General features: G+C 43.9%; 25 protein-coding genes, 6 long non-coding RNA genes and 3 other non-coding genes across 162 annotated transcripts; 14 read left to right on the top strand and 20 right to left on the bottom strand.

Annotated features, from left to right (window-relative positions):
- Positions 1-7,520: 7,520 nt before the first annotated feature.
- On the bottom strand, positions 7,521-23,108 carry GFRA3 (GDNF family receptor alpha 3). Of its 2 annotated transcripts, XM_001502575.6 has the most exons (8): positions 22,766-23,108; positions 17,714-18,001; positions 13,441-13,533; positions 11,582-11,894; positions 9,198-9,301; positions 8,898-9,032; positions 8,419-8,507; positions 7,521-8,217 (listed from the first exon to the last, which is right to left on the bottom strand). In XM_001502575.6, the coding sequence occupies exons 1-8, from the start codon at positions 22,854-22,856 to the stop codon at positions 8,128-8,130; spliced, it is 1,203 nt and encodes a 400-aa protein (XP_001502625.2). In that variant the 5' UTR covers positions 22,857-23,108; the 3' UTR covers positions 7,521-8,127. The 2 variants fall into 2 exon arrangements, with proteins under 2 accessions (XP_001502625.2, XP_023473398.1); XM_023617630.2 differs by lacking the exon at positions 13,441-13,533 and having other exon boundaries at positions 22,766-23,015.
- A 256-nt stretch (positions 23,109-23,364) lies between these two features.
- On the bottom strand, positions 23,365-57,780 carry CDC25C (cell division cycle 25C). Of its 28 annotated transcripts, XR_011425556.1 has the most exons (17): positions 56,782-56,878; positions 51,938-52,147; positions 51,114-51,208; positions 50,105-50,150; positions 48,461-48,494; positions 48,257-48,346; positions 47,180-47,278; positions 43,700-43,855; positions 34,411-34,563; positions 32,894-32,995; positions 31,703-31,765; positions 30,317-30,415; positions 29,662-29,795; positions 29,162-29,273; positions 28,837-28,974; positions 23,956-24,144; positions 23,365-23,570 (listed from the first exon to the last, which is right to left on the bottom strand). XR_011425556.1 is itself a non-coding variant. In XM_070234193.1 (16 exons), exons 1-16 carry the CDS (start codon positions 57,457-57,459, stop codon positions 24,136-24,138), a joined length of 1,653 nt encoding a protein of 550 aa, XP_070090294.1. In that variant the 5' UTR covers positions 57,460-57,736; the 3' UTR covers positions 23,365-24,135. The 28 variants fall into 28 exon arrangements, 25 of the variants coding, with proteins under 25 accessions (XP_070090294.1, XP_023473389.1, XP_070090299.1 ...); XR_011425557.1 differs by lacking the exons at positions 51,938-52,147; positions 56,782-56,878 and adding an exon at positions 57,347-57,723; XR_011425558.1 differs by lacking the exon at positions 51,938-52,147 and having other exon boundaries at positions 56,782-56,863.
- SLBP2 (stem loop binding protein 2) lies at positions 52,491-56,766 on the top strand. Of its 2 annotated transcripts, XM_023616949.2 has the most exons (7): positions 52,491-53,001; positions 53,251-53,309; positions 54,136-54,230; positions 54,337-54,441; positions 55,077-55,229; positions 55,370-55,493; positions 56,266-56,766. In XM_023616949.2, exons 3-7 carry the CDS (start codon positions 54,190-54,192, stop codon positions 56,395-56,397), a joined length of 555 nt encoding a protein of 184 aa, XP_023472717.1. In that variant the 5' UTR covers positions 52,491-53,001; positions 53,251-53,309; positions 54,136-54,189; the 3' UTR covers positions 56,398-56,766. The 2 variants fall into 2 exon arrangements, with proteins under 2 accessions (XP_023472717.1, NP_001254730.1); NM_001267801.1 differs by lacking the exon at positions 52,491-53,001 and having other exon boundaries at positions 53,143-53,307; positions 56,266-56,416.
- Positions 56,908-67,154, top strand: FAM53C (family with sequence similarity 53 member C). Of its 4 annotated transcripts, none has more exons than XM_001504275.5 (5): positions 56,908-57,243; positions 60,513-60,742; positions 61,124-61,181; positions 62,368-63,152; positions 64,085-67,154. In XM_001504275.5, the coding sequence occupies exons 2-5, from the start codon at positions 60,665-60,667 to the stop codon at positions 64,340-64,342; spliced, it is 1,179 nt and encodes a 392-aa protein (XP_001504325.1). In that variant the 5' UTR covers positions 56,908-57,243; positions 60,513-60,664; the 3' UTR covers positions 64,343-67,154. The 4 variants fall into 4 exon arrangements, with proteins under 4 accessions (XP_001504325.1, XP_014586132.1, XP_003362854.1 ...); XM_014730646.3 differs by having other exon boundaries at positions 57,213-57,310; XM_003362806.5 differs by lacking the exon at positions 56,908-57,243 and adding an exon at positions 57,557-57,697.
- Positions 67,155-70,688: 3,534 nt separating this feature from the next.
- KDM3B (lysine demethylase 3B) lies at positions 70,689-126,591 on the top strand. Of its 4 annotated transcripts, none has more exons than XM_070234191.1 (24): positions 70,689-71,004; positions 84,999-85,166; positions 88,160-88,273; positions 89,316-89,421; positions 90,892-91,016; positions 93,097-93,171; positions 96,084-96,683; positions 99,983-101,216; positions 102,118-102,319; positions 105,116-105,330; positions 106,111-106,263; positions 110,835-110,942; positions 112,039-112,166; positions 113,575-113,854; positions 114,600-114,856; positions 117,334-117,456; positions 118,408-118,579; positions 119,001-119,091; positions 119,189-119,319; positions 120,705-120,824; positions 122,313-122,452; positions 122,702-122,878; positions 123,380-123,514; positions 125,161-126,591. In XM_070234191.1, exons 1-24 carry the CDS (start codon positions 70,807-70,809, stop codon positions 125,239-125,241), a joined length of 5,133 nt encoding a protein of 1,710 aa, XP_070090292.1. In that variant the 5' UTR covers positions 70,689-70,806; the 3' UTR covers positions 125,242-126,591. The 4 variants fall into 4 exon arrangements, with proteins under 4 accessions (XP_070090292.1, XP_023473384.1, XP_023473387.1 ...); XM_023617616.2 differs by having other exon boundaries at positions 117,334-117,600; XM_023617619.2 differs by lacking the exon at positions 96,084-96,683 and having other exon boundaries at positions 70,707-71,004; positions 117,334-117,600.
- Positions 121,779-142,339, bottom strand: LOC111767801 (uncharacterized). The gene is made up of 3 exons (XR_002799634.2): positions 142,204-142,339; positions 141,892-142,071; positions 121,779-122,947 (listed from the first exon to the last, which is right to left on the bottom strand). It is a non-coding gene; the product is annotated as an uncharacterized lncRNA (long non-coding RNA).
- Positions 128,237-134,659, top strand: REEP2 (receptor accessory protein 2). Of its 4 annotated transcripts, none has more exons than XM_005599381.4 (8): positions 128,237-128,547; positions 130,423-130,495; positions 130,786-130,862; positions 132,084-132,204; positions 132,469-132,582; positions 132,936-133,083; positions 133,180-133,310; positions 133,396-134,659. In XM_005599381.4, the coding sequence occupies exons 1-8, from the start codon at positions 128,516-128,518 to the stop codon at positions 133,462-133,464; spliced, it is 765 nt and encodes a 254-aa protein (XP_005599438.2). In that variant the 5' UTR covers positions 128,237-128,515; the 3' UTR covers positions 133,465-134,659. The 4 variants fall into 4 exon arrangements, with proteins under 4 accessions (XP_005599438.2, XP_001504319.3, XP_070090312.1 ...); XM_001504269.7 differs by having other exon boundaries at positions 128,309-128,547; positions 132,942-133,083; XM_070234211.1 differs by having other exon boundaries at positions 128,353-128,547; positions 130,348-130,495.
- A 4,427-nt stretch (positions 142,340-146,766) lies between the features above and the next one.
- Positions 146,767-151,317, top strand: EGR1 (early growth response 1). The gene is made up of 2 exons (XM_001502553.6): positions 146,767-148,057; positions 148,768-151,317. The coding sequence occupies exons 1-2, from the start codon at positions 147,421-147,423 to the stop codon at positions 150,093-150,095; spliced, it is 1,965 nt and encodes a 654-aa protein (XP_001502603.5). The 5' UTR covers positions 146,767-147,420; the 3' UTR covers positions 150,096-151,317.
- A 12,517-nt stretch (positions 151,318-163,834) lies between these two features.
- LOC111767799 (uncharacterized) lies at positions 163,835-168,371 on the bottom strand. The gene is made up of 2 exons (XR_002799633.2): positions 168,235-168,371; positions 163,835-164,537 (listed from the first exon to the last, which is right to left on the bottom strand). It is a non-coding gene; the product is annotated as an uncharacterized lncRNA (long non-coding RNA).
- Positions 168,372-177,974: 9,603 nt separating this feature from the next.
- Positions 177,975-208,325, bottom strand: ETF1 (eukaryotic translation termination factor 1). Of its 4 annotated transcripts, none has more exons than XM_023617614.2 (11): positions 207,759-208,325; positions 207,494-207,597; positions 187,791-187,966; positions 187,243-187,382; positions 184,435-184,573; positions 183,907-184,097; positions 182,722-182,851; positions 182,032-182,187; positions 181,531-181,595; positions 180,577-180,724; positions 177,975-180,297 (listed from the first exon to the last, which is right to left on the bottom strand). In XM_023617614.2, exons 2-11 carry the CDS (start codon positions 207,577-207,579, stop codon positions 180,215-180,217), a joined length of 1,314 nt encoding a protein of 437 aa, XP_023473382.1. In that variant the 5' UTR covers positions 207,580-207,597; positions 207,759-208,325; the 3' UTR covers positions 177,975-180,214. The 4 variants fall into 4 exon arrangements, with proteins under 4 accessions (XP_023473382.1, XP_070090282.1, XP_070090281.1 ...); XM_070234181.1 differs by having other exon boundaries at positions 207,299-207,597; positions 207,759-207,921; XM_070234180.1 differs by having other exon boundaries at positions 207,370-207,597; positions 207,759-207,917.
- Positions 208,326-218,436: 10,111 nt separating this feature from the next.
- HSPA9 (heat shock protein family A (Hsp70) member 9) lies at positions 218,437-233,872 on the bottom strand. The gene is given in 17 exon segments (NM_001163884.2): positions 218,437-218,811; positions 219,133-219,273; positions 219,451-219,543; positions 219,901-219,995; positions 220,417-220,534; positions 221,169-221,273; positions 222,155-222,382; positions 223,961-224,170; positions 227,394-227,486; positions 228,179-228,341; positions 229,058-229,164; positions 229,243-229,316; positions 229,872-229,996; positions 230,684-230,865; positions 231,974-232,061; positions 232,266-232,324; positions 233,698-233,872. Coding segments are annotated over 17 exon segments (2,040 nt in total). The 5' UTR covers positions 233,779-233,872; the 3' UTR covers positions 218,437-218,733.
- On the bottom strand, positions 221,598-221,658 carry LOC111767986 (small nucleolar RNA SNORD63). Its single transcript, XR_002799948.1, has one exon. It is a non-coding gene; the product is annotated as a small nucleolar RNA SNORD63 (small nucleolar RNA).
- Positions 223,495-223,569, bottom strand: LOC111767985 (small nucleolar RNA SNORD63). Its single transcript, XR_002799947.1, has one exon. It is a non-coding gene; the product is annotated as a small nucleolar RNA SNORD63 (small nucleolar RNA).
- Positions 233,873-234,178: 306 nt separating the features above from the next.
- On the top strand, positions 234,179-548,181 carry CTNNA1 (catenin alpha 1). 13 transcript variants are annotated; one of them, XM_070234162.1, is made up of 22 exons: positions 234,222-234,330; positions 323,635-323,732; positions 354,686-354,766; positions 371,863-371,939; positions 374,135-374,243; positions 391,274-391,380; positions 393,340-393,535; positions 430,115-430,281; positions 430,819-430,938; positions 435,537-435,803; positions 438,855-439,058; positions 497,645-497,725; positions 499,596-499,748; positions 515,347-515,439; positions 526,251-526,407; positions 534,195-534,395; positions 534,963-535,114; positions 542,486-542,596; positions 543,804-543,985; positions 544,150-544,255; positions 545,789-545,923; positions 546,993-548,181. In XM_070234162.1, exons 5-22 carry the CDS (start codon positions 374,165-374,167, stop codon positions 547,278-547,280), a joined length of 2,799 nt encoding a protein of 932 aa, XP_070090263.1. In that variant the 5' UTR covers positions 234,222-234,330; positions 323,635-323,732; positions 354,686-354,766; positions 371,863-371,939; positions 374,135-374,164; the 3' UTR covers positions 547,281-548,181. The 13 variants fall into 13 exon arrangements, with proteins under 13 accessions (XP_070090266.1, XP_070090267.1, XP_070090268.1 ...); XM_070234169.1 differs by lacking the exons at positions 234,222-234,330; positions 323,635-323,732; positions 354,686-354,766 and adding exons at positions 364,810-364,902; positions 372,231-372,271; positions 381,604-381,648; XM_070234166.1 differs by lacking the exons at positions 371,863-371,939; positions 374,135-374,243 and adding an exon at positions 296,090-296,150 and having other exon boundaries at positions 234,190-234,330.
- On the bottom strand, positions 316,706-370,644 carry LOC102150735 (proline-rich protein HaeIII subfamily 1-like). Its single transcript, XM_070234693.1, has 7 exons — positions 370,599-370,644; positions 364,420-365,608; positions 354,783-354,855; positions 327,500-327,686; positions 324,267-324,341; positions 319,127-320,059; positions 316,706-317,115 (listed from the first exon to the last, which is right to left on the bottom strand). The coding sequence occupies exons 1-2, from the start codon at positions 370,642-370,644 to the stop codon at positions 364,476-364,478; spliced, it is 1,179 nt and encodes a 392-aa protein (XP_070090794.1). The 3' UTR covers positions 316,706-317,115; positions 319,127-320,059; positions 324,267-324,341; positions 327,500-327,686; positions 354,783-354,855; positions 364,420-364,475.
- Positions 479,146-485,942, bottom strand: LRRTM2 (leucine rich repeat transmembrane neuronal 2). The gene is made up of 2 exons (XM_001504254.7): positions 485,131-485,942; positions 479,146-484,785 (listed from the first exon to the last, which is right to left on the bottom strand). The coding sequence occupies exons 1-2, from the start codon at positions 485,132-485,134 to the stop codon at positions 483,239-483,241; spliced, it is 1,551 nt and encodes a 516-aa protein (XP_001504304.1). The 5' UTR covers positions 485,135-485,942; the 3' UTR covers positions 479,146-483,238.
- Positions 548,182-561,012: 12,831 nt separating the features above from the next.
- On the bottom strand, positions 561,013-815,118 carry SIL1 (SIL1 nucleotide exchange factor). Of its 10 annotated transcripts, XM_070234176.1 has the most exons (13): positions 814,985-815,118; positions 813,571-813,748; positions 749,964-750,065; positions 747,465-747,532; positions 716,216-716,330; positions 709,616-709,751; positions 643,973-644,093; positions 637,867-637,966; positions 629,683-629,874; positions 624,971-625,092; positions 565,948-566,044; positions 565,311-565,475; positions 561,013-561,540 (listed from the first exon to the last, which is right to left on the bottom strand). In XM_070234176.1, the coding sequence occupies exons 4-13, from the start codon at positions 747,524-747,526 to the stop codon at positions 561,184-561,186; spliced, it is 1,467 nt and encodes a 488-aa protein (XP_070090277.1). In that variant the 5' UTR covers positions 747,527-747,532; positions 749,964-750,065; positions 813,571-813,748; positions 814,985-815,118; the 3' UTR covers positions 561,013-561,183. The 10 variants fall into 10 exon arrangements, with proteins under 10 accessions (XP_070090277.1, XP_070090279.1, XP_070090275.1 ...); XM_070234178.1 differs by lacking the exon at positions 747,465-747,532; XM_070234174.1 differs by lacking the exon at positions 814,985-815,118 and having other exon boundaries at positions 813,571-813,817.
- A 67-nt stretch (positions 815,119-815,185) lies between these two features.
- On the top strand, positions 815,186-819,149 carry SNHG4 (small nucleolar RNA host gene 4 (non-protein coding)). Its single transcript, NR_038102.2, has 4 exons — positions 815,186-815,210; positions 816,643-816,680; positions 817,975-818,054; positions 818,833-819,149. It is a non-coding gene; the product is annotated as a small nucleolar RNA host gene 4 (non-protein coding) (long non-coding RNA).
- On the top strand, positions 818,667-818,797 carry MIR1543 (microRNA mir-1543). Its single transcript, NR_128230.1, has one exon. It is a non-coding gene; the product is annotated as a microRNA mir-1543 (primary transcript).
- Positions 819,150-831,770: 12,621 nt separating the features above from the next.
- Positions 831,771-862,428, top strand: MATR3 (matrin 3). Of its 26 annotated transcripts, none has more exons than XM_014730313.3 (15): positions 831,771-832,110; positions 843,102-844,190; positions 849,155-849,216; positions 850,385-850,426; positions 850,737-850,849; positions 851,099-851,151; positions 851,618-851,743; positions 852,592-852,717; positions 852,879-853,046; positions 854,274-854,405; positions 856,071-856,114; positions 856,206-856,581; positions 858,275-858,641; positions 859,135-859,256; positions 861,235-862,318. In XM_014730313.3, the coding sequence occupies exons 2-15, from the start codon at positions 843,279-843,281 to the stop codon at positions 861,283-861,285; spliced, it is 2,694 nt and encodes an 897-aa protein (XP_014585799.2). In that variant the 5' UTR covers positions 831,771-832,110; positions 843,102-843,278; the 3' UTR covers positions 861,286-862,318.
- Positions 862,429-867,440: 5,012 nt separating this feature from the next.
- LOC106781646 (uncharacterized) lies at positions 867,441-870,526 on the bottom strand. Its single transcript, XR_001378308.3, has 3 exons — positions 870,209-870,526; positions 869,659-869,799; positions 867,441-868,666 (listed from the first exon to the last, which is right to left on the bottom strand). It is a non-coding gene; the product is annotated as an uncharacterized lncRNA (long non-coding RNA).
- On the top strand, positions 869,882-890,186 carry PAIP2 (poly(A) binding protein interacting protein 2). Of its 8 annotated transcripts, none has more exons than XM_070234186.1 (6): positions 870,491-871,572; positions 873,479-873,555; positions 876,551-876,677; positions 884,816-884,979; positions 886,422-886,601; positions 889,169-890,186. In XM_070234186.1, the coding sequence occupies exons 4-6, from the start codon at positions 884,842-884,844 to the stop codon at positions 889,223-889,225; spliced, it is 375 nt and encodes a 124-aa protein (XP_070090287.1). In that variant the 5' UTR covers positions 870,491-871,572; positions 873,479-873,555; positions 876,551-876,677; positions 884,816-884,841; the 3' UTR covers positions 889,226-890,186. The 8 variants fall into 8 exon arrangements, with proteins under 8 accessions (XP_014586128.1, XP_001504286.1, XP_014586129.1 ...); XM_070234189.1 differs by having other exon boundaries at positions 870,564-870,628; XM_014730642.3 differs by lacking the exons at positions 870,491-871,572; positions 873,479-873,555; positions 876,551-876,677 and adding exons at positions 869,882-870,064; positions 881,315-881,381.
- SLC23A1 (solute carrier family 23 member 1) lies at positions 888,250-903,844 on the bottom strand. 5 transcript variants are annotated; one of them, XM_023617599.2, is made up of 16 exons: positions 903,716-903,844; positions 901,196-901,257; positions 900,427-900,561; positions 899,806-899,963; positions 898,979-899,067; positions 898,754-898,821; positions 898,403-898,584; positions 898,150-898,270; positions 897,719-897,875; positions 897,257-897,404; positions 896,600-896,705; positions 896,236-896,365; positions 895,995-896,138; positions 895,418-895,513; positions 892,287-892,553; positions 888,250-888,672 (listed from the first exon to the last, which is right to left on the bottom strand). In XM_023617599.2, exons 1-15 carry the CDS (start codon positions 903,735-903,737, stop codon positions 892,306-892,308), a joined length of 1,866 nt encoding a protein of 621 aa, XP_023473367.1. In that variant the 5' UTR covers positions 903,738-903,844; the 3' UTR covers positions 888,250-888,672; positions 892,287-892,305. The 5 variants fall into 5 exon arrangements, with proteins under 5 accessions (XP_023473367.1, XP_014586127.1, XP_070090273.1 ...); XM_014730641.3 differs by lacking the exon at positions 903,716-903,844 and adding an exon at positions 902,372-902,590; XM_023617598.2 differs by lacking the exons at positions 888,250-888,672; positions 903,716-903,844 and adding exons at positions 891,558-892,093; positions 902,372-902,574.
- Positions 903,825-906,066, bottom strand: MZB1 (marginal zone B and B1 cell specific protein). Its single transcript, XM_001502483.5, has 4 exons — positions 905,678-906,066; positions 904,741-904,865; positions 904,260-904,370; positions 903,825-904,161 (listed from the first exon to the last, which is right to left on the bottom strand). Exons 1-4 carry the CDS (start codon positions 906,017-906,019, stop codon positions 904,005-904,007), a joined length of 735 nt encoding a protein of 244 aa, XP_001502533.2. The 5' UTR covers positions 906,020-906,066; the 3' UTR covers positions 903,825-904,004.
- Positions 906,067-906,569: 503 nt separating this feature from the next.
- PROB1 (proline rich basic protein 1) lies at positions 906,570-911,924 on the bottom strand. Its single transcript, XM_005599361.4, has one exon. It carries the CDS (start codon positions 911,149-911,151, stop codon positions 908,092-908,094), a length of 3,060 nt encoding a protein of 1,019 aa, XP_005599418.1. The 5' UTR covers positions 911,152-911,924; the 3' UTR covers positions 906,570-908,091.
- Positions 911,925-913,050: 1,126 nt separating this feature from the next.
- SPATA24 (spermatogenesis associated 24) lies at positions 913,051-918,434 on the bottom strand. Of its 4 annotated transcripts, none has more exons than XM_005599362.4 (6): positions 918,262-918,434; positions 917,026-917,091; positions 916,669-916,799; positions 916,511-916,581; positions 913,321-913,423; positions 913,051-913,239 (listed from the first exon to the last, which is right to left on the bottom strand). In XM_005599362.4, exons 1-6 carry the CDS (start codon positions 918,376-918,378, stop codon positions 913,164-913,166), a joined length of 564 nt encoding a protein of 187 aa, XP_005599419.1. In that variant the 5' UTR covers positions 918,379-918,434; the 3' UTR covers positions 913,051-913,163. The 4 variants fall into 4 exon arrangements, with proteins under 4 accessions (XP_005599419.1, XP_023473373.1, XP_001504281.1 ...); XM_023617605.2 differs by having other exon boundaries at positions 913,051-913,224; XM_001504231.7 differs by having other exon boundaries at positions 913,051-913,213.
- A 5,145-nt stretch (positions 918,435-923,579) lies between these two features.
- On the bottom strand, positions 923,580-954,639 carry DNAJC18 (DnaJ heat shock protein family (Hsp40) member C18). 3 transcript variants are annotated; one of them, XM_070234184.1, is made up of 10 exons: positions 954,542-954,639; positions 952,450-952,630; positions 943,082-946,854; positions 941,198-941,384; positions 940,022-940,167; positions 936,693-936,878; positions 935,606-935,715; positions 934,490-934,599; positions 932,160-932,332; positions 923,580-927,333 (listed from the first exon to the last, which is right to left on the bottom strand). In XM_070234184.1, exons 3-10 carry the CDS (start codon positions 943,119-943,121, stop codon positions 927,209-927,211), a joined length of 1,077 nt encoding a protein of 358 aa, XP_070090285.1. In that variant the 5' UTR covers positions 943,122-946,854; positions 952,450-952,630; positions 954,542-954,639; the 3' UTR covers positions 923,580-927,208. The 3 variants fall into 3 exon arrangements, with proteins under 3 accessions (XP_070090285.1, XP_070090284.1, XP_001504279.1); XM_070234183.1 differs by having other exon boundaries at positions 943,082-943,168; XM_001504229.5 differs by lacking the exon at positions 954,542-954,639 and having other exon boundaries at positions 943,082-943,168; positions 952,450-952,939.
- Positions 954,640-956,749: 2,110 nt separating this feature from the next.
- Positions 956,750-970,276, bottom strand: ECSCR (endothelial cell surface expressed chemotaxis and apoptosis regulator). The gene is made up of 12 exons (XM_005599363.4): positions 970,084-970,276; positions 964,719-964,899; positions 961,202-961,246; positions 960,838-960,879; positions 960,626-960,685; positions 960,002-960,139; positions 959,536-959,583; positions 958,773-958,886; positions 958,275-958,373; positions 958,052-958,088; positions 957,265-957,361; positions 956,750-957,095 (listed from the first exon to the last, which is right to left on the bottom strand). Exons 2-12 carry the CDS (start codon positions 964,777-964,779, stop codon positions 957,087-957,089), a joined length of 750 nt encoding a protein of 249 aa, XP_005599420.1. The 5' UTR covers positions 964,780-964,899; positions 970,084-970,276; the 3' UTR covers positions 956,750-957,086.
- Positions 970,277-971,027: 751 nt separating this feature from the next.
- SMIM33 (small integral membrane protein 33) lies at positions 971,028-973,220 on the top strand. 2 transcript variants are annotated; one of them, XM_070234159.1, is made up of 2 exons: positions 971,028-971,167; positions 972,619-973,220. In XM_070234159.1, exons 1-2 carry the CDS (start codon positions 971,159-971,161, stop codon positions 973,006-973,008), a joined length of 399 nt encoding a protein of 132 aa, XP_070090260.1. In that variant the 5' UTR covers positions 971,028-971,158; the 3' UTR covers positions 973,009-973,220. The 2 variants fall into 2 exon arrangements, 1 of the variants encoding a protein (XP_070090260.1); XR_011425555.1 differs by lacking the exon at positions 971,028-971,167 and adding an exon at positions 971,548-971,686 and having other exon boundaries at positions 972,619-972,754.
- Positions 973,221-975,776: 2,556 nt separating this feature from the next.
- On the bottom strand, positions 975,777-980,949 carry STING1 (stimulator of interferon response cGAMP interactor 1). 17 transcript variants are annotated; one of them, XM_070234152.1, is made up of 8 exons: positions 980,820-980,949; positions 980,271-980,428; positions 979,636-979,862; positions 979,323-979,506; positions 978,958-979,066; positions 977,821-978,059; positions 976,884-977,070; positions 975,777-976,284 (listed from the first exon to the last, which is right to left on the bottom strand). In XM_070234152.1, the coding sequence occupies exons 3-8, from the start codon at positions 979,860-979,862 to the stop codon at positions 976,094-976,096; spliced, it is 1,137 nt and encodes a 378-aa protein (XP_070090253.1). In that variant the 5' UTR covers positions 980,271-980,428; positions 980,820-980,949; the 3' UTR covers positions 975,777-976,093. The 17 variants fall into 17 exon arrangements, with proteins under 17 accessions (XP_070090253.1, XP_023473371.1, XP_070090258.1 ...); XM_023617603.2 differs by having other exon boundaries at positions 980,763-980,933; XM_070234157.1 differs by having other exon boundaries at positions 979,636-979,826; positions 980,820-980,933.
- A 34,458-nt stretch (positions 980,950-1,015,407) lies between these two features.
- On the top strand, positions 1,015,408-1,063,161 carry UBE2D2 (ubiquitin conjugating enzyme E2 D2). Of its 2 annotated transcripts, none has more exons than XM_023617596.2 (7): positions 1,015,408-1,016,037; positions 1,048,301-1,048,364; positions 1,055,200-1,055,231; positions 1,055,311-1,055,388; positions 1,055,474-1,055,579; positions 1,060,058-1,060,151; positions 1,062,230-1,063,161. In XM_023617596.2, exons 1-7 carry the CDS (start codon positions 1,016,014-1,016,016, stop codon positions 1,062,273-1,062,275), a joined length of 444 nt encoding a protein of 147 aa, XP_023473364.1. In that variant the 5' UTR covers positions 1,015,408-1,016,013; the 3' UTR covers positions 1,062,276-1,063,161. The 2 variants fall into 2 exon arrangements, with proteins under 2 accessions (XP_023473364.1, XP_014586123.1); XM_014730637.3 differs by lacking the exon at positions 1,015,408-1,016,037 and adding an exon at positions 1,052,727-1,052,834 and having other exon boundaries at positions 1,048,306-1,048,364.
- An 18,819-nt stretch (positions 1,063,162-1,081,980) lies between these two features.
- On the top strand, positions 1,081,981-1,117,068 carry CXXC5 (CXXC finger protein 5). Of its 8 annotated transcripts, none has more exons than XM_005599360.4 (4): positions 1,109,162-1,109,249; positions 1,112,908-1,113,025; positions 1,113,462-1,114,536; positions 1,116,028-1,117,068. In XM_005599360.4, exons 3-4 carry the CDS (start codon positions 1,113,622-1,113,624, stop codon positions 1,116,070-1,116,072), a joined length of 960 nt encoding a protein of 319 aa, XP_005599417.1. In that variant the 5' UTR covers positions 1,109,162-1,109,249; positions 1,112,908-1,113,025; positions 1,113,462-1,113,621; the 3' UTR covers positions 1,116,073-1,117,068. The 8 variants fall into 8 exon arrangements, with proteins under 8 accessions (XP_005599415.1, XP_023473362.1, XP_001504270.1 ...); XM_070234143.1 differs by having other exon boundaries at positions 1,109,184-1,109,261; XM_005599358.4 differs by lacking the exons at positions 1,109,162-1,109,249; positions 1,112,908-1,113,025 and adding an exon at positions 1,081,981-1,082,244.
- An 11,743-nt stretch (positions 1,117,069-1,128,811) lies between these two features.
- Positions 1,128,812-1,151,911, top strand: LOC138917477 (uncharacterized). Its single transcript, XR_011425554.1, has 4 exons — positions 1,128,812-1,128,934; positions 1,143,753-1,143,788; positions 1,145,666-1,145,840; positions 1,148,103-1,151,911. It is a non-coding gene; the product is annotated as an uncharacterized lncRNA (long non-coding RNA).
- LOC111767796 (uncharacterized) lies at positions 1,137,929-1,141,255 on the bottom strand. The gene is made up of 2 exons (XR_002799627.2): positions 1,140,918-1,141,255; positions 1,137,929-1,140,816 (listed from the first exon to the last, which is right to left on the bottom strand). It is a non-coding gene; the product is annotated as an uncharacterized lncRNA (long non-coding RNA).
- Positions 1,151,912-1,153,433: the final 1,522 nt, after the last annotated feature.

Below are 1,153,433 nucleotides of genomic sequence, written 5' to 3'. Positions count from 1 at the left end.
TTCCTACTCAAATGTTGTCTCCTCCATGAAGTCTCCCGTGGTAAATTAACTGTCCCTCCCTCGGGGTCTCACAGGCCCTGGATCACATGCACTTTCACAGTATGCACAGAGCCTGCTTCAAATCCAGTAATTAGCTGTGTGACTTTGAGCAAGATTTAACTTCTAGACATCTGTTTCTCCATCTGTAAAATGGGGATAATAGTGTGTGCCTTCAGAGGGCCGTGAAGATGTTTAATTGAATAATGCCTGTCAGATGAAGAAAAACACGACCTACGTATATTCACGGCCTAAATGTCTCCTCTGAGGAGCATGGAGAGAGAGAAAAGAGTCTGTGGGGGTGGCTGCTTTCTGCATACAATACACAAAGACAGAAGGGGAAATAGGACTTTAAGTTTTGCTGTGTATTTTTTGCAAAAGACTATGCAAAAATTACTTAAAATTTTTTTCAAATGTTGTAAATGCCAGACTGATACCATGTGGAGATGAGGCCATGAGACAGCTCACGTTTATTTTTTTATTTTATTTTTATTTTTTGAGGAAGATCAGCCCTGAGCTAACATCTGCTGCCAATCCTCCTGTTTTTGCTGAGGAAGACTGGCCCTGAGCTAACATCTGTGCCCATCTTCCTCTACTTTTACATATGTGGGACACCTGCCACAGCATAGCTTGCCAAGCAGAGCCATGTCTGCACCCAGGATCCAAACCAGCAGACCCCAGGCCGGCCACAAAAGCAGAACGTGTGAACTGAACCGCGGCGCCAGCGGGCCAGCCCCTCAGCTCAGGTCTAAAAAGGATACACATGTAAAGCTCTTAACGCAGTGCTCTTAGTGTTGTACACGTACCACAGGCTCCAATAACGATGTCTTGCACTGTTATTTGTCTATCTGTCTCTACCACAAAACTTGTCTTCATCTCTGTGCCAATCTACTGCCTGCCCTACCCAGCTCAGAAGATGTGCTCAGGAGGAAGAAGCCTCTGTGGGAACCCCAAAGCCAACCAAAGTCTGGGAAGACCAAGACTCTCGGGAACAAATGCCTTGACACTTCAGCTGACCACAGCAACTGGTAACAGGGTCAGCACAGGGAGGAGCTATTTGCTGGGATCCCTCTGTGGGGCATGGGTTCTTCCTTTCTGTTTGTCACTGTTCCCAGCCCAGACACAAGCTCACTTCATCCTCTCACCCACACACATTGACCTCTGTGCCCTGGGATGCCACTGAGGGGTCAAGGGGCCATGGAGCTCAACATGGCCAGGGATGCCAAGCATGCCAGACCAAAATTCTGGACACCAGTTCCCCAGGACTCCTGCTTGCTCCACAGAGTCTGGCTTTCACAGCAGCAGCTCTGCAGTTGAATGTGTCTTCTGAGGCGACTGCTTCCCTAGGACAGTGGAGTGGGAGATGAGTGACAGGATCACCTGGGAGCACCTCCCCTCATAGAACTCCAGTCACAGCAGACTACTTGTTATCCCCCCAACACTCCTTGCCCTTTCCAGTCTCTGCATTTGCTCACTCTAATCTCTGGGGTGCCCTTCCCCCATGTCTGTCTAATAAACTCTACTCACTCTTCAAGGCCCAGCCCAAATACCTTCTCTTCCAGGAAACCATCTCTGCAGCTTGAAAGACCTCCATTTGACCTCACACCTCTCATCCTAGCCTCGTAATTTAGGATGTGGGGGTCTCACCCCAACACTGGATAAATGCAACATGGATCAAAGATTGTGCCTGGGAGGGGGTTGGCCTGGCGGTGCAGCAGTTAAGTGCGCACATTCCACTTTGGTGGCTCGGGGTTCGCTGGTTTGGATCCCGGGTGCAGACATGGCACAGCTTGGCAAGCCATGCTGTGGTAGGCATCCCACATATTAAAAAGTAGAGAAAGATGGGCACACATGGTAGCTCAGGGCCAGTCTTCCTCAGCAAAAAGAGGAGGATTGGCAACAGTTAGCTCAAGGCTGATCTTCCTAAAAAAAAAAGATTGTGCCTGGGAGTCAAGGAGATTGACATTTGATTTCTGGATCAGCTACTTATTATCCTGTAACCTTGGACAAGTTGCTTGGCTTTGCTAAGCCCCTTTGTAAAATGAGGAAAATAAAATAGGATGGTTCTGAAAAGTAAATGCGATAATGCTCATCAAGCCATTAGCATGGTGCTTTGCACACATTAAACTCTTAATAAATGTTAGCTATTAGAATTGTCTCTATCCTCCTCAACCCCCCTACTCACCCACAGTATGTCAGATAAGGCCTTGACCAGCTCAATATCTGAAGGTGGGATTTTACCAGACCAAGTGTCCCAGGTTTCAGATGTAAATAGGCTTCCTCCTGAGAGAAGCAGAGATGCTGAAAAGAGACTGGAATTTCTGAAAACCAGAGATCCCAAGAGAGGAATGAGGGTGAGGACCTATGACTATTGGTCAGATGGGCTATAGAGGCAAAGATAGAGTGTTATCGGCCAAGGAAATGGCAATGCTTTTGTTGGGGAGGAAGAGCCTTTTCCTCTAACCTCTTATGTTCAGTTCTTAGGGGCCCGTGAATTAAGCTAACAAGCTAACAGGAGAAATGGCAAAATTTTTATTAATATATACCTGCATGAGAGTTTACAGAAAAGAAGTGAAACTCAAAGAAGACTTGCGGTTAGACTTGGGGCCTTATATACCCTTTTGACAAAGGGAAGAGCGTTTGGGCTCCAAGGGACAATAAATCATGGGGAAATGACTAGGAAACATATGTGAGGGGGGCAACTAATGGAAGATAAAGGCTATTTTGGTAAGATCTGATTATGCAACTCATCTTGGTGTTCACTTGGTGTTGGTCTTGAATTAGTCCCTGCTTTCAGGCAGATAAGGGGAGGGCAGAGAACTCTTCCTGCATCTGTGGATTCTCAGTTGCCATCAGGTCAAAACAATCCTTATGCCAAAGTGCCATACTTTGGAGTGGCATATTCTGATCCCCTTCACTGTCTTACTCTTCAACAGCCAGAACCAGAAATCTAGCAAGCCCCACAGTAGCAAAGTCTCCTTCTGCAGCCATTAAAAAACGTCACTCAGGGGCCAGGCCCATGGCCGAGTGGTTAAGTTCACGTGCTCCGCTTCGGCAGCCCAGGGTTTCACCGGTTTGGATCCTGGGTGTGGACATGGCACCACTCGTCAAGCCATGCTGAGGCGGCACCCCACATAGCAGAGCCAGAAGGACCTACAACTAGAATATACAACTCTGTACTGGGGGACTTTGAGGAGAAAAGAAGAAGAAAAAAAAGATTGGCAACAGATGTTAGCTCAGGTACCAATCTTTTTTTTTTAAGATTTTATTTTTTCTTTTTCTCCCCAAAGCCCCCCGGTACATAGTTGTGTATTTTTAGTTGTGGGTCCTTCCAGTTGTGGCATGTGGGATACCACCTCAGCATGGCTTGATGAGTGGTGCCATGTCAGCGCCCAGGATTCGAACCAGCGAAACCCTGGGCCACCAAAGTGGAGCACGTGAACTTAACCAGTCAGTCACGGGGCTGGCCCCCTCCAGTACCAATCTTTAAAAAAAAAAAACAAAAACTAAAGAAACTCCACTCAGTTCTAGCTCCCAGGGTGGTTCTCAGACCCAAATGAACCGCAGCACCTGGCCTATGTTCCTACATTCCCATCCCCTCAAGGCATGCGGGAAGGAAACTCAGAGAAGACACTCCTAGGCCAGGGAGGAAGCCACGAAAGAGGCAAGCTTCACACATAGCATGGGGACAGATGGAAACTAGACTTTTGGTAGTGAACACAATGCAGTCTATAGAAAAGTCAAAATATGATGTACACCTGAAATTTATATAGTTATAAACCAATATGACCTCAATAAAACAAATTTTAAAAAATTTTAAAATAAAAAGCAAAGCTGGACCTCAGGTGATTAAGATCCACTCCAATTCCCTGACAAGAGTCTATGCCTTTTGCAGGTCTTGGTGAGCCACACTGCCTTCTCTGAGAACTGCCCTTCACTAATAGGCCTGGGATCCTGTAATTACTTTGGTAGCAGGTGGATTGATGTTTCTTTTACCCAGCTGATAGGCCTGGGATGGACCCTCAAACCAGAAACACTGCTCTAGAACCTGTACACGGACAATAAGATTTTCTGTGAATTTGGAATTGGGATGGGAGATCACTTAGCTGAAGTCATGGGACCTGGAAGGTTATGCAGAAGTAGGTCTGCAGAAAGAATGAAGTAGATGGTCCAAGATGTCTAGGCCTTCAATAGATGGGGTTCAAGGTTGGTTGATGACTCATCAGTCCCAGCTTCCCCAAGGCCTGACTGAACTTCTTGGCACTGGGTTGCATGATATTCCCCTTTTACTACGTAATTCCAATGTTTCTGTTACTTGTAGTCGAAAGACCTTTGACTAAGACACTGACTTTCTTTGACTCCATCACTTGTCCAAGGTCCCTCAGGGCCTGAGCTCTGGCTTCCATCCTGGAGTTCAGACCTTGAATAGTGAATCTCCCATGGGCAGCCCCACCTAGAATTCAGCCCACAATTAGAAGGAGAACCAGTACCATCACTCACCACTGTTCCAGGGCAGCGAGAGAAATACATGGTACCCACAGATCCCCTCTCAGAAGTAATAATAGCTGCCATTTATTGAGTGTTCATCCTGTATCAGGCATTATAATAAGCGTTATAATTATTTCCAGTCCTCATAACAACCCTGACTAGTTTTAAATATTTTTACTGTTATCTAACTTAAATATACATGGATATCAAAACAAGCATAAATTCCTCATACTTACAAGCTTTTATAGAAATAAGAAGCCAAAAAATGGCCAACCAAAACCATTAAAATTGATATAAACAATAGTTGATATTGCTAATTAGTTTTTTGGCTTAAATTGCTGATGTACTTATTAAAAACAAAGCAAAACAAAAACTGTAACCCTTTAAGTTAGGTATTCCTATTGGCATCCCTGCTGTAGATGAGGAAACGGTGGCTCAGAGGGGTAAAGAATATTTCCCAAGGTCAAACAGCTGAGTGTTACAATCAACCAGGATAACTGAAGAATCCCAACCGCCCAATCTTGAGGCCCAGCTGCCAGAGTCCTGGGCTGCCCCTTCACTGAAATGGCAGCTCATGAATGGGCAGGGACAGGTCTTGAAAAATACTCCCAGTCTGGCACAGAGCAAGTGATTATTAAAGGTTTGTTGAATGAATGATTGAATGGGTCAATTTGAAGATAGTTGTTTATTTGTTTGTTTTTTGGTAAGAAGATTGTCCCTGAGCTAATACCTGTGCCAATCTTCCTCTATTTTTTGAATGTGGGATGCCGCCACAGCATAGCTTGATGAGCAGTGTGCAGGTCCGCACCCATGAACCGAAACCACCAACCCTGGGCCGCCAAAGCGGAGCACATGAACTTAACCACTATGCCACCAAGCCGGCCCCCCAAAGATAGTTGTTTAAAGACATCTGTACCACCCAAACCATGCAGAGGCCTGTAATTCAGCACTCTCCACTTACCACTGCTGCCAGCAACCCTTCCCATTTCATTACCCAGAACCTAGACTAATGGCATTAACCATCCCAGCCAGCCAGGATACCATTAAAAGCTTCAGGCCAGCCACTGTGGCCCCACCCTGGGTCTTGGCTCTGGGCCCTGGGCTGGGAGAGTGGTCTGGTTGTTTACCAGGAATTTGGACCTTCTTCAGAGAAAAGCACAGATGACCTATTAGTCTAATTCAAGCACTTAGAAGTAATGACTGTACCATTCACACCCCGAGCCGCAGGCTAATGGAACCAAAGCAAATGGAGAGGCCTTGACTGGTTCAGAGATCTTCCTGGGAGGGGAGGAAGGAGAAGGTCCACCCAGTGTCCCGCTGAAGTTTGCAGGGAGGCAGGTTGGCTGGGCATTTCCTGGGCCAGGGTGGCCAAGCGGATACAAGAATGTACAGGGATAGGCTTCCCTATTCCACCCATCGCTTTGGCAGCTCCTCTGCACATCCTACCCACAGTCACCTCCTCACTACCTTAAAACTTGGCTGGGAGAAGAATAGGAAGACAACCAAATATCCATCAATACAGAACTGGTTAATAAAATAAACTATGTATGTAGGAATAAGCATTCGTACAAGTCCATGTTATGCAGCTGATACAAAGAATGATGTAGCTCAAGTTCTACTCATGGATGCTGAAAGATGTCTGTGACTTACACTTTGACATACAGTGTCTGACTCCACTGACATAAAAGTATACATACCATAGATTCTCATGTGCACAGACGTGCAGGCAACAGTTTGGAAGTTTGAGAGTGAGATTTTAAAGATTTTTACTCTCCCCTTTATAATTATCTGTAGCGTCCAAATTCTGTACAAAAACCTTATACCATAATTGCTACCTTTTTGAGTTCTTACTATGTGTCAGGCACAATGCTTTTACATGGATTATCTCATTTCTTTTGAGGTGGGCTCTATGCTTTTTCCATGTTGCATATGTGGATAATGAGGCCCAGAGAGGTTAAGCCCAAGGTCACATAGCTAGTGACTGACAAAGTCAAGTGTTCCTGGAGGATTAAATGAATTAATGCATGTACTTGCACACAGTAGGGGCAAAGTAGTACTTGGCACACAGGAGGTGCTCAATAAACGACGGTTATTATTACAATTATTGTACAGCATGCATCATTCTGCATTTTGTTTTTTAAAGATTTTATTTTTCCTTTTTGTCCCCAAAGCCCCCTGGTACATAGTTGTATAGTTTTAGTTGTGGGTCCTTCTAGTTGTGGCATGTGGGACGCCACCTCAGCATGGCCTGACGAGTGGTGCCATGTCTGCACCCAGGATCTGAACCGGCGAAACCCTGGGCCGCTGAAGCGGAGAGTGCGAACCCAACCGCTCAGCCACGGGGCCGGCCCCTGCATTTTTGTTGTTGTTGTTGTTGTTTTGTTTTTATTGACTATCTTGTCTATTCCTCTGTTCTGGTGTGTGAAAGACTTGAAAAACAAGATCTGAGTCTTCTTACCTCAGAATCTCCTGCACCTAGTGCAGTGCCTTGCAGAGCCAGCACTCGTCAGATGCTTATGGAAAGAATGAGTGAATGAATGGACAAATGTCCACAGCCTACATATTCTTCTAACTACTTTGCATGGATGGCTGTTTCCTTATCCTAACAGGATTGCAAATGAGATCAAGAACCAGTCTCCCCTTTCCTCTGGCCCCTATTATGGCCTGGAGCAGACCAATAACACAAGCAGATGCTCAATAAATGCTGTGGTTGACTAAGGACACTCCCCTCTCAGCTGCTGTGGCAGATCCCAGGCAGTATCCCAGAAATGGCTGGAGCTGGGACTGAAACCAGGTCTACAGCCACACCTAAGCTATTTTTGCTTCCAACTCCATGTCACACATACAGAAAGGCTAAGAGACTTGCCCAGGGTCACAGAGCAGTTGGTGGCAGGGTTGCTGTATCTCTTGATCACCTGGCCTGTGCTCTTTTGTGTGCAACAGCTCTGGTTCTATATAAATTCACAACGTGAGAAAATGGGAAAAGAGCAGCATAGTTTTAAGTCAAAATGTTTAATCATGATCCAAGAGGCTGAGGGGTACTTTGGGACAGTAGCAAGAAGAAAGCAAGGCCCAAATGCTCCAGCTCTTGATGCTCAAATGCTCTGCAGGATCCCAGGGCAGGGCAGGCAGCAGGTTCCCATCCCCCAATCATAGAAGGAGACAAGGCGGGCAGGAGTCTTGCTCCAGACTTCCTTACAATGGGGAATGTCTTTCTAGGCTGCCTCAGAAAACCCAGCCCTAGCTACCTGGAGAATGCAATAGAGAATGACTGATTTCTTAGAGCATGGGTGATCCTGGTGGGCAGGAGGAAGGGATCAGGAGAAAGCTCGGTAGAGCTGGTCACCACCAGAAGATATGAATAAACCGGGGCCACCAAGTCCTAAGGAGGGGCAGCCTGAGTCAGAAGCGGGGGGAATGAGAACTCAGCCAGTCAGCTTCTACTGTGGCCTCATCTGGAGTCAACTGGATGTACGGGATGGTGTCAGGGTTGCCACGTTGTTTACTGTGCCTCCTTCCTGATGCTCTCCTTTCCTTACCCCTTGTAGTATGCAGGTCAGGCTGGATGGGGAAGAGAGGAAGAGGGCCTCTGGGGAAGTCCAGCTACCAGAGGCTTGGGAGCAGAATCAAGGTAAGTGGGCAGGAAAGAAGAGAGGGCGCCCAGGGCTGTGGCCTCATAGCAAGGTTTTTATTCTGTGGAAGAAATGGAACGGAGTCAGCTCCACCCCCTTCACCACCTCAGCATCAGTCAAGGCCTGTCCCCCTCCCCTGAGGTGTCCATTAGAGTTCTATAATATTCATGATCACAAGGGGGTCCATCCCTCCATCCCCTTGTCTGGGTTTCCCCAAGCTGGTCTGGTAAAGGCATGAGGGGTGTAACAAAGGGGGCCTTACCTGGTGTTGCATCACAGAAAAGGTAGAGTCTGCCCAGTCCTGGGAGAAGAGCTGGCTGTGAAAACGCATCTTAGCTGCAATGGCCTCCACTGAGGAGAGGAGAAGGTAGATTGGAAGCAGGCAGTTGTTGGAGGTTTCTCAGGCTCCCAGGGAAGGAAAGGGAGCTTCAGGAACTCTGGGATATAGGACGGTGAGCGGGCAGCAGTAGGAATAGGATATTGTCTCATTCTGCTTGCTTATTCCTTGAGCTGAATAGTATCCCTGGGGCCCAGACAGGTTGAATAAGCAGCTTGGGGGTCACTCAGGGAGTGGGAGAAGGAAGAAAGGCCAAGTCTGGGGGGAGGTAAGCCTATCCTGAGGAGGGAGCTGCTCTGCAGGAGACAGATGGAACCAGTGTGGACCACAGAGCTGACCCTTTTCCTCTCCCTGGGTTCAGCTGACCCAGCCGCAGGGGCTGGGAGGAGGTGGAGTGCACTCACTGAGGCAGGGGTTGTGAGAGAAGGACTCTTCTAGCCGCTCACACTCCTCCTGCAGGTTGCCACTGCCTCGGCAGGTGCAGCTTAAGGCAACAGTGGCGTTGACATTGCTGACAAAGTTGGGAGTCATGGAAGTCCCTGTTGGGTAAAGAGAGGATTGTCAGGGCCTATGCCAACCCCAACTTCAGCTCCTGGCCTCTCCCACTTGTCTCAGGACCACTGTATCTGGGTTCAGTCTCGAGAGCATTCTCACCCCCAGGGCTGGCCAGCCTGTGGGCTCCCTACACATGCCCCCAGCCTCACCAATCAGCCCTGTGTATGCTCGCAGACATCTGGATTGCTCTGTTGCACAGGTCCCTAGGATGTCCATGGGATGGCAGTGGGTCTGAAAATCTGCCAGGCGTGATCTGAAAGAAAGAAAATTTCAAGAGTCCTCATTGAAGCTCTGGCCTGCAGCCTTCACCCTTGCTGCCCCTTTGGTTGACATGCTCATCTTCATGCCAAGTCCTCCTGTGCTTTCAGAACCTGGCCTAGGGCTTCCTTCTCAGTGAAGCCTACTCCTGTCACAGTTAAATGCACTATCACCCCACTCCCCACAGCACACCACTCAGAATTTAGGCTCTACAATCCTTAGCTACAAGATCTCAGGCAGCTTCCTTAACCTCAGTTTCCTTGACTGTAAATAGAGATGAAAACAGCACTACCTCCTGGATTTTTGTGAGAATGAAATAAGAGAATGCACGTACAGCATTTAGCACAGTGCCTGTACTTACTAAAAGTTCAATACATGTTAGATATTATTATTAACACTCATCCTACAATAGGTAAAGCTGGTTATCTTCGGGTGATGGAATTATGAGTATGCTTTTCTATATACATTTCTGCAGTTTTCCTTACATTTTGCTTTGTGTTAGACTGGTCTTTTACTTCTCTATCACCCCCACTCAACTGTGCACTCCTTGAAGGAAGGGAAAGTATCTTAGTCAACTAGCCGAGCACTTGTTACGTAATAGTAATAGTAGGAGCTACCAGCACAATAATAGGCAGTAGAGCAGAGCGGTTAGGTACACAGACGCTAGGCCAGACTTCCTTCATTTCAAACCTCATTAACAAACCTGACTGACTACCCAGATGAACTTGAGCAAGTTATTTAACATTTCTCTGCTGTGGTTTCTTCATTTGTAAACTGAGGATGATAAAAAAATAAAAAATAGCATCTATCTTGCAGAGTTCTTGTGAGGTTTAGATGATTAATATGTGTTAAGTACTTAAAACAGTACCTAACCCATAGTAAGTACTCACTAAGTGTTAGTATTATAATTCTTGAGAGCTCTGACTATGCAATATTTTACAGAAGAGGAAAGTGGGACTCAGAGGTTAAGTAACTTGACCAAGGTTACAGAAAATTAAGTGGTAGAACCAGGTTGCAAAACAAGATTGGTGTGACTCCCATTGTCAACGAATATCACTTAAATGAATGATAACTTCAATTTGGAGAGTGTTTTGTCCCGAGAAGGCAGAGGAAAGCCAGATGAGAATTTTGCTGGAGAGTATGTATCAAACACCTTACAAATCCTCATGTCCTTTGATTTGGTAATAGCCCTTATAGCAACACACCCTCAGTAATAATTAGATTTGTGCACAAAGATTAATGAGCAAGAATGATACTTATTGCAGCATTATTTATAGCAATAAAGAAAGCAACCTAAATATCCAACAATAAAGGAATTAAATAAAGTATGGGGCATCCATAAAATGGAATATGACGAGGGCACTTAAAAATCAAGTTGTCAGGGGCCGGCCTTATGGCCGAGTGGTTAAGTTTGCGTACTCCGCTTCGGTGGTCCAGGGTTTCACCAGTTTGGATCCTGGATGTGGACATGGCACTGCTCATCAGGCCACGGTGAGGTGGCGTCCCACATAGCACAACCAGAGGCACTCACAACTAGAATCTACAACTATGTACTGGGGGGCTTTGGGGAGAAGAATAAAAAAAAAAAGAAGATTGGCAACAGTTGTTAGCTCAGGTGCCAATCTTTTAAAAAAAAAAAAATCAAGCTGTCAAAGGACTGTAAATGACAAAAAAGAAAAACCACCACCATTTATTGAGCACTTACTCTGCACTAGTAAGCTTAGCACTCTACATAAATTATGTAATTTAACTCTTGCCAGAATCCCATAAGATCTGCAATATGATCCAGTTTTTACAGAGGACTAAGTGCAACCTTAGGTTAAGTGATGAGCTCAAGGTCACACAAACCCAGTATTTAAATTCACATCTGTCTGACTTCAAAGCCTTCCTTCACCACTATTCCATATTGCCTACAATGGAAAATGCTCATAAGATATGCTCCATTAAGTGAAAAAAGCAAGATACAAACATATCCCCAAAATGCCAAATTTTCTTTGTATACAAAAGAGACTGGAAGGAAATACTCCCAAAAGTATGGTAGATTATCATCAGGTGATGGGCTTTGAGTGATATTTTTATACTTTCTGAAGTTTTTCCTCAAAGAAAAAAATATATATTCTTCTTGAGAAAAGTTTCAGAAAATATAGAAGGTAGCTATGTGGCAAAGTCCGTCCACAGTCCCTGGAGGGTCAGACCCAGCCCTGCACAGGAAGACGGCCTAGGAGTGGTACGCACCGCCCTGGCCCACCCTGCCCGCCCGCACCTGCAGCCGCACCTGCACAGTGGGTCGGAGAGGCAGAGGCGCCGCAGCTCCAGGCAGTTGGGGGCCCCTGACGGCAGCGCGCAGTTGGGGGCGATGGTGTTTCTTCGGCGCTGCCCACAGCCCTGATCGGTGGGCGCGCACGGGCACAGCAGCAAGCCTTGTGCGTGGGCCTCCGACGCCTTCTCGAAGAAGGAGCGGAGCTGCCCGAGGCAGGTGTGGCGCTGGCAGCGGGACCCCGAGCATGCCTCCCCATAGGCCTTCCGCAGCCGGTCACACTTGTCATTAAGAGTGCACAGCATGGCGAACTTGAGGCAGAGGTCCGAGTCTGGCGGGAGAGGGGCACCAAGTCACGAGTCCTCTCTGCAAACCTGCAGCCCAGCTTCCCTAGGAACCTCTGCAACCCTCCGATTTAACAAGATGGTAGTAGGAGAAAAGGGAAGACTACCCCATAAGGCCATTCCTAGTCCAGGGCTTTCCCTCTACCCACAAACTATCTGGGCATTCACGAGCCTCCCCCATCGCAGCATCCTACTCCTCAGCTTGACTAGGTTAAAAAAAAAAAAAAAAAAAAAGCCATATACATCTAATACTCATTTATATAGAATTCAAGCAGCCAGAAAGCTCAAATAACCAAAATCCTTTCCTCAATCCTATGCAGTGAATGAGATCTCATGGTGGAAATCATGACCTAGAGGCCCCATAACATTCTAAAGCACTTTCTGAACTGTCCAAAACAGATGCAACAAATTCTATTTAGGATTTTTTTGTTTTGCGTCTGTCTATTCTGCTCAGTTTTTTGTTTTGTTTTGTTTTGTTTTTGAGGAAGATTAGCCCTGAGCTAACTACTGCCAATCTTCCTCTTTTTGCTGAGGAAGACTGACCCTGAGCTAACATCCACACCCATCTTCCTCTATTTTATACGTGGGACACATACGTGGCTTTATGCCAAGCGGTGCCATGTCCCCACCCGGGATCCGAACCTGTCGAACCCCAGGCTGCCGAGAAGCGCAACGTGCGAACTTAACTGCTGCGCCACTGGGCCGGCCCCCTATTCTGCTCAGTTTTAATGTCACCTGCCTGTCTTTCATTGATTGATGTATGCATAAAAGTTACCCATACTCTGAGTCTTAGGAAACTACTGTGATATTTCTATCAACAGAATATTCCAGCAATGGAGTAACTGGAACAAGTTATTCCCAGATTCCTTGTAACTAAGGGTTTGTTATGTATAAATCTTTATGCTTTTCTCTCAAAATTCTAATTCTAATATATAGAACAGACGGTACAACAAAACTCATGTCTTAAAAAGAGGGTGCCTGTGTGTGTTCCTTTCCAATTAACACAACAGCTTCACTTTCCTGAAAAACGTGCATCATTGTCCTTGCCAGACAGATGGCTCCCCACCCTGAGTCACCCCTCAGGAGTCATACTCTCTCGCCTCATTTTCCCTGACCAACACCTCGCCCATTCCATTACAATGGTTGAAAACAAGCAATTTCCTAGTCTTCAGGGACAAAAAAATATTTCCTGGCTGCCTCAAATGAAGATAAATACTCCATTTCAGCACATGTTTTTCTGGGACTGCTGCCACTCCCACCAAACCCTTTGTAGAGACCCACCTTTTGGAACTAGGGAGCCCTAATGGGCTCTCTTCGAATGCTTCCCTAATATCTATTGCTCTTTGTTGACTCTGGTGAGACCAGAGCATGCCCCACAGCTCAGACTCCCACCCTGACACGGTGCTTCCTTAGTTATCTGGCAGGTGAAGACTCTTCCCTGACAAGCACCCCAGCTTGGTCCCCTACCAGCCACCCTTTCTCTCAGGGTCTAGGCCCAGCCCCCACGTCCCAGCCTCGGCTTGCCGTCCACACCTGGTTTGAGCATGTTCAGTTTGCTGAGATTCATTTTCCAGGGTTTTCTGGTCACTGTGTCTTCATAGGGGGAGACATCCAACTCATAGTCACCTAGAGACAAGGTGGGGAGCACCAGAATCCTGAGGACTGGGCTGGGGGGGGAGGGAGCAGGAGGAGCTGAGGCTACTGAGCCAGACCTCAAGGCCCCGTGAAGAAAAGGAAAAGGCAGTCTCTACCTAACTAGCTGCAAGCTGTGCAGAGGTGAGAAAAAAAGAGGGCTGTAAATGCACATGCTGGGATCAATGAATAAACTGGGTTTAATGATAAGAATAATAAAGCTACCAGCTGTTGAGCACACTGTGTACTGGGCACTAAGGTAAAGGTGGAAAAATATATATATATCTATTTTTCAATCTCATTTAATCCTCCTAGAAGCCTTTGCGTAGGTGAAAAGAAACTGAGGATGAGAACGGTTAAGTTACTTGCTCAGGCTCACATACGCCAATAAGAAATGGAAACCTAGACTCTCTGATTGCAGAGTCTCTGCTCCTAACCCCTAGACATATTGCCTGTGGGTACATAAGCAGGCAAGGGGACTCTGTCTTGTTTTCTCTTGCTTTTGGGGAAGGCACAGTGGTGGACTCTGACCACTTGGCTATGGAGATGTATTGCATCCTAAGGAGATGAAAGTGAGGCCAGGTCCCGAACTGAACCTGACTGAGAAAAGCAGAGGAGGAAGAGACAATGCTATCAAAGGAAACACATCTCTCTCAGTCACCCACATGGGGCTGTGGGCTCCTTAAGGAGACTCCTAGGTCTTATATATATAAAATCACCACACAGCTCATACATGTGGTAGGTGCTCAATAAATGTTGGTTAATAAATCCTGTTGGAAGAGAGAGAGGTGAGCTTGCAGGTTTGTCACTCAATTAACTTTGTGAACGCATCCTGAGGAGGGAAGGAATATGGAAGATGTTCAGGAAACAGGAGAGGATGGTTTGGATACTTGGGAAGTCCTGGAGTTCCCAAGGGAAAAGAGGGAGGTGAGAGGATACAGGGAGAAGCCTCAGGGGAAGTTCTGAAAGAGAAGCGATTAGGACAAAGACTGGAAAGCAAGGAACAAGGAGTGTGGTAAATCGTATTACTGTTTCCAAGTATTTGCGGCTCACCCTGTGGGAGGATTATACACCTCCACCTGTTGTCATGTGACTTTCAGGCCCCCTAGGAGAGGAGTATACTTCCCCACCCCACTGTACGGCTAAGCCACTTTCTTTGGCCTGTGGATTGTGAGCAGAAGTGACATAAATCACATCTGAGCAGAAACTTTAAGAATGTTCAGATGGTTCTGCTGTTGTTCTCTTCCCTCTAACAGCCTGGATTCCCAAATGAATTAGACAGGTAGGGCAAAGACACAGCTGACTCTTGGAAGCCTGCAGCAGAGTGTAACATGAGCAAGAAACATATTTTTGTCGTTGAAAGTCAGATATTTAGGGGTTGGTCAGTTGTTACTGCAGCATAACCTAGCAAATTCTTATTAAAAATGCAATTGGTGTCTAGAAGTGGAGGGCTGCAGTGACCAAAAAAAATCGAAAATGTGCAGTACTGGCTTTGGTATTGGTCAGTGGATGGTGAATAAGCTGTTACTAGGGGCTGGAAAGAGAGCAGCTGCCATCATGCAGTGGCAAAGCACTTGGTAAAACTGTTGCCTGCAATAACTTGGAAGGAAGATGATATACTGAGTGAGCCTATGCTTTAACGGGAAGAAGCTGAGAAGCAAAAGGTTATTAGTATGTCTTGATTGCTACTGGCTACATTTGGCAAGGTACTACAAGAAAGACAGAAGCTCAGAGAAGAATTGGCCAGTTTGCAAACAGGGAGGAAAGAGAAAAGAGAGAATCCAGAAATTCCAGGACTCGTAGGATTAAGAAATGTAACTGGTTCTCATATTCAAATGGTAAAAGATAAAAGTGAAAAACGCTTTGAGTAATAAGGTCAATTACAACTCAGCCTTGGGGCAAAGACCAATTCAAGTATGTGGCTATCATGCCCTTTGTGGAGATCTCTCATTGATTAAGATGGTATCCCATAAATCCTGCCAGTTGGACAAATGTGCTCAGGGAAAAAAGACTAAGGTAGTGGCTCTTCCACAGAAGCCTGATAAGGGCAAGGTACTTCTAATTAGGTCTAGAAAGAGATGCATGTCTTGAAAAGGATTACAGGAAAGGCTACTGGCACACGAGGTGACAGAAATCAAAGATATAAAAAGGAATTATGCTTTAAGAAAGTTGTACTGCTAAGAGCCACCAGCCTGGATTTAAAAAGATTTTGACTATTTAAGGGGCTGGCCCCGTGGCGGAGTGGTTAAGTTTCCGCACTCCGCTTTGGTGGTCCAGGGTTTCGCTGGTTCGGATCCCAGGAGTGTACATGGCACTGCTCATCAGGCCATGTTGAGGTGGTGTCCCACATGCCACAACTAGAAGGACCCACAACTAAAATATACAACTATGTACTGGGGGAATTTGGGGAGAAAAAAAAAAAAGACTTAAAATACCCCACTATTCCTCAGGTAGCAAGCAAACTGAGAATGCTGCTTAGTCCCCAAGGAGGCTGTAGTCTCCAATGCCCTTTTCAGATGTGGCCAAAGAAAATAAAGGAAAAGGAAGGACCTCCCAGAGGGCTGGGCCAAGAGCCCTAGAAAACAATGGATAGAGTAACTCTCCCATGGAAAGGTCTTACTGAAGAGCAATCTCTTACACCCAAGGGAGATGGCCCTTGCAACATTTGTGTAGCAGGACTTCAGAATTACTGTAAATCGGTGTCTGCTGTGTGCCTCCCGTTCCTCCCCTTTCTAACCAAGAAGATTTGTTGTGGTTCTCCTGTCCCTGTTTCATTATTGTATATTGAGTGTGTATGGTGGACAGATGACGGTTTCTAGATGAACAGGAGCCACATCCAGACCTGATATAAAAATTATCATGATGGGGCCGGCCCCACGGTGTAGTGGGTTAAGTTTGCATGCTCTGCTTCAGCGGCCCGGGTTTTGCAGGTTCAGATCCCAAGCATGGACTTAGCACTGCTCATCAAGCCATGCCGTGGTAGCATCCCACAGAAAGTAGAAGAGGACCGGCATGGATGTTGCTCAGCAACAACCTCCTTCAAGCAAAAAGAGGAGGATCAGCAACGGATGTTAACTCAGAGCCAATCTTCCTCTCTCTCTCACACACACACACACAAAATTATCATGAGATCCTAGACTTGGAGCCTGATGTGATGTTTGGATAGAACTCTTAGGGCATCTTCCACGGAATGTGGGTAGGTATATTTTGCTTGAGGAAGGCAAGGAAATGAATGTTTTGATCAAGCGGTAGACGATGGTAGATTGTATTATTGTTTCCAATTATTTTGCCGTCCCTGTAAGACTACCTATCCTCACTTATTGCCACCTGATTTTCAATGTCTCCCTGTGGGATGAGCATATACTTCCCCACCCCAGTGATGTCAGGCTTGGCCATGTGATTTGCCTTGTCAATTAAAATGTGAGCAGAAGTATTTTATGTAACGTCTGAGCAGAAGCTTTTAAAGCCATCACATAGTTCTGTCATTGCTCATTTCTCTCTGCCATGAGAAGGGAACACCCCACATAGAGGCTGTACCTTCAGCCTGGATTGCAGAATGAAGAGAACACATGAAACAGCCAACATGGAACATGAGCAAGAACTAAACTTTGTCTTGCAAGTCACTGTTTTATTACTGCAGCATAGTTTGGTAAAAGCTGACTAATACAGAGCGGGGTCTCTGGAAAGAGTCAGAGGAAGCTCCTCTCTTTGACTCTCCAGTGACTTCCCTCTCTTAGCATCTCCTGTTTGGTTAATGAGTCTCCTTTCTATTAAAGGCTGGACCAGGATGCTGCCTCTCAGTCTCTCTGAACTTAGGGATTACATTGTATTTGGAGCATATTTATGTGTTAAAACCATTTTCCTCCACCTCCTTTCCATACCCTTCTGTTCCAGGAGCTTCCCAGGCTGGGCCTCAGCCTGGCTCAGAGCTCTACCATGAGGCAGCTACATGTAGCCTAGTAAGAAAGAAGGAAGTAAGGAGAAGAGAGGGCAGTATTATAGGAGCCTAAAAGGATACTGCCAATTCCTCCCTCCACTTCTTGCTGATGTCAAATGCAGAGTTTCATTATCATCCCGTCAGAATCTACCATGTGGCCCTTATGCTGAAGGACTGAAAAACAACCCCCAAAAGACATCTTCTCTAGCTTAATCCACTCTAGGATTGGGGCCTCACCAATGCTGCGGGCAGGGTGAACGGTCCAGTAGATGTCCAGGCAGGCAGCTTGGTTCTTCATGCGCCGGTGGCATGTGCAGCTCATCAGAGAGCTATTCCTGAGGTGCTGTGCTACCTCCACACAGTCTACAGGGACGAAAGGCTCCTCTGCGGGTGATGCGGTGTTTATACTAGAGATGCAGGAATTCAGGTGGTGGTAGGTAGCATTGCAAGTGGGATTGGCCTGGCACTTCCTCCTGGCCTGGATACAGTTGATCATTAGCCGACCCTCTGTGGGGAGGGGATCCCCTGTGGGGGAATAGAGACCAGGTGAGGCTCACAGAAGGTCAGAGGAGCTGGCTGGGAGAACAAAGTTGTAAGGTAGGGTGGGGGGATTCCAGATGAAACTTTGGGCAGAAAACTCTTGGGATGGCACAAAGGCCTTTAGGAATAAGTGGGGAGAAGGAAGTCCAGCAGGAGCAGAGAGTCTGCAGCTGTCACAATCTGGACAGAACAGATCAAGCCCAAGAAGAGGTGGGGATTTGAAGAGAGGCTGCTCGGCCAACTGGAAGTGGAAGGGGGACAGTTGTTTGAAGCTGAACCTGATGACCCTGCCAGGCACAGGGAAGAGTGCCCTGGGCAGAGCTATGCCATGGGCAGGGCTAGCGTCATAACCAGAGAGTTGAGAATGTGCATGGGGTTGCAAATGAGTTAGCAACAACTTTGAGTCTTCCATTAAAAGTCACTTAAAAATACCTTTTGGTGAGAACTGGTTGGGGTTGGGGTGAGGAGCTTTTGTTGATTCTGTCACTCAGGAACACCAACGTTAGTTATAGCTTGGCCCTGAAGGAAGGCCCTGCATCCTAAAACTTAGGGTCACTGTTAAGGGGTGAAAGAACATCATCATCCCCCTGGTTTTTCAAGGCAAAACATATAGGAGTCATTCTTAATTCTTCTGTTTCCTTCATATTCTACAGTCAGTCCAACAAGTCCTGTCAACTCCACAAAATATCTAAAATCTGTCTACTTCTCTCCACATCTATCACTACCTCCTTAACTCAAGCCACCGTCAACTCTTGTCTCAACTATAGTCAAAACTCCTTATTGGTCTCCCTGATTCCATTTTCCAAATTCCTTCTCCCATACCATTCAGCCATCTTTTTTTCCAGCTTTATTGAGATATAATTGACATATAACATTGTGTAAGTTTTAGGTATACAATGTGATGATTTGATACACATATATATTGTGAAATGATTACCACAATAAGATTAGTTAACATATCCTTCACCTCACATAATTAGTATTTTATTGTTATTGCAGCCATCTTTTTTAATACATTTTTTTAGGTTGGAAAACATTTCTGTTGAGGTAAAATTCATGCAGCATAAAACTAACCAACTTAAAAGGTACAATTAAATGGCATTTAGTACAGGCACAGTTTTGTAGAACCATCACTTCTATCTAATTCCAATATATTTTCATCACTACAAAAGGAAACCTGTAACCATTGAATAGTCATTCTCCATTCTCCCTAGTCTCTGGCAACCACTAATCTGCTTTCTGTCTCTACAGATTTACCTATTCCAGATAGTTCACGTAAATGGAATCATAAAATATGTGATCTCTTATATCTAGTTTCTTTTACCTAACACACTTTTTTCAGGTTTATCCACATTGTAGTATTGCATCAGTACGTCATTCTTTCTTATGCATGAATAATATTTCATTGTTAAGGATATACTGCATTTTGTTTATCTATATATCAGCTGATGGACATTTGGGTTGCTTCCACCTTTTGGTTATTGTGAATAGTGCTGCAGTGAACAGACATGTACAAGTATTTGCTTGAATACTTGTATTCAGTTCTTTTGGGTGTATACCTAAGAGTGGAATTGCTGGGTCATATAGTAATTCTACATTTAACTTTTTGAGGAACAGCCAAATTGTTTTCCACAGTGGCTGCACCATTTTACATTCCCACTAGCAATGTGCTAGGGTTCCGATTTGTCCACATACTTGCCAACTCTTGTTATTTTGGGGGGTTTTTGTTTTCTTTTTTTTATATAGCCATCTCATGGGTATAAAGTGGTATCTCATTGTGGTTTTCATTTTCATTTCCCTAGTAACTAGTGATGTTGAGCATATTTTCATATGCTTCTCAGCCATTTGTATATTATGTTTGGTAATAAACTTTTTATTGAAGTATAACATACAGAAAAATGGACAAATCAAAAATGTACAGTTCAATGAATTTCAAAGAGAGCACACCTATGTAACCAGACCCCAGATAAAGGACTAGAACGTTACCAGCCCCCCAGAAGCTCTCTGCCAGTCACCATCCCCCCAAGGAAACCAGTACTTTAATTTCTAACATTAGAGATTAGTTTTGCCTGTTTTTCAATCATACAACATGTGCTTTTGGTATCTTGACTTCTTTGATCAATATTATTTTTATGAAATTCACTCACACTGCTAAGTACAGTTGTAAACAACTTATTTTTGTTGCTATACAGCATTCCACTGTGTGAATATAATTCTAATGCTGATTGGCATTATATGAGATTATCTCTTAAAAACTGTAAATAAGATCATCTCATTTCTCTGCTTAAATCCCTCCAACAGCTTCCACTGCACTTAGCTGAGATCTAGTTTATATTCCCTGGTTACCTTGTAAGACCTGGTCCCTGCCCTGCTCTCTAACCTCCTCCTAGCTCTCTGTCTCCAACTTTCCGCATGCCACACTGGCCTTCTTTCTGGTTGCCACTGAACAAATATATGCCCGCCTTAGCGTTTTTGCCCTAGCCTTTCTTTCTGTTTTGGAATGCTCTTCCCCCAGATCTTCACACGGCTGGCCCCTTCTGGTAAGTCAGTTTGCAACTTAAATGTCATCTCAAAAAGGCCATCCCCAACCAACCAATGTAAAATAGCCCCCTAGCTACTCTAACACATTGTTACTCCAATTCTCTGCATAGCACTTATCACGACTTATTTTTTGACTTGATTTTTTATTGATTATCTCCCCCTCTAGACTTCCACGTCTATCTTACTACTCTGTCGCCAGTGCCAAGAACAGTGCCTATTATTTGTAAGCTCCCACTATTTAAGAAATAACCAGATAACAGAGACATTCTGTGAGTCACCTCTGTAACTTCTCTGGGTCCCTTCCCTCTACTTACAATCAGAGTCCCCAAATTAGGAGGGGCCTCAGGGTTTAGTTAGTCCAACCTCCTCTTCTAATCATATGATAATCAATTAGATTACTTATTAAAATTCAGATGTCAGAACCCCATCCCAGAACTACTGGATCAGAATCTCTGGTGATAAAGCCTGGGAATCTGAATTTTAGCAAGTTAGCTAAAGTTTGAGAATTAGTGCCATATTCAATGCATAAATAAAGACAGGCTCAGTAGCACTGATTTTTGCTTTTGCTTCAGTTCCAAAATGCCTCAGCATAGCATTGTTACTCTTTATTTAAAAGTTTGATATTTTGTTCATCAAGGATTTTGGGGGGCATTAATTTTGATTTTTAAAAATATTGCATTAAAATATTCTTTACCTTGACTACTGAGTTTCTTGGCACCCCCTTCTGTCACCTCACCTTAGTCCTAGCCCTGCCTGGGACAATTTACTTCACTTTCTGGACCTTTTCCAAATGTAAGATGAGGAGATTGGATTAAACCAGAGTTTCTCAATGGAGGGGATGGGGAAGAGAGAGGTTAGGTCCCTTTTGGGGGTATATTAGAATTTCCAAAGGGAATGTGTGGTTCAAAAAAGCGTATTTGATAATTTTATATGTGGAAGATGAAAACGAAAGCTTTTGAAATTTCAAAAAACATTTAAGGAACATATGAGATTTTTATCTTTACCAAAGGGAGAAACGGATTTAAACAGTTTGAGAAATAGTAAGTGTTTAAGATGTTACTTCTGGTAGGGACCCAATAAGCGCTTTCTGAAAAAAATGTTGCAGGTCCACGTCTCATTGCTTTAACTGGACTAAATATTGAGTCATAACAATTTTCAAAAGGAAACCTCTCTAATTTCTTAGCTGATAGTTCACAAAATTTGAGTGGTGGATTTAGGGGCATTTGCATCTCCACAAAAGAAGGTGGGAGCCTTGTTAAATTTCATCATAATAGGGTGGAACTTGTTCCCTTAAATTGGTTAAGGTGTCCACATTGGAGGAAAAGGTGTTTAATGTTTACCCCCAATCCTGACATGCAGCCATACCTAGGGTTAGTGAAATTTCCTGGGCAGTCAAATCAGATTAATGATGTCTTGATGCCCTGATTTACTGATGGAGTCAGTCTGGACAGACCAGTCCTTTCCTTCCTTCTTTCCATATCTGTCTCACAGCTAAGATTGGATTTCTGTAGTACTACCTTGTGGACCGAGGTCATAGGGTCAATGTGTGGTCACTGCCTCAGGATTCCCTCCAGTCAGGCTCCAGGCAGGAGCCCCATACCTGAAGAGGGGTTTGTTGGTGGTGAGCAATATTCGCACAATACAACCAAATAATAACGTTGGCAAATTGTGAGCAGCAGTTTACAACCCTAATTTGTGACAAGTCAGTTTTAACAAAAAACTTCTCTTTCTTACTCTGTACCTAGTGACCACTTCCCCAGTCCTTACAAGGGGAGGAAGAGTTGAACTCCCTGTCGAGCAAATGGCAGTCCTGCTTCTGATTCTTCCTACCTCCTAAAGATGCTGTCCTTGTAGTAGCCTGGCTGCAGTTGTTTTGTGACTGTGCTGAGGCACCTCAAAACACAGAAGAGGGGGCACCGAGGACGAGGAGATGCTTGGGTGACCTGACCATTGCTGGTACTCAATCTACAACAGTTCAGACACTGCTCTAGGCAAGAAACCCAGCCCCTTCCTGGCACCCTGGGCTTCCTCCTCCAGTTGCCCAGGCTAGGACAGAAAGGACGCCCGGGACCAGGCAGCATGCGGTGTCTGAGCCCTCTCAGGACAGCGGGGACCCAGGCCCCGCCTTCCCGCTCCCCTCCCCCGCGCCTCCCCGAAGCCCTGGCCGGAGCGGGCTTCGGGCTTCGTGTACGCACAGACGACACTCACCGGCTCCGAGGGGCACCGGCAGCGGCAGCAGCAGCAGCAGCAGCAGCAAGAGCACGGGCGGCGGCGAGCACGGGCTCGGGGGGCGCGCCATGACGGGGTGCAGACGCCCGGTGGCCGCCCCCGGGGGCGCTCTGCCTGCGCGGGCGCCGCGCTCCCCTCGCTCCTGAGGCTGGAGCTCTGCGAGTGGGGCTCTTCGGCCGGCGCCTCCCACAGCCGCCTCCCGCCCCTCCTCGCAGCGCGACGCCCACACTCTCCCACCAGGGTCCTGGGCGCCGCCCTCCAACTCCGAAGCTGACGGACGCGCCACGCCGCTGCCTCTACTGGACCGAGCAAGCGGCGGGGGTGGGGGCGAGGGAGGGCAGGCGCCCCGGGAGCGCTTACCCTAGCCGGCCCACCTGCCGTCTGCTGCCAACTTCGTTTAGAGGAGGAATTCTTCGCAAGACATTGTGGAAGCTGCCGCTGAAGACTCGCCATCTCGAGGGTCCAGATATTTATCCAAAAAAGCATTCCTTTTCACTTTCTGGAACTCCCTCCCCACCACCCCCAACAGTCACCGCAAATGAAATCTTGTAACAAAATTCGAACCAGCACAAGGGCACTTGCATTTCTAGTATCTTTTCTTTTAGAATTTGCACATGTATGATTTCATTTCCCCCATAAGTATCTTCAAGGGTAAGATTCAGTTGTCATTAACCCCAATATTCTGCCAAGATGGGTGCCAGACAGGTGAAATAGCTTTGCTGGGAGCAGATCTGAGGCAGATCCCGGGACCGTTGCCAGACTAGACTCCAAAATTCAGCCCCTTCTGTGTTATCAGGGAGGAAAAAGGATTAAACTTCCCTCAGACTAAATAGCAGAGATTTCCCTGGACGAAAAAAAAGATCATTGAGGAAGGTGGCTGGAGAGACCATTTAGGAGCCTCATCATTTTCAGATGATGTTTCAGAGGGCAAGCTACTCTACCAAGATCTCTCGCTAGATAGAAACACAGCTGTGCCCAGAACCCAGGATTTCTACCCATAAGGATAAGGATATTTGTTGGGCCCAGGGCAGATTCCCACCTGGTCCGAGGGTAAAGATACAGGCAGAATGTCTTGGAAGAATGGGAACTAACCAGTACTTAGAGAAGAGAGTGATGAACGGAAATGCAGGGTTTCTTCCCCTAACCCTCCAACCAAGCCCTCTCCTTACCTCCACAGCCGGCCTGGCAGAAGGCCAGGAGGGAGGGTATCGAGAAGCTCAATATAAACCTGTAAGATTTATTGGCTGCTGCTTCTGAATATGGCCATCCTGCTGTGGCCTCTGGGGGGCATTTGCCGATGTAATCAGCCCAGAAAGAGAGTCATTCCAGCCAGGGGTGTAAATCACCCTTCACAAAAGCTAGGAGAGAGACATGTGGCCCTAGATAAGGAAGGAGACTGATGTGGCCTCTGTGCCCTTTCCTCCCTTCTCCTGCCCAGGGGGAGCTGGTTCCTGAGCTGTAATGCACTTTAAATGGAGTTTGTGCTTCATTTTAATCTATATTTGCCCTGCCAGTCTTATAGGAGAGCTGGGAAAGTGAACATCTGGGTACTCAGCTTTTGTACAGGGCCTGTTTCCCCCCAGCTCCACCCTACCTCTATGTACCTTTCCCAAGCCCTCTCCTCCAGTAAAGTTAGGAAACCTGTAGCGGGGGAGCTGATAGCCCCCCCTTTCCACTTCACTCTGGCAATAGTTTCAAAACAGAATTTACAAAGAGAACAGTAACAATTTCAGGTGGTTGGGATGCTAGGAAAGGGCTGAGACCTATGAATCAACAAAGACAGGGGGTAGTCAAGGGGTGTCACCTCTGCTTTCCTCCTCCTTCAGCAACCAAGCCAAATCAAGTTCGGGGTAGGAGGTAGGTTGGGAAAAGGCACTTTCTCAGGGTGCCTACTCAGAGTATCTACTCAATGCTATCCCCATGGAATGGACCAGGAAGGCAGGAACAAAGTCAAACTGATGGGCTAAGAGCAATGCCCAATTCCACCTGTAAGAGGTCAGCCTTATTGTGAGAGTAAATGAGATGCTTGGAGCATATTTCTGTCTGGGTACTGCAGTGGAGAGCCTGACATCATTGGGCCTTTAATGAGGATTGGTAACTAAGGCTAGGGGAGGGTTGGGGAAACCTCTGCAAATAAATATGACTCCAAGACTAATATTGACAGCTCCTCCAGCACCCCCTCTCCCCACCAACCATGTTCTCTGCGACTGCCAACACCTGCTAGATAAGCAGCATTGCCGTTGGGAACCTGGTGGATAATGACAAATGAGCCAGTCCCTTCTACAAAGATGATGTTACTCAGCCATCGTTCAATTCAATATGTCTTTTGAGACTGATTATGGGTCCAGCTTTGTGCCAGGTGCAAAAATGATTAAGACACAAACCCTGTCCTGGGAGGGCCTTGCAGTCCACTGATTGGGGCTCAAAGGTCCAAAGGTCCTGTATCTTACTCCACTTTCATTTGTAATCTTGGTTTTCTGCCTTCTATCAAGAACCTCTTTCACTGTTGAGCTTTAATTCCTGCTGCTATCCTAGCTAATCTCAGAGTATTAGCAGTATAGTGAATAATAGTTAAGAGCACAAGCTTGGGGGCTGGCCACGTGGCCAAGTTCGCATGCTCCGCTTCGGCGGCCCAGGGTTTTGCCGGTTCGGATCCTGGGCGCAGACATGGCACCCTCATCAGGCCATGCTGAGGCGGCATCCCACATGCCACAATTAGAAGGACCCACAACTAAAAATACGCAACCATGTACCGGGGGGCTTTGGGAAGAAAAAGGAAAAATAAAATCTTTAAAAAAAAAAAAACAGAGCACAAGCTTTACAGACTGCCTGGATTCAAATGCTATTTCCAACACGTGCTGGGTGACCTTAAGCACGTCACTTAACTTTCCTGTGCTTCAGTTTCCTCATCTGTAAAATAACAACAGTAGCTACTTCATATAACAGTTGTGAGGATTAGACACATTTAAATTGAGTAATGGGTTTAGCATAGTGCCTGGCACATAACAAGCACTGAATAAATGCTACCCCAGGTGGCATGCAGGAGTTAACTATTCTGTGAACTTAGCCAGCCCCCCACACCTGACCTGCTGCTTTGGAGCTGGAAGCTACAGTACTTCCTCCTTTGGCTGAATATACTAGCGGGCCAGAGTGTTTGTAAGGATGGGAACGAAGAGAATTATTTTCTACCTTTTCAGTTTCTTGAGGGCAGGGACTGTCACATCTGAATATCTGTGGTACTTAGGAGTGACAACCCTAGATATATGTTTAAAGGCATTGGTGTTTCCCTAACATTCTGCCTTAACTAAATGGGGAAAGAAAATCCTCCATGCCTCCCAATTTATACTCCTGATAAGGAAAGGGAAATGCTCCTCCCCTCTCTGTAGCAGAGGTCAGCCAGCTCCTAGGCTGAGATTGACAACCAGAAGCAGTTTTCAGTCCAAAAGATTTCCATTCTTTATTACTTGACTTCATGATGGACAAATACCAGTCAGAGCAAGGACACCGGTGCAGAGCTAACCCCCTAAGACGGCCTTGTGCCGAGGTTCTGAGCTAGGGTCTTAGTGTCTGCCCTCAGCCTCATTTCCCAAACCCAAGCAACCCTATGACCTGGATTTCTCAAGAACCTACAATTGAGGCTCTTACATATTTAACACCTAATACAGTGCTAACTTAGGAAGACACATTGTTCATTGATGAGGATTTGGTAACAACAAAATTCATTAAGGAGCCATACTGCCTGGGTAAAAATCCAATTCCACCATTCATTAGCTGTGTGATCTTAAACAAGTCACTTAATCCCTCTGTTCCTCAATTTCTTTATCTGTAAAACATGCATAAAAATGACTACCTGCCTCATAGGATTGTTGTAAAAATTAGTTTATATATATAAAATGAGTTCATAAAAAGTTTTGTATGCAGTAAGCAGCTGAAAAGTGTTAGCTACTGTTGGTATTGTTCCTTAAAATAACATGAATCAAATCACACGGTACCTATATAGTTGGAGAACATTAAAAGAAATCATATGGGAAAATGTTGCCCTTTAGGCAAATACAACTTTTCACAAAGTAGATAACTAAGTAAGTTCTAGTTTTTTGTTTTGTAACTCAGAATTTCCACTTAACTGAGATAATTGAAATGTGAACACATGTGCACCAATCTCTTCCCAGGTGGGTCCTTGGTTCTACCTTTCTGGGGAAAATTATCAGGAAATGACCCAATAGGGAAGGCAGTAAGTCGGGGAGCCCTCCTCACACTTGGAAGTGGAGGTGCTTCAAGCAGTTTCCTCCTCACACTAACTAGAGTTCCTTCTTGGGGGTCGGGCAGTGTGTGTGTGTGGGGGGGGGGGCGCTGGGACAGAGGAGCAGCATCTTTCCCTTGGCCATCCCCACCTAGTGTAGCAGCAGCTTTTCTCTCCCTTTTGCCCCCAGCCCTTCTGAGCTCTGAGCTCAAGGGCTCAGGGAGAAGGCCAGAGAGGTAGCTTCCCTCTGGACAGACAGGCATGAGCTAGGAGAGCTATGACCGGAGGCGGTAGGCTTCAGTGGCTGGCTTAGAGAATACAGCAGTGCCCTCTGCTGTGAAGCATGCATGTGGCACTCCAGGAGCAGAGCACTTGCAAACCGTGCAAAATCAGAGCAGCTACTGCCCTCCTTCCCTCCTGCTCACTTGTAAAAATTCTCTCTGCTCCAGAACCCAGCAAGATGTCATTTTTGTCTCTATTCTATCTCAGTCTGGGCTTCAGAGCCCTTGGTCCTTTTCTGGTCCTGTGCTATGACTACTACTAGGATAATACCAGAGAATGACAATGTTCAATCAATTCCACTGCCACCTAGACCAAGTATGGCTGTATCTTACTATGCTGACAGAGCCTACTCGCCTTAAAGAGCTCTAAGAAAGGAAACCCTGAGCTATTGTTGAAGACTGCAGTTCACAAAGTCTCCCTTAAGTCCAACTGATCTTGCTTGGTACTTTTATATTCTTTGATTCCTGTCTTCACATAGCACAAATCTCTACTTCCAAGCATCCTAAATCCTAAACTTGTCTTTGTGAGATGTGAAATGGAGTGGGGAAGAGTCTGGGAAATGGGAAAAGTTAAAATCCCATTGAGACTGTAGATAAGGAACCTTCTGATCTCAACTCAGACCTATCAGCCGCCTTAGAGAATGTCAATCATTGTGGTTTTCTGAGCCTAGATACCAGAGTGCTGAGTCTGGGGCACACTTTCAGCTAACTCATACCATGGAATGATCTAGGAAAGGAAAGCCTGAAATATTGCTGAAAAATGCAGGTTAAAAGGTTTTCCTTAACTCCAGAGCAGTGGTTCTCAAGCATTGGTGTGCATCAGAATCACCTGAAAGGGAGATTACTAAACCCCAAATTTCTAGGCCCTAACCTCAGAGGTTCTTATTTAGTAGGTCTGGGGTGGGGCTCAAAAATTTGCATTTCAAACAAGTTCAGATGATGCTGATGGTCCAGGGCCCAAACTTTGAGAACCACTGGTCTAGAGAAAAGCATCATGGCCTCAGCTCTGAACAGAGATGGTTACACCTTTATGTCTGAAGGAGACTGACCTTATACAGATCTTCTAGGGGCAGACTGGGCTCACAATCACATCCCTCATTCTGCAATGTTTATTTTCCCATTTAAGAAAAAGAGAGAAAGGGAAACAAAGAAGGAAAATACAAAGATGGACAACTCTCTTGCATAGCCAGAAGCACAGGGAGAGAAAGAGCTGGCTGGCTTGTGAGAAGATATGAGTAGTTGGGAAGAGAATGCAACTGCTTCCTGAAGCAACACAAATATGTATGCAACCCAAGGCTACAGCCTTATAGAGCCAGCTCCAGGACTTAACCACAAGCCAGCAGCTTTACTGAAACCTAACCAATCGCCAGGCCTGGGATTCCATTAGTTTGGCAGCCTGTTGATTTGCAGACATCTTTTAACAATCTTGGGTTAATACATAGAAGATAGCCTCTTTCTGCTCAGAGTTTCTACAGTGTCTTTTGACGACTCCCAGGCAGCCAGGGGCTGACCCGTTATCATGGGCTCACGTCTTTCACCAGCAAGGCAATCTGCTCCTGCAGCTGCCGCTCCCCTTCCCATGCTTTGTTCTGGCTCCGACACCTCAGCAGCTCAGCCTTATGGTCCTGGTGATGCATAGGGCAGTAGCTCTGTGGTTCACATAGCTCCTGAAAGGTAAAGGACAGAGTAAGGGATCCTCTAGACTCCTGAACTCTGCCTACTAAGTATAATAAGGAGGCTAAGAAGGAGCAGCAGTTTTTTTTCAGAGGGATTTGCACACCCTGGGAGTTGCATGTTAACGTTGGCTCCCCCAAGTCTGAGTTCCCCTGTTGCCCCACATGCCCTTTCCTTTACCATATATTCTGGAAAGAAATCTCTGTAGCCCCCTTTGAGGATATATAGCTCTGGGTAGTACAATGCAGGATACCGGTTCAGAGCCCTGTCCTCTTCTCTCAGAGAGCGGCACCTTTAGAGAAGATCCAGAGATGGGTGGGGTAGAAAGAAGCAAGGTTAGGATTTCATTGGCCATTTACTGGGGATGGGGAGAAAGACTAGACTATTGCTAACTCCAAAAAGGACCTCCAGATCTCACTATTCTTGCAAAACAGGTTCAAGTAGCACACTTTCTCCTTTCCTCCATTGATGGCTCATTCCCAATCCTTTTTTCTTCACTGCTCCACATTTTTAAATTGTAGAAACCCTTTCCTTCCACCTCCCTAACATTCTTCAAACTGCAGTAGAAAGCATTTGTTCATTTCAGTCTCTGTCTGAACTGCTCTGGGAAGGTTCCCTGGTTGTAAGTCTCAACTCAAGATCCATTTCCACCACCCGCCCTACCCCATGTAGACACTCACATTCGGGGACCCCTCTCTGAGGAGAATTCACAGTGGAACACGATGATTATTCTTTTCTGGGTGTCCAAAGGGACAACGGGCTTCTTCAGAAAGAAGTTATACAGTTCTTCCTGACTGTACAAGTTTAAGGCTCCCTGTAGAAGAATTTTAGTAAGTACTTCCTTAAGGGCCTGTGGACAGTTCCAAAACTTAGAAATAACTGGGATACCATCTTGGGATGTTTGGGCCAGGAAGGCTAGACTAAAAGCACTTTCAGGGCAGAGACCTAATTATATCTCTCTATCTACCCCCAGGGCCTAGCGTAGAGCTTGGTATGTAGTAGTGCTTGATAGATGTTTGTAGAACTGAACCACCCTAAAGTGTGGAAATCATTGTGAGGAATGTCTATGAGCAGTAAGTGTTTGCCAAGTGTTTCTCAGTCCTTGGGTTAATGCTTTTATTTCCAGGTAGGAGCCCTTGGCTCCTATAGAAAAAAGGGAGATTGGTCTAGGAAGGAAAGAGAAAGTAAATTGTTCAAGATGTACAGAATTGGAACAGGAATGAGGACTTCAGCCTTGATGTACTCCAAATGTATAATCTATGCCCTGGTTTTAGAGTTCATAAATAGAAAGCTATTTCCAGCTCCTCCCTACTAATGACCCCAATGTAACCTCACCTGGATGTGTCCTCCCAGGTACTCATATGGATAGCGGCAATCAATGATATAAAACTTCTCAATCAGACCCTGGAACTTCCCCGACAGCAAGGCAGCCACCTGCACAGAAACTGTGATTGAATACCCTGCCCACTGTCACTCCGAGGGAGAGAAGAGCCAGTCACACAGTTTCTTATTTGCACTCCCTTTAGTCACCCAGGACTCCACTGTATTCCCAACCTCCAAAGTCCTCCTGTGTTTGAAATGTGGCAATGGCTCAACTCCACTCCACATAAGAGGATGAAATAGAAAATGGCCTTTTTGGAGAACCAAAATAGCTGGTATTGCCAGGACACCAGGGAAAACCATATTCAGGCTACTCATCTGGAGGCAGGCATGGCTGCAATCAGCCTCTCAGAAGACACCCAAGGGGCCCAGGTAGCAGCTACAGAAGCCAATTTTGCATGAAGAAATGGGAGATGGTTCCCCACCCTCCACTATAAAGGAAGAAAGCAAGTCTTTCAGAAAAGGATATGGAAGGAAAGGGTTAATACCCAGAGGAGGAAACTTAAGCTACTTGTAGGAGTGTAAATTGGTTTAACCTTTCTGGAGGAAACTTTGTGAATACATATAAAAATAAATATAGTTACACTTTGACTCAGCAATTTCTTTTCTAACATCTTAAGTAAACAGGAAAGTACACAAAGATGTGGCACAATAATATTCATCTCAGCATTGTTTTAGGTTATGAAAATATTACAAATAAATATTCAATAATAGGGGTTTGGTTAAATAAATTATACATGTCAGTATAATAGAATATTACATAGCCATTAAAAGGATAATACAGATATCTTTTTATTGATATAGAAAGATGTTTACAATGTCTCACTAAGCTAATTGCAACACTACATGTTCATTATGATCCTATTTTTATAAAACATACGCCAGAATAAAATGTGGAAGGCCATAGGAAAATATTACTAGTTGTTATCTCTGGTGGCAAGATTATGGGTAGGGTGACTAAATAATTATTGCACAAACCAGGACACTTTTGAGAATGAAAGACAACACTATTAATAATTACCCTGCATTAATAGGCATAAAAGGGATTATAACATGTAAACCAGGATGTAAGGTCACCCAAATTGGGTGATTTTTCCTTTCTTTTCTTTCTTTCCTTTTCTTTCTTTCTTTCATAACAATTATATATCATTTGTTTCATTAAAAACAAAAGTGACAGAAGAATGGGATAAAAGGGAGTCCTTTAATCCAGCTTCAGCTGAATGAGGAGCCCATGTGAGTAAACACAGTGACAGAAATACAAATGAAAGTGGGGATTTTAGGGACAGAATAGACCAGATGGTAGCTTACGTAACCAGTTACCATCTCCAGAAATCTGCTTACTGTTTCTGGGTTGACGTACTTCAGATCTTGGTGTCTCCCTGACACGGTTGGCAGCACACATACCTAGAAATACCCAACAGCTGAAATAACAGCAAGTTTTCTATACCCAGATTTGAGATCAAAGACCCATATATCATCCTTCTTTCCAAATGACCTTTAAAATCCCAGATGCCTTCAAAAATCAATGGTGTCTATAATATGCATATGCAGCAGTTCTAAGAACTGATTCTAAGGGACTAATTAAGGATGTGTACAAAGTTTTAGATTTAGCTACAAATATGTCTATCTTGGTATAGTTCACAAAAGAAAACTGTAAAAGTAAATATCCTATGAGAAGGGACTCATCAAGAAATTATGGGCAGCCAAAAAAATGAAATACTATGCTATTTAAAAATGATGAAATGATGAAACAGAACTGTTCATTGACATGAAAAGATGTTCCTGATACATCAAATGAGGAAAAAACCCCCAGTGGATCACAAAACTATAAACCATTTTTTTGTGGAAAAACAAAAAATATATCTGTGTATGTGTGTTTGTGAAAAGACAGAGAAAAAAGTCTGGAGGAATATATACCAAGACGTTAAAAGTAATAATACTGTGGTTGATACCCTTTGGGGTAGATTTCATTTTCTACCTTTTCTGTAATCACCAAGAATTATTTACATAATTTTAAAAGATATTTTTAAAAAGAAAAAAGTAAGGAGCCAGCCCAGTGGCATAGCAGTTAGGCTCATGTGCTCCGCTTCAGCGGCCCAGGGTTTGCCGGTTCAGGTCTCGGGCACGGACTTACCCACTGCTTATCAAGCCATGCTGTGGCAGGTGTCCCAGATATAAAATAAAGGAAGATGGGCACAGATGTTAGCTCAGGGCCAGTCTTCCTCAGCAAAAAGAGGAGGATTTGCGGCAGATGTTAGCTCAGGGCTGATCTTCCTCAAAAAAAAAAAAGATAAAGAAAAAAGTAAAAAGCCTCACACTTTCCTCACTGCTCTAGATTTTCCCAGAATGAACAAGGAATACTTTAGCATCTGAAAGTCTTAGGGCCTAGATCTACCACCACGCACCTTCAGGATATCAAAGAGTACTTAGTGAGGATGCATAATTATACCTAGTGTCTTCTGCAAGCAGAGAAGAAAAGATTCAGATCCAAAATGACTCACCGAAATATAGAATGGATGTAACCAAACTCACCTTGGAGAAATCACCAATCAGATGCCCCTGGTTAGAATCTTCCTCCAACATGTGAGTGATATTAACGTCACAGAGAGAGACTGTCTTCTTTAGACCTAAGCCCTGAAGATGACAAGATTCCTCTCACCCCCAATCCTCATGTTAAAGGTTTAAAAACCAGGGGATGGAAGGAGTGGAGACTCATTAAAAATATGCATACCCTTTGATCTAATAATTCCACTTGTTTTCCTAAGGAGATAAAGATATGCACAAAGATTTGGCTGTAAGGATGGATATCTCAGCATGTTTATAATATAGGAAAATTACTAATAAATTAAATATTCAATAACAGGCTCGTGGTTAAACAAATCATATTTGACATATTATAGATTAGTATTATACCATAAAAAGTATATAGTAGGTTAATTTCATTAACATGAAAATAAGTTTATAATATCATTAAGTAGGTTACAAAATACGTACTTTATAATACTACTTTAATAAGAGAAAAAAATATTTGCATAGAAAAGTTTTTTGGGGGCCAGCCCTGTGGCCTAATGGCTAAGCTTGGCACACTCTGCTTTGGTGGCCTGGGTTCGGTTCCTGGGTGCAGACCCACAGCACTTGTCAGCAGCCATGCTGTGGTGGTGACCCACATATAAAATAGAAGAAGACTGGCATGGATGTTAGCTCAGGGCAAATCTTCCTCAGCAAAAAAAAAAAAAAAGTGTCTGGAAGAAAATACATCAAGTGTTAACAGTAATTATCTCTGGCCTGTGAGATTATGGGTATTTTGCAACTGCTTCTTTTTGCTTATTTGCTTTTTCTATACTGTCATATACTGATTTTATAAAATAGTCAAATATATTTAGATTTTTTTTTTAAGTAGGGGTGGGGGTTGAGGGCTAAGTTTTTCAGAGGTTGTAATCCACGAAACCAGTGTGCTCTATGATGCTGTTTCCAACAGAATGCAGGTAAAAACAGCAGTAAGTATCCTTACCAACCTAAGTTCCTTGTATTCTCTCAGATCTTAAAAAAAAGAGGGCTGGGAAGACAGCATGACAACGTCATTTCCAAAGAATAATATAACATAGATATTTATTGATAAATATTTTACATATGGATGCAGATGTAGAAAAGGGAAAAAGAAAGATGGAAAGAATAAAGAGATAAAGTAAAAGTAGGGGCTGGCCCGGTGGTGTAGCAGTTAAGTTTGTGCACTCTGCTTTGGCAGCCTGGGGTTCACGGGTTTGGATCGCAGGCACCAACCTGCACACCACTTGTCAAGCCATGCTGTGGCAGGTGTCCCACATATAAAGTAGAGGAAGATGGCATGGATGTTAGCTCAGGGCCAGTCTTCCTCAGCAAAAAAGAGGAGGATTGGCAGCAGATGTTAGCTCAATCTTCCTCAACAAAAAAAAGTAAAAGTAATGAGGAAGAAGACAAAAAGGATATACTAAAGCAATCTCCATACTAGAAAAGTAGAGAAGACAATGAAATAAAAGATTAAACAGATTTTCATCTTAAAAAGTTCTTACCTTCCTGAGCTCTCTGTGGCTAGAACAATACTTCTTCTTTACTTTATCTGGTATTGGGTTGTCCTTGAATTTTACCACCTGCTTCAGTATTGGCCTGTTCAAATTCTCTGGCAATGAAGGAGAGCGATACAGCCTGCTTCTGTTCAGAGATGCCTGTTTGGGAATATCAAACCCCTAGGTTCTTACTCCTCAAAGTATGTCTGTAGCCCAGCAGCATGAAATCTCCTGGGAGCCTGTTAGAAATGCAGAATCCCAGGGGCTGGCTGGATGGTGCAGCAGTTAAGTTCGCACGTTCCGCTTTGGCGGCCTGGGGCTCGCCGGTTCAGATCCCGGGTGCGGACATGGCACCGCTTGGCAAGGCATGCTGTGGCAGGTGTCCCACGTATAAAGTAGAGGAAGATGGGCACAGATGTTAGCTCAGGGCCAGTCTTCCTCAGCAAAAAGAGGAGAATTGGCAGCAGATGTTAGCTCAGGGCTAATCTTCCTCAAAAAAAAAAAGAAATGTAGAATCCCAGATGTTAGGCCTCATCCCAGACCTACTGAATTAAAAATCTGCATTTTAACAAGATGCCCAGGTGATTTCCAGAAACACTCAAGTTTGAGAAGCAATCCCCTAGGTAAGCAACCTGTCTTCCCCTCCTTATTAACATTTTTCTCCTCAGACTGCATGTTCCATCTCCCCTAGATGTTTTAACTCTAGCCAAACCAAATTCTCCAGCTAACTGTCTTATGTGTACCAATTCTGGTAGGAGAAAGCAAACACAAGCTAAGTTCCTCCAGTCATGTGATAAAAAACAAACCCAAGTCCAATTTCTCTATAGGATCCTAAGACACTGACAACAAGATTTAAGGACCCCAACAAAACCAGTCCACATTTTATATAATCAATATTCTACACTTCCTAGGATCCCTGCCAGTTATCTCCCTATGTCTAAACTGCCCTGCTGCAAGCCACTGAGGACTGGACCACATTGCTGGTTGAGCACACCTATTTAGTGGCCTAGAACATGTAAAAATAATCTGGGTCCATCAGGCTCCCTCTTCTGGGATTCTAACTTGGAAAATGGAGAAACAATTAGGCAGCAGCAGATGCCAATGCTTAAAAGGAAGAAGCCAAGAGATAAAGTAAAGGCCATGAGGCCAACGATGAATGGATAGATGAACCAAAGCTATGGCAGGAGAGGACACATAGTAAAGGATTCAGGAGCAGGCTACCCAGCCTCCGTGACAGACTTCCCTTCCTATAATTTCAATTTTGCCCTGAGAAGAAGGGCAGGGGAGAGGCAGATCAGGATTTCAAATTTGCTGGCCTTGGTGCAATCTTTGTTTATTCTAACCAAAAGAGGGTCTCTAGAACACGGTGTAGGGGCCGGTCCAGTGGTTTAGTGGTTAAGTTCCCCTGCTGTGCTTTAGCAGCTGAGGGTTTGCGGGTTTGGATCCTGGGTGTGGACCTACACACTGCTCATCAAGCCATGATGTGGCGACGTCCCACATACAAAATAGAGGAAGATTGGCACAGACACTAGCTCAGGGTCCATCTTCCTCACTGAAAAAAAAAAAAGAAACATACCGTAATTGTTAAGCTAAGGGCTTATTTTAAAGAGTTTGGAATTAATTAGCTACTAAGTGAAATATATCCATTTTTTTTAGTGTTATATCTAAGAAATCTTTGCCTAACCCAAGGTCACAAAAATTTTCTCCTGTTTTTTTCTTCAGATGTTTTACAGTTTTAGGTTTTACATTTAGGTCTATGATCCATTTTGTGCTAACTTCTACATATGGTGTGAGGGATGCATTGAGGTTTTTGTTTTTGTTTTTCATATGGATTTCCAATTGCTCCAGCACAATTTGTTGAAAAGACAAACTTTTCAACATGCAACTGCCTTTGTATCTTGGTCTAATTATCAGTTGACCATATATGCATGGGTCTGTTTCTTGAATCTCTATTCTGTTGCACTGACGCTTTAGAGTTTTGGTAGCTATTATGATGGTGACAATGAAGGTGATAAACATCTTTTCGGGTTTCATATAGTCCAAGGATAAGAAGCCAGAAATAAATGATAGTAGGAAACTACTTTAACAAACAGACACAGCCACTACTGTTCTGACAGACTCTTTCCAATACATTTACATGAAAACAAAGGGAAACATCGCAAACAGGGTCATGGAGGGATGATGATGATGATACTTTAGCTTTGTCTAGTTAGCTGGAAGTTTCCCAGTTCCTAGAAGCTGGTGTAGGGAGACACTAGGACCAGCTGGGATAGATCACACTGGAAATCAATCTATTATTGGTTTTCTTTTGTTGTTGTTGTTGTTTTTTGTTTTTGTTTTGAGGAAGATTAGCCCTCAGCTAACTACTGCCAATCCTCCTCTTTTTGCTGAGGAAGCCTGGCTCTGAGCTAACATCTGTGCCCATCTTCCTCTAGTTTATACGTGGGATGCCTACCACAGCATGGCTGCCAAGCAGTGCCATGTCCGCACCCGGGATCCGAACCAGCGAACCCCGGGCCGCTGAGAAGCAGAACGTGCGAACTTAACCGCTGCACCACCGGGCCGGCCCCCTTGGTTTTCATTTTTTAAGGAATCGTTGGCCTTTCCAAATCTGGGGGTTTTAAGCTCTGAAAAGGCCAGAAAGAAGAAAAGGAAACTTGCTAAGCTTGATTCTACCTGCAAATTTATAAAAGGTTTAATTGAATAATTGAATTATTATTTTGTAAACTAAGGAGGCATCACCATTTCCTCATAGCCTATACACTCATAGGCCTGGCTTCTGTCTGCACTACTCTACTGCTCTTGTCAACAATCTTCATGTTGCCACATGTTGCTTCCACCGAGTTGGCTACTCCCTTCTTCTTTGGCTTCAACAGCACCTCCTAGCTTTTTTCAGTTCAGCTCTAGGGTAGGCGACCCCTATACTAAAAGAACTGTGATGCTTCTCTCTCTCTCTTGCTCCTTCTTAGTCTTCTTTGTCTGGCCTCTTCGCCTACCAAACCTCTAATAGATGTTGGATTCATCAAGGCTAGGTCCTGGTCCTTTTCTCTTTTATCTCCTCACTCTTGCCATAGGTGATTTTTTTTTCTACCCATGAATTAAAATTTTCTCTCTATGCTGATAACTCTCAAATTTCAATCACCATTCTTCAAGACCTCTGCTCTTACTTCTAACCATCTGTATACACATATCTGCTTAACGCTTTTTGAGTACCTACTAGGTGACATAGCAGTGAAAGAGAGTGAAAGAGACAGACAAACAAACAAACATACTCTGTACTTCACAACTAGAGTGACCAACTCATCCCAATTTGTCCGGGACTTTCCTAGTTTTGGCATTAAAAGTCCCATATTCTAGGAACTTCCTCAGTTGCAGGCAAACCAGGACAGTTCATCAACCAGTTCTCAACTAAATATCTTCTGTTTGAGGAGGCCTTTCCTAATTACCCCCATTTAAAAGTTCCCTTCTATTAGTCTCTATCTCGGCCCCCATTTTGTTTCTATCATTACACGTGGACAATTTGCAATAGTTAAATTATTTTGTCTGTTATGGCAGTCATTTGCAATTTGGCTACCAAGCATCCTATTTTAGCAAAACCTCAAATTAGATGGGAGGCAGCCCTACCTTCCAATAAAGAGGCCAAAGGGGGAAGATACTCCCTTTTCCATTCTCTTATAGCCAACTAGATATTCCTGCCTGATTTTTGAACCATGAGGAGTAACACAAAAGCATGGTATTGGTTGAGACATTTTTATGCATCAGAGTAGAGAATATAGTAGGTGACAGCAAATGTCCCTGAGCAGCAGAGTCCAGCAGCAGGTCAGATTATGTTCTGTGGCAGGGTGCCAGTAACGGTGGCACTGAGTGTCCAGCCAGCAAGTGGTAGCATCCCAAGCACAATGTTCCTACAGAACTTCGGCCAGGCCTTACCTTGTTTTCTGGCCTTCCTGGTAATTCTGAGTTCCCCAGTACCCTCCAGAAAATCCCTTTTCTACTTGAGGTAACTAGAATCAGTTTCTGTTATTTGCAACCAAGAACTCTAACTAGACCATCTATTAACTTGATAAACATGGGTGATTTTTTGTTCTCTGATGTCTCCCTGACAAGAATTTAAACTCCAAGAGAGCATAAATCTAGTCTGTTTTGTTCCCATTGTATCACCAGTGCCTAGCACATTACCTGACAGTTAACAGGTACTCAATAAATATTTTTTAAATGAATGAATTAGAAATCACTAAGGTTATACCAATCTCCAAGGAGTTCACTGCCTTACACGGTACCTACTTTCATTTAGCATCAAAAAGGCAAACCAATAACAAAAATCCCCACCATTTTTCTAATCTAAAACCTACTGCTATGCATACTCTTATACAGAGGACTCACAACTGAAAATGATCTTATGAGTCACAATCCAAGAAAATGAGCCCATAAAGGGATTTAATATAAAGACTAACAAAATAAATACCTAACAGCCATATGCTGTTCTTCCATGTAAACATACAAAACTTTCAGAGTATTTCCTGGCGTCAGTCTATTTTAAATCCACTCTCCTATACCATCTATATGACACAATTCAGAACATATCTGAGACTATGAAAGACCTTCAATCAGCATAGATTCAATTATGTTCACTGTACTGTACTTATAATTTCACAAAAGCATATTAACACACCATAGACAAATTTCCACCAATAAAATTTAAAATAAAAGGATTTTCTTTTTAATCAACATTAAATTCAACTTACTAAATAACACTGGTTGAGATTTGACCATATTAACTGCAACACTTTGCAAATTAAATACGAAGACTAACTAAAATATATTTGTAAAAGCAACACTAAATGTTTATTTTACATTGTTCTTTTTTTTTCAGAAGGCCTAGCAAACTTTTCTCTATGCTAACTATCCCTAACTTGCTGTTTTTCCACAAATCTACTCTCCATTATCAGCAAGTCATCAGAAATGTTTGTTTCAGGAAGGTCACTGTCAATTCTCCCAATACACATCCTGCTCCTTTCACATTATATCTTGGTTCTGTTGTTTTCCCACAAACCAACGAAATTAAAACAAAACAAAATTTAATACTATGTTATAGAACAGTAGCTCTCAAACTTTAATGTGCATCAAAATCACCTGGAGGGATTGTTAAAGCACAGATCATTGGGTCCCAGCCCCAGAGGTTCTGATTCAGAAGGTCTGGGGAGGGCCCATAAATCTGCATTGAGAAGAAGTTCCTACCTCTTACAGCTGCCGCTACGCCAGGGACCATACTTTATAGAGGGTTCTAGATCTGCACGACCCACTATAGTAACACTAGCCGCAGGTGGGTATTTGCATTAATTAAAACTAAAAAAAATTAAAAATTCAGCTCCTCAGTTGTACTAGCCACAATTCAAGTGCTCAATAGCCAGCCACATGTGGTGAGTGGCTATTGTATTGGACAGATATAAAAAAACATTTCCATCATCTCAGAAAGTTTTACTGAACAGCATTGTTCTAGATAATTGATTCACCATCCTTCTTAACACTTTAGTTCATTCAAACACAGGGTATTCAACTTTACCGATCTTACACAAAAAGCGACTAACACTATTATATGTCCCTAGGATGACTTTTACTTCCCAGATATCTTCAGCAGGAAACACCATAATATTGCTAAAAACATAGGCTCTGGAGTCAGGCAGATCTTAGTTTAAATACCGGCTCTGCCACTTGCTAACTTTATGACCTTGGGTAAGAGACTGTACCTCATGGCCTAATGTTCTCCTCTTAAAGAGAGATAATCTTTCAGGACTGATACGAGAATTAAATGTGATGATGGATGTAAACTGCTCAGCACACGGTGCCTGGTACATTCTAAGTAGTCAATAAATGGGAGCTATTATTATTACCTGGCTTTCATTTTTCCTTTCCACTCTAGCCCATTACTACCCTCAACATTAAAGTCCATGCTACTTCTCTACACTCGTACAAAGTTCACTGACAATCCATGGAGAGTGTGACTTCTCAACTCCTCAAATATTTACACCAAGCTTCTCCTGCATTCCACATTAACCTCTCAACAAACTGAGATGAAAAAAAATCTGCAACCATCCTCTATCACTCCGTCACCAAGAATTCAAATGTGACATGTTCTCAAATTGATTAAAATCTCCCCTGATTCTCACAACTTTCTACACCAGTTCCTTTCTATCTCGTCAGCAATTTTCAATCACATGACTGTTTTTACTTTACTGAGTCTACGCAATGACATTTGGCTCCTGATCCAGGCTTTGGTTCATCATCATCTACTTCTCTGCTGCCTTCACTATCAACTAGGCTTCCTTGACCCGTTTTTCATCTACCATTGGCAACCTCCAAGCCTTACTTAGTCACTCCTGGAGTTCCAAAGTGCCTTGCTTCCAGGAAAAAGCATTCTTGTAGGAAGAGGGTATACCATGCAGGTTTGTCTTATAGGACCTTAAAGATACCATTTTATTAGCCTTTTACTAATTCCCTTCCAGTTTCCAAAAGTTGACTATAACTTTATCCACACTCTTCAAGATCCTCGTGTAACAATTTCCTCTGAGTCAGATTACTTAAACTTTCACTTTGCTAAGGACGTCAAGGTCATTGAGCATCCCTGATCTATCAGTCTTCTTCATAACTACACACATTTTGATTCTTACGCTATAATAATTAAGCACTTATACTACATTACACTATAATAATTAAGGACTATTAATTGGCAAGTATAATTCTAAATGCTTTATGTGTAATTAACTCATTTAAACCTCACAACAACCCTATGAATAGTTACTAAAACGATTTCTTTTTTATAGATTAAGGAATTCAGGCATAGGGAGATCGGATAACTTACCCATACAGTTACAAGCGGCAGAGCCAAGCTATGAACCCAGGCGGTCTGGCTCCACAGTCTATACTTTCTAGACCACTATGCTCCATAGACTCCCATGATCTTGACTTTTCCCTCTAATCTCAAATAATTTAAAAGTCACCCTCCAATCCGGGCTGGGAATGGTCCACAGATAGGGTTAGTTAGCTTTCGCTATTATGTTTTAATTTTTTACAAGGAGAATATCTTCAAGTATAATTTGTGAATTAAAAAATGTATAAAATGGGGCCGGCTCCGTGGCTGAGTGGTTAAGTTCGCGCGCTCCGCTGCAGCGGCCCAGGGTTCAGATCCTGGGCACTGACATGTCACCGCTCGTCAGGCCACGTTGAGGCGGCGTCCCACATGACACAAGTAGAAGGACCTGCAACTAGGATATACAACTGTGTACCGGGGTGGGGGGGGGGGTGGGGACGGTTGGGGAGATAAAGCAGAAAAGAAAAAAAAAAAGATTGGCAACAGTTGTTAGCCCAGGTGCCACTCTTAAAAAAAAAAAAAAGGAAGATTGGCAACAGTTGTTAGCCCAGGTGTCAATCTTAATAAAAAAAAAATGGGGCCGGTCTGGTGGTGCAGCGGTTAACTTCGCACGTTCCGCTTAGGCAGCCTGGGGTTCTCCGGTTAGGATCCTGGCTATGGACATGGCACCGCTCTGCAAGCCATGCTGTGGTAGGCGTCCCACATGTAAAGTACAGGAAGATGGGCACAGATGTTAGCTCAGGGCCAGTCTTCCTCAGCGAAAAGAGGAGGATTGGCAGCAGTGAGCTCAGGGCTAACCTTCCTCAAAAAAAAAATGTATAAAATGACCTACTACAAAGCTACAGTAATCAAAACTATGGTACTGGTATAAAGACAGACATAAGACCAATGGACTATAATACAGAGTTGAGAAATAAACCTTCACATATATGGTCAAATGATTTTCAACAAAGGTATCAAGACCATTCAATAAGGAAAAGATAGTCTTTTCAACAAATGGTGATGGGAAAACTGGATATCCACATGCAAAAGAATGAATATGGGACCCTGACCTAACTCTACACACAAAAATTAACTCAAAATGGATCAAGACCCAAATTTAAGCAATAAAACTATAAAACTCTTCAAAGAGTTTCTGTTTGGGGTGTTGAAAAAGTTCTAGAGATGAATAAGTACATTCTCAACAACAGGAAGATACTTAACGCCATCAAATTGTATACTTAAAAATAGTTAAAGGGTAAATTTTATGTATATTGCAGTTTACCACAATAAAGAAATGTATAAAATGAGTAAGTACATAAAATTGACCCCTCTGTTTGCGTCCTAGATTTCTCCTTTCTGATTCTTGAACAGTGCTATTCCTGTATGTATCCACTACTTCATTATGTCTCCTCAGTAGCTAGCACTCCTTCTTCAAGAGCTCTTTCTCTCTGCCTTTAAACTTGGAGTCATTAGCCTTCATTTTCTCCTCTATGCAGATGGTCCTGAAATGTACATTTCTAGTCCTGATGGCTCCAATGCCTCATTCAGTATTTCCATTTAAATTTCCTTTGCCACCTCTAACTCAAATGTTCCAAACAGAACACCTTAGTCTCTTTGATTTCACCTTTCTTTGCAAATTCATTATAGCACCACCATTTCTCTAGTTACTTAAAGTTAAAAATAGTACCCTTCTAAACTCCTAGGTCCTTTTTTCATATCACTCTGTCATTCATAGCACTTTTGACAAGCTATCATTATGACAAACTGGTTTTAATACTTTATCATATTCACAACAATCCCATTGAGGAGGTATCCTTTTATTATTATGCTCTCCATTTTATAAAGGAGAAACTGAGCCCTAAGAGTGTTTAAGTGTCTTGCTCCTGGTCATGACACTAAACAAGAGAATAAGACTAGAATCTACTATATCACATTTGCCTTGCATAATGAAAAAATTTAAAAAACACATCCCTACACATATTTGTCTCAAAGAAATGAAGTTGATTCAGAAATGCTAAATGCCTCAGAAACTATCTTTGACAAATCAGTATGTGATCAATAAGCCATAGGCTTCAGATATTCCTCCCAGTGATATGGGGAGGATAAAAGAAGACAAAAAGATACACTGTAAAATACCTGAAAAATCATGCTAGGTATATTCCATCCATTACCACTATTCTAGAGGCATCACTTACACCAGATTACATTGATGGTGATCAACTCAAACTACTAACTAGAGCCTTCTCACCCAGCAATAAGAAGAATCCCACGGTAACCTTATACCCTATCAGTCAGGTAACACTTAGAGTGTAAAGACCGTATCTTCTTGATCTCTGCAGACCTACCACTTAGTACAGTGACTGCAACATGTTAGATATACAATATTGTTTATTCAAGAATGAAGGAAGATGAAAAATGCAAAGATACCATAAGAGAGCACTTTACCTTGGCCTCTTCTTGATCATCCAGGGAAAACTCCATCAATTCATCTGAAAACTCCTCTGTCTGGTCTTCTAGTTCTGGATTTTTATCCAGTTTTGGAACTCTAGTAATGGGGCTGCCCAGATATTTCATTTCATTTTCCACCAAGTTTCCATTGTCCTGTCAAGTATACTGACTATTAAAAACTACCCAGGACCTTTACCTTATACCATATACAAAAATTAACTCAAAATGAATCAAAGACCTAAATGTAAGAGCTAAAACTATAAAACTATCAGAAGAAAATATTGGGGGAAAGTTTCATGACATTGGATTTGGCAACAATTTCTACACAGGCAACAAAAGAAAAAATGGATAAATTGGACTTCATCAAAATTAAAAACCTTTGTGCATCAACGAATACTATCAACAAAGTGAAAAGGCAACCCTCAGAATGGGTGAAAATATTAGCAAATCATATATCTGATAAGGAATTAATATCAAGAATATGTAAAGAACTCCTATGACTCAACAACAGAAACAAACAGGACTTGAACAGACATTTCTCCCAAGAAGATATACAAATGGCCAATTAGCCCATGAAAAAATGGACACATAACTTGTAGTCATTTTGTTGTTGCTAGTGCCATTGAGTTGATTCCAACTCCTAGTGATCATGGGTACAGCAGAGTGGAACCCTGCCCTGTCTTTTTGCACTATCCTCTCATCTTCAGGCGCTATATCAAGCAATGCCCCGCTACTATTCATAGGGTTTTTGTGGCCAATTTTTTCGGAAGTGGGTGGCTAGGTCCTTCTTCCTAGTCTGTAAGCTCCGCTGAAAACCTGACCACCATGGGTGACGCTGCTGGTATTTGAAATACTGGTGGCATAGCTTTCAGCATCCCAGCAACATGCAGCTGCTACAGTATGACAACCAACAGTTGGCTGGTGTGGTTCCCTGACTGGGAAACGAACCCTGGGTGCAGCCGTGAGAACGCTGTATCTTAACCACTAGACCACCAAACTAGTCATTAGAGAAATGCAAATCAAAACCACAATGAGATACCACTTCATATCCATTAGAAGAGGTATTAAAAAAAACCTCAGAAAATAACAAGTGTTGGTAAGGACATGGAGAAATTGGAACTCTTGGGCATTGCTGTAGGAAATGTCAACTGGGGCAGCTGCTATGGACAAAAGTATGACAGTTCCCCCCAAAATTAAACATAAAATTACCATATGATCCAGCAATTCCATTTCTGGGTATATAACCCAAAGAACTGAAAGCAGGGATTTGAACAGATATTTGTATACTAATGTTCATAGTAGCATTATTCACAATGGCCAATAGGTAGAAACAACCCAAATATTTACTGACAAATTAAGGGATAAACAAAATGTGGTATATGCACACAATGGAATATTATTCAGTCATAAAAAGGAACGAAATTCTGATATATTCTACAACATAGACGAACCTCGAAGACATTATGTTAAGTGAAATAAGCCAGATACAAAAGGACAAATGTTGTATGATTCCACTTACATGAAGTACCTAGAGTAGTCAGATTCATAGAGACAGAAAGTAGACTAGAGATTACCAGGGGCTGGGGGGAGGGAGGAAGGGGGAATTATTGTTTAATGGGTAGAGAGCTTCTGTTTCAAATGATGAAAAAATTCTGGAAATGCACAGTGGTGATGGTTGCACACAACACTGTGAATATACTTAATGCCACTAGACTGTACACTTAAAATGGCAAATTTTATGTTATGTATATTTTACCACATTAAAAAAAAAATCACACACACAAAAGACTATCCAGTAATTTACCATGTTCCAAGTCTTCCCTTCCTCCAAGAAATAAAAAACATGAAACATGATCAACTTTATCTACTTAGGACAGGATATATTAAAATGGCTTTCCCATAGGATTGAGATTAGAATCCAAATCTCTTGAGTATCCTGAGTCCATAGTCTATTAAAAGCAAATGAGTGCTTGGGTAACTTAAGACTCTAGTAGCTAAATGGACAAATGACACAATCATTCATCAGAGGAAATATACATGGCTAATATTCACATGAAATCACTACTAATTATTATTATTATTATTATTTTTTTGGTGAGGAAGCTTGGTTCTGAGCTAACATCTTTTGCCAATCTTCTTTTTACTTGGGGAAGATTGTCACTGAGGTAACATCTGTGCCAATCTTCTTCTATTTTGTATGTGGGACACTACCACAGCATGGCTTGATGAGCTGTGCATAGGTCCATGCCTGGGATCCAAACCTGTGAACCCTGGGCTGCTGAAGTAGAGCATGCAAACTTAACCACTATGCCAGCAGGCAAGTCCCTGAAATCACTACTAATTATTTTTAATGTTGAATAAAATTTTTTACCCAATTAGTAATTTTTTAAAAATCGTAGCAAATCATTTATCCAAATGAGCTATGGATTGCTCATTAAAATGTAAATTCTTATAAACTTTTTTGGAAAGGAATTTGGCAATATGTATCAAAAGTCTTGGGGCCAGCCCAGTGGCACACGATTCAGTTCACACATTCTGCTTCGGCTGCCCGGGATTCGCCAGTTCAGATCCCAGGTACGGACACGGCACCGCTTAGCAAGCCATGCTGTGGTAGGCGTCCCACATATAAAAAAAAAAATAGAGGAAGATGGGCATTGATGTTAGCTTAGTGCCACTCTTCCCCAGCAAAAATAGGAGGATTGGCGGCAGATATTAGCTCAGGGCTAGTCTTCCCCCCACCCAAAAAAAAAAAAAAGCCAAAAAAAATAAAAATCTTAAAAACATTTATATCCCTTAACCCAATAATTACAATTCTTGGTACTAATCCCCTAAAGAAAGAAAAAAAAATCTGACATACAGGCAAAGATTTATGCTCAAGAACTTACAAGAGACCATTATTTATAAAAGCAAAATTTGGATACCACTAAGTGTCCAACAATGACCAAGTAATTAGGTAAATTATGGTCCATTTATCAGAATAAAAGCATCTGTTAAAAAATAAAATTTATTAAGAGTTTTAATATTAACTTTAAAAGTAGGATATAAAGTTATATGTAGGACATGACCTCAACTTTGTAAAACTTTACACACAATTAAAAGATTGAGAAGCAATAAGTAAAATGTTAACCGTGGCTTTTCTCTATGAGGTCGCTATTTTCTTTTTTATACTTTCCTATATTTTTAAACCTTTTTCACAATGGGCACACAGTACTTTTAAAATCAGGGGGGAAACACTTAAAGAACAAAAAAGAAATTTCTTAAAAGGCCTAACAATTTTTTCTCCCCTTTAAAATTTAAACAAATAGAAAGATTAGAGGACATACGTCTCCTCCCTTTCCCTAGTCAAACGTTATTTCTCCAACCCTTTTGCTCAGTCAAGCCAGCTTAGAAAAACTGAAAGGGTCATAAATCCAGACCTGCTATCCTATACCTCACAACACTTCAGCTGACCCTTGATGACAATGTCCAGTGACTCACCAGTAGAGAAAGCGGAGACATATAAGGCCCCTCTGGTCTCTTTCGAAACTTCAGGTTCCTGGGTGCCCACCACTCTAAAAGCCTCGAAGTGTTGTTTTCCTGCATAAGAAAAACTACATTTGCTGGAGGAAGAGAAGTGCTGGCAGGCCCTGGTAAAAACATTTCATCTGGTGAAGCCATGAATAGCCCTCATGAAACACATTAAAGGTAATCAAGGTTGACCCTATATCCTGAGGATATAAATTATGCTTTGGATTTGATGTACAGTATGTAGATTTGCTTTAGAGGATGCTAACTTTATGATTAAAGCAAAAGGAATAGAGGAAAAAAAGAGCTGACTGGGGACAGGATGGTGAGATTTTTAAAAAGTGATTTTAAAGGGAGGTTAGAAGGACAGTATTAAATCAAGAAAAAGCTGATTAGAACAGCCAAAAACATAGGCATAACTTAGTCAATGTGAGAAAAGAAGAACAGCAGCTATCCTTTATAGATATTGACTTGGGGGAAAGGGTGGAAGGCAGGGACGAGAAAAAGATGGCTAGAAAAGGGGATCAGTTGAAGGGATTAGTTAGAGAATTATCTTAATGATTAGGTGGCTCTGAAGGAGGCCCTGAGGCTTAGACAAAAAGGTCCATGGCTTTCTTAGAACAGGGGCTAAGAAACTAAGAGGGAAATAAAAAGAAATTAAGAAATCCAGACTTGTATGTGAAACCATGCAAAAAGTATGTGAACAAGTTACGTACATTATCTCTCTCTCTTTAAAAAAAAAAAGAGAGAATTTATCTCTAAATTCCTAATACTACAGTACTAGAGATTTTTGTCCTTAAACCAATCAACTGAACATGAGTAATAATGGCCTGCTGTGGAAGACTTGGAGGTAGGTTTTTATCCTAGGGTCAAACTTTAAAGAGAAAAAAACAAAACATACCATAAAGAATTTTTTTCCTATAGTGATGCAGTTTGTTTGTCTAGCGAACTGAGGCATACACAGCTCTAGGTCTCATAATGATACTGATGAGTTGCTCCACTCAAAGAAAGAAAACTGCTAACGTATCTAGGTTTCCATTAAACACTCACATTTTCCTTATTTGTGGATGAGCTACATATCACATCTTTCTTCTTCTTGCTGTGGTCCAAGGCATTTGGAGTGCTACAAAGCAGCTGTGCCTACAAGAGACCATTTTTTGAGAACATCTAGCATCTTCAAGCCACAGCTGAGCTGGAAAGCCTCTGCATCCCACCTGAGAAACAAACCCCACCCAAGAAAGAAGGGCTACTTACTGGGCTGCATTTTATAACGTTCTGGTGATGATTCCTATAGATCAAAAGAACTGCAGTTAGTTAAGCCCCAAATACTGTTTGGTTATTCTTCAGTGGCTCGGGGCATCCCAACTTTTCCTTTCTTCCATTCTAGGAGTCCTATATCTAGTTACGTCTCCTCCGATAACAATACATAGGGTGCTCTCTGTGGTAAATATCAAGACATTAAGTGACATAACTATATATATATACACACGCATCAAAGATGATGAGTTTGTCCTATATCTTATGTAGACAAATTAAACAATTTAATAATTTTCCAGCATTGACTATTGGGAGCTAATATTTACTTTTTATGAATTTCTATCCTCCCTCCCAGGATTTTATCCAGTCTACATGGGTTAAGACATTTTAAGCAATTCAAAGAAAATACAAGCAATACAAAGTGAAATTTTCACATGTATTGATAAAAATAGTCATGGAAAGCCTTCCCTCGTGCACCAATGTAGCACCTAATTCACCTCAGCATCGAAGGATAAAGTTCTAAAAAGATTAACACAGTCAAATGGAAAACTTACAATGAGTTTAATAAGTTAAGAAGTTGAATTAAAATTACTTTTCATTCCTCGAGTATTCTCTGATTGAACATTTTAAGATCTTCAACAAAGAATCCTCATGAGTAATAATAACAAATATTATTAAATGCTTGGTATGTTCTAAGGATTAAATTTCCCTACAATGGCTGTTTATCAGAAGTGTTATTATTATTTTTTTAAGATTTTATTTTTTTCCTTTTTCTCCCCAAAGCCCCCTGGTACATAGTTGTATATTCTTTGTTGTGGGTCCTTCTAGTTGTGGCATGTGGGACGCTGCCTCAGCGTGGCTTGATGAGCTGTACCATGTCCGCACTCAGGATTCGAACCAACGAAACACTGGGCCACCTGCAGCAGAGCGCGCAAACTTGACCACTCGGCCGCGGGGCCAGCCCCCTAAGATTTTTTTTAAAATTTTTTTCCTTTTTCTCCCCAAAGCCCCCCAGTACAGAGTTGTATATTCTTAGTTGTGAGTCCTTCTAGTTGTGGCATGTGGGATGCTGCCTCAGCGTGGCATGATGAGCGGTGCCATGTCCACGTCCAGGATTCGAACTGATGAAACACTGGGCCGCTGCAGCAGAGTGCACGAACTTAACCACTTGGCCACGGGGCTGGCCCCAGAAGTGTTATTATTATCTCTTTATTATTACTTCTTTATCATGAACAAAGAAACTGAGGTCCCATGAAGTTAACAGACTTGTCAGAGCCACAGTTGGTGAAGCAGTAAGCCACTGGAATCCAGACTCTCTGATTCCAGAGCCTACACTCTGCACTTTTAACCACTAAGATATAGCACTACTCACATGCAGATAACAGACTATGCCTAAGTGCAGTATTCCATTTTCCTCCATTTTTAAAGATAATACTGATTTATGTGATGGTTAAAATGAGTAGCCTTCATTTTCACAACACTATTCAGACCCAGGAAACTTAAAAACCTTTCAAGGGAAGGATCTAGGCCTTCAGGCCCACTTATACCCAAAGTGACACATTCTATACTCTGCATAGTCTAAATAGGATAAAATCCCCGTGTCAGTATTCAGCATGGGGTTCATTTAGCCAAAGAACTTACATCGCAGATAATTGTATCCCCTGAGGTCCTGAAGAATTCAAGTGACCTGCAAACAGATATGAAGAGTTATTCTTGTCCATGTATCTTGTCTTTCCTTCTGATATCTTCATTACCAGTAAGTCATATTAATTTCAAAAGCTGACCTTTTGAACACAAAGTCTCTTGATAGGTACCAATTTCATGGTACAAGGTAGCAGGGTACAAGGTACAAGTTCGTGGAAATTTAAGAATTTACACGTGTCACTGAAAGAAGAAAAGTTAGGAAGCAGTACACTATGTTAACCTACAGAGATTTTTTTCATGAGTAGAAAAGAAAGCTTACCACTCAGTAAATCTAAAATTAGAACAAATACTAAAATGGTTGACTAATAAAACATATTCCTTTCAGGCACAGGCCTTATAAAAACACATAAGAATTAGTTAACAAATTTTTCTTTCTTTTTTTTTTTTGAGGAAGATTAGACCTGAGCTAACTGCTGCCAATCCTCCTCTTTTTGCTGAGGAAGACTGGCCCTGAGCTAACATCGGTGCCCATCTTCCTCTACTTTATATGTGGGATGCCTACCACAGCATGGCTTGCCACGTGGCGCCATGTCTGCACCCGGGATCCGAACCAGCAAACCCCAGGCAGCCCAAGCGGAATGTGCGCACTTAATTGCTGCATCACCTGCTGACCCCAAAGTTTTTCTGTATGTGGGTTTCTTTGCCTCTGCTGAGATTAGACTAGGGCATAAAACTCATCTTAACTACTACTTTCATTCTCACAATCAATCAGTCAACACATATTCCTTCCTGTCTAACTTTTCAAATGCAAAGCGGCTCCTATTAGTGTGATCTTTCTCTTCCCATTGGTTTAATCATTCTCCTCAAAAATCTTCTGGGTACCCAAAAAATTCCAACTTCAAGGCTCGCTACCTATCTTTATCACCTTCCATCTCTATCCTTCTACCCTGCCCTCCCCCTTAAAAGTTATTCTTTCCCTTGAGGCCTTTACCTCCCTTCTCCCTACCAGTTTCATCATGGTCTGCAGAAGTGGTAAGCTGAGTGGCAGACATCTCTCCACTGCTAAGATTCGAAAGATCAAGGCAACATTTTGGGGTTCCTCTGTTGAGACAATAATACATTAAGATTCCCATTAAGTTGTAATATCCTTAAAAGACAAAGATCGTGTTATCCTCTTGTTTTGAAACACCTCTCAATGACTATCACATAATCTGAACAGTGTCCAAATAAATCTAATTGCTTTTGGAAATATCTCAGACTAGGATGAGAAAATTCTCTTACCTTTTCTCTACTCCAATAATCTGTACCTCATTTTCTCCTCACCCACATATTGAGACAAGATAATTTTTTAAATTAAGAACCAAAGTTCATTGGCCAAGATAGGTCTTGACCCCACATCTTCTGCCCTTGTGCACCATGAGTACATAAATTTGATTTCTCCCTGCAATCTTTAGTACTTCTCAGGTCCATAACTCTGCAACTTTGTTTGCTAGCTGAGGCATCAGGGCATGACCAAAATTTAAAGTACAATAACAGTAACACTAATATTGATACCACTAAAGTGACCAACTCACACAATGCAAGAGTTTTCAAAGACTTTTCCCAGACATCACATCATTTGATTCTCGCAAGATTCTCATAAGATAGGATAGTATTATTATTTCTATGTCACAGAAAAGAAGCCTGAGACTCAAAAGGGTCACATAGTTAGTCAAGGGCAGAGCTGAGACTTAAACTGTCATCTTTGAGCCCGCATAGTTAAAAACAAAAACAAAACCTAAAACTGTTTAGAAAAGCAAAGGAGATAAGGTCTGAAAAGAAAAGCTTTACCCAGACAAAATGCTTAGGTGTCCAGAATCACCAAAGAGTTTGTCCACTGGCGTTCTAGGGAGATCTGGACAGACGGTAAAGGAAGTGTCTCTCTCCAGGAGCAGGTTTAATATCTTCCTCTGATTGGATCTAAAACTAGGTCCTGAGCCAGGGCTTCCTGGCTCTCTCGTGAATGAGAAGAGTTCTGCAGACATGGTCTCCGAGCTCTCACTAAGAAAAACAATAAAACCTAGCTAAGAGGCGAACGTCGTCTATATTGTCTAGCTGTCACAGCCTCCCCCACCCTTCCCAGCAGCGGCGAGCGGATCGGTATCGCAGGAGGGGCATCCCCAAACCGTGAATCACAACTTGGCTTGATGGTTAAATCGCACTTGCCCGAAGCGGCTTGGCCTTTTCGTCGGGACCTGAATTTACCGAGAGGCAATCTCAGGACCTTAAAGAGGGAAAAAACCCTTTGGTTCCGGGCCACACAGCTCGTGACTCCTGACCGGAAGGAATTCACCTCTCCTAACTCGTGATAATGCCTATTAGGTCTTCCGAACTTCCGTTTGCCGGGCCCGGACCGGACCCTGAGGGACCATGGGGTCTCGGCGATTCTGCAGCGGAGACGACTCCGGGCTAACCTCAGGTTTGAGTCTGAGACCTACCTTCAGGAGAAAGGGAGTGGATGGGGATCAGACACAAGTGAAGACTGGAGCAGAAGTAAAGGAAATCTGGAGAAAGGAAGCGATTAACCAGGCTACAATTCTGCTTCTCGACTGGATAGGCCAGGGTCAGGATTTGCCGCTTCTCTCCGCATAGAGTCGAAGTTACAGCTTGCGTGCGAGGATATCAACTGCCACAGACCTTGACCATTCAAACCTTCCGCCCTCCCAATAACCTATCCCGCTCGCCTCTAAACTGCGTCAGCCAATCTCCGCGCGTCCGCCCAGACCCCCTCGGCCAATCGTTTGTCTCGTACATCACCCGGGGGCGTGAGTTTTCTCGGGCAGGAGCACTATTTGCCCCGCCCCGCAGCCAGAGTCGGATGCCGATTGGCGCACCAGCGTTCAGCGAGCGACTAGGTAAGCCCCGCCCCACAGGGAGCCTGGCGTACCATTGGCTCTCCCTCTAGCCAATCGCCACACCCTTTCTGAGCTCTCCTTTCCCTCTGCTCGTCCAACCCCGGGAGATTTAAATTGCACCTGGCCAGCGACGACCACTGGTTAGGATAAGACCTGGAGACGTTTGTTTACTTGGGTGTTTTAAACATTTCTTTTTCCTTGCTTTTTTCTCTTGTCGTTAAGTGGACCTTTCCCTCTTAATTTTGCTAGCCTTCCGCTGGAGATGGAACATTTGCTCCTGGTGTGGCAGACGTTGGGGCGAGACAGGTGTGCGTATTTATGCTGAGGGGCATTGGCCCCTTCCAAGAGCTTTCCTTGTTCGGTGTTCCTTTGAGAGCGCAGCATCTCAGAGACGCTAGGTTATGTGGGGTAAAGGAAATTCATTTTTCAGGGAAAGTAGGGGAGTTGAATCATCCCTTGGCATAATCCTTATCACAGTCCCAAGGATCCCAAACTTTGGTTGTTTTTGGAAATTTGCACTAGGTGATATTAAGAACTTAATCTTGGAGTTTTGCTTTTAAATAATCCTGTGGAAGTGGTGGTGGGTATAAATGAAACAAAATTGGCCATGAGTATTGAGTGATGGGGAACTGGGCATCCATTATATCAGTGCTCTCAAAGTTTAATGTGCATACTAATCACCTCGGGATCTCGTTAAAATGCAGATTCTGACTCAGTAGGTCTGGGTTAGGGCCCAAGAGTTTGCACTTCTAACAAGCTCCCAGCCGATGCTGATGTGGCTGGTTCTGGGACCATACCTTGAGTAGCAAAGCATAATGTTATTCTCTTCTCTGTATATTTGATATTTTCCGTAATAAAAAATGTTTAAAATAACCTTGGAAGCTCTTTAAAATGCAGGCCCCCAAAATAATTCAATAGGTCTAGAGTGGGGCCTAGGAATTCTCAAGGCCTCCAGGAGCTACCCATGCAGATGGCTTGCAGATCTCACTTTAAGAAACAAATCAGAAATGCAGCCTTTATCTTTGAGAAACAGTAAATCAGAAATACAACCTTTATCTGGTGGTAGGATCTTGGTGGTGGTAGTGGCTGAGAGGTGCAGTGTAGTCAGCTGGGTTTTACCCTTTTCATCTGTAGAATCTGCTTCCCCTGAAAGAAGGTGTGTGAAGAATCTTTGTCTCTAAGATAGAGATGGTGAGTGTGGGAGTCAGCACAGAGTCCTGCCATGCCAGGTGAGTTCAAAAATCAGGCTAGGGATTATGGGAGTGTGGGATGAGTTGGTTTCTGCTTTGATGACTATAATCACACTTCATGGGACCACTGTATACTTCCTCGCAGGTGGGAAGTAGAGACAGATGAAACTGTCCTACAACGGCGGCAAAAGCAGATAGATTATGGCAAACGCACGCCTGGTTACCAGTGCTTTCTGCAGCAGGTCCCCAAGTGAGTACAGTTGTAAGTGGTCATAACAAGAACATCAACCAAGTGGCTTTAGTTCAGTGTCGGGTGATGGAAAGATACTAGAATCTGAGTGTTCTCACCAAGTTGGAGCATTACTAAAACTAATTCTCCTGCAATCTAATCTCCAAAATGAGTTTCCAAGATTTTTTTCAAATAGAACAAGTCATACTTGGCCCATAAGACTTTTTAAAGCTCTACCATGCTTGCTATTGAAGTTTTTTCCTTCCAACCATTTTTATCTCATGCCTCCAGCTGACTTGGCTAACTGCAACATATTTGCCTAATTACATGTACGTTTACATGCATACCTTCAAACCAAATGTATGAACGCGTAGAATGCATTTTAAAGGGATATCAGATACTATCTTCTTTTATATCTATTTTGACTTCTGAGGGAGTTGGAATATCTAATTTATCCTTCCCAGAAGAAAGAATATTAGCAAGTTAGGAAGTTTGGTGTTTAATCTGATTTGATTTGTTTTTTCTGTTGGATTGACAGCATTGATCCTACCTCATTCTCAGGGAATTCCCTAACGAGTCTCCTGATTCATTGTGATAAAGCAGTGAGTTGTGCCCCTCACCTTGACCTCAGTCTAACACATATTTGTCATTGCCAGAGCACAGCGACAGCCAGGACTTCACCCTCAAACGCCAAACAAGAACAGGAGATACAGCCGTCGCTCCTGGGATGCCCAGATCAGGCAGTGGAGAAGAGCTCTACATTCCTGGGACCCCCCCAGCCAGCCTCTGCAGGGCAGGGGGGCTGAGGGGTGTGTACACTATTCCTAGTTCCTGCTGTGAGTGGTGGACTGAACCCTACCTCTCCCCACTTCGCAGAGGTTTAGCTTTCGCTGGTTGAAAAGGGGGTCTAAATGAGGTACATGTTCCTCTGACTCTGCTGCCTTCCTAGGCAGGGAATGGAGAGTCTCTTAAAGCCAATGGATTCCACCCCTTTGGATGACCTACTGGATGACTGGCTTCAGACCCTGGAACACTCGGAGAATCTTGACGGAGGCCAGGAGGGAACCCAGGCAGTATCCTCTGCTGAAACCCATTAGAGCAGGGTCAGAGAGGGGTCTGGCCCATGAGGTCACAATGAAGATGGGGTTCAAGGTAGTAGCCCAAGAACAAAAGAAGGAAAATGGGGCAGCAGGAACAAATAGGATGTGAGTAAAAAAACCTTGAGAACTAAAAGTGGCATAAGGAGATTTAATTATAGTTAGTAATGGGGGGGGGTTGGGCTGCACTAGGGGCTATTTTATATTTGATGAAAGGGGTGTAATCGTTCTTTGAAATGAGGCCTGAAACCTGACTTACAGGTTTGCTTTTTTTTTAACTGTCTCAGTTTCTTTCAATGTTTTGCAAATGGAGCCACTGCTAACTTCTTATACTCCATCATTTAACTTTAGTAAGCATGGTTAATAATAAAAAGGGGGATCAGCGAGTGGTGAAAACCGAGGGCTTTAGAGCCTTAAACTGCTTTGTAATACTACCTTTGCCTACCACATGGGCAGTCATTTAACCTCTCTAGCCATTTCATCTATCAAATAACGAGATTTTGCTTCACTCGATGATTGTAAGCAAAAATGAGTATACATATTTAAAGTATGTAGCACAGTGCCTGGCACATAAGTGATGCACAACAGCAATTATTGGAAACCATGTCTCCTATAGTTCATGGTCCCTGCCCCTGCTCCTTCTTTTGCCAAAGGGCAAGATGCAGAGCAAGGAAATGTGCAGTGCATCTTCCCTCCACCCCCATTTTCTTCCTAAGTACCTCCCTTTCCCTTTACTCTTATTTTTCAGTTTGCAGACCTGGTGGCTCCTGCTTCCTCCCTTCCCTGGCTCTATGAGGAAGATCCCCACCACTGCCTCTACTTTCTAGTTTATCATAGTTACTTATCTGTCCCAGACTTGAGTGGGGAACAAAATATTTAGGGAAAACCGATGTCTTTCAGGGGACTTGTTGCTAAGTATAATAGTGAAGATTATTTGCATTACTGCTACTTTCCAATAGATTAAAAAAGAAATCTAAAACTCTGCCCTACAAAGAGATCACAACACGAAGCCATTGTTTAAAACCTCTCCTTTTTCCATCTTTTTGCCCGTCTCTCTAAACCTTTGATAGCTGAGACTTGAGTTTACATAACAGCCAGAAACCATCTAGCTGTTCCCCAACCTCTTCGCCTTCTAACGTCTACATTCGGTCTCTTTCAAAAGGACTTAAACTTTGGCTGAGGTGGGAGGTGGTAGTGGTGGAGATTTAATAAAAGGTAGTTTCTTCTTCCTGAAGAGGAAATGTAGCGCCATCAACATCTTTACCTCATCTGCGTGTTTTCTCCCTCCCTTTCTGTCTTAACGAAAAAGGTCCAGCTGTAACCACCGTATTCCCCGCCCCCGCCCCCCCCCCCCCAAGCAAGCAACTGAACCGCCTATGATGTCATAATCACAATCCCATTACCTCATCCTGCTGGGGGGGGGGAGGTGCGTAGAGGGAGGAGAAGGAGTGAACAGCCTTGAGCCCTCCTCAGTTTTACAAAGTGTTTTGGGTAGGGGCTAATTACAGAACCAAGTAGGAACGGCCCCGCGACCGTTATAAATCCCGGGTTTATAAGGTTCGAGCCGATCCGGCAGCTGGAAGAGGGGCTCCTGGGACTCAGAGCAGGCCTTAGTCGGCTCTTGGACTACACTTCCCAGAAGCCTTCACGCCGCGGACGGGTCCTCTGCCAGGGGTAGGGGGATTCCTTCAGTAAGACGGCCGTAGAGTGCGGGAAAGGAGAGCAGGTGAGAGGAACCTTGGTCAATGCTGTTATGCTACCCGAGCCGAGTAGAGTGCTGTACTTGGGCCCAGGTAGGAATGGAGGGCGGGGGCGATGGCTTTGTTTACCTTCGTCCGACACGGCCTCCCCCGCGGGTTTCGAGATATGCCTCCAACTGGGCCCGTCCACCTTCTGCAATATTTTGGAGGGGGTGACACGATAGTGAGGAAGCCACCCTCATCCCTAAATCAAAGAGCTGGGCTCGTTCCCGACAGCGCTATCCAAGAAAGACTTTGAGAGAGAAACGGCGCCGGGCTGGAGCCTCCGCGGGCGGTTCAGGGGGATTCTGTGAACCGAAGCGATCCCCCACACTCCTGAGGGGCCCGTTGGTTCGTGCCGGCGCCTTTTAAGGGCACCGTGGGGCGAAAGGAGCGCTCAGAGCTGCTCCGGCCGCGGCCCTGGGAGCTGGAGGAGCCGCGGTAGGTGGCGGAGGGCAGGTGGCGCTGGGGCCTCGGGGCGGGCACCTCAACCGTCCCTCCCTCCTTCCCCCTTTCCCCTCCCCCAGCCCGGCCGCCCGCGCGGTACGGCTTCGCTGGCCGCCTCCGCGGGGAGAGCACGGGACCCGGTGGGGGAGGGGGTGGCGGAGTGCTAAGTCCCAGACCCTCTCCATCCCCTTGCGTCTTGAGTTCGCTTCCCGCGGCCAGATGATGGAAGCTGATTGGGAAGAGGCGAGCGACAGCCCCCCTGAGCGAGCCCTGGCGCCCCCCCACCAGGGGCCAGCGGACCCCCCATGCCCCACCCCGCGGGGACAGGCAGGGCAACCTAGGGAGAGGTTGAAGATTGGTGGGGGGCCTAGCTTTTGCTTCTTCATCGAGGTGGGGGGGAGGGGTGCTCCTCACTGTCACCCCTTTCCCCACCAGAGCCATATGGAGGAAGAGCAGTCAGATCCCCACTTACCTGTTCATGCACCTCCCTGCCTCCCTCATGTTTTCTTTCAGTCTCCCCCAGAGGTCTGGGACTGGGACCTGGGGGGAAGGTCCCTAGGGGATTTGTGACTCTCCTCTCCTTTGGCCTGACTTGATCCTAGGTTCTCCAGGTTTCAACACAACCTCAGCATCCCTGAAACCCGAATGTCAGGGGTTACTGCCATCCAATAGGAGATGGGGTGGGAGTCCAGTCTTTATTTTAGGGGGCTAATGGTGGAGAGAAAGCCTGGATTGAGAGTTGGGCCTGGTGGGGTTTTGGGCAGGGTCTAGGCCTGCTGCTCTGTGAAGGACTGAGCCCCGTGCCAGTTGTTAAGCTGAGAAGTTTTAACTTGTTTAGTGAATGTTCAGGGCCGTCTCTGCCCCTCAGATATACAAAATGGAAGGGGAAGGAAGGCGGCAAGAGAGAGCTTCTTACACTTTTTTCTATGCCTGCCTGAGAAAGAGGAGGCCCCTCGTGGAGCTGGTTTGCCTTCTTTTGTGTCCTGGTTTGATTCCTTATGGCTTCCGTTCTGTTCCCCCTCTCTGCCTGGCCTGTTTTAGGAAACTCAGGCTGAGAGTATCAGTTGCGTGGTGGTAGTTGCATTGTTCCAATTACCGCCGTGTGTGGCCACATCCCAACAATTAAAATGCAGAAAAACACAAAATCACTCTCTTCGCTTGATCCCAGAGAGAGCTGGGAGTTTGCTGTTTGGCCAAATGCCTCATGAAAAGCTTGAAAGAGTTTGCTTCACTCCCTGCTCCTCATGGCTGGTCAGCCTGAGGCCTGAGGTCTCTGGGATAAAAGTGTGCAGTTAGGTTCCCTCTCTACTTGATCTCTGAGGGTAAAGTTAAGAAACCAAGAGCAGAAGTGATATAAGGTTTAGCTTCTCCCTCAAGAACATAGGGGAAGCAGTTGAAGGGAGCTTTCAGGAAGCTGGAACTTCGTTCAGGGTGGTAATAATAATTATGCATGAAAATGATAGTTAACTAGAATGATGATTGGCTTCTCACACCTTTCTTCCAAAAAACTCCAAGTACATCCACGTGTATTTCTTTGCTCTTCCTTGTGGCGTGCCTCCCTCTGAAGTGGCAATGGGGTAGAGATGATTCCCTCCTTTTTGCAAAAATAGAAAGTGATCTGCCCCCAAGGTCACAGAAGAGCCCTTTTGGGCTTCTCTTGGTATGCAGATGAGGAAGGTTGGCATCCAGCCAAATAGATAAACTTGATCTTAATGATATCATCACTTGTGGCATTCTGAGGCTTCATAGAGCAACAAACAGGAGGATTGAGAAACAGCAGTCTATGTGGACTCCTGATTTGTACAGATCAGACGGTATGCTTTTTACATTTTAATATTTCATGTTGTATTGTCCCTGTGACAGATTAAGATTATTCTGCCCATTTTACTTATGGGTAAACTGAGGTCAAGAAAGGTTAAATGATTTGACAAAACTGTCACAGCAAATAAGATCAAGATTTAGATTTCTTGATAGTTCTCTCTACTAGCAAATGCTACATACATTCTCTGATCAGGTGTCTGCTTGGTGGTCATTTCTGGGAATAGGCAGTACAGTATCAAAACACTGCGTTAAGCTCCCCTTTTCCCTTGAGCAAGGCCCCTCAAGCAGTTGTGTGGGCTTGAAGCCTGTTTTCTGAATTAGTTTGCTTCTACTGAAACTGACTGTGAGAGTCTAGATTAATTGTGTCCGTGGTCTTTGAGTCAGATCCGGCTAAAAACTTAGTTGAATGAAGTCATAGAGTAGTTGTTTTTAACATCTATAGAGTTGAAATGTAATTGGAATTACCCTGGGACCATTTCCTTATCCTCTCACCAAAGGTTGTATACTCTATATTGTTCTGATTGGTCTGAAGAAGAAAGTCATTCCTACAACCACTGCTCTTCCCTGATACCTATTACTATTTCTGTTGTTTAGGAAAAGGGTACCTCTGTTTGCTTGTGCCTAGAGGATAAAGAAAATATTGGGCTAATCAGGATAGAAATAACCATTGGGAATCCCTCTCATTTGAGCTGTTTTTGAAGTGGTGCTGGTATTCTGGGTAGACAGAGCAGAGCATGAACCAGTTAGGAACGGCAAATAGGTTTCAACTTGCTTGCTAACTCCAGTTCATTTTACTGGTTATCTGGAGTGCCAAGTTCAGGATGTTTCTGAGGCTATGTTTAGGCTTAGCAGGAGAGAGCTGTGATCAATTAATGATGTCTGCCAGAGGCCTGGCTTAGGGATGCTGTGGTATGTGCCATGCATTTTCCATCTCTGGACCAGGTACATCTCTAATATCACTTGGGGCTGGTCCCTCTGTAATTGGCAGACTCAGCAGGCATGACTGGAGAGGGAAGTCCCAATGGTGCTAGAATGGTGCTGCAGTGGCAGAAGACGGCTCACGAGTGAGGTCTGGAAGAACGACAGGGAAGACATCCATCATTTGCTCCAAAGTGTGCAAGTCAAATCCTGGGGAGAATCATGATAACCCTGATCACTGAGCAGCTACAGAAGCAGACTCTGGATGAGCTGAAATGCACACGCTTCAGCATCAGTCTGGTAAAAGACCAGTCTTTCTGCTTCTCCACGACCCCCTCCCCCTTTTTTCTGAGGCTGTTTGTTGCTAATACTTCACCCTCGTCCTGTGCTGTTATGAGTCATGGTACTTGTACTGGAAGAACCCAATAAAGGCTCAAAACCCAGCCCAAAAGGAAGGGGGCAGGAATTTTAGAGAAAGGACAGCAAATCTTGGGTGGAGAAGGGTTTGAGATGTTGGAAGATGTGGATTATTTTACTTGCTAACTTTGGAAAGACAAGAAGAGAACACTTAGGAGTCCCTAACATCCTTATAGCCCATGGTTTGCAGGGGTGAGCTGAAGAGGGCTTCCTAGAAATCTGTGTGCTGAACCTGAATCATGATGGCTATTCTCTCTCCCTTAGCCTTTGCCTGATCATGCAGACATCTCCAATTGTGGGAACCCTTTCCAGCTTGTGTCTGGTAAGGCATTGTGTGTGCATGTGTGTATGCCCATCCTCCATCCACACATTTCTTTCATTGGTTTACAGTGACCAGGGCTAGCTAGCCTACATCCACAACTTTGTTGCCAGGGTCACCTTCTGAGATTGGCACTTGTCTCCATTTTACTGCACCAGCATGGAATTTATCTGTTTAGTTTGCTCTTATTCTAGCCTTGTGGGGACTTTTGTCATCTAATTTTTTTGAATAGGTAATACATTCGGATGGTTCAAAAATTTTAAAATAGCAGTAAGTTATACTGAGAAAAGTCTCCCTTCTCCTGTCCACCCAGCTCCCACCACCTCCCTAAAAGTACCTCCTATTATTAGTTTCTTGTCTATCCAACCAGAGTGTCTTTATATAAATAGAAGCACATTTAAATGTATATTTTTTATTCTTACTCTTTTAACACAAAAGGTTGTATACTCTATATGTTATTTGGTACTTTTTCTTCTACTTAATATAGCTAGATCTTTCATATAAGTGTGTTGTGTTGAGCGTTTCCTTGTGGGTGGCCAGACGCAAAGGAACACGAGCAATCCTAGGGTTTCCGAAGCACAGGTGCCATCAAAGGCCTTCCCCACCCTGTTTGCCCTCCTTAGGAATGAGAATTGTCTGTTACCTACTTGATTACCTCTTACTCCTTGGCAACTCTAACTCCTGTCTTGGTGCTGTTGACACATAGCAAGGGGAAATGCTAAGGCAGGAGAGCATTGATCTGCTATTCACAACCCCCGGCTGCAGGGCGAGGGAGCAAAGTAAGGCTAGATGGAGTGGGGTGAGGACTGAGCAGGGCACACACACACACATTTGTTTCCCTTGACTCATTCTACCTTTGAGAGGGAGTGGCAGGCAGTATATGAGACTATATTTTCCATTTCAGGTGGTTCCTCGTAATGGAGGCAGTATAGCATAGTGGTTAAAAAACTTAGCCTTAGCATCAGACAGACCTGAGTTTGAATCCTGCTTTGGTCGTTTGATTCCTACGTGACTTTGGGCAAGTTACTGATCTTCTCTCATCTGTAAAATGGAGATAATAATAGTACTTACCTCATGAGGTTTTTGGGAAACCTCACATAAAGTGCTCATTACATTGTGTGGCACCTAGTAAGCTCTTAAAAATGTATCAGCTATCATTAATATTATTTTTATTATGAATGCCTTCCAGAAGGTGCTTCCTGGAGGGGCCTACCCCACTGTTCCTGTGCTGAGTTCCAGGACAGCCTCAACCTCAGCTACCACCCCTCAGGCTTAAGCCTGCACCTCAGACCACCCAGCCGGGGAAGTTCCCCAAAGGAGCAGCCCCTCTCCCAAGTCCTAAGCCCTGAGCCCCCAGACCCAGAGAAGCTTCCTGTGCCCCCTGCCCCTCCATCCAAGAGGCACTGCCGCTCACTCTCAGTGCCCGTGGACCTGTCTCGCTGGCAGCCAGTGTGGCGGCCCGCCCCCTCCAAGCTGTGGACTCCCATCAAGCACCGGGGCAGTGGTGGAGGGGGTGGGCCGCAGGTGCCTCACCAGAGCCCCCCAAAGCGGGTCTCCAGCCTCAGGTTCCTCCAAGCTCCCAGTGCCTCTTCTCAGTGTGGCCAAGCTCACAGACCCTACAGTCCTCCTTTCTTCAGCCTGGCCCTGGCGCAAGATTCTTCTCGACCCTGTGCCGCCTCCCCCCAAAGTGGCTCCTGGGAGAGTGATGCTGAGTCCCTGTCACCTTGCCCACCCCAGCGCCGCTTCTCCCTGTCACCCAGCCTGGGCCCGCAGGCAAGCCGCTTCTTGCCCTCGGCCCGGAGTTCCCCCGCCTCCTCCCCAGAGCTCCCCTGGCGACCTCGAGGCCTCCGCAATCTTCCCCGAAGCCGCTCACAGCCTTGTGATCTGGATGCCCGCAAAGCTGGGGTCAAGCGGCGCCATGAGGAGGACTCCCGGCGGCTTCGGCCTTCCTTGGACTTTGACAAGATGAATCAGGTGGGACCAGCAGGACTGGGGCAGCTTGGATGGGAGTAGGGAGATGCTGTTCCATTTTCACTTTTGAGCTGCCCTCTGCTCCATGCTTTTCTGGCGGGGGCTCCCTTGGAGCTCCTTTCTGTCTGAGCTTTTGCTCGGGTAATCTACCATCCCAGTTTGCTCAGGACTGTCCTAGTTTTAGCACTAAAAGTTCTATGTCCTGTGAAACTTCTCAGTCCTGAGGGTTCCAGAGAGACTGGGGTGAGACTCATGTTAAACCTTCCAGGGACCCCAGAATGTCCTGCTAGAGGAACTTTCCCTCCTCTCTGAGAATGCATAAGCCACAAAAGTCCCATCATCAGTACCCCGGCACTCCTTGCGCTTAAGGCTGGTTTTGCCACTTGTCCTTCACTGCTTCAAGTGGACCAGCGGGGGCTTAAGCAAAATGGGCTACTGCATCATTCATCTGTTCAACAAATGTTTTGTGACTTCCCAGTGGGACTTGCTAGTTGTTGTATGCACTTGCCCCTTTTTTTCATATGCTTCCTTCTAGACTACTGAGTCACAACCCTCTTTGAGAACTTATTCACTTATTGATAGAGTCATTCATCCAACCAATCAGCCAACATTTATTGAATACCTACTATATACTAGGCTCTGACTAGGCACTGATAATACAATAGTGAAACAGGCAGACAATATTCCTGCCCACATGAAGTTTATAAACTTATCTTGAATTTAATAGAAACTATGGGCCCTTTCCTCAAAGAAATGTAGGTGTACACTAAATTTTCCAAATTTTATTAGGGAGTTCACACACTTTACCCTAAAGCCTAGGACTTCTGCCTTCAAGGGTAACCAAGAGAGAGACTTTGAAAGACAGCTTGAGCCAGGGTACTCTTGGGAAGGTAGTGTCTTTGTTTGCCTTCTTAACTTTGTTGTTTGTTTGACAGAAACCATACTCAGGAGGTCTCTGTCTCCAAGAAACAGCCCGGGAAGGCAGCAGCGTCTCTCCACCATGGTTCATGGCCTGTAGCCCCCCACCCCTCTCTGCTTCCTGCAGCCCCATTGGGGGTTCCTCCCAGGTGCTGAGTGAAAGCGAAGAGGAGGAGGAGGGGGCCGTGCGGTGGGGGCGGCAGGCGCTGAGCAAGCGGACACTATGCCAGCAGGACTTTGGGGACCTGGACTTGAATCTGATTGAGGAGAACTAAAACTGAGAGGCTACTTCCTGGGGCCACACAGACTGACTCTCTTATGGCTACTAACAAGTGTGGAGGCCCCAAGGCCAGGGGCCCAGCCTGGGAATAGGGGTGAGTGGAGGGCTCCCACTCAGGGCAGCCGGAAATCTTCTCGCTCCAGGAAACTCGACCATGCCGAGAGACTGGCCGGGACAAGATAAACGGAGCTGGTGGCGGGAGGGACAGCCCCAGAGCAGACCCTTCCCATGGCGGCCCTGAGTGTGAGTATCCCTGCCACCGAGAAAGCAATGGGCAGGGAAGGAAGGGGTCTGCTGACCCCAGCTCGGGGAATTTCACTAGCCCCTTTGCTTCAAAGGGCACTTGTGTCTTAGAATTTGGCCAGGGTGGGGGGTTCATTCAGCCTCCTTGGAGAAATTGTGTGAGAGTGTGTGCATGCATGGGAGTGTACTCAAGGAAAGGTGTGTTTGCATAGCCTTAGGGAAGGAAGGCACTTGCTCCTTGACAGCAGAGCATCATGATACCCCCAGGATCCTGAGTTTCCATGGGACAAGGGGCTTGTTCAAGGAGTCAAGAGAAGGGCATCGAGTTTTTCTTTTTTCTAAGTAGCTCTGAAACCAGGCTTGTAATCCATAAGCACCACTGGCTCTACAAAGGATTCTGTTTTGGGGTACAGCAGGGTCTTTTAAGTGCTGTGACCTCATCTAATGGTCTTTTCCTCAGGCCCACCCTTTCCCCTAGATAGATCTAGTATTGGGGGCGGGAGAGGGCTCTCCACATTGTTTCTGAGCTGGCCTTTTTTTCTCATCAGATTGCCTATGCTGTGTACAACCTGCCTCTCTCGTTCTCTGAATAGATGCAAGCACATGTGGGCAACTGAGGCAGAGTTGAAGGGCTCCATCTCTCTCTTTCCCTCCCTACTGACGGGAACTTTTTCCTGTCACTCTCTGACCTTTGAGGGTCAAGAACAAGGAATGAAGGCCCTGTATTGGTCCCCAGCATCTATTGAGGCCAACCTGCAGCAGGAGAAGTGGCATTTGGTCTGCAGCGGACATGAGTGAGCTCGCCTCAGCACTGCCCTTTGGAAGCAGACTGTAGGGAAACCTGTTGTTATATGATTGAGGCCGAGCCTCTTTTCTCACCTGCTTGAGAAAGAGGAAGGGGATATCAGCATTTACTAGTTTGCTTGTCTTCCACTCCTGCCAGGAAATGTTTATTTGCCTCTAATTGGCCCTGAGAGACCTCAGGGAGGTTGGGGCTCACTGAGGGATTGGCTGAGGATGTGGAAAGCAAAGGCCGTGAGAAGCAGCTGGGAGTTTGTTGTTGTTGGATTGAATTTCGTTTTTTGTTTCTCACCCACAACTTGAGCCAGGGCAGCAGGTCCCAGTGACCACAGTGAGGCGTTTAAGGACTGCAGGAGCCTTGGTAGGACTGGCACCAGTGGAGATGCATACTGAAGCTGCTGCCACAATAGCTTGTGAGGGTCTGTCCAGCTTTGGTTAGACTCTGCACAACCAAATTGGACCTGTCCTTCCTGTTTATTGGAAGAAAGGCATTTTTCTCTTCAATTTCCAGGGTGTCTTAGGACCCAATTCCTTATATTAGGGAAGAAGACCAAAGTCTATGTGTTTTCTTCCTCATGGAATTGAACCTGTCGGTTGCTGGGTCTCCCACATGTCAGATAGGAGCATCAGTGGGGCTCCAGCCTCTTGGCCTCCACTCCAGAGGAGATGCTCATTTCTTCTCGAACCTCTGGCCCTCAGAAGTTCTACCTTTCCAGGGCTCCTCCCTTTCTTCTGCTAGTTACCATGTATTACCAGTGAGCTACCAGGTCTGTAGGGGCCTGAGAGAGGCTCTCTGGAGAATCCAGGGAAACTGTGAGCCCAGGAGTTGCCCATCCTTGTTTTCACCCTGCCTCTGGCTCTTCTCCCTCTTTAGGCCATAATTTCTCTGGTGCCAGGTTCTTTTCCTCTTGGGACATCCTCATCCCTGGGCTCTCTGCTGCAGATTGGCTGTGCCAGGTTCCAAAAGACCACTGGCAGTGCCAACTGGGTCACTGCAGACCCTAAGCTGAAGAAGTGAAGGCAGTAATTCTGGCCTCCACCCTGGCTTCTCCAAAGTCCTTGGGCACCATCCTTAGGGGAGAAAGTCTACAGATACTATATTTGAATTCCATTACTTTAAGACTGGAAGGTTAAACTAGCTGGAACTATCATCTTGCTTCCCAATCTAAGCATCTGTGGCCCTGGGACAAGCCTTTTCAAGAAGTGGTTCATTTTGCTTTACACAATAGATCTGTTCCAACAGTTCTGTGTAAACCAAATGCTATTTTTCGATACATTTGGACTGCTGACCATTTAAAAGCAGCCTGTGATTGCTTCTTTTGTAAAGCAAGCAACCTCCCTCTACTTTAGCAGTTTTGACTATTTGGATTTTCACATATTGGGCTTACCCAGAGTGGAGCACACCTACAGGGCTGTGGTTGATGCTGGGTAGACATCTGCATCTGTGTTGTGTGTGTGGTGTGGCTGACCAGTAGGTGAGTATTCCTGCGTGTGTGAGTGAAGCCACTCCCAGGCTGGTGCTCTCGTCCTGTGCCCGGTGACTGCCCAGTGGCAGCTCCAGCTGCCCTTCACTCCCACCTGCTGCCAAAGTCCCTGTGCTAATGGGATTACAAACACAAAAAGTGGAAAAAAATTTTTCGTAAACTTTGTTTTATATTAAAAAAAAAATCCATAAGTCTGTGTGTGTTAAACATGAGGTCCTGCCTCTGTGGCTGTGTTTGAAAAAATAAAGTTTTATTAGAATAATGCATTTTCCCAAGCAACCTTGTGTACTACAGTGTCTTCTTCCTTTCTCCACAAAGAAAGGCAAGGAGGAAGCAGGGAGAAGGCTGCCTAACTCTTCCACCCCTTCCTCTAGGACAAGGCTGGGCCTTTGCCCTTTGAGGGCAGTATCTGGTCCCTAGGCCGTTTGCAGCCACAGCAGTCATATCCCATGGCCTGGGTTTCTGTTAAGGCCTTGGTTATTTCTGGCAGTCTGATTTGGTTTATTTCCCTGGTACTTATACCCATCTCCTTTTCCCTGCCGTCACTCTCACTTCCACCAGGCTGAAGTTAAGTACAGGCATACATTGGAGATATTGTAGGTGCGGTTTCAGGCCACTGCAATAAAGCAAATCACACAAATTTTTTTGTTTTCCAGTGCATAAGAAAGTTATGTTTACACTATACTGTAGTCTCTTAAGTGTTCAATCGCATTATGTCTAAAAAACAATGTTTGGGGCCGGCCCGGTGGCGCAGTGGTTAAGTTCACACGTTCTGCTTCGGCAGCCTGTGGTTCGCCGGTTCAGATCCTGGGTGCAGACATGGCACCGCTTGGCAAGCCATGCTGTGGTAGGCGTCCCACGTATAAAGTAGAGGAAGATGGGCATGGATGTTAGCTCAGGGCCAGTCTTCCTCAGCAAAAAGAGGATTGGCAGCAGTTAGCTCAGGACTAATCTTCCTCAAAAAAAAAAATTAAAAAACAATGTACATAATTTAAAAATACTTTATTGCCAAGATATGTTAACCATCACCTGAGCCTTCAGCAAGTCATACTCTTTTTGGTGGAGGGTCTTGTAAAAAACGCAGTATCTGCCAAGTGCAATAAAACGAGGTATGCCTGTATTAATACATTCTGAGAAATGCTTGATGGTGTAGTCAGGAACTTGTCTAGATTGGTTTGTAGGCTTTGAGAAGTGGGGAGAAGGCAGGATGGGAGACTTGACCAGGAATCTCTTATTTTAAGAGTTTGCACATGTTATGTCCTGGAGAGATGGAGATTTAGTCATCAAAATTCAGATTCCAAAGATCTAGGCAATTTCTCCATCCTAAAAATACTGCTTTTGGAAAATTATCCTAGCAGCAGAGCTTCTCTTTTCCCCTAGAAGGTGGTATTTTCCCTGATGCTTCAATTTGGAATGTTCGTTTGCTGAAAGAAGCTGTGTGGCTTATTCTCTCCCTTTAGATCTTTCTATTTCACCCATTCTTCTCCCTATGTTAGCATTCTTCCAATGTGTGTGGGTGAAGGGTAGTTGCTTAGAGATCTAGGCAGAAGCCTCTGTCCTTAAGGCATAGCCTTTCTTTACCAGTTGTGGTGCTGACTTGCCAGGTGGCAAGAAGAGTCAAGTTGCTTAGCCTCCGTCCCAGTTTCTTGATTCAAATTGGTAGTTCTCATCGTTGAATACCAATGAAGTGTGCAAGAAGACAGGATTGGCTTGACTACCTGGAGCAGGAACGTTTGAGGGGATGAAAATACACTCTGAAAAGAGTGGGAGTTGTCACCTGCCCTGGAAACAAAGGAGGAGCTTTGAAGGGGGTGGGGCAATGGTGTGTGGTTAAAGAAGCTCAGAATTGTAGGTTTTTTCTTTCCTTAAAACTGCTGTTTTGCCTACTGTTTGAGCAGAGGTAGTTTGGACATCTAAAATGACTTCTCTCCCCTGACCCCCAATTTTTTTCCCTTTCTGTTCAATTTTTTTGTTGGGCTTTTCTACTGTTTATTTTCTGTGAGGCGAAATGTGATTTCATTTTCCATTCCTAAAGTCCCACTAGTACAGGAAAGAATATAAACTCCATGAGGGCAAAGGTTTTGTTTCATTCAGTGTTGTGTCGCCAACACTTAGAAAAGTTACTGGCATATGAAAAGTGCCTGCCTTCTCTGTTGAATGAATTTCCATCTTTGCCTTCCCATACCTAAGCTTAGGCACATTTCTGTCTCTGGTACTGTGAGAAGCCAGCTTTGGACACTGGGGCAGTAGTTAGAGCTCCATATAGGAGAAAATGCCAGCAGTGAATTTTGGTAGAAAAGCTGCAAGGCAGCTGGGTCCTGTATGGGTTCACCCTTGTTTCCCCACTACCAACCACAACTTGTGGGCCAGGTGCTGTAAGAGGTGTCTCTTGGTGCTTCAGAAAAACATTGAGTCAGGCCTCAGGTTGGCTATAGGAGATAGAAATTCCAAGGAATAGGGAGAGAAATAGTCCGAGGAAATGTTTCCTTGGTGCTCCACAGGGTTAGTTCTAGAATGATTTCTCTAGATGTTTTGTATTTTTATTGAAGTCAATAGTTGGTCCCCTTTTGCCCCCATCATTTGCTACAAGAAAAGTAGGTCAAAGGTAAAGACGAGGTTGTGAACAGATTACTGGGTAAGCGCCTAAGTCTTGGAGAAAGAACGAGCTGCTGCTTTTTCCAGTCTGTAGGTCAGATCAATGAAAGAAATTGCTACTTTTAGGGTAACAATCTTGGATTATTACTAGACCCTTTATCTTTCTGGTTTGTGTCTGCTCCCATATATATTCAGTCTCTGTGTCCATAAGACCATGGAAACTGTGCTAGTCTCTGACATTACCGATGTTAATGATCGAGGTTTCCAATTGCCTGGTGTGAATAACAATCCAGGCAAAAAAATTCAGTATCTCCCCTTCTCTACAGCCCCTTTTCTAACAGGAGCTATCGATCTCCCATGCCTGTATTAAATGAATTCAGATAGGAGTAGTGGGGTTCTTGGCCCACAGCCCCACCACTTCAGTGGTAAGGTGAGATGCTATTGAACCACAGAAAGGAATCTCTACTTCTGGTCTCTTTCCAATTCCCCTAAAAGTTGAATTGAGAAACACCTGACTTAATAACATTGGCCCACTTGGAAGGGGAAGAGGAGCTCTACGTGTTTAAGTCAAAATACCAAGATGTTGGAGGTATGTTGGCCTTCAGCCAATGCAAAGAATGGCATTATCATATTCAATGGATGTAACACATTGGTCAATTGGAAGGGAACCTATGAAGTACTGGTAGTATAGAATGGGGTGGTACCATGTTATAGGCCAGTGAGAAGAAAGATACTGTATCCCAAGGACCAATGGGGAGAACGTTTCCTAAAAGATAACGACAGGAAAGGTATCAGATTATTTTTGGGATAAGAAATCAACAGAGTATTGGGGCGCTAACTTCTAAGCTCGAAACATCCGCTCGCTAGGTACCTTGCCCCACAGCCCCGATGACCGTAAAAGTATTTCATCTTAAGAGGGTAAGCTAAAGCTTCCTCAGATATGGGACCCCCTGAAGAAAGGTTGGGACCAGGATGGTGCCATGGGGGACTGAAGGACCCGCCCACTTCCCTACCCCGGCCGAAACTGCAATTCCCCTCCCTGCCGCAGGGGGCACTGCAGGCCCCGGGGAGGTTGGGGCGGAGCGCTGCGAGGGGCCCGGAGCTGCCGCCCCGCTCCGGAGCACGGGGGGCGCTGTGCGGGGCCCGGGCTGCGGCTCCGCTCCCGGCCACGGGGGGCGCTGCGCGGCGCCGGTGGTTGGTGGTGGCTGTTGGGGGGGGTGGGGGGGAGTCACGGCCGCGGGTGGTGCGGAGGGAGGCCTTGCGGGAGGATCGGGCGCTCGGCGGCGGAGGTGGTGGGAGGCGGAGGGCGGGAGCGCGGGTCCGGCCGGCCCTGGCGATGGCGGACGCGGCGGCCTCCCCGGTGGGCAAGCGGCTGCTGCTTCTGTTCGCGGACACCGCGGCCTCGGCCTCAGCCTCGGTCCCCGCGGCAGCGGCGGCGGCGGCAGGCGGAGATCCGGGGCCTGCGCTGCGCACTCGGGCCTGGCGGGCCGGCACGGTGCGGGCCATGAGCGGGGCGGTGCCCCAGGACCTAGCGGTGAGTGGCGGCCGAGGCGGGCACTCGAGGCCGGGGCTGTGGGGCCTGCGGGCGGCCTCCCCGGGGGCCTTTGTGAGGGGGCAGTGGGGTGGGGGTGACCCAGTTCCGCGCCCCCAGATCTCCTCAGCGCCCCCCGCCGGCTCTTCAGCACCTCGAGCTCTGGCCGGCATGGCTTCCGCGTCGGGGTGCGCGCCCCGTTTCCTCCGGGGGGCGGCCAGGGGCTGCTGCCTCCACCCGGCAGGCCCCGCCTCCTGAGCGACCCCTTTTTCAGCGTCTCCCCCCAAACACGCTTTCGGAGCAGGCTCCCGAACCCTGGGCTCCGGGGCCCCTCAGAGTTCGGCCGGTGCTGCCGCTGCTCCCTGGAAGACGCGGACCTGTAGTCCCCAGCCTCTCCCAGGAGACCTGCGCCCTGTTCCCTTCCTCCGGGAGCCCCGAGTGGGGCGGGAATGTGGGCAATTGTGGGAGGCACAGAGGCTGCACTTGGAGCTGCTGGGGCTTTTTTATCTGGTTACTTCCTCCTTGTCTGAGCCGGGCTCGGCCTGGCGGTCTCCAGAAAGGCCAGCTCTCGGGACTCTCTCGGGCTCCTCTCTCTCTTTGCGCTTCTGGGTGACAGGAGCTGCAGTTGTGGCTGTTTTTGATAAGTTTGGGATCTGTCCTAGCAGCCGAGTGGGGCTGCTGGGTGGTGCTTTTTTGCTCCCAGCTCGGCTACTCCCCCAACCTTGGGAGAGGTTTTGTTTTGAAACTTTGTGTTGGGGCTCAGCCGCGTTTGACTACTTGCCTTGGTGTATTTTGTGATTAAAGTTGTTCAGTAATAGAACTTAACTAGCCTTCGGGACCACGGTGTGTTATTTTTGTTAATGTGGCGGCAGAATATTGTCTTTGAGCTTTGGCAGGGCTCTTTTAGTTCCTCATTCTGATAGCGGCCCTAGCTTCTCTGTTGAGATAGGGCTATGAAATTAGGGGGATTCTTTTGGAATGTAATAGATCAGCAGGCAGAAGGTAAATTTTCTTGATGAACTTGCTTCTGCAGATATTTTCTTCGCTATAAACGGGAACGCATTTTGTGAGATTTAGTAGTAATATTGTAGGTTTCTGTTATTCATTTTTCTACCTATTGATCAATGGTGTTAAACCCCTTTACCCCCCGCCCCCAAGCAAGCGTTATGGGTTGTTTGGTTTATGGCTGTCTTAGGCGTTGCTTCTGCTACTTAAGTTCGCTTGATTTGATCCTTCTCCATGCTCTATAAGAAAAGGCTGCTTGGACATTTATGAGTCTCGGGCGGGGGGCGAATTTGTAAAAAGATATCAGGAATATAAGGGAGTGAGGAAGATGATTAAGAACGGGATTTGGATTTAAATTCCTCTGCGCTTTCTTTAGAAGATTGCTTTCTAGGTAGGGATGAGGAGAGGTGTCCTTCTCAGATCCAATAATTTACTCTACCCCCTTGAATGCAAAACATAGTTAAGATCCACCGTTATGTGCATAATTTAACCAAAGGCCTAGTCTGTCCTAGCTTTTCAGTTGGAATTTTCTATTCTAGTTGTTTCCATCAAATGAATTGCTAATGTGCTGTGCACCTGAAATGGCTACCCATTCACTTTGTTGTTTGCTGGACTCCCTAAGGGCAGAGGTTTTTGAAGCTCTCTGAGATGCTGGACACCTACTAAGCTAAATACTGAATAATTTTACTGGGTCCGTGGAATTGGTTTCTCAAACCAAATGAAAAGTTGCAGGGATTCTTGGAAATTAAAGCAAAATGGTCATTACAACTGTGTTGAGGTCTTGCATAGACCTGTGTACATACAGAAGCAAAGACAGATTTGGGTTTTGAGAATACACTTAGCTTGTCTTGTATGTCTGTCAAGGGACACAGTTGAGAAAACGGCCGCAACAAAACTTTTAGAGCCTTTAGAATTTTTCACCAGCTTGCAAAATTGCTCAAGAATTGCTCTTGCTATGGTGAGGTTCTGTTAATGACAGTGACTAGTATAGGATCAGAACTAGCCGTTTGTTTTCCTTTTTCATTAGAGATTTCCTTTGGACCCTAGGCATGTGGGCATTTCCAATTTGCACCACACACCGTAGTAAACACAACCGTCTCCCAATCAAAAGTGTTCTTCCTGTACTCAAGGGTGGAGTTTGCAAGCAGCTGGCCTGTGATTGGGCAGATTTTCATTCAGTTATGTTTAAGATGTTTTCAGGCGTGCTTGGCTTTGAGTAATGCATAGCAGGGCGCCCCCTGTTAAGGATGAGTAATTGAGGGTTGGATGAATGAGTTTTTGAAGTGATTGAAAACACTTCTCAATTGTAGGCTCCATTAATATCCTCTTTCTAAATACTTTTTGATCTAGAAATCTTTCAAAATATAGTCCTGATCCCTTTTTATGAACCCTTTTTTTTGAAAACAGTACCAAAGCCATGTGCTACCTTAAGATGAAATATGGACAAAGAGAAGTCAGGATCCTGTTGACTGGGAGTTTTGGTTGATAAGGGTTTGATAGGTGGCCATCTTCATCAAAGCTATGCTGACAAGTAACTACTGAGATTTTTAGATGAAGTAGGAATAGAAAAACAGCCTTTTTCTCTCTCATGGAATTGAGCTTTATTTGTATTTTAGAATAGGCCTGTTTTTTTTAAAAAAGTCTTATTGCAAATTAATTTAATGGAGTTTCATGCATTTATCTCTAACTCTTCTTTTCTAACTCAATGTCCTCTTTGTGTTCCTGAATCGTTATTGGTCTATATAAGTTGCAGAGCCCTTGGGACCTTCACATATGTAGGTATGGTAGATAAAACAAACACACAGACCAAAAAAACATGGATTTTCCCTTTTTTTTTGTTGTAAAAGAAAAACTTACGTTTTGCGAAATGTCAAACAACCAAAACTCCATCCTTCACCAGCTCCCACTTAGCAAAGAAGGCTTTGCTCATCTTTCTTAATACTGGTACAAAACAAAAAATATTAAAACATTCATCCATATACAAAAGGTTGCTTTTTTTAAGCAAATGATATCATACTGCACAATATCTGCAGCCTGCTTTTTTCTTTTTTCCATTTAACATTATACCGTGTGCATCAGTACCTATAGATCTTACTCATCCTTTTAGATAACTAAGTTATATTTCATGGAATGGATGTACCATAATTTATTCAGTCATTTCCCCTTATGGTGGACATTCTTGTTTAAAAGTTTTTGGCACTACAAACAATGCTGCAGTTAATGTACTTGTACATATATATATATATATATATATTTGTTTGTTTTATTTTTGGTGAGGAAGATTGTCACTGAGCTAACGTCTATGCCAGTCGTCTTCTATTTTGTACGTGGGATGCTGCCACAGCATGGCTTGATGAGTGGTGTGTAGGTCTGTGCCTGGGATCAGCAAACCCTGCACTGCCAAAGAGGAGTGTGCAAATTTAACCACTACACCACGAGGCCCGGCCCCATATATTTTTATGTAATTGTGATTTTATTTCTCTGGTTTAGCCATCCATGAGTGAGGTTGTTGGATTAAGGAGTATGTGTATTTTTGTTTGATTAGGTAATGCCAGGTTATTTTCTAATAAGATTGTAGCATTTCATACTCCCACCAGCAGTGACACACAAAGTGCATGTTTCCCCTCACCCTTGCCATCACTAGTGTCATCATTCTTTGTCATTTTTGGCAATGTATGGGTGAGAAATAGTGTCTAGCATTTTCATGACAACTAGTCTTTTTTCTGTGTTTATTGGCCTTTTACATTTCTTTTATGCCTATTTGAAAAAAATGGAAGTTGTCTTATCACTCTGTACAAGTTCTGCGCATGTTAGGGATATTAACCCTTTTACCTGTCAAGCGTGTTGCAATTATTTTCTCTCATTTGTCTTTTGATTTTGTTTGTGGGTTGCTTTGCCATACAGAAAAATAAAATTTTTATATCATCAGATCTCTTAGACTTTTCTTAATGGCTTCTGGGTTTATTTGCTTGGGAATGGCTTCCCCATCTTGAGCCTATATAATATAAATATGCTTCAAATTTTCTTTCAATATTTTCATGTATTTTTACCATTAGATCTTTGGTCCATCTGGAATATTTTTGTAAATGGCATGTGAGGTAGGGGGATCTAACTTTTTTCCTACTGAGTAACCAATTGTGGCAGCACCAACTTTAAACCATCCGTTTCTTGCTGTATGGTAGAATTGAATGATGCTTTTAGTAGTATTGGTTTTTTTTTTTTTCAATGTGTGTCTTAGCTATCTCAGCTGTCCAGAACTTGCAAGAGGAATGAAAGCGTATCTGCCTTATTTTTTTACCCCTTAATCTTTCGTCTTTATCTGAGGGAAAGGTGGACTCTAACATACTCTTTTCCTTTGATTTGAGATAATGTAATAATTGTAACAGTGTCTGGGCTAATACCATGTTTCTTCTATCTGGGAGTCTTCCAAGAGGGGTGAAAGCGTATCTGCCTTATTTCTTTACCTCCTCCTCCTCCTACCTTTCCCCTCTGTTTCAGGTTAGGTGGACTTTAAAATACCTCTCTACTTTGTTTCTAGATAATATAATAATTATAGTCAGGTCCAGGATATTACCATATTTCCAGTGTACCATCCATTGTTTATTCATTCTCAACCTACGTTCAAACAAACATAGAACTTCAGCCCTAATTGAAATAGGAGTTTATGGCTTTGTGTGTGTGTGTGTGTGTGTGTGTGTGTGTGTGTGTGTGTGTTTGTGAGAGGAAGATCCTCCCTGAGCTAACATCTGTGCTAGTCTTCTTCTACTTTGGATGTGGGATGCCTCCACAACCTGACTGAGAAGTGGCGTAGGTCCGCACCCTGGATCCGAACCCGTGAATCCTGGGCCGCTGGAGCAGAGCGCACGGAACTTTAACCACTTGGTCACAAGGCCAGCCCCAAGGGGTTTATGGCTTTTAATGATTATCCTTAAGTATCCTTTTCTTGCTTATAATTCCAAAAGTTAAATAAAAGTCTGAGTGATATCATGATACCTCATGATATACTTTAAAATAGAATATGTTTTCCAGTGTACGGTTTAGAGAACTTTGTATAAAAATGAGATTGTACAGGGGGCCAGCCCCGTGGCCGAGTGGTTAAGTTCGCCCGCTCTGCTGCAGCAGCGCAGGGTTTCCCCGGTTCGAATCCTGGGCACAGACATGGCACCGCTCATCAGACCATGCCGAGGCATAAAATCTGTAAAAAAAAAATGAGATTGTACAAAAGAATATATAACATTTAAGTGTGAGCATACTTCTAAGCATACTTTTCATCTTAACTCCCCTCTTAAAGCAGAAGGTCTATTTTTGAAACACTGAGCCACCTTTGAGTTTTTTAGGCATTCAAGTGCTTCCTATAGTTTTTTTTTAAGTTTGTCTTACTTTATGTGTTTATGTGTGTGTGTAATTTTTATTAGGTCTATCTTAATTTGTCTTTGCATTCTATTTATTTCAGGGCTGTGCAGTATGTCCACCAGTGATCACATTATATACTGGTCATTTTGTCCAGCCTCCTCTCTCTATTACACAGTCAGATCTTTTCTCTTAATTACCCGTTTATTTCTAAGAGTTGCTTCATTAAGTCCTCACCTTCCAAGGCTTCATTCTCGTCTTTGGTACTCACTTGCCTAGTTCTCATCCCCAGCTTGTTCTGGTTGATTTAGTTTCCCCTCCACCCTCCTAAATGGTGGCTAAGTAAATAGCATTTTCTGTTACTGATTTTCTCAACAACAGCTGGGGTGGGTTCCTGTAGGCTTTGCTTCCAAGAGGCCTGGGGGACACAACACCTGTTGCTGCTTCTCAGTTTTCCACTGCCTTTGACAGATTGGTTGTTTTTAAGCTCTCCCCACCCCACTATCCCTATTGCCAAAGTGTCTTTTATCCTTGTTCTGGAGATGGGTAAAACCTGCCTGATTGTTTAGTAGTGACTCATATAGTGTGACCTCTCTCGGTTTTGCAAGGACAGAAACTCCGTTTTTTGTGTGTCTCTTCAAGGGTAATCAGGCTCTAGGGGACTGATTCTCACTAACCAAACTCTCAGGAGGCTGATTTGTAAATCCACATGTAAGGTTATTAATTTACAGTGGGAGATATACCTATCCAGAGATCTGCACAGAGCCCCCTCCTGGTCTACTCAAGAGACCAAATTGCAAATAAGAAGAATCCTTGGTGTGCAAAGAATCAAGACAGGGAAAATTGGATGTTGCCTAAAGGGTATTTACAGCAAGCAGCCCTGCTTTGGTGATCTTCCATTGCTTTGTTCCCCCTTTACCCTTTGCTTTTTTTTTTTCCCCCCCTGAGGAAGATTCACCCTGAGCTAACATCCATGCCAGTCTTCCTCTATTTTTTTAGCATGTGGGCCTCCAGCACAGCATGGCTGCTAACAGAGTGATGTAGGTCTACACCTGGGAACCAAACCTGGGACCCCAAAGCAGAGTGCACCAAATTTAACCACTAGGCCACCAGGGCTGGCCCTACCCTTTACTTTTAATGTTGTCATCCATCAAAATCCTATAAAGAGAAAAGAAAGCCTGTGCATTCTAGGTTCTTCCACATCTATAAAGCCTTTCTGAATCCCTGGCATGTTATTTTTTTCTTTGTTCTTTTAGCATTTTGTAGATACCTCTTTTGGAATATTTATCACAGTTTTTCTTATAGATATATAACAAGATGTATAGCTCATCTCCCCTACTAGATTGTAAGTTCATCAATAACAAGGAACACATGCATTTTTCTATTATTTTGAAAGGCCTTCTCTGACTGCCCTATCTTAAAAAGTAGAATATTTAGAAGCCAGTTTTAGGTTAACTTTCACTTCTGATTTATTGTGGAATTTCTACTCTATGACCCCCCTGTTATAAGGTATTTATAATTGATGTTTAAGTTTTTTTCTTTTATATATTTTTATTGATATGGGCTCACTACTAAGTTTTTTGTCTTGACATTATTGGAGTCATATTTGGGACCCCAGTCCAAGGTACATTGTCCATAGGTATTGTGATTTACATCTGGATTGTTAGATTGGAAGCATTAGATGTTTTATTTTTCTGATTCTTAAGTAATGTGTGCCTATTATACAAAATTTAGAAATTATTTTAATAATAATAATAAAATAGCCTCTGTAGTGTCACAACACGTTAGAAACTGTTGTTTATATTTTGATACATTTTCTTCTAATCTTTTTTTAGAATTGTTAAGAGGTGAATTCGTACTGTATTTTCAATTTTGAGTTTTACTTTGTCTCTTAAAAATTATTTTCTTGTATTACTAAAACTCTTTTGTATTGTGAGTGATTTTAATTTTCATGGTGCTCTTCTGTATTTCCCACATGTAAAATGTATTGCTTTTGTAACTGAAAGGAAAACAATAAATGCTCTGTAAGAAAATCTTATAATTTTTATTGGCTGGATAATTTATTTAACTGTTCCGTTTCATTGGATACTGAAATTGTTTCAGATTTTAGGCTTTATCAGTAATGCTGTGATGAGCATTTTTATAAAGTCTTTTCTGTGTTTAGGGTTGTTTCCCAGTATTATTGCTAGTAGTGGTATTATGGAGACACAGAGTATGCACATATTTAAGTTTCTTGATATATAGCTTTTTTTTTTTTCTTGTTTTAAGTCATATCAATTTATACTCTGACCAGTAGTATGAGTTTGCTTAAGGAATGCATCTTTATCAGGAGCCTGTGGTCTGCTAGGCATTTTATGCTTTTATTTCATTTAATCCTACCAACAATCCTTTGAGGTACTTACTGTTCCTATTTATAGGCAAAGGAAGTGAGGCTCAAACAGGCTAAAGTAACTTGCTCCCGGCTACACAGCTAAGGAATGGGGAAGTTAGGATGCAAATCCAGATCTTTTTGATTCCACAGCCCCTAAAAGCACTGTGTATATATATGTATATATATGCTTGAATTTTTATTCAGGTTATCTGTATGGTACTCAAGTATTTAACATTTAATTTATTGAGGATGTTAGAAAGTAGGAAAAAATTGGGAATAATTGTTAGAAAACTATCTCTTGATCAAAGGAACCATAGAGAGAAAATTATTTTTTGTTTGAAAACAGCAATATTCTAGACATGCATCATTCCCCACCTTGGCTGTCAAGATATCCCACAGTTTTGTAAGATCATTTGTAACACAGTTCATATTTTGTTTAGAAGATAGGTAGGAGATTGAAAAAGAAAATTTAGGAACCTTGGGAGTTAGTCTTCCATTTCCCTTACCCTCTCTAATTCACCACCACCATATCCCATTATTTTTATCTCTAATTTCTCAAAGACACTTTCCATTCATGCAGTCTTATTAGTTTAGGACTTTTTAATCTCTTTCCTGGGTTATCATTGCTTTGTAATTGGTCTCCCTGCCTCCGGTTTCTTCCCTCTGTAATTTTTCTTCCATTCTGATCCCAAAGGTAATTCTTTCCTTTTTAAAAAAATGTAAATTATATAAGTAATATATGAATACATATTCTAAAGAAAAAAAAGAAATGCTTACTGATAAAGCTAAAATATTATTTCCCTTCCTATCTCAAGCCTCCTTCTTATCCCACCACCCCCCTAGAAAATAATCTGCAACTTGCTTTTTTCCATATAGTGTATCTTGGAGATCTTCCTACATTAGTCTATCAGATATATCTCATTTTTTAAAACTTGTCTACGTTATTCCATAGTATGAATAAAGTGTGTTTAGCCTTTCACCTAATTATAAAATATTTTGTAATTTCTATTTTGATTTCCTATTTAGAATAATATTGAGAAGTTTTTCTCCCCAGATGGCATTATCTTTCTAAAACATATTTTACTATGTCTTGACCCTCCCCCCTTTAAAACTTTCAGTGGCTCTCCCAAGGCCTGTAGCAGGCAACATAAACTCACATGTGTCCAGGGACCAGGCTTCTGAGAAACAGCTGGGTGACAGACCAAAAGGTGTAGGGGGGATTGGCAACTGGAGAGTGCAGACACTGCCTAAAGATGTTCAAATGCACATTAAAAACAAACCAACAAAAAAACACTCTGTTGGCGAAACAAGACACTTTTGCCACCAGGTTTCACTTTGTCATCCATTAACATGCTAGTCAGAGCCCTTTACCGCCTTCTTAGTAGCCGCCTTCTCCTCCTGCTAGAATACTCAATCTGCCTTTATGTTTCTCTGCCTTTACACCTGCTGGAACGTCTTTCCCTACCTTCTCTGCCAGAAGAATGCAGTTTGTCCTTTAAGACCCAGCTTGTATACTTCTACCTCTTCTGTGAAACCTTTCTAGTTTCCCACGGCAAATGCCTTCTGTAGCCTAATACAGCATGTGCAAATCTTTATTATTGCCTTTATTACATAGCTCTGTAATAATTGCTGTACTTCTCTGTTGGCTCATCCAGGATGTGAGTCCTTCCTACCAAGTGCTACCTTGTTCACTTTGATATTCTTGGTCCTGGCAAGTGCTACTTGTATATGTAAGAGGTGTTCTATTTTTGTTGAGTGAGTAGATAAGCAAATAATTTTATTAGTTGTAGTAAGAATGGTCTTGGGGAAAACCAGAATTCAAATATGATTACGTGATAAACCTGAAGACTTATATTACTCAGATTACTACCATCTGATTTTATCAAACTTAAGGGAACTTAGTTTTTTTTTAACGAATTTATTTGATTTTAATATAAGGAAAATGAATATAAGTCACATATAGACCATAAAAGGAATGTTGAAGTGAAAGTAAGAGTTTTACCGTTAACTCTCCTTAACTGATGAAATATCTTACATTTCGTCCTTGGGTTCTAGCTGTAGTGTGTATAGTACTCTTTGCTATGTTTACTCTAATAGTAGAAATTTTTTACAGACTTTTTAAAAAAAATCAACTCAAACTGTTTTAGTCCTGTTCTGTTCAGATTATCAACCTGCCTTGGTCATCTTTGACTCAGTCGAACCACTACCATTGATTTTTGTTAATTTATGTCCCTTCTTCCTGTCCTGTGGCCTGGCCACTACCATTTTAAGAGTTCACTTTTTGTGTACTTTGACCTGAAATGTTCTAACTCCTTCCATTTCTCTAGCTAGGAGGTAAAGCGCAGTGCTAGGGGCAAAAATAAGCCTTATTGTTGGAAGAACATGTTTATGTGTATCTACATTCCATATTGCTTTCAAAACAAATTCATATTGTTATCTTGGAGCTGTTGCTTGATCACAGAATGTATAACAGTGGTTGTTGTCAGGTTAAACACTTTATTCCGCATCCTTTGCTCAGGCAGGTTAAGAGATAATTGTCCTTAAATTAGGTGAAATTTGTCTCCCAAGTATTTCAGCTTTTCCCTGATGTTTTCAGATATGTGATGATAGGATTCCTGAATATTAACTTTTTAAAGGCTCAAGTTCTTATACAAAGAATAAAAACAGTCACAGCTTTAATACAATGACTTCATTTAGTGTTCTTCTTGTATTTGTGTATTGGTTTGACTTAGAATTTTGTGACTCATATATTGATTTTTAAAGTGTCTGGAAGATTAGAGCTGCAGCATGGCGTCTAGCCGTCAAGTCACCATGGATCCTCAACCTCTGGTGTTCTAAGTGATGCTGGATAGAGTACTGTGTCACTCAGGGACAGACTCAGCCTGGCCACTGAACACTACACGCTGCTTTCCATGGCTTGCTAGGTCTTGTCTGTCCTCTAGCCATCGCTGCCTGCTGACATCAGTTATGTAAGGGCACTACTATTCTCCCAGTCTCTGGTTCAAAATCCAACTCATTTTGAATTTCCCCTTACTTTTATATCCAGCCAGTCATCAAGCTTGATGATAGGACTCCTGGATTCTCACAAGCACAGTTCACTTCCTTCCTAGTCACTCCTACTCTAGTCATGTAAAAACACCCCCTACTTCCCCACACCCCCAAACTCTAACCCATCTACATCCACTGCTAGCTAGCTGAGTTTTCCAAAAACCAACTGCTCTGTTCCTGTCTTGACCTTGAGTAGAAACCTTTCAATGGCAATTGCACATACACACACACACACACACTCACACTCACACTCACACTCACTCATACACACACACACACACCCCTCTGCTTGGCAGCTGGATGGAATCCTAATTTTTTTTTTTTTTTTTTTTTTTGAGGAAGACTAGCCCTGAGCTAACTCCTACCAATCCTCCTCCCCTATTTTCTGAGGAAGACTCGCCCTGAGCTCACATCTGTGCCCACCTTCCTCTACTTTATATGTGGGACGCATACCACAGCATGGCGTGCCAAGTGGTGCCATGTCTGCACCCGGGATCCGAACTGGCGAACCCTGGGCCGCTGAAGCGGAATGTGCAAACTTAACCACTGCGCCATCCTGCCGGCCCATGGAGCCCAGATTTTTTATCCCAGTGTTCAGGGTCTTCCACATTGACTCTTAGTCTTCTTAGCCTCATCTCCTCTCTTTCCCTACAGTGTTCTATAGCTCCTGACCATCCTGGAACTTGACTGGAGCTTTCCTTGGCCTCTGCCCGCATCAGTCTCTACACACCTGAAGTGATCTCTCCTGCCTCTGAACATCCCCCATACTCTATTTTACTTTATTTCTGTTTATCTTATGGCGTATTATTGCCCAAGTAGTGCTTTGCAAATGACCAAAGTGCTTTGGAATCTATTACTTTAATTTTCACAACCAGTCTGTGAAGTAAGACTGTTGTGTCTTATCACAAGGGAGGAAACCAAGACCTGATGAGGGAAGAGTGGCTTACCCAAGTTTTGCAGTTACTAGAGAGTGGAACTAAGACTCAAATCCAAGCCTTCTAGGACATAAGCCCCAAGCTTTGTTCATTTTGCTGCTACCACTACCTTTCTTGGTGCCTGAGTCTGCGCTTAAATGTTAAGTTTGAGTACCTGTCTTTCCAGTTACCTGCAAGTTACGCAAATTGGGTTTTATTCCCCTAGAGCATATATATATATATAAATATATATTTATATATATATATATATGAATGAGTCCATATTGCAGTTCAGTGTTCTCTGTAAAAATCATCCTTCCCCTTTCTGAGCCTTGTTTCCCCATCTTTCTTTTTTTTTTTTAAGGAAGCTCAGCCCTGAGCTAACATCTGCCAATCCTCCTCTTTTTGCTGAGGAAGACCAGCCCTGAGCTAACATCCGTGCCCATGTTCCTCTGCTTTATAAGTGGGACACCTACCACAGCATGGCTTGCCAAGTGGTGCCATGTCCGCACCCAGGATCCGAACCAGCGAACCCTGGCTGCCAAAAGGGAACGTGTGCACTTCACCGCTGTGCCACCACACTGTGCCACTTTTTTTTTTAAGTAGAAATGAAGCTTACTTGGTATATTATAAATAATAAAACTAGAGCTTTATATAATGAATTTACTTTCTGGAATAACTTCAGCAATGTACTTCAATTAATAAGTATTTATTGCCTGTGAAGAGAAGAAGCCTAACGCTAGGTTACTGAGCAGTGGTTCCACACTTTTCAAGTATAAGTATCCTGAATTTTCATATTGTTCTAACTATAATTTTATGCTGACTGAGAACATAGATACCAACAAAAGCTGTTATGAATTCAGTAACAATTTTAGTGGATTTGAATTTTATTTATTGTATCATCTACATTTATTTGAAAAATAATAATACATACATGTACAAGACCTCTAGTATTCAGTCTACAGGAAATGCTTGATGCCCCTAGTACTTCCAGATCTTCCTAGTAACTCCATGGTTCCCAGTTGGGGAGTCACTGCTGTTTGATTCTGACATTGTCCTGTATCACTCATTATTGCCTTAGGAAGCTTCATGTGAGAAATTTCTTATAGGGCCAAGTGGTTGTAATAACATTGTTTCCTGGAGTAATTGCTTTATGTTTTCCTCTTAGACAGTGAGAACTATGCAACTGACCTCTCTATTTTCAGACTGGCCTTTAGGAAGCTCAGAGCCAAATTTATCACCTCATACAGCTGCATAGATCCTTATTGCCGGCTTAAGTTTTCTGTTTTTAAACTTTGATAGTGACTTTCTGTTGTAGTTTGCTTGGCCCTGATTTTTTAATTTATATTTTATCATTTTATTGCATATGTTTCCCAAAAGCCAACTAAAATTCTTTGAAAGTTAAGTGGGATATAAATAAATACTCAAGCCCTTCTTTTGTCATCAGCTATATTTTAGGCACTGGACATATCCATTCTAAATATTGATACCTATATGCATATGTCTTGCTCTTTATGCTGGATTGAACGTGATCAGAAATCAGAATTTATATGGAAAAGCCAAACCTAAGCATACTATTTATTAGAAAAATGTAGGTTCATTTAATATGAATTGCTTTCAAAACTCCCTACAGTGTCTACTTAAGTATATCTCAAAAAGTGGAGTGTCTCTTCTGGGAGGAAGCAAAGCATTGTTGTGACGACAGCATGCCTCTACTAGCAGATCTGAGATCGCTGCTGGCAGTGGTACTTAAAAAATCCACACACAGGACTAGAAGGGCAACTGTTTTTTTTCAGTGTTTATCTTTTTGAATTTTGTACCATGTACATATATCACTTATTCAAAATAATTAATAAAAGGAGTTCACAGTCATTTTCCGTGGAAGTGTAAAAAATTTCTCTTCTTACCTGTTTGACTATCAGCTCCTTGAGACCAGGAAATGTGCTCGATTCCTCTCTGTATTCCTGAACCTGGCACAGTGCCTTATACATATATGCCCCCAGCCAGTGTGCATAGGTGTGAACTGGAAACAAAGAACGGCAGATTTCAGTAGAATCACAGCTAAAACTTACTCACTGTGAGTCCCTCATGCACCCTTAATTCTGTTCCCCCCTTTCAGAATGGGGCTGAGACCAGCTTCCTGGCTCTGAAGTAAGATTGATTTTAATTAAAATCCACTAAAACAATTTAAAAACAAGTTAGTAGAATTTCTCCTAGTTGTTCAAAACGGGGTTTATGTTTGTTTATACATTGGAGTGTGGGGTTTTTCTACATGTGACCTTCAAACTGTTCCTTATCTCTTCTTGCAGATCTTTGTAGAGTTTGACGGCTGTAACTGGAAGCAACACTCCTGGGTTAAAGTTCATGCTGAAGAGGTTATTGTGCTCCTGCTGGAAGGGTCTCTAGTATGGGCACCTCGGAAGGACCCAGTCCTTGTCCAAGGTGCTCGAGTCTCCATTGCTCAGTGGCCAGCCCTGGTGAGTGACGCTGATTGGCTGGGAACTTATTTGGGCTTTACTTCGACGCTGTAACTGTGGTATTTCTCTAATAGCTGAACTCTATAGAATTCCCGAAACTCTATGATTTGTCCTTAACACACTTTTACTCTGAAGTTACCAAAGCAAAAATTGGGAGAGATCTTTTCTCCTGTGTCTTCTGAAACTTTTTATATTAGATAATATTTGATACTTTTTGTTGCCAAAGAATTTTTTCACCTGTAGTCTCTTCTCACAGTGAGGTTATGAAACAATGTTTGTAATCCTTAAGGTCTTTTTTTTCCATAGGAACTCTATTTTATTTTTTTCCCAGCTTTATTGAGATATAATTGACATAACATTGTGTAAGTTTGTGTACAACATGAGGATTTGATATACATATATATTGTGAAATGATTGCCACTGTAAGGTTAGTTAACACATCTATTGATTCACATAGTTACCTTTTTGTGTGTGTGGTGAGAATGTTTAAGATTTATTCTCTTAGCAATTTTCAAGTATGAACAGAGTATTGTTACCTATAGTCACCATGCTGTACATTACATGCCCAGAACTTCCTCGTCTTATAACTGAAGTTTGTACCCTTTGACCACCTTCATCCATTTCCCTCACTCCCTCTTCCCCTGGCAACCACCAGTTTACTCTCTATATCTATGTGTTTAGTTTTTTAGATTCCATATATAAGTGAGATCATACAGTGTTTGTCTTTTCCTGTCTGACTTATTTCACTTACCATAATGCCCTCAAGGTTTATCCATGTTGTAAATGGCAAGATTTCCTCCTTTTTTGGTAAGGAAGATTGGCCCTGAGCTAACATCTGTTGCCAGTCTTCCTCTTTTTTTTTTTTTAATCCTCAAAGCCCCAGTACATAGTTGTATATCCTAGTTGTAAGTCATTTCGGTTCTTCTATGTGGGATGCTGCCACAGCATGGCTTGATGATTGGTGTGTAGGTCTGCGCCCAGGATCCAAACCAGCGAACCCCAGGCCTCTGAAGTGGAGTGCACAAACTTAACCACTCAGTCACAGGGCTGACTCCAAGATTTCCTCCTTTTTCTGTTTATTAAATTTTTTTTAACTTTTTTTTTTTGAGGAAGATTAGCCTTGAGCTAACATTCATTGCTAATCCTCCTCTTTTTTGCTGAGGAAGATTGGCCCTGAGCTAATATCCATGCCCATCTTCCTCCACTTTATATGTGGGATGCCTGTCACAGCATGGCTTGATAAGCAGTGCATGAGTCCGCTCCCAGGATCTGAACGGGCGAACCTCAGGCTGCCAAAGAGGAGCACGTGCACTTAACCGCTACGCCACTGGGCCGGCCCCAAAGAGTTCCTCCTTTTTAATGACTGAATAATATTCCTGTGTGTGTGTACATACCACATTTTCTTTATCCAGTTATCCATTACCAGACACTTAGGTTGTTTCCATGTCTTGGATATTGTGAATAATGCTACAGTGAACATGGAGTTGCAGATAGCTCTTCAAGATAGTGATTTCGTTTCCTTCAGATAAATACCCAAAAATGGGGTTGCTGGTTCATATAGTAGTTCTATTTTTAATTTTTTTTTCTGCTTTTTCTCCCCAAATCCCCCAGTACATAGTTGTATATTTTAGTTGTCGGTCCTTCCAGTTGTGGCATGTGGACACTGCCTCAGCATGGCCTGACCAGTGGCGCCATGTCCGTGGCCAGGATCCGAACCAGTGAAACCCTGGACTGCCACAGCAGAGCACGCGAACTCAACCACTCAGCCACGGGGCTGGCCCCTATTTTTAATTTTTTGAAAAACCTCTATATTGCTTTCTATAGTGGATGCACCAATTTACATTCCCACCAATGGTGCACAGAGGTTCCCTTTTCTCTATATCCTTTCCAGTACTTATCTTTTGTCTTTGATGATAGCCATTCTAACAGATGTGAGGTGATATCTCATTGTGGTTTTGATTTGCATTACCTGTTGCCCATTTGTATATCTTCTTTGGAAAAATGTCTATTCAGGTGATTTTCCCATTTTTTAATAAGATAATTTATTCTTTTACTATTGAGTTGTATGAGTTCCTAGTATATTTCGCTATTAACTCCTTATGTATGATTTGCAAATATTTACTCCCATTCATTATGTTGCCTTTTTATTTTATTGATCATTTCTTTTGCAATGCAGAAGCTTTTTAGTTTGATGTAGTCCCACATGTTTATTTTTGCCTTTGTTGCTTGTTATTAAGTTTTGTTTTCTGAAATCAGACAAAATATACTATAAAGTTTAATTCTGAGCATATCCATTTGTTTCTACCTATCCTATTAGCAAAGTATAGGCATAAATGGTTACATTTTTTAAAATCTTAATTCTCCTGTGGCTAACCAAATTAAATAAATAATACTCAGAACAAATCTCTTTTACCTATTGATTATACATATCATCAATTACTAAACTGTCTTTTTTCATTTGTTTTTAAGGCCACTTTCCAATTGAACTTTTAGAAGAAGCTCAAATGGATGTTGTCCCCTGGGTGACTTTTGTAGGCTATTTATTTGTGAAACAGTAATATGAATTTATCCGTGCATATTTATACCAGTGATTATTTTAGAAATCTCACTGAGATTTCAGGAGTTGTAGAGATGATAATGGTGTAACTCTTTATTCTGGGAATTTACTGTACTTTTAGTCCTCATGAAGCCTGGCAAGAAGATTAGTCAGATCCCTAGAGAGGAGGAGGAATTTCTCATTCTTCTTGTCCTTTTTAGCTGTAAATAAGAAGTATTGAGCTGACTTTCTGCTCTAGTTTGCTTGCTGTGATTATTTGAGGGGCAGGTGCTGGGTTGGGAATATTTCCAAGGACTTAAGCTTTAGTTTATCTGTATTTACTGAGGTGAAAGATATATTAATAATGGATATTTTCTCTGAAGTTAGAGATTTGGTTGAACTGTTATATATGTTCTTTTGCAAGTTCTAATAAAGTTCTTGTCATTGTACTTCACAGACTTTCACTCCCCTAGTAGATAAACTCGGTTTGGGTTCTGTGGTTCCAGTTGAATACCTTTTGGATCGAGAGCTTCGTTTCCTGTCGGATGCTAATGGGTTACATCTGTTCCAGGTACTTAACATTTACTCTAGTCCTAAGCTTATTTCTCGCCTTGCTAATTTCTTTGTTGATTGTAAATATATGGTGTTTCCCCTTTTGTTTTAGCATTGAAACAAGTCCTTCCTCCCAGTGATACGCTATGCTTTTTAAAGTTTCTCTGTTCCCTTGAAAAGTGGGCTTGGCGGCTGAGGCTTCTTTCCTCTTCTATAGACCCCTACCCCACCCTAAAACCGCTTACGACTTAAGACCACAATTCTAAGGGTCTCAGAAGAGGTGGCTTCCCAGAGGTAGCTGCTTTTATAATTTGAGTCTGAAGGGGCCTACATTTATGTCAGTGGCAGGGAAGCTGGGAGTTTGGGATGATTCTGAGCAACATTAAATATTTAAGAGCTTATGTATATCTTTAGTTACAACGAAAAAGGATAAGTTAGTAATTTAAGCAAATTAGCATCTGAGTTAGAGTTTCAGAATTTATGAATAGTAATATTTGTTTCTCACTTGTAAGGGTTACTGTCCAAAGGTTAAAAATTAGGAGACTTCTAAGAGTTTTGCTCTCTTACTGAGGCAGCCAAGAACAGTATTTCCTAAACTGAAATATTAATGAAAATTTCTTTGTTGATGTGTCTTCCTCTCTCATGAGGCCTCACACCCTCTCAGCAACTTTGCTTTATTCATCTTTGTGAATATGAGTAGGCACTCAGTAAATGTTGAATAAATATCAAAATAAACAAACAGATTTACCTGGAATAAAATGTTTTGTGGTCAAATAAGTATGAGAAACACTGACCTAAGAGATTTTTTTCTCCTACATGTCTTCTCAGAGCCTTTAATATCCTATTGTATGTAGAAAGATATAGTATGTAATATTTCCTAAACCTAATTGATTCTATCATCCTTATTTTATGCAGAGCATTTCATGAGATTAAGGTCCTACAGAACATTCTTTGGCAAATGCTATTATAGAACTCCTTAGGAGTACGATTTTTCTCATCTAGTTACATATTATTGCTACTCATTTTAATATTCAGTTGTTTTCTTCTTTTATCTTTGCCAGATGGGAACAGATAGTCAAAACCAGATTCTTTTGGAACACGCTGCACTGAGAGAAACAGTTAATGCTTTGATCAGTGACCAAAAGCTACAAGAGATATTCAGCCGAGGTAGGAGCAGGATTCTTCTGTCCCTGAATTTTGAGTCAGGTGTGTGGTCAATGTTGAAAGTGATAGAATGAGGAGGATACCATGCAACTCTAAACATTTGTGCTTGTCTTCTTTTTGTATGTAGAGTCAAGAGTATCTCCAGTTAGCTGGATCTCTAGAATAGGTTGGCAAATTAGGCTCTCACTCAGACCACTGTTTTCTCTTTGTATTATGTTTCATAATATACAGTTTTGTCTTGAGTTTTGTTGTTTTTTTCATTTCTGAACTATTCACTAAGGACTAATCTTGTACCAGACACAATGTTGAGATACTAGGGATATAACCATGAGCTAGAAAATCTCTGCCCTTGTTGAGCTTACTGTCTGTAAGTTTCTCAAGTTCTAAAGACAGTTAATACCAGCAAATAACAACTAAGAGTGCAAGGTGGATTCATAAGGAAAGTTGTCCATAGACTCATGCACATTAACAGCATGTTATTTTTTAAGAATGAAAACAAAAAAGAGAATTATTAGCTTTTTTCAGTTCAGATACAGATTTTGCCCAAGATTCTACACAAAGGTAGATTATTGCTTCATTTGTCCTTCCCTTCATGTTGTACATCCATTCCTCTTTCCTTCTGAGCCTCGTGATAATAATCATGATTTTCAGTGAAATAGGGTCCTTGATTCTCTTTTGTCAAACTAAATCTAAACAGGTAAAGGTAGGAAAACTAACCTATTTAGGGAAGGAGAATATCAGGATAAAATGGGGCTGTTTAATAATCAAGGAAAGGTATGGAGGAAAAAAGAAATGTGAGGAAAAATTAATAGCAGAGAGAAGAAGATCAAGCAGACAGAATGAAAAGTGGAGATGTATATGAGTATATATAGAAAAATTAAGCTTAAATATAGCTTTGAGAGATAATAATTTAAAATAAGTAATGATTTAGCCATATAGTCTCAAATGTATAAGATATGCAGGAGAGAGAAACTGTCCTTCTTGGCTGGCCAACTGAAATTGCAGGGTAACATTACCTGCTGATAAAGTAATATCTTTGAAACTATGTGTTCCTAGGAAGACAGGTGCTATATTTGTTCAGACTATTATAGTGCAGAGGCTGGAAACCCCATAAATTGAACTCTCCACCTACTGTTCTTGAAAGTCAGATAGCAGAGTATAAATGGTCATATATCATTCCTGTGGTCACTTAACAAAATAGTACATTCAACTTACTGACCTCTCACTTTTTATATATATGTCAGATAGATCTGAGTAGATTTTCATAGTACCTGTAGTTTTTGATTTCTAAGTTTCCTTTCTCTTCTCTATGTTATTTCTAGAATTGGAAGATTGAGATAAGGTGGAATCACAGTGCTGAGAGATTCCAAGGAATCTCTTAAAAAAACAGAATTTACAAAAGTCACTGGGAAAAACTATTTATGTTTTAAATTTAATATTAAAATATTAAATACTGACTGATCTCTCCTTTAGGTCCCTACAGTGTTCAAGGTCACAGGGTCAAAGTATACCAGCCAGAAGGGGAGGAAAGTTGGCTCTATGGTATTGTAAGCCATCAAGACTCTATCACTCGTCTTATGGAGGTGTCTATAACTGAGGTGAGGCTCCATGTTATTTCATCTGAGGGCCATCCATCCCCTTACAGAGGGTGGTGTAGAGAAAGGGAGCACTTCGCTAGTGTAAGAAGACATGGGTTCCATTTCTGGCTCTGTCACTTAATGACTGTATGACCTTGAGAAAGGCTGTTCAGTTTTCTTAGTCTCAGTGTTCTCATCTGTAACTTAGAGGTAATTAGGTAACCCTCCACTGACCTCACAGCACTGTTTTGGGAACTGAGATAATGTATTTGAAAATGGTTTGAAATTGGTAAGAGAACACACAAATGTGAAGTGGTATCATATTCATAAAGGTTAGCAGTTAAAAATCTAGTCAGTTAGCATTTGCTTCTGTAATACTTAGCCACTCTCCCTGAGAGGCTGAAGAAATGAATTTTTTCTAATGAAGTAAACAGAAAAAACATAGCATCTAGAAATACCTGGAGAATAGTCTAGGAAAAACAATAGATGAGTGTTTTGAGTCAAATAAATATTTATTTATGATGTCTTTGAATTGGTTTCAGACTTGCCCTAAGCAGTCACATGTAATGCAGTTTATTTATTTGTTTATCATTTATGCTTAAATGATATTTAAAAAATATTAAATTGGGGCCAGCCCTGTGGCTGAGTGATTAAGTTCCTGCGCTCCCCTTCGGCAGCCCGGGGTTTCACTGGTTCAGATCCTGGGCACGGACATGGCACCACTCATTAGGCCATGTTGAGACGACGTCCCACATGCCACAACTAGAAGGGCTCACAACTAAAAAAATATACAACTATGTACTGGGAGGATTTGGGGAGAAAAAAGCAGGAAAAAAACAAAAAAGGAAGATTGCCAACAGTTATTAGCTCAGGGGCAAATCTTTAAAAAAAAGATTTAATTAATCTTCATTTAAAAATTTCAAATGATACACAGATATATAAAGTAGATATTGAAAGCCACCCCTTCTCCTAGGCAAATATCACTCCCTCAAATGGTAACCATAATCAACACTTTGGTATATATTTCATATTCTTCCAAATATGTTGTTTGTGTGTGTATAATATTAATATATTACCTATTTATATGATAATTATATAAATCACACTTCATTAACTAATGGGATCCTACGGTACATACAGTTCTATAACTTACCTTTTTTACTTAATTGTAAATTATCTTCTTTCTGCGTAAGTATATATAAAAATCTGCCTCATGCTTTTAAAATAGATGCATACTATTCCACTGAATGGATGTATCATAACTAATTTAATCTAAAATTGACAGACATTTAAATCTTCGCCAGTATTTTCACTAATATAAATAATGCTGCAGTGATTATCCTTGAACATATATCATTGCACACTGTTTCACATTATTGGAATAAATTCCTAGGTGTGTAATTGCTAAGTCAAAGGATATGCACATTAAATCTGACAATATCTGTCAAATTGGCCCCTCCCAAAAGCTTTTGTTCTTTAATAGTAGAGAGGTGAGTTTTGTTTAGCATAGTGCTTTTAATGATTATTGGTACTGAAGTTTTTTGGTTTCTGTAATGAAATGTAACAGAGTAAGAAGGTTTTAGAGATGCAGAATTTGAAATTAACATCCCTAAAAGAGACACTTGGGCATTGAACACAATTCTGTCATTCATTCTAGTAGGGGAGTAGAAATAAAAGAGATGGTGCTGGCCCTGTGGTGTCATGGTTAAGTTTGGTGCACTCTGCTTCAGTGGCCCAGGTTCACGGGTTTGGATCCCAGGCGTGGACCTCTACCACTTGTCAGTCATGCTGTAGCAGCAACCCACATATAGAGTGGAGGAAGATTAGCACAGATGTTAGCTCAGGGCTAATTTTCCTTAAGCAAAAAAAAAAAGATGAAGATTGGCAATAAATGTTAGCTCAGGGCTAATCTTCCTCAGCAAAAAAAGCAAGAAAGAAAGGGAGAGAGAGAGGAAGGAAGGAAGAAAGAAAAAGAAAAAATGAGAGAATATGAGATAATTAGATAGATTAGAAAAATACATGGTTACATCTTTGGTGGACAAGGCATTAAATCTTTTTTCCTCCCTTTTTCATATTTTCTGCTATCCTGCTCCTACTGTAGAGTGGTGAGATCAAGTCCGTAGATCCCAGACTGATCCATGTGATGCTGATGGATAATTCGACGCCTCAGAGTGAGGTACAGTAATAGACTGAGACTCCGAGCAGACTCATGACCTTGCATTATCTTGTTATGTGGATTCCTTATGTGTGTGTGTTATCCTGGATGCCCTTTGGATTTCAGCTCTAGCCACTGTACATTTCTTGCTGTTCCCACAGTCTTGTCTAGTTAAGGGAGGCTACTCTGAAGAAAGAGACCTAGTCTGAGCAAACCTTTTTAATCATGGCTGTGTTGCCTAGCCATTTTAAAATCCATGGCCTAACTATTTCTTCTTACATTCTTTTAGGACAGGTATGTTTGAAAGATACAGCAGACAGTTAAAGCTGTAATAAGCACTGGTAGTATTCATGACCTATCCAGTAATAACAAATGGAGAAGCTATATCCTCTTTTTTTTTCCATTTGGTGGTAGTGAGCTCCAACTGGTTCTGAAATTCCATATCCCAAGAAGAAGCAAATCAAACAGGTGCCCAATTCAGTGCTCAGCACACAGTGGATTACTCCATACTTACCATGAACCAGGCCAACACTCACTTCATTCTGAATTATCATGGTCCCCTGCCCCCCAAAAAGATACTTTATAAATCAGGGCCTGAACCAGTCAAGGAATCTTGTGTGAATTTCCTTCAGTAGGACATTGACTAGGACAACCAGCTGTGCACATATTCCTCATAGTCTTTTAGCACCTCTGTAATATTGCTGTCTTGGCCACTCCTGCTGAGCGTACAGTTTTCCTCATCATCTTTATCCAGTCATTCTTGACTTGATAAAACAAGATCAGGGTAGGAAAAGAAGCATCAGGGTTAAATTTAACAGCTCATTACAACATATTGTGTTACACAAATAGGATAAATCTCTTGACTGTGTTTAAATGGCTAAAAATACCTGTTAGTTTGATGGTGTACTGGGTCCCTTTTTCATTTTCTTCCTTATTCATTAAGCACCTATTATATGCCAGGTACTGTTCAGCTGGCCAGATAGTGCTGGAGAGTACTGGTCTCAGTATTCTAGGTTGTCTACTCACGTGTGAGTAGCTTGCCATAAGTAGGACATATAAATAAGTTGTTGCTCAGGAAGGTTGCTATGAGCCAAGCTCTACAAGTTGGCTGGATGAGTTAGAAGTGAGATCTGTGGTTTTCAGCAGCAGATGTTGATTCTTCCCTTTTCAGCTTTGCCATAATGTGACTATCTTCTTAGCTAACAAAGTACAATTATTATTGACAGTTCTGCCAAGTTTTCCAGTAACCCTTCTTAGAGATCCATAGTCACCTTGTCTCCTTGAATGAGTGAGCAAGAAAGGAGAGATTTCATTGATCATGCAGAAATAGTTCACAACAGTGAAAACTGAATGATGATAAATGTTGAAGAAAGGATAAAAAAAATTTGAAGGAGCAAATGAAAACAATTCTTAGCAAACAGAAGCAATTCTTGAATGAAAGATTTAGAAACTTAGATTGATATTACCAAAAGTATTGGGGAAACAAATAAATCTTGAGGTTTGGTTAAGAGTTGTAGAAGGGGGGCTGGCGCAGCGGTTAAGTGCGCACGTTCCGCTTTGGTGGCCCGGGGTTCACTGGTTTGGATCCTGGGTGCGGACATGGCACCTCTTGGCAAGCCATGCTGTGGTTGGCGTCCCACATATAAAGTAGAGGAAGATGGGCACGGGTGTTGGCTCAGGACCAGTCTTCCTCAGCAAAAAGAGGAGGATTGGCGACAGTTAGCTCAGGGCTAGTCTTCCTCGAAAAAAAAAAATGAGTTGTAGAAGGAAGTTAAGGGAGAAAACATGGAAATGAAGGCAACAAAAAAAGGAAAAGAAGGAAAGAAAGAAGGAGAAAAATATAGAAACTAGAGATGACAAGAAGAAATATAAAATTTGAAAAAGTTTGTTGTAACAGCTATTATAGTGATTATAACAAAGATACAGATCTGCACAAAGAATCTATAAATATTCAAGGGCAGTAAGAGTAGATTAAGTTGGTGAATATTAATGGCTAAATAACTGTGAGTCACTAGCTTATTGGCACCTCAACACATTTTATCTGAAAGTTAAAGCTAAAAAGAATACCCGCTTGTGGTGGGATACCAGTCTAGGAATGTTCTAGATATAAGTCCTTGCTGCACAAAGTTTGCTTGAGAGAATGTTAGCTGTGTCCCAAGTCACCTGCCCCTTGTCCTTCTCAAAGAAGGAATTTATTCAGATAGGAATTGCCCCTTCTGATCCTGTATCATTTAAGATTATCTGACCTCTTAAATAAAGCACAAGTAAGATTTCATGAGATAGGCTAAAATTATTGGAAGAGCCAAAAGATTTGGCAGTTTATGATAACCTGGTTTTTTTGCTTTCCTCTCTCTAATGCTTTGAAATGAGGTCTAGAGATTGATTGCATCTTTATAGTATCTAAAAGCAAGCCAAACCTATCTCTCTTGGGCTCACTTTTCCTTTGGTCACAGACTTGCAAATGTTGGTTTTCCTATTGTTAAATTGTCACAAGTTTTTAGAGACTTTTTATTTCAATACTTGAAATGCCAGTTTTCTGTCAAACAAGGAGATAAATGTGAAATAAAGCAGACTTTTTTTCAGCAAGGGGCAAATGAGCTCCTAGCCCACCTCCAGCAGTCTATTTTGTAAAAGAAATTCCACAAATTTTTAAAACCCTCAAAAAAGTCCATTTGAGGAAGTAGTGCATTTTGTTTAAGGGAAAGTTTGCCAAGTGAGGTCTAGTAACCATTATCTTGAATATGTACATATAAACTGAGTCACAGGAAGATTGGAGCTTTTTGACAAAGGGAATGTAGAACTGGCATTGGAACTTGGAAACTTGTGCCTGCTTTGATTGTCTGCTTCTAGAGATAGGAAAGAGCTAATGGTTTATGGTTTTCACAGGATGGAAGGTCCATTTTAATAAATCTTTTTTGAATTTTGTTTTGTAGGGGGGTACGTTAAAAGCAGTAAAATCTTCCAAAGGAAAGAAGAAGAGAGAGAGCATAGAGGGGAAAGATGGCCGGAGGAGGAAGAGTGCTTCGGACTCTGGGTGTGACTCTGCATCAAAGAAATTAAAAGGAGACAGGGGTGAAGTAGACAGTAATGGGAGCGATGGAGGTGAGGCGAGCCGAGGGCCCTGGAAAGGAGGGAATACCAGTGGAGAGCCAGGGCTGGATCAGAGAGCCAAGCAGCCACCGACTACATTTGTCCCCCAGATTAACCGCAACATTCGCTTTGCCACTTACACCAAAGAAAACGGCAGGACTCTGGTGGTGCAGGATGAGCCTGTAGGTGGAGACACACCTGTACCTTTCACTTCATATTCTACAGCCACAGGTCAGACATCTTTGGCCCCAGAGGTGGGTGGAGCCGAAAACAAAGAGGCAGGAAAAACACTGGAACAAGTTGGCCAGGGCCTGGTGGCTTCAGCAGCTGTGGTCACTACCACCAGCTCCACCCCAACCACGGTGAGGATCTCAGACACTGGCCTCGGAGCAGGGGCTGGGCCGGAAAAACAGAAAGGCAGCCGGTTGCAGGCCCCAGGAGAGGTGAGTTGTTTCAGGGGCAGATTTGCAAGATTTGGGTTCACTCTTTCACCCTACTTTGTTGTTAACACATTGAAAGGCATTTCAAATGCCATAGGGAAGGAGTATTTCTGAGATGTGCTTAAATTGTACTCTGTGGATAGTCTTTTATTGCTCACTGGACAAATGTGTATATTTTAATAAGTTTATCAGCTCTTAAAAGTCACCTGAACAATTGGGCTAATCAAAAACAGATTATACAATCCAATTTAATGAGATGCTAAAATAGATCTGGTGGGGAATCTTTTTAAATTATCTATTTAGTTCATGTAGTGGTTGAGCCTCCACCAGGCCTATGAGAGGCAAGGGTGATGAATTACAGTGTTGGTAACAGTGAACACTATAATTAAGCCTATGTGAAAGCTACTATCACCAACCCCTGTTTTCATTTCATCATTTTCTATGATATTTTCCTTTGAGGCTGGGCTTCTTTCTGTGATTTGATATGGCTATAAAAGCTTTTTTCTTTTTTAATACTAACTTAATCTTTTAAAGCCTTACCTGGGAAATTTGATGGAATTAATCACAGTAGTATCCAGTTTACTATATTCTTTGTCTGGTATGCATGTATTGTTGCTAAAATGGAACTTTTGTTAAATACATGTTAGCATCAAGTTGACTCCCCAATCAAATTTGAAACAATATCAAAATCAGTTCTTACAATCTTTTGACTCTTATTTTGGTCACCAAGGTATCATTTATGATGTGAGTCATTTTTTTTCAAACTGGCTGTTAACTTAATCTGGAATATGAAATATAAAGATAAAATACTAAATGATTTTTTAAATTATGTATAGGAAACTACTGTGTGCTAAGTACTGTATATTATAAACAAAGAATTGAAATCCCTATTTGAAGGAGCTCACATCCTAAAATGGAATTATTTTAGGTACAACAGTGTCAGATAAAACAATGTCAGATAAAACAAATGGCATATACATTTCCTCTGACTTCTTCCTCTCCCTAGCAAATGCAGCTTGTTAATCCCTAGTGTGCAGGGATGAAGAGGGAGGTAAAATGTCCAGGCAGAAGAGGAAAAGGCCTGTAAATGCAAATTTCACACTGTTCATGGTTTGTCCTCTGTTAGTTGATCAGAATTCCCAGGAGAACTAGGTGAGGATCTTATGTGGATTTCCAGTGTGTGTGAGTCATCATATTGCCCAAATTAATTAAAATCAACTCCATGTCAACAGCAATGTGGATGTAAATGGGGATTACAAAATAGACCAAATTTTGTATGCTACAAGAAGAGATCCACTGAATGCTGTTACTCTTGGAATAGCAAAGCTGAATAGATGAAATATGGATTCAAAGGGCATTTTCCAAACAGGTTGGAGAAATTTCTCTGACTGTATCAGTAATTTTGCTAATGTGTCAGCCTCTTGGTATTCTCCTAGGATATGATTTAAAGTACAGAAATGGATGTTTCCATTATGATGTCAAATCTAAAATAGGGACACAGCCCCCAGGAAACCTCTTGCCCTAAAACTTGAGTTGAAATCAGTTTGTCATCACTTTCTTCTAAGCAAAGGGTTTGGAATTGAATCATTTGAAGGAAAATGAAGGACCTTCCAAGTTATTTTTCATTCGTGTGTGTATTTATTTTTAAAGGGTACCTTTAGTAGTGAAACCTGAGCTACCCACACTGGTTCCTTGCAGTCATGCAGGTGTCAAGGCTCCTGGCCAAATTCTGCTAGTGAAACAACAGCAAAGCCTCAGGGCTGTATCTGTCTGGTCTCTTCTTTTTTCTTGGGGGCGGGGGGTTTAAGTCAGTGGTTGTTGGTTAGTGGAAAGGAAAAGAAGAAAGAATAATAATCTTTAAGTTTTTAACTCCAAAATGCCCTGAAGCAGTCTCTGTAGCAAATGTCAACTGGAGGCAAGCCATAGGTGGCCTCCCTGGTTCTCATGCCTCTATGCAACCCTCAAGGACAGTCCTAATATAGACTCCTCTTGCATATTTAAAGAATACCTTAAATAAATGGAACCCCCTCCCCCCTTTTTTAACAATAGCTCTTTCATTTATTTGGAATATTTTTGTAGTTGTGGCAAAGTAACATCTAACACAAAAATTACCATTTTAACCATTTAAAGTGTACAATACTGTGGAATTTAGTACATCCACAATGTTGTGCAACCATCACCACTGTCTAGTACCAGAAATTTTCATCACCCCAAAAGGAAACCCCATATCTGTTAAGCAGTCATGGAATAATTTTTATTTCCATTGTTTTAAAGTGAGTGTTTAGGGATATTATCCTCTACTACCAGAAAGTTAATTTTTTTTAGGAATCTATTGTTTGTAAATCAAGTCCTAGGGACTGGATTTTCTTAAATTAATAAGTATTACATAAGGGCTCATATCTACCTGTGGATGTTTCTCTCTGTGTATGTATACGTGTGTGTAATGCATATGAAAGTGATCCTACCCTTCTTTATTCATAGCAGAAGTTAATACTTTCAAGGTAAAAAAAGGAAAGTGTTTATTCATTCACCATTTTGTTGTGCTGAATGCTTTTGTTTCGTGGGTATATCAGTATCTACACTTTTCCTACTTGGAGACTTGTTAGATCCTAATGATAACAAAAGCGTTCAGTAATTAGTGTGCTTTCTTTAATTAGCATTTTTAGGTCTAAATTCAATTGAAACAGATACTTGTCTTTTGGGTTGACTTGAATCCGTAAATAAATGGCCAAATTCCAAAAGGGTCCATCTTGGGAAGTTTCAGACTAACAAAGAAAATGATTTTCCTTAATGTACAATGGGCTTGTTATGGGGCTAAAGTCACTTTTGTAAGATGGATAATTTGCAATAGCTTAAATAAATCAAAGCTTTAACAATAGCCCCAAAGGTCACTGAGGTAGATTAATATTACAGGGTCAGTAGGTATATTTCAAAGTAAAAGCTAATGTCTGTTCAGGAACACTTTTCTCCAATTTCCTGGTGAAGTCTTCATTTCCAAATAGATACTGAGAAGCCTACACGGCCTGCTAGTGCTGTGACAACCAATTGGCTAACAACTGAGGGAGTGGCAGGATGAATTGACATCTTGCTATCTCTAGCTCACCTTGCTAAAGATGCCCTCTGTATGGTCTGTGGCAGGTTTCTGCCCTAATGCTGGTGAAATCTAGTCAGTAGAGCAGTTTTCATGGATTTGTAGGAAAGAAAAGTTGATTGATCCACAAGAAATGTTGGCCTAGGTCCAAAGAGGTCATAAGGTTGTCAGGAGAAGCCAGCATCACTAACTCAGGCTATCTTCTTTTCAGAATTCAAGAAATTCTGTTCTGGCCTCTTCTGGATTTGGAGCATCTCTTCCAAGTTCATCACAACCTTTGACTTTTGGAAGTGGAAGGAGCCAGTCCAATGGGATTCTAGCCACAGAGAACAAACCTTTGGGCTTCTCTTTTGGCTGTAGCTCTGCACCAGAGTCTCAGAAAGACACTGATCTCTCCAAAAACTTGTTTTTTCAATGCATGTCCCAAACTTTACCCACCAGTAACTACTTCACTACCGTTTCAGAAAGTTTGCCTGATGATTCCTCCAGTCGAGACTCATTCAAACAAAGCCTTGAGAACCTATGTAAAGGCAGGTCCACCCTTGGAGCAGACACTAAATCTGGCTCTAAGGCTGGCAGCTCTGTGGACCGGAAAATGCCTGCAGAGTCCATGCCCACCCTCACGCCAGCCTTCCCACGGAGCCTCCTAAATGCCCGCACCCCAGAGAGTCATGAAAATCTATTTTTACAGCCCCCTAAACTGTCCCGAGAAGAACCCTCTAACCCTTTCCTGGCGTTTGTGGAGAAAGTTGAACATAGCCCTTTCAGCAGCTTTGCATCTCAGGCATCAGGTAGCTCTTCCTCTGCTACCACTGTCACCTCCAAGGCAGCACCCAGCTGGCCCGAGTCTCACTCTGCAGATTCGACATCTTTAGCAAAGAAGAAAACCCTCTTCATCACAACTGACTCCTCCAAACTGGTACCTGGTGTTCTAGGCTCAGCTCTTACCACTGGGGGTCCAAGCCTCTCTGCCATGGGGAATGGCCGCTCCAGTTCACCCACCAGCAGCCTCACCCAGCCCATTGAGATGCCTACACTCTCCTCGAGCCCCACAGAGGAGAGGCCAACTGTGGGGCCTGGGCAGCAAGACAATCCCCTCCTCAAAACCTTTAGTAACGTCTTTGGCAGGCACTCAGGCAGCTTTCTGTCCCCCCCAGCAGATTTTTCACAGGAAAACAAAGCTCCTTTTGAAGCTGTGAAAAGGTTCTCACTGGATGAGCGAAGCTTGGCTTGCAGACAGGACTCGGACTCCAGCACCAACAGTGACCTGTCAGATTTGAGCGACTCTGAGGAGCAGCTGCAGGCCAAGACTGGCCTGAAGGGGATTCCGGAGCACCTGATGGGGAAGCTGGGCCCCAATGGGGAGCGCAGTGCTGAGCTGTTGCTGGGCAAAGGCAAAGGGAAGCAGGCCCCCAAGGGCCGGCCTCGGACTGCACCCCTGAAAGGTGATCCTGCTGGGGCTATACATGGGCTCTGGCACTAGCCTCAAATGTCTGTTGTGTTCTTGGGCAGCGGAGGCCCTCTTTTTGATGAAAGTTTTATAATCTTATAAAATTACATAGCCAAAAAGGTCCAGCAAAGGTTTCTCATCAGACCTCCTGATTCAGGGTAGGATTGCATCAAAACCAGACTGTAAGAGGGGTGTCTGTCCTATGTAATGATAATCCCACAAAGGAAGATCCTCAGTCTTCCTTGATAAAATGTTTGTTTAGGAACTCTTTCTGTGTTTTTTTTTCTCATCTCTTTGTACCTCCCTTTGACTCGTTCTTTTGAATTTACTTAAGGGGAGTTACTGAGTATTCGCATCTATTCTCAAATAGCAGCCTTTTGTGGACTGGAAGCAAAGAGAATCACTCCTCAGTTTGATTCTCTCTGGCACATATATAAGGCTTTAACACCTTTTCCAAAAGCCATTAATTTCTGTGGTATGAGGTTATGGTCCAGAAGTGTGTAAGAAAATTTAATGGTAAAAGTAGCTGTTGTCATTAGGAATTGGTATCCCATGGGAGTCCAAGAGTCCTTGATTAGTTAGAACAGTCATATCATGAAGGGCTAGAGGCAGATGGCAGCTACCTTCTGCCTTCTTGGGTTTTCTTCACCCATGCCCAGAGTTGTGTTGCTGTAATGGGGCACTTCCCACAGATTCTCCGTAGTCCTTAGCAACCAGTTGAAGCCTCTGTGCTCCCTTCGCTCCCTTTCTGCAAGGATGGACCTGATGGGTGCATGCCCAAGCAGTGCAAAGAAGAGTGGCCCAGGTCAGGACAAGTATCTGTCCCCAGGATCATGTTATTGAGTCTCATTTATACCTCTCATGACTAACCATTTCTCCTCCCTCCCTTGCTACAGTTGGCCAGTCAGTCCTGAAAGATGTAAGCAAAGTGAAAAAGCTGAAGCAGTCTGGAGAGCCCTTCCTGCAGGATGGGTCATGCATCAATGTCGCCCCTCACTTGCACAAGTGTCGTGAGTGCCGCCTAGAGCGGTATAGGAAGTTTAAGGAACAGGAGCAAGATGATTCCACTGTGGCCTGCCGGTTCTTTCACTTCCGGAGGTACCCAAACTACTGTCTGTCTCCTTCCAAGTCTCCATTAATGATACATAACTCCCACTCTTCCTCTGAATCTGTAAGCACATCTCACCAACTTTCTTTGTTTTTCTTACCCCTTTGCTCTCAGGGTCTGTGCTGAGGCTCTGTCATAGTAGCCACTTAGTTGTTTGGATTGTGAAATGACATGTGGCTTTGTCGTTGGAGAATTGAACTTGAACAATCTCAGCCACCAGCCCCTGAGCTACGTTGAGTTACTCCTAACTTGGGTTCCATTTGAAACCAGTGGTATAAGCAGGACTCCATTTTGTATTATGGTTCTGCCTGACCACTTTCTCCTCTCTTCAGTGCTAGAGTCCCTTGAGTCCCCTTGAGAGAAGGAGAAGTAAGATTAGAAGATAACGTGAAGCATCTTTGAAGTAGAGATAACTGATGAAAATCCTAGAAATGTCCCCTGCTTTTACCAAACAGTTATTTAGTCACTTTTCTTCTCAATAAATCAACGATCTTTCAAAAATCTTTCATTTTTAAAATAAAGAAATCTGAGTGGTTTATCCATGTGGTATGGATTCACTTATTCAGCAAATGTTTATTGAGCACTTAATGTGTGCCAGCCATTGTTCCGGCATTGAGGATTAAGCAGTGCACAAAACCATCAAATTCTAGCCCTCAGGAGGTTAGCATTATAGTTGGGGAGGGAGACAGTAAATAAGAAAAAAAAAGGTTAAATATATGGTCTGTCAGCTGATAATAACTTTGAGAAAAATAAAGAAGGGAAAGAGGATTGAAGTATGAGGAGGCTAGAGAAGCTACGGTTTTAAAGAAGATTATTTATGTAAAGACGTGAAGGTGGTGAGGGAGTGAGCCATGCATTTCTCTGGGAGACACGTATGCCAGGTAGAGGGTACAACAAGAGCAACTGTCCTGAGGCTGGAATATTCCTGGTATCTTCATGGAGCAAGGGTAGCTAAAATAGAGTAAGCCAGGGAGGAAAGGAATTGAGGTCAAAGAGTTAATGATGGGTCCACATTTTAAAAGACTACTCTAAGGGCCTTGGCTTTCACAGTGAATAAGATCATTGACAGTTTTGAGTTGATGAGTGACACGGATGAATGTTTTAAAGGAGCATTGTGACTCCCTTCTTGAGAATAGATTACATTAAGGCAAAGGCAGAGAAAAATTAGGAGGCTGTTGGAATTATCCAAGTGAGAAATGATGGTGACTTAGTGCAGGGAATTAGCGATGGAAGTGATGAGAAGTGGTTGGATAAAGGGTATATTTTGAAAGTACAGCCCACATGATTTTCTGATGGGTTAGATGTGGAGTATGAGAGAAAGAAAAGAGTCAAGGATGTGTCTAGGGCTTTTGGCCTGAAAACTGGAAGAATGGATTTGCCATTTACTGATAAAGAGATTTCTTGGGGAAAAGCAGGTCTAGGGAGGAAAATGGGGAGTTTTAATTTGGGCATGTTAAATTTGAGATGCCTATTAAATTTCCAAATGGAGATGTTGAAAAGGCAGCAGGATGTACAACTCCAGAGCTGAGGAACAGCTCCAAGTAGAGATAAAAACTTATATTGTCACTAGGTATTTAAAGCTGTGAGTTTAATTGAGATCACTTATGCAGTCAGACTGTACAGAAGAGAAGTAGTCCAAGGACTGAGTTCTGGAGCTCTCCAACATTTAGAGATGGGAAAGATGAGGAGGAACTAGTAAAGGAGGCTGAGAAAGAAAAAGCCAGTGAAGTATTCTGGAAGACAACTGAAGAAAGTATTTCCAGGAAGGAATAATGAACTGTGGCAAATGCTGCTAATTGGGTCAGGTAAGGTAAGGACTGGAAGTGACCATTGGGTTTAACAAGGGGGAATGACCTCGTCAAAAACAGTTTTGGTAGATTGGTAGAGGAAAGCCTGATGGAGTGGATTAAGAGAAAATAAAAGGGAAAGAAACTGGTGACAATCAGTATAGATAACTCTTTCAAGAAACTGCTCTAATAAGCAAATAAATGGAGGAGAATGTAGGATCAAGAGGTATTTTGAGATACAGATTTTTAGAGGATTTTTGAGATAGCAAGTTCAAATACTGACAAGAATGATTCAGCAGAGAGAAAAATAGATGATGTAGAAGAGAGAATTAGTGGAGGGATGCCTATGAAAGAGGATAGAATGCAGAGCATAGGTGAAGAGATTGGTGTTTGCCGGGACCTAGTGCATTCATAGTAGCAGAAGGTCACATGGAGTATATAGGCCCAGTTGCAGGAAGGTATGGTACTGTGGTGGTGGGAGCTTCAGAAGTTCTCTTCTGGCTCTTTGTATTTTCTCAGTGGAATACTTAGCAAGGTCCTTCCTCATGGAGAAAGTAATATTGGAGGTTTTAAGAGAAAGGAGAAGATATGAAACGTATCTAGGAGAGGGGGTGCACCAGGAAACTGTATTATGACTGCCAGGCAGCATTAAGGTCTCACCTGATGTAGGTAGACATGAATTTAAAGTGTGACAGTGAGCATGGCTCTGTGTTTTTCTCTGGTCACAGTTCAGTGGCATTGGCGTAGGTGTAGTACAAGTGGATGGAGAAACTGGTAGGCATTCCTTGGGACAGCTTTTTAGAGAACCCAGGCCTCATTAAGTCTTAACAAGCAGAGATTGTATACTGTCTTGGTCAAATATGGTGAAAATTCTTAACTCAGCCTGATTCCTGTTAACTCTCATTTAATTTCTTTTAGGTCCTAGGATTTGAGGTGTATGTTAGTTTGTATTGCTGCTGCTATTTTCCATGTATTTGACTGTCTACCTTCCTATCTCAGGTTGATCTTCACTCGAAAGGGAGTACTCCGTGTGGAGGGGTTTCTGAGTCCCCAGCAAAGTGACCCCGATGCCATGAACCTGTGGATTCCCTCTTCCTCCCTAGCAGAAGGGATAGACCTAGAAACCTCAAAATACATCCTGGCCAACGTTGGGGACCAGTTCTGCCAGCTCGTGATGTCCGAGAAGGAGGCCATGATGATGGTGGAACCACACCGTAAGGCACCCTGTTGCTCGCCTTCCAGGCACTCCTAGTTGGAAACTTTCATTTTCTTTTGCTTAAAAGGAGGAGTAGAAGGAGTGGCAGGTGGCATTTTCTATGGATGAATTAAAGCTGATAAGACTTTTCTTTATAGCAAACTAAATAGTTGAGGCCCTAACTATATCCAGCAACCCTCATTCTTTCCGTCTTTGGCGCTTAACAAACCAAAAACTCCTTCCCTGCTTGCCTTTCATTTTTGTAGCACAGCTGCCGTAATATGCATTTTGATCCCTATTTGAGGTTGGTTCACTCTGAATGTTTTCAGTTTTCTTTGAACAAACTTGTATTAGTAAGCAATACTCTGTGATTTATGAATACATGAAGTGCTACTGGGTGCCATGTTTCACTCCTAGAACCCATATTATTCACACATTTATGATATTTCCATGTCTGTGAGATACTGTACTCTATTTCTAGACCAAGGAAAATTGTACTATGAAATTATGTGCCACATTTCAAGATAAAAATTCTCTTATTTCAAATTCCCCCAAATTGAAAATTTTATAGTATCTTAAGTAATAATATGTGGCATTCATTCTCTGTTAACATTTGTTCAGAAATAGTAGAAATTCCATGTAGTTTGTTTCTCTTACAGTTAGAGAAACGCAAACTTCATGAACCTTTGAGGTTTATAGCTGGACAAAATGGCTTGAGTAGGAATCAGTGGATCTGGGGTCTTTTGCTGTTGTTTAGGATGGTCACTGCCAACAATATTCCTCCTCTTCTTTTCACCAGAGAAAGTGGCATGGAAACGAGCAGTGCGTGGTGTACGGGAGATGTGTGATGTATGTGAAACAACTCTCTTCAACATCCACTGGGTTTGTCGCAAATGTGGATTTGGGGTCTGCCTTGACTGTTACAGGCTCAGGAAAAGCCGTCCACGCAGTGGTAAGCTAATATTGTCTTGTGCAGTTCTAAAGGTAATCTGTCAGTGGAGGAATGGGACTTGGAAAAGAAGTAGGAATGGGTTTATGCCCCCTCTTTAGCTGCTTAGCTTCATTCATTACAATTGCCAATACTCCAGCCTAACTAGGAAAACTAAAACAAGTCAAGAAGGGTTGTTCTTCATCTCCCTTTGTTTGCTTTTTTTTTAAATAACATCTTTATTGAGATATAATTCTCATGTCATAAAACTCACCCTTTTAAACTGTACAATTCGAAGGTTTTTAGTATATTCTAAAAGTTGTATGACCATCATCACTATCTATTTCCATTTTCATTATTCCCCAAAATTAACAGTCACTCCCCATCCCCATCTTCTCTCCACTTAACCCTTGGTAACCACCAATCTACTTACTGTCTCTATGGGTTTGTCTATTCTGTACATGTCATATATAGACAGTCCCCAGCTTATGGTCCTTCAACCTACAATTTTTCGATTTCACCATGATGCAAAAGTGATAATGCGGTCAGTAGAAACCATACTTCGAATTTTGAACTTTGACCTTTTCCCGTGTTAGCAATACGCGGTATGATACTCTCTCATGATCCTGGGCAATGGCAGCAAGCTACAGCTCCCAGTCAGTCATGTGATCACAAGGGTGAACAAACAGTACACTTATAACCATTCTGTACCCAGACAGCCATTCTGTTTTTCACTTTCAGTATAGTATTCAATAAATTACATGAGATACTCAACACTTTATTATAAAACAGGCTTTGTATTTGATGGTTTTGCCCACCTGTAAGCTAATATAAATGTTCTGAGCACATTTAAGATAGGTTAGGCTAAACTATGATATTCAGTAGGTTAAGTGTATTAAATGCATTTTTGACTTATGATATTTTCAACTTAATAATGAGTTTATCAGGCCATAACCCCATTGTAAGTTGAAGAAGATTTGTAAATGGAATCATACAATATTTGGTCTTCTGTGACTGGCCTCTTTCACTTAGCATAGCATTTATAGTTTCATCCATGTTATATAGCACATAGTACTAATTCATTCCTTTGTATTGCCAAACAATATTCCATTGTATAGATATACTACATTTTGTTTATCCATTCATCAGTTGATAGACATTTGGCTTGTTTTCACTTTGGGCTATTATAAATACAGATTATTGTGTGAACTTATGTTTTCAGTTCTTTTGAGTATATAGCTAGGAGTGGAACTGCTGAGTCATATAACAGTTCTTTGTATCCCTTTCAGGAACTGCCAAATTGTATTCCAAAGTAGCTGCACCATTTTATAATCCCACCAGCAATAAATGAGGGTTCCAATTTTTCCACATCCTCACCAATGCTTGTTCTTGTCTGTCTTTTTGATTATAGCCATTATAATGGCTGTGAAGTAGTATTTTGTTGTGTGGCTTTGATTTGCATTTTCCTGATAATTAATGATGTTGAGCATCTTTTCATGTCCTTATTGGCCGTGTGTTTATCTTCTTTGGAGAACTGTCTATTCAAATCCTTTGCTTCCTTTTATTGTTGCTTTATCTTATTACAGGCCAAGAATCCTCCTTGCCCCTTGACCTCCTCATTCTTTCCTCTTCAGAGAAATAATACCAGTTCTACACAAACTCTTTCAGAAAATAGGAGGAAACACTTATCAACTCATTTTATGAAGCCAGCATTACACTGATATCAAAACCAGATGAAGATAGAGCAAGCAAAGAAAACTACAGATCCAGTATCCTTCATGAACATAGATGTAAAAATCTTTCATAAATTTAAATCTAGAGATACATAAAAAGAAAAATACATCATGATCAATTGGGGTTTATCCCATTAATGGAAGGTTGGTTTAATATTTGAAAATCAGTCAATACAATTAACTATATTAATAGCTTAAAGACCATTGATTATCTCAAGAAATACAGAAAAATCATTTGTCAAAATTCTCAACAAACTAGATCATGTATTCTCTACAGGGGTGAAAATTGGTTCTTGGCAGAGGCAGGGGAATTCTAACATATAATGGTTTATGCCCTTCCAGAGGGTCACAGTACATAAACAGTTATACAGTATATCTTTTACTGAAAAAAGATTTATTGAAATTTCGAGGTGGGAAGTACAATTATCCCCTCTCCTCCCCAAATAAAGATCTAGAAGGTTTTTTAGAGGAGTGATAAAGAAATAAAGGTTGAAAAACACTGAATTAGGTATAGATAGGAACTTCTTACATAATGTGAAAGACTGAGTTTTTCCCCTTAAGATCAGGAAGAAAGCAAGGATGTCCACTTTTCACAACTTCTATTCAACATTGTACGGGAGTGACTAGTTAGCATTAAGAAGTAAAAGACAAAATCATAACAAAAAAAATATAGATTGGATATAGACTGGAAAGAAGCAAAATGGTTTTTATTATCAGATGACATGATCATCTATATAGAAAATCCCAAAAAACTACCAAAAAGCTACAAGAACTGGGGCTTGGCCAGTGGCATAATGATTAAGTCCATGCACTCTGCTTCAGCAGCCTGGGGTTCGTGGGTTCAGATCCTGGGCACAGACCTATGCACCACTCATCAACCCATGCTGTGGCGGCATCCCACATACAAAATAGAGGAAGACTGGCACAGATGTTAGCTCGGGGCCAATCTTCCTCAGAAAAAAAAAAACTACAATAACTAATCAATGAATTTAGCAAGATTGGAAGATATAAAATCAACATAACAAAAAACAGTTGTATTTCTGTATGCTGTCATTGAACAATTAGAAATTCGATTTTAAATGAATATAATTTATGGTCACATCAAAAAAACATGAAGTACTTACAGATAAATTTAGCAAATATGTAAAAGACACACAGTAAAGACTACAACATATTGCTGAGAGAAATTAAAGAAGACTACATAGATAGATAAATGTACCATATTCATGGATAGAAGATTGAATATTAAGATGTCAATTCTTCCAGATTGATCTATAATTAAACATACTTCCAATCAAAATCCCAGTAGGCCTTTTTGTATAAAGTGACAAACTGGTTCTAAAATTTATATGAAATGCAAAGGACTTACAATAACCAAAACAATTTTGAAAAAGAACGAAGTTGGAGGATTTATACTTCTTCAAGACTTACTATAAAGCTACAGTAATTAAAATGCTGTGGTAATGCAACAGAACCGAGAGTCTAGAAGTAAACTCAGGCATACATAGTCAACTGTTGTTGACAAAGGTACCAAGATAATTCAATGGGGAAAAGATAGTCCTTTCAACAATTGGTATTGGAATAAAATGAACTTCTATTTTTACTCAGATTATATAGAAAAAAATTAACTTTTAAGTAAATGATAGACCTAGACATAAAAGAATAGAAAATCTTCTTGTCCTTGGGTTAGATAAATATTTCTTGGATAGGACACAAAAAGCAAAAGAAAAATTGTTATCAAATTTGAAAACTTTTGCTCTTCAAAAGACACTTTTAAGTAAGTGAAAAGTCAAGCCACAAACCGGGAGAAAAGATTTTCCAATCGTATATTTGCTAAAGGACTTGTATCCATAATAAAGACCTCTTGCAACTCAGTAACAGGAAGACAACCCAGTTTTTAAATGCACAAAAGATTTGAACCAATATTTTGCCAAAGAAGATAGATCAATGGAAAATAAGCACATGAAAAAAAGTTATCATTCCTCATTAGGGAAATGCAAATTAAAACCATAATGAGAAACCACTATGCCTACTAGGATGGCTAAAATTTTAAAAACTGACAGTACTAAGTGTTGTCAAGGATGTGGAGGAACTAGAAATCTTAAAACATTGCTAATGGGAATGCTAATTGGTACCATCGCTTTGGAAAACATTATAGCCATTTCTTATAAATTTAAACATAAAATAACCATATGACCCAGCATTCCACTCCTAGGTATTTATAAGAGAAATGAAAAGGTGTCCATACAAAGACTTGTACTTGAATGTTTATAGCAGCTTTATTCGTAATAGCCAAAAATTGGAAACAATTTAAATGTCCACCAGCAGATGAATGAGTAAACAAAATGTCGTACATCCATACCATATGGAATACTACTCAACCATAAAAAGGAATGAATTACTGATACATACAACAATATGGGTGAATCTCAAAGTCATGCTAAATGAAAGAAGCCAAACACAAATGACTACATACTGTATGCTTTCAGTTATGTGAAATTCTAGAAGAAGCAAAACTTTAATGTTAGAAAGTTGATCAGGTGGCTAGGGGTTGAAGAGAGGTGTATTGACTGCAAAGGGCTCGAGGGAACTTTAGGAAGGGGATGGAAATGTTCTATTTCATGATTGTGATAGTGTTTATACAACTGTATACATTTGTGGAAATTCATCAAAGTACACACTTTAAATTGTTGGATTTATTATATGTAAATTATACATAAGTGAAGCAGATTTTTTTAAAGTTAGCTATCTTCTTTGGCCCATGAGAAAACTGGCCTTTAGGGTCTGAAACTCCGACTCACTGAGAGGGGTACATCTTGTGACCCTCATTAAAAGAGTGAAGTCATTTTATTTCCATTTCAGAGACAGAAGAGATGGGTGATGAAGAGGTTTTCTCCTGGTTGAAGTGTGCAAAGGGGCAGTCCCATGAACCAGAGAATCTCATGCCCACACAGATCATCCCTGGCACAGGTAAAGAAATTACTTTTTTAGATTCGGTAGGGAAAAAAATGTTTTACTCACACACCGTAAAATTTGGTGAAATGGTTTATCTCAGCCTGATTTTTTTTAAGCCTCACAGATTTCTCTGAGAATTTGAATTTTTAGATATATATGTTAGATTATATGTAGCCACTACACATACTTTGCTTCACCTTTCTGGTCGGAGAGGTTGGCTACTTTTCCAGATAATATTTTACATGGCTTTGGTTGGCAGGACCAGAATAGAAGAAGCCAGTCTCCACATTTTCAGAAAGACCTTTGGTTTTAGACTTATAAAATCCAGTTGAAGCTAACCAAATCTCTTGAATCCATGAAGAAGGCAGCTTAACAGTAGGAACAAATGGTCGCATTTGTGTCGCAGTCCCAGTTTACTTCTGTGATTCCTCCAGAAAGTCTGTATTTCCAGCTTCCACACTTCTATTAACATACAGGCATTGAAGATGGTGAATCTGCAAAATTACTGCCTGTTTTCTCTTCTACTTAAGAAAGTGTTGCAGGGGGCACCCCCTGCATCCTTTATACCCAGTACTTCCAAGCAGAAGGGCTCCCTCAATGCAGTGGTAGGATACCTGCTCCCTGCTGGTCCAAGCGTTGATTAAAGGTTTATGTAAAGTTTACATTGATCTTTTTTTTTGTTTTTTCACTTTTTCTTTTTCTTTAGGTATAACTTACAGCAAAGTACATAAATCTCAAGTACACAATTCAAAATGTTTACGTACTCTTGAACATTAAGGAACCTACCCCTAGACTTTCTCCTGGAGGACACCTTGTTAATATTTACTGGAGGAGGGAAGAGAATGTGGCGCTTAGTGGTTAAGAGTGCACAGAGCTTTAGGGCTAGATATACCTGGGTTAAAGTCTTAATACTTCCATTTACCACTTACATGTACTGGAGCGAACAACCTAACTTCTCTGAGTCTCAGTTTCATGATGAAGAATTGAGGGAAAAAGCTGCTACCTCATTGAAATGTGGTAAGGATTGAGGGAGATTAAATGAGGTCCTTAGCACAATGCCTGATGCATGTAAGCATTCTAATGTTTATTGTTATTATTGTCTTTTTTCCAGCTCTTTACAATATTGGAGACATGGTACACGCTGCTCGGGGCAAGTGGGGAATTAAAGCAAACTGCCCTTGTATCAGTCGGCAAAACAAATCTGTGTTGAGACCTGCTGTCACCAATGGGATGTCACAGGTAAAGTGATGTGAGTGGGTATAACTGAGTGAAACTTAAGTTCTTAGTACCAGGAAACGCCTCGTTTTCACCTCTGTTGTGCCAGGATCCTGTAGGATTCCTGGGGAATTAGGAGATGGGAAGCCTTTCTAGAGAGAACCCAAAAAGAGTTACTCAAGGAATTTTAATCCCCCTGACTAGTACGAATTTCTCTTCTTCATCTTTAAAACCAATTCAGGCTTGGTTAATAAATAGCACAAAGAGTGGGGCCGGCCCTGTGGCCTAGTGGTTAAGTTTGGACACTCCGCTTCAGTCGTCCGGGGTGTGTCAGTTCGGATCCTGGGCACAGACCTACTGCTAATCAGGCCATGCGGTGGCAGCATCCCACATGAATGAATTAGTATGACCTAAAACTAGGATATACAACTATGCACTGGGGCTTTGGGGAGAAAAGAAAAAAGAAGAAGATTGGCAACAGCTGTTGGCTCAGGGCCAGTCTTCCATGCCAAAACAAGGAAACAAAAACCACGAAGATTCTTTGCATCTTATCACGATTTATACCTCAGGGTCCTTGTATAGGTGAAGATTATTAAAAAGGTTACTAGGAATACAGTACTATCTGTGTGCATTGTCCCTGTCCTTGTTGTGTTAGCTACAGAGGACAGAAATATGACGATTGGCTTGTTGAGCTGGGATCATTGTACCCTGAAAGCAATCCCAAGCCTCCAGAGAGAGACAGTGGTTTTCTCATTGCTCTGTCAGAGGTGGAGGTCATGCCAGTTTGATGGTGACTATTTTGGACAAGAGGCTGTTTTAAAAACACACACACACACGCACACAACTAACTGCTTACATTTGGAGGCCCTTCCAGGAACACTGCTAATACGTGGTCAGTAAGAGGCTCAGGGATTAATCCTGAGGACCTCAAGATATATTTTCAGTAGAGTTGACATTAGAGTAAATCATCTGGAAAACTCAGTAATAGAATAATAAACATTTATTGAACATTTATGTGTGCCAGGCACTATGCTAAGCTCTTTGCATATAGTATCTCATTTAATCCTCGGACTAGCTCTCTGAAGTCAAGTTCTAATCACCAATTTGCCATCGCAGAAATTGAGCCTCAGGCATGCTAAAAACTTTTATTTTCAAGTCTTGTTCACTGCTCTTTCCACAGAACTTAGCATAGTTTCTATCGTGTCATAGGACTCAATAAATATATGTTAAATTAATGAATGAATGAAATAGCAGTTTATGGGACGGTTTCAGACTGTTTTTCCAGATCTATTTAGTGTCAGCATTATTACTATTTGCGTTTGTTTGTTTTGTTTTGTTTTCCAGTTTTATTGAGAAAAAATTGACATACATAGCGTTTTATTTTTTCTACACAAGGACAGCTTTCTAACCATGTTGGTCTTCTGTGCTTTAGCTTCCTAGCATAAACCCTAGTGCCTCTTCTGGAAATGAAACCCCCTTCTCAGGCGGAGGAGGAACTGCAGCAGTAACGACTCCAGAGCCTGACCACCTTCCTAAAGCTGACGGCACTGACATCAGATCTGATGAGCCTCTGAAAGCAGACGGTTCGGCATCAAATAGCAATAGTGAGCTAAAAGCCATCAGGCCCCCTTGCCCTGACACAGCCCCACCCTCCTCTGCCCTGCACTGGCTGGCGGATTTAGCAACTCAAAAGGCTAAAGAAGAAACAAAAGGTGAGATACACACAAGCCTCTGTCCTGCCTATGGGTGGAACACTTGAGTTATTCTGGGATTCTTCAAGCTCACACATTACCATCCACATTTATGAAACATGCCACTTGCTTTCTCTGGCTGATCACATAAAATGAGGGAATCTCTTTCACCTTCCTTCTAGAAGTGGAGCTTTTTTTTTTAAAGTCACATGCCTGGGCTCTACCCCAGACCTCTTTAGTCAGAACTGATACAAGGCTTTTAACAAGTTTCCCAGATGGTTCTGTTATACAGCCAGGGTTGAGGGCTAGACTTAGTTTTCAATGGGCACAAGAATCACCTGGGGAATCGTTAAAAATGCAGATTCCTGTGCCCCACCAAAACTATTAAATGAGGATCGCTTAGAGTAAGACCAAGAATCTCCATTTTTAACAAGCACTCCAGGTGATTCCAATACAAGTATTCTGGAAACCCACTTGAAGAAACACTGTCTTAGAAAGTGAGGGAGACGAAAGATGGATGGGAACAAAAGGAAGTTTGAAATCCAGATCTGGAAAAGAAAGGAAGAAGTAGGAGAGCTTCTCCTTGGCCATGAGACCTGCTGTAGTCATAGCTCATCAGGCTTGGCCCAGACAAACCGTACGTAGTTTGGGGGGCAGGGGAGGGGAGAGTCTTCCCTCCTTCCCAACTTGACTGATTTTTAGGAGTCAGTTGCCTGCTGGGTATTCCTTGCCATGCCTAATGCTGTTCCTGGTTATATTCTTACAGAAGCAGGGTCCCTGAGGTCGGTGCTCAATAAAGAGTCTCATTCACCCTTTGGGCTGGACTCGTTCAACTCCACTGCAAAGGTCTCTCCGTTGACTCCAAAGCTTTTTAACAGTCTGTTACTGGGTCCCACTGCCTCCAACAACAAAACTGAAGGCTCTAGCCTTCGAGACCTCCTTCACTCCGGGCCCGGAAAGCTTCCTCAAACCCCTCTGGACACAGGCATACCCTTCCCCCCGGTCTTCTCTACATCCTCAGCAGTAAGTGTCCTCTCTAAGGCTCTAGGCTTTGCTGCTTTTCCATGAAAACCATCAGAGATCTGATAACTGGGTTAGAGGGTATGTGGGTGACTTGTGTTCTCTGCATTGTCCAGCTGACAAGATCTCTCTTTACATGAAGTTTTGGGAATGTTTGTGATCCTTTTAAGTAGTGAACCTTTTGTGCCGTGTTAGGAAGTCAGTAGAAATTGAGACATTGAAATTTTGCAATCAGCAGCAGAAATCACTTTATTTTCTTGACAGACATTACATTTTTTTTTTTTACCTAGGCAGTACCTCCATAGCATATTCTCTTGAGTATCTAATAAACAGTTCAACCTAGCACATCTGAGAGCACACTCCTGATCATCTGCCTGTAAGCCTGCTCCTGTAGTTTTCCTCTCTTGGTCAGTGGCATCTCCATTCTTCCAATCGCTCAGCCAGAAATCTTGGAATCATTTGGGACTCCCCTCTCTCACATTTCATATCTAATCTGTCAACAGATCCTTTCAGTTTGATCTTCAAAATGTGTTCAGAGTCCACCCATTTCTCATCAGCTCCACTGCTTCCTCTCTTTTCTGAGCCAGCATCCTCTCTTGCCTGAATTTTTGCAGTGAAATCCTTACCAGTCCCTTTTATTTCTTCCCTTTCTACTCTACAGTCTATTTTCATCCTAGCAGCTATTGTGATCCTTTTAAAATGTAAGTCAAATCATGTCACCTCTGCTTAAAATCCTTCATGGTCTTCCTGTTTCTCATAATATAATCAGGGTCCTTTCAGTGAACTATAAGGCTCCAGTCCTATGTGCATCTTCCCCTCACTTCTTTGACTTCAGCTACCGCTCTTCCTCTTGTTCACTGCACCTCAGCCACACCCACCTCCTTGCTGTTCCTTGAGCATGGCTCGGCCTGCTCCATCTTGAGAGCCTTTGCCCTTATCCTTTCCTCCACCTAGAACTTTCCCATGTAACCAGATGGCTTGCTTCATCAACTTCCTCTGCCCCCTCCTGAAATGCTACCTCCTCAGTAAGCCTTCTTAGATCACTCTTTTAAAAAGTCCTTCCCACTCCCATCCTTCACTCAAATTGGTTTTCTCTGCACTTATTTTTTCCATAGCGCTTATTACCATCTGACTTACTGTGTGTTTTATTTATTATCTGTCTCACCTCTCTTTAAAGGCAGTTGTTTTTTTTAAAGATTGGCACTTGAGCTAACATCTGTTGCCAATCTTTTTTTTTTTTCCTTCTCCCCAAAGCCCCCCAGTACATAGTTTTCCCCTGGTTTATTTCCCAAACCCCCTGGTACGTAGTTGTATATCTTAGTTGCAGGTCCTTCTAGTTGTGGGATCATAGTTGCATATTCTAGTTGTGAGTGCCTCTGGTTGTGCTAAAGGCAGTTTTGACTGTTTTATTGACCACTATATCCCTAGTGCCAGTGTTTGATACACAGTAGGTGTTTAGTAAGCATTTACTGAATGAATGGATTCACAAAGTACAAAATTTAAAAGATACAGTGAAAAGTCTCCTTCCCACCATTATCTCCCAGCCACCTGTTTCCCTTTCTGGAGGTCACTGTTGTTTCATGAGTGTCCTTTCAATGATGTTATCATGTATATATAGTTTTTCCCCCCTTTTTACACAAATGTTCTGCACAATTACTTTTCTGTTTTCAGTTTATATATCTTGGAAATAATTTTGAACAAGTACATAAACATGTTTCTCATTCTATTTTATGATTAATGGCTGAAACTTAATGAACTATGGGTGGTTGAGCCCTGTACAATGTAGGTTGTTTCTCTTTTGGATAAGTGACTTAAAAAAAAAAAGATTACTTGGGCTCTATTTTTTACTTGCTTGACCCCCAATTCTCCTTTTTCTTTTTTAATTTTCCCTGGATGTATATTATTACGTGTACTCTATAGAGATAATGATTAGTAATACTTGAGGTACAGGATTATCCAGTTTACAAAGCCCTTCCCCTCCTTCAGTTCTGTGACCTCAGGGGTATGTTGCTTTCATCTCTGGGCCTGAGCTTTCCCATCAGCTAAAACATGAGAAATTCTCAGTGAGGTGGCAGCAGGGGAAGACTGGGCAGTAGGGGACTATTTTCAGAACATGTAGTTCCCCTCGGATACTCTGGTACACCTCTTTATTGGGGTGTGATCCCTGCAGTCTACATGTATATGCTTAAAACAAGTTAAATGTCAAAGATATTTCTTAGGTCTCAAATCTCTTGAGGCACAGGAGATCTTTCTATACTTTTCTTTCATAAATGTAGAGCAAAATATGAAGGATAGGGAAATTTAAGATGTTGACCTCACAGACTCACTCCCCCCTCCAATTACAAAAGACATTTCAGTAACTTTTATGAAATTTAATCAGGTAGATCAGAACTCTTTCTTGTAAATATAACTGTGAGACAATTCTTTGAATACTTTTTTCGTGGTGCTTCAAACTTACCTGATGGATTTGTGTCTGGCAGGGAGTAAAGAACAAGGCCAGCCTACCCAACTTCCTCGACCACATCATTGCCTCAGTGGTAGAAAATAAGAAAACCTCAGATGCTGCAAAGCGGGCCTGTAACTTGACTGATACCCAAAAGGAGGTAAAGGAGATGGTGATGGGGTTAAATGTGTTGGACCCCCATACCTCTCACTCCTGGCTCTGTGATGGGAGACTTCTGTGTCTCCATGACCCTAGCAACAAAAACAATTGGAAGATCTTCCGGGAGTGTTGGAAGCAAGGCCAGGTAAGCAAGAATAAGTAGTTCCCAGGGCTAGCTGTCTGCCTGCCTGTCTGCCTGCCCACCACAGCTACCAGGATAGTTCCAGTCCTCTCTGGCAGATTTTTTGCCAGGGAGATTTAGACAAAGGAAGTTTGTTGTAGACAGCCTTGCTACTTCAAGTTTTCTTGGATTTTTAAAAAGCAGAAGATTCCTAAAAATACATTGTGGATCCTTTTATTTCTAAGCTGTGTAGCTCTGTGTTCTTAAAAGGGCAGTTGAAATTCCTGTGAGGTGGCAATCTGGCATTAATGACACCTTTAGAGGAAAATCCTTACGTGTGATATGGGGTGAGGCGAAGGTGGATGTAGGTAGGGGGTACCTTTCTAAGTAAATGTTTCAAGGCCACACAAGTTTGTGTGATAGTGTGATAACATTTCCTGATTTTTATACTTTAGGAGGTGATTGAGGAAGGGGGAGGTTATAGAATTGTCTGGATAGTTTTTTATTCTAGATGTGGGGACGTATTCTCAAAGGTGCATTTGTCAGCTTTTTGTCCTCTCACCTCAAAATAGTGGTAGATACCAGGGCAGCAGAAGTGATTTCTGTGACATGCACCCCAGGGTGAGAACCAAGTATAATAATGGAGTAGAAGTAGTTTCCATTTGTTATACTTGGCATGTAGAAATCCATAGATTCTGAAACTGGGAAGGAACAATAAATCATCATGGAGAAGACAAGGTCGTCCCCAGGAAACCCTCCTATTCTGTCCGTTAGCCCTGAGCTAAAAGTATTTCCTAAATGCCTCCGATTGGGATATTTTTGTTTCCACAGCCAGTGCTGGTTTCAGGGGTACATAAAAAGCTCAGGTCTGAACTCTGGAAACCAGAAGCCTTTAGCCAGGAATTTGGAGACCAGGATGTGGACTTGGTGAACTGCAGGAATTGTGCTATAATTTCTGATGTGAAAGTTCGGGATTTCTGGGATGGCTTTGAGATCATATGCAGTAAGTAGCTTTGATATCTGGTTCAGTAATAGCAGACTAGAAAGTAAGCATCTATATGCCCAGCCCTGCCCCTGGAATGACAAATTACATCCTCTTGGCGGGAGGAACATTCTTTCCTGGTGCCAGCCAGGTAACTTGCATAGCAATCACATGGTCCCCAGAGCACACCTGGGCTTAAGCATGTAATTCCACAGGGTGTGTGGAGCACTTTCACTCAGTGGAAGGGGGCTTGAATCCCTGTGAGATGGAAAAATATAGCATGTACTAAAGTAGTGAGTGAGGAGAAGAAAGCCCACCTAGTCCATTATGGGGGTTTATAAGTCTGAAAATAAGAGCTTGGTCTCCTACAACATTTAGTTACTGGAAAATCAGGCAGCAGCCAACCCAGCAGATGTTTGTGGGAGTGCTTTCTGTCTTCCAGAGCGATTAAGGTCAGAAGATGGGCAGCCAATGGTGCTCAAACTCAAGGACTGGCCTCCTGGGGAAGATTTTCGGGACATGATGCCAACAAGGTTAGTGAACTACAGTGGGTCATCTTGAGAGACTTGTGCCTTGCTGAAGCCTTCACAAAGTAATCACAGAAAAGTGAACTTTGCCCCTTTTTTGTAGGTTTGAAGATCTGATGGAGAACCTTCCTCTACCAGAATATACGAAACGAGATGGCCGGCTCAATCTGGCCTCGAGGCTACCCAGCTACTTTGTAAGGCCCGATCTGGGCCCCAAGATGTACAATGCCTACGGTATGAGGGAGAGGCCATAGTTGCCCATTTTGGACACTATTATTTCCATTTCACCTATAGAGGGAGTGTAGAGATGATAGAGGGCAAGTGACAAGTGCTGTAGAAGTTAATAGTATCCAGGATGGTTTTGAATATGTTTGCTTTTGTCATATTGATTTGAGTAACATCCATATGGACCCAGTCCATAAGCTTGTATATCTCCAGTAGTTAGAAAGTTTCCTCTCAAAAATTCTTTTTTTTTTTTTTAAAGATTTTATTTTTTCCTTTTCTCCCCAAAGCCCCCTGGTACATAGTTGTATATTCTTTGTTGTGGGTCCTTCTAGTTGTGGCATGTGGGACGCTGCCTCAGCATGGTTTGATGAGCAGTGCCATGTCTGTGTCCAGGATTCGAACCAACGAAACACTGGGCCGCCTGCAGCAGAGCGCGCAAACTTAACCACTCGTCCACGGGGCCAGCCCCTCAAAAATTCTATCCGAGGAGACATGAGTCTTAGCTTTCAAGAGACTTGATAAAATAATAGTGAAGGGGCCAGCCTGCCCAGGCGCAGCAGTTAAGTTCACACGTTCCACTTTGGTGGCCCGGAGTTCACCAGTTTGGATCCCAGGTGTGGACATTGCACCGCTTGGCAAGGCATGCTGTGGCAGGCATCCCACATATAAAGGAGAGGAAGATGGGCACAGATGTTAGCTCAGGGCCAGTCTTCCTCAGCAAAAAAGAGGAGGATTGGGGGCTGACCCCATGGCCGAGTGGTTAAGTTCGCGCGCTCCGCTGCAGGCGGCCCAGTGTTTCGTTGGTTCGAATCCTGGGCGCGGACATGGCACTGCTCATCAAACCACGCTGAGGCAGCGTCCCACATGCCACAACTAGAAGGACCCACAACGAAGAATATACAACTATGTACCGGGGGGCTTTGGGGAGAAAAAGGAAAAAATAAAATCTTAAAAAAAAAGGAGGATTGGCAGCAGATATTAGCTCAGAGCTAATGTTCCTCAAAAAAAAAAAAAAAAAGTGAAGAAGTCTGAGTGCCATGCTACCGAGCCAGCTCTTTGTGAAGTCACAATAATGTCCTACATCACTGTGAAAACCAAGCTTTATTTGAAAGACACTAATGTCCATATCTGTTTTGCTTTTGAAGGAGAGGTCATTTTTAGAGAGTGGAATTGGTTCAATGGCCAAAGCTAATAATAGTGTCAACTGAGCTAGAAAACAGCCTTAAAACACTAGAAAAGAGATGAGGAGAATGATTTCTTGATAAACAGATACACTTCACTCTCTCAATGTTACTCATTTAAGAACATCTTTGAGTATTTTTTCACTTGTAGGGTCTCCATGGATTCTTCAGAATATTGCCCTTTCACCTTTCATATCTTCCTTTTACCTTCAGGCTTGATAACAGCAGAAGATAGAAGAGTTGGCACAACAAATCTTCACTTAGATGTGTCTGATGCAGTTAATGTGATGGTGTATGTTGGGATCCCCATCGGGGAGGGTGCTCATGATGAAGGTACGATTCCTAGAACCCACTGCTTCAGGTTGGTAAGGCTTGGCCTCAGGAGTAGAATTAGGTATCTTCTTCCTCAGCCAAGGCCAGTGGCTTGTCCTTAAATCTCAACCAGGCCTGATGCATAGTAGGTACCCAGTAGATGTTGTTAGACAAAGGGAGGTTCTAGCAGAGAAGAGTGCTACTTGTGTATCTTTGACCAGAATTATTCTCTTTATGGGAATGCTGCTGTTTTCCACTGAGTGTGTAGCCTCACAAAGAGGCTCGAAGAAAGGGCAAACTGGCCTACTTGGTCCATCAGCCAGATTAGCTGTGGGGTGACAGAGGGCAGAGCCAGGTCACTTGCACAGAAAGGAACCATAAAAATGATATTTTGCTGCATTTGCTCTCCCTGCCATCTCTCAGTGTGAAATTAATATGTGTTAATTATGAAAGTTTTAGAAAACAGACAATTTTTTTTCTTCTCTTTCTTATTCTTCTCCCCAAAGCCCCCCAGTACATAGTTGTATATTCTAGTTGTAGGTCCTTCTGGCTCTGTTATGTGGGACTCCACCTCAGCATGGCTTGATGAGCAGTGCTAGGTCCATGCCCAGGATCCAAACCGGTGAAACCCTGGGCCCTGACCTAGACAATTTTAAAGAAGAAAATAAGGGACTGGTCCCGTGGCCAGGTGGTTAAGTTCATGCACTCTGCTTCGGCAGCCCATGGTTTCACCTGTTCAGATTCTGGGCACCGACATGGCACCGTTCATAAGCCATGCTGAGGCGGTGTCCCACATAACACAACCAGAAGAACCTGCAACTAGAATATACAACTATGTGCTGGGGGGCTTTGGGGAGAAGAAGAAGACAAAGACGAAGAAGAAAAGGATTGGCAACAGATATTAGCTCAGGTGCCAATCTTTAAAAAAATAAGAAATAAAACAATGAAGAAGAAAACTCAAAATCTCAAGATTCAGGGATAATTAATGTCATTACTTTGGTATATTTCCTACCACATATTTGCTTTTGATGCTGCACACCTGCAGATCCTTCCATTATGTTGTCCTTTAAGGGACTGTAACAAACAAGCATTAGAAGCCAGCTATCTTAACTTGCCAAAGAAGCTTTATGCTTTGTGGCCTTAAATCTATAGAATTCTAGAGTTGAAGAGGTCTTGAGAAAGTACATAGAGTCCATCTACTTAGAGCAGGAAATAACCTACAATTTAAACATAAGGTATGACTACACAGTTTCAGGAAGAAATATGTTTTAAAGGAAAACTATACCTCCAAAAAATGCTGAGTCTCTATTAAGTAAGGAAGATTTAGTGTTATGCTTCCTGTGTATAGGAAGCTTAGACCAATATGAGTTTTGATTCTTTGATTTTATCTTATTACTCCAGAGAGATGGAGAATAGTGGAGACTAAACTTGTTTGAATTGGATATTTTGCTTCACTTGCAGGTTCTGAAATGACTGGTTCATTGAAATGTGTCATTTTGCTCTTTTCAGAGGTACTCAAGACAATTGACGAGGGAGATGCTGATGAGGTGACAAAGCAGAGGATTCACGACGGAAAGGAGAAGCCTGGTGCTTTGTGGCACATCTATGCAGCCAAGGATGCAGAGAAGATCCGGGAGCTACTCCGAAAGGTATGCCTCTGGGGGTGCTGAGACAGCCTGCCTAGGATTTCTTATGTGGAGTCCCTTGGTATTAAAGACCTGTACTTCTTGTCAAAATGCCCCAAAGACCTGAATTCACACTTGGAGGATTTTGACTAGAATAAAGCAGAAGCTTTGGCCCACTAGGGACATTGTGCTGCTGCAATTTGGATTTATGCTATTAATTATTGTTATGTATTTATTGATTTTTCCATCTTTGGGTTTTGGTCATGGCTTCAGGTTGGAGAAGAGCAAGGCCAAGAGAATCCCCCTGATCATGACCCAATTCATGACCAAAGTTGGTACCTGGACCAGACTCTCCGTAAGCGACTCTATGAGGAGTATGGTGTGCAAGGCTGGGCCATCGTTCAGTTCCTGGGAGATGCTGTCTTCATACCTGCTGGAGCCCCTCACCAGGTGGGTTCCAATTTGGGAGTTGGGCTCCACAGTTCCATGGGCTTCCGTTTTTCTGATTTTCTTGCTAATCTGGCAATAGATATAAATGGCTGGATTAGACTGATTGCGCTTAAACTGCAACTTATTTTTGCTTTTTAATTTTCTTCTACATAATTTTAAATGCTCATTTAAAAATTTTTGAACAGTGGAGCCTGTTAAAGAAAAAGTGAAAGTCTCAGCCCAGCTACCTGTGCCATATCCCTTTCAATCCCCTCGTCCTCCTTCTGTAAAGGTAGCCGACTGTTAACAGTTTGGGATAGATTTTTCCAGGTCCCTTTCTGTGCGAATACTAACATTTTTATTTATAAATTTATACTTAGAGTTTTTCTGTATTTGTTTTTATAAAAAAGGAGTATTATTTTTGAAGCTTTTTAAAATTTTAAATATATCATGGACATTTTCCATGTGTTATTGAATCTCTAATGCCTGATGTTTTCCCTCTGTACTTTTTTCCCCTCCCAGGTGCACAATTTATACAGTTGCATAAAAGTAGCAGAAGACTTTGTATCTCCAGAACATGTAAAGCACTGTTTCCGCCTGACGCAGGAATTCAGGCATCTCTCTAACACTCACACAAACCATGAGGATAAACTGCAGGTAACTAACTCCTCCTTCCCCCCATTCTGTTTTCTCTTCTCCTACTCAGCTACCTACACAGGAGGCACATTCTGCTTTCTGAGGGTATTCTCTGGGCAGTATGCTGTGGAAAGGTGACTAAGGGAACCATGTCTGGGGGTATGGAGTCCTTCCATACCAGGAGGTATTTAATCAATCCCCTTCAGGTTGCCTTTAGAGAATACTCATCTTTTAACCTATTCATTTCCACGGACAGTCTTCTATTTCTCTGCCCCTGGGAGATACAGTGTGTCAGTGTCAGTAACTGACTAGGCTGACTTTCCCAGTCACTGGGAAAAGCACTGTGGCAGTGTGTGCTAAAGCATGTTTCTGAGAAGGGGTATTTCCCCCAAGCTGCTCCTGACAGCACATTTCTGTGCAGACTCAATCCTTAGATCCCTCCTAGAGACTGCAATTCATGCCCTAAGAATTGTACTCACAGGGTGAGGATTGTTCTCCCCTTATAGATCTAAGCTGGACAATCAGATTAGGTTTTCCTCTGCTCCCGAAATGGATTGCAACTTTAAGGGCAGAATTTCATTGTTAATACACTTGGGTGCTTTAGGTGGCATAAAAAGAAAAAGAATAAGGAAGCATGATTCCCCAGGCAGAACTTCAGCAGTATAAATATATACTCTTCCAGCCTCTCACTTGTGGCCTGTTTTCCTCCATCATGCCTGTGACTCAGGTGTGTCTTCTTTGGTCAGTGACCAATGCGGTTGTAGATTTTTCTTGGCTGCTGGTAGATTAAATCACCTTAAACCCTGAGTCTGATCTGTTTTGCTATTCCTTTTTGAAAATTATTAAAGTTGTTATACAAAGTACAATCACATTGATAAATAGATAACATTGATATTATAGATATAGTGGAGATATTCAAGTACACATATTTCAGACCCCACCTCCATCAGGTCTCTACTTTTAACATGTCACCTCCAGCACTCCCAGTCCTCTGTCACTGCTTTATTTTTTCTGGTATATTTTTTACCATCTAACATACCATGTATTTTATCTGTTTATTTGTATCCCTGCTAGAACGTAAGCTATTTAAGCTTCATGAAGGCAGGGATTTTACTGTTTTATTCACTGCTTTTCCCTAGCAAAATATCTGACACATAGTGGGAACTCACTATATATCTTCCTACTTCACACATAATATATGTTCCTTTTAGACAAAGTGGAAAATGCATTTAAGCACAAAGGGAAAAAATATCCAATAATCCTACCTGCCCACTATTGTTTTAGTGCATTCGTAACCATGGAACCTTGGTTTCCCCAGTTTCTTACCTGTAAAGTGGGGAGAATGAGAGACTCTAACTCATAGGATTATGGTAAGGATTAAATGAAAGTCCACATAAAGAGCTTAGCAATAGTGCTGAGCACACTAAGCACATAGATGATGGTGATCATATAACCTTTCAAATGATTTAATCATTTTTTTAAATATAGATCTTATATCTTACGTGACTTGTAAATCATCTTTGGGATTGATTTGGGAAACATGCAGTCCTGGTTGAAGGGTTTCCTCACTAACCAGTAGGATTATAGTCAGTGTAGAACATACATTTTCGTTTCCAGAACACAGTATGGGGCTGCCATGAACTGACTGTGCTGATTGCTCTCTCCAGGTGAAGAACATCATTTATCATGCAGTGAAAGATGCTGTTGGCACCCTCAAGGCTCATGAATCCAAACTGGCAAGGTCTTAGGTGTGGAGAAATTCCAAACTCCCCTGTGAAGCAGGTCTTTCACTCACAACACATACAGGGAATGGCAGGGTTCTCTGCTGGAGCAGAGGCCTTCACTTGGAGCCAGTGTGGTCAGTATTACAAACTCTCCAGCCACTCTTTTCTACGCTGCCTCAACACTGAAGGTTGACACAGGAAAGTCACTGTTCACACACACAGTTTCAGACTCCAAGCCGAGGGTGCCACATCCCCATCCTGTGGCCTTTTGGGACTCTGCATTGCCTGAACATCGCTGGGCTTTCCTGCACATTCTCGTGATTTGAGATTCGTGGAAACCAGGAATGTGGGCACACCTTTCTTTTCTTTTTCTCTTGTGCCTAGTTAAGTGGGAATGTGTTTGGAGTAGGGGGAATCACATAACTGGTACAAGTAGGGGCTAATTGCATAAACCTGCCTGGTGGAGGCCTGACAGTTATTCTGCACTTGACCTCTGACACAGCCCATCCCAGGAGACGGGATGAAGCCATTCCCCACAATCTCTCCCATGAACACTGGAGTCTTATAGGACCCAGGGAGAACCCACTGCTTTTCCCAGGAGGCTCCAGGATTAGGAAATGTGTGTATTTAGTGAAAAATAGGTTTGTAGTGAAATAGTTACTATTTCATGAAAGTAGATATTTTTAGAATTTTTGAAATACCACAGTTGTTTTCCTGGATTATGAGGAAAGGCACATTACATTTAGTCTTCCTTTCGATAAAACTCTTTGAAGAAATATGATTTTTAGAAGTCAACTGCCCATTATAGCACAAAATCAGCCAAAGCAGAATTTAAAAGAATTGGCTTTTTAGGATTCTTTTAGTCCCCGTTACCCGCCTACCCCCATCTCAGTCCTATCTTGAGGGAACAGCCATCGGAGAAAGAACTTTGTCATGTCTGAGCTGTGGTGTATTCCACACACACAAACACTGGTGACTACAGGAACCATTTTCACCTACTACCAGCGTTCCCTTGGGACTCCTCTTAAAGTTCCAGATACAAAGGAAAGTTTGATTTCCTACATCAGGCTTTTTGGTTTGGGGGTTTTTTGTCCAGAAATATTTTCAGTAAAACTTTCCAACTCAGTGGAGTTTTATTAAGAATTTATTTGAAAATGATGGAATTCATTGGCCCATAGGTACATTGGAAAATGTATCTATCTTCTTTCCAGCTGTACTGTAGTGCCCTGCAGGCTTGTTTATATGTTCACAGTTACTTTTTTTTTTTAATAAAAGTCATTTACTGTAGAATACTTTTAATTTCACTTTCTGTATTTTAATTTTGTTGAAGGGCTGATTGGGATTTCCATGTTCTTATTAAAAATCTAACAAATCTGTTTGGAGTGGACTAAATTTTTCCTGTGCCAGCCATTCTAAAAAGCAAGGCCAGGTTGAGGGTGGGGTTGGAGGTGGAGGATGGTTCACTTTCACATCTTCATTACATTGCTGCCTCCAATTATTATGCTTTGCTTCCTGAATTTGTGCCCAATTGGGAGAGGGAAGTGCCAGGTCATTGTGGTTTGTGGGCTTGGGGGTGAGGGAAGGGGCCACTTGGGAAGAGAGATGGGTTTTCCATAGTTTATGCTCTGTGAATGGAGTGAGAAAGATGGGGTCCCACCTTCCTGAGGCAGTCTGGGGGGAAAAGGCCATGGGGGGATGGCCTGAACAAAGTTTGGGGCAATGAATGTTGGAGTTCCTCAAAGCAGGAGGCCTGGCTGCCCACGTATGAAACATATGGCCCTGGATCCACCTCGGAGTTGGTGGCAGAAGACCCAAATGGGATTTATTTTTGTTTATCAGACAGCAATTACAGTGGCTTTAGGGGTGATGAGGACAGACTGCATTCCAATTAGAAAAGGCCTTTTGAAGAGGAAGTTGTAAAGAATAGCAAGAGGGGTCATCAGAGGCTGCTTCTCTAGAGGCTGTTGGAAAACATCTTCCAAAGTGTTTGAGCCTGGAAATACAATTATCAGGGTGGAAATAGACCATTGTGTGGTTCAAGGATACTGAGTTTGAATAGGGCCGTAACTGAAACACAGAACTCTGAGCGTGTCCTTTCAGCCTGATGGGCACAGTTGATGCTGTGATCACCAAAAGGATTACTCCTCGGCATAAAGGGTAGAGGAATGCAGAAGCTTTGAAATGGGACAGGAAAGGAAAGCATGGGGGAAGGGTGGGTGCAGAGGTTGGAGTTTTGTTGCTTTGGTAGAAATCAAGAGGCAGGCTAGCCTACTTTCTGGATATAAATGTCTTCAGAATTAGGACATCCACTGCTGCCAGTGCTTGCTGATGGGGGTGGAACTGGAGCCCCCGATCCATCTCCAACCTGGACCCCAGGCCTCTCCCAGTCCCTCTGTTTAAAGAGAATCTGACTCCCCTGCCCCAGGGTATCCACCTTTTGAGAACAAGGCTCTGTTCCCCTGCGAAGCTTTGGAACTGACAACCTAAAAAGCAAATCAGATGGGGGTGGGTCCTCTTCCAACTGGGTTGATTGGTGATAGTCGGAAAGGGGTGGGGTGGGACAGGTGCAGCTATACCTTTGACTTCAGGAGTTGGGGGGGAGGGGGGGTGGGTTCTTTACAGGGCCTGTGATGGAGGAGGAGGATTTGCTAGTCAGCAGTTGGGAGAAGTAGCCTGTTTAAACTTCCTGGGTTCATATCTCAGCAGCATGACTTAGAATTTCTGAAACCCTTGGCAAATTATTGAACCTCCCTAAGCTTCTCATTTCCTCATCTTCAAAATGACGATAGTTATAGCCCCTGCCTTATAGAATGGTGGTAAAGATTCACTGAAATAATGCATGTGACGCTCTTAGCACAGGGCCTGGCACACAGTAAGCACTCAATAAGTCACAACTAGTATTCCTCGAAGGATTTTTAGGCCTTTCAGACTGATGTGGGCTGGGATATCAGGATGGAACCATGAAGGTCTAAGGACCTCAACCCAGGGCTTGGAACGCAAGAAAGTTGAACAAGCGATTAGAGGAAGGCAGGGCACCGAGGGTCAAAGGCGCATGCCCGGCGACAGCAGGTGCAGGGGGCGCGCCGCAGCCGCCACGGCCTCCCCTTTAAGAGCCGCCACCGCCCACGGTCCGCCGCTGCGGCAGGGACCTCCCCTTTAACGGCGGCGGCTCGGCGCTCCGCGGCCCCCGCGGCGGCTGCGGCTGCTACTGCGGCTCCTGCTGCCTCCTGCTGCCGCTGCCGCTCGACCTCCGGCAGCTGCATCCTCGGCCCGGGCCGGGTCCCCGCCCGGCCCCGCCATGGTGTCCTGGATCATCTCTCGCTTGGTGGTGTGAGTGCGGCAGCGGCGGGGCGCGGCCCGGGTGGGAGGGGGAGGGGGGCTAGGGATGGGAGCTGAGGTGTATTGAAGCTGGGGATGGACCACTCCGTGGCTTGACACAGCACAGTCACTTAAAGGCACATCGTCCCTATTTGGGGTCCCCAGAGACGTGGACGTGTGGGACCCAGGACTGGAGCGGAGAATATTCAGAGGAGCATGGCAGGCCTGGCTTCCTATCCCTTTTATTTTTAATTTCTCTGCTCCTTCGCCCTCCGTTATCCTGGAGGCTGATTTATGAGGGGAGGCGGGCATGTCCCTTCCCCCACCTAGCAGATCGGGGCTGGAGGAGCTCCTCAGACCTGGACCCTCATCTCCCTCGGGGGAGAGAGCTAATGGAAGAGTAGGGAGCAAGGCAGGGCCTCATTCCATAGCTTAGGGCCATAGGCAGCAGCCTTGGCCTCCCCAAAGAGCCCGGTCCCTCCTCCCTCTTCCACTGACTGTCAGGAGACTGAGGATAAGGGCACATGCTCTGAAGGCCCCCCAGGGAGGACATCTGGGTATCTGGAAGCAGAGATGCTTGGAGGACAAAATGTGGGAGGTAACCAGGAGAGGATGTGTGTGCTCAGCCTAGGATTGTGAAAGCCACGGAGGGGAGGGCTTTAGGTGTCCTTCATTCCAGGCTGTCAGCTACACCAAGGAGCTATGTCCCTGCCACCTCCCCCAGGCCCCAGGAGGGAACCCTGCTCCCACAACCCCAGACTTTGCCCTTGAGGATTCTGTCCCCCACCCCATCTTCACAGGCCAATTCAGAAGTATCCTGCCTCTATAAGGTGCGTCCATGTGGGAACAAGCAGTACCCACATGTTTTTAAGGGGCTGGGCCTGGCGGGGGCTCCAGGTGGGCCTCAGCCAACTCCTGCCCCAGCACAGGACCCTGGCTCTCTCTATGGGGGACTGATACCCCAGAATCCCCTCCCTGCTGCCTTCTTCCCTCTCAGTGCTCTCAAGTGCTTGTGTCCAGCTACCTCTAGATCCACCAGTTTCTCTCCTTCCTCTCCCCGATGCCACCCCAGAGGGAATCCAGGAGCCTCATGTCTCCATGTGGCCTTCAAAGTGGCTTTTCCCTCTTGTCTGGATGAGCTCCCTGAGGGGCATGAGTCTTCTCTCCTCTCATTCTCTCACCTGTGTCCTGTATGTGGTCTCTAACGGGGTCACCACCAGCCCCCGCTCCAGCCAGGGCCTTGAGCCCAGGGCCCTCCCCTGCACCTAATCCAAAGAGTGTTTACATGGGGGAATAAATTTCTTTGCCCCTCCCAGGACTTCCTGCCCTTATGCCCTGTGCTTCCCAGGGCAGGTCCTCAGGGCCACAGTGGTGCCTCTGAGTGCCAGGTAGAGTCCCCTGTTAGGTGGTGTCAGGTTCCCTTGCAGACCTGGCCCTACCCAGCCTGGCTCTGAAATAAGGAGGTAGGGAGTAAAGGCAGAAGGGTATGAATGGGCATAGTCTCTAGAGAAGGAAGACATCCCCACGGCAGTGACCAGACCCCCACTCCCCATGATATATTTGTGCATAACCAAGGATCATGGCTTAAGAGACCTTATTGGACCCTCTAGCCTCTGGGTCTTTCTCTACCTCAGGGGCTGGAGAAAAACTGAACAACAGAGGGGGAAGGGGCATCACCCTGTCTGGCTGAGGCCTCCATGCTTGTGTATCACTTGAGAATTGACTGCTTTGACCTTAACCCCTGACCTGAGTTCATCAATCCAGCTGATGCAGCACTGTGGAGTTCTGTGCCTTCTCCCCTTACCTACCCAGGGACTGATGCAGAGCTGGGAGGGAGAGTCCATGGCTCTTGGCCATGGGGCCCAGTAACCATGCCTGCCTCCCTAGGCTCATCTTTGGCACCTTGTACCCAGCGTATTCTTCCTACAAGGCCGTGAAGACAAAAAACGTGAAGGAATATGTGAGTGTATGACCCTTCATCTCCCACCCAACCCACATGGCAGAGATAGGGGAGGATAGTGGGTCACATTACAGATGGGGGTGACTTTGTACCAATGCTGTCAGCACTGAGACCTTGGTCCAAAGGAGGTTCCTCTGTGTTCCTTTCCCCCAGCCCTGGTGTGATCCACAGGCAAAGTTGAGATCTTAAATGTCTCTTCCCTACAGCCCTTCCAGCATGGTTGGCAGGCAGGGGTGGGGTCCTGGGTGTTCCCCCGAGGCCCCAGCCAATGCTGCCCTCTGTACCCTTAGGTGAAATGGATGATGTACTGGATCGTCTTTGCCTTCTTCACCACGGCTGAGACACTCACGGATATCGTGCTTTCCTGGTGAGGTCCAGCATCCCCTCCCTGCATCTCAGGGCCCAGGCCTCTGACTTTCTCTATCCAGCCAGTAAAATAGAAGATTCAGACCCAGGGTGGAGTTCCCCCTGTAGTTCCATGAGATCCTGGATGCCACCACCCACATCCAGGCCTGTCTTGATCAGAATAAGGACAGACATAATCTCCACATTTTTTCTGGTGGCAGCCAAAGCACCACAATAGATTCAAGAAACCTGCAGCTGCCAGACTTACTGTGACTTTGGGGAGGTCGCAGCTATTTAGGCCTCAGTTTCCCTATTTGTAAAATAGGCATATGGTTCAACCCTGTAAACTTTGGATGCTTGTATTTCAAAGGCATTTTCCAGGCACTGCTGTACTACTTGCGAGCACTTTGAGGACAGGAAATGTCTTAACCCTCTGTATATTCACAGCAGGAACTCAAAAATGTTTATTTAATGCCTTTTAAAAATGCCTTTTAGAAGAGAGGACTAACAGCACAGTACATTGGAAGTCAAGAGAAGAGAGTTTTACAGAGAGATAGAGACAAAAGATCATTGCATTTGTAGATGACAAGGGCCTATGGCCTTTGAGGAAAATTGTTTCAGCAGAGGAAGTTGAGTGGGGTCAGACTAGGAAAGAGTGATGGGTTAGAAATTGAGGAGAGTGAGTACAGATGCTTCTTGACACGAGCAAAGGAGAGAGCTTTGATGAAGGCTTTGTAAGGAGACCTGCCTGAAGGAGTTTGTGGCTTGAGGAGAAGGAGCCTGGTGGGGAATGGAGAAAAGTCCTTAAAAGCAAGGGGCATGTCCTAGCTGCGAGGGAGGGGACTCAGAGCACAGTTGGAGAAGCCCCAGTCTTCTTCATGGGGGGAAGGGCAGGAAGAGAAGAGAGTGAGGACGGACCCAGGAGTCCACCTGGGAGGTTAGGGAGCTCGCCTTGGTGCTGACCCCAGGACAGAGGAGTGGGGCCTTCTCTCAGCGTGAGAGAGCTGGGACTCTGAGAGAGAAGAGGCTGAGGAGAGCCGCTGCTGAGGGGAATTTCTGCCGGGGTCTCTTCTCACCTTCCCACTCGGGGTCTCAGTTGAGCCTCCCAGTCCCCTTGAGATTAGAAATGACCAGTTTCCTGAGCTACATGGGGACCCTAGTGCACTAAGGGGTTGGGGGCTGGCCAGGGTCATGCAGAGGGTCATATCCCGGGCTCTGCCACTTGCCTCTGTCCCCCCAACAGGTTCCCCTTCTACTTTGAGCTCAAGATCGCCTTCGTGATTTGGCTGCTGTCCCCTTACACCAAGGGCTCCAGTGTGCTCTACCGCAAGTTCGTGCACCCGACACTGTCCAACAAGGAGAAGGTTTGCCCCCGCGCGTGCCCACCCCCCCGACCCCCACCCCCCCCTCAGCTCACTTCCCAGCCTGCCCCAGGCCACGGCACCCTATGCCTGCAGCCACATCCATTCCTGGCTCTCCCCGTGGGTACCCAGAGCCTAAAGTGACCTGGCAGGGCCTGCCCTCCTGGAGCAGGCAGTGCCTTTGTCCAGGTGTGAACAAGAGCAGGGCAGGGCCTGGCCATCAGGGCCCAGCCCTCACCTCCCCTTCCTTCCCCTCCAACCTCTCAGGAGATTGACGAGTACATCACACAGGCCCGAGACAAGAGCTATGAGACCATGATGAGAGTGGGCAAGAGAGGCCTGAACCTGGCCGCCAATGCGGCAGTCACGGCTGCTGCCAAGGTGAGATGGGGGCAGACCCAGTTGCCCAGAGCCCCACCTTATTCATCTCATCCCCCTGTCCATGCCCCTTTGCTGCCATCCTGTCCTCAGGGCTGTGAAAGTTTGGGGCTTGTGCAGCTTGGGGTTGCAGTCCTGGCTCTACTACCCTCCAGCTAAGTGACTTCCACCTCCAAGCCACAGTTTCCTCATCTGTCCAAAGGGAAAGTATGGCCCCAGCCTGTCAGTGCTGTTGTAGAACTGGGTGAGGATGCAGTGGGGAAATCACTGAATGCCGTAGCTGCCCAGTGCTCTCTGGTGACCTCTATCTCCACCCCGCCCCTTCCTCCGGTTCTCCGGCGCGGTGGTAACCCTAGGGCCAGGGGGTGCTGTCAGAGAAGCTCCGAAGCTTCAGCATGCAGGACCTGACCCTGATCCGGGACGAGGATGCACTGCCCCTGCAGGGACCTGAAGGCCGCCTCCGACCCAGCCCCGGCAGCCTCCTGGACACCATTGAGGACTTAGGTACAGGCAGAGCCCGGGGCTGGGCAGGGTGACACGAGGGCAAGGAGGCCAGGTGGGAAAGACACCTGGCCCCTGTTCTTTCCTCCCCTCAACCAGGAGATGATGCTGCCCTGAATTTAAGGTCTAACACGAGCCAGGCAGATCCTCGGACAGAGACCTCTGAGGATGACATGGGGGACAAGGCCCCTAAGAGGGTCAAATCCATCAAAAAAGTGCCCAAAGCAGAGGTAAGAGCCCTGGCCAGAGCTTGGGAATGGGGAGGGGGTTGTGGCTCCAAGCCGAGCCTTCTGTCTTCCTCCCTCCTTCCCACAGCCACTGGCTTCTAAGACGCTGAAGACCCGGCCCAAGAAGAAGACCTCTGGCGGGGGCGACTCGGCTTGAGGTCCTGACCCCCACAGGCTGCAGAGCCCCTGCTTCACACTGTGCCAGTAGCCCACATTTCTCAGGCCCCAGGGCCCCTCCGATGGCTGTTTCCAGTGCCTGCCCGGTGGCCACTCCTCTGGAAGGGCTTAGAAAAGAGGAGGGAGGCCCTGCTGTGGGAGTTGAGGGTAGAGGCTGGACCAGGAGCTGAGGATTGAGCCACCCAAGGAGGTGGGGGCTCCTCAGAGCCTGAACCGCTATTCTCCCCGCTCCAGCCCTGCCACCACCCACCCAGTGCCTTGCTGAAGACCATGGCCATCCCCTTCTCAGAGGTCCTAACATGCCCGCCCTGTGCTCCCTGGCCCTGTGCTCCCTGGCCCTGTGCTCCCTGGGTCGGGGGTGGGGGGCATCACAGCCCAGATTGAGCAGAGTTGGCCTGAAGGCACCCGAGAAAGAGGGAGGGAGTGGGGAAGGCCTCGGAGAACCTGGGCAGAGGCTCCAGGCCACAGCTGTGAATGGTGGACAAGGGCTTAGTGTGTGCTTAAATGACCAGGATGGCCAGGCAGGCCAGAGCTGCAGCTGGGGGCATTGGGTGGGGCTCTGTTTTACATGTCCCTGCTCAAAAGAGGTGGGGTTCCAGGGGGTGTGTGTGAGTGAGTGTATTTGTGTATCTTTCTGGGTCTAGAGCTGGGGGATTTGGGGTAAAGGACTTTCCTTCTAGCAGTGACCTCCTCCCACCCTTAGCCAGCTGGCCCTTTCCCCCTCTCAACCCTCCCTCCCCGTCTCTGAGCCTCAGAGGACCCAGCCCATGAGAGAGAGGGACTCCAAGGGGCCTCTCACCTCCTCTGCCTTCAATCTCCTTTCGCCTCCTCCCATTCCTGCCCTGCCCCTGGGCTGAGCTCCTTTACCCTCAGGGCCCCTGTAGAGGCCGCTGCTGAGCCAGCTTCTTTTCTCCTCACCTGGGGACCCATCCTCCTGTCCCCCAGGGTCCTCTTCCTGTGCCAAGCAGATTGGGCCCCTTGTGAGCAGACCCCTGTCAGAGCCCAGCCTTTGCCCCACACCCTGCCCCAGCTTCTGCCGTGGCTTCAGTCAGGGCCAGGAGGAATGTGTGAAGAAAAAAAATTTAGGAGCCAAGGGGCTCCCAATTCCATGGAAAGAGGGTGCCCATTGGACCTTTGGCACTGGATGAGCCAATAAACCAAACTCTGGCACCTCATTTATTTCAGCCTTGTACTTTGTTCTTGCCCCACCAGTCCATAGGAGAGAAGGACCTCAAGTGAGAAGCGGGGCCCAGCTGTGGGACAGAGAGGGGAAGAGGTCAGACTCTGAACCCTAGGAGCTCTGATCTCCAAAGTAAGAAATAGCCTTGAGCTGGTTCAGTCTGGGAAAATGGTTTTGGGATTCAAGATAGAGCCAGAGGGGCCAGAACTGAAGAAGGGCTAGGGGCCCCAACCCTCAAAAGTTGTCTTGTTCCTCAGAATCCTGCCCTGAGATCCCCTCCCCGACTGGACCTTCTGTGCCAGGTGTAAGCTCTGGGGACAAAGACCCTGAAGAGGCCCCCAAGGAAGAGAGGATGGTATATGGGGGCTGCTGGGCAGGGCTAGGGGATTGTATGGCCACAGTCCAGAAAGGCTGAAAAATGTTGGAGGGGAGCTGTGAGCCAGAGACTCTGAAAGGAGGAGAGGGGTGGGTTGGGGGAAGAGGTAGAGATAGGGAACCAGCCCCCCGTGGTTCATGTCCAACCCTGGAGACAGGGGAAGACAGGGAAGCAAAGGCTAGGGCCAAAGAGGCATGCTTACGGGGCCCAAGGAGGGAGAGGCCGAGCCCTGAGCTCCTAGGCTAGGTTGGAGGAGGGACGGAGGAGGAGGCTGCAGGGCATGAGGTCGGAGCCCTTGGGAGGTAGAGCCAAGGCCACCAGAAGGGGCACAACTCACTGGAGATGAGGCCCTGGAAGGCAGAACCCAGGAGGAGGAAAAGGATGGCAGAGGAGCAGAGGCAGCATCTGAGGAGATGAACAAAGGAAAAGAGAGGAGAGGGAGGGGGGAGAGAGCGAGGGAAGGAGGAGGGAGGGAGACGGGAGCAGAGAAACAGCAGCTCAGCCTTGTGGAAGGAAAATGGAAGAAGCAGAGCATGGGATGGGTAGGGGCGTGTGGGGACCTAGCCCCGGGCTCTGAATCCCAAGGTGGGCAAAATGCCCCTACATCAGGCATTCCTCTCCATTTCCTGGCATCACAGGGGCACATCCTCCCGCCACACTTGAGCCAAGCTGGCCCAGAACCTCCTGAACTAAGCTCCCAGTGGAGGTGGGGTATGCAATGCTCTTTCCATCCTCCCTGGAATCCTCCAGTCAACAGCTCTCTGAAGGGCATGCCTTTCACCATTGGTCTCTGAGCAAATTGGCCCCTTTCTCTATCAGAGAGGAGGGGAAGTGTCAGGGTAGAATTCAGGGGAGAGATTCCCTTGTTCTAGAAAGATCTCCAGAGAGTAAGATGCTGCAGTCTCATGCTAGCAGCTACCATATGGCCAGGAAACCAGGTTAGGCCCTCTCTAACCTAAATCCCATTTCCTACATATCACACACACACACACACACACACACACACTCGCACCCACAAGGACCGGCGGCTAAGGAGGTCACTGCCAGATTCCACATTGCCAGGCTCTCCATGCACATCTGGGTTTCCCTGTGTCAACAGGAACATGCTCAGATTTCCAAGCTCATTGGTCCGTTGCCATGGAAACACTCAGTCTCCTAGAACTCGGCACAGGGCCTGGCCCCTGTGATGCAGGGGAGGAGAGAAGAGATGGAGGTGAGAAAAAGAACTGGGGAAAGGCTCCTGGGAGGAGGCTGGGGGAATGCAGCTGGGTCTAGGTGACCCCTTGCTGTCTCATTCCCTGGGGCCACCTGCCCTCTCCCCTCTGCCTCCATAGCTCTCTCTAGGTCAGGAGGGTGGGGAAGAGATGCCAGAACAGAGGTATATGGCTATAGCTACGTGGAGGGAGCCTGATTGCTGCCTGGGTCCCCACTGGACATTGAGAGATATTGGCTTTGGAGTGACAGCTGAGTTCTAGCCCTGTGTCCCATCTTGGAGACACTGGGCAGCTCTCCAAGCCTGAGGTCCCTGGCTAGAACGGCCTTGGGCCTAGAACTGCTTCAGCTGGCTCCCCCGCCTTTTCTTGTGTGTGCCCCGCACCCAGAGAACCTGCTTAAAATGGGATTTCCAGGCCGTGACGTCAGAGAAAAGCCAGCAGCCCCAGCCTGTGCCAGCTCTTCCTTGATCAGCAGAGCTGAGCCCAGCCTTGCTCAGCCTGGAGGAAAGGGGGGTGAGGCAAAGAAGGGAGGGGCTCTGGGGGCTCTGGGCCGTGGTTCCCATATCTGTGGCATCCAGGATAATAGGTAGACTGTTTCCAAGCCAATAGCAACTGCTGGCTTCCCTGCTGCCTTATATCTCAGCCAGTATATGATCATCTCCCTCCAAAATTCCCTGTTTTTCCCCTTCTGAGCTGGGCAGGCCTGCCTAGAGGAGGAGGGCACCTCAAGTCTTAGAGCCATTTGGGTTCTGCCTGAGAGCTTGTCCCATATCTATGCTGGAGGCAGCGATGGATGAGAGGGATGCCTGCAAGGAGGAAACTGCCCACAAGGTGGCGCAGCTCCCTCCCAATGTGGGATTCCCGGGCCCCTGCAGAGAACGATCTTTCCTGCAGCCAGTCTGCTTAAGGGCTGGTGAGCAAGGTTCTCATGCCCCACTCCCTGGAGTTGGAGGTTCACGAGGAAAGCACCCTACAGGTGGACAGTCCATGGATAGCAATAGCTATGGATTCTCAAGCTATTGCTTCCTAAGCCCAGCCTGTGTGCCCACCCCATGCCCACTCCCCACAGGAGAGATGGTCAGACCCACAGGAAAGTTATGCCCTTTGGGTGAGAATCAGGCACCCTCCTAGGAGCGGGAAAATTGCCAAGCTGACCCTGGGAGGACGCTGCAGCCCAAGGGACCCAATCTGGGCTTCTGAAATGGCATCTAGAGAGGCTGCTGGGGCTGATTTCAGGGTCAGATAGGGAGAGGGACCCAAGAGGTGGTAAGGGGCAGGGAACTTGGGAGGGGCAGATTGGGCCCAGAGGGAGGGAAGCTCACCCAGCTGCAGGATTCCCTGGATATGATCTCCTTGGTGGCCACAGGGGCGGTCCCAAGCCTGCCCCAGGTTTCCCTGTCCCCTGCCCTTCCCTTATTTTCATCTGGGGTACAGTGGGGTTAAAAAAGGAGACAAAGACCCTAATCCCCAATCCGTGGAATCCCAAGGTGGTTTTGCAGGAGCCAGGCCTGGGACTCCTCGATGACCTACCTTTCCCTGACCTCTTCCCCAAACTGACCGCACCAGCCCTGCATCTCTAATGAATTACCCTCTCCTTTTGTCCCAGCCAGATGAGTGATCAATAAATAATGCTGCCTGAAATATTGATGGCGAGTTTTACACCAGCATCCCTTAGCTGTGCCTGTCATTGGGGAACTGAAAAGCTGACAGAGAATGCATGGCCCCCCAGAGAGCTCTTTCCTGTCTCTGCCAACGGAGGGTCTTTCTTTGCCAAGATTTCTACCTGTTCCCATTTCAGCCAGAATCATGATTCATTCCCATCAACCAAGAAGAGGAAAGGTCCCCCAAAGACTGACTCATCCAGCCCACCCTCCCACCCCCAGGAGGGATGGGGTAAGCTAAACCAAGCAGAGACCCTTCTTGATACCTTGTCTCCTATGATGCGATTGAGATCCCGTTTCCTCTGTTCCATGTCTATCTTGGACCTGCCACGTCCAGCTTTCTGAGTGGCAACTCAGAAGGAGACCTACAGCTTCCCTGCCCCTACCTCAGCTATTTAGAGCTGAGCAGACTTCTCTGGCCCAAGTCACTCTCATCTGGTGGTGTTCTCCCCGGAAGAAGGGGTGGGGAGACGAGGAGGAGGAGGTGGAAGCTCTTGAGCCCTCTTGAGCCCAAATCACCCAGTGCCAGGCTCCTTTGCAGAAGCCAGATTTTCAAATTTTGCATGTGCAGTGCCTTCTGCCCAAGCACTCTTGTTCTCCTGCTGTGACTCCCCTACCCTGCCCTGTCCAAGACCCCGGGGCATCCTATTTTTCCTCCCTGACAGCACACATGTTCCCCAGGCAGTGGGTCTACCTGGTTCACCACTGTTTCCCCAACATCTAGTATGGGGCCTGGCATGCAATAAGCACTCGGCACATTTTTGTGGAGTGTTGAATGATGTCCCTGCAGCATCTTCCACTCCTGGAAAAACACCAACCTTCAAACCTTAGTGTCTCTCTGCTGAGCTGTTTGCCTGCACCTAGGGATGGTGTCTGTGCTAAATAGCAGCTGCCCAGATCAGCTCCCCTCGCTCTGACTCCCCCTGCATGCGCTCATGCTCACTTGCTCTCCTTTTCTCTCTCACACACACACAGATGGGAGTCAGCTTTCCAGCCACATTCAGTTCTCACTTTAATTCAAAAGCTAAAATGAGAAGAAGAGCAGCTTCACACTCCCAATTTAGCCTGGGAGAGAAAAAGGAGACAGCCTGGATGTTGCCAGGGAAAGGAGAAAGTTGGGTCTGGGGTGGAGAGTAGTGGCAAACATACCCAGGGCCCAAGAGAAAACGATGAAACCCTCACCATCCAGCTCCTAGAAATAAACCATCCAGAGCTTTGACCCCAGAGTGAGCCCTACAAAGCCTCTTTCCTAGACCAGTGCAGCATTCCGGGCATGACCCCGTCCAGGGGTGGGATTAGGTGAGGCAGAGGACACTCTGGTTATTAAAACTATCCAAAGAGGGAGAAGCTGCTGCTTTGATCACTGTGGTAGGAAACCGGGAAGTCTTTCTTAAATCTAACTTTAATCCCTCTTGAGATAACTGGAACGGATGATAAATAAAAACAGAGCCCACAAAAAGATACTTGCCCACTAATATTCACAGCAGCATTATTCCCAGTAGTCAAAAGGTATAAACAACCCAAATGTCCATCAACAGATGAAGGGATAAACACAATGTGGTCTATACATACAATGGAATATTATTCAGCCATAAAAATGGATGAAATTCTGACACATGCTACAAAATGGATGAACCTTGAAAATATTAAGTGAAATAAGCCAGACACAAAAGGACAAACATTATGATTCCAGTTACATGAGGTACCTAGAATAGACAAATTCATAGAGACAGAAACTATAATAGAGGTTACCAGGGGCTGGGGGAGGGAGCAGGCAGGGGAACTACTAATTTATGCATACAGAGTTTCTGTTAGGGATGATGAAAAAGTTCTGGAAATGGATAGTGGTGATGGTTGCACAACATTGTGAATGTACTAAATGACACCAAATCACATGCTTAAAAATGGTTAAAATGGTAAATTTTATGTTATGTATATTTTACCACAATAAATTTTTTAAAAAGACAGTGAGCCCAAAGTCAGACACTGAGTGCAAAGTCAGCTTCAAGAGACCATCATCCTGCCATGATGGACCTCTCTGTGGCTCCACCAGAGGTAAACTGGGTCCCAGAAGTTCCAAAGATGCCCTCCCTCTGCCCACTGATAGGAACAGAAGGGCTGCCTCTGCCCAGAGCAAAGCAGAGACCCCTCTGCAGATGTTCCTCGGAACCGGAGCTGACGCTCCCTCCCTCTCATCACCACGTGTCAGTGTGATAATCTGGATGGAAGCTCTTCCTCTTGGTTCTGGGTACCAGCTTCCTTTTCAGTCGCTCATTTTGACTCTGCCCTAAAACAGGGTTCCCATACGGTGGAGTAGACAGGGAGACAGTTGGAGGAGGAAAAAGAGAGGACTTTTCCATCCAGCCTCTCCAACTACCCTATTGCCACTGTACCAAGGGAAATGGATGCACCTTTGGGTGAGCTGCCTGTCAGTAAATTTGGGTGTCAGATTTTCTTGCTCTCTGCCTATGACGGGGAGGCCCCTGAAGGGAGCCTCTGTGTTAGCTGGTGCTGATGCAGCCAGAGCTCACCCTCTCTCCGGGAGAAATGCAGGGCTTCCTGGCTGGTCTCACCCCTAGCCCTCCTCGACCCAGCCTCCTGCAATTATTTAAAAATGGTGAGGAGTTGGCTCTCTGATTATCCAGGAACCACTTCAGTGGGTAGGAGCGACATTAGGGGCTCCCACCGTCACTATGCTTCCCCCACAATAGCATGGCTCACACTGTTGTAATTGCTTGTTAACTTGTCTGTCTTCCCCCACTAGACTGTGAACTGCAAAAGGTGTATCCCCTTACTCCTCTTTGTATCTTTAATGCCTAGAGCAGAGTAGAGGTTTGATAAATAATTGCTGAATGGATGAATTGAAATGATCTGTTCACATGTCTATTCAGCTTGACTCAAGAACCCCTGTAGGGCGAAAGCTTTGTCCAACTCATTCTGGGACCCCAGAGAACAGTTCTCGGTATGAGCTGGGATTTAGCCAGAGAGTTCTGAGGCCAGACTGTCTGGAATCCTGGCTCCACCATTGCCCAGCTCTTTGACCTTGAGCAAGTCTCCTGCCCTCTCTGAGCCTGTTTCCTCATCAATGAAATGGAGGTAAGAATGGTACCTACTTCGTAGGCATTGCGGGGACAAATGCCTGTCAAGCGTTTAGCACAGAACCTGTGACACTGTAAGTGTGTCTTGGGGGTGGGGTGGGGGTGGGGGTAGAGAATGCATCTAGAGATTAAGGAAAATCATAGAAGACAAGCACCATTACTGATCCCTGTGTCCTGGTGTTTAGGGGGTGGTGAGGTCAGTGCCAGAGTGGGGCAACCCTGGGGGCTGCCTGCCCCCTCCTCCCTCCCTCCCCCTCCCACCAAGTCTGCAGAATTGAAGCTCACCCACCACGAAGCTGAGCAGCCCCAGCGCTGGGCGGTGGTGAGGGGCCAGAAATAACCACTGTTGCTATTCCTGCCTTTCTGGGCTGGATGGGAACACTGCCTTTCTAATCTAAAGGCTGCTCGAGACTTCCTGCACATCAGTGGGCTCTTATGTAATGCTCCCCTCCCTCTGCCTGCCCATGAGCTTCCAGAGATTTCTGCAGCAGACTTTGCTGCACATTCAGCTGGGGGTGGAGGGAGCAAAGCAGTCACCACAGGCTGGATCGTCCTCTAAGCCCAGGGTCCTGCCACCCTCGGGCCTGGGAGAGGGACTACCCAGCACAGGGCAGAGGGACAGATGTCCAAGGACAGCAGCCTCTTCTGCATCTGCAGGGCACTCTGGGGCAGAGAGGACCCATAAAGCCCTACTTAAGTGTTCATCTACCTCTACCCACTCCCTCTTCCCTTAACAGACCCTCTGTGCCACCTCCCCAAGTTATTATGCCTCAGGGTCTTCCATTTCAGGCCCAACCTAACTCTCTCTGGCACATGACCCCTCAGACAGACTCTGAGGACAGCAGCCCAGCCCAACTCTCTCAGGCAGATGACCGTACCTGGGCCAAATCCTCCATGGTCTCTTCCCTGCGGTCCCTGGATCTCGTCCAGAACATGCCAGGCACCCTCTTCAGAGCCCAGGGGACCCTCTCTGCCTCAGGCCTCAGCATCACTCTGCATGGGCCCTTCTCCACCTATCCTGGGACTCAGGGGTCTCCTCTGGCATGCTGTTTCCTCATCTGTAATTGGAGTAGATGAGACGGCTTCAAACTCCGACACTCTGGGATGCTCCTCTCTTTCATCTCCCCTGTATTTCTTGATGTCTCCATTTCTCCCCACTCTCTCAGTGCACCTTCTGTCCCACCCCATACCTGGCCTCTTCAGGTTTCTTCTCACCCCTCAAGACCCCCCTCAGGGTGGGAGCAGAGCTGCCCCCAGACCCATTGAAGGCCAGGCCCTCCATGTTTCCTGCAGAGCCCATCAGCCATCGGAAAGTGTGACAGGCGCCCCAGACAGAATGAAGAGAGAGTCACTTCCTGAGCCCCGGGCTGGCCACAGCAGTGGCAAACCACCGATCTGAGCAGCACATGTGGGTGCTGACGTAGCCCGGGGCTGGGGAAGAGGAAGTGGCAATGGAAAATGGGGCTTGTTTTCCTTTGAGAGCTGCAGCCCGCTCAACCCCAGGCCAAGTGTCCGAGACATGATGGTTCCCACTGGTTTCTCCTGGAGCCTCAGCTGCCACGGGCAACCTCAGTTCTGCTCTCACCTCTGCCCCCTCCTCCTCTCCCGTTTGCAAGGAAAATCTGAGTGTAGATAGCTCAGACCTGCAGACCCTCTGGGGGCCTCTCATCTCTCCCAGGGCTTCTGGCACCAGTCACCTAGCAGGCAAGGTCTGAGAGTCTTAGACTCATCCCTAAGTAACCCTTGAGGCCCCGTGGGCACCCAGGCCAGGGTACAGGAGTGGCTCACAGCCTTCCTTACTCCTCATCTGGTTTCCTGTAGGCCCCAGGCCAGTTGTCCCATCTGGGGTATTGGTCACAAGTTGGGTGCTCACGAGCCCAAACTGAGATTTGGCTCCTTGGGAGGAGAGACCGATGTCACCATGTCTCCTTCCCTTCCTGTCCCCCCAGTCTCAGGAAACAGAAGTGTGCCATTGGCCAAAAGACAGACCAGGGGAGAGTGGGGATAACTCAGATGCCCCAGCCCTGCTGTTGAGAAGATAGGCCAGCAGCACAACCCTGAGTAGGGAGCAGGGTTTCAGGCCTTCCTTCTCACTGGCTGCCTCAAGGCAAACAGGGCGCAGGTCTGGGGAGCGTGCAGGGGCTTTGAGCCAGCTCCTCTCACTGCCCCTGGGTGGGAGCTGCCTTCCAGGGGCATACACCGTGGAGCGGGGTGGGATCGAGAAGGCCAGCTTCTCCTCTGTCTGAACTGTAGAGGGCAGAACAAGGCAGATGAAGGTGGAGGGGACAGCTTAGCCCTCAACCTTCTTGCTGCTCACACCTGAGCCTGAGGCCCCAGACTGATCGTAGCCACATCTCTTTCCATCCTGAGGCCTTTACACAACTGTCCCCTTTACCTGGAATGCTCTCCCCACCACACTCCTCTAAGCAGAACTGCTTTCCTCTTATCCTTTATATCTTTGCATAAACGTCACCTCCTCCAAGGTGCCCTCCCTCACCTCTCTAGTATGTTACACATACCGGAATCTGAAATTATCCTTTTTATTTGCGTAGCTGTTTAGTTCCTTCTACCCCCCCACCCCGAACAGCAGTTTCCAGGAGGGCAGAACTGCATCTGCCTTCCTCATTGTGGAATTCTCAAGACTTCACACTGCGTCTGAAACAAGCAGTGGACAAAAATCATTTTTAAAAGAATGAATGTTTTGTTCAACCTTACCTCCTACTACTTCCCAATAGGAACCCTCTCTACTCCAGTCCATTTTTCTCAGACAGACCACATGGACTGTGCTGGCCACCCCCAACCACCGCCTGAAAGTGCCTCTCACTTCCTCACCACAAAGTTTAGTCCTTCTTGTGTTCTTTCTTCTCAAAAATCTCTTCATCAACCCTGTCCTCCTCCCAAACCCCTGGAATCTCTCCCTCCTCTTATCCCCTCCGTTCTTTAGTGTAACTGACTTTTGGTGGCTAACAGGGCTGCTTCCTATTCTTAATTCTCTCCTAATATGGAATCCAGGCTCCCTTCTACCCAGCTGTAAGCTCCTTAGAGGTAGGGGCCTAGGCCTTAGGCCTTAGGCCTTATCCCCAGGCCTTGCCCACAGCAAGTCCTCAGAAAAGTTTTTTGTTGGTGTGGATAATGGGTGTATTAGTCAGAACCTCCTGGGTTGCAAGTAACAGCAATCGAAATGAGCCTGTGTCATTGTATGAAATAAAAGAGGAATTCGTTGGCTTGCATAACTAAAAAGCCCAGGCTGCACTTAGAGACTCACTCTCTGTATGCACATCTCTTCTCTCTGATTTCCTTGGCGCGTTGGCTTCTTTCTGAGGAAGGCTGTCCAGTCCTGATGGCAAGATGGCCTCCAGCCTTACATTCCATTGTCTTAGCTCCACCAGGGAAAGAGAATTCCTCCTTTTCAAGAGTTCCAGAAAAAGTCCCAGAAGTGATTCTCATTGGCCTAATTTGAGTCATGTGTCCATCCTGACTCATTCACTAGGGCTAGGGACATGGAACAGCCCTAGACTGGAACAGCCTAGATGGACGACCAGGCTTGGGTGACATATCTACTCCTAATCTAGGATGGGGTTATCTTCCCCCAACCACATGGATTGGGGTGGTTGCCCAAAGGAAATCACTGGCTGGGGAGTAGTTATGAAAAGAAAGGAGAATTGATGTTGGGTATGCAAAACAAAAGCTGTAGATTTAAGGATTCCCAGTGCCCAGCTTCAGCAAGGACCTGAAGATATTTTAGGTCAGCTTGCACATTAGAACCACAGGAGAACTGGCTTGCCCTGGCTGGGGAAGGAGGACATGCTCTTGGGGTCTGGGAAGCTCCCCATGAACAGAACAAGGTTCCTAGGACAAGGTGCCTACTCAGTTCTGGCACCCACAAGTTCAGGAAGATTGTGATTCAGTTGGTCTAGGGTAAAACCTTTCTTATTCATTGCTCCAAGGGTGATTCTGCTGCACAGTGAAGGTTGAAAAATTCTGCTCTGAGAAATGATGTTCTACTGCAGCAAGAAGGATATTCAGATTAGCTCTTCAGGACAATGTCCCCTGTGTTAGAATTGGAATGTTTCTCCCTTTCTGTACAACTTTTCAGAAAAGGGTCACTAGGGCTTGCTTGGAGGCTGAGGATGGGTGGGTGACCTCTGGGTGATGCTGTGGGTCAAAAGCCCCTGAAAATAACAATAGCTACTGTTTATCGACTGCCAACTGCAAGGCAGGCACTGTGTTTTGGGACTTCACAGATGGCAGTCCATGCAAGTTTCAGTCTTCACGACAATCCTTCCATGTAGGTATCATTAACATTAGCCCTGTTTTACAGTTGAAGAAAGGGAGATACAAAAAGCCTGGCCAGGGTACCCTACTGGGGAATGGCAAAATGGGCATTCAGACACAGGACAATCTGACCCTGCCTGGCCTGGCCTGGCCTCCCTGCCCTGCAGTAGGCCTCAGAGAGGTGCATCACTCCTGCCCCTAATGGACAAGTCGGTAGGCGGTGGGAGAGGGCCCACTGGCCCTAGGCACTTGGTATGGGGAGCTCAGACCTAGAGCAGAGGGACAAGGGACTCCTGATTCATTGCTGGGTTCCTTAAGCAGATTTTTATAAGAAAATATATGGGGGGTGGGGGTGGGGGGGATACAGAGGGATGCAGCCCAAGAGAGTTATCCTCCACCCCGCCCCGTTTAAACCCCCTGACCCCGACCTCCTGAGGCTGTTTGGGTTCATGGAGACCTTGACCTGCCCCCTTCACTCCTGGCGTTAGCACCCTCCTTTCACACACACACACTTTCTGTTTTCTTTTTAAATTCAGAAAAACAACACCTTCCCTGGATTGAGAGCTAGAGCAGGAGCATTCCCCTCCTGGAATCCCTGTTCTCTTTGGGGTGCGCACTTGACTGCGGGGGAGACGGGAGGGGGAGGGCTTCCCTGTTCGAGTCCCGCTCCCGGAAGACCTGCAGGAATCGTTCCCGCCTACCCTATCCCCACCCCCTCAGCCCCCCCGACCCTTGGCCTGGCTCGGGGAGGGAGTGTTATCCTGCCCAGAGTCTGGGCGCCTCAGCGGTGGCGGCTCCCGAGGGACTGCAGGGAGAGCCCAGGCTGCGGCGCCTGCTCAGTTCGCGCTCACTGCGTCTAAGGCTCCCCCGGACTGGCTCGGCGCCCAGCAAAGGAGCCGGGAGGGGGAGCAAGAAGGCGGCGCAAGAGCCCACTCCGCCGAGGGTTAGGGGAACTGAGCTGGAGAGGGGACCTGCAGGGGGCAGCACCAAGCCGCTAAGCAGGTCCTCTCCTCGCGCTAACCTGTGGTCCCCAGACAATCTTTAGGGAAGCCCCTTTTTCAGATTTCCGCACTGCCCACACCACCTCCACCTGTTTCGGATAAAGGTGGGAAAGTCTCCCACCACTACAAGAACCAGCAGCTCCTGGTGGGAGCAGGACTCGGGTCTCCCTTAGGGCAATCGTCCGCCACCCAAAGGTGGGCTCTTCCCAGGAGGGGCCCAGGGAACAGTCTTGCGGTTCTGGGTGGCGTAAAGGGATCCCCAGGCTCCAACAGCCTCATCCCATTGGCAGATGGCGGAGAAGCAGGCGGCCCACCGCAATGCCCAGGGTCCCAGGAACCATCTGGCTACTATTTCCTAGCCTCAGTTTCCCCGGTGACACCTGGAAAGGCACCGTGTCATTGGTCGAGGCCCGGGGTCAAGGACCCGCCCCTCTTGGGCGGCCTCTGCCCGGGCCAGTCCAGCCGCTCCTCCCCTTCGCTCCCGCCCCGCTCCCACGGTCCCAGAGGTGGGCGGGCGGGCCCCGGATGACGGCGGCAGAACCCTAGCCCGACTCGCCCTCGCCCCCGCCTCGGGCCTGGGCTTCCCCAGCCCAGGCCCCGTCGGGGAGCCTCAAGTCGCGGTGCGCTAGCGCTACGCGCCCCAAGCCCTCCCTGCCTGGGCGTCCCCCGCTCTTGCGCGCGATCGGGCTCCCGGCTTGGAACCAGGGAGGAGGGGGGAGTCAGGGAGCAGCAAGCAGCGACCCGGAAACGCCATATAAGGAGCAGGAAGGATCCCCCGCCGGAACAACCCTTATTTGGTCAGCGCCTTATTTGGAGCAGCCCGATATGGCCCGGCCGCTTCCGGCTCCGGGAGGAGGGAAGAAGGCGGAGGGAAGGGACGGGGGCAAAGTCGGGAACTCCGGAGCAGCTTGGGTCCGGGAGTCCCCAGGTGCGGCTTGAGCCATAGGCTTTCCCGATGCCTGGGCGCCCAGGGTGCAGGAGTCCGCGCAGGGCCCGGGATGCGGGATGGTGGTGCCCACCGCTCACGGCTAGGGGGCTTCACGTCACTCCGGGTCCTCCTGGCCGGTCTTGCCATATTAGGGCTTCCTGCTTCCCATATATGGCCATGTACGTCACGACGGAGGCGGGCCCATGCCGTTCCAGACCCTTCAAATAGAGGCGGATCCGGGGAGTCGCGAGAGATCCCAGCGCGCAGAACTTGGGGAGCCGCTGCCGCCGCCGCCGCCAGCTGCCGCCGCCGCCGCCAGCTTTCGCCGCTGCAGGACCGGCCCCTGCCCCAGCCTCCGTAGCAGCACCGCGTTCACACCGGCCGGCGGCGAGGGCGAGCCTGGGGACCCCACCTGCACTCTCCACAGTGTGCCCCGCGCCCCGCATGTGACCCGGCCAGGCCCCCGAGAGTGTGTCCCCCCAGCTCCAGCCCCGGGCTGCGCCCACCCGGCCCAACAGCAGCTCGCCAGCCCGCCCGGGATGGCCGCAGCCAAGGCCGAGATGCAGCTGATGTCCCCGCTGCAGATCTCCGATCCGTTTGGCTCCTTTCCTCACTCGCCCACCATGGACAACTACCCTAAGCTGGAGGAGATGATGCTGCTGAGCAACGGGGCTCCCCAGTTCCTCGGTGCCGCCGGAGCCCCTGAGGGCAGCGGCGGTAACAGCAGCAGCAGCAGCGGGGGCGGTGGAGCTGGAGGGGGCAGCAGCAACAGCAGCAGCAGCAGCGCCTTCAACCCTCAGGGGGAGGCAGGCGAGCAGCCCTACGAGCACCTGACCTCAGGTAAGCGGTGGCCTATGCCCAGGATTAGCCCCTTCGCCACCATCCTGGCGTCCAGTCCTTCCCCACAGCCTTTGCAGCGCTCCATTCACCGCAGTAGTGCTCCTGGACCTCAGGGATGCAAGTAGGGTTTCCCTTCTGTTCCTCGCATCCTCAGGGTCATATGTTAAAGGGATGCCTGGGGACATCCACCCCCACCCCCACCCACCTCGTTTCTAGCGGTACGCAGAGGAGAGAGCTTTTGTTTTGGATGGAGAGCTCTGGGGCTGCGTGGGTGGGTGGAGGCGGGGGGAGGGTTTGTTTTGATGAGCAGGGCTGTGGCCCCCCTCCCCCCAAAGGCCGTGCCTGCCGTCTGTCCCCAAGGAAAGGCTCTGATCTGTGGCCAAAGATGTCCCGGCTGCCCGGGGTAGTGGGCGCGTACTAGCCGCAGCCGAGGGAGTGCTGGCGGGAATTCCTTGCCCGCGCAGCCGCCGCGGTGCAGCTCTGGGAGCTGCAGTGGAGGGGGATTCTCCGTATTTGCGTCAGCTGTTGTTGAAATGGGCTCTGCCGCTGGAGCGGGTCCAGGAACATTGCAATCTGCTGCTATCAATTATTAACCAGCCCGGGAGTCAATGGTAGCCGGCCCGACCTCTTGCCTGGCGGCTTGGGTCCTCCTCGTCCTCCAGTGATTGCTCTCCAGTAACCAGGCTTCGTCCCTCTCTCTCTCCTCCCAGAGTCTTTTCCTGACATCTCTCTGAATAACGAGAAGGTTCTCGTGGAGACAAGTTACCCGAGCCAAACCACGCGGCTGCCCCCCATCACCTACACTGGCCGTTTTTCTCTGGAGCCTGCGCCCAACAGTGGCAACACCTTGTGGCCTGAGCCCCTCTTCAGCCTGGTCAGTGGCCTCGTGAGCATGACCAACCCACCGGCCACTTCATCTTCAGCACCATCTCCGGCGGCCTCCTCTTCCTCTTCTGCCTCCCAGAGCCCACCTCTGAGCTGTGCGGTGCAGTCCAACGACAGCAGCCCCATTTACTCCGCGGCACCCACCTTCCCCACGCCTAACACTGACATCTTCCCTGAGCCACAAAACCAGGCCTTTCCCGGCTCGGCAGGCACCGCGCTCCAGTACCCACCTCCTGCTTACCCTGCTGCCAAGGGTGGCTTCCAGGTCCCCATGATCCCTGACTACCTGTTTCCACAGCAGCAGGGGGACTTGGGCCTGGGCACGCCAGACCAAAAGCCCTTCCAGGGCCTGGAGAGCCGTACCCAGCAGCCTTCACTCACTCCACTCTCTACCATCAAGGCCTTTGCCACACAGTCGGGCTCCCAGGACCTGAAGGCCCTCAACACCACCTACCAGTCTCAGCTCATCAAACCCAGCCGCATGCGCAAGTACCCCAACCGGCCCAGCAAGACGCCCCCCCACGAACGCCCCTATGCCTGCCCAGTGGAGTCCTGTGACCGCCGCTTCTCCCGCTCAGATGAGCTTACCCGCCACATTCGCATCCACACTGGCCAGAAGCCCTTCCAGTGTCGCATCTGCATGCGCAACTTCAGCCGCAGTGACCACCTCACCACCCACATCCGCACCCACACAGGCGAGAAGCCCTTCGCCTGCGACATCTGTGGGAGAAAGTTTGCCAGGAGCGATGAACGCAAGAGGCATACCAAGATCCACCTGCGGCAGAAGGACAAAAAAGCAGACAAAGGTGTTGTGGCCTCTTCTGCCACCTCCTCCCTCTCTTCCTACCCGTCCCCGGTGGCTACCTCCTACACGTCCCCGGTTACTACCTCTTATCCATCCCCAGCCACCACCTCATACCCATCGCCTGTGCCCACCTCCTTCTCCTCTCCCGGCTCCTCGACCTACCCGTCCCCTGTGCACAGTGGCTTCCCCTCACCCTCGGTGGCCACCACATACTCCTCCGTTCCCCCTGCTTTCCCAGCCCAAATCAGTAGCTTCCCTTCTTCAGCTGTCACCAACTCCTTCAGCGCCTCCACAGGGCTTTCGGACATGACAACAACCTTTTCTCCGAGGACAATTGAAATTTGCTAAAGGAAAGGGCAAAGGGAGAAAAAGAAACACAAGAGACTTAAAGGACAGGAAGAGGAGACGGCCATAGGAGGGGGTTCTTCTTAGGTCAGATGGAGGTCCTCAGAGCCAAATCCTCCCTCTTTACTCAACCCCAGGGTCGGCGTGGAAGGTTTGTTGGCCAACAATTCTTTCTGCCCACTTTCCCTTCCTCCCCTACTCCCTTTGACTTCAGCTGCCTGAAACAGCCATGTCCAAGTTCTTCACCTCTATCCAAAGAACTTGATTTGCATGGATTTTGGATATATCATTTCAGTATCATCTCCATCGTATGCCTGACCCCTTGCTCCCTTCAATGCTAGAAAATCAAGTTGGCAAAATGGGGTTTGGGCCCCTCAGAGCCCAGCCCTGTACCCTTGTACAGTGTCTGTGCCATGGATTTTGTTTTTCTTGGGGTACTCTTGATGTGAAGATAATTTGCATATTCTATTGTATTATTTGGAGTTAAGTCCTCACTTTGGGGGGGGAAAAAAAAAGCAAAGCCAAGCAAACCAATGGTGATCCTTTAATTTTGTGATGATGCTGTGACAATTAAGTTTGAAGCTTTTTTTGAAACAGCAGTCCTCGGTATTAATCAGAGCATGTGTCAGAGTGATGTTCCGTTAATCTTTTTGTAAATATTGCCCGACCGTACTCTCACATGTGGCAAAATATGGTTTGGATTTTCTTCTTTTTTTTGAAAGTGGTTTTTTTTTTTCCGTCCTTTTGGTTTAAAAAGTTTCACGTCTTGGTGCCTTTCGTGTGATGCGCCTCGCTAATGGCTTGACATGTGCAGTTGTGAGGGACATGCTCACCTCTAGCCTTAAGGGGGGCAGGGAGTGATGAATTGGGGGAGGCTTTGGGAGCAAAATGAGTAAGAGGGCTGAGCCGAGCCTCGGTTCTCCAGAATGTAAGAAAACAAAATCTAAAACAAAATCTGAACTCTCAAAAGTCTATTTTTTTAACTGAAAATGTAAATTTATAAATATATTCAGGAGTTGGAATGTTGTAGTTACCTACTGAGTAGGCGGCAATTTTTATATGTTATGAACATGCAGTTCATTATTTTGTGGTTTTATTTTACTTTGTACTTGTGTTTGCTTAAACAAAGTGACTGTTTGGCTTATAAACACATTGAATGCGCTTTATTGCCCATGGGATATGTGGTGTATATCCTTGAGAAAAATTAAAAGGAAAATAAAATAGGTGTGGTTGGGTGTGTTTCCTGGGCTGAGGGTGGGGTGGTCTGCAGTAGCTGTCCCTCTCAAGGGGTTTGAAGGGCTTTTACAGAGACAAAGGTATTCCAACCAGAGTCATGTCCACTGTGTGTCACTGGAGTGAATTCTTTATGAGGACTGGGTGTGAATCTCCTCTTCTTGATCCTGGGCCTATTCCTCCTCAGTCTGGTGGGCTGCAGTCTTGTCTTGGTTAGTTAAAGCTAACGGCCAGTGATAGGGGTGGAACATGTGTGGCCAGAGGCAATGCTATTCTCCTGGCGCCAAAGGTTCAGCCAGCCCTGCCCCCCATCTCTATGCAGGGTTGGGAAAATCTAGGTTCTTGGGAATCCTTGCCATATGCACTTGGGGGAGATAAGGGGTGGGCACAAGGACTTTGGGAAACAGCAACAAAGCTGGGGCTGACTCAGCCTCTCCTTCCCATCCTCCATGTCCCCAGAAACCTAAGGATGTCGAAGAAGCCTAGAAGAGGTCAGGGCCACTAGTCAAGCCAAGAATCCTTCCAGGAAGAAATCTCATTACTTGCCAGCTGGAGCAGCAATCCTTGGCAGCTTCCTGGGACACGGGGCAGAGTGGGCAGGAGACTGGCCTGGAGTCTTAAGGTTCCCATCCAGACCAAGTCTGTTCCCATTGTGTAGAAGGTCTGAGGTGCCAGGTTCCTCTGGCCCCAGCTCCCAGAGGGTCCACATGGCTAGAGCAATCCTTGTGGGCTTATGAGCATCTGTCTACTCTGTGAGAGATCTTGAGCTGGCCACAACAATAATGCAGATTGTCATTTGGAAAGACAGAGATGTAAGCCAAAAATTATAAAATGGTGTTATGGTTTGTAATATGGGCAAGCATGGGGCTCTGTAAGAGCACAGAGAAGGGCACACAACCCACCCGGGGCTTAGGAAAGGTAGAAACATTGAGTCGGGAAGAGTAAGTAGGACTCAACTCAATTGACTTGCTTTGTGTGAGGCAGGGAGGGCACTGGTTGGTCTTTGCCCAGGAGAGTTGATGGATGGATTACTGAATGGAAGCACTAACTCCAATCCTTATATGAGTCTTCTGTGAATTGGTCAGATGGGTACAATAGATTTGGTGTCCTGGAATTCCTAAGCCTGGGCTCCCCTCCTAACTTCTGACCCCCAAAATCAAGGACAATGAAGTATGCCCCCTACCCAGTATGGTTATCAGGCCCTGAGTGAAGTCGAAGTCTCATTTGCCTCTACTCCTCCTTCTTTTGAGGGTCTCCCTGGTTACTCCTCCTCCCTCTAAGGGTCTCCTCAGTTACCTACCCACCTCTCTGGAGCCAGGAATTACAGCAATCCCCTGGCATAGGCCCAATTCTTTCTCTTCCATTCTAGCCCTCAAGCACCAATGCTCTTGACCTCTGCCCTTTCCCATGATACCAGACTCCCCAGCCTGGAGCAGGGGGAACCAAGCCACCTTCTCCAGCAAAGGGCACATCCCTGTGAGCCTCCTAGCAAAAGTGCCAGATCCTGATGGGACAATATTTGCATTGGCACACCTCTTCCCAGCCCCACCTACCCCTCCTCATCTCACTCTAGGCTCAGGAACGCAAGTCTATGCCTGTTACACATTCTTAAGAATTTCTCACCACAGACTCCCAAGAAACTAACCATGGCAAGAATAAAATGTGAAAGAAAGAGCAAAGAGACTCTGTTCCTTTAAAGTAGAGGGTCTCCTATGTGACTACAGTGCCTCAGAATCAGATTCCCGGCCCCATTCTCAGAGCGTCTGATTCTTGAAGTCTGGGCTGGGGTCCTGGAACTGACCTTGATAACAAACACACCAGGAGATTCTGATGCAGATGGCTTGTTGAGAAATTATGACACGCCTGCTAGATATTTTTTTTTTCTCCTATCATCAGGGTTTCTTTAGGTTCTGAGAGTGAAAACTCAAGTTTCTTTGCATGGTTGAAATAGGGCAAGACCCAAAAATTGCCCCATTTTACAGTCCTATAGTATAAAGAAAAAGGAAAGTGTTCATTTTAACTCCTGCTCCTGGGAGGGAAATCTGAAACCAAGGGCACAGGGCAGTGCTGATAAAAGCTCTCATCATCATAAAGGCTGAGGTTTGGGAAGGGACCCAGATAGTGTTGAACAATTGATTGCTACCTGGGGACACTGCCTAGGGCTTCAGGGATGAGGAGAAGGACAGAGGGGAGTGGGGTGGAAGAGGAGAGTGGGGCCGGGGAACTTGGCGAGCAGAGGACGGGTTTAGACTGTGATGTAAAAGAAAGAACTGAGTTCTAAGGACCCTTGACCCTTCCTCCTAGTACCTGAGAGGTACTCTTTTCTCTTTAATTTCAGGAATGTTCAGCCTCGTCCATTTTGAAAGATTCTAAGCACTTAGAAAGGCAGAGCTTAGCCTGGTTGTCAGGCTGGGTTTGAAGTGTGTTCCTTCTACATCCCCCCGCTTGGAGTCCCCCAACCCCAGGAAGAAATGGAGTTAGGAATGGGTACTCCAAGGTCAGAGATATTCCCTGCAGGCTCCCTCTCTCTCCTCAACCCTGCTGTTTTCCCTGGTCAGCCACACACAGTGCAGTTTGAGAGGGGAAGATTGGGCAGAGTGAGATCCCGGTGGTCCTAAGGGAAATGAGGCCAAGTCTAAAAGAATTGAGTGTCAAGCAAATAAGATTTCAACATTTTACCCATAAGCCTTTGGTGCTAATAAGATTTCTGCACTCAAATAGCAAATCTAGCCCTCCACTTCTGTGATGTTTCTTCCCATCTCCCTTTTCCCTTTACTAGAACCTAGCATACTTGAATTCTCTTAGGTCAAGTTGGTGGCTCAGCTCCTCAGACCCAAGTAAATCTACCTCATTTCCCTTTTCAGGGAGCTCTCTCCAACAAGCCTACTCCACTCACTCACTCACTACTTAGGCTTATTATTATTATTGTTATTACGACTTTATTGAGGTACAATTGATGTACAATAAACTGTACATATAAAGTGTACAATTTGATGAGTCTTAACATATGTGTACACAGTGAAGCCATCAACACATTTAAGATAGTGAACATATCCATCACCTCCAAAACTTTTCTCATGCCCCTTGGTAATTTTTCCTTCTTCCACCCCGTGTCCCTAGGCAACCACTGATCTGCTTTCTGTCACTATCTAGATCAGTTTACATTTTCCGAAGTTTCATGTAAGTTGAATAATTTTATGTATTCGTTTTGATCTGGGTTCTTTCACCTAGCATCATTATTTTGAAATTCATCCACATTGCTGCATGCATAAATAGTTCACTCCTGTTTATTGCTGAATAGTATTCCACTGCAATGGCTATAGCACAATCTTGTACCTGTGGATGGACATTTGGGTTGGTTCCCTTCGGGGCTATTACAAATAAAGCTGCTGTGAACATCTGAGTACAAGTCCTTATGTGGATGTGTCCTTATTTATTCCGAAGCCTCCCGATTCTGGCTCCTTCTTCCCACCATGTCCCCATTTACTCTCCTCCCTCTTACTCAAAGCAATAATCACCAATCTCCCCCTACACTCCCAGAGGCAGGGCTCAACCTCCTAAAAGATTTGCTTCATTTAACCTTTCCGCATGTAAACAGAGCCAGCCCCTTCATCATTTTTATTGCTCTACTCCAAACTCCCTCCAGTTTGTTTATACCTTCCTGGTAATGAGATGTCTGGGGCTAGCCAAGGTATGCTGTCATGATTTATTCTGCTTGGCAAATGTACGTAAATCCTTAGTGATACTTTTCTAAGGAGGAAGGGTACCTGCTGGATGGTGGGCCACGCACTGGTGAGGCACTCCTGCCTCAAAAGGAGGAAGGGTCTGAGATCAGAGGATGCGGGAAGGTGCCCTGGGAGACTAGTTCCAAGAGGTCATCTGTACGCTTTGCCTTTTTTACTGTTTCCTGTGGGCTCTACCTTGCATGGGTTTTCTGGAACACAGGCACCACTCACCCATTAGTTGTTGCAAACCCTATCCTACCTCATTCCCGCCTCTCAGTCCTGAGATAGTATTGTAACTACAACTTCTTTCTCTCCTCTTTGGGCCCAGAAGGCCTGGGACTGTGGAGCTGCCTGAGCGTGAAAAGGGCAGCTGAGGCCAGAGGGTGGGTCTTGGTCTGTGTTCCCAACTCTGATAAATTGGCATTTGCTGCCTGCCTGGGTATGTGCATGGGCGGCTACACTTATTTTAGAAAATTATCCTCAACAATTAGCCTTTCCAGACACACAATCACACGTGCTAGTGAGGATGTGGAAAAACTGGAACTCTTATACGCTGCTGATGGGCATGTAAAAAGGTGTAGCCTCTTCGGAAAATGACTTAGCTGTTTCTTATAAAGTTAAATATCTACGCTATGACCCAGCAATTCCACTCCTGGGTATCTACCCAAGAGAAATGAAAATATGTTCACACAAAGATAAGTGTGGGACTGTTCATAGCAGCATTATTCATAACAGCCAAAAAATGGAAACCATCCAAATGTCTATTCAACTGGTGAATGAATAAACAAGATGTGGTATATCCAAACAATGAAATACCATTCAGCAGTAAAAAGGAACAAAATAGGGATGTGTGCTGCAACATGGATAAACCTCAAAAACGTTATGATAAAGAAGTCAGATGTATATCATATGATTGCATTTATACGAACTATCCAGAAAAGGCAAATCTATGGAGACAGCAGATTCGTAGTTGCCAGGGGGCTGAGCCTAAGAGTAGGTTTTGACTGCAAATCAGCTTGTTATTTTGAGGATGTTGGAAATATTCTAAAACTGGTGTAATGTTTGAACAACTCTGTAAATTTACTAAAAGTCATTGAATTGCACACTTAAAATGGATGAATTTTATGGTATGTAAATTATACCTCAATAAAGCTATTTTTAAATCCTTTATACTTCAATAAAGCTATATTTAAAAACTCTTTTCAGGCCAGCCTGGGTAGCCTAGTGGTTAAGTTCAGTGTGCTTCACTTCGGCGGCCCGAGTTCGGTTCCCGGTGCCGACCTACACCACTCATCTGTCAGTGGCCATGCTGTCCCAGCGGCTCACACACAAAAAAAGAGGAAGATTGGCAACAGATGTTAGCTCAGGGAAGCTCTTCCTCAGCAAAAATAAATAAATATTATTTTAAAAAAATCTTTTCCATCCCTGTCTTTGAGTGCCCATTCACCAGGTGGGCTTCCCAGCGTTCATCCCATCCTTACAGACCTGTCCTCCATCCTGGGGTGACCCTCTTGGACCCTCTGTCCTGCTAGCTGCCCTGGCCTGAGCTCTGACCAGCCCCTCTGCTCGGAGGACACAGCCCTCTAAGATCATGGTGCTGATCTGCAAACTGGAGGCCAAAGGGCAGGCCCCAAGGTAGCGGGGGTGGAGGCCCTCCTAAGACTCTCACTCGGGACTTGTTTTGAGGGGAGGGATGTAAGAAATCTGGGGAGGCAAATGGGTGGAAATGAATGTATCCTGAAGTGTCTTGTCCCATCCCTGAGGCTCAGGTACTTCAGGAGACCCACCGCGGCCAGAGGGCTCCTCGGCTCCCAAACAAATGAGGAAGTTGCCCTTTCCAAAGAACCAGCGATGGGTGCCCTCCTCAGAGAACACAATCTCAGCCTTTTTGGAAGCTCATTTCTCCTCAGAACCAACTTCTCATCCTAGAACCTTTTCAGATCCAAAAACCAGACTCCTAAGAAACAAACTGTGCCTCATTTTTTGAACAAATTAAAGGAGCACCAGGGGCCGGCCTGGGGGCATAGTGGCAAAGTTCGTGCTCGCTTTGGCGGCCCAGGGTTCGCCAGTTTGGATCCCTGGCGTGGACTTCACACCACTCGTCAAACCACGCTGTGGCAGCATCCCACATAAAATAGAGGAAGATTGGCACAGATGTTAGCTCAGGGCCTATCTTTCTCATAAAAAAAAAAAAAAAAAAGAAAGAAAAAACAAGAAAGAAAGAAAAAAAAGAAAGAAGAAAAAAGGAGCCGCCCCGTGGCTAAGTGGTTAAGTTCGTGCACTCTGCTTTGGCAGCCTGGGGTTTGCTGGTTCGGATCCTGGACATGGACCTACACACCACTCATCAAGCCATGCTGTGGTGGCATCCCACACAGAAGAACTAGAATGACCTACAACTAGGATAGACAACTATGTAGTGAGGGCTTTGAGGAGAAAAAAAGAGGAAGATTGGCAACAGACGTTAGCTCAGGGCCAATACTAAAAAAAATAAAGGAGCACCAACTGTGGGCAAGTTGGTCCAGGGGATTTGGAGGGGTTCTGGGAGAAGGAGAAACAAAACTATCCCAGCCTGCCAACCACCTTTCAATCTCTTTAGAACCAACTTTGAATTCCCTCAAACTGACTTCTCAGAGACAGTGAATCTCCTCCAGCTGCTTTATCAAAACTGATTTTCAGGGCCTGCCCGGAGTGTAGTGGTGAAGTTCAGCATGCTCCACTTCAGTGGCCCAGGTTCTCAGGTTTGGATGTGGCACAGACCCACAACATTGTCAGCCATGCTGTGGCAGTGACCCACATATAAAGTGGAAGAAGACTGACACAGATGTTAGCTCAGGGCAAATCTTCCTCAAGCAAAAAAAGAGAGGAATATTGGCAACAGTTGTTAGCTCAGAGCTAATCTTCCTCAGCAAAAAAATAAATAAATAAAATAAAAATAAAGAAAAAAATTTCAGTCATCTCCACACCAATTGTCCACCTCAAACTGTCTTCTCAGAATCACGTATTTAATATCCCCAGGTCCACCTGACTTGGCCCTGTTGTAAGCCTTCTCAGATCAGTGATGAGGCCAAGGAGAACCTTGGGGAGCGTTCTCAATCTTCTATGAATGACACAGACAAAACTTTGATGGTCCTCGAGTCCCTATAAAACAGAAGCTTTAGAGTGGTTACTACTTCCAATCCCATTACAGCAGCCTCAGAACTGATTTTGTCTCCTCAGATTTGTGATGATTCCCCCAAATTGCCGCCTCAGCGTCATCTTTCATTCTCTTCGGAGCTAGATTTCACTTTTGGCTAATGAAACTGCCAAAGTCCTTAGAATTTTCTTCTCAGAAGCATCTTGGTTCTATCCAGAAACACTTTTTTCAATCTCCTCAGGCCCCACTGTCAGGCTCCATAAAGCAGGTCTTTTTAAGTTACTCATCCATGGGCCTCAGGTTCCCCATCTGTTTAACGGGAAAAATAATACTTATTTTCTCCTTCTCTTTAAAAGAAGCATGTGATTTTCCCCCGATTTCAAAATAAATATTCATTGTGAGAACTACAGCAACACCTCACTTTTTTCACACATGTGAGAGGAGGGAAAGCTCTTTTTTTGTTGGTTTTAATAATTTCTTTTTTTTAAAATTATTTATTTATTTTTTTGAGGAAGATTAGCCCTGAGCTAACTGCTGCCAATCCTCCTCTTTTTGCTGAGGAAGACTGGCCCTGAGCTAACATCCACGCCCATCTTCCTCTACTTTATATGTGGGACGCCTACCACAGCATGGCTTGATGAGTGGTGCCATGTCTGCACCTACGCCCCGAATGGGCAAACCCCGGGCCGCCAAAGTGGAACATGCACACTTAACTGCTGCGCCACCAGGCAGGCCCCAGGAAAGCACTTTGACACACAAAATCTCATACACTGATGGAGACTAAACTGGTACAAACTTTCCTGTGGGCAATTCAACAGCAGGCACCAAGAGCCTTACCAAAGTTCATGCCTTCTGACCTAGCAATCCTTCCAGGATCGCTGTTAATTACAGTATTCTTCATAATGGAGAAAAACTGGCAACAACATAAATGTCCCATAGATGATGGCTGAAGTATATTCTTACATGATGGACTACTAGGCAGTCATTATATATCATGTTCCCAGATAATTATTGACCTGAAGAAATGTCAACAATATAATACTAAGTGATAAAGTAATATATAAAACTTTATATGGCATGAGTCCATTTTTATAAAATACATTTATGTGCATACATGCATATGTCAAATGTTAATACTTGTTACTTTGGTAGGATTGTGGGAAATTTTTATTTCATTTTTTACGTTGAGCAGGCATTTTTATCATCAGAAGAAAATCATTCTGGGGCTGGCCCTCTGGCCTAGTGGTTAAGTTTGGCATGCTCTGCTTTGGTGGCCTGGGTTAAGTTCTCAGGTATAGACCTACACCACTCGTCAGTGGCCATGCTGTGGCGGCAACTCATATCCAAAATAGAGGAAGACTGGCACAGATGTTAGTCAGGGCAAATCTTCCTCAGAAAAAAAATCAAATCAAATCAATCAATCAGCAATTTAATAAAAAAGAAGAAAATCATTCTATTTATGAAAGAAAAAGAAAAAACTAAGACTAGGTAAGCAAATAATTTTTTTAGACTCTGGTGTGATATAGGGATCTTTGTGGAAGTTCTCTGATGGATCATTCTTTCCCCTTGCAAGGATGTGCCCCTTCAATTGTAAGGTGTTAAAGAATGCTAAAAAGTAAGGAAGGGAAAGATATTCTAGGGTCTCAGGGCTCTACATTCTTTGCTGAGTGGACACAAGTTGGCCGTTTCATATGCCTGTAGGAGGATTGTCTGTTGGGGGTGGCAGGATAGAAGCACAAAGGAGCTGCCACTACTTCTAAATTTGGGGACTGTGGGTTTTTCACAAGTCAGAAAGCGGGGCTGGTCCCGTGGCCAAGTGGTTAAGCTCACATGCTCCACTTTGGCAGCCCGGGGTTTCACCAGTTCAGATCCCAGGCACGGACATGGCACCGCTCATCGGGCCACGCTGAGGTGGCGTCCCACGTGGCACAACCAGAAGGACCTGCAACTAGAATATACAACTATGTACTGGGGGTTTTGGGGAGAAGAAGAAAAAAAGAAGATTGGCAACAGATGTTAGCTCAGGTGCCAATATTAAAAAAAAAAAGTCAGAAAGCGTTGTTATTTTATTGGCTCACCAAGCTCCCTCAACTATTTCTTAGAGAACTCTTGAGATCTTGCCCCATCACTGAAGTATCCCCCTATCCCCATTTCCAGTCTACAACTCACGCATACTACTAGGCTCAAGGCCTTCCTCTGAAATTTCTTTCTTCTGCTTGTTACTGAGTTGGTGTTAACCAGGTGGTCTTGCTGGTTACTCTTGGATCAGACTGTTTTGTGTACCCCAGTTTAGTGGGCACATTGCAGAAGGAAGAGCCCAAGTTTGGGTCACTGTCTTGGGGCCACACTCAGCCCTGGGCCATCCAGTCTACACTGCTCCTTCAGTAACTTAGTCTGTTATCCGAAAAAACATTAATCAAATACCTATTTTATGTCAGGCCCTGTGCACGTAGAGATAAAAAAGATAAAGTCTGGGGCAGTACAGAATTGGGTGGGGAAAGATTTAGAAATAAATAATTACCTTACAGCGTGATTGATATAACAGAGGTGTGTATAGAGCAGGGAGTGACTAATTCTGTCAAGGAGGAGGGGACGTAGGAATAGGGTGTAAAAGGAAGATTGGGAGTTCAGAGGACAAGAATTTGCAGGCAGAGGGAACAGCAAGTGCAAAGGCAAGGAGGTCAGCATGTTCACCAGCATGAATTCATGGTGGTGTGGCCAGGAAGCAAGGAGAGGAGGGGCAGGGAACCAGCCTGGAGGCAGGTCCAGGCCAGACTCGGAAGGTTGCACTTTTCCTAGAGGCAACAGGGACACAAGTGGCATTAGAGAGAAGGTCTGCGACTTAGTCTGACTGTGTTTCTGTGTGCTCGAAAGGCTGCACTGCCTCTTGCCTCCCTGGGAGGGTCCTGGTGCCCCCGCTCCACTTCCAGTTTAGTTATTGCAATGATAACAATAATTCAACTAGTCACTTCAGATTTTATACATGCTCTTTTATTTCAGCTTTCAATAAAGTATGAGTCACTTCCAACTCAATTATTTGATCTTAGCCCACTTTTCTTCAAATAAGATATAACTTCTAAATATGCTCCAATTTCATGGATAAATCAAACCTCATATTTTTTATTGCGTAAATTTTCAAACATTCACAAAAGTAGGAGGGAATAGTGCAATGAACCTCTCTGTATCTATCAGCAGTTCAACAACCGTCAATTCATAGGTGGTCTTGTTTCATCTTTACCACCTCCTCCCTCCCCACCACCACACAGTGGATTGTTTTGAGCAAATTCTGGACATTATACAATTTCATCTGCAAATACTTCAGTACACAACCTTTTTTTTAAGATTTTATTTTCCCTTTTTCTCCCCAAAGCCCCCCAGTACATAGCTGTGTATTTTTTTAGTTGTGGGTCCTTCTAGTTGTGGCATGTGGGATGCTGCCTCAGCATGGCCTGACCAGCGGTGCTGTGTCCGCGCCCAGGGCCGCCAAAGCAAAGCACACGAACTTAACCACTCGGCCCCAGGGCCGGCCCCTCAGTATATATCTTTATAAGTATTTTTTAAGTTCCTTTGGTTAAATCAGGACTTAAAAAAGACCAGACTTTGCATTTGGTTGATACGTCTTTCAAGTTTCTTTTCATTCATAATAGCTCATCTTGCTATTTATTTATTCAAGAAACCAGGTTATTTATAATGAAGAATTCCTCCACTTTTGGAATTTGACAGATTGTAATGTTGTTTATGATGTCTTTCTAGCTCATGAATTTCCTCTAAACTTGTTACACCTAGAGGTTGATCAGATTCAGCTTCACTTTTTAGGCAATGCTATATACTTGCTATTGCAACATATCAAGAGGCACATAATTTTTGGTTCTCTCCTTTTAATTTCCTAGATATGATTTTTAAATTGAAATGTAATTCAGTTAACATAAAATTCTCCATTTGAAAGTGTACAATTCAATGGTTTTCAATATATTCATAATGTTGTAAAACTATTGCCACTATCTAATTCTGGAACATTACCATCACCGCCCCCCTTCGCCCCCGCCCAAACCCTGTACCTGTTAGCAGTCACTCCTCATTCCACCTACCCCCCAACACTTGGCAACCACTAATCTACTTTTTGTTTCTGCAGATTTGCCTATTCTGGACATTTTATATAAATGGAATCATGAAATATGTGGCTTTGTTTACTCAGCATAATGTTTTAAGGTTCGTCCATGTTGTAACATGCCTCAGTACTTCATTCAGTTTTTGGCTGAATAATGTTTCAGTGTTTGGCTATACCACATTTTGTTTATCCACTCATCAGCTGATGGACATTTGGGTTCCTTCCACTTTTGGCTATTACAAATAATGCTGCTGCTATGAACATTATACACAGGTTTCTGTGTGAACATATGTTTTCAGTTCTCTTGGGTGGTCTCGCTTTTCGTGATGTTAAAATTATCTGGAGGGGTCAAGTATTATTGGTATTATAAAGCTCCCCTCAATCTTTCACCCAGTGGTTTTAGGACTCCCTGATGATTGATGATCCTTGTCTAAACCCATTATCTCATTAGAGGTTAGGAAATGATGATTTTGTAATCCTATCATTCCATTGGCATTTACTAATCAGAATTTGTTGACAAAGAATTTAGACTAAACCATAGTTGTAAAAAAAGACAGGATAGGGGCTGGCCCAGTGGCGTAGTGGTTAAGTTCGCATGCTCTGCTTTGGCAGCCTGGGGTTCACAGGTTTAGATCCTGGGTGTGGACCTGCACACTGCTCATCAAGCCATGCTGTGGTGGCATCCCACATACAAAATAGAGGAAGATTGGCGCAGATGTTAGCCCAGGGCCAGTCTTCCTCAAAAAAAAAAAAAAAACACAAAGACAGAATAAATACTTGACTGCTTCCTTTCATTTATCAAACAATGATATTTTGTACTTTCCTATATGGAACCCTAATAAATTCTGGGTCTCTACATGGTCAAGGCTCTACACGGAGTTGCAAATAAAGAATTATAATCCTGGAAATCCAATCTCTACTTGGGGAACTAGGGGAATCCACTTACTGCCCCACAGCAATACTTCATAAAATGCCTGCCTTTCCTTTCTAACCTGTCTCTTTCCTTTTTCCCTCCCCCTTCCTTGTTCTTTATTATATAGATCAATTTAGCCTCTCTGCCCAAGTCCTTCCTTTTCCCAGCCTCTCAGACTCTACAGCTCATTCTCTCTCTCTAACCAGCACCCCTCCTCCCCCTTCTTTTTTTTTCCTTGAGGAAGATTAGCCCTGAGCTAACATCTGCCGCCAATTCTCCTCTTTTTGCTGAGGAAGACTGGCCCTGAGCTAACATCCATGCCCATCTTCCTCCACTTTATATGTGGACGCCTGCCACAGCATGGCTTGCCAAGCAGTGCCATGTCCGCACCCGGGATCTGAACCGGCAAACCCCGGGCTGCCGAAGCAGAACGTGAGCACTTCACTGCTGAGCCAGCGATCCGGCCCCCCTCCTTCCTCTTCTGATTCTATACTACAAAAGATCCAGGAACTGGGCTGGCAAAGAGCAAACTCTCTAAACTGGAAAGTACGATTGGATTCTGAGCTGGAAACATTTTGGTGGATGGGTAAAAGGAGAGAAAAAAGGAAGAACACACAAACTAATAAAATCTTATTTCCATCACATGTATTTTCTGCAATGTACTTGCCTTACTATGGTGGAATAAAAAACAAATAAGTAAAATGTTTTAAAAATAAAAGAGATGGTAGGGAAGTAAATGGGCACTTTCCTTTTTCACTTTCCAGCTCCTCTCCTCTCCAGTTAGACTGCTGCATCCTTGACTTGCCGTTCCAGGGAAAGTGAAGTGGAACCTTTCCTCTGACTCAAGATTCCAAGCAGGGCTGTGGGGGTGGGACGATGGAATCTGCTCCCGTAACAGTGCAGAGGAGCCTCTGGGAAAGGCTGCTGGAAGCCCAACAGGCTGGAGAGGCTGCCATCTCGTCTCCCTGATTGAAATTGCTGGGCTCTCCACCCTCTTCTCCGAGAAGCACCTCCTCTGAGTCTTAAGGAGACCTCCTTCGGGCTGTTCAATTTAGACATCTTTGCATCTCTTAGGGGATTCTCAAGCATGGGGAGGGTAAGGAAGACCTCTCAAGGCTTCTTCCTGCCTCGGGAATCTGGATTGGAGACAGCCAGAGCTCTAAGACACAGGGCCCCATGTTACCCAGGCCCATCTGTCCAGGCCCTAAAAATACTCTGGTGGCGAGTCGGAACTGAACCAAATGAACGATCCCAGCCAGGTTTTCATCTGTGTGGTGAGCACTAGGAAAGTGTAGACGCAGGCAGATTTTCTGTGGTCTCAGCCTATCTCCACCTGGAAGAAGTAGAGAAGCCTCTGTGTCAGCGAGGCAAAGCGGTCAAGCCCACATGTTCTGGAGTCACACATCCAAATTCTAATCCCTCACTCTGCGATTTATAACTTAGTGATCACAGGCACGTTCCCTACCTCTCTGAGCCTCAGTTTTCACCTGTGGAAAATGGGCAGAATGGTTCCATCTCATCGTTTGTGGTGAGGATTAAATGAGACAATGTCTATAGAGAGGCTGGCCCACTCCCTCCAATTGGGAGCTATTGTTATTGAGGAGCTCATATACCTCAGTTTCTTCATCTTTAAAACAGAGATAACAGCGGGATCTACCTGAGGGAGAGGATTAAATGAGATAACACATGAAGGTGGTTGACACACTGTAAATAAACATTAACTATTAATACTATTAACATTCTCCCTGCTTTGCTTGTGGTCACAACCTGATAGTTCCCTTCTACTGCTTTCTCCTTCACCCTCTTCCAGTTGCCAGGACATGATTCTTCTCGTCTTTTTGGACAGAAGACCCACAGAAAGAAGAATGACACCAAGAAAAGAGCACATGAGGGGAGGAGGAGGGCATCCAGGGGTCTCTCTCCTTCCTGAGACCCACCTCTCCTCATCCATCGCACTCAAACCCAGGGCTTTCCTATTAGTGTCTCTCCTGAGCAAAGCCCTCACCCAAGGGTTCATTTTAGAGACTTCTATAATCTCCAGAGGATCAGTATTAATCTTCTCCACCTACAAGATGATTGGCAGCTCGAAGCCAAGTGCTTCCCAGCCAGGGAAAGAAATGGAAGTTTCCTTTTTTGCTGTGTCTCTCTCCCCCCTCCCTTTTGCGGGGGAGCTGAATGTGCTCACTCTAGAGGGACTGAGGGAAGCCGGGGCTGGCTCTAATGCAATTTTGCTTAGATGAAGCTGGCAGCTGGGAACCACTTTCCCTCGGCTTGCCCTCTGCCGGGGAAACTCCATGACGGAGACAAGGCAGCTGGCAAGGGGAAGCCTCAGGTTTGAGGACAAGGACGCTGCTGCTGCTGCTGCTGCTGCTGCAGTGCCATGCAGGGCCACAAGGGACCCCGCGGCCATGGACACTGTGCCAATGACCATTTCGTTACTGGGGACCTCTTAGAAAGGCAATGCCTTGGGACCTTGGGAGAAGGATTCTTCTTTATCAGCAACACAGTAGCAAATACAAAGGAACACAGGACGTAGTAGAAGGAGTGTGGGATTGGGAATCTGAAGACCTAGGTTCCAGTCCTGGTGCCATCACTCCACGGCCATGTATTTTTGGTCAAGTTGCTTAGGATCTTTACTCAACTTTTAGTTTCCTCATTTGTAAAATGAGTGTTCCAATACCTCCCTCATAGGACTGTGGGAAGAATTAATATATGGGACCTGGAAGATGGAGACGGTTAATAAATATTCATTTATTCCACAGAGGGACTGAAGAGAAAGGAAATCACTGGATTCTGGAGGCTTTATGGTTTATGAGCTTATTCTACAGAATTAAGCACCAGCGTTATGCCATTTGTCAGGTGCCTGGTTTTAATGAAGATGTGTGTTTATCATTCACCACGAGATCCCCAGAGGCTCCCTAAATATTCTGGGGCTCAGAACTGGAGCAACACATCAGACAGAAGGAATTTGTTCCCCCCAGAGATTCAATCAGCATCTCCCTTAAGCCCTTTGCCGCCCTCCATGAACTAGTCCTTTTATGCCGCCAGCACCGTGTCCTCATTCTGGGGGAGGCCAGAATGACACAGCTACATGTCACCCTGTGATCTACGGTGGGAGAAGGAGCTATGTCCCCACTGGAATTGAAAAACATCCTTGAGGGCTGCAACTTTTGCAGGGAAGGTTACCATGCCAACGACAGCCTCCTTGCCCAACAAGGATGAAAAGAAACAAGGCTGTGGGTGACACACATCTATTGTATGTGTCCACAAACTTGCCTGGAACCTCTTAGGGGCTGCTAACTGCAGCACAGCAGGATGGGGCTGCGACTGAGAGGTAGGAAGATTCAGGTTAGATTTCAGTGGGACTCCAGGACAGGCAGAACGCATGAGGGCAGGGCAGGGCCAACACGGGAGGATTGGGAAACATCTTCCTGAGATTGATACCCATCTCGTGTTGAAATGTGTGGGTGTGGTACTGACAGCAGGCGTGGGAGGGGATGGTGTCCTAGATACCAGGTTCTGGCTGTGATGGGAACTTCAACTTCCTCCAGGTTCTTTTTGCCCTTGCCAGCCGATCTAGGAGGTCAACCACGCTCTGGGTGGGTAGAGAAGAGCAGCAGACAGGAAGGGCAGGTCATTGGAATGGTGGCTGAACTGAGGAAGGTGAGTATCAGGGCCACAGACATGCCCCTGGTAAAGGCATCAAATCTTGGCAATAAGGCCCCAGAGATGCCAAAGAAGAGACAGTCTTCCCCAAGGGCACAGGGCTTCTAGGAAGAATGGCCAAGTACTCAAGCCCTTCATATCTCCTTTTCCCCACCCAACTGGGAAAGTGCACAGAGAACTGAGGAACTGACATTAATTAAGCACCTACTCCATGTCAGGCACTTTATACAGATACTTGCCCCATTTAATTTGATTATCACAACAACCCTGCAAATCAGGAGTTATTATCCCCATTTTACCGATGAGGAAATTATAAGTACCTTCCCAGCATCAATCAGCTGGTAAGGGGAGAAGCTGGGATTGGAACCCCCTCTCTCTGGACCCCATAGCCTGGAAGGGAAAACTAGATCTTAAGGTTGTCCTATTTTCTTCTGGAGAGATCTCTTCCGAAGCTGTCAGCTCCCATGTAGCCCTTCATTCGGGCTCCCCAGAGGAAGTCGGCTGGGAAGAGGCTAAAGAGACACGGACAGCAGGTGATTGGGAACACCGCCCCCCCTTACACATTTGTTAGGGTAACGGAGCTGCCACTGAGGGCCATGCCCGCTCCAGGAGGTGCTTAACTGGCATCCTCTCATTTTATCCCCACACTCTCGGAAGAAGAATCTGAGGCTCAGAAACCAAAGCGTTTTACTCAAGGTCACAGAGCGGGTGCGCGGCGGGGCTGGGAATACAACTCAGCTAGGTCAGGCGTCAAGCCGGGCTGGACCCACTGTAGCCCGGCCCGCCCCCCCCCCGCCCCCCCCCCCCCCCCCCCCCCATTTCTGAAGCTCCGGCACGGAGGAGACGGAGGGCGCGGCGCGGGTAGGGGCAGGCGGGTGGGGGTCGCGGCCTGGGGTAGGGGGTGGCGGCCTTTGCAGGTGGGGGTGGCGCAGCGCGACTCCGGTTCACCGCCCTCTGCGGCGGAAGCGGCCTCCATCGCGGGCGACCTCCCCGCCCCCGCCCGCCCCTCGCCATGTATGGTGCTTCCTCCCGGGGCCCTAAAAGGCGCTTCCTCCTGCTCGAGGCCCATACAAGGCGCTTCCTTCCCGGCGCGTCTGGCAGGCGGCCCGCGGGCGGCTGTGGGCGGGAGCCTGGCCCTCGGGGCCCGCCCGCGCCTGGGAGCCAGCAGCCAGGGGACACGATGCCAAGAAGGGGGCGGCCGGCGGGCTGGGAACGCGCGGCCTGGGCCCGGCCGAGGTGAACGCGGGACAGGCGGGCTTGGGAGCCCCGACCCGGGCACGGTGCCTTCCTCCATTCCCACTGTCCCCACCGATTTCATATTTTGTCCCACTCCCTTCCCCCGCCAATTTTGGAACGAGGCTCACCTTGCTGGAGATCGTTCCGCGGCTCCCAGCCCTGGGGCTGAAGCCCAAACTGCGAGCGTGGTGTGAGGGCCTACCGCTCCTCTCCTGGCATTTTGCAAGTTGGTCTTTGGTGTCTCTCTCTCCCTTCGTCCCTCTTGCAGTTTCTTGCCCCTCCCTGCCTCTACTCAAGCTGTCGCCTTTGCCTGGAATGCCCTTCCCACACCATTCTGGTAGAACGCCTCTCATCCTTTACTTGGTTCAGACATCTGGCTATCTGCAAATCCTTCCCACCCCACCCCATAGGCCCATTATGAACTTAACACAGTATTATACATCATTTATTTATTAGGACTACGATTTGATCTTACTCATCTTTGCATTCCTGCTGCCTAGCTTAGTAAGCTAGAGTTGTTATTACATCTGACCCAGGGGAAAGAGGGAAAGGACTTTGTTTTCAGGCCAGTCATTGGTGCCTTTTCACCTTGGATAGGAGTCCCTGACTTTAGGTCCCGCCCCTAACGTCTTCACCTGCTTGCTTCTTGTGGTCTGGAGGTTCATGAGCCCCAGAACTCTACATGAATAGTTTGACTCTGTAGGGAAAGTTGGAGAGATGGGGTATGGGGAGCCAGAGCTGGGGCAGGTATACCACCTGCAGTGGGGCTGAGGTATGGAGTAGTGCACACTGGGTGCCCCCACCACCCGGAATGGCCTCCTTTGCTCAGCCTGACAACTCTGGTTATTCACTGCAAGAACCAGCAAGCCCCCACAGGCCCTCCCTACAGTGCCTCTGAGAAACTTAAACCTGGCCCAGCCATGTGGTTACCCTGAGCTATCTGCTGGGAGATGAGCAAAGGTCAGAGAGAGGGACCAGACCTCAGCAGAGACCAGACTGTCACCAGTTCCCAAAGTTCCATCCCCCAGCTCTTCCAGAAGGGCACCATGTCATCCAGAGTACAGGCTTTCTGCTGGACCAACCTGTGGCCCTTGATTGTTCTGCCTCAGGTGAGGCAGGGAAAGAGAAGCTCAGAGCTTTGGGACTGAGTTGGGGAACATGCCAGGGAAGGGGCTTCAAGTGCCAAGCAGCCTCTGGGCTTGATCCAGAATAAAATCAGTCATAGGCTTTTAGTCTTTGGTCGTGTACACATACAGACTGTGAATAAGGCCAAAAGATAAGGAGCTTTGTTGGTCTCCCTGGCCCCAGGTCAGCTGAGTGCCTGATTTGGGTGCATGGAGAGGAGATGATCTCTAAGGTCCAGGACTGAAGGTTTAGGGGTTAGATTTTGGAAAAAACTGGGTCTCAGGCCCTGGGCTGCACACCCAAGGCCTGGTTTTCCCACCTCAGGCTGAGGTCCCTCAGCAGCTTCCTCTTCCCAGCTATGATCTAGCATTGTGGGTAATGTAGTCCAGAGGACAGCTTCTCTCTGGTGCTGGTTCCTGCCCTCCCCTCCTCTCCTTCCCCCTGCCAGCCACCACCCTCTTCTGCTCCAGGCTGAGGGCAGCACAGGGTGAGAAGGCGGTACTTGTTCCTTGCAGGGCTGGGAGATCCCCGACTGGAAACCAGCAAGCTATTTATAGCTGAGCCTAGCAGAGAGGGAAGGCGTGAGAGAAGCTGGGGAGCGCCAGCAGCCTCCTCTCTGGCTACAGAATTTGCAGGAACCCCAGGCCTGTTGGGCAGGCCTTGTGTTCTCTTCTGAGTGAGAGGGCTTTGAACCTCTGAAAGCTCCATGAAGCAGTAGGGTTCTTGGGCTGTTCCCTGCCTTGAGAGAGGCAGATACTCTCGTGGCCCTGGGGCCTAGCTTTTAGGATATTTGGAACCTGGGAATTGATCAACTGAGCCTTTTTGCAAAAAGAGTTAATGTGACACCCAATATGATAGTGACCTGGTAATTCTATGCATTTTGCTTTCTTCTTCTTTTTTTTCTTTTGAGGGAGATTAGCCCTGAGCTAACATCTGCCACTAATCCTCCTCTTTTTGCTGAGGAAGATTGGCCCTGAGCTAACATCCATGCCCATCTTCCTCTACTTTATATGTGGGACGCCTGCCACTGCATGGCTTGCCAAGCGGTGCCATGTCCGCACCCGGGATCCGAACCGGCGAACCCTGGGCCACCAAAGCCCAACGTGCCACTTGACCACTGCGCCACTGGGCAGGCCCCACCAACCCCATCTTCATACTGTAACAAGGGATCTTGCCAAAAGGATAACCAACCCCTGCCTACAAAGACTGGGTTGGGTGCAACTTTTGTTTCCCCACCCACCCAATCCTCTGCCCAGTGCCCTGTGCCTTTCCCATCAAAGAACAGAATCTTTGCTTGACTAGGTCCCCCACTAGATTGGGCAGTCCTTGTGGACATGGATGGTATCTGCCTTGTTGACTACTATATCCCCATTGCCTGGCACAATAAACAATTGTTGAATGAATATGAACCTATGATACTAATATTGTTTGTGGAGTACTTAATTCATGCTTCACTGTCACATTCAATCACAGATTGGAAAACAGTTTGTCATTTAAGTATCCTTCACCTAGATCTTGATAAGTGGTAGAGCTCTGATAGGAACTGGTGTCTGACTTCAGAGAAGCACTTAGCCATAACATGAGGATACCTTCATGGTGGCACCCAGTAGGTACCTCTGGCTCTTGAGCAGCCAGATGGGTGAGGTGGGTTAGATGAGGTGGGCAGACATGGTCAAACTGGCCTGGCCCTATGATGCAGCTAGTGCAGCCAGCCAGGAAGCTGCCAGGGAATCATCCTAAGAAGCCTAATGAGAAAGACCTGCTCTGATCTGCCAGAGGGGAAGTCCTGAGGCAGTGGCCATGGGGGCTGGAGATGGCAGACAGGCTCTGAGGGCTGAGCAGCAGTGTTTGGGGGCTCCTCAGATGTTACCAGAAACCTCCTGTCTCTGAATCCAGTAGATTTTTTTCAGTCCTCACCTTCCTTGAGTAATTCTCAGCAGTATTTGACTTGTATGTGATCATGTCTTCTTGACGCCATCTCTCTCATCATTTACACGTCTCGAAGGACAATGTTCTGTGTGGTCATTGTGTTCCAGTGCTGCAAGACTGAGCCCCACGCTCTTTTCTCAAATTCCACTGTGCCCAGAAGGCCCTCTTTGAAAAAGAAATCTGAATTTGTCACCTTCCTGCTTAAAACACCTCAATGGCTTCTCATATTCTTCAGAATAAAATTTCAAGTTCTCAGCAAGGCTTTGAGGCTCAGCCTGGTCTGCACCTGCTGGCCTCTCTTTTGACTTCATTTTCCACCATGCTCCCGCTTTGTTCTCTGAGCTTCATCCACACAGCTCTCCACCTACCTCCTCAACTATACTCCCTCTCCCACTGCATGCTGTTCTCAGTATGTAGGATACATTCCTCTTTGCCAAGCAACAGTGTCTTCAGAAAAGCTTTCTCTGACAGACTCTCATGTGTGACCCTCCCTCAGGTGTTAACTGCAATAGGGATTTCACATTCATTGGAGTAATCTACTAGCCTGGAAGCCAACTGGGACAGTGACTGTGTCTCTTTTGCTCATGACTGTATTCTAGGGTCTAGCACAGTGCTTGGCTGTAGTAGACACTTATTTATGTAACAAATGAAATAAAAATTTAGTTTATTTAACAAAATACCCCATTTTAAAGTTGAAGGAACTAAAAGTGAAGTTAAGTAACATGGCCAAGGTCATGCAGCTAGTAAGTAGCAGGGTGTGACCTGGACATCTGGCTCCAGTGTCTGTGTTTTTAACCCCTGCAGTGCACTACCCCTCCACCTGTTAAGTAGTTTTTGAAAGTAAAGAGAAAGGGAAGAAGGGAAGAAGAAAGGTATCTGGGAGACAAAGGGACTCCCCTCCCAATCATGGAAATGCAGAGTTGGAGATTAAGAATGAAAGATTACATTTCACCAAAAAAGATATATAAATGGCTAATAAGCACACGAAAAGATTCTCAGCATCATTAGGCATGAGGAAAACACAAATCAAAACCACAATGACACCAGTGGTGAACAATCCAAAAAAGAAATTAAGAAAACAATTCCATTTACAATAGCATCCAAAAGAATAAAATACCTAGGAATAAATTTAATGACTTGTACACAGAAAACTACAAAACACAGTTGAAAGACATTATAGACCTAAAGAAATGGAAAGACATCCCATGTTTATGAATTGTAAGACTTAATATTGTTAAGATGGCAATACTACCCAAAGCAATCTACAGATTCAATGCAATCTCTATCAAAATTCCAATGGCCTTTTTTGCAGAAATGGAAGAGCTGATCCTCAAATTCATATGGAATTGCAAGGAACCCTCCCAGCACCTTGACATGTTCACCAACCGGGAAGCTCTCTGAACTCCATAATTTAGGGGTTTTTATGGAAGTGTCATCACACAGGCATTACTGATTAAATCGCTGGCCATTGGTGATTAGTTCAAACTCCAGCCCCTCTCTACTCCCTCAGGGTGGGGCTGAAAGTTCCAACCCCGATATCATCCTTTTCTGGCAACATCGCCTCCACCCTGAAGTCCCCAACCACTAGTCATCTCATTAGCATAGAAAAGACACTCATCACTCCAGAGATTCCAAGGCTTTTAGGAGCTGTGTGCCTTGAACTGGGAACAAAGACAGAATATGTATTTCTTATTGTATCACATTACTCAAAAATAATAATAAAATAAACATGCAACAACACGGATGTATCTCAAAAACTCAACTAAATGAAAGGAGCTAAGTCAAAGAAGCTTGATGTAGAAGACAATATATTGTACTATTTCCATTATATGAAATTTCTAGGAAAGGCAAAACTATAGAGGCAGAAAACAGACCAGTGGTTGCCTAGGGCTGGGAGTGGGAGCAGGGAATGCCTGCAAAGGGGCACAAAGACCTTTTGGGGTGATGGACACTGGAACGTGTGATGTTTGCATGACTATACAAATTTATTTCAAAAATCACCAAACTATACTTACAGTGGATAAATTTTATCTCAATAAAGCTGTTAAACAAGCAACAACAAAAATGATGGCAGGGTGGAAAAAATCAGTGTCCTGAAATCTGAGCAGCTTCTTGGCCTTTGGATCAAGTCAGGACTAACTCATCTACCTCTCCAAACTCTCCTCTCACCTCTCCAGGCTGACCCTTGCTTACTCCCAGATGGAGTGAGAGCCACCCTGCCCTCTCTTTATCCTCTGACGCTCCTCACTCTGTCATTCCTTGCTGTCTCTGCTGCTGGACCATAAGCGCTGAAGGGCAGGGTTAGTGCCTGTTGTTCACCAATGTATCCCAGCATCTTGCACAGGGCCCAGTACACAGGGAATGTCTGTAAATGCTTGCTGAATGACAGAATGCCACTAGGGTTAACCCAAGTCCAATTTAAGGAATAGAGGTGGCAGTGGGCTGTGTCTGTGGAAACGGAAGGCTGGAGGAGACTGGGTTTCTGAGGGCCTTTTGCTCAGCTCCCTGGGGAGGGGCAGGGCCCCTTCATGCTCCCTCTCTTCAGAACTGGAGTGCAAAGGAATGCACCTTTATCTGGAGGAGCTTTAACTCCTCTTCCCCAGGTGACATTCTGCCTTATAACAAACAGTCCCCTTCTGCAGGCCCTCCAGTGTCATTAGGCCGTTGGTCCAGACCACCCACCCTGGGGAGCCGAGGCTGGGAACGTACTTAGGTCTAGACAGCTATGTAACACGGGGCAGGCATCTGGCATTAAACTCTGATTTCTCCTCATTCTCAAGCCCAGCTCCCACCTCCCTTCCCCCATGGAGCAGAATATCCCTGCATCTTTGCCTTTACCTCAGAAGATCCTTGCCATTCCTGCTTGGGGAGCCTCTCTCTGAAGTTCTCATCCTCCTTTCCTAGTCTCCAGGTTCTCTGGAAATGGGTTTGCCCATTTCCTTTGGGTGGGGATGGAGAATCAAGCAAAAGGGGCTGAACCCAGGGAGGGTATCTCAGCAGAATGCAAGAGACGGAAGTCTGACAAGGAAACCTGGATGGGGCTAATTTGGAACCTTGGGGGCTGGAGAAGCAAGTTAAGCTTCACACTCAAGCCAACCCTGACTCACAGGGAAGTGATTTCTAAACAGCTTTCACAATCCCACCTGGATGTTGGCCACCTTTCTCCTCCCAGTTCTGTCTTTGGCTTCAGGCCACTCACTCTCTGATCCTCCCTTTTCTCATCCCTAACGAGGGGGAGAATAGGGTTTAGCTGAAGAATAACAAGATCATCCATGTGTTAAGAGCACTGAATGCGGAGTTGTAACATCAAGTGCTCATGTTGGCTCTGCTAATTTGCTGCATGAGCATGACAGGTCATTATGCTGCTCTCTGGGCTTTAGCTTTATCTTTTTAAATGAGGGGATTTGAAAAGTAAGGTCCAGGGCCCCTTTAAGTGCTAAAACTGATGCCTTAAGAAGTGAAAGTAGGGGCAACAGAAGAGCTACATAAGGGTGTGGCTGTAGGCAATGGACTAGGATCTAAAGACACTTTTGTCTTTTCTGAGAATGAGCTCTAGGCTCCCAGGTACAGCTCTTCCTTCTTCCCATTGTCCCCAGGGTTGTTCACTCAGCTAGGGGTCAAGGGTCCCCCAAAGAAACCCTTGTTTCTCACACTGCCTCATCTACCCAGTACCAGACCAACCTCAAAGCTGATTTCATCTGAGGCATGTGACAGCAGCTCCTCTCCCGGCCCTGCCTCTGTTCTCTTCCTTCCAGTCTGGGTCCAACTCCCAGGCTCAGCCCCCAGCCCCACTGGCTAACTCACAGTGGGGATTTCTCCTGAACTGCAAACCCTGCAGCAGAACTAACTCTTCTAAATGCTGACCTCTGAGTCAAACCCAAATTTGAATGAAGAATCAAACCAAAGTTGTTTTAAGTACCTTGTGAACCAGTTAGAACCTAAACACTCATTATCACACTGTTCTACAATGGATGTTCATGATGACCCTATTGAAGATGAATAATGCTCTTATGTTTTTCTTCTACATTTCTGAAATTTCAAAAATTTCCTTAACAAATGTCTTAAACTCCTTGATACTTCAATGTATATTTCCTAAGAAAAAGGGTATTCTCTTACATAACCTCAATACAGTTACCAAATTCAGATTTAACATTGATACAATACTTTCATCTATAGTCCACATTCCAGTTTCCTTAATTGTCCTACTGACGACATATTTTTTAAGGGCATGGGCAGATCCCCTAGTCTGAGAAATTCCATTATGTATACATTCTTCTCTGATGATACTGGATAAATTATAAGGGTCCCCTACAGAGAGTCCAAGGGAGCTCCTTTGATCCATCTGCAATCGTGGCTGTGGCTAAGCTGGGCTGGCCAGTCAAAATGTGCATGTGCTGTGGGAAGGACAGAACTACTAGACCGGGTGCCTTCCAGATGCAATCTGAGCTGATGCTCAACTCTGAAAGCACAAGAGTTGGTGAGTCCACTTATCATCTTCTCAGCAGCACCAGTAACTGTTCTCTCCCTTCCTGAGCGAGGAATGACCTTCATTTGCATTGGCTTTGGCACCAAATAGATTTGTCTTTGAGTCCCAAATTTTGCGACATAGTAGTTTATGAACTTGGATGGGCAGATATAAAACAGTAGCTACCTCACTGTTTTTCTAAGAATTAAATGAGATGATGCACATGACAACAGCAACCTGCCTGGTACATGGTAACTGTTCAACAAATATTAGTGACTGTAGTTATTTTACAGATGGGTAACTCAAAGCCCAGATTGAGACTCCTGAGCTCTCCTGTTTATTCATTCCTACTTCCTTTGGTAATTTCTCCTATTTCTCCAAATTTTAAGGGTAAGCAAGCTGTCGCAGGCACTCTTACTGCTTAGCAGCAGTCTCCCCACAAGCAACAAATTCCTTCCACAGCCAGTATCCTTAACTCTAGCACCACCTCGTGGTTGCCAGCGCAAATTTACCCTGGCTTAAGACCAAGGTTGGTAGTAACAGGACTATCAGAGCAGCTCCCATGTGAGCCCCTGCTAAGTGCCAGGTACTGTGCTCTGTATTTCACATGCCTTACTGCATTTAATCCTTATGGAGTAGGCACTGTTACATGTAGGGAAATTGCTGCTCACAAACATTAGATAATTTGCAAAACCCTCACTCGTACAGCCAGGCTTCTAACCCAGTCAGACATCAGGAGCTCAACGTGCTACCCTGGTAGCTTTACAGCTGGAAAGGCTCTTTAGATTCACAGCCTTCCTCACACTAACAGAGAAACTGAGAGATAGGAAGAGACTTACCTGAAATCACAAGTCTAGTTATTGGGAGAGCCAGAACCACAGACGTTTGTGCAAAGAGCTGACTCTTTGTCCTGGCTTTTAACTGAGTCCCAGGATGAGACTGCTGGGCAATTCCACTCAATACTTGAAACAGTTCACCCAGACAGGGTTTCAAGTTGATTATCAGAGAACTCTGGAGGTGAATTGTTTTCACGGGCACCTCTAGTTCCTGTTGTTCAGCCATGTCCTCAACAACTTTGGCACCCAGTGCTTCCACACTCCTTGGCTGGTCAGTTCCTATGTTCCTGGAGGCATAGTCCCATAGGGTGGGACTTGGCATGTGAGAATCCCAGCAGGCGCTCACTCAGACTGGCAACAAAGGAGAAGCTGGCATGAAGCTTAAATTCCACCTTGGCACTCAGCCCTGAATCCACTCTGCCTGTCTGGGAGCGTCATGGCATGAGAACCGGAGCCAGAGAACAAAAAGATGGCAAGTGCTACAGGCCCAGACAGGCAAGCATAACAGCCCACATATCTGGCACCACTGTGCTACCTTCCAACTTTTGACTTCAAACAGCACCTAGGAATACATCAGGAGGAAAAATTATATACCTCTGCCATGCACAGGCATGTCTGCCCCTTCCCAGAGGGTAAGTGGGTTTCACCAAGACTATCATCTAGCTCAGATGAGAAAATGGGCATAAGTATGCTGAAAAAGCAAAGTGACAGAAAAAGTGCCATTACTGGTCAATAGTTAAAAACACTGTTTTCCTTAAATTCACAGAAAACAGATAAATAATGCATCACCTTGGTTCTTCAATGAGGCTTCCTAAACTACGAAATAGAAGGAGCTCTAAGCACCTTAACCTTTAGGGAAAACAAATGAAACAAATGCTCTTCTGCTCTTGACCTGATCTAAGAGCCCTACTCCAGCCTCCCACTTGCTCTTGGATGAGGTTATTACGCTCCTACGCAGTGCCATGTGTGCAAGATCAAGGAGAATGGGAGGCTGAGTTTCTCCCATCTGGACCATTCTATTGACTCAAAGGTGGCCAGATGTATAAAGAGAATCAACTTTGGAATTAGGCCTGGGATAAAACTTGGCTTCTCCACTAAAGAACTACTTAACCTCTTTTGGTCTGTTTCATCACCTGTAAAATAGAGTACACCATCTACCTCCAGGGAATATTGAGTTACATGGGATAACATACTTGAAACACCTTAAAAAAAAAAAAAAAAAAAGACAAGTTTCTCTTTGGCATGCATGTGGAATCAGGGAAGATACGAATTAGTTGGGCCCCAGCAACTTGAACCTCCTTCCTTAAGGCATTAACTTTGGGATCATCATCTCAGACACCCTTTGTATATATCCTTCCACAGGCAAACTGAGCGAAAAGACAACTAAAATCTAAGGCTGAAAAGTTATTTGCCATGACTAAACTGACACATGCCTTGGAGAGCTCACTCATACTGTCTCCATAGTTCAGACCTTTCTAGGAACAGTCCTAAAGAATCTCAAGCACACAAAGCGTATTCTTAAATATGGTTTAATACTCTTCTCCATTTCTGTACATCACAACACCAAGATTTTGCTGCTTAGGATCTCTCTGTAGAGGCTATAGAGAATGCAAAGGCTACGGTTTTCACCCCCTCTTATTTATGTGTTTGTATGTGTAAGTGTAATACATATCAGTATATATTGATACACACATCAATATATAATGCAATATATATCACCGAAGAGAACACATTGATTAAAGAAATACAAAAATTTGGCATCATTTCCAAACTTAAATAGTAAAAATAAAAACTACAAAAGGAGCTGCATACCCTAAATGTATCATGTGAAACAACAAGCATATTCAAAAATGTAAATTTACATCCAATTTCTCTGGTCTTGTCATATCACATTAGACCCATTTACAATGGCAAAACCCTAAGGTACTGCTGTGAAGAGAGCATGTTTGCTCACTCTTGGGTGTTCTGCAAACAAACAGCAGAGCCCAAAGCAAACGCCTGTTCCGGTGAAGCCTCCCGCGTCGGTGAATACCAAAGAAGTGACTCTTCTCACTGGGGGTTGAGACATCAGGTTATACATCAACAAACAGTCATTTGGACCTCAGAGTACAGTGTGAGAACCAGAAGCTTTACATTTAAGACATACTCCCTTCATTCAAGTGAAACAGGATTATTGGAACGATAGGCAGGTCTGCAACCTGGGAACAAGGAGCTGGTTCAGACCAATAAAGCTACGAGTGACTGAGTCAAGTCAGTGAAGAACAGCAGTCAGGCACTAAAGTGTTAAAAGTACCCAATTTGAAAACCAAATGCACCCCACTACTCTATCAGTGTGGGGGTGATACCAATCGACTTTTAAAACCTTTGGTCCTTCAAAGTCCATTTGGTATGCTTTTTTCCTTTGCTACCACTGGGCACATCATATACACTTTGTTCACTGTCACCACCTCGGGCACACCATGACCTTGCATGTCAGCTGGGGTCAAGTCCGACTTACAGCCCAGCTGTGAAGCATATGCTTCAGGTTTTCAGGCCCACTTTTGGATCCAACATGGTTAAGTCCTTGGTGCCAGAAGCTGTGTCCCATCCCTTCCCACCCCTGCCCTTCCCACCCCCCTCCCATAATTTCTCATATGAGAGGTGCTTATTATAAGTCCCATATTCGAAACAGATGCTCCTACCCCACCAGGAGGTCAGGGGTTTGTAATTACATGCACAGTCATACATGTCTTGTCTGTCGTTCCTGTGAAAAACCTTGTAGTTCATTTTTTAGGAATCAAAACATTCACATAATCTCATGCCATCCAACACAAGGAAAACACAACCACCTCCCTTTTACCAAGGACAGACCCAAGCAAAATAAAATATTCTTTAAATTTCTTTGCTTCCACTTAAATTGCATGTTTTATTTCTCCCAATCCCAGCAATAGCACAGAAGCCCCATTATATCCATCCCAAACTGGTTTCTAGTAGGCTAAGATTATGGGAACCCTTGTCAAAGCAATTGATGCTAACAGTTCCCAAACCCTGGGCACAAATGCGCCTGCAAAACAGATGGAAGTAAACAGTGCACTGGCCCAAATGCTTCATGTGTCAGTGTGACTTTGTAATGCAATTTGCATCCTCAAAACTGACAGTCTGGAGGGGGAATGGGTAGTGTGAGGGAGTGAAGTTGAAATTGCCTCCTATTAGCTCACCCTTTCAACATTAAACAGAGACCAAGAGAGAAATGGTTCCAACATTTCACCACATATATTTCTTCTTATGCAGTCTAAGCTGAGAATGCCATGTAAATGGGTCACTGCGAAATGCAGCAATTTAATTTATCTCCAATCAAAATAAGAAACAAACCAGTAAGATCTCATTTCTATTAACTTTTGAAGGTTTACAGCAGTTAAAGTATTTTTGCTTCTATGTATGAAGGTTAAAAAAATCATTTTTTTTTTCATAAAATACAAGAGAAACCAATTTCACCATCAAGTAAAAGTAAAAACTGGGATTCTTTTTTAAATTAGTCCAAAGTGGCATTTAGGAACTTAGTTGTAGGCTGCTGCGCTGACACCATGACAAACCTAAGTGTAGGGTTGGGTCTGGTTTTGTTTCGGTTTTCTTTTCAATATCCAATGCTCATGGATTAAGTTCTGGAAATGTTCCAATTGTAAGGCAGGGATCTGTTTGGATTCCACCACGGGTATGCTCCTTGGGTTGGATGCTGGAGGGTGAGGCACGTTTTGCCGGACCCACGTCGACTACCTAGTAGTCATCAAGGTCAAAAAATTCATCGTCTCCTCCTTGGTATTCCATTCCCTGGAAATCTACTCGGTACCGCAAGATACCTGGGGAAACAAACCAAAGAGTAAATCACCTGTGTTCACGGAATGGGGAAGGTCCACTCTAATAAAGGAAGTCCAATTCCCTTGCAGAATTATAAACAGCAACAAGGCGATGATAAAAAATGGTTCCAACCAAGGAACCTGCAGCCATGTGCTGCCTCAACCTCCAGTCTTGTGGGTGATGAGCACACCTCACTTGAAGTAACTTTATTTTGGGGTAGCCAGGAAAGGCCTTGGCCTGAGACCCTGGCGTTAAGCTTAGTTTTCTGATTTGCTACTTACCTCCAATTCCACCAAATCCTTTCACAAACTGGGATCCTTCTTGTGACTTATCTGTGACAATTTCCAATGTAGCTCCAAATTTTTTATAGTTGTTAGCAAACCATTCCAACAGGGGCATGCTCTCAATCAGCTCATGTTCTTGTCCTGTCTACACGTGCAACCATGAGACAGAGACACAGTGGAATTAGGATATATCAAGATTCAGTGACTCTTGCTCCCATGCCCACCATCATTCTCATTCTCCCTCTCATTATGTGTATGTGTGTAAAACTCTCTAAGTAAATTCTGGTTTCTGATGACAAACTGAACAGCACAGAAATTCTGATTATTTGAAACAACATTCCTCCTCAGGTTCTAGCCTCAGTAATGAAATATCAACATACATTTAGCAGTTTTTCAACTGATGGTCCTGTTGTTGTCTCTGGAAGTCAGGCTGTTGTTAAGTGTCTCTAGGTAGCACTCATTCAACAGCCCTGAAGAGACATGCCATAACTGCTTTTTGGAGTAGCCTTATAAAAAACAAAGTCCTTCAACTCAGCATTTGAGGAAGCCACCACTTAAAGGGATCTGTGCTGGTGACACTTTAAGCTGTGGTGATGCATTTAGACCAAACCTGCAAAAGCCATTTCAGAAGAACTGATAGAGTGAAGACAGCAGCACAAGTTTCACAGTGCAGGAGAGGCACTATTCCATGAAATCTTCCTCTCTACTATTTTAAAGATGAGAATGTTTTAACTACTTTAAAAATAAGGAACCATAGTAACTATGACCTGGCCTCCTTCCGTGGAATTAGATGGGTATGTGGCAGCTAGGAGCTGACCACTTCCCATTGCCCTCCACTGCCAACAAGTATGAGGTCTGGTTTCCCAAGGCTGATCCTCTACACTGCCAGTGCTCCAACATACGAATTTGTTTCCTTGCATGTATCATCAAACCAAGAAAACAATCACATACCTCTTTGTCTGTGAAATGAGATTTATCCTTCTCTTGTTCTGGAGTCAGGTAGAGAATTTTCTCCTCTGCAGTGATGGGGGGGGGGGGGGGGAAATGTGTTAACCTAGTTCTCATATACTAGTAAGTATAAGTCCCATGAGATGAGTCAGGTTAGATGAAAGGGCTCCTGAATTCATTCTATCAACCTTCTTTTCATAAGCATATTAATCAGCATGCACTGAGTGTCTACTAGGTATACTGCTCCTATCATAAGCAAACACCAAAGACATTCCAGACACAGTCCTTGTCTTCAGGAAATTTAACAATCTTAAACAGGCATGTATCAGTTCAAGCAGAAACATCCATGCAGGAATGTGTTATAGATTGAAGGAGTGGGGAACAAGGTGTAGGGCTGCCTTCTGATTGCTCCTGAAATCAACCATCTCTCCCAAATCTCCACCCCAGGCTTCCTGAATACACAAGTCAGTAACAAATAGCATTCTTATCTTCTAATTCTCATACCTTCTGTGCCTTGGCAATGAAGAACATATCTCATTATATCCAGATTTTCATAGACTATGAGAATCTCTACAGCTCCCATTTCTAAAGCCTTTAGTGTATCTTCAACTCCAAAACAGTACTTGCCCGTGTCCTGGCTGATTTCATCAAAGTATCGCCCTGTGATTAGGCAAAGGTCAGTAAGGACATATATTAAAGTTTCCTTTGTAGATACAGACCCCTTTACTCAAAATCAGAGAAAAAAAGTCAACTTAAAAATGAGTAAGCACTAAAAGTCAGTGAGAAATCATACCACTAGGTGAGGCTCTGGAAATTGACCCTAGGAGGTAACAGTTGGGCCAAATACTATACAACCACCTGTAACCGTGTGTGTGCTCAGTTAAATTAGAAACAAAGTGAAGCAATGGCCACATCAATCTTTAATTCGGGCTCTCTATTCAACACTCTATTACGAAGGGTAATTAATATGGGAAATAAGACTGAAACTTGGTTCCTATTGGAAATATAAACACATTTATGAGACCTAATGACTAAAGGAATATTAAAAATAATGATTCCACTGAGGAAGAATTAAACAAAATGCTAAATCTTCCTTTTTTACCTTTCAGTGTCTTTTTCATACATACAATCATGTACATACATATACACACACAAAAACATTCACAGAATAAGTCAGGTGCATTTCACTGATACCTATTAATTTCTTCTCTTGAATGAATTTCACGTTGGAGAGGACTTCAGTAGATAACTCAATAGCTTGGTTGAATCCATTTTCACCACCATAGGATATATCAACTAATTTTAAAACTTTTGATTGCAACCTCTGACACAATTAAAAAAAAAAAAAAAAAAAGCATTATCAGTATTTCAAACACCTTTACCAAGACCCACTACCTCTCTTTTTCTTTGGTGAGAAAGATTGGCCCTGAGCTAACATTTGTTGCCAATCTTCCTTTTTTTTTTTTTCCCTCCCCAGTATATAGTTGTATATCCTAGTTGTAGGTCCTTCTAGTTCTTCTATGTGGGATGCCACCTCAGGATGGCTTGATGAGTGGCACTAGGTCCATGCCCAGGATCCAAACCGGCGAACCCTGGGCCACCAAAGCAGAGTGTGCAAACTTAACCACTCAGCCATGGGGCCGGCCCTTCTACTGTCTCTTAATGGCATGCAAAGCTCAGCAACATAATCACTGAAGTCTAAAGAGAAAGAATATGGGGAAGGGGCCCAGTGTAAAATTCTCCAATCATACGACGCATTCTATTAGACCCATAAGAGACTAACTCATTAAACACAAACAAAACTAAGTTTCTTGTGAAGGCAAAGGGGGAGCTATTGGTTCCCGCCATATAAGGTGGTAGAGTAAAAGACACATTCTTTGGTGAGCCTTCTACTGCAATGCTACACCTCCCCTCCAGAACATCATCTTGGGAATGTGTCACGGCTAAGCCCATGTCGTAAACCAAAAGATCTTACGGGATTAAATGCTTTAGGCTTAATCAGCTCTGTCTATTGCTGAGTCTCACTGCTTTACTTATCTCCAAGAACAAATCAGAAAAAGACAGGAAAAACCAGCTCCTAGTTTCTTTGAAATCAATCTCCATTTTAAAGCCAATTATGGCAATCCACTAAACCAGGGGCCTCCATAGGGCCCAGAAAGATTCTATCTAAAAATGGCTGATTTCAAAAGAGAAAAGGCCCAGAAAAGCATGGGGGAACGTTTCCTAATAAACACTCGGAATTCTACCAACTCAGAGATAGGTTTTTAACACAGAATATATCACTGTAAAAGTAAAAAAAAATGTGCATGTCCCAGTACTCAGAGGACTCTCCACTCCCACCTAGAAGCTTCCATAGTGGAGCCTCCACTTCTCACTCACCTGATCAAACATATCAGATTGACTTAGTTCAGTTTTAAAGTCAGCTGATCCAGCTAAAACGAGACCAGCCACATTTACTTTGTCCCCAGAAATAAACAGCTGTACAGCAGTCTCAGCTACTTTCCGAACATAGTTATGTCGCTTTTCCATTCTTAAACGGGCAAAACGCAAGGCTGATTGACCTCCTCTACCTTTGACACAAAAAAGTGGTGAGAGAAAAAGGCGATTATTAAGAAGCACAGGATGCCTTGCTAATTAAAAAGTAATTAAATGATCATGCTATTACCCAAGAAAAGGACAAAGAGGAAAATCACTATTCCCTTAACTAAATGTCTGACACAAACTGTTACTCATTTCCAGAGGGTGACTACTAATTCTCTTGTCAAAAGAAGAGCTACAGCACGAATGAGTCATGAGTCATTTCATGATGCTTCTTCCATCATCTGGATTTACTTCCCCCCATTATCCTATTTGTTTCCTTACTGCTACGCACAAAGCAAATGGGCTCATGTTCTCTTCCTATATTACCATGTTTCTTTGGGAGATCCACAGTGAATTTGTGCAGGACTTCTCTTGTGTTTCCTTGGAGTGTGCCAAAAAGTGCACCACTACCATCTATTACAATGAAGCCAAACTTGCTATCATCTGAAAGTAGTGCTGTAAGAGCCTGAAAAGTAAACACATGTACCACACGATAAATTGCAAAGCTTTGCTAGGGTCAAGACAAAATCTGAAAGGAGATATATACAAACCCTTTCACCCCACTCAGAATGGTACAAGTACTACAGAAAAACCATTTTATGGAATAATTTATAGATTTCAGCTATAAATATGTAACTCCTACGGACAAATGTGAACCCAATGCAGGAAAAAACCAATGATATCAATGTGAAGCCTTGCAACAAACCTGACCTGGGCCCATGAATACAGAGTTACGGGGCTCAAATTATTCCTAGTCCTTGATTTGACTTAGACTGATAGTAGTCTAGGGAACATAATGTTCAAATTAAAAGACAACCTTCAAAAAGTTGACTTTCTGTTACCATTAATAACCCCAGCATTAATAGACAGTATTCATTATGACAAATAAGAATATCTCATAAATCAACTCTAGAGTAGGAGTATATGAGTACAAAACCCAAAAAAAGTCTATAAAAAGATCCAGCTCTGAAATGTTTCATTTAACTTCTACGTCTTGAGCATCATTAATGATACCAGGATATAAAACTCAATTTTATTTTAAAGGTATTATAGCTAATGCTTATGAGTTTTTATGGAGGAAAATTTTCTTTCTGGGTTAGCATTATTTCTGCCTTCTGAAAGAGCAAATATTTAAACAGTCTTGGGACCCATATAGATGGGCAAGAGTTTTTTATTTCTTATTTTATTTTTTTCCTTTTTCTCCCCAAAGCCCCCCAGTACATAGTTGTATATTCTTCATTGTGGGTCCTTCTAGTTGTGGCATGTGGGATGGTGCCTCAGCATGGTTTGATGAGCAGCGCCATGTGTGCGCCCAGGATTCAAACCAACGAAACACTGGGCCGCCTGCAGCAGAGCGCGGGAACTTAACCACTCAGCCACGGGGCCAGCCCCTGGGCAAGAGTTTTTATGATGGAGTTTGAATACTATAGGCTTGGTAGAATACCAACTGCTAGGTGGCAGCCTCTTTAGAGCTAAGAAATCATTGCCCATTCGATTTTATCTAAGGAAGAAAGTAACTCATTCAAGAACTGACTAGCAAGCAGATTAATTACTAAGAATCAATCTTTAACCAAACCAACTTGATAATTAGCAGTAAGACAAGAATGTTGCATATGTTAAAATTTTTGCCTTATTATAATGATCTCTGTTAGGTAGCTTGATTAATTTAGGGCCCAAGCAAGCTTGGTCATCAGGGAACAGACTTACCCCCATAAGAATGTACAATTATTCTGATTAAACAGGACATGAATTGTGTTTTGCAGTATGCCACATTCATATCTTGTTATTGACATATCAATTAAAGCCAAAATAAACAAAGCTAGCAAGATTAAATGGTACCTTGGAAAAGGACTTAAGGTTTAAAAAAACCAATGAGGCTAAATTAATATGTAAGCTAAAGCTAGATAACATGGGTACCAGGTACTGTTTAAATTAACAAGATTCAAAATCTGCTTTCATCAAAGCAAATACAGGTAAGTGGGACAGGGTGGCTAAGAGCCTCCTCAGTGAAGCTTTGCCAGAAGGAAGCTGTCATAGCCAAAAACAGTCTCACCCATCTATGTAACCAACCAAGAGCCAACTGGAATTGAACTTCCTGTCAAGTTAGCAAAAATCATCCACTGTAAATTGTGTCGACAAATGTCAGTTCTAATCCCACTGTAGAGGTTTTTCCCTAGGTCGATGAAAGGCAAGAGACTGAACTCGGAGCCAGCTGTGAATTCCTGATTGTTCTACTGTTGACTGATTTAGGTCACTCTAATGAGGTTTCCTTTCCACCCCTAAGTTCATCTTATGGTAGCTCTGTCACTCAAAAGTTTCATGGATAATAAAGTTCTTACAGTCCTGCTACTAAAGATTTCACAATTTGTGAGCTAAAAACTAAGGGTGCAAGGAATATAGGTAAGTATCACGAGCACATAGGGAGAGATGGAGATCAGGTAGCCAATTATTTCTTTGCCTTTAATTAGTTCTCCAAACCTAGCTTAGCACTTTCAAACATGCTGAATGACTGTCATTCAGTGTGTCATAATAAATGTAAATTCTTTCATCTTTTAAAAATAGCCAACCTTGTAACATGGTACAACGATTTAGAAGACAGTCTTGGAACTCTTCAAAAGGTTAAACATAGTCACTATACGACCCAGAAATTCCATTCCCAGGTACATACTCTCCAAAAAGAAAACATACGGTCACACAAAAACTTGTATATCTATGTTCAAAGCAGCATCATTCATAATAGCCAAACAGTAGAAACAACACCAATGTCCACCAACTGATGAACAGATAAATAAAATGTGGCACATCCATGGATAAAATATAATATGGCAAATATTATTTGGTAATATTGGGAATAAAAAGGGATGAAATACTGATATATGCCACAACATGGATGAACCTTGAAAACATTATGCTAAGTGAAAGAAGCCAGACACAAAAGGCTACCCATTGTATAATTCCATTTATAAGAAACGCTCAGCACAAGCAAATCTATAGAGACAGAAAATAGATTAGTGATAGCCTAGACCTGAGAGATCTTTGGGGATGGGGATGAAGGGGTAGGATTGCGAGTGACTGCTAATGGGTATGGGGTTTCTTTTCAGGGTGATGAAAATATTCTGTGCTAGAACTTCTTACCTCTGTATGGAATTTGTTGTCACACAAATACAACGACGTATTAATTGGTTTGAAAGGTTCAAAGTCAATGTTGACTTTCTTTTCCTTTCCTTCTTCTGTTACAATTGTACCACAGTAAACAACCAGTCCATTTGGAGGTACTGCAAAGAACACAAACAATTTCTCTCCTTAAACCCATAGCTATTTTTCCACAATAAACAGAAAATGTTTCAAGAGCCTATTGTCCCTGCCCCTTTAAATCATAATTTAAAGCAAAAATATCTGTAAATCTCCTAGGCAGAATTCTCACCCTAATTTTGAAACTTCCTCGAGATGTTTTAAAAAAGAAGGATTTACTCCTTTAAGTATAGTAAATACTACCTAACTTTAAAAAATTAAAAAAAAAAAAAAAAAAAAAAAAAAAAGGAGGTTAAATTCCAAGGCCAAACTGACTTTGCTGACAGCTGGGTGAAGGAAACACTAGTGACCAAAAGCATCATGACAGGATCAAAGTGGAAAATATAACCATGACAAACAAAGAAGAAGAAAATGACCAAGCTCCAAATTACCTTTGTTATAAAGTTTGAGTCTTTGCTGTACAGATGTAATGGCTCCCAAGACTGAAAGGCGGTTTACACGTGATTTAATGTTAGATGCAGTTCCAAACTCATCTGCTAACATTTTTGCCACTCTTGAAATCTGGTCTTTGGGAGGAATGATCAATGATATCATGCTTGTGCCATTGCTGTGGAAAAAAGAATAACATTAGACGTTCAAGTACCACATAAGTAAATTCATGCTTATCATTAGTAAAGGGAGCTAGAATGAGATGCTGCTAAAATAGTAGAAAAAGATCACCCTCAAAGTGACCAGGATGGTAGGAACTATACCAGTGTAATCAAAGTATACCCAGAGCTAGGAATGGTGTGCAGAATACGGTAGGTGCTCAACTATTTGAACGAATACTAGCTACGTAATATCAGTTTAATGTAAAGAAGGCACTTTAGGGGATGCTTGGGAAACACTTCATTCCCTAAGGACAAAGACAGAAGCTCTGATGAGGCAGGTGATGACGGGCTGAAATCTGACAGTGGGTCCATGGCAGAGGTTTGGAATCTGGTGGTTCTTCAGCGGGAGATGCCATCACAGGATGATGCAGTAAGTCGTTCCAGTTCTAGATGAAATACCAACTTAGTATTATCCTTCTCCCCCTTTTTCTTTAAATTCCAGGCTCACCAAAAAATTTATAATCACCAACTTGGCACTCTATGTACCCTGATAATAAGAGCGCCTTGGAATTTACACAATTATCCCAGTTAGAAAATCGCTCTCTCTTACACACTCTCTCTCTAAATAAATGTCTCTCTAAGTATATTTTACATTTTAATCGCTTTTGAGTTGAATTAAAAAGAGCAATGCACTGAGAGCATGACCAACTCTGTGTGCCCAAACAAATTCAAGTTTCTAGAATTAAAAACCGGCACCAAACTCCCAACTATGGAGGACACCACCAAGTCCCTATCATACAGGTCTTTTGAGCAGCCTCTCTCTAACCTCAATACTGATGCCAGCAACATATTTTTTTACCTACACATTTTCAACATATTTATTAGCACTACCAGTTAAGAAATACTCCATTTCAATACCCCAACTTCTACTTGAAGGAAACATAAAACTACATTATCAAAACGTATCAGTTCATCACTAATCATTAGGGTAATGCAAATCAAAACACAAAACCACTTCACATCCATTAAGATGGCTATCAAAAAAACCACCAGAAAATAACAAGTGTTGGCAAGGATATGGAGATACTGGAACCCTTCCACACTGCTGGTGGTAATGTTAAGTGATAACAGCCAGTATGGATTAACAGCATGGCAGTTCCTCAAACAATTAAACATAGAATTACCATATGATCTAGTAAATTTCACTTCTGGGTATATACCCAAAAGAGTGAAAGCCAGGAACCAGGTACTTGTGCACTGATGCTCATAGTAGCAACATTCATAACAGCCAAAAGGGGAGAACAACTCAGATGTCCATTGATAGATGAACAATAACAAAAAAAGGAAGGCATAAAGATACAGTGGAATATCATTCAACCTTAAAGGAAATTCTGAAACATGCTACAAGATGGATGAGCCTTGAAAACATCATGCTAAGAGAAGTAAGCGAGACACAAAAGGACAAAAACTGAATGATTCCACTTATATGAGGTACCTTGAGTGTCAAATTCACAGAGACAGAATGAATGGTGGTTGCTGTGTCTGGCGGGGAAGGCAAAAGAGGGAGTTTGTTGTTTAATGGGTATACAGTTTCAGTTTTACAAGATGAAGAGAGTTCTGGAGACTGGTTGCACAACAATGTCAATGTACTTAACACTACTAAACTGTATCTTAAAATGGTTAAGGTGGTAAATTTTATGTTCTGTATATTTTGGCACAATAGAAAAGCCAAAAAAACCAAACTATGTGGGGCTGGCCTGGTGGTATAGTGGTTAAGTTCATGCACTCTGCTTTGGTGGCCCGGGCTTTGCAGGTTCGGATCCTAGGTGCAGACCTACACATCAAGCCATGCTGTGGCAGCATCCCACATACAAAAAAGAGGAAGACTAGCAACAGCTATTAGCTCAGGGCCAATCTTCCTCACCAAAAAAAGGGGGGAAAAAACCCCCAAACTATGAACTAGTTAGTCTATTTGTAAGTTAAAAAATTTAAAACACACATTTTCCTTAAAACAGCAGTTCTCAACCTTGGTTGCAGACTAAAATCACCTGGGGAGTTCATTCTAGCTGACTGCTCTTCAAAAAAGGTTCCCATAAGTTTCATTCCTTGAGGTCTCTTCTCATCTCTGACTCCAGTTTAGGAAATGCAAATGCAATGAGTTCTCATTAATACCCAAACAGCATAGAAAAATTACTATGTAAAATACTGGATTATTGGGCTGGCCTGGTGGTGCAGCAGTTAAGTTTGCATGTTCCTCTTCAGTGGCCTGGGGATCCTGGGTTTGGATCCCGGGCATGGACCTACATACTGCTCATCAAGCCATGCTGTGGCAGCCGTCCCACATGTAGGCAAAGGACTTGAACAGACATTTCTCCAAGATACAGGATATGGAGAAACTGAAACCTTTATTCAATGCTGTCAAGAAGGCAAAATGGTACAACACTTTGGAAAAGTCTGGCAGTTTCTCAAAAGGTTAAACACAGTTATCATATGACCCAGACATTCCACACTTAGGTATATGCTCAAGAGAAACGAAAACATGTGTACACACAAAAACTTGTGTTCAGGGGCCGGCCCGGTGGCGCAGTGGTTAAGCTTGCACATTCCACTTCTCAGCGGTCCGGGGTTTGCTGGTTCAGATCCCGGGCGCCGACATGGCACCACTTGTCAAAAGCCATGCTGTGGTAGGCGTCCCACGTATAAAGTGGAGGAAGATGGGCATGGATGTTAGCTCAGGGATGGTCTTCCTCAGCAAAAGGAGGAGGACTGGCAGTAGTTAGCTCAGGGCTAATCTTCCTCAAAAAAAAAAAAAAAAATTTTTAAATAATAAAATAAAATAAAATTAGACAGTGGTGTTTGCTGCACAACTCTGAATAAAACAGTGAACTGTATACTTTAAAAAGATGGTAAATTTTACAGTATGTAAATTATATCTCAATAGAGCTATTATTTAAAAAATCTATGGGAAACACTCAGTACCTAATAGGATATTCCTTATAAGGTCTCTTGGTCTCTTAACCTGACAGCTTACTAGAAATGCCAAAGGATGGTGTTCCTGAGAAATGTTAATTTATGTTTACCAAATTAACGATACAGTGTTAATGTTTAAAAAACCAGATTATCAATTTCATGAGCGGCAATATGAACAGAATTGAATCTATAACATACATACACATAGGAAATTAAAAGCCCCAAATCTGCCCCGATCAGATCTGATGGCTGGCTTTCTTACAATGGCTATAGCATAAATTGAGCTGATTTATATATTTTAAAGGCAAAAGCTGATCTGATATGAGCCAAAGCATGTTAAGAAATGATATCATTTTACAAATATTCCTACTTGATACTTAATGAGTCTGTAAGAAAGTTACTTCCTGAGATTCTTATAATCAGCCCCTTAAAGTTTAATCGTTTTAAGTTATTAGTGTCATGGGGAAACGAGTGGAGGCTTTCTTTACACAAACTGGGAAGACTGCCAGAAACGTCTAAACTTTCCCCCACTTACTGAGCTTGCATAATTTCATAGTAGCCCAACATGCCAACTTTAATAGTAAAATTTCACATATCCAGTGTCCAGTGGAAGCTGGCAACAAAAAGAAATTAGAAAGATGGGTACAATGTCAAGTCAAATGGGCTTATGTGCCAAGTGACTAATAAGAAAGAAAGGAAGAGGTACAGTGAGGGAACAAAAACAAAAAGTGAAGAAAATCCCTATATCGGCTTTCTAACTAGAGGGGTCTGAAATCTGACAATGTCTGGAAACATATCTTTACATAGTAAAATTAATTTCACAAACATGCACCATGGTATTTGTTTTTCCTCAGTATTAGCATTGGAAAGCAAACTCATTTACACGAGTCCCTGCCTGCTGAAAGCTTTCTACTAGTGGTAAATTCCACAGGTTCTCTCATCAGACAAATTTTCTTCACACGCAGACAAGCTAGCTATCTAGCCCTTCCACCATCAAAATACTGTCAGCTGATGTTATAACTCAACAGCATTGTTTCTGTTGGGGTTTGTTCTCAAAACCCAAGGCTGGTTCATAACCTTTGTGATACTTTCCCCAATGAATACAAGTTGATTAATGACAGTACACATATGTGTAGTATCTGTATGTGTGTGTGCTCTGCTGCCACCCCTCGGATAGGGGAGCAAGCATTCTAAGCTGACCCAGAGAACCAAGCAATTCATGATAAGCAGCTTCAGTTGTCATCACAAACACAAGCAAAGTGATCACAAAACAAAGCTGCTTCCAAGATACACTTCATATAAATAAAGCTCCAAATACCACATCTGTCCCACAGTTATTTCTCCATCTACATGTTGTATCTCCATTATTGAAATCAGCTAAAATTCCAAATACAGTACTGACAAAGCTAAGTGATTCAGAACAATCCCTTGCTCATACATAGACATTTGTATTAAGTCATGTATATCACACTCTAAAATGGTTTTCATCTTAATTTTCATAGCACAACTACATTAAAGGAACTTTTCTAAACCAGGAGAAAGTGTCTAGAAATCAAAAGATCAGACACATAGCTACAATTCTATCTGTGGCCATGTTTCAGTTTCTAAGCTAGATGGAAAAAGAATTCCCAAATGAAACAGACATATCTTCTAATATAAAAAAAGAAAAATGTTCTTAACAGTCAGTAAGTGTTCTTTGGACCCTATTTTTAAGGAATCAAATGTAACAAATTGCTTTTCTTCCAATAATTTATCTTCCCAGGCTTTAAAAGAAGAATTTCCTTTTTTTTGTTCATGGTGTGGAAGACTGGCCCTGAGTTAATGTCTGTGCTAATCGTCCTCTATTTTATATGTGGGATGCTGCCACAGCATGGCTTGATGAGCAGTGTGTAGGTCTGTGCCTGGGATCTGAACCCACAAACCCCAGGCCACGGAAGTAGAGCGTGTGAACTTAACCACTATGCCACTGTGCTGGCTCCCAAAAAAACCTTTTTGACAAACCTTTCTGGAGTTATGTCAAACCCTAAAGGCCACGGAGGAGAAAAGGAGTTTGCTCTGGGAAGGGCTAGAAACACTGGGCAAGTAAATTTAACTTCAAACGTGGTCTATATAGATGCCACCTACCTGTCTCTACTCAGGGTTGTCAACTTATGCAAATTATTAATATGAAAACACACAAGACGGGAAGAAAAGAAGACAGATAAGTTGGAATACTGACTTTACTGGCTTGTGCTTGTTTTCAGATGAACAATCCTCAAGAGAGCATGTTTCTCACCTTAAGGGCTCTTGGACTCTTCAGGGATCAAGAGAATTATTTCTCAAAAGAAAGGCTCAGCTTTTAAAAGCTGATGTGCTCTGATTTACAGAGTAGTTTCCTAGGAGATTGAACTAGCAAAGAGGCACTCAGTAGGGAATGGAATGAGAAGGGGCTCCAAGGATAGCAGGAGTGAAGGCTCAGAGCTCAGGAAGCGAAGAGACCCCAATCTCCAAAGAATGGAAAGTGTGAGGCTAAAGAGGATATGTTGGGACAAATTAACTGAGTGAACCCAAATGCCTGAAGGAAACCTTTTTTTTTTTGAGGAAGATTAGCCCTGAGCTAACATCTGTGCCCATCTTCCTCTACTTTATACATGGGACACCTGCCACAGCATGGCGTGCCAAGCGGTGTCATGTCCACACCCGGGATCTGACCCGGTGAACCCCGGGCTGCCGAAGCGGAACGTGCAGACTTAACTGCGCACCTAACCACTGCGCCACCAGGCCAGCCCCTGAAGGAAAATTTTTAAAGCAAGATAATCATGTGCCGGACAAAGCAATGACCTTAAGATAAGCAACTATTTACTTTCTACTGCAGATAGGTTAAGAAGATAAGCATTCATTAAGGAACTTTACCGTATAGCACCAGAGTTGGGCAACTTTACATTCATATCCATGTAACACTCTAGAGAGGACAAAGTAGTGAAGAACCTAAGAACTAAGAACATAATCTTATTATAGGATTCTACTTAAAAAATAGTTTGGAAGTGTAGCTTGCCAAAAAATTTCATTTGGTAGATTTCTATCAAGTTGCTAAATCTGAAACACTAGTTAGACTTGGTCTCTTACTCCTTTTAAATTTTGTCTAATGTTTCCAGGATTACCTTTTACTAGTTTCCCTTTGTGCCTCTCCCTACCCTGTTGTGGGAAACCTAAAGTTTCTGAATTCATCTTTACTGTAAGACACCTGACTGGTGAAGAGAAACAAGGATTACTGAAAGGATGGCTTCCACTTTAGAAATTTAAAGGCTACTTTATAAACTCTGAATTTTGTATGTTGGGTTTAATATAAGCAGATTAAAGTTTCTCCAGGAAAGTTTCCAAACAAAATAAACGCTCATTTACCCTTCAGGCAAGCCAATCAAAGTTGTTAGACCAGTTTGTGTCAACACCAAAATAAAATCAAGAAGGCTGAATATTTCATTTTAAAGTAGAGGAGGAGAAACAAAGCTCTCACTAAGGAGCTGCTGGCCACACAGGCAAACTACACCGTTCTTTAATTTTAATTGCTTTCATTCACTCTTCTGCTTTGTCACTATCTCCCTTTTCCAAAATCGAAAAGCTCTCATTCAAGAGCCAGTGACTTATGAGGTACAGCAATGATGCACATGGAGGTTGTAAAAACTGGGTGAAGCAACACACAACATAGGGCAATGTGCCACGTTAAGGTTCCCAGGGGTCTCTGCTCTCAGCTTTCTTCTTGTTCTAAACATTTTAGGGGCATTTTCTCTTATCAAAGAACGGCTGTTCATCAACACTTCCCCCCAGAGGGCTAATTTCTGAGAAATAAAACAGCTGGGAGATGGGAGGAAGTAGTAGTTGTAAAGAGACTAAATACGGACAGTAAATAAAACTAGACAAAACTCAGGAAGGAAGAAAATTTAAAGAAAAGCTGACAGCTTTTCCCTCCCTCACTCTCTAAGAGACTGTTGAAGGACAAGTTTCTCTCCCTAGGACAGGAGGTTAGGATAGTACCACCAGCTACTTATCCAATCCAAGGTTTCATGGCCCCTGAGCATTATGGACAGGAAAACATTTATAAGGTCACTCAAATTGACAGGACTGGAAGGTCTCTAAGAAAAGAAAACTCAAAGTAATCAGAGCAAAGCCTAGGCTGTGGTGTGTGTAGCTTTAGGGCTTGTAGAGTTTCAGACTTTGGATTCAAGGTGCCTTCTGATGCAGTCAGTCAGAAGAAGGACAGGCAAACGAGAAAATCTAAGGTGCTCTTTGACCTTTACAGATCTTATCAAGGTTCATCATCATCAACAATGTTCAAGAAGATTTTTAGAAAGGTAGGTGGAGAGGGCCGCCCCGGTAGCAGAGTGGTTAAGTTGGTGCGCTCTGCTGCGGCGGCCCAGGGTTTCACTGGTTCAGATCCTGGGCACGGACATGGCACCGCTCATCAGGCCACAATGAGACAGCATCCCACGTGCCACAACTATGAAGGACTCACAACTAAAAATATACAATTATGTACTGGGGGGATTTGGGGAGAAAAAGCAGAAAGAAAGAAAAAAAAAGATTGGCAACAGTTGTTAGCTCAGGTGCCAATCTTAATTTAAAATAAAAAAGGTAGGTGGAAAAAAAATGTGGTTCCCACAAGTTTGTCCACGGAGCAATTTGCAAGAGAACCCCAAATCCTTGGAGAGCTTTCTAAAAAAGCAAAACAAAACACAAAATGCTCAGATGCAAAAAGATCTCCCCTTACTCTATTCTGATTCAATAGCTCTTGAACAGGGAGACTGAGGGTGGTGGTGATTGTGGGTAAGAGAGAGTCTCAATTTTCAACTAGACTGCTTCAAATAGACAAATTCTAATGCATAACTAGGATTGAGAATCACTGTATCTGGCTTGCTTTCTACACCTTCAAGCAGGATCTCTCGGCCAGCTGAAGTCAAAGAGATTCCATGACCTCACCTCCACCTAAAGAAGAGAAACTTGGCAGAGCTCACTTGCCACAGGTAAGCTGCAGTCATTTACCCTAGTAGTAACACAACCACAATGACAGCTCAGAGACGTCCAGCTTTTTCTAGCTGAAACACCCACTCCCCATCAAATGTCATGCCATCCATCTCATCAACTCTACATAATAGAATTACTTTCAGATTAGGACCAGGAATATTGTAGAGACTGCCTACTATACTCTCTAGTTGAGATTTAGAGTACATGCTCCCCAAGCATTCACTGCAATGTTTGATGACTGGGCTGTGCCTAGGATATGGATGGCCAAGGTTTCCACTATGCCCTTCTCAAACTCACAGAGCTCAGCTTACATCTCAGATCATTTCTGGGAGTCACTAAGCTAGCTGCATTATATGGATCACCAGCTGAAAATCAATCAGTTTACCTCCAATCTCTCCTCCCTTTGTCCTTGTTTTTTATTCATCAAGTGTTTTCCATTTTTCTTCTTTTACCAAATACACAAAACTAAGTTTAAACTTTGAGACTAAAACTATCTTTTTGATACGGGTTTAATATGGAAACAGAATAGGAGTGCAGTTATGAGCATAGATTTTAGAATTAGACAGATTTGGGTTCATGTCCTGTCCTATCTGCATGATCTAGGGCAAATTACATAAATCCCTTTGGGCCTCAGTTTCTACTTACTTTACAAGGTCATGATGATTCTATAAGATAATATATGTCAAGTACCTAACATGGATAGCAGATAGTACATGCTCAATAAATGGCAACTAGATAGAACTCTAGCTCTTTGTGCTCTCTCCTCCTGCCCTTTAATAAAGTCAGAAAGAATTAACATCACAACACAGTGGGGGAGGGGAGGGGGGAAGCACAGTTAGGTAGTGAACTCTTATTTGAACCTGAGTAAGTCCAAAGAGCAAGAGATAAAGAGTTGACTTTGTGATAGGTGGTGATCACCTTTATTGGATTACAGGATTTATCAACATGGCCAGGACACTAGAAACTGTTCCTTAATTTATCATAAGGGAGAAATATAAATTCATTCCCGTCTAAGACTTTAAATAGTTATACTATATAAAAGTTTAAGTGGCTTTATCTTACAGCTGTGGCATGAGTTCAGTATTTTGATATAACCCAGAGCCAGGCACTTCCTTCTGGTTATCAGTTACTTCAAAGATCTGACCTGTTTTCTCTTCCACCAAGTATCAGTGAAACAACACATTGCTTACACTAGGTCTATATAAGCTTCTTGAGGACAGAAATCATTTTAGCACATAATGGATGCTCAAATATTTGATGAACAACTGGTTAATTCCTAACATCAGAAACAGGGTCTTCTCTGTATAGTCTCTTCTAAGCAAACACCAGGGATTTATTCTAAACTACCAAATAAAACACCAACTAAAAATCTGCCACTCTCTGGAGAACTTACACATACCTGGAAATGACTAATTGTCTTGGCTTTAGCTCCAGTACAAAAGTTCAAACTATCCTGTTAGTCTTTTACCGTAACAAAACCAACACTTCTGGAGTGTCTTCTTTTGCCACACTTAATTTTGTTCATTTCTCAACTTGATGGCCCCCTCCGCTATATCATCTAGGATGCAGATAGGAGGTGGATGGGGCTGCCTTTTACAAAGAGCTTATAGAATATCAAACTAGGAGGGGGAAGCCTGTTACTGTTCAAAGAGGCTAGGCAAAGTTACCTGAAACTGCTTTGCGAAATTGACATTAGGGTCAAATGCCCTTACTACATGGAAGAAGGACCAAGATCTGGACATACTGAGACATTAAAGCAGCCTCTATGGGGCTGGCCCCGTGCTGAGTGGTTAAGTTTGCACGCTCCACTTTGGGGGCCCAGGGTTCACTGGTTTGGATCCCGGAAATGGACCTAGCACCGCTCATCAAGCCTTGCTGAGGCGGTGTCCCACACAGCAGAACTAGAAGGACCTCCAACTAGAATATACAATTATGTATATAATTGGGGGGGCTTTGGGGAGAAGGAAAAAAAGATTGGCAAAACATATTAGCTCAGGAACGATTAAAAGAAAAAATGCAGCCTCTATCCTAGAGAATAGAATAACTTAGATGTCCCAAAAATTTTCAGCAGAAAGTTTACAAAGGTTCATTTTAGTATTTTACCCTCAAAAGCATTAGGATTATTCAGTCATCCGAAACAAAAACGTATATATCTAGTGAAGTATTACTTTTTCTACAATTACAGGCATTTACTATGTCTTAAAAAAAATTATAACAACTTCACAAAATTAACCTAGTGGAATATTCCACCAGGGAGCAGCAGAAGCTGGAAAATTTCTCTAGCATTCTCACATGAGTGCAAAGCCAGGAGATATCAATCGGAACCAGCATTAGGGACTCATTACCAATGTTCTATACAGGACTCTATAAATGAGAAAGTCCACCTCCTATCTTTCTTGACCACTACGCAAGTACTTTTCAAACGAAACAAAAGCTTGAGGCTTCCTGTTAATCTTCTTTCTAATACACAAATAAGCTTCTGGGGAGGGATTTAAAAGCAAGTTATTTCCCTCACCACTGATGCTCATTAAGAATAAGCATGTTCGGTACCCAAGTTCTTTCTAGGGTAGATTTGCAAATAGCATACCTGTTTTCCTTTTATCTTTGCTCCTGGGTCTCAGCACACCTGCTCCCTCTAGTAAACTGCAAATCTCCTTGGACAAGAGCCCTTCTTTCAGAAGGGAAGGGGAGATGTTTCTATCCAGCAAAAGAACTACTAATCACAGAGCAAGGCAGTGTGGCATAATAGTTGGGATCACAGGCTTTGAAATCAGAAAAGTGGGAACATAATCTAGCACTGCCCCTTACTAGGCTGTAATATTAGGCAAGCTACTTAATCTCTCTGTACTTCAATTTCTTCATCCATCAAAGGGCAATAATAGTTTTCCGCACAGAGCTGTTGTGAGGAGTCAAAATGTATGCCATTCAACTCATCTTTAGAAAACTAGTTTCATTACTTGATTAAAACACTTCTCAGCCATGAACCTCTAACCCTGTCTTTCCTGAGGATCCTCCTTACTTACGTGGAATCATAAAGGACAGAAGATTGCCAGAAAATGGGGCAGCCAGAAAGGAAGACAAGTTTTTTCAGTAAAAAGCTAAAAATATCCAGAGGTATTAAGGAACTAATGTTTGAGGATCAGTACAAGTACATTTTCATTACTTACAAACCAAAGTTTATTCAGGCTGAAAGGCAAACTGTTGGGACTGTCTTAAGCTCTGTCATGCCAAAATTACCAACAAGGCACACATGTATAAATGCTCTGCCCTATTTCAATACCCTGACAGGTCACCAACCATCAACCGACACAAAGCTTTTGGATCTAATTTTAGGCTAACTGGCTTTTAATCAAGAATGAATTTCAGGAACCAGCCTGGTGGCACAGTGGTTAAGTTTGTATGTTCTGCTTTGGCGGCCTGGGGTTTGCTGGTTTGGATCACGAGTGCAGACCTACGTACCACTTGTCAAGCCATGCTGTGGCAGGCATCCCATATACAAAGCAGAGGATGATGGGCACAGATGTTAGCTCAGGGCCAGTCTACCTCAGCCAAAAAAAAGAGGAGGATTGGTGGCAGATGTTAGCTCAGGGCTAATTCCCCCCAACCCCCTGGCCCCAAAGAATGAATTTCAATTACAATTTCAACATTGCAGATCAGTTACAGCTCCACTCCACCATGCATCAAAGATACTGTATCAGCTAAATAATACTAATCCCAAGGTAACATTCTTTGACAACACTTGCTTTGCCTAGGAAATCTGCCTGAGTAGTTACACAATCTCTTTCGGTTTTTGACAAAGTCCAACACCTCATTCAAGACCCTAATCATCTTCTTACACCATACTCCCTTCAACATGTACTGTATTACTCTGTACTTATTAACATGGGGTGGAAACGGTTCATATCATCACTTCAGGGTGTGTGTCAGACCATGTTCTCACTGTATCACACACTTCTTCCAAAATATCTAGTGTCCAACTCAAGCAGATTTTTGATGAAGTTTCTAAGCTGACTGGTTAATAGCAAAAATGCATATGTGGGCTTCATTTTTCATACACCTAGATATGAGTTTGGAAAAAAATGTAATTTAGAAGGCCATGTATCCAGAAGGGAATAAATCTTTTGAGTAGGATCATTCTTCGAAAGGAGGCCTTAGAGGATCAAATGAAAACGTGAGAACAGAGGAGCACAGGCTCAATATCCCCCACTGGTTATCTGCACGACAAGACGTAGTTACCAGGTATCTGCTAACGTCAAGTCCTTGGAACTGGGTAGGAAGGACAGTGACAAGAGTAAGGTCAAAGGTCAAAGTATACACTGAATGAAAGCTATGTGTCTGAAAATTAGTATTAAAATAAAGATATAAAACAACTTGGAGGGCTAAAAAAAGGACAAAGCAAATATATTCTTATAAGGCATCTATTATATACAAATTAAGTAGGTGAAAAAGAAAGGGCTGCATGAAAGGACAGAAAGCTTGATCAGTCTACCAACGCAAAAAAATCAAGTCTGTTTTCACCTTTGTATCTATAAGAAGAGAATAATATTGAAATTGTTATTTTTTTGAGGAAGATTAGCCCTGAGCTAACATCTGTGCCCATCTTCCTCTACGTTATATGTGGGATGCCTGCCACAGCATGGCGTGCCAAGCGGTGCCATGTCTGCACCCAGGATCCGAAGTGGTGAACTCCGGGCCACCGAAGCAGAACGTGTGCACTTAACCACTGCGCCACCAGGCGCGCCCCGAAATTATGCTTCTTAAACTCAATTATGTTTTGGAGAAGGAGAGAAAAAAAAAATCATTTTTTCCCCCATAATCTTCATTCACTTAGATTCAAAGAAAGAAAGTTGGGCCAGCCAGACCCCTATCCACTGCTTATCAAGCCATGCTGTGGCAGGTGTCCCACATATAAAGTAGAGGAAGATGGGCAAAGATGTTAGCTCAGGGCCAATCTTCCTCAAAAAAAAACTGAAAGAAAGGAAGGAAAGGAAGGAAGAGAAGAAAAAGAGAGAGAGAGAAAGAAAGAAAAGGAAAAAGTCGTCTGTTTAGAAAGCGACAATATTAAGAAAAAAAGGAAGCTTCCATCTTAGATATCTCTTTTTCTTCTTCTTCTTCTCCCTGAAGTCCAATACATAGTTGTATATTGTAGTTGCGGTCCTTCTGGTTGTGCTATGTAGGACACCGCCTCAGCATGGCCTGATGAGTGGTGCCATGTCCATGCCCAGGATCTGAACCAGCAAAATCCTGGCCCGCTGAAGTGGAGCACACAAACTTAACTACTCGGCCACAGGGCTGGCCCCTCCATTCCTAACAGACAGTAGGCAAGGGTTCAAAGTGTGTCCAGTAGCATAAAATAAATCTGTTATCAGAGGGAACTTCATCATACTCTCTGAGAATAGTGCCCCACTGAGAAATCTAATTTCTAACCTGCTGGAAAAAAGAGCTTTGTACCTCCCTAATCTCTTCTCCCCCTAAGATAGCAGGCTGCCAAAGAATTAAGAGACACCTACAGAATGTATCCTAGGAGGTTCTATTCTGAGATCCCTGGAGAATAGGATGGACTCGGAAATTTCTGCTGTTCAAGTTCTCAGCTGGACAGTTCCAGCTGTGGATCTAGGGAAAAAAGGCAAATTTCTCCTTGTGATTCTTCAAATAGGACCTAAGACCATTTAGCCCCACTGCAAAATTGACATTTTAAGTTTTCTCACAACCAAACGTCTTCCCAGCACAAGGGGCAACACTGAGCACACCCTCAACTGCAAGTTCAAAGAGAAAGGGCTCTCCGCCAAAAGGGTCCAACTGGTGGGTGGGAGGGTGAGCGAATGGAGACCTATAATCCATACTGCATTTGGCCTTAAATGATATTCTAACTAGGTACTCTTGCTTATTATCTAAGAACGTGTCCAGAGAAAGCCTTCCTTTCCTGGAAGGATAAGTCTATCTATTATTACAATGAGAAGTCTGTCAAGAGTTGAAATTCAAAGAGAGTAATTGTTCATTAGGTTCACAGCGCATGGAACACCATGCCAGAATACAACGGTTGTTAGGACTAGTTCTGAGTTGAGGCAGGCAGCCCAGGACACCTGGAGTGGACTGAGGAACACCACCACATCCTATCAAATATACTCTTTTATCTTCCCCTCTTCCCTTTACCTCATTTCTCTCTCCTTTCTCTTCTCATGGCTCAGACATGTTGGTGGCATCTGTATCCTGACCCTTTAGTGAGAGAACACCAAAGCCTCTGTAGTTGTTTGGTCTATATTCACCTCTTCTCAGAAAATTAAAAATATCCCAATCCTTGACTTTTCTCTGGGGATTCTTTAAGCCGTCTAACCATGGGGAGGGAGGCAGTGGGCAGAAGAGAGGATGAAAAAAGCCCTCTTCAAGTGCCTGAACGTTCTGCTATCAGTAGGAACACTACGAAGTATCACTTTAGTTATAACCATCCCTTTAAGGATATGGAGAACTAAAGTAAAAATAAAAGTACCTGAAATTCATCACTTTGAGAACAATCCAAGTATCATTTAGGTAAATGTTCTATTAAAAAACAATTTTCACTTGGGGAAGGTACTCAAACACATTTAATATACCTTAATCTATTCAAATCGTATTAGCCATCTGCCTGTATTATTTGTCTATAAGATTTTTAAAAACCTATCCAACGATTTTTACAAAATTACTAACTTTTAATTCAACATAATGTGAGGAGTTTTGAAGATTTTTTAAAAACTTATGTGATATAATAGGAAATAGATTTGGTCTTTGTCCCACCTTTTGACAAAGCTCCTAAAACCCTTAGAATTTCCTGATAGGAGTGTTTTTGTTATTCATAAGGAGCCCCTTTGTAGCACAACTGAGTTTATGCTAATGAAGTGACTTACGGTATGGGGCTGGTCACTATAAAGACTGAGGGTTGGAAGTGTCAGCTCTATCCTTGTACACCTGGGGGAGTGGGGAGACAGCGGCTGCAGATTAAGCTGTATAAAGACTCTTGAAGAAGATTTACTGAACTTCTGGGTTGGTAAACCCAGGTGGTGCACCCGACTTCCACAGGGACAGAAGATCCTGCACTCGGACCTTTTCGGATCTTGCCCCAAGTGACTCAATCTGTATCCTTTATAATATCCTTTGTAACAAACCAGTAAACATAAGTAAAGTGTTTCGATGAGTTCTGTGGGCCATTCTGGCAAATTATCGAACCCTCAATTTATAGCCTGTCGGCCAGAAGTAGGGGAGGCCTGGACTTGTAATTGGCATCGCAAGTGGGGGTCGTCTTGTGGAACTCAGACTTATACCTTGTGAGATCTGATGCTAAATCCAGGTAGTGTGAGAAACGAATTAAATTGCAGGACACTCAGCTGTGTCACTGAGAACTGGAGAATTGCTCAGTGTAGGAAAAAAATCCCCACACATCTGGTATCAGAACTATTGAGAGTACGTGAGAAAAATAGCCCTCCAACCCCCACCACTAGAGTTATATTTGGGGACAGGAAAGACAGTCACGTATAGCCAGGTAATTTCTATTTCTTTCAAAGCCAAGATATCTAATTTTTTTTGTAAGGATGAGCTAACATCCATGCCCATCTTCCTCTATTTTACATGTGGGATGCTGCAACAGCATGGCTTGGTAAGTGGTACATAGGTCTGCACGTGGGATCCAAAGTGGTCAACCCCCGACCACCAAAGCGGAGCACAGGAACTTAAAACTGCTAGGCCACCAGGCCGGCCGCTCTACAAATTATTTTTAACTAAAGAGTAAGCTTTAAAAATGCCCCAAGACCACAGCAGAAGACCCAAATGAAGACTACAAACTGCACTGATGTTCAAACACGGGTTATCTGACCAAGCCCTCATTATGTCTGAAATATACAAGGTTCCTACCTGAAGATAAGTGAAAAAACATTCTAACACCCACAGGAACAACTTAGCCCAAATTAACCTTGTTTGTTTCTAATCACAACTGTCCTTGGCCAGAACAGGCTCTGGTTATGATTTTATTATGTGAAAACTATAAAGCTTCCGACACTACTTCTGGAGCTACTTCTTGCTGGTTCAGAAAACACCAGGAAAAAGAAACAACCAAAACTGCCCACATACCTTTCTTGTAACATATGTTCACCTGCTTTAGTTCCTTACTCAGAATACCTGCAACCACTGTTCCATTCACATGGCCCTAGTTCCAGTTTTGGCTTATGTACACATTTGTCCCCATTAAGCCAACTGTGAAAAACATACCAGGAACAATCATAAACTGGGAAGAACTACCACTACCTTGAAGTGGGACTTACGTATACTGGCTGGCTATTTTACTAGCACACACAGAAACTAACATGTAACCAAGGCTTATATGAAACTAAATAGGTATGTTCCACCCAAGTTAAATTCAAGTTACATGTTTAACACTCCTTTCAACTCAGAAAATTAAGTATGATGCTGGCTACAAAAGGACTCCTAGCAAGTTCCCCATTTCAGTCATGTTGGCTCCTATACATGCTCTTCCACAGACATGTCTGTTATAGTTCAGATTACAATTTGAGTAAATCCAGGCTTGCATTTTTTGAAACATAAAATATATCCATTGTGTAGTATAGCATACTGGTTCAAGCGCTAGGCTCTGCTACATTCTAGCTCTATAACATTTCAGATAGCAAGCTATTTAACCTCTCGGCCTCAGGTGCCTTGTCTATCAAATGGCAGTTATACTTCTTGTGAGGATTAAATGAAATAATGTACTGCTTAAGACAGTGTCTATAACATATTAAGTGCTTAATAAATTATTGTGCTTAGAAACTTCACTGTGTTCAGATGTACTTAATTAGTGAGTCTATTTTTGAAGGTGTCTCCCTTTTAAAGCTATATTACATTTGGGTCATATTATCAAGAATTAGTCACATATCAACTATCTCAATTTCAAAATTACTCTTATCCCAGCATACCATAATAGTTACTGTTAAAAACTAACCAATCTGATTCTCATGCCCAGAATTCTACACTGCTGGGAAGGGGAAAAAAAACCTCTTCATTTCCAAAACAATTCTATTAATTCACCACTAAGTTTCACTATCTAGTGCTAATAACCATGCTTGAACACAACCTCAGTTTTCTCCTGAAACCCAGGGTGTCCCCTAAACACTCGCACACACAGATTCATCTTGCCACCCAGTTTGTTTTCAAGGTCCATTACATTTCTCTTTAAAATATTTTAGCATCAGGTAAAAAAGAAAAAACATTTCTCACTGTATACTATGATAATCGAATGAATCTGACTTTAATACAACTCAGCCACAAAAACACAATCTTGCTATTCCTGAAAAGAAATTGCTATGTGCTGAGAAACTTCTCAGCCAAACAGAATGAATTTGTGACTCCCTTAGTGATACCCAGAGATGGCCAAGATTTTAAATTTTCATGGGATCAAGATGCAACCAAATCGTGAATAAAAGCAAAGTAGGCCATGATAATCAACCACACTGTTTGAAGGACTACTCCCCAGCTATTTCAGACAGCCTAATCCCATCTAAAATGTCCAAACTAACTGTATCACTTGCAAGAAAAGTTGTCCATAAGAACTTCATTTTTAGAGTGTTTTAAACTTTACTAACTTTGCTAATCAAAGGGGTAAAACCTTTAAAAGCTTTAAAAGGGGAGCTTAACAGTTTCAAATGGGTAGGTAACATGGTTAGGAACAAATTTAAGAATAAGCCTCCTTTATCAAGTAGTAGAAAGGAATGCTGTTACTTATTAAGCAGTGTTATCTTTAACGTTACTTCACTCAGACAACAAACAAATTATAGTTGTGAATTCACATTTTAGACTTCTTCAGAGAAATATAATGCATGCAAATTCTAATGTGTGAACTGTCTCCAATTAAAGTAATAAGAGAACAAATCTACAGGTCACATCCAACTTTAAACAACACTGCAACAACAGTAAGCTATAAAAGCCACATTCAGTTGAACGATTCAAGTAACACAACAGACGATCCTAGTGAAACAAAAGAACCTGGCTAATTCCTAATAATAATGATCATATGGGGTCATGACCTATATTACCCCTCCTGTACAGTATTTTCACACTTGGGGAATAATTATTCATTCTATCATGTGGCACAGAATCATCTGTGTTCAAGTTCCTGTATGATTATTAACTAGATCTGAATAGTCTATTAAATTCAAAGAAAAACAAACGTAAGGAACTAAAATAAGCTGCTACCTTCAATTCGTATTAGAAAAAGTGAGCAAAAGCCCAAGTCACTGAATAGGGCCAAACTTTCAGAAGCTTCATCTCAAGCATAATTGTTACTAATTTATTAAGAACAAAACACAATGGCAAACCAGTCTGTTAACCCTGGGCCTTTCATGGAACTAGGTACACCTTATTTCATAAAGTGGTAACAATCAAGAGTTTGATTAAGTCTATCATTGCAAATCTACTGATGAAGGACAAACCTGGGCTGGAAACCAGAATGTCCAATTTCTGTGCTGAAAACAACTTTCAACATGGCCTAGGGCAAGCCACTCTGCTATTCTAAAAATGCTCAAACATAAAAACATGTAATGTTCCAAATGCTTTTTTTGCCACTTCCTGTAAGTAAAAAGTTTCTACAACTGGGAAAGGAACAGGATAAAGTAATTAGGTGAGAAAACAGAAATACCTCTGACACACCTTCCCCAGATGGTCTAGTAACTCTTTTTAATTAAAAAAAAGCAAATAAAGCCACTTTTAAGCTAGCCTGCCCTTCCCACAATGGACACACCTATGGTTTCTTACCAAAATTTACAGAATGACACTCAAAGCCCACCTTATTCAGTTCTGAATATCCACAAACATGGACTCATCAGACACCTCTATTCCCAAGTTCCAGAGAGGCCAAAAGGGACCCGGTTGTTACAGTTCATATCAAGAGCCCCATAATCCGGGTTTCTGCTATACAGACACAGATTCGTTAACCAAAACCTCCCCTACGTCCCCACCCCGCACACGTTGGCATTTCCAGTTTATAGGTGGGTCCTAGAACAGCTAAAACCAGGAAGTCATCTTGGGAGAATTGGAAGACCCAGAGAAAGCAGGGGAAGTCAGGAAGAGGTTGTCCCCGATCACCTCTCCTTCCTGCCCCATCCAAACTTCACCCACCGGAGTCTAAGAAGCCCAGGAGGAGAAGGCCATTTTAAGGAGGCCTGGCTGAGGAACGTGAAGGGAGAGAAAGAGAGGAAATTAGGGAAGGCCGAGCCCTTTCCCCCGAGAACACCCAAGTCGGGTGTCAGCACCTGGAGCTCCAAGAGGGAGGAGCTGGATTCAAGAGCCTGGGAGGGGTAGAAAAGTAGCAGTGGCCTACCACGAGGCGGTCGAGTGGTCTGAGCCCCGAGAGCAGGACCCCTTACCCCCAAGCCGGGGAAGGACCCCTTCTCTGGCCAACCGCGTAGACCCTAGCCCCTGGATCGGAGGCTACTACCCAGAGGTCCAGAAGGCGGGAGTTGGCTAGTGCCTGGTTCTCATCCGGCCATGCGGCGCGAGGACAGCCATCCTGAGGGGTCCGGGAACCAAGAGGGCACGGGGGGGCCGGACGCGGCGCTCACCCGCGGGCCGCCTCCAAGCTCTTAATGAGCTTCTTGATCTTCCAGATCTCCACGTTCCTGTCGGCTGCACTGGGGTCGTCCGCCATCTTCTCGCCTCCTCCTCCCTAGAGCGGCCCGGCGGGGCCCGGAGACACCAAGACCACAGAGTTAGCGCCGCCGCTGGGGCAGAGCGGCCCCCTTCCTTGCCACCCCCGAGAGGCCCTCCTCTTCCCGGCCCGCGCGGCCCGCTGCTGTGGTCACTGGCCTTTCCCTCTCCCTGGCTTACCTAAGGGCCCAGTCCTGGGCGGCAGCGGCTGCTCCTCCCCGGCGGCGGCTCCGCGGCGGCGGCTCTGACGTAGGACACCGGCTCCCTCGCTCCAGGCAGCTGCATGTGTTGCAATCCGCTCACATGGGGCCTGTGACATCACTTCCTCTGCCAGAGGCTGAGTGGAAGTCGGCGGGCGGAAGGGAGGGGGCTGGTGCGGAAGAGGGGAAGCTCTGCGTGCGCCGCGACTTTCCATTGGTTCTCTGCGCCGAGGCCTACAAGGAGCCCCCCGATTCGCCGCAGCCGAGGCCGCGCTGCCTTGTGAGGTAGAGGCCGGGGGGCGGGGAAGTACCGCCTTCCTTCCGGCCCGGCGAAGCGAAAGGAGGAAGCGGGCGGAAGCCGGTAGCTCTCGCGAGGAAATACTCAGAGCCCGGCCAGGATCTAATGGGGGGGTGTTCCTTAAAGGGCGAGGCGCAGGGGTCGTCGTCGTCTCCGTCTCTCCTCCTTGAATGGAATGGGCTTCTAAGAGTCTGCGACGCGTGGCTAGGCGCTCAGGCCTGGACGCGCGGTTTGAATTGCGCCAGAGACGCCTCAGAGAAGCGGCTCGCGGCTTCATAGCTGACGAAGTGCTCGGCCTGCGTGCGTCACGGCTGCGCGGACTAGGGTTCAGAGTCCCGGCCAGGGTGTCCGGATTAGGAAACCTCCCCCGGGTGGTATGGGACCCCGCCACCCGCAGGAGCAAGAGAGGCATGTTCCTTCTCGCCCCAGTGCTAATGGCTTCACTTTGGACCTGGAGCTTTATGGGGGGGAAGAAAAAGGCTGCCTGAGGTTGGAGACCTGCGGTATCCAATCCTATGATTGGTTTAGTCTGAGCCGTTGACAGTGGAGGTGGAGAAGTGTTGAAGCAAATGGGCAGCTGTATAGCAGAGCTTTGATCTTTCTGAGTTACGGTTTTTAGTTGGCTACTTTCTCTGTTTACCTCAGTTGAATTCATTCAAATCTTGGGGCCCAAACTGTGCGCTAGGCCTGGTTTTCCTGAGGGTACTGAGGTAAACCAACAGATAACAGTGGCTACCTTCGTGGAGCTTTCACTTTAGTTGGCTTTATAATCATTTGTGATTTTATACTTTTGTGTAATAAAATAATTCAACAAATACATAAGCACTTCAGAATGCTGTGAGTGTAATGAAAGAGGGCTCAACCCCGGAATGAGACCCAAAGGATGAGCAGGAGTTTGTCAGGAGGGAGCATAACACATTTGAGGAACCCTCTTGCTCGAGCAAGGTCAGGAATGGGGAGAAGGAGGCAGGGGACAGATCATATAGGACCTTGAAAGCCAGGTTTAGGAGTTTGGCCTCTTTCTCCTAAACAACGGGCAGCTTAAAGGATTTAGAGGTGGGGAGGTGACATGAAGGTATATAGTTATGTTTTTAAGGAGACAGTTCTGCTTGGATTGGAGAAAAAAAAGTGGAAGCCTAAAGATCATTTTGGTTGCTGCGGTAATTCACGTGAGAGAGAATTGTAGTTTATACGAGGGTGATGACATGCAGACAGAAGTGAATGATGTATGGGGGTTAGAATAGATACACTGGATGATGAGTTGGATGTGGAGGGAGAGCAAGAATGGCTCCCAGAGTACTGAAATGGTTAGGTTTACTGAGATGGGAAAGATGAGCAGAGTTTGGGGGATGATTGAAAATTTCATCTTGCATCTATTAAGTTTGAGATTGATTATTCAACTGGTGATGTCAGTCAGGCACTTGGGTTTGTGTAGGCTTTGCATCCTTTTTACATGTTATGTCAACTTTATCCACATCTTGGAGATGGGGGTATTACCACCATTTCATAGATTGGGAAACTGAGGCAAAGAAAGGTGAAAGGGACTTGCTCAGAGTCACACAGCTAATTGATGGCTTCCAGACTCGATGTTCAGTGTCAGTGCATTTTATCACGCAGCAACGCGTTACCTATGTTTCCATAAGCTGAGGACACAGAATTTCTATAGGTCAAGTCTTCTCTCCCCCAGCAAATGAATTCCCAAGATGGAATCTCTTCTTTGGGTTCCATTTTGTAATTTTTGGCATATGTTCACTCATTACATAATATTTCTTGTACTTCTGCTGTATGCCATTCACTGTGCTTAGTAACGGGCCTTAAAGTAAATAGTCATTAACACTGCTTACTGACTGACTAGGTGTCTACTATGTCCCAAGCGTTTTCCAACTTCATTCCCCTTGCCCCAGTTCCTGCTTTATACACTAGGTTGCCTTGATCTACCTTTCCTGCTCATTTTTATGCTTATAATGTTGCTTCAGGTCTGTGTTTGATGGCTTTACAGGCTTTCTAGGCCAGCTCACAGGCTTGTTTTTCTATGTGATTCGTGCTGAAGTAAGCGTGGTGACATTCCAGATAGAACTACTGTTTGTTAACCTTTGAATCTTTGAACCTTGGTGATTATGAAGACGTGCGACTTGTTTCTTAGAATATTCTAGACCCAGGCAGTTTAACTGTAGCCCCCAAAGCTTTCTTGCCTAGTTGCTGCATATTCACCATCTCTGTGTTTAGAATTGGAAATCAGTGCGTTAGAGGCAAAGGCTGGCATGGATCTCTAGCAGAAGAGATTTGGGAGGAATAGAACAGGGATGCTGTTTTCTTCAGCAAAGATGAGGCTTTTTAAATGGGACCATACCACTCAGTGTCCAGGAGGAATCTCCTGTGGTATAAGGGTGATACAGATTTTTTCAAAATGCCATATGGTGAGAATAGAATATGTAACTTCTCTGGGCACAGGTTGTCTTTCTCTGAAGAATGAGAGATTTGTTCTTGGTGACCTCAGAACTCCTTCACCAGCTCTAACATTCGGTAATAAAGTGAAATATTGGGATATAGATGACATTACTAGTTAATGGGTGGGGGTGGGGGGAAAGGAGAGGGATGGTTTGTTTTGATGTTGAAAACACCGATAGCAGCTTGAGAACACAGTACTGGTAGGTATGGAATGAGATAATTCTGTGCTATTGTGGAGGCTGGTTCAAGAGTAGCCAAGGTGAAGAAGGTAGGGAAGGGATGGTTGTGGAAAGGTTTGCTAAAGGCTATACCCTTTGACTCTTCTAGAAGTGGGCAGGATTGTTAAAGGAAAGACCTGGAGCTAGGCAGGCTTAGGGTTGAACCCTGACTCTGTCTGCTCCTTACCTTGGGCAAGTCACTTCTTAAATCTTGCAGAATCTTAGTTTTCTTTTTTTCTTTTCAGGAAGATTAGCCCTGAGCTAACATCTGCTGCCAATCCTCCTCTTTTTGCTGAGGAAGACTGGCCCTGAGCTAACATCTGTGCCCATCCTCCTCTACTTTATTTGTGGCACGCTTCCCACAGCATGGCTTGATAAGTGATGCGTCTGCGCCCGGGATCTGAACCTGTGAACCCTGGGCCGCCCACGCAGAATGTGCAAACTTAACTGCTACGCCACTGGGCCAGCCCCAAATCTCGGTTTTCTTATTTGTAAAATGAGGATACTGCCTATTTTGTGGGACTATTGTTGAATTAAATAACTTGTGTGAAGTGTAAAGTACCGTTTACAACAAGCATATGTCATGAATGAATGTTAGTTCTCTTTTTAGTTTCTCTTAATTTGTCCTGTTTTCTTCAACTATTTTCTTTTTTCTTTTTTTTTTTTTTTTGAGGAAGATTAGCCCTGAGCTGACTGCTGCCAATCCACCTCTTTTTGCTGAGGAAGACTGGCCTAGAGCTAACATCCATGCCCATCTTCCTCTACTTTATATGTAGAATGCCTGCCACAGCATGGCTTGCCAAGCAGTGCCACATCCGCACCCGGGATCCAAACCGGCGAACCCCGGGCCGCCAAAGTGGAATGTGCACACTTAACTGCTGCGCCACTGGGCAGGCCCCTCTTCAACTATTTTCTGTACTCATCTGTTGACACGTGTGACACTACTCATTTTATCATTCTCCAGCAGAAAATAAAGTTGAGAGACTAAAGGCAGAGCAGATCCAAAGTACAATTCCTAGGGATTTTTTTCTCTTGGTGGAAAGAGGGAGCCAGTAAAATAGGTCTGTGGGATCTTTTCCACTACTTCAGTGGCGGGTGTATTAATAACTATTAGAAATTTGGAACTTTTCAGAGTTGGAATTTAAAATGTTGGGTATTTATATGCCCTAACTATATTAGTAGAATGAATGACTTTTTCCTAGGTATCTTAATAGTTAGGTGTGTTTTTTTCCCTGCCCTTGATCCAGCAATCAAAGATTCCATAGAAGATTTTGCTTTAAAAAAAAGAAAAAGAAAAATGTTTCCCTAGAAAAAGAAAAAATAGTTTGAAAAATCTCTGGATTAGACTATCTCTAAAGTGCTTACAATTTCATGAAGTAGATGGAGATCAATAAGGGAATGTTTAGTCTGCCCTCAAGTTCCTGGCTGTACTTAAGCCTAATGAATTTGAGTAATGCAATTCTGTAGATTCCATCCTTAAATAAATAAAGAAATCTTACACTAAGTAAAAGCCAAGGAAGAAGACCTGAGCTATAGCGGTACAATATAAGACTCAAAGGATTTAAGATTTGTGTAAATTGACATACGACATAGTTGCTTAACTATGGAGTGCAGTGTGTGTGAAAGTGACTTGAATTGGGCAAGTGTCATTTACTGTCCTGTGGACACCTAGTGGTGAAATGTAACCCTTCAGTGGGAGCAGGGAAGTACAACTAAGGAGTGACAGCAGTTTCCTCTCTACCAAACACCTTTACACGAGTTTGTAGTCTTGTTAAATTAAGCAGATATTGACCATTAAATGCTTTACTCTCTGATTTCCAATTTTAAGAAAATGTACATAGATAACACCTTTTTCCTCATTCTTTCAGTTCTAGAAATTTTTTTTTTCTTTTTTAGATTCTAGGTTCTAGTTCTAGGGAGCACTCACTAGCTGGAGTAGGTCTTCCCATAACATGAAAAATTGAGAGGGTGAGATTTTTTTTTTTTTAAGATTGGCGCCTGAGCTAACAAATGTTGCCAATCTTTTTTTTTTTTTCCTGCTTTTTCTCCCCAAATCCCCCTAGTACATTGTTGTACATTTTAGTTGTGGGTCCTTCTAGTTGTGGCATGTGGGACGCTGCCTCAACGTGGCCTGATGAGCGGTGCCATGTCCGCGCCCAGGATCCGAACTGGCGAAACCCCAGGCTGCCGAAGTGGTGCTTGTGAACTTAACCACTTGGCCATGGGGTCGGCCCCAAGGCAGGGTGAGAGTGAGCCATGCCCTTGGACTAGCTCGGGAGGAGGTAAGCACATAACGTTTCCAGTTGTTCCTTTTTGACTCAATAGAGATACTTGTAGAGTAGGCAGACACATGCTAATCTTTTAGTTGAGGTCCATAAATATTTATTGTGTACCAGTTTTCGGTCTAGCACTGGGATGAGTGCTGAAAAATTTCAGATGTAGTACAGTCCTTAAATTTACCATCTTTTTTAGGGGAAAAAAGGTGTAGGAATATTAAACAAATAGATAACAGTATAAAAGCAGCAGCGGCTTTTTTTTTTTTTTTTTTTTTAAAGAAAGATTAGCCCTGAGCTTACATCTGCCAATCCTCCTCTTTTTGCCGAGGAAGACCGTCCCTGCGCTAACATCCGTGCCCATCTTCCTCTATTTTATGTGTGGCACCTACCACAGCATGGTGTGCCAAGCGGTGCCATGTCCACACCTGGCATCGGAACCAGCATACCCTGGGCCACCCAAGCGGAAGGTGCGCACTTAACCGCGAGCCACCCGGCCGGCCCCTACAGCAGCTGTTTATAGGACTGTTCAGAAGTGAACAAGATGAACCTGGAACAACTTGCTATAGCAATAAGAAAGGAAATTAACAGACTACTGGGTTTTTTGTTTTTGTATAAGTACTTTTAACATCCTGATAGACTTTTTTTAGGTCTAATTGATATATTACATTATATTAGTTTCAGATGTACAACATAATGATTCGTTATTTGTATATATTGTGAAATGATCACAATGTCAACATCTGTCTGTCACCATTCATAGTTACAAAATTGTTTTTCTTGTGATGAGAAAGTTTAAGATTTATTTTCTTAGTAACTTTCAAATTTGCCACAGTATTAGTAACTATAATCACCATGCTGTACATTACATCCCCAAGACTTATTTATAAGTGGAAATTTGTACCTTTTGACCCCCTTCACCTATTTTGCTCACTCCTGCCTCTGGCAACCACCAGCCTGTTCTCTGCATCTACGATCTGGCCCCCCCCCCCCGCCCCAGATTCCACATATAAGTGAGCTCATGCGGTATTTGTCTTTCTCTATTTCTCTTAGCATAATGCCCTCAAGGTCCACCTAATGTTATCACAAATGGCAAGATTTCATTTTTTTTAGGGCTAATTATTATTCTGTTGTATGTATACACCCCACATCTTTATCCATTCATCCATCAATGGACACTTAAGTTGTTTCTAAATCTTGGCTATTGTAAATAATGGTGCAGTGAACATAGGGGTGAATATATCTTTTCACCCCATTAGTGTTTTCCTTCCTTCTGATAAATACCCAGAAGTGGAATTGTTGGATTGTATGGTAGTTCTGCTTTTAACTTTTAGGGGAACCTCCCTAGTGGCTGCACCAATTTATATTCCCACCAACAGTGCACAAGGGTTCCCTTTTCTCCACATCCTTACCACCACTTATCTTTTTGACAACAGCCATTCTAACAAGTCTGAGGTGATACCCCATCATGGTTTTGATTTGCATTTCTTTGATGATTAGTGATATTGAGCACCTTTTCATTGTTGGCCATTTGTGTCTTCTTTGGAAAAATGTCTATCCAGATCCTCTGCCCATTTTTTGATTGGATTGTTTGCTTTTTTGCTATTGAGTTGTATGAGTTCTTTATATATTTTGGATATGAACCCCTTACCACTGATATGATTTGCAAATATTTTCTCCCATTTGGTAGGTTGCCTTTTCATTTTGTTGTGGTTTCCTTTGCTGTACAGCAGCTTTTTAGTTTGATGTAGTCCCTCTTGTATATTTTTACTTTTATTGCCTTTGCTTTTGGTGTCAAATCCAAAAAAATGTCACCAAGACCAACGTCAAGGAGCTTACTGCCTATGTTTTCTTCTGGGATTTTTATGGTTTCAGGTCTATGTTCAAGTCTTTAAATCCATTTTGAGTTAATTTTTGCTTATGGTGTAAGATATTGGTCCAGTTTTCCCAACACCATTTATTGAAGAGACCATCCTTGACTACTGAGGTCTTGTCAAAAGAACTTAAAAGCCAATAGGAAGAGGCTCCCACAGACCAAAGTTAGAAAATTTGAGCATCAATAACAACTGCAATAAATCAAAACCCCTAAGTTAAAATCCACGAGGTCACAATGACACCCAAGAAACCTCATTAATTTCACCTTTGAGTAATACTACAGAACCAACTCATTCTAATAAACGACTTCATAAAGAAGCCTTTCTTATATGAACTATGCCTCATGGTAACTAGGTACTTGTTATGAGGGGAAGTTTCTCACTATAGAGGTATTCCAACTAAAAATTGAAGATAGAATAGTACACCTTGAACGAAATTAGAGATCCAGGTAATGATCATCAGTGGCTGTTAACATTACAAAAGAGCTAACCAGAATTATGTACCCTCTGGTGAAGTACACCGCCATCTAGTCTTGTCAAAAAACTGAATGTGAATTACATCAAGCAGGGACAGAAGAACATGTTAAGTGATAGCACAGGAATGCAATCAGTAAAATGTAGAATACAGGTATTACAGAACCAGTGCCCCAGTTTCTTTGACAAGTAAATTGCAAAGCAGGGGAGAAAGAGGCAGGGAAACCTATAGTTTCAACGAGACTTAAGGGACATATCAACCAATATGGGATGTGGCCCTTATTTGGTTCCTGACTCTAACAGTTGAAAAAGGTATTAAACAATTGGGAAAATTTGAACATGCAAGTGTTTGCTATTAAGGAGTTGTTTAAAATATGTGACCATGATATTACTATATTTTGTAGAATAATCCTTTTGGGGGCCGGCCCCTTGGCCGAGTGGTTAAGTTCTCGGGCTCTGTTTTGGCGGCCTAGGGTTTTGCTGTTTGGATCCTGTGCGCAGAGAGGGCACTGCTCGTCAGGCCATGCTGAGGTGGTGTCCCCCATGCCACAACTAGGACCCACAACTAAAAATACACAACTATGTACTGGGGAGCTTTGGGGAGAAAAAGGAAAAATAAAATCTTTAAAATAACCCTGGGTAGCTTATAAACCGAAATTTATTTCTCACAGTTCTGGAGGCTGGAATTCTTAGATTAGGGTGCCAGCATGGCCAGGTGAGGGCCCTCTCCTAGGTTGCAGACTTCTCATTGGGTCCAGAAGGGGATGAGGAAACTCTGGAGCCTCTTTTATAAGGGCACTGCTCCCATTCATGAGGGCCTCACCCTCATGGCCTATCACCAACCCCTAAAACCATCACCTTAGGGGTTAGGATTTCAACGGGCATAAAAATTCAGACCATAGCAGTAGAGGAAGGACAAATTAGGTGGTGGTAATTGCTATGGAGAGAAAAGAGTAAAGTAAGGAGGACAGGAAATGACAGGAGCGTGAGGAGACAGCTGGTATTATTATAACACTTCAAAACTTTATGGAAAAAAGTGAGGACTGAGCCAAGTGGAAATCTAAGGGAATACTGTTCCAGCAAGGGCAAAGACTACAAGGTAAAATTGTAGTTGGAGGTCAAAGAGAAAGAGGTAGTGAGGCATCAGATCATGTGAAGCCTGTTTAAGCCTAGGGAAAAGCTTTGAGCAGGCAAGTGATTTGCTGACTGTTGTGGGAAAACACTAAAGTAGCAAGGGTGTAATTTTAAGTGGGGGAAGACTACTTGGAATAATCCCACTAGTAACTTACACTAAATAAGCAGTAGGAGTGGAGATGGTAATTCTGGATGTACTTTGAAGCTTGCTAAGATTTGCTGACTCCAGGTTTTTTTGAAGAAACTGGAAAAACCACTTAAGGGAAATCAGAAGTTCCTATCAAGAAGAACCTATCAAGCACTTGTCACCACAAAAAAAGAAACTATCTGAAGAATAAAAAAAAATTCCTTTTTCCTTTTCAAGGCTGTTAGCACTAATACCTGTTTTATTAGTAGGTAACTGAAATACTGCAATGTGTTCACTACAAATGGGACAGCTTGAGACAGCAGCTGTGGGTGCCTCCCCAATCCCAAGAATGAATCTTGAATAATATAAGCCAGTAATTCTTAACTGGAGTAGTTTGGAAATCCTTGAGGGGTTTAGTTATCACAATAATTGGGAGACACTAGAGGCATTGAGTGGGCAAGGGCCAGCCAGAGATGCTAAATATCTTCCCCCAACACACCACAAAACAATCCTTAATAAAGAATTATTGCACATTCCACAAGGTTCCCACCAAGTGTTCATGTGGCTGAAAACTTGAGCCTAGAATTTATTTCTTATATGAATCCCAGGCAGCTTTTAAATGAGTGTTAATGAACACAATATCCCAGGAATGTAATTATCACATAATCTCCTTCACATTAGAACACTGTATTGATTTCTTAAGTAAATATAAATTCCATTTCTAAATAACATTGCAAAATATTACAAAAGGAGGCATTATATCCAATGGGGTCTAAGCCCATGCTCTTAACAGACTCCTTAAGGCATGGCATGTGACAGTACTCAATCAACACGAGGGGAAGTCTGTTAGAAGTCTTGGGAAATAATTCTTAACACTTCAATGAGATACAAGAAAGATGCAGTCACCTTTCTGGTTCTGAAACTGTCAGCATGTGATAATTAGATTAGAGAATTTGGGAAAACACACTGAGGATGAAAGAGCAGAAATATAGAAAGAATTGGGGTTCCTGGTATTACTGAGCCACTGAAATCATATCTTAGGACTTATTACTAGACATGTTTCTTTACTGTAAGCCAATTCTGATTGGATTTTTGCTCCTTAGAACTGAAAGCAGCCTGAAAATACTAGACCTGCTTTTCATGCTAGATAGAGATCTAGAACTTTCAACATTCCAAACCAAAATGGGGCTTTAAGAGAAGGAGGGAAAAAAAACTCCTGACCAGACTTGTCCTTGGTGATAACACTCATTATTTCATTATACCGCCCCTTCCAAATCTTCAATTTGTATTTTCAGCCAGCGTTAGAAAATCCTGTATTTCACCTGAGTGACACTAGATCAAGGAATTTTGAAGTATGATTTATGTCATATTCCTGAAGCTAAATCTCAGGGCCTCACCCCTCACGAACAAGAGATCAAGATGATTTTCATATTTATTTTTTAAAAAAAATCCAGAATGGATCAAAAAGAACAATCTCAAGGATACAAGTGCCAGACACAGGCCACAAGGTAGCTAGAAAAGTATGCCTTAGGAAATTGGAGCCTTATTACCTTGTTTTAAAAGCTGTACCTAGCATAAATAGCTAACTTTATTTTTCATCCATCTAGCTTCCCCTGCCCTACCTCCCAAAATGGCACAGCTGGCTTGCCTTGCAAGGCCTCAGTTGAAGAATCCCAAGTACACACAGGCCGGTACAGCAGTACTCAGCTAACTAGAAGGATCTCATCCTCATATGGTCTCCTTTCACGTCTATGGGCTGACTACCTTCATTGTTGTGTGTGAGACGGTTTTACCTCTTGAAAATATGGCTACTTCAGCACAAAACAACATTAAGTCTTTATAATAATCAATAAGTCATCTCCCGTCCCTTTTACATGCAGCTGAAAAACGACAGGCTAGGAACAGAACATGTGAACTTTGTACTGCTGGAATTATCAATCACTAAATGATCATTAGCTAACTGTCACTAAATGTACACATTAAGGAATTAATATATAGAATACTGCAAAAACACAGTAAAAGATGAAGTTTGCCCCTTTCTGCTCAGGAAGTCCCTTCACTCCCAAGCGTCATAGTATGTTGTCCTTTCAGCTTCCAAGTTTACTGCTATTACTGTTTCTCCTCCTTCTGATCTTCCTTTTGTTCCCCAGTGCTGGAACTTCCAGAGCCTTCTCGCTCAGATGCCATCTGTTAAAAAAACATTTGAGAGCCATTCATTTAATGTTAAGGCTGACAGTTTGCTTTCTGAAGAACTAAATAACAAAGGGAGCATATCCTGTCTGTTCCAACCTCCCTCCCTGCTTGTCTACTATTGGTGGTTTGTGTGATTCCTTCCATTTGACCTTACGCTCCCTCCCAAATTAGAGTTGAGAAGGCAGAAAAGGTATTTTCAATTCCAATACTCCCAGTTCTATAAAATGGCTATGAAGAGAGCAATCAGTGACAGTAATCAAGAGAAGTTACATGGGGATCAAGTTAGGAGCAAAACACCCATCAGCCCTTGTGTACCTTTTTGTACGCCATTTCGAAGAGCTTCAATGATGCCTGCTGAAGGGAAGATGCTGCCTGCCTTATGTTTTCTCCGGTTTCGCTATCTTTTCGAGCCAGGAGCTCTCTCATCTTGGAAATCTCTTCTTTCAGCTTGTTGCACTTAAAAACCAAACCAAACCAAACCCTCAGTTTTTCTGGGTTTCTTAACCTATTACAGGTAGCAGTAATATTCAGAAGCATTTCTTAAAAACTAAATTCCCACACAGAAAAACAAACTTAAATGACATTGGTAACAACGCCTCTAAACTTCTTGAGCTATTTTAAAAGTGGGCTCACCTCATCAGCAGGCAATTGGTCCTTGAATTCTTCCATCTTGGTTTCTGTGTCGTGAATGATTCCTTCAGCCATATTAACTGCTTCGACTCGTTCCTAAGAGAAATTAGAAATGTAGTACCAATGAAGATTTCCCAGTCAACCAGGTGACTGAACGTCTGCACTGAGCAAAACAACATGGTAACTGCTGCATACAGTTACAGAATAAAAATATCAAGAGACAGCAATCACTGTGATCTCGCATAGCCTGGGATGTTTGTAAGAGATTTCAGCTGGATTATATAAGATAAGAATTTTGACATGGGAAGACAGAATAAATAAGAAAGGCATTCCACACACAAGTTACAAGCAAAGGCGGAGAAGGGATATATTGAGCGTAACAGAAGATATAAGATGAATGACACATGTCCCAACTACTTTCGCCTCCCAGCTGAAAAGGCAGAAAGTAATCACCTTCTTTCGGCGGTCTTCCTCAGCATACTTCTCTGCATTTTTAACCATATTTTCAATATCATCTTTGCTTAACCCACCAGAAGACTGGATCACAACTATAATGAAAAGAAAGCACCTTGTTACTTCCCAGATAAAACTACATGCCTCTTCATATATTCTATTAAGAAAAAGAAAACTCCTGCACAGAGTAGCTAATCTTGATGTGAATTATGAAAAAAACAAATACCCTGTTGTCTTATAAGAAGGAAACCATGGGTCTGAAATATACAAAGACCAACTGTCCTGCCTGCCTACCAAAACTTCAGCAATCCGGAGGCTCAGTGCTTGCCTGTTATGGAGATAAACACACCTGTTTGTGAATTTGATAAGTGAGGAAAAAAGGGGCAAGGAAGGACTCATCATCCTCCTGAGGCTGGGGGGAAAGATATGCACAACTTAGAGGTTCTAGCTCCTAACATAGAGGAACTCCAAGGTCCCTCATCTGACTCTTACAGTCTGATAAATAAGAGCACTTACTCTGCTGCTCACGTCCTGTACCCTTATCTTTGGCAGAAACATGTACGATCCCATTGGCATCAATGTCAAATGTAACTTCAATTTGAGGGACTCCACGAGGGGCTGGGGGAATTCCAATCTAAAATAAATAAATATCCAGAGTAAGCTCCTCTCGCAAAGGGGTCCAGTGCTCTATTTCAAAACCTATACCATCTTCTGGAAAACAAGTCACTTGGTTCCTAGGAGAAACAAGTGATACTTAAATGTACAAAACCACAACGTTTATAAGTGAGGGGAGTAGTTTCATTGCTGCATAAAATAAAGAGGGCTTATACCAATGAAGACTGGCTATAGCAAAAAACCATTAATCGCTGTATGTACCTGGGCACAGAGTAAGAACAAACCTCTCCATTAGTGCTCACCTCATCAAGAACCAATAAGCAACGCTAACTAAAAGCCAGAACATCAAATGTCTTTTACAGTACTAATCAAGAATTTCTCCTAATTAATATTGCTTATGAACATTTCCCTGACTCTTATATTTATAAACTTTTTGATGAAGTTCCTAAGGCACAAGGAACAAGCAAGGCTTCTAGGTAAAAACTGAAGCCATGGGTATCCAGTTGCAGAATTTGTCTGCATATGATGTTAAAATAACAGACTATGTCTGTGTCTGTCACCAGTTTATAGTATTATTATTACGGGTTAGAACATAATCTAACTTTACAGTAAATAGAATGAGGAGCATAATATTCAGGATTCCCAATACCTACCAAAGTAAACTGTCCAAGAAGTTTGTTGTCTCCAGCCATCTCTCTCTCACCTTGACACACTTTAATCTCCACTTGAGTCTGTCCATCAGCGGCTGTAGAAAACACCTAGGGAGAAGGAAACTTGCTGGGTTGGGAGTCTGATGAAACTACTCCCCTTATACAAAGTGCAAGCCAAAGGAAGAAATTCACATCCCAACACTGTAAGAGTCCTAATGTACACTACGTTCAGAACAAAGACACATATTTTTGCAGGGAACAGGAGGAAGCTTAGCACAGCAAAAAAGCATACAACAGCTACTGTTTCAGCTGAGCAAATGCATTGTACAAAGATGTAGCATTAGCACAGAGGGCCCCAAGAGAAGGAGCTAAAAAGTGAGGTGTTGAAACATGCTCATCTGGGGAAATGGGTCAGAGACAGGACATATATTTTGTGCTCAGTCACAGGAAGTCACTGCACACTCTTCTTCAGAATGATGTGTTGGCACTGCACAAATACAGCAAGTCATAGGTTTTCAGAAAAATATCAAAATTGGGAAAGTCAGGAAATAATTCTTAATCCAAGACCAAGCAATTGTCCAGACAGCCCTGCTTGGTATCTGAAGACCCCCATCATTCACCTGGAAGACAAGCACACTCCCCTAGCCTTGGCCAACCCATTCTTTTTACTGCCTTTGAGAACAGAAGAGTACAGGGAATTCAGTCCCAAATAGTGAGGCTCCTTTTGGCAAGTTATTTTAATCCTGTGAAGGAGAGACTAAAGGAAAAATGCCATTCCTAAAATCATCACCACTGGCTGACAGGTAAAGAACTTTCCCAGGAATAAAAAAAGAAGAGAACAAAAGACAAGATTCTTACCACCCGCATTCAACTAGTATGGACTGCAAAACAAAAAGAGAAGTTTTCTAGGAAAAGCTCACAAAAGTAGCTACAACCACATACCTCACAGAACCTATTATCTCTATGAGGTAGGGAAGGGTGGCTCTTACCTGGCTCTTCTTGGTTGGAATAGTGGTGTTCCTATTAATTAGTTTGGTAAAGACACCTCCTAGAGTCTCAATACCCAGAGACAGTGGAGTGACATCCAGGAGTAGCACATCTGTAACATCACCAGCCAAGACACCCCCCTGAATGGCGGCGCCAATGGCCACAGCCTCATCAGGATTGACAGCTTTACTTGGGGCTCGGCCAAAGAGATCCTGCACGGTCTGCTGAACCTGAACATGAAGAAAAAAGAACCTCAGAACAACTGCCTGAGAAGGTCGAGGAAGAGCAGATGTGTGTCCCAAGACCCCACCAGATCGCAGGATAGGTTGCCTCACATGCAAGAAGGTTTACTCAAATTACTATTTTGTAACTGAATTCTTGTTAATGAGCTAATCATGCAGGTAACACACATACTTCACTCATATGACTATCTCATTTACAACCCTTTTAAATTTGGGAAGAATTGGCCTAAGTTTTGTTTTCTGGTTTCCCATACATTAACTTAGAAATAGAAGGTACGGGGCTGGCCCAGTGGCGTAGCCGTTAAGTTCGCACATTCTGCCTTGGCGGCCCAAGGTTCACCAGTTTGGATCCCAGGTGTGGACACACGCACTGCTTGTCAGCCATGCTGTGGCAGGTGTCTCACATATAGAGTAGAGGCAGACGGGCAGGGATGTCAGCTCAGGGCCAGGCTTCCTCAGCAAAAAGAGGAGGATTGGCGGCAGACGTTAGCTCAGACTAATCTTTCTCAAAAAACAAACAAAAAAAGGGGGCTGAACCCGTGGTTAAGTTCATGCGCTCCGCTTCCGCAGCCCAGGGTTTCACCGGTTCAGATCCTGGGCGCGGACACAGCTCCACTTGCCAAGCCATGCTGAGGCAGGGTCCCACACGCCACAACTAGAAGGACTCATAACTAAGTACTGGGGGGCTTTGGGGAGAAGGAGGAAAAACAAAAAAAATAAAGTCTTCAAAAAAAAAAAAAAGAAATAGAAGGTACAAGGCAAAGGGACATAGAAATTTTATATTTCAAGTTCTCGTCCACATATCAAGTAAAAACCAACTTAAAAGCAGCAGTGTTAATTCAACACTGGTGCTGATGTGGGGCATGTTTCTCCCCACTGCTTATTTTACTAATGCTAAGAAACAGTTCTATTTGAATAGCATGAGATAATTTGTTAAATAAAAATATCCACCTGGTTCAAAGCCTCTCTTTTTTCCTCCAGGTTTATTGTGTGCATGTTTTCCTAAGCCCATTTACTCCAAAGTAAAAATTAAGAAATTACCATGGCCCAGGATAATTCCATTCAAATTATAAAGCAAGAATTGCACCTTCAACAGGTTCTGTGCTCAGTCATTAGTTTTCCACACACCTGTCCTTTCAGAATGATGTGTTGATGAGTAAAATGCATCATCGCACAAATCTTTGCTGAAGAGATGCAATTACAAAGCCCAAATACTATGCTGCAATGACACATGTCCAAAATTGCCCCTACAGACGACTTAGTATGAAGGTTTTAAGCAATCTCTAACCTCAAACTTTGTTTCATTCCTAAAAATTCTGCAGGACTGAAGTTCAGGATCCTCCCCTGCTACCACCCCAAAGACAGTCTGTCCTTTCTAATCCTTTTTCTTATACTCTTTTAAGAAAAGAACTCTCTGGTGAGGGCACAAATTCATCCCCCTTTCAGGTCACCAGGGCAAAAAGGCCACATATTCGTGTCCCTGAACAACATAAGCCGTTTGTTCCAAGAGAACATTATCTGTTGGCCCTCTCTCCTCCCCATGCCAGGAATTCCATGGGTCCATACCTTAGGCATCCTAGTCATACCACCAACAAGAATCACTTCTCCTATGTCACTCTTGCTGACTTCCGCATCTTGCATGGCTTTTTGGCACGGGGCGATGGTTCTCCTTATTAGATCAGTAACAATCCCCTCAAACTGAGCCCGGGTCAGCTTCATATTCAAATGCTTGGGTCCAGAAGCATCCATAGTAAGATATGGCAAGTTGATGTCCGTCTACAAAGGAAGCGGGGAGACCAGTAGTGGTGAAGTCTCTTTATTACTTAAAATAAGACCATACCTTCGGTCAGGAACACTTTGAAAACCACGAGGATCAAACCTACTTTAAATGGACAGCCAACAAGACAGTGACTATTTAAGATTCAACCTCTTTTCTTCCCAGAGGGTAAACTTTATACAATCGGATCCTGGGGGCAGACATGGCACCACTTGATGAGGCCACGCTGAGACGGCGTCCCACATGCCACAACTAGAAGGACCCACAACAAAAATATCCAACTATGTACTGGGGGGATTTGGAGAGAAAAAGCAGGGAAAAAAAAAAAAGAAGATGATTGGCAACAATTGTTAGCTCAGGTGCCAATCTTAAAAACAACCAAAAAAACAAAAAACACAATGAAGAACAGAGAAGCAGGAAAAATCCCCGTTCAGGAGATGAACTGTCTTGCCACTAAACATACATTAAAAATCACACTACTGTTTTCTTTTAGAAGTTTTAAAGTATTCCATGCACATGAAGAGAAATGTCAAAGATATGCTCTGAACCAAATAACCAGCCATCAAGTAAGAGCTTTATAAGTTTCAGGCAGATAGTAAGAAAGCTACCACAGAAATCCTAAAGAAAACTACAAGGACTGACTTTACTGCCATCACACCCACGGAGAGCAGCTAACACTTCTACAGTCACACCATGTAACATCCAGTATTTAATAAACCCCAAATCCTAATAAGGCATGAATTGAGAATATTAAGACTAACAAAACATCACCGAACATGCTGAAACAGGTGTCCCAAGGGTGAACTCTCAGGAACAGAAGTACCTTAAGTCTCCCCTCAAACTTCACATCAAAGCAAGGCCAACAGGGAATAAGACTGAGGGGAGCAAGTCCTTAACCACCTTTCTTCAGATAAAGTACCCTGGACATTTAAATGCTTAATAGTGAGAGCTGACACACCTTCTGTAGAAACAGTGACACTGCATATAGCTCTAAAGAACTCCACTGACAATTTTGTTCTTTCTTTGCAAAATATTAATAAATGAAACCAGAAAATAGAATTTAATTATCAAAACGAATACCATCCAATAGAACTTTGTGTGGCAACAGAAATGCTCTCTATCTGTGCTGTTCAATTCAGCAGCCACTAGCCACATACGGCTGAGCACCCGAAACTTTATGGCTAGTGCAATCGAGGAATCGAATTTTTAATTTCATTTAATTTTAAATACTCACATGTGGCTACTACCATATCAGTGCAGTTTTATACACTGTAAGTTAACGACAATCTGAAAAACCTGGGACTCTCAACACCCTAAAGCCAGTTCATCATAAAGTTTTGTCCCTCTCTCAAATCTAACCACATTCTCTCTCACCACCTGGTGTGCTGCAACAGCATCCCGACATTTTCCATCCACTCAGGATGCCCTCTGCCACAGGACTCCCAGGAACAATACCCTACTCCACCTCAGACTTTTCCCAAAACCAAATCTGACCGTGTTACTGCCCCCAGCTTAAAAGTTTTGCGGGGTCTGTACTCACTTATCTCAGCATAGACACCAAATCCCAAATCTATAAAGCCTGTAGCCTCATCTTCCATGCCCCCCTGCCTGTGTGCACTTCAGTCACACTGGCTCTTGCTCAGGTCTTCACCCCAGAGCCTCATACTTACTTGACTCTCTCTTTTCCTGATCAACTCATCTTTCAGAAGCTCTCCTTATTATGTCCAACCTCTGTCAGGCTCCTTTGTTATTAAGTGTAAATCTAACTTTGCCTTTTTACCACATTAAAAGCAGCTTATATTTAGAGTACTTACTATTTACTACACATTGTCCTAAGCATGTTATATGTATTAATTTAGTAATCTTCATAACTCTAAGGGGGAAAGCAGCACTATTATTCTCATTTTATAGATAAGAAAACAAACAGAATTGTTAATTCATCCAGGTCACACAGCTAATAAGTGATGAAATAAGGACTTAAACCCCAGCAGTGTGCCTACAGAGCCCTCTTAACCTCTATGTTACATTACTTCTGATTTGACATTAATATAATGTTTTAATTAAAGTCTGTCTCCTCAAACCACACTTTAAACTCCATAAGGGTAAAAAAAATGCTTCTAGAAATTTATCCTACAGATTTACAATCACACATGCACAAACATTATAAGCACAAGAATGCTCCATATACCTTGCTATAAATAACAAAATGCTGGAAACAATCAGTAGGATACAGCCTCACTAAAACCAACACCCCGCCTCCAAACAGTGTCAAGCCCCTGGAAAGAATTCTAAGCTATCCTCTAGCAGTGCCACATATTTCAACCCAGCCCTAACCATCATATTGCAAAGTTCTGCCACTCTGATAGCAGGGACAAGGCAACACCATCAACATCATGGATGACTGTACAACTTTGTCACTCCTCACGGCTACTTAAAAAAAACCCGGGTTTGACTGGAGGCCAATCACTTTACCAACACAATGTCAACTGCTATAAGTATCTCTTCTTAGTGGGAGTGATCAAACTAACAACTAAAGTAGTCACAGGGTCTGCTTTCCTGCTGCCACCTGAGAACCCGGAAACAGATCTCTTGCTTTCCCTCTTGTTGGGTTTCTGATCCAAATCTAACATGCTTCCTATTATCCTGTTCTAAGTGGCTAAGACAAAGTAAAGCTCTCACCTCTCAGAACTAGAGCAACACAGACTGACACCTTCTGCAGATGCTCAGCAAATCTGATACCCAGAGGAAAACTTGCACATGTGTACATACACCAGCCTTCAGCCACGTTTCACAGCTCATTTTCTAGATTGGTGATTCAAATAATTAAATGAGAGACAACTAGAGACTCACACAAAGAGATGTCTTAAGACAGTAGCAGTTCTGAGAGTCTCCTAGTATTTCCAGGCTAGTAATTCTAATTTTGCATACTATTAGTCTAAATTTTAAAATCAGTATCTTTAATTTAAAGCAAATAAGCATATTCAGTGTCATTCAAGTCTTAATTATTATTTGGCTCCAGTATATACAACCTCTGATTTTGGTAGTTAACAAATTTCAGCTCATCCATAAACATACTGCTGCTTTGCTCATGGAAAGCCATTTACCACCAACCAGAAAACTGTAAAAAGATTAGACTGACATTAGGCCAATGAGAACATGCTATTTAAATAAACTCAGGCTGAAAAGATGCATCAAGACTGCTGGAATTTGTTCACATCTCACCTGCACAGATGAGGACAGTTCACACTTGGCCTTTTCAGCAGCTTCTCGAACTCTCTGAAGCGCCATGTTGTCTTTGGTCAAATCAACCCCCGTCTACAAAGAGAAGACACACAACACTAGTATTAGTGAGGTAATGAATATTACTTAAATTGCAGTGGTAAGCTGTAACAACACAAAATAGAGCCATACCTTTATAAACAAGCAGAAATTACTTATTACCCTTAAAAACTTGTAGAGAACAGAAAACCTATTCTGAAAAAGCTATCTAGGGGGCCAGCCCAGTGGTGTAGTGGTTAAGGTCACGCACTCCACTTCAGTGGCCCACGGTTCATGGGTTCAGATCCCTGGTGTGGACCTACACACCACTCATCAAGCCATGCTGTGGCGGCATCCCACATACAAAAAAGTAAAAGAAAACTGACAACAGATGTCAGCGCAGGGCCAATCTTCCTCACCAAAAAAAAGGCTATCTGTGCCTGGAGTCAGAGGGCTGAACTGATCTCGGTTCTTGCCAGCTGTAGAATTCTAGCTCAAAAAAGGAGTCCCCAAGATTCCTTTTCCAATATTGTACACTGAGTGCTGTATCCTTTTAATCTGTTTGTTCCCAATCTGAAGCTACAGGAACCAAAACAGTACAGTCCACCCATGCAACTGAAATGCAATCATTTCAGTGGTCTATTCTATGTTCTATTAGGGGCAAACTATTATATACAATGCAAATAGCAATCTGAACAAGAAACTCTCAATATCCCAATGTCTACACATTAACCACACTGGTAACTAACCTCCCTTTTGAATTCCTTCACAATGTGTCGTAACAAGGCCTGGTCGAAGTCTTCACCACCTAAGAAAGTGTCTCCATTGGTGGATTTCACCTCAAACACTCCTTTCTGGATTTCCAGGATCGAAATATCAAAAGTTCCACCACCTAAATCATATACAGCAATGCTAGGGAAAAAAAAAAGAAGCCCTTAAGGAACAAAAACTATCACAAGGGTATAAATTTCAATAACCAAACAAACATAAACTTGGCTATGTCCCCCAAGGTGTAATAATTATGGATTTCTTTCTCTCTTCTTTTTTTGCTTGAGGAAGATTGTCCCTGAGCTAACATTTGTGCCAACCTTCCTCTATTTTGTACGTGGAACTCTGCTGCATCAAGGCTTGATTAGCGGTGTATAGGTCTGCACCCAGGATTGAAACCTAGGAACCCCAGGCCACCGAAGCAGAGCACACAAACTTAACCACTACGCCACCAGGCCAGCCCCAAATTATGAAATCTGATAACTGCCTAAGTGATGTGTGTTAACATGTGGTCCCAATAGCTACATGTAAGACACACAGCTGAAATGAAATAAATTCAATTTTTGAAAGCAAAATTGACAGTATTCAACCACTCTTTTGGATGAATACTTGCCAACATGCATACCAAGCAGGAAAAAAAGACCATAGCCCAGTACTTAAAAACAAACAAATAAATAAAGGAATGGTCTTCAAATGAATGAAAAACACAGATCATACAGCCTTGAAGGTTAAGGCATCACATTTTCAGTTGGAGTACAAGGCTCGATCACTAAGAAATTAAGATGATAATTTAGGATAAGTCTCATAGTTCCATAAACTTAGTCTCACAAATCCAGGTAGAACTTACTGCACAAACTTACATTTTGTCTTCTGATTTGTCTAGACCATAAGCCAGTGCAGCAGCTGTGGGTTCATTAATTACTCGAAGTACATTTAGTCCAGATATCTGACCAGCATCCTTAGTGGCCTAAAGAAAAAAAGCATTTTCTACTCCTGTGTCCCAAGTACAATTAATTTCCTGAATAAGAAAGCTAACTGAACACACCTGTCTCTGAGAGTCATTGAAATAAGCCGGGACTGTGATCACAGCATTTTTTGCTGTATGCCCCAAGTAATTTTCTGGAAAAGAATCAAAGAATGAAATTCAATCATGAGATTCTGTCAGATAAATACGTAATAGATTACTAATATAGCCTTGAAGTCACAGACAGCACCCACCAGTTTTTTAGCATGTGACAATACGTAGAGACCTTGTAGGAAAACACTCCAATTAAAGACACACATTGAAAACCCAAGATATCACCTTAACACTTTAGTGAAGGTTCACCAGCTATAATAACCTACTTTTTAGACTTGAAACAGCTACTAGTTTTTTCAAATGGGAAGTTCTAAGTTTTATCTAACAGAGACGAAAGCTTAATGTGTAGTCTTTTGGCTTTCAACACAGAATACTTCTCCCTTCCTGGGGGGAGGGATGACCACAAGCAAGGCACCATTAGGAAAACGTAGAAGACAAATTCACAATCTGCAGGGAAAGTGTGAAATTAACAATGTGTTGCCATTCCTCGGTTTTCTATAGAAAACCTACCAGACTCCTACAAGGATATGGGCATGGCAGCTAGTGATTTCAGAGGAATCAGCCAGTTCTCCCAACTTCCCCTGATGTGAACTCACCTGCAGTCTCTTTCATCTTCATCAACACAAATGCTCCAATCTGACTTGGAGAATAGAGTTTTCCATGAGCTTCAACCCAGGCATCACCATTAGAGGCACGCACAATTTTAAAGGGAACATTCTTACTGAAAGACAAAATTTATGTTTGAGAAAACATGCCAGTGCAACCTACCATGACAAAGTTCCCATACACCATAAAGTCCAACCCCTACCCCGAGATCCAGAGCCAACAAATGAGAACTTCAGGATTCAAGAAAACCTTTAGAAAGCAATCATTAACATGTAGAAACATCGTGATGGAACCTGAACATTCTTTTTTCCCCCCAACAAAAGAATGATGCTGCTTATTGGGAAAGCAATTACACGGTTACTGTAACACCCAGCAATCACACTACTAGGTCCAAGAGAAATGAAAACAGATGTGCACACAAAAACTGTACACAAATGTTTACGGCAGCATTAATCATAATAGCCCCAAAGAGAAAACAATCCAAATGCCCATTAACTGACAAACAGATAAACAAAATGTAATACACATCCATACAATAGAAAAATATTTGGCCATAAAAGGGAATGAAATACTGATACACATTACAACATGGATCGACCCTGAAAATATACCTGATCTGCACATAACGGAACCCATGCCGCTATCGGCCTTATGGGTTTAACACCAATTTACATGGTCCAGGAATGACTAGCCAAATCTTCACACATCATGTCAATACATACCAAACACCTAACCAGGGATCCTGCTGAAAAGATTCTTTTGTATGGCCTTTGCAAGTAACTACACTTTTGCTCTTACTCACATGTCTTTCTGTACTTCAGGGTCATCATATCGCCGGCCAATGAGACGCTTAGTGGCATAGAATGTATTGTTTGGGTTGGTGACAGCCTGTCGCTTGGCCGGCATGCCAACAAGTCGTTCACCATCTGCTGTAAAGGCTACAACCGAAGGGGTGGTTCTGGCACCTTCAGCGTTCTCCAGCACCTAAAACTCCCAAAGTAAGATACAGAATGAGGTTCTAGTCATCACCAGTGTCTTTGTATCAATCATTTAAGACAAAACAGGTGCCAAGTCACAACACAAATGCTCAAGAACAGTACTAATGGGCATGTGTTTCTTTTTGTCTTTTGGGTGGTGTTTTTTCTTCTCCCCAAAGCCACCTAGTACATAGTTGTATATTCTAGCCGCAGGTCCTTCTGGTTATGCTACGTTGGACTCCACCACAGCATGGCTTGATGAGCGGTGCTAAGTCCATGTCCAGGATCCAAACTGGTGAAACCCTGGGCTGCAGAAGCAGAGCCCACAAACTTAACCACTTGGCCAGAGGGCCCGCCACTGGGCATGCGTTTCTGCTGTATGAATGCAGATATAGTAAGTACCTACTACTGGAAATAGATGTTTACATTATTTTTAGCCATTTACTTCAAAATAACTTATAACTAAAAACAAAACAAAAAACTGGAATAAATTTAAATTGGATCCTTCATACTCAATGTTAGGACAAGGTAATCTTTCCTTCCATATGGAGAATTAAAGCTACATTTTTTTTGTGATGGCTACAAGTTTCAGGCACAAAAAAACTGTGAAGAAGCAATTCAAGAATCCCAGGGGCTCTAAATCTTGAGATGAACCCAGTGAGAATAAATGTTTCATGAACACAGTTAAGGAGGCTTCCAGGACACCTCTACCATAGCAGGGAGCTCCTAAAAATGTGCTTTACTTAGGATACAGCCCATGCATTACGCGGAGCTCCACTTGCTTCTAGACGGTTTCTGCACCTCCAGCCTTGGTTCAACTCACTTACAAAAAAGCTGGACTCTAAACACGGAAACAACCAACAGTGAAAGTCATCCCAATGGGTTCCAATGGTAACTTAGCAGTCTTACCTGTATGCTACGACACATCTAAGGCTTGGGAAGTCAAATCCATTCAGTCATCAGCACCAGGCAATTAAGCACAAAGGTTGACCTCACAAGGGTCTTAAGAACTTAAAAGCAGCTCTTAATACGTCCCTACCTAAGCCAAAGAACACAGAATTCTGGATGGGGTATTAGCTATCACTACATGATCCAGAGCTTCCAATCATGCTCACCTTTGCCTGTTTACCTTCCATAACCGCCACACAGGAGTTGGTAGTACCCAAATCAATACCAACAACTGCTCCCTTAATTGCTTCTGATCTGTAAGACATTTAAAACACTGCTTTGGTTATTGTTATCTTAATAGTGGTCTCCCAAATGGCTGCAGGAAAGCTTAAAAAAATACTTGATACTGTGGGAATAGTAACATTACATAATCTATAAATAAATATGAATGTGTCTCTCTTTCTGAACAGAACAATTAATCACAAATTTAGAGACATTTCAAAGAAAGTGAACACTTACGCATAGTCCCGCCTTGAAACAATTCTAAAAGCCTCATGACTAAGGCCATTCCAGCCATCCTAAAAAACAAACAAACTTATATCAGACATCAACTATACATGAAAACTTAGGCTTGTTCCAATTATTCTTCTGAAGAACACATGAAAGTTTAATAAGACTTTAAGTCTGTTAATTGAGTGGCTATCATATATAAAATGTACTGAAAGTATTTCATATTTAATAAACATTATGGTACTGAAACAACCAAATCCGATAAAGTTATGAATCTCCCACATAAGTAAAATGAAGATAAGTAAGTGTAAAATTATCTTGAGTTACTTTACAACAGGACTTCTCAACCTTGACACTACTTTTTTTGAACCAAATCTCTGTGTGGGGGGCCTGCTCTGCTCACTGTTGGATGTTCAGCAGCATCCTGCACCTCTACCACCACAAGCCAACAGCACAGCTCCCCAAATTGATAGTCCTAATATTCGCTGGGGAGGCAAAACTGCCCTTGGTTGAGAATCACTGCATTACAAAATACTAGTTAGATACGCCTCAACTTGTTAGGAACAGTGTATACCTAAACACTATATACGTGTGTATTGCAGGTGTAGATCTAAATTACTCAGAGACACTTCACCCGACCTTGCCAAGTAACTGATTTAAGGGGACTAGGATTAACAGTCATGCAGAGTCAGTTTAGAAAGAGACAAATTTGTCAGGAGTGGCCTCCACCCAGGATCAAAGACCTCTCTTCAACCTAACCTCAGGCTACTCCCAAGCCTTCCTTTAACCACGCGTGAGTGCAAAAAGAGGCACAAATCCTATTCTCCAACGATGAACGTTTTTCGTCCTACACGATAATGAACAACCGAACCATGACCTTTTCCTAGAATCTGCTTACTTTTTCTGAAATAACACAGGAAGACAATTTTACATGAAAGATTCTGAGGAACTAACTGGACAAATGTTCCTAAGCAAGGATATCGGAGCTTTATTTTCAATTCGTCATTTGGGTGCTTTTCTTCCTTCATTTCACCACATCAACGCGGTCCTTACACACTATGTGTTTTACAGAGGCAAAGAACAGTCGTCCTTCGACTCGTAGGGGAAATGAAAACTAGAATAGCGGTTCCCTCGCAAGAGACTGCGTCCCTCGATCCTAAGGCCAAACCTGTTTGATAAGCACAGAAAACACCGTCAGGACTACTATCCGCTACTTCGTGCAGTAAGGCTCCAGGTTTGCGAGGGGTGTGACTCAGCAGCGCCTGAGACATGGACGCAGAACCCTGAATTAGGCCTTGAACCGGGAACGCTGAGTTCTGAAAACTCGCTATCTTCCTTCCCTCCCAATCTCTCCCGGAGGATTCTGAGCCCGAAGGGCGCGGCCTGCCGCACAGAGGCCCAAGGCCGTAAGCCCCTGGGAGAAGGCTCGGCAGTTCCTTACCTTGTGGCGGGCGGCCGTGGGGCCCCGGGAGGCTGCGGCGCCGACAAGACGGGCTGCTGCGGCTCGACTGACGCTTATCATGGCGGCTCTACGGTTGAAGTACCAGGCAGCAAAAAGGCGCTCGGACGACCAGGAGCTGCGCGGCACTGCTGGACCAGCGCTTCTGGAAACCTCCAACCACGTGGGGTGGGGGGCGGGGGTTGGTCGCTGGGGCCCAGAGGCCCGCTCTTCCGCTGAGGCGCCGCCTGCTCTGCCTGACCAGAGACTACCTGAACGTCGATCCCGGAGTCAGGGCGTACGGCTAATACGCTTCGTAGCATGATGGTTGGAAAACGAGCTTCCTCCCGTTTCAGCTGCGGTAGGTCTGGGCTCAGCGAGAGGCGAGGGGACTATAAGATGTATAAAGGCAGTATCTTGGACAGCCCCGGTCTTCAGAGGCAGGAAAGACTCAAGGTCACACGGGATAAATTGCGAACCGATTACAGTCTCCTTGCGTCAGTTGCGTGAGAGGAGGGGACTGTTGCGCCTGCGCAGCTGGCATCCTGCTGAGGGCCTGGAGCGCATATGCGCAGGGAGTGGCGGAAAACGGGGGTGGAGTCTAACTCACAGCACTCATTGGATGCACCAGCGCGCGTGAGTTTGGTCCCAACGAACGTAGCCCAGAACGCGTCCGGGCGCGTGCACGCTTCCTGTGCGTTGACGTTTTCGCAGCTTCTTGTTTTGGGAGAGGACGCCATCTTGTCCTAGGCTTTTGTTCTTTTATCGACCTCAGGCTTAGGACGTTTGGTGCCCTGCCACGTCGTTTGTTCGCTTTTTGGCTTCTTGTTACTATTGTAGTAACTTGATACAGTTAGATATACAGACGTTCGGCAAATTCGTGAAGTGTTTACCACAGGGACGGCAGGTTTCCAGCCAGTAAAGCAGCCTTTGGTTCACAGGGAACGTTGGGTCGCATTAGGCTAATTATTGTGCAAACCATCAAGATGACAAATAGAAATGTTAAGCAATAGGATATATTGGAGTATATGAGGGAGCCAATTTGGTATAAACTTAATTTGGCCTTTGTTTTTCCAATAGGGCCTCACGTCGCCGTTGAGCACGCATTGTATATCTGCTTTCAACGTGTACTATGGCAAGAACACATGCCCTTAAGAGAAAGGTGCAACTTCCCCCCACACTGGCATTTCCTTAAGGATAAGCATCTCTCCCTAGGCTAGGAAGTGATTGCTGTGCTCACCTGTGACCACCCAGCTCAGAGACAACAGAACTGACACCCTGACATGTACACAGAGACAGCAACCTACTACCTGCTGTGTCTGTCAGCCGCTGTGCCAACAGAGCAGTCTCATGACTGTTGTAAAAGGGACATTTCAATCATATGTGAAACATCCTCTTTGGGGGTATATAACCACTCTGTATACCCCACTTTTTTGGTGTCCTTACTTCCTTCGGGAAGAAAGGCCCTGGGCCATGGTCCTCACATTTTGGCTCAGAGCAGACTCGCCCACACTTTCCTTTATAGATTGGTTATGGATTATTATTGTTGACAAAGAGAAAATATCTGAGCTCAGGCTTTTCCAAGCCCAGCTGTGCTGGGCCTGCCTGAGGCTTCTCAGGCTGGTCTCAAAACCTTGTGCTGGTTGCTAGAGACAGAGGTTGTGGGTTCTGTAACAAGATGTCAGTAGCCATTTTGTGCTGTGACTGGTTTCAGATTTGTAAGAAAAAGAATTAATTCTCTGATTCAACAAATATGTGCTGGAGTGCTCACCATGTGTCAGGCTCTGTTCTAAGTGGTGGGAATACGGTGAAAGCAAAACATGAATTCGCTGATGAGATGACAGTCAGATTGAGTTTCATTTTGGAAGTGAAGCAATTTGTCCTTAAAGTGTTAAAGTCCTATTTCAAAAGAAAAAATTGCTCCACTATTAAGTGATCACTACTGGGTGGGGAATTGTGAAGGAAATGTTGGGGGAAGTTTGGGCGGGAAAGAAGACAACTAAAGAGTTTACATTGTGAGGGGGTTGGAAGTGGGAGTAAGAAAATAAACAGAAAAGTCAAACATAACATGGGTTATAGATTATACAGATTGTAAAAAAAAAAAAAGTCCCTCCAACTCTTAAGTGTTAGCTATTATTATATTATCCTCACTAGTCTACTTAATACTCTTATTTCTCTTGTCTTTTTAATTCCCTCAGAGGTGGACTTTCCTGAGGCCATCAAAGTTACAGGATAATGACTGACCCACTGTTTGTAGAGATTTATGTTCTAAAACACTATACTGATGCAGAAGAACATAGAGAGGAATGACAAATGATATCAAACATTGGAGCAAAATAGAAATTGAAAATTTCTCATGTTGTATGTGACATGGAGAAAGGAGGGCAAGTGGAATGATTGGAGTAACTGCATTCTCCTCGCTTCCCTCTTCTCTCAACTGGTTCCCTTAAGAGTTCGCTTTTTTGTTGTTGTTCTTGTTGTGTACACTTAAAAGCCACCAAGCGTTAATCAAAAGAATCCTGGAATCAAATGGTGTTAGCCAAAGGGTATCTGAGACGGTGATTCTGTGGGTACATGTATGATTGAGGTTCCTGGTAATTTCCCCAAGAGCTGAGCAAATACCTGCCATGACCACAAGGGGGATGTGGTAGCTCTAGATGTTCAAAGCAGGAGCCTGAGAATGGGGCTGTACTGTATTTGCCAGAGAGAAGGACAGGCTTCTGGACTGGTTTACAAATTAACATGGCCTACAGCCTGAAGGATGGAAGAAATGAGCTAGAGTCTAAAAAGAAATAGAGTACAAATGAATAAGAATGGACGGTTAGATCTACATCCGGATGGTATAATTCTTCACATACAGCACAGTACCATATTTCATTTCTCTGCTGTCATTTCATTGTGACACTGGAAAGTGGAAGGAGCTGATACATAATTTGCATGTGGGTAAATGTTTACCAGACAGAACAGGAAGCTGTTGAACAGGTATTGACCTGTGCGTAATATATTTTAGATTATATTCTGACTGGCATGATTGCTGTTTTAGCATATTTGAAGACAGGAAACTAGTTTTGATTTTTAAGTATTTACCTGCCAGCCATTAATAGGAATTGTCATTAGATAATAATCACTAATAGTTGTTAAATGTTTACTTAAGTGCCAGACACTGTCCTAAATGCTTTATATACATTATCTAATGGAATGCTCACAACAATGGTCTCAAGTAAATACTCTTGGTGTTCCCATTTTGCGGATGTAGAAACTGAGGCTTGGACTGGTTAAGTATGTTATATGGGTCACACAGCAATTGAATGGTAACACCAGAATTTGAAGTCAGACTGACTCCAGAACCTACACTGCTAACCACTAGGCTCTGCTGCCTCATAACCAAGCTGGGTCTGATCTTTTACCTCCACAGTTGTAGAAGAAGAGTTTTATAATACTGGCTTAATCTGTTATTAACAGCAGTTATTTTAGGCAATAGAATAAAAAAGTTAGAAATGATTTTTAAAAATTTTTATGTAGTTTAGGTTCCAGGGACTATAAAGAAAGTTCAATCGGTAATATAACACATAGGATCAAGTTTTTTTTAAGCAATCTCTTTAAACTGGTGACTCAGATGACGTTTTATTCAGTCTTCCCAAAGATGAATATCATGCTGTGGCACCTTCCATCTTCATGAAATAAAAATGTGGCATACTGCAGGGATTTGTCACTTTTATGCTCGTTGGAATTTTTCATGTGCTTGCAGCAGATTTCAGGAGACAGTTCCCATTTTTCCATTTTGGCATTAGCTACACTATATTGGAGTACATTACACGGTGTCATTCCACTCAAACCTGATTGAACAGAGCTTGCCCCAGTGAAGTGTAGAAAGTATTATGTCAGGTGATGTCTCTGTCCCCAAAGGTGGTGACAATTAGCAGGTTTCATTTTATACTGAATGCCTGGTAACCCACCGACCTGCTTTCCTTTGGATAGGAGAAAAGAGAAATAGAGGATGACCCTGAAAGAAAAGTAAGGCAGCAATAAATGAAAATAAGATGTCACTTTGATTAGATAGGACATTTACATATAGGTGATAATGCAGTCTCATTGTACAGGATAAAAATCAGTCAGTTAACCTCACTCTGGATTTTCGTTCAGGTTTGGAAAACAGTTGGCTATTTGATAGGTCAAGGACCTGTGCATGAATTCCTTATTTGAGGAGGGAGCAGAGATGACAAAAGCAGAGATTTTCTCTTCATGAAGATTCACTTAGTAGTTAATTCTTAAAGGTGTATAGGTGCCTTTTCTGAATTTTTTAGTTTAAAGGGCCAGAATTTTAATTTATTCTTGATCAGCCTGTTATAGTGAAAGGAACCCTGAACTTGGAGTTAAGCCCAAACTTGGTTTTTAGAAACAGAAAGCATCTTAGATATCATTTAAAGTCTAACCTGTCATTTAATACATGAATAACAGAGAGGATCAGTGAGTTGCCCGAGGTCATACAGACAGTGTTAACTTCTGCTCTACAGCCTCTGTTTTTACTTGGTATGCTGTTGAGAAATCATCCAAATGATTTCAGATTAAATATTTAGTCAGTATAGGACCTTTTTCAAATGTTTATAAAAAGCTCTGGCTCATATGCCCTCTTCCTCCTATCTTATCCTCACTGCTTAAGGTACGTGAACTAGTGAAATTATGTCAGCTATCCTTTAAGTTCAACCGGATAAAGTACTCTCTTTACGTGAGAGGCTGTTGGTTCCTAACATTCCGCACCCTGGCTCCCCAACCATTAGGAGAGGAAGTGCCCAGCTTTCCTTAGGTGATGAGAATTTACTTGAAGGCTAGTTGGGGAAGTATAGGCATTGTCTCAATACCTATAGAGCCAGATTTCTGGAAGAACAAGGAGGGTGGCTCCTCCTCCTTGGTCAGGTTCAGCAGAAGCTGGCTATAGTGGCAAGTTATCAGTCTTCCCCTAAGAAATGGACTTCTGATGTTCCCATCTGCACTGACTCTGCTGTTTCTGTAACTCAGCTTCTTTACGTCTACTTCTCTAATTCTTCTATTGTAGTAGTTCCCAAACTTCAGTAGGCATCAGAATTACTGGGAAGCTCTTTAAACATCCCACTCCAAGAGATTTAGGTCCTATAGGGCTGAGATGGGTCAAGGAATCTGCGCATTTACCAAGTTCCCCAGGAGATTCTCAGGGGGGTGAGGTGGGGATTAAGGGCTACACCTTACTTAGAAACACTCCAAGCACCATGGTGTCTTCTTGTCTCTACACTTTTTCATTACACATCCCTATTTGACCACACATCTCCATTATGTGTATATTTATGTATTTATAAACTATGTATATGTATATAGTACTATTATTAAACATATGTAAAAATAGAAAATAAAAATGGAAAAGATAAAAATAAATACATTAAATACATTTGAATATTTTCTACCTGTACCCCAGTGTATCCCAGGGCTGCTTGCACCATCCTTGCCAGCTTTCTGTTTAGCTTGAACTACACCATCCATATTGAGTGGCTTTATTGGGCAGAGTAAATGCACAGAAAAGTGCCAAGTTGTTTCATGGGCACTGGGTCAGATCATAGGCCTTTGGTTTACGTGCCAATTCCTTGTTTTATTCAACTAGTAGTTTGGGTGAGGGTGGGGGTGGTGATTGTATGTGAGTAGGACATGATGTGAAGCAAGCTGGTTTACCTAGAAGGAGCCCTGTGACCCCTTCTTCAGGGGAATGGGGGATGTGTGAGCACAATAGCTACCATGAGTCTCATGAACACCCATCTTCCATCATAGATTAATGAACTGTTTCTAAGTCTGGCAAAGTGCAAAGGAGACTCCACAGAGGCTGTAGACGAGGCTACCCTGTGTGTGCTCTCTGCAGCTTTGCATGGCTTCCCAGAAGGAAGTTGGCTCTGCCCTGTGCTGTTGTACTGGGATGTGTATGTTTGTGTATGTGTGTATGGTGCATGCCCACTTCTCTCTTGTTCCATTTATAGCACGACTCCCTGACCTGAGCTGGGGATATCGCTCTCAGGATTGACGGCACCAGCACCCAGAGCCCTGGAGAACAGCACCTGTGTTTGAGTGGTCAAATATCTACAGATAGCTTAATAAAAAGTAGTAACTGAGTCCCTGAACCCCAATGCAGTTCTTCCCTATGCATCTACTCTGCTCTTGGATATACTGCCAGAGGCCATCACTTTTCCTGATGCGTAATTTGCGGTTCTTTGATATTGCTTTCTTGCCCTGGGGCACCATTTTGTGAGTGGAACATCGTTTCCATGAGTTAGAGCAACCACACTGGAACAAGCAGACATAAGGTATTGTTAGAGACCAAAATCAGAACAGGACAAATCCCAGACACATTTCAGAAATCAAGTGACTTAATAATTAGCTTTCAAAGTTGAAAGTGGGTTCCCCACATTCTTTTTTTCCAAGTAGTTTTCATACCCCTCCTTGAAAAATTTTTACATTTTCAGCTTTCTTCTGTTACCTTAGGTATTTGAGTGCTGCCGTTCTGTATTCTCAAAGGCTAGAGAGGGTGGAACACTTTAGAGAGCTCTGCAGAGGAGAGAGGGATGGGCTACTTCTTGGATTCAGGACAATTAGCAGACATGAATATGTGTCTTATTTCCTGACTGATAGGGGTATTTGAAAATAAATTATTTAGAATTTCATTGTTTTTCATTTAGCTTTATACTATTGAAAATCTCTAGGCTGGAAACCATTTTTTCTATCATGTTGTCTTTTTCCAGTCAGCACCTGTGCTTACCATTTTTGTGTTCTGCTTTTTATGCTTAGCATTATCTTATCTAAAGATATCTGCCTGTCAACCTAGTCCCATATACTTGTCATTTTTAATGGCTGTCTATATAATCTTATTCTTTCTTGAGATTCATAAGTTAATTCCACTGAATCCTCTGTGCTTCCACTTTTTTGCAGGGTATGGGGAGAGATTTGCTGCATTTCTAAAAATCTCTGAAAACAAGCTGCATTTCAGAACCTAAACCAGTATTTGCTTTTTTTTTCACTTTGAGAGTGTACACAGGAAGCCATTGGGCACGCCAAGGTATTGAATTCTCTTCTCTGAAGTCCATCTCTATGGGTCTGGCTGGACCACTTGATGAGAAATCTCAGCAAGAGGTTTCAGACACCAAACTGGGGAAAAAATTAAACTGACAGAGTGCTTGATATTTCCGAAGAGTCGCTTAGGTTCTGTCTATTACTGCAGCGTTCAAATGTAGACATAGTTCGGTGCTGTGATTAAAGTGACTTTCACCATTAGCCTCTTTGTTCCTGTAAGATATAGTAGTGGGCTGTAGCCGCTTCATCATTTGGGGGTGTAATGGTTAGCAAAAGCTATTTTTCTCCGAAAGACCAGTTATTTCTTTAGTTTTTCTCCAAAACTTCAGCTTTAGCAAAAAGGAGCTGTAAATTCTGTGACATAGCTGCCTCCTTATCTGTCTCAGGAGTTATAGACTGCACATATAAGACAATTCATGTACCTCTGCATAATGAGGTGAATTTTATAAATCATAAATCTTCACTTAACATGCAGGTGGTGTTAGGTGCCAGGTTTAGAAAAACTGATGCAGTTGCCAAGTTCAGGAATGTCATAAATCATTCATGCTAAGGTAGCCCAGAATCATGCTGTCCTCTGAGGCAGACCAATTTCAAGGTGGTTGTTAAACACAAAAATGTGAGTCTCGATGATTGTTTTTCAAAATCAAATGCACTTTTTATTTTAAGAGCAAAACCAAATTACCTTTCTTTTTTCAGTTCAAGTCAGTTTTCTAAGACCCTCCCTTCACCCTCAAAGAATCTATCAATAATGATAGCTTTTCTTTCTCGATCTCTGAATTCTATCAGAAGTACATCACAAAATACATAACCTGTACATTTGCAATTCAGATCTTTAATGTGCTGAAAATGAGATTCAGATATTCCAATAAATCTTGAGACACATTATTAAGAAAAAACTCTGTGAAGTTTTGGGGAGTATTTTCTTCTTGTGCCATATTTTACATGAAGTTACCATGAATAGTAGGCAAGGATAGTTCTCTTCCACAGTGCCTGTGTCTTTAGGGCCAAAGATGGGGAAGCAGTATGGCCTAAAGAGAAGTGAGCCCTGGGGCAGAAAGCTTGAAGCTGTGCAGTATGATGGGCTTCTCTAAGTTCCCAGGCTTTTTCCAGACTCCTGGAATATGGATGTTAAACTAAAGTGTTTTCTCTGAAGGTTGCTCATTTGGTAGATGAAGAAGGCTATGAGGTTGGATATTATTGAAGAAGGAAAACATGCTTTTGATGAGAAGTCTTCAAAGAGAAAAATGGAGAGAAAAATGAAGTTTTGCCTGAGGCTATTAGGTTCTCTAAGGATAGTTAAGAGTCTGTATCCCTTTGTGTAGTCTCTAGCACAGGGCCATACACCAGATGACATGTGACTTCTCTTTGGTGTCCCTCAGAAGTTTTGTTGGAGTGAATATGTGAACAGTTATCCCTCCTGTGCTCATCGTGTGGGTAGTCTGTCCTTGGTTAAAGATTGTAGGGACCAATTCTAGGCAGAACATCTTTTTCACTGAATGCAATCGAGTTTTCTTCTTATAGGTGGTAATCCCACTTAACCCTGTGAATCCCAACTCTGAGGCTTGGAAATAGGTGGTAATCTCCTAGTGAATTTGCAAAATCACTCATTATCTTTGTAATTTAATTAATCTTGTGGAAATATTGGGAGGCTCATTCCTCCAACTTCTTTTTTATTCCTTCTTCCCCTCCCCCACCATAAGCTCACTATTTCTTTGTGTCTCCATGCCTTGTCTATACTTTTCCTATTGCCTGGAATGCCCCCCTCTTTCTTATTCAAATGTTGAGCTCCTACTCATCCTGTAAAACCCACTTAAATCTCACCTTCTCTGTAAAGCCTTCTCTGGTTTCCTGAGGCAGAGCTCATCACTTGATCCTCTGTGGAACTAGAGCATTTATCCATAGTTCAGTTATGACACATATAAGGGAGTTTAATTTGTCAGCATGTCCATTCTTCCCAGTAGATTGTGAGCATCTCAAGGACAAGAACAGAGTTTTATTAATCTAGGTATTGCTAGTATCCACCATATCTGACACAAAGTAGAAACTCAATGACTAAATCTTATCCTTTTTTTTTTATTACCCAGTGCACCTGAGCACTAACATACAGCCTTGAGAGAGAACAAAGCTTTTTTAAGTTGCATTTCATCATAATTTATGGATGCTAAGACTAACTCATAAAGCATATACTTGAGTCCCCTATGGGGATGTCTAAGGGGAGAGAGTGACAGAGGCAAGGAGAAACTTCCTGAATTCTCAATGTGTCCTGGGATTTCCGTAGTTTCTGGGCAAATCAAGTCCTATTCTTTATTCCTGCATAACATCTCTAGGACTCTTATGTCTTTTTCTTCTCAGTGCAATCATTCTAATCTAGGTGTCATCCTTTCACACTTGAACTATAGCAGTTGTAGCAGGTATGACTCTCAGTTTTTAAATTCATATGTGTGGGAAGTATCATTTGTTGATAATAAAGGTAAACTCCTATTGTATTCTCTTATCCCAGCTGACTGGTGGGAAATTTAACCTCACTTATTCCTCATCTTCAGGCTTGAATTGTGGTTCCAGGATCTTATATTTTGCCATGAGATTGGAAGGGGCTTTGAGTTGCTGGCTGTTGCTGAGACATCTGCTGTCCCATCATTTGTACCATCCCTTGAGCGCCAGGGACTGACTGTCTGCTCTTCTTCCTTGATTAACAGGAATCTTTTGTGAGGCTGTGAATCCTGCAGCCTAATGTCCTCTCTCCTAGTTGCATCATGCGGCTGGTCTTCTCTAGGGTCATGTTCCCTCTTAAGGTGCTACCAGGAAACTAGCCTTAGGTCCCCTTGTTCCACATCTTACAAACTCATCTTCATCTGCAACCCAGGGGAATCTCTTTCTAGTCTGCTTGGAGTACTTCCCTGCATCATGCTGCTCTGAGGCTGGTTTCCTCAAGCTCTAGCATCTACCTTACTCTTTTGCAGTGGTCTTGATGGTCTTAAATCCCAAACCCCTATCACTACAACCAAAACTTTTATTTTCTCTTCCATAAATTTCCATGAAAGGTTAAGGGAACTATCTATAATCCAGTTCTGTCAGCAAAAAGAGAGAAGAAGAATTTAAAAGTTATCAAATCCTGCCATATGGTGATCTCCTAACTGGCTTCCTTGCCTTTTTTTTCTTCTCCATTCAAATTATTTTGCACATTCCAATCAGAATAGTTATTCTAAAACTCCTGCCAGAAACTCTCAGTGGTTTCTCACTATCTCCAGAATAAAATAAAAATTCCAAGCTCCTTAGACTATCATTAGGGCTTTTCATGGTTTTTTTCACCTTTCAAATCTGACTTTCCATTACTCCTTTGTCAGAAGCCCTGTTCTAACCCTGTTCCTCTACCCCCGTGCTTTCCCACCTCCTCACCACACTTGACTCCAAAGTGACACCTAGATCAAGTACCAGCTCCTTCAGAAAGCTTAAGGGTTAGCCCATTCCACAGTGATCTAGTTCTCCATAAAGCCTAGTTCTTTTCTGTACATCCATTTGGTACCTGAGGTTGTGGTTTATCCTCTGGTGCGTGTTTCTACCTTCCTCATCTAGATTTGTGAGCCTCTCAAGTACAGAGACCTCCGCTTATAGCCTGAGCCACCAGAGGGCTCTTCATAGTTTGGGGTGCTTGCTAAATGCTGATTAATGATGATGATCATGTGGACACGGGACCCTTCCTGAGCACACTCAGCCCTACCATATAGTGAGAAGCAGGAAAATAAAGGGAAAAGGGGGCCAGGTTTCATTACTGTCATAAAAACATGTTTCATTGGTTTGTACTACCAAAGAGTAGCCTCCTTGTCCTACCTCCAGCACAAAAAGAAGCATTCGCCTTAACAATGATGAACAAATTCTGCTATCAGAGTAAATGGGCCAGAGCTCCTCTGGGTGGTGAATATTCTGGCTTTGCTCTCTTTGGCTTCTCCATAGGCTGTCTTGCCTGGCCCTCCACAAAAGTTTCTCTGTCGTGAATGCATACTAGCAAAGCCCTTTTGAACAAACCAACCTCCCTGACACCTGCTCAAAGTAATTCTCCTCCAGCCAAGTTACAGTTAATAAATATGAATGGTTGCCATCTGCTTCCTTGGTTAATCCTGTAGGGGTACTTCACACAAGTAGGCAGGCCGACCAGACAGGCAGCTCCAACTGATACTCTAGAGCCAGAGAAATGGAACCAAGAATCCTCCTGCTTCAGCTGCTGGGGCTCCATGGGTATTTAACTTGCTCCCTTACACTAGCCTCCGGTGACCCCAGGCCAAGCGCTTTCTGGCCTCCATTCATGTTGATCCAGTGAAAGGGAATGGGAAAGGATTCCAGAATCATCTGGGTGGTTGGATTAGATAACCTTTAAAGTTCCTTCCAATCTTTTGAATCTTTGATCCTATAATTTTCACTTGCTTTGTTCTTAATCAACATTTAAAATCCCCCAGCTTCCTGCTGATCCCTTCAACCTCCTCATCTTGCCTCCTTTTCTGCTTGATAGAGAGATTCACTCCAGCCACATAGGCCTTCTTTCAGTTCCTTGAATGTGTTACTTCTGCCTTCCCATATGCTCTTTCTTCTCCCTAGGTCCCTCTTCTCCCCATGAGCCATTTGTCTAACCCTACTTAGCCTTCAGGTCCCCATTTAAATGTCACTTGTGTAGACAAGCTTCTCTAACCCCCAGACTAGATTAGATTCCTAATGCCCAGACCAGCCCTGTATATTATCTTCCACAGCACTTAGTGCACTTATATTCATTAAACTACTTTTTTAGTAAAAATTTGTTGAGCATTTATCTTCTCCAGTATTTTGAAAGCTCCATGTGTGCAGGGACTGTGTCTGTTCTTTTCAAAATTTTATTGCCAGACTTAGCCCAATGCCTGACACCTAGTAGCTATTCGGTAAATATTTATTGACTGGGTGACTATGTTTCCCATCTCAATCATGCGTTTCACCTGCTGTTCATTCATGTGTTGGTTTACTGCTGCTTTTCTGCTATTTGTAAGTTTTATGCTTGTCTGTTTAGTGTTAGCTGTCTTAAGTTGTGCCTTCCTGGAGGGCAGAGAATCTATGCATATAATTTTCTTTGCATAGTGCTTTGTATGTGGGTGTGTGTGGGTAGATCTCATCCCCCTGGACTATAGGGAAAGAATGAGGAGGTAAAATTGAGAAGATGGCAGTAAGTGTTACCAGGAAGAGACTCTGAAACTCTGTCAAGGTGACTTCTGACTCCCCATGTTATCCCTGAGGATGGGCAGGACGCAAGGGGCAGGGTGTGGGGCAGGACTGTGGCACCACAGGAGGTTTTAGGACATTGTTAAAAATAGCTTCGCTGAGAACTATGGCACATACTGCAGGGTAACAGAAGGAGCAGAGGATGCTTCAGGAAGTTTACAAGGGGAGAAGTGGGCAGAATTTGAATCCATAGGCCTCATTTTCCACAAGATGTCAGAGTGCTGTTAGGCCAAGGACAACTGTTAACTCTGACAACAGCTCCTCTTCTTATGACCCCTTTGGTGGTGTTTTTATTATTTTTTAAAATAAAGGTTGAGGAACAACTTTTACAATTGTAAATGGAACAGTGACAAGCAGGACTCATGGAGTGTAACCATAAAAGGAATTTTGTTTTTGGCTCCCAGTGTTCCTTTAAACCTGCTCAGTAGTGATGGTCCTAACTCTGCTCCTAGGCAAATGCTTTTCCTGCTATTAGAAAGTCCTACAGTCACTTTGTGTGGTAAAACGTGATCTCAATTAGGAACTTAACATGTTCAGCCTGGGTATTGTCAGTTTCCAAATTTTTTCAAGATTAAGCTATTTGTCCTTCCCTATCTGGGGCTTGCTGCAAGTGAAAAGAGGGAGTGTGGTCCTTCTTTCTTTCCAGCGTTAGAGCAAGGAAGTAAGACGTGGCAGGAAATACTGTAGTTGTCTTATATTGTTGAAGCTGGCTTTGTGCTCTCCAGGAGTGGCCAGTATTTAAATCTGGCTTTCTCCTGGGGCATTTTCATGGGTTCTTCGGAGATCTCTACTCGCCTCCACACACATGCACACACACACGTACCTGGCAAATGCATTCTCCTCTGTCGGTTGCTTTCTTCCTGTATAGGCCCTAATAACTCAACAGTCCATTTCCTGTTTCCCCATGAGAAACAGGTTCTGTGCTCACACAAGCTCTGAGACTGTGGGCGGATTCCAGCATTGTAAAGCAGCTGCTGGCCCATACAGTGGCCCCTGCATTTCTTGGGCTGGAGTCAAAAATTAGTCAACTTTGTGGGCCGGCCCGGTGGCGGTTAAGTGCGCACGTTCCACTTCGGCAGCCTGGGGTTCGCTAGTTTAGATCCTGGGTGTGGACATGGCACCACGTGGCAAGCCATGCTGTGGTAGGCATCCCACATATAAAGTAGAGGAAGATGGTCATGGATGTTAGATCAGTGCCAGTCTTCCTCAGAAAAAAGAGGAGGATTGGCAGTAGTTAGCTCAGGGCTAATCTTCCTTGAAAAAAAAAAAGAAAACAAAAAAGGAAATTAGTCAACTCTGCCCCTCTAACTGCAGGACATACATAACCCTCTCCTTTGAATCCCTTCTCATTAGGCTTGTGGTGAAATGCAGGCCCCCTTCCTTCTTTGAGGGGAGGTATCCACAGCACACCAACACTTCTCACCAAATAAATCCTTTTCAAAAACTTTCTCTTAATGCTTAACAACTTCTTTTTTACCCTTGATATACGTGAAGCTTTTAGAGTTCCATAACTGTTTTTCAACTGTTTTCTGTGAAAATTTGCAATTTTGCTGGCACTTCACTTTGGTATGACATAGATATTACATAGTGGAGCCTCTGTCAAAACTTCTAAATCATATCATGTGGTTACTGTAGTTAAACAGGGATTTCAGGGACCAAGTAAATAATTTCTGAGTAAGGGCAGGTAATATCATTTTCTCCTTCTCTCTTCTGTCAAGGAAGCTTAATTGTCCTCATCTGCAAAATGGAACCCCATCCGTTCCTTGCCTCACTAAGGATAGATAAATAAGACACTATGAGCATAAAGATGACTCTGGATGGACCACAGGCCCTGGAGAATAGTTAAATAATCTCCAGAGGAAGCATGTTTCATAAAGAAGGCAAGTAGAGATAAAGAGCTTGATAGAAAGAAGAAAAGAAAATGCCCAATTTCATCAGTGTTTTTCTAAACTCCATCCTAACGCCTCCCACCCCTGCCTTGGTTTGGAGCTGTCTTCTTGTTATATTCAGGTCCCTATTATAGCCCCAAAGCAACACTTGCCCAGAGCAGAGCCAGGTCCTGTTGGATCAATAATCCTTGGCTCTATGTTTTCCAGCTGTATTTTGTATCTGTGTCTGTGGGTTTAAGGTGGGGTAGATGTCATCACTTTTGACAAAATGGCAGAATATCTTTACTCTATCATGATGAAAAGACATCTTGGTCTCCTGGTTCAGAGCGAGAGTCTGCCTTGCAAGGAATTCAAAGGCTGTAACCTAGAGTTGCCATCAAGCCAGCAGATGGAGTAGGAGTCCTTCTCTGTGTGCCTCTGGGCCCACCTGGGCTGGTGCTCAGGGTGAAGCTGGGCCCAGCTCTGCAGCCAGAGGGAACAGGGAAATGAATACAAATGATTGCACCTCATTGCCATAACTGTTGTTCTGTCTGCAGAGGATTTGGTAAAATATGATCTTGGGAAAGTTGTTTTCATGTGCCTCTCTGGAATTACTGCAGAAATGATTGTAAGTAGTGGGTGCTTGTGTGCCTGAGATAACTGTAAGTCATAAGAGAACAGAAGATATAGAGATGACAGAATCAAGTTCTGGGCAGAGGGGGGAATATGGCACTATCCTCTTTATCCTGAAAAACCTTGAGGAGGACACAGGAATACAACCACTGGCTTTTGGTAGGAAAGGGCAGCCTTAAGAGGAAAGTTTGGACAATGAAGCTGAATTACCATCTGCCTAACTCACTCTTCTCTGTCTGAAGTGTAGGCACTCTGTCTGAATTTTTCCTTCTTACTAAAATCTGTAGATAGCTTAAGAAATTTGCTTTGGGGCCAGTAGTAGAATTTAAGCTACCCTGGTATTACTTCTTCCTATTTCCTTGGAACCCAGCACACAGCTGGATATGTGGCAGCTCCTACAAATAACAGAGGTTTGAATGGCATTCTCACTGAGAACTCTCTCTGCCCCTCTCAGGCATTCAGCACCCCTTCTGTGAAATGGAGAGTCCTCCTCACCTCCTCCCGTATGAATGGAAAGGGGCTTCAGAATAGAAGATAGGCAGTGGATGGATTCCTATTCTCTGAGGGCAGGGCCTTTGACTCTCCCCTCTGACTTCCTCTATCTAAATAACCCAAATCCAGAAGTAGAGGTGGATTGGGGGATTTAGCAGGATAGCCTCCATAACTCAAGGCCTACCCACTGCGGACTGCCCAGGAAGCCATAAGGAGGTTGGCTTCCTGGCTGGTCCTTTGCTCAATCCTAAAGTGAGAGGAGTAAAGGGTGCTTGGGTTCATAGCTGCAGAGCAGGCGGCAGTCTGCTCTTCATTGGGAATCCAGAGGTGTCTGGCAAGTCTCTTGGCCACAGGCCTCCCTGGAGCCCAGAGCTCTTTGAAGAGAAGAAAAGGTTCTAGGAACAAGGAAGCTGCTGCTCTTGATAAAAAAGAGTCGGGAGGGAGGAAAATGAGACTAACAAGGGCTGAAGAGAACTGTCTGCAGCTGAAGAGAATGTTAATGGCTCTGCTTCTGAGCTTCAAAGCCTGAGCTGGATAGGATCGCACACAGATGCCTCTGCTGTCACCTAGAGAATACTTACCAAGGACTGCGGCTTGCAAACAATCACAGCCTGACTTTCCCAGGGCAAGGAAGAAGCAGTGCCTGCTGAGACTGAGAAAAGAGAAACTTTTGGGAGATCCTAGGCCTGGCTCAGCTAGTTGGGGTTTAACTCATCTCTTCTGCATCAGTCAACAAATGGGATTCTGGAAGAACTTAGGTGCAAGGGAAATTGCTCTCATTGAACAAGTCTGGCTAATGGTTGTCTCTTTTCTCTGTTTACAAAATGATAGCTGCTATGGACTGAATTGTATTGCTCTGAAATTTATATGTTAAAGCCCTAACTCCCAATGTGATGGTATTTGGGGAAAGACCTTTGGAGAAATTATGTTTAGATGAGGTTATGCGGGTGAGACCCTCGTGATAAAATCAGTGCCCATAGAAGAGGAGACATCAGAGGGCTTACTATCTACCCCCACTCCCCGACTCCCTGTGTGAGCACCCAGCAAGAAGGCAGCCATCTGTATGCCGGGAAGAAAGCCCTCGCAAGAACTCAACCACACTGGCACCCTGACCTCAGACTTCTGCCTTCAGAACTGTGAGAAAATAAATTTAAGCCACCCAGTCTACGGTATTTTGTTGTAGTAGCCAAAACTAACTAATACAGTAGCTCTAGTGGATGCTGTTGGTTGCCTGCCCAAACCCCTTTGCCACATCAGTGTGTTCGTTTCCCCAGCTGCTGTATTGGTCCCAGTGACTCACAGATGCCCCTTCTCCAGAAAATTGCTCTTAGTAGATGAGAGAACCCTTCTGTACCTCCCTACAGCTTTCAGCCAAGGGGGTACAAAGGCCAGCCCCTTTACCTCAAGGAAGGATCAATTCTTTGGTGATATTCATGCTTCTGAGTTTCTCTGTGGGGTCAGGCTTATTAAGCCAGACACAAAACTGTGACCACCTCCTTCTTTCCTACTATTTCCTGCTTCCTCCCTTGTCTTTCTCCTGAGGGCATACCTCAATAAATCAAAAGACCTGAATCCTGTCTCAGGCTCGGCTTCTGGGAAACCCAACTTAAGACAGCATCTCTCCCAAGTGGTAGAGTATTGAGGAACCCAAATGGCTGTACAGTACTTTGTGAGTATAGTGATAGTGATAATGAACACTGAGAACAGCAGCCCCTATTCCTGTGTCCAAAAAGTGTAGAGGAATAAAGGTCCACTAAGAAAGAAGATGAGAATATGTTCTTCTAACAATAAATGGCTTCTTCAACAGGCATCTGTTGGACAGCTGTGCTTTCCTTGCCAGCAAGTGGGTTTTTTTTGTTTTTGTTTTTAAAGATTTTATTTTTCCCTTTTCTCCCAAAGCCCCCGTGGTACATAGCTGTGTATTTTTAGTTGTGGGTCCTTCTAGTTGTGGCATGTGGATCGCTGCCTCAGCATGGCTTGATGAGTGGTGCCATGTCCACTCCCAGGATTTGAACTCGCGAAACCCTGGGCCACCGAAGCAGAGTGCGCAAACTTAACCACTTGGCCACGGGGCCAGGGCCAGCCCTGCCAGCAAGTGTTTAAACAGCCTTGTTAGCATAGAGCCACAGGCTGAGGTTCCACAGGGTTAGGCAATTATGGAAGCATCTTGACTGCAAGAATCCTTGAGCCATGACTAGAGAGAAAGTTAATTAGTCAGGTCCATCCTTTGATTGGGAGCCAGCCAGGCTCCACACTCCCCTGGGCAGGGTCCAGAGTTCTCTGAAAGGAGGAGCCCAGTACCTGCCCAGGAAACTGCCTGCTCTGATGGGGGCTTTAGGTACTCAGGTTCTGTCACCTCTCTGCTGTTTTGCTGTTGGCTTTTTCATGATGCTGTTTTGTTCCTGGGAGATTCTTTTTTACTCTTTTTGTAATAGTTCCATTTGTTTTCCCTCCCTCTTCCTTTTCTAGTCCTTGCTTTCCTCTCTCAGTCCAGGCTTTGTCATCAGAGCCTGTGTGATTTTGGACTGGCTCCAGCTTAGGATGAGGGTGGATTCTTATATTCTTCCAAGAAAGCCTCCACAAGATAATTCCTTACTGCTTCTGATTACCTCTTAGAGCTTAACTTCCCTGCCACTAACAATGAGGACAGGAAGGGATAGAGTAGGCAAAGGGGCAGAGAACTCTCTCCTGACATGCCACTGGGTCCTGACATGCCACTGACATACCTTGGCCCATCTATTTTGATAGTGGCCCGAGGAGAAATCTGTGAGAGAGCACAGTAAATGCTTTTCCAGATGCTCCCAAAGATTTAGGGACATGCCTCAAACATCCCTAACGTCTTTAGCAGGTACTTAGTTGAGTCTCTATTTTTAGAATGAGAGTGGCTCTTGATTCTTGTTCTCAAGAGATCTGGGATCTTGTGTTTAGATCTAAAGGTGAAAAAGGAAATTTTGGACAACTCTTACCCATTTCCATAACTTTTCTTCCAACATATTTTTTAGGAGGGAATAAAATAGAGGTTGTATAAGGACCTTATTATATCAGACAACTGAAAGGCAGCTATCTGCTTTCTTCCTAAACATCTCCAACAACGAGTAGACTTGCTGCAGGAAGACTAAATCCCTGTGTTCAAATGATGCATCAAGATGTAGACTATAGGAGCCGGCTTGGTGGCACAGTGGTTAAGTGCACACGTTCTGCTTCTTGGCGGCCTGGAGTTTGCCGGTGCGGAGCCTGGGTGTGGACATGGCACCGCTTGGCAAAAGCCATGCTGTGGTAGGCGCCCCACATATGAAATAGAGGAAGATGGGCATGGATGTTAGCTCAGGGCCAGTCTTCTTCAGCAAAAATAGGAGGATTGGTGGCAGATGTTAGCTCAGGGCTAATCTTCCTCAAAAAAAAAAAAAAAAAAGATGTAGACTATATCCATCACTTGGCATTGCTTGCTGCTATATTGCTTCATTCTTAGACAGGCTCCCCCAAAATGACAGCCAGATGACCATCAGCAGCCTCAAACCACTGCTACCCTTAGAACTCACCATTCCATAGGGAGAGAGCATGTATGTTTTCCCATAGATTCTACAAAAGTCCAGAGAAGACAGTGATTGGTGTGGTTTGAGTCATATGTCCTTCTCTAAACCAGTGGCTGTTCACAGAGGTGTTGAATAATCTGATGTGCTATGCCTGGGTCATGTCCTTACCCCAAGTTGAGGGGAAGATCTTGTTCCTCCAGAACTCTGTGATCTTGGAATAACTAGGGAATAGGAGAGACTGGTCCGCTAAGGAAGTGATGCTTGGGAGGAACATGTATGCGTTACAGCATGCGTTGTCTAGTCTCCTCTTTGATTGTAGTTTACATCTAGCTCATTCAAATGAAATTGCTTACAAAAAACAAATTATGGGTTCAGCAATCAGTTGTGAATGGTGCTTTCTAGACTCAGGTGTGAAGAAAGACACGTTCAGTTCAAGAAAGGATCAATTCAGTCCACCTAGTTTGAGAAGCCTCTGGTCATAGTGTCCAGGGAACCAGCTGGTGATGTTGGAGAAGCACAAGGAGGAGGCAATCTTGCTATGAACCCAAGTCCTGTGCCAGGAGGAGCATCCTGGCACATAGTGGCATTCAGTTAATATTTGTGGAATGGCTTCTCCAAGAATCACAGGGCATAGAAAAAGAGGAGAGAAGCAGGAAGAACCAAGAGCTGAAGGCAGACTCCTGTGCTAAGCCAGAGTTCCACTCTTTGACCCAGCCCTATCCCCACAATTTGCCAGACCATTCACAGCTGATACTCTAGGGTTTTCCCATACTACAATGAAAGTTATTGTTTCATTGTCTTTATTCTAAACAGCTGGTGAAGTATATGACTTTCTAATAACTCATGATGGAGGACAGGGCAGGTAACAGAAGCAATGACAGATGGATACTGGTCTCAGGTCCAGAGTCTTCAGAAACAGGCAGTGTTCCTCTTGAAAGTGGCTTTTAGACTTTATAACATTGTAGTAAATTGTCACAATTATAGACAAATGTCAGAGAAAGATTCCACAATTGTGGTTTTTTAAGCAACCTTTTCTTGGATATAGGTGGGCTTTGGGAGATTTGTGCTGATTTATCCTTCCCACCATCCTCCCTCCATGTCTCCATCTGGTGGGTAGATAGGCAGGCACCCGTGTGTGTTCCAGGGAAGCCTGCGGGCTCTCAGAGCAGGAGGTGGCCTTCAGCAACCTGGCTGAGCCACAATGTGGAAATGAAAAGATAAAAACTGGGGCTGGCCCCGTGGCCGAGTGTTAAGTTCGCGCGCTCCGCTGCAGGTGGCCCAGTGTTTCATCAGTTCGGGTCCTGGGCGCGGACATGGCACTGCTCGTTGAAGCATGCTGAGGTGGCGTCCCACATGCCACAACTAGAAGGACCCACAACTAAGACTATACAACTATGTACCGGGGGGGACTTTGGGAAGAAAAAGGAAAAAAATTTTAAAAATCTTTAAAAAAAAAAAGAAAAGATAAAAACCTGAGATATGTGATGGGGGCTGTAGTTTGGAATAAATGGGCTCAGGCCCTCTGTCCAGTCAGCCTAACACTCTGGCAGCTGCTACATTTAATGGACGACTCCATTAACATGTCCTTGGATGGAGGAGGGAGAGGGAGAGGGAGAGAGGTAAGTGCATGTGTGTGTGTGTGTGTGTGTGTGTGTTGGGAAAAACTAAAAAAGCTTGGAGCTTTCCTTCATGTACTCTGGGGGAGCTTTGTGTGGTTCCTTTAGTCTGCGTGCCATCGCAGGCTTGGATAGCTGAGGCAGAACTGGGAAGGGTAGCAATTTGGATAGGGTAGAATGAGGGCTCAGACCACCTGCCATCTCATCCCCACAGGATAGGGATGATGAAAGAGAATATATCCTTTCTCCCTTGTAGTGAAGAAATTGTAGGTCCTGGAATTCAGAAGATAAAAACATGGGCAATTTTAGGATGCCTTCTAAGAGATTCTCTGATAATGCTGGTGGATGAGTAGAGGAGAGGCAAAGTGAGTCCCAGGATTCAGAAGCTGGTTCATGAGTGAGAAAAAACTAGATTCCACTGCAGGAGGAGAGGCGAGACAGATCTAAAGAGGAAAAGAAAGGAAGCAGACACCCATCATCTACCTGAGGATGTTTAGGTTCAGGCCCTCTCTACAAGCTAGAGAAGGATAAGATGCCTTTTACCATAGCTAATGAATGAGGCTAAAAACCTATCAGATAATCAAGATGCCTGAGACTTCCTGAGTCCCTAGTACACAGAGAACACAAAGGATAGTAACAAGAAACCATGTTTCCACTGAGGGATTTTAAGTCTTAGGATCTTCCCGCTCCAGCCTTTTAGCTGTCAGACTGCATCAAGGCAGAATATTGAACCCAATCATATCACAGCTGCTGGGAATTTCCCCAGAAGAGAGCATGCAACAAGAGGGGACAGAGCTGCTCTGAACTAAGACTCTGCTCCTGGCATCCTTGAATGCCCTCGCCAGCTCACCTCCTCTCAGAAGTCACTTGCAGAGGCAAATCTAGTTATTTGGGGTGCTGCCTACCCACACAGAACTGTGTATGATCTGCCCAGAGACAAGCTCTCAGTCAGATCAAGGCTGTGATTCTCAAGTGTATGGGCCTGACCCTGAGTCCTAGGTTGGAGTGAAGGCCAGATTGGAGGGTGTAGTGAACAGGCTTACAGGTCAAAAGTGCTGGGTTCAGGTCTTGATTCTTCCCCATGTAATTGTGTGACCTTGAGCTATTACTTGAGTTCTTTAAACTTTAGTCTTTCATCTCTAAAATGGGGATAATAATACCTTCTTCAGATGGCTATTATCAAAATCAGGTAATATGCGTAAAAGACTTTGTAAAATGCTGTATTGGTGGAAAGAATTATTTCCCCATTCCTTCATTCTGTCTTCCAAATCCAAAGGCCTCTCATTGGAATGTGTGAAAGCTTTTGGGTTCAAGGTAAGCATCTGGAAAGGTATGTTTGTGGTGAGGGCAAGGAGAGATGAAAGGAGTGTGAAGGTGCAGCGAAGTGGCATCTCCTGTAGTAATGGAGGATGTGACATGAGCTTCTTACTCATACAGTACAAGTCTGTAAACACCTCCGTTTTTTTTTTAAAGATTTTATTTTTCCTTTTTCTCCCCAAAGCCCCCTAGTACATAGTTGTATATTTTTAGTTGTGGGTCCTTCTAGTTGTGGCATGTGGGATGCTGCCTCAGCATGGCTTGATGAGCAGTGCCATGTCCATGCCCAGGATCCGAACCAGTGAAACCCTGGGCTGCCGAAGTGGAGCGCACAAACTTAACCACTCGGCCACGGGGCTGGCTCCCTGTAAACACCTCTTGAGTTGGTACCTGTGGCAAAATAAGAAATACATATTTGATCTTCGTTCCTAGTTTCTGGCAAAGAGCTCCTAAAACCCTTGTAATTTCCTGCATAATGGGGGTGATAACAACATCTTTTGTTTTTGACACAGACCTCCTAAATCCTTTGGAATTTCCAGGGTGATAGGAGCCTTTTTAGTTCTATTGGCAACTCTTGGTGGGACCCTACGTAGCTTCAGGGTGGGGGCTGGTCACCAGAAAGACTAAGCCTTGATTAGAAGCTGAGAACTTTCAGCCTCATTCCCCCCACCCTCTGAGGAGGGGATAGGGGCTGGAGATTAGGTAAATAATCTGTTATGCCTATGTGATGAAACCTCCATAAAAGCCCCTAAATGACAAAGTTCAGAGAGCTTCCAGTTTCATGAACGCATCCACAGCCAGGAGGGCAGTGCATCCCAAATCCGTGGAGACAGAAGCTCCAGCGCTCAGGATCCTCTTGACCTCGCCCTGTGGACGTCTTCATCTGACTGTTCATTTGTATCCTTTATAATAAAGCAGTAAATGTAAGTAAAGTGCTTTCTTTAGTTCTGTGAAGTGTTCTAGCAAATTATTGCACCTGAGGAAGGGATCATGGGAACCCTGAATTTATAGATAGGTCAGAAGTAGAGGAGGCCAGGGACTTCCAATTGGCATCTAAAGTGGGAGGCAGTCTTGTGGGACTGAGCCTTTAACCTGTGATATCTGATGCTAACTTCAGGTAGTTAGTGTCAGAATTGAATTAAATTATAGGACACCCATCTGGATTCCAGAGAGTTGGAGAATTGATTGTTGGTATAAGGGAAAGCTTCACACATTTGGTGCCAGAAGTGTTCTGTGGAGAAACAGAGCTTAGTAGTAGTACTCCACCAAGAAGCCACTGACTTGAAATACCTGAGAGCCTGATGCCTTTCTGATAAAGGAACGGCAATTAGGGACACCAGAAAATGAGAATCCTGGCATGGACAGTGAGGGGCACATTCTGGACAAAGTTGCTTGCTGTGACTCTTCATGGCTCAAACTTATATCCTGGCTCCTCTGTCTATGATCTTTTCAGCTTTTACTCCCATGGTTAATCATTTGGTCCGGTGTTCCGTTCCTAATTCCCCAAAGAGAGAATCTGACCCCCTCACTTTTTCATACCAGGCCTCATCAGTTTGCCTCAGTTGAGAGCTATGGTTGGAGGACTTGGGCTGTCATCATAGAATACTTGGCTGCATAAGATAAAAAGAGTAGCTCACATTTATTGAGAGATTACCATGCATGAGGCACAGTGCTAAATGCTTTTCAGGCTTATCTCACTAATTTAATCCTCCAAGCAACCCCACTGAAGTAAGTTCTAATATTTTCCCCATTGTGTAAATGAGGAAACTGACGCGCAGAGGCTAGGTAACTATTAAGTGGTAGAGCTGGGATTTGAATCCAGGCAGAATAGCTTCAGAACCAGAGCTTGTAAGCAGTTTCTATACTGCTTCTGAGGTAGGGCCATGGGTGAAGTTACTCCTCTAAGAAAGGATGGTGGCATGTGCTCTACATTTGTAGTCCAGATTCGTCCTGCAGGAGGCAAGACAAACAAATTTGATTCCAGAGTTTTCCGGCTGTTTTGTGAGTGCTCCTTTAGGAACTGTGAATGAGTGTGGTGTGAAAAAGGCTCCATTGCCATTTAAGATTGATAAACACTTAGGGGTGTATGGCCCCTTGAGATATTACAGTAAAAAACAGCTTTGGGACCGGCCCTGTGGCTGAGTGGTTAAGTTCGTGCGCTCCGCTTCGGTGGCCCACGGTTTCGCTGGTTCGGATCCTGGGCATGGACATGGCACTGCTTGTCAGGCCATGCTGAGGTGGCGTCCCACGTGCCACCACTAGAAGGACCCACAACTAAAATACACAACTGGGTACTGGGGGGATTTGGGAAGAAAAAGCAGAAAAAAAAAGATTGGCAACAGTTAGCTCAGGTGCCAATTTTAAAAAAAGAAAAAAAAAAAAAACAGCTTTGCCCTTTGTTAGGTCTAGAGTTTCCAAAAATTATCTGAGCAGAGAACTCATTCTTTTTCTTTGCAAGATGCCTACTTATATACAGTGGATCACTGTTTCAGGATTCCTGGTTGGGAAATGCCCTCCTAGACTTATTTAGGAGGGCAGCTAAGATTTCTGCAGAGAACAAAGTTCTCTGTGGCCAGTCAGCTCAGATGGCAACCACAGGATGCTAATTAACCAGGGTCAGGCAGCGGCTGACATTCCTAGGCTACATGAAGAAGCCATCCAACAGAGTTGGATAGCTTATTTCTTGCTTTTATTTCCCCTTGTCACTGTTCTTCTCTAGATCCTTTACATGTCAAGTCTGAACTGTCAAAACAGCCTTCTGACTAGTCTCCCTGCCAGCTGGCTCTCCTCTCCTGTCTATCCTGCACACCTGGCCAGATCTGTCTTCCTGAAACAGTTTCGAGCTTGCCACTCTCCTGTCCCAAATGTATTAATTCAGCTTTCAAGATTGTCCTGGGTGGTCCTGGCCTACCTTCCCTTCTCCCTCCTCATGCCCTACATTCATTCATTCTAGATGAAGCTGAATCATTCTGGAGCCCCTCTATGCTTTGTGCGTGCTGCTTCCTCCAGCCAGTGCTTATAAAGCTCCTCGCCTCCCTGTTTCCTCTTGTTAGAATCTTGTGTTCTCATTCATTCACTTATCCATTCAACAACCATTTATTTTGTATGCCCAGTCCTGTGCTAGAATAAGACAGTCCTTAACTTCAAGGAGCTAATAAAAACAGATAAATACAGGGTGATATGTACTATGATAGAGTGATGCTCAGGGTTTCATGGGTGGGGCACCTATCCCTGCCTGTGGCACGGGAGGCAGGTCAGAGTAGGCTTCCTGGAGAAAGGGATGTTGATGTTTAAAGGGTGAAAGGTATTAGTCATTTGAGGGCATGTGGTGTGCTGGGATCTGGCCAAGAATGTGTTAGGTACCTGGGTCTCTGCTGCAGCACAAACCCGACGGGTTCTCCCTAACCTCCCTGTCCTCAGGGAGAATGTCAAGCTGATCTGGTTGACCTGGGGAAGACAGGAGAAGGGAAATCACTTGTGCTCATCATAGCATTGGGGTCTGGGGCTGGGATGAGGAAAAGGACAATGACTGACATGCTCTTTGCATCATATGGTTCAACAACCTCCCGTAGCTCCCAAGTCTTCTGTAAGTGATGCACACCAATGGAGGAGCTTGGTTGCCAGGGGCAACCCCAGAAGTCAGCCTCATTCCAAAGGCAGTCACTGAAGCCCCTTGCCCCAGGGCCTCGTAGTTTGGCCCTGATAGACAACAGGTACATGACTCATCTCAGCCAGTCCCTGTGGAAAGCAACAGGACAGGGCCATTGTGTTCAGGTGGGTCTGAGTGAAGAGTGTGGAAGATATCCCAGCCACTCAGCAGGATCCTGAGAAAAGACTCACAAAACAGTGGATGGCAAAAACAAAAACAAAAACAAATAACAGTAGATGGCATTTTAATCCACAAGAATATTTAATATGAGTAACATAACCTGTTTTTCTGAGACACGGCCTAATTTACTTCAGGCCTCAGGCTTAGTACGTTACCATTGACAACCTGCAGGTCTGATGTATGTGTGTGTAGGTCTGCAGTGCTAATGAGACTGTAGATGTAGTGACTCCTCTTGCTCATAGTTTCCTACTCTACCAATGTTTCTCCTTTTCCTGAGCTAGGACTTGTGATCTGGGAATATGTGTCCTATCTACGGGAGAAGGCAGAGCAAAGCGTGTAGGCTTCTTTGACAGGGAGAGTGTGCTCCTGCTGCAACTGACATGTAATTTGGTTTACCGAGGCTCCCTGCTTCTTTTTCTCGTTCCTGCTGTTCTGCCTGCTTCAGTTGCCTGCTGCTCTCTCCACAGTGAGGGAAGCCTGCGATATGTAGATTCAAAGCACCTGGGTTTCAGTTTCTGCTCTTTGACTTGGGCAATATATTTAATCAGCTTGAGCCTCAGTTTCTTTATCTGAAAAATAGAAACAGTAGCACCTGCCCTACCCAATCACAGGGTTATTGTAAATATCAAATGAGATAACTTATGAGAAAGTGTTTTGTAAACTATAAGTAGCAATAGTAGAAGAAGTAGCAGCTGCTGCCAGTTATTGAGTGGTTACTGTGCCTATTGCTGTCCTCTTTATTTACATTATCTCCTTTTAGTCAAGATATTATTATTTTTCCTCTTTTTTTTTTTGAGGAAGATTAACCCTGAGCTAACTACTGCCAATCCTCCTCATTTTGCTGAGGAAAACTGGCCCTGAGCTAACATCCATGCCCATCTTCCTCTACTTTATACATGGGACGCCTACCACAGCATGGCTTTTGCCAAGCAGTGCCATGTCCGCACCCGGGATCCGAACCTGGGAACCCCTGGCCGCCGAGAAGCGGAACGTGTGAACTTAACCGCTGTGCCACTGGGCTGGCCCCCAAGATATCATTATTTTTATTCAGATCCTCTCTGCTCTTTAAGAGTGAGCTCACAATTCACTTTCCCATGAGTTTCTTTGAGAGCTCTTGCTCGTGTTGCTTCCTAGCTTCTCTGAACTCGTTTGCACCATTTAGGTTAACCACCTGGTTTGTACCATCTAGGTGGTTAACCTAGAAATAACCATTATTTCCCAAGTTCACATTCTCTTTCCCCAGCTGGATTATAAACTCCTTAAGGGTAGGGACTAGGTGCGCTATTTCACTTGCCTTCCCCAAGATACTAAACATATGGTAGGTGCACTAGAAAACTTAAGATTGAAAATTTCTGGCCACATAGCTATTGCATAAATTGGGAATTCCCTATATTTTGCAAAGCAAAGCCCTGGGTGGAGAGTTAGTTGTTACTCTCTGTCTCTGTCACCAGGAAAGGACCCATCTGCTCAATTCAGGTTGATAATCATCACCTTTACAAAGCCTTCACCAAACTCCTAGACTGAGAATTCTGATGGCAGAACCTCCTTCAGAAACACTAATAATGTTACTCACTACTTCCCCTTCCATACCCTTGTCTTGCTCCATACCCTTGTCTTGCTCCATACTTTTCTCCATGCTCATACAAATATATACACATGAATTCTATTATTAAAAGATAGAGTGACTCCTCTTTAAGACTCCAGAGGATAGCAAAGAAGACTAGAGTTAGATATCAGGAATAACTTTCCTCTCACCTCAGTATGGAGCCTCAGGAGCAGGGCTATATGGACACTATAGATCCTTTAAGAAGAGAATCTTCCTCCTTTCTAATTTTTAGCTTAGCTCAAATCACTGCCTCTGGCCCAGTGTGCCCCAAACACATGAGCCTCCTTTCTCGTCTTAGGACCTGCCGTGTCCGTCTTAGGACCTGCCATGTCCGGTCTAGCTTTAGGGCCTTTGTACTAGCTGTTCCCACAGCCTGGAAGCTGCTGCTCAGAGATCTTTGCCTGGCTGGCACCTTCATATCATTCAAGTCTCAGCCTAAATTACAAGTCTTTCCTGATCTCCCAATTTAAAATAGCTTCCTTGGGGGGAAAATATAGACTATACACATGTATTTGCTTTTTATATGAATAACTTTTTCTGGAAGGATGCACAAGAAATTAACATTTGTTGCTTATAGGGAGGAAAACTGGATGGCTGGGAAACAGGGCTGAAAGAGAGACTTCTCTTCATTTCCTTTTCTATTTCTTCTTCTAAATTTAGACTCACTGAATATATTATCTATTCAAAAATTAATTTAAAAATACAAATAAGGGGCTGGCCCTGTGGCCAAGTGGTTGAGTTCGTACTCTCCACTTCGGCAGCGCAGGCTTTCGCCGATTTGGATCCTGGGCGTGGACATGGCACCGCTCATCAAGCCATGCTGAGGCGACATCCCACATGCCACAACTAAAAGGACCCACAACTAAAAATATATACAACTATGTACTGGGGGGATTTGGGGAAAAAAAAACAATAAAAAAATACAAATAAAAGGAGAAAAAAATAAAGTAGCCCCTTGCGAAGCTCTTTATTTACTTTATGAATTTTATTTACAAAATTGATGGTGGGCCATTGTTTGCTGAACCACTCCCTGCTCTGTCATATCATCTTGTTTGATATACATCCTGGTACTGCTTATTAGTTTACTCCTTTCTTATTTGCCTTCTTCTGCTAGAATGCAAGCTCCATGAAATCAGCGTGCTTGTCTGTCTTGTTACTACCATATCCCTCACCCAGAACAGTTTCTGGCTCATAGTAGGTCCTCAATAAATACTTGTTGATTGACTGAATATTTGAATTTGTCTGGGCTGAAGGGAAGAGCAGCCTTGTTTAGAAGGAGATAAAATAAGGTAAACATTTGGTGGCAGCCCCTCCAAGAAGAATAATATCTAGTTTCTTTATCCTCAAGAAAGCCCAACCCGTAGTTCTTGTCTCAAGGAGTGGCTGTTCATGCCTGATCCTGAAAGCAGATGCAAAACTGAGTACGTGACCTCCTAGGACATGTTCCAGAAGGTAGAGAAACCAATGGAGTCACCATTTTTCAGTCTAGGAAGAAGAAAAAACACCACACACACACACACACCCTTACCCTACATCTAGGGAAAGTGCTCAGTTGGCAAATTGAGCTTTGCAGACAGTAGCCTCTGAGGGAATGAGGGAATGGACTCTCACTGCCAGAATGAGAGTAACAGCCGGGACCTGGGTAGGGGGAGGAGATGGGCGAAGGGGAAGGAGGGAGTTTGGCACATTACAACTTAGGCGGCACATTGCCCTGAACAAACAGCCTACATCACCGTGTGCTGATTAATTTTTAAAATGTTTCTGAATCAACTCATTCTCTGCATGTCCGGGGCTGGGCTTTTCACAGCCATGCAGCACACTGGCCAAGAAAGTGTGGGGTCCTGAAGGAGAAATAGCTCTCCATGAGTCACCCACACTGGGCACTGCCTACCCAGGGCAAGCCCTGCTGCAAAGGAGCTGGGCCCATCCCACAATGCTTGGAGGTTGAGCAGAGGGTCGGAAGACTCAGGCTACATCACTTTTTTTCTCCCTTGGAATGTCAACTGGGAGGTTCCTCATCTTCTAACTTACCCCAACACTATCTTCACAACCAGACATGGTCTGATGCTCACTCAGAGGAAGATGAGCGGGCTCCCAGTGGAGTGCTCTTGAGAAGCAGTGGAAAGGGCAAAGGTTTTGGAGTTACCCAGGCATGGAGGTGAATACGGCTCCATCCCCTGCTAGCCTTGTAATTTTGATCAAGTCGTGTAAAATCCCTGAACCTAAGCTTTCTCAACTTTCTCTACAATAACACCTTGTGGAGTTATTTAAATTAAAATAAAATAATATGCATAAAGTATAAAGAATAGTGTAGACACCTAATAGAAGGATTTAGGGAGGCAGGAAGGCAGTGTACTTGCCCAGCAGTGTCTAGGAAGGAGAAGGATTGAGTCTACCTTAGACTAGCTACTTGCAGCTGAGCTCATAAAGCCTCATCTAACACAGTTGATCTTGTCCTTTTGACTTTCCTGATCGGAGTCTAGCTTGGCAATGTTGGTTTCTCTGTATTTCAGCCTGGTATTCAGATGTATCAACTGGTTTTCATTCACTGGTTCCTCTGGAGCTTTGAAAGAGCTTTAAGAGGACATTGAATCCTTTCTCCTTCATTCATATGGAAGAGCTTCACCCTCAGACAAGCCCAGGACATCAGCTGAGACTGAGGGGAGAAATGAGGCCACAGCCTGGGCGCTATAGCTCACACTTCCCCTGCCCTCTAGCTGGGACTTGTGTCTACATCTTCCAGGGTGTGCTGCTGGAGCCCTGGGAGGGAGCCTGTGGGTGCTCTGTGAGGTGAAGGTTAAGCAGTCTGCTGGCTCTGACATTGGTGGTCCCCCTGCTTCAAGTGCTGAGTGATAACGGAGCCTATGTACTCAAGACTTGCCATTCTCTTATACCACAAGTATGTCCAGCATCCAGCAGCATTCTCTGGCCCATCAGAAGGGAGAGGGATAAAAGGAGGGGCACCTAGGGCATGTATTGCTTTGGACAGATCTGTGCCAGTGTTGACATGGGATTTCCTGCCTGAGTGCTACTGAGTACCTGCTGAGTTCCAGGCCTATGTACATGTATTTGTGTGTGTGTGTGTGATATGGGTGGGTTTGGGGGCAGTGCACAGTTCTGTGTGTATACAGATGCTCTGGGTATATATGAGGTTCAGCACTAGAGGGGCTTCCAGGATTTGTCTGTAGCTTCATCTCAAGTCCCCTCCCCCCAACCGCCTCCCAGCTCCTAGAGGGGGAGCTGTAATTCAGCCCTCAGGCTACCTAGCTGTATTCCCCTCCCCACAACCCACCAGCCTCTCATTCTGTCACAACAAGGAGCTTTGGCAGAAAGGGAGGGAGCGTGGGTGCTGCAGAGAGAAAAACACCCCAAAGTTTCAGTAAAATGGCAAGAGAGATGCCAGCACACAGGGAGCAGGAGCCTTCTGTTTCTCATAGCCTGCACTGCTGGGCTGGGGGACATATACCATGATTTCCTTTCCTTCCTTCCTCCTTCTTTCTCTTCCCTCCCTGGGTGATATTCAGGAAAGGGAGACCTGCAGTGACACGAGAAAAGGAAGAAAGATGATTTTCTGAGGGACCAACATCTTCTGTTCCTACCAGGCAGTTCTGGGCTCTGCTTGCTTTGGGCAAAGTGGAGTGTGCTTATCTGTGTGTGTGTGTGTGAAAGAGAATGTATGTGAGTGTGTGTGTGAGAGTGTGTTGTTAGTATATGAGTGTGTGTGTGTGTGTGTGTGTGTGTGTGTGTTTGGGGAGCAGTAAAGATAAAGGGCAGAGAGAATAGAAAGAAGCAAACACAGGATTGGTTAGATATCTGCCTTGGATAACCCATACATAAATAATTGAATATTGACTGTATTTGTGCAATGGGTTGGCCATTACCTAATATTATGCAACATTAAAATAAAGATACATAGAAGAAAAAACCTCAAGATTGACATTTTTCTTCATGTGTTTGAAATTAGGGCATTTCACTTGAGCAATGGCTCCTTTTTGATAAGCTTGTTTACTCAAAGCTTGGGAATACAGTTTTGTGATCATTTCACCTAAATAAGGACTGGAATTCATTGTAGTACTATTTGCTTACAAAATATTTGAGTTTGTAAACAAGATCCTAAGGGAAATGTTTATCCCATTCAAGAAAACAAGTTACTTTTCACATCTTTGAAGTATCTATTTGCATTCCAACAATATGGTACTTATAAATCACTCCTTTCTAGCAATTCATTAAGGCAACTCCTAGAGGCAATACTTTAAAAAAACAATAGTTAAGCTGTATTTCTTTATTTAAAAGCCTATAATGGGTTTGAACAGTTTATCTGACTTACTGGTGTCTATTCATATATGATCATAATAACTTCTAACATTTATTGGATGCTCATCATGCACCAGGCCCTGCATTAAATGCTTTACATACAGGTTCTCATTTGGTCCTTCCAACCAGGGAGGTATTTTTACTTTACAACTAAGGCATAGAGAAGTTGAGTAGCTTAACCAAGTTCATGTAGGTAGTAAGTGTCAGGGCAGAGCTTAAATTCAGGTTTCCACTCCAAAGCCCTCTGCCTTACCCCACATGCTCTGTCCCTTTCTATTTACTGCCCGAAGATGTGAAAGCATGCTGGCAAGAGAAACAGTTACGCAGGTGCCTACAGAAGGTCTGTCCCCACAGAATTCTTGGCTCCTGGTCCAGACCCAATCTGCAGGACCAGTGCCTTGGTTTTTGGGGTCAGCCCAGCTCAGGGATGATAATTCCTATTGTTGGGATGGGGGAGGATAAACTCAGCTGGGTTATGGCCCATAAATCTCCTTGGGATTTTTCAGTTCTCTCTGGGACAGCATGTTTTTGTAGAGTCATCTCTGATAGCATGTATAGGGACATTGGCAAGAGGAAATCAGCAAATGCAAAGCATATCATATAGTATATATTGAGCATTGTGATCGCCAACCCAGCTGAGAATGTGCTCAGAAGGTTCTGGGACGCGTATAGGACTTTGAGGAAGGGCAATGACCCTGAATTCCCTCTGGAAGGGATGAGAGAAAGGAGGAAGAGGGAGAAAAGGAAGGTGATGAGAAGAGCTGGAGGAGAGGGCATAAGGGGTATGTGTGACAGGGAGGAAGCATGCAATCTGATGAATAATGGAGAACAGCTTTATTACTTTGACTTTTTGAAATAAGAACTGGCTTTGAAGGTGGGGAGAGAGCAGCCTGGGAATAAATGAAACCAGAAAGAAAATTGAAGCCATCATTTTTGGCCTACTGATGAGCAGATGTCAGCATGCCCTCAGCCTCTTGCGGTATTCAGTGCTTTTCTAGAGATAAATGGCGGAGCTCGAAGAGGTTCCACTGGGGCATGTACTGAAAACTCCAAGGCTGTATGATATTTTGGTTATGAGAAAAGAGGGCTGGAAGTTGGGGACTATTCATCTACTCTCTGAAGATTTTTTATTTGTCTAATTTTTTTGCTGAGGAAGATTAGCCCTGAGCTAACACCCATACCAGTCTTCCTCTACTTTGTATGTGGGTCACTCCCACAATGTGGCTGACAAGTCATATACATCTGCACTCAGGATCCAAACCTGCAAACCTGGGCCACTGAAGCGGAGCATGCCGAACCCAACCACTATGCCACAGGGCTGGACTCCCTTTTTTTTCACTGAGGAAGATTAGCCCTGACCTAACACCTGTGCCAATCTTCCTCCACTTTATATGTGGGTCGCTACCTGTGAACCCTGGACTGCCGAAGTGGAGTACGCCAAACTTAACCACTACACCACCCAGCTGGCCCCATGAAGATTTTTTTTTTTACATGAGGTATTTCACTAGTTACCACTGGATTTAACTGAAAAACTGAAGGGAGATCGAGTAAAAATTTATAAAAGAAGAGGTTATGAGATACTGGGATCTCTACCAAGATGACTCTAAAGATGGATTGGTTGGGGGATCTAGAAGGGACAGAGTTGGAAACACTTTCACCAAGCCATTGAGAAGCCTAGCAGAGCAGAAAATACTTGGAGCAATCCTGCCTTCAAGTCTTCCCTTAGCAGAAGCCCCGCCTGCTCTAGGGGAGAGAGGCAGTTCAGACAATAGCTACCTGAATGGTCTGAGAGAGAGGCTGGCGCAAGGACCTAGCCTGGGACAGCAGTCCCTGTGCTGAAATTAATGAGTTCTCAGTGAAGACTCATTCCCTGAAAGGGAAGACAGGCAGAGTGTGCACTGGACACCAGGCATCCTCATCAAGAATTCTTTCTTTCTTTCTTTTTTTTTTTTGAGGAAGATTAGCCCTGAGCTAACATCTGTGCCCGTCTTCCTTTACTTTATATGTGGGACGCCTGCCACAGCACGGCTTGACAATCAATGCATAGGTCCACACCCGGGATCCGAACCAGCAAACCCCGGGCCACTGAAGCGGAACATGCAAACTTAACCACTGTGCCACTGGGCTGGCCCCAAGAATTCTTCATTTGAATCTCCTCTGCATCTAGCCAAAGGGTGTTATTTACTAACAGGAGAGGAGAGCAAATATCACAACCTGATGGGTTAACCAAGGTCTGCAACCTCCTTTGGGGTGTACAGGTCCAAGACAGGGAGCAGTTTTGCCCCTGGGTAGACCCTGCTGACTCAAAGTCTACATAACCTGAACTCCTGCGTCTCACAGACAAGATTGAGAGCCTGGGATGGAAAAAGAAATTGGAGGGTGCTATGAGTGCCTGAATCCAAGTCCCAGGATTCTGCCAGACCAGACAACACTTGGATTCTCCTGTTGAAAGCCTTGTCCATAAACAATGCTAGAATCAGTAAGTACTTACTGAACACTTTTCAGGGTTATATGGGGGATAAATTAAAAAAAAAAAGAGACTGCCCCCATTCTCGAGGAAATTAACGTACCTTCTGATGGACTTGGCCCTTCTTCAGCCCTTCCCTCTTCGTTGTTTTCACCTGTGTGTTTACCTCTACACTCTCCCTCACTCTTTTCTTGTCACCCTTGTTTTCTGGCCCTTCCCTGCTCCCTTAGGTCATTTTCTTCTCTGAATGTCTTTGTTTTTCCTCTCTGACTTGGTCTTCCCTGACCTCTGTGTACTTTGTCTCCGTCTTCCCAGCTCCCTTCCTGCCATGGGGTAATGATAAGCTGGCTGCACAGTTGGCTCCAGATTGCTGTAGGGCTCTAGGGGAGGTTAAAATTCTGTGGTCCTGCAAGTGTGTTTGGACTTGGACAGGCACAGGTATCCCTGATTTCCCAGAATTTACAAACTGCTCAAATGAATTAATCTGTCAGAGGCAGATGGTGCCTGGGTCAGAGGAGTTTTAGCTATGCCCAAGTTATATTAGAGATATGAGTCAAGAAGCACATCCTGCCCCCGCTTTTTAAGTATAATGGCTAAAAGACATGGAACAAGTTAATGTGGAATTGATGGGGGGGTGACTCATTAAAATTATAATAATAATTAGTAAGAAGGCAGAAAGACCATAGGAAAAGATAATTTCATGGGTAAGATATTATGTTTTCCCACATTTTATATTTGGCAAGTGTGTGGGAGTGATCAACACATCAGACTTTACTCACTTTTCAGCTACAACTTCATTTTCAGCAAAAGCCTAAATTTGAAGCCCTCAGTCCAGACTCTCTTTCCCTTTACTGAGCATCAAAGCCCCTGTTGGTGCTCTTGGCCTTGGTAACTTCAAGGTAGAGTTGAGGGGCCGGCCCCATGGCCGAGTTGTTAATTTTGCCTGCTCCGCTTCGGTGGCCCAGGGTTTCGCGGGTTCGGATCCTGGGCTTGGACATGGCACAGCTTATCAGGCTGTGTTGAGGTGGCATCCCACATGCCACAACTAGAAGGACCCACAACTAAAAATATACAACTATGAACCTGGGGGCTTTGGGGAGAAAAAGGGAAAATAAAATATTTTTTTTAAAAAAAGGGTAGAGTTGAATGGGTTTGTATAAGTGACTTTGTTGGAAAATGATACCTGAATTTTCCTTGCTCAGCTCAGCAATGCTTCAGGCGCTAAAAGTAATAAAGGATGCATTGGAGTTTTGGTCAGAAAGCAGGATTATCTTGGACGGCTTTTCACACCCTACGAGAGAAGGAACCTGAATTTACTCCCCGAATACTTAGTTGCTTCTTCTTCTTCTTTCTTTCTTTCTTTTTTTTTTCTGCTGAGGAAGATTCGCCTTGAGCTAAAAATCTGTTGCCAATCTTCCTCTTTTTGTATGTGAGCCGCTGCCATAGCGTTGCCACTGACAGATGAGTCATGTAGATCCATACCTAGGAACTGAACCCAGGCCACTGAAGCAGAGCACACCAAACTTAACCACTAAGCCGCCAGGGCTGGCCCTCCATAGTTAGTTCTAACTCTGGACTGCCCAGCAAGAAAGGGAGGTTAGCTGGTTGGTTCATTATTTTTTCCCATTTATTTGTTTATTCACAAACAGTGCCAGACACTGGAGATGTGAGAAGAAAAAGTCAGGGTTGCTGTCCTCCAAGAGGCACAGTCTTGTAGGGGAGACAGGCATAGAAATAATCACAACCCAGTTTGGTAAGTGCTATTGTACAGGTAACATGTGATTTCAGAAGAGGGAACAGATAACATGAAAGAGAGGGAAACAGGCATTTAAGCTGGATCTTCTTAAAGGATGAGTTGGGAGTTGGCCAATCTGAAAGGAGGCAAAAAGCAGATTCCAGGCAGAGGGAACAGGAATTACAAAGGCACAAGAGAGCATGGTGAATGGGGAGAATGGTGAGTTTAGTATGAGTAGAGGTAAGGGACATCCTGCAGGAATGTCTAAAAAGAGCACTAGAAAGGGAAATTGGAGACCAATTGTGAATGAACTGTTGTAGTATGCGAAGAAGTTTGGACTTTAACACAGAGATAGTGGGGATATACTGAAAGCTGTTAAACAAAGAGTAGGATAATCAGCTCTTTGCTTCATAAAGAGGTCACAGAGTAGAGTTGGGGTGGAGACAATTTGTTCCAGGGTGCCACGTACAACAGGGCTTGACGTCTATCCCCTATCATGATCCTCAACTGGGGAATACCTTCCTTCCTCCATTTTTCTCTTCTTTTCTTCCACGAAAACATGGTGAGCATTTATCATGAATCAGGCTCTGAGTTAGGTCCTGGGAAAACACAAATGGAAAAAAACCACTCCCTGCTCATAGGAGCTCATAGTCCGGTGTTGTTCTTCCCAAACTCCATTCAAGAGTAGTGCATTTCACTACTGTGGTGAAGTTAGAAAAAACAAGGACAATGTAGTGAGTCTTTAAAAAAAGCTAAGTATATTCAATACAAAACCTCTCCTCTTTAATGCGAGGTTATATTCTTATGTCCATACTTTCATGAAAAGATTTTCCTTGGCAAAATGAAAAGTCAGCAATCTTTTGTTATAGCCCCAAAATTGTCTATGTGAGGGAAATTTACTGGTTAAAGGTTAATTTCCTCATTCCAATGGTGGGAGAAAGAGTAGGCCTTTTTCATCCAAAGGAGTTGGACCTGCCCAGCGAACATGGATTTACCAGACATGATGGAGACAAAAGCATGCTCTCATGCCACTTCTCATCCTCCCTAGACTCAGAAATGGAGCAGGGGGTGAGTTCGTGGTCCTAAGAGAGTTGGGATTCAGCAATTTCCTCTCTAGAGAGCAGCTGCTCCTCCTGACACGATAGAGGGGATGGCTGACGTTCCAGGAGCCCACAAGCCAGGGAGTTCTGGGTTCATCTCATCTAGTTGGGCGAAGGACTGCAATTCTACAGAAAGGTCTAGCAAGTGTAACAGAAAGAGCTGGAGAAATGGGAATGGGCTGCCCCAGAGTGAGGAGCCTCTGGCCCTGTCTTTTATCGGGTAATGGAATGTAGTCACCAGTTTTTATCAAAATTAGCTAACCACTCAGGGTTTCCCTAGGCCAGGCACAAATGACCTACCCACTAATCCCTGAAATCGTATCACTTAGCCAATCACACCCTTGCTGTCAACAAAGCATTAACATCTATACTCGAACTACTGCACTGTAACAAGGCCGCATCATCCTGTTTATAACTTATGGCTTATAGGTTTAAACTAATTCAGGAATCAATCTGGGGACCAAACAGAGAAAGTCTTGCTATAAGGTGGCTATTTGTTTAGTGAGTAAGTTGCCATGTGTGCTTGAAATCTAGAGGTTGGGGAGCCACTGATCTCATGGGAGAGTCAGACATGTAAGCAATTATTTCAGTACAGTGTAATAAAAAAGTACAAAGGCATTAATAACCATCGTATGGGGGAAAATGATGAGTTTAGTATGAGTAGAGATAAGGTGCATCTGGTGGGAGTGTCTGAAAAGGAGCCTAGAAGGGGATATTGGAGCCTGATTGTGAGAGGACAGACTAGGAGTAGATTCTTAGGAATTAACAGCTGAGGAGAGAGCTGCTGACCCAGGGACTAGGAGGCTGGCGGAGGCTTCCCCAAGGACCTGGCCCTTGGGATGGGTCTCTTGCCTAGCCCTCTGCTTTAAGGCTCGCTTCTCTCCTTCCTTTCCCCATGCCCCACATTTCTTCTGTATGCCAGGCCCAGAACATCCTCTCAGCCTGCTGTTCTAATTAGTTCATTTCATTTTATTTCTGCTGAGTTAGGAGCCTGTGAACTCAAGAGGAAATTCACGCAAAATACTTGACAAATTGAATGTGCTGGCATTTCAGAAACACTTCTGACCCTATCTGCCCCTTCATGCTTCCTTCCTCTAGCACGGCCCCAACTGCCTCAGACTGAAAAAGCAAGGGTAGGATATGCTGATGGAAAGAGGTGGTGGTGATGCGGGCTCAGCAAGCCAAGGAGTCGAAAGAAAGATTTCTTGGACTCTCAAGGTCTGGTTGTGGTGCTCTTTTATTCAGAGAATAGCATGGAGTGGCATGGGGACAGGACTCACGAGCAGTGAAGAGCTGCAATGGGTTGAGGGTAGGGCTAAATTTATAAGGCGTAGGTATGTGAGTTATTTCTTCACAAGACAAAGGAAAGGTCATGTAAAAAAGTCGTTAAAATGGTATCAGTGCAGGTGAGGCCTGGTTATCAGGTGGCCGTATAACTTTGGATAGGAATCAGGTCATGAAGTCCTATACTTCCCGGAGGATGATGTAGATCAGTATGTAGGCCAGGACACCTTGGTCTTCTCTCCCTGGGGCAGCCTTGATCCACATCAATGGCACTGATGGAGTAAGGTGGTGTGTTTGGCTGACTCATTTGAGCCATTACTTTTTGAGGGAAGAGAGAAGGACAGGGTGGTGGCTTTCTGATGGGGGTTTTTCCTAGACCCTTTTGGGAACTGATGGGGTCTATCTCTACAGCTCCAAAATATTGTGAGTATGTGCAAGTCATAATGTTTCCTCTTCTTAGAGATATTTACGAGTTAGGAGAGAGACCTTATTCCAAGTTGTTTGTTCATGACATGGATAGAATGACCTCTTAAAATGAGGAGCTTGCAATCTGTAAATCAGCAGTTCTCAAATGTTTTAGTCTCAGGATTCCTTTACACTCTTAAAAATTATTGAGGGCCTCCCAGAGCTTTTGTTTATATGAGTTATATCTATTGATATTTACTATAATAAAAATTAAAACTAAGAAATTAAGAGAATAGTTACTAATCTATTTAAAAATAACAATAAATCATTATATGTTAACCTAAATAACACATTTTGGTGAAAAAAGAGCTGTATTTCCCAAAACAAAAAACAATTAGTGATAAGATTGGCATGTTTTGCATTTTTGCAAATCTCTTCAATAGCTGGCTTAATAGAAGATACTTGGATTCTCACTTCTGCTTCTGCATTCAATCAGTGTCAATATGTTGTATTGGTTGAAATGTATGAAGAAAACCTGGCCCTTAAAGTTGGAAAAAGGAGGAGTATTTTACCTTTCAAATAATTGTGTATATTTTTCTTTGATACTACACCAAGACTTGACATACAGTAATTTCTTAAAGGTTAGTTGCATTGTGGAATCCGAAACCATATCAATTTCTACTCTATTACATTAAAATCCAGTGGTTTATCTTGCACTTTGAATAGATTTTGTAACAGATCTTTTTTTAAAACAACATTTTATTTTTCCTTTTCCTCCCAAACCACACCCTCACCCCAGTACATAGTTGTGTAGTTTTAGTTGTGGGTCCATTCTGGTTGTGGCATGTGGGATGCCGCCTCAGCATGGCTTGATGAGTGGTGCCATGTCCGCGCCCAGGATTGGAACCGGCGATACTCTGGGCTGCTGAAGCAGAGCACGCAAACTTAACTACTCAGCCATGGGGCCAGCCCCCTTTTTATTTTTAAGATTTTATTTTTTGATTTTGTAACAGACCTTGCACTTTGAATGACTTGTAACAGCATGCATTGGTCATTCAGAAAATATGATCCTCTGAGTTATACAGATCTTCCAAATGTTGATACATTTCATTCTACAATATTTTAAAAATCACATTCATTATATTACCATCAGTCTCATCAGAGAAGGCTTTAAGCATTGGGAAGCTGTCAGGTTCATAGTGGCAGATACAAGTGTTCCAAAATTCTAATTTTTGCTTGAAAGCTTGAATTTTATCATTGGCAACAAATGCTGTCAGTTGTTTTCCTTGAAGTGACAGGCTCACTTTGTTCATTTTTGGGAAGCTGTCTGCCAAACACTCAAATCTGAATAATCTTAGTTTGTCTTTCAATCATTCTTTCAAGTAAAAATTATGTTGCATGAAAAAAGAGGCTAGTTCAGCTTGAAACTCAAATAATTGGAGAACTACTTTTCCTGGAGACAACCACTGTACTTGAGATGCAGCAGAAGTACTTTATGTGTACTTCCTATTTCATCAGACAGAATATTAAAAAGATGTACTTAAGGGTTGAGATTTAGTAAAAATTAATGATTTTTACTGTTTTATCAAGGACATTCCTAGGTAAAAGTAAAAATTTTTTTACTGCACATATATGAAGAATACAAGGACTATGCTAGTACAGTTTAGCACGACTGCTTTGATTTGTGCTAAGGTGCAAGTTATTATACCCACTATTGCTTTTTCACTGTCACTGCAAATGCCCACACAGTGAAAAGGCAAATAATGTCTTAATAGTGTTATGAAAATAGTTTTGACTTTGTGGACCCTTATGGTCTTGGCGACCTCCCAAGGGTCCATGGATCACACTTTGAGAACCACTGCCCCAAATGACATGTCCAAGTTCCTCAGGGTTTGACCTTAGGTCCTCTTTTCTTCTCTCTCTTTATTCTCTCCGTAGGTGAACTCATCTACTGTCTTTGAACTACCTCTGAGCAAATGACCCACACGGTTGTTATCTCCAGCCCTGACCTCTCCCTGGAGCTCCAGACCCATGTATCCAGCTGCCACCTCAACATAGGCACTTGGATGTCTCAAAAGCTCTTCAAAGGCAACCTGTCTAAGACTTCACTTGTAGTCTTCTCCCTTGTGTTGTCTCATACAAGCTGAAATCCTTGTCCTTACCACATTTGCCCTCCCCCTATATACAATCAATCACCAAGTCCTGTTAATTCTACCTCCTATGTATCTTTTTAGTCTTTAACTTCTCTCTGTCTCCACCACCATTACCACTACCAAAGTCTAAGACACCATTATCTCTTGCTGGAATTATCACAATGGTCTCTCTTCAATCTATCCTCCTCATTGTAGCTGAGTGATTTTTTTTTGAGGAAGATTAGCCCTGAGCTAACATCCGTGCCCATCTTCCTTTATTTTATGTGGGATGCCTGCCCACAGCATGGCTTGCCAAGCAGTGCCTAGGCCCGGTGAACCCTGCTTGGGCCACTAAAGTGGAACATGTGAACTTAACCGCTGCGCCACCAGGCCGGCCCCATGAGTGATCTTTTTACAACACAAATCTGACCATGCCAAAGTCCTGCTTAAACCCTTCAATGACCTCCTATTGCTCTCAAGATGAAGGTGAAAATCTTTAATGTTGTCCAACACCCCAATCCACGTCATGTTCTTTGGTATATGTTCTCCTAGAATATGTTCCTTTCCTTCGTAACACTTATTATGGTTTATACTGACATATTCATGAGTGGGATTGTTTGATTAGATTCTCTCCTGATGAGATTTTAAGTTCCATAAGAACAGATATTTTATAAGTATTTTCTGAGTCAAGGATCAAATGAGGCCTAGGATGACTCCTCTGAGCATAGATTAACCGCTGATAAACAAGTCTTCTGCCCCAGGCTCCTGAGTTGGAGGAAGACTTATTTTTATTTTTATAGTCTCATAGCATTTCAAAGAAAAATGCTGCCTTGTCTCAGGCTTTCCATCAAAGTGTCCTCCTAAGCATGGGCACACATTTATCTTCCTTTTGACACAGGAGCCCTTTTTGCTCCCCATCACTCATGTTGTCAATGGCTCTTGCAGAGTGTTAGCTAGCATTACTGGCCCTTCAGGAATATAAAAGAGGACATCTCATCTCTCTCTCCCACTAGGTGCTTGGCTAGGAGGCCCATTTCAGCAAGAGAGAATAAAATATATCAAATGGAGGTGCCAAGAGGGAAACAAAAAGAGAATGAGTCATGATGTTTGTCCTCAGGGAGACTTCAATCTGCTACAGAAGACAGAACCCCATCTTGGGTTTTCTTGAGCTGAGGTCAATATAGCACTGGAAGTGGCCTTTCCTATAGGAGGGAAGGGAAGCCAATATTTCTTAAGTACCTACTGTGTTATTAAGCACTTACCAAACACTTTTTTTTTTTTTTGAGGAACATTAGCCCTGAGGTAACTGCTGCCAATCCTCCTCTTTTTGCTGAGGAATACTGGCCCTGAGCTAACATCTGTGCCCATCTTCGTCTACTTTCTATGTGGGACGCCTGCCACAGCATGGCTTGCCAAGCGGTGCCATGTCCGCACCCAGGATCTGAACCAGCTAACCCCGGGCCACCGAAGCGGAACGTGCACACTTAACCACTGCGCCACTGGGCCAGCCCCTACAGTCAGCTTTGAAGAGAGGTACCAATTTAAAGAAGGATGTGTGAGGGAACCTCTCCTGCTGGTTGCTGTGAGGTGGTCAAAAGACTGTTTAATAGTACCTGGCCTGGTTTTGTGAATCCTTCCTGAGACATACAAACCATGCTAGCTAGAAGCCCTCCCACTGCCAGCCACAGTTTGGAGTTGATATCATGTGTGAAGTCACTAGTCATCAGTGACATCACTCAGTGATGCCATTCTCATAATGGCCCTAGACCTTGGGCAGCTCAGGGTGGGGAACTACAAGAACACAGGCTTTGGAATTGGGCAGATTGGGATTCAAATCTTCCTGCCTATCTGTCCTTGGGACAGACAGCATTGCTTTCTTTCTGTCTGTTCCTCAGTGTCCTCGTTGGTAAAGAAGGGGATAATTCCTACCGTGAGGACTATCTGTTGGAATAAGGACTCCAACAGATAAATATGCAAGACCCCACACTAGGGGGAGTTAGTGTTTAATGGGTGCAGAGTTTTAGTTGGGTAAGATGAAAACATTCTGGAGGGGGATGGTGGTGATGGTTGCACAACAATGTGAGGGTACTTAATAACACGGCACTGTATGCTTAAAAATGGTATATTTTGTTATGTATATTTTACAATTAAAAAAAAAAAGACTTTACATCAGTCTCCCATGTAGCAGGTGCCTTATTAATGCTGGTTTCCATCTTCATTCCCTATAGCAGAAGCTAAGGTCTGGTCAATCCTGGTGCCCTTAAACCAAGGCAACCTCTGGCCTCTCCTCCAAGACCTGAGGCCCACCACAGCCCCCTGCCCTAGAGAGCTTGAGGCCCATCGGGGCAATGAAGTAAAGTCCCCAGACCTGGGAGATCAGGACTGCTATGAACCGAACACTTTCCAGGGAAAGAGGCCAGGACTTGAGGCTGCTAGGACAGAGGAGAGCTGGGTCTGAGATTTGACCAGGCCCTGCCTCAGGATGCCAGGCCACAGGACATTGACCAGGGCTCTGACTGCGGGGGCTCTCTTCCCTGGAGAGAGGAGCACCAGGAAGGCTCCACATCAGGGAAGAGTGGATGGTTGAGCTGCATCTCTGCTGGAAACCCCAGAGCTCTTCTGGGAGGGCTCCCTTCTCTCTAGTCATCAGTTTTCTGATCACGCCACTAATAATGCTCATTGTGTGCTGTGTGGAGCTGGCCTGGTGCCCCCACCCCTTCCTCACAGCAACCTCCCTGCCTCCTCCAAAGCTGGTGCCTGTGTTAATATGATAATACTGTGATAATGGCCTGGAGATGACTTTAGCTAACTGATTAGGCCCTCTGGAATGGCATCCAAGGCACTGCCTTAATTCTCCCTGGTGAGGAGGCAGCCAGGGCCCAGGGCTGGAGCACTGGCACTGGCTGGGAAATCGCATCCCGGAAAGCACTGAGGGGGAAAATTGGAAGTATCAGAATTTCCCAGGTTGCTATTCCACAGAGGCCAAACATCGTTAGCAGCAGCACTAATTATGATCCGGGAGAGTCAGGCCTGGCTGCCCAGCCTGCCCAGGCGGTCCTTGAGAGCGGCCTTGGGAGCCAGCAGGGCAGAAGCAGAGCTGCAGGGAGGCCTGAGCTCTGAAGCCAGTGGAATCCGGGAGAGACTGCAGAGCTGTTCAGACGCATGGAGAAGGGGAGCTGGGTAAGGTTCAGTTGCTGGGTGCTCTCATACCTTTCAGAATGCTTGGAACTGTGATAGGAATGGTGGAAGTTAGATTGCTGGAATGATTCAGAGGAATTCAGAGTTGTCTCTATTTCCTCTCTTCTCATTCTCTCTTGTTCTCAATGCTCCACTGAAAATTCTCTTGTCAATGTCACCAGTGACTTCCCTGTTTCCAGTTTCAGTGGTCATCTCTTAGTCCTCACCTTACTCATCCTAGCAGTAGCATTTGACACAGAAGTTCACTCGTTCCTTCTTAAAACACTCTTCATTTGGCTTCCAAGACACTTCTCCCTCAGTTCTCCTCCTACCTCCATAGTCTCCTGTGCTGGCTCCTCCTCATCTTCCTCATCTCTGGGAGGCCACGGGACTATCGTCACACCTCTCTGTTCTTTATCCACTCTCACTCCTTACGTCATCGCATCTATCTCAGAACATTAAAGGCAGCTACATGATAAGTCCCAAATTGATATCTTAACCCCCACATCTCCCCTGAACTTTAGTCTCATATCCAGCTGCTACTTGACGTCTCCATGTGAATGTTGCTCATAGTTCTCTCAAACTCACTAGTCCCCCAGTCTTCTGCATTGCAATAAATGCAACTCTGTTCTACAAGGCCCTAAACTTTGGAATCTTCTCTTTCTTCTGGCTCTTCTCCTTCTTTCACGCCCTGTTATCCAATTGCTCAGAAAATGCTGTCAGTTCTACCCTTTAAATTATCTCCAGAACCACTTATCTTTAGTTATACCACTCCCACCCTCATCAGAGCCACCATCATTACTTGTCTAGGCAATTTCAATTGCCTCTGAATTAGTTACAATACAGCTTAGGTTGCTATATCAGAGTCTCCAAAATACAGTGTTTTATATAAGGTAGGAGATTACTTATTTCTCAAGTATGAACCTGTGCATAAGTAGTCTAGGGTTGATACAGTCACTCCATAATGTCAGGGATCCTAGCTTCTCATGGCTTGCTGCTCTGTCATCTTCAACAAATAACTTCCATCTTGTGACCTTAGATAGCTGATCTGGCTGCCTCTCTCATGACTATGAGATTCCAGCCCGTGGAAAGGGGAGAAGAAAGAAGTGGAGGGCAGGCCCATTGCTTTAAGAACATGACCTGAAAGTTGCAGATACCCCTCTCATCACATCCCATCAACCAGAATTTTAGCACATGGCCACACTGAGCTTCAAGGAAGGTTGGGATATGTAGTCCTTTTTCTGAGCAGCCTTGTGCCCAGCTAAAATGTGGAAGGAGAGAAGGAATGTGGGGGAGAAAATGAGTAGGCTCAGCCGTAGTCTCCTAAGTGGTTTCCTCTTTTTGCTTTATCTCCTACATGTTGTTCTCAACACAGCAGCCAAAGTAGAACATGTCACTCCTCTGTGCAGAACTTTCTAATGACTTCCTGTCTCACTCAGAATGAAACCTAAAATCTTTATTGTGGTCTACAAGGCCCTATGTAACTTGAGCACCAATTTCTCTCTGATCTCATTTCCTATCTCTCTCCCCCTTGTTCACTCCACTCCAGCCATGTTGGACTCCTTTCAAAATGCCCCTACCTCAGGGCCTTTGCATTTGCTGTTCCCTCTACCTGGAGCACTCTTCCCCCATATAGCTGCAAGTCTACCTCCTTCACCTCCTTCAAGTATCTGCTCAGATGCTACCTCCTCAGAGCAGCTTTTCTTGACTCCTATTCCCACCATCCCTAGCCCCCTTACTCTACTTTGTTTTTTCCCAAGGCAATTAACACCACCTGAAACAGTATATGTTTCCTTACTTTATATTTGTTTCTCCTCACTGGAACACATGATATAGGGTCCACATATAGCAGGTGTGCTATACGTGCTTGTTGAATGCATGAAGTGATGAAGATGGCAGTGCCTGGGCTCGAAAGTAGCAGAATGGGGCTTCTTTCCTAATCATTTCAGGGAGGACCCATTTCTTGACGTCTATTGTGGTTCCCTTTTGGAAGCAGAGACTCGTTAGTTTCTTGCTTCTGAGTACTCTCTTCAGTTCAAATTATCAAATATTCATTAGGCATCTAGTGTGTTAGGATCTAGTATGGTGGATATAAAAGGAGAGTAAACTATAGGTCAGTACTGGCCCTCAGGAAACTTTTGGGTTGGTTAGGAGCCTAAATTTTATCCTTTATTTTCTTTGCAAGTATGACCATTCAGGTATAGTATAAAAGATCAGAGAAAGAGTAGCTCCTCTTTCTACAGTTATGACAGCACCATAAACTGGTGTGGCCTGGGTGGGTGAAGAGGGGAGGGTAGGAAGAGAGGCTGCCCCATCACAGGTTATGGTGGGCTTCTTTCTCTTACTCTCTATGGATAGAGTCTCACTCGCTACTGGTCTACTTAAGAAACAGTTTGAACCAGTTCTCATTCAGTGGATGAGGGGAAAAGACGAGTGAGGTGCCAAGAGGGCTGAGGGATGGGAGTCTCAGGGGGGCCAAGCTGGAGGGAAAGGTAGCTCAGAAAAGCTGAGCAAGAGATATATTACCTGAAACGGTTGTGCCATTATCCTCTCCTGCTCTGGGCAAAATGCAAAAGGTCAGGGGTGGTTATTTTCCCCAGACTCCTCCAGGCAGGGCCACTTAGACACTGCTCTGACATTTATAGTCCAAGAAGGTCAGAAGCCTCCTCCAAGGCCTGGTTTTGGATTTCCACAGTGGGAAAGTTCCTTTTTTTTTTTTTTTTCTCTTTTGGACAAGGCTGCTTGTTGCATTCCCTCCTAATAATTCTTTCTCTTGACATTCCTTTTCCATCTGAGAGGTAGAGCCAAGTTCAGTGGTTCTCAAACTTAAACTCACATTGGAACCAGTTGGAGGGCTTAGTTAAAAAAACGTTGCCAGTTGTCACACCCAGAATTTATTAATTCAGTAGATCTGGGGTGGGGCCTGAAAATTTACATTTATAGAAAGTTCTCAGATGATGCTGATGCAGCTGGTCCCAACCACATTGGAGAACCACTGGCCTAGAGCAACTAATTTGGGTCTAAAGGTGTCCCACCCCTGATCTTCTACTCCAGTCCTTTGTCCCCACTCTCCAACCATGAGGAAGTGAGCCTTGAGTTATCACAACATTAATTCAAATTAGATGTCAAGGATTTCTTGACCATCAGGGTTGTTGGCCAAGTCAGTTCCAGGAATCTTCCTCCCTGTAAATCTTTAAGAATCTCTTCCACTCTTGCATATGTCTGGGTGAGTGAAGATCTGTTTAGTCCCCGCCATGCAGCTGCCCTTCTCAGGCAGGGAATCCCTGGACCTGAGAATTGCAGAAACGGTTGCGGGTGGAGGATGGAGAGCAATAGACTCAGAGTAAACAGAGGGAACCCCCTCCCCTCCTACACTTCTATTTCTTTGACATTAAAGTATTTGTTTCTTCCTGGGCTCTGCTCATGCTGATGTCTGGGAAACCATTTATGCTTAATGTCCCCAACCCATTAGCAGCCCGGCATGGGGTTCTGCTAATTAGGCTCCTTAATGGTAGCGCTGTGAAGAGTGAGGTTGTAAGTGCCTGCACCAGCTTCCCAACGTCTGCTAGAGAGCAAGAATCTAAACAAAGATCAGGGCCCAGGTAACCTCAGAGGTGTCCTGAGAATGATTCATGCCAGTGTAGGAGGCTCATCTCATGGTAACCTTCTTCCTACCTCCATTTTGGTAGAGAGGCCTGAATAGGCCCCCTGATCACCTTGGCTGAAATAGCAAGACCCCCTAAAGACTCTAAAGCCTCCTTTCACCTCATATTAGAGGACAATGGGCTCCTTTGGAAGCATATTCTTGTACCAGTAGCCCTCATCCAGCATTTATGAAGCACCTCTATGCATGAAAGTCTCTCTTCCACATCACTTGCTTCTTCTTTCAAAATCCAAAAGCTCATACTTTATTTTGTTACCGAAGAGGTCGTGAGGGCCTTTGGCCTCAAATCTACGGGATCCCTGAGGATTGTTTATCTCTAACACTCTGCAGTTCTGTGTTGGCTGCTACTTCTGCAGCTGCTCTTGAAGAGTTGAGTTCAGTGGCTTTGATCTATAGAGGGAGTATTCAGGGTGCCCTCATTTAAGGGTAATCAGATAATGTTCCCAGAGAGGAGGCCATGCCTTGAATATAATCTTGATGTATTTGTCTCTTGCTCCTCTTGACATCTCATGATGCTTTTGGTTCTCCTTGATAACTCAAACTAGTGGTAGCTTCACAACATGTTGGGAGGCAAAGATATGCCCCACCCCCACCTTCAGTGAAACAGTTGAGAGAGGAAGTGATTTTCTGCTATTAAGAGGCATAGAGGGAGACAGAAAATGCCAGTGACTGGTTCATGCTCACCCTTCCCTCATTTCTGGGAACTCCAGGGCCTGGGACAGGTTGAGTACCTCTAGTGGGGACCCCAACACTGAGCCCCAATAGCCATCAGAATCACAAAGCTGGATAATGATGACTTTTCTCCTTTTAGGCAGGGAGAGCCCATGTGGGCACCTATATTCCGGGCCACCAATAAGCCAGCTAGTTGGCCAAGAGCTTGAGGGCCTTCTCTTTCCTGCTTTTTCCATCCTGGCTCCTCAGCCTCAGGTCTGAGCCATGGGGAACCCTCTCCAATCTGCTAGAACAGAACATCACAAGCTGCTCCTGTTGTGGTCTGGGCCGCCAGTTCCCCAGCCTGCTGCTGCTGGAAGAAGGCTATGATGTCAGTAATCAGTCCACAGTATCTCTCCACATGCCAGTCCCTTTGTTGGGGGAGGAGGGGCCGTTTGGAAAGAATCATGTCTGAAGCAGGCAAGTTGGAGAGAAACAGGGAGAATGCAGGAAGGGAGAAGTGCTCAGGTCACCAATTGAGCAAAGCCATGTTTCAGCCAGGCCACATTGTGCCCACATTTTTTCCATGGCCCAGCCTTCCCACATGGCCTGTTTAGGCCCATCTGCCCAGCTCTCATCCCCTCTCCTGCTCCTGGGTCCTGGAGAAATGCCGGCATTTCCCTTCTCTGTCCCTTCTGCCTTCCAGGCCCCACCTGGCCCATTCCCAAGATGTACAAACCTCCCATGTGGAGGCTGGCTTGGAGGCAGGCAGTATAAGCAGGATAGGGACTAGAACTAAAGGTTTGAGCTGATGATCCTGTGTTCCAGAGCCAAAGGTAGGTGGGCACACTAAGCAACTGAAATGCCAACTGCTTCCTAGCCCCCTTCCCTACCAGGATGTGATCTCCCTGAAGCAGGCTTTAGAGATGGAAGACCTGTGCTTGACTCAGATCTGTTTCTCGTCTAGTTGGTAGCTTTGGGCAAGTCAACCCCTCTGAGTCTCCACTTCGTCATCTGTAAAATGAGGGCATTACGTAGGGTAATTTGAGAAAGAAATGAGTAAACCAAGAACTGTAGTAGACATCTTAGTTACCCTTCTCATGCCCTGCCCCTTTAGGTCCCCCTGGATGTTGGTCACGCAGGAGCTGCTCTCTTGTGTGCCTGAGGGGTCAGGATGCCCCCAAGAGGCAGCTCCTACCCTGCCCAGGAGCAGCCAGAGCCCTGAAACCTCCAAAAAGAGATGCATGAGCCCATATCTGTGTTGTTTTTCCAAGGACCCATGGGAGGGGTGTGGGTGGAAAATAACTTGGGTCGCAGGAGGCTCTGTGGGGTAGCAGGGGTAGGGATGGGGGAGGTGAGGTCTCATTTCTATTGCTTTGTCCCAGAAGCCCCCAAAGTATGTGTGTGCAGGTTTTTTGTCCTGCCCGGCCCTGGCCAGGTTTGAAGGAGGAATCCCCACTCAAGATTGATGTCACAGACTTGCCTTCCCCTCCCCCAGGCTCATCCTTGGTGATTTAAAGAAATTATCTGGACATAGGAGTTAATGGAAGTAGGTTGCTAGTGTGTGGGCGAATTCATCACTGTCTCCCTGCATTCCAAGAGCAGATCTGTCTTTCAGGGTGAGATATCCTGGAGTGACTTTCCAAGGTCTGAGAAGTATAGGCTACCTTGGGAGGGCAGGGTTGGGGGCAGCCTGAGCAGGATTTTGGGAAGCTGGGATGACTGCAAAGTGCTGTGGGAGTGACTAGGAAGGCTTTCCCTTTTGTTTCTTTAATTGTGGGGGAAAGGGAGGGAGAGGGTATTGGCATTGCCAGAATGCTACTGCTCCAGACCCCCCCACCCCCAGCTGTCTCCTGCTTTGGGAAGCAGGTATATCCCCTGCAGCCCACTGCTCAGGGTGAGGAGGGCTGTTTTTGCAGCTGTCGTTGGCACTGATGAAAGAGGTGGAAGGGAGGAGAGGTGAAGGACAGCTGTTTGATGGGGTAGTACTCTAGAGGGAAGAGGACTGGCTTTCCTCCTTTCCATCCCTCCATTTGAGCAACTCAGCACTTCCTGGAGGTGGCACTCAGGGAGGGAGCTGTTTTGAAAGCACAAAGACCTAGTGCTGGAAGGCTTGGAGGCTGGGGTAGGGGGTGTGAAGAGGCGAAGATATTTATGCAAAGGGTCAGAACTCCCTGGGCCACAAGAAGACTGCTGGCCCTTCCAGCCCCACACACAGTCAGGCCTTCTCCACAATTTAAGCGTGTGTGTGTGTACACACGCATGTGCACTGAGGCCTACATTTAGTGTGAGAGCAGAGATGCAGCTATGAAATCTTTAGAGGGAGAATGACTAGAGACAATGCTGAGGTTTGTTCCCCATCACTCCAGCTGGTCAGATGGTTTCTCTCAGATATTTACCTGGGTCTTACTTGGTCATTTCTCTGCTCCTTTTTCTTGCTGCTTCTTCCTCTCCCCTTGGTTTCTCAGTGTCCTGTCTCTTCCCTCTCCCTTCCTCTCTATCTCTGATCTTGAAAATGGGAAGTGTTGGAAGACTCTCCCTTCTAGCTGCTAGTATTTAGGATCCAGCAAGATGGATTTAAATCAGATTAAACAAAGAACTAAGAATGGGGAGTAGTGGGTGATCAGGAGAGAAGGCAGCCACTAGGAGTAAGCTGTGGAATCCTATAGGCTCACAGAATGTTGGAGCTAAAGAGACCTAAAGAATCTTTGAGTCTCTCCTGAGCTTATGGACATGGAACTGGAGGTCCTTTGGGAAACAGCTGTTATTATCTGAATTATCAATGGTAAATTTGGACATGTCCCACTCGTACCTGGGGGAGTTGCTGGGGAGAAGTGGGGTCTTTCCTCTGGTCCCCAAGGCTGGCACTAAGATGAATCACTGTGGCACAGGCTTTTCTCTCTGAGGCTCAGAGGAGGTGGCTGATTTTGCTACGTGGAACATGACTTTTGTCCTGAAGCCAAGGGCATCTGCAGGTTGGACAGCCCTCCTGAGAGCTCTGGGCATATGTCCAGAGGCCAGGCTGCAAGGCCCTGGTGCGTCATCCTTCTCCCAGGTGGACAGCTCTCTGGACATTCTCCTCTTCAGTGATCCCTGGGGAAGTTCAGGTCTGATTCAGTCTCTGACAGTGTATGGTGAGGGCAGCATAAAGCATGGTCCCTTCTGCTGGGACTGCTAGAATCTCCTTTAACACTCCTTCCTTCCTCCCCCCTCCAACTGGCTTCAGGCAAATCAGACAGCAGGGGGCACTCCTGGGTCATCCCAGGAGAGGATTCTGGGCTGCTGTCTTCAGCCTGGACTCTGAGAACGTTGGAAATTTTCTGTCCACCTGTCAATCTGAGCGTGAGCAGGGCAGACCCTTTGAGAGCTGGATGCAATCTTTTTCTAGCAGGCAGAGACAGAGACTTGAGAGAAAATTGGCTTTTCTAACTTGTCCCTGAGACTCCTTGGGCTGGAAGAAATCTGACTTTTGCCTTTGGGAGATCACCTAGTAGGGCAGGTCTCCATCTGGGAGCCATGGCCAAGGCCAGATGGGTCCTAGTTTATGGACAGTGTAACTCTTGGCCCCTTGCCAGTCCCCCCAGCAGCGGACTCTGGTTTGGCTAACCTTGGGGAGCTGAGTTTTCTTCAGAATGACTTCCAGATTAATTTTTGTTGCTAATACCCATGCCCTGCCCAGTAGGTTCTTTATCATGGGGGGAAAAAGGCTTTTTCTCTTTTCCCCAGATCTAACACAGTCCTCTGTGACTGTTCCTGGACCTATCTGGGAGCCGGATGGGAATGAGCTGAGGCAGGGAGGGTGTGCAGGTGGGTGGGGTGTGGCACATTCCTGGCTTGTAGCTGACACAGGTAGGGCTTTCTGGGCAGCAACTGCCCTGAGGGAAAGCCCTGAAGGGGAGGCTTCCCAACTCAGCTCCTACTTTCTTTCCAGTTGTCTCCTTCAGACTTCCTCATCCCCCACCCAGTCATTCCAAAGCCACTGAGCCTCAGGAATTCTCCTTTCCAGTAATGGGGTCTGTGTGGGTATTGATTTATGAGCACAGAGAGGATAAGATGCCTGTATCAGGTTCCACATCCCCAGATGCTTCTAGCACCTCCAAGTTCTCTCTATCCAAAGAATGGGGAGAGTCTAGAGCATGGTGGCTGGTGTGGAGGACGGGATCTCTGGGTTGGAGATAAACGCTTTGTTGCTAGCAGAGCTAAGGGCACGAGGCTGAGTCAGTGAAGTTATTCTGGGGGAGGATATGTCCAAGTCATCCTCAGATCTAGTCTCTGACATCAGAACCTAAAGTCACTGGTTCTCCCTAGAGTCTGGCCTTCAGAGCTCCACCTCATCCCACAGGGCCTCGGGAATGTGGTGACCGTTAAGGCAGCAAGTCTTCCAGGCTACGGAGGAGGGGGGCTAGGGGAATGGAGACAAGCCCAGTGTTGGAGCCCCTGGTTGGGTCTGCCACAAGAACTGCCCAACCCTCCTCCAATGTCTTAGGGGTCCTGACAGCCCCAGCCCCGGCCCACCCTCACTGAGGCACTAACTCTCAAGCTCTCTAGGGCAGTAGAGGTTAGGGATGGGGCCTCCTCTGATTGCAAATCTGTAGAAAGCAAATTCTGTAGCTTGCCTGTAGCCTTTTGCCAGCGTCTCCCAATGCTTTCAAGTAGGACATTTTCCCTGAGGTTTCACCTAAGCTCTTCCAGCTGCAGTTCTAGCCTACCCTTCAGCATGTGGCACGCCTGGAGACCCTGGGACACCACCTAGGCAATTCATGTGCCATTGGATCAGTGAGACACAGATGTGCGGAAAGGGCCACGGATGAGAAAGACTGCAGCACAAACCAGCCTATTCATTCACAAACCAGTCTCAAAGGTCAAAGTGTGACTGGGACCTGGAGGAATGTTGGTGTTTTCACGGAGGAAGATGGTGAGGGTTTGGGAGCAGTCTGCAATTGCCAGCCATATCTGAGCTCTCGTTATGGAAATGAGGCCTCAGCTAGACCAACAAAAGACAGGAAACTTTAAGAGGCATCATAGCTCCACCTCTCAGCCATTCTCTTGAGCCGTTTCCATGAGCCTGGCATCTGACCCTGTGTATAGGGACAAAACTTTTTTCAATTCTAAATGACCATTTATCCCTTCCCTCCGGGATGCTGATCATTAGCTGGACATCAGCCTGCTCAGGGAAACTCAGGCTCCTGAGATGGAAATAAAGGCGTGCAGAAGCCAAAGGCTCATGCCTGGTTCAGAAGTGAATGAGAAGTTCAGTGGCATGGCCATTAGGAATGACCCCCCCCCCCCCAATCCCCACTATGATTCTAGAAGCCTCATTTTCATGGCCCCTACTGCTTAGAGAACTAGGAGTTTGGGCTAGCTCAGTGATGGCTTCTAGGTGTATAATCTGAAGGACTTGAGGGGAGAAAGGGGATGTAGGAATCATAATAACAGCTCCTATTCATTGAGCACTTTCTCCAGGTAAAATGTTGTTCTAAGCATTTCACATCCTTTATCTTGTTTAATCTTCAAACAACCCGTTGAATCATGATTCCTATTTTACAGATGAGTAAACGGAGGTACACAATGACAATAAAAATTAAAATAGTAATAATAATAAGATTTTAAGAGCTTTAATTTTTTTCTAAACTGACCCAGTGCCAGGCCCTGCATAAACACATTACAGGTATGATATTATTGAGTCCTGGGAAGTCATCATATTATCCTTATTTTCAGCTCAGGAAACTGAGACTGAGAGAGAAGTGACTTCCCCAAGGTCACCGAGTTTTAGAAAGTGACCAAGCCAGGAGCCAAACCCACTTCTGTCTGATTCCAAAGCAGCCTATGCTCATGATCGCCTAGCAACACTACCTCCCTAGGGGACTGTCATGGAGAGAGCAGGTGGTTATGGAAGATTGTCCCACTGGCCTCTAAAAGCAGGAGTACCCCTAGCCCATGGGTTGAGCCAGGAGCTGCAACATCTGGCATTCTGGGAAGCTGTGGAAGAGCACCCTCCAATCCCCACCTGACAGTGAGGGAAGCTTTGATGCTGTCTTTCCACTCACTTGGAACTGGGCTGTGTAAACCCACAAACTGCAGGAAAACAGATCCTGGAACAGGGAGGCAGGGGATGTTTGTTCTGGCTCGCAGCCTCTGCCTCCCTGCTCACCCTGCGATGTGTGCCCCAACCCTGGCAGCCGGTCATGGGGCTGCTGTCAGTCTCTGCTCTCTCCATCGTCTCTGTGAATCTCGCTGGGCTGTGTTGCCTTGGTAACTTGATGGGAAGCTCTTGAGGTTTTCTGGAATCAGAGACAGCTACAGAGGGAGGAACCAGGCTCTGTTGGGCTGCCAGTCACGAAAGGGAAGAAATCATCCCAGTGCCCACAGCTCCTGCCAGCCAGCCAGTCCTTCCTTGGGTCTGGCCTCAGCGTCTTCTGTTGCATCTGCAGGAGCTTTGTAGCCTTTAGGGCTGGGCCTAAGAGGAGGGAGCTGTCAGGTACTGCTCTGCCCTTGGAGTTGGCTCCCACTGTCGCCAGAGCTGCCTGGACTCCTGCTTGCTCCTGCGCCCTGGCCTTGAAGTCTTAATTGGTTTTATGAAGTTCAATGCTTATTTTTTATGAGACAGATAATTACTGTGAGGAGAGGTCAAGACCTCCTCTGCTGGACTTGGCAGGGCCTCCAGAATTGCTGACTTCCCAATCAGCACCAGGCAGACTGATGGGATCAGGGTGGGCAGGGGCAGGCCTAGGGGGCTGGTGGGAGGGGGATACTCACCATGGGAGGAGGAGCCAAGTCTCCAGTCTTGTAGTCCCTGTGATGGGATCAGGGAGGAGACTGTGCCTGCTGGCCTCTTGAAGGAGCCCACACATCTGAGGTGGGCCCCTGCAGATGCTGTCCTTCTTGGAGAGGGGTGGGGAGTGGGAGGTGTGGCTCTCCTCCCAGCCCTGTGGCAATTCTCTTAGGCCTCCTGGGGGGATTCCTACATGGAGCTGCCTGTGGCTGTGCCAAGAAATCCTCATTCTTGACATCATTGTTACCTGTGGAGCTGTTTCTTCCTTCCACTCTCCTTGTAGTCTTCCTTTCCTTTCTTCCACAGTCTCAGTCTGAAATATGACCTATTTCTTCCTTAGGTCAGTCTCTATAACTGGTCTCTGCTTCTCTCTTGGTCATTCACCTCAGTCCTAGTCCTGGATGCTGGATCTCTCTCTTTCTCACCCCCTCTTCTTCTCTCCTCTCCAGGAGAGAATTGACTCGCTGCACATTGGAGGGCAGCTCCACTCGCTGACCCGCTGCTGGCAGAGGCAGGGTCTGAGGATGGTGGAGGGTAGTTTGGGGAGTAGTGCAGGAAATTCCGCTGATGCTGGGATGGCCAGGAAGAGCATGGGGGCAGAGATGCACATCCTTCTCTCCAGCCTAGGAGCTGCTGTCCAGGTTTGTGACTCCCAGATGGGCTGAGAGGTTGGCCCTGTCTCTAGACCAGACTGAACATCTGTGTGCCCTGTTTCCCCTAGCCTTCTGGGAAGGATCTTTGACAACCTGCTCTGGCTCTAGTTACTGTCTGTCTGTCCTCATGTCCTCCTCCAGGGGGAGGAGGAGGCTGATCCATTCATGAAACTGAGCCACTTGCTGGATATGGCTGGCAGTGGGACAGAATGGCCTCAGGAAGACCTTACCTACTCAATATATTGTCAAACTTCCTCCTCCCCTTGCCTTCTGACTCAGTGGGCAACTCCCCAGGAGTTGCTTCCTCTTTAGAGTAAGTCCAACCTTGCAGGGAAAGAAGAATGGAAGAATGAGACTTGAGCTTTCCAGGTCAGGAGGGAGGAGAGAGGCTGGGTCCTCTTCCTTCTCCTCCTCCTCTTCCTCCTCCATTTAATTAGCTAATGTCTGTAAAGGCCTGGGCCACAGAAAAGCCCTATACAAATGTTGAGCACAATTTCATTTCCAAGACTTGCCAAGAATATATTTGCAGGCTTGAGCAAAAGGTCACTGGGCCTGCCTGGGACAGAGGGAGGACTTCCTACAGTGCCCAGAGAGAGGCTGCCCCTCCGCAGCTGGGGCAGGGAAAGGAGAGACAACAGTGGTGGCCCGGGTCTCTGCCTCCTTGGTGCTCCAGCTGAGCATCCTGGCACCATGCCTGCTTCACATTGCCCCCCACCCCTCCTGACTCCCAGGGTCCCTAGAGGCTCAGCCCTCCCTGTAAGGGCCATCTTCAGAGACTTTCCACCAGGAGATTATGCTAATATTCACAATAGCTAATATTCATTGAACACTTACCATGTGCTGTTGTGCTAAGGGGGCTGGAGCTCTCCAGCTTGGGGAGAAGTGGGGTGGAGGAGCTTTCCAGGGAAGTGAGCCCCTGGGTCCTGTAAGACCTGCATGAAGTCTTTCTGAAACCTTTAGGAGTGGGGTATCACTTATCTTCTCTGAACAATGAGAGGAAGTCCTGCTTTGTAATCCAGGTCCCTCCAGCATGGCATGGATGTTCTGCAAGTTTCTGGACTCTCCTCTCCTTTCCCCAGTGATGACTCACTTGGCCCTAAATCCATTGTGAAAGATCATTGAGGCAAATTAGCCTTGACAGGCTCCATGTCCAAGGGGCAGTTTTCCAGTTTTTGGTGCTCCAAGGCCTGCTTATGTGTCCGGGCCCCTCAGAATTCTATATGATCCAGTACTGAGGAGTGACCCATTCCCTCCATCTCTGGGCAGGACTTGGCTTTGGGTGAGGGCCAGAGTGGCAGAGGCTGGGAAAGTGGAATAGCCAGCCTTATCCCTCACAGCTCCAAAGTCAGAGTGAGTGCTTTGGGAGGGTGAGAGAGACAGCAAAGCAGGGAAGGGAGGGTTCTGGAAGAGGCAGACAGGCCAGGCTGGTAATATTGACGACTATTGATGATAATATTGGGATGTGTTTCCTACATCCCCTGGACCTCCTTTGTCTCTATCCCCTTACCCTCTAAAATCTGAACAGAGCTGGAATGGGCTTTTTTATTTTTTAAATTGTTATTTATTTATTTATTTTGGAGGAAGATTAGCCCTGAGCTAACATCCACTGTTAATTCTCCTTCTTTTTGCTGAGGAAGGCTGGCCCTGAGCTAACATCTTCCTCCACTTTTTATATGTGGGACGCCTGCCACAGCATGGCTTGAGTAGGTCTGCACCCGGGATTCGAATGGGCAAACCCCAGGCTGCTGAAGCAGTGAATTTAACCACTGTGCCACCGGGCCAGCCCTATGGAATGGACTTTCTGAGAGACAAAGTCCTTGCACCCCCAAGCCCTGACATCCTCCACTCCATCTCGAGTTGTTCTCTGCCTTCTCTCTAGAGCCCAGGGGACTCCATGTGTCATCAATTCATTATCACCCTGATGTAAGTCATTAGTCCTTGAAAAAGCATGCTTCCCTAGCTGAGGCCAGCCCCTCACAGCTTGAGAAAGAGTACAGGTGGATGGAGATGTGGGGGGTGGGGAGGAGAGATACACAAAGCCACACAGATACAAACACAGTGATGCTTATTCCCAGGGGTATGTGTAAATGGACACAAACCCACCAGCACACACAGCGCTCACACCTTTACACACGGGCACAGGGATGTTTTACATGCCCAGATGTGGTTATACCAGAGAGCCCACAGAGCTGTAGCACTGTAGCCGCACTCAGCTGCTTACAGTCCCCCAGATTCATTCAATATCTAGACTTGGGATGGGGCATCCAGCAGCCTCAGCCTCCGGCAAACCCAGAGGCCAGGTCCCCAGCCTCGGTGGGGGGAGGATGGGAGTGGAATGTGGGAGCTGAGGCTGGAGATCTGCGAGTTCCATTAGCCACAAGAAGCATGTCTGGAATCTAAAAGCACAGGGACAAGGGCGCTGCAAAGAGGTTCCTGACAGTGCGTTGGCATTTCCCACCCCCTCCCTCACCAGGAAGCTCCTCGTGGTCAATAAAGCCATTTAGGGATTAGAGCAGCTCCCTCAATAAAAGCTGCTTATTCAAAAGGTGATTTCAGTTAATTTGCACTTACTTCATGGATATTATAATGCGTGGAAGAGCTGCCTCCTCAGCCTCCTTTTGCTGTCCCCGTTTTGAGCCCCTGGCCCACACATCCCCTCTTCCTTTCACACTCCTCTCTTCTGCTACCACAGTGGGCACAGGTATCAGTGTGGGCTGGGCCATGCTTTGCAGCAACCCAGGAACCTTGATGGGGAGTGGGAGGTGGTGAACACTGGCCACTGACCCATGGTGCTTCGAGGGACAGCTCCAGGGACAACCAGAAGGGGCCACAGTTGAAAGAGTTTTCCCAAAGGAGAGGAAGGAGGGCAGAGGCCCTGTCAGAATGCTCCTAGTTTTCCCAGGGTGGGTGTAAGCCTGATCTTGTAGGGAAGGACAAATCTGACAGTTTGCTGTTTGCAAGTGGGGGTGCAATAAGGAATAGGCAGAATCAGCTTCAACAGAATCAGCTTCAACTTCTAGACTCCCTCTGGTAGCTACCTCCTATGCATTCAGTTCATTGAAAGAATATTTAATTAAAACCTCCTATGTGCCAGGCTTTATGCTAAGCACCTGGAATACAATGATGAATAAGACAGTGTGGCCCTTGTCCTCACAGAGATTCCAGTCTAGTGAGGAAAACTCAGAAAATGAGGAAACCAGCTGATGAATACAGAATTACAAATTATATAATATATAATAAGTACAATGAAGTAAACAAACAGGGTGCTGAGATAGAAAGGGATAACTACTTCAAATGGAGTAATCAAGGAGGGGTGGTGACTTAGGAACAGTAGGAGCCAGAGGAATAGGAGCCAGAGGAAGAGCATTTCAGGTTACAGGAACTGCCAGTGCAAAGGTCCTGTGGCAGGAACGTTGGAGAAACTGAAAGTGCTGTGGTTGGAGTGAGGCAATGAGAGATCGAGTGATACCCAATGAGGCTGATATGCTAAGATGGGCAGGGTCAGGTCCTGTAGGCCTTGGAAAGGAATTTGGTGTTATCCTAAGGGAGGAGGGAAGCTCACAAAGAAATTTAATCAGGGCAGTGAGAGGCATGAGCTGACCGCCATTCAGCAGGAGGATGTGTTAGAAGGGTACTAGTGGATGCAGGCAGACCAGTATGGAGGCTATTGCAGTTACCCTAGTAAAGAGGGGCAGGAAGGGGAGAAGGAAAGCATCCAACTTTTTTTTAAAGGGAGAATCAAAGTTCTCAAGGTACCTGCTAGGTAATGTAGGGGAGGAGGACATTTCCTCTTCCCAAATGGGGGTTCATCTGGCCGGAGAAAGAATTAAATTCACATGAGACAGAACAGCAAGAGAAAATTAAACAAAGCTTTATGAGGAACCATGGCTCGGGGCCTTTCTTCCCGAAGGAAGAAAGGGCACCGAAGAAGTGGGGTGCACATAGTGGTTATATACCCCCAAACAGGGTGTTTCACATGTGATTGAAATGTCCCTCCCACACTACTCACAAGATTGCCCTGTCGGCACAGTGCTTGATGGACACAGCAGGCAGTGGTCTGCTATCTCGGTGGGCGGTGGGCGTAGCAGGAGGCAAGTCGATTGTCTGGAGCTGGGCAGTCACAGGTGAGCGCAGCAATCAGTTCCTTCCCTAAGGAAAGATGCTTAATCCGTAAAGAAATGCCACCGTTGGGAGGGAGGAGGGAAGTCAGTTACAGGAGGTTACCAGACTAGCACAATAAAATGCAGATTTAAGTCCTTGCCTTTGGTATTGATGAAGAGTTTCTAGAGAGAAGGTCATCTCCTTTCTTCTTCCTGGTACAGAGAGGGAGGCATCTTTACAGACAGAGATTTACCTTACAAATGTAAATGTGTGCTAACAAAGGGCAAGTTCCATTCCTCAGAGCCTCCTTCCCTGTCCCAGTTTATCAAAAGCAATCAGCCTCAAATAATCCTGATGCCAAAGAGACATATCTTGGGGTGGCCAATTTCAGGTCCCCACAGTACAAATCAACAATTCCTGGGGCCAGCCCCATGGCCCAGTGGTTAAGTTCCTGCGCTCCGCTTTGGTGGCCCAGGGTTTTGCTGGTTCGGATCCTGGGCTTGGACATGGCACCGCTTGTTAGGCCACATTGAGGCGGCGTCCGACATGCCACAACTAGAAGGATCTGCAACTAAGATATACAACTATGTAGCAGGGGGACTTGGGGAGAAAAAGCAGAAAAAAAAGAAGATTGGCAACAGTTGTTAGCTCAGGTGCCAATCTTTAAAAAAAAAAATAGAATTCCTCTCTTGATTTGTCCTTTTATCACCCCCAAGGTATGCTGTGGGATTTCCCATCCCAGCTCAGGGCAAAGCCATGGCTGGTGCCTCCTTACTCCCACATCAGCCCATGGTGAGGGCACTGTCTTTTGGAGGCTCTCCAGGGAAGATGCCTACCTGCCTCCTTCTGGCACATCCTGCAGGACTGGGAGGAGCTTGCCAGTCAGTGGGGAGGGGTGAGTTTCAATGCCTTCTTGCCCAGTTGATCTGGAGCATGTCCGTAGTGCTGCACACTGGGCAGTGTCCAGCTCAGGCCTAGCTGAGTCAGGTAGACACAGAGCCAACCACCCCTACTCCCCAAACCAGGTTCCCAGAGACTCCTCTCCTGCCCTTCCCACCATCGATCAGGAGATAGGAACAGTGTCAGAATCAGGACTGAGGAAAGTGGGGCCTCTCAGAGCCTAAACCACCCTCCTGGGGATGCAGGAATATGAGGTGAGGATCCTGAGCTTGAACATTTACAGGTAGCACTCAGGATTGAAAACTGATTTATAGTCTGAAGGCAGACAGGAGGGAGCGGGAGGAAGGTGGGGAGCTGTGTACAGTGCAGCCTTGTTGGGCGGCGGTAATTATATATTACATTGAACTGTCCTTGCAGCACAGTGAAGGGCAGTGGGAATGAGACTCTAAATCATGCTTCCCTGATGCTCCCCATAGCTCACTTCCCCGTGATGTGGCCCTAGAGCCCAGGGCTGACACTTCTATTCTAAACACACACACACACACACACACACACACACACAGCCTGGGGGCTCCAGCCTGACTGGGGACCCAGAGAGTAGGAAGATGGGATGTTATCACCTCTGGCAGCTTGCAGGGGCTGCTCATCCTATAGGCCTCATTGTTTATTGCTTCCCACACCTCCCACACTCTCTATCCCCCTTCTTCCACTGGGGCCCAAATGTGGGCTGTGTCATTTGAAGAAGACATCCCTGTCCACCCTTTATTTGTTCGCCCCTGCATCTTTCTTCTCCACACCACAGTCACTGCCTGGGTTCAGTTGGCACCTTGTCACTTCTCTCCTGGATTTTTGCAACTTTCTCCTAACTCACCTTCACCCCTAATCCATCATCCTTTGTTGCCATGGTGATCTCCCTAAACACACCTTGGACCATAACCTTTTTATTTTTAAGATTTTTTTTTTCCTTTTTCTCCCCCGGTACATAGTTGTGTATTTTTAGTTGTGGGTCCTTCTAGTTGTGGCATGTGGGACGCCACCTGAACATGGCCTGACAAGCAGTGCCATGTCCGTGCCCAGGATCCGAACCAGTGAAACTCTGGGTCGCCGAAGCAGAGCGTGTGAATTTAACCACTCAGCCACGGGGCTGACCTCCTGGACCATAATCTTGATTTCATTTGTCAGAGAATTGCAGAAGTAGGGAGAGATGGTCAAAGACTTTGGTTCTTGAGGGCCCAGGTGTCCCCAAGCCCTTTGCAAGTTTGTGATTGTTGGCTTACCTCCCACCCTGAGCTATCAGCCCAGGAGGACCACTAGTATTCATCCTTCCTTCCCTGGCTAGACCCTGGCCCTTAGACCAATCACCTGGACTTCCTACCAATTCCCCTGTCTCTCCCTCCAGGCCCCTGGCCACAAGCAGCTGGTACTTCCTGGTTCCTTAGGGAGGTGGTATTGCTTAGTGGTAATGAGAAAGGGCTCTGCGTCAGACAGATCTAGATATGAATTCTAGTGACCACACACAAGTTATTATGTAGTGAACAGATTAAGATCATGAACTCTGCAGCCAGACTGCCTTGGCTCTGCTATTCTTTAGTCTAGGTAGGGCGAGTTACTTAACCTGTCTGTGCCATTTCCCCATTTCTAAAATAAGGATAATAATAGTACCTACCTCATAGGGTTGTTGTGCAGATTAAATGAGCACAACAATAACACCATGCCGTTACAACAGTGTTGTGAGTGTGAGCTATTATTATTGTAATTTCAACTTTCTGAGTCAGTTTCCTTGTCTACAGCAAGTCTCCATAACATGTCTCCTCCTTGTCTCAAGGTTGTCGTGAAGATCAAATGACACATTCCCTTTAGAAACTCAAAGGTTCAACACATGTAAGGTAAGGTATTACTATTATTTATTGTCAGGTATTTTCTCCCTGAGGTTCTTAGGATTTGGGCAAGAGGGCCTTTTTTTCCCCCTCCCCAAAGCCCTAGTACATGGTTGTATATCCTAGTTGTAAGTCATTCTAGTTCTTGTATGTGAGCCACCACCACAGCATGGCAACTGATATATGGGTGGTATGGTTCTGTGACTAGGAACCCCAGGTCACCGAAGCAGTGAGCGTGCTGAACTTTAACCACTAGGCCATCAGGGCTGGCTCGAGGGCCACATCCTTTGAACAACAAAGCAGCTACCTTCATCATCCTCCTACATCAGCCTCAAGGCAGAAAATTGTGGAATCCTGGAGCCAGGAGCAGCCTTGGAGTTCAACTGGTCCAGAGGAAGGGGCATAAAAGGCCATGCAGACAGATGGGCATCTCTGATAGAAAGAGAGATGATTTCAAAGGAAGCTGCTAATTAAATTAAGAACAGAGGGTCCGGCCCCATGGCCCAGCGGTTAAGTTTGCACACTGCGCTGCGGCGGCCCAGGGTTTTACTGGTTCGGATCCTGGGCGCGGACATGGCACCGCTCATCAGGCCACGTTGAGGTGGTGTCCCACATGCCACAACTAAAATATACAACTATGTACCAGGGGGCTTTGGGGAGAAAAAGGAAAAATAAAATCTTAAAAAATAAATTAATTAATTAAGAACAGAGAATTTATTCTCTTCATTGCAGAGGTGGACCCAGGTTTTGTGGGTCCCGAAGCTAATACAATTTGGGAAAGCCCACTTTAAGAAAAAGAATACAAAATTATGAACATAAAATTAGGTGCAGGCTTTGGAAGGGGTCTGTGCAAATGAGGAGCCCTGAAGCTTAAGCTTCATTGGCTTCATGGAAAATCTACCTCTGCCACCACATCAGGTGGGCATTTGACAAATACTTGTTGGTTGCTTATGGCCAAAACAAACCATTTCCATTGTGTCACAGGCTAGGATCTCCAGAGGACTGGAGTGGGCTCATCCTCCACTCAGACTCTGGAAGTCACTCCATTATGTGGGCTGTGGCTCCTCCACTGCCTTCACCTCAGGTTACTTGTTCTTTTTCAAGAGCCACAGGCTATTTATTTTTGCTTTCAAAGTACTTACATGTGATTTACATAGTATTAATATTCACACTCATATATGGAACCCTTCCTCTGCTCCAGCTTAGCTGGAATCCTGGGACTTAGTTAAGAAGTGTATCCAACTCTCTCTCTTCCAAGGATATAGAGGGAAAGATACATTCAATTTGGAGATGAGTGAGAGAGAAGGATGATGATGATGATGACATTTGTCTTGGAGTCAGTTTCCTAAGTCTTTGTTCCTACTCAAATTGTCCTCCTCCACATATCCTTGTCCCCTGCCAACCTCATCCCTTCCCAATTTCCCCATGATTATGAAGGTGGAAATTCACATATTCAAGGAGACATGCCTATTCAAATGCTGGGCTTACTTTGGCTCAATTTGTGGCCCCTGAAGTTGAGAGGCACATGGCATCAAGATGCCAGCAGACAAGAGTACACAGGAGTTCTTCCTCACATCACTCTCAGGAAAAATCAGTCCCCTAGCACTGTTTGGAAGCCTAGTTTATTCCTCTCAGTGATGGAAACAGATGGCGGGTGGGAGTATGTATGAGTGTGTGTGTGTGGGCACGCACATAAGCTGTACACACATATGAAAAGTGTGCACACATGTGTGAGACAGTGAATGCCCACATGCACATTAGTACATCTACTAAGACAGGCAGAGGAAGTGGAGGTGAGGATGTAGGAAGGAAATCTCTCAATCTGAGAAAACCACATTGTGGTTCTAAATGACATCAGAGGTGAAATCTGCTTTCCCAGCTGTGCTCTGTCATGGGGAGCCAAAAAAGAAGCTGGCAAGGCAAGAAAAGGTCTCAGGGCAGGGATGGGGTGCAGCTGCCGGTGTCACCACCGGCTCCAGCAATGACATCACTCTCCCAGATCCCTCCTTTGAGGTGATGAGTCACCCAGAGCCCAATCAATACTGCATTCCATTTGTCTATGCCATCTTTACGCTCTCATGGGCCAATTCATGCTTTTCTCTTCCACACAGCCTAGCCCCTGGCCCCCATGTACCACTGAGGGGCCTGAGCCTAAACTCTGGGGCTTAGCTCTCTTTTACACCTCTATCAGAGAAGGCAGGAATCCCTGCTTCTGGGTGAGGCAATTAGAAGGGAACAAGAGAAACAAAAAGAGAAATATTCCTGTATGTACAAGGGTCTGGGAACAGAAGTTGAAAACTTGGAAAGCCAGCCTGTGAATAAGGAGAGGAGAAAGAGGAAGAGGCAGAGAAAAGAGAATGGAAAGGGGAGAATCAGAAGAAAGAATGAACAGGGAAATGGGATTGAGGAAGAGAGAGAGGGTGAGGTGTGGCTGACAGCTGTGGACTCTCCCTTCTCAGGATCTTAGCACTTCTGTCCCATTTCCTGGCCCTCCAGTCATCTTTGGATCTCTAGCCCGAGTGATGTAGGAGGAAGCCCAACACTCCAAACTACCTCCCCCCGGGGGAGGAGCTCCAAGTCTACCCTACCAGGTTTCACCTTAGTCCCATCCTTCTTGTTGGAATTGGGGTTTTGTGGGGCAGCTAGAAACAGGGCAGAGGGATGAGCAAAGAGTGAGAGGCACAAAGGAGAAGACAGTGCCCACTGGGGCAGCTCTGGTTTCTCTTTGGACCTCAGTTTTTTTCCAAGGCCTAGGCACCTGCCAAACCGTTGTTCCCTCTGGCCTGGCCCTCATGCTTGGTGGCAGCTTGAGCATCATCCCTTGCCACTGATGGGAATTGGAACAGGGGGCTCTTTATCTGACAGGAGAGGGACTTGACTGCCCAGCCTCTGTGACTCTAATTTCCCAAGATGCTTTTGTTCTCGGTGTAAAGTGAGCTGCCACAAGGAAACAGAAACCCTTGAGTCTATGTCTGAGTCAACAAGATAGCATCCGAGATAAGGCTGGGCTTTCACGACACCACAGAGAGCTTCTGGTGGAGACCCAGTGCCTCTGGATTCCTTCTCTGACTCACTGTAGCTGAGTGTCTCTGCAAACAAGAAAGTCTGTCTCCAACCCTCACTTCTTAACTCTCGATCAACAACAACAACAACAATAATGATATTAATAATAAAATAATAACAGCAACCATTTACTGAGTGCCTATATATGCCAGGGACCTTGGTGAGTGTCTTATGTACATTATTTCATTCAGTCCTGCAACAACACTATGGAATAATCACCATTGTAGAAAGTGAAGGAGGAAACTGAGGTTTCCAGAGGTTGCCTGAGATTTCCCAGCTTGAGGTGGAGCTGAAATGTGATCCCAGATCTGTCTGATTTTCCCTGCTTCAATCATGCAGCCTCTTTTTTGATTTTGAGTTGCAGTCCAAAGCTTTTATCTCCAGGAAGTACTCATTCCCTCCTCACACCCTCAGCTCTCCCCCCTGTACCAGCCTCTGGAAGCCCCTGGTTGCCCAGGCTGTCCTTTGTGCTCGCTCAGGTTAGTTTTGGAGTTCCCTGTGGCCCTTGGGGTTGAGGTGGTTACTAAGAGAGCAGTCTGGCTCCCACTCCCCAGGGAGGAGGATGGGGGTGAGAGTGGCTATCATTTCACACCAGGAACAAAAACATGAGGTTATTGGGTAGGTTTAGGGTCACGGGATGCCTTGGGCTCCTATTTCTCCAGAGTCCCAGAACAGGGGATAGAAAAATGTGGAAAACTACCAGGTCCTCAAGGGAACTGGGGATGGGGGCAAAGGTGGAACAAGAAACTCCTCTTTCCACCAGAGCCTGTGCCCCTAGAAGGCTGGTGCTGCTGTTTGCCGACAAGCCAGTCACAACTTCTTATGCTGCTTGAGATGCAGCCCAGCCTTCATTCCTAGACCTTGTGTGCCCCAGTGAAAGGAACCTTTTCCACAGGTTGTAAGACCCCAAGTACCTCCTGATGTGCTCAGTGAAAACAGTGTGCTGCTATGGCTTTGAGGCAATCTGGAGCCACCTCCTGCCAGACTGCCTTCTCCAGAACCCTCTCAGAGGGGGTGTTCTGGAGCTCTACTGGGAGACACCATGTGGACCAAATATCCCTCTGAGAGTCTATGAGCAAATCAGGGAGAGATCTGCAGAGAGAAAAGATAAGCAGGACAAAGACAGCTGGGTGTTCTCACACAGAGATGAGCAGTCAACACCAAAAGACAGAGAGCCAGAAACATGGAGATGGAGCAAAGCAACAAACAATATGGTCCTCCTTTCCCCTAGGGTCTGGGAACAGGCATTGCAGGGTAGCTCTAGGCATAATTTAGGACAACCCCTCTTATTTTTTAAAATTTTTTTCTTTTGGTGAGGAAGATTGGCCATAAGCTAACATCCACTGCCAATCCTCCTCTTTTTGCTTGAGGGAGGTTGTCGCTGAGCTAACATCTATGCCAATCTTCCTCCATTTTGTATGTAGGACGCTGCCATAGCATGGGTTCATGAGAGGAGTGCAGGTCCACGCCCGGGATCTGAACCTGTGAACCCCAGGCCACTGAAGGGGAGCACGTAAACTTAACCACTACAAGCACTACGCCATGCCACGCCACTGGGTCGGCCCCAGACAACTTCCCTTTTATTTATCATTTATTTTTGTTTATTTATTTTTTTGAGGAAGATTAGCCCTGAGCTAACAACTGTGCCCATCTTCCTCTGCTGTATATGTGGGATGCGTCCCACAGCATGGCTTGCCAAGTGGTGCTTAGGTCCACACCCGGGCTCCAAACTGGCAAACCCCGGGCCACTGAAGCAGAGCTTGTGAACTTAACCACTGCGCCACCAGGTGGGCCTCCCTCTTTTAAATATAATGAAGTTGAAGCTCAGGGAGGAGACAGGAGCTGGCCTAGATCATGCTGATCCTGAGTGGGTCGCCCGCTCTGTATTCTGGGAGCAACGAGAAGAGGTGGCTCGGCCGCAGCTGTCTTCTCAGAAGCAAGGAGACCTGAAGGGAAGGAGTCACAACTTCGACCACCCCCATCTGAAGCCCCCTCCCTGAGGACCTCAGGGGCTAGTCTCTCATCTCTCAAATGCCCTGGGCCCTCAGTTCCCTCGTTAATAAAAACATGAACAAGAACACCTGCCTTCTTTCCTCACAGGGCTATTGTGAGGATCAGCTGGAAATAATGCACAGGGAAGAGCTTTACAAGCACAGGGTGTTATTAAGTTTGTGATTAGGCCAGGTCAGTGAGGGCTGCAGGAATAATGGGAGGATTAATGCCGACACCGTAGGAAGGAGGGTGACTAAAGTCTGTCCTGTCCTCTTCCCTCAGTCACCTGCCCTGAGAGAAAGCAGTCAGTGTTTCCAAATTGACTTAAATAAGAAATGTGCAGCAGTGGCAGCCATCCCTCCCTCAGCCTTCACTTGCCCAAGGCAGAGAGATTTTAATTTTCGAGCCGTAATGAGAAAAAGAAACTCAGAATTAAAGAGTATTCCAGCGAAGCAGTCAAAATAGCTGCCCAGACTCTGAATCGAGGGGAGAAGTATAAATTAAATTTTTCCTTTCGCTCCCTAGCACCAACTGGCCTCGAAGAAACAGGGCTGGGTTAGGATGCAGCTGGCCAAGGTCCCCACGACCCTGGCTCTGAGGTCAGATGGCAGGCAGGCCTCACCCTCACCTCAGAGTGCTGACAAGAAAACAAGGAACAGAGACTGTCCACCCACTCACAGGAGACAGTTACCTCCGTCGAGGTTGTCTTCCCCAGGGCCATGACCCTGCTCAGTGAGGTCAGCCTATGAATGTTGAATGCATAGAGTGGCGGTGACTCCCTGGCTCCCACAGTCTAATCCTCTGAGGCACAGAGATGCTGCAGCTACTTTCTTCTTCTCCCAAATGCTGACTCGTTATGTACCACAAACCTCTCTCTGTCCCCTATAATGCAGGCCAGGGGTCCTGGAGTTGGAGAGGGGCTGCCTAGGAAGGAGGGAGCACCTGAGCCCTCAGCTCACATTCTTCTGAGTGTCAGTCTGTTCCCAAGGGAACACCCTTTCAGACGCAGTTGAAAGTTGGGATGGTGGGAATGGCATGGCTCCCCTGAAAAGCTGTGTGAACCTGAAGGCCAGGACACAACCCTCTCCCCGGCCCTCTTCTGCGCTCACCTCCCATTGCTCTCCAAAATAAAACGTCTCTTGCCCCACCCCAGTCCTACCATCTGCCCTTGACCTCCCTTCTCCCTCTCCTTTTCTCATCTGTTTATCCAAAGAACACTGACTGAGTGGCCTACCGTGTGCCAGGATCTGTGCCAGGGTCGGGGACTCAGGGACTCCATAAATAAACCAAACCCAGTTCCTGTTGTCAGGTGGACTGAGGCTTGTGATACAGTACAGAGGATGCTCAGCAATCAAGTATGGAGTTGTTTACTATGGCGTCAGACTGACCTGGTTCAAAACTGCCCCCATCCTTCACTCCTTACAATGTGACCTCAGGCAAATTGTCTCACCTTGGTAAGCTTCAGTTTACTCATCTGTGAAATGGGGATGATAACACTTATAGGATTGTTGTGAAGATTAAGTGAAATGATCCTGGTAAATTTCTTGGAACAGTGCCTGGCACATGGTAAACACTTACTGAAGGCCAGTTAGTGTTATCTTAAGTATCCTAATGATAATGCTGACATTTATTACCCTTTATTGGGTGCTCACTCTGAGCTAGCCAGGGTGCTATGGATACAGCAATGGCTCAACTGTGGCCATTGTCCTTAAAGAGTCCATAATCTGTTAAAGGTGACAGAAGTGTAAACAAGCCACTGGACAAGCGTGATCACTCCAAGAGCTGTCATTTTCTGAACCTAAACTATGCACCAGGCACAATTCTAGGTTTCAAACATGTATTGTCTCTAGTTCCTCACTAACCCTGCAAGGGCTATATTACACCCATTTTACAGAGGTTTTGTAATAATAACTTGCTCAAGATCATGCTGTTTGCAGAGTGAATTATTGACTTAAGGAGAGTGAGCTCTTCCTGAAAAGGGAACAGGAAAGGCTTCAGAGAAGAGGTGATCTTTGATCAGGGTTTTGAAGAATGAGTAGTTTTCCAGAAGCCAAGATGGGGAAGGAGTGAAATGGCATAGCACTTCCGTGGGCCTGCTGGAGAACTGCAGCCGGGAGCAGCATCAGCAGGAGTTCCTCAGGTCTGGAGGTGTTTGTGTCCCATATCAGGGAACACTAAACAGGGCAGTGGTTCCCCCACCAACCCTGACAGCCATTCCCTTATGTGCCTCAGGACCATATCATAACCTACATGAAGGGTGATTATTTTAGAGAGAATGTAATCAACAGGCCTGTAATCCCAGAGGATTTCAGTCGAGGCACAGAGCTGAAATAATTGCATGGAGATGGAGCCCTTCTCATGTCCATTGACATAGCCAAGGGTCCAGCAAGTCAGGGGAGTGGGATGGGATCCCCAGGGAGGCTGGGAGGCACTTACTGGGCTGGAGTCAGAGAGATAGTGTCAATGACCTTGAGAAAACCCCACCAGATTTGGGGCACATAAATGAAACCTCTTCCTTTGTTACAGTCATTTCCCCCCGACTCTTTCTCTCTGCCTGTTTACTCCCCTCGTATGCCACAACAGCAGCAGAGGAGGCAGCCTTCTTGGTGCTGTCACAGATCTGGCAGACTGAGCCAGGAGGTGGCATTAGGATCCATTTGGCTGGTTCCACATCAGGGAAAATCTAGACTCATCATCATTAGCATTCTGTTTCCCTACTCAGAGCAAGGAGAAGCAGCCATCCTGTGCTAAGGATAGCAGCAAGGGGGAGACTTCTAGAGCAAAGCAGTCTTCAGAGCTCGGATCCCCAGTCTCAGGGCCATGCACCCTAGGCAAGGGCCTTCCAGGGCAGCGGGGGTTTGAGGCAGACCTTGGGGGAAACTGTATGACCACAAGGTGGTGAGGCTTTGGTACATGTGACAGACAGGATTGCAAGTGCTCTCCAAATTCCTCCACCCTTTCTTTGAAGCAGCTCCCACCAGCCTCAAAGGCCTAATTCATTCTTCACATTAAGCAGCAGCCCTGGGAGGGAACAACTCCCACAAGAAGCAGGAAGCACGTGCACATTCCAATAAAACGCTCTAAGAGGCAATTATTTCTGGGCTGCCTATCCCAGCCCAGAGTACCAGCAGCCAGATTTCCAGAGCTGCTTTCATTGCCTCTGGCTGTTGGCAAAATTAAACTTCTTGAGAAATGAGAATGAGCTGGCCCCTAGCTCGGGTGGTTGGAATCCTTTGTCTGCCTGGGGCCAAAGTCAGTGTGGGGCTAGGGGATGCAGGGGATGGGAGTGGGGAAGGGGGAGATTATGGAGGAAGGGATGTAGCATTGTAGGCCCCCACCAGGTAGCCTGTGCCATGTGCACATTGAAATGCATGGAACGGGTACCAAGTCTACGTGTCACCCACTGGGGTATGAGCTTGGTGAGGGCAGGGGCCGTGGCACTTTTTTTTTTTTTCTTTTTCCTTCTTCTCCCCAAAGTCCCCCAGTACATAGTTGTGTATTCTAGTTGTGGGTCCTTCTAGTTGTGGCATGTGGGATGTCGCCTCAGCATGACTTGATGAGTGGTGCCAGGTCTGCGCCCAAGATCCGAACTGGCAAAACCCTGGTCCGCCAAAGCAGAGCGTGAAAATCCAACCACTCGGCCATAGGGCCGGCCCCCTGCCGTGGCACTCTTGATCATTGTTGCATCCCCAGTGCCTGCCACATAGTAAATACTCAGTAAATATATACTGATTCCTGAATGAATGTGCACCAGGCAAGAGTCTTGTGAAAAATACTGTGAGAATCCTTCCCAGGCTTTCATCTAACACAGATCACATGCATGTACCTTGAAAAACACTTTAGTGCCCTGCCTCTTCACACTTCCCCATGGGATGATGCTGCGGGATACTTAGTAAATTCACAGAAAAGTGAGAAATGGCCTCCTTGGGACATGAAGGGGTGGGCAGTGGCCTGGTTGGGCACACCACAAAGAGGTGGTGCCCTCTGAGGACTCACACCACCACAGTTCGCTCTTGCACCCACGTCAACGTTTGCTTGCACAGACCAGCTTCCATCCCCTTCTTCTGATATGCACAGTTATCCCTCATCTCTCCAGCCTCACGTTGTGTCCGTCTTACTCTATGAGACACCTCTTGTGCCCCACTCCAAATTCTTTCAATCTCACTTCTTATTCTGGCTACTGCTGTGACAAACAACTCCATTCTGGCTTCAACCAGCTCATGGGTTGTGACCTGACAGCACCTCCCCTTCTGGCCAGAGACCTACGTTCTGGCTTTCTGCCCCAGGGCTTCTTTGTGGCCAGGGAACTGCCTGGCTTTCCAGCCTGAAGTCCAGGGTAGTTAATACGCTGGAGGCAACTCTTGACAATGGCAGTGGTTACCACTGGATAAAAGTTTCCCTCTTCTGGGCCTGGTAGATGGTTCTGAGACTCTTCATAAAGCTTTTCAGAATGCTGCCTGGTTGCTTGAAGCTGTGACCTATTCAATAATATATTCTCTCTCACATGGGCTCTCCTCAGTCTCACCCCTCTGTCCCTCACCCTTGCTCCCTGGATCATACCCTTTGTCCCATGCCTGGCTTTCAGGGGAACTCAGGCCAAATCACTTCCTTTTGCCTTTTGCCCTTTCTGCCCCAGCCTCACTGGTCTCCTTTCAGTTCTTCAATTCTTTCCCATGTCAGGACTATCAAACAAGCATTTCCCACCACCTGGAATGCTTGTCTCTCTGCTAGGGAAGTCCCTTGGCTGAGCCCTGAATGACCAGAAGGAGGCAGCCTTGAGGAGATCTGGGAGAAGAATGTTCCAGGCAGAGGGAACAGCTGCTGCAAGAGCCCTGAGGCAGGAATGAAGTTGGCATGCTCAGAGTATAGTAAGAAGGCCTTTATGACTAGAGGAGAGTAAGAGAGGGAAGAGGGGCACAAAATGCAGTTGGAGATGAGGACAGGGACCAGACCAAGTGCAATTTTGTGGACCACAGAAGGAGTTTGCATTTTAAATACATTAGGAAGCAAGCTCCCTGAGGGCAGGGATTATGTTTGTCTGATTCACTGCTGGCTCCTACTATGTAGTAAGCACTCAATAAATGTTTGTGAAATGAATGAATAAACATCCTTGCCTGGGGGCCGGCCTGGTGGTGCAGCGTTAAGTGCGCACGTTCCGCTTTGGCAGTCTGGGGTTCGCCAGTTCGGATCCTGGGTGCAGACATGGCACCACTTGGCATGCCATGCTGTGGTAGGTGTCCCACATATAAAGTAGAGGAAGATGGGCATGGATGTTAGCTCAGAGCCAGTCTTCCTCAGCAAAAAGAGGAGGATTGGCAGTAGTTAGCTCAGGACTAATCTTCCTCCAAAAAAAAAAATCCTTGCCTGTATTCATGTCCCAATAGCCCCTCACCCCACACAAGGTGACAGAGTAGTCCTCTTTTCTAAGATGACAGCTCCTGGGAGGGAGAGGGTCAGGCTGTTTGGTTTTATCCTGAGAGAATCCTCTGAGGGCGAGAGTCCTGACTACTCTGGGACTGACTCTCCTGTCTTCTCTTTTCTCCCACAATCAACTCCGATGCTGTTGCTCACTTCTCTGCTCATGCTGGGCTCTGCTCCTGACACTGTTAGTCACCTCCCTCGGTTCTCAGCTTTCTTAATGAGCAGCTGTCTTGTCTTCAGTCTGAGATGGGCCTCCCCCCGCCTGCTGCTTCCTGGGGAAACCAAGGTCTTTGGTGGGAGTGTAAGGCCCAGAGAAGGGTCCTCTCTGCTCCCTCCCATGCTCTGAAGGGGGTGGGAGGACAGAAAAAAGAATTATCTCTGGGCAAAGGCGGAGGTAAGCAGAAGACAGCTGAAGTTTAGGGGTAGATTGTAAAGGGGGGGCCCAGCTTCCCTGCTGGAAAGAGTCCATGGAGGAACAAAGAACAGGCTGAGATCACAGCAGGAGGAATGAGGAGAGGCTAGAGGGGAGAGAGCCCATTCTGGTGGGCACCTGAGGCCAGAGGGCCTCTCCTTGGCTGACAGCCTTTCCTCGGCTGGCCAATCTGCCTTGTTACTGTTCTGTATGTATGGGGGCAGGGAGGTGACAGAATAACCTCTCAAGGGCCCTGCCACACTCCAGAGAACGCTTGATTGAGATTCCTTGATTGTCATCGGTCGATCTGAGACAGTCCTGGGCAGGGACACCCAACAAGGGGCCAAGGTGAACAGGGGGTTTCCATGCTCTGTGCTGTCACAGTAAGGGGCTGTACGTGGCAGGGGCACTGCAGAAAAAAGATGGCACAGTCAGCGGGTAAGTTGAAGAGAGACTAATGAAGGGAATATTTCCTGGGTGGGGTTATAGGAAACAGCAAATGACCTAGAGGCGCCCTGAGTCTAGACACAGAAGAAAGCTTTTACCACTTCTAGACTGGAAGGGGAAGGGGTGAAGAGGGAGTGGTGTTGCCAGAACCTGGTGGGAGCTGTATGTGGTAGGGCTGTTGTCCTGCAGGAGCTGTGGCCTTCTGAAAAGGAATATAGCTGCTGCCAACACCAAGGCCCAGCAGTGGGGCTGAGGGTAGGGAATAAATATCCTCACCTCTCTTTTTTCCCATTGGCTTGTCTCTTGCCAGTGCCTGCCATTGGCCAAACCCCACAGGCAGCTAAGGGCAAGGAGCCAGGGCAATACGGTCCATAGAAGTCAGCTTCTGGGGTACTGAACAGAGCAGAGAAGAATGGAGAGTGAATCTAGGACCTTCTTATCTCCTCCTCCTAATGTCACCTACCCCTAAGCCTATTCATCCCTTCCTGGTTCCTAAAAAGCTTACAAGTCCCTGTGCCACCTGTACTCAGAACTCATTCCATCTCTCAGGCCAAGGTAGGCCAAATTTGGGCCAGGCTCACAGGAGGCTCCAGCCATGTGGGGAGGATTTCATTTGTCCTGAGTCTACTGCTACCCCAGCTGTTTAGCATCAGGATTCCCAGAAGGCCCTGTTCCCCTCATGCCAGACTTTAGGAGCAGGCAGACTGGGTAATTATACTTTCCTAACAAAGTCTTGCCCCAAGTGACTCTCTTTCAACTAAGTGAAGCAGGAGGTTTCTGCCTGCTTCTCCCCTGCGTGAGCACTGGCCTCTGCCCCTTATCTTCTGAAATTCCATTTTGATCTGAGGAGCCTGGGAGAGCACCCTGACCCTCTCAGCATCTCAGAGACAGAGAAAGGGTCTGTTCCTGCTTGACTTATCCCTGGAAATGCCAAGTCCCTCCCTCTTCCCCTGTAGAACTGTTAAATTCCAAAGGTGCATTTCTCAACACTATCCTGGATTCCCATTTGAACCTTAGTGGTCCCTTTCTTCACACAGCTCATTTCTCACCCTGGTGACCCTGAAGACCCCTAAGGGTGGAACGTGAGGCTAACTCTAAGCTCTGAAGCCTAGGGGTCAAGGCATAAATGTACTGTATTATTCAGGGTTCTCCAGAGAAACGGAACCAATAAGAGATAGATAGATGGATAAGAAAATGAGATTTATTATAGGGAATTGGCTCACAATTATGGAGGCTGAAAGGGTCCCATGTTCTTCCATCTGCAAGGTGGAGACCCAGGGAAGTCAGTGGTGTAGTCTGAAGGCCTGAGAGCTTGAAAGCTGATAGTATAGAATCCCGTCTGGATCTGAAAGTCTATGAACCAGGAGCACTGAGGGCAAGAGAAGAGTGATGTCACAGCTCAAGCAGTCAGGCAGACAGAGAATTCAACCTTCCTCCATCTTTTTGTCCTATTCAAGCCCTCAACAGATTGAATGATACCCACCCATATTGGGAAGGGCAGTCCCCTTCACTCAGTCTACCAATCCAAGTGCTTATCTACTCCAGAAACACCCTCACAGACATACCCAAAAATAATGTTTAACCAGATATCTGGGCATCCTGTGTCCCAGTTAAGTTTATGTATTAAATTAATCATCACGTATACCTACTGGTTCAGGTAACTATTCCATCCTTCCTCTCTCCCCAACCTCCAAGATGAACTGGGCCCTAGGTTTTCCCAGTGCACACAACTTGTAGTAGAAAACTACTGTTTTGGTCTGTCCAGTATCCATTTTGCCTGGCACCAGCTTTGGGGAGTCGGCTGGGAGCACTACTTCAGCAGTTATAATCTTGGTGGATTGTTAAGGAAGCCTGTCTCCATTCCTTGGCCAAAGGATTGGCATATGACCCAAGCTAGGCCAATCAGATGCTTTTTCTCCCATGAATCTTGAGTGAAATGACATGAAAATGGATTTCATTTATTCCTCAAAGGAGCATCATGAAGAATATTATTCCTTAGCCCCAGCTCCCTTGATTTCACTGTCCTGGTTCTCATCTATCTGGGACAGGCTCTTCAGTATTTTCTTTGGTTCTGTAAACCAACCCCATTTATTTCTAATCATTTTTTGCTTAAGTTATTTTGAGCTTTTCTGTTGCTTGCAACCAAAGAATTCTCACTGACACAAATTCCACTTTCTTGGAGGAGCTGAAGGATCTGCCTCTCCACTGGGCTCATTATCTGGAATCTCTGTCTTGGATTCAAATCTCGTCTCATCCTGGAAGGAAAGGAAAGAGAGCTTCTGCTGCTAGTGGATGCTTGTCACACCTCGTCTCAGGGTCCCACTCTTTGTTGCCTGACTCATCAGGAGCCACTCCCAGCCTGGCTTCCAGGTCTCTACACCCAGGTCACAGCCCAAAATAGTAAAACTTATCTCCCATGACTCCCTGTCACAAGTCCTACAGACACGTCAGGCTGGTCTCCTTGTTTTCCCCAAACAGCAAACTCATTCCTGTGCTGTGCCTTTGCTCGTGACGTTCTTGGACACCTGATAAGCAAATGGCCCTCTGCTGAGTGTTTGAGCCTCTCCCAGACCTTCAAACCTTAGGCTGCATCTTGCTTCTTCCTTCCCTAAGACTCCCGTGCACCATCAAGGCCACAGCTTCTTCTGAGCCAAGCTCCTCATTGAGCTCTCTCTGATGTGGGACAGAGCAAGTGGTTTGTGTGGTTGAGCTTTATTTCCTTTGTAGACTTAAGTCTTTGAGGACTTGAGTATAGGCTCTAGGTCTCTTGGTACTGTTCCTGTATGGGCCTCAGCATTGAGCATGAGGCTAAGCACACAGTACTGCGTGCTCATATTTATTTCTCCACCCCTAATTTGGAAATTGTCTTGGTCTATAACCCGTATTCTTCATTCATTCATTTACCCAACATTTATCAAGCACCTGCTAAGCGTGGGTTCTATTCTCTGCTCTGGAGGTACACAGCAAATAAAACAGCCAAGGAATTCACAGTCTGGTCGTGAAGATTTACTGAGAATTAGATGTAGCAGAATGACCTATTGAGAAAATAACCCTGTCTAGTTTTTCTCAGCTGCAGCCTCACCTCAAAGGAATGAAAAGCATTCCACCCCTCCTGGGAGGAGAGCCAGACTTTGTGTCTTTGAGGTTTGGACTTTATTGACCTCCATGAGGATTTGTGTGTTTCCAGATAGAAAGGAAAAGCTGCAAGCAGCAGGCTACTCAGAAACAACTTCCACACAGCTTTTCTTAGCAGAGGTTAGAATTGGAGGCTTAATGCTTCCCAGATTGAAGAGGGATGGGCACAACTCAGGAGGGTTAGTTGGAATTCTCAAGACTAGAAAGGGAATGAAGGTATGAATTCCATCAGAGCAGAGACCTGAGCTCATGTGAATACAGGTCCTCTGAGATGGGAGGACCGAGGAGGAAGATTATTTGATGAACAAATATGTGGTAATAGTAGCAGCTGGCATTTATTGCACACTTACTATATGCCCAGGCACTGTGTTAAACACTTTATATATATTCACTTATTTCTCACAAGAACCCTATGAATTAAGTACTATTATTGTTTCCATTTTACAGATGAGGCAAAGAAAGATTAAATGAATTGCCTGAAGTTATGGATCTGAGAATCAAGCTTAAGCAATCACTGAGGGCCATGAGTGACTATGAGGGCTGAGCACAAAGGGCCACAGTTTGGGGAGCCTTGGCACCAGTCACTGTGGCTGGACTTGTCACAGAAGGGATGGAGCTTCCTCAGAAGCCCCACCTTCAGGTACACTTCAAAGCCCAGGCAGGGGATAGAGCTGTGGCAACTGGCATGAACTGAGGACCTGGTAATCTTGGTAAGAAGGGGTTTATATCAGTTAACCACGGCCACAATAATGCTATATAACAATCACCAAATTGCAGTGCACACAACAGTAAGCATTTATTTAGCTCATGAGTTTGGTGACTTGCTGGGTGCTAGTTGCTTATAGGCTGGCTTTGGCTGGGCTGGTTTGGTTCTGCTCCATGTGCCTCTCATCTTCCTTCCAGGACCAGCAGGCTGGCCAGGGAATGTTCATCTCATGGAGGCAGTTGAGGCCCAAATGTAACAGCCCCAACACACAAGCCCATTTTAAACCTCTACTTAGTCAAGTCTGCTAAAATACCACAGGTCAAAACAAGTCATATGGCCAAGCCCAGAGTCAAAGGATGGAGAAATACGCCCCACCCACAGGAGGAACCTGCAAAGTTGCCTAGTGAGGAATATAGATGTATGATCCTGTTACCTAGGAGGGAGCAAAGTGATGGAACAATAATCCAGCATTCCACAGAACTTAAGCTGGATTTAGTTTTGATTTAGAGAGATAATGAAATCCTACATTATTTCGTGGAGTAGTTCCTGCCTGTTACAGAGATAAAATCTGCCTTCAGGGACCACAGAGTTTGCTCTGTGAATATTTAAATTTTTAGTTTTTATTTTAGTGAAAATCTTAAAAACGCCTTTTAACAAGAACATACTCTGGTAGGTCTAGATGACTGTGATGGCTGCCTTACAATTTTCAAAGCCCAGTGATCACCTAGAGTGCCAGCATTTAACTTTTTTTTTTAAAGGTTGGCACCTGAGCTAACAACTGTTGCCAATCTTCTTTTTTTTCCTTCTCCCCAAAGTCCCCCAGTACAAAGTTGTGTATTCTAGTTGTGAGTGCTTCTGGTTGTGCTATGTGGGACGCTGCCTCAGCATGGCCTGATGAGCGGTGCAGTGTCTGCGCCCAGGATCCGAACCGGCGAAACCCTGGCCTGCTGAAGCGGAGTGTGCGAACTTAACCACAAGGTGACAGCCCGGGCCCAGCATTTGACTTTTTAATGAGGGTTCCTCAAACTGGCGTCTGTATTCTTAGGCAGCCATGCATTTTCAAGGTTGGAAAACATAGTGAGAATGACACACAGCAGACAATGTATAGAAGAGGCCCAGATACAGTGCTGTGGGCATCCAAGGGTACGGCAGGCTAGGGCAGCTATGGGGCTCAGGGCAGGGTTTCTGGTGCCCTATAGAGAAGCACTGGTGGCATTTGAATAGGTCTTGCAGGATGGTGGGGTGGGCCCTGGGGATAATCTCCAGGTTCTTCTCTGTGTAGACGTACATAACCAGATTTCTCGTGTCTAGGGCTTCCCTGGGCAGAAAGAGCTTTACCTTCCATCTCTGCAAATCTAGAATCAGTTTTTGCATTTTTTGCATCACAGTCTTGTCCTTCACCTTCACGTATATGCTGCTGGTTCTCACATTTGAAGAGAAGACCAGGGAGTGTAAGCTCCCCGCCTTTGTAGCCAAGTCAACCAGGGTTCAAATCTTGGCTTTGACATTTACCAGCTCTGGGCTCTTAGGCAAGTTGCTTGAGCTCTCGGAGCTCCAGTTTCCTCCTCTGAAGAGGGAATCCTAATTCTCTCACGGGGTGTTTAAAGAATTAGAACTAGCCAGTGAAGCCTAGGTTTTCTTTGTGGGAAGATTTTTCACTTCTGATTCAATTTCTTTAATGGTTGTAGAATTATTCAGATTTCCTATTTCAAGTTGAGTCAGTATTAGTAAGTTATATATTTTGAGCAATGTGTCTATTTCACATATATCTTTCATTTTATTGGTACAAAGTTATTCATAATATCCTCATATTTTCTTTCCAATGCCTGAAGCATCCATAGCAATATCCTTCTTTTCATTCCCAACATTGTTTATTTTTGTCTTCTTTCGACTTCTTCTCCATCAGTATCATCAGAGCTTTATCAGTTTTTACAAAATCTGTTTCTGGCGTGGCTGATCCTCCCTGTTGCATGTTTAGTTTCTATTTCTTCAGTTTCTATTCTTCATCTTGCTACTTCCCTCCTTCTACATTCTATATATATATATATATATTTTTTTTTTTTTTGAGCAAGATTAGCCCTGAGCTAACATCGGCTGCCAATGCTCCTCTTTTTTTGCTGAAGAAGACTGGCCCTGAGCTAACATCCATGCCCATCTTCCTCTACTTTATTTGTAGAACACCTGCCATAGCATGGCTTGCCAAGCAGTGCCGTGTCTGCACCCGGGGATCCGAACCGGCGAACCCCAGACTGCCAAAGTGGAATGTATGAACTTAACCCCTGCACCACCGGGCCAGCCCCTTCCTTCTACATTCTTTGAGTTTATTTTGCTATGTTTTTTTTCTAACTTATTAAGATAGATCCTAGCTCGTTAATTTTCAATCTTTTTTCTTTTCTAAGATGTCCGTTCAAGGCTCTACATTTCCTTTGGAGACTTAAATTTAAAAGATATATGTAGGGGCCGGCCCCATGGCTGAGTGGTAAATATATTATCATCATCATTATTATCTAGTGTCAGATGTGATGAGACTCCATGGCACAGTTTCCAGCTCTCTTGCTCTCTAATGTGACACATGTCCCCTGAGTGATCACCAGTACACACTCTGAGGACTTATTCTGGACCACAGATCTCCTCCTTTTTTGGGTTTTGAGGAGGCTTCCTCTGAAGGTTTAGGCAGGGCACAGACAGGGTCACGTGCCTTTGGCCCTGTCTTCCTCAGGGAACTCAGGCCTTGTTTCCTAGATGGGCTGGCAAGGTCAGGCCCGTGAGTAGTGCGAGTTCTAACCTGCAGGCCTGTGACATATTATATTTTCTAAAAATGGCCACAATAATATCTCCCATCCCATACGCTCTTCTAGAACCTTGTTGTTCCCCATCGAGAAGAGGAATATACTTCCCCTCTCCTTGAGTCTGGTAGGTTTGTGGCTTCCTTATTGAGTATAAACTGTAGACCAAAAGGCTGCAGCAGATGTGGTGCTGAGAAACTTCTGAAGCTTGGTCATAAAAGACAATGTAGCTTCCACTTAGCCAAAAAAACTCATGATTAGAGCCCTGAGTCTCCACACAGGAAGTCAGGCTACCCTGCGGCCGCCATCTTGTGAAGAAGCCAAACCACCTAGAGAGGCCATGTGCAGGCACTCTGGCCTTCAATCCTAATTTTCAAGTCTACCCAGCCCAGGCACCAGACATGTGAGTGAATGAACCTTCAGTGATTCCAGCCCCCAGCTGTTGAGAGACCCACATCCTTCCAATCTTACCAGCTGAGGCCCCAGACATTGTGGAACAGAGACAAGCCATTCCCCACTGTGCTCATCCAAATTCTTGATCTAGAGAGTCATGAGCATAAAAAACGATTGTTTTTAAGCTCTAAGCTTTCAGATATTTTGCTACGTAGCAATAGATAACTGGAACAATGCTCATTATCTTGTCTGGTACCCAATGCCTTCACCAGACTCCTTCAACCTCTACCATACTCCATATACTCTGGATTTCCCACCTAGGCCCAAGCAGAACATGCAGAGGCAGAGCACAGCAAAGGGTCTTATGTGTGAGTCCTGGAGCAAACTGGAAATGGAGATTCTTTGATCCTATCTATTATATAGACTGAGCTCTCCTGAGACCCTTGATTTCCAAACTTTTCAAGTGCTAAGACCTCAGTTATCTCATCAAAAAGGCTGGGTGTCCCCCACATGATGTTGGTTGTACTTTCAGTATAGCTTCATATATAGCTAACATTTATTAAGACCTTACTAAGAGCCAGGCACTGTGCTAAGTATTTTATATGCAGTATCTCCATGAATCCTCATAACAAACCTATGACTGTTGTTATTCCCATTTTACAGATGTGAAGAGAGGTGATCAAATTGCCCCTGCAGCCTGTTCTGCATGTCAAATGCAGAGCACATGAGGGAGGGCCTATAGAACGATATCCAAATCCTTACCCTCTTGTCCTGGAGAGTGTTGTCATCCAGCTTCACGTTTGCCCTTCTACACTGCCCCCCAAGACCTGAGATCCTGAAAAGCAGTGTAGATTCCGTACACTCCTTTTATAGCTGGCTTCCTGTTAGGTTCTGCCAGTTGGAGCCACTGGCTGGAGACTGGAAGGCAGGAATAAGGAAGAGGCCATGTTCCTTTCTGCATTTTGTTGGCGCTGCTAGTAATGGCCATGTTGCTTGTTCTTGGGTTCCTACTCAGGTGGTTCAGTTCCTAATAGCAGCTTCATTGCTATGGCACAGCAATTTTCAGCTGTGGTTATCACTATTTCCCATTTTACTCTTCCAGCCTTAAGGATAGTGACTTCCTATAATTACTAATCTTTGGATAAGCTCATCTCCCTCTTTTTGCTCCTCCAGCTCTTCCAACGTGTTTGTTACCAACTTCTCAAATTTAAATTCCTTCCACCTGAAATATCTAGAGTGATTTCTGACTTTTTTTGATTGTCTATTAACTAATACACTTGCCTTTACAAAACTTTGTATAACATGACCTTTATTTAACTCTCCAACCTCAACTCCCATCATTCTCCCTCTTGCTCACTATCCTTCAGCCACACTTGTCTCTTTTCTGTTCGTCAAGTAATTACAGCCTTTTTCTGCCTTGGGGCCTTTGCACCTGTTTTTCCCAATGCTTAGAATGCTTTTCCCTCAGCACTTTGCAAAGCCGACTCCTTCCCGTGCCTCCAGTCTCAGCATAAATGTCAGCTTTGGAGAGCAGCCCTCAGTAACCCTACCCCACACCCAAGTACTTTTATCACATCACCCTTTTATTGTCTTCACAGCACTTATTACTAACTGACCTTATCTTGCTGATTTATTCCTTAACTTGTTTATTGTCTGCTTCCCAGACGAAAATGAAACTCTGAAAGAGCAGAGAGCTTGTCTGTCTTGTTTATTACTGTATCCAGTGCCTGGCACAGACTTGGTGCTTAATATATATTTGTGAGTGAATGAGTGATAGAACGAGTGATATGCAAGCCTCTCCTCAGGCCTGAGATGTGCCCTGCCACTTACTGAGATGTTTGCCTTTGGAGGCTATTCAAGGGAGAAATTTCCCTGCCTCCCTTGAAGAAGGACCGCCAAGGTTTTTACCTAGCCACAGGGCCCTGAGCTCTACTTGTGCCTTCAGGCAGGCCCCTCCTGAGCAGTAGGAAGCCTCCTTATAGCCCTGCCCGTCTGCTAGCATGTCCTAGTCAGCCTGTTTCTCTTCATGCTTCCAGCAAGCTGCAGGGCATTAATGATTAAAAGTGCAAACCTTCCCAGGGCCAGTATCAATTAGACCACACGCCCACCAGGTGGGCAGCTTATTAATTCCAATAAGCCAGGACCCACTCTCACCCAGCCTTTTCCATCTGTGTACTGAATTTGATAACTATCAACAAAACAAACAAGATTGTTATAAAATTAATTTTACTGATCATCACATTCTTATCACATATCAAGAAGCAGAAAATTTCTGTTACATAAACATTTAACCCAAATCATTGCTGTAATAATAAGCTGAATTCAAAAAGACAACGAAATTCGTACTGTAATGCATGCAACTGCAAAGAGCCATTATATTTTTCTTTTATGACATTATGTGCAGAATAAATTATGGGATCTTATTCTAAACTAAACAAAACAAAAACTCATTTTACTGCTGCAGCGGAAGAGAGAAGCCAGCAGGATGAAGACTGAGGCTTTCTTTGCAAGGATGGATGCTCCACTAGGTCATCTTGTCCATTCCCCTGCCTCTGGGAAGACCTCTTTTTTGGTTTTAACATCTCCTAGTTTGGAAGTATCCTCTGGATACCAGGCTGGCTGATGCAGGCAAAGGAAACAGACAGAAAAATCATAGACACCTTTGTAAGAACATTGTTGTTGTTAGTGCTGTCGAGTCAATTCCAACTCCTGGTGACCCTGTATAGCAGAGTGGAACCCCACCTGGTCTTTTTGCACCATCCTCTGCCCTTCCAGCACATATCAGACAATGATCCACTGCTATGCACAGGGTTTTTAGGACAGATTTTTCAGAAGTATGTGGCCACGTCCTTCTTCCTAGTCTGTCTTAATCTGGAAGCTCCACTGAAACTGTCCGCTATGAGGATCTTGCTGATATTTGAAATACCAGTGGCATAGCTTTCAGCATCCCAGCAACACACAACCACCACAATATGACAACTGACACACAGGCGATATGGTTTCCTGAACAAGAAATGAACCTTGGTCACGGCAGTGAGAGCACCAAATCTTTAACCACTAGATCACCTATAAGAACATTAAGAGTACAATTTCCAACAAAACTTTGAAACAGGCATTGAGACAGGGAAGCTAACTCTGAGCTAGGACCTGGGTTTGACCAAGCCAAGAAGGGCAAAACAGTATAGCCAAAGGGCGGCCTGCTGTGGACTCATTTACCAGCAGATGCAAGCACTTACCCAGTCCAGAAATCCCCTGGCTTGGCAGCTGGATGGGGTGGGGATGAGAGCCTCTATGTGCTCTTGAGGGTAGCAGACATACTCATTTTGCCATCTCTCTATTATTGCGTCCTAATTTCTCTGCTTTAGGCTAACTAAACAATGCACCATTTCCTGTCTAAGCATCCTACTTTCCCTCTTCTATGGCTTTCACATGCTGTTCTGGTAGATTGCCCTGCCTTCTTCTATACCCACCTAGATCCTCTACTATTATTCAAGACCCAGCCCAAAAGCCACTTCCTCCAGAAGGCTTCTCTGATCTCCCCAACTGGAGAGTATTGCTCTCCCCTTTGAACTCCTAATGCCCTGGATCACAGGACTCTAATCACTTTACTATATATATACTATATATATATATATATATATAGTATATATATATTGTATATGTATTGATTATATTATTTTTCCCAATTATTCACTTCTTCTCTCTGTAAAAGTATTATAAATTGCCACGAATTGCCTGTGACTTTCAATACCTCCCTGTGGGAAAAGGATACTTCACTACCACATTGTTATCAGGTTTGGTCATGTGACTTGCTTTGGCCAATCAATAGAAGTGAATAGAGAATAGACGTGATCAGAGCAGAAACTTTAGGAGCCATCACCGTATCCTCTTTGCCCTCTGCCACAAGATCGGCATGCGTGAGAATGAAAATGACTCTTGGAGTAGAGACAAAGCTAACCTGAAGCTGATGAGCAAGAAATAAACATCTGCTGTTATAAACCAAAAAGATTTTGGGTTTGTTTGTTATCACAACATAACTTGGCAAAAGCTGACTAATACAGCTTTACTAAACTGCAAGCTCCTTCGTGGGGAAGATCAAGTCTAATTCATGATTTGTCTCTTCTTCTTCATGAACCCAGTACAGAGCCTCACTTAGAGACTCAGTAACTGTTTACTGAGTGAACAAATAAACAAATCCATCATTTACTAAGTCCTACTGTAATAGTCCCTCACCTTGCGTAGTGCTATGCAATCCACAGTGCAATTTCACAGACACTGTCTCATTGGGCCTGAAGACAATCCTGTGAGAACAGTGGCAGGTAGTGGACCACCATTGCTTTTTCTCTGTCTAACATCCCTGTTTTTAATGGGGAACTACCTCTCCTCAACTCCATGTGGTTCTGTTGGGGCTGCCAGTCATGACACCCCTCCAGTCACAGGGGTAAGCATGTGACCCAAGTCTGCTCGATTCCAGTATCTCATCCTATGGATGCAGTGATTGGCCCAGAGATAGGCATATGACCTAAATAGGGCCACTCAGAGCCCTTTCCTGAGAGGAAGTGCAGATCCAGAAGAAAGATGTCTAGAAAGAGTCCTAAGTATGAATGGGAAATCTCTGGAGGACACTTACTGTTCTGTATTCCTCCTATACTCCTCTAATATGTTCGCTTTCCCACTCTTCAAAACTTGTACTCCAGGGCCGTCCTGGTGGCGCAGCAGTTAAGTTCGCACGTTCTGTTTCTTGGCGGCCCGGGGTTAGCTGGTTTGGATCCCAGGTGCGGACATGGCACCACTTGGCACGCTATGCTGTGGTAGGCGTCCCACATATAAAGTGGAGGAAGATGGGCACAGATGTTAGCTCAGGGCCAGTCTTCCTCAGCAAAAAGAGGAGGATTGGCAGCAGTTAGCTCAGGGCTAATCTTCCTCAAAAAAAAAAACTTCTGGGGCCGGCCCGGTGGCGCAGCGGTTGAGTTCGCACGTTCCGCTTCTCGGCGGCCCGGGGTTCGCTGGTTCGGATCCCGGGTGCGGACATGGCACTGCTTGGCAGCCATGCTGTGGTAGGCGTCCCACGTATAAACTAGGGGAGGATGGGCACGGATGTTGGCTCGGAGCCAGGCTTCCTCAGCAAAAAGAGGAGGACTGGCAGTAGTTAGCTGAGGGCTAATCTTCCTCCAAAAAAAAAAACAAAAACAAAAACAAAAACAAAACTTCTACTCCAGGGGCTGGCCCCGTGGCCGAGTGGTATAGTTCACGACTTCGCTTCAGCGGTCCAGGGTTTTGCCAGTTCGGATCCTGGGCGTGGACCTAGCACCACTGATCAGGCCATGCTGAGGCAGCATCCCACATAACACAACCAGAGGGACCTGCAACTAGAATATACAACTATGTACTGGGGGGCTTTGGGGAGAAGAAGAAGAAAAAAAAAGAGTGGCAACAGATGTTAGCTCAGATTCCAATCTTTAAAAAAAAAATAAAAAACTTCTACTCCATAACTTCTCATGTCTCTTCAAATATCTTTAACTCTCTTCACCCCTCACTTTCAGCTGATGACCTTGCCTCATTCCTAATGGATAAAAAAGAAGCAATTAAATAGATGCTCCCTCTTTTTCCCAGCACTAATTCTATTTACCTACCTGTACGTGGACTCGCGTGATCTACTTTATACAGTGGATTGCGTGCTTCTGCTCCCATTACTGGCCAACTGCTCCACTAGAAAATGCTCCACATCATACAAATATTCTCTCATTTATTCCAGCTTTAAAACATAAGTAAACAACCCTCCCGTTACCCCACATTCCCTTCTATTGTCACTCAATTTTTCTACTGTGCTTCAGAGCAAAACATCTTGAAAGAGTTGTATGTAGTTGCTGTCTCCACTTTCTCCCTCACAGTCTCTCTTCAGCCCCTCCAGGTGGGCTTCCATCCCTACCACTCCTGAAATTAATCGTTTTAGAATCACCAATGGTGAGCATGCTGCCAGGTTTGAAAGCTACTTCTTAACAAGGTTGACTGCTGCTTCCATCTTGAAACACAATCTCCACTTGGCTTCTAGGAAACCACACTCTGCTGGTTTTCTACCTCACTGAGCACTTCTCAGTCTCCTATGCTGACTCCTTCTCCTCTATGAACCACTAAATATTGGACAGTCTCAGATCTCAACCTAGCAGCTCTTCTTTTCTCTATCTACATCTAGTCCCATGGCTGGTTTTCTATGACTGCCAAATTAATATCTCCAAATTAAGTCTCTCCTCTGAACTTATGCCTTGTATACCTATCAGCCCACTTGACATCCCCTTGATGTCTGTTATAGGTTGAATTGTGTCTCCCAAAAAAATATGTTGAAATCCTAATCTCTTGTACCCGTGAATATGACCTTATTTGAAAAATAAGGTCTTTGTAGATATAATCAAGTTAAGATGAGGTCATAATGGGTTAGAGTGGGCCCTAAACCCAATATGACTGATGTCCTTGTAAGACGAGGAGAAGACATAGAGACAGAGAGACACACAGGGAGAGTGTCACGTGAAGATGGAGGCAGAGATTGGAGTGATATGTTTGCAAGCCAAGGATTGCTGGCAGCCACCAGCAGCTAGGAGAGAGACATGGAACAGATTCTTCCTCAGAGCACCCATAAGGAACCAACCCTACTAACACCTAGATTTTGGACTTCTGGCCTCCAGAACTATGAAAAGATAAACTTCTGTTGTTTCAAGCCACTCAGTTTGTGGTCATTTATTACAGCAGCCCTAGGAAACAAATATATCTAATTGGCATCTCAAATTTGACACTGCTAGAGCAGAACTCTTATCCCCTCCATGCCCAAACCTGCTCCTCCTCTAGCCTTTCCCCCAAACCCTCCTTCTACCCTGACCCCTGGTCTCCTTGCCATTCAGTAACCAGAGTGTTCTTTTAAAAACATATGGTAAAAAGAAAAAAAGAAAACATAAGTTAGATCATCTCCCTCTGTTGTTTAAAACCCTCCAAAGGCTTCCCACAATCCTTTGAATACCATAAAAATTCCATATCTTGGCCTTGAAGATCCTTCATGATCTGGTCCCTGCCTCCTTCTGGGTTGTCATCTCTTACTGTTCCCTTCCTGGCTCACTGCTCTCTACCCACACTGGCTTCCTTCTGTTCCTTGAACAAGTTCCTTTCTAAATTAGGGCCTCTGCCTGGAGCTGCCCCATCCACAGATCTGCCCATGACTGACCTTTCTTGACCTCCTGACATACAGAGCCCCATCTCTACCACACCACTAGGTTTTATTTTCTTCAGGGGAGAGCATGTCCCTGCATCCTGAGTCCCTGGTTCCAGTCCCTGTGGCCTTGGTTCTGAGTTTCCTTTGACCCTTTGCTTAGAATCCTCCCCAAGTTTGTGGGTCCATGCATTCAATTTTTGCTTAAGAATTTAGGGAGGTTTCTGACACTTTCAGTAGAAAAAGTCCCCCTTAATCAACATCTGAGCTCAGTCTCTGCAGAGGACCCCACCCCAAGGAAAGCTGCTCATAAGTCCAGGCCCTGCCTGTGCAAGAAGCCCTGCTGGCTTTAGATTAGCTTCTTCAAACTTCCATCCTGTGATGGGAAAAGGCCATTTCCAGCTTCCACCAAGGGTAGAAGGAGGCAGAGCTCACAATTTATCTCCCAAATGCCATCACTGCACCAAAAATCTATCACCGAGTTTCCCTGATCCCAGCCTCCTCACAGACTGAGGTGGAAGCAAAGCAAGACAGAGAATTCTGGAAGTGAGGAACCTCAGGGATGTGTTTGTGTGATCTGCAGTTTGCTACCATCTCCAAAGAGTTGAAAGGAGCTCTGCAGCTCTGCATGTCCTCTTGTGGATGATGATCACAGTTGCATTCACAGAGCATGTTCTGGATGCCAAGCTCTGCGCTAGGACTTTAATAATAATAACACATCAGGGCCGGTCCGGTGGCACAGCGGTTAAGTGCGCACGTTTCGCTTCAGCAGCCTGGGGTTTGCTGGTTCGGATCCGAGGTGCGGCCATGGCACTGCTTGGCAAGCCATGCTGTGGCAGGCATCCCACATATAAAGTAGAGGAAGATGGGCACAGATGTTAGCTCAGGGCCAGGCTTCCTCAGCAAAAAAGAGGAGGACTGGTAGTAGTTAGCTCAGGGCTAATCTTCCTCAAAAGAAAAAAAAAATCAACTGATGCCTTTGGGGTGTACAGTCTCTGGACCAGGCACAGGGCTAGGCCCTCTAGAAGCATTATAGCATCTAGTTCTGACAACAGTTCTCTGAGGTAGGCATTAGCATCCCCACCTAGCAGATAAAGAAACAGGCTCAGTGAGCAGAAGGGGCTTGCCAGGTGGCTTCTGCTGCAAAGCTGTGATGATCCTTCTACACAGCATTGCCTCTGTCTAAACCTCCGGGCACCTGATTCCCAGCATAAGAAGAACCTGTGACTAAATGCAAGTACTGGGACCTACAACCCTCCTGTTCCAGCCAATTTGTCACCAGAGTGAGGACTGCCAGTTCAGGAATCTGACCCTCAAGGAAGGTGCCCCCAGCCCTTCTACAGCTATGCTTCAGAGGGAGATACCAAGGCCTGAGTCCCTTCCCTGGGAATTCCCTTGCAGAGACTGTCCTTGGAATAACATAAGGCAGAAATCTGAGCTAGACTGCCCAAGGGGCTGATTCCTGCTGGCCGCCACAGGCAATTTGCCTCTGCAGCAAGGGTGAGCTTGGAGCGAGCCCCAGCAGGAGCTTTTCCAGATAGAGACAGGCCTAGCAGATAGAAGCTGCCAGGATGGGACAAGTAGCATGTATAGAAGGCCCCTGAGGGTGGAAGTCTGGGAAAGGAATGCAATGGGCATCTGTCACTAAGAGAATGATTCCTAAGACCTCCTCCCAGGGAGGTCTTAGCATCGCAACCTGAGACTATGAATCAGGGATGAGGCCACATTAGTGAAAGGCCTGCAGCCTGATCCTCTATAGAAGATGGCGAGGCCATTGGTGTAGCATATGTCATAGCCTAGAACTCAGCAGAGATTTGGTGGGCAAGAGTCAGGAGCCTCAGGCTGTACACTGACACAATCCTGAGGGTCCCAGGAGAGTCAGACATGGCATGTTGGCAATCGCAGCCTTTAAAGACATGGATTCCAACCTCCTTATTGCACAGATGGAGAAACCACGACCCAGGTTGGAGAAGCGACCTGCTCAAGGTCCCCCAGCAAATGGATGATGGAGCTGGCACCTCCCACACTTCTGTAACTTCAGGTGAGAAAACCCCCATCTCTTCCTTGCTCTAGCACTGAAAACAGAACATGGAATATAGGAGGGGAACAGTATTTAGCCTCACTGCTTTGGGAGGGCCCATGTGTCTGAGCCCGTTCGACGCCCCTGAGTATCCCTGGAAAGCCAAATTGGCATCCTGAGTTGTGTGGATGGGGTTCATGCTTGTCCCAGTCACACACCAGCCCACCTCCAAACGCAGAAGGGTGTTCCCCAAGCCCCTGGGCACGGCGTCTTTGCATGTGATTTTCCTCTGATGATATCTTGTTTTGCCAACTAAATTAAGACTATGACAGAGAACAGAGACTACCTCTAGCAGTTTAGTTCAATTAAGATTTCACATCAACAAATTAAAATGCATCCTTACCGTCTGCAAAGTAAATCTGCCTGCATTTAGGAGGAGGCTCTGGCATTTGCTGATCAGGCACCTAGCCTATGTGAGCTGAATGTCAAAGAGGACCCACCCCTTCTGGGACTGGTTTGGGGGTTCAAGGTCGGAGTTTATCTCCAAAGACTTACAGCTTCTGGGCCAGGGCTTCCCAGTTATGGTGGTGAGGACTAGGCTGAACCTTCGATGGAGTTTTCACTGGTCCTCTGTAAAATGACAAAAATGAGAAGAATGTAGTCACGTTTCCCATAAAACTAAGTCAATTCAAACTAAGGGATTGTCGGCAAATCCCTTTTGAGTGCCTAATTTGTCAGTCACTCTTCAATGGACTGAGGATACAGCAATGAACAAATAGACAAAAATCCTGGCTCTCCTGGAGCTTTTTTTTTCTTGTGGGGGAGAGACAGACAATAAACAAGACAAGTAAGTGAAATGTGCAATAAGTTAGAGAGTGATAAGAGCTATGGAGAGAAATAAAGCTGGGAATGTGGAGGGCAGAGGGATTTGTGATTTTAAATAGGGCCGTTGGGAAAGCTTCCATGAGAAGGTGACAACTGAGTCAAGACTGCAAGACCGAAAAAGGTGAGGGAGTGAGCCATGCAGATTTGGGGATGGGGGAGGCAGTACCCTGAGCAGAGGGATGCCGAGCACAAAGACTAATGCAGGATTGTGGGTGGTGTGTGGCTGGAGCTGTGTGAGCAGGAGGGAGAGGAGGAGGAGGAGGGGAGGTTGAAGGAACAGGACTGTAGGCCTCTAGGCCATTGCAGTGACTTTGGATCATTGAGTGAATAGGAAGCCAGCCCAGGGTTGGATAAGAGAAGAGGCAAGCTCTGTCTTAGATTTTAACAGGATGGCTGTGGTTGCTGTGTGGAGCACAGAGAGAAGGGAGGCAAAGTTGGGAGCAGAGAGCCCAGTCAGGAGACTATTGTGGGTTTTTTTTTTTTGTAGGAAGACTGGCCCTGAGCTAACATCCATGCCCATCTTCCTTTACTTTATATGTGGGACGCCCACCATAGCATGGATTGCCAAGCAGTGCCATGTCCATACCCGGAATCCAAACCAGTGAACCCCAGGGTGCCGAAGCGGAATGTGCAAACTTAACTGCTGCACCACCAGGCCGGCCCCAGGAGACTATTGTGGTAACTGAAGTGGGGTACAGTGGTGGCCAGAGCCATAGCCGAGGAGCTGAAGGAGACATTGGCTCAAAATGTTTGAAATCAGTAACATCCTATAAAATTCAGTATGTAAAGTTAGCACCCTCTTGAGATCTTTGCCAAAAGGCAATTCCATGGCTGCTTAGCCATGGGAAATCGTGACAGGGCCCTTAAGTCCTTAAGAGCAGCACATAGACCACCCACAATGTGGTGCTCCAAAAAGTGGACCTTTTCCTCTGTAAAATGAGATGGATAATCTTTTCTTTCTAGAGAAGGCAGGTAAAGGGTGTTTTCCCCATTGAAAATTAGAACACAGAACCTGAGAGAATGCAGGCCCCATGAGGACAGTTACTGTGCTCACATGCTGTTCTCACGTGTTCCCCAATAGCTACTTCAAGGCCCAGGACATGGTTATCCCCAAAATAATTGTTGAACAAATAAATGAGTATCCTTTCTCCCATGTTTTAGGTAGGAATTTGAACAGTTTTAATAACAAACTCTGAACATGTATATCGTTTTTTTTTTAACTCAGAGAGCTGTTCTGTGGGGATTTTGTTTTTGTTTTTGTTTATTTTCTTTGAACATAAAGAGCTATCACGGGGCTGGCCCGGTGGCACAGTGGTTAAGTTTGCGCGTTCCACTTCTTGGCGGCCAGGGGTTCGCAGGTTCGGATCCCTGGTGCGGACATGGCACCACTTGGCACATCATGCTGTGGTAGGCATCCCACGTATAAAGTAGAGGAAGATGGGCACAACGTTAGCTCAGGGCGAGGCTTCCTCAGCAAAAAAGAGCAGGACTGGCAGTAGTTAGCTCAGGGCTAATCTTCCTCAAAAAAAAAAAAAGTTATCATTACACAGGATTTGGGTAGCTTGAGGGTTGTTTCTGCATCTCTCCCTTCTTCTTCTTTCCTCTGTTTCCTTTCTCCTTCTTCCTCTGTAATCTTAGTTGACCATCATGTAAAACTGAATAGAGTTTTCTGCTTCCTATGTCTACTATTTAAAGTGGATAAGTAGAATGTTTTTGATGTCTCTCTCTTAGAAAAACTCAACGACTAAATTAAATTCTTTTTTACTTATGTAACTCTCAATTGATTTTTCTCTCCCTGTATGTCAGAATCCCCACTCTCTGAGCTAAGAAGCTAATATCACTTCCTGGTGAGAAGGAAAACACACCCAACATGGAACTCTGGACTTCCCACCATTTCAAACTTCTCCTCTATTTAACTTGCTTGGTAATTTGCATAGATCTACATATGTTATGCAATCAGCTTGCTCTCCTTTTACATTTAAGCCTAAAATAATTTTGCTTTTATGATGTTTTTCTTCTCTACTGCCTTCTTTATTTCTCACTGGTCCTGAGATTTAGATTTTTGTAAAAGGAATTGATGAAAGGCCAAAGATCCAGACACGTTACCTAAACAGCCATGGGGGAGAGGGAGAGTGGGGAGCAGCAGGGTGAGATTGTCTCTGGGATTCATTTATTTGCTCATGAGATGTCTTTTGAGCACCTACTATGTGCTAGGCTCTGTGCTAGGTGCTAAGAATACAGGAGTGAGGGGCTGGCCTGGTGGCGTGGTGGTTAAGTTCATGTGCTTCTGCTTTGGCGGCCTGGTGTTTATGGGTTCGGATCCCAGGCATAGACCTACACACTGCTCATCAAGCCACACTGTGGCAGGGTCCCACCTATAAAACAGAGGAAGATTGCCACAGATGTTAGCTCAGGGACAATCTTCCTCAAGCAAACAGAGGGAGATTGGCAACAAATGTTAGCTTAGGGCCAATCTTCCTCAAAAAAAAAAAAAAAAGAATACAGGAGTGAGCAAGCTAGGCACAGTTTTTATTCACATGGAGCTTACGCTCTGAGGAAAATAGACAATAAACAAGTAAACACATAAATAAAAACATGATTTCTGATACTAATAAGTGCTAAAATGAAAACACAGTGACTGGAAAACTGGTTTAAATTAGGTAGTTCATAGAAAGTCTCTCTGGAATAGTGACATTTGAGCTGAGGCCTGAATGATAAGAAGGAGACAATCATGTGTACATCTGGTGGAAAAGTGTCCCAGACAGCAGGCATAGCCCTGAAATGAGAGCAAGCTTGGAGGGTTTGAGGAACAGAAAGGAGGTGTATCATTTAGAATGCTTTCAGTAGAAAGAAAGAGAAGTTGCCCCAATTCAAAATAGAGCAAAAAGAAGGAATTTTATTACCTCACATAAAGACGCCTAGGGGCAGAGAAGGTAGGGTTCTAAGGCTGGTTAGTTTAGCAAATCAACATGATCTAGGCCCAGACTATTTCCTTCTTTCTGCTCAGCCATCGTCTTGAGTTGACTTCCTTCCATATGCCAAGATGGCTGCCAAAGCTCCAACATCATACAATTTCCGCATCCTCAGTGTCTAGAGGCAGAGAGGAAGAGATTAAACCCTTCCCTTTTCAGAACAAGGAAACTCTTCCCTTGACCTGCACAGATTTCCATTCACATCTCATAACATAGCAAAATTTCGCCACATGCCCATTCCTAAACTGGTCATTAGCAAGGGGAACAAATGACTTAGATTGGTTTAGAGTTGGGCAGGGGAGGGGCCTAGCTTCTACTAAACTTCACTGAAGAACCAGTGCTCTCAATTTCTGACAAAAACCAGGCTTCTGTGAGCAAGGAAGAAGTGGAGAACGGCTGGCTATAAGTTGGTACTCAAGAATATCAGCCACAGGAGGCCAGCATGGCTGAAGCACTGATCTAAGAGGAGGTTATGGAGATGGAATTGAGGGAATGAAGAGCTTGTTTTAAGTTCTTCAAATGTAACCTTTCGGAACTGCATAAGTCCCTATAGTCTTTACTCCATTTTGCACCAGTTACTCTCTCCAGCGCTGTCTCCCCGCATCGATCCCCCACAAGGAGTCATCCTACCTCTGGGTGTGGAGTTACAGAAAGACTGCCCAGCTCAGGTGTCAGACACTGACTCTAAAACTAGATTATGACACTGGGAAGTCACTTTCCTTCCTTAAGTCTTGGTTTCATTATCCATAGAAATGACACAGTAACATTTGTCCTGATAGCCCTTCAGGGAGGTTGTAAGGATCAAATGAGAGAGTATCTGCATGTCCTTTGAAAACTATACAGTGCTAAGTTATTATTATTGCTACTGCTGTCATTCGTCTTCTGTGAGAAACAAAGGGGTTTAAATTTTGAGTAGTCACATTCTCCAGCTCCTTGGATAGGGACAGCTATCGTTTTGGAAATCTGCGTGCTCTGAGGGGGTAAGGAGGGCTGCCTTAAGCACCCTTTTGCCCTTCCTTCCCCAAGACTTTTCCTCAGCATCCCCCAGCCCCCGAGCAGCCTTCTGTGCTTCACATTAGAGATGTCCTTAGAAACAGGCTGGGCTGATGTTCAATAAAATGTAAGCCAAAGCCAGCTGAGTTATTATCCTTTTTTCTTGATACAAAGAGTGGATGTATTTTCATTACTGGCAGTGCTTTTAGCTGGTGCGGACAATTAAGCCCTGGAAATGCAGCAATCCATTTCACGCTGAGAGAACATTTGAGGGATGACTCTCACCAAACACCCAGCCCCCAGGGGAGCCAAAAACATGACCACTGTGCCCCAAAATTAAAAGCCACAGAGTTCTTGTGGTCATAAGGTAAAGCAGCCCTCAGCTGCCCCCGAGCAATTTGCCTGACAGCGGAATGCTGCTGTTGCTGCTGCTGCTGGCATGAAAGCTGTGGCCCTGACGCTTCTCCTCCACATCCCTCAAGACCCTCCTCAGCCATCCTCTTCTCTGTTCTCACCATCTCTTGGGAAGGCAGGCAGGGAGGAGCTCCGTGTTTCGGGCAGCTGCTTCCACCAAATGTTACCTTTTAGGTTCAGACCTACTTCTTGGCTTTTCTTCATAATTTTTTTTTCCTTTTTCTCCCCAAAGTGCCCCCAGTACATAGTGTGTATTTTTAGTTGTGGGTCCTTCTAGTTGTCGCATGTAGGATGCCGCTTCAGCGTGGCTTGATGAGCGGTGCCATGTGGGCATCCAGGATCCGAGTTGGTGAAACCCTGGGCCGCCGAAGCAGAGAGCGCGAACTTAGCCACTCGGCCACACAGGGCCGGCTCCATCTTCATAATTCTTTGATCATCTCCCTCACGCCTCAGGCCAGAGAGAATCAGTTCTCTGAGACCAACAAAGCTGTCCATCCCAAAGCTATTAGATCAATGGAAAAGCCCTCCTCTAGGACAGGACAAATCTTCTCCCACCTCCCTGCTTCCCTCCCTTCTTTCTTTCTCTTTCGGTTCTTTCTTTATTTCTTTTCCTTCCCTCCTTCCTTCCTTCCTTCCTTCCTTCCTTCCTTCCTTCCCTCCCTCCCTCCCTCCCTCCTCCTTCCTTCCTTCCTTCCTTCTTTCTTTCTTTCTTTCTTTCTTTTTTAAATGGTGAATTAGCAGCTCTAATTTCCAGCCCCTAGAGGCAGAGGTGGGATGACCACTCCCCACCTTCCCCACCCCAACCCAAACTGAGGGGGAGAGTCTTAAATTGCAGATTCTCGGAAGCTACAAATTTGCTGGTAGTGTGGCTTATCTGGCTACACATCTGCCTCCTCCCTTATACTAAGAGCAACTAAGGGACAGGAATTTTCCCCACCTCCTTCGTCTCTGCATCTCCTGCAGCCAGCACAGTGCCTGAGACGATTAGCTCTCAGATGTTTGATGAATGAATGAATGAATAAAGCCACCTCTGTGTGGGTCTATTTCTCATGGCTTTATCTCTTTGTTCTGTTCAACACCCACAGCTCCCCCCAGCATAACTTAGAAAGTGGAAATTACTTCAGAGATGCAGGGACTGAGTATCAGTGGAGTGATAGCGATCTGATACATTATTACAATTTTTTTCTTAAACCACTTAAGCTGTTTTCCTCCTGTTTACTGTTAGAAGGGATCCCAAATCAGTTGTGAACTTTCACCTGCCTTGAGGGAGTAAGAAGAGAGGGCTGGGGTGGTTGTCCAACCTTATTATCTTCTCCATTACTCAGGCGTATTCCCCTGAGCTTTTGCATGATTTTATTTTAATGCTGTTATTTGTATTAGGCGAGTCTCCAGCTCAGCCAGGCCAAAAAAGGAGGTGGAGGCATCAGGGAAGAGCTGATGGAAAAATAAATACGTTGAGGGTTCATGATGATCTGACCATGGCTTTAATATGAATCAAATTTGCTCTAACCTGCTTTCCCACAGTCAGCATTTCTGCTAGAAATAATTTGTAATTATCAAACTAGGGTTAGGCAAGAAGGCTCCTTGCAAAGGACTTTGATATGATTAAGAAAAGGCTTGGAAATATAATTTGCATGGTTCTTGTCCTCTCTGCCAATGACATTCCTGGAGAAGGCGCCTTGTCCTTCCTGGCAGGAGAAATTCCAAGGGCAGATAGGAGCTGGGGACCAGACTTCAGAGTCACTGGGCCTGCTGCTCCAAGGCTGGCCCAAGAAGAAGATGTTTTCCTGGAACAATGAGGCTGAGAGATTTCCCATCTCAGCATTCAAGAACTGAGAATCAGTGAGTGGCTCAGAGTGGAAAAGTGCCGGGTACATGCTGACCAACAGCTGTGCCCAGCACTTCAGCATGAAGACCCTTTAGTAACGGCCCAGCACCCAGTATGGGTCATTCCAGGGGAGTTCTGGTCTCACCCCTGGCTGAGAAATAGTGACAGACCTCTCTACTCCTTCTCACATCTTAACCCTTCAGCTCTGCAGCAGCTGAGCCAGAGGAGGACAAAAGTTAAGCAAAGGTACACTGAAAAATACAAAATATTGTTGAAAGAAATTAAAGAAAACCTAAATAAATGGAAAGACATCCCATGTTCATGGAAGACTCAATATCCTTAAGACGGCAATATTCTCCAACTTAATCTACAAATTCAACTCAATTCCTATCAAAATCCCAGCTATCTCACAACAAGAAAACAGCTGAACAAACTGAAAATCAACAACTTTTCTTAGATCCATCAACTTTTTCTTAGAGGCCACAGGACTAACTGCCACCCTGAAAACTGGAGAGACAGGTGAATACAGAGACTACAGATCAGTTTACCTGAAGCAGAAGCGGCTGGAGCCAGGAACCAGTAGGAATGAAGTACTGATATATGCTATCAGTATATAGTATATAGCAAGTATAGATGAACCTTGAAAATATGCTAAGTGAAAGAAGTCAGTCACAAAAGACCACACATTATATGATTCCCTTGATACGAAATATCCAGAATAGGCAAATCCATAAGGACAGGAAGTAGATTAGTGGTAGCCAGGCCTGGGGTGAGTGGGAAATGAGGAGTGACTGCTTATGGATACAGGGTTTCTTTCTGGGGTGATGCAAGTGTTCTAGTGTTAGAAAACGGTGATGGTTGCACAACTCTGTGAATATATTAAAAACCGCCGAATTGTACATTTTAAAATATTGAGTATTATGCTATGTGAATTATATCTTGATTAAAAAACAGCAGTTAAGCAAAGATGATTTGGGAAGGGAAGTCCAAATTTCCCTTCAGATTTAGCATGCAGACCATTTTCGAGAACTAGAGTCTTTGTGGGTCATTTTCCTGCTGACCAACCCAGGCTTTGACAATCCTTTTCTCAGCCCTCCACAAGGCACTCCCTTGGGTTTTGCTGATTTGATAAGAGGAAGTCTGGAAAATGGAAGGAAAGAGAGTGAGGAAGGGGCCTGAAGGGGGCCCCTGAAGGGGGATGCTTGAAATGAGACCCCAGAGCTTTGTGATCCCAGCCCACTGTTCTGCAGGAGGCCAGCTCCTCCATGAAGTCTCCCTGGTTTTTTCTTTCACTAAAGCATTTCATCCAACATACACCATTGTAACCCATAGACCTCACACTGGATCCTTTACTGCTTTGTTGCTTTGTAGGCTCTCTTTTCCATAGAGAGCTATTTTACTTGTTCCATATATGTGTCCCCTTTACAACGACACCACAACCTCCTCCAGGGCAGGACCCCTTTCTTGGTATCACAGACCTTTAATTCAGGAAAGAACTTTGGGCATCACCTGGCCCTCTATTCCTAATTTAAATCTAGCCCAACCATCAGACTCTTGGGTTTATCCAAGTCTCCCAGCCTCCTGGGATCATCCTTCTTTCCATGTTCAGCTAGAAGGACTCACCTCATGCTGCCCCTCGCCCCCAAGTACAATAGTAGATCTCATGTCTTGAATTCTATGTTTTTGAGAATTCTTGAGGGGCAGTAGTGTGTAGAGTTTAAGAGAATGGCTTTGGAGACTGGGTTTATGTCCCAGCTTTGTCACTTACTAGTGGTGTGACCTTGGATAAGTTATTTAACTTCTCTGTGCCTCAGTTTCCTTGTATATAAAATGAGGACAGTCAAAGCTCCTCCTTTGTAGGGTTGGTATGAGCATTAAATGAGTTACCAGAGATATACAAATATAAAGCACTTAGAACTCTACCTGCCACTCTGTAAGTGCTATAAAAATATTTGCTCTTATTACTTGTTTCTGCTGAGTTCTTGACCTACTGTGTGCTTCATCCCCTTCTCCTCTCATGGTGCCAGCATCTCTTCACTCGCCAAAGCATCCCTGATTCAAGGCTATGTGTGGCAGACTTTCACTAAAAGCTTGAGGGAAACAGTAGGGGCCACATATGACACAGCCAAGAACTTAAAATTGTGTCTTGGGCATCGTTGTTATTTAAAGTCTCCTGGTCATTGCTGCCACTAGGCATCTCTCAGCCTCTGTCCAACTTTTCTTCTCTAATGCCAGCTTGCTGCCTTGCTATGTACACCCATTTTTATCAACACCTCACATGTCCTCTCTTTCCCCCAGACCCTCACCCTGGAAACTCAAGATTTCCTATGGAGAAATTCTGCTCTCTTGCTGAACTTCACTGCTTGAGGGGGGCAGGAGACAGGGGGAGTGGCAGGGAGATTTATCTTTTTTTTTTTTTTTTTTGAGGAAGATTAGCCCTGAGCTAACATCTGCTGCCAATCCTCCTGTTTTTGCCGAGGAAGACTGTCCCTGAGCTAACATCCATGCCCGTCTTCCTCTACTTTATATGTGGGACACCTGCCACAGCATGGCTTGCCAAGCAGTGCCATGTCCGCACCCGGGATCCGAACCGGCGAACCCCAGGCTGCCGAAGTGGAACGTGCGCACTTAACGGCTGCACCACCAGGCCAGCCCCAGATTTATCTTTTAAAAGTGGCAGACCTTGGAGGTAGGTTCCTAATAAAGACAGTTCTGTCGCTACGAGGAATTGAGGAGGCCCGGTGGGGGCCAGGGACACCCTCAAGCTTTCCCAGATAGGGAGAAGTTACCATCTCCCCAAGGAAAGCATTGCACTTCTAGCAAAAGCTACATAAAGCCCACACTGCACAAAGCACTAGCCAAAGAGCAGCATAAGTAAAACCAGCTTCTTTGTGCTACTTGCCCTGTATACGCATAATTTGTTACGGAGGCCCAGATGATCAGGGAGTTATTGTTTTCCAGGGAGGGTCGGAGGTGATATTTTAGCCCATTAAGGCTACTGCTTCCCAAGGCCTGATTTTCATTTGGCACTGCATTGAACTTTTTCTCTAGCTGCCAAGGAAGGCAAGATTTCAGCCGAAGGTAATTTATGTTAATTTTTTCCCTTTCTGGTCCATTAACTTTTGTGATGTTAATATATCTTACACGAGGCCTCCTTATTGCACAAGCTGCTGCATCTGTTGGGTGCTGCAGGGCCGGTGCCGCAGGGCTGGCGCTGGGGCGCCTGCAGGCACAACATCCAAGGCCCTGTGCCTGCCCTCCCTCCACCACCTAGGGACTCTCCACTGTCAAGGGAGTTGCGGGGGTAGCGGGGGAGCTGGCTCCCATCTACTCAGATGAAAGTTAATGGTTCCCTGCAGTGATGCCCCTGGAAGATCTGGGAGGGCAAGGCTGCCAACAAAAACCGTCCCTGAACAGCGTCTTTGGAGTTCCTTCTGGCCACCCCTCTTCCAAACCCAGTTTGATAGAATGCTAGTGGGGGATATCCTGAAAGGAGGCTAGGGTGGAATAAACTGAGCAACACACGTCTCATGAACACCTGTGACATGTGCTTTGGGGATCAAAAGAGGAATAAAAAATACTTCCTGCCCTTTAAGTGCTTTTCCTCTGGTTGGGGGACGGGGGAGAGGGTGGATGTACCCAAGTACAGTCAGTTCTAAGGTGACAGGTATGCTCCGAAAAATCCTGGAGCCTTGCAAAATCCCTCAGGGCTTATGGGAAAAAATGGAGTTGGGGGCACAACAGTGAAAACCTTACCAGTGACGCATTAAAACAAGATAAAAAACTAATAAAAATGGTAGCACAGCTTTACAGATGTTAAATCGTTAAGAGAAGCATAAATACTATAGTAAATATGACACTTTGATTTGAAAAAGACCTGAAGTTTGCTTGTAGAAGTGGATGTCAGAAGAGTTGGGGCTTGTGAGTTATTGTGAAGTGGCAGAAGGAGGGTTATCTGACATTTTATGGGAAGTTTTAATACCCATTGCAGATGGCGTGGTTCTTCTGAAGTAGCTCAGTTCTCCACATGTGTTATGTGTAGTGTTTGTGTGTGTTTTGTGTATTTCTATATGGCTTGGTTCACGTGGGGGCATTTTTCTGCACTCACCTAGTGTTTCTTGTAGAAGAAGTGGTACACAAGCAAATGTGAAATTTGCATTTTTACTTAAATTGTTCCCTAAAATATCAATCACTGTGGACCAAATTCACTTTTACAAAACAAGTCTTATAGAAGTGTAAGACACTATCTCTGTGTATATATATATATATATATATATATATATATATATATATACACACACACCAAATTCTATAATATAGGTTTGTAACAGGATAATTTATTAAGATACTAATTCATTTGTTCTCTCTCCTTTTTCTTCCTCTTCCCCATTCCAAGAAGGTGGCCAAGTCCTTTGTAATTCTTTCCTTGGGGACATTTGCAGAACTGAAAACACACAGTCATTCAATCAATTAATTGACATTCATGAGTCTCTCCTATGCACCAGGCAGGGTTCTAGGCACAAGGGAATAGAGCACTAAACAAAATCACAGAGCCTTTGTCTTCGTGGAGCATGGGCCTAGTGGGAGAGGCAGACATAAACAAATGAATCTGTAATAGAATATCAGGCAGTGAGAAGTGCTGTAGAGAAATACAGAGCAGAATAAGTGGCTAGAGAGTGACTGAGGGTGGAGGGAAAGGATATGACTCTTTTTTCAGATGGGGTAGTCATGGGAGAGGAGACATTTGAGCAGAGATCTAAATGAAGTGATCATGGTCAGGTCTGTGGATTTGGTGGGTTTTTTTTGTAAGTATAATGGGAAGTCATTGGAGCATTTTGAGCAGGTGACAGACATGATCTGACTGAAGTGTTAAAAGGCTCACTCTAGATCAGAGCTGTCCGATAGAACTTTCTTCAATAATCAAAATGTTTCATGTCTGCTCTGTCCAATATAGTAGCCATTGGCCACATGTGGCTACTGAGCATTTGAAATGTGGAAAGTATGACTAAGGGAATGAAATTTTAATTATTTAATTTTAATTAATTTAAAATTACATTTAAATAGCCACATATGGCTAGTGGCTACTGTATTAGTGCAGTTCTAAGTGTTGTGTATAAAATAGACTAAAAGGGCATGAGAATTGAAGAAGGAAGAGGAGTTGGGAGTGCAATAGTCCAAACAAGAGGTGATGGGTGCTTGGACTGAGGCAGTAGCAGTGAAGGTAGTGAGAAGTAGCTAGATTCTGGATATATTTTGAAGGTAGAGGCAATAGGCTGATGGATTGAATATTATAAAGTGTAAGAGAAAGAAAGGAATTGGAAATAATTCTTAAGTTTTTGGCTTGCAGTTGAATGAACAGTTTCATTGCCTGCCATGGGGAATAATGGGGAATGAACAGAAAGTTTCCTTTTTGTCTTGTTTTGTTTTTTCCCTCAAACATTGATGGGACTGTACTAGGGTCCTAGACTGAGTGGGAAAGAGGAGGGTACCCTGGAGAGCAGGCAGATTGGGAAGAAATCTTAAGCCAAGAGTCTTCCAAGCTGTGCAGATCTGAGCCCCACTGCTTGGCAGTATCTCCAAGGGAGTATTCTAGAGAGGCTGGACCCCCAAGAAGCTCCTGCTGCAAGTCTGGCCCCAAAGCAGCAGAACTTCCTGATAAAAGGACTGGTGGGGGCTGGGGGAGGCCGGCCCAGTGGTGCAGCCATTAAGTGCGCAGGTTCCGCTTTGGCGGCCTGGGGTCTGCCAGTTCGGATCCTGGGTGTGGACACGGCACTGCTCATCAAGCCATGCTGTGGTAGGCGTCCCACATATAAAGTAGAGGAAGATGGGCACGAATGTTAGCTCAGGGCTAGTCTTCCTCACCAAAAAGAAGAGGATTGGCAGATGTTAGCTCAGGGCTGATCTTCCTCAAAAAAAAAAAAAAAAAAAGACTGGTGGGCTGGGATGATGGATGTGTCAGTGGTGGCCTGTGTGGCTGACATGTGGAAGAACCTCCCTGACCCGGCCTGCGACACTGAACTTCATGAGGATGGGCGAAATGGCTGGCCATCAGTGTTCTGCCAGCCTGGAGAGATGAGTATTTGGAGTCATCTTGAAGAGAATTTAAAGAGAAAGAAGTGTAGGTACTTGAGAAGCATTGTGGACAAGCTGATGTTTAGGCTTGGCCCTGAGGGAGATGTTAGGAAAGGTGGGTGCTTCTATAGCCTACATTCCAGATTCTGAGTCCAACAGTCAACATTCAGAGTTTCTTCTGGGACCTTCTGGTATAAAAGATTCTTTCATTCAGGTCATTCTATAAACACAGTAGAGATAACTTTTAATCTTTTCCTTTTTCATTTTGAAGAGGGTGGGGGGTCACACACTGGGATATCTGTACCAAGGTGAGGATAACAAATACTTCTCTCCAGCAGTAGGTAAAATAAAGAATGCAGAGTAAACAAATCTGGGTTTGAATTCCAGGTTCCTCCCATATTGCCATGTGATTTGGTGCAATTAGCTTCAGTTAATTAATTACTTTTTTCTGAGCCTCAGTTTACTCATTCATAAAGTGAGATCTCACAGGTTTAAAACGAGGAATACATAATGTATGCAAAATATCTTGCATGGCACCTGACACAGTAATAGGTCAGTAAATGCTAATTTCCCTTCCCTGTGGAATTGGCCAAATCTGCTCCTAGTGGCTTTGGCCCCATAACCCTCTTGCAGTGTGCTGCCCAACGTCTCCTCTGCTTGACCTGGAGTGTCCACGGCTTGCACACATCCCTTCATGGCTTTTTCTCCCCTGCGTTAATTCTAAGTGTCTGCTTCTTATTAAAGCAAAATTCTCTCTTTGCCTAGTACCTTGTGATCTGAAAAAGCAGCTGTAAATAGAAGGTGTGCTCCCTGTGACGCAGCACCATTGGCATTTTGCTCTTTAAAGGTTAATGGCCAGAGCTGTGCCTTTGGAAAACTTGACCTACAGTACTCACCAGAAATTATTGTGCAGGGAGGTGGGGCGGGTGCTGAAGAAAGTCTGCAGAGTGGGATGGTGAGCCTCTATAGGGAGAATGGTACATTCTAGAAAAGCACTGGGCCATTGGAAGCCCCCAGCCATGAGAAGTGGCGAGACTGTGGCTTCCATCTGGCCCCCTTCCTGGACCTAGTTATTATTGCCTGTCCTTTGCTGGAGAGTGAGAGCTCCTGAGAGGACTCGTGGTGATAGTTCGGTGTCTGATCATGCTTCAATTGCAATTTATTTAAGGTTGACAATAGGGTTCCTGCATTTTACAAGCAGATTCCAAGCACTTGAATCTCTGAGGCTGAATTTTTTGCCTTGATGAAAAAGTAGTTAAATTTCACACTTATTATAGCACCTGACACCTGACACCCTCCAGAGACTTTATAAAACTAATGAAATGAAACCCTCAGCACCATTGTAAACAGGGAAGAGAAAGGAGAGACCAGACTCCGTGTCCCCTCTCCACGGGAGACAAATGGCCAAACCTGCCTTACCTCCACCTCACAGGTGGACCCAGTTTTTTTTAAAGATTGGCACCTGAGCTAACAACTGTTGCCAATCTTCTTTTCTTCTTCTTCTTTTCTTCTTCTTCTTCCAAAGCCCCCCAGTACATAGTTGTGTATTCTGGTTATGCATGCCTCTGGTTGTGCTATGTGGGACACCGCCTCACCATGGCCTGATGAGCCATGCCATGTCTGCGCCCAGGATCTGAACCGCCAAAACCCTGGACCACCAGAGCAGAGCACGCGAACTTAACCACTTGGCCACGGGGCGGCCCCATGGACCCATATTTTTTTAGGCCAATCCTCAAAAGGTTTTTGATGAGAGGTGCTAGCTCAGAGCATTTCCTGGAGGTCAGGAGCTGCTGAAAAATGGGTCAATCTGGCACTAGCATACAGGTCTGACCTACTGGAGATGAGGCCTCCAGACCTGCTCCAGCTTCCTACACTCAGCATCAAACAATAACCAGTTAGAGAAGCTGGATTAATCCTTGCCAAATGTCCCCAGGGGTTGAAGAATGTGAGCACGTCTTCCCTGAAATGAGAAGGTGAGTACAGGATTTGGGATGTGATTCAATTGAGAAAAAGTACAACTATATGATTCTCCCCAATCCTACAGCCCAAGTAGTCCTGATATCCCATCCCTGATTGGGTCCCTCTTTTTTTTTTTTTTTTTTTTTTGCTGAGGAAGGCTGGCTCTGAGCCAACATCTGTGCCCATCTTCCTCTACTTTATATATGGGACGCCTACCACAGCATGGCTTGCCAAGTGGTGCCATGTCTGCACCCGGGATCCGAACTGGTGAACCCTGGGCCTCTGAAGCAGAATGTGTGAACTTAACCACTGAGCCACCAGGCCAGCCCCAGATTGGGCCCCTCTTGGAAAAAGTCAGAGACCTGACTTTTATAGTTAGAGACCCAAGTTCAAATCATCTTTTTGTCACTTACTGGCCTTAAAATTTAATTTCTCCAAGTCTCAGTTTCCACATCAGTGCAAAAGGAAAAATAATACTGTTATAGTTGTTTATTGCTGTGTAACAAATAATCCTAAACCTAATGGCATAAAAACAACCAATTTGTCATGCTCACAGATTCTCTGGGTCAGCAATTTGGACCAAGGCACAATGGGGACGGGTCGTTTCTGCTTCATGATGTTTGGGGCTTCAGCTGGGATGATTTGAAACTGGGCTAAATTGGGACTGTTGACCAGACCATCTATGTATGGCTTCTCCATATGGTTTGGGCTTCTTCACAGAGTGGTGGCCTCTGGGCTCTGGGACATCCTACATGATGACTCCAGGTACCAAGAATGAGTGTCCCAGCCAACAAGGCAGGAACTTTGTGGCATTTTATGACCTGGCCTTGGGAGTCACATAGCATCATTTTCACCACACTGTACAGTCAAAGAAGTCACCAGCCTCCCCAGATTCAAGGGTAGAGGATACAGAATAAACTCTGCCTCTCAGTGAGAGGACGATCAAAGAATTTGAAGCCATGTTCTAAAACTGCCACCAAATCCTCCCTCACTGGGTTCCTGTGAGGAATGAAGTAACAATCTTGTACATAGTAGGGACTCAATAAATAGTATTCTGTATCCCCCTATCTCCTTTATGCCTTTCAGAAGAATTTGCACTCATTCCAAAGGAGAGGGACACAACTAATGTTACCAAAATAACTAAAACTGCTTCTGTCTTTTCTGTCTTGTGTCCCACACTGGGCTATCACAAAGCCTGGAGAAATGGTTCCTCAATGCCAAATCTTAGGGTGGTGACCTGGGGCAGGTAGATGGTTTAATGTTCCTTGGGAATTTTCAGAGCTCCTTCTCAGGATTGAAAATTAGAACAAAAAGGGGAAAACCAAGTCCAGAGCTTGAATCCTCTGCTGATAGAGAAGCCAGCCCCATGAGTCATTCTAAGCCTGTCCAAGCCCTGCACTGTAGCTTTAAGATAATTCTGTACTTGAGTGACTCCTTCCTTCATGCTCTCCAAGGAAGCCACCGTGGGAAGTGTTTCCATATCTCTGGTGGACAGAACAGTCCAATGAGGAAGAGAGACTGAATCAGAGGAGGGCAAGGAAGCTTCCAGTTTGGAACCCACTCAGAGAGCACGAATTCCAGATTTAAGATCCAGCTCCAACCTTTTGAGGTCCAAATTCCATTTATTCTTGGCTAGCTCACTTCTTTTGTTCACAGTAGAAGAGTAGAAGCTTTAAGGGGTTCAGAGAGAGACCTTTCTCACACGAAATCACTCTCACAAGGCCATGTGGAAGAGGAGAGTATAAATGAATTAGGAACTTGTGGCTTCTTTTTCACCTTGAATTGTATAAGGGAACATAAATTAAGGGAAAAAACTGCTAAGGGAAAGGAAAGTGTGTAAGTGTGTAGGGTTTTAGCTAACTTTGAGGCTTTGAAAGCACCTTTGGAATCATGTCGTAATGTTTTCTGTTGGGCCCACCAAGAGATGCTGGTGAGCAGGTGGACAATGAGAACCATAAGGGATAAGCAGAAAGGCCCTGGATATCAAGGGAAAGGTAATAGAGTGAAAGGTGGTATGTTAGTTATCTATTGCTGTGTAACAAATTACCCCAAAATATAGTGGCTTAAAAAAATAAAGATTTATTATGTCACACAATTTCTGAGGGTCAGAAATTGGGGAGCAGCTGAGTGAGGTGGTTCTGCCTAAGAGTCTCTCAGGAGATTGCATCACTGGGTCTGCAGTCATCAGAAGGTTTGACTGGGGCTGGAGGATCTACTTCTAAGACGAGTCATCCATGTGGCTGTTTGCTGGAAGTCTCAGTTTCTCCACAGAGATGCTTATAATATGGCAACTGAATCTCAGACCAAATGATCTGAGAGAGAGAGAGAAAAAAAAGAGAGCCCCAGACAAAGGCTGCAGTGTCTTTTATAACCTAATCTCAGAAGTGACATATCATTACTTCTGCTGTATTCTCTTGGTCATAGAGACCGACTGGCCCAGTGTGGGAAGGAACTACCCCAGGTGTGAATACCAGGAGGTGGGAATTATTGGAGGCTGGACACAGATGGGGAGAGGCACAGAGGCCAGGAGGGCAGGTCGTTCTGGGCTCCTCTCCTGAATGCTTTTTGGCTCAGAGAAGGGCAACCTTCCTATGATCTCCACCTCATCTCTCTCTTCTCCACCCCTAATGGGCTGCAGACTCCATGAAGACAGGGACTGTGTCACTGTGTCTGTCTTATTCACTGCTCCTCCCTGGTCCCTTACCCATGCCTGGTATATAGTAAAGCCCTCATAAATGTTTGTTGATTAGTGAGATGTATAGGAAAAGACAGAAGTAGATTAGGTATAAAAAAAAAAAAGTAAATTGGATTATGGTACTGAATTCAAGGCTCAGGAACTGGATTTTGTATTATGGGAGATGGGATCCATTGGGCAGGGCACCCTTAGACCCAGTTTAAGTGTGGGCTCCTGCTGCTTCCATTGCCTGGAACACTCTCTTCAGAACTCTTGCTCATCATTCAAGGAGGGTAACTGATAACAGAACAAAGTCTTGGAGGAAGCAGCGTGTGTGTGTTTGTGTGTGTGTACAAAAGCTCAGGTGAAAAGAAAATATTCCAAGCCCAGAGCAAAGAAAAAAAGAATGATCCAAAGACATTTTGAGGTGGAGGAGAGGGACATTTTAAGGCCCCAGGGACAAGAGAAAGGAGGAGAGTGAGGGAACTTGGCACTACCTTGAATAGCTCCTAGGAGTAATGAGGGAAAGGTGGGATATCTTAGTGAGGGGATGTTGAGTTTCAAGGGATAGAAACCCACTCAACGTGGCTCAAGTTCAAGGGTGCTGATTGGAAGGCTACAGCGGTTTATAGCAGATGTTGCTGTTGGCCTGCTGAAATCCTTTCAGCACTCACCTCTTCACACCAGAGACCGCTCACGGCAAACACCTGGGACTCGGCCTGAGGGCTTTGTTCTGGCCACAGCAACACACTTCACCTCTGCACAGGGAAGGTGGGAAGTGCCAGGGAGTTAATGGCTCAGCTCTGAAAGCAGCTCCCAACTAATGACAGAAGTGTCTGTGTAGCCCAGCTTCCTCACCCCGCAGTGGGGACAACCCTGAGGCACCTTCCACATTGTCTTCTAGAGTTCTCAGCAGATCTGAGCTCTAGTTGTCCCCATAGTAACTTAACACCTTATAATGCACCCTTTAGTGGCTTCCTTCTGGAAGCTCCTTTGTCTCACTTCCTCTCTCCCCACTAGTGTTTCCTGGAATCACCTCCCAAATAGACTATTTGCACTTGAGCCCCTGTTTCAAGGTCTGCTTTGGGGGAACCGAAACCAAGACAGACATCTCACAAAACACAAGCATAGGTGTCAGTCTTTAGTTCTTGCTCATTGGAGATGAAAGACAAGGGCTGCTTTTCCAAAGCCCAGCGTCAGGATGAAGCGTCTACAAGATGCTGTTCCCTCTTATAGGGTAGCTCTGGTGGTCATTATGCTAACAGAGTCTCCATCTCTTTTCTTCATCTCTGTCACATATGCCACTGAACTCATTATGTCTGATGTTCTATCAGAGCTTCATAACTGTCAAGTGCTGAGCAAATCGAATAGGTGAGGAAGAAGGGAGAAGAAAGAGGAGGAAGAAGAAAAACAGGAGGAAAGAAGATGGAGGGACTAGAAAGTGGAATGCATAATGCAGAGTGAGACACGGAAGGCAAGGGCAGAGCGAGGGGAGGCATGTTACAGAAAGTGGCCAGAGCTTGGGCACTGAGATTTTGTAGGAAGCCAGTGTTGAAATAAGGCCTGTGAAAAGCAGACACAGGCCTCTGCTTGTAGTTAGTTTTTCAACTCTCTTTGACTTCATTTTAAGTAAATCCTTCCACCAGGCTGGCATGTGGCAGACTGGAGCTGCAGTGACGATGCTGGGCAGCTCACAGCTGTGCTGGGTGTGCTGTGTGGCATTTCTTCATTTTCCTCTTTCGCTTCTGTATCCACTGGCATCTAGCAGGGTGGGTGCCCAGAGTGAAGCTCAGGCGTATGATCTCCTGGGTGAGTGGCACTCCAAGCATCAGTACTCCTACTTGGAGCTGATCTGCAGACCACCAAGCACACAGTATGGGCTTTCTTCAAGGTTGACATCCTGGGGGTGAGGCAGGGATGAGAGTGGGGCTGGGAGAGTTGTGGGGGGAGAAAGCCAGGGTCAAATGTCAGCAAGGCCAACCTAGCCTCTAGGCTTTCTGGGAAGATAAGGCAAGGACTGCAAATGTGTGGGCAAAGCGTGCAGGATGGCCAGGATGACAGCTCCCCCTGCCCTTTTCCCAAGAGCAGACTTTGTGCTTCATGCCTTCCCAGAATCCTCCTGCCAGGCGAGCTGGACCCCAGGAAAAGGGCTGGGTTTGCTGCTCCTCGAGGTCGGAGGCAGAGAATCATCACTAGACAGAGGAAACAAGCCTGGGGAGGGAGAGGTAAAGGGTTCAAACGACAGAGTAAGACCATTTTTAGGTGAGGAAAGAGTCTTTGTTGTGTTCATTCATTCATACATTCATCTACTTGCATGCATTTATTAGTTGCCTATGAGGTGCGGAGCTCTGAGGCTGCCCAGATGCACAAAGCTTCTGGACTTGTGTGTCAGGTTGCTGCCCCTAGGGATAGCTCACCCACTGTGGTGAAACCAACATTTTTCTGTTCTCTGAGAAGCAAATTACAATTGTTCAGACAGAGGGGATAGGTATGAATTCCAGACTGCTGCCTGTGGAGGGGATGAGCTTACAGGGGTCAGAGGCCTGATCGGTGTGTCTCGTTTTCCTGTTAGTCCCCGACATTCCCCTGAGCCCTGATGGAGGACACACTTGCGTCTTTTGAAGCATGTCCCTTTTACTTGGGCAATCTGCCTTTTCGCTTCTGCGGTTCTTCACCACAGCACCGCTTCAGTCCACAGAGTGGGAGGGACTTGCAGGGTGATGCATTCTTTCTTTCTTCCATCCTTTCTCTTTTCTTTCCTTCTTCTAACATTTACTGAACATCTACCAAGATCCTGGCACTCTACTAGGTGCCTTCCTTAAAGCTGTTGAGAAATGGTGCTTTCTAAACAAGAAGCATTCTGTTGTCATTCTTGTCTCTCTGGCCACAGGGAGCTAGGCAGAGATGTTTTTTTCTCCCTCTCTCTTTTACTCTGTCTCAGCTTGTTTCTCTGAGGTCACAAAAGCTAGCCTTTGGCTCTCTCCTTGGGGACAGTCCATTATAGCCCTTCCATCCTTTCCCCACCTATGGGCCAGATGAGGCTGAGACACCATGAGTCCTGCCATCTGTGCCTGTGTCCATTCCATGAGCACTTTGGCCACTTTCGGGCCTCTGGGAACAAGTTCTTGAGAGCCAGGACATCTTCATAACCCACAGAGGAGACCAAAACCATTCCAGCCTTCTGGAGGCCAAAGGTTCCTTCCCATGTGGCTCCTGCCTCAATAACCTACCCCCATTTTTTTGGTGTTTTTTTCAGTTTGTTTCTGCCTCAAGCACATTTTCCCTGTAATTTTTGGAACCCAAATATAAGGGAAATCTCATTTGCTCTGTTCTGACTCATTTACAATTAAATACACTTGTTCCCATCTGTGTCTGTATACATCTGCATACATTTGCTATAGCATCGCCCTTAATTTTAGAAAATGATGCGGCTGGTGTTATTTTTACCCTGACTGCCAAATTGGCTCAGAAGACCAGTGGGTGTTCACTCACCCAGTGACAACCCCCACTCAGGACTGTCCCTGAGGAAGGAGGTGACATTTCTTCCATGATCAGGACATGCAGACCCCTGGCCATACTGGTCTTTGTGATTGCTTGTCTTAGGGTGTCCAGCTGCCAGGACTGGGCATGTTCCTGTTTCACAGAGATGGGCCTTAACTCCCTAGGCTACTTGCTGGTAGCTGCTTCACCAAGCATTAAATTTGGAGGTGGGAGTTGGGGGGGGGGGTGCGGTTTTGCTGACTCTCAAAGAAGGTAACAGTGAGGAAGCACTGCCAGGTCATCTCAGCCCATCCCCTTCCAGGCCGGGGAAGTGAGGAGCTATCTTTACTGTTCAGAGGGTTGTGGTAGTATGTGTGGGTGCCTGCCTCACCTACGTACCTAAAAATACCACACTGTGGTTGTCTACTGCTTATTTTTGAAAAAACCCAAGTTGCATCATAAAGATACTCACATTTAATGAGATGGTGGTAACTGTCAGCACACTTCGAGCCCTTTGGATATTATCTCATTGAATAATTTTATTTATACTCATATGCTAAAATAGAACTTGGCCAACAAGAATTACAGGATGCAGAAAATTTGATGTCGAGTGCTGCCAATCAAAAAAAAGTTAATATCAGAACAATATTTGAAATAATACTTTCTGCTGATCTACAACCTCTCTTGGAAATTCTGTGATGGGCGGTGCTGCTACTGGTGGTGACAAATAATTCAAATCTACTCAGGGAAAGGCTGGGCTTTTATATTTTTTCTATAGCGCTTCCAAGATCCTGGACTTCATAGTTCATGTTGAATCAACTGCCCCTCCAAGAAGCGGCTTGAGATGATGCCAGAATCATCCAGAGTGTCTTCTTGTTGCCTGAGGCCTCTTTAGGCTGAGAAACAACAATGCCATGGGCCCCAGTTACAACTAGGGTCCACTTTTTACTCGGCTTTGTCTTGGGCCTATGGATTCCACAGAGGTGGAGAAGTCATCATCCCTGCCCTCAGGGAGCTTAATTCTTGGCCAATATTTCTAACCTAAGGTTGGAGATCAGTTACCTTCTCTCCTCTGGTGCGTTCCTGAGTATCTGCTTTCTCTGTTGAGAGCCTCTGCCCAAGATTCCTTGACTGGTTAAGATCTTATTCCTTGCTTAGTCTGAGTGGCTGCTATGCACACGCTCATACATACAAAGTCATTAATCATTTTTGGCAGTTGTGGGCAGAGTCAGCTGCTCCTTAGGCAACCAAGCCTATTATATATGACCCACTTTGCCTAGGTTCTAGCCCTACAATGCCTCTTAAAATTTCCTCTTTTTTGCCTGGCTAACTCCTTGCCATTCCTCAGGTTTTGACTTAGACATTTTCTCTAAGAAACCAGTTTGGGCTGGGTGGCCCTGCTCTGAGTTCACACAGCAGTGTATGGTAATTGCCTGGAGATGTGTCTATGTTCTACTGACTGTATGCTTTCTGCAGGCAAGAGCTGTGTTGGTCTTGTACCCTGTGTGTCTAGAGCAGGGCCTGATACTTGGTAGGTATTCAATAAATATGTATTAAATGAATGGATGGATGAACGCATTCCTAAACTAAGTCAGTTTATAGACTCCAAGCTCCATAGAGTCAACTCCACCCAATTTATCCTATGGGAGAAACCAGTTTCCTTAAAAAGAAACTGATGGGGCCGGCCCATGGCCGAGTGGTTAAATTCGTACGCTCCACTTTGGGAGCCCAGGGTTTCGCCAGTTCAGATCCTGGGCACGGACATGGCACCGTTCATCAAGGCATGCTGAGGCGGCGTCCCACATAGCACAACCAGAGGGATCTACAACTAAAAATACACAACTATGTACCGGGGGGCTTTGGGGAGAAAAAGAAAAAATAAAATCTTTAAAAAAAAAAAAAAAGAAACTGATATTGCATATGTAGAGATAAATATCTAGAGAGATCTACCCCCAAATGAAACAGTACTGACAGTAATGGTTGAAAACAATCTGGGGTAGTAGAATAACCCCAGAATTTAATTTTCTTCATTTTACTTGTGTGTGTTTTCTAACTTTTCTACAATGAGATATATATAACAAAAAAAATTCAAAAAAGAGTATACCATGCAGAATTATGCTTTATAACTGTCCTAAATTCTTTTTACACATTTGCTTTAAATGCTTCTTCCCCTTCCCAAGAAATAATAATGATAATGTTTATTAAGAGGCTGTTGTGTTAGTATGGTCCTCTGAGACATAGACACTAAAATGAAATTAGGCATGCAAAAGATTAATGGGGGAGCATCTGTGAAGAACAAAGGGAGAGGGAGCTGGGGAGGATGGTGAGAGTCTTCTAACTATGATGCAGGTTCCGACAATCTGAAAAAGAAGATGGGCAATAAGGGAGGATTGGGTAGGAAAGCTTCAAACCAAAGTGTAGTTCTGAAAAAGACTTAGCCAGGCTGATTGAAAGTCTCTGAGCAAAGGTTGCCCATCAGATGAATGGATAAACAAAATGTGGTATACATGTACCATGGAATATTATTCAGCCTTAAAAGGATGGGAATTCTGACACATGCTACAACATGGGTAAATCTTGAAGGCATTATGCTAAGCAAAATAAGCCACTCACAAAAGGAAAAACATTGTATGATTCCACTTATATGAGGTACCTAGAATAGTCAAAATCATAGACAAAAGTAGAATGGTGGGGGCCAGCTCCGGTGGCCTAGTGATTAAGTTCAGTGTACTCTGCTTTGTGGCCTGGGTTTGGTTCCTGGGTGCAGACCTATGCCACTTGTCTGTGGCCATGCTGTGGCAGTAGCCCACATACAAAAAAAAAAAACAGAGGAAGAATGGCAACACATGTTAGCTCAGGATGAATCTTCCTTAGCAAAAAAAAAAAAAAAAAGAAAGAAAGAAAAAGAAAAGTAGAATGGTGGTTGCTAGCACTGGGGGAGAGGGGGAAATGGGGACTTAATGTTTAACAGGCATGGAATTTCAGTTTGGGAAGATAAAAAAGTTCTGAAGATGAATGGTGGTGATGATGGCACAACACTGTGAATGTATGTAATGCCACTAAACTATATACTTAAAAATAGTTAAAATGGCAAATTTTATGTTATGCATATTTTACCACACACACAAAAACATTGCCCATCAGAAGAGTCCCATGTTGGGCAGGAATGGCCCCACTCTGGTACCCCTACTGTGCTCAGTCATAGGCTGAGAGCAGCCCAGAGGAAGCATGGCCTTGGTGTGGATTCTGTGATGGATCTCAAGGTCAGTCAACTCTGCTCGCTACAACAGTTCTCTCAAAGGGAAATCTGAGCAGCACATCTCCACGGCCGCCATAGCTGTGTAATGCCTCTGGACTCAGACTGCCTTGGTTCAACACCCAGCTTTGGCACTTTCTGGTTTGTGATTATGGACAAATTATTCAACTTCTCTGTGGATGCCTTTGTTTCTTTATCTATAAAACAGGTGATGTTAGAATTACCTTATAGGGTGTTACACAAATGAACTAATCTATGTAAAGTGCTTAGAACATCACCTGTCATAAAGTATGCTGTTTGTAAGAATTTGCTAGTATCATCATGAGATATTTACTGTGATACAGGCTCTGTGATAATGAGCCTATTTTATTACTTCAAAAGAGCCTTCAGGGGCCGGCCTGATGGCACAGCGGTTAAGTTCGCACGTTCTGTTTTCTCGGTGGCCCGGGGTTCACCGGTTCGGATCCTGGGTGTGGACGTAGCACCACTTGGCACGCCATGCTGTGGTAGGTGTCCCACATATAAAGTAGAGGAAGATGGGCGTGGATGTTAGCTCAGGGCCAGTCTTCCTCAGCAAAAAGAGGAGGATTAGCAGTAGTTAGCTCAGGGCTAATCTTCCTCAAAAAAAAAAGAGCCTTCAAACAACCTAAGAGTCAGGTAACAATCTCCATTTAGAGATGAGGAAACTGAGGCTTGGTGAAGCCACATAGTCAATTAGAAGTGGAGCCCTGAGTTCACAGGTGGCCCAACTCGAGAGTCCAGATCAACTGCTAGGCAATGCTGCATCCTGATCAGCCCTTTGCCTGTGGCGATGGCTCTGGCTCTACTCTAAGATAAGGGTTCCCTCCTGGTCCTTGTCTTCAAGGATAGCATCTTCATCATCATTGTTATCAAAACTGCCATCATCTTCAGCATCATTATCATCAGTATCATCCAAAAGGATTTTATTAAAAGCATCCAATTACCCATTCTGCTGTTCTGTATTTTAGACAACAGTAATTACACAGACTTCTAGGAGCTTAGCAACCAAAACTTGGATGAACATGCTAAGGGCTCCCAAATAGCAGAATAAAGGCACAGCTAAAGAGCAACTCACTCCCAGTGGTGTCTCCTTAGGCAGGCTGCTGGACCTATCTGAGCTTCATTGATTGGATGAAATCTACTTTCCTTCCACCCATGCCCTTGTGAGATAAAGTTTGAGGACTGGGAAGCACAGTGCAAACTTTAGCTGGTACTTCTCCCAGGTCTCTTTGGTTGATCCTGCCAGAGTTGATAGTGAGAACGCTCCTGGTACTCTTCACCCATGAATTGACTGCTCTCGCCCACTAGGGAGTACACGGATGGTAAGAAGTAAGGTCTTTTTGGCCACACTCACTCTCTTTTGCTCTTAGTTATCAGAATTTAATATGGTGTTATTTTCCTGGTTTGGCCCATAGGAAGGGGGGCTGTCTCTCTGCTGTAGGTCTAGATTTATGACCACTGCCATGAAAATGATCATGGTTTTCTAATCCATGTTTCTCTGAACCATATTTTTCTATCTAGGCAATCAACAAATATTAGTGAAGCACCTACTGTGTGCTGGATACTGTGTTGTGTGCTAGGGATAAGGAGGTGAATGGCTGCCTTCCTTTAGGAGCTTGCAGATGTTGGCAGGTAGGGTAGATGACAGGTCAATGTGTCATTGCAATACAGTGAGATTAGCCTTGAGAAAGGTGAATGGAGGAATGGAGTGGAATGAGATTGGAAAAATAGACCAGGACCATTCATTCATTCAGCACCTACTGTGTGCCAGACATTGTGCTGGGTACTGAGGATAAAACAATAAATAAGACAGACTTTGAAGCCGTCAGCCACATCCTAGAGGGAGAAGACCAACAATAAGCAAGTAGACAAACAAATAATTTTGGGTGGTGACATGTGCTATGAAGAAACTACAATGAGGTAGTGGGATAGAGAGTGAGTATCCAGCTACCCTAGAGAGGGTGGTCAGGGAGGCCAAAGTGAGGAGGTGACATTTGAGTTGAGACCTGAATTATAAGAAGGCATCGCCACAGGGAGATATGGAGAAGAGACCTCTAGGCAGGGGGACAGCTGTTATAAAGGAGCAGATGCCAAAGGGCCCTGTAGGTTAGGCTAAATTGTTTAGACTTTATCCCGTAATAATGGGAAGTCACTTGAGGTAGGGAGGACCTGCCTAGATCACATTTTGGAAGTCTCATCCTGGTCTCCTGGGCCACAGACTCAATGGAGACACGGGATACCTTCTCCCAACCTCCTAAACCTACAGACCCATTGGAGGGCAGGGCAGTCAGAAGACAGTACCCACCAGGCAAAAAGAGCTTTGGTCCAGAGAGCCAGATGTTTGGCTGAAAGTTCAAGGTGAGAGCAAAATGCTGAGGGCAAATGATAGTAGTCATGGGGTCACAGCCTCACTTAAGCAAATTAATGAAAGGAATAAGCCGCTGAGATTTAAGGGGGCCTTGCTCTGTGTACCACATTATGGCCCATGAAGCAGAGGAAACTGGGTTCCTTGGTATGTTCAATCTTGGGGGCACTCATGGGTTGTTGCTCAGCACAACTGGCAGAGTCTTCCGAATTCATGATTCCTCCAGTCCTGGGCTGGGCTGTGGACAGTGGGGAAAGGAGGTTTTAGGATGGCCAATGTCATTTGCTAAACTGGCCCTTGCTCAACCAAGAAAATCCCGAGAGATTTCACTGAAGGCCTAATGCCCACTTTCCATAGGATCTACTTTGCTAGATAAAGTGTGGCATGTTGTGGGGACTCAGCCCAGTCTCCTCTCTGTGTTTAGAAAAGTTTCTAATACTTCATCTAGCCTGACCACTCTTCTGCTTAAAATCCTTTAGCAGTTCCCTGCTGCCCTCGGAATGAAGTTCACAAGGGTTTATTAGCATGGCACGATTCTACTCCTGCTCACTTCTTCATTCTCTTTGACCTTGCTCTTCCTTTCTATTCTATAGCCCAGCCATGATGAGCACCTTGCTTTTTCCCAGATTCCACTATGTTTTGCGACCTCCATGCCTTTGCACAGGCTGTTCCCTTGCTCTGGAAGCCTTCCCTTCCCCTCCAAATCCCCTTCACCTGGCTAATTTGTACTCATCTTTCAGGACTCGGCTTAGATGTCAGAAAGTCTTTCCTGACCTACAGAGCTGGGGCTGAAGCTCAGTGGTCCCACAGCACCCTTCCCCTCCTTTTTTTTTGCCAGCTTTGGAAAAAAAATTGACAACCTTCCTCTCCTTTTTTACCTACTTAACTATTTACCTGAAACTCATCTTTCAGGCCTCCTGAGTCCTTCCAGACTATACCAGGCTCCCCTCTTATACATTCTCACATTTTTTTTCTTTCATGGCTCATATCACAATAGGTAATGACAGGTCTGTGAGAATGTTTAATTAAGGTCTGTCTCCTCCAGTAATCTGTAAACATCATGGGGGTATGTGCCTTGTCTGTTTAGTTCACCACTGTATCCCAAGAGCTTGGCACATAAATATTTACTAAATGAATGACTGACTGACTGAATGAATGAATGAATTCCTCTGGGTTCCCTTGACACATGGAGATTACTCCCAGCCCAGCACTTAGCTCGTTATAGCATAAGAGCCTCTATACTTCTCTGACTCTCCAGCTGTCTAGTAAGCTCCTTGAGGGGAGGAATGATGTTTTGCCCACCATGATTTCCCAGTGCTTGACACACTGCCTGGCAATTAGGCTCTCAAAAGATATTTCTGAATAGATGAATAAATGAATGAATGATGATAGGCATTCATTCATGTTCCCTTACACTTCATTCTTAATACAGCAGTCAAAACGACCTTTTGAAAATACAAATCAGATCATGTTCACTCCACTTGTTAATCCCCCATGGGCTTCCCATTGCTCTTAAAGGACAAGTCAAACTCCTTACCATCCTCAAAAAAATAAAAAAAATAAATAAAAATAAATAAAATAAATCTACAAGGTCTTAAATGATTTGGCCCCTGCCTAGTCTCTTACCTCATCTAGTACTACTCTTTTCCTCATTTACTACCCTGCAGCACACTGGCCTTTCTTCTGTTCCTTGAATATGCCAGGCTTATTCCTACCCTAGGGCTTTTACATTTGCTATTTACTCCTCTGGGACATTCCACTCTATCACGGGGGGCTCGTTCTGGTCATTCAAGTCTCAGCTCAAACATCACCTTTTTGGAGAGTCCCTTCCTGACCCCTCTATCTAGATGAGCACACCTCCTCCCCATCACTCTTAACACTTACCCCGATCTGAAATCATACTGTTCATTTAATTATTAACTACTTACTGTCTTTCTCCCTCTCTAGAATGTAAATTTCATGAGGGCTGCCCACTACTGTTTCTCCAGGGTCTAGTACAATGCATGTCACATAGCAGGCGCTCCAAAATATTTGTTGATTGAGCAAACGAATGGAAGAATGAATGAATATGATAATAGCCTTCTGTAATGGAGGGGCAGGTCCTACCAGACTCATAGGCAGACAGAAAAGTGATCTGTTGTGATTAAAGAAAGAAAGAAGCTGGACTGGTAAGAACTGATGGAGGGAGCCAGGATGGAATGTAGGTTTGCCAGACTCCACTGTGAGCTCATGGAATCCAGGAATCCCAGGACCTACTCAGCCATCCTGACTCCAGTCAACCCAGAATGAAATTCACTCTGGGTAAACCAAAAACAAAGGCTGTCCCAGCTTCCACTTTAAGTTCTCTTGTATGCAGAAAACCTATATGAGGACCTACGCGGGCAATGTAAAGATTCCTGGCAGATCTATCTCTCTGCTCTGTTCCAAGATTTTCTTTTTCTCAAAGTTTGTTGGAATTTAGAAAAAATTGTTGTTAGGCAACAGAAGCAATGAATGGAGCCAAATGACTCATTTGCCAATACACCTGAGATCTAAAATATATTAATTTAATTTATATTACAATGCAACAATTCTTATTTTGATAGCACTTTTCATACTCCTATAAAAATCTAAAAATGCCAGACAAAAAAAGAATTTTTAGAATGGTGACTACAAAGAACCAGGTTTCCATAATGAAGCCCACTGATACTTTAAACAGAAGGATAAAGCACAACCCCCTCCCTTTTCCCCCTCCCTTTTCCCCCTCCCCTTTTTAAGACTGCTTTTTAGTTATAATTTTGCTTGGTTGTCACAGTTTTTAACTTTTCTCCTTTCAGCTTCTTTTTCTCCATGGTTATCAACAAAAATATGAGCATGAAAGGGGCGAGAAGTGTTTGTTTTTGAGTACACATCTTTGATCATATCAGAGAGGAAAGAATCATGAACACGCATTGCTGACTAATTTTAAGAACTAAATCTTGATTTCAGTTTCTGCAGGGAAGATGAATAACACGAATAAAAAGAACCTTACACGTGTTTCATAAGTGTCAAGGGGCTAAGTTTGGTTCTTTTATTTAAAACTTAACTCACTGGTTAAGGCCAACAGCATCCTCTATTAGAAGAGGCTTGGAAAGGATACAGGTAAGCTCCTGTCCTGAGCGTCCCTCAAACCCACACCCAGCCCCACTTGTCAAACTGCTTCAAGCTGTGCAAGAAGACAAAACATAGCATAACCACCAGGCATTTAAGTTACCTCTGGCAATGGTATAGTCTTGACATGGAGCCTATTTTGAATGGGGCTTTTCAGCAAAGAGTTTTTAAAAGCCATTAACATTTCAGAAGCTAAATGGGGGTTGTAAAAGTTGGCTTCTGGATTCTGGCAGATCTGGGTCCCAGCACTGCCACACACTCCCAATGTGACCCAACCCTCTGTTGTCTCATTTATAGACTGAGGAGTGCAACAGTAACTACCTTAGGATCATTGAGAGGCTTGGATGACATGTGACGCTTTTAGTACAGAGCTTGGCATATACCAAAGACTTAGTAAATATGAGATTATTATTTTTAATCGTTGAGTGTTAAAATAATTATTGTTGTATGAACAAATGAATTAATGAATGAGTTTTAAGTATATTTGACTTGACTCTGTTTTCTGCCCAGGCTTAGACTAGTTATTAGTGATTCTCAACTCTGGCTGCACTTTAGAATCACCAGGAGATTTAAAAAACACTTAGTTTCTACCTAAGAACAGGTAAATCCAAACCTCTGGGGGTGGTGCCTGGCTATCATATGTTTAAAAAGCTCTCCAGATGATTCTAACGTGCAGCTAGAGTTGAGAATGACTGAGCTACACAGAAATGAAGAAAATACCGTGAAGTTAGCTGAGCTAATGGACAAAACTGCCAGGCTGGGCAGGGCTTTACTGCTTTTCCCCTACTCATCTGAAAAGGAAATGAATCGCAACTAGGGCCCCAGGCATCCAAACACTTGACCCTGAGGTGGTCCCACACTTTGGTTTTACCTTTAGTTTTTACTGACTCTTGTCCAAATCTATGCTCTTTGTTGGCTTTCTCCAGGCTAAGCCAAGAGTCTCTTGGATCGCTTCTATGGAACTTCATGGGGGAGGAATGCTCATCATTTCATGGCCACAACAAGAGGTAAAGATTTTCCAACCTTTTATTCCAAAGCTGCCAGGTCTTCACCATTCTTGGATCTTCACTCGTTTTGGTTCTGCCTTCCTTATGGGCTGCAGAGTGCCTCAAACAAGATAACATTCAGGAAAGTAGTTTGTAAATTGTAAAGCTATTTACCAGCACGATGTAGATAAATAATAATGAAGCCCTCATCGGGGCCAGCCCCATGGCCGAGTAGTTAAGTTCACGTGCTCCACTTCAGGGCCCAGGGTTTCGCTGGTTCGGATCCTGGGCGCAGACATGGCATCACTCATCAAGCCATGCTGAGGTGGCATCCCACATGCCACAACTAGAAGGACTCACAACTAAAAATATATTTATTTTTACAATATATGTACTAGGTATAGGGGGTGCTTTGGGGAGAAAAAGGAAAAACAAAATCTTAAATAATAATAATGAAGCCCTCATAATGTAGAGAATCTTAAAAATGATTCCTTTTTTTTTTTGAGGAAGATTAGCTCTGAGCTAACTACTGCCAATCCTCTTCTTTTTGCTGAGGAAGACTGGCCCTGAGCTAACATCCATGCCCATCTTCCTCTACTTTATACGTGGGACACCTTCCACAGCATGCCTTTTGCCAAGCGGTGCCATGTCCGCACCTGGGATTCAAACCTGTGAACCCCGGGCTGCCGAGGAGTGGAACGGGGGATCTTACTCACTGTGCCACTGGACCAGCCCCTCAAAAATGATTCCTGATAGTTCATCTTTATGGACATTTTGACATTATTTTGTGTTACTTTTAGAATATTCCATACATTCTTGCTGATTGACTTTCTTTTTTTTGTGAGGAAGATTGGCCCTGAGCTAACATCTGTTGCCAATCTTCCTCTTTTTTTCTCCCCAAAGCCCCAGTACATAGTTGTATATCTTAGCTGTAAGTCCTTCTAGTTCTTCTATGTGGAACGCTGCCACAGCATGGCTTGATGAGTGTTGTGTAGGTCTGTGCCCAGGATCTGAACAAGTGAACCCTGGACCACTGAAGTGGAGTGTGTGAACTTAACTACTATGCCACCAGGCCAACCTCAGCTGATTGACTTTTTTTTTTTTAAAGATTGGCACCTGGGCTAACAACTGTTGCCAATCTCTCTTTTTTTTTTTCTGCTTTATCTCCCCAAACCACCCCTGTACATAGTTGTATTTCTTAGTTGCAGGTCCTTCTAGTTGTGGGATGTGGGACGCCACCTCAACGTGGCCTGACGAGCGGTGCCATGTCTGCGCTCAAGGATCCGAACCCTGGGCCACCACAGTGGAGTGTGCGAACTTAACCACTCGGCCACGGAGCCGGCCCCCTGATTGACTTTTTAAATTATTTTTTCCTTAACATTCTTGGTGCAGCCTTAACCCTTGTGATTATGTGCACTATGTTCAGGAACCTAAAGTAAGTTGAAATCTGAAGTTTCAACCCAAATTTCATCAATTGACATTAGTGACCAACTCCTTGGCTTCAATGACACTTGATTTTCCTTCTATATCTATGGCAGGTCATTCTTTCTGCAAATATTTTTTAAAGTCCATTTTATGTTCTAGGCACTATGCTAAATTATAGGAACAGATAAGTGAAAAAGTCAGACAAGCTCCCTGTCCTCATGGAGCTTACAGTCTCACGGAGGAGATAGAAAATAAACCAGCAGACAAACAAGACAAGTTTAGAGAGGGATGAGTGCTATAAAGAATAGAAATGTATCGGGGGCCTGCCCAGTGGCGCAATGTTCTGCTTCTTGGTGGCTCGGGGTTCGCCGGTTCAGATCCCGGGTGTGGATATGGCACCGCTTGGCAAGCCATGCTGTGGTAGGCATCCCACATATAAAGTAGAGGAAGATGGGCACGGATGTTAGCTCAGGGCCAGTCTTCCTCAGCAAAAAGAGGAGGATTGGGAGCAGATGGTAGCTCAGGGCTGATCTTCCTCAAAAACAAACAAACAAAGGAATAGAAATACAGTAATGTGGTAGAAAGTGACTGAGGTATGGGGGGTGTAGTCAGGGAAGGCCTCTCTGACCAGGTGATGTCAACATTGGCCTTCAAGAATGAGAAGGGGGTGAGGAGTGAATAGGCAGAGCACAGAAGATTTTCAGGACAAATACAAAGTAAAAATACTTTGCATGATACTATAATGATGGATACATGTTAATATACATTTGTCCAAATCCATAGAATGTACAACACCAAGAGTAAACTGTATTGTAAACTACAGACTTTGGGTGATTATGATGTATCAATGTGGCTTCATCAATTTAACAAACATACCACTCTCGTGGGGAATATTGATAATGGGAGAGCCTGTGCAGGTGTGGGAAGAAGGGGTATATGAGAAATCTCTGTCTCTCTCTTTCTCAGTTTCTATTTATTTTTATTGAGGTTATACTAGTTTACAACATTTTGAAATTTCAGTTGTACATTATTACTTGTCTGTCACCATATAAGTGTGTCCCTTCATCTTTTGTCCCCACCCCCCCAACCCCCTTCCCTTGGTAACCACTGAACTGTTCTCTTTGTCCATGTGTTTATCTTCCACATATGAGTGAAATCATCTGGTGTTTATCTTTCTCTGCTTGGCTTATTTCACTTAACAGAATACCCTCAAGGTCCTTCCATGTTGTTGCAAATGGGATGATTTTGTCTCTTTTTATGGCTGAGTAGTATTCCATTATATATATATGTATGTATACCACATCTTCTTTATCCAATCATCAGTCAATGGGCACTTGGGTTGCTTCCACCTCTTGGCTATGTTGAATAGCGCTGCAGTGAACAGAGAGGTTCATAAGTCTCTTTGAATTGTTGATTTCATGTTCTTTGGATAGATACCCAGTAGTGGTATAGCATCTTTCTCTCAATTTTGCTGTGAACATAAAACTGCTCTAAAAAAGTAAAGTCTTAGGGAAAAAACTCACTGAAAAGATTGAAAAAAAAAACCCAGTATAAGTGATCTCAAAAATCCAATATATACGTAGCCACTAAATAAATATTTAACTAAAAAAAAAAAAAAGACTGAGGCCAGCCCTGGTGGCCTAGTGGTTAAGTTCGGCACCTTCTGCTTAGGCTGCCTGGCTTCGGTTCCTGGGCACAGAGCTACGCCACTTGTCTGTTAGTGACCATGCTGTGGTGGTGTTTTGTATGTGGCTCACGTACAAAACGAGGAAGATTGGCAGTGCATGTTAGCTCAGGGTGAATCTTCCTCAGCAGAAAACAAACAAACAAAACAGAACAAAAAAAGACTGAGAAGGAGACAGGCTGAAATAGAGGGTGCAGCAAATGCTAAGACTCTGATGTGGGAAAGGAATTGGTGCATTTTAGGAAAGGAAAGGAGGGCTCTGGGGCTGCAGAGGGCAACTCAATCTTCTGTTCTGGCTCCTCTTCCTCGTAAATGTTGGTCCTGGGCCTCCACCTCTTCTTGCCGCACATTCTCCAGGTGCAGATGACCCACATCTCTAGCTCCACTTGGGCCTTTCCTGAGTTTAGATTTGGATATGTCCCTGTCTACAGGATATCTCCTCTGAGACGTTTGGTAGGCACAAAAACATGACCAAAGCATGACCAAAGATAGCTCTTTGTCTGCATTACTTTCCACCCCCATCCCCATCTACTTTACCTCCAAGGCTCTCCATCTGCGTAAATGGCACCACTATTTCCTCAGCTGCTCAAAGCAGAAACCTCCACATCCAACCCACTGGCAAGACCTAGGATCCTCTGTCCTTTTGTATAGCTCCCAAATCTACCTACTTCTTTCCATCCCATTATACTTATATGTTATATATTATCCTATTCACAGTAAACTTAGAAGTGCTCCTATTCCTCTCCTTGCAGGTGACCACTGTAACACCTTACTGTGTGTTCTTACAGACTCCTAACTATTCATTCAGTTGAGTGCCTGTTACCCGCCAGTTCTAGGTGCTGGAGTCAAAACAGTGAACAGTAGAGAAAAATACCTGCTTTAATGAAGCTTACATTCTAATGGGGAAGACAGACTATAAGTAAATAAATAACCATATAACGTGTTAGGTGTTGACAAGTGCTATGAAATACGGCAGGGTAAAGAAATAAAATGGAGAGGGGAGGGAAGGCAACTGGGTACTGGTGTTATTTTACCAAGGGTGGTTAGGGACAGCCTCTTGGACAAGGTGACATTTGAGCAGAGATCTGAAAGAAGTGATAGAGTGAGCCAAGGGGCTGTCTAGAGGAAGATCATTCCAAGGAGAGGGAACTAGAAATGCAAATGTCCTGAGACAGGAAAGTGGTTGATGTGTTACAGGAATGTCTAGGACCCCAGCATGGGCTGGAGTGGAAAGATGGAGAGGAAAAAGTTGAAGATGGGTCTAAAGTTGCTAGGCAAGATCATGTAGATTTTATTCAGAGTGAGATGGGAAGAACTGGAGGATTTTGAACAGATGATACGTTTTAAATGGCTCAGCTGTTATGAGAAAAGAGCATTAAAACAAATATGTATACATTGTTCAAACATAAATGAGGTATTATGTGTATTGCTTTACAATCTGCTTTTTTCCAAAGTGAATGTTTTAAAAACAAAATATGATCACGTTCTCTCTTTGTTTAAAATCCTTTATGGCGCCCCATTCCCCTCACAATAAAGTCTAAGGCCTTACAAAGCCCTCTCCAGTCTGGCCCCTGCCTACCTCACCAGCTCCCAAAATCACAGAACTTCTTTTCCTGGAATGGGACGCAGGGCCTTCAAACTTGCTCGTCTGTTGGTCTAGAATCAAACTTTTTCCTTCCCTCCCAATTCACCTTGTCAGTGTATTTTCTAGATCCCATTTATTCATGCTTTCATTCATTTAACACATATTTACTGAGGGACCTGCTATGTGCCAGGCGTGATAGGGACATAGCACTGAACAAAACAGACAAAAATTGAAGGCTTAAATTCTAGTAAGAGGAAGACAGGAGAAAACAATAAGTTAAAAAAATATATAAATATAAATATACAACTTTATATGTCAGATGGTGATACACCCTAAGGAGAAAAATAAAGCAAGGAAGGAGGGATGGGATATTGAGGGAAGGGGCTGCAATTTTAGATAAGGTGGCCAAGAGGAAGTCTCACTAAGAAAGTGACCCCTGAGCGCAAAGACCTGGGGGAGGTGAGGGAGTGAGTCAGGCAGCTTTTGGAGGAGAGCATTAGAGACAGAAAGCAAAGGCCCTGAGGCGAGAGCCTGCCTGCTGAGTTCCAGGAATAGTAAGGAGGCCAGTGTGTCCGAGTGTGTGGGGGCAGATGAGCTCTGGAGGCCCTTATAAGGACCTTGCCTTTTACTAGGAGTGCGATAGGAGCCATCGGAGCTTTTGGGCAGGAGAGGAGAGACATATTTGGACTTATATTTTCACAGCACTCCAGCTGCTGAATTGGGACTAAACTGAGGGAGACGAGGGCAGAAGCAGGGAGACCAGTTATGAGGCTCCTGTGAAATTCAAGCTAAGTGAGGATGATGGCTTGACTCAAGATGGCAACAGTGGAGATGGTAAAAAGTTGGTGGACTCTGAATCTATTTTGAAGGTAGAAGCACAGGATTTGCTGAAATATCAGATATGAAACATGCGAGAAAAAGAATATAGTCAAGGATGACTCCAAAGGTTTGGGCCTAAACAACTCAGAAGAATGGAGTTGTCACTTAATGAAATGAAGAAAAGTGTAGGATCAGCAGGTTTGGACAGAGGTTTCAGGAAATCAGTTTGGATGTATAGACATATAAAGTGTGAGATGCCTAGATACCTACTGGATATCCAAACGGTGGTATCAAGCAGGGAGCTGGCGATGGGAGTTTAGAATTCAGGGGAAAGGTTCAGGTTGAGATATAAACTGGAGTTGTCAGCATATGGAAACTAAAAGACTGGATGAGATCACCAGTGGGTTGATGGCAGATGGAAAAGGAGGTCCAAGGATGGAGCCCTGGGACACTCGAACAGCAGTTCTTTTTTTTTTAAGATTTTATTTTTCCTTTTTCTCCCAAAGCCCCCCAGGTACATAGTTGTATATTTTTAGTTGTGGGTCCTTCTAGTTGTGGCATGTGGGATGCTGCCTCAGCCTGGCTTGATGAGCAGTGCCATGTCTGCGCCCAGGATTCCAACCGGTGAAAGCCTGTACCGCCGAAGCGGAGCGTGAACTTAACCACTTGGCCATGGGGCCAGCCCCTCTAACAGCAGTTCTTAAACTTTTTGATCTTAAGATCCTTCTTCATTCTTAAAAAATTTTTGAGGATCACAAAGAACTTTTGTTTACGTGTTTCATCTACCAATGTTTACTGTACTATTACATGTTATCATAAATAACATTTTTTAAAGAAAAGTAATGTTTTCTAAAACAAAATTCAGGGAGAAGTGTCATTGTTTCCCATTTCTGCAAATCTCTTTAATATCTGGCTTAATAAAAGGTAGCTGGATTCTAAGATCTGCTTCTGCATTCCATGTGATGCCATATCATACATCATGCAGTCTGTGGAACACTACTGTACACGATGATAGAATTTTGAGTCAAAAAGGCAAATGATATTTTAGTAATATTCTGAAAATAGTTTTAACCTTATTACTCCCTGAAAAAGTCTCCAGAGTCCTCAGATTGCCCTTTGAGAACTGTTGTTCTAACATTTAGAAACTGGGATGATTTAGAAGGAATCATCAAAGGAGACTAAGAAGTTGCAGCCACGTTGACTGGAGGAAAATCAGAAGAGCCTGGTGCCTTGGAGGCCCAATGAAGACAATGTTTCAAGGAGGAGAGTAATCTGCTGCTGATGGTACAACTCAACTGTGGACGGAGACTGACGACTGGATTTGGCATCATGGAGGTCATCAGGGACCCTGATAGAGGCAGTTTTGGTGGGGAGCGAGCACTAAAGTCTGACTGGAGTGGTCACAGCATAAAGGCCACTTCCTCCGGTCACTGAACCCCAGACTAGGTTAATTTCCCCCGAAATCTACTTGTATCTCTCCCCTATCTTCACACTTGACCTTCTTTTTAATAGTTTACCTGTGGTTTTTTTTTTTTTTGAGGAAGATTAGCCCTGAGCTAACTACTGCCAGTCCTCCTCTTTTTGCTGAGGAAGCCTGGCCCTGAGCTAACAGCTGTGCCCATCTTCCTCTACTTTCTATGTGGGACGCTTACCACAGTATGGCGTGCCAAGCGGTGCCATGTCTGCACTCGGGATCTGAACTGGTGAACCTCAGGCCACCGAGAAGCAGAACATGAGAACTTAACCGCTGTGCCACCGGGCTGGCCCCAAGTTTACCTATCTTAATACCTCTCTTCCATTACATTTTAAGTTGTATGAGAACAAGAGATCAAGTCAGTTTTGTTCACTGCTGCTCCCCCGACACATAGCATGTGCCTGGGACATAGTGAATGCTCATCTTCCCTAGTAAGCTTTTCAAGGTTTCTCAGAGATAGGGAACTGACTCCCCTTAGCTTACAGGGCACACTGCAAATCTCTCATCATATTCTTTCGGTCATCTGACCTTTCTTTTCCCAAAACAAGCCTTGCACTTTTATTGTTAATCTTAGTCCATTCGGGCTGCTAAAACACACTATCACAGGCTGGTTAGTTTACAAACAACAGAAATTTATTTCTCACAGTTCTGGAGGCTGGAAAGTCCAAGATCAAGGCGCCAGCATGGTCATGTTCTGGTGAGAGCTCTCTTCCTGGTTCATAGTCAGAACCTTCTTGCTGTGTCCTCACATGGCAGAAGGGGCAAAGGATCTCTCTGCAGCCTCTTTTTTAAGGGCACTAATCTCATTCATGAGGGCTCTGACCTCAGGACCTAATCACCTCCCCACAGCTCCCCCATCTCCTAATACCATTACCTTGGCCATTAGGTTTTCAACATCTGAATTTTGGGGGATACAAACAGTCAATCGATAGCAGGGCCCCGCCCCATGCTTAGAAAGGCCTAATGCTTGGTTTAATGCTCCACTGATGCTGTCTTGAAATTATTAATAATTTTTGAACATGGGGCCTTGCAAATTAAGTAGCTGGTCCTGAATGAAATGATGTACATACAAAGTTGTGGAGCATAATTCTTTAATTTTGTCCCCTGTAAGTTCAAACAAATATTTATTGATTGATTACTAAGTTCTGACGTAGCCAAATGTAATGAGAGGAAGCCATGGCCACTCCTAGCAGGGGAGAACATAAGAGCAAAGACTCTGAAGCTAGTAACAGAATTGGGGTGTAGTTGGACAAGAATGGCCTTTTTTTTTTTAAAGACTGGCACCTGAGCTAACATCTATTGCAAATCTTTTTTTTTCTTCTTCTTCTCCCCAAAGCCCCCCAGTACGTAGTTGTATATTCTAGTTGCAGGTCCTCCTGACTCTGCTATGTGGGCACCTCAGTATGGCCCGATGAGCCCTGCCATGTCCATGCCCAGGATCCAAACCGGTGAAACCCGGGGCCGCTGAAGGAGAGCGTGGGAACTTAACCACTTGGCCACTGGGCCGCCCGAGAATGGCCTTTTCAAGGTTTGTCTTTCTGTTGAAGGTTGTTCTCTCCCTTCATGGTCCTATTGCCCTTTGTCAGCATCTCTTCACTAGCACAAATTTTATTTTTCCTTTTTTTCCCCAAAGCACCCTGGTACACAGCTGTATATTTTTAGTTGTGGGTCCTAGTTGTGGCATGTGGGATGCCACCTCAAGCATGGCCTGATGAGTGGTGCCATGTCTGCACCCAGGATCCGAACCGGGGAAACCGTGGGCTGACGAACCAGAGCACAGGAACTTAACCACTCTGCCAAGGGGCCGGCGTGTTGCCACCCGCCACCCTCCCCCCCCCCATAGTGCTTTGAATTATTTGAATTACAGCGGGCACCTTCACCCACAGATGTTAACTAGGGGATGAGCATTGTGCTGAGTGCTGTAGGGGATCCAACTCCTGTCATCCAGGAGTTTGCAGTTCCTGGGGAATGGGGAGATGTCAGTAGTAAATAGAAACATGTTGAGGGCAGGTCTCCCTAGCACCCTGCTTAGTGCTCAGCACCAAGCCAGCAGGATATTGTTGTCTTACATTATTTTGGATTTATAGGCCAATACTGAAATCAACCTTGTTCATCATCCCATAATGAAGGAGGAAAGACACCATTAGGGTTTTCTATACCAGGCTGATAGTGAATATGTAGTACGTTTCGTTCGTTTGTTGTTTTGTTTTGTTTTGTTTTGTTGTGGAGCACTCACCAGGAAGATAAGGAAGAGTGCAAATAAAATTCCCTAAATGGCCAGAGGGATAGGGATAGAGCCAGGTCCTCCAAATGTGTGTTTGAGTAGGAGGGGCAATCTCAGGAGGGGACACTGCTGTGGCATGCCCCTTGTCCTCCACCACGAGGGCTCTGGGTTTCCTCATCTGTCAAGTAAGGGGACAGCTTAGGTGATTTCTAGGAGGGCTTCCACCTGCACTATGAGGTCTGTAGAGTCCGATTCTAGTTCCACTTTGCCTGAAGCAGTGAGCCTCAGTTTCTCCCTCTGTAAAACCAGGGAGTGGGTCTAGAGCACTTTTCTGGAAGCCTGTGACTAGGGAACACCTGTGGCACTCCTCAGAAGAGAGTGCCCAGGATTCTGCGTCGCCGCGCCCGGTCCCTGGGGCACCAGCCGGGGGTGGGACCTGCGCCGGCCGCGCCCGGAGACTCACCTGTGCGCGGAGCGGTGACTCACCTGCCTTCCCCCGCTCGCAGGCTGTTCCGGGAGTCACCGCTCCTCCTTCCTCTGGTTGGGGGTTGCGGGGGGTGGGTCACTCCGGCCTGAGCGCCCATTAGGGGCCTGGGATGAAGCAACTCTGGGGTGAATGACGGAGAGTAAGAGGTCCTGTTGAGGGTCCCGGTCCGGCGTCGCCAGGCCCTTTCGGTCGGGGGCTTGCCCCCAAAGCGAGGGCTGGGAAAGCAGGGCGGCGGCAGCGGGAGGCGCCGGGAAGAGCGCACCGGAGGGAGGTGCCGGGAAGGGCGGGCGGGGCCGGGGCCGCCGGGCGGGGGGCGGGGGCCGCGGGCGGGGGCGGGCCGGGGGCGGGGGCGACGGGCGGCCCATTTCCTCCTCCTCCGAGCCGGACAGCACGGAGACAAAGCGGCGGCCGTCGGCTTCGGGCCTCGGAATCCTTCTGCGCTCGCCCCGCTCGCCGCAGGTAACTCTCTCCGCGCGGACGTGGGCTCCCGGAGGGCTCCTCAGCCTGGCCGCCCCAGGCCGGGCCCCGCGGGCGGGCGGGGCGCCGTCTCCTCCGCAGCCCCGCCGGGAGTCGGGCTCTCGGGGGCGCGGGTGGGGCGTCCGGCCCGCTTCCCCTGCGGGGGCTCGGGCCTGGGCCCTGGCCGGGCGGGCCGGCGGGGTCGGAGCTTCCTGGCGCTCGGGAAGTTGAGGGGCCGCAGCGGCTGGGGCAGAGCGAGCTGCAGGCCCGGCGGCGCCGCCGCGCTTCCTCTCGGGAAAGTTTCTCCCGGTTTCTAAACTTTGTTCGAGCGGACTCGGGGCGCGCGCCAGGCCCGTGCTGGGCCCCCTCGGCCGCCTTCCCTGTGGGGAAGAGTCTGCGCGCAGTTCTCGGTGCGCGAGGGTCCGGGACTGGAGTTTTCCAGGGAAGTGATGGTGGTTTCTGTGGTGGCGCCCGCTCCCCGCCCCCGAAACTTCCCGGTCTGGTGGACCGGACGTTTGCCGAGGCCGCACGCCCGCATTCCCGGCCGAGCGAATGCGAAAGTTGCAGTGCTCCCTTTCTTTGACACGGGCTGGTTGGGGCGGTGCGCCACGCCCGTGTGGACTTTCGGCGTGTACCGTGTTAACCTTTGTTGTGCAATTACTCAGACTTCTCTTGCTGGTTAATCGGACAGTCTTAACTCTGATTAGTCCTGGTTTTCACGAGTGGCATTAGGGTCTTTTTTGTTCACTTTTAAAGGAGTATGTGTGTGTGTGAAGCACTTGGAAAAACTGTTGACTGAATGCCTAACCTTGGCTTGGCCGGAATGGCTTCCCAATAATGCAGGCGGCAGTTGGCTCACATCCAGGATTGACACCCTCTTAGGTCCTCTTGCGTCTTTGTAACGTTTTTTGGTGTTTGTTTTGTACAGAATTTACAATAATTTAGAAAAGAGTAAGATGTAGTTAAGTCTCTAAGGGCGTTTCACATTTATGTTGAAGGAAATGATTACATCGTTGTATTGTTGCAACAGGATAGGCGTTTAGATAAGAAGGTATTTTGTTTAGCAGTGATTTTTAAAGACCTACAGGAGTATGTTTCTTTAAGAAAATATGAATTTGTAAATCAAGTTAATTAGGATGTTATTTTGTCTTACAAGAGGAACAAATGGAGAAATTATCCAAAGCCTCTCCTCTTCTTGACTTCTATTAAGTTAAAAAAATAATTTTTCTTTTTTCTTTTTTTGAGGAAGATTAGCCCTGAGCTAACATCTGCTACCAATCCTCCTGTTTTTGCTGAGGAAGACTGGCCCTGAGCTAACTTCCTCTACTTGCCCATCTTCCTCTACTTTATATGTGGGACGCCTACCACAGCATGGCGTGCCAAGCGGTGCCAAGTCCACACCCGGGATCTGAACCGGTGAGCCCCGGGCCACCGAATCGGAACGTGCCGACTTAACCGCTGTGCCACCGCGCCAGCCCAAAAAATAATTTTTCATCTGATGCGGGGTCGGTGAGCCGAGGAGTCGAAAGAAAGATTTCTTAGACTCTTAAGATCTGGCAGTAGTGCTCTTTTATTTAGAGAGTAGAATAGCATGGGGACAGGACCCATGGGCAGTCAGAGTTTCTGCTGCTGCTGCTTCTGCTGCCCCCGCTGGCAGGGGGACAGGGCCCATGGGCAGGCAGAGCCGCTGCTGCTGCCCCCGCTGGCATGGGGACAGGACCCATGGGCAGGCAGAGCTGGTGCGTGGGGACAGGACCCACGGGCAGTCAGAGGCGCTGCTGCTGCCCCCGCTGGCATGGGGACAAGACCCACGGTCAGTCAGAGCTCCTGCTGCTGCCCCGAGCTGAGGGTTAGGGCTAAATTTAAGGCATAGGTATATGATTCATCTCTTTACAAGACAAAGGAAAGAACATGAAAAAAAGTTAAAATGGTATCAGTGCAGGTGGGGTCTGGTCATTGGGTGATCCCATGACTTTTAGACAAGAATCAAATCGGATTAAGTAAAGGTTAGAAAGGTTAGACGCCACCACCCTAAACCAGTTACATGAGATTGCCAGACAGCAACCAACTTAAGTTCTTGCCTTCCCCATTAAGAGTTTCTAGGGATAAGGTCATCTCTCCTCTTCTTCCTGGTACAGAGAGGGAGGCACCTTTTACAGATAGAGATTTACCTTACAAATGTAAATGTGTCCCAACAAGGGCAAGTTCCATTCCCCAGAGCCTCCTTCCCTGTCCCAGTTTATCGAAAGCAATCAGCCCAAAACAATCCTGATGCCAAAGAGACATATCCTGGGGTGGCCAATTTCGGGTCCCTACAAGGTCATCCCCCCTTCCTTCACAAGTGCAAATGTCTCTCAAAAGGGCAAGCAAAATTCCAGTCCTTGGAGCCTGCTTCTCATCTGTAGTTTTAAAAATAACCAGCCTAAAATCCTCATCACATCCACCTTTTTTAAAGGCTCACAGATGATTAAGATAGGATCTCTGCTCCCAAGAACTCAAGGTCTAATAGGGAAGGCACAACCCCAGGTGTAGTGCAAGGCAGACTGTGATACGTGCTGTAATAGTACTGGTAAAAAACTTGTGCCTGGGTCAAATCTGATAGAATACTAACAATAAGAGAAACTTGTGGAAGCATGGAGAGGGGGCTGATAAGTTTTGTTTGGATAAAGCCAGGAGTGGGTGGCGTTTGAACTGGATGAAACATGAGTAGAATTTTGTCAAGGGAGGAAGCATAAAAGGGCAAAGGAGTTTGTGGAATTGTGGTATAACTCTCTCCTGGTTTTGGCTCTTTCTTCTCGGTCTTTTTTATTTCAGTCCACTCCTACCCAAGATTCTACCCAACATATCTCAGTCCTTCAGACCATTGATGTGGCATCACCCTCACTCCCATCAGTGACATCTCGTTCCATACCATGACTTAGAGATCAGGGCTGCCCTCTCCCTTCAAGTTGAGAGTCACTTCTCTGTGCAGTCTCCCTGCCATCAAACTTATGTGCTAAAGTCCAAGCTTCTATTTTGAGTGCAGGTGTCTCACCTGACCCAAATGGTCACCTGTGCACCAGAGAGCTGCTTGGGTGTCCCAGGGGCTTCTCAGACTCAACATGCGTCTCAAAATGAGATGCCTTTTTCTTCTGGAGACCTGAACCAGATGTGGAGATCAGTAACTGGTAGAGTCCTGGAATTTCTTTGAGAAAGTAACAATATTGTGAGAGATGACAGACAGACCTGGTTTTGAGGGTGGTGGTGTGTCTGCTAGTGGAGTTCTGGATGAGGGAACAGGGTCCTCTGCTTCTGTAAAGGTCCTGAGCAGGAAAGAACTCCATGTGTTTAGAGACCTAGGAGAAGACTTGTATAGCTTGAATGCTTTTGGGCCGAGGAGAAGGCCTCACATGAGATTGCCAGGGAATGCCAGGTCACATGTTTGGATTTTATTCCTAGAGCTGTAAGAAGCCATTGTAGGGAGTTTCATGATCTGATTTCCTTTTTAAGCAGATCACTCCTTTTAGTGCTTGTAAGGCTTGTATACAAGTGGAAAGAGGGAGTTGAGCTAGGAAGATGGTGGGAGTGAAGGTAGTAGGGATGAAGAGATCTGTAATTTGGAGAAATGAGAACAGGCCTTAATTATGGGTTGGATGTAGGGTCCTAGGCTTATTTGTAATTGTTGTTTCCTTAGTGATGCACACTGCTCCCCCCATGCCCTCCCCCCATTTGTATGTCATCCCTTTCATGAGGGGCTTTAAGTCATGTCTCAAGACTCAAGTTAGCACTTTCCTTTCTGATAGCAAACATCTTCTCACCAGGTAGTATACTCCGTTGTATTGTACCTTATTATTGATGTCCTTGTTTTCCTGTCCTGCTAGAAAGTGAGCCTGTGAGCTCCTTAAAGTTAGGGACTGGTAGCTTTAGCCTTTCATGGTACCTGGCCTGGAGGGCAAATTAGATGCTTGTTGAATGAAGGAGGAAAAAGTCTTATCTGTTTGGAGTCTAGCTTGTGGATGGAACTACGACAGATGAAACGGCAGATTATGGAGGGCTCCCAGTACCAAATTGCTGTTTTCGCCAAGTTCAGAACCATCTCCATTCCATTCTTTCTCCTTTCCACTAAGTTCTAATCAGAGGTGAAATCCTCTCCATCTGGTCTTCATCTTACATAAATTCCTTTTTTTTGGTTCTGCTTCCCTAGTTTAGATTATCTTTTTATCTTTGAACTGTTGAAACTACTTGTAGTTCTCTGCATAAATTGTCCTATTGTTTGCTTTGGTGCCTTTTTCATATTTTTTCCTTTGCCTGTAGCAGCCTTCTTTTTCTCATCCATCTGACAAACTCATTTATTCTTTAAAACCCACCTTAGGAGTCACTGCCTCTGGGTTTTCTCTTGGGTCTCAGTACTCCTTGAGTGCCTTGTACATATTCTGTGGTTGCATCTTTCATATTATTTGGTAAATAATTTTATGGATGACTTCCTCCCAGCTAGGGTTTCTGAGAAATGTTGTCTAGGTCTTTATTTTTAATAAAATTTTTAAAAATTAAAGTATAATGTACATTTAGAAAAGTGCTCAAATCATAAGAATATCTGCTTAATGAATTATTTGAGTGGACACCACCCATATTCACCATCCAGATCAAGAAACAGAAAATAATCAGTACTCCAGGAATCCCATTTTGTCCCTTTGCAGCCACTACCCGCCCCTCTGCTCCCTTCAGTTTTTTTAAGATTGGCACCTGAGCTAACAACTGTTGCCAATCCTTTTTTTTTTTTTTTTTAGTTCTTCTCCCCAAAGACCCGCAGTACATAGTTGTACATTCTAGTTGTGAGTGCCTCTGTTGTGCTATGTGGAACGCTGCCTCAGCATGGCCTGATGAGTGATACCATGTCTGCGCCCAGGATCTGAACTGGCAAAACTCTGGGCTGCCGAAGCAGAGCACGCAAACTTAACCACTCAGCCACAGGGCCGGCCCCTCCCTTCAGTTTTTAGTCTGAGAATCTGGAACATTATGGTTGCTCCGTAAGTGTTTGCCAAAGTTAGTTGAATTTCTTCCTATCTTCCTCTCCAGCATTCAGTCTTTTACATATAAGCAATACTCACTCTCATTTGAGAAATTGCTGTCTTGTTCCTGCACTGGTCAGACTCTTAGATTGGCAGTCAAGGCCTTCTAACTTCTTGCCCTAACTTCCTTTTTCAGCTTTAATTTTTACTGTAAATTGTTGCCACAGGTCTTCTGCATCTGCCAGGCATTTGTACTTCTCTGACACAAATACTTTCCATCAGTGAAGGCTGATTAGCATGCATTTTCCATTGATACATTGATCATCATTGCTGAAAGTGATGTTTAATTTGTCTGAAATTCTAAAATTTGTACCTGGTTATGACATTCTCACTCACTATCCTGTTTCTTTGTGTGTGTGTGGTAAAATGTACATAACAAAATTTACCTTTTTTTTGGTGAGGGAGATTGTCCCTGACCTAACGTCTGTGGCAGTCTTCCTCTATTTTGTATGTGGGATGCTGCCACAGCATGACTTGATGAGCAGAGTGTAGGTCTGTGCCAGGGATCCAAACCCGTGAACCCTGGGCTGCTGAAGTGGAGTGTGCGAACTTAACCACTATGTTGCCAGGCTGGCCCCCAAATTTGCCATTTTTATGTGTACACTTGAGTGGCATTAAGTACGTTCACATTGTTGTGCAGCCATCACTCACTGTCCATATTCAAAACTTTTTTCATTTTCCCAAACTGGAAATCCATATTCATTAAACAATAACTCTCCACTTCCCCTCCCTCCAGTCCTCTGGCAACCACTGTTAGAGTTTTTGTCTCTTTGAATTTATTACTATAGGTACCTCATATAAGTGGAATCATGCAGTATTTGTTCTTTTGTGACTGGCTTATTTTACTTAGCATAATGTCTTCAGGGTTCACTTGTGTTGTAACATGTCAGAATTTCCTTCCTTTTTAAGGCCAAATAGTATTCTGTTATCCATGCATCTGTTGTTGGACACTGGGGTTGCTTCTACTTTTTGGCTATTGTGAATAATGCTGCTGTGAACATGGGTGTACAAATATGTGTTTACGTCCCTGCTTTCAGTTCTTTTGGGTATATACCCAGAAGTGGAATTTCCAGGCCATATGGTAATTCTATGCTTAAATTGTTTTTTTCTTTCCTTTGTCCCCCCAAAGCCCCCTGGCACATAGTTGTGTGTCCTTCTAGTTGTGGCATGTGGATGCCTCCTCAGCGTGGCTTGATGAGCAGTGCCCTGTCCTCGCCCAGGATCCAAACTGGCGAAACCCTGGGCCTCCAAAGCGGAGTGTGTGAACTTAACCACTTGGCTGGCCCCTATGCTTAAATTTTTGAAGAATGGCCATACTGTTTTCCACAGTAGCTGTGTTGTTTTACATTCTTACCAGCAATGTATAAGGCTTCCAGTTTCTCCAGATCCTCACCAACGCTTGTTATTTTCTGGCCTTTTGTTTTTTTATAATAGGCATCCTAATGGATGTGAGGTGGTATTTCATTGTGCTATTTCATTGGGGTCGGCCGGCCCCACAGAAGTTTTTAATTTTGGTCAAGTCCAGTTTATCTGTGTTTTCTTTTGTTGCCCGTGCTTTTGGTGTCATATCTAAAAAATCATTGCCGGGCCAGCCCCCGTGGCCGAGTGGTTAAGTTTGTGTGCTTTGCTACGGCGGCCCTGGCTGGTTGGGATCCTGGGCGTGGACGTGGCACCGCTCATCAGGCCAGGTTGAGGCTGCGTCTCACATGCCACAACTAGAAGGACCCACAGCTGAAATATACAGCTATGTACTGGGGGGATTTGGGGAGAAAAAGCAGAAAGGAAAAAAAAAAAAGGATTGGCAACAGTTGTTAGCTCAGGTGCTAATCTTTAAGAAAAAATAAATAAATAACTAAAAAATCATTGCCAAATCGAGTGTCCTAGAGCTTTTCCCCTGTTTTTTTTTCCCCCTCAGCTGAACTGGAGATACCTTGAGGGCAGGAACCAAGTTACCACTGTAGCCACTTTACCCTTCAGCACAGTGAGCACATGGTGAGCAAGAAAAACTTAGAGAAAGAATTTTGAAAAAGTACAGTTCTTAAGAGGTTATAGTAAACAATAATTATGTGGTTGGATGTTTCCTGCTATTGCTAATTTGTCATTGATTATATGTCTATTATCTGATGAATTATGATGATGACATGCTTTTAGGAGCTTTTTATCTTAGGAGTCTCAATTCAAGAGGTTAGAGTTTGAACTTTGTCATTTGTAATGAATAAGATGATTTATAAAGGATATTTATTTTAACTTCTAATGTGATAAAATGTTAATTTATCTTTTCAGTTTTGGAACGCTGGACAGGACATGTTTTTAATTCATGTTAAGTGAGTAAAAGCAGTGAATTAGTTCAGTATTTAGATAGCATGAAGTTGCTGATTTACCTTCCTTAAGACTCTTCTGGACCATAAATTCTTTTACTAGATGCTAAGCTCCTTCAAGGCAGTTACATTCTTTTGTATCTTTCTGTCTCCTATGATACCTGACTCATTTCTAAACCCATAGCAGATACTATTCAAAAAATACTGAATTAGTTATGGTAGATATATTTGTGCTCTATATAGGATGGTGCTGGTTGATGGGGGGAAGAGGGGGAGCTTTACATCCAGTTTATTAAAGTTTTTTAAAGTAAAACTCACTCATATTTATATCACCTAGAGATAAACACTTAAAATTTTGGTGTATATCCTCTAATAGTTTTTCTGTGCATGTATATTAACTATATATAACTTTATAAAAACTAGATTTTACTTTATGTGCTCTTTTGTAATCTGTCCACTTATCATAATTTGAGCATGTCCTCCTTTATCTAAAGATTAACCTTTATTTTATGTACCCCTAAAAAAAAAGAAACACTGCCAAATAAACTAGGAAATGCCATCAATTGTAAGACACATCTAGATTTTAGAAACTTAAAAATGTGAACTATGTATGCTTTAGAATCGATGAAATAATGATTAATCACACAATGCTAATGTAGCAATTTTTTTTATTTTAGATTTTTAAATTTTTCCTTTTTCTCCCAAAGTCCCCTGGTACATAGTTGTGTATTTTTAGTTGTAGGTCCTTCTAGTTGTGCTGTGTGGGACACCACTTCAGCATGGCTTGATGAGCGGTGCCATGTCTGTGCCCAGGATTTGAACTGGCGAAATCCTGGGCCGCTGAAGCAGAGCATGCGAACTTAACCATGGGGCTGGCCCCTCATTAAGTACATTTACAGTGTTGTGAAGCCATCATCACTCTCCATTTTCAGAATTTTTTCGTCATCCTAAACCTGAACTTTCTACTCATTAAACAATAACTCCCCATCCTCCCCTCTCCTCGGTCCCTGGTAACCTCTATTCTACTTTCTTTTTCTATGAATTTGCCTATTGTAGGTACCACATATGAGTGGAATCATATATTTGTCCTTTTGTGTCTAGTTTATTTCACTTAGCATAATCTCCTCAAGGTTTATCTGTGTTGTAGCATGTGTCAAAATTGCCTTCCTTTTGTTTTTCTTAATTTTTTTTGTTGTCGTAAAATGCACATAACATAAAATTTACCATCTTAACCGTTTTTAACTGCACAGTTCGGTGGTATTAAGTACTTTCATATTGTGCAACCATCACCAACATCCATCTCCAGAAGTCTTCATCTTGCAGAATTAAAACTATACCCATTAAACAACTACTCCCCGTTCTTCCCCTCCCTCAGCCTGTGGCTCTCACCCTCCTGCTTTCTGTTTCTATGAATTTGACTACTCTAGGTGACTCATAGAAGTGGAATCATACAGTATTTGTCTCTTTGTGGCTGGCTTATTTTACTTAGCATAATGTCCTCAAGGTTCATCCGTGATGTAGCGTATGTCAGAATTTCCTTCCTTTTTTTATTTTTCTAAGATTTTATTTTCCTTTTTTCTCCCAAATCCCCCCAGTACATAGTGGTATATTTTTAGTTGTGGGTCCTTCTAGTTGTGGCATGTGGGATGCTGCCTCAGCATGGCCTGATGAGCGGTGCCATGTCCGCGCCCAGGATCTGAACCGGCAAAACCCTGGGCTGCTGAAGCGGAGCGCACGAACTTAACCACTCGGCCGCAGGGTCGGCCCCAGAATTTCCTTCCTTTTTAAGGATGAGTAATATTTTATTGTACATATATATGTATATACACACCATAGTTTCTTATCCATTCATTTGCTTCCACATTTTAGCTACTGTGAGTAATGCTGATATGAACATGGATGTACAAATATCTCTTCAAGACCCTGCTTCACTTTTTTTGCATGTGTATACCCAGGAGCGGAATTGCTGGATTATATGGTAAATTTATTTTTATTTTTGAGGAACTCCTATACTGTTTTCCACAGTGACTGTACCATTTTACATTCCTACCGGCAGTGCACAGGCTTCTAATTTGACCACATCCTTACCAACACTTGTTATTTTCTGTCTTTTTGGTAGTAGCCATACTAATGAATGTGAGGTGGTATCTCATTGTAGTTTTGATTTGCTTTTCCCTAATCATTAGTGATGTTGAGTATCTTCTCATGTTTATTGGCTATTCATGTATCTCTGGAGAAATGTCTGTTCAAATCCTTTGCACATCATCAGGTTATTTTGTTGTTGTTGTTGAGTTTTAGGAGTTTCTGTATAATCTGGATTTTAATCCCTTATCATGTATGTGATTTCTCAAATATTTTCTTCTGCTTTCTGGTTGCCTTTTCACTGTTGATAATGTCTTTTGATACACGTAAGTTTTTATTTTGATGGAGTCCAATTTATCTATTTTTTCTTTTGTTATTGTTACCTGTGCTTTTGGTGTCATATCCAAGAAGACATTGCCGAATTCATTGTCAAACTTTGTGAAAAATTGTGAAACTTTTGCCCTGTGTTTGTTCTAAGAGTTTTATAGTTTTAGCTCTTATATTTAGGTCTTTGATCCATTTCGAGTTAATGTTTGTAAATGGTATTAGGTTAGGATCCAACTTCATTCTTTTACATGTGGATATCCAGTTTTCTCAGCATTATTTGTTAAAAACTAATTATCCTTTCCTTATCGAATGGTCTTGACACCCTTGTCAAAAATCATTTGACAATGAGAGGGTTTGTTTCTGGACTCTCTGATTCTATTCTTTTGGTCTGTATTTTTGTCTTTATGCCAGTACCGCACTGTTTTGATTATTGTAGCTTTATAGTAAGTTGATGCCAGATTAGCTCGTAAAGCTAATAATATTTTGTACGTTTTTATTCTGTGGTTTCGTTGTTAGGTACATGCTGTTGTGAAAATAAAACAAATTCGTTTAACTTTTCTATATCTTAATTGTGGAGGTGATTGTACAACTGTTTGAGTTCATCAAAAACTCATAGAATAGTACACCAGAGTGAATTTTACTGCTACAAAAAGTGAGAAAATAAACAGGTAAAAAAGAAATTCATTCAAAAAATATATTTTTTGCAGCTTTGACCTATGGAGATAAATAAATAGTAAAAAACATGAAATAAATTATTCTTTCTGCTTTCCCAGCCCAAATCATTTTTTCCTCATGAATGACTGTGAAGCCACACACTTAGAAGTCTTAAAGAAATTTTGGTTATATTGTTCATGTTGGAGGATTTAAGACTTATTAGTACTTTCTGTTTTCTCTTAAGAAAAGCATCTGGGAGAGTCTAACAGAGCAACAGTTTCTAAAATTTGCCCAGGTGCTGGTGTTCTTGCTTTCAGACCCTGAGGGTGTAGCTTGTGTGGCGTGGTGGTCTGCTCAGCCCTCCATGTTGTGGGCCTGGGCTGAATGGGCCAAACATTCAGTGGATAGTCTGAATGAGGAAGTGGACAGTCTGGCTTGACTTGCCCTGTCTCATGCTGTTTTCACTTGCGAGAGCACTATAGTAAATTTATCCTTTTTTTTTTTTTTTTTAAAAGATTGGCATCTGAACTAACATCTGTTGCCAATCTTTTCTTTTTCTTTCCTCCTTCTCCTCAAGGCTCCCCAGTACATAGTTGTATATTCTAGTTGTAGGTCCTTCTGCTTGTGCTATGTCGGACGCCGCCTCAGCATGGCCCAATGAGTGGTGCCATGTCCGCGCCTTGGTTCTGAACCAGTGAAACACGGGACTACAGAAGAGGAGCACACAAACCCAACCACTTGGCCATGGGGCCAGCCCAGTAAATTTATCCATTATTGGAAGTTCAAAATGTGGAGAAATAACCACGCTTCAAAATAAAACTTCAACATTGCCCTTTCTCTATCAGAGCCTCTAAATATTCATTATTTTCTTTAGTTTATTCATAACTCTCAAACTTTTGCTTCTCCATGTACAAACATACCCCCCAACCGCATTTCTAATGGAGCTTGAAATTAGCATGCGTTTCTATTTGCTTGTTGATGGACTGTCATCTAGCAACCCCATTTTTTGATTGGGATTTAATTTGTGCTTTTTCACTGGCTGCAAGTTTGGATTCATGCATATAATGTAAATACAGTTCCGAAGGCAACTTCTAACATTTATTCTGACATTTGTAACAAAGATTTGATCATTTGGAATGGGTATTGTACAAGTTGTGTGATTTGATTTTTAAAATCTGTTGTCATCTGTTCCCATTGTAGTATAAGAAGAGAGGGATTATATTGTGGAAGTTATAACTTTCATCTGTAAGAATTTTTTTTTAAAAGACTTTGAGGGCTTTACACAAGAAAATCATTTACAGTAAATTTTTATAGTGAATAATTTAATCCACTTTGTTAAATAAGTGATCGTATTCCTTAATAGCTAATTTAAAGGCTAGTTCTTTCCTGATTGCTTAGTCTGGCTAAGCCATTTCAGTATTGAGCTTTGGATTTCCTTCATTTTCCTGTTCTGAGATTTCATTATTAAATATTATTATAAATAAGAGGATCATAATTGTATTTTGAAAATATTTTATTGCTATGGTTTATTTTGTTAGTATTTGACATTATGAATTGAAGATATGAGTTGGAAGCCTGGTTAATTATCAGGTTACATAATCCTGGTTTATTAACCAGGTTGGACTACAGACTGTTCTTAAAACTGAAAGTACTGTCATAACTCATAAAACACATTCAGTGTGGCCCATTTTAAGTGACATGAAGGATAGGAGCCTTTGCTAATAGTCCATTTGCCCTGTGCAGCTCCCATGCATGCTTTCTTTTCAAGGCAAGATGCATTGTTACTATTCTCTCATGGTATGTTGAATATTTCATTATGTTAAATATTTCAGCATTAATCCAGACTCTTAATCATAGTTTGTGAAAAATGATAGTGCAGTGAATAAGGCAGAAGCTGAAGGGGTAAATTACTATTACTGATGAGTCAGTGTTCATGGAGGTTTTCTATTCCTGAGGATCTCTAAATTGGCAAAGGTTTCTTATAATCATCTGTTATCATTTTCTTGCTTCCTTGGACCTGGGGTCATCATGTTCTCAGAAAAGCTCTGGACTGACTTTGAAGTGTATCTATAGAAGCCTGTCATTTTGCAGAGAAGTGGCTAAGCGAAATGTGAGCTTGATCCCTTGAGAGGAGGGGAAAACACACAAGGAAATGGAAGACGGCAACCCTTCAGAGAAATTTAAGCTTCTCTGGGGTCATTAAGACCAGTGAAAGATGTGATGTTTTCTAGGTATCTTTATTGAGTCAGGGTCTAAAGCAGTATTTAGTTTGCTATATCTCAGTTGTAATGGGAAGGATCAGTTAAATACAATGCATGCATTAAAAAATCTGCCTTTCATGAGGCCTTTCCCGTGGCCGAGTTCGTGTGCTCCGCTTCGGCAGCCCAGGGTTTTGCCAGTTCGGATCCTGGGCGCAGAATGGCACTGCTCAGGCCGTGCTGGGGTGATGTCCCACATAGCACAACCAGAAGGACCTGCAACCAGCATATATAACTATGTACTGGGGGGCTTTGGGGAGAAGGAAAGAAAAAAAAAAGATTGGCAACAGATGTTAGCTCAGGTGACAATCTTTAAAAATAAAAAATCTGCCTTTCAAAGCAGATGCTGGAGAGATATTAACAATGTGTAAGTCACCGTTGTTAACTTCAAGGAGTTTACAAACTAGTGAGATTAGCTTTATTAATATCACTGATATGTAAGAACTAGCAGAGTATACCCATTTTTGCTAATCTGTAATGAGAGACGTTTCTTCTTTCTTTCCACATTTGTCAGTGTTGCTAGATGAAACCTAAAACAGTGAGCCAATTCAGTTAATCATTTATAGAATGTTATTAGATGAAAGTTACCATGCTCAAAAAAGCCATGGTACTTGTGCTGAAAGGAGCTCTCACTTTTATGGGAGACACACACTGATACAGTGCTGTGTGGCAAGTGCTGTGATAAAGGTGCTTGTAAAGTGCTGGGCGACCACAGAGAAGAGGGAACAGCTCTTTCTGTGGAAGCAGAGACATTAGTGTGAGTCTTGAAGGAAGATGAAAAAGTTTGGAAGGGTGCTCTGGGCAGAGGAAACAGCTTGTATAAAGGTCTGGAGACACGCACGTGCATTGGAGAAGAGTTTTATGGAATGGAAGCAGGTGATGAAGCTGACAGGCTCTTTTGCGGGTCGGGTTTGTTTGCAGGAGTTTTGGCTTCATCCTGTCTGGCGGGGAAGCAGTCCCAAGTGTTTTTCTGAGGGAAATTGACCCTATGATGCTAACTGGGGCTGTCTGGAGGATGGTTGGAAATGAGAAGACTCCCAGATATTCTAAACCAGGACCTAGGCTAAAGCCTTGAGAACGGGAAGGGTTAGTGGAGTGAGATGTTTACTGAGGTAGAGAGGAGGGCGAGAGAAGAGGAGGGAAAGTGGGGCCTAGACTCTCCATCTTGAGTACCTGGTTTGGTGGAGCTCTGGTGAGTGGAGATGGGGGGGGCCACAGGGGGAATAGATTGGGAGGAAAATGCTTGGTTTGGGGCCTGAGTTTGAAGAACTCAGCTCTGCAGTTGCGTGCATGGAAAAATCCTTTAGACTGGCTGCTCTGGCCGGGAAGGCACTTGCTAGCTGCTTTTGGCCTTCACTATAGTAACTGTAAGAGGTGGAGTTTGCGCCTTTGTCTTTGGATTTTTTTGGGTGGGGAGTGTTTCAGGATTTCTCTAGTAACTATTATTAACAATAATAGCTGAATGAGTCCACAGTATTTTTGAGTTAGGAAAGATAAAGCCCAAACCTCTAACGTCTTCTTAATTTCTTTTTTCATTTTTTTTTGTTGAGGTAACATTGGTTTATAACATTATGTAAAGCCTTCTTAATTTCTTTGCTTATCTTTCAGCCTTATCTTCTGCCAGTTTCACTCTTCATCTTCTGTTTTTCACTCACACTTCTGGTTCTTGGAAGTTGCCGAAGTTCTGTGGTGCCATTGTCTCTTCGCACAATCTGAAACAGCTGCCCCCCCCCCCCCCCCCCCCCCGCCTCCATCACTTCCCCAGGAGGACTCCCTCCGGGGTGCTCCTCTTGTGCACTGATGGAGCACTTTACAACTTTATACTTTCTGTTGTATTATGACTATTTTCCTCTCTAGACTGTATTTTCCCCTAACTTTTTTTTTTAAATCTTCAAACGTACATAAAAGTTGAAAGAATAATACAATGAGCATTTCATTCATCAATTCTTCTAGATTCACCAATTGTTAATATTTTTCAGATTTGCTCAATTAATCTATATAAACTTTTTTTCTGAGGCATTTGAAAGTGAACTGCAGCCGCCAGGGTATTTCACCCTTAAGTTCTTCAGTATGTAACTCCTGAGGCTGGGACATTGGCCTTACGTTACTACAATATCACACAAGAAATTTTGCACTGATATGATAACATTATGTAATTCCTTTTAAATAGTCCAAGAACCAGTGTTGGCTCCCTGAGAACTTGTGAGAAATGCAGACTCTTTTGTTCTACCCTACACTTACTGAATCAGAATTTTCTTTTAGCACGATTCCCAGAACTATTGATCTCCTGTACATTTGATATTCATATTCAGTTCCCGCAGTTGTCCCAGTGATGTCCTTTCTGTTTTTTTTAAAATCCAGGAATCAATAAAAGATCACATGCTGCATTTAGTTGTCTTTCTCTTAAGTTTTAAACTTAAGTTTAAGTTGTCATTTCTCTTAAGATTTCCAGTCTTTTCTCCCCCATGACACTGACACTTTTGAAGAGTTTAGGCCAGCTTTGTAGATATGCTACAGTTTGCATTTGTCTGATTGTTTCCACTTTTGGCAAGAATACTACTTACGTGATGATGTACCTTTCTCAGGGCATTGCAACAATTGTCAGGTTGTTCCACTGATGGTGATGCTAAGTTTAAACACTTAATTAAGTGACATCTTAGTTTAAACACTTTAATCAATTAAGTGGGGTCTCCCAGATTTCTCTGTTGTAAAGGCACCTGTTCCCTTTTGTACTTAATAATTAATTGCTGTGATTATCTGGTAGGAATTTCTAATTAGTCTCTGTGTCCCTGGCACCTGTAGCAGGATCTTGGGATGTGGTAATTGGTCAGTCGTTCATGAATGAGTGACAAAATAGGTCATCAAAAGTTTATACTACAGTACAAGTTTTAGAGACAGTTCTTGTTTTCTCACACAGTCTGAGTAACTTCCTAGACTCCAGTCAAGTTCAGGCATATTTCTCTGGCTCTCCAAGAAAAGTACAGTCCTCTTCCTGTGTGCTTCTCCTTAGCTATATGAAAAGTTTCTCTGCCTTTTAGTCTCATTGTTCTAAAACAAAGGCTTCTTTTCCCTTTTGTCTCTTTTCTCTTGTGCCTCTAGTCCAGATGCTGGTTTCATCTTCTTTGCTTTTCAGACCAGAGTCATCCAGTTTCTTAGGGAAACAGAGACTTCCTGTGCATTCATAATCAGTTGTCTGTTATGAGGGCTTAGTGCAGTTTTCTATTAAACACTCTTCCATTGTTAATGGTCTTGACCCATTTAGGGTGGAAGTTAAGGAAATGAACGTAGATATCCAATCCATACTGCAGTCACTTCAGCAGCTTAGGCGCTTTTGCTTTTGTTTTTCCCTTCACTTGATCTCTCACCTCTTCTTGCTCTGTGCTCCAGCCACGTTGGCCTCCTCTTTCTCTAAGTCCTGGGAGATGCTGCCTCGCCTTTGTTACCTCTGCCTGCGGTGCTGCTCCTCCAGATGCTCACGTGACTGGCTCTTCCTTGACTGAAGGATTTCAGCTCAAGTGTTATCAAGACAGAATGGCCCTGGGAGGACCATACCTAATTCCATTATCATTACCCTGCTTAATTTTCTTCCTAGCACTGATATTGTCTTATTTGTTTACTTATTTATGCCATTACATACATGTAGTCTATGTTTTGTGGAGGCAAGGGTTTTTTGGTTTTGTTTTTTGCTGTCTGGAATAGTGCCTATATGGAGAGGGTACTCAAATGTTTGCTGATGGAGTGGCTAAATGGTTGACTGAACATTGTTCTTTTAGGTTTACCTTTTGTCCTTTGCTTAGTATTTTTCGTAGTCATTGTGTCTTCTGATGCTTGTGGCATAGCACTTCTCTCATTCAGCTGTTCCATGTGTTTCCCCGTTGCCTTTGGTGATCTCAAGAAAATAAGAAAAGGAACAGAATGAGAGCAATTAAATGTTTTATTATGATTAAAAAATAATTATCATAATAAGTAATCTTTAAAAAATAATAAAGATTCAGTCAGGTGTCCTTTTTCTCATAGATCTGTATACCTGGAAGGAAAGTGACAACTTATACTGTGTGCCATGTAAGTGCTTGATATAAAATGTAATTGCATATGATGAGTTGATCACATACAAATGATGGTTTACGTAATCCAGTTACCCTGCAGTGAATGGGAAACTTTTTACTCTGATTATGTTTTTGACTTTCAGATTTGACCAAGGCTAAGCATTTTTTTTTTGACCATGATAGTGTACTTGTGATTAGAAAGACCCTATCTGCATTTTGGGGGGGAAATTTTTTTTGTTTACGTGGACCAGCTGTGTTTTTATACCTCTTGTTTTCTTTCCCCTCCTTCCCCCTCCCTTCCCAGTCTCCAGCCAGTTTACATTTTTGAAGAAATTGACAGGCTTGGAGGTGGGCACTTAGTAAAATAGGCAGGTTTCAGGGTGAGTCTTAATTATAAGGGTAAGTACCCCCCTCCTCCCCGTACGGTTACCGGGAGATTTGAGAGGCAAGATCCTAACAGCTGTGTTAACTGTTTAATGCAGATGCAACCTGGCATCCTTGTGACTGCACTGAGTAATCCACAGTCCTGTATCTTGTGCAGTGTGACAGTTAACGTTACTGTGGGTACTTTTAATTTCTAAATTTCCTGATTTGCATTTAAATGAACCATCCTAACATTGCATTAACTTAACCTTGCTATTAAAAAAATTGGCATTGAGTAGCTTGCTAAGGATATTCTAAAGCCTTGGAGCAGACACGTTTGAAGAATGATGTGGCTATTCTGTTGTAAATGAACATTTAATATCTTTAGAGAAGGTATGTAGCTCTTTGCACGAGTGAGGCAGTTTGCCAACAATCAGTCTCCTTGGTTCTGATGGAACTAGGTTTTTATTTTCTGCTTGTTGCTTCTCCATTTCTCTTTCTATCATAAAGATTGCCAGTCAAATGCCTACATCTCTGCCCCTTTCTGAATTTATAGAGAGCCTTTGCTTTATAGCCAGGATTGCTATTTATAAGGTAATGAAGACTGAATAACTACAGTTTAACTTTTTATTTGGTTCCACTAAGCATGATCCCTCCTGGAAAAACCTAAGGTTGCTGTAATTCGTTAAGGTTGGCTAGCTCTAGTAGGTTTTGTAATAGATCTTGTGAAGGAATGCTCTGTAACTTAATTGGAAAACTGGAAACTGCCAAGAGTCTAAAAGTTATTTGTTTAGCTACTCTAAACAATACCATTAATTGTAGAGAAGCAGAAGATATGACAGATTAAGGCAGGAGCTTTGTCTTGGTAGGCTTGTAAATATTTTAAAATCAGGTTGCGTAAATTCAGTTCAACTAATGTTCAGTCTGTTCTGCATAAAGCACCTTGCCAGCAACATAAGGAATATAAAGCATAAGCATAGTTATATCCTTAAAATATACCTGGGAAGACCACAGGCTAAACCTGGGAAAAATTAATTAGACTTAATAAAACAATCCTGGGACTCTTGAGAAATAATAGTAAATGAAAGGAATACTAAAATTTCAGGGCTGGAAGGCCTTGGAGCTTAGAATTCAACCCCTTTCATTTTAGAGATGAGAAAACTGAGGATCCAGAAAGGTGAAGTGCCTTTTCCAAGGTCAGAGAATAAGTTAGTGACAAAGCAGGTACCAGGAGCCACGTTCTTTCCAGAGAACATATTGTCATTAGATCTTAAATGCTTTACTTCTACTTTTTGAAATCCTTTGAAGGTTGGGGTCACCAAAAGCATAACTTGGCTCCGTAGTATAGTTTAATAATGTTTGGTGTCACTCTTGGCAGGGCCTTTGATTAAGGATGCTGCACAAGGCAGTCTGCTTCCATCATGGTTATTGAAAGACCTGAAAACACACTGAATGGGTTCTCAATTTTCAAGTGTCAGTATATTTCAGGTTTCTCAATGTAAGTGAGTGATTGAGTCCTTTACCTTAACACCTTTGGCGGGAGCCCGAGTATGGTGAATTTTTATGGAGGAGGCTGGAGACTTCCTCAGAGACTTTACTTAAGAGGATATGGAGTTCTAGAATGTAGAACTGGAAGGGATTTTAGGGGAGAATCTTGTTCAGTGGTTGCAAAATGGTGACTAAGAGGGCAAACATAGTACTCAGACACATTTGTTTGTCCTGCACAGTGGTAAAAATCTTTGGAGACTTGCTAATGTTAAAGTTGGGAGATTTCATGTAAAAATCTGCATCTCTGGATCTCTTCAAAAATCAGTGATCTGCTAACCCTAGGTCTGTATGATAAAGATTGCCTGGAGGGGATGGGTAGCTGAGCACATGCTTTTGCCAAATTTACCAGTCCTGGCCCCTTCTGGTTGTCTTCCCAGACTTGGAGAGGTCGGATGTCATTTGCATTTGTTATTGTGCTTACTTACGCATTCTGCCTCTTTGAGTTAAGAATGATGGGAGATTATTTTGTACTTCAAAGCATCAAAAATAGGAAAACAAGAGACTAAGAAGCCTTTTTTGGGAGAACTGTTTATTTATTTATTTATTTTTGGTGAGGAAGACTGGCCCTGAGCTAACATCTGTTGCCAATCTTCCTCTTTTTTGCTTGGGGAGGATTGTCGCTGAGCTAACATCTGTGGCAGTCTTCCTCTATTTTTTGTATGTAGGACGCTGCTGCAGCATGGCTTGATGAGTGGTGCGTAGATATGCTCCAGGGATCCAAACCCACGAACCCTGGGCTGCTGAAGCAGAGTACGCGAACTTAACCACTACACCACTGGGCCAGCCCTGAGAACTGTTTTTAATAATCAACATGTGTACAGATCTTCAGAAGACTCTTGTTCTTTCTCTAAGAAAAACCTAATTTTTCTCCAAGTTGGCAGAAGCCTTTTTTTTTTTTTCCTTTCCTGACTGGCTCCCCTTGGGCAGCTTCTTCCTTCCATTTTTGAGATATCTCCAGTCTTCTTTTTCCTCGGCAGTTTGCCTGTGGCCTGAGGCTCTGTCTCTGAGCTCAGGACTCTCATCCTCATCCTTAGTTTTGCTCATGAAGGAAAAGTGGGCCCAAGCTGTGGATTCTAAAGCAGTAGGAATGCATGTGTGTGTGCTGTTTGGATCTTGAATTGCTGGTTTTCTAAAGTTACCAAGTCCTCAGGCCTAGCGACTTTCCCCAGGCAGGGACTGGGCTAACTGTCCTTCCCTGGGCTGCTTCCTTTCAAGAAGGCTTTTTATTTCAAGAAAAAAGGGAAGAATGAATTTCTTTGGGAAAGTGAATTGTTGTATGTTGTACTTGTTTAATAATTAAAACACAGGTGTGACCACATGTCCACTTGAAGCTAGCTTCACTTGAGTTATCTCCTGGCTCCCTCCTCCTACAACCCTTCAGAGGTTTTCTGTTTTATTTATGTTGGTGCATTGACTATGGAATGCTAGGATACAGAAATGCAGGATCTGTGGGGCAAATCATTGCATCTGAAATGTCTTATCTGTGATATTTGATGACATTTGCTTGAGCTCTTGTCAGCCCTTTAGCAATCTAGAGCACTCCATCTTTTGTTTACTGACTTGGGCTGAGCAGTTTAGTGGACAAATAACCTTTAAAAATCAGAGTATAGGCCTGACATAATATGAGTGTAGAGAGCAAATTTGCCCACTTGCAATGAAACAAATTCCCTGGAAACTGGCATTCTGTGTTACTAGATTAAGCAAATCCAAAGTCTTTTTGGCACCCCATCTCCAGTGATTCTAGAATTTTTTGATGCTTAGATGTCTTCGTGAAATGTTAGATAATGCCTACAGTAAAATTTTCAGCAATATCTAAAGAGGTCTACCTATTTGTGCCTCAAGTATGCTTTTAAGGAGAGAATACAAACCAGTTTTTATATTAAAATTGTTAGGAGTGTGCTAGTCACAGACGTGTAGTCCTACCTTGTCTTGATCGTCATTTTAATATAGAATTTAGATGTTTGATGTTATTTTCTGTACAGAGTCTAGAACTGTGCTGATAAGGTAGTCACTAGTGAATATTTGACATTAATTAAAATAAAAAAATCACTACCCACATTTCAAGACATCTCTCTCCCTCTCCTCTCTGCTCCTTCTCTCCCTCTATCCTCCTCCCTCTCCTCTTGCCTTCAAATTTTGTTAATTGTCTCGATTTTTTTTCCTCCCAGTACAATTTTCGTCCAGAATCACTGCATTTAGTTTTCATGGCTTTTTAGCCTCCTTTCGTCTGGAAGAATTTCTCAGTCTATCTTTGTTTTTCCTACCTTGACATTTTTGAAGACTATAGCCAGTTACGTTGTAGAATATCCTGCACTTTGATTTGTCTGTTTCCTCGACTTGATTGAGATTATGTAATGTTGTTAGGAAATACCATAGAAAGTGATGTTGTATCCTTCTCAGTACATCATATCAGGAGGTACATGATGTCAATTTGTCCCATTATTGGGAGTGTTAATTTGTTTTTTCCTGAGGAAGATTCACCCTGAGCTAACATCTTGTCAATCATCTTTTTTTTTTTTTCTTGAGGAAGATTAGCCCTGAGCTAACATCTCTGCCAGTCTTCCTCTATTTTGTATGTGGGTTGCTGCCACTGCATGACTGCTGAGTGGTGTAGGTCTGCACCCAGGCTGCTGAAGTGGAGCGTGTGCACTTAACCACTACTTTAACCACTATGCCACAGGGCTGGCCTCTTGGGGAATGTTAATTTTGATCACTTGGTTAAGGTGGTTAACTCTGCCGGGGTTTTTTTTTTTATTGTGAAGTTACTATATTTTCCCCCATTTGTAATCAATAAATAATCTGTTGGGAGTTACTATGAGACTATATAAATAATTTAGTTTCTTAGTAAACTTTCACCCACTTGGTTTACCATTCTTTGATGATTTCTTGCCTGAATCAGTTATTATGATGATTCCTAAATGGTGATTTTTAAAAATACATTATTCCTTCTATTTTATTAGTTGCTTTCTTATTGTATGGAAGAACTTTTTCTTCTCCTTTATTCATATTAGCATGGACTCATGGATTCTCATTTAGTGGATCATAATCTGTATTATTTAATTTAATCATCACAAAAGCCCTCTGAAAGTAATGATAGTCTTATTTCATAAATGAGGAAACAAGTTCAAAGTGGTTAAGTGATGATCAAGCATGCCTTTTGATTGTACTGTCCTTCTTACATCTTGTAAAATATTCTATTTTTATTACAAAAATAACTTTTTCTAAATGCCTCTGTAATTTTATAATATTAGAAAATACAGTCAAGCAAAAGGAATGTTAAAACTACCCATAATGTTCACCTCTTAGAGGTAACATCATTGTTAATATTTTGGTTCATACATCCAGATATCTTTTCCCTCCCTGCAGTTACACTTCATATTGTTTTGAAATCCCTTTTCCATCTTCAGTAGTAATGTGTTTTGAACATTTTCTCATAAGCTTCTACCCCCTCCTCCCCTTTTGTTTTCCTCAGGAAGATTGGCCCTGAGCTGACATTGGCTGCCAGTCTTCCTCTTTTTTAGTATGTGAGCCACCACCACAGCATGGCCACAAACAGATGAACCACTGACAGCGTAGGTCTGTGCCTGGGAACTGAACCTGGACCTCTGAAGTGGAGTATGTCAAACTTAGCCACTAGGCCACCAGGGCTGGCCCTCCCCATTTTTTTTAAATGAGAAATTTCGGGTATACAAAGAAGCTAAAAGAACAAAATCTGTGACACCTACCCACATGTCCTCCACCTAGACTGAACAGTTATGAGTATTTCTTCATAATTCCTTAATCTCATGTATATATTTTTAGTTTTGCTGAATCATTTGAAAGTTGCAGATGTCTTGACATTTCACGCCTAAATATTTCAGAATGCATTTCCTAAAAATAGTCATTTTTCTACATAGCCACGATTTCATTATCACACCTGTGAAATTGAGCAGTAATTCCATATATCATCTAATATTTAATAAATATTAAAAATTTACCAGTTTTCCTACAAATGTCTACATAGCCTTTTATTTCAACCTAGGGTCCAAACAAGGTACATTTATTGCATTAAGAGTCTTATATCTCCTGAGTCTTTTAGTCTAGAGTAGTTCTCCCACCCTCTTCCCCTAAATACTGACTTTTTGAATAGTTAAGCTCTCATTGTCTTGTGGGATGCCCTATATTCTGGATTTGTCTGTTTCTTCATGGTGTTGCTTAACATGGTTCTGTATCCCCTATAAACTTCTACTTCCTATAAACTTAAAATTCAGTTTAGGTTAGGGTTTCTTATCTTGCAAGTCCTTTTGGATTGGAAAAATTTTGTCCTTGTTTTCACTATTGAGAGGAATTTAGCATTTCCTTGTATTGTTATTTTATTTAATTAATTAATTTATTTAAGATTTTATTTTTCCTTTTTCTCCCCAAAGCCCCCTGGTACATAGTTGTATATTTTTAGTTGTGCGTCCTTCTAGTTGTGGCATATGGGATGCTGCCTCAGCATGGCTTGATGAGTGGTGCCATGTCTGTGCCCAGGATCCAAACCAGCGAAACCCTGGGCTGCTAAAGCAGAGTGTGTGAACTTAACCACTCAGCCACAGGGCCGGCCCCAGTCCTTGTATTATTAATGTAGACAAAAAACTAGTTTTTAGTTGAACCTGTAACTTTGTCACCATTAAGAATCTCAGTGCTTTTCATATCTGCAATAATTATAATATGGTATCTTGAAAAGGTATACATGTTCATTATTTCTTTGAAGTATTTATGAGACTTTTTGCCAGATCTTATTTATTATGTTAATAAAGAAGCACATATATTACTATATCGTACATTTGTTTGTGAAGTACAGTAGTCCCTCCTTATCCACAGTTTTGCTTTCTGTGGTTTCAGTTACCTGCGATCACTGGCCGTCCAAAAATATTAAATGGAAAATTCTAGAAATAAACAAGTCATAAGTTTTAAATTGCATGCTCTTTTGAGTAGTGTGATGAAATCTCTTGCGCTGTCCTGCCCCATCCTGGATTCCTCCTGTGTGTGGCATGAATCATCTCTTTGTCCATCGCATCCGTGTTGTACATGCTACCTGCCAGTTACTTAGTAACCATCTCAGTTATCAGTTTGACTGTTGTGGTATCGCAGTGCTTGTGTTCAAGTAACCCTTATTTTACTTAATAACAGCCCCAAAGTGCAAGAGTAGTGGTGCTGGCAATTTGGATATGCCAAAGAGAAGCCACGAATACTTCCTTTAATTGAAAAGGTGAAAGTTCTAGACTTAATAAGGAAAGAAAAAAAATCATATGCTGAGGTTGCTAAGATGGACGGTAGTTTTTATTACAGTATATTATAATGGTTCTATTTAATGATTAGTTATTGTTGTTAATCTCTTACTGTGCCTAATTTATAAATTAAACTTTATCATAGGTATGTATATGTAGGAAAAAACATAGTATCTGTAAGGTTCAACGTTATCCTTAGTTTCAGGCCTTGGAATGTACCCCCCTCATATAAGGAGGGACTACTGTATTTTTGATAACTAAGTTTCAATATATGTTTGTTCTTTGTAATCCTTTGAATTGTATTTCATGCATTTTAAAAAAACACTCCGAGAAAGGGTCTATAGCTGCACTGTCCAATAGAAGCCAATAGCCATGTGTGGCTTTTGAGCACTTGAAATGTGGCTTGTCTGAATTTAAATGTGCCCTGTGTAAAATACATCCCACATTTTGAACACTTAGTACTTATGTAAAATGTCTCTAATAATTTAAAAAATACTCATTATGTAATGATGACAATATTTTGATATATTGTGTTAAATAAAATATATTATTGACATTAATTCCATCGGTTTCTTTTCACTTTTTTAATGTGGCTACTAGAAAATTTAAAATTACCTAGGTGGTTCACATTATATTTCTATAATGAGAAATACTGGTCTAGAGGCTTTACTAGACGACCAAAGGGATCCATAGCGTTGAAAAAGGTTTAGAATCCTGTGTGGAGGATTCATTTGACTCAGGTTAAACATGTAGTTTTGCAGTTGCTCAGCTAACTTTGCTCAGTTTATGGTGACAGTGAGGCTCCTGAAAAACATTTAAAACTTTCTTTCGTCAAGAATACAGTATAGGTAATGTAGGGTACTTCATATTTTATACTATTAGGAGACATACCATATCAGGTGTTTAATTATTAGCAATGCTAAAGTTATTTAAGGGCGTGACCATTAGATCTCAACATTGTAAAGGTGTCTTACCCTCTTTGTAATTAGTAAGTAACCTGTCAGGTGATAACTTTGGCACCTTACAAATCTGTTCCCCAGTAACCTTTCATCTAATAGTAACATCCATTGATAATCCTTGCCTGAATCAGTTATTCCACTGGGATTTGCAAAATGGTCATTTTCTAATTCTATTCTACATTCTTGGTGAAGAAATTTTCTCCCCACTCACTTCCTTTTCTTTTGAGGATCCCTCTGGTCATAGGATTTTTTATCTATCTATGTTGTAGGCTATTACAGTCATCATTCTTCTTGATACTCAAATTCGTAAATTTGGCCAGTGGAGCCTTGGTTCCTGTGTCTTTTCGATGTGATCTTGTTAGTCTTCGTGCCTTTCCTTGCTTTCTGCACAGTGGGATATCTCAGGCCTGGAATAAACCCCTCCCCCTCTTTTTTTGAGGAGTCCTGGTTCCCTTTAATGGGGAATGGTATCTAATAGAAATAAAGACCTGGTCGGTGACAACACCATTTTTTGTTTTTTCTAAATTTTGACGCCATTATCTTTTAAGAGCAGCACAGTATTCCATTTTGTGGTTGGGTTGTGTGATTTATTTATTCAACAATCTGTTTGAAATTTAGGTAGTTTCCAATTTTTAATGATTGAACATAGTACTGTTGTGAACATCATTGTATCCAAGTTTTTACATGCAGCTTAATTTTTTCTTTAGAGTAAAATTCTAGAAGTAGAATTTCTGGGTCATAAGAGTGCACCCTTTAAAGGTTTTAAATTTCTGTCAACAGTTTGTTCTCTGGAAAGTTTATATTAGTGTTTACCTCAACTGCATAGCTCTCCTGTCTTTCTTTTTTCTTTGATCTTAAAGGCACTACTTTTAGAAGCAAACACTAACTGCTTGGTATCTTTGTTGAAGTCTTTTCCCCTAGTCTTAAAGCCTCTGTCTAATGGAATTTGCCTTGACACTGATACAGTGATATTTGACTAAATGCGACTTGAAATTTCTTCTGGCTATGAGTGATAATAGCTGTAGGTGCAGAGGGCAGCAGACTCAAGCATTATGTTTTAATAGAGTAAGACAAGATGTTCTCTAAGAATCCGTCAAAAAATGAAGTGAGGCATACCTTTTAGATAATACTGTACTTGTAAATGTTGTGGAGTAAGAAAAATCAGAATCTCCTGTATTAGCCTTCATTCATTTTAGTGTTTCATCTTGCTGCTAAGTCTCTGTGGAAAAACTGGAAGTAAAAATGTCTTGGTGCCAGAGAAGCCCGAAAGGAAAAGCTATGTGTGTTTGGGAATGCCCTCTTATAATGTCCCTAATGTTTGTAATCTTGAAATCTTAAATATAAGAGGCTGTACAAGTTACTGGGCTCTCATGTGTAGGCTAGTAAGAATTTTTTTTTTTCATCTTGTGGTGAATGTAGCTTTCCTGATGTAAAAGTCCTTAAGTTGCGGAAGATTTGTTATATATTTCGTATTTGTGTTTGATGTTTGCCTGACTTTAGCTTTTTGTTTCTCTCTCAGAAATGACTGCTGTCCACGCAGGCAACATAAACTTCAAATGGGACCCCAAAAGTCTAGAGATCAGGACTCTGGCAGTTGAAAGACTGTTGGAGCCTCTTGTTACACAGGTAAGAATCTGAAAGCAAATACATAGTTGTTGTAGCATGATTCCATAGCGGTAGGCCTGGATAACAAACACACAACAAGGTTATTTAGTTCAAAGCCTTTATTTGAGTGGTTGAGTTTAGGTTGATAGGACTTAGATGATTTGCCTCCACTACTAGTTAAATAATGATGCATGGATTCATTTAACCCTTTAGAAACACAGTTGCTACAATTTTTTTCAGTCTTATTGGCAGTAATAGGGGCTAGGGTTATATGGTACAACTTTCCAAATGTTTGCACTTTGCAGACATTTTCTTGATATCCTCTTTTCTTGGAAGGTATATCCAAGAAGGATGGGATATGGAGCCTTGACTAAGTCTCTTCACCCTGCTTAACATACCTTTCATTGTCTAGGATCAGTTAGCAGGTAATTTAATTTGAAGGTGTAGGTTTGGTATGTTCTGTTACAAACACAGACATCACAATGTGATGACATTTCATTAACTGTTAGCGACTAGCTATGCATTTTTAGTGTTTTGGAACAGTTTACTAGTATATGTGTGTGTGTGTGTGCGCGCATATGTGAAAGAGAGAAAGATAAATGAGATGTAGTGGCTTGTGCTATCTTTTTAAAAAACTCTATTCCAACTCATAAACTAGTATCATAAATAGTGTATATATATATACACACACACACACACACACACACACACACACACACATATACATACATACATACATATATATTTTAAAAATATATATGTAGAAGGGTGTGGTAAGACTCAGGAATACTTACTTTCTTGGAACCCATCTACTACAGCTCTCAGTAGGTCTTTTGTGTGGCGCGCTACACCAGTAACAAATCTTTAGTCATTTTCAACCTGAAGACCATCTGGTATTATATGTATTAATGATGGTTAATGTTCTGGGACTTAAAACACCATCACAATGGGCTACTTTGGGCAGTTGGTCCTTTCTTTCTTCAGGGCTTTACTAATTAATTGCTGAGATTTGTATGAATAAACTGAAAAGATTTCCAAGCAAATAATCATAAAACATTTGCACAGATTAGAAACAATCGAAAAATGTAACCTCCAGGTAAAGTTAAGTTCATTGTTAACCTTTTTCTGGAAGTTTTTTTTTTCTTGAGGAAGATTAGCCCTGAGCTAACTATTGCCAATACTCCTCCTTTTGCTGAGGAAGACTGGCCCTGAGCTAACATCCATGCCCATCTTCCTCTACTTTATACGTGGAACGCCTACCACAGCATGGCTTCTGCCAAGCCGTGCTGTGTCCGCACTCGGGATCCAAACCGGCGAACCCCAGGCCGCCAAGAAGCAGAACGTGCAAACTTAACCACTGCACCACTGGGCTGGCCCTGGAACTGATGACATGTAGTCGAGATGTCTAACTCATTTCTAATCCGTTGTTTTTGTTTTTTGGTGAGGAAGATTGGTCCTGAGCTAACACCTGTTGCTGATCTTCCTCTTTTTGCTTGAGGAGGAGTGGTCTTGAGCTAACATCTGTGCCCATCTTCCTCTATTTTTTGTATGTGGGTTGTCACCACAGTGTGGCTTGATGAGTGGTGGTTCTCCGCCCCTGGAATCTGAATCTGTGAACCTGGGCCACGAAGCGGAGCGCACGAATTTAACCACTATGCCACCGGGCTGCCCGTTTGAGTCTGTTTTTAATTTGTAAAATGATACTAAAAACCTAATGATCATGTTTGAGGAATTAAATATTTTATTTCTTACCTTACACGTTAAGATAGCTAAATTATCTTGGAAACTAGAGTGTCACTGCTGTATATCTTAAATATGCAGAAAGTTGTATGTTACTTGTTAATACTTAGTGGAATCTCATAAATGTGATGTTTCCTTTTGTTATCAATAATTTATTCTTGCTGTCTTTAAAGATATTAGCCTCTCTGTTATTTTCATTTTAATTAACTGCAGTTTAATTTTCAAAAATGAAACTTTTAGGTTACAACTCTGGTAAACACCAACAGTAAGGGGCCCTCTAATAAGAAGAGAGGTCGTTCTAAGAAGGCTCATGTTTTGGCTGCATCTGTTGAACAAGCAACTGAGAATTTCTTGGAGAAGGGGGATAAGATTGCAAAGGAGAGTCAGTTTCTCAAGGAGGAGCTCGTGGCTGCTGTAGAAGATGTTCGAAAACAAGGTAGGTCAATATTGCTTTTTATATAGAGAGAGGCAGTCCTTTCTAGAAAATTAATCCTTGAAGGTGACTTTTTGTGGTCAGTATTCTCATTCTTATGCGTGTCAGTTGCCCAGTACCTTATTTAGTTATTGGCATTGTATTAATTTGTACTGGCTTAAGTTTTAATCAGGAGAAATGCTAACAAAGGAACATCTATTTTGGAGAATGTGAAGCCACTTCTCTTGGGTGTTCCAAGTAATAGTTGAGTCTTAGAAATGTAACACAATTTGATAGGAAATAAATAGGGCAGAAGTTTACGTTTCATCCTATGTAATACCTCGTTTTAGTTGATGCTGAAGATATAGGGGTGATAACATGGAAAAATGTCCAACCATTATGAAAATACCCTAGAAATTGCCCTATTCTGTTAGACTAGTGTGTTAAATCAACCATGCCTATTTGCAGTGGTTTGGGTTTGAAATATATTAAGTCTGGGGTTAAAGGAATCATGTTTTGGAAAACTCAGAATTAATAAAAAGTGAAATGGTAACCCACAGTTTACCAGTAGTTACTATTAGAAAAACTGTCATCATTATGATGCTACAAGTGTGACAAGAGAACTTTAAATCTAGAAGATTAGTTTCTTGAAACTTGTAGTTTTGTGTTAAACTTCTGGTCCAACAGGAGGACTTCAACAGAGACATAGATTTTTGTAGGGCCATTGGATATCAGCGAGGTGAACTGAGCCCCTACTCTGTGCAGGGGTTTGCTTTCGCTGGTTTTTGGGAGAACCTCAGTGGATCTCTGATGGCTGACAGCAGTATGCATAGTGTATTGGAGTCTTATGTGAAATTCATCCTTGTGACAGTACCCACAAAGGGGCCATGAATTAAATGGAAATGCTGTCTCTAATTATTCTGAATTTTAACCTGAAAACCTTGAATGGTAAATATTTTTCTCAATTTTCAGGCTGAAGATAAATACTTCTAATACCGCAAATGAGATTATTTAAATTTTATAATACTAGCTGGGTGGATGTATTAGTTTCCTAGGGCTGCCATAAGATAAATTACTACAAACTTTGGGGCTCAGAACAACAGAAATTTATTTTCTCACAGTTCTAGGGGCCACATGTCTGAAATCAAGGTGTCAGCAGGGTTGATTCTTTCTTGGGGGCTCAGAGGAAGAATCTGTTCCATGCTCTCTCCTAGCTTGTGGTGGTTGCTGGCAGTCCTTGGTGTTCCTTGGCTTATAGACCCGTCACTTCAGTATCTGCCTTCATTGTCACATGACATTCTCCTTGGCTGTCGCTTTGTACAAATTTCCCTCTTAGAAGGACATCAATCATTGAATTAGGATCCACACTAATCCAATATGACCTCATCTTAACTTGATTATATCTGCAAAGACCCTATTTTCAAGTAAAGCCACATTCACAGGTTCTGGGTGGGCATGAATTTGTAGCTCTTCAACCCAGTAGAGTGGGTTTTGAATGAATTTATTTGAAAGCAGTTTAATTCTTCAGGTCAGGGCAATTTTTGAGCTTCCTGTTGAGGAAATCTCGTTGATTGTTACTTCATTGTCCTCTGTGAGAAAGTTTTGCTCTCCAGGCCTTCTTGCCTCCTATAAAGAAACTCACAATAATATTAATATGAATTTGGCCAAGTGTTCATTGAGTCTAGTGACTAAGATATTTATTTTCAAAATACAATTAATTGATGCAGGTAACTTTTTATTTCACTCTGTAAGTGTTCCTTGTTTCAGAAGTTTGATGCAGATGTATAGCAGTCGTAGTGCAATACATGCACCTTCCCCAAAATGCTCTCCCCCTCATTTTGAATGCATATCTAAATTTCTGTTTTCTTGTTTTTGTTTATATCTGAGAAAATCTTTTATGTGGCTCTGAATCATAAGTACTTGTCTGTCCTAGTCCAACTTTGCAGTTATTTATGATCATGATCTATTCACTGTAATTTGCCTCCTCCTTGGAAAAATCCACTAGAACAAACTGCTTCACATATCTGCTTCACATCATCATTACTGCATCAGATATGAAAAGCTAAGTGCCTTGCTTTTTTCTGTTGGCTTACTTTTTTCTTTGGAGAACTTAAATGGTGATGAAACCTCTCTCCTATCATAAATAGAACAAAATACATGTTATGAAAATGGTTAAGCTCAGATTCTTTAATCAGCCAAGCCTTGTTGGTTATGTTGTTGAAGCTGTTTATTGATCATTGGAAACCCTGTAGTGGCATTTAATATGTCGCAGATTCTTTGACACCCCTCCCTTAAAAGAGTCGAGCCTAACTTGAGCCTCTTGAATGTGTATAGAGACTCTCACTTCTGTAAGGAATAGAATTAGGGCTGGCCTGGTGGCGTGGTGGATAAGGTTGCACGCTCTGCTTTGGTGGCCCAGGGTTTTGTGGCTTTGGATGCTGGGCGCAGACATGGCACCTCTCATCAGGCCATGCTGAGGCGGCATCCCACATAGCACAACCAGAAGGACGTACAACTAGAATACACAAGTATGTACTGGGGGACTTTGGGGAGAAAAAGAAAAAAATCTTTCAAAGAAGGAGTGGGCCAGATTTGACCCACAGGCTATAGTTAGCTGACCTCTGATCTAGGGTTTTCCCAGACTGTTAAAGATGTGAGCTTACTATGTTCAAAAAAGTATTTATTTATAACACTTTTGAGCCAAAATTCATACCTTCTATATCTTTGAGTTTGTACAAGTCCTGTGCTGTCTATGCAATCGTAATTAATAACCAGAGATTTGAATCTATACAGTTTTCAGCATAACTTAATTTCTCTCCGATTACATGAACAATAAACACAAACATTTGTGAATACACTAAAACATAACAACTGTCAGTGGGTAAAACATTCACATACCTAAATGCAGGGTCACTTTACCTCAAGGCCAGTGAAATGGCCAAGTGAGCCTCCTATGGTGGTTAGGAGCTAATTATTGATTTCATGGCATTCAAGTCCCTGTATCTGGGGGTTTCATTGTATTGCCAATCAGCCCAAACTAGTTGTTGAGTAACTACCTTATGGGGACTGAGGCATGCATGTGCTTCTTAGATGTGTTCTTTTCTCTTTTTGGGACCCTGCTGACCCCCCACTCTGATTAGATCATTCTTACCTTATACTTTTCCTTCCTAGCTCTTATCACAGTGGTAGTTAAATTATCACAGTTTTCCCTTCTCTAGGCTCCAGCAGGACAGGTTCTGTGCTTGTCTAGTGACTGTTCTCTGTGGTACCTGTTATGCTGCCTGGCCCATCATGGCACTTAAATGTTTAAGGAAGATAATCGACTATGTTCTCCAAGAACTGTGTGAGAAAAGGCTCTTGTCTCAAAAATTAAAATGAGTTTTCCTCCCCATTGCCAAATGCAAATACAGGGGTGGGTGGAGAATCTTTACTTTAAAAAAAAAATTGAGATAGAATTTATATAACATAAAATTCACAGTTTTAAAGTGTATAATTCCATGATTTTTATTGTGTTCACAGAGTTGTGCAGCTATCACCATTTTCTAATTCCAGAACATTTCATCACCCCAAAATTGTACCCATTAGCAGTCACTCCTCAAACCTATGTATTTTAGCAATACCTAGAAAAGAGTGTCTAAATGTATTTGGTGAATCCTTGAGTAGGGCTCTGATGAGAAAAAGAGGGCGCTTAGCTGGGTAGGGGACATCCAAGAGGCAGAGATGGGAAGGCCTAAATGAAACTTCTTTGAAAAAGGAGAGATGTTAAAAAAAGAGAACCAGCGATGGTAGGTTGGAAGTGGAGTAATGAGGGATAGCTTCTACTAGAACAGAGTTTTTTATCCATTAGTTAAAATTTACAGTTGGATTTCAAAGGCTGAGATCAGAGACTTGCTGCTGCATCAGTAACTTCTTCCCTACAGCTCACGTATCTAGGTGGATGAAGGAGAAGGCCCAAAGAAGCTGGGATACACCTTTATGTATTCCTGCACTGTCCTAATGATATTCTGCTCTGTAAAGGGGCCAAATAGATGATTGGTATACTGGGTGACAATGGATTTCCTGGGAGAAAGCTTGTGTCAGAGAAACCAGAGTGGGGAAAGGGCTGAGTGACCTCATGTGTATGGTCTCTGATGAAGACAGGCTGTCTTCTAGCAGATAGGAGGCTGTTTTTCCTATTTTGTCCCAGAGCTTGTAATCAGGACACATGGACATGAAAAGTAAATTAATAGCGTGAGTGGCATGCAAGGAATGGAGTGGAATAGAGGATAAGCATGGGATTGGAAGAGTTTCCTGAAGGTGCACTGGATTTTGAAAGGTGGAGGAAGGGAGAGGAAAAAGTCACTCAGGAAGGAAAAACAGCAGACTCTGCAAGATGTGCATGGGCGACAGTGAAGGTTGAAGGTCTTGACTGGAGAAGGGTGCTGGGAGGAGAGGTTAGGAGAAAAGCATTTGGAGCTAGAATTTAGAAGGTGGCTTGGAATGCCAGGTGAAGAAGGGAAGACTATCAGGGAAATGATAAAGAATCAGATAATTCTGTGGTTGGGATTCAGGTTTCCGTATATTTGACTATCTGTGGTTTCCGTATACTTGAATATCTGTAGTGACACAAGACTTGTACCCCTGGAACCAGCTTTTTCCAGCGTTGCCTTGTGTTTATTTAAAAAGCCTTTTCTCCTTAAACTGAAGTAGTTCTCCTTAATGTTGTTCCTGTTTTAAGAAGTTCTGCTATTTGGGCAACACAGAATATGAGGAAAAGTGGTGTTTGGGGAGATTAGTCTCTCAGCTATGTGCAGGAAGAGTTAAAGGGGTTGGGAGAGAGAGCCTAGAGGCAGGACCAACAGTCAGGAGACCACCACAGTGGTAGGGGGTGAGATGGAGCTATTAAGGAAGGGACTGCTGTAACAGACAATGGAAAAGGAGAATTGGCCAGATGTCATGCACGTTAACTGCCAGCTTGGCCTGTGCAAATGGCTGATCTTCTTTTTGATAAAACTGAGGATCTAGTATGTGAAAAATTTATCATGTGTAATAATTTATTTTCCTGTGACTTGAATCATGTAGGGTGTGTGTTGAGGCAGTGTGTACTACTAAAGGTGAATTACATAATTAGCATATTTTCCTCAGCTTAGAGTCGTTAAGATTCTGCTGTTCCAATTTTCAGTCAGGTTAAAAAAATTTTGATTACAATATTTTCTTCAGTGTTTATTTACACTAATAAAAAGTCAACTAACAGGTTATTTTATTTTTATTAACTTTTTATTTTGATTCATAGGAGTTGTAAAGATAGTACGGAGACATTCAGTATACCCCTTACCCATTTTCCCCCGATGGTTACATCTTATGGAACTATTGTACAATAGCAACACCAGGAAATTGACATTGGCACAAAATGTGTATATAATTCTCTGATTTTTATCACATGTGTAGATTTGTGTAACCACCACTGCAATCAAGATAAAGATCTATTCCATCACCACAAAGCTCTCCCTCATGCTACCCCTTTATAGTTGCACCCACACTGCTTACACTCCCCACCATCCCTAACCCTTGGCAACTAATCTGTCTTGGTCTCTAATTCTCTCATTTCAAGAATATTGTATAGGAGCTGGCCTGGTGGCATAATGGTTATGTTGGTGTGCTCCACTTCAGTGGCCTGGGGTTCACAGGTTTGGATCCTGGGCCTGGCCCTGCCCACTGCTCATCAAGCCATGCTGTGGCAGCATCCTATATACAAAATAAAGGAAGATTAGCATAGATGTTAGCTCAGGTACAATCTTCCTCACCAAAAAAATAAATAAATAAATAAAAAGAAATAATAAGAAAAAGAATATTGTATAAGTGGAATCATACAGTGTATGGCCTCTTGAGATTGGCTTTTTTTCACTCAACATGATGCACTTGAGAGCCATCCAAGTTGGTGTGTTTATCAATAGTTTGTGACTTTATTGCTAGATAGTATTCCGTGGATACTCTATGGTCTGGATAAGCTTGTCTTTTCATCTTCTTAACAAGTCTTTTGCATGGTAAAGGTTTTTAATTTTGATGAAGTCCAATTTATTGATTCCCTCTCACCCCAGTTTCTGGATCATGCTTTTGGTGTCATGTCTAAGAATTCTTCACCAAGCTTTAGCTCATGAAGATTTTCTCCTGTTTTCTTTTAAAAGTTTTGTAGTTTTACATTTTACATTTAAAGCTATAACTCATTTTGGGTTAAATTTTGCATAATGTGTGGGGTTTAGGTATATTTCATATTTTTTTCCCCATGGACATCCAGTTACTCCGGTATCATTTGTTGAGATTCTGCTAGAGATTGTATTGAATCTGTAGATTGCTTTAGGTCATATGGACTTTTTATTTTGCTTTTGTTTTTTTTTTCTTGACTATATAGACTTCACACTAGCTTTTTCTTTTGGTCTTTTAAAATGTTTTTTTTATTGTAATTTGATGATTTTATTAATGTAGGGCTTTATATATCTATATCTCCTAGGTTTTTTTAAGTTGAGGTCATACTAGTTTACAACTTTGTGAAATTTCAGTTGTACCTTATTATTTGTCAGTCCCCATATAAGTGTACCCCTTTGCCCTTTGTGCCCATACCCCAGCACCTTTCCCCCTGGTAACCACCGAGCTGTTCTCTTTGTCTATGCATTTGTTTATCTTCCACATATGAGTGAAATCACATGATGTTTGTCTTTCTCTGTTTGGCTTATTTTGCTTAACATGATATCCTCAAGATCCATCCGTGTGGTTGCACATTGGATGATTTTGTCTGTTTTTTTGTGGCTGAGTAGTATTCCATTGTGTGTTTGTATGTGTGTGTGTATATATACATATATAGATAGATAGATAGATATCTTTATCCAGTTGTCAGCCGATGGGTATTTGGGTTGCTTCCACATCTTGGCTATTGTGAATGATGCTGCACTGAACATAAGGGTGCATAAGTCTCCTTGAATGGTTGATTTCATGTTCTTTGGATACATACCCAATAGTGGGATAAGTGGGTCATATGGTATTTCAGTTATTAATTTTTTGAGAAATCTCTGTACTGTTTTCCATATTGGCTGCACCAGTTTGCATTCCCATCAGCAGTGTATGAGGGTTCCCTTTTCTCTACAACCTCTCCAACATTTGTTATTTTTTGTCTTGGTGATTATAGCCATTTCATTGGATCTAAAGTGATATCTTAGTGTAGTTTTGATTTGCATTTCCCTGATGATTAGTGATGTTGAACATCTTTTCATGTCCTTATTGGCCATCTGTATATCTTTGTAGAGATGGCTGTTCATATCCTCTGCTGATTTTTTGATTGGGTCATTTGTTTTTTTGTTGTTCAGTTGTGTGAGTTCTTTATATATTATGGAGAGTAACCCCTTGTCGGATATATGATTTGCAAATATTTTCTTTAAATTGATGGGTTGCCTTTTTGTGTTCTATTTTATTTCATTTTTGAAGGAAGATTGGCCCTGGGCTAACATCTGTGCCCATCTTCCTCTATTTTATGTGTGGGACAGCTGCCACAGCCTGGCTTGATGAGCGATGTGTAGGTCTGTGCCCGGGGTCCCAACTGGCAAACTCCGGGCTGCCGAAGTGGAACATGTGAACTTAACCACTGCACCACTGGGCTGGCCCCTGGTGGGTTGTCTTTTTGGAAGCTCTTTAGCCTGGTGAAGTCCAACCTGTTTGTTTTTTCTTTTGTTTAGCTTGTCCGAGTAGACATGGTATTTGAAAAGATCCTTTTAAGACTGACGTCAGAGTATACTACCTATATTTTCTTCTAGAAGTTTTATGCTTTCAGGTCTTACATTCAAGTCTTTGATCTATTTTGAGTTTATTTTTGTGTATGGCAAAAATAGTGGTCTACTTTCATTCTTTTGCATGTGGCTGTCCAGTTTTCCCAACATCATTTATTGAAGAGACTTTCCTTTCTCAATGATGTTCTTAGCACCTTTGTTGAAGATTAGCTGTTCGTAGATGTGTGGTTTTGTTTCTGGGCTTTCAGTTCTGTTCCGTTGATCTGTGTGCCTGTCTCTGTACCAGTACCACACTGTTTTGATTATTATAGCTTTGTAATAGTATATTTTGAAGTCAGAGATTGTGATGTCTCCACCTTTGTTCTTTTTTTCGGGATTGCTTTAGCTATTAGGAGTCTTTTTCTTGTCCCATATGAATGTTAAGATTCTTTGTTCTGATTCCGTGAAGAATGTCATTGGGATTGCATTGAATCTGTAGATTGCTTTGGTTAGTATGGACATTTTAACTATGTTTATTCTTCCAATCTGTGTGCATGGAATATCTTTCCAGTTCTTTATGTCATCATGTATTTCTTTGAGTAATGTCTTTTAGTTTCATTGTATAGGTCTTTCACCTCCTTGGTTAAATTTATTCCTAGGTATTTTATTCTTTTTGTTGAGATTGTAAATGAGGTTGTATTCGTTTTTTTTTTTTTTTTAAGGAAGATTAGCCCTGAGCTAACTGCTGCCAATGCTTTTCTGTTTTTGCTGAGGAAGGCTGGCCCTGAACTAACATCCATACCCATCTTCCTCTACTTTATATGTGGAATGCCTACCACAGCATGGCGTGCCAAGCGGTGCCATGTCTGCACCCGGGATCCATCCAAACTGGCAAACCCCGGGCCGCCAAATTGGAACGTGCACACTTAACCGCTGCACTGCTGGGCCAGCCGCGGGGTTGTATTCTTGAGTTCTCTTTCTGTTAGTTCGTTATTAGAGTATAGAAATGCAACTGATTTTTCTAAGTTGATTTTGTACCCTACAACTTTGCTGTAGTTGTTGATTATTTCTAATAGTTTTCCAATGGATTCTTTATGGTTTTCTGTATATAAAATCATGTCATTGCAAACAGTGAGAGTTTCACTATTTGAATTCTTCTTATTCCTTTTTTTTGCCTAATTGCTCTGGCCAAAACCTCCAGTGCTATGTTGAATATTAGTGGTGAAAGTGGGCATCCTTGTCTTGTTCCTGTTCTCAGAGGGATGGCTTTCAGTTTTTCCCCATTGAATATGATGTTGGCTGTGGGTTTATCATATAAGGCCTTTATTCTGTTGAGGTACTTTCCTTCTATACCCATTTTATCAAATGTTTTTTTATCATAAATTCATGTTGGATCTTGTCAAATGCTTTCTCTGTGTATATTGAGATGATCATGTGGGTTTTATTCTTTATTTTGTTAATGTGGTGTATCACATTGATTGATTTGAAGATGTTGCTGTGTCCCTGGTATAAATCCCACTTGATCATGGTGTATGATCTTTTTGATGTTTTGCTGTATTTGGATTGCCAGTGCTTTGTTGAGGATTTTTGCATCTGTGTTCATCAGTGATATTGGCCTTTAATTTTCCTTATTTGTATTGTTCTTGTCTGGCTTTGGCATCAGGGTGGTGCTGACCTTGTTGAATGTGTTAGGAATAGTTTTGTCTTCCCCACTTATTTGGAATAATTTGAGAAGGATAGGTATTAAATCTTCTTTGAATGTTTTGTATAATTCTTGAGAGAAGCTGTCTGGTCCTTTATTTTTGGGAGGTTTTTGCATACTGTTTCAATCTCTTTACTTGTGATTGGTCTATTCAGATTATTCTCGATTCAGCTTTGGGAGGTTGTAAGAGTCTAAGAGTTTACATATTTCTTCTAGATTTTGCAATTTGTTGGTATATAATTTTTCATAGTATTCTTTTATAATCTTTTGTATTTCTGTGGTATCTGTTGTAATTTCTCCTCTTTCATTTCTAATTTTATTTATTTAAGCTTTCTTTTTTTCTTAGGGAGTCTGGCTAAGGGTTTGTCAATTTTGTCTATCTTCTCAAAGAACCAGCTCTTTGTTTCATTGATCCTTTCTACTGTCTTTTTTGTTTCAATTTCATTTATTTCTGCTTTGATTTTTATTATTTTCCTCCTGCTGACTGTGGGCTTTGTTTGTTCTTTTTCTAATTCTGTTAGGTGTAGTTTGAGATTGCTTATTTGTTAAGGTAAGCCTGTATTGCGATGAATTTCCCTTTTAGGACCACTTTTACTGTGTCCAGTATGAATTAGTATGGTATGTTTTCATTTTCATTTGTCTCCAGATATTTTTTTATTTCTCCTTTAATGTCTTAAATGATCCATTGGTTGCTCAGTAGCGTGTTGTTTAGTCTCCACATCTTTGTCCGTTTCTCAGCTTTTTTCTTGTAGTTAATTTCTAGTTTCGCAGCATTATGGTTGGAAAAGATGCTTGATATTATTTCAGTCTTCTTAAATTCATTGAGACTTACCTTGTTTCCAAATGTATGGTCTGTCCTTGATAATGTTCCATGTGCACTTGAGAAGAGTGTGTATTCTACTGTTTTTAGATGAAGTGTTGTATATATATCTAAGTCCATCTGGTCTAGTTTTTGTTTAATTCCATTGTTTCCTTACTGACTTTCTGTCTGGGTGATGTATCCATTGATGTAAGTGGAATGTTGAGGTCCCCTACTATTGTGCTGTTGTTAATATCTCCTTTTAGGTTTGTTAATAGTTGCTTTATGTACTTTGCTGCTCCTGTGTTGGGTGTATAGATGTTTCTAAGTGTTATGTCCTCTTGGTGGAGTGTCCCTTTTATCATTATTCCATCTTGTGTTGTGAGTTTGTAGTTAAAATGACAAGATTGTAATTATTTTTCATGTTTCCTTCCGTTTATCTTTAATGTTACACTTGAGTGTTTGCTAACCTGTTCTGATGGATAGCTACAATTATCTTATTTTTTCTGTCTATTTATCTCCTTACCCAGGGCTTTGTAACCCCTTTCTTTTCTTTTTTTTTTTTTTAGGTATGAGGGCCTTCTTGAGGATTTCTGGGGTGGGGGTGGGGGTCTTGGTGTGATGAACTCCCTTAGTTTTGTTTATCTGGGAGAGTTTACTGTTTCATCATATCTGAAGGATGTTTTTGCTGGATAGAGTATTGTTGGCTGAAAGTTTTTGACTTTCAGAGTTTTGAATATATCATTTCACTCTCCTAGCCTGTAAGGCTTCTGCTGAGAAATCTGTTGAAAGTCTGATAGGGGTCCCTTGTAGAGTATTTTCTTCTGCATTGCTGCCCTTAGTATTTTTCTTTGTCATTGACTTTTGCCAGCTATGCTACTATGTGCCTTGCAGTAGGTCTTTTTACATTGATATAGTTAGGCAATCTGTTGGCTTCTTTAAGTTGCATTTCCACATCCTCCCCCAGGTTTGGGAAGTTCTCTGCTATTGTTCTTTTTCTCATACCTAAAAAAAAGAAAAGAAAAGAAAGGGGTTACAAAGCCCTGGGTAAGGAGATAAATAGACAGAAAAAATAAGATAATTGTAGCTATCCATCAGAACAGGTTAGCAAACACTCAAGTGTAACATTAAAGATAAACGGAAGGAAACATGAAAAATAATTACAATCTTGTCATTTTAACTACAAACTCACAACACAAGATGGAATAATGATAAAAGGGACACTCCACCAAGAGGACATAACACTTAGAAACATCTATACACCCAACACAGGAGCAGCAAAGTACATAAAGCAACTATTAACAAACCTAAAAGGAGATATTAATATTTTTTGAACAAGCTTTCTGCTCCATTCTCCTTCTCTTCTCCCTCTGGAATACCTATAATCCTTATGTTGCATTTTCTAATCAAATTGTATATTTCTTGGAGAATTTCTTCATTTCTTTTGAGTCTTAGTTCTCTCTCCTCCTTGATCTGAAGCAGTTCTATATTGCTGTCCTCAGTATTGCTGATTTGTTCCTCCATAATATCAGCTCTATTGTTCAGGGAATCCATATTCTTCTTTACTCATCCATTGTGTTTTTCATCTCCAATATTTCTGATTGGTTCTTTATAGTTTCAATCTCTTTTGTGTAGAAGTTTCTGAATTCATTGAACTGTCTATCTGCATTTTCGTCTAACTCGTTGAGATTTTTATGATAGCTATTTTCACTTCTCTGTCATTTAGGTCATAGATTTCTGTGCCTTCAAGATTGATTTCTGGGTACTTGTCATTTTCCTTCTGGCCTGGAGATTTCATATATTTTTTTATACTGCTAGATGGAGTGGATTTGTGCTTCTGCATAGTAGTAGTATTTGATCGCTGCTTCCACCTGCTGCCACTGGCTGGGAGTCAAGAGCTGTGTATTCTGAGCCTGCTGTGATTCATGGATCAGCTCCCAGCCACTGCTTTTCTGCCTGCTTAACTGGGGTGCTGGGTCGGGGGGAGGGGCACTTTCTTTCTCCTGTGCAATCTCAGGGGTTTGTTGCTCTGCCCTCTTGGTCCGCTCTCCTGGGCTGTTAGCTCGATGTACACTGCTGTGATAGCTAGTCACCTCTGTGTGGGGCTTTTCCCTGGGCTGTGAGGGACCTCAGAGAGAGATGGTGTTCCTGTGGAGGGCCCCCCCTTCCCTCCTGGAGCTGCGTGCAGTCCCTGGGTTGCTGCACTTTGAGAGGAAGAGAAGATTTCTCTACCTCGTTCCAGTTCCTTGGGGGTGGTGGGTGGGGATTCCAGCACCCCTACCTTCAGACGTATGGCTGCATATGTCTCTCCGATGTCTGTTGTGTTGTGTGGATGTCCTCTATTAGAATATAAACGTCCTTTCCGTTGTGTCTTAGAGGGGAAAGCTCACTCTGCCATGATGCTGACATCATTCTAACACTAGCTTTTTGGTGATATGGATATTTTAACCATGTTAATTCTCCCAGTCCATGAGTGTGAAATATCTTTCCATTTCTTTCTGTCTTCTTTGATTTCTTTCAGTGATTGGTTAAATTTATTCCTAGGTATTTTATTCTTTTAGTTGTGATTATAAATGAGATTGTCTTTCTGCTAGTTTGTTATTAATGTATAGAAATGTAGCTGATTTTTGTATGTTTGTTTTGTACCCTGAAACTTTACTGTGTTTGTTAATTATTTCTAGTAGTTTCTTGGTGGATTCTTCGGTATTTTCTATATATAAGAATCATGTTATCTGCAAATAGTAACACTTTTACTTTTTCCTTCCCAGTTTGGATTCCTTTTATTTCTTTTTCTTGCCTAATTGCTCTGGCTATGACTTCTAACACCATGTTGACTAAGAGTGGTGATAGTGGGCCTCCTGTTTTGTTCCTCTTCTTAGAGGGATAGCCTTCAATCTTTTCACTGTTGAGTGTAATGTTAGCTGTGGGTTTGTCATATATGACTTTATTATGTTGAGGTACTTTGTTTCTGTACCTACTTTATTGAGAGTTTTTATCATAATTGGATGCTGAATCTTGTCAAATACTTTTTCTGCATCTGTTGAGATGATCATGTGATTTTTATTCTTTTTTTTTTTTTTGAGGAAGATTAGCCCTCAGCTAACTACTGCCAGTCCTCTTTTTTTTTGCTGAGGAAGCCTGGCCCTGAGCTAACGTCCGTGCCCATCTTCCTCTACTTTATATGTGGGACGCCTACCACAGCATGGTGTGCCATGCTGTGCCATGTCTGCACCGGGATTCGAACTGATGAACCCCAGGCTGCCAAGAAGCAGAACGTGCGAACTTAACCGCTGCGCCACCGGGCCAGCCTCCATGACTTTCATTCTTCATTTTGTTAATGTGGTGTATCACATTGATTTGTGGATGTTGAACCATCTTTGCATCCGTGTCATAAATCCCACTTGATCATGGTGTCTGAAACTTTTAATGTAATCAATTTGCTAATATTCTGTTGAGGATTTTTGCCTCTGTATTCTTCAGCGATATTGGCCTATAATTTTCATGTTTTTTGCTTCGTTTTGCTTTGTGAGGAAGATTTGCCCTGAGCGAACATCTGTTGCTCATCCTACTGTTTTTTTTTTGCTTGAGGAAGATTAGCCCTGAACTAACATCTGCACCAATGTTCCTCTTTTTGCTTGAGGAAGATTGTTGCTGAGCTAAGATCTGTGCCAGTCTTCCTCTATTTTATGTGGGATGCTGCCACAGCATGACTTGATGGGTGGTGCTAGGTCTGTACCCAGGATCCAAACTTGTGAACCCTGGGCTGCTGAAGTGGAGCATATGAACTTAACCACTGTGCCACTGGGCTGGCCCCAGTCGTCTTCTACTTTGAATGTGAGATGCCTCCACAGCATGACTGATGAGGGGAGTAGGCCCATACCCAGGATCTGAACCCATGAACCTGGGCTGCTGAAGTGGAGTGTGCAGAACTTTAACCACTCAGCCACTGGGCTGGCCTCCTAATTTTCCTTTCTTGTCTGTAGTTGTCTGGTTTTGCTATCAGGGTAATGTTGACCTCATAAAATGAATTAGGAAGTGTCCCTTCCTCTTAAATTTTTTGGAAGAATTTGAGAAGGATAGGTATTAATTCTTCTTTGAATGTTTGGTAGAATTCACCAGAGAAGCTGTTTGGTCCTGGAGTTTTGTTTTTTGGGAGGTTTTTGATTAGTGGTTCAGTCTCTTTACTAGTGATTGGTCTATTCAGATTTTCTGTTTCTTCTTGATTTAGTTTTAGAAGGTGGTATAATTCTAAGAAATGTCTATTTCTTCTAAGTTATCCAATTTGTTGGTGTATAGCTTTTCATAGTATTCTCCTATAATGCTTTGTATTTCTGTTGTTTCCATTGTATTTTCTCCTTTTCATTTTTGATTTTGTTTGAGCCTTATCACTTTTTTCCTTAGTGAGTCTAGCTAAGGGTTTGCCAATTTTATTTATCTTTTCAAAGAACCGGCTCTCAGTTTCATTGATCTTTTCTGTTGTCCTTTTTGTTCTATTTCTTTTATTTCCACTCTGATTTTTATTTGTTGAAAAATTTGTTTTTTCTGCATTGAATTGCTTTTGCACACTTGTTAAAAATTGATCAGCTGTACTTGTGTGGGAGTATTTCTGGATTCTCTGTCTTTTTCCATTGATCTATATGTCTGTCCCTCTGCCAATACCACATAGTATTTATTGCTGTAGCTATATGAGTTGGGTAGAGTGATTCTTCTCACTTTATTATTTTTCTAAATTGTTTTAGCTATTCTTGTTCTTTAACTTTTCTATGTAAGTTTTAGCTAATCTTGTCTATATATACAAAAAATCTGAGATTGTGATAGGAATTACATTTAACTTGTAATCAATTTGGGGAGAATTGATATTTTTACTATAATGAGTCTTCCAATTCATGAACAAAATATCTTTCCATCTATTTAGATCTTTTGTGAATTCTTTCATCAGTGTTTAGCAAAAAAGTCCTGTGTCTGTTTTCTTAGATTTATACTATTTCAGTTTTTAAAAAATTAAAATAGTATTTTATATTTATTTAATTTTATATTCCCTTTCAGGTCTTTGGCTACATGCATATGCATTTTACCCTAGTGTTAATTCTAGCTTTGATATCAGTTTATTATTTTCTGTTTAAAAATGTAACTCTAGTTAGAGACATTTTTTTTTTGTTTTTTTAATTTTATTTTTCCCTTTTTCTCCCCAAGGCCCCCTGGTACATAGTTGTATATTCTTCATTGTGGGTCATTCTAGTTGTGGCATGTGGGATGCCCCCTCAGTGTGGTTTGATGAGCAGTGCCACGTCCGCTCCCAGGATTCGAACCAACGAAACACTGGGCCGCCTGCAGCGGAGCGTGCAAACTTAACCACTTGGCCACGGGGCCAGCCCCTAGTTAGAGACATTTTTGATGAGTTAGTGTAACCTTGGAATTTATAATCTTTTTTTTGCTGCGGAAGAGTCACCCTGAGCTAACATCTGTTGCCAATCTTCCTCTCTTTGCTTGAGGAAGATTAGCCCTGAGCTAACATCTGTGCTAGTCTTCCTCTATTTTGTATGTGGGTTCCCGCCACAGCATGGCTGATGCTGACTGGTATAGGTCTGTGCCCGGGAACCAAACCTGGGCTGCTGAAGCAGAATGTGCTGAACTTAACCACTAGGCCACAGGGCCAGCCCCAGAATTTATAATCTTTAGAACTACATACTTTCTATTGCATCATTTCCCTCTTATTGGAACTTAAAGGTTGTCTTTATGTTTTTTTATTTTTTTTATTTTTTTATTGAGTTATTGATAGGTTACAATCTTGTGAAATTTCACTTGTACATTAATGTTTGTCAGTCATGTTGTAGGTGCACCACTTCACCCTTTGTGCCCACCCCCCACCCCACCTTTCCCCTGGTATCCACTAAACTGTTCTTGGTCCATAGTTTTAAATTCCTCATATGAGTGGAGTCATACACAGATTATCTTTCTCTTGCTGGCTTATTTCACTTAACATAATTCCCTCAAGGTCCATCCATGTTATTGCAAATGGAATGATTTTGTTCTGTTTTGCAGCTGAGTAGTATTCCATTGTATATATGTACCACATCTTCTTTATCCATTCGTCTGTTGATGGGCACTTAGGTTGCTTCCACGTCTTGGCTATTGTAAACAGTGCTGCAATAAACATTGGGGTGCACAGGACTTTTGGGATTGCTGACTTCAGGCTCTTTGGATAAATACCCAGTAGTGGGATGGCTGGATCGTATGGTAGTTCTATTTTTAGTTTTTTGAGGAATCTCCATACTCTTTTCCATAGTGGCTGCACCAGTTTGCATTCCCACCAGCAGTGTATGAGGGTTCCTTTTTCTCCGTAACCTCTCCAACATTTGTTGCTATTGGTTTTAGATATTTTTGTCATTCTAAAGGGTGTAAGGTGATATCTTAGTGTAGTTTTGATTTGCATTTCCCTGATGATCAGCGATGATGAGCATCTTTTCATGTGCCTATTGGCCATCAGTATATCTTCTTTGGAGAAATGTCTGTTCATGTCTCCAGCCCATTTTTTGATTGGGTTGTTTGATGTTTTGTGATTGAGTTGCGAGAGCTCTTTATATATTAAGGATATTAAGCCTTTGTCAGATATATGACTTGCAAATATTTTTTCCCAGTTAGTGGGTTGTTTTTTTGTTTCAATCCTGTTTTCATTTGCCTTGAAGAAGCTCTTTAATCTGATGAAGTCCCATTTGTTTATTCTTTCTATTGTTTCCCTTCTCTGAGAAGGCATGGTGTCCGAAAAGATCCTTTTAATACTGATGTCAAAGAGTGTACTGCCTACGTTTTCTTCCAGAAGCCTTATGGTTTCAGGTCTCACCTTTAGGTCTTTAATCCATTTTGAGTTTATTTTGGTGAATGGTGAAAAAGAATGGTCAGTTTTCATTCTTTTACATGTGGCTTTCCAGTTTTCCCAGCACCATTTGTTGAAAAGACTTTCTTTTCTCCATTGTATGCCCTCAGCTCCTTTGTCAAAGATAAGCTGTCCATAGATGTGTGGTTTTATTTCTGGGCTTTCAATTTTCTTCCATTGATCTGTGCACCTGCTTTTGTACCAGTACCATGCTGTTTTGATTACTGTAGCTTTGTAGTATGTTTTGAAGTCAGGGATTGTGATGCCTCCCGTTTTGTTCTTTTTTCTCAGGATTGCTTTAGCAATTCGGGGTCTTTTGTTGCCCCATATGAATTTTAGGATTCTTTGTTCTAATTCTGTAAAGAATGTCCTTGGGATTCTGATTGGGATGGCGTTGAATCTGTAGATTGCTTTAGGTAGAATGGACATTTAAACTATGTTTATTCTTCCAATCCACGTACATGGAATGTCTTTCCATCTCCTTATGTCATCATCCAATTCTCTCAGAAAGGCCTGGTAATTTTCATTATATAGGTCCTTCACTTCCTTAGTTAAATTTACCCCAAGGTATTTTATTCTTTTTGTTGCGATTGTGAGTGGTATTGTATTCTTGAGTTCTTTTTCTGTTGGTTCATTACTGGAGTATAGAAATGCTACTGATTTATGCAAATTGATTTTATACCCTGCAACTTTGCTGTAGTTGTTGATTACTTCTAACAGTTTTCCAATGGATTCTTTGGGGTTTTCTATATATAAGAGGTTGTCTTTATGTTTTTGATATAAATAATGCTGTAGTAAGTGAATACTATGTACATACAGTGTTTTCCTTTTCTTAAAAGGAATTATATCCATAAGATGCATTTCCAGGAGTAGGAATGTAGGTGCACAGGTCTTTTTTAGAAATTAAAGTATAATTTATATACAACAAAGTGTACAATTCAGTCTATGGTTTGATGAAGTTTTACAAATATATATACCTGTGTAACTTAGATTCAGAAAGTTTCCTCAGGGACCTAGGTTTTGGGGCTTTTAAAATGTATTCCTAAATTATTCTCTAGTAGGGTTATATCTTCGGTTTTCTAATGTTCGTATAACCTTACCAATTACAAGTTACAGAAACTCAACTCATACTTATTTAAGCAGAATGGGAGTTTATGGGCCTTTGTAATTGAGAATTCCGGGAGTAGATCCTGAGTTCAGGCACCCGTAGATGTGACTGACTGAAAGAATGTGAGGCTTTCTTCATCACTTTGCTGCAGGTATTTCAGTGTACCTTTATTTTCATATGTACACATTGTACAAGATGCTCACGTATAGTTTGAGGTGGTCATCCTAGTTTTGTTATCTCAGCAGAAAAAGAACTTTTCTTCCTCAGTGTCTGTGTCTTAGTCATAGAGGGGACTAACTAGCTTTGCTTGGGTCATGCTCAGCAGTGAAGCAGATCTAGTGATTAGCTAGCATGGCTCACATGTTCATCACAGGACAAATAATGGGAGAGTTCTTCAAAGTAACAAGAGGTATAATAAAATGATGTGGAACAGAAACAAATTATCCTTCTTGACAAGTAAGGGATACTCCATTAAAATTTTTTGCTGTCTTTATAGGTGTAAAGTGCTACTTTGTGTTAAAAAAAATTGCATTATTTGGAGGTAACTGCTTTTGGCCATTTCTTCGTGCTTGTTTTTTTTTCCTTTCCTTCCCTACCCTCCCCCTCCCCCTACTTCTCCTCCCTCTTCCCTTCCCTTTGAGGAAGATTAGCCCCGAGCTAACCTCTGCCACCAGTCCTCCTCTTTTTGCTAAGGAAGATTGGCCCTGAGCTAACATCCATGCCCATCTTCCTCTATTTTATATGTAGGACACTTGCCACAGAATGGCTTGATAAACTGTGCATAGGTCTGCACCCGGGATCTGAACTGGCAAATGCTGGGTTGCCAAAGCAAAACGTGCAAACGACCACTGTGCCACCGGGCTGGCCCCTGTGGTTGTTTATTAATATATCTGAAATATCATGGTGCTTGTGAGAACCCCTTGGGCAGTGATAGATATCTATAAAATAAGTGCTCTTTTGATTGTTGAAGCCCTTTTATTTTTCTTATTGATTGGAATTCTACCAGATTTTCAAGATTGAGATATAGTTGATTGGGCCGAAGGTGCTAATCTTTTAGATTTCCATCACTAATCTGTTGATATTGTGGAAGTAGAATTAACTTGGATTTGAAAATCAACATGATTGTGTGTCTGTAAGGGTTTTAATGATGGGACAAGATTTATGGTAGTCCTGGAAAAGGTTGTTGAATTCTATTGAATAGAGCAAGGATTACAGCTAAAGCCAGTGACTTTGACTGCCTACCAGACCATTTGGTTTTTTTTTTTTTTAAATCCAGCTTTTTTTTTTATTTTTTTTAAGATTTTATTTTTTCCTTTTTCTCCCCAAAGCCCCCCGGTATATAGTTGTGTATTCTTCGTTGTGGGTTCTTCTAGTTGTGGCATGTGGGACGCTGCCTCAGCGTGGTCTGATGAGCAGTGCCATGTCCGCACCCAGGATTCGAACTAACGAAACACTGGGCCGCCTGCAGCGGAGCGCGCGAACTTAACCACTCGGCCACGGGGCCAGCCCCCAGACCATTTGGTTTTGATTGCCATACCACTAACCACAGCTGGTTACCTCTCATGTCTGTGCTGTTACTCACATGGTGGACAACATGGAAACCTTTGGATAATTCATTACAGCCTCTTCTCCAATTTTGAAAAAGCATTTAATAGTGGCACCTACATACCCCATCTCCCTAAATGGCTAGAAGGTGAAAATAGAGTAAATTCTTTTACTAAATATCCTTGTCCAATAAATCGGAAGTAAACACTTTAATGTTTGTCTTGTAGTTTCTCCTCTTTCACGTCTATGTATGTTTAGGCAATATTTGTCTTAAGATTTCTTTGGACGCTTTTCTTTACAAGTTCTGACTTGTGGATCATTATTCCAATTCAGGTAAGTTTTTATTATAGTGCAAGTGCATTGTCCTTGAGTAGGAGTGGAACTTCATCTTATTGAGAGCAGTCAGTGTTGTTCAATACTGGGTCTCAATCATTAAAGGAACCATGTTTTCTGTAGAAAGTGTCTTGTCATTTTTAGAGCATGAAAGCAGTATTTATTGGTCTACTAAAACAATAGAGTTGAAACTGTTGAGTTTGCTGGCATCTGCGCAATCTTAGCAGCTGTAGTTGATTGGTGAGCATATTCTGTAATGGTCTTGTTGCACAGATATCTTCTCAGCTTTTTTAAATCTTGAAAGCACCCAGTCAGATAAAACTGATGGTCTCTTAGGACATTGTCATGAAGAGGGGATAGGCAATGAGGGTTTTTAATTGATATTGAGACATTCTATTTATTTATCTCAGTAGTGAAATTGAGGACATAGATGCCATCTTCCTTGGTATGGCTTGAATGATTGGTGTATAGGGAGAAAATATGTATACACACACATAATGAAGAAGTGTATGTGTGCACATATATATGTGTATATATACGTGTGTGTGTGTGTATATATATATATACACACTTTTTTTCCCCATTGTGAATTGTGGCAAAGCAATTTTAAGGAAAATAATGATGTGTTTTAACCCTGACGAAAGGATATTGAGCACAAGCTGTCAGGCTCTTGAGGCATAATTTTCTCCCTGGCAACTGACTAGAGTCGGGTTGAAGAGGGTGAAAATTGGTCTCCTGTCCGGTGCAGGTGTTGACAGCTTCAGACTAATGTACCCACATCTAATATAGGCAGCTTGGAAGATAGATGTTAAAAGGCAGATGTGATCAGGACAAAGCAACTGTCAGTGATTGTTTTCAAGTAGGGTTTGAGAGGTAGACAGAAGATGGAGTGGAGTCTGGATTTGCTAAATTCATGGTGTGAAGACTTGAAACATAGCTTTGAGGAGCTTTGTGTGGGTGTGTGTGAGAGATTGCATTTTAATTTGTCTGATCTTGTTCATGTGGTTTTAATCAGGCTGGGATCATGAGCTTGATATTATATATGGGCTCTTTAATTTTTCGCAGGATAAAAATGACAAACAAGTATTCCTACCCTGAAATGTTGACTGTGGGTTTCAAAAAGTGTTAATAATGATGCTCTAGAAGAGCAATAGCAGAGAAACATTTAACATTTTGAAAGAGATTAAAATTAAGTTAATTAGATTTTCAGATTAGTGTGATCACTTTCTTCATTAAATCTAAGAAGAAATCAGCTCATTTTTCTCATACTCTTGCTTTGAGTTCTAGCTTTTCATTTGTTTCCTGTCTTTTCCCCTTGCCATCTTGGTACATTTTTTATCCTGTTTTCTCCTCTCATTGTTGTGGATATCTCTTTTCATGTGATTCTCTGATGGCTGGCCTGTTATTAGAAGTGCTCCCACTCCAATTCCTACCCTTCATATGTTCCTCAAGACCGTGATTAATTTAAAACTTGTTCTTTATTGACCCCCATTTCTCCACTCTCACCATTTAATCCATTTTCTCTAGCTCTTCATTTAACTAGAGCAGGAAAAGCAAAATATAAATTTCAAAAAATCATTAACTGGTTGTCATCTGAGTGTTTTATGTCTTAAAGTTGTCTGTCTGACTTAAACTGTATGTCTCTGGGGTAGAAGCTCTATTTTCTTTGACTTGGGATGTGTCAAGGATGCTGTCTGCTTCTGGATCACTAACCTTGTGTGAGCATATGCTGCTTTGCAGTGACTTGGGTTCTGGTGTAGCCAGTTTGGAAGTGAGGAAAGGAGAATGAAGTTATTAAATTCTAATGTTTCTTGTCATTTTGAAATTGCTCCTCTTTTTTTTTTTTAAAGTCTATCTTGTTAAACTCACAAAAATAAATAACACTGACCAGGATAATAATACTTTTATGTTACACTGGGTAATATAATTTCCTGAATATATATTTGTACAGTGTAGCTGAGAAGTTAGGTATTAAAATTTTGACTTTGGCATGACTTCAACCATGATGTTGCAGTAACGTGGTTTCTACTAGTTAATTTCATAAGAAAGTGATTCCAAGTTGAAATGCATGTTATGCATTTATTTGAATGTGTAATCAGGAAGTAAGTGCCTCTCTTTGGAGTGTTTCTGAATAGCAGCAGGGCACACTTGAATTAGTAAGGAAAATGAGAACATGAATATGTGTGGTACTTTAACTTTTTTTTTTAATCCATTCTGTTGGCTGGAAAAAGAAATTTCAAAGCTCCTTTCTTTACCCTCAGGGGATGGGGAAGGGTGTAGGTTGAGAGTTTTTCTAGGTTCTCTCTAAACTGATTCAGATAGGCTTATAGTATTTAAATAACATCATATTAAATGTTTATTTCCTGGGTGATTTTCAAAAGATAACAGTTTTGTAGATTAAAAATGGCACCCCAGGAAAGTTCTCTTAAAGCATCTGTCAGGAATTCTTTGAATCATTGTCAATTTTTCTATAATTATGGAGTTATCATCCATGGAGTCTGTTGTTTTTGCCAAATATCCCCCGTTGATGAATAGAAAGGTGAAGGTAGAGAGAATTAAATGTTTTTATTCAGGTTCATCCTCATGTCACAGGGCATGTGGGTTATGCTAAATATATACCACCATTTGGTTCTTTCCCATAAGGACTAAGTTATGAAATCTGTTATTCTTTGCAACTATATTGCCAGTTTATCTTCATTGGCAAGTGTGGAAAATGTCTTATTTTATTACCAGATCATGGAAAGTGAACTAAAAAATTTGGGGAGTTGGGGGAAGGGAGGGGACCAGGTTGGGGAATGAGCATTAATTCTTGATTGTCTTGAAGTTAGCAGATAATTTTGTGAAGCCTTGGTCCTGACAGTTTATTATTTTGTAAATGAAAGTTAGTGGGGTGCTAGCCCGGTGGCGTAGTGGTTGGTTTCCTGCCCTCTGTTTCAGCAGCCTGGGGTTCGTGAGTTCAGATCCCAGGCGCAGACCTATACACCACTCATCAAGCCATGCTGTGGCAGCATCACATGTATAAAGTGGAGGAAGATCGACACAGTTGTTAGCTCTGGGACACTCTTCCTCAAGCAAAAAGAGGAAGATTGGCAACAGATGTTCTCTCAGGGCCAATCTTCCTCACAAAAAAACAAAAAAAAGAAAAGAAAAGAAAAAGAGAGTAAGTTAGTGGAATGATGAAGAGATAAGAACAATTATATCACTTTGATGAGATCCCTTAATCAGATATATTTAATAGAATTTGGTATAAAGTAGGTTTATCAGTGGAGCTAACGCACTAAAAAAGTGATTTCAAGAATTAAGAATCCATGATAAGGAAGTTTTAGGTCTTCAAATCTAGGGCTGTGTGTTTTTTACTTTTTACTGTGTAAAAAGATGCCAAGCTGTTAAGTACAGGGTGGTTTACAGCAGACTTACCTGTGATGTTGGTTGCTTACTCTTTTATTTTTCTTCCTCTGGCTACTCCTTGGCTATAATTAAAGGCATTTTAAAAAAATAAAAGTTAGCGGTCGGCCCAGTGGCACAGTGGTTAAGTCTGCTCATTCCACTTTGGTGGCCCGGGGTTCACCAGTTTGGATCCTGGGTGTGGACATGGCACTACTTTGCAAGCCATGCTGTGGTAGGCATCCCACATATAAAGTAGAGGAAGATGGGCACGGATGTTAGCTCAGGGCCAGTCTTCCTCAGCAAAAAGAGGAGCATTGGCAGCAGTTAGCTCAGGGCTAATCTTCCTCGAAAAAATAAATAAATAAAAATAAAAGTTAATTTTCTGCAATGAACATGTTTTTGATAGTAAAAGCAAAAAGAAGAAAATAAAAATCAGCTATACTTTTGTTAACCAGAAATGAAACCAGTGGTTAGCATTTTGGTGTAGACCCTTCTAATTTGTTTTCTATGAATATACTACTCATGTGGGTGGAAATATGTTTTGCTTGATTGTGTCATTTACTTTTTTCACTTAATGGATCCTGACCATCTTTCAGTGTCATTAACTAGTCTACAACATAATTTTTAATGGCTGAATAATGTCTTCTAAAGAGTAACATGATTTAAGGAGGTTATTTTGAACCAGAAAAACTAAAGATTTGTTTTTAATATTGTTATGGCCAGAGTCTCATTGCTTTTCAAAAATTTGAAAGCAGTGTGGTAAATAGGACAGTTTTTTATTTTAAAGACTAAAGGCTGCCATTGTTAACAAGTATATTATGAGATATTTGAGAAGAGAAAACTTTAGACGTTTAAAATGATTTTGAGATAAAGAGATCAAAGTGATTCGATCAGGATCCTCTGGGAAATCAGTGGGAGAGGGGGAATTTTAATTCCCCATATGGCCATGAAATTGATCCTGAAATGAATAAATAATTTTAACATGTTTAAGATGGTAAGTGGCTTTTAACTCTTATCCTGGAAGCTTCTGTCATTTTGACGCAGGGCTGTTTGCTGGTCCTCAAAATCATATTCAGGTGGATATCTTAAAATATCTTTCTCGGTTGGATTTGGCAATTGATAACAACCAGTATGCTCTCATAAAACATTCTCTTTAAGAAAATGTCTGCTTAAGGTCTCTGTATAATAGTGGAATTTCTCCTGCAGCAACTAAACAAAAAATAATGACAGTGAGACTGGGGCTGCAGATGCCTCCTTATTTTGTCACTTGGCTTACCCGTATTTTGGATGAACCTCTTAAAATAGCTGTTTTCACAAAGCTTTTATATTTCATAATGTATGCTAATTTTACTTTTTTCTTTTTGCAGCGACACAAGTTGCCATGGGATTTTTATACCTTAGAAAAAACTTTGGTATATAGACTTTTTTTGAGTGCTTTAGGTTATTCCTTTCTAGGAAAACCCCAAGTTTTATGTCTCAGAGACATGAATTAAAGATATTTTATCTTTAATTTTTTTAATCTTTATTTTATTTTATTTGATCATTTAAAACCTTTTTCTTTAAAAGTATACTCATTATAGAAAGTTTAAAAAAAACCAAACAGCAGAAAATAATCACCCATCAGGCTATATGCCACCTTGTAGAATGCCACCTCTGTTGATACCTTCGTATGTGTTGATTTAGTCTCCCCATCCCACCTCCAGGATAAACACATGGTGATCTTTATTCTCATTGTTCAGTGAAGCTTATCTATCTGCTTCTATTTATTTCTTCTATTATCTGTTTAAGGTCGAAATTAAAAAAAAATTTTCATTAATAAAGCCACCTTGAGGGGTGAATTATTTAATTTACAAAAGATAAACCATTTTCCTCTGCTGGGCTGGCAAAGTTTTTGTCTTTTTCTGGACCTAAAGGTAGAAAAAGTTTTGACCAAGGAATATATTAGAAGTACCCTTAGTATTTTTTTAGGGAAGATATGACTTTGCTCTATCTGTTGGGTCTTCTTGGAGGACTTTTGAAGGCTGTAGACATATTTCCATAGCTAGATTTCTGAGGACTCGGGACCCTCTGCTATGGCATTGTGGTTGGGAGCCGTTCTTGTAGTATGGCATGGGGATTTTGGAATGTGAAGTTGTAAATCGAATAGGTGAGGGAGATGACCAGTTCCTAAAAACTGGAAGGAAACTTGGATTGGCTTAATTCCCTGCCTTTATAAAAATAGATGAAAAACTAAGGCCCAGCAAGGGGAGCTAAGTCAAGCTTTGTAGCTGTTACCACAAAAAGACTGGTTTTTACTGCTTTCTGCACTATGAAAGTTGGAGTGAAGGATCTTCCCCCTTCACTGCTTCAGCATTACAAGGTAAAAGACAGTTTTTCCCCATCCTTTGGGAAACTTGATAGCATGACTTTATTTTTTTTATTTTTTGGTGAGGAAGATTGGCCCTGAACTAACATCTGTTGCCAATCTTCCTCTTTTTGCTTGAGGAAGATTGTCTCTGAGCTAACATCTAGATGTGGCAGTCTTCCTCTCTTTTGTATGTGGGATGCCACCACAGCATAGTCTGATGAATGGTGCATAGGTCTGCACCTGGGATCTGAACCTGTGAACCCTAGGACGCTGAAGTGGAGTGTGCGAACTTAACCACTACTCCACTGGGCTGGCCTGCATGACTTTATTTTTAAAAACATAAGAAACAGTTGGTGTATGAACAACGACCACGTTCTGAGTAGGTTTAAGAATTGGAGAAATTAAATGGGAAAGTGGAAGGGGCACAAAGTATTTGCTGAGTTTTGCATTTATTACCTCATTTAATTTTCTAAACAACCTGTTGAGGTAGGAGATGGTATTCTCATTTTACAGAAGAGAAATCAGAGGTAGAGGTGAAGCAACCCAAAGTCACACAGCTGCCAAATAGTGAAGTTGGGATTCAGACCCAGTTGCAATACTTTGTTTTATCTATACCAGATAGTCTTCTGAGGGGATAGTGTATATTCATTAACATTACTTGTAATAAATATTCTTGTTTTAAAGGAACACCATAGTAGAGCTCATGTTTCCTAGGCTCAGGTTAAAAAAGAAAAACCAAGCCTTCTCTTTTTCTATTTTTACTGTCTATCTGTCTGTCTCTCTCATTCACACATGAACAGACACCCCCAAACACACCCACATACACTTTTAGCCTGTCTTTTCCTTATAACTTCATAAAAAGTTGCTTTGCTGTGAAGGAAATTTACTGAAGATATTCGATGCTTCAGAAGGGCCTTGATCTTGTTCTGTTCTAACGTAGAACTGTGGGGTTTTAGGTTTACTTCCTCTACAGGAGCCCTTTGTCCTTTTTATTTTTTTTTTCTTTTGAGGAAGATTAGCCCTGAGCTAACATCTGCTGCCAATCCTCCTCTTTTTGCTGAGGAAGACTGGCCCTGAGCTAACATCCATGCCCATCTTCCTCTAATTTATACATGGGACGCCTACCACAGCATGGCTTTTTGCCAAGCAGCACCATGTCCGCACCCAGGATTGGAACCCTGGGCCTCCGAGAAGCTGAACGTGCACACTTAACCGCTGCGCCACTGGCCGGCCCTGCCCTTTGTCCTTGTTTTGAACTCCAGATGTTAACTTTTTCCCCCCGACCTTAGTTAGGGGAAAATGCCAGGGGATCGGCATGTTGACAGATCTAATTTCGTGGCAGATGGAACAGTAGTAGTGGATTCTCTCAAGTTTCATCTCCTTTATATCTTAGTTAATACCGGCTGTGGTGTAGTTGACTGGAGACAAACCTGGGACAACACTGGAAGACCCAGTTATATTCTCAGACTTTATGCTGACCACGTGACCTTGAACTGGTTGCCTGTCTGCCTCAGTTTTCCCAGTTTGCTTTTTTGTGTGTGGAAAGAGTACTTTTGATAACTCTTTTAAGTATGCTCTATAAACTGACAGTTTTATTGTTTTTAAAGAATTCTTGATTCTTTTTTGTATTTTTTTAAAACTTATTAAACATCTCAAGTCAATCTTAGTGTCATCTTCCTTTTGCAGAGGTGACCATTCAGCAGAAGCTAGAGGACCTTCTTTTTAGCTAGTGGCTTATTTGCATATTTGGTCATATTTTTGTGAGTAGAGAAAATTTGAACATTTTAATCCATCGTACAATATGTTTCTGATGTATTTTTTCATTACTAGTAGCATATATTAGCCATGAAGTTGAAGATTTGCCATTATGGCTATGAGCTAAAAGAGATTAAGGTAGATATAAATATATTTAATTTGCTTTGCTTCCCTTCTGGTTCCACTTATTTGCTGTCATTTGCCTTGATATTGTTTTGGAATGCTAAAATCGTGCTAGCTGTGGAAGGCATGAGACTGCTTAAGAAGAACCTGGGTGGGAGTGAGAATTTAGAAGGAAGTGGAGGTTATGGTGAAAAGAGAGATTAGAGTTGGTGAAAAGTTGGGGGATTAGTATAGTGAGATTAAGTGATTAAAAGTAAATTTAAAATTATCTACAAGAATTTTCACTTTTTTATTTGGATGTAGGCCAATCATTGAAGAGTTTTGATTCATTTGGGTGGACTATAGTTTTAAGCATCTACTTTTAAGTTTATCCTGTTCAGCCTAATTTGGGCCTTTACCTCTGCCCACAGTTCTTTCATTTACCTCAGACGAAGTCCCTTTTTCATTTCCCATAGCAGCTGATTGAGAGTCTCTCCCACTCTCCTCAAACCCACATTTCCATTTCCTCACTGCTCAGTTTTTAGGAGATCCTCACTTATGGCTTCTGAGAAAATGAGATTCTCCAACACTGCTAAGCTTCGTATTCCCTGGAAGCCTCTTGCTACCTCTGCGTTCACTTCTCATCTGAGAACAAGAACTTCTCCTCTTATGGCTCTCACTTCTCTCGTGGTCCTGATTATGTGTGTTCTTCTCTGTGACCTGGAATCTCTTTATGTCTTTAGTGTCTTTTTGCCTCCCTCTCCCCCTCAATGTATCCAGTAGTGATAATAGATAGTATGGGAGTGCAGGCACTGTTCTGAGCACTCCGCTGAATATTTGATTTCATCTCTGCAGCAACCCTGGGAGGTAGATAACAAACCGTCTTCACTTTGCACGATTCCAGTGTACACAAGTTTCCATAACCACAGTTTTTAAATAACACCGGTCCCTCAATAACCTGGTTCAAATTTTAGTTACTATGGTATGTTAACTGTGAGTGATGGCATAAAGTACAGACTTTTGCTGCTAGTGCTTAAATATACAAATCACTGCATTCTAACAGATGTGCATCATGATCACTGACCAGTCATGTCCCTTCTTTCAAGATCTGAAGGTGACTGGTCACTGCAACTATTCACTTGATCCAAAGTGTGTAGTTGTGTTGTCTTGTCTCCCAATGATAAACCCACGTGAAGCATTTTACAAAAAGTGATCACGGAAAGAGGGAATTCATTGAAAGAGGGAATTCAGTAACAAATATGAAAGTGCAGCAGAGAAACAAAAGGTGGTACTCCTGGAATTTAAGTTTGAATAGAATGTAAATGAAGTTATAGAGGAAATAGCTGCCTGTGGAAATGTTGACACTGCTGGGTTTGAGACTCTAGATATGTAGTCAGAGGAACTTAGTGAAGGCAAACTTATTGACATAAATGAGGAAAGTGGTTATAATGAAAAGGGTGATGATGTCCAAGAGGAAGTGATGTTGTCAAAATCTTCACATTAAAGGAACTTGTGGAGATATTTCATGACATTGAAAGTCCAAAGGATAAAACGTTGAAAACTGATCCAAACTTAGGAAGAAATATTCCAATTTGCTGAGGGATAGAGAAGATGCTGTCTCTGTATCCTAAGTTAAATGTTGAAGAAGGCAAGCCTTGTTCAAAAACTACTTTTGAGTAGTTTTCTTATGAAGAAATGAAACACTTTAATTCTCAGTATTCTTAATGTTTTAAGTTACAGTGTATTAGATAAATATTAGTTGTACTGTTCATTTCCGTGTACATTTATAATCAGCAGTAAAGGAGCTTTTAACCTTTTGACAAAATTTTAAAGGTCACAGGACAATTGTAGTTTTTCCCATTGATGGTTAAGGTTACTTTGCACTGGTTCAGCTTCTGTGGTCATTTTTACAGACCGTACTACTGTGCAAAGTGAGGATTACCTGTTAATACACCTCTTTTGTACAACTGTGGAAAAGGAGACCTATTCAGTGGTGAAGCTGCAGTTTCTGTTAAGTTCATGATCCTACTCTCTTCCATTATACTCCTGCCCTTATAGACACACACACACAAACATACCCACACCCCCAGAGAAAAATTTCGTTGTGGGCCTTTTGACTTTTCCTCTTGAAAGAATTGGTTTTGAAAGTCTTATTTCTGACTTGTTCTGTTACACTTGAAATCTGGCTTTTGCACCTCCCATGAAGCTGCTCCTCTTTATTCCCTTTGTGCCAGCCACACTGGCTTCCTTGGCCTTCCAAGATCGTTTTAGTGTGCATGTGCCCTAGGGTCTTGGACTTGGTGTTTCCTCTGCCTGGAACGTTTTCTTGAGATAGCCGCATTGCTCCTGTGCTTCCTTTTTGAAGACTTTCCTCGAGTGGTATCTTTTTGATGAGGCCTGCCTTGATCCCCCTGTTTTATTTTATTTATTTTTTATTTTTTCTCCTTATCATTAATATTTATTTTTTATTGGGTAACATTGATTTGTAACATTATATAAATTTCAGATGTGTATCATTATGTTTTAATTTTTGTGTAGACTACATCATGTTTTTGCCACTACCCAAAGACTAATTACCATCCATCATCATACACGTGTGCCCAGTCACACCTTTTGCCCTCCTCCCTCACCCCTTCCCCTCTGGTAACCACCAGTCTAATCTCTGTATCTATGTGTGTGTGTGTGTGTGTGTTTGTTGTTGTTATTGTTTTTGTCTTCTACTTATGAGTGAGATCATATGGTATTTGACCTTCTCCGTCCGACTTGGGTCCATCCATGTTGTGGTAAATGGCAAGATTTCATTTTTTTTTTTTTATAGCTGAGTAGTATTCCATTGTGTATATATATCATGTCTTCTTTATCTGTTTTTCCCTTGATGAGCGCTTAGGTTGTTTCCAAGTCTTGGCTATTGTGAATAATGCTTCAGTGAACATAGGGGTGCCTATATTTTTACTCATTCGTGTTTTCATGTTCTTTGGATAAATTACCCAGAAGTGGAATGGCTGGATCATATGGTAGGTCTATTCTTAATTTTTTTAAAAAAAATTTTTATTGAGTTAATAATAGGTTACAATCTTGTGAAATTTCAGTTGTACATTATTGTCTGTCAGTTGTGTTGTAGGTACACCCCTTCTCCCTTTGTGCCCACCCCCCACACCCCCCCCTTTCCCCTGGTAGCCACTAATCTGTTCTCTTTGTCCACATGTTTAAATTCCTCATATGAGTGGAGTCATACAGAGATTGTCCTTTTCTGTCTGGCTTATTTCACGTAACATAATTCCCTCAAGGTCCATCCATATTGTTGCAAATGGGATGATTTTGTTCTTTTTTTACGGCCGAGTAGTATTCCATTGTATATACGTACCACATCTTCTTTATCCATTCATCTGTTGATGGGCACTTAGGTTGCTTCCATGTCTTGGCTGTTGTAAATAATGCTGTAATGAACATTGGGGTGCATGGGACTTTTGGAATTGCTGACTTCAAGCTCTTTGGATAGATACCGAGTAGTAGGATAGCTGAATCGTATGGTATTTCTATTTTTAATTTTTTGAGGAATCTCCATACTGTTTTCCATAGTGGCTGCACCAGTTTGCATTCCCACCAGCAGTGTATGAGAGTTTCTTTTTCTCCACACCCTCCGCAACACTTGTTATTTCTTGTCTTGTTAATTATAAACATTTTAATGGGTGTGAGGTGATGTCTCATTGTAGTTTTGATATACATTTCCCTAATAATTAGTGGTGTTGAAGATCTTTTCACATACCTGTTGGCCATCTGTGTATCTTCTTCAGAAAAATGTGTTCAAATCTTTTGCTCATTTTTAAATTGGGTTGTTTGTTGTTTTTGTTGTTGAGATGTATGAGTTCTTTATATATTTTGGATATTAGCCCCTTATTGGATATATGGTTTGCAAATATCTTCTCTCAATTGTTAGGTTATCTTTTCATTTTGTTGATGGTTTCCTTTGCTGTGCAGAAACTTTGTAGGTTTTTGTAGGTTTTTTTTCCCCCTGAGGAAGATTTGCCCTGAACTAACATCTGTGCCAGTCTTCCTCTTTTTTCCTTGTGGGTTGCTGTCATAGCACAGCTGCCTCTGAGTGGTATAGGTCTGTGCCCGGAAACTGAACCCAGGCTGCTAAACCAGAATGTGCTGAACTTAACCACTAGGCCATGGGGCTGGTCCCCAGAAGCTTTTTAGTTTGATGTAGTCTCATCTGTTTGTTTTTTCTTTTGTTTCTCTTGCCTGGTCAGACATGGTATTTGAAAATATGCTGCTAAGACTGATGTCAAAGAGTGTACTGCCTATATTTTCTTCTAGAAATTTTATGGTTTCAGGTCTTACATTTAAGTCTTTAATCCATTTTGAGTTAATTTTTGTGTGTGGTGTAAGATAACAGTCTACTTTCATTCTTCTGCATGTGGCTGTCCAATTTTCCCAGCACCATTTATTGAAGAGATTTTCCTTCCTCCATTGTATGTTCTTGGCTCCTTTGTTTAAGATTAGCTGTCCATAGATGTGTGGATTTATTTCTGGTCTGTTGATTCTGTTCCGCTGATCCATCTGTTTTTGTGCCAGTACCACGATGTTTTGATTACTATAGCTTTATAGTATATTTTGAAATCAGGGAGTGTGATACATCCAGCTTTGTTCTTGTTTTTCAGGATTCCTTTGGCTTTTGGGGGGTCTTTTCTTGTTCCATTTACATTTTAGAATTCTTTGTTCTATTTCTGTGGAAAAATGTCAGAACTTTGGTAGGAATTGCATTGAATCTGTAGGCTGCTTTAGGAAGTATGGACATTGTAACTATGTTAATTCTTTCAGTCCAAGAGCATGGAATAACTTTCCATTTCTTTGTGTCTTCTTCAGTTTCTTTCAACAATGTTTCATAGTTTTCAGTGTTCAGGTCTTTCACCTGTGGTTAAATTTATTCCTAGGTATTTTATTCTTTTTGTTGCGATTATATTCTTAATTTCTCTGTCTGCTACTTCATTGTTAGTGAAATACAACTGATTTTTATATGTTGATTTTGTATACTGCAACTTTACTGTATTCATTTACTATTTCTAAGAGTTTTTTTTTTTTTTTTTTTTAAGATTTTCTTTTTCCTTTTTCTCCCAAAGCCCCCCAGTACATAGTTGTGTATTCTCAGTTGTAGGTCCCTCCAGCCGTGGCATGTGGGATGCTGCCTCAGCATGGCTTGGTGAGCAGTGTCATCTCCGTTCCCAGGATCAAACCGGTGAAACCCTGGGCCGCCGAAGCAGAGGGCACAAACTCAACTGCTCGGCTGGCCCCCTCTAAGAGTTTTTTGATGGATTCTTTACGGTTTTCTGTATATAATCGTCTTGGCAGCCTTGTTGAAAATTAATTGACTATCTTTCTGGATTCTCAATTCTGTTCTATTGATCTGTGTGTGTGCATTTGATTTTGTTGACCAGTTTTCTCTTGGAAATTCTTGTCTTCTTGTTTTTGACAGTTTGTCATCTGGGTTCTCTTTGTTTCTCTTGTCACAGTCTTCCTCCCCTTACTCCTAAATTCACAGTCTCAGGGGCTCCGGTTTTCTTAAATCTTCCCCAATTCGTGTGTACCCGTATAGTGCTCTGGCCCTCTTCTCTGTCTCAGGGCAACCCTAGCTTGAAACCTTTAAATAATCTTCGATGGTTTCTTTTCCATCACTCTTCATAATCAACGGTTATTATATCATTTTATCCCTGCCTTTATAATTTACTACTGTTCTTTCCTGGACTCTTCACTGTGGCTTTCTGACCTGGCTCTGTGGTCAGGTTTATTGTATGTACTTTTGTTAGGTTAATCCTGTGTGTCTATGACTTTGACTTCCCTCTTTGGCTCAGGGATTTTTCTTCGTACTCTGTTCATGGTCTTTCCATCCTCATCTTCCCCTTCTGTACACATCCCTCGCCTCACAATTAGACTAGAGAACTCAGTCACCAAACATGCCTTCTTATTGTATACCCCAGCTTGATAAGTGGTTCTAGAGTATAAGCATTTGTATTACAAATCCTGGCTCTACCATTTACTTTTAAGTGACTGTGATTAAGTTAGTTAACCTGTCTAAGTTTTAGTTGTTTCATTTGTAAAGAGAGGCTAATACAACCTACTTTCTGGGCAGCTCATACGTTTAAGTAAAATATGTATAGTGCCATAGAATGGACATTTAATAAATGTTGGATATTATTATGTTGCTGTTTGTTTTGCTTGAGGTGCTAACTCTCCTGTCAACGATCTTTCCTATCGTTTGAGGGCACAGTCCATTTTAGAGTACCATGTCTTTCATAAAACTGTTGCTGGCATTTCACTTCTTCTCCAAACTGGTTTTTAGTGCTTCCTCCTTTGAAACCATATGTGGTAGTGTGTGCCCTTCATACAGCTTGTATGTTAAAATGCCACATAATTTCTGTATGATCACATTCCTCTTTTCTGGATTATAAACCATTTGAAAGCAGGGATAGTCTTGTTTAGCTTTGTATTCCTGGCAGTGGATTTGGTTGGTTGTTTTAGTGTGTAGCAAGCTCTTAATAAATAGGTGAAATTCTCTTTATTGTATAAGGCACTATCTCTTGTTTAATGTTAATATTAATACTGTGTAAGGCAAATTTTTTTTTCTGCAAGACTTTGAGACAAATTCTTCCATGAGTAAATAGCTTTTCCTACTATCTTCCCATAGTACCGTGTCTACAGGGCTATTGCAATTCTGATTGCATTGCAGTACTCCCTAATTTGTGAAGCCTTTGAGTACAGGTGCCTTGTCTCAATCAGCTTGTGTGTGTGTGTGTGTGTGTGTGTATGTGTGTATGTGTAAGAGTGGCCCTGAGCTAACATGTGTTGCCAATCCTCCTTTTTCTACTTGAGGAGGATTATTGCTGAGCAAATGTGTGTGCTGATCTTCCTCTGATTTGTATGTGGGATACCACCACAGCATGGCTTGATGAGCAGTGTGTATGTCTGTGCCTGGGATCTGAACCTGTGAACTCTGGGCTGATGAAGTGGCACATGCGAACCTAACTACTATGCCCCTGGACTGGCCCCATTAACCAGCTTTTAATTGTTTGCTTGTCTCTCTTCCTCCCTCCATAGAGCTCCATGAGGACATGGGCTGTTTCTTGGGCACCGTATCACTGATGCCTAATATAGTCTTTGATGTATGGTGGTGCTCAAATATTTGTTGAATGAATGCATGAGTTCCATCTTTTTATTTTTTTAAAATTTTTTTCGAGGAAGATTAGCCCTGAGCTAACATCTGTGCCCATCTTCCTCTACTTTATATATGGGACGCCTACCACAGCGTGGCTTGCCATGCGATGCCATGCCTGCACCTGGGATCTGAACTGGCGAACCCCGGGCCACCGAATTGAAACATGTGCACCTAACTGCTGCGCCACCAGGCTGGTCCCGAGTTCTATCTTTTTGAGTATCATACGAGAACACTTTTAATGTTATGTATTCACATAGTAGTTGCCATATGTCTGTATCTTCCCATGTCTGTATCTTAGATCCAGGAAAAACATTTAACTATAAAATACTTCATTGTGAGTTATTTCTGACTTGACAAATACGCAGAGCTTGTCTTTACTCTTAGTACTATATGGTGCTTCTAAGCCTAATTAATATATGAATCTGAGGGTGAATTTAACGTTTTTTTCCCTCTAAGCTCATATTCTGCAACTAAATTAGCTAGGAGAAATTGGTTAGGTTTCTTCAGAAGTAGCTAGGCTTCTTGAGCATACATTTGTGGAAGAGATGAGGGGGTGAATGGCCGTTAGGCTTTAATCTGAAGTGGACACATTTAGTCAAGGGAAGGAGTAATTGCTTTTCCAGAAATCCAAAGATAGTCCGCATACGGGCACTGTCACTGTAACTGGTGGAACAGACAAAGCCCTTGCCCTTCAGCTGCTTCCAGCTATAAGAAAAGAGGGAGAGGAGGCACCTTAAATGATTATTAATAGAAACAAATGAACAAAAGTATAAGTTATTTTACAAGTCTCTAGGAAATGTTATAAATAAATTCTTAGCATTGTTGAACTCAGGATTGTATGAGCTGGATAGTCCTAATAACTGTAGTAAAATGTATATTTTTTTAGCTTAAATTTTTTAAATTATGCATATAGTACCTGTTCACTATAGAAAATGTTTTTATAAGTACAGAACAATGTAAAGAGTCATATTGTAATCTGGTATAACTGTTATTTGCCTTTTGACTGCAATCTTTTTTCTTTTTTTAAAACACAGACTACGTCATTTATAGTTTTGTCTTTTTTCTGCTTAAGAGTTCAAAATAAGTCAACATTTTTCATTTTAATATTTGCATAATCAATTACAGGCTATACCATAATTTAACTAGATACTTACTGTTGAGCATTTGAGCTGTAGACAGTGTTTTACTATGAGGAAAATGAATGAGCCAGTGACTGAACTCGGTCTTTTCACATACCAGTGAGTCTCTCTTAGACCTGCACACATTAGATAGTGGGGTATTAATGAAGTGTGGTGGTCCTACATAATGGTTGCTGTATTTCTGTATCATTCTGTGGATGTGAGGGTAGGTTGCCTTAGATCCATTTTTTCTCCCACTTAAGTCTTGGGTTTTTTTTCCTTAGGATACATATAATGCTCCTTTTTGGAAAGGAGTATTATTAGATCAATGGAAAGAAGTATTCTTAAGGCTCTTAACATATAGTGCCAAATCACTTTCCAGATACTGTGCTTTGACCAGCAATATAGGAGGGTACTTTTCCTAGTGACAGCAATAAAACAAACTAAAGAAAAACAACAACAATATAAAAACCCTTAAACTAAATTCTGTGCATGAAACATACAAAGTTTAAACTATTTTTATCTTTTTAAATGTAGACCACTTATTTGCTTCATTCCTGAGTTTGTTTTGTCATTCTGTAAAACAGGTGATTTGATGAAGAGTGCTGCGGGAGAGTTTGCAGATGATCCTTGCTCTTCTGTGAAGCGTGGCAACATGGTTCGGGCAGCTCGAGCTTTGCTCTCTGCTGTTACCCGGCTGCTTATTTTGGCTGACATGGCAGATGTCTACAAATTACTTGTTCAGCTGAAAGTTGTAAGTACAGGCCTGTGTCTGTAATTTGTTCTCTCTATCGTAGTGAGGCTGCTGTTGGCCATACTTAGTTCAGCATTCCTCAGGATTTGGTTTAGTTTTCAGCTTGGTTTACCTAAATGGATTGGTAGTGTTTTTGTTTAATTTCCATTTACTCTTCTATTCCAAGTGTACATCATGCTGGCTTGTGAGCCTGTGTTGTCTTGGTTCTAATGAAGAACTTGTAGCAGAGGTTTTGTTTTGACTCCTTCCCTTTCTGCAGTAGTGATTAAACATTTCCATGTACCAGTAGAGTTCCAGAGTTGAGAAACCCAGATGTGTTAAATTGTATCCTTTTAGATAAAAGTCAATATAATACTGTCCTTCCCACCTCCTATAAAGCTCCAATGTAATAGCTGCTCAAATATTTGAGGGCCATGTAAACTCAAGAGAAAGTTCGGATTGCTATTTGAGTAGCTGTTAAAAGGAATAAAAAAATTCTAGATTGTCTTTATATACAGACTTGCTTAGAATTTTTATTTTTGGGGTTATGTTTTATAGGTGGAAGATGGTATCTTAAAACTGAGGAATGCTGGCACTGAACAAGACTTAGGCATACAGTATAAAGCCCTGAAACCTGAAGTGGACAAGCTGAACATTATGGCAGCCAAAAGACAACAGGTAAAGCTATGATTCAGGGATGTAGTAAAGTTGTTTATATTATTATCGAGTGGGAAAAATCCATTTTACCTAAGTTTTCTGAAGGTACCAATACCTCCCTCTGCCAATATAGTCCCATTAAAACACTTAATTTATGAAGTATCCTTTCAGTGTTGTTAATAAAGGTGTAATTAAGTTGCATTCATGTTATGCTCTATTTTAATTCTTGTGAAAATTTTAAGGAGCTTGGCAGTTTGCAGTAGTGTCTGGAAAGGTTGCTTGGCTTTCACTATGTACATTCAAAGATTAACTTGAGTTGGTGGTGGAGTTTAATTCAGATTTTTAAAAACCTTAAACCAGTTAAAACATACTGGAATTACTTTTATATTAGAAAGTATCTCACTCCTCCCCCCATATTTCGTCACTTTTAAAGTATTTCTTTTTTTTTTCTTTCTGCTTTTTCTCCCCAAACCCCCCCAGTCATAGTTGTATATCCTAGTTGTAAGTCATTCTAGTTCTTCTATGTGGGATGCTGCCACAGCATGGCTTGATGAGCAGTGTGTAGCCCCATGCCCAGGATCCAAACCGGGGAAGTTGGGGCTGCCAAAGCGGAGCACGTGAACTTAACCACTTGGCCATGGGGCCGGCCCCCAAGCCTCCCTTGTATCATTCAAGGCAGCAGCTGCCCACTGAGGAAATGCTAAACCTCATAAGGTCTGCAGGCTCTCTGGAATTTACCTATTTATCCTTAAGGTTTTTTTGGGACATAGTGTGGTAGCGAGGATGTTGCTACAAATGATAATGAATAGCTCTAAAAAGGTGTTCACTATGTGCTAAACACTGTTAGAAGCCCTTTATAAACACAGACTCATTTAATCTTCATAAAATAGTATAAAGTGGATAACTATAATTGATCAGATGTTAATTTTTATAGATGAAGGAACTGTAGCACGTAGAGGTTACATAATTTGGCAGGGTCATTCATCTACTAAGTGGTGGAGTCAGATTTTGAACCCAGGCTGACTGGCTCCAGAGGATAGAGATTTTTTCTGTTTACATTGTTACTGTGGGCCCTGGGGCCTAGAACATTGCCTGAATGGAGGAGTGTTCAATAAATATTTGTTAAACCAACAAACGAATAAGCTGTACTGCACATCCATCCTGGAATGGGATTCTAAGTAAGGCCCTAATCTATTACTTTCTTGGGCTAGAATATTATTTGCTGACCACAAGTGTTGAATTTCCATTAGGCTGCAGGCTCTTCTTTGACTGTATGGGTGAAATAGTTGGCAGAGGTAAGACTGGGTCAGCATCAACCCTGGTTCCTGTGAGGAGCGCTACCTCTGCCTTGCATTGTCCACTTGGGCTTCCCAATATGCTAGAGATGGAATACTTTGATGGTTACATTCCGCTCTCCCAGGTCCATAGAGCTTGTTGAGATATTTGGTAAAAACGTAATGCTTCTTAGGTAGTTTGTGAACTCTGACTTTCATGATTTTTTTCCTGAAAACCTGAACAGACACATTGTAATGGATAGTACTGCCAGTGTTTTATGTGTAAATTATCTGAACTGGCTGGGTTTGATGACCATGGACCGTCTCTTTAAGTATAGTTGTTTGAATCCAAGAGAAGACATCTGATCAAATGTATCTATGGCTACAATTTTAAATTGTTAAGACGGAAATGAGAGGAAACTTTCACTTGAATTTCCAGCTGTTGGTTAGAGAGAGTGTTATAGATTGCTTAGAAGTTAGCTTCTGTTTCTTGGTCACTGCATGTGATGGTTAGTTCACATCACATTGAAGGCAGTCATTTCCTCTTTATGTTTTTGTTTGACTGTTCCTGAGTCTGCTTTGAAACATAGTTGGATTGGTGAAGTTAGGGAATCACGAAGGCTAAAGTAGACCAAGGAACTCTAATTTCGTAATTTATTGCATTGCCTAATAGCTCATTTTTTTCACTAATTTGGATTACTTATCAGTACTACATATCTTGAAAGGAATACTTACAATCAATCATTATTCTTATTAAAGTAAATAGTGCTGCTGTGTGATAGTCTCTATTTTCCTATCTTTACTTAACAAAACCTAGTTTCTTTGTGCTATGGCACAAGCGGTTCAAAAGAGAAAAGGTGGAACACGTTAGTAGTTAGGACAAATGATAATATTTAGCTCTTATTTTCTTCATAGAATAAGATATACCCCCTGTATTGGTAAATCAGAGTCTATCAGAAATAACACTATGGTGAGGGTGAGACATTTAGAAAATACCACACAGAATATGTGTACCAGCTGCTTAAGCATATTGGTTAGCCCTGGCTGCTTGTCATAGCTTGAGTCTTGAGATGATCATCAATTCTCTAAATCCACAGGGTCCTGTCTCTGAATATTTAACCTAATATTAGTCTTTGGAAAAGAAGAAGTTTATCACACCAGGCCAGGCAGTGGCTTTGGGAAAGTCAGGTGCTGAATAGTAATTCTGGCAGCTATTAACTTTACGTGACTACAAGTGTCTTTAGTATCCTTTATAAGAGGCTGTACTGATCTTGCTTATGGATACTGAGGAAGAATGCCAAAGCTGATTGCAAAGCATTTTATAAAACAGAGGACAATATAAATACTTAAAGATAAATGCTTCCCTAGAAGGCTTAAAGTCCCCAAGGTACTGTGGGCAGGATATCTAGAAAATGCCACACAGAACATGCGCACTAGCTGTTTAAGCATCATAGTTAACCTCAGCCCCCTCTCATAGCTTGAGTCTTGAAGTGATCACTGATTCTCTAAATCCACAGGGTCCCGTTTCTGAATATTTAGCCTAATGTGCTGTGCTATAGGGCATTTGGAGTGCTGTGAGCTATTACTTGTAAATTCGGATTCCAATGAGAAAAGAATTCTGGGAGGAAAAGTAAGCTGTCATATTATAGAAGGTTTGAATAAAGATGCAAACCTAAAATATATAGTGAGATGAGGTTTCAGAAAAAGGAAGCCAGTTTGGTGTCTCCAGTGCTTAATTAAGAACTCATCTAGAAAGATGAGCCATTAAATACCTAAGTCAGATTTTAAATTGAGTAATTGACTTTGGCCTTTCTAAGTTAGTCAGTTTTCTCTTAGTGTTTACACATGTAATACTCATTTTTAAAATGTTTAAATTTGTACTCTAGGATTCAGTTGGTGACATTAACATTGAAATTCTGTGATTACATGTAAAATAGACTTGTAACAGTTAGGTCAGTTAGGGTTATCACATATTTTTCTTGTGTGGTGATGATCCATTTGTTTTACCTGAGGAAGATTCGCCCTGAGCTAGCATCCGCTGCCAGTCTTCCTCTTTTTATATGTGAGCAGTTGCAGAACCAAACCCAGCCCGCAGGAAGTGGAGTGTGCTGAACTTAAACCACTAGGCCACCGGGGCTGACCTTGTGGTGATCCATATTTACTAAAGGCTTAGTTTTTTTTCCTCTGAGTAATTTCAGTAACAAGGGGATAACGCAAGTTCTCCCTTTCCATCTTGCTCGTTGTTCGTATCACTTACTTGTCACTTAGCATATCTAGTCAGTCTACCAAATAGATGCCAGTAGTGGAAATCATGCCAAGAACCTCAAAAGATTTTAACTGTGGATTAGAATTATGGGGTAGAGGAAATTGTAAAAGGACAGTTTCACTTAAGACCACATGTATATAGAGTATTACAATGAAATACAAACCTTTTGGATTAAAGTCACGGAGCACATGAGTCTCAGCTTTATGCCTTAATGACCTCTGTCTTTTATTTATTTTTTTTTAAGATTTTACTTTTCCTCCCAAAGCCCCCTGGTACATAGTAGTGTAGTTTTAGTTGTGGGTCCTTCTAGTTGTGGCATGTGGGACGCCACCTCAGCATGGCCTGATGAGCGGCGCCATATCCGCGCCCAGGATTTGAACCGATGAAACACTGGGCTGCCGAAGCAGTGCGCTCAAACTTAACCACTTGGCCACTGACCTCTGTCTTAAGGTGGTCTTTGGGAGAGTAGCCTGCCACATCCTCACCTGGTTGGTTTGCATAGTTCACGTGCACCTGTGGTATCCCATCTCAAATTTCACGGAACTCTTGTAATGAGCTTTTATAACTTACTGAGAAAGAAATCCTTGTGATAAATCTTACTCTATTTAAATGTGTCTGTGAATGATTTTTCTGTTTTGGTTGGAATAGATATATACATCTTTATGTAGTTGTAATCAAGATGCTGGTCAGTTTTATGTTTTGCTTTTTATTTAATGCTGTGCTAGGTGCTTTACATGTATTATCCCATTAAATCCACAAGACAATTATAAGAGAGGTGCTGTTACCTGCTCCTATTTTACAGGAGGTGAAACTGAACAGGGAGAGTTTAAATAAGATCACAATAGCCAAGAAAAAGTAGAGCTGGAAATTTAAATCCAGGACTGTGTGGTTGGGAAAAGTGTGAACTCCTACTTTCTCAGCCATACTGCCTCCTTTGTGATAAACTGTTAAGCCAGGCTGTTAATGAAAATATTGTGTCTAATTAGTAGAAATTCTAACTTTTCAGCATTTACTGGAAAATTTTAATATAAATAGAACCTATAGAAAGACTATTTCAATTTCTTGTTTTACTCTTGTAGGAACTGAAGGATGTGGGCCATCGTGATCAGATGGCTGCAGCCAGAGGAATCCTGCAGAAAAATGTTCCGATCCTCTATACTGCATCCCAGGCGTGCCTACAGCACCCTGATGTTGCAGCCTATAAAGCCAACAGAGACCTGATATACAAGCAGCTGCAGCAGGCAGTCACAGGCATTTCCAATGCAGCCCAGGCCACTGCGTCAGACGATGCCTCCCAGCACCAGGGTGGAGGAGGAGAATTGGCATATGCACTCAATAACTTTGATGTAAGTTATACTTGGGAGGTTAAGCTTTCAGACTCTTGACCATCCCCCGAAGTTAACAGATCCCTGGGGAGATGTGATCAAGGTTTCTCATGAAAGCTCAATTCTGCTTAGATTTGCACTCTCAGTTGAAATAAGTTTGGTGAATCATCTGTCTACTTGATCTTGACTTGGCCTAAAGCATTTATTTTTTTCTTTCTTTCTTTTCTCTTTTCGTTTGAGTTAAACTTCTGAATTCTTTTATGCAACTTGTGTTTCCTATGAGGTCATTCTTTATTAAGGATATGAGTTTGGTTCATTTCAACCAAGATTTTAACCTTCTGGCAGATGTGAAGCCATGGGAGAACAGAGGCAAAGTGCACATAGTTCTGCCCTCCAGGGGCTCAATCTGGTGGGAGATACATACAAATCATAAGTGACTACAGCGGAAGTGCCATCATCTTAATCTTACTTGTCTGTCTAGATATACTTCTCAATGACTACATTGTAATAATAGACAAAATTTAATCAAGTGGAAGCAAATTTGGGATAAAAATATTTTCTTAGCACAATGCAATATAGTTACTTTTTATAGATGATGCCCCCGATCTGTTCTGTGTATACATTCTGTGTATACATTGCTATGTATATAAACTCTAATAAGTCTTCCGGTGGATTTTGTTTTTCAGTTCCTATGCACAGTGCTTCAGGGTTTCCAGTAGATGGCAGCAGTTTAAGATTCTTTTTCATATTTTTTTTTTTTAAAAAAAAACAATTGTTGGGTCAAAAAAAATTTTTTTTTACTTAACATAAGGGAAAATTGCTTTCCAGGTGGCCAGCATCCTTTCATAAGTAGGAATGCTTTGAAGTACAGAATCAATATAATAGAGTGCATTTTGTTTTTAACAGGTTTTCATTGCCTTTACCTTTTCTTTTCTTTGTCTTACCCCTTTACTTTGGCTGGGGTAACTGATCCTTGCTGATATGCATGGCTGATTTACCACTTTTCATAAATGATAGAGAGAGTGTTAAGCCTCAAGACCATGGTGTTAGAACTGAATTTTTACCCTGGAGCCTTAAATATTAGATGACTTTATAGCAAACTCTTATGATGCATCTTACTGTTTACTGTCACTGTTGTTTTTTCCCCCCTCAAATTTGGCAGTATTAGATATTGGCCTGTTTCAAGGCAGTAAGGATTACATTTTGCCCCAAGTTAAGTAATTGTATATCAGAGACCTCTTAACCTCTTAGGGCTACAGTGAAACTTCATTCATAAGATGAGGGAGTTGGAGTAAGTGATGGCAGGCCCATTGCAGCTCTATGACTCTATTAAAATTCTATGACCATTTATTGCTTATTCCTGGTCAGAAGACCTTGTATATTCAGTTTTGACCAGAGAAATCCTGCAATAACTTAGTCTGGTAAAAAAAAATAAATAAATGATCCCGCTGAAGTGTAGGTTAATGATGAACTCAAGGTATTTTATGTTCAGTTTTGAAACAGGGTTCTTTGGAAGGCAAGAAAGAAGAAATACATATTTATTGGAAAGGGCAAGCTTTTTTTTAAGAAAAAAACTTGGCATTCAAGTTGAAATCAATAAGAACATAGTCCCTATAAAGAAAAATTAAAGCAAATGTTTACACAGTCATTTCCCAATGTGAGGATAAATTGTAAAGTGAAGTTGGAGAGAGGCCAATAGCTGCTTTCTTGATATTTGATGGTGTTGATGTTTGACCTTGTATCTACAGCTTACTTGTGACCTGATCTCACTCGTCACTGGGAAAGCTGGATTAAAGTGGAGTCAGGGGAGTGAAGGAGAGACAGAGGAAGGGTTTATTGTTTTTTGGGCAGTTACGCTTCATGGAGTGACTTTGTTGGGGCAGATTGCTCTCATCTCTTACAGAATACCTGGCGGTCTCTGGGCAGAGAAGATCTCCAATTTAGACATAACAAGATAAATTTAAGAATGAATTGTTTATAAAATTTGGTGAGATGTGTAAGGTGAGGAAAATAGGTTGAAATTGCTTATAAATGCATTCCTTTCTGAAACTTTGAGAACAGAAGCCAGTGTTTTGTTTTTATTTTTATTAACTTTTTTTTCTTTTTGAGGAAGGTTAGCCCTGAGCTAACTGCTGCCAATCCTCGTCTTTTTGCTGAGGAAGGCTGGCCCTGAGCTAACATCCGTGCCTATCTTCCTCTACTTTATATGTGGCACGCCTACCACAGCAGGGCTTGACAAACGGTGCCATGTCCACACCTGGGATCTGAACTGGCGAACCTCGGGCCACCAAAGCGGAACGTGTGTGCTTAACCACTACACGACCAGGGTGGCCCCTGTTTTTATTAACTTTTTTGTGGTGAAACAGTTCTGCTAATGTTACATAGCAGTGTTATACTCTATATACAAAAGAAAAAGAGAGCTAACTTCTATTTTCCTGTAGTTCTCATCTGGTAACTTAGCTATATAGGCTTATATAGTTATATAACTTAACTCTATAGGCTGCCTTTTAGATGTTCAGATTAGGTAGTGTGAACATGATTTTTATGCCAACATATTTGTGATTGCATTTGTGGTATCATACCTTACCCAGGCCACATTCAGCTGGATAGTATTTCTCCTAGTGCCTTCTTTGAGAAGTGATCTACCGTAGACCAACTTGTATGGGATGGTCTGTCGTCTACCAAGAAGTGTAACTTTCTTTCAGGCATTGGAATTTTTGTGTGTGTGTGAGGAAGATTGGCTTTGAGCTAAGTCTGTTGCCAGTCTTCCTCTTTTTGCTTGAGGAAGATTGTTGCTGAGCTAAGATGTGTGCCCATCTTCCTCCATTTTATGTGGGATGCCGCCACAGCGTAGCCTGACAAGCAGTGCTAGGTCCACGCTCGGGACTAAACCTGTGAACCCCGGGCTGCCACAGCGGAACGTGAACTTACCCACTATGCCACCGGGCTGGCCCCCAGGTGTTGGAATTTTTGTGTTACATCTTGTTGTTCCTAATCAACTCTTTCCTCACTTTCTTGAGTAATAGAGGGAACAGACATTAACACTAAGATTCAATAATACTTCGTCTGCAGAAACAAATCATTGTGGACCCCTTGAGCTTCAGTGAGGAGCGCTTTAGGCCTTCCCTGGAGGAGCGCCTGGAAAGCATTATCAGTGGTGCTGCCCTGATGGCTGACTCGTCCTGCACCCGTGATGACCGGCGTGAGAGAATTGTGGCGGAGTGTAATGCTGTCCGCCAGGCCCTGCAGGACCTGCTCTCAGAGTACATGGGCAATGTGAGTATCAGAACTTTCTTTGAAGTAAGAGGAATTTTCCATGATAGATTGAATCTGAGATGTTTTAACCATAAATATTAAATATGTTCTTGGCTCCTTGACTCTTTTGAGTGGGGCAGATTTTCAAGGAATGGATCCATAAATGGCTTTCTGTGTGCCACTTTCCTCCCCGACTTTTTATTTTGAACAATTTTAAACTTATAAAAATCATACAGTGAGCACCCATCTACCCTTTATCTAGATGACCAGTTAACATGTAGATACATCTGCACGTTTGTGTGTATAATTTATGTGTGTATATCTACACATATACAACCTTTTTTTCTATGAAATATTTGAAAGTAAGTTGCCTACTTTATGTTGCTTCACTTCTAAATCTTTCAATTTATTTTTAAATATTTATTTATTTTTAAGATTTTATTTTTCCTTTTTCTCCCAAAGCCTGGTACATAGTTGTGTATTTTTAGTTGTGTGTCCTTCTAGTTGTGGCATGTGGGACGCCGCCTCAGCATGGCTTGGCAAGTGGTGCCATGTCTGCACCCAGGATCCGAACCGGCGAAACCCTGGGCCGCCAAAGAGGAGCACACAAACTTAACCACTCGGCCATGGGGCCGGCCCCTATTTTTAAATGTTTATATTTAATAAATATAAAATAAATTTAGAAATAAATTTAAATTTATTTCTAAATTTAAATTTATTTCTAAATATTTCAAGTATTTTAAAATATTTCAGCATGCATATCCTAAGGATAATGACGTTCAATACCCCTAAAATTCCATTATCACATCTAGGTGGCCATCTAATTTTGGGCAAAAGGGAATGCTGAAAATATTTATAGTTGATGAGGTTCTTTTCATGAACCATAAAGAGTGTCCTAAGAGTAGGTAATTGCCAAGTAGAGCTGTAATAGGCAAACTGAGTAGTGTTTTTGAATTTTTAAGGTTTGTGTTTAAAAAACAGTGCTGTGAAATTTGACACTTAACACTTTTTGCCATAGAAAATACTGTACTTGTTGATTCCCCCCTTCTATTGTCAGTGTCTTTGTCTTCCTTTTTCCTTCCCGAATACTTCGTCTTCACTGCAGTTGTTTAATGCTAACTTAAGCTTACTGAAGTTTAGACCTTGAACCCATTATTTTACTGTGGCAAAGAAGGAATAAATTGAATAAAATCGTTTTAAAGGGAAGAGGGACAATACAAATTAGTTCTCACTAGTGATTTTTGCCTATTTAATACTTTTCAGGAAAATATCTTGACACTTTCTCATTTGTTCATTTGCCATATATCTTGTTTGTTCACTTATGTGCTTATGTAAGTGAACATGTAACAGTGAGTCATGCTGGAATTCCTAGGGTGAAGATGAATGCCTTCTTGTGCCTATCTTGCTTCTACCATATTGTGAAATTAGTGAAGCATGTTGCATTTTTTTAAGCCATTGCCATGTTTTGATCGTATGCAGTCTCCCTCAGAAAAATGAGATTAGAGGCTTAGTTAAATCAAATGGAAAAGCAGTTGATAAGTCACAGTGAAAATGTGGGACACATTTAAAAATCCACATCTAAGCTTGAAAATCAGAAAATATGAAAAACGGATAATTTGAAGACTGGCTCACAATGTTGGAGTCTTAAACAGGGAGACAAAGGACTCATGATGTGTATGTGGACCAGTTATCTGCTATCATGTGTAGCGCTGAAGTCGTAGAACAGTGTTCAATGCATTTATGATTAGGAAACCACTTTGAAAATAGCCTTTGGTGGGAAAGAGTATGTGATAAAGCTGTTCTCAGTGCTCTATATTAGCGCTTCCTACCCAGTCTACAAGATACCCCTTGAATCTTGGGACTGGTCAGATCTTGGGTTAGTCATCCCTGGTCATGAGTTACCTTCTGGTTTTTCCCCAGAGTGTCAGACAAATAGTATTTTCTGTTTGTGTCATGGATGTAAGTAAAGATGGTAAACATTTGTACTCAAGACATAGAGACCATAGCAGCACTCTTAGATAAAATTTTATTATCTAAGTGAAAACTAGAACAATGATTGCTGTTTGGTTGAAATTTATGGATTATGACGGGGGTTTTGAAAGAAATTATTCTTGAGATTCAGAAATATATTTTTAGAAGATGGTCTCTGAACATGTTTCTCCTAAAGAGGAAATATTTAGTTTCCTTGTATTGACTTGTGTAGTTGTGAGCAGGCTAGGTCCTGTCAAAAAGCAATGGAGTGAGAATAAAGGTAGAGGGCAATGAAGCATGCTTGAAGAAAGCTTAGAGCAGTAAAAGAGTGCAAGAAGCAGAAGCAAGTGGGGGTGAATTTTTGCTAATTATGATGCGTTCAAAAACATTTAGAACCTCTAGTGACAGTCAGAACTTAACTGGCAGTGTCTGCCTGTCACTTAGTTCATATAGAGTGTGTGTCACACGCAAAGTAGTGTGCTGGGCACTATGTAAGAGGAGGAATTAGACACTGATCCCTCCCTTCTGAATCAGACAGGGTCTCTACAAGGCATTTATTGGGAGTGCCGTCATAGGTACCACTGAAATGCCATGGGGATTGCAAGGAGGATGAGATTATTTCTAGCTGGAAAACTCGAGAGGACTTTATGGAGAATTTATTCTTTAGGTTGAGCTCTACCTTGATATTTAAAAAATAGTTCCCTTTAAGTTTTGATTATTTCTGTTGAAAAATATTAAACAACCAATTATGGTATATGGAGAATTGAGACAATCTGGATTAATTAAAACTGGTTCACTATGTGGAACATTGTAGACAGAGTGGTAAAGTCCAGAAAGGCACATATTTTTACTTTTTTAATTTCCTGGCTTCTCTCACAATGTCATTATTTTTATAGATACATACTCTTAAAATCTTGCCAAAATCTCTTGAGTCTTTTCCTTCTTCATCTTGTGTTGCCACTTACCAAGTTACATTGGTTTTTCATCTAAGGCGATGATTCTTAACTTTGGATGCGTGTTAGAATCCTTAGGGAACTTTTAAAAGTCCTGATGTCTGGGTTGTACCCCAAGTAAGTCAGAATCACTGGATTGAGGTCCAGGCATCAGTATTTTTAAAAGTTCCCCAAGTGATTCCACTGTGCAGTGAAGGTGGAGAAACTGCTCAGATGGTTTATTGCATTTGTCCCTTTCTGTCTCCACTGCTGTTCCCTTATTCCAGACTCTACTCAGTTTCTCCAGTTTCCAATCTGTTCTGTCCACTCAGACCAGTGTGAGCTCATGCCTTCAGGAGGATGTTGTTTATTATGTTTTTGAAATTTCCTTTCCACCTGTTTAAACCTAACCTGCTCTTCCTTCAAGGCCCACATTTTTTCCCCCATCTCTTTGCTGAAGGCCATTTCAAACTGCACCATTCTACATTATTTCTTTGCTGCTTGAAGTTTTGCACCTAACTCTTTACTTCCTTGAATTGTTGCTTACTTATATTTCCTTTGTCCATGTAATTTTGGCAACTAGGTTTTAAGCTTTTGAAAGAAGGAGAGTATTTTATTTTATTTGCCTTTTCCCCCCTAGTTATTTTATTGAGATCATAATGGTTTATAACACTGTGGAATTTCAGGTGTACATTATTGTTTGTCAATTTCTGTATATACTGCATTGTGCCCACCACCAGTGGTCTAATTTTTATCTGTTGCTGTACATATGTGCCCTTTTACCCCTTTTGCCTGTCCCTCATCCCTCTTCCCCTCTGGTAACCACTAATCTGTTCTGTTTATTCATATGTTTGTTTATCTTGCATTTATGTGTGAAGTCATTCAGTGTTTGTCTTTCTCTGTCTGGCTTATTTCACTTAGCATCATACCCTCAAGGTCCATCCATGTTGCAAATGGGATGATTGTTCCTTTTTTTTTTTTTTTTTTAATGTGAGGAAGATTGGCCCTGAGTGAACATCTGTTGCCAGTCTTCCTCTTTTTGCTTGAGGAAGATTGTTGGTGAGCTAACATCTATGCCAGTCTTCCTCTACTTTATATGAGATGCCACCACAACGTGGCTTGATGGGCAGTGCTAGGTCTGTGCCTGGGATGTGAACCTGTGAACCCCAGGCTCCCAAAGTGGAGTGCGTGAAGTTAACCACTGTGCCACCAGGCCGGCCCCCAATTTTGTCTTTTTATGGCTAAGTAGTATTCCATTGTGTGTGTGTATATATATATATATATATATATATACACACACACACACATACACACCCCACATCTTTTTTATCCATTCATCTGTAGAAGGGCACTTGGGTTGCTTCCACATCTTGGCTATTGTGAATAATGCTACAGTGAACATAGGGGTGCCTAAATCTCTTTGGGTAGTTGATTTCAAGTTCTTTGGATAAATACCCACTAGTGGGACAGCTTGATTGTATGGTATTTCTATTTTTAATTTTTTGAGAAATCTCCATAGTGTTTTCCATAGTGGCTGTACCAGTTTGCATTCCCACCAGCAGTGTATGAGAGTTCCCTTTTCTCCACATCCGCTCTAACATTTGTTATTTTTTGTTAGTAATTATAGCCATTCTGACCAGTGTAAGGTGATGTCTCATTGTAGTTTTGATTTGCATTTCCATAATAATTAGTGCTGTTGAACATCTTTTCATTTGTCTGTGGGCCATCTGTATATCTTCTTTGGAAAAATGTCTGTTCATTTCCTCTGCCTATTTTTTGCTCAGTTTTGTTTTTGTTGTTTAGTTCTGAGTTCTGTATATATTTTAGAAATTACCCCTTGTCGGACATATGATTTGCGAATATTTTCTCCCAGTTGGTGGGTTGTTTTTCATTTTGTTCATGGTTTCCTTTGCTGTGCAGAAGCTTTTTAGTCTGATGTAGTCCCATTTGTTAATTTTTTCTTTGGTTTCCCTTGCCTGCCTGAGTAGACATGGTATTTGAAAAGATGCTGCTAAGACCAATGTCAGAGAGTGTTCTGCCTATATTTTCTTGTAGGAGTTTTACATTTCAGGTCTTACATTCAAGTTTTTAATCCCTTTTGAGTTAATTTTTGTGTATGGTGTAAGATAATGGTCTACTTCATTCTTTTGCATGTGGCTGTCCAGTTTTCCCAACACTGTGTATTCAAGAGACTTTCCTTTCTCCATTATATATTCTTGGCTACTTTGTCGAAGATTAGCTTTCCATAGATGCATGGTTTTATTTCTGGGGTCTCAATTCTGTTCCCTTGGTCTGTATGTCTGTTTTTTGTGCCAGTACCGTGCTGTTTTGATTACTATAGCTTTATAGTATATTTTGAAATCAGGGAGTGTGATACATCCAGCTTTGTTCTTTTTTCTCAGGATTGCTTTAACTATTCAAGGTCTTTTGTTGTTGAATATAAATTTTAGGATTCTTTGTTCTCTTTCCATGAAGAAGGTCCTTGGGATTCTGATTGAGATTGCATTGAATCTGTAGATTGCTTTAGGTAATATGAACATTTTAACTATGTTTATTCTTCCAATCGATGAGCATGGATATCTTTCCATTTCTTTATATCTTCTTCATTTTCTTTCAGTAATGTCTTATAGTTTTCAGTGTGTATAGGTCTTTCACCTCTTTGGTTAAATTTATTCCTAGATATTTTATTCTTTTCGTTGGGATTGTATTCTTGACCTCTCTTTCTGCTAGTTCCTTATTAGTGTATAGAAATGCAACTGGTTTTTGTAAGTTGATTTCATATCCTGCAACTTTGCTGTAGTTGTTGATTATTTCTAATAGTTTTTCAATGGATTCTTTAGGATTTTCTATGCTTAGGATCATGTCATCTACAAGCAGCCAGAATTTCATTTCTTCCTTTCCAATTTGGATTCCTTCTCTTTCTTTTTCTTGCCTAATTGCTCTGGCCAAAACTTCCAGTAGTATGTTGAGTAAGAGTGGTGAGAGTGGGCACCCTTGTCTTGTTCCTGTTCTTAGAGGGATGACTTTTAGTTTTTCTCAGTTGAGTATGATGTCGGCTTTGGGTTTGTCATATATGGCACTAATTCTGTTGAGGTACTCTCCTTCTATACCCATTTTATTGAGAGTTTTTATCATAAATGCATGTTGGATCTTGTCAAATGCTTTCTCCACGTGGATCTATTGAGATGATCATGTGATTTATATTCCTCATTCTGTTAATGTGGTGTAGCACATTGATTGATTTGCGGATGTTGAACCATTGCTGTGTCCCTAGTATAAATCCCACTTGATCATGGTGTGTGATCCTTGTAATATATTGCTGTATTTGGTTTGCAAATATTTTGTTGGGGACTTTTGTGTCTGTGTTCACCAGTGATATTGGCTGTAATTGTCCTTCTTTGTGTTGTCCTTGTCTGGTTTTGGTATCAGGGTAATGTTGGCCTCATAGAATGAATTAGGAAGTATTTCATCTTCTTCACTTTTTTGGAGTAGTTTGAAAAGGATATTTGTTAAATCTTCCTTGAATTTTGGTAGAATTCTCCAGAGAAGCCACCTGGTCCTGGACTTTTGTTTTTTGGGAGTTTTTTTTTTTCTTTTTGTGAGGAAGATTGACTCTGAGCTAACATCTCTTGCCAATCTTCGTCTTTTTGCTGGAGGAAAATTCTCACTGAGCTAACATTTGTGCCAGTCTTCCTTCATTTTATGTGGGATGCTGCCGCAGTGTGGCTTGATGAGTGGTGCTGGGTCCACGCCTGGGATCTGAACCTGCGAACCCCAGGCTGTGAAGTGGAGCATACGAACTTAACCACCATGACACCAGACTGGTCACTGGGAGGTTTTTGATTTTATTTCAGTCTCTTTACTTGTGATTGGTCTATTCCAACCCTCTAATTCTTCTTGATTCAGTTTTGGGAGGTTATATGAGTCTAAGAATTTATCCTTTTTTTCTAGGTTATCTCATTTGTAGGCATATAGTTTTTCATAGTATTCTCTTATAGTCCTTTGTATTTCTGCAGTATCCATTGTAATTTCTCCTCCTTCTAATTTTATTTATTTGAGTCTTTTCTTTTTTTCTTGGTGAGTCTGGCTAAGGGTTTGTCAATTGTATCTTCTCAAAGAACCAGCCCTTAGTTTCATTGATCCTTTCTACTTTTTTTTTACTCTCTACTTTGTTTATTTATGCTCTGATTTTTATTATCTTCCTCCTTCTGCTGACTTTGGGCTTTGTTCGTTCCTCTTTTTCTAGCTCTTTTACTTCTAGTTTAAGATTACTTATTTGAGATTTTTCTTGTTTGTTGAAGTGGGCCTGTATTGCCATGAATTTCCCTCTTAGGACAGCTTTTGCTGCGTCCCATGAGAGCTGGTATGTGTATTTTCATTTTTATTTGTCTCCAGGTATTTTTTGATTTCTCCTTTGATTTCCTTATTGATCTAATGGTTGTTCAGTCTCCACGTATTTGTTACTGTCCCAGCTTTTTTCTTGTAGTTGATTTCTAGTTTTATAGGATTGTGGTTGGAAAAGATACTTGATATGATTTCAGTCTTCTTAAATTTATTGAGGCTTGCCTTATTTCCCAACATATGATCTGTCTTTGAGAATGTTCCATGTGTATTTGAGAAGAATATGTATTCTCCTGTTTTTGGATGGAATGCTCTCTCTACATCTGTTAAGCCCATCTGAACAAGTGTTTCATTTAAATCCGCTACTTGTTGACTTTCTGTCTGGATGAATCTGTCCATTGATGTAAGTGGGGTGTTGAGGTTGCCTACTATTATTATATTGCTGTGAATTTCTTCCTTTAGGTCTGTTAATAGTTGTTTTATATACTTTGTTGCTCCTGTGTTAGGTGCCTATATATTCAGAAGTGTTATGTCCGCTTGGTGGAAAGTCCCTTTTATCACTATATACAGCCCCTGTTTGTCTCTCATTGTCTCTTTTATCTTGAAATCTGCTTGTATGATATAAGTGTAGCAACTACTGCTTTCTTTTGTTTGCCGTTTGCTTGGAGTATCGTCTTCCATCCCTTCACTCTGAGTTTGTGTTTGTCTTTAGAGCTGAGATGTGTTTTCTAGAGGCTGCATATTGTTGGATCTTGTTTTTTAATCGATCCAGCTACTCTCTGTCTTTTGCAGTCTATTTACATTTAGAGTGATTATTGATATATGAGGATTGAATACTACCATTTTCTCTCTTATTTCCTGGTTGTTCTATATTTCCATTGTTCTTCTTCCTTTATATTTCTGATTGCCATTTCATTTTGGTGGTTTTCTGTGTTGATTTTCTCTTTTTTTATGACTTGTGGCTTGACCTTGTTTTTTTTTGTTTAGTGGTTACTGTGAGGTTTGTATAAAAGACATCGTAGATGAGATAGTCCAGTTTCTGGTAGCCTCTTATCTCCATTAGCCTAAGCAGATCCCATCTCTTTCCTCTTCCCTTTCTGAGTTATTTGTTGTCACAAATTGTTTTGTATTGTGAGTTGTGACTCAGTTGAAGGGTTTATAATTACTTTTGATGCTTTCCTTTTCTTCATCGTTTAAGTTATAGTTAAGTATTTGCTACCTTGTTCTGAAAGAGAGCTGCAGTTTTCTGATTTTGCCTGCTTATCTTCTTGGTCAAAGCTTTGTAAAGCTTTGCCTTTTGTTTCAGGTATTAGGGCATCCTTGATCATTTCTTGTAGGGAAGGTTTAGTGGTGATGAGCTCCCTCAGCTTTTGTTTATCTGGGAAAACTTGTTTCTCCATTGTATCTGAAGGATAGTTTCACTGGATAGAGTATTCTTGGCTTAAAGTTTTTGTGTTTCAGTATTATGCATATATCATTCCATTCTCCCTAGCCTGTAAGATTTATGCTGAGAAATCTGCTTAAACCTTGATAGGCTTCCTTTGCAGGTTATTTTCTTCTGCCTTGTTCTTGTTAATAGTTTTTCTTTGTTGTTCCCTTTTGCCAGTTTTACTTTTTAAACAGTTTTAAACAGTTGTTACTATTAGATGCCTTGGAGAAGGTCTTTTAGCGTTGATGTAATTAGGAGTTTTATGGGCTTCATGTATTTTTCGGTCTACTTGCTTCCCCAGGTTTGGGAAGTTCTCAGGTATTATTTCTTTGAATAAGCTCTCTGCTCCTTACTCCCACTCTTCTACCTCTGGAATACCTGTAATCCTCATGTTGCTTTTCGTAATTGAGTTGGATATTTCTTGAAGAATTCTTTTATTTTTTAAAGATTTTAGTTTTCTTTTCTCCTCCATTTGAAGCATTTCTGCATTTCTATCCTTTTAATCACCAATTCTTTCCTCCATAACATCACCTCTATTTTTTGAAGATTCTAGGTTATTTTTTATCTCATTGATTGTGTTCTTTATATCCAGAATTTCTGCTTTTTTTTTTTTAATAGTTTCAATGTCTTTGGTGAAATATTCCTTCTTATTAATTTTATTCCTGAGCTCATTGAACTGTCTTTCTGAGTTTTCTTGTAGCTCGTTGATTTTCTGTATGACAGCTATTTTGGATTCTCTGTCATTTAGATTTGTAAATTTCTGTGACTTCAGGATTGGTCTCTCAATACTTGTCATTTTCCTTCTGCTCTGAATTGTTGATGTAGTTTCTCATGGTGTTTGATGGACTAACCCTTTGCTGACGCATTTGTGGTAGCATCAAATTGCAGATTCCACCTCCTACTGCTGGCGAAGAAGCAAGAGCTGTGTTTCTGATCCTACCCTATCTACTGGAGGTTGTGGGGGGCGTATGGTGGGTGGTCCCGCTGGCCGGGAAAGCAATCGTGCACGGGCTCAGGGCTGCTGCCAGCTCTTCTTACGGTTGGGCTGAGGTGCGTTGCCGTTTGTGGGGCTGTGGCAGTACTTTAGGTGCTCTTGCCGGCTGGGAAGGTGTTTGTGCATGCATATAGGTCTGCTACCGCCTGTTCTGAAGGTTGCACCGGCCACTGGGCTTGGTGGGTGGGGCTTCTTCGTGGAGTCCCAGCCTGGGCCACTCGTTGGGACCACAGCAGCTTGGTGGGCTCCCCTGCCAGCCAAGAAAGTGTTTGTGGGCGGGCTTGGGGCTGCTTCTGCCTCTTCTTACAGTCCTGTGGAGGTGCGTTCCCACTTGCAGGACCACAGCAGCACTTTGGGTGCTCCCGCCAGCCGAGAAACTTTTCGTGCATGCATGTAGGGCTGCTAGGGAAGGGTAGGGGAATGCTCATCCATCTCTACTTACCTGGAGGCCCTGTCCATCACCTTCAGATGTACAGCTGCATGGGTCTCTCATGCATCCTGTTGTGCTGTGTGGGTATCCTCTGTTGGTCAATGAATGTCCCTTTAGTTCTAGTTCAAAGGGGGAAAGATAAAGGGAACAGCCCTCTCAACCATGTTGCTGATGTCATCCATTGAGAGCTATTTTTAAAAATATTTTGTCTGAGTCTAGGATAATGCTAGAAGAGGTCCTCAGTAAGTGCTTGCTTAATGAACGCATACTGGCTTGGGAGAAGGAATAAAATGATCAATTTTGAATATTCATGGTGCTAGGGATACATTAATGAAAAAACCGACAATTCTCGCCCTTATTGGCCTTATATTCTAGGCAGTTCTGGAGGCGGAAGCTGTGGGAGGTTTGCCTCTGCTTCCTGTGGGTCTTTCAGTGTACAGATGACGTTTATTGAAAAAATAAATCAAGTACTCTGAAATAAGCAGTGAGTGAAAGTGGTATCTTAGATCAGAGTGGAGTTAAATTTTAATTCATCAGCTGAGGGCTGAACTCCCTTTTAAAGGCTCCATGGGTCAGGAGGCCAGCAGCCTTAATGCTCCTGCTTGCATTGTGGTTTGAAGAGTTGGAGGGCATTCTTGGCTCTATTGCTAACTTACTGTATGATGGTCTAAGAGATATTGATGTTAAAGGTAATGCATTTGACCCCTACTTACTTAACATTATGAAAATGCCTCTGATGAATGACAGTAGAGGTTTTTTGATCATTCATTGGATCTCTGTAGTTCCACAAATGACTTCCAGGTTTCCTTGAAATGAAATGCGGTTGTTGTGGTTAAGTTTAATTTGTTCCTCCTCTATCAGCCTAAGGTTACTCTGCCTGTGAGGGTTCTAGAGAAAGAAAAACAGCTTGGATGGGTGTCATAATCTTAAAAGGTTTAAAAGTGAATGGATTGAAATTAAAATGAAGTGTAATTGAATTTGAAAAAAGTTATTGCCACTTTGTTTATTTTTTTGTAATTGAAAGTCATACATGTGCATTAAATTACTCAACCACCATTGCTGTTAACATTCAGGGATATGTATTTCCAATTTTTTTCCTTTTCTTATATGCAGAGCGTTTTTTTAATTTTAAAATAATTTTAACTCTCTTAATGTTCTCTGCTTATAAACAAAATATTCATATAACTAGGTTCAAACTGTTAGGTTAATGGGTTAAAACAAACTGCTAGGTTAATGGGTTAAAATTTCTGCTCCTTCAATATGTGGCTGACTTACGAGGCCAGTTGTGTGTTGTAACGTTTTTTGAAGTTACTTCAGTGCCAGTGGAAAACTTCCTTCTGAAGAACCCTGTACTTTATACAGCTGAATTCTTTTTTTCATACTCTTCATTCTGCTGAGAGATAGGCTGATCCTTAATGTGTTCCTTTTCCCCTTTGTTAGGGCATGTGCTTCTAGTTATTTTTCCAACAGTAGAATTTGTTCGAATTAAGCTTTTATTTGCCTCCATTACCACACCCATCTTCAACCCACTGATCCATCAAAAAACAAACAAAACTCCCCCCACCCCCCGAAAAACACTTGAACACGATATCTGAAACATAGCAGACCCCAGTCCTTGAAATGAATTCCGTTTGGTTTTGGCCTGAACAGTCTTGCCCAGCAGTTATCCTTAATCATGTGTGTTGACTGACTGAAGTTATTGCTTAGGATTGGTGAGAAGCACACGCCTTAGGCTTGAGTAGCTCTCGCTCACAGAGCGTCCAGCATGGTAGCCAGTAGCCATATGCGGCTGTTAAGTACTTGAGATGTGACTAGTCCAAGTTGAGATGTGCTGTAAGTATAAACTACACACCAGATTTCAAAGACTTAGTATACAGAAGAGGATGTAAAATATGTCATTGATAATATTTTGGATATATTGGGTTAAATAAAATCTGTTCTTAAACTTAATTTTTACATGTTTCTTTTTACTTATAACCCCTAGAAAATTTAAAATTATTTATGTAGTTTATGTTTCTTGCTTGCATTTTATTTCTCTTGGCTAGTTCTGACGGCTGTTACCAACCAGCTAAGGCTGAGTAGCTAAGAGTTTAGCAATAACTTCTTCACTGAATGTCCAGAATGGTACAGTAATCCATATATAGTACCTATTATACCTTGTATTTTTTATACCTAAAACTAGTTTTAGGCAGAAGAAAATTGGTACAGCTTAGAACCTGGTGAGGATGATGTTGCTCACGGATAAATTTTATCTGTGTTCTTGCCCCAAAACACTAGTTGCAGTGATTGTAGGATCCTGAAGGAGGGATGCAATAACTAGACATTTTTTTTGTATTGGACTAGTCATATATTTGAGGGGTTTGATTATGTCAATATATGAGGTGTAAAATTTTTATTTGATTTGGATAATAGTTTGATATGGAATGTATGAATAGGATGCAGTTACTGTTCACTTTCAGAGCTATATTGTTATTGTAGTGAAGGAAAGCACTTAATTTAGATGATAATCTCTTCTCAGTTTTGCAAATGCCTTCCTGGAATCACTTCAGCATAGCCAGAGCTTCCCAGCCTTTGAAGGCCTCTTAGGAGAGTTTGTTACTGCAGTATTTTGTGGCTGCATTTTCTTATTTTTAAAATTAGAATAGCTTTTTTTCTGATTATAAGAGTTCTGTGTTCATTGTATATCACCTATAATCCTACCACTTACTTTTTGTGTATAGCGTTCCAGACTTCATTCTGGATATGTCTTTATGTACACACATATCTGTTCTGTTCTTATTGTTTTTTCTTCTTTTTTTAACAATGAAAATGATTATCTGTACTATTATACTGCTTACCATATGCCAGCCATTGTTTTAAGAGACATACCTTATTACCTATTTTGCCCCCATAATAACCTTTATTGAGTTATTTGCTCAAAAGCACATATACATACAGCTGACATTTGAACTCATCTCTTTGACCTGCAAATCTGCACTCTTAATACTTTTATGATTGTGCATCTTTGTAAGTCAGCAAATGCAATTTTGCCTCAGCCTCTTTAATGGCGATGGAGTGTTCCACTGTATAGCTTTATAAGTGACTGTTCTGAAACTAAATACTCCACTCTAAGTAAGATAGACCCATGTCTGGTATAGCATCTTGAAATGAGCAGAACAGAAAGCTTCTTAGAAAATCCTTCCATACTAGACTCTCTGGTGTTACTTGAGTGTTATAGATGTTTCACTTGGCTTTGTGATGTGCAGCTGCAGGGGCTGAGTTTTGTTGTAGAGTATGCTATGATTTCCATCTTGCTTGAACACTTGGGTTTTGCACATTAGACTCTTCGCCTGTATTGCTCGTCCATAGTTCTGTAGCTGTACTTCCATATGTTTTACTGATTTGATAGTGTAAACTTTTCTGTGAGCTGCCTAGCATATTTGGGGAAATTTAGATATAAATAGATGTTGCATTGAATGCAAAATTTGAGCCTATGTGGAACTTGCTTCTCTTGACAGAGCAGCATTTATTTAATTTGGAAACCTGATTTGTCAAAAATTAATGTGTGATTTTCTTATGGTGTGAGATGAGAGATGTAATAGACCTTCTTAACTCTGAGGAAGACCTCTCACCCCAGTTATATTTTGTATTGCTTTCTAAGAGGTTCGAGGTACTTCCTATATATGCTACTCTGGCATTATGAATTGAAATATTTAACAGGCAAGTTCTTAACCTTTTATATGCAGAAAGATGCATGTTTACGTGTTCGGTGACATGGTGCTGGCCTAATGGAGCAATAGTGGAGCGGTCTTTGAAATCGGGATGATGGAGCAGACATGGAAGCCTGCCCAGTATCAGGCTGCAGATGGATAGAGTTTGAGCCTCCATGAGATTGCTGTTAGACTGTCCTTCGTATTACTTTATGCTCTTTAGATGTCAGTCAGGCTTGAAAAGATGTCATATCTAAAAAATGTTTCTGGACTAAATGTAATAACTTCTAAATATGTCAGAATATTAGTAATTGTTGCTGGGTGGTGGGATGATAGGCAGTATAAATTTTCTTCTGTCTTTTCGCCCATATTTTGGACAATATTTGTCATGGTCATAATGACGCAAAGTTTAAAAATAAACTTAGACCTTAGTTTTATGTGTTGTGAGTTTTTAGGTTTGTTTATAATCGCATACAGTGTTTATTTCCAAACACTATTGATACGGGAAAATTGAGAATTTTTCACCTTAATAAGGTCTTGATTCATCTTTTTTGAGGTGATGATTCATTCAAGACTAGTTTGACTGAAGTGATGAGTTGTGTGGGTTTTTTTGTTTACTATATACATTTCTAGCAATTCTTAGTCAAAACGGAGTCAGTTATCTCTGTGTGATAGCATTTGCATCATCATTTTCTTGAACTATATATCAAAGTGATTTTTGACCAAAGAAGTATAGAATTGTAAAGTTTAGCATTTGGAAGTGACGTTAGTTGTCATCTAGCATAGGCATTGGCAAATTGTAGTTCTCAGGTTAAGTCTGGCCTGGCACCTGTTTTTGTAAATAAAGTTTTATTGAAACATAGCCATGCCCATTTGTTTACTTATCGTCTATGGTTGCTTTTCCTCTACAGCGGCGTAGTTGATTAGTTGTGACAGAGACCAAATGTCCCCCAAAGCGTGAAATATTTGCTCTCTGGCCCTTTATAGAAATTTGCTGTCTTAATTTAGTTCAGTTAACTAATGTTTTTGAAGGTCTTCAGTTAGAAATGCAGTTTCTTCAATGGATATAAGACCATTTCGGTTATCTTCTTTCTTCTTGGATAAATTTTAGAAGTTTGTGGCTTTTAAGGAATTGGTCCATTTTATTCAATTAGTCAAATTTTATATGCAAATAGTTGTTTATAGCAGTCTTTTATTATCCTTTTAATGTTTATGGGGAATTTGTAGCTGTATTCTCTAATTCATTCCTAATGTTTTTTGTATTTGTATCTGCTCATTTTTCTTTGTTACCCTGGCTATAGGTTTATCAATTCTGTTATCTTTTGAAAGAATCAGCTTTTGGTTTTATTGATTTTTCTCTATTATTTTCAATTTCACTGATTTCTGCTCTTTATTATCTCCTTTTTTGTTTACTTTGGGTTTATTTTATTGTTCCTTTTCTAGTTTCTTGAGTTGGGCACTTAGGTTATCGATTTGAGACCTTTCCTCTTTTTAAATGTAAAGATTTAGGACAGATTTCCGTATAAGCCCCACTTTGTCTGCATCCCATAAATTTTGATATATTATTTTTTCATTTTTGTTTAGTTGAAAATACTTTAAAATTTTCTTGAGTCTTCCTCTTTGACTAATCAATGATTTGGAGTTGTTGTTTAATTTCCAAGTATTTGAAGATTTTCTCCTTATGTTTCTGCTGTTGCTTTCTAGTTTAATTCAAATTCAATATGGTCAGAGCACATACTTTGCATGATTTCCGTTTTTTTTTTTTCCTCTTATTAAGGAAGATTATCCCTGAGCTAATATCTGCTGCCGATCCTCTTCTTTTGCTGAGGAACATTGGCCCCGTGCTAACATCTATGCCCATCTTCCTCTACTTTATATGTGGGACATCAAGCCTGTCACAGTGTGGCTTGATGAGCAGTGCTAGGTCTGCACCTGGGATCCAAACCACCGAACCCCAGGCTGCCGAAGCAGAGCATGTGAACTTAACTGCTGCGCCACTGGGCCAGCCCCATGATTTCAATTCTTTAAATTATTTATTGAGATTTATTTTATGACCTGGTGCTATCTTTGTGAATATTCTATCTGCACTTGAAAAGAATATGTATTCTGCTGTTGTTGGATGGAGTGTTCTATAAATGCCAATTAGATTCACTTGGTTGATGGCATTGGTTGATCCAGTTGGTTCAGTCTTTCTATACCTTTCTTATTAATTAATTAATCAATTTAGAGTCTGCTTGTTCTAATGATTACTGAGAGAGGAATGTTGCAGTCTCCAACTATAATTGTGGATTTCGCTCTTTCTTGTTGCAGTTCTCAGATTGCTACTCTATGAATTCTTTCCAGAGTTTTAGTTGCAATCAGTGGGATAGGGTGGAATGTGTTTACTCCATATTAATCAGAACTAAAACCCAACCCCCTGTTTTCAAAACAGCCTGAAATTAGAGATAGAGATTAATTTGGCCATGATCATATCCAGTTAAGAACAGTTAAGACTAGAACTGAGGCTTCTGATTTTTAGTCCAGAGCTACTCCTGGTGGTACTCTTCACATATGATGCCATAGATGGTGGACAGTAAGCTGTTGCTTCCATAGAATAGGGCTCACTAAAGCTTGATCAAGTAACCTCCCCAGAGCTGCTTTCTCAACTGTAAAACGGGGTCATTAATAGCTGCCCCTCTACCTAACCTTGTTAAAAGGTACAGAGAAAGGCTTAAACAAGACCAAGTTAAATGGTGAAGATAGGATAATGGGTGGTGGTATTGCAAAAATATCAAAATGCCTTGAAACAAAAGAGCAATAAATGAAGCATAGTCAAGAACAAAGTGAACAGGGTTCTGGGTAGGTAGAGACAGGCTGCTCTCCCATTTCTTGTGGCAGGTCCATTCCATGCTTTCTGCCTATAGCAAAGAGCCAAAATGACAGTCCCCACCACCAGTCTGCATGATCTTATAGTAAAGTGTCTAATCATAGGTGACAAGAAGGGTCTTTTTCCCTCCTTATTTGGAGGTGGGGGGATACCATTTTTGTTGTGAACATAAAACTATAAAGTGCTTTACCTGTGCAAATTGGTATTGTTTTAGGAAATTATAATACAGTTCCTTCTTCCTCGTTTATTCTTTTTGGCCCAAGGAATAGGCTTTACTTTTGGCAAAATTGTCATGTGTTGATAATAAATCGATTCATTTAAAAATATTGTAATTGTTTAAATGTAGCAAACTAAGCTTTTGAAGAGGCTACCTGTTTATTTTATCTAAAATGCCCATATGTGACAAACATGTAAAACTAAAAGCTTATCGATCATAACTTTCTACCCCAATATTTTCTATTGATCTTAAATTTTTTTTTTAAATTAAGTTTTAGAGGAATTAAGGTAGTTAATAAAAACTCATTGAGTTTCCAAGCTATCCTTGCCAGAGACAGGTATAGCTCTGTCTGCCAGGAAATTTCCTCTTCTCTGATTTCAGGCCGGCTGTCTTTAAAATTACTTTGGTTTTCATATTTCTAAGTCATACTATAAAATTAGAAGGGTGAAAGTCTGGAATGCAGTGTTTTTCTTCTCTGAGTGAATGTCCTTATTTCTGTTTATTTTGGATTGAATCTTTGTTCACATCTGATGACTGCTAAGTACTTGACAGTCACTAAATAGCTTATTTTAAAGTGGAATATTGGCTATTTAGAACCAAAGACTGAGTTACTGATTTAGTTTGGTCTTTCCCTGAAAATGGCATTAGGACTTTTTCATAATGGCATGATTTGGAGACATACTATATGGAAGATACATCCTTTGAGTTGCTTTATACTAAACATATCTGGGCAGTAAATTTTCTTACAAGTATTATTGTCAAATGTGCTGAAATGGTTGGCCTCCTATTTTAGTCTAGTTGCAGATATTCTTACATTTGGTTTTGTAATTTGCAGTTTGTAATAGTCTACCAAATAGAATGCAGTGTGACATCTTATTTCAAGGCTTCTTTGCTAATTTTCCTTTAAATTTAACTCCAGAGCATATTTGTCGTGAATTACTTCTCTGCTTTGAGGGAGAATTATTGGTTCTGTAGATTCAAATATGAAACTCATCTTCTCGAAATGAAAAGATTTGTGTTTTAGATTGCCCTTGTTCTTGTGTCTATGTGAATATTGCTTATTATTCCCTGGTATAAAATTATCTGAAATATTTTATAAGAGAAATTGTAAGTGTTTGACCAGTGATACCCAACTATAATCTTTAAAGCTCATAATAATAAATATACTGGTTGCTGGGAAGCAGAACATATTCATTTATGTTGCTTTTAAGATTCTGTGTTATTGGTGAAAAAAAGATAAAGCCGTTACATACAGGAAAATTGTTTTGTTTTTAAAAGTTATTCATTTATACCTTATTTAGTGATTTCTGTTGTGATAAAGGATCATCCCCCAACCTTTTCAAAGCTGATTTTTTCATAGACTGTTAAAATTTCTTAATTGAGGAAATGGACTCAAAGCATTAGGAAGACATTTGTTTGATTGTTCTTTTTTTTCCCCCAAAGATTTTATTTTTCCTTTTTCTTCCCAAAGCCCCCGGGTACATAGCTGTATATTTTAGTTGTGGGTCCTTTCAGCTGCGGCATGCGGGACACCGCCCCAGCGTGGCCCGACAAGTGGTGCTATGTCCACGCCCACGATCCGAACCGGAGAAACCCGGGACCGGGGAAACCCTGAGCCGCTGTAGCAGAGTACACGAACTCAACCACTCGACCACAGGGCCGGCCCCTGATTGTTCTTTTTCAAAGCAATACTAAATTTTATAGCATTCAGAAAAAAAATCCAATTTTAAAATTGGAAATTTCTAATCAGTGTTTTTTAAAACTGACACCATTGGCTAGCTCTTATTTGTTGTCTACAGCTCTTTCATTTTTGCAAATTCTAGAAGCTAGAATCGGTAACTGCATGTTTTTGATTTGAGTGGACTCAAAGCATTAGGAAGACATTTGTTTGATTGTTCTTTTTTTTCCCCCAAAGATTTTATTTTTCCTTTTTCTCCCCAAAGCCCCCGGGTACATAGCTGTATATTTTAGTTGTGGGTCCTTTCAGCTGCGGCATGCGGGACACCACCTCAGCGGTCAAGTGGCAATTCTTTTAACCCTCAAATTTACCAGATTTGACAATCCAGATATGAGTATAGGTTTATGGGGAATGGTACATAGAATCCCTTAGGAAATAATCCGACATTGTGGATTTGTTTCATAATATTCTGGCAAAAACTAAGAGAAAGGTGATAAATGAAACAAGAAAGCAGGAAGCTCATGGTTGTTAAAGCTTGGTGATGTTGCATAAGGAAGTTCGTTTACTGTTCTCAATCCTTTTGGATATGTTTGGAAAATCCCATTATAAAAAGTAAAAAAAAGCCCCATATCTCTTACGATCATTATGGTTATTTGAATAGGTGTCAGCTTATTAGATATTTAAGGGCACAGTCCTTGCCACGTTTGTAGCTCTTCTGAGGGCTTTTGTCTGTCTTGCAATCTCTGGAAGGCCTTGTTTTATCCCACCCAGCCCCCTTCTCAATCTCCAGTTCTTAGGCTGGCCTATGATATCTCTTAGACCAATTAGAGTCTCTTGGGAATTTGTATGGGAAAATCATGGGGAAATGATGCAGTTAGATAATGGGAACTGAAGCTGGAAATTATGCCATTAAGTAGAGTTGGGGTCACGAGGTTGTCATGGCAAAGTGAATTTGTGGGTGAACAGCAGCTAGGAATTAGATAGTCAGCATAGAGGGTAAGAATGGGTCAGGTATTTGAGATTGGAGGATGGTGCAACCAGCCAAGAGGAGGATCCTAGGCGTCCTGTATGGCTGCTCGTAAGGCCAGTTGCCCAGCTGTGCTCGAGTGGTTGTGCACTTGTGTCCTTGAAGTAAACCCTTTGTCCCTAGATTCGGTTTGAGTTCCTTGATTTTCCAAAAAGGAGTGTAACTAGTGTAGTCATTGAATGATACAGAGCTTTCTTGGCTAAATTCTTAGTAAGCACTTTTTTAGAAGGTCAGAAATGGTCATTGCGTAATCATCTGGGCATTCCATAGTCCAATTCCTCAAGCATTACCAGAGCCATCACCCTCCCCCAAGTCGTATTTTTAAAGCTCTATCATGTATAGTAAGAAACTTTTTGTTTCTTATCTACTTGACTGTTATGTAATTTAGTAGTGATGTTTACATTATTGTTCACTAGACTTTGAATAATGGAATTTAATAAATTGTAGTAATCAGGGCTTTTTGGGGAGAGACACGACTTGTCTTTTGTAGGTTTCCTATTAATTGAGAAGTTGCCTCAACACAGTTTTAGGTGGCTTAAACACTATTTTCTTGGCCAGCATGATTTCAGATTCCTTGTTTTTGCTGTTGATTATGAAAAGACACGGCCTCTAGCTAGAGAAAGCCTTGTTTGAACGTAAACATCCTGTCTACTATTTTTTTCTTTTTTTCCTTTTTTGGTGTTCTTTTTGTGGGCAAAAATAAGAATGAGGAGGTCTGGCTTAGAAAAGAAATGCTAGTATAATGAAAGTAAAAAGGCGCAAATGAAATTGCTTTGTTATTATCAAGTACTGGAGCAAGTATAAAACAGTTTATATTAAATAGGATATCCAAAGACAGAAAGACAGGGTTGGCATTGATTGGCATTGAGGTGTGGGTAAAAGGAGAAACTATAATAGATTTAGAATCAAGAATTAATTAGTGTGCAGGGGATGGGAAATCTCTTGGCTTGGTGGGAATGAAGAACCATTAAGGAACCATTTTACAAGCAAGACTGGCTAGAAGCAGTCCTCTTTTCCCCTGTTAGTGGGTGGCTCACTAACATTATCAGAGGGCTTGGGAAATGTTTGCTTTTTCCCCTTTAATTTGCTCCTGTGTAGAGAGTTACTGCTTAGGCTCTAGTGATAAGGGGCTTGTGGAGAGAGGTGTTTGATCATATTATTTTTTACTTTATAGCATCTTTGATTGACAGCTTTCTTGTAGGGTGGATTTAGCCTTTGATACGTTTCCTCAGGCCCCAGAAAACGATGTGCTAAAGTAGAAACAAATGAAACTATTCCATTTAGCCTCTAGACGGTGACACATTAAGGACTAATGACTGCCAAAAGGAAATGTCAAACACTAAGCTAGTCTACTTTCTTTGGCAGCTGAGAATCCGGTGAATCAACAGTTTTAGGGGGTGTATATTTAATGTGGGTGGAGGAAGAGAGAGTCTAACATTTTCTAAGGCCCTCTTAAGTTCGGCACAGTTGGACTTGGAGCCAGTTTCTACTTTTCTCAACCCAAAAAAGGCACATACCATAGAATAAGGGTAGTTACTTGTCATGGAAGTAATAATTGGATAGAAACATTCAAAAATGTATTTATGGGCTTTGTTTTTATCTGTTTTCATTTAATTGTTGTTAGGTGCTAAAAAATGATGCATTCGTCTGTGTGAGGGGGCGTACTTTAGAGTTTTGATTGCCTTGGTACTCTTTTTCACTAATAGGAATTATCTAAAGAGTCTTTTGAAAGAGAATGAATAAATTTGTGATTCTGGAGGTTTAAGGAGCAAATGTTGATTGAATACTAAAAGTTATTTTTAAGAAAAGGGCAACAAATTTAGCTTTTAAGCTTATAACCAAGTGTTGGCACCATGTCCTGGATATTTAAAATACTTAATTATTCATATGCAAGGATGGGGAGAGTGATAGCTAAATGGTACAGGGTTTCTTTTTGAGGTGATGAAAGTGTTTTAATGGTAATGGTTGCACTATCTGTGAATATACTAAAAAAATTGAATTGTACATATTAGCTGGGTGAATTGTATATGAATTATATCTTAATGTATATCTTAATATATGTATCTTAATAAAGCCATTTAAAAATATTCACATGCTTTTTCACAGGTATGTATGCTAATGATGTGATGAATATTTTAAATTATATTTTCTATAGGAATCAAGGCAATTTGTTTATTCTATGTGAAGTAAAGAATGTTTTCCCCATTTTAAAATGAGGCCTGTGTCTGTTATTGCTGTGGATGACATTGGCTACATTGAAAGCCTACATTGTGCACAAAGTTGGCCTCTTTAATCTCCTGGCTTTGTATCGAACAAGCTAATGACCTGCAATTTTCTGTCGCTATTTCATTTAAATTATGGGTATGTCAAGTTAAGGGTTGTTGAATCAAAAATACTTCAAAAACTCAGAAATCAGATTGAGCATGTATCATTTCAAGCCAACTGTTCTTCATTTTTATTTTGTCTGTGTGGAAAAGTGGTGGCTCTCTACAATATGACTTTTGTTGGCTCTTAAATTATCACATTTTGAATACTTTGGTTTTTTTTATTTGAAGATTCTGCACATAATCACCTAGAATTTGACTGCACAATTCTAAGAATTATGAAAAGGAATCAGCTTTTATATTAATTTTGTGATCTTTTCAGATTTTTTTTGTGGTCGGAGGAATATAATGGATTTGGGGAGGGATTTTGGTTGAAATAATGGTGCTCATAAGTATATAGTACTATCTTATAGTTATATTCTAGGTCTACTTGAACTTGAAGGAATTGCAGAAATGATGTAGCAGAGGTTATAAGTAAAGTGGCTTGTTTTAAGCAACGTTAATTATTTTGTTTACCTACAATAGATTTCTGCTTTTTTTGCTTCTGTCGGGTAGTACTTGTAGCTCAACAGTATGGATTTCCAGTTTGCATCATGCAGTCCTTTCGAAGTCTTTGTGGTGCACCTACTATACCAGCATGGCTGATCCTGTAGGGTTTGCTGCTACCCAGTGGAACTAAGCTGCAAATCTAGCAACTTTGGTGAACCCAGGGTAGCTGGCCTTTTCTTTGGTGAAGTGTAGCACAATATTGGCAGCCTCCTTACAGCTTTCAGTGATCCTGAGGCTTTATCACAGAAGTTTGTTAAGTTCTATCATAGAAGCCAGCAACAACTTTACAAGCAGAAAATGTCTCACTCTACTCTGTGTTACATTGTAATATAAAATTATAGCTGCTAACAAGGGGTCAAAGTAATGGTGGTAACTTCTCTCCAGGGTTTTTCCATTAATGTTAACTTGCTACGTAGTTAGTTCCTTTTATCCACTGGTGCTTGCTACCAGACCAAACTCTAACAGGCATCAAAAACAAATTCGTATGAGAGAAGAAATTTTTGAAAAATTTTCTTAAGCTTTTTCTTCAAGTAGGGGGAAAACTGAAAACATTCCTTTTTAATTGTCATAACCAGTTCAAAAAGTCAAATGTGATCCCTTTTCCCCACTTTTCACTGTTACTTTATTTGGGGATTTTTTTTTTTAAAGAAAATTCTCAAAGAGTATCCTCATGGTAGAATTTCAGGGACTATGATAGGAAGAAAGAAAGATGTGTTTTGGTAGAGACAGTCACCCTCAGATCAGTGTGGGCAGGTGCTTGTGAAGCCTGTTTTGGGGAGGGAATCTCTCTCTAAATCAGAATCCTGGGAGATGGAGCATAGCTTTGCTGCCCCAGGTAAATTTTCAATGAATTACAGAAAGGAAATATTTGAGTAGCTCTCAGTGCTGTTGCTGCTGCTTGGAGCTTGGTACTGATGAAGTTGGTGTTTCTTTATCTGGGACTGAGGAGTTGAAGGTGGAAGCTGAAAACAACAAAGATGGTATAGGCTAGTATATTTCTTGTTAGTTGTGCAGTCGTCAGGGATGCTTACTGTTACCTGTGTTTCTGGAGATAAATCAGGTGGCTCCTCTGTATCTTTGAAATTCTCTTCGCTTAGGTGGGATTTAGTGGTCCTGCTTCTGGGGTAGTAAAATCTACCCAATTTGAAGCTTTGTTTTCCCTCCAGAGACGTTTGAACTACATATTTACTAAAATTTATGGGTTGCTGGCATTAAGATAAATTTCTTATTGAAGGGATTTTCTGTGGAGCGATGTCATTCTAGTTCTTGACAGCTGCACTGAGCATGAAGAGTTACCTAAACTACTCCAAGTCTCAGTCGTCTCAGCACTGAGTTGGGGATGATGATAGTGCCTACACACACAGCATGGTTGGGAGGGTGTAAAACGGCCCCTGCTGTTAATACTACTGCTATATCACCGCTAATGTTACTAATAAATTTTAGTATTTTGAATGGTTTAAAACTTCAGGTCCTCTATTTTTAATTTCTACCTGTTCTGCTTTCCCAGTGATTTCTTAGAGCAATTGCATTTCTCCTTCTGCTGAGTGAAAGATCTTATTTCTTCCCTCCGTCACCTTTCCTTCTGTCCCTTCGCCTTCAGCAGTGGTCACATACATTTGGAGAATTTTCTCTTTTTTATGTGCATTCTGGTAATATCTAAAGACTTATTAATTTTTAGCAAGTATGTCCCTATTGACTGTGTTGCAGAGATTATTTTATTGCTCTCCGTTTGTCTTAACTGTCTTGCCTGAAGTTGGTGGCCTTATTCCCAGGTTCATATGTTCTCTTTACTATTAAAATGTACATTTCACTTGGGTCTGGCATATTTCTTTATGATTAATTCTGAGTTATCTGGCATGGGGAGGCGAGGCTCTGGTCATCAATGTTCATTCTCTGAATTGAGTTTCCTCTAGGCATCTCTGCATAAAATCTTTCCCACCTATTTTGGATTTGTTTGGTGACTGCATTTGAAATAGTTACTGTATTCAAATAAAACATCTATCCGTATAGTTTCTTTTCTTGTTCATTTTCTACAAGTCGTATTTATATGTTTCCTCTCTAGTTTATTATGACATCTTTCTAGTACTAGAGGAAAATGGTGTTACAAATAAGACTTCTGGTCTTATTAATAAATCCATTAGTTCATCGTTTAAGAGAATTTACATATCCTAGAGCTGGTTAAATAATTAACCAAAAACAGTCAGTTTAGGCATTGCCTATATAGTATAAAAAGACACTGGAACAGGTAGTGTGAGGGCTAGAATGTTTCTTTCTGATTCATGTTATAATCTTTCTGTCTCTTTAGAGCTCTAAAATGGCTGAACAGAAAAATTTCAGGAGGAAATAGTTAAGCTGGGCTGACTAGAAGTGAGGCATGTGGGTTGGCTGGCATCATCACTCTTCACTTAGAGGAGATATGAACAGTTGCCTTCAGATGTTATCTGTGAACTTGCTCTTTGGATTAATTGTTAGTTGCTTCAGAAATCATCCTAAAAAAATGCTAAGAGTAATAGGAAAGCTTTTCATTTGCTGGCTGTCATAGGTTTGTTTTGGAAAAGGTAGGTCTCTTTGTTGAGCTGAGATCCTTAACGGCTGCATTATTTCTTTATACCTAGTAAAAAGTTAAAAAAAAATCTTAAAATAGGTAATATATTTACATGATGCAGAATTAAAAGGGTATAAGAGAATATAGTAGGTATATGTAAAGTTCCCTTTCATTCCTGTTCTGTAGACATCCAGTTTCTCTCCTTACAGTTTCTTACATCTCCTTCCAGAAATATTTTATGTAGATACAGTAAAGCACACACACAAACATACAAACACACACACACTAGTTAAAGGGTACATGTGTTTCTGTATTGAGAGTTGCATTACTTGATTGTAAAATAGGCTTTGCTATGATAATTTGCTGACTTCTGCTTATTTTGTTTTTTCCCTTTTAAAATTGTTGTTTTTGCTCTTCCGTCCACTGAATCTCATTCCATACCCGCCTCTTTTGGCCAAAACCTGCATTCTCTTTTTTTACTCCTGAGAAAGCTGCTTCCTATCTGTCTTTGCTTTCCTGCTTCTTTCTTAGATATTTAATCTCAGAGGCCTCTGTTCCTGTTCTCTCTACTGTGGCATCATCTTATAGTCCCTTATTGCAATGAAGTCTATAAACTCACATGTCTGGAATGTAATCATTGTGTCTTGTTTCACGTCTGAGTTGTTTTTCAGCCAAGTCAAACTGAATGGCCTTAGGCTTGGTGCTCTATTATTGACTGTTCTGTATAATATTGAGGTTAACAAAAATAATTACTATTAATGATAACACATCTTAGTGTATTATCTATATAGCCAATAGGCATTTACTCTCTTCTTTGAAATGTTTATTCCAGAGTGTCAGGTCTCTTTACAGCTTGTAGTTTATTACCTTTTCTCATCACACGTGGTTTAAAGTATCTTCATTCACTGTAGTAACTTTGAAGGTTTTATCATTTCATTGTAGTCTCTTTCAATTTTGCATCTGACAATTCTTATGGTCTTTAACTCCTGACTCTGGCTCTTGTCCAGAAAACCTTCGTTTGTTCTATTTTAACTTTGAGTGATGCTTTCTGGTATTAGAACCCAAAAGGTGATACCTCTACAGATTTAAAATTTGCATATTACCACTAGAAAAATTAAATTAAAAAAAAAAACCTATCTAATAAGGCTTTTTTGGTGACTGATATTACTTTCTGCTTTCTAATACTGGACCTTTAACTTTAGCCATGCACAAAGGGTTTTTACATTCAATTTAGGGGATATTGAGCATTAACTAAAGCCATGGTAAAAACTGGCATGCTATGCTCTAGGAGGAAAGACTGACTGACTGTTCAATAAATAAACAAACAAACAGAAAGTACTCTTTGCCTTGTACCAGTAGAAAATATGCAATCTAATGTTACCACTGATATATGCCTTGGAAGTTTAGGATAATTCCACAAGAGGTTCTGTCTGGAGCATATCATGGATAATTGGGAGAGGAGAACCCACATTGCCTTCTTTGTTTTCTTTATTGGGCTCCTATCTTACTGAGCCTTTCTTCCCATCCTGGTGGGCATTATTGTGCCTGATCTCTGACCCCAGGGCTTCTGGGGCCTTTGGCCTCACATCTTCTGGAGGTAGTCAGTTGATCATGGCAGCTGATCATCATGGGAAATGATGCTACATTGCCTGTGGGTAAAGGTGGACTATGATGGCATCATTGTGGGGATGGATGATTTCTCCCTCTAAGCAGGGGAGATATTCAGTATGTGTCCATCTGGTTCATATGAGTGCTATCCGGTCAGTAGTGCTATCTTGCTAGAGCAGGATTCTGGAGCCTTCTGCTGGGCTGGACATTGACCTTTTAAGCAATGGAGGGGGTATGTGTGTGTGTGATATCTCAATATTTTTAACAGTCTCTCAGTGCATTCCCACAACTGTGAGCCTTGCCTGTGAGGCTGTGGGCCAATAGCCAAATCCCCTCCACCCATATCAACATTTGCTTCTTCCAGGCTCAGCTCAGGGAGATACTTCCTTTTACCTCTTTCTTGGGCAGTATCCTGGGACAGTGATTCCAGCCTCTTCTCCACTGTATATCCTCTTTTCCACTGTCTTCATTCTTCTTCTATTGTCTGCGTTTTTTCCCCTCTTTTTACGTGGTTTTCACTTCCTTTCCAAGATCCAGTGAATCTGATGACTACTGTAGTTCAATTGTAGTTCCTTCCTAGAGCCTGTTTGTCTTTTTAAATGCTATAATCCTAAGAAATTAGGCTTCACTTTTAACAAGTGCAACTATACAATATAAAAATGTATAAAGCAAAGATAATCCTCTTTTTAAATTTATACACATACACAGATCTTCCATAAATGGGATCTGTATACCCATTCTGGGTTCTCTTATTTCCCCCTTTTCCCCTCTCCTCCCTCCTTCCACTCAGATCTCTCCCCATCTCACATCTTCCTCTTCCAAAGAACCAGTGTGAGCAGTCTAGCATGAATATCTCCATATTTTTCTCTGCTTATATAATAGATCTCCAATCTCCACTTCCCCACCGCCGATGTAGATTTTTTTTTTGCATAGGTGTTTGCTTGATCAAAATGGGATCATTGTTTATAAACCTGTGTCTTATTGTTCAGCAATACCTCATGGAAATCCTTTCAAGTCTTCTTGTTTACCTCTAATTCATTCCTTTAATTGCTGAATAATATTTCATGGTATGGATATACCATAAATTATTTAACGGCTCCCCTCTTCTTGCAAGCATTTACTATAAAGATTTTTTTAAGCACCGTCAACAGTGTTGCAGAACCTTGTGTTTAATGCTTTATTTCTGTGAGATGGATTCTTGATTTTATTTCTCTGAAATTACTGTGTTGAATGGTACATACATATTTTTATTTGAATGGATGTTGGTAGATTATTTTCCAAAAAAGGCTAAACTAGTTGCAGTTGTACCACCAATGTAAGAAAATAGCCTTTTCTTCACATCTTCTCTAACAGTACGTGTTACTTACTTTATTTTTTCTAAACTGTTAAATATGAAGTAATAGCTCATTATTACTTTAATAATTTGCATTTCCCTGACCACTTTTGAATTTAAATAATCTTTTTATATACTTCTATGTCATTGGATTTGCTCTTCTGTGAACTGCCTATTCATATCCTGTACCCATTTTTCTAATGGCTTGTGTGTTTTTTTCTTTGCTGGAGCTCTTTGTATGTTATAGCCATTAATCTAATGTCTGCCGTCTGCATTATTTTTTCTAAATCTGTCATTTGTCTTTCGACATTGCATCTAGCTTTCTTTTTCTTTTTACCATATCAAAGTTTTATTTTTATTTTCGTGTATCTGTGCTTATCCTTTGTTTCATGGCTAGGGGATTTCCTATTTTGGATAAAAATGCCTTCTCCACCTTAGATTATTTACACACACATACGTCTTTGTGTCAATCAAGGTTCAATTACATAGGCAGAGCAACTATGAAAGATCTATAAGGGATTTATTATAGGGACTTGACATTAACCATGGGAGCAGACTAAGCAGTTTATATGAGGCTGTTGCTTTTGTGTCTGGTGCTGGAGCCAGAAGTTAGTAGGGCATGCAGTCAGTAAGAGAAGATGGCACATGTGAAGCAGGGTCACCCTGGAACATGAGCTGGACTCCATGAAGACAGTCTGGAACTCGTGTCGGCCTCTCGCTATATCCAAGCCTCCAACTCCAATGATAGAGGTTTCCTGAAGAAGATGCCACCCTTATCACAGATTTAAATATGTACCTGATTCAGAAGTCAGAAAAGCTGAAGGAGAAAATCCTGTAGGAGCTGTGGTCTTGGTTGCTGCCCCATGCTAACAAAGTGAACCAGCAGAAAAGTGACAACATGTGTGACCTGTAATAGCACCTTGTACCTGCACCGACCTTCCCAGTATAAGAAAGATGGTTGCTGCTTCATTTCCACCTTCCAAATCTCGTATGAGGATGTCTCATGTGGTCCAGGCTAACCCTGGAACTATGCAGGGAAGGGAATTCTGAGAGATGTAGTTCCAGCTTAGCTAAATTGACACAAAATAAACTCATCACAGTCTTGCATCTGCCTGGTGTAAGATAAGTGCTGCATCTTCATATTTCTTCCAACTGGATAATGATGTGTATACTATTTTATTTTATTTTATTCATTTATTTTATTTCCTTCATTTATTTGTTTATTTTCGGATATACATCATAATATATTTCGAATTCTGTGTGGATATACTATTTATTAAATTATCTTTTTTCCCCTACTGAATTGAAATACCACTTTGTCACATATTAAGTTAAACTAGCAAATATTTATTTATTTATTTATTTTAGATTTTATTTTACTTTTTTCCTTTTTCTCCCCAAAGCCCCCTGGTGCATAGTTGCATATTCTTTGTTGTGGGTCCTTCTAGTTGTGGCATGTGGGACGCTGCCTCAGTGTGGTTTGATGAGCAGTGCCATGTCCGTGCCCAGGATTTGAACCAACGAAACACTGGGCTGCCTGCAGCGGAGCACGCAAACTTAACCACTTGGCCACGGGGCCAGCCCCATAAACTAGCAAATATTTAAATTGAGAAGTTGGTCTGAACTTAAGTTGTGTTTCAACACTAACAGATTTTATTTTTCTTTTTGGCCTTAGAAATGCTTATAGGTGAATGATAAAACATTTCCTGCATTTACTAACTGTGTGCTCAATTTGTTTTATTAAGTCAGGAATTACTAACAGTAATAGCTACTGCTTGAGTCTTAGAAGCTTTCGTTAGTGGTTACCCTTCAGAAGGGAAATCTTAATTCCTCCATGCCTGTTTAACACACTTCAACAACCAAAGCGTGTTTTCTAGTTCTTATTTGAGAATTGAACAGAAGTATCCAAAAGGAATATGTTGTGGCTGTGTGTGTTTATGAAACAGGCAAAAGTAGTACAAAAAGAGAGAAAAATCTGTAAACCTGATGGTTCTAGGAAGGATTTTTCACATTTCAAATGAGAGTTTCATACAAATGGACATATTTCAAATACAGATCCCTTTGTAAAAATGTCATGGTTGAATACAGGGTAGTAATTAATTGCCTCACCTTGAGCTTTTAGGTTTTATAAGAATTCTTTTCACACGGCCATTTTAATAGTTTTGGATCAAAGTTCATTTGACCTGGATGCACGGATGAAGAAGCCCCATCGTGGAGCTGGCTTAGTGAAGGTTTTCAGAGCCTTTCCTTTGCAGCTTTCTGTGGTAGACCTCCCTTTCACAGTTCTCATTGACATCACATCTGGAGGATTTCTATACTCTTTTAAATAGTTTTAAGAATATTTATTTTGTTTTCATTTTTACCCACATCTGCAAAATTTGTGTGGATATCTGCAATTTATTTATGGATATACAAGTTCCTGAATATAAGCACTGAATGTGACTCTACGTGTAATCAAGTGAGAGGTTCTTTTTTTAATCAAGTAAAAACGGGCAGTACAAGACTTGAAATGAGAGGGAAGAGCCAAAGTTAAAAAAAAAAAAAAATCTTCGACAAGAAATAAGCTAAATAATGGCTTTCTCTTTGAGATAGAGGCTATTTTGTCTTGATCAATGTCTTTTTGCTTCCATTTTCCCCCAACTGAACACATGAACTTGTGCCTATACACACACTCTCTTACATAGATTTAAGTGAAAAGTGTAAATGCTTGAGAGCTCCCAGGTAAGGAAAGACAGAACGAAAGGCTCAATGAGTGGGCCACCGGTTATCACTGAAGAGAGACTTAAGTGGGAAAAGAAGAGGAGGGAAGAACAGTTTGACAAACTCCTCTGACTGCAATAGTGTAAAATGTAGACATTTTGTGATACAGTGAAAATAAAATAAAGGATTTTAAGGGCAGAATTGATTTGATCCACTAGGTCTCTCTATTAGAAAAAAAATTCCCCCTAAACCTTTCTGTAGACTTTTTTTTTTTTTTTTCAGTTTCTTTGTTCTTTTTTGGGGGGGCTAATTTATTGTGATGTCATCTTATTCTTCCTTATCCTATGTAGACACAATTTGTTAGAAGGGGTAATGATGGCTTATATAATAATGTCATCCTAAATGTAAAACTATTTCTTACTCCATCGGATATAGACTCTGAGTGATTTCTCCCCAGAACTGGCAGTGCATTTTCACTGACCCCCTCACGATTTTGAGTACCAGCTGTAACCTTTGATAGATCTTTTTAGTTTCACAGAGAAAAAACATTGGGGTTTAGAATGTGAAGAGCAAAACAAAATTCAAACCCATGCCTGGACTTTTAGTTTTCATATTTTAACCAAGCAAGCTAGTTTGGTTATATAATATGTAGCCAGCTCTCTCTATAAGGATTGTTGTATACTGTGAGTGTGGGAAAGTAGATTCATCACTGGAAGCCCTTTAATAGCAATGACAGAAAATCCAATACGTACTGGGTAAGACGTTTTTTTCCTGCCTGTTTCCTAAAAATTTGTACCTTGTTGAGTTTTTCTTTCTTTCTTTCTTTTTTTTTTTTAAGCTTAGAGTATTCTTTTCCCAGTGGTTCTTAGTTGCAGACACTTGCTTGGAGGTGTGCAGGGAACCCACACTTCCATAGGATAGTTTGATGAGTGAGACAAGGTCTCTACTCTGTCTTAGCAGAGGGGAAAGCATGTCCCTTTTCTTCTTGTAAAAAGAGCTGGAAAAAGCAATAAGAGTTGGTTTCTGATAGGTTCTTCCCATTTCAGTTTTTCCCTACTTTGGTTAAATCAGACTTAATGTAGACGTCTTAAGTCTGTGGAAAAGGTCTGGACATCTGATAATTTTAGTAGTTTGCCTAAGTGGAGAAATTTTTTTTTTAAACTATCATTTTTTTTTTTTCTGCTTTATCTCCTCAAACCCCCCCTGTACACAGTTGTATATCTTAGTTGCAGGTCCTTCTAGTTGTGGCATGTGGGATGCTGCCTCAACGTGGCCTGATGAGTGGTGCCATGTCTGCGCCCAGGATCTGAACCCTGGGCCACCGCAGTGGAGCGTGTGAACTTAACCACTCAGCCACGAAGCCGGCCCCAAAGTAGAGAAATTTATCAGCTAGTCTTGATTATGATGAAACTGTGGAAAGAAAAGAAATGTGTTCTTATTTGAGACATTTGATCATGGAGAGGGAACTAAAGACATGATAGAGTTAAATTTGGGTAGGGAATGAAATGATTCTGAAATTCTGAAACTTGTTGCTATTGTGAAGTGTAACCCTTAAGATGTCATTTTTCATTTTCACTTTCTGTTATTAAGATGGGAGGTAGAAAATGGTTTGGGGCTTTTATTAAAATTGTATTGGCAGCCATACCACATACTTTTTAACAAAAATAGCAGTTCCAGTGAGGTTTCTAACAGTGAAGCCATTAATGAACGTCTTATATACGAAACTAACAAATTAAACTTTATAAGAAGATTCTTTTGTAATATGTGAGGGAGTAAAATCAACAGATTGTCCCTACACTGTGGTCTTGCATTTCTGTTTAATATTTGCACTACATTAGGGAGTCAGAAATTTTTAAAAAGTTTAAAACTTTATCTTAAAAAATTTTAAGAGTACATGATTAAGACGGGAAAAGGGGGTAGATTATTTACTAGAGTGAATGGAACTCAAACAAATACTTGTTAAATTATTTAAAAATATTTATTATTAATAATAATAAAACAGCTCACACTTAAGTGGTTACAGTGTGCCAGGAATTGTTCTAAGTGCTTTACACACATTCTCATTTAATCTTCAGAGCATGAGTTTGGTACTGTTAAAACACACAGGTTAAATGATTTGTTCAAGGTCTCACAGGTAGTAAGTGCCTGGAAGTGCTACACTTTGCACCCAGGCTGGCTCCAGAGTCCAGGCTCTTAACCACCATGCAACACTGCGGGTCTAGTTGAGAGGAATAGTGTGTTAGATTGCCAATACCACAAATTACAATTGTAATTATATTTTTTCCTTTCCTCTCAACATTTTATTATAAAAATTTTCATGCATACAGAGAAACTGAAAGTATTGTACAATGAACACCCATATGTATACACCTATTTCCTAGATTCTATGATTAACATTTTGTTGTGTTTGCTTTATCATGTATTTATCCATCCCTGTATCTATCTGATTGTTTTGGTGTATTTCAGTCAATTGCAGACACTTGTATACTTCACCTCTAAACAGTGTGCCATGCGTGTCATTAACTAGGGTTCAGTCTTTTTATGATTAATTTAAAACAATGAAATGTACAAACTTTAACTGTACTATTTGATGAGTTTTGATAAATCCACACACTTTGTAATCTAGACTTCTGTCAAGATAGAGAAAATTATATAGTTATCTTTTTATTGAATATGTGGCCATCTTGTCGTTCCAAGTATATGAACTATACATTTTCCCCCAAATTAAAACATGCTTTACTGACTTTTCATCATTTCTCATTGGTTCATTAGTTTAATATACTGACCTCATTGAGGGCAGGGCTATCTTCAGCACCTACTGAGAACATACTCAGAAGTATGATGAATGACGGACTTCTTATGGTAGCCATCATTCTCACTTCCTAAAGTGGTGTGTGTACAGATCCTTAATTGATAACAATTTTTGATATGTAATGTTTCAGTTTATTTTCATGAATTAAACTGACCTTATTCCCATTAGGTTTCCAATAGAACATGCTTTGCTTAAGTGGCTTTGATGTTGAGGGGATGCTGCTCTTGAAACCCATCCTTTTTTTGTTGACTGCCATTTGATAGATATTGTTTAAAGATTCCTCAAACTGGTGTCGGAGAAAACTGTGGTTCTGTGAGTCTCTTCTCCATCTGCACTCAGTCCCTTGGTGATCTCATTGTCTCGTGACTGTAAATACCTCTATTCATTGATGATGACTTCAAAGTTTATATTTTCAGCCTAAATCTTTAACCTGGACTTGTCATCTCTACGTTAATGCCTAATAAACATTTCAATTCTAACGTATCAAAAACTGAATCTTAATCTTTCCCATCCTTCCCCTTCCCAATCAGTGCCATCTCTTGTGTTCTTAATCTCAGTTGATATCAGGTCTTAGAATTCACTTTGTTAAAATGCTAGTTAATAACACCATGATAAAGCGTCTAGCTTTTCATAGGTTTTATCTAATCCCCAGTGCGTGGCGCCCCAACCTCGACCCCCAGTTTGAACTGAGGAGTACGTATTTATTTATTTATGGGAGATTAGCCCTGAGCTAACATCTGCTGCCAGTCCTCCTCTTTTTGCTGAGGAAGACTGGCCCTGAGTTAACATCCGTGCCCATCTTCCTCTATTTTATAGGTGGGACGCCTGTCATAGCATGGCTTGCCAAGCGGTGCCATGTCCTCACCTGGGATCCAAACCGGCAAACTCTGGGCCGCCGAAGCGAAATGTGCGCACTTAACTGCTGCACCACTGGGCTGGCCTGGAGGAGTGCATATTTAAAATAGACTTAAAATATTTAGAAGGTTAGATCTTCAAAATATATTGATTATCTTTTTGGAAGGCCAGTAGATTTGTGTTGTAAACATAAATATATTTGTTTAATAATTTTTGTAATAATTTATGGCGATGTATTTCTTGGGAATGTCAACTAAACTTTAGATAAACTCTTTTACAGTTTGTCCAGCTCTTCACATTCTATTTGTAATTCATCTCACATCTAATTCTAAGCTAGCACAAATTGAGTGTCTGGATGATGATATCGCTTACGCACTGTAATGTCTTGACACTTCAGGAATGCTGCATCAAAAGGAAGAAAATTCCTGACCATCTGCTATTAGGTTTTCATATAGAGTCTTAGACGGGCAGTTTTAACACAATCATAAAATGGGCTCTAGTTGTTGGAAGTTGATAGTGAGTGTCAGAGAGGAGTTTTGCACACACTGGCCTGAAGGGATTGTCAGGAGAAAAGAGGAAGATGTGGTGACGTAGCATTGTCCCAGATGCCTACAGGAGTGTGCTGAGGGCAGTAGATTCTTTTTCCTTTCTTTCTCACTGCCATTTTTCCCCTGGTGAATTTCAAGGGGAAATTAGGGAGGTTGATCAGAGAAAAGTAGCACTGTCAGGGTCACTTCTGAACACAGTTCTTTGTGTATGCCACGTGTGGCAGTGCTAGCTTGGAATAATTACCAGTGCCCGAAGCTCATGTCTTTTTCTCTGTTTGGAGAAAACACTGTGGCAGAATATACTTTCACATGAAAAGTCAGTGTTTTTGTGACCAGTTCTATGGAATCCTGACAAAATTGGTATGAAATTTCAGGACATAGCTGAGGAAAGGATTACTGCCTGTCATTACCCCAAGAATTCTACATTTCTGAAATTTTCACAACCATGTCCTCTACGCCCCAAGACACATTCCCTACCCCCAAATAAAACCAGCAAAATCGCTATTCATGTTAAAGATGTGAAGGGTGTTGATTATTTTATTTGGTCAGAGAGCTGTAGTGAGTGCTAATTATTAAAAGCAAAAAGGGTACTGTTCTTAAATGGCTGGTATTCCTGACCTTTGAAAGTAAAAGCAAAGTGAGTAAACATTATTTGATACTTGAATCTATACATTAAGGCGAGGGTAGACTGAGAAGACAATCAGATGAGTGATTGTGTTTTTAGTAATATTTCCCCAATTGTGTGGATCAGTTTGTAGCTGATAGGCACTTAGTTTTGTGATGTTGAGGAGTATTTTTTAAATCATAGATATTCTTTAGAAGGTGGGTGCTCAGCAGTGGAGATACTGCAACTGAATGGTTTCCCCTCAATAAGGTGGTTATCCTTGGAATTTTGGGAGCCATGAAGAGAAGGAGGTATGTGAAAAGCTTGTTTATGTGCTGGTAAATGAAGAAAGAGAGCAAGCCCAGGGTTAAGAGATAAGGGAAAGTGAAGAAAAGGTGAGGATAAAGGAGGAGATAAGGTGATTTCCTTGTTAGATAAATTGCATCATGATCTTAGAAAGATAATGTCAAGAAAGAAATTCTTGGCTTGAGAAATCCGGGTCGTAAGAACTGCAAGTTCTGGTAAGACCCAATGTGTGTATTCATTCAGACAGGTTAATTCTGATCAAGCTTTATATTTAATAGAGATTTTGGTAATATGGAGGATCACTATCCAACAGTCACGAAACATTCCCTCCTGTGTGCACTGGACTGATGGGTTATCTTTGTGCTTTTAAATTCTTGTACCTTCCCTGCTCATTACCTCAGTAATTCTGGCAGATCTGCCTAGGAATCAAATCTGCCACAATTTGATGGGTTGCTTCCTAAATTAGATGTGGTAGACTTGAAGTACATTTTTTTCTAAGCAAAAAAATGAACATAATAGTGATCTGTAGTTTTCAGCCATATATTTTGTCCTAAAATAAAATTACCAGAAGCTGAGATGTCAATGAAATTATTTCTTATTTCTTTTGAAGAGTAGTATCCATTTATGATAATGGATAGTATATGTTGTCCTATATGATTTTATTGAACAAGGAAAAGAGATATTACTTGATTTCAAGTGACCACCTTACCTGAAAGGAATTTTGGAATTAGGGATTCTAAATCTTGTGAAATTTAGCCTTGAGTCATAAAGCCAAACCAGAGTAATGTCATGTCTAATATTATAATACATTTTATAAAGCAGATTACTTGATTATGAGATAATATGGTCAGTTTTATATCAATATTAGAAATAAAAAGTGTATCCAAATTATTGGCTTATTAAAAGCTCTCACTAATTATCAATCTTCGTTTTGGGTACTATATATTAACTTACCGAGGAAAGTAAGATTAGAAAGTAGTTAGTTTCAGGGAACAAAACAGAAGTCTGACATGTCTTTAATGTGGTTATGTTCTCTACTTGATGGATCTGTCACATCTAGTTCTCCACATATTGCTATTAAAAATAGCAAATATTTATTGACATTTGCTGTGTGCTATCCTGTTCTCAGTGGTTTACATGTATTAAATTCCCATATGATTGTTACTGCTATTAATTCCATGCTAGGGGTGAGTGGCCCAAGGCACAGTGAGATTGAAGGACTTGTCCGGTGTCACAGGCCCAAGTGTGGAGCAGGTCCCTAAATCACTGTGCTATTTGCTCTTGTTGCAGTCTAGGTGGTTTTTCTAATGGCATATAGAATGAGTTTTAAATTTTAAAGAGACGTTTAAATTTCTGACAGTTATTCAGACCAGTGAATGCTTTATCTTTTTAGAGTGTGTTCTTACTTAGGAAATGAGTTATCATCTTACAGACTCTTAGCCAAGGCGAAAGTTTATGGTTATCATCAGCACAACTCGAGATGATGCATGAAATGTGCTTCTCATCGTTTGTGATGTAATGGAAGATTTTTTAATATTAAATTGTACTCCTAGTCTAGAAGATTTGTAACGTAATGGAGTAGGTATTTACTGGGTCCCTTATGTGACGGGACACTATAGTTTGGGTCTCAGTGATGTGATAAAGAGGAAACATGAACTGCTCTTCCATGTAGGTGCACATCCATTCTTGGTGACTTTATAAGCTTCAGTCTTGGGTTACTAAAGTTTAAATCACCAGAAAGCATGTATCATGCTTGTGTAGACTCCTTACTCTTAGCTTTTTCAAGGGTTCACATGAAGAACAAGTCTACTTGTTCTCTAAAACTTCCTTGGAGATACTGTCTGATGTGTTTCCTTATTGTTCCAACAGCTGCCTCTATTTTATAAATAATTCACACTTTTGCACTTAAGTGTCTCTTCCCTCAAATAAACTAGTATGCTTCCTTTATCAGATGAAAGAATTATCTTTCCCCCCAAACAAACCAATGTGCTTCCTTTATCAGATTAAAGTTGTTGATTTTGTTCTTTGCTTTGGCCACCAGGAAGATTAAGGTCAGATTGGTGTATGCTAGAAATAACTGTTTCATTGCTCTACTGAAGCCTTTTTGTGAGTTATCAAAACCGTTTAGGATCTGGTGAAATCAGAAGATTCACACACAATTTGCATTTTAATTTAAAGATGCCCTTGCATCCTATGAAGCATATCCTGGATCCTTAAAGTTAAGAATCCCTGCTTTCTACCTTTTTATATCCTTATTTCAGCCATACTGTGCATATGAATACATATGCTGAGTTTCCTTGACTTTATAGAAGTAGATTATGTGAAAATGATAAATACATTGTTTTCAGAGGTTTTAGGTGCTGAGCAGTTGCCTTCTGTGTATTTGGCAGCTAGACCATGGGAAATGTTTTTGTTTATTACAAGAGGACGTTTTTTGTTCTCATGATGATGAAACAGGTAGGCTAATATAAAAGGCTATAGAGTTTTTGTGTAATGATTTTTTTTAGAAAAAGCAACCTGGAGATTGTGTGTGTGTGTGTGTGTGTGTTTATGAAACAAGGATATATACACACATATATAGTACATATAATATATATGTGAATGGATTTTCAGTAAAGTTATAACATTTGTACATCTCTTCACTATGGTTCTTGACCAAAGTCAATTGATGAAAGTTGTAAAAAGGCTTTGGGAATTGTCTCTGGGGCTCCAATTTTAAAATCTGGTTCCCAGGTGAAAGAAGAATCTTCCTTCTTTGGGTGGTAGTGGAGCCATTGGCTCCCTGCCTTTGGAGTTGTCATTTACAGACACTCCTTCATGTTGGGTTTCTAGCGAGAGGTCCTGAGTTGGAGGCCATGGAGCCTTGTGTATAAAGGGATGGTATATTCAGTTTGTGGGCTTTGCAGGATAGGATGCCTCATTGCACTTGCCTTTGGAGATTTCTTACTCCTTAATGTCCCCTTCGGATAGGGGAAGGGGATGCTCAACATCTGTCTCTTAAGAGTGTTCCCAAAACATTGGTTAATGAGGAGGAACTCATGCTAAGGAGACATGTTTGGAATAGCTGTGATTTTCACCTCTTTTTGCCTTCTCTCTTTGTAAAAGACAATTTGTAGTACATTTTGTCTTTCTGAGGGAGACTTGAGTACCCAGCTGGTTAGATATATTTAAAGAAAGAAAAAAATCTCTTTAAACAAACCTTGAAGAAATCTATTATAAATTTGAGTGGGAACCTGAGAATGCTGTGGCATACAGGCGGCAAAACTAATTAAAATAACTGATAAAGAAATCAGATGTAGCTTTACATGGGATTTTCAAGATTAAAATATATGAGAATTATGTTAATAAGCTCTGCTTTTAACTCCATAAAGTATGGGAATTCGTTCCTTTATGCAATTTGAAACCAGCCATCACCTATGCCCTCTAGTGCACACTGGGTGAGTTTGACAGTAAAATTTTGCGTTGTGCTCCTGCCTCTGCCCTAGTTACTACTGAGATTCCTGGTGTGAGAGCTCTCTAAGCCTCTCTGATTCCCCCGTTCTTGGGTGTAGGGGAAAGAGGTAGCCTTGTTTCTTCCTACCTTTCTGGTCCTGCTGCACTGCTGTGGGCAAGCAGTAAGTGCATCCTGGCGAGTATGGCAGACTCCTGGCAGTCAATTGCTCGAGGCCAGGGCAGTTTCTGCCCCCACTGCTGCCCAGGCTTAGCATCCTGTCCTGGGGATGTTTATGCCAAGTGAGGGACACTATTTAAAAATTTTCCCTTCCTTTCCCCCTATCCGTACTTACTGGCATCTGGAGTAGAGTAGGTCATGTAGGGATCCTAGAGATTTCAGCATGGTCAGCACCTGTGGACCCTCCCTCCCAGGAGTGAAGATTTACCCCAGTGGACCTTTGAGGTAGAGGCCAAGTTGCTGTTTGCTGGGTATAGGAAATCGAGTGCCTTTTTGAAGCTCCCCAGGCTGTGGTGGCAGTCTGCTGTCAGGGAGGGTGAAGGGACAGCAGCCAACCCCAGGCCCTGTGAGCCCCATGGACAGCTGCTTATCTGCTTGCTAAGGCTTGTGACAGAGCAGCTTCTTATTGCATGGTTGCTGTTAATTGGCATGGTGCCTTTTTAGCCAGCCCCTGCACTTTACCTCTACTTTCTTTTTAGCCTAGTTTTGCCTGTCTCTGAATGAAGACAGGTGATGATTAGCTGCCCTTGTTTCAACTGGCACGTTTGGCATTGTAGAGAACATGGTACAAAACAACTGTTCATTTAAGGTTTCTATATCTGTCACAAATGGTTTTTCAAGTTTCACATGTCAAAATTGATAGGTTACCAGGGAAAAGCTAAAAAAAAAAAGACATTCACTTTTTACAGTATACACAATTTTAATAACAAAACTTTCCTGTACACTGCACTTTGTTACCACCCCCCCAGACCCCCAGTATAATAGTATTTTCTTCCCACCCCCAACCCACTTGCCCACCTCCCACCCCCCCAAAAAAATGGCTCTTAAGGTGATTGACACAATGTGTTGGGACTGTACTTTTAGTTTCCAGTCTCAGTGTTGATAGGAAGGTTCACCAAACGTTCCATAGATCAGACTTTTTTTTAAATGACCAAGGAAGAATAGGTTAGTTGAAGGAGTAGCAGATGTTTCCAGATGTTTACAATAGCAGTATGAAAGCTTAAACAGTCATTTTCTATTTGTTTTTTGGCCTTAAATTATTCAAGTACTATGGGTTTGCCCTAGGTTAGGAATAGAAATATTTCATTATCTATGGATAGCCTTATCACCCTTATCTTTATCTTTTTCTGGTTGAAGCACTTTAACCATAAGATAGGAAAAGCATGTCCCCAAACAGACTTTTAAGATAGGTTTGTCACTGTATTGCTCTATTAGGAAAATGATCATGTAACTCAGCTTCTAAAAATATTCATTAAAAATTTCATATTGATATCGACACTTTAGAGAGAGAACAGGACATTTATAGCTTTTTTCACTGATGGCTGTGTGGGAAGTATGCCTTAAGAAAACGACATGCCTGTTTTGAATGTTAGGATTCAGACCTAGTGCTACATAGGGCTCATTTTTATTAGAAAGATGGGGTCTAGCTCTTGGTGACTAGCATTAGAATAAGCAGATGGATTTTAATAATTAGTGGAGTTGGGAAGTTCAATCAATTCCATTCATTGAATTGGTACAGAAATTAACTTAGGCACATTAAGAAATTACATGTGTTAGTGCAGATTTTTGGCTTAAAAAACTAGTATCTTTGCTATTTGATGTTGGCAGTGGGTATTCTCTGAGTTGTGTTGGATTTGCAAATTTATCAGCCGGCTTTCATTTCAGAAAGGTGACTGAAATGCCTGGCAAGCTACGGAAATGAATATAAACAATTCCAAACTAGCTCTTGGTTTCTAGGTGGGTACAGTATTGTAGCGTTCTTTAGCTTTCCTTTTTTCAGAGAAATTTAATGTATTTTTTTGTTCTTGATTAAATGGTCGTTTTCCTCTCACCTTGAAAATGGAAGAAAAAGGGTGGGGGGGCAGTTTGAAGAGGATAAAACTACTCTGAAAAACAAAAGCCCTACCATTGTGCTACCAGGATCTGCAGTGTAGCTGTGATGCTCTTCCACCCTAGCCAGTTGGTAAAGAGAGCACATATGACTAATGGCCTCATCTTCAAACCTGTGCTGCTACTGAAACACAAATAGGCTAAAATTCAGTAGAAGCCTGCCTTCCCTTTCCACTTGAAAAGGGAAGTTTACACTTTAAATTAAAAAGGAAAATGCTATTTGGCACTGTTACTCGTTTTTCTCGGAGAGCATTACCAAAAAAATGGAGGCCAAAAACATCAGTTATTTTTCAACCGAAAAGTATGCCTTGGTGGCCTTGGCTATGCTGTTCCCCCAAATTACTAAATGACTTGTTTTTCCAATTTACTTTTCTACGTATATTAAGGATTTTACCAATTGATGGTCCATTTTACTAACTGTAATCTTTAGGGTTAATGTGGGGATTCCCGGCCAATATTTCTCGACCTTCTACTCACAGTTTCAGTTAATTTTCGTTGTGGTTGAAATGTTGGAAAATGCTCCTCTTTTATCCTTCAGGGCTAGAGGAATCTTGTGTATTTAGGACACAGTTGTGTTGTGACAAAGCTGTCCCCTGACAAATGGCCATGGTTACCCTGATAAATGGGTAAAGATTAGCTTGTGGAGCTCTGATTTGTGTTGGGGGCTTCTGATCATCCCTTCTGTAGGGAAGCAGTGAGCTGCACTCCATGCTGTAAAATCAGTTTCTGTACCAGGCAGGCCCAGGGTCTGTTTTAACACGAGATGAAAAGCTCACCACTCAAGATCAGCTGAACTCGACTGGGCTGAGACTTTGCCAAACTAACCCACCCACCTTAAAAAATGTAGAGAGGACATTTTTACCATAATTTCTGATCCTGTCTGCTTTCTGCTGAGACACATTTTCTTTGAAATGTAGGTGGACACCCCTCTCTTAGTATTAAAGAAGAAAAAATTACGATTGAATCTCATGGGTTAAACTGTAGTCTTAACATCTTTTCAGTTCAATCCTGGGAAGAAAATATGCCTTGAATGAAGGATATCATGTTAATGGTCATATTAAGGAAAGATAACTTTTTTTTATGGTAGTGGTTTTCTCTAAGGATTTATGCCTTTTTTCACATACAGTAAATGTCAGTTGTAAAAATGCTCCTTTTAAAATCAAGTCAGTAATCTAAATTCCTGGTTTTTGCTCCTACGTACATGGAACCTTGTTAATGGAAAAATTTTGTGTGAATAGGTAACTTGCATCTAAATCCCAAATATGTCATAGTTTCTCCGTAGAAATCATAATTGAAGAAACAAAATACTTGTGGCTCTTTTCTGCATGAAAAATGTGGCATGATTATCATTTTTTAATTATGGAATGTTTATATTAACACCAGGGAACTCCCACAGTCCCCTTTTCAGCTGCGGGTCCCAGGGCCTTGCCCTGTTTGATGCAGATTGTGTACAGTTACCAGTTTGCCTCACTCTTGGCTGCCTTTTAACTTCAGCTAACCTGTTTCTTTGAGAGTCAGATTTCAAAATGCTGCATTTCCCTTGCATCCCCTCACCTCCACACCACCTTCAAGTTACCACTGCGTGGCTGCATAGACATGTAGAGTGTTCTACCACGAGAAGGTTTGCCTCAGTAATATGTTGTTCCCTTTACTTATAAGGAACTGCTCTTATAGTGTGAATATGTATCTTTATTAAAAGGTAAAAATTGAACACATAATATTTAGAAAGTGATTTTTTTTTTGTGGTTCCTTTATAGTATATCCTAGCAACAGGCTAGCCAATTATTTTTAATTTGGCTTTTTGAGCTTTGAAGATCAGGAAAAGGCAGAAGAAAGAGGTTTAAACCTCTTGTCAAGGCATCTTTGATCATGACAGTAAAGAGAGAGGAAGAGTGAGGGTGGGGGGGGAGAGAGTGTGTGTGTGGTGTGTGTGTGTGCTTTCAAACTAGAGAGAGCAGGTCATAGGATTGTTAAGTTGACTGAATCTCTCTTGTTCTCCAAAATAATTTCTAAATTTCTTTCACATATAAATGTAAATGTAGGATTTAGTAAACTAATTAGTAAAGTGGTAATTTAATACTAGTTTAAAATAATTGTCTAAATGCCACAAAAATCATGTCCATTATAAATCAAACTAGAGATAACATGATGTAAAGTCAGTGTAATTATTAGTATTGATTTCATTGTAGTGAGACCTTTTCACAATCATTTGGATTCATTGTTTGAATATATTAGAGTCACTCAGCTTATTAGAATTACATAAATGGTTCTGATTTCATGATGTGGACTTGGATGATATTTACTAATCCAGGCAAAAACTGTGGAAGAAGAGCATTTAATATTTACCAGTCTTCAGCATACATGAAATTCTACTTCCCACACTGGCAGTAAATTGTAGATTTGGGTAAATACCAAATTATCATACAAGAGAACTTTGCTAAGTCTCCTTTTAAGCAGCAAGCCAGTTGTGGTACTTGGGATGGAGAGCAATGATCAAACAAGTATTGATCCGTATCTTTTTCTGCTCAGTAGCTTCTTTTCAAACTGTTTTCAGTAGGAAAAAATAGCATATGGAGACCTTAGTGTAAATGTTTACACACGATTAGTATATAATTACATACATGAAATGTCTTATTTTGAAGTAAGCATTTTTAGACTTTCCAACAAGAGTGCAAATTAACATGAGCATTGCTTCATTTAACACTTAAAATATGGTTTCATTAAAAAAAATTAAAAATACTTCAACACTTCAAAAACTTAAGTCTCGACTTGGTTTGGAAAATTAGGCTTAATGTCACCATTGGTAAAAATTAGATATGTATTTAGCCCCTACTATGTAAAATAGGTTACTTATCTGGTGTAATTTTTGATGACGAGTAGATATTATACTTCACATTCTTTGTATGGCAGCTGCTGACACTTGCACTGTCCATAACCATTAATGATGATGAAGGGTCCTTCATGGGTGGGTTCATATTCATTATATGGTCCTTGGTCTGACATGTTTGACATATGGAGTCGTGTTTGGGATCGGAGCTGCCTGTGGTTCTGAATCATTGAACACTGCCTAATTCTTCTTAAAGTGGGAGGGCAGCATTTCCTGGAGATGAACACTATAAAAATAATAAAAAAGAAAGAAAACAATAAAGCCATTGTTCCTGTAATTACCCGCTGAGTGAAGATGGCATTGTCTGGTTCGGGAAAGTGTTCCTCAGTAGTAACTGCCATGCCTGCAGTTGTTGGGATTTCTTTGTCTCCCACATGGTAACTTGATGAGCTTATTCTTTTTGTGTATTCAGTGGTTGGATCTTTATAAGTTGTAGTCATGGCCGTGACAGTGGTTGATAAATTCCAGCAGAGCTGAAATCCATGGACTGCATCTAGTATATCCTCTCCTTGGGTGTGGTCAGGGCTGTGGCATAGGATGGAATGCTCCCACCGACCTTGGAAACTGCCCAGCCAGGAGGCCAAAGCACATATTCGAGGGCTGCATTCCCACAGATTGCCAGAGAGGCCAACGGTTGTGAGGGATCTCAGGGAGTTCAAGATCTTGGAATCAAGGCTGTTTAACTTGTTGTTATCCATGAGGAGTATTTTAAGATTAGGCATTGTTTCAAACACTGTCAGGTCGATGGCTTTGATTTCATTTCCAGTCAGGTCTAGCTTTTCTAAAGTGCCCCAGGTCCACTCCATCCCACATGTCAAGTTGCTAATTTTGTTCCATTGTAAGAAGAGCGTGTGCAGACTGCTTAGCCGTAGGAAATGAGCAAAATTAATCTTCGTCAGCTGGTTGTGCTCTAGGTGAAGCTCTCTCAGTTTGATTAATCCCGCAAATCCATTGCGAGCCAAACTTCGCAAACGGTTTGTGCTCAAATCCAGAAACTCCAGACTACGACAGTCCCAGAACAGGCGTACTGGGATAGTCCTCAGGGAGTTGGACCGTAAATGCAAGGTCTGCAGCTTCCGAAGGCCATAGAAGAGTTCTGGGTGCAGAGAGGACAGCTGATTAAAAGACAGGTCCAAATTTTGCAGGTTAATCAGTTGGGTAAAGGTTGTGTTTGGCAAGTAAAATATTTTGTTGGAACTTAAGATTAATTCTTTAAGTTTATATAGTCCTTGAAAAGCATCTTCTTTTACTGTTGAAATTTGATTGTGGTCTAAGTGGAGCCAGGTAAGTTGACTGAAGCTGGCAAATTGGTCCCTTTCGAGCTCTGTGATGCGATTGTGCCTCAGGGACAGGCCCAGAGAGCCCTGGTCTGTGGCGTTCGGCACTGAGTGGAAGCCCTGAGAGTCGCAGTAGAAGAGCAGCTTCTCACAGCGGCATTTGGGTGGACACGCCATACCCAGGGCAGGCAGCATTTTTAAAACCATACTCATTGCATATATTGCTGCCAGCATAGGGGCCCCTAATGGCCACTTGAAATGTAAGCCTGCAGAATATAATTTAAAAAAAACAAGAAGATAGGATATTTTTCAGCAGAACGTATGGGCTATTAAAAGAAACAACGTAACATTATGGCACAAGATTTCACTGCATATAACTTATTTTTCATTTACTGCAGAAATACTAACCTTGTTAGTATGACTAGAACAAAACTTAAACCATTAAGAAAGAAGATAAAACATGTCCTGTCATCAGCAATATATGCTTTTACCTAAACCTCAAAATCCAAAAATGTAACAATGATTTCCCTCATAAAATATGAATTCAGTGGCTTATTTTAAAAGCATGATTCCCTGCTGACTGTACAAGACACATAAATGCGTGGACTTACCCATTCTTCTGAGCACATTGGAGGCTGCATTCAGTCGCGGTTGTTAGACTCAACGCAGTGAGTCTGTGAAAGGCTCTAACATGCAGGAGCCTTTGACCAGTTTCCTGTTTTCTGTGTCCCAGGCTTTCTGAGTAAAATTGAATCCACCAGGGTGAGTTGTTTTCTTCCTTAGGATATTCCTTTCGAGAGCATTGGTTTCATTTTCTGTGACCACTCCGATCCCTCAAATCAGTTTTGAATATAAGTTATTAATTTCATCCTCCTCTAACTGCTGAGCTGGTTAATCAAAGCTTCAGTCTCTCCTTTCCGCAGCCGTTAGTTCTCTCTGTCTTAACTTGTTGATGGCAGATGGGCGGCTTGTTGCAGAGAAGAGCTCCTGGAGCAGCATGCGTGCATTTACTGAAAAGCTTTTCCGAGAAACGGCACAAGAATGGATTTGCTTATGTGCTGCGACCACACAGAACTGTATATAGGCTGACGTCACCAGATGACGTGTCTTTTGTTTGGGTTTTCCAGAAGCTTTACTGTTATAAAGCACCGTGCTTTGTAACAGTATCAGGGTTGTTGTAAGACCCCCTGATTACAATAAAACGAGAAAGAAGAACTCCTGACTTAAAAACGTGGTATTCCTTCAGTGTAGCAAGCAGCAGTGGGGTTGTAATAAAGGCTGCATTCAAGAAGACCCATCTGAACAGTGAGTTGGGTTAGCAGAGTGATGATTTTTAATGCTTGGGAGAGCCTGCATTAGACTGCCGATTCTGCATAGAGAGATCATCTAAATGGGCAGGAGCCTGCATGATTTATGAAGTGCTGATCTAACGCCAGCCTATGCAAGGTAGTGCCTGCTGCTCTGGTAGTTTAGAAAGCTACTCAATCACCTCGTTGTCATGCTTCGTTAAAATAGAAGTATGACTATGATTTGCTTTAGATGTGTTGATAAACTAGCTAAGTGGGTTTGGCTTCTTTGTCATTAAGAGCTTGACATGTAAACCAAGAATAAAGGGCCAAAAAAAAAGCTTGCAAAACAAAGCATTTGGTTATTTTGCTCTCTGAGAATTTCAGGGGAACTCTAATTAAAAAGATTTCTCCTTCTCTGTCCTATTTTATAACAATATTTTATCACAATGCTGATTGAAAAATAATGCTGATTTGATCCAGGAGAAAAGGGTAGTTTGATACAGTCGTTTACTACTGCATGCCCTAAGCAGTAACAGTGGATCAGAAATGATTTAGGAGAAGTGATACAGCATGTCTGGATTCTGACATGATCCCTTGTGTTTACCACAGAATCTCACCTGCTCCTTCAACTGAAAGCCTCACCTGATGCTGGGATTGGGGCATTGTGGCTCTCAAATGAAGCATTTGCACTCTTAATAGCTCCAACTGGCCACTTAACAAGTGACTTTGAGTCTCATACTAACTGTTGGAATCTCTCTAGTGAACACAAAAGGTCACTCATACTTTGAAATACGATTTTTGCTTTGGTTGTTTTTACTTGACCTGACTCTATCTTCTCCCTGTTGAATAGTGTCATCACTTTTCAGAACTTGGTTATGAATTTACAGCTTCACGTTTACTGTTCTATAAAGGTGAAAGATATTTCTAGCACGAGTCAGGGTCATTTTGAGGCCTAACAAAGGTAGGGCCCTTTATACATCTTACCTTATTGGTTTGGCTTTCCTGCCATTTTCTCCCATACCAGTGGCTCTTATCCTTAGTGGGTCTTGCCTCAGACCTAAAGGCAGAAATCTCAGAACTACCCAAGATGTCTGTGAAACCAGAACATCCTTGACCTTTGGCTTCCAGGGGCTTCAATCCATTGGGCAAGTCTAAGAAGTCACTGTCCTAAAGGGTATAGCTTCTGGGTTGGAGTGTGGTACTGGAGTGAGGACTGGAAGACTCCAAGCCCCCTTCCTCAGAGCTCTGTGTAAAGGTGCTGTGGAAATGGCAGCAGCTGCAGGTATATAGTTTGATTCCTAGAAGCAGACCCCAAGATGGGATTAGAAGTATAAGAGTTTTATTGGAGAAAATGCCTGGGAAGTATAAAGGAAGAGAGAGGACAACAACAGGAATACTCTGAGGGCCAGTAGAGTCTTCAGACCACAGGGGAGGTCTGATACCTCTGAAAGGAGAGAAGAAGGAAAGATTCGACAGGCAGAGTCTTGGACTGCAGTGCAGTTCTAAGACAGCTTCACCAGGCCAAAGAGAAGTCCCCAAGCTGAAGTTGCCCATGAGTGGAAGCCCGCATTCTCAGGAAAGAGCCTGCACTAGTACTGCTGCCTTTTTCCTGCTTGCTGGTTAAGGAAGGGAGGAAAAGTTCATTTTAGACCTCAAGGATGTCACCCTCCCACTCACCTTGATCTTTTCCATTGTTTCTATATAGGCTAGAAGTTCTTAACATGGATCCATTGACTAGCTTGTAGAATTTTGTTGCTTGTGCATTTTTCTGTGGATAAAGTTTAATCAGATTCTTACAGGGTCTGTGACCTTAGTTTCAGAGTTACTGTTCTACAGGAACTTACTCCCAGAATTTCCAAGGAGAAGAGTCTGATAAGGGTGGTCTCTTGTAATTTTTTTAAAGGAAAAGAAGCCCTTGGGGTACTGTAAATACCCTTATTTAAGTCAGACACCCTCTGATAAAGAAACCTTTGCCAGGCAGGAGCAGCTGGATTAAATTCTTCCCTGAAGAAACCACTTTAGTTCCACGTGGAGACAAGCATTAAAGTCAATTGGATTAGAGCAACCACGATTAGGAATGAGTTGTATGTGAAAATTTAGGAGAATCGTCTCCTTTCCCTAGACTCTTGGTTCCTTTCTGCTCTCTAGTCTGCTTAGCTACTGGTTTCTGTACTAGCAAGTGTAAAAGGCTTAAATTACATTATCCCGGTACTATTATAACAGATTTGTGGGCAAGGAAGATTGCCCAGAGAAGCACCAATGCAATCAAGAGTAATTATTTTTTTGACATATCAGGAGAAGTGGGCAGTAATGCTTGCTGTATCACAGTATCCAGAGAACACAGCTCCTTCTAGGTCACCAACCATCTTGCTCACTTGCCCTCCTTTAGTTTCAAAAGGTTCAGGCTGTGGAGGGCCTGACCCGGTGGTGCAGTGCCAAGTTCACATGTTTTGCTTCGGTGGGCCAGGTTTCACAGGTCCGGATCCCAGGGGCGGACCTACGCACCGCTTGTCAGGCCATGTTTTGGCAGGTGTCCCACATATAAAGTGGAGGAAGATGGGCACGGATGTTAGCTCAGGGCTAGTCTTCCTCAGCACAAGGAGGTATTGGCGGCAAATGTTAGCTCAGAGCTAATCTTCCTAAAAAAGGAGAAAAGGTTCAGGCTGTGGAACCAAAGAAGACATGGTATTTGTCTTAAAATTGGTGGAGTACACAGTTCCCATTGATGGAATTTTGTATCATTTGTTGATCTTTATCTTTCTTTAGGCAGAAAGGCTAAAAAGAAACCCATGTTCTTTCTGAATTAAACTTTTTCTTGGTTTCATTTTAGAGTAGCTTTATTCTGCATACATATGCCTTTGACTTAATTAAAGTAGCAGTACAACCTCTGGAAGGTACTATCTGTATCATCTGTTTCAATTTTCACTGCTTTAGTTGTTCGTGACAAGCCAAAGGAGAAGTAAAATCTAGCCCGTCTCTCCTCTCTGTAAATGGTTTTAAGCAAATTAAGTGAGTCAAGTGGCAGGGTTTAGGTGCTGTAGTTAACTGCGTTTCTCTACCTGAAAGTTTGCTTGTAATATATATTGCTGATTAGGGAGAATACTTTCCCCACTTAGAGAAGCAGATGTACAGATATATACCTGAAATTTTCTAGTCTTGTGAGGTAGAGAGGAAGCTTTATTTTGTCCTATGCCAGAAAGGCAAATGTTTCTTTGCCTAATCATGTCCAACTCCAAAAATTGTAATACCCCAGCACCAGAGGTGCTCTGGAGAAGTATATTTAGATCAGCCTTGTTGCTGCCAGTCTTGATGGCTACTTGGAGGATCTTCTTGTGTTTATCACAAAGTGATAGCAGTTTTTAGGGCAGAGCCCCTAGATTTTGTGGGTCTGAGTGTATCCCCTGGTAAGAACCTTTTAGGGTTCTTAGTTGGCAACCACATATTTGGGCCTACTGGCTTTCTTTTGGAGGGAGGAGTGAAAGAGGGTGGGAGAAGATTATGGTAAATCCTAGAGTTGTTCATGCTTTCAAACATGCATGTATTTGGAGGCAAAGATGTGACTGTTCTTTTAAGTTTTTGATATGCTATTAAAAAAAAAAAAGAAAAACCACTGGGGTTTGGCATTAAATATTAGCTTGTTGTCCTCCCAAGAAAGAGAACATATCTGAGCGAGGCAGATAGAATATTTAAAGATTGATGGCTTTACCAATCTGTCATGTTGGAGATGGGCTAAAGAGTGGTTGACAGTCCCAGGTAGAGCCAGAAGATCTGAGAGCATTCAGAATTCTAGGCTCTTAGGGCCGGCCCTGTGGCTGAGTAGTTAAGTTTGTGCACTCCGCTTCTGGGGCCCAGGGTTTCGCTGTTTCAGATCCTGGGCGCAGACATGGCGCTGCTCATCAAGCCATGCTGAGCGGTGTCCCACATGCCACAACTAGAAGGACCCACAACTAAAAACATACAACTATGTACTGGGGGGGCTTTGGGGAGAAAAAGGAAAAATAAAATCTTAAAAAAAAAATTCTAGGCTCTTAGTCTTGGTGCAATCACAGGGAACCACTGTTGAGTGTAAATAAGTATCTGTGTTGCTGAGAATCTTTCCTTTCAAAGGCCTTTTAAAAAGTAGACTGTCTCCATTAGGCGTCTAGTATCCCCATTTTTGACTGAATCCTTGTCCCCATTCCTGCCCTTCATTGATTTTGGTTTTTAAAAGTCCTTTTGTTCTCTTGTTAGTAAACATGACTGAGAAAGCAGTAGGAAGGAGTGATGGTGACGCTAGTGTTGGTGAGCTGTGTTTCTTTTGATGCAACTTATAAAGGTTGGGATTTCTCCTAGTTTTGGAGGCATGTGCTTTTTGGCAGTTGTTGCTGTTGGGGGCTGGCCGGGCTAGGATCATGTGACAGCCTAATTCTGTTGTGCTAGCATTGTGTTCTGTGCCCAGGGCTAGGTAATTTAGCAATAAATCTGGGGGTGATGCACCTGAGTCAGACATTAGGCGAGGGAAAATCTTGCATAGAAGTTTGGGCAGAGGTTCATTTAAACCATGAAGATCTTTTATTTCTCCTACTAGCGACATCACCCTAAACAGAACTATCCTGGAGTCTTGCTTAATGCATAGACCGATTGAAATTTATATTGCCGAACCCTTTTCTTACTCTTGTTCTGCCAGTAGCTTCCTGGTGTTCATGTTTCCCCCTTCCTGTGCGTGGCAGGCTTTGTTTTGTATTCTGAAATATAGCCAAGTTTGGATTTGTCCTTCCTGCTTCTCCCTCTCTACATTTTGAATAACTTTCTATTTAGATGTGTTTCCTCCTGCCTACGTAGATCGCCACAGGCTATTCAAAGCTATTTGCACAGGATAGAATTAAGAGCTAAAATACCCATTCATATTTATTTGAAGAATCCCTTTCAATTTTAGTGGGCTTTTTGACCCAATTGGCTAAATTTAAAGTGATGAATTTGCATGTATATTGGCTAGATGCTAGCAGTGTGGGTTGCTGAAGCTTGGAAATGTCATTCCCTCAGAACCCTCTAAATGTGCTTTGGTGTGGAGGGACAGCGACATGTGCTGAGGCAAGCAAAAAAAATTGAACGTGTGATGTCATCAATGCAAAGAAAATCAGTAACAGATATTTGGCCCAAAGAGAGCAAGATCATTTCTTGTTAGGAATGGCTTATTGCAGCATGTCAACATTATACCTGCTGTTGAGTATTGACGTTGGTATTACTGAAACAGGGCCTGCTAAGGTTTGAGCTCCCGCAGGAGCTGATTCTATTCTGCTGCTTATTTTGTGTGTGTGTGTGTGTGTGTGTGTGTGTGTGTGTGTGTATGTGTATGTGTATGTGTTTGGCTGTGGGAGGGCTGGTCTCTCTGTCTAATGGCTTCATAGTATTTCCCTATGTGTGTTTGCGGGTTTAAGTGTGTGTCTAATGGCTTCACAGCTTTTTCCCTTATATGGCTATGCTATAATTTATGGATATATAGTTTGTTTTGAGGCTTTTAGCTTTTGCAGACAGTATAAAATGAATATCCTTTTAATATCTCTTTGCATCCTTAGGTAAGTTTATATACAAGGTAAGTTCCTAGCAGTAAAATTGCTGGGTTACAGGGTGTGCATATTTAAAATGGATAGACATTGCTACATTTGCCTTCCAAAAGTTTTAAACCATTTTATACTTGCCCCAGTAGTCTGAAAGTGTGCTCTAACCCTCACTTAACACCATAGTGGAAGCTTACCAAACTTTAAAAATATATGTGAATCTGATAGGTGAAAAATGCTCTCTTTGATTTGTTCTTCTTTAACTATGAGTGAGATCGAGCATCATTTTGTATGTAGGTGTATTGTCCTTTTTAATGAATGGCAGAACTGGCGGGAATAAACACACACTTGCCATACTATGCTAAAGATGGAGCACCAGTTGGTGAACAGGAGATGTTATAGAATCCTCACTAAACAAAGATTTCCTGTTAACCCATTATTTTTAGTGGAGCAAAGAGAATCAGAGCCCTTTAGAAAGTTTTTTTTTTCTTTTGAATCAACATAGAAACCAAAAGGGTTCCTTGGTTTATCACAGATCTTAGCCTGACTTTACCAGTTAACTGAGTATTGAAAAATTCTTCTGAAATATCCCCAAAGAATATCTATTCTTTTTTCTTCCTGGATTATTAGTAGCTTCAAAGTTAAGCTCTTATTCTATGACCTTTATATACTTGGTTTATATACTTATTTGCTTTATATACCTGTTTGTACTTCTGAGAACTTTCCAAATTATTATGCACAGCAGCTGTTTAACGAGTAGATGATTACTTTCTGTTTTAAGAAGAAGAAATCTGGTGTCTCAAAAAGGGGTTAGAATATCTCAGCTACATGCTTCAACTTGTGCCAGAACCCTCTTAGTATTGGCTTTCTAATTCTTCTTTATCATGGATTTTGTCATTGGTCACATGCTCATTGTGATCTACCAGAATTTGGTGGAAAGGTGCCACGTATTCATTGTCCTTCACTTAATGCTAAGTTTTGTGCTGAGCAGCCATCTATGTGGACATAGTGTAGTTATGCCATGGTGGAATACCTCAAAAGCCATATTCTAGCATGTTGCTCTGGCCAGAGCTGAAAATACCTAAGCTTAATAGAACTGATAGGACATCTAGACAGATGCCTGGGCATATTTTTAGGTGTAAGGCAACATTGAGCCAAGAATAATGTAAAAGTGGTGAGCAAGCGTGGCTATCATCTGAGAAAATACCGAGACAAACCAGTAAAGGTCATTTCTAACTTTTGCTTTCTGTGACAGGAAAGAGAAGGAAAGTAGGGTAATAAGTATGTAACATTAGAGTTCCCAACCTAGTTTTTTAATTTTTAGGCTGTAATACGTAACATTAGGCAAACTAGAAACTTCTGTTCCTTGCAACTTTAAGGAGAGGGTACTCTTTCAGAGAATTTGGAAATGCAGGTCTATATAACCATTGTATTCTAATATTAAGCTACTTAGTCTTTGTCTAAGGCCACTGACCCTTGTCACATATTCAGCTCATGCAGAACCCATCAGCCATCTGTGGGCCAGGTAGAACAACCAGGTCAAATTGCTTCTCGTGTTATTCACTAAATGCATATTGCATGATGATATGTTGCCCAGCCCACAGCAAACCTTTTAGTCCTACTCCTGAAGACATGGGTTGACTCTTTAATAGATGCTAGTCTCACTTGGTTTTCAAACATTTTTTTGAGAATCTCTAATATTAGCTCCTGTATTCTTCTCTGAAGCCTTCCAGCTGCACTTAGATATCACTTTCTTTCTGAAGTTCCTCACCCCCTGCTTTACTTGAAGGCCTCTACTCTGTGGATGACAGCCTCAGTTTTCCCCTTTTGTACCTGGAGGTGAAGGTGCTGCTCAGTGTCTTGGGTGTGGGAGTTGGGGGGCGGCCTTCAGATGCCCATTCTGACTTGGGTTTTGTGGAACGCCATGATTCTTAGTTTTTAAATTTTGTTTAATTTCTGATGGCTGATGGAGGCATTGTGTCAAATTAGACCTTCCTGTTAAATTAATCAAACCTTCTTGTTTCCTTTTAAATAGTCCTTAAATGTTTCAAGGCCGAAACATTGGGTTTTACCTTTCTCTGTTACTTTCTCCATCGTTACTTTAGTTTAAAATGAAGATAGAAAGCAGTATTTGGGGTTCTTTGAAAAGCCTTATCTTTTCACTGTTAAAAAGAAAGCAGGAGACTGATAATTTGCCGCTTAGAGCACACATTAAGTCCTGTGACTTTTAAACATGTCTGTAATTGGTCACTGGCTTTTCACTTTGTTCATGTCCAACGGGAGAAGACAGGTCAACAGGTATATTTATCCCAGGGTATGATTTGAGAATGGCTGTGAGGGGAAGCATGAGGTGTTGTGGGAGCACTTTAGAGGGACACCTAGCTGCAACTTAGGGTTGAGGGTGTCTAGAGTAAGCTGCTACAAGGAAGCATGATATCTCATCTAAAGAATGAATAAGAGTTAGAAGAGGGGAAGAGTATTCCAGGTAGGCACGAGAGACCATGGCGTGTCTGAAGAATTAAAATGTGTATAGATGGATCATAGCATGGACGATGGCAGAGTGACCATAGTCACTGAAGTAATAGGAATGGCTGGGCTCCAGCAGGGAGAGTGCAGAATAAAAAGAGAAGGAAGCCTCTGGCAGAAGAGCCCTGAAGACATCATGTAGATGCTTCAAATTAGAGCACATTTTTCCCTGGAAGCGTTGTGGAAGTATTCACCTTGTGTTTTTCCCTGGAAGCATTGTGTTTATTTTGTGCTGTTACCTTTTAGGTTGAGTAGTCTTTTGTAGGCTCACCTGGGAACCTTTGTTACATTAATTCTAGGGACGAAAACACGCCATGCTATGCCCCTAGCAATGCCAGGGACATATTTCATCCTTTCCGGGCTGTTGGATATTTCATCCCTTCCCAACTGAGAACAGGAGTTGAGAGCTGGTAGGGTATGGGTGAGAAATTGATGGATGTATATGCAGCAGGTGGAGCACTGAGACCTGCTGTCATTTGTGGCAAAGGTTGGAGTGGTTGGAGTAGTTGTGAACTGGTTATAGGAGAATGCTTACTCTTTGTGAAGCAAGAAGTGGTTCTTTGGAAGAAAAAAAATGCTGCTTCTTTCAGAAGTCACCACCAAGTGAGTAAACTGCTCCAGGAAATTCTAGTTCTTAATACTTTTTAAAAAACCAGTGCCTAACTTAAATATAACCTTCTGTATAGTTTTTACTTACTACTCTGACCCACTGTAACATCATTCAGAACTCCTACCAGACCCAGCACGATACAGGGTATTGCTGAATTAGGTGTTGCTCTGAATCATTTTATCTCAGATTATAAACCCTTTCAGAGAAAGATAATGGCTAGTCCGGCCCATTCCAATGGATTCAGAGTAGGTGCTCAGTAAAGAGTGTGTCTAAATAAATAGAAGTCTGTCCACACAGGAGGAAGGTGGAGTGGCTTCTTCATGCTTCTGCTAAAGATGAGTTTTGAAAGCCCTTTCACTATCTCGGCTAGAACTGTGTTGCTAGAGGCCGTCCCACCTGATAACCTTTGCTTCTCCTCAGCTCAGCTGATATTTACTTGCTGAGGAGAAGCTTTATGTTAAAATCCAAACATACCTTATCTTTTTTTAGAAAGCCCTTTGTCATTGCTTACCAGGAACATACATATCAAAATTGAGTGAACCTAGGTGGTCTCTCTCTGCTCTGGGGAATAGAGTCTTAGCTAGGTGGGAGCTGAGAGTCACTTATTTTAAAGATTCATTGAGCAGCTTTACTTTGGCCTAGATAAAACTAGACATAAAAAATCATAACAGCGTTAATTTCAAAGAGAAGTAAAATCACGTTTTATAGATCAGCAAGCTTTCTGCTTTCATCATGCTCATTGTTAAGGTTGTAAGTGTGTGTATTGTGTGTGTACTCATCCCTATTATATATATATATATATTTTTATTAATGTTATGATAGATTACAACCTTGTGAGATTTCAGTTGTACATTTTTGTTAGTCATGTTGTGGGTACACCACTTCCCCCTCTGTACCCTCCCTCCACCCCCCCTTTTCCCTGTTAACCACCGATCAGATCTCCTTATCAATATACTAACTTCCACCTATGAGTGGAGTCATATAGAGTTCGTCTTTCTCTGACTGGCTTATTTCGCTTAACATAATACCCTCGAGGTCCATCCACGTTGTTGTGAATGCATCCCTATTATATTTTAAATGATTGGAACCCTAAACTTGTTATTTGGATCTTTTTTTTTTTTTAAAGGGATGCTTTGATTTAAAAGATGGTCAGTCTAGTATAACCTACAAGCTTCAGTAAATAAACTTCTGAACTGTCCCCTTCTGATTAATGAGGCATAAACCTCTATTTCCCAAGTAACAAGAAAGACAAATTGATTTTTAGAGTAGTTTGACAAAGACAGAATTAACAGATTCATGGTGTGGGTTGGGTCTTAAAGTGAATTTTGCTGCACGACTCTAATTCCCTCAAAAGTCAAGTTTAAGAATTTGCTTTTATATAACTTTCAAAGTAAATTGAGGAAATTTCTGGGCATTTGAGGTTACAGGGGATTGGGCTCTCATGAGGTCATTGAGCCCAACCTTTGGGTTTCAGATAACAGATACTTTCTGGAATAAATAATCTGTTAGAAACATCCAAAATATGTGGCTAGGTACGTTGACAAACTTTACTGGGTTTAGTTAGAGAAATTTTCTTCAAGTGAGTGTCCAAGGAATGTGCTGAGACCTTCCTGATTAAAGCATTAATTATGAGGTCAGTTTGATGTTTTAAAAAATCTCTTCAATTTTATCCGCCTTTGCCTTAGATCCTGGTATTTTGATCTTTGAGATAGATTGTCTTTTCTTTTGTTACTGATGGCCGTGAGTAAATCAGTTTATTCTTGCAGGTAGAAATTCTCATACCTGAATCAGTTTTTGTTGAGACTCTTTTTTACCCATTAACATTAGTCGACTGCTTAATTTTATTGGCAGTACCAAGAGTATTGTGGAGAAAGGTAAGGGATGCGACCTTGACCAGATTTGATAGTGACCATATCAATTTATCACTTATTTTCCACTCTTAATATTCATAATTCCCCTCTTGTCTCCTTTCTGTCCTCTGCTAAATAACCTGTATCCCCAATATTCCTTCTCTTTTCTCCTCTAATAGTCCATAGAGATGAGGGCAGAGGGACAAGTGTCATTGTTCCCTTTTAACAGATTGGGAGTAAGAAAGAAAGTGAGTAACAAATGTACATAAAAGGCCCTCAGAAAATGTGTAACCACATTTCCCTCATCCCCAACCATTCATTTGCTGTGCTGGCTTATGTATTGATGGGATGTCCATAGCAGAATGTCATGAGAGCAGCCAAAGGTAGAACACTGGGTTAAATTTCTTTGTCCATTTGTATCTTTCCTGTGATTACTATGTTTTACAAAAAGAGCCACATTTATTGGCTGGGCATTTTATAAGGAAAAACTTTTAATATACTTCCTAGTTTAACCCAGCTGATGTCTTACTAGGTATTTCCAAGCACATGGCTAGCTCTACCTGGGATAACTACTTTTGTCCCTTTTCTTTCAACTATGATCTATTTTGAGTCTGCTTAGAATGTTCTCTGGGGCAAATTTCAACTTGACCCCTTGACCTCTGAAGAAATGCTGATTTATATACCTTTCTCAGGGTGGCTAATATGTTCTTTTCTGTGCAGTACAATTGCATTAAGCTCAGCTTAGAATTTTAAAAAATAGGGCTGAAGTAATCTTACAAAGCATTCTTGTTCAAGCTGCATAATATACATCATTAACTCTGACCTATGATGGTTTATCTTAGTCTTAAAATTTGTTGTTTCACATTGTTTTAGTGCCAGATGCCATCTTTCCCATTTTGATGTCCTTCAAATCTCAGAGTTCATCAAAATCAGGTGTAACCTGTTCTTGCTTGCAGTTCAAGGAGGGCTAGTTCCTTAATGAAATTGGTGTATGCTGAACCTTGAATTAAAATATAAATTTAATTTTTTAAGGGAAACGTTAAACGAAAGTCTTATCTGTTGCCTTCTTTTATTTTGGAAAAACTCCCTCAATTCCCATCATGGGATAATGTGGAGGCTAAGAGTTGTAAGGTTAGTTTTTTATGAACAAAGCCACATGGTTCTTCACCCTCCCTCTCCCCTCCTTATTTTCCAGCTTTGTGCCAAAACAATTGATTGTTTTCTCAGTGTTGATTTGAGCACAGATAGCTGTCAGCTATCATTAAATTTCCCTGTGAATTACTAAAATGTGCATCTCTTTCCTTTTTTTCCAGGCTGGACGTAAAGAAAGAAGTGATGCACTCAATTCTGCAATAGATAAAATGACCAAGAAGACGAGGGACTTGCGTAGACAGGTAAGCTGAAAGAAAGTGCTGATTGTTTCCCCAAGTTCTCAATTTTGTAGTTTTGGTTATAAAATCTCAATAAATATTGGACCTCTATCTTTTATTGGAGTAAAGGATGGATTTTCACAGGAAACAGACTATCTGTCTCTGTTTTGTTGCTAATAAACTTTTAAATGGCTACTAAAATCTCTTGGGTATCTAGAATAATACAGTCCCACTGGGATAGACTGAATAAATTAGCTCTCGTGTGAAAAGGATGTACAGGTAAGAAAATCAATTTACCATGACTTGGGGACATGTGAAAGTACCCTGAAGCATCTTGTGATATTAGTTCACAAATAGTAGAGACAGAAATTGGAGTAATTTATTTGACTTGCCCTGTTCTGATGGCACACTCACAGTTCCCTTAGATCCTTGGTGGAGATGAGTTTCTAGTACAAATACGGTGGGTCTGGAGATATTTGGGGTACTCAATTTTCTGAGGTAGTAAATACAGAGGAGAGAATCTCTTCATTTAATGGTAAATAATCTCATTAATAGTTTGGAATTGAATTTAGTTTTAGTCTTTAAAAAATGTAGTTGAGGGGCCGGCCCCGTGGCCAAGTGGTTAAGTTCGTGTACTCTGCTTCGGCGGCCCAGGGTTTCACTGGTTCCAATCCTGAGTGTGGACATGGCACCGCTTGTCAAGCCATGCTGAGGTGGCATCCCACATGCCACAACTGGAAGGACCCACAACTAGGATATGCAGCTAGTACTGGTGGGATTTGGGGAAAAGAAAAAAAATGTAGTTGAGGGGGCTGGCCCCATGGCCTAGTGGTTAAGTTCAGCATGCTCTGCTTTGGTGGCCCAGGTTCACAGGTTCAGACCCTGGGTGTGGACCTACACCACTTGTCAGCCATGCTGTGGCAGCAACCCAAGTATAAAGTAGAGGAAGATTGGCACAGATGTTAGCTCGGGGCTAATCTTCCTCAGAGGAAAAGAAAAACCCAGTAGCATTGGATTTATAAAACAATGTATTAAGATTTTTTTAAAAAATTGTAGGGGCTGGCCTGGTGGTGCAGTGGTTAAATGCGCACGTTCTGCTTCAGAGGCCCGGGATTCGCCGGTTCAGATCTTGGGTGCGGACATGGCACCGCTTGGCAAGCCATGCTGTGGTAGGCGTCCCACATATAAAGTAGAGGAAGATGGGCACGGATGTTAGCTCAGGGCCAGTCTTCCTCAGCAAAGAGAGGAGGATTGGCGGCAGGTGTTAGCTCAGGGCCAATTTTCCTCAAAAAAAAAAAAAAAAGAAAAAGAAATTGTAGAAATAATTTCTACACTTAGTGAAGATATATTTTGTTATTCATGTCTTAATATAAAGCAAAATTAAAGGTGGAGTGTATCTTTATTCATTTTCCTTTTGGTGAATTAGTTATAAAGATAACCTTTCAGTTTTAAGGTTCATGGTGTGCTAACCCTGAACAGATAAACCAGAAAGTGCTGTTTTCCTCTCTTCTCATTTTTATTTAGCCAGTTAGGCTGATTACGTATATTCCAAGGCTATGTGCCAGTTCAACCCAGAGCTGCTGTCTATTCAGTTTTGAGTTATTCCTTTAAGATACAAGCTTTGGTTTTGTAATTCTCAAGAAAAAAGGATATTATCTTGAAAACTGAGATTCTGTTGCTGATATGCTGTAACTGTAGTGTAAATCGTTATCTCCATGATTGTGTTGCCTATGTTGCAGATTATATAACAGCATGGCTTCCATGAAGGGTCCTCATACAAGTACAGCCATGCTATTGTGAAGCCAAGCTTTCACTAGATTTAAAACTACAAGAGAAAAAAGCAATTTAGCTTCTTGGTAGAAATAAAATAAAATTTTTACAATTCAATTATTAGCTCCGCAAAGCTGTCATGGACCATGTTTCGGATTCATTCCTGGAAACCAACGTCCCACTTTTAGTATTGATTGAAGCTGCAAAGAATGGAAATGAGAAAGAAGTTAAGGAATATGCTCAAGTCTTCCGTGAACATGCCAACAAATTGATTGAGGTAAGCTTTATTAACTGTAGGTAATTTGGTGGAGAATGGTGATTTTTAATCACATTATTTAATCAGCAAAAAATTTTGGGGGCTCACCTGGTATACAATATGTATAAAATGAAAGTCTTTCATTATTGGTCAGTTTACATTAATTATGTACATGATTAAATATAGATAGTCCCTATCTTGGAAACTTAACATCTCCACTTAATGTTAATGCAGATAAAGATAGATCATGACATGCCTAAACTCAGAAGACACTGTAGGATGAAGTAGTGGCTAGAAGCTAGAGCTCAAGAATTGCACTGCCTGGGCTTGCATCCTGGCAAATTATTACTTAACCTTTCTGAATTCCCATTTCTAGTCTGTAAAATGAGGATACTAATGATACCTATCTCAGAATTATTTTGAGGTCTAAAAGAGATGGTGTGTGTCAAGTGCTTAACCTTGCCTGAGACATAGACTCAGCCTAATCATCTTGTTCTAAAATTGAAGAAACCGAGCTCTAACATGCTGCTAATTTGATATGTTTGAAGAGTAGAAATCTATAAGTGGTTGGTTTGTTAAGTGACAAGAAGGAGGAGGAGTGAATTGCTATTTAATTTCCAGGTAGGTTAGGCTTGCTCCTGCCTTTTGATAACTGAAATTATATAATCGTTTAATTTATTCATTATTACTTTATTTCAAAAATTTGACACATGGTAAGCATATACTCAAATTGTTTGATTTTGTAACCTTAAATGTAAAACATCCAGTATTTGGAAAAGATATTCCATAGACCATTTGGTAACTTGGTCATTATGTAAGAACAGAAAATGAACCGTTTATGTAAAATGTGTGTCTTGTGCATTTGGATTTATAGTGACATTAGGCCAGGTTAATAACATAAAAATATTCCAAGGAAAACGTAGTAATCATGTTAAATGAATTACTAATTTTACATCTAGTTTGCTTTGAACGTTAAGTGTTATTCTGACCTGAATTAATTATGTACAGAATACATAGGTCAGTCTGCTATTCAAGTTAATGATTTTGGCATTTGGAATTAAAATCAGATGACTTTCATTTTGTGTCTCCGTTAAGCGTAATCTTGTTCACAGTAGTCACATGACAGCATGAGGTGTAACCTCCACATGTACAAAGATTATCTTCAGGAAGCCAACCTCCTGTAAGTAGCCTACATATTAAAAAGTGTGCCTGTGAGGCAGGAAGCAGGAACTCTACCAGCCCCCAGCCTTGGATAACAGGTTCCAGTAATGGCATGAGAAAGGGCTCAGTGTGGCAGCTGAACCTCAGAGGGCAACCCTTGTCTGTACTGCAGCTGGAGGGTCCTTTCTTAGGGGCTGCTGTGTCATCCTCAGCCTCTCTAGCTAACACAGCTGACACTTACTGAGCACCTACTGTGTACCAGGTGTATGCAAATACAATGACTTTCCATGGTAACATTGCTGAGGTAAGGGAACTTGACACTTAGAGAGGTTAGAAGACTTGCCTCAGATCACCTGGCTTGCGTCCCTCCAACAAAAAGGGCTGTACCACTCAAGTTCAGTGACTTAGCTGACAGCCTTATGCCCAGTGAGAAGCATTATATGGACCTGGTGGCTTTGGAGACCTTGCTCCTGGAGCTTTGTCCATGCTTATACTTTTTATTTAATTCTGAACATTACTCACCAAGGGCCCTTTAGAGCTTAGAATTTCGTGTTTCCTTTTACAACTCAGTTCTGACCCTTTTCTCACCTCTTTCCCCTCTCTGTGCCCTCCACACCCTTCACCCCCCATACATATTATACATGTATTAAATGACACATGGCTTTTCATTGCTTTTGAGGCATAACCAAAGGCTTTGTAGTGCCATTTTGCAAACAGTTAAATTACATTTATGGTAATGGAGATACTAGGATATATAATTGCATATGTGCGTGAAAAGGAAATGAGTTTTTAAAGTGTTATAAAAGCCTCAAATGCCTCACTCAAGGCAGAACTTTATTCTTCATTGACAAGGTTTCTCCTCCCCACACAATTTTGTGTTATAATGGAACACTGAACTAGTGAGAGAAGCGTTTTAAGCAAAGGTAAAATACTTCTTGTGGTTGTTTTGTTAATTTCCTAACTTCTTCCTTTCATTTCGTTAGTTCCTTCTTAAATGGAGTAAATGTCTGCAGGCCAACTTTGATTTTAGGGCCCGTTTGCCATTTTTCCTAGAGGTTTAGAGGGAAGTAAGAGTGCTAAGAGAAAGTTGAGTAGGGCTGGTGGTTGATAGTTCTCTGGCAGGAAAGGAAGGGCTCAGATTCTGTAGCCACTTAGAATTCTGCCAGATATGTTTGTCCTCCTAAAGTACTACAATACGGTTCTGCCGCTAACCACTTGGAGTTAGCACAGACCCCACAGGTAAAGTGCCTGGTCCCCAACAAGAGTGCCCTCACTGTAGATGCAAGCTGCGAGTTAGGGGGTCCCCAGCTCACCTGCACTTCTGACCCAACTGGCTATAAATTTAGGAGTTCCCATGAACACCCTCACTATACTGCCCTCACATTAAATGCCAGCTGCAAGTTTAGGGGTCCCCAGGCCTCTTGTACTTCTGACCAACTGGCTACAAATTTGGGGGTTTCCCGTGGCCCACTTCAGGTTATTTTGCTAGAACAACTCATAGTATTCAGCAGAGTGCTATACTTATTATTATATTTTATTGTAAAGGATACAAATCAGGACCTGCCAAATGAAGAGATACATAGGATGAAGCATGAGAAGGCCCCAAGTTAGTGTTTCCTGCCCTCTCCCTGTGGAATCAGGACATGTCACCCTCCTGGCACATAGATGGTTCACCAACCAGGAAGCTCCCTTGAGTTTCAGTGTCCAGAGTTATTATTGGAGTTTCATTATGTAGGCATGATTGATAGAATCATGATTTAATTGAACTCAGTCCAGTCCTTCTTCCTTTCCCCTGGAGTTTGGGCTCTCCTGAAAGTCCCAATCCTCTAATCACATAGTTGGCATGGTGCCCTACTCCATCCTCAGCAATCTCATTAGCATAACATCTAGGGGCTCAGCAGGAGTTACCTCATTAGCATAAACTATCAGGGCCAACGATGAATAACAAAGACACTACGAAATCTCAAGGATTTAGAAGTTCTCTCCCAGGGAATCCAGGACAAAGACTAGACATTCTTCATTATGTAACACCTCCCCATGTTGAACGTGTATGGGATGCATGGTTTTCAGGTAGCCTGCTACACAGCCATAAACGCCACATGGAAGAGGCAAGACAGGGCAGGTTTGTTTCCTGCAGATTTGTGTAGATCCTGTTTGTGGCCACTTACCCAGTGACTTACCACTTCTCTTATCTGGTGCTCCTTGCATTGTTTGAATTCTTCTTTTCCCTTAAGTTCTCCCCTTAGGAGCCAGGTTTTCTGTTTTCTCCAGGGAATTGGGTCCATCTCTTCACACCACAGTGAGTGGTTCTTTCTCATAGAATCCTTTTCACTCTGGTGTGTAAATCCCCTCTGTGTAACATCCCTGTATTGTCACTTTCCTTTCTTGGACTCTTTCTGTAGTGGGAAACTCCCCCTCTCCCGAGGCAGCCTGTTCCACTGGTGGATTCTCTGGTTGTTAGGAAAGAGGAGGCACAGTCTCCTTCTCTGGAACTACCCCTGTCCACCTTCTCACTGCTATGTACATGTGATTGAGAGGAGCTATAAGTGTAAAATACACACCTGATTTCGAAGATGTGGAATGGAAACAAAGAATGTAAAATATCTCGTTAACTTTTTATATTGATTATATGTTGAAGTGTAATACCTTGTGATTAAATTAACTATTTTTGCTGATTTCACCTTTTTTAATATGGCTATTGAGAAATTTAAAAATTTTTACGTGGCTCACATTATATTTCTCTTGAACAGCACTGGTCTAGATGATTTTCTCACGCCTTTCAGAGTCTCTCTTCATTGCGTCTGTTTTCTGAATGCTCGCCGCTCAAGTGCCAGGCCTTATTGAACACCTGCTCCAGGGGCAGGGCGACCAAGATAGAGCAGCTGAGGCCTCCATCATTCTGGAAGGCGACTCTGACCAGTGTATCCCAGGTTGGCTTTAGCCTTTTGGGCTGTGACCTTGCTCTGTGATTCCCACTGAGCTCACAGTCACTCCCCACCCAGGGTTTTCCCTCCTGAGGTGCTGCTGCTCTGTCCCGTCTTCTCCATTCTTGTCTGTGTGGGTGCAGTTGGTTATTTGTCTCTCTTTGGTTTTGTCACTCATCCATATAAACTTCGTAGATTCAGTCTACTGTTCTATCATGTCAGGATTGTTGTTGGCATTGCTCTTAAAGTTGTTGACTGCCCCTTCCAAACATACGTTCTTTCTTTCTTTTTTTTAAAATAAGCATATCTTTTATCCAATCTGATGTTTAAAAAATGTTGTCTAGGGTCCAGCCCCTGTGGCCTAGTGGTTAAGTTCAGTGCGCTCCACTTCAGTGGCCTGGGTTCAGTTCCTGGGTGCAGACCTACACCGCTGATCTGTCAGTGGCCATGCTGTGGTGACAGTTCACATATAAAAAAAATAGAGGAAGATTGGCAATGGATGTTAGCTCAGAGTGAATCTTCCTCAGTGGGGGAGAGGGGAGGAGGGCGGGGCGGGAAATCTTATCCAAGAAGGCATAGGATAGAACCTTTCAGTTTGCTACTAGAAATCATTTCTCTTCATTGAACAATTTTTTGTATGTAGTTGGCCTTTCAGCAGTTAAGAATTTTTAAATTTTTATCTTGCTCTCTAAATTATCTAGATAAAACATGTCTACACTACTCCCCTCACGTCCTTTTCAATATCTTCCATGATCCCTCCATTAAAATTGGGGTAACTATAGGAAGCATAGTTTATATTCTGGCAGCTTTGTGGATTCCAGCTGCCTGTCTGCTTCCCAGAGAAGGTTCTGTTAATGTGCTACAGAGTAATCCCCGTCTCCCCAATTTTCCCCATGAACACTTGTCCCGCTATACATCGGATAGCACTCCTTGAGGTTAAATGGACTCATCTCACATCTGATCTCTAAAGTATGTAGTCTAAGTTATTGGGTATTAGAAATGTGCTCTTCAACGCTGAAGTAAAGCCAAGCGTCTTCCCAGAACCATTTGGGGATGCTCTGTAATTCCTGCAGTGGGGATCTAGACTCACGTAAAACTCTCACCAGCCAGAGTTTACCCAGGGTTCTGTGGCAATACCACTTAGGCTCATTTGCCCAACTTCTTTATTAGAGAAATTACAAGAGCCTCTGAAAGCATCCCTTTGCAACAAGGTGCTTGGAGAGAAAAGATAAAGTGCCAATTTAGATTAGGTGCAGTTTGGGGACACTGCCATTTTAAAATATAGCTTTACAAAAACACTATAAAAGAAATAAAAGTTCATTTTAGAAATTGGAAAATAAAGAAAAGCACAAAGAAAACCAAGTAACATTTGGGAGCAAATTAACTGTTATTTTATCTATATGTTTTTTAAATGTTGGTTTTTTAAAAAATACACAAAATTGATGGTATCATACTGGTTTGGTTTTTGATGCAAAATGATACCGTAATATATTATTACATAATTTGTTTTCTCCCTCCTTATCATGTCATGGCCATTTTTCTATGTTGTACTCATTTACAGCATTTATATTGATTGCTTACTAGTTCATTTAATTAACCAGTCCCCTACCATTAGGTATTTAGGTTATTTAGGTTGCTACATGTATGGTCTGATAAACATCCTTGTACTTTTTTTGTGTTTTTTTCCCTTTGGCCAGTGTCCCACTTAATTTCTCAAGCCAAAAATCTAGGAGTCGTCCTTAATTATTCTTTTCCCTCATGTTTTATATTTAATCTACAAGCCCCCAAATCATTCTACTCTTCTTTATTTCCATAATCACCTCCCTAGTCCAAGCCATCATCTCTTGCTAGACTTCTGCAGCAGTCTCCTAATTGATTCTTTTGCTTGCCCTTTTGTCCTGCTCTAGTCTCTTTTTTGCAAAGTGGCCAACATAATCCTTTTAAATCAGATCATGTCATTCCTTTGCTTCAGGGCCGATTGACTCCCCCTTGGCTTCCAGGCACACGTAGGATAAAATCCTAAAATCCAGATTCTTGATCATGGTCCGTAAGGTACTCTGCTGGCCTTTTGAACGGCCTCTAATCCTGTGTCTCCCTTGCCTTCCAGCCCCCCATACTTGACTACTTCTTCCTCTTTGACCACCCCCAAACGTGTTACTACCTTATGTCCTCTGTGCTCCTTGGGCCCTCTGCCTGGAATGCTCTGCCCACTTCTCATCCTACAGGTCTCTGCTCAAGTGTTACTTCTGTAGAGAGCCTTTCTCAGATCCCTCATTCCCTCCATCCATCCCTCCACCAGTAATTTTTCATCCTGTTACTTGTTTTATATCCTGCATGATACTTCTCACTATCTGAATATTGAGTTTGTTTCATTTTCTTACTTGTCTGCTCCCCACCCCATACTCCAGTAGACTGTCAGTTCTTTGAGAACGTGGGCCTAGAACAGTGCCTGGAACATAGTAGGTGCTCAGTAACTATTAGATGAATGGATCTCCTGGTTCTCCAGGTGCTCAATATTCAGATTCCTGGGCCACTGTTCCCAGAGATTCTGACTCAGTGGTCTGAGGATTATACTTTGAGAAATGCAGAGCTCTACATTATGACTGAACCTCATTGTTAGTGAGATTTATCTTATTCTGAAGTATTATAATGTTTATACCAAAGAGCATCGTAATGCATCATTCTGTGTAATGTGTACACCATAGGATGAATTGTGAAATCTTTTGGGATGAGGAGATAATGGGAAAAATTGGGAGACTTTCTTTAAGGTTAAGTAATGTTGATTTGAGCATTATTTTCTTGTGCTAGAACAAAGCTTTCAAAAACCTATAGCAGACTTGCAGTAGTTGAGGGAGAAAAAAAATTGTAATAGTTTCTTATAGCAAATATTTATAGAGTTCCTAATATGTCTCATTCACTGTTCTGGGCATTAGGGACGTAGTAGTGAATAAAATAAAAATCTCTACCCTCATGAAGATTACCTTCTACTAGAAAGAGAAACAATCAAAATAAATTGATATAGTGTGTATATTTTGCATAATGTGGTATAAATGGTGCTGAGATGATATGTGAAAAAATGTATCCATTTTATCAGTGTTTGAAATGGAAGCTGAGCAAAAGCTGTTATTTAAGCAGTATTTTAATACGTGACCAAAACAAAATTGGGGCAGATGTGTTGGCTCTTGCTAAGTTGATTTTTGGAAGTCTTATTTACTGCTTTAATGGAAATACTTTCCCCCTCAAACAAACAAACAAAAAAGTATAAAAAGGTTATGCTTTAATTTGGGGTGTCGTGTAAAGTTGCTTCAAATGTGTTAATAGTTTCTGAGTAGTATTAGGGATACCACCCACTTAGAAATGGAAACCTTTTATGGTGCCTTCTTTGTATATCACATTATGGAAATGCAAGATTAGTTTCAAGAATAAAAACCACATACTGACTCTTGAGTTTTATGAGCGGAAGTAAATTTCTCCAGTCCCTCTGTGTGCACACAGTTAGTGTCTGGAAGGCTGTGTGGTGCTGGCTGCCTCTTGGATCCTTAAAGTTATTAAATGACTTTTGTGATTTTCCTTGAAAGGCAAATTAAGTGTTTGCCGTGAGGTTTCTCAGGGTCTGGCTAGGACCTCTGATGCCTCACACCACAATTGTCAGTGGAATCCAGTACCTCCCCACATGGTATTGAAGCCCCTTTTCTTATGTGAAGGATGTGTAGAGGCTGTGTGCCCCCAAGGCCCATGGGAAGAGCAGGAGCTGAGGGTCAGTATGGGTGAGCTGGGTGACCCTTCTCTTCACCGTTTTCTTCTGTTCTGGAGTATAGCACTAGAGCTTTTCTTTCATCTGTTTATAAAAGGGCATGGTTGTGCTTCAAGGTAACAATACTACCTTTTATGCCTGACTTTCTCTCATATCAAGTTAATGATTTCTTTATGTTGCTCTTTGATTTAGTGTATTGAAGTGAAAAATTTATTTTCTGTCAGAAATATTAACCTTTTTGTCAATAATGCAACACCCATGTGTCCTTTTTAATTGCTTCATTCTTTGCCCAACTTGTAATAGTTTCTTATAGCAAATATTTATAGAGTTCCTAATATGTCCTAATATGTCTCATTCACTGTTCTGGGCATTAGGGACGTAGTAGTGAATAAAATAAAAATCTCTACCCTCATGAAGATTACCTTCTACTAGAAAGAGAAACAATCAAAATAAATTGATATAGTGTGTATATTTTGCATAATGTGGTATAAATGGTGCTGAGATGATATGTGAAAAAATGTATCCATTTTTCATTCTTTGCCCAACTCCTTTGACTGTGGGAGCTTAATAGCTAAAGAGCAATCAGTTTTCCCTTTTTGATTTTGTCCTCTTCTGAGTTCTTTTCAAATTTGTCAATCGAGAATGAAATAGGAAAAATGCCGTTGATGAAACCATGCCTATAAAAACCATATATCATTTAGTATCCCTTTTCCCTCAACCCCAGACATTGTATTAAAATGGGCCTCTTGTTATAATGAACTTGCTACAATAAGATAGTATCTTGTTCATTGCCTTATGAGTGAAGAACCAAAAAGTAAATGTAACTGGTATGCTTTTGAGCTGGATTATTATTACTTGTCTCCTCCCCCTCCCCCTGCCAAGTATTTCCCATTATCCAGGACTTCATAGGGTATGGCTTTATTGGCTTGAAATGTGTATTTTAACTGCAAATTGAATGATCTGCATTATAACTTTTAGTCTGTGGTGTGCTGATAATGCGCAGTAAAGTGGCCTTGAAGAAGGTTCTGTAAGGAGCATTTGAATTAAACACTGACCTTATATGATCTACCTGTGACATCTCAGGTATTTTCTCAGTGCCTTTGCATAATATTGTAGGCTGAATTCTTGCAAATAGCAAATTAAATGAAGCTTCAATTTTTTAGGATGTTTGCATGAAAGCACTCAGGTGTTCTTGGGAAGAATGCTGACCTTGGATTCCAGAAGATTTTTCTAAGCATATTGAGATTGGTTATCTCACAGTTTCAAGGGTCTGTAAGTTTAGTTGGATTGAGTAGTGTGAGACAAAAGTGTCTTACATATGCTATTCTAACGCCTTACCCTTAAACAAGCTTTTTTTTGGCTGAACTTAACCACCTAGTCAGATTTTGGGATGGTCAAGTGAAAGCAGTGGATGAACCTTGTTCTCAAGGACCATCTGGATTCTTTTCTCTTGGAGCGTCAGTAGGAATGAGTAAGGAAGCACTTTGCCCAACTCTGACTCTGCTCCAGAAAAGACTGTAGGCCCTCCTGTTTCCTCATGAGTAGAGCTGATGGACTAATGTTTAGACAGGCCTCCTTTCTAGCTTAGATAGAAATAGGGAACTTTGTAAGTAGTCCATGTGACCCCACGTAAATGGAAATGATTACAATATCATCCAAGTGGTGATCTGCAAATGAAAGCCTTTAAAAAATATCAAATAGCCAAGCTGTTTAAAATAGTTTATGATGTTTTAGTAAATTCACTATTTCTAATCCTGTTACTAGAGTAGAGATGCTTGTGTTTATATCCCGCCTCTTCCTAAAATTAGATTTGGCATGGCTTATTTTGAACAAAAACGTGTATGGTAAAATAAAGTAGATGTAGAAAATCAGGACTTAGAAGAAGAATAACACAATTATGAATTATAATTGCCGTGCTTGAGTTTGAGTTTGGCACTGTACTTTGGTAGCAAGGAGGAAAGGATGAAACACAATAGTTGTGTAGTTCTGGTCTTTAGAATGGAGGAAGTATGCCATTTTTTCATGGAAGATAAGCCTATCCTAAAAATAAGATGTAGAAAAAAAATCCTCACATGGGGCTTTAATATAAGGGACAGTGAATAATTAAATAGATAGCGTCCTCAACATTTTAATATTATGTTTAAATACAGTGACAGATTCCTCGTGATTTTTTTTTTTCCTTGTAAGTTCCCTCTAAAAAGGCATGGTCTTAACATTCAGTTACCACTGAGTTGAGATCCACACAGCTATGATCTGGTGAGAGGTCAAACCAGCATGTGGCCTTCAGCCTCCCAGTGACAATATTGGGAGGACGGAGGGCTGTGAGCTTTCATTTGTTTTAAAAATAATGTTCCACCTTTCTCTTTCTTTATGTTTTAAAAGTATCTATAAAGAGCATATTTTTAGTTATTGTTATTCAGTTTAGCAGAGTTTTTTCCCCGTTAGAGAGTTTAGTACATACACATTCATTATCGTTATGAGTTTTGGGTTCATTTTTACTATTGCATTTTCTTCTCTGTCTTTCTCTTTCTTAACCCTGTGCTGCTTCCATCTCTCCTTCTCTAACTCTCCTTCTCTCTTTGGGATTGAGTCCTCCCACCTCCTCATATTGTTACCCCTCTTCTTGTTTGGAAATCGTACACTGTCTGTTTTATTAGTAGTAACTGGATATTTTAGCATACATATTTTACTCAGAGGTTAAGGTTAATCAGTATCTATTCCTCCTTCTGAAACAATGTAAGAATCTTAGAATGTTTTAACTTCAATCATTCTCTAACTTAAGTATTATTGCTCTTCAGTATTTTGGTTCTCTTAATTTTTAGTCCCGTGAGTTAGACACTGTTGGTATTGCTTTATTCACTTGTTCATCATATGCCGAAATTTTACCTGATACCATGTTTTCATTGCTTTCCATTTCTTCTTGCATATTAAAGCTTCCTTCTGGGATTACTTCCCTTCTTCCTGAAGCATCTTCGTTAGAAATTCCTCTAGTGGGGGCTGAGATCTGTCTGGAGTAGATGATCTCAGGTTGGTTTTGCTTTTGTTTTGTCTTAGTGTCTTTATTTGCCCTAATTCTTGAAAAAGTAATTTCAGTAGATTTCCCCCCGTTTGAGTGATTTGAAGATATTTCCCTATCTCTGGCTTCTATTGTTGCTGTTGAGAAATCAGAAATCTTAACTGAGCTTTCTTTGTAGACAATTTGTATTTACTTTCTGGCTTTTTAAAAAATCTTCTTGTCTTTGTTGTTGTAAAGCTTCTCTACAGTGTCTCAGGGTGTGGATTTCTTTTTATTTACCCTGCTTAGAATTTGTCTTCCTAAATCTGAGAATTATATTTTGTCCACTCTGAAAAATTTTGAGCCTTTATCTCTTTCAGTATTGCCCCTTCCGCATTCTCTCTCTTTCCTTCTGAAATTCCTTGTAGTTGAATAGCAGGCCTTCTCAATCTGTCTTACGTCTCTTAATTTCTTTTGTGGTTTCCATATGGAGAAAATGTCTTGGTTTTCCTGAATAATTTCTTCATGACTTTCCAGGTTAGTAAATTCTCTTTTCAGCAGTGTTTGGTCAATATTATTTTAAATTTCTAGAAGTGGTAGAAGTTATTATTTTTCTCTTGAAGTTCTATTTTGATCCTTCTCAAATCTTCCTAGTCATTTTTGAGTGTGTTTTTTCTTATCTGTACTTTGTATACTTTTTAAAGTTTCTGTTAACATGAGAAATGCATGTTCCATTTTTAGTATTTCGTATTCCATTTTTGATCATTTGAGTATCTGCAATCATTATGGATCTGATTATGCAGTTAGTTCTTTTGCTTACTTTTGCCCAAGATGGGCAAAAATACTTCCTGCACTTTTTATTGAGTTCACATTCCTGGCATTTTGCATTTGGGAATTCTTTGAGGCCTGGGCTTAAATTGCTTTCCATCAGAGAAAATATCCATTTATATTTACTTCTGCTAATTGCTTAAGGATACTACTAACACATGACCTCCTAAACCTAAAAGTTTTTTGGGCCATATGAGTAACACAATTTGTATACTGAAATCCTTGTGGAGGGCTAGCTTTGGGTTAGAATTTGGGGAAGGCAGGCCTTTTATTTTCCTGCTTGAGTGAATGCTTAGAGCTTACTCTGGCAAGTATTCTGCTATTTTCCTCTTCATGGTGACTTTTTTCTGAATTCACTCTTTCACTAAGGATGTTGCCTTTTTGGCTGTCCCAGCTCTGTGCAGTCTCTGATCTAAGGCATCTACGTTATGAGACCCACGGCATTGACCCATTAAAAACCCAAGATCTGATCACAGAACACTACACCTTCCATCTCGCATAAACATTGTTTTCAGTGCTTGCTTACCTCTCTGAATTTCTGCTTTTCTCATTCTAGCCTTGGCTAATTTCCCTTACTCAGCTGCTTAGCCCTGCATTTCTTTTTAAAAACAGCATTATTGAGGTATAATTTATATACCATAAAATTCACCCATTTTAAGTATACAATTCAATGATTTTTACTAAATTTACAGAGCTATGCAACCATCACCACAATCCATTCTGGAACTTTTCTATCACCCATGCAAGCTTCTTATTTTGGTAAGATATCTTGTTCCTGCTAATAAGATAGCCAACACCTTTCCCTGGAAATTCGAGAGATAGAAGCTTAACCTCTATTCCATCATCATTTCCTGTGTGGGTTTGGGAGTAATTGTTAGAAATTTCTTGAGTGGTTCTGAATTTATATGATGTGCAGTTGTGACTTCTCACTTTATATATGACAGATTTGGAAAAGTTGACTTACTGTTATTTTGGACTTTTTGAGAGTTCAGACTCAACCATTTTAAAGAAGAAAACTCAGGTAGTAGTTTGACCCAAAGCCACATAGCAAGTGATGTCGGTTTTGGGTTTCATCCTTACAGCCTGCTACTTCAGTCGTGGTTTCACTATTTACACTTAAAAGCTCCCTATGCTACAGTTCTTCTCATTTGTTTCACTCCCATAGCGGGTATAAGCTGTTATGAGAGTAGGTCATTAATTTATTACCAAGAACAAAAAGAAATCTTTTCTTGTCTTCCTGCCAAGGTTCCAGGGTAAGGGACAAAGATAAAAGCAGGAGCAGTTACCGAGGGCAATGGGAAACAGCTTGTGTTTCCTTCACAGCACAGATTGTTACTGGGCTACTCCTGAAACCAGCAAAAACCCAGGGCTGTTTTTTTACCAGGGAGTTGCAAGTTTTCTGAAATGTTCTGCTCTTCTACAAGGTCCGAAGAAACATGACAGAAGTAGTGCAAAAGAGGCCCTCCTGATTTCAAAGCTAGTAGTCATAGTGTCAGTCTTAGCCTACTCCTTGGATTAGCAGGACTCAAAGATGTTTAAATTGTTCATACACAGGTTTCTGTGGTAACAAAGATTATAATAATTTATTCCCAGAGCAAATCTAGGGATATTGTTCATTGCCCTACAAAGTCTCAGCTCTGCCAGGTTCTCTTTGGAAGTTAGCTGCTCCGAGTGTTTTTAATTCAAACTTTAGAATCTTCTTCAGTCTTAGTATTAACTGCTATCCCAGATTTCTAGAGTCCCAGAAGGAGGCCTTTAGGAAGCCCCTTCCCTCATCCCCGCTTTCACTGTAGTTGAGCCTGGCACCAGTCCATGAGGTTAGCCTCTTAGAGGGCTGTGGTTGAGATGTTGCGTTTGCACATTTGTCATTGTTAGAAGTGAGTAGCTCTGTCCCTGGAGGGTGAATTGAAGCTCATTCATCTGGAGAAGACTGTCAGTGACAGGCGCCCGCTTCCTCTTCCCAGCCCAGGCAGGGCGGCCTCCTGAAACGGGCAGTGTACTATTGTAGGACATTACTGCTTCAACGGTACATCAGAAACATTCTTAACTAATGTTTTAAAATAAAGAACAAGTCTTCCATAACCTTAGTTTTGTTAGAATTTGTATCAGGAAACAGGAAAGATGGTTTACAAAAGTCAGCCTTTCAGCCTTAGCCACATACCACTCTCGTGTGTCTGATCTGTAGTAGATAATATTTAGTATAGTTTTTTGCTTCTTAATTTAAGCATTTTTTCTGGGTTCTACAGAGTCACAAAATTGGAAGAATATAAATTGAAATAAAATTGTACTAGTAGTGACTCGAGAGTGGAAAGCAGAAACACAGTGACAGACTGGCCTCCTAAATGGTGGGAGTAGGGCAGGGGTGCTGGGTATTAGTACACTCACTCACCTTACTAGGGATCTTTGTCACTTCCAAATTGCTAATTCAGCGATCAACCTCAAATTTTATATTTGTTTTTCAAAATGCCTTCTTTAGGCAGGGATGCAGTAGAAGGTGCAGATTCATGAACACATCTAATTTAAGCTTTCTCCTTCCGTGTAACATCGTAAAATATACATTTGAGGGATAATATTTTTTAAAGTTTTATGTTCTACAAAATTCAGCTTAGGTCATATTTTACAGTAATTTTTAAACAAAGAGAAATCTAAAATCAGCTCTGTAGATTGTCATCATGAAGAAAAGAAGTGCCTCTTTGCTCAGGTCCAGTTGACACCGGAAAGTGGAATTGTAATCTTCAGGGAGTATAATTTTCAGTTTCCCTGCATTTTTATGTTTAGGCATTGCAGGATTCTGATAGTTAGCAGTCTTACAGAAAGCTGATAATCCCTAACTGTAACACTGCAAACAACAGCCTTAATAGTATATAATTTTTCTTATGCCTTTATGTACTTAAGTTGGGTGGAGGAGTGAAAATCAAAGGTTATTTCCATTGCCCTTGTTTACTCTGGCATTTAAATTCTCGGAAAGTGCCTCTGATATTCAACTACCTACGCCTCTATCATTCATAACTCAATTTGCAGCTGGGGAAGGATGTGTCTCAGCACCATGTATTCAGTTGGTCCGTGGTATTGCTAATGGAATTGGCAAGCCTATTCATTTAGAAACATGGATAAGTGATCACAGCCCTAGTAGTCGCTACAGAGCAGCATTCTCAGCACAGTCAGAGCTGCAGCACAGGAAGTATGACACAACTTGAAAGATTGTTTCTGGCTACATGAGTAGTGTCAATGAGACAGTTGGATGGGAAGGTAAAGACTGTAGTTCAAATGAAGCAGCATCATTCAGGAAAGAGTCCAGCTGTCAGTGCTTTTGAGAACCCAGTTGAAGCACAGTTTTGCTCTTAACTATGGGACATCATCCTTGTTTCTTTTTCCATGTCTGATGAGGATGGCCTTGGGTCCATCTTGATGTTGTTTTAATGCTATTTTTTTTATTTGAAAAATAGCCTTGTGTTCAAATAAACCTCATCTTTGCTTAAAGTAAGCATCCATTCACCTGTCAAATGAAAGTAGCACTTAGAATTTTTATTTCCTTCCTTGGAAAACAGCTGCAAAGTACATTTTTATTTGAAGATACCAGCAATTCTTTCCTGATGCCCTTGGTTCCTTAGCTTTTCTTGCATTATTGCCCACACCAGGAGACCCTCTTTGTGAAGTTACTGTTAAGGCAGGTTAGAGCCCTTGTAAAGCTTGTTAGTTACAGGCTCTGGGATTTTCAAGTTTCTGCCACCAACTTTCAGTGTGACCTGCATTATGACTCTGTATAATTTCCTTAGCATAGAGCTAAAAAGTTGGTCCTCCTAAGCAGGTAATCAGTCTGTGAGAAATAAAACACCATTGGTGCTTTTGTCATTTGTTCTGTAAAGGTCAGGGATGGGGGTATGTATACATTTGTTTTCCTTTGCAGTCAAGAGAGAAAAATCCTCAAAGATCTTTCTATGGTGTTCCTTCTTCTAGGTTGCCAACTTGGCCTGTTCCATCTCAAACAATGAGGAAGGCGTAAAGCTTGTTCGGATGTCTGCAAGCCAGCTAGAAGCCCTCTGTCCTCAGGTAAAGTACAAACAGCGATGTTTAAGGTACCACCAAATTGGATTTTGGTTAGAATGGAGATGAAGTTTATTTTGTTGGTTTTGTTTTTAAGATTTTAGATTGAAGCTGTGAGGACAAAACACTGATCCAGAGTCCATGTAGCTTGGAGAAATTTATGTTTAACTTCAAGTGACATTTCCTTGGGGCATCACATGTTACTACCCCTTGCCCTTCATTAAAAATGCATAATGTCCTCCACTGCTCGCAAATGGAGGTGGGCAGTGGCCACACTGCTCAGCCTGCACCATCCTTGAGGGAGGGCTGTCTGCCACATCTGGCAGTCCTGGAAGCCTAAAAGTATAATAGCTGCCCACCAACACTCCATCTTAATGCCCGGTATTTGGATCTCTGTGTTGGAGGGAACAAGATTCAAGAGCTAGAACCCTGACTCTGTAATGTCTTAAAGTGGCTTTCTAATATAGATATTAATCACATGATTCAGCCAGTTACCGAAGGAACAGCTTGAGAACTTTTCTCCATTGAATGGCATTTTGGAGCCTGGTGATGAGGCTGTGTTAAGTATCTGGGCCTCGAGAAAGACTGAAGCACACAGAATAAGGGTTGCTTTGTTAAGTGCCTGCTATGTTGCCTGCCTCCCGTGAGGGGTACTGATCCTGTTTGTATGGCCCGGTAGCCTCTGCCCCTCACAGGTGTTTCTAAGCAGTGTAGGTACTGTTTTAGTGGAAGGGGTTGCCTCTCTCATTTCCCAAATAAGGAATGCTCCTGGGCATACTCTGAGGATTTGCATTAACTTCTCTCTGAATGTCCTGCCAGATAGCAGTAACCACGAATAAAGGGGAATAAAGCAAAGGAAGTGGAGTCATAGACTAGAGGTCACAGGAATGCAGTTTCTATGTTATGTCTGCCACCAGCTTTAAAATATACTGTGACCAATACTTTGGCTCTTTCATATAAATAATTCCCAGCATTCAAGGTAGGCAACTGAAATAAGTAAAGCCTGGTTGGTAATCTGGGATGCTAACTGGAACACAGATTAGTTAGGGCATTTGTTCTCATTCTCAACTATATGTATAAGTTTGCCAGTGAGAGTTGCTTTGTCTAAATATTTGTGTGATGGGCCAGTTGTGAATCCACATTATCTGATGGACATTTCCTCAGCTTTAATCCAGTCATGATATCTCCTGGTGATTGATGGCTGTACTGATAATAAACAGTGGATTCAGTCACCTCCAGAAAGTTCATGGATGACCAAGTTGTATAAGATAAATTTAGAGCAGATTTCTAAAGATTTGGCATTCTTTCCTCAAGTTTGCCTTTTTACCCTGTCAGCACTTTGTTTTTAATGTCTGGTTCTCCATTTGGTTTTGAAATGCTTGAAAAGCGACAATGCTTTCACATATAGGCTGAAACAGATGGTAACATACGCTGATCACACCTACCAAGAGTATTTATATAAATGATCTTAGAGCCTTGAAAAAAAAATCACAGAGAGAGTCTAGTAGACCCTAATGAAAATGATGGTGTGCATAAAAACATGTGGCTGGGCCATGTTGCATGGGTTTGAGCTTGCCAGCAGAAGGCATCATTTCTCCCTCTTCATTGTAGTTTCATTTCTCCTTCTAGAACAGACCTCAAGGAGAGTGGGCTTAGACAGAGTGCCCAGACCACACTTGATGTTGCATATCTGTCCTGGATAAAAAGGTGTTTCTCTGGGTGTGATTATTCTCCCAGATTCTCACCTAGGCTCACTCCTACTCTTGCTCGAAAACAGGGCTGGGCAGGTTCAGTAATGGCAAATACAGTAGGCATTGGCATGGTAATGACAAACTGGGTAGCATGTGCCATTTCTAAATGAGGCAGCTGTGACCCCACTCCAACCCATTATTGCTAGATCCTTTCATTATTTTTAAAGAGAAGTCAGCAATTCAGATTTTTCTGTCAAGTCTCAATTTTAGACAATCAGTAACTAATTTAAATTTCTTTAATTCTTTGAGGAGAGTAAACCAAACTTTTCTGGAAGCTGCATCTGGCCTATGTGTTTTATGCTCAAAGGGCCTCTTCTTCATGGTAGCTGATGGATTAGAGTGGAGCCCTCTCCTTACTCTTCAGTCTGTTGGTGGGCAGTGATCTTAGGTGCCAGAGGGTCCTAACCCTGAGTTCTTCCCCTCCAGAGTCACTGGCTTGTTTGGTAAATAGACTCCAGGCAAGTTAATTAACTTAACTAGGCTAGTTAATTCACCAGGAGTTTAAGATAATGTTTAATATGCTGTAGCATGTAGACAGTTTTTTTTGAACAAGATTCACTCTGAGCTAACATCCGTTGCCAGTCTTCTGCTTTTTTTGCTTGAGGAAGAGCAGCCCTGAGCTAACATCTGTGCCAGTCTTCCTCTATTTTGTATGTGGTTCGCTGCCATAGTATGGCTGATGAGTTGTGTAGGTCTGTGCCTCAGATCCAAACCTGCAAACCCAGGCCGCCAAAGCGGAGTGCACCAGACCTAACCACTATGCCACAGGCTGGCCCCAAACAGTTTTTTGTTTTTTTTTTTCATTTTTTTTTTATTGAGTTATTGATAGGTTACAATCTTGTGAAATTTCAATTGTACATTAATGTTTGTCAGTCATGTTGTAGGTGCACCACTTCACCCTTTGTGCCCACCCCCCACCCCACCTTTCCCCTGGTATCCACTAAACTGTTCTTGGTCCATAGTTTTAAATTCCTCATATGAGTGGAGTCATACACAGATTATCTTTCTCTTGCTGGCTTATTTCACTTAACATAATTCTCTCAAGGTCCATCCATGTTATTGCAAATGGAATGATTTTGTTCTGTTTTGCAGCTGAGTAGTATTCCATTGTATATATGTACCACATCTTCTTTATCCATTCGTCTGCCAAACAGTTATTTTTTAAAGTATATTTTTTGTTTTATTTTTAGGCTAGTGTCGACCTCCATCCATAGTATGGAATACATGTTGCTTTTTTCCAGCTGCTTTTTGTGCCTCACGTCAGTGGCTACATGTAGGCAGACCTGGCCCCTGTGCTGGGGACACCCTCCTTGTGCAGCTTCCCTAGGGGCTGCTTTTCCCTGGTCCCACCTACACTTTGTTCTAAAGTGCTAACTTTTTTGGCAGTTAGGCAACTTTAACTCCAAATATTTAAGATATTAAAGTTGAGTTGAGGAGGATCCCAACTAGGGGGGAGAAAAACCACCTACAGTTTTTGGTGATTTCCTCTTACCATGAGCAAGAAAGGAAGTAGGTCAGCTTTCTTCCCTGCGTTGCCTTCTGCTTTGTGGCTGCGCTGTCTCACTCTGTCAGAAAGTGGACCCACCTCCAGCTGAGCAGAGAGCCCCTGCCCCACATGCTTTTACATGGAAACAGTCAAACTGTTTTGGTGAAGGACCTGAATCTGTACCCCACATATCTCTGACATCATCTTGCTTGTGGATGTGCCCAAGTCTTAGTCCACGGTAGCTGCTTAAAATATTTCAGTTCTTCAGTTCATTTGGTGCTGGCCAGTGGGGAGGGGAGAAAAACAAAACCCTGCCAACAGCAGGTTTCTGACAACTGAGTCTTTAAAATTGGAGGAGGGCATTTTGAACAAGATCTCACTTATTATTTTATTTTTCTTAGTTCATTATGCAAGAATGAGCATTGTATGTTAATTTAATGCAAATTAAGTTAATACAAATTTAAATAACTGCAACTCTGGCACTTTAATTCATAAAACCAGGGCTGACAGGTGACACAGCTGTTAAGTTTGCAGGTTCCGCTTCAGCTGCCCAAGGTCCACCAGTTCGGATCCCGGGTGTGGACCTACGTACTGCCTGTCAAGCCATGCTGTGGTAGGCGTCCCACATATAAAGTAGAGGAAGATAGGTACGGATGTTAGCTCAGGACCAGTCTTCCTCAGCAAAAAGAGGAGGATTGGCAGCAGATGTTAGCTCAGGGCTAATCTTCCTCAAAAATAAAAATCATATAATCTGGTTTAATGCATGGCTTTTCTTGGAAATCTACACAAGGGTGAGTTAAGTATTTGAAGCTGCTGCTTATCTACATTTCTTTCTTTCTTTCTTTCTTTCTTTTTACTTCTCACTAACTAAATTGAGAAATAACTTAGAAAATTGTCCATTCTTTCTTCTGCCTCCTTAGATTTATCTTCCGTATTGCTTCTCCTATTGTGCTTGGGGGTACACTGATCATTTTCATGGCTGACAGGCTTGACAAGCATCAAATAAGCACAAACCCAGACAGACCTGGCCTATAGGTGGTAAGAGAATATGCCAGGGTAGCCTGCAGCCTCGGCTCTCACTCATCTACTATTTCACAATTATAGGACCATCTACCTTTGAATCACCTCACTTTTCCACTTCTGATAGTCTGTAATCTTTTCTTACAAAGTAATTCACGGAAGAACTCAAAGGAGATGCTTCTGACCAAAAGTTTCTCTCAGCATTTTCTGTACCGCCCCCCGGCAAGGGAGGTCTGCAGCGAATAGGCCCCCAGAGACGTTGCTGCTCCTTGTAAGGCTTGCATTTTGATAATTCATCTGTTGTTTTCTTGTCTTGTAAAGTCTGATTTCTATATCATAAAAGTTGGAAAATGTTTCCTTCTCTTCTGTTTTCTTGAAAAGTCTATATAATTGGTATTAGTCGTGCTTTATCTGTTTGGGAGAATTTACCAGTGAAGATGCCTTGCCTGGAGTTTTCTTCCTGGGAAAGTTTTTAACAATGAATTCAGTTGCTTTAATAGATACAACGATATTCAGATTAGCTGTTTATTCTTGGATGAGCTTTGGTAATTGTATTTCATCTATTGCTACTCTGTTATTTTCTTCTGCTTGCTTTGGGTTTAATTTGCCCTTTTTGTAGTTTCTAAAGTTGGAAGCTTTTAGATCATTGATTTGAGACCTTTTCTAATGTAACACTTAAACATTTACTGCTGTAAATTTCTCTGAAAGCACTGCTTTAGCTGCATCCCACAAATGTTTTTGTGTTCGTTAAATTGTATGGTTGGGATAGTCAAGAAAGACCTCACCGAGAAAGTGACGTAGAAGCCAAGACCTGAAGGAGATGACAGAGCAAGACTTGGAGGGTGTCAGGGGAGAGCGCTCCAGGTAGAGGGAACAGCAAATGCAGAGACTTTGAAGAAGGGAGTCACATATCTAACAGGAGTTTGGGTGCTGTAAGACCTTTTAGAGCCATGATCCAGGCCTTTTGCTTTTTACTCTGAAAGACATGGGAAGCCATTGAAGTGTTTTTCAGTAGAGGATTGACATGATCTCACCCAGGTTTTAACAAGGTCTCTCTGACTTCTTTGAGGAAGGATGGGACCAGAGAGACCCCTCAGGAAGCTGTGGTAAGCAGAATAATGCCCCCCAAAGATATCCGTTTCCTAATTTCTGAAGCCTGTGAATATGTTACCTTATATGGCAAAAGGGAGTTTGCAGAGGTAAATAAACTAAGGATCTTTAGATGATTAGATTATCCTAGATTATCCAGGTGGGTCCCCAGTGTACTCACAAGGGTCCTTATATGAGGGAGGCAAGGGTGTCAGAGTCAGAGAAGGAGATGTGATCATGAAAGGAAGAGTTGGAGTGATGTGGCCACAAGCCAAGAAATGTGGGCAGCCTCTAGAAGTTGGAAAAGGCAAGGACTAGATTCTCCCTTAGAGCCTCCAGAATGAACAGTTCTGCTGGCACTTTGATTTTAGCTCTGTAAGACCCGTTTTAGACTTCTGACCTCCAGAACTATAAGGTAATACATTTGCGTTGTTTTAGACTCAGCTGTTTTTGTGGTAATACGTTATAGTGGCAATAGGAAACCAAAACAGAAGCTATGGTAATAAACCAGGCAAGAGGAGAGTGGAAGTGGGCACTGGTTAGAGTCTGGATATATAAAGGTAGAATTTATTGAAGGATTAGATGTGAGGTGGAGGAGAAAGAGAAGAGTCAGGGAAAACTCCAGGGTTTTGAGCCTAAGCAGCTGGAAGGATGGAGTTGTCATTTGTTTTGATAGGGAAAAGTGGTTTGGGAGAAGAGCTAAGGAGCTCGCTTTTGGATATGTTAATTTTCTGGTGCTTGTTAGATATGCCGGATGCAAAGTCAAGTTTAGGGGAGAGGTCTGGGCAGGATGTATATATATGTGATTCGTTAGCACATAAATGGTGCTTAAAGCCATGAGCCTGGATGAGATCACCAATGAAGTGAGTATACCTAGAATAAAAAGGTCTAGGAACTAAAATTGGGGTTCTCTCTGGAGCTAGAGGAGATGAGCAGCTTCCAGCAAAGGAGACTGAGGAAGAGTTATTAAAACCAGAACACCAGAAGCTGGTTCTATCTTGGAAGACAAGTGAAAAAGGTGTTATTAGGAAGGGTGATTATTCATGTCAAATGGTTATAGAATGTGAACTGAGACTTGATCCTTGGATTCAGCAACATATATAGAGGTCACAAGTGACCTTGTACAAAAGAAGTTAGGGTAGAGTTTAGGGGAGATAAGCTTGACTGGAGTGGGTTCAAGAGAGAAGAGAAGAACTGAGTATAGCAAGTTGACAGCTCTTTCAAGTTTTATGTAAGGTTTATGGAGACATGGGGTGGTAGCATGAGGTGGATATGGAATTGAAAGTGTTTTTATGTTTAGCTGATGGAAATAATCCAGTAGAGGGGAAATATTGATAATATAGACTAGAGCAGGGAGAATTGCTAGAGCAATGTCTTGGAGCAGAGGAGAGGAAGAGATCCAGTGGCCAAGTGGAGAGGTTGGTCTGAGATAGGAGCATAGATAAGATCATCCATAATTAAAAATAGGTAAGACAGAGTATGTGGAACAGATGCCAGTAGGTGGGTAGATGTGGTGATAGGAATCTGTAGACATTCTCTTTTGATGGCATTCATCTTCTCATTTAAATAAGAAGCAGAATTATAATCTGAGAGTGATGATGCTGGCCAAGGGTTTATAGGTTTGAGGAGAAGGTATGAAACAATTACTCATTAGAGTCCAGACTTGAGAGGAAGAGATTGATTGCACTAAGGAAATGTAGTTCTTTTGCTCTCCCCAACATTGAGTCTACTTGAAGTTGAGTGGTCAAGAGTTTTAAAGCAAGATCCATTCAGCATGGTTGGGAGCCGGAAATCATGTTTTATTTTGGACATGTTTATTTTGAAATATCTGAGACATCTGAGTAGAGCTATTGGGCATGTATCCTGTGATATGAGTTGGGGGCTAGAATGACTGGTCTAGGTTGGAGATGTGGGAGTATTTGGCAGATAGATGGTATGTAAAATCATGAAACTAGATGAAATTGCTCTTGGGTGGGAAGAGTGTAGAAAGAGGAGAGAAGGCAGCATAGGTTGAGCCTTGAAGAACTCCAACATTAGTGGAAGACAAGACAGCAAAGGAGACTAAGAAGAAATAGCCAGAATGGTAGAAATAAAACAGAAAAAGTATTTGACAAAATCTAACTTCCAGGCCTGATAAGAATATTTTGTAGACTAGGAATAGAAGAGAATTTCCTCAGCCTGATAACATCATACTTAATGGTGAAAGGCTGAGTACTTTCCCCCTACAATCAGAAACAAAAATGTCCTATTCAACATTGTACTGGAGGTTTTAGCCAACAGCAGTATTTTAAAAGTTGCCATTCAATATGGTGGTAGAGCCCAGAGTTTTGGGCTTTTTGCAAATTTAATAGGCAAAAATAGTAATCACATTAATTAGCATTTCTTTGATTGTAAGTGAGAGTAAACTTTTCCCCTCAGCTGTTTCCTAGTCATTTACAGTTCACCTTAGGCAGGCTGTCCATGTCTTTCTCACATTTTTCTACTGGTATTTTGGTGTTATCTGTAATGACTTACCTAATACTATGTACTTCACCTGTCATATATAGTTAAATACAGAAATAATATAGTCAGATTTATAAATTGACTTCTCCCATTGTTATTTGGAAATAGAGGAGAATTTTCTAAGACATAAGAATTTAAGTATTCAGTAAATGGATAAATAAATACATTCATCTAGCCGTGTTATTTTTAATTTAACTCTTATCTGTCTGGAAATAATCTTAACACATAAATATAAGTATGAAATGAGGCTATAAATTTATTTTTATCCAAATAGATTATCAATATAAAAATAATGTACCATACCCCACTGATTTGTGATGTCACTTTTATCATACATCGAATTCCACTCTATCATAGGATCTGTTTTTAGACTATTCTATTCTAAGTACTTTAGCTTTAACTTATATTTAAACTATCTTTCTTCATTACTCTTGCTCTCTATCCCCCAGATTTTTGGCTCTTCTCATCTATTTGTTGCTCTGGATTAATTTGTCAATAAGTAGGTCAGTCTTCCTACCCCTAAACATGGATGTGTTTCTGTTTATTCAACTTTTTAAAATGTACCTCAGAAAAGTTTAGTCACTTCTTGTTACTTCAGTCCTGGTAGTTTCTTTACAGATTTAATCCCACATATTTCCTATTAATTACTTTTCATGAAGATTTGACACAACTCTCATTTTCTGTTCTAACTTTTTCTGGTATATAGAAATATTGTCTCTAGCTACCTTAATGAACTCTTATTAATTGTTAAGAGTTTTTCTTTTCAGTTGGCTCACTTCAATTTCCTAGATAAACAAAGAGCATTTGCATTGAAAAGTAATTTTGTTGTCACCTTTGTAAACAGCTTTTTCTATTACTTCCATTTCCCATGTCATTTCATAGGCCAGAAAGACCATTATATTCTTATGTAGCTAACGGTGATGGTAGGTATGTATACTGATCAAAAGCATCTTGATTTTTAAGGTAAATAATTGTAGAGTTTCACCACTAAGTATGATGTTGGATGATTATTTAAAGTAGTATTTTAAGTATCTTTCTATTCCTCATTTACTAAATATCATCAGAAATGAGTATTTAATTTATGAAGTGTCCTTTGTAAATAATTTTATAATCAAAATGAGAAAGTTAACCTGAGACAAGGTGCAAGTTAACTTAGGGTGCTTTTCCTGCATTATATTCTATGGGATTCGATATATTATAGAACAAAGAGAGCAATTTTCTCTTTGTCCTGAAAATATTAGTATTTAAAAACGTACAATTAATTCTTTGCCAGTGTTTACTTGGCTGTCTTAGGAAACATTTTCTTCAGCCATATATTCTTACAAGGTCTGGCTCCACTCTGATTCATTGATACATTAGTGAATTAATGAGTTAATTAGTGAAGAGAGTAGTCCACAGTTGTTAGCCACCTGGTGGGAAATGAATGACAAGGAGGAAAAGAACCAAAGAACAAGCCTTGAAGTGATGAAAATGTAGGAGAGCACAGCAGCAACATATAAGAAAGATAGGATACCTCTTCCTCCAAATAATTTATTGTCCAAACCTATACGCTTTTGAAAGTAGTGGGCTATTATAATTAATAACTGGCATGGCCCGGTCCCCTATGCCTGTGAATCTATAATTGATAGTCTGTCATTTCCAATTGTTTAGGAAGGACGAGGAACAGTTGCACCAGTCTGGGGGGTCTGATTCCTCTTCAGTTGGTTAACTCCAGTCCTGGGGGGCTAAGTTGATAACATCACTCTGGAACACCCCTCCAATATACTAAGCTAGTTATGGAAATCCACGTAGTAATATCATTCCATTTATATGAAATGTCTGGAATAGGCAAATCCATAGAGACAGAAAGTTAAGATAGTGGTTATTAGGAGATAGGGTTAAGGAATGTAGAGGGAAATGGGGAATGATACACTTAATGGAAATGGGTTTTTTGGAGTGATAAAAATGTTTTAAAAATGATTGTGGTGAGCCGGCATGGTGGCGTAGTGGTTGGGTTTGCGCACTCTGCTTCCACAGCCCAGGGTTCGTGGGTTTGGATCCCAGGCGTGGACCTGCACACTGCTCATTGGGCCATGCTGTGGCAGTGTCCCATGTACAAGGTGGAGGAAGATTAGCACGGATGTTGGCTCAGGGACAGTCTTCCGCAAGCAAAAAGAGGAAGATTCGCAATGGATATTAGCTGAGGGCCAATCATCCTCACCAAAAAGCCCAAAATGATTGTGTTGATGGTTGCACAACTGTGAATATAATGAGAATCAGTGATTTGTACAGGTTAAATGGGTAAATTATTTGGTATGTGAAGTATATCTCGATAAAGCTTTTTTTAAGAAATAACTTTTTATGTCTCAGAAAAATGCCTGCAGTTGGAATACAGTATATTTTTCATAAATCTACTTTGATAATGTATCAAGAACCTGAAATGCCAGATGTTCAACACATGATTATTAAGAATGGGGGGCAATGGAACAAACCTAGATATCCTACAATAGGAAAATAGCTACGTATATCCATAAGAGTGGAATAATAAACAGTTAATGTTTTTACCATATATTTAATGATAAGGAGAAGTATTTAAAAGAAGAAACAGGATAGTCAATTTTATGTAGTATGTAATTCCAATTGTGTATTTTTTGTTGTGCATACATATATGTGTATATGAGGAGAAAAAAGCCTGGAACATAATGTCAAAATTATAAATAGTTGCTATCACAGAGTGGAGAGATTAGAGATATTTTTATATGTTTATAATTGTCCATAGTTTCAGTGTATGTATTACTTCTACTTTCACATATAAAACATTAATACTTCTCTACTTCATCTTTGTGAATGTTATGGTGAAACATGGTATCATGTGTCCTCATGAAATGCATGTGAGACAAAGCCATAGCCACTCTACTGGCCAAATTGTCCCACTTGTTTTATTTTCATGACTCTGAAAAAGTAAACCATGAACTTTAATATCTTTGCAGGTTATCAATGCTGCATTGGCTTTAGCAGCAAAACCACAGAGTAAACTGGCCCAAGAGAACATGGATCTTTTTAAAGAACAGTGGGAAAAACAAGTCCGTGTTCTCACAGATGCTGTCGATGACATTACTTCCATTGATGACTTCTTGGCTGTCTCAGGTAATGAGCTGGTTCCCCAGAGAAGAATGTGATGATGTACATAATTACTTTTGCCTAAGTTACAGTAATGGACAATAAAACGCCCCCAAGTCTGGGCAGGTAAATTATTCTAGCAATAATATTGTGCTGGTTATTATTTTAATTAAAAAAAAAAAGTACCACTGACTCCTGAGCAGTGAGAAGTGGGGTTGGAGTTATTTCCGTTGTGGTGGGCTTGGTCTTGATATAAGAAGCACTAAATGGAAAGTGGGCTGGCAGAGGTTTTTCTCTGTTTGTACAGAGTAAGATCTTGCAACTGTGACCTGTACAGCACCATAACCATCTACCCGTCTTGCTGCTGTTGTATTTAGAAAAACCTTTACCTATGTCCTGGTAGAGGCTGTGGTTATTTGTTATGAAGCTGTGAAACTTCATAACAAATGAAACTTCCTGAGAAAGGATTGCCAACATTATCACCTTTAGTTTCTTTTGTAAAATAATTTTGTCCACTTCCTGGAAACCTTCTCCTTCCCTCTTCCTCAGAAATGATCATAGTTTAACTGCCTACTTTTTGAAAGACTCTCTGTCTGCGTGATGCACAGATAGAAAACAGAGAGGAAATATTTAAGTGCCATTTAATTATGAACTTGCAAAAAATAAATCTGGGTAATTCACCTCACAAAAACAGTTGATTTCATTATATAAACATAAACTGGTAATGACATAGTAAATTGCATTCATATAGAAAATGTCTGTCAACTGCAATTCACTGTTTATCACACAGAGATAAATTTCAATCCATCTCCTTAGAGTTGAGCAAGTATAAATGCATTCTCTATTTGACAGAGCCTTCGCTGCCCTTGGCTGCACTGCTTGCTCTCTGGAGGTGCCAGGCTTCTTGAGGCCAGTGGCTGTGGGCAGTCAGTGGCTGGGTACTTGTAGGGCTGAAACTACCTGTCACCCCAGGGAACCACAGGCTGGAACGTGGGAGATGTGAGCGGCAATGGGGCTTGAAACGGAAGTGGGGCTCAAGTACAGGCACAGCACAGTCCTCCAGCAGTGACCTATATAAGGTGACAGTGTGTTCCGCATACCAATCTTCCCTGTCTCTGCCCGCTCTCCTTGGGATTGGTATCTTTGGCTCTTCTTGAGTGAGTGGGGAGCAGGTAATCTGTAAACTGCAAAAAAAAGAGAGGGTAAACCATGCTGCTGCAACACCGCCAAATTGCAGGTGTTGGTACTTTAAACCACAAAACCCATTTGCAAGCATATCTTTGCAGGTGCCAAAAATGCAGCAATGGCTTTTTTGGGAAATCTTGGCCTTCTGTTGTTTTTCCCAATGAAGTACTGAATTATTCTTTTTCAGAGGTTTAGAGAAAAACATTCCACCTTCACAGCACACTTTTAAGCAAACAACAAATTCTGAAATCTAAATGCAAAGCCCCCCTCGGAGATAGATATTCCATTCCTAAATTTACTTTCTTGTGATTAGGGTGAGTATATCTCAGGCTTGGTCTCAAGGGATTTTCAGTCCTTCTTACAGCAAAATAAAATGTAATAGAATCAAATGTCCCTTGTGCAACATTCTTCAAATCAGAGAACAAAAGGGATTCTGCAGTAGCATTTAGTGGGATCTGGGCAGTATCTTTAGGGTATAGGACATAAAACAGAAGAATGGTAGAGAGAAATCAAATTCTTTAACTGATACACTTTTGTCTGGTGAGGATGTTCAATTTTTATGCAAATAGGGAACGTATAAGAGTTGGTTTGATGGAAAGGAGGTTAGACAGTTTCTGTTTAGCAAATAAAAACACGGAACAATTCTTTTGGTCAGAAAGTGGTGGTGGTTTCAGAGTAGCTAAATTTTAAAGGTCTACCCTAGTGTGTTTCTCTAATGTTTTGTTGCAGGCTTGCTTAGCAATGTCAAGTAAATAAATAATTAACGGGGCAAGGTTGTTATTCACAATTCCCCTGATTTATGGTGTGCTTTTTGGGGTCTTGGGATGAAGTGAAGGGATAGGCAGATCCCTGTGCAGAGTTCTACTGGATTGACCAGTTAATTTTTAGCATTCAGACTCCTGACGGCTTTATCACTTTTTATGTGGGGTGACTTGAGATGTCTCCTCATCTCACCTGATACACAGCCTTGGTGGGGAAGTGGCTGGCTAGCATTGAGAGGAACCCCACTTTTAAATGGGCAAACCCCCATTTATCCCCAGTCCTTGGCCCTTGTGCATCTCTAGATGTGCACTGTGGATTGTAGAGCAGGTGTCATCTGGAGCAGTCATGGGCAATCTTTAGACAAGAAGCCATGTCTTGGCTTCACCCTGATCTGCCCCTATGCCCATTTCCCCTTGCCCTGAGGTACACTGGTGCTTCAGTGGTCCCATCAGTGAGGTGGGCATGTTTCTGGCCAGAGGGGCTGCCAGGAAAGTGCCCCAGCACAGCGTCTGGCTTAAGGTTGGTGGGCTTCATAAAATTTTGTGGAACAAAGGGTCAGGATGCCGCTTCTCCTTGGAGTGCTTATTCTCTACAGTATTCTGGGGCCTTGTGGCCCTTTGGCAGTGTGAGAGGTTTTGTGGAATATTTCCGCTAATGATTTTCCACCATCAGATGCCCTCTTGGAATCCATGGGCCTGGATGTTTGCTGTAGCCCTGCCCACTCACTGAGAACCCATCAAAGAGGAAATTATTTAGGGAATAGGGCTGAGAGACCCTTTGCTGCTTTATCTCTATTGTTCCTAGATATTCTGTCCCATTGGTTCTAGAAGTTCCCTCATACTTATCACATGGGATATTCTGAATTTGTGGCTCAAAAAGTAGTGTTCAATGGGGCTGGCCTGGTGGTGTAGTGGTTATGTTTGTGCACTCTGCTTCGGCGGCCTGGGGTTCGCTGGTTTGGATCCCAGGTGCAGACCTACGCACTGCTTATCAAGCTGTGCTGTGGCAGGCGTCTGACATATAAAATAGAGGAGGATGGGCACAGATGTTAGCTCAGGGCTAATCTTCCTCAAAAAAAAAAAAAAAAAAGTAGTGGTCAATCTTGTGTATAACCTGGTGAAGCCACCAAGACCCTGATACCATGAGGCTGCAGAGCAGGGGGAACTTGGGTCACTGTATATCAAATATGAGACTGTGGCACTTGAAAATAGAGAGGGACATGCATCCCACCCCCAGGGAAGAGCGTGTAGGGACTCCTTTTTCCCAAGCTGTTCTATTCAGAACGTTGCCTTGTAAATATTGGAGACGGTTTAGGATGCTAGAGAGCATTCGGCAACCCATGAATATATTTATATTGACTGATCCCTTAAGGACAGTGGTTTGAAATATTTCATTTGAATTATATTTGATAAACATATGGAAATGCAGTTTACTTTCTCATTTGTTTACTCTGCTTACATGTGGAAGTTTTGGTTCTTTTTTTTTTTTTAATGCAAGTGGTTGGTTAGAATGGTTCTAATTGGGTTTATTACATTTCTTTACCAGATGCTCTTGGAAACAAATAATATTGTATTACATACTTTGGGGCAACATCTAAGAGTGGTAATTTGTACTCTTTCTTCATTAAGTCTTGGTAGGCCCAAATAATTCGGTCTGATTGGGCGGTCATTAAATAAAAGGATTATTGTACCTAATTTTTGTTTTTGTGTTTCGTAGCAAAAATGCAAAACTGAAGATAGAGTTCTCTCTTTTGAGGAAATGGTATAGGTAGTGGTGACGGTAGGTTTGATTTCTGACTCGCATGCCCAGTAGCTGTGTGACTTTGGGCAAGTTACTCAATACTTCTGTGCCCCATTTTCCTTGTTAATTAATGGTGACTTTTAAAAAAATCGCTACCATATAGATGAGTTAAATGCCAAGCACTCAGAATATTTCTTGTTATAGATTAAAGTCCTCTATATAACTATTAATATTATCATCTCCCATGTGTGCATAAGGTTGCACCGATAAAGAGGTCCAGAACAAAAGGTATACAGGACAGGCCCTGTTACACATTGTGGGCTGAAGTGTAAGTTCATGCAGCCTTTCTGGAGAATGCCACTTGGCTTGATTCCTGGAGGGCAATTAGGTACCGAACATCTAGTTTAAACATATATGCCTTTTGACTTAGTAATCCCATTGCTAGAAATTTTCCCCAGGGATATATACACAACTGTTCGCCAAAATACCTATACAAGGATGTTCACATCAACCAAAATGTCTAAGAGAAGACGGGATAAGTGAATTATGATGCCTCCATCTATTTAACAGGGTCCTGTGCAGCCATTAAAATTGATGAGGTAGCTCTGTAGAGGCAGACCCAGAAAGGTTTTCAAATGAAAAACAGATATAATAGTGTCCATAATATGATCCCTTGTAGATATGCTGTTTTGTGTGTGTGCATGATTTTTTTCCTGTTAGAAGCACCTACAAATAAAGACTATATTGAACAATCAGAGTCTTTAATGGGGTGAAGATTGGTGTGTCTATTCAGAATGGAACCATCCTGAGTTTCCTTGGAAATTCAATTAAAGTTAGAGTGGGTACCTCCTAACCTCCCATGCTTGCACATGTCCAGTGGAAACTTACCTCCTCCCTAGGGCTTAAGTGTAGAGAGCAGGATTGGTGTTGTGTCCTGGGTGTGTGGCGGCCCCAGCTGGCTGGGCCTTCCCTAGAGACAGCTGTTGAGTGAAGGTAGAGAACAGTACTTGAGTCAGCTTCCTGGAATAGATGGCTTCCTTTGTCACTAATGAATGGCAAACCCTTCTCTGGTTTGGGTTCTTCTGGAAGAAAGGCAATATGAATTCAAGAAAGTCTAAATTGATTTTTTAAAACATAGGTGTCTAGACGAAGGTTAACAAATCCTTGGTGGAAGTTGGGCCACTTTCTTTAATGAACAAAAAAGAATGCTATGCTTCATTGATTCCAAGATATGCTTCCCCCCTAGGTATTAACAATCCTGAAACAGGGATGAGTCTTAAAATCAATGATATGAGAAAACATTGGTTCATAGTTTATTTAGCAACATCTTTTCTTTCCTTTTTATTCCTTTCCTTTTACTTTGCTTTCCTTAGTGATACAAGATACAAGTGTAAATGTTGTGTTAGAGTCAGTAGAAGTGGCCGTTTTTAACCCAAGGCCTAGGATGGTGGGCAGGCTCTGTAGCTGTCTGTTTAGTTCAAATTAACATGTAGAGAGTTTGTATGTGAAAGATGCCTCTGCAGGGCTCCAAATCCATTTATTCTTATAATTGGTTCAAATATCCCCCCTAAAATTTATGTAAAAAGTTTAACGTATTTTCTCTTTTAATAGTACAGTGGTGTAAATAAACCCTAGAAAGTCTCTTAATTTTTGAACTAGTAGATGCTAAATTATGATCATCTTAGCTATACCGTGGTAATTCATTTTCCCCTTCTACAACAGGAGTTCTTACTATATTCTGGTTTTCCCTGGAAAGATGTTTCTTTTACATATGTATGTATGTATGTATGAATGAATGAATTTTAGAGCAATTTTATGTTCACAGCAAAATCAAGAGGAAGGGAAGGTACAGAGATTTCCCATCTCTCTGCTGACCCTACACTTGCGTAGCCTCCCTCATTATCAGCATCCCCCACCATAGTGGCATGTTTGTTACAATTGACGAACCTACATTGACACATCATTATCACCCAGAGTCCATGATGTACATTACTCTTCACTCTTGGTGGTGTACATTCTATAAGTTTGGACAAATGTATCCATCATTATAGTATCATATAGTGTATTCACTGCCCTAAAGATACTCTGTGCTCCACCTGTTCATCCCTGCCCCCTTTAACCCCGGGCATCATCTCTATAGTTTTGCCTTTTCCGGAATGTCATATAGTTGGAATCATATAGTATGTAGGCTTTTGAGACTGGCTTCTTTCACTTAATATGCATTTAAATATGCATTTAAGGTTGCTCCATGTCTTTTCATGGCTTGAAGCATATTTAGCACTGCATAATATTCCATTGTCTGGATGTACCATAGTTTATCTGTTCAACGAAAGACATCTTGGTGGCTTCCAAGTTTTGGCAGTTCTGAATAAAGCTATTACAAACATCTCTGTGGCTATGAGTTTTCAACTCCTTTGGATAAATACCAAGGAGTGCAATTGTTGGATCATATGGTAAAAGTATGTATAGTTTTGTAGGAAAGCTGTTTTTACCGAGTCCCTTTTTAATTCTTTCACGTTATTATTTCTTTCTCATTGTGATTTTTTCATCTTATTCCATTATACCTGTGGTCTCAGAACAAAGAGACTCTTAGGGATCTACAAAGAGGAAGGCCTTGGTTCTCGAGGCCTAAGGGGATCCTGAAGCCCAAAGGCAGGGCATTGTGATGGCTTTATTCTTTGCTAGATCTGCTAAGTACCACTTTGCCTCTGGCTTCCCTTTGGACAAGAGGAACCAGCACCATGACCGCTTTCTTGTTCTAGGTACCTTAAGAGGTCAAAGTTATTGTTATCTCCCTTCCAGACACTGTCATGTAAAACGCCTATGTTAGCAGACTATGAGAGAAGGGTAATGACTTTTGGAAATGGATTAAATCAGGAACCAGTCCTGGATAATGACATGTCAAAAGCATGATGTAGAGCTGGCAGAGAATTGGCCAGATGTGTTTCTTAAACAGATTACATTTGCCCTGATTCTTCTGGCTCTTCCAGAAGAACTAGGACTACTATTCTGTCACCTGTTATTCCAGGTACTTTCTTGGTTTAAGGGAGTAAGCATGTCTTTACCAGACATTGCTTCTAAGAGTTCTTACATGTCTTGAAGAAAGCTCCTTGCCAAGCAGGAAGGAAACGGCCAGGTGATGGCCTGGGGACTTCCCTGTGTGCCCTCACCCACCCACCTTATGAAGTCTGGGCAGCCCTGTCATTTGGGCTGTTTGCTGGTGTCTGCAGTTCTGGATGAGTGAGAACATTCTCTTTCCCATTCTGGGTCTGCCCCTACAGACTGACCTCATCCACGTTAAAGGCTTTGTAGTGCCCATAATTTATTACCGATTCTGATTTTGAACATTTTGGTTGCTTCCACTTTGCTATTATAGTTGAGGTTGAAGCAAACTCCTTACTCTGGGGTTCCTGAAATCCAGTGTCAAGCTTTTTGCTTTGAGGAAAAATAGGTTTGGGTGGGTTCTCCAAATTCGGCTCTGTGACTGGTAGGAGCCACTTGTCAGTTTAATCGGATTCACGGGTTTCTGCAAATGTCACAACAGGCCCACCTGCATCCTAACGGGGTCACTAAATGTTTCGCCTCAGGTGGGCCCCCTCGGCACCCTCCAGAGGATGCTTCAGCCTGCTTTCTGGCAACTCCTATCCCAAGGCTGTGCTGGCTTCTTGGTAGACTGTCTGAATACCTTTGGCGTCTACTGGAGGGAGGGCTCAGGGACTAGGAGGATAAAGCCTTACAGGGAACCTTTTCTTCTACTTCAGATTCTGGGACATAAGGTCAGTGAAATTATTTAAGGGAAAGAGAAGTTATTACGGTTTCCGTGATGTGAGTTTTCTGCCTGGCTTACAGAACAACTGTGCCTTAAAGATGGGCATCTCTCTCTCTCTCTCTTTTAAGCCTGGAATGAAGATTGTTATTCTTGGAGGTGATGACAGGTTGGTTGAGTTTCTGTGTGGACAGTTAATCCACCTGCTAATCTGGTTTCTTCAGTGAAATAATACATGTAAAACTTTTGGCAGTGTAGCTGGCACAAAATAAGCCCTCAGTAAATGATAGATGCCAACTTAAAATTGTCCTCTTGTAGTGGAAGGCCTCTTTCCTCATTCAGCTTTTTGCTTGTTCCTCAGAGAATCACATTTTGGAAGATGTGAACAAATGTGTCATTGCTCTCCAAGAGAAAGATGTGGATGGACTGGACCGCACAGCTGGTGCAATCCGAGGCCGGGCAGCCCGAGTCATTCACGTAGTCACCTCAGAGATGGACAACTATGAGCCAGGGGTCTACACAGAGAAGGTGCTGGAAGCCACCAAGCTGCTCTCCAACACAGGTGTGGGAACTCCCTTCCTTATTGGTGCTACCCACACACAGATGGCCATCCTGTTAGTCCAGGCCCTGTGGTTAGGAAGTAGGAGATCAGAACTCCGCTCAGGTCTTAAGAGTTCTGGGTGGTATATCAAGACTTGTGAGAAGTTGGTCAGCCAAATTAAGGCCTCGCAAACCCATTTCCTTCATGTGTGCCCCGCGATCAATGATGGGAATAATTCTGAACACTCTGTTTAAGATGAAATTCTTAGGTAAGGTTCATGTTGATGAATAAATACTAAATTAAGGAGAGTCCCATTCTTAAGCAAGGCCTCAAGTTAATCTCACTTCAAGTTCTTAACCATCCAAATCCTATATTGCAGAATCTGGTCAGAGACGAAGATTATTTGAGTTTTTATAAAATACGCCATTTAATTTATTTCAGCCATAAATACTTCTCACTTGGGTAGAAGCAGAGGCTCTTCATCATACACTTCGCCTCTTTCTGTCTGAGTGAGGGATTTAGGGAGGGCTGGTAGAATGATGGTGTCTGCTGGGCCAGCAGGATCTGCCATGCTTCTTTTCTCCGCAGTCATGCCACGTTTTACTGAGCAAGTAGAAGCGGCGGTGGAAGCCCTCAGCTCAGACCCCGCCCAGCCCATGGATGAGAACGAGTTTATCGATGCCTCCCGCCTGGTGTACGATGGCATCCGGGACATCAGGAAAGCAGTGTTGATGATAAGGGTGAGTAACGGCATTTCAGATGTTTTAACAGCTTCTTTCTTATCATTTGCTAAACTTGAGCAATGCATCATTCTGGAACTCAGCAGATGCAGTGGCAGTATATTAAAACCATGAATCTAAAAGCTGTTAGAATGAGATATATTTAATTATGTTGTCTAAAATGACTTTTAGTCGCAAGTTAGAGCCCAAACTTGGGCCGAGAACAGGAGCTAGTATGAGTTGGCCTTGACGATTTAATTTAGGGCAAACAGTCACCACAAATAAGAGGCTTCCATTTGAGTTAAAGGGAAACTACAGAAAATAAAGGCTTTTCAGTTAATTTCAGAGAAGGGAGTATTTCCTTAATGCAAATGGAAGTTATTCTTCACATGGAACACCCTTCTCCTCGAAGGGGTGGCAGGCAGCCAGGATGCTAGAACCCATGTGCTCAAAGTGAGGGTGAGGGACTCGAAGGCCCTGGTGATGCTCCCTGGCTCAGGGCCAAGCATTGAGCCCCTTCACCATGGCTGAATGGAAGTGCCACCTGGTCTGGGCCCATTTGACCTACGTTCTCTGAGAGAGCAACAGTTCTCACTGGCTGAGAGAAAGTCCAGGGCCCACTCTGGGTTGGCATAAACAAAGGGGTTTTGAGAAACTACCAACCTCTCTGTAATGCATCCCCAGGGTGCCAGGCCTGGGTCTCACAGCTGCCTTTCCCATGGCAGTTGATTCCTCACATGCTGTTCTGAGTATAAGCATGTTGCTCTGGAAGCTGAGAGCAGGGCGTGTGCGTAACTCTCCCCACAGCCACCTGGCCACCCTCCACACCTGGGCCAGGCCCTGTCTTAGCCGCAGAGCAGGAGTTGGAGTGCAGTGCCTGCCTGCTGCATTGATGGCTGCTTTGCTATGCTGTCGATCTAGTCGGGTCAGGGGAGTTCATTTATACCTTCATGGTTTGCTAGTCAAACCTCCCAAGGTAGGCAGGGATTCTGTCCCACTTCGTACCCTCTCAGCCTGACAGCCTGCAGAACCTAGCCAGCTTGTCAGGTGCAAACAGAGGCCGTTTCTAAGGCAGTTGCATCAGGTTGGACCAGTTTTGTATGCAGGGTAGAAACACTTGGGCAAGACTGCACTCCTCTTTGAAGTGGGGAGGAAAGAACTGTTCAAGGATCGCCTGCCTGGCTGCTGGCTGTTACTGCAGTCCCCAGGTCACCTGGACATCTTGGGAACTGGAGGCAGGGAGCTGGTTGAGCCTTTTGCTTTCTTCATCCCTGCTGCTGTACTAAAGAAGAACCCATGTTTGGTGGAGGCCTGGCTTCGTTGAATGCAAGGTTATACCCAGCGTCTATATCTCGGTGGTGTGAAGGGATCCCTGGGTCACATGTACTGGTGGTAATGAACACAGCCCTATTTCTCCAGAGTTCTTTCCATGCTGACAAACACCTAGAAGTAGAATAACAGAAACCTTAATGATAAAGAGGAGTTGTTGGGTGTCTGAGGTTAATGTCTTTGGGGATTTAAGTGGGCTGAAACTGCATTCCCTCCAGGGGATACCTGCAAATTCCAGAGCCGCATTGTGGTGAAGCAGGTAGGGTTGTGGGAACCCCTATCCTGGGAGCAGCCTGGAGGGCCTGGAGGTCTATAAGACAGCCATGGTTTAGCTCCTCCCTTATCTTATGCTCTCTGACACTACTCCTGTTTTAATTCACGAATCATCCTTCCAACCCCTGGGCCTCTGTCTGATGTCTTGTCCTCCCTCCACCCAACCTCCCTTCTGTGGTCATAACCCTAGTCCTTGTCATTACCATCATCTACATCATCCCAGTGTCCAGTGTCCTTGTGTGTTGGCTTGCTCTCTCTAGTACTGTGACTCTCAACAATCCTTTGAGTCCACCAGGGTCTTCAGTCAGTTGGTCCTCCCCACTTGTCACCCTCACTCAGCCCCTTAGGTCCTTGCCTCACTTCTTTTCTAGCTTTGAGTCTGTGCTTCATCAATATAATCTCTCTTGCTCCCATTTACTTCCTTATATTTGCCTTGCAGAATACAATCCTAGTGAAATCCTGCCTTCTCCTGCTGAGCATGCTGTAGAAAAGCACAGCCACCCTGTCTGGGGTCACTGACCCCAGGTCTGTCACTGGGCCCTTAGTGCCGTGCAGTGTGGCCCTGGAGTCTAGGAACGTTTCAGACCTTCCTGCTCACCTCAGCCTCCCACACCAGTGCCCCATCTTCCGTCTCTGGCCCTGGCGCCTATTTCACTGAGAATATTGAGTCAGTTGGGGCATCTGCCCCCTGCTGCCTCTGTGCCCATGTACCCTGCCTTCCTCCTCTCACTGTGGACCTCCCAGTGTCCCTGACTAAGGCCGTCCCCTGCACTGGATCCCATTCCCTCTTCCTCTAGCCCCTTTCTCCAAGCATACAAACATGCAGTTATTTCTCCCATCCTAAGAAAAAGAAAATCTCTGGGCCCCCCTCCTTCTCAGTCTCGTTTGCTGGTTTTTCCTTATCTTTTCAGCCTCTTACTGTGGGTTTACCCTGTAGAAGAATTCTTGACCTCTTCTCATTCCCTTGGCATGTAAAGACTTGAGAAAATCATCAAAAGTTTGACTCTCCTGAGTTCCACACTCACCTTGCCTACTCCCTCTTGCTACTTGATTGTCTAATGGGCACCTCAAGCTTATTATGCCCCAAAGTTTGAGCTCCTTATGTTTCTACCCCCAGCGTACTCCACCCAGTCTTCATGTGTCATTTGATGGCAACTCTGTCTTTTACTTGCTCAGGTCTAAACCATGGATTCACCCTTGATTCCTCTTTTTGTCTCATAACCCACATCTGTCTATCAGCAAACCCTGTTGGATCTACCTTCACAATAAATAGAGAATCTAAACACTGTTCCCACCCTAGTCTGGGCCACCAGCATCTCTCACCTGGATTCATGCAGTTGCTTCTCAGCTGGTCTCCCTATTCCCATCCCTAGATGCCTGCAGTCTCTTTATCCACTGAGCAGCCAGAGTGATCCTTTTAAGCTTCAATTAGTACATGCATCCACTGCTCAACACTCTCTAAAGACTGCCCATGGCACTCAGTCCTTACACTGGCCCACAAGGCCTTCTAGAACCTGAGCCTGTCACCCCTCTGACCTCATCTTTTACTACTCTCCCCTTTGCTCCCAAGGCTCCAGCTGACCCCGTGACATGAGGGTAGTGAGCTGAGTCCCTCTACCATGGCCTCCTTGGTATTCATCCAATTTCCCAGGCAACCTCCTGCCTTGAGGCCTTTGTTCTGGTGACTCCCTCCTGCTGGAGCACTCCTCCCTCAGGTACCTCTCATGTTCCCACCTTCACTGCCTTGAGGTCTCTGCTCAAATGTCACCTTCTCATGAGACCTTTCCTGACCACCCATATAAAATTACAGTCCCCCTTCACTGCTTTATTTATTTATAGCACTCATCAGTTTCTAATATTTCATATAATTCATTTTTTGTTTGTTGTCATTTCTTCCATTAGAATACAGGCCTATTTCATTTTATTGCCCTTTGCTTTATTGCGCTTTGCAGGTATACTGTGCTTTTTACAAACTGAAGGTTTGTGGGAACCCTGCGCCAAGCAAGTCTGTTGGCGCCATTTTTACAACAGCATTTGCTCACTTCGTGTCTCTGTGTCACATTTTAGTAATTCTCACAATATTTCAAACTTTTTCGTTATTGTTGTATTTTTTGTGGTGATCTGTGATCAGTGATCTTTGATGTTGCTATTTAATTGTTGTGGGGCGCCGTGAAGACAGTGAACTTAATTGATAAATGTTGTCTGTGTTCTGACTGCGCCACCAACTGGCCGTTCCCCTTCTCCCGTCTCTCCCCCTCTCCTCAAGACTCCCTGTTTCCTGATGACCATATTGAAATTAGGCCAATTAACAATCCACAATGACCTCAAGTGTTCAAGGGGAAGGAAAAGTTGCATGTCTCTCACTTGAAATCAAAAGCTAGACATGATGTAGTGAGGAAGACATTCAAAAGCTGAGATGGGCCAGTTAGCCAAATTGTGAACGCAAAGGAAAAGTTCTTGAAGAAAATTAAAAGTGCTACTCCAGTGAACATGTGAATGATAAGACAGCAAAACAGCCTTATTGCTGATATGGAGAAAAGTTTTAATGGTCTAGATAGAAGATCGAACCAACCACAATGTTTCCTCAAAGCAAAGCCTAATCTAGAGCAAGGCCCCGTAACTCTCTTCAATTCTACGAGGTCTGTGAGGAAGCTGCAGAAGAAAAGTTTGACGTTAGCAGAGGTTGGTTCATGAGTTTAAGGAAAGAAGCCATCTTTATAACATAAAAGTACAAGATGAATCAGCAAGTTGTCCAGAAGATCTAGCTAAGATAACTAAAGAAGCCGGCTACACTAAAGAGCAGATTTTCAGTGCAGATGAAACAGCCTTATATTGGAAGAAGATGCCATCTAGGACTTTCACAGCTAGAGAGGAGAAGTCAATGCCTGGCTTCAGAGCTTCAAAAGGCAGGCTGACTCTCTTGTTAGGGGCTGATGCAGCTGGTGACTTTAAGTTGAAGCCAATGCTCATTTACCATTCTGAAAAATCCTAGGGCCCTTAAGAATTACGCTAAATCTACTCTGCCTGTGCTCTATAAATGGAACAACAGAGGCTGGAGGACAGCACATCTGTTTACAACATGGTTTACTGAATATTTCAAGCCTACTGTTGAGACCTACTACTCAGGAAAAAAGATTCCTTTTAAATGTTACTGCTCATTGACAAGGCACCTGGTCACCCAAGAGCTCTGATGGAGATGTACAACGAGATTAATGTTTTCCTGCCTGCTAACACAACATCCATTCTGCAGCCCATGAAGGAAGGAGTAATTTTGACTTTCAAGCCTTACTGTTTAAGAAATACATTTTTTAAAGTTATAGCTGCCAAATAAAGATAATGATTACTCTGATGGATCTGGGCAAAGTAAATTGAAAACCTTCTGGAAAGGATTCAGCATTCTAGATGTCATTAAGAACATTCGTGATTCATGGGAAGAGGTCAAAATATCAATATTAGCAGGAGTTGGGAAGAAGTTTATCCGAACCCTCATGGATGACTTCAAGGGGGTTCAAGAAGACTTTAGTGGAGGAAGTAACTGCAGATGTGGTGGAAGTGGCGAGAGACCTGGAATTAGAAGTGGAGCCTGAAGACGTGACTGAATTGCTGCAGTCTCATGATAAAACTTTAACAGATGAGGAATTGCTAGTTATGGATGAGCAAAGAAAGTGGTTTCTTGAGATGGAATTTGCACCTGGTGAAGATGCTGTGAAGATGGTTGAAATGAAAACAAAGGATTTAGAATTTACATCAACCTAGTGGATAAAGCAGCGGCAGGGTTTGAGGGGATTCACTCTGATTTTGAAAGAAGTTCTACTGTGGGTAAAATGCTATCAAACCAGCATCACATGCTACAGAGAAATCGTTCATGAAAGGAAGAATCAATCAATGCAGCAAACTTCATCGTTGTCTTATTTTAAGACATTGCCACAGCCGATCCAATTGTTAGCAGCCACCGCCTCGATCAGTCAGCAGCCATCACCATCGAAGCACGACGCTCCAAAAGCCAAAAGATTATGACTCACTGAAGGTTCAGATGATGGTTAGCATTTTTTAGCAGTAAAGTATTTTTTAAGGTATGTACATATTTTTTAGACATAATGCTGTTGCACACTTAATAGACTATAGTGTAAACATAACTTTTACATGCACTGGGAAAGCAAAATATCCCTGTGACTTTATCGCGATATTCACTGTATTGTGGTCTGGGACTGAACCTGCAATATCTCCGAGGTGTGCCTATGTATATAGGAGCAGGGATTTTTGTCTGTGTTAGTGATTTTGTACCTCCAGGGCCCAGAACACTGCTTGGCACACACAAACTCAGCGAACAAAAGAATGAGTAACAGGTATTTGGTTTTTTGACAAGAACAATTCTTGGGTCTGTGATGGGCTCTTGGGGGCAGTGCAGAAGTGGAGATCATGTTAGGAGGCCCACCTTTGAGAATGCGCTTCCAGAGACTCAGCTCTCACCAAAACTCTAAAGGGATCTGTGACCCCAGGATTAAAATGGCCAATGGTGATGTGGTATTTTGTGCTGCCAAGTCTGTGAGACTCTAGGATCTGGCATTGACAGGCTCTCTGTGGCTCACTAATGCCTCATGTGACCTCCGCTGTCCTCGCCTCATCTGATTGAGGGACAGGCCCGGACTGCATGTGTACAAACCCAAGATATTCTGGGCAGTTTCAGATGCTTTCTCATGCGTCCTCTCATTTGAGGTTCACAGCAGCCCTCGGGCCAGGCTCGGACTAGGTCCTGGTGCAGAGGAGAGACTCACCTCACTGCCCTCCTGTCATAGGCTGGTTGGCTGGGACAAGAGCCAACCCCAGCTGTTCTGCCTGCTGCCTTGGTACTGATAACTTCCAGAAGATGACATTATGTTTCTAGTCAGCAGCTAATCATGAGAGGCTGGAGGTTGTGCAAAATAAGAATTTTGTTTCATAATTAAAGCAAAGAGTTAGGACCAGTAATCAGTCCCTTTGGTATTTTCTCAGACCTTACCTGCCATTTTCTCTCTTTTTTCCTTTGATAAAAGTAAAAAAAAAAAAAGTAGCACATAAAGATACATTGCTTGGGGCCAGCCTGATGGTGCAGCGGTCAAGTTTGCACCTTCCGCTTCGGCAGCCGGGGGTTCGCCAGTTTGGATCCCAGGTGCGGACATGGCACCGCTTGGCAAACCATGCTGTGGCAGGCGTCCCACACAGAAAGTAGAGGAAGATGGGCACGGATGTTAGCTCAGGGTCAGTCTTTCTCAGCAAAAAAAGGAGGATTGGCAGCAGTTAGCTCAGGGCTAATCTTCCTCAAAAAAAAAAAACCAACAAAAACCAAATAAACAAAAAAATACATTGCCTATTTTTACGCCTCAGGGCAGCCTTTGGTACAAAAAAAGACCCAGGACAGTTCTCACCTTTGTCTTAAGATGCAGGTGTTGGAGAAGTACATTAAGAAGTGAAAACCTCATGTCAAACAGAGAGTCTTGACTCATTGGTAGAAGTTGAAGCCCTAACCCCCATTAAGGAACCCCTAGGCCCTTTGGGAAATGCTGGTGTGGTGCCCTCGCCTGCTCTTTGTTGGATGGGCCACCCGACGTGTGCATCACCGAGGCAGGGTCTCAGACAAATAATGAGCGATTTTAAGTTTATCACCCATCACCGTTTGCAACACTGCACGTGAAAATCCAGAATTCTGAGTGTCATACATGGGCCCAGGGGCTGTGCATCCAGAGGTTAGGGACAGCTGGAGGCCGGAGGTCCAGGGCTGTGTCTGACTCATGATCTCTATCTTGGTGGTAGACCCCTGAGGAGTTGGATGACTCCGACTTTGAGACAGAAGACTTCGATGTCAGAAGTAGGACAAGCGTCCAGACAGAAGACGATCAGCTGATAGCTGGCCAGAGCGCCCGGGTAAGGGACAAGCTTAACTGTTCTGCAGATCTTCCCTTTTCCCCTCAGGTCGTGGCTTTTTCTTTTCTAGGAAAACACTCTCAGTATTAAGAGCATCATTCTTCCTCTTTTCTCTGGCAGTAGGACTGAAGTTAGCCTAAGCTGTGGCACCTGCTAGTCAATTGTAGTTTCCTCCAAAATGTCTCCTTTGCTGGGAGCAAGGCAGGAACATGGGCCTCCTCAGCTGTGCTCTGGGGCTGTGGTTGACAGGGCCCTGCATCAGGAAAGCCCTAGGATCTAGTCAATGTAATGTTTGTTAAAAGGATTGTGAAATCCGAAAAAGATTGCTGTTTTCGCCCGTCTCAGTGATACCATGGGTATGAACTATTTAATTGTTGATGGGTTAAAAAAAAAATAACAGTGGTACATTCAAGAAAATCAGTCAGAGCCACTGCATTCATTTGAGTCATTAAATCTTCAGTCAGTAGCATTTATGTTTTGGGGAGGATGCCAAGAAATATTTCTAAGGAGTCTTTTTCACTCCTTAGAAATCATTTTGAACAGCGAGTGCATGCCTGCTTTAGGCCTCACTTGGTCATGAGCATTTTGGGAATTTTAGTGGGAAGAACCTGAGGCCTGGAGTCTGTGGGGCTTGAGGTGGGCATCAGGCCTCCAGGTGTTGCTTTGATAAGGTTTAAATGCCATCTGAAGTAGCTAAAATGTATATTCCTTAGCACATTCTCTTCTCCTTTCCCTCTTCAAAATTTACACTCTAAAACCACGACCAGTTCACCTTGAAAAGTTGGAGGTGTAGTGTAGCCACAGGAAGTGTCCATTTGGGGCCCTCCAGGGAAAGGGCTCCACACATCGGCCCCTTCTGTTATCTCCTCTCTTCACGGCAGGAGGCAGAGGATGAAACTTTTAAAGAATTAAGTTAAGCAGATTCTGTCCCTGTACAGGTGTGATCACGAAGCTTCCACATTAGCCTTCTGTCCCTTACCCTCTGTTTTCTCGACACTAAAACTTATTCTTGAAAGTGGGTCGGGAATTCAGGCTGCCGTAAACTTCTGCACAAAATGAGAAGAAATGGCCCTTCAGGCAAAATGAAACCTATTAAAGCATTATCCTACCTATGTCATAGATTGCTTGGTAGAAATGTTCTTGGCTAATGCACTGTGAGAACTTCATATTCTCTTTATGTAAGAGCTTTCTGTGCTTCTGATTTTAGGCGATCATGGCTCAGCTTCCCCAGGAGCAAAAAGCAAAGATTGCGGAACAGGTGGCCAGCTTCCAGGAAGAAAAGAGCAAGCTGGATGCCGAAGTGTCCAAGTGGGACGACAGTGGTAACGACATCATCGTGCTGGCCAAGCAGATGTGCATGATTATGATGGAGATGACGGACTTTACCAGGTGAGCAGTGCCCAGCCCCCACCAGCCACACAGAGGGCAGCTTTCCTCCCGACAGGTCAATTCAGACAGGCAGGACCGTGCCGCTTTGTGGACATCTTCTCTGTTCCACTCCTCTCTAACTATGAAAGGCGTCATATACAATGATCCTTGTTCTCTTTTTTCAGAGGTAAAGGACCGCTCAAAAATACATCAGATGTGATCAGCGCTGCCAAGAAAATTGCTGAGGCAGGATCCAGGATGGATAAGCTTGGTCGTACCATCGCAGACCACGTAAGTGACAGAATTGCTTCATCCTGGGCTCAGGCAGCCCAGCCTGGTGCCTTCCAAGGTGGCAATAATGATTTTTCATGGGACACAGCACTCTTCTCATCTCAAAAATAGTTCTTAACTCACCAACTTGCTTTATTAATACCAGCATAGATTTTTAAGGATTTCGGAATTCTTGTTTCTTCTTTGACAAGTCTTAGGAGGTAGGCCCGGTTTGCATTAGAGCACATCTCTGGAGCAGGTGTGTATGTTCTGTAAACTTCCCGTGGTTGACAGCTAAAACCAGCCTCTGCTGTTGACTGTTGTGTATTTGTTACCTCTCACTTCTCTTCAGAACTTCAGCTCTGGGCAGGAGCTGCTTGTGCAAACCCTAACACACTGAAACCAGGTGTGTAAGATTTATCTTCCTATGGATTTATTTCATATAAGAATCAGGAGCCTGTTTGGCTAGTGTTATTCCTCCTACTGATATATCAAAAAATATGGTTCTTACTTCCTGGCAAGTTTGCATTTCCCTTGATGCTCCAAGACTTATTATCAGAGACAGTGTTTTTCAGTTACAGTTTTTCTCTGCAGTTACTAACTCTTCCTACCCCTTTCCCTGAAGTATCCCAGCTGCAGGCTGAGTGACAGCAATTCTCCATCGCTCAAGCCACAGACTCAGAAGTCATCCTTGACTCCCCCTCTCTCATGTAATCCAGTACTAAGCCCTACTGCTTCTCCTGGCCTCACAGATCTTGACACCAGCCAGTCTTTTCCTCTCTGCAACCACCAGCTCGGTCCAGACCTCGGCCGCATACCTGGACTCCCATGGCCTCTCCTCACTGGCTTCCCACTCTTCCCTCCATCCTCCACACAGTTGCTAACACGGTCTTCTTATATGATCATCTTAAAATGCAAGTCAGATATGGCTCTGCCCTGCTTCAGTAGCTTCTTAAAACTCAAAGTCTCCAGCATGGTCTCAGACTTCATTTCATGCCACGCTCTCACTGCGCCCCAGCCTCACAGGTTCGAAGTGTTTGCTGTAGACACTTGAGAGGTACTCCATGTTTCCTTCTTCGGGAAAAGCCTCTTAAGCCGGCCCTGAGCTTCCCTGTGCCTGGTCAAGACCTCATGGTCCCCACGTGCTCTCTTCTTGCTTTGGTTTAACTCAGTTGTCCTCCATCTTTGCCTGAAGTGAACATCTCCTTTCATCAGGCCTTTACAGTGTGCATTGTAACTGAGCAGATAAAGTGCTTCTGAGCAGAAGAGCTATTTGGATGGTTATTAGCTAGCTCAAAGCACTCTGACTTTCCTCCAGAGCCAGGCTCTTACTTGCTGAGGCTTTTTCTCACCTTGAGGGGCATGGGCCCAAGCAGAGAGTAGCCTAGGTCTGTGACTGCCCCAGATAATTGGATAACACATCTTTCTTGCCCTTTGCCCAGTAAGGAGAGAAGCCTGTTGGTGGCACACTGAGCCTTTCAGAAATAGCCCTGGGGGTGGGGTGTGTTTGGACCGGGCCCAGAGTGCTTGATGCTCAGCCTACTCTCCCCTCAGTGCCCAGACTCGGCCTGCAAGCAGGACCTGCTGGCCTACCTGCAGCGCATCGCCCTCTACTGTCACCAGCTCAACATCTGCAGCAAAGTCAAGGCCGAGGTGCAGAACCTCGGTGGGGAGCTCGTTGTCTCCGGGGTAAGTCTTATTCGTGAAAAGAAGTGGTTGGTAAGAATGTGCTTTTGAAACGAAAGTAGCCTCTTGTCCACATACACTCCTCACCTGCCCTGAACGGGAAAGTGTGCTGTGGAAAACCTGAAGTTTCTCTTCAGTCCTTGGAGGCCAAGGACTGCATATCGCCGCTTCCTGCTGAACTGCAGTTCTGTTTAGCAGGGCGCAGTTTGTGACAGCTTGGAGCCATCACAGGGCTGGCCTCTTCCCTTTTGCTGGCCGCTCATTGGGAAAAATATTTTTATCTTCCTTGCTTTTCTTTCCCCAGAGAGGAATTGAGCCTGTTCAAAAATTGCGAAGATGATGTAGATAGGCTTTCTCAAACCTCCTCCACCCCTCACAGTGCCCGAGTAGTCTCTCTTCCATTGTCTGTTCACCATGTCACAGCCTGGTCCCCCTGTCACCTTGAACAGGGGAAAGAGGACGCCTCGCTCTGTGTGCTGGGCTCCACGGATTGCCTGTGGCTTCTGCTAACCCCACGGAATTTCCTTTCAGAGAACTATTTTGTATGTTGGACTCACTGACAGCATTTGCTCACCTGCTACAGCATAAATGCCTGTCTCTGGGGAGCAATTATCCCTCTTCTCTAAATGAGCGAGGAGACCCCCTGGGTCATGACTGAAAATGGTGCGTTTCTGTCTCAGAGGGCTGGCTCCGTGCCTGCTCCTCCGTGGCCGTTCACAGTGCTTGTGGTTATAACTCTGCGATCACTCAGGAAGGTGCAGAGCCTCCTCCAGCTTGTGTGAGTGAATAAAAACTTGCTGAGGGGTGGAGGCAGGCAAGGGGATGGTGCCTTATGTTTTTGTTACTACTCCCTTTTCTTCTTCAAGAGATCTGAAAAACACAGGTGTTTTCAGGGTATTTGGACAAGAGTAGGCAGCCGCGAGGAGAGCTAACCAGGAGCGGGGCTGCTGCTCAGCCCTGTCCTGGATGGGGAGAAGCGGGGACTCCCCCCTCAGGCACTGACAGTCCCCCAGTGCACATGGGGCTGGAGGTCAGGCCTGTGGTCCTCACTGCCCCCATCTGTGCCTCTTAGGTGGACAGCGCCATGTCCCTGATCCAGGCCGCCAAGAACTTGATGAACGCCGTGGTGCAGACAGTGAAGGCGTCCTACGTGGCCTCTACCAAATACCAGAAGTCTCAGGGCATGGCTTCCCTCAACCTCCCGGCTGTGTCGTGGAAGATGAAGGCACCTGAGAAGAAGCCCTTGGTGAAGAGAGAGAAACAGGATGAGACACAGACCAAGATTAAACGGGCATCTCAGAAGAAGCACGTGAACCCGGTTCAGGCCCTCAGTGAGTTCAAAGCCATGGACAGTATCTAAGGCTGCCCTAGCCAGCTGCCCCCACCCGTTGGGGCCCCTAAAGATCAGTCACTGTTCTTCACTCAAGTGTATTTGCTACATAGAACACTGATGTTAGATTCCACAGGGAAATAGGCAGAGTTTAAACTTGGCCAGGTGGTAAATTTTTGAAGGCCATATTTGTCTTTAAGTTGGTCAAAAATACCTTTAGAATTCAGGAGCATATTTCCAGCTATATTTTTTTTATAAGATTAAAGAAAAATAAAAATTCCATAACCAAAGAGAATCTCACATTAACTTGTTATTAACACTCTTGACCGAGTTGTGAGGCCCATTCTGTTTGAGAGAAGGAGATCTACCAGCCCTGGGTTCCAGCGGTTTGGCTGGTATTATGTGACCAAAGACGACCCAGAGTGAGCAACCTGGGTGTCTTAGGAAGCTATCCCTGGAGGAGGAATGTTCCCAGAAAGGTCTTGAAAGGGACGTAGCACATAAAACTCAGTAAGACGTAATGTATCATGAAGACAACTGATTACTCTCTTTATGACATGCAATGAGAATTTTAATGCATGGTTACAATTACTAATGTACTCTGCTGCAGGACATTAATAAAGTTGCTTTTTTCAGGCTAGAATGTTGTGATGCTGTAATCAGAACATGCTTTTTTCCCTTTCTTTGGCTTCAAATGCAAATTCATCATTGGGCTCACTTCTAATAATTGCAATGTTTCCTGCCTTGGGCTTGCAACAGAAGCCTGACAAAAATAGTGTTTACTTAGGCAATAATTTTGACTTTACCTTATTTGTGATTACTATAGCGATTACTATAGCTACAAGGTATAATTTTACTGTCTTATTTAAATTTTATGAATTTGAATGTTTTTTACACTAACTTTTCCCAATAAAGTCCACTATGAAACCAAGCCTGAGCAGCCAAAGTCATTTTCTTTGCCTTCCAGTAGCGCGGAGTCTTACATCAAATGTCACCTGCAGTGCTCGGGCCCTCCCGGTGTCCCTCCTCCCCTGGGACAGTGTTGCTCAGTGAGGAGACTATGCCCGTGGCTCCAGGCCAAGGGCTGCACAGCCTTGTAGCTTCCGTGCCAGCATACCAGGGAGGGCTGTGCCAACCTCAGGAATTCACGTGTTGTGCTTCAAGGTGCAGGTCAAAACCCTGGAGGCATCCTTGACATCTCCATGGATATCACCCCCTCTCTCTTCTGAATCATTCCCATCAGCTTAAACCGTATGTTGATAATAGCTGCCTAAAAATAAAATCCCTCCTTAATTTAACCCCATGTCCCTTCCCAGCAAACATCCCCACCTTAAGCAGAACTGCCTAAAGGATGTGTGTGGTCCTTGTCTCCTCTTCCTCACGTCTGTTCTCTCTGCCATTCCACTCAGCTCTGGTCCCCACCACTCTACTGCGGTCCTCCCTGTTAAGGGGGCCGTCCTCCACCCCATCACACAGACCAGCTCTGTCTCCTTACCAACCTCACAACTAGTGGCCCAGGTGAATGCTCCCTCCAGAAAGCTGCTCACTTGACTTCTGGAACACTGCGCTCTGGTTTTGTCTTCCTTACTGAGCGCTCCTGCTTTTCCTAGTTGTTCAAAGTTGCACTGTCCCAGGGCTCAGTCCCTGGGCCTCTTCTCTTCTCTGGCTCTACTCACTCTTCTGGTCTTAGCCAGACTTCTGGCTTTAAATACTGTCCAAATACCGACTTCTCCTGGGATTCAACTTTTATAACTGCCTGCCTCCTAAACTCTGCACTTGGATTTTTTTTTAGAGAACTTTTCTTTTTTTGAGGAAGACAGACTAGCCCTGAGCTAACATCCATGCCCATCAGCCTCTACTTTTTTTTTTCTGTGTGGGACGCCTGCCACAGCATGGCTTGACAAGCACTGTGTAGGTCCACCCACACCTGGGAGCCAAACTGGCAAACCCTGGGCTGTGCCACCAGGCTGGCCCCTGGATGTCTCACTAAATCTCTCAAACTGGACCTGCCCAAATTCTTATCTTTGAAATGTATGCTAGGTCCAACTACTTACCACTTCTGTTTACTGTCACCTGGTCTCAGCCCTCATCACTGTGTTAGTTATCTATTACCATGTGACAAATCGCCCCCAAACTTAACAGCTAAAACAGCAAACCTGTTTATTACCTCACAGTTCGTGAAGGTCAAGAATCCAGAGCCGCTTAGTGGGAGGTTCTGACTCGGGGTCTCTCATGAGGCCACAGTCTCTCTCTGAAGGCTTGATGGGCTGGAGGGTCTGCTTCCAAGCTCCTTCGCATGACAGCTGGCAGAAGGCCTGGCTCCATGCCATGCAGGCCTTCCCATAGGGCAGCTCACAGTGCAGTAGCGGACTTCCCCAGAGTGGGTGATCCAAGAGAACGGCAACCAGATGGAAGCCACAGTGTTGTTAAAAACCTGATCTTGAAAGTGATACACCATCACTTCCACTGTATTCTACTGGACACAGACCCCCCCCCCCTACACTGTGGGAGGGGACAGTACAAAGGCTGGAAGGTGGACTCCCACAGCCATATGTACCCAGACCATTGCAGTAAACCCCCCTTCCACACACACACGCTTCCCTGAACATCCTCTTCCTTCACACGAGTCCCCACAGCAGTCACAACGATCCCCATAAAACAAGTCAGTGTCATTCTCTTAGCCCACACCTTCCAGTAGCTTCCATCTCAGTAAAAGCCAAAATCCTAGATGAACTTCTTTGTCATTCGCCCTTTGCACTTGTGGTTCCACTTCTCGAATGCACTTTTCCCAGATAACCCTATGCTTTCTTAAGGTTTCCTTTAGGTGTTTCATCAAGTCCATTTATCAGAAAGACCTTCTCTGATAAATCCTTAACTTGCCCTCTCTTTCTTATGGCTTTACATATCCGTTTGGGTGGGAATCTTTATTTTGTTCATTACTGACTCTCCAAGGCCCCTGGGGGATCTCTGGTGGGACTGGAAGGCGCTGGCCACCACCCTCCAACCCTTGTGAATTCAGGATTCAGGCTGACTCTTGGGACATTCTCATGGCTTTTTTTTTTTTTTAAGATTTTATTTTTTTCCTTTTTCTCCCCAAAGCTCCCCAGTACATAGTTGTATATTCTTCGTTGTGGGTCCTTCTAGTTGTGGCATGTGGGACGCTGCCTCAGGGTGGTTTGATGAGCAGTGCCATGTCCGCGCCCAGGACTTGAACCAATGAAACACTGGGCCTCTTGCAGCGGAGCGCGCGAACTTAACCACTCGACCACGGGGCCAGCCCCACTCTCATGGCTTTTTTTGCCATCAGTTTGTCACACTCCAAACTCTTCCAGACCTGAGCTCCAGCACATCTGTCCCCAGCTGCTTCACCTCCAGCCCTGCACCCCAGCAGTCCCCATCCAGTCTTCCTCCTAACTCATCTACTTCTCGCCAGCAGAGGCCAAGACCCCACCCCACATCTGGATTGCTGCAAAGCCTCCTAAATGAGCCTCCTATCCAGCCCACAGGATCCATTCTCCATTCTCCATCTAGTAGCGAAGCAATCTTCTGAAAATACCTCCTAAAGAGTCAAGCCTCTGCATAAAGCCCTCTGCCTGGGGCTGCCCACTGCCCACCTGACATGCTGGCAGCCCTGTTCATGGTCTCTGCAGTGTCTGGTACTGTGACCCTGCCCTCTGCACCCACGCTGACCCCTGGAGGCGGTTCCCGGGACACCCCTGTGGTCTCCCTGTGAGTCCATCACTTGCATGTCTGGGTTATCACCTTTGCCATATCGTCGTCCCAAGCAAAATACCATTATTTACTTGAAAAGACTAACTTTTGTTTAACTTTGCCTCCTTCTAAGCAGTATCTATGAAATCACGTGTGATGTGCTAGTTACAGTTTTTCTAACATACTTTAAAATAACATTTTAATAATAAGTGTTTCATTAATGTATCACCTAAAATCATCCCTTGTACAATGGGAAACACTGGCCCACAGCTGCCTCTTGCTCCCCCAGGCTGAGCCCTCTCAGCCATGGCACATGGTGTTAGAGTGCCAGCCCCCATGGGACTGACCCGCATTCCTTCAGGGAATAGACAGCGTTGGTCTTGTTGACCCCATTGTCCAGCAAAGGGCCTGGCGCTTGCTTGAGAAATATTCTTGAGCCATTTGAACCATTCATTGATTAAACCAATCAAAAGATAACAGAAGGCAAAAAGCGGACAACTGAGGAGGCACCAGAGGCCCTGCCCAGAAATACCGAAATCCTCCTCTGTCCTCCTCAGAGAGCACACTCTAAAGATGCTCAAGCCTGGGCTGAGCACGAGGGAGCTTTGCCTCACCCTGTCCTTAGGGGTATTCCCTCCTGCCCTTCTGCCACCCACTAAGAGAACTGTCTCTCCTTGGTATCTTGAGGCTTCTTACTTCTCAGCCAGGGTAGACACGACCCTCAGTGTCACCTCCCTCAGCGACACCTCCCTTTGGTGAGGCCTGGCCGGCTCCCTCCCCAGTGGCACCTCACCAGCCTGGCACTCTGGGCTTAGGGGCCCTCACACCTGCTCTGGCCACTACCTGCACCCAGGGCCTGCAGAGCCCAGCTCTCCTCTCCTGCTGGCAGCAGCTGCCCTCCCTGCCCTGCCAACCACTCTGCAGCGCCTCCCATGGTCCCTGGGCACATACTTCAAAGGCTCCACCTCACCTCTGCGGCCTTAATCCTCACAGCTTCCACCGTCTCCATCCAGGCCAGGGTCACCTCTCCATTGAAGGCAGAAGGGAGCTGCCAAGTCCTGGGCACACCCAGAGCCCATGTCAGGCCTTTAGCCACATCCCCCCATCTCATCTTTACAACTTTTGAGGTGTTGGTGCTATTACTGCCCCTCAAACTTTAAAGCTGAGGGAACTGAGTCAGAGAGGTGAAGCCCCTCACCCAAGTCACACAGCTGGCAAGTGGCCCAGCCCTGCCTTGCAGCTTCAAGATCCAGTCCCTCTAAAGACCCCAGGTTCTGACCATCCCTTCCTGCAGCCACAGAGGGCAGGGCAGGGCAGGGCAGGGTAGCCACCTGTGCCCCCTCAGCCTTACTCTCAGGAGGCTGACTGGAGGAGAGGTGGTCAGCTGGGAACTCCCTCATGCGCCCACCCAACACATCTGCCCCATCCCTGCACCTGGGCCTCTGGCCTCTGCCTGTCAGGATGCAGGAACTCTCCTTTGGCTTAGGCCATCCCTTGGCCAGTCACTGGATCCCGGCCTACTCAAGGATTCTGCCCCCACAATTCTATTTCCCACCTCGCCAAGTTTTCCTTCCTCCTGGATCTTTCTCATCAGCGTACAAAATGTACTCTGATCCCACGGTTGGAAAAAAAAAGACAATACAAACATTTCCCTTGAGTCCATGTCTCCCCTCCCCTTATAGAGAACTCCTCAGGTGAGCCTTCAGACCATGTCTCCACTTCCCTCACTTCTCCCCAGCTCACACCATTCTGTCCAGTTCTCTTAGTAGCATGTGATGCCAGCAGCCACTCCTTCCCTCTTTGTCACACCTTCTGGAGATTTTCACATTCCACACCCTTCACTGATCTCTGCTCCTCATCTCCTTTACCAGCTCGTGCTCCTCTTGACCTCTAATGTTGAGGTGGTCCAGGCTCAGCCTTGGTCCTCTTCTCTTGCCTGTCTCCGATGATTCCTAAGCGGTGGTATGCTGGTAAATGCTTGACAACCAGCTTTCCAGGGCAGGGCTGGGAGGCGATGCATATATATACATACATGTGTTTATTATATATTTTACTTCTATAAAAGAATTGTAGCACATAATTCACAAATAACAAAATATGCAATACTCTTTATTGTAAGTTCCATATAGCCAACTGATTCTCACAGAAGGCTTTCATTGATTTTTGCTGAAATCTTGCATCTATAGCCAACCTAAGGTTGCAACTAACTAACGAGTCTAGTTCTGACATGAATGGTGGTCGGTATTTTGTTTACCTTAAGATGAAAATGAAACAAAAACATATGTTGGAATTTCACTTGTTTTTCAGTGAGTGACTTCTTTGATGAATCAGATAATAGTTGTCAGATACTGTGCGACAGTTTCCTCAATTTTCTGCACTACCTGTGATGACGCACTTTTAAGTTTAATTAGCATATTCACATTTTTTCCATCACTTTAAGTCTAGACAATCACAAAATAATAAATTAAGCCTTGACTGTAACATTCCCAATTTCCATGGTATAAATATTCCCACCACATCAGATTTCCAGCCACCAACATGATGTCCTGAAGGTGGAGCTGGGAAGAGACACGCAGGCGCGCAACCGTTAGTGTTTCTGCCACCCAGATACTGCAGACGTAAGCAATCGCAAGAGCACAGAGGATGGCCAAATATGAACTAATTAGGAAAGGATGAGTTTTGAGTATTCACTATGTTAAAAATTTTTAGTTTTAAGTTTATTTACATAAAAATTCCCTCTTTTTGGTGTACAGTTCTGTGAGTTTTGACAAATGCTTAGAGTTGTGCAACCACCACCACAATCAAGAGACAGAACAGTTCCCGTGTGCCATCCCAATGTGGTGCAAACATCCCTCTATCCTAAGTCCTGATAAAACTCTTTCCCTATGGTTTTGCCTTTTCCAGAATGTCATATAAATGGAATCATACAGTGTGTAGTCTTTTGAGTCTGCCGTCTTTCGATGAGGATAATGCATTTGAGATGCATGCCTGTGGCTGTGTATCAACAGCACATCCCTTTCCGCTGCAGAGCAGTACCGCATTGCACGGGTGCACCACAGTTGGTCTATCCATTCCCCAGATGAGGGGCATTTGATGTTTCTAGTTGTTTCTTTTTTAATAGGAAAAGTTGATATAAGCATTCGTGTACAAGTTTGTGTGCACATAGATTTTCGTTTATCTCAGGTAAATACTTAGGAGTGAGATTGGTATGTTGTGTGGTAAATGTATGTTGAACTTTATAAGAAACTTACCAACCTGTGTTCCACAGTGGCTGCATCACTTTGCATTCCCACCACAACGTATGACAGTTCCAGTTGCCCTGCATCCTCCTCAGCACATAGTATTGTCAAGGTTTTTTTTTTTAGCCATTTTAGTAAGTATATAAAAGTGTCTTGTTCTACTTTGAATTTCCCTAACAACTAATGATGCTGAGCATCTTTTCACATGCTTATCTGTCATCTGTATATCTTCTTTGGTGAAATGTCTTTTCAAATCTTTTGCCTATTTTTTTTTATTGGGTTGACTATTGTCTTGTTGATGACTTTTAAGAATTCTTCATATATTCTGGATGCAAGTCTTTTGACAGATAAGTGATTTGCAAATATTTTCTCCCTGTTTTTGGCTTGTCTTTTTTTATTAATTTCTTTCACAGAACAAGTTTTTATTTTTGATGTAGTCCTGTTTATCAATTTTTTACTTTATGAATTGCACATTTTGTGTTGAATCTAAGAACTCTTTGCCTAAGTCAAGGTCACAAAGACTTCTTTCCTGTTTTCTTCTAAAGGTTTGATCATTTTTCATTTAGGTCTGTGATTTATATTGAGTTAAATCGGGTGTAAGATGACAGGTGTAGGCCAAGGTTCATTTTTAAAATGCGGCTGTCCAGTTGTTGCAGCACCATTCATTGAAAAGACAATCCTTTCTCTACTGAAGCGCCTTCACACATTTTGTCAAAAATCAATTAACCATATTTGCATGGGTCTACTTCTGAACTCTGTTGTGATTCACTGATCTATGTGTCTATTCTTTGACCAATGCCACACTCTCTTGAGTGCTATTGCTTTGTAGCAAGTCTTAAACTCAGCTGATGGGAGTCCTCCAACTTCGTCCCTCTCTTTCAAGATCGTTTTAGCTATTCCAGTTCCTTTGCATTTCCATATACATTTCCAGATCAGACTCTTGATATCTAACAAATTCCTGATAGGACTGCATTGAATCTATAGGCCAATTTTTGGGAGACTGATATCTTAACACTAGTTAGTCTTCCAACCCATAAACTCAGTCGGTCTCTCCATTTATTTAGATTTTTTCTTTTAACAGTGTTTTGTAGTTTTCACCATAAAAATCCTGTACAAATTTTGCCAGATTTATACATATTTCATTTGTTTCAGTGCTATTGTATATGGTATTTTTAAAATTTCCTTTCCAGTTGTTCATTGCTAGCATATAGAAATACAATTGATTTTTGAACATTGACTTTCTATCTTGTGACCTTGCTGATAAACTCATTGCTAGTTCTAGGAGATTTTTATACATTCCATGGGATTTTCTACATCAACAATTGTGTCATCTGCAAAGAGAGAGAATTCTTTCTTTTTTTTCAATGTGTATGCCTTTTATTTCATTTTCATGCCTTACTGAGCTGCCCAGGACTTCTGGCACAATATTGAAAAGGAGAGGTGAGAGTGGCATTCTTGACTTGTTCCCAATCTTAGGAAAAAGTCCGTCTTTGACCTGTTAAGTTTGATGTTTGTTGTAGGTTTTTATGTAGTTTTCCTTTATCAGGTTAAGGAAGCTCCCTTCTATTCCTAATTCGCTGAGAGTTTTTATTACAAATGGATATTGAAGTTTGTCAAATGTGTTTTCCACATCTATTGAGATGATCATGTGGCTTTTTCTTTAGTCTGTTAATATGGTGAATTCAGTTGAACTAGCCTTGCATTCCCAGGATAGACCCCATTTGGTGGTGATGTATTATCCTTTTATATGTATCCTTTTCTATATTGCTACATTTGATTTGCTAATATTCTGTTGAGGAGTTCTGCATTGAGGATTTTGGTAGGGACCTTAGAAAAATCTGAAGTCCTTACCACAGCCCCCAGGATCTCCCCTCCTCAATCTCCCAACCTCATCGCTTATGAGGGATATTGGTCTGTAGAGTTTTTTCTTTTAATATATTTGTCTGGTGTTGGTATCAGAGTAATGCTACCTATGAAATGAATTTGGAAGTGCTTTCTTCTATTTTCAGGAAGAGATTGTGTAGATTTGGTATTATTTGGTGCAATTTGGCAGTGAAACCATCTGGGCCTGGAGTTTTCTTTGTGGGAAGATTTTAAGCTAAGAATTCAATTTCTTTAATAGATATAGGACTACACAGGCTATCTATTTATTCTTGAGTGAGTTTTGGTAGTTTGTGTTTGTGGGAGCAGAATAACGGCTCCCCAAGGACATTACATACTCCTCCCTGGAACCTGTGACCATTTACCATAACCATAACCACATAACCATTGTTATGTTGTGTGGCAAAAAGAAATTAAGGTTGCAGATGGAATTAAGGTTGCTAATTGGCTGATTTTAAAATAGGGAGAATATCCTGGATTATCCAGGTGGGCCCAATGTAATCACAAGGGGCCTTACAGTGGAAAAGGGAGGTAGAAGAGTAAGTCAGAGTGAGGTCATCTGAGAACTTGACTTGGTTTTGTTAGCTTTGAAGATGGAGAAAGGGTCCACAAATCAAGGAATGCAGGCAACCTCTAGGAGCTGGAAAAGGCAAGGAAGTGGATCCTGCTCAGAGCCCATAGGAAGGAATGCAGCCCTGTGGATGACTTTGATTTTTGCCCTGTGAGAACTGCATCAGACTTCTGACCTACTGAACTGTAAGATCATAAATCCAGGTTGAAATAAGGCACAAGTTCATGGTAATTTTTTATAGCAAGCAATAGAAAACTAATGCAGTGAAAGACAACTGTTTTCCAAAGAATTGATCTGTCATTTCTTCTAAGTTGTCAAATTTATGGACCTAGAGTCGTTCTTAGTATTCACTTATGATCCTGTTAGTGCTTGTAGACTCTATAGTGATATCCCCTCTTTAATTCCTGATATTGGTAATTCGTGTCTTCTTTTTTCAATGAATCATCTTTTCATTAATTTTCTCTAATTTTTCTGTCTTAAATTTTATTGATTTCTGCTGTTATCTTTATTATTTCCTTTTCTTTTGCTTTACTTGGGTGTAATTTGCTCTTGCTAGTTTTTAAAAATTACCTTTGCTTTTTTTTTTTTTAAAGATTAGCACCTGAGCTAAAATCTGTTGCCAATCTTTTTTTTTCTTCCTCTTCTTCTCCCCAAAGCCCCCCAGTACATGGTTGTATATTCTAGTTGTAAGCGCCTCTGGTTGTGCTATGTGTGACGCCACCTCAACATGACCTGATGAGCGGTGCCCTGTGCCCAGGATCCAAACCAGCGAAACCCTGGGCCGCCGAAGCAGAGTGTGCAAACTTTACCACTTTGCCACGGGGCTGGCCCCACCTTTGCTTTACTAACATATTATTTAACTGTAAGTTTATATAATTCGGTTTTTAATAATGGCTGTGTTTAACGGCTAGCTCGCAATGTTCCTGATACCCACACGGCTTACACACTATGAGCTGGCTCCTGCACACACTGCTTCCATGTTTCTCTCTTCACACGTGGCCTCTTCCTTAGGCTCCAGACTCTATCTCCACTGTCTACTCAACAACCCTACTTGATGGTCACTTGATATCTCAACATAAACATGTCCAAAAACAATGTCCACACAAAGTCTCAATCTTTTTTCCCTACTCTTCTCTCTTCCCACTTTTGTATACAGCACCTCCACACACCCATGTGCTCAAGCGGCCAAGTGAGACTTCATCCTTGACTCTTCTTTCCTTCTATGCCACATGCTGTTGGTCCGCACGTCCTCTCAGCTCTATCTTTAAAACATATCTGGACTCTGAGGACTTCACACCACCTTCTCTATCATCACCCTGGTTCAAACTGCATCAGCTCTCACCTGGATTCTGCAATAGATCCACACTGGGCTCCTGCTTCTGCCCTTGCCCCTGTTGCCTGTTCTCACCACAGCAACAAGGCTCTGGGAAGCCTTCCCTGACCTCCTCAACTTGGTCAGGGGCCTCCTCGGCTCCAACTGACCAAGGCCTCCCCCCATCACAGTACATGTCACGCTGCAACTGCTTCCCCTACCAGACTGTGAGCTCCCTGACAGCAGGGCCTATGACTCACCAATCTCAGAACCCTGGGGCCTAACAGAGTAAGTGCTCAATAAATACAATTTAAATAAAAGAATGAACAAATGAATTAATAAAAACCAGGCCTGCTGAGGAATGGGGTGAGGACCCAGGATCACCATCCCACACCCTGTCACTGTCATCCTCCCACATAGAGGACCTAATTCAGCCCAGTCAAGGAGCAGGGAACCAACAGTCATCCAGGGCCGACGGGGTGTCTGCCAGTCACAGCTCTCAGTCCAGTCCTTGCCAGAAGGCCAAGAGCCCTGTGGTCCCACCATGTGACGGGGTGGGAGAAAAGGAAAGCAGCCTCCAGGCCCTGGCTGGAAGCAGTCACATCACCCCGAATTCTGAGGGCTATGGCCTCCCATTACCATTTTCTGCCTAACTTTGAGCCCAGGTCACACTCCTTGGCCACAGTTCCCAGGATAGCACCCAAAGTGAAGGCAGAGAAGGCTCCTTCTAGACCTTCAGACAACAGTCATGATGAATTGGGTGATGGAATCAGAGCCCACATCCAAGCAGCCCAAGCCTGAGCCCTGGGTCACACTGCTGCCTGTCTCCTAGGAGGGTCTGCTTCAGGGCCCAGGACCAAGAAATCAGAGGCCCAGGACAAACCCGAATGGGATCAGCAAGAAGACAGACTGCAGACCAAAATTGAGCCTCCCTGATGCCTTGTCTAGGCGTATGTGGAGAGGAGAAGAGGGTAGCAGCAGTCCCACCACCTGGCCTGTGGTCTCAGCAGCCTGGCACTGGTCTGGCTCCCCTCATTTCAGCCCTAGGGACCACCCAAGAGCTTGTGGCCCAAAGTCTCCTTTCTGCTTTACAGATATGCTGTTTTGTGCAGCATACCTGAGGGTAAAAGAGATCCCAGGGTCCTAAATCAGGCCTCCACTGGTGCACTCCTTCCATGGGGATCCCTCCCCATATCCCAGATCAGACCCTGGTGGTTACAGAGGCCTCAAGGGCTCTGGAGATCCCCAGCCCAGCCTGATACTGCCCAGGGCCTCCCTCACATTCTTGAAGCCCTTGCTCAAAGAGCACACCTGCACCACAGCCTCAGTGCTCACCTCTGCCAGGAGGAGGCCCAGACCAGACTTGCCCCCAACCCCAAGCCCTCCTCTCTCCCACATGTGCCAGGGCAGCCCCATTCTCCCACCTCTCACGGTCCTTCTTTCTCAAATCCACCTGCAGAGTCTGCTGACACTATCTTTAAAGTGACTCTTGACCTGGGCCTTAGCCAGGCGCCAACACCTCCTTTCTGAACCTTGCCCTGCTCTGCCACAGAACAGTTGCTCTGCCATCTCTCCTGGTCCTCCCACCACTGCCTGTCAAATTAAACATTATGCCCTTCTGAGCTGCACATTGAAGGCTTCCACCACAGCATGATCAGCCCAGCAAATCCCAGCTCTGCCACTCAGAAGCTGTGTGACCTCAGGCTGATCATGTAGCCTCTCTGAGCCATGATTTCCTCATCTATAAAGTGTACTTCGAAGGCTACTGAGAAGTTTTAAAGGCAGTGAGGCAGTAAGTACCCAACACTTGGTAGACTTCAGGTCTGATCCCAGCTATGCCCGAGCCCTGAGGCTTCCTACCCTGGCAAAACGGTTTCCTGCTTCCCTCCTACTCTCCTGGGAGGGCTCTGTGTAGGCAACGGCTCTCTCTCTCTCAAGCTTCCTCGGTATTGTGGCGTGAGGTGGGCAGGAGAGGACCTGAGGCTGAGCAAAGGGACTGCAGGGAAAAATGCTACCTACTACTCCATGTTTCTTTGGGCCTCAGTTTCCCCTCAGCCCAGTGAGGCTTAAATTTCTATGTGCAAGGCCAGGAGGGGGAGATTTCTACATGGCGGCTGGGAGGGGTTGCCTGAGCAGCACTCTGGTGCATTGGGAAAGGCTGAAAAACAAACGCACCAGAATCCAAATCAGGAAAGCCCAGAGCTGAGGTTGCCGTGGCAACCCACAGCAGGCTCCCAGCCTGGCGCTCAGCCTCTCTGGGGTGGGGGCCAAGGCTTGCCAGGCTCGGCTGCCCCCGCCTCTGAGGCCTCCTCCTTAGGCTCGGCCCAGCTCAGCACAGACACAGGAGAGAGGCAAGGGCAGAGAGAGGCACTTCTGCCCCATCCAGTGGGCCTGGCAGGCCTGGGTTCCCACTACCAGCTTTAGCAAGATCACTCCTCTCCCAGAGCGAGGCCTGTACCCAAGGGCCTCCAGAGTGCAGCAAGCCAGCCCCGTGTCCTTCCATCACCCAGGCCCCAACTGCTCCAGCCTAGCATCAGCTGCCTGGGCTGACACAACATCCCTGCGTGTGGAGATGTCCTCAGGCTTCTGCCAGGGCCAGTGGCCTTGAAACTATTACTTGGGCACAGGGTGGAAGGGGCAGTGAGAGGATCCCCTAGACCTCCCTTCATGGCCAGGTGGGGGAAGGAACAAGCACGGGTGCCAGGTACTGGTGGAGTGCTTTCTGCATGTTTTCTCTCATTTAATGGCATTCTCCTTTGACAGATGAGGAAAAAGGCTCAGGGAAGTTAAGTGACTTCCCAAAGTCACAGAGCTACTGGGTGGTAAAGAGCTGGGTTCCAGCCAGGGTTTTCCAACTCCTGAACCCAGATCTTTCCCATGGAGTCTGTTACTGGATGCCCTCGGCTGACCATCCAGCATGTCACTAGGGGCCCTCAGGAGCCTATCACCCAATGATCCACCTATCTACCCTGGGGGGCTCTCACACACAGCCCCCCAACCACAGGGCTGTGCCCAGTGTGCACAGACATACAGTAGACGGACAGACAATGGCCTTCATGTCTCTATTTAATGGCCAAGCTAGCACTGCCCAGATGATACCCAGGCCTCAGCAGGGAAGTCCTCCCTCTTGTCTGGTGTCCCCTGAAGAGCCCACCAAAGCTGGTGCCCTTCAGCCTTGCTAGCAGCATCCCAGTCTAGTCTCAGTGTTGGGTGGGCGCCTCATCTCAGTTCCTTCAGCAAGCTGTTGATGGAGCCCAGCAGTTCCCGGAAGTAGCCCTCATCCTCGCCATCTTGGAGCTCCAGGGTAGCCAGTGCCTGGTACTCCGCCTGCAGGCTGGCCAGCATCCTGCTGAGCTGGGGGTCCTGACGGAAGCGGTCCCGGCAGGTGGCCAGGAGGGCGCCCAGTGTCTGCAGCACCTTTTCACGGGCATCATGCTCAGGCAGTGCCAGGAGGTGGGCAGTGATCTCACACCAGCCCTGTTCCCGCAGGCCTGGCAGGAGGTGCACCTGGCGATACTGCTGCAGCTTCTCTGGGGACATCTCTCGGGTCAGCTTGGCTTCCTCCTCGGCAAACATCTGCCATCCGCACAGCCAGGCACCAGGGACGGGGTGGGAGGGGGAGAGAACACACAGAGAGCAGTCAGCGCTGCCCTTCAGATACAAAGGCATGTGGCTGACCCGTGAGTTCACACCCTCTTCCTTCATCCCCTTGGGCCTCAAAGCCCTTCATGGGAGAAGGCCAGCTGGATTCATGGCTTCACACGTGCTTCCCCATCCACCCATCTGTCCTTCCAGACACTCATCAAAAACAACTGCACAATGTGCCAGGTGCTGGAGAAACCAAGATGGAGACACATCCCTGCCCTCAAGGAGCTCAGGGTCTAACAGGAGAATAAAAATTCACCAAATAATTCCTAAAGAGCATGATAAATTTAGTTCAGCAGTGTAATGTGGAGGCAGACAGTCTGGGTTCAAATTCCTCCTCCCCCACTGATAGCTGAATAATCTTGGGCTGGCACTTAGCCTCCCTAAAACCCAATGTCATCATCTCTAGATGGAGATGATATGACCCCTTCAGGATCGTTAGGAGGACTCAATGGGATAGTGAACATGCAGCCAGTGTCCAGAACAAAGAGCATACCCAACAATGTGAGATTTGATATCAAGTGTTATTACACCATCTACAACTCAACAAATGTTAGCTATATCAACAACATCGCCATCATTACCACTACAGATCCACTCCCTCAGAGGAGTCAGGACATGGGGGATAGAAGAGGATGGCATTTCTCTGAGTCTTGAGGTGTGAGAGTTGTCCAAGTGGACAAGGGTGAAGGCTCCACACACAGGAGAGTTAAACAACAGGGCTGAGCCAATCTCATGGTTGAAGAATGGCAGGTTGTGCTGGTCTATGGGGCACAAGGGCCCGAGGGCTCGGCTGGGGCTCAGAACACACAGAACCCTGGGTGTCCCTCTAACGAGGGTGGCCTTTATGCCCAGGGCCTGGGGAGTTGAGGAAAGTCTGGGTAGGAAGTCATATGCTCGGCCCATGTCTATAAAGTGCAGAAACACAGCCCTATCAGCAGAATATGGTGGGAACTAATCCTGTCAGGCTGCCACAGGCAGGAAAGGAAACACCAGAAGCCTGACAAGTTATCAGCTTATTTCAAATGTCAGAGGAAGGCTACGTAGAGATGGAGGGTTGGCAGGGGGCAAAGATATCCCACACTGGCTCTTCTAAATGTACCTGCAAGAAGAAAGAAGGAATCTCTGCCCTAACTCCAGGTGAGAATGAGGCATGCAGATGATAGGGAAGGCAAAAGGGAAGTCCAGGAAAAGATCAAGGGCCACAGCGGACCACCTGATGGCCTTGGGGCCCATCGGGGCTAGCAGAGGAAGTAGGGGAGAGGTGGGGGTCAGCATCCTGGGACAGAAAAGGCTGAGAAGCATCTGAAGTGCTCTCCTAATTACCCCCAAGTCCTGCCGGCTCAACCTCCAAAACACACCCCAATCCTCCCAGCTCTCTGTCTTTGCTCTGTGCACCCCGCTCCTCACTGCACTTTTGCAGTCCACTGCCTCCAGCTCACAACCTGCCTCCTCCAGTCCTCTGATGGCAGACAGTGCTGCCCAGCCCCAAACCCTTCACAACCTTCCATTTCTGATGATCAAGACTAAACCCCTTCCCTGGGACTTCTGCAGGATCTGCCCCTGCCGGCACTTGGCCTCGTCCCCACACATGCCCTCACTCTGGCACCTGTCACAGTAACTCTTCCCCAGGGCCTTTGGAAGTGTAGCTCCCACTTCAAGGCGCATTCTTACCCAACTCTGACTCCATAGTTAACTCGGCTCACCTCTCAGATCTCAGCGCCTCCCCAGACTCCCCAAAAGAGGTCAGGGCCCTGATCAGAGGTAGGCCTCCATGACCTATATGCTCTGGGTGATTCTCTGATAAACGTCTGCCTGAAAGCACCAGGAGGGCAGAGACCATGGACTTGGCACAGCATTGGAAGGACAGACACCCAGTCAACATTTGTGGAAGGAACTGGCAGGTGGATCACCCCTGTAGCTCTTCAGCTCCACGGAGGTGTGAGAGGACACGGGCTCACAACCACAGGCTGGCCTCCCTTTGTGCAGAAGCAGCAATCTGAGAGGGAGGTCCACACTTCCATGGGAATTCTGTGGTTCAGCTGCCTCCTCCCCATCCCAACAGTGCCCTTGAGGTGCATGGTGCCCCAAACGGCAATAGCCACACCTCCGCCTTCAGGCAGCTATGGACCCATCCCCAGTTTAGCTAGTTCTTCACTCTTTCTGAGGAGCCACAAGAACAGAGAAGCGCTGACTGCCTCAAGCATAGAGTATGGCTGATGTCTGTTCTAAAGCTCTCTGGCTGGAACTCCTCCACTGTCCTCCTCCCTGCAGAAGGATGACTGTCTCTATACTGTTTGCAAGGAGATGAAAGTCCCTTCCTGATCTTTGCAGCACCCTAAAGGCTCAAAGGCAGGCTCCCAGGGTCAGACTCAGGGCAGTCTTGGTGAGACTGCCCAGTGGCTGCTCTCTGGGGATGAGCCAGTGTCACAGTGCCCACCAGACCAGGGTTGGGGCAGCAAAGAGACACTCAAGACACCAGAGGAAAGAGATCAGTTTCTCCTGGGAAATGCCAAGCCAATGTACATGTCCTTCTGCAGGCTCGCTGGCCCACACCCAGGATGTCAACTGAGCCCAGGCCTTATTAATTGGATGTGAACACCACATGGCTGCCCGCTGGTCTGAGAAACTGGGTTTCTGCAGCTTGGAGAGGCGGGAGGACAGAGAGAGAGAGAAACAGACTGAGAAACAAGACAGGCTAAGAGGGACAGAGGCAGAAAGACTGAGAGAGCAAGAGCGGGAGAGCAGGAGAATGGGAGCACATACACAAAAGCAAACAGCTGACAGAGAGAAGCAGCGATAGACAACACTGACCCTCAGCCTGAGGCCTCGAGGAGGGGTTCATAGAGCAGGAGAGGGGGCAGGGAGGAAGGGTGGACCCCTAGGCCGCTAACACTCAGCACCAGTTCCAGCAGCTGCCCAGCCCTGCTCCACCAATCGCAATTGGCTGTGTGGCCTCAGAGAGACAGCTGAGAAAGCCCTACCACTGCTCTCTGCAGCAGCTGAATTAAGAACCCAGGCCTGGCTGGTTTTACTCTCTCCTTAATTAAGACCTTTTCAGGCTCACAAAGAGCAAAGTGGGCCAGGCATCAAGTCTTCTCCCAGGCAGCAAGCACCTGGGGTCCCCAGGGCCCTTGAGGACAGCCACTCTGAGCCCCAGCCCAGAGCCAAAGCTCCCAGAGGAGGCACTCCAGCTTTCTAGAATCTTAAGATTCAGCATCATTCCAGCCCCTGACTCCTTGGTCTCCTGGCTGCTGTGATGGCTCTCAGGTGCAGCCGCTCCATCCACCTGCTCCTCATGACCCCACACTATTCTTCAGCCAAATGACCTTTCATTCTGTGAAGGGCTGATCCTGGCTACGTCTGCCTTTGATCATGCTGACCCCTCTGCTTGCACACATAGCCCTGACCACTGCCAGCGCCCCCTCCTCCCTTCCCCCTCCTCACCAGGCCTCAGGTTTCAGCTTAGCAGTCATTTCCCACAGGATCCTTCCTGACGTCTCAGATCCTGAGTGTGGGGCTCTGAGGAAGCCCCACAGCATCCCCATCTGTCTAGCTCAGGCTGGCATGTCTGCTCAGGAGCTCTCCATCACGAGAATGGAGGGATGGATGGAAGAGATGTGGGAGGGCGCAAGGGTCAAATGGTCAGAAGGAAACACAAAGTAAAGTGAAGGGGAGGCAGGACGGGCCTGGGCACTCACCTTCTCAGTGACCAGGTCATAGAGCAGGGTGACCACACGCACAGCCAGCACCTCTGTGCCCTTCTCCTGCACCAGGCTCCTCAGGACCTGCAGCCCCCCTAGCTTCAGAAACTGCTGTTGGGCATAGGGGAAGTGTCGCAGTAAGGAGCACAGTGCAAACAGGACCTGGGGAGGCACAGATCCAGATGGGTGAGGGGTGAGGGGCCACACAGATCTGGCCTTGCCCCGAGGCACAGAAAAGGCAGTCAGAGGTGCCTCAACTACCCCAGCCCAGCCTCCATTCTTCCTGGCGCCACCCAAGACGCTCAGGTATAGCTACACCCAAGAATCCAGGTCTGAGAGAGCCAGGAGAGACGTCAGACATCTTCGATATCACCCCGTAGATAAACTGAAGCCCAGGGCAGGAAGGCAGGGGGTGGGACCCAAGACTACACTGTGTGAGCCAAACCCAGGCCTCCAGACCCCTTGGCATGCTGCCATGCTGCTTTAGATGACTGGGACCTCTCCCCCTACACCACGCAGCACATGACCACTCAGGCCCCAAGGGGTGACATGTACTGCCTGGAAAGGGACCCTTGCCGTCCAGGCTCCACAGGTGTGCTGGGAGCTGGGCAGGAGAAAGGGAAGAGAAACACACCTTCTTCTTTGCAGTGAGAGGCTGCTCCGTAGCCAGGATGACCAGCAGTTTCTGCAGGGCTCCCCCCTCGATGGCCTCCACCTGGACCTTTGGGTTGCTGTCGGGGCGAGAAGAACACGAAGGTGTGACTTTGCACTTACTCACCAACTCGGGGGCACACCACTGTGCCCAGCCCAGGGATCCTGGTGGTTAGGGAGCTGACGCCACAACAGCCATCCCTAGGGAGAAACAAGGTGCACAAGGTGGGGAGGGTTCCCACTCTGGACAAGCTAGAAGTTAGCTGGGGAAACAGAGACTAATTGGTGTGGATCCACCTGGGTAAAATGGCCTATGGCACAGATGATGGGCCAAGAGCTCCCATACCAGTCTCCCATTACCCAGCAGCCAACCGGCTGGGGTGATTTGGGAAGGGAAATCACCTGTACCCATTTTAACATCCTTCTGATGCTAAAGGTGCTACTTCAGTGTCCCGCCTATGGAAATCCTCCCTGTACACCCCCCAAGCCAGTATTGGGTGCTCCTCCTTCCATGACCACAGGCACATCACACACTCGAGGCTATTACTAATACATCTGTTCCCCTCTGGGTGTGGAGCTCCTCCAGGCCAGGGGCAAGGACCCTTTCCACTTCCCTCCTCTCCTGGGCAGAGAGCACACACAGCCTGTAGTAAACGCTTATGAGAGGAAGGCAAGAAGAACAAGATCCAGGAGGCCTCTGAATCCCTGAGTAAATCCTAAACATGACCAACTCAGCTGCCTCCCCACCAGACCCTGCATTCTATGAGAGCAGCTACTGTGATTTTCTCTCTCTCTTTATTCTCAGCGCTCAGCACAGTGCCTGCCATGTCATGGGGCCTTGGGGCCCTGGACAATAGGCAATGAATGAATAAATACATGTATACAACCACGATTGTACCAACCAACAAATGGCAACACTGAAACACTCAAAACCCATTCTGGGCTGGAGAAAGAGCGAGGTGATTCAAACAAACTCTTCAGGCACAGCCCTCCTGGATGAAAGGATGCAGGGCCTGCAGGGTGAGACCTCCATCAGGGCAAGGTGCCAGGCAGGGAACACGGCTGGGAACCCCAGCAGGATATCCTTTTGCAGGCTGCTTGCTTTCTAACATCAAATTAGTGATCAATTAAGGAGCAAGCGGCAAGAACAGGGACCTGTGTAGTTAGGCCCTTGAATAAGGTTAAGGCTCCCTCACTAGCCTTATGAGGCCTCAGAGAAGAAAGGCTACAGGCACATAAAAAGCCTGAGGACAGCTGCAAGGGGTGGAGCCAGGTCAGAGAGTCCACAAAGAGCATCAAGTCTCTACCTAGCTCTAGCTGCCTTACCTTAGCATGGCCACCAGCTCCCTGGAGACCCCAAAAGCACCTGTTCCTCCTAACCCCCAACCTTAGCAGGGGGCCCTCATGGCCTCCTGGAGAGTAAGGCAGGGTGTAGACAAATCAGAGGGAGCTGGCTCCTGGTCCAAACCCAAAGAAAAGGGGAGGCAGGTAACAAGAGAGTGTGCACACTGTTGCTTATAGGAGAGAGCCTGGCACACAGCAGGTGCTCCATAAAAGCTGGCTAGATGGCATGGTGATAAAGCCCAAGTGAGTCCTAGATGGCCCACCTCTCTATTCTTACCAGGCACCAGCTTTGAGGTTCAAAGTAGTCCTTGCATGCTGAGCTAGTTTTCCTGCTGCAAAAGGGGAAGCACCTTCTTCCCTCTGCATCCTTCTGCATCCTCTCAGCCAGAAAGGACGTGCAGGGTCGGTGCTGCTGGCCTGTCCCACTGCAACCCCACTCGTGTCTGAGGAGCAGCCTGGAGATGGCCTGGGTTCTCCGGGGAGGGGAGGCTGACAGCTCTTCACCAGATAGGCAGCTGGGTGCTGATGCAGGGGGGCCCGGGAGATGAGCCTCTCCCCTGCCCCTTGCTCCCCCAACTTGAGAAAGGCAGCTGCTTCATCAAAGCATGAGCTAATTACGGCTGTCTCTGCCATCATGTGCCTGAGGAATGCTCACCCACGACAAGCAGGGTCTAGGAAAAGATGAAGACCACACTGAGAAATTCACACAAACATCAAATGCTGCCTCCCAAGGAAGGAGGGCTGTGAGGCCCGACATCACATCAGCCTCACGGAACACTACCAAGGAGCCCCATCCCTCATGGGCCCACAGATCGGCAGACACAAGGCTCTCCAAAGACAGCACACAAGGCTTCGTCCTTGTCTACAGATCTACTGAGAACAAGACCCGGAAACAAGATAATCACCAGGCCAGCCCCAAAGACAAGATCAGAGCTCAGGAACAGAGGGGACATCCAAGGAGATCCGGCCTGAGCACACTAGATCCAGGGACCGACCTGAGCACCTCCCAGAGTAGCAACCCTGTCACCAGCACAAGGTAGTGCTGGGGAAGGGGAGAGACAACATGCAGAAGACTTGGACTCTGTCCACCCAGGTCTCAGCTGGTAGAAGAGGAGAGAAGGCTCAAACTCCTACGGGAACCAAAGCATAAACAACAAGAAACAAACTATCAGGGGTAAAAGGGGAGGGCATGTCCTGTGTAGGCAAATCCCTGGGATCCTCCAGAGAAAGAATAAGCCGACTGAGAGTAAAGAAAAGATGCCAGAAGCCAATAAGAGGTATGGCTTCCCTGGTACTTCTTGTCACAGGAGCCCTGATGTGGGTTAGAGAGGGCCTGACAACACTCCGTCCCAGGAAAGATCTAGAGGCAAGCTACTGCCAGGAAGTTGCTCAGAGAAGGCCCGCATGCAGGACAGATCCTCGGGGAAGCTCAGCCTGCTCTCTGCCACTTAGCACTGATCAAGCCAGGATCCACACATGCAAGAGACCACACCACCAGCTTCTACTCACAGGTTTCAGAGTGAATGAATGAATGCCTACATAACTTTTGGCCAGACCAGGTAACCCTGGGGACAGGAGAAGAGCTAGGGGGACACTCTGAGCCAGGCACAGCCCACCATGCCCAGGTCAGGTTGGCTCTAGCTATGTGGTATGTGCCTGTTTCAGCCCAGCGTCCCTTCTTCTCCACCTCCTGGTACTGACATCTTTTCCTCCCTTCCTCCCACTCCTGTGGTCCTGATGGGGCAGACCCCAACTCCACAGGCCACAGGGGATGGCTTGTGGCCCAGTGCTGGACCATCACAGTCACTCATCACCATGGCCTCAGTGGGTTTCCCAGGATGGAGCAATCAGAGCCCCTCAGTCTTCTACACTGGAGTCAGGACAGAAAGAAGTTCTCTTCTCCACCAGGCAGGTTGCTGTAAGCCAGGAGCACCTACAGCCATGCCAACAGCAGCCAGGTCTTACCCTATCTTCATGGAGGGAAGCCCCGTCAGAGTAGGAGAGCAGAGAGCTCATACACAGGAGAAATGAAACCACAGAGAAAAAGAGAAAGCCTGATGCGTTTTGTCACTTGCTGAAATCACTTTCATAAGGCAATAAATCTACTTTTTCACCTGTAGCAGAGTCCTGAAGGACTTGGGTGAATAGAGCGGGACCAGGGGCCAAACATGGGCCTATGGCTGAGCGCTGCCTTGGCAGCCCTGGGCCCCTACCCTGCCTGGCCTTTTCTCCTGATCAGCTTAAAACAAGGGCTGCCCAGTCAAGGGGCTGAGGAAACACAGCAGAGGGAGGGTGGGAAAGACAAAGCCTGCATTTCAAGATGGCACTCGGTCCATCCAGGCAGGGACAGCAGAGCCGGGCATTTCTCGAGCAATCTGCCCTGGAGAGACAGACACCAACATGCTCTCAGAACCTCTCTCTCCCCAAGTAGCTCAGCTTTGGGTTCTGAATGCTTACTGCTTTGTGCTTTTGGGGAGGACATGCCCAAAATACCTCAGAGTAAGGTGTAGGGGATGTGCAAGGGTCAGGGCCCGGAGAACCTTTGGTAAGAATCCTGTGAACAACAGCTGATAACCTTGGGTAAGTCCCTTCACCTCAATTTCCTCACCTGGGAGGCAGAGCCAAAACTACCTTGTATTACAGATAGAATAGCTGGCCCAACCCAGTGATGTAGTGGTTAAGTTCATGCACTCCACTTTGGTGGTCCAGGGTTCATGGGTTCGGATCCTGGGTGTGGACCTACATACCACTCATCAAGTCATGCTGTGGCAGCGTCCCACATACAAAACAGAGAAAGACTGGCACAGATGTTAGCTCAGGAACAATCTTCCTCACCAAAAAAACAAACAAAAAACCCCCCAAATTTCATTGGGTTAAAAAAAAAGATACAATAGCTAATGAACACCAAAATGCTAGCCAATATGTCGTGACTTGAAAGATTATAATTATAGTGGGTTTGCTACACAGAGAGGCCAGACTATATATCCTTGAGAACACAGCTTTATTCAGCCCAGATGCCTCAGGAACATATATGCTGGCCTCATCCCCCTCCCAGCCTACAGATTCAAGACCAGAGCTGCAGCCCTTGCCTGGGGTGGGGCCAGGGAGGGGGGGGGTGCTTGCTGGCTGGAAGGTGGGTGCCCTGACAGTTGGGGATATGAGTGAGTTAAAAGGGCAGGGGCCTGGCATGCCCCTCAGTGACATCAGTGGCGCTGGTGTGCTCAAAGTCAACAAAAGGATATTTAAGGACGTAGCTCGTCTCCGACGGGATAAATGAGAATAAACCTTGTTCAGAGCTAAGCCGGCTGGACTGAATAAATACCATTAGCACTTGGATTACTGGGATGTTCACAATCAGCAAGCGAGTCAGCTGTCTGTGTGCAGAGGGACGGCAGCAGCTGCTACTCTGTAAATCTTGGATCGGGGGTGGGGGAGGAATTGCAGAAATGGAAGTGATTGCATTTGCAGAAACCAAACAGTTTGGGTCAGGATGACGAATGTGAGCAATCTGCCAAGGGTCAGAGGTCATGTTTTAGCTAACCAAAGCTGAGCAAGTGTCAGCGGGGGTGGGGAGTTATTGGGGGGCAAGTAGTAGAGCTGATCTCAGGGTATGCAGCCAAGCCCAGCCAGGGGGCCCATGAGAATGCTGGTCACTTCAGATCCAGAAGCTGCCTTTCTCCATCCCTGGCACTCAGGACTGGCTACATAATTTTCAGGTCCAATGCAAAATGGAAACGTGGGGGCCTTGTTCAAAAACTATTAGGAATTTCATGACGGTGAGGGCAGAGTATTAAACCAAGCATGGGCCCTTTTCAGTATGGAGTCCTGTGCAGCTATACAGGTCACAAGGCCACAAAGTGGGCACTGCTGGCACAAGGGTTGTGTGCACAGAAACAGAAATCCTGCTCGGGGTGATTGGAACAACAAGGGCTGAAAAGAGAGTTTGAATCAGTGGAAAAAGAGAAAAACTGAAAAAGGCAAAGCTATTGGGAAATAAGAATTAGCTTGACTGGTTAGAGAGTGGCTGAGGAAGCACTAAGGTCAAACCCCTGAAGTAGAGCCTGAGTCATCTAGGTTCCCAGTCCAAACCTACACTTTAGGGTTCTCCACAGGACACTGGAGACACATCAGAGTATGTGCTCTCTCATGAGCTCTCACAATATTTCTAAGTAGGACAATTATTATTTCTTTTCACTCTCTTAATAACAGAGGGAAAAACTGCCATTGTTCTGAAATGCTCCTTGAGAAGATGCTGTACAGTGGGGAAAAGGGGCATATCTCAGGGGGATATGTGGTCAGGCTTAATCATTTGTGATCCTGCCTGATGAAGTTGTGTATGCTCACTTTCTTGCTCAGAGAAACACTCCTTCTCTGGTGGCCTCACCTTGTCTGTGACCTAGCACTTGATCATCTATGTAACACAAGGATTTGCAGGAGGTGTAATCCTGAAATAGGTAGGTTTGTTAGGGATCTTTACTTGCCTGCCATCTAGGGATCAATGGGGTTAAGCAATCAATTAATCAATCAAGATATGGACAATTACCAACCTGAATAAAAACAGAATAGGTTCACCCCCCCAAAGAATGAATGTCACATACAACTCTTCCACATGAAAGTGAAGCATGAGGGGAAACCAAATATCTGGACTGTAGCAAGCCTCACAGCACCTAAGTGCGGTGGGAACTATATTGGGCTCCTCAGAAGTTCCATCCGAACGCTGTGGAAGGGAAGGAGCATCACCAGAGCCATTCATATATGGTCCCCAACTAGCAGCCTGTCATGTAAGCAAATGTGAGATGCCCACAATTCACCACAATGATAGCACTCATAAGAGTATCTCTAGGACCTCCTTCCAGCCACACACACACACACACACACACACACAGATAATCTGCCCACCTCTGGAGAGATAAGGGGGCCTCAGAGGGAGGGGCACCAAAGAATCTTCCTGACAGACATCTGGTAGCTCTCAAACATAGCTCTGCATCACAATCACCTGGGGCACTTTTTCCCTCAAATCATTTCAGACTGGGCACTTAAAAAATTATAGAAAATTACACAGGAAAGCAACTTATGCAAAAGTTACAAAATAGTAAAAGAACTCCCATTGAGATTCACCAACTGTTATTTTATCACATTTGCCTTTTCATTTCTCTCTCTCTATATGTTTACATATATTTTTTTCTTTCTCTTTCATGACACTGACAGTTTTGAAGAGCACAGGCCAGCTGTAGAATGTCCCTCACTCTGGATCTGTCTGACGTTTTTTTCATCATTAGATTGAGGTTATGCATGCTGGCAAAAATACCACAGAGGCAATGTTGCGTCTTTCTCGGTGCATCCTATCAGGAGGCACGTGGTCAGTCAAGCCCACAGCTGGTCATGTCCACTTTGATTACTTGGTCATGGTAGTATCTGCCAGATTTCTCCACTGTAAAGATACTATCAGTCTCTTTGAAATTAATAAACATTTTTTGTGGGGAGACACTTTGAGAAACAAAGACAGCCTATTCCTCATCAAACGTTCACCCACTAGTTCTGACATTCATTGATAATTCTTGCTTAAAATAATTACTACTGTGATGCTTGTCTAACGGTGATATTCAAATTCCATTATTTCTTCAATCTGTATTTGTTGGTACTCTACCTGAAAGAAGAAGTTTTCCTTCTTCCTCATTTATTCATTCAGTTCATTCATTCATTTATGTCAGTATGGATTCATGGATTTAATCTATGGGTTATAATCCATTTCCATCATTATTTATTTCAATGCTCAAATTACCCCTAATTTAATCACCAGAGCCTTTTCATACTGGCTTTTGTGTCTTTTTGACATGTTTCCATAATTTTTTGAGCACTTTCTTACTTTCTGGCACAAGATGTTCTTGTACAAGATATTGTACTTTTCCTGCACCAGCCGTGGAATCAGCCATTTCTCCAAGGAGCACTTGGGGAACTTTTTGAAAATTCCAACAGATTCTAACCCTTACCCTGCATGTACTGAAACAGAAGCTCAGAAGATGGGGCTCAAAAACCTAATTTTTCATAAATGCCCCACATGCTTCTTATCAGCAGGCCTACCACTTGATCTGAGGACCAGCATTTGGGATAACTGGACCCAATGCCCAACCTTTTATCCACTACAGCATCTCTTATAACTAGCTGCCTAGTACTTGAAGACTAGAGCAACAGGGGGCTGACCACTGAACAAGGCAGCCTTATGACAGTTTTAAACTCTTCCAATTGCTAGAAAAATATCTTCTAATACTGAGCTGAAATCTGCTTTCATGAAACTGGTCCCAAATCTACCCTCTCAAAATAGAAAGAGTTGTCTGATCCTGCCCTGACAGGTCAGCCCTTCTGAAACTGAGAAGCAGCCAATGGCCTAGAAAAACCTCCCATCACAATCTGGCATCATGGGATCTACAGGCATTCTCTGTGTGACTCTTGAAATCTTTTGCCTCCTTGACAACTCTCTATGGGATCCTGTTCCATGTACTGAGGAATCCCTTCAGAGGTAGTACCCAAACCTACCTGCAGGGCTCCAGCCTGGCCAAACCCTTGAGAGTCCAGTGGGCCCAGCTACCTCTGCCCTGAGGCTACTCTGTTCCTAATGCCTCAGACCACATCTAGTTTTTTGGTAGTAGTGTCACAGAACTGACTCACACAGGTCCTGCCTGGGTCAAATCCCTGGAAGCTATACTCCTCTGATGAGCCAAGAGTTCCCCAACATGGTCTTGAACACATGTCCAGCAGGCAAAAAGCAAGTTACAAACGGTATGGGTGGTATGACACCATATGTTTGTTTCTGGGTGGTGAGATTTATTTTCTGAAACAACAAATATGGGTTATTTATAAAATTAAAAATTGGGGGCCAGCCCCGTGCATGGTGGTTAAGTTTGCACACTCTGCGTTGGCAGCACTGGTTTACAGGTTTGGATCCTGGGTGTGGATCTACACCACTTGTCCACCATGCTGTGGCGGCAAACCACATACAAAATAGGGGAATACTGGTACTGATGTTAGCTCAGGGTGAATCTTCCTCAAGCAAGAAAAAAAAATTTAGTAACAACAAAATTTAGAATATCACTTTGCTACCTGGGCCTCTCACCCTAGCCTGTCACTATTCTTTGGGATCCTCATTCTGTCATGTATTCATTCAACATGTTGGTTACCCCTTTGTGATCTGTGTCATCTGCTCCTATGTCCTCACATAAGAATCTGAATTCAGGTTGGACAGGAAAGAGTCTGACATGAGCTCTCTGGCACATCACTACAGTGAAGGCTCTGTTGACACTGAACCATTTTTTTTTTTTCTTTCTTTCTTTCTTTTTTTTGAGGAAGATTAGTCCTGAGCTAACATCTACTGCCAATCCTCCTCTTTTTGCTGAGGAAGACTGGCCCTGAGCTAACATCGGTGCCCATCTTCTTCTACTTTCTATGTGGGATGCCTACTTCAGCATGGCTTGCCACGCGGTGCAACGTCCGCACCCGGGATCCAAACCGGCAACCCTGGGCCACTGAGAAGTGGAACGTGCACACTTAACCGGTGCGCCACTGGGCTGGCCCGGAACCACTTACAAATAAATGTTATAAGGTCTGATCACTCAAGGAGCTACAAATCCACATGTCTTTATCAACATTTCTCTACCTGACCCCATTCGATTATCATGAGATTCTGACAAATGCTTTCATGAATTACAAACTCCCTCTGTGTCTATAACATTGGTTTAATCTCATAGGCTGGCAAATCTTTCTGAAAAAGGAAATTAGAATTGGGAGGGAGGATGAGACAGTCTTCGGAGGTGCTGATAAAGTTCTATTTCTTGATCTGGGTGGTGGTTATACGGGTTTGTTCAGTTTTAATAAGTCATCAAGTTGTATGTGTAAGATTGATGTACTTTTCTGTGGAAGGGAGGGAGGGAGGGAACAATTAAGCATTAAAGTAGTCTGGCAAGACCTGTTTTTACAGAACCCACACTAGTTCCAAGAGATCATCTCTTCTTTTTAGAAATCCTCATAAACCACGTCTCAAAAACTTGCCCTATTACTTTGAAAACCAAAACAGTTACCCATCCTGTCTCCCTGCCCCTCTCTCAACCCCCATGATGCCATAAAGATTCACATACACAGGTGTCAAGACAATGTCCATAAGTTTTCATTTGATTTTTCAGATCCAAACTAATTTAGAGAAGCCAGTAGCTCTTTTCCTCTTTACTCACACTCTTGGGCTCAAGTTGCTCTTAACCATGTTTGTTTTACCTTTCTGGCAGGAAGGTCATTGTCCTTAAAAGAGAAGTCAAAGGCAAAATAGAAGAGAGGATGGCGATGCCCTCTCTGTCATCTGCTACGTTGAATCATCTGACTGAAGCAGGTGGCCAAACGCTTTCCTTGCCATTCCTCTCACTCTGAACACTAACTGCTCAGGCAGGTCCTTTTGTTCTTAGCATCCCAAGTCTCACCCACCTAGTGTCCCTGACAGTGTTCTCATAGGTTTACACCTTTCTTCTCTATTCATTCTTGGTTATAGGTCCCTTTTTCATCTCAGACAAAAGCAAGTCTAACTGCTCCCCATGTGGCCATGCTGGTCTCTTTAGGTGTCTCCTCTCTCGTTCCTTGAAGTAATCACTTGTGATTGTATTAAGCACATTTCATTTCTCAGAGGATAAGTCATCCTTCCTTTCAAAGCTCTTGCCCAGACATATCTACTTTTTCCTGGACATTCTAAAATCTGCTCTTCCCCAAACTCAGAGAGTTCTGCATTTCCCCTGACTTCTCCAAACATGGCCACTTTCTGCTAAGGTTCCCAACACTTTCACTTCACCAACCAGATCCTTCTCGTTGCTACAAATATAATTTCAGTGAAGTCCTTTTCTTTATGGCTTCCTTAGATTTCTGAGAGATAAAACTGTCAGAAAAGTGAGTTAAGAATTAAAGTAAGTCAAGAATTTATCAGTCTTGTTTTTTTGCCAAGGAGATTTCCAGCAGCTCAGATACATAAAGACCCACAGTATCACACCGACTTGCTTCTGCACCAGTTTTATAATCTCAATTCAGAAAGCCTCTTCTACACTGAGGGTAAATAGCTGACACCTTACCCCAAGGTTAGTTTGATTTTGGTGAGCTAAGAGCCAATGACCTGGACTTTTCTTTCACCAAAAAGCTCAAACTCAGTAAGCAAACTAGTGAATAAGAGCTGCTCCGAAATCACAACTGGCTTCAAGTCCTAGTTCCACTGTTTTTGAGCTATGTGACTGGGAGAAGTTACTAAACCTCTTTGGATCTCTGTTTCTTCATCTTTAAAATGGAGATTAATAACATTTATATCATGAGATTCTTACAGGGATGAAATGTGGTAACATACAAAGAGATTAGACAATTCCTGGCAAATACCAGGTATTCAAACAATAATTATTTTATCACAATATATAATACTCTTTAATGAAAATTATTATTTTTACTTTTCTGCCAAGAAAGACAAGAGTCCCTGAATTTCCAGGCTTCTCAGAAGTGGGAGGGGCTACCTGTGGTAGGGGACAAAAAGAACGTACCACCTCCCACTGAGTGGCCCTAGCTTCTCATTCTCAGCTCCTCTGGCTAGATAGACAAAGCCAGTACAGAAAGAATCCATGAGGGAGAAATGTAATTAACAATCTAGTGGGAGAGACTGGGAGGAAGGATCAAAAAAGCTAATTAGAACTGGCTAAAGGGAGACCACAGGGTGGGGAACATGGAAGAGAGAGGACTAAAGAGAAATTATCTGTGGCCTATAATTATTCAAAGAATGTCTCCCACTAATTGTCTTAGGCAGTCTGAGAGAGGCAAAGTAGGAGGACAGGGTTAAGCAAAAGAAAATTTAGGCTAAAACATGTAGGAGATTTTTCACAAAGTGAGATTTATCAAGTTTATCAGAGAACACAGAGAGGATGTTACTTTAGGTCACCTATTTTAGCTGGTGGTATAACTATCCCCCCTAGGTGCTGGGGGCTGAGGGAGAGCAGGGAAGGCTGGATCTCACAGGGTAAGAGGGCTCCAGGGAAATCACCTGGCAAATCCTTGTTCCAAGCTGTAGGCAATACACCTTCTTAATAGGCCCTTTGTGGCTGGGAAAGAATTTCCTTACTCGCCCAGATCTTGCTCTCAAGAGTTCAAAGATGTGTGCTGGGAAATCCATCACCTTTCCCTCAACCTCCTCATCTCCTCAATCAGAGGCAGTGGAATCAAGAAGGGTCTTATGTTGTTGCTTTTGCCACATACCTGCAGAAATGTCTAGGAATGAGCCATCTCTTAATAGTAAAAGAAAAGGCAATGATCGCGGGATAGTCTATAGCTGAAAATGACAACACTGAAATGCTTCGTTTACAGGATTTGGAAGTCGTATAGACTACAAATCTCTCTGCTGTGCAACATATATAACAAATCCCCAAAATATCCTTTGTTTGCTGAGGTTTTCCTCAGATATTTAAGGTTTTTGACAGTTTAAATATGGTGAACAATATGGTGAATCATCCAAATATTTTGCATCATTGGTATTTGGAAAGATCTTTATGAAGAATTAATTCTAGTTCTAAGAGGCAAGTGTGGCACCCAAGCTACTGGTTTTCCATGGGGGCAGATCAACATGGCCTCCTTGGCCAGCTCCATGTCATGTGGCCAGTCTCATGGCTCAAGCGAGCATGGGTTTCCTGCCCCTAGCCATTTCTCTCACATTACAAAAGAGGTGAAAACTGGGTGGAGTGAGTCTGCTGATTCCCTGGCTGGGCTCAGGGCTCACCAGGTTTCCTCCAGGTTAAGAAGGACACAGAGCTTCCCTTGATGCAGGAACACAACTGGGAGGCCCGAACCTGCCCAAAGCCCTTAGGCCTGACTCACCAGACTCTAGAATTGGGGGCCTAAAAGGAGAGTGAAGATTTCCCACTCTTTGGAGATCTTTAAGAATTGGAGAAAAGCCCAATTACTCACACCTTTCAGAGACAGAATGAGGGATGGTTTCGTTTGTAAGCATGCTATTCGTCTGAGGCTCTTTGTCTAGTCAGCTGGTCAACAAATCCTGACTGGGCCCAGAGCACACAGGGTCCTCAGTTAAGCATCTTGGGGCCAGAGCAAAGAATGAAAATAGTTCCTGCCCCTATTAAAACAAAATTAACAGCCAACAGAGACATGCAAGGGACTCTATTAGATAAGTCACTGTGCAAGAGGGGTGACTTCAATATTAGGCATGATCTGAAAAATGGGGGGCTTGACCAAGAAGATGTCCTGGAAGAATGACCTTGGCAAGATCGAAAGTCATTAAGATATGAGGATAAAGGCTAAATATCTGTATATATTACCCAACTGAAGTCAGTAAAAATCTATTTTTTTCCCGAAGAAAATATTAAGAATAACCTCCACAGACCCTTTTAACTCTTTTTCCTAATAAATCACTAAAAGGCCTTCTGCTGGAATCATTCCAATGCCAACAAAAAAGTTACACTCATAAAATAGTTAATGTCAAAATGTAAATGGTTTGTTTAAGATTCAGCAATTGTTGCTGAATCAAATACAAAATCTCTATGGCTTGAATAGCAAGGGAAACAAAAGGCTTGACGATTTAGTGCTCGTTAAAGCCTGTCTGGCTGAATTTTAGATTGCAACTTAAAAGAAAAACATTAAACCAGTTCAAGTGTGAACTGACATATGCACAGCAGTTTTCAGCTGCCTGCAAATGGGACAAGGACATAGCCTGGAATGTGACTTGCACACACCAAGGCTGAGAGTGAATATGGTCCTATGTCCAAGGTATAGGGGTAGAGTCTGAAGTGAGCAGAAACCTAGACAAGAAAGCACTTGGAAGGCGAACCAAGGGTCCCAACAGGGCTTGAGTTCAGTACTGTGGAGAGGGCCAACCCCAGTTAGCTCTTTCCTGCAGGAAGGTTAGGGGCTTGAGGACAGTCAAATGCTAGGCAGGGGCTCGCTTCTGCCTGGGAAAGGTGGGAAAGCAAAAGCTTTTTGCATTCCCTCCCCTTTTCTGGCCTTGCTTGTCAGACACTTCCGTGAAGTCAGAGTGGGACTCTTGTCCCACTGAATCTGAGACAGGCCTACAGACCCTCAAAGGCCTCAAGTCTGGTCTTGGAAATAGTCCTTCATGATAGGTTTGTGGGGTGCTGAGCAGAAGCTTTGTCTAAATCTTCTTGCCCACTGGGCTATAAAACTGCTTAAAATTTCACTATCTGGGATTTATTTCTTTGAGTCTTAAAGGTAATTCTGTCTTTCAGGGTCCCCAGTGAAAATGTCACTGCCCCTGGGTTGAGAGAACCAGTCATGTCTAAGTATGGTGACCACATAATTTATTGTCCAAACTGGGACACTTTTAAGAGTGAAAGGAGGCACTGGGACAAGAGACATTAATTACTGCACTGGGACAAGAGGCATAAATGAAACATATGGTCACCCTCTGCAGAAGGCTTTGCTTTGTGTTAGGTTCTGTGGAAAACACAAAGGTGAAAAAACACTTTCACAGTCCTGGACCCTGGACACTGAGCTGAGGGGCAAAGGATCCTGGGAACAGGCCAAGGCTAGGTACCCATGGGAGGGGGAAAACGGCAACCCAGAGGGAAACATTATGGTAGAGTCCAAGGAGGCAGCTTCCCAGTGGTAAAGACCATGGGCTCTGGAGCCAGATAGACCGGAGTTTGAATCTTGGACCTCCTTTCTGTACAGCTTAACCTGTCTTTGCCCAAACTTCCTCATCTGTAAAATGAGGGTTATTTCATAACGTTGTTGAGAGGATTAAATGAGATATTGAATGTAACAGTGCCTGGCACATAATGTTCAACAGGTTCAATGTTAATAGCATTATCAGGACCAGCCTTCTACTTAAAACCTCAGCTATTTCTATCAAGGCCTGAGTCAGAAGGTAGAGGAGAGGCAAGAAGAGAAAACAACAAAAGGGCAGACTTAGCTTCTCTCTCCAAACTAACCGCCGAAGGGCCACTCCAGGGCTGGAGGGACTAGACTGCACCAGCTCCCAAGGAGTGCATCAGATGACCTGGGCTCCCTACTCTCTTGGTGCTCTCCTCCTGGTCTTAGACTTCATACACTGACCCAGCCCACCAGCTACAGCCCCATCTTCAACTCCTGGAGACAAATGCCATCCACCTGGCTTCCTCTGTGCCAGTTCCTTCAGGGCAGACACAGATAGAAGCGCTTTTCAAAGTGACTGAGCCCTGTCCTGATGCTCCAGATAATGCTGTCTGGTGAGTAGTGGTACATTCTCCTGGGCCTCTTGTGATAAAATAAATGCAAAAATAAGGGCAGCCTCTCATAGTCATTAGGAGAACGGATTCTGGAGTGCCCCCATTTAATAGCTCTTAAGTCCTTTTCAAATGTTAAGTCATGTAATTCTCATGACAAAACTCTATAAGAAGATACTATTATTATCCCCATTTTACTAATCAATAAACTGAGTCACAGAAAGTTAAGTAATTTTTCCCAAGGTCAAATAGCTAATAAGTGGCAGAGTTCTGAAAGCTCTAGAATAGAAGCCCAAGAGACCTGAATTCCACTGGCAATTACACCACAAACTACTAGCTGAATGGCCAGGAAAGAGTCCTTAACTTATCTAAACTTTACTTCTATTACCTGTCAAGAAGCTGTGCTACTTAACCAAAGGATTACTCACATTAGTGTGAGTATGAAATGATAGAGGGCAAGTGAAATCATTGTAAAAGTACTTAAATATTATGATGCCATTGCCAACATCTGCCATCATTTAGTTTTGGAGAGCTGGACCCAGTATGAAGAAGAGGGAACCTAGCAGTCCCCTGCTATTCTGCCCTGCCTAGGGCCCTGGACACTCTGGCTCAAGGTAAAGGAGGAACCACACTAAAACAGTGGTTTTTAAAGTGTGGTCCCTGGACCAGTAGTACCAGCACCACCTGGAAACTAGTGTAAAAGAAAAATTCTCGGGCCCCAACTCAGACTCACGAAATCAGAAACTTCATGGGAGGGGCCTGGCAATCTGCCCTTTAACAAGCCTTCCAGGTGCTTCTGATGCGTGCTTAAGTTTTAGAACTACCAGGCTACAGCGTCCCTGGACAGAGGACAGGCTGGGCTCTCTCTAGCCCTGGCCAGGAAAGGTCTGCTTCAGGGGCCAGAGGCAGAGCCCAGCTTCTGCGAGAAGACCAGACCCTGAGGGCCACTGCCAAGAAGATGAAAAGCTCCCAATAAAACCCAGACCTACATGGCCACACTGATCAAAATACAATAAAGAAGAAAGTGAGAAATTTGACAAAAGGAAAACGCAGCTTCGGTGGGGGACAAAATACAACAATCTTCTGTGGGAGATGAGAAGCATAAAAGGGATGATAGATGTTCAAAGAACCAAACGTCAAAATGACAAAAAAAACACAAGAATAAAGACAAAGTGTGGACATCAATGCCACACAGGCCCCAGTCTAATGATGGCAGTAGCAGGAAACATCAGCCCCCCAAGACTAAAGCCTGCTCTCCCCCACCCCCAACATGACAGTCTATATAAATAGAGTCTTGAGGAAAAAAATACCAGCAATTAGTCACTGAATCCTGTTTGTTAGAATGAGGAAAAGCTTGTGAAAAGTCACCAGAGGCTCCGGTGAAAAAAGCTCAGCTAAGGAGGCCATGCAGACTGAGGGCGGGAGTGAGATCATTAAGGGAGAAGGCCTGTGGTGTGTTCCTGGCAGTCTTTGATGCCTACCAAGTCTTAACCTGGAAGGGAAAATGGAGGGCCTGGCCACAGGGCTATAATGAGCTCCAGCCTGGGCCCACATCCAAGTCAGAAAGGCCTTTAATGTGGGTTTGGGCCAGAGGCAGAGCGGAGAAGGGGAGAGGGAAGAGGAGTCTCAGCTCAGTGTAGCAGACCCTGCCCTGGGCTGTGGGCACCTTGAAGGCTGAGGCGGCAGAACAGAGAGCCTCTGACCAAAGTGCCTCCACCACAGAAAGCCTATCGGCTACATACAAGTCCTCCGCTGGCCCCCAGGGGTACATGCTTTGGAAGCAGCAACAGTAGCAGCCACAGTGCTTTCATTCAGGAATTTGCTGAAAATGTCCCTTTGTCAGAACCCAAAGTAGACCTCCCCTTCTCCAATGAATTTCTCAACTCCAAAGTGCTGTGCTCTCTCCTGCCTCTACCTGGAGTGCCCTTCCTCACCCCTCCCCATCCCTGTCCCGTCTGCATCTGGTTGGTTCCTATTCCTCCAAGTCTCACTTCAAACATTACCTGAGAGAAAACTTCACTGACCACCTGACCCTCACAGGGCCCCTGCTATGCACTCCTGGGATCCCCTTTCTCCTTCATTACACTCAACAGACTTGGTCAAAGTCTGTTTCCCCTGCTAAACCGTCAAGACCTCCAGGACATGGACTATACCTTGTTGCCTGATCACCTGTAACCTCACTCTCTAGACGATCTAGCCCAATGCCTGATACTCACATAGCAGGAGCTGTCTCAAGGGACAAGGCTGGCTTTGTGCTGTTCCCCTGCTGGGACAGTGAGGTCTGGATTGTCCAGCCCCATAACCTGATGTGCGGATGGGTTGGACACATGACCTCCCTCCCTTTCTGAGTACCTTACCCACTCAAAGAGCTCACATAGGGTAGACCCCAGCCAATGCTCTAAATTTTGCCTTCTCTTCCCCTCCCCCTCTAGTTTGATTCCCTTAACCAACTCCCTCATGTGTCCCCATCGCTATACATTCCCCACCTGCAGGAAAACAGGGATACTGCAGAGGTGTTCAATGACCCCTGGGGTATTCCTCTTGGGAGTATCTTCATTTGCCCACATTAAAAACAGAAGTTTAAATAAACAAGAAATTAATTCCCAATGGTATTAATAGAATTTTTGGCAAAAGCAGGAGAAAAAAAAATATTTGAGGGCCAGGATCCTCCACATGGCTCCTGAAGTCAACCTCCAGCAGGCAACTTCTACCTCTGCTGTGTCTAAGATCAGCCCTGACTCAATCCTAATGTTAGGCATCACTTGCTAGCTATGGCGGGGCAGGCATCGATATGTCCACAGGTGGCCATCATTATCTCTTTTCAGTCTCACCTCACCTGGCTGCCCTCCTTGACAACAGCCCTCTGGCTAAAGACCAGAAACCCTAGGCTAGAACTTCTGTACTGGCACTCTAATACCAATCCAATTTTCCATACCTACATCAGGTCAGCATGGCATCAGAGATGGCTCCTTGGCCACTCTCCTCCTTCTGCGATACTCCAAGCTTCACCAACCTCTGCTCCATCTAAGAGCCACTCACAGTCAGCGCTGCCTAGGGGCCCTAATAGACTGACATGCTTGGGATCCACTGAGGAGGTGGCACAGAGCCATGCAGGGGAGCATGAACACTGAAAGAGGGCAAGGTCAAGTTGACAAATATCATACAACGAGAAAAACTGCATGAACTGCAGTGGCATAATGTAGCATAACAGATGGATAATTAGATTTATTCTAAGAGCTGTAAAAGTAAGTAATTAAATAAAAATATGGAACAATGAATCTGCCACAGAGAGACACCTAACAACCTCAAGAGGGCCCTGCAGCTGGCACAAGCAGCCTGGGAAAGAAGCAGTGGGCAAGGAACCTCTAACACTGACCTGATGTTTTAAGCACAATAAATTCAGTACCAGCTCAAGCTGGGAACCAGCAGACAGCCCTGTTTCAGCAGGAGATAATTAGACCTGCGGCTGCAAACAGTGTTATGCCATGGGAATATGGTCCCCTGTCTACATCTGGATGACAGCAGCCTGAGGTAGACCAATAAACTCCCCACAACTGGCATGTTTGGCAAGACCCCTGCAAAGCGAGACTGACAGATTGTATTTATCTCTGCAGAAGCAGAGAAAGGAGATGAAAAATGCATGCACAGATGACAAGATTCTCCAATATCAAGAGGCAGGCTGGGAGACCCAGGCTCAGGCCTCCACTCTCCTCTCAAAGGTTGGTGGCAGATGGTGAGGGTGCAGTTACCCACATATGAAACATGAAGTGAGCACCCAATGTGTGTGAAGCACAGTGTTGGGCACAGAATTCCATCAAAAAAGCACCTTCCCTGGACATGACATTAGCTATAAAAGCAAACAGTTAGATCAGCTGGAAGCTGTCTTGTATTAGGACTCTTTTTAAGAGACAAAAACTGAGGCCAGCCTGGTGGCGCAGCGGTTAATTAAGCTTGCATGCTCTGCTTCTCAGCAGCCCGGGGTTCGCCGGTTCAGATCCCAGGTGCGGACATGGCACTGCTTGGCAAGCCATGCTGTGGTAGGCATCCCACATATAAAGTAGAGGAAGATGGGCACGGATATTAGCCTAGGGCCAGGCTTCCTCAGCAAAAAAGAGGAGGACTGGCAGTAGTTAGCTCAGGGCTAATCTTCCTCAAAAAAAAAAAAAAAAAACAAGAGAGAGAGACAAAAACTGAATTCAGACTCACTTAGGGAAAAAGAAAGTTTATTGGGCCCCATCATGGAGAAGGATGACAAAAGTAAAAGCTGAGCTGGGTCCAGAGGCTCAAGCAATGTTCTAGGGTCTATCAGGCTGCATCTCTTGGCTTTGCTTCCCTCTCTAGATGAGGCTGCTTTCTCCAGGAAGGGATGTCTGATGGCCACCAGCAGCTCCTAAACATATCAATCCCAGGATAAAGAGTTCTCCCTCTCAAATGGTATACATTTCCAGGGCAGACTTCGATTGGCCCTGCTTGTGTCACATGCCCACCCCTGGACCAATCACTGTACAGATGGAAGAGGCACTATGAATGGTTAGTCTAGGTCATATGACCAGCCCTAACTCAGAAGGGAAGAAGTGGGGCACAAAGATTAACAGCCTTACAAACCACGTGGTTCTGGTGAAGAGATTCTCTAAGGAAAAGAAGTGTTTTCCAAGAGGAGGATAGAAGAATGAGTTGAGAGACCAAAAACAAAATAAATCAAGAGCCTTCACAGCTCACCACACTGTTTTACACCACCTCAAGGCATGACACTGGATAATAATTGGCTAGATTGAGAGTCAGACCAGGTATGTGACAGTCTGTCTGGGGCTCTGCTTGCAAAGATCCAGTTTGACCCTACCAACTTTGAATGATCAAAAGGCCCTGCTGCTTGTCCCTTTAGCAGTAGTCCCTCCTTGTAGATCTGTCCCCAAGGCCCAAGCACAGGACAATGTGGACACCAAACAGCTCCATACTTAGGAAACCCACACAATACTAAAGCATAATGCCCCCAGGCAGCCAACTCCTTGGAGGCTTTCCATACCCACTAACTTGAATCTTCTTCCCATAGCACCAACCATGGAGAATGAACACCCCCCAACCTGGAAACCTCAGCTTAGCACCTTTGATAAGGAGCCAAAGATGGAGATGAAGCTCAGCCCAGAATCACTCCCATTCACACCACTGGTTCCACAGGGTGGCTCTCTCTTCCGAGATACTCATACCTCCTGGAGAGGGGAAGCAGGATTTTAGGTACAGAAATAGAAAATCTACCACATCCTCACTGCCACAAAAGCCACCATGTTCTCAACACCTGGCACAAAGGGCTCACAGTGGGGCCTCCCCATAATCTGGCTCGAAGGAAGAGAGGTCCTTGGCCTTCCTCACTTCCAGGACCTACTGCACACTCCTCTAACTCCCTCATCAGGATCCAGCCAACAGCCTCAGTCATCTCTCTGGCTACTTATCAAAGCAGCTTCCCTTTTAAAGGACTGTGAGAACTCCGACCTCCTTCAGGCCACACAAATCACACCCTTCCTCCAAAAGCCCAGAATGGGTTCTGTCAGAGTCCCTGGGAGGAGCTGTGACATATTCAGGACATATCCAAGTCTAGCTGGGGACAGGAGATCACGAGGACTCTTGGGGGTGAGACCCAGCAGAGACTCTAGGTTTCAGCTCCTAAGCTCTGCACGTTCTTAAGTGAGTCAGTCAACTTTACCATTGACCTGGGGCCTGCCCTAAGCAGTGACGCTGGCCAACACATGGCTACCAAATTCTTTCTGCCACTGAGGCCTTCTTTAGCAATGCAGGAAATTAAAGCTCAGTTCCCATGCGGAGCAGCTAAATGCTCTGGCTATGCCTGGTACTCCAGAGTCACATTTAAAGGTCTGGTTCAGCACAGCCATGCTGGGTGCAGATGTAAGAACCTCCAGCCAGGCTGAAAAGCAGCTTGCCCATGGATGGGCCCTCTGGCCCAGATCTCTTTGAGCTGGCTTTGCTCCTGCTCCACACACACCACAATTTATTGCTGCTGTTAAGAGCCCTAGAGACAAGAAAGCTGCTGCCTCCCACTTTGCCCCTGCCCTTCCTAAGCGCACGCTGGCAGCAATCACCAGCCAAAACCTGGAGTGAACCTCAGTTAACTATGAATCCCAAACTGAGCTCAAACAACCTTTTTTGAACCACAAACTAAATGAAAGTATTTTTTTAAACCCAGAGAAACAGTTCAAACAGCAACTAACCTTTTCCCCCTTCAAAACTACTGAACTAACGGGGCCAACCCTATGGCCAAGTGGTTAAGTTCACATGCTCTGTTTCAGTGGCCCAGGGTTTCGCCGGTTTGGTTCCTGGGCGCGGACATGGCACCGCTCATCAGGCCATGCTGAGGTGGTGTCCCACATAGCACAACCAGAGGCACTCACAAATAGAATATACAACTATGTACTGGGGGCCTTTGGGGAGAAGAAGAAGAAGAAAAGAAGACTGGCAACAGATGTTAGCTCAGGTGCCAATTGTTAAAAAAAAAACACTGAACTGGGACAAACCACATACATCAAAATAGTACCTGAATCAAAGTTTAATTCTCCTTCCCAGAGGCAAAGAGGGGACTATGCTGATAACTTCAGGGTAACCCCAGGTCCAAGAGATCCAGGGCAAATGGTTCCTGGGTCCTCAGGAAGGAGAAGAGAGAGAGAGAATACGAGCAGGAAGGAGGACAGCAATGTTGGGGCCAAGGCACTGGTGACTGGGGCAGGGCTGGGGGGAGGGGGTAACAAGTGCTCATTAGTAGCCTGGGCCATGGTACTCATGAATATTCATTAGCAATGCCTCACTGGCCACCTGGCTGAAGGATCTGAACAAAATGTTGTGTCTACCCCAAAACTCAAGCTAATTAAAGGTTATGTACCTTGAGGATTCAAAGGGCTGATGCTGGAAAATCCAATAGCAACTTCTCTTATATGTCTTAATTTTATTATATCTTTTAATTAGAAAATAATATAAGCTTATGGTAAAAAAAAAAATTCAAATAGTACAGAAGGTGCAAAGCAGAAAGGAAAAGTCCCTCTTTCTCATAACCTCATTCCTCATACACTCAGAGATAAGAGCTGATTTTTATATTATATAATTAAAATATATATGCACTATAATTTATACATAAATCTTCACTCATTTACTTCTTATATGAATGGATCATTACCACACATGCTATTTTCAGTGCAGAGACCCCACTTTACAGAAAGGAGAGGCTCCTTGGGTCTCCTAGTTCAGTCCCCTGATGCCACATAGAGCAGCAAATAGAAGGAAAGATGGCTAGGGCCGGCCTGGTGGCTCAGCGGCTAAGTGTGCACGTTCTGCTTCGGCAGCCTGGGGTTCGCCGGTTTGGATCCCGGGTGTGGACACGGCACTCTTTGGCACGCCATGCTGTGGAAGGCGTCCCACACATAAAAGTAGAGGAAGATAGGCACAGATGTTAGCTCACGGCCAGCCTTCCTCAGCAAAAAGAGGAGGACTGGCAGATGTTAGCTCAGGGCTAATCTTCCTCAAAAAAAAGGAAGGAAAGATGGAGGTCAATCAAATTTTAAGATTCCAGGAAGATCTAACACTCCAGAGTCAAATTTAAGTCCCAAGAGTTCCTCAGGGAAGCATGACCCTTAGCTCCAATAGAGCCTCTCCCTCTGGCCCTGGGGACAGAGAGGGTAGCCTTCGTACACTGTTCCTCCCTGGCTCTCCTGCTCTGCAGTTGGCAGGCTTACCTCCCCCAGGGTATCATTCCAGGGCTCTCATCCTTCACCCTCATGCCTGTCACCACCTCTGTCCTCTCCCCTTGGGCTCTGCTCTACAGCCTCCAGCCTCCTCTGAAACATCACTGCTGGCAGGGCTGAGCAACTGAGAACAGGAGATGGCCTCATGGCCTTCACATTCTACAGCCAGCTTCCAATTACTTGTACTGTGAATAACTGAAAGAGGAGAATAATCTGCTCAGCTGATTTGGGAAGCTAGCCAGGCACAGATTATCTCAGAGTGAATTATTCACACTAAGGATAACTGGGAGTTGCCCAAACTTCTATTTGTGGTTCAGGCACCACATGGAAGAACATCCAAGATGAAAAGTATGATTGCTAGGAGAGGAAAGGAGCCTGGCTCTCAGGCGCAGATTCCCTTTGTGTTGCTTGCTAAGTCACTGCCCCTCTCTCAGTCTCATTTAGGGTCAATGAGCATATTAATGACAATGAGGAGGAGGAATAGTATGAAACTGACATTAATAATATTATTAGTGACAGCTCGTACTGTATTTCTTTACCATGTGCCATGCTCTGTGCTAGGAGCTTTATTTATACTATAAATACATTATCTCATTTAATCCTCACAGTGAGTCTGTGAAGCACCACTGTCTTCTCCATCTCTCAGTAAGGAAGCTAAGGCTTAGACAGATTAAGTAACTTAACCAGAACACATAGTGTCAAGCTATCTGTCTATCCAGAGCCCAGGCTCTTACCCAAGAAGATCTTTTGCCACCCAGCTCTTACCTCTCCCACTTTGTAAGGGAGAGTCTTCCTTACAGAACACATGAAACCATAGGAATGAAAATAGCCCCTTTTTAATATGATACCATTCATTCTCATCTTGAAATGACTGAATTTCAAAGTACCAAAAATGCCCCCTTCCTCTGAAAGCAAGGAGCCTGGAGGAAGACGCTAGTCAGTAGGTCAGTCCACTTCAAGAAATTCAGAGTCCAGGGGCTGGCCTGGTGGCGCAGTGGTTAGGTGAGCACGTTCTGCTTCAGTGGCCTGGGGTTCGCGGGTTTGGATCTCGGGCATAGACATGGCACCTCTTGGCATGCCATGCTGTGGTAGGTGTCCTACATAGAAAGTAGAGGAAGATGGGCACAGATGTTAGCTCAGGGCCAGTCTTCCTCAGCAAAAAGAGGGGGATTGGCAGCAGATATTAACTCAGGGCTAATCTTCCTCAAAAAAAAAGAAGAAAGAAATCCAGAGTCTGAATGCACAAGCCACTGGCAGACTTTCAAGACAGCACAGTCTTCTATCACTCAGTTGATCTATCATCATGATCAAAAACTCAAAAATGAAACCACTGTCCTCCCTATGACATGCCAACACTTCAGCCAAGAGGCATGAATTGGGCAGCTCAGCACCACGAGGTGAGAGAATGAGGGAGGGACATAGGCGCTGCAAGCCGCAATGAGCACTGCCCACCTCACAGACGAGTATCTACAAGGTGACTGGTTAGGCCATGGATACCTGGGGTCCCCTCCCACAGTGCCTAGGACAGGGTCCTTGGATACGAGGTATGGTAGTCAGCCTCGCAAATGGCCACCAATGATCCTTTCCTTCTGGTATTTATATCTTTGCATAGTTCCTTTCCACACAGAATCATGGCTGATTTGTGTGACCAAAAGAATACAGAGGAGGTGAAGGTGTTCACTTCTCAGGCTAAGTTGTAAGAGGCGTTGATGCTTCTGCCTTGTTCTCTTACATTGCCATGGGGATATCCGAATGGCCCTATGGAAAGGTTCACATGGAGAGGAACTGAGGCCACTCATCAACAGCCGGCACCAACTTGTCAGGCATATGAGGTGGAGGCAGATCCTGCAGGCCCAGTCCCAGCCCACCATCTTGACTACACTTTCAAATTCCTGACCCACAGAAACTGTGAGAAATAATAAATGATTACTATTGTTTCAACCCACTAAGTTTGGAAGTAATTTGGTATGCAGCAATAAAAAGCTAACAAACAACGAGAAGGAAAGAGATATTTCGTGGTGTTCTGTTTCCCGCAAGTGATATATCAATGGAAGAACTGGGTCTGGTGTTAGGGCCACAGGCCATCAAAATTCATGACTAAGCCCATAAGTTCCAGAACACTATATAAGAGAGGACAATGACCTTCATGGCCCAGACATCCCAGCTCTCCAGTCAAGAAAAAGCTTGCAGAAAATACTCACAATGCCCACACCTCTGCCTCCAGCCAGGATGAACTATAACAACAAGAGAAGCTACCATTACTGAGTGCCTACTGGGTGCCTGGCATGTGCTAGGTACTCTTCTTATATTACTTCCCTTACTCTTCACAATAATCCTCAGAGGACGCACATAATAGGCATTCAATAAATATTTGTCACATGAGTGAATAAACTACCATTAGGTGGTTCTTCTCTGCAACTGATCTACATCCTTTTGATATAATTTCAATTTTCCACATCACATATTACTTTAATGTTTGGAAAGCTTACACTGAGCATGTGTTACTTTTAGAGTCAGAGGAAACAATATATATGAAATTTTTTTAAAAAATTTGCAGAGCAAGTAAAGCTCTAATGACTATGTGCCATCCACCTCCTTCCCCAGAGAAGTACACCTCCATCCTGAGCTGACTCTCTGGGTGAACAAAGAGAAGATAATAACAGCTGTTAACACTCTCTGAGCACTGCTTGCCAGGCACTCTTCTAAATGCTTTACACGTATTAACACATTTAGTCCTCTATAACAACCATGCCTAGGTAGGTGCTATTATTATCCTCATTTTACAGATGAGGAAACTGCTTGAGAGATTAAGTAACTTGCCCAAGGTTAGAGAGCTAATGAGTAGGGGAGTTCAGATTCAAATCCAGGCCATATAGCTCCTGTCTTATGTTCTAATTCACCATATCACACAGCCTCCCAAGAGGTAACTGAAGCTGTAATAAAGTTCATTCCAATTCTGCTGCTGCATTTTGGGACTTCAACACAGCACCCCGCATTGCTCACCCTTCTCCAGATTGCCCTCAACCTAAGGGGAAGGAAATGGCTATGCTGCTGTCTGGGGGAGGTGGTAGGATTGCCCTACTCAACTTGGGGCTGGGGTACCAGGGTCAGAACCAGCCCCAGCACTGGGAAACTAAGTAGACATCACAGTCCTGAGACTGGAAAGCCACAATCTCCTGATGAAAGTAGCCATATCGATGGAAAGACATAGGGGCTTTCTGACTCCATATCCTAATCTGGAGAACAACAATCTTTCCAGTTATGAAGGGCGATCATGGTCATCAGATCTACCACCTGGAATCCTGATCAGAAGGGATGACTGGAACAAGACACCATGAAGAACTTCCTACCATAAGGGTTGTAAGATAATAAGGTAGGACTACATTCTGAAAACATGAAGAGTTCCTTCCCACAAAGCAACCAGAGGGACCGTTCAAAAAATGTAAATCAGATCTTGTTACTCCCCTGATTAAAAGCCATCAATGGCTTCCCATTACCCTTAGAATAAAATCCAAATATATTTTACCTTGGTCTCTAGGTATGCTGCCAACTTCCCTAAACTCATTTCTCAGTCTCCCTCTGGCTCACCTCACTCCAGTGACACTGGCCTTCTGACTGCTTCACTGACTAGTCAAGCTTATCCCTGCCTCAGGGCCCTTGCACTAGCTATACCCTCTGCCTGGAATATGCAGCCTAATGTGTGTATGGATGACTCCATCTTGACATTTAATTTGAGGCCAGAATGACATCTCCTCATGAATGGCCTTCCTAACTAACCCATGCAAAAAATCCCTACATAATGCTATCTTATTTTCTTTATAACACATGACTTTTTAAAACAGCTTTATTGAGATATAATTCACATACCATAAAATTTACCCATCTAAAGTACATAATCCAATAGCTTTTAGTATATTCACAGTTGTACAACTATCACGAAAATCAATTTTAAAACATTTTCATCATTCACCCTCTCCTTAAAACTCATACCTATTAGCACTCACTTCCCATTTTTCAACCTCCTCCCTCCCAGGATTAGCCAACCATGAATCTACCTTCTGGCTCTATAAATTTGCCTACTCTGAACATTTCACGTAAATGGAATCACACTATATGTGGTCCTCTGTGACTGACTTCTTTTGCTTATCATGTTTTACAGTTTCATCTGTGTAGCACGTATCAGTACTTCATTTATTTTTTATTGTTGAATAATATTCCATTGTATGAAAAACCACATTGTATTTATCCATTTATCAGTTGATGGATATTTGGGTTGTTTCCACTTATTGACTGTTATGAACAATGCTGCTATGCACATTCATGTCTAAGTTTTTGTGTGGACATATGTTTTCATTTGTCTTGGGTATACACCTAGGAGTGGAATTGCTGGGTCATGTGGTAACTCTATGTTTAACCATTTGAGGAACTGAGACTGCTTTCCAAAGTGGATGGATCATTTTACATTCCCACAAGCAGTGTATAAGGGTTCCAACTTCTCCACATTCTCACTAACACTTGCTATTATCTGTCTTTTTGATAATAGCCATTCTAGTGAGTGTAAAGTGTTATCTCATTGTAGTTTTGATTTGCATTTCCCTGACGGAAAATGATGTTGAACATCTTTTTATGTGTTAACTGGCCATTGTATATCTTCTCTGGACAGCTATTTATTCAGATCCTTTGCCTATTTTTTAATTGGGTTATTTTTCTTTTTTTTATCATTGAATTGTAAGAGTTCTTTACATATTCTAGATACAGGCATACCTCAGATATATTGAGGGTTCCGTTCCAGATTACCACAACAAAGCAAATAACACAATAAAGTGAGTTACACGAATTTTTTGGTTTCCCAGTGCACACTAAAGTTACGTTTATACTACGTTGGAGTCTATGAAGTGTACAATAGCATTATGTCTAAAAAAACAATGTACATACCTTAATTAAAAATACCTTGTTGCTAAAAAATGCTACCCATCATCTAAGCCTTTAGCAAGCTTTAAGCTTTTTGCTGGTGGAGGGTCTTGTAAAAAACACTATATCTGCGAAGTGCAATAAAATGAGGTATGCTTGTACAAGTCCCTTAACAGATACATGATTTGTTAAATTTTTCTCCCATTCTGTGGTTTGCCTTTTCACTTTCTTGATGGTATTGAGGCACAAAGGTTATTAATTTTGATGATAAATTAACTGACTTTTAAAAATTAATTTCTGACTAAAAGGAAAACTATTTAAGAAGTGAGACCTATCTATCTTGTTCACCACTATATCCCCAATACAGCAGAGTGCATAGCACATAGTAGGTACTCATGTATTTTTTAAAATGTATGAATGAATTTTTAAGACCAGAAAAGCTAAGTGTTAGATGGGCTATGAGAGGAGATTCCTTGATAGAAGACAGAGGTGAGGGGGCCAGCCTGGGGGCACAGCAGTTAAGTTCACACGTTCAGCTTCTCGGGGGCCCAGGGTTCGCCGGTTCAGATCCCGGGTGCAGACATGGCACCACTTGGCAAATGTCATGCTGTGGTTGGCGTCCCACGTATAAAGTAGAGGAAGATGGGCATGGATGTTAGCTCGGGGCCAGTCTTCCTCAGCAAAAAGAGGAGGATTGGCAGCAGTTAGCTCAGGGCTAATCTTCCTCAAAAAAAAAAAAAAGAAGAAGAAGAAGAAGACAGGGGTGAATAAATGACATCTGGAATCATTTCTCATCTTGAGAAGACATTAAGAGGGAAAGAATTAGGCTTCCACAGGAGCGTGGGGAAAGAGCTAGATGCAACAGACCTGAGAAGTATACATCACCAATAATAAACTCCCTCATTTAAATGCCCAGGCAGTCATCTTGTCTTTTCTGCCACTCTAGGGAGCCAAGAGGGGCCCAGCCACAAGGGGGAGATTCTCTCCAGAGACCTCAGCTCAGTGCAACATCCCTGAGGCAGGCTCCAGGCTCCTCAGTTGTTCATAAGTATTACGGTTCTGTGTCAGTGTGGCTGATAAGCAAAGGTTTTCCTGGGAAAAAAGCAGGTGAAAGCTGGCTCCCTACTCCTCTCACCCAACCTTTCCAAGAACAACAATAACAAAAATCTGAAGAGCTGAATGACCAAGCCAGGGTACCTCAGGGATCTTGAACTTGACTGCCGAGGGGAGGCATTTCACCAGCCAGGCAAAGAGGGTGGAAGTATGATATGGGAGGCTCAAAGTTGGCTGAGTTCTGAAAAAGGTAGATGTCGGACAACCAAGGCAGGGAGAAAGGTAACCTCACAGACAAGCAGGAATGTGGGACAAAGGTATGGGAACTCGTTACTTGCAGCATCAAAGAAAGGAGTTCAAAGACAAGGGCCTCTGCTTTCCATTCCCTGCCTTCCACTATGTCACCTTTTATGATAGGAAAGAAAGGAGGGGTAGAATGAGTGAGAGACACGCACACGAGCACACACACAAGTATATGGAGTTGCCTCTGGGAGGGTGAATAAATATTCATGAACAATCCAGTGTGTGAAAAGCAAGGATAGAGGATGACAAGTGGTGACAATTAGAAAGAAAGGGTGGTACCTATTTTTAAAATGGCTGAATAAACAATAAAGGATTGCTTAGTAAAAATACTGTGCTTGACCCTCTCCCCAATGGCAGGGTCCCTCTCCTGTGCTTGATGACTACAGACAAACTCTCTTCCCAGGGTGGTAGGTCCAATGCTGCCATGGCAGCCTCACATTTGCATCAGAGGTTCACCCTGGTTGCCTGTCTGCAGCAATAAGGAGATGAGTTCTTCTGGGAAGCATTCTAGGCCCAGGACCACAAGCTGAAATGGGCATTCATGCGCTCAATGATTGCAAAAGGAAGCTTTGGTGAGGAGGGGCAAGTGAATGAAGGATCCCACTGAAGAATTCAACTAGAGGCACCAGAACTCAATTTATAAAAAAAGTAGGGAAAATACCCCAAACTACCTTCCCCTGGGAACAATCAGAGTCCATCTCATGACAGGCGTGTTTGATGAGGCTCATTTCATGGGACTGGTGAGCCACCAAAATCAAGCTTCTTATCTACTACCCACTCTTGATACACATTCTGATTTTCCTCCTGGGGTTGGATCTGACCTGTGGTACACGAAAATAAAGGCAAAGAATAAGGCTTATTACCACTCATAGGCAGAAAAAACAATAGGAACCTGGATATCTAGCTAGCTGTCTTTCTCAACCTTTCTCTCTCTCCTCCCGCTTCATCTTTTCTCCTATCTCTTTTCTCCCCTCCTCCTTCTCACTCTCTCACTCTGTCTATCTCTGTCCCTCTCTCAGTGTCTCTATCTGTCTCTCAGCATTTATCATCACTCGGCAGGGCACAGAGTTAAGAACTCGGCCTTTGTGTGAACTCCCTAGGTTCATGTCTTAGCTCTAACAGTCTAGTCAAGTGACCCTAAGGAGTACTTGACTGCCCCTAGGCCTCAGTTTCCTGATATGTAAAGTGGAAATGATAATTGTTATTCATAATTGTTATTCATAACAGTACTTACTTGGACAGATTCAATGAGAAAACGTAGCTTAGTTCAGTGTCTGGAATATTGTAAGTACTCTAGTTATTTCTAAGCATTCTTCATGCCTTGGTCTAGACTCTAAACATTTTGAGGGCAGTAAATATGCCAAATGTATCTTTCCATCCCCTTAGAACATAACAGAGTTGAAATTCAGTAAACATTTGTCAAATGAGCTGGCCTCTCTGGGCCTGTTTGCCATAGGCAACAAGCACAGCTGCCAAACGTCTTCGCCCAGTTCACGTTCAGCCTGTGCTCATTACCTCCAGGTTACTCCTCCCACCCATCAGTGAGATATGGAGGGCGGGCAGCATCCAGCCCTCCCTTCATTAGGAAAAGTTGAGAATAAATTGGAAAACAAACAGGCGTGGGTATTATTTGCAGCTCCTCAGAGTGATGCCCTATCGATTTTCAAGTGTCACTATTTATAACAACAACTGGCAGAGATACAGCATGTTTCTTCCAAGACAATCAGAGCCTTTTATAGGGATAATCTTCTCTCTCTCAATGGCCCCAGGAGGTGTAGGAGAATATTCTCTACTTCAAGGTAAGAGCACAGAGAGGCCAATGGTTTTGGCCAGAGACACTGTTCAAGTCAGTGGGATGCTGGTGCTCCTGGCCTTGGCTCCCTCTGCATCTCTAGAAGGCATCTCTGCTTCCTGTAGAGCTTCCCCAGCATGGTTCTTTTTGGATGTTTAGCAAAGTTACCCCTTAACAACACACCCATGTGGGGAGGTGGCATTGAGCACTGTTCCAAAAAGCATCCCTCCTGGTGGGAAGAACTTCAGCCATAACTGCTATCTAGCTTAGTTCTCCCTTCCAGCTTTTCATCAAGAATCATTTGCCTAGCTGTCCTGAGGTTGGGGTACCACACAGAGAGGTGAGTGGGGCAAGTGGGGGGTCCCACCATACTGCATGAGACATACAGGAGACATGTGTGCAAGCGGATGTCTATCCTACCACCACTCATCCCACCCTAATGAGTCTTCCATGTTCCAGCCCTCCCCAGTAGAGCTCGTCCATCCACCCAGTCACAATAGAGACACTGCACCCAAGAGAAGAAGAGGGACAGGGAGGCCTGGCAGAAACTGTGAATGTGAATGACGTTGATGCACAACCAGAAAGAGACAAGTCTGTGAGACACAAGCCTAGTTGGCATCCCTTCTCCCAGAGATGGATCCTAACCACGCTGGGACAAGAGCTTCCTCTGCTGGGAACAGCTCATTCAGTCATCTCTCTGATACATATCCTGCTCATGCACTGGGCATTCGACAGATAGGTGGGACATAATAGCCACAAGTAGTGTTTATCATCTTAGAAGCTAAAATAAGAGCTTCCTGTCACATTGGGCTTCACTGGGGGATTATAAAGGTGGCTAGAATTTTCCCCTGCCCCAGAGGACAGGTTCCAATCACAGACTAGAGAATTGAAGTCTAAGGAAGATACTGTTAAGTTCCTTTTCCACCTTATATAACCAGCAAGGTTAAGTATCTAGCCTGTCCTCTTGTCACTGAATAGAGCAACTGCATTTCCAGGACTCCAGGAGAAGTATTGCTCTAGGCAGATGGGAAGTAAGATCCAGGCTAAAGCGCAAAAAAAGGAATGAGTTCCTTAGACCCTGAATGGCAAAGATTACTTAGTCCCAGGCAAGACTGACACTGTAGCGCCAATTCCTCCTTTTTCCATATATGCTTGAGGCCTCTGAGGTCCAGGGAATCAGGCATGGTCCCCTAAGCAGGACTGCCAATCCCCCTCCCATCCCCACACAAAAGCAAGAAGGAAAACGTGCTGAGCACTGCTTGCTCTTGGGGTCCAGGCAAAGGATCAAGCTGAGGCTGAGCTGGAAAGTGAGGAGATGCCTCTCACAAAAACAAAGGCTGTATCAGACACAGGGGGATTAGAGACTTCTCAGGCCCTATTCTTCACAAAAGGGACTTCAACAAAATAGGCAAATTGAAACTCCTTTGTGCCTGACACAATGGCAACAGCAAAAGCTACAGCTGGAGCATCTAGTGGGGCCAAGGTAACGGCAGTGGGAAAATGGGGAGAAGAGAAGCAGGGCTCAGTTCTTAGCTCAACAGTGACCCGAGGGTGTGGCATGAGCCTTGGTTTCACCTTCTTTGTTCTGGGACCAAGAAACCTTACCTAATTCCCTTGGGGGTAGTGCCTTTTAGGTATGTTCAATTTGGAGAAAACCAGAGTTGAGAAATGTCATCAAGGAAAATTTTTTTTCACTCCCTTCTGAGGTGCTTTGCTGTACTCATTTCCATCTAGGGATGAGTGAGATCCCTTATGATTCCCTCTGACCTGCCTGGTTAGCAATTCAACAGGAAAACACCTCCCACGGCAAAATTAAAGTAGACTTCAAGCCGCTTTCGTTCTGGCTGACTCCCATGTAAATGAGCTGCCTTCAGCCTGACTCACAGGAGCTCAAAATGGAAAAATGAAAAAGAAAAAAAAGCACAGTTTGAAGGTAAGGGTGAGCCGTGCCTATCAGATGGGGCTTCTACAGGCCTAAACCCAGCATGCGGCCAGGGATTTGGCACAGGCACCAGCACCTGAAAGAGATTTCAAGAAGGTATAGTGGCACATTTCTCCAGCCAGAAAGAACCTCGGCTATCTAGTCCTCTTGTTTCTATAAGTAAAACGACTACTCAAATGTCAGTTAGCTGGCTGTAGACCTGAGACTGTGACCCATGTGTACAGATTCCTGTGTTCAGGACTAGATCAGAGCCACCCTCAGGATCAGGAGTCCCTGCCCCACATCCCACCCCATGCTCATGGCTAGAGTAGTGGTAGCAGAGGGTTGGAAGGGAACTTGGGTTTCCTCCCTTCAGCTTCTGGCCCGGGAAGTACAGCCCATCCATGAAGGCAAACTTAAGCTTTCTAGCTCCACAGATAATGTTCTGCACAAAGAGGTTCCCTGCAAGGCACCAGGGCACCCATCATCCTAATGGATGTGGTGGTTAACACAGCTGCAGTTCTGCACAGCACCAGACCTTCTGCCTTCCCATTCCCTGGATTACAAGGTCCCCACAGGCAGCAGCTGCCCTAGGTGACCGTTTGATGCAAACATTAAAAAAGAACACATCTATCTATTCACCGTAGAGAAGAGGCAGTTATTTCAAATCTATGCATTATGTATCCCTGGTGGAAAGAAAAAAGAGCAAAATTAAATTAAAATCCTCTCTGGAAGACTTTTGCCCAAAAAGACAGAAAAGCACTCTATAGTTGTACCTAGTTTCCAACCCCAAGCAGCAATCTGCTCCCCTTCCTCCTCCTTCCCCTTCTGGCTGGACAGCTCCAGATGTGTTGCTGAGTTTCAGTGGTTCACTCTAATGATAACGTACCCTCAGAACAAATCATGGTCTCTGATTGATTTAGAAGGCGACTTGCACAAATACCTGTAATCTAGTTCTAATCTTGTTTGTTTCCATTCCAATTATCCTGCATCAATGGTTTAAAAATGGGAACCGTCTGGTGCATACATCCAATCCATTTTAATAGAGGATAAATCTGGGTTATTGTGACCCTTTCCTCTCTCAGGCTTGAGACAGCACTAGCCGTCTCAAGGTGCTGATTGGGCCGAATCAGCTCTAACTCTATTCAACTCTTCAAGGATTCAATTAATCATAAAGCCAATTCCATTCTGAGCTCCATCTGTCTTGCCTCCTTCAGGGACTAATAATCACTCACTGTGTGTTTTTACACACTAGTTGAACTGAAATTAAGACTGATTTCATCATGGAGCACTCAAGAATAAAATGCATTTCTTGGAGGAAAATTTCAATTTTCAGTTTGGGTAAAGATATTATTAAATAAACAAAATAACATTTTTTTAAAACTTCAAAATTCTTGACATTGTTAAATAATTCCTGCTACCCAAATCCTAGGAAGAGGGCAGCTCCTCAGGAGAACTAGAAAGTTGCAGTGTTGGATCATATAACAGAGACACTCAATTTGTCCTTGAGCATCTGCAAAGCATGGGTATCCAAAAAATGTGAGAAAAAAAAATTGAGTCAATTTGATATTTGATATATTAATTTTTTTTTTTTGAGGAACATTAGCCCTGAGCTAACATATGCCACCAAGCCTCCTTTTTTGTTGAAGATTGGCCCTGAGCTGACATCTGTGCCCATCTTCTTCTACTTCATATGTGGGATGCCTACCACAGAATGGCTTGATGAGTGGTGCTAGGTCTGTGCCTAGGATCTGAACTGGCGAACTCCCTGCTGCCAAAGCAGAGCACGTGAACTTAACCACTATGACACCGGGCCGGCCCCTTGATACATTATTTTAAAAAATCTAACTAGACATCCATCCTGGGGCTAATGGACTTAATTGAAAATTTGAAATTTTTTAATTTTGAATTACCTAATTTTGAATTTTGAATTTCTGGGGAGAAAGTGATGGGCAACATATTCTTTTTAGTGTTCAGGACGTCTGGACCTCTTAAGCTAGCCCTGAGGATTCTAAGTCCCTCTAAAGGGCAAGAAATGTGGCTTTTGTCTTCTGTAAATAGCCTGGCTCTTCCAGAAGCATTAAAGTGGCTGCCCTGGAAAACACTCAAGATGGAGCCGTCTTATCCACCCCAATTCACCCCCCCATCCCTCTGAGGATCATCTCTTTACCAAGAACGTGACCATGAAAGGGCCACAGCCCAACCAGTTGGCCACCTGGGTCTGGAAGCGTTCTCAACTTGTCAGCAGGTTTCACTTGGAAAAAATGCAAATAGCTAAGCTTCTTATTTTCACTTTTCACAGTTGCAAAGACAAAGTATCTGAGCATCCCTAGAGTCCAGAGTGCCTAGTGCCCATGGTGCACCCAGCACAGCCCTCTATCTGTTACAACACAGTCCCAACACAGTGATGGGGGGACACTGCAGCCAAAGACACCCAGCACGTGGCTGCTTTATTGCTTTAACGGTTTTGAACTAAAATTCTGAAGTGCATAAACTCCCAATCAGAACTAATGACACAGTCATTCCAAACTTATCATCAAAAATGCTTTGTGAGTCATACTGGCTCTAAAAAAACCATCAGTAATCACTTCTTAGACACAACAATCAAATACATCCTTCATTTAAACAATAAATTTTGCCTCATAATAAGTCTAATTAATTGGAGCACTGTCATTTTTAAACATGGGTCAGTTCACACATTTTCCCAAAAGCTTGCACTAAGTCATTCTATATTTGTTAAAAGCAAAAGCTACCTCCTAAAAAGCTCTTTATGTATTGATAAAGACTGGTATCTAAGCTATACTGTTAAATGGAAAAAGCAAATTGTAGAATTACATATATATAGTAACCTACCTTTTGTGTAAAAACAGGGCAAAAAACACTATATGGGTGCATTTGCTTGAAAATGCACATATATCTCTAGAAGAAACTGGCGACACTGGTTTCCTTGAGGAAGGGAAGCTGGACGGCACGTGGGCAGGGTGGGAGGAAGTGTTTTCACCACAGCCTTTTGTGCCCTTTGAATTCTGAACTATGTGAACATATTATCAAACCAGAGTTGAAAACATAAAATTTAAATTTAAGTAAGTCAACTCATAGACAGTAATCTGGACATTTACCAAAATACTACAGATAAGTCTGATCACATTCCAGGGGGAAAACAAGGGTCTTACACATCTCTTAGCCATGCAGTTTTAGTGAACCTTCAGGTACAGACTTGAAGAACACAGGGCCAAGATTAGCCATAGCAAGAGAGATGTGGGGACCCAAGTGGTCACTATGAATATCTGAAGACAGGCTATAGCAATAAAGGAGGGAGGGAGAGGGAAAAGTAGACGGAGGGAAGGCAAGCAGGCTGGACAACGATGTATGACACCATTGCCCCATCAGGCACCATCTAGCTTGATAAGCCCCCAGCAGTTTCTCACCTTTGCAAAAAGGGAAACAGCAGCTCATTTAAGGCAAAGTTCATTGTGAGTTACAGGGCTAAAGAGGAAGGCTTTATCTGAATCTTGCAGAAATACATTGTTCCAGATCCCAAGAGTTCTTTGGGCAGGAAATGCTACCTGAAGGCGATATCTTAGGCTGAAAAATCAGAGCTTATGACTCATCTTCTCATTTTGGCATGCCAGCTGGCTCTGTGGTCTTCAACAAATCACTTCAAGACAGGCACTGAGGGGGATTTGAGGCTCCTCCATTTAGCCAGTAATCGTTGTCCATAGCTCTTTGGCAAGAGCATCTGTGCAACAAGGCTTTCCTGTTAAATGCCACAGGTATGCGCACCAGGGCTTACCTATTCCTGTCCTCTCTTCCTGGCTGAAAATGTCAAGCAAGTTTACTCCTGGGCCCACTTTCTGCTCGGCCTTTGCTTCTTTTTGAACCTTAGTCCCCGATCCCAATGTGGGCATACACTTACCCAAAAGAGTTTTCCATCAAGACAATGAGGATTGTGAAAAGACACTTACTCAGAGTGAAAGTAACAGAGTGACCACTATAAGGGAAAGTCCTCAAGATGCCCCCAGAACTTCCAGTCTAATGCTAAACAGAAACCCTACTGGGGCAGCCTGTACCCTCAACTCTGCCATAAGAATCTAAATGACCTAACCACAAAAAGTAACTTGGAAAGGACTCCTGGGAATTGGGCAGGTGGCTTGCATTTTATTTTTCATACCCTTCCCAGCTGGCTTTTAAAAAGAGCCTTCACTCTCTTTTATCTTTCCCTTTTTCTGGGTGCTCTGCAAGGGAAGGCTCCCTGATAGCCTAAACTACCCTGCACTTCCCAGTCAAAGAGCCGGAAGCCTCTAAGACATTCTGTGTTCTGACACGTTGGCCAGATGCTCTGGATGAGGCTGGGGCACCAGGGCCCAGCTATAATCCTTTCCCGGCAAGCCTGGCTGAAGTGGCAGTGGGACCAAAGAAACTGATTAAATGCAGTATAAAAGCTGAGAGAAAAATGAGACAGAAATACATTAGCTTTAAACCTCAAGGTTGCGTATGCAAATGAAATGCAGTGGGGGCTGGGAGGCAGCCTAGGAAGTCAGTCTCAGAGATTTCTCTGAAACAAAGGGATTATGGATTGTCCAATATGAGGAAATCTTTCTGTTCCATAGCCACATGACAGCCTTTTACCCAGTGCTGTTCATTAAACACTTTGCACACGTTCCGAGATAATGGGATGCAGCCAACTTCCTGAAAAAGCCCTGAGACTCCCCCACTACTCTTCTACTCAGGCAGCACAGGCTGCAAAAAGCATGGCTGTCATCAGCAGAGGACAGAGTCGATATTTCCTGCCATCTTTCCGTTATTTGCCTCCCCCTACTCTTATGGATTCTCCTTTTTACGTATTGGACTACTGTTACCAGTAGAAGAAAGGCCAGCAGAGAAAACTTCTAACTGAGCAGAATTCAATAAACAAAACACTCAGAAGCACTTGACAAGAGGGAGAGAAGAAAGTATAACAGGAAAAGATTTCCCATCTATAACTTTGCAACTTAAATCTCATAGAGAAACCACTTAGAACGGGCTTGAGTATTCTGAGAAGTCAGCAAGAGCAGCAGAGTTTGAAACATGCTTGCCCAGTCTGACCAGGACTATTTCTGGAAAGGCTGGTCAGAGCTGTTTTCAGGATTCATTGCCAATGGGCTGAAAGTTGTGGGCATGAAATTCTTAATGAGGCTCAATCCTGTCAGTGCCCATTGGACGCCTCCTAATGCATAAGCAGACCATGCCAGAAAAGGAAGGTACAGAACAGACTCTTATTAGATTACATCCTCACCACCACTCAGACTGTTGGCTATGGGAGCTAGCCTGAATAGGAGATCTTTCCTTAAATCCCAACCGTTCCCTCCCCAATTCATTCTCTGCAACCTCAAAATATCAAAGTCAAGAGTTTGTATGATTGATGAAGAAAAAAACTAGGGTCCCCATTCAAGGCGCTTAGAGGGATGGCCCTTTCTGTGGGAGTCTGTCAACTCTTCAAACTATAGAAAGAACAGGAGCTTTGGCATCAAAGTTCTAGATTTAAAGTATAGCCCTCCTATAAATTACCTGAGTGGCCTTGGGCAATACCCTCTTCTGTCAAGCCAGAATACTATTCCCCAAGAGTTGTTGCAAGGATTAAATGAAACAATATATGTAAAGGCCCAGACCCTAGCTGGCTTCTGCTCCACAACCAGCCTGTCTCCCCACACTATACTTGGTCTAGATTAGTCCAGTCTTCTCTGGTATACTGTGTTCTTCAAGTCCTGTCCATTCTAAAGAAAAGAAACTGAGGTATTGGTATTTTCTCAGATAATCTTTTCAAATCTCAAAAAATTAGATAATTTTATGCTAAACTATTCCAGAGCAAATAGAAAAGAGAACTTATTTATTTTAGCTTAAAGCTAGCTATGGCAGAAACTACTAGTTTCTCATGATCTATTCTCCCATTCTTCCACAGTAGCAAAATTTTTGCTAAGCAAATAAAGTATAAGTACAAAGATTACATTTTGGCCAATGGGGTATAAACAGAAGCATCATTTGACATCTTTTAAGATGTTCCTTGAAAGACTTTTAAGTGTCATTGGCCTCTTATTCTACATTCCTTCTACTCTGCTCTCTGGAATGTAGATCTGGCCATCTAGGATGATTATGAAAGGGTTACTCCTTAGGGATGGCATCACAGCGTGACTGGAGGGAACTCAAGACCCCTGTGTCTACCTGGAGTACAGATGCCACATCAGCCCTAGGCTGCTGACCTGAAGAAGATGTTTAGACTAGAGAGAAATAACATCTATCTTACGTATACCATTTTCTGTCACTTGTAGCCAATTCAGAAAGTCTACCGGACACATCCTTGTGTAATCCCCTCCCCTTAATGTGAAAGTATGACTTCCTTCTAACCAATACAGCAAAGGCAGCAGGATGTGTGTGATTATGTGTATGTCATCACACTACCTAACACTGTAACATCTGTTTTATGGAGAACTGTCTCCCTTGCTGGCTTTGAAAAAGGAAGCTGCCATGTTGTGAGTTGTTTATGAAGATGGCCATGTGGCAAGGAACTGAGAGCAGGCTCCAGCCAGCAAGAAACTGAGGCCTCAAATCTGACAACTGCAAAAAACTGAATTCTGCCACATGAGTTTAGAAAGAGATCCCTCCCCAGTCAAGCTTCAGATTAGACCCCAGCTACTACAGTGATGCAGAACACCCCATTAAGTCATGCCTGGACTCCTGACCCATTAGAAACTGATATATTAATGTGCATTGCTTTAAGCAGCTAAGTTTGCAGTAATTTGTTATGCAGCAATAGATAACTAATACAATAGCCAAAAAATTCATTACAGATATGAAAGGATGATTCACTATTAGGTAATATATAAATATAATTCACAAAAAGAGAGATCAAAGAAGTATATCATATGGTCATTTTGGTAGATGGTAAAAGGCATGCAGTTCACCATAAATTCCTCTTAGACTCCCCTCGGTGAAAATGAAATTTTGTATACATACTTAACATTAATGTAACATACTTACTTAACATAAACATATATAACAAACAAATACATACACAAATCAATAGACAAAACACAAACACACACACATCAAATGCCAGCATCATGCATAACCGTGAAATACCAAAAGGATTCCTGTCAAAAACAGACACAAATAATAGCACTTATTATCACTACTATTACTAAAAAAATACATGTATCATTTTTTGCTGGTATTATGTCTGTATAAATAAAAGAATAAACTGAAAAGCTGTTAGAAACAATAAGATGGTTTAGTAAGGTAACTTGCAATATTTTTTAAAAAAATCAACAGCCAACTCTCATTTCCAATAATGGGTTAGTTATATTATTCAGAACAACTCACTCTTTGAAAACAAACAAAAAAACTGAATATAAAAAGTGTCTTCGAAAAAGCCTCAAAAAAACAACACAATAATCAGGAACTACCAGAACAAAAGCTAAGAGAGGGAACCCAAAAAAGTAACCAGAGTACTGAAGCCACTCAGGTCTAGAGAATTCACTGATTCAGTCAAACTTGGGTTTTGATTTGGGCAGCCTTGTGAGGAGAGTGGGACATGTCAAGGTCTAGAGCCACCCAAAGTGGAAGCCCTCCCCACGTTTATCCTGAGAGTGTAGTCTTTTGGAGTCCTAGCTTAAAGGTGAATCAGAAGGATTGCTGGCAATAAGTAGAACAATGGGAAAAAAGAGGAAAACATGAAAAAGAAAAAACTAACCCCAAAAAGTTGAAGCCACAATTCAGGCTTCATATGGTTTACAATCTAGGTTCACATCCCTTAGGCAAACTGGAAAACCTCAAGTTGTGAACTTGATGTGAGATGGTCCCAGATTCTTAATTACCTCCAGACACCTAGCAGAAGAAAATTCAAATCCTCTCTGAAAGAAGATACCTTCTTTGTAGGCTCCAAATAATTTTTAAAAATCAATGAGTAGTACAGTGAAAAATAACCAAGTATGTAAGGAAACAAGGCATCATTGACGCAAATTAGCAGAACCAGACCTGGAATTATAAAATATGGATTATAAAATAACTATGTTTACAATGTTTGAATAAATAAAAGACATCCCCAAGATTCTTTTCAAAGGAGTGACCAACTGACAGACAATTTCTCAATAGTAACAACAGAACGCAGAATGGAGGGGCCGGCCCAGTGGTGCAGCGGTTAAGTTCGCACGTTCCGCTTCGGCGGCCCAGGATTCGCCAGTTCAGATCCTGGGTGCGGACATGGCAGCGCTTGGCATGCCACACTGTGGTAGGCATCCCACATATAAAAAAAAAAGTAGAGGAAGATGGGCACGGATGTTAGCTCAGGGCCAGGCTTCCTCAGCAAAAAAGAGGAGGACTGACAGCTCAGAGCTAATCTTCCTCAAAAAAATAAAGAAAGAAAGAAAAGAAAACAAATATCATAGAATTCTATATCCAGATGAGAGAGAGAGAGAGGAGAGGAGAGGAGTAGGGAGAAAGAGAAAGGCAGGCAGACTATCTCATGCTTATAGTGCAGAATACACATTCTTTTCAGGCACATGTGGAACATTTATAAAAACTAATCATATACTAACCAAAGTATCAACTATTTTCAAATGACTGAAATAATAAAAGTATTTTTCTGACCACAAGCTAGATGGCAATAACAAAAACATAACTAGAAACTTTCTATTATATTTGGAAATTAAGAAATATACTTAAATATAAACCATAAATCAAAGAAGTAATAATTGAAATTTTAAAATATTTTCTGTTTTTTCTCCCCAAATCCCCCCAGCACATAGTTGTGTATTTTTCGTTGTAGATCCTTCTAGATCTGGCACATGGGATGCCACTTCAATGTGGCCTGACAAGTGGTGCCATGTCTGCGCCCAGGATCCGAACCAGTGAAACCCTGGGCCACGGGAAGCGGAGCACGTGAACTTAACCACTCGGCCATGGGGCCGGCCCCTTAAAATATTTTGAATAAACTATACTTAAAATATCATATATCAAACTTTTGGATGCTGTTGAAGCAATAATTAGAAGGAAACTCCTGGGGCCGGCCTGGTGGCACAGTGGTTAAGTTCACACGTTTTGCTTCAGCAGCCCGGGGTTTGCAGGTTTGGACCCCGGGTATGGACATGGCACCGCTTGGCAAGCCATGCTGTGGTAGGCGTCCCACATATAAAGTAGAGGAAAATGGGCACAGATGTTAGCTCAGGGCCAGTCTTCCTCAGCAAAAAGAGGAGGATTGGCAGCAGATGTTAGCTCAGGGCTAATCTTCCTCAAAAAAAAAAAAAGAAAAGGTGATAATTTTGACTTTATAAAAATACTTTAAAATATCTATAACAAAAGGCAACATATGTGATGTTAAATGACCAGCCACATACTAGAGGATATATGTTATGCATATAACTGACAAAAGATTATATCCAGACTATATTTAACATACATTAAAAAAATATACACTATATGTAAGTATCCAAATGCCAACTAAGCAATAAACAAAAGATTCAACAGAAAAGTGAGCAAAACACATGAAAAAAGTAATTCAAAAAAGTGGCAGCCCTGATGGCACAAAAACATACAAAAAATGTACTCAACCAAAAAAAAGAAAGGAAGGAAGGGAAGAAATTTCTGAGCAGTATGTACAGTATAATTCCAATTATTGGGGGTGGGAATACTCAACCTCTCTAGTAGTCAAGGAAGACAGAATTAAAAAGGATGAGATACCATTTCACACCCATCAGATTGCCAAAAACTAAAATAAATAAATACACATATACTTACTATTGAAACCAGCAAAGAGTTAGCCATTTAAGTAACTAGGGTTGAAAGGTTTTTTTCCCTTTTGTAATTACTGATTATAGATCTAGCTGTTTAATCCACCCATTGTTAACTGTGCTGTTTAGGCAATATGCCATCTGACTCCCACTAGGTTCCTATAGATAACATCTCCTTGGAGCCTGGGTCACCATGGCAATGGGTGTTTGAGCTGTTTCTCAGGAATTAGAACCCCTTCGTCCACTCCAGGCCAATTGAGACCACCAACTCATCAACTAGACCCATGCAGATGTCCTTTTGATATCAAGAGGCTAAAAATTCCCCATTAGATCATGCTCACACGACCATTTTGTGAGCATGTTATTCTATGAAGAGGCATGGAGTCTGACCACACTTGAGCAGATCATCAACTACCTCACTTCTCCTCACGTCCAATTTCCTATCTCCACATTTCAGACCACTTTGCCCCCGATCCCATAAATATCCCTGAGTCCCTATATTCAGGGAAGTTGATTTGAGACTCATGCTCTCGCTTCCTCACATGGTTGCCTTGTGATTAAGCTCCCTCTCTGCTGCAATCTCGTCATCTTAGTGTTTGGCTTTCCAGGCAGTGGGCAAAAACGAACACTATGAAGACAAATATATAAGATCTATATAGATATATCTATATATATCTATATAGATATCTATATATTTTATATATATATAAATTTATAAATAAATATATAAATATAAATAAAAATATAGAAATAAAGTTATATATAAATATATATTATATATATATATAAATATGATACACATAAAATTCAGAACAGTAGTTATCTCTGGGGAAGAAGAAAGGGAAGTAGAATAAGAAAGATTATGAAAGAGTCTTCAGCTGTATCTAATATTTTATTTCTGAAAAAAATCTGAAGCAAATATAACAAGTTTTAGTTTATTAAATTTAGGTAGTGAGTACAAGATTTTCTAAACTCCTCTTTATCTTTGAAATATTTCATATTCTTGAAATAATATGAAGAAAATATTTATATACTCTTAGGATAGAAAAGGCTCTACTAAGTATGTCATAAAAAACAGAAACCATGAAATAATAGATTAACAGCTTTGTCTAAATGAAGATTTTTAACTTACATATAGAAAAGTACCATAAGTAAGGTTGAAAGAGAAACAACATTTTTGAAAAAATATTTGCAACACAAAAGGTTAATCCTTAAAATATAAAGAGCTGTACTGTTTCAACAATGCCTTGGGCCATAAATTGTTCTATAAACTAATCCAATCAATTTATGGCTCCTTTGAAGAAACAGTTTCTGAGGTCCCTGTTTGATGTTTGTTCTGACCCATAAGGACTCCTCCTTGGTTCCCTCCTGCAAACTATCTGGCCTACAGTCTAGGCTGTATATTTGTTAAATCCATCAATCTCCTCCCAGTTGCCTTTCACCACAACCTCCAATGCTCTTGAGAGTGTCCTCAGGTTTGAATTTCTGCATATTCTATTGCAAATCAAGTCAGTTCCATTGGGAAGAGATTAGGAGCTATCTGTTTCACAGTCTTGCTTCTCCCCCAAGCAAAATCTCTGAGCACAGGGCTCTGGAGTTGGGAGAGGGGACAATGCCAAGCTTCTAAGTAACCTCTCATCCTAGGAGTTGAGTGCTCAGTACGTTAGGGGACAGCAGCCTGAGCTCCTCTCAGCTTGCCTCTCCCAGCTTGGAATCACTGCCTCATGAGCCAGGGCAAGGGTGATTAGGGCCCCAGTATTCTCAGTGCTCCACACCCAAGGTAGAGCCTCCATTCCACAAGTGGGAGATAGGCGGAAGAAGGGAGTTCCCACTCTGGAATGCACTCACCCACAATTTAGCTTCCACAACTGGTAGCACAGGGCAGGATGAGAAATGCTAAATTTCTGCTCCTCCTAGAAAGACAGCCCTCCAACTAGGGGCAGGGAGCAGAGGAAGTCTTGTGTTCTAGGCTGCAGCAGTTTGGAGTGGAATCTCTACCTAACTGAGCTGGAATTGGGGAGGGAGGGAGCTGTCGTGGCTCAAATAACACACTCTTGCCTTGTTCAAAATTCTTTTTTTTGGAGGAAGATCAGCCCTGAGCTAACTACTGCCAGTCCTCCTCTTTTTGCTGAGGAAGCCTGGCCCTGAGCTAACATCCGTGCCCATCTTCCTCTACTTTTTTTTTTTTATATGTGGGACGCCTACCACAGCATGGCTTGCCAAGCAGTGCCATGTCCGCATCCGGGGTCCGAACTGGCGAACCCTGGGCCCCCGAAGCACAATGTGTGAACTTAACCGCTGCGCCACCAGGCTGGCCCCAATGCAATTATTTTTTTCTACTTCTATAAGTCCTATTTGGATCTTTTTCAAATCTTATTGGACGCTGTCATTTTTGATAGTCTATATTCTTTGCTCATACTTTTGATAAAATCTTTTATTTCTTGAAAGACAATAAAAGAATTATTTTATATTCTGCACCCTCAGAATTTTACTATCTGTAGTTTTGCAAGTCTGATTGTTTCTGCTGTCTTTCACTCGTGATACCTTATTTTTGTATGTGTACTTTGTGTTATTTTGATTGTGAGCTCATTATCACTGGAATTTCTTTCTTTGTGGAGATGGTTTCAAGCCTGGATTTAAGATGTGTTTCTCTAAAGAGGATTCATATATGTTTCTACCAGTAACCTGGAAATTCTGCCAATTTGGAACTACATTAAAATAAAAACCAACTTTTTCTTACAGAAATTTTCATCTATAGTCTAAAGTAGAGAGAACAGTATAATAATCCTCCACAGATCCGTCATTCACTTTTAAAAATTATAAAGTCGTGGTCAGTCCTCTTTCATCTTATACCTGCTCCCCACTCACTTACCCATTTCCTCCAGATAAGTACAAAGCAAAACTTAGACATCCCGTCACTTTACCCATAACTTATTCAGTATGTTTCTCTAAAAGGACTCTCTTTTTAAAAAAATAAGCATGATACCATTTCATACTAAAAACTTTTTACGATAATTCCTTAATATTATCAAACACCAAGTAATTGTTTAAATGGCCTAAATTATCTCATAATTTTATTTTTAACAGATTGCTGATTTGGTCAGGATCTAAATATAGTATAATCAGTTGATAGTTATCTTAAGTATCTTTGAATTTATATGTTTCATTCCCTCTATTTTATTCTTGCAATTTATTTGGTGAAAAATCCAGTAGCTCTACAGTTTCCAACAGTCTAGACTTTGCTGATTACATGTCCATTATATAGTTTAACACATCCCCTGTCCCCAGTATTTCCTTTAAATTGGAAGTTGGATCTTGATCAGACTCAGATTTCATTTTCTATCAAGACAACTTCATGAGTGGTGGTGTGTACTTCATTAGGAGGCAGACAGGAAACAGACTCTAAATTTGTGGGCAGGAGGTTTACTGAGGAGTACTCTTGGGAAAACTACCTGTGAGGAATGAGGCAAGCAGGATTAGGCAATAGGAGAAGTTAAACTGTAATACAGTTGCAACAGAGGTTTCAACTGATCCCACAAGGAGCTCTGGAGCTAGGATGGTCTTTCAGAGTTGTCTCCTTTAAGATAAGAGTGGAAGCCCTTTGAACCTCTGCACTGTGTCGTTGGAAGCAGGCTGTCCCCCAGGTAAGGACCATAACCTTGGGCAAGGCAGCTTCTTTCTGGATTAATTCTTGGAGGAACTGAATCATGAGCCTTGAGTAGCTAACACTCCTAGACCTGGAGAAATAAATGCCTTAGCCCTGAAGAGATGCCTGGATGTGCACCACATCATCCACTACAAGGCACATAAAGTTTGACTGCCTTTCTTTCTGTGATGTCAGCAGCCACTGATGATCATTGCCAAGATCTATTAATTCACTAAAGTTTACAAAATGGTGATATTCTAATTGCATCGCTCTTCCTTTTTCAGCTGGAATTTCTCTATAAACTTTCCCTCAACAACTATTTGAGTACACTAAGGTTCAGTTCATATTGGAAAGGCAGGATAAATGCTGTATTGCTTCTATTTATTTGCTACTTTTGATTATGAATTGGTTCCATACCTAGTACCCATCAAAGACGACCAATGAAGTAAGTTTAATTTGTTCTTTTAAGTATCATGACGAACTTGGGGATTTCAACATATTTGATTTGTTTCAATTCACTGCAGTTATTATCCTTCTTGAAACTCAGTGTCCCATCTATGGCCAATGGAAATCTTTTCAGGTTGAATCCTAAGTCCTTTACAAAAGATCCTAACAGTCTTTGACAGCTTCCTTGCTTTCTATTATGACAAGATATCTGGATCATTTTACACATATCTTACTCCAGACTTGAAATCAGCCATTTCGCCAAGAAATTACAGTTCCTTTTAGTGGAAAATGCTATTTTAGAGGGAAATGGTAGTTAGAAAATAAAACGTGGGAGTCAGAGTTGATCATTGTCATCGGGGTTATCTTTTTTTCTAGATCCTTTCAGTGTATAGAGCTAAAAAATACATTTTTTAAAAGAAAAAATTCACCATTAGTATATACTTTGAATTCAAAATCACGACTAAAGGGGATTTTATCCAATCTCCAACTTTACATCTGTATGCCCCTTCTGCCATGCTGAAAATCCAGGTTCTCAGAGAAATCAGCATAATTGTTCAACTGCTTACAGCAGTCTCAGAAAAACACCAAGACTTCCAACAACAATAAGATTTCTGAAAAGTTTTGCGGGGTTTTTTCTTTAAGAGATATCTAAATAGGGATGTATAGTCAAATTACTGGGTTGTAAAGTCACATGAAACAGTTCCTCCCTGTGTGATTATGTCACTAACTCTATAGACAGATTTAACTGTTTCATTTTGCTCTCGATTTTACATTTTAATTGAGTTTTTGAATTATATAAAATATTGGCATGACTGTGAAGTCCCTCTTCCTATGGTAATCTTTATCTTTCATTTTTAAAAATATAAGCACATATACACGCTTAATAGCAGTTATTCATACTTTTCTCTACCTTTTTTTTCATTTAACAATATATCCTAGGATATATCACAATAGAAATATTTTATATTATACAGAAATATTCTTCAATCTTTTCTACAACTGTATAGTATTCAATGGAATAAATCATACAACTCATTCAATCTGTTCCCTATTTTTCCCTACAGAAAAGGATTCCTGTCTTATGCTATTACAAACAGTGCTATAATGAATAACCTTGAGTATACATACGTCTTTTCATATTTTTATCCATGTATTTTAAAAGATTTTTTTTCCCCCAAAGGCTCCCAGTACACAGTTGTATATTCTTCGTTGTGGGTCCTTCTAGTTGTGGCATGTGGGATGCTGCCTCAGCGTGGTTTGATGAGCAGTGCCATGTCTGCACCCAGGATTCGAACCAACAAAACACTGGGCTGCCTGCAGCGGAGCATGTGAACTTAACCACTTGGCCACGGGGCCGGCCCCTTATCAATGTATTTTAGAGGTAGAATTCTGGAAGTAGAAATAATATTTCAAAGGGTAAATACATGTGCAATTTTTCTAGATATTGCCAAATTTCATTCTGTAAGTGTTGTACCATTTCATAGTTCCACTAGCAATATATGAGAGCCTATTTCCCCACAGCTTCACAAATAGAATATGCTATCAAGTTTTGGATTTCTGTCAATCTGATAGGAGAAAAACTCAGTACAGTTTTTTTTTTAATAGACTTGATTTTCTAGAGCAGTTTTAGGTTCATAGAAAATTTGAGCAGAAAAGACAGTTTCCACATGCTCCCTGCACATAGGCATAGCCACCTCCACTATCAACATGGCACCAAAGCAATACATTTGTTATAACTGATGAACCTACATTGGCATGTCATCATCGCCCAAAGTCCACCTTAGGGTTCACTCTTGGTATGGTACTTTCTATGGGTTTGGACAAATGTATAATGATATAGAGCTACCATCACAGTATCATACAGTAGTTTCACTCCCCTATCTCAGTATAGTCTTAATTGATCTTTATCTTCTTATGAGTGAGACTGAGCATTTTTCATACGATTAAGCCATTTATATTTTCTTTATCCTGCGAACTGTGTGTGTCTAGCCCATTTTTCTACAAGGTTATTATTGTATTTATTCTCTATTTTTAGGTACTTATTATATACATTAGGAATAGTAATGCTACATCTGTGATATAAGTTGCAAACATTTTTTCCAGTTTATTACTTAAGACCATTTTAGACTAAATTCTCAGGTTGCAGATTTTTAAGCCACAAAACGAATATGACTTCCAGGCCAAATATACTCTAGGGCTGGCTTGAGTGAAGAATTTTCTGGAGAATTTTTCTCCCTTCCAATCAAAACAAAATTGCCTTAACATCTTCTTTTGAGTGGAAGATCATTTTTCTAGTTCTCCCTTTCATGGCTGTAGGCTTTGTCTCCTGTCCCCCAACTTACAAAGTCTTTTGAAACCTACAGCTCTTGGCCACCAGGGAACGGCAAATGTCCCCAGAACAGCTATAAGTTTCAGTGTTCCACATCTCTTAGGATTTGTACTTTCCACTATATTTCTCTTTAGGACTTCTCGCACTTTCTTGCACGGCCACCACATAAGAAAAATGATATTATTAATTTCTCCTTTAGTCATGCAAAGCAGTGACCCTACAGTTTGTCAGCTGAATTGAGCATTTAAGGAAATGTTTAAATATTTAATCCAGTATCTTCATGTATGCTGAACCAAGAATGCTTCTTGGGAAATGTAAACCACCATTTGCTAAATACAGAAGTCTCCCAGTTCTGTTTTGTTTTGTTACTTATTGTTTAAATTTTAATTACAAATGTAACACATATTCATTGGAATAAAAATCAAACAAAATAGAAGAGAAAATAAAACGATCCTCTGCTCTTATTGGTTTCATTCTTCCCACTAGTTTTTGGTGATTTCAGCTTTTGTGTTAGACCATTTAGTTTGCACCATGAAATGCTCTAAGCAGCTACATGAAACTTATCCTCTATAAGGTACTGTGGGTACTACAGACTTGGGTACCAGAGTTTACTCTCAAGAAACTTTCAATTTTATTGGGGAAACAGAGGAAAGAACTGGCATACGCAGAGAATAAGATGTATCAAAGAGTCAACTTAAGAGTCCAGACAATAAATGCTAATAGAGTTAAAAGGAAAGTACTTTGTGGGGTGGAGTTATGCAGGGAAGAAATTAAGAAGGAGGTAGTCAACAATGAAAAAAATCTGAAGGCAGCCACACAGAGATGAGGAGGAGGCAGGGGTATATCACAGAGACAGATTAATTAAGCAAAGTAGTATGCTCCTCTCCAGAATGCAGTCTTGGTTTCTGCAGTACTTAGGGTGACTGGTCAGGCTTAGAGCTTATTTTCCATTTATCATTAATTGCCATTTGAAAAAAGAAATTAGACTTTGAATGCAGCTTTAAGACCTATGGCTATTCAATTGCCTGGGCCAATCCTGGTTAATATGCTAATCAATTTATCAAATACAAAATGGTTTGCGCACTCCCCTGTAACTGGAGGAGTGTGAAAAATTAGCTCCTGGAGTCAAGAACTCGGAACCAGTCCTAGGTGTCACATTTAAACTTTTATTCAAATGCTGGCATCTCTAATATCTGACCTCATTCCAATCTCTAACCTTCTTATTTTCTGGGCCTTCAGCCAGGGGGCTACATACTCATTTCCATGGCCTCAGATTTTAAAGGGTCAAGGAGTGGTATCTGAATCATACACTATTACGTCAATAATAATAAAGACAGCACTCTCCACTCAGCCTCCATATGCTATCTGGAAAATATTTCATTTCCTAGGTATCTGTTTACTCTTTTGTTTCCTCATTTATTCATTTAATAATTATTTTCTAGCACTCAATGCTGGGTCCAGCGCTATATACTAGGGAGACAGCAAGATTAAGATAGAAAACAAGAGGCTGCCCCAAACTCAGCAGAAGGAGGGAAAAATTAAAATTAGAGTAGAAATAAATGAAATTGAAACAAAAAAGACTGTAAAAAGGATCAATGAAACAAGGAGCTGGTTCTTTGAGAAGATACAGAAAATTGACAAACTCTTAGCTAGACTCACCAAGAAAAAAAGAGAGAAGGCTCAAACAAATAAAATTAGAAATGAAAGAGGAGAAATTACAATGGATACCACAGAAATACAAAAGATTATAAGAGAATATTATGAAAAACTATATGCCAACAAACTGGACAATCTAGAAGAAATGGATAAATTCTTCAACTCTTACAACCTCCCAAGACTGAATCAAGAAGAAATAGAGAATCTGAATAAACCAATCACAAGTAAAGAGGTTGAAACTGTTATCAAAAACCTCACCAAAAATAAAAGTCCAGGACCAGATGGCTTCTCAGGAGAATTCTAGCAAACATTCAAAGATTTATTACTCTTCTTCTCAAACTGTTCCAAAAAATTGAGGAAGACGGAAATATTCCTAACACATTCTATGAGGCCACCATCACCCTGATGCCAAAGCCAGATAAGGACAACACAAACAAGGAAAATTACAAGGCAATATCACTGATGAACATAGATGCAAAAATTCTGAACAAAATATTGGCAAATCAAATATAGCAATACATTAAAAAGATCATACACCACAATCAAGTGGGATTCATACCAAGGTCACAGGGATGATTCAACATCTGCAAATGAATCAATGTGATACACTACATTAACAAAATGAGGAATAAAAACCACATGATAATCTCCATAGATGTAGAGAAAGTATTTGACAAGATCCAACATCCATTCATGATAAAAAACACTCAATAAAATGGGTATAGAAGGAAAGTACCTCAACATGATAAAGGCCTTATATGACAAACCCAGCCAACATCATACTCACTGGGCAAAAACTGAAAGCCATCCCTCCGAGAAGAGGAACAAGACAAGGGTGTCCACTCTCACCACTCTTATTCAACATAGTACTAGAGGTTTGGCCAGAGCAATTAGGCAAGAAAAAGAAATAAAAGGAATCCAAACAGGCACAGAAGAAGTGAAACTCTTGCTGTTTGCAGACAACATGGTTTTATATATAGAAAACCCTAAAGAATCCATTGGAAAACTATTAGAAATAATCAACAACCATGGCAAAGTTGCAGGGTACAAAGTCAATTTACAAGAATCAGTAGCATTTCTATACTCAAATAACGAACTAACAGACAAGAACTCAAGAGCACAATCCCATTTACAGTCACAACAAAAAGAATAAAATATCTAGGAATAAATTTAACTGAGGAGGTGAAAGACCTATACAAAGAAAATTATAAAACATTACTGAAAGAAATCAATAATGACAACAAAATGGGAAGATATTCCATGCACATGGATTGGAAGAATAAACAGTTAAAACATCCATACTACCTAAGGCAATCTACAGATTCAATGCAATCCCAATTAGAATCCCAATGACCTTCCTCACAGAAATAGAACAAAGAATCTTAAAATTCAAATGGGGCAACAAAGGACCCTGAATAACCAAAGCAATCCTGAAAAACAAGAACAAAGTTAGAGGTATCGCAATCCCTGACTTCAAAATATATTACAAAGCTATAGTAATCAAAACAGCATGGTACTGGTGCAAGAACAGACACATAGATCAATGGAACAGAACTGAAAGCCAAGAAAGAAAACCACACACCAACGGACAGCTAATCTTTGACAAAGGAGCCAAGAACATGCAATAAAGGAAAGCCTCTTCAGTAAATGGTGCTGGGAAAACTGGACAGCCACATGCAAAAGAATGAAAGTAGACCATCATCTTTCCCCATGCACAAAAATAGACTCAAAATGGACCAAACACTTGAAGGTAAGACCTTAAACCATGAAACTTCTGGAAGAAAATATAGGCAGTACACTCTTTAACATCATACTTAAAAGGATCTTTTCAAATACTATGTCTACTCAGACAAGGGAAACAAAAGAAAAAATAAACAAATGGGACTTCCTCAGACTAAAGAGTTTCTGGAAGGCAAAAGAAATCAAGATCAAAATGAAAAAACAACCCACCAATTGGGAGAAAATATTTGCAAATCATATATCCAATAAGGGGTTAATCTCCATAACATATAAAGAACTCACACAAGTGAACTACAAAAAAAACAAACAATCCAATCAAAAAGTGGGCAGAAGATATGAACAGACATTTTTCCAAAGAAGATATACAGATGGCCAATAGGCACATGAAAAGATGCTCAACATCACTAATCATCAGGGAAATGCAAATCAAAACTAGACTTAGATATCATCTTATACCCGTTAGAACGGCTATAATCACCAAGACAAAAAAATAACAAATGTTGGAGATGTTGTGGAGAAAAGGGAACCCTCATCCACTGCTGGTGAGAATGCAAACTGGTGCGGCCACTAGGGAAACCAGTATGGAGATTTCTCAAAAAATTAAAAAAATACCATATGACCCAGCTATCTCACTACTGGGTATTCACCCAAAGAACTTGAAATCAATAATTCGAAAAGACTTATGCACCCCTATGTTCATTGCAACATTATTCACAATAGCCAAGATGTGTAAGCAATCCAAGTGGCCATCGACGGATGATTGCATAAAGATGTGGTATATATATACAATGGAATACTACTCAGCCATAAAAGAAGACAAAATTGTCCCATTCACAACCACATGGATAAACCTTGAGGGCATCATGTTAAGCAAAATAAGCCAGAGAGGGAAAGACAAACACCATATGATTTCACTCTTATATGGAATATAAACAAACTTATGGACAAAGAGAACAAATTAGTGGTTACTGGGGGCAGGGGAGGTGGAAGGTGGCCATAAGGGGTGAAGGGGCATACTTAAATGCTATATGACAAATAATAATGTACAACTGAAATCTCACTATGTTATAAGCTATTATGACCACAATAAAAAACAAAACAAAACAAAACAAGCGCCTCCCGCATGGACTAGTGGTTAAGTTCAGAGTGTTATGCTTTGGCAGCCCAGGTTCAGTTCCCGGGCAGGGCCCTACACCACTCATCCGTGGCCGTGCTGTAGTGGCAACCCACATACCAAATAGAGGAAGACTGGTATAGATGTTAGCTCATGGCAAATCTTCCTCAAGCAAAAAGAGGAAAAGTAGCACAGATGTTAGCTCGGGGCTAATCTTCCTCAGGAAAAAAAGAAAAGAAAAGAAAATGAATCCAATCCTCCTCATAGTGTCTAATAGGGGTTATCAAAAGTAAACAAGTAATCAAACAAATATATAATTGCAAATTGAGATGAATGCTATGAAGTAGCCAAGGGAATTTAAAAGACCCCAGAGATATTTTAGAAATTTTATTAATATGAGTATGTTTAGTTGCAAGTAAAAGAATAATGACTAACATTGGTTTTTAAAAAACAAAGACATTTAATCATCTCTCACAACAAAAGTCTGGAAGTAGATGATTTCAAAATCAGTACAGTAGCTAAACTATATCATAAAGGACCTAGCCTCCTTCTGCCTTTCTCCTGTTTTATGCTCCTCAGCATGTTGGCTTTTGTCCTTGTGCTTCTCACCTCACTGGTCTAAGCCAGCTGCTGTAGCTCCAAGACAACGGCAATCAAGGCAGGAAGAGGTAGGCAGGGTCTCCTTGCTATCTTTCTTTTTATAAGAGAGCAAAATCCTCCCAGAAGCCTTCCCAGCAAACATCTCTTTATGTTTCATTGGTCAGAACTGGGTCATATGCCCATCTCTAAATCAATCTACATCCAAGAATGGGATTACTAAGCTTGGTTTAGACTACTCATGTTTTATTTCCTAGCAGTTCTCACAATTGCCCATGAACAAGTGGTTTCACCTTTCTAAGCCTCACCTTTTTCATTTGTTAACTAGAAACAATAATAGATGTCCTCTGAATTTCATAAGATTAAGTGAATGCGAAATAACATAATATACAATAGGTCCTGTGAAAGTGCTTATAAAGCACCTGTCAACGATAGGGATGTAACATCATCATATATATTCCTTAAAATAGATTTAAAAAAGGGAAATAGTTGTTTAGTAGACAGTAACAGTGGAAATAAAAATCCATAGGATTCAGTCACCAACTAAATAACTAAATAGGGAGAAAGAAGACTCAAATATCACTCAAAAGTTTCAAGCTTGGGTAACTATGACAATCATACTGCCAAGAATAGATAAAAAGACAATGTGGGAAGAAAAATTTAGTTTGTGAGAGAGACAAAAATGAATTCCACTTTCTTCTTGAGACTGAGGTGCAATTAGACAGTCTGGTGGAAATGGAGGATGGGACCTGAGGAGAAAGGTCGGACTTCACAGACATTGGAGTCGTCCACAATGAGGCAGAATTTGAAACCATGGGAACAGACAGGATCACTGGCAGAGAAAATGAAGAGAGAAAAGGGAAAAGGTCAGAAAAATCTTGGTGAATAACTATAATTAGGAGATAGTAAGAAGATGATGTTGCCATTAAAGGAAAAAGAGAGGGAGTAATTAATTACAGGCATACAAGAAACAAGGGATAATCACAGGGCAGCAGAGAAGTAAAGTTTCCAAAGGAAAGTAGTGGTCAACATTGTTAACTGCTAAAGAAATGTCAATGATTCCAAAATACTCTTGAAAAATTTCAGTGATAGTAGGAACATAATGCTCACATGCACTTATCTGGATCCCTTTGTGTATACTCTTTAAGAAGTGTGGAAGAGAAGGAAAATATAGGTTGGCAGGTTGGAGGTGATGGATAAGTTAGTGCTGGGACAGGAGTCAGTGGATAGGTAGTTGAGACATTTGTGAACTAAGAGGAAGGAACCTAGAGAGAGAGAAGAGAATGAGGAGCACTGATGGTGAAGGGGAAAACAGGAAGAAGTGCAGAGGCTGGAGGTCACAATAAGGATAAAAACCGTGTTCAACAGGAGAGATGAAAATGGGAAGAGACAATGAAGATGGTCAGAGAACATGAGATGTTGGAAGAAATGAGTTTCAAGACATCTAGTGGACAACAGAAGTAAAGATAAAGATACATGGAGTTGAGAACATTGATCCCCAGCAAGCTCACAAAAGCCATTAGGAAAGACAGAGGAGAGAAGATGCAGATGATCACTGAAATTCACTGAGGATGACAGCAAAGAAGTCTGGAAATCAGAGACCAACAGATGGAGATGGGACACAGTGATACGGCACTGGCCAAATGGTTAAAAATGAACTGGTAAAACTTTAGCAGGAAGAGTACAGCTGAGGAAACTGGAGAGCCAATAAAGCATGGGATGAGGGGATGTAGGGTTGGGATTAAGGGAGATATTCATTTTATAAAGAGATATATGTAAGCTAAAATCTGCTAAGGAAGTACCAAGGAAGAGGCAAGGAGAGAGAGGATAGGACAGAATCCTGTTCCAGGGATCCACCATAACAGAACACAATCACACTGCGACGGATGACACATGTACATCCCTTTTTCATACTGGGCACAGGTCCATGATACCCCGCAAACTGTGGACAGTTCAAACAAAAGTGCAGCATACAAGGAGCACTTACAAGCCCATGTAACTGCACAGTAATTCATACATTTGCAGATCAGAATGTGAGTTATTAAAGATGGATATAGGACACCAAAAGTGACTGAGGTGGGGGCATGAGAACAGGAAAAGCCAGTGTTCCCTAAGGTAAGCACACCAGTTTCTTGATAATTTAGTTCCTGACAGTTAAAAGTTAAAGGAAACATATAGGGAGATAAGAGGAAAACAAAAGGAAACAGCCAGTTTGCTGCTAAGTAAAACCAAACCAGATTATAGAAGGCCACATGGCCTCTGAAATTCACAAGGCCTTTCTGAGACTTCCTTTACACAGAAACACAAATGGCTTGTCTGAGATTCCAGAGACTCCTGGTCGGTCAGACTAAAGACAGGTTATAGAAAGCCCATTGAAAACAACTGACTTGAAGAAGAAGAAAGGAGGTTAAAAAAAAAAAAAGAAAGAAAGAAACCATGAAAAGATGAAGTTATCAAAAGCATCAGTCTCCTATCTCTGCATATCTTATCCAAGAGCTTAACCTGCCTTACCCATGGGCAACAAACAGCAGAAAATAAGTGTGTGTGACCCATAAATAAGTGTGAATAATATTTAAATAAGGGAACAAACTATTTCAGTGGTCATGTAACATTCAGTGGCCACATCAATTACATTTATGTCAACTCTTTCTTCTTGATCTTGGAATAATTGCTTTACATTTAACACCAGGCAAGAGATCTCTTCATCCATAGAAATGGGTGTGGAAGCCTTATTGAGCAATTAACCCAGGCAAATAAACACCTTCATGAAGCAGCAAGATTAGCACCAAGAAATATAGGTGGTAAAATATAAGCATCTTAGAAGAGAAAATGAGGACAATAAAGGGTTGTACTGTGAAAAAAAAAAAAAAAAAAGAGTAAGAGTGAAAACTCAGTAAAAAGGACACATGATGAATATGATGATGTTACATCCCTATCGTTGACAGGTGCTTTATAAGCACTTTCACAGGACCTATTGTATATTATGTTATTTCACATTCACTTAATCTTATGAAATTCAGAGGACATCTATTATTGTTTCTAGTTAACAAATGAAAAAGGTGAGGCTTAGAAAGGTGAAACCACTTGTCCATGGGCAAACAGCCAGTAAATGATAGAGATTGGACTTGAACCTAGATTTTCTGATTCCAGGTACAGTGGCCTGCCTAGTCCTCTAAAATACCCAAATATCTGGACTGACTGAGCAATTTCTTGCCTATCAGCAGAAAACTAGAAGGAATGACTTCTAAATAATACCCCCAAATCCTGGGACTCCATGATTCCATTGTGTTCACTATCCCACAAATGCCCTCTTGACAAAGAGCAAGCTCATCCAATCACTCTGTGTGTGTGTGTGTGTGTGTGTGTGTGTGTGTGTGTGTGTGCGCGCGCGCGCACGCACGTGTGTTTGTATACCTGTATGCCAGGGGCAGGTAGGGAGCTTCAGAACCAATACTTAGGGCATCAAGAGTAAAGAATGAATATCAGACTAGAGCACTGAAACCTGCCTCTCTGCATAGAACTATTCTTACCTTCTATCAAATTCCTCTTTGAATAAAATATTGACAATTTCATGATGTTCAGGAGCCTGCTGCTGACTTCCAAAAGCTCTGGCGCCCTACCATGCTGTGACTGTAACTGCCCTCCAGTGAGCCATCAAAAGCCCGGCTAGAACATTTTGAATACAGCAGTTTGCTTCCCATCAAAACACTAAATTGCAATATTTTATATTTATCTCTATTTAAATTTTAGTGATGCTGCATAAATGTTAACATGGCCTAATGCTAATACAATCATAGAAAAGTCTTAATAACATCACATATTGGCACAGCCCCTGGGTGAGTTATGGCCTCCTAAGCAGGCCGAATGCATGCTTCTTGTCACTTAGTTAGTCCCCTTTAACTAACATGTGACATCAAGATGCTACACAGTTTCCCGCAAGAAATGCCTTTCCATAAGCAAGGGACATCTAGGATCATTTGTTCATATTGAAAGTGGAAAGAAAGTGCTTGGGATTGCAGAAAAGATTTCCAAAAACGGTTTGGGGAGAGAGGTTAATAATGTTTGATTTAGTTCTTTTATGGCTTGAAAAACAAAAAGTGAGCCTCAGTAAGTTTTCAAGCCCCTAAAGCCTTATTAGGATAAGACCTTGAACTTCTTCAGGGCTGAAATCATAGCTACCAATGACAAACTCACAGATTCTCCACCTTTCCAGTGGATGCATAGGCAGAGATTTCCCTGGGCTTCCAGGGAGACTGTCTGGCTCTGGTAGGTGAGACCAGCGGAGGTAGAGTGCCTTGGAGGCCACAGCCTTGACTGTCAACAACACAACCACATGACAACCAGGGCTTAAAGATCAAGGCAGGTTAATGATAAAGGAAACAAAGGCCTGCAGTGCTCTCAGCCTCTCCTCATGGAACAATTATGGCCTTCCCAGCTTAGCCCCTCAATTTGCTAAGAAAAGATACTGAAGCCTTTCAGAAAGAGAGGGCATTAGACTGAAATTCTAATTAAATAAAGATAAGCACAGATGAAAGGCAAAGGGAATCTTTTCAAAATAAAACCTCCAACGGTAAAAATGTTCAGAATAGACTTTCTCCTACAACATCACAATCCCTGCATCCAAGCAAGACAACCCCTAATAGCCACCACCCATGCCCTTGCAGCAAGAATCAGAACATCGGTTCCTGTTTTAGAGGAACAAATGGTCCTAGGAGCAGATTTTCAAAAGCAGAAGGAACTACAGCTCCATTCAACCAACTGCAGTTTGAAGACATCTGGACTTTCTTAGGATGAGTATAATGATGTAGTGCCTACATATCCTTCTGCATCAACTCTTTGGAGACGCTGTCTCCCCATTCCTCTTGCCTGATCAGTCTTCTAGCACAAGTCAGACTAACTGAAATTTAAATAACTCCCAATCCAGAAAGCATGATAACATGACTGCATGTTGATTGGTTCCAGGCAACTAATGGAAGACACATTCCCCTCAAAAGGCCCTCCTTGGTCAGGTTCATCATTTATTCATCAATAGATGTATCTTTACTGCCCAACGGATCAACTCTTGGAATTCATTCACCTCCTTCTCAATTATCTATGGTTAGTCTAACTTTTTATTTGCTTTGAATAAAACAGAGAATATGACCTAAAATATGCTTTCAAATGTCCATACATATAAGATGGGAGGAACAAAGAATCACAGATAATGACAACACAAGTCAAAATTCTTATCTACCTGGAGTAAGGGCAGAATCAAATTCTTACTCTAGTTTCATTGGGATTACATTGAAATGTGGATAGGGATGTGCATGAACTCAAGTGTAACCTTCTACCAAGTCAATCAGGTCAAGAGCAAAGCTAGACTTTACCTGAAGGGCCCAAACGATTCTGGCCAATGGGTTGTCCATCCACGCTGCTTACCTGGAAAAGGCAGCCCCCAGCACAAATGCTGCATACTCCTTTACCAGGGGCTCTGTGCTGTTCAGCCCATTGATCACGACTTGAAGGCCACCGAAGGAAAACAGGTCCTGTGCATTATCCATCTGCAACAAAGGTACCGCTTAGTAAATATAGTACAGCCATCAAGGAAAGAAGAGTTCTTCTTATGGCTTTTCTTTTGGTGACTATTCAAAACCAAACTAAAACGTCAAGTAAAAAGCAACAGTGGCTTTTCTGACTAGCTAGGAAAGGATTTGTAAAAACTAAGTTTTTAAGTAATCTTAAATTGGAGAATTCCTAATTCATCTAACATGATTTATGAGTACCTGCATGGGAACCGGCAGAAATGGCACCTAGCTATTGCTTATGCCAAACATGTCCTGGAAAATTCTAATACCATAATGAGTCATAAAGCTTACTCCTAATGTACAAGCTGTTAACATAAAGATGTGGCGTCATCAGCATTACTAAATACTGCCATGCTTCCTGTTGATGTCCTGCCCCACTGGGGGCAGTGGAGGCAGCAGACATTTAAAGAAAAACCTTATTTTTAATTAGAAGTCAGGAATACAAAAGGAACCTGTTACGGGTTGGGGGGCTAGAAGAGTGCTAGGAGAGGAATAACAATAGTACCCTTCTCTTCCCTCTTCCTCGCTACATACAGAATAAGGTTGACTGAATCTTAGAACATTCATGATAAAATCTGCAGAGAAGTCTCTCTCAAACGGTTTAGTCTAGGCTTGTGCTATTGGCTAGTGGCTATTATTGGACAGTGCAGAACATTTCCATCATCACATAAAGTTCTATCAGACGGCACTGGTGTAGCCTATCATTTAAAGTCCATAGCCCCAAGTCCGGACTCTCTCTTTTATTCTATAGGGGATCTCATCCCCCAAGTTTCATTAGTATCCTGGAACAAGAAAACTCAACTTCCTCAGAAAGGTCACTGGATCCTGTTATCCCTATGCAGTAGCTACAGTCTCCCTTGAAAATATCTTTGTTGCAACAAAGGCTGCCTCTTGCCTACCTGCTGATCCCCCTCTACAAATCATCAGGAAGCTAGAGCCCAACAACAAGGTGACTGCTACCCATCCTTTTTTCTCCAGACACCACCGAGCCCTTTCCTACCTGACTGTGTCCTTCCAAACTGGAAGAGGGCTCTAACAGAAAAACTGAGTTTGAAGGACTATATTTGACTCTACCTATGTTTTTGGGTTGGCCTAGCCTGTTTATGTCACTTAGAAGGTCATTCTTATACATTCTGATATAATCTCCTCAAGAGGAGAGGTTTTTGTCCATCTGTCTGTCTGTCTGTTGTCTGTCTGTCCACTGTTGTAGGTCCAGTGACTAGAATAGTGCTAAGCATATAATCAGACGCTCAATAAATAATCATCAAATCAGTGAATGAATTTGATCACATAAAAATGTTACTGAAATAAACTCCACTGTAAGTAAAAAAGGCAATCTAGGGTATCTGTGCCAACAAAATGGATGGGTCCCTGATACCACAGACCTGAAGGGATGGCCAATCCAGGGTCGTGAAATAAGAATGGAGTCTGTTCTGCCATCAGGGCCCCAAACCAGGGCTGGGGTTTTTCTGCCCCAATCTGTCCTTATGAAAAGGGATGATTATTAGGCTATAGCCCAGCTTAACTAGGGAGACTCAGGGAGGGGTGCTTTGCTGACACAAGCACAAAGAGTACTTCCTCACATACTCTGATTTTAAAATCTAAGAATTCACTACCTCTCCTTTGTCCCTCCTTCCTCTAGGTTTTCTGGATACAAAACCATGGCTCAGAGTCCTGTCATTCCATGCTTGGGACAGTTATTTACCAAAGCTGGTATGAGTTCCTAGCAGAGCAGCTGCCACTCTGACAGGCCCAGAGCAAAGCAGCCCAGAGTCACAGAGGTTCTGTTCTAGATTCACTTTATCTTTATTACTACAAAGATAATTCATGGTGCTATAAATGCTGACATTTACATAAGCACTTCAGCCTTTTCAAGATGTTTTCTCATTTATTATTTCACTGGAGATGAGGAAGAAAAGAGTCATTCTTCCCACTGCATACACAGAAGATCAAGCTCCAAAATCTGGGCCCTGCCCAGTGTCACACATGAGAAAGCATGAGCAGGGCCCTGGTCAGCAGCTTCCTATCTGGGTCTGTAGCCAGAACTTTTCTCAGGCTGCCTCTAGGATAGGGTGGGACATGTGGAGAAGAGCTCAAGGTAGAAGGCGGGAGTGCACAAGGAAGGGGGCAGCAGGGAACTGTGCCAACACTCAAGAAAAAAGAGAACCAGAGCACTGACAAGACAATGAGAGAACAAGAAACAGAGAAAGGGAGAAGTGATGGTAAATAATTGAGGAGTCATATGAGAGAAGGCAAACACACTGCCCTAGGGTGGATGGGGCGGACAGAGGCCACTCCTCATAAATAACTCTCAAACTGTTTTCCACAAACACGGTTTTGCTTTTCACAAATCCTGTTTAATAATTCAAATATGGCTGTGAGAAATCCTTGGGCAGATCCAGTTTGGGTCCTTGAAGCCCATGGATCCTCAAAACTTCTAATCAGTGAGTCTAGAACACAAGAGGACTGGTGAAGTTTCTGGCAAAAAAAGTGCTATCTTCCTCAAAGGTAGCACCACATCACCCCAATTCCCCATCACAACTGGAACTCGAGGTCAAACTGCATCTTCTTTAATCTCCCTGTGAAATCACAACCGTGTGGAAGCCTGACATACCAACCTAAACCAAGGACTTTATATTTCCAATCAAAGGGTAAAAAACCCACAAAATTTATGACTCTTCTGCCAACAGAGCAAGTTTGGCCTCCACCAGGGAACTGGTTCTTGGGCTGACCTCAGGCTGAGTTTGGTCATGTCCAAGAAACTCTTTACCAGGCCCAGCAAAAAGTCATGAAAGCAGAATGGGATGTCACCCTAAAGATGACACTGCCAGGCGACTAGCAGGCTTGACGAGAAAAAAAAATTTGTTGAGGCCCTGCTAGCCTCCTGTGTATTCACTCTCTCTAGTCATTTTGGCCTTTTATGCTGCAACTAAAGGAAGAGCCTATAGAAATCTGATACCTAAAGATCCATCCAAGCATGTTAAGATGAGAAAAAATAAAAGCTGTCAACATCAGAGGAACTGGCCAATAACCCCTAAGATCCTTAATCCTTTAAATATCTATAGCGGAAAAGCTGTTGGAATTTTTGTTTTTCGCCTTGGAGAGAAAGACTGGAAAGAGGAAAGACAACCCAGGTCTGTTTTTTCTCTAAGAGGATCACAGACCTGCTATTTGAGGCCTGAGAAAGAGTTATGAGCAGAGGGAGAAGATGAAGAGGCCGCCCCATAATTCCTGCAGATACAGTACACATTCTCTCTCACCACCACAAAGGCTGGCAAAATCCTAAAGAAAGAATGTCTTTTAGCCTAGTTTACAGAGAACAAGGACGCTGTTGTACATGGGAGGACGTTGAAGATCTATGTCTTGATGAGGATCTCAAACAAGCCTTTGATTTTGATTACACAGCCTTCCTGGACCACCATCGTCCTAGTCTGGATTATTGCAATAACCTCCTATCTGGTTTCCCTGCTTCGACCCATGCCTCCCACCTCCAGTCGAATTCTCAACACAGCAGCCAGAGGGATCCTTTAAAAGTAAGTCAGATCATGCTGTTGTTCTGCTCAGCATCCTCCGATAATGTCCAATTTCATTTTTTTCCATGGCCTACAAGATGCTCCATGATCTTCCTTCAGTTATCTCTCTGAGCTTCATCTACTCTCTCTTCTCTGACCTCCAGCTACACTCACGTCCCTGTGGTTCCTCAAACACACTAGACATGCTCCCACCTTAGGGCTTTGGTACTTACTGTTTCTCCTGCCTGAGATGCTCATTCACAACACTGCCAATCCTTACCCTGCTCTACTTTTTATTTTCTACAGTATTTATCACCTTCAAATATATTTTTTATAATTTACTCAGTAGTTATGTTTATTGTCTATCTGCCTCTGCTATTTTGTTCACAGATGTATCTTAAGTACCCAGAACAGTGCCTGGGACTTAACAGGCATGCAATAAATTAATTTATTAATAAACAAATGGCTTCTCTTGGCTGTTTATCTTTAGATCCACCTATTCCTTTTTGAGCTTCATTCAAATAGCACCAGTATCCTGTGAGAGGCAGAGTGGCCAAAAGGTTAAGAGCAAAGAGTTTAGTACAGGAGGCAACACTCCAAATGAAAAAGAGGTTGGCTCTGGCCTCTAAGAATGTATTTTACAGGGGCTGGCCATATGGCACAGTGGTTAAGTTTGGGCACTCTGCTCTAGTGGCCTGGATTTGCGGGTTTGGATCCCAGGCACAGACCTACACCACTCATCAGTCATGCTGTGGCAGCGACCCACATATAAAGTGGAGGAAGACTGGCACAGATGTTAGCTTAGGGCTAGTCTTCCTCAAGCAAAAAAAGAGGAAGATTGGCAACAGATGTTAGCTCAGGGCTAATCTTCCTCAGCAAAAAAAAAAAAAAATGCATTTTTACTACAATAGATCTGGGCCTAGATTAAAAATACTGAATGCCCTGGGAGAGAAGTAAAGATGTTGATGCTATTTTCTTAGAGCTTGGGGCAGTGGGGTTTACTTTTGGAGCTGTTAGTTAAAAAGTCAGAGTTACGGACCAGGAAATACAATACCTGATGAACATAATATTCAAGATCAAAGAGTGCAGCAATCTTCTCTTCCAGACTGGAGCTGGAACTATTGAACTTGTTGATCAGCCGTACCATGATCTGCATGTCACTCTCAATGACAACATTCAGCTCCTCAAAGTCCTTCTTCAGCTCCTCAATAGGGCGAAAGAGCCGTTTAACCTCGGCCTGCCTTGCCTAAGGAGAGCAGCAAAGAGGTGATTAATCAAATTGATTGGCAACATCTCCCCAAGACTCCTGTTGTCTACCATGGATGCCCATCCTCAGAGAACTGCTGCTCTAGGACTCAAAATCTTCTTTAATCTATATTAAAAATTCTGAATCTTTCTAGGATGCCTAGAGAAGCAAGCCCTCAGAGTCTACCCCGATAGCCCTCTGGCCCAAAAAGACACTCAAGATTTACCAAGGTTTGTTTACCCCAGTCCAACTTTCAATGTTCAGGAAGAAGCGAAAGTCTTCTTGTTGCAACCACTGAGGTCAGGAGACACAATGTAAGCTCATCTTCAATCCCTACCCTCACATGAAAAGGCTGAGATCTAAGGAGGAGTAATCTACAGCCTGGTTCTCTATCTCCTACAGTCATAGACTATCTTGGCATTGCCCTGTCCAATCCAATAGCACTGTAGGGAAACCCGGATGTAGGAAACTGTGGGTAAAGAGCTGTCAGAGTGGGAGCAATTTGCTGATGAAAATTAAATCACTGTCATTACTGTCAATCTAACTACAGGTGTACAATTTGTTCAACTGTTTGAAGTGGCTAAATTACTGTATGTACTATACTCAAGGCTCAAATAATTTTCTCTCAATCCCTCCCCACCCCACACACATATAAAGATTTTTAAAATGAAGATATGTTGGAGGTGAATAAAAGACTTTAATTCGCTATTTTATACATGACACTCCCTGTTTTCTTCCCAATTTTAGAGGATAGTGCTTATAAAGAGAGTCTGAAAGGTCACAGTGGTTCGTGTCTCTACCTTCCAAGAAAAATTAAAAGGCAGGAATATTTATAAAAAGCAGGATGATGAACAGCTGTCAGCTCCAAATTGCTCATCTATTACCTATGGGTTTTCGCCCCAGTTACAAGCACTCCCTAGAAACCCCAACCAAAGAAATGAATCAGACTCTTTCAAAAAAGACCAAGCTCCTAGCAGAGCAATCACATTTATGGGATGCCATATCCTGCTTCTTTGGGCTAAAACAACAGCGAAATGCTCTCCGTCCACCCAGCTAAAGGACTCTGCATGGCTGCCAAAGGCCAGGCAAAGAGGTCTGAGAAAGGTGAGTCATGGCCTAGAGCTGTGGGATGAGAGGCAAGTGAACAGGATAAGAAAATAGTCATCCTTGCCTCACAAAAATGCTATGTGCCTGGCCCTCAGGAAGGGCTTTTTTTTAAAAAAAGAAAAAAAAATTAAAAAAACAAAAAACCACACACTTTATTTTGCAATAATTATAAACTCATAGGAAATTACAAAAGTAGTACGGAGAGTACTATGTACCCTTCATTCAGTTTCCCCCAATGGTAACACCTTGCATAAGGATAGTACAATATCAAAACCAAGAAAATGACCTAGATACAATACTGCTAACTAGACCACAGACCTTATTCAGATTTCACCACCTTTTACATGTACACATTTGCATGTTTGTGTGTATCATTCTATACAATTTTATCTCATGTATTGATTCATGCAATCACCAGAACACTCAAGCTACAGAACTGTTCCATCACCACCAAACAATTCCACTGTGCTCCTTTATAGCTGTACCTCATACTCCCACTCTCTCCCTCCCATCTCCATGCCTGGCAAACACTAATTTGTTCTCTATCTCTGTAGTTCTGGCATTTGGAGAATGTTATATAGATGGAATCACATAGTCTGTAACCTTTTGAGATAGGCTTTTTTTGCTAAACATAATGCACTTGAGATCTACCCAAGTTACTGCACATATCAATGGTTCATTTGTTTTTGTTATTTTTAAAGATTGGCACCTGAGCTAACATCTGTTGCCAATCTTCTTGTTTTTTTTTTTTCTTCTTCTCCCCAAAACCCACAGTACATAGTTGTATATTCTAGTTGTAGGTCCTTCTGGTTGTGCTATGTAGGATGCTGTCTCAGCATGGCTTGAGGAGCGGTGCCATGTCCATGCCCAGGATCAGAACCAGTGAAACCCTGGACTGCCGAAGCAGAGCGTGCGAACTTAATCACTTGGCCACAGGGCCAGCCCCTGGTTCATTTGTTTTTAATGCTGAATAGTATTCCATTGTATAGATGTACAGTTGGTTTAACCATTCACCTGTTGAAGAACATTTGAATTGCTTCCACGTTTTGACTATTACGAATAAAACTGCATGAACATTTATATAAACATTTTGTATAAACTTAGGTTCTTATTTCTCTAGGATAAATGCTCTAGAGTGCAATTGCTGGGTCGTACGATAAGCATATGTTTGGTTTTATAAGACACTGCCAAATTATTTTTCAGCATGGCTGTACCACTTTACATTCCCACCAACAAAGTATGAAGGATTCAGTTTCTCCACATCCTCAGTAGTATTTAATACTATCACCATTTTTATTTTAGGTACTCTACAGATGTATAGTGATATCTCATTGTGGATTTAATTTGCATTTCTCTAACAGCTAATGACATTAAACATCTTTTCATATGCTTATTTGCCATCTACCTATCCTCTTTGGTGAAATGTCTGTTAGTATCCTTTGCCCATTTTATAAATAGGTTGTTGGTCTTTACTGTTGAGTTTTGAGAGATTTTTATATGTTGTAGATACAAGTCTTTTATCAGATATAGACAGTTCTTGCTTTGCACAGATCTGATGTGCACCAATTTCAATCCCACAGTTTAAGCAACACCAGTCTCCCAACACGATTCAAACTCTAGTTGTCACAGTATGTTAACTGTAATTACATAAAGTACCAACTTTGCTTCTAGCTCTTCAGTGCACAAATCACTACATAAATAACACAAATGCCCATCATGCTCAGTGGCTGATCACATCACTTCTTTCAAAGTCTGTCAGTGACTGGTCATTATGCATCCATTATTCAGTTCATACACAGATGTCAAGTGTGTGGTTGTATGGCTTACCTCATCCCCCAATGACAAACCCTTGTAACATTTCATAAAAATGGATCATCAAAAGAGAGAATTGGCCAAGAAGGATGAAAGTGCAACAAAGAAATAAAAAGTGGTAACTCTGGCAGTGAAATTCATATTGAACATATATGGAGTTACAAATGATGTCATAATTTTTGCTTCAACTATCAAACATAATTTTAAAAATTCAAGAGAAGGATACTCAATATATTATGTTTTCCCCTACTTTTATTCATTTCTTGTTCTTTTTTCCTGATGTCCCAGGTTTCTTTCTGTTATTATTTCCTTTCTATCTGGAGAATATTCTTTAATCATTCATTTAGGTAGGTCTGCTGGTGACAAATCTTAATTTCCCTTTGTGTGAGCATGTCTTGATTTCCCTTTCACTCCAGAAGGATACTTTCATTGGCTACAGAATTCTGAATGAATGGTTTGGTTTTTTCAGCATTTGAAAAATGTTATGCCACAGCCTTCTGGACTCTGTGGTTGCAGATGAAAAATCCACTGTTATTCAATCATTGTTCCCTATAGATATTGTGTTGTGTCTTTCTAGCTGCTTTCAAGATTTTTTTCCGTCTTTAGTTTTCAGAAGGCTGACTGTTATGTGTCATGGTGTTGATGTCTTTGGGTTTATTCTATTTAAAAGTCATTCAGCTTTATGGATCTATGGGTTTATGCCTTTCAGCATATTTGGGAATTTTCCCATCTTTATTTCTTTGATTATTTTTTCAGCCCCATATTCTTTCTCCTCTCCTTCTGAGACTCCGATGACATAAACGTTAGATCTTTTGTTATAGTCCCACAGGTCCCTAAGTCTCTGTTCAATTGTTTTCAATCTATTTTCTGTTACTCAGGTTAAGGAATTTTTATCTGTCTCCAAGTTCACTGGTTCTTTTCTCTCTCATCTTTATTCTGCTTTGAGCCTATCCAGTGACTTTTTAAAAATTTTAGCTGTATTTTTCAGTTCTGAAATTCCATTTGGTTCTTTTTTATATTTTCTTTTTCTTTGCTGAGGTTGTCACTTGTTTCAAGAGTGTTCACAATTGCTTGTTGAAGCATTTTTATGATAGCTGCTTTAAAATCCTTGTGAGATAATTCCAACTTCTGAGTCATCTCACTGATGGCATCTGTTGTCTTTCCCAATCCAAGTTTTGATTTTCCTGGTTCTTGGTATGATGAGTGATTTTTTTTATTGTATCCTGGACATTTTGGGTATAAGTCATAAGATTGAATTCTATCAAATCTTCCTTTTCAGTAGGTAGTCACACTATTTAGGTTTAATGTCCTGGTTCTGGCCTTCTTGAGTGGTTGTGACTTCAAGACAATTTAGTTTTCAGAGCCTTTGCAGTGTTATTTTGGTCTGCTTCCTTTGTGTGCTACCAGAGGCTAATCCAAATCTTGAGCAGCATTCCACACTGTAGTTCAGTTCTCAGATCTTCTGCTGTGTTACTAGTCACTTTCTCATGTGGGTCACTAGGAGTATGCCCAGGACTTCATTTGCAAAAACCCTTTTTCCAGCTCCCTTCTCTCCAAATTCCTACCACCACTCTCCAGTTAGGAGGAGGAAGAGCAACACCTGCCACTGCTGGATGCTGGACACTGGGAGTGGAAGTCCTTCTTTGGCCTCTACTAAGATCACCCTTGTGGGGGAATTGAAGCACTGCCTCATTGCTGCTAGTCTGGGAGTGGAAGTTCAGGCTTCTCACTTACTCCCACAGACACGGCCCCAGAGTGGGGAGCAGAATGCTGCCTCATACTGCCTCGCTGCCACCAGGTAGAGAGAGGGTGGAAGTACAGTCTCTCCATTCACCCTCCAACCCCCACCTCACCTAGAAGAAGTGAAAAACCACCTTGATGCTGCCAGGCAAGGAACAGACATTCAGGTTCTCTTCTCGGCCTCTGCTGACACCACCCCAACAAGAGAAGCAGCCTGCTACTCCCATGTGGAGGGTGGAAAACCAGTCTCCACATCTGTTCTCTGCTGATGTCACACCAGTGGATGAAGTAGAGAAGTCTCCTACCACTGCACAGAGTATAGAAATTCAGGCTCTGCTCAGCTCTCACTGACATCACCTTGGTCAAAGTAGTAGAGCACTCCCTCATACCACTTCATTGCCATGGGGGAGGCGGGGGTGGTGTAAGTTTAGGCTCCCAACTAGGCTTAGGCTGATGACCACTCTGGTAGATAAGTGAGAGTGCAACTTAGTACCACCAAGTGGGAGGTGGAAATCCAAGTTTCCCATGCAACTCCTACTGGCACTAAGGGTGAGGGTGGGGAGATTTCCCTAGTCTTCCCCTAAAGCAGGACAGGTATTGTCAAAGAGCTTTTTGTCCTCTTAGGCTGCCCTTTTCCCAGTCCTTTCTCTAAAAAGAGCAGGCCTTTTTTAGGGCTTTTTTCTATCTGTACCTATTGGCATTTTCAAGATGTAGGCTTCTCCAGTGCCCACTCTGGGACATATAGAGGACAAAAAGAAAGCCCAAGGAACTCCCTGCCATGTCATTCCTCAAATTCCAAGTCCCTAGCCAGTCTATCTTCTTCTTCCCACCTTTTACAGTCTTCTTCTATTTGCTTTCAGTATTATGTCCAGGGCTTTTAGCTGTCCTTAGCAGAAAGAATAGGGAGAAATCAGTCTACTTTATTTTGTCCAGAATCAAAAGTTTAAGGTAGTATTTTAAAATGGAACAATTTATAGGATACAGGTGAACAACAGCAGACATGATAAAACATAAAACCTCAAGCAATTAGTATGGTAATAGAGAGATAAAGGGATCAATTCAACAATAACAGCCCAAATCGGTTCGGCAAGACAGAGCTTTTCCACAAAGCCAGGAACTCTGGGAAGGGTTGATTCTCTAAAATCCAAGATACCAACGAATGCAATGGCGTTGACGCCCTTCTCCAGAAAAAAATCAGGTCCCAAAAAACATTCACTTAATTGACAGAATATGACACAATATCTGACAGTATTGTCCTTATAAATAGAAAAGAACCATCCTATACTTGCAAGCCACCACACGACCTGGGTTTAAAGATTGATAAACAAAAAGTATGAGGGCATCTGCAGCCAGGAGCTTGAGACATGCAAGCAACTCCCCAACCCTCTGCAAGTCCATTTATTTGCCAGTCCAAGTGCATGGGTGGTGAGCCAAATCAGTCCAGACAGGCTCCAAATAAAAGTGGGAGAAAGACCTCAGGACTCAGCACCTCAGTGAAGGAGCTGACAACCTAAGCTCCACAGAAGTAAAGAAATAGTGTGGTAGCCATATCACAGAAGTGGTAGCTGACTCAAATCAGCTGGTAAAGGAATCTTGTATTTGGGTACGGTAATGGGACCTCCCCTTAAAAGGGGAGACTTGTTTTTTTCGTGAGGAAGATTCACCCCGAGCTAACATCTGTGCCAATCTTCCTCTATTTTGTATGTGGGATGCCTCCACAGCATGGCTGACAAGAGGAGCAGGTCTGCACCTGGGATCCAAACCTGCCAACCCAGGCCACTGAAGTAGAGCGGGCAGAACTTTAACCACTTGGCCATCGGGCTGGCCAAGAGGATTATTTTTAATTACAAAAGAAAGCAGCAACTGAAAACTTAATCTCTTGCTTTTATACTTAAAAAATATTTTCATAATATTCATATTTTTCTACACTAACTGAATTATGGGAGAAGAATACCATTAAAGAGAACAAAGAGAAGAGTCGTGGGTGCAGTGGGCCTTCTATCCACAGAGAAGAACACGGAACAGGGACTGAATTTTATGTTTCTTCAGCCCCACATGGTGGTGGGTGATGAGCCCATGCTGAGGGGATGATGTGTAGGAAGGAGCCCACCAATCTCTGCTCCAGATACCTAGGCATGCACTGCTCTCCTCTGCCAGCACCACTTTCCCTAGGTTAGTGCTTTTGCTTTTCCTCATCCCCCTCAGTTAACACACCTGTGGTGAGATGGAATTTTATTCATCACCTTCCTTCACCCTCTGCTGCTGCCACTGCCATCCTGCTATTCACCTACTCATACCACACATACTCTCCATGCCAGGAGATGTGACTTTGCTAAGATGAGCAAAGACATGGAGACTTGGCCTCATATTAACACATCCTAATTAGGTTCTCCCCACACACACAAAAAAAGGTTCATTTGTCTCAGAAATACTTAACTCTGAAGGATCTAAGGGACCTAAGGCTTCGTCCACTAGCATACAAGCTGTCAAGAACCTGATGCTGCCCCTCCAAGATACTACTAGAATTCCGGGGCAAGGTCAGAGTGGTAGACAAAGCAAAGGGGACTGTGAGGAGGAGAGGAGGGAAGGAGAACTTAGAAAGGTTTCAAAGGTGGCCATCAGAGGAGGATCTTGATTTCAAGGATAGGATTCACTAGAAATGTAAAAAGTGATTTGTGACATTCTCTGGCTATCACAAGAGTTCATGATCCATCTAAGAGTAAGATTGATTTTTGGTATAGGCCTGTATCTACGAGCCCTCCCAGACATTAGGGGTATAGCTAAGGGGTTGCCATTCTGCCTCTTTTTCCTTCTCATTCCCTTAGCTTGTAGACAAATTTAGAGCTGGAGGAAACTTCAGTCATCCTCTTGTCCCACCCTAAGTTATACATTTAAGGAACCTGAGCCTGGGAAAAGAGAATATATTTGCTACATATTCAAAGGACAAGGACAAGGATCCAGGCTTCTTCCTTCCCAGCCCAGCCCCTCTGTCCTTTAAGCTTGTGTCTAATCCAAGTGTAAGTGAGGAGACCTGGGTTTTAATCTCTATTATCCTCACTCATGGCTGTCTCTACTTTGTGTCTTAATTTCTGTAAACATGTAATGGGAAATTGGATCTTAACCTAAATGATGAGAGAAATGCTCCCAGAATTGGTTTTTTTTTAAAATAATCTATAAAGGGTTACTTATTTGGCATTAACAGCTCTTTAAATTATTTTAAAACGTTATTGTTATTATTATCCCACATGAATTGCAAAAGCTTCAGGAAAAAGTGATTCCCTTCAAGGCTGTCCTGCAGTTTTATACTAACTCCTTGGAAAGAACATCACACACCTTGTCTTCCTTTGAAGTCTCCGTCTCTACCCCTTCCTTGAATTTTGCCAGTGCACTCTTGAGGTCCTGAGACGTGTAGGTGTTGGTATTGATATTCAGCCTGTCCAAAGAGAAGTTGAGAGTCAGGAGGGAGGCACCATCTTTCCCAAGAAAGAATACTCTCTGGGTGGCTGGCACTCCAAGGCAAACTAAACCAGGCCAGCTCTAACTCAGAGCACACTATCCTACCTTTGTCTTCGGTCAGCCAGAAGTCCAACAGGGTGATCCCTTGAAACTAGAGGAGGAAAGACACAGCTGAAGATGAAGTCATTTCATGAAACAGGAGGAAATGGCATGGGGCAGACAGAGGCCCACCACAAACAGAGAGCTCTCAGCTAGAAACAAGTAAGGAATGTCTGTGCAATGCTGCTCTCTCAACATGTGCCAGGGCAAGACCTCCTGGAAGGCAGTGGGCATGGATAGAGAGAATAACATGAACCCTATTTATATTCTTCTAGGAAAGGGACCAACAGGGACCTGAGCCCCTAAGCATGTGCCTGATTTGATTTGACAAGGCAGCTTGTCTTCACAAAAACAGATTGGATAAATTCACACCTTTAAGATCAACCCCTGGGCACAGAGTAGATGCAAGAGGTATGTGTCAACCTGACAAAGGAATGGGTTTGAGACACCAAAGACTAGAATCAAGGCCAACCATCTTCCACAGCCAGCCTTCAAGGAGGGGGGAAAGGAACGAACATTGATATAATCTTAAGGACCTGGCAAAGACCAGAGTTGTCTCCTCACAAAGACCCCTGGAGCTCATTCAAGCCAGAACCATTCATCTTGACTAGACAGAAGGCATTCATGGGGTTGGGGGCAAGTTTTGCCACCAGTACTTATTTTGGCTCAGTGAACAGAGGTAAGAACAAGAATGATACAGACAAAGGGAAGTGTGGAATGTGGGCTGTGCTTGATAAGACTGTCCAGCTGCAGAGGAATTAAGGATAACCCAGGAGATATATCAGAGGTGGGGGAGGAAGGGGCTCCTGGACTGCTGTGCTCCAGGTGAGATGAAAGTATCAGTCTTATAGTTCAAGATCCTAGCAGGCCTCAACTCTCATGAAAGTGACGTGCTCTCAGGGCTTTGCTCATTCAGTCTTTTATTCATCCTAGAGACCCCTTAGGACCCTAAGAAAAAACACCTGTCTTCTCTAAACCTCACTCCTCCTAAACTAATTAATAATAGCTAATCACTTCCATTTATTGAGTACTTAACCATGTATCAAGCACTGTGTTAATCCTTTAGAAGTAATATTTCATTCAAATAATCCTCTCTCCCAGCAGAGCATCATCCGCTGCCAGGTGCACGAGGATGCCACTGCCCTGCCCCTTACCCCTAAGAGGGAGCTAAGTATTTAGAGTCATAGCTTGAACAGATTATTTCCTTCCTCTAAGACTTGGTCAGGACTAATCCTATCATGTCTCATATATCCCTGTTGACTGCCTTAAGTCCCACTCTCCCAGGCCATCCATCATCACCCACTCTCAGCTCCAACTACACATACACAAGTATGTACATGTGTGCCTGAAAGCACGCACATGCACACACACACATAACAATCTTCAGCTGGTATTCTCACTTCATTCTTCACTGAGAAAAACATATGTTATCCTCAAGAACTCCCTCATCTTCCTATCATCAGCTCTATACACCAACCTGCACCTAAATCTATACTCTCTGCTTTCCCTTCTATTATAATGGATGACAGTGTCCCTGCTCCTATCAAACTTATGCTCCAGATTCCACTTGCCTTTTCAAAAGCTTTAACTCCCATAATTATACCACTCCCTCCTGCCTGCATTATCAGTTTCTCCCCTTGATTGGATTCCATCAGCATATCAACACTCCTTTGACCCCATGGTCTCTAATTATCATGTCATTTCCCTATTTCCATTCAGAGTAAAACTTTATGAACACATTGTCTTCACTCTCTATCCACCTTCTTAACTGCTATTTACATTGCCATTTGCTCTAATCTTGATTCTGTTCCCACAACTCTACCAAAACTGCTCATTGAAATTACCAATAATTGATGGCCAAATCCAATGGACTCTTTACTAATGTCATGTTCCTCAACCACTCAGCAGCATTTACACAGTTCACCCACCCCTCCTTGAAACACTCTCCTTTCCTGGCTTCTTGTTAGCACACTCTTTTAGTTCTTCCCCTTCCTCACTCCTCTAATTCTTTTGTTGGTTCTTCATCTGCTATCTGAACTCTATATGTTGGAATGCCTCAGAGTTCAATCCTGGACAATCTTCTCTATCTCTACACTCTCCCCTAGTTCTTTTTAAATATCTATAAAGCAATGATGCCCAAATTTACATCTTTGGCCCAAACCTCTCCCGTGTACCAGCAAGACTCTTACACAACTACCTAACTGATATATCTTAGATCTTGAATGTTTACCAGTCACCTGAAACTTATTACATAGGGTTGATGGTTCTTCCCATAAATGTGTCCCTCTCCCAATCTTTTCTATGGTACAAAAAATGGTACCTCCAAGCACCTAGATGCACAAATCCCAACATCAAGCTTTGTCCTGAATCCCTCCCCCTAACCACCTTCCTTCAACCTCTACATCTAAATCATAAGCAAGGCCTGTTGGCACAACCTCCAGATTCAATCTCCAAATTCATCCACTCCCCATTATGTCTTGTCTAACTACTGAAATGACATCCTAACTGTCTCTGTGCTGCTTCTTTTGTCCACCTTCAATCTATTCTCCATACACACAGCAACTAGAGTGATCTTGCTAAACTACATTACATTAAATCACTCTCCCACCCAGAATCCTCCAATGGCTTTCCATCATAATTCTAGTTAAATGAATAACACTCAACATGCTTCTCAAAACTCCACATGATCTGGCCCCTCATACCTCTCCAATCTCATTTTCTATTAGTCTTCTTCCTTCTCTTACTCTCTAGTCATCCTGATCATTTTTCTGTTTCTTGAACTTGACAAAGCCTTTCCTTGACAAAGGGACTCTTCTTGTTCCCTCTCCGTGAAATGCTCTAACTCTAAACCTATAAAACTAACCCTTTGCTTGACTAAATCCCTCTCATTCTTCAGGTCTCAGTTCAAATATCATCTCGATGAGGCCTTCCCAAACCATCCTGTCTAAAGTGGCCTCCCCCAGAGACTTATCACATTGTTTATTTCCTCCTTAGTATTTATTACAGTCTCTAATTACCTTACTTCTATGTTTATTTACCTGTTTTCCTGCCTGCCAGGTTCCATAAGGCCATCAACTTGTCTGTTTTGTTTACTACTGTAACCCCAATGCCTGGAATATAGCCACTCAATAGGTCTTTTGTGAAATGAATGAAAGGAGCAAGTAAAAAGTCCTATCCTTGGCCTACTCCCTTAACTACTATAGCATATTGTACCATGGTCAGTGCTCAACCCAACATGGGACAACTTGGATGTAGACTGTCCTTCATCCCTCCAAAAAAAAAAAGGATGATTCAAAGATGCTTGGTTGTTCCAAGGCAAAAAGAGAGATGTACTGTAGAGATGCAGACAAGGATATGGACTAAAATCAGTGGAGATGGCAGGGCCTAATCCATAAATTAGCAAGAGGAAAACCTGCTGCTGGGAGCCAAGTGTATACTAAAGTCAGGCAGTGCCAGGAGAACCCTCTGGGACAAGTCAGAGTCAGGGGCCCTGTCCCAGGCTTTAGAGATCACAGGCGTCGTGGCTCTAGGTAGCAGTGTGGCCAGTCACACATCCAGCAGGACTAGTGGAATGGTTGCCATGGCTTAGGCTGAATGGACTATCCTCATCTCTCTAGCTAGCCAGTGACTCTTAACTCTGTGAGATCACCAAGTTCTGTGACAATCTGATGGAAAGCTATGGGTCTTTTCCCCCAAAATAAATAGTAGATAAGCAACACACTGTAACAATTCTGGAAATTAGCCTGCCCTTTGGCCTCTGTTCACATTCTAATGCTAAAGAGCCAGGAAGACACTGTGAAGTAGAATTAGAGAAGCACAGGATAAGGTCCACTCCAGGAAGAGGAAGTCACCAGCAAAGGCAGCCAGAAACTCACCGAGCTCCAGGCAGTGAACACCTGCAACAACTTGTCAATGTCTTTGGGCTTCTGTTCAGACAGGTTTGCCACTGGCTATAAATGCTGAGAAGGAAGAGGACATGTCCAGCATATCCTGGAGGCCACTCCAGGGCAGAGTCCTCTAAACATTCCAAAGGAGAAAAGTAAAGAGGCAAGAGTGGGGACGTATATTTCTCTGTTATGATGTGTCTGCTACAGACCACATGGATGACTCTGCTTTCTATTCTAAAAAGATATGAGCAACAGACAAAGCAATAAGTGTTCCTCCTGATGATTTATGGTCAGGTATTGGAGAAATAACTTCCCACAGTATTAAAACTAACAAATAAAAACTCAAAATTAATCAAGTTCTTAACTCAATATTCTTAAACCAAGAAAAAAACAGACTTTTTATTTAGAAAATAAGGCAGGGCTTAGATGTGAGAAAAGACTTCCTGAAGTACTTTGAGATACTGAAATATGTGTGTATATGTGTGCTGCAGATGGAGAGAGGTTGGCAGGAGCTACAACAATAAGACTTGATTTTTTCTTAGATGCTTGTGAGGAAGGAATCATCATACGACCTGGGTCACTCCAGATAAAGGCCTATCTGGAGAGATGGGGGAAGATAAAGATCCTTCTCAGCTTTGGGTGACTGTAAGGAGGACAAATATCTCCTTATCTTATCTATCACAATATAAAGTCAAATTTTCCAACAGTGAAAACTGCCCAAATATGAAAAGGCTGCTTTGTGGGGTTGTGAGTGCCACATGACTGAAGGTGCACATGGACAGGCTGAATGACCTCTTGCCTAGTGTTTTAAGAAAAAGACTTAGGCAAGAAATGGGTCTCTAAAGTCACTTTCTGCTTCATATCTAACTGCAAAATATTGTTAATAAAAATCCAAGGACTGAGTAACACTAACTGCACTCAATCCATGATTGATTCCCAATACTTATACGTATTAGAACAGGGGCAAGAAACTATCTGTAATGACCAGATAATACTTTAGGCTTTGTGAGCCTATAGTGATTATCCCAACTACTCAACTCTGCCAATGTAGCAAGAAAGCAGCCATAGAAAATACATAAATGAATCAGCATAGCTGTGTTCCAATAAAATTTTATTTATGGATACTGAAATCTGAATTTCACGTAATTCTCATAAGTCACGAAATATTATTCCTTTTTTGTTTTTTTCCAACCATTAAAAAATGTTAAAAGCAACTCAGCTTGTGTGCCATACAAAAACAGACAGTAGTCCCAGTATGGCCACAGGCCATAATTTGCTGGTCCCTGCATATGAAACTTCATGGCTGGTATTTATATTGACCTTCCAGACTGCACAGTTCCAGCAGCCCCTGCAATCCTGTTCCTCAACCTCCCTCTCCCTCATGCAGGAAACAGCAAGCAAAAGAAACTTGGAAATTCAAGACAAAGAACAGCAAACAGAGACTAGGAATTGTCCAAAATCAAATAATCTAAACTGGTTATTAAAAAATAAGGCAATCTCTTACCACTGGAAAACTTTTATACTACAAGAAACCCTGTTTTAATAAGGACTAACAAGAGGAAAAGTTAGTCTGAATTAAAGACTTTAAAATGCAATTTTATTGTTCACCAAGGAAGTATTACTGCAAAGCAGAAGGCCTAACAGGCCTGTTTTAATGAATAGATGACTCATCTGTAATCAGCACATTAATTGTTGGGATTCAAAGGGGTGCTCTTAAAGTACCAGGAAAAATAGCTTCATTTTTAAAGCAGGTTAAGCATTCCCCCTACAGCCTTTTTTAAAGTATCAATTTGCTCTGCAAACTATTTCTTTCCAAATACTGTAGAAGTAAACTTCCATAAAACCCTGACAGATTTATCACAAATTCTAGGCTATTAAATTTCAAACTTTTTTAAAAAGCCACATGAGTTTGAGTAAGAAACATTATATTGTCATTACATTCAGTACTACAAAAATCAATGTTGTCAGCTTCCCGGTCCCTAGGGTTAACACTGTACCTTTTGCCCTTTTTTGACCCTTTCAAATTATTTCGGAACTTGTCTTCATCTTGGAGTTTCACTTCTCTTGCCCCAGTCTGGAGATTCAGCCGCACATGGGATCCTGCAGGGACAGCCTGACCTAAAGCCAAGAAGAGACAAGGTTCGTGAGGTAGACAGTCCTTGGAGAGACACAGTGATGGAATGGTTGGCTAATAAGCCAACAAGACTTAATTAGTTCATGAAGACCAGACTCTGCTGTGTTCAGTTCCCTGCATCCATCCATCTCTCTCTCTAACACCCACACACCATTCACATATTCTCCTTTTGATAATCCATATTGAATAAGGGAATGAGGCAAGGTGAGAAAGGGTATCTGCAATCCAGAGACCAGTGTCTCCCAGTTAGAACCTACATATTTAAGCTATTCTGTTTTCTTTAAATTGAACTATAATAAGCCTTTTTATTATGTGCAGTAGGTGAATGGCAAATACCTACTCACCCTTCAGGACATGGCCATGTTACTGCCTCCTCCATGACACCCTTCCTGCCTCTCCTCTGACACTCCCATAGAACTCCAAACAGCTTGCCATTCCAGCAAGCTTACACTTCACCACTCTTATCTATTTAATCAGGCTCCTTCTATGATGCTCTCTCCTCCCTGAGCAAAGGGACTTTATCTCCTCTTTTTTTATTTCCCCAGCTCCTAGGCCAGAGCTTGACACACAAAATTTGTGGCATTTAAAAATGTTTTGAGACAGGAGAAGGAAGAAGGACAAGATTGGAAGGCAGGAGGATATAGCAAGCCAAGGAGGCAGAGACTGGAACCAAGAGAAACTAAAAACCTACACCCACCTATCTCAGAAAGCTAATCCACTAGCTGGGAAAATAAGTGTTGCAAATGGATGGGCTATCCATGCACATTGTATAAAATTACCCACAGGTAGTTAAAAAAGCAACTGCGCAAGATCACATATTACAAATGGAATGTTGTACTTATTTGTTCGTGCAACTGATATTTACCAAGCAACTTCTATACACCAGGCCACTGTGGTAGGTTCTAGGAATACAGAGGAATGTTAATGGCCACAGGGATAGAGAATTTCAGGGAAAGGGCTCTTCAGGAGACTGGAAGTCTAGAAGCAGAGATGCTGCTTTGACACTTGACTTTGACTCCACTTTCTCCTGTCAGGCGATAGCACCGCCTTGCTGATGCTTCCTGGCTGAATGCTAAGCAGGTCACCCTTGATTTTCCCTCTATTTTACCACCCCTCATATCCAATCTATTCTAAAACATGGAGATTCTTCCTGCTATATATCTCCTGAATTCATATCCTTCTCTCTGTTCTCCCCACTGCTGCTCTTGTTCAAACCATCATCATTTCTTTTCTGGACACTGCCATAGCCTTCCAACTGGCCTCCCCTATCTACTCCTACCTCCCAATCCAATTGTTCTTTACAATGAATGATTTATTTTTCCCCCAAAATACAAACCTGACTATGTCATTCCCCTGGTTTGCTTTTAATGGCTTCCTACTGTTCTTAGAATAAAGATGAAAGTCCTCACACTGGTCAATGAGGCCTGTTAGTATCTAGTCCCTGTCTACCTCTTCAAACTTGTCTACTCCTCGTTCCCCATGCTCTAGGCCACACCGGTCTTTTCCCATTCCATGAAAGAACCATGCTCCCTCCTACCATGGAGTCATTCCACCTGCAGTTCCCTTTGCCCAGAATCCTCTTTCTAACCCCAGCCTCCGTCTCCTCATCCTTCCAATCCCAGCTAAGAGTCACTTCCTCTAAGAAGCATCCTCTCTTTCCCAGACCAGATCCAGCTGTCCCCTAAAGGCTTTCACAGTACCATGAACCTTTTCTTTATAGCACTCACCACAATCTGCAGTTATATTTTAGTTTTTATTTATCTGGTTAATATAAATTCTCACCATTTTATCTTCAGGGCCTATCACATGGCCTCAATAATCATTTGTTGAGTGAAAAATTAGAAATGAAAGAGAGAAAATCCTAGCTGATCTAGAGGTGTATGGAAAGGCCAACAAGGATTTCCACTAGGGCAAGTAGATTCATAATAAATAGTAATCATGTTAGTAGTTATTTTTAGTAGTAACAGCACTAATACTAGTAATAATAAAAATAGCATTTTGAATTTTCAGACTTTTGATCAAAATTAGGAACAGAAAAGAAAAAAGTACATGATTTTATAAGTTTCAAAACATCACAGGTTATATCGTGCTAAGCTGGCCAAGGAAGAGACCAGGATGTTAATGTGAATCAATTTATTTTATTTGGGGAAAATTCCAAAATTACTCCCTTCACACAAGCCACCACAGGGGGCAAGAGCAACTACAATAGCATTAACTTAAAATGCAGGTTACACTCATTTAAAATACACAAAACCAGCCATGGCAGCAGCAGTGGCAAAGGCAGCAGAAACTATAGTATTTCAAATGTTTCCACCCCACTGGGAAAAAGGCCAAGTTAGAGAGAGTGATCTGACCTGCATCCTTCTAGGGCCTCTGTGAAGGGATCAGAACACTTGAGAGGAGCAGAGCAGAGGCAAAGAGTCACAAGATACATGCAGGTAAAGAGTTCGGGATTAGGGGGTGGAGGGCAAAGGGACAGGCAGAAAATAAAACAGGGATCCAGAAAGGCAAAGAGGCCTGCAGCCTACAGTGTCTGTTTGCCTACCACTGGCTTAGACTCAAGACTGGGGTCAGACCCATGCATGAGGAAACTCTGTCTATATTAAGTACAAGTTCTGTCCAAATTACACAAGGCCACATCGTATGAATTTTGACTCCTCTTGGGACTCTCTGTCACTGACTTCAATCACAGGCCAAGATACAGGTAACAACTCCTATATTTCCAAGGTGGGTGCAGGGAATCTGTGGTAGACTGCATTGTTGTCACCAATTTTCTTCCCCTTGCCTGTATCCACACCCTTTGCCATCTGACCTTGCAGTCCCTCTTACTAGTGATGGAGCATACTTTCCCACCCCTTGACTTTGGACCTGGCTTGTGACATACTTTGGCCAGTGGGATGTTAGCAAATTTGCCACAGAGGTTTGAAATGTACTTGTGTGTTGGCCTGTCTTTTGGAATTCTGCCATCACTCTGAGAAGACCATGCTCTGCTGGCATTCTGGTCCAAGGAGGATGAGAGACCCATGGAGCAGACCTGGACCCAAACTGTAGATTGGAACCAAGCCCAGGTGAGTCCAGCCATGGTCAGCCAAGTCTAGCTGATCTGCAGACACGTGAGTAAGAATAAAAGACTGGATTTCTTTTTTAACTTTTTACTTTGAACTACCTTTAAACTTACACAACAGTTGCAAAAATAGTGCAGAGAATTTCCATGTATCACATACACAGGCTTTCCCAATGTTAATATCTTACAGAGCCACAGACAATTATCAGAACCGGGAAATTAACAATACTATTAACCCAACTAAAAATCCTTTTCGGACCCTACCAGTGCTTCCACTAATGTCCTTTTTTCGTTCCAGGATACCACATGGCCTTTGGTTGTTATTTCTCCCTAGTCTCTGTAGTCTGCAGTAATTTCTCAGTCTTCCCTTGTGTTTCACGACTCTAACAGCTTTGAGGAATACTGAGCAGTTTTTCAGGACCGTCTGGCATCTTCTCATGGTTAAACTGAGGTCATACATCCTTGACAGAAGCACCACAGAAATGATATAGTGTTCTTCTCAGCACATCATATTACAAAGTTCATGATGTCAATATGTTACTGGTGGTACTGGCCTTGATCAACTAATAAAAGTAGTCTCTACTGAGCTGTTCTACTGTAGTAAACAAAAATCACAGCAACTACCAAGCTAAGGAAAATGGTTTGGCAGTTTCTCAAAAAACTAAACATGGAGTTGCCACATGAACCTAGTGATTCCACACCTAGGTATATACCCAAGAAAATCAAAAACATATATTTACACAAAAACTTGTACTTGAATGCTCATTGCAGCATTGTTTATAATAGCTAAAATGTGAAAACAACCCAGATGTCCATCAACTGATGCATGAACAAACAAAATGTGGTATATCCATACTGTGGAATACTACACGGATGAACTTTGAATATATTATGCTAAGTGAAAGAAGATGGCTACAAAAAGCTACATATCATGATTCCTCTACTATGAAATGTCCAGAATAGGCAAATCAACAGACATAGATTAGTGGTTGCCAGAGGCTAGGGGAAGGGAGGAATGGGGAGTGATTGCTAGTGGGTATTGGATTTCTTCTTGGGGTGATGAAAATGTTCTGGAATTAAATAGGGTGATGGTTGTACAATATTCTGCATATACTAAAAAACACTGAATTGTTAAAAAAAAATGGGAGAAATACTTTGAGATTATACATATCATCCCTCTTCTCCTCAAACGAAACCATTAGAGGAATCCGTCTACAACAATAACCACTGTGGTGAGGGTCGAATGGCAATTTTCTGTTTCCTTCCTTCCTTACACATTAACTGAAATTTCACTGCAAGCAAAACTGTCACTCCTCCACCTATTTAATTATTCATACCAGTATGGACTTGTGGATATTTTAGTCTATGACTTATAATCCAATACTATCATTATTTACTTTGTTACTCAAATTGTTTCAACTTTGGCAATTAAGAATTCCTTCAGGTTGCCTCTTGTGTTCCTTTAACAAGTCCCTTCCCCCCATCATTTTCTTTTTTCAAGTATTTCCTTACTTTCTGGTTCCATAAGATGTTCCAAGTTCATCTTGTATTTTCCTTCCCCAGTTCTGGAATCAACTACTTCTCAAGAAGCCCTAGTTTCTCTTATTAAAGAATCGTATTTAGAAACCAAGATCTGGGTGCTAGGTGTGCTCATTACTACTAGGGTATCCTTGCTTCTAGACCCTGTCAATGGATAGAGCTAAGAAATTTATTTATGTGTTTACATATATGCATATATACACATCTATATTTCTGTATCTATTTGTCTGTATGTCTATTAAAAACTAGCAGTTTAGGGGCCAGCCAGGTGGCACAGTGGTTAAGTTCACACGTTCCACTTCTTGGTGGTCTGGGGTTCGCCGGTTTGGATCCCGGGTGAAGACATGGCACCACTTGGCAAAAGCCATGCTGTGGTAGGCGTCCCGCATATAAAGTAGAGGAAGATGGGCACAGATGTTAGCTCAGAGCTAGTCTTCCTCAGCAAAAAGAGGAGGATTGGCAGTAGTTACCTCAGGGCTAATCTTCCTCAAAAAAAAAAAAAGCTAGAAGTTTATACTGATATTTCCAATTCCAATCTAATGTCACAGAGTTATTTGTAACTTTCCCACTTTATTTGTAACTTCTTTCTCCAACAGTGAGTAACCTGGCTCTTGTTATCTGCCATATACATATTTACTGTTCAATTCTACTATACATATAAAGTAGTTTCAAAATTGCTAGCCCATACCCCTATGAGAAATACATTTACCAAACTAGATTACAGTATTTATACACAGTACTTTTGTCTTTAGTTTTACAGTACTATCTGTCTTTAGTTTATAGTATCTAGTCAAGATATCATTGCACAAAGTCACTCAGGGTAGTTCTTTTCTTTCCAGCCCCTGATAATACGATTATGTTATTAATTTGTAATACTTGGTTAATTTGTTAGTGTCTGTATTTCATTTTGTGGTTCCCACTCCTGTACATCCTGGTTGATTTAATTGTTTATTTGGGGGGCATCTGAAGGGTATGTGAACTATTACTATAGCTCTAAAACAGAGCTATACAAAAAGAAATTACTGCTGTTTTAAACTGAGTTTTAAGGTAGTTTGTTTATTGTGGCAATTCACTCCAATGGTCCTGAAACAAGGAAGTTAAGTGTTCAGTATAAAGAATAGCTCTTTTTTCTGAAATTACATAGTTTCCATCTTTTTAGTGTTAAAATGTCCTTTTATAAAATGATATAACAATGATGATGGATGATGGTGGGCTGTTTCCATGTTAAGGCTCTTAACAAAGTAAAAAATTTGGCCTTTGGTCCCCCAAATTTTCTTTTAAAGTTTTTCTGCTCCATGAAACACCATAGTCTGGAAACCACCCATCTACTCTACCAACATTTTAGAATTATTCCCATTGTAGCTTTAAATGAGAGAATTTTATGGAATATAAATTTTATCTCAATAAAGTTGTTTAAAAAATTCATTTCTTTGGATAAAGCAGTACCCTCTCCCTTTGAATCCCAGAACAGCAGTTAGTTTATCAGATACAGTCCAAGATGACAGCAAGTATTTCTAGGGGCCAGGAAAGAGAGCTAAGCTCAGAGCTCAAACACAGCCCCAGAAGGACAGTTCTGGGCAGGGTGGAAAGAAGAAAATGGCCAAGAAAGCCTGAGGCCATGAAGCACCTGGGCAAGAAGAACCTCTGTGAAGGGCAGGTAAGAAATAATACCAAGAGGTAGAAGTCAACTCCAGCACCCATGGGAGGCAGGCAAATAAGAGAGATGAGTAAGGAGGGCCATCTATAAGACAACAGGGAGTGGTGAGGGCTGAGAAAAATGCCCCTTCTAAAAGCACTCAAACTTTAAAATATAAAAGCCAAACAAAACACATCTATAAATGGAATTCAGCCCGCAGCCAATTTGTGACTATTGGAAAAGATGTTTCACCTATCGACAAATTTTGCCTGACTCATGTCTTTGTCCCAATTCATCCCAGTGCTCAGTGATTAGAAACTTGCCCCTCCTAGACTCACAGTGACAGGGTGCTCCTCGGGTAGTGCCCATAGTGCGGCTTCTGTGCAGCCTGACTGCCCTGCTTCAGAGGAGACAGGGCCAGCTGAGATGGATGCCGCAGTGCTCTCGTTTTTGCCTTGGGATCAGATGCCTTGGTAGTTACACAGCTTTGGGAGGGGTAAGAGGTATTGGGTGTCATCTGTAGGCCCCTGCCAGAAACCTCACCCTCCAGGGACTTCTAGGCTCTTTCAAGTCATACCTGGATGCAATGGCAGAAAATCAAGTGCTGCCCTGGCATGGCCTGTTCACACAAGAGCTGGCCATGCGACCATGATCCCTGGAACTCTGCTACCCACTCAGCTCTGTCTTTGAGGGCTGGGTGAATTTAGCCAAATTCCTTTTTGTTTCTGAATCTTCATGCCCTTATGTGTCAAATGAAAACTATCATGTCTGCTTTTCCTAATGTGTTAGATTGTTGTGAAGAACAAATGAGAAAACACTGTGTCAGTGCTCAGAAGAAAAAAGTGCTTCAGGAAACACAGCCCCAAAAAGGTAAATGTCAACCAGGATGAAACAAAGACATTTTATTTATCAAGTCCTGTAGGCATGTTTAACGAGTAAAAATCCCTGATTATGCTGCATTTCTGAAGGGCAGGGACCAATCACTTGAGCCCACAGCTCAGGCTCAGCTCCAGGCACACAGTAGGCCTCCAGAAAGGTCAGCTTGAATGCCAGCCCCTGGCCCCCATTCCCCAGACCAGAGGGAATAGGAGAAATGTGGAACAGGAAGCAAAGCCACTCACCTCACTGGGGCCCCCAAGCTCCTAACCAGGGCTGGTCAGAGCTGAGACTTTACAGGCCTGGTTGCCATGACTACCACAGCCCTCTCCTCCAGCTTTTTTATTCAAAACCCCCAGACAAGTTCTGGCAAGATCCCTGACTCACACAAATGAGCATCTATCCTGTCTCCAAAGCAGGACTTGAACTGAACCAGTAACAAAAAAAATGTGCACAAACCTCCCTAGGGTGCTGACCCAATGCTTAATGTTATTATTTTTGGCAGGGAAACACAAATGGAGACTGTTTTATAAACAGCAAAGCATATAGTGAACCAGTCTGGACTGCAGTTATATTTATGCATTTTCTAAAAGGACAAAACAATGAGGAAATGAGAAAAAATAAAAATATTCTCCAAACTGATTTTTCACTTTGAGTCACAGAATCTAGAATCTGGGAAGGGCCTGAGAAGTGTTCTCTGGCATGGCTTCCAAGCATGGGCCAATGTCCCTCACCTGCATTAAAGCCCCTCAGAACAAGAGACTCCACAGTTTCCCTAATGAAACAGCTACCCTGACAGCTCCCACCACGCTCCAGAGCCACCCTTCAAAATCTCATCTGCTGTGATCTAACCAAAGTCTCCTTCCCAGCCCTCAAGGAGGACAGATGACAGCTGGTCACCAACCTCTAGATATAAAATTCACAAGAGCAGTCCTCTTCAAGGACAAGGACTAGCAATGCTACTTAGAAGATTTCCTGTATTACAGAGAGGTACTCTGAATAGCCATCAGGACAAAGGCTCAAAGGAACTATATCTAGGACACAGTAATCCTCTTTCCATAACTGGCTGGACAGCAAGCATTCATTGAGGATTGGGCAAGAGTCTGCTCTCTTCTAGGCATTCTTTCTACCACGCTTACTGCACACCTACTGAGGGCCACTTGCTGTATTTGGTACTGGGAAGGGTACCACGTGAACAAGATCAATCACTGCCACTGAGGAGTATGAAGTAAATGAGGAAGAGAAGTAACAACATTTAGAGTTCCAAGTCCAGAGAACAGCCTTCAGAGAACAAGCAAAGAAGTGGGCTTATTTAGGGGGCAATGAGTAACCCCCTTTGAAACATTTGGAGCTCAGTATATAAAACAGGGAGAAAAGAAGCAAGGAGGCCAGTTGGAAAGCTATTATACTTGACCTAATCAGTGATAATAAAGCATGAACCAGGGGAATGGGTAGGGAATAGGAGGAATGAGACAGTAGAATGGGATGATAGTATTTTAACCAGAAAAACTAGGAATCTTATCATGGCCCTATCAGTCCTCCTTCCCTCAAAAGGACAACCTTTAAGCACATGCAGCGATTCCTCCCACCAGCCCAGGGTTGCTGGCAGACCCCAAAATTTAATAAAGCCAGGGACAGAATAAAGAAGAACAGAACAGAAGGGGCAGAGGGGCTACTTTCACCCAGGACCCACAAGGGGCATCCTGGACCTGTCTTAGCCTTTGTGCCCCTTCTATCTCTATTCAAAATGTGTCCCATGTTCCTCTCTAGTTTAGAAGAAGACCCAGTAAGTGAGACTAATAGGTATAAGACAGCCCATTAATCAGAACATTCAGGTTTTTACACCCATGCTGGGAATCCAGTTTTTAATAACCCTTTTGACTACTATGGTCTACTAGTTCCTGCCATTTCTCTTTTTTTAAGATATACTCCCCACCCCACCCCCACTCTCTCAACCCTACAAAATCTTGCATATATTCAGACTTCAATCTATTTTCAGTTGTGCACATGTGTATGCCTATGTGTTGGGGGTGAGGAGACTGAGAAAAGGCTCTGGAAAATTAGGAGAGGAAAGGAATCACCAAGAGACCAAAGTCCAGGCAGCTGAAATAAACTGCAGCACAGCTACACTCCTTCCAGCTTTCTAAACCCATTTGGGAATTACTGAGTCAAATAAAATCACATTTTTAAAAGTCTCACTATAATTGAAGTTAACCATGAAATACTGGTGATGAGCTTCACTTAATAATGAGGAGGGGAAAGGATCTAATTTCCTTCAGCTCAGCTTCCTGAGTCTTTCTTGCTGCTCCTGACTTCTGGGATACACTGCTGGTCTTGATTCTTCAGTGAGGACAAGATCTGTCAGTAGAAACAGGTTGGAACTTTAAAACAATGAGAAGGGAAAAAATGGCAAATTGGACTTGAAGGAGTTAAATGTGCCGGTTTCCGAGGGGTCAGGGGCTTAGCTTCACTACTGCTCATTTTCTGGAGAAGACTCTTGGGGATTCCAGAGAGCCTGCATTTCCCACCCAGGCACAATTTCGTTAGCAGCTTATTAGCAAGAGTGGCAACCATTTCTGACTCTTGTTTTTCATAATATTTATTGGTTAATTGACACTTTGAACACAGGTTGACTGAGAACCAAATCAAAGTGCTAAAACCACTCATTAGTCAAATTTAAAACACAAAGATTATATTCTAAACATACCCTTTGTTCTCATTTATTTTCCTCAAACAGAAGTCATAATTTAATAAGGAGGTTAAAACGGCAAAGTGCCAGGATATTGCACTTTAATTTTTAATCTTTATTTCGCCCCACCCCATTAGTCCCCAAGGATCCTGACATCATAATTGGCTCTATTTGTTCTCTTTTACAGCACTTGTTACCTCCACGGCCAAACAGGGTTCTACGAATTATTTCAAAACAGTATCAGCTACTCCTGACCTCTATAATTTCCCCAGTGCCTGCTGCAAAAGTCCCTTGGTGTGGAGGCTCCCTGCAGTAGAAAGAGAGGAAATCCATAAGTGTGAATGGAGTAAAATTCCTAGGGCAGAATTTCTCTGCAGATTAGCTCTAAAAGATAGGACTCCTAAATCTCTATTTTTTTGAGGGAGGAGGGGACAGAATGCAAATCAGAACAGGAAAAGAGGCAGATGGAGCCAGAGATACAGTGTAGAGAAGCCAGTCAAGGAAACAACTAGTCCCAAGTCCTTGCCCTCCCATTTCAGGAAGGCCTCCCTTAAACACAGGTGACTTGAACAACAAAGTGAGGTCACCTGAGCCTTCTTTCACCTATCAAAGTGTAATGACGACCTCAATTCATTGCCTCTTAGCTGAAAGTTTTGGATCATCAGCATTAAGAGACCTACTAACTAGTGCTGTGCTTTGCTTTCTTCACCTGCATTGCTAGTTTCGGCAGAAGGAGCTACAGCCTCTAGCATTTGGGTGACCTGGGCAGTTGTCCAGGCCAGTGGTAGAGGGCACATACTAAGGAAGACCCAGATTCCAGGTCCAGTTCCACTACTTAATAGCTCTGAGACATTGGGAAAATAACCTCTGTGGCCCATGTACAGAATGGGGCTCAGAGTACCAACTTCATAGAGTTCATGAGGAGTTCACTGTAAGGAGTAGGAGATAATACATGCAGGATGCATAGGGTTGACTCCAGAGAGCTTTTAATAATGGTGTTTGCCTGGCTCTTGCCTCCCTGTGACTTGTTCAGTTTTCTCAGCTATGAGACAGGGACCAGTGCCATGGTAGATGGTCAGACTTACTGTTAATAGTTCTCAGCATATACCTGATCAAGTTCTGTAGAGGAGAGTACACGATTTTTGTAGAATTTTCATGTCAGACTGCCTTATTAAGGCTGCAAACAGTTCAATAACAATGAAGCCTTCAGGGCATCCAAATTGAGAGGAAAGCAAATGAGCCACATTGAAAAAACCCAGCACAGCCTTCCCTGGCTGGGGCCACCAGCAGACAAACCAAATCTTTTTAAGATTGGGCAGTCTCTGTTCCATTCCCCAAGACATCAGAACAGAAATCAAAGAGGCTATATCCAGCAGCATAACTTAGGCAAACGTGGGGAGGACTTAAATGAGAACAATGCCAGCCAGCAAAAAGGGAGAAGGGTTTCAGGCTTCCTGACAAACTTAACTCAATCACAGGCTTAAGCCAGTTTTGCAACAATGCACCATAAAGCTTATACAGGCAGCCACCCTGCTCTGGCTTCCTGCTCCTCAGGGGACTATGCTGGCAGGTGCCCACCTAAGCATGGGCAAGGAAGCCTAAATGTTCCAGGCCACTGAGCACAAAGTGGGCACTCCAGCAAACCTGCTGATGTGTATACTTCCGACAAGTAGCCTGTTCCATAACTCCACCCCGTTGTCACAACAGCTGATGCTGCCCCTAGCTGTGCCACCCCCTAATGCTCCCAATCCTGAGCACCTAATGTGAACTTTGCAACTGTCACTTGATTATATACACTCTACTCGCTACACACTTTCAACTGCCCTACAGGGACCCAGGTAGTGCTTGAAGTTCTGGCCTTGATGTTCCCTCCCAGTCACGAGTGGATTCACTCCCAGCTGAGTACTTCTTGTCTGGATCCCCTTTGATAGAAATCAGCTCCCAAAAAGCCATCTCCAAGACATCCTTCTTTACACCTCCCATTTCGAATTTATAAAAGAGAAGGCAAATCCCTCACAACTCCAGAGACACCAGCATCCTGAGCTAGAAGGAACATTAGGAGATCGTGAGATCTAATCTCCAAGAAAAAGGTACATGATCCCTCCTTGTGCCATGCCTCCTGCCCTTGCAGCCAGGCAAAGCACCCCTAAAGGACAACTCTGTCGGCACTTCCTTTCTTAAAACCCTTCAGTGGTTCTTTGCTATTGCTTTATTGTGATTTATAAGAAATATATCTTTGGTCATTCAGATGACCAAAGATATATTTCTCAATATATTTGGTCTTAGTCTACAGTTCCTGGCTCACAGCTCCCAAAAACCTCGGAATTTCCTAAGTGATGAGAGTGATAAAGATGTGTCCTGTTACATGAATGAGGTGATTTTTGGACCCCACCCAAAAGTGAGGGCTAGTTGTCAGGAGAACCAGCCCTGTGATAGGAGGATTGGAACCTTCAGTCCCACCTCATGATTTCCAGGGAGGGGAGGGTGGGGTTTGAGGTTTAATCAATTGCCATTGGCCAAGAACTTAGTCAATCACGACTACGTAACAAAGCCTCCAAAAAACCCAAAAAGGACAGCTCCTCAGACTCTTTACAGAGAGCTTCCACACTGGGGAACCAGAATGCTTCTACCATGTGCCATCTTGCTGGACCCAAAGTTCCACGAGGTCAGAAGCTCCTTTGTTTGGAAACTCACCCTATGTATCTCTTCATCTGGCTGTTGATTCATATCCTTTAGGATTCTTTATAATAAATCAGTAATCTAGTGAATAAACAGGGTTTCTTGAGTTCTGTGAGCATTCTAGCAAATTAATGGAACCTGAGGAGGGGTCGTGGGAATCTTTGATTGATAGCCAGTCGGTCAGAAGTATGGGTAACAACCCGTACTTGCAGCTGGTGTCCGAAGTGGAGGGCAGTCTTGTGGGACTGAGCCTTGTGGAATCTGATTCTATCTCCAGAGCGATAGTATCAGAATTCAGCTGCATTATTGGGTCCCTGCTGGCATCTGAGAACTGCTTGTGGATGTGGGGAAGCCTACACACACACACGCATACAGATTGGAATTGGGTCCAGGAACCCTCTGCAGCTATCCTCCAAAGTACCAATACGCCTGCTAGTGTTCCAGGCCCACCTAATCCAATAAGGTCCCTGCCTGATATTCTCTGCTTTATCTCCCCTCATCCACAGGTACCCCATGCTCTGACCAAACTTTCACCCCATGCTTTCCTTGGTCCTTGATACTGCCTCTTTCCTTGCTTTTAGCCTGTCAAATTCAAATCCATTTTTTAATGGCCTACCTCGAACAACTCCATCCAGTTTTATATATTGTCCTCCTTCCTTTCAATCTCCAGAGTGTCCTGCTTCTTCTTCTCTAATGGTACTTCCTCTATTCATTTACTCTTACTTGTTTGGGTTCTTATTACTCATTAAACAGGCATTTACTGACCACCTATAATATGCCAGGTTTTAGGGAAATCAAGAATGAGACATGGAGGAAATCACTGGTCTAGTGAGGGAAGCAAGCCTATAAAAATATATTTGTCAAATTTTCCCTATTAGGTTATATTCCCCTTGAAGTCAGGACACCTTTATATTCCTTACATTGCTCAACAGAATGCCTGATACATAGTAAATGTCCATTGTGTATATGTTACAAAACAAAGACAAGTGAGATTTATGGGAAGAAATGCAAACACTTTCCTCTTTCTGAAATGTGGGGCAGAGGGAAGTACTGGTGCAAAGACAGTCTTTAACTTGGGACCAGGGTAAAATAAAACTTAATTTACTAATTACAACACGTATTTTTAAAAGTGCTTTAATTCCACAGTATCACTCCTCAACCTATAAGGAAAATGAGAGAGAGGTAGATAAAGACTAAGAACTGCACAAACAGAAACAGAGCAAGAGATCAAAATAGAATGAGAGAGAAGCATGGTTTAGCTCTTAACTGTTAGTAAACCACACACATCAAACTTCATTGTGAACTTCAGAGTATTAACACCTCTGACACAGGCTTTGGTGGATGAACTATTGGTCATAGCTCTACAACTGCTCTTTATCCTTAAACTTTCAAGTGCTTCCAAGTCCACAAAGCAGAAGCAAGAGAGAGCTGGTAGTTAGGAAGGCAACAATAAGAACTATGTCACCTGAGATCAGTTGGTGAAGACTTTGAAATTGTATGTGAAATATTTAAGTATACAATTACATTTTTCTGAGAAGGTCCATAGCTTTCACCAGTTTCTTACAGTGGTTTATAAATCACTCTCCAAAAACACGTATAAATATGCATACCTCGGAGAGCCTGCAGGCCAATATTGGTAAGGCCACACAGCAACAGGCATTCTAATACACTGTAGGTAAGGATATAAATTAGTGCAATGCTTTCGGGCATCTGGCAAGATTTATTAAAATTGTAACTGTTCATTACATTTGACCCAGCAGATTCCATTTCTAGGAATTTATCCAATAGGGTCATTCATAGAAGTGCATAATGATGTATGGACAGAATGCTCATTATAGCATTTCAATAATTATTAAAAATGAGAAACAACACAAATATCCATCAGTAGGGCATCTGTTACATAATATAGCATATCCCTTCAATGGAATACAATAGTTCAACAAGGAGGTTAAACTTGTACTGACATAAAAAGATGATTAAAACTCAGCAAAAAGAACATGTTGCAAATGATTGCTTTTTAAAGAACATTTATGTTAATGCGGCAGCAGCATAGCTTTTAGTCTATCCAAATCCCTACATAAAAACAGACTCAGCACTGGTGACATCAGCATCATGGCGGAGTGAGTTCTTCTCTTTGTCTCTCCCCTCTAAGTTATGACTAATCAGACATCCATTAACCAACAGAAGATTCCCTCACAGCACAACAGGACGTCTGAGAGATCTATGCAGCTATACATCTGAAAGTGGGTGGACTGGACCCCTGGGAAGCAGTGGAACTTGGGGAGCAGCCCCCTTGGTGTCCTGGGCAGCAGTGAACCAGGATGTGGATCCTCATGCAGTGACCAGCACGACTTTGAGTGGAGGCGGGGGCAGCCAGGCCACACCCAAACACTTGCAAAGCGGTGTTAGGCCAGCCCACAAGAGAGCCCACCAAGCTACAGTGGCCCTGCCCATACAAACACTCTCTGCTAAGTGGCAGCCCTGCCCATGTGAGCATGACCCACTGAGTGGCTGCAGCCTGACCTGCACAAATGCAGAGTGGCCTGACCAGCATGACTATGAGCAGATGGGGCAGGAAAAGAAAATCAGTCCCTGCCCCCCACCAGCAGTGGCAGGTGGAATCTGCAACCAGAAGCATCAGGAATCACATCATAATCAGTGATCCAGCCCCCAGTGGTGGCAACCCTGACACCAGCTCCACCAGCAGTGGGGGCTGCATACAAGCCCCCGGGACCTCAGGCCCCCACCAGCAACAGTGACATCTATGAACCCTGCACTCCAGGCAGCAACACAACCAGGACCCAAGACAACCAGGGAACGGCAGCACAGGTGGTACACAGGACAGCAGCATCCAACCCTGTGGAGAGCCAGTGGAGGAACATGAGACCCAGGTGACTAGAACCAAAGTAACCAAAGTTGTACCCAAATAAGAAAAAGTGATTACCACAAATGCTCTGGTAGAGGATCAATTCATCAAACACCATGAAGAACTACAGTAACAGTGCACAACAGAAGGAAAATGACAACTCTCCAAAAGCAAACCTGACGTCACAGAAGATTACAATCTAACAGACAGAGAATTCAAAATAGCTATAATAAAGAAACTCAATGAGTTACAAGAAAACTCAAAAACAGTTCAATGAGCTCAGGAATAAAATGAATGAACAGAAGGAATATTTCAACAAAGAGACTGAAGCTCTAAAAAATACCAAACAAATTCTGATATGAAGAACAGAATGAGATAAGAAATAATGTAGAAAGCATAAAAAATAGAGTAGACCTTATAGAGCAGAGAATTAGTAACCTCGAAGATAGAAACCTAGAAATGCTTCAGGAGGAGGAGGAGAGAGAACTAAGATTCAAAAAAAATTAAGAAATTCTTCAAGAAATATCAGACTCAATTAGGAAAAGTAACATGAGGATTACAGGTATCCCTGAGGGAGACGTGAGGGAGAAAGGAGCAGAGAGCTTGTTCAAAACAAATAGCTGAGAACTTCCCAAACGTGGGGAAAGAACTGGACATACAAGTACATGAAGCCAATAGGACTCCTAATTACATCAGTGCAAAAAGACCTTCTCCAAGGCATATAAAACTAAAACTGGTAAAAGTTGATGACAAAGAAAATATGTTAAGGGCAGAAAGACAGAAGAAAATAACCTACAAAGGAACCCCCATCAGGGTTTCAGCAAATTTCTCAGCAGAAACCTTACGGGCTAGGAAAGAATGGAATGATATATTCAAAATACTGAAAGACAACAACTATCAGCCAAGAATAATCTACTCAATGAAATTATCCTTCAACATGACAGAGAAACAAAGGCTTTCCCAGATAAACAAAACCTGAGGGAATTCACTGCCACTAGACCTGCCTTACAAGAAATGATGAAGTTTCCTACCTGAGACAAAAAGGCAAAGGTTTACAAAGCTTTGAGCAAGGAAAAAAATAGACAAAATCAGAAAATTGCAGCTCTCTATCAAAATAGGTTAGCAAATACCTAATTATAACACAAAAGATAAAGGGAAAGATAGAATCAAAAACAATTATAAACACTGCAATTTAGTCACAAACTCACAACACAAAAAAGAGTAATTTGTGACACCAAAAACATAGAAGGGAAGGAAAGGAAAGGGATGGAACCTGCGTAGGCTATTTGAGATATGAGGCTATCAGAAAATGGACTATCTCATTTATGAGATCGTTTATACAAACCTCATGGTAACCACAAAATAAAAAATCAGACTAGAGCCACAAACCATAAATAAAGAGAAAACCATCACAGAAAACCACCAAACTGAATGGCAGTCAGAAATACAAGGGAAAAGAAACAACGGAAACATAGGACAACAGGAAAACAAGAGATAAAAATGGCAGTATTAAGCCCTCATATATCAATAATCACTCTAAATGTAAAGGACTGAATTCACCAATTAAAAGACACAGAGTGGCTGGCTGGATTAAAAAACAAGACCCAATAATATGCTACCTCCAGGAACCACATCTCAGGTCTAAAGACAAACATAGGCTCAAAGTGAAGAGATGGAAGATGATACTCCAAGCAAAAGGCAAGCAAAAGAAAGTGGGAGTAGCCATACTTTTATCGGACAAAGCAGACTTCAACATAAAAAGATAATAAGAGACAAAGATGGGAATTACATAATGATAGAAGAGACATTCCACCAAAAAGATATAATACTTATTAATATATGCACCTAACACAGGAGCACCAAAGTACATAAAGCAACTCTTAACAGACCTAAAGGGAGAAACTGACAGCAACACAATAATAGTAGGGGACCTCAACACCCCACTTACATCAATGGATAGATCATTCAGACAGAAAGTCAACAAGGAAAGAGAGGCCTTAAATGAAACACTAGACCAGATGGACTTAATAGATATAATAGAACATTCCATGCCAAAACAGCAGAATACACATTCTTCTCAAGTGCACATGGAATATTCTCAAAGATAGACCCTATGTTGGGAAATAAGGCAGCAAGAAAAATCTCAAATAAACTTACCCTATACCTAAAAGAAGTAGAAAAAGAAGAACAAACAAAGCAAAAAGTCAGTAGGAGGAAGGAAATAATAAAAATCAGAGCAAAAATAAATGAAATAGAGACTAAAAAAACAACAGAAAGGATCACCGAAAATAAGAGCTGGATCTTTAAGAAGATAAACAAAACTGACAAACTGTTAGCCAGACTAACTAAGAAAAAAAGAGAGTACTCAAATAAGTAAAATCAGAAATAAAAAGGAGAAATTACAACAGACACCACAGAAATACAAACAATTATAAGAGAATATTATGAAAAGCTATATGCCAACAAATTGGATAATCTAGAATAAATGGATAAATTCTGAGAATCATACAACCTCCCAAAACTGAACAAGAAGAAATAGAGAATTTGAATAGACCAATCACAAGAGATTGAAACAGTAATCAAAAACCACCCAAAAACCAAAAGTCTAGGACCAGATGGCTTCTCTGGTGAATTCTACCAAACATTGAAAGAATATTTAATACCTATCCTTCTCAAACTATTCCAAAGTATTGAAGAGGACAGGATGCTTCCTAAATCATTCTACGAGGCCAACATTATCCTGATACCAAAACCAGACAAGGAGAATGCAAAAAAAGAAAATTACAAGTGAATATCGCTGATGAATACACATGCAAAAATCCTCAATAAAATATTAGCAAATCGAATATAGCAATACATTGAAAGGATCACACACCACAATCAAGTGGGATTTACTCCAAGGATGCAGGGATGGTTCAACATCTGCAAATCAATCAATGTGATACATCACATTAACAGAAGAGGAATAAAAATCACATTATCATCTCAACAGACGCAGAGAAAGCATTTGACAAGATCTAACATTCATTTATGATAAAAACTCTCAATAAAATGGGTATAGAAGGAAAGTACCTCAACATAATAAAGGGCATATTTGATAAACCCACAGCCAACATAATACTAAACAGTGAAAAACTGAAAGCCCTTCCTCTGAGAACAGGATCAAGACAAGGGTGCCCACTCTTACCACTCCTATTCAACATACTACTGGAAGTTTTGGCCAGAGCAATCAGGCAAGAAAAAGTAATAAAAGGAATTCAAACTGGAAAAGAAGGAGCAAAACTCTCACTGTTTGAGGATGACATGATTCTATATACAGAAAACCCTAAAGAATCCACCAGAAAACTATTAGAAATAACCAAGAACTACAGAAAAGGTGCAGGGTACAAAATCAACTTACAAAAATCAGTTGCATTTCTATACACTAATAATGAAATAGCAAAAAGAGAAGTCAAGAATACAATCCCATTTACAATCACAACAAAAAGAATAAAATACCTAGGAATAAATTTTTTTCCTTTTTCTCCCAAAGCCCCCCAGTACATAGTTGTGTATTTTTAGTTGTAGGTCCTTCTAGTTGTGGCATGTGGGATGCCGCCTCAGCATGGTCTGATGAGCAGTGCCATGTCTGCACCCAAGATTTGAACCAGCGAAACCCTGGGCCACTGAAGCAGAGCATGTGAACTTAACCACTGGGCCACGGGGCTGGCCCCATTTTTTTTGTTTGTTTGGTTTTTTGGGTTTTTTTTTTTAAGAAGATTAGCCCCGAGCTAACTACTGCCAATCCTCCTCTTTTTGCTGAGGAAGACTGGCCCTGAGCTAACATCCATGCCCATCTTCCTCTGCTTTATATGTGAGACGCCTACCACAGCACGGCTTGCCAAGCAGCGCCATGGTCTGCACTAGGGATCCGAACTGGCAAACCCTGGGCCACCAAAGCGGAACATGAGCACTTAACCACGCACCATAGGTGGGCCCCCCTAGGAATAAATTTAACCAAGGAGGTGAAAGACCTATACACTGAAAACTGTAAGACATTATTTAAAGAAATCAAAGATGACATAAAGAAATGGAAAGATATTCCATGCTCATGGATTGGAAGAATAAACATTGTTAAAACTACATATTACCTAAAGCAATCTACAGATTCAATCCAACCCCAATCAGAATCCCAATGACATTCTTCATGGAAATAGAACAAAGAATCCTAAAATTTATATGGAACAATAAAAGACTCCAAATGGTAAAACAATCCTGAGATTAAAAAAAGAACAAAGTTGGAGGGATCACATACTCTGAATTCAAATAATATTACAAAGCTACAGTAATCAAAACAGTACGATAACTGGCACAAGAACAGACACACAGATCAATGGAACAGAACTGAGACCCCAGAAATAAAACCACACATCTATAGACAGCTAATCTCTGACAAAGGAGCCAAGAACACACAATGGAGAAAGAAGAGTCCTTTCAATAAGCGGTGCTGGGAAAACTGGACAGCCACACGCAAAAGAAAGTAGACCATTATCTTACACCATACACAAAAATTAACTCAAAATGGATTAAAGACTTGAATGTAAGACCTGAAACCGTAAATCTCTTAGAAGAAAATATAGGCAATACACTCCTTGACATCACTTTTAGCATATCTTTTTGAATACCATGTCTGCTCAGGCAAGGGAAACAAAAGAAAAAATTAACAAATGGGACTACATCAGATTAAAAAGCTTCTGCACAGCAAAGGAAACCATGAACAAAACGAAAAGACAATCCACCAACTGGGAGAAAATATTTACAAATCACATATCCGATAGGGGGTTAAGTTACAAAATATATAAAGAACTCATTCAACTCAACAACAACAAAAATGAACAACTTGATCAAAAAATGGGCAGAGGATATGAACAGACATTTCTCCAAAGATATATAGATGGCTAACAGGCATATGAAAAGATGTTCAACATCATTAATTATTAGGGAAATGCAAATCAAGACTACAATGAGACAGCACCTCACACTCATCAGAATGGCTATAATTAACAATACAAGAAATAACAAGTGTCGGAGAAGATCTGGAGAAAAGAGAACTCTCATACGCTGCTGCTGGGAATGCAAACTAGTGTCGCCACTATGGAAAACAATATGGAGATTCCTCAAAAAATTAAAAATAGAAATACCATATGATCCAGCTATCCTACTACTATTTATCCAAAGAATATGAAATCAACAATTCAAAGAGATTTATGTATTCTTATGTTCATCACAGCATTATTCACAATAGCCAATATGTGGAAGCAACCCAAGCACTGTCAATGGATGAACAGATAAAGAAGATGTATATACACACATACATACACAATGGAATACTACTCAGCCATAAAAAAAAAGACAAAATCGTGCCATTTGCAACAACATGGATGGACCTTGAGGGTATCATGTTAAATGAAATGTCAGACAGAGAAAGACAAATATTATATGATTTCACTCACATGTGGAAGAAAAACAAACACAAATAAAGAGAACAGATTAGCGGTTACTAGAGGAGGAGGGGGTAGGGGACAGGTGAAACGGATAAATAGGCACACATGTATGGTGACGGATAAAAACTAGACTATTGGTAGTAAACACAATGCAGTCTATACAGAAACTGAAATATAATGTACACCTGAAATTTACACAATGTTATAAACCAATATGACCTCAATTATAAAAAAAACAGACTCAACAACCAGATAGCAAAACCAACCCCATAAGCAACATTTATATAAAAACTAAGTAGAAAGATATTTACAAATCCCAAAACAGAAGAAGGTGAAGACAAATCATCAAATGACATCAGATCTGCATGGTATCAGTCTCCATACGAGAGGACACAGGAAGCAATAGGATGTTTGACAGACTTGAAAAAGGAAAATACCAAAGTCAATAGGTATTCACTAAAAAACACAATGGGCTAATCGGAGAACAGCAGTTGAATCTAGGAGGAATTTTTCACAGCCCAAGAGTGGTGAAGTGCGAGAAACCTGTGGTAAGTTCTCAAAGGGCTACAGCATTCTAGCCACACTGAACTCTCAAATTTAATCAATCAATGCTCCCTATCATCAGGACAGGGTTCCACACCGAGAAGACACTTTTAGAAGTGAAATCAAAATTGAGCAGAACTGGAACAATAGAAATAAAGGAAAGAGAAAGTCCAGATAAAAGTGGGGGAAGAAAACAGAGCCAGGAAATCTCATAGGGCAAGCTGTTATGTTGTTGAACACTACATGAAAACAACAGAAGAGGGAGCACTATGAATTTAGAAAAGGTAACTAAAGTCATGCTTCTGAAAATTCAAAAAACCTAATTTCACAAAAAAATGGTCAACAAAAAAGCACTGAGGTCAAATCCTACACAATAAAGTTATTATAAAAAAGAATAAGGAGAACAACATCCCTAGAGATAATGAAAGCAAGCCAGAAAGACATGGCCATGAAGAGATCAAAACTCTAACTTCTTATTTCAAAATGAGCTAAATACATTTTTTAAATGATACAAGACATTCAAGAACAAACATAAGAAATGAGGTGCCAGCACTCAAGGAAGGATTTGGAGAAAAAGAAATAATCACAACAGAAAATGTGTTAAGATAAATGGAAGTTGAAAGGAGGAAAATTTGAAAAACCAAGAAGAAATGAAGAAAAAAAAGGTAAAATTTGTCAAAAACTGACAAACAATAAAGACAGACAAAGAAGATCCAACATTAGATAAAGAAGAAAGCCCAAACAAGGGGAGAGAACAAATACCAAACACCATAATTCAAGGAATTTCCCTAAAATAAAAAAATTTTTAAACTATGTATTGAAAGAGCACACTGTGTATCTGAGAATATTGAACACCAATGTCTGCCATCAAGACGTATCCTAGTAAAATTATTGGATTTTAAAGAAAAAGAACAGATCATTTGGGCATCTGCAAAACAACAAATGACTTATAAAATAGATAACTGGTTTATCATCAGTGTTCTTGACAGCAAAACCTACTGCCAGCAGAAGATGAAGTAACATATTTCAGACACTCAAAGAAAGAAAATGTGAGCCAAAGATTTTATATCCACCAAAGTGACTTTTGAATATAAAGACCACAAACAAACTTATCAACACACAAGAACTCAGAGAATATTGTTTCAATGAGCCCTTCCTGAAGAATCTACTAGAAAACACCTTTCAGACAACCAAAAACTAGAAAGACATAGTCATAAAGACTAGTGGTAAGTATCAAATATATAGTTATCTGTAGAAATAAGACTAAATGAGGGTTAAAAGGAAGAAAGTATATAATGGCTATGTGCTCTGACAATGTAGATATATAGCACAGTTATTTAAGAACGATGAGAACACACACACAAAATGTTTTAAATTGTTCTCAGTAATCATATCAGGGGTGGTAGTACTGTCCTTCTGAAACTGTCATGCGTATAATATGACACAGAGCAAATGAATTAATTATTAGATATTCTAATTGTATACTCCCCTGTATCCCAGAACCAGGATTCTCAGTGTGAAAGAAAAGAGATATGGGGCTGGCCCCGTGGACGAGTGGTTAAGTTTGTGCATTCCGCTTCGGCGGCCCAGGGTTTCACGGGTTCAGATCCTGGGCGCAGACATGGCACCACTCATCAGGCCACAGTGAGGTGGCATCCTACATGCCACAACCAGAAGGACCCACAACTAAAATATACAACTAGGTACTGGAGGGATTTGGGGAGAAAAAAAAAAAAGATTGGCAACAGTTGTTAGCTCAGGTGCCAATCTTTAAAAAAAAAAAGAGAGAGATAGGTGTAATCTCAAAGAAGTTAAATAAAAATCCTGTACTCCTGAATATGACTATCCATTTGAATGTATGAGGTATATATTGTCATATATATTTCCTAGCTCTTGTCAACAGAAAAGCCTAGAAACAATCACTACAGTAGTAATGAGTAAACCTAATGACCAGAATGTAGTCTTAAGATATCATTTCCTATTGAAAGAAAACAGGACTTCCTAGGCCAATGGCTGATTCTAGTCCCAAGCAGGAATTAAACAAGATGAGCCTAGAATATCTTCTTATACCAGATAGCAAGAAAGCTATCAATAACCACTAACGTAAGATCAAAAGAGCCTACTTAAAAACCTTCAACTGACCCAAGATGGGACAATTTCTGTTTCAGTAAAAGTAGTAATTTCAATGGATTAAAACCTATTAAATATGTTTAAATGCATGAGTTCATAAAGAAAAAAAATGTTAATTCATCACCTTCAGAGGATGACTGGGAACCAACTCATTATCTTAAAAACTGATAAGGAAAAAGAACAAGCATTTATCCTGTCTTTCCTTTATGAACTGTACCAATGGGGTAACCAAATAGTATACAAGGGGAAGTATCTCTTTATAGAAGTAATGCAGTTAAAGATAAAAAGGAAATGGTAGATTTGAATATCAGCATCTTGTAACCCCAGAAAAAGAGAGGCAATCAGACATTATGTAATTCTTGATACAAGAACCCAAAACCATTTATAGCCTTACCATAGGGATAGAACCTAAGTCTGACTGAGCCTCTGGATCCAGTTGACAATTTGTAAAAAATATTGAGGTCTGAGGAACACGCTGAACTGCATCATGAGTATGAAATCAGTAAAATTTAATCTGGGAAATGGCCTGAGTTCTTCAACAGACAAATTATAGGGAAAAGAAAGGGATGGAGGAGTATCCTGTAGATTTAGATAAACTTAATGGATATAACAATTTTTTTTAATCGGAAACACTATGGAGTCTAAGGTGTACACTTGGGTAATGTACTATTTTAGAATTCAAAGAAGTAATTACTATGAAAATCAGAATAACAGTTACATTTGGTGGGAGGGATTGTTGTAGTTGGGATGGCAAAGGAGGGGCTTCTGAGGAATTTGGTTAATTCTATTTCTTAACTTGGGTAGGATTTCAAGAATGCTCAACTTATAAAAATTCATTAAGCTATACATTTTTGCTTAACTTTCTATATTTAGTTTTACAATAAAAACGGCTTTTAAGGGGCTGGCCCCGTGGCTGAGTGGTTAAGTTCACGCGGTCCGCTGCAGGCGGCCCAGTGTTTCGTTGGTTCGAATCCTGGGTGCGGACATGGCACTGCTTATCAGACCACACTGGGGCAGCGTCCCACATGCCACAACTAGAAGAACCCACAACGAAGAATATACAACTATGTACCGGGGGGCTTTGGGGAGAAAAAGGAAAAAAATAAAATCTTTTTAAAAAAAAAAAAAAAAGGTTTTTAAAAAGAGCATTCAGTAATATACGTTATCTCTGGTGAAGAAATTTGGCTTAGAAGGCCTTTTACTTCCTATGTTACACATTTCTGTAATTACGAATTTTTTAATAGTGAGCATGTATTACTTTTAGCATTAGAAAATTAAATAAAAATATATTTTAAAACAGTAATCAAAAACCTCCCCAAAAATAAAAGTCCAGGACCAGATGGCTTCTCTGCAGAGTTCTACCAAACACTCAAAGAAGATTTAATACCTATCCTTCTCAAACTATCCAGAAAATTGAGGAAGATGGAGCACTTCCTAACGCATTCTACAAAGCCAACATCACCCTGATCCCAAAACCAGACAAGGACCACACAAAGAAGGAAAACTACAGGTCAATATCACTGATGAACATAGATGCAAAAATCCTCAACAAAATTCTGGCAAACCAAATACAGCAATACATCAAAAAGATTATACACCAGGATTATACCAGGGATACAGGGATGGTTCAACATCCACAAGTCAATCAACGTGATACACATTAACAAAATGAGAAACAAAAACCACATGATCATCTCAATAGATGCAGAGAAAGCATTCGACAAGATTATCATTTATCATAAAAACTCTCAATAAAATGGGCATAGAGGGAAAGCAGCTCAACATAATAAAGGCCATATATGACAAACCCACAGCCAACATCATAATCAATGGGCAAAAACTGAAAGCCATCCGTCTGAGAACAGGAACAAGACAAGGGTGTCCACTCTCACCACTCTTATTCAACATAGTACTGGAGGTTTTGGCCAGAGCAATTAGGAAGGAAAAAGAAATAAAAGAAATCCAAATAGGCAATGAAGAAGTGAAACTCTCACTGTTTGCAGATGACATGATCTTATATATAGAAAACCCCAAAGAATCCATTGGGAAACTATTAGAAATAATCAACTACAGCAAAGTTGCAGGGTATAAAATCAACTTACATAAATCAGTAGCATTTCTATACTCTAATAACGAACTAACAGAAAAAGAACTCAAGAATACAATCCCATTCACAATTGCATCATAAAGAATAAAATACCTTGGGGTAAATTTAACCAAGGAATGAAAGACCTATACAATGAAACCACAAGACTTTCCTGAAAGAAACTGATGACGACATAAAGAAATGGAAAGACATTCCATGTACATGGATTGGAAGAATAAACATAGTTAAAATGTCCATACTACCTAAAGCAATCTACAGAGTCAACGCAATCCTAATCAGAACCCCAATGACATTCTTTACAGAATTAGAACAAAGAATCCTAAAATTCACATGGGGCAACAAAAGACCCTGAATTTCTAAAGCAATCCTGAGAAAAAAGAACAAAACGGAAGGCATCACAATCCCTGACTTCAAAACATACTACAAAGCTACAGTAATCAAAACAGCATGGTACTGGTACAAAAACAGGTGCACAGATCAATGGAACATAATTGAATGCACAGAAATAAAACCACACATCTGGGGCTGGCCCTGTGGCTGAGTAGTTAAGTTCAGACGCTCTGCTTCGGCAGCCCAGGGTTTCACTGGTTCAAATCCTGGGCGCAGACATGGCACCGCTCATCAGGCCATGCTGAGGCGGCGTCCCACATGCCACAACTAGAAGGACCCACAACTAAAAATACAAAACTATGTACCAGGGGGCTTTGGGAGGAAAAGGAAAAATAAAATCTTTAAAAAAAAGAAAACCCCACACATCTATGGACAGCTAATCTTCGACAAAGGAGCTGAGGGCATACAATGGAGAAAAGAAAGTCTCTTCAACAAATGGTGCTGGGAAAACTGGACAGCCCCATGTGAAAAAAATGAAAATTGACCATTCTTTTTCACCATTCACAAAAATAAACTCAAAATGGATCAAAGACCTAAAGGTAAGACCTGAAACCATAAGGCTTCTAGAAGAAAATGTAGGCAGTATACTCTTTGACATCGGTGTTAAAAGGATCTTTTCGGACACCATGTCTTCCCAGACAAGGGAAACAATAGAAAGAATAAACAAATGGGACTTCATCAAACTAAAGAGCTTCTTCAAGGCAAGGGAAAACAGGATTGAAACAAAAAAAACAACCCACCAAGTGGGAAAAAATATTTGCAAATCATATATCCGACAAAGGGTTAATCTCCATACTATATAAAGAACTCACACACTCAACAACAAAAAATCCAACAACTGGATCAAAAAATGGGCAGGGGACATGAACAGACATTTCTCCAAAGAAGATATACTGATGGCCAATAGGCACATGAAAAGATGCTCATCATCACTGATCATCTGGGAAACGCAAATCAAAACTACACTGAGATATCACCTTACACCCGTTACAATGGCAAAAATAACCAAAACAAAAAGTAACAAATGTTGGAGAGGTCGTGGAGAAAAAGGAACCCTCATACACTGCTGGTGGGAAAGCAAATTGGTACAGCCACTATGGAAAACAGTTTGGAGATTTCTCAAAAAATTAAAAATAGAAATACCATATGACCCAGACATCCCACTACTGGGTATCTGTTCAAAGAACTTGAAATCAACAATTCCAAAAGTCCCATGCACCCCTATGTTCATTGCAGCATTATTTACAATAGCCAAGACGTGGAAGCAACCTAAGTGCCCATCAACTGATGATTGGATAAAGAAGATATGGTGTGTGTATATATATATACAATGGAAGACTACTCAGCCATAAAAAAGGATAAAATTGCCTCATTCACAACAACATGGATGGACCTTGAGGGTATTATGTTAAGTGAAATAAGCCAGATAGAGAAAGACAATCTCTGTATGACTCCACACATATGTGGAAGTTAAACATGTAGACAACAAGAACAGATTAGTGATTACCAGGGGAAAGGGGGTGTGGAGGGTGGGCACAAAGGGTGAAGTGGTGCACCTACAACACGACTGACAATAATGTACAAGTGAAATTCACAAGGTTGTAAACTATCATAATCTCAATAAGAAGTTAAAAATATATATATATATATTTTAAAAAGGAAAAAGGGAGGGAGCTGGAAAGAACAAACCAACCGTGTTACATCTCTTACAACAGGATGGGTTCATTTGGGCTCCCTTAAAAAAAAGTGTTCTAACTGGGATCTATCTATAAACAACATACACACACATTCTAAATGAAAAATAATGACTCAGAACACCATCTAGTCATAATCAACATACACTCCTCAGACACATTCTAACACATCCTGCTAAGTAGAGATGAATGTAACCAATCAAATGTAAATTGCATATTTACAATGAAGTATCCGACAGGTATATAGCTAGGGTTACGGCTTTACCAGGAAGTGGTCCAGAAGGCTGGGGACAGGGGCTTTGCTCAAACATAAACCAAGAAGATGCTGGGTTCAAGCTCAGTGCCTTTATCCCCAAATGACTGAGAAGAGCTCTCACCCAAATGACCTTGAACAGAGTCCTCACTCACCCAGCCAATTTGCCCCTTAGGGCTTAAGCAGGGAAGCCAAAGAGTGAAAGAGGATGGACATTTCAGGAGGGTTTGTACCCACACTGGCAGTGGTGAGTGAGGTGTGAGTGAAGAGAATTAAAGAGTTCTTAAAATAGAAATTGTTTCCCTTCATCCCCTTCTTGCCTTCAGAGGTAAGCATCTCTGGATTATATTTAATGCTTGCTATGGACTGAATGTTTGGGCCACCCCAAAATTCATATGTTGAAACCTAATCCCCACTATGATGATATTTGGAGGTGAGGCCTTTAGGAGGTGATTAAGTCATGAAGGTGGAGCCCTCACAAGTGGGATTAGTGCTCTTATAGAGCCCCCTTGTCCCTTCCACCAAGCGAGGCCACAGAGAGAAGACAGCCATCTACAAACGAGACAACGAATCTACTGGTGCCTTGATCTTGGACTTCACAGACTCCAGAACTGTGAGAAATAACTTTCTGTTGTTTGTAAGCCACCCAGTCTATGGTATTTTGTTACAGATTCCCAAACAGTCTAAGACAATGTTAAATGCCCATAATGACTGAAGAGCATAAATCAGCATCCACAATTTTCGAGCATTATTCACAGAAACTGCTGAAAGGAGGGTGCCCTGACCAACCTAGACAGGGTTCAGTGCAGTTCTGCCTTGAAGCAGATGGATGGAAGCACGACTTTTTAAAAATTTCCATCCCTGGAACTTTATTTTTCCTCTGCAGCATGAGATATCTCAAAACAAGGACATCAGTTTAAACTGCTCTATGGAGTAAAAGCAATACTCCAAGGACTTTTCTGAGTGTAGCAACCACTGAGAGGCATGAAAATGATGGGTGTGCTTAGTTTTTATGTCCACTCCTACTAACTATACAAAACTGACTAGTTCCCTAAAAACTAGCTACTCTTGGATGCCCTAGCAGTCTCCACCACTTGCCCCGGCTCTGCAGACATTAATAACAGAGCACGTCACAGGGAATAAAACACGATCATAAGATAATGATACATAAACGCTAGTGCATTTATGGGGAATAAATGTCAAGGTAAAGCAGGAATATTTATTTTCCACGAGGGAGATGATGATCTCGTGTGTCAATGCCCCATTATGCTGAACTGATTTTAGTTTTATAAATCACTGAAATATTTCACAATCATCATTTTGGATGGCTATGGCTGCAGTGACAGAACCTATAATGACCTGCCACAAGGTCTAGTTTTCAGATATCTGGACTTCACAATCTCCTCTATTCTAAGGTCCCATTTTCCCAGAACAGAGACACAGTAGGGCATGGAGAACTGACAAGCAGTGATTCCCAATAGGACTTGCCACAAGCAGGCCTATCCATTCTCTTGGCCTCTTGGCATTCCAGAGAAGCTGGATCTCTGGTCTTTCCACGGACCCTAATATCCTGTCATTTAGACCCTTCTGAAAGTTGCTTAAAAGTGACATAAAGGAAGCAGCTAATTTACAGCCCTATTCTTCTAATCTTGGTCAGCCAGATTTTCACAGACCTCAGTTTATTTCACCTTATAATATATTAGACAAAACAACAGTACCGGAGTCAGCTCCAAGGAAGCAACTCACTCTCAGGGGTTCTGCTGACATTTATAAACTGATCCTATTTCTCTCTTGTGTTTTACGTTATCAGCTAAACCTGTCAACTTAAATTATTGCCTTGTAACCAAATCAGAGTTATCTATTACTCTGGTATGTGTATATTTCTGAAGCTTTGTACCTATATCAAGTTTTGCAAGAGTAGAAAACAAGACCATAAATAAACAAATGGAAAAGAGAATATGTTACCATTACTTTAGCAACAGAAGCTAAAAGTCAAATGCATTACACGGAATGCCACTAAAATGGCTGAATATATAGACCTTGGGAACAGCAAAAGCTTGATACTGATACAGTCATTTGTACATTGCCCCATCCTGCGATCAATCTCTGGGCTGTGGTAGCTCAGAGAATCTCCATTTAGAAGAGTAAATGATTATGGACCTATGACAGGTGGGTGGACTTTGAAAACTGGGGACATGATGTCAGAAAGGTCAGATTCATAGTCATCCCTTTATTTTACCAGCACAGTGACTAAGAAACCAATTTCTCTTCAATTGGTGTGGCTAATGGTCACTCTTATTCAAAGACCCCTGTGACCCAAACTGAGGAATAAAAGAGCCTCCAGAAAGAAATAAAAAAGCTATTCCCCTCTCAGGGCTAATTCTGATTCTTTAACCATCCCTTCCTTCACAACCTAAAAAGAAGTTTTTCCCAAATTTTTCCAGGAATTCATGTTGCTAAATACATGATACCTTTATGAACAAAACATATCATTCCTTGTTTCCAAAATAAATAAATTAAAAACTACAAAAAGTATAAAACTGAGACATATATTTTAATTTCCCCCAAAATTTCTATTATCTAACACCCATAACTTCCTCATTATTTCACATTTTTAGATACTTTACATATCTGGTCATAGGCATCAGTTAAATGTTCTCCATGACTTTCAATTATGAGCTCACAGTGGCCAGGGGCAGTGATTTTGTAACTTGAATTCCTGTACAGTTTCCAGCATGGCAGCACGTCCCGAGAAAGGACAGTGGCTGACCACAGGTTCAATGGAATGGAGGGGGCATTCTATGATCTACAGAATGATGCTAAGACTTGAAAGAAAAATGATCACCTGAGACACCACCCATCAAATGGGAATGGTGTTTTTCTGAGCTTCACCAGCTTTCATAACTAAAATTCTAACAGATGCAAATCCAGGAAAAGGAGGCCAGAGTTTCAACCTGAAACAAAACTCCACCTCCCCAAACTGTTCTTGTGTGGATTGTGATTCCAATATAACAATCTTTTTCATCCTCTCTTGGAATGTACTGTTTAACCTCTCTTAGCTTTTCCTAACAGCTACCACTATACCTCTCGAGCCCAGAAACTGAGGCCTCATCACACATCAAGAGGAACTTCCCCAAAAGCCTCTTTTTTTTTTTTTTTTTTTGCTGAGGAACATCTGCCCTGAGCTAACATCCATTTGCCAATATTCCTCTTTTTTTTTTTTTTTTTTAATGTGAGCTGCCACCACAGTATGGCCACTAGCAGATGAGTGGTGTAGGTCTGTGCCCAGGAACCAAACCCAGGACACTGAAGTGGAGTGTGCCAAACTTAACCACTAGACCACGGGGGCTGGCCCTAAAAGCCTCTTCTCTAAATAAACCTGCACTCAGACTAAAAGGGCAGAGCAGTGGGCATAATTCTATGCAGAGGCACCCAAACAGTCACTGATGTGTGGGGATTTGAGAGCTATCAGGGAGACATTGCAATCCTAACACCCCCCATCAAAGTCCTACTAATCAAATCCTATTGTTCGAGAGTCAACTCTTTGGATCAAATCTTCAGCTTATCCTAGGACAAATCACATGCTTTAGTGTACTTTAGAAAGAGGGGATGGAAGGATGAGAGGAGGGATGTATACAAGTGTGCCTTCCCATTGTCTTCATTTCCTTTAACATACCCCAGACAAACTAACGCACAGAGCAAGGAGGTACATATTTACATCTGGGATTTGGAAAGATTTTGTATGGGCCCAGGAAGCCCCAGTGCAGGAAACGTGTCCCTCCAGGGCCACTTGTGCAATGTGGCTACATTTTTCCATGTAAAATCTCACATTCACATTTCCAGGTACACAGTATTTGGTTAATACATAATCTTGCGTCTCTAATATTTGGCTAACCTCACCTTGCCTGAAAAAAAATTACAAAGAATTATAGTGGAGAAAATTACAACTGACAAAAAAGCTTCTCAATCTCTCATGGAGGTTTTTAGGGAATAAAAAATCTTCATCTCTGGAATCATTTTAAGTCTTATAGAACCCTTTGGACTTGATTTTCACAGTATAGGTGCTAAAAGCCAAGCATCTTCCCACCTGAGCCTCCAGATTTCACCAAACCTACTTTCTCCACACCTTCCTACTAGGGAGAGTCACAGCAGCAGGTGAAGGCAAGACCTAGCCTACAGAGGCCACCCACATCATCAGGTATAGCTTCTCTGCTGAGAAGCTTAGCCTCACAACCTGCATGTCAACTTTTCACCATTCCCAGTGGACGGAGAACCACCACCACATGGCAATGCCAGGCAACAAGATGCAGGGAAACTGGCACTGCTGCCAATGGCTTGAACCAGCAATATCTAGCACTTTTCACTTGATGACTTTAAATTAATAAAGCAGCAAAATAATAATAATGATCTTCAAGCAGCTATTTGATAGTGTAGGAGAGGAGGTTGTGTTTCCACATTAGCAGACAATTAAGGCAGACTAGCATCAGTCATCCACATTCTAGACTGGCACTACCCAACAGAACTTTCTGTGATGACAGAAATGTTCTATATCTGTGCTGTCCATTATGGTAGCCCCTGGTCATATGCGGCTATTGAATACTTGAAATGTGATTAATAAAACTAAGGAAATGAATTTTAAATTTTATTTAATTTTAATTTAAATTGTCGCAAATGGCTTATGACCACCATATTAAACAGAACCGATGTAGATCTTCATTTCACAAATCGCACATTCCTGAAAAACTGTGAGGGCCCAGTCAAACATCAGATGGAAAAGGGCTTTAAAAGGCATGATGGGCAGCACAAACGTAAGCTGGAATCCTGGGGTCTTGCAGCAGAGGCCCCTCCAGGGGACTCAAATCTGGTTTAAACATTGAGTACCTCCTGCCAGTTCTAATTCAGGCAACTCTGAGCCAAGGAGTAAACAAGAGCAGTGGCTCTCCAGAGGAGTCAGATAGGAGGCCAGGGATCCATTAGTACTACATGTCTTCTGAGGACAAGAATTATGGGTAATTCCCCTCTCTCCAGAGCTAATTGTTATAACAGATACCTACTCCTTGAAACAAAAATGCTCAAGGGCCATCTCCATAATTGAAAGGAAGGCTGAGTATAATTGAATGCAAACATAAATAATGGATAAAAACAAGTACAGAATACCTTGCCCTCCCAAACAATTCAGATAACCCTTTCAGAGATGGAGGGGGATGGGATGGAAAATAACTTACTAACGAGGGGCAAAGGGATAATGAACTGCCCTGGATTTCTTTAGTTCAGGTAGTGGCAAAAAGCACTAAATGGAAAATTAAACTCTACTGAATAGCTCCTTATGAGACTAATTGAAACCAACAAAGAAAGAAAATCACTTCATAATCACTTTATTCATATAACGCCCTGTGTGGTTTTCCTCCATTTCTGAGGTCTGAAGGAATCATCTCCATTAGTAAATGTGCCCTGGCTACACCAACATTTTCCAGTGACTTTTTTCTTCCTCATGCCAACTTCAAAGTCCCAAGAAGAGAAAAACCAAAGCGAACAGACAGGAAAACCTTGGATTTCTATTTTATTTTCTCTCAAGTAGCCACAACTTATCTCTCTCAGCAAGTCCCCTAGGCCTATATTTACATTTCTGATCTCAAACAAAAGAATTTCTTACGTAACTGAAGGCTACCATCTTCAGTGGGGGGTTGATGCATGTTATTGCACTTGGCAATAGATTGTGAAAGATGTATTTTTCTCCAAACAAAGCTATACATAAACAAGAACTTGCTGGATACTGATTTTACCACCAATTGGACACACTAATGAAAACGGTTAAAAAATACCTTAGGATTTTTTATTAAAAAGACAACATGTGTCCATTCATTTTCACAATTCCACAATGCATACAGTATGAACACAAACCAATCATTCCAGATAAAGAGGTGTGGCCTAAGGTTGTCTTGAAAGATGAAACACTGACTCCGATTGTGCCAAGTCCTGGCCAGACTTTTCGATCTTAATCTGGCCCTGCCAAAAACCAACCTGAAGAGGAGGTATTTGAGGCATGAAATCTAAAGGACAGGCTCTTTCTCCATTCTGCTAAGGGGATTCTATATAGTATCCTAGTTAAAACAGAAGAATGCTCACTGGATTTGTCCCCTACCAAACAAACTCATTGAACCCTGATTTCTTGTATGCCCTCAGATTTTCTTCAAGGTCTATATAAGGAACAGATTGAAACAAATGTTCTGCATTTTCTGGAAAAGTCTTGTTAAAGACATTCTCCAGTATGTGGTTTAATGTCTATTATAAAAATGCTTTCAGATCAGTTCTACTAGTAGCAGGAAAAAGTTTCTTTCTCAGCAGACGACCAATATAATTATTGGCTATTTTATTAGATAAATTATGTGATTCATCATATTTCCCTTTTTCTCTTGGCTGTCAGGACATTCAGAATTACATTTAATGTTTAGGTCCTATAACCAAAGTAGCCAAGGTGGTTATTATATTTGTTTTCCCTGACCTCACACCACAGAGTTTAAATTAATTTCAACTTATACTTAAGCAGTCTTTTATATATATGTCTTTTACTAAAAGCTATTTAAAGTTCTTTTAATTAGCAAGCAGCCTCATAAAAGAGTTGTACACCATACTATGAGCACAGCATTAACTACTGTTACCATAATATGGTGTCGATAGTTTACTTGATAAATTCTTATCCTAAGACAAATATTCAAGAGAAGTGAAGTGAGTACAGGAAGGGCAATGGGAAGAGAGACATGCAACAGGACACATCATCCCTCGGGCACAGTGGGAGTTAGGGGAATACCCTCTCAGAAAGAAGTAGATTTGGACTGCAATATAAATTTTAGACAGGATAAATATTACTTTTGTACAGATAAGAAAACAGATGACAAAGAGCTCAAGTAACTTGCCCTAGTCCTTGCCTCTCTCCACTGTACCACAATGCTGTGCCATCAGCCACTGCTATGAAGTGAGCCTTCATAGACCATGTGGATGGCTACAAGGAGCACCCTGGCTGGGGAGAGAGTCCACATCTGCTAAAAAATGAGATCAGCTCAAGCTATTCTCACTGCAGCATAGTAAATATGTACATAGTAAGTCATAAGATTCCTAAACTTGAGGGTGTAAGGGGGAAGTGGGGAGGCAGGAGGAAACTAGCAATTACCTCTTGGTGCTAAGCACTAGAATAGCAGCTATACATATCTTATTTCATTTTCATAACAGTCCTATGGGCTAGGTATTCCCATTTTAAAGATGAGGACACTTTGGTTATACAACTAGTCCAACTCCACAAATACTAACCAAACATCAAATTACCAGGCATTTTAGATCCTACAACTCACAATGATTCCTGCCTAAAGTAGCCTTCAGGCTGGTGATAAAACTGGGTCTCCAACCCAGGTGTGTCTGACTTGAGAAATAGTTCTTCTTCTACCACCTGAAACTGTCTCCTTCTGTCTCTGAGCCAGGCTGAGGACATGCTGAGCCTGACAGCACTTCAGGAACAACCAAATCCTAACTGTCAACTCCTCTCCTGCATATGCCCAAGAAAGCAGATTGAGACCAAATAGAAAAGTCCCACTGTGTGCTGCAAGTCCTTTGATGCAAAAAATAGAATCTATGCTGATCTAGGGCCTAAAAGTACCTTCAAAGCAAACATGGTTAAAGCTCAATAGAGGGCTTAGTGGGCTGGTAGAGTAACGGATTTCCTAGGGGTTGGACAGCTCAGTCCCTTTGGCCAAAAACCTTTCCATCATTTCCTTCCGCCATTCTTGGCAGGCACTAATCCACACTTCAATTACTTTGTGTCTTGATGGATTGCTGAATTGAATTTATCTAATGCTAGGTTAGGTGAGAATGGATCCCTCTAGGGATCAGTAAGAACACAGATGAGATTTCCAATCACATCCCTATCAATCATAATCATTGGGATCCTACTCAGGAAGCTGGTAATGAATTAAAGATCAATCAATCATCCCCATCAGACATACAGCTCCTGTTGTGGAAAAGGCAAAGCCCTCAGTCCCTCCTGAATCACAGGAGCACTAAGGCCCCAGCACACCCAGAGATGCCTGGGGCATGACAGCCCAGCTCAGCAAACACCAATGGAGCGGCCACTGAGCACAGGCACCCAGCCAGGCCCTACGGGGGCTCAAGGATTCAAATTATACAAACTGTTTCTCATTCAGGAGCAAAAAAGGGGGAATAAGGCAAATCTATAAATTACTGTAATATGAGGCTTGATGTGAGCTTCATGCGAGAGGGTGTGGTGGGGAGGGCGGATATGAATCAGAGCACCCGCGACCGAGAGAAACTAGGGAGGAGAAAATTCAGATAAACCTTGAAGGTTGGGAACAACTTTTTTCCCCACTTTTTTTCCTGCTTTATGCTTTCTGATTACTACAGAAATATGCAACCATCATATTTTTAAAATCAAACATTATAGGAACATATAATTATCCTATAATCCCTATAATCATCACTTTTCTTCAAGAATAATAACACGACTTGGTTTTCCAATTTTTTCCTCTATATACATTTATTACTAATTTTTTCAAGAATGGAATCATACAACATATATTGTCATACCACATGTTTTTTATTATCCAGTAGTATGCCTTCAATATCATTCCTTATCAGTACATGGGCATCTACCTCATTTCTCCACAGCGTCATAGTATTCCACTGCAATGGATATAAACCAATATGATTTTAACAGAGAGAAATTATATAGGCTAGGGGGCAAGGGAGTGGAGAAACAGAGAAGTGGAAAAGGAGCTTCAGGACGCAAAATAACATGAACAAAGCCAGGAAGAAGGAAAGTCCAGGAAACAATCAGGGAAATGGAAGCAGTTCCATTAGAAAATAAGGTTAAGTGTGTATAGGATCATAGTAGGAGACAAGGATGAAAGAGAGAAGTTGTGGGGCCTCACAATTGAGGTTGAGAAATTGGACTTTAACCCTTTAGGCAATAGGGAAACATTTCAGTTTCTTCATGGAAAAGTCATGTTACAATAAAAGCAATGGTTTAGACAGACTAACACAGAGGCTCATATATATACAATGCACCTGGAGGCAGACACACTTGGAGTTGGGGAAACTGGGCAAGGAGCCATAACTCAGCAAGAAGTCATGGGGTAGGAACAAGAAGGAGCAGTGGGAATGGAAACAAGGGATGGGACGTGGCAAAGCAAGGTGGCTGATGAGACTGTGCAGTGGAGGAAAGGAGGGAGGGAGATGCCAAAGTTTCAAGGTCAGGTAACTTGGAGAATGATGATGCCATGGTTAAGTAGGAAGAAGAATGGATTTTGGAGGAAATTATCATGAGTTTGGTTTAAAAGAGTGTGTAGCACCAATGAGACAGGTGGATATATATCAGACAGTTGAAAATATGGGATGGGGGCTCAGGGGGCAAGGCTGAGTATGGAAACACAGGCTTGGGAGTCATCTGCATGGCAATGAGGACCAAAGCCAGAAATCTCTGAGGTAGAAAGCAAAGAGAGAAGAAACAGTATTTACAACAGCCTTGATAAATGTCTACATCTGAAAAGTAGGAGGAGAAAAGGAGTCAGGAAAGGGGTAAGAATGGACTCCAGTGAAATAACAGATGTAGAAGCAATTTGCCAAATTTAACTTCTAAATAAATGAGTTATTAAAAATAATAATAAATTATTATATTTATAGGCTTTCTTCCTTCCTCTCTCTCCCAGATCCAACTCCACTCCTAGGGCTGATTATCAGACATCAAACCAGCCCAGACCCCAGGACTTTAACTTCTGCACCATAGCCATTTCTTCATTCCTAATCCAATAGCCTGCTACAGTTCTCCCTCTTTCCCCATATGACAACAGTGTGAGGGAATCAAGGGGGCTGGCCATAAAGAGTGTCTTGGAAATAACAGGCACCATGAGGTCCATGCAGTGTGGGGGAAAGTGAGGTCACAAGGACACCAAGAGACTCTAAGAACCAAGATGGGGCTGATGGACCACAGGCCTGGCTCCCTGAGGTGAAACAACAGCTTATGGGAAATGGCAATGGACCAGAATAGGGGGCAGTCATATTGTTTTAAGTTCTGGGGGAGGAGGTGATAGAGTAGGTGGGGCTGTGAGGCTATGGGAGGGAGCTGCCAGAAATAGGTGAAGGCTACATAGTTTTCAAATAGTGGGGACGGAAAAGTCTCCTCAGGGAAAAGGTCATCAGACCACCCCTTCCATGTCTCAAATGGCTACACGTGGCAAGTATCTAGCTACCCATTCACTTCCAGGCACCTACTCTCTCTTCCTGCAAGCCAGCTGAGGCATTTGGCACCCAGGTCTACCATAACTTGGGATCCTTCCTACCCTACCCTGGACCACTGTGCCCCATCCTTTATCCTCCCCTTCCATTAAACCTGTCGAGCTGCTGCCTCTGAAGCACACACTTCTCTGAAAAGATGACAGAATTCTGACCCTCTGTTTCCTGTCACTGCTCTGCCCACAATGGTTCTTTCATTTACTCGTTCAGCAAACATTCGCTGACTGCTGACTAGGTGCCCTTTCATTTTTGTAATTTCTCTGACAAAGAATACTGGTCAAAAACATCATGAAACATTTTCAAAATCCAAACCATTTCTGGTCAGTTGATTGGCTGAGAATAAAGCCTTTCTAATAAGCATGATTTCATTCCCCATGGGAACACATGCCCATGTCCTCAAATGGCAGGGCTCAGCTCATTCTATCTGAGAAGCAGAGTGTAACTTCTGGTGCCAGCTCCACCAGCCTACCCAGCTCTTGCCCATCAGCTCAGTTTCTAAGAACAATTTCCAGGGCAATGATGAGAAGAGTTGTCCTGAAGAAGTCTGCTTCCCACATGCCTCGGCTCCAAGCTGTTCCAGCTGGGTTCCCAGCTAGACTGCCTATACTGTGGCAGATATGCCTAGCCCAGATGCCCCCTTCAAGGAAAGAACTGCTTCAGTCAGCAGGCAACCTACAGTGTCAGCTCATTCAGGGTCTGTCTCACCTGCAGAAAGCTACTTTGGTCAAGGTCATGACCTTCTGGGGCAGCCAATAATTGGTGACTGAGCCAGGAACAGGTATAAAAACCTAACCATTTTGGCCTAACATAGGACAATCTGAAGGAAAATACTCACTCCAGAACACCCCTCTGGATTGCCGTGGCTTCACTGGGCTTGCATCGCAGTTTGAACTTCTTCCTCTGTCCAATCCTGCTTCCTCTTCCTTCCTTTTACAGGTGTTAATCCCTAATAAACAGCCTGCACTCCAGCCTCTATTTCAGTATCTGCTTCAGGAGAGCCCAACCAAAAACTTTTCACACTTGTGAAGCTGCTACACCCTGTGGGTCCTGTTCGTGGCAGGACCCCAAGTTCTGGTATAGCTAGAATGTTGTCTTGGAAGAAGGAAGCAGAAACAAGTAAATATTCCCTCTATGACTATGCAACATTTGGAGGACTCCCCTAAAAAACCTTTTGTGAACTGGGCAAAGATTAAAACTATCTAGTATCACCTGTCAATCATAACCATGTTTCTCTAGTTAGCACACTCTACCTCCTCTACTCAATCACTAGTTCAGATCATCTACCCTCCCTGGAACCTCTGACTCCCTACTCTTAGAGCACACAGAAGCTATCAGGAGACATCTCCCAGACTTTCCACTTCCAAATGGATGAAGTCCACCTTTTCAAGAACCTTACCTCTTACCTGTTGTCTCCTGAATCTTCCACCTGTCCCTGTGTAATAGATTCTTTCCATCAGCATTTATACACAGTCTCCCATTTCTTCAACATAGATGAACTCTGAAAACATGATGCTAAGTGAAAGAAGCTAAAGACAGAAAGTCGCATATTGTAGGTGCTAGCCCAGCGGCATAGTGATTAAGTTGGCACGCTCCACATCGGCAGCCTGGAGTTCGCAGGTTTGGATCCTGGTCGTGGACCTAGCACCACTCATCAAGCCATGCTGTAGTGGCATTCCCACATAAAATAGAGGAAGATTGGCACAGATGTTAGCTCAGTGACAAGCTTCCTCAAGCAAAAAGAAGATTGGCAACAGGTGTTAGCTCAGGGCCAAGCTTCCCCACAAAAAAGCCACATATTGCATTACTCCATTTACATGAAATATTCAGAATAGGTAAATCCATAAAGACAGAAAGGAGTTTGGTGGTTGCCAAGAGCCAGGGAAAAGGGGTAATAAGGAGTAACTCCTTAATGGGTATGGGGTTTCCCTTTGGGGTGATAAAACATTTTGGAACTAGACAGAGGTAGCAATTGTGAAGGTACTAAATGCCACTGAATTGCTCACTTTAAAATGGTTAACTTTGTATTATGTGAATTTCATCTCCAATTTTTTTAAAAAGACAAAGAAAAGAAAAACTTCCCTATACTCCTTTTGGGTACCACCTTTTCCCAATTCCTTTGCCTTCTCTCATAGTGAGAAACTTCACTTGAATGTTCCTCCTCACCTCTCATTCACTTCATAGCCCATTCCACTCTATTCCCACCCAGGGACAATCACTGATGCTTCCTACTCCTCATCTCATGAGATTTCATGGCAGCAGCTGACACAAGAGACCAGTATCTCAGTCCTAAAGTACTCTGCCTTGACTTCCTTGAGACTGTACACCCCTGATTACCTCCTACCTCTAGTCTCTCCTTCCCCAGGTTCCTCTGGCAGCTTACTCTCTTCTACCTACCTTTATGAGTTGAAATTTCTTAGGAGTCATTCCTTGGCTCTATTCAGGGGCTCATCAAACACATAAACACAAATGCACAGAAATAAAACTAGAAGGATTTATTAGATAACAAAATAAAATAGACTGCAAAGTCTACATAATTAAAATGGTCTGGTAACTGGCACATGAATACACAAAATTAGCAATGGAACAGGAAAGAAATTTAAAAAATAGACCCAGTTGCATATGGAAATTTGTATACAATAAGGGTAGCATCTCAAATCTGTGAAGAAAGATCAGATATTTTTTAATAAGCATTGCTGGGATAAGGTGACATATGGAAAAAGATAAAATTAACTTGATTATGCCTATATATCAGGATAAATTCCAAATAAATCATATTTAAATTTAAAAAATAAAACCATAGAAGTACCAAAAGAAAACACAGGTGAATTCCTCTATAACCTGAAAGTAGTGAATAACTTTCCTAATTATGATTCCATATCCAGAAGCAATAACTAAAATATTAATAAATTTTATTACACAAAAATAAAAGTACGTTTATAAAAATTTTAAATGCATGAAAAATATCATAAGCAAAGAAAAAAGACAAATGACAAACTAGTAAAAATTTGTAACAATATTATAGACAAAGTGTTAATATCCCTAATACATAAAGAGCTTTTAAAAATAAAGAAGAAAAAGATCAACAACCCTACAGAAAAAAAGACTGGAGATATGAACAGGAAGTTCACAGAAAAACAAATACAATGCCCCCTAACCATATAAAAGGATGCTCAACTTTGTTCAGAACATGTGAAAGGTAAAACAAAACTACAGTAGGAAAGCATATCTCACCTATCAGATTGGCAAATATATAAACCTGCAGGTGAGATTATAGGGAAATGGGCATTTACATACAATGCTGACGGAAATACAAAATGTTACCACCCCTATGGAAGGGAATTTGACAACCTCTAATAAAATTATAACTGCATTTACCCTTTGACCTAGAAATCTGACTTCTAGGAATTGATTCTAAAAACATATGAGCAATAACCCGAATGATCTTGGAAGCAGGTTCTTCCTAGAGCCTCCAGAAATCAACACAGCCTGGCTGATGCCCTGATTTCAGCCTATGAGACCCTCAGCAGAAAACCCAGCTAACCAGTATCTGGACTTCTGACCTACATATACTGTGACATAAGCCACTAAGTTTGTGGTAATTTGTTACATGGCTACAACTTGTAATATGGGCCTGCAGATGGGATAAAGAGTTCACACCAAGACCCAGAGACGAGACTAAGTCAGTTGTGTGAGATCTTAGGCCATCTAGTTTGGCTGGAGCAGCAGGTAAGCAGAGCTAGGGACTTAGAACAGCTAAGGTTCTTGAGGCCAGCTTTCCTTGCCTGACCCCATCCAATGAGGGTGGGGGAGCGAAAGGTGAGGAAGAAGGTCAAGCAGAGGAAGCTCCTGGCAGGCTGCATTGCTAGTGATCATAGTATATGATCACTCAGACTTCAGATTTACACTCGAAAACCTGTTAAGTACTTTGGTTTCTTTTTCTTTCCTTCCTTCTTTCCCTGCCCCCACTTCTTTCCTAGATGCACAGACTTTAAACAGGATGGCCTTGAAAAAGAAAAAATTTAAAAATGTAGCCCATTATTTGGTGCAAATTTCTCCTTTGTAAATTTTCTTTTTATATAGGTCTATTTCTGCAGATAATTGAACCCAACTGAGAGATCTGAATAGTTTTAAGAAAATATATTCTGCCCTACTTGCAAAGGGAGGGGACCCCTGGCCTCTTCCTTAAGACAGGCAAAATGGAAGGGGATGCAAGATGCCCTGCTTATTTGTCTCTGAAAGGAACCTAGCCCCAGTCCCAGGCCCAATTCCTGTGCCCAGCAGTGAGCAGGGCTTTGTTCAGAGAGCACCACAGGTGTGACAGGCACAGTACCAAAAGCAGAAAGCAAAACCACAGCATGTTTGGGCTCAAGACAAGGGAAATCTGAGAACAACAGGAGGTAGAAAGTGTGGGACATAAGGGAAATATCTTTTATCTTACAGTTTTGTTGTTCCTGTTGACTGTTTAGGCATCAAATTAGTGTGGCTATATTCTTTGGGCAGCATGTTCTATGGAGGCTTTAAAATATATTATAAGATGAATTAAGTTCCAATGTAGGAAAAAAACAGGTGCTATAGAACAGGCGCTGCTCACAATCCTCCAGAGCTCAGTCAGACCATCTCTCTTCCAACATTCCCCCCATTTCTTGCATCTGAAAAGGCACTGACAATACAATTCTCCAGCCAAAACCACCTCCATAAAAGTATCAGAGGAACCCATGGGACACTGAGTGTGGAAGAGATTGGTCCTTCTCCATGATGTCAACAGAAGTCCTCAAAATTCTTTCCATCCCTTGCCCATTACACTGCCATCATCCACACATTTTTCTAAGGTATTTTTGAATCCATACTTTTAATTATGTATTTACTACTCCTTGTGTGAACTATGCTTTCTTTAGTTTGTCCTAAATTTAGTGCCCTCGAGGTCAAGCATTGTTGTCAGTTCTACCGACCAGGATTTGTTGAACCAGTCCACATTCCCACTATCTTCACCCTTCAACTTTTCAGTGTTTGGCACAGAAAAGCTCAATACATGTTCATGATTAAATGAATTTTCCCTCCCTGGATTTACTTTTCCAGATCAAAGAGTCCCATGCTTCCCCCCACCCATATACACTGCACATCTGTCATGCTGAACCAGCCAGTTCTGGATCACAGATTTAAACATGGGTAGAGGGGATGAAGGGAGGAGGGTGTCTCTCATAGAACCAGCCCTCACTTTCAGGAGGAACAATTTCTGCCAGGTAACTAGCAAATGATGCCATTTACTTGCTCTTCCTGCTGTGAGTGAACATACTGGAAGCATACAACCCACCTGTGACATGACTCTCATTTCCATGTGACCTAAAGCAGAAAAGAAACAATAGGTGCCATTCCCCCCATTGGAATGGGAAATCACTAGAAATCTCAAAAGAGAAAGAAAGGTCCAAACATAAAGTCCTCAAGCTGCTTAAGAAAAAGAAGGGTGATACAGAGGAATTCATTCTTTAATTCATTAAAAAATATTTATTGAACATGTGCTATGAGCTAAGCACACTTCTGGGCCTTGAAGAGCCAGATGTGAGCAAGAAAGGTGCAAATTCCTGTTAGAATTTACATTATAATGTGGAAACAGACGATAAACAATATTAGTAAAATATATAGCATTAAGGAGCAAAACATTGCAGGGAAAGAGATATGAAATGTCAAGGAGGAAAACTTTCTTCAGGTGGTGGCCAAGGAGGGTCTTGCTTGAGCAGGTCACTTTTTTCTTTTTTTGGAAGAATTACAGATTTACAGAAAACTTACAATGACTGTACAGAAAGCTCCAAGAATTCCTGTACACCTCTCACTCAGTTTCAGCCTCCCTAATGTTATCCTCTTACATTACTGTGGTACATTTGTTAATATTAAGAAACCAACATTGGTACATTACTAGTAACTAAACTCCAGACTCTTCATGTTTCACCAGTTTTTCCATTAATGTCATCTTTCTGTTCCAGCATACAATTTAGAATATCACACTGCATTTAAATGTCTTGTCTTCTCTGGTCTATGACAGTTTCTTGGTCTTTCCTTGTTTATCACAATTATGACAGTTTGAGGAGAACTGGTCAGGTATTTTGAAGAATGTCTCTCAATTTGGATTTGTCTGATGTTTTTCACATGATTAGATTGGGGTTATTGTTTTGAGGATAAATACCACAGAGGTGAAGAGCCCTTCTTTTCACGTCATATCAGGAGGTCCATCATGTCCACACGATATCACTGGTTATGCTTGATCACAAGTAATGCTTACCAGGTTTCTACAGTAAAGTTACTACACATGATGATAAATAGTGTTTATTAAGAGGCTGTTGAGTCAGTATGGTCCTCTGAGACACAGACACCAAGATGAGATTAAGCATGCAAGAGACTAGTAGGGAAATATGTGTGAAGGATGAAGGGAGAGGGAGCTGGCGAAGGTGGTGAGTCTCCTGACTGCAGTGCAGGTTTTGACAATAGGGAAAAGGAGGTGGGCAATAAGAGAGGATTGGGTAGGAAAAGCTTCAGACTGACATGCAGTTCTGAAAAAATCTCAGAGCAAAGGTTGCCCATTAGATGGATGGTAAACAAAATGTGGTGTATATGTACCATGCAATATTATTCAGCCTTCAGAGGAAGGGAATTCTGACACATGCTACAATGTAAGTGAAACTTGAATCCACTATTCTAAGCAAATAAGCCAGTCATAAGAGGACAAACACTGTAGGATTCCACTTATATGAGGTACCTAGAGTATTCAAAATCATAGACAAAAGTAGAATGGTAGTTACCAGGGGGAGGGGGACATGGGGAGTTAATGTTTAATGGGCATGGAATTTCAGTTTGGGAAGATGAAAAAGTTCTGAAGATGAATGGTGGTGATAGTGGCACAACAATGTACGTACTTAATGCCACTGAACTGTACACTTGAAAATAGTTAAAATGGTAAATTTTACACTATGCATCTTTTACCACACACAAAAAAGTTGCCCATCAGAAGAGTCCCATGTTGGGCAGGAATAGCCCCACTCTGGTACCCCTACTGTGCTCAGTCATAGGCTGAGAGCAGCCCAGAGGAAGCATGGCCTTGGTGTGGATGCTGTGATGGATCTCAAGGTCAGTCAACTCTGCTCACTACAACAGTTCTCTCAAAGGAAAATCTGAGCAGCACATCTCCACAGCCGCCTTAGCTGTGTAATGCCTCTGGACTCAGACTGCCTTGGTTCAACACCCAGCTTTGGCATTTTCTGGTTTGTGATTATGGACAAATTATTCAACTTCCCTGTGGGTGCCTTGGTTTCTTTATCTAGAAAACAGGGATGATGATGTTAGAATCTACCTTTTAGGGTGTTACGTAAATGAGCTAATATATGTAAAGTGCTTAGAACATCATCTGTCATAGACTATGCTCTTTATAAGAATTTGCTAGTATCATCATGAGATATTTACTGTGATATAGGCTCTGTGATAATGAGCCTATTTTATTAATCCGAAAGAGCCTCGAAACAACCCAAAGAGTCAGGTAATAATCTCTCGAATTAGTGATGGGGAAACTGAGGCTTGGTGAGGACACACAGCCAATTAGAAGTGGAGCCCTGAGGTCACAGGTGACCCAACTCGAGAGTCCAGATCAACTCCTAGGCAATGCTACATCCTGATCAGCCCTTTGCCTGTGGCGATGGTTCTAGCTCCACTCTAACATAAGGGTTCCCTCCTGGTCCTTGTCTTCAAGGATAGCATCTTCATCATGATCATTATCAAAACTGCTGTCATCTTCAGCATCATTACCATCAGCATCAGCCAAAAGGATTTTATTAAAAGCATCCAATTACCCATTCTGCTGTTCTGTATTTTAGACAACAGTAATTACACAGACTTCTAGGAACTTAGCAACCAAAGCTTGGATAAACATGCTAAGGGCTCCCAAATAGCAGAATAAAGGCACAGCTAAAGAGCAACTCACTCCTGGTGGTGTCTCCTTAGGCAGGCTGCTGGACTTCTCTGAGTTTCACTGATTGGATGAAATCTACTTTCCTTCCACCCAGACCCTTGTGAGATAAAGTTTGAGAATGTGCTGGAGGGCTGGGAAGCACTGTGCAAACTTTAGCTAGCACTTCTCCAGAGCCTCTTTGATTGATCCTGCCAGAGTTTATAGTGAGAACGCTCCTATACTTCTCACCCATGAAGTCAGCACTGAGTCAGTAAGTTCAGACTACACTTAAAAGATTTAAGCTCCACCTCCTGGAGGAAGGAGCATCTATATACAATGTTCTTCTTCTGTAAGAGAGACTTATCTTTTCTCTCCTATTTATTTATTCATTCAATCAATCATTTGTTTATATGAGTTCAGATTCACAAACATATTTATTTTATACTTCAGTTCATAATCCAATACTACAATACTTATTTTGTTGCTAAGTCATTCCAGCTTTGGCTATTGGAAGAGAAGGTCATTTCAGAGTACAGACCTAAGAGAAGTGAGGGAGCCAGCCGCAAACCTATCTAGGAAAAGAGCATTCTAAGTCCCAAAGTGTGATGGGCCTGGTGTGTTCAGGGAACATGAGGGAGGTCAAGGTGGCTAGAGGAGAGGGAATGTGAGGGAGAACAATAGGAGATGGAATGATAGAGGTAATGGTGAGCTACATCATAGTTCTCTGTATGCCATGGAAGTGACTTTGACTCTTACTTTATATGAGAAGGAAAGCCAAAGGATATTTTTGAGCGTAGGAAGATATGACAAAGGGTTCACTCTGGCTACTACGTTGGAAACTGACTGCAGGCAATAAGGGCAGAAGGAGGGAGGCCAGTTAGAAGCCTACTACAATAATCTAGGTGAGAGATAATGGTGGTTGTAGGGGTACTGAGAAGTGGTCAGATTCTGGATATATTTTGAAGATAGAGCTGTTAGGATTTGCTGTCAGATACTATGTGGGTGTGAGAGAAAGAAAAGAGTCAAGAATGGCTACAAGGATTTTGGCCTGAGTAATTGAAAGGACAGAGTTGCCATTATCTGAGGTGGGGAAGGTTACAGGAGCTCAGTTATTAGACATGTGAAGTTTGAGATGCCTATTAAACACCCACATAGAGGTGTCCAGTAGTCAGATGAATAGATGGGTCAGTTCAGACCCAAGTTCACAAAAGTATGGGCTGGAGATTAAAAAAAAAACCTGGGAGTCATCAGCATACACATGAAATGTTAAGACCTTTAGGCTAGATGAGATCACCAAGGGCCTAAGTGTAGATACAGAAGAGTGGAGGTCCAAAGACTTAGCCTGAGGGCACTCTGGCACTGAAAGAAATCAAGACTTCTTACCTGCCCTTTAATCAGAGACCAGTTTAGCAAGTTTTCTTTCCCATTCACTGTGCACCTAGTACTGCCCTGGAGCCCATAACCCTCAGGTCTTTCAGCATGCAACCCTAACTCTCACTCGCCTCTCTGCAATTCCTCACACCCAATCTGCTCCTGTGCTGCTGTGCAACTGGTCTTCATCACAAGACAGTCATTATTGCCACCATCCCTTTGCAAGCTGTTCCTTCAACCCGGAAAACCCTTTCCACTCCAACTCATCAAACACCAGCCTTTTTGCAAGTCCTAACTAGTGTCTTAACCTTTCCCTGAGCTTCATCTAAATACTCTGACTCAGAATGAATGACCTTCTCTTCAAAGTAGCGAATTTCTGAATCTCTGTAACACCTGTTGTCTGTATGACAAGGATTTATCACTTATTGACCTGTGTGGCTAGCTACTGTTACCTATAAGTAGCTCTTATTTACATGTGCTGCAGCTTCCTTTAAGAAACAGAACAGCATCTCAGCCTTTTCTGTTCCCTCAATAGTAGCCTAGCACAAGTACCTACCACATAGCAAGTGCTGGATAAGTGTGTAGCGATTGTTTCATGTCAATTCCATTATCCAGTCAGTCAGTAAGCTCCTTGAGTGTTGGGACCTGTTTTGTATCTCTCCCTCATCTGACACTGGGCTGAACACAGGTGGGCAGGCACTCAGTATCTGCTTGACATCAAAGAGGTTGATGACAATGTCCCTGTCCTTGGGGATCCTACAATCTTGACACAAAACAATGAGTGTGTTCCGTGCTTGCTTCCCTGAAGTCAGCTATTTTCTGGTCAAGGAAGAAGTAACTAGGGACCACAAAGAGAAAATCCCAAGGCATCTGATGTGTGATGCAGAACAGGAGTGAGAGTCAAAACCATGTGTTATCTTAACAGCCCAGACAAGAGGTTTTCCCAGCTAAGATACTGGGGAAAAGAATCAGAAAAGATGAGCATTTCGACTTTGATGAATTTCTTCTAGGAACATAGTCAGAGAGCTCATAAAAACATATACAAGGATGTTCACTGTAGAACTATTTATAACAATGAAAAACTGGAAAAGCCACCTAAATATACAACAATAATAATCAATTAAGCATAATTTGGTATAGTCATACAATTGATAAAGACCAGCACCTAGAAAATGTTCACTGTGTCCCTAATTACATGCTCTAGCTTTCAAAACTGCAAAATTTAGTTCCAAATGTCTAAAGGCAAAGTATCAGCTTCAAAATACTATGTACAGAATGACAGCATTTTTGTAAAAACAACTGGAAGAACATAAGCCATAATGTTATCCTTACATCTGGGTAGTGGAATATGAGTGGTTTTGTTGTTGTTTCCCTTTGTGCTTTTCTGTGTTTTCCAAGTTCTGTGCTTTGAAAACATATTACTTTGTCAGTAGGCAAAAAAAGCCATTTTAAAAACAAACACACAGAGCCAAATTCTCAACTCTCTCAGCATCTGACTGCTAGAAAACTGCAAGAATTATAAACTTGAACCCTCCCATAATTCCCCTCACCCCCAACCCACACACCCAAGATAGAGAGAAAATCAGTGAAACTATGAGACTAAGAGCTTCTTGAAGGAAGATCCTGTTTTGTTGATCTTTGGTTTCCTACCCTGGAGTTCTCGGCACCCTGTAAAGCATATATTTAGGTACTCAGTAAACACTAAAAGGAAAGAGGAAGTGTGGTGAATTTAGACGGCACAGATGCCACTAATGCAATGACATCACTCTACCCCCATACTACCCCCTCTAACCCATCCCAAGTCTGGTCCCTTCCTCTCCTATCTCCAGGCATTGCACAGGCCAGAAAGTAGCTCTTAAAACAGACAAACTGCTGACTCTTTGCACCACAGCATTCATTTTCTGCTTTTTTTTTTCCTTTCCTTTTTCTCTCTTCTTAAAAGGTGATCGTGCCTTTCAGCTAGTACAATGCGCCGCACTGAGCCAGCCTGCCAGTCAGTCTGCAGAGAATCATTGAGAGAATGAATTTGAATAATAAAAGCCAGAACAAGGCAATACCTTGGAGAGAGACTTGGTGTAGTACCTTCAATTTAGAACCTCATTTCAGTGGCTAATGCAGTCGTTGGAGACATTAGCCTAATTTTTGCCAGGAGAGTCCAGCAACACAGCAGTACTAAACATGGGCACAGAAGACCCTACTCATCTCAAAGATAGAGTGCAGAGAATGAAATTAGCAGCACTGCACTTATGGTGCAGAGGAAAGCAAATCCCCACTCCCTTCCCCCAATTCACCACCAACCATGTTTAAAATGAAAAAACACAGGAATGCGTGTGAGAATCAGCACCAGCCTGAAGTTCAAGGGAAGCCAAGACCCCTGAAGGGGCCCCCATGGGGCACTTAAGGACCACAGGAAAGTTAATCTCAAAGGACATCCAATAAATGCAGTTCTACAATAGATCTTGTCCTTGGTAAGCCCCATATGCTGCAACCCTAGAAAGGCTCCAGAACCCCCCAGCAGGTCAGTTCACTGTGGCTAGAAAAGGGAGAAAAGCCCACAAAGGTCAGACTGGAAGTGAGAGGCTCAGCTCCAGACATGTCTACACATACTCAGGGGACAGGGAGGTTGTTCCTAAAACAAGAGCTTCCCATAGGCTAGGCGAAAAAGAAGCCATATCTGGTCTGGTCTGGACTTGCCCTAAGTCTCTCCCCGTGTGATCAGTCTCTTGCTGTAGGAGCCAAGCAGCTCAGGATCTCTGCTTTCCTGTGGCTGTGTGGCTATGCACAGAGAGAAGCAGGAACCTCAGAGGCAGCAACAATATCCCTAGGGAGGGGCCGGCCCAGTGGCACAGCGGTTAAGTGCGCATGTTCCGCTTTGGCAGCCTGAGGTTCGCTGGTTCGGATCCCACGTGCGGACATGGCACCACTTCGCAAGCCATGCTGTGGTAGGCGTCCCACATATAAAGTAGAGGAAGATGGGCACGGATGTTAGCTCAGGGCCAGTCCTCCTCAGAAAAAAGAGGAGGATTGGCAGCAGTTAGCTCAGGGCTAATCTTCCTCAAAAAAAAAAAAAATCCCTAGGGAGCAGTCTCTGAAGAGCTCCCCCCTCCCTCCTAGACTGTGCCCACAGTGGTACCAGCATGGGTCTCCCTGACTGGTCAGGCTGAGGAAAGCACTCCTCTCTCTTATTCTAACAGGTTGGTGGGCCAGCAGCTCTCTCTCTGCCCCTACAGATTTCTCATCGTCTCTGGTCCCCTAACGTCTCACATCTCAATCTGTCCTCCACTCTGTTATCTTAGGTTCTTTTGACTTATCTAGGGATGGGTGAGAAGACAAAGTTTAACCAAGGCAAGGATTGTTCACAGGCAAGGATTTTCTAAAACCCAATGCTACTTTTCCTCTGTACTCCCCCAGCAGAGGGCAAAGGAGAGTCCAATGTCACTAGTAACTCACTCTCAACAGCATCACGGCCTCACCAGCACTAGCCTGGAGGCCCCAATGACTTTAAGAGGTCAACACTGTAATGCCAGACACAAAGACACCTGAACATCCAGACCTGTGAGTGGAGGGGTGAGACTGCCAACCTTCTTGTTCAACTGGATTCCCAAGTAGGCTGTGATGCTTAAGGCCAAGGCACTCTGCTATGCTCTTACTGTACTTAACACAGTAGTAAGCACGTAGCAAGCACTCAAACACCTCAGGACTTGAACTCTTCCCATAGGTCTCTCCATTAAGTCCCTAGGATGTGAGACACTGTCCTCTGTACCTCATAGATAGTAAAGGACAGCCCTATAGGAGAAGCATGGGTTGCGTGGAAGGAAAATCAAAAGAGACGAGAAGCTGGACACCCCAGACTCCACCCAAGAGGCATATGCAATGAGGGGAGCAGTACAGGGATAGGAAGGCAGGACTTGCTCTCCATTTATACTGCCTGCCTGCCAAAATTTATAGGATGGCAGAAATCTTAGATCTGTGGGCAAGGATTGAGTCATATTATGAATCTCCTTTTTCTAAGCATCAAGTGCATCCATCTCAGGAAGCAAAGATGGGGAGGTGCAGGGCAATATGCAGGGAAGGTGGTGGTCTGCAATTGGAAGCACAGATTTCATTCTAATACTAGAGCAGCCTCCTCAAATTACAAAGAGTCTATTCTGGAAGCTAGGAGGGCTGGAGCATGGCTTTGGATAGAATCAAAATACCGTACCATGAAACTATATAATCGCAGTGTTGATAATTTGCCTGTAAGAAGCAAATCTTCCTATAACTATAAATCAATTCCTCACTGCAATTTTAGAAATCTATCCAAAAAAAAATCAGCTATTACCAGAAACTCTAAATGCTAGACACTAGAAGCTGAGCTCCAGCATAATTAGGGGAGATTCTGAACGGTGCCCTGAGGCAGACCATACAAGAACAGGGTAGAAAGGAGTTATATACACTTAGAAAGCTCATTTAGGGAATAGGCTGTGCATAATGCATGCAGGCACGGGAGTGCAGACACTCTCTCCCAGAGGCCAGCTTAGAGGCAGGCTGTGAGCCGAGACACTGGCAGATGGCTGCCCCGGTGGCAATTGTGCACACTCCAACGACCACCTCCTCCCATCCACCCTTAAGCACAGACTGATGCTCCCATGAGGGGTGGGGAGCACTGGCAAACATTACCCCCAAAGAATAGTGCCTTTCCCAAGGGAAGGTAAACATTTCCATTAGAAGGTAGAAGCAATTTCTCTCTGTGCAGGGAAAAGGAGCTGCAAACATAAAGTTGCTCATTCAAAAGAGACAGATGATCTCTGCAAACTGAGCAGTGCCAACATGTCTGTAAAGGGTTTGCACATCCATCAGCGCAAGTCGCTACGTGGGGGAAGGGAGCAGGAGCATAGAAGGCCCACTCAGGGTGCAAGACTCTGGCCTCAGGTCACTTGTCATTTAATTAAACAGAAGCCCCAGGAGAGTGGAAGCCAGTCTTCTTTCCACTGGGGTTCTAGCCTGAGCAAAGGTGCAGCAAAGGTTTGATTTGCAGTAGAGTTTCTCCTCCAGCCCAGATGCTCCCAGTCCTCCCAATCCATATCCAACGTCTGTCCACTTCAAGTCTCTGCATTCACGAGCCTTCAGGGGTAGTTTACTGTTCAGTCTTGAGCCAGACACTTCTCCCTCCTACCACCATCCCCCACCTTTTATTTTTCAGTCACATGTGACTAAAAGAGAAATGACAGTTCACTAGCCTTATGCCTAAAATAACCTATAGAGAAATATGGTTTATGAACTCCCCCATAATACAACACATAATTCAGAGCTCAGTCATTTGTCACACTATTGAGTAATCCACACACATCCCAAGGGTCTGACAATAAAATTTGTAAATCAATAGAAAAAGCAGTACACCTTAGCCACTGAGTTAAAATACAAAAAAAATTTTTTAGCATTGATTCTTTTTTTTTTACCTTAGAAAATACAGGCTTCTGAGAGTAAATACTTGTGAGTTGTGTGCTGGAATGGAAGACTTTATACTTTCCAGAGCCCCTGACAGCTAACTTCAATGCAAAAATAAAAACTCCAAGATTCACATTCTCCCAATGATAATAATGGCTTTCTTCTACAAACCCTGCTATTAACATGACAGAGATGGCCACATCATTCATAAGAAAAGCACAGGTACCTTCTGCACCCAAGAAGAGCAAGTAAAACACCTGCTTTGTGCAAGAGCAAGGCACTTAAAACAGGAAAGAAAATAATAATAAATTATTGCAGAGCTGAGTCTGAACTCATTTTTCTTTCTTCTAGATGATCAAACAGTAAGTGTAGGGGTAGGCATCACAATTCACAAACATATTGCCATAGTGATTGGTGCTTAGAGGGATAAAAGAGGCAGAATTTCATTTATATTCCAAGGAACAGAAACAAGTGCCCTGATCATTTAGCCCTGCAGAGAGTCTTAATGCCAAATGAGTGGCCTCCTCCCCAGTTGCTGTTTGGGACCACTGCAGCATCAGAACTGAGGTGTGTGTCTGCATTGTTATCTGACCAATTATCTGCCTAGAACAGTCCTCTCCTCAGGATGCAGTGGGTGTGCAGGGGCTAAGGAGGCAGGCATTAGGGTCCCTTAGTAAGAGCTCTCCCTCTGACACAAGAGGTGAGACCAAGTCAGGCCTACTGTGCATGGCTCCATCTTGGTCAGTTCCTTCTTTGCCTAAAGGTCACTTGAACATTCACTTATTTTAACTTTTTATTTTGAAATAATATTAGACTTAGAGAAACGTTACACAAAAAAAAGTACAGAGTTCCCATATACCCTTCACCCAGCTTCCCCTCACATTAACATCTTAACACAACCACAGAACAATTATTAAAACTAAGAAATTAACATTGGAACAATAATAGTAACTAAACCACAGACTTTATTCGGATTTCACCAGTTTTTCCTCTAATGTCTTTTTTTCTGTTCCAGAATCTAATCTAGGATACCACACGGCATTTAGTTATATCTCCTCAGTCTCCTCCAATCTATGACAGCTCCTGAGTCCTTCTTTGTCTTTCTTGACCTGAACATATTTGAAGAGTGCAGTTATTTTTTAGACCATATCTCAATTTGGGTTTGTCTGATGTCCACTCATTTTTAGTACAAGAGAAACAGTAGCAGCTAACATTTATTGAGCAATTACTATGCACCTGGCATTTCATATGCTTATCTTATTTACTATTTAAAACAACCCCCTGAAGCAGGTATCACTATCCCTATTTTTAAAATGATATTTCATTATAGGATATTTCATTAAACCTTAGTGGAATTAAGCATCTTGCCCATGGCTACCCAGCTGTAAAAGGCAGAGCTGAGGTGTGAACCCAGGGAAGAATGACTCTACAACACTATTGTCTGCTATATTCAAGGCACCCTGACAATAACCAAATGCCAAAATACAGCCTGGACTCTGCCCTCCAGTCATTCCTTCTCTGAAGGAATCTCTTCGAAGAAAGAGTAGAATCTAGGCTCTTGTCTTTCTTCCAAAGGAGGCAAACTATTCCACTTTAATTTCTAAGTTCTGCCCATACAACCAGAAATTTCTTTCTCTTGACAAGAAGCACTCTCCTGGCCTAAGGATAAAGAAGAGGTCATTGTTCTCCTGAGACCTCCCTTGGGACCAGTACCAGGCAAAGGGGAAGTATATGAGCATGTAGGTGTGCTCATCTCAAGAGAACTCTCTTCCAAGGGCCTTTGCAAGTATACGGAGATACTGCAGTCACAGGATAAAAAAGGAAAAAAGGAACCTTCTGAGACTGGTTCTTTCCATGTCATGCCCAGAAATACCCAATGATGGGCAACACAAGCTGGCCTCTCCTTCTTTAGCATTAAGCTCTTTGGGAAAGTTGAGGCACAACCCATTCATGCAGCACAAGGAGTGTGTATCAAGGGACAGGGCTACAGAAGACAGACTGGGAAGGACTCCAACTGCACTCCAGGATTTGTTTTTAATGCTTATGACTATAGATCACTCAGTTCCACAGACTTGATTTTTCCCAAATCCTCTTTCTGGCAATGCTAATGTGTTTTTCCTCTCTTTCTGACTGATCAGCGAAATACGTGGCTGAAAGGATTGGCTTGGAAGTCATTTCTTTGATGCTGGCAGAATTGAGAAAATATTCCCCCAGCTACACACCCTCACATCTATCCATCCTTGCCACCTGCCACTCAGCTGCAGGTAGAGGCCATTACAGCAAGGTAGGAAAGGAGGCAGAGAGTAGGCAACGAGGGAAGGAAAAAGGGAGAAGGGCCCATAGCGTAAAAACAAAGAAAACAGATACATAAAAAGAGAACATTTTGCTCAAACTGAGTCCCTATAGAACCAAGACTTTCACTGACACGCATAAGCAGGGTTAGATGATACCAGCAAATAGGTGAAAAGACTCAACCTTCCTTTGACTTGTCTTTCTCTTATTTCTCACCACTTCCTTTTACCGCCCCCGAAAAGTGCACCCCCAACTCCATCACTAAGATGGACCCCTGTAAATCAAACACTTTATCTGGCTGCCCCTATTACTGCCAGTTTTGTACAGGAAAGAGCTTCTCCCCTTTGAAATCCACCATTCTACACCTAACTCCAAGATATCCTCAGCTAGCTATTTTGATCAAATACTGGAGGGTGAAATGCTAATGGTCTTTAGGGAACAATTCCTCAGCCTCTCCATCTGCAATCTAAACCAGTGGGAATCTAAAGTCAACTAATAGCCCTCAAATCATACCGCACATAGGGCTACTTACCTCACTGTGTTTAGGGACATCTGGATTACCCCTAAATCTAACCTAGGAAACAAAAATGGGGCAGTTTGAATAGTTTTGTATCCTCTTGAGTAATTCGCCCCCCCCAATGTCAACAGCCTCCAAAATTCACATTTTGTTCCCACGTTGACCTTAAATAGCACTGCTTTCAAGCAATGATCTTGCAGTTTCTATCTTCAGAAGAAAGAAAGGAAATCCTGGGAAAAGCAATGGGATCTGACACCCCTTCACTAGCCAATCACTGCTCCAAAAGAGACCAAGAGAAGATATAACCACTCCCTCATGGAGCACCTTGAGGCTTTCCTTAAACAATGTACAGAATGCACCGAGCACAAGGAGGTTTCTCCAAAAATGTTAGTTTTCCTCCCTTCCCCAACAGCTAGACTAGAATTCCTGGGTCCTATTCCGCCTTAGTCATTCTTCCCCATGAGATACTAGACAACCTCCTCACCCTATGTCCAAAAATCTGACTTGGCGAAACCAGAATGACAGAATGCAGATTAACAAGATGATATTCATGCAACATTTAGAGGACTACTCGAATAGAGGACAGGGTAGTTTTTTTTCCCCCTAGGCAAAAAAAAACCTTTATAAATACACCATATTACTATTCCATAAAAACTCACCTCTGCCCAGATAAACTAATTATGGCCACAAGTAATCAAATCTGAAAACTTTTTAACCCAAAGAAATGGTTCTCTCCTTCCAAACAACTGCATTATACAAACAAGAAACAGACTATCCTGGATTTAAAGAAATTAAAATACAACTCAATCTTTGTTTGTCCAAATCAACATATGATGAGAAATAAGGCAAGACCAACAACCTACTAGACAAACAATAAAAAAACAAAACCCCAACATGAACAGAAATACAATCAGCCTGATTAGAGCACAAGCAAGAGAAGAGTTACAGAGCCCCCAGCACAGGCCTTTACCTCATTCAGGTTCTTTTCAGGCTGCCTAGAAAACCAGTGGCCAGAGGGGAACCACCCCCACTCTGATCTTGGGCATTGCAAGGGGCTTCAAAGAGTCTTGATGTTCCCTGTTTCAGAAGAGGGAAGATTAGAGCAGCGTCAGCAGAGCTTCCAGTAAAGCTTTCCTGCTTGCCCCATAGGCCAGGCAGACAAAGGTCTCCCTCACCAACCCCAAAGACAAACCAACAGTCCCCTTAATGATAATGATCTTTCCTCACACTCTAGCTATCTACTGTCCAGGGCTCAGATTACTCTAGAAATTCACCAAACCCACTGGTCCTGGCCCACCATAAAGTCAGGCTGTCAGGTGTCAGTTGGGCCCTTTCTGATATTGGGCAATGCTTAGTTCTGACCTCTTGATTGTCTAAGCATCCTCCTCATAATGGTTCTTCCTAACTACTCCATCCTCAAGCAACAAATTGAATCCTTCTCTTTTCATCATCCAAGGTAGAAGCCTCATCCTCAGCTTGCCTCAGAAAACCGAAGACAGGGGCCGGCTCCGTGGCCGAGTGGTTAAGTTCACGCACTCCGCTGTGGTGGCCCAGGGTTCGGATCCTGGGCGCGGACATGGCACCGCTCATCAGGCCACGTTGAGGCGGCGTCCCACATTCCACAACTAGAAGGACCTACAACTAAGATATACAACTATGTACAGTGGGGGTTGGGGAGATAAAGTAGAAAAAAAAAAAAAGATTGGCAACAGTTGTTAGCCCAGGTGCCAAAAAACAAAGAAAACCGAAGACATCTAATGGAAGCTTCTCAATTTTCCTCCACGTCTGTCCCACTTTTCCTTGTTTTCTTCTAGCCTCTGCTTCTAAATTCCAAGGCTCATCATATTCACAAGGCCAACAGTTTCCAGCTGCCACCTAAACACTTTGCCTCATCAATGATCTTCTCTCTGGGATTTTAAATCTCTCTGTTAACACTGGCTCCTTTCTCCTCTGCCTTCCAACATACACAAAAGCTCTCTCCACTCAGCTTCGATGACCTTGCCTCTGGGAAGTCTTTCCTTCAGGGCCCCTCCTCTGTGTTCTCACAAAGCTACATTCCTGTCTGGGGTCCTCCTATACCATTAGCCCAGGCAGGCGAGCCTCTGTCAATGCCTGCCATGGGGTCTCCAGCATCCAAGCACTATACCTGGAACATTACAGGAGTTCAACAAATGTAACATGAAATAAACAAGCTTTTTGATGTGGCCATCTCTAAAATTACTATTTTAGTTCTCTTCTTCCACTTATTCTCAAACTCCTCAAACCCAGGAGTTTATATCACCTTTCTTCATTTCTTCAGCTTCTATTCATCACACCCCCTGAATGGACTCAACTACACACTCATAGCTTACCTTACTTTCACATCCTCAGATATACTGCCTTTTCATTTCTCCTTATCTCCCCTCCCTCCTTCTCACTGTCTCCCACCTCTGACAGAGGGGATACTGTCCACCACCACCATCCCATTATTGCCCTACACATCCCTGCCTCTCCAGCCAGGTAGATATACTCTCACTATTAGGTCTGGGTTCATAGCATCCCCCACCTCCACTCATGCTTCCTACCTGTCCTCTTCTCTACCTAGTCAAATATTATCTCTTAAGTTACTGATCAATTCCTACCTCCAGTGCTGTGACAAAACTAAGAATGCAACAGGTTCTAAAAAAGAGACTCTTATTCCAGCTCCAGGCCAGCCCTTGAGAGCTACTCCAGAGCTGGTTAGTCTCAACCTTGTAGATGGCCTGGACAATCTTAGCCAGCAAGGTGAGGCCAATATGAGAGAGAAGGGAAGTCAAGGCTACAAAGATTCTCTGAACTAAACCAAGCCCTGGGTGTGAGAGGTGGGACTAGTTTTGGCAGCTAGTTTTCCATTATCCCTACTCCAGTCTACATTTTTCATTTCAGCCAGTTTGGGGGTCTCGATCTTCAAGAGCTGAGGCTGTGCCACTCTGCTAAATACTCGTTATTAAACCTTCAAGAGAACAGGCGGATGGAAGCAGAGGAAGGGGAGGATAAGGGACTAGGGTGAGCATTAAGCATACAAATACTTGTTAGAAAGCAGACAGCCAACAGCTGCTCTCCATCACCACCAAAGTCCACAGATTGCAAACTGGACCCTGGCCTGCCCCATTCGGGTAATGAAGGCCAAAGCCCAGGCAGAGATGCTCTGGTGCCAGCACTGAGCTCAGCCAGCCAATCAAAATGGCCTCAGCCTTGGCAGTGGCTGCCATGGAGGTCACAGGCCTTCCTGTCCTGGCCTCCTCCTGCTCCCCTAGAGGGGTGTAGGATTTGACTGCTGAGGGGCAGTGGTCAGCCATCCTTGGAGAACTCCAAATATGGGAAATGAAGTCTCTCTGAAAGAGATCTAAATCGTCTTCATGGAGCCTTCTGTGGCCTTCATGTATTCCAACCCAACATCCTTTTCTCTCTCAGTACAGGGTAATGTGGAGCTTCAAAAATTTTTCCTACAAGCCTCAAGAGATCTGGCATCCTGCTATGCCCCAAGCAGTTTCCCTGACAAACTCGAATTACCAAGGAGCAAAGGAGATGCTCAGAGTGGAGAACTCTTAACAAAGACTGGGGAGGTGGCAGTAACAGGGGAGATTGGCCAGAAGTTTAGGTAGGAGAGGAAGAGATAAAGTTCTTGGGGAACCCCCAAAAAACTTGAAAAGCTGGGGAGGATGGCACTGTGCAGGAGTGGCACAAAGATGAGCACTGTTGAACACCTCATCCTATAAAGTTGCTGGAGATAGCAACTTGTGTTCAAAAGATGAGAAAGACTACCCCAACACAAAAACCATGCTGTTTCCTCTATCCAGCCCCTGTTCCACCTTTCCAGCACTGCACTTGAGCCAGGGTGAAAGATCATCCAATAGACACCCCGTGCTATACCGCTCCCTCTGGCCATCACTTCCTGGTAGCAGCCAACAGGTCCCACTGCCTTACTCTGATAAGCCACAGGAGCTTAGGTATGAACTGCCCTTAACCAACACACCCACTGCTCGTGGCACAGAGGTACAGGTGAGTGTGCCTGCATGTGAGCGATGGGACAGAAGCAGGTCATACTCTTTGTGGGCCATCCTGGGGAATAACATGACCTGGAAGGAAGACCACTCCAGGCTAGTAGAGGAAGGTAGGGTCACCTCCCTCCCAACCACAGAGCTGAGGATGTGGCAGAAGGCAGTGGGAGCTTTGTCCCACCTCCATTGCAGCTTGTGGTATAATAAAAAAATATATCTGGTCTTTACCCCCAGTTCCTGGCACAGAGTTCCTAAAACCCTTTGAACTTCCTAAGTGATAGCAGTAGCTTTTGTTATTCTTGAGTTTATGCTAATGAGATGACTCTTGGTGGGGGGCCTTTAGATAACTTCAGGATGGGGCTGGTTACCAGAAAGATCAAGCCACTATTAGAAGATTGAATTTTTAGCCCCATCCCCTGACCTTCAGGGAGGGGAGGAGGCCTGGAGATTGAGTTCAATCACCAATGGCCAACGATTTAATCAATCATGTCTATGTAATGAAACCTCCATAAAAGCCCCTAAACAACAGGGTTTGGAGAGCTTCTGGGTTGGCATACATATTGAAGAGCTGGGAGGATGGTGTGCCTAGAGAGGGCATGGAAGCTCTGTGCCCTTCTCCGGATATCCTGTCCTATGCATCTCTTCCATTTGGCCGTTCTTGAGTTGTATCCTTTACAATAAATCAGTAAATGTAAGTAAAGTGTTTCCTGAGTTCTGTGAGCTGGTCTAGCAAATTACTGAACCTGAGGAGGGGGTCATAGGAATCCCCAATTTACAGCTGGTCAGTCCAGAATACAGGTGGCCTGGGACTTGCAACTGCCATCTGAAGCAGAGGAAGTGTTACTGAATCCTTTAACTTGTGGAATCTGACACTAACCCCAGGTAGTGTCAGAATTGAACTGACTTGTTGGACACCCAGTTATTGTCAGAGGACTGGAGAATCATACAGTCCCTTCCAAGCTGCAAGAGGCCAAAGGCCTCACAGAGACAATCCCACACTCACCCAAGACCAGAGTCAGGTGCTCCTTCAGACAGATGTCCAGGGCCTGCAGGAAATCAGACTCCTCTCTTAAATACTTGAAACAGAGTAGTTGGTCTACTATAAACGAGGTTTTTAAAATTCAATTCCCTCCTATTGCTCATGCAGATCTGAAATGATCTGACCAGATGGCTGGTGCTCTATAATTCTTGGATTGCTCTCATCAGTTGTTGATGATTTGGATTTTTTTCTCTTTTCCTTTTTTTTTTTTAACCCCCTCACATGAACGTGTTCCTGCACAGGCTTCCTGTGTGCTCCCATCAAGTGAGCTCTTTGTAACTAATGCCAATATTTCAGAGGTTCTCACAGCCACCTGTAAGTCAGCTTAGGTCAATAAGGAGGCCCAGGTTTGAGCTTCCTTGAGTCCACACGGGGCCAACATGCAGCAATAGCTAACAGACAGGACAAGGGGCCCTTTTCTCATGCTGCCTTCTCACCTCCACTTCTCCTTCAGGTCCCCAAGGAAAGGGAGGCAGCAAAGGCATATTTTTCTAAACGAAAACTACAGCCACTTATTGAATATTTCCTATGTGCCAGGCCCCACATGAAACATTTCACATATGTTAATCTTGTTTCAGTCTCACACCATCTCTGTGAAGTAGATATTTTCAGATGAGGAAACTAAGGTTCAGAGATTTTAATCAACCTGACGAAGGCCACATAGCTCAAAAAGAGAACTGAAGGTGGGGTTGAAGATTTAGTATCATAAAATTTGACTTGCTGCTCCACTGAGATCTCAAGGGTAGAGAGAGAAGGCTCTGGCCACCCCATCATCCTTTGTGCCCTCAATGAGCACAAGACACTTCCATGAGGACATCCAAAACACTTTGGTGGCTTTTTCTGTTTCTATACCCTCTGTGAGACTATAAGCTGCTGGAAGGCAGGAGTCATGTCCCATTTGCCACCCAGAAAGGTAGTGTGTACAGTGGTTAGGAGCTCAGGCTTAGGGCCAGACAAAGCTAGGTTTGAATTTTGACTCTACCACTTATTGATCATTTGGCTAAGTCACTTTCCCTCTCTGAGACTCAGTTTTATCTATAAAAATGAGGGTAGTTATAGCACCAGACCTCAAAGGATGCCTGGCACAGTCAATGCTCAATAAATGTGAGCTATTATCTTTATCTCTATCAATACAGTGCCTGGCACAAAGCAGGATTTCAGAAAATACCCAGGGAGCATAAGTCCCACCATATTTTCTGTGACTGGCTTTCTGTAATAACAAGTACACAGGCACAAAGTCCTGGAGTTCAGGAGTCCTCAGCCCCAGGACAAATTCCTGAGTTCCCTGCCAAGAACCCACAGGACCTGCCAGCAAACAGCTTTCCTCTGCTTGCTTATGAACAGCTGATGCTGAATCCACACTCAAATGCTTGCTGTGCCTCCGTAAGGTGAGACAGATCCCAAAATAAACTAGAAGAGAAAGAGAGACAGGAAAATCACTTCCAGGAACAAGCAGCTCGCAGTGAGGATGCTGACAGTAATAACAGAGGCAGGCAGACTTCAGGAGAGTGACCTGCAGCTGCTCCAGGGCTGACCAGCTGGGGCCCAATTCCCACCTGGCCTGGTGGGAAGGCCCTTTAAGTCATAGGTTGGTCCCCTGGTGTTCCAGGCCACAGCAGGCAGTCTAGAAATCTGCCTTCAAATGAGCCCAGACTATGTACCCCAATATCCCCCTCTTGGAGGCCTGAGAACAACAGAGCTGAGGCCCTCCCTTCAGAAAGCTCAGGGATCAAAAGGTACCAAACCAGGTCTATGTTAACGTAAACTAGCCATTTTGCCATCTTCTTAAAAGTATCCAAAAGCGACTCCACCATCTTCCTGTGCCATGCGCTGACTCTCAAGCAGGAAATGCTATGCCAACCCCTTCTGCTCCTTCATCAAAAATCTCTGTGGAGGGGCCAGCCCGGTGGCACAGTGGTTAAGTGCACATGTTTCGCTTCGGCGGCCTGTGGATCCCAGGTGTGGACATGGCACCACGTGGCAAGCCATGCTGTGGTAGGCATCCCACATATAAAGTAGAGGAAGATGGGCACGGATGTTAGCTCAGAGCCAGTCTTCCTCAGAAAAAAGAGGATTGGCAGATGTTAGCTCAGGGCTAATCTTCCTCGGGGGGGGAAAAAAAATTCTGTGGAGCAAGACGGGGAGAGCATTTCATGACCACAGAAGTCTCTCCATCTCACCGTAAGTTCTTTTCCCCATCTAACGCCAGAGAGGACAGGAAGCCTCCATGCTCATGCATCCTCACTGGCATCCAATTCCACAAGTGAGTTGAAGGGGTGGCACAAATGGAGAATTTATCATTTAAAATCAGAATGCTGGGTACTGAGTGATGTCTTCACGTCAAGAATCTTCACAACTGTCTCTGCAGCAGGCAGGGCAGGACATTTCCCCCACGTCACCAGTGGGGAAACTGAAGAGCAGAAGGATTCAGCGACTTGCCCAATATCCCCTAAGCAAAGCTAAGATTTGAACCAGGGCTGGCTGAGTCTACATCTGCCCTCTGTACCATTACTTATACTACCTCCACATTTATCTACCCATCAAACAAGTTCCCAGGACTAGCTACATTCCTTTTAACCTTTAGGTAGCTGTGTTGAAAGCTCTCAGGCAGTATTCAGAGTGGTGAATTAAATATACTCTGACTGAAGGCAAGTGCCAGCTATCCACACACACCACTGAGAGGTCAATTTCCTACCAACAGACATACATACAAAACCGTCTCAATATATACACAGAATGCCTTAATACTGTACTGGGGCCTAAGAGAGTCTTGTCTGTCTCTACCAGTTTGACTTGACAGCATCCGACTCTGAATCACCCCACATCAGACACTGAGGCCAGTCTTGTGACTAAAGACTCTCTCATAGAAGCCTCTCACCTAACCTCCCCTCACCAGTTCTGCTTTGGGGGTGAGCACAGGCAAAAATACTCTTGGGATGGGGCAGATATGACTATAACAAAAGCTGTTTTGCCCCCTGAGCTGTGGGGCCTCAGTGTCTGTGCTCAACTGCAATACACCAGCCTTTGGGGCAGCTTCAAGGGAATCTGGGGCAGAAGAATTTATGAGGGGCTCTCGAGAAACTAGAAGACAGAGGGTCATGTCAATGGGGCATCAAGTAAAATGTAAAAATCAGTGTTCCGTTCTAACTCTCCAAGAGGCACTCAGAGCCCTCAGCCCGCCCTTGTCACATACACTCTGGCTCTCCCTCCCCAAAGCTACAGAGGGGGCCTCTTTTGCTTAGCCATTAACAGCAGCCCCACTGCCCAGAGATCTGGGCAAAGGCTTCAGGTCAGATCTTTCAGGTTTGTTCTGCAATTGGACCAGGACTTTGAAGGGGGTCACAGGAACAATGAGTAGGAATGGGAACCACAAGACATTGACCTCCATCTGCTCCACACACTTGCCTGGTTAAAAGTGGTACAAGCACTTTTAACCACATAAAACCAGCAGATACAGCTCACATCTTCCACTCTTCACCCATGAAGGCCCCTCTTAGTTTTAGTCCTCAAGGACCAAGGGGCTTAGCTCTCACTGAAGCTGCAGGAGGACAGCCAAAGTTTGAATCTGCTAAACCCACCACCTCTGTTCCTAAAACCTCCCTCTACCCAAAGCCATTAGCTCCTACTTGGCTTCCTTGGTGCTTCATCACTCTTCTGTGGCAGCAACGACTGGTATGCAAGCCCAGCAGGAACAATACTGCTACCAGAAAGTTGGCTGGCACAGCAAACACTACCCTGCCAGCACAGCAGCAATAGGGGCAGTGAGGACATGGTGATGAATACCAGTAAGGAGCTGATGAAAAATACACTGCCAGGGTTTGCCATCCACCTTGTGCAGAACACAGTCTACTCCTGAAAACAGGCCAAAGTGTCACCATAGTGGGACTGCAGCCAAGGATAGCTAAAACTAGAAGGAAAAGTGGGAGGAAGGCGGGTTCAGGCTCTGGGGTTAAGGACAGAAGACAAGTTAGCTGAATGACGTAGGTCAAGTTATCTAATCTTTCTGAGCTTCGATGTTTTCGTCCGAAAAAGATAATCGTTCCTATTATTGTGAAGACAGAACAAAATCATGCACATGAAGCACTCAGCATAGTACCTGAATATGGTAAACTCTCTACAATTGCTGGCTATTTGCATTATTATTTTAAGCCCTGGGCCCAGCTCATAAAAGGGTTAGAAAGTTGTTCCTTCTGATGACACCCCATTTAAAACCCAGGCCAGGACCAGCCTGTTTCTTGGCAGAGGTTCCTTTAGCAACAGAACACTCCTGCCCCACACCAGTGCTCAGGACTCTCCCGTGAACAATGTCAGCAGTGTTGAGACGAGCAACAGAGCCCAAAATAGCATTTGCAGAGCGAGGCACATGTCACTGCCTCTCCTGTGCTTCAGAAGTGCAAGGAAAGAAAGTTTTCAATCACTTGCTCAGAAAGCTTGGCCACCCACCACCTTCCTTCCTTCCAGTGCATTCAGACGCCGCAATCTCTATTCTGTTGGAAAATGAAAGTCCCTGAGCCCTGCAGCAGCAGCCACCACTCTGATGGACCACAATGTTCCCCTCCAGTGGGCCAGAGAGTGGCCGCTCCTACAAAGCAGCCCTGTGGAGACAAAGGACATATACAGTTTGAGTTCAGAGTGTGTTTCCTGGGGAGAGGGCTGGGCTTGGTACCTGGCCGAAGGGGCTCCCACTCATGGGTTGGGTGAAACACCTCCAGGACCTCTGGGTCCAGCTCCTCCTCTGCTGTGGTTTCCTTTCTCTCCGTTTCTTTGGTGCTGCTCTTCTCTGTGTTGGTCAGTGCAAACTCCTTCAGAGAAAAGAAAACACAGCGTATGACCCACCACAGCTAGGCACCAGGCAAGCAGAAAGAAAATGGCCTGGGGTGGTCCATTCTTCTCCTCCAGGTCCCTCCTCCCCTTCCCAGCCATGTTTGGACCTTTCACAAGGTTAGCCCCAGAACCAATATGAGTGAGGCAATACAATTAAATGAACACAGCATTTGTTGTACGTATGTGGTACTTCTGTGTATGCATTTTTAAAAAGTCCAGAAGGGGGCTGGCCCCATGGCCAAGTGGTTAAAGGTCCACGCACTCCACTTTGGTAGTCCAGGGTTCACAGGTTTGGATCCCAGGCATGGACATACTCCACTCATCAGCCATGCTGTGGAGGCATCCCACATACAAAGTAAAGGAAGACTGGCATAGATGTTAGCTCAGGACTAATCTTCCTCAAAAAAGAGGAGGACTGGCAACAGATGTTAGCTCAGGGTGAGTCTTCCTCACAAAAAAAAAAAAAAGTCCAGAAGGTTCCATACTATCTCGAGGAGGTTAAAGGAACATACTAGGGAGAGGGGTTGACCAAAGTAGACAATAAGAGCCTTTACTTTTTACTTGATATGCTATTATACTGTTTGACGTTTTAAACTCATACCTATTACTCCTACAATTAAAAAAACAGATATTTATAAAAGAAAAAACACACATATGAATGTGAGAGTAAGGCCTCAAATGGCCAACACAGATGTACAAAAGCTGGCAGCTGAGGCCCAACTGATTCCTAAGCAGCCCAGCAGGGCACCGCAAGAGCCTGGCACTTCCCCGGAGTTCCTATGGGGCATAAACGACCTCTTGGGACATTCCAATCCATGGAGGAAGGGGTACAAGTGAAAAGGTAGGAGTGCAGCTAGGCTGAAGGAGGAAGATGCCCAGGTTGGAAACCTCTTCCTAAAACCTGTTTCCTTCCACCGCATAGAGAGCATGGAGGATTAATGAGATGGTGTCTGTGGAGCACTTTGAGCTCAGAAGACAGAGATGCAAGGTAAATACAAAGTATTATTCATTTTGCTCCTTCCCAGGCTCCCATCCTTCCTATCCCATTTTTAAACCTGTTCTTGGATAAAAGCAGTAAGGCCTCAGGAAATTGGAACCTGAGGGTTCCAGAGATCTGGGAAATTAGATTTGGGAGGGCAAGGAAGAACCCACACTAGCAAACTAGGAGGTTATTTCAGCTCTCTCACCTCCTCTGCCATCACTTTTCCTCCACTTCCCAATTCTTCCCCTAATAATAGTAAGCATATTTAGCAGATTGCTCCCATGAACCCAAACCTGTGCAGGGTACTTTACATAGATCTCATTTTGGTCTCCCAATAATTCTAACCCAGCATGAGAGGTAACAATGCATCTCTTTCAAGCAAGGCCCCAGCTCCACATAGGTACTCCCACTTGCCTGGGTCCCTCAGGTTCCAATTTTTAATTAGCTGTCAGAAGAAAGGTTAAGGTGTTAAAATGTTGGTGCAACAATGTAAAGCCCCTCCAAGGATTTTTACATGTTAACAAGAAATAAAGGCATAAAATTCAGATGGCAGAATTGCAGATCTTATTAAGAACTTGTAAGAAAAATATCTTGGACAAGAAGAGGTCCTCAAATCATGTCAAAAGTAATGAGAGGCACTGACTACAGCATAGTGGTTAAGAATTCTAACTCTGCATCAGATAACCCAAAGTTCAAATCCCAGTTTCTTGTGACTCCAGGAAAGTTACTTAACTTTCTAAGCCTCAGTTTCTACATTTGTAAAGTAGAGGTAATAACAATATCTCATTCATACATCAGATGAGGTATTACCTTGTAAACCACCAGCTGGGTACATGGTAGCCATTACTCTTATTACTTGTAAAGGCAGTCATAGATTCCAGGTTGGATGAGTCTGTGCTGTGACATCCAACAGTGACTACACAATATGGCATCGTTAAGGCAGGTCAGGTTTGGCTTGTGATCACCTGTGCAACCTAGCCTCTCAAACCCCTCCTACCCCTTTCAACTTGAAGTCTGTAAAATCTGAGCTCAAAAGAAAACTAGGAACAGAAGAGTAGAGGTGTTTGTGAGACTAAAGAGAAAACAGACTGGCAGAAGGCACCCTACATCCTGAGGGCACGGATGTCAAACTTTCAAAAGCCAAGTTTCCTGAGGGCAGGCACTGTGTCAGTCTCTTTCACCACTGTCTCCCCCATGGCTAGCACAGGGCTTACTTTGTAATCACAAAATAAAGCAATGAAGGAATGCCCCACTCCCATAGGTAAGTATGTCTTCTGGATGCCTTGGATGAGGCAAACCCAAAGTAGCTGAGTCTGCTGCAAGCCAGGCACAAGCCCCACATTCCAGAACAAAGGCCACCTTGGCCACTAAGTACCCAGAGCCTGTGTACTCCAGGCCCAGCCATGTTGGTCAGCCTCTGCCAGAAGCACCATACACTAAACCATGGAATTAGGAGATCATTGATAAAATTTACTTCAAAGTATGTGGGTCGAATGCCTCCAGGGGCCAGGCAGGGATGGATATTAAGGAGTACAGTGGGCCAAGCGTAAAACAAGACGGAGCGTTGCAACTGTGAAAACTACAGCCCTACTGCCTTGACTAAGGAATGCAGCTGTTACTCAGCTACTCCACGCTGCCACAAAGGCCTTCAACTCGAAGAGGAAACAGAAATCCAGATTTTTATGTGAAATTTTCTTATTTTTAGAACACTAAGAGAGCCAAACTAACTATCTCTAAGCTTTAAATTACAACTCTTGCTTTAGTATATCTATTAGTCAAGTAACTCCTGGCAGGTGTGGCTGTAAATAAGCAACAAAATTGTCATCATCAAGAGAAGCAGAAAGAGGCAAAGGGGAATGGCAATGCTAAGAATATGGCAGAAAGCCCTTCAAAATTTAGGCAGGGCTAGTGTTCATTCTGATGACTAGGAGTTGGGAAAGCTTTTTTTTTCCTAGATTTCTTCAACAAAGTTAACAGAGTAGGTTCAAGAAGAAGGATTAGAACGAGACTGATGAACCACTGAGCCACACGCTTCAAGCCGTAGGAAGGCCAAACATTTTTGCAACAATTCCACCCTGCTCAAAATGTTTTTTGAGCTTCCTTTTGGTATCATCTTTGAATCAGACTTTAAGCTACACTCATACACACATGCACATACCTGCACGCACGTACACACACACAATTGGCTATTATTTTATAGTACACCTTAGTTTTTAGTGGAGGTAATACAAAATTGGTGCTCCCTTGTCTGATCAGCATACGCTGTTCACCAAATCTGGCTGTGAGTGACTTTGGACTCTTTGCCCAAATCACATCTGGCAAGTACTGAGGGAGGTTCAGTCATATGAACATATCACAAACTACACAGTCAGTTCAAAAGGGGAATTCCAGGAAAGATTTCAAGGAAAAGCAGCATCACAGGGATGAGGTTGTAATAATAACAGCAGCTACCATTTATTAAGCCCTAACCATATGCTTAGCACTGGGCTAAAGTGCCTTCCATGCCTCACAACTCAGCCAAGTTTCATCTGGAAGCACACATTTTTATTTCCATTTTACAGATGAGGATGGATACAGGGCCTGTGCAAAATCATACCGCTGAGAAAAGCAGAGCAGAGATCTAAGTCCAGGCCTGCTGGCTCCAAACCCTATGCATGAATTCTGACTCACTTCTGTGTTTCTGTTTAGTCATGTGTCCTAATGGTTGTGCCCTGGATGCTGAGGGGATGAAGCAAGGGCAATGAGATCACCTAAGCCCATATATCGGCACGTCCCCCTTCCCAAGGGAAGGCTTTCATGGATGAGGTGTGAGAAACTACAGTCCCAGGGAAAGGACAAACAAGACCAGCCTCTCTCTGCACAGGCAGCATCCTAAACAGGAGAGAAAGAATAAGAGGTGAGAGAGGCCAACCAGCCCTTGGTCAGTTCTGAAGTAAAGCCCATGCTCTTGTGCAACTCTCAACTGGCTTCTCAGGGCTCCCTTCCATGCTGAATCCTGAGCACTCTCTTCTCCCTGCCACCATCACTCCAAATACCAATTTCCTCTCAACTGACTGGGAAGAAATCCCAGCTAAGGTGTTAGCTGACAACAGCTTACCATGTCACACTTCCTTGCGCTTGTTTCTGAATAAGAGACTCTTAAAGACCAAAGTCTTCAACATCCAAGAGAATGAATGAATCTCTAATGGTAGGTTGATAGACACTGTGACAGAGACAGATTGCCAGGGCAACATTTTGGGACAGGAGCTTGCCTGACAGAGCTCTAAATTAAACCACAGAAGCAGCCACCCCTTACTAAAAATAAAAGCTAACATATATTGACCATATTGTGCCAGTCCCAATGCTAGGTGCTTTATATACATAATCACATTAATCTATGCTAAAATCTTAAGAAGGAGGTACCAACTCTGTATTACAGATGAGGAAACAAAGCTCAGAAATGGTCAAACTGCCAAAGTAGGTAGCAAAAGGGAGTGTACCAAGGGTCTGTGCTCCTTCCACTGGGTTCCACTACCTCCCTCCTCACTCACCACCTTTTTGAAGGCCAGTATACCACACAACCACACTCCTTCAGTATCCACACCGCTAAGGTGTGACATCCCAGAAAGGTGCCACAGCAGGAGCCAGGCAGGGAGGCTGGCTCCAGAACATACTCTGATACACACAGCCAACCTTTCCTGGGTGGCCATTAACCTGCACAAATGCCCTTGGGGGGACAATTCCAGGTCATCAGGAGCACTTGCCTGGACTCTAGGCTCTGAAGAAAGAATCATAACCACCCCCACCACCACCTACTGCCCATTTTCACGGTTGTAAAGGTGGCTGGCCACATTATTTGGATTTTAAATGCCATCAGGACAGCAATTTCTATGGTGTGAGAAAAAAGATGCTTCAACTCCTACTTGTGCTTAGCACATGATGAAAGATTATGACAAATGGATACAGCTTAGGAACAGACATAAGGATAAAAGCAGCTTCTGTTGATGAAAGTCAGTATTAACATTTTTCTGAGACTAGACTCAATAGAGCTAATATAAATGGGCCAGAATAATTATGGCTCTGAAAGCTCATCTATTTGGTTGGACTATTATCCAAAAGGGACTTACTAACACACAGTCCTTAAGTAAATTCATCAGCATGTTTTTGTTAATTGTGCATCTGCTAAAGCTCATGATGGGGAGCACCCAGATCCTCATGAGCTGCAGGTTGCAGGGGACACAGCACTAATCCCTCGAGATACTTGGTGCTTTTCTGGGCCAGCCTATGCTAGAAACAGCCCCAACCTCTTGCTTGGCCAGTCCCACCCTCAGGGGCTAATAGGATCTCATTCTCATTGTCCTTGAAGAAGAGGCCAAAAAAAAGGGCACCAACAAGATCTCAGTCAGAGACATTAAAAGCTCAAAAGGATTCGTGACTCCTAACTGTATATTCTCTCCTGCTCCACAAAGTGGGGAGAAAGGCAGAGAGAAAACAAATGACTTCAGAGAGAAAGTGGAAGCTTGCCATGAGCCAGAGGTGAACCTCAGCTGAGCTGGATTGTTATTAAATTCATCACAACTGTCATTTGCACTTCAAGGTCTTCCCACTCCAAAGCCTCTAGTACTTTACTCAAAATTTAGTGGGAGCCCCTGAGGTTGGGGAAGGTGGCCAGGGGAGGGTGAAACTGTCAGAGATCTTACAGTTAGGGCTTCTCAAGGGAGGGGAAAGAGGGCACTGGGAGCTGGTCAAGGGCAGGCTATTGCTGGGGCAGCTGGGGGAAATAGGGCCAGGAGCCTTAGTATGCTGCAGCCAGGCCAAGCTCAGAGCCTTCTTGGGCATTCTGCTCCTGCCTGTGGCAATGAACAAACCCTGAGCAATGAGGTGTAGGTTAATGAAGAGAGGCCTGGAAAGAACAGGAGAAAAGGACAGAGGGAAAGAGAATACAGAGATACTGACAGACCGAGAAAACACAAGGAAGAGGAGAGTACAGGAGGAAGCAGAGTCTTACTTGGTGCTCACCACACAGGCACTCAGCTCTTGGGGAGAATCCTGAACTTCCCAGCTCTGCTACAAACTGCTGTATGATTTTGGCCAAGTTACTTAATGTCTCTGAGCCTCAGTCTCCTCCTTCTCAAAATAAGGATAATAATTGTAGTTGTCTACTTCATAGGGTTGTTGGGGGATTAAATGAGAATACATAAAAAGCACTTAATACAATGCTTGGTACATGGTAAGATGATGATGATGATTATATCATCATCATCATCATCATATTTTCCCCAAAGGTAAACTGTGCCATGAGCTTTAAACAGAGGCCAGAGGACTCTCTGCGGGGGAAGAAGTACACATACTTCATGACCCAGTGCTAGCCACATCCCTGTAAGAAAAATAAAAGCTCATCTGATTCCCAAGGCAGCCCTGCTGGCATGGAGGCTTTCTTGGACCCAATAGGGACCTCTCTACTTGTGATAAGATACTTACCGGGTTCTGATGACTGAGGCAGAAGGTGAAGCAGGAGGCAATCACCAGCCCAAGCAGCATGCCCAGAGGAGCCATCCTAGATAGGGGCAGACCCTGGGGAGGCATAGCTAGAGACCTGAGGAATGTAAATAAAGAAAACAATGTCAACAGGAAGCTAGTGCCCGATCCCCCAACATCGTGATTCCTATGATCCCACTTGTTCAATGTATGGCAGATGTTTCCTGCATAGAGGTAGCACAGGTCTTCTACCACAGGGGTAGATCAATCTGAAGTAACCTTCCATATCCCATAAGGAGTCCAGCCACCCAAAGGGAGATGTGCCTTGACTGGAACTGTACAGCCAACTAAGACTTCTGCATGAGCTATAACAGCCCTGGTTCTTTTCTTCTTCATTATCAACTTACAGGGTGGTATTGGCTATAGTGATGAAAGAAGGCAACTAACCAATTGATTTGTGTGTGAATAGACATAGGTCCAAATCTGCATAAGCCTTTATAACCATTCACTTCTAAACCAGACCTAGTGTTACACCTGAAGACAGACGCCATCAGCATCCCCTAAACCAGCAAAGTTCAATATTCCCAAGCCACAAAGCCTTTCACATGACTTTTCAAACAGCCACACAAACCAAAGTGCAGGTCCTAGTAGCTGTTAAAACTAAAATGATACAAGGATGAAAGACTATCCACGTTCAAGGATTGGAGACAATATTTTTAAGAGGACAAAACTACCCAAAGCAACCTGCAGATTCAATGCAAACACTACCAAAATCCCAATGGGGTTTTTTTACAGAAATGGAGAAACCCATCCTCAAATATATGTGGAATTTCAAGGAACCAATAACAGCCAAAAAAACTTGAAAAAGAAGAACAAAGTTGGAGGACTCACATTTCCCGATATCAAAACTAACTATAAAGCTACAATAGTCATAAGGACAGACACATAGACCAATGGAATCTGAGAGCCCAGAAATAATCACATATATGGTCAACTAATTTTCAACAAGGGAGCCAAGAACATTCAATGGGGAAAGGACAGTTTCTTCAACAAACTGTTCTGGGACAACTGGATATCCACATACAAAAGAATGAAGAGGACCCTTCCCTTACACCATATACAAAAATTAACTCAAAATGGATCAAAGACCTAAGTTTAAGAACTAAAACTCTTAGAAGAAAATACAGGAGAAATCTTCATAACCTTGGATTTGACAATAGTTTCTTAAATATGACACCAAAAGCACAGGTGATAAAGGGAAAAATAGATAAATTGAACTCCATCAAAATCAAAAAACTTTTGTGCCTCAAAGGACATTATTAAGAGAATGAAAAGACAACCCACAAAAATGGGAGAAAATATTTGCCAATCACATATCTGATAAAGGTTTAACATCCTGAATATATAAACAACTGCTACAACTCAACAACAAAAAGACAAGCAACTCAAACTAATAATGGGCAAAGGACTTGAATAGACATTTCTCCAAAGAAGATATATAAATGACAACACGGACATGAAAAGATTCTCGACATCATTAATCATTAAGGAAATGCAAATCAAAGCCACAGTGAGATATCACTTTATGTCCACTACAATGGCTATACTTAAAAAAAAAAAAAAAAAAGAAAATAACAAATGTTAACAGGCATGTGGAAAAACTGGAACCCTCATACATTGCTGGTAGGAATGTAAAATGGTACAGCTGCTGTGGGACATCGTTTGGCAGTTCTTCAAAAAGCTAAACATAGAATTACCATATGATCCAGCAATTCCACTCCTAGGTATATATTCCACCCAAAAGATTGAAAACAGTGACTCAAATAGATACTTCCATGTGAATGTTCATAGCAGCATTATTCACAATAGCCAAATGGTGGAAACAACCCAAGTATCCAGCAACAGATGAATGGATTTTTTTTTAAATGTGATATAGACACACAACGGAATATTATTTAGACATAAAAAGAATGAAATTCTTCTACATGCTTCAACATAAATGAACCTTGAAAACATCATGCCAAGTGAAATAAGCTAGACACAAAAGGACAAATATAGTATGATTCTACTTAAATGAAATATCTAGAATAGGCAAATTCAGAGAGACAGCAAGAAGATTATAGGTTACAGAGGAGTTATTTATTAGCAGGTATAAAGTTTCTGTTTGGAGTGGTGAAAAAATTTTGGTCAGTAAACTAGAGTGGAAGTCAAGAGAACTTAATCCAAACTGGCAAATGATCTAGAAAAGAAAGGGAGAAAGAAAAACAAAATAAAACAAGCAAAAAAAATGCCTTAGAAAAACTCAAAACGTGTATTAACTCAGACCCTTATAAAAAGTTTGCCTGTTGATCACTCAGCCCCAAAACACCTCATTAGGCAGTTTACTCAATAAAGGCTTAACTGAATTAATTATGGGGGAACATCTCTGAAGAGTATGTTGTTTACCTTTTTTCTGTCCCTACTGTTGCCTCACTCCTCCGTGTTCTACCTCAAGAAATTGGTCCTGTGACATGACTGCAGTGGGACCAAAACCCTGCCTAAATTCACTCTCAGAATTTATTACCCCTTTGCCCAGCCCACATCTCCTGAGGGGCAGACAGAAACTTTCCCTAAGGACATCTGGAGCCATGAAGGAAAACAGCCCTGCTGGACCGGCACTGTGCTAAAAAAGCACAGCCAAATGGAAAAGCAAAGGCTTCAACGCTAAAAATAGCTGCTACACTCACCCAGCAGCAAAAGCCTTTGCTTTCTGCCAGTTTCTCCCCTCTTTTTTTTGTCGACAAAATGGAACGGTTGAGTACCGCATGAGCTTCCCCCAGCAACCTGGCTCCCTGGGGCACCAATCACACTGAAAGACAGTGAGTGAGTTCACAGTACAGCACTAGGTTCTGGACAGGTGCCTGGCAATGCCTGAGTGAGAGAAGAAGGGGGGCAGGCTGGGTGAGGATGAACAAGGGGTAGAGGCTGCCACATCAGGAGTGAGAAGGCAGAAAAGGCCCAGGAAGATGGGTGCCAAGAGGCCCCATACCATTCTTAACCCTGCAGCCTTGGCTGTGGGGAAAAGAGGAATAAAAAATGGAAGTGATGGGGCCAGCCTAGTGATGCAGGGGTTAAGTTTGCACATTCCACTTCGGCAGCCCGGGCTCCACCGGTTCAGATCCCACGTGCATGCATGGCATGGCTCATCAAGCCATGCTGCAGCAGGCGTCCCACATATTAAAAAAAAAAAAAAAAAAAGTGGAGGAAGATGGGCATGGATGTTAGCTCAGGGCCAATCTTCCTCAGCAAAAAGAGGAGGATTGGCAACAGATGTTAGCTCAGGGCTGATCTTTCTCAAAAAAAAATAAAAAAAGGAAGTGAGAAGCAAATCTAGAAGGACCTGCAACTAGAATATACAACTACACACTGGGGTGGGGCTTTGGGGAGGAGAAGAAGAAGAAGAAGAAAAAAAAGATTGGCAACAGATGTTAGCTCAGGTGCCAATCTTTTTTAAAGATTTTATTTTTTCCTTTTTCCCCCCAAAGCCCTCCAGTACATAGTTGTGTATTTTTTAGTTGTGAGTGCCTCTGGTTGTGCTATGTGGGATGCTACCTCAGCATGGTTTGATGAGTGGTGCTATGTCCACGCCCAGGATCCGAACCAGTGAAACCCTGGGCCACCGAAGCGGAGCGCGCAAACTTAGCTACTCAGCCATGGGGCCGGCCCACTCAGGTGTCAGTCTTTAAAAAAAAAAAGCAAAAGGAAGTAGGGGATTCACAGCATTTTCAGGACAACACACAATAAGAGAGAACAAAGATTATCCCAAAAGCCACAGATTTCCCTCCCCCTCTCCTACATGAGAGCCTTCATGTGTATACGCATGTACACACACACACTAAGTTAGATGCTCCCTTCTTACAGCCAGGGATAATCACTGGAACTGGTGCTGGGGAAAAAGATGAGGAGGAAGAGATAAATGAGAATGAAGAAGCCAAGGGCAAAGAAGACAAATGAGCAGGAGGAGGAGGCCCAGAAGGGACTGAGGAAGAAGAGGTCGGGGGCAGCTGATGCACACAGTAGCTTCCCCACCTCCTGGAGTTGGAAGGCGAGTGGGGAGTGAGAAATGGCAGCTCCCACAGGGCTCCCAGCCGCCTCCATCTCCTCTACACACACTAATGCCTTCAGAAGCATTTTCTCCCAATTCTAAAAATGAGATATCAATTCGTAAATGGATCCTCCATCTCCCACCAATAATTCCACATGGACTGCACACCTGACCTATTTATTGCCTCCACATATTTTTCCATGAAACAGGGAGAAAGACAGAACATGTAGCGGGAGGGAGGGTTGCTGGGGAGAGACCTAGGAGAAGTGAGGCTGGGACAAAGGTGTGAGACAGTTTTCCAGGCTTTGCTGGGGCACCCAGAGAGCAAGTGCAAACTCTGTAGCTCACAGGCATAGGTAATGATGACCTCTGTCCTCTTAAGTCCTGGCCTGCAGTCATGTCACCTGGCCTTGGTCCTTATTCAAGAAGCAGCTGGTGAAGAGCAAGCAAGCAAGCATAGTTTTCCCTGGATTTTATGCTGAAGGTGGGGGAGAAGGGGAAAGGGGGAAATGGCACACAGCTACGTTATGCCAGGATGGCCCACCAAAACAAGTAGGGACCTGGGCAGCAGGAGCAGCAAAAGAAAACCTCAGACCCTGACATAAGCAATGCCAAAGTCACGGCATCCCATTGAGGCATAGTTTGGCACACTTGGCCTGAGGATAATACCATCCCCAAATCACTTGCCACCCACTAATCCTGGGTTCGCCTGATCACCTGCCCCTGCACACACGGCAGAACAAACTTTCCCATGATCCTTGGCTCTCTATGGAGGACAGACCTACATCTTTACATTCATGGCCTTCTTCTGACTTAAAATACCATCACTCAGTCCAGGAAAGGGGAACGTACTTCAATGTTTCACCAGCAATTCTTTCCTTAAGTATCTTTGGGCTTCGGGACAAAAGAAATAATAAGGTACTTGAGCTGCCCATTTTTCTATCTAAACTGGCCATTTGTAGGCCGTACTTCTACTTAAATAGAAGTTGGATGCTTTCAGCAATCTGTATTGCCAGCTTACTGCAGCCTGTAGCAGATGCTTAGGGCATGGGTAGGAGAAGGCTCTTGGACTCGCTAGCCCTTGCCTCCCTTGGCACCTGATGTCTTCCACTCAGCTCCAACAGGGCTGCAGGAGAGGACTGGGCCCTGTGTAAACAAGACATCCTCCCATAACTTTTGTCTTCTCTCAAGGCAGGAAAACAAAAGAATGAAATGAGCATGGCAAAAAGCCAACAGAGGAAGGAGAAGCGGGACTGCTGAATCTCTGGAAGCTTCTGACATGGCTGGCAGGCCTCATGGACAGTGGCTGCTCTCCAGTCTCAGGGCCAGAGCACAGGAACAATGGAAAAGGTAGCAAGTGTTCTGGGCAAGCAGAGCCACCTCAGCAGCCTGCCTGGGAGCACGTAGAGCTCCATCTTATAAAATGCTCACATTCTTAACCTACAGTGTATGTCCATGTATTTGTTGCCCCAAATGTTCTGGAAAAAGCAAAGGGCAAGAATTCCTATTTCCTAAGTCAGTCAGAGAAAGACGATCTCTATATGACTCCACTCATAGGTGGAAATTAGTATATTGAGAAGGAGATCTGATCGGTGGTTACCAGGGAAAAGGGGGGGTGGGGGGAGGGTACGAAGGGGGAAGTGGTGTACCCACAACATGACCAACAAAAATGTACAACTGAAATCTCACAAGCTTGTAATCTATCATAACATTAATTAAAAAAAATAAATAAATTAAAAAAAAATAAAATAAAATAAAAAGAATTCCTATTTCCATCTTATAAGGAAGAAACTGAAGTGAAGAGATAAAAACATTGGGTAGAAAGTGTTGTACTTGAATTTAGACTCAGACCAAAGGCCAATCCCTAGCTATGCGATCTTGGACACAACTTCACTAGGCCTCAGTCTCTTCATCTGTAAAACAGCCATAATAAGAGCTTCTACTTCAAAGAGTGTTAGGTAGGATTAAAGAAAACAATGCATGGAAAGTGCCTGGTACAGCACCTAGCACCTAGTTATTACACCATCATTGGAGTGGGGATGATGACTTGCCCCTGGGACCCACAAGAAGTCAGGGCCAGGCCAGGCATCCTGGAACCACTCTCATGAGCTCCTGCCTCCTACAGGATCTACATGGCCTCTAGCTGACCCACACCTCAAACTTTAGGGACAAAGCCTTTTGTTGGGTATCTACCCCCAGGAGGCGAAGGAAACAGATGTTAAAGGAGGATCCCTATAGCTGAAAATGGAAAGACTCAAGCCAGTTTTCAGCTGAGCCCCGAGGCAGACCCAACCCACTGAGTGCTTTTCTCAGCATAGTAGTGTCCAGAGAGCCAAGCCACCATCATATAGAACTGTCAGCTGCAGAAACAGCTGTAAAACAATCTTCGGCTTTATAAACTGAAGATTAGAGAATGAGCTCTTCCCACAGGCGCATATTCATTACTATTTATGGGCTGCACAAACTATTACACACACACACACACACACAGTCACTTACCTCTACACAAACAGAAGCTCACCACCTAATTTGAGCAGACAAACATGAAGCTGAAGAAACAATGCAAAGAGGACACTGAAAGGACAGCCCTGACAAGGGAAAACAATGTGCAAAGGCTTAGGAAAAGAAATGAATTTTTAAAGAATAATTTGAAGGACAAGAGAAATAAGTTTGGAGTAGTCAAGCAAACAGGCATTTTCCCCCTAAGACATAAACTAAACAGAAAGTCAGGAGGTAGACAGCAATTAAAAGGAAAGAGCTTTTGAACAGCAAAAGAAATGTGGCTTTAACCCCAATCCAGACCCTAACTAGCTGGGAAGCTGGACTTGCAACATCCTTAAGCCACTTACCATTTGTGTAATGGGGACAGTATCTGCCCCAAATACTGAAGTCATACCTAGGGCCAAGCAAATGGGGACTGTTCTCAACAAACCCAAGGTAAACAAGAAGGAAAGTGACTAGAGGAGGCTGTTGGAGGGTAGAAGATTCACAACAGGCCAAAGCCTCCACCTGACCAGAGAGCTACAAAGCCAAAATGTGCTCACGTAGCCTGCAAGAGAGAGCCCAAAAGAGGCTTTTCCAGTAGCGATACAGGGATAGTGTTGGCCCCACCAGAGAGCACAGGGAGTCAAGAAGGGCTCCACAAGCCCAGCTGGGACTGGAGCCCTGGAGGGAAGGAAACATGGGATGGGATGAAATAGGAAGGGGCACTCCTGACCCCTTCTCAATATTCTGTATTCTAAAAGGTGGAGGACATGACCAATCCCATCCCTACTCCAGTAGGGAAGAGAACAGATCTTCAAGAAGGTAGTTAAGCAGATTAGTAAAAAACTGCAATCTCAGAGATAAAGACAGTGTGGCTCCTTCTAAAAGAAATCAAATGACAAGCACGGTAATTGAATAAAAGAGAGCCAATCTTGCCCTCTCCAGACCTATCCTACTCAGCCACAGCCTTCAAAGAATCTGAATGCTGGAAGGGAGCTTAAGACTCAGTCTTCATTTGAACTGCTAAAGGATTAAGACACAGCAGATGTTCAATATCTACATATAGGATAACCACAGTTCAATGTCTTTAGGCACGGAGCTTATCAGTAGATCCAGGAAGGTTTTGGCAACTTCATACCTGTTGAAGACAAAGAGGTATAGAGGGCTAGGGCAGGGCAAGAATTTTTGTGGCATAAGCACCAAGGCGGTAACCAAAGCAACAAGAATAGAGTCCTCATCTTAGGGAGAAACCTTAGAGGAAAAGGCCAAGAATAGTCTTCAAGTCATGGCTAGAGGTTAGGGAAAGAAAGAAGAGCAAACAAGGGAACCAGATGAGGAACAACAAGAATAGTGCAGAATTATGCAGGTCAAGAGAAGAGAGAACAGAGAAAATCAAGTTGTGGGCCACAATGTCAAGACATCAGTCAGAATGAGAATGAGAAAATCCACTGGATTTGGCACTGAGGCAGCCAGAGTGCCCTTCAAAAGAGGGCACTAGTGTGAAGAAATAGAGGCATGAGGGTAGAACATTTTGAAAGGTTGAGTGGGTTGAATGAAGTTTGGAGGTTTGGGGCCACTTCCCTAAATCCAATTTTTTCAACATTTTCACTAGAGTCTTAACGATAAGAGAGAAAAAACTGAATCCAGTGGTCCTATAGAGGGATTCTCCAATGCCATACAATAGGTTCCTATAATGGTGCAGAGCCAACCCCAAACACACATACCCTCGGGATAGTGATGGATATAGTCACACTAGCAGAAGGAAGGGGCAGGGAGGCAAACTCTCCAACAACAAACTCCCATCAGACACAACTCCGCCTTCTCTGAGCTCTCAGCCATGCCTCAGACTGCTCAGAAGCTTTAGTCCTTACACTTTGTAGAGCTGTAATAATCATAATTGTAGCACTTGGAGTGAGAAATGGAGAGAAATACCCCAGCGACACTCAATCTCCCAGTATTAAAACGCAATATCTGGGAAGCCCAAAGGAAAATAAATTCTGTCAAATAATAAATATAGTCAACATTTATAGAGCACTTTCCATGTTCCAAGCAAGTACTAAGACAACCACCCTCTGATGGGCTTCTCATATGCTGCTCATTTTGCCCACGAGGGGACTGAAAGTCAGAGAGGTAAAGTAACTTGCTGAAGTTAACGCAGCCAGACAGCAGTAGCATCAGGATTCAAAGCCAAGCTGGCCCCAGAACCCATGCTCTTTCCACAGACCATGCTGCCTTTCCAGTAGTCTATGAAATCAGCCACAGAAACTGGACTCATTCTATTTGTTCTGCAACATATTTTTTGTCAGGAGAGAAATTTTTAAATGAGCCTACTGGGGCCCTCTTGTGGAGAGACCCACCTCTACTGCATTCAAGTTTCTGTACATTACACACCATACACACACACATGCCACACATTTTGATTAATGAATGCCTTCGGCACAGCCCAGCTCATAAGAGAGGCACAGACATTCAAGAGGAAGAACTTCCTTGACTCAGATTGCAGCCAGGTCACTGGCACCCTGTGTGGCTTGACCTCGTAACTTCCCATCATTCAGGCTTCTCAGCTGAACAAAAAGCAAAAGCATCCTTGCTTCCCCTCACAGAGGCCAACACTAAGCGCTCCCCTCATATATACCCAACTGTCTGGCAAGAACTCAGCAGAGGGGAAGGGAGAACTATATTGGGTAAAAGTTGGCCTAGATGATATCCAAGCTCATTTCCAACTAGTCTATGATCCTGACATCCCATTCCTCATCCAGGAAACATAAAGAACAGGATTATTTTTACACGGCAAATGAAGAAAATGGAGCCTAAAAGGGTGAATGAGGCTTGCCTAAGCACACCAGCAAGCAATCAGGTGAATTAGAGAAATACCCCGGACCTGGTCAGTGTACTTTCCCCAGACTGCAAGCTCCTAGCAGGAACTGGACAAGGACACCTACTCCTTATACTTGCTCCCTGACCCCACCTGAGGTCCTGAGAGTGATTAGCCTGTGTCTGATGAAAACAGCCAAGGTTACCAGAAGCTCCACTTTATGCCATCTCCACTCCAATGTAATGAAAAGAACATGGGCCTGGATTTCAACCTGGGTCTCTCCAAATAGTTGTGGGACTTTGGGCTAGCTGCTTAACCTCTTCAAGTTTCAATTCCTTCATCTGAAAAGGGACTTAACAGCAACTATTTTGTAGGATGGTTATCAGTAATAAATGAGATAATATGAAGCATACAGCACAGTGCCTGACACAAAGTGAGGGCTCAGGAAGCTTGTAGCTCTCACTAACAACTATTGTTAGAGAAAACTCTGAGCAAAGGACAGGATAAACAAAAGCGTTGAGGGCTTCTGCCCCATACAGAATTGTCTTCTGTTCTGACAACCAAGTCTCTTTGGAACCCAGCTTCTCTAAGCTTCAGGTCTGCCCACCCATCTATATTACACTTGAGATGGCTATAGAGGCATTTCCATTGATACCTGTAAGTGATAGTGGCTGGCTCTATATCAGTGCCCACTGAAGAGGTGACTGAGAACAGCCACTTCAGAGCCCAGCTTCCTAGTGACTCAGGCCTATCTACAAATTCCTGCTGGTGCTCTCCTACCTCTAAGGGGAAACAGGGAAGGGAGGAGCAGGCGGGCTAAATTCAGCAATCTAGACTGCTTGGACTACCCTAGATAGGGTCAGCTGGCATACAGAGAATAAGGGCCCCCGGCCTCCTTTTTCCCTCTCCTTTTAAAATAATAACTGGCTGGGACCGACCCCATGGCTGAGTGGTTAAGTTCACGCACTCTGCTTCAGCAGTCCAGGGTTTCACCGGTTCGGATCCTGGGCACGGACATGGCACTGCTCATCAAGCCACGCTGAGGCAGCATCCCACATGCCACAACTAGAAGGACCCACAAATAAAAATATACAACTATGTACCGGGGGTCCTTTGGGGAGAAAAAGGAAAAATAAAATCTTTAAAATAATAACTGGATCTCCTGACAGTAGGCATGATGGGCTCTCTTTATAGCTTGCTCCCAAAGAATACCAGGGACTTTCAAACACTCAACCACACACTACAATCTGGAGCTGGGGAGGGATCAGAGTTCATCTTTCCTTTCCCCTGCTGTCTCCAAGCTTCCAGAGAAGGTCAGAGCATCTTAGTGGGACTACGATAGGGAGAAAAGTACGAATTCTAGTCTAGAGCTCCAAATGAACTATCTGCAAATAAGTAAGCACCAACCCTTATTCTGTGCCTGCCACTCTGGTACTTTGGATTATAAGCATTCACATTCTAGAAACAGATGCTGCACAAAGATATTTTAGCATTAGCCTCAGTCCCCTGAGCACACTGGATATCATACTATGGAACAGAACATACAGAACACACAAGAAATATGATAATTGCCCTCAGGTGGTTGATGTCCTCTTCACAATCAGTGGATAGCATGGCTTTCCATATCTGAGACTCAGACAGCACAATTACTAAAAAGAAAGCCCTTTTAAGAAATATGCCATGAGAAAAACAGACACTGTTCTGGGCAATTTGAGACACAAATTATGCCTTTGAAATGATGAAATGGGCAACAATTAGGGTGCTCCTTAACTAACTGAGGAACCCCAAGAAAACAGCATTTACTTACAGAAACACTTAGTGGCAGCAGGAAGACGGGTCAACAAGCACAGAACTCGCTACTACCACGTTGGCATTGACTATGTCTTCCAGGTAAGACAGAAACTGAAACATCATATTTTATTTTTAACACGCCTGAGAGTCCAAGACTATTTATAATCCCAGATCCTTAAAAACTTGAAAGGAGGAAGAATTTTTAAATGTACACATTTACATATGTGGGCAGAAACACAAAAATCAGATGCCTCTCAACACAGCTCAGGGAGCCATAACTTATGGCTTTCACAATCCCACCTAACACCCAAGAAAATCTGCGTGCCTTCTCTGAGAGATGGTGGGAGGCTGGGTAGGTAGCCAAAAAACAAAGAAACCTAAACTCAGCACTTGGCAGGACAATTAAGGAGCAGAGGATTTTAAATGCATTGTTTCTGACTCTAAATATGTCTACATTTATTACCAATTTGGGATCAGAAACCACATTTAGCTATGCCATGACCACGCACTAAAAATATTAAGCAGAGTATTGCCTAGGAAACAGCAGTCCTCCCTGCTGCGGCAGCCCCGCTTCGGAGCTGACTCTGACATGGTCCCAGGGCTCCCCATCCTGGGCTTTGCTGAGAGCCCAGTCATGAGTAGAACTGCCACTGTCCTGCCAAGGTCTCACTTGCTTTTTAGAAGGCAGCGATGGGAGCCAGGCTAGGCACTACATAACCCCCTCAATCCTCTCCAAGGCTGTGTTAGCGGTCAGTGAAATTCCATCTCACAGGCCTCTAACAACTAGAATCTACCTGAAGAGAAGCTCCACAAGGGTAGGGACAATTGTCCACCTAACCCAATGCTGTATCCTTACTGCCCAGCACTGTGCCCAGTACTTAAAAAATATCTGTTGATTGAATAAAATCAACAATCTAAAAAGGAATACACAACGGAAAATAATGTCTTCAAAATAGGTGAAAATACGGACTGTGGTGATACCTGAAAACAGGTACACAAAATATTGCTGAGCGGAAACAGACATAATAGCACACGTATATACATTACTTCTTTGAAAAAAAGTGTGTGTGGCCACCTCTTTGATCAGATATGAAGTTAGAAGTATGGAAAACTGTGCTCAACGGAGTCTCTCTTCCTGAAATGTTAGGTATATGAAAAAAAAAACTTAAAATAACTATTATTTTCAACATAGAACCTGCTCCCTTGTCCGCTAACTTGACTCATTCCCTGGGATGGCTCAGAGGCCTTGTTCTTGTTTGGCAAGCCCAAGAACAGATCGTCCATTCATTAGCCCAAGAAAAGAGAGAGCACAAGGGAAAAGCTGCAGTCTTAAAGGTCAACTTATCGGCTTGAACCTCTTTGCCAGGGCAGCTTCCAATCTGCACCATGAGTATGACTGGCTCCCTAGACAGGTGGCCAAGATGGAGGTATAGAGACAAAAATGTACGGAAAAGTTGACCTGGCCTAGCTTCAAGGTCAGAGCTCCAAACAGGGGTCAGAGCTCTATGCCCCACAGCCCAGGGCCTACCAGCCAGCAAAGTCCCTGTTAAGAAGGGTAGCAGTATACCAATCCTTCTAAAACTTCCAAAAAATAGAAGAAAAAAGAACATTTCCCAATTCATTCTGCAGGGCCAGAATTACCCTGATACCAAAACTTTTGTGCCTCAAAGGATGCTAGTAAGAGAGTGAAAAGACAATCGATAGAATGGGAGAAAATATTGCAAATCACATATCTGATAAGGGTTTAATACCCAGAATATACAAACAACTCCTACAACTCAATAACAAAAGGACAATTTAACAATGGGCAACCCAATTTAAAAATGGGCAAAGGACTTGATTAGACACTTCTCCAAAGAAGATATACAAATGGCTAATAAGCACATGAAATGATGCTCAATATCATTAGTCATTATGGAAATGCAAATCAAAGCCATCATGAGATAACATTTGTCAGCTATTTGGATGACTATAAACTTTGTTTTAAAGAAAAGACAACAAATGTTGGCAAAGATGTGGAAAATTGGTACATCATCAGTGGGAATGTAAAATGGTGCAGTTACTGTGGAAAAGTTTGGCAGTTCTTCAAAAAGCTAAACATAGAATTATCATATGACCCAGCAATTCCACTCATAGGTACATACCCAAATATCTGAAGACAGTGACTCAAACAGATACTTGCATGTGATTGTTCACAGCAGCCAAAAGGTAGAAACAACCTAAGTATCCATCAATAGATGAATAAATTTTTTTAAACAGATTTTTTTAATGTGATACATACATACAATGGAATATCATTCAGTGATAAAAAGGAATGAAATTCTGATGCATGCTACAACATTGATGAACCTTGAAAACATTGTGCTAAGTGAAATAAGCCAGACACAAAAAAAACAAATATTGCATAATTCCACTTACATGAAATATCTAGAACAGATAAATCCATAGAGACGAAAGTAGATTAGAGGCCACCAGGGGCTGGGAGGAGAGGGTAGGTAATGGGAAGTTATTGCTTAATGGGCTCCGAGTTTCTTTTGGGGTGATGAAAAAGTTTTAGAAGTAGATAGTGGTAATGGTTAAACAATACTGTGAATGTAATTAATGCCACTGAACTGTACACTTAAAAATGGTTAAAATGGCAAGTTTTATGCTATATATATTTTACCACCAAAAAAAGAATATAAGACTGCCCATGAGTTGGTAATTGCTGAAATTAGATAATGGGCACATGGATACATTAATTATATTGTTCTCTCTTCTAAAAGTTTAAGAAACAAAAAATGATGTTTTCTATAGTTATTTTTGGTAGATATTCTTTGTCAAGGTAAAGAAGTTCCCTTCTATTTCTAAATAGCTAAGAGGTGGTATGATAAATGGGTGTTAAATTTTACCACATGTGTCTTCTATATCTACTAAGATGATCACATAGTTTTCCCTATAACTTATTAATATGGCAAATTTTATGTGTAGATTTTCTAAGGTGAAACCACTCTTGCATTTCTGGGCTACTCTAACTTGGTCAGATGTTCATTTTTATACCCTGCTGGGTTTGATTTGCCATATTTTGTTGGTGCTCCATGCACTCCCATAATTCTCTGTGCAGCTATCATAAGACCCACCAAACTGTACTGTAAATATAAACTCCATGAAGGCAAAGACTCCTTCCTCATCTACTGTTTCATCCCTAGCTAGCGCAAGAACTAGGACACAGCAGGCACTCAATAAAAGAATCACTGATAAAATAAGTGAATGAATGGGTGGGTGGAGAGATCAACAGGTGAGCAGAAGAGCACCTTAATCCAGAATAGTGACACACACCCTGGAAGGTGTGCATAGCAGATTTTTCAGGCAGGGAGACCTTCCAAGAGCTTGCCAACCACCCCACAGAGGGGTCTGTCTATGAGCAACTCAGCTTGTCTGCAGCTCTATAAGCTGAACCCCAGCCCTAGACCCTCATCTCCCCACTTTCCCTCGTTACCCAATTAACAACATTCCACAGTTTGGTGCCTGCTTTCACCCAACAGGATGCAGCCTTCGTATCAAAGCACACCCCAAAGCTTAGAGCCTGTGCTGGGATTGAGGTGGAATGTGGCTTCAGTTTCAAACTTAAAAGTGTTCCCCCTAATCTCAGAGTATGTTCCCAACAATCAAAATGGCTTCATCCCACCCTGATTGGCACAGCAAGAGCCCATCCCATTAACAATTCACTGCATCAGCAGTACAGAGGAGGAGAGCAATCAGCAAGGGAAACAGCTGAATTATTTCAGCAGCTGTAAATTATGTTCTCTCTTCCCCTCCTCCTCCAAGTCCATGTTCAACTGTGCCCCATGCCTCCACATTGAACTTGGGTTTGTCAAGTATCTTTGTCAACTGCAGTAACCAAACCTGAGTTCAAGAAGCAATATTAAAAAGCACTAATTAACTGATATTTAAATAATTGTGTTTAATGTTAACAAAATCACACTTTAACTTTAAAAATCCCCTAATCTATTAGTTGCTTAATTAAATTCCTTAAGATACTTGGACACTGGCACCAAGCACACTGCCCTGTGGAGCTGTTCCCAGGCCCTGGCCTTGGCAGGTTATGGAAGGGGAGGGGCCCATATTCCTGGGGAAGTGCCAGGAGAGCCCCATTTTCTTCTAGAGTCTCCTAATGAGGTAGTTTCCCTTCACAGCTCTGCTGGTATCCATAGGGCAGCAAGAACATGAAAAACACATTCTAAGCATGGAAAATTGCCAAATCAGGCTACAGTTTATTTTTTTAAGTACAGTAAAAAAAAGGCACACACAAACTCTAGAGAGACGCTTTTCCCATCTCGTATCTGTTCTTCTTAAGAGTGGCACATCACGAGACATTCAAGCATGTGTACAAGGGGGCTACCACAGGATTCATGACAGCTGGTAGGGTCAGGGGGCTCTGCAAGATGCCGCCAACCAAATCCCAGCCTGCCAGGAGTCACCAGCCCACAACTGACAGGGGTAAGCCTAGCCAACAGCAGCATCCTAGACTGTAGCCTGTAAAGGGACTCTGGGTTCCAGTGAGTGAGCTTGTGATGGGGATGCCAACAAGACCCCAGGAAGACTCTCCTGCCACAGTAGGCTCCACGGGGACAACTTGACAGCTAGACTTCTCACAGCATCAGATTTGCTAAAAGGGGATGACATGCCAGCTACCTGCCCAAGTAAATATATCCCTGAAACAATTGGTCTCACGATTGGCCTCCAGACAGAGCGTGTTCAGCCAAGGATCAGTAAGCATTCGGAATCCACATTTTCGGCAGCAGACACTCTGAACCCAATCCTACTGGGTCATGAGTAAGACAATATCATTTTTAAAGTATCAAGGGTGTGAGAGATGCCAAGTGGCCCTCCCTTGCCGTACCCTTACAGCTCCAGTTCTTTCTAGTTTCCTTACAAAGCTACCATTTTACCTCATTGTTGGCCATACTTTTTTGTCTCTGTCACTCAGTACCTTCCCTACACAATCTTCTATTTTGCCTAACGGGCCTGCCCTGCCACAAAGTAGGAGGCAATTCTTTCCAATTATTCCATCCTGTCTCTCACTGCTCAGGGATTCCTCTTGTGGCAGCTTTCCTTAAAGCATCCACTGCAGCCCCTGGTAATGCCAACAGAAAACACTGTGGAAGAAGCTTGGTTAATACTACAGACTCTCAACCTGAAAGGCAACCAATCCCATAAACATCTAGGCACAAGCCCTGGCTTCAGAGAAGCCAGATGTTTGGGGTTTAGCTCACGAAAATGTGGAGAGCAACCAAAAAAACTGAAGAGCACTATTCACATGCAGCCCAGACATGCTGCTCACTTACTACCTGCGGTTTCACACCCACGCCAAAGCCATTTCAACCCCGATGAGGAGTTAACAGTCACACCAATCCAGAAAAATATTTTTGCAAAGACATTCTTCACTCTCCCATATAGGAAAGCTACCAAAAGAGCAACAATTTGTGCATTATGAAAAGATGAAGAAATCCTTACTGCCTATTAGGGAACATATATCCAGTTGCCACCGACTCCAACACATTCAACTGGCAGGTTATTCATCCTTCAACACATTTACTGAGATCTGCTTCATCCCAGACATGTGCCAGGTGCTACGGATACAAAGACTAAGGAGTCCTGTCCTCCAGGAGCTTCCAGATGGGCAATGGAGATGGGTGAATAAATCAGTAGTTATAGTAAGCACTGGGTTGAAAGAGCCCTGACAGAGATCACTAGAGGGCTCTGAGGCATGAGAGAACAGATATCTCCATCAGGAGACAGGGTAAGGGAGGACTTCCTGGAAGAAGCGAGCTTTAAAGATTAAAAAAGGAAAAGGAATTAGCCAAAGAGACTGAGAAAGGCATCCCAAGCAAAGGCAAGAGTGCTTTTTGAAGGCCTGGAGGCATAAAACTAGGAACATGCATTTATTTCAACAATGCTGGAGCAAAGGGCTTATGTGGAATGACATCATAATATACAAGAACCCTCTTTGCCAGATGGGTCAGATGGGTTTCAAACACATAGCTCATTGCATTGTCTTAGCAAATCTCTGGAATCTCCTTTTCAGAACTGCCCCATGGTAAAAGGGAGATTAGAAAGGGGAAAAAAGAAGCCTGCTAAGAGGGTCACCACTGTCTGCTTATGAACTCATTCCTTTGCCTTGCAGTTCAGTGGTTTGCTAGCTCTTGCAAATTCTCAACAGCTATTAACAGAAGAAGCCAGTAAACAGAATTTGGAGTTGGACTATATTACACCCCCACATACATGTGCACACACACAGTGGCCTTAAACCTCTGTAGATAACTTGAACAGGAAAGCAGCCTGGGATTCTAGGTACACTCTCCCTGAAGGATATGCCTGCTCTATTCTCCTCTGTTTCACACTCAACAAGTCCAAAGCTAAGCTCATGATCTTCCCCTCATACTCCTGATCCTCCTCTAGAGTTGCCTAGCTCTTCTGTGTGCAAGCCAGAAACTCAGTTGCCTAGCTCTTCTGTGTGCAAGCCAGAAACTCAGGGGCTCTCCTCAACACCTCCCTCTCCTTTCCCCAATTCCCTTCTGCTCCCTGCCCATCCATCATCAGCTACTGTCAATTTTATCTATTATCTCCTTTCCTGCTCACTTACCCAAACTGTTATAGCCACCCCCCACCTCTGAGGGGAGGGCAACCCAAGCCAAGCAGCACAATGAGGAAGCAGAAGGCACACACCTCTAAAGAATCTCTTCCTTGCTCAGCCCAGGGTTTCTGGAATAACCCAAATCCAGTCTTCTTGAGCCCCTTTGAAAGTCTCTCAATAAAAGTCACTTTCTTCCTCAGACAAAGAGCAACAGTTAGGGAGCCCATTCAATCACAGTAGCAAGCTGGAGCATGGGCTACAGGGAGGGTTTGGTGACTTGCATGAATCCTCTGGAGATGCCAATGTCTTGGGAGCCCAGAGCTTAAAACCAGACCTATGATTACGGCAATCAAACTACAGGCAAGGCAAGCTTGGCTCCCCACAGCCCCATCTCTTACAGCCCATAGAGACACACTACGGGGATAGCCACTGAGCAGAAGAGTCTTCATCCCTATTCCCTCTGCCACCCTCCCTTACCATAAGGGAAGCCATTTCCTTCCACCAAAGCAGGTAGAAAGAAGGTAATTTTCAGGAGGAGGATGTTTGTGTGATAGTAGCTTAGAAAACGATTTCCAAAAATAAAGGATAAAAATAGGTATTGAAGAGGAAGGAGAGATCTGGCTATGCCTCTCAGGCTCAACTCAATGGAAACTCCCTTCATCCCATTCTCTACCATTAGCCCTCACAAAAGCCCAGAAGGAATAAATGTATGTTGAATGAATGAACAAATGGATGAAGAAATGAACAAATAGCAGGCTGAAGAGCTAGAGGGAGAGAGCAACAGGGGAGAAAGAAGGCCCTGCTCAGACCACCTTTCATTCAGATGTCTCCAGGCACCTACTATGTACTACGTACTTGTGCAAGGTGTTGGGAACACACAGGCATGAACAAACTATGAAAGAGAAGGAGGGCAGAGAGAAAAGCAATCTCCTTCATCTCCCTGGGATGGCATATTTCCAAATACTACTTTAATAGCACCTCCTGTTTTCCTGACATTAAAGTCATGCCTAATGACACAGATGCAAATAAAATTTTCACTTTTTATTGTATCCAGTACTTTGGGGCCTTGCAGTTTCTTTTCTAAGGAAAAACCTGTCATTCATCTCCTTGATTAAAAATTGATTTAATTTGGCTTTCATCTGGTAGGTACAAGGCGAAAACATACAGATTCACAAAGATAACTCGCCCAGCAACAGGACTGTGATGAGCTCTGGTGATTGCACAGTTGGGTCCCAACCCAACACCAATGAAAGAAAATTAAAAAGCTCACAACATGGAACTTAAGCTCCAGCCAAAAGGAATTATCTTACCGCAAGTGTCTCTGTAGGGTTTTTGGTTAATGTAAAAAACTTTCAAAAGGAAAGGAAAGGAAACCCCAAGGATATTTAACATATAACTTAGAATTTCTATATTTTTCAAATTCCCTTGCAGGGAGAAAAGGCAAAGTGGTCTTTATTTCTCAATCCTACGTTTCAAAACTTTTCTATTGATTTGACATTATCATAAAAATTTTCAATTTGTAGAGAGCGCAGAGCAGAGGAAGGTACAGTGGCTGAGGAATTTTAAGCTGCTGTGAAGGGACTCTGAGGGGAGAGCGGCAAGAGCTACAGAAGAGGTGGGAGCTAACAGTCCTGAACACCACATGCTCAGCAGCACAGACTTGGGCTCTGAGTCTGAGATCAAACACCACAGACTCAGGCCTGCAGCATGCCAAGCTCTCTACCACACTTCAGGCTCCTGCACTCAGTGACACTCAGACTTTGCTGCAGTGTCACAGTATCTTGGGGTAAAAGATCAGCAAATTACAAGTACACACCTTGATTAAATGTTAGAGAGATTATTCTATAGCCAGAGCGTGAATTTAATCCTATCCTTTCCTGCTTGAAACCATTCAACGGTTTTCCAGGGCCCTTAGGAAAAAGTCCAAATTCCATACCCAGGTGATCCACCATCCAGCCTGGATCGGCAGCCCCAGCTTTGTCTCTTTCCTCTTCCTTTCTACAGCTGGCCTTATGGTACTTTTTTTCCAGTGCTCTAAGACATCTTGTCCCCAGCCTCCAGGCCCTTGCACATGTCTGCTTGGAACAATGTTTCCCTTCCTCTTTATCTGGCAAATTCCTACTCATCCTAAAGGTTTCCTACTTGTCCTAAAAAACACTTCCTCAAGGAGGCCTTCGCCGACCCTCCCCACTAGAAGATTAGGTGTTGCCACAACACCCATACTTCCTTATCACAGCACTTTCAGTGTTCCCTTTCCCCCACTATCCCAGGCTAACGGCTTTCTGCCCTTCCTCATTCTTACAGAAATCCCTCTAGTGCTCTCTCCCTGCGTATCTAACATAGATCAGACTTCTCTAAGCCAGGCTCCCATTCGGTTCTAGATTAATTCAAATCCTCTCTGGCTTCTGCTTTCTCACCTTCTTTATTTCTTTTCCCAGGCATCTCACTCACATATATCGCTGCCTCAGCCCTATCCTGAGCCAACTTGTCTAAACTATTTTTCCATCTCCTCCCTCAACTGTCTTAGTTGATCACTTGACATTTATGAAACATCTGCAGTTACACGGAACATACATAACAGTTCCTGTCTACAATGAAAAGAGGGGACTCAGGCAAAAACACCAGAAAAAATTAAATGAAACTAAACCATGGTTAACACAGTCTTTCTCCTCTACTATTTCCTCTTGCAGATCCAAGTGCTAGGACATCATGGCCCTCAAGAGGATACTCCCAATTCTGTTACATTTCCAGGGATATTACAGCACCTTTCACCTATTAGCCCCCAGGCACTGAACCCAAGTTCTGCCCCTTCAGTCTCTCTGAATGCTAAGGCCACTCTATCGAGCCACACAGTCACTTAATCAACATATAGTGAGTACCCCCATGAGCCAAGAACCATGTTCCCCAGAGGGCTGCATACAATGTCCTGTACATAACACAGGCTCGATTAACGTCTATGACTGAATCTCCGACAAGAAGAAAACCAGGTAAGCCTCCTCTGCCCCTTCCCCAGGAATACTTCAGTGCAAAAAATATTCTGTAATGCAGTATGAGGCTAGAGGTCCCCCAAAGCCTCTTACTCATCTGAGCCCAGACCAGGGAGACCTTCACTCCAGCTAAGAAGACGCCAACACAGCCCTCCCACCAGTGTGCCAATGGAGCCAGAGAAACTAGTGTTGTAAAACACCCTTTTAATCAAGTGACTTGTCTTCCAGTTAGTGTAGATTTAGGGGAAAATTTTCTCAAGAAACCAGTAATAAATAGAGGGGGAAAAAGAACAGAAATTAATGCACATAGTAATTATCCCCCAAAGTTGCAAATCAGAACAATTCCTCACTTGAAGACAAGTATGAAAAACAAGATTAAAATGCTTCAGGGATGTGTTCGTGAAACAGCAGGTAATAGAACACATAAAATGTATTTACAGTACCTCACTGGGGACACTTACCTTTTGGCTAATAGCTATCAGATACTAAATACCACTGTAAAAATAATATTCTTCCATGCTTCGTTATGGAGTTACAATTATCCATAGGAAAGCAGCAACACAGCAAATTGTCTTGAATAGTAATTGGGAATAATTCCAGAGTCCAAGCTTCTCTCTAGGTGTCTGGGCACAAGTGGGTATGAGCCAGGTTATCACCCTCGTATTAGTCTGCTAGACCTATCATAACAAAATACCATAGACTGGGTGGCTTAAACAACAGAAATTTATTTTCTCATAGTTGTGGAGGCTAGAAGTCCAAGAACAAGATTCTGGCCCATTTGGCTTAGTGAGAGCTCTCTTTCTGACTTGTACACAGCAGCCTTCTCCCTATGTCCTCACATGGCCCTTCCTCAGTGCCTGGGAGAAGAAAAAAAGAGAGAGAGAGCTCTCTGGTGTTTCTTCTAAGGATATTAACCCTATAATCAGGGCCCCACCCTTATGACCTTGTTTAACTTTAATTCTTCCTTACTCCAAACACTGCCACACTGGGGGTTGGGGCTTCAACATATGAATTCTGAGGGAACACAAACATTCAGTCCATAACACCCTCACACCTGAAGGGTGAGGCCTGTTCCCAAAGATAGTCCATGCACTGAGAAAGGAGACTGGAGGACTGGGTAAGAGGCTGGCCTTGGGGACATAACTGGGGACTGCAGGAGGTGATAGCCAAAGATTCTAGGGCTACGGGGGCCATGATGGGTGGGTGGGGGGACTGTCCCAAGTCAAACTCTTAGGGAACTATTCCTCTCCCTTTTACAGAAGATGGCTAAATAACAATAGTAGTAATGTGCAATATATGTATAAGTAATAATACTAGGCATTAGGTACGCCTACATACTTGGCACTGTGCCAAGTATTTGGCATGCAAGATTTCATTTAAGCTTCATGGAAATGAGGTGCAGGAGATATGATTACCATTTTTATTTTACAGATAAGGAAACAAACTTATATTGGTGAAGGTCACTTGCGAAGGTCATACAGTGCGGTAGGCAGAATAATAGCCTTCCAAAGATATCAAGTCCTAATACCTGGTACCTGTAAATGTTACCTCATAAGGAAAAAAGGTCTTTGCAAATGCAATTAAGTTAAGGATCTTAAAATGATTATCCTGGATTATCCAGATAAGCCCTAAATACAATCACAGTGTCCTTATGAGAAAGAGGCAGAGAGAGATTTGACACAGGCACAGAAGAGAAGGTGATGTGAAGATGGAGCAGCGAGATTTGAAGATTCCAAAATTGAAGATTGGAATGATGCTGCCACAAGCTAAGGAATGTTAGCAGCCACCAAAGCTGGAAGATTCTGCTATAGAGCCTCTGGAGGCAGTGGGGCCCTGCCAACACCTTGATTTCAGCCCAGTGATATTGACGTCAGACTTTTGGCTTCCAGAAGCAGGAGAGAATAAATCTCTGTTGGTTTAAGTCACCAAGCTTGCATTAATTTGTTACAGCAGCCACAGGAAACTAATATACCCAACTAGTAGTGGCAAAGCCAGGCTTTAAACCTGAGTCCTTGTGACTCCAGGTCTGCACACTTGAGCCCTGTACCCTGCTCCTTTTCTGCACGCAGACTCCCCAAGCCAGACCTGTGCACTGTGTGATGGGAGACTCTGCCAAGACTTGAAGCAACCGGCACTAACAGTTTCTCTATTCAGCGGCCCCAGACAAGCCTCTCTCCTTTCTTCCCCCATGTCACAGCAAAAGTTTACCAGAGACCAAACCAACAACTTAGTGTTTTAATTATCAGCTGTGAAAAGAAACAGCCCAGAGTCCAACTTCTTGATGAGAAAGCAAACCAAACTGTCTAACAAAGGTTTTTATCTAATTTATTTGTTTGTATTTGACTGTTTTCCAAAACATCAAGAAGCCACTAACCTCTATTGCTCTCCTCCATCCAGCTCACGATTTATTCTTTCCCACACAGACACATTTGAGGAGAACTATCAGCCACAAGTAGTTCATTCTCCCCTCCCTGCCCCGTGTTCACCACTTGATGACTTTCCAGGGACACAGAGAGGAGAGAGCCATACTGAGCCCCTCTCTCGAAGCCTTCAGGGTGAGTGTTGGTGTGAGCAGGCTGGCACAGAGGTGCCTCAAGTTAACCAATCCTGGAATTAACAAGTAAGCTAATAAACACATTGTCAGGGCAAAGATATAGCATCCCAAAATGCACTTTTTGAACCTATTCTGACAAGTACGTTTCAGCTTTAATTATCTATAACACTTCAAAGTGCAGGTTGCAAAACACAGCAGAATGTTTTGTAAAACTAATAATATCTTGGTAATGGAGAACATTGTGGCTGCTGTGGCTATTAAAACTTTGCTGAGGAGCCAGTAACCTGCTTACAGTTTCTGGAAGAACAATCAGCTTGGTGGATTAGCAAAGGGGAACACCTGGGAGTTATTAATGTAGTAAAATAATAGGTAACTCACTAGAGTACCCAGAGTTCTCCTACTTTTCTTTTTGCTAGGTACTTCTTTCTCTCCCTCAACACCATATCCTCCTTCATGGTTCTTCTAGCAACTTCCTACCTTCTTTTCTCTTGCCAAAAAGGTTCAATCTGATTTTCCATCAGTATTTCAAAGTAACAATTACAGCTAACATTTAGAAAGTATTTACTCACCAGACATTGTGCTGACAACAACCCTACATCATAGGTACCATCATTATTCCCCTATTACAGAAGAGAAAGCTAAGACCCAGAGAGGTTAAGTCATTTTTCCAAGGTCACCAAGCCCAACCTCCAAATTACTGTATCAAACTGCCCGACTCCCAAATAAATTGAGGACCTTCCTACTGGCACCTAGAGAAGAACTTAAAGAGACATATCCAGGGGGCTGGCCCCATGGCCAACTGGTTATGTTCGCGCGCTCAGCTTCGGCGGCCCAGGGTTTCACTGATTCCAATCCTAGGCATGGACATGGCACCACTCGTCAGGCCATGCTGAGGCAGCGTCCTGCACAACCAGAAGCACTCACAGTTAGAATCTACAACTATGTACTGGGGGGCTTTGGGGAGAAGAAAAAAAAAAGAAGATTAGCAACAGTTGTTAGCTCAGGTGCCAATCTTTAAAATAAAAAAAGAGAGAGAGACATATCCATATATCTTTAGCTTGAGGCTCTGACTGCTCAGAAAGACTGGAAAAATGCTCTTAGAACCATCCAGAAAATATCTTTCATTCCTCATTTCTCAGAGAGAATCATCTGGAAAATACAGTCAGTCCCAAAGAATCCTTGGGAAAAATGCAAATGAATCTACAAATGAAAGCAAGTTTACCCCTTCTCCTGGATGAACCAAAACCCCTGGATTGAGCAGTAGCTCAAGGCAGACACCTCTGCTCCCTCTACATGCCTGAATCTCAGCAGGCTGTCACCAACAAGCTCCTTATTCCACCACCAGGGGAATAATGGAGAGTCCCCAAGTCTTGGGAAGAAAACCAAAATAAATAAATAAATAATGCAAAAAGGGAAGGAATAAGTAAGAAGAGAACAAAGCTCAAACTCCTATTTATTATGTATCAGCAGGTTCTGAATTTTTAAGCTTCTTATTAAAATATTCTGGCCCCAAATTAGTTTTCTTTGCCTGGTCCTAATTATTGCTTTAGCTCTCTTCAAATGGGCCCCCAAAGATGCTGAAAAAATGTAAACTGGAAGGTTGACTTGTTCCATGGGAACCACAGGAAGACTCCCTGACATCTTGCTCTGAAATGCTATTTTGTAACTTCATAGGATAATGCCCCAGAACTAATCATGGTAAAGATCTCCATTTCCCCTAGAAACAGGGCTCACTGGGGCTAGGCAGGCAAGGGCAAAGATGGTACTGAAAGAAAGAAGAAGGGAAAAAAAAGCCCCCATTTCCTCATCTTGCAGCACAAACACAAAACTGGCTCCCAAATTCTCCCCAAATCACTAGGGTAGTACTGATGACATCAAATTCCAAAGCTACATGTCACTTGAGGTGACACTTTCCATTCTGATGGGGGAAGGGTCAACAGGATGCTGGGAGATGAGGAACTGGAGCAGTAAAGAGAGAGAATGGAGAAGAAACGTAAACCATAAATTAGAGCTGGAAGCCCTGCTGCTTCTCCTGCTAAGAGCCGGCAAGGAAGGACTGAACTAACTTTCTAGAAAGGTAAGACCATGAAACGTGATGTTAAAATAAATTGAGAGAGAAAAAGGAAGAAGATCAGAGGAGAGAAGGAGAATCTTACTGTACCAGGTTTGTAATTTGTCTACTTTCAGAGCTGAAGCTCTTGAGTAGCAGGTTTTTTAAGGTTTATTTTAAGAGCTTTGAGGCCCTTGGGAGTGGGGATCTCACCAATTCTACATTTTTCAAAGTCTCCTGAATTTTGTTGTAATGGAAAGCATCTGCATGAAATAAGATGAATTCCTCTTAGAGAAGTGTCCATTCCTTAGAAAATGAATGTGTTCGTGTGTGTGTGCATATGTAAGAAAAGAGAGATATCTGAGAGCTGTTTCCATAGTAGTCTACTATTCTATCAGATGCACAGGTAAAGATACAGGAGCAGGGATGGGAGACCTGATCTTCCAAATCCTTATGAACACGAAGATTGGCAACTGGTTTTGAAGTAGTTCTCACTCAGGATTTAAGGAAAGAAGAAAATATCAATGCAAATCAAAATGAAAAGAAGTGCAAGTTTATTTACTTCTTAACCAAAAGAAAAACAAAAAACTTCAATCTAAAAAAAAATCGGTAGCCTGATTAGGCATCACAGAAACTTACGCCATCACTAACCCTGAAAATTAGGATCTCTCATTTGGAGACTCCCTGGCTGATCCACCTTTAAATGACACAGAATTATGGATGACAGTCAAATGGTGCGAGAAAGTACAACAGTACATTTTACCCATCCCAACCACATTTCTTTTTTCTTGTTTTTTTTTTTTTGAGGAAGATTAGCCCTCGGCTAACTACTGCCAGTCCTCCTCTTTTTGCTGAGGAAGCCTGGCTCTGAGCTAACATCCGTGCCCCTCTTCCTCTAGTTTATACGTGGGACGCCTACCACAGCATGGCTGCCAAGCAGTGCCATGTCCGCACCCAGGATCCGAACCAGCGAACCCCGGGCCGCCGAGAAGCGGAACGTGCGAACTTAACCGCTGCGCCACCGGGCCGGCCCCCCCAACCACATTTCTAAAATCACGAAAAAAAACACCTTCACAGCCTGGAAGGTGGAGGAGATTAAGCCTAACATGTTACCTACAACCCTGGCCAGAAGAAAGCTGTGAAAAATTCTCAAAGAAAACACTCCTTTGAACAAGAATTGCAAAAACAACACGAGGGCCAGGAAATAGAGCACGTGAGAAAAGATTAAAGGAACAGAGATCATCGTTTAGCTCTTAAGAGGAGAGGTGAAAGAAGTGAGAAGAGGCTTAATAATGATTTTTGAGCCCAGAGAAAGTTGCCTGAGAGAGCCACTCACTGTTCTACCAAAGAGCCACCTCTAGTACCAGAATCTTCTTAGAGCTAAAATTCTTGCATAAAAAAAGGGAAGCGGGGGGCCCAGCCCAGTGGTGCAGCAGTTAAGTTCTTAAGTTTGCACGTTCTGCTTTGGTGGCCTGGGGTTCACCAGTTCGGATCCCGGGTGTGGACCTACGCACCGCTTGGCAAGCCATGCTGTGGCAGGCATCCCACATATAAAGTAGAGAAGGATGGGCACGGATGTTAGCTCAGGGCCAGTCTTCCTCACCAAAAAGAGGAGGATTGGCAGCAGATGTTAGCTCAGGGCTAATCTTCCTTAAAAAAAAAAGGGAAGGGGGACCTCACTAAAAGTGAACTTCTAAGTTTAAACATAAATTAAAGATTACCCCAGATGGATAGAGGATGGTCAGTAACTACAGAAAGTTAAGACACTGACTTAGTCATAGTAGGAAGAGTGACCAAATACCCTGAATTAGCCACAAGGCTAAGTCCTTCAAAGAAGGAAAATAAGCAAAGGAGAGAGCTGACAAGGAAGCTGTCCAATGTCCTTCCTTTGGCAACTTTATAAATAACGAAGAGTCACCAATATCTAAGGCAGGTTAAGATAACCATGTGCTTAGAGAAAGGAGAAGGCAGCTTTCGGTGGGAGAAAGGGAGCCTTAGGATGAGTGGAGACAACTACCTCTTGGACTAAGGTTCTCAATAAACACAGAACCTTTTTAGGAATATAAGCCCATGTCTGCTGGCTCACCCTGCTCCAGAAACCCTCTCCTCCTCATATCCATGCCTAGAACTTTATCCTCTAAATCCAGGACCAGGTCTTTGAGCACTAATAACATTTAGGACCCAAACATTTACAAAGGTGGCTGGAGTCCCACTTCCTCCTTACTCCAGGAGCTTGGAGTGCTTCCCTGGCAAAGCAAAGATAAAGGTTTGCCTAGGCCTTACCAGATGCACACACCAGCACTGAGCAGACCACATACAGTCCCTGCAGCTCCTTAGGGTACAGGCCCTCTGCAATAGAAACAATTAACTGGTCCAGAGTCTCACTCATACCGCTGATAGTTGCCATGAAAAAAACAGACCACTGCCAGAAAGAGAAGCACTACCCCCTCTGACCTCTCCATGTCTCACCCTACTACTCACTCACATTCTGTGAATTTGTCTCTATCTGGCCATTGTCAATTTGTCAATTCTTGTCTAACGCCCTTGTCTAGAACTTAGGTAGTATTGCAAAAGGCATTGGTAGAAAATCAGAGTGAGATAAATTTGCCATGTCCTGGTGAGCTTTTGTGTTTGTTTTATTCCAAGCAAAGGCACTAAAACTTGCTTCTTTATAACAGAAAACCTAAAAATCAATGACCAAAGCCCAGCAAACACAAACTCCCCTTTCTAATAACAACATGCCAGGAAGAAAGAGAGCCACATAAAATGAAGCCAGGGAAAAATAGGCTTTCCCTAGAAGGTTCCAATTAATAGTGAGGGGGAGAGGGGAGGACACTTAATAAGTAATGAATAAGAAAGATAATCATCTTGATCACATTTATTTAGGAAACAAAGCAGTATGAGTATGAACATCTGTGTACCCAGGTTCTGAATAATAACAATCCATTCTCATTCACAAGCTCATTCATTCAACAAATGTTGTTTGATCATCTACTATATGCCAGGCACTGTTCCTAGTACTGAGATACAGCTATGAACATGACAGACATGGTCTCTGTGCTTAAGGAACTTATATTCTTGGGGAGGGAAAACTGATTCAACAAGAACCAAACAAGAAAAAGATCACATGGCTATGTAACAGTGACATAAGTAGTTACTTTACACCAGAGGAAAGGAAGAGCCTTTCTCTTAAGTAACAGCAGAGCTGAGATCTGAATGACAAGGAGCCAATCAAGTGAAGGTGAGGGAAGAGCATTCCAGGCAGAGGGTAGAGTTGGAGCAAAGGCTTTCTGTACCAGAGCAGAAAGAAGGTCACTGTGGCCAGAACATAGAAGGCGAGGGAAAGAGAGTAAAGAATGTGGCTGCCAAGGCAAGCAGGCAGGCAGGCAGGGGTCTGCTCATGAAAGGCCTGTAACCAGAGTAGGGAGTTTGGACTTTATTCTAAGTATGATGGTAAGCCAGCAGAGAGTGAGCGGCTAGAGAGTGATGTGCTCTTTAAGAACTTATTGAGGGAAGCTGATAAGTGATTCCAAGATGTAGACTGACTTTTCAAAACATTTATCTGGCCACAGAAGTTTAGAAGAGTTTTATTTCCCGAGAGAAATGCTTAACTGTTTTTTAATCTACCAGTTATTGAATATGTACAGTACTATATGAAGGGCACTGTGCTAAGTGTTTTATATACATTTTTTTTTTGAGGAAGATTAGCCCTGAGCGAACTGCTGCCAATCCTCCTCTTTTTGCTGGGAAGACTGGCCCTGAGCTAACATCCATGCCCATCTTCCTCTACTTTATACGTGGGATGCCTACCACAGCATGGCTTTTGCCAAGCGGTGCCATGTCCGCACCCGGGATCCAAACCGGCAAACCCCGGGCCACCGAGAAGCAGAATGTGCGCACTTAACCGCTGTGCCACCGGGCCAGCCCCCATTATTTTATTTAATCTTCACCCAACACTATGAATAGATATTATCATTTCCCTTTTACAAATGAGAACACCAAACTCAGAGAGGAGGGGAAGTGACTTGTCCAAGGCCACCCAGCATATACGTGGCAGAGCCAGGGCTGGAACTCAGGTCAGTCTCCCTCGAAAGAGTTCGGATTCCCAAACACTTTGCTCTAATGACTGTACCCCCTTTCCCTACAGAGAAAAGAGACAACAGTTGTTTTGGGTTACCACTCAAGCCTTCTGCCTATTGCCTTCCCTATAATCAAAGCAGTCACTCACCTTCCCCAATGAGGGACATAGATTAGGCCTGACTCCAAATACCTTTCCCAGGAACCTTCCCTAACAACCCAAATCCAACCTCACTGTTCCAGGCCCTTGGCCAGCCTTTCTCAGCACCTACTGTCCCATCCATGGCTTCTCTCCCAATAGGGTTTGAATTCTTTGAAGGTATTATACTCTTCACCATTCACTAAGCACCTACCATGTGCAAGGCACATGATGTGCATTATCTCATTTCATCAGTACACCCTTATTCAGATGAGGAAACTGACTCACAGAAGTACCAGAACAAGGTCAAAAAGCTAACCATTACCAGATGTGGAATTCTATTTCTTCCTACAGAATACAGTGCATGAAGCTTACTAAATGGTGAGTGAATGAAGGGACATATAAACTCATCATGGCAACCCCGAGTCCCGTGAATGAGGAACAAAGCACGGGTACAGGTCAGGGCCTGCACACTCAGCTCTAGACACTCTAGACAAACACATCCTCTCATCTTCTCAGCCAATATAGGCTCCAATTCAGAGAAAGGCTCTGTCCTTTCTCCCCTGCCTTTCCAATCCCCAAGGAATCAAATTAACCTTCCCCCACACCCTCACCAAATGTAGTCTCCTTAGAAAGGTCATCCCCCCACCTCTATCCCAGAGACCACTGGGGAGTATTTTATTTCAATAACTTGGTACTGAACAAACCTTTACAGAAAATACAACCCAGCTTATTTCTCACGGTCTCTTTTATGTCACCTTTCTTACACAGTATTTTACAAAGGAAAAGTAGCAGCAACAATAGAGTTTTAAGGAATAAATAAGAGGAGCCAGGGATGTTCACTATCAGAAATGGAGACTCATGAGGCAGCAAAAAGAGAAGGCTGCTCCAGATGGTGCAGTCCTAGCAGGAAGCAGGGCTACCTCACCAAGAACCCCCCACCCCCAAGCTGGGAGGAAACAAGAATGAGGGTCTTCTAGAGGCTGGGGGCAGCAAAAGAGGAGGCCTGAAGAAGGAGAAAGTGTCACCAAGTGGACATCTGAGCTGGATCCCCTCTAGGAGACTCCTTGTTTTGCTGATGCATGACCAAACAGAATGAGACAAATAGCAGAAAAAGTGACCACAAGACTGAGCACCTCAAGGCGAAGACCATATCTTTATACCATCCCCAACATGGAGTCCAGCACACAGCTGACATGTAAATCAAACAACAAAAGTTATCCAAATAAATCATAACAACAATCATTATCACCTTTTATTCAACATTTACCCTGTGAAGGACCCGAAGCACCTTTCATCTATTCTCATTGATACTTCACAATAACTACCCTGTGAGGTAGGTACTACTATTATTCCCCAGTTAGAAAATTACGGGTCAGGGAAGTGAAGTAACTTGTCCAAAGTCACACAGCTTGTAGGCGGTAAAGTTGAGATTCTAACTAAGGTCTATCCAAGTCCAAAGGTCATATACTTCCAACCATTGTGCAACACAGCCTTCCAGCTGAGTATGTGAAAGGAGTGGTGGACAAGGGCACAGTATTGCTGAGGAAGGGCTCTGGTCTAGAGTCTGGAACCACCTACTACACATTTTACACTTGGTTTGACAGTGTGTGACTCTGGCCCAGGCTTCTTTATACCATAGGTCCCTTCCATACCTGAGTCTTCCTGGATATACAATGGGAGAATATCCACAGCCCATTTCCGGCCCTCCAGACATTGGCTGCTGCCAAGAGAGAACATGTACACACTACATCAACCAGAACTGAATGTTACACAAACCACATGTGCTGGCTTTGCTAACTCAGCACACCACATCTCAGGGAGTTACCCACATCAGTGACTGAAGTGGTCCAAGGTGAAAGGGTAGCCCTCACCCAGTAGTGACAGCCAACAGAGGGATGGTGAGACAACAGGTTACAAAGGGCTTTGTTGCTGTCAGATATTAACCAGTGACAGGCCTAAAACATCCAGGCCTTTTTCTGGGAAGGTGGAAAAATGCCAAATACCAGCACTCTGAGCCACTATGTCTGCTGAGTGGCCAGGTGGCCCCAACACACTGGCCATGGGCACTGAGAGAGGACTTGACTCAGGAGGAACATGGCAACACTTCAGGAGGTCAGTCTCAAGATCGTCATTTAGCTGACTGAAGGAAAGCAAGCAACCAACTACAGTAATGTTCTTTTTCTGATCCTCATTCTCACTCCCTTGTCAAAACACATCCAATGTACCGTCTGACAGAGTGATCTGCTCATACTGAAAATCCAATCATCTCACCACCACAACCACGACTAACAACCCTCCAAAGGATTCTCTGCTCTCCAGGTCAGCACAAAATGCCTTGCCATGTCTGACCAGGCCTGCCCTTGCCAGTCCCGCCAGCCTCATCTCGTAACCATCTCCTCTCGCTCTCTGTGCTCCGGCCACATTTTCTATCAGTTCCACATAGAAGTCATGCTTCTTTGCCCTCTGCCACCACCCTGGAGCCTTTGTAAAAGCTGGGCCCTCAGTCTGAAACGCTCTTCAACCTCATGTTGCTTTGCTTAGTAAACAACTGCTTGTTCTTCACAATTTAACTCAAACATCACTTCCTCAAGAAAACCTTCCCTACAAGCCAAATCCCTATCAAACGTTCTCATGGTACCACATTCCTTTCTTTCAACACATTTATTACAATTATAATTTTACATTTATGGGTGTAATTATAATTTGACTAACGTCTATATTCATCAACACGCTCTGAGCAGGAACCGTATATGACTTGGTCATGACTGTATCTCAGGGCTTACCAAAGTGTCTAGAATGTAACAGATACTATATATATGTTTGTTGACTAAAAGAAGAAAAATTTCAGAGAGAAGGGAAGTGAAGCTCTGCCCAAATCAAATGGCTCTGCTTAGAGAAGCAGTTCTCCCCTTCTGACCTTAAGCCAAACTATTCTTTCCCTTCCCCCTTTCTCTTCCCAAATTTCTTATAGAAGTTACTGTCTATGTCCTGCCTTTCTCTAAGCAGTGGTAGCCATAGTGATAAGCTGGCCTACAGCCAAAAATAGTCTAAAAAGATATCACCTTGTCTGAGTGCTCTGGCTTCCAAAATAAAAGTCCACAGCAAAGACCCAGGCAGAAAGAAACACAAAAACCTTTACCCAGTAAAGAGACTGAGCCAAACAACTAGCAGCCTCTGCAAGAAACAAGTACTCCCCAGAGCAGGCAGCGCCCCCAAATGACCCACCCAAAGGAAAAAGGGGAGGGGAAGCAAGGCTGCTGAGGGCTGAGGCAGAAGCAGGTATACAGGTAGTTCCCTAAAGGGATTTTAAACCTTGTCTTTTACTCTTTGGATAAAGCAGAGATGTGCCCAAACATTAAATATCAAAGTCTCCCCTGATGAGGCAGCTTCAGAGGAGGTCTAGAGATGGTGGTTCAAAGAAGCAATCCCAGCACCTGAAGAAGCCCACTTAAAACTCTAAAAATTCCCTACAGAAGCAGGAGGGTCTTGTCCTTGCCCTTCTACTCTTTCGGGTAGGCCGGGGCGGGGGGCGGCAGACCAGAAGCATTTACTAAGCTCTACTTAGTGGCAAGCACAGTGATAGGTACTTCAGAGACAGGGCTGTTAGTGAAAAACAAAGGAGAAATAGAGGAGCACATACACAGACAGGGAGCTGACGCTCAGGGAGGTTAAAACAACTTGTCCAACAGCCAGTGAATGGCAAGGTCAGGAGCAAACCCAGGTCTGCCTGAATCCAAAGACTCTTTCTCCTACCCCAGTGCTGCCTTTGCGGGTCATCTATGAGTCCAGCTCTGCTCCTCAACCCTGCATCACCACCTTTCTAACCAGAACAGGAATGTAGCTCCAGCAAGCTCTCTAGATAAGGAAAGGCCATCTTCCACAAGCACAGCTCGCCACCATTAGTATGACATAATTAGGGTACTTCACCACTCCTTAGGTATGGAGCGTAGTTTGCTGTAGAAAGCGCAGTTTGCTGTAGCTATGGGTATGAAGCTGGATTTTCTGAAAATCCCAAAAAGATCCACACAGACGAAGTCTCTGCCTTTCCCAGAACCCACTGCTGCTGGGTGCTGGGATGGTAATCCTGCAACCCAGAGTACCTTAAACCATGGGATGGTGGGTGCTCCATCACACCATGAGAAAGACAGTACCTGCAGAGCAGACAACCCCAGCTGAAGTCTCCACAGCTCCTCTAGCTATGTAGAGAGGATAGCAACTCCATACCTGAATCATCTGCATCCACATGGCATCTCCTGCAAGGTTAAGCACGCATTCATTGTGCTGTAGTTCAAGGTTAACCCTTCCCCCTGCACTCCTTTCAGGATCTTCCTCTTATCAAAAGCTATGCCAGATTATTATTATAATGATAACTATTATGCCATTATAATAACATTATTGCACTTTTTTCCTGCACTTGACATCTGTTGGCTGATAAGTTTAACTGGTACATAAGCAATAATTACGCAGTACTTTCTCCTTTCCAGCCAAGCCTCTAGTGTGACTCTTAAAGCTAAATCCAACCATAGCAAATGCCCAGCCCCAACAGCAATAGGAAACATGGCTCATCTGGGCTCAACCACCATAGTTTCAGTGGTCACAGTGCCAGAAACAGAGGCTCCACTACGTTCCTAATTGTTGACACACTCCCTCGCTCCTGGGAAGGTGATGGAATTTGTGGGATACACCAACCAGCAAGCAATTTATTGTTGAAAATCCCACGAGGGCTGGAGGAGTCATACACAGACCTCAGTATTGCAGAAGGACAAGCAGTACCAAATCACAATGCTGCACATCACAGCAAGAGAAGGAGGAGAGGAAAATGCACTTCTCTGGGAGTTCTCAAATAAATGGCTCCCAGCGAGCCATTCTACCTATGCCTCACACACACTTCTTGACAACTGCTGGTAAAATTGGCAACAGGGAGAAAAGGAGGGAGCAGAGGGCAATCTTCAGGCCCCTACTTTGTAGCTGAGAAATTCACCAGCCTGGCTGCTGGGCCTTCTTTATGCAGGGCCCACTAGGGGTCAAGATGCAGTCTGGAGTCCAAAGAGGAGAAGCAAGTCTCACTGTTGGCCAAAGCTCCTGAATCTACCTGTCACACTATTTAACGTAAAGATATGAGATTCTATGACTGCAGAATATCAAAATGCCTAAATTACACATTAGCCTTATTAAAGTAAAAGCAACCCATAGCAAAGCTACATAAAAAACACACATGATAAAACAAACGCCAGCAAGAGTCCGGGGCTGGCCTTTGTTCTCTACCTTTAATACACAGGGCTTTTTTTCTTTTTTTTTTTTTTTTTAAGGTGGAGAGGGGGTGGAAGGTTATTTGAATTTAAATTAGCAGTGAACACTAAAATCTGTGTGCAAGGAGAAAAGGAACATTCAAGAGTACCAAGCACAGGCTTTTGAGACATGTGTGGCCAAGGTAGTAGTAGTCCGCAGGGCTTTCTCCTTCAGCCTCAGCACGCTGCTTTCATCACTTGGGAGCAGGCAAGCCAACTGACAAGGCCCAGGCAGCAAAAAGGGGCACTTCCCATAGGTCTAGAGAGACGATTGCCCTCTCAGAAGGAAATTAGTATGAAGCAATAAAGAATGAATAAGACCAGTCAGCCACAGAGGGGGTTCGGAGAGGTGTTACTGAGGACGGGGACCATATCTGTCTCACTGACCACTATGTTCTCATGGCCAAGCAGGACCTGACACATAGTGAGTGCTCAGCAAAGAACTGTAGATTGAATGGTAACCAGAAAGATTCCTCAAGTTGGAATGGATTGAGGAGAGGTAGAATCTAGTTGTTCCTACTATAACCTGTGGTAAAAGAAGGGCTGTGGTCTGCAAAAGATAGATAAAAGGGAACCTAAAGAATGAAAATGAGCCTCTCTCCAATACATTCCTGGTGCCCTAACAGACTAACAAGCCTGTTGTGGTCAGACCACAGATATAGCCCTAGAAGGACAATGCTGGGAGGAGAGAAGAGGAGAGGGAAGAAGAGAGGGGAATAAACAGGATGAAACATTTACTGAGTGCTTACTACGTACATATCTGAAAACCCCAGGAAGTTTTACAGATGAAGAAGTAGGAGCAGAGAGGTTAAATAACTCACCTGAAGTCTCACAGCTAGTTCATGGTTTAATCTGGGTATATCTGATCCTATAGCCAAGACCTTTCCTCCATAGTTCACCTGGATTCCCTGTAGGGCTGAGCTGGCTTCCCAGCTAACCCTTCCTATAGAGGAGACACTCCTACCCGTCCACACAAATCAACTTGGCAGTCATGTTTCTTAGAGTTAATTAGTTAACTGGAACTGTGGCTTGATGGTCTCATGAATTTCATGTGCTTGAGACAGCCTACTGGAACTTAAACCTGAGTGAATTAGCTGAGCTTCTGGACCTATAAAACTACCAACCAGAGAGGCCCTGACTAAGCCATCAGCTGGTACGTATCTCTGGGACAACTCTCTTTGGCATAGCACAAGTCAGGGCTAGGTGAGGAAAAGACAACCCAAGCATGATCTCTACATGCCCCCAACAAGTTCTCTTCAGAGATTGCAAAGGAGGTACCAGGAGCCTCTCCCACTCTGAGTGTGTCAGTAATGCAGAGAATTCTCTTCGAAGGCAACCTAATCCTAATTTAAGAAGGAACAGAAGAGGTACAGAGTCAAAGACTTCCGCTTGGTCCTTAGAAGCAACCGAGCCTTGGTGCTCCCTGCCTCTCTGGAGCTTTCAGAGACCTTCCACACCCATGATGTCAGGGGCAGCCGAGTAGAAAGGGCAAGATGATTTTCAATGCTGTATTCTTAAGAGACCAGTGGTGAGGCTCAGCCAGTGTTTCTAATGGAAGTGAATACCCTGGCCAAACTCAGGGGAAGCTAAGTAGTACTAAAACATACTGTCTCTCAGGGTTGTCTGTCTATTTTGCCTCCTGTATGAGGGCTTTCATCAGTTAAAATTGTTCTTTTTCAACTCTTAGGGAAGCTGATGATTCACCCAGGTGCACAACAGCTGCTGGGAAGACCTGTGGGAAGGGGCCACCCGGCAAAGGCAGGCTGTGTGTGGTGAGACAGGTCTCCCAGGAGTGCCCTACATGCCAAGCCATATGTTGTCAGGATATTAATCCAAGCCCATCTTGCACACTTTACAATGTTTACTCTCTCTGGGATGTGGAGCATTAATTATATCCAAGGACTACACAAGTCCTTCCAATTCTATTCCACACTTACTTCTTTGCTAAAAAGATTTATAACCTGGAAACAAAGCCCTCTGCCTAATAGCAGCAATAATACTCAACAAAGAATAGGAAAGCAGAGTGTCAATTCAAACTTCCCTAAAAGGTATCACCCCAATGGAGCCTTAGTTTACCTTATGTAGAAAATGGAGAAAGCTACTACAGACCCCTTTTTTCCAGTGAAGACAGACCTACATAACTGAGAGTCTTAAAGAGGGGAAGGATAGAACCAAAAGAGAAAAGAGAGAACACCACAGCTCCACTCCTGCCACAACTGAAATAGCTTTGAAAACCCATAAGAAAATTCCAAAAAGAGAAGATGACCTCACTGCCACAAGAAATAAGAGCAAAGGGCATGAATGTGAAACAAAGCTATCTGGATTAGTCATGGCTCTACCCTAACCAGCTGATATCACCCTGAGTAAGTCATTTAGATTCTCTGAACCTCAATTTCTCACCTCTATAAAATGGGGATGATGTAAGGATCAGATAAAATAATATATTTGAAAGCCCTTTAAAAACAGTAAAATATTGAACATACTTTAGGCCTGATTGTTATTCCAAAGACCCCTGGGTGAGAAACCCTAAGACACTTCTCGGGAGCAGAGAGGCAAGGCTGTCACCTCCAAGAGGCAGTCTACAGTGACTGTGTCCAGGTGTTGGCAGAGAAACCCACACTTCAGGAAAAAAGTGACAAGAGAGTGAAATTTGAAGAGGAGACCACACTTGGGTCTGCTCAGCTACATTAAAAAAATAATAACAATACATGCACATGGTTCAAATTTGAAAAAGCACACAAAAGTATACAGTGAAAAGTAAGTCTCCCACCTCCCCATTCTCCAGCTACCTAGGGCACCTCATCAGAGACAACCACTCTTTTCAGTTTCTCATGTATTCTTTCAGAGGTATTTCAATCAGCTAGTTTCCGCCTCCGATGTAGAAGGTAATGCCAATCAAGTAAGCAGTGCCAGGGGCACTTAGGGACTATGAAAAGAATGGGACAGGCAGAGGATAAGATATTGCCCTGTGAAAGCTTCCACGGAGGTGCAGATTTCCTTCTGGCTATTACACTGCTTTGCCCCTTGGCTGACCACATTTAGGCAATGATTTTGTACAATCTATTTCCCTTTCAGTGGTGCTTGTTTACCCAGAACTCTGTCTCAGAGAAGCCATTAACAGGAATGGTCTCTGGGACCTCACACTGTACCAGCCTGACCACCAGGCCCCTAGAAGTAGACAGAAGGAAGAACAACTGTCAAACCTGCCTCAGTGAAGGCTGGGCAAAAAGGGCAAAAACCACTGAAGTCCCTAGGTCACCATCTTTCCAGGGACAGAATTACAAGGATGGATGAAACTCAGACCACAGATGGTCTCTGCAGGACTCGGCCCAAGAGACTAAGACAACACCCATAGAAAATTATCAGGATACTCTCAACCAAAGATAGACTTTCACCAAACCTCTCTCAAAAGCTTTCAGGTTATGCCCACCCCTCCCTTTCTTCTTCCACAAGTAACTTAAACGTATGAAATTCCAGCCTCTACCCAAAAGTCACAAATGGGTAGCCTATAAGTTAAATCTGGCCCCATAGGTGCACTTTAGTAGTTCCTGGGGATTTCACATAAAAGTCTGGATTTCTGGCTTCTCTTGTAATATGAGACGAGGAGGCCGCTAGAGCCACACTCACCCATGACAACAATAGGCTGAGTAGCAGCTGTCCCCCATGGAGCACATGAGCAATCCAGTTTGACACAGCCCCACCATTCCCTGTTGCCTCACACTGACTGTTCCCTACCCAGCCCTAAAAACATCTTTGAGGGCCGGCCCTGCGGCCAAGTGGTTAAGTTCGTGCGCTCCGCTTCCACGGCCCAGGGTTTTGCCGGTTTGAATCCTGGGCGTGGATGTGGCACCGCTCGTCAAGCCACGCTGAGGCAGCATCCCACACGCCACAACTAGTAGGACCCACAACCAAAAAGTATATATATACAACTATGTACCAGGGAGCTTTGGGGAGAAAAAGGAAAAATTAAATCTTTAAAAAAAAAAAAATCTTTGTGTCAGAGACCCCTGGCCAGTGAGTAACAGAGGAGGCTGATGAACTAGTAGGCACATCAGTTGCCCAAACAACAGGACTCCCGCATTCACAAGCATTTATTAAACACCCTCTATGTGCCAAGAACTGTGCTGGGGGCTGGCTACACAAAGAGGAAAGAGGGATACAGTTTCTGCCCTCCAGGAATTTATAATACAGTTGGGAAGATAAGACACTCTGAAGAATCAGACTGCTTCAGACACAGAGGGTTCCAGGATTTGAACATGCCAGATTCCCTGTGACTAGGAATCAAGGAATGCTTCAGGGAGGAACTGGGATTTTGAACACGACTGTTATCATTTCTCAGGCTTTCACGTATTCATTCATTCAACAAGCATTTATGACGTCCATGTTACACTCAGCATTATGCTGGAGACACAAAATAAAGCACAGCCCGTCGCCTTGAGAAGCTCATATAATAAGAGACAAAACAACTAACCAGGATAAAGTACGCTGAATCATAATCAAAGTGTTGCTATGGGGATATAGATGAGAAGGCATCAGGCAAGGCTTGCTGAAGAAGGCAGCTCTGCAGCATAAAGTAGGAAACTAAGGAGAGGGTACTCTGGGCAAAAGAATTGGCAGAGACAAACATGAGGCATGCTTAGAGGACCACATGTGGACCAGTTTATCAGAAGCAAAGGGTACACGTGAGTAAAGGTAGAGAATATAATTAAAGTGGTAGGACAGGGATACACCATGATAGGCATGGAACAACAGGACGACTGATACTTTGAAGTTTATTCAGCAGCCAGTGGGTGCCTTCAGTGGTGAAGGCTTCTAAACTTGAGTGTCCCCCCATCAGCACTGTATTTAGGAAGACCCCAAGGGGCAATGGTACACAACGTCCTGGAGGAAGCTAAGGCAGAAGATAGGAGGAGGCTCCTGTAATAACTCAGGAGCAGTTACAGGAAACAGGGGAAGCAGTAAGACTAGGTGAAAAAGATACTGCAGAGGCTCGCCAAAAAATTTAAGACAATGGCATTTCTTTGAAAATACTCTTTAACTTTTTTTTTTTTACCAGTTCAGACTGGTCTTTCCCCAAAATAATGAGGTTTTACCCTATTTGTTTCATTTGGAATAAGTCACAAGCTATCAATATGGTGCTCAGGTTTTGGTTTTTCGTTTTTTTGGGTTTTTTTTAAAGATTTTATTTTACTTTTTCCTTTTTCTCCCCAAAGCCTCCCGGTACATAGTTGTATATTCTTCGTTGTGGGTCCTTCTAGTTGTGGCATGTGGGACGCTGCCTCAGCGTGGTTTGATGAGCAGTGCCATGTCCGCGCCCAGGATTCAAACCAACAAAACACTGAGCCGCCTGCTGCGGAGCGCATGAACTTAACCACTCGGCCACGGGGCCAGCCCCGGGGCTCAGGATTTTAAAACTCAGCTTGAGATCAATATAATGGGGGGGGTAGTAGCTTCAGGGGCTTTTTCTCCACTCCTACCCCCACTGATACACTGAACCAACTGTAAATCTCAAAGGGAAAGAGAGTCAACCTGAGCACAAAATCAGGGTCAGTGTATTATACTGTGCCTCCCTGGCCTTGCACAAGGACCAGAAATGGACATACAAATCAGAAGAAAGTTGTGACAGAAGTCAAAGTTCCCTTAATGAGCTAATTGCTTCATGTCTGGCTAAAGAGCAGAAGGCAAGAGACAAGGAGAACACACTGTCAAAAGGTCCCAGGCAGGCTCTTGACCAGCCAGCCCTGCTCCGTGAGTGTCCTCATGTCAGACACTGCCCAGGAAACAGGGCCCACTGGCTGGGACTCAGAAAAGTGAGAACTAAGCCAAGTAATGGAGAAGACAGCAGAGAAACTGTGAAGTTCCTTGCTATTCACAACTTTTAGTTATTCAGCACAAGGTAACTATGACTATTGATATGAATAATAAACCAACCAACCAAGACAGACAATGATGAGATGCATAAGATGACACTTCCTTGGTCAGCATAACTTATCCTCTAACCCAGCCTTGGGTCAGGAACTGGAAACTACTGCTGTTGTCATTATTGATGATAATACGAGGCACTTACATTGTGCCAGAGGAAGCACTTTCCATATACATTCTCTCAATTAATTCTCAAGACAGCTACAAAAGTAGCTATTATTATTCCCATTCTACAGATCATGAAAGTAAGGCTTAGGGAAAATAAGTAATTTGTTCACCATCTGACAGCTAGTAAGTAAATAACAGAATACGAAACCAAGTAAGCTGACTCCATAGTGTTTTTAAACCACTCTGACATACCATTCATTCCCTCACTGTCTTTCTCTTTTAGAGATGTATCAAAGGTTTGCTTGGGTCAACAGATAAGGTCCACTAGTGCAATGGCCCCATTCTTTACAGAACACACTCACAGAAGTCTGGCCTGAGCACTATTTCTGTGTTTTTAAAGCAGGGGAAAACTTCAAATCTATTTCCTCCGGGGTAAGAGCAAAAGGAAACACACAAACACGAACAGGAGAAAAATCAGCATGACAGCCAAAAACCTCACCAGTGAGAGTAATAAGATAATGAACAACCCAGTCAGTGGAGGTGGGGCCTTCTCCCTCACTGGAGATTTTTGACTGCAACTGCATCTTGCATCTTTACAAGGCCTTAAATAACTCTAACAACTTCTATGGCCACCTTCTGTGAACGCTCTGGCTTGAGTCTCAGCTCTGCCACTAAATACAATGGTGGTCCTAAAAAAGGTATGTGACCCATTTCACCTTTCTGGGGCTCAGTTTTGTCATCAGTAAAGTAAGAACCCATCGAATGCAAAACTGAAGCACTGGGGGGCAACACACCTAGAAGGGTATCTCCTGACTCTTTATGCATCCAAGAAACCATGAACAGCCATCTCCTGGATCTGAACCAGACCCAGCCCTGATGTTTGCAATGAAATTGATATAGACTTGTAGGACAACCTCTTCCAGCCCAGAAACACCATGATTTCAGACTTCAGCAACAGGGTCCAAGGAGGGAGAATTTGCTTCATGAATACAATCAAACCCAACTCTCCATGAGTATGAGATGCTGAGGGTCACAAAATCGACTTTAAATACCTTGTTTAGGAACTGGTCCCTTAAGTGTCCAATGTCTACTACCAACTGGATTCAAAGCGTGACTGATCAATGTTCTCTGTATCGACTGTCCTACTTTATGTTACTTGCACTGAACTGAAGCCTGCTGGTTTTCTAGAGTTTGGTCAGACTCCTCCCTTGGGAGTCTCACAGAAATAAGAAGCACAAGCATGAAACTATTCTCAGACATAAAGAAATGTCCATTTAAAAGTCCACTGGCATCAGCCTTCACCAGACCTTTGTGATGCATCTCTGATTCTTCTTCCAGTTTCTAAAACTCCTCCCCCTCACAAGACAGAGGGGACAGACTATTCGCAGAAAGGGAAGTGGCTAGAAATGGATCAGTTCGCTGACTACTGTGATGCCCCTCTGCCCATGATGATAAGTGGTAATCAAGAGGCATAATCAAGAAGATCCTCAGTCAAGACATAGCCAGCAAGCAGACCTCAGAAACATACCCCTTCTCATTTCTCTGTGGATATGACATGTGACAATGGGCTAAATATCAGACACCACCCAAAATCTCCAAGTTCTAGTCCAAGAACACCTGGGCCAACACAGCAGGCTCAGCTACGAAAAAGGAAGACCAAGGAGGCACCAGAGAATGAGATGGTAAATGGAACACCTCAAAAGTCCAAGATCTGGAAGAAAATAAAAAGTATAAAGAACAAACTCAGGGGGCCAGCCCGGTGGCGTAGTGGTTAAGTTGGCGTGCTCCACTTTGGCGGCCCAGGGTTCACTGGTTCGGATCCTGGGTGCAGACCTATAGACCACTCATCAAGCTATGCTGTGGCAGCATCCCACATAGAAGAACTAGAAGGACTTACAACTAGGATATATAACTATGCACTGGGGCTTTGGGGAGAAAAAAAAAGAGGAAGATTGGCAACAGATGGTAGCTCAGGGCCCATCTTCCTCATCAAAAAAAAAAAAGAAGAAACTCAATTCTAGCTTCTTTGGAGAAGTCCAGATAAAAATTACCCCTCCCACCTCCACCTCCACCCACTTTCCATTTCTTCTCCAACTTTCTTAAAAGTATTAGGTTTTGAGGCAGACAATATGGAATAACTTCAGAAAGGGATAAACAACTTCTCCTCTGAATTATCAAGAATATCAATAAGCAAAGCAGAAATGTGATTCTTACTAATTCTCATGCTCATAAATATCTAATGGCCAAGGAGCTTATTGGGCCTGCAACACCATTTTTTTTTTTTTTTTTGAGGAAGATTAGCCCTGAGCTAACATCTGCTGCCAATACTCCACTTTTTGCTGAGGAAGACTGGCCCTGAGCTAACACCTGTGCCCATCTTCCTCTACTTTATATGTGGGACGCCTACCACACTGGCGCGCCAAGCGGTGCCGTGTCCGCACCTGGGATCCGAACCAGTGAACCCTGGGCAGCCGAAGAGGAACGTGTGCACTTAACCGCTGCACCACCAGGCCAGCCCCCCTGCTACACCTTTTTGGTTATATCATGTACACAACATGCTCAGCAATTAGAAACAGCTCAGCTGGTTGGAAAATGGAACTAGTAAGGACAAATTCACAGCTTTGAACCTCCTAAAGGCCAACTAACTCAACTCTTTCCATGATAGCCCTTAGCTACAGTCAGACATCTCACAAGAGGCCCAAACAGGAAAGGGTAACAAGGGCACTAGCCCTAAGGCATCTCAATCCTGGAAAAATTCGGTAAGCTCTTCCACAGCAGGAACTCTTTTTCACTTTAATGACCCCAACATCTTCCACTGGGTCTGGCACCTATTACGACCTGGAGAAAATAAGATGAATGGTCAAATGTCCTGCTGATGACTGTCGACTCATGTGCAGGTGGGCAGGGGGAACAGCACAGTTCAATAGAAATAGCTTTGGAGTCAGAACTGGGTTTAAAGCCTGGCTGCACCAAACTTTTTGACCTAGGTCAAATCACTTACCCTCACTGAGCCTCAGTTTCTTCGTCTGTAAAACAGGGTAATACCAACTATCTTACAAGATTGATGTGAGGATTGGATGAGATAACGTTCTCCTGCTTTTACCAGTTTGGTGTTTGAGGCATTGAAAAAGCTTGTGGTAAGAGCTGGGTCTTCTGGATAGAAAACAAGCCTTGTTAACTATATTAGAAAGAGAATATAGGATAAGACCATGAATTCTCAATGAGGGCAATATTGCTCACAAGAAGGTGAAAATTGATTCTTGGGGAAGAGAAATCTTAGATATTACAACAATTTGTGGCCCTCCAAAGGGCTACAGTACATAAACAGATACATAGTATATCTGTGGTATTAAAATTCCATTGGGGGAGGGGACAATTAGGAAAAAAAAGTCTCAAAAGGTGATAATGAACAAAATGTTGAGAAATACTTGATTAGATGTCTAAAGGGCTGATCCAGTTTGCATAAGAACCTGAGCATACTGGCACTCTCATCTCACATTTCCAGCCTCAGAACTGTGAAAACTAAATGTTTGTTACTTAAGCTACCCAGGCTACAGCAGTCTGTTATAACAGCCCATAACTTACTAAGACACTTCTCAATGGCTCAAACACTGAAGCCAAGGGTACTATTGGGAGAATGAGGGCAGACACGGCCAGCCAACACAACCATACCCTTGTCTGTGAGATCCCTGGTGAAACCTGAAGGAACAAGAACTACAAATCTGTGCTGAACATAGTTCTGTTGCTTCTGAATTCTCAGTCTCCAAGACAGAATATTGCAAAAGTGAGGATGCCAGGTGTAAACTCTTCACAAGTCAGGGAAATTCCAAGAGGTTCTTCACATGTGTCTTGAGCAGCTTGAATCTTTTACAAGCTTTTTGTCCCAAAGACAAACTCAGTTACTGAAGCTAGGAATCAAGGGTTACCCAAAGCCCCACCTGAATGGCAACAGTCTATCCCTCCTCCCCTACTCAGCAGTGAAACCCTTGGTGGAAGTAAATGGAGAAAAGAAAAGGGCAGGATATTCTCTCTTTAGACAACATATAATGAAAATAAGAAGCTCTATGTTGTGGAAGACTAAGGTTTGCAGCTTACAGCTGACTCAGAAAAGGATAAGGTATTCATCCTTGCTCAGAAAGAGAAAAGATTAGCTCCACAAGGACAGGTCTCCAAATTGACACCAAATCCAGGAGTCAGAGATGCCTGTGCTACCAAGCATGATCTAAGCACCAGCTGAGGCCCCAGAGAAAAATCCCCACGAATACACAACCAATGAGCTGGCACTGTAAGAATGTTCAGATTAGCTCTCCTGAAAAGAGGCTTACTCCAAGAGGCAGAGAGCATCTGCAGCACAGCTTCACTTAGGAAAGGACAGAAAATGAATGAAGAAAAAGACAGGAGGCAGAATGAGAAAGTCAGAGCATGAATCCACAAACATAACGAAAAGAGAATTAGAAGGCATCCACCTATTTGGAAAAAGGTACAACTTGCCTTTAGAAACTGTCATTTTTTTTTTAATATTCTCATTAAGAACAAATCTTCATTCTTTGAGGGTAAAACAGTTACTGCATTCCTATGTCCTGAGCTTTAATATGTATTACCTCATTTAACCACTCTTCAAAATAAATACTATTCCCATTTTTATGCAGTGGAAAACCAAGCCTAAGAGGTGAAATAACTTGTCTAAGGTCATGTGGCTAATAAGTGATAGACTCAGAATCCAAACTCACATTCACCACACTCCAAAAATCCATTAGTCCACTTCAAAAGAACCATTAACTCATTTGAAGACAAGTCAGCTGATAAGGATACTTAACCATGCCATTTGGGGTAAAAAAAATAAATTTAAAAAAACGCAGTATGGTATCATGCGTTAATGAGACTGATCTCTCACATGGTTCAAAAACATCACTGAAGACAATTTCAGAAGTGGATTTTCAAGATTGGTTTGGACAATGGCCGTATCACTTAAATGATGCCACCCTCAACCCCCACCACCCACACCTACAAATACCACTCTAAAGGAGAGCAACACTCATTGAAGGATTAAATTCTAGCATGTTTATTTTAAAACCCATTTTGTTACTCTTCAGTTTCATTTCATTAGCCTTTTTTCCTGTCAAGGAAGCACACCAACAAGTAAATATCTGGCCTTCAAAGACAGCAGGGAAGGGAAAGAAAGGAATCAGAGTACAAGGCAACTTTTCATTCCTGGTCCAGCACATCCCTGCTAACATATTCCTCATTCCCACCATCTGTAAAATGGAGGCAAGTAAGTCTTTTCTGTGGCCAATTTCATCAGAACAGCACAAATATTAATTAGCAGGTTAAATTCACTAAACACCAAAAAGAAAGGTTAAAATAAATCTCGTGTGGCAATGCCTTCTTAAAAACCTAAGGGCCATCGTCTCAACTGAAACCACAGACAAAGTCCTGATCTATGTTATATAAACATCAATCCTAATACTCTCATGCCCTGGCTTCCGACAAAATTGTATCCAATCCCCAAATCCAGCTATACTTTTATAAGAAAACAACTTGGGTGAGATGAGAGCTAAAAAGACACACAGATACAAAACACCTTTCACAGTGTCAAAACAAACACTGTTAGTGTTTATAAACACATCAGTTTCTTCTCTTAGAAAACATGGAGGATTCGTTCTCCAGCCTACCTAGTCTGGGTTAATCTAACTCCCTCAATCCCCCAAAGCAGTTTGCAGTTTGGTTTTGTTTTATTGAAGCAGGAACACCAGCCAGGCCTGAATCAAAGCCAGGCATTTTAAAACATTTTTTAGAAAACTGATCTTACATATGGGTCATTAATATATATATATATTTTTTAAGGCATCAAACGGCTGGTCCTCTACCTCTTATAGTGCAAAGGAAGCTCCCACTGGCCTTTCAGGTGTTGGGCATTTCCTGACTCCTGGTCTTCCCCACCAGGAGCCCCATTCCGGGGATCATATGTCAACAGCATTCTGAAGCAGAGAATCTCAAAGCGAGGATTTCAGGACCACCCAAATCAGAACCACCTGGGGAGAATTGCAGGCACCCACTCTCCACTTTATCCGGTATCCCTGTGGGGAGAGCCCAGGGATATACACAACCTCCTAGTTGATTTGAGACACCCCCAAGTCTGTAACCCCTACTTCAAAGGGAAGTCTTCCAACTACCAGGACAAAGGAAAACACAAGATAGATACGGAGATATGAGATATGGGGGTAGGGCGCAATTCCATATGGTGAAGAGACACAGGTCTGGGCCAAGAACCAGAATGTCAGGACTGAAGCCATTGGACAGATACAGAAACTGAGGCCGGGAAAAGGGAACTAGGAAAGAAACTACAACAGATACAGAGCCAAAAGCCAGTCTCAAACCCCACTGCCTCATCTCCCGGCTTTTAAGAAGGGTTCCCAGAGACGTTTTGAGGACGAAAGTTAGGGAAGGCGGTCCTTGGACTGAGAGGCCAGGTCTGCAGAACTAGTGAGGAGCCCGGAGCCCACTTGGACGTCCCGGTTTGGGGACACTAGGGGAGATGTGTGGGGACCCCGGAACAGTGGTGGGAAGGCGCCGGGGCCGCTGGCGGGAGGAGGCCGGGGCAGCGCCCTGAGCCCCCAGCCCAGCTCCTCGGCCGGGCGGCCCTCACTTGCCCCTACCTTCGGCTTCCCGCCCGGCAGCCGAGGGGCAGACACAACCCCCACAATTCTAGGCGGCCGCAGCAGCCACCAGCTCCCGGTGCGCAGACGCGGCGGCGACCGTCTGAACCGGTGAGCGCGCGGCTATTACGTCGCTCGCCCCCTCGCCCAATTGCCACCTTTCAGAACGGCTAGCCTCACTACCTTTTCCGGTACTCGGAGTGGTGAGCCCCGCCTCGCCCTGTCTTCTGTTAAGTCCCGCCCCCTAGCGTCTCTCTGCGCAGACCTCCTGGAGCATTTTCCTCGCTGGAGCGTTTTGTCTCCCTGTATCCCTCCGCGGGAGAGAGAGACACGCTTAGAAGGGCCTGGGTTTGCTTCTCAGCTGGACCGAAATGGAACTTCGAAGTTTCTTCACTGATTTCCCAACAGCCTAGTTTCTTTCTAGCGGAAAGATCCTCAGACAGAAACCAGAAGGGGTGGGTTCGAGTAAAAATAAATCAAGCGTTTGTGACTCAGATTGGAATAAAGCCGAGAGTCTCAAGCAATAAATAGTCCTTTGAAAATTCATGCAGAACAGGCCACCTGCAAGTCATCTACTTTATATACTTGTGTATTGTATGAGTTTTTGACAACGACCAGTTATTTTAGAAATGAAAGTCATCGGCAGCTCTAATTCCGCTCTACAACTAAATTACCTATTATTTTATGTATGCCAGGTGCTGTACATATACATATTTACTTCTGATAACTTCCTAAGATCAGAACTGTCATCCCCTTTTTATACATGGGGAAGCTAAGGCTCAGAGAGGTTAAAGGATTTATACAAGGTCATACAGTCAGGGAGTGGTAGAACTGGGAATTTAAGCCAGATTTGGGTGCCTCTGAAAGTTCTGTTCTCTTTCCACCATACCACTCTGTTAAACCTTCCTCTTGCCTAGAGGTGCTGAACCTGACCAGTAAAATGGGGTGCTCCCTCAGGTGTCATAGTCCAGACACAGTGATTCCTGGTCATTCAAGAGTGGAGAAAAGGATAATCCATACAAGCATGATCTCCCCCAAACAGCAAGTATTCCCCAAGAACAAACAATCGACCTCTCTCTCCAGTTCCTTTCCCTGTTCAATGTACTATGTGAGCTTCTAGCAGTTAATCTACTTTTTGATTATGTTTACTTCAAGCAGGTGGGAAATTGACCTTGCAGCCAGGAGCAACCTTTGGTTAGTAGCCTGGGGAGGTAGAACAAGCCTATGGGCAGTAGTTGAGTGGGTAGTGCCAGTTTATTAGAAAGGTCTACATAGGATACTTCCCTGGAACTGGGTGGGAAAAGACAGGGAACAGCTCACTTTTCCTATGGAACACCCTGGAGACCAGCAAGAGTAGCTGGGCCCGAGAATAATTCTAGTTTGTGTCACTGCCTAGTACTTTGAGGACAGATAATAAATGTTCAACGAATATCTGTTGCATCAGTGATAAATTACAGAATGAACACATAAATTACAATCGAGCCTGACACAAGCTATAAAAAAGATATTAATAAATTGTGACAAGAGTAACATGCTTAAAAATAGAATAAGCTCAAATCTTGTAATAGAATGAATAAATAAATGCAGGGGCCAAGAGAAGAGTCCAGCTGGACACAGAGCTGCCAGCACTCCCTGGAGCCTGGCTTCCGCCTTGGAACAGATCTAACCAGCTCAGGTGTGTGAGGAAGGGTAATCTGTGTCCCCTAGTCCCCTTGAAAGGCACTGACTGAGAACCACGGTCCCAGGGGAACTAGTGTGAGCTTGAGCCTCCTAAACTGCTAAAACCAGTGTGCAGGGCCAGGTCTCCGCAGACAGCCTCTACTTTCTTGGCCCCCAAACAAGAAGGACCACTGTAAAGATGGGAAGTTTGAAGTCCAGGGGTCAGAGTGGGTAGTGGGATCATGGTAGTCTCTTCTCTTTGTTTCCCTGTTACTCTTGGATTTGAGCAGAAATAAGTTTTAAATTTTCTTTTAAATACGTAAACAACAACCAAAAAGCCATCTCTCCCTTGCAGCTCTGTTGGAGAGTTTCCCAGTTCCCTCTTCCACTCCCCAGAAAAGCAAAAACTTGGAAGGGTAGAGAGCCTGAGGAATCACCTTCAACCTGGCCACCATCAATCAAAAGAAACCACAGCACCCACCCCCAGAGCCCTGGCTAGGCAGAGATTTATATGATCAGTCTGGCCTTCCTCAACAAGCAAAATGTGTTGAGTACATCATTTCTCCTCTGATCAGCCTTTCTCAATTAATCTCCCACAAGCCTGATACCCAGTTGTGTGAAAGCATTCCCAGCATCAGGAATTGGCTCCCTGCTCTCTCTGGATGGGCCTAGAATGTTGAGTGTGGGGAGCAGGAGCCATACCTCTCCGTCTCACCACGGTATTGTCCTGCCTCCCCATCTCTGCCCCTTCCTCTCTGCTCCCCAGCTTTCACCATACACATTAAATTCTGCTTCCAAGAATCCCTTCTGGATGCCAGACATTTTATTCACTTGAACATGAGTACCAAGCTACATGCCAGCCATTGGCTGTGGGGATACAACTGTGAAACAGCCCCACCAGGTTCTTACCCCAAAGAGCTCAGGGTCAGATGAGAGACATAGAAATATAAACAGATCAAATCAAAACAGTCCAGCAAGGGCCTTAAAACAGAAATATTAACAAAAAGCTGTAAGAATAAGCCCACTCAGTTCACACTGCTCTCTGTCTTTCCAGATCCCTTATGTGAGTAAAACTCTTTCACATTCATCATCTTGTTTGCTCCAGACAGCCCTGTGAGGCAGATGGGGCAGATTTTATCCCCTTTTTACCAATAAAGCAAAAACTCTTCTCTCTGAACTCGTCAGAGCTGTGCTGTCCAATGCAGTAGCCAACAGCCACATGTAGCATTTATATTTAAATCAATTAAAGTTAAATAAAATTTAAAACTCAGTTCCTTAGTCACAGTAGCCACATTTCAAGTGCTCAAGAGTCACATGTGGCTAATGTCTACCATATTAGACGACGCAGATTAGAGAACATTTCCGTCATCGCAGAAAGCTCTATTGGACAACAGTGCTCTAGAGGTCCTGAGAGGCAGAGGAAGGGCAGGACTGTGAAGCCAGAGCTCTCAGTGTTTCCAGAAAAGCTTAGTGGAGCTGCCAACATGGAAGGAGCAAGAAGCTGAGGGGCAGTGCCACGGAGACCAAGAAGAACTAGCCATCTGAACCACAGTCCTCCGCTTTCCTGGGATGCACTCAGATGGAGTGGGTGGAAGCAGCCAAGGCAGGGTGGAGACCAGATGATCTCAACCCCGGGACCTGGGCACACCTGAGCAGACAGAGGCAGCTTCCTTGGTGGCAGTCAAGAATTCAAGGTCTCTCCATCCCAGGAGACCCCAGGGATCCTAGTGACTATGCTTTGCTCTGTCTCTGATTCATTTCTAAAGGCCTGAGTAGGAGAAAAGGAAAAATAAAAAATCAGCATTTTCAGTCCTTGTGAAAGAGATTGAGGCCTCTGGATGGCAGCCTCCCACCTGCCAGAAGGCCTTGGCAGCTCCAGGGAGCTTTGGCCAGAAAAGAGTCAGTAAATTTAAGCTGCATTTGTTCTCAGCTAAATAGGCCTCTCTGGTTCAAAGGAAAAACATTCAAAAGAAAAGACCTAGAAGACAGACAAGATTTCAAAGGGTTCTCACCAAACAGCTCCTACTGAGGCCAAAGCAAAACCCCAAGAACCATGATTTTGTCTTCAGAAACACCTTCAACCACACACCCACTTACGTACACAGACATCTGACACAAATGCACTGCCTGCAGGCACCCACAAAAACACTGAATTACAAAAACATGCACACAGTGAGGGTGAGGGAAGACACAGCTACAGCTCTGTTCCTGTTATCCACTGCCACATAACAAAGCATCCCCAAACATCAATTATTTATTTAGCAGTTTGTGCAGGGCTTGGCAGAGAGGACTCAACTCTGCTTCATGCACTGTAAACTGGGCTGGCACAACTAAGGCAAGATGCTCACTCACATGGCTAGCATTTGATGCTGGCTGTCAGTTGGGATCTCAGCTGGTGCTGTCAGCCAGGACACTGACAAGTGGCCTTTCCCAGTAGCTTTGATACTGTGGCTAATGTCTACCATATTGTCCCAGAAACAGCATGATAGCTAGTTTCCAAGAATGAGCATCCCAAGAGAGAAAAGCATGAAAGTGCATGGTATTTTTATGATCTAGCCTCATTAGTCACATGGCATCATTTCTGCCATACTCTATTGGTTGAGGGAATCACAAAGGTCTGTCCACATTTAAGGAGAAGGAAAGAGAGCCCACCTCTCAATGGGAGGAGTGTCAGTGTCATATTGTAAAGAGAACATGTGGGATGGGATATATCATGGTAGCCACCTCTGGAAAATACAGTTGGCCACAAGCCCCACACCCTGGCACAAACACCCACACTCATGCACACAGCTTACGGGTCCAAACTCATAGACACAGCACACAGACATGTTGACATGTATAGATAAATTAAAACATCCTGTATTCACATACAGGAACACTGTCACACAATGATATGCACATTGCCACAGATACATTACTTACATAGTTACAGAACTAGACATGTCTAGTGAAACATGCAAACATACACATATAGAGTAGCCTTGAAAACCAATCAGAGACCCTAAGGAAACCCAGACTGGGGACAGATGAGGTATAACCTAGACGCCAGCTGTCCCCTTGCCCTGCTCATTTCCTCACCAAGAACCCATACCTGCAAAAGCATCAGTGTGAAATGCAGAATTTACTGAAGGTATTGTAGGGGTGATGGAGGAGAACATTTATATCATACATGCCACAGCAGACAACTTGAAAGCCTACTTGAGCAGTTCTTTCCTCCAAACTCCCCGTCTCACCTGTATTGCCTCCAGGGATCATTTTTTTGTTTTGTTTTGTTTTTTGGTGAGGAAGATTCACCCTGAGCTAACATCCATTGCCAATCTTCCTCTTTTTTTTGGCTTGAGGAGGATTAGCCCTAAGCTAACCTCATTTTTTATCTTTTCTTTCCCTTGCACAGCACCCAGTCAGCCAGTTCACATCTCATTCTCCTGGATTTTTCCTCAAGCTTACAAATGCCTCACCCCTTTATCATATAGAGCAGTTCAGGTTTGCTCTGACCCATGATAAATGGTTGATGTAAAGAGAGACAGGCAGGGACCGGAGCTGGAAACAAGGTGGTCTGAAGATAGGCTACTCTTTCATCTCTCCTTCTCACAGACCACTTGTTCTCTCCTGTCGTCTGCATCACACCAAGATGTCTGACTGGCTGAGACAGTATAACTCTACATTCCAAATTTGGGGTGAGCCAAGTTGACTGGAACTGTTCTTTGCAATCTCCACCCCCAGCACTTGGAAGAGCCAGGCCACTGCAAGGCTGTTGTAGAGCAGCCTATATGGGCCCTCTCCCTGGTCTAATCAGTGCCTACCCCTCCACAAGGGCCAGGGCTGCCTCTCTAACCAGGAAGCTACAAAAGGGATGGTGTCTGCTACAAGGAAATCCTGGGCCTAGTGGGTACAGTGACTGACCACTCCTCTGACACTGTCCCTAATAAAAGTTCCCAAGCACCAAATCTTTGCGACATCACATGTGGAGAATAAAGCTTGCCATGTGGCAAGACTCAGAACATTAGATTATTGAATCCAAGATCACTGTCAGCAGACAGCCTGGATTTGGGATTGTGGACCAGTTTAAGAAAAGTCTTTGGAATCAGACACATGTAGGTTCAAGTTCTGACTGCCCCTCACTAGCTAAGCAAGTTGCTTAACCCTAACCAAACTTAGAGGGGTATTTCCTCATCTGTAAAATGGAGATAATATCAGTACTCACCTCAACAATTGTTATGGAGATTAAACAAGATAATATAAAGTATTCAGCCCAGTGCCTGGCATGGTCAGTGCTGAATAGTTCTTAGCTATTAGTATTATTCTTTTCCATGCCAACTGGCTACACAGACATTGTGCTAGAGGCTGGGCAAAGTTAAATCACACACAAATACACACGTGTGCACTTACAAACTCACACAGGGGATCTCTTTTTATATCCTTACTTAAAATTCTAAGTAATTATTCCACTCCAGACCTACACACGCCACACACACATTATACATCATGCCCAGGCTGTACAGAAGCTTTTGTGGAAAAGTTGGAAGAAGAGGTATTACTCAGGCAGACAAACCCTCCCTCCCGTCAAAAATGAGATACACAGGAAATGAAAGGTATGAGAGTGTCTCTGGGACAGAGGGTTTCAGGCGCTCTTCTGGGGAAAAGAATACTGCATTATCTGAGCTGGGTGTGGATGACAAGATGAATGTGGTTTTTCTCAGCAGTGTCTTTATTACTCCATACATTGAAGCAACAATAGGCCAGCTCAGGCAACAAGGGGCTGGTCACATGCAACTAATTATTCTTATTTGTTTAGCTAGTGTGGCTTCCCATTTCCCCAAAGCCTCTGCAGAGATGCCCACAGTGGAAGGCATTGGTACCAAGATCGTTATGGAATTATGAGACCCATCGAACCATCATTAGAGCCACTGTGGGGAAATAAATCTTCCCTGGCTAGAACTAGATCACATAGTCATAGGAGCCCTACTTCATTCTCCTAAAACCTGTTCCTCAGGAGCTGGCAGGGGTAAGAGCTGGAGAGTGAAGTAAGGTTGAGGGGTCCTTCCCCAGGCCAGGGCATCTAGGGGCTCTGGCCTTGTCCGCTCCCCACCCTGAGGAACAATGACAATAATAACAACCTAATGTTAAACAGAACTTTACAGTTTAAAATGCTGTCTCTCATTGATTATACCATTTAATTCTCACAGGAATCCTGTGAGATGCAGGTTTTATTGTCCCTCATTAACCAAAAAGAAACTGAAGTTCAAGTACTCTGAGAGATGCAGCATAGTGCTGGGCTCATGGTAGCCCCAAAATGGAACATGTGAAATGGAGCACTTTTAAGAGTCCAAGTAGACCTTAGCTTTGATCTAGTTCCAAATCTAATATTTTCATATTACACATAGGTCAGATTCCACCTACCAGAGTGTGTCCATTAGTTAACAAATTTATCAAGTCTGCTAGGTGCTGGGCTAAGAGCTGGGGATATAATGGTGAGGGAGCCAACTTAGTCCTCAAACAGATTCAAGATAGCCTCAAATTCTTTGCACTCCTATTATTGAGAGGTGGGGTATATTTCCCCTCCCTTTATCTAGCCTGGCCCATGACTGCTTTGACCAATAGAGTACAGAACAAGTGACACTATCCAGTTATAAGCTTAGTCTTCAAGAGTTTCCATGTTGGTCTCTTAGTACCGAGAAGCCATTCTGTAATAAGTCCAGCAACCCAGAGGGAGAGACAGCATAGAAAGGGAGAGGGACCCAGCCGAGCCTAGTCTTCCAGCCATCTTGCCAAGGTACCAGACAAGTGAGCGAAGCCTTCTTGGACCCTCCAGACCAGACCCGCCTCCAGCTGAGTGCCACTGTGAGGTACTAGACAATATTACACAGAACAGAAGGATCATCCAGCCAAACTCTTCCTGAATTCCTGATCCACAAAATCATGAGGTACAACAAAATGGTTGTTGTTTTAATCCATGGTTGGCAAACTTTTCCTATAAAGGGCCAGAGAGTAAATATTTTAGGTTTTGTGGGCCATGTACTATCTCTGTCACATATTGTTCTTGTTTTGGGGAGGTGGTCTGGAAGCCCTTAAAAATGCGGAAAAAAAAAATCTTAGTTTTCTAGTTATACAAAAACAAGCTGTGGGCTGGATCTGGCACATGGGCCCTACTTTGCCAACCTCTGGTTTTGGTTTTTGTTTTGTTTTTTGAGGAAGATTAGCCTTGAGCTAACATCTGCCACCAATCCTCCTCTTTTTTGCTGAGGAAGACTAGCCCTGAGCTAACATCCATGCCCATCTTCCTCTACTTTATATGTGGGATGCCTACCACAGCATGGCTTGACAAGCAGTGCGTAGGTCCGCACCCAGGATCCGAACCGGCAAACCCGGAGCCACCAAAGCAGAACATGTGAACTTAACTGCTGTGCCACTTGGCTGGCACTCCAACCTCTGGTTTAAGTTACTAAGGTTTAGGGTAATTTGTTACCTGACAAGAGCTAACCAGAACAGTCCTTTCCTTCATGAAGCTAAAAGACTGTAAGGCAGACAGACATAAAGCAAAAAATAATTATTTATCAAATTGCTACACATTCCCTGGGATTTAACATCACTGAGGGTTTCAGGAAAGGACTCCCCAAAAAGGCAACATTTAGGCTGAGACTTGAAGGATGATTAAAAATTTGCAGGTGAGGGGGCCAGCTCCGTGGCCGAGTGGTTAAGTTCACACGCTCCGCTGCAGCGGCACAGGGTTCAGGTCCTGGGCGCAGACATGGCACCGCACATCAGGCCACGTTGAGGCGGCGTCCACATCCCACAACTAGAAGGGCATGCAACCAAGATATACAACGGTGTATGGAGGAGGGGGTTTGGGGAGATACAGCAGAAAAAAAAAAAGGAAGATTGGCAACAGTTGTTAGCCCAGGTGCCAATCTTTGGGAAAAAAAGAAGATTGGCAACAGTTGTTAGCCCAGGTGCCAATCTTAAAAAAAAAAAAAAAATATATTGCAGGTGAAAAGAAGCAGGGAGCAGAACAATGGCTCAGCCATTTTGGTTCAATTTGGGGAGGCTTCAACCTTGTGAAGGGTAATACTAGTTCCAGAGCTCTCTGATGGATTGTCCAAGGGCCTACATCACATTCTGACTTCTTCCTCTGCCCAATCTTCTGCTTCCACCTCCTTCCTTTTACAGGTGTTGTTCCCTAATAAACATCAACTCTGGACTCTGTCTCAGTGCCTGCCTCTGGAAAACCCAACCCATGACACTTGCTAAAACAAGGGAATTTATTGACTCATATAATTAGGAAGTCCACAGGTAAAGTCCTGAGTTTTAAGCAGAGGTAGATTCAGAGCTCTAACTAGGGTGACCAAAATGGGACACAGGACTTTCAGTACCAAAACCAGGAAAGCCCTAGGTGAACTGGGATGATTAGTCACTCTTGCTCCAGTGTGTAACCAGGTCTTCATAGCTCTCCATTCCTTGGCTCTGATTTCAGCTGGGTTGGATGATTCAATCTCAGGCTCTACACATAGCGAGACAGGTCAGCAGTTTCAGACCTTATATTCTCCCAAGTTGGAGTCCTGCAAGAAGGCAACTAATTTGCTCTCCTCATGGCTCCAAAGGATTGGAGGGTCTTATTGGTTCTCATTGGCCTGCTTGAGTCATGTGCCCATTGTTTTTTTTTTTAGTTTAGTTTTTTTTTTAATTGAGACATAATTCACATAGTATAAAATTCATCCTTTTAAAGTATGCAATTCAGTGGGTTTTAGTATATTCACAATGTTGTATAATTATCACCACTATCTAATCCCAAAACATTTTCATCGCCTCAAAGAGAAACCCCATACCCATCAGCAGTCATTCCCCCAGCCCCCCTCCCTCTAATCCCTGGAGACCACTAATGTCCTTTCTGTCTCTACAGATTTGCCTATTCTGGATATTTCATATAAATGGAATCATACAACATGTAGCCTTTTGTGTCTGGCTTCTTTCACTTAGCATAGTATTTTCAAATTTCATCCATGTTGTAGCATCAATCGGTACTTCATTCCTTTTTATAGCTGAATAATAGTCCCATTGAATGGATATACCACCATTTTTATCCACTCAGATGATGGACATTGGGTTGTTTTCATTTTTTTTTTAATTGGCACCTAAGTTAACAACTATTGCCAATCTTCCTTTTGTTTTTTTTCCTGCTTTTTCTCCCCAAATCCCCCCAGTACACAGTTGTATATTTTTAGTTGTGGGTCCTTCTAGTTGTGGCATGTGGGACACTGCCTCAGTGTTGCCTGACAAGTGGTGCCACGTCCACGCCTAGGATCTGAACCAGCAAAACCCTGGGCCGCCGAAGCAGAGTGCATAAAATTAACCACTCAGCCACGGGGCCAGCCCCTGGGTTGTTTCCATTTTGACAATGCTGCTATGAACATTCACGTACAAGCTTTTATTTGAACATCTTTTTTCAATTCCCTTAGGGATATAGCTAGGAGTGGAATTGCTGGGTCATATGGTAACTCTATGTATGTCCCCACTTTTGAGTCAATCACTGTGGCCTGGAAGACGGAATGGTCTGATTGGTTTAAACCGAAGTCACATGCTCTACTCCTGGTGCTGAAGGTAGAATCAGTTTCACTAGAACCACATGAACTGAGGGTGAGAATGATGGTTCACGATAAGGAAATGGGGTACAGTTATCAGATGGAGGGTGAATGGACTCTAGGCAGCAAATCTACGGATAAACACTGCAAATATCTACATTTATTGCATGCTTACTATGAGCCAGGCACTGTGCTAACTGCATGCATTAGCTCATTTAATCCTCACAGCAACCTCATGAGGATTCTACTATTATTCCTACTTTCCTCAGATAAGGAAACTGAGCCTCAGCAAAGCTGAGTAAGTTGTCTGAGTTTGTGTAACTGGGAAATGGGAATTTGAACCCAGGTCTGATTGCAAACCAAAGTGTCAGAGAAAAAACAGATTTCGAGCTATGTTAAAAATATCTGCTAGAGGCTCTTTTATTTCATTTGCCAAATATTTTCATAATCATTGGAGAAGAGTCTGTGTAACCAAAAATTTCCTTTCACATCAAGAACAGGGTACAACAGGTTTTTATAATGAAAAAAATCAGAGTTGACGTTTTTTTCCTTTAGATTTCCAAGTAAGCTTCCAATTTTGTCAGATACTGTATCATTGGCATTCAAATTAAGCAGCTCTATTTCTCAGAAAGCCCCATGCTTCTTGTAACAAACCATCTTTTTCTAATAGGTCTAGCAGAAATTCAGCTAAATTCTTCTTGTCATGAGATTAGGAAATGCAGAACTCCATATCATGCTCTTAACCTCCTTCAGATATGATTTCTAGGAGCTCTTATCACAGGCTCTTCCGTGGTCCTTATGGTGAGGACCTGGGGCCAAGGATCTCTGACTCCCTACTCTCTATGACAGTAGACCAGAGCTTGGATGGTGAGAGATGTGTGGGACAGAAGATGTGAGGTAGCCAAAGACTCGCCCCACCCTCTGCCAATTCCAATAGGCCAGCCTGCGGAACATCACGGCAGAATAACTTCATATTAAGGTGCATGCTGTATTAGGCTTCCTACTAAGCTGCAAGCTTACAGCACCACTCTGACTCCTCCTTGAGAGACCTCTTCCTATCACCTCTTTCTCCCCAACATACAGACATCCTCACCAAAGCAACTTGCATCCTAAGCCCTTGAAAGATTTACTGCCAGTATCACAGACAAAGTAGTGAATACCCTTGCAGTTGAATCCAAAGACAGGATGCTCATTTGCATGAGGAGTTGCATGCCATTTGCATTATATTTGCAAGTCATTTGCATATCATGTCTCCCCTGTCAAAATACACATAAATCCTTTATACTTTCACTTTTTTATCTTCTAAAAAAGACTACGCCTCCACATCCTGCCCAGACTGTCTGGTAAAATTACTAGTTGGCTATTCCTAACCTGACTGTGAAGAGCCTCACATGCCATGCTGAGGAGATCTCAAACTGTAGAGAATACCCAAGGATATCAGAACCCAGTTTGGGACACTTCATTCATTCATTTATTCAACAAATCTTTATTGAACATCTACAATGTGCCAGGCCCTGTCCTATGTGTTGAAGCTATATCTATGAGCACTGAGATAAAAATAATTACAGCATTAAAAGTTAAATGCTGTCATTCAGAAGATCACTTGTCACCAACTCAATCAATAAATACAAGTGGAAAACAACACTAAAATCTCCTCCAGGTGCTTGGTTATAAGGTGGTCATCCGGGTATTACAGACTACACTTACATTTTCTTTAATTAAACCTGAAATTAAATAATAAATTTCTTAATGGGCGCTGAAGACCCCTGAGAATGTGTTCCCAGTGGTGAATGAGCCCCAGGTTTGAGAAACACTGATGGAGGAGCCATTAAAGGATTTAAGCAGGGAAATGATCTAGCTTTGTGCCTTAGAAAGATGACTCTGGCGGCTACTGTGGGTAAGCTAGAAGCAGCTTGAGGCCAGAGGCTGAGAGATCAGAGAGAGGCTTTGATAGTCTGGGTGTGACTCAGACGTGGGGCTGTCCACACTACCAGCCTCATAACCCTGTGGCCCCCTCACTGGTGTCTGTCTGAAATTCAGTCACATCACATACATGGTGGCTTCAGAAGTTTGCAAAAAAAATTTGTGCAGTCACAGGGAGGGGTCACAACACACATTGTTTCAGCTGAAAAGTCACCTTTAGACATGTCATCCAAATTCTTTTATGTGGCCATAAGTGGTAGGTCCCTCTCAACTCTTCTATCACCCAGCTTTCAACTAACTCTAGTCTTTCTCTTCTCAATCTTTTAAACTCTGGGACTCCAAATTCACCATCTCTTTATTTTGTGGAGCAATTCATCTTCTATCCCATAATCCCAAGGAGTGTGAGAAAACAAAGGACCCTTCAGTTCCAGGACCAATAGGAGGTTATAAATAAGTTTTAAAAAAAATTATTTCCTGGGCCGGCCCGGTGGGGCAGCAGTTAAGTTCGCACGTTCTGCTTCAGCAGCCCAGAGTTCGCCGGTTCAGATCCCAGGTGCAGACTTACGCACCGTTTGTCAAGCCATGGTGTGGCAGGCATCCAACGTATAAAGTGGAGAAAGATGGGTATAGATGTTAGCTCAGGGCCAGTCTTCCTCAGCAAAAACAGGAGGATTGGCAGCAGATGTGAGCTCAGGGCTAATCTTCCTCAAATTTAAAAAACAAAAAACAAAAAAAAAAAAACAGCTTTCCAGGCTTTATTCCTGGAACATTCTGATTTAGCAAGTCCAGCACGGAGCCCAAGGATCCCTTTTTAATAAGGGCCCCAACTGGTACACCACTTTGGAAAATTGTCGGCCCTTTCTCTTTAAGTTAAAAAATACACCTACCCTGTAACTTATAATTCTACTCTTAGATATTTACCTAAGAGAAAGAAAAACATATGTCCACAAAAAGATGTGTATGAGAATATCCATAGCAACTTTATTCATAATAACTGAAACTGGAAATAAGCCCATAACAGGAGAATGAAAGAGATTGAGGACTGGGATGATTATAAAGATTACCAAGGGGCATTGAAGGCCTGGTCATGGCTGGAAGTCAGACATGGGAGCCAATGAGTATAGTTCTGTGGTTTTCTCTAGTAGCCTGGAGGAAGAAGCAGAAAAAATGAACCTTATCTGATGTATGTGTGGGAATTAGAGCGGGAAGGACAAAATGACAGGAGGCAGAAGAACTAGAAGTAGTGGTAAGAATGGAGGCAAGTGACTATCTTTTGTCTGAGAATGCTTTTGAAACGTCCCTGTCCAGAGCTTCCCTTATTCTGGCCCCTCTAGCTCTGCCCTCTATGTGTTTCATGCCTCCTGTTCCTCAGATTCAAAGGTAGAAAAACCAGCCAACCCATTCTGCTCACTGGGACTGAGGCTTAAAGGAGAGAAGGTAGGAGAGTTCAAAGCCAATGTTGAGCGAAGCTCAGCATTAGCTAGAGGGCAAGGCAGAGGTGCACCTGAAATGTCCAGCCCCACTGAGGACCCCAGAAAGAGCAGAGGCAAATCTTGAATTTGTGTGGCCACCAAGAAGGATGACCCTGTTCTCACTGAGGGTCTGAGGAGCTGTCATCTATGGGATACGCTAACTGATGGCCTGAAAAATTAATCAGGCTGCTCCAGATAGGACATAAAAGGAAAATTCTGTCGAGGCAGGTGTCACACTAATTTGACAGGAGGCTGGGTACTGATTTGCATATGTCAACATCCTCTTCCCTTCCCTCTCCCCACTCCCTCAGTCATGCCTGGTTTCAAGCTGCTCCCTGGGGAGGAGCATTAGAGAAGTGCAGCCTGGCAGGGATGAGGAGGAGGGTTTCTAAGAAGAGAAGTCCAGGAAAGGAGAGTGGAGATGGCTGCCACATTACAGCTCCAACCTGTCTTCCTCTCTGTCCTGCAGGCTCAGAGGAAGGAAAGAACAATAAACCAACACTATCAAAGGCCTACTTTGTGTCCAGCCCCATGCTGGAGGCTTTTACATTAATTCTCCCAATGCTCCTGCAGGTCCAAGATCATACCCAGATAAGGAAAGTGGAATTTGGGAAAGGGGATGTGTCACACAGCTAGTGAGGGCCCCACTGTAGGTCAGTCTGACAGGAACTCTGAACTATTTCCACTATAACAAGCTGAGTGGTGCTTTCTGAGTGTGTCAAAGATTAATCTACCCCGTGGCCAGTGTAGACACTGAACTGTAGAGCACTGACTTGCAGGAGAGGGCTCAATTTCCCTAATTCCCAGGTCACTTAGTGACAAAGAGCAATGATTGAGAGTATCACCCACCAACAATAATAGCAAAACAACAACGAGAGCCACCACTTCCTGAGATCTCACTAAGTGCTAAGTATTGTTTTAGGTGCTTATATTACAGGTATTACCTAATATTTATCTTCACAATAACCCTATGAGGCAGCCAACAATCATCCTTTCAAGCACACATGGAACATCTAAAACACTGACCAGGGGCCGGCCCCATGGCCGAGTGGTTAAGTTTGCACGCTCCGCTTCAGCGGCCCAGGGTTTCACCGGTTCAAATCCTGGGTGCAGACATGGCACAGCTCATCAAGCCATGCTGAGGCAGCGTCCCTCATGCCACAACTAGAAGAAACCACAACTAAAAATACGCAACTATGTACTGGGGTGCTCTGGGGAGAAAAAGGAAAAGTAAAATCTTTAAAGAAGTAAAAAATAAAAATAAATAAATAAATAAAACACTGACCACATACTAGACCAGAGAGCACATCTCATCAGATATGAAAAAAATTAAATAGACCACTTTCCCTTATGAAAATAGAACTTAATGATAGAAAGATAACAAGGGCCATTTGGAAATACTTCTAGACTCATGGGACAAAAAAGAAATTAAAATGGGGATATTTAGAAATGAAAGTTAGCTGTGGAAGGCAGATAAAGTGGTACCAGCAATGTACGGATTTAAATGCTTATATAAGAAAAGGAAAAGCTGATGGGGCTGGCCCCGTGGCCGAGTGGTTAAGTTCGCGCGCTCCGCTGCAGGCGGCCCAGTGTTTCGTTGGTTCGAATCCTGGGCGCGGACATGACACTGCTCATCAAACCATGCTGAGGCGGCGTCCCACATACCACAACTAGAAGGACCCACAACCAAGAATATACAACTATGTACCGGGGGGGCTTTGGGAAGAAAAAGGAAAAAATAAAATCTTAAAAAAAAAAAAAAAAAAAACTTATAAAAAAAAAAAAAGAAAAGAAAAGGAAAAGCTGAAAAAAAGCATCTAACTCAAGAAACTAAAAAAGAACAGACTAATCCAAAAGAGAGTAGGAGGAAAAAAATCATAAGACAAAGGCAAAAATTAATGAATTATAAATTAGAGATACCATAGATGATCAAGAAGACTTTTTGATAAGCTCAATTAAGAAAAAGAGAAGGCATAAACAAAAAATATCAAAAAAGTTTAAAGAGGGCCTGGCCCCATTGCCTAGTGGTTAAGTCTGGTATGCTCCACTTTGGTAGCCCAGGTTTATGTACTTGGATCCCGGGCACTGACCTATACCCCTCGTCAGCCATGCTGTGGTGGCAACCCACATATAAAATAGAGGAAGATTAGCACAGATGTTAGCTAGGGCTAATCTTCCTCAGCAGAAAAAAAAAATTAAACAATATATGATGTAGACCTCTAATTCATCCTTTCTCCCTCCTTCCTACACTTAATGAACATTTGCTAGACCCCAGTCATTGTGCTAGGCCTTATATGAATAAAAGACAAAGGTTTTGCCCTCAGGAAGCTCCCAATCTAGAAGAAGAGACTAGCACTGGGACTAGGGTGAGTCAAGTGAGGTACCTAGGGCACAAAATTTAAAGATGTATTCACTCTCACTTGCACAACTCTTAAATTTTGCATGCTAGTCCTGGCCCTGCTAATAAGCATAATCACAACTGCAAAGTTACGTGCTTTCAACAACCTGAAACAGGTAAGAATTCTGAGCTATGGATGTGAGGAAAGGGCATTCCAGACAGGGGGACTAGTCTGAGCAAAGGACAGAGCAGGGAAGCAGCAGGATTCCTCATGGAAACTAACAGCAGTTTGGTATTTTTGAGGCATACAATCAGTGCAAGGTAGAGAATGGCAGAGGAGAGGTTAGAGAGGTGGCCAAGGCCCAGGTTATTATAGGTGCTTTATATCATGCTAAGGAGTTTAGACTTTACCCTTAGGGTTTAAGAGAGGAGTGACACAGGCATAGTTGCATTTTAGAATGATCCCTCTGGCAGGAATGTGGATGGTGATGGCGGGGAACAAGGCTGAAGTCAGAGAGTTGAGTTAGGGGGCTGTAGCAGCATCCAGGAAAGAGATGAAGAGAGCCTGCACTAGGGCAATAGCAGTTGAAATGAAGAACAGGAAATAGATTTAAGAAATAATAGAGATGTAAAATTGGCAGGACTTAGCAGTTGATTGAATGTGAGAGAAGAAAGTGTGGAAGGAATCAAGAATGAGGCCCCTCACCACCCAGTTTCTATTATGAACAACTGGAGTGCATACTGGTAATATCAACTTCCACCTGTTTCTCAATTCATTCATACATCCAGTAATCTACCCATCTGTACAGTCATTCACTCATTCATTTTTTGATTCATACATCCATTCATCTATATACTTATCCTTTGATCAAATTCTCACGAGTGTCAAAGCATCATGAAGAACGCCTATATAAAACGGCATAATACTTGGCCTTATTCATTTATTCATTCATTCCCTAAACTTTTATTTTTATCTTCCTGTGCGCCAGATACTATTCTAGGTAATGGAGATACAGCAGTGAAACAAGCAGAAAAGGTCCTATTTAAGGACCTAATGTTCTAGTGGGAGATATAATAAAACGCAAAGAAATAATATAATTTCATGTAGTAAAACTTCTTTGTAATAAAAGAAATCAGAGCTCCTTGGAGAAATGGCTGATTCTAGGGCTGGGGCAGGAAACATATAAGATGAGCCGGGAGCATCTTTCAGCGCCAGAAAGAAAGGAAGGGCTCAAACAAAAACACAACGATGGAAGTATATCAAACGGACATAGGAGCCAACTGAAAGAGCTTCCAGTAACTAAAAGTGGAACAATTTGAGCAACAAAATTAAATATTATTGGATTATAACCCAAAGCATAAAATAAGTATTCATGAGTCCCAAGTGGTATAAATGAATTGACAGAAGAAGCAAATAAATGGGGGAGAAGAGACAAATCTCCCTTGCAGAATTCCAAGTAATTTACGTAGATATTCTGCCTTCAAGGAGGTGAAGCACAACGTCCTTCTCCTTAAGTCTGGGCTGTACAGAGTGACCTCATTCCAAAGAGCACAGTATGGGGAGAGGGGTAACTTTACAATGGAGAAACCTGGCAAACTTAGACTCAGCCAAGTGATCCAAACAGATATTAGAGGAAAGAGTTTACCAGGGAGAGTGATCAGCAAATGCAAAGATCTTGAGATAAGGGCACATTTGATACGTTCAAGCTCAATGAGCCTGGAGCAAAGTGAATGATAAAGCTACTTGGAAAGTTAGACAGGGGTGAGATCATGTAGAGTGTTTTTTATTTTATTTTAGCTTATCTTATTTTACCTTACTTATTTTTTAACTGTGGTAAAATACAACATAACATACAATTTACCATCTTAACCATTTTTTTTCCCATTGTAAACATTTTTAAGTGTATAATTCCAGTGTTAAGTACACTCATATTGCTGTTCAACCAATCTCCAGGACTTTTCATCTTGTAAACCTGAAATTCTATACCATCATGTGGAGCCTTTTATTTATTTATTTATTTATTTATTTATTTATTTTTATTAAGATTATGATAGAATACAACCTTGTGAGATTTCAGTTGCACATTATTGTTAGTAATGTTGTGGGTACACCACTTCACCCTTTGTGCCCTCCCCCAACCACCCCTTTTCCCTGGTAACCACCGATCAGTTCTCCATGTCTATATGTTAACTTCCACCTATAAGTGGGGTCATATAGAGTTCATCTTTCTCTGTCTGGCTTATTTCGCTTAACATAATACCCTCAAGGTTCATCCATGTTGATGCGAGTGGAACAATTTGGTCCTTTTTTATGGCTAAGTAGTATTCCATTGTGTATATATACCATATCTTCTTTATCCAGTCATCAATTTCTGGGCATTTAGGTTGGTTCCACGTCTTGGCTATTGTAAATAATGCTGCGATGAACATAGGGGTGCATGGGATTCTTGAGATTGCTGATTTCAGGTTCTTAGGATAGATATCCAGTAGTGGGATAGCTGGGTCATAGGGTATTTCTATTTTTAACTTTTTGAGAAATCTCCATACTGTTTTCCACAGTGGCTGCACTAGTTTGCATTCCCACCAACAGTGTATGAGGGTTCCTTTTTCTCCACAACCTCTCCAACATTTGTCACTTTTGGTTTTGGATATTTTTGCCAATCTAACGGGTGTAAAGTGATATCTTAGTGTAGTTTTGATTTGCATTTCCCTGATGATTAGTGATGATGAACATCTTTTCATGTGTCTATTGGCCATACTTATATCTTCTTTGGAGAAATGTCTGTTCATGTCCTCTGCCCATTTTTTGATCGGGTTGTTGGTTTTTTTGTTGTTAAGCTGTGTGAGTTCTTTGTATATTATGGAGATTAATCCTTTGTCAGATAAGTAGCTTGTAAATATTTTTTCCCAATTAGTGGGCTGTTTTTTTGTTTCAATCCTGTTTTTCCTTGCCTTGAAGAAACTCTTTAGTCTGATGAAGTCCCATTTGTTTATTCTTTCTATTGTTTCCCTCATCTGAGGAGTTATAGTGTCCGAAAAGATTCTTTTGAAACTGATGTCAAAGAGTGTACTGCCTATATTCTCTTCTAGAAGACTTATTGTTTCAGGCCTAATCTTTAGGTCTTTGATCCATTTTGAGTTTATTTTTGTGAATGGTGAAAAAGAATGGTCGATTTTCACTCTTTTACATGTGGCTGTCCAGTTTCCCCAGCACCATTTGTTGAAGAGACTTTCTTTTCTCCATCGTAGGCCCTCAGCTCCTTTGTCAAAGATTAGCTGTCCATAGATGTGGGGTTTTATCTCTGGGCTTTCAATTCTGTTCCATTGATCTGTGCACCTGTTTTTGTACCAGTACCATGCTGTTTTGATCACTGTAGCTTTGTAGTATGTTTTGAAATCGGGGATTGTGATGCCTCCGGCTTTGTTTTTCTTACTCAGGATTGCTTTAGCAATTCGGGGTCTTTTGCTGCCCCATATGAATTTTAGGATTCTTTGTTCAATTTCTGTAAAGAATGTCCTCGGGATTCTGATTGGGATAGCGTTGAATCTGTAGATTGCTTTAAGTAGTATGGACATTTTAACTATGTTTATTCTTCCAATCCATGTGCATGGAATGTCTTTCCATCTCGTTATGTCGTCGTCAATTTCTTTCAAGAAAGTCTTGTAGTTTTCATTGTATAAATCTTTCACTTCCTTGGTTAAATTTATCCCAAGGTATTTTATTCTTTTCGTTGTGATTGTGAATGGGATTGAGTTCTTGAGTTCTTTTTCTGTTGGTTCATTGTTAGTGTATAGAAATGCTACTGATTTATGTATGTTGATTTTATACCCTGCAACTTTGCTGTAGCTGTTAATTGTTTCCAATAGTTTTCCTATGGATTCTTTGGGGGTTTCTATATATAAGATCATGTCGTCTACAAACAGCAAGAGTTTTACTTCTTCATTGCCTATTTGGATTCCTTTTATTTCTTTTTCCTGCCTAATTGCTCTGGCCAACACCTCCAGTACTATGTTGAATAGGATTGGTGAAAGTGGGCACCCTTGTCTTGCTCCTGTCCTCAGAGGGATGGCTTTCAGTTTTTGTCCGTTGAGTATGGTGTTGGCTGTGGGTTTGTCATATATGGCCTTTATTATGTTGAGGTACTTGCCTTCTATACCCATTTTATTGAGGGTTTTTATCATAAATGGATGTTGGATCTTGTCGAATGTTTTCTCTGCATCTATTGAGATGATCACGTGGTTTTTGTTTGTCATTTTGTTAGTGTAGTGTATCACGTTGATTGACTTGCGGATGTTGAACCATCCCTGTGTCCCTGGTATAAATCCCACTTGATCATGGTGTATAATCTTTTTGATGTATTGCTGTATTCGGTTTGCCAGAATTTTGTTGAGGATTTTTGCATCTATGTTCATCAGTGATATTGGCCTGCAGTTCTCCTTCTTTGTGTTGTCCTTGTCAGGTTTGGGGATCAGAGTGATGTTGGCTTCATGGAATGTGTTAGGGAGTACTCCATCTTCCTCAATTTTCTGGAATAGTTTGAGAAGGATAGGTATTAAATCTTCTTTGAATGTTTGGTAGAATTCTCCAGAGAAGCCGTCTGGTCCTGGACTCTTATTTTTGGGGAGGTTTTTGATTACTGTTTCTATTTCTTTACTTGTGATTGGCCTATTCAGATTCTCCATTTCTTCCTGGTTCAGTTTGGGGAGGTTGTAAGAGTCCAGGAATTTGTCCATTTCTTCTAGGTTGTTCAATTTGTTGGCATATAGTTTTTCATAGTATTCTCTTATGATCCCTTGTATTTCTTTGGTATTTGTTGTGATTTCTCCTCTCTCATTCCTAATTTTATTTATTTGAGATTTCTCTCTTCTTTTCTTGTCGATTTTGTTAGTTTTTTCGAAGAACCAACTCTTTGTTTCATTGATCCTTTCTACTGTCTTTTTAGTTTCAATATCGTTTATTTCTGCTCTTATTTTTATTATTTCCCTCCTTCTACTGACTCTGGGCTTTGTTTGTTCTTCTTTTTCTAATTCTGTTAGGTGTCATTTGAGGTTGCTTATGTGAGCTTTTTCTTGTTTTGTGAGGTGAGCCTGTATTGCGATGAATTTCCCTCTTAGGACTGCTTTTGCTGCATCCCAAATGATTTGGTAGGACGTGTTCTCATTTTCATTTGTCTCCAGATAATATTTGATTTATTCTTTAATTTCTTCAATAATCTATTGTTTGTTCAGTAGTGTGTTGTTTAGTATCCACATTTTTGCACCTTTCTCTGCTTTATTCTTGTAGTTGATTTCTAGTTTCATAGCATTATGATCAGAAAAGATGCTTGATATTATTTCAACTCTCTTGTATTTATTGATGCTTGCTTTGTTTCCCAAAATATGGTCTATTCTTGAGAATGTTCCATGTGCACTTGAGAAGAATGTGTAGCCTGCTGTTTTTGGATGAAGTGTTCTATATATATCTATTAAGTCCATCTGGTCTAATTTTTCATTTAATTCTATAATTTCCTTGTTGATTTTCTGTCTGGATGTTCTATCCATTGGTGTTAATGGGGTGTTGAGGTCCCCTACTATTATAGTATTGTTGTTGATGTCTTCTTTTAGTTCTGTTAAGAGTTGCTTTACAAATTTTGGTGCTCCTGTGTTGGGTGCGTATATATTTACAAGTGTTATGTCTTCTTGGTGGAGAGTCCCTTTTATCATTATATACTGTCCCTCTTTGTCTCTCTTTACCTGTTTTGCTTTGAGGTCTACTTTGTCTGATATTAGTATAGCGACACCTGCTTTCTTTTGTTCATTATTAGCTTGGAGTATTGTCTTCCATCCCTTCACTCTGAGTCTGTGTTTGTCTTTGGGGTTGAGGTGTGTTTCCTGGAGGCAGCATATTGTTGGGTCTTGTTCTTTGATCCATCCTGCCACTCTGTGTCTTTTGATTGGAGAGTTCAATCCATTTACATTTAGAGTGATTATTGAAATGTGGGGGCCTACCGCTGCCATTTTATGTCTGGTTTTCTGGTTCTCTTCAATTTCCTTTGTTTCTCATCCCATGGTTTAGTCTGTTCTGATGGAGAGCTGCTACTCTCTGCTGTTGTCCTTCTACTTATCTCCTTTGCTCTTGGTTTTGTAGTCCCTTTCCTTTTTTCGATTTTTAAGGAATGAGGGTTTTCCTGAGCATTTCTTGAAGAGGAGGTTTGGTGGCAATGAACTCCCTTAATTTTTGTTTATCTGGGAAAGTTTTTATTTCTCCATCGTATTTGAAGGATATTTTCGCTGGGTACAGAATTCTCGGCTGCAGGTTTTTGTCCTTCAGATTTTTGAATATATATCATTCCACTCTCTTCTAGCCTGTAAAGTTTCTGCTGAGAAATCTGCTGATAGCCTGATGGGGGTTCCTTTGTAGGTTAATTTCTTCTGCCCGGCTGCCCTTAGTATTCTCTCCTTGTCATTGACTTTTGCTAGCTTCACTACTATATGTCTTGGGGTTGGTCTACTTGCATTGATAAAGTTTGGAGATCTATTGGCTTCTGTCCATGAAGTTCCATCTCTCTCCCCAGGTTTGGGAAGTTCTCAGCCATTTGACTAGGCTTTCTTTGACTAAGTTCTTTGACTAGGCTTTCTGCCCCCTTCTCCCTTCTGGTATACCTATAATCCTTAGGTTGCATCTCCTAAGTGTGTCATATAATTCTCAGAGAGTTTCTTCATTTCTTTTTAGTCTTAGCTCTCTCTCCTCCTCTGCCTGCAGCATTTCTATATTCCTATCTTCCAAATTGCTAATTCTTTCCTCCATATTATCGGCCCTACTTTTCAGTGCATCTAGATTTTTCTTAATCTCCTCTATTGTGTTCTTCATTTCCAGTATTTCTGTTTGGTTCTTCTTTATAGTATCAAACTCTTTTGTGACATAGCTCCTGAACTCGTTGAGTTGTCTATCTGAATTCTCTTTTAACTCATTGAGTTTTTTAATGATGGCTGTTTTGAAGTCATCATCATTTAGGTTGTATATTTCATTGTCTTTGGGATTGTTTTCTGTGTGGTTGTCATTTTCCTTCTGTTCTGGAGATTTAATATATTTTTTCATATTGCTTGATGGTGTAGATTTGTGCCTCCACATAGAGATAGAGTTTAGTTACTGATTCCACTTGTTTCTACTGGTGTGGTGGGGGGACAGCTGTTTATACTTCTCCAACCAGGAACCCTATCAGCTGTTGCTAACTGGGCCTGGGCCCCTCCTCACAGTCACAGTGATCCTGTGGGTTCCCTCTTCAGCTGTGGGGGCCGTCACAGGGGGGCTTCAGACTGCTGGTGCCTACTGTTGCAGACCACCTAGATGTGCTCCCTCCTTAGGTTCTGCAGCGGTGTTATGGGCTTTCCCAGCGGCCAGGGGCAGGATCACTTATGTTTGCAGCTCTGTCACTGTCGGCACCCACAAAATCTCACTTGTCCACTATGGGTCACAGCAGAGCTATGGGCATTTTCTACAGTCTGTGGTTAGCTCACCTAGCTATGCTACTTTTGTCCTGGGGTCTTCCAGCCTTGTGGTTGCCGGATGGGTGCTCTCTAATAGTGCTGTGCAGAGGCTATCGCTGAGGCTGCCGTGAGACTGTAGAGTTTCCCCCTGGGCCACAGAGCCGGGTCGCTGGAACTCCACCCAGCCCCAGTCCTCTCCCCTAGGATCTCGGGGAGCCCATTGCCCTGTCTGGGGGATAGCCGGATACCTTGAGTTCAGTGGCAGCTGGTCAGCTGCTGCCCTGCCTGGGATTCTCCTCTTTGGGACCCTCCCGGCGTTGTGGATGCTGGGTGGGGCCTCTCCGATAATGGCCGGTGAAGACTCTGCCTGCTGCCGGGACTGAACTCTAGAGTTTCTCCCCCAGGCCGCGTAGCCAGCTGCTGGAGCTCCACCCAGCCCCGGACCTCTCCCAGGAGATCTCCAGTAGTCCCAAGCCTCTCCCAGGCGAAAGCCAGGTCAGTGGAGCCTGCTGCGGCAGCTGGCAGGCCGGCGCGCCATTTGGGAGAGCCCCCAGGTGTTGTGGAGGCTGGGCGGGGCCTCTATGTGGAGCCTTTTAAACCATAATAACCTTTTAAAAATATTAAGTAATTTTTAAAATTTATTTATTTATTTTCAGATGTAATCATAATATATTTCAAATTCTGCATAGATTACATCATGTTCACCACCCAAAAACTAATTATAGTCCATCCCCTCACACATGAGCCTAATCACTCCCTTTGCCCTCCCCCCTCCCCCTTTCCTCTATGGTAACCACCAATCCAAGTAATCTTTTATAAATATGAAGTCAAATCATGTCTCCCTTTTGCTCAAAGTTGTCCAATCAAAAGATTGGTTTCCTACAGCTGCCATAACAAATTACCACACCTTGGTGACTTAGAAATTTGTTCTCTTACAGCTTGGGAGGTCAGAAGTTCAACATCAGTTTATATATATTCAGAGTTTTTCATTGCTGTGTAGTGTTCCATTGAATAAATATACCACAATTTATTTAGCTATTCTCCTGTTGTACATTTGGGTTGTTTCAAGTTTGGGGCTATAATGAATAAGGTTGCTATGAACATTCTTGTACATGTCTTTTTTGGACACATACACTTATTCATCTTGGGTATATACCTAGAAGTGGAATTGTTGGATAATAGTGAAGATATATGTTTAACTTTAGGAGAAACTAACAGTTTACCTAAGTGCATTTACCAGTTTACACTCCCACCAGCAGTGAATAAGAGTTCCAGTTGCTCCACATCCTTGCCTACACTTGGTGTTTTCAGAATTTTAGAACTCTGGTGGGTATATAATTGTATTTCAATGTGGTCTTAATTTGCATTTTCCTGATGAATAACAATGTTGAGCATCTTTTGTTTGGACAACTTTGAGCAAAACGGAGACATGATTTGACTTAATATTTTTAAAAGATTACTCTGAGCTGGCCCTGATGGTGTAGTGTTTAAAGTTCAGCCCTCTCACTGCTTTGGTGGCCCAGGTTCGTTTCCCAGTCATGGAACCACACCATCTGTCTGTCAGCTGCCATGATGTGGCAGTGGCTCACATAGAAGAACTTACTACTAGGATATACAACCATGCACTGGGGCTTTGGGGAGGAAAAAAGAAGAAGAAGATTGGCAACAGATGTTAGCTCAGGGCAAACCTTTCCCTGAAAAAATAAAGTCTTTTTCTGTTTAAAAAAAGGGGAGGGGGGGCCAGTCCCAGCCTACACCACTCATCAGTGGCCAGGCTGTGGCAGCAACCCACTTAGAAAATAGAGGAAGATTGGCACAGATGTTAGCTCAGGGAGAATTTTCCTCAAGCAAAAAGAGGAAGATTGGCAACAGATATTAGCTCAGGGTGAACCTTACTCAGCAAAAAAAAAGATTACTCTGACTCCTGAGTTGAAGATAGACTATGAGGTCAGCAGCAAGGGTGGAAGTAAAGAGACCGGTGAAGAAGTTATTACAGTGATCTAGGTGAAAAGGATGATGGCTTGGAGCAGGATGGTAATGATAAAGTTGGTGTAAGGTGGTCAGATGCAGAATATATTTTGGAGACATAGTTTACAGAGCTAACTAGTAGATTGAATGTGGTGACTAAGGGAAAAGGAGGAGTCAAGAGTGGCCCCTAGGTATCTGACTTGAGCAACCAGGTAAATGGAGATGCCACTTGGAGAGAACTAGGTCCTAGGATTGTGCAGGGAATGGTGGGCAAGGAGGGTCAAGGAATCAAGAATACTTTTTGGATATACCAAGTTTGAGATTCCTAGTAGAGAAATAAGTGGAGATATCAGGTAGGCACTAGATATCTGAGTCTGGAGCTCAGAAGAGAGGACTGAACCAGAGATATAAATTAGGGATCATCAGTATAGAAAGTATTTAAGCTGATGCTAGAGAAGATCACTTAGAAACGAAGGTGGATAGAAAATGGATCCCTGGGGCCTTGAACAGGTAGAGGGCATGAAGATAGAGGAAGGAGCTGCCAGGAAAGCAGGAGGAAAACCATGAGAGTGCTAGTACTCAGGAAACCAAGTAAAGAAAGTGTTTCCAAAGGAAGGGTGTTAGCAACTAGGTCAAAAACTGCTGAGACACAGAATAAATGACAATGATTTTTTGATTTTGACAAATGGATTTGGCAAGTGGTTTCAAGGTGCTGCTCCTCCAAGGGAGGAGCTAAGAAATGTGAGGAAGAAAAGGAACTACCTGTGTTGCTCTGGAAAAAACCAGACTATAATCCTTAACCAGGCTGTCTGGGGTTGTGGGTGGGGATGTTTAGAGAGAAAGAGGAAACCCTCCAGCTTGTCAACATCGAATACTTGTGTCTCAGGCCACCAGCCCAAATGGGGCAATTACCAAATCTTCAGGTTAGAAAGACCATCACTAAACACAAAAATCTCTCCCTGGGGCCAGCCCGATGGCAGAGCAGTTAAGTCCACACGTTCCACTTCTTGGCAGCCCGGGGTTCGCCGGTTCGGATCCCGGGTGCGGACATGGCACTGCTTGGCAAAAGCCATACTGTCGCAGGCATCCCACGTATAAAGCAGAGGAAGATGGGCATGGATGTTAGCTCAGAGCCAGTCTTCCTCAGCAAAAAGAGGAGGATTGGCAGTAGTTAGCTCAGGACTAATCTGCCTAAAAGAAAAATACAAAACAAAACATCTCTCCCTGTCTTCCAGGTTAGTATACCTAAACTTGCAAAGAGAAGGGCTTCCTGGCTGAAAGGACCACCCAAGGATTCTACTCCTTCATTCATCAAGTATTTATGGAACCCCTGCTATGTGCCAGGTAGTCTATAAGCTCTATGGAAACAGCAGAGAACAAACAGACAAAACTCCCTGCCCTCAGGAGCAGACAGTCTGGGCAGATATACCCATCACCCTCTGAGCAGGACAGATAAAACTCGCCCTTTCAGAACAAAGTACAGAAATCAGCCCCCTTGGCAGAGGGTGAGTTTTCCCCAGGGCCAAACCCACACTGGGAGTAGAAGCCCCACATCTGGAGTGCCATGAGTTTGGATGTCACTCCAATTATCATGTTGGCTCCAGACAAAGGTGAGTCACAATTGAGGACAGGATTTTAAATTAGGACTTTCCAGAGTCTCATTAGGTAATTGATGCTGATCACATCGCTTAATGGGGACCCATAAAATGCTTGCTATTTTTATTACAATGGGCAGAGAAAAGGCTCAATTAACTAGATAACTGACGGATGATATGAGGGACTAGGGTGAAAGGGTGGGAAGAGGCAGGGAAACCTGGTGAAGTTTTCCAAGAAGGTTTCCCTGCCTCTGGCTTTTAGCTTCTTATTGGTGATGATTGTTTGACTGGATTGAGAAAAGACTGAGCCCTGGTCTTCACAAAGAGGTGCTCTTCCCAGGAGCCAGAGAATGAGATAAGAATTGTCATTTAATAGGATTTTCTACAGCAGGCTAAATCGTTTGCTAAATGAGCAATTTCAATCATCCCTTCTCCATCCACTAGGAGGGAGTTAAGCTCACTTCTCCTCCAGCCTATACACCAACCTCCCATATCCTCACTCTCTCACCAGCTCTTAGCAAAACAGATAGTCTGGTTGAGGAACAGAAGCACAGATTGTAACAAGACACTTAGGGCCCAGCTGAGTTCACCAGATGATGAGGCTGTAAGAGAGTAGCAGCCCCATTCTCCACCCTGCACTCCCCAGAGCACCCTATGGAGACCCACGCACACCCACTATATGCCAGTCTCTCCAGGACAGAGGCCGCAGAGCAGGCCAAATTTCCTGGTACTCACCAAGAAGGGGCTATAACATTTCCTATTGCAGAAAAGAGGGTGGGGATGAGATTCATTTCTCTCCATTACTGAGACCTGGGGCTTTTCAACAGGGAGCTTTCATTAAATCCCACAAATCAAGGTATATAAGGCATCCTCATAACCTCCAGGTATTTGGAAAAGATCCTAGGGAAAAGAAAGGAATGATCTTGGGAAGGAAGAAGCCATACCATCTGCTAACATATGAACTTCCACTGGGTTAATGGAAGATATATCTGGTGAGGAAGAATTCAGTGTTCTCAAGATTCTGCCTCTTGATTGGCCTGGGACCTCCCCACATCTGGATTCATTTCTCCTTGTTCCACATGGATGATCTTCTTCCTTTATTCTTCTTCTCCTCCTCCTCTTTTTTGCTTCTCTCTCTTTCTCTCTCTGTCCTCTTGTATGTGCCTCCTGTCTCTTTTTGCATTGGGATTGATAGACGGTATGGTATCCAGGTTAAGAGTAGAGTCTTTCTCTCCAAATTGAGCTACAGATTCAACACAATCCCTAACAAAATCCCAGCTGGCTTCTTTGCAGAAATCGACAAACTGATCCTAAAAATCATATGGAAATGCACAGATCCAGAATACCACAACAATCTTCAAAAAGAAGAACAAAGTTGGAGAACTCACACTTTCTGAATTCAAAACTTGCTACAAATCTATAATAATCAGTGTGGTGCCGGCATAAGGGTGGACATGTAGATCAACAGAATAGACATGAGACTCCAGAGAAAACCCTCACATTTATAGTCAGTTGATTTTTCAACAAGGATGTCAAGACACTTCAATGGTGAAAGAATAGTCTTTTCAACAAATGATGCTAGAACAACCGGATATCCATATACAAAAGAATGAACTTGGATCTCTTCCTCATACCATATACAAAAATTAACTCAAAATGGATCATAGACTTAAATGTAAGAGCTAAAATTATGAAACTCCCAGAAGAAATTATGAATAAATCTTCATAAATTTAGGTTATGTAAAGCCTTCTTAGATATGACAACAAAAGCACAAGCAACAAACAAAAAGCTAAGGTGGACTTCATCAAAATTAAAAATTTTGTGCTTCAAAAGATACCATCAAGAAAGTGAAGAGACAACTCACAGAATGGGAGGGAATATTTGCTAACCATACACTATCTGATAACAGACTTGAATCTAGAATATATAAGGAACTCTCACAACTCAATTATAAGATGACCCAGTTTTAAAATAGGCAAAGGATCTGAGTAGACATTTCACAAAAGAAGACATTGGCAAAATGGTCAATAAGCACATAAAAAGATGTTCAACATCATTAGTCATCAGAGAAATGAAAAACAAAACCCCAATGAGATACATCATACCACCAGGATGGCTATAATAAAAAAGATAGATAATCACAAGTGTTAGATGGATGTGGAAAAATTGGAGCCCTCGTACACCTCTGGTGGAACTGTAAAATGGTGCAGCTGCTTTGGAAGAGTCTGTCATTTCCTCAAAAGGTTGAACATAGAATTATCATACAGCCCAGCAATTCCAAAGCTAGGTATATACCCAAGGGAACCAAAACAAGTGTTCATACAAAAATCTATACATGGGGGCCAGCCTGGGGGCACAGCGGTTAAATTTGCATGTTCCGCTTTGGTGGTCTGGGTGCGGACCTAGGCACCACTTGTCAAGCCATGCTGTGGTAGGCATCCCACAGATAAAATAGAGGAAAATGGGCACGGATGTTAGCTCAGGGCTAATCTTCCTCAAAAAAAAAAGAATCTAGAGCCAGCCCCAAGGCCGAGTGGTTAAAGTTGTCGCACTCAGCCTCGGCGGCCTAGGGTTTCACCGGTTCGGATCCTGGGCGAGGACGTGGCACCACTCATCAGGCCACACTGAGGTGGCGTCCCACATGCCACAACTAGAAGGACCCACAACTAAAAATACACAACTGCATACCAGGGGGCTTTGGGAAGAAAAATGAAAAATAAAATCTTTAAAAAAAAATCTATACACAAATGTTCACAGTAACATTATTCAAAATAGCCATAAAGTGGAAGCAATCCAAATTCCCATCAACTAATAAATAGATAAATACAACACGATATTGATGGTATATCCCTATAATATTCACACAATGGAATACTATTATTCCATTCCATTAATATTAATAAAAATGTTCTGGGATTGATTGTGATGATGGTTGCACAACTCTGTAAATATACTAGAAACCACTGAATTGAGTACTTTAATTGAGTGAATTGTACAGTATATAAATTACATCTCAATAAAGATATATATATATATATATTCACATATATATGAAGGAAAGCAACAGGCAACTCAAAAATTAACTAAAAATCTGTATGAAATTGTTACAACTAAGAGTTCTGATTGTTGTATTAAAAAAAATAAAAATAGAGGTCTGCCCCATGGCCGAGCGGTTGAGTTTGTGCACTCTGCGTCAGTGGCCCGGGGTTTAGCGGTTCAGATCCTGGGCACGGACATGGCACCACCCATCAGGCCACACGGGGGCAGCATCCCACATGCCACAACTAGAAGGACCCAAACTAAAAAAATATACAACTATGTACTGGGGGGCTTTGAGGAGAAGAAGCCGAATAAATAAATAAATAAATAAAATAAAAATAAAAAGATTCTTAAGAGCCAACCCTGATGGCCTAGTGGTCAAAGTTTGGCATGCTCCTCTTTGGCAGCCCAAATTCGGTTCCTGGGTATGGAACCACACCACTCGTCTGTCAGTAGCCATGCTATGGCAGTGGCTCACTTAGAACTAGAAGGACTTACAACCATGTACTGGGGTTTTGGGGAGGAAAAAAAAGGAAAGGAAGATTGGCAACAGGTGTTAGCTCAGGGCAAATCTTTCCCAGCGAAAAAAAAAAGGTTCTTAAAACAAAAAGATCTGAGGGGTCAGCCCCAGTGGCCTAGTTGTTAAGTCCGGCATGTTCTACTTTGGCAGCCTGGATTTGGTTCCCAGACACAGACGTACACCACTCATCAGTGGCCATGCTGTGGTGGTGGCCCACATACATAAAGAGGAAGATTGGTAACAGATGTTAGCTCAGGGTGAATCTTCCTCAGAAAAAGAAGAAGACTGGCAAAAGAGATTAGATAAGGGCAAATCTTCCTCAGCAAAAAAAAAAAAAGAGGACTTCACTGGCAAATCTCAGTTCTGGCACCTGCTGACTCTGTGACCTTGGACAAGTTACTTAACGTCACTGAGCTCAGTTTTATCATCTGTAAAACGGGCATTAGGTCATTATGAGGATTAAATGGATTAACATGTAAAGACCCCTGGCACAAAGTAGGTGCTCAATAAGTGGAAACTATAAAGAAGAGCCAGGGAATAGCAGTAACTAGAGAAAGAGAGAAGGAAAAGCAGTATTTGTGGGCCAAGGCCACACCCATATATTTATGCCTAGCCTTTCGTTGGGCTCTAGGGACATAAAGAAGTCCCTGACTTTGAGGAACTGGAAGCCTGAGGGATGAGGGACTCCTGAAAAAAAAAATCCCAGCAAAATGAGCCAAATACTGTAATAGAGTTATGGATAGGTTGGTCAGGGGCAGAGAGAAAGGCTTTTAAAGGGGAGAAGACTTTCAGAGTTGGCCAGGTGGAAAAGGGACAAGTGGACCCGTGTCCCCTCCCTCGCTATGGGTGACCAAAAAGATGTGAAGCACCTCCCTTTGAAGAAAACTGGGTAGACCCAACCCACCACAGGAAGAGGCAGAAGTCAAAGAGCAATTGTGGATTGATTATTTCTGCCTAGGATGGGCGGTGAAGCCAGCACAAGAAGTGGAGGATGGGGCCTGCTACCCTGGCCTTGCAATAGGTGAGCCGAGCCTTAGAAGCTCCTCCTCTCTCCACTTGTTCCTAGCTTCTCTCAGCCCCTAAGCCTCTGGATCTCCTTGTCTCTCCCACTAGCCCTCTTTTGGGGAACAGCCCGATGCTCTGTGGGTAGAGCATGACGCCTCCATCACTCCTCCCGCTAGTGACTCATTCCTAAGACTGGGGGTGGCAGGAAGTGCCAGGGCACCAGAGCTGCAGCCCCATCAGGATTCTGGCAGCTTAGAAACATCCTATCTTCTTCCCTCCTCCCTCCACCCCTGCCACCTCCCCGACTTCCCGCTCTGTCTCTTGACATTTCTATGTACGAGACACCCACCTCCCCCAAAACTCTTCTTGCCTTTCCATTGCCTCCCCTTGTCCCTCAGCTCTGACTCCCAGGGGCTGCTGGGTTGAAATACCTTGATCCCAAAGGAAGCAGGCACAACCCAGACCTAGGGACCCTTTCTCGGGGAGGCAGTCAGACAAGGTCTGTATCCCCACAGCCAGGACTTTGAGGAGCAGGGCCCATGATGTAGAAAGCATTCTGAGCAACACTTAAAACAACAACAAAATTATTTTACTATGTGCTAAGTGCTTCACAAGCTTTATCTCATTTATTACTCACAACTCTATGAGGCAGATACTATTATCACTGCATTTTGCAAATGACAAAAGTGATGGGGAATAATCTGGAAAGAAGCAGACTCAGGGTCAAACCCAGGACTCAGCTCTTGGGCTCTTAACCACCAGGCTTTTCTGCCTGTTTTGGGAACAGAGGGCAGTGGGGGCCTCCTTGAGCAGGCCTTCTGTGTAATCTAGGGCAGCATACGCAATCCTGAGGCCCACAGTACAGCTGCCCTGAGGTCTGGCTGGGGCTAAGGGCTTTGGTCCTCGCCTCCCTCCTATTCCCCTTGGCTCTTGCGGACCTGCCCCACTCTCCACTCCTGAGGGATGGAGTGTGGAGGCCTACTCAGAGGATTCTCATCCACTTCAAGAACTTATCTTCCTACTAAAGTTCTAGGACAAATAAACATCAGTGTGATTCTGGGTGCCCAGGGGCTACCTAGAAAGAGGGAAAGGAAGGAGCATTGCTCAGAGGTGCGGGCCAGCAGAAGGAGGTTACAGACACCAACCATGGGGTTACCTTGCAGACAGAACAGACATCTGTCACACCAAAGAGGCACAGAGATGGCCCACATGACAACAGAAATAATAATACTCTTGAATTATGTAGCACTTTGTAATTTCTAAGTCACTTTACAAACACTTGATCCTCCAGATGCCCTCCTAGGACCCAAGGAGGCAGAAAACATCTTTTATAAGCTGTCACCACCTGTCAAGTTTTCCTCCCAGAGGGGGAAAGGCAGGAGGCAGGCAAAGCAGTGAGTGAGTTAATCAAACCCAAGCCCCGATGGGTAACTGATAGTTTTTATGGTGACTTTATCCACAGACTCCTCAGATATCATATTCCCACTGGATTACCACATTTACATAACAGTGCAGGGTGAGAGACCCTGATAAATCGTCTCTGCATGGACATGAATACAGTGAAAATGTACTTTGTTGACAGCGATTTGTTTTACTACACTACTGCCCTTCAATTTAGGGAGGAATGAGCAAGGCTATTGCTGGAAGGGAGGGGAGGAAAGGAGGGAAAGAGGAAGAAAGGGAGGGAGGAAGATCAGAGATCTGGAAAGAGAGGAATGAATGAAAGAGGAAGAGACAGGGAGAAAGGGAGAGCTTTAGGCAAGTTGAAAGAGGAAGGAAGGAGGGGAGGAAAGACGAAGGAAGGAAAGTTGCTTCAGCGGTCAAGTGTTCCGTAGTGAAAGGAATGGAATGATTCTGTACCAAGTGTGGCTGGCTGCTGGGGAGCAGCCCACAGTTGTGGGGGTGAAAAAGACTCAGAGGTCTTTGGGGCAGGTGCTAGGCTCTCACCTTCATAGCTGGTCGGGAGAGGGTGGGAGAGTAAAGAGAGTCACAGGGCACAGGACTCCTCTTAAATCCACCTGAGGTGTTATCAGAGGCCTCTCTGGGCCTCTTCCCATCACATCCTACCACTCTCCATCCATCTATATCCAGAGAACATGTGGGCTCTAGGGTCATAAGGACCGGGCTCTAAGAATCCCTGAGCCTGAAGTCTTTCTGATCCAGAGGCCTGGACTGCAGTCCCTGCTCTGCCACTAACTTAGCTGGATAATTTAATCCCCTAAACTCTCAGCCTTGGTTTCTCTATTGGTAAAATGGGAATGCATTCATTCATCCAACGATACTTACTGATTGTATGCCAGGCAGTGTCCTGTGGCGTTGTCTATACAACAGAAAACAAGATAGAAAATAGTCCTTTCCTTCAAAGTGAGCACAATCCAATGAAGGTAACAAAACTTCCTCCGAGAAGCAGGCCCTGCCCACACTAGGATAACAGCAATGAGAGCTCATTGTGTGCCAGGCACTGTGCGAAGCACTTCCACGTAACCACAACTATAATCCTCACAGCAACCCAGTGAGGATGGTCCTGTTATGATCCCCCTTGCACAGATGACAACAGCCTAGCTGGGCCAGCCTCCCCGACACACCCCATCCTGTTACCCTGTTTTATTTTCTTCATAGCATTTACTGCTCTCTACTTTGGGCTTATTAACTCAGTTATGTGCTTATTGCCTTGTTCACAGCTTTAGCCCCAGCACCTTGAGCAGTTTCTGACCCAGAGTAGGTTCTTCACAACTATTTGTTGAAGGAATGAAGGCATAAGAAGTTCCTGGGGAGTGAACGCCACACTGCCTCCCACGCAGAGGGACAGAGAGGGTGAACTAGGGGCAGGTGCTAGGGGTGCTCTATCATCCTACAGGCGCGGAGGGGACTCGTATCAGCTGACGTTTGTTTAGTGAGAAGACGTGTGTTTTCTCCCTTCTCTTCAGTTATTTTCTTTTTTTTACCTTCCCTCAGATGTTCTGTCCCTCCCTGTCCCATGATTAATTCTGCATCCTTTACTTGTATCCTCCTCAATTTCTCTGTCTCACTCTCATTCTTGATTTTTTTGCCTCCCTGCTTGTTTCTCTTTTCCACGCCTCTCAAGAGAGAAAGCTCATCCAACTGAATTGCAATTGGTTATTTCAGAGACCAAGTGGAAGTTCAGTCTTGTGCCAAAGCTTTCTCCCTGCAGAAGGCACTTTTCTCCATCTATAAAATGGGCAGAGTTTTTTGCAGGATTTTTTGATTCAGTGCTGGTGAGCCTATGGTGGAGGGGGTCTTAGGACCACAGCATTGACCTTCCCACAACCTCACCCAGAGAAGCCTCACCAAAGCCTTGATCATAGGAGTCCCGTACCCAAACAACAGTTATTTCCTCTCCCACTGTATGTGCTATGAAATGTTCCTTGCTGTAAATATAAATCAGAAGATAATGAACCTGACTTTCCCTCTCTCGTTAGAGTTTTGAAAAGTTCTCAATCCATTGCCTAGCAGGGTCTGCTGAGGGTATAACTGGCAAGGCCATGGGTTACACGTAGGAGGACCATGTACCACAGGGCCGGCAGTATATCAGAGTGGTTGGGAATGTGGGCCTCAAGATTCAGACAGCCCTGAGTTTGAAGCCTGGCTTCTGTGTGAATAGACTACAGGTGTCAAGGGCAGAAGTTGTGTGTCAGATGAGTCCTTTGCCAAGTCAGGCATTCTTCCCAGGATGGCCAGAGCCCCCTGTGCCAAATCAGTTGTAGTACTTGGCCAATCGAGTTCGGATTATTTCTTGCAGGAACGTCCAGCTCACCAGACTCTGAGCTCCTCAAAGTCAGGAACTCAGTCAGTTTTTCTTTGTATCCATAGAGCCAGGTCACATTCTGGGCATAAAAGAAGGACATTATCCAGACTCACAGATACTCGTTTTCTTCCTCTAGCCACTGCTGCTCCGTGAGACTTTGTTATGCTTAGCACCTACTGTGTGCCAGGCACCCTAAATATGTTATCTTCTTTAATCCTCATAATGGCCCTTGAGTTAGGGATTAAATGAGACAATAAGCATTATCTCTCACTGGACTATGGAAACAGCCTCCTTCTGAAAGAACACTGAGTTGTTCCTCCTCTGATAGTCAACTTCTGCCCTTGCCATCTACAGTCTATTCACACAGTAGCCAGAGTGATCCTTTTAAAATCATGTCACTCCTCCACTCAAAATCCTTCAATGGCTCCCCATTTCACTCAGCATAAAGTCCAAAATCCTTACTATGTCCTACAAGGCCCCACACAACCTCCCTAACCCCCAGTCCAAAAGCTTTATGACCTCATGCCCTATCCTTCTCCCCCTTGCTCTCTCTGGTAACACACACGGGCTTCCTGACTTTCCTCAGACATTGCTGCATGCACTCCTGCCTCAGGCACTTCACACTGGCTGTCCCCTGTGCCTACAAAGCTTTATCCTGATATCTCCATGGCTTGCTCCCTTGCTTATTTCAAGTGTCACTTATCAGGGAGGCCTTCCTTGACTCCTGCGTGGTGATTTTAAAATATGGCCGCAGATTCTTTGACAATCCTCCCTTCAAGAGGTAGAACCCAATTCCCCTCCTCTTGAATGTTGGCCCAACTTATGGACTGCTTTCTAAAGAATAGAATGTAGTGGAAGTACCAGTGTGTGACTTCTAAGACAAGGTCATAAAAGGTATTGTGATCACCCTAGTCTGATCATGAGAAAACACAGACAAACCCAAATTGAGGGACATTCTACAAAATACCTAATCAGTAGTCTTCAAAATTGTCAAGGTTTTGAAAAACAAAGAAAGACTGAGAAACTGTCACTGATTGAAGGAGACTAAGGAAACATGATGACTAAACACAACGTGATCTCCTGGATTGGATCCTGGAATAGAAAAAGGACATTAATGGGAAAACTGGTGAAATCTGAATAAAGTCTGTAGTTTAGTTAATAGTAGTGTACCAATGTTAATTTCTTAGTTTTGACAAATGTAGCATGGTTCTATAAGATATTAACATTAGAGGAAGCTAAGTGAAGCTATATGGGAACTCTCTGTACTATCTTTGCAACTCATCTATAAATCTAAAATTATTCCTAAATAAAAAGTTTTGGAAAAAAAGGCTTTGTGTCTTCCTCCTTGCTCTCTTTTTGCATCACATGGTGTTAGCATACTCAAATAGTCCTATGGGGAGGGCCACATGGTGAGCAACTGAGGCCTCCAGCAAACAGCCATGTGAGTGAACCATCTTGGAAGCAGATCCTTCAGCCCTATTCAAGGCTTCAGATGACTGCAGCCCTGGCTGACACCTTGACTGCAATGTCAAGGGAGACCCTGAGCAAGAACCACCCAGCCAAGGCCCCTCCTGAATTCCTCACCCTCAGAAATTGTGAGAGACAATAAATGTTTATTGTTGTTTTAAGCCTCTAAGTTTTAGAGTAATTTGTTATGCAGCAATAGATAACTAATACATCCCTCTCTCTAAAATAGCCTCCTTATAATCATGCTCAGCCCCTCTTTATGATCTTAATTTTCTGATAATTAAGATGAAAATAGCTGACATGTTACAAGTTGGTTTATTTAACTTCTGTCCCCACACTAGAATGTGAGCTATGAGTGAGTGGACACTTTGTTTTATTTATGTCCCCAGCTCCTAGAACTGTGCCTGACACAGAGTAAATGTTTAATAAAGGATAGCTGTTGTAGTTATTATTATTGGATAACAGGAGGTTAGGTAAAAATTCCTTCCCTGTCCTCACCTGCAAAAAAAACCCAGTCCCTGGGGTTGGGGTGGAAGATGGGGCAATGTGACACTGGGAAATATGAACAGAGATGAGTCTGAAACCTTGAGTTCCGAGTCTAAGTTCCTCACTCACAAAGAGCCTTTAGACAAGTCTCTTCCTCCCTCTGGGTCTCTGTTTCCCCAGCTAAAAAATTCAGTACTGGGATGACCCACAAGATCATCAAGATTTCTTTCAGCTCTGATAGTCAAGGATTCTAAGAGTGGGTTGGGAGAAGGAGGTACAAGAGCTCAATTCGGTAGGTGGAAGAAAGGAGAAGTGAAGAACATGTTCTATCTTGACAGGAACCAGGCAGAACCTGCCTCCCTTCATGCTGTGCTCACTGCTTGGAAACCCTTTCCCATTTGATAATCTGCTCCTTTGCTAAGGCCCAGCTCCCCTCCTCTGCGAAGCCCTCCCAGGCTCCTTTGGGATGACTACATGCACCTCCAGGATCCCAGAGCCCTTTGCACTAGCCTTTAGAAGTCCCACAGTAATGGGACCTTTTTGTCCTGGGGCCTTAGCTCCTAATAGGAACAAGTAAGTCTGTCCCTGGGCAACACTCCCAGGCTTACAATTCCCTCCCAGGGAACTTGGACCCTAAAGGGAGGAATGGGAAAGAAAACAAGGGAGGGGTTGGAACACCAGGTATACGCTGAGACTCCCCTAAACCTTTCCCCTTTCCCTCCTCTCCCCTAGTCATAGCCTCATCACCAAGCATGCCCATCAGCCTGCCTGCCCCTCTGCCTCACCTAAATACTAAGTCAAATGCCATTTATTTGAGCCATATTCTCTTTCCCCTGCTCCTCTCTCCCTTAGTCCCTCATGCCCCTCCCACAATACACACACCCTGGGTCCCTTCTCAACATCTGCTCCAGGTCTCTGAAAGCTTCCCAATATTTGGTATAAGACAGGTTTGAGGGGCCATTTTCTTTCCAAAAGAACAGCTCATGTAACGGCTTGAAGAACCTGGTATGTTCAGAAAATCACAGGTGGTAGTGTCACTTTTAGTCTGTCAAGGGAGGTTGGGAACAGTGGGAGATGAGGCAGGACAGGTAGGCCTCATCTACCAGCCTTGGTGGAGGATTCTGTCCCATTGGCTATGGAAGCCATTGAAGAATTCTGCGAAGGTTAGAACTGATTGCTCACTCAGCCCTCCTCACTTACATCCCTTTCTATCTCTTTCTGTCCCCCGCTCTCCCTCCCATTTAGCTCATACCAAAATCTTAATAACACCACATATTTATTGAGAACCTTTATCGTGTAAGCTTTTTGTTCACATTACCTCATTTCAACCTTTTGGCGGCAAAGAGGTAGGCATTTTACTGTACCCACTTCACAGGTGAGGAAAATGGCTCTGAAAAGTGATTTGCCCTAAGTTACAAGTCAAGGAAGAAGCAGGGTCCAATTTCTTAACTATTACATTAGTTGGTCCATGCTCTCTACCCTTTTCCAAATCTCTTCTTTGGGAGAAACATTAAAGATCTCTGCAGGAGGCCTTTGAGGTCTGGAGACAGAACAGGGAAGAGTGAGTACAAGTACAGGACAATTTTGGAAGAGAGATTTCCAGGTTCTGATGGGGTCTATCTCATCCAGCCTTGCTCACCTCTCTGTGCTTGGCAGGCAGTCTCTTCCCATTCTCCCCACTCCCCGTCTTGGTCCACTTGCTCCCTCCAGTTCTCACAACCTCCTTCACCTCCTTGGAGACTGTTTGCTCTTGTCCTTTCAGGTTCTGGGTGATACAATTGTTCTGAAAATGCCTGGATGGATCAGGACCCTGGGGAAGCCCTCTAGACACTCTGGGTATCTGGAGAAGATGGCCTCCACGTTCCTCCCCAACTCTAACAAGAGGGGTCTCTCAACAACAAACGAATGAACAACTCAAAAAATAGGCAGAGAATATGAACAGACATTTTTCCAAAAAAGATATACAGATGGCCAAGAGGCATATGAAAAGATATTCAATATCATTAATTATTAGGGAAATGAAAATCAAAACTACAATAAGATATCACCTCATTCCCATTAGAATGGCTATAATTAACAAAACAAAAAATAACAAATGTTGGGGAGGATGTGAAGAAAAGGAAACTCTCATACACTGCCAGTGGGAATGCAAACTGGCGCAGCCACTATGGAAAACACTATGGAGATTTCTCAAAAAATTAAAAATAGAAATACCATATGATCTAGCTATTCCTCTACTGGGTGTTTATCTAAAGAACATGAAATCAACAATTCAAAATTATTTATGCACCCCTATGTTCATTGTGGCATTATTCACAATAGCCAAGATGTGGAAACAACCCAAGTGCCCATCAATGGATGAATAAAGAAGATGTGCTATATATATATATATATATATATATATATATATATACACACACACACAATGGAATACTACTCTGTCATAAAAAAGACAAAATCGTGTCATTTGCATGGCACGATGGGTGGACCCTGAAGGTATTATGCTAAGTGAAATAAGTCAGACAGAGAAAGACAAATACCGTATGATTTCACTCATATGTGGAAGATAAACAAACACACAGATAAGGAGAACAGAGTAGTGGTTACCAGAGGGGAAGGGGGTGGGGGAAGGACAAATGGGGTATAGGGGCACATGTGTATGGTGATAGATAAAAACTAGACTATGGGTGCTGAACGTGATGCAGTATATACAAAAACTGAAACATAATAATGTACACCTGAAATTTACACAATGGTATAAGCCAATATAACCTCAATAAAGTAAAAAAAAATTTTTAATTTTTTTAAAAAGGAGTCTGGCCTCACCCTGGGCTTCTAAGACTCTTAGCAAAGGTTAGCTCCTCCCTACACCATCTCACAAGGTAAAAATATATAACCACACGTGCGTCCCAGAGCATGCCAAATTCTTGAAACCTTTGCAGGTGCATTTTCTCTCTCTTGAGCAGCATCGCCTCTACCCCAAGTTTTTCACCAGGAAAACTAATTATCCTCAATCTTGACTCAAACACAACCCTCACCAATGTCATCATCATTCAGGCCGTCAGTTACTGCCTACACTACTCCCTCATTGGCCTCTAGGATGTCATTCTGGTCCTACATGGTCCATTTCCCACACTGCACCCAGAGTAATCTTTCTAAAATACAAACTTGATCTTATCATTTCCCTTCTTAAAACTTTTAAATGTTTTCCAATGCCCTCAAGGTAAAGTCTTAACTCCATAATGGGGTTTTGGTGGCCTCTGCACTCCAATCCCACCCACTTCTCTTGCTGCATGTCCTCCAGCCCTGCCTGTCACCCTACGGACTCCAGCCAGATTTCTTGACACTTTTACTCAATTCCTTGAAATTTGCCTGCTCTCTCTTAACCCTACATGATGTTTCCTTGGCCTATAACTCTCTTTCCCTCCTCTTTCCCCAGCTGACTTCTACTAACCCTTCAGGCAGGTCTCAGCCTGGACTTACTTTACCACAGAGCCTTCCAGAAGCCCCCAGACTAGGTGAACTGTCTGCTTTCTGCCCCTACTGCCCATGATTTCCCCTAGGACCGCATTTATCTTGTTTGTTGCTGCCTATTTATTTACTCCCACACCCAGCTGGGAGCCCACCTTACTCTCTGCTATAACCCAGAGCCTGGTATTGGGAGGCTCTCCATGAACACTTCCTGGAGTGGTGAGCGAACAAAGCCTCTCTGTCTTCATGGTGCAGACTCAGGCACCCACTGCAGCTTCTACCACCACCATCCTCATAGCTACTATTCTAGATTATAGGCGACTGCTTCTCCGGGTGTTTCTCTCTCTTTATGGACTGGGATGGCACCTTTAAAATTTGTACTCCAGTGCCTAATACAGCATTCATCCTTCCACCCATCCTCTCATTATTTTTAACAAATATTTATTGAGTATCTACTATGTACTACTATACTGTGCACGCAGCAGTCATCAAGGTAGGCCCTGCGCTCAAGCTCACATTCTAGTGGCATATATGAGGGCCTAACGAGCAGGAAGTTCAGAGGATCTCAGTCCTACTGGGAAGCCCGCGACAGCTTTCCTATCCAGAGCTACAAAGCAAGGAACGGAGGCTCTGGGAGAGGAGTGTATATTCTCTTGGTCACTTCTGGACCTCCCTTTGTGTAGGTCTCCTTGGCACCAGCCATCAAGCAGCAGCAGTGGGGAGGAAAGGAATGAGGGAGGGAGGGTGAGAGGGTGGGCTGAGTGGATATGGTCCCATCTGAGTCCCTAAAGACAGACAATAGTGTTGCAGCCCAGTGCCCACAAGCACTTTGCCAAGGCAGTTTGGTAACTTGCTTTCTTCTCTACCCTGGAGCAGAGAAAGAAAGAGATCCACAGAGGGAAAGACATAAATGGACAGAGACAACAGAGGAAAAAGGAAGGAGAGAAAAAGTAGAACAGAGAGGAGAAGTCAGAAATACAAGGAGAGGGAAGAAGACTGAGGAACAAACAGAAGGCCTGCAGGAGGACTGAGCCCTGCCTATGCTGCTGGGAGGGAGTTTGGGTCACTGGGAGTTTGGGTCACTGGGGGGGAAAAAAGGGTTCAATTTTGAGTCCTTGGGATTCGCTAGGTGCTTTCCAGAGCCCTCTGGTCCCTCAAATTATCTCTGGCCCCATCTGGCCAACCCAGGAGGCTTCTGCCAGGGACCTGCCAGCCCCCAAGCCAGGATATGCTCCATGGGGACCTTCATGAGCAAGGGACAGGGAGAGATGGAAAAATACAGTCACTCTGGGAACAGCAGCCCCTGATTTTCATCTTTCTCAGTTAAGATCATAGAAAAGACCCTGTGTTTACCATCTATTTCCTAACTGGGGGCTCCAGACTTTGCTTTCTGAGACACCAGCCCGACAATATCCCAATCTTGCAGTCATAGCACAGAAACTTCGGTGAGCTGGGAGCTGGAGGGGCAGCACCCCCACCAGGAGCCCCCAGATGCAAAGCAGGAGCCTGAGTTCCTAATAGTGCCTCTGCTCTTGCCAGCAGCCTCAGCTGCTCGCTCCTGAGGCTGCAATGCCATCTGCTGCTCAACTTAGAAAACTGGCCGACTCTCGCTGCATGGTCAAGGCCGAGCCTGACAGGACTTGGGCAGGAGGCCTGCCTGGGTCTCAGGAGAGCCTTGTCTGTGTCTCTGGATAGACCTAGTACTGGGGCTCAGGCATGGAGCAAATGCTCTGTTCCCCTTCTTAAACTAGGCAGGGTGCTTCTCTTTCACAAGAAGGTACCTCTGGGTTCTGGAGGGATGGATAGGTTGGTTCTGCCCCTCATAAACGTCCAGTGTCATCTCAAGATTAAATTGTTCAGAGGGGTCCCAGCCTGGCTTTAAAGTTCTAAAGCTTTTTTTCAAAGCATTTTTTTTCTTTGCAGGTTTAAGTAAGATTATTTCAAGTTATATTAATTGGGTGAATGAAATAATGAGGCCAGGCCTAGAGGAAGTGGTGCTTTGAAGAAAGAAGCATGCTCATGCAGAATTGAAATAAGACCCTCAGACTTTCAGTGAGGTTTCTGAAGCTCCTGCTCTCTGTGTTGTCCCTGTTCAGGCCTCAATCCAGATAGGGTTGTGAGCTCCATTGTTTTAGCGGCCATACTCTAATGCCTGGCACATAGTTGTTGATATCTATTGAAATAATGATTAGTTTCAGGAAAGTGCCTACAAACCAGTTGTGGTAGCCAGCCTCCCTGGTAATCCCCAATGATCCTCATCTCCTGGTATTCACACTTTTGTAGTCCCTTCCCACATAGTACCAGGGTTTCTCTGTGTGACCAGTAGAATATGAGAGAAGGGGGCTGGCCCCATGGCTGAGTGGTTAAGTTCACATGCTCTGCTTCAGCGGCCTGGGGTTTCGCTGGTTAGGATCCTGGGCAGGGGCATGGCACTGCTCATCAGGCCATGCTGAAGTGACATCCCACATGCCACAATTAGAAGGACCCACAACTAAAATATACAACTATGTACTGGGGGGATTTGGGGAGAAAAAGCAGGGGAAAAAAAAGAATATGAGAGAAGAATGGTATGCAATTTCCAAGATTAGATTATAAAAGATACTGTTTTCCTTCTTAGTATCTCTCTCTCATCACTGGCTCCGGGGGAAGCCAGTTGCCATGTCATGAACAGCCCTGTGGAGAAACTCATGTGGAGGCCTTCTGTCAACAGCCACTTGAGTGAGCTTGGAAACAGATCCTCCAGCCTCAGGCAAGCCTTCAAATGACTGAAGCCCTAGCAGACAGCCTGACTGCAACCTTGTGAGTGACTCTGAGCCAGCTCAGCTGAGCTGCTCCCATTTTCTGACCATCAGAAACTGTGTGAGATGAACATTTAAAGTTTAGGAGTAATTTGTTAGGCAGCAACATAATAAAACTGTCATATGGTATTATTATTATATCGTGGCATACAATCTGCATTATATCACTTTATTTCCTTGTAAGACCTGACATCTGGATCCCACTCCCTCAATCTCTCTAACCTCATCTCCTACCACCCCACCTTCTCCCCAGCTCAGCCTTACCCTAGGCTCACTCCTGCCTCAGGCCCTTTGAATTTGCTTTTCTCTCTGCTGGAGCCCCCTCCCAACTATCCCCAAATTGCTATATGGTCACTGTCATATCTCCTTCAGGTCTTTATTCACATGTAGCCTTTCAGCATAGCCTTCTTTGACCCCTTGTACTCCTAAACTGCAACTCCCACATCTGCCTACCCAATTCCCTACTTCATGTTTATCCTTAATCCTTATGATTATACAACAAGGATAATAAAATATATTTTATATTTATCTTGTAATTTCTATCTCCCCCACTAGAATGTAAGCTCCATGAAGGCAAGAATTTGTGTTTTTGTCTATTTTGATCACTGCTCTATTCCCAGCACATGGAATAGTGATAAGCAAGTAATAGATGTACAATACACATTTAGTTGAATGGAAAAAAATGAATGTCATAATTCACCAGTTATAGGATATACATCTTCTAGATCCCATATCATATATCACATGTCATGTTATGATGTCACTTATCTATTATATTTAAATGCAGTACAAGGCAGTGCAGAGAGACTAGGGCCATAAATAAGAAGACCTGGCTTTGTTGCTTGCTGACTATGAGCCAGGCATGTAATGTCTCTGAGCCTCAGTTTTACTCATCTGTAAAGTGAGGTTATTTCAACTTCCCTGTCATATTATAGGGTAATTGTAGAAATCAAATATGATGAATGTTACAGCATTAAAAAAAACCTAACACACGATGTGTTTCTGAAATGCATTCCAAAGACCACATGCCCCAGGATATGCTCTGTGGGAAGAAAGAAAAAGATCAAAGAGGTTTGGGAAACGTGGGTTCCAATATTCTAACCCCTTGTGGACACTCACAATTCATTAGCATATGAAAGGCTCTGAAAATTCTGCATGAAAGGTCTTCTCCCAACCCACCTGACTACACTTGGGGAAACCTTGCTCTCTACAAATACAGAGCATTCCCTTGTTATCAGGAGAGTATTGTTACTTTAGATCAAGAAGGAATTCTGAAGTTTTTGGAACAGAAATTCCAGTGAGTGGGCAATGAGATGCAACAGCTGAAATGGAGATTGGGAGGAGGGAGAGGAAGGAGAAAATGAAAAGGAGGAGGCACCAGAGAGAAGGGAAGGAAAGTGAGAAGAAGGAAAGGAGAAGCAAGAAGAAAGAAAAATAGTGGTGAAGGGAGAAAAGGACAACTAACCTCACCCCCTTTGAAAAGAACTCTGCAGAATAAAGGCAACCTGAAATTTCCCATGGGTGGGAGCCGGGGAGGGAATCCAGGAATCCTGGTGCTGCCTGCTGAGCCTGGCTTATTCCTTTGAGCGTTGCCTCTGCCAATTTCCACAGTTGGAGCTCAGGCTTTCTTTCCAGCTTCAAGGAACCTCTGATTGACGAGACTTCTTCTTTATCAGGAGGAGGGATTAGGTAAACCAAATCAGCAGCTTCTCAATTTAGTGTACTTATTAAGTGCCCGAAATGGCAGCTGCCATTTTCCTTTCTTTGTGAGTAATAAGCCTTCTTGGCATCATTCCTCTCCCCAGAGCACGCCTGGCTTGGAAAAGGAAGAGAAACAGCAATTCCTCCCACAAAGATTCCTTAGGATAAATGGGACATGAAGGCATTGGCAGGTTTAGTCTTACCTCCAGGTAGGCCTGCCTCAGCCCTGTCCAAACATACAGTTAAAAAAGCAGATTCTGTAGCTTTCTCTGGCATTCACTAGTAAAAATGAAACAACTTGGGTCTGGCCCAGTGGTGCAGCGGTTAAGCGCACACGTTCTGCTTTGGAGGCCTGGGGTTCACTGGTTCGGATCCTGGGTGCAGACATGGCACCGCTTGGCATGCCATGCTGTGGTAGGCGTCTCGAGTATAAAGTAGAAGAAGATGGGCATGGATGTTAGCTCAGAGCCAGTCTTCCTTAGCAGAAAGAGGAGGATTGCCAGCAGTTAGCTCAGGGCTAATCTTCCTCAAAAAAAAAAAAAAAGAAAAGAAAGAAACAACAGGCCTAAAATGGAGTCGCTTGTGCTAAGCCCCACATCAGCAAACCAAGACTTAATATCTAACCTAATTGCAGTTTCAGGCTCTCCCAGGAATGTGACCTTTAACCAGCCAATCTGGAATTACCTGGTCAGCACTAGTGAGGTAATCTGCCTGAGACACCCTCACCTTCCCCCAAAGGAAGGCGACCTTGCCTGAAACAATCCACTCTTTTCTAGAAACTTCCTTTTTCTATCCCCTTTTGTCTATAAAAGCCTTCCATTTTGTACAACTCCTTTGGAGTTCCTTTCTATTTTCTAGGTGGGATGCTTACCTATTCATGAATCATTGAATAAAGCCAGTTAGATCTTCAAATTTACTAAGTCGAATTTTGTTTTTTAACACCACTCACATTTCTAGTCTTCACAGTGAGGAAGTCCTTTGTTATATCTCTTTCATTTTCCTATAATTTCATTTTTTTACTACCTTTCCCTTACCCCAGAAGAAGGGAGTGATCTGACTGTCATAACTTGCATGAATAGCACAATATAGTAACCCATATAGTTACAACGCATCTTTCTGGGCATATGATTGGTGAATACCATTTGATGAATGTCATTTCCCATCAATTGGGAGACTCGGCTTTTTTTTTTTGTTTTTTGGAATGGTAAGATTCAAAGATGGGATAGGGAGGTAATGGGAAAGGAAGTGACATAGGTTGGGCACCTGCCTGGTCCCTTATATATGATATCTCATTTAATCTCCACAACAACTTACAATGTAGAAATTACAATTCCCATTTTATAGATGAGGGAACTGAGGTCCAGAGGTCACTTAAAGTCAAACAGCTAATATGTAAGTGGTGGAGTCAGAATCAAATTCACATCTGACTGCCAAATCCATGTTCTCTCTACCCAGGCTGCTTGTCTATATCACACAGAAACCTGGGTCTTTGGTTTCCTTACATTCCTTGTGATATATTTGGTTTATTCCCTAATCCCACAAGCATTCTGAGATTCTGGCTATTTTCACATGCCCATTTACTGCAGCGTAAATTTAGCATCAGAAAAGTACAAGTAACTTCCTCAAGGCTTTCCTGTGACCAAATCTGAACTCACTCTACCTGATGTCCACCTGCCTCATCAGACTGTAATCTCCATGATGATAAGGACCATATCTGTCTTACTCATCACTCCATCCCTCCTAGTGCCTAGAACAGGGCCTGCTACATGGTAGATACTCAATATTTGTCGAATGAATGAATGACGAGGACAGAGAAGATTCTATAAAGCAAGAAAAGAGAACATGAGTCAAAGATTTAAGAAGCCGGGGCTGGCCCCGTGGCCGAGTGGCTAAGTTTGCGTGCTCTGCTGCAGGGGGCCAGTGTTTTGTCGGTTCGAATCCTGGACACGGACATGGCGCCACTCATTGAGCTACGCTGAGGCGGTGTCCCACATGCCACAACTAGAAGGACCCACAACTAAGAATACACAACCATGTACTGGGGGGCTTTGGGGAGAAAAAGGAAAAAAACAAAACAAAACTACCTGTTTAAAAGATTTAAAAAGCCAATGTTTAAAGAAGCAAGGAAGAAGAGAGGTGGCCAGGAGGAGAATGAGAGACAGCAAGATAAGAAAACTCAGTACAAACAAGCAAGATAAAAATAGCCTCTCGCCACTGTCCTTTTAAAATTACTTTCTATATTTGAGCCTAAGTGACAAGTGAAATCTCCTCTGTAATTTCCCATGTGTTTAGCTTAATGAATTTCCGGCAAATGGTCTCAGTATTGGTGGGCCAATTTGGGCATTGTGGGGGTGGGGGTGGCAAGAAATTGAGGGGTATGAAAATAGACTAACTAATTGAGTCTAGAAACCAAATGAAGGGGTGATTGGAGGCATGTGAGGAGGGAGCCAAGTCTTGGAACTTGCTCAACATCAAGAAGGATGAAAACTGGTCTTGCTTTAGCTGATGTCACTATGACGTTTCCCTACATGCTACAGAGGGAGCCCAGAATCCCAGAATGCCTTGCAACTGTTCTTTGTATCACATTGCCTATCTTTTAAAGAACTATATTTGTTTATGCAGTGGGCATTATATTAATAATTTAATTTCAACCATTGGAAGGAATAAAGTGACTCTATCTCTTTCAGGTCCATATAACTTCTACACAGTAGGTACACCAGAAATGTTGAACTGAATCATTATGAGGGAGTCAAGTTAGAGAGAGGAAGTATGAGAATGCATTGTCTACCCCTTTGCATTTGTTTGCCTGCCCAAATGGATTGTTTCTCTGTATACTGAAGAAGGATTCTGAGAGGCCACAGGATCCATAATAAAAAGTCCTTTCTAGCCCTTAAACTTGTCAATGACAACACAGACCATATTTTAATCAGAATTGCAGATCTTTCAGGTCCCCACGTACGCTTTTCACTGTTGTTGTTTTAACAGCTTTATTGAGATATGTCACATACCATACAATTCTCCCAAAGTATACAATTCAGTGGTTTATATTATATTCACAGATATGTGCAACCATCACCACAATTTTAGAACATTTTCATCACCTCAAAAAGAAACCCTATAGCCTTTAGCTATCACTTCATCCCTACCTCAGACCCAAGCAACCCCGAATCTACTTTATGTTTCAACAGAGTTTCCTATTCTGGACTTTGATATGAATGGAATCAAACAATATGTGGCCTGGCTTCTTTAACTTAATGTAATGTTTTCAAGATTAATTCATGTTGTAATCTAAATTAGTACTTCATTCCTTTTTATGGCCAAGTAGTCCACTGTGTGGATATATGATATTTTGTTTATCCATTTGTCAGTTAATGGACACTTGGGTTGTTTCAACCTTTTAGCTATTACGAATGCTGCTATGAACATTTGTGTACAAGTTTTTGTGTGGACATATATTTTCATTTTCATGGGTATATACCTAGGAGTAGAGCTGCTGAGTCATAAGGTAACTCTATGCTCAATAATTTGAGGAACTGCCAAACTGTTTCCCAAAGTGGCAGCACCATTTTACATTCCTACCAGTAGCGTGTGAGGGTTCCAATTTCCCTCTAACTTTGCCAATCCTACTATGCTTTTGAGAAATAATAAGGACAACTGCAGGCCTCTACTCTAAGTTGGGAAACTACTCAGAGCAGCAGCAAGAGTAGTACAGGAATGGAGGAAGGATCTCTCTAACTGCCATCTCTAGTACTCTCCCTTACCTCCCAGGCTGGGTTAGCTGCCCCCTGACATATGTACAAGTATACCTATAGTACTTGTCTTTTTCCTCCACTAGATTATAAACCTTAGGCAGGCAAGGGATCTCTATTGCTCTGACTTTATCTGCAGTGCCTGAACAGGGTCTGACAAATGGTAGATGCTTAGTAAATGTTGATTGACTGATTGAACAAATGATTAAATATTTCTCCACTGGTGGTTCCTGTCTAGGGAGGAGAGGAAAAGAGCAGTCTCCGGGGGGAAGCAAGGAGGTAAGGAGAGATGGACGAGAAATGGAAAGGCAGGCAAGAAATTTGGGGACCTAGTGTTCCTTGGGGCCAGCCTTTCAATTATGAGGTCAAACTCAGAGCCAATGGACCCACTCTAATCCTTTACCTTTCATTTGGCTGCATTTTTTTCTAGAAATTTTCCTTTTTCATTATTATTCCTAACAATTTTGTCTTTGCAAGAATAAGAAACAAACAAAAAGTTAGAAAAGCAGTTGATATCATAGGTGAAAGACCACATAAATCAACTCCACAAAATGAATTCAGAATTTAAAAGGATAGAGGTTAAGTAAGTTGATTATAAAGGAGTTTTATCTAGGAAACGAGGAAATCATAATCTAGGTTTTCCTCCAAAGGATACCGAATGGGCTATACCTAAAAAAGGTGGCCACATTTTCACAATGGCAGGAGAATATGGCCCACCTCTCAGCCTTACTCCTAAAGGCCAACCTTCCCTCCACACAAATCCTGTGTTCTCCCTGGACTAACCTGTGAATCCAGTTGTCACCAGGTCATTGGTTGCTCTCTCCCCAAAGGCCCTAGTATCTCCCTGGCCTCAATTACTTCCTGTTTCTTCTCTGAAAGCACATATGCACATGTTCACACAAACATCATCTTTCCTTTTCATGAATCCTCAGGGTAGCTCTGCCTTCTCCATTTTGTGTGTCTGGAAGGAAAGAAAGCAAAATATATGAGATGGCAATGCCGTTTCTCCTTGAGCAGAACTCTGCAGGACAATTACCCACCCAATCTGCCCGGCTTTATAGCTCTCATAACCCTCCTTTATGAACACAGTGTGACAGCCGGATGCAGGCATTGATTATGACAGCAGCCTTCAGCCACATGCCTATTTAACTGCAAAGCAGAGCTTCTGCCTACCAGCACAGCACTGCTCATGTGACTTTTTAAATTACTATATTTATGTAAGTATTTTCCCAACCTGAGCCTGTGTCCCACTCCATCGAAACTGGGAGGATTTGTGCTTGCCACTTCTCCAGTGGCTCCCTGGCCTAAGAGCCTAGGGTTTCTTGCTGGAATCAATTTAGGGCTCTGGGCTTTCTCAGCAGATATCTGCGAGGGTTGGGGTGCACAGGAAGCACATTTTTTCCATTATGAAATAGCTAAGGAAATAGATAATAAAACATGTTGGCAGGTGCCAACGGCAGTGGCTGATTCCTAGGCGTTTGCCTGGCAAAGGTGCCAGGTGCAATAGATTAGTAGAGCCGGTAAGATGCTAGGAAGGGAGGGGCTCTAGAATTTGGGGAATTATGGAACAGATTTGGGAATTACTGCTGCTAGGCCTTGCCCCTCTGGGCCCCAACTTTACCAACTGTGCAGCAGGACAGAATCATATTGACTCCAGCTAGTGGTGGAAGGAAGTTTTAATGTTCAAAAGAAATGCTGGTAATCTAGTGGACAACCTGTCCAGATCAAGGATGTGGCCTCTTTAGCTGATTGTGCCACGGTGCAAAGCAAGTCTGAAAGAAAGCCAGTATTCTTTAGCTGCTGCAGCTCAGCTAAAGATCCCACTGCAGGGCACGAGGGATGTGGTCTCTCGGGATTAGACTGTAAGAGTGACTGGGCATAATCTACCCAAAAACCTCCTGGAGAGACCCCGAAAACCAAGGTGACCTGTGTGGGTGAGGATCCATTAGTCAAGTGACAGCGCTGCTGGAGAAAGCCATAAAGAGGATCTGCGTGGGAGGTGGAAAAAGCGTGGGCTGAGCCTGCAGGAACCGAAAGGTGCCACACGTGTGAGAGGAACCGGCATTTAGGGGGCGCTCGGTGTGAGCAGGCAGGAAGCATGGCCCCACTAGGACACAGCAGATTTTCTCTTTAGCAGCTTCAAACCTCAGCGCCCCTTCCATCCGTAACAAACGGGATGCGAGTCGAATAAACGTACCCCTCCTTCGGATTCCTGCCCTTCCTCTTCTGAGGTCTTCCTCACCTCTGCCACCGCACTCGTATTTTTCTAACGCAGCCTTTCCTGGGCGGGGCTTCCGGGCCCCGCCCCCGAGGCCCCGCCCAACAGCGTCCCGGGGCGGGGCTCCCCTCGGCTCCCGGCTGCCCTTTTCCCCGCAGCCTCTGTCCGGGCTGGAGTGCACCGGCCGAGCTCCGGACACGTGCGGGTGAGTAAGGGCCAAGTCGGGGGAGGCCTTGGAGATTTAGCAAGCCGGGGCGAGAGGCAGCTGTGAGGAGGCTGCTTCTAAGGTACAGGGCGAAACTGGGGTTCGCTCCCTCGTGACCCGGGGTTTGGAGGGCATCTTGAAGAGACACTGGGAGATCGTAGCCCTAGAGTCGCCCCTTGTTTTCTACACTCTCTCTCTTCCCTGGAGAGTCACCTACAGCTTGTCTCGGAGAGCGTCGCTTCCCAGGTGCAAGGGCCAGGGACTTAGGAAGGTTTGTGAGGAACACGTGTCCCGGTGGAGCTCCGTCAGTGCCTTCAACCCAAGCCGCTGGAAGGGGCAGGCTATTTTTAGATTTGTTTCTAGACCTGGACAATGAACCCCGTCTATTTTCCTTTTCCTCTAAATTGTTTGGAGGGGGTTAGGAGTGAAATTGGAGGATGGCTGTAAAAAGGTATGGTTTTAGATACCCTAACCTTACATAAATTATAAGGGTGAGTGAGTAGGGATGTTTATTAACCTTCTTGCAAACATTTTGGTTATTTCAGCCAGTAGTTCAGGTCGTTGGCAGGAGCGGCCATCTGTCTCCAGTTCCTTGCTCATCCGTTATTGCATCCAATTTATTTTCCAAAGTGCTGCTTTTATTCTTTTTCAAGAGGTCCCATAATCGAGGCCCTCCTCAATCTAGTTTTAACCAGCCTTTCAAATTTTCACTGCCCATTGCTCTCCCAGGGTAACTTTCCCCCTTCTAATCTCTATTCATTATCTCCGTGCCTAGAATGTAGCTCCTGATAACAGCAAGTGTTTACTGAGTGCCCACTCTATACCAGATACTATCCTTTGGACTTAATTTATATGCCATTTAAGCTTCTCCACCATCCTGTGTACAGAGTACTATTAATAACATTCCCAGGGCAGCCTCCTGGCCCAGTGGTTAAGTTTGGCCCCCTCCGGTTTGGTTCCAGGCCCTGAACCTATACCACTTGTCGCTGGCCATGCTGTGGTGGCAACCCACATGCAAAAAAGAGGAGGATTGGCACAGATGTTGGCTCAGGGCAAATCTTCCTCAGCAAAAAAAAAATCCCATTTTACAAATGAGAAGACTGGAGGTACAGAGAGGTTAAGTTACTTGTCCACTGTGATTTGGCTGTTAAGTGATAGAGCCAAGCTTCCTGATACTTGTTGGTTAAGTGATAGAGCCAAGCTTCCTGGTACTTGTTGGCTAGACCATTAATTTGTTTCTGTTGAACTGCTGTGTTACATAAGTAAATAACATGTGAAAATAAAGTTAACCAAGGGAAAGCTATTTGTGTTATTCTTTGCTGTTTCTGTGGCTCAGGCTTCACTAAGTTAAGGAGTCTTGAGGGCAGGGGTGTTGAACTCCACAGGTGTTCACTAACTGTTGGCTGACTAACCTGGAGTACTTTGATTGCAGAGGGGCCAGCTGTGGACTTTGGGCAAATGCAACCCCAGGTGAGTGCAACTCCATTAGCCTACCTTTGGCCCCAGCTGTAGGCAGCTGCCTAGGTTGCCTTGTACCTAGGCAAGTGTTACACTGCTGGGAGAACAGCAGCCGATAGCTGGTTGGTATTCTGGGCCTGGTTCATGCCAACTCTGTTGTTAACTATACCAGGATGCCAGCATAGTTGTTTGTCCAGTGGGGTTAAATCTGCATGAGCATGACTTTGCAGGGAGAAACCTAAAAATCCAGACGTTTCTGAGTGTTTCTGGTGCAACAGGTTTGACTAGTGCGAAGTTGCCTAAATCACACCCAGGAAACAGAACAAAGGTAATCAAGCCATGGAGGGATGTAAGTAGACAGGGAAAGTCAGCCTTTTATTTTTTGAGTCCCTACCAAGTACTCAAAAAGGGACTTACACAGGGAACGAAGTAAATGGGATTTTTGCTGTTTTCACTGAAATCAAAGTGCATGGCTCCCACTCTCCTTCTATACAAAGCTAGTCATGATGCTTCCTTTGTAGGGGGATTTCATAGCTGTAGATATCTACAGGAATGCCTTATCAGGGAAATATTGATGTGAATTTGCTTTAAAATCATGGGCATTCTTCTCTAGCTCTTTAATAGAATATAAAAATACCAATTGATTGAGAGGCTCTAGACAGTAGGCCTAGCTACAGCCGTACTAATTTCTGCTTAGGCCGACAGCATATTTGTGCTGGTTTCTTACTCATTTTCAGGAGTGAGGAGTTGTTGCCCCTTTGGAGCAGTAAATATTGAGTCCCCTTTGTAGTGATTTTGTTTTGGAATGCTAATTTTCTGAGAAGAGATGCTTCTCAGTTCTAGGGAAACAGCACTCGGGGTGATGCTGGAGATTGTCCAATAGGGCTGACTTAGTTGCTGCTTCTGTGAAAAGTGACATCCTCATTTCCTTGGGGAACTGGTGAGGATGTTAGAAGGCGGGGGAGTTATTTATCAAAGCTAGTTTTGTTCTATCAATTGGCTTTCCCTTGAAAGGATTCTCTTAGCTAAACGTTGAGTGCTTTGTGTAGAATACCTCACATGTTCATTGTGACCAGCCTTTTACGAGTGGGATCTTAAGACTAGTGATATCTAGGGGCCTTGGGAGGTGGTTAGCATTAATGGTAACCATAGGCAGGAAAAAGGCAAACAATGGGAATAAAATAATTCCTGAGGATATAAAAAATATGGTAAATCATAAATGGCAGACAGCATTCTGTTTCCATCTCTGCAGAAAAGCAGCTGTTTTAGTCTGGGGTGTTGAACATTGAAATCTCTTTCTTTTTAGAATGACTTGAAAGTAGGGCATCTTTGGCCCTCCTGAAGAGAGGAAATTAAAGGCGGACAGTCTGTGTATGGAGTTTTCAGGTAAATGTCCCTATTCCAACATTGACTACCTCCTGTGTGCCAGGCCTGTTTGCTAGTTGGTGTCCGTCAGGAAACAATTGGAAGGCAAAATCATGTATGTTTGCCCCCAACAAATTCAGCCTCTAGTCAGTGAAAGTGGGATTTTGGTGGTAATGGTCTGAAGGCCTGTAGAATCTTTGAGGTTATCTGTGTCGATTCACTTGAGGAATTTATGGGGAGATTGTAAATTTCATGAGGGAAAGGGGAGTGTACCTTGCCTTGTTTATTGCTAGATCCCAAGCACAGTGCCCAGTACATGGCAGGAGCTCCCTGAATGTTGGACAAAATGACTGAAGGCATGGGGAAGGGGTTCTTGTTTACTATTTGTTTAAAGGATTTGGCAGCAGAGTCTGCAATCAGTGCTTCTAGGCCCCTATTTTGCAGTCAACCTTCAATTCATGGGTATGCCTATATCCACATCTTCTACGTGGGGTGCCTGGGTATCTGAAACAAAGCTGTTTCAGGAATCATCCAGCGGTTGTCAGCTATCCAGGCTAGTGCGATGCCTTGGATGGTGTTACACTGGTGGAAGAGTAAACGCTGCCTTATGCTGAGGTATGGCTCCAAGCACTGTTTTGGTGTTGTGGCTGAGTACCTTTGGGCAGTGTTTTGCACCTCTGAGAGTGGAGTAACTCCTCCTGTGGAGTTGGTCCTAGTCTGGGTGCAAACAATTTATTTCTGTTAGAAAAGGACCCTGTCTTAAGGACAGCCTATCATTCTTTTCTTCTTTGGATCCTAGATACCTTCACCTAAGTGAGAAACCTGCCTTCATCAGGACCTCAGATGTCTGACAGCCCTGTGTGACACCAAGAGAAGTAGTGTATGTAGTTCTTTTGTCATGTAGGTTGTAATTAACTTGCATCAGATGGGTGGTGTGAAATAATAGAAAATATCTGTTGGTCTTTGCTCCCATTCCTGGCACAGAGCTCCTAAAAACCCTTGTGATTTCCTAAGTGATAATAGCAGTAGGAGCATCTTTTGTTCTAAGATTTGGTCTTTGGCTCTGGTTCCTGACACTGAGCTCCTAAATCCCTTGGAATTTCCTGGGTGATAGGAATGTCTTTTGTTCTAATGAGTTTGTTCACCAGAAAGACCAAGCAATGATTAATTAGAAGGTTGGAATTTTCAGTTTCACTCTCCATTCTTAAGAAAGGAGAGGGGGCTGGAAATGGAGTTACTAATTTCTCGTGTCTATGTGCTGAAGCCTCCATAAAGATCCCAGTAGCATGGGGTTCAGAGAGCTTCTGGGTTGGTGAACGTTTGGTGGCACTGGAAGAGTGGTGCACCCAGAGAGGGCATGGAAGCTTGGCACCCCTTCCCACATTCCTTGCCCCATCCATCTCTTCTATCTGGATATTCGTCTGTATCCTTTATGGTATTCTTTTACAATAAACTGGTAAACAGTAAGTAAACTGTTTTCCTGAATTCTGTGAGCCACTGTAGCAAATTAATTGAACTCGAGAAGGGCATTGTGGGAATGTCAGATTTATATAGCTGATTGGTCAGAAACACAGGTAACAACCTGGACTTATGATTGGCATCTGAAGTGGGGGAGGGGCAGTCTTGTGGGACTATGCCCTTAGCCTGTGGTATCTCCAGGTGTAGGTAGTGTCAGAATTGAGTTAAATTGTAGGACACCCACCTGGTGACACACATTTGCTTGATGTGGGAAAAACCCCTACACATCTGGGTCAGAAGAAGTGTTGAGAGTGTCGTAGTAGTGTGAGAGTAAAGGAAAAACATAGGAGAAGTGAGGTTTTCTTTACAGGTAGAAAAACTTAAAATACTGAAAAAATAATGGAGAGTATCAGAATTTTAGAGAAGAATGCTTAATCCAGAGTCCAAGACTTAAACTAAGCCCTCATTTTCTAGAGCTCTGCTGTGCAATACATGTGGCTATTTAAATTGACAAAAATTAAAATCAGTTTCTCCATCTCAGTATGTAACGTGCCACATAACGATATTTTGGGCAGCGGTGGACTGTATATATGATGGTGATCTCATAAGAGTAATACCATATAACCTAGGTGTGTGGTAGGCTACACTGATGATCTAGGTTTGTGTAACTACACAATGAAAAAATCGGCTAACGACACATTTCTCAGGACATACTCCATCGTTAAGCAACAAATGACTGTATCTAGTGACTACCATAATGGACAGCTTGGAGAACATTTCCAGTAATGCAGAAAATTTTAGTACACACTGCTTTTCTAGAGCAGGGGTTGGCAAACATTGTAAAAGGACAGATAATATTTTAGGCTTGCATACCATATAGTCTCTGCAACCACTCAGCTCTGCAATTGCAGTGTGAAAGCAGGTGTAGACAGTATGTCAACAAATGAGCATTACTGTGTTCCAATAAAACTTTACTGGGGCCAGCCCAGGGTTCACTGGTTTGGATCCTGGGTGCGGACATGGCACCACTTGGCACACCATGCTGTGGTAGGCGTCCCACATATAAAGTAGAGGAAGATGGGCATGGATGTTAGCTCAGGGCCAGGCTTCCTCAGCAAAAAAAAGGAGGATTGGCAGTAGTTAGCTCAGGGCTAATCTTCCTCAAAAAAAAAAAAAAAACCACAAAAACAACTTATGGACACTGAAATAGGAATTTCATAAAATTTTCAGTGTCACAACAAAATCCACCCCCCCACACCCCACCAAACCATTCTACAGGGGTTGGCTATAGTTTACCAAACCCCCTTTTAGAGAATGAAATTCAAGCCTTGAGAGTTGACAGCTCATTAGTGACAGACTCAGGGCCAGTACCAACATGCCTCCCTGAAAAATTCCATGTTGTCAATATCTTTGCCTTATAGCAAATCTTTACCATACAGGCTTATTCTTCATCTTTAAGAGGACTAAGGTGACATTAGTAAATTATCCAGTAGTAGAATAGTCCTTATTTCTTATGTTTGGAGTTTATGTATGCCCTTTGCATGGGTTACTTTTATCATAGTAGTTCTCTCCACTTGTAGTATATACCTAAGAAAGAGGTCCCAAGAAAGAACAGCAGTCTTCAGTTTCCAGCAGAGCCTGACCCTCAGTCCCAAGTAGGGAAATAGAAATGGCCTCTATGGGGCCAGCTCTGTGGCACAGCGGTTAAGTTCACATGTTCCACTTCGGCAGCCTGCGGTCCGCCAGTTCAGATCCTGGGTGTGGACATGGCACCACTTGGCAAGCCATGCTGTGGCAGGTGTCCCACATATAAAGTAGAGGAAGATAGGCATGGTTGTTAGCTCAGGGCCAGTCTTCTTCAGCAAAAAGAGGAGGATTGGCAGAAGATGTTGGCTCAGGGCTAATCTTCCTCAAAAAAAAAAAAAGAAAGAAATGGCCCCTAAGGAAAGAGGAAAGAGGAAAATTTTATATATCATGAATTGCCAGGGTTTAAAATCTGGGATCTCAAGTTCCTCTAAGAACATAGATTGCCTTTCTGACTATGGTAGGCTACCCAGGTGCAGAGAGGGGCCCCTGTGTTCCTACTTGAAAAGGGATAATTCATTTGGTGTTTGTGCCTATATTCAATATCCCAAGAGGTTTCAATGGCTTGATAGTGCATATTAAAATAATTTAATGGTTTTTTTGTACTTGATAAGTGAAGTTAATTAGTCACCGACTACTCCCTGTTGACTTGATTTTTTTTAATTTCCTGGCAAGTCTAAGAGGATGATATAAAACATTTCAAAATAGCTTTTTATTCATTCCTTCCCTTTATCATCCTTTTCCCATGCTGCAATGGAAATTGAAACTGGACTGGCAGGGTTTCTGGTCTGTAAATATGCAAGCTGCTACCTCCTGCCATAGGTAGCAGTTAAGAAACACAAGTGCCCCTCTATTTTGCTCTGCTCAAGTTTCAGGCCCCGGTCCTATACCATATTAAGAGGAAAAACTAAAGCAGGGTGAGTAGGGGGTCCCACGTATTGAGTGATATCCCTGGCATTGTAAATAATTTACCTCCCTTCTTTCAGGGTTGAAACTACTGTCAATGGACTGTTGCATTGAAATTTTGGATCATGTCTCACATTTTAATCAGGAAAATAGGACCCCAGAGGAATAAATTCTGCAGGTCCCAAAGGCACATAAAAAAGTGGCTCAGTGCCTAGGAATTCACATAAAGGAAAACAACCTGGTAAGAGCAACTAATTGGGAACTTAAAAGAGTGACAATGACTCCAGTGAATCTTGTTGCTTAATTAGGGCTTTATGAACAGCTCCAGGTAATATTCTCTTGGAAAACAATTTCACTGAATTAAAAAATCAGCTGTAATACTTAGAATTGTCTGCTTAGCAACATTCTTCCTCTTTAGTGATATTTAGGAACACTTTTAATGAGCCAACTTGTTGAGTCATGTATTTGTCAATTTAGTATTCTAAGGCCTAGTTCAAAGGAGTGGAGCCCGTTACTCTGTTCCTTCCTGTTCTCCAGTAAAGGCCTTTGGGGTGTGGGAATATTCTGTACTGCTTGTTAAGGGGACTTAACTACCATCTGGAAAATGGACCTTGAAATTTATTATTTTTTTTTTAGAATAGTTGTAGATTTACAGAAAAGTTGGGAGGATAGTACAAAAAATTCCCATGTACCCCCACATCCGGTTTCCACTAATATTAGCATAGTACGTTTGTCACAATGGGCTAATATCGATACATTATTAAAGTCCATACTTATCCAGATTTCTTTAGTTTTCACTTAATGTTCTTTCTTCCAGGATCCCATTGAGGATATTACATTTAGTCATCACGTCTCCTTAGACTCCTCTTGGCTGTGACAGCTTCTTAGACTTTCTTTGTTTTGGATGAGCTTGAGTTTTGGGTCAGGTGTTTTGTAAAAAGTCCCTTCAATTAGGATTGAGTTTTTCTCAGGATTAGGCTAGGCATTAAGGAATTTTGAGAGAACACAGAAGTAAAGTGCCATTCTCATCATGTATCAAGAGTGTATACTATCAATATGATTTTCTCCTATTGATGTTAATCTTGATCACCTGGCTGAGGTCTTATTTGCCAGTTTTCTCCACTGTAAAGTTACTCCCCCTCACCCAACACTGTACTCTTTGGGAATAAAGTCACTATGTGAAGCCCATAATTAAGGAGAGGGGAGTTGTGTTCTCCTTGAGGGTAGAAGGTCTACATAAGTTATTTGGAATTCTTCAGAAAGAAATTGGTCTCTTCTCCCTCATTTATTCAATTTATACTTTAGGAAAAAAATCCAATAATACTTAATTTTGTTAAAGTGTTCCAGATTTGGCCTTTGGGAGCTGTTTCAGGTGGCTCCTATGTCCCTTCAATATGCCCCCATCATTGTGAGGTTGTTTTAAGCACTTCTCACTATGGCCCTATACGATGGTTCAGGCTCATCTTGTATTTTTCCTGTCCCAGTCCCAGAGTCAACCATTTGGTTGTAAGTTTTATCCTGGTACTCACAAGGAGCCCTGCTTCCTTTATTGGAGAATAATACTAAGGAACCAAGATCTGGGCACTAGATGTGCTCTTGGTACTGAGGTTTTGTTGCTTCTAGGCCCTATCAGCTGATAGAACACTGAAGTATATATGTATGCATATATAAGGATCCTAACCAGGATCCTTAGTTTATAGCCCCCTATATTCTATAAATGTTCCACTTTTAATAATGACATTTTATTCTATGGTCTTTGTTTATTCTCTTTCATCTAGAATAGTGGTTGAGCTGTTGTCTTTTATAGCAGATGCTGTAGTTCCCAGATGACTGATTATTTTTACCCTATGAGCTCACAGTAGAGGATGGGAATTTTGTGTCAGCTGCCGGTAGAGAGGAGCCAAGCCCAGGCCCTGGTGTCCTAAAGAGTTGAAGGAGAAGAGAGAGAGCCTTAAGGCACAGAACCTCTGAGTTAGAATCAGGGCTTCACCAGAGCAGCAGATGGTCAAACTGCTTCTCCTTCCCCTCAGTTGCAATTCTCTCAAGAACTCCAGGTGCTAGTAAGTAAGGTTGCATTATGCTGGCCACTCCAGCAAGTGATGAGTTGAACATGAGGCAATGAATAGGATAGGGGAAAAGAACAGAAGTTTCGTCACCACCAAGATTACCCCTACTCCCATGGCACTCTACCCTTTTCTACACTGGACTTCCATTTCTTGCCCTTGTATAGTGGGACCCAATCATGATCTGTTTCTCCAAGGGACTCTTCATATTTAATTTCTCAGATCTCTAACTTCCCTCTTATTTGTGTAATACCTCCAGGGCTGAGTTAGAGGAAGAGGCAATAGCCTATGGTAATTACTCATCTTGTCAAACTGGTCATTTAATAGATACCCTTTATCGGTTTATTAGTTTTATTAACTGAATTCTGTTAGACATTGGGGATAAGTGATGAACAAACACATTCTCTGCTCACCTTAATATGTACAGTCTAGCCTTTATCTCTCTCGCCTCATCTTTGCCACCTTGGTTTCTTTCAGTCCTTGATAAGCCTTTTACTACGAGGTCTCTGCGCATGCTGTTTCTGTCTGGGTCCATCTTCTCTACTTTGTCTAATTTGAGATCTCGGCTCAGACAGCACTTCTGCAGAGAAGCCACCTTTCCTGACTGAGCACCCATTATATGTGTAATTGCACTGTTTTACCACAGAGCTAGAAAGTCAGCTGCCATGTAAGAGTCCTTTGAAAAGCTGGTATTCACCAGCTTCTAAAGATTTACCTCATTCCCCTATGGCCAAGCAGGTTCAATTCTACTGACAACTGATTAAAGGGCCTCAGCTGGTAAATATTAATGTCTGTGTGTCATAATGTACCCAAAATAGAGTAAGGCCATAGGCATATCCTGTTTTTTAATAATACCCCAGTAAATGAGGATAAAGAGATTGCTGGTTTTGTTCTTTTTAAAAAATTTTGAAACAGAAAAATCATAGAAACAAGTGTCAGATTTCCTAATCATTTGCTAGTGGACCCTAAAGATATAATATAGTGCACAAATATTTGACACTAAATTTAGCTTGAAAAAGTATTAAATGAACATAGTGGATTTGCAGAGAATTTGTTCAAATTTGAGACATCTGTTAACTAAAATAATGTGGGATTTTCTTTTTTTGGTAATCTATAAATGTCTTTATAGTTAAGAAAATTAGTAAAACATCTTTGTGTATAAATTATAGCTTGCATAGCCTCTCTTACTAGCAGTCATTGCGCTGATGAATAGGTACCAGGATAAAACTTATAACCAGATTTAAGTGAGTAATTTTAACATGTTTACTCTGGGGCTCTATAAAAATGAATAATCTTTGAATCTATGGTTTTGTCATTTTAGGATATTCATGTAAATATGCTGCAGGTCCTGTGGCACCATAGAATATTGACAATATTTAGTGCATGTTGACCATGTGCCAGAACTATTAAATTCATTCTACACATCTGTTTATCCTCTCAACAACTCTACAAGGTACATGCTGTTATTTGCCCAAGGTCACATGGTTAGTGGATCCAGGAACTACTGTGGTGTTCAATAAATCTGACTCAAAAGCTAGTGGTTGGTTTGGAGCTTTCATACATAGTGCCGCCAAGTCTTTCCAACTAACAGGCACAAATATCTACTTGTCTTTTTCAGTCATCAACCTCAATCACAGTAACATCTTTCAGGGCCTGCTGAAATGCCTGTCTTTTTCTGGTCTCATACACGTATCACAAATGCCAAATACCTTGTTTCAGGCCATCAGCATCTTTGCCACTCTTGCTGTAGCTTGAGGAAGCTTCCTTGTGCTCTTAAAACATACAGAGACCATATACAGACATTCCTTTTGGCCTTGCTTTAAAAGGAGTCCCATCTACATCATTCTTCCTCATATCACCCATGAGTCTCTTAGGTTTTTTAAAATGTCCCTGCTGGAAGGCCTTAGAGAGTCACATCCCCACCCCTAGTCTTGCCCTATCATAGGGTTTATCACATTTTATTAAAATTCTTCAGTCTTTGTCCTACTAAACTATGGGTTCAATGAGGGTCAGAAGATTTAAAGACATTTAAAAATTCCTCAAGAATTTAGGACGTAAGTAAAGTTGGGTTCCTTGTTAGTTTTGTATATATAGTAGTAAACACCTGCTAAATTAGGGGCATAAAGACTTTAGTAGATACACATTATAGGCAAACAATTATATAATAATACAACACAGAAAAGTCATTCCTAGACTATTTTAAGAATACACCAAGAATATTTGCAGTTGATCTCAATAAGATATATAATCTCCCTCCATGCTAAAACATTTGCTAAAATCACAGAGTCGAGATTCCTAACCTGATCAAATTTATCTTATTCCAAAAGCCTGTGTGATGCTTAATAGGGAAATCCTAGAAATGTTCTTATTAAAAAAGAGAAAGCTGTGTTCAAAGTTACTAGCAAAGGCAGTTAGGCAAGAGAAGAAAAATGTTTAAGTGGGAAAAGAGGTAAAAATCACTTGCAGATTAAGTTTACTTGAAAAATGCTGAGTGGCAGCTGAAAATAGTGTATTCGAGTAGGTACTAATCAATTTGAAGATAAACTAGGAGGAAAATAAGGCTAGGAATAATTAGAGACACGTATAAGTTATATATGAAGAAAACATTAAAACACAAATAAGACCTTAAATGCTAAGTCATGCCATGTCCAAGAAATTTCAACATAAAGATAATTCTCCTAAAGAAAACTAAGTTTATGGGAGCTGGCCCCGTGGCTGAGTGGTTAAGTTTGCGCGCTCCGCTGCAGGCGGCCCAGTGTTTCATTGGCTCGAATCCTGGGCCCGGACATGGTACTGCTCATCAAGCCACGCTGAGGCAGTGTCCCACATGCCACAACTAGAAGGACCCACAACGAAGAATATACAGCTATGTACTGGGGGGCTTTGGGGAGAAAAAGGAAAAATAAAACCTTAAAAAAAGAGAGAACTAAATTTATAAAAATCGATAAATATAACAGGATTATTTTTGGAATGAGACAAGTTGATTTGAACATTCATGTGGAAAAATAAGAATAGCTTTAATGTGCAAAATTAGAGTCTTAAAGGAAAACTAGCCTTACCAGATGTTAAAACATTACAAAAGGAATAAAACAGGGTGGTACTGGCACCTGAATAGGTTACTCGATGAATGCGACAGATAAGGAAATCCAGAAATGGGCCCTAAAACAGATGAAATTTTAAAACTGCAAGAAGAAAACGGGCAGTTTTTTAAGTTAAAATGAATACTTGAATGAATGATGTGACTAGATTAAAAAGTCATGTATGGGAAAACACCATGAACAAACAAAATGGGTAAAAGATGTTTGCCAAGGGTTAATTTTTCTTTAATACGGTTCCTATAAATCAAAAAGGAAAAGCTCAACAACTGAATAGATAAATGGGCAAAAGATATGAACAGTTAAATGATGCTTAACTCCAGTTAACGCAAATAAAATCCATAGATGGAATTCCACTTTCTAACAGTCAGATTTTCAAATAGATTTTGACAACAGTTATCAAAGGAATGGGGGAACAGGTATTCAATTTTTCGCAGTAAATTGATATGATCTTTAAGGAGGGCAATCTAGGTTTTTGGGGTTTTTTTTTTTTAAGATTTTATTTTTCCTTTTTCTCCCCAAAGCCCCCTGGTACATGGGGTCCTTCTAGTTGTGGCATGTGGGATACTGCCTCAGCATGGCTTGATGAGTGGTGCCATGTCCATGCCCAGGATCTGAACCAGCAAAACCCTGGGCCACCAAAGCAGAGTGTGCAAACTTAACCAGTCAGCTACAGGACTGGTCCTGCAATCTAGTTTTTAAATTTAAAAATGCATATACACTGACTAAGCCATTCCAATGCAATCAAAAGAATATTTTGTGATGTGGCAATTTAAAATTCCAATTTTCATGTTTATTAAACCAGTCATTTACTGAGCGATTGTCTGGCTGCTTTTGCACTACAACTGCAGCGTATTTCTGACTTATATGGCCCACAAGCCTAAAATATTTGGCACCTTTATGGAAGTTTTGCCTAATCCCTGCTCTAGAACAGTACTTTATAATCAAAATTTCTACAATGACAGAAATGTTCTCCAAGCTGTCCACTAGCTAAATGTAGATGGTAAGATTGAGACAATGAGTATAGCTTAAGGCTCTTGGACAGCAGACAGTGTAGCTCTAGGAAATGAGTTTATTTTGAACTGCATGCATACTTTTACATGTATGGAGTAATGTGCACATGAGTTTTTTTAAGTCACTGCTTTGAATAGTGGAAAATAGGGCTGACCTGGTGGCTCAGCAGTTAAGTGTGCACATTCCGCTTTGGCGGCCCAGGGTTTGATGGTTAGATCCCAGGTGTGGACATGGCACTGCTTGGCAAGCCATGCTGTGGCAGGCGTCCCACATACTAAGTAGAGGAAGGTGGGAAAGGATGTTAGCTCAGAGCCAGTCTTCAGCAAAAAGGATTGGCCACAGATGTTAGCTCAGGGCTAATCTTCCTCAAGAAAAGAAAAAATAGGAAAATACCTACGTTGTCCATTGGGAGAACATTAGTTAAATAAATTTTGTATCATCCATATAATGGAATACTAGGCAGCCTTATTGGAAGATATCTAAGAAATTTAAAATAGAAACAATGTATAATCTTTAAAATAAAGCTTTGTTTAGTGTATCACTGCATAACAAACCACTGTACAACTTAGTAGTTGAAACAACTATTAAAATTTTGTACATTGATTGGGCTCAGCTAGGTGGTTGTGTTCCACAGGGACTTGGCGAGGCTACAGCTATCTATCTGGAGGCTTCACTTTGGCTGGAAATTGGCACTGGCTGTCACCTGAGAGCTCAGCTGGGGCTGTTGACTGAAGCTCCTTGGTTCTGTTTTTTTTTTTTTTTTTTTAATTGAGGAAGATTAGCCCTGAGCTAACATCTGCTGCCAATCCTCTTTTTGCTGAGGAAGACTGGCCCTGAGCTAACATCCGTGCCCATCTTCCTCTATTTTATATGTGGGAGACCTACTACAGCATGGCTTGACACACCTGGGATCCGGGTCACCAAAGCGGAACATGTGAACTTACTTAACCTGCTGCCCCACTGGCCTGGCCCTCCTTGGTTCTCTTAATGTGGCCTTTTCATATTGGTTGGGATTCTCGCAGCATGGCAACTTGGTTCCAAGCGGATGAAAGGAAATCTTATAATTAACTTCTGCAGTCTCTGGATCTAAGCCAGTTACAGGGCCCTTCCGGATGCAGGTAGAGGGGAACTTGATTCCACTATTCCATAAGAAGAGTGGCAAAGAATTTGTGACCATCTTTAATTCACAAGCATGTGTATATACATGTATGTATGTATCTACACACTAAATGTTTATAGAATCCATAGACTACACAAGAAATGGTTGATAGTGGGTGGCCTTTATGTAAGGGAGTAGGGGTTTGGGGAAATCTTATTTGTGTTCTTTGAATTTTATTGTGTGTATTACCTATTCAAAAAGTCCTTTTTAAGCCCTCGTCCCCCATGCCACTGTTAAAAGAGCCACTGGTTGACAGTCTAAAATATAGGAATGCCCTGGCTTCATGTTTTCTTCTCTGCTCAAAACTGTAAAAGGTCTTCATTATCAGCTCAAATTTCAGACTCTATCCTGGTGTTAGATAATATAGCTGTACCAAACTTGCCACTTAGACCTTTCAAAGTCTCAGGAGAAATTCTTGCTTTGTAGCCTCATTCTTTACCATCCCTGGTGTACACCACACCAACTCCCAAATAACCCAAATGTGAATAAAGCTCTTGATCCATCTCTGCTCACAGCCAGGCTCATCTTGAGGCCAGACTCCTTGTCCAGTCTCCTAAATCAGACCAGGATCCTCAGGACCTAGTGATTTGTCTTATCCATCATTGAGTCCCTACACTTGTACAGTGTTCTTCATGAAATAGGCTTTTGATGACTGAAGTGTTGTATTAACTTTGGTTTTCAGTGTGTCTTTTTGTTGATGAGCCACTAAGCACATCTTTAATAAATAATTACTCAATTGAAAAAGTTTGCCTTTTCTTCTCCGTACAATCACCAGATGGCATTACAGCCTTATACAAAAACATGGGTAAGTGCATATCTGAACTAAGATGCGTTCATGTTTCAAAGGCTCACAGAGGAGAAAGCAGATCTGGATTCCAGTGGAAGGAAGACCCAAGATTCACTGAAGAATCCCAAATTTCATTCCAAAGCTAACTATATAGTGGGCTTAAACATCACTTATTTAGGGGAGCCCCAGTCCTTGATGAATTCTACTAAATGCCTTCTGAAAGTCTGTAGAAAATCACACAACATACATGGAGATGTGGGATTGCAATCACAATGGCTATTTACAAATTTTCCCCTGTGCAACTCTAGCCCTCAACAGATGACTTAGTCACAGAAAACAGAAGTCACCAGACTAATTCCTCTCTCTTCAGTCCTCTCCTTATCCTGTTACAGTAAAGGCATGTCTCCGGATCTCATTCTTTTGGGAGCATCCCTTATTAATTATCCCTTTTCTTTCCTGTTTTTTCAACTAATGCTTTCCTAAAATACTCTGACTGCCAACATTTTAATTGTGCTCAAAATTCTCCCATAGTAAAACAAAAGCTTCCTCAATCTTGCTTATTCCTGTCTCTTCATAGCCAAACTTTCTGCATTCGGTAGTTTCCATCTTCCTGTTTTCCATGCACTCAGCACCTCCAGTCTGACTTCCTCTCCCACTTGACTGGAAGCAGCTCAATGTTAACAGTGATGTCCATGTTACATAATACTTTGCAGATATTTTTAGTCCTAGTCTTGACCTCTTCATAGCATTTGACCTTGTTGACATTTCATCCTTTAAGTGTTTTGGTTGTCAAGGCAGCACAATTCCTGTCTTCCCCTACCAATTGTACTTGCTTGATCTTTGTCATTCAGCTCTACCTGATTAATTTCTAAAGGCTTGGTCCTAAAGTCTCTCCTTTCACGGTATTATCTCCAGCTCATCTTTCTACTCCCATTGTTTCATTTATATCATTAACAAATTTATCACTAACCTACACTCCTTTAAAACTGACACCAAACAATTTGCCTTATTGTTTCCCCAGCTGATCCTCTTCCAGTGCCCAGTAGCACTGCTAACCCTAGAGTTGTCATTCTTCCATGACAGTACTCTCCCTCATCTTCCATATCCAATCCAATTAACAAGACCTGCTTCTTTTTGTCCTAAAAGATCTGAGGTTTTGTACTGGTCACTGGTCTCCATCTTTGCCCCCACCACTGTCTTTAACAGAGGACCCAGAATGCGTTTTCAAAGGTGCGAATCTGAGCACGCTCGAGATTTTAAAAGCTTGAGGGCTATCAATCAGTACTTGTATTCACTAATTTACCTCAGGCTTCAGGTGACTGCCTTTCACTCTGTTTGAATTCGAAATCCCAAGGAAATGGCTCTTTCCCCGAGTATTATCTATGCAGTTTGTCCAAGTCTACCTCAGGGTTTTCACACGTGCTATTCTTTAGCTTATCCGGATACATTCAGTCAAATTCACCAAATGGCTGCGGCAGTCTTTTCTATGGGGTGGGTTCGCTATCTTCCGCCTCAGTGACCCTCCTGTACGGAATTCCTAGCGCTTCCTACCACTCTTCGACAAGTAAACATAAAATAACCAAAGTATAGAAATGGAGTCTAAACCAGGGGCCCCCGTGACTCGCTTCTAACGCATACTCTATTTAAATTTTGCATCATGCAATTTAGGGTGTGGGGAAAAAAGGCTGCTTGGGGAATGGGACTCGAACTCGTAAGCTGTCTCCCTCTCCATTTCCCGCCACCAGCGGGCTCCAGGATTAGTGAACAACGACCACGGCGGAGGGCGCGAGTGGCGTGCTCGCGATGAGTAGGGGGAGGGGCCCGGCGCGCGCAGAAACGGGACCCAAGGAGGGGTGGGGGCGAGCTCTCTCGCGAGAGTGGGTTTGTTCTTGGGCTGAAGCCGCTGCTGCCACCTCTTACCAGCGCCGTTGCTGCGGGGGATTGTGGGAGCCTCCGCGTCCCGCTCGCTAGGAGAGAGGTCTCTCTCCTTTTCCCTCTTCCTTTTCTTAAGGTAGGCGTGAAGCGGGTAAGAATCAGGGTGGGGTGGCCGGGGGCTCTTCGCGTCCGCCGGGAGGAGGCAGCGACGGCGACAGGGGCTGCAGGGAGCCGGCGGCGCGCCTTTCTTGCTCGCTCCCGCTCGCCCGCTCTGCCTCCCTCCGCGCTGCGTATGTGAGCCGCCTGATCGGCGGCCGCCATGTTAGGAGCGCAGTGGCGGCGCAACCAGCCTCCTCGGGCGGCGGAGGTGAGCGGTCCCGCAGGGAGACCTGCGGCTAGCTAAGGGCCCAGGGTGCGGCGGGAGAGTCTGGGGGCGCCGCGGGCAGCCGATCGCCCAAGCTTCCCGCGTCCCAGGTTTGCTGTGGGCGGAGGCGGTACGACGAGCCCGTTACACGCGGGCTGCAGCGCTGAGGAGAAGGGAGGAGCGCTCGAGGCCTGAGGGACCGACTGGCCGTAGGGCGCCTGCCGTTTGGGGAGGCTAGTTAAGATAGCGAAGTTCTCGGATAGCGCTAGCCCCAGATACGTGTTTGCTTTTTTTCTGTTTCGCGCCTGAAAATGTGCCCCAAAATGGAGGATTTCGCAGACTCCGAAAAGCTTAGTCGTTTGAGCAGCGTTTCTTGGTGTGGCGGCCTTCGCTCTGCTCCTCGCCCATCGCTTCATAGCGCCCCCTAAGACGCCCCTGTCCCGCGCCCACACACATGCGCGCGCGATTGTAGCCGGACCTCGGAAACAATCCTCCCCGCCCCCCATCGCGTAAAAATGGCCGAAAACCGAAACGTTAACGCTTGTTTTTCGTGTTGGCGTCGTGGATAAAGCTTTCTGCAGTACGCTGTGAGGCAGGAGATTTGTTCTTGTTTAGAAAGTCACCTCACATTTTTTTTTCTTTATTAAAATATTGTGTAGTTTCCTCTCGAGAGGATAGTGTGGTGTGGGACCTTCCGGTTTCCAGACAAAGGGTTTGGAGTACTGTGGTGTAGTCGCCGCATCGTTGTTCTTTTCATTGCCAGGCCTTTGCCACGTTCTCTGTTCTACAGGGACTTTTCCTCTTTACCGTGGAGGAATGTCTCAAGTTCATCCTGCTCTGAGGCCCTATTCTGTGGAATATTCCTATTGGATCAGTTACAGTTTTCCAGCCAGATATTTCTAGAACGGTTATGGCGATTCCGAAATTTCTCGTCTATCAAGCGCGCTGGCATAATGTGAGAGGCGTTGATTTCCCAGGTCATGGTCGTGAGATTTTTGTATTGATGCTGCGTTCTGCGTCCTGAAGAGAGCTTGATTTTTAAGATTTTTAAATAGTCGATGAAACAGTTTTCTCCCAGGTAAATTTAGACAGTTGTACTCTGCGGGCAAAAATCGTATTTGGTGCTATTTTCATAAATGCTCAAAATAAGATTTTCTTTTAAAAACTAAGTGGCTCAGTCATCCGTCGAAATAATTTTCAACATTAGCAGTGTTTTAGAAATCAAGAAGGCGGGGAAGACAGACTTTTGTCGCAAAAACGCACCGTGTGTGCCTTTTCCACTTAACTAGAATGTTTTTGCAAACTTGAAATTAAACAGTTGGAGTACTACATGAAGATTCTTCTGGTTGGTTATGTAAGATTTGGGCAAGAGATCTTTAGCCAGAAGATGTTGCTGTTGAAGTGCTTTAAACTTAACATTTCTTCCTTTACACTTAACATTATATGCTTATAGCATTAGTATACTTTATCCAGAGAGGTAGTTTTCACTTTATCTTCTTTACATATCTCGCTTTTCAGCTGTGTGTACGAAGAGTTATTTTTCTGTAGCATTTTGAACTGATTGGGAAGGATTTAACCACCCTTGATGTGAACATTGTTTATGTTAAAGGAGTCCCTAACCATACTAATTTTACTGAATGCTCTTAGCGAGGTGTAAATGCTAAATACTATTAGAAGTCAGTTAATGATAACTATACAGATTTTAACAGCTGAGGAATGCAAGGAAAAGGTCTTAAGATAATTTTAGAAATAAAATGTAGGGGAAATCCCTAATTTTATACTAGAGAAAGTTAAAGCCCATGGAGATGGTTATATAGTTAACCAGTGGCAGTGCTGCTGGTGTGTTCTAGAATGCTTACTTCTTCATTGGATACTTGATTCAGACTCTTCATGTTATAATAAATAGGCTTAAAAATGGAAGGACTATACTTACAGGATAGGCTTCCTAAGGGACTAGTGTGTCAGGTATTTGTGTACTACATAGATGTTAATCTTGGTTATTAAGCATTAAAAATCTAAAAGATTAAACATTTAGAGATTTGCTAATTATAGTGTGGCTATCAAATGGAAATCTATACAGCTACTTAGAATAATGTTTCAAGAGGGGAGTAATGAATGGGAAAATGATAATGAAATATAGTATTAATTGGAAAGAAAATGTAATTAAACTACTGATGCCAAATTGGATCATTTTTTGTTTTTTAAAGGAATGTGTAAATAAGCATAAAAATAGAGATACACCCAAAAAAGTTAGCTCTGGATGTTGGCATTATGGGTGATTTGTATTTCCTTCTTCTCTTTTTCTGAAATTTCCACAAGAAACTACATTTACTTCTATAATGAGGGGGGTAAATGAAACATTTTTTGTAAATGCCGGGACTGCTTAAAAGACCAGAATCTCTTGTTTTGTTTTTTAGGATCTCTCATGTATTTTTGAGGGAAATTGAGATAGAAGTGAGCCAGCTTCTTAAAATATGAAGTCGCAGAGCATTCAAAAGTAACAAAAAGTAGTGCTTGTTCTGTAAGATAACCCCGTTTATTATATGTAGACAAACAGGAATCTGAAGACAATCCTATGTAAAGATATTAAATTTGTCATTGGGACTAATGCTAATTAGGTTACAGTATGAACTGCAGCCATTAACTATTTTAAGAATGATCAAAACCAAACAATTGGGTAATAGTTTGTTAGATGATGATCTTTGCACATCTTTTAGTTAAAAGTACTTTTTTTCCTCTATATGTCTTTTGGTTAGAATTACATTAAAACTGTCCCGCACTTGTGGCAACAAGTTCTAAGTTTACTACTTTAGTGACTTAATGTTTGGGAAGGACTAGACTAAGTTCCTTGGGGATGAGGTGGAGGGTTGGAGACAATGTAGTGTTGCAGTTTTTTTCTATCCATGGTTATTCCAAGGTTAACACTGTCCAGGAAGTAAAGTGCTGCAGTTTATCCTTGTTAGCTGTGTAGTGGACCTTCTCATTGCATCATTAGGATCAAGAGTTCTGAAATTTTTGATGAAAAGCTTTATATGTAGAAAGGTGTAGTGGATAAAAGTAGAGCAGAGAGAAAAGGCAATGGATTGAGAGAATTGTAGATATGTAGCCTTTAAGAGATTTTTATAAGTGATTTTTTAAAATTCTGTACTTTAGCTTTTGACTTATTGCAGTTCATATCTATTATAATCTTAAATATAAACTTATAATTCAGTAGAAGTTATGTGATATAGTGCTATGCTATCTTTCCTGACCTGAATATAATTTATTACCGTGGCAAGTCTGAGTAGATGAAGTGCCTTTGATGTGATCTGGCTTGTGTATGATTTTCCAGTTGTATATCAAGTCCTAATGTTCTCTGTATAAATAAGCCTCGAGACTCTTTGAAGTTTAAACGTAAACTTTCATGTATATTTTCATTTTTTTAGAAGTTTTTAAATTTTAATTTTAAAATTTTTTAATTAAAAAATTTAATTAAAAAAGGTAAACTTAAAAAGCCATTCCAAAGCTTAAAGGCTGATTGATATAAAATATTTGCTTTTTTTCTGGAAAGTTTTAAAAATGACTTATCTCCAACATTCTCTTTGATCTGTAGTCCCAATAGCCTGTGGTTGTTGGTATCTATCTTAAGGCAGAAACAGGTTAGTAGGAAAAAACAGTGCGGGGGCGGGGGAGTTAGTTCTTCCTTGGTTCTTCCCAGGTGCTACTGTTGGATATGCTGCTGGATAAAAAGAGCGGGGGGGGGGGGGGGGGTGTCTGTGGTAGATGTCCTAGTGGGCAGGTTGTAAATGCAGCATGTATGGAAAGTAACCAGTTATCTTAGGGTCTAAATGGGACCTTTATTTGCGGTATCACAGGTTGCTATGAAGATACAGAATTTTCTGATCTTTCAAGATGATTTGCATGGTTTTTTTCCCCCTTTGAGGGGATTACTTGGATGTTAAACATCTCCCTTTGGTGTAGTAACTCTTATGAGAAGAACCTATACCATATGTGACAATTTAAAGTCAAGTGTTGGAGCCCCTGACTCATAGTAGATGGGAAAGGAACAGTAATATTGAAGAAAGACAGACATTTGTACTTAAAAAATTCTTGCCATGAGAAGATGTGAAACAGAACAATTTCAATGCTTAACTGTGTATCCTTGTGTGGGCTATGGTATTCTGGGAAAGCACCATGGAGGAGAGAGTTTTACTCTCATGCATCAGGAGACACCAAGAAAATACTCATAGTAGCATTCTTGGTCATGGCAAGAAATTGGAAACAGCCTAAATGTTTATCATCTGCAGAATAGATAAGTCTGTGTGCTTAATTGTATCCATATTGCAGTGAAAATGTAGGTTTAACTCATTTATAAAGCCTGTTTATATACAGTTCAGAAATGCTAAGTTAAAGTTTTTAAGTAAAGCTATATATATATATATATGTTAAGTAGTAAAACTTAAAAACAGGGGACTGCAGAAGGAGGAGGAGTGCATTGGAAATTGGTTGGTGGAAGATATCTAAGGTCTTGTTAATGTTCTGTTTCTGAACTTGGGTGTTTGTATACGCTGTGGTGGTTTTTTGTTTTTTGGGTTTTTTTGAGGAAGATTAGCCCTGAGCTAACATCTGTGGCCAATCCTCTTCTTTTTACTGAGGAAGACTGGCCCTGAGCTAACACCTGTGCCCATCTTCCTCTACTTTATATGTGGGATGTCTACCACAGCATGGCTTGCCAAGCTGTGCCATGTCTGCATCCAGGATCCAAACCAGCAAACGGAACGTGTGCACTGAACTGCTGCGCCACCGGCCTGCTCCCTGCACTGTTTTTTATAGTGCACAATCTGGGGAGGATGCTGGGCCTTAAGAGAATTGCTAGTATTAAATGAACAGAAAAGAGACACATTCCAGCTAATAATTATGTTTGCACAAATACTACGCAGTCTCTGTAAGTGCTCGTAAGATGACCTTTCCCATAAGGTGTTGGCATCTGGGGGAAAATAGGTTTAGAGAAAGAGTATGCAACTGATACGTGAAAGGCATTGGAAAAAACCGTAGCGTGGACCTCATGTGGTAAGTAGTAGAGAGTAGTTTGTTTCTGAGCAGGAGAGGGTAAAATGAGTGATGTTTTAGGAGCTTTGTGTTGGAAGCTGTGAGCCTGGATGCAAGGAGGCCAGCTGAAAGGCAGGAGGACTAAGGATCTCCAGTAAGGTTATATGGCAGAGGAAATGGAGAGGTAAGGACTGTGTTCTGAAGGATGAGAAGGTAATTTAAAGGTAGATTGACAATAGAAAATGAAGAAAGATGTAGTTTAATTTGTCCACTTTCACTAGAATCCCCTTCTCTTTTTCAATCTTGTTTGTCTAGGTTACTACCAGTCTTTAAATTTGGTCTTCTAAATTAAAACTGACTTCTGGTTCGTTAACAAAGTTCAAATTTGAATGCAGCTTTGCATAGAAATGGACGGGACATTAAAGTTGATAGGCAAAATAGGAAGTATAGTACAAGTGAAAGGTTTAGAAGCTGTTTATTGGTATGTTTCTGGGTCAGTCCTTTTTTCTTTAAAGTTTATTTTCTCGTTGGTTGAGAGGATCAGATCACGTAAAAGTAGATAACTACTACGGTGCTTACCATGTGCCAGACAGCATTCTAAGTGTTTTATGTGGATTAGTTTTTAAAATCTTTACAGCCTTGTGAAATAGGTATTATTTTTATTAGCTTTTTACATATGAGGAAACAAAAAGATGTTAAATAATTTGTCTGTCACACAGCTGTTTTGTAGTAGAACCAGGATTCAAATCAAGGCATTTGGGCTCCAAAAATCTCACTAGGTATACACCAAGTCAAAGATTTGTGCAAATGTTTGTGGAAGCCAAGAGAATAGACCATAAAGTCAGTGGAGGGGAGAATCTTAAGGGTGCAGAATGGCACCTTGAGGAAAACCACTAATTTTGCTTTTAACTAGAGAAGAGAGTTTGCCAAGTTAGTATCCTAGGTCAAATCAAGAGTCAAAATTGTCAGGTAAATAGAATAACTTTCCATCCCATAGTATGGGTTTACTTAATAAGTTTCTTGTATTGCTTTAATTTGAAGATATTAAATGTCTGCTTGCAAGTCACTAGGAAAAATTTCTAAATCTAGAAAGAAGAAAAATATTCCAAGTTTGAATAGGAATCCTCTCTACTGTTTAACATGAAGTTTTCTACTTTAGCAGCTGAAGGCACTCTACAACACTCTCTCCATTATCCTGAGGTTCAAGAAGTGGGCTAGATGTTGAATCCAGGTCTGTAAAATGGATTAAGAGCAAGTTTTAAGGCAGTTAAAAATGTTAATATTTGGGTTTTTGCCTTCCTGGCACTACATTTTATAAATGTTTTTATCTTTCCTGTTGTGTGATGAGGAGCATATTGTTTTATACAAAACTGAAATTAATAGAGCTGGGACTTTTAAGGGGTTTATTTAATTAGTATATTTTATTTAAAAAACCTTAAGTCACTCAAAAGTATACCATATTGAGATGAGATTATGGTAGTGAAGAGCACAGATTAAAATATAAGGTTTTAAAGCTCTATATGAAAAATTGAATAGTTTCTCGGACATTATAGTCATTTTCAAAAATCAAACCTTTAAGTGAGATACAAGTTATAAAATACAATGAGAAAAGATATAGTGATGTAAACTAACACTGAAATGAAAATTTACTAATACTTTAAAATGGAAACTTGATATTTAAAACCATTATAAAATTAATAAGTGAGAAAATTTAAAATAAGGAATAGTTAACCTAATGCTGTTCTTTAACTGGAAATGAGTCAAATAGTTGATTTTAAAAGTTCTGACCACAGGAATTAGTGCTTTTGTGTGATTGATGACAAAAATTAAGCAGCTGCCTTTCCAAATGATGCTTCTTTGAAATTACTAATACCGAACTATCCCTCCTACCTATTGATGAAATTGTTAGGACGTTTTTACTGTATTGATATTGTTGGTTGCTACCTTGTAAACGTATTTGGCATATTTTCACATGAATAATTTAACAGATCACAAGGGTGTTTGGCCTTGATATAGGACATTTGGAAAATCTGAGAATTTCTTGTACCCTTTTATTTTTTCAATTCAGAAGGGGAAAATATTATAAGAAACTGTTGTTTTCTAGCTGTCGCTTTTAAGTTTTTACGTGAGATTAAAGGGTTAAAATAATAACGTGAAGATATTTTCTCTTGTATCTTTACAAGCTTTTGGGATTATACCATCTTAAAATTAGCTGTTTTTAAGAAGTGATTGTTTCACACAGGAGAGAACAGAACTAAAGATTCATGTGGTTGTAGTAAATACCTTTAACACAGAGCATTTTGGGGGGCCGGCCCCGTGGCCAAGTGGTTAAGCTCACGTGCTCCACTTTGGGGGCCCAGGGTTTCGCCTGTTTAGATCCTGGGCACAGACATGCACTGCTCATCAGGCCACACTGAGGCAGCGTCCCACATAGCACAACCAGAAGGACCTACAACTAGAATATACAACTACGTACTGGGAGCCTTTGGGAAGAAAGAAAAGAAAAAAGAAAGAAAGAAGAAGATTGACAACAGATGTTAGCTCAGGTGCCAATCTTTAAAACAAAAAACATAGCATTTTAAAATTTTGGATTGAGAAGCTGAAGATTTTTTTCTCGATAATATCTTTTAAAGAACTAAAGTCCACTTATACTCATTTTAGTAATCCTGCTAAATAATCCTCTGAAAGAGTGAATAATAGGACTAAGAGATAATCTTTATTTTACATGGGAAATCTAGATATGGAAAAGTTTGCTTCTGTTCTCCGTGAACTTTCTGGATGTATTAAACGTGAGTTATTACCTCAAATATTTTAGTATTCCACTTCTTTAATTGGAGAAGAAAATCGAAAAAAAATATTAGGTAGCTATTCATGGAATGAAGGGATTGAATATTATTATCTGAAACTTGTTTCTTAACCATATGTACAGATCATATTTGTTCAGATATTGAATGTGTAACTAACATTTCTTAGTAACGTTAACAGTTTTGTCATGAACTAGGTTTATGTTCCAGGTTATTAGAATTGTCTATAAAAATGAGTTTAACATTTCCTGATTTGGGGGTGGAGGTACTTTCTTTTTTGGAAGTGAGAGGTTCTTCATTGATAGGCATTTAGAATTTATTGTATGAAGATTTTAAATGGGTAAATTGGATTTTTATATTACATTCTAGATTAGTTACCTCAAAGGAACTATTTTCAAACATTATTAATCTCTAGTATAAGGGAAAGGCAGTTTTACAATTTTGGGGAGAACATACAATAAAAGAAGCTAATCTTTAAAAATCTTCGGTAATTTTGTAAACATCTCAGTATTGTATTAACTTGGGCAGTAGGTCTCACTTAAATGAGCCTTTTAAAATGACTTGTTCATCTTAAGTTCACCATTGGCCAAAGATACTAAAGGAACTGTTTTCATAAATGCTTTCAACCGTGCTGTCATGTCTGATTTCTCTTAATTTCTTTGTTCTAATAAAATTTTAAGAATTTTATTTGTTTCAATCAAAAGTCTGGCTTAAGTTCCCTTTCAGTAATTTTACTCTCATGTCTTTGTGTGGGGCTGCATTTTTTAAGTTGAAACTCTGAGTCTCAGAAATGTTAAGGTTTTTCTTAGGAAATTACAAGTTGTCATGGGATTTGCATTGTTTGTCCTGCCCTTTTTCTGAGTTTTTCTGACATCCATTTTCTGTTGTCTTAAGGTTATCATCTTTTACTTCTCTTAACCTTTCATTTTTGCAGATCCACTGTTTTCATATACACTACAAAGAAAAACAGTTCAGATTCTGTAATCCAAGAATCATTTTCTTAAAATATGATCAATTAAAAAGTTTTACATATGATCATAATACCGTTTGTGTAATTTCCCTGAGGGAAAAGAATAGTTCTTTCAAAAGACTGGCTTTTCGGTGATAGAGTGTTTTGGCTATAACATGAAGGGCAAGGCTGCAATTAATAATAATCTTGATACTTTGAAATTTTGATTTTGAAAAACCCTCTAAAGGTTTTGATATTTTAAAATAAAGTATACATGAATATTTAGAGGGTCCAACCAATGTTTACACAGTACTTCAACTGCCATTTTTTATGGCATTTATAAGACATGTTAAAGTTTCATCCAGTGAAGTCCACTTAACTCTTGTCTCTGTTTTATTAACATTATCTTAAAGCCTGAGTAGTTTACATAGTGGATCTCATCTAGAACTAGTTTCTTTGGTGTCTTTTCTCAAATTCATCTTTCTTGGTGTGCAAAAACATCTTCTGTAATCTCAGTCACCTCTGATAGCATTTCTGTGTCTTTTTAACTTTGTTACATCTTTTTGTGAAATCTAACTAAGTCTTGCCTGTAACTTTTTTTTATACTTCCTCTACCACTGTATTCGTCCAGTGTTTCCTTGCTTTAATCTATCATTGATGGAATTGGTCCCATAATAGACTTGTAACTATTGACTATTGCCTGGTTTTTACTGTAATAAAGTTTAATGTGTAAAACTACCAGTGCTTAGGTGTGTGGGTGATCAAACGTATAAAACTTAATGAAGCAATGCCTCCTTATAGAATTCCGTAGCAAACAATTTAAGACTTAACCTCTGTATGTGATTGTGATTATAAAATTGTTTCATCAAGGACGTTTGTTATGTACATCATTTAACTAATATTTTATGAGAATCACATGTAAATGCTTTGCAAATTCTTATGTAACAATTTCTGAGTTAAAATAATGACTTAAGAAAGAAAATGGAAATAATTTCATCCAGAAACGCATCTTGTGGGATCGTATTCAGAATTTAAATTTCCCAGGTGATTGGGCTATTCTTGTGAAAAGTACAGAAATCTGTGTAAACAAGATCTTGTTTTCATTTTTACCTGTTTCGAGCTCTATGGATGCTGTAGCCCTGAGCATTAAATGAGCATTGATGGATACTAACTTGGGGAATTTCACTTCTTTAAATCACCTGTACTTCCTGTACCTGGGTTTATTCTTGGGAGGTCGCCTGTTTCTGTACTGACCATGCTTAGTTCTCCTTAGACCTTTTAAGATTAGAAATGAAATACGCACTGCCTGATAAAGGATGGACAGTAAGAAGGCAGTTAGTTATATGGCTTAAATTTGTGCAGAAATCCTTAAACTGTAGGAAGGCACTTATTTTTCTTCACATCTGTCTTCACCTCAAATTGATTTTGCTGCATAAAGGTCTCAACCACTATGTTTGGTCTTAGATCTTATACTAGGTACTTGACACCTAACCTTCATTTACTTGTGATTTTACTTGGTTCTTTCTGATAGTGATAATAGGTCTCATTTTTCTAAAGCAGAATGCAACTGATTCATCTTTGACTTGTTGACCTTGATTTTTTTGCTTGTTTTTAGTCTTCTCCTGAAACTTAAGCATCATACTATAGGGTGTATTTTTATTCTTCTAAAAGAAGAGACCCATCTATATTTTTATTGAAATTTTGATGTACTCAGACATCTAACCTTTCAATTGAAATGTTTTTAAATTCAATATGAAATTCCCTTTAATAAAACTTTAGCATGAAAGACTGCTTTTTATATATCTATATGCAGGCTCTGCATACATCTGGAATCTGTTTAAGATATGTGATAAATTTCTTGTAAGTTTGAGATCTTAAATGGTTTTTTTTTTTAATCAACATGATGCATAAGGTTTTTTTTCTTTAAAAAAACGGCATCTACTTAAAGGGATTTATGACTAAAATTGCTTATTTTTCTACAGAGTTGTCTGCTGTTTCTCAGCTTGAAGAAGATTCTACAGTCCTTATTGATCCTTTTTCTTGGCGTTACCATTTTTTGAAGCAAAGTTAACCTAGTTTTCTAGTTTGAGCTTGCTTTTTGGCCATCTTTAAAAAAAAATTTTTTTTAATCTATAAACTAGACAAGAGATAGTTCTACAATGTCCAAGTCATTCCAGCAGTCATCTCTCGGTAGGGACTCGCAGGGTCATGGGCGTGACCTGTCTGCAGCAGGAATAGGCCTTCTTGCTGCTGCTACCCAGTCTTTAAGTATGCCAGCATCTCTTGGAAGGATGAACCAGGGTACTGCACGCCTTGCTAGTTTAATGAATCTTGGAATGAGTTCTTCATTGAATCAACAAGGAGCTCATAGTGCACTGTCTTCTGCTAGTACTTCTTCCCATAATTTGCAGTCTATATTTAACATTGGAAGTAGAGGTCCACTCCCTTTGTCTTCTCAACACCGTGGAGATGCAGACCAGGCCAGTAACATTTTGGCCAGCTTTGGTCTGTCTGCTAGAGACTTAGATGAACTGAGTCGTTATCCAGAGGACAAGATTACTCCTGAGAATTTGCCCCAAATCCTTCTACAGCTTAAAAGGAGGAGAACTGAAGAAGGCCCTACATTGAGTTATGGTAGAGATGGCAGATCTGCTACACGGGAGCCACCATACAGAGTACCTAGGGATGATTGGGAAGAAAAAAGGCACTTTAGAAGAGATAGTTTTGATGATCGTGGTCCTAGTCTCAACCCAGTGCTTGATTATGACCATGGAAGTCGTTCTCAAGAATCTGGTTATTATGACAGAATGGATTATGAAGATGACAGATTAAGAGATGGAGAAAGGTGTAGGGATGATTCTTTTTTTGGTGAGACCTCGCATAACTATCATAAATTTGACAGTGAGTATGAGAGAATGGGACGTGGTCCTGGCCCCTTACAAGAGAGATCTCTCTTTGAGAAAAAGAGGGGCGCTCCTCCAAGTAGCAATATTGAAGACTTCCATGGACTCTTACCGAAGGGTTATCCCCATCTGTGCTCTATATGTGATTTGCCAGTTCATTCTAATAAGGTGAGTTAATGCAACAGATACTTCTAATTTCTTTTACATTGTAGTGCCTATTCTGTATTTACCTATATCTTTTACTCTAATTCTGTAGTCTGATGACACTGAGTTGATCGAGAATTTTTATACTTTTGAGAACACTTACTTTATTTGGAAGGTAATTGTTTTTGAGCATTTTAAACCAGGGCTTTACATTAATACAATCTGCCTAGATTACTTCTGGCCACAAAGCTGTCATCCACTGGGATTATCTTGTTGGTTTTTGGCATCAGTATGTTCTTCTTAATCATATATTTAAGCAGGTTTTTTTGTCTGCTTTGTTGAATTAAGTATATATATATATATATATATTTTTTGCAGTCAATGTGCTCTGCCATTCAGGATGCTAGATTTCAGCTCTCCATCTGTCTTGATTGCTGATTTGTATGTAGTAAAGATTATTCTTGAACAATTCTCTTTTTTTCCTTATCTGTGGCTACAGGGAAAGAGTTAATGTAGAGCCCTGGTGTTTGTTTCAGTATGTTTCATATTTTAGATTAGTTCATTCTTCCTTTTTTAATTTCCCTTTAACACGAACTCTCATACTATGACTGAAATTTTTCATCATTTTTTTTCTCCTTTTCCACAACTTTCTTCAACATACTTCAGAACTCACTTTTTATTATCCCATATTGCATCTATGCCTTTAGAGACTTGAAAAATCAACTACTGCAGTATCCTGCTCTGTGTTCCTTGTAAGCATATTCTTTTTCTGACTTAGGCTTAGACTTCTGGTATAGTCACTTGAAGAAAAAAAAATCTAATTCTCCTTTGCTTTAATTATCACATCTGGCAAAATGGGGACTTTTTCAAAATGCCTTTTTAAATACATTGTCCTTTCTCTTTCAACGTTTTCAGTGTTACTCATTCTCACTGATTTTTTTTTTCAATATATAGTGCAGTTGACTTAAAGTCAACATTATAGCACTCCACTAGCTTGATCTATTATCTGTGACTGTCCATTTTTCCTGATGTGCTGTATAGCTATTCTACTTAACTGGAACATGTTGCTGCCATGAAATTGATTTGATGGTTACTGTTATAGGGTTTTTTCTTTACAGTAACATCTAGAAAGGTCATTTTCTTTTCATATCTAGCCCTTTTAAATGCAGTTTTTTAGTGAGTATTGATTTTTGAGTACACATTAGAGATTTTGTTTTTAATATTTTATTTAAAAGTATTACCATTCAATCCTTTATCTGTGTTTGGAGCTCAGTATTTTTGTCTCAGATAGTTAAGAGAAGAAACTTTGTTTGAATTTACAGAGTACTTTGAAAAAATATCTTTAAAAAGTAATTCTTAGCTAAATATATTTGTATTTCTTAAATCTTTTGAATTAATATGTAAATAGTTAAGTACACAGACAAGGAATATTTTAATTTAATCCATACCAAAGTAAATTAACATCAAATGATAAGTTCATAGATTAATTTTCATTTAAGACACAAACTCATAAAAATTAGAAATTTTTTTCTGATAGCTGTTTTTGGTGTTGTCTTCTTTCAAATTTGTCGGATATACTAAGTATATCATGGAATTTAGTTTTTGTTCAGTGTTGAACTTTAAGTTTTAGGTCCGGTGTGAGTTGTTTTAATGAAAAGGTCAGTTAAATTTTGGTAACTCAAATTTTTTTCCGTTACTTCTTGTCTGTTTGCAGAAATGGCAATATGGCCAGTGTTCTCAGAGAGGATCTCTGAATTCCAAAGAAAATAGCTAGTTAGAGTGTCTGAAATGAAAGTGATTGTAAGGGACTTAAAATCTTTGCTACTGGAGTCATCAGAAATCAAAAGCTGTTGAAAGTCTCCTTATCCTGACTTTGAGCAGTAATTTAATCTTGCTACTTGCACATAGAAAAACAGTTCAAATAACACAGAAGGAAACCACAAGAGGACTTTAATCAGAGAAAAGTTTCCATTTTTATGTATGATTATTCTTTTCTCTCCACATTTTGCTTACCTTCTAATTCTTGAACAATAAAATTAATAACAATAGCGAATGGATCTAAGTTAACAAAAGAATAGTTTAAAAATACTTGAAACTTTAGATTCAAGAGTAAGTTACCCTACCTAGAACAAGAGGTACTTTTAACCTGTAAAAATGCGTAGGCCCTAGCTAGTTTTGGTAGTGTGTCACAATATAGGAACATTTAAGAATTACCTTACAGACCATTTGTTTTGATTGTTTGATTTACAAAATTTATGGTATTTGTAAATTGGACCAATTTTAAGAAGTTTAAGCACCTGGAATCTCTTAAATGTATTCTAGTTTCCTTAACATAACATGTTCTCTGGGTATCTGCATTATTGAAAAAATAATTAAATATTCACTTTCAGCAGTGGTCCTTTTTCATTTTATAACTGATATAGAATCAGTGACTTTAGACAAAAATTCCTGTGGTGAAAGAGATAATGGAAATTTTTTAAACGTTTAATCCTGCTCTCTGGTATTGCTGCATAACTTGGAAAATCTGTTCTTTTCATTTAGTGGTAATATTAAATAGCCTACATGATCAAAACTTCTTCTTAATATGAAATAAGAAACTTTTAGGTGAAAAACATCTAATTAGTCATCATCATTTTTGATATTTTAAGTGACTTTCAGTGATGGTGTTGCTTTTAATTCTTTCTAGGTCATTTTAGAACATCAAGTTGCTTTTCTAAACAACCTTAAACTTCCCTCAAATTCCTTTCACTTAAAGCAAACTGCCCACTGCAGCCGTTTTGCTGTCTTATCGCTTGGGTTCGTGTTTTTCCTTTTAGTATTATTCTAGAAGCCCTTAAGTTGTTCTTTTATTCTGCCATTCCAGAAGTGCTTCTCCAAATTATCCTTTCTTTATATAATTTAGGTATCTCAAAGCCATCAAAGTGAATGTAGTTTTCCTAAAGAACTTCTGAATTCAAACAGCAAATTCTTAATCTTTATTCCTCTGTTGTGAGAGTTACCTCAGTGTAGAATCCAAAGATAGAGGTTTTTTTAAAAACCCTTTTGACTCTTATCCTCACCTTAAACCGAACAGTAAAAGATGAAGTGTAGTAGGGCAGGTTAGTAATGGGTGGACTTGGGAGGTACATAACTGATTCTTTGATCTTGGCCTTACTTCTACTACTTTGAGAAAGACCAGGCACACGTTAACCATAAGTTTGAACCTTTAAAGAGCATGGGGGATTGGATATAAACAATTTCTGTTCAACTAGATACCCTTTCCATCTCCTATGTATTAGAAGCATGCCTGATAAGGTAACTTTTACTCTTCTCAACACACTATTTCTCAAGGGTATTTTAAATAAAAATTGAATGTTTTTTAGTTCAGAAAATTCCAAGTTAAGGTATTTGTTTAATCCCTCTTCTGAATTTTGTGAACTTTACATATGGCGCCTCTTGCTTACAGCCATTTTAAAAGTGACTTCAACAAGCCAGTGGTCTGTTGCTTTACAAGTACAAACTTTTTATCTCCCAGATATCTGGTTGTAGAGCCAGCTGGAGAGATCTCTTTGAGTTCCTTAGCTGTTAGCCATTATTTTTAAAAGACAGTCTAGCCTTAAGAGATAGTGCCCCAAGTTCTGAGAAGTACCAGTCTGTTTGGATGTGTTCCATCTTAGTTCTTTCACAAGATGTTAGTTAATCCTGTTAGGGTGTAGGAATGTATATAAACTGTTGTAATATAAATCAGTTTTTTAAATTAGGTTCCCATTTATAAAATAGCATTCAGAAGCTTTTCAAAAAGGTATCTCTTGTAATTTGGTTCCTTATTTTAGTTCAGCTCTAAGTGAGACCCCTTTTGAAAACATTGCCTGAACATGTTTTATATTCCAAATATAACTGTATTAGGTAGTGTGGGTATTAGAAAAGTTGCCTCATTTTGTGGGAATTAGTGAAACAATGATACTTGTAAAGCAGGAATTGTAAAACAAGATAGCCTTATAAGCAGTGTAATAATAGTTTACTTTTTTTGAGCACTTTCTGTGTGCCTAGCAGTGTTCTGATAAGCAGGTTACCTTTATTAATTCATTTTCTTTTCACAAAACCCTAGGAGAATATTGAATCACAGTGAATTTAAATAACTCATACCAAGGATTCACGTCTAGTAAGTGGCACCTTGGGAGTGGAACGCAGGCAATCTGGCAGCAGAGCCTACTTTTCCTAATTCCTCTTTCGTATATTGCCTAAAACATTAATCATTTATATGTGAGTTCTTAACTAAAGAAAGGAAAATTGGAAAAAAATAGGAAGAAAGTTAATCCCTTCAGATTTAAAATAACCACAAAGGAGCAAATACTGACAGAATGTAATGTTTCCCTCCCTAAAATTTGGAAACAGGCATTCCTGAAATTTGCTTATTTTTGGGAAATATAATGGGAGCTTAGTTTTTTTGATAAATGGGGAGCATTTTTCAGAAAAGCCATTCCTGTTGAATCATCATAGCTTTTTATGGCTGTAGTACACTTGGAACATTCCTCAAAGCCTGGATGAAATTAAAGATTTTTAACTAATTGTTCACATTTGCAGCATATATTTTCTAGAAAAGTAGATATAAGCATGGATATTTTATCATATTTGTATTTCTATAAAAGAGCAGTATGACATGAATAATTCCATTTGGTCCACAGCAGAAATTATCATGTCTAGCTGATCTCAAGGTCAGTTACTATTCTTGATCTTTATTAACTCTATATCTTTTCCCTGTCAGGTCTGTTAGTATGTTAACCAAGTTATCCAGTTTTTCCAAGAATGTGCATGGCGTATTTGAGGGCAGGATCAAGCCACAAGGATTCAGAGAAACGGTTTTAAATTAATTTAGTGCGATTAGTGAATGGGCAAGTGTTTGTACAGCCTATGATATTGCTTCTAGGTTAATATGCTAGAATTTGAATGGTTCAAATGAAAATATTTTAGCTTTATTTTGTTAATTCTACTAATTTACTTTGCTGCAGGAGTGGAGTCAACATATCAATGGAGCAAGTCACAGTCGTCGATGCCAGCTTCTTCTTGAAATGTAGGAGTTTGAAATACCTTTAAAGCATCCTTATCGTGAATCAGAAACAGCCATTGATTGGTTTTTGGGAGTCCATCATTTACTTGTAATATCTACATTGTTGTTACTGCATAGTGATACTGTCGTGGCGATACTAATTACAAACAAAATGTTTATATGGAATATTACATGCACTGATAGTGGTACTTTATTTCATACTAATTCTAGGATAAATAAACATTGACTCTATATAAATTGAAAGAATTTTTAATAGACTTAGTTAAAGATAGCCTATAATACGTAGAATAGATTCTTAAGAGCATTTTCAATAACAGTAATACATGCTCTAAAAACATGGAAGATACAGAAAAGAGGGAGGAGTCATTAGAAGTTAGTTGTGGAACAGAGTCCTTGAGGATGTGCTTTTTTGCTTTTGAGCAAAAAGGTATTTAGTTCTGAGTTTAAGCTGCTAGAATGAAATTGAATTCCTAAAGAATCTCCCTGCCTAAGCAGCACACAATACCCATTGTTCATTGGAGTGGCAATTTTCACATATGCCTAGTTTATGTTGGGGCTGTTCTTTCTAGTGCTGCAACTCCACTCTGCTTTTGGTATTTAATACTGGAGAAGGAAAATCTGTGGTCAGTTCTTGTTTCCCTATATATCCCACATTTCCAGTTCCTCATGCAGCATTTTTCCTCCTTATGACTTAACAAATATAGAAAAGAATTAATTTCAACAAAAAATCATGTGCTGCAAAACAACGGTTTGGTCTACGGACCGCATATATAACTTGGGCTCATAAGATTAGTACTATATAGCCTAGGTATGTGGCAGGCTATACTATCTAGGTTTGTGTAAGTACACTCTATGATGCTGGCACAGCGACAAAATTGCCTAACGACACATTTCTTAGAATGTATCCCTGTCGTTAAGCAATGCATGATTGTACATTCGCCTTCATTTTCAAGCAATACAGAACAAGTTTATTCAATACATTTGGATTAATTTGAAGTTCTCAAATTTTCCTTTAGAAATATCTATATGACATGTTTTAAACTGTAATATTTCTAACACTTACTCTCATATAACTTTACTAATAAATAATCTCTATTTTAAAGGCCAAAACAAGGCTACTCTCTGAAAAGGACAGTTTTATTTTAAAGTTAATTTTCTGGTCTTTTTAAAGCTACCCAGAATGGAATCCTGACAATGATACAGGACACACAATGTAAGTTAAAATTTTTAAGCTATTGTTTGTAAAGGAGATCAATCTAAGGAATTCAGGTTAAACTTTCAACATTTGATAAACAAAATTTTTTCTGAATTTCTTTATTGACTATAAAAGAATTTTTAGAAACTATTTTATATAGCAATTTTTATTTTATTGATATTACAGATTTTCCCTAGTTACTTCACACATAATTGTCCCCAAAGATTGGAATCATAGCCATACAAGGGGTGTTTTAACAATAAATCTTAATTATTTCTGATGGACCTGTTTATCAGATGTTTTATATTTCATGTCTTCACATTACTAGGGGTGATCCATTCATGTTGCAGCAATCTACAAACCCAGCACCAGGAATTTTGGGACCTCCACCTCCATCCTTTCATCTTGGGGGACCAGCAGTTGGACCAAGAGGCAATCTGGGTGATTATAAACTTCATGTTACCTTTCCCTAAGAGCTTTTACCATAAAAATTAAATGCGATGATTATAGGCAAAAGAAGGCTCATTGAAATGTTCAAAAATAACATTGCATGACAAGACATGGTACTCATGATATTTTTAATAGCATTTCATTTGTGTTTGAAAAATGTCCATTTTTCAATTAAAATAGCCTATTATAGCAAGTGTATTTATTACAAGACTGAAAAAAAACCACTTTTTCCCCATAAAGGTGCTGGAAATGGGAACCTGCAAGGACCAAGACACATGCAGAAAGGCAGAGTGGTCAGTAATACAACTCTTGCTTTTACTATATTTGCTGTTTTGAGGAATGTGATTTGACTTAAATCGTTGCTAATTGAATCTGTCTCACAACTCCTTACTATAGGAGGACTGCTACTGTTTGAAAACCATCAGCTCTTTTATGTGACAGTGATAAGAGCTATAACTTTTTCATATGCCCATAGGCTGGAGGTCTCGCCTTGATTCAGAGTCTTAGGAACTTTGCTATCCGATTATGTACACAGTATTCAAGTTACAAATCAGTGCAGAGACTGGTTTCTGAAACTGAGGTTTACCCCAATGATGTTTGATTTCCTGTGTGGCATTTAAATTCTCTAGAATGTTATGGGTTGCTATTTTAAATGCTTCATCTGTTCTGGTTAACTATAGAGTATAAAAGTTCTAATGCGTAACCTGTTTCATATCGCTTTTAAAGAGATTTTTGACTTGATTTTTTCCTAATGGATAGGAAACTAGCCGTGTTGTTCACATCATGGATTTTCAGCGAGGGAAAAACTTGAGATATCAACTATTACAGCTGGTAGAACCATTTGGAGTCATATCGAATCATCTGATTCTAAATAAAATTAATGAGGTATGAGTTGAAATAAGTTTACTGTTCATTCATTACTAAAATATATCCTAAAGGAATTCATGATTTTGTATTAGAACTCAATCTTAAACCATCAATATGGAATGTAATAGAGGAAAAAGCCCATATTTAAAGTACATCAACAATAAATTCTAGGGGCCGCCCTGTGGCCGAGTGGTTAAGTTTGCACGCTCCGCTTTGGCGGCTGAGGTTTTCGCTGGTTCGAATCCTGGGCGCGGACATGGTGCCGCTCATCAGGCCACGCTGAGGCGGCATCCCGCATGCCACAACTAGAAGGACCCACAACTAAAAATACACAACTGTGTACTGGGGGGGTTTGGGGGGAAAATTTTTAAAAATAATAAATTCTAGTGCAGTTGTCCCTGCATATCTGTGGAATATGGAGGGGCTGGCTGTAGTCATCATACTATGTTGTTTTATGTAAGGGACTTGAGCATCCTTGGATTTTGGTATCTGAGGGGAGTTCCTGGAACCAGTCCCCCTTTGGACTAGTGGATTATTAGTAACTTTATAAATCGTGATCCATAAGCAGTAAAATTGTCATTATTACTAAACTATGTTAAGGGCTGTAAAAGGATAATTCTTTGGAAAACCATTTCAGACTTCTACCAAATCGTTATTTCAGATCTAGTAGGCATAATAAATGATATTTTTAGTAGCATGAAGATGATAAAATCTGAGATGACCTTTAACAAACTAGCAAATTAACAATGTTGGTTTTTCTGCTTTTAGATTCTCAAAAATGCTTTCTATTTAATGGTTAAATATATAAATATATGTAGAAAGACTTTGAGCCTTTTTTTTTAACTAATTTTTTTGTGCACTTTCAGGCATTTATTGAAATGGCAACCACAGAAGATGCTCAGGCTGCAGTGGATTATTATACAACCACACCAGCATTAGTATTTGGCAAACCAGTGAGAGTTCATTTATCGCAGAAGTATAAAAGAATAAAGGTAAATCTGTTTTTTCCAGATTGGTATCACCAACCATTTAATACATCTTTTTAATTTGTTTAGCTGTTTAAAATTGTTGCTAATAACTAGAGTAATATTAACTAATAATTATAGCATACCTACCAACATTTGACTTGAACTTTTTTTTCTATTTATTAAAGAAACCTGAAGGGAAACCAGACCAGAAGTTCGATCAAAAGCAAGAGCTTGGACGTGTGATACATCTCAGCAATTTACCTCATTCTGGCTATTCCGACAGTGCTGTCCTCAAGCTTGCTGAGCCTTATGGGAAAATAAAGAATTATATACTGATGAGGATGAAAAGTCAGGTAATATACATGTAGAGGTTTTGAAAAAAAAGTATTTCTTAAAGTGCTTTGAGATTTTTGTGCGTCTCTTCATTTTTAGTTAAGAAGGCGAAGGGAATCATTTTATCTTCTCATAGATAAGTTTTCTTAGCCAGTGATAAATGGTGTATTTTTTTAAGTCATAGCAGGTGCTCAAGGTGTGAAGGATTAAATACTGAAAAGTATAAAGTGGAAAGTAAACAACTCTTCTCTTGCCCAGGCTAGTAATGCTATTTATTTCCAGGATTTGCTTTGGAAGTTCTAACTGAATACGAGTATACTTTTTTTCTTACTTCAACTGGGATAATATTGTACTGTTGCTTTCCAGTTTATAAATGGTTACATTGGGTAAACTAATGAATTTAACTTCCTAAGTTGCTGGCTATTTAGAGTTGCTGGGTTTTTTGGCTTATACCGTTGGTGCTGCTATGGACTTTGCGACCTGTGAAATGTTGCGCTGTTTTTTTTGTTTTGTTTTGAGGAAGATTAGCGCTGAGCTAACATTTGCTGCCAATCGTTCTCTTTTTGCTGAGGAAGACTGGCCCTGAGTTAACATCCGTGCCCATCTTCCTCTACTTTATATGTGGGACGCCTGCCAAAGCATGGCTTGCTGAGCAGTGCCATGTCCGTACCCGGGATCCGAACTGGCAAACCCCGGGCCACCGAAGCTGAACGTGCACACTTAACAGCTGGGCCACCGGGCTGGCCCCAGTGTTGCATATTTGTATGCATATAATTGAAGGATAAAATTTCAGGATGAAATTTTGGATCTTGATAATTGCTTTCTTCACTTTGATATTGCCAAATTGCTCTTCAAAAAATAGTGCCACCATATAATCACACCAGCATTATCTTGGAGTGCTTTATTTTTATTTTAAGGCTTTTGTAACAGCATTCTGAGATGATATTCTTCCAGACTTTCATTTTTTCCTTAATTTTAGTTCTTACAGTATTTTGAGTGGTATCTTCTAAGCTTATTACTTTAGTTTTTTGTGGAAAGACTGCATATAGGTGATTTAATATTTGGTGCTACTTTGTAAAGCTGACAAAGTAAAATAATGTTGTCCTTATTTTATTGGGTGACTTAACTCTTACCAGTGTCTCTGTGCTAAAGATTAAATTTTCCTAACAAGTGGATAGAAAAAACAATGGGCACTAGAGTTCTAAACAATTCTCTGAAAAATAATGTTCTTTCTAATTTTTTTTAAGGCCTTTATTGAGATGGAGACCAGAGAAGATGCAATGGCAATGGTTGACCACTGTTTGAAAAAGGCCCTTTGGTTTCAGGGGAGATGTGTGAAAGTTGACCTCTCTGAAAAATATAAAAAACTGGTACTGAGGGTATGTAGTACTTGGTTCATCCTCATTATAAAGTTTGTTTTCATGAATTTCAAGCCAAAATATTCTTTTATATATTTTTTTAATTAATTTTTTTTGCTGAGGAAGATTTGCCCTAAGCTAAAATTTGTACCAATCTTCCTCTATTTTGTATGTGGGTTGCTGCCACAGCATGGATGCCAGTGAGTGGTATAGGTCCACACCCAGGAACTGAACCTGGGCTGACAAAGCAGTGTGCCCTAAACTTAACCACTAGTCCATGGGGCCAGGCCCTCTTAGCAATATTTTGATGTGCTAAGAATATAGGGTTTGGTTATTGAAAGAGAGCAACCTTTTCTCTCTTTCTGGTCATCTTCAGTAGCAGTAGTCTTTTTGTTTGTTTGTTTGTTTGTTTGTTTTGAGGAAGATTAGCCCTGCGCTAACATCTGCTGCCAATCCTCCTCTTTTTGCTGAGGAAGACTGGCCCTGAGCTAACATCTGTGCCCATCTTCCTCTACTTTATATGTGGGACGCCTGCCACAGCATGGCTTATCAAGTGGTGCCATGTCCACACCCAGGATTTGAACCAGTGAACCGCGGGCCACTGAAGCGGAACATGCAAACTTAACTGCTGTGCCGCTCGGCTGGCCCCAGAAATAGTTTTTTAACTGATGTTCTGTAAAATTTGAACAGAGTTCTGCTACCAAAATGTTTACTATCATGCATCGCTTTACAGTGGGGTTACATTCTTGAGAAATGCCTTGTTAGCCGATTTCATTTTTGTTCAAACATCATATAGAGTGTACTGATGAAGGGGAACAAAATTTGCTGCCCCAAAATGTGTCTCTTTAACATGGGGATTATTTTAGGCTGATTGTTTTTAAGAAACAAAAGACTGAGCAAGTTTTTCTTGTTACCTCCCCCTTAACTGCCAAAAGAATTCAGATTAAAAAACTTGTCTCAGGAAGGCAGCTGTTACCTTAGCATAACCTGAACTAGGTGGTAGACAGGAATCTAGAAAAACCTGTTTGTTGGTCTCAGTTCTTTGTTCTTCTGTTTCTGTGTGGCCAAACACTTGTTTTCCAAACGTTTGCTCTTTTTCACCTACCTGTGAATCGCCTGCCTTCCCTTTGAAGTCCCTGAGTCTCCCCACCCCCAACATCATCTTTTGTCTTTAGCTGAGGGTGGTATTTAAGGTAAGAGCTTCTGCCAAATTACTTGGTTTTCCTGGATTTCTCCCACGTATATATGTTTTTAAACTTTTGTTTTTCTCCTGTTAATCTGTCTCCTGTCAGTTTAATTTAGACCAACCAGAAGAACCTAGAAACCTAAAGGAAAATTTCTTCCTCCTTGCAGTACTTAAGCAAACCTAGATGGTATAGTCTACTACACACCTAGGCTATGTGGTCCTAATCTTAGGGGCCCACCATCATGTATGTGATTCATCATTGACGGAAACGTTGTCATGTGGCACATTACTGTATTATCCACTGCTCTATTGAAATGTTGATTGTAATGAGCTGCTGGCTATGGGCAGCTTAAATTCGTAGATATGGTTACAGGGATTGAATAAGCGTAGTTGATTATATAAACGATGGTCATCAATTATTAGTTAATTGGGTAATTACATTCTGCAAACGAATATATTCTAATGCATTTCTGTAACTTCTGCAAAATTTTGTCTTTTAGATTCCTAACAGAGGCATTGACTTACTGAAAAAAGATAAATCTCGGTAATTTCATTTTTGTGTATATTAACTAGTATATTAAAGTTTTGTTTTTCAACTCAGGAGACTTAATTGAGCTGTATCTTTTTGATTTCAGAAAAAGGTCTTATTCTCCAGATGGCAAAGAATCTCCAAGTGATAAGAAATCCAAAACTGATGGCTCCCAGAAGACTGAAAGTACAACTGAAGGTAAAGAACAAGAAGAGAAGTCGGGTGAAGATGGTGAAAAAGATACAAAGGATGACCAGGCGGAACAAGAACCTAATATGCTTCTTGAATCTGAAGATGAGCTACTCGTAGATGAAGAAGAAGCAGCAGCACTGTTAGAAAGTGGCAGTTCAGTGGGAGATGAGACAGATCTTGCTAATTTAGGTGATGTGGCTTCTGATGGGAAAAAGGAACCTTCAGACAAAGCTGTGAAAAAAGATTCAAATACAAGTGCTTCAGCAGCTGCAAAGAAAAAGCTTAAAAAGGTAAAGGAAGATTTTATGTTGGCCTGTTTTAATAGGAAACTAGATCAAATAAATGTTTCAAATTATGTACCCTAGCAGGGTCAGATTAAAGAGAACTGGTTGTTTAGGGAAAAAATCAGATATGAACCATAATAATTTAAACTCTGCAATAAATAGATTGAATACGATTTTTTATTATAGTTGGGAAAAAAATATCAAATCACAAAGGGAGCTTCTTAGTAATGAAGGAGAAAGACTTAAAACTATATATGATTCTGTATTGTAGTTGTAGTGTGTAAGTACAGGTAGGCAGCCTTATAGTTCAGCTTGTTTTTAAAAAGATGGGGTATGAGTTTACAGTAAGTTAACTGATCTAAAATACTTCTTAAAACATTTTGCCACTCATTCAGAAATTGTTGAATTTGAAGAATTTTCCTATTTAAGAAAAATGTAAGCTTAATCAGATACTCTAATAGCTTTTAAAACATGTTTCATAGAACACATCACATGTAAGCACATTTAAGGTGAATATGAATATAAAAATACACTCACGGGGGCCAGCCCGGTGGCTCAGCAGTTAAGTGTACACATTCTGCTTCGGTGCCCCGGGGTTCACCAGTTCGGATCCCAGGTGCAGATATGGCACCGCTTGGTAAGCCATGCTGTGGTAGGTGTCCCACATATAAGGTAGAGGAAGATGGGCACAGATGTTAGCTCAGGACCAGTCTTCCTCAGCAAAAAGAGGACTATTGGCAGCAAATGTTAGCTCAGGGCTAATCTTCCTCAAAAAAAAAAAAAACACACACTCACACACATGGTATAAAGAACAGTGAAACAAAAAAACCATGGTGTACTGCCTACCTTCATTAAGGATTAGAGCATTAAAATGTCTTTGAAGCCCATTATGTTAAATGGCTCTTAATAGGCGATTTTTGTAATCTTAGTCCATTGGCCCCTTCTAAGCAACACTCAGCTGTTAGAAAACTAATACTTATCTCCAGATTTTGATGGCTTAGTCAAAGAACATAGTCTTAAGGTTATTTTTCTGGCTGAAGTGGATGGTTGTTATGTAATGTGTTTGCACTCTTAAGAGCTGATAATTATTGAGCATTTATTACATGCTATAAATTTTTGTAAGCTCTATGTGTGTGCTAATAAGTTCTCATAATAACCATATGTGGTAGATAGCTTTGTCATCCCTGTTGCATGAATGAGGCAATTAAGGCATGGAAAAGTTCAATGAATTGTCTCTAGTCATACTGCTTATAAGAGGCAGAGCCAAAATTTAAACCTTAAGCAGTCATGCTCCCCAGTTTGATTTTTTTTTTTTTTTAACCACAACCCTATTAGACTGTGTTCCCTTAAACAAGAGTTATATCGTAGGATACTGTCTTCCAAAGGATCTCATTCAACTACTTTTATCAAATCAGTTCTTTGGTACATTCCCTAAAAGCATAGTAGTCTGAGAAAGTGTAGAATATCAGTGTCTTTATATCATTTATTTTCTGCTCTTTCTGTGAGGCAAGACTAAAGTTTTAAAAGAAGCTGTCAGTTTTTTTTTTTTAAAGTCAGTCATCTTGAAGAAGAAAGGAAAAAGTCAATATTTTGAGAGAATGAATAAAGACAAAGACGCTATCCCTTTCCCTTCAAGTAAAGCAAATGGAAGGGATGCTGCAGGATAATTGTTGCAGAGTAAATTTGTCTTTCTTAACAGCGTCGTTTCCCAGGGAGTATGGAAGGTTTTGTCACTCTAGATGAGGTTGGTGATGAGGAAGATTCGGAACTTCAGAAACTTCGTAAATCGGGCATGGCATTTAAATCTGGTGACAAAAATGATGATGGTTTGGTTGAAATTAAGGTGGACAAGATCGAGGAACTTGATCAAGAAAACGAAGCAGCGTTGGAAAATGGAATTAAAAATGAGGAAAATACAGAACCTGGCGCTGAATCTGCTGAGAATGCTGATGATCCCAACAAGGATACAAGTGAAAATGCAGATGGCCAAAGCGATGAAAACAAGGAGGACTATACAATCCCAGATGAGTATAGAATTGGACCATATCAGCCCAATGTTCCTGTTGGTGAGATTTAAGGCTTTGTTCTTCCCTTCTCACCCTCCCCAAACTCTTAGTAAATAAGATTCCTAAATTGGTCTTACATAAGCTCTGATGGCATTTTAAATTTATGTCTATGCAGAATAATTTGTAAATTTTAATTGATATATTCTCTTTTCTTCTTATCCATGTCTTCTGATTTTGTATTCTTTTATCATCATTCCACGATATGTTCTCTTTTCTCCTCATAAAGGTTTCTCAGAATTTCACATTGCTTTCTGTTTTGTTTATCTGTTCTATTTCTGCTTTTTAAAGAGTATAACTAGGTGGGACCTCAGGCGTCAATTAAGTACAAAGTATTAACTAATAATGTCATGGTTTTTTTGTTTTGTTTTAGCTTAGGCCATATTGGACTTGTCACAGGTGTTATTCAAATTATATTGACAGAAAAAAAGATTTGAGAACACTAATTAAAATCTTCAGTTTACTGAATTTGTAAGAATGTATGTTTGTGTTCTAGGTATAGACTATGTGATACCTAAAACAGGGTTTTACTGTAAGCTGTGTTCACTCTTTTATACAAATGAAGAAGTTGCAAAGAATGCTCATTGCAGCAGCCTTCCTCATTATCAGAAATTAAAGGTAAGGCTGAATCTAAAAGAGGAGAGTTCTTTTGTCACAACTAACACATCATGTAAACCCATGGAAAGTAAAATGTGTTCAGTACTTTCTCTGAACCCAGCTCAATGCTTTATCCTGGAGACAACAGTTTTCTTCCTTTATTGATGGGCCTTAAACAGTTTAATGAATTCTAGAAGCATCTGTTGAGCCTCTTTCTATAGAATAGAATGTTGAGCCTCTTTCTATAGAATTCTATAGAATGCTCAAATGATGATAATTTAGTAATTTCTAGCCATGTTATAAATTCTGTGATATAAAGTTATGTAAGTATTCTCAAATGGATGTTCGAGTAATTTCTCTAATTTGGAAGATACTGGAGGCCTGAAAGTCAAGTGGAATAATGTAAAGCTTTTCCAACTTTATAAAGTGCCATGTCCCTTCATACTTAATGATTTTATGTTGACTTTAAGTTATTATTAATGACACTTCAGTAAGTTTTATGACCAGTAGAATATGAAGGCAGAAGGATGAATGAATAAAGCATAACATAAAGAATAACAAATTCCTATTTGATTATCTTGAAATTTGATATTTCAGTTAGTGGCTTCTTTGAGGACTAAGTATTTAAATAGGAGGAGTTACTCAATTGTAAATAACTTGGTTTTTTACACTGCTTTATAATGTAAAGCTGTTAGAGTATTCAGTCATCAAACATGTTCTGTGTGTTGGCTAGATGGATAGAGACAGCCTTGAATTTAGGAGATAATTCTAGTTCTTGGCTGAATCATTTGTTCTAAATGTAAGTGTTCTTTGCTGCCTATATTATCTCTCTCTCTATCTTACCGTCATGGATATGAAAGAAGAATGGTGGTGATTTTCAACAGTAGCAGCAATTTAATATAAATATTTTATCTGCCTTGATGTTAAGCTGTTTGGGGGCAGAAACTATACATACTACTAAAAGAGTACTTATATAATAGAGAAGTGGTTTGTGGGTAGTTGATTCTTGTATAAACAGTATCATTCCATCTGATATTTTCTACCTATTCTAACTTTCTAGATATTTGTTCTATTGGAGGTGGCTCTCTTTATTATTTCCTTCTATTTTAATGGAACTTTATCAACTTCATTAAATTATTGTGCAATACAATATCTCCCTAATGATAAACGACTTGACACTTTCCTAATTGGGTTTTTCCCCCCCTTTTTAAATGTGTAATGGCTTTTAACCCTCTTCATCGATTTGCAATAACTATAGAGTTGATAAATTCCAGTGAAAAAGAAACTTTTGATTTTTAGATTAGATTTTTAATTTTTTTATTATTTTCTTTCTTCCTTTTTTTTTTTTTTTTTTTTTTTTGTGTGTGTGTGTGTGTGTGTGTGTCTACTTCCATTAATGTCTTAACAGATCTCTGGTGTCCAGGAACCCTAGAAGTTACAGGTCTAATACAGGGGTCAGCCAGCTACACTTGTGGCCACCCTGCTTTTGTAAATAAAGTTTTATTGGAACCCAGCCGTGATCATTCATTTTAGTATTGTCTACAGCTGCTTTTATTGCTATAACAGCAGAATTGAGTAGTTGGAACAAAGACTGAATGGCCCACAAACCTAAAAATATTTATTACTGACCCTTTAAGATAACGATTGCCTGCTGGGTTTAGTGGAAGGGGCATTGAATAAATGCACATCATTTTAACTAATCTATGTTCTTGGAGTAGCAGGAGTTCTTCTGTGTAACTCTGGTCTTTGTTTTCTCATCTCGCAATGTTAGTTGCACATTGAAATAACCGTTTTTCACATTTTATCATTTTTTCCCCATGCTTTATTGTGGTGTCCTGTGAACCAGTTTAGTTTTGTACGCTGACTAATAAAAATAGCTGAATCTTAAAAATATTGATAAGGTTTTGGTTAATAAACTTGGATAGAATATTTTGGAGTTAATCCATTTGTTATGTTTCTTAAGTGACTCAATCCCTGTAATTTTATTTTTTCTTTTCAGAAATTTCTGAATAAATTGGCAGAAGAACGCAGGCAGAAGAAGGAAGCTTAAGACGTGCAAGAAGCTTGATTTCAAAGAAAATAATGGTTCTTTGTTTTTAATGTTAACCTTTTTTTAAATATACTGATAGTTAGAAGAAAACTATTGTACTCTTTTGTTTTAGTGGAAAAATAATAGATGTCTGTTCATGTGTTGTGTTATAGCAAAAATACATACACGGTTAAGTTAATGAAGAATTGTTTTTGTTTTATGAGAATGGTAACAGACAGTACTTTGTAGAGACTGACTTTGTAAGCTACTTAAGACAACTTGCACCACTAAGAAAAAGATGCATAGAACCATTCAGAGAAATGAAATTTAGTAGTTCCAAGCTTCAAAGAAATGTCAACTTTGATTCCATTCAATAAAGAACAAAACCAATTGTATTTTTATTACTTTCATCTGAAACATTCCACATTTTAATCTGAGCCTTGCAGACTTTTTATTTGGATTTTGAAGCTTTTTTTGGTTGCGTTTCATTTTTGGAGAACTTCATTAATGTCAGATTGGCAATTAAGATACAGGTGCAGTTTTCTTTTAATGTCATGCTGTTGTTTAGGTAATAAGATATATTAAGTAACTGGCTTTAGATTTTGTAATTTTTTCCCTAAGTTCCTGCTAGATTTTGTATTCTAGTAGTCAATGTATTTTCAGTGAAATGTAAAAATATTCCCGTTCTCTTTCACCAGTATTAATTTCTTGAGATCTTATTGCTTGTCACTTGAATCCTGTAGCTGTCATACATCTGGTATAAGCAACATTTGATTTTTGAAGTGTGTAGACCATCTCTTAATATTTCCAAGATGTAATTTTACATTTCTGCATTTTAAAAACAGTTTGGCCATAATCTAGACGCACGCTTCTAATTCATATACCTGCACATGTGACCTTTGTGAACAGAAATTTGCATGTATGATCTGTGTTTACTTGTAACTTTCTGGTTATATACTGCTTATATCTGTGGATTCAAGTTTCTGAAGTGAATATCAATAAAAAAAAACTTAGGCCATGTTCATTGGTTATACATGTTTGGAATGTTAACCAATATATTTGTCAGTTGTGATTATTATTCACTGTTACACTTTTTTGCATGCTTTAACAAATTACTACATTTTTAATCTGAAGTATTCTAAAGACTGCTACTAAAGATCTGAGTTTTAAAGTTTTTGGTGCTGGTGGATTTCTTGTTCCTGTTACATAACTAAAAATGGGGCTATTCATGGTTTTTTAAAACCTTGGGAGTTTTAACATGCTAAGGGTAAAGAAATAGCAAAAGCTTGTGTTTAGACATTTCTAAGTACTTAACAATAAAATTGGAAATAACATGGAATAGTGAGAATTAATTCTACCAGCCTTTCAAAACATGTTGGGATTCTTAAGGGATTTTCTGTTGCCAAAAAGCAAATTTTTTAAAAATTTAATAAAGAACTTAGATTCTCTTTGAAACTCATAGGTCCAAGGATATTAAAGGATATGTCAAATAGTTGGATGAAATGTTAAAGTCTACCTTTGAAGGGTGGGTGATGTGTTTTTAACGTAACATGCACAAAAAATCCTTGCCAGTTTACTTCTGCAGTTTAATTTTGGCCTTTACTAATTATCCACTTTTGCTTAATTCCAACTTTTAAAACTAACAGCAACTACACAAAACATTACGTGTACAATGGAATCCCTAATTATTTCCTGTCAATGATAGTTTTTTTCCATAGGTCCTACTTTCTTGGATGTACCAAATTGTAGAAAAGAATATTTTCATTTGATAGCATTTTGAAATAAGAAATTCTTTTGAATAAGCTGCTAGTGATCAATAAATCAGTAACAGCTATTTCCCAGAATATGGCAAACTTTTATTTAAAAGGAATATTTCCACTTACACCTACTGTAAAATTTAAGAACCTTTTTCCCCACCACCATTTTAGCATTTTGTTTAATCTTCTGTTAATCTGCTGTCTGAGGGAAACTTTTTGAAACGTGTTTGTTTTCCAGTTATTTTTTTTTTTTAACCCATTCTTGATAAATTAGGGCTCTGAGAATGACCCTGGTAAGGCTTGAGTTGGCTAGCTGTAGCGTTGATTTGAGTATCCTAAAAAGAATTTTATTTAAAATAAATTTTGTTAATGAGGAAGGTGAATTTCTGGCCACAGAGTACCGCCATCATCTCCTCTAGAGATTTTAAATGGTATGACTCTAAAGAACTTTTAAGGTTGTATCCATTCTCTGAATTCTTTCTGAGAGAGAGAAGTTCCCTCACCCCCTCTTTTTAGAGTGACGGGGATGAGAAAAGGAAGTATACACTATTAAGTGTTATGGCAAGTATTAAGGTTATAAAACAGGAAGAGTACACACAGTTTTTGCCTAGCGTTCACAATGGATCTGTGGTGGCTTTGAACACTAAAATACAACATTACCATGAGTAAAAATTTTGACAAAAGATGCTCATGCTATGTTGTAGAAATCTGCAGGAATACTGCAGAACATTTTTTTTTTTAAGATTTTATTTTTCCTTTTGCTCCCCAAAGCCCCCCAGTACATGGTTGTGTTTTTTTTGTTTTTGTTTTGTTTTGTTTTTAAGATTTTATTTTTTTTCCTTTTTCTCCCCAAAGCCCCCCGGTACATAGTTGTATATTCTTCGTTGTGGGTCCTTCTAGTTGTGGCATGTGGGATGCTGCCTCAGCATGGCTTGATGAGCAATGCCATGTCCATGCGCAGCATCTTAACTGGCGAAACCTTGGGCTGCCGCAGTGCGCGAACTTAACCACTTGGCCACAGGGCTGGCCCCCTGCAGAACTTCTTTTAAAGATCACTTTAGTAATAAAACTGCTTCGTAGAGTCTGGATTATTTTAGATAATTTTCACTAGGATTAGGAGCAGATCTTGTGTACTTTTTCCTCTTGGTCTCATCATAGAGTATGGCTTGGTATAGCTGAAAGCTCAAGTATTGAATGGTAATAAGTTTGAGATTGTATTCCCTGGCAAGGACTGGGAGCTGTTTGTTGAGCTGGGGTTAAAGTGCCTGCCACTCTGTTGCAAGTCCTGTGACTGTCAGGGATTAGGCCAAAATTCTTAGAATCACTAGTCTACAAACAAAATGGTTGTGTGAATTTCTTTAGAGTAATGGTTCTCAAACATCAGCATGCATCAAAATTACCTGAAGCCTTCATGAAAGCGTTGCTGTGTCCCGCTCCTAGGATTTCTGATTTGCTACGTTTAGGGTGAGTCTGGATAATTTGCACTTTTAACAGATTACTAGGTAATGGTGATGTCAAGGGTAGAGGCCACACTTTGAGAATGATTGCTTTACCTATAGCTGAAGAAATGTCTGCTAAGCAGTTGTAATCAGATGCCTGGTTTAGATATTATTGAAGTACTGTTCTTGCTACTGTCCCAAATCTAAAACTAAGGGAAACACTGGAAAATAATCACTATTTGGGGCCCTGTGCAAAGCATCTCTTAAAAGAATCATCAGGGCCAGCCAGGTGGTGCAGCGGTTTAAGTTGGCGCACCCTGCTTTGGCAGCCTGGGGTTCACAGGTTTGGATCCCACGCATGGACCTACCCACCACTTATCAAGCCATGCTGTGGCCGACGTCCTACATAGAAAAGAGAGGAAGATGGCCAAAGATGTTAGCTCAGGGCCAGTCTTCCTCAGCAAAAAGATGATGATTGGCGACAGATGTTAGCTCAGGGCTAATCCTCAAAGAGAAAATCGTCAATGGAAGACACCCTATTTCAATGAGCCGTAGACACTGCTTTCCCAAGTCTATCCTTTATCTTTTGCCCAGAGCATTAAAAAATGTTTTCTGGGCACCTGGTACAGTCAGACGTTTCAAGGAAGAGGGTAGTGGGCCAGAAACAAAGTCTTGGGAATTCTCTATTTTGCCTGGCCAGATGTTTCTTTTCCATTTTGTTTTCCTACTTTGTGCCACTCTTAGTCACAACATAGGAACCAATGAAAAGGCTCGAGAACAGTTAAAGTTTGAATGGCAGAATGGAAATAGCTAACTCTCCTCACTCAGGTACATCTAACTTGCTGGTTGATACATTTTATAGTTGATACTGGGTAGAGCTCAATTAAAGTACTAATTAGGTGGAAGTCTGAAGCTATAAAGAGATAAAGTATGGGGATTAGATTGGAAAAATTCTGGGTGAGAGGACTGTCAGAACATAATAGACAATTTTCTAAAGGACTATATTAACATACTTAGTACTATTACCTTAAGATTTTTAGCCTTGGCCTTTCCTTGAACCTAGTTCTAGCTTTAGAAACTTTTATAATTTTCACACAATTTAGGAACCCTGTAAAGCTAGATGTACAGTAGGGAATATGAAAATGAGGCAACAATCTATGAGGTGTAGACAAAAGTCAATGAACATAATGCCCACCCAGTAGCATATGTAAATTTGGGATGAAAACTACTAGCATTAAATACAGGGTAAATAATGTTTCAACTATGATGTCATTGTGCTTCATACACGGTAGCATTGATGAGGTATTGGTTCTATGGACCTGATCCAAATAGGATATACCAAGAGCAGCAGGAAACGTCTTACCTTTGATTAGAGCAAAAAACTCAAGTTTTGGGCATTGCACATACCTATCAAAAGCAGAACCAATTCCTATTTGCTCAACTTTGTCAGAGTTGTTTAATCAGATGTAGTGGCTTCTCATTGGCTATTTGACTCTTGAGATACAAATGAAAGTGTTTTTTTTCCTTCACTGTAAGTGTTGGCTACAGACGTCAAAAGGCTTCAGCAATTGAATTCCACCTACTTTCTGGGCAGCTACCAAGTCTACCCTTGCTATATGGACTTCCTTTTTTTTGCTCCACTTGTATCAGGATAAGTCCCAGTTTATGCTCACTCTGTGCATTCTTATTTTGTGACGTCATGAGAGCCTGTGGAAAGGGACTGCAATTTAAATGATTATTGGTGTAATGGATAGTGAAACCTTAACGATACCGCCTAATTCATTTTCCTGATTGTGGCTACTTATGCTCACAAGCTGCAAGTGTCTCTCTGACCCATCTCATTTTAACCAGAAGTTGAGCTGCATAAAGCCAGCAGGGAAGGACTTGGCTCAGGCTGGAGAACAGGAATGGCCTTTGCCTTTCAGTATTCCACATGTACATGGGCACACATCACCCTTCTGTAAAAATCTTCACCTATTCCATATCTACACCTTATTTTTTAAATCCTGCTCATCCTGCCTATTCAACCTATACAAATTTGGCCCTCCTTTTAAATCAGACTAGTTTTTGAAGAATAAAATAGACCCAAGATTTACCATCTTAACCATTTTTAAGTGTACGGTTTAGTGGCATTAAATACATTAGTAATGTACTGCCATCACCACCATCCATCTCCAGGACTCTTCATCTTGCAACACTTCATCTTGAACCTATCAAACAATAACTCCCTTTCTGCCCTCACTCTACCGCCTCACAACCATCATTACAATTTCTTTGATTTTGACTACCTCATATAAATGGAGTCATACAATGTTTGTCTTTTTGTGACTGACTTCACTTAATGTACTCGTTTCATCTGTTTTGTAGCATATTGCAGAATTTCCTCTTAAAGGCTCAGTACTACTCTGTTGTACATACTCTAATGTAAATACCACATTTTGCTTTATCCATTCATCCACTGATGGACACTTGGGTTGCTCCTATGTTTTAACTATTGTCAATAATGCTGCTGTAAACAGGGGTGTACAAATATCTCTTTGAGACCCTGCTTTCAATTTTTGGGTATTTATTCAGAAGTGGCATTGCTGAATCATATGGTAATTCTATTTTACATTTCCACCAACAATGCACAAGGGTTCCAATTTATCCACGTCTCACCAACACTTATTTTTTGTTTGATAGTAGCCATCCTAATGGGTGTGAGGTAGTATCTCATTAAGCTTCACTAAAACAACTTTTTTAGGAAAAGATCATGTGAGTTACTGTCTTGTGTATCCTCAGTGTCTAGAATAGTGCAGCCACATAGTAGGCATTCAGAGTTTGTTGGATGCTGCTTAGTCTCCTCACCCGAAGTGTAAACATTTAGAGCAGGGACCATTGCTTATGCCCACAATGTTAGGCCTTTACTCAAGACAGTAATTCTGGGGCACATATTCTGCCCAGCTTCCACATGATAGAAATGAGCATAGGGACAAGGCCATTACCAAAAAACTATAGGGATATAGGTTAGATTTTATTTGAGGTGTAACTTTTTTTCCTGTTTACAAATTCAATTCAAGCTTTCATAGAGAGTTCAGACAATATAAAAATCTGTACAGAAGACAGTAAATCATTCAAAATCTGACCACCTAGAGACACTGCTGTTACAGATACTGCTATTCTATCAGATATTTGCATTTATACCCCCACATGCCTGTGTCTATATATATAATTTTAGAAGCTTATATGTGCTGTTTTGCAGCCTGTTTTAAAAAAAAGTATCATTCCATAACAATGTACATCTTTTTAATAACTAATGTTTCATTCTGTTACAGTGTAATTCATTTAACTAATTCCCTCCTGATAGGCTTTTAGATTTTTTTTGATTGTTTATAATATAGCTATGAATATCCTTACATGTTTTTACATATGTCCAATTTCTTTGGGCGGATTCCTATACGTGAAGCGTTTGAATCAGAAGATCGACATTTTACTTTTTGATAAACCTCACGTCTGTAGGAAGATGGTAGTTTAGTGTGGAAGCCTAGTCACAGTCATCTTGGGCCTTCACGACCATCCTCTCTCTTCTGATTCCTACTTCATCCTCCATCTCAAGTTAGGATTGTTACTATCTGAACCAAACAGATGAATTTCTGCAGTATTTTTAAACTGTGGACCTCTAATAGTCCCATTACAGTGGTTGTCCTCCTCATTGGCAAACTGTTGTTAGCCTTTGCTCTTCTGACAGTGTATTCCATTCATACACCATCGCCACTACCATCCAGGCATAGGATGAACATCATGAACCCCGTTTTGCAAGTGAGCAGAGGGTCCTTGGAAGGAAGGATATCCAGAGGATACCAGGGAAGTACTCTGGGTCCATTAAGCTTTCTCAACTAAATGGTGAACTCACACTGTGAGCTGGGAATTGAAATCTTTGGGTGGGAAAAACAACAAAAACCTTTGAATAGTTCAGACTAAAATAAACCAGGATTTATCAAAGATGATCTTTCAATATTACCAATATACTCAATTAAGTGATTTGTGTTACTAAGTAACAAGTTCAATTCATCTCGTGATTAACTTCTAGAATGTCAGGGTCAACCACATTTTATCTAAACTCCACCTATTTTTATTTTGTCCTCCTCCTGTCCTGTTCATGCCTCTTCCAGCCTCAGGTTGATAGCTTATCTTCCAGGTTCCTTGGATGAATCATACTCCACAGACCTGTAAAACAGCACCATCTCCTTCCAGAGCTGTTTGCTTAGCAGGCAACATAGCCAAACTTTCTCCCAGTTTAGGATCTGTTTCTGCAAATGTGGCGAAAGTTGTTGACCCAGGGCCTATGGCAGAACAACTGTGTTCTTTATTTCTTTGGGGCTTTGGACTGACCCAAAGCAGACCTTCAATGAATGAAATGGCCCTAAAGAGGAGTAGCCCTTTTATGGATTCAAGCCTTCCCACGGAGGGAACTTTTTTTAATGTAGTTTTAGTAGATATTAAAAGCATGTGGTTTTTTAAAGATTCAAATTTTACAAGAGTTAAAAGGTAAATCTCAGTCCCTCATTTTCCTTCTCCAGAGGGAAGAAATTACTAGTTTCTGTGTCCCCTTTCAAATACAGTGCATATATAGTCAAACATCCAAATTTTTTTAAACATACTAAACACTGTACCTTGATTAGTATCACTAAAAATACGTCTTGGGGCTTGCCTATGATGATAGTAAGGAAGCATGGATAAGAGTAATGTATGGGTGACAGTGCATCCAGGATCATGGACTGGGAAATTCTTGGACCATGAGGTCTCACCCTTCTATCTCTGGACAGGGTATTTCCTCTCTTAGCCACAAAAAAGGTTCCATAGGCTGCCTGGGAACCACATATTCATAACTTGCGTCTGTGTGTAAAGGTCTAGCTTCAAAAAGTGTGTGCCTGAACGTGTCTGGGTGCAGGTGCTTGTAGATCAGTTAATATGCTTCTGTTAATTTGTCTTAGTTTATTGTTTCTGTTTATTATGTTTCTGCGTCAGGATCTCTGGATGTGACCCGGTGCATGTCACTGTTAGTGTGCAATGTGTATCACGTTTGCTGTATGTTTCTGGGCGTGTGAGTGCGCTGTCATTATGTAGATGTTCCTGTTCGGTGTCAGTGCGTTTGAAGTAACGGTAGCAGTCCGTAAGAGTCCACGTCCGCGTATCTTGTCAGGGTCTTTTTCACTCACCAGTTCCCCTACTTATGCTTTCCATCATTCTTGAAGGATGGGGGGGGTGTGGGGACACTGGCCGGACCCGACTCAGGACTCCCAGCATAGTGTACCGTCCCGGCCAGGGTACGCAGGAAAGCCCGCTGCGCACGCACATTCCTGCAGCATGGGAGACGAAGAGAAATTTGGGATGGCGCGTTCTCTCGCGCGCTCTCTAGTGGCCTCAGAGGGCAGCGCTGACAGAACGTGAGGGCGGGGCCAACGGCGGCGGAAGTGAAGTCACTTCCGGGCTAGGGTGTTTGTTTGGACTGGAGAAGGGAGGCGGCGGGCGAAGCGCGCGTCGAGCGGGGGAGCGGCGCTGCCTGTGGAGATCCGCGGAGGCCGACCGGATTCGTTGGCTGCCGTCCCCGCTGCCGTGCACTGGGTGAGGGCTTCCCTCGGGCGGAGCGACGAGAAGGGTGCGGCGGCCCTGGCGGTCGAGGGACAGCACCTCGGCGACGACTGAGGGGCCTAGCGGGTCCCCCGGTTGTTGGCCACCAAGCCCCGTATGGCCTCCGGTGTTCCTTACCCCTTTCAGGCGAGTCTGAAGGATGAGCTTGGACCGACTTCGTCTTTTTCTTCTCTGAGAAATGGCCGTCGCTCCTTTTTCTCATTGTCATTATTATTTATGATTTGGATCTCGCAGCTCTCTATCCGGGTCCTCGGTGGCGCGCGAGGGTTGCCGGGAAAGCACTGTCTCGCGTTCCCCCCTCCCTCCAGTTCCTTCAACCCCCGCTCTGGTACCCTTTTTCCCCTGCCCCCCACGGCCACCTCGGCAACAAAGCTCATTGTTTCTCCCCACTTTACGCCTGCGCGTCGCCACGCGCAGCCCCTACTTGCTGCGCGTGCGCGCTCCTCCCGAAGCTGGGGTGGGGGAAGAGAAAGGGGCGGAGGGACTGGCGGGCTGGCGAGCGTCCGAGGGGAGCGTTCTGCAACCGTCCACGGGCCTGTATCTTTCTGATCCCCTTTCTCCCTTTTCTTGGCCCTCACCTACCCCTTATTTTTAGTTGTGTTGTATCCCATGTTCTGGATAGGAGGGCCTTGAGGGTACTGGGAACCCCTGCTCCAGGAGGGTTTTGAGCCAGATGAACTTTAAGGGCCCATCCAGTTCACATTCTTTGATTCTAGGCCTCCTAATCTCTCTGCTTACTCCCCACCATCCCCAAAAGTATATGGCTTGTGGTGAAGTTTGTTTTTTCAAAACATTTGTTGAAGCAGCCAGCAGTGGTATTTTCTAGTGACTCCAAAAAGGCCTTTTCTGCTTCCTTTTGTTGTCTTGTTTCCCCTAATTCCGCAGCCCCATCGCCCCACAGAATCCGCACACTCTGGAAAGAATTTGGCTTCCAATCTGCCGTGGGAGAAGGTCTAACAGCTGACAGCTTTTGACATTTGTTTCAACAGAAGACACATTTCCATTTTGCATGTGCTGGCTGATAACTGTCTTGTACTCTGGGGGCATGATTTCTCACAAACTGCATTCAAGCAGTTAACCAGGTTTTGGTTTGCACTTTCATTAAATTGCCTTTGGAATTTCATCTGCTGCAGGTTATGTTTGCAAATAAGAGAAGGGTCTCCATAAGGAATTTTAATGAGATTCCCAGTGTGTGCTGTTTTTTGCTTCTGTTTCCGTTTTGAGAGAGAGGATATTTGGCACGAATTAGCCTTTTTATGCGACTTGTTAATTGTGAACTTGAACAAAAGTTAGTTTTTTCTCACAAATAAGTGTCTGTGACAAAGATAGGTAACTTTCCAAAAATTACACCCTTTTTCTCTGTTTCCTGAAGGGAAGGGGGTTAGGCACTGTAAACTCTCTGTAATGGTTAAAGGCTTGGGAGCTTGGATGATTTTATTATAGTATATATTACATATTGCTCCTTGAGAGCTCAAATTGAGGTAGGTAATCCCTGCCCTCTTTGGGACAAACATTATAGTAGGCTTTTCCTTCAGTAAGAACTCTGCATCTTCTTCAGGTTTATCCCTTTACAACTCTAGAGAGTGAGGCTCCAGTTTTAATGAAAACATAAACATTTATAAAATGTCCACTGTTAGCACAGGAATTCATGGATATTGTGGGAGATGGAAAAAGGTGGAAAATAAGACCTCTGCTCCCCCACTTTTGTGGTTTTACATATTCTTGTAATTTACAAACTTTTTTCTTTCTTTCTTTCTTTTTTGGTGAGTAAGATTGGCCCTGAGCTAACATCTCTTGCTGGTCTTCCTCTTTTTGCTGGAGGAGAATTGTCCCTAAGCTAAGATCTTTGCCACTCTTCCTCTATTTTGTATGTGGGATGCTGCCACAGCATAGCTTCATGAGTGGTGTGTAGGTCTACACCCAGATCCAAACCTGCAAACCCTGGGCTGCCGAAGCGGAGCATGCACACTTAACCACTACGCCGCTAGGCTGGCCCCAACAAACTATTTTCATATTCATTATAATAACTTGTGAAATAGGCACCGCAAGTTTTATATCGCCCATTTTGAAATTGAGGAAATAAAAGCTTGAGAGATTTATTAGGCACATACTTCTGTAGCACTTAGTAATTCCAGGCATTGTTCTAAATGCTTTTACAAGTATTTAATCTTCACCATCTCTAGGTGGTACTACTGTAAAATGAAGATAACAAATGGCAGATGTGAAGTAACTTGCCCAGTGTTACACAGCTAGTAAGAGCTGGAGTTCAAATCCCAAGTAGTCCAGAGATTATGTGCTCTTAACCATTATCTCATGCTGCCTGTGATTTAATGATGAATTCAAGGTCTTGTAGGTGGTTTGTGGTATGTCTGGGATTCGAACCCAGTCCAAGATTAGAATTGTCCAAGTTATTGCCTTTGTGATCAGCAGCACCCTGCCACACAGGTGCATTAATAGTTTGCATTTGATACATCTAAAGTTGAATTCCAATAACTCAATCTTTTCCTTAATTTGCTCATTGTTTAGAGAGGTGCTGTCCAATAAGGTAGCTACTAAGCACATGTGTCTATCGAGCCTTGAAATGTGGCAAGTGCAACTGAAGAACTAAATTTTTAATTGTATTGAATTTTAAATTTACATAACCACATGTAGGTCGTCGCTACCACATGGGGTGGTGTGGGTTTAAAGGTTAGAATTGCCTCTTCTAATTTTTTTTTATCCGTTTTTATACATAAGGATGGTATTTCTGTATGCTTTAAGCTTTTATCGGTAGAGATGATAGGCAGAGCTGAGCCATCCTTACTCCCACCTAATCACCCTCGTTATACGACAGTTGAGATTAGGGTTATAGTCTGATTGGGGGTTTTCTGTGACATTGTTTCACTCCCACAGGTTTTTGGACCTGTGATTTTTACCTTAGACCTTGCTCTATCAACCTTTAATTGCTCTGTTTAATAAGCACCAAGATAGACAGTACTATTGTGTGCCAGGCTGTCTGCCTAGGTACTGTTATTATTATCCATTTTACAGATGGGGGACCTGAGACACAGAGAGGTTAAATAACTTGCTGATGGTCACACAGCTGGAAAAGCCATCTAATTCCAGAGCCCGTACTTTTAATCATTACTTTATACTGCCACTTATTAAAGCAAAAAATTGAATGCTGCTTGGAAACTTCTGAGTGGATAACAGAGGCTGATGCAAAAATTTTTTTCCTCTCACTGCTGAAGAGACAACTAGTGGGTTAAAATTATATACATATGAATAAGGAAAGGTGGTGTCTAGGAGTCAGAAGAGAACTCTGAATTTTGATGAGAATTCTTAAGAGATGAAACTAGGGGGGAGTTTCTAAAACTTAAATGATATCCATATTTTAAAATTTCATAGAGAATAGAAACAAATGGACACTGCTGGAAACCAGTGTGTGTAAGAGACGTTTCAGGAGGGAAGAAACAACTGAAGATGTGAGTTTGTAGATTGAAAATGCGAGGCATCATTAGTTGGAAAAAACTGCTCTCACCTAACCAGAATCTGGTGAAATTTCTGAATTTAGGTGTTAGGCGCTCATATTAGGCTCTCAGCTAAACAGGATGTTTACAAAAGAAAGAAAATTAGTTTTCTACAACAGTGAAAGCTGGAATATTTGTAGATTATTGACAGAACAGAAGTCTAAATCTGTCCCACTTAATATTGTTCAAATATGAAGGCAAAAGACGTTTTCAGACATCCAGTGACTTAGAAATATATATCCTCAGGTAACTTTTTGAAGAGTAAACCAAAACAAAGATGTCAAGTTAGGGGAATATGATGAATAAAAGACACAATGATAAGCAGTGAATCTAGCAAAATATAAATAATAATGTGAATTTTAAGGGTTCAATTAAAAATTCTTTAAAAAGATATATACTGTAAGAGAAAAAGTTTTAAAAATGATTTTTAAAAATTTTTTAAATTAAAAAGATTTTTAAAAATGATTTTAAAGTGAATTTTTTTAGAAGTACTTTTTAAAAATCTGTTTAAAATAGGAAAATAAACATTACAGGAATAGAATGTGAAAAGTAAATATGATGGAAGACATAAAACCAAACATCAGTCATCAAAAATGTTGATTTCCTATCAGACAGAGTCTCACACTGGGTCAAATAATGTTATAGTAGAGGATTTGAATTCACGACTTTCAGAATTTAACAGATCAAGTAAAAAAAATCAACCATATATGTGTGTGTATATATATATGTGTGTGTGTATACACACACACATCATATTTGTGCCTTAGAAATCACACGTTTTTCTCTTTAGGCTCAAAGAGCAGTGTGCAAAAATCATAGTTGTCTGCAAACAAAAATGTAATAGATCCCCAAAAGTGAAGGTTTTTCTGGCTGCATTTTATAACATAATAAAATAAAACTAGAAATCAGGGCGTCAGAACATACCCAAAAGAACCTTAACCACTTGAAAATTAAGAAAATTATTCTTCTGAATAATCTCTGGCTCCTTGTAAATTAAATAATTTGTAATTACCTAAAATTGATAAGAACTATATTCTGTATAAAAACTTCTAGGGAAAATTTATAGATATAAAATTTTTATTAAGTAAAAAGTTGAAAATAAACACGTTTGTCAACTTGAAAAACAAAGCAACAGATTGGCTGAAATTAAGTAGAAAGGAAGGGAAAATAAAGTGAGAAAACTGAAATTAATAAAAATAAGTAGAAAAGATGGATGAAAGCAAAAGCAAGGGTTTTGTTTATTAAAGTTGAAATTTTTAATAGATAATTCATTCACAACTCAAAAGATGCTACAAAAATATCTCTAGCCACCTAGTTCTCTCTGTAGGCAACCAGCGTTCTCAGTTGTTTTTTAGCAGCTCTTATTGAACTGTAATTCACATACCATGCAATTCACCCATTTAAAGTGTACAGTAGAGTGGTTTTTAGTATATTCACAGAGTTGTGCATCCATCACCACAATTTTAGAAAGTTTTCGTTACTCCAAAAAGAAACCTTGTACCCCTTAGCTGTCATACAATGTATGGTCCTTTGTGACTGACTTCTTTGACTTAGCATAATGTTTTCAGTGTTCATCCATGATACAGCATATATTAAGTATTTCATTTCTTTGTATTGTTGAATAATATTCTATTATATGGACATACCACATTGTATTTATCCATTTATCAGCTGGTAGACCTTTGCATTTTACTCACTTTTTGGCTATTAATAATACTGCTATGAACTTTTGCGTAGACACGTATTTTCTTTTTCTTTTTTCTAAAGATTTTATTTGTCCTTTTTCTCCCCAAAGTCCCCTGGTACATAGTTGTATATTTTTAGTTGTGGGTCCTTCTAGTTGTGGCATGTGGGATGCCACCTCAGCATGGCCTGATGAGCAGTGCCATGTCCGCACCCAGGATCCAAACTGGCGAAACCCTGGGCCGCCGAAGCAGAGTGCACGAACTTAACCACTCAGCCTCGGGGCCGGCCCTAGACATGTATTTTCATTTCTCTTGGGTATATACCTAGGAGTAGAATTGCTGGGTTATATGGTGATGTTTAATCTTCTGAGGAGCTGCCAGACTGTTTTCCAAAGCAGCTGCACCCTGTTAACATTCCCACCAGCAGTGAATGAGGGCTCCCAATTTCTCCACATTTTCACGGATACTTATTATCTGTCTTTTTTATTATAGCCATTCTAGTATAAAGTGATATCTTATTGTGGTTTTGATTTGCATTTCTCTGGTGGTTAATGACGTTGAGTGGCTTTTCGATGTGTTTATTGGCCATTTGTATGTTCTTTAGAGAACTGTCTATTCACGTCCCTTGCCCATTTTTTTTTTGTTTTTTGGGGGGTTTTTTGAGGAAGATTAGCCCTGAGCTAACATCTGCTGCCGATTCTGCTCTTTTTGCTGGGGAAGACTGGCCCTGAGCTAACATCCATGCCTATCTTTCTCTACCTTATATGTGGGATGCCTGCCACAGCATGGTTAGGTCTGCACCCAGGATCTGAACCAGTGAACCCTGAGCAGCTGAAGCAGAACATGTGAACTTAACCACTGCGCCACCGGCCCAGCCCAGCCCTTTTTTTTTTTGAGATTGGCACCTGGGCTAACAACTGTTGCCAATCTTTTTTCTTTTTTTTTTTTCCTGCTTTATCTCCCCAAACCCCCTCTGTACACAGTTGTATATCTTAGTTGCCTGTCCTGCTAGTTGTGGGATGTGGGACGCCGCCTGAAGGTGGCCTGACAAGCAGTGCCATGTCCGCACCCAGCATCCGAACCCTGGGCCACCACAGCGGAACGCGCGAACTTAACCACTCAGCCACGGAGCCGGCACCCCCAGCCCATTTTTTAATTGAGTGGTTTGTCTTTTTATTATTAAGTTATAATAGTTCTTTACATATTCTAGATACAAGTCCCTTATCAGATATGATTTGCTTCTCAGTTTCTTTATATCTTTCCAGAGATTCTATGCATTTGGAAACGGTGAACACACAGACACAGATCTTCCTCTTTTACATATGTGAAGAGTTTATTACACTGACCTGCAAATTGCAGAGCTGGATTTTTTTTTCCTAGGATAAATCCCTGGTAGGTCTAAGCGAGGAAAAGAGGAACATATAATCAAATTAAGTTTGAAACAGAAGAAATTAGAACAGTTACAGTCTGAAATTTTATAACAAAATTGAAATTTTGGAGAAAATTAAATTTTAGTGAAATATAGATTACCATAATTAACCAAAGAGATAGAAAACCTGAATAGACTAATCATAATAAGAAAAACAAAATTAAAGGTTGTTAAAGATGTACTAGTTTAAAAACTGGTAGTAATTTTAGATTCATTTACCTTCAGGGATCTCATACTTTTTGTTACTCTAATTATTACTGAACATAAGGATGGAAAATTTCTAGTTCATTTATGTTTGAAAGCTCTTTTCTGTAGGGGTCAAGTGTTCTGGGTTTGCAGTTATTTTCTTTCACTGTAGTCTTTTGCTTTTCATTAATGTTGAGAAGCAGCTGATTTTTTCTTGTGACTTTTTTGAAAATAATGTCCTTTTTTTTGTTTTCGCTTTTAAGAATTCTCTTTGATATTCTGCAGTTTGACTATAATGTATCTTGGTTTGTATTTATCTATCTTTCTTTGAGATTCCTGGGCTTCCTAAACATGTTGGTTGATGTCTTTCACCAGATCTCGAATATTCAGATCCTGCCTCTGCCCCACTTTTTTCTTTTCTTCAGGAATTTGGTAGTTCTCATTCTATCCTCTACATTGTTTGAATCCTCTTTTGTATTTTCTGTGTTCTTGTCTTTTTGCTTTTTTTTCTGGATAACTTCTTTTTATCTTCTAGTTCTTCTGTTGTGTCTAATCTGCTGCCAAACCTATTATGCGTTTATTTGCGTTGTGATTTCTGTATATCTAGAAGTTTCATTTGGCTCTTATCCAAATCTACTACGTACTTTTTATACTTTGCTGTTCTCTGAAGATGTTTCAAGCTTGATCTGTATTAATCATTTGTTTTGTCATCTGTGCCACATAATCCCAATATTTGAAGTCTGGTATGGATCTGATTATGCTTTCTGTAAATTGCACTGCTTCTTGCTCATTGTGGCTTTTTTTTCCTTCTGGATTTGGTTATCTTTCATTGTGTACTGTTCATTGCCCTTGAAAAATTTTTCATGGAGGTCCCCAAGGCCTAGAATAAAGATGAGCTTCCCCCAAGAAGTTTTACATTTGCTTTTACCAGGCACTTGGGAACACTACCAATTCAGGACCGCTTCATACTCAGTTAATGTCTTTGGGTGTTGTGGACCTCCCAGGTGATGAGAATTTATTCCTCCTACCCACAGGAGGACATAGTCATAGTGTCTGTGTTCCCTCCCACCTTTTCCTCTTGATTTGTTTGGTGGGGAGTGGGGTTACTTTTGGTTTACCCTCACCCTAAATGTATAGCCCTTTAGGGTCCCAGCTTAGAGTGGGGAGGATCTCCTATTCATTTTCCCACCTTGACTTCTGTGCCTCTTGCCCCATGAAGCATCCAAGGACTCAACCCAAAGAAGCCTAATGGGCAAAAGCCCTCAGCACAAAGGCAGCTTCAGTGTTTAGGAGTTCCTCATTTCTCTCTGAATTCCAACTTTACTTTCTTGTCAATACTTTAGTGCTTTTATGGATTTCTCTAAAGATATGTCATCCAACACTTAGTTTTCAGTGGTAGGACTGGTCCAAATAATCTAGCCCACCATTACTGGTAAAAAGAAGTCCAGATTAATTTATGTTTTAAGTAATTAAAACAATTTTGAGTAAATAGATGTACCATCTTCCTGGCCTTCTAGAAGGCTTAATATAAAAATGTCGATCCTGATCAAATTTCAAAATTTAATAAAATTCCAGTCAGACTATTATGAACAAAATGATTCTGAAGTTCATATGAAGAATAAGTGTGCAAGATTTACCCCCTAAAGAAGAGAGGGAAGGGAGTTATGTTACTAGACCTTAAAATTTACTGAAAGGCTCCTGTGATCAAAACAGTAAGATATTGTACTGAAATATTTGAGGATGAAAAGTTGTGATGTCTCCGTAATGTCTGCACTTATCAGATGGTTAAGCAAAGAAAATTATATAGAGAAAACAACTGTGGCAAAATGTTAACAGTTGATCAATCTAGATGAAAGGTAAGAGTGTTCATTGTACTATTACAGCTTTTCTGTAGGTTTACAATTCTTCAAAATAAAAAGTTGAAAAAATGGTATACAATACGCAATTACAGAACAAAGAATCCAGAAAGACAGTATAAGTAGAATTTATGATGAACATGGAATAAAATTTCATTAAATAATGATGGGTGATATATTCATATGGAAAAATATAACTCCACATCATACTCAGAGAATTACACGAATTAAAGCCTTAAATGTAAAAGAAATGAAACTATAAAAACATTGAGAGAAGATATAAGAAATAATAACCTTAAGGTAGGAAAAGACTTCCTAATTCCTAAGCAAGATAAGCACATCCCAGAAGCTGTAAAGGAAAACAATGAGATTGCATTTTTAGCCCAGCTGATTGCAAAAATAAAATATATTGGGTATATCCAGGACTATTGAGGATACAGAGAAATGGGAGCACTCAATGTATCGTAGAAATGTACGTTATCACAACATTTTTGACAGTCTGTCTTGAAGTTAGAAATGCACATGGCCTTTGACCTAGTTATTCCCACTTACGAGAGTATATCCTACAAAAAACACAAATAGAAAAGGATAGATGTATAAGGGTGATCAAAGCAGTATTGTTAGTAATGCAAAAACTGGGAACGTAAGTGCGCATCTGAGGGGAGTGGCTGAATAATTGGTGCTGCGTCCATTAAAAAGTGAAGTATACCTGTACATGTTGACTAGTAAAGAAATTTCATGTAATATATTTAGCATGATTCTATTAAAATATATAAATCCTTTATGTTTGTTTTTGTATGCAAAGAAAAATGAAAGAATACATACTAAGCTAGTAACATTGATTATTTCTGGGTAGGATTGGAGATGGAGAGGAAAAAGTTACATGTACTTTACACCTGTTTTGTACATCTAAGTTGTATTTTCTTTTTTTTTAAAGTAGTGTGTACTTTTACATACATTTCTTTAACTTTAATGCTTCCTTTTCCAACAAAATATCCTATGTACAAAGACCTGCTATCCAAAATTTTTCAAATGATTACTGAAAACACTGTGAGGTGATACATTACTGTTTTATTTTGTCATTTTCATTTAGAGAAATCTAATTACTTTTATTCTAACGACTGCTAATATATTAAACCACTTGTTCTGAGTATTATGATGATATTTTAAAAATCCTTTGCATGAGATTGAGGCTGAAAAATTATAATCTTTAAATTATATTTTCTGATAATTTTAGGATTTTAAAGTATAATAAACATGGTTTGAAGCAAATAGTGAACATTAAAAAATTGAGGGTAAATTATTGCCTTTTTCAGTTCATTTTCTGCCACTTTTAAAGTGGGTCAGCTTGAATCCTGAGCAAAGATAAGATAGCAACAGAATGGTATGGTTTAATTCCCAGATTGTTTTTTTTGTGCCCTCAAACATCACTCAAGCTAATTAGGTGCTTTTGTTGTATTTCCAGCGTTTCCTCTTAAGTTTTTGTTTTTAGTCTGGAGAAAAGCTTTTTCCCCAGCCAAAGGAGACTAACATATATGGATTTGAACTCATTGATTCTTGGAGTCTTTAAGCTGCTTGTTTCTGGCTGCCTCCAAATGGGATGGTAATACACCCCAGCTGTACACCTTTTACTATATACTTTTTAGTTTATTTTCCTAGTGGTTACCCTGGGGAATACAGCTAACATCTTAGTTTGTGACAATCAAGTTTGAACTAATACCTTGAACTAATTCAAGGGTATACGGAAACTTAGTTCCTCTGTAGCTCTTTCCTTCCTCGTGTTATTATCACAAAATACATCTTTATACGTTGTGTGCCCATTAACGTAGACTTAATATTATTATTTTATGCATTTGTCTTTTAAATCGTATAGAGAAAAAGAGGAGTTAAAAGCCAAAAATACATTATTACTGACTTTTGTATTTACTTGTGTAGTTACCTTTACCTGTGTTCTTTATTTCTTTGGATGGATTCAGGTTAACGTCTAGTGTTCTTTTGTTTCAGCCTGAAGGACTCACTTCAGCCTGAAGACTTTCACATGTCTACTGGTGATGAACTCTCACTTTTTCTTTATCTGGGGATGCCTTAATTTTTCCTTCGTTTTTGAAAGATGATTTTGCTGGATATAGAATTCTTGGTTCAAAGTTGTTTTCTTTCAACGCTTTGAATATGTTGCCCTGCTTCTGGCCTCTGTGGTTTCTGATGTGACATCTGCTGTTAATCTTATTGACGATTCCTTATATGTGACAAGTCATTTCTCATAGTTTTAAAGCTATTCTTAGTATTTGTCCTTGAATAATTTGATTAAAGTGTGTTTATACATGGATCTCTTTGAGTTTATCCTACTTGAAGTTTGTTGAGCTTCTTGGATGTGTAGACTAACAAAGATTTCACCAAGTTTGAGGAATTTGGAACCATTGCTTCTTCAGATATTTTTTGTGACCCCTTCTCCTCTTCTGGGATTCCCATTATACATATGTTGGTACATTTGCTGGTGTCCCACTGGTCTCTGAGGTTCTGTTCATTTTTCTTGATTATTTTCTCTTTCTGCTCCTCAGAGTGAATAATCTCAATTGTTTTACCTTCAAGTTTGCTGATTCTTTATTCTCCCTGCTCAAATCTGCTGTAAGTTCTCTAGTAAATTTTTCATTTCAGTTTTTGTACTTTCCAACTCCAGAATTTGTTTGATTTCTTTTTATAATTTCTCTCTATTGATAATCTCTATTTGATGAGACGTCATTCTTATGATTGCCTTTAGTTCTTTGTACATGGTTTCCTTTAGCTCTTTGAATGTATTTTAAATGCTCAATTTAAAGTCTTTCTGTAGTAAGTCCAATGTCTGGGTTTCCTCAGGACAGTTTCTATTAATTTCTTTTTTTCCTGTGTATAGCCTATACCTTATTCTTTGCATGCCTTGTAATTTTAGTCAAAAACTGGACATGTTGAAGATTATACTGTGGCAACTCTGGAAATCAGATTCTCCTCTCTCCCAGGGTTCTGCTTGTTGTAGTTGTTTGTTCATTAACTTTTCTAAACTAATTTTGTAAAATTTTGTATTTGTGTGTGTGTGCTATTGAAGTCTCTATTCCATTAGCATAGTGGTCAGCTAATTTTTAAAAGAGATTTTCTTCAATACTTGTAAGCAAAAAACAAAACTCTCCCAGTCTTTGCAGATGGGCTCTTGTGTATTTTGAGGCACACCTTCAATACTCAGGCAGTTTACAACTCCATCTTAGCCTTCATTTTATGTGCAGAGCCTGAAGGTCAGCCAGAGGTGTGAGTGTAAGGCCTTCTCAGGTCTTCCCTGATCTGGGAAGGCCATGCCCATGGCCTTCCAGGTTCCCCAGAATATGCAGGAGCTTTTCAAAGCCCTTACTCCCAAAGCATCTCCTTCACCAGCCTTTCCTCCCAGGTTTTTTTTGCTTTGGCTTGTTTGCACCAGCTGTTATTTCTTGCCCTAAGCCACATTGGCTGCTGCATTTGCGTTTAACTGTTTTCAACAGATGCCAATCAGATACTTTAAAAAAGTAAATTTTTTGGTATTTGAACTGTATAGTCAGCTTTCAAAAATAGCAAAACAAAGGATGCACTTTGGTCCAAGAAGGGTCAAGAACAGGTCATAGAAGAAAATTAAAAATCTTATACATTACCTTATAACACCTTGCATCAATAATTGTAGGTCTGTGAGCGTTCTGAAAGTACGTGATCCTTACTCCTCTGGCTTTCACTTGGTTGGCTGTAGCTAGAATTCTGGTCAGCAGTTGTTCCTTCCCTCAGCTATTAAGGTATAAGATTAATGCCCAGGCTCCAGTTCATTTTTATTGGTTTTAATTACGATTTGTTTGTGAAATATTGCTTGACAAAGTAATTTCATATACTGTCCTTCATAGACTCTTTCACTGGGATCTATATCAAAGCCACACGTTGTTTGATGAGGTGATAATGGGCAAAAAGCTGACCTAGGGCCTTGTCAAATGCAGGGATTGGGCCCTTTTTGCTAAGCACTGTTTAGATTTTGTTACTGGTTGGCATCAAACAAGGAGGAAGGGAATCCCTTGAGATTCCCAGACTATAAAAGTTGCTGAGGCAGATTTTTCATTGTTTATACAAGCTTATGCTCGTAAAATGTGTGGGAAACACTTTTTTCTTAAAAAAGGAAAAAAAAGTTTGCGTTTGTATATAGATATACTTTTGTCACCTGAAGCATATTTAAAAACAAGTTAGAAGTATTTCTAGATGGACATGTCTCACACATACAGTTACTACTAAGCGATTCAATTCCATTTGAATATTGAATATCCTATACTCTGTGCTAAACATTTTTTTTTTGCTGTTTTTAACTAAAGATAAGTTACTTGTTAATATTGTAGTCTTCTATAAGGTAGGATTTAATGGGTACAAGTTGGGGTGGGCTACATGTTGGGAAAATAATAATAAAAAGCTGTTAAAAATTGGTATCTTTGAACATAGTTTAATGATCAGTTCATTCACTGAGTAAATGAAATTCCTCCCAGTTGCAAAACAGAATTGACCCATGCTATTCATAATATTTGAGGCTAATCTAAAATGTAATTCATTTAAAGATAAGCATATAAATGTTTGGTCGCCTGTCATAAAAGAATGAGTAATTTTCTTTAGAGGAATTGATCGTTAGTGAAAACTTGTTATCAAAATAAAGGGTTTTATTTCATCCAAGATTAATGATAAATAAAAGTATCCAAGATATCCATTGCCTGTTTTCTGTCTTGTCTGCTTTCACAGTGCCTCAATTTCTAACCCAAATTATGTTTTCGTTCTACCTACACCCTGGCACATATATCTCAGGCTGTCTCTGCCTCTTTTTCATATACATACAACGATAATTAGGGCAGAAGTTCTCAGTAACTTTTAGTTGAAACTAACAACTAAAAATGTCACCACTGTGATGCTATTGTCATTAGTATTCAGTATTTGAGAAAATACATATGTGTGTTGGAATAGGACCCCCTACCACAACTTAGAGAGTAAATTTGTATTATATGAACAGCTCTGAATTTTTATTATGCTTATGTCTTCTTAAGGATAAGTCCATCAAAGGAATTTAAAGGTCCAGGCAACACAGAGCAAATTTTCCCCTGAACCTTAACCCAAGGAAAAAAACTCTCTCTAATAGGAGGTTTTAGTTTTAGTGTTTTATTTGATTATGATAACTTTGGAGTAACAAGGCCTGAAGAGGTTTTTTTTTTTTTTTTTAAACTCTGTCCTCAGGTATGCCGTTTCCTTCCTTTGGCACAAATCACACTACTGTTTGAATTTGTGTACAAGTGACTCTTTTATGTAAACCCATTTTTAGCAATTTTAGACTTAATAAATTGGTAGAATATTGTAGAATCTGAAACTATGCTTTTAGCCTGCAGTATGTCAATTAGGTTAGATCATGTTATCATTTATTGAGCAGAGTGTAAGAAACCAGACCTACTGTATTAGATACTACGTTTATTCACATAAAAAGAGATTAGATGCCTGAAACTCATTGTACAGTGGGGAAATCCAGGCATGGAGGAACTTGACACAGACCTAGAGATAAAGCAAATAGAGAATGGACTATAAAGTCGAGAGATTCAGAGCTATAACCTGGGACTGAGGAACTAAGAGATTATTAGAAGTTTGTTAGTTTTCACTTTTGGTCTCTGGGCTTTTTAATATCAGTTTTAAAAAGTAGAATTTGCTTTTCATTGTCACTTGGTGACTTAATTCTTCCAGATCATGCTTGTTTTATAAAGCAAGAGATAACCAATATGAAAAATTTGGCTGGTTTAGGGATTCCATTTAAGGAACTGGTTACCTTCATCAACTATTATCAGAAAACTTTAGATGAATCTAGGCTGTTCTCAGCTGTTTCTTAAACATTAAAATTATTTGGGGAAAAAAATGAAGCTTTCCAATTGTTCAGTTTATCATGTGCATTAATATATTGTGTGCATCTAACACCTAACCATGATGCCTGGTAATAATAGATGCTCACTACGACTGAAAGGATTATTAACTGACTAAATTAACTGTGTTGTTTTTCTTTTAAGGTTAAAAACGACAACTAACGTCAACCATGAAAGATCCAAGTCGCAGCAGTACTAGCCCAAGCATCATCAATGAAGATGTGATAATTAACGGTCATTCTCATGAAGATGACAATCCATTTGCAGAGTACATGTGGATGGAAAATGAAGAGGAATTCAACAGACAAGTTAGTTTTGTGTAGAAACATGCTCTTTTTCGTAGCCCATGACAGTCATCAAATAATATAATTGTACTTGTCCCTGAAGCCAGCCAGCCCTCGTGGTCTAGTGGTTAAGATTCGGTGCCCTTACCACCATGGCCCGGGTTTGTTTCCCCATCAGGGAACCATACCACTTGTCTGCTGGTTGTCGTACTGTGGCAGCTGTGTGTTGCTGTGATGCTGAAAGCTATGCCACCTGTATTTCAAATACCAGCAGGGTCAACCATGGTGGACAGGTTTCAGCGGAGCATCCATGCTAAGACAGACTAGGAAGAAGGACCTGGTCACCCACTTCCAAAAACATTGGCCATGAATAGCAGCGGAATATTGTCTAATACAGCGCCAGAAGGTGAGAGGATGGCGCAAAAAAAAAAAAAAAGATCAGGCAGGGTTCAGCTCTGCTGTACACAGGGTTGCCAGGAATTGGAATCACCTTGACTCAAGGGCACTAACAACAAAAAACTTGTCCCTGAAATGTTTTTTATCTGGTGCCTTACATATGAAATATATGGACTTATGTGCCACCACTCCTGTTTTATTTGGATGGTGATTACTATCAGGTTTAACTGCTGATTAAAACAACTCAGGGAGCTTTTTTCAAGGTCCCACCCCACCCCAGAGATTTCTGATTCAGGAGGACTAGGGTGGAGCCTGGGAAACTTGTTTTTTAAAAGCTTCCAGATGGTTTCAGTGAGCAGTTCATTTTGCAAACCACTGCCTTACACCAATCAGTTCTGTTTCAGTGAAAGTGAAGAGAATTCAGGAATCACGAGCAGACAGGCACAGGTACTAGGGTGCAGAATTGTGCTGTTCTCATTTGATCTAAAAGTTCTCAATATGATCAGCCTGAAAATCTGACACCACTGTTCTCTTTAGAGAACTCTCATACATTGATAAATGTTATCTTTTATTTCCATATTTCTGGCACCTATTCCCATCTTTCATCTAGTTCCTTCCCGATCGTCACTTTGGTATCAGTAGTCAGCTTGATTTTGCCATATCCAACGATGGATGTTCAAGAGAATCAATTGGGGATTTAAAAAAAGGTTTTTTTACCCATGCCCTGACCCTACCCTCTAAAGGTTTTTCGTTGGTCATTGTTAGTTGAGTTTAGGGTTTGTGTAAAGTATCACAGGTAATTCTGATGTGCATTCCTCAATGAGAGCACTCCTTTATTTGTTACTTCTTCCCTGACACCCTCAATGGAAAAAAATATTCTGCTAAGACAAGTTAAAGATGTAGCAAAACCCTAAACAGGTCTTATGGTAAACATTTTTATTTCCTTAGTGCAGAAGCAGAGGAGGAAGTACGACATTGTGTTTTTAAATGGTTTGGTTCAAGGTATTTTAAGCTGTTCCTAGTGATGTCTTACCAAGTGTGCTATAAATTATCCTTTATTATAAATCCAGATAGAAGAGGAGTTATGGGAAGAAGAATTTATTGAACGCTGTTTCCAAGAAATGCTGGAAGAGGAAGAAGAACATGAATGGTTTATTCCAGCTCGAGATCTCCCACAAACTATGGACCAAATCCAAGACCAATTTAATGACCTTGTTATCAGTGATGGCTCTTCTCTGGAAGATCTTGTGGTAAAAAGTTATTTTTCATCTTTTTAAAACCTAGCTCATCTTTCCCATAAGTGGAAAAGCCAGCAACCATCTGTTTAAGAAGAGTTCCACATCTCTTCCCCTTCAGAAATTATACTGCTTCTTACTATGGAAGCAGAGGCCTCCCAGTCTCACTTGTGACATGGAGTGACTTCCGGCAACACTCTGGAGCTAGTCTGAGACCACCAACAGACTTCTTGCCACTGCTTTTGGTTTTGATAAGTATGTTGCCCTAGGATACTTAAATATCTTAAGGCATTAATCCGAAAGGAGTACACAGTGTGTCCACGTGACTGACCTATACAAAAGTATCTTGATAGGTTTTGCTCTTTAATTTTGTCTTAAACTTTTTGTGAAATTTGCAAATTTTTGTCTGAAAGGTAAAATTTTGGAGATTTTTTTCCTGACCTAGGAATTTTCATTGAGTTACCCTAACTTCACTGAGAACTGTGATTTAATAAGGACTTTTACAAGCTCTTGGCAGAAAAGGAACACAAACCTATTTGCATTTTTAGTCCTTCTCAGTGTCTCATTGCTAGTGTCTCATTTGTAGTAAAAAGTTTTTTCGGAACTTGTGGTAACTATATGTTAGTACTAGAGTAGAACCTGAGGAGTCCTTCACTAAAATTAAGATAAAGTCAGAATGTTAACCTTTCTGTCTATACTGACAGTCTCTAGTTGCTTCTACAAGATAGTTCTCTGCAATTTACCCACTACACTCTGAAGTATTTCTTGCAGTTGTCTTCTGTTCATTGTGTAGTGATTTCCTAACCTGGCTATACATCATAATTACTTTGAAGCATTAAAAACAAAAATAAGTTCTTCACCTATATCCGAGACCTGCAGAATCAATCGCCTAGGCATGTTAACTTTTAAAAAACACTCTAGAGGATTTATTATTCAGCCGGTGTGCGCTGTCAGGCATTTGGAAACCATTCTTTTAAAGGGCTGCATAGAGAACGCTGAATTTTACATTGTGGTATAGCCTTTGTTGCTGTAAATGACAGTAACCCAGTTGAGCAGATGTGTAATCTGAATAGTCTGTTGGGATATGCTTGCTTATGGCTACATTAATCACTCCACAAATGATCCTGGTTTCCCTGATGAGTAAAGCCCTTTGCAGGGCATAATGTGTAACTTTAATCTGGACCCCGAGGGCCGGCCAGGTGGGGCAGTGGTTAAGTTCGCACATTCCACTTCGGCGGCCCGGTGTTCTCCGGTTTGGATCCTGGGTGCGGACATGGCACCACTTGTCAAGCCATTCTGTGGTAGGCATCCCACAGGTAAAGTAGAGGAAGATGGGCATGGATGTTAGCTCAGGGCCAGTCTTCCTCAGCAAAAAGGGGATTGGTGGCAGATGTTAGCTCAGGGCTAGTCTTCCTCAAAAATAAGAATCTGGACCCAGTATAATTCCATTGTATAGAAACTGGTTTGTTCAACTCAGTCTGTTTGAGATTACTTGAATTCCTTCTCTTTCTTTTGTAGCTGCCAAAAGATTGCACATTCAAGAACAGTGCATTTTTATTTAAACCTGACACTTTTAAAGTTTAGATATATTTCCCTTGAGAGAGGGGAGAATATGTCCTGTCCAAGGAAATGATTGTGTATAAATTATGAAGCTAAAATTAAATTATTGCTCCAACATGTTTAATATGCTTTGGTCTTGAAGTATGTGACATAGAATGGTCAGATTCAATCTGAAAGCCTGCCAGCATGCCTACATTTCAGGCCCTGGAGTCTGTCCTGGTTTCTTTTCATTTTTACAAAGTTGCATTCCAGGATGTGGTAGAGGAAAATTTCTAGCTATTCACTATTGCTGACACGTCTGCTTAGGAAAGTAAAGATTTAGAGACAGAGAATAATGGTGGCACAAGTCTTTGAGGGTCTTAGAGATTTTGGCCCATTCTTCCCTTTTTTTGAAAAACTGATGCGAAAACGTAGTCCCAGAGAGAGTGACTTATCCAGGCTTACATAGGAAGTTAGGGGCTGGGTTTCCGACTTAGGTCTTCTGACTCCCCATGTAGTTTTCTTTTCCTGTTATATACCATGCTTCCTGTAGGAATTAGAATACAGAAACTGTCGAAGGACAACTCCATATTTTCAATGAGTATCATAAAGTAAAATTAATTCGTAAATAGTTCCCCAGTCACTTTAATCATTTCCACACTTGTTTAAAATTTTTGCATAGTATGAAACTGTTTAAAGAAAGTCAAATATCATAATTAAATGAACAGAATCCTCTGTTCTGTGATACTCCTTTAGTTTATGTGAAGTTAGTGGATTTCTAGTTACACTTAAGCAAATTTAATTTCAATTTCTACTTTCTCTTAAGAAAGTTGACAAAATTTGACACATATATATAGCTTACATCTGGTTCCTCCTCTCCCTGCCATATATTTTTTGGGTTAAGTTTAACCTTACAATCTGAGTTCCTGTGTTTGTCTTATATTTTTTGGAAGATGTTTTTGCATGTGGATCTGAGTTGAATGCTTCTGAGTATCTGAAGCCATCTGTTAATGAACTTGCTTTTTTATGTGCTTATTTTCCAGGTCAAGAGCAATCTGAACCCAAATGCAAAGGAGTTTGTTCCTGGGGTGAAGTACTAAAATATTTGAGTAGACGGGGCCCTCTTTTGGTGGATGTAGCACAATTTCCACACTGTGAAGGCAGTATTAGAAGACTTAATTGTAAAAGCTCTCTCTTGTCACTGTGTTACACTTATGCATTGCCAAAGTTTTGTTAGTCTTGCATGCTTAATAAAAGTGCTGAGACTGTTATTAAGTAAAAAGCTGTCAAACATTTACTGAAAATAGAATTGGCCCCATGACTTGATGTGAAGACAGCGAGGAAAGAAGCACCAGTCAAGTTGTGATAAAGCACCACATTAAATGACCTCTAAATCTTAGTGAATTGTCTTTTTTAGACTAAACTGGTCCCTTATGGTTAACTAACACTTGTTAATGTCTAAACTTTTTTTAAATGAGTAAATTAAGTTTTAGTTGCTAAGCGGACTTCTCAGTTAAGACTTAAATTTGCATTTGTCCCATCAAAAAGAATCTCCTTTTTCTGAAGAAGGCTTGTTAGTTAATTTGAAATAATTTATTACAGACAAGTATGTCTTTGGTTACTGAGGTTACAAGGTAGTGATCAGATGAGAACTAGTTCTGGCTTTTATGGTATGTTATCATGTAAGAAATCTGAATTCTCCTAATGTTACATCTGAGGAAGTATGTGATTTGTGAATTGCATCTTCTTCGAAGGAGTCACTATTGTAGCTATGCCTGAGTGAAGTCTAACATTTGACCAACCCATAATCCAGTTGAACAAAGAAATTGTGACATATGATTTGAGTGGTGCTTTTCCTTGCTTTGTTAACCATCACTACAATAGTCTACAGCACAACTTTTCTTTTAACAAAGCTAGAACAGTTTTGGCTTCTTAAACTTCATATTTGGGTAGGTTAAGCTGCCATACGTGTTCAGTGTGAATAGTGTTTAAGTTGAAAATATTGTAAAAAAATTATATTTTTTCAAAAATATTTAAAAAAATAAATAATAGTAGAACTGAGCTGATGGTTGTGTTTATTGGTGCTGGATTACAGACTCTCCAGTGGGGATACTCACTTTAGTATGGGCTCAGTACCTTACTACAACCCTACTGGCAAGATATGCTGAGAGGGCAGGCTTTATTAGATTCCATGGTGTCAAGTATGTTATGCAAGTATCTGTCCAAAATACACTAGTAAAATAAACCCCAAAGCCCCTTCCATAACCCACCTTGAGTGCCTCTGGCTGCATTGTCAGGGCAGTTGTGGATATCCATGTTAAGAAACTTTTTCTCTGACCAATATAATGATAACCTTACTCTAGTATAACCTCCATTGGCTTCTGCCATTAACAAGCCATTGCTGGTCTTAATTGGGCTGGTTTGCTGTTTTGATTCACCTTGACCTCTTTTCCCTCTCACAAACTTATTTATAATGTGTTTGTGACTAGTCTTTATTTGGTATAGGCTGTCAGCCAACTAGCCAGTTCCTGGTTCCACATACAGTTCTGCCTCATGGCCCTCACTTAGTTGTTGATAATGTCTTCTGTACTTTTCTTGGGCTTGTTAGTCTCAAGAAGATTAAGAAAGCCATGTAGTCAGTTCTGGCTCACATTGTCCCTAGGTCCTTTGATGTAAGCACCTGTGTCCCAGTGTTTTTTAAAAGCCACCTTAACAAACTAATAAACAGGTAGATTTATTAAGAAACTCTGAGGCTGAGATGACCCTGCTTGGCTCTCTTTCTTTTTGGAGCTGTGATACAACCAGTTCCCTCTGTTCTCTAACAACTCAGTACCACAAGTGGCACAGCAGACTGCCACATATCTGAAGCTCACAGATCCTTTCCCTCTGAGCTCACACAGGGGCAAATGAATGAGTTCATTTCCACATACTGTCAAATTATCAGTGCAGTATAATCGGAGATTATAAACTTGAATTAGGCATTGTAACCTAATGATTAAGAGCAAGACTAGCCAGACTTCTGGATGTGGATCCAGTCATCGTGGGCAAGTCACTTAACCTTTCTGTGCCTTAGTTTCCACCTCTTTAAAATGGTAATATTAACAGTATCCATCTCAGGATTGTGTAATTAGTTCATATACATCAAGCACTTAAGACAGTCCCTGGCACATAGGAAGTTCTAAGTGACTGTTGTTATTACTGTTAAGGAGTCATCTAGGCTGAGTTCTCATTTTGTTGGAAATTGTCTGTCTGAGGGAACATGCACCCACATTAAAACTACGTTGGTGTTTAACTAGAGAGCCAGGCATCTGCCTTACAAGTAGAGATGGAAAGGTGCAGAGCATCAGCTACTCTTTTTGAAGCCCTTGGGATGGATAGATGACCCTATCAGGACCTATATGGCATAGTTTTAGGGTAACTGAAGTCATTCTATTTTCATGGGAATTTTATTTTATTACCACTATTGAAACAAGGCAGCTTATATCAGGAGATTTTTCCTGTTCTTGTGTCAATATTTGTCAACCTTTTCCATGTCATAAAGTGATATTTGTTTAGTATACTTGAGTGCAAGGATGGGGCTGCCTGTGGCTGGAGTTTATGGCTCATGAGCTCCAGCTGACCCAGTTTCTGCTCAGATACCCAGAAGGCTGAAGCGATCAATATTTCAGCACACTTGGAACCTCTTAATGGCCCGCACCAGTTGGGAAGTTCCACTCTCACTAAAATGGCTAAGGAATTCCACCTGAAATCCATATATTGACTTTTCACCCAGTCTACCTTCCCTTTAGGACAGTCAAATAGGTCACAAAAGTGGAAACTGAGTAGTTTAGTTTTTCTTTGGTAAAAGCATAAAGATGATGGGGCTGGCTCGGTGGCGCAGCAGTTAAGTTCGCACATTCCGCTTCGGCTGCCCAGGGTTCGCTGATTCGGATCCCGGGTGCGGACATAGCACCTCTTGGCAAGCCATGCTGTGGCAGGCGTCCCACATATAAAATAGAGGAAGATGGGCACGGATGTTAGCTCAGGGCCAGTCTTCCTCAGCAAAAAGAGGAGGATTGGCAGCAGATGTTAGCTCAGGGCTAATCTTCCTCAAAACAAAAAGCATAAAGATGTGATTTTTCAACCCCCCCACAAAAGTCATAGACTAAACACACATCCTACCTTTCCTAGGAGTAATTTTTCAGACCTTGGTGCACACAGACCCAGTTTCTGTATTTTCTGGAGTGTCTTCTGGAACTGGAAGCTGGCCTTTTGACCTTGAAGAAAATCCTTTGAAGACTGGGCAGATAGGAATGTATTTCAGAAAGGCAATCCTTTTTACCATGCTCATTCCAAAGGGGAAGTCATAGCTCTTGAGGCTGGTAGATGTTTCACTGTTCGCATGGGCCCCAGCTTTCCACTGTATCAGACCTCGTTCCTCTGGGCTCCCTGGAAAAGGGTGGTAGGGTCACTTACCAGGGCTGGCAACCCTCTACTACCTCCCCATAAGCTAGCCCTGAGGCAAACCTCTGGAATCAAGTGTCTTGATTCTGAAATACCTTCTGGTCCTAAAAAGCTGTTGAATCCATGATTTCTCAGCTCGTAAACTGGCCTGAGATCTAGGGAACCTTAAAGGATACTGGTTATAATTAGCATTTATTGCATATCTACAGTGTGCCAGGCTCTGTGCTAAGTGCTTTAATTTCATTTTCTCCTTCAAAACACCTGTGAGAGGTCTATAGGCACTATTCTATAAAATTTTATGATGAAACAAATTTTGAGTAATTAACCTACATCTTGAGTGTGGAGCTAATGTGTGCTGGGCCCATGGGGACCAAATAGTGCCCAGACTTTGCTGTGGGGGCAGAGAAGTATATTTAGAAACACTATATTAATATTCAATATTATGATTCCAAGTTTGGAAAATAAACTCATTTTTATAATACCTGAGAAATTCAAACTAAGAAAATCTTTGGTGGTGGTAGTGATAGACACGAGATTTTTTTTTACAACTAGGGAAATTCTCCCTTAGGAGGTTGGGGAGGGGGGCATGAAATCTCTGAGGTTTTCGCAAGAGGGTTGGGGTTGACGAAGACTGACATACCGTAAATCTAGTAGAAAGAGTGAGATTTCCACATGTTGGCAGCCCAGGCTGACAACCCCATGAGTAATGCAAACAAAATGTATCCCAAAATCTCAAGAGTAGAGGGCCCTGAGAGAGGGCTGGGGTCCTCAGGGAAGACTACCTGGAGGAGGCACTATCTGAGCTGGGCGGGCTGCACAAAGAGCACAGGTGAGCAGAGGAGGGGGAAGAGCTGTAGGTGTGGCACAGGACTGTGGTGTCTGATCACCCTGCCCCCCTCACACAACAGCCGGCCCAGAGCTCCCTCGCCTACCCTCCACATCCCTACCTGCAGACCCTCTCTGGTGCTTCTCCAAGTCCCTTCCATTCTCCTAGGCCCCATCTAGTCTCATCCAGGAAGCCCCCTAGGTGACTCCAGCCCGGGCTAATTGACCTTATTGCTCTAAATTGCTTTAAACCCTGTTTTACTTCCTATCTCCTGCTAGGAGCTCCTCAAAACAAACTGTAACTTAGACTCTTTTTTGCACATCCCCTTCAGTGTCTAACCCAAGGCCAAGCTGGTAAGCCCCACCAGAAATTGCTGAACTAAATTGCCTGCCCCTCTAAAGTTGGGCTGTGGATGGACAGAGAGAAAGAGGCAGTGCAAAGTGGCTCATCAGCAAAGTGTGCCTATCACAGAGAAGCGAGCTATGTGATTCCATGGTTAAGGACAGGGTTCTGAACCAGCCAGACCTACATTTGAACCCAGGTTGTATGACCTTAAGCAAGTGATTTAACCACTCTGAGCTTCAGGTTCGCCCTTGGTACACATTGAAGGACCATTGAATATTACGTAGCGTAACACGTACAATGATCCCTGGCAGCGTTGGTTACTAATGAGCCGTTGTTTTGGTTGAAGGATGGGGATGTGAGGAACTCAGGCAGTCTGAGGCTGTTGTTAACATCTGGGTAGCTTAATCCAGCTACCAGAATCACAAGCTCTTCAGTGTACAGCTGCCCACCTAGATGCCCTCCTTCTCCCTGGATTCCCTAGGCATTGAGGCTGCCACTTCCCTGTCTCAGGTCCACAGGATGGGCTGCTCCAGCCCCCAGCCCAGCTTCCTCTAAATGGGGAGGGGTGGGTACCATGATCAGGTACCACCCATCCATCCAAGGGGTAGCTGATACCAAGAGCTCCCTCATCTGATGCTGTCTAAAATTCTTAAAAGTGCCAGGGATCCCTAGCCCTTCCCTGCCCAAACTCCATCCCACCAGCTGTGCACAGCCAGCTTCTGACTGCTGTGCTCAGAATAGACACTTGTATCCTTGGAGAGAGGGAAGCAAGTGCGGCCTGCTGCTATGTTCAGGCTGGTAAGTGGTGGGGGATGGAGGGCCATCATCCTGCTACTCCCATCCCTCATATCCCTGGATTAATGCAGTCTTTAACCCCTTGTCTCCACGGAGATTTCCCTGATCTTCCAGTTGCCCTAAAACCCTCCAGCAGAGGCAGTGTGGTACAGTTGTTGGGACACAGGCCATGGACTGACTGCATCAGATGGACTTTGTTAAAATCCCAGATTTTCAACGTGTCACTTAACCTCTCCAATTCTGTTTCCTCAGATAAAATGGTGTTGATGGTCTCTGCCCCACAGGATAGTTTTTGAGGATGAAATGAGACACTTAGCTCCATGCCTCACCCACAGATGTTTGGTAAATGTTAACTATGTTTGTTACTAGTTAGAGAAACCAGTGACATTTAGATTTTATATATTTACTGGGCACATAAACATGGGCCAGGAGGGTTCTCAGGGACCCCACAAAATATCCTCCATGATCCCTGCAAAAAGCCCTGATACTATTCTAGTAGCCATCATGACAGGTTGCTGGCATATTTGGAGTGGCTGTTGCCAACATACTGATGCTACATTTGTGTCTGTCCTACTCTAAGAAAGCAAAGGCACCCCTCAACCTGGTGGCTGTCAAGAAATGGAGAGGAAACAACTCACAAGGCCCTGAAATAACTCTCCTAGCCCCACCCTCTTCAAGACCTATGAGGCATGTCTGTGCCTCAGTCTAGCCAGTGGTCTCTCCCTCCAGCCAGTAGGCACTCCACCAGCCCAGCTGTTCCTGCGTCTCCCTGCAGGACCTGCATTGCATTGGACCTGGCCACAGCCCCAGCTAAGAGGACATCTGTTGGAGTGCATATGAATCCAGCCTAGTTCTGTGTTCCCCTCCCAGGGCTGACCCATACCTGGCACTGTGTTGTCCAGTATGAAAGCGAGGCACCCACCCACAAACATCTCCGTGGTCAGCAGCACAGTCAGAATCTGGTCCACTTCAGAAATGCCTGTGGAATAGGCCAAGGGCCAATGGGTATCATGGCTCCATGGAGAGAACAGAGCTCAGGAACTTTCCCCACTTGTGCAGCCTGCTGACTTCCTTGAGCAGGTGTGGAGATGGGACAGTACAAAACTCTGACTTTCAAGCCTCTCTGCACATCCTCTTCCATCCTTGGATTCAAATCCCAGTTTTGCCTTTTGCTACTTCTTGTCTTGGGACAAATCATTTAACCTCTCTGAGCCTCACTTTCCTCATCTGTAACATGGAGATAATATCTGTCTCGTGGAGCTGTTGCGAAAATTAAATGAGCACCTGTCCATAGAAAGTGTCTTAGTAAAGGACAGCTGTTAATTAGCCTCTCAGTTGCTAATTAACATCCAGAGGTTGTGCAGGGTTTGTGGCTCTAGCTGTGTGGAGCCTTTGAGAGAAAGGGTTGTGCTCAGAGTCGGGCCTGTCACACCTCCCGCACCCCTAGGGAGTGGAGGCACCTGTGTTGATGGCGCCGGGGTTGGAAGTCAGGTAATTGGGCAGCGTGAGCCCGAAGAACATGGAAAATCCGAGCACGAAGAGGTTGCGGGAGGAGTTCATGTCCACGAACTGCAGGTTGGACAGCCCCACAGCCGTAATCATGCCTGAGGGCGCAGAGAGGTCAGCCCTGGGAGGGGAACACAGAGAGGCTCCACCACTCCGCCACCGCGCTGCGTCCCCGGACACGCGCGCAGCACTCACCGAAAAGGGTGCAGAACATCCCCCCCAGGATGGGGTCCGGGAGCGAGGCGAACAGAGCTGTGAACTTGCCAATGGTGCCCAGGACCAGCATGATAGCCGCACCGTACTGCACCACGCGCCGGCTGCCTACCTGCCAGCGAGCCAGGGGGCGGGGCTAGACCCAGGGGGCGAGGCTGGGGCGGGGTTAGTCCCGGGGGCGGGGCCTGTTATAGGAGGGAGGCACAAATGGGCCAGGGCTTGACGCAGGGCGGGGCCTCTCAAAGACAGGGTGGGGCTAGACCAAAGCTGAGACCCCGCTTGGGGCGGGGCCTGGGGCACACGGAATGGGGGTGGGGCTTCGTGCTGCTCTGGCTTGTGGTGGCACCTTGGTAATCCCCAGGACGCCAATGTTGGGGCTGGATGAGGTGGACCCATTGCCAGTGCCCAACAGCCCTGCGATAATGCAGCAGATGCCCTCTGTGAAGATCCCTCTGTAAGGAAAGGGAGTGGGGGGCTTAGTCCAGCCTCTGCCCTGGCTTATGTTCTCCCATCACCCCATCATCCTGACTGGGCTGCTTGCCTTCTCTGGGTCTGTGCTAGCTGCAACTACCTGTCCGTAGTAATTCCCACTCCAGGCCAGAAGTAGGTCTGGGAGCCAGGAGCCTAGGTTCGAGCGCTAGTCCAGTGCCCTGGCACTTACTCCCTTAGGCGATTCTGGGCTTCAGTTTCCTCATCTGTAAAATGGGGATAATAAGGGTACCCGTCTTACAGAGTCGTCAGCAGACTGCGTAAGAGAATGCACATCCATGGCTAGGCACATGGACCATCGTTAATGACTGTAGTTTCCTTCGGACTTCATTATCTCCTCAGCTACTCGAAACACTCTGATGAGAGCATCCCCATTTCATAAGTAAGGAGAACAAGGTCTGGAGAGTTAGTGACTTGCCCAAGTCCACACCTCTGGGACTCAACTCTGTTTCTACCTTTGCTTCCTGTGTAGCCCCTGAGGGGATCAGATATTGGGGAGGGCAGGTGGGCATACCTGTTGATAGCATGTACTGGAGGGGGTGGCGCACCAGCCAGACGGGCACAAGCATAGTAATCTCCGATGGACTCAATGATGCCTGCTAGTGTGGCACTAAACATTCCCAGGACAGCAGCTGCAGTCACTGTGGGCAGGCCCCACTGACCTGGGTCATGAGGAGACAGGAGTTTGGATGCAGTGCTTCTAGGTGGGTCAGGGAGTGGACTAGGCAGGACTTGGGCAGGGGGCAGAGGAAGGGATGTCAAGCTGGGGTGGGAGCTGTACAAATAAGCTAGGGGAGCTTATTTGGGATCACTCAGAGCCATGAAGCTAGAGTGAGACTTTGAGCAAAACACCACTCTGCCTGGCACACTATATATGTGCAGCTGATGCTAGTTATGTCATCAGCTGAACTGGGGTCACTAGTGGCCTCACAGGTGGTCTTAGTTGGAGGCAGAGGGCCAAGGTGGGGTCACTCACAGGGGTAGGGGATGCGGATCCAGGGCGCAATAGACATGATGTCCCCTCGGGCGTCCGTTCGTGCCTGGAAGCCATAGGCTGTGGAGTCTGCGGGCAGCACATCTGTCAGGGTCATGATGTAGCAGAGCAGCCACACAGTCATGATGGCCAGCACAATCTGAAATGGGGTGGGGTGAGGGGTGCACTGAGCTGCCTTGGAGAGCTCAGTCCAGGCTAACCAGCCCCTACCTCCACCCTAGCCCCAGCCCTAGCAGTTGCCCCAGCCCTAGCTCAGACTCTACCCCAACACCTGCTCCAGCCCCGGGCTGGGACCTCATCTCTGCTCTGCCTCTAGCTCCCCCTCTGTCCCAGCCCTTGCCCCCCACTTTAGCCCTGGACACAGGTCCAGGCCCTGCCCTAGTCCCAGACCCAGCTGCCTGTCAGCTCCTTACGGGAAACATCTTGAAGATCTGGATGCGGAAGACAGTGAGTCCCTTTCCCCAGCAGTAGACAGGCAGCAGGAAGGTGAGGTTGCGCAGGTACTGGGAGAAGAGGATGATCAGGAGAATGGAGCTGGGGGCAGAGGCACAAGGAAGAGATGGCTGGCAGGCCGGGCTAGGGGCAGGAGCCAGGACTAAGGGGGCGAGACATCAAGTGGTTGAGGAGGCTGGGACTGGGCTAGGATCAATCCTGGTGCCTGCTCACCAAGCTGAGATACCCCAGTGGGAGCCTGCTCGGTCTCCAGCATCTTGGAAGACGGAAAGGCCAATGAGGGAGACAGTGGGGGTCACTGTGAGAGGCCCAATGTAACTGAGCAGGGCCCCAGGAAGCCCCATCAGCCCGATCACCACCTCCACAATGCTGGACACTATGATTGCACCCTGGACCTGGAAGCACAAAGATCAGCTATAAGTCACTATGTAGAGGCCATGACCTCCACATAAAAAAAAAAAGCTTCAGACCACCTCCTCGCATCCCGCAACTCATCAGTAGCTCTCTCTCCCATCTAGCCCCCTCCTCAGGTCTAAGTCTCTTCTGCCCCACATGCAAACGCACCTCTCGCATCCGTGGGTGCCAGATATGAGAGGTGTTCAGGGGCAGACTCCAGTTACCGTAGATCTCCTCTAGGGGCAGAGAGAGAGGGACACACACACGCACACATGGACAGGGAACAGAGAAGAGAGGGAGAGAATGCACACCGGTGTCTGGACTCAGGACAATCACCCAGACCTCCAAGCTCCTGGGCCTCCCCTTTCCAGCAGACCCCAGAAGTGTGCCCACCTTCCGGCGGGCATTTCCATCTCTCCAGGGCCAGGATGGCTTTGGCTGGGACCAGAAATGCAAAGGCGCTGGCCTGGAACAGCGGCAGCCTGGAAAGAGAGGCACAGAGGAATGGGGGGGGGGGGCCGGGGAGGGGCAGAGACACAGAGACAGGGAGACCCAGAGTGAGGGGCACAGAGGGAGGGATAGAGAGAATCACACACAGGGACAGAGCCACAGAGGGACAGAGCAGGGGCAGAGCAGAGGGAAGTCACTAAGGCCCCAGGCAGGACTCTAACATTTTCGGGGCCCAAGGAAGAAAACAAATGGAGCCCTTGGCCCACAACCTGCCCCCTTTTCCTGCTCAACACCAGCTCCTACACTGTGAGGGGCCACATGCACAAAAGTGGACAGCTCAGTTCTTGTATCGAGGCTCCACTCACAACCTTCCTCCATCCTCCCACCACACTAACAGCCATCTTTTGGCCACCCAGGTCCAGGGCTGTGCAGACAGGAGCAGGATGCTCCCAGGAGGATGGGCCATTGAAGAGCCCCACACAGGCCCTGGAAGCAAGGAAGCAGGTGGTCCTGATTACCCAGCTTGGGGCTTGATGGGAGAGCCCAGCTAGGACACATTCCCTTGAACCCACAGACTCTTTGTCCTTGAGGATTGCCAAGGGCCCAGGGTAGGACCCCAGCTGCCTGGCTCTAAGGCTGGCCTGGGATTGGAGGCAGATTCACAGCTTTTTTGTCCCATAAGAGTCCTCTGAGAGAGACCACCTGCTCCTGTTGTGTGGATTACTGTGTGTGTTGGGGGGTGGGGGTGGGGGCAGCGTGGGGCAGCTCACCGGATGCCCAGTGTGGTCTGGATGAGGGTGGTGATGCCCACACAGGTGAAGATGGTGCCGATGAGCTGGCTGACCACATGCTGGTCACGGCCCACACACATTGCCTCAGCCAAGAGGAAGGGCACAGCGATGGTGCCACTGAAGCAAGTCAGGTAATGCTAGGGGCAGGGGGGAGAGTGCATGAGGCAGGGTGCAAGGAGCTCACAGGGAAATAGGGGCACCCTAACAGTTCTCATGTCTGTCTCAGTGGGCCTGAACCCATGCCTCCCTTGGCAATGTGCCCACCCAGGACTGACCCTCCCACAAGGGATTCCCAGAGAGCTACTGCTCACCTCTCTGGGGGTTACTAATCTGACCCCAAGTTATTCCTATGCTTCTGTGGAGTGGGCCCTCTTCCCTGTCACTGACACTCAGCCTGCCTGGCAGGTGACACATGCTCCCAGGGTTAATCCTCTCTCAGGCACCATCGAGCCTTTTCCCCACCCCTGCTTGGTGACAGTCATTGTTGCTGACCTTAGTTTTCTCTTTCTGTTACCCAAGATAACCTTGTTGTCCAGAGAGGGGGCCGGGATCCTGGGGAACATGCAGAGTTGGGGTGGGAGACCCTGCAGGGAAACCCACCTGGAAGCCCAGCAGGATGCACAGGTACCAGGGCGGCACGTCCTCAATCTTGTACAACATGTCAAACTTGGACTCTGTGGGCAGGAACAGTGGAGGGTCCCCGATAGAGGTCCCGGCTGAGCCTGGGGACTCATGCTGGAGGCAGCAGAGAGAAGTAACTCAGGGTGGGGACTGGCAAAGTCCGTTCTGCCCTATAATCAATCAGGTTGCCTGAGTGGCCTGTAAGAATGAGGTCCAAGCCTGGACCAAGCCCCACCCTCCCTCATGGTTCACCCACCCACCAATCCTTGGCCTGGCTATACCCGATTCCCACCTCACATTGCCTTGTATAGGGCTGAGTCCACTGTGCTGGCTCCTGGAGCCCTCGAAACCCAGGGATTCTAGCCAAGAGAATGGGCCCCTAAATCAGGAGGTCTGAGGGGCACCAGGAGAGGGGATCAAGAGGCTTCGAGACAATGGACAGGCCCTCTTGAGCCTACTCTGGTCCCACCTCTACCCCTAGGAGGGCCTTGGGGTATCACTGAGGGGAGGATAGGTTGGGCCCCTGCTGGCCCTCAACCTGGAGTCATACAGTCACAAAGCTGAAGGCTTCTTCACCCCTACTACCATCCCCACCCCAACCCCCAATTGCCACAGTCAGCCGGGGACAGTCACTCTTGATCAAGTTCATCAGAACCTTTGTCTCTGCCCTCCCAGGGAGAAGGCTGGCGGAGGCCCTCCAGCTCCCACCCTGCCCTGCACCCACCAACTCCCACTCATCCCCCAGCACCTGTGTCCGGCCCTCGGGGTCCTCTTGGGCTCTCATCTTTGGGGCACAAGTATGTGCAGTTCCTGAAGAGAAGAAGGGATGGCTTTATGAAGGCCACGGAGGACTTTACTCCACATATCAGACATTGTTCAAAGTAAATCTGTAACCAGATCCCCAGCTCTGATTACGAAAGGAGGATCCGGGCGGAGGTCATTATTAACTCTGGCCATAGTGGTAAAGGCTGCCCAAGCCTCCACACAGTTATCTCCTGAGTCCCTTCCCTGCCGCCACCTGAGCCTGGGCACGAGACCTGTTCTTGTTTTCCAAGAGGGCCAAGTGGACAGTGAGGAGTGGACAGTCTTGGCAGTTTACCAAACCCTGGGTGAGGTGAGAGGAAAGGAAGCGGAAATGGGCACTTAGTCCATCACACTCTGCATGAAGCCCTTTCCCGCTTATTAATAACGAGTTAATCATTATCATCATCATAACCACTCTCGTTATTGAGGAATGACTACGAATGACTACGTGCCAAGCAACATCTATGTCTTGTCGTGTTTAACCCCAGACTTTGGGTGGTATTTACAGCTGAGGAAACAGATTTAGGAGATATGATCTGACCAAGGCTACATAGGTAGCAAGATGTTAGAAGACCATTCCTAAAATTTAGGTTGGCCTGAGCTCCTACTGTAAATCACACATTAAATGTGTTAAGGGACTGCCCTCCCCTCCACCACTGCTCACCCCTCAAGGTCCCTGAGGCACACAACAGATGGACCTCTAGAGAAGGAGCTGCTGAGGCTGGTCTGGCCTTGCTTGGCCCCTATGTCCCCTCCCCGCCAGGACCAGCTACATAATTTGTGGGACCTGGTGCAAAATGGAAATGCGGGGCCCCTATTCCAAAAGCGTTAAAAACTGTTAAGACAGCAACAGCAGAGCATTAAACAGAATGTGGGGCCTTTCTAAGCACTGGGCCCTGTGTGACTGCATGTCACACAGCCCCTGAAGCCAGCCCTGGGCCCAGCCTGTCTCCTTCTGGGAGGCCTGGTCCAGCCAGGCCATGGGGCCTGGAGCTGGCTGAGGGGACTTGGGAAGGGCCCCAGGCACTGAGGCTACTCAACTCGTGGAGGCTGGGCTTAAGGTCCCTGGTTCTGCTTCCTGCTTGCTGCCCCAGCCCCGGCTCCCATAGGGCCCACTTACTTCTGGGTTGCTGTACCCATGGCCAGGCCCTGTCCTCAGGGCCCAAGGGCAACACCGCTCTCCAGCTGGGCAGCAGCTTCATGCCACAGCCCTGAATCTGTCGGCCTGTCCAGCCTTCCACCTGTTCCTCTGTCCGCCTGTCCTCCCCTCTCCCTTCTTGGCTCCAGCTCCTGGATTCCCAAAGTCGTCTGACCAGTTTGAAGCCTCTAAGCTGTTCCTTAGCACTTTCCTCCCCACCTTTTCCTCCCCACCACTCTCCAGGGGGCTATGGAGACAGGGCCCCACCTCTTCCAGCAGCACAGTCCAGTAGACACTCAATTCAACCCAAACCACATACACCCCCATAGAGAGACAAGGCTGGGAAGTTGCCCATGGTCTCAGATATAGTTGCACAAATGGACCCACAACACCCGGGTTCTGATTGAGAGTCTCTCCAAATCACTCCACATAAACCTAGGGCCACACAGGGCCACATCACAGGTTCCAGCTCCACGCTGGACACTACTGATGGCTCCGCCAGTTCCTGGGCCCTGGCTCTCCTCCTGGTGCCTAGGGGTTCTCTCCTGGGCAGAATGCCAGGGAGGAGGGGCCTCGGGCAGATCAGGAACAAATGACAGACGATGGAATGTAGGGGGCTGGGCTGCAGTGCCGCTCAGAGAAGCTGCAGTGGTCAGGGCCTGCCTGGGGTACCCCCGTTCCTATAGCAACGACTTTCCCCCAACCCAAAATCTGAATCTCCTCCTAGCCCTGCCGCTGCTCAGCCTGAGACTTGGCCTGAGCCTCTGTGCTGTCTAAGCCTGGGTTTCTGTGTCTGTCAACTGGGGATTAGAGCATCTGTTCTGTCCACCTCCCACGGCTTCAGCAGATCAGAGACACACTCACAAAGGAAACTGCGAGTTGTAGCGCCATGTGACCCTAGGCTCCCAGGCCCAGGTGGGACCCAGGTGGGGCCCTTTTTTCTGTTGCTATGGAAAGGGCCCTAGGTCAGAATAATTTCTGGGGAGAGCAGGACTTAGAGCCAAGATGCTGAATCCAGCCCGTTCTGGGAACCCTGCCCTGTCCTGTCCTAGGCAGGCATCTAGGCTCCAACCATGCCAGCTGAGGACAGAGGCAGAGTTTAGGAAGTGAGCAGCCGCTGGGCATAGGCCCAGTGAGACGAGTCTTCTGGGAGGGACACAGCATGGAGCGGTTGCAGTAGGTGTGTCCACAGGGTGGTCTGCCTGTGGAGTTTTTCTTGGTTTTTCTTTTCTCTCCTGATGGATCTGGGGTTTCACTGTTCATATAACTGGTTCTCTATGCCTTTGACAGCACACTCAAATTCCAACCATGACAGATCTCACTTACCCCTGGGAAAGTGTGGGGACATGTATTTGCCCTCTCTAGGAGCGACATCAGCAGAAACACCAATGTCTGTCCTCCCAGCTGCCCAAGCACCTTTTGCAGAGAGAACGAATCCAGGTCACTGGGTTTTATTTGAGTCCAGAGGGGAAGGCCTTGGCCCCCGCCCAGGCCCCAGTGCCCTGAAGCTGGCGGAGGGAGGGAGAGTGGTAGCCTGCAGAAAGACATGGGGTAGATCCAGAGAAAGCCCCAGCTCTCTTCAGGGGCTGAGCAGGTCGAGGAAGAAGGAGCTGGACTAGAGCTCTGTCCTTGTGCCTGGTGCCTCCTTTGAGCATGCCCCCCGGGGGCCTCCACACAGCAACACCTCCAGAGCCGCTCTGCCTTGTCGGTGGGCTTCATAGATCTGGTCTTCTCCAAACTCCCCCAGGTAGTGAAAACATGTCACGGAGAGCCTAGGGGAGTCCAGCAGCAGCCTCAGACTCTGCCCAGCCCACAGTGGGGCAGACCAAGGCTCCAAGGGCTCCATCCCACCCCGTCCTCCTGTCATTACCTGGTGGGCCAGGGGCCCCCTGTGATCATCACACTGATGCCTGGCTCTGGCCCCTTGCTTAGCCCTGGGCCCGTGAGACGTTTCACCTGGTTCACTTCTTGTACCCCGTAGCTAGAGGCAGTGGGGAAGGGGCAGATATAGCATTAGTGAGAGCCTGGCCAGTGAGGGACCCATCTCCACATGAAGCTGGGAACACTGGGCATTTGCTGAGTTCAGTGCCCAGATTCTGATCCTCCTTGATGTAAAACTGAGGACCAGAGAGCGGAAGCTCCCGGTCCAAGGTCACACAGTGACCTTGTCCCCTGGCCACCTACCCTCCCACTTGCTCCCAGCTCCAGAGCTCAGACTTTGTCCCAGAGAGTCCCCTACCTTGGTCCAGAGCCCTAGTGGAGTGTGTGTGCAGTGTGAGTGGGAGAGTGAGACCCTCCACCCACCAGCACTGCCCCTGGAGGAGGAAGATAGGGCTAGATTTTCAACTCACTCCTTCCAGGTCTGGGAGCAGCTCCGGTCCAGGACGTCTGTGTATACCAACTCGCTCAGCACCTGCTGCCCCCTGGAGTCCGGGGTGTGAAGCTTGGCCTCCGCCTTTGCCAGATGTTGCCACATCTGGAACAAGGAGGGGCTGAGAGCCAGGGCTTCAAGACTCCTCAGTAAGGGGGAGGGGAGGACAGGAGCCTGGGTCTCTGGGGGTAAATGAGGTGGCAAGGGAGGCTTTTGAGCAGGAAGCACCTGGGAGGCTGACTTCATGGCCCACCCCTAGGTGCCGAAAGCTGGGACCGGGCAAGCTGAGGCAGAATCCACTTTCCTGGGATGAGGTGGGTGGGTGGGAAATGCTGAGGTGGAAGGTTAGGCCTTGGTACTGGGGCCTCTCCCCTAGGGCACACCTGCCCATCAGCACATGCTATTTTAAACCACAAGAAGGAGAAACCCAGCCCAGTCTTTAATGACACGTGTGCTGATAGGCCTCCCTCCCCACACAGAGGTCCTCAGGCATGCTTGGAGGTTTGTGTGTGAACTCAGACACACAGATAGTCACACATTCACGCACTCAACATACATGCACACAGCACACATACACCAATGCTCCCCAGTCATGATCTGGGAAGAGTCCAGACCTGAGGATATGCCTGGAAAGGGAACAGTCTGAGAGGACAAGCTGGTGACTCCCTGGGGTCTCAAGGTACTGGGGGGTGTCTCAGACTCTCTGCTCTCTGTTGGGCAGACAAATGGGTAAACTGAGGCATGGAGGTTCAGATGAGGTGAAGATGGCAATATCATGGAAGGCTGAGTCTAGTTCAATGCCTGGGGATAGGGATTTGAGGATGGAAGTCCAGTGGTGGGATCTGAGGTAGATGGAGAGGTCTGGCTTGAGGAGGGGCCTGGGCAGGGGCAGAGGAACTGCTGGGGGAGGGACTCACCTGGTAGGCCACCGCCATGCAGGCATCACAGCGCAGGTGAACAGGCATGTGAGCTGAGTACTTCTCCTCCTCATCGAGCTGTGGGGCAGTGGCTGAGAGTGGGGCCCTCTCCCCAAGGTCCCCTGGGACAGCCCAGGCCCGCAGCAGCAGCAGCAGCAGTGGCAGTAACAGCCTCATGGTCCGTGGAGCCGGCTCAGTGAGTATGGGCTGTGGTTGGGGCGCAGGTGTGCATGCGCGTGTGTGCAGTGGGGGCTGCCCCGGAAGAACTAGCCCAGACCAATGGGGAACCGACACCTCACCTCTCCCATTCTCTCCCTTCCCCCAGGGCCCTGGAGACACCATGTGCGCACCTCCTCTAGTGGACCCGGCTCCAGCCAACTCAGCTCCATTTCACAGATAGGAAACAACCAGGCAAGGAGAGGGGCTGGGCCTGGGCAAGGACACCTGGGGGCTGATACCTCCCACGTCCTGGGATCTGGCCACATGGTGAGCACTATGCTGAGTAGCTTGGGGAAGGAGGTGGTTGGTCACTGTTACCTTTATTCTACCCTTGAGGACACGAAGGCTCAGAGAGAAGTGACAAAGCCAAGGTCACACAATTAGAGGGGCCATACTGAGACTGGAACCCAAGCCCCATTGACCCCAAAGCCCACTGGCCACTCAGCCACCAGGAGGAATGAGGCCATAGGCATGGTTGCCAGCCTAAAACTCCCTGCCTGCTTAGGCTCCCTCCCAGCCTAAGGTAGGGACCCCACAGTGTTTAAAAGACACACATGGTCTCCTTCCCTGTGCCCTAGGATCCTCTCCACCCAGGCCCATACCCAGGCATGGAAGGGCATTGTAGGGAGTATCAAGGGGCCATGGCAGGAAATCAGACACCTTACACCAGTTGTTCCAGCCATCATGGCTCATTGGGTCAGTGATTTATTGAACACCAGGATGAGGTAAGGGGCCCAGGAGTGGCCCGGGGCCCTCCAAGCCATCAGAACCAGCATCTCCGGCCACAACAAGACATCTGGGTTATTCTGACTCACAGTTCTCCCAGTCAACTTCCAGTCAAGGCAAGGGGGCAGGGACTCCAAGGGACCCAGGCCCTTCAGAGGCCTGGAACTTAAGGAAGGCATCGATCTCCATCCCTAACACTGCTTCTAATGGGAACTGTTCTCCCCCAAACTCATCCCATCACATACCAGTCCAGCAAGTCCCAGCCGCTTCAAGCTCAGGACTACACACAGACCCCCACACAGAGCACCTCCCACCCCACGCATCTCCCTCTGCTCTCCTCAGCGGCTCCTAGAATCTCCAGGCAATTGGAACACAGGCTCTGGGTCCCGTCCCTTTGTATGCTGAGACCAACCTGAAGAGAGAGCCCCTCTCTGGGCACGGTTGCCACATCTGTTACTGGGGGAGTAGAAGCAGCTAAAGGCTCCAGGTCTCTCTGGCCTGCCCTACAAAGGGCATCCCTTCTACTGCCAGCCCTAACCCACCCTCACCCCACGCAGAGGGGTCAAGAGGCTCCTCTGAGGCAACAGCTCAACCATCCTCCCTGCTTGTGAATCCTTCCTGATGATTCACTTCATCTGCCCCCTGCCCTGGGTGAGAATGGCTGAAGCCCTCACTTCTGGCCTCAGGAGGAGCCAGCTCAGCTCTGAGGGCTTAGAGGAGCCAAGTCAGAGGCTGAGGTTGAGGAGAGAATGACAGATGGGGCTCCCAGCTCGAGGCTACAGCCCCCTCCCCACCCCCAACTCCCATTATCCCCACTCCAGATCCCAGGCCCACCCTCCATAGCCCCTCACATATTACTTTCCTGCTCCGTCTCCACCTGCTGTCCCCACAGATCCCTTTCTCAGACCCAGCCTGGCCTGGGGGCTACACTAGCTACTTTCCCCAGAGCCTCCCAGGCCAAGGCTCAGATCTTCTTCCAAAGAATAACAGATTTGATAGCCAGAGTCCTTCTCCTTCCATCTCACCAGTGCTCACTAGCCTGCACATCGCTGGGCCCACCTTCAGGGAGGGACAGACTGCTCACTACCTCTGGGGACAGTCCTGTCCCTTGCTGCTCCCATTTCCTGCTGCCCCTCCAGAACCCCAATATCCCTTCAGGTTGGCTCCTGGGGACATGTCCTGGGACTCCTCACTTTTACACACACACACAAACACAGCACTCTGGGAATGCTTGGGAAAGGGGTACACAATTTTGTTGGGAGAGGAAGTAGGCAGCCACTTCCTGAGCTCCAGCTCCATCAGCCCCGGGTGTCTCAGATACATTGTCTGAAGGTAACTTCTGGGCTGAAGATGGCATGGGATGGGTAAAAGAAAGAGGTGATAGAAGGAGAGGAGGGCAGGGGACAGGATGCCAGAAACTCCAAGGGTGTCAACAGGCCCCAACACCATGGGGGTCAGGCCCTGGGGCCTCACCCAGGGAACAAGGAGCCCTTGCCGGGCTGAGCAGGACCGAAGCTGGAGGGTGGAGCACAGAGGAGCAGAGGAGGCGCGGGGCTGGGGGTCCCACTCACTGGCAGGTAGTACATCCCTTCCAGGGGGCTTGCCTCAGAGGCCCAGGGTAGCTGGGGGCCGCTGAAGGACGGCGGGCCCGGGGATGGAGGCAGTGAGAGGCCAGGGATAGGCCCATAGGCGGGCGGGTAGAGATTGGGGCCCAGGGCCAGCGGGGTGTAGACTCTGCGGGTTGGCCCCTGGGGCGAGGGCGGCAGCAGGACCTCCACGTACTGCCCGCTTTCGGGGTCAAAGAGCAGCCGCAGTCGAGGCTGCCGCGGCGCCTCCACAAAGTAGTAGCGGCCGCTCTCGGGGTCCACCAGGACCTTCCCCGGGCGCGCGGCTCCAGGCAGCCTGCGCGCCCTCTGGGAGGGGCCTTCCGAGTACCTGTCCATCGGAGGCGCGGAGGCAGCGCGGGCCTGGGGCGGGGCCGTTCTGCCCGCCGACGCCTGGGGCTCCCGCGGGAGGGGCGACTGGACCGCAGTCGCGGGCTCGGGGGCCGAAGGGGTTGTCTCCAGTTTGGGTGCTATCCCAGGGCTCGAGGTAGGGTGCGCCTGCGGGGAGCTGGGGCGGGGTGGTCGGGGAGGTGGGGCCCCTGCTGGCCCTATGGGCGACTGCTGGGGTGAGAGGCGAGCGCTGCCCAGAGGGCTGGTCCGACCCTCGCCGTCCGGAACGAGGCGCTGGGCCTCAGCCTCCCGGTTCTCTCCACCAGGACCGCGGACCAGGACTCTCCGGGTTCCCTCCGGCCGGCGGCCCAAGGCCAGGGCACCAGGTAGGCGGATCTCAGTGCGCGCGAAGGGTTTCGCCGTGCTGTTCTCTGCTCTCCGCCGCAGAACTCCGTTGGGCTGCGAAGAGTCCCGGGAGACTGTGTCGGGGGACAGCTCTGGGGGCTCATAGGGGTGCGACACGACCGGCAGAAAGTCCTTGAGCAAAACGGAAGTGTAGTGTGCTGGGGCGGGGGACCCCAGCTCCCGGAGCTCTTGCGTCTTGGACGCACTGCCCTCCTCCCCGCGGGGGTCCGCAGGAGGCGCAGGCAGCCCTGAGCCTGGGGTTCCTGCCGGGAAGCTTGGCGCGTATGTGGTCTTCACCATCTTGCGCACGTCGCGGGGCCGCGGAATGGCCACGCGCGGCCGTCCCGAGGCCGCGTCTCCAGGGCCCAAGGCTTTCCGGCGCGCATTGGCATCCATGGTCCCCATGAGACAACTGAGAGGCAGCTCGGGTGCAGCCACCTGTGGTGATGGCTGACTGCCGCGGATGGCAATAGCCGGCATCTCCCGCGTGGACGGACTCTGCGCCTCCGTGAGCTCTAGAGTCCCGGGTGCGGAAGGCGTGGGCGGCGCCAGTTCCTCCTGGGCTAAGCCATTCACAGTTTCCCGCGTAGATACTACCGATGAGCCCTGCACCGTGGGATCCCAGGTCTCTTGGGGCGACGGGCTCCACGTCCCAATAGGGCGGTCTGGAGCCTCCCATGAGGACAAAGCCGGCGGGGATGGGCTCCTACTCCCCTCTACGGTAGCCTTGACTGCCGGATGCGGAACCTCCCACTGGGAAGGAGCTTCGGGGGATGGGCTTCTTGCCCTGTCAACATCCTGAGTCCACTGGGAAGGGGTCGGAGGAGAAGGGCTCCTTCTGCTGACAGTTTCCTTGACGGCAGGATCCTGATTTTCCCATGCGGAGGATGCCTTGGGGAACGAAGGGCTATTCGCCCTCCGAATAGCCCGATTCCACGGGGACAGGTTCTGGGGAGACGGACAATGAGGACCCTGCACGGTCCCATTTGGAGCCTGCCACAGCGGGGACGGGCTCCTCGGCCTCACAGCCTTACTTGGAACCTCCCAGGGGGTCCTAGACTCTAAAGGCGGGCTCTCTGCCCTCAGGACGGTTCGATCCAGAGTCACTCGCGGGAACTGAGTCTTAGGTTCTTGGTTGTGCGCCTCCTGGGTCTTCTCCCCTGACTGCAGGAAGATGCTGGAACTAACCGGACCCAGCGGCTCTGTCCCGGGCGCCGGCTTGTCGCGCCGAATTGCACGCTCGCGGAGGCTGGGCCACGGCCGTGGGGTCCTGGCGGAGGTTGAACTATAATGCACGCGAGGTGGCCGAGACTTGGCCTCCTCCGGGGCCACTCGAGTACTGCGGGCCGTTTCTTGGGTCGCAGGCTCTGGCCGTCCCGTGGGTCTGAAGGTGGCGCTGTTCGGGGCAGCGGTAGTGGTGGGGCTCAGTTTTCTGGCCAGCACCGTCTGCACGAGGCCCGCGGCGGCCTGCAGGCGGCCCAGAGACTCGTCCAGGGAGCCGGTGCGCAGAAGCAGTCGGGGGCGCGGCGCGTCGGCCTCCCTCGGGGGACTCCGGGGCCGGGGGCGCAGCTCGATCTGACGCTTGGGCACCGTCCGGGGCCTGGCGGGAGCGGCACGCTCCTCCAGCGCCACCTCCACACACTCGAACTGCGCTGGGGTGGCAGGACTCGGCCGCAGCTCCAGGTAGGTGGCCCAGCGGGAGCCACCGTCGGGGGCCTGGGGCTGAGGTGCGGCGGGGGTGGGAGACGCGGCCCCGGGCGGAGAGAGGCTGCCGAAGGCCCGCGCCGTGAGCTGTTCCACCTCGCTATCCGCTGTGTCGGAGCGGCTGAACAGGGGCCCGGCGCCGAAGATGACTTCCATCTCCCCCGACGGCAGCATGCGCAGCTGGGGCTGGGGCGGCCGCGGGCCCGAGCGCGGGCCTCGCGGGAAATCCGAGCCGGGCCCGAGCTGCTGGCGGCTATTCTGGGCGCTGACGGACAGGCGAGGCTGCACGCCCGCCCCCAGCGCAGGGGCCACTCCGGGCCAATTCGCCCGGCCCTCCGCGTCCGGCCCAACGTCCGGGGGCTCTGGAGAACCCGGAGCCGTGTAGTAGGAGCCTGACGAGCCGGAGGAGTCCTGGCGCCGCGCAGGGGCAGCAGGCAGCCGCCCTGGGAGCCCCGGCAGGGCTGGCGGGGAGAGTGCGGTCAGCATGGTGGGGCCGGACGCGGCGCACTCCCTCCCTCGCACTCGCCTCCGCTGCTGCTGCGGACGCCCGCACTGTCCCCGCCCCGCCCGCGGATGCCGTGGGGTCACCCCGCCTTAAAGTGGCCGCATCCACTCCCGAGCCAGCGGCGTCGGCAGCCAGAGGAACCTGGGCCCTGGGCCTTACCCTCCCACCCCCTTCTCCTCTGGCGCCGGCTGGAGTGCCTGGGGTGGCGCTTCAGGCTTTGGCTGACAGAAAGGTGAGGGGAAGGCAGGCCTCCAGCTTGGAACCAGAACTAGGCCCAACTCCACTCATCACAGGTGAGGAAACTGAGGCTGAGTGGGGACCTGCCTGAGGTCAAGCACTATGGCAGGTGGATCAGAGTGTGAGCCAGGGGACCAGACCTGAAGGCCAGGCAACTCAGGTCTTACTAGCAATTTCATCTTCCCCCTGGCCCCCAGCATCTTCCCATCATCACTGTGCACCCGCCTCTCGGGACCTCTCATCACCTCTCCCAGCTAGAGCTCAGAAGGGTGCACCCACCACCTTCCTTGACCTGTCACCCCATAATCTTTGATAGATGAGCATTGCTTGGAGGGCTCCCCGACTCCAAAATTTGTACTGGGGCCTCAGGAAGGTGCTATCCCTGGCTGGACCCATTGCCTTTAGTGGGAACCTATCGGAAGGAGCTGGAGAGGACAGCTCTAGCTTTTACAGGCTGCCTTAGCAACTAGAACAAGCCATGGAAACTGATGTGGGGTCTCTTAGGAATCTTTAGGGTAGCTGCGGTCCCCTCTTTAAAGCTCTGAGGCAGGAATAGCCCTGTGCTCCCCCAGGCACTCACAGGCTCTCACTCTAGGCCCCACAACCTCAGGACTTGCCCTGGGAACAAGCGCTGGTGGGGAAGCAGCCACCACCTGTCACTGTCCTGGGACAATGACAATGGGCACCACTTGCCCTTAAACTTCTGGCTTCAAGGTCCTGCTATGACTCAGGGACCTTGGAGCAAGAGCACTGGCCCCTCCTGCATTCATCCTCATGCTGACCCAGGAAAGACTAGACTCGACAAATCTGACTCAGCCTTCTCTGAGTGGGGCCCCTGCCTGGGTGTGTCCCCACGATCACCTAGCCATCAGTGATGGCTTCTGAGAGGATCAAGCCTGTCCATCACATCCAGCCCTGCATGCAAGTCATAGTCCCTTCATAGACTGTTTTCCTACCTTAAAAATAGTGTTTTCCTTTTCCCTTCCTCCCATTTGTGAAGCCTGATAAACTTGTGTTTGGGGGAAATGTAAGAAGGTACAAATGTGATTCACAGGTATAACATTCCTGTTATGTGATTTTCCAAATTCATTGTGGTCCTGGAACCCACTGTCTTTGAAGTCTGCTCAGGGCTTCACACACACACACACACCTCTTCCTGCTCTATAGCCAAGTTGGGAGAGTTAAATTTATCAAGACACTGGGAGTGGGGTGAGGTGTTACTGGGGTAACCAGGGCTGTTTATACAGGGAGGGATTAAATACAGAGAGTAAAAAGGGACACTGCCGACTAGACAACAATGTAGTCCTGCCCTAGGCTACAACCCCATAGCCCCACGACTACCCAAGGGAGAAAGGGAAGTAGCAGGGGCTGAGGGCTTAAGCAGTATCCTCTTCTGAGCCTAAGAGTGGCCTAGAAGGTGGTGGTCCAAGGCCTGTTCCCCACCCAGTCCCTGATAACTTGATTCTCGCTTAGGTCATGGAGGCTCAGGAGGCAGGCAGGAAGGAAGGAGAGTACCTTTTGCCTCTTCCTCTACCCCTTCCCTGAGGGCCAGGCCACTCATGAGGCCTGGGTTGTGGGGGGACCCACAGGATAGGAAGGTTTGGGATGGGGACCCCGACAGCAGAGAAGGCAGAGGTCGGGCATTACAGCCAGAGAGCAGGAAGGCGACGACCATTTTATTTTTCCCTAGGACGCCGCTGGCTCCGGGCCTGACGTGTCCCCGAGGTTTTCTTATGCTTCTGGTCCAACACCTGGGTCATGTAGTTCTCCTGCTGCTTCTGGATCCGGAAGTCAGACATGTGATTCCTGCAACGGAGCTGGCTGGGCGTGGGCTGGGGACAGCGCAGGGCAGGGGCCAGAGGTCTGGCTTCCTGCTTCCATCAACAACCCCCAGCCTGGCCCGGACCCCTCACCTGAAGATCTGTTTCTGCTGGCTGATAACTTGCTGCAACTCCTTAATCTCATTCTCTTTGCCATTAAGTATATCTTCTTGCTTTATAATGTGAGACTCAATTTCTGTGGGGGAGAGAGGCAGGGAGGAGGAGTGGTTCCCATCCCACGGGCTCCTTCCTGAGATAAAGCATTCTCTCATGAGTCTTTTCAGAACCTGGCTCCCCCTACCCAGGGGTTCTCCATGAGTAGTTGCTAATACTTTAGTAAGAATGAGTTTATTATGGAGTCTTGACAGGTTGGTGGTGGGGGCACAATGTCTGATGACTGTGTTAGTGACTTCACAATTCTATTCTGGACCAGGTGACTCACATGAGGACAGCCTCGCCCAAAAGCAGGAGGATGAACAGCTCCTGCCCTCAACTGCAGATCTTTACAGATGTCACCTCCTTGGCAAGAACCTTCCTAGTCTAAAATTACAATCCTTCCTAATAGTTCTATCCTTTTTTCCTGCTTTATTTTTCTTCTTAGCACTTGTATCTAACATACCATATATTTTACTCATTTTGCTTCTTCCCTACTAGGATGTAAGGTCCACAAGGACAAGGATTTTTGTTTTCTTCATTGCTTTAACCCTAAGGCCTAAAACAGTCTCTGGCACACAGTAGGTGCACAATAAATTTATGTGCGGAATGAATGAACAGGAGGTCCCTGGGGGGTTAGGACTTAGAAACATCACCTAGTTCAGTTATCTCAATCCACCCAGACCTACTGAAGGCCAGCTGGACGCCCAGCCCTGTGCTAGGGCTGCAGGGGAGAAGACAGGGTCCTGGCCTTCAAGGAGGCAGCTCCTAAAAGGAGAGTTAAGACGCAGGAACTGATCAGAGAACAGAACAAGGCGACATTTCAATAAAGTTAATATTGATGAGACAGTATTATCACTTTGGGCAAGTTGCCTCCTTTTTCAGACCCATTTCCTCCTCTGTAAGATGGAAACAGAGACAGCCCCTATTCCACAGCTGGTGGGAGGACCCAGGGAGATGGTGGCAACCCTTACCCCCAAATTAAGTGCTCATTAGATGCAAGGATAATTTTTGTGTCTTGGGTCAAAATCCAATGAAGCTGTAGGGATCTGGGGGGGCTTTATTTACATAACTGTCCCCCAGGAAGCCCTGGAAAATTCTGATCCTCACAGGAAGAAAATTCTACTGCCTTTAAAGATGGGACAAAGATTAACTAGAACACAAGCTCTGAAAATGCAGAAATAGTGAAGCATGTTTCAGAAGAGATGGTAAAAAGTTAAGGTACAGCATGGAAAAGAGGAAAGAAACAGAGACACGGCTGAAGGAAGAGAATGAAGAGCTGAGCTCACTGGCTCAGAGGACCAGGCTGACTGAACCTTCTTCCCCAGGTCATCCAGCTAATCTGGACTGATTGCTTGTGAAGTTCTTTTGGGAAAAGGCATCAGAAATTTGTGTGAATCTTTAAAAATAAATGAGACAGGGGGCCGGCCTCATGGCCAAGTAGTTAAAGTTCCGTGTGCTCCGCTCTGGTGGCCTGGGTTCGCAGGTTCAGATCCCAGGTGTGGACGTACTCCACTCATCAGCCATGCTGTGGAAGCATCCCACATACAAAATAGAGGAGGACTGGCAAGGGATGTTAGCTCAGGGTGAATCTTCCTCACAAAAAATATAATCATAAAAAAATTAAATAAATAAATAAATGAGAGAAAAATTTAAAATAAATAAATGGCACCCAATGAAAGAATGGTTAGAAAATCCCTCTGAGAGGAGAAAGGAACTATGTAAGTGCAACAGCAAACTGAAACACACAAAGGGAGGTTTGGGGGACATGAGCCAGGGGGAGGCTCAGGTCACCAGATTTGCTCAGGGGAGTGCTTGTACCCCACGGGAGGGGTTCAGGATATTCTGGGGGGAGGCAGCCAAGCTCTGTCCCCATGACTCACACACACCTTCCACAAGCAGACACAGAGCCCTGTGGCCTTGGCTGATCTCTAGGAAATGCCCTAAAGGAAGGATGTCTCTAGCACCAACAGGAAAGAACCCCAGGTTCCTTTTAGGGAAGTAGGGGGATGCCCAAGGAGGAAGGAAGGACTGGGGTCCAGTGGCCTTGGGTATGGAGGCACTGACTGCCTGCTGGGCCCCAGGAGGCCCTAATGGGAGCCCTTTATCAAACAACCATGAGGCCTGTCCACCCACCTTGATCTGGCCAGGTGGGCTGGCATCTTACCAGTGAGAGTACTCACCAAGGGAGGGAGAGGACTCAATTGGTGGGTAGGGATGCCCAAGGCTTCAGGTGGGGGCCCATCAGGAGAGACCTTGAACCTCTTTTGGGTTTGGACTCTGGTCTCTGGCCTACTCAAAATCTGCTGCAGTGCAGGAAGCGTATGTTGCATATGGAACTCATATTCACTTCTTAAACTAGGTAAGGGGAATTTAGCATTCTGGGAAGATGAAAGGGGTTCCTGAGGTCTAGGGACACTGGGTGGCTGACTGAAAGTGCCCCACAACTCACAGTACCAACTGAGCCAACAAGTAGCTACAGGCATCTGCATACAGCAGAGCTGAAAACTAATGGCCCACAGACATTTTTTTCTTGGTCCATACAATATGTTTAAAATTTCTAAATCAGTTGCCAACACTAAAAAGTCAGAAAAGCTTCCATTAAAACCTGGCTTCCAGTTTCTTTTTTAAAGATCTGACAATACCGGGCCCCCAATCCCACAGCAGAGGTGCTAAGCCCTTGAGAGGGGGCATGGCTCTCCACATTACCCTAGTTCCCACCCCTCCCTATTGGTCCCCAACCCTGAGACTAAGGGTCAGCTCCCAAATAGGACTTTGCTTGCCCTGTTGTTCCTCTTGTAACAGTTATGAGTAAAGTACACTATTTCTAATACCCATCAAAAGTGGGAAAACAAAAGGTGGACTAAGAAGGTTGTACGTTTCAAGAAAAATGGGAGCGAGCCCGTTCCTTTATGGCCGTGAAGAATATTGTACACCAACCGCTTCCCTCATTTCCGTGGCCTGCCTGGTCCCTGAAGGCCTTTGCGAAGGTGTGGCCCGCCTGGGCCTGCCTGTATCCTCAGCCGGGGACAGAAGTTGGGGTGAAACCCTGCCCTGGACACGGGCACCGGGCTGTTAGGGAAAAGCCCATGCATGTAAGCATGGTGGGGAGCGCGGGCCTCCCGCCTACCATTGCACTTGGTGATGAGCTGGTCCTTCTTGCTGGATTCCTGCAGGGCTCTGCTCTTGACAGTGGAGAGTCTGGGTGGAGAAGATAAGAAAGGATGGGAAGGCTGACAGGCAGACAGGACCCCCAACCCTTCCCCACCTCTACCAATGCCCACTCACGCCTTTTCAAAGGCCAACTTCTCTTTCTCCAGCTGTTTAGACAGCACTTCTACCTCTCCGAGGGCAAACTGCAACTTCTCCTCTTCCTTGACCAGGAGGAGCTTGGTCTTCGCATGGGCAGCTTTCTCTTCCTGCAGGGGCAGCATTGTGACCTCCTTACCCCAAGCCACCCTGGGTTACGTAGGCTCCCTTAACCAGCCCCCTTTCTCTCAGGGGCACATAGAAGCCATACAGGAAGATTCTGTCCTCACTACTGGGGCTGGAGGCTCTCAGAGGCCAATACTCAATGACTCTGCCCAATAACAGGCATCCTGGGAAATGGGGGAAAATTAGGAGCCTGCAGAGGCCATAACTTACCACCAGCTTCTTCTCCACTGCCTGGAACTCTTCTTTACTGACAAAATTTTCGTCCTGGAGAACCATCTGCAACAGAGCCTGGCTTAGGGAGGGCTTGGGGTTGGGGCAGGAGGGGTGCCCTGTAGGGACCAGGACCAAGAACAGATAATGGGATGATGCCCAGGGCACCTAGGATGAGACTCAGGCCCTGGGAAGGGAGAAGTTCCGCAAGATTCACAGAGGCTCAGCTCTACATCCTGCCCTCAAGGAGCAAACAGGCTCATGGAGGAGATAGCCCTGGCCAGCACTTCTAACGTGGTGTGTACTATGATGGAGAAGCACAAAGGACTGTGGTGTCCAGAGGAGGCCCCTGACCTGGCCTGGGGAAGTGTCAGAAGTGCTTCCGAAGAAGGGGATGTCAGACCTGAGATCTGACTGCTAAACAGGGGTGGGCCAGAAGAAGAGCGGTGGAAGAGAAACATATTCCAGACAGTGAGAACACACATGCAAAGGCCAGCTGCCAAGAGAAAGACTTGGTACCTTCAGGGAACTGAATGTAATTCAGTGCCTAGAGCTGCATACAGCCATTAGAATGAGAAACAGATGTGAAGTCAATTTTATTTCAGAGATGGCGATATCTCCCGACCTTCTTATCAAGATAGAAAACAAAAATAGAAAAATCATGAACTCCAGGTGACCAGGATTTTACCATGACTGTCCAGGGAATCTGTGGCTTCAAGGTTTTGCACCCAGGAACTGGGGTTTGATTGAAAAAGCAAAGGAACACAACGGGGTTGGAAGCCCTTAAGTTCACATGTGCAAGGGCAAACCTGTGCTTACTGCACTCAGCATGGCACTGCGTTAGACACTGGGGAGGGGATGTCTATAATAGATGTTATAGATTCTCAGCCTGCACACGAGGGCCTTGGGAAGTGAGTGAAATCATCTCCAGTTTGGAATGGGGAAACTGAGGCTCAGTGAATAGACGGGAACGTATCTACTGGGCCCTGCACTATGAGGCAAAGAGTAGAGAACAGCTTGATTTTGAGTGAAATTCTCTGGCAAATATTCATGAAGACCCTGACCCTTTTTGGCTCCACCTCTACCAGCCAGGACAGATCTGGGCCCCGCCTCCTCCTGGTGACGCCATTGGGAACGAGCTCTCGGCACGCCCCTGGCATCTGGACAGGGTCTGGCCCCGCCCCCGCCATTGCGGCGTCCAGTCTGGCCTCTCCCCCAGCTCTTCTGGCTGCGTACCACGTTCCTCAGCTGGTGGATCAGTTCCTCCTGAGACTCAATCACGTCCCGCAGTTGATCGAAGGCGAGACACACCGACCCTGACGCCCCCTGCGACCACCCGACGGGCGTCGCCATCTTTCCGCCCCCGCCAGCTCGTTGGAAATGGCTGCCGCTGGGTGCCGCACAGCCAACGCCCACCAATCAGAATGCGACGCCACAGAGCACCCTGGCAACCGGGGGCGGGTACTTCCTCTGTTAGCTGGGATGGGGCCCGCCTCTTAAAGGAGCCGCCCGGGTCAGGGGAAACTGATAACCCTTAGGTATTTAGGATTATAGGAAATTTGCACATCTGTTTTATCTTGTGTTTCTCACGCAGTCCTGCAGAGCAGGCAGGGCCTGGCTTATACTTTTTGTAAGGTCTAGGAAACAAGCAACACTCAGACACCAGCCGCTCAGCCTTCTCCCAGGGCCTGTTAAACTGCAAGACCGTGAAGCAACCTCTGCATCTTTAGCTTCACATTCCTCTTTCTCCCACCCTAATCTCTAAATTTCCCCCAGAGTATGAGAATCCAGCTTCCTGTGATCTCTCTTCCTCCTAGAGACACACTTAGTACTGAGGGAACCTGAGCCGAGCAATGAAGGGCAGCTCAAGAATAGAAAAGGAAGTGGCCTCACCCAAGAAAAGAGTCCTCATACTCTGGTACCAGGCTCTGAGCATCCATACTGGAGCCATGTGCCGCCACGTCAAGGTGCTGGGAAGGGCCCTGCAGAACCTGAGGACATTAGGGGAACTGAAATGGGGTGTGAAGGAGACTTCTAAAACGGAGGTAGGGTAGGGTAAGGTGGTCACACATCTTCACCAAATCCCCATCGAGAGCTTTTTCTGAAACTCAAGTAAGATTAAACTTGGGGAAAATCAGAGGTAATATTTATGGAGTATTCACTCTTTTGTGGCACCGTTATGCCTTGTTAGTATTATTTCATATGATCCTCATAATAATCTTGGGAAGTAGGTTCTGATATCCCCATTTTACCGATGAGGAAATGCGGGTTCTATGAGAATGAATAACTTGCCCAAGGTCACCCAAACCAGTAAGCCTTGCAACAGGGTTTTGACGTGGGCACTTGGATTCCAGAGTCCATGTTCTTAACCATGATGCTGTGCCACATCTATGCTGAACACACAGATCCTAAAGTTATGATATTTGATACTCCCAAGCAGGAAATGACTATATTAAGAAGGAATTTGAAAAAAGTTTTATCAGTGAGCGGGAAGGGAAGCTGAAAGTACAGGTAAGCCACTTAGACTGCTCCCCAAAGCTCCCCTAGGGATGGATGTTGTGAGCTGACAAACGTGGCTATTCCTGTGAGTCTCCCGGTGGTAGCCCTTGTTTTGTCTTTCCTTGTTTCTTGTGTCTGTTCTCAAGCCGTTGAGGGCAAGCCCATTTCTGTTGACTAATTTTAAAGGACCTAGAGCAGTACAGTCAAATAGAACTTCCGTGACAGAAATGTTCCACATCTGCACTGTCTAATACGGCAGCTACTAGCCACATGTGGCTATTCCGCACTTGAAATATGGCTGTGACTGAGGAATTGCTTTTTAAATTTTTAAAATTTTTAATTAGTTAAAATTTAAATTTAAATAGCTGTATGTGGCTAGTGGCTACTCTCTTGGATAGCGGGGGCCTGGAGGGTGTTGTGTAGGTTGTGTGCCTCAGCACAAAGCCTTCTGGGAACTTTGTCTTATCAAATGTGAATGTTCACCTGAATCACCCTGGACAAAGGTACACATTCGTCTGGGGCAGTGATCCCTGAATCTTCCCCTTGAACTTTGTCTTTCTCAAGGTTCTTTCATGAGGTGGGGCTTGATCTCATATATATAATTATATATCCCTTGCCACTCAAAGTTCACCTCCACCAGCTGGAACAGGATTCCCTCCACATTTAGGGCAAAACCCTGGAGTGCAGTGGGCTCTGGTAGCCAGTTCCCTGGGGATGGGAGGTTATGAGCAAGAGAGAACCCTGGATCCAGGTTTGTACCCTGCACACCAGCATGAACATGAGGGATGGTGACTCTGGTTGAGGACTGCCGCAGACTCCCACTCTATATGTCAACAAACAGTATGGGCTCCTGGCCAGCCAGGGCCCATTGAGGCTCAGAATGACATGACATCACCAACAGCTCTGTGATTCTGCCCCAGGAGGGCTGCTTTTCTGCTCAGGGGTGTCATCCTGGTTGATATTGTGGTTATCTATTGCTGTATAACAAACGATCCAAAATTTACAGCTTAAAAAAAATCATTTTTGCTCAGGAATCTTCACTATAGGCAGGGTTCAATAGTGAAAGCTCATCCCTGCTCCGCGAAGTATCAGCTGGGATGGCTGAGGAATGGGCTGGAAGGGGAGACTAGAAATTTCACTTCCAAGATGGCTCACTCACATAACTGGCAAGTTGGCGGTGTCAGCTGGGAGCTCATCTGAGGCTGAGGATCAAGGGTCTTGTTCCTCTCCATGGGCTCCTTGGGCTTTGGCATAGCATGGTGATTGGGTTCAAAAGAAAGCATCCAAAGTGATGGGAAATGGAAGATGCCAGTTGCTTAAGACCTAGGCCTAAAAGCTGGCATATTGTCATTGCTGCTGTACTCCATTTGTCAAGGAGCCAGAGTCCAGATTCAAGGCGAGGGGACACATCCCACCTTTTGATGGGAGTAGTTTCAACGAATTTGGGCTGCACTTCCAGAGGAAGTCCTGACAGATGACATGTCATTCCCCTTGAGGTTCGGCTCAGATAAAACCAGACTGGAACTCAGTCTAGTAGGGGAGACAGACAATAATCAAATAAACACTCAAATAAATCCCAAATTAAGTTACTATTAAAATAAATAGCATTATAGTTATGACAGGTGCTAGGAAAAAGTGGGATGAGAATAAAGGGAGATTTAACCCCATCTGGGGTGTCAGGGAAGGCTTCTGTGAGGAAGTGATGTCTGAGCTGAAACCTATTAAGGTAACCAGGAGGCACTTAGCAAAGAGGGCAGGGGCAGATGAGTGGGAAAGGGTTCCAGAAAGAGGGAACAGTATACACAAAGTCCCTAGGGCAAAAGGGGTTGGCAGAGTCTAGCAATTAAAAGGCTAGTATGGCAGAAAAGAAAAAGATGTATAAGGGCCGGCCTGGTGGCGTAGCGGTTAAGTGCACATGTTCCACTTTGGTGGCCTGGGGTTCACCGGTTCAGATCCTGGGTGCAGACATGGCACCACTTGGCAAGCCATGCTGTGGCGGCCCACATATAAAGTAGAGGAAGATGGGCACGGATGTTAGCTCAGGGCCAGTCTTCCTCAGCAAAAACAGGAGGGTTGGCAGCAGTTAGCTCAGGGCTTATCTTCCTCAAAAAAAAAAAAAAACAAAAAAAACAAAACCCAAACAAAAAAACCCCCAAAAAACAAACAAAAATGTAAAAAAAAAAAAGAAAAAGATGTACAGGGCAAGACAGGGTAGATGCCAGAAATGTGGTAGAGTCTTGCTAAGCATTAGGCCATGCTAAAGACTTTGATGATTTTTATTCTGGGGGCAAAAGAAAGCCACTGAAATATTTTAAGCAAGAGGGTGACATGAAGGGCCGACCCCATGGCCGAGTGGTTAAGTTCCCACGCTCAGCTTCAGTGGCCCAGGGTTTCACTGGTTTGGATCCTGGGTGCCAATCTAGCACCACTCATCAAGCCATGCTGAGGCGGCATCCCACATAGCAGAGCCAGAAGGATCTACAACTAGAATCTACAACTATGTACTGGGGGGCTTTGAGGAGAAGAAGGAAAAAAAAGAAGATTGGCAACAGATATTAGCTCAGGTGCCAATCTTTAAAAAAAAAAGAGGGTGACATGATATAATTTATGCTTTGAAAAAGATCTCTCTAGTTGCAGCAAAGGTTACAAATTGGAGGGGGCCCTGAAGAGATGCAGAGACTACTTACACTTAGGAGGCTTCTGCAGTAGTTTTTATCAGAGAAAGTGGATGGTAATTTGGGAGTCAGATGGTGTCAGAGGAGATGAAGAGCAGATGGATTTAGGATAGTCTGGAGGTAAAACTGATAGGACTTAATGGTGGAGGGGATATGAGAAAAAGGGAGTCAAGGTGTTTTGGTTGTTTACTGCTGCAAACAAACTACCACAAAATGTAATGGCTTAAAACAGGAACCATTTTATTTGCTGACGATTCTGCAGTTTGAACAGGGCTGGGGGTTGGGGGAGCAGCTCATTGCTCACTTCTGCTCTGACCATCAGCTGGGGTGGCACAAACATCTTGGCTTGGATTGTCTGAGTTCTCCGTTCTTGCTGCCAGCTCAGTTGTTTGGTTCTCCATGTGGTTAGCTTAGTGGTCTCAGGGTGCTTGGACTACCATGGCAGCTGTCCTCCCAGAAGTGCAAAAATGGGAGCTGCTAGTTTTGCCACATTCTGTTGGTTAAAGATCAAGGGCCAGCCCAGATCAGAAAGGGGACTACAAAAGGGCATGAATATTAGGTGTAGTCCATCGGAGGACACCAAATTAAGTCTACCACACAAAGTTCCCTGGGTTTCTGACTTTTGTGCTTGGATGGATGGTGGTGCTACTCACAGAAACGGGAGCACTCACAGCGTTGCTTCCATCTCCATTAAAAATCCCTGCACTCTGTATGAAGGGTGGTTATGTTTCAATTCTCTCTTTCTCAGGATTGCTTTCACTGATACTTCATACTGGATTAATCCCTTTGTTATAGATTCCCAAGGTTCCCTTGGTCGCCCCCTTTGACATTCATCCTCCTGGGAAACATTATCTAAAATTAGCCTCCCTATTAGCTGTGAGCTCCAGGAACCTTGGGCTGGGTCTCACTTGTCCCCTGACCTTCATCCCAAAAGCTCAGCCCACCTGGCACATAGCAAGTTCTCCATCTTTCCTGAATTGAATCTCATCTCAATCTTTCTTCAAATGAAGGGTATTATTATGCCCATGTACTATATTTTTAAACTAAGACTTTCCTAAATATGAGCCATTAGGAACAAAGCCAGCAAGGAACTTGGGATAACACCTGATTTTCAGATGCTAAGTAGATTTGATCTGTGCATTAGCTGTGATATGCTGCAGCTGCTGTTATTTGATAGACAACAAATATGGAAGTAGTGATGCCACCAATGCTATCTATTGTTCTAAACACCAATAATTCCACTGATGGATGAGGGAAGGCTGGCGCAGAGGTCAACAGCTTCTCTAGTCCTAAGTGGCTCCAAGGGAGTTGGGCAATATGCAGTGCCCAAGGGTGCCATGAGCAAAGGTAAAAGAACAAAGGAAAAATATAAAGCCATTCTTTTTATATAAAATTGTTTAATTTCCTTCTCGGTTAAAATACACTCAATCCAGATGCAGTGGATCAGGTGACCAGATTTTCAGGATTCTTATTCCATGAGGAGTTGATTCCATTTGTGTCAAACCTGGCTCTGGTCACAGAAGATTCACATCTTTAATTCCAAATACTGAGTGTGATGCAAATGATGTAATCAGTATCTAACACATGGGCATATAGTTACTTGGTGGTCACTGCACGAGGTATCAAGAATGCAGGCTCAAAAAATAAGATGTCTAGTAACTTGGCCCCTTCCAAAAATAAATATATTAGGATTCTAAGCTTACGTCTTAAATTAATCCAAAATAAATACTAATTAAGTGCTAGCTCCTGTGAGGAAAATTGCATGCAGAGACAATGAACTTGCATGTGTGGCCAGTTGTAACAGGAAGCTTCTGGAATCTCAACAGTACCTCCTCACAAAGCCAGTCCTGAGTATGAGGATGAAAACGAGAATAACACATAGTTTGGCCAGGCTGCTGGATTCCACATTCCAGTGGAATTTGGAGTTCAGTGTAATTTCTAATAGTTTCCAACAGAAAGCATAGCAATGACATCTTCTTACTGGTCACTTCTCCCAAGCTGTGAGGCCTGGAGCTGATCAAGGAAGTTCACAAGTTTTCTGGTTTGAGCAGGTGGACCCCAGGGTTGCTAATGTGGGGACACAGATTCCTTCAAGCCGCAGTGTCCTTTGTGGTGAAAAGGATTTTCATCTTCCCCTCCTCACTGCTGATCGTGCAGTGCAGAGAGCACTTTGCTTCTAATGGACGCGAGCTTCCGTTTCTGCTTGAGCCTCAAGCCCTATTTTTTAGCCCCACTCCTATCACACGTCTCCAACCTGCATTAATGCTCAGATACAGTCTAAAGCTGCACGCCAAGTTCTGATAGCAAGAATACGCCTTACCTAAAGAGTTTATATATGATCAGGAAGCCTTCCAAAGAATGTAGGCAAGAGGAAAACGCTTATGTTACCAACATGCAGACAACCCATCTAAAATATAACCCAGGAAATTATAGTTTAACAATATTCTGGACTGTACCAAATAGATTAAACTATCCTTCAACCAAAAGCAAATACCAATCCCTTGAGGAAAACCCAATGTGAATGTTGTGGTCTATTAGCTAATAAATAAAACAGTACCATCAGTGCTATAAACACAGACAATAGACCTGACATTTAATGTAGTTAGCATTGCCTCTATTTAGTTTCATCACAGATAACTCGTCTCTGCCATGAAATCCATAAAGTGTGTGACTACACTATTCATAGGCTTCTAGAGCAGCATCTTTTAAGCTGTCAAGTCAGTTTAATTATGGCCCATTTTCTAGCAGAGGTTGGGTTTGGGAAGAGGAGAGCTTTGATTTTTTGTGTATAAGAAAACTTTCCATAAGCCTGCTTGGCTCACAGGCACATTTTACAGTGTAAATGCCCTTAGTCACTCAGAGGGGATCAAGGAAGCCCCCCCAAACCAGGAGGATAGACTTACATGGGAAGCAAAATCTGGCTATCTCTGGAGCTTCCCCCACTCCCCACAGCTAAGCAGTTGTTCCCTACAGCCACCAAAGCTCCACTCTTTGCCTCTGGACCCATCTCCTGACCCTATGGAATGCCCACATGTTGAACCATGCTAGATGTGTCTGCCAAAATCACAGCTATGCATCTCAAAGGAGACACTCTGCTTTGGAAATCACTTTTAATGTAGACTCTCCTTCCAAAAGGAACTTTTCTTCCATCCTGAAGAAAATATAGAGTGTAGACTATAGTCACCTACTGATCCTTCCAGGTTCAGATTCACGATAATCAAGACAGCTCAATCCTGGCCACTCGCTTTTGCATGAAGGCTCAGAACCATGTAGCACAGGCAACAACTTACCTCTTCCTTGTCACTGGTGGGAAGGGCTGCTTGCCTTTGAGGGACCTCTTGTTTTGTATACAGAATTGGTGTACAGAGGGTCTTCCTTCCTAAAGACTTGGGGGAAGGTATCCTGAGTGGATGCAGGACTGCCATAGAAAGGATACAGGGTCACAAAGTCAGGGGGACAGGGGCATCCTTGGGAAAGATTCTGCTTTACCAATTTGGCTAGAATCACCTGAGAAACGGGATGACATCACACCTTCTACTCAATAATCAGCCTACTATCTAGCTCTGCCACTACCAATTGTGTGACCCAGGTCAACCATTCATCCTCTCTAGGCCAAAGTTTTCATTCATAAAAACAGGGATAACATGTCGACTTCACAGAGTTGTGAGGAGGCTAAAGTAAGAAAATATATGTGAGGGGCCGGCTCCTCGGCCGAGTGGTTAAGTTCGCGCGCTCCGCTGCAGCGGCCCAGGGTTTGGATCCTGGGTGCGGACATGGCACCACTTGTCAAGCCACGTTGAGGCAGCGTCCCACATCCCACAAATAGAGGGGCCTGCAACTAAGATATACAACTATATACGGGGATTTTGGGGAGATAAAGCAGAAAAAAAAAAGATTGGCAACAGTTGTTAGCTCAGGTGCCAATCTTTAAAAAAAAAAAAGAAAAGAAAATATATGTGAGAATCCCTGCTTCATACTAGGCACTCAATAAATGTTGACTATGTGAAAAAGCATCTCATATCACAAACTACAGGGCACTGGGTTAGACAAAGTGACTGCTGGGGCCAACGCCAGACCCCCATAGCCATGTAAAGAGTCTTTCCCTTCTATCCCTAGGCTTGAGCAAACAGCCTGGTTGGCTGGCAATGCCTCCTTGTAGGTCTGACCACTGTACCTCTGTGGGGTGTAGGGACTCAGCTTAAGTGTGATGCGGCAAGGGGAAATGACAAAAAGGACATTCTCTGGTATCTATGATGGACAGGGGAACCTGTACTGAGGTTCAGTCTTGCATTTCATCTTCACCCCTGGCCCCTGCTTCCTGCTGTTGAGTTGTCCATTGAACTGTTTCACTCAATAGCTTTTAATTTCTGGACCTTTTATAAGAGAGAGGGTTAAGGAAGTAAAAGAAACTCAAAACAGGCTGTGTGCTAGTGCTAGTAACTCTGAACAGAGATTAGGCAAATAGAAAACTACTGACTACAACAGTTTACATTTCTCCATCTTCCCCTTAGAAAATGGAAAGCTGCGTAGGAGCAGGTTTCAAAGGCTGGATTCTAGGGGAGATGAGGACTCTAATAAGGGAGAGGTATAATTCTTGCTGCACATTGTAAACAACTAATATTAATCTGCTTTGGCTATGCCTAGGAATGACTGGGTATTGAAACATTCCTGAAGAAGGGAAGAAGGAAGAAAACATGAATCTGCTCTGGGATGCCCTGAACTACATTCCTAGAGGCAGGGTGGGCAAGGAACAGGGGGCGCTGAATCAAATGCTTTGCCATTAATTCAATTTAGATGAACTGTTCCTGGCCCTTGGAGCCAATCCCTAGGAAGGATTCTCTGATGACAAGTCTGGCTCCATGCTCTAGCGCCTACAACTCTGCCCACCAAACAACATTAGCAAATTGTAAAATGTTAATAATTTCCTAATTTTGTATTATAAAATGGAATTAGGAACATAAATAGTAACAAGTAGCAAAACCCCAACCCTGCGCCGGACTATCATCCTCTCAGCCACCTCTGCGCAGGCCAATAAGTTTGGAAAGTTTTTCACAGTTTTCAAGTTTCAGCGACTCTGCTTTCTGTCTCAATCGTTCATCTCTGTATAATCCTGCCAAATTTGTCAACTCCGACTCTGAAAGATAAAACAGGTAACCAATTCATCAAGAGAGTTGAGCTTCTTTGTTTCATTTCAATATTTCTGGAATCAAAGCTCCTCTTAACTTATTTAATGCTTTTTCTTTCAATTAAATTAAGAAACACTCATTTATTCAAGAGTATCAGGCAGCTAGACTACACCAGGTGCTGAGGATTAAAAGACACCTGTGATCCCGGAGTCCTGCAGTATCTGTGCTCTATTATAAAAGCACTGCACTTAGTTCTTATCAATAGAACATTTGGCACCAGACTTAGGAAACCTGCACGTGTGCAGTAAGAGGAGACTGACTGTTTCACGGTCTTCCTGCGAATGGGATTCAGATTGCAGTTGGGAGAGAATGGAGTCCAATCGCCTGTCCCTGTCATCTGAAACAAAGACAGCTGCTTCATGCTTTCCCCTGCGTGGCGGGATCATAACTCATACATGCTAACTGACACAGAGCCTCCTCCGTTGCGTATGCCTTCTATAGAAGGCCAGGTTGCTGGTGGCTTTCTTCATTCCCTCACCACATGTGGGGTCCCTAACTCAAAGGCCAAAGGCAGCTGGGCTCTTTTAAAAGTGAAATCATCTCGATCCGGTGACCTTTGTCTCCTTGACTAAATGAATTTCATTTTCTCTTCATGGTGGAGAAGGTCATTCTATTTTTAACCAGAATATAATCTCTGCTGTCTTCTCTGACTCAACAGTGGTTTGGCTGCCTTTATTTTTTATTCTTTTGTAAATTTTCAGAGACATTCTCAGGAGGGAATGCCTGAAAAGCACCTCCAGAGATGTGTTGTGTATTAACAGGGTGGCATGCTTGGATGGGCTGAATGGCTTCTGAAATCTTCCAACAACAGGCAGCTACTCAATGTTTAAAGGACCTTTCTTGTGAAAATGCTATTTTAATCATTTTGAAATATGTCTTTCCATTCTTAATCATCTTGCTGACAGATTTTGTTTTTCTTGGTGGAACGAGAGGCCCCTGTCTGATTAATCAGCAAACTGCCTGGGAACAGGAATTATACTTAGCCCAGGGGAAGAGTGGGCACTGGTTTCTGAATAAGTTTCTATCAACACAAAACACTGTCTGGCATTTCTGCTCACAACAATTCTATTTACCAAGTAAGGCCCAAAGTGAAGATGAAGTGTAGGACTCCAGGGCGAGCAGTGGGTATACACGGAAACCTTCCCTCTACAATGGGGCTCAGAGCCGGGGCCCTAGCTCAGCAGTTGCTTGGCAAGCAACGGGTCTCCCAGGCTCCAGAACAATGTGCTCTCACCCTGTGGCGCGGGTCCCTGCAGGGCCTGCTAGCCAGAGCTTGCCTTGGCACAGTCACCCTTGCAGGTGACAAAGCTTCATGGAGGATCATGTGCTGCACCCAAATGAAAGCCCTGTGCTCCTGGGTCCTGCCCAGAACTCAGCACTAACTCCATTTCTCTGGCATGTGGGAAACCCGTTCAGGGGGCCTCTACAAAATCAGTTTATGCCTTTGGTCCTCTGGAGTCACAGTTATCCCCACAGTTATATGGAACAGATTCTGTGGCTTTGCTTTTCCTTAGGTTTTTTGTTTAATGGGCTTACCTAAATGACTCATTGCCTGAAATCTCATTCCAGACAACATTAAGGGCTAATGATTCTTACTATCTTCTACACTGAAGACCACTGGAATAAGCTGATGAAAGATAAATGCACATATATGAATGCTTTTCTCAAAACATCACATTGCTTTTCATAAAGTTCACTGAAACCAGGTATTAGTGCTCCAGAGATTGAGACTCCTGCTCCAGAGCAATGACTTTGCACAAGGTCAGTGTTTCAAGGAACCATGTCCCGCATCCCCACTACCATGCTTAGACAAACTTCTCTCCAAATTGCCAGTGAATCCTTTGGCCCTACAGTGAGCAAAAGGTCATCTCAATGAGTATGTTACTTTTGATAAGTTCTGTTAATATTCAATAACTTCTAAGTTAAAAAAAAATAATGTTTGGGAAGGGCAGGATCAAGAGACCATCTTTTCTTCTTTGTAAAATGTTTCCCTACCTCTGAATGCCAGTGTAGTAGATGGACAGAGCATTGGGCCTGCAAGGTAAACTGACTCAGGCAAGTTGCCAAGAGAAGCAAGTCCCAGACTTTCTCCCAAGAACACTCTGCACAAGATCTCAGATTGGAGTCTTGACAGCTGGAAGACCCCTATAGATCCTGACAACCCTCATGATTCAGCCCCATGAGACAGTACTGCATCCAGTTTAGCAAGGCCAAGTAAGGCCTGGACTCCATCAAGAACCAGGCACTTACTATGTGCCAGACACCATGCTAAGCATTATACCCATACCATCTTCTATAATCCATACAACCTCTCTAAGAGGAAGTTCATTTTATCCCCATTTCAAAGCTTAAGCTTCTACCCACTCTGCTACCCTGCTCCAGGACATGGAAAAAAGTGCTCCCCTGCCTGGCAGGGTCAGGATCTCAGCTCAGCTCAGCCAGGCCAGGAGGCAGTTCCTGCCTGTTACTTTTGTCCATCCCAGCCCAGTGGCCTGGCCACTTCCCCTGGCATCACGTTTATTATCTAGATGTAGCTGTGAAGGAGTAAACAGGGCAGTTAGTGTTCATAGTTTAGGATTACAGAAGTTCATTTGGATTAAGCATTCTAAGGTAGAGTAGAGAAAAGAAATGAACAAAAGATTTTAAAAGACAATGGCTAACTTTGCTAAAAACAGTTTCCATTTGGTATTTTGCCAAGAGTGAACTTTGTTCTCAAGTGGGTTTATTTTTACAACCTCCAACTGCTAAATTTAACCTTGTTGGCTGCACTTGCTGCTGGATCCGGAGGGCAGATGCTGCTTGTTCTCAAATGGCACTTGGGTTGTGTGGAGGCTCCGGACAGCCACCCTCCTTAAACGCCAGAAATAGATTTTTAAGGGGTGTATGCTGATAACCCCCCATTTGGAACTGGTGGGTACACGTATCATGCTTACCCACTGGATTTTAATTTATACCTGGAGAGTGCCAAAGCCCTGAAACTAGGCCTCATGGGGATGGGGACGAAAGCCTAGAAGCCAATTTAGGTGTAATCCTTACCATGAACTCTTTGGATAGTTCCAGCTGGGGGTGTGTGTGTGTGTGTGTGTGTGTGTGTGTTTGAAGAAGGTGAAATGCAGATTTTCATCCAGTTCTTGCAAAAAGCAACAAATTAAAATCCCTCTCAGAGCCCAAAACAGTGGGGACTTTCAGGGTACACACTGTGGCCTTCACCTGATTTGGACCCACATATATACTGCTTTTTATTCTAAGGCCTTTATCTTGCTCCAAAATTCTTTCCTGATTTTTTGAAACTTGGAAAACTTAGTTTAAAATGATATAGGGTACTTCCTGACTCCTCAGTTTTTCCGATAAAAAAGGAACTTCTTCCTCCTACTTAATTCCCCCTTATATCCCAGAGGTATTATCCACCAAGTTGTGATGCACTTGAGAGTTCAGCTGGGCTTTGCCCTATAAAAGTAGAGGGCAGAGACAAGGTCCCTAAGGGCTAGGGTTAGGACACTAACCCTGCTCTGGGATTCTTAATCCTCAGCATTTTCATTGTTTTCCAGTCCTGAGAATCCTCTCTTCAAAAGACATTTGTTGAGCACCTGTTCTGAAGCAAAGACTGTGCCAGGGGCCTGGGACACAAAATTAATAAGACATGATACTTGTCCTCAGAAAGCCCACAGTCCAGCAGGGAGACTGACATCTACCTACGGAGCACTAACACTGTGAGAGCAGTACTGTGTTAGCAGGATGAACCGAGTGCTCTAAGGACACAGAGGAAGGAGAGATTACCTTGGGGGTGGAGTTGGGATGCGTGATGGGTCAGCAAGGGCTTAGCAGCACTGTGACTGAAGAGCTAATTTTACCAGACACTGTTAAATGTTTAATAGTACCCAGTAATAAGGTTTAAAAAATGAGTTAGCGTTTGCTCTTTAAAAATTAACCAAAGCCATGTTTTATAAGATAGTTGCTAATGGTGGTGTGCATGTGTGTGGAATTCAAGTAGGATCAAAAGAGAACTTGTTGGCTGAGAGACAGGGCCACCCTTGCTACCACATTCCCCATTAACACGCACTGGAGTTGTAAGCCAAGTGGCAGACACTGTCACCTGCCTTGTCTCCAGAGAGGGAAATAGAGTGAAAGGCCTGCTCACATCCACCCTTAGCGAAGGCACAGACCTAGGGAGGGTCACTTTTGTTCTGTGTGGCCACACGCAACTGGAGATGAGGAAAGGGGGCACCTAACTGAATACCAACAATCTATGAACCTTCGGTCTGGCTCAAAAAGTTAGGCTGGATCAATCAGATTTCCCTCTAGGGAATGTGGAGTTAAGAAACTGTAGACCAAACCAGCTACAACTTAAAGAGGAGGCTTGTGATGTACAAAGGGGCCAATGGCTCATGGAGTGGGGAAGTTGGGAGAGCAACTAGGAGAGTAGAAATCAAAATAAACCATAGCAAAACAAAGTTATGAAGGAGAGCTTGAAGAAGCAAAGGAAGGCAGTTGGCAGAGAGGAGAGAGGCAGATAGGCAGAGAGAGATAGAGGCTCAGAGACAGACAGACAGATGGGCAACTAGTGCTGCCTAAGTTCCTAAGATTTCTAAGTCTTGGCTACGTGTATCCTGTCAATAAACTTCCCTTTTTTTGTAGTATCCTGAAGGGCCTCTGTCCTGTCTCTGTTCACATGCACATGTGCGACTCAAACAAGGAGAGAGGAGGGATCAGGAAGCGGGGATGCCTTAGGTTGGAAGGATGGCTACCAGCTAAAGCCCCTTTTAGAGCATCTTACTTTGTTGTTTCTCCTTCCAACAACTCGTCTGGATGTAATCAATGTAATCCTTCTCTATCGTCTTCTCCAGGTCACGCAGAGATGCTCCCCTGTAGGCCTTGTCAAAGTTTTTATCCACAAAGTAAGGCACCTGCAGGTTCTGGGTTTCTCTAGAAATGGTATAGCCCAAGGTCCTAAAACAAGGAGAGAGAGAGAGAGGCTCTGGTACGCTTTTTATATTCGGCAATATCACTCTTAGCACTGGCTTCACAGACATCATTATCACAATCACCTCTCCAGAGGGCAGGTGCAGATATCAGCTTCTAAAACATGCAACATTTATTATTTCCCTAGCAAAGTATAAGTGTAATGTCATCATTATCACTATTACGTGAGCATGTAAATACTGTGGATTCAGCTTCAATATATTTACCTTATTCTCTTAAAGGAGTCACGTCTTTTATGTTTCTTTCTATGCTAAAAGTAGAATGCTGAATGCTTAAAAAAACAATTTGTATATTGTGTAGGACCTAGCATGGTTCCTGGCACAGAGTAGGCTATTGGCAGATGTTGGTTGGATGAAGTGATTGTTATAGTAAACTACTTACAAATAACCAGATAGCTTACACCAATTTAGCACCAATTTTAGGACATGACAAAAAGTACTTCACACATAGCTGCTAAGTGAGAAGTGCAAAAAACTCAGCCAAAAGATTTCCATGATACTTCTTGGGCTCTCTGTGAGTCTAGGATATCCAATGGTATCTGGTGCTCAGAAACATTAACAGGTCTGGGTTAACTAAATTCTAACCATAAGGAAGTATAGAAAGGAGTACAAATTCAAGTTAAAACAATGTGACAATAATGTGCAAAATCCAAGCTGATTTTGTTCAAACTGGACAAATTCCATTTAAATGAGTTATATTTGAGTCTTCTCAGCCTTTTCCTTTGATCTCTTAACTTAGGAATCTTGCTGAATGTCTAAGAGCTCAGGCCACGACTGCTCCCATCTGCCTTTGGGAAGGTGTTAGCAGGGCAGGTTCCTGCCAGCCCCACTGGCCTGACAAGAAAGGAGGTAGCTATAGCATATGGAGAATACAGGAAGTCAGGAAATAGAGGGAATCAGGTCAGTGTGATCCGAGAGTAATAACCTCCCTTTGAGTCTCAACTTTCCTCTCTGTAAAATGAAGATATTGATCCAGAATGACAGTCTTCACTCCACATGATCACCAACAAAAACTTCCTGTTATGTATTGCGTCATGGATTCCACATTTTGTAAGGTTTTTGTAGACTAAACTAGAGCAATGAGTAATGACTTATTTCTCATTATTAATTAAAAAAATAATTAATCTAGTGATTCTCAAACTTTAATATGGACCAGAGTTATCTGGAGGGCTTGTGAAAACTCAGATTGCAGATTCTCACCCTGAGTTTCTGATTCAGTAGAGGCCTAAGAGTTTGCATTTCTTTTTCTTTTCTTTCTTTCTTTCTTTCTTTTTATTTTTTGGTGAGGAAGATTGGCCCTGAGCTAACATCTGTGCCAATCTTCCTCTATTTTGTATGTGGGATGCTGCCACAGCATGGCTTGATGAGTGGTGTCTATGTCCACATCCAGGATTTGAACCTGAGAACCCCAGGCCGCCAAAGCAGAGAGTGTGAACTTAACCACTAAGTCACCGGCTGGCCCCAAGAGTTTGCATTTCTAACATCTTGCCAGTTGATGCTGATGATGCTGGTCTGGAGACCAAACTTTGAGAACTGAATTAATTGAAATAATTAATTGAAGAAATAAAAAAATTCTTATCAGAGCTCATAATCTGCATGTAATACAAACATTATAATGAATGTCTACATTTTCAGTAAAAGCAAAGAAATGTGAGACTATGGTTTGACTATGTAGCCTTACCATGAATAAAATGTCCTATTCTTGCAATTTCTTAAATTGAAAATAATCGCCAGATCTCAGGTACTATGTTCTCAGAAGCACAGGGTCCAGGGATCCTATCACAAGATCAATAGGGTCCTTTCTAACTCTAACATGGTGTGATAAGGATATAATCTGAACCTGGAGTTATTCTATTAATCCTTCAGAAACCAGTTGTTGCTGTTCTGCAGCTGACCCGGATGATGTCGCTGTAGAACAAAACAATCCATCTCCTGAGAGCACTGGAAACTGCCTACAGTATTTTTGAGTCTCTGCACTGTTACTATCCAGCTGTTCCTTAAAACACCAAATCAGTGTTTTCTACAATGAAATGTGAAATGAAATGTTGGTTATGTACCAGCAAAACCTTCAAGTCTTTCACCTTCCAGACTATTGTTAAGAAAGATTTATAAATATTTGACTTACGATTTATAGAATAAACTATATGGGGGATTAGCAGCTAGCAGCTGAGTAATGACAGATATAATCACAATCACCAGAACTGGAAGTAACTGAATGAATGCAGAATACGTAGTCTGAAAAAGAAAAAAATATTTAGTGTAGGTGTTCTTCATCAGTATAAAACTTATTGAAAATAGGATAGTTTCCCCAAAGAAAATACGAATTACCAATTCATTGCACAAAGCCCAAGGTTTTTCTGGGAAGGCTGTACTTTCCGGTGAGAGGTACCAAACAATTCTTGTTCTCTCTGCTGTGAAGGCTGAAGGAGGCCCACCCACAACCTGGGCTGACACCCAGTAATTCTCCTGCAGCCTCCTTTTCTAAGACCAGTGAAGCAGACATCTGTGGGTGAGTCTGCCCAGACTGTGGCTCTTACTGGGCCAGGTTAATATTATGCAACTCTGTTTCCTTGGCCACAGCTGAATGGACCAGGGGACATCTAACCCTAGCAGGGATAATCACATGCTCCCTCTTAGGAATTTGGGATTGAGATTCATCACCGTTCACTGCTAGGCAGTCACTTGAAGAAAGGATACATACTCTTAGGCACTAAGGACTTGCCATTTGCAAGGGGAAGTAGGACAAGCCAGGCTGCTTAGAACGAATGAAGCAGATGCAGAGAGGCAGGAAAATTGGAGACAATCTGGCCCCAAGGAGTCATGGAGAGCACAACTGCATGGGTACCTGACAGCACCCCAGTTCCTGGTTCCCATCTGTCATGAGACCCAGTTGTGCTTCCTGCCCTTAAGCTTCGTGAGACTCCCTTGATCCCTTAAACCCCTGTTAGTTCTGAATATTTTCAAAGGAGTTCCTATTTTCTGCAGTCAAGAAAACCTTGGTCAAGACAGCCCCACAAAGGAACTGAAAGCCCCTGAGAGCAACGAAAGAATGGGTGGGGAAGGGGGTACCATTCTGGCCTATTTGGGTCAATTATCCAGCTCTTCTTACCAGCCTCTGTTTTCCTAAAGCACATTTTAGCAACATATCTCAAGTTGAACTTCTAAAACCTGATCATACGCCACATAGGTCAGCTCAGTACGAGTGTTTATGAGCAGCAGTTCTCCTGTCCTCCCTGGGTACCTGAGGTTTATCTTCCTCCTCTTCCTTCTGTGTCTGCATCCTCTCATGTCGGTGCCGCCGGTGGTAATAGTGGGTGTCATCTGTCACGTTTGAAAACATATGAATATTTCCTGGAAAAGAAAGAAAAGCAAATACTTAGTATGAGATATAGCAAACACTCCTTCCTTGCCTTTTCCAAGGTCCTTGCTCCCGAATAGATTCTCTGAGGGTAGAGAATTATCCCATTTTACCAAGTAGGAAAATAAGACAGTAGGTAAGCCAAGTGAACCAGATGGAAATGCAATGTGCTTAGCTCTCCTGCCTTTATTTAAATAGTCTTTTGTAACTAGTGAGTGAGAGAACCCTAAAAGGCCGGTAAAGGAGCATTTGGGCCATGAATTCTGTCTGACAGGCTCATGCTGCTTCCTTGCCCAATATCTGATTACGTCACTAGTATCTTTATTAGCAACTCATAAAATTCAGTTTACTTCCTGGGAATTTAATTATCCCAACTTCCAACTCTCTGGGGATACTTTCCTAACTTTTATCTTTATAAAACTGCTATTTTGCGGGGCTGGCCCCGTGGCCGAGTGGTTAAGTTCGCGCGCTCCGCTGCAGGCGGCCCAGTGTTTCGTTGGTTCGAATCCTGGGCACGGACATGGCACTGCTCATCAAACCACGCTGAGGCAGCGTCCCACATGCTACAACTAGAAGGACCCACAACGAAGAATATACAACTATGTACTGGGGGGCTTTGGGGAGAAAAAGGAAAAAATAAAATCTTTAAAAAAAAAAAACTGCTATTTTGCAATAATGATAATAATAGGCATTCTGCTATTTATTTATAAAGTACTTAAAAATATCCAATCCTCATAGCAGCCCTGTGAGGTAGGTATTATCAGCCCCATTCTTCGGGTGAGGAAACGGGATCAGAAATACTAAGTGATTTGGTCAAAATCATGCCCAGCTGGAGGCTGAAGACTTGCCTCAAACCTCAGCTCATCTGATTCCAAATTCTTGCTGTTTCCACCATTCCATGGTCCCTCTATCCAGATCCTCAAACAGGATCTTGTTAAAAATTTTTAAACAATAATTTTGGGATACTAACCTGTAGGAAAATGTCCTCCAAAGAAGACGTTGAATAGCTCTTCTGGAGTGATGTCAGCTTCGAAGTCTCTGTAATAACTATGAGGTCTGGCTCGAGGGGCAGTGAAAGTCACCTGTTCATCTCCATATTCATCATAGCGGAGTCTCTTATCAGGATTGCTCAGGACTGCAAAGGCATTTCCTATTGCTGCAACCCAAACCAAAAAGCACCTGAGTACACAGTCTTTGCTGTAGCTGAGGGTGATCAGACTAGCAGCAATGAAGAGCCCTCAGTTCATCAATGCTGGGTAACTTCACAGGGGCCCAAGGAGAGGTGCTTGGGCCTAGAAAGTTTACCCAACCACCTGCCCTTGAAATTTTCCATGATCTAGTTTGACAAGCCAGAAACACCACTGGATTCAAGATGAACTAAGAACACCTGTGCTCATTCATCAACAATGTGTTCTTGGGGCTGGCCCCATGGCTTAGTGGTTAAGTTCAGTGTGCTCTGCTTTGGTGGCCTGGGTTCAGTTCCCAGGCATGGACCTACACTACTTCTCCATGGTCATGCTGTGGCAGCGACCCACATACAAAATAGAGGAAGACTGCCACAGGTGTTAGCTCAAGGCAAATCTTCCTCAAGCAAAAAGAGGAAGATAATGGGCTGGCCCGGTGGCACAGCAGTTAAGTTCGCACATTCCGCTTCTCGGTGGCCCGGGGTTCGCCGGTTTGGATCCCGGGTGCAGACATGGCACTGCTTAGCAAAAGCCATGCTGTGGTAGGTGTCCCATGTATAAAGTAGAAGAAGATGGGCATGGATGTTAGCTCAGGGCCAGTCTTCCTCAGAAAAAGAGAAGGATTGGCAGTAGTTGGCTCAGGGCTAATCTTCCCCCCCCCAAAAAAGAGCGAAGATTGGCAACAGATGTTAGCTGAAGGCAAATCTTCCCCAGCAAAAAAAAAAAGAAAGAAAGAAAGAAAGAAAAGAAAAAAAAGTGTTATTTCACTTGAGAGCAATAGTTTATGGTTGGAAATGGTTCATACATAAGTAGTGGTTTTAACTTGAAGTCAGAAACAATCTCCTGAATAGAATAATCAGTAAAAAATCCTTCTGCTTGGCTAAAAGCAAAGTCCTTACTTATCACAGTCTTGTTTCAGCTTCCTTTAGAAAATGGTCTTCATAAATTTCGAAATCTATCTCCAATGTCTCAGTGAGGGATCAAAGACGGAATAGATTACATATGCTTACCATCACCTTTCTTCCCTAGGCACAAATGTGCAAACTTTGTCCAATTTCATTTAAACATACAATTAGTACCACCAATCAAAGAAACCTTGAAAAAAATATTTTAAGACATCCCTACTCCCTACTTCTAATTCAGTCAGCACTATCAGAAACACAGTTGGCAAGAGCATTTTCTTATGATTCTTCTAGCTGGTGAATTGTATTAAATGTTTACAGCAATAAAACTGCTAAGCAGAAAAACCTAAACAGAGTTGCTTAGACATTCACATTCCTTGAAATTTGGCATATTTCTCAAAGAAATGGCATTAGTCTGTAAAAACTGTACAGGAAGGTGTAAAGAGAACGTGGGTTATCTATTTGTTTCCTTGTAGAAGTTGTGGGGAGAACTAGATTCTCCATGCCACATCAACAAGGGTAGACTGTCCTCTGAGGTAAATGTTCACTTTTAAAAATTTCTCAGATCTATTGGTTTTTACTTTTTCTTTTGAAAAATTTCAAATCTACAGAAAAGTTGAAAAAATAGTATAATAAACACATGTATACCCTTTACCTTGATTTATCAATTGTTAGCATTTTGCCACATTGCTTCCCTCAACTCTCTATACATACATAAGTACATATAATATGTATACATTTCTTTTGCTGAACATTTGAAAGTAAGCCCCGGGTATTATAACACTTTGCCCCTAAATATTTCAGCATATATATCCTAAGAAGACGGACATTCTCCTACATGATCATAATACCATTATTACAGCTAAGAAACTTAACATCAATCCACCATCACTCAGTGAATCCATGCAAAGGTCACGTATTGCATTTGGGTTTACATCTCTTTAGTTTCTTTTAATCTAGAACAGTCTCCCTCACCTTTTTTTGTTTTTCATTACATTGAATTTTTTGAAGAGTGGGCCATATTTTGATTGTTTCCTCATTGGGCCATATTTGAATGTTTGACCTCACAAAGGTCAAACATTGTGGTAAGAATATCACTTAGGTGCTACACCATATAATGTTGGGTTGTTCCAGTATTGGTGATGATAAGTTGGATCATTTGGTTAAAGGGGTGACAGCTAGATATCTCCATTATAAAAGAATGGTTCCCCTTTGTAATCAGTGAGTGTTCTGTGGGGTGATACTTTGACATCATGTGAACATCCTGGTCAACAACAACCTACCGTCCAGTGGTTTTAGCATCCATTGATAATCCTTACCCAAATCAATGACTTCAGGAGGTAAAGCTCGTAAGTAAGTTTTTATTTGTGTGTTGGGTCCAAAATATATTTTTTTAAAAATACAAGGGCCAGCCCGGTGGCACAGCAGTTAAGTTCACATGTTCTGCTTCAGCGGCCCAGGGTTCACTGGGTCGGATCCAGGGTGCGGACATAGGCAACACTTGGCAAGCCATGCTGTGGTAGGCATCCCACATATAAAGTAGAGGAAGATTGGCACAGATGTTAGCTAAGCGACAATCTTCCTCAAGCACAAAGAAAAAGATTGACAACCAATGTTAGCTCAGGGCCAGTCTTCCTCACACACACAAAAAGAAAACATTTCTGAAAGTATGATGGAAACCAATGGAAAAAAAAGAATTGATCTATAACTATAATTTATGCTCTTTATACACAGCTTTTTCATACAAACATAGGTTTCATGAACAAAGAGTATCATGGTCAAAGAAGTTTGGGAATGCTGTCTAGTCCCCTATTTGCAAGCAGCCACCAGCCTATAAGTTCCACAAGAGGAAACATGTCTGTTTTATTCACCATGGCACTTGGCACATGGATCTTCAATAAATATTTGCTGAATCAATGAATGAATCATTCCAAAAGGTATTATAGAGAAACCAAACATTTTTTCCAAAAGAAATTAAGGTACGTGAATGAAGATAGGAGGGAGCTATGCTGGTAATCACTATTCAAGAGATGTGGCAGGAAAAAAATCGATGCTTGTAGCCCTACAAAACAATTACATAGGCTGCCCTCTTGACGCAGTTGGCAGCATGTCAGTCTCATAATCTGAAAACAGTTACAGGGGAGACTGAAAACAACTTGCTGTGACCAAACATCACAAGAAGGGCAGAATGAAGCATTAGTTCAGCATCAGACCTTTGAAGGCATCTGTTGCTCCAGGAGCACAGTTCTTGTCGGGGTGAAATTTCAGGGCAAGTTTTCGGTAAGCTTTCTTAAGCTCCTCATCACTGGCATTTCGCGAAACTCCCAGAATTTCATAGTAATTTCTGCATTTCTTGATCCTAAAAACACACATTAGAAACATGTATGTCTACAAAGGCCCCTTTTGTACAATTAACTGCAAAGTAGTACACCAATCCTCCCTCCAATCTGTGAGCCCCAAAACAAACCTAAAAGAAAATTGGTGAACACATTAATGAAACATTCGATTCATTAACAATGTCCTCCTCCCACTGAGAACTTAATGCCTTTCAAAGTATTTTTACATCTAATATTTTATTTTTTCTATATTCCTGCAAGTAGGCAATGATTTCTTGATATGTCCATTTTGTTGATATTTTCAAGAAACCAACTTCTGGTTTTGTTGATTTTCTCTATTGTTTTTCTATCCGCTATTTCATTTATTTCTATGCTGTATTATTTCCTTGATTCTGCTTGCTTGGATTTAGTTTGCTCTTCTTTTCCTAGAAGATTAGGTTATTGATTTGAGATTTCTTTTTTTAATATAAACATTTATAGCTACATATTTCTTTCTATGTATTGCTTTAGCTGTTTCTCATATGCTTTGGTATGTTGTGTTTTCATTTTCATTCATCTGAAAGTAGTGTCTAATTTCCTTCTGATTTCTTCTGTGACTTGTTATTTAGAAACATGTTGTTTAGTTTTAACATATTTGTGAATTTCCCAAATTTTCTTCTGTTGTTGATTTAAGAAAACATACACTGTGTGATTTTAATCCTTTTAAATTTATTGAGGTTTATTTTATGACCTAATATATAGTCTTATTCTGGAGAATGTTCCATGTATACTTGAGAAAAATGTGTATTCTGCTGCTGTTGGCTAGAATGTTGTAAAGTTCTCGGTTATGTCTAGCTGGTTTTCTCTGCCTCTCTTACAGTGGAAGCATAGCAGTTACCTTAGATTACCCCTTATACTCCACTTCCACCTAGTCTTGCCTCTGAGGCCAAGAAGCTATTATGCTTCAATAATAATAATAATAATGATAATAATAGCAGTCAATACTTACATAGCACATTGTCTGTGCCAGGCACTCCACATCAAATCGCTCATTTAATCCCACCACAGGCTCACCTTTGTACTCCAAGCAGCTGCTCCTCAGTATAAGTGGTGCTCCCCTCACCCTGCCGGGTCTGATTCCACTCATTCTCAGACTTCTTTTCCTTTTGTGCCTTCATGCAGTTACAGCAACCACAAGGATGATGACTTTCAGGAGGTCTGTCTTCTGGGTACTTGTTTCTTCTAATCGCATCAATGTAAGCTGCAAGGCAATAGCTCTTCCATTAGGCCTCAGTCTGACCTGCAAATCAACTTTGCTACCTGCCTTAGCTATCTGGGCGGCTGCATGGAGGCATGAGTAGGTCAGTATGCGGGCCGGCTAACAATGTAACACTGACTTTTAAGCATCCATACAAAGCTGAACAAACATCTTCCTTGAGAAAACGATACATAAAATAGAGAGGCAACCTTGAAAAACTTCTAATGCCAGAAACGTGAAGCATAATAATGTCCACTGTACCTACAGTGGTCAGTCAGCAAATAGAAAGTCACCCCGAGCCACTGAAGGGGCTCCAGAGATATCTGCCCAATACCTTGCCTTTAGTGCAGCACAAGGGGAAGCCTATTTCTCTATGGTCCATGGTCAGAAGTGACAATGCTCATGAAATAATATTTTTGCTTGCAATGCCTCCTACCACTAAGATTTAAAGTAGAGATGAGTTGAATTCTTTTAAACTAACAGTTATGGAAGTAATATATACAAGATACTTGGATAGATAAATCAAGGAGATTTAAAGGTAAGACCTATTCCTGACTATAAAGAGGTTATAGTTTAAAGGGAGAGGATTTAATTAATGATAATGCCTGCAGAATGTAAAGTGGGCCATAGCAATCCAGTCAAAGAAGGCAGAGTACTCACGTCCTGTCTGGAGGATCTGGGAAAGGCTTTAAAAACATCCTTCTCCTGATTAACATCTCTTACTGACTATCCACTCCTCCTTGTCCAGATTTCTTATCATGGGCTCAACCTGCCTCTCCAGCCTCATCTCTCGCCACATGCACCTTTGTAGTCAATGCTCTAGCCACACCAAACTCCTTTTAGATCAGCAATGCTTTCTCTTTTCTCTGTGCCTTTGCATATGCTGTTCCCTCTGCCTGCAACACTCTTCCTCTAAGTCCACCTGGCTAACTCCAACACATCCTGCATGTCAACATATGTAACACTTTCTCCATGGGGCCTCCTCTGACAAGCAGGCTGTGTTGGGTGCCTTTGTCAATATGCTCCCCAAATCTATGATCTTGCTGTGCAGCCCAGGATTATTGGCCCTGTTTTGTAATTTGCTGTTTACCTGTCAAACTCCCTCACTGGACTGAATTCTGCGAGCTCAGGGGCCTACCTCCGTCAAATCCTCGCTGCAGGACCAGCATAACGCAGGGTAAGTAAGAGATATTGGATCAATACTGTTTGCCTGACTGTAGAATGGAAAAGGCCGGCTTATAGGTCCTGATGCGGGCTTCAGGGACAAGACCAAACCGAGACCGAGGGTCACGCCGCCCATTTTGGCGATGAGGATAAAGGCCAGGTAAGCAAGATGTGAGAGACCGCATCACCCCGCTAACCCCTGGGCCACCCTGGCGCGGGTGGAGCCTGACCGCCCCAGGCCCTGGGCGGGGCACGGGCGGGGCGGGATCGGGGGCCGGAGGCAGCAAGTCGTCACCAGTGACTCTGGGCTCCAGGCCGGTCCTCAGCTTGAGCCCGCGCTCCTGGTTTCCGGATCCTGGCTCCTGCCCTGGGCAGTCCCTACCTCATCCGGAACCCTACTCAGGCTCAGCATCTTCTCACAGGCCTCTATCCTTCACCTCAGGTCCAGGATCTCAGCCCTTAGGCGCTTTCAGGAGCCCCATCCCTGATCTCTCCCAGACCCTGCCCTGTCCCACCCTCCGGCCAGGACCTGGTACCTTCTGTCCAGCGCTCCCCGCTGCCCAGAGTCGCTGCCATATCGGTTCCCAATCAGCTGGTCTGCAGAGCCTCCCGAACGATGGAGGCTGAAAGGGAAGGGGGCAAGAAACGCAGGGCATGCTGGTCACTGTAGTCCAACCCATAGGAGCCGCAAGACATTGGACTACAACTCCCGGCAGGCTTCGCGCGAGGGGCCGTCGGAGATACAGCGGTGCAAAGGGGGAAGACCTTTGGAAGCGAGGCCTGTGGGACTCGGCTGCTACTTGACCGCTGCGCGGGTAGTGGCTCACAGCAAGAAACTGGCAACTATGTGCCGCGCTTTTTCTCATTTGTAGAGTGGGGATAGTGACTTCGGCCCCGCCTAACACTGGGGACATTCCAGGAGGCGTGATGAGATCCTTCCTGGGAAAGGCTTTGCAAACTATGGGCTAGAGAGTGACAGTGTGACTATTGTCTCCTCAGGGATGTTCTTTTTAAATATACGCCAATGCCTGTCCTGTGCAAAGTGTATGCTAGGTCCCGGAGATTCAGAGACAGATTTTGGGGATGCAGAACCCAATCCTGGGAACTTAAGAGCTAAGAAAATAGAAAAGTGAGGTGAATTTATGTGGTTAGGGGGCAATCTGGGTATGCCCCTTCTCCCCCAGCTCCTTTGGCACACTGTCATTAGAGGGACTGCTGGGGGAGGGGAGTAGAGAAAGAAGACAAGGGCAGGTAATGGAGCTGGCATTAGGGCCCCTGTCTTTGCTGTTACTTATCCCTCATCCATTCCATCCTACTACAGGGCCCTCTGAGACTTCTCTCTCCCTCCCCACTCGTTGCCTTGGCCCCTACCCTTCTTTTCTGAGATACCTGGCCCTAGGAGATTAGTAAAAAGGAAATGAAGAAATATTGTTGCTTTTCCCCACTCGGGTATGCATGGAGCTTAGCAAAGAATAAAAGCACTTCTTCATAGATGGGTCGGTATACAGTGTCTTTACTGACTCGTGCCTGCAGGTGAGTTGGGATGGCTGAAGGTCAGATCTGCAAAAGTGAAAAATGATCATCCCCAAGTGAAAATTACCAGGAATTCGGTCATGTCTTATCCAGGAAGTCCAAATCAATTATGTCCATTATTATATCAACCAGCAGCTACTTAGGCAGTTGGGGTAGGATGGGGAGATGTACAGCCCTGAACATAAACTGAAAGGGTAAAAGCCTCCAGTGGCATGCAGTTCCATCCTTTCCCTGCAGTCATGGCCCTAAGATATATGAGCATCAGTGTGCTCACAGAAGGCTGGGTCCTGAAGAAGCCACTTGTGCTCTGCAGACAAGGAACCTGACAAGGGACATCCAACAGATGGTTGAATATAAGAAGTTTATTTGGTTTGGGGAGGCTAGACAGACTGCTTTCGAAGATGGACAGGGAAAGTTGGGTGTGCCCTGGAGACTAGGGGCATACAGCTAAGGTCTGGAGGTACTCAGAGATGTCAGAGTACCAGGAAGTTAGAGGTATCTGGTTGAGAGTGGGGGTGCTAGAACATTGTAGGGCATAATTGGATTGAGAAGGGGTACTATGAATTATGGGACTGCTTAAGAGTAGAGTCCAGGTTCAAGAATGCTGGGCAAGATTTGGGAAGCTGGGGCCTCTTGGAAATGTCTGGTACCTTGCTGCCAAGACCAGCTAGGCAGCCAGCTAAAAGGGTGGACGGAATGAATAGACAGAACACAGTCTATAAAGCCTAGCTTAAAGCCTAGCAAGAATGTTGCTATGATCTCCTGCAACATCTCCCCCTTTTTGTTTTTGTAAAAGGAGGTAGGTGGTCTGGGCAGCTTCTCTCTTACTCAGTTTTCGGAAGATTTCTCTTGTGCATCTGAGGACTAAGCAGAAAACAATGAGAAATATGCATCCTGATATAATAGTTCTAATAAGGCTGCTGTCAATGGTTTTTATCCAATAAATAGGAAATATTTTTGATAAGCTGGTATGTATACCATCAAATAATTCAGATTCAGGTAATAATGATAATTTAGCATCTTGCATATGTTCTACTTTAGCTTGCAATAAATATGTATCCAATGTATGATTGTCTTTGAGGTGGCCCTTTAAATGCCAGCTTATAGTACTCCAGCCATCCTCACTACTATCATAAGGATGTGGTGTAATACAGAATTCAGGATTATTCCAATCACATTGCAGTCTGACTAGCTTTTTCAAGTTATGCATTTCATCTCCTAATATTAATGCAGCATTTTCCAGATCCACTAATTGTTCATTAATTCCCTGGTCAATTCGTGTCTGACTGGTCCATGCTTCACAGGCATTTTTATGCCATTGTTGAACAAAGGTTGTGTTTGAATTGTTTGATGTAGTGCTACCCCAGTAATGGCAGCAGTAGATGCTATTGCTATATTACCTAATATAGCAGCAATTAATAATCCAATGACTCTTTTTGATCTTTTTAAGATATTCTGAATTATTTGTAATAAGGCGTGTGTATCAGGAGAAGCTTCCCATGGCCTATTTTGTTTTACTGGAAGCCTAATGTCCAGACATCGCCTCAATAACATATATGAATGAGAATCATTAAATAAGGAGCTATTGAGACAAGTGTGTAATTTATAATCCTAACAATTCACAGTTTTAGCTGTTTCATTAATAGATATCGTACCTATGGCCAAAACACGGATCTCGGACACAGGCTTTAATATAAAAAGTCCCGTCGGTGGATGTGTTGAAAGATAATTTTGTGTTCTCATAGCTTCCATCCCAAATTCTGGATTGCCTTAAGCTGAAGGCTGATTTCCATAAGTCAGTCTGTGGTTTATCCATATTAAATTGAGGTTGTGGAGGAGAAAGTCCTTCTGCGTGCCATAAAATAGGATATTCACTATGTGTAGTATTAGTAGTGTGCTTATATCTTGAAATTTGCCATCTTAACTTTTTGTAGGGTTTGTAGGCGGAGTCTGTATGGGAGCAATTTGAGACTGCATACCCCTTGGGGGACCAGTCCCATACTGTTCCATAGGAACCATTAATCAAAACTACCCCCTCCATCCCGCTACAAACATCCCAATGTATTCGATCAATTTTATCCACCCATAGTCTTCGACTAGCACACAGCGGACGATTTGGAGCTGTAAGATTGTTTTGGGAGGTAATAGAATAATGGAAACTATAGCCTGATAACATATATAATTGCACTTGGCTATGATTTCTATTGAGCATGTAAGTAGATAGCCAAGCCTGTGTAGCAAAATTTAAACAGCCTATTCCCCTTCCTACACAAGTAGGCCAAGGGTCCAAACCAAAATCACTTATGTCATATGGGGTACCTTCTTCCTTTTCAAATATAGGTAGACGGACATCCTCGGGCCCCAAGACCCAGGATGAGTCATTAATATATACAGGGATAGAATTTTCTCCCCAGTTCACTACTCTGATCAATGGTGGGTTAGGAATATATATAAGCCCAATATGTATAAGTACTGTTATTCGGCTGAGCTATGGCCCCGGGTATACTTACGGCCACCCACACCGGGGCAAACATTGTCAGAGCTAAATTATTTGGAGTGACAGGTTTCTTCTCCTGTTCTAACACCTTCTCTGCTTGTTGAGTTAGTTTCTTTATTTGTCCCCAGGTTGGGATCGATGCACGATGCGTCTGTGGCAGTGGGAATGTGATTTTGGTAGTCTTCAAGCTTAGACCCTGAAAACTCATCAACGGTGGTTCGACGTCCCACGCGAATCGGCGTTTTCTTGGCGGGGTGTTTATGATATGGCTTAAGATGTCTAGAAGGAATCCAGATTGGTTTTTCTAAATCTCCTGGAGAAACACAAGCAAAACCTCGTCCCCATGTTATTAGTGACCCCCTATTTCATGTATTACTCCCAGGATCGAACCACCAAATAGGTGGTTTATTTTTCTGCTCTTGTGCATAATGCTTTTCTGCTGGGGTCCCTTCCTCATATGGTTGTAAAAAATTCAAAGTGAATAATGCTTTATAAATTTTTTGTGGAGGGGAGATAGTGGCATCTCCCCCTTTTTGTTTTTGTAACATGGCCTTCAGAGTCCGATTTGCTCACTCAATAATGGCCTGTCCCTGAGGATTGTGTGGGATGCCGGTAGAATGGCAGATTCTCCAATCTGTGAAGAATTTAGCAAGAGAGATGTTGGTATAGGCTGGATCGTTGTCTGTCTTTATGGTTTTAGGTCTGCCCATTACTGTCATGCAGCTACGAACGTGCATAATCACATGTCTCGCAGTTTCTCCTGTAGTGGCAGTTGCCCAAATATAATGAGAAAAAGTATCAATACAAACATGTACAAATGACATCTTCCCAAAGGAGGAAATATGAGTAATATCCATTTGCCAGAGGTCATTAGGTTTTAAACCTCTAGGATTAACTCCTGTATGAGTTTCAGGGATTATGTTTACTTCTTGACAAGTGGCATAAATTCAGATAATTTGATTAGCTTGAGCCCATGTCAAATCATATTGCAGCTTCAAGCCTTTAACATTATAATGAGTCAGAACATGAAAATGTTGAGCGTCAGAAAAAATTTGGGATAGTACTGTATCTGTTCGGGCATTTCCCTCTGCAAGAGGCCCTGGAAGAGAAGCATGGGCTCTGGTAGGGGTTATATAAAAAATGTGGTGTCGGTTACAAATGGTGGTTTGTAGATCATTGAAAAGAGTATATAAAGAATCAGAAAGAGTTTGCTGATAAGTGTCATTTTAATTAAACATGTTATTTGAATAGCGTATTGGGAATCAGAGAAAATATTAATAGGTACTTGGATATTTTGTAAAGTATGAGTGATTGCTTTTAATTCAGCCTGCTGAGCTGATAATCTAGGAGTGTCTATTACATAGGCATATGCTCCAGTGTAACCGGCCTTATGATTACTAGAGCCATCTGTAAATATAATGTTGGCCTCGGATATAGGAGTTAATTTAGTGATTTTTGGAATGACCCATTGAGTCCTTTGTAAAAATTGTAATATAGATATTTTGGGAAAATGATTATCCATCTTTCCCACATAATCAGCAAAATCCAATTGCTATTTTATATGATTTTGAAAATATTGTGATATTTCTTTGTGAGATAGCATCAAGCAAATAATATCCAAGTCATTTCCAGAAAGTTGTTTAGTTCTTTCTCGTCCTCGACTTATCATTTCAGCAGGAAGATCTAAATAAGGGGTAATAGATTTAGACATATTATTAGGTAAAAATATCCATTCTATTAAATGATTTCGTTGCATTAGAATTCCCGTTGGTGAATGGGGTGTAGAAATAATATACAATGAAACTGGAATATGAAGATTGATTCTATGCGTTTGAGCAGTTTGAATACATCGTTCAAATAGTTTCAGTTCTTTATTTGTTTCTTTGGTCAAGCTTCTAGGGCTATTTAAATCAGAATTTCCTCTCAGAAGAGAGAATAAATGTGATAAAGCATATGTAGGTATTCCTCATTTTGGCCTTAGCAAGTTAATGTCACCAAGCAATGTTTGTAAATCATTTAAAGTAGTGATTGAGTCCCTTTGAATTTGAAGCTTTTGTGGTTTGATAGTGGTTTTTTTTATTATTATGCCTACATAGAGATAAGGTTCAGTGAATTGAATCTTTTCTGGGGCTTTTAGGCCCGCATGTTTCAAATGAAGTTGTAATTTTTGGAAGACAGTAGATAATAAATTAGTATCTGGGGCTGTATAAAGGATGTCATCCATATAATGAATGAGATATGTATGTGGATATTTTGCCCTTATGGGGTCTATAGCTTTAGCAACATAAGTGTGATATAATATATAATGGGTATTTAATAAGTATTTGTTGAATTAATAAATAAGTTGGTGAACCAATTATTCATAGTCTTTGAGTATTATTATTTTTGTTATAATAAACAGGGAAAGTGATAATCATCATGATAAAGAATACTCCAGTCAAAAATAAAAATTTAGAAAAAGTTCTTTGATTATTTTGTTAAATATCTTAAGAAAAACTGGAATAATAAAAATGGTAATCGCTAACATAGTCCAGGTATTTTATATGTTACCGTTTTATTTAGTTCTGAAAATCAAAAGAATAAAATTAAAAATTAATGTTAGAAAGATATTATCATTTATATCTTGTAGATGAGAAAAGTAAGGTCCCCAAAAGGATCATAACTTGTTCAAAGATATAGGGCCAGTAATTGGTGGACCCAGTCCTTAAACCCAGGGGGTCCAATATTAGAACCTCCACTTGAGTTTTTTACAAAAATGAATGCCTTAATTTTGATTATATTGGCACTTCTTTTATGAATTATAATTTTAGTGAAGTCCTCTTGATTATTTAATAGTCAATGATGATCACCAATATATGTGGATATATTTTATTTCTCAAAATAAATGAATTCTTTACATTTGCTGTTTATATTTCTGTGTAATCAACTTCTTTATTTATTAACAGTCTAAATGAAAGAATAGAGCCTATTTTCTATTTTTTTTATTGAGTTAATGATAGGTTACAATCTTGTGAAATTTCAGTTGTACATTAATGTTTGTCATTCGTGTTGTAGGTGCACTACTTCACCCTTTGTGCCCACCCCCCACCCCACCTTTCCCCTAGTATCCACTAAACTGTTCTTAGTCCATACTTTTAAATTCCTCATATGAGTGGAGTCATACACAGATTATCCTTCTCTCGCTGGCTTATTTCACTTAACATAATTCCCTCAAGGTCCATCCATATTATTGCAAATGGAATGATTTTGTTCTGTTTTACAGCTGAGTAGTATTCCGTTGTATATATGTACCACATCTTCTCTATCCATTCATCTGTTGCTGGGCACTTAGGTTGCTTCCACGTCTTGGCTATTGTAAATAATGCTGCAATAAACATTGGGGTGCATAGGACTTTTGGGATTGCTGACTTCAGGCTCTTTGGATAAATACCCAGTAGTGGGATGGCTGGATCGTATGGTCGTTCTATTTTTAATTTTTTGAGGAATCTCCATACTGTTTTCCATAGTGGCTGCACCAGTTTGCATTCCCACCAGCAGTGTATGAGGGTTCCTTTTTCTCCTCAACCTCTCCAACATTTGTTACTATTAGTTTTAGATATTTTTGTCATTCTAACAGGTGTAAGGTGATATCTTAGTGTAGTTTTGATTTGCATTTCCCTGATGATCAGTGATGATGAGCATCTTTTCATGTGCCTATTGGCCATCAGTATATCTTCTTTGGAGAAATGTCTGTTCATGTCAAATAGAGCCTATTTTCTAACAAAATATTAAATATCTTGCCTGATAGATACTCATCTTGGATCTTAAATTATGAGTTTTAAAATAATTTCTGTTGACTGTAATACTCTGTAAATATTCCTGTCACATTAATAATTCTAAAATTATAAGTAAAGAGATATCTGCATTTCATTGCAAAACTTTGTTTTGCAGCAATTTTATACATCATGAATATTGAAAATATGTTTACAGGATTAATTTTAATAAATCTTATAAAAGTAAAAGCACTGCTTTTTAAAAACTTATCTTTATAAATAAGTGTAATATATATTTATGTGCATGGTATATCTTAATAGAATTGTTTTTCTATAAACTGTACTTCCCAAATAATAACAGGAGGATATTTTTCTATGGTATATATATTTACTTCATAGTAAAGAAAAGTCTTTGGGGAAATTTATTGGCAGCTTGCCTATGAAAGACTCTTCTGGGCTGTTTTATTCTGGGCAATAAAGTAAATTAAGATACTAATTAGATGTGCAAATCTCAGGTGGTGATGCGACTATACAGAGGACAACAGACTACAGCCTCTTGGAATATGTTTATAGTTTTTAAATGCAATAAAATAAATAATCATGTCCTTTCGTTAATTATATCTCCAAATTATCTCAAAAGTTTGTTCATTTTTATGAGTTCAATTTTAGATTAGGAATTTTGGGGGAGTTGAATCGAAGCTCAGTTTGCTGGGAAGCTCAGTAAGAGAGTAGACAAAAGCAGCAGATTTGGATTTGGCTTTGGTTGTTGGCATGTTTAATTAGTTATTTTCTTTTAAAGAGGCAGTAAAGCATTTCTAATTTTATTTAGAAGCCTCAAAAGATTAAAACAGGCTCCCCGTTGTTGCAGCTGGCTTTTCCAATTACATACATCAGTTTGCGTGAATTGAAATTGGCCCGTTTAAGTGTATCAATTTTTATAAAACTTTATCTTAATTTTACGAGTCCCCGTGCTTCCCCAAGGCCAATAACTGAAATCAGGGGAGGTATGGTAGGCCAATGATAAGGCCAATGTTTAGAGCTGATGATAGAGACATCTGCCCTGGTATCAACTAATCTATCAAATGCTTTACCATTGATGTTTATTTTGCAGGTTGGCCAAGATTCTAAAATTTTTTCAGTAAGGAAAACCCCTGCTTGTCCCGTACTGCCAAATCCTCGCTGTCCTCTAATTTGTTGTGAGTTTCCCATGGTAATATAGGGTAAGATTAAAAGTTGGGCAATGCGATCTCCCTTTTATTCTAAGGTTTCTCTGGGTTTCGATTCAGGGTTTTAGACATTTGGATATTTTGAGTTATTTCTTTTTTGTTCCCACGGACGAGATGTTTCTAAAGTCCTGTCAGTTGCCAGTCAGGGTGGCCAGCCCAGACAAGGAGCATGATGCAGGACATATTTTTTGTAATTCGTGCCTTAGAGTCAAGGCCAAAGTGGCCATCTTTGGCCCTGAGCCCAGACACATTCCTTTGTGTGGGGCCCAGGCCCAGTGTCCCTGGAAGGTGGGGGGTAAATGATATGTTATGGGCCCCGACATTTCCACCAATCCATAGGACACTAGGTGAATTGAAAGCCCTTGTTTTAAACATATACGCAACCAACATCCAAGGAACAGAAGACAAACTATTATAATGAGTAAAAGGGCATCCTTAAAATAATTGTTTTACCCTGTAGGGAGTCATGAGAATAGATCAGGGGAATAATTAATATTATGCATTTGATCTTGTAAATCCTTAATAATATCATCCAAATATAAAGTATGATTGGTAATATTAAAACAACATATGCCAAAAATTTTGATATAAGATTGGAGGGGCTCTAGTACGGAACGAATTAATGACTAATGTTCCATATAGTCACAGGCATCGGAATGCCCTTCTGATATTTTTTCTTTAATTCAATTCCCACCTTTTCCCATGGTTGTAAATCTAATGTACCTAGAGTAGGAAACCAAGTACGATGCTTCTCTATAGTCTGTAATAATTCAAATAATTTAACCTTAGCCCCACCTGCCTTCAGCAATTTCCTGAGTAAGCAGATGTATGGGCGATATTGTTCTGTATTTTCAAAATTACCCATTTACCCTGTTAAAACTTCTGGAAGCACTTACCCAACTCGGGTAATCTTTTTGAGGCCTCACCCTGCTTCCAGGTTCCGTACCGCTGAAACTCCGCTTTTTTCTTTTTTCTTTTTCTTCGCTCTTTGGCGATTCTTCCTTCAGGTCCCTGGTTGAGCTTTTGAACAGCCCCACGTTGGGCGCCACTTGCTGCCCAGACCAGCTAGGCAGCCAGCTAAGGGGGCGGACGGAATGAATAGACAGAACACAGTCTATATAATAGACACAACATAATCTATGTTATTTAATGGGACAAGGGACCATTAGCCTCAAGGACTGAGGTGAGGTCTCTCTGATCGCCACGTATTTATTTGCAGGCAAAGAAGCACAAGCATAGCAGGAACTCATGCCAGCAGGGATATGCAGGTCAAAGCTCGGCAGTTCTAGTCTTCCTCCCTTCAACGTACCCCGGCCCTACCCAAGGCCATTCTCTTAGGGAGTAAGTATCCTAGGAACAATCAGCAAGTTATGCAGACGGCGTTCCATTCCTGCAAGGGCCCAGGGTTCTTAAGCCCCTTGCCTTCATGCTTGATAAGATACTCCCTTCCAGCCTTTGATTCCAAAGCACAAACAATGTAGTATAGTAATTTATGAGAATCAGCAGATCACATATTTCTCAGCCACCCGTTTTGTAACTTGTTCTTGCTAAGCCTAAAGCCTAGCAAGAATGTTGCTATGATCTCCTGCAATAGTACCTCAACATCCTTTCCCATCATCTTCTGGAACCTCACTTCCCCCTTCTTTTCTAGACAACTCATTTACTCCTACATAAGTAAAAAACCGTTCAGCATTGCAGCCTTCTCAGGTATTGCCATTCAAATGTACCCTTCAGCTCATTTACACCTCAACACTTCTGGATGAATTTTTCTATGGCTGTATCACCAGGATTAACACTCCAAACCTCAACACTTAGAACACATCTGTGCTAGTTTTTGCTTGAGCACACAGCCACTCCACAAAAATAATTCCCACTATCAAATTCAATCTCTGTGTTTGGTAAAAGAGGAAGCTGTGGGCTCAAAGGGTTCAGGATGGCGGTACCAGGGAAAAGTAACTAATATGAAGACTGAGAGAGCAACTGGGAAGGAAATAGGGGAAGAGAAATTGGGATCTCCAAGGCAGTTCTCAAAGAGAAGGTGGTAGGTGTAGAAAGAAATTCAAACAGGCAAGAAAGGACATCCACACATCCAGGGGGAGGCTGCTGAGCAGAGCCACATGATGTTTTCTAGCAGATTCAAATAGAATTGAGTAGTACTAGCCTGGCTTTGGGAAATTGTGTGCAAGAATTAGGCCAAGGGGCCTGCAGAGATTCTTCATCTGCTAAATCATTTTACGTAGAGCCAGCCTCAGGTTCCTATCAGTCTTCTGTACTTACTTTTAGAAATACTTGTTGAACTGTAGTGGATTTTTGCTGGTGATGGTGAGTTTTGCCAAGTGCCCTATATGATTGAGAGGCTGCCCCATCCAGCCCTGGAAGAAAGATACTGCAGAAATGATCCATCTGTCTGACTAGGCCTAAGCGCCTGAGCTGGTTTGTTTGCCCTCCCATAGGATGGGGGAAGAAGTGAGAGAAAGACACTCTACAGCAACCCCAAACACACACCTGTTCCTGCTTGGGGCCATGTAGTCCTGTGTTAGAATAAGGAGGAAGCTGCCTTGTAAATGGCCACCATCCTGTTGTCTAGACACGGAGGAAGAGATATGGTCTCAGGGAAGCTGCAGGGGCTGCAGAAGGCTGCACTCGGATTTCCTGTCAGAGGTGGGGTCTTGTAGTTGCATAAATAGTGGGATCCTCCAACAGAACCTTCTCTAATACAGTTTGCAAGAGAGCAGAATTCAGCATTAAGTGAATTCATCCTCAACCCCTTCCCAAAGGATAGTTATTTAGCAATAGGAAAATCAACATGGCTAATGTGGTACTGCAGTGTCATTTTCAGGGTAAAAAGCTTTCAATCTCCTACTAATACCAATTCACCCTCTCTCCCCCACAAATAAATACACTATGACAATAGCTCATATTTGCTGGACTTTGTCCAGAGTCAGGAGGAAGTTTGTGGCCTTATAATGGAGAAGTCAACTGAGTTACCTGGAGTGAAACCATGTCCTTGACCTAATTATGATATGTCCAGTATGATAAGCAGCTGAACTAAGTGCCCATGGCAGTCAGAATAACAATAACAATTCAAACAGAATCCAGTCCTTCTGCATTGTTATGTCACCTGGAGAATTCTGTCCCAGCGATGGATTTTTGTACTGGAACTGGCTAGGAAGTCATGTGCTTTTTGCAGCAAGGCTTAAATAAAATGTATCTGATTTTTTTTTAAACACTGTGTGTAGTATTGCTGTTGTAGGTTGGGTACTCCAGGAAATAGACTCTGAGACTCTGAGATGTGCATGCTGAAGGTTTATTGGCGAGTGTTCCCGGGAACAACAGCTGTGAGGAGTAAGGGACGCAGGATGGAGCAGAGGGAGAAATTGAGGCAACAGGTTCAGGTCTTCATCTTCACCCCCACCTCCATCAACCAGTCATCGACTAGCTATGAGCCCTCAGCAGCCAACACTCCCAGCAGCTGAAGGAACAAGTGTCTTGATCCTGAAGTGAGACTTGGGCGGGGCGTGGCGGGGGGCTCCACGTTGTCTGCTGCAGTTGCCCATTAGTACTTTTCCTTCCCAAGTATCTCCACATTGACTATTCCATTTTACCTACCAAGTAGCCTGTGAGGTTGACAGGGCTAGGTAGGGATCATCCTTCCCTTAATACACATGAATACACTGGGAAATCCAAGTCCAGAGAATGTCAGACTTGCCCAAAGTCACCTACACTAGCCACAGGACTTGTCTCTCGCCCCCACCCAGAGTGATCTCTACTCAAAAGATTGTGTTCATTTTTCCCTACATCTAGAGTTTATAGAAGTGTGGAATATAAGAGCCAGAAAGGATAGTGAAGGTCACGTAGTCCAGCCACTTCACTTTAAAAGTAAGAAAATAGGCACGGAGATGGGGGCTGATTTCGCTAGAGTCGAGCTGCAAGTCTGCGGCAGCGCCCAGCCTTCTGGCTAGATTTCCTGCACTTGAGAGCCGGCTTTTATGACCTCTGATATGCTGGGCACAGTGTACCACATAGGAGCTACAGACATGAGCAGGTTACAGGTCCTGCCCTAGAGCATTTCAGAAAATCTGTAGGTTTCTTCAGTCCACTTGAATAGTTTCAATGAGACGGAGAGTGAAACTTTTTGTTCTAGGCTTTCCCTCTCAAATCACTTTGCAGAGTCTAAATCCGGAAGAAAATAGCATGTTGTTGCTTCAGAATGGGTAATTGTGTTCTCCCTGTGTTCTAAATTGCTGACTTAACTTTATAAAGTTAAACACTGTGCAGACGTACACAGATGACTCTCCCATTGACTCTCCCCGACCAAGATTCATATCCAAACCAGTGTCATGGTAGAGATTACTAAGAAAACAGACAACTGCTTTCTTTTCCTCCTTCTCTTTAAATGACTTTGTAGTATTTGTGATTTCAATTTCTAGGACACAAAGATAATAGCTGTATGGGATAAAGTGAGTGGGTTTTCAGTTTATGAAGTCACAGACCTATCCTTGCTCCTAAGCTTCCCAGTGTTATCCCCATAGCTAGGACCAAAAGGAGACATGTCTACTCTGGGACGAGCAGATCACATTTGCCCTCATATAATCCAGCTCTCACCACTGGAGTTTCCAAGTCAGAATGCGTTGTGCCTCCCGTGTTCTCATGCTCCAGATTTAAAACTTCTTTACTGGTGGTGATTGGTCACTATTTACAGCTCCTTTTCTCTCCCCTCTATTGGAGTGGTTAGTCAGTCACCTTATCCCACTTAAAAAACCAGGCGACGAACAGGAGGCAGACCTGACAAAAGGTTCTCTCCACCTCCCAGGTTTCTCAGAGAGCTTCCCACAGGGGCAGAAACTTGCATACGTGCCTTGCCTAGGAAAGGAGGCCCTAAAGCTGCTGTTAAGAAATGCACATGGGAGAGCACCTTCCCAGTGGCGTAGTGGTCAAGTTCGAATGCCCTGCTTGCAGGAGGCCTGGGGTTTGCAAGTTCAGATCACAACGAGGACATAGCCACACTGTGGTGGCATCCCACATAGAGTAGAGGAGGATTGCCACTGATGTTAGCTCAGTGGCAATCATCCTCAAACAAAAGAGGAAGATTGGCAACAGATGTTAGCACAGGGCCAATCTTCCTCACCAAAAAACCCCACAAAAAACCCACAACAAAAAAGCACATGAGAGCACAGACTTTAAAAGAAATTAGACTGCAGGCCAGAAAATAATTTTAATGCAAAGTAGAAAAGACCAGTCCATTTTGTCGTTTTCCTTGCCATTGTTCTGTAGACTCTCCTTCCTGTGATTTTGAGAATGTGGGAGGAGCAGGCCATGTTTCTAGAATGGTTGTCCATATGGGAAAGAGTCTCTCATACTGGTAGCTTGCTCCCAGATCTGGAGGGATGAGTGTCGTTTAGATCTGAGAGTAGATGTAAAACAATAAAATAATTTATATGTAGTTTATCGCTTCTGCCAATCCTATCACATTCCTCCTTACAGTCATGGCAGCTGCATCATCCTCGGCCCCATGGGAACCCCAAGGTTGCTTTTAAAGAACCTGCAAAATAAATACACAATAAGGAAGGGTAAACTTCTTGGGAGTGGTGGGGTAGGGAAGAGCAGAGAAGAGCCTGAGTCTTTGAAAGCATCTTCTTTCTGGTTAAGGAACTAGAGCCTAAAGGGAGAAGGAGGTGGGAGAGGGGAGGAAGGAACCAGGAAAACTGCACCTTCTCTGCTGAGGGGCATCCTTTGCTGTTATTCATGTTGATATTCTTCATGGAGATGAGGGTGATGCTGTCTTTCTCTCCATTGGCTGTGGAGCAGCTAGGGGTAGAAGGGAACATGGGTCATGGAGAGGAGGAGCAGGAGAGCGATGCGAGGGTCAAGGAACCATGATGGGGGGTTCAAACTTAGACCCTTGTTTTGATAACCCTACATTTTAGTGATGGACTGTGATGAAATGAGAGTGTGCTCTGAAGCCCAAAAGACTTGTATTTAACTTAGTTTTACTACCTACTACTTGTGTGATCTTGATCAAGTTACAACCTCTTTTAAGTCTCAATTTTTTAAATGTATAAAATGCAGTAATATCTGCCTTGAAGAATTGCTGTAAGGATTTGAGGTAATATTACAAAATATCTACCACAGTGCTTGGTACATACAAGGTATTCAATAAGTGATTCCTTAAATAAGTGTCCTTTTATTTAAGGGGTATATTAGAATCTGAATTCCTATACTTTTCATGAAGGGGTTATAGAGGCTTAGTCCTGGGGCTGAAGAGTCCCGGTCCATTTTCCATCACCTGATTGTTTCCTTTCAGGTCCACCCCTGTCCAACCCACCCCTCGCCCTGGCCTCAGTGGAGGCTGTCAGGATTCTGCGTGTGCGCGCGCGTGTGTGTGGGTGTGTGGGTGTGTGCGTGTGTGCGTGTGTGGAGAAGGTGGGAAGTCTCCGTTCCCTTTTGGAGTGGGAGGTCAGATAGATGATCCTTCCCTTACGCCTCTGACAGTCTTACCTTTCAGAAAGCCCTGAAGTCCCAGGTTTCTGGGGATCTGTAAAAATCCAAATGGGGGGACACATGCTGTAACAGAAGCCCACCCTATCCCTCAAAGCCCACCTAAGTGGACTTTCATCTAGTTCCTTCCCTCAACTCTGGGCTGAGTGTCAGTTCCAGAATCTAGCTCTGGGTTCCCCAGCAAAGAGGGGCAATGGGGGGCCCTGAGGGTCAGGGCATGTACCTTCAGACTCCTTGTTCTTCCGACACTTAAACCTTAGACTGACCACACTGACTAGGACGATCACCACAACCACCAGGATGACAATGAAGCTGATAACACCTGAACAGGGAAAAGGATGGGGTGAAGGGGAGGCTGAGGAGGGGACAGCAGCAGGCAACAGGATTTCAAATTCCCTTCTCAGCTAAGTGCTGTGTAGACAGACTCTGGGAGCAAAGTGAATTCCCCTTCTCTGCTGAATCTGTGAGCTCTCAGCCTGCTGCCCCTGGCCAGAGTGAGCTCTGCAGCCCTGTCCCATCCTCCCATAAGAAAATGGAACCCGGCAGAGCAGAAGAGCTGACTGGAGGGCCAGTGGAGGCTCCTTCCCACCAGGGCCTTCTTCGTCAGCCAAACTCTCCTAGAACAAATGGATGAGATTTGAACTTGTGTTTCCAGATCCAGAGTCTAAGTCAGTTCAAGGGTGGGGTCCCCTGCCACACCCCACCTTCTCCTCCCTCTCACCAAATGCAGCCACAGTGAGTACTGTCTCTGACGTGGGGCTGGGCAGGATTGTCGAGTCTTCTCCTGTCCTCAGGCTCGTGTTGTCTGATTTGGGGGTAATATTTTGAGACATGTCTAAAATGGAGTGGAGATGGATGTGTCAGTGAAGGGACCGACAGCCTACCAGAGAGACCTTGCTCCTTTCCTGCTTCCCCCAGATGAAAGGCTGAAGAGAGAGCTCATGCCCTACAAAAAAGACTTCCTCCCTGGAACTCCGACCAGATCCCATGAGGATGGAGGTCAGAATTGGGTGATGTGGGGTCACATAAATAGTATTGCCAGTTGTTTAAGTTGCTAGTTCCAGAGGACTCCAGAGAATTTGAGATGCTTCCTTCATTATGCTCTTCTCACCACCCCTTAGGGCCCAGAGGAAAGGGATTATGTTGCAAACATAGGGAGCCAGACTGGCCAAGGCAGAGTCATCCTTGCTTTGCCAAGAGTTGAAGTGGGAAGAAAGAAGGACACCAGATGTTTGTCCCCAGGCACTGATCTAACAGGCCAGGCTACTAGTTAAGGGGCACAAGTTTCTGGCCCTCTTAAAAGTGGTATGGTTACCCATCTCTTCCCCTCTTTAACTCATTGTACTGCAGGCCTAATTGCTGTTCCATTTCCTTATCCTCAGTCTCCTCCCAAATAAGTCTGGGAGTGTAAAAAATCCCAGAGCTAAGGGGTAGGATGAGGGAAAGCGTCAGGGTGCTCTTCGTTGTGAGCAGACATGACATACCTCCAGTCGTGCTGCCACTGCTGCTGCCACTGCTTGGGACACTTGTACCTGCGCCATGAAACAGCAGGGTGAAATGGAGGGTATCCCCCCGACCCCCAGTTCTCTCCTGTGCTGTTGGGGGAAGGCCAACTTGCCCTGAGTAGCCCTTTCCATCATTTGGGGTCCTCCGCCCCCGCCTCCGCCCTCCCCACCCTCACCCCCACCCCCCACCTCCACCCCCACCCCATCTAGTCCTTTATCAGTCCTGAGTCCAGGCTCCTTTCACCTTCATTGTGACCAGGCCCAAATTCTTGTCTCTACTCCCCACGGAACCTCTCTCATTCTCTCCCAAACCAGGGGACCGCTGATGTGGATCCTGGCCTTGAGACCCCTCATTGTGGGGCAGGACATGGGCCTCCTGAAGAGGGGAAGAAGGAACCCAGCCAGACACACCCCAGCATTCACGCCTCCAGCCCCAGGTACTCACCAGGTACTGATGTGTGCTTCTGTGGCTGGGACGAGGTCAGGCCCACCAAGGACGGGGAGTGACCATTGACGGAGCTTGACTTTGGCGTCACTGGTTTACTGGTTACCTTGGAGACTTGTGAGGCCTTCTCTGTGGCTGCTGTGGATTAGGAAGTATGCATGGGCTTGCTTAGAGCCTCAGTCAGCATGTATGCAGGGAAGGCTCTTCTTCCAAAATCCTCCTTTTCTTTACTGCTTTCAATTCTAGAAGGAGCCATCCTTTCTTTCACCTCTAGGCCTTTGCCTGTGCAGTTCCCTCTGCCTGAAATATGCAGTTCCCACCACCCTCCACCCACAGTTTTCATCCGGTTAACTGCTTATTAGGCCTCAGCTTCACAGGTCACTCCCTTTGGCACGTCTTCCTTGACCCTCAAGTCTGAAGTGGCTGACGTCGGTCTGGGATCCCACAGCACCTTCTGCTCATGCCCATCACAGTCCTTCTCACTCTGCTTTGTAATTGTTAATGTGAGGTCCTGTTCACTTGTCTGTTCCCCTACTAGTATGTAGTCTCCTTTGGAGCAGAAACTGTGTCTGCTTCCTGATTGGGCCCTCCCTGGACAGTACTGTGGTCTGAGTGGCCGAGTACCTGGGGTGCTAGTGCTGGATGGAGGGCTTGGACTGCTGGCCTCTGAGGAAGGGCTGTCTCCTGCAAGGACAGAGGCAGAAGGGGAGTTGGAGGGGGGGTAGGTTTGGTGACACCACCCTCTCTTGCCCATCTGAGAACCCTTCAGCTCCAAGCAGGTGTGCAGGGCTGGGCAGGGGACAGGGATTGGCCCCTCAGCAACCACACTCACTCACCTGTGTTGGGAGAAGTTGGCTCTGTGGTCAGATTTAGATTTCCTGAAACAGACCGGCTGAAGCTGAGGATCTGCTGCCTCCTATTGCTCTGTCTCCCTCTCTTTTTCCCTATAGCTGGTCTTTTCTGGTCTTTCTCCCTACCCAATCCCCATCCCCAACCATTTGTCTCTCTCCTCTTTCAAGGCATGTTAGACTGGGCCAAGCTGAAAAAAGTCCCTAGAGGAGCTTAGCCTTGGATGTTCTGAGAGCTCTGGCCCCAGCCCTAATCACCTGAGATCAGTGCAAAACGGGCCTAGAGCTGCTCTCACCCTTTCTAAGCTCCCAGGCCTAAAGGCTGGAGTAGGCCCTGTGTGTTTGGTCTTACCCCGCAGACTAGAGTCCTGTGTTGTGGTGGACTGTGCGTTGTGGCCTGCAAGAGAAAGCAAAACACGTAGACTAGCTTGGTGAGTCTCCTGCCCAGCACAGGGCCCATAGAAGAACCCAGGCCTTTAGGTTTTCCAAGTCTCCCATACTGGAAGGCAGACACACTTGGCAGAGGGCTAAAGGATGTGGCTCCAGCTCCTGGTGCGTGCTTCCTCTGACACGGTGACTCAATAGCACTGTCACCACGACCTCATGGTTCCATGTCCCAGAGTCCTTTCCTGTCTCTTCAATCCTGCATGGGTTTCATACCAACCTGACACCAGGTCAGGGGAAGTTTATTTCAAACTAGGGATATGCCTAAGGACAGAGGGCCAGTGACCTGCCACATCTAGACAAGGACCCAAGATTGCAGGTCTCTAGCCTATATGGGTTTTTTGGGTTTTTTTTTAAAGATTTTATTTTTCCTTCTTCTCCCCAAAGCCCCCCAGTACATAGTTGTAGGTCCTGCTAGTTGTGGCATGTGGGGCGCCGCCTCAGCATGGCTTGATGAGCGGTGCCATGTCTGCGCCCAGGATCCGAACCAGCGAAACCCTGGGCCGCTGAAGCAGAGCATGCGAACTTAACCACTTGGCTACGGGGCTGGCCCCTAGCCTAATGTTCTTGCTACACTACCATGGAGCCATCCACTTTTCCCTGTGAATATGGCCATCCTGCTCCTGCCCCAAGGGAAGGGGGTGGGAAGATGTGGTGAGTGAGATGGTGTTAAGGACTAGAGTTGGCATCTGTGCTCTCCCCCTGCCCTCCTCCTGCTGGAGATAGAGGCCTGCACAGGACACAAGTTCTGAGGTATATACAGGAGGCAGGGAAGCTGTAGAAGGAGCCACCAATTTACTCTCACAGCCAGAGGCTATTTCAGAAATGGTCATTGTTGGCCAAAGAGAGGAGTCAGTTACCAGGAGGCCCCAGTCAGAAGCCCTCATTAGTTTTGTGTGTACCTGTGTATGCCTGCAGACTATGCAGATGAGTGCATGCTTGTGTGCCCATATATGTGTCCCTTGTGTGTGTGGGACCTGAAAGGTCAGGTTGTGTTTGCTCATTTTCCACAATGAAATCATTCTTGAAACCTGTGAACAATGTGAAAGGAAAACAACATAGGGAAGTGGAGCCGCCCAGCTGGGTTCCCTTCATTCCACTCAGGCTGGGACAGCAGCCCCTGGCCTGGCCCTCCTGCTCTCCTAGCCCCTCTCATCAGGGAAGCACCAAGCCCTGGGCTGGGTGAACAGAGGTGGCTGGAGGCCAGGGGCCTGCCCAGCCTGTGGCAGCCTGCTGGTCTGTTTATTTTCCTTAGCCACTGCCTTCCTCTGTGCGGCTATTGCTTGGATAGTGTGGAATTAATTGTTTCCAAGCCCAAGCTTGCCCAAACTCTGGGCGGTGTTTTTCCAGGTCACCATCTCTGATAGCCCCATTCCCCCGTTGAATCAGGGTCAAGAGAGGAGTTAAAACGTGTAGGTGCCCAAAGCTAGAGAGAACTCTTCCCAGCTGGGGATGACCCTGGGAGAACCCCTTCGACCCAAGGCGCATCCTGAAATACTGATAGATAGGCGTATCTATCAATTATTGATCCAGCACATCTAAGGTACCATCTAAGCTCTATAAGGTTATAACTTTAGTTCTTAGTGAGAGGGCCCAGTGCACTGCCTTCCCACATTTATCTAGAAACAAAACTAATGTCTTGGAAGGAGTTCCAAAGTCAGAAGCTTCAAGTCCTCGTAGCTGCTCTCTCTTTGTCTCCCACCCCTTCCTCCTACAGGAACATTTTGTCAGCAGTAGATTCCTTTGATGGTAGAGGAGAGACTTAGGGAGCATCTGTTTGTACAGGCCAGGGTGCCTCTGACCAGGGGGCATGCAGATACCTGAAGAACACTGGCCACAGGCGTCTCTCGTTTTCCTGGTCTCCCCTCCTTAATCCCTACCTGCTTCCTTCCCTTTCATCCTCTCTCTCCTCCCCCTCCACCTCTTTTCCTCAGCAGCATAGTTTAGTTAGAATAATGGATTTTGGAGTCTGACAGGCTTGAGTTCAAGTCCTGACTTCTATCACTTACTCCCCGACCTGGGCCTCAGTTTTCTCTTCTTTAAAATGCAAGTGATTTTAGTACCATGTGTGATGTAAGGATATTGCATATAAAGCACTAACACAGTGCCTGACAAATAGTCCATGCTCAGTAAATGCTAGACGTCTTTATTTTTGCCCCATTCTCTTAAATCCTCCAAGTCTCAAGTCTGCCCTGACTCTGTGTATCCACAGTCAAGTCCCTTTGTGAGCCCGAATGTCCTCACTGCACTAAAATGAAGGAGACAGTGAGGGCTCTGAGCTCTCGGGAGGAGAGGCTAGGAAACCCAAGGGGTGAGCGTGGCTTAGGAAGAGTTTACACAGGGTATTCCTAGCCCTGGCACTTGCCTGGGACCGGACAGTGGGTAGGGAACCTGGGAGAAGCCTAGGCCTGGGAAAAGGCCACCTCATGAGTCTCACTTTTTAATTTCCCCCTCTGCCACCTCTGCAGTTTCCACAACAGCATGTTCCCCCAGCCCCAGATCAAATGTATGACTCTGTCCTCCCCGGAGGGCGTGGGGGGATGGCGGCGATCAGAGTTTTCACCCCCAGCCCATGAGCTTTTAGATAAATGTCTGGCCTCTCCAGGAGGCAGAGTGTCTGGCGTTCCGGCCTTCTCACCCACACCATCCTCCCTCCCCATCCAAGCACTCTTGGACTCTCTTCTGCTGCTTTGAGCACAGACTCATGAATCTTCCGCAGAGGACTGTGGAAGGTGAAGTGGGGGTGGGGAAGGGATGACCAAAGGGAAGTTGCTGCCTTGTGAGTCAGAATCTCCTGGATTTCTCACAATTCCCAGCAACTGCTCCCTAATTAGAGGATCCCTTATGAGCTGCTTCACGACTCATCAGCTGGCAGAGCCCTGTCTGAGAAGTGTTGTTTCCAAGTCATCTCCTTGAAGGTCATCTCATCTAGCCCCCGGGTGAGGATATTGTGTATATCCTCTTTGGCAAATAGTTCTTTGTATCTAATCTGAGTCCCTTTTGCTGTGATTTGAGCTTAAAATAAATATTTGGAATTCCCAGGTGGTTGCTCGTCACATGGAGGAGGAAAAAAGATCACCTGTAAAGCCCAAGGTACAGACAGTTTTGTGCTTGAACACCCTGGAAGGAGCTTTCGGGCCTCAATCTCACACCAAAGGAGTCACTTCCCACACTTCAGGTGGCCACCCTCTATGGGGGCCCCAGTTCACCCTGGACATTTCCCCACAAAAGGATTTAACCATACCTCTGTTTTACTCGTGCCTCCCAATCCAACTGATGCTCTTCACAAAAGGCTCTGGAATTTCCCTTGGGCGCTGGCCCGAGGGAGAGCGTGTGTGGTGTGTGACCTGAAGGAGGGCCAGCATACCCAGGACTGCCAACTGTGGGAGAGGAACTCCTGAAGGAGAGTGGCAAGTGCCTCTTACCTTGGAGTAGGAGGACGCCAAGGATCACCCAGCACAGCTGTGTAGCTCCGACAGTCCTCATGTCAGCTGGGTCTGTGGTGGGCAGGCAGCCGCTCTCTCCGTGGAGGCTCTGTCCATAGTAGAGAAGAGAGAGGGAGCACTGGGGCGGGGCGGGGGTGGGGACTGGCTCTCCAGGAGTTTCCTGTCAAAGAATAGAAGGAAACACATTGGGACTGGCTCCAGGGGCCCTGCTTAGCCCAGCAGCCCAGATGAGGATGTAAGGCTGAAATAACATCAACTGTGCCTGGGCTCGGCATGGCCTGGGCTAGAGCTTCTGTGGTCTCCTCCAGGGCCTGTGTACAAAGACCACTGAGGGCAACCTGGATCCCTGCCCCCTCTCTTCCTCTCTGAGGGCTCCATCAGGTCCCTCCACACACCACCTGGAGGTTTTCCTGGAGTCTAACTCCAACCCCTCCCCATACTGTTTCAGATCATGTCCTCCCCTCCCATGACTGAGCTTTAAAGCTCAGCCTACCAGCCACCCATGTTCTGTAGACTCTGAATTCTCCACATTCCTCTCCCTCCTCAGGGCTCCCAGTGCAGATGGGACTCCCAACATCTTTGGGGGAGGCTTTGGAAACATTATTTTAATTCTTATAGAAAAAGAAGAGAACCGCATTCCTGGCATTTCTTCCTCAGCCCTCCCCTCACATTGGGGTCAGGTGTTCCCTGTGCTCTAGCAGCACCCTGTTTTAGCATCCATCCAGCACATATCCCCGTGATACTCTCTCCTGCAGACACAGGCCAGCATTGTCACTTTTTTCAGTATGCCTAGGACCTGGCACAATGCCTGACATATAGCACATCCTCAACACATACTTATTGAACTAATCTCAAAAGATTTAAGAGCAGAGAAATGTCACACGCAATCCTACCTCTTTAATATAATTATTATCATTGTTGTGGATTTCCCTCCAGTCTATGTATTCCAGTCTGTCACTATATATATATGTATATATATGTGCAACCATTTGTGTGATTGGTATGCTCTTCTCTCTTATTTTTTGATAGATATTTTATTTTGAAGCAAGCACAAATGTACAGAGAAGTTGGAAGTACATTACATAGAACCATTTGAGAGTAAATTGCCAACAGAATGCCCCATCACCCCCGATACTGTAGTGTATATTTCCTACAAACAAGGACAGTCTCCCACATAATCACAATACAGCCATCGAAATTAGGAAGTTAGTATTGATATATTAATACCATCTAATCCTCAGATCCCATTCAGATTTTGATAATTGTTCCAATAGCATCCTTTATAGCAAAAGGGTCCAGTCCAGAATTACTCACTGTATGTCTCTTTAGTCTCCTTCAATCTGGAACAGTTCCTTGATCTTTCCTTAACTCTCATGACCTTGACTTTTTTTTTTAATTTTTTTAAACATTGGCACCTGAGCTAACAACTGTTGCCAATCTTTTTTTTTTTTCTGCTTTTTCTCCCCAAGTCCCCCCAGCACACAGTTGTTTTTTTTTTTTTAAGTTGTGGGTCCTTCTAGTTGTGGCACGTGGGACACCACCTCAGCATGGCCTGACGAGCGGTGCCATGTCTGCGCCCGGGATCCAAACAGGTGAAACCCTGGGCCACCGAAGCAGAAAGCGCAAGCTTAACCACTCGGCCCAGTTATTTTGTGGAGTGTCCCTCGTTTAGGTTTGTCTGACACTCCCTCGTATTTAGATTTAGGTTATGCCTCTTTGGCAGGGATGTCACAGAACCAATGCTGTGTCCCTCTCTGCATCCAATCAACGGGTGCATAATTTTGATTTGTGCCATTACTGAGGATGTTCGCTTGATCACTCGCTTCAGGTGGTGTCTGCTAGTGTGCTGGTTTCCTGTGCTACATAACAAATTACCATAAACCGGTGGCTTAAAACAACAGAGATTTATTCTCCCACAGTTCTGGAGGCCAGAAGTCAACACCAAGGTGTTGGCAGGGCCACACTCCCTCTGAGGGGTTTAGGGGAGGATGTGTTCCTTGCCTCTTCCAGCTTCTGGTGGCTGTTGAGCATTCCGCGGCTTGCAGCCACATTCCTTCAGTCTCTGCCTCCATATTCACATCGCCTTCTCTGTGTCTTCTCCTCTGTGTGTCTCTTCCAAGAACACTTGGCATTGAATCTGGCGCCCATCTGGCTGATCCAGGATGACCTCCTCATCCCAAGATCCTTAACACAGTTACATCAGCAAAGACTCTCTTTCCAAGCAAGGTCACATTCACATGTTCTGGGATTAAGATATGGGCATATCTTTTGGGGGCCACCATTCAGCCGCTACAGCCAGCTTTCTTCACTTTAAAGTTATTCTTTTCCCCTTTATAGTTAGTAAGTATTTTGTGGGGAGATATTTTGAAACTATGTGGATATCACACATTACAATCATTTATTTCGATGCTCAAATTGTCCCCATTTTGGCCACTGGGAGCCCCTTCAAGCTGGTTTCTTTGCCCTTTCGACATGTCTCCATCATTCTGTGAGCACTTCCTTACTTTCTGACATGATGAGATGTTCCAGGTTTATCTCATGCCCCAGTCCTGGAATCAGCTATTTCTCCAAGGAGCCCTAGTTTGTTTTAGTGGCGAATAGTATTTAGAAACTGAGATCCAGGTGGAGGGTGTGCTCATTGCTACTAGAGGGTATCTTCTCCAAGGCCCTTCCCTGAAATCTGGCTCCCATTATCCCTATTTGATCACTCCTCTTGTCACCAAGCTCCCATTGCAGCTGCCACCGTCCCCTCACGGATGCCTTCCACACTCCACTCAGCCTCTGACCCTCCATGCTGGGCTCTTCCCTCACCATATAGACGCCTTCCTCATGCTTCGTGGGCTCTGACACCCTGTTCTGGGCCACTATGACTCCCCCCACGCTATGGGCACATCACTGACCTCGTTCTGCCTCATCTTTAGGATTGAGTTATTCCAGAAGAGAAAAGAAGAGGAAAAGGAAGCTTTTCTCTTATTTTCAAATTACAAGCGTTTTCTCCTGGCTCATAGTCTTCATAGGAATCATTTTTAATGGCAACATATTTACTATTCTGTGGTCTATTTAACCATCTTTCTGTTTGAATATTTAAGCTGCTTCCAGTTTTTCCTTTTAAGACTGATACTGCCATGAACAGCTACAGGACTATTACATTGTTGTTGTAGTTATTGTTGTTGTTTTATCCATTCTAATAAGTGTGTAGTTTTTCACTGTGGGTTTTTTAACAGCTTTATTGAGATACAGTTCACATACGGCTATAGGTTGAAGGCTTATGTCCCCTCAAAGTTCGTAAGTTGAAATCTTAACTCCCAAGGTGATGGTTTTAGGAGGTGAGGTCTTTGGGAGGTGATTAGATCAGGAGGGTAGAGCCTTCATGATTGGGATTAGTGGCCTTATAAGAGAGACCCCAGAGAGCTAGCTTGCTCCTTCTGCCATGTGAGGATACAGCAAGAAGGCACTATCTCTGAACCAGGAAGTGGGCTCTCACAGATACCAAATCTGCTCGTGTCTTGATCTTGGACTTCTCAGCCTTCAGAACTGTGAGAAAGAAATTTCTGTAGTTTATAAGACGCCTCATTTATGGTATTTTGGTATAGCAGCCTGAACAGACTAAGACACATACTACAAAATTTACCCATTTAAAGGGTATAATTCAGGGGCCAGCCTGGTGGTATAGTGGTTAAGTTCACATGCTCTGCTTCAGCAGCCCAGGGTTTGCGGGTTCAGATCCTGGGCTCAGACCTACACACCACTCATCAAGCCATGCTGTGGTGGCATCCTGCATACAAAATAGAGAAAGATTGGCACCAATGTTAGCTCAGGGCCAATCTTCCTCACCAAAATAAAATAAAATAAAACAAAGGGTATAATTCAGTAGTTTTTAGTATATTCAGAGATGTGTGCAACCATCAGCATGATCAATTTTAAAACATTTTCGTTACCCTACAAAGAAATCCCACACCCATTATAGACCTATAGCTTCTAATAAGAAGGCTGGAAGTGGGGTGTGGTTGAGATGGGTACCCTTGCTCTTGGCTCACCTCCAGTGACCCTGAGCTGAAGATGAGCCCTGAAAGTCAGCCAGCTCTCAGACCTCTCATATCCTGGCAACCTCCTGCTGGCCTGCTCAGAGTGTCCCCAGAGTCCCTCTCCTTCAGCTCCCTCTGCAGACTCTAACCCTGGCTTCCTTCAGTGGGGACAGAGAGAGGGAAGAAGGGCTGCTCCTTGCTTGCCTTAGTCTGACAGGGTCTCTTCCACCTCCCTGGGGAGTTAGAAAAGACAAGTGAGCCCAGTGTACAGAACCGAGTCAGGGGCCTCCAGCCCGGAGGAGTGATGGTGGGGAGGACCCCAGAGTCTTTTCATCTTTGGTTTCTGTGCTCAAACCTCAAAAGCCAGGGATTTTCTTCTCTGTGAAATAAGAGCAGATTCTTGATCATTTTAGCCCCCGAACCCATCTGAGAGGCTCCATGACAACAAAAAGCTAAAAAAAGACAGAGGGAGTGAGTCAGTGAACACTTGTAGTGACTCACAAGTGCCTTCCCCACAGGTAAAGGGTGCCTGCTTACAAGCCTCCAGAACTAAAGACAGGGTGGAGGTGGGGAGATTCTTCCAGGTTCCAGCTCTATTCAGCAAACTTTTGTCCAGCACCTGTTGTATAGTACCAGGCACTGTGATAGACTCTGAGACACAGATGGGAATGCCCTGATGAGGTTCACAGGCTAGGAAGAAAAATGGGCGGTGTGTACGTCTGTGCCCAGGATCCACCCCCAGACACCTGTAACATAAGACAAAGTGTGACAAATGTCAGGAATGAGGTAAGAAACATACTGCTATAGGATTTAAGGAAAAGCAAGAAAGCTACTTCCGTACAGTGGGCTGAAGAATAAATTTCTGGAGGAGGTGACATTTGAACTAAGCCATAAAAGATGATTAAGGTTTAGATGATGGGAAGGGCAGCTCACAACAGTGAGCAAGGAGGTGGGAAAGTGAGATAAGGCTAGGACAATAGTCTGGTCCCAGAAGTTCCACCCCCTTATCCTTTCTGAAGCCTTTTAGGAGATAGATCCAGGATTGGTGAGGGAGGGGAAGGGAAGAATTTGCCATCAGAAGGATCAGAAATTGGGCTTTTGGACTCAGGGACTGGAGCCCCAGTGGTGGTGCCTGTGAGAGCAATGGGACATGTGTCTTGAGGAGGCAGGAGGCAAACAGCAGTGGCTAAAGCTCTGGACTGTGGCAGAATTCAGATTTCCTCTGGCTGAAGTGTAAGCGGACCAAGGAGGGAGGTAGAGGATGACCAGAGCCTTTGATCACATTGGGAGGGGGTCAGCCAGTAACTGCTCTTACTCACTCTGCAGGTCAGCTCAGCAGCCTAGTGACCTGGGCTTGAGGTAAGCTGGGAGGTCTGAATGAGGTCCCTGAATGTCAGGGTGTGGAGCAGCTTAGCTGAGAGACAAGGACTCAGGAGGCTACATCTTGCCTCCAGGGACCAAGCCACTGGGCGGGGGGAATTCTGGGTGGTCTCCAAGTCTCCAGACTGGAATGGAGGGTAGTATGTGCACAGCAAGGCATAGAATCAGGGATGGCTGGTCCCATGGAGTTAGTTAGGACCAAAAATTATCCTTTATAAACTCTCCAGAGAGAGGAGAAACTGGTGGGCACTTTTTGACTTGACACATTAAAGCGCACACATTGTCAAATAAAGTTACTTTCAGACAAATGCAGAGATATATGGAATTAATATTTGTAATAGCCAAAGAAGAAAAAACCCAAAGAGAAAAGAATTTCTTGCATGGGAATGATAAACATCAAATTCAACAAGGTCGTTCTCCCTGGGATGAGAAGGAGGGGAGAGGTCAGGGAGTGGGATGTTTATTTTATCTCTAATATTTTAGTTCTAAAATTTTTTTGAAATAAATGTGACAAACCATTGAGATGGACAGAGCTGGTGGTTGGGCCAGAGAGATTTAGTGTATAATAGTCTACACTTTCCAGTGTGTTTGAGATACTGCATTGAAAAAAAAATCCTAGGACTGTAACTTGAGAGATCAGTTGGGGGGGGGGGGGCGGTTGATAGGTCCTGGTGGGGGCGGGGCGTGGTGGGGGTGCTGGCCAAGTGTCTGGAATCTGGTGGAGGAGGGATGGGCAGGTAGACCCAGGCTCCTAAAGCTGGCAGGGAGCATGAAAGGAGGGGCCCAAGAATAAGATCAAGTTTCTATCAGAGTTAAGGGCCGGCCAGGATAGTCCCGATGATGTTCACGGAAGTGAAAGCGCGGGAGAGAGCGATGAGGCTGTGTGTGCAGAGGGTGTGTGCCCCGTGAGCCCCACAGACGTGGCAGCTCCGGGTAGGGGCTGGGCTGGGGCGGCAGGCTCTCCTTTGCCCGGCTGACCGCCAGTCCTGAGGGAGCCTTGCGCCGGCCCAGACAATGCACCAGGTAGACTCTCTTGACTCACCCCCTCCTGCCAGGCTGGTCTGACTCCCGGCAGGGGCCCCAAGCCTTTCACCAGCCTGCGCTTCCCTTTTAGCCCCTGTACTTCCGGAGCTGCTTCCCCACCCGCTGCCCTGGGAGCTGTGTGACCTGGGCCCCAGACAGCCTCAGACTTTCAAGTGGGGGTGGGTATTGGACTTTCCAAATGTGAAGGGACACGTGTTGGGGATGGGAGAGGGTGGACATTGTGACTGAGGAACTAAAGGGAGTGAGTTTGTCCTGAATGCCTTTCTTGGACCCCAGTTGCCTACCCATGAGGAGGGCCAGGCTGAGGACTCAGGATCAGGGGAGAGGCTCCTCCCCAGAGGGTCTGCTCCTGATGGTCTGGCTGAGGAAGAGGAGGCTAGGGAGAAAAAGTTTCTTGAGCCTGTGGTGACCTTGCCAGCTCTGGGATTTACAGTTTGGAGGTTTGCTACCTTCATGGCAATCCCTGCTCAACACTTAGCAGGGTGAAGACAGACAGAGGTAAGGATCATGACCTCCAGCTTTTGGCAGAAGAACGCTGGGACCGTGAAAGAGGCTGGCGTGAGGTCTCTAGTCCATCCTGGACAGAACCAGGAATCAACTGGGCAGCCCCTCCTCTCCAGGCCCCTGAACTTGATCCTGATACCTGGGGGGGGGGGGGGGGGGGGGGGCGGAGGGGATTATGGGATGAGGTATCCCTCTTTCCTCACCCCAAGGTTCTCGGGTTCATGTCTCTTCTTCCTCTCTCCCTCCGCCCAGGGTACCGCCCTCTGCTTTCCATGTGAGTTGAGAGTAGGGAGCACCTAAGAGGCAGGACACAATGACTCCCTTTTCCCAGGACTTTAAGAAGCAGCTGTTCCCTGCCCTCTGCCCAGGATGTGGGACAGCAGCCTGTAGTGTGCTAAGATTCCTGACCCAGGACATAGGATCTATTTAGGAATTTTGCTGGAGACCTGGAAAGAAAGAGTAGTGGGAGGACTTGGGGAGCCAAACTCTGTATTCCAGACCGTAACGAAGCCTCCTCTTTGTCCCTTTCTGAATGACTTTGTCTCCCTATCTCTGTTTCGTTTTTCTCTGTCTCTGTCTCTCCATATCTATTTCACTTCTTTCTTTTTCTTCCTCTTTCTCTCTCTTTTTCTTTCTCTTTTTCTCTTTGTATTCTTTCTCTCTGTATCTCCCATCTGTCTTTTTTCTTTTATTCTCTCTATTGCTTTGTGTGTGTTTATCTCTATGTTTCTCTGTCTTTCTATTCTCTCTCTCTCTCCATGTCTTAACTCTGTCTCTCTTTCTTTGTCTCTGTTCCTCTCTCTCTCTCTGAGGCTCCCTGTGTGTGTCTCTCTCAGTTCTCTTTGGATGTCTGTCTCTCTCTATTTTGGTATTTTTCTATGTATACATGCTCACATCACCTTCTCTCTCTGCCACTCCCGTCCCAGGCTGGCCACTATCCCTGGCTTTCTCCAGCTGTGAACAGCTCAGCAGAGCAGGAACCCCAGAAGCAACTCCCAAAGGTGCTCAGCGGGACCTGGGAACCACCTCGAGGGGACGGGCTGCCCCTGCTCTCTGTCATCGTCGCTGTCTTTGTCCTGCTGGCAGTCTGTATCGTGGTGGTAGTCCACTTTGGGCCAAGGCTACACCACGGCCATGCCACTCTCTCCAGAGAACCATCAGTCCCAAAGCCAGAGGGTGGCATCTACCTCATCCACTGGCGAGTGCTGGACCCTCCAGACAGTCACGAAGATGCCTGGCCAGGACCTCCTGTCTCTGGCTTCTGCCTTGTGCCAGATGGGCCTAGGCTCAGCACTGATGAAGTCACATACCTGTAGGAAGGAGACTTTGGAAAGTTGGCCTGACTTGGCTCAGAACAAGAAACTGCACAGAGAATTAGGTCAAAAGCATATTGGGGCCTGGGCTTCAGAGCTTTGGAAGTGGACACGTGGACTCGGCAGGAGCTGCCCTCTCAGCAGAATATTTCTAGAGGAAGCCCTGTATGCACAGGAGAAATAAAAGAAACTTGGGGGCCCTGCCCAGAAACATGCTGCTGTGAGCATTCCCAGTGCCCAAGGCCACCCCTGCAAAGCTACTGCCCTCTTTTCAGGGACCACCAGACCCCTGTACCTCCCTCTCCGAGTCCCTCCTCCCTCCTCCCACTCCTAATCGCCTCCTATTTGGGTGTCAAAGTGAGTCTACCTTGGAAGATTTCACCACCAAGCCCACCCTCCTGCAGGGATGTCAGAGGCTCCCCGTAGAGGCCCTGCCTACACAGTTGCCAGGTCCTAGGAGAGCCAGGCAGGAGAACCAAGGTGAAGAACACAGGGGTCTGCCTTCTTGGGACTCAGGAAAGGAAGGGAAATCTGTTGCCCTTCCCTGGTTGGGGCACATCCCTTTGGCTGTCAAGGCCCAGGCCTTGTCAACACTTGCAAGGCCCTTGCAAAGCCCCGAGTACCAATTATAGTTCCCCAAATTGCTTTTAAATGGCTCGCACTATCTTGGGGCATGACTCTGCCCTGCCTTCCCAGGATGGGGTGGGGGAAATTTGGAGGTTTTCATTACCTCCCATCTTCTGTGTATGGGAGCCTGTTGGAACTAGTCTAGAATTTATCCTAGGAGATTTCCCAGATCCAGAACCTTCTGGCTGGTGGGAGATGAGGAAAGGAAAAGGAGCTCCATGGAACTTGTCTGGGGGCAGGAAGGAGTGGGGAGAGGACCTGCAGGAAGAGGGATATGAAGGGTGGGAAGATGCAGGAGGCCAGGAAGGCAGAGCTGAGCCTCACAGTAGCTCTCTGGAACGGCACCTCTTTCCCTGACACCTCTGAATGTCACTTACGTGAATCAAGAACATGCAGACAGGCATTTATGGAGGGAGGGACCTCTGGGTGCTTTACCCTGGGGAACCCCCGAGGGCAGCACATCAACCCTGGGGCCTGCCCTCAGTGAGACCCCAGCACAGTCAGGGAGGCTGGGAAATAACGGAAGATGAAGAAGAACAGAGGTAGAGATTGTAATGTGTGCAGAGGACTGGCTTGCCTCCTTTGGGACTGGTGAGAGGCAGCTATAATGTTAATAGCTGCTCCTTCTTGTGGGCCAGCTATGCTCTGGGCACCAGGCTAATCTGTGGACCTACAGATATTGTACCATTCGCTCCTCATAACAACGTTGGGAAGAGAAGCCACTGTTATCCCCATTTCACCGTTGGGGATATCAAGACACCTAGGTGGGCACAGCTACTAAGTGGTGGAGTCAGGATTTGAACCTGGGGCCATCAGACTCCACACCTGAGCACCATGTTGGGGGCTGGATGTGTGGGGAAAGGTCACGTTGGGCAGGCCCTTGATCTGGGGCTGGTTTCTAGATGTAAGAGTGACTGGTGTGATGTTGGAGGATCCTCAGGCCTTGGGGGCAGAATAGCTAGACAGCTGGGGAGAGGAAATGACTGTTTTCCCCCTCAGTCGCTTGGTTCTGTCATCCATGGGGGCAGTCAGTTCCGTCTGGCAAATGTGTGTCTGTGTGTGGAGCCTTTCTCACAGCGATACTGTACTCAGAAATTCATATCGAGCATTTGTGATAAAAACAAAGGGAGAAGGGAGGGAACAAGTCCTGGGTGGGATGGATGGAACTGGTAGAAATGGGTCACCTGCCCTCCCAGATGGGGGCAATTTTGCCACTAGAGTGTTGTTGGAGCAGCTCAGCTCCTAACAGTAATGGCATAAGATATGGCAGGTGGCTGGCTGTGTTGTTCAAGGTCCCTCAGAGTATGTCCATCTCCTCACACAAACCTTCTTCCCATCTTATCCCTTTGCAGGCTCTCTTGTCTGAGGGCATTTATTCAATGGTCCCTGCTCCTTTGGGCCGCCGCTTGCCAAGGACACAGCTGTGTACCCCTCATGGCATCTGCATGCTGGATCAGGCCCCTCCCTGTTCCCCAAGCCTCCCACTGGTGACAAGGGCATCAAAAGGGCAGGTGGAGTGGGAAATGCTGCCCAAGTCTATGCCCACAGCCTGATCAGTGGGCTCTGTCCACATTGAAACAATACCCACGACCCCACTGCCCTGTACTAGGATAAGGAGGGGTGCAAGGAAGTATGTCTGTGCAAGCAGATTTGGACAATGTGGATAATAAATGCCATTTGCTGGCATCAATCAGAGTCCGGCCAGAAAAAGATGGCACACTGAAATGGATAATCAGAGGCGTGTTTAAAAAGGGGTCTATTTAGAAAGAGCAGGTATAAGGAAACCGCAAGTGAAAGTGAGAGCTCCATGATGAGCATCAGGGGAGCCAGTACCCCTGCTAGGCCTGAAGGGGCAGGGGGAGGAAGCAGTTACCAGAACCTGGAGATACACAGAGTTATGGAGAGGGTCTCCAAGCTGTGACTTTAGGTGGACAGATGCCCAAAGCCCACAGTGACCTTGATACCACAGGGAGGGAGCTGGGAGAATAAACGGCCCAAACTCACCCTCCTCCTTCCCTCCACTAGGGTTCTCTGTTGACAGAACATGATCCAGAGGCCAGAGGGCAATGGAGCCTGTTGATGTGATTCCAGGGCAGAGGAGGAGAAGGGTGGAGAGTAGGTCCAGAAGGCCCAATGGAAGACACTTGGCACATCCCTTAAGTTTACTTGGCATTTAGAGTTTACAAAAAACTTCCATGCCGTCATAATCCTCACAACAACCCTGTGAGGTATGTAGGCCGTGATTATAATCCCATTTCATAGATGAGGACACTGAGGCTCAGAGAGGTGAAACAACTTGCCCAAGGTCATAGGGCTCTTCTTGAGATGTCAAGTCCAGGGACCTTCTCTGAGAGGCCTCCTGTGAGAGGAAACGATTCTGCTGGGAATCCAGTTGTTGAAGAAAGCCCCCAATCTAGAGTCTTGGGAATCGCTGGGGGCTCAGGCAAGGTGACCCTGGGCCTCAGAAGACATCCGAGCGGAGTGGGAGAGGCTGTTCCATGCCACTGATGAGGAGCTGGGGGTCTTGGGACAGAGTGGAGGAAGTGGCCACCACCGAGGTCTCCGCGCTGCCCACAGTAACCTCCCTTTCCTCCTGCCGCAGGTGCTGGAGAATCTCCTGTGACAGGGAGAAGCTGCTTCCATCTGCAGGTTCTAGAATGGGGGTGAGGAAAGTGGGGGAGTGGGATGAGGCCCTCGCACATTCCCACTCCAACACACCCAGAGGACTTGCTGGGCAGATCCTCCAACCTTCCCTCTCCCCGACCTCCCTGTACTGCCTCCCCGCTCCTAGCCATTGGGATTAGAGTTTCATGGAATCCTAGAACTAGAAGTGGTTTTAGAGTTAACAGAATTCCACTCTCACTTTTAGGGATGATGCTCAGAGAGGGGCAGAGAGCTGCCCAAGATCACACAGCAAGGGAGTGGCAGAGCTGAGGCTGCAACCTGGGTCTCTTGGTTCCTGGCCTGGGGCTCTTCTGCTTCCTCTAGCATCCCTAGTTGAAGTGAGGGGCCCCTAGAGCCCACTTCTTCATGCTCCACCCAAGACCCATAGCCAAAGACCCCAGAAAGCAATCAAGTGTCCCAAGGTGGGGAGGTGGGACCTCTCCCAGGGGAGGAAGGGACAGGGCTTGAATGACCACTTGAATGACCACCAATGCCCAGGGTATGGTACTGCCATATCTCCTTCTGACCCTCTGGGAGACCCCTGGGATCCCTGACTTCTCCTGCTCCCCATCTTGTCAACCCCTCACCCTGGTAGACAATGAGGCGACAGTTGTTCTGACACTCAGGGGCATCTGCCAGGATGTCTTGAAGTGTCCGGCAGAAGAGTTTGGCCTGCGCAAGCCGATCTTCCCGGCTAAAGCCAGCTCGGCCATCCTGTGACATGGCAAACAGGGTCTGCAAGGGGGTGGCATACTCCAGGACACAGGCGCCTGCCTGGAGGAGGTAAGAGGAAGACCAGATTCAACCAAGGGCCAAGCAGACAGACTCTGGACCCCAGTGCCACTGCTGGGGCCCCACTCTTTCAGTCTGTAGACATGGTGTCCTGGGAGAAATTCATCCTGATGGGGTCTATGCTATCTGATTGGCCTTTGCCTCTGATGCCCCATTCCTAAAATCAGGGCCAGGGTTGTGTTAAATTTACCCTTCACAGATCCTCCTCCTAAGATCCCAGGGCAAGGCCCATGGAGTTAGGCTATCAACTGCTCCAGCTGGAAACTGAGTCTGGGGGCTGGGCTCTGGGGTTCAACCCTGGTCTGGGTTTCCTTCCAGCCACATGAAATCCTTCAAACATTCTCACAGCTTTCATCTAGGGCAGCTTTATGGTCCTGAGCCTGGTAAACTCAGGTTGAAATCATCTACTTTCTTGATAGTTCTCTGAGTCTCAGTTTCCTAATCTGTAAAGTAAGGGGCATAACAGTCCCTACCCCACAGGATAGTGGTGAGGATTCGGTGAGGTGTCAGATGAAGCTCCTAGAATAACGTCTGGCATACAATAAGTGTTCAATAAGTGTTGCATATCATTATTATCATTCGGAGCTGAATCTTGCCCAGCCCTGGGACCAATTGGGGAAACTGAGGCTCAGAGAAGGGCAATGAAATTTTTTCAGTGCTTGGCCAGGGGTTGAAGTTCTGGGGCTCTGGGTCTGACCCTCCCCACCAGCACCCACCTCCCTGAACACTCACCGGCTGCCCGTTCTCCAGAAGCCGATAGACACTGTTGGTGTAAACCCGACCCTTGATGCCAGCACGGTCAGCACTTTGCTGGGGCAGCTCATGCAGGAAGCAAATGTTGGGGTCAGCCACACTCAGGTCGTCAGGCACCCCACAATCCAATGGGAAGAGGATGTGCAGCCGATGGCTCCCTGCGCCGCATAGTACGTTGTTGTGGAGCTGATTGTAAACTTGGATCCGGGCCCGGAGCCCTGGGTGGAGAGGCCCAGGAAATCATTCTCATTAACCTTGTCTTCCACCGCACCCAGGACAGAGACCCAGACGATTGGTCCCCTCGATGTGCGGGTGCAAGGGAATGGTCTAGTCCACTCGCATTATCCGGAAGCCGGCAGGGGCAGATTATCCGGAATCCTCCCCACCTCTTCACCTGCTCCCACCGCCCCGCTCTCCCCTCACTTGGCCTTTGTCCAGATTTCTGTGTCAGTCCCATTCCTTCCTACCACACCTTTCAGGACTCTGAGCGACAGGCAGAGCCCTGGAAGGTGACATTCCCAGCGCTCCCAGGTGCACTGAGCTAGGCCTCTAGCTCCAGACCCATTTCCCAGCAGAAGCCCTGGTGTCAAGGGAAGACAGCAAAAGGCTATGGGAGAACCAGGGCCTTGGCCAGCAAGTCAGAAGAATGAGACAGGACACTTGGGCTCAAAGTGGAGTGGTCAGGGGTCCAGGATCTGAGCAGACCCGGGTTCAAATCTTGTCTCTTCCTCTTACTAAGCTGTGTGACTTTGGACAAGTCACTTTATCTCTCGGAACCACAATTTTTTGTCTCTAAAACAGAGATGACGATTATCCCTTCTTCACAGGGTGTGAATTAAAAGAGAAAATGCACATGAAGGGCACATAGCATGCAGTAAACATTTATTGAAAGAATTCTTGGTCAAGTCACTTAATGGCTCTAAGCCCCATATTCCTTCCTGTAAACCAGGCATAATAATAACATCCTTCATGCCTACAGGATTGCTTTGGGAATCAAATGATTTGTTAGACATGAAAATTCTTTGAAAAATATAGCTAGTTCTGGAAACACAAGAGGCTATGTGTCTTATTATCTGTCTTGTAGATCTGGAAATAGAGGCATAGAGGATGGCCCACCTGGCAGGATCAGCCGCAGGTACCCAGTATAATATGACCATGCCAGCCCATGGGCGACGTTGAAGTTGTTTTCCTCACAGATTACAGAGACCTCAGCTGGGGCCAGGCCCTATGGACAGCAGGGTGGGGCTGGGGGACCTCCATGAAGGACAACCAGAACCCTCCTCCTCCAAAAAGATTTCCCAAACTGCTGCCTAATTTCTCCCTTTTCTGCCATTGCTGAACCCACTGTTCCAGGACATCACAGACTCCAATCTAAGGACCAACTCTAAACTAGTCCCACTCCCAGTACTGAGCTCAGAGCAGGTCACACTAGCCACAACCTCCACTTGGCCACACCCTCCACACCTCCCTCTGTTTCATACCTGGAAGCCCAGGAGGATGTTCAGTGCCTGTGAGAGGCCCAGGAGGGCAAGCATCCAAATGAAGGACAGGCCATTTTTGTTTGGGAGGGAGTAGTAGAAATAGCAGGACAGTAACAGCAGGGTCCCACCGCGGATGGGGCAGCCCAGGCAGGCCTGCACAGCCCTCCAGTAGCTGCTCTGGTACCTGAAGGTGACAGCCAAGCCACAGACTCCAACCTAGTTCAGCCAGAGAGATCCAAGGGGGGGCAGGGCTGGGGTGAAGGGAGTGAGACATATTGGGTGGCCAATTGCCATGGGTACTACAGGGAGTCACCTGGAGTGGATGTGGCACAGCTCTTCCGCCAGACTGCAGGCACGCTTCAACAGCAGCCCCAGCTGCAGTGAGGCCAGGTGGAGTACCAGCCAGTGGAGAATGTGGTCTGGCGGCTCCCCTAGCCCCCAGAGGGCTGCCAGGCAGGCACTCAGCAGGACCAAGGCTGCCTTCTGGGCCCTGTGACCCCTGGGCTGTGGGATGGACGGGTGCAGGCTGGAGTGAGGCATCTGTGGGTACCAAGAAATCCACGGCTGTGCTCCCCTCACTCTCCTGCTCCAGAACTGAGGCCCTGGCTGGGCACCTCCCCCAGCTCTCTACCCAGAGGCTGCTCTTGGAGACACCCCTAGGGGACAGCCTGGGCATACAGCATCCCAGAGCTCCTGTCCAGGAGAGATTTGTTGAAAATAGAGCAGGTGGAGAAGTGCACGCGCCCACATATATATACCCCACCCAACCCCAGCGAGACCACGGATGTGGTGAAGAAAGAAGGCAGCAGCTGTCCCACCCACCTAGGGACCCTTGGGGACCTAGGCTTCCCTCTCCCCAGAATCCACCCCAGGGAGGACCTTAGTCAGCAAAGCTGAAAACCACAGTTCAGGGGTTGGGGGCAGGGCAGTCAGAAGGCTGCCACTCACCTCTGGGTTCCGGGGGCCTCAGCCTTAGAGCTCTGGCTGGGCTCCTCCTGATCTTACCTTCTACCTCCCAGATCACAGGCTGTTTCTGGAAGACAACAGGAACAGAAGTTCCAGTGCAAAGGCTCCCGGCAACCAAAGGCAGCCTCTCTGGGTGCAGCCTGAAAAATAAAAGGTCAAAAGCAATTGAAGTTTTCTCTACCACATTCCAGCCCTGGCAGCTCACCGGACCTGCAGCTTAGAGTGCTCTGGGGAGGAAGAGATTTCTTGCACCGCAGGGAGGCAGGAGGAGCCCTCCCACCAAGGCCCTGATGCGCCACGCCCAAGTCTTAGGGTGGCTGGGGGTGAAAGCTTGAGAAGGTCCCCATTCCACTGCCCTTTGCTACGCCAAAGCAAGGGTGCTCAGAAACTCCCTAGCACTCCCTGCAGCCCCAACCCGGAACACCAGCTTCCCCTCAAGCCCCCGTGGTGAAAACACACTCCACCAAAACCCACGCAGGACTCAGCACACTCAGCCAAAGGCAGCACACGCACTACAGCATGCTGCCCTGCCTGATTATTTTATTCTGATTTCCAGAGGCAGATCCTCTTTTTCTGGAGACTGCGGAGTTATGAGGGAGGCGGGGAAAGTGGGCAGTCATTTCCTGTAACAGCAGCCTTTCGAGTAAAGGGCTTGGTAGGAGCAGAAAGGCTGCAGGGGATTGGGGTTTCAGCTCTCACAGGAAGTGGCCCTGCCTGTGACTTCTCAGAGAGAACCCGGTGGTTTCAGCCAAAAAGGCAGTCATGTTGATGATGATAATAATAATAATAATAATAAAGTGTTTACCATGCTCAAGACATTATGCCAGGTGTTTCACTTAATTCACTCAGCCACCCTGTCAGACAGAAATAATAGTATCCCCAATTTACAGATGGGTAATCTGAGGCTCAGTGAGGTGAATTAACTTGCCCCAGGTCCCACAGGCTAGTAAATGAGGGAGAGGGGATGTGAAGCCAGGTGAGTGGGTTGGTCCAAAGCCCTGCTTCCTCTGTGTCTTGATTTCCCAGAAAGGGGTGGAAAACTAGAGGAGCAAGTTTCATGCTGAAACTTTCAAGCTTCAAGCAAACTGATAAGCTGATTAGATTCCAGGATGGGGCAGATCTGGAGAGTGGGATTGGGGTGGCCCCCAAAGAGCAGCAATCATTCATTCCTGCCCAGGTCAGAGGGCCCTTGCCTAAACCCTCCCCCACATCACAACCACATACGAGAAGACACACCACATGCGTAGATGCCACTGGCCTCTCAGGAGCAAGGAGGCTTTCTGAAAATACTCTCATTTTTAAAAATAATTTCCTTGGGGCCGACCCGGTGGCTCAGCAGTTAAGTTCCCACGTTCTGCTTCGGCGGCCTGAGGTTCGCCGGTTCGGATCCCAGGTGTGGACATGGCACCGCTTGGCAAGCCATGCTGTGGTAGGCATCCCACATATACAGTAGAGGAAGATGGGCATGGATGTTAGCTCAGGGCCAGTCTTCCTCAGCAAAAAGAGGAGGATTGGCGGCTGTTAGCTCAGGGCTAATCTTCCTCAAAAAAATAAAATAATAATAATAATAATAATAATAATAATTTCCTAAGAATGGAGGAAATTCCCTACAATTTCTCTCCCCTACAATTGGCTCACGAAGGGGCCCCCTGAGGTGAGCAAAGGCTCAGCTGCTTCAAAACCAAAGTCAAAAAGCTGCAAGTCAAGTTTGCCCAAGAGAAGGCCTGAGCAGAGTCCTCCCAGAGTGGGCAACTTCATACCTGCCTCAAGGTCCAGCTGTGCCAAGCAGCCTTGGGCCTCCAGGATCCTGCCCACCTGCCCAGCACTAACTCCCCTGCTGCCAGCTCCACTGCTCCACACTGGTCTCATTTTCTCCAACTCATTCTTCACCCCTGCCCCCTTCTCCTGCAGGAAGATCCTCTGTTTTATAGGCCAGGTTAGCACTATGCATCAGAAGCCTTAAAAACACACAAAGTCATCGACCTAGCAATCCACTTCTAGGAACTTTTCATCAAGAAATAATCAGACAAGATCACAAAGATGCCCATTTTTCAGATGTTTGTGGCAGTGTTATTTACATTTAGAAAAACTAAAAATTATCTAAATGCCCAACAATAGGGCACTGGTTAACTAAATTGTGGTTCATCTTACAATGGAATGTTGGGCAGCCACTAAAAATGATGATGTAATTTTGTATTTGTTGACTCTTAAATATGCTCATTGTATGTTTCTTACAGGAAAAAAGCAGCCCCTGGTGCTCCTTGGCTTGCAGCCGCAGTACTTCAGTCTCTGCCTCCATCGTCACAGAGTTTTTTCTCTGTGTGTCTCTGTTTTCACACAACATTTCCCCTTCTTATAAGGACACCAGTCATATTGGACTAAGGCCCACTCTAATGACCTCATCTTAACTCAATTGCATCTGCAAAGGCACTGTCTCCAGATGAGGTCACATTCCCAGGTACTAGGGGTTTAGAGCATCAACATATCTTTTTGTGGGCCACAATTCAACCTATGACAGGGTCCGTGGTATAAGAAGGGGACTGGAGAGTGGGTAGGAGCTTTGTGGGCTGAGGCTAGGGCCTCAGGGTCTGGGGAGCATCACAACAGCTGCGTGGATGGGATTGTCCTCAACACCCACACAGACCGGCTGTGCTGATGGGCTCTTGAAGCTCTTCCAGACTGACCATCTGGCATCTAAGGAGGAAGGTGAAGACCACAGAGGGAAGTTAGGCCCAAGTTCCAGGCTGCCTGGCTCCCAGGCTGCTGCCCTCAGGCCAGTGTCACTGAGTGCCAGCGCACTGCTCCACAGCCTGCTTGCTCCTGGGGCCTCCTCCTCACTTCCTGATAGTCGCTTCTTCCCTCCAGACAGCCTGGAAATTGGTCTCGAATGGTTCTTGTTTCTGTGTCTAGCCCAGTTACAGCTCCTATGGGTCTTCCCTGAAGCTTGTCATCAGTGTTCCTGGGAGAGAAATAAACCCCTAAGCACTAGTTCAGTGGACACTGGGCCTGGGACAGAGCATGAGTGGGGTAGGGAGGCCTCTGGCCTCTAAGGAGAGGAGTCACCCTTTTGCCCACACATTGCCTTTCATGCTTAAGAGTCCCTGATAGTCATGTGTAAAAGTCCCTGAATCCTGCTAGGACAGGGACGTCAGAGAGATTTAATATCAGTTGACTGTGGTGTACCTGGTATCCACTCTGGCCTCTGCCTCTCTTAGCTGTGTGATATTGGCCCAGTTATTTAACTTCTTTGAGCATTAGTTTCCTCATGCTTAAAATGAGGATAATAATACCTTTTATCTCATATGATCGTCATGAGGATGAAGAAATAATGTACTTACAGAACTGACTTGTTATAAATGCTCAGTAACTGCTAACTCTAATCACCACCACCACCATCACCATCACACCATTGACAATCACACTCTTCGAGTTGCCAGGCTCTGTCTTCTTGGCCTCTACCATGAGCTCAAGTCACCTCGCCAGCAGACACAGAGATTTGATGTCCCATCCGTGGGTGGTTCTGAGTCTGACTCCAGCCATCTCATTGTTACAATTCCATTGCTCCATTATGGAGCTAACTGGTGTGCCATGGTCTTTCCTGGATAGGAAAATATCCTGGTAGATGTGATAGTGAAAGAGGGGCTGAATGATGCATGATTGGGGGTGGGGAAGCACAGCTGGCTGAGCTACTATAGCTTCAGGGAGCGAGTGATAGACCCGCATCCTCCTTGAAAGAGGTATCCAGCAGGGTGGAGAGAGCTACAGTTTTTTTCGTTTGTTAGTTTTTGGTAACAGCTTTATTAGATATAATTCATATACCATACTACTCACCTATTTAAAATTCACAATTCAATAGTTTTTAGTATATTCACATAGTAGTGCAGCCATTAGGACAAGTAAATTTAGAAATTTTCATCACCCCAAAAAGAAATTCTGTTACCATCACCTGCCAACCACCCTCACCCCAACTCCACCCCCAGGTAACCACTAATGTATTTTGTGTCTCTGTAGATTTACCTACTTTGGACATTTAGCATAAATAGAATCATTCAATATGTGATTGTATCTGTCTTCTTACGGTGTTTTAAAGGTTCATCCATGTTGTAGCATATATCAGAATTTCATTCCTTTTTATCGCTGAATAACATTCTATTGTATAGATATACTGAATTTATTTACTCATTCATTAATTGAGGACATTTTAGTAGTTTCCACTTTTTGACTATTATGAATAATGCTGCTATGAACATTCACGTATAAGGTTTTGTGTGGACATATATTGCCATTTCTCTTGGAGTGGTGTTGTTGGGTCATTTGGTAACTCTATAGTTAACCTTTTGAAGAACCACCAGACTGTTTTCCAAAGTGGCTGCACTATTTTACATTCCCACCAGCAACGTATGAGGGTTCTACTTTCTCTACATCCTAGAAAATACTTATTTATTATCTGTCTTTTTAGATTATAACCATCCTAATGACTGTGAAGTGGTATCTTATTGTGGTTTTTATTTGCATTTCCCTGATGACTAATGATGTTGAGCATCTTTTACATGCTTATTGCCATTGTATATCTTTTCTGAGAAATGTCTATTATATCCTTTGCCCATTTTTTTTTTTTTTTGAGGAAGATTAGCCCTGAGCTAACATCTGCGGCCAACTGCTGCCAATCCTCCTCTTTTTGCTGAGGAAGACTGGCCCTGAGCTAACATCCGTGCCCATCTTCCTCTACTTCATATGTGGGACGCCTACCACAGCATGGCTTGCCAAGCGGTGCCATGTCCGCACCCAGGATCCGAACCTGCGAACTCCGGGCTGTCGAAGAGGAATGTGCGAGCTTAACTGCTGCGCCGCTGGGCCGGCCCCCTTTGCCCATTTTTTAATTGGATTATTTGTCTTTTTACTATTATTATTATTATTATTTAGTATTGTAATTATTGTAAGAGTTCTTTATATATTCTAGATATAAGTCCCTTATCCGATATATGCTTTGCAAAATTTTTCGCCTATTTTATGGGTTTTCATTTTATTCATGGTCCTTTCAAACACAAAAATTATTAATTTTGATTAAATCTAGTGTATCTATCTTTTCTTTTGTTGCTTGTCCTTTTGGTGCTATATCTAAGAAACTATTGCCTAATCAAAGTCGCAAAGATTCATGCCTATGTTTTCTTCTAAGAGTGTAATAGTTTTGGCTCTTACATTTAGGTCTTGGGTCCATTTTGAGTTTTTTGTATGTATAGTGAGTTAGGAGTTCACATTAATTCTTTTGCATATAGATATCCAGTTGTCCTAGCACCATTTGTTGAAAAGACTATCCTTTCTCCACTGAATTGTTTTGGCACCCTTATCAAGAATCAACTGACTGTAAATGTGAGAGTTCATTTAGGAATTCTCAATTCTTTTCCATTGATCTATATGTTTATCCTTATACAAGTCCACACCATCTTAATTACTTTGTAGTATGTAGCTTTGTAGTATGTTTTAAAATCAAGAAGTGTGAGTCCTCCAACTTTGCTTTTCTTTTTCAAGATTCTTTTGGCTGTTCTGGGTCCCTTAAATTTTCACATAAATTTTAGGATCAACTTGTCACTTTCTGCAAGGAAGTCATCTGGGATTTTGATAGAGACTGCCTTGAATCTATAGGTCAGTTTGGGAAGTGTCACCATCCTAACAATATTGGTCCATGAACATGAAATGTCTTTCCATTTATTCAGATCTTTTAAAATTCTTTTAGCAATGTCTTACAGTATATAAAGTATATATTTTGCACTTCTTTTGTTAAATTTATTCCCAAGTATTTTATACTTTTTTTGGAATTTTTTATTATAGTAAAATACATATAACATAAAATTTGCTATTTTAACCATTTGAAGTGTACAGTTCAGGGGCATTAATTGCCTTCACAATGTTCTACAATCATAACCATGACCTAATTCTAAAATTTCTCGTTATCCCAAACAGAAGTTCTGTACTCATTAACAAATAACTCCCTATTTTTCCCTCCCCTCAGCCCGTGGTAACCACTAATCTACTTTTTTGTTTTATAAGTTTTCCTATCCTAGATATTTTATATGAGTGAAATCATACAATATTGGTCCTTTGTGTCTGGCTTATTCCACTTAGCATAATGTTTTCAAGGTTCACCCATGTAGTAGCATGTATCAGAACTTTGTTCCTTTTTATGACAATGGAATTATATTCCATTTTATGTATATATATCGCATTTTGTTTATTCATTCATTTGTTGGTGCACAGTTAGGTTGTTTCCACCTCTTGCCTATGGTGAATAATGCTGCTATGGGCATTCACATGCAAGTTTCTATTTGAGTCCCTGTTTTCGATTCTTTGGGGCCTATACCTAGAAGTAAAATCGTTGGGTCAAATAGTAATTCTATGTCTATCTTTTTAAGGAACCACCAAACAGTTTTCTATTTTATTCTTTTTAATGATATTGTAAAGGGAATTGTTTTCTTAATTTTATTATATCTATGGTTTTGTAACCTGCTTTTTTTTAAAACTAAGGAACATCCCATAGGTGTATTTGTGGTCAATAAAAATAAAATTACTTAATAATTTTAGGTGTATACCCAGCATTCCATGGTGAAGAATTATGAATTATGATTTAATTAGTCGCCTGTTATTGGGCATTTAGGTTCTTGTACGTTTTTCTCTACTATAAGCAACTTTGCAACAAACATAAGGAGGTACATCTTCATGCACTTCCTTTTCTGATTATTAGGAGAGATTCTTAGAAGTGGGACTTCTGGGTCAAAGATTATGCATATTTTTCAAGCTTCTGATGGATAGTACCAGGAGGCTCACTAGATGTATGCTTTTTGCCTGAAAAGCCACCATGAGAAAATAGGAAGCAACCCAAACTTTCAACACCAGGGGATCAGTTGAAATGATGACAGTACATGATGAGCAACCATAACAAACGATACTGCAGCACTAGATCTACTGACGCTGAAAGACATTTATAGTATTTTTTTTTAAGTCACAGAACTAGTTATAAAATGGGCCATATTAAATAAACTCTGGCACCTCCATGCAATGAAATGCTGTGCAGCTCTTTAAAAAATGAGGCAGTTTCCTATGTGCTGACATGGAAATACCTGAGAGATACATAGTGAGGTAAAAGAGCAAGTCGCAGGACAGTGAGTGTGGAAACAAAAGTAGACATGCATATTTGTTTGTAATATGCAAGATGCTGGTGATGGTGGTGAACTTCCGCGAGGGGAACTGAGTGGCTAAGAGCAAGGGAGAGAGGGAGACTCACTTTTAACAGCATATCCTTTAGTGCTTTTGTACTTTTAAGCACTATTTGTATGCATTATTACCTATTCAAACGTTAGATAAAATAGTAATAAATCACAGGATGTATATTATACCATTTTTATTTTTTAAAGTAGATGTATATATTTGCATGAGAAAAATCGTGATTGTGAATACAACAAAATGTTTATAATGGTTATTTTGGAAGGGGATTTGGAGTATCTGGAGGTTTAAAAAGATATCCACACATTCTTTGATACTCTTTCCTTCAAGAGGTGAGCCTAATTCCCCTCCCAAGTATAGGACTAACTAGATCATAAAAGGCATTGTGGCTTTTTCCTCATCCTCTTTCTTGGATCACTTGCTCTGGAGACAGTCAGCTGCTATGTCATAAGACACTCATGCAGCTATGGAGAGGTCTAAGTGATGAGTACAAAGCCTCCTACCAACAACGAGCAACATCTTGCCAGGAGTACAAATCAGCATCCTTGGAAGTAAAACCCCCAGCCCCAGTCAAGCTTTCAGATGATTGCAGCTCTGGCTGACATCCTGATTACAATTTTATGAGAAACCTGTTAAGCCATTCCAAAATTCCCAAATCTGAGAAACTACAAGAGAATAAATGTCTGTTGTTTGAAGCCACTAAGTTTTGGGGTAATCTGTTACACAACAATAAATACAATAATACAAGTTCATTTTATTTTATTTTTTTCTTCTCCCCAAAGCCCCCAATATTCTAGTTGTAGGTCCTTCTAGCTGAGCTATGTGGGACACCACCTCAGCATGGTTTGATGAGCCATACTAGCTAGGTCCACGCCCAGGATCTGAACTGGTGAAACCCTGGGCCATGGAAGCAGAGCAGGCAAACTTAACCATTCAGTCACCAGGCCAGCCCCAATACAAGGTAATTTTAGATTTTCATTTTGTTTATTGTATTTGTAAATTTTTATTAAAATTAATGCATACTGTTTGTGTAATCAAAAGTGAAAGGGGCCAGCCCCAGTGGCCTAGTGGTTAAGTTTGGTACGCTCCACTTTGGCATCCAGGGTTCAGTTCCCAGGTGCAGACCTACACTGCTCTGTTAGCAGCCATGCTGTGCTGGCAGCCCACATACTAAAAAATAGAGGAAGATTGGCACGGATGTTAGCTCAGGGCAAATCTTCCCCAGCGAAAAACAAAAAACCCAAAAAACTGCCGAAAAAGGAAATGAGCAAGAGAACAACAGAAATACAGCTTAGTGTGAAGTTCATTAATTCAGCATGTGATCCCTTGATGGGGACACCCTGTCCTCTTAGCAGTTCGAGAATCTTTGAGGGCTTTAGAAGACCACATGCACACTACAAGTTACCATCAGAAGGCTGCTGCCTTCCCGGACTGTGTTTGTGGGAATCTAGTATCTGCATCAAGGGAGGTGACCTCACGGTTCCCCCAGACCTCGTGTCAGACCAGATCTGGGCACTGGACACTCGTGTCCATTGAAGGGCCTGAAGGTGGTTCTTCCTCCTTTTTGGGCCTCTTGCCTCACAGCTCCTCCCTCAGTTGTGCACTCTAACGAGACTGGGCCTTATCAGTGCTCCAGGCACTCCACACTTTCTCTCCCTGCCTGGATAGCTCTTTCTGTCGCCTACGCTGTCCCCCAAACACTCCTCCTCTCCCCATGATGCTGCATTTCACAAGGAGCAGATGAAGCTCAGGGCGCCAGCAAAATACTTCCATTTTTTTCGTAAAAACTTTGATACTTGAACAGCATTGAAGTTGCTCACCCTTTGCCTGACTACAGGGAGATCTCCCCAGGAAGTTTTCCTAGGCTGAGTGAGAGCCTCTCCCCTTGCTCTGAGTCAGCCGGTATCTCTCCTATTTGGCCTTGTGCATGGTTGTTGGTTTCCCATGCAGACTATAAGCCATGGGAGGACAGGAATCAACCTTGCTTGCTCTCTGCTGTGCCCCTGAGGCCTGAGACACAGTAAATGTTCTATGTATAGTCATGAATGATGAACAAACAAAGAAACTCAGGAGAGCTGAGCGATCTCTTCAACTCTCTAAAGGACTGTATGGGGCAGAAGAGCCTTCTGACCACAGAAGACAAAAGTAGGACAAATCAAAGTGAGTGTCAAATTTTGGTTCTAAATCAGGAAGAATCTTCTAATAACATAGGCTGCCTGTGAGGTAGTGAGCTGTGGTCCCTAAAAGCGTTTACAAGAAGCCTGGTGGACTCTGTGAGGGGTAGGCTGCAGAGAGAATTCCAGACTGGACAGAGGTAGTGAGTTCCCAAGGTCCCAGGCAAGCTGGCTTGTTGAGGAAGTCATGAGGGTATCTTTTTAGTAGGGTAGGGGTGAAGAGGTGGATTTTTTTCCCGCTTGAGGAACTTTCTTCTGATTCAGGCTGGCGGAGCAGAGCTGGTCAGATTCACCAGTCCATACTTCCCCATCTCAGCCCATCTTTTCTCAGACCTGCAAGAGGCTGGATAGCTGTCACTGGTGACACCTGGTGGCCAGTTGGACTAGGACAGAGGCAGCCTCACCACCTGCCTGTCCATCTGGTCCTAAAACAATGCTTGCCACAGAGAAGGATCCCTCACTTTGAGGAATGAATGAATGAATGAACGAATGAATAAAGACTGCAAAGACGGAGAGGAAGAAGAGATGCTGTCTCTGGATCTGGAGACCTAACCACGAGCCTAGCCAAAACTGCAAGAGGGGGCTGGAAAATTCATCCACTCAAGAATGTACAGACAGGGGCCAGCCTGTGGCCAAGTGGTTAAGTTCGCATGCTCTGCTTCAGCGGCCTGGGGTTTCACTGGTTCGAATCCTGGGCGCGGACATGGCACGGCACATCAGGTCATGTAGAGGTGGCATCCCACATGCCACAACTAGAAGGACCCACAACGAAGAAATATATTTTTCCTTTTTCTCCCCAAAGCCCCCCGGTACATAGTTGTATATTCTTCATTGTGGGTCCTTCTAGTTGTGGCATGTGGGACGCTGCCTCAGCGTGGTTTGATGAGCAGTGCCATGTCTGCGCCCAGGATTCAAACCAATGAAACACTGGGCCGCCTGCAGCAGAGCGCGCGAACTTAACCACTCGGCCACGGGGCCAGGCCCAAATAAAATCTTTAAAAAAAAAAAAAAGAATGTACAGACAAAAAGGCCTCTGCTCTCTCTCCTGTCCCCCTCCTCTGTGCCTGTCCTGTGTCCAAGGGGCTATTTTGGGAAAAGGCTAAAGTTAATTAAAAGCTGCTCCTACATTTGAGCTTAATTGTGCTCTGGAGCTATGAATAGAGACCCATGGGCTGTGTTGGAAGTGACTGGGTAAGGCTCCTTTCAGAGATGACACTGTGGTCCAGAGAGGGCAGGAATGTGCCCAAGATCCCACAGCCAGACTGTAGCAGGGCCAGGACTCCCAGCTCCAGTTCTTTAGGTCAAATCATAGCATTTGGTCACCTAAGAGAAAGACACAGAGGAAAGGAACAGTTGGTGTGGAGCTTAGAGGAGCAAGTACAAGCACATTAGCCTGACAAGCAGGGCTTACCCATCACTGGTGACACCCTCTAGCACGTGTCTTTCCTTCCAACTGAAGAGCTGTGACACTGTCTGCCCCAATCTGAGTGTGCATCCCCTCCCAACTTATCCAGAGCCCTCCTTTCAACCTCTCTGCTATATATCCATTCCTTAAACTGTATGGATGGGCTTAACCTCCCTGAGCCTCAGTTCCTAATCTGCAAAGGGATTGCTTGAGGTGTAAGAGAAGATGCATGTCAAGTGCTTCGAACAGTGTTTGGCACATGGCAAGCACTCAATAAGAATCAAAGCTGCTGTTACTGTTGCTATTGTAATTAAGACCCAATTCAAGCCCTTCCCACAACCTCCAACTAGATGGAGACATCCTTGAGGGCAGAGGGCAGAGTACCTTGATTCTGCAGCCAGAGAAGATCCAGGACACAGCGGTGGTCTCTGTTGGTTCTAGAGGGTACCTGCTGGCTGGTTTCCCTTAGCACCTTCCCTGTTATGTGGGCAGGGGCTTGCCCTGCTGTCTGAACCTGGTTTTCTGGCTTTCATTCCTTGAGGCTGTAACGAGTCATTTGTCTGGACTAGGCTTGAGATTTCTCTGATGGGTCAAAAAACAGAGACAAGGTGCTGCTGGAGTATGAAGGTGCCATCCCCAGCTGCCCTGGATGGCACAGGGGGGACTCAAAACCCTCAGCCAAGGAGCAGAGATAGGTCCACGAGGCCACAGAGAAGAAAGCTGATATATAGGCGCACGTTCTCCTTGGCATCCTTGGGAGGTGGTATGCCCCTAAACCAGATGCCTGTGGGTGGTAGCTTGAGAGGAACTGGAAGGACCCACTACCCCTAGTCACTCCCTCTCCTCCATCCTCAGGGCTGTCTTATTCTGGGTTGCTCCTCTCTCTCACCCCACCATGTCAGGTCTTAGAGTTGTGTTGAGCTTGGAGTATGCCCACATATTCATCAATATTCAACAAGTATTTATTGAGCCCCTTCTCTGTCCCAGGCACCTTGTCCTTGAAGCTTACATTCTGCTTGGGCGGACAGTCAAAGCAGACAGGCAAAACTCCACTCAATAAGTGCTGTTTTAGGAGTACGCCTGAGGTTTGGGGAGAGCAGGAGAGAGGTGACCTTTAAACTCCATCTGAAAGATGTAAAGGAGGTATTGTCTCTAGGCAAGGGGAACCCGTGTAGAGGCCATGAGAGAAGAGAGCTTCGGTATTTTTGAGGAACTGCAAGAAGTGGGTCTCAATCCTAGGAGCCTTGCTAAACACAGGTACCACTCCCAAAGATTCTAATTTGGTGGGCCTGGGGTGGGGACCCAGAATCTGCACATTTAACGAGTTTCATGAGTTATTTTGATGCAGGTGGGACTGTGGCTCAACATGTGAGGGAGAGGTTGTGAAAGATGGGCTGGAGGTCATAGAGGCAGGCTGTGAAAAGCTGGTAGGTCAGATGGAGGAGCTTGATCTTTATTCCGAAGGAATAGGAAGGCAACTGAAGAGCACTGTCCTGGGAACAACAAGAATCCTTACAAAGATCCCTCCTCTGGCTGGACTGTAGAAAACGGGTTGAAGAGGGCCGGACTGCTGACCGATGTGGCTTTCTAGCCTGGAGTAGATGTCGGCCTGAATTAGGAAAGAGCCAGTGGGGTCAGAGAAGTGGCCGGATTGGGGAGAGTAGGGGGGATGGGAGCATCCACAGGACCCGGTAACGCGGGCTGTAAGATAAAGGAAGGGAGGCAGCCAGAGGGCAGGGGAATGGCTGGCGAGGAGGCAAAACCCGGTAAGGGAAGTAGAGGAGTGTGAGGAGGGGAGGAAGGGATCCAGTGTGGAATCTGCGGGGTCTGAGAGGGAGAGACCATGGTGGCAGTGGCCATTGCCTGAGGACAGAGGCTGGGGGTGGGGAAGATACGACATTTCGGGGACCCCAGAGTCAGGAGGCCCCACACTCCGTTGCGCGCTGAGTCCACAGCTGGACAGAGACCAGAGAGGCCCCGTGCTCCGCTGGGTCCACACGCTTCCTCCCTCCCTTTGGAGGTTCGCCCCCGTAGCGTCCACTCCCGGCATGCCTCCGGGCGGTGACCTCATGGGGCTCGTGTGCCGAGGCTCCGGCCTCCGCTAGATGGCGCTGCTCCCAGCAGTCCACCTCGGCCCCGCCTGCCGCGCTTGGCTCGGCGAGGACCAGGAAGACGTGCCGGCCTGCCAGCCCCTGTTCCAGCACCACTTGGGCTGCAAGTCCGGACCTGCCCTGCCGGAGCGGTCAGCGCCTCGGAGCTGGTGCCACTGGCTGGGTGGCTCTGGCTCCCACCTCTGCGTTTTTGCCCAGAGAGTCTGTGTTTTGCAAGTCAGAAACCTGAGCACCATCCTTGAGCGCGCTCTCATGCTCACACCCACATCCAGAAGGTGGTGAAATCTGGCTGTCCAGTCTGTCTCCGAAGCGTCTCCAGAGCCCTTCCCTGACCCCTGCCCTCTCTCAGACCCGCCGCATGATGATTAAAGGAATAGACTCCAGGATCAACTTCTAGCTTCGACCTTGAAGAAACAGTTATCCCATGCTCTAGTTTCCCTCAAAATTAGATACCACTTCATAAGATTGTCGGGAGGACTAAATGAAATAATCTTTTTCGTTACAAAGCAAGTGGTCAATAAATGTCTATTTTAACACTTCTCTCTCTCTGTTGCTGGAATATACTCACTGTCCCAAACTCTTCAATGGCTTCTGACTGCCCTCAAGATCCGGTCCAAACCTTTTTTAACTTGGCCTGCAGGGCCCTTTCAGTCTCATTCCTGTCACTTCCCATCACTTCCTCCCCCACACCCTTTGTTGGCTTTGTCGTAGACTCCTTCCTGCCTTGGCCTGAACACCCTTTTCCCATTTTCTCTACCTGCCAAAACTCTCCTCACCATTTGAGTCCTATTTCAAAAGGCTCCCTGTCACATACCCCCAAGTGATCCCAGAGTTTTAAGATGACTAGAACTGGCATTATCAGAAACAAAATGGAAAGACTAAGGAACAATATGTCACAATTATAAATATGCTTGAGCACACTGTGCTTCATTTTAGGGATAAAAATAGTCCTATTTCTGGGTAGGATGGGTTTGTAGTAGATGGCTGGGAGGTGGCTGAGCTGGAATATTAGAAGAGAAGAGAATGAGGGAGGAGTAAAGAAAGCATTCTCCCACTCATTACCCCACCAGGTGCCCAAGCCCTGAGGAGGCCATCTCCCCTGAAACCAGATGAATTCTCCAGACAGAACTGGTTTATAGGGTCTTTGAGGCAGCTGCTGCACACCCATATGAGCAGTTTTTCCAGCTGTGGGAATGGTGCTTCTGAGATACCTGCCCATTAGCATCTGGTACCCTGAAAACCAGAGGCAAGCACGGGTGAGGAGGTCCGCCAGATCTGGGGCAATGCAAACTGATGGAGGGTTTGAGCTATGTGGGTAATCTAGACCCCAGCAGACCCCTGTAAGTAACCTGATATGCCTATGCCTATGCCCAATGTCCTTCAGCTGCCCAACGAGGTGATCCAAAGCCTCCACTCGACTGGGCCAACCTCACAGAGGTGAGGGGCACAGAATGTAAAACCCCTTCCCAACCATCTCAATCCTTTCCCAGTACTTACCAATATGTGTGCCAGACCTTGGGCTGGGTAATGCTGGATAGATGGGGCAGACAGAATAATGTCATTCTTGCCCTCATGGGACACATAGTCTAGTGGGGGAGATGGGTAAACCAGGAGGACAAGATGTAACAAGTGCTGTGAGAGGATTAAGTGAACTCGGGGCAGGCAATGTAGTGCAGTGGTCCGAGGCCTAGATTGACATCAGATGATGCTGTAAGACTACCTAGTGCCATATCTGACATATAGGGGGTGATCAAAAGATATTTGCCTGGTGCTATTTACCCAAGAGGCTATTGAAGATGCAAACGTCTGGTGTCCCACTCATCCTCTAAGCCTTCTTCAGGCTCCCCAACAAATGTGAACTACTGCCCTCAGTCTCTGTAGGTATCATTCACAGTTCCCCTGAACCTAGATGAACACCCTTCCCCACTCACAGATGACCTCGGTTCTTCACCTGAACAGAGGACAATAGAGGCAGGAGGGCAGGGGAAAAGGAGGAATGGACAATAGGAGAATGACTGGGAGAGGGGCTGCTACCTCTAGAGGAGGTAGCTCAGGTCCTTGGGGTAGCAGGGAACATCAAGGGGCCCATTTTGTGGAAGGGGACCCTGGGGGACTTGTTTTGGAGGTCCATTTGCATGAGAGTAAGAAAGCATCAATTATCCATGTTAAAGAAGGAGAAGGGGCTTCCAGCCCCCTTGGCACTGCCAGGGTCATGTCCTGGCTTTCCAGATCATCAAAGATACAACTGCTGATGAAAGACTATCAAAAAGAAGACCACTGAAGTGCTTGGGTCTTCTTTCTTGCTAATGTTTTTCTTCCTTCCTTTCTTTCTTTCTTTCTTTTCTTTTCTTTTCTTTTGCTGAAGAAGATTCACCCTGAGCTAACATCTGTTGCCAGTCTTCCTCTATTTTGTATGTGGGTCACTGCCACAGCATGGCTGCCAATGAGTGGTATAGGTCCATGCCCAGGACTTGAACCCACACCACTGAAGCTGAGAGTGCCAAACTTAACCACTAGGCCACAGGGCCGGCCCCACTATGGCTTTTCTTTTGACCCAAACTTTTAGATCTGCTGGGACTTCTTACTCTGGAGCTCCTTGGGCCACAGGGAGACAGGAATCCATTCAGAGACTAAATAGAAAGCCAGTCAAAGGCCATCAAATCCCATCTCTACCAAATTTCGCCAAGTATGGGCTTTCCCCCCTTCATTACAGGATTAATACATGCTCATTTGCAAATAAATTAGAAACCACAGATAAGCATGAAGAAGAGATGTTTGATATGTTTTATCACTTTCCTCAAAAATATTAAAAGTTAAATAAAATACATTCTGAACATTTCCTCTTGTCACTAAAACTTTCTTCTGCTGCACAATTTGTAATAGCTGTAGACTGTTGTGTTAGAGAGATGTATGTGTGTGTGTGTGTGGCCAGTCTCTGATCACTAGATATGGAGCTTCTCTCTGTTTATAAATAACACTGAGAGGACCATCCTTATAACAAAATCCTTACAAGACTCCTTAGTTATTTCAAGATAGCTTTCTAGATGTGGACTTGTTGGGTCAAAGGGAGCACACTTTTGACTATATTGCCAAAATACAGATGGGTCTATATAGCATTAGATTTTAGGAGTCGTGTTAGGAGATAATGCTGCTGGGAGGTAAAGAAGGGTGGGCAGGAGAAGAAGCCAGCCTGCATTTGCAACTATTCCTAGGGAGCCCTGGGAGATAAAACTAGAAAATAACTATGGGACCAGTTAGCCAGCGCACTCCAGCTTCCCTGCATGCTCCCCCAGTTCCCCACCACCCAGGGTTTCCCAAGGGATTCTTCAGCAGGGGAGGATCCAGACTTGATTCCCCTGGGAAGGTCTAGGCCACCTCCCAATCTCTAGGGGCTGACCCTGGGAGGAAGGACACTTCCATAGCACCCCTTCTGGGCTCTGGTGACCTTTGATCTTTGGATGGGTTGGCTAGCCCCAGAAAGGATGGAGGAGTGGCTGGACTGGGAGGGATTGGGGATCTAATCCTTTCGTGACCCCAGGAGGGTCTTGAATAATTGGAGGGACCAATGAATGATTGATAATGGAGGGTATTCAAAATCTCAGTGGGTGGGCTGGAGGGGAGAGAAGGGCCCAGAAAAAAACTCCTGATCAGGGGAAGTCAGGGGAAGCTGAGGTACCAGCAGGAGGGAGGGGAGGGACAGGTTTGGAAGTGCAGCCAGCCTAGAGGTAGAGAGCACTAGTTTTGGAGTCCCAGCAGGACTTTAGGTGCCAGCCTGGCCTTTTTCTTTCCTTGTTGCCTTGGGCAGTTATGGACCCTCAAGCTCTTTTCCTTGTCTGTAACAGTATCTTCCTCCCAGTAGTGAGGGGTTTGATACCTAATAAGCACTCAATAAATGCTAGCTATTATTATTACCAAGTGCTGAAGATACAGTCCTGTGTGTGGTAAGTTCTCAGTGACAAGAGGCCATTGTTATGCATCACTAGGACACCTCTGGAAGCCTGGGCTAGACACCCCCTCAGGGTGAGATGAGGGATCAAAGGAGGCTTGAGGATCCTGAATGTGAAAGCCCCTTAGGAGGCTCCAAGTCTCCCTAGCCGGGGAGGCCTTTATGATGATTATTAAGCCCTATGCAGGGACCCAATCCCAAACTTGGCCCAATCACCCCACACCCTCCTTCTCTGGAAGGGGTCAATAGAACCCCTGGGGTCCTGGCAGGAGAAGTATAAAGATCCAGGTGGAAATAGGCTAAAGCCACAGAAGCTGAGCCAGGTGAGAATGTTCCCCCTTCCTTCTCATGCAAGCTGATAGCATCTGGGTCTCCAGAGATAGATTCAGGCAAAGAAAGAGTGGGAGGAGGGGCTCGCCCCGTGGCCAAGTGGTTAAGTTTGCCCGCTCTGCTGCAGGCGGCCCAGTGTTTCGTTGGTTCATAATCCTGGGCGCGGACACGGCACTGCTCATCAAACCACGCTGAGGCGGCGTCCCACATGCCACAACTAGAAGGACCCACAACGAAGAATATATACAACTATGTACTGGGGGGCTTTGGGGAGAAAAAGGAAAAAAATAAAATTTAAAAAAAAAATTAAAAAATAAAGAGTGGGAGGAGCCACCACAAGCACCCCTCTCCAGCATATCCTGCCTTGACAGACTGTGTCTGATCAGGGGAAAAAAGAAAAAGCTACAAGAGGGTCCTAAAAATGACCTTCCCTCACTAGAGAACTCAAGTGAATGAGCTGAACCAGCAGTAGGAGGTATTGAGATTAGATTGCAAGAGTGATTTTATTTACCTACTGACAGGAATGTTAAGTGAGCTATTAATAGAGAGGTTAGAAACCTTGTTAGAGATCTGTAAGAATAATAATAACTACCTGGTTAGGTGCCTGGTGCTCTTCATATGTTAGCTCACCAAATCCTACAACCATTCCTTTGTGTCAGTGCTGTTATTATCTGCATTTTACAGATGAAGAAACTGAGCTCAGAGTTGGAGAAACCACTTGCCCAATATTACTCAGCAAAGTAAATGGCAATGCCAGAATCTCCATCCAGTGGGCAACTCTGTTTCTGGGACACCAACCTTCAGGGAGGGGATGGGTGGGCCCAATTTAGAGCCTCCCATGATGCTTCTCAAGGATTCTTGTGTTTAGTTTACAGAGTCTCTGGCCACTGCCATAAAGCCGTTACCTGGGATTGCAAGTGGATGTAGCTGCTGTTTATCACCGGCTACCATAGGCTGGCGGCTTCCAATGAGTTACAAAAAGGGCTCAAAAGCCGCTCAGAGAAGAAATCCCTAGTGTCCTCCCTTCAGGGCCAGAGGCCTTCTTCAATCAAAGAGCCATCATGTGTGGGGTTCTCACCCATGGTAGTAGGGGTGAGGGAGGCAGGAGTTGCACAAGCGTTGCCATTCATTCTTGATCCTATAGTTCTCATGCTTGGGATTCCCAGGAGTCTACATCCCGATTTCCACAAATGAAGAAACCAAACTTCAGAAAGATATGGGCATGCAAGTCTCTGAGCAAGAAATGTAAGTTGCCAAAAAGCATATGGAAAGGTGTGCCTGACCTCACGTGTGATGAGGGATGTCTTTGGGTATGGGGAAACAGGTGATCTTATACACTGTTGGTGGAGAGTGTAAATCTTATAACCTCCTTAGCAAACAATCTGGCAATTTCTATTGAATATTTAAATTTGCCTATCCTTTCACCCAGCATTAATGTATCTAGGAATTTATCCTACAAATGTGCTAAAAAATTAACCTCAACTTAAATATCCTTCAATAAGGGATTAGTTAAATAAAGTATGATACAATTATTATTATAAAATATTCTACAGTCTTTAAAAAGAAAAATGTAGTCCTGTACGTAATATGTAAAGATGTCCATGATATATTGATGCGTAAGAGAGCAAGTTGCAGAAAAAAGTAGTGTGATTCCGCTTATGTAAAAATAAACCACAGTTTTATATAGAGAGACAAAAATGCAAAGAAAAGGATCTTGAAGGATACGCACCACACTGGTAACAATGAAACTCCCAGGCAGCGGGATTCAGGAGATATTTGCAAAGGGCTGGAATTCTTACTTTTTATTTTATACATCATGCAGATGCACACACGCACACACACACACATTTTTTAAGAGAGAGAAAGTTGTCCATGTTCAAATAATTTGTAGAGTCACAATTCCACTCAGTCCTGTCTGGCTTTCCCCTCTACCCTTGATACTCGTTTTTCATCCAGTCTCCTGGGTTACGTGGGATAATGTTTTCCTTATGTCTGGCACATGGAAGGCACTTAATAAACATGAGCTGTTATTATAGTGCCACAGCCCTTCGGAGAGTCTCATCCTCAGGGCAGTCTTCTTTTCTTCACATTTAGGTATTCCAGCCTACACCCAGCATCAACCACTACGTGTGGGTGAGCGAACCTTCAGATGATTCCAGGGCCTGGCCTTTGAGTTTTCCAGCTGATGCCCTAGACGTGGTACAACAGAGATAAGCCATCTTCACTGTGCCCTGCCTGAATTTCTGACCCACAGAATCCATGAGCATAATAAATTATTGTTTTACAACACTGGATTTTGGGGTAATTGGTTACATAGGTGTAGTAGCTGGAATACCTCCTCTATGAATGTGAGCTCTATGAGGGCTGCAACTTTGTCCAGTTTACACCCTGGAAAAGGCATAGGGGCTAGCACAAAGTAGCCATTCAATGAATATTTGTTGAGTGAGAGAATGTATCTCTCCTCATTCCCTATTAAATAACTGATACAATTGGTCCTAAAGTGTTAAGGGTCAAAGATGCCCATTTGAGGGGGCCATTTACATTTTAGAAGGAAAATTTTGATCCCCAGGAGTAAGACTCAAAGTGGAGATTCAGGGCTTGGGGGAGCATGTGGCTCACCAAGGGGACCCCACACGCATACACACTTGCTTGACTTCCTGTCTGCCTTTAGTGTCAGCAGTGGCCACCTGATCTTGCTCTGGCCACCCTGTGAGTGTGACAGGCCTCAGTTCAGCCACCCATTCCTAGGAGCCTGGCAGTATTTGGAATGAACTGGTAAACCTAAAAGGCAATTTGGTTGCAGGCTCTGGTCTACAAGATGACAAAGAGGTGTTTGGGGGAAAACAGGAAGAGCCGGTACAGAACGGATGCTTGCTCTCAGACTTTTGAAACACGGACGCTAGTGCAGGGGAAAGGGAGGCCACAAATGCTTCCTCTGACTGGCAGGCTTTTGTACATGCTTTTCCTCTGCCTGGAAAGGCAGTCCCTCTTCCCCCAGGCCTGGTTACCTCCTACTTGTAATTCAGGTTTCAAATGAGGTGTCGTCCCCTCCAAGACTCTTTCCCTGAAGCTCACAATCTGGATTAGGACCCCTCTTTTGTGCTACACAGCCCCCTATGCCTATCCCTACCAAAGCCTTAGTTTCTTCATCTGGAAACTGTTTACTCATCTGTAAAATAAAAATCATATCCACTTCATAGGGTGGTTGGGATAATTTAAATGAGGCAATACTTCGAGTCAGGGTTCAGTAAAAATGATGATTGTCATCTTTGCTGCTGCTATAGGGTTTATCCTGTAAGATTGCAATTCCCTATATATTTGTCTCGGACTTATAATTTCCTATATATCATTGTCCCATTTGACCATGGGCACCTTTATGCATTGTATCCCTAAATACAGGCAGGATGCTTGGAACACAGTAAATGCCCATTCATTCATTTACTCAATCATTTATTCATTATTGAGCAAATAATTATTGACTCATCACTCACTATATGCCAGGCATAACGCAGATGTTGGTAAGTGCTCAGGAATTATTTGTCTAAAGAATGACAGCAGACAGAGATCACCCTCCATTTCAGGGGGATGGTAGGGTTCAGAATCTCCACTCTATTTTCCAATGGTAAATATCATTGGATGGATATTCCCCAGACTTTGCACTTCGGCCTCCCTAGTCAAGCACACCTGAAGCCAGGAGAAAGCCCTGGCTACAGAAATGGAGAAATGTAGCTCAGCGGGCAAGAGCATGGTCTCTGGAGTCAGATAAACGCAGGTCCAATCCCAGCCACACAACTCCCTAGCTCTGTGGCCTTGGGTGTGTTAGTAAACCTCCCTCAGCCTTGTTTCCTCATCTGTGACATGAGGAACATAGCAGTACAGAGATAATGATCTACATAAGGTGCCAAAGCAGAGTGTCTGACATGCTTGGTAAGTGTTCAATAAATGAGATTATTGACGTTCTTGTTGTTAGAAGAGAAGGAGGGTGTGAAATGAGAATAAAAGCTTTATTATCTTTGTGTCTCTCTGCAGGGGATTATTCAGAAGCAGGCTTGAGACACCATAATCAAGGGATAGTTGCTCCATTGGTTGCTTCAGCATGGCCAGAGGATAGAGAATGGTGAAGGTTATGGGGAGATCATCGAATACTATGTGCTCTTGGACAGGATCAAGTACTCTGTCTCAACCTAATTAGCCTGAGCTATTTGGGTTATTTGTATGAAGATGGTATATATATATATATATAGTTACCGTGGTCAAAATGGAAAGTTTGGGAGATATTTTTAACATATATGAAAAAGGATTAATTTTTTTCATATAAGAAGAGCTCTTACAAATACTGGAAATTCACAAAACAAAAAATACAATTGGCCAATAAGTATGTGAAAAATTGTCCAGGTCATTGGTAATTAAATAAAAGCAAACAAAAACAATTTTTCACCTCACAGACTGGCAAAAAATAAAAGGATTAAAGACAAATAATATAATTAAAAAATGAGTGAAAGACTGGAATAGATATTTCTCCAGAGAATATATACAAATAGCCAAAAAGCACATGAAAAGATGTTCAACATTATTAGCCATCAGGGAAATGCAAATCAAAACCACAATGAGATACTACTTCACACCTACTAGGATGGCTATAATAAAAAAACAGATAATAATAAGTGTTGGTGAGAATGTGGAGAACTTGGAGTCCTCAGACACTGCTGATGGGAATGCAAAATGGTGCAGCTGCTTTGGAAAACAGTTTGTCAGTCTCTCAAAATGTTAAACATCAAATTGTCATATGACACAGAAGTTCTACTCCTAGATATCTACCCAGGAGAAATGAAAATGTAAGTCCACACAAAGACTTGCATGAGAACGTACATAGCAACATTATTCACATTAGCCAAAAAGTGGAAACAGCATTTGGGTTGTTTATCAATCAACTGATGAATGCATAACAAAATGTGGTATATGCACATAATGGAATACTATTTAGCAATAAAAAGGAACAAAGTACTGATTCATAGTACAACATGGATGAACTTCAAAAACATTATGCTCATTAAGAGAAGCCAGACATGAAAGAACACATATTGTATGATTCCATTTATATGAGATATCAAGAAAAGGCAAATCTATAGAGACAGGAAGTACATTAGTGGTTACCAAGGACTGAGGTGGGACTGAGGAGGGACTGTAAATGGGAACAAAGTTTCTATATGGGGTGATAATAATACTCTAAAATAGTTTGTGATGATTGTTGCATACCTTTACAAATATACTAAAAATCATTGACTTGTACACTTGAAATGAGTAAATTTGATGATATACAAGTTATATTGCAGTAAAGCTTTTTTTAAAAAAAAGAAGAAAAGGATTGCTAATGACCAATACATTATTGGAAGTGTTAGGAAATGGGTAACCTCAAGGATGTTTCTAGAGAACAATCTTTCCATATGTACAAAAATCTAAAACATGCACATCCTTTGATCTAGCACTTTCACTTCTGTGAATTTATTCTAAAGAAATAGTTAATTGGGCAGAGACATTTGTACAAGGTTATTTCCTGAGGTATTGTTTAGAATATTGAATATTTGGAAACAATCCAAATGTCCTTTAATAGGGAACTGGTAGAATAAATGTGGAAGGCTATGCAATCCTTAAAGAGCATGAAGTAGGTCTCCACGCATTGATATGGAAATATGTTCACCAATATTCATTTTTATTATGGAAAATTTTCAACATATATGAAGGTAGACAGAATAGATTATAATGAACTCTCACGCATCCATTAACCAGCATCAACAGTTACTACATCACAGGAAATCTTGTTTCATTTGTACTTCCACCTGTTTATTTCTTGTATTATTATTTTTTTATTTTTTAATTTTTGTGAGGAAGATTGACTCCAAGCTAACATCTGTGCCAATCTTCCTCTATTTTATGTGGGATGCTGCCAGAGCGTGGCTTGATGAGCAGCGCTAGGTCTGCACCCAGGATCCAAATCTGCAAACTCTGGGCTGCCAAAGCAGAGCACGTGAACTTAACCACTACGCCACCGGGCCAGCCCCTATTTCTTGCACTATTTTGAAGCAAATTTCAGACATCTTTTCATCTGTAAATATTTCAGTATGTATCTCTGAAAGAAAAAGACTCTATAAAAAAATAACCACAGTATTATCACATTTAAAAAATAGTAATAAATCTTTAATATCTTCAAATATCTAGTTGGTATTCAAATTTCCAATTATATCATAAATTTCGTTTTTACTAGTTTGCTTGAATCAGAATATAGAGTCCACACATTGTGATTGATTGATATGCTTCTTAAATATTTTTAACAGTTTTATTAATTTATAATCATATATCATACAATTCACCCATTTAAAGAGTACAAGTTAACAGATTTTAGTATATTCACAGAGTTGTACATCCACCACCACAATCAGTTTTAGAACACTTTCATTCCCCCCAAAAGTAACCCCCTTCCGTTAGCCATCATCCCCCAAATCTCCTTTCTGTCTCTCTGGATTTGCCAATTCTGGACATTTCATATAAATAGAATCACACAGTATGCAGTCCTTTGTGACTGGGTTCTTTCACTGAACATGTTTTCAAGGTTCATCCATATTGCCGCATGTGTCAATACTTCATTTCTTTTTATTGCCAAATAATATTCCATTGTATAGACATACCAGATTTTGTTTACCCATTCATCAGTCATTTCCACATTTTTACTATTAGGAATAATGCTGTTATGAACATACAAATTTTTGGTGTGGGTTCTTAAATATCTTTTGATTTATGTTTCCTCCATCTCTCTGTGTGTGTACGTATGTGTACGAGTGTGCTTACTTGCAACTTATTAGCTGAAGAAACTATGTTATTTGTCATGAAGTTTCTCACAATCTGGATTTTGCTGGTTGCATTTCCAAGGTGTAGTTTTGATATGCTTTTCTGTCCTTTCTGTTTCCTGTTACTTCACAGTTGTTGCAGAGATTTGATGGCAAGATTTCTTCATCGTTGCTGTGGTATACTTCTACCAGAAGGCACATAGTGTCTAGTTGTCTCTTTCTAAAAAGTTAGCAGCCATTTATGCTCCATGCCTCGACCAATTAATTCATTAGAGGTTGAAAAATGCTGATATTCTATCGTTCTTTCTTAAAATATTGGCTGGAATACTTCTACAAAGAGAAACTTTTCATCTACTGTTTTGTTAACCAGTGGCATGATATAGTTTTGACAAACAAAAGTACATCATAGAACATCCATGTTCATAGCAGCATTATCCACAATAGACCAAAGATAGAAGCAACCCAAGTATCCATCGGCAGAAGAATGGATATACACACAATGGAATATTATTCAGCCTTAAAAAGGAAGGGAAATCGGACAAGCTACAACATGGCTGAAGCTTGAGGACTTTAAGTGAAATAAGCCAATTACAAAAGGACAAATACTGCATGATTCCACTTATTTGAGCTATCTAGAGTAGTCAAATTCGTAGAGACAGAAGGTAGAATGGTGCTTGCCAGGGACTGGGGGAAGGGGAATGAGTTATTGTTTAATGGGTACAGAGTTTCAGTTTTGCAAGATGAAAAAATTTCTGTGGATGGATAGTGGTAATGGTTGCACAACAATGTGAATATACTTAATGCTACTGAACTATACACTTGAAAATGGTTAAAATGGCAAATTTTTGGTCAGGTATATTTTACCACAATTAAAAAAATTTTTAAATACATTACAGAATGGAATACTACACAGCAATAAAAAGGAAAAAATGTTGATACACAATTTGAATGGGTCTCAAGGGTGTTACGCTGACTGAGAAAAGCCAATTTCAAAAGGTCACATACTGTCTATTTATATAACATCCTCAAAATGACACAATTATAGAGATGGAAAATAAATTAGTAATTGCCAGGGGTTAGAGATGTTTGGGTAGGGGGGGTGGTGAATGTGACCATAAAGAGGTACCAGGGAGATCTCTGTGGTGATGGAAAAGTTCCGCATCTTGATCGTGGTGGTGGTTACAGGAATCTGCACATGTGATAAAATGATGTTAAATTATATATGCATATTGTACATAATTTTCCTGGTTTTAATATTGTACCCTTATGATGTCAGATGTAACCACTGAAGGCAACTGGATGAAAGGCACTGGAACTTTCTACATTATTTTTGCTACTTCCTGTGAATCTATAAATATTTCAGAAATAAAGTTTAACAGTACCTGTGTAGAATCTTATATGTAGTATGTCTACTTATGTAAAAAAATTAAAATAGCAGTTACTATTTATTACTACCCTCATTTTATATTTGAGAAACCTGATGTCCAGGTTAAGGATTGATTGTCAAAGTCAGCCTGTGCTATGTCATACAGTATGTATATTTATATATACAATATTTACATTAGAATGTTTGGACAGACACACATCATTTGTTACGGTGGTTATTCCTGGGAAGGTAGAATTAGAGAAGCGGGCTTTATTTTCAGCTCTGTGGGTTTCTGTATTGTTTGACTAATTTACAACAAACATGTTACTTCTATACTAATTTACAACAAACATGTTACTTCTATACTAATTTACAACAAACATGTTACTTCTATAATCAGACAAAAAAATTAAAGATATTTTCATTTTGGGGGAAAAAAGGTAAAGCTAGTGAGGCACCCCCTCCTCCATACCCTAATGATGGATCTGGGTTATTCTACATTAGTCACAACATTATTCTGAAAGATAAAGTTTGGCAAGGGGTCCCCATCCTTGGCGCTCTTTCTCCTCCCTATTTTGCGTACATCTCTTTGGTCATTCTGCTTCCTTTGGGCCCAACCATTCCTCTAAATCCGTGTGAACCCTGGATGCACGTGGGTCTGGCTACAGAGGAAGGACGGTGTTCCGGGTTGGTCCCCAGCCCCATCCGCAGAGGCGGCAGCTGCCCCCAGAGGTGACACCAGGGACCGGACGGAGCCGAAGGCTGTAAGGAGGGGCCTGCCTGTGGACGCAGCTTTCTCACTCTCTACTGACGTTTCTCTAAACCAGCCCCGCCTGTCAGGTCCCCTGTGCCTGTTTCCCATTGGCTAATTTTATTGGAACGTTTCCAAAGGAATGCTTCTGGGGCCTTAGTAAAAATAGACATTTAAAAAGTGGTAATATTCACCCGGAGCTTCGCCGCCAAATCTCAATTCTTTTCCGAGAGCAGTGCTAATGTTACAAGGCCGTGACACCATAGCTTTAAAGTTCGTCTGCTTTCTCGTGTGAACAAGATCGACTTCAACAAAAAGTTCAATTTTCTTAATGTAAATTAGAGGAAAATCAGCAATACCATGATCTGAACTGGACACAATTTGCCTGAAGCCTCTGGAATATTCTCACTTCATTTTCTTTATCCACTGAGAGGGAGGGAAGCCAGCAGAAATGCCCCTGAAATCAGTGGAGTGATTTAGGGAACCACACAGAAGACAAAGAATTTTTTTTCTATTTAGTTTTTATTGTTTTAATAACAAAAACAACTCATCCTTATTATTTAAAAATGTGGGGGCCGGCCCCATGGCGGGGTGGTTAAGTCTGCTTCAGTGGCCCAGGGTTTCGCCAGTTCGAATCCTGGGTGAGGACATGGCACCGCTCGTCAGGCCACGCTGAGGCGGCATCCCACATGCCACAACTAGAAGGATCCACAACTAAAAAAGACACAACTATGTACAGGAGGGCTTTGGGAGAAAAGAGGAAAAAAATAAAATCTTTAAAATATATATATATATAAAAGGTTTAAAAAGAAAAATTGTGAATAATCTAGGATTATGTAAAGCAAAAAGTAAAAGAAGCTTCCCTCACTTTCCCCATGCAATTCTCAAGGGATAACTAAGTAGCTACTGTTAAAAGTTTGGTCTTCATGTGTCTACATATTTTTCTATGCACATTCTGATACATATACACCCAGACACACACATACAACCAGAATTTCACAAAGATTAAAAAAAAAAAATGTATTGGGGCCTGCCCTGTGGCCGAGTGGTTAAGTTCGTGCTCTCCGCTTCGGTGGCCCAGGTTTCGCCAGTTGGGATCCTGGGTGCAGACATGGCACCCCTCATTAGGCCATGTTGAGGCAGCGTCCCACATACCATAACTAGAAGGACCAGAACTAAAATATACAACTATGTACTTGGGGGAGAGGGGGAGAAAAAGCAGAAAAAAAAAGAAGATTGGCAACAGTTAGCTCAGGTGCCAATCTTTAAAAAAAAAATGTATTGAGGTATAACAGAATAAATTGTGCAAATCTCAAGTGTACATACAGCTCCATGAATTTTTATATATGTATGCATCATCAAGACTTTTTTAACCCACAATAATGGAATTATATCAACCGCATTTCACTGCAGTTGCTTTTTTTTAAACCTCAACAGTACTGTGATAATTCTTCCAGAGAAGGATATGTGCACCTCATTCTTTCCATGGTGGCATAGTATTCCGTAATACAAATTACAGTACTCTAACCTTTCCCAATTGATAAAGAGTTAGACTGTGTCCAATTTTTTGCTATAACGTTATTAGATTTTAAAACTCTTTTTTTAATATAAGAATAAAACATGCTCAGTATAAAACATTCAACATTTCAGAAATGTATGGCCTAGAAAGCAAAAGTTCTTCATAATCCCCTCTCAGATAACCACCAGATACAGATGTTATCCTATGCATATACCACATAGATTATCTATATTGTGTAGTCTCTATACACTATTGGAAACACAAATAGGGTTATACCATACATCTTGTTTGTTGCTAAAGCTATTTGAATTCTGGCTTCTGATCTCCTTCCCAGCAGTGAAGAGGCTGTATAGACTATGAGAACCACCAAGTCCTCAGAAATAGGGACTTTACTCAGCAGTCTACACTACTCTGCCACCCAATCTGCTTCACTGTCCTTAGACCTCGCCCCCCCGAGGGTAGCCCCCCTGTCCTTCTCTCCAAGGGTCACAGACTCCTCTGGAACTCCAGGTCCTTTTCTGTTATCTTTACAAATTCCCTTCCCCTACCCAAACACATAATAAATACATGACTTGTCCACATCCTTTGCTATGTAAGCCACTTTTACAGATAGGTAAATCCTTTATTTAAGCAGCAGATTTAATAACTAACAGAATCACATTTTAAAATTGTTCAACCTTTCCCTTTGAATAATACCACATAATAATGACTAACAGATTTGGTTGACGACTTGTATATGCACCGCCTTCCATTCGAGTCCTCTCACCTCCTCTCCAGGATACAGTGGGAGGTTGGGGGACTGTCTTTAGATTCAACGGCCAGGCCGTTTGTTTTCCAGACTGAAAGCCCTCCAAGGTTGCCACCACATGGAGTGTGGGCCGGGCCTGCAGAAAGGGATCCACCCTTTGCTGATGCATTCTCTTCCGGGCCACAAGCTCCGTGGGAAAGAACAGTGGTTGAGGGCTCTGGGACTCCGAAACAGGACACCAATCCCAGCTTCACAGAGACTGAGCTTGTAGACTTGTCTCGAGGGCAGAAGGTTGGCTGGGACCAGTCTTTTATAACACTTCTTTTCGCAGAAAAATTATCATATTATCATAACTAATATTTGATGAGCACTTCCTTCAGGCCAGGACCTTTATACATACTTTTTGTTATTTAATCTCGCAATCCTGTGAAGAAACTAATACTATCCCTGTTTTACTGATGATGAAAAAAACCGAGTTTCAAGAGGTCAAGTAACTTGCACAAACTTCACACGATGGGTAAATAGTAGAGTAGGGTTCAAATCCACTGACTACGAAGCGTTGGTTCTAAACTGCTGTGTCACTGTACCACACTACCTCTTAGCACGACTGACCTCAGTAAGGGAGGAAGCACAAATATGCACAACCATCTCCTTCTCCTTTTGGACTATTTCAGCAGGAGGAAGTCCACATTTGCACAATTATATTTTCTCTAAGGACAGAGTAGGGACAGTATTTCTCCTTCCTACTAGATTTTGAACCCTTCTACACTGGGTTTAGACTGTAGTTTTGTGACATAAAGTCTTGGAATACCATGGACTATTTTTGTTTGTTTCTTTCTTTCTTTAAGGGAGCTGCTGTCTTACCCAACAACGTGTGAGTATAAAGGAGGTTTTCTTGAGCTGCTCATTATTCAGTCAGTCATTCATGAATTCATTCAACAAGTGTCTTTGATATTCCGGGCACTGGGGATTAGAAGAGGAACAAAAGAGACAACAGCTCTGCTCTCCAGAAACTGACAGTCTATTGAATGAGACAGTTGTCCAACAATTACAATGAAGTGTGATCAATCTCTGATGACAGGACTCTAATCTAAGGGCATCTAGTTTGGGGTGACTTGTCAGGAAAGCTTCTTGAAAGATGACTTTTAGGCTAAAACCAGGCTGCCAAAAAACATAAGAAAGTGTTATCGGAGTCAGATGGCAAAACTAGTGTCATTTCTTTACTTAGCAATTCCTATGAGGTAGGGCATGGATATGGGGCCATAGCCTAACAACAGAATAAATGCTGGTCGGCAGAACACACCCTAAATCATATATAACAGGAGAGAGTGGCTGTACAAAAAGAATGTAAAATCGAGTACAATTCCACTGGTAAACCACTGTTCTGATTTTTTACTATGAAAAAATGAGCCACTTCAAACTCACAAAGCCTAGCTTTCCAAGGAAATAGATTGGCCTCTAATGGTGGCACTATCTTAAAGAGTCTGGAATGTTTGGGGATATTCTTATGTTTTAAACCTCATCTTAGAAAATATCACAAAAAGGGATCATACTGATGCAGCTAGAAAATCAATTCCTGGTTTACCTAATACTCCTTAGTCAGTCATTCTTTTTTTTTTTTAAAGATTTTATTTTTTCTTTTTCTCCCAAAGCCCCCCGGCACATAGTTGTGTATTTTTAGTTGTGGGTCCTTCTAGTTGTGGCATGTGGGATGCCGCCTCAGCATGGCCTGGCGAGCGGTGCCACGTCTGCGCCCAGGATTCAAACTGGTGAAACCCTGGGCTGCAGAAGCAGAGCGCGTGAACTTAACCACTCGGCAACGGGGCCAGCCCCCAGTTATTCTCATAAGACAAAATGAACTCTCCTATAGGGTTGCTGAGATCCAAAAATAGGGAGTTCCCAAATTGCTTGGGCTGTGCTTTTTGCTCAGCCCACAGCAATCACTTGTCTATTTATATTGATCAAAATGTCCTCCGTATCATTTAATACAGCTATTAGCCCTGGGAACACCTTTGCCAAAGGAAAACGTTTAAATACTATAATGCTTGCAGAATTGGGTTAACAACCAAGAGGGAATATCAAAGTCCAAGTATATGCAGTGTGCTCACAATCTCAGTAGGATAATGGAAGGTAAACTGAGGGCTCTAAAGATCCATGTAGGGTGAGTGGGAGGAAAACTCACCCCAAGGAGAAATATATTATATAAGAAGACCTAAAAATTCTGCATACTCTTTAAAAAAATTTGTATTGTTTTATTATATATATATATACAATTTACATATAATATAATGCACAGATCTTTAGTGTTCCGTTCCATGAGTTATGACAATTGTGTGTGTATATATATATATATACACAACTGTGTAACTTCCACCCAAAACAATATATAGAACACTTCAATTATCCCAGAAAATTTCCTAGATCCCTTTCTTGACAAATCACCTCCCAACAATGGCAACCACTTTTTTTACTTCAAACACCACAAATTAGTTTTGTCTGTCTCTGGACTTCATACAAATGGAATTGTACAGTTGATATTCTTTTGTGTCTGTCTTCTTTTGCTTAAATAATTGCTTAAATAATAATTAGAAAGTTCTAATAATTCATTCATGTTGTTGAGTGTGTCAATAGCTCATCCTTTTTTTGTTCATGTATAATTCCATTGTATGAATGTCATAATTTGTTATCCCACTCTCCTGTTGATGGACGTTGGGGCTGTCTCTGCTTTTAGGCTATATATGAATAAGGCTGCTATAAACATTTGTGTACAAGTCTTTTTGTGGACATATGTTTTCATTTTTCTTGAATAAATACCTAAGAGAAGAATTGCTGAGTCATATGGTATATATATATATGTTTAATTTTATAAGAAATTACCAAACAGTTCCCCGAACTGGTTGTATCATTTTATACTCTCACCTGCAATGTATGAGAGTTCCAATTGCTGTACTTCCTTGTCATCACTTATTGTTGTCAATGCTTGATTTTAGCCATTCCAGTGGGTGTAAAATGGTATCTCATTATCGTTTTAATTTGCATTTCCCTGATGACCAATACATTCCAAAGTATCTGAAAATAAGCCTTGGTCAAAGAATAAATCACTGGGGAAATTAGAAACTTTTTTCTTTTCGTTAAGATTGGCACCTGAGCTAACAACTGTTGGCAATCTTCTTCTTCCTTTTTTTTTTTTTTATTCTTCTCCCCAAAGCCCCCCAGTACATAGTTGTAGATTCTAGTTGTGAGTGCCTCTGGTTGTGCTATGTGGGACACCGCCTCAGCATGGCCTGATGAGCGGTGGCATGTCCGCAGTGCCCAGGATCTGAACGGGTGAAACCCTGGGCCACCAAAGCAGAGCACGCGAACTTAACTACTCGGCCACGGGGCCGGCCGCTAGAAACTATTTTAAACCAAATGAAAATGAAAATAAAACATAAAATTGTGGGATGCAGCAAAGCAGTGTGCTTTTAATTCTTTATTAGAAAGTGCTTATATTAGAAAAAAGGAGGGGCTGCCCGGTGGCACAGCGGTTAAGTGCACACCTTCGACTTCGGCCGCCCCTGGTTCGCTGGTTTGGATCCCCGGTGCGGACATGGCACCACTTGACACGCCACGCTATGGTAGGTGTCCCACATGTAAAGGAGAGGAAGATGGGTATGGATGTTAGCTCAGTGCCGGTCTTCCTTGGTGAAAAGAGGAGGATTGGCAGCAGTTAGCTCAGGGCTAATCTTCTTTAAAAAAAAGGAAAAGTGTAAAATCAGTGTTCTAAGCTCCCACTTTAAGAAGCTAGGAAAAGAACAAATCACATCCAAAATAAGTAGAAGAAAGAAAATAATAAAAATAAAAGCAGAAATCAAAATGAACAAACAATAGAAAAAATACAAGGTCAAAAGTTGGTTCTTTGGAAGAATTAACAAAATTGATAAATCCCTAGCAAGATTTATCAAGAAAAAGACAGAAAACACAAATAACCACCATCAGGCATAAAAAAAGGGTTATCATTATAGATGTTCCAGATAGTACCAGGAAAAATAAGAAGACATTATGAGTAACTAAAGCTAATATATTGGACAAGTTAAATGAAATGGACAAATTCCTTGAAAAACACAAATTATCACAATGGACACAAGAAGAAAAAAGAAAAATCTGAATAGTCTCAAACTTTTTAAAGAAATTGAATTTATTATCAAACTTTTTCCACAAAGAAAACTCCAGGATCAGATGGCTTCAATGGTGAATTCTACCAAATATTCATTTAAGTAAGAAAAAAAAAAAAATCAATCCTACACAAACTCTTTCAGAACACAGAGGAGGGAACACTTCCCAATTTATTTTATGAAGCTAGAATAACCTTGATATGAAAACATGATAAAGATATTACAAGAAAAGAAAATTATAAACTGATATCCCTCATGAACATAGATGCAAAAATCTGATTACTATTTGACGCTGCAACTTCATTTCTAGGAGCCTATCCTAAAGAAGCACTCTTAGAGTTGTACAAAGACTAACTACAGGATATTCACTACGGCAATATTTTTAACAGTAAAAATTGGAAACAGTTTAAATGTCCCCCAAAATGTGACCAGTTAAAATATGGTGCATTTATATAATAGAATATGTAGCCCTTCAAATATGGTAGAAATGTGTATTGACACTGGAAAATTCACTATATATTGTTTATTTTAAAAGTAGATTACCCGGGCTGGCCCCACGGTGTAGAGGTTAAATTCAAGGATCAGATCCCAGGCGTGGACCTATACCACTCATCAGCCACACTGTGGTGGTGACCCACAAACAGCGAACACATATAGAGGAAGATTTGGCACAGATGTTAGTTTAGGGCTAATCTTCCTCAGCAAAAAACCAAACCAAAACAAAAGTAGATTACCAAAGATTTCAGGTGCTCTCACCACACACACACACAAAAGAGTTAAGAGATAGATGTTAATTATCTTGACTGTAGTAATCATTTCACTATGTTTATGTATATCAAATCATCATGTTGTACACCTTAAATACAGTCAGTGTTTATGTTTAAAAAAGAGGCAGATTACCAAATAGAATTATGGCGTGATCCTACGTTTTTCAAAGAAAAGTGTCTATGTATATTTAAGGAAAAAAGACTTACCAAAAAAGAAAAAGAGGAAGGACATAAACCAAATGTTAAAAATGGTTCATCATTGGATGATGGGACTATGGTTGACTTTCCTTTCCTTCCTTTTGCTTATTTATATTTCTTGCAACAAATATATACTGCTTTTCTAATACAAAAAGAATTATTGTTGAACAAAAAATTTTAAAAATCTGACCAATGGGCATTTTTGTAACTCTCCCATCATATACCTTAGGAAGAAAAGATTTGGAGCTGTGGAATGTTCCTCTTCACCTCCAGCCTCAAAGATACCCACCCTGGACAACTGGATACAGTTTTGCCCTCCTTTGACTTACTGAATCCACGGTGGCCCTGCCCTATTGGTCCAACCTTCTCTAGTCAATAGGTGAGGCAGTATTGTTTTGCTACTGACCTACTGTATGACTTTTGGCAAGATCGTTCCCTTAGGGGCTCTAGTTTCTCCTCTCTAAATTCAAGAGTTAGAATCAATGATCTTCAAGGTCCCTTCCAGATAGAGGAAAGAACACAGCTTAAGAATCAGAAAACCTCAGGGTACACTTGAGAATGTGGCATCATCTCCCAGGAAAACATTCCTTATTATTCTCCCATATCTCCCGTCAGATAATAAACACCTCCCAGCCCAGGCCTGGTCTTATATCTCACTGGTCCTGGTATAGGGCTGGACACACAGTGGTTGCTCAGTGAATTAGCTTTTTGCTTCCACCTCCTAACACACAACTCCAGGGGGGCCGGCCCAGTGGCACAGCAGTTAAGCGCCCACTATCCCCTCTGCGGGCAGGGAGTGGGGGTGGAGGCGTGGGGGAGGGTGTTTTCCCGGTTAGGACATGGCACTCCTTGTCAAGCCATGCTGTGGCAGTCGTCCCACATATAAAGTAGAGGAAGATGGACACGGATGTTAGCTCAGGGCCAGTCTTCCTCAGCAAAAAGAGGAGGGTTGGCAGCAGAAGTTAGCTGAGGGCAAATTTTCCTAAAACCCGCCCCCGCCCCGAATAGGTTTTCTAGGCTTGCTCCTGATGGTGACTTGAAACACAAGATTGGTTTTAACTACTGGAGAACACACCGTCCAAGTTTTTTCTGCGGTAATTGGTACAGTGCTTCTTTGTAGCAATTCCCCAAGCCTCAGCGAGGTCTGGGCACCTCTCCTACGACTGACATGCCAGTGGCTGAGATATTCAAGTTGTCATCCAGCTGGGGCCTTGGTTGGAAAGGCTATCTCAGGGCTGCCCGTGGCATGCTCAAGGAACCACACTCCCGCAGATGCCCAGGCTGTTACCACCCCGCTTCCGGAAAGCGATCTGAGACCCTCTACTACAGGGAAGTACTAGCTTTGCCGCTGTGGAGCTGTGTGACCTTGGACAAGTCCCTTTTTCCTTAGGGAACGTCGCAGTGGGCATAAGTGCCTCTTCCTGAGTCAGTCTATGCTGTGGGCACGGTCAATGATTTGACAAACCATCGCTATTAAACGTTTATTGATCTTCCGCGTGGGGAACCAAAGGAAGATACTCAAGGGTCACAGCACGCGAACATCCACGACCCCACGCCACGCTCTCGCGAGACCTCCCCGCGCTTCGCGGCGTCATCCTCCAGGCGGCCGTGGCGGCGACGGTGCGTAAGATACTCACAGGGGCGGCCCGTATCCCTCCGCCGCCGGCGCGGCCCGGCCCTCCCTCCCCTGGCCGCCAATCCCCGCGCCTCCCGACCTGCCCCTCGTCCTGGGCCCACCCCGCGCTCCGGCGGCCCCACCCCGGCGGCGCCGCCCGCCTGCCCGCCCGCGCGTCTCTCCGTCCACCTGCAGCAGGCAGTCCCTCCGCCTGTCCGACCGAGAGGCGCCGGCCGTGCCCGAGGCCTGGGCTGTCGCTCCCCGGCGGAGGGATCCGCGGCGACTGAGGAGGCGGCGCTGAGCTTAAGAGGAAGAGGCAGCTACGGCGGCGGCGGCGGCGGCGGCTCGGGCGGCAGCACATAAAGGGGCCGCCGCCGGGTGATGCGGTGACCGCTGCGGCAGGCTCAGGAGCCGAGTGGGCCCCGGCCCTCAGTCCCTCCCGCCGGACCCGCGCTTCCGAACTCCCCATCTTCTCCGGCCGACCCGCGATCACCGAGGCGGCCTCGCGCCCCCTCGCCCCTTCCCCGTCCCTCCCCTGCCCCCGTCCCCGCCCCGGGGGCCGCCGCCACCCGCCTCCCACGATGGCTCTGAAGAGAATCCACAAGGTAAGCGGCCGGAGGTCGACCGTGGGTTCGGGCCGCCAGGCAGGCCAGCTGAGCAGGCTGCGGCCTGCACTTCCCGCCGTCGCCTCCGCCGGGCTCGCGGCCTCTTCAGACCCGGCTGCCGGCGATGGCTCCGCCGGGAGGCCTTCACACCCCACTCCCAGTGATGGCGACCGCGGAGGCCCCGGCGCGCTGCCCGCGCATAGGCCGGAGGTGCGCTCGCCCGGCTCGGCATTTCTCCCCGGTCTCCTTTCTAGGCCTTGCGTGGTGTGGAGTCTCCGGGCCTGTCCTCGGCCGGGGACTGCTGCACTGGAGGGCCATTGTCCGGCCGTGCCGGGAGGGGGGCTGGGGCTGGGGCGTTGGGCGGCCCTCATCGACAGAGGTCGGAAGGGCTCCTCGCCCCATCTGTGCCGGTTCCTCTTCTCTCCTCCACCTGCCCTGGCTCCCTCCACAGAACCCTGAGCTTGGGGCCTGTATCTCAGGCACACGGAGAAAGCCTTTTTGTCCGATCCCTAAGTATTTCTTGAGTTCACTTTACCTCTTGGCGGCCACAGACTTGTGTCCACTCTGTTCGTCTAGAAATTGTTAGAATAGGAAGTTCAGAAGGAAAAAAACATGACTCTTGAGGGAGGAGAGTAGTAGAGGGAGAAGCATTTTATTCCTTGAGGTTGCCAAACGTAGTCAGAAACTAACACTTCAGTTTTTGCAGGACTGGATCTAATAGAAAAGCTGTTAAATTGGTAAGTATAGAGGTAGAAACCTGAGCGTTGAAAAACACTGAGGAAATTACACAAAGTTTCCTTTAACAGTCTGTTCACAAAATGGATGTGTTCAGCGAGACCCTTTTAATTTGCGAGGGATTTTGTTAGATTTTTCCATTAGAAAGGATTTTTTACCTTTAAGATGAAGGGTTATTTAGTTATCTATACGGAGGTTTTCCTAATGTTGCTTCTAGTGTATGGGCTTGGCTTAAAATTTAGCGGGCCCCCTCTCTCCCCCCTCATTGTAACCTCTTGGTGGCTCTCACTATCACGTTTTTTCCTTAGAAGTGGGGATTTTCTTTTTTGTTTAGTGTTTCACTTGACTACTCGGAGAGGCTGTATGAAACCTCTAGCCATTTAGTAAGAGGTAGATCCTGGGATTATCCATCCTCAAGGATGGGATGGAGATGCAAGCGGAAGAGAGCTAGTTTCACTTTGCCTTAAACTCAGTGAAAATGCAGATTGTTGGATAGTTTCAGCCCAGAAATGCAGGAGCACCTCAGTTCAGCAATTGGTTCTCATTTCATTCTTGATCAAAGACCTTTAGTGTGGAATTAATCCCAGTGGTTACTGTAAATTAAGTTAGATCCTTACCAACTTCTTTTGACTTCTTTAATTTCTAACATGGAAAATGGCAGACTTTAGACAGAGCAAATCTTATACTAAAATGAAGCAGGTGGTTTGTTAAAAAAAAAAAGCTTGAACCTTAAGCACAGATCTCTTAACCGTTTAAGGGGCAGGAGCACACTGACGGATGGTCATCCAAGTAAAAATATATATGCATTTTTAAGGCATTTAGGAGTTAACCAGGTTCTTATAGAGTCTAATTGGGAAGTTATCAACTTGAGATTATACCTGTAGAACACTGGGCTCTTATTTTAAAACGTGAAGAGGAGTGACTATAATGTATGGTAATTTACAGATCAAGAAATGTAGCCTTTAATCTACATTGATTAATATGTGTTATAAAGATTTTTTCAGAGAGAGAAATAGCACTCAAAACATGCATTTACATTTTTTAATATATTTGCCCCCAGTAATATGGGTTTTTTTGAGTTACTACATATTCACTAGATTTTCTCTAAAATATGCCTTTATAAAAATTTTAATAAGGAAAATCAAGTTTAGACAATGATAATTTGAACTTGTAAAATTCAATATTAACCTTTTCCCCCATGGTTTATAACCTGGAGCCTTCAACAAAGGATGGCTCACCTTCTGAGACTGCCAGGGATTAGAATAATAAAATTTATTTTTGGTATACTAGTCAATAGGATTGTGAAAACAAAATGGGGATCATTTTCCTTTTTCACACTTTTTGTATGTCATCAATTTTAAGTTGAATGCAGACTTACATAGGTATAAATAAGACCAGTTCTATCTTGTCCTTAGCCCTAGTAATGTATCTATAATGGAATCCCCAAAAGACTTACTTTAATTGATCTTAGTCTTGCACCTTCCCAGTTATCATTCTCTGAAAAAATAGGTCTACTTAAATACCCTCTCAACTTTAGATATCATCAACTGCTGCATGTGAGTTCTAATAAAATTTTGCTAAGAACGAATGCATTTGACGTGTGACATCTTTAGGTATTCAATATCTTGTTTCTTTGACTGAGGGAAATGGCGTTCTATGAATGACACTCCTTTAAATGCCATGTCTTTTTGGGAAAAGCTTTTGATGGAGTTTATTTTGATACACACTTTAGGTTCTCCTGGCCTGTGCTTTAACAGAGTGTATCAAAAAGGGCCATTATGAACATCCAGTATAGTTCTGTGCAGGGATTGAGAGCCTTTGGGATTGTTTGTGTCTATACCAAGTGTCCCCAGCCTGCTATGTTTTGAGGTTTTCTGCTGACTTTATAGGTCTTCAGCTTTGATTTTGATGCTCTAGCAGCACCACCCCCAGCCCTTTTCCAGTTGGCTGCATCTCATCTGTTGTGGGCTGGGAAACCAGATCACGGAGCTTATTAAAATTATGTCTAAAATAAGATCCAGTAGGCTCTGAGTGAAGAGGGCTTCATGTGTTCTGTGAACTGTGTGGTGTCTTTGACTGATCAGAGACCTTTTTAACTTCCTGTTTTTCTTCTTTACTTTGTCATACAGATGCAGGAGGCTTTTTGGTGCTCTTAAAGTGCCATAATATTGAAATATAGGGTTAATGTCTTTATTGTTGGGAAGGGTAAAAGGCTGAATATCTTGATTTTTTGAGGAGTTGTAGACAGACCGAAATTAGGTTACTAAAAGCTCTTTTCTTGACAGTAATAGTGCCTTGTACGGTTTAATGGTGTTCTGCTGGTTACAGTTAGCATCTGGTATACATAGCTTTAATGCCAGGATCATCACTTGTTTTATTTTGTTTCCGTGATAAAGATTTTTAAGGCTTGCTTCTTTTAAGTCCCCTCAAGAGACCAAAAAAATTAAATTTCAGTAAAATAAAAGATTTCAAACTCTGTTGTCTATAAAGGCCAGTCACATAACCAAAGTGAGCAAAGACAATTGGGGGGAACTAGAAATTGCATGTGCTATCAGAAGAGGGCAGCTGCTACCCAGGTCCCTCCAAATGTTGCTATTGCCAGGATCTGTGGGCCTAATGTTGCCAGATCTTCCTTTCTTTCTTTCTTTTTTTTTTTAAAGGGAAGCTGCAAATCCATATTTTTGGCAACCAATTCAAATGTAAAAAACAACACTTTTTTGGTAGGTTGGTAGGCACCAGTTTAATATTAGAATTAAAAATAATAGAAGATTGAGGTTCAGTAAGTAATCAGGGGTGTAAGGATTAAATTATTTAAACATCGCTTTCTATCTTTTTAAAGATTTCAGAGTATTTAAGTAGTTTTTCATAAGCTTCTAATTAACTCCTTTGCTGAAGTTTTTATGGTTATATATGAGGGAAGGCCAGTTTAGTAGATGCATTGATCCCCTAGTAGAAATTTACATCTTACTCAACTTCATTATGATGTATTTCATGTTATGAACCATCTTTCTGTAGACTACATACTTTCAAAATGTCTAAGATTGGGAGATTACCAAAGGATGATTCTTAAGGATATGGGAAAGGAGTTGTAACACTGTAACAGTACTAAATTTTAAAAAAAGATTATTTTAAAATACAGTACTAGAAGTGTGATACCATACATACATTAATATTATCAGAGGTAAGGAGTGAGTGAATTCCAGTCAAAATGATGAAAAAAATTAGCAAATAGTCCTTTGGAGTACTGGGAACTTTAATATAATAAGTGATTGGCTGAAGATGGCTGTTTGAATTAGTTATATCTTAGAAAGCAGACATAACTTCTTAGTCCGAAAGATAAGCTTCTTGAAATCTCTGGGAAGATTTTTTTTTTTTTTTTTTAGAAAAGGATTCTTTGCTTTACAAAGGTTCATTGAATTGAGAAACTTTCTTTGGCTATCCCAGATTGCTCTTTAAATATAATTTAAACAGCCATCTTTGAAGGATAACTGTTAGTAAATCTACATTTTCTTTAAAGTCTCCCAGTGTGTATTACTATACTACTGACTGACAAAGAGGAAGTTTTGACAAAGTCTAATTCTAGATATTTTAGTTCAGAGAGAAGAGGGCTGCTAAAATATCCTAGTCAGTTCCTACGATAGGAATACCTGACTCATGCCTGATGCTGCCAGGAACCTCTGCGGCCTCATCCCAGAAATGCAGGAGTACACTGTTTTTTCTGTAGAAATAAAGTTTTGGTAGTTAGGTTCTCAGGCTAACCTTCAAAATCATATTAAACTATGACATGGGAAAATAGAGTAGAACCGTTTGTTCTTCTGTCTACAGAGTCAAGTGAGAGTTTAAGTAATAGAATCATAATATGTTAGCACTGCAACACGTCTCAGAGCTACTGTCAGAAAAGGCCACGTGACTTACGGGGCTGGATCAAGAACCTGGATTTCTTGACTGTGTCCACTGTATTTTCTGGTAGACCACATACCCTTATGTAGCCGTTAGGTATGTAAATCCAAGAGTGCAATCTTTTTTTCTTATTTGTTTTTTTGTTCAAATAATTGGGTATTTAAATTATGCCCTGGAACCAGATGATCTTTTCCTCAACATTTCTTTTATTGTTGGAGTCTAGTACTCCATAGGACTATTTATTAATTTGTTTCATTATTTTGACTGGAATTCACTCAGTCCTTACCTTTGATAATATTAATGTAATGTATAATATCACACTTCTGTGCAAATTTTGGATGTTCTAGCTTCCATATATCTTTCATCAGAGTCAAATGCGTTTTTTTCTTTTCTTTTTTTAATGAGGAGGATTGGCCCTGAGCTAACATCTGTTGCCAATCTTCCTCTTTTTTTTTTCCTCTTTTTTTTCTTTCTCTTTTTCTCCCCAAAGCCTCAGTACGTAGTTGTATATCCTAGTTGTAAGTCGTTCTAGTTCCTCTGTGGGATGCCGCCACAGCATGGCTTGATGAGCCATGTATGTAGGTCCATGCCCAGGACCTGAATGGTTGCATCCTGGGCTGCCAAAGCGGAGCGCACAAACTTAACCACTTGGCCATGGGGCCAGCCCCCCAAATGTGTTTTTGAATCTCTCCAAAAGATTAAGAATCAGGGGCCGGCCCGATGGTGCAGTGGTTAAGTTCACACATTCTGCATGGGTGGCCCAGGGTTCACTGGTTCGGATCCTGGGTGCGAACATGGCGCCACTTGGCACGCCATGCTGTGGTAGGTATCCCACATATAAAGTGGAGGAAGATGGGCATGGATGTTAGCTCAGGGCCAGTCTTCCTCAGCAAAGGGAGGAGGATTGGCAGCAGTTAGCTCAGGGCTAATCTTGCTCAAAAAAAAAAAAAAAGATTAAGAATCATTGTCCTACCTCTTTAAACACTCTATTTTAATGTCACTAGATAACCTAATTACTTATTCTACAGAGAAAATAGAAATCTTATATGTAAATTCTTTGAGGGCTTTCAAAACAAAAACAAAACCACATAGCTGCCGTCTTTAAGAGTATTTGCTTTTATCAGAATTACTGAATCTTTTGAACAACCCTATGAGAATTCTGTTCTCCCCAGATTATATGAGAAAACAGAGACTTAGAGATGTAAACAAACTTGCCTGTGATTATATGGTTATGGTAGGAAGAGCCAGGATTCAGAGGCATGCAGTCTTGACTATAGAGCTGGCCATTGCTCCAAATTTACCTTAGTCATCACTTTTCTTCCCTCTTGTCTCTGGAGAAGCTCACTTTTCCCTTTGCGGAGCTAACTTTTGCTTTCCATCCTGTTCTTTGTTTCTGCCTGGTCCTTGCTTGCTAGTAACTGTCCCTGCTCCCTTAGTTCCAGTCTCTTCTCTAGTAACTCTCCTCAGCATCCAAACTATCCAAGATTTCCCCCATCCTAAAAAAAACAAAAAAACTTTTCAGCTCCCCTCCCTCACTAGAGCTAATTCCTTCCTTTTCTTCATCCCTCCCATCTCTGGCATTTCACTGCCAAAATTCTTGAAAGAATAGTCTATTCACTGTTCTGGGACTGTTTAGTAAGGTCACTGATCATTACTTAATTGCCAAATTCAGTGGATATCTCAGTTTTTATTTAACTTTTGTAACCATTAAGGTGGTTATCACACATTTCCCTTAGCTTCTGATAAATTGCTGTCTCCTCCTTCCTCATTTCTAATGTTTCCCAACTTTATTAGAACACTTTTCAAACTAATATTATTGATGGATACAAATGAGTTCATGAAATAATGCACACTGGAATTAAAATTGACAGCACAGGGGCTGGCCTCATGGCCTAGTGGTTAAATTCAGTGTGTTCCACTTTGGTGACCCTGGTTCGGTTCCCAGGTGCGGACCTACACCACTCCACTTGTCGGCAGCTGTGCTGTAGCAGTACCCCACATACAAAATAGAGGAAGATTGGCACAGATGTTAGCTCACAGTGAATCTTCCTCAACAACAACAAATAATAATAAAAATAAAATAAAATTGACAGCACAAATGGTGACAGGTAAATTCTTCAAAATGTATAGTCAAAATATCCTAATCACAAAATTAGGTAAATTATTTAAAAGCAAAATATATTAAGATGAAATATCATTCGTTGTCATTTTGTTATAAAGTAACAAACACTTTAAGAATAGTATTTTTCTTGTATAATAAAAGGGATCTTCATCAGGTTCTGTGTTAAATGTGTTATTGTATATTGTTTTCATTACAAAATTTGTTTGAAACAGGTGCACTGTAGCAAAAGAATCCAGACTACAATTTTGCAGTAGTCATGCAGTTAGGCTACTACCAACATTAATTGTCTCATGGACAGACAGGTCACCTGATTTAAAAAAAAAGAGAAGTCTATGCTTTGCTCATGTTTGTTTTAAAATTATCTGACTTCTTGGGTTTAAGAAGCAAAGGACTCTGCTTTTCATTTAAAACTTCGTATTCTAGCTATAAGTACATGGGTAATGAATTAGTATAGTAGAAATATTTAATATACAATAAGCTTTGATTAGATAACTTCTCAACTATGTATTGAATTATGACAAGAAGTAGGTTAGATCAGTGGAGTCAGATAGACAATGCCCATGGTTAAATGCTGTTTGCGCATCACAACACAGATGGACATCATTTGCTTTCTGGTATGCAAATTTCTTGAGGCACGTTATTGCTTTAAATCTACAGAGATATGTAGTACTTCTTGAAAACATGTATTAAACGTGGATAAAATATAGGACAAAGAATTACTGCTACCTTTATTCCTATGATACATATTAGTAGCTTATGAGAAATACTGTAATTGACAGTTCTAATTGATTCTTCTCAGAATCATTTTCCTTTAATCTGTGTGCTTTTCCTTATACAGAGAATGTCTTCTCACCCTACCCCTCCTCCGTCTGAATTCTTTATTCATCCTTGGAGACCCGACAGAAATGGCTTCTCTGTGAAGCCTGCCCCAGGCATGCAGGCAGTAGGGTTCCACTGTAGAACTGTTTTTTAGTATGTGGACATGATTGATTATTTCCGTCTCTAGACTGAGCTCTCCTGGACAAAGCCCCTGTCTTATTAGTTATATTCCTAGTGCATGATGCATAGTACGTACTCAATTTTTGCCCACAACATTCAGCAAGTGCCAGTGGCAAGTGGTGTGGTGGGAAAAAAATAGTAGGATTTTGGAGCCGCATTGCCTACTGAGTCATGTTCTAATCCTATGGCCTTAGGCAGGTCACTTCCCTGATTTTCTTTAGCCCCCATCTTCCTGGTCTGTGTAATGGGGATAGTGTCGCATACCCTGCAAGCCTGTTGTGAATGAGTAGGAAGAAAATATGGACTACATAAAAGGTAGTTTTTAGTGTTACTTGTCACTGTAACTTAACTGCCCAGTAATGTTGACCATGGAATTGGTAGAATCTTGAAATCTTAGGTCTCAGTGTTAAGTGTCTTTTTAGCATTTCACTTCATTGCCACCCCAATCAAAAAGAAAAAGAAAAAAAAAAATCCTGATGTTGTAAAAGTAATGTTTTATAACATTTCTAAATGGAAGAGGACTGAATTCCAAATTTTTTCTTTAACAAACTTCAACGTATTGTTACCTTAGTATGTTTCTAGTACATCTGATATTTTTGTAGGTCTAGAAGTAAAAACAGTTCTCTTAACATTATCTTGTAATAGAAGTATCCGCTGCTGTCCTTTGAACACTTCTGCCCAACACCTGTAGAGCATCATGCCAATGAAAGTGGTAGCACTCCTTTGCCAGCTTCTTAGGGGCTTATATCAGATAAAAAATTTTGAAGTTAAGTTTTACAGAAGCCATGATGAAATCAGTTTAGAAGTAGACTTCTTAAAATAATAGTATACTAACAGGAATGGGTGATTCTCTTTAGATTAAATGTCCTCTTATTTATACCATCTATATTAGTTTCATAGGGCTGCTGTAATAAATTACCAAAAACTGAGTGGCTTAAAATAACAGAAATCTATTCTCTCTCAGTTCTAGAGGCCAAAAGTCGGAAATCAGTGTATCAGCAGGGCCACACTCCCTCTGGAGGCTCTATGGGATAATCTTTCCTTGCCTCTTCCAGCTTCTGGTGGCTGTTAGCTTCCTTCTTTGTGGCCACATGATTCCAGTCTCTGGCTTCATCCTCACATTACCTTCTCCTCTGAGTGTGTGTCTTCTCTTTTATCTATTATAAGGACACTTGATATTAAATTTAGGGCTCACTCAGGTTAATCCAGGGTGATCTTATCCCAAGATCCTTAATTTAATTACATCTGCAAAGACCCTTTTTCCAAATAAGATAACATTCACAGGTCCCAGGAATCAAGATGTGCCACATATCTTTTTGGGGACCATTCAATCCTATGTACCATCTAATCACCAAATTGTAATAAAATGACTGCTGTAATTGCCACTGGGCTTTTCTGGTTTGGCTTTTTCGTTTGTTTTGACGTTCTAAAATTTTGAAACAATCTCAAACATACAGAAAAGTTGCAAATATAGTACCTAGAACATTTTTTTCTCTAACTATTTTAGAGTAAGTTGTTAGTATGATGCCTCATCAACCCCAAATACTTTACTGTGTATTTCTTACAAACAAGGACATTCTGCTACATAATCACAATACAACCATCAATATTAGGAATTTCCATTGACATCTTACTGCCATCTAATCCTCAGACTCCTTTCAAGTTTTACCAGTTGTTCCAGTAATGTCCTTTATAGGAAAGGATCCAGTCCAGAGCTACACTGAATTTAGTTATCTATCTTTAGTCTCCTTAAATTCCTTAGCCTTTCCTTCACTTCATGACCTTGACACTTTTGAAAATTACAGTCCAGTTATTTTGCAGAATGTCCCTCAGTCTGGGTTTGTCTGATGTTTCTTCCTGATCAGATTTAGGTCATGCATCTTTTGCAGGAATGTCACAGAAGCAATACTGTGTCCCTCTCTTTGCATCCTATCAAGTAGTGCATGGTTTTGGTTGGATTCTTTTCACTGCATTATGTCAGGTGGTATGCAATTACAGTTTGACCCACTACTGAGAATTTTCACTTCTATCACTTGATTAAGGTGATGTCTATCCGAGTTTCCTCCTATAGAATTATTCTTTTTCCCTTTATGATGAATAAGTAATTTGTTGGGAGACACTTTGAGAATATGTACTTATCCTGTTTGTGTTATTTATCTATTGCTGCATAAGAAAGTACCCTGAAACTTAGCTGCTTAAAACAAGAAATATTTATTATCACATAGTTTCTGAAGATCAGGAATCTGAGAATGGCTTATAGCTGGGTGGTTCTGGCTCAGGGTCTTTTTTGAGGTTGCAACGCAGCTGTTGCCTGGAGTTACAGTTCTCTGAAGGCTGGAGGATCCCCTTCCAGGCTTACTCCCATGGTTGTTGGCAGATCTCAGTTCCTTGGGGGTTGTTGGACTAACGGCTTCATTTCCTCTCCACCTGGGTCTCTATATAGGGCTGCCTCAGTGTGCTTGCTTCCCTCAGAGTGATCCAAGAGAGAGAGAGCGACCAAATGAAAGCCCACAGTATGTTTTATAGCCTAATCTCAGAAGCAGCATACCGTCACTTCTGCCATATTCTGTTGGTCTCAGATCCTCCCTGGTACAATGTGGGGGAGAGGACTACACAAGGGTGTGAATACTGTAAGTAAAGGATCATTAGGAGCCATCTTGGAGTTTGGGTACCACACTGTTATTCAAAATTTTTAACTTTTTCATTTTTTTTTAATTAAGGTTATAAAAGTTAACATCCTTGTGAAATTACAGTTGTATATCGTTATGAGTCATGTTGTAGGTACACCACTTCACCCCTAGTGCCCTCCCCCCACCCCCCTTTCCCCTGGCAACCACCGATCAGTTCTCTTTGTCCATATGTTAACTACCACCTGTGAGTGGAGTCATACAGAGTTCGTCTTTCTCTGTCTGGCTTATTTCACTCAACATAATACTCTCAAGGTCTATCCATGTTGTTGTGAATGGGACGACTTTGTCCTTTTTTATGGCTGAGTAGTATTCCATTGTGTGTATATATATATATATATATATATATATATATATATACCACATCTTCTTTATCCAATCATCAGTTGCTGGGCACTTAGGTTGGTTCCATGACTTGGCTATGGTGTTAACTTTTTCATTTTTAACTTTATGTTTGTATGGACTCATCATTTCCTGTTTTATTTAGGTGGGTTTTAAAAAATTATCATTTATTTTAATGCTCAATATGTCCTGGATTTGCTTTTTTTCCTCCATCATTCTTTGAGCACTGCTTTATGTCCTGGCACAATAAGATGTTTCTGGCTTTTTCTTCTATTTTCCCTGCTCTAGCCCTGTAATCATCTATTTTTCCAAGGATCCCTAGTTCTTTTCAGTGGAGAATGGTATTTAGAAACTAAGATCTGAATGCTAGATGTGCTCGTTGCTCTTGGAATCTCACTACTTCCAAGCTTTCTCAGTATAATCAGTGGATGTAGCTAGGGAATATGTGTGTGTGTGTACACACACACATATGTACACACATCTTCATGTATATTTACTTTTATCTCTATATATCACAATCATGAGTTAACACTGGTACTTCTAATTCCAGTCCAGTACCATTAGCTTATATTTCATCCTTTCAGTATTGGTATTTCTTTTCTGCCCATGAGAAACCTGGCTTCTGTTATCCTTAATATATTTTCTCATTTGATTAGTTCTCCCGTATATAGTCAACCTCCCATTGCTGTGGCCTCCCTGCATAGATACCATTCTTGTTCCCCCATCCCATGGGGATACCCTTCTTAACTCTCTCCCGACTTGGACATCCTGCACTGGGTCATGCCCATCTACCCATGGATGCCCTCACTATTTAAAAAAAAAGGAAAAATAAAGGACTTCTTTTTGACATAAATATTGAGATAAAAACTATTTAAAATAATAATGTTAGTCATGTAGAACATTACTTAAAACAGATACAGTAAGTTCAGCCTAGTGTTTGTGACCACATAGCACTTTTCCAAGTTAGGGAGTATGACTTTTTTTTTTTTTTTTCTGAGGGAGATTCACCCTGAGCTAACATCCACTGCCAGTCTTCCTGTTTTCCTATGTGAGTTGCTGCCACAGCATGGCCACTGACAGATGAGTGGTGTAGGTCTGCACCTGGGAACCGAACCTGGGCCACGAAAGTGGAATGTGCCAAACTTGAGCACTAGGCCACCGGGGCTGGCCGTGGAATATGGCATTTTCTGTAGCCTATTCTTGGAGAAAAGTAAGACCATAATTTTAGTTTAGTGTTACTACTCTGAGACAATTTTGATAACTCTAGTAACCTGTATAAACTAGTCTCCGTTCTCAGAAATAGTTGGAAACAGCCATAATTAAAAGTCCTGAAATTTATCTTTTATAATGAAATAGTTTATGTATACACAGTATTTTAGATACTGATATGACCAACACCTGTGTACTTACTACCCAGCTTAAGATTCAGACCTACGTAATTTAGCTTTCGTTAAAGTTTAGTCAGGAGTGATGGCTTCTCTTGGTAATTTTTGAGCTTGGCATCTTTGTATATTTAGAAATATTCATGTTTTGATAAAGGTGCATTGTTGTAGGTGATGGGTAATTACTTTGTGAAACCTCCCCTACTTCGCCCATTGCATCAAGGCACTAATAATATCATCACTGAATTTAGTCGTAGGTCAGATTCCTGTCCATCGAGAGGTTATTTGTATATTTAAGCATTATGCTTCACTTATTGACTAGAAATAATAAAATCTGAAATTATTGAGCTTACCAAGAGTATATTATACGTGTTTGTGAGCTCTTTTTAAAATCGTGAATTGCCATGATATTTAGTATATCCGTTTCAAGGTTGATTTGAGACTTTCTCAAATGCTTAAAACACTGATTAAATTGGTTTAAAAGAGTTTAAATTCCTTTTCAAAAGAGAAATAGTTATACCCTTTATTTTCATCACTATAGGACAAATCTCTAATATATAAAATCTGTTTAACTTAAAGTGGTAATCCCAAAACATGCTTATGTAGTAAATTTCTTTTCAGTATATATGTCTTATTTTCGTTCATCTGTTGTTGAATCTGTAGATCTGGAAATTAAATTGTATGAAGTCACATGCAACGTTAATACAAGATGTAAAAAATTGTTCAGACTTTGAGGAACAACGTGAAGCTAATAGTGTTTATTGGCATTTGAACAGAAGCCTTTAGTTTCTTAGGTTGGACCATGAACATGACTTGATCTCTCATCTTAGAGCCTGAGATAGGACCACCAGTCTGTCACTCTTTTTACTTTTGTAGTCAGTATTTTCATTGTCTTCTAGCTTCCAGTATTGCTGGAAAGTCCAATACCGTTCTGATTCCTGATCCTGTATGTGTGACCGGTTTCCTTTCTGGAAGCTTACCTTGTCCCCAGTGTTCTGAAATTTCATTGTGTGTGGTGATGTAGGTCAATTTTCGTTTATTTTGCTCAACGTTCAGTTGGTCTTTTTGAGCCAGAAATTCATGTCCTGAAGTTTTGAGAAATTTTCTAGTAATTTTGTTCATGGTTTCGTTAACTTCATTTTCTCTGTTCTCTCTTTTTTAAACTATTATTGAATGTTGGACTTCCTGGACTGGTCTCTCCTCTCTCCCCTCCCCCTTCTATCTATCTGGATTTGCCTTTCCTGGACATTTCATATAAATGAAATCATACAATATGTGACCTTTTGTGTCTGGCTTCCTTTGTTTAGCATGGTGTTTTCAAGGTTTATACAAGTTGTAGTATAATATCAGTACTTAATTCCTTTTTATGGCTTAATAATATTCCATTGTATGGATATACCACATTTTCTTTTTCCGTTCATCAGTTGATGGGCATTTGGGTTGTTTCCACTTTTTTTTTGCTGAGGAAGATTAGCTCTGAGCTAACATTTGTGCCAGTCTTCCTCCGCTTTATGTGTGGGTTGCTACCACAGCATGGCTGGTGAGTGGTGTAGATCCACACCCATGATCTGAACCCGAAAAGCCAGTCTGCCGAAGTGGAGCATGCCAAACTTAACCACTACACCATGAGACTGGCCCCTATTTCCACTTTTTAACTATGAAAAATAATACTGCTGTGAACACTTATTTTCAAATTTTTGTGTGAACATATGTTTTCATTCCTCTTGGATATGTAACTAAGAGTGGAATTGCTGGGTCATGTTGTAATTCTGTGTTTAACTTTTTGAGGAACTGTTGCTAAACTGTTTTCCAAACTGGCTGCACTATTTTACATTCCCACCAGCAATGTATGAGGGTTCTGGTTTCTCCACATCCTCACCAATGCTTGTTACTTCATTGATTATAGCTTTCGTAGTGACAAGTGTTATAGCATTGTGATTATGATTTGTGTTTCTCTAATGACTGAATGATCTCATTTCTCTAATGACTCAATGATGTTGAGCATCTCTTTGTGTGCTCCTTGGCCATCTATATATGTACTCTTTGGAAAAGTATTCATCCTTTGTGCATTTTAAAATTTGGTTGTCTTTTTATTGTTGAGGTGTAAGAATTCTTTATATATTCTACACCATTTACATATAGTAAACCATTATCAGTTATGTGATTTGCAAAATTCTTCTCCCATTTTGTGTATTGCTTTTCACTTTCTTCATGGAAGTACAGAAGTTTTAAATTTTGATGAAGTCCGATTTATCTAATTTTTTGTGTCTTGTGCTTTTTGTGTCGTATCTAAGAAGTCATTGCTTAATCCAAGGATATAAAGATTTACATTTATGTTTCCTTCTAAGAGTTTTTTTTGTTTTTTGTTTTGTGTGTGTGTTTTTTTTTTTTGAGGAAGATTAGCCCTGAGCTAACATCTGCTGCCAATCCTCCTCTTATTGCTGAGGAAGACTGGCCCTGAGCTAACATCCATGTCCATCTTCCTCCATTTTATACGTGGGACGCCTGCCACAGCATGACTTGCCAAGAGGTGCCATGTCGCACCCAGGATCCAAACTGGCGAACCCCAGGCCGCCAAAGTGGAACATGCACGCTTAACTGCTGCACCACTGGGCCAGCCCCCCTCCTAAGAGTTTTATAGTTTTAACTCTTAAATTTAGGTCTTTGATCTACTTTTTCCAGGTTTTTTTTATTGTTGTAAAATACATATAACATAGTTTACCATCTTAACCATTTTTAAATATACAGTTCAGTGGTATTAAGTACATTCATACTGTTGTGCAGCCATTACTCTTTTCATCTTTCACAACTGAAACTCTTTACCCATTGAACAGTAATTCCCCATCCCCTCTGCTCAGTCCCTGGCAACCACCATTCTACTTGCTGTCTCTGTGATTTTGACTAGGTTCTTCATATAAGTGGAATCATACAGTATTTATCTTTTTGTGACTGACTTCAATTAGCACAGTGTCCTCAAGTTTCATCCATGTTGTCAGAATTTCCTTCCTTTTTAAGGCTAAATAATATTCTTTTAGGTAACACATACCACATTTTGCCTATCCATTCATCTGCTCATGGACACTTGGGTTGTTTACACGTTTTGGCTGTTCTGAATAAGGCTGCTATGAACATGAGTGTGCAAATATCTCTTCCAGACCTTGCTTTCAATTATTTGAGCATATGCCTAGAAGTGGAGTGGCTGGATCATATGGTAATTCTATTTTTAATATTTTGAAGGAGCTGCCATACTGTTTTCCATACTGGCTGTACCATTTTAAATGCCTACCAACAGTGCACAACGGTTCCAGTTTCTCCACATCCTCACCAACAGTTGTTATTTTCTGTTTTTGTTTGTTTCTTTTGATAGTAGCCATCCTGATGGGTGTGAGATGGTGGTCTTTGATACCTTTTAAGTCAGTTTTTGTATATGGTGTGAGGTAGATATCTAGTTCATCTTTTGCATGGGAATATACAGTTGTCCTAGCACCATTTGTTGAAAAGACTTGTTCTTTCCTCCACTGAATTGTTTTGGCAGCTGTGTCAAAAACCAATTGGTCATAGGTGTATGGATTCATTTCTGGACTCTCAAATCTATTCCATTGATCTATATGTTTATTCTTATGCCAGTACCTTACTGTCTTGAATACTATAGCTTTGTATTAGGTTTTGAAAACAGGAAGGTGAGTCCTCCAACTTTGTTGTTTTCCAAGATTGTTTTGACTCTTTGGGTCCCTTGGATTCCCTTATGAATTTTAGGATCAGCTTGTCATTTCTGTAAAAAAGAAAAGAAAAAAAGGCAGCTGTAATTTTGATAGAGATTGCGTGGAATCTGTAGATCAATTTGGGGAGTATTTGGACTAGTCCTCCTACATTTTCTTTTCTATTTTCCATCCTGTCTTTTATCTACTTTCTGGAAGACTTTCTCATTCTCAGAATATTTGTTTGTTTTAAGTATTTTGCTCTTGTTTCGTAGAAGCAATAGCTTCTCTTACCTTTAAGGATATTCATGATAGTTTGTCTTTTGTTTTGACTTTTTCTTCTCCCTGCGTGGTCTTTGTTTTCTCCTGCTTCTTTTTTTCTCCACATTGTTTTGGCTTTTATCTTTCATGTCGAAGATGAATTATCAGATGACTGATTCCTTCATTGTCAGTTGTCTATCCTTATTTAAGAGTAGGACACTAAAAAGCTGATTAAAAAGTCTGAGCATATGACAGTGAGACTTGGCAACTGTGAAATTCAATTTATGGTTTGCTGACTGGGCTCTTTCTCTGGATGAACCACTAATGTCAGTGAATTGTATTCTTTATCTTGTGCTGGTCAGATTTTCCTGAGAAGAACCTTTTAATCTCCTGCCTGGAAGGTACAGGCTAGGCTTCCAGTGTTCTCAGAACCACTGGGAACAAAGTGTGTATGTAAATGTTCGCTTAACCTTCCTGTTTTCCATATATCATCCTTACCCTTGACTGTGCTTAGTGTCTCTCAGTCTTGAGACCTTCTGTTTTATCCTCTCCAGAGAACAAACCTTCAGCCTGTTGCTTGGGGAGGTGGGGAGGGCGCACATTGGAGGAGTGCAGAGTCTGGGAAGTGATCTAGATGCCACTTTATTAGTTTTAAAGTTTTATCTTTATTAGTTTTAAGATTTTTATCCCTACACAATATGTAGTATTGTTTTGGATATTGTCAAAATTTACATAGATGTTATGGAAATGTGTGCATTTTAAAAAACATGCGTTTGGGGCCGGCCCCGTGGCCAAGTGGTTAGTTCACACGAAGGCCCAGGGTTTGCATTTGGTTGATGACTTTTAAGTTTTTGTTAATATAGAGTTATCCCTCTTTTTTTTTCTTAACTTGTTTTGTTGAGTAAAGCAGATCCTTTGTCCTGTATACTGTCCCTCATTCTCTAGATATTGCTGATTGTATCCTCATCTACTTAAACAGATGTAAAAGTAGTCCTCCTGTGTTTAGCCCTACTTCCAGGAGTTGCTTGCACCGTCACCTTCTGAGCTTTGTAAATTTGGTTTCTTCTTGAATTTTTCCCACGAATTAGGATTCACCTTCTTGAGACTGCTAAGTCACTATCACTCATCAGTATGCTTTTTTAGCTTCCAAAAGTTTGTTGGTGTTGTCTCTTGTCGCATTCTTTGTACTTGTGGGTTTAAGCCTTTAAAAGAAAATTCTTTTGACGCTTCGTTTAAATAGGATTTGGGGAGAGTAAAAGTTATATGTTCAATTTGTCACTTTGCCTGAAGTCTGAGTTTCAATGGTTCTTCCTGTATATATTTCTAAATACATGCTGTAGTGTTATGCCAAAATTTATATTTCTAGGAATTGTAACTCTAAAGGAACAGGCACTACAAAAGTCATAAAATGCAGAACCTCTATGAGTCTATCTTTATGTAGCTGATGAAAATATTGGACATTTAGATATTTTAAAAATAGTTTGTGATTTTCTCCTAGATGAATACATAACATTTAAAAATGGCTGTCTTCTGGAGCTGACCCGGTGGCATAGCAGTTAAATTCACGTGCTCTGCTTTGGCGGCCTGGGGTTCACAGGTTTGGATCCTGGGCGTGGACCTACACACAGTTTATCAAGGCATGCTGTGGCAGCATCCCATGTGCACAATAGAGGAAGATTGGCACAGATATTAGCTCAGCAACAATCTTCCTCAAGTGAAAAGATTGGCAACAGATGTTAGCTCAGGGCCAGTCTTCCTCACACACACACACAGAAATAATAAAACAAAATAAAAATGGCTGTCTTCTAAATTTAGCTAAGGTGGACTAGCTTATTATTTACCTCATTTGGAGTTTTAGGTAAATATTTATACCTGCTGAGATTAAATATTGTTTGGTGTTGTAAGGAACTCTACACAGTATATTAGGATGTCAAATCTGAAAGGACATGGATCACTTGGAATAAACTACTTTTATCATGACTTTCCCCTCTTAGCAGTATTTTAAAATATTAGAACTATTTCTCTTGAAGGGGCTGGCCTTATGGCATAGTGGTTAAGTCCAGCGCGCTTCATTTCTGTGGCCTGGGTTCATGGGTTTGGATCTTGGGCACGACCTACATTCCTTGTCAAGCCATGCTGTGACGGTGACCCACATAATAAAATCGAGAAGATTGGTATGGGTGTTAGCTCAGAGCAACTCTTCCTCTCACACACACACACACACACACAAATTTCTCTTGGGCCAGTAGCTTTCAGTAACAGGGTAGTGGGTTTTGTTTTAATATTTAGGAGAATTAGAAATTTGTTATTGTTTTGCTGAGAAACTGCTCTGGTAATAATTATTGGAAGGATCTGTTATTCAGAGTCCTGTTTGGAGACTATCTAGGGGTATTTATCAGTTAGTTTTGCTCTATAACAAACGACTCCAAAACTAAGTGCCTTAAAACAGTGATGATTTAGGGGCCGGCCCCATGGCCGAGTGGTTAAGTTCATGCGCTCCACTTGGGCGGCCCAGGCTTTCGCCGGTTCAGTTCCTGGGCGTGGACCTGGCACTGGTCATTAAGCCATGCTGAAGTGGCATCCCACATGCCACAACTAGAAGGACCCGCAACTAAAAATATACAACCATGTACCAGGGGGCTTTGGGGAGAAAAAGGGAACATAAAAAATCTTAAAAAAAAACCAACAACAATGATTTATTATTTCTCAGGATTCTGTGGTTTGGCTAGGTGGTGTTGCTTCATGTGTTGTCAGCCAGGATCATTCCTGTGGCTGTATTCAGCAGGCATCAGGGTTAGAAGGTCCAAGCAGACCTCTCCCACATGTCTGGGGCTTTGATGCTGACTCTTGGCTGGAATGTGCACCCCCATCCCCTAAATGGTCTTTCCAGCAAGATAGCCTGGACAGCCTATATGGTAACTGAGAGCTCTAAGAAAAGCTGTCAAGCCTCTTAAATGCTAGACTTGTAACTGACAGTGTCTTATTTGCTTCATTCTTTTGGTCAGGCAACACTCAAGGCAGCCTGGATTCAAGGGGAAGGGAAATAGTCTACTTCTTGATAAGAGGAGTGGTATGTTCTTAGAGGGAGAGGAGAAATTGTTAGCAGCCATCTTTGGAATTATTTACTGCAGGAGAAATTGTAGTAAATTTTGTCCTTTTTTTTGTTAATCGTGGTAACATTGGTTTATAACATTATATGTAAATTTTGTCAATAACATATTTACCTCTTGGATAAGGTTATATGTTATAAATTTAATTTTGTGGTAGAATTTTGCTTCTTTGGATTCATTAAAAACAATTCCAGTGGTTGAGTAATGTTATATTAACATTTTTTCCAAATGTTAATTCAGAAAAGTTTTTAGAGGATTTGTTTGGCCAGTGATTAGGAGGAGGGAAGAAATGGAGGAAGAGGGAGGAAGGGAAAGGCTTGTTAGATGTGAAACCTAAGAATGTGATTGTTGTGATTGTTTTGAGAAGTAAGTGTAGCCATTTATTTAGGGCCAGGTCTTTTCCTGTCAGAATAACTTCCTAAATTGCTTTATTTTTTTCCTCTTTTTTTCCCTCAGCTTTATTGAGATATAATTGACATAGAACATTATGTAAGTTTAAGGTATATAGTGTTGATTTGATACCCTTACATATTACAAGATGATTACCACCATAATTACCATTTCTCTTCTGTGGTGAGAACATGTAAGATCTCCTCTCGTAACAAGTTTCAAGTATATAACACAGTATTATTAGCTATAATCACCATGCTGTACAGTAGATCTTATTCATCTTATAGCTGGAAGTTTGTACTCTTTGACCACCATCTCCGCATTTCCCCATCCCTTCTTAAGTTGCTTTGTTTACTTTGCCTAGTGTTGGGAGACTAAGGAAAAGGAATTAAGATAAAAGATATTAGGATGTAAATGTTCTAAAAAAGACACATATGTACTGGGATTAAACTCTTTCTTTCTTGTAGCATTAAAATGTAATCACTAGGCTCTTGAGTTTTTACCTTGTATTCCTTGTTTTTTCTGTAAGACTTTAAAAGCCTACAGACCAGAGAGGTGGCTATCTTCTTGGTTGCCTGTCTGTTCTGGAAAGTGTCAGATAACATTGAGTCACAGGAAAAAGAATTTCATACTACTAGCCATGTTCCTAATGAGACTCTCACTTAACTCATGGTCTTGATAGCATACATATATTAAGAAACTTGAGGCTGTCTGTGCTGGTTTTTTTAAATTAACTTTTTAGTTGAGGTAACATTGGTTTATAACGTATAAATTTTAGGTGTACATCATTATATTTTGACTTCTGTATAGACTAAATTGTGTTCACCACCGAAAGTCTAGTTGCTATCTGTTACCATTCAAATTGCCCTTTTACTCTTTCTCCCCCGTAACCATCAGTCTTTTCTATCTATGCTTTTTTTATCTTCCACATGTGAGTGAAATCATATGGTATTTGTCTTTCTCTGACTTATTTTGCTTAGCATAATACCCTCAGGGTCCATCTATGTTGTCCCAAATTGCAAGGTTTCATCCTTATTTATGGCCGAGTAGTATTCCTGTGTGTGTGTACCACATCTTCTTTATCCTTTCATCCATTGATGGGCACTTTGGTTGTTTCCAAGTCTTGGCTATTGTGAATAATGCCGCAGTGAACATAGAGGTGCATATATCTTTTCAAATCTAGTGTTTTTGTGTTCTTTGGATAAATACCCAGAAGTGGAATAGCTGGATCATATGGTAGTTTTATTTTTAATGTTCTGAGGAATCTTCGTACTGTTTTCTATAGTGGTTACACCAGTTTACATTCCCAGCAGCAGTGTATGAGTGTTCTCTCTTCTCCACATCCTCTCCAACACTTGTTATTTATTGCCTCTTTAATAATAGCCATTCTGACAGACGCAAGGTGATATTTCATTGTGGTTTTGATTTGCATTTCTGTAGTAATTAGTGCTGTTGACTATCTTTTCATGTGCCTGTTGGCCATCTGTAGATCTTCTTTGGAAAAATGTCTGTTTAGATCCTCTGCCCATTTTTTAATCAGATTGTTTGTTGAGTTGAGTGAGTTCTTTATATGTTTTGGATAGTAACTCCTTACTGGATATATGATTTGCAAATATCTTCTCCCAGTTGGTAGGTTGTCTTTTCGTTTTGTTGATGGTTTTTTTTTGCTGTGCAGAAGCTGTTTAGTTTGATGTAGTCTTATTTGTTTATTTTTCTTTTGTTTATCTTGCCTGAGGACACATAATATTCAAAAAGATATGCTAAGACTACTGTCAAAGAGCGTACTGTCTATATTTTCTTAAGAGTTTTATGGTTTCAGGTCTTACATTCAAGTTTTTGATCCATTTTGAGTTAATTTTTGTGTATGGTGTAAGATAATGGTCTACTTTCGTTCTTTTGCATATGGCTGTCCAGTTTTCCCAACACCGTTTATTAAAGAGACTATGTGCTTTTTTTTTTAACTTGATTCATAATATTTTCATACTTTTTCTATTGTCATCCTGAAGAACAGCTTCTCTGCTTGTCAACTCCTCTTTGTTAATTTCAGAAATGCTCTCAGAATCCTGAAGTAGCACCACTGTAATGATTATATGGATTAAACATTCCCTGTATGTTAATTGGTCAGATCTTATTAAAAACTAGTTATGAGAGCTATGCTTTGTTCTTAATATCAGGAAGTGTAAAGTGTTGAAACAGATAAGACTCGTCGGTGCCAAACCTTGCCCCAGCCTGACTGTGGGCTTAATTTTCTGATTGGGTCTCCCCCAACCCTTGCTGCAAATAAAGTGAAAGTCCTTTTAGAGTGTGAATTTCATCATAGAAAAACAAAAACTCTTCATTTTTCTTATTGTCATGGTACTATAATATCTTCCCCACAAAATGCGTTTCTTACTGTGTAGAAGATACTTGATTAGATGGCATCTCAGGTGATTTCAATGTGGACAGAGGGCTCCTATCTTTGAGCTTGCATAAAATGTTAATTTTGAGAAGACATTTATTCAGATATATCTATTTGCACTTTTGTCAATATTGTCTAGTGTCCAGTTTTGAAAGTTTGTTCCAGAGAGACACAGAAATCTTTTTCTGTCAGTTGGTGTTTTGAATGATTGTTCTGAAATATAATCCTGGGCCTGAGACTTGGTTTGGGCTTTTTTTTTTCCCCCACTTAAATTGTGTTTTCTGTGCTTTGATTCATCACCTGAGACAGCTTTGCATCTATGTAGCCAGTCTTCTAGCATAGTAAAATTTAACAGCTTACTTGACTATTGGTCACCTATTTTATATCATAGAGATTGTCGGTCTGTAGGAAGACTGATTTAACTGTGGGCGGGGTCATCATTTTGCACTCCCTAGGTTAGTGTTGGAGAACTTGTGAAACAGAAACTGTGCTTTGGAAAAGAGATGAGTAAAGTCCATGAGAGGTATTACTTTTAGGTTTCAAGGATTTACAGTTCTAGGTTAACAGTTTTTATATGTTTCACAATGTCAGAGTACTAAAACTTAACCATAGGCTACTTATTAAAAATAGTACTTGCAGGTTTTTTAGGGAATAGGGGCATAATTTTACAGGTTATAATGGGAAACAGGATGGCATTTTTACCTCTTTGAGGTCCCCATTATCCTGCCACTTTAATTAGCAAAGAAGCATACCAAGATAATGATATTAACATTAATTTATTTTCCCATTTTCTCAAGCTTGGGACTATAGTTAATAGTGATTAGTGTTAAGGAAGAGTGTAGCAGTGATCCTTGACAAAAATAAGTTCTTTAGGTTTCTAGTTTGCTATGTAGTTGTTAACTGAGGTAGAATCCGCTGGTGTAGAAGATCCTGGTTACCCAAATACCAGGAAGGGAGTTTTTTTCTTAGCATTTCAGTATTTTCTGTGGAGCTTAGTGAGTGATAAAATCTTTTGGCGTAGGTACTCCACCATCTGTCTATTAGCACATAGACTCTTCCCATCTACCTGGCTGTGTGCCACCCTCATTTTGGACATAGAGTGTTGAAGAGCATTGACCATTGCTTTAGTGACAGAAAGGAGAGGGAATTTCAGATCCTGACAGAGACCCTGTGTGGAGTCTAATCTTCCCTGAGAGTTCATCAGCTCCAGGAGTTGTTAGCAAGGAACAGCTGTTTGCCTGTTTTGCTCTTGGTACCCCCCCTCCCTAATATTTTTGTCCTCCCACTTAATACAGAAGTACTCTTCTAAAAGAGTTGTGATTTTCCATCCTAATTCTTTCATTTACTTAATCATCTTCTACTTTGACCCCGATTGCCAAAGTTCTAAATTTGTACTTTGTTAGGTATATGATCCCATGGGTGTAGTGTCAGAGAATATTACTGCCTTCCCAAGTACCTTGCTTCATTGACTCCAAGGTGCCATCAATTGAAAGATAGATGTACTGTTATTGTATGTACTACTAAAAAAGAAAATATACTGCCAATTAAGCTGACATGCCATTAAGTATAATATACAGTTAGATTTCAGGTATATTAAAAAAAGTATCTTAGAATTAATGAAAGATGGTGTTATCTTTCTCTAGGTACTTACAGTTACTGTGTATAATTGTAACTATCTCTTCTTCAACAGGTGTTTACTGAGTGTTTCCCATGGGCCGGGCACTGTGCACAAAGCTAGAGGTCAGGTCCCTATTAGTCACTGGGTCAAGAGATAGTACATAATCACACAGATAAATATGAACTATGCTGAATTGTTAAGGTAACTTGTACTTTTCTGTCATAGTACTCAACAGTAAATCGAGTGGAAATGGGGGAGAAGGGCTTTTGGAAGCCCCCCTCTAAAGGCAGTACTTAAGCGAAACCTAAAGGTGCATCGAGGGAGGGTAGTGCAGAGCGTATTCCAGGCAAACTGTTTCTAGATTTCTTGGACTGGTTGAAATTAAAAAGCTAATGAATTAAGAAAAAAAAAGTTTTGAAATGAGTAAACGATAGTTCATATCAGTAAAATAAAGTCTAGGAAACGTTCTTGATCTTCAATAATAAACAGTATTGTCTTAAATTAGAACATTTCCATCTAAGTGGTTGCTGCTGAAGTGCTCGAAGAAACTCCTTGTTCTCTAGTGTTATCTAGTCTCACCCAAAAATGTTCTATTCAGGTTCAGTAATTAGATCTTAATATATTCTGTATGTCATTGTAGACTAACTTTTTGTTTTCTGACACTATATGTGATTAGGCTAGATGGATTGGACTTCCCCTTAGTTGTTTATGTGCTTTTGTTTATCTTCCCATTTGCAAGTGTGTCAGCACCAGTTCTGCTTGGTGCTGTGCTAGGCATTCATCCATACATGCTGGCATTTGAATACCTCTTATGTTCCAGTCTCTGGGAAATGCAGTAAAGAATATGATAGGGGCCGGCCTGCTGGCTCAGCAGTTAAGTGTGCATGTTCCGCTTCGGTGGCCCAGGGTTCGCCAGTTCAGATCCCAGGTGCGAACATGGCACTGCTTGGCAAGCCATGCTGTGGTAGGCGTCCCACATATAAAATGGAGGAAGATGGGCACAGATGTTAGCTCAGGGCCAGTCTTTCTCAGCAAAAAGAGGAGGACTGGCAGCAGACGTTAGCTCAGAGCTAATCTTCCTCAAAAAAAAAAAAAAAGAATATGCTATACCTTGTCTCTCACTAAAGGAATTTATAATTAAGCATTCAAGGAGTAGAGGTGAGGGTATACAGAAATTAACTTTTGATAGTTGTGGATAAAAAATTGAACATGAAATATTATACAGTACTATATATGATACTAGATTTATATGGAATGGTTAATTAATAATATAGCTGCTTCGAGAAAGAAGGATCACTTTGGGAATAAAAAAGATTTTTTTCATCCTAAAACAGCAGTATCTGAACACTAATCTTTGCAGTTGGAAGTATTCAGTGTTGATGTGTTTTAAAAACATAACTGCTATTGTGAAGATAGACAAATGTAAACTGAAGTCTGGCCTTTTTAAAAACAACTTTTAACCTCAGGTTTATAATTGGGTTAATTATATGCATTGTCAGAATTTCATACTGGTTTCTCCTTTGTGAAACTTTAAGCATGCCAAACAAATTTGAGTGCCTTATAACTCAACTGTAACTTACTTTATAGAAATATCTTAAAAGTCTTAACTCACTAACTTTTGTTTAAGACTTCTGTTCCAGTAGTTGACTTTTTCTGCTTGCCAAATGGTGATAGACCTCATTATTCTCTGACTTCCTGATTGTACACTCTCCTCCACTTTATTAAAATGTAGCCCTGGCTGTGTAATTAAGGTCAATAATGAGTCTAAAGAAAGAATTTTCTTTAAAATCCTATAAAATCTTTAAAATTTTTGAATTCCTTATTTTACCTTAAGGTTTTCAGGATCTCCTTTGTTACACAGAATTTTAGATTATATTTACTTTATAAATATAAATACAATAAGGTACTTTGCTTAGCTTTACTTGGTGGGTTGTGATATAGATAGTATAAACTTTCAGTATTTATGTAAATTTTTTAGTATAATAGGATTATATAAATGACAGGTTTTGCTAATATCTTTATATAGCATATCATTTTCCTTTTAAAAGGTATATGCTTCATGAGAAAAATATTTTGTCCCTTTTTAACTTTTTGAAAAACTACTTTAAGCCAAAAACACATCAGCTATATGTTTGATCACTACTGGAAGCTATCACCATTGTCAGACAAATAGCAGTTGTAAGGATTTCCTGGAACTTAAAGTAACTTTTTCAAGAAATCCCTGTCTCTGAAAATTAACAGAAACATGTAATCTGCTTTGGAAAGGGAATTTATCTTGTATTAACCATATCTGAAAAGGAACTCATATATGAGCTTTCTTTTGCAATAAACATTCTCTTAAAACACTTTGAGCACAACATTATGAATATATTTAATACCACTGAACTGTATACTTAAAAATGGATAAGATGGCAAATCTTATGTTATGGGTACTTACTACAATTAAAAAAAGTTGAAAAAATTACTTGGAAGTAATTTATAGCCTAGAGGGAGGAAACAAGATATAGATATGAGAAATAACACAGGACAGAGTTTAACAATGCTGCATAGATTTCTCTGTCATGTTTGAGAGGCTTTTATCCTAAAACAGTAACATTTCTTTGTCTAGGATAAGAAATGTTTTTTTGGTTTCTCCGTTCTTATTTCTGACTTTCTCATAGACATTAGACATTTTGTGACAATAAAATCTGTCACAGAAGAAGGTGGCATAGGAAGAATGGACCAAGGAAAGAGGCATAGCCTGGTTCTGTGTCCAAACAATAGTGTTTTCTTTATGCAGGACTTTAGAATCTTGAATATTCTTATAATTATGTGGATTATAACGTTTCCCAAATTTATTTGACTCCTGAACCCCATAACAGAACCATGCTGTATAAATTTCTGTTTTAGTTTAACTTCCTTGTTTTATAGATGTGAAAACTCTGATCTGGAGAAGTTGAATGACTTGCTTAAAGTTACCTAAGAGCAGAATAATGAGAAAACATCAAAGAATATTGAGTTAGAAAACCTGGATTCTGCCTCTTGCTCCTACTGATATCAGCAAGAACATTAACAGGTTATAGAATAACAGTTATCCTTATGGAAACTGATTTTCGTTAATATACTTACACGTGAGATGGTTAGTTTTTAATATTTGCAGCATAAAAATCTCCATACAGTTTTTGGTAGAACCAATTATTGAAGTGAAGGACATCTAGAATTTTTTATAAACTTAGAAAATAGCCATCCATTTAGACATTTAGAAGAAATTTCCTCTTTAATAATTTGAAACATCTCAGTTTACTAAATAGTACATAAGTTGTATGAAACACCTGTAGAGTTGACAAGAAAATTATAATTAAAAAGGTGTTTCCCTCAAACACCAACACATTTTCTGGTGATACCCAAGAAACATATATCCCAGATTTCTATAGTAGAAGAGGATAATGAAAGTCTTCTTGGACATTTGATGATTTTTGGCAAGAAATGTACTGCTGATCTGGGCCTGAAGAAGGATTATGAAATGGTGGTGAATGACGGTTCAGATGGGGGACACTGTCTATCATGTTTATCTCCGTGTTCTTGGAGGTCGGCAGATGAATTGGCCTCATGGTTAAGCATGTTTTAAGGATGATTTTCCCTTCTCTAGGCAATGATCAAGTTTGCAACTTCCAGTGTGTTATCAGTACACTTTTTTTTTGGCTTGCATGTATGCATTGAGGAAATAATGGTAAAAACCCATCATAATACAAGGCATTGTTGCATGGTCAAAAAGAGTGGAGGTGGTACTTTTTAAATTGAAGAAGTGTTTACCTAGAAAAGTTCAGGTGTGTACAAGAATAAGTAAGAATATTTACAAAACATTGTAATAGTGAAAAACAGAAAATAAACGTCCATCAACGGAAGAAAGGAACTGTTGTGGTTTAGACATTGAGTAGCAAAATAAACAGCAGTAAAAAGGAATAAAACTAGATCTACTTGTGTATCTTCGTGGAAAAATAGCTCAATATGTTGAGGGAAACGCAAAGTATAGAAGAATACATGCCATGTGACACTTTTTAAATAAAAGGTAAAAATCATAACAAGATTACCTTGTTTGTGGACACATAGAAAAGTATAAAAGAATGCAAGAAAATGATAAACACTAAGTTCAGGATAATCATTAGTTCACGGAGGATACAGGGGCCTTCATAAAGTTAATATGGCAATGTTAAGATTGGGCTGGGGCCAGCCCGGTGGCGCAGTAGTTAAGTTCACATGTTCTGCTTCGGCGGCCCGGGGTTCGCCACTTTCGATCCCCAATGTGGATCTACACACCGCTTGTCAAGCCATGCTGTGGCAGGCGTCCCACATATAAAGTAGAGGAAGATGGGCACAGATGTTAGCTCAGGGCCAGTCTTCCTCAGCAAAAAAGAGGAGGATTGGCAGCAGATGTTAGTTCAGGGCTAATCTTCCTTGGGGAAAAAAGAAGTAATACACATTTCAGTGTGTATCATAATTTCCTGGGGGGCTTGTTAAAACCACCTTGTTAAGCTACACTCCAGAGTTTCTGATTCAGTAGGTATGATTAGAGCCTGAGAATTTGCATTTCTAATAAGTTTTCTTGTGATACTGATGCTGCTATGCAAGAACCTCATTTTTAAGAACTATTACTTGTTTAGCTGTTCTTTCTTTGCAGTTCAATCATCCTAAAGGAGATTCAGCTTAATTTCCTGGGCAATATATAGATTCTCAGACAGTCTAACTTGTACATTTCTAATATTTTAGATCCAGATTAAAGAAGTATGGTACAGTAGAACACCTTGTCCTTACTCTGCTAATTACTAATAACATATCTTCCTTGGGTTAGAAGATACTTTATATCTTATTTTCTTACAAAATTGGGAATTGGTCTAAGTGATTTCTTCTGACTTTGAAATTATAATTCTGTGAATCATAATGTCTGCTTAAATCTTTTCATATCCTGATTATCACCACCAAAGATCCTTGATTTATATAGCAATATTCAGAACTATTAAAACTCAACTTTAGAACCATTTTTCTATGAAATTAATTATAACCTCTCATTTTCCCATCTTGTTTCTTTGACCTTATGCTATAGGGTGAGGACCAAAATAGTGAAACAAATCTCTATTCCATGCCACAGATCTGTATTTTGTTTCATAATTGTTAAGACTGTGGGGAAAGAGGGTTATTTAAAAATGGCTAATGGAAGGATTAATTTTTACCAACTAATGGCCTAGCTAGAGTACTTAAGGATACAGTGAAAGAAAAATCTACATATCCCTTGCAGGAGCCCCTCCCCTCATAGAGTTAGGAAGGTTCATTTCTCTTTGCTGTAGTTCTATGATAGAAATATCTGAGCCTTTCAGAGGTTTTAGTGTTCTATTTTATTTGATAGTGGTCCATTTTAAATAAGGGCTAATCCTTTGGAAAATAGATATTCTTAAGGAATAATATAAGGCACTGTTATTATCCCTGTGTATCTCTTCATTGGAAATCATATCCCTGAGCCAAAAAAGATAGTAGTAGGAAATGTGTTAAAAAGTTCATAGTGAATTAAACTTTACCTGAAAAAAATTGTTAGAAGGTTTTGGGGCTGATTGAACTAAGATGAGAAACACTTAGGAAAGTTTCAGAGAATCAAAATTGTTTATAACCCTTAATCTTTAAAAATATCAGTTCTGCTGTATACCTAGAAACAAGTGGAGTATACAGCATCAAAGAAATTTTTTAAATTGAGAACTGTTCAGTAAAATCCATAGTTTACTCCCAAAATAAGACCTTTATTCTGTTTTTTTAGACTTCAAGGAAAGTTGGAGCATAAAATCTTTTTAGAAAGTAAGGATTCTCTATCTGAACTGGCCAAGTCCCCTCCTCTCTTTTCTTCTAAATTTAGTTGTATTTACTTTATTTCTTTATTGCATTTGCTACAGAAAAATTCCTTGGTTTTGGGTTTTGTCCTAGCCCTACTCTCAACCCAATAATGTATAATTTACTATTTCATATATAAGACAAATCTCAATACTGTTTCTTTTAAAATAAAAAGTTAAAGAAATTAACGTATATAACTGTACAATAGGTGTAAAGCCAAATGATAAAGCCAACTGTTAAACAAAAAAACAGCCTCATACATTAGGGCACCTTTTCTGCCCAAGTGATCCATCTAGATTAGTAACTTTATTAAATTTCAAGATTCAACTTCAGTTTTCATCTTGGTGCAGAGACATCAAATTTTGGAGCTTCTATTCAGTCTTAACTGGGTTTTCACTATTTTGATTACCCTCCAGATGGTTACAACTTTTAATAGCTATTTTATTTTAATCCAAATTTACAGCCAGAACTGGTAATTTATTTTTCAAATATGCAATAAAAATATACTTGTTATAAAATTTAAAAGATATAAAAGGAATATACACAGTTCCCCTTCTGACCCCCAAAGCAAGCTTTCCTTCCTGAAAGCAAGTACTGTTAACTAGTTTCTTGTGCATTCTTCAGAGGTATTTTATGCATATACAAAGATGGATGGATGGATGCTTTTTTAAATAAACAACTTTGAAATATAATATACAATAAAATTAAAGAATTTTAAGTATACATTTTGAGTTTTGATAGGTATGCACACAGTTGTACATATCTACCAAAATCATGATATAGAACATTTCCATCACCGTCCAAATTTTCCTCATGTCCCTTTGTAGTTAGTTAATCCTCTCCAACTCCCTCCAGCCCCTGAAACTATTGATCTGCTTTCTGTCACTGTAAGTTTGCCTTTTTTAGAATGTCATATCAATGGACTCATACAGAATGTCTGACTTCTTTAATCACTTAGCATTATGCTTTTGAGATTCATCTGTATCATATAGGAGCCTTTTGAACCGAGAAAGTGCTGAGTGTGTCTATTAGCCTAAGTTTGGGTTAGGTTTTTAAAATTAATTATATCATACTGGTTCGTGAAATGGACTGATGGATCTTATATTCAGCTTAGGTAAGTCTTAGCTCTTGATGTCATTCAGAATGGAAAAAGGTGGCTTAATTTGAAAGGAGCAAAATATTAAGGATAAATCACAAGTAAAATTCCATTTAATGAACATGGCAGGACTTCAAAATAGCTTGTTCAATTCAAATTGTATTTTACTAGCAACCTATTAGTCAAAAGAAATAAACTTTTGTGGGTTTTTTTTTTTTTTTTGAGGAAGATTAGCCCTGAGCTAACATCTGCTGCCAATCCTCCTCTTTTTGCTGAGGAAGACTGGCCCTGAGCTAACATTCCTGCCCATCCTCCTCCACTTTATATATGGGACGCCTACCACAGCATGGCTTGCCAAGCGGTGCCATGTCTACACCCAGGATCCGAACCGGCAAACCCCAGGCAGCTGTAGTGGAACGTGCACACTCAACCGCTGCGCCACCAGGCCGGCCCCTAAACTTTTGTGTGTTAAATCAAGCAAGCATTCTTAGTTATATTGACCTGTATTACAAACATTTGGGAATGGGAACTGTACAATAGGTTATTTTTTTCTTGATGGGTAAGGAATCTCTGTTGTAGGGAGATACAAAATTCAAAAATTGAGGTACTTGAGAAAGTAGATATTGTTAAATCTTTATCTCATTCCCAGTGCTTTAAAAAAAAAACCCAAAACTTTATTTCTGTACTTTATGCTTTGTCCTCCAAGCTTACAGATAGGATAAAACAGAATAACTGATGTAACCAAAATGACTGATTGAATAAGTTAACTCAGAGGAAGGGACTTAGAGAAATAACTGTGCTCCAAATTTAAAAGTGTGTAATATTTGGAATATTAAATTCATACCTTTATGTAACTCATTAATAAGATTCTAGTTTTTATTCTACTTTTTAAATATTTGATTTTTCTGTTTTGACTGTTGTAGTTTTAAAATATAATCTAAAACTAATCCTTCTTCAGAGCTTGTTTTTATCTCAAATAACAAACCCAGGGAATAGGGAATATGGTATGATTTCCTGCCTTGTGGTTTTTCAGGCATCCCCACCCAGTAACAAATCTCAGATTTGTGGGCTCTTGTGTTAAAATAGCTAAGAAGCTGGCATCTGGTTGTAGACCATTACTACAGGTAGATCTGTCTCTGATTACAAAACTTTATGATGGGTTTTGTTACTTCAGCCAGGCTTTTTAAAGTTTTTTTCTACTACCTTTGGAACCTGGTAATGGATATCAGGTGAAAACATATCAACATCTTGTGAGATGGTCCCGTATAATTTGGAACATTTATGACTTCAAGAGCTTGTCCCAAGTATAACCTAATAGTTTTGAGGTGCAAAAACTGGCCTTGAATCTTTTTTGAAAACTGATAAATGAAGTTTTTACTTTAAAACAGTTTTTGTGGCTCTTTAGTACTTAATACGTGTTAACTTTGCTTATATTTACCTACTAAACTCTGAACTAAGCAAAAATGATCCACTTTTTTAAACACACATTTGCATTCAAGAATTCAAAATACTTTAACCTAAAGATTCACTAATCTACCCATCTCTGACTTCAAAAGAATACTCCTAAAAGAGCTATAGTGGTGGGACAGAATATTGGTAACAGTGAAAATTTTATTAATGGATAAAGTTATATTTATGTTGAATACATTTCTTTTCTTTCTCCTTTCTTAAGGAATTGAACGACCTGGCACGGGACCCCCCAGCACAGTGTTCAGCAGGTCCTGTTGGAGATGATAGTAAGTATTTAAAAGGAATGATGGAGTAAAACAGCGTAATAGTCTACCTCTGGGGAACTCTGGGACTAATGAATATACACCTCTTAAGGTTATTTTGTGTGAAGGGGTAATTATGCTATAGAGAAAAGGCAATGTTTACCCTTACTTGTCCATGAAAGATGAAGTTCTATGTGTGTCCCATCATCTTTTGTGTTCATTACATTTTGAACCTCTTCTGCCAGACATTGTCTGTGTAGTTGTTTTGGCCACTTCCTACCTATCGTTCCTCCCTTCTGGGTGTTTTCCTGAGGCAAAATATTCAAGCTTTCACCTACAACCAGCTATTGTTTTTTAAGTAAGATAATACTAAGGATGATGGGGGGTATGTGTGTGTATGTGTGTCTGTCTTTCTACTGGCTCACACTTGTGAATACAGGTACAGTTTGTTTATTTTTAATGTCCAGTTTATCTGCTTAATCCTGTCTAAAATAATTATTAGATCTTATCACACGTGTTGGATAATAATTTTCCATTTGTTCCATTTGTCTCAACACAGCTTTTCCCCTTTATACCGTCTTCTAGCCTTTTTTAAAGGAAGGATATTTGAATAAGATTGTGCTTTATGACACAAAACTAATTCACAAAAAGATGTAACATTTAGCAAAGAGGAAAAAAATGAGCATACTTGGAAACATTTGTGTAAGAGAAGTATATAAATTAAGACAAAAAAAAAATATGAGTTTATATTAGTTTGTGTTTAAAATTATTTTTTCCTGATTTTTGTTAATGTTTTTGGTGTGGTAAATCCTTAAAAATCAAAGCAAGGGGGCCAGCCCCGTGGCCGAGTGGTTCAGTTTGTGCACTCTGCTTCGGTGGCCCAGGGTTTCGCCAGTTCAGATCCTGGGCGTGGACATGGCACCGCTCATCAAGCCATGCTGAGGTGTTGTTCCACATAGCACAGAGAGAGGCACTCACAACTAAAATATACAACTATGTTCTGGGGGGCTTTGGGGAGAAGAAGAAGGAAGAAATAAAAACAAAAAGAAGATTGGCAACAAATGTTAGCTTAGGTGCCAATCTTTTAAAAAACAAAAAAAAGGCAAGTAAGGCGCTTTTTGCAAGGATTGATTTACAGATAAAACAAGTTATAAATTATAAGATTAAGTACATGTGATGAAAAATCCCATTTACATTTTTATATTCAGACCTGTCCAGTATGAGTAACTATAATATTTGATACCCCACATCATCTCTTTTAAGCCTTACAACAATTCTTGTATGTCAGTGGAGTACAAATTGTGAACTATTTTATTAGAGAAGAATCTAGTGAGAGGCTCGTGGAGGTTCCCAAGGTGGACTCATTCTCAAGTTTTCTGATTCTAGTTTTGTCATTTCATGGTATCTCATAGTTCACTTGCATCAGTGTGGTCTTTCACCTGAAAAAGTGGTTTTATTTAAGGTAAATTCCTCATAGTTGAAAGTGGCTGATCTTTAATTAAAAGTGTTTGAAGTCTAGGGATTAGATTTCATTTTTAAAGTTCTCTTTAGTGTGCTAAAGTAATTTTCATTGCTTTGTTTGTACCATAGTCAATACTCTCACATTCCTTTCTCAGATATAAAAGTTGTTACCCTGGAGAGTTAAATAAAACTCCCCCAAAGCATAAGCAATAAGAGAAAAAATAGATAAATTAGACTTCTCAAAATTTAAAATTTAGGTGTTACAAATGATACCTTCAAGAAAGTGAAAAGACACAGAACGGGAGAAAAATTTTGCAAGTCATACATCTGATAAGGACTATTTATCCTTATCCAAAATATATTTTAAAACTCTGTAACTCAACAATATGAAGATAAATAGCCCAATTTTAAAATGAGCAAAAGAGCTGAAAAGACATTTCTCCAAAAAAGATGTACAACTGGCCAATAAGTACATAGAAAGATTTTTAACATCATTAGTCATCAGTGAAGTACAAATCAAAACCATATGAGATACCACTTTACATCTACCAGGATAGGTAGAATCAAAAAGTCAAATAATAAGCGTTGGGCTGACCCAGTTGCACAGCAGTTAAGTGCACACGTTCTGCTTCGGCGGCCCAGGGTTCACCGGTTTGGATCCCGGATGTGGACATGGCACTGCTTGGCACACCATGCTGTGGTAGGCATCCTACAAATAAAGTAGAGGAAGATGGGCACGGATGTTAGTTCAGGGCCAGCCTTCCTCAGCAAAAAAGGGAAGGATTGGCAGCAGTTAGCTCAGGGCTAATCTTCCTCCAAAAATAATAATAATAATAATAATAATAATAATAATTGTTGATGAAGACATGGAGAATTGGAACCTTCATACACTGGTGATAGGAATGTAAAATGGTGCATTTTGGAAAACAGTCTGGCAGTTCCTCAAAAAGTTAAACAGAGTTACGGTATGACCTAGTGAGTTTGCTCTTAGGTATATATCCAAGAGAAATGAAAATATGTGTTCAGACAAAAACTTAAGCATGAATGTGCATAGAAGCATTATTTATAATAGCCAAAAATTATAAAAAACACAAATGTCCACCAACTGATGAAGGGATAAATAAAATTGATGTATCCATACAATGGTATATTATTCAGCAATAAAAAGAAATGAAATACTGATACATATACCACAGTGTAGATGAACCTTAAAAACTTTATGCTGAGTGAGAGAAGCCAGACACAAAAGGCCACATATTGTATGATTCCATTTATATGAAATATCCAGAATAGGATATTTCATATAAATCCCTAGAAACAAAAAATAGATAATGGTTGCATAGGACTGGAGATTTGTGGGGAATGGGGAGTGACTGCTAATGGATATAGTATTTCTTTTGGGAATGATGAAAACGTTTTACAGCGAAATGTGGTAATGGTTGCATATCTCTGTATATACTAAACACCATTGAATTGTACACTTTCAATGGGTGAATTGTATGGTATGTGGATTATCTCCCAATAAAGCTGTTTAAAAAATAATAATTACCTCTCCCTTAACTCCTAGCCTTCCTGTTCAACTTTGATTATCTTGAATAACATACTACTGAACTATCAACAGTACCTACCTTCTAAAAGAGAATAGGGAAAATCTCCTCCTTAGAGACAGAACTTTCTTACACTTGGTCATCTAGATAGTGTTTGCTGATATTGTACGTAAAAAATTTGTGGGTGTTTGAGAACATTTGAGGATGAATTGCTGTCAGAAATTCTTGATCAAGTCTTCCTGATGAATCACATAAGGATAAAACAGTGTAATTAGATAGCTACATGCACTTTCATCATCTTAACTTTTGTTATAAGGAGAATTTAAATCTTGGGAAGAGAGAAACTCTTGGCCAAAGTGAAACTTTTTGAGCTCCTTTTTACTATCCTAGCTCTCAAGCCCCTCAGCACCATATGTTATTAATATTTAGTGTGAGAATAAAGAAATCTTGGGGCCAGCCTTGTGGCCAAATGGTTAAGTTCTCATGCTCCGCTTTGGTGGCCCAGGATTTTGCTGGTTCGGATCCTGGGCACAGACATGGCAACCGCTTATCAGGCCATGCTGAGGCAGCATCCCACATAGCAAAGCCAGAATGATCTACAACTATGTACTGGGGGGTTTGGGGGAGAAGAAGAAGAAAAAAAAGAAATATTTATTTTATATTTAAATAATATACATTTAATAGTAAAATGCTTTATTTTTAAATATCCAGATTTTAATGTACCATTAAAGTTTTCCCGCTTTTCTGCAAAGCTCTGGTAAGCAGAAAGAAGTGTACTTCAGTACAAAAAGGAAAAGTAAGCTGAAGACTTACTGTTCATATAATCTTTGTTTTCTTTTGTTTTGAACATTTGGTGAAGGTGACTCTCTAGAGATCTGTACCTGAATTCAAATATAGGCCTCTTGAGATTCAGTCTCAAACTATAACAAATAGTCTCACTCTCCCTTTTAGCCTCAAGCTTTCATCCTTGAGGATACTAAAGAGTAATCCTTGAGCTGTGAACTTCACACTTAAACTCTTGTAAAAGAGGTTGTAGCTTTCAGTTTGTGTAATTTGGTGTGACAGCATCAAACCAAGGTGATAGTGGAATTTGTTTGTTTGTTTTTGGACCATCAAAACTTTAGTACTATGAACTTTTGTTTTGAAGAGCTCCTAAGATTGATCCTTAAATGAAAAGTATTTTAAATAGATATTCTTATGAAATACTGCAGTATTTTATGCTTATGCCCAATATTTCACCCAGTAACTCTTTGTAGAGTTCTTTCTACTTGCAACCTGTAGTGATTCTTGAACTACTATTAACGAAACCATTGTAATTTGAGGCAGGTTAGACATTCTCTCATTATCTTCTTCCCTCCTTTTGTATAATCCCACTTAGGAGAGCTAGGAGTCCAGGAGAGTTCCAGAGGGAGACCTAAGTCAATGATTCCAATAGGTATTGTTATATTTAACCTGTGTGGCAGAATACTCAATTAAGCTTTAAATGGTAGGTTTTCACATGCTTTCGTTAATTAAAATTCACCTTAATATGTTTTTAGTTTGTCTTTCTCTGCCTGTTGTTAGTATTGTAGATTCTAGATCATTTTAACAAGGCGTAAATCTCATTGATCTCAGTTGCTAAATTAGCAATTTTATTCTTCCTTTTCCCTCTTACTCTTATTTTAAAGACTTAGTCCTATGTGTGTGTTTTCGCTCGTTTATCTGATGACAGTATTTGACCCTTTATTTATAAAGGTGAAGATAAATAATCAATAAATGAGTGTTAATGGGTTTTTATTTAGAACTTTGCATGCCAGTGTGGTTTACATACGTTTAGTTCTGTTGGAGAAATATTAAACAGATATGATTTACTAACTAAATAGATATGAATTACATATGAAATAGCCTGTTGTTTTTGCTTCTAAGAGTTCTCAATAACATAAGAATCTTAGTTAAACATACTAGAATGTCTTCAACTTTCTGGAGTGCTGGATATGAAAGAGATTGCAATATTACTTGAAAATATTGATCTTTCCACATCTTCTATTAGGAAGGGTATCCCTTCTATAATCGTAAATGTTCTAGTTGCCAGGTTGTCAGGATTTCTGCTCTTAGCCTCGTGGGGGTTCTATGTAGTCTAATTTTTAGTGGATTGTAGTCATAGAGCATAAAACATACTTTGTTTTCTGTAGAGGAAGAATAGGAAATCACAAAAAAAGAAGTATTTTACCTTTAGCTAACAATTTGTTCTGATTTAAATTTTCTTAATAACTTCTTAAATCTGGTAGTATTTTTAGCAAGAAAAGGATTGATCTTGAAAAGACTCAGAATAAAAAATTAGGGCTTACATAGTTAATGGAAAATTTAACTTAATTTTTAATGTCTTGATACTTGTGTATTTTATTATGTAAGTGCTTTCTTCTTACTCTGTATCTGACTCTTGCAACCTTAGGCAAGAATGCAGGTATAGTTATATCCTCCCATTTACAGCCATAAATTTAAATAATTATAAAAGGACTAAGTAGAAGAACAAGACCTGTTTCAAAACAGGTTTCTTGACCTGTAGTTTGGTCATCCTTTTGTCTAATAGGATTTTCAGCCTTGTCCTTGGAGTTGTTTACTCCAGTTATCAATATGTTTTGTTTACTCAAAGTGTAAGTATATTTGTGATTAAAAACAGAGTGAGACTCTGTTGTTTCTTTAAACAGGATATTAGGGGTCTATTATAGGACCTTTGTTGAAGATACTAGGACCATCTTAGTAGCTCAAAGTGACTTTCTCCTTAGCTACTTAATCCATAAGAAATTGGTTGGCAGAAATTATGAAGAATTTTTCTCAGTGCTAGTTAATAGTAATCTAAGAAGGGGAGCCTCCTCAGCAATACCTATCCTTCATCTTTAATTCCTAATAAACAGGCTGCTATTTTTGGGTTCAGGCCTCAGTGAGGGGCAGACCAACCATAGTGACAGTTTGATATGCAGGAGATCAGAAGGAACTTTAGGATTTGGACTGACAACCCAGTGGATTTTCACATGGCATCTTAGTCTTCACGTTTCCTCCTTGTGATGAGTTAGCTGGTTTGGGTTTGTTCACATATAATCCTGGTGACAACTTCACTTAGTTTGCGCAGATCTTAGTATGAATGTTAAGTGCTAAGTAGCTTGCTTATAAGTGAAAACTCTTGCTTTTCGATCTCTGTATTATACTTATGTCATGGCACCACCTTTGAAATGGAACAAGAACCATTTTTTCCAGTTTGAAGAGGAGATTTCCTTATTAAACAAGTTTATAACTTACTGAGATTTTCCTTAGAGTTTGTAATCAAGCTTAGGGCTTTTAGCTGATGTTTTCTTTATTTGTTGAGGCACCAGTAATTCTACACATGAGAGCTCTTAGAAACTTTCTTATTATAAAAACCATCCTTTCCTGATTTGAGTATTGTTTACTTTGACTTTATAGTTCTGCTCTATACCAGTATTATAAAAGGGAGTATATTATTTATAATTGTGTTGGGGAGATGATATAGCATATCAAAGAGTTGAGTCTTTTAGTTCTTTTTTACCCTTTGAAGTAAGGAAATGACTGTTTAAAAGTGGACCTCTGGGCTTTGTCAAGAATTTTCTCTCTCTGACATGAGTTTTCATGTTTTAGCCCAAATACTTTTTCATTGAGCACCTTATCAGTGTTCTTGACCATGCTAGTCATTTTTTTTTCTCTCTTCAGACTCAAACTTGATTTATATTCCTCATCTTTCTCAGGACTCATCATATTGCTTATAGATGAACTGGGATTAGATGGGGAATGAGATGTTACTATGCTGCAGGTACAATGTAGATACTGCTTCATGGTGATTTTTTGTTGTTCTTTTTCAGTGTTCCATTGGCAAGCTACAATAATGGGGCCAGTAAGTATTCAGATTAATTTCAGAATAAACAGTTTGTGTAATTCACTCATTTTAATCCCATTTTTCTTGTTATCAACAGAATGACAGTCCCTATCAGGGTGGAGTATTTTTCTTGACAATTCATTTCCCAACAGATTACCCCTTCAAACCACCTAAGGTAATTGGGATGTGGCAGTTGTTTTTTGTGTACTTTATACAATACTAATAAACCAGTTTACGAAAAGTTTTCCTTTTTTCTGTAGGTTGCATTTACAACAAGAATTTATCATCCAAATATTAACAGTAATGGCAGCATTTGTCTTGATATTCTACGGTCACAGTGGTCTCCAGCACTAACTATTTCAAAAGGTAATGGAGTGGGTATTTGATACCAAGATAAAGCAAGTATGTTTTTTTGTCTTTTTAAGGTCATTTATTTTTTAAAAGATTACTCAGATTTTTTTTAAGAGAAAGTAGCAATCCCCCTTATTCTTGAATAGACCTTGAGACCACTGGAGAGAGTTGAATTTTCAAACATAGGTATTCCTTGGTTTCATGACTACTCTGTCCACTGTGCTATTCAAGCATAGGTTGGAAAATGGCAAGTTGGTGTGAATGTCTTTTTTAGAGCATAGTTAAAGTAGAAGACAATTAATGTCTCTTCCAACCTTAAGATCCATGAATAGAAAGGATAGATACTGCTCCAGAATAGGAAATAACAGCCGTTTTAGAGGAATGCTTGTACTATAAACATAGACATTAGGTTCATGAAAAACAAATTATAGGTGAATTCAGATTCAGATTCCTTAAGGCTTCACCAGCTCTTGTCTTTAGGTTTCTATCAGGAATAGATTCATCCTCTAAGATGATCAGATTAATATAAATTTTTATTTGAACATTTTAACAATCTTTGGATGTAGTCCTGTGTGTATGTTTGTGTGTTCGAAAATGTGTAGAGAAAGTTAGTTACTAATTTAGTGATGAAAGATCCAGTAGTTCTTCTAAATAAGATCTAATTACATGGGTAGGTTGGGGATTTTTTTATGTCAATGAACTGAGTGGTTAGTTAACAAAGATTATCTTATGTCTTGATTAGAAATTGTCCAGCCCCTCAACGTCGTACTCAAATGAAATCACAAGTGGATTAAAATTTGGCAAAATGCAACTACAGGAAATAGGCTGCAAATATGATGAGCTAATATGTTTAAAATATGAGGAATATCTATAAATCAGTAAGAGAAGAAAACATAGCTCCCAATAGATAAATAGACAGAAAAGAATAAAATAATCAAAGAAGCAGAAATTAAAATAAGTTCCCATTTTTCAGCTTTTTAATTAACAAAGATCTTTTAAAAAGAAAACTTGAGCCAGCTCTGGTGGTCTTGTGCTCTCACAGCTGTCACCTGGGTTTGTTTCCCAGTCATGGAACCACACCACCCATCTGTCAGTTGTCATGCTGTGGCAGTGGCTCACATAGAGAACTAAACTAACAACTAGGATACACAACTATGCACTGAACCTTTAAAAAAAAACATTGACAAAAAAGAAGAAAACTAAATACTAACGAGGGAGGTACATTGAAATGAGTGCTTATATACTACAAATAGAAGTATAGATGTGTATAGCCTCGTCTGCCAGTGTGTATTAAGAGATAAGAAACTTAAATCATTAATGCCCTTTGACCCAGTAATTCTAATTTCATTCATTTGTGCTACAAAAAACAACTCCAAATGCTAAAAAAAGCTTTGTGTGCGAGTACATTTGTGACAGTGTTATTTATTTCTGGAAATTAGAAATTACTTAGAGGCCCAACAGTAGAGGAAGAAATAAATCAGTTCTAGCAAATGCATTAAAAGAGTGTTTATCCTTACAAATATTGTGAAAAATGGGAAAATGCTGTGTTTGAAAAAACAGAAAAGAGATCAAATTTGTATACACTGTAGCTTGAGTTATATAGAAAAGTATGTTAAATAGCTAGAAAGAAATAGATTGGGTATTTGGGTGGTAAAATTTGGTGTATGAAAATATTTCTCTTTTCTATCTTCTTATATTTTATCATTTCTTTAATATGTACATTTAGACAGGAGGCAACATAGTTTCATGATAAAAAATGTAGATTCTGGATCCAACTACCTATATTCAAATCTCAGCTCCACCTCTTATTGAATGAGACTTGAGACAAATTAGCTTCTATATGCCTCTGTTTTTTTCATCTGTAGAATAGGGATGATAATAACTATTTCATTGTTATGAAGATTAAAAAAGCAAAAATGCACAATTAACTGGTTCCTTGTAAGCACTCAAATAACTGGGATAAAGGCACTATTGTACAAAGTGTTGGATATTTGTCATGTTATAACTTTGATGTCATATCTATAAATAAGACTTATATACTCTGACAAAGTAATTTTTTAAAGGAAACAAAAAACTCTGGGGCATTAAATTAAAATTTCTGGGGTCCTAGGCATCAATAAAAACAAAAAACCAGAGGACCACGTTTTTAAAAATCATGACTGAAAAAAAAAAAATCATGACTGAAACGGTTTTCCAGATAAGTGGCCCCTTTTCTTTTTGTAGGCCCCGTTGAAATTCAAGGGCTACTTGTGAAAGTCTTCATATACCTGTCCTTCTTGTGAATTCCTGCCTGGCCTGGTTGCTTTTCCTTCACCAAGTAGCAGTAGAGATATAAATCTAGCAATGGGACCAAGAGAGGTGCAAGAGTGTGTGTGTGCGGGGGCGGGGTGGGGGGGCAGTAGGGAGGCCTAAATAGCTGAAATTGTTACCTGGCTTTTTTTTTTTCCTTCCCCTTCTATGCCTAGTGTTGATTTTTCAGTTAGTTTTAAATCATAAGGGCTGTTAGTTTATTTGACTTATGATCTATCTGGATAGCCCTTTTAAAATAGTTGCAGTGCCATTTTGTTGAATTTGATTATATCAGTGTACTTAGGTTTAATGTTTTAATGACTCCCTTTTGTAAATTGAATGTGTTTAGGCAAGCAGTTCTGTGAAAGGCCTAAATGCTTTGTGTGGTATTAATTAGCTCTTTAACATAGCCTGTTTTCGAGGGCAATAATTTTTACCCGAAATTCTTTCCACTTTGAGTATGTATGTTTGGGACCTTAAATATACAGAAAACTTAAAGGAAGCAGATGTGTGTGCCATAAAGCCACTTGATTATCTGTTTTTAGAATTGTGAGTATATACTAGTGAAGAATGTATATATAGGTGAAAACTTAGTCACTTCACAGAAGAGGCTATGCAGGTTGTGGAACTGGGAGTTATTCTCTCTACAGAGAAAGAAGGTGTAGTACGTTATAAGCCAAAATAAATTTTCTACGAATTGAAGGAACTAATAAGTAGTATACTAAGAATCCTTTCCCAGATCCAGATAACCACCACCCCACCTTCCTTTCCTGGAAAGAAAGTCAGAGAAGTTATTTCTTTAAAATTTATCTTTTTTAAAAAGTGGCCTTATTGGAATAATTGGGAAGAATAAAGAAGTTGGTAATTAATACTAATTTGGTAGTATGTCTAATTTTAGCTGAAGAATCAGTTGTACTCTTGCCAATTTGACAGACCAGACAAGTTTCTTCTTACTATAGTCAATAATTTCATGAACATTCAAGAATCTATAACTCCCTGCTGTCATTTCCAGGAAATACATGAAATCTTTCCTAATTGCTGTTAGAATGTTCTGTGCTTGGAGAGGGCATCAGGTGATATACCTGACAATGGGAAGAGAAGATGTTTTGGGAATGCCATCTGCCAGAATTGTGGGCAACAGGAATGAAGAGTCAGAAAACATCTTTGCTGATATTTTTTATTTTCCATGTACTCTTAAGGCAAGCAAATAGCTTTTTTGTTAACAAACTGGATGATAAAGGGCATGTAAACTTTTTCTTCACCTCTCAAAAGCCCTTGATCTCTAGAATAGATTTGATAGGAAAATGAATAAATCCTTTTCCTGCTGAATTTGATGTTTGGGGAGTAAAGTGGGCTCAGAACATTGTCTCTTGCTACAGAACACTGGAAATCAGAGTTCTGTTAGCATCAGAATAAAAGGATTGGAATTTATTTCATTATGTCACAGGCCACTGGATTTAATGTAATTAGTGGGCTTGGCACCTCTTTGCATTCAATAAGGATTACATAAGTTAACAACAAATTTTGAACAGAGAAAATTATAATATTGAGATTTATCTGCTACATTCCAGGTCACTGAGGAAAATGGCATAGATGAATTGTAAATTGTCACTGAAAGGAATTTGAGACCTTAGTAGAAATATGTTGTATCCTCTGTAATAAGTGTGGCCAGCCCCACTTGGGTGTAAGTACTGGCCTTTATGTTCTTAGGCTAAATTGTTTTCAACTGAAAATGAAACAAATCCATTGCATCTAAATGGTAGTACCTGCCATTGAAAAAGTAGTGATGGTTGGATTCCTTGGTTGCTATTTCTGACAAAGAGCATTCAATAGTTTGGTTGTCTTTGGAATTTTGAAAGCCACTTATCCCTGAACATGGGCTTCTAAAAATTAAACTTTATGGGTTATAAAGGGTGTTATTGGTCTAGGATTTGGAAGACCTGGGTTCTAATTACTTACTAACTAAGGACATTGGGCCAGTCATTTTATCAGCCTGGACCAGCTTCCTTAGGGGGTCAAGCATAGAGAAATCTCCTTGGCATCTTCGTTGGTTACTATTACTATAAAGTTAGGTAGAGCTTACAAAGCTGCTAGGCATTACAATATAAATAGGTTCTTAGAATTTTCTCATGTGTTGGCATCTCATGTTTCATTCAGCCCTTTGCTTTTATCTTCTACTAATTTATATATTTTTTTCATTCTAGTACTCTTGTCCATCTGTTCTCTGTTGTGTGATCCCAATCCAGACGATCCTTTAGTGCCTGAGATTGCTCGGATCTACAAAACAGATAGAGAAAAGTAAGTATGGTCTCCAGACAGAAAAGTATCTGTGATGGGGTGGAGATGTTCATATCTCAAATTTTTCTTAACCAAGGACTGAGGGTGGGTCATATATTTAAAAGGAAGTCCTAGTATACTCACCTAGGGACAGGAAAAGGAGGAATATTTGCATCAAGTATCATTATAAGTAGATGATGCTGATCTTACCTCTAATTGTTTTATAAGATTCTTACTGTCTATAAAAATTTTTCTACAGTGTTCTACAGTGCTGGAAAAAAATTTTCCAGCAGCTTTATTGTTTCTGCTTGGTTTTTTACATATAAAGCATTTTTGCATTAAGAGCCCATTCGTTTTAGGTAGATATTTGCAAGTTAATGGGAAAGGAGAATTGATTTTCTACCATTTGGCATACTCTAAAAAAGAAAGTGAATAAATGCCACAAGACGTGAAAGCCCCAAATTTCCTTTAGAAATAAAACTTGGTGTAGAATTTTCATATTTCAGAATTGTACTATGAATTATTGAAGAGTGGTCAGGATATCAAAAGAGATAGTAACTAAAAATGTTCTAATCTATTTTTGTTTTGTGTATTACTCTGTAAGATTATAGGAGGAAATAGGTGGAAGAGAGTGGATAGTTTTCTAAAGTTAAAATATAAAGGATTAAAGAATTATTTGAATTCTCTTGGATTAGAGAGGCATATAGATAGGATATTTTTGTTTTGTTTTGTTTTGGTTTTTGGGTTTTTTTTTTGAGGAAGATTATCCCTGAGCTAACTACTGCCAATCCTTCTCTTTTTGCTGAGGAAGACTGGCCCTGAGCTAACATCCGTGCCCATCTTCCTCTACTTTATACATGGGGCGCCTACCACAGCATGGCTTTTGCCAGGCGGTGCTATGTCTGCACCTGGGATCCGAACTGGCGAACCCCGGGCCGCTGAAGTGGAACGTGCGCACTTAACCCCTGCGCCACTGGGCCGGCCCCAGGATAGGATATTTTTAAATGGAGCTACACTGGGAGTGGGAGATTGTAAAAGCAGTTGGTCTTAATTTGGTTTTGTCTGTGTTTAGGTCTGAATAGTATCTATAGTCATATATTTCTGGCTGCGTTTAGAATAAAATTAGATCATGCTTTTTTTCTATTTGTGAATTTATTCACGAATAGATCTTTTTGATTGGAGAACCGTTTTGTCCAGTGTCTAGAATTATGGGCATGAATGCCTACCAGAAGGCATTAGCCAAGTCATTATGGTGGTAATACTCATCAGAACTTTCCTGCATCCCCCCCTTTTTTGTGTGAGGAAGATGGGCCCTGAGCTGACGTGTGTTGCCAATCTTCCTCTTTTTGCTTGAGGAAAATTGTCACTGAGTTAACGTCTGTGCCAGTCTTCTTCTGTTTTGTGTGGGATGCCACCACAGCGTGGCCTGACGAGTGGTGCTAGGTCTGCGCCCAGGATCCGAACCCACGAACCCAAGGCCACTGAAGCAGAGCGCACGAACTTAACCACTAGGCCACCGGGCCAGCCTCTCCTGCATCCCTGTTTTAATTTCAAAGAATTGTAGAACCTTTTGCCCTGCTTATTTTACTACTAGAATGTTCTTCCGGAGCAGTAAACCCATTTATTTTAGCAACCAAATTGTTAAAATAAGTTCTGCCAGAACTACTTGTTTTATTGATACAATAAATTTTTTATTGAGGAGAGTATTATGTCACTTAATCACTATTAGCATATGATTTCAAGAACCATATAGTGTATAATTATATAGTTTCAAGAACTCAACATAAATGAATCAGGGGTTGAAGATTTTTGTTAGAAATAGGTTGATCAGGTATGGAGTTAGGATATGTCATCAAATGCTAAAATTTAATCAGAATCCTCTATTGTTAGCATTTACAGGACATTGTTTTGCATTTTACAGCTTTTCCCCACTATCCTTGAGTAAATGCACATTAGAAATTTGGGATAGAAAGATGGCTTTGCTTGAATGTACTATAAGTTATTCCCCTCAAATTACTAGATGGGATAATGAATGAAATCTGTTGTTTTCTAACTGACTCCTCACCTTTGTTAAGCCAAGCTTCTCTTTGTGTGTACAGGTACAACAGAATAGCTCGGGAATGGACTCAGAAGTATGCGATGTAATTAAAGAAATTATTGGATAACCTCTACAAATAAAGATAGGGGAACTCTGAAAGAGAAAGTCCTTTTGATTTCCATTTGACTGCTTTCTATGAGCCCACGCCTCATCTTCCCCTGTGCACATGTTTACCTGATACAGCAGTGCTGCGTGTTGTACATACTTGGAACAACAAACTAGAAATACTGTACTTCTGTACCAACATTGCCTCCTAGCAGAGAAGTGTGTGTGTGACAAGCCAATTCTCCAGGTGTAACCTAGGTGTGAGACTAAAAGCTTTCCTTATTGACTTAAATTTGGATAACGGCAAGGTGAGGGGGTGGTGGGTATGGTGTGTGCTTGGATGGGGAAGAAAAGCTCCACTGACATGTTGGAGATTGTTTTTAAGTGGAATCCTTTTAAACTCAACACAGTTACGAAAAGCAAGGTGAAGAACACGAAGCTGTTTCTGTATTCATTTTATTCTGAAGAACCTACATCTTAGGTGAAAGTTAAGACCAACCAGATTAAACTCTACCCACATCCTGTATTTTAAGGTCTAAGTTTTACTGGTCAACATTTAGATGGATTGGAGCTATTAGTACGTAAAGTGTGATGGGCTTTGTTCCCAACTCTTTTACATCTTCCTACCTTTCAACCTTCGTCCTTTCAGCCCCCCCTTCTCTCTTCCATATTCTTTGGTTTGTATGTGGTTTCTCAGTTAATACATAGCTAATAGCTCTTATTTTTCTTATGTTTTTAACTGCTTAGGTCTATCTGGATGTAAGGGTGAAAATTCATTTGATGGAAATACTTGTGTATATTTAAAGACCCAATTGCTCCTCTGGAGCTTGTACGTTCAAGAATGATTAATCTGTGTAATAAACTGATTACTACAGTCATTACATATAATTTTGTGTGAATAGGCTTTTTGATTTTAAGACCTTTGTCTAGCTGAGATAGTGGTGGATTTTCCCCCACCCCTGAAATGTCTTCATTTATACTGGTTGCATTTCAAAATCATGAAACAATTCCAGTTTACATAGTAAAAAGGATATCTTGAAAGTAATTTTACTGAGCAAGATAAGGGCATAAGCTTAAAAGCATTTCCATGAAACTTATATGTGCAGTATTCCAGGAATATGACTGTTAAACTAAATAAGAAATTTGCTTTATTAATGAAACTAAGCTGCATTTCACCAAAACCTTGTGACATTCCCTTGGTACATAGGACATAAAACAAAGGCATTGCTGTTTGGTAAGTTAAGCTTCTGTGATTGTGATTGTAAAAGGGCAACATTGACCAAACCTGGGAAACATGAGCACAATCTTGTATTGGAGAGTCTACATAATTATTTTGCACTAACGTTGCAGGATGTTCATCCAATTTTAAATTGTACTGTATGTGGCTTTTTGAAGTCTTCCCTTGACTCTAGTAAAATGTAGTTTGAAACTTGTAAACAACTGTGTTTGCCAGAAACATCCTTCATGTGAACTAGGCAAGTTACATTTTTTTCCCTCCTCCTAATCTAATTGTAAACCAGGCCAGCCTGAAGGCCATGGCTGATACTCTAGCCATCAGGTTCTTTCAAATGCATCTTTACACTCTTGCACAAAAATTGAGGAATAAATGTCCACTGCTTTTGGTTTTAAACTTGTTTAACTTGTCTTATCTCTAAGTGTCACTACTCTTCCATATAGGAACAAAAGTGTGATATAGCTGGAAACCCCTTAAAGTGCTGCATTTTAGCTGCTGGCTATTAATTAGCATTTCTAGCATCCTTGACCTTGCAAAGGTTTGACTGTTAACAGTTGTAGGGAGATGAGTTAGAATTGAGCTCTAACCTATATTACCCTGTATGCTCATTATCATGGGCAGGTGGGAATTCATCAATTTTTGACTTGTTAACTGTACTGTTGACTATGAGTCAGTTGCATAGATCCTGAAATCCCATTCTTTGTCATTTTAGAGAGCAGCCAGCTCATTACCACTTGCTAGGTAAATGGTAGATAATAATTGAGGTATTTTCACAAGAGTGCTCTTAATTATTTTTAGTCCTAAATAAAAGCCGTCATTCTGGTGTGCAAGTGACAAAAAGTTTAGATGGTCACAAACAACGTTAGAACCTCGAATACAGTTTCGTCTTCTTCATTTGAGTATGAAGCATATTTGATCCAGTCTGCGTACATATGTCTTGGCCAGAATGAAGCCTCAGTGAGGGAGGCCACCTCCACTCACAAAAAGTGTGTCACTCAGAATGTAGGTTCCAACCTGGGATCACACTGCGTCTTACAGGAGTGTCTGATGGCTTTATCAGATGTGAAGACAGCTTGTTTGCGGTAACCTTGATTATCTCAGTGAGGCAGTGGTTACAAGGGAATGTCAAGTGTATGGGTTCTCTTTGCTTTGCTTGGTCAAGTTATAGTTGGAGCAGTCTCTTTTGCTAAAACTACATGATTTCAGATACTTGCATGCACTGTTGCCAATGGTCAAAGGTAGCATTGTCCTGCTGGTTTCTACACCTCGGGTAGTACAAAGACTTGGAAAGAGGGCTGTTGGGGTAGGGAGCAGCAGGGAGGTCTGTGGAGAAAAGAAAACGGTGGTGGCATTCCCTTTCCACTTCCAGTTGCTACAGTATTCCACTTTTTGAGTCATTCCTCTTTGCCTCAACAAGTTATTTTGAGCCCAAGGTACGCTTTCAGGAGAAATGAATTATTTCTAAATTACACTTGGAATGCCTATGCACTGTCCCTTGTCTACAATTAAGGTGAGACTCTGGCCTTTGTCTCACTTTGCTGTACAATACCCCTTAGTACTCAGTGGCAAGGTTTTAATAGAAGAACTTTCTTCAGTTCCTGGGTCTTCTGAATTATGAACACAGCTTTCTTTCCTTCCTACTCAGGAATAAGCATCTTTATTACCCCTGCAAAATATTGTCACTAGTGTTAAGGACCCATCTCCTTTTGATTCCCTTTGTGAAACACTCTAATTTCAAGTGATGGGTTATTTTGACAGGTGTGATGTTATATTAAGAGCAAGCAGCTTTTTAATATGAAAATAACTGTGAAGGTAGCAGACTATCAGCATTTACATTCATATACATCCAAGAAGAGAAAACAGACTTCCTTTGAGATACTCCTGGAACCTGTTCCCTATTTATTTCCTTATGTTGTGCATACACTTAGATGAAAAGTCGCTCTGAGTTCTCTGTACCCCACACAAGCCTGCCTTAAAAGCTTTTTCCTAACCTTACTTAGCCCCAGCTAGTGTGAATGGTTGGTATTCAACCCCTCTGAATATTTCCAGGCCAGTTCCTGGGACGGGCTTAGAAATATGAAAACTGGCCACAGGATCACTTTGTCAGGGTTAATATTCATGAAACAAATACATTCCCCCATTGTTGCCATATTTTACCTTAGTCAGTATAAATAGGAAAGCTCAAAGGTTGGGAGTGACTAAAGCTTTTAAGCCCTTTGGCCTCAGTGGCTGAATGTGTAAGACAATCACCAGCCAGCTTTGCTGTTCCTCAGTGACTACTCCTGGGCTGGTTGAGGCAGAGGTAGGCATTCTTGTCACAAGTGATCACTTTTCATCTTTGAATTATTTGTGGAGCTACACACCTGAACAGAGGCAGAGTATAATCTGCCTCTTAGCAGATGTAGAACTATATGAATATCTTACCAGCAAAACAGCAGCTTAATAGTTTTCAATTGAGGGGGGTTTTGTTTGTCCTGTGTAAGTTGTTATTGGTAGAATGGACTTTTCCAGGGCTGGGACTCCTGATTGCTCTACAGTGTGCTCTGAAAGCAAATGGTTGATCATGTCTGCAAGTCATGAGTGTCCAGGCCGGGCCTCTGGTTACTGATGTTCAGGGAGGAGCAGTGCCAGCCTAGGTGAATGTGCTGTGCTTTTCAGATAAGCATGAGGGTGACAGCTACCATTTTCCCAGGCACCTCTCTCCTTGCCATGAGCCACTTCTCCTATTTGAATTTCTTCCTAAGTACTTAAAAATCTTGACTCTTACAGGGTGTTCCCCTGCCCTAAATTGTAGGCCCCTGGAGAACATGAGTGAGTAGGGAGGGTTTAGTTTTGCTAACCTCAGGACCAAATTGCCAGCTTTCTCAGCTTTTGAAATTTTTCATGGGAAATGAGGGTAGCTTTGGATGCTCCAAAGCTCCTTAGGCCCTCCGACTTGGAAGTTTCTAGAAACAGCTCACAAATACAATCTGACATTTGGGCTTTGGAGCCAGCACCATCTCAAGGGTGAGAGAAATGGTCCATGCTCGAGGTAGTTGGCAAAAGCTAGTCTACTCCCTGACAGCAGGGGCGTCTGGAGCTTCTCCCAGCTAAGTAGGGCTAATAACTGGTCAGGTCCTTTTGGGCCATTTCCTCTACCTCCAGTCAGCATCACTGCCATCTTTGAAAGATGTAGCTGCTTGCAGGGTGTTGCACTGAGAGTTGAGGGGAACTGGCCTAGTTTCAGAAGGCACCCAGGAGTTCCAGTCACCTGCTGCAATGTGAAGGAAGGAACCAAGAAAACCAAGGCTTTCTCAGACCTGCCAGAGAAGTTGAGCTTTTTGGAAGGATGGCTCCAGGTCATCTCAGCCTGGCCCTCCTTTGGAGAGGACAAAGAGACAGCATAAGAGAAGGGGGTGAATAGGAGGTTCTGGTGCATTGTAAAAGGTTATATGAGGCAGGTACTGTTTCCATGAGGGTGGTTCAACCTCTAAGCTGGATAGAAAAGACACTTCCTTTTGAAGTTTTACGTGTAAATTTTGAGGAGGGGGACAGAATTCTTTTGTGATTTCTTCTCTGACACACTGTGTTTCTGGGTTCATCCCTGCTTATCCTGCCCTCTGCTAACCTCTGACTTTAGGTAACAGTTGGATGGGTTTTAAGTTTCTATGCCCACAGATGGAGGAGGTGACTGAAGTGCATTTGCTTGGTTAGAGAGCAAGCTGGTGTCTGAATGGGTGCTAGTGCCTGAGTGGCCAGCAGAGGGCAGTGGTGACCCACAGCTGTAGCAGCCGTGAGGTGGGTGGTCAGTAAATCTGTCTGGACAGAATCTGAGAGGGGCTTTTGTTGAAGTGGGGAGGCCTGTTTGGGCTTAGCTTTGTTCACAATTTATGCAAGACTGGATAGGCCAGTGCTTAGCTCAGTCAGACTCCATCATAGCCTTAATCACAGTGAGGAAACAGGTTAGTATTCTAGCCCAAGGCCTGCTCTAAGTATCAAGCCACTAGCTCCCCCTTTCCCCTCCTGGTTGGTATAATAGCCAGATCCCTGTGTGTGAACAGGTTAATAGGGTCCAGGCCAGGACCTTTGATCACCTGGCTGCAGGTTGCATGGAGGCAAAGGCCTGTCTGTTGTTTCTTGTGAACAAGGGGATCTCATATTTCTGGCAGTTCTGCCTGGTGCCCACTGTTGCTTTACCCAGAGGGAGGTAGTCCTTGTGACCCAAGCCAACTTAGCCCAGTCTCATTTGCCTTCCCACATACTCTGGGCAACCAGGACCTGTCTTTTTCAATCTACCTTGTGTTTTGGGGCCCCAGGCTCCCCAGTCTTCCAGCCCACCAGCTGTGAGCCTCCAGGGCCACTACCCAGAAGCCAGCTGCCTCTTCTTGGGGAATTCTTTGAAATTCCAGGCTTGACCATCTGGGTATGCAAATATCTCCAGATTTGCTGAGCCCACCAAGTGGCTGCACCCCAGGCAGTGCTGTGAGATTTAACTGCTACTACCCCCAGATGGGCAAAGCTCCCTGGAAGCCAGGCTTTCACCTACTGAAAGACCCTAAGAGGCAGGGAAAAGAGATGAGTCCTGGGGGCTCCTTAGGTCCTGTTCTAGTTCCTAACTATATAAGGGATTTTCCATCCAAAGGATGAGTTGGGAGACTCCTGGGGGCCCTTTCTGGAGTGTGAAACTTTGGGCCTAAGAGAGTTCCTGGAATAAGGAGAGAAGCCTTGGGTCTAGTCTGGCTAGAGAGCTGGGGCTACCTGCATGGAAAGCTCCTGACTTCTTACCATAACAGACCCAGGCAATAGAGCTGGGACTTAGGCGGCCCAGAGAAGGACCAGCAGCTTGGCCCCCAGAATGCCTTGCTCTCCCCCAGGCCTCCCCCTGGGGCTGGTTATCTGGCTGCAACAGGAGGAATGTGTGCTCTTAGTGGGGAAGGGGGGGGTCAGGGTCAGGGCGGAAACCTGGGAATGTGGACTCCCTGCCTGCCCTTGTCCCTGCTGGAGGAAGGGAGCCATGGAGAATGTGGCTGACAGGCCCCAGGCGTGGGAGAGTGTAGGCCTGCCTCTGTGTGTATATGCAGGAGGGGGCTGCCCATGTGTGCAGGAACTTGTGAGAGTGTGAGAGAATTGTGAGCATGAACATTCCTTAGTGTTTATGCACATGAGTGTGAGCCTGAGCTGTGTAGCCTTTGAAGAACAGGAGTCAAATCTGGGTTTGAATGACAGGCCTGTGACTTTTCACTTGTATATTCTTGGGCAACTAATTTCTCTTTTGCTTGGTTTTCTCATCTAGAAAACGGGCACTGGGCCCCCAGCCTGGCCCATAGGCAGTGCTTGGTGGAAAATAGCCTTATCAAATTAAAGGGTTGTGGTTGTGGGTATTTATGGGTTCAGGGAGGTAGGCCTGGGCAGTAGGACATCTTTCCTAGATTCCTGTACAAGCCAGAGGTTTACCCCTCTTTGAGCAGGATCAGCTCCTTGGACACCTAGGGATGTGGGTCAGGCTTGCATACCCACTTGGCAAGGCCTGCAAGAGTTTGCCCACAAACAGAATGGGTGGACATGCCTGGCAAGCCTCGTGTCCCTGCCTAGGGTCTGTCTATCCCTTTGCTTCTCTTGGGGGATAAAAGGGGCGTCCAGCTACCCCTTCTAGTGAATAAAAGCCTGGAGGGGGGTGATAGGAAGACTTGTCTCCAGCCACCGGGGAGGAGGCATGCTGTGGAAGGAGGCCAGACCTCCCCCAGCTATTTCTCAGCCCCACCTATAGGATGAGGGTAAGGGATGAGCCACAAGTGATCATAGTACTGCCCACAGCCCAAATCCTTGCTTTCCCTATCCCCAGTCACAGGCCACCTAGTGGCCCTACAACTCTCTCCCTAGTTAGATTGCCTTTGTACGGGTGTGCGTGCTCGTGTTTGCATACATGGGGTTGGGAGTTGGAGTTTTGGATCAGTGGGCAGGACTTGAGATCTAGGCACAGAGAGGTTGGGGAATTACCCAAGGTCACACAACCAAGCAAAACTAGGGAATGTTGGAAGTCTTTCTGGGTAGAACCTTTAGGGGGAGCTCCCTGGCTGCAAGGAATTCCTGGAAGCCCCTGGGAGGGCCCAGGCCTTAACTGGAGGAAGTGAGGGCTACAGCCCAGCTGGCCCTACACTGGAACTACAGGAGTGGCCTATAAGGGTGTGTTAAAGGAATGACAGATCTTGGCCTTGCTCCCACGCACATGCACCTCTGGGAGTAGCGCAGGGGGATTGCTGAGATCAAGGGCCAGCCTTGTTTCCTGCTTTGGATTTGGAATAAGGAAGGCTTTAAGAGGGGTCTGGAACTGAAACCTCAAGTTTCTGTACAGAGAAATGGAGGATTGGAGAGAGGGACAGATTAGGGGTGGTCCTTAAGGAGCTTATTATGTAGGAGGTTCTGGGACCCTGTGTAACTCAGTGGATCACCATTAGGTGGGGGGTGTTATGTGTTCTCTGGCTTTGTGAGAGTGACAGCAAATAGCGCCAGGAGTTATATATATTAGTTGAGTTGCGCCTGGTGAGAGGTTGGAGGTCCCCACCAAAGTCCCAGAGTATGGGTGGCCAGTGTACTAGGGGGAAGTGATGTGTGGCCACTATGTGGATGAGTGGACCAGTGTGAGTTGTGTTGGTGACACTTAAGTTGTATTTCCCAGGTGTGTGTAATGGCAGAACTAGTTTTACTGCTGGGGTGAATCAGGTTCCTGGAGAGGAATGGACCTATCTGGAGAGATTGATGCGATTAAGTAGTTAGTCATTATATTGATATGACTTATTAGTATATAACCATTAATAATGATCCCAAGACCCTCTGTGTTTTGAGTGCTTACCATGTGCCTGGCCTTATGCTAAGCACCTCACCTGCAGTAGCTTGTTTAGTTCTGTCAGAACCCTATGAGTTAATGCTGGTTTACCTGTGCCACAAAGTTTGTTTATTGTGCCATGTTATATTCACATTGGGGTTGTGATACAGTTGCATCTTGTATCTTAGTTGCTGGGGTTCAACTTGTAGTGAGTGGCCCTGTTGTATATATGGGCTCTTGACCCCATTGTGTTACCAATATGTGGCACCATTGTGTTGCATCATGTGAGACCCCATTTGACAATGTTCTTTTGAGTCGGTGGTGATGATGTATAATTTGGCTGTGATTTTTTTGCTTTGTTGTGTGACTTTGTTGTGCAGCCAGAGTATGTAACTCCCTAACTGTTGTGTAGTTGAAACGAGCTGGTGGAATGGTGGAATGTATGATTCATTTTGTGTGCTAGTGATGTTGTGGGTGTCTAGTGTAGGGTTATTGTGGTGCTGTGAGGGCCTGTTGTGGTGGGGTGAACTGGTTGTATGATAGTGTGACCAACTGTGACCCTGTTGTGTATGTCCATGCAAACTGACCACATTGTGTTGTGACTTGTGTCAGAGATTAGTGTAGTGTGATGTAACTCCATGTGGTGAGTGTGCCTCCTTTGTCGTGGTGTTTCCCTGTACAGATTGTGTGTCCATGTGACCCCTCTGTCCCACTGCTCCCCTTTGCGGGTCTGTGTGGTGTTTGACCTCGCCTGCGGATGCCCCCACTCCGGCCAGCCGGCCCCACCACCCCTCCCCCGCACTGTCCGCCTGCACTGTGAGGCGATCGATCGCCATTGATTGTCCCTGACGAGCTGCTCCACTTTCCAGCCAATGTCAGGAGGGGGGATCTCTGCCGCCCTGGCGGTGTCATTTCCACACACTCCCTGGGCTGCTGCCAGCGCGGGCTCCGCCAAGAGCCGGCCTGGATCGCCCGGAGCGCGGACTGGACCGCCTAGACCGACCCAGGACGCCCCCGACGGCGCGGCCTGGCCCCAGCCTGCCCGGTCTGGGGCCCTGCACCCAGGCCCCCCTTCCCTGGCTGGGTGGATGTGGTCGCCACAGGAGTTTGAGCTGGGCCCAGGGAGGCGGGGGTAGCTGGTGCTCAGTCGGTGAGCCTGTGCGCCTTGGTGGGGGCACGGGCTGTTTCCGGAGGGCGGAGGCGCCTGCGGGCCAACTTTGCCGAGGCCCAAACAGATGCTAATGATTTTCCGGGAGGCGCCGGTTATCTCTGACCCCAGCCAGCCAGTGCGTGGTCCTGGGCTGGGCACAGACACCTCCCTACCCTCCCCCTTACCCCCGTGAGCCCCGTGGAATGACCATCTGGCTCTGAGTGGACAGGGAGAGTCACAGGCTGGCCAGGGCACTTCCAGAACTCTGGTTGCATGGTAATATTTGCTCCTTGTCCACCCGGGATGCTAGTGCATCCTCTTTTGAACCCCTTCCCAAAGTCCCCCACCAACACACACACACACACACACACACACACACACACAAGCAAGGGAAACAGAGGCTCAGAGAAGCCCAGACCAAGGTCGTGGTCACAGTCACACTGACCCAGCCACTGCTTGGCTGAGTGGGTCACCCTCTCTTAGAGTCACCCTGTTGGGGACTCGCAGCCCCCCTGGTCCCGCATTGCCCAGGGGCCAGAGCCAGTTTCTAGGCTCCCCGGTGGAAGTGCTGACGTGGCTCTGGGCAGCTGTCTGGGGCCGGGAAGCAGGGCAGATGTCACAGAGCCCAGGGGAGGAGGCGGCTCCATGGGGAGGGCGGGCAGGGCCTCTTGCCTGGCGAAACATGTCTCCTCCCCCTAGGCCTGGCTCTGTCCGGCTGGGGCACAGCCACAGGCCTGGCTGACCCGCCTCCAAGTCTAGCTCCTGCTCCTCTGTGTGGCTGCTGACCAGTGCTACAACCTCTCTGGGCCTCTTCCTCCCCTGTCAGAGGAAAATAATAGCACCTGCTTTGGGTGGGTGTGAGCCTCAGATGAAAGGAGAGGTGTGCAAAGCTTCCAATCCAGCTCTGGGCATATAGTTCTTGCTCAATAAATGTCAGCTATTATTATTATTATTGCCTTTGCAAGTGAGAATTTGGTGTGTCCAAAGGCAAAACTGAGTCCTCAGGGTGCCAGCTGGCTTCAGAGGTCATTCCAGCCACCCTCCTGCCTTGCTGCCCCTGGCATTCTGCATTTCTCATGCCTGTCTAGCTTTGTTCCTTCTCACTGAAGTGTCAGCCCCCCTCAGCTCTGCCTGCTGCCAAGCTGCCCCCACCCCCTCTTATCGGTGTGGTTCCCTCCTATCTGGCCACCACATTGGGTCCCTTGAGCAGCACAGCCCCCGGGGAACAGCAATCGATGGGGCGGAACAGCCTCCCTGACAGATGGACCCACGGAGGCTGGGCTGCTTCAGCAGAGCTCCCTAGGAAACCAGAGAAGGGAGCTGAGCTACCCTGGCTGCCTCCTAAATAGAAATGGAAGGAGGCGAGGACATGAGGAGGAAGAAGGAGGCTGGAGCTTCCAACCAGCCCCAGGCTGAGCCAGCCCTGGGGTTGGGCCTGGAGGGGCAGGACAGCCCCTACACTTTCCCATAGGCCCGGAATCCTCTTGAGGGGAGGGCTCTGTAGAGCTTTCCTGGTAGGTGGGACATGTCTGAGTCCCCCTCTATGGGCAGGTGAAGAGTTTTGCTAGGCCCTCCATCCTGGGCACTTTTTCTAACAATCCCAAAGGCTGGTGGGTGCGTAGGTAGGCAGGCAGGTGGTTCACCACATTCCTCAGGCCACAAGGGGCCTTTGAAGCTCGAGTGGCAGAAGGACCTTCCTGCCTTTCAGAGTGAGAGATGATGAGCCTTGACATTTTGGGCCGTTTAATTCTTTGTCCTGTGCATTACAGGGTGTTTAGCAGCATCCTTAGTCTCCACCCATTAGATGCTAGTAGCAGCAGTTGTGACAACCAAAAATGTCTCCAGATATTGCCCAGTGTCCCCTGGGAGGCAAAGTCAGCCCTTGTTCAGAACCACTGGTCTAACCTCAGGACCAGCCCCCTGGGTTGGAAGGGGTGGCCAGGACCCCATGGAGATGCCAAAGATCCTCTCCAATAGTGGAGGGGGACATTTCCAAAATGGCCCTGTCTCCTGCTGTCTCAGGCCTAGGAGGGTGGGAGACACCACCCTGATGGCCCTGACTGCCAGGTTGGAGGGAACCATGCTTGCCTGAGATGGCAGAGCTGTTGGCGTCAATGCTCAGCTGCACCAGGCTTGTTGCCAACCCCTCACTGCTGAGACTACACAGCATGGGGGTTGGGGAGCGGGTGCGGTCATGGGGGGTGCTCAGGCTGCCTGGGCAGCCTTCTGTCCAGTCAGCTTGAGATGGGGGGAGCCAGCATGGATGATCAGCTTCCTCCCTTCCCTTGATGCTCTGGCAATGTCTCTGCTGCCTCCTTCTAGGCCAGTGTTGGGCTGGGGGTGGGGCTGACAGGCCTCGGAGCCAGTAGGGGCTACTGCCTGGAGAAGGAGAAGGATTGTAGACACAAGTCCAGCCGGCCCAGCCAGCTGACAGCTGGGCCACCTGAGTGCTGAGCTGACCCCTCCAGGAAAGGGAGGGAGGGAGGAAGGCACTGTGGGCTGGCTAAATGGTGCCTGAGTCCCCCAATTCACAAACCCTTGAGCCAGAGGATTGGGGAGGAGGCCCCCTCTGGAGTCATCTTCCTCTTCCTGCCCAGGCAGGCAGGCAGGCATTGAGGTGAAGGAAAGTTTTCTGGTACACAATCCCACTGCTGGGAAATCCCTACCTATATCTAACCTACTTCCTTTTCTCCTATAGCATCTGCCCTATCCTGGCCTGCATGCTCTGGCTCCAGCAGAGTCAAGGCCCAATATTTCAGGTTCTCTGGCCAGGGTGTGCCCTTAGTCCTGGGGGAAAAAAACCCTCATCCATGGGGGAAATTTCAGTCAGAATACAGATCAGTGGGTCCCTGTGCGGGTTGAGGGATGAGGGCACCTAAGTGGGCAAGGCTGAGGGGATAGAGAGGGGCATTGGTGCCAGTTTACAGACCGAGCCCACAGAGAGCAGGGTTGCCCCAAGACACACTGAACTCAGCACCAGCCTAGAGGGTCCCAGGGTGGGGAGGAGGAAGTGGCTGGGAAGTGGGCAGCGGCTTTGTAACCAGAGATGGGCCAGGCAGGCTGAGGCGGCAGCTTCGGGCTAGGGTTTAAAATAGCGCCTCGGCCTGGCCAGGATCGGGTTCGGGTCACCCACAAGGCAGTGGCCACCACCATCCAGCTCAGGTTTCTTGCTCCATGATTAATGGAGGAGGGGGCTACCCAGGCATATGGGCCTGAGAAAAGGGGTCCAGGTACTGCCACTGAAGTCCTCTGACCAGGCTCTGGCCTGTCTCCCTTTTCCTCCACACCCACCTCCAAGGGACAAATTGCCCCAGCCACATCCTGATGCCCTCTCTCCTCTTTAGTAAACATTTAACACCAACCAGGGACCAGGCCCTTGACAGAGCATGGAGATGAGTAAGGCCTTGACCCTGTCCCAGGCCCAGGAGTTCTAGCCCCTAGAAGTGCACAGAAGGGGGAAGGTGATCAGTCAGTATTCAGAAGAGATCCTCCACATTTCACTGATGTTCTAGCCTCACCCTGAATGTCCTAGGCATGGGGAAAGCAAAAGGCGGAAAGACCCCCACAGGTTGCAAGAGAGGAGTTTAAGACCTCATATAAGCCTTCTACCAGAGAAAGGGAGGTGGCTAGAATGGGGAGGGGACAAGGACCTCTCAAAAGCTAATGATCATCCTGGAAAACTCCCCAGGATAGTTCACTCCCTCAGTGTTCCCTGGAGAGAGGAACCAAACAGAATGACCTACCCCTCCCCCAAGGCAATGCCCTCAGATACAGGTCTGAGGGGGCATTCTGGTCCTTCTGTGTTCAAGTAGGGTGCCCACTTCCTCAGGCTGACCCAAGGTATAGGGAAAGCGGTCAGGGGATATGAAGGGGGGGGTCCCCTCTTTAGGTTTTCGAGGGAAGGAAGTAGTTCTAGTCCTGCTTCCCCCATTATGCTGTTGGAAAGGGGGAAGAAACTACTTCAAACAATAAAAAGTTCTATCTAGGGGCCGGCCCGGTGGCACAGCGGTTAAGTTCGCACGTTCCACTTCTTGGAGGCCCAGGGTTCACGGGTTCGGATCCCAGGTGCGGACATGGCTCTGCTTGGCACACCATGCTGTGGTAGGCGTCCCACATATAAAAAAAGTAGAGGAAGATGGGCATGGATGTTAGCTCAGGGCCAGGCTTCCTCAGCAAAAAAAAGAGGAGGACTGGCAGTAGTTAGCTCAGGGCTAATCTTCCTCAAAAAATAAAAAAATAAAAAGTTCTATCTAACCATAATCCCTTCTCCACCGTCCCTTCTTCTTCACTGTCCCTTGCTAGAGTCTCTGGGCCCCTGGAGGCAGTGGCAACCTCTGGGCCATAGTCCCTGGGGCTTAGAAGGTATGGTTTCTCCCCACTTTCCCCTCCTTCCCCAGCCATAGGTCTGAGTAGGAGGAGGTGACACAGGAGGCTGAGCCAGCTCAGGGCTAGATCCCCTCTAACTGGAGCAATGGCCAGCCCTCCTGAGAGAGCTTGCATATATCTAAAAAAGTGTCTTGTATATCTTAATGATTTCTCAACAGCCCCTGATTGAAGCATGCCCAATTTAGCTGTGCCGTAAGTAACTTTTTATATTTCCTTGGGGAATCATTTTACTTATGAATCTTTTTTGAATCTGCAATCTCGATTAAAAGTTGATTTTTAATTTTTTTGTTGTTGTTGTTGGTCTCCATCTCAGCTTCTGAGATGCCTTCCTAGCAAAAAGGGTGGTAGCAGCATCAATCTTCCCTCATTAGCCTGTCTGGAGCAGAATAATTCTTCCTGAGGGGTGGGGAGAGCAGCCGCCAAGCCTCCCCTGTGGGAGCACCTGGGGTACGTGACCTGAGAGGGGAGCTGCCCTGGAGGAGAGGCTCACAGACAGGTTGTGGGAGACGTTGCCAGTCTCCTGCTCACCTACACTCCCCTATCTGCCCTATATCAGAGGCCCTCCCAACAGTTTTACACTGGGGGTGATTGTCCAGTCCATTCTGCCTTTCGAGTGTCTCCTCACCTATAGCTTAGGAATTTGAGGAGACAGAAAATCCTTCAAGGGTTCAGCTTGAGAGCACAAAACTGGTTCAAATCCTGACCCTGTTCCTGTACAGCTGCCACAGCCTGGGTAAGTCACCTCTCCTCTCAGAGCCTCAGTTTCTTTATTTGCCAAATGGGAATGTGATTGCTTAACAGATTACCAAGCAAGTAAACGGTTTACTTAGCACAATACCTCCAGAAAGGCAGCCTTTATTATTTTCTTGGGGGACTCCAGTACCAGGAAGCAGAGTTGAAACAATGCTGAGGGTCCTATCCCAATTCTGGACAGTATCTAGTTCTTTTTTTCAACCCATTCATTATCTAGTCCTAGTGACACCCCCTGAGATGGAGTGGGTGGCATAATTATCTCCCGGAGGAGAATAAGGGTCTGGTGGGGTTGGGACTTGCCCAGGGGCTGCCCCAGGAGGCCCTCCCAGAGCTCCTGACTCTCCCCTAAGAGACAAAGGTCAGGGCTGTAGCAGGAGGACTGGAGGGCAAACTAGGGTGAGAAGCTCTGAACTTAGAAGGGCCTACCCTATAGACACCCTCCGTGTCCCCCACCCCACCATTCCTAATAGTTGGGGGAGGGACTTGCCCAGGCAGTGAGCCTGCTGGCTCTGACCTCTAACCTCTGACTTCTGACCTAGGGTGGGCTCTCCAAGAGCCAGAGTCACAACCCAGTGTCGGGCTCAGGGGACGCGGCAGCAACCACAACCACGGTGGCTCTGGGAGTTAACGATTTACGAGGGGCCCCTTCCTGAGGCCTCCCTCCTCCCAGGCCCGGCAGGCAGGCAGGCAGGCAGGCAACCCGTGACTGCCCAGGCGGCTAGACACAGAACCAGTCCCACCAGTTCAAAGAGCAGTTCATCCCAGGCCCACCCCCAGGCACTACCTGAGCACCCCATTCTCTGGAGTCTGAAGGAGAAGGCAAAGTAGGGTTTAGTGGGGGTCCCCTGGTCTGAGGAGAGAGGCTGGGTCCTGTTTTCAAAAGTCCCAGTGTGAGGGGCATTTACAACCCTGCTCTGCCTTCTGGGGCCAGGTCTGTGAGGGGAGGCTGAGCCCCACCCCTCCACCTCCAGCAAGCCTTCCCCATACCACCCCACCCTAGCCTGCAGCTCTTGGGTAGGGCATTTTCAGGCCAGGCTGGCTTCTGGATGCCCAGGGCACCCCTCCCTTTGGGCCTAGTTTGGGGCTTCCCTTCCCCCAAGAGCCCATTCAGTTACCTCCTGGCCCCTCCCTCTTCCTGACCCTTGGGTGACCTGGAGCCACAGCTTTGGCCTCTGGGAGCATACAGTCCCACTCTCCTAGGAGAGACAGTTGAACCAGGATTGTGCCTAGAGAAGTCAAGAGTTACTGTCAGGGCATGACGCCCTCCAAACTGTGCCCACTCCTCTTCCCCCTTCCACAAAGAGGCTGAGTTCCCTGTGCCTGGCAGAGAATGGTGCTGTCTGGTTGTATGTAGCATGTGTATAGCTGTGCCTGGGCATGGAGAAATATGGAGTGTGAGTGTGTATGTTGGCCTGGGCTCTGCTCTCTCTTAGCCTCACCCCAGAATCATTTTGTTCTGGGACTGGAATCCCCTCCTCAGCCCTCCTCCCTTCCCCACTATTTAAACAGCTCAAGGCTAGGCTTAGGCCACCAAACTGACTTCTCAGGGATGGGCAGGCCTTGGCCTCTTAAGAGACAGACCTGGCTTTTCTGAATTTTCCCGTTAGTTTCACAGCTCTCTTGTTCTTTCTAAGGTCATTGGGGCAGGAATAGGGAGACCTAAGGGCCAATGGTCAGTATGTGAAGACCGAGACCCCATGTCTATCAGTTAAGCTTCTCTCTTCCCCCTGCCCATGTTTACACCCCCAGGCCTGCCCTGAGATTTTGGCTGAGGTCACAGTCCAGCATGACCCCACAGAAGACTATCCTGCACCCTGCCTTGAAATGCCTTTTCTCTCATCCTTTGTGATACAAGTGAAGGAACTGGGACCCAAAGAGGAGCAGACATCAGGCTCCAAGTTGGCCATCTTTATTGAAGACCCTAATTCCCACACTCCCCTCCATGCAGCCATTTCCCAGTCACTGGATGTTTAATCAGTGACTGACATTAGCTGATAAACGGCAGTCATGGAAAAGGCAGACTCCTCAGATAAGGCATGGATTTAAATCCTGCTTTTGCTACTTTGTAACCTTAAGCAGGTGTCTGAGCCCAAGGACTAAATAAGCATATGTACAGAAAGCAGTTAGCATGGTGCCAGACACATAGTAAGTGCTCAGAAAGATGTTGGCTACAATTGTTATTACTGGTGCCTACTTAGTGCCAGGCTTCAGGCCCAAAGCAGGTAGGAGTCTCTCCCTTACTCTCAAAGAATTTTCATTGGTGGTGGTAGTGAGGAGAAAGAGAGACAAATGAGCAAATAAAAGCTATTTCTGTGCAGTGTGGTCACTGTGGCCATAGACAGATGAGGGGCCCCAAAGCTAGGCCACAGAGTACAGTTGTTCATTGCATGCCTTGCAAAAAGGCACCTGGCAAAGGGAGCGAGGAAGACTGAAAGACAGTCCATGACCTGCTGCCAAAAGGGGGCTATATCTGCCAAGAGGGGGTAACTTTTCCTAATTTGCACAAAGACTAGTGGTGGCTCTGTAGATGTGGGCCAAATTGAGGCTGTGAGTGGAAATCAGAGAAGGTTCCCAGTGGAGGTGACACATGCTCTTGGTCTTCAGTGAGCAGTTCACTAGGTGAGCTTGATTAAGGCCCTTCTGGGCAGAGGGAACAGTACCTGCAAAGCCATGGAAACTCTGTCTGAGGGAACCACCAGTGTTGGGTGATGTTGGTCAGCAGGGCCCAGGGACTGCAGAGAGGAATAGGGCTAGTTAGCGAAGCCAGGCTGAGCTGGGGAAGGGGCTTGGTCTGAGCCCTAAGGGCTCTGAGGAATCACCACAGGATATGATACAGGTGACCCCCAGGGCAGATCTGTCTGTGAGAAGCCTCAGTGTGTCAGCAAACCTCTTCAGGGGTTAGGAGAACAACTTTGGTGCCACTCTCACTTCAGTTTTCTCATCTGAAAAATGGAGATGATACTACTACTAGGGCTGACATAAGGATTAAATGAGATAATGTACCTTCACTGTTTAGCACAATGCTCTGCTCAGGGTAAGGGCTTCATAAATGGGTATTATAACCATGATCCAGGAGAGCTGGATCCAGGGTTCTGGCCTGACACACTCCTACCCAGAAGACAGGGCAACTGGATGCAGGGTCCCTCTCTCCCCCAAAGGCACTGGAGACTTAAGGAACTTACTTCCTGAATCTAAGCTGATTGACTAAATAACTATGTGAAACAAATATTCCTTTTGGGGGCAGGGAGAGGGGAGGGAGTAGTGAACCAGGGTAGCTTCACTTCTTCTTGTGGAAGGAGGCTGGGGTGGGGATGGACCTCCCCAAGGCCAGACCTCACACCCAATCCATCCTAGGTGTCCTCCACTTGTCTCACTTGTCATGGTGGGGAGTTCTATGTGGATGGTTGGCACATGACATTTTCTGTTCACGCAGCACTTTTCATGTAGACAATTCTGCCCCTCTCCTCTCTGGATTCTACCAGAGTTGGATAAATGAGGGTCTGGGTCTGCCTCCAGTTTTTTGTTTTGTTTTGTTTTTGAGGAAGATTAGCCCTGAGCTAACTACTGCCAATCTTCCTCTTTTTGCTGAGGAAGACTGGCCCTGAGCTAACATCCATGCCCATCTTCCTCTATTTTATACGTGGGACACCTACCACAGCATGGCTTTTGCCAAGCAGTGCCATGTCTATACCCGGGATGCGAACCAGCGAACCCCAGACCGCTGAGAAGCAGAACGTACAAACTTAACCACTGCGCCACGGGACTGGCCCCCTCCCTCCAGTTCTTAATTTGCAGGAGAAGGGAAGACTCCAGGATCCACTCTCTAAACTGAGCCAGGCATATGCCAACACCCCTTCCCTGGGAAAGTAATCACTGGCATCACCTGGCTCATCTCCATTGCACCCTTCAGTCCCTTGGCCTTTGCTGTCCTGAGTTGTGGGGGAAGGCAGAGGTCCCCCCAAAAAAGTGGATAATTTATGGTAACTCCCTAAGATAGAGCCACTATCTATCCTCCCCCATGGATCCCAGCATGAAGCTTTTTTGGGGTATGTAAGACCTGAGTCTGCATGGACCTTGGGCTTCAGGAGCCCTGCAGGATTGAGTTTCATTTCTTGGGTCTTAGTCCTCTGAGGTCTACTGTTAACTCCTGGGGAACAGGTACCCCCTCACAGTCTGTGCCTCTGCTTCCCCAGAAAAGGTAAATGGAGGTGGGCTAAGGGCTTGGAGATCCTGGAACATCTAGACCTGGGACCCTTCCTCCTTTTTCCTTGTACGGTCAGGGCCCAACATGTTATCTGACAGGGTGGGGCCCAGAATATCTATCTTTAAGCAGTTTAGGGGTGATAATCTGAGGTGTTCACTTGCCTTAAAATTGTGTTCCCAGAGCAACTACCTTGTTTTTACTGACATGGTGTATTTGTTTGGGGTGGCTTTGAGAAAGGGGGCTGGAGAGGAGAGGAGAGGCTAAACACCTCCCCTAAGGAGCCATTTCTTGGCCCATAGTTAAGGGAGGACACTTATCAGCACTTGTGGAAGGAAGGGAGGGGGTGTCCACGATGTCTGGGGAGGGATCACTCCCTGTGGCCTGGGAGGTCAGGAGGAGTAGAGAGGCAACACATTCCAGATGAACTCTGCCCTTTGACACCTCCCTCCCTCCCCTACCCCCTGGCTGGGTCAAGCTCCCAAATTTAGAAGGCTTAGAGGGTGGGCGCCAGCAGCTGCTCCCAGGAGACCCAGGCCCCAAGGCCCTTGCCTGCCTGAGAGACAGGCAGGCTGCACAGAGGAGGAGAGGAAGTAACGAGGTGGGAGCTGGTTTCACTTCTCCCACCAACTGGTGGCTAGGAGGCACCCAGGTTGCCACAGTTAACTCCCTGTTATCTGGGCCCCAGTCAATCTCAGGCTGTAACACTTAACCCTATGCAATTTCCCCAACTGCTCTGCCCCTCCCTTGCTGGGGTCTCGGGTCTGGGGGCGGTGTTTTCTGTGTCTCACGGGGGAACACAAAACCCACCCCCACAAATTCCACAGACTTGGAGAAACTTTCTACCTTGGATTTATCTGCAGTTTGGGATTATATGAGCCTGGAGCTTGCTCTTGCCCGGAGCCTGAGGTGGCGAGGACATCTGCAGCCATAGGATTAGCCCAAACTGAGCAGATGGAGGAGCACTGAGTGAGGACGAGGATATGCGGGCCCAAACCTGTACCCACCGGGCTTTTGTTGTTTCTTTTAACCAGGGTCTACTGAGCGCTGCCCTGTGCCAGGCACTGTTTCAGGCTCCGAGTTCGTAGGCCATGGTCTCAGTGCACCACAATGTAGTCGCCTTAGCCCCAGGACTCAGGGCTTGGGCTGGCGCCTGCGTAGTTACCAAAACGTCCTTCCTCAGATCAGTTTCCTCATCTGTGAAATGGGGACGGAAATCTCCGCCCCTTTTCTCCTGGGAAACTGGAGCCCACCGAGTCTGAGAAAGCGCTCTGGGAAGGGTAGCATCTTTTAACACGCGTCTAGCTCCAAGAGCCTTCGCCTCGGAGTTCCCAGCCCTACGCGCACCTGAGTTTAGGGGCGCGGCCAAACCCTCCCTACTGGTCCTCGCAGCTTCGCAGCCCGCTGAAGAGAGGGGACAGAGGGACGGCGTATTACTACACAAGGTGGGTGTCCACGCCCATGCACCCCTCACTCCTCTTATTTTTTGCAAAGTTGCGGAAAAAGAGGTGCAGACGGGGCGCGCTGGGGAGCTGAGCTGAGCCGACCTCGTCAGAGCGCGGGGAGCTGGAGGCGCAGTGGCTGCGGCTCCGGCCTCAGAGCCTGCGGCGTCCAAGTGGCCAGAGCTGCGCTGGGAGGGAGGCGGAGGGAGGAGGGAGGGGAGCCGAGGTGGAGGAGGGGGGGGAGGAGGCTGCGTTGAGTCCGGTCCGGGTTTTGCCGGCAGCCCCCGGGCAGCGTTCAGAGCTCCTGCCCGGGCGGGCGCGCGGCGGCGGCGGCAGAGGCGGCAGAGCCTGAGCGGGGATGTAGAGGCGGCGGCACTGGCGGCAGCAGAGGCGGCGGCGGCGGCGAGAGCAGGCGCCCGAGTCGAGCGAGAAGAGCGGCGAACCTTGCCCCCCGAAGCCGAGCCCGGCGTCCCAGCCCTGCCCAGCCCGCGCCCAGCCATGCGCGCCGCCTGCTGAGTTCGGGCGCCTCACGCTGCGCCCTCCGCCCGCCGCGCCGCGCTTCGCTTGGGGGTGATTAGTTGCTTTTTGTTGTTTTTTAATTTGGGCCGCGGGGAGGGGGAGGAGGGGCAGGTGCTGTAGGCTCCCCCCCCTCCCCGCCTCGGGCCAGCCGCGGCGGCGTGACTCCGGCTCTGGACCCGGGCACGGCGGGCGGCGCGGCTGGAGCGAAGCGCACCGCGGCGGCGGTGCCCAGAGCGGAGCGCAGCTCCCCGCCCCGCCCCTCCCCCTCGGCCTCGCGGCGGCGGCGGCGGTGGCGGCTTGGACGACTAAGAGAGCCGGTAGGTGTCGGGCCATGGCCCTCCCCCGACCCCCCCGGAGGCCAGCCCCCTCCCCTTCCCCGCCTACCTCCCTCTCCTCCCCCGGGGCCCGGTGCGCGGCCGGGGCCGGAGTTCGCTGCAAGTCGGCGGAAAGTTTGGCGGCGCGGGCTCCCCCGAAGTTCAGGTGCGGAGAGCCAGGGACGGGGAAGGAGGGGTCCGTGTTTAGGAGGGGCTGGGGCGCCCGCAGCCTTAGCCACGGAGCCCCAGAGGCTGCGAGCCCTAGCGCCGGTGATCGCTCCCTGGCCGCTGCTATACTCAAGCCTCCCTAAGCCGCAGTCGGCTCGGTCGCAGATCACTGAGTTCAGACAAAAAAGGGTTTCAGGGTCGGGTACGGCGGGTTGGGCGCCGCGGATTGGGGCTGGGACTCTCCCTGCGGGGTACCGTCTTCTCCCCAAGTGCTCGAGCTTGAGGGCGCTGGGGCGGCGGGAGCCGGGGTCCTCACCTCTCGGTGTTGGGCGGGCGCTCCGCCTGCGGGGGCGGCTGATTGGAGATCTCCGGCGCGCACTCCCCTCGTCAGCCCCCATTCGCAGCCCAGTGTTTTGGGGGCGACGGTAACTGCTCTGAATGCCCTGAACCACGCGTGGCTGAGTCTCCCCCTCCACTTGGAGGGGGCGGCGGCCACTTCTGCATTTCCCCTCCCGGCTCCTCGCCCCCGCTGCCCGCGGGGTGCCTGGCGGGCTGATCAAGTTTGACCTTTTTTTTCCGTCCAAGTATCCCCATCACCACTGCTCCCCGCGGCCTCTCTCTCCCTTCTTCCCCAGCCTTGGGGAGTCTTTCAGGCTGTCTCCCGAGCCCCGCGTGGCCAAGCAGCGTGCAAAGCCAGGAGGGAGAATGGGGGTGTTCCTCTAGCTGCGGAACTGTTGGAGGCGGGTGTCCCAGGCGCCTGCCTCGCTGCTCTAGCCCCAAATTTACCCATGAATTTCGGCCCCAAGCCCCCCTCCCCTTTGCTTCCCCAGAGCGAGGGGCTAAACCGCCGAGAGAAGAATGTGTTAATTTTCTTGCTGGGGGAAGTTGTCCTCGCCCGGAATGGGCTGCTTTCCGGTGGGGAGCGCGGGGTGCGTCTGGCTTTGTTTATTTGTAGGATCGACAGAAAGTGAATGACCCCAGTTTTTAAATGGGGGGCCGCCTCCGAGACCTGTCAGAAGAGCTGAAGCACCCAATGAGCGAAAAGCAAGATCGCTTTTTGTTTTTTTACCCCCCTCAAGAATCGGAAGGGGTGCGCGGAGTTGGGCTGGTGCCATGGGCTGCAAGGAGACACCAGCAGATTTGGTGCCCCCTCCTTTGGTCTCCTGTGACGGCCGTCTGAAGGGTTAGCAGCCGCGCCCTACTTTGCCCCCTGGACCCTGGGTGGTCTGAGAGTTGCGTCTTCGGATTGGGGAGGCTGAAGGGGGACCGGCGAGCCAGCCTCTTGACCTCCGCCTTTCCCAGCGCGGCGAGAGCTGTTCGGAGCCCTTGGTTTTGGGGTGGCCTCAGGCCCCCCCCCCCCCCGCGTTTGTGCAGGAAGCGCTGGGGAGGGGGGCGTGTGTGATCGTTAGGCCCTCGCCCCCGCCGGAGCCGCCCCAGGGCGGCCGGCAAACAGAGTCCCTTTCAAGTTTTCCGCTGGGGCCGCCTGGCGGGGGCTGCGTGCGCGGTCGCTGTGGACTTGTTTGGAGCGCTATTTGAACGCCCGGCGCCACCTCAGCTGCCCCGGCCTGCGGGGGCGGGGGGTGTCCGTCCGAGCCAGAGAGCATTTAAATTAGACGTTTTTAGCTGGCTTACTGGCCTCGGCTTGCCCTTGTCTCCCTCCCGAAAGACCCCAGTACCCTAGGTTCCAACCGCCATAGGAAATCCAGGAACTGGGACCTGAAACCTCCTCCCACACCCCTTCTTGATAGCAATGCGGGGAGACTGAGGCCAGCACTACCTACTAATGCGTAGTGTTGATTTAGCAGTTTGCCTGGATGAGACTCGAGCAAGAGCTGGAGGGCGGGGATTGGGGGGGTGGGGGGTGGGGGGGGTAGTGGCCCGCTCTGCAGCTGTCACCCCCTCCCAGAACGGAAATTGTCCTCTCTCCTTGGGGAGGAGGGAGAGGGGGTGATTTTTGCCCTGGGAAGGAGTGGGAACAGCTGAGGGAGGTTGGCCTCTGAGTTCTCAGTCAGCCCTGAGAATCTTGGTAGAAGCGCCCCCCACCCCCCCACCCCCAATCCTGGCAGGAGCTGGGGCTCTCCCAGGAAAGCCTCTAGCCAGCCTTGAGCCTCCCTCTCCCTTGCCACCTCCCTTTCCAAGGTAGGGGCAGAGGTTCCTCTGCAGAAGACAGACCCTTGGCTGGCTGGCTGTCCGTTGGCGCCTTATTTATGTGTGTATTTGGGCCCGGCTGTTTTCCCGGCTCAGCAGGTGACCCTGGCCCGGGCCTCCTATCTCTCCCCCGACAGAGCCTGTTGACTTACCCGTGGGCCAGCGGCCTCGTCTTTATCACGTGAGGCCTGGAATGTCCACCCGGCTGGGCTGGGCTGGGTGGGGGAAGGGAAGGGGAGGGGAGGATTCTGCATCCAGGGCCCAGGCCAGCAGAGGCCTATGTTCCATGGGCTCACACTGTCACCCCCAACTCTCCCTTGTCTCTCTGACTTTTTGTTTGTCTTCTACCCATTTGGAAGTGTGAAACTGAGGCATATAGGAGTGTGGGGGCAGGGTTGCAGCTAGATAAAGAACTAAGTCTCTGGGAATTAAATACCCCATTTTCTTTAGGACCCCACCTAGTTATTTATGGGAGGGTGCAATGGAGACAGGGGTCTCCCTGGGAGGGAAGGATGTGGGCTGGCCTGAAGTCAGCTGACTTTCCAAGGTGCAGGATAGGGTGGAAGGATGAGGGGATAACTGATGAGCCAGACCCAGGCCTGCTTTCCTAGAGCCCCTGTCTGGCGGTGTGACCATGAAGTCAGAACTAACTCCCCAAGCATGGTGCTCTAGAGTGTGCCTTAATTGGCCAAGGATGGGGTGGGGCTCGCTTACTATTATTACTGTTATTATTATTGCCCACTCTTTATATGTAATTCACTTATTCATTCATTGGCGCATTGTGTATTTATTGAGCACCTGCTGTGTGTCAAGCCCCACTGTTCTGGGGGTGCAGAAATGAATCACTGACTCTGCCCCTCCTCTGGAGGCAAGCCCAGGTGGAAGCTCCGCCCTCTTTCCCCACCCCGTGGGGCCCTGATTGGGACTTCGACTTTTCTTTTCCTGGAGCTTTCTTCTCTTACCCACACCACCTGGTCCCATCCTAGTCTATGTGTGTGGTTGTATGGGTGTGTGTGTGTAAGTGTGTGTGTGAAGTGTCCTTGATTAAGTGTATTAATAGTTAAACTCTCACTCATAGCTGGAACTCACCAGACCACAAAAAGCCTCCCCAGTTACTCACGCGCTACTGCCCAACAAGAATATCCCACTCAAGTTTTTTTTTTTTTTTGCTTTCTGTTACTTCCCTCTTTATTCCCCCAACTCTGAGCCCACCTCCGAGGCTGTGGGCAATGAGAAAGGACTGCCCCTGAAAGATCCAGGAATCTTCAAGCATTCCACCTGCCTCCTAAAGGCAGTGTCAGCTGCTAGAGGAGGCTGTGTGGTTCTAGTCTGTTGCTCTGGGATGTGAGAATCTGGGCAGTGTGCGCGCTTATGACTCAGGGCATGTGTATCTGTGAATCTGTGGGTCGAGCGTGTGTCTGTCTTGGGGTGTGGGAGTCTGAGCATGTGTTTATTCGTGAATCAGGACATATGTATCTGTGGATCTAGGAGTTGTATTTGTCTGCATTGCGTATGTACATGTGTGTTTGTGAATCTGAGAGTATATATCTAAAAGTTGGATTTGTCCCTATGAATCTGGGAATGTATATTTTCTGAGTTGTGTGTGCTTGGAATTTTGGAGAGTGCGTGTTCATGATTTGTGTATATCTTTGTGTTTTGTATATGCTTGTAAATCTGGGAGTGTGTGACTCCCTGAGTGAGGTGCATCTGATTTGGGAAAGTGTGTGTGAATCTGAGAGTGGGCATATCTGAGCTGTGCGGGCAGTGGTCTGTGTCTGTCTTGGTGGCTGATGTCTGTGTTCCTTTCTCTTTCTGTATCTCTGTCTGCCAGTCTGTCATTCTGCGTCTCTCCCTCCCTGGTTGAGGCGCTGAGTGTGTGAGTGCGTGTAGCCTCAACACCCCCCACCCCCCACCCCCTGTCCTTCCCCTCCCCTGCCCTTTCTGGCAGTAACTGGGCAGCCTCCCCTGCTGCCTGCCTGCTGGGAGTTTTGGAAGCCATGGAGGGAGACAGGCTGGGGCCGGGGTGACAGCGCGTATCCACGGCGATGGCAGCCTGTGATTACGGGAATAAAAGGATTTTAAGGTCATGGGTGTATTTTTTTTGTTTTGTTTTATGTTTTTTCCCCCCTTTGGTGGAGCCAGTGGCAGCAAAGGGCCAGAGCTGTGTGTCTGCAGGTTGGGCGTCTGTCCCCAAACAAGTGAACCTGGATATGTGGGACTTTCCTGGGAACATGAACACATATGTGTACATGCGTGAGCAGAGCTGTTAGAGCGTGTGTTCCTATTTGCCTACTCCCCATGTGAGAGTCCACAAGGCTGTTCCCTGGGGGAGAATTCCCAGGAAAACTTCTTGCTTCTTGGTGTTAGATGGAGCTGGAACCCTGCAGTCCTCCATGTGCTGAAGAGGATCTGGCCCCAGTCCTTGCCGATCCATCCTCCCCCCAAACCCCCAAGTAGGGTGTCTCTGGCCAAAGACTGGTGAGGCCCAGTCGCCTGGGCCAGGCCACATCTCGGGGTGTCAGTGCCCCTGGCCCTGCTCCAGCCCCTGTAATTGCATTCTGCCGCCTAATCCCCCCGCCAGCTCAATTAGATCGCAAATTCTTCTTCATTTCCTGCCTCTGATGCTGGCCTCCCTCTGGGCTCGCAGGCCCTGAGAGGGAGGGAGGGGATCCTGCTCCCCTTCCGCTAGCACTGGGGGCTCTTGGAGGGGATATTCTTCGTTCCTGGCATACTGGCCCTGGGGTGCAGGTTGGAACCCTGGGGGCTAATAGGACAGGGATCCACTGACCCTTTTTGGACTAGCCTCAGTATCCGCATACTGGGGGAGGGGGCTTGTGTTATCTAGTATACCGGCTCTGGGTAGACCAGGTCCCTAGGCAGTGCCCTCACCCCAGGCCCCCACAGGCTCTGTCCTTCTGCTCCCTGAGCAGTTGCTGGCCACATCCTGGCACAGCAGTTGTGACCTTGTTTTTCACCTTTTTATGGTGTCTGTTCTAGAGGCCAGTAGGACTACAGCTCCCTTCTACTGGGTCCTCCTAACCTCTCTCTTGACCTCACCCAGGCAAGTGTGTTTGAGCACTGGCTCTGGAGTCAGTCCTGGCTCCAGATTCTGGACATGTTACTGTCTAGCTGGATGTATGACCTTTGAGTGAGTTGCATTCTGTGATCCTCAGTTTCCTTATCCCTGAAATGGGATAGTAAGAGTACCTGCTCCGCAAGGCCATTTTCAGCTGGACACAGGGAGGGTTGTGCAGTGCCCAGCACCAGTGGCTAACCCAGTCAGCCTTCAATAAAAGCTGGCTTTTGTGGTGATGAGGACTTCATATCCCCCAATGAAAAGGAAGAAAAGAACATGTGGCTCACACTTAGTGTTTCTGTTTCAATTTTGCTAATTCCCCAGTGTGTGATCTTGGGCGCATCACTTTGCCTCTCTGGATTTCCCTTCACCATCTGTAAAATGGGACTGATAATGGGCCTGACCTCACAGGGCACATGCGAGGGTTGGTTATCTGCATGCAGATGCTTGGTCCCAGCCGCCCCAGCAGATTTTCAGTGTGTTATTTGCCCTCTTCTTTCTTTCCTCATACCAAGCCTGGCGTGGGGTGGGGTTGGTGAAGACACAGGCTCAGGGACAAGGGGACTGGCTAAGGTCATGAGGTTGGTAATGGGGTCTGGGTGGGGTGGGAGGGCTAGGGGATGACCTGCTGGCTTGCTCACTTGCTTACTCGCTGGCTCAGCTGAGCTGTGAGCATGGCCTTCCCTCCCTGCTGGTCTCTGTGGAAAGCAGTGGCTTGGCTGATTTTTTTTCTGTAGAGGGGAAGCTGGATGTCTACCCCCTCCTTCCCCAGGAGGCACCCGTGGCAGCGGCTGTGCTGACAGGCCTCCTGGCCTTCTTGCTAGGGTGGCTGGCAGCTCTGGAAGGCTGGCTGTGCACAGATCAGCCAGAGGGAAGAGGGAACTGTGGAGGTCCCCTGCCATCACTAATCCCCACGGCCCCTCCCATCCTCAGCCTGTCCTCTCTACTGATGGAGAAACAGACAAGAGCCCCAGCAGGAGGAGAGCTGGGGAGACTGGCTCTGCTGGAGGTGGAAAAGAGGGACAGGCCCAAGGTGGGGGGCAGCCCTCTGCTTCAGGGTCACCGTATCTTCCTGGCCAGTCTCCTTATTTCTATGACCTCTGTCACTCATTGGCCTAGACTCTTTAATATTTCATGGCCCTTGGAGCCAGTCCTCTGCCCCAGCCCACACGACCCCCTTTGTCTGCCTGCTGCTCCCCACCCCTCCCACCCCCGCCCCAGGCATCCCTGTCGCTGGATTGCTGAATTACTGACCCTGAGGCTGCCTCTGCCTTCCTCCAACTGGCCCTGACACCTTCCCTGTCCCTCCTGACCTGCCTCCCCCGCACCTCTACTTGTCACAACCTCCATCTCTCATATGCATTCTCTCCCCTTCCCTGACATCTCTGACCATCTCCCTGCCCTTTTCCTCCATTTTCCTCTTTTGTTGGCCTCCTCCTTCCCAGCAGAACAGAAACCACGGCAACTGGTCTGCCTGCCTGGCCCCCTCTCCCGGGTCCACCCCTTCCTGCCCCCTCCCCCGAGCTGTGCTGGCCGTGAGAGCTGGTTTTATTTATTTTTCTGTTTGTTTGGGAAGAGGGCAGTGGCAGTTCTGGGCCCTGGCTGCTGCGCTCTGCCTAGAGCAGCGGGCAGGCGGGCCATGCTGGCCTCCCAGGAATGTGGCCGGGACGCCCCGCGCTATATTTACTCCTCTCCAGCTGCCGGCCCCAGCGGGGCAGAGCCAGGCCTGCCCGGTGGCCCCAGGGGAGCCCTGTACCCACCCTCCCTTATCCAGCAGACCCCACATGGCCCTTGAGCCCACTGCTCCCTCCTTTCCCTGTGACCTCCTCTGACCTCCTCGGACTTGCTGGGCCTGCCAGCAGGAACACTCCTGTGCCATGTCAGTACAGGCATAAAGTGCGGGTGCTAGGGCCTGATTCGTGTGGGGCAGCACCTGGCAGCCCCCACACCCCTACCCAGGGGCCTAGCCTGGGCCTGTAATCTGGTGGCCAGAACTATGCAAAGCATCTTTCTGGGCCTCTCCCCACCAGTCCTGGTCCTCACTCTTGCCACAATCCCCTCAGCTCTGCTGTGATCACTGGCAGGGGTAGGGTGGGGTGGGGGCCCGAGCCAGCATAAGCAGCTGTGTTCCCTGCACCGCTGCCCCACTCCCATATAACTTGCCCCCTGCTGGGCCTCCCAGGTCCCTCACACAGACACACATACATGTGTACACCTAGGCACTTGCATATACTTACACAACACACATGAACACATGCTGGATTGTGCCTTCCTTGGAGGCAAGGCCATGCCTCCTGTCATTGATTCCGTCATTCATCAGATGCTTATGGGATTTTTTGAGCCTGCTCCTTGCCAGCCTTGCAATGGGATGTGGCAGTGATTCCTTCCCGTACCCCAGGGCCTGGCACCAGCTAAGTGTTTGAGGAGCTTTAGCTGCTGCTGTAATCAATTGCTTTCCCCCAGTTATTACTATTATAATAATAATATGTCATAACAGAGGTCATGACAATGGCTAACCCATCCTAAGCCCTCACTAGGGGCGGGTGCTGTCTTAATAGTTTTCTGGCCTTCACTTCCTTTAATCCTCACAGTAGCCCAATGCGTTAGGTGCTGCTAGCATCCCCATATACAGATGAGGAAACTGAGGCTGGAGAGTTTGTGACTTGCCTCTGACAAGTGGGATTGGGTCCTGGCAGAACCTCTCACTGGTTGTGAACACCATGAAGACAGCCAGGGCTGGTCTGCCTGTGGTGTTTCCTGCACCTTCCACACTGCCTGGTACACAGCAGGGACTCCCTAAATGCTCGCTTAATACAGGCCTTGTTCTCTTTCCTTCGTGAGGCCCCCATACCCCTGGCAAGAGGCCTTGCGTGTGGTGCAGAGATGCACTGGTTGGCTAGTTGGGTGAACGAAAGAATGAATCAATGAATGACCAGATGATTGGCTGTGGGAATGAGTGTTCTCAAGGGACACTAGGATGCAGAATGTATTTGTGCTGGTGATCAGACTGTTATATGGAGATCCACTGGCCCGGTAGAGGATTCTGAGAAGTAAGGTCAGAGGCAGGGCTGAGAGATGTGGCCAGAGACCAGTAGGCTGCTGGGGCTGAGCCCTTGGGGTGGGTCATATCTTCTCTCTCGACCTCAGTTTTTCCATCTATCAAATGGGCTTGGGAGCCTTTGCCCTGGCTGGCTGCCAGCTGGCCTGGCTGGGGCTGGCCTGGGAGCATGAGAAGTGAGGGGACTGTGGTGGGAAGGAGGAAGCAGTGGGTGGTGAAGACAGGAAGGTGAAGCGTGGAGCTTGGCTTGGAACCTGAGAAGCAAGGAGACCAGCCCTGACCTGACGCCCGTCCTCCCTCTGTGCTGCAGGCTCACGAATCCTGAGCTACCTACTCTTGCTGTGGCGAGGGCTGGGCTTCCTAACATCTGCAGCCTCAGTGGCTGTGTGTGCCACAAGGAGGTGACCTGTCCTCCAGGACTAGACCAGCTCTATCCTCAAGCCAAGTTCCTGTTGACTCTCTGCCTGACCCACCTCCCCCAAAGCTAGATGGGAAATTGGTTAGCTGGGCTCATAGCAACAGGCGAGGGTGGGGTTGGCCTGCGAGTGTCAGATCTTGATGGCCTAGAATTTTTAGTCACAGATGTCTAGAATCATCGAATGCGTGGAGCAGAGGGATTCTCATCAAGATTCTTGCCGCGTTAGGATTCTAGAATCACAGAACCGTGGGTTTTTCTGCTGGAAGGAAGCGTGAATGGTCATGTTTCAATCTTGTTTGATGCTAGGGGACATTGAGGATCTGAGGGGAGGGGCTTCCCTTTGGTACCCTTGGGTGACACGAGTACATACCTGAGATAGAAACCCAGTTCTGCCTCTGGTCTACCCATCTTTGGAGATCTAGCCGACAGGGGGAGTGGGCTGTGTGGGCCCAGTCAGGCAGCAAGGGGATGCGGCTGGCCTGCAGGCACAGGAGGGGTCCTCACTGCAGTGCCCGCCGCCCGCTGCCCACGCTTCCCCAGGCTCAATGTGAGGAGGAAATGCAGGCTGTTGCTTCCAGCGACAGCCGGCAGGGCCGGGCGGCTTCCCAGCTCCCCCTCTGATTCAAGACCGCCTGCAGCTCCCCCCTCCCTTGGGGGCCTCAGCAGCCCCATCTGTGCAATGGGGAGAGGAGGCTCTACCCCACAGTCTAGCATCACAAAGACAATACAGTTGGGATTCTTTTCAAGACCACTGTTAGGCTGTGGGAGAGTTGGGAGAGTGGTCCGGAATAGCCAGCTGGGCATTTGGACCCAAAGCACTAAGAGGTTCTGCCTGGAGTCACCCTAATGCCTCCAGTAGCCTTGGAGGGCTGAATTGGTTCCTGGGGCAGAAAGTGTGGTGGGGGTTAAACAGGTAGAGAATGGACCTGCCGTCAGAGGCTCCTTCAGGAAGCGCTCTAAATGGGAGGCCTAGCTCGTTGGACTCTCTCCTGACCTCAGTGTACCCATCTGCAAAATGGAGGGTGGTGTTCCATGAGGTCATTCATTCAGTGTCTACTCTGTGCCTGGATATGTGCTGGATGCTGGGAATACTGGCAATGCCGAGGCAAGTGGCAGAGCGGCGGGTTGGGGAGGGGGTCTCCTTGGCTGCAGACACCGGGTGGGAGTGTGATTTGGCTGAAGGGGCGACTCTGGGAGAAGGAATGAGGTGGGGAGGAGATAAGGAGCCAGCCAGCGAGGCAGTGTCCAGCGGAAAATCCCAGCCATTCTCAGGAAGTGTTTCCTCCGCCGGTCTCCTGGGAGGGAGGCAAGGCAAGCAGGAAAGGAGGGTAGTTGGGGGCAAACAAGGCCCCTGAGCCAGTCCAAGTGGAGATGTCCCAGGTCTGGCAGCTGGGCAGCTGAGCCCCTCGCACTGCTGGAGGGCTGGAACGCACCACCCCCCATGCTCTGAGGCTGGGTCTGTGGTGGGGGACCCAGGCTGCCAGGAGGCGCTGGGCCACAGTGCAGATTTCAAAGCCTTCCCCAGGGGCTTCGTCGTGCCCTCCGCCCTGTCCTGAGCTGCCGCCGCGGGGGTGGCAGATGCTGTTTCATCGGCTGAGGTGTGTGGGAGGCCTCCGGAAGGTCCTCCTGGGAGGTTCCGGGGGGCAGCGGGGGCGTCGGCAGCTGCCTCCCAGCCAGGGCTGGCTCACGGTGGCCTCCTGGGTCCCTCAGTCCCCCAGGCCTAGGGGCTGGTGCTTTGGAATTAAGACTGGTCCCTCCTGCCTCTGCTCCCCCCACTGCCCACCAAGCTTCTTGGCTCTGGCCCCCTCCCATCCCTGGCTGCGTCTGCAGAGCCCCCCGGGGAAGGCAGGGGAGGAGGCGCAGCGGGCTCAGAACAGCGGGTGCCCGCGCAGCCAAGTATTTGCGCGAGCTGTCAGAGACAGACAGGCATGTGGGGAATTTGGTGCGTGTGGGGCTGGGGGAAGCAGCCGGGTGGGCAGGCAGGCAGGAGGAGGGAAGCTGGGGCTGCGTCCCCCGCCTGTTGAACCCTGCAGAGACCACCATTCTCCCCAGCACAGCCCAGAAGGTGCATCCGGCACCTTCTTCCTGCCTGTACCGGTACAGTGAGGGGAGTGGGATCCTGGCTGCGGTCTGATGACGGTGCTGACATTGGGGAAGGGGGTGCCCTGTTGTGGGCCAGAGCCTAGGAGAGGCTGTCTGGTGGAGTGTGGAGCCAGGCAGGAATCCGGGTTGTGCCCGACTGTGGCCTCCAGGAAATAGCAGCTGTCATGCTCCCTCGCCACCGCGCCCCCCCCAGCCTGGCACAAGTTGTTTCCTGGCCAGGGTCCGGCTAGGGCAGATTGGAGGAGCCTGGTATTGCCCAGCCTGAGCAAGGAATGGACAAGATGGAGGGGGCCATGTTTATAAGCCTAAAGGTACTTGGGCTGCTGGGGAGGGCCTCCCCCCAGGCATTCTTTTGCTGAAGCAGGTTGGAGTCACTTTGAGAGGAGGACCTCAGCCCTTATCTCTTTAGACAAAGACCCCAATTTAGCCACTTTTGTGGTCTGCTCTCCAATAATGCCTCTTAGGCAGCTCAGGGCCTAGAACTAAGTAATACTTGATGTTTTGTAGCTGAAAACCCAGAGAGGGGGATACTCTGGCCCAAGGTCACACAGTGGGTTTCCCAGCCTTCTCTCTACACTCATATGGGTGGAGCCAATGGGAAGAGGTGAACATTGGGGGTTTTCTGGGGTAGAGGGGCCTATATTTAGTCAGTCCTGCAGAGCCAGGGGGCCCCTGGGAGCAGCTGTTGGTGGGGGGCAGACAGAGGCCTGGAGCCTCATTTAGTCTGGACAGAAATATCCTCCCCCCACCCACCCACCCACCCACTGGCTGGGCGGCCAGGCTTCGGGCTTGTCCCCTGAGGGGCAGCTTGCCTGGGCCTGGCGGCCGGCGGGACAGGCAAGATGACCCGATAGGCTTTTCCCAGCTCAGGTTTCGATGAAACAGGAACCGGAGCCGCAGCCTGGGCTGTGGGGGCCAGGGCAGCCGGAGCCTGGGGGGCCCGGGCTGCCTCCCCCTGCCCCGTTCCCCCCTTCTCCCTGTGATACTGCCTCCCCTTCTCAGCGGACTGGGGAAGCAGCAGGTTATTTATCAAGCCAGCCTCCCTGCGGCGTCTGCCCGCGCCTCCCCCCCACCTCTTGCGCTGGCGGCCATGAGCCCAGCAGAGCAGGGTGAGCTGGGCGGGCGGGCAGGCAGGCGGAGGGATGAGCTTGGGAGACGTGAGTCATCCCATCGCCAGCAGCCCCACGAGGCCCTGTGGCCTGGAAGGCAGAGCGCACTCACGCACTCCCCACACCCAGGGGCACACACTTGGGACAGACACAGTCATTCAGCACACATAGTTCCACACGACCTAGCACACACAACTGACACGCACGGTACAGGCTTGGTCACATACATCGTGGACACTTCAGAAGTACATTCGCTGTTACACTCACAGCCCCAGCCTCTGGCACACACATACATACTATCATGTACATAGGCATATAGGCATATGCAGCCACACATGGGTGTGCCGTGCCCCTGGGAGGACCCCACACACCGCTCCAATGAGGCAATTGTATGTCTGCTCCATCCTGTCACAGGCTCAGGCAGTTGTCCTCAGGTCACAGCTCACACCCAGATGGTGCCATAGAATTGGGCCAGGAGCACTGACACAACAGAGCCTGGGGTGTGTACACACACACAGCGTGCTTGGAGCTCCACTCACCCAAATGCCTCCTCTTTAGGCTCACACAAAGGAGGCCTGACCCTCAGCCATGAAAAGTCAGCTGAGTTCTATAAGGTGGGTGTGGGAGGGGAGACATTTTTCCCCTCCTCCAGGCTGGCTTGGCCCTCTCTGGGGGAGGAGGCCTTGAGTATCAGCCCTCCAGGATGGGGAACTCTGGCCCAGGCAGAGTGGATTGTGGGTAGATGGGGGAGGGATACAGAGAAGCTAGGAAGAGGAAAGGCTGGAGAAGGAAAGCCATGAAAAATCAATTTTCCTAGGAGCGCCAAGTGGCCAGCTGCTCCCCCTACTCAAGGGGAGGGGTCCTTGAGAGATTGGGGGTGCCAGAGATTGGGAGATCGGAGGAGGAATGATACCCCCTTGATCTAGTGGGCTGTGCCCCAGGAGTCTGTGTGCCCATGCTCCCTGCTCACCCCAGCACCTGCTTTTCTCTGTCCTCTTGGTTCTCAAGCCCCTCGTCTCTCTTGTCTTGCAACCAGCACCCTGGCACTTAGAATTTGCACATAGCCCATGGTTCCCAGTCTGCTGGCTTGCAAAATGGGTACAGAGCTGGCCTGAGTACAGGGAGGGTCTGGGCTACCAGGTTGGAGGGATGCCCTCAGGGAGCCTCTAAGCTTCGCTGCCCATTAGAGCTGGGGCCTGCCTTCTCTGGACTGGGCACAACTAGGGGCATACCTATTTTTCATATACTGAAAAATACGCTGTCTTTCAGATGAGAGAATTGAGTCTAACAGGGATGGCTTCATGGTTCTGGAGGGCTTTGGAGAGTCACCTAATACCCAGACTATGGATCATTCTGGGAGACAGCCCAGCAGGGGTCAAGGCACAGGTGGCTCTAAGGACTGGAGCTGGCCCCAGCTGGTTCCTAGTCCTGGTTACACAGGTCTCCTCCATAAAGGCCTGGACAGTGGTCAGGGAGAGGAGAGGGGCCCAGACATCATGAGGAAGACAAATAGTAGCCAGTCAGGAGGACTGGATGTGCCCTGAGCCATGGACTCTAGAATTGGACAGTCCTGGGCCCCAAACCTGGCTTGGTCACTACCTGCTGTGTAATCATGGACCAGTCTGCCAACCTCTCTGATCTCACTTTTGCCACCTATAAAATGAGTATGAGCCTTACTTCTGTGTCTCAAAGTTGTAGGACCTGAAGTAGATGGTGGGGTGTGGTTCTCACCATGTCACCCCTGGATCTCTGGATGAGTCCAGTTCTCCCCCTACCTGTCTGCTCCACCGAAGCTGGCATTTTTCTGGGAGTGGTACCCCACAACAAGGACTCTCTAATTAGAATGTCTTGGATTTAGCCTTCTCTAGGGCTCTTCTCAGATGGGAGTGCTGAGGTGTGAGAGTGAGGAGGCTGACCTTGGGGCCACAGGGAGGGGGAGGGATGGGAATGGGTTGGACTCAGGGTCCTTGGGTGTCAGGACATTCCTGGGGGCTTCACAGTATGGGAAGAAACAGAGGCCCGACCACAGTTGCAAGGCTTTCTCTGCCCCCAATTCTCCCACCAGACAGCATGGCCATGAGTTAGACTCAAGCAGAGACTTACAGGTGGCAAACAGGGCCTTTGCAGAGTAGTGAGGGGCTTAGCACATGCCTGTGTGGAAGGCCTGTCGGGACTGTGGGAGATCTAAGGAGTTGCTGAGACAGAGCAGGAAGGCCTGGGGGGCCAGGGAGCTGGGACAACGGTTGGCAGGAAGTATAGGTGAGTTCTTCCTGTGGCCAGAAAAGGAAGTGCAAGCCTGGCCAGCTGGGTGCTGCCCTCCTTGTAGCCTTCAGACCCCTACTGTATGCTCATCTCTCCATGTTCCTGCAGGTAAGAGGGTGGTGGGGGGCATGTTTGGGGATGTTCTTTGGGGCTGGGGAAACTGAGGCACAAGGAATTGGCTCAGACCCAAAGGCAAACAGTGGCAGAACTGGGGCTCCAACCTAGGTTACCCAACACTCCTGGCTTGAACTGTCCCTGACCCTCATTCTTATGCCACCTGATGATGACAGTAAAAATAACAACACAGCTAACATTTGTTGAGCACCTATTGCATGCTGGCCCTCCACTGGGAACTTAACATGTTTCCTCTCTAGGACCCTGTTTGGGGTGGGGCTGTCATTGTATGCATTTCACAGACCAGGGAATGGGTTCAGCAAGGTCAAACAACTTGTCTAAGGTCACCCAAGGTGGGGGCCACAGAATGGGAGAGGAGCCCTAACTCCAAAGCCCACTTTGACCCTTTCATGGCCTGAACCTGTGCCTCTGGGGGGCTCCCACCCATCCTCCATAATCACATAAAATGAGTAATATTCTTAGGTGGGCCAGCCCCCTCCCCACCTATGCTCAGCCCCATGACTGTCCTAGGGCCCTCTGCTATCTCAGGGCACTCCCCAGGTTTGGACCCCAGGGCCTTGGGACTGCTAACCCCTCAGGCCTGGTAGGGTGAGCCCTGTTGGCCTTGGCTTCTGCGGAGAAGTGATTTACTAGGAGCCAGATAGGGAGCAGGGGATGCCCCGGGGAGCAGATGGATGCCCCTTAGGGTTACAGGGATCTCCTTGCAGACAAGTTCTGGGAAACTCAATTATTAGGCTTGTGAGAGCCACCTAGAACCCTGGTCTGGGTCACACCTCCCACACCCCATCCCCCAACTTCCCACCTTCCTGGGGGCTCCTTTCCCCTCTTTGGGGAGCCCTGCAGGAATAGTTGAGAAAGTGCCCTTGAGCTAGAGATTTCTTCCTCTTCTGTACACAGGGGCAGCCACAGTGACCCCCCCAGCCCCAAGTCAGTGTGCCAGTTAGCCAAAGAGAGCACCAGGCACAGCGTGGCCCTGGGTCAGGGCTCACTAAAGGTCACTGAGTCTGGTTTATTTTGCTGGAAGTTGGTGCTGGCCTCAGGTGGAGGGGCAGACTCTGGGCTTGGGGCCCTGTGCTGTCTGTCAGGTCACTTCCCCTTTCTAGTCTCAGTTTCTGCATCTGTGAAATGACTGAGAGTCTGCTCTGCACATTCTCTGAGGCAGGGGTAAGTCACAGTCAGACAGATATATCCTTATGCCCTTCGACTGGTGTTCCCAGGGCCTCTGGGCCCAGGGCTCCTGCAGCCCTCATGCTGGCCCAGAAAGTAGGAGGAGCAGGGCAGGCTCTAGAGCTGGGCCAACCTGGATTTTAGTCTCCCCTCCACCATCCACAACTTGAGTAACTGACCAGTCACTGCCCCCACTCAGCTCTGAGTCTCAGTGTCCTCATCTGTGAAATGGGTGGACCATGGTGCCTACCTCTGGGCTGCTGTGAGGATAAAACAAGATGCTGGGGACGGAGCACCTGGCACAGACTCAGCTGATGGTGGTGACAGTAGAGACCCCCCACCAGGCTGTCCTCCTGGTCGCTGTCTCCCCAACCTTGGTTTCAGGGATTCTGGGAAGGAGACAGTGCCAGTCTGCTGGCTCAGCTGGCTTGGCCACTGACCTTCAGAGCACCCAGGCTGTCAAGGCCGCCTGGCTGCCAGGCAGGCGGGCAGCAGGGAGCACCAGCTAGCTCCTTGCCTGACGCAGCCCGCCCTTGCTCCCACCCTCCTCTCCCTCTCTGCGCCTGTGTGTGAGCTAATTAATCTCAGCCCCTTTGGGAAATTAGAACGCTGCAGCCGCGGCTTCCTCAGCCTCTCGGTGCTTGTGCTACTGCCGGGCCCTGCCAAGACCCACTGGTTTGGGAGTGTGGGGTGGGGGATGGGGGCAGCAGGATGAACTGGGCAGGCATGGGTCTCCCTGAGCCCCCCATCTCCTGACTGGGGGGCTCTGGCTTCTCAGCCCCCTCCCCTCACAGACAGCATCCGTAAGGACGCCGGCCAGTTGCCCTGCAGGGGTGAAACCCAACCCTTAGCACCTCTGTGACCAGGTCTTGAGGCTGGTATGGTCACCCCTCAGCCCACATTCCATCTCATTGCAGGGTCCCCTTGCCTGCCCAGCTTGGGCTGGTGGAGACAGATGTAATTATGGAATTTTGCTTGGGAAATTAATTTGAAAAAGTTAATTAATTGGAGGTTCCGGAGGTAGCAGGCTCCACGCCCAGCCAGTCCTACTGACGTCAGTGCTGACCTGCCTGAGACGCGTAGCTTCCTGGGCAGGCTGGGGAGAAGGGACCCAGTGACCTGGCTGGGCAGCCCTGTGACAGGCAGCTGCACAGTGAGGAGGAAAGGGCAGACCAGTGTCCTGGCTCAGAGTGGGCACCTGGAAAGAGTTTGTCGACTGGACCTGCTGAGATGAACTTGGCATCCTGAGAACTCAGCCACTTGTTTGTATGTTCAGCAAGCCATTGTCAAGCTTCTCCTGTACACTGACCCTTGTCTCAGGTGCCCCCAACCAACACAGACCACTGAATGTTTTGTCCACTTCTTCCAAATCCTTTTCCTCAAGGTAAACTTGTAAACCTCTACCCAAAGGCTTTTCCTAAGGGCTCACGGAACACTGTAGATGTAGCACCTGTGGCTCAAACAGGATGTGACTTGCCCGGGTCGTTTAGCTGTATCCCCCAGCAGGATGGAGTAGGGGATGTATAAAGCTTAGGCTTCTTCCCAAGGAATGAGTCTTCCCACAGGCAGCCCCCTCTCAAGTGTGGGTGATAGGGGCCTTAAAGTTTACTCTCTGTTCCCCGAGGAGGGGGCCAGAGAAGATGGCCAAGCCCTTCCACCCTGGCGCCATTGTGCCTCCTTCTCCCCTCCACTTGGACACTTGTGGTACCCTGTATGTGTATGTAGGGGCTTTCCCCACCACCCCACCCAATCCTCAGATGACCTAGCTGGGCTGAGGTGGGAAGCCCCAAGTCTCCCTGGGGTACATAGGGACCCCACTTCTGGGCCTCCTGCAGGGCCCCTGACCACAACAGCCCAACCAAGTTCTAGTGTCTGGAAGAGGGTGAGTTCAGTACAGTCTTTATACAAACAGAGGAAGGGTCAGTGCTGGGGCAAGAGGTGGACAGGTCAGGGATACTGACCTGCAGGAGGCCAGCAAGGTGAGAACCATGGAGTTTGAAGAGGTTTGGTTCTGGGTTTCCTCAAGCTGTGTGGTCTTGGGCAGATCCCTTAGCTTCTCTGAGCCTCATTTTCCTCATCTGGGAAATGGGGATGATCGTATATGTTATTCAGTGGGCTGTGGTGAGGCCCAGCAAGGTATAACCACTTGAAGTGTCTAGCCTTGGCACCAGGCTGGGTGGCAGAGCAGGGAACCGATGGGACTGTTCTGGTGCCAGGGCCTGAGAAGGCCAGCAGGTTTTGGGAGGGGAATGTGGTGCATGTGGTTGGGACAGAGGAGCTGGAGGACACAAAAGAAAACTGATATTTGTGAGGCACCCAAGAGCCAACAGCTAGCAGCTCAGAGCCCTGGGGCCTCTAGGGGGAGTCAGTCTATACAGCATCCACTCCCTGATTTGTTTAGTGCATTCCTTCACCTCCAGGATGTCCCCAGGATCCAAGTGGGCCCTGCAGTTAATTGTGTAGCCCTCACCTCTCATAGTTGTTCAGAACAAAAGTGACTGTCATTGCCAGGCTGAGCTGAGCACTTTGCATCCCACATCACTCTGATGTGGTCTGTAGTTGTGGGTTTCTTCAAGGTCTGACCCCTAGTCCTGGGTTTAAGTGGGCCACACCCTCTCCCTGAGCATCCTGTGTGGGCTGGGTATGGGGGTCAAAAGGAAGAAGCTTCCCCTGCCCACCTCACCTCCAAGAAGCCCTCCCTGGTACCACCCCCCAGCACGTTAGGCCATTGGCTGAGCGCTTGGGGTTCTCTGCACAGACTAGTTGAACCCTTCTGTGTGTGTGTGTCCGTGTCCCCGCTAGACTGGGCGCTCCCTGAGGGTGGGATCCATGGCATCTTTCTGTATCCCATGCCCAGCACAGTTAGCACTGGGCAGGGGTCATAGGGCTCCTGTTTTCCTATTTTACAGCTGGGCCAATTAAGGCCCTTATGAGGACATTGCTCAGCCTTTTGAGGGGCAGAGCTAACCTGGCGCAGGTGGGTGTGGGGCCACAGGCGCCCTCTGGGGTCTTCCTGCAGGCCTCAGGACCTTCCCAGACTTTCTTGGGGCCTGCAGCAACTGATGATGCACCTGACTGGCAGTGCTCCCCATGTTCAGCATCGAGTCCTGTGCTCCTGAGAGCTTGGGGAGTGAGGAGTTCTAGCATGCGAGTGTCGGGGGGCAGGCCTCACTCTGTCCACACTTCAGTTTCTTCATCTGTGAAATGGGGATCCTGGTAACCTCTCCTTGGTAGTGCTTGGGGGGGGGTGTGAGGGGGTTAAAAGAGGTAAGGTGTGTGTTCTTACTCCATGCCTGGAACTTAGAAAGAACTCCTTAAGTGTTCACCATCTTTATTACTACTGACACTGTTATTTTGTTATCATTACATTATTATTCACGCTCCCAGGGCCGCAGCAGCTGCGGTGGCTCTGGGCCTGGACACAGACCTCTGGTCTGCAGAGAAGCAGCAATTTCTCATTAGCCGGTGCCCCAAGGAGGGGGCTTAGGTTTTTATTTTTGCTGGAGGATCCCACCTGCCCAAGGCTTCCCCAGCCCCTGTCATCCACAGGGCTAGGGCTGCGGGCTCCCTCTCTAGCCTCAGGTAGGGGGCCTGGCTCCAGGCGAAAGCCTCCCCAAATTTCCCCTGCCACTCCCTCCGCCTCGCAGACCTCCGGAGCCATGAATCATTTATGAGGCAAAAATGAAACCAATTAAGGACAAACTTTGAAAGCCTCTAATTGCTGCGCCTGGTGGCACCGAGGAATGAGGAGAGGCAGGCCTGCTCGGTGCGGAATCTCCTTGGCCCGGGCCTTCCCAGGCCGCCCGTCCCGCCGCGTCTCGGGGCGCCGGGCCTCTGGGCTCCCGCCGCCTCCCGGCCGGCCGCGGACGTGCCTGCGCGGCTCCGGCGGCTGCGGCTGCCGCCCGGCGCCCGCCCGGGTCCCAGGCCGACTAATTAGGCCCGGCTCCCCTCCCCGCGCCGCCCGCCCGCGCCAGGCCCGAGGTGATGGCGGCTGTTCCTGCCGTTCTGGGGCCTGTGCCCCAGAGCTGGCCGCGTTTCTCCAGGCAGGAGCCAACTCTGCTTGCCTGGCTTAACCCAGACGAGCCCAGGACGCCCTGTCCTTGCACTAGGGGGCTGGGACTTCCCACGCACCCCCGTGGGCTTCGGGCTTGGGTAGGCTCAGGGCCGTGCTGGGTACATGGCTTGGGCGGTCCCATTCAGTCTCAGGGAGAGCTGCTCATCCCAGTGAGAGTAGAGGGAGCTGGGGGGATGACTGATGACAGAGGGAAGATGGGAGGGGGGCCCCAGGGGAAGGGAGGGGGTGGTGGTGAGCTCTGAGGTGTTGCATCGCTGCAGCAGAATGCAACTCTTTCTCGTAGCTTTGCTGCAGACAGTGACCTTATGCAGATTCCTTAGCCTCAGTTTCCCCATTTGTAAACTATCAGGACTGGCCGTTTTTCTCCTGGATTTGTGATTTGGGAAGCTGGGCTTTATATGCTCCTAATTCCCTCTCTTGGGCACGGCTGAGGGGATGGAGGTCAGAGTCTGCAGTGTGGACCCAGCAGGGCCCGTCTCACTGCTACCAGCCCTGGGCACTAGTGACCAGCCTGCTCGCAGTGCTGAGGGCCAGACAGGCCCTGGGCACTCAGGCACGTTGTTTGCTGAAACTGAATTTCTGTGCTTGTGTTTTTCCATAATTATATTAGCAGGTGGGATTTTTCCTTGGGGAAGCGGTGGGAGGGGGTGCACCGTGGCAGTGTCCCCGCCCGCTCTGAGCGTGAGCTCACACTCAGCTCTGCCCGCCCGCCTGCCGCAATGATTTTTTAATTATGCAGCCAGTGTTCAGAATTGCTAATCCGCCTCCAGCCTAGCATCCCCTCCTGCAGCTCACACCCCAGCCCCTCACTGGGGTTCCCAGAGTGGTGGTGCCCAGCCCCAAGCCCATCACTGATGCCCAGGACCACCATCACAGTGAGAGAGAGGGTAGGCCAGGAAAGGCGGCAGGGACACCTCTCTTCCATCTGCAAGCGACGGAACTTGGTTGGGGAGGCTGTGGCTCTCTTTGTCCCCCAAGCCCCTGGCCCCACCATGGCTTGCACCTGCCAGGACAGCTGTGGCTCTGGAAGTGGGCAGGGGAGTGATCAGTGCCCACCCCTGAGTGATGTGGCTGCACCCATTTCAGGGACATTGGTCCTATGTCTCCAGCCTTGTGTGACCCCAAGGACACATGTATACAAGTATGATCTTTGTCTGTGTCAGGCCCACAGTCACACTTTGCTTCCCTTCCCCACACACACTCAGCCTCACGGCTATACAAGGGCAATAGCACGCCCTGTGTGTTTCTTACACACACAACCACACCTGAAGGCCAGGGCACCCTTGGGAGGTCCTGTTGCTGCCCCCCACGCCCTGCCCCTACTCCATCCCCTCCCACCCCACGCCCACTGGAACACGCTCTGAGATCTCCCTGCTCCCACCTGGTGGGGTGGCTGCCTGTGGCTGGGGCCTGCCTGAACCTCCATCGACCCGGCCTGGGGGAGGTGGAGGCGGCCCGGGGCAGGGGGAGTGTTCTGCAGCACTGTGGCGGCGTCTCCTCTCCAGGCGCCCAGCTGTGGCATCTGTCAAGGTCAGATAGCGACTCCGGAACCAGCCGGCTCGGCCCCATGGCCCCTCTCGCCTCATTATTTTTGTGTTCCGGGGCTGCGGCGACACCTCCCTCCCTCCTCCTCAGCCTCCCGCCTCTTGCCTGCCTCCCCCATGCCTCTGCAGGGAGGGCCTGCGGTCTGGGGGCTTTTGTTTTCCAGTTTTTTCCACACTCAGGCCAGGCAAGCGGGTAGACGCTGGCCATAGCTGTTGGGTCTTAAACAGCGGACAAGGCAGGCAGGTGCTTCTCTCGTGGCTGGTACAGCTTCTTAGCTAGTGGAACCCTGGGTTGGTTTCTCAGGGGGACAAACTGAACCTGAGTGGGGCCCAGCCCCCACCACAGCCTAAGCACATCTGTGGGTAGCTTCCTGTTTCCATAGGCGCCCTCGTACCTGGCATCCGTTCCTGTCTGTACTGTCCCTATCCCAGGTGGACCCCAGACTCACATCCCAGAACCCCTCAGAGACCCTGATACAACTCAGTGCACGCATACGTGTGCACACACACATGCAGGTGTACACATGGCAAAGATATGTTGACACTCAGAGGTCTGAAGAACCCACAAATATCCAGCCACTGTATAAACCAATATACTTTTACACACATACATACTTGGGCGTACGTGTACATCTACAGACATAGATAGCACACACTCCACTTGTACACACAGGGAAGTCACACAAAGACCTCCACCTATGCTGGTATATAAGCCCTTTGTATACATCAGTGCTTAAACCCACAGAAAGTGACGTCTGAGACTGTAGATACACACCTGGGCACTCCCCCAGCCCCCTGGACACACACTCACTCATGCACACAGCATGACACGTGTCTGGCACACCTCGCAGGTGGACACATGCACATATCCTTATCCATTGTGCTGCTGCTCACGACGCACACTCCAACCTGAGCTCCCTGCCTGGGGCCCAGTACTCCTTGAGCACAGTGACACCACCCAAGGGACTGTGGTCCCCTGAAATGCTGAAGTGAGCTTGAGGCCTCCCCCTCAGTGCACCCTGTGTGTCCAAGGAGCCCCTGGAGAGTGAGAAATGCTAGTTGACAGATGGACTGCCCTACCTGCCTGGCCACCCTCTTTATGTTCACCACCCTGGGCCCAAGAGCACTGAGATGGAATGGGAGGGGGGGTTCCGGGTGGGTCATGGTGGGCTTGGTGACTCCTGGTGGAGAGGGCAGGCTCATGGGGCTAGCCTCGCAGGCTCTGTCTCTGGGTCCCTCTGTTCACCTCCAGCCCCTGATTAGGTATGTAAGTGTTGGGGGAATGAGATGTGGGCAGACTCCAGGCCCCTCAGGGTCTCTGGGGTAGCCCTGGCCATCCACTGACTTCCTCCTCCAGCTGTGGACTGCTGTGACCGCCCCTGAGAGGGGGAGGTAGCTGGAGGTTTAGCAGTGGCAGGGCCCCCACCCCCCAGGAAACTCAAAACCCTGGGCCAGCCGCGGGTGGCGGGTTGGGGCAGGCACAAAGAGGGCCTCTGTGCGGCCCGGCTGGGCTGCCCACAGGATTCTGGGGGAGGAGGCAGGAGCCGGTTTCCGTCCCATTCTGCTTCCTGCGGAGGCCGCCGGAATGCCCGGAGCTCTGGCCCAGCCTGGCCCGTCCGGCCCACCCGCAGCCCCTTCCCCTGTCTTTTCCTGGGCCTTAGGGTACAGCTGCAGACTTCTCAGCAACAGAGTCCTAATGGGTTTTGCTCAGAGCCTGAGCCACCCCCGAGACCCATGGGAAACCTCAGGGTTTCCTCCCACTATGTGCCTCAGAGCCCTTGGCCAATGTTGGAGAGCCAGGCCCTGGCATCACACAGACCTGGTTTCAAATCCTTGCTCTGCCACTTAGTGACCTTGTGACTTTATCTCCCTCAGCCTCAGTTGCCTCATCTAAAGGTGGGGATGATAGTAGTTAAGAGTACTAGAGAGAATTCGATGAGAAAATGTGTATAAAATGCTTATTAGCACAATGCCTGGCAGACAGTGAGTGCTCATTATTAGGGCCTGCTATTATATCTGCTAGGGAGGTAGAGGCGGGAGGGGCTAGATGCTCCTCGCTCCAATAAGCCTCACATCGTCTGGGGCTTGGTCTCAAGCCTGTGACTTGCTCAGAACCCTTCTGTCCAGACTTTGGTTTCCCTATCTGCAAATCACATCACAGGCTGATTCAGGCCCTCTGGGGCCCTCCTCGTGGGATTTGGAGGGTGGGAGGGGGTCACTGTCTGGAGTCTTTTTTCTGTGTCTCTTCACCTCCTTCCCCATAGCCCCTCTGGGATTGTGACTCCTGCAGTTTGGAGTGAGGAGCAAAAACCATTTTACAGATGGGAAACTGAGACTCAGTGTCGAGGGAAAGGGCTTGGTCAAAGTCGACAGTCATGGGGCTGGCCCCGTGGCCGAGTGGTTAAGTTCGCATGCTCCGCTGCAGGTGGCCCAGTGTTTCGTTGGTTCGAATCCTGGGTGCAGACATGGCATTGCTCATCAAACCACGCTGAGGCAGCGTCCCACATGCCACAACTAGAAGGACCCACAACGAAGAATATACAACTATGTACCGGGGGGCTTTGGGGAGAAAAAGGAAAAAATAAAATCTTAAAAAAAAAAAAAAAGTCGACAGTCAGGTAGGGACAGGATGGAGCCACAAACCTAAACCTTAGGACTCTAGTACCCCAGCCAGTCCTGTTGACAAACACCCCACCCCCACCCCCCCATGCCTTGGCCCAAATATCTCTGAGCTAGCCTTCCCCAGCTTGCTCCGTGGTGAGGCCTACCAGGAGGGAGGTCCTAACTGAGTGTGTGGGCCGTGATCCCAGACTGGTGTCAGCTCAGACATCACCACTTTGGGAAACATTAGTCTAAGATCGAAGGAGTCCCAAATGGGGAGGGCAGCACTTTCTCTACATCACAACTGCTTATCAAATTGCCTGGTCTAAATGGGGCAATAATAGTACTTTCTTCAGAAGGCAGGTATGAGGATTCATTGAGACAAGGCATGTACAGTGTCTGGCACACAGGAAGGCCTCCATACATGTTAGCAGTTATCCTCGTGGTCCCCTGCTACAGATGGGGAAACTGGCTCAGAGGCCATGTGCCAAGATCATCCAGGGCCCTCCTGATCCTTTGACTCTTCCAGGGAAGAGACCTGGCCTGAAGGAGGTGCCTGTTGAGGAAGGCCTTGTCTTTATCAGGGGTTCTACAACTCCCTCCTTAGAGCCCCAGGTCAGGGCATACCTCCTGCCTGGGGCCTCGATGTGTCTGTCCATGAAATGAGCTGATCCCCTTTTCCAGCTACTTTTGGAAGCTCTGTAAGGGAGAACAGAGACCATATACTCCTGGGGTTTTCTCAGCAGCATGTTTCAGTCCGCAGGCAAAGGGGTTGTGCCTGCCCTAGGAGGAGGGGCGTAAGAGGGTCAGGGGCTATGGAGTCAGGGAAATATGCAGGGGATTGCAGCCCCCCTGTTCTGTCCTTGACAGTTGGTCTTGGGGTGTTAGTCTTGGGAAGACTCTAATAGTATTGAGGGCATGTCCACCCCAGGCCATCTGCTGGGTGCTAGCAGTGGTCAATGTGTCCTTGTATGTGTGTCCATCCATAGCTGGATATGTGCCCTGTGCTCTCCGGCTGGGTCTGCGTTTCTCTCAGCCTCCAAGACCACTGTCCCCATGTGTGTCTCCTTAGGCCTGAGTGGGGCTTTTTTTCCCTATGGAAACTCCCCAGGCTGAATCATGGAAATCAGAGATGGAAACCCCCCCACACACACCCTCTTGCTCAGCTTAGTTCAACCACCGTAGCCTGTGGTTTGTTCTCTGCGCCACCACTGACCTGCCCACCATCTGTCTATCTCACCTCCCTCGGAGGCCAAGGAGACCAGCCCACCAAGGTGGGTGGAGGAATGTGAAGGGGTGTAGCGGGGATGTCAGAAGTGTGGGGAAGGGTATGCTGAGCCAGGGTGTTCAAGTCTGCAAAGCTGGCTTGCCCAGACCATGGCGGGCTCTGCTGGGCCAGTGTCTTGGGAAGGTCCCGCTGAAATGCAGCCTCCTCCAGGAGGCCTTCCCTCAGCAGGCGGGACGGCTGGGAGGCTGTTGCAGCCAGCAGGGGAGTAGGGGAGGGATGGCGCCTGCTCAAACTCTGCCCATGGTATTGGTGATGGTTGCACAACTCAGTAAGTTTACTAAAAATTATTGAATTATACACTTATAAGTGGGTGAATTTTATAGTATGTAAACTATAACTCAGTAAAGCTGTTAAAAAAAAATCCTGCCCTTGGCCTCAAGACCCTGTCCAGTTGGGACCCTGCCACCTTCGTAGCCACACCTCGCACCCACTTCCCTTTTTCTTAGGAACCCTTTCAGGCTTGTGTCCCCTTTGGTAACCTCTCCTTAACTCACAGGCTAGCAGTCCCCTCCTCCTGGAAGATCCCCGAAGCCCTACTTGGTCCCCTTCTCACTCTCACTCACACTGGTTCTTGTAACCCTCAGTCTAGCTCCTGTGCACTCCTCCAGGGCAGTGCTGGGTCTGTATCCTGCACCATCTCCCCAGTGCCACAGGGCATGGGGCTGCTGAAGGGTAGGCAGTAGGGGGATGTGTCCAACCACACATCTAGAACATTTCACTGTGGGCCACCTGTGTGCATGTCTACATGCAGACAGGACCATCCCTCCCGACAGTGCCCACCCCACCCCCAAGGCCATGTGGCCTGAAGGGCTCAGGACAGCCTGCTGGGGATGAATCCTGACTCCCTTGGGGCTAAAGGTGGAGTGAGGGCACTGCCATCACCTCTGGTGACCTCACTACCAGCTGGCATTATGATATCACTGGCCCAGCATTCCGAGCTCCTGCCTGGACATCTCCAAGGCCCCCCCAGGTGGGGGTGCCCCTCTGGAGTCTGTGACAGCTCTCCCCACTGACCACGTAAAGGTGACAGGCATGGTAACAACTGGGGGGTGGAGGCAGCCTCGGGGTAGCTAGGTCACCTTGCCCTGGACTACTCTCTCGGGTAGAACAGAGGCAGTCACAGAGCAGGGTGATTAACACTTGGGCTCTGGGTTCAAATTCTACCCCTACTGGGCACCAGCTGTTTGACCTTGACCTGAACCTGTTTGACCACAGCTTGCCTCTCTGAGCTACAATTTCCTCATCTCTGAAATTGGTTAATATTTCCTATCTCCCTGGGTTCTCAGGAGGAGTCAAGGAGGGAGAGAAGCCAAGAGCCTGGGACACAGTGGGTGCTCAGTGAATGCTGGCTGGTAGGGTTAGTCAGTTTAGGGAGCCTGAGTGTCACTTGGTGGTGGGAGCTGGTTAGAGAGAGGTGGGGTCTGCACCTTCTTGGGGAAGACAAGGCCTGGGGGTAGAGCAGGGGCTGGCCCCACTGTCAGGAGAGTAGTCTCAGCTTTGAGGCTCCCTCTCTTCCTAGCTCAGCCAAAGCTCGAGCCCACAGGAGATTGGGCCCCACAGCCAGGCCCTGAGGCCAAGACCCAATGACCCCTGGCCCTGCTCCCTATCTCCTCTTCCCAGGCCTTGGGCTGGAGTGGGCTGGGGCCTTGGGTAAGGTGGGTCTCCTCTGGTCTCTCCCACCTCTGCTTCCCTCTCCTGTGGGCACGTCCACTGCCTTCTCTTGGTCTCCAGGTCCCTGAGTCTGGGACTCTCCTCAGGGCTCTGTCTCCTTGTCCCTCAGACCCTTAAGTCTCTGAGTTGGGCTCGGCACCCTGGGTCTCTCTGAGCCTCGCCATCCCAGTCTCTGCTCCACATGACACTCTGTCCTCTGACCTTGACCCTTTGCCCTGTCCTCTCCGAGTCCCCTTTTCTCTAACCCACCTCTCAAGTCCTCTGTCTCATGATCCTCTATCCTCACCACCTGTCTCTGTTCTTCTGCCCCTGTGTCCCCTGCTGCCCCCCAGCTCTCCATGACTGGTTTTTCCCTCAGCCCCCGCCCCCTGGGCTCTGTCCCCGCCCGTCAGCCCCTGGTCCCAGCTCCCGGCCGGCCCGGCTCCTGCATGGACAAAGGGGTCCTTTGTGGGCTGACCGCGGCTGGCGGGGCGGCGGGGCGCTGGCTCCGCATTGCTGATGAAACGGAGCCCTTTGTTGTCCCTCCTCAGGCGCAGTATTTCTTTTTGGGGGCTGGATACGTTCCTGGCAGGGCTGATGATGGATGCGCCCGCCGCCGTCCGCCTGCCCGCCAGCTTTCCCTCCTGCTCATTCCCGCTCCGCTTCAACGCAGCCCCAGCTCCTCCCCTGCTGCCTGGGCACTGCCAGGCCCTTTCTGGCCTAAGAGGGGGTTGATGTGTGCCCTGCAATAGAAGACTGCGACTGGGAGAAGGTCTTTTCTTATGTCCTTCTCTTCCATGAGTAGAGCAAACGGGCCCTGTGATCAGGGCTCCACTGGGACCAGGGCATCAGCTTTTCCCAGGGTCTGAAGGAAAAGATGAGGCGGGTACAGGAGCAGATTTGGAACAAGCTTGGGGACCAGGCCTTGGGGACTAGATCTTGGTATCTGCCCACTCTAGGGTTTTGGGACAGTTACCCCATGTGCCAGTCCCCCTGGCATACCCCCACCTTCAGTTTCTGTGGCTGACAAACCACGGTGTTCTGCCTGCAGCACCTGTTCGATGACATATCACGTCCTCTGGTCGCGAGCTCAGCATATCCCAGGAACTGGGGGGCTGGGGGAGGGTAGTCCCTGAGGAAGGACAGAAAAATGGAAGGTCAGAGAGATTCAATGAGGGGGCCAGAGATGAACAGAACATGAGGTTTGGTCCCCACCACGAGAGACTGAGGATGAAGACAAAAGCGGAGAGACTCAGCCAGAGTGGAGCACCAGCCCTGAACGCAGGCCGGGCTGTGTCGGAGGGAGCTGACTTCTAATTGACCTGCCCTCCCCGCACACAGAGGCAGATCCTGGAGCTGGGAGGAGGGAGGGAGGGAGTAGAGCAAGAGCAGCGTTAATGCAGCTATCGATTTCTGCCACCAGCCAGCAGGCCGCAGAGGCGGAGGACGCACACAGGGGCTAGGGCGCAGATTGCTCCCCTCCCCAGCTCCAACCCGTGGGCGCCTGCCTTCTCCCTTCACCCCATGTCGGGCTGCTGGGGCTGTGGTCCAGGGCAGGGTAGTTGAGCTCACTCTGGGCAAGTTGACTTGGGGTGATAGTCTTAGGCGGTGATCTCCCTGGCCCTAGTCCCTAACACCTAGCCAGGGTCACTGATGCCTGGAGGGGTACCAGTCTCTGAGGAGTGGAGCCGAAGAGCCAGCCTGGGCTTGCCCCTTAGGAGGTAGGGCAGAGTATAGCTATCTTTGGGCATACATGACCCCCTTCCTCTGTGACACCCTCTAGCCCAGCCTGCTCACCCTGCCAGGACCTCCTGGGTTTGTCCTGGTGGACTCTGCCAGCTTGCCCAGCTCTTCCTCACCACCTGTCTACCTTGACTAGGAAGGACCCTGAGTGGGCCAGTGCCCACTGGGAAGGGGCAGTGTCTGGCTGTCTGCTGATGCCTGCCATTCGCCTCACCCTGAAGACAAAGTGTTTCCTTTCTCTGTGGTCCCTCCTCATTGTGGTCACTCCTTAGCAGTCCTGGGGCAGGGGGCCATATCTGCTGGGGGCCTCAATTTCCCCCTCTGTAAGTGCAGAGGGTTGGACTGGATGACCTCTCAGGATAGGCTGAGTCCTGTGACTGGGGGATGGTGGGGTTGCCTGGGGACAAAGATGCAGTGTGTGCCGCCCCCAAGGCCAGGGCAGGACAAGCCAAGCCAGATGTGCGCTTCCCCCTTGAGCCGCCAGCTGCTTGGGCTGGGCCCTCTCCTCCCACCCCTCTCCTGGGGGTTGCTGGGCCACGGCAGGCCGACAGGCAAGGGATGCTGGAGAGCCAAGCTGATGAGGAAACTGCCACTCTGCTCCATCTGGACCAGTTCCTTCCAGAGCTCCTGGCCAAGGAGCCTGGCTGCTCACGTGTCGTAGTCTTGGGGCCTGAGCAGAGCAGGCTCTGTCCTGGAGAGGGACACCTTGGAAATGTGGATGTGGCTGAAGAACAGGCTCCGTTTCTGAGGGGTCACACCTACTCTCATTCCCAGCTTGCACCAGCCAGAGGCCCCTCCTGCCCACAGCCTATCCCAGCTCTCGAGGCCCTCACTGGGACCTCCACCCAGGCCCATTTGGGAGCCAGGCCAGAGCAGACAAGAGTGGGTCCTGAGGTGATGATGACCATGGTTTGAGAGTGGGGAGGAAGTGCGTGCTGATGTGTGCACAGCATGTCCCCTGACTCTTGCAGGGGAAGGCTTGCCCTGGCACAGCGCTGCCTGCCCTCTAGCAGGAGGATGCATGCTCCTTTTTTTTTTTTCTTTTTCTCCCCAAATCCCCCCAGTAGATAGTTATATACTTTCTAGTTGTGGCATGTGGGATGGCCTGATGAGTGGTGCCATGTCCGCACCCAGGATCTGAACTGGTGAGACCCTGGGCTGCCGAAGCAGAGTGCGTGAACTTAACCACTCGGCCACGGGGCCTCCCCCATGCTCCTGGAAATAAGGGTTCTGTGCTCTATTTGGCAAACTCTATTAAACAAAGTCAAACAGTTTCTTTTGCCTGCAGGACTTGCCAGAGCCTTGAGATTAGGAATCTCCAAATAAAGATCCAGGGGCAGCTTCGCAGACGTTTTGGTCTACACCTTCAAGCTTTCAGAGGCTGTTCTGACCCCTCTTCTCTGTAGGTGGGTTAGGGAAGGGAGATTAGGAAGTGGAAGATGACTCTATAACACTCGGAGGTTAATAAACATCTCCAGCTTTTTCCTTCCCCCAGCCCAGGAAGGACTGCCTGCCTCCACGAGGTCTTCCAGACCCTAGCAGGGCAGATCTGGGCTGTGGAGACCTTGGTGGCTGTGTATCCATGGACTAGTCGGTTCTTCTTCTAAACCTTGTGTTCTTCATCTATAAAATAGGGCGTTACTAGCCACTACTTCATAGGGTTCTTGTGAGTCTTAACTGAAATAGTACAAATAAAAAGTTCCTAAGCAGGGTGGGCCCAGCACTTAATAAATAACCTAGTCAGGCTTGTAGTTGCTACAACAGTGGTGCAGTTAGTGGTGGTGACATTGGAGAAGGAGATGTTGACTTCTGCCCTGATCCTGTACTCTCTTGTCTCGACAGAGTGAAGATAGTTTCACGTGGACACCTGACCATGTGCCTGCCCTGAGCTGCGAGGCCCACCAGGCATCTTTGTTGTGGGCAGCAGGGCCCAGCGTTCATCTGTGGACACCCCACGGTTGGCAGGTTCTCCCAGCAGTGGGGTCTGGGCCTCGACCCCACCATGTCGAGCCTCGGCAGTGGCCCGCAGGACACCGGCGGCAGTAGCAGCAGCAATGCCAATGGCAGCAGTGGCAGTGGCCCAAAGGCGGGAGCAGCTGACAAGAGTGCAGCGGTGGCCGCAACTACGCCAGCTTCAGTGGCGGATGACGCACCGCCCCCCGAGCGTCGGAACAAGAGCGGCATTATCAGTGAACCCCTCAATAAGAGCCTGCGTCGCTCCCGCCCTCTCTCCCACTACTCTTCCTTTGGGGGCAGTGGGGGCAGTGGCGGTGGCACCATGATGGGCGGGGAGTCTGCTGAAAAGGCTGCTGCGGCCGCAGCTGCTGCCTCCCTGTTGGCCAATGGGCACGACCTGGCGGCAGCCATGGCTGTGGACAAAAGCAACCCTACCTCAAAGCACAAAAGTGGTGCTGTGGCCAGCCTGCTGAGCAAGGCGGAGAGGGCCACGGAGCTGGCAGCCGAGGGACAGCTGACGCTGCAGCAGTTTGCGCAGTCCACGGAGATGCTGAAGCGCGTGGTGCAGGAGCACCTGCCGCTGATGAGTGAGGCGGCCGCTGGCCTGCCCGACATGGAGGCTGTGGCGGGCGCTGAAGCCCTCAATGGCCAGTCCGACTTCCCCTACCTGGGCGCCTTCCCCATCAACCCAGGCCTCTTCATCATGACCCCGGCAGGCGTGTTCCTGGCCGAGAGTGCGCTGCACATGGCCGGCCTGGCCGAGTACCCCATGCAGGGAGAGCTGGCCTCCGCCATCAGCTCGGGCAAGAAGAAGCGGAAACGCTGCGGCATGTGTGCGCCCTGCCGGCGGCGCATCAACTGCGAGCAGTGCAGCAGTTGTAGGAACCGAAAGACTGGCCATCAGATTTGCAAATTCAGAAAATGTGAGGAACTCAAAAAGAAGCCTTCCGCTGCTCTGGAGGTAACGGCGCCTTAGAGGGAGGTGTGTGGGCTCTTGCTTCTGTCTGGCAGTCCAAACCCACCCCCACCCCAACCCCGCCTTTTCTGCCTGGGCGAGTGTCCGGGGATGCCCAGCCAACCCTGGGCTCCAGGGTTCCACGCCAGGCTCCGAGAACACCAGTTCACTGCCCCAAAAGTCAGAACCACATCCTGCCATCCCATTAGGTTGTAGTTTGCAAGGCAGGCATAAAATTCCAGGCAAGGGCCTGCGATTCCCAGCCAGGCCCTGGCTCCTACACTCCCTTCTGGAGTTCTGGGTCAAGTACTGAGATTCCCATACAGGTCCTAAAGCTTCCAGTCTGTGAACTAAGATTCTGCGACTCTCCCCTGCCCCATTTTAGGGGTTCCATCCCATGGACTCTGGCTTTGAGGACCAGCCCCTCACTTGCCCCTTCAGGGCCCAGCCTTTTTCCCCAAGACCACCCAAGGATAGGGCTGCTCCAGTGCTGATCACCCTGCTCTGAGGCCTGGAAGAACCCTGGGTCTAGGCACCTTGTTGACAGATTTGGCGTGCCTTGGGGCCCCAAGGTCAGTCTGGCTGCACTGCTAATGGCCAGGGGTCCTCTGGGCCTAGGGTTAGGAGGTGGCTGTGAACCTAGGGAATGGGCAAGGCCTGTCCACTATGGGATTGGCTTAGAGAAGGCAGAGGGGTTCCCATGTTGCTTTCTCTCTACCCTTGTGGCAGGGCCTGTCCCTGTGCCCCCAGCCATGGCAGCCTAACTGTGGTGCCAAGCCTGGGTACAAAAGCATCTTTTCAGCCTGCTGTCCCTGCCCTGTCCCCGCCCCTCTACGAGTGGGCTTGGCACAAATGTCCAGAATGGTTGGAAAACAATAATGGCATCCCAACCATGGCTACCCGCCCAAGCCCCAAACCTCATATATCTGCTCTCCTGCCCAGAGAACACACCTATGTGCACACAAAGGCGCCCACTCTCATCTGGTGTAGACATACACACACACACTCACCCCTGTTCAGTGTACATAGTCTTATTATAGACGCAGTGTCTTAATAAACACAGCAAGTATCCTTCCTCCCCACACAGCTCCAAACAGCTGTACACTGTAGCATAGCTCAAGGCATACATCCATATATGCATCTAGTGCACACGCTTACACGCTCATTCGACAGAAATGTGCATACAGCTCCCAGATGCATCACAGCCACCTGGTGCGTGTGGCCCTTGGACCAGGGGAAGGGGTCTTCCTGTCTGGAAGGAGGGTTCCTGGGCACAGTGGCTCAGGAGGCCTCAGGGTGCTCCCAGCCTTTCAGCGGCCCAGCAGGTCAAGGCTCCTTCTCTGGCCTGGCCAGGATGGCAGGAACTCCACGGGGTGGCTGCCTTTACTCCATGCCCATCCCTCCGCCACGAGGCCATCCACGGGGGACGTCTTTGCACCAGGCCCAGCCGGACCCTGACTGAACTCTCTCCTTGTTTTTGTCTCCCGCCCCCGCCAGAAGGTGATGCTTCCGACGGGAGCCGCCTTCCGGTGGTTTCAGTGACGGCGGCGGGAACCCAAAGCTGCCCTCTCCGTGCAATGTCACTGCTCGTGTGGTCTCCGGCAAGGGATTCGGGCGAAGACAAACGGATGCACCCGTCTTTAGAACCAAAAATATTCTCTCACAGATTTCATTCCTGTTTTTATATATATTTTTGTTGTTGTCGTTTTAACATCTCCACGTCCCTAGTATAAAAAGAAAAAGAAAAGAAAAAAAAAATTTAACTGCTTTTTCGGAAGAACAACGACAAAAAAGAGGTAAAGACGAATCTATAAAGTACCGAGACTTCCTGGGCAAAGAATGGACAATCAGTTTCCTTCCTGTGTCGATGTCGATGTTGTCTGTGCAGGAGATGCAGTTTTTGTGTAGAGAATGTAAATTTTCTGTAACCTTTTGAAATCTAGTTACTAATAAGCACTACTGTAATTTAGCACAGTTTAACTCCACCCTCATTTAAACTTCCTTTGATTCTTTCCGACCATGAAATAGTGCATAGTTTGCCTGGAGAATCCACTCATGTTTATAAAGAGAATGTTGACGGCGCCGTGTCAAAGCCCCTCTGTATCCGTCCACGCGGGCAGAGCCACTGCGAGGAGGTCACAGAGAGGGAGGGAGCAGCCCACCCACCCCCATGCCCAGGCCAGCCATGCTGCACCCATGGTCCCCAAAATGGGACCCCCACCCCAACAGTGATGATTTTGCAAAAATGAGAGCTCCGTTTATCCATTGAGATCTGGGGAGCCCATGTCTCGATATTTCCGATCCTGGCTATTTCCCTTAGAGAAAATAAGTCCTTTTTTTTCTGGCCTTGCTGATGGTGACAGAAGAAAGGGCTTCTTTGCGTGGCCCCCTGCCAGTGGGGGTGGGTGCCCAGGGGGCCCCCTGTGGCCTGGGCCCCCTTGCCCATGGCCAGCTTCCTGCTGATGAACATGCTGTTTGTATTGTTTTAGGAAACCAGGCTGTTTTGTGAATAAAACTAATGCATGTTTGTGTCACGAAGCACCGCTGGCTTCTTGCTCTCCGGTTTTGGGGGCTGGCTTGGGGGCTGTTGCTGGGCAGGGATTGTCTGGGACCACCGTGGGCAGAAGCGGGGCAGACAGGAGCAGCCAGTCTGGCTGACAGGATGGAAATGATGTTAATCTGGAAGTGGCTGGTACTGGAGCACCTCGCCTGCCTGATTGTACCCCCCACCTCAGAATCTGGACCTCCGCTCACCTGGGGCCACCCTCCCTTCACCTAAAGCCATCAGGACCTGATCAGCGCAAAGCAGCCAGCAGTACGAGGGGTGGGCCTCAGCGGCCCCTTCTGGTTCTTCTTTCTTTCTTCTTACTTGCAGGAATCTAGTGATTCCCCAGGGAGCAGTTTTAGCCCAGGTTTGTGGGGACCTGGCTGTGCCCAGCACACAGACAGAGATCCCCCCCACCCCCACACACCCCTCTTCAGGCCTGAGGGCTGCTGGACTGAGGCCTGGTGGTGTCTCTGGCTTCGGCTCTTGTGTGACTCTCCCCACCCCTGGAAAGTTTGTTGGCAAGTGTTGTCTGGGACCTCAGAGGCCAGATGTCTGGGGAAATTACCACACAGCCACATGGTTTAGGCCAGGGCAGCCTGAACAGGAAGGGGTGGCAGCTGCACGCCCCACCCCCCTGCACATTACAGAGGCCGGCCTGCAGGATGAGGCCTGTCATCCACTCCACGGGAGGCATTCTTCCCACCCAGCTGCTTTGCGCCTGGCTGCGATGGAGGCTAGAGTGGAGGAAGGACTTCCTGATGATGCTGGGGCCTGGCTTCAGGTGGATGAGGGCTTCGGGATGAGGGAAAGGACAACTTCTGAAGCTGAATGGGCGGTGAGGTGGGGGAGATGGGCTGTCTCTGCCATTGTTCCTGGGAGGAGAAAAAAGCAGCCATATTGGGTGGGGGCTCTGACCCCCAACCCCTTCGCGGGCGTCACAAGCTCCCTTCCAGCACCAGGAACTCGGCAGCCTGGCCTGGCACAGCGGGGGCGGTGGGAGGCAGCTTTCAACTCCATCTCTGCCTGGGAAAAATTCCCTTTCATGTGGCTGCCTGTGATCTCTCCAGGCAGCTCTGCCGAAGGGGGGTGTCCAGTGGGGAGTGAGGGGAAGTGTTGCAGCCGGGGGCACCCTCGCCCCCTGCACAAAGCAAACTGCAGCACCTCCAGAACTTGGGAGGGTCCTCCTTGGGGGAGTCGGGTGTGAAGCCTGGCCAGCAGGGGGCACCCAGGCAGGAGGCCCCTGCCTGCCCCCACCCGGCTGCTGGCAGCGCACAGGCCACAGATGGCCTCAGCCAGCCCTCATTGGCATGCCTACAGGTGTGGGGTGGACGGCTCCGGTGCCAGCCCCAAGTGTGGGGGTGCTGTGACTCAGCCAGCCTGTACCTTTTAGTGTGCCAACCCACAACCCAGCCATGGCTCCCGGGCCCACCCCACAACACAGAGAAGCCCTAAGTTTGAAGCCCTTCACCTCTTCCAGCTTTGGCCTTTTGCTCTCTCCTTTGTGCAGGTGGTAGGCCGTCCCCTACGTCTGGAGGAGGCCCAGGCAGGGGTGGGGTTAGCTGTGAGGCTAAACATATGATGAGGCCTCAGTTACCTCATCTAGGAAATGGGGCAATAACAGTCTCTCCCCAATAAAGTTGCCTGAGGATGAAATGAGATCACAGTAGAGAAGGGCCTGGCTCGCTGTAAGCACTCGGTCAATGGCAGCTGGTGTTGCCGTTTTAACACCATTATTCATCTAAATGTCATTGAGATGTCCCCCACTTTCTGTCCGGGGTGTGCATCCTTCTGAAAGCCCTGGCCCCCCCACCTCCCACCTCACCATAGAGTGGCCTAGCTGCTGCCCCTTCCCCCAGCAGGTCCCAGCCCCGGCCAGAGCCTGCTCCGGTCAGTCTCTGCCTCTTTCTGTCTGGCTCACTGTCCCTGGATCTCTGTCTTGATGGTCTCTGTTGGTCTCTGACTCATTTCTGTGTCTCATCATTTTTCCGCATCTCTGGGTCTCCATGTGTCTCTCATGTCTCTGCATCTCCCTGTATCTGTGTCTTCCTGTTGCAAGCTCACCCCTGCTGCTCTCCCGTCTGAGAAGTACTTAGAGGCGGGCCCCCTGTTGGGGTCATATGCCCACTTCCCCTCCCCAGGGGTGCCCTCAGCTCCCCTCTGCCACAGTTGGGAGCCTGACCACCTGGTGACACAGGAGGCTTCACCCCAAGCACCTCATACCCCTAGCATCTGGCAGGGGGTGGTTTGACAGGCTGGGGGTGCACACAGGGCTGGAGACAAACCCAGCCTCCATTCAGCCGTGTGTGTGTGTGTGTGTGTGTGTGTGTGTGTGAGAGAGAGAGAGAGAGAGAGAGAGATGCTTCAAGGCCTTGACAACCACCTGAGGCCTTGTGCAGCAACGTGGCTATGTGGGACACTGACATTATGAAAATGGGTCTGTGACAGTGTGTGGTAGACTAGGATGTGAGGCCTCATGTGGCTATGGCTTATTGTATGATGTCAGCAGCCACACTTTGGGATATTCTGTGACATTGCATATGTAATCCTGTGACACTGTACCATCCTATAACAGACCCAGTGTGATACTGGGTTATACAACTGAATGTGTGACGTTCGACGATACTATCTGTGTAACATTGGATATGCAACACTGATATTGTATGGCATGCATGACCCTATGACAGACACTGAGTGATTCTATGTGGTTTGTGACATTGTATCTGTGTGACCATCATGGGTGTGGCCCTTGGACTGACATCAGGGATTCTATGTGAGTGTATGATGCTGACCTGTGGCCCTGCTGTGACCCTGTGATGGGGCCTGTATAACCCTGGTATATGCTCATGACATTGTGTGTCAGTGCACTGCAATCCTCTCAGTGATGCTGACACTATGTGCCATATGTGTCTTTGCCTACAGCATTTCCTGGGTCTCTGTCCTGACAGCCATGCAACCCTGGGGACAGAATGGGGCCCAGGCAGCCCCTCTTACCCCAGCCTCGCCCTGGGGCCCAGTCTGGTTTGCGGGGCTGGCCTGGGGGCAGCAGGCGCAGTTCCCACGGCTGCTGCGGCCCCTCTCCCAGCCCCACCACGGCCGCCTTCAGCTCCACAGAATATCCTGGCAACCCCAGCCTCTTTGTTCTCTGTGGCCGCCAAAGGCCTCCCCCACCCCAGCCTGCCCAGCGCCTGCCAGGCGCCCCCTCCCCCCGACAGCAGCCAGGCTTGGCCTGACCTGGTCCCTTGCTGCCCTTATCCCCCCCACCTGGACTGGGGCCCTGGTCTCATGCCCTGAACCTGACTCAGGATTCCACGCTGGGCCTTTGACCCTCTGCTCTGAGCCTGCTGTGGTCATGGTGGGGGACGGAAGCAGGACAGTTCCTGTGGTATCCTGGTGACTGTGGGCCAGGAGCTACGCTCACTGTATAGATACCTCCCCTGGACCCAAGGCTAGTTGGAGGCTGGCTTCAGTCTAGGATGGTTTCATTTTGTCAAGTAAGTTTGCTTCTTTGGCTCTCAAAAGTCATCAGGATAGGGGTTATTACCCATTTTACAGGTGAGAAACTGAAGCGCAAAGAGAGTGTATGACATGCCCGAGTCACAGAGCAAGATGGTAGCAGGATCCTGACTAGAACTTGGCCTCCTGGCTGCCAGATCCCTGCACAGGATGCTTTGGACCAGCTGCCTCCATGGAAGGGAAAGCAGGCCTGGGAGTCTGGACACGTGTCGTCCTCGCTTTTTGGTCACCATGTGTCAAAGCCACATTCTGCATGTTTATGTGTGTGTGAGTGCCCTTGCTGGATGACCTCAGCCAAAGCCGTTGCGTCTCTGTTCCCAGGAAAGAAAGGCAACATACCCAGGGATTGTGGGGCAGGGCACTTGGCTAGGTGGTTTACAGAGCAACAAGGTCACCTCACAGTTAGTGCCAAGGCCCACAGCATCTCCAACAAGAGCACGGGGCTGGTGGCCCACGGGCAGACTCTGGCTTGGGGCCCCAGCCTCTATTCCCAGGCTCAGCCTTGTTCTGTGCTGTCACAAAGAAGAAGGTGGTGATGACCACATGGCTCGCTACAGTCAAGGCCGCTTGGGCCTGACCTGATTGCAGCACCAGCTCCCACTCCCTCTCAGGTGCCAGAGATAAATGGATGGAGTTTGCTGTGCAGCCTGCCCCGGCCCCCCGCTGTTTACCCGCAGCCCTGTGCCGACAGGCAGTGCTGACAACAGCCAGGTTGGGGAAGGACAGGCAGCCACCAGCATGTTAATAATACAGACCTTGGCCCAGGCACTGTGTAGACAGGTAATGGGCACAGAGAGGCCCAGTTGCCCCCCAAGGTCACATAGCCCTGCAGGGAGTTCTGTCTCCAAAGGTCAACATCTCCCCTGAGGGCCCCTTGAGGGCTCTTCTTGCCACACCACGTGGAGAATGGCTAGGGAGGATAGAGGGGGTGCAGGAGTGTCCCCTGAGGCCGCCGACCGGGCTGCCAGAGCGGACACTTTCATCTCTCTTCGCCTGTCGACCTGCCATCCCTCAGCAGCATTAAATTCCCCTCCTGCCAGAGAACAAGGGCTGCCTCAGATTCCAGGCAGCAGGGCGTGAAGATGGGGCGGGCCCAGGGGAGGAGAGCTGGGCCCTGGGGCTCCAGGCCTGGGTGCAAAGCAGCTGGGCTAGGGAAGGGATGCTTGGCCTGGGGGTTCTGGTGGCCGGCTACCCCAGCTTCCCCATGCTGCTTCATGCTCCTGGTCAGATGCTGGTCTGTTTCCTGTTGCCTTCTCTCTCCTGACTGGTGCCTTACTCCCCCTTCAGGTGGTACCTCCTCAGAAACCTTCTTGACCCCTGCAGGCCAGGTCTAGTGTCCCCGTGCCACCCCCATCCCTGCACTGCTCACTCTGGGTGACACTGCCTGGCATCGCGGCTGCGACCTGCAGCTCAGTGAGCGTGGGACTGGAACATGAAACAGGTAGAAAGCCTCTATGGGCTGAATAAACACATTATTTCCTCTTTCTGGGCATTTTTGCCTCTTGTGCATTTCCAACCCTAATTGGAGTGCTGCCCAAGGGTGAGGGGACACTTACTAGAAAGAGCCCCCTTTCCCCAGTCCCCCTGGAACCTCCATACTCTGCATCTCTACCCTTAGTTAGAGGTGCTAACACTACCCGCCCCCCCCCCCCCCCCGCCTCACAAGGCATGGAGCATGTGGCCCGTGTGCCAGGCCTTGGGCCAGTCCATTGCACTTCCTAGCTCACTTAATCCTCACAACAACTCTGTGGGGAGGGCATTGATCAGTTATCCCATTTTATAGATGAGAAAGTTGAGGGTCAGAGAGGTAGAGGTAGAGAGACACACGCAAGGTCACACAGCCAGGTTCCTTTGCTTTCAGAAGCTGGGCCTTAAACACCTGGTTATGCTTCATGCTTTGGCTGGAAGAAATCCCCCACCTCCACCCCACATACTGTCTGTGATCACGCCCAGATGTAGGATTAGGGTCAAGTATTACTTACTTCCTTAAACTCTTTCGCACTTTCAGACTTTTTGAGTTTTTCACTTTTTTTTTTTTTTTGCAGTAAACATATATTGCTTTTCAAATCAGAGAATCCAATAAAGTTCTTTAACCAAACGTTCTTAAGCCCAGAAAGTTCTGGAAACAAAGAGCACTGTGTGCAGTGAGGGTAGGGGATGAGAGGGTAGCCCAGGATCGCTGTCCCCTCCCCTAAAATGACAGGGGTTTGGGTATTTGGGGGGCCCAAAGTAGGTGCAGCCTGAATCTACAAAGACCTTCGCCCCTCCACCTGCCTGGCGTCTTCCCACCCCTCACCCAGCTCTGAGGCCGGCCCAGGAGGGGTACCACCTACGGATGAGTTTGGGCTCTGCCGCAGTGGGATCCACAGGCAGCTGCTGGGGTCCAAGGGGAGTGGCTGCGAGGGTGAGGGCAAGGGCAGTGCCCACCGTTGATAAGGCGACGGAGCCCTCGGGATCCGGGACACAGTGAAGCCATGGAAACGCGGCCAAGGTGTGAGGCTGGCTCAGCTGCTTCCCGCTTCCCCCAGGTGGCCACCTCCGAGGCCTGGCAGGGACCCAGCAAGACAGGTCCACCCACTCCCTGACCTCCTGGGAGCCAGGCTTGGGCAGGTGGCTGGGCAGGCTTGATGTTCCCCCAGCCCACTTTCTCCACGGCCAGCCTGGGGTCAAGCCTCAGATCTGAGTGGGGAGGGCTGAGGACAGGGGCGAGGGTGCTGAGCCCTCAGGCCCCAAAGCCCCCTGACCCCATTCAGTCCTTCCTGCCGTCTCCCACCCCTCTCCTTTCCTATAAATATGTGTGCATTATTTACCTTACGCATTTTGATAAATCATAATAGCAGAGACATCTGCTGTCAAAACTGCAAACTGCATTTGGGGCTCAGCTGGCGGTCGAGGGCTAGAGGCCAGGGGTGCAAGGGCTCTGATGGTCTGAGAGGCATAATATGGACGCCCCCCACCCCTCATCCAGGGCTGGGCCTTGAAGGGTACCCAGGCCCCATCCTTTGGGACCCCTCCTCACCAGTGGCTGACCACAAAACCTTCCCAAGGAGGCTATCCACCGCCCCCCTCAACTGTGTTCCCTCCTTCCTGCCTCCCTCTGCCTCAGAATTAATGCAGCCGTGACAGCGGCTGAGAAGTCCCCTGAGCAGAGATTAACTCCTGGGGCAGCGCGGGCGGGGTTGACCATGGGAGGCTGAGGAGTGGGGGGCCGACGCACAGGCCTCACAAGATTAATCGCCCTACAGCCAGCCTCATCACGAGGGTGCCCTGCCTCCTGCAGCCCTTGTGGCCCCCACTCTAACTGGTAGGAGGATTTGGGGAGCTGATGCTGAATTCCTTTCTCATTTTCTCTTCCCTGCCTGGTGGCCCTCGGGGCCCCTGAGGACCAAGCGGCAATCCTACAACCTCTCTCCCTCCCCTGTTCCCTGCTTGGCTCAGCAGCCTGGGGAGGGGAGATCTGACCCTCCCCTGCCTACTTACCTCGTGCTGCCCCACTGGCCCTGCTGGATCCCATGGCCCCACTGGCCTACCAATTCCCCAAAGCAGAGCTGGGGGTTGGGGGCTCAACGAGGAGTTCTGCGGATCTGTTGGCCTGGGGCCTGATGTGTCTGCTGTCCAGCAAGCCCCCTCTAACCTTCCTGGTGGGCCTGTGGAGTTGGTAGAGTGAGGGGATCCTGGGGAGATATAGAGTAGGGATGCTGGTTCAAAAACACTGGGGTCAAGGACCTAGGTACTGGCCTTTCTGAGCCAGTCCCCACTTAAAAAGTGTTTTAGGGATTGGTGCTAGTGGGACTGAGGTTAGACACGGGAGTAAAATTCCCCAGGCAGGCAGGACCTAAGGGAGGGCGTGGCTGGAGTCCACCTTGACTCTGCAAGTCTGGCTGGAGAACCCTCCTCTGTGCACCCACTGCCTCAGGCGCCCTCATTGCAGGCTTGTTGGGATCATACTGGGTAAACCCCCCCCTTCGCTTGCTGGTCTTCCCAGCTAGAAGGTGAGCTCCAAGGGGAAGGGGCTTATCCACCTGGGACATGTTAGGTGCTCAATAATGTTGAATAAATGGATGAATTGGAGGTAGAGGACATAGGTTGGCCCTTTGTGAATAAGGACCTGCAGAAAGAACTGTTGGAGGATCCCAAATGCAGTGCCATGGGCTAGTGACTGCCAAGAGGGGACCCCAAGAGAAAAGGGGGCCCGGAGTCAGGTACTAAGTTGATGCTCACAGGCTATGTGACCTTCTACAAGTGACTTCTCTCTCTGGGCATTGGCTTACTCATCAGCAAGTAACCACTTCTCAGAGAAACTGTGAAGGTGGAATGAGAAGTCCTGTGTGAAAGGCCCTTGTGAACTCTCAAACCTTGTACCCCTTGGTGATCAAGAGATCTGTGTGGCTGAGAAGAGCCCAGAAGACTTCTTGGAGGAGGTGTGAATGGAGCTGAGCCTTGAAGGACCATGCTGCTTACCTAGGAGACTTGGAGACTGCTACTGCAGGGGCAGTAAGGAGACTATACGGGAGAGAGCCCAGGGGATGGTGGGGTCCACCTCAAACTCTAGGATAAGTGCATCCATGTATTTTGCCTTGGGACAGTGGGAGCTAATGATGAGTCTGGAACCTGGGCAGCCTTTGGAGGGGCAAAAGTGTAGAATGAAGTGTGGGTATGTGGGGCAACTTCCCAACCACACTCTGGCCCCTGGGGCTGGGTTGGAGAGTCAGCAGGAGGCCATGATCCTTGCCATGTTCCCTTGCAGGGGAACCAAAACATATCCTGTGTTAGGAAGCAGGGAGCTAGGCTTGACAAGAAGTGATCTGTCAGTTTTGGGGCCTTGACCGCTCATTACAGGATGGGCAATCCAAGTTACAGAATGGCCAGGGTGGTCGGAGGGCTTCAGGACCTGTTCACTTCCTAGAGACAGGGATAAGGGGACATCTGGGCCCCACCTCTTACCCCCCCAAGACCCTCGCCTAGAGGCAGCAGAATCCTGGGCTGCAAGGCAAGGGGTAGGATTGCCATCCAAGCCCTACCCCCTGGCTGGCTTTGTGATCACATGACCAAAGGGATAGCCAGCCCCTCCTGTGCCTAGCTTTTCCAATCAGTGCAATGGAATCCCTTCCGGCACCAATCAGCCAAAGTTCTAGGCCTTTCCTGGGGGCTCAGGCCTCAGGAGGGAGCTGCAATTTCGGGGTCCTTCACTCCAGCCCCTCCCCCACTCCTGTGCTAGGCCCCCTCCCTTCTCCTGCTCCTCTACCCACACCCCTCTCACCCCTCACCCTGTGGCCAGCAGCCTCTGCTGCTGTCATCCGTTGTCATGGGAACCTTGTAGCTCTGACCTGGTGCAGGCGAGAGCTGGCCCAGAGCTCCTAGGAGGGGAAGCCGAGGGTAGCAGTGGGTGAGATGGGGATGCCTGGCCCTGCCAGCTTGGCTGGGTGATGATGCTCCCCCACGGGAAGGGGGCATTGGGAGGATGGTCGAGATAGGGGTGGGCTGGGGTGCAGGGTCTCAGAGCCTGATTGCTCCTAGTCCCTGGGGTCCCTGCCCTTTTCCAGGCCAGCCCCCCCTACCCAAACCAGGCTCCAGGCTGGCAGTGGTAGGGAGGGGTGGCAGGGACCTTCCCATTTCCCTCACTGCCGATGGTTGCTCAGAGCCCTGAGCTCAGCTCATTCTCAAGGCTAAAAATACCAGGGAGGCGGCAGTGGCAGCTCCCCTGACACCCTGTCCGCCGCACCCCTCCCACCAGCAACACACACACACACACAAATGCACGCACGCGTGCACACCCCGGCTGGACCAGGCACCGAGGTGCAGCTTAACCCATACAGTGCAATGGTCCTGAAGTTCTGCCCCTGTGTGAGACCCAGATCTGGGTTCCACTTCCACCTCTGACCCCAGTTTGCTGTGTGATCTTGAGGTGGCCCTTTGACCTCTCTGGGCCTTGGTTGTTTCCCCTTTTGTGCAATGAGGGAGCTACTAGGAAGAGGGCAGGCTCAGGAATGGAGTAGATGGCCAAGCCCCGGCTGCCCCATCTCATTACCTTAGCAGTCCTGGCTGTCCTGCTTCCTGAACTATGCACTGGGTCATGTCATCTCTCTTGTCTAGGTGAACACACTGAAGGTAGAGAGGTAAGCGTGACTCAAGGGGTGCTAATCAGGCCTTTGAGTCCAGGGTGGCACTCTCTTTTCCTGTAGGGGCAAGTTGAGCTTCTGAGACCCCCAGGCTTCTGTTGAAAAATAAGTCTGTACCCCCACGGTAGGGCACAGCCTAGCTGTATGGAATCTCAGAGAAGTTCCTGGTTCTGTGAGCATGATTGGGAATGGGGGTGAGTCCATGCTGTCCTCTAGCCAGGGTCTGGCTGAGGCTTGAGGTGAGGGTCCACACTGCCCACCCAGGGTGTGGTTGAGGTTCAGGTGAGTGTCCAGTCGACACTGTCCGTTTGCCCAAGGCCTCGCCGAGGTGTGGAGTCCCAATCCTTACTGCTCTTCCACTTGGGCCTGACCAAGTCTGGGGTGAGCGTCCATGCTGCCTGTCGGCCTAGGCCCGGCTGAGGCTGAGTTGAGGGTCCACAATGCCCACAAGGAACTGAGGTCAAGGTGAGTATCCACACTGCCCATTTGCCCTCAGCCTGTGTCTTCTTTCTACCAGCCCTGGACTCAGACTTCATTTTGGGTTTCATACTCTCTCTTCTCTCCTGGACACCAGAAATTTTGCTCATCTACTCCGCTTTAGTGGAGGCCCAGTTTTATCTGGGAACCAATGGGGGGAAAGAGAGAGGTGTGCCCCTGCTATTTCCAGGACCCTCCTGAGGCCCAAGGAATCCACCATGGCAGTCACAGCCATTGGGCACTGAGAAGCCTGGAAAACCAGACCCAGACCTCAGGGCTCCTGGGGTCCACTGCTGTGAGACCTGAGTCCCACTCCTTCCCTCTCGCCCTGTCCCCCAACTACACTCACATCCTGAGAGCCACAGGGCACATCTCCCCACAGACCCAAGGTCTCAAAGCTTGGAGCCAGTGTCTGCAGGACCAGGGCATGGATTTTCTGAGGGGGCTACTCAGTCCTGCAGGGCAAAGAGTGCGCTTCAAGTCACACACCCTAAGTTTACAATGCCAGCTCTTCCCTTCAGTTGCTGTGTGACCCTGGGCAGGACACTTCTCTTTCTGGGTCTCTTTGTCCAACTGTAGAACACTTATTTAATAGTAGCTGTCTACAAAGATTGGTGCAAGGATTAAATGAGATATTCCCATAAAGTGTCTGGCAGAGTAAGCACTCAATAACTATTCTTTCTGGAGGCTGGCAGGGAAGGGGCATGCTCTGAAAGGGTTCTGGGACATTTGTGCATTAATTATTCCAAGGTCAAGAACTATGTTGATTGCTGGGTCTCAGGGCCTGAGGCCCCAGCTGGGGTCCCCCACCCTAGGGGCCTCCAAAAGAAAAGCGTTGCTCATTCATTTTGTGAACATATTTTCAGCCCATAAACGGATGCTCTTAGGTAAAACATTAATAAGCTTCATCACGTTGGTGGGGAAAATTAAATGTAAATTAGATAATTAAAAATGAAGCTGATGCCCGCTGCTTGGTGCTATTACCTCTTATTAAAAGTTATGAGAGGTGGACCTGGGTTAGGTGGGAGGCTGGCTGTGAGGTTCCAATGGGGGTGAGGGCTGCAAGGGATCGCCTGTTGGAGCTCAGTTTGGTCTTTGGAAGAGTCAGGCTTCGGGGATGCTCCTGCATGGCCTCTAGAGAGCTCTGGGGGTGCTGGGACCAGAGCCCCGGGTGCAGGCCCAGGTTCTGCCACTTGTGGGTCCCTGGGTCAGTGCCTTTCCCTCATCAAGCCTCAATGTTTCCTCATCTGTAAAATAAGGATAATAGGATAATAACAGAACCTATTTCATAGGACTGAGGCAGGGATGATATAAGATGTCTAGAAAGTAACCAGCCTGGGGCCTGGCACATAGTAGGTGTTCCTTAAATAGCTGTGATTACTGGTAATATCACCACCACCATCATGGTGATTAAATCTTTCTCGGAGGCAGGCCTTGAGCATAGGGTGCCCCTGTTAGCATAGGAGGTGGGTACTGTTATCCCCATTATGTTAGGTAAGGAAAGGAAGACTCAGCCTAGGGGAATAAGGGTCCAAGGTCACACCTCCTAGGAGGTAGGTGGCATTGTTTATTATTCCAGTGTCACAGAGGAGGAGCCCAGGGAACAAGGTCACAGAGGAGGAGCCGGAGGATCAGTACTCCCCGGCACATGGTCTGCTTCCCAGGCTTAACAGGTTACATGGACTCCCTTCTTTTTTCTCCACCTGCCCTGTGCTCCAGGCCCTGTGCTGGGTGTGGGGGCCCAGAGGTGAGTCATTCTGGAGGGAGACAGCCAGAGGACCTAAGTCCCAAAGGAATGTTCTAACCATAGCAAGAGTCCGGGGAATAGACAGCCCTGAGGAGGGGGGTCTGAGGACTCCCCCGGAGGTGCAGTCTGGTTCAGTATTGTAAGAGATTGGTAGAGACTGGAGGATGGGCAAAGCAGGGAGCAGGACCAGACGGAGCAAAGGCAGGGAGGCTGGAAGCCCGCGGCCAGGCCTGTGGTGGGCTGCGGAGGGTGCACGACGAGGGGGTGGGAACACGGAGCGGGTGAGTCACCGTTTCTGGGCCAAGCAGGCGGCGGCTGCGGAGCGGGGGGCGCATTCCTGGCTGGCAGGGCGGCCGGCACTAATGTCTTTCCCACATGGCCCCGAATTCCCGGCTCGGCACGATCACACGGGCAAGACGCTCCCGCGGCCACCCCCGCCCCAGCTGCCTCCTTCCCACAGAGAGGGGAAGGGGGGGAGGGAGTGTGGCGGAGGCAGGCGGAACTGGCCCCTCCTGGGGGGTGGGGGTCTCCGGCATGGCCTCCCTGGGGCCTGCGCCCCCGGCACCCTGCGCACCGTGAGCGACTAACAGGGCAGATTTAGTCAAAATAAGAGCAAGGTCGGGCCTGTGAAGGGGGGAAAGAAGGAGGCCCGGAACGGCCATGGGTCCTTGGCCACGTCCCTGCTTCTCTGGCCCCCATTCATACACCCCGCCCTGTGTAAGGCCCTGGCGGAGAGGGAGTTGTTGAAGGGCGCTGCCCGATTGGCGGCGGGATCATCCGCAGTTTCGGGCAGCCTCAGATCCAAGGCCGTCCGCCCCCCTCCCCTCCTTCCTGACCCCTGAGCCCTGGTTGGAGTGGGGGACCGAGGCTGCGATGCATCCGGTGGGGGACTGGGGCGGGGGTTCCTGGAAGAAGCCACACCCAGTCCCTCATTCCGTGGGGCGGAGGACAGCCCTAGCTCAGGCGAAGGGGACCATGGGCCACTGCTCTCCCACGCAGCCCCTGTCGCTGGGCCAGGCCCCTGGGGGGAAACTGAGTCTGTGAGGGCGGCCCACCCAGAGCTCTCTGTCTGCTGGGGGAAGTTGGCGGTTGTCCCTCCCAGCTGGGCTCAGAGGCGCTAATGAGAGTTAAATGTGGGGCGTGAGTCACCTCGGGGGGGGGGGGGGGGGGGCTGCAACCACCCCCAGATGTGGATCCTGGGTGGAATGGAGGTTTGTCCAGACGGCTCAGCCCTTTCCCACTCCCCTGTGCTTCATCCTCTACTCCTCAGCAGGGTGGGGCATGGATTCCTGACCTAGCAGATCAGGCCCTGTCACCTGGGCCAATCTCCCCCAAATGGCTGGCTGCCTCAAGTTGGGTGTGGGGGATGGGGGTGGGCAGCAGCTACGGAACTACAAGGGGACTCCAAATCCCAAGATGGGGCCCAGCAGCCCAGGACTTGGGGGATGGACCAACACCTGGGATTTTCTGGTGGCTGTGAGCCCTGGGGTATGGTGATATCTTGGGATGAGGGGGTAGGCAAAGGGCCCAGGCCACCCGGGAGGATCCCCTCACCCTCTACGCCCATCTGGCCTCACTCAGACCACCAGGCTCTGACCACACAGGGTGCATGTTCCTCCACCCCCCACCCCTGACCTCCGGCCAGCATAGGACTTCAGTCTGCAGTCCTCATGGCAGGACAGACTGTGTGTGTGTGTGTATACATGCGTGTGCCCCTGTGACTGGTTCTATTTGGGCTGCTGTGTGTATTTTGTGACTGAATGTGCAATTGTGTATATTTATGTGTGACTGGCTGTCTGTGTAGGTCTCAGTGTTGCAGGAGACCTGAGGGAGAATGTGGGTTTCTGCATGTCTGTATCTGTGTCCCCTCTATGTCTCTGTTTGTCTTTCTGCGTGACTGAGTGTCTGTGTCAGCTTAGCCTTGTCCACAGGATCAGTGGCTCCTCCTTGCACACCCTATCACCACCACCACCAGGAGCCACAGGGTCAGGGAAGTGGATCTGGAAGGGGACTGCGGGGGGATGCAGTGCCCACTGTTCCCGGAATTTAGTGGCTAGGCTGGTGGGCAGCACCAGGGGGTGGGCGTGGGCAGCCATGGGAGAGAGAGGGCGATAGGGGAGGGCCCCTGCTCACAGTCTCCTCCCTGCCTCCCTCTGCTCCCAGCCCAGCGCCTCCTGGCAAGAGCTTATTTGCATGGTATTTACATTTCATTTGCATCGCGTTCAATTAAAAACCTGACCAGCTCCCGCCTGCCTGGCGCTGCCTGCCCAGCCTGGTGAAAACATTGGTTGGGCATTGTGTGCCGCCTCCCCTGGCGCCCCCCCCCCCCACCATGGATTGACTGATGTGGGAGGGGTCCTCCCCTCAGTGACATCACCTAAGTCACCCATCCTAGGATTGAGAGGGCTGGAAGTACAAATGGAGAAACTGAGGTCCAGAAAGAGACGCCAGGAGCTCCAGGCTAAGTCCAGTCTCGAAGAAGAGCTAGAAGAATTTTAGTAGTAACAACTGCCCCTTTATGAAAGAATTGCTGTGCCAGGAGTGGTGCCAGCACCTGGATGTAATATCTCATTTGAACTTTGCTACCCCTTGAAGTCAGGCCTTGCATTACCCCCATTTTACAGAGAAGAAAACCAAGGCTGGAGAGGGCAAGCCCAAGGTCACTTAGGTGACCCAGAATTCAAATCATCAGTATCACTTCCAAGTCTATGTTCCAAACCCTGAGCATGACTGCCAAAAGTACAGTGGCTGCCACCTCCTCCTGGTGAAACCTCCAGAGTCATTAGCTCTACGACCAGCTACTGCAGCTCTCACCCTAACCTGGAGGCTGGTCCCGCTATTGCCGGTTCTCTTGCTTCCTAACACTGACAGCCATGCCCATCCCTGGCTACAAGGTGGAATACTGTCCCTGTAGAAGTTCTTCCTGGCACCTGGCCATAGTCTTTCCTGTTGCAAGATTGCCCTTCTTGGCAGTCAGAGCTGGTGACTTTGTAAAAGGCAATTAAAGACCCTGATAATGAAACAAACACAATGGGAAACTTAGAGCCGGGCTAAGGGTGAAGGATGGGTGAAGAGATCAGGCAGGCCCATGAAGACATGGGAGGCACCAGAGCAAGCTTGGGCAGGGGGAACCCTCAAGGCCCCTTCTGTCCTGGCCTTCTCACCTGGCCAGAGCTGGGCTGGTCGATGCCATCTACACGGGTGGGAACTCTTGGAATTGGGGAGACTAGGGGTCCTCAGGCTGCCCATGGAGAGGTCATGCAGGACCCAGAATTCAGCCCTAGAACTGGGGAGCCCTGGTGTTGAAAGGACTTCCGTCCCGTCCCCCCACACCCACCCCTCAGCCAATTACCTTTCCTCCCCACCACCCTTAGGGCTCTGGCTGTGAGTAACCATTCCACCTACCCCTGCTGCTGGAAGACCTGGCCAATCAGCAGACTCCTCCTCCCTGACCACAGTGATTATTCAGGGATGGACACATGACCTAGGCCTGGCCAGTCGGGTTGAATCCCAGAACTTTGGTTGGAATTATTGGGGTGAGAGGTTGTCTGATCTGGTAGTGTGGGAATTTGAGGCCGCCACCACTTGGGGAGAGCTCTTCATGAATGAAGCCATAAAGGGAAACTGATCCTTTTACTTGAAGCCAAACACTCTTTGGCTTGAGCCTCAAAAGGAACAAATAGGTTTCAATTTTGCTTAAGCCTGTGTGTGTTGGGTTTCTGTCACTTGCATCCTAAGTCCTAAGCGGGTAGTGCATGCCTTGCCCATTCTGCCCTCAGCCTTTGCCCATGCAGTTCTCCTCTGCCTAGAATGCCTTCCTCTTGCCCTCTGCTCGCTAGGCATACCTGCATTGAGAGGTCCAGCTCACCTCTTCTCTAGGAAGCTCACTTCCATTCTGTACCCAGCTCTCCTGGCTCCACTCTCCTGGGAGTGTTACCTGGAACTTCTGACCCCCAGCCTGGCGCTCAGCACCTATGCCCAGAACTGCTGTGTTATTTCCTTTTCCAGGGTTTGTGTCTCATTGCCCCAAAGTGGATTGTAAATTCCTAGATGGAGCTGAGTCCCCTCCTAAAGAGAGGAGTGATATAGTACAGTGATTAGAAGCTTGGCTTTGGCATCAGGCAGCCTCCGTTCAAATTCTAGCCCGTCTGTGTGATCTTTGAACCAGTCCCTCCACCTCTGAGCCTCAGTTTCCTGTTCTTTAAAATGAGAATTGAATAAATCTGCATGAAAAAAAGTACTTAGCACAGTCGGTCCATGAATGTTTACTGGGTACCCACTCTGTGCCTAGAACTGAGGGTTCATCTGTGTAGCACCCACAGGCAGGCTCAGTCCCTGCCCTCAGAGCAGCTGAGGGGGGAAGTTGGGGCAGGGTCCCCAGCTGGAGTGGCCAATCAGGAGGGTGGGGGTGGTCCTCCCCAGCCTGCTAGCACTCCTCTCTGAGGGCAGGGGCCCCCTCCAGCCCCACTTCCTTCCAAGGCACTGGGGGCCCTTGGTGGGGGGAGTCCTGATCATCCCCTCCCCCTTCCTCCCCTCCCTGTCGTCCCTTGGAGCCTGCGCCGCTCAGAGTTAATCTCCTCGCCCGTCAGGGGGTGACAGGAGGTGTCTGTCATTCGAAGCCGAGGCCGTCAGCCTCGCTGGCTAATTGGGGCGCAGGCGCCGGGAGCACGGGAAATGGCCAGAGGGAAGGAGCGGGAATGAGGGAAGGGAGGCTGCCCTCACCTCCTTCCCGCCAGGCTTGGGGCTGATCCACAGGGCTCCTTAGGGGAGGGGGAAGGCCAATCAGAGGAGGAAGGGGCCGTGGAATGGGGACTCTGTGACCTTGGGCATATTGCTATTCCTCTCTGGGCTTCATATTATTATTATTCATAATGACAACAGTAAGCCTTTATTGAGCAATTACTGTGTAAATCAGTTCCCAGCACGCCTGCTGAAAACCTCCAATGGTTTTATATGGCCCTTGGAATTAAAGCCAGGCTCCTACCAAGGTCCTTGAGGACCCCCAGTACCCATGCCTCTACCCTCCCTGCTCCCTCTGCTCTAGCCACACCAGCCTCCCCACAGAGCAAGCTCTTCCTGCCTCAGGGCCTTTGCACTTGCTGTTTCTGCTCCTTGGAACACCCTTCCTCTGCCTTTCAGCATGGTTGATGACAACTCATTATTCAGGCCTCAGCTCAAATGACACCTCGGAGATAAGGTCCCTGACTACCATATCCAAAACCACCCTTCCCCACCTCCAGTTATGCTGTTATGTCACCCTGTTACATTATCCTATTTAAACTTTCCCTGCATTTGTCATAATCTGAAATTCCTTCATTTTCATATTTGTGGTTTACATTCATTCTCCCTCCCTAGAATGGAAACCCTTGAGACAGGAGATCCTGTCTGTGATTTACTGTTGAAACCCCAGTGCCTAAAACAGTGCCTGGCACATGGAAGACACTCAATAAATAGAGAATGATTAAATAAATGAAATTCAGGCATTCTGTTAAGTACTTCATACAACTTAATTCTCAAAAGAATCTTAGAAAGTTGGTATTATCTCCATGTGAGGGAGGAAGCTGAGGCTCATGGAGACTCTGTGACTCTAAGTTATGGTACCTGGAATTACCCCAGGACTGTGAGACCTGCAAAGTGTGAGGGCTGCAGGGATGACTGTGATGCTCAGCTGAGCATAGGGGGCATGCAAAGGGAGGAGGTTCCTCTGGGAACTCAGCTGAGGGCACCCCAGGGAGCCTCTCCTGGTTACAGAGGCATCTTAGTCCATTCGGGCTGCTATAACAAAAATACCATACACTGAGTGGCTTAAACAATAGTTCTCTCCTCACAGTTCTGAAGACTGGGAAGTCCAAGATCAAGGTGCTGGCAGATTCAGTGTCCAGTGGAGACCCACTTCCTGGTTCATAGAAGGCCTTCTTTTTTTTTGAAGAAGAAGATTAACCTTGAGCTAACATCTGCTGCCAAGCCTCCTCTGTTTGCTGAGGAAGGCTGGCCCTGAGCTAACATCTGTGCCCATCTTCCTCTACTTTATATGTGGGACGCCTACCACAGCATGGCTTGCCAAGTGGTGTCATGTCCACACCCGGGATCCGAACCGGCAAACCCCGGGCCGCCGAAGCAGAACATGTGCGCTTAACTGCTGCGCCACCAGGCTGGCTCCTAGAAGGACTTCTTGCTGTGTCCTCACATGGGGGAAGGAGGGCAAGAGGGCTCTGTAGGGTCCCTTTCATAAGGGCACTAATCCCATTCATGAAGCCTTCACCGTCATGACCTAAACACCTCCCAAAGACCCCACCTCCTAATACCATCACACTGGAGGTCAGGATTTCAACATATGAATTTGGGGGACGTAAACATTCAGTCCATTGCAGAGGCAGCACCCAATGTGCCGTGCAGGGAGGTGGGTGGATGGGGAACCTTCGCAAGGCCTGATGCCTTCGCTGCCCCTGGGCAGGGGGAAGGTGTGAGATGTGAGGGAGGGAGGCAGGCTGGGGCTCTCAAAGCCTCTTCCTCCAGTCTGCACCTACCCTTCAGGCCCCCTCCTGCCTGTCAGAGAGCTGGCTCCTGGGCCTAGCATTCAAGGCCTGGCACAATCCAGCCCTTGTCTCCCCTTCCTTTCTCCTCTCCTCTTTCTGTCCCTGACACTCTGAAGCAGGCCCTGCCCACTGTGCCTTCAGTCACATGTCTTGTCACTCTTTCTACTCATCTTTTGAAGCCCAGCCCCTGTGCTGCCTCCTCTAGGAAGGGCTCTGTGCAATGGTTGTCAGTAGGTCTAAGGATCTCTGCCAGGCTGTCAGTACCCTGTGTCACTCTCAGTGTCCATCACATGGTTGGCACAAAGGCACTCAGTGAGTATCCTGCTGCCTCCCATCCATCCAAGAACCCCAGGTGAGCCCACCATTCTGAGTTCCTGGGTCTCTTGTTCCTACTGAGTGTCTGGGTGCCTCCAAACCTGGAGTCTCAACCTGGAGTCAGACGAGGGCATGGGTGGGCTGCAAGATGCCTCTGCAAATCACAGTCTTCAACTGCTGACACCTCATGGCCAATCAGACCCCAAGACACTCATTATAATGATGTCTGGGTCCAACTGGGACAGGCTATTGGCCTCTGGTAACTCATGTGGGTCACACCTCCTCAGCCAATCACAGCAGCACCCTCCTCTCACGTCCCCATGTCAGGGTCTCTTAGGAGGCCCTGACCTGGTTAAAGGTCCAGGCTGAGGCCAGGCTGTGCACACTCTGCCCCTCTTCCCCCAGCATCACAGAACCATAGTTTCCTTCTTTCTAGTCCTTGCTACCATCCCGTTACTAGCATCTCTATTTCTTCCTGTCTCTCCCCTCCCCTCCCTCCAGCCCAAGCAGCCATATCTGAAGGGTGTGTAGGTGTGAGGTCAGCTGTAGGAGAGGCAGACTGGCCCTGTGTGAGGAGAGGCTGGGGTGTGAGGATCCTACTCTGGGGCTGCCCAGCCATCAGCAGCAGGCACAGCAGTAACAGCAACACCTCCTCCTTTCCTTTCTCCTGAACCTCTGTTATGGGGTGGCAGGCACCCAGACCCCAGATGTTTCCTGCTGCACTGCCGTGTGTGTGTGTGTGTGTGTGTGTGTGTGTGTGTGTGTGTGTGTGTGTGTGTATGTTTGCTGCTGGCTCCCCTGCCCTGCCCCACCACACTCCATCCCCAGAAAGGCAGGCAGGAATCTCCCTTTCTCCACCCCCACAACATTGGAAGTAGACAAGCTTAGGTGGACCCTAAATGGGTATTCTCCAAAACCCCCAGCCCCTGTTCTGGGTCAGCAAAGTGGGAGGAGGATATCAAGAGGGGGAATAGGATACCAGGGCAGGCCAGGCCCCTGTGCATTTTGACACTATGTGAACAACATGCAAAGCAGATGCAAATATTATGCAAACTAGAACTTTTCTTTTCTAGTCAACAGCTCTGACAGACTCTGAAATGGGCTGTAGGGGGCCCAGAACCCACGGGGAGGTGTGGAGGTGAAGGCAGGCATCATCACTGCTTTATCAAGAAGATGCAGCATTCAGGCAGTACTTGAGTACCTACTGTGTACCTGATGCCAGGCTGGGCTCCTGAGGATTCAGATGAAGACTCAGGCACACAGGGAAGTTGAGGGAAGTAAGGGCAAGACGCATCTCCACAGGACTTTGGTTGAAGGCCTCTCAGAGACATCTTTCCATTTAACAGCATATGAGACCAGATAGCAGAATGGTTAAGTTCTCCTGTTCCTGCCTGGGTTTATTCCCAGCTCCACCATCTAATCGCTGTGTGGTCTTGGGCAAAGCACTTCACCTCTGGAAGCTTCTGTTTATTCACTCATAAATTAAGAACAGTAATAGTATTGACCTCGTTGGGTCATTGTAAGGACTCAGTGCTGTGTATGGACCAGGACCTGTCTGGGTAAAGGCTCCATAAAATGGGAGTTGTGATTGTAGTAACTGCTTTCCCAAGGGAGCCCCCCCACCCCCCTCTCCTGTCCTGCTTTGAGCTCCCAGAGCACAAAATGCCATAACCAACAGCAATTGAGTTGTCCAGGCATTTGCCTGGGGGCAGGGCCTGGGTTTGCTTTTCTCTGTCCCCACACAGCCCTGCCTGGAGGGTCACTCAACTGATTCAAGGAATGATAACTGAAGGCTCTCAACTCCTCTGGCAGTCCAGGAGGGCAAGCCCATATGGAGACCACTGAGGAGCTCAGAGGGTTACCCCAGGATGGTTAGTGGGGGTCCTGGGATGACGAGGGATTCCAGCAGTCAGTTTAGTGAACAAAGACTGGGTGGGTCTCTTACCAATGATCCCCACCCTGTTGACTGCCCTCCAAACCAAGGTGTGTAGGGTCGGGGTAATAGGAGGAAGAGGGGCTTCTGCCCTCAGCAAATGAAAACAAGGCCAGACGTGGGTTGGGAAGCCAGGGGATGGTTCTGGTAGAGAGGTAGGTATGTGTGTGTGTGGTCCGGGGGTGGGGAGTGGAGTAACAACACCTATAATAATAGTCAACATTTATTGAGCACCTACTAGTTACTAGACTCTGTGATACACACTTTTCACGTTATATCATATTCAAACCTTACAATGACAATTTCCATTATCATTCTTCTCCTTTTTAAACGCTTGAGGAAACTGATAGAGATGCTTGCCCCAGGTCACTCAGTTGGTGATTATCACTAGGGGGATTTGAACCCTGGCATTCTTGCTCCATAGCTTTGCTCTTCACCTCCAAGCAGCTCCTCCACACTCCCAAAGGCTGACCTAGGTTCAAATCTTGACTTGCACACTCACCAAGCTTCCTGTGCTCTACCTCATCCCCACAATCACTTCACGTGCCAAATATATCACTAATCCAATAACCCCTCCTCCATCCCCTCTCCCCCCTCCGGCCCTATCCTCTCCCCCTCCTCCCTGGTCTCCTTGCTTACAGCTTTGCCTTCCTTCCATCTACACAGTAGCCAGAGGGATCTTTTAAAAATTTAAGTCAGACCATGTCACTCCCAGCCTGGAACCCACCAAAGGCTCCCAATGCACTCTGCATAAACCCTGACCTCCTCCCCTGGTCTGCTTTCCCCTTTGGGCCTGAGGTCAGGCCCACAGTGGCCTGCTCCACCCGCTCTCCTTTGCTTGGCTGGCTCCTCCTGGCCTTTCAGGCCTCAGTGAGGTCCTCTCTGACTACCATAGCTAACATGGTCCCCTCCCTGAAATCAGTCTCACATGACCTATTTTAATATCTTCAAGGCTCTTCAGACGCTCAGAAATGCTCTTGTTCAACTATGTATTTGTTTACTTGGTTAAAGTCTGTCTCATTGAATTAGAATGTAAGTTCTGTGAGGCTGGGAAGGATACTATTTTTGTTTTCTGGTGTCCCCATAGTCTAAATAGTGCCTGGCACTTAGTAGGCACTCAATAAACATCTGAAAGAATGTTGTAGTTGGTGTGACCTGGATCAGGAAGTCCTAGGCCCTCTCTACCTCAGTTTCCTTTTTCTGTTGGGCTCTGCCTCTTCTCAGCCTCTTAGGGAGAGCTCTGGATGAGATCAAAGATGGTAAAAGGTTCTTTCCGGAGGAGGGAGGGCACGATGCCCGCCTGGGGATGAGGTCAGTGCGGCAGGCACCTCTCTGCAGTGCAGGAGGCAAGCAGAGCCGCAAAGATCGTCTTGACTAGACCCCTGCCCGGGCCTGAGATCCTAGACGGGCAGGGGAGGGCGCGCAACCCTTTCCTCCGGTGGGAAGCTCCTCCCGGCGGGGCCTCCTCTTCCCCCCTCCCCGGGGAGGCAGGTGGAGCTGCGTCCTCATCTTTGTTCCCATCTGGAGCGCGTTTGGCGCGGCGTGGCGGGGGCGGGGCTGCGCCCCCGCGGTGCCCGGAGAGACGGGCCCGCCCGCTTATCTGATCTGCGGCTAATTGAAACTCCCTGCTCGCGAAGGTCAGCTCGGTCCCCTGACAGCTGCCGAGCCGAGCCGGGCCGGATGGAAAACCCGGGCTGTGCAGGGCCCGGCGGGGCGCGGGGGGAGGGGTGGTGGGGGGCTGCCTCTGCGGCAAAGTAGACAAAGGCGGCCCCTCCCTCCTTGTGCGCGCTGCTGGGGGTCGCCAGAGGTAGCGGCCTTAGCCCTCACCCAGCGGGGCGCTCCGGCCTGGGTCACATGGCCTAAAGCTACAGAGGAGGGGGCACCCTTAATCCCTACGCGCCCGCCCACCCCGCTCCCACGCCGGGGCCCCGTCTGGGGTCTCTGGGAGAGTCACCCCCAACTTCCTGCCCCTACCCCGCCTCCACGCCCCGGCTCTGAGACTTCCTGCCTCCCCGGCTCCGGGCAGCTCAGGCTGTGGGAAGCTGGCGGGGCGGGGGCGGCCCGCTCCCCTCCCCCTGCGCACTCGACGGGGCGCTGGGGGGGGGCGGGCGGAGGAAGTGTGCGCGGTGGGGGGCACGGCCTGGCCCCGGGGCGGCCATCCGGTGGGGCAGGTGCGGCCTCAGCCCTGGGAGGGAGGGCAGGCTGGCCTGTTGCTAATGGTGCTGGCGCGGGGGTGAGGGCGGGGGTGGAGAGACCGCGGGGAGCCCCCTTTCCAGGGTTCCGGGTGCGGATGTGGCTAGCTCGGGAGGCTCCAACCCCGTCCGCCGCGCCCCAGGCCCTAGGCCGCTGGCACGCGTGCCCTCACCTCCCGCCTTTGCGTCTAGGCTGAGGTGCTGGGGAGCTCCCAAGGTGTAACTCCCAGCCTTCAGGCTGACCGCACTCTTGAGCGAAGCCTTCTGGGCTTTGGCTTTCCCAGCTGGGAAAAAATAACCCCAACCACAGCTACCATTTTTCAGAACCACGTGCCAAACACAGTGATAGGCGTTTGACGTACTTTGTCTGAGGCCTCACACTAATTCCGCTTTGCTGATGTGCAAGCTGAGGCGCAGAGAGGTCGTGACTTGCTTGAAGTCACATAGCTAAGTTACCTAGGCGGGATTCGGCTGACTCCAGAGCCGGCGTTAACCACGGGCGGTCTCGTTTTAGCAAGAGCTCTGGAGTTGTGCGCCAATATAGGTCGATCTTCCAGGGCATTCGCAAGTGCATTGAGCCCCTCGGCGGCGTCTGGCCACACATGTTCCCGACTTGGAGCTGGGCACGTGTTTCTTGGCGCATTCCCGCGTGCCAGAGCCCGGGGACAGAGGCACAGCCTAGCGCACTGGTGCCCAGGTGCGCCATTCTGGGTTTGGACCCGGCAGAGTCACATGGCCTGAGCCGCGGGCGGAGTAGAGCGGGGGCGGGGAACTTGGAGTGGAGTCCACGCGGGCCGCGGCGCCTGGGAGGCCGCAATCCGGGCGCCTGCAGCCGGCGAGGCGCGGGGTGACGCGCGGGGGCCCAGCTACCGTGACCTCCTCCGCGGTTTCCATGGAGACGGTGCACTATAAATAAAAAAAAAAAGGAGGAATTTCAAACCCGTTTTCTACGGCGCTTGGCGGGAGGGGGGAGGAAAGCTCTCTTTGAATCGAGTTTCCCATTTCACCTTCCCAGGCGGTGGGAGAGCTTCCCCCGCAGCCCAGCCGGGAAATTGCCGCCCCTCACGCCGCGTGGCGCCCCCCGAGGAAGCTAATTAGCGCAGCCCGCGGAGCTGGGGACTGGGGACCTGGCCCCAGGGGGCCAGGGCCCGCCTCTTGTGTAGGGGGGTAGCGCCTACAAATTGCCACACCCCCAGTCTCTCCAGGCGCGCACGCAGGCCGGGGCACAGGGCGCAGGCGGGAGGTCGCATCTGCAGCTTTGGCGCAATGAATCAGGCGCGGCCGCCGCCGCCGCCGCCGCGGAGCGCGTCTGGCATCCGGAGTCTCCCGGGATCGAAAATAATTTGGGCAAAGCGGTGGGAGGTGTATGCGCGCGCGCTCCGAGGGGAGGGCGGGGGAGCAGGCCGGGCGGGGTGCGCGGGGCGGGGGGAGGTGCCATCCGACAGCCCCGCTGTGGTGAGAACAGAGTTGACACTTCTTTCCTTTCCACTTACTGCGGCAAGTACCGCGAGGAAGGTTAACCCTCTCGCTGCTTGGAGGATTAGAGGCACCGCGAGCGCCCTCATGAGGGCGCGCCACGGTTGGGGGCCAGGTGTGCAAACTCTTTTGAAACCTGTCCTTGCGGCCTGCTCGGTTCAGCTCTCTGGCTCCTCAAACAAGCGCTCCCACCTGGACTTTCTTCAGGCCATCCGCCCCGGTGCTTTTCTCAGTCCCTCCTTTAACATTCTCCAGATCTAGCTAGTTTCAGCGCTGTGGCCTCAGTTTCCCCACCTATACAAGAAGGTGGGGGTTTCTGTAGCATCTTCCCTGTTTGGCCACCCCAGTTTTGTGACCCTCTGGCTTGGGCACTGGGCAGAGGGGAGAGTGGGCGGTTAGGGTGGGGGGTGCAGGAGTCGGATCCTGGTCCTCCATCTACCGTCTGCACTTTGGGCGCCCTTCATCAAAATGGCCGGGTTCCTGTTTTTGCCTCTGAAGGCAGAAATGTCACCGCCGGTGCATTAAGCACGCTCGGTGGGAACTCGGTTTGGATCGAGGAGCTGGCGCTCAGCCCTGCCAAGCTGCCTGCCGCAGGGGGGTGGGGGTGGGCTAGCTGGCCAGTCAGCCTGGCTGGGGTCAGCCTTTGTCTGAGCGGGTTTCCACCTTCCTGCCTCTCCAGCCCCCAGGTCCCCCCTCCCTCAGCTATGCGAGTTGCTCCCACCCCACTAAGGTTTTTTTTGGGGAGGCGGAGACCTATTCACACCCTTGTGCCTGTCTGGCTCAGCAATGGCAGGGGGAGATGATTGGGGGCAGAACTCACTTCTTCCTCCTCTCCACCCTCATGATGGGGAGCGCCTCTGGAATTCACGTATCTTCTCCCTGTTAGTATTGCCCCTTAGATGAGGAGGGAGTGGTAGCCAGGCCTCAGAACATCCCCAGCTTTGTGACCTCAAGTCCCCCCAGCAGGGCTTGAGGGGAGGTGATTTCCACTTTCCCCTAGCTTCCTTCTGGCCAAGGGATCTCAGCACCCCCAGGAATTCTCAAACCTTGGTGCAGGGAAAACCACTTGACCTTGTGAGCTTGCAGATGTGGAGAGGGATGGTGGTGGGACAGGAAGTGTTGATGTTGGGCATTCTGAAAGCAGAAATAGGATAGGAATAGGATACCCAAATGGGAGAGACCTTTGGGAATGTGGGATCCCACCTTCCTCCTTTGGAAAGGCAGGATGGGGGGAGCTGAATGAGGGTGTAGTACTACATGTTCCTGGAATGTAGGGCTGATATCTGTTTCATTCAGGGGCTTTGGGACTGCTGGTTTCTCAAGTGTCACCCAGGAATTGTGGTCAGAATGCTGGAAGGACTTCCTGAAAGTCAGGGTTACACACTGAGGAGGGTCCTAGGGTGGATTCCTGAGCACAAGAGCATTCAAATCTGACCTGGGGGGCCAGCCTGGTGGTGTAGTGGTTAAGTGCACGTGCTCCACTTTGGCAGCAGGGTTCGCAAGTTCGGATCCTGGGCATAGACCTATACACTGCTCATCAAGCCATGCTGTGGTGGTGTCCTACATACAAAATAGAGAAAAATTGGCACAGATGTTAGCCCAGGGACAATATTCCTCGCCAAAGAAGTAAAAAAGGAAGTCTGACCTGGGGAAGGGATGTGTGTTTACCTGAGGCTGGCGGGTGGCTGAGATGGCCTCTCAGAGCTCCTTCTTGGGCTGTAGGCAGCAGAGGGTACCAGCTTTGGGCCCTACTGTTCTCATATACACTTGCCCACACATCTACTCTTGCTCAACTCTCTCATCCAGACTCACACCCGCCCATATGTTCTCATGCCCCTACATGTACATTCATGTACACAGGCACATGCATGCATACACACCAGAACACCACACATGTGTATACCTATGCATGAACACACAGGTATGCACTTGAGTGTCCAGATGCACAGACACTAACATGCATGGGCACATAGATCTCCTGATGCACCCAAGCACACGTTAACACCTATGTACACACATATGCATATATTAACACTCATACACACATGTGCACACGTGGGCAGACCCCTAGGCATTTGCTCTCCCATCAGCTGATTTATGTGTATGTGGATTGTCTGTTTCCCACAAGGATAGGGCTACTTTTGTTCATTGCCAAGTACTCAGAGGTTAGAGATTTGTTCAACCTCAGGGCCTGGTGCCTGGGCCCAGAAGGTGTACAGTACAGAATTATCTGGAATAGATGAGTAAATGTATAAGTGTATACTGGAATGTATGAGTGAATAATAACCACAGTAGTAAAGCATTTAAATAGCATTTACTGAGTACATGCCATGTGTCTAATCCTGTGCTAAATGCTGTCTTTACAGGTACCATCTCATCTAAGCCTCATAGCAACCTACAAGGCAAGTGCTATTATATTTTCTGCTTAGGCCTATGGGAACTGAGGCTCCGAGAAACGGTGGCTACCTGTGTCAGTTTCCTAGGGCTGCCATAACAAAGCACTGCAGACTGGGCAGCTTAAACAATGGAAATTTACTATCTCACAGTTTTGGAGAGGAGAAGTCCAAAATCAAGGTATTGACAGCCTCCTTTTGAGGGCTGTGAGGGAAGGCTCTGTTCCAGGCCTCTCTCCTTCATTTGCAGATGACCGTCTTCTCCTTGGGTCTCTTCACGTCATCGTCCCTCTATGTGTGTCTGTGTCCAAATTTCCCCTTCTTACAAGAACACCAGTTATATTGAATTAGGGCCCACCCCAATGACCTCATTTTAACTTGATTCTCCCTGTAAAGGCCGTGTATCCAAGTAAGGTCACATTCTGAGATACTGAGGGTTAAGGATGTCAGCACATGAATTTTGGCCGGGGGCAGGGGGGAGTGGCGGGAGACACAGTTCAACTTATAATGCTATCCAAGGTCACACATCTAGGAAGTAGGGTAAGCAGGATTTGACCCCGGGTCTGGAATGCCAGAGCACACGGTATCATCCTGTTATGTAGTGCAGAGCGTGCGTGCGTGTGGGTGTGTGTGTCAGTCCTAGTGGTCACTCTCCATGGCTCCCCATCTTTCACCAGCACATGGGCCTCTAGTGCCTGCTTGCATGAAGGAGTTCGTCCTTTGCAGCCTTGGCTCGCTGGCATGCTAGTAGCTTTAATTCTCCTTAGGCCATGAATTGGGCACCCAAAGCCATCCCCCAGGACCTGGTGTCCAACGCTGCCCAACAAGTCGACACGACAGGAGTACCTGGAGATACACACAGGGGGCCAAGGGGCTGCCTGACTCCCCCCACCAGCTGCCATCTCGGATGCTGCGGCCTCATTTCAGAGGCTCCTGGCTTTGAAGTGCTCAGCCCAGTCAGGCGGGAAGCTGGAGCAAGTGTTGGGGGCGGGGGGGGGGGGGGGGGGGGGGCAGTCACGAGGCATCCCTGCATCGGCTGGGGCAGCTAGGACCAGGCAGGCCCCGTGCTGACCTTCGTCTACAGCCTGAACCTCTTCTTGTGCTGCAAGGAGGCAGGGGGCTGGACCGCACCCCCTCCTGCTCCTCTGAACTTGGCTGGAGAGCAGAGGCTGAAAAAGAGACCTGGCTCCTGGCCCAACAAAGGAGACAACCCCCAGTCTGATGCGGGAGGCACAGCCTCAATCCTAAGGGGAGCCCAGACTTGGGAGGCATGGCCTCTGCCTTCAGGGAATTTTCAGTCTGAAAAATCCTAGCTTTTCTGAGCCTCATTTTGCCCATCCAGGAAGTGGGGATGATATTCTAGTTTGCTGTGAACATTCCGGGAGTTACTATTGCACAGGAGGACCAGGATTAACAGGGGCATCTTATCCCATGCATAGCTACAGCGTTTAGGGTCATGATGATGATGATGATGATGATGATGATGATAATGGGTAATATTTACTGAGCACTTACTGGGCCTCAAGCTGAATGCTAAGTGCATTCTTTACCCAATGATTTCATTTAATCCTTCTAAGAACTCTGGGAGGCAGCTACAATTATCACTGCTATTTTGCAAGTGAAGAAAGAGGTTCAGAGAGGTGGAATTGCCCAAGGTCACAGAGCCAGAGAGGAGGGAGTGGAGGTTTGGCTCTGCTCTTAGGTTTCACAGCAGGCCCTGTGATTGGGTGAAGATAGGGGCCTCAAGGTAGGGCCTAGAGGTGTGACTCTGCTATGGTTGGTAATGGCCCTGGTTCTGGGCTCCCCACCCTCTGAGCCCTACCCTGGCCTTGGTGGCAGTGGCTGCGGTGTGTCCATGATGGTCATGATGTGTCTCTTTTGTCAAGGTGAACCAAGTGCCGGGCCCGACACTTTTGAATTTGGGCCTCACCCTGTGAGTCGGCATCAGGGAGTTATTCCTGTTTGACAGGAAAGGGTGCTGAGACTCGGAGTGTTGAAGTCAGTCTCCTAAGCAAGTCGGAAGGTCTTCTGATTCCACGTGGCTATTTCTGCTGGAGGCGGGTAAGTGTCTTCAGGTCTTTTCAGAACGTAAGCCCTCTCTGGTTCCCTTCCCTACCCCGGGTTGCTAGAACTCTGACTGAAGGTAGGTACAGGTAAGGAGAGGGTGCAGATTCCCAAGGACTAACTCCCAATAGCAACTCCAATGTTAACAGTTGACATGTGTTGAACCCTTGCTTTGTGGCAGGTGTGATGCTTATGTGTGTTTGTGCAGCCTCAGAATCTTTCTTTTGTTTTGTTTTTCTTCAGGAAGATTAGCCCTGAGCTAACTACTGCCAATCCTCCTCTTTTTGCTGAGGAAGACTGGCCCTGAGCTAACATCCATGCCCATCTTCCTCTACTTTATATGTGGGACGCCTACCACAGCATGGATTGCCAAGCAGTGCCATGTCTGCACCCGGGATCTGAACCGGCGAACCCGGGCCGCCCAAGCGGAACGTGCACACTTAACCACTGTGCCACTGGGCGGCCCCCTAGAATCTTTCTTTCTTTCTTTTTTTAAAGATTGGCACCTGAGCTAACAGCTGTTGCCAATCGTCTTTTTTTCTTCTTTTTCTCCCCAAATACCCCCAGTACGTAGTTGTATATTTTAGTTGTGGGTCCTTCTAGTGTGGCATGTGGGATGCCGCCTCAGCGTGGCCTGACGAGCAGTGCCATGTCCGTGTCCAGGATATGAACTGGCAAAACCCCAGGCCACTGAAGCGGAGCATGCAAACTTAACCTCTCGGCCAAAGGGCTGGCCCCTCAGAATCTTTCTTAACACAGTGCTTCAGGCAGCTGCTGCTACCCAATATGCGTAGGCACAGGAGTTCAGTTCAAATGAACCAATATTAGTGAGCACCTACCATGAGCCAGGCACTGGCCTGGGCCCGAAGGATGCAGGGGAGAACCAGGGCAATATCCGGGAGGCAGACTGAGATGACTGTGATAATGTAGGGGAGTGGCTAGATTGTGGGGACGCAGACACGGGGCCCCTAGTGTCAAACTGAGGGGCTAGGAAAAGTTTCTCAGAGGAAGTAATGTTTAAGCTGATGACTGAGAGTTCAGTAGGACTTAACCACGCAAAGAAGAAAGGATGGCGGGGAAGAGTTCTAGGCTGGGAGAAGCCTACAACCACAGAGGCCTGAAGGAGGGAGGAGAACAACCTATCTGAAGAGCTTAAGTATGCTAATGTGGCAGAGGGGGGAGTGGGAGGAGGGAGGGAGAGGGCAGGGCCTCGACTCAGGGCACCCCAGGCCAGGATAAGAGGTCTAGTCTCGCCCTGCCCTGCGGCACGGGTGCCTACTGATCCAGCTTCCCACCCCCCTTCCACATGGAACTTTCCTGTTTGCAAGACCCTCTCACATCAGTGAGAGTCGCCCAATACCTCTGAGCAGGAGGTGGAGCAGGGGTCACCACGCCCATTTTGCAGATGAAGAAACTGAATCTCAGAGGTTACAAGGTTGGGCCATTTTACCTGGCTGGTAAAAAGGGCATTGGGGCTGGCCCCCAGACCGCTTCAGGCTGGTACTGAGCCAAGGGCCAGCACTATTTGCAGGACATCAGTGTGGGTTCTGGGATGATGGTATGAGGTAGGGTAGGAGCACAGTCTGGTTTGGGGAAGCCCTGGGGATACAGAGGGAGGGTGGGGATTCCTCCTCCCCAAAGCTCCCAGCTGGAGAGGGTTGCTGCCGCTTCTGTCTTGCAGTCTGTCCCCAGTGACTGGCTGGGGGTGAGTCAGCCTGGATGAAGTCACCCACTTCCGCGCAGCCTGTGCCCCCTGACCTGGGAGGCGCCTGCCAGGGGCACCAGTCGAGCTGGAGGACGGGTTGGGCAGCTCTCCAGGTCGCTCTGTCACAGCTGATTTAGGGGGGCTGGAGGTGTCCGGAGCCATCCGAAGCAGCTGGGCGTCTGGGGCTGCGAGGCCCATAAGTCATGCCGCCACCCGCCATTCCCTGCAGTGCTCCCCGAGAGGTCTGTGATGAATCGCCAGGGACTGGGCTCATCAAAATCAGTTTATGCCAAAGGGAAATTAATTTCTGTCTCTCTGAGATGGGGTGTGGGGAAGGGAAGGGCAGCTTCAGAGGCAGGCCTGTGACAGCACTGCAGGGAGGGGACGGGATCCTACAGGGTGGCCGTCGTGGTCCCTGGCCTAGAGGCCCTGCCCATTCTACAGAGAGGGTGACTGAGGCTCCAAAGGAGCCTCCTAATTTGGGGACAAGAACACAGATTTTGTTTTATTGTCTCTTTCTCCGCTTCTTCCCTCCCTTCCTCCCTTCCCCACAGGTAAGTATTTACTGACCACCTGCTGTGTGCCAGGCATGGTTCTGCGGTGGAGACGCGATGCTGCATGAAACACTCACAGTCCTGCACTCATGGAGCATACAGTCTGGCTGGGTAAGACAGGCCGACTGGTAATAGAGAAATGGGAAAGTATCAGACGGGGAAGAATGCTAGGTGAGCATTAAGATCGGGTGATGTGATCAGGGAAGGCCTCTCTGAAGAGGAGACAGGTAAGCTGACACTTGAGAAGATAACCCTTCAGCTGTGAGGCAGATTTTCTGAAAATCTAGCCCTGTTGGGCTGGGGCTGGGGCTGGGGTCGGAGGTGCACTTCAGGGAAACGAATCGAATCAGCAGATGTAAAGGCAGGGAGCTCCCCCCAATCGCTCCCCTTGTGAGGCCGGCTCCGGACTGCACCCACCTGTGCGGCTCACCCTGGGGCCTGGCTGTGTGGGCGGCTGCGGGGCAGGCTGGGTAAATGGCTCTGCTTCCTGGAATGTCTCTCTCAGTAGAGGAAGCATTCAGTAATTTAATACATTATTTTTATTAGAAACAAGCATGGCTTGCTTATAGGGGAATTCACAAGACCCTTTAAAGATAAAACAGGAGATGTCAAAGAAACCTTGGGTGGAGCAGCTGACCCTGACCCAAAGATCTGCTTTCACTCTTCTTGAGTCCTGGGGTTCCTTGTGGTGAGGTATGAGCAGCTGGGTCAGTCCTTTCCCGGCCCAGCTTTATTTGGGTCCCTCTCTGTCAGGAGTCCTCTGTCACTCCCCATTGCCCAGTAACATGAACGCCAGCCAGTTCTCAGTTCTTGAATGATTATCTTAGGCTGGGCATACTGCCTGTCTGAATCCTCAGAACAACGCTGTTAGGCAGAAACTATTGTTATTTCCAGTTTACAGATAAGGAAACTGAGCCTTGGACAGGGGAAGAGACTTTTCCGAGGTCCTACAGCAGATTAGTGGCAAAGCCGGGACTCAAACTTAGCTGGTGCCATTAATCACTACTGCTTCTCCCATAGCTACATCCTCACTCTTACCTGCTCCTGACCCAACTTCCCCTTATCCTGTGCTCCACAGACTGAGCAAACAGCCCCTTTGCTGCTCCCAAACATGCCGCACGGGTTCCCACCTCCGAACCTTTGCATGTGCTGTTCCCTCCGCCTCGAGTCTCCTGCCTCCCATCTCTGTTTGTTGCAACCCTAACCATTCTTCATGGTTTTGTTCAGCTTCTTCCTCTTCCGTGAAGTCATGTGCTTACTCCCACAAACAAGGGGCTGCCCTTTATCTCTCATGCCCCGCAGTTCTCTCTGCCCTATTCTCTCGGCCCTTATCACAATACTTTGTGTGCCCAGGGATTGGAGTGGGACAGACCAGGGTTTAAGTTCAAGTCTCGTTTCTGTCATGTATGGGCTCTGGGATCTTGAGAAGACAGCGACCTTTGTAAGTCTCAGTTTCTTCTTTGGTAAAGTGAGCCTAAGGTGGGGAACAAATAGACAATGAATCAGAAACACTCAGCATAGGGTCTAGTTAGTGCTGAATCAATGGCAACTGTTGTTACATAACCTCTCCCTGCCTCAGTTTCTTCATCTGTAAAAGGGGGGAAATACGGTACTTCAATGCTCTCTTGTAGGGTGGTCATAAAAGATGGCAAAGGGCGTCTGAAGTGCCTGGCACACAGTCAGTGCTCAACAGGAGAGGGCAGGTCCAGGGACTCATCACATCTCTCTCCCTCATAGGCCCAGCCTGGGCTTTGTGGCTCGGAGCATGTTTTTTCAGTTGAAGTTGAGGTAGATTTGCATTTCCAAGGGATGTGGCCTCATTCAGTCCAGGCTGCCCTCACACCCAGCCTGGTGGGAAAGGGGGAAATGACTTGGCGCCCACAAAATCTCCACCATCATCATAATCACAATAATTAATTTTTTGTTAGGGGCAACTGGCATTTTCTTTATTTTATGTAAAGTGCTTTTGGAAAACTTTGCTATTTTTATTGATCTGTAACCTATTATTTAAGTACAAACAGCGGTTGCACACACAGCTTCAAGCAGGGCCTGCAGCTCCCCTCCAAACACACTGCTGCCTGCAGTCCTCCCTGAGGAGGAATTTGGGAGCTGTCTCTGTCCAACTGCCCTCCACTCCCACCCTCCCTTGGTTATGAAGCAAATTCTCTGGAAACTCTGCCCTTTGGTGGCTGGGGGTGGGGATAGGGAAAGACCCTAGCTCCTTTCACAGAGGGAGCGTTGTTTTCAGTCATCTTCACAGGGGGGACCAGATCTGATGAGCATTAGCAAAAAGATGGGCTGACCCAAGGGCAGGCTGGGAAATCTACTTTGAGGTGAGGGAAGGGCTGTCCCCTGAAGGCCAATGGGGCCTCCGTCCCTAAAGACCTGCAACCTTTCCTGCCAATTCTTCAGAGAACCTCTCAGCCTAATTTCAGAGCCAGGAAGACCAAGACTGAAGTCCTAGTGGCCCCATCTTGGGGCTATTTCTCTGGGGAGTGGGATTGATCCTACTTTAGGAGTATAGGCAGCCAATGGGAGGCTGGGGCTTGGTTATGTCTCCATTTTTGGCCACAGCTGATGGAAATGGAGCTTCTCGGAGGAAGAGGCTCTGTCCGTAGGGCAACTCTTTTTTTTTTTTCCCTAGGAAGATTAGCCCTGAGCTGACATCCACTGCCAGTCCTCCTCTTTTTTTTTTTTTTGCTAAGGAAGACAGGCCCTGAGCTAACATCTGTGCCCATCTTCCTCTATTTTATATGTGGAATGCCTGCCACAGCATGGCTTGACAAGTGGTGCATAGGTCTGCACCCAGGATTCGAGCCAGCGAACCCTGGGCCACTGAAGCAGTGCATGTGAACTTAACCGCTAACCCACCGGGCTGGCCCCACAGGGCGACTCTGAAGTGTGAAGTTCTTGCAGTCTGGCTGGTCTACTGGGTGCCCAGGTGTCCCACGCTACTGGTTGGGGTCTGAGCATCAGTTTGAAAACGTTGGTTAGGAGCTGGAGAAACTATCCAGTAGTTTGGAAAATTGGATATAAGAAGAGAGGAATGGGGCAGCAGACCCTAAAAGGGCTCTCTTTTTGGTTCACGGTACCTGAGGATTTCAAGAAACCTTTGCCTGGAGGGACATGGAGACCTGAGGGCAGCTGGGCCTCCAGGTGTCCCTGTGGAGCCTGGTAGCCCCTTCCTCCTTTCCCAGTTCTCCATAGCCCCGTGTACCCAGGGACAGCAGAGGCTTGGCAGTGAGTGACGAGAAAGATCGTGTGTGGCCTCGGGAGGGGAGAGAACTCCTTGGGCCTTTCTAGGCAGCCCCTACCTCCTCCCCACCTTGGGTGTTGGGAGCCCGGCCATCCTTCTTGTGCTCCAGGTTATGTAGTTAACACTGTTTCTTGAGAGTCCCTGTGGCCCAGGTTTGTGCTAGGTATGTATCCCCATGGGAGCCCTCAAGGGGCTCACCATCAAGAGGAGGGAGCCAAACGAGTAGACAGCTGATTACATCTCAAACAGGTCTGAGGTTGGTGATGCTCACAGCAGAGGTCCCTAATCTGGTCTGAGAGGCCAAGGAAGGCTGCCTGGAAGTAACATGCTGGGTTCCAATTATGGCTGCACCGCTTACTAGTTGTGTGACCTTGGAAGAGTTCCTTAACCTTGCTGTGCTTTACTTTCTTCATCTTTAAAAAGGGGATAATAATAATACCTACTTCAAAGGGTTGTTGTGAGGATTTAATGAGTTAATACATGTAAATATCCCTTAGAACAGTGCCTGCTGCACAGTAACTATTCTATAAATGTTAAATAAAAAATAAAAACAGCTCCCACTTGGATGAGTAGGACTTGGCGAGCAGATGGATGGGAAAGTGTCCTAGGCAAAGAGAACAAGGGCCTGGGTGTGAGAAAGCAGGCTCCTCTAAGGAACTCCATTTTGTATCACCAGGGGAGGGTGTGACTGGTGGCTGTTCTGGTCTATGATTTGGGCTGGGGACTCCATCCCCTCCCTTCCACTGCCACAGTGTGGTCCTTGGGCCTGAGATGGGACTGAGTCCATGGGCCTGGCCATGCCCAGCCATTCATTCCTCTGCCAGTCCTGCCACTGTCCGCGAGCCAGGCCTCAGGCTGGACAGCGCTGGGCATTCTCCTGTGGGCATCTGGAGCTCCCCATTTGGTGGGGAAGCCCAGGGATCAGGAGGGCTTCTTGGGGGAGGTGCTCTCTGAACAATGTGCCAAAAGGAAGATGAAAAGTTCCCCAGTTGCGGGGAGAGGAGGGAGTTCCAGACAGAGGGAATGACCTGTGCAAATGTTGAGAGGGAGGGATTCCAACTCTGAGGAGAAACAAAAAGACCTTCGGTGGAGTTTAAGTTCTGGGCCTGGGCGTCCCCCTCTGGGTCGATTGTATCAGGAGGCTTGCATGGTCCTCACCTTGCCCTTTAGCCTCAGCAGGGGTGGTGGCCTGAGAGGTTAAAGTCCAGTGTTGCTCCAGGGCCAGCCCAAGAGCTGAGGGTAGGGGCGCCAGTTACCCTGGTCCCTCCCTCTCACTCCAGAGCTGGGAGGGTTTGGCAAAGCAACAAGGCAGCCTTTGTGTCCCTCTGTGGGTCTAGGCACGTCTGGCCCAGCCTAGGCGGCTGCTGGTTTCAGTGCCCTGTGATTCCAGCCAGGCACTGCAGGGCGGGGCAGGCAGGGCGTCTTCAGGGCCCACAGTGTGGCTGCCTTGTGTCCCCTGCACCCCCGCCAGGGCTCCCGAGGTGAGGCTGCCTGTGCCACGGATACGTGGGGATGTGTGGGGCTGGCAATGAGAACCCAGAGCAGGTAGAGGGTAGGCAGAGGTGTGCACGGAGGTGGTGGGTTGGGGGTGGGAGCCGGGAGCATCTGAAGGCTCCTATGTGCCGCAGCGTGGGCCTGAGGGGTACACCAGGGTGAGTCTGTGAGTGTGCACTGGGGTGAGGATGCGCTTTGGGGTGTGAGGGTCTGGGCTAGAGCACATGAGCAGCCCCCAGCCTGCTCAGAACAGAGTGCTGCTGTCTCCCTCGGCAGCACCAACAACGAGGCCTCTCTCCCGGCACATAATGTCCCCTCTGTATTGTCTGCTGCACAGCGGTGATGATAATTTTAAGGCCCCAATCCTTTTCTTGGTGGGGGAGGGTGGGGGCAGGGTGGAGGCCGTCCATGGAGGGCCAGAGTTCCTCAGCAGGGTTTCAGCCCCGTGAGTGTGTGTGTGTGTGTGTGGGGGGGTGTCTGTTGTGTATTTGGGCCTCCCCCTTCACACTCACAAGCCTTACAGGGGCAGCAGAGGGAAGTTGGGGACTCCCCAAAGCCTCTGCCAGAACCCCTGCCCTGAA

This window comes from Equus caballus, chromosome 14, assembly GCF_041296265.1.
Source record: "Equus caballus isolate H_3958 breed thoroughbred chromosome 14, TB-T2T, whole genome shotgun sequence".
NCBI lineage: Eukaryota > Metazoa > Chordata > Mammalia > Perissodactyla > Equidae > Equus > Equus caballus.
This window is presented reverse-complemented; position numbering and strand designations above follow the sequence as displayed.

Bases quoted from the DNA above. Each gene is read 5' to 3' on its own strand.
- CDC25C (XM_023617620.2), bottom strand. From the start codon at position 57,459: ATGAGGGTGGCTTCCTCACTATCGTGTCACCCCCTCCAAAATATTGCA. The intron at 52,148-57,346 runs GTAAACAAAGCC...TGTTTTTCTTAG, and splicing joins GGAGGCCGTGTCGGACGAAG to TGAGAGCTCGGAGACCATGT. The intron at 28,975-29,161 runs GTAAAGGAAAGG...TTTACCTTTCAG, and splicing joins ATTTCTTTCCAGAATATATG to GAGCTATGTGAACCACAGAG.
- PROB1 (XM_005599361.4), bottom strand. From the start codon at position 911,151: ATGCTGACCGCACTCTCCCCGCCAGCCCTGCCGGGGCTCCCAGGGCGG.
- SPATA24 (XM_001504231.7), bottom strand. From the start codon at position 918,378: ATGGCGACGCCCGTCGGGTGGTCGCAGGGGGCGTCAGGGTCGGTGTGT. The intron at 917,092-918,261 runs GTACGCAGCCAG...GCTCTGTTGCAG, and splicing joins TCCACCAGCTGAGGAACGTG to ATGGTTCTCCAGGACGAAAA. The intron at 913,214-913,320 runs GTGAGGGGTCCG...GCTCCGTTGCAG, and splicing joins CAGCAGAAACAGATCTTCAG to GAATCACATGTCTGACTTCC.
- UBE2D2 (XM_023617596.2), top strand. From the start codon at position 1,016,014: ATGGCTCTGAAGAGAATCCACAAG. The intron at 1,016,038-1,048,300 runs GTAAGCGGCCGG...TCCTTTCTTAAG, and splicing joins CTCTGAAGAGAATCCACAAG to GAATTGAACGACCTGGCACG. The intron at 1,055,389-1,055,473 runs GTAATTGGGATG...TTTTTTCTGTAG, and splicing joins ACCCCTTCAAACCACCTAAG to GTTGCATTTACAACAAGAAT.
- LOC102150735 (XM_070234693.1), bottom strand. From the start codon at position 370,644: ATGGATTTCCAGTTTGGGAAAATGAAAAAAGTTTTGAATATGGACA. The intron at 365,609-370,598 runs GTGAGTGATGGC...CGTGAAAACCAG, and splicing joins AAAAGTTTTGAATATGGACA to GACTAATCAGAGTTAAGACT.
- GFRA3 (XM_001502575.6), bottom strand. From the start codon at position 22,856: ATGGCGCGCCCCCCGAGCCCGTGCTCGCCGCCGCCCGTGCTCTTGCTG. The intron at 9,033-9,197 runs GTGAGGCTGGGG...TTTACCCAACAG, and splicing joins AGCATACACAGGGCTGATTG to GGACTTCCATGACTCCCAAC. The intron at 8,218-8,418 runs GTAAGGCCCCCT...TTTCTTCCACAG, and splicing joins TTTCTGTGATGCAACACCAG to AATAAAAACCTTGCTATGAG.
- MATR3 (XM_014730313.3), top strand. From the start codon at position 843,279: ATGTCCAAGTCATTCCAGCAGTCATCTCTCGGTAGGGACTCGCAGGGT. The intron at 844,191-849,154 runs GTGAGTTAATGC...ACTTTGCTGCAG, and splicing joins TGCCAGTTCATTCTAATAAG to GAGTGGAGTCAACATATCAA. The intron at 858,642-859,134 runs GTGAGATTTAAG...TTTGTGTTCTAG, and splicing joins TCAGCCCAATGTTCCTGTTG to GTATAGACTATGTGATACCT.
- CTNNA1 (XM_070234162.1), top strand. From the start codon at position 374,165: ATGTACAAATATCTCTTCAAGACCCTGCTTCACTTTTTTTGCATGTGT. The intron at 535,115-542,485 runs GTGAGTAACGGC...TCTTGGTGGTAG, and splicing joins AAGCAGTGTTGATGATAAGG to ACCCCTGAGGAGTTGGATGA. The intron at 542,597-543,803 runs GTAAGGGACAAG...TTCTGATTTTAG, and splicing joins TAGCTGGCCAGAGCGCCCGG to GCGATCATGGCTCAGCTTCC.
- ETF1 (XM_023617614.2), bottom strand. From the start codon at position 207,579: ATGGCGGACGACCCCAGTGCAGCCGACAGGAACGTGGAGATCTGGAAG. The intron at 184,574-187,242 runs GTAAGAAGTTCT...TTTACTTTTCAG, and splicing joins ACAACAAATTCCATACAGAG to GCTCTTACAGCACTACTTTC. The intron at 180,298-180,576 runs GTAAGTAGCAAA...TTGTTTCCCCAG, and splicing joins AGGATTTGGTGGAATTGGAG to GTATCTTGCGGTACCGAGTA.
- ECSCR (XM_005599363.4), bottom strand. From the start codon at position 964,779: ATGAGGACTGTCGGAGCTACACAGCTGTGCTGGGTGATCCTTGGCGTC. The intron at 960,686-960,837 runs GTGAGTGAGTGT...CTGTCCTTGCAG, and splicing joins GCCAACTTCTCCCAACACAG to GAGACAGCCCTTCCTCAGAG. The intron at 957,362-958,051 runs GTAAGACTGTCA...TTCTACCCCTAG, and splicing joins ACTTCAGGGCTTTCTGAAAG to CTGCTCCACAGCCAATGGAG.
- CXXC5 (XM_005599358.4), top strand. From the start codon at position 1,113,622: ATGTCGAGCCTCGGCAGTGGCCCGCAGGACACCGGCGGCAGTAGCAGC. The intron at 1,114,537-1,116,027 runs GTAACGGCGCCT...CGCCCCCGCCAG, and splicing joins AGCCTTCCGCTGCTCTGGAG to AAGGTGATGCTTCCGACGGG.
- DNAJC18 (XM_070234184.1), bottom strand. From the start codon at position 943,121: ATGGCAGCGACTCTGGGCAGCGGGGAGCGCTGGACAGAAG. The intron at 941,385-943,081 runs GTACCAGGTCCT...ATTGCCTTGCAG, and splicing joins CGGGGAGCGCTGGACAGAAG to CTTACATTGATGCGATTAGA. The intron at 936,879-940,021 runs GTCTGATGCTGA...TTTGGGTTGCAG, and splicing joins AGCAACAGATGCCTTCAAAG to CAATAGGAAATGCCTTTGCA.
- REEP2 (XM_005599381.4), top strand. From the start codon at position 128,516: ATGGTGTCCTGGATCATCTCTCGCTTGGTGGT. The intron at 133,084-133,179 runs GTACAGGCAGAG...CCCCTCAACCAG, and splicing joins GGACACCATTGAGGACTTAG to GAGATGATGCTGCCCTGAAT. The intron at 133,311-133,395 runs GTAAGAGCCCTG...TCCTTCCCACAG, and splicing joins AAAAAGTGCCCAAAGCAGAG to CCACTGGCTTCTAAGACGCT.
- PAIP2 (XM_001504236.7), top strand. From the start codon at position 884,842: ATGAAAGATCCAAGTCGCAGCAGTACTAGCCCAAGCATCATCAATGAA. The intron at 884,980-886,421 runs GTTAGTTTTGTG...TTATAAATCCAG, and splicing joins AAGAGGAATTCAACAGACAA to ATAGAAGAGGAGTTATGGGA. The intron at 886,602-889,168 runs GTAAAAAGTTAT...CTTATTTTCCAG, and splicing joins CTTCTCTGGAAGATCTTGTG to GTCAAGAGCAATCTGAACCC.
- EGR1 (XM_001502553.6), top strand. From the start codon at position 147,421: ATGCCGTTCCAGACCCTTCAAATAGAGGCGGATCCGGGGAGTCGCGAG. The intron at 148,058-148,767 runs GTAAGCGGTGGC...CTCTCCTCCCAG, and splicing joins CTACGAGCACCTGACCTCAG to AGTCTTTTCCTGACATCTCT.
- KDM3B (XM_023617616.2), top strand. From the start codon at position 70,807: ATGGCGGACGCGGCGGCCTCCCCGGTGGGCAAGCGGCTGCTGCTTCTG. The intron at 85,167-88,159 runs GTGAGTGACGCT...TGTACTTCACAG, and splicing joins TTGCTCAGTGGCCAGCCCTG to ACTTTCACTCCCCTAGTAGA. The intron at 122,879-123,379 runs GTGGGTTCCAAT...TTCCCCTCCCAG, and splicing joins CTGCTGGAGCCCCTCACCAG to GTGCACAATTTATACAGTTG.
- SLC23A1 (XM_014730641.3), bottom strand. From the start codon at position 902,453: ATGAAGCTGCTGCCCAGCTGGAGAGCGGTGTTGCCCTTGGGCCCTGAG. The intron at 898,271-898,402 runs GTGAGCAGGCAC...CTCTGCCCCCAG, and splicing joins CACTGGGGTATCTCAGCTTG to CTCCATTCTCCTGATCATCC. The intron at 896,366-896,599 runs GTGCCACCACAA...GCTCGCTGGCAG, and splicing joins GCGTCCTGGGGATTACCAAG to GTAGGCAGCCGGCGCGTGGT.
- MZB1 (XM_001502483.5), bottom strand. From the start codon at position 906,019: ATGGTGTCTCCAGGGCCCTGGGGGAAGGGAGAGAATGGGAGAGGTGAG. The intron at 904,866-905,677 runs GTGAGTCCCTCC...TCCTTGTTCCAG, and splicing joins GCATGGCGGTGGCCTACCAG to ATGTGGCAACATCTGGCAAA. The intron at 904,162-904,259 runs GTAATGACAGGA...GGACTCCCCTAG, and splicing joins GGGGGCCCCTGGCCCACCAG to GCTCTCCGTGACATGTTTTC.
- SIL1 (XM_070234176.1), bottom strand. From the start codon at position 747,526: ATGTCTGGAGGGCCGGAAATGGGCTGTGGATATTCTCCCATTGTATAT. The intron at 566,045-624,970 runs GTAAGCAGCGTG...TCGCCCCGACAG, and splicing joins CTGGGGGCTGCCTTTTCCAG to CAACCCAAAGGTCCAGGTGG. The intron at 561,541-565,310 runs GTGAGTGCCCAG...TGCGGATGGCAG, and splicing joins ATGACCTGGTCACTGAGAAG to ATGTTTGCCGAGGAGGAAGC.
- SLBP2 (XM_023616949.2), top strand. From the start codon at position 54,190: ATGGTGAGTGTGGGAGTCAGCACAGAGTCCTGCCATGCCAG. The intron at 54,442-55,076 runs GTGAGTACAGTT...TGTCATTGCCAG, and splicing joins TTTCTGCAGCAGGTCCCCAA to AGCACAGCGACAGCCAGGAC. The intron at 55,494-56,265 runs GTATCCTCTGCT...CTTATTTTTCAG, and splicing joins GCCAGGAGGGAACCCAGGCA to TTTGCAGACCTGGTGGCTCC.
- STING1 (XM_023617601.2), bottom strand. From the start codon at position 979,998: ATGCCCAGGCTGTCCCCTAGGGGTGTCTCCAAGAGCAGCCTCTGGGTA. The intron at 978,060-979,322 runs GTATGAAACAGA...CTCTCCACCCAG, and splicing joins ACATCCTCCTGGGCTTCCAG to GGCTCCGGGCCCGGATCCAA. The intron at 977,071-977,820 runs GTGAGTGTTCAG...TACCTCCTCCAG, and splicing joins TTCTGGAGAACGGGCAGCCG to GCAGGCGCCTGTGTCCTGGA.
- FAM53C (XM_001504275.5), top strand. From the start codon at position 60,665: ATGATAACCCTGATCACTGAGCAGCTACAGAAGCAGACTCTGGATGAG. The intron at 61,182-62,367 runs GTAAGGCATTGT...AATGCCTTCCAG, and splicing joins CCCTTTCCAGCTTGTGTCTG to AAGGTGCTTCCTGGAGGGGC. The intron at 63,153-64,084 runs GTGGGACCAGCA...TTTGTTTGACAG, and splicing joins ACTTTGACAAGATGAATCAG to AAACCATACTCAGGAGGTCT.